General features: G+C 41.1%; 6 protein-coding genes, 4 long non-coding RNA genes and 1 pseudogene across 10 annotated transcripts; 8 read left to right on the top strand and 3 right to left on the bottom strand.

Moving 5' to 3' along the window:
* Window positions 1–18,179: 18,179 nt before the first annotated feature.
* Window positions 18,180–19,120, top strand: LOC138929191 (uncharacterized). The gene is made up of 3 exons (XR_011445639.1): window positions 18,180–18,677; window positions 18,729–18,884; window positions 18,941–19,120. It is a non-coding gene; the product is annotated as an uncharacterized lncRNA (long non-coding RNA).
* A 2,150-nt stretch (window positions 19,121–21,270) lies between these two features.
* LOC138929210 (uncharacterized) lies at window positions 21,271–33,124 on the top strand. Its single transcript, XM_070288523.1, has 3 exons — window positions 21,271–21,421; window positions 22,259–22,613; window positions 32,905–33,124. The coding sequence occupies exons 1-3, from the start codon at window positions 21,271–21,273 to the stop codon at window positions 33,122–33,124; spliced, it is 726 nt and encodes a 241-aa protein (XP_070144624.1).
* A 26,199-nt stretch (window positions 33,125–59,323) lies between these two features.
* LOC138929209 (uncharacterized) lies at window positions 59,324–60,811 on the bottom strand. Its single transcript, XM_070288522.1, has one exon. The coding sequence runs from the start codon at window positions 60,809–60,811 to the stop codon at window positions 59,324–59,326; it is 1,488 nt and encodes a 495-aa protein (XP_070144623.1).
* Window positions 60,812–159,333: 98,522 nt separating this feature from the next.
* Window positions 159,334–167,711, top strand: LOC121502184 (uncharacterized). Its single transcript, XM_070288287.1, has 2 exons — window positions 159,334–167,155; window positions 167,422–167,711. The coding sequence occupies exons 1-2, from the start codon at window positions 161,828–161,830 to the stop codon at window positions 167,581–167,583; spliced, it is 5,490 nt and encodes a 1,829-aa protein (XP_070144388.1). The 5' UTR covers window positions 159,334–161,827; the 3' UTR covers window positions 167,584–167,711.
* A 39,183-nt stretch (window positions 167,712–206,894) lies between these two features.
* On the top strand, window positions 206,895–207,542 carry LOC121502189 (uncharacterized). Its single transcript, XM_041775192.1, has 2 exons — window positions 206,895–207,206; window positions 207,270–207,542. The coding sequence occupies exons 1-2, from the start codon at window positions 206,895–206,897 to the stop codon at window positions 207,540–207,542; spliced, it is 585 nt and encodes a 194-aa protein (XP_041631126.1).
* A 3,687-nt stretch (window positions 207,543–211,229) lies between these two features.
* Window positions 211,230–1,082,341, bottom strand: kl-5 (male fertility factor kl5). The gene is made up of 21 exons (XM_070288586.1): window positions 1,082,186–1,082,341; window positions 1,082,031–1,082,129; window positions 1,077,876–1,078,049; window positions 1,077,553–1,077,812; window positions 1,077,150–1,077,489; window positions 881,007–881,272; window positions 880,387–880,954; window positions 880,219–880,331; window positions 652,206–652,497; window positions 552,728–552,881; window positions 551,841–552,671; window positions 551,334–551,785; window positions 431,213–434,020; window positions 393,562–395,234; window positions 372,627–372,846; window positions 370,531–372,569; window positions 369,593–369,731; window positions 369,369–369,535; window positions 366,549–369,311; window positions 366,297–366,491; window positions 211,230–211,393 (listed from the first exon to the last, which is right to left on the bottom strand). Exons 1-21 carry the CDS (start codon window positions 1,082,219–1,082,221, stop codon window positions 211,294–211,296), a joined length of 13,689 nt encoding a protein of 4,562 aa, XP_070144687.1. The 5' UTR covers window positions 1,082,222–1,082,341; the 3' UTR covers window positions 211,230–211,293.
* On the bottom strand, window positions 352,208–353,688 carry LOC138929180 (uncharacterized). The gene is made up of 3 exons (XR_011445626.1): window positions 353,283–353,688; window positions 353,086–353,228; window positions 352,208–353,031 (listed from the first exon to the last, which is right to left on the bottom strand). It is a non-coding gene; the product is annotated as an uncharacterized lncRNA (long non-coding RNA).
* Window positions 705,377–706,558, top strand: LOC121502190 (uncharacterized). Its single transcript, XM_041775194.1, has one exon. It carries the CDS (start codon window positions 705,377–705,379, stop codon window positions 706,556–706,558), a length of 1,182 nt encoding a protein of 393 aa, XP_041631128.1.
* On the top strand, window positions 756,693–757,588 carry LOC108074105 (uncharacterized; annotated as a pseudogene).
* LOC121502185 (uncharacterized) lies at window positions 837,063–837,724 on the top strand. The gene is made up of 4 exons (XR_005990861.2): window positions 837,063–837,226; window positions 837,279–837,505; window positions 837,562–837,631; window positions 837,694–837,724. It is a non-coding gene; the product is annotated as an uncharacterized lncRNA (long non-coding RNA).
* LOC138929253 (uncharacterized) lies at window positions 844,831–845,493 on the top strand. The gene is made up of 4 exons (XR_011445666.1): window positions 844,831–844,994; window positions 845,047–845,274; window positions 845,331–845,400; window positions 845,463–845,493. It is a non-coding gene; the product is annotated as an uncharacterized lncRNA (long non-coding RNA).
* Window positions 1,082,342–1,153,433: the final 71,092 nt, after the last annotated feature.

The raw sequence follows: 1,153,433 nt of genomic DNA, 5'->3' as shown, positions 1-1,153,433 counted from the left end.
CATCTACCACCACACGATCTCACAAATTCTCACGCTTGACAACAGAAACAAAACCGTTACAAGGTATTACACGTTTAGACAAGTTAAATAACTGGGGTGACTTACACACCTGCTATCCTAATTGAATCACATTAACACAAGCCGGATACGCACAATAACTAACCCTAATAAATTCCTACGCATTATGCCTCATCCCTCCCTCCTTCACAAAAGCCCACAAATTCCCATGCTTGAACACACACACCTTATCCCTTTAACCCCTCCCAATCAGTTTCTCACGCTTAACAACACACAAAACTGCACATGATCATGCATGCATAAAATAATGAGGGGGAGGATCTTACCCTAAACCCCTTCCCCCTAATAATTAATTGATTTTTTATGCTAATTAGGACACCTGCACCCCTCGTGCGCAGTCATGCGTGACTAATGACCCCCCCACCCGTGTGCAGTCATGCGTAGCTGTGCTCATATCCGCATTAAATAACTACTCTTGTATTTTGAGCCAGTATAAAATAAAGTATGCAATATAAAATTAGCTATGGTATGGCAACTCCGCCCATAGGTGGCGCTGTTGATCATACTAGCCGATAGGGCGCCTAGTTTGAATTCAGCCGCTAGATGGCTCAGTCGCTAGTGACAAGCGCTACTACAATTCCCCCCTGCTAAAATCACACTTGTTGGGGGATCAACAAGAGGGATACACGATTGGCACAAATAGCTATTGCTTAATATCTTTAGCGTTGTATTTGCCAACTAGCTTTCCTTGCATATCTTCAATTTCATAATACGCTGATCCTCGTTTCCTGATTCTTCCTTTCACAAAAGTTGGGGCTAATTTTGCATTGAAGCCCTTCGCAAAGCAACTTTGCTGAAAATTCCTACGAAAAATTTCCTGACCTACGACAAACGAGACTTCCCGACTTCGCAAATTATACGCTCTTTCATTGCGGGTATATTGTTTTTGTACGTGAAGGTTGGCTTGATTTCTCATCAGATCAAAAGAATCGTCCTTGTTAAATACGATAGATCGATCCTCTAACAAGCCCAAGCGACGCAAAAGCTCATACGTGCTTGCATGGGTAATCATATGCTGACCAAAAACAAGGCGATAAGGGGTATTATTCGTTTCAGTGTGGAAACTAGAACGAAGAGAACAACAGATTTTACTTAGATTCTCATCCCAGTTTGTTTGGTTAGGGTGTACATACGCTTTAATGGCCGATATTACCGAACGATTTACGCGTTCCGAAACATTGCGTTGAGGGGCATACGCTGCCGTGAAAGCGGGGTTTATTCCATATTTGGTTAGCAACTGTTTAAATGCGTTCGACTTAAATTGGACTCCATTATCAGAAACAATGGTTTCGGGAACTCCATAGCATTGAAACAGGTTCTCTTCCATAAAGGACAAAATAGCATCGACGGAAAACTTTTTTACAGGTTTCAAGAAAGGAAATTTCGTAAGATGGTCGACTACTATAAAGATTCCAATGTGACCTGCCTTCGAATGTGGGTACGGCCCTAAATAATCTATAAAAAGCTTTTGGAAAAATCTATGACTCGCAGTAGATTTTGCCAAGGGCGGTCTTAGCGTTCGATTGGATGGCTTAGTAACTTTGCAAATTTCACACTGGTTAACATAGTTCCGCACATCTGTCACTAAATTTGGTCAAAAGTAATAGCGACGTATTCTCTCGAGGGTTTTATTTATTCCACCGTGAGAAGATAACGGATCATCGTGGGCTAATTGTAACGCCCTCGGTACTAATTCTGAGGGCAACCAGAGTTTCCACGCTTGATCATCTGAAATTTTGCTGTCGTTTAAATGCTCCATTCGACGAAATATTAGACCATCCTCTATTTTCGCGTCACCCACTAGTCCTTTTTCAATTTTCTCTCGTAGATCCTGATAACGGGATGAGTGAAAATGTGGGGACTTTAAGTCGATAAACTAAAGTAACTCGACGGCGGATACGTCTTCAGTATAGGTTCGCGAAAGCGCATCGGGAACAATATTTTTGCTGCCTTTTCGATGCTGTATGGTAAACTCGTATCCTTGTAACTTTAGAGCCCATCGAGCTAATCGGCTACTGAGATCGGATTGAGTCATCAGCCTATCATCCCTAAAAAACGACGTAACTGCTTGATTGATCGAGGTGCTGGATATTCCCTTAAAGAATCAATTTTGTCTGCATCCATGGAAATAGTACCATGACCTACTACATGGCCTAAATAACGGACTTCTTTCATTCAAAACTTGTTTTTCTGAATATTAATGGTTAAGCCAGCTTTGGCTAAGCAAGATGCTATTTCGTTAAGTACGGACAAGAGTCGATTAAACGTATCCGATTTAATCAATAGGTCATCCAAGTAAATAAATACTTCGTTTTTCAATGTAACCGGTATAATGCGATCCATCAATTTCGACATGGTCGATGGGGCATTGGTTAACCCAAACGGCATAACAGTGAACTGGTATAATGCTCTACCTGGTATAGTGAAAGCGGTTTTATCGCGACAGCCTGGCTCGAGAGGAATTTGCCAATAGGCATCCTTTAAATCGAGACCAGTGATAAATTCGGCTTTTGGTAGTCTGCTTAAAATACCGTCAATTGTTGGCATTGGGTATCTATCCTTATGAGTGACTGCATTCACTTTACGGCTGTCGATACACAGGCGGACTTTGCCTGGCTTGCGAACTAACACAACTGGTGAGGACCAGGCACTTTCTGACTCCTCTATGACACCAAGGGCTAACATACGATCTATCTCTTCAAACAGAAGTTTCTCAATCGCAGGTGACACCGGATAATGGCGTTGTTTAATTGGTTTCGCGTCGCCTACATCAATGGAATGAGAGAGTATGTTAGTTCTGCCTAAATCTTTTTCCGTATAGGATGGGAAATTTTGAACGGTTTTTTGCAATTCGACTTGTTGTTCCCGGGAGATCGGTCTGAACAAGTCAGTGTCGATAGCTGCTAGGCTTTTCTCCGGAGTGGATTGAAGAAGACCTAACGGAAGTAACTGGAACTCTTTTCAAAATACAGCGACTGTACTAATGAAGGTACGACATAAAAGATTATCTTTTTCTTATCACCTTTATATTCAACGTCTGCACGAATCTTGCCAATTATATTTTGAGTTTGTCCATCCGCAGTTCGGACAGAATTAGTCATGGGCTTATATTTTACCTGTTCTTGCAATAACTCTTTAGCCAAAGCACCTCCAATACAACTGATAGAAGCACCGGTGTCCATTAATCCAGAAATTGAGCGACCTAGGACTTTTACATTCGCATATGGACGACTATCGGCAGAAATTATCGCTGACAGTAAACACTTTTGTTCTTTTTGCAAGTTTCGATAATAAGTTTTTATGCGTCTTTGAGAACGCCTTCTTCTCTTAGCATATATTTCAGATACCGCAGAAGGGGTAATCGCCGGGTCATTAGAATCACTGTTGCCAGAGTCGCTTTTTTTCCGTCAAATCGGGCTTTTTCTGAATGCCATTTGCTAGAAAAATTAACAAACAGCGGGCAGTGGGAATTCTGGCTTTTTATTTTATTTAAAAGTTTTTTCCCGATTTTTTTGTGTATGATCTTTACATTGGTTGCGTTCAGCAACGAATACTTATCCATCAATGCAACGATTGCTACTTTTAAGAATATTCTTAAGAATACTTTTAAAAATACTTTTAAGAATACCTATAGGGATAGCATTAGAAGAAATACCTCGTTTCTGACTTTGGTCACATTGAAACGAAGTTCAAGAAACGGGAATTACAAGAACGACGACGAGTTTCAAGCTGAAAAGATGCCAAAAGATTATAAACAAAAAGTTCGCGATGCGTGGCTTAAAAGTGACGAGTTTAAGGAATGGGCACGTAGGGACAATACGGATGAGAGGCGGGTCTAATGCAGTTATTGCAAATGCACAATAACTGCAAGACTGTCCGATTTGCGCGCCCATGCCTTAACCAAAAAGCACAAAACAAGTATTTACGAATGATTGGAACAGGATTATGCTATGAAAGCCAGGACCAAACAGCAGAAATTGATGACATTATTGATATAATACAATAATCAAACATATATAATATAATTAGTTGAACTAAAACCAACATATATGTGTTTTCAAAAACAGATGTTTTTTTCAGCTTTTTCGAAAAGTTTTTTGGGTTTTTTTAATCGTTCTTCCAGTCAAAAACCGCTATTTTTTTAAGGAAAAGTTGGCAACACTGATTAGAATATTCAGGGTTGTTGGTCAAATCTGGTGAGGGTTGGTAAGAAACTTCGGATTCTTCTATTCGGTGTTGGTTGCTTTGGAAACAGTCGGTTTGCGTGCACTTCTCACTTGTGCTTGATAGTTTTTTGTACCAGTACACTTAGGACAAGAGGGTCGATATGTATCTGGTTTTCCACAACCGTAGCAGAAGACTTTTCGCTCATCGTAGCAATCATGATATAAATGACCACTTTTACCACAATTCCAACACGAACTTGTTATTGCGGACAGCTCAACATCTTCTGGCTCGCTTTCAACTTCGGATTCGCTTTTGATCACGTGTATCATACGACAAGGAGCAGGAAGAGGTTTTCGCACGGCAGGATTGACAGAGTGCATAAAAGCTTCTCGCATGCGTACCACGCGCCTTAACTGGGTTACACTACTAAAATGGTGGTATAGCAATTCGAGTTGGATTTCAGGCAATAAATTTGACCGAACACACTCTAATAAGGTCAACTCAGCCATCGGCACAGACAACTTAGCGGTTAATTTAACAATGCTTTCATAAAACTCATCAAAAGATTCTTCTGTCTTCTGTTTGCGACGATCAATGGATGCTCTGATGCTTACATCAGTTCGTTCTTCCCTAAACTGCTCTCTTAAAGCTTCAGATAGACTGGTCCAAGTTTCTTCTTGAATACTTTCTTGGTACCGCCAGTACCATTCACTAGCCGGTCCTTCTAGCAACGTGCTAATATGACACGTCAAAAGCTCAAGGTTTCTGTCTAGAGTTTTCCGCGTAAGCGTTTCTACTCGATGTAGGAAACCATCTATACTCATAGCTGATTTTCCTGAAAACTTTCGGTTCCAGTGACTTATAATTTGACCTATACGATCTGGTCTTAAGTCTGAAGTTCTGGAAGACAAACCCGAGGGTACGGAGTTTACCGTAGTCACAAGATTACTTTCCCTTGAGTTTGCGGCCGGAACGCTTCCGGTTCGAGAATCTTCTCTTTGCGTAAGTGCTTTTTGAAGATTTTGAAAACCTACATTCATGGCTCGAGTTATAAGCTCTGTTTGTCTTATAGCTGCCGCACTCATAGCCTCAACTACTGATTGTTGTAGTTCATTCAAAACAGGAGACTGTAGAATGCTACATGCAGATCCTTTCAGATATGCCTAAAAGTAGGCTTAAATAAATCTATCTCGAGGATGGGGCTAAGATGTAACGAACATTTTTAAACTATATATTCAGGCTAGCTGGTGGGGCTGAGAGAAGTGCACACGCAAAAGTGTTCTCCGGCTGCGGCTCGTCGGCAAGGGGGGATGTGGTCTTGCTGCTTCTCTCAGTATTGCCTATTGCTATTATTTTTCAAAGAAAAAGGGATTGCGTGTTTAAATTTCTTGCCGATATTAAGTGGTAGAAAACCTGGACATTTTAGCAACAACATGAGAAAGGATTAAAGAGGAAATATATACCCAGATCTGCCCTTATTCCCTGCCCTAGAACTCCTTTGGGATCTCCGGTGTTGATGGGATCCCTTTCGCCCTCCCTTTCTTCGGCCGTTCGACTGCCAAATAAAACATCTTTTTTTTCTGAACGGCCCCTTTTGAGTTCTAAGGGCTTCTCCAGGTTATAGTTGCTCCGTCAAATTTAAAGAATAATTTACAACATTATAGACGTATTTTATTTACTAAAACGAAAATTCTCCCCTCCTAGCTGCGAACACATTAGAAAAATAGACAAGGAACATAAAATAATATAAATATAACTAAATCTACAGGAACAATATAAAATTAAAATAAATTTAAAAAATAAATATAATTAAATATGGCAATATATATATTTTTAAATGTAATCATGAAAACTTCGCAAGAATTACTCAACATTAAATTATTGATTTCTTTTTTTTCAAATTTGAGCCAAAACTAATGAGTGAAAAGCTCTAAAAGCGAAAAACAAATGACAAAGAGACATCAGACACGGAGAGACATTTACGTTATTCTTTTTTTCTATATATTCTTTATGCTCATTTTTTTTTTGAGTCTCTGTCTCCGTTGCCGTTCTTATTTCTTTTGCTTTATTTTATATTTGTTTCATAATTTTTTTTTGCATTTAATATTTTTTTAAGTCGGTGACAAAACAATTTGACTCCATTCTTTTTTCGTACTTTTAATTGTTTTGGTAGCTCACCACAATTTTTTCGTCGACAGATCCCTCGATGAAAGCGCTTTCAGGAGGCTGCAACGCTAGGAAAGTTATTTGAGGGGGGGTCAAAGATCACACTTTCAAAAGAAACATTAAATAAAATTTACAAGAGATTACACGACCGGAGCAGAGACGAATAATTACAACAAAAAAACTAAATTCTCTCAGTTCTTGCCTCTACATGCCTTTGCCCATTGGCCAATTGAATTGAACAAATTTTTCTTCACTCTCGGCTTATTTCACTAAAAAAAAAATTAATAAATAAATTTAACTAACTAAATCTAAATCAGCTTTATTTTTTCTTTTTTTTTGAGATTTTCTTTCTTCCTTTTTTTTCTAGATCTTTTTTTTTCACTTTTCCTTCCCTTTTCTTTCCACTCAGAATTTTTATGTGGCACTGGCAGGTTATGTTATATTTTTTTCAGCGAAATTTTTCCTTTTTTTTTGGGTCGGGATTTTCCCAGTTAAGAGCTCGAGTTTTTCTAACAACACTTGGCAAATAAATTTGGTCGGAGAAGCGGCCTGGAGAAAATGCCGGTGGAATTCCGCCCGGATTCGGCAGTAGAAGCCGAAATCATTTTTTTTTGTGTGAATTATATTTTTTTTGGTTAGGTTTAATTGAGGTCTAAAAATTTAAAGTTAAAAATCTAAAGCTAAAGCTAAAAATCTAAAGAAAACCAGAGGCAGTGAAAAAAATTAACTAATTTGCCAAATTACTTAAGCCAATGAGCTAGGTTAAACTCCGCTAACTTCCGTTCCCCTCTAAGCTATCCTCGTTCCTTTTCTTGCTCCCGTCCATGCCGATCTAATTAAATAGAAAAACAAGAAAGAAAGCTAACTTCGGCACGCCGAAGTTTGTATACCCTTGCAGATTGGTTTTCATATTTATGTCATAAATTATAATGCCAAAAACAGACACTAAACTGAGTTACATACCATTTTACCTATACTTATTATGTTTGCAGTTTGACAGTTACAGTTATACATTCCCAGCTTTACATTTTCTCTACATCTGATCGCTTCTATGGCTGCTATATGATATAGTTGTCCGACTTTCATAAAATGTATACCAAAATTCTATAATAATAAGTAAAGCTCATATCTCAGAGTAGATGAAAATACATTGAAAAACAACGAAGTTATAATTTTTTCTATTACTTTCCCTATCGTTCCTATGGCAGCTATAAGATATAGTCGTCCGATTGTCATAAAATTTTTACCAAAATTTTGAAATAATACCAGAAGCTCATGTGTCAAAGTAGATTAAAATACGTTGAAAAACAACGAAGTTATGATTTTTTTGATTAATTTCCCGATCGTTCCTATGGCAGCTATAAGATATAGTGGTCCGATTTTCATAAAATTTTTACCAAAATTCTGGAATAATATAAAAAGGCTATATCTCAAAAATGATGGAATAATATTGAAAAACAGCCAAGTTAAAATTATTTTTCTAAAAATTTATTGAACATTTGTATGGCAGCTATATGATATAGTCGTCCGATCCGGCCCGTTCCGACATATATAGCAGTGAGAGTATATAGAAGACTATATGCAAAGTTTCATTCAGATAGCTTTAAAACTGAGGGACTAGTTTGCGTAGAAACGGACAGACGGACGGACAGACGGACAGACGGACAGACGGACAGACGGACAGACGGACAGACGGACGGACAGACGGACAGACGGAAATGGCTAGATCGACTCGGCTGTTGATGCTGATCAAGAATATATATACTTTATAGGGTCGGAAACGTCTCCTTCACTGCGTTGCAAACTTCTGACTGAAATTATAATACCCTGCAAGGGTATAAAAATATATATTGCGCGAAATAAAAGTGACAAGAAAAGGAAAGAGAAGAGCCACCGATAAGCTGCTACACTAAAATAAAAATTAAAAGTGAAGCCATATATAAAGATGATTAAAAATAAAATGGCGATCTTTTAGTAAAGCAGAAATGAATAGAAACGGAAAGAATGTTTTAAATTGAAAAAATTCATGATTAATTAATTAGTTATTTTCGTGGTTGATCTGCATTTTTATCTGGTTTGTGCCCTAAATATTTTTGTGCAGTGACTTTTCAGGGAATGCAGAACGAGAAAGCGCTTTCGACGTTGGAATTCCTGCAACCACATGAGTGAGTGATAAGCTGATCGGCTATGTCCCGTCTCTTTCCCTCCCCTTATATCTCTTAAAAGCTTTGCTAAGCATGCCCTAGTTAATGCAGCAGCTGTATTTCGGTCTGGCCTTGCGCTTGATAATTAACTTAACATACGATCCACATTTGATATGAAGAGACAAAATGGTTGTTGTCTTGGCTGCTTGGCTTAGAGTAACGTAAGGGAAAAATAATCAAATAAAATAATTGAAATTAAATCCAACTTCACGGAATGCAGCGTTGTGTTGAATTAAAGTCAACTAAATACTTGCTTAGATATATCGTATTATTATGTTCACATTTTAGTATTACTTTTAATGGTTAGAATTTAATGTAATAATACATCATATTTTGCCTCTCTTAATTTATTTATTTATACTTGGATGCTTTTGTTTACTGCATGTATTTAGCCCAACTAGGGAAGATCATGTCTCAGGAAAAATAGGAGAGCTAAAATAGGAATGTTGTCAAATAAATTTAAGTTAATGATGAAGTACTAGTTCGTCTCAATTGGGGACCATGCAGGGCCCAAAGGCGGGAAGGAGGATCGATAGGACGTAGAAGCGTGTCCCAAGGGATTTCGGCTATCAACAGGTAGGAGGCTGCGGAATCATGGCAGGGTGGACGTGACAGCAGCAGATCACCATGGCTGCTACGCCTCCGGTTGTGTATGTGGACAAGCAGGTTCCCCTTTTTGTTTACCCTTTCCCCCTCTCTCGTTCAATTATTTGTTGTTGAGTTGACACTCTTTCTCCCGCCAGCATGCGAAATTAAAATATTGAATATATATATCCGACGACTTGGTGACTCTTTAGGACCCGCTAGTAGTTGAATAACCCGGGTTTCGGGACCTTTGATGTCGGTAAAAAGGGTAATAAAAATGCAATTAATGGATTAGCTGTCAAAATTAGAGTAGTTTAGATAATAACAAGAAAGAAAGCTAACTTCGGCACGCCGAAGTTTGTATACCCTTGCAGATTGGTTTTCATATTTATGTCATAAATTATAATGCCAAAAACAGACACTAAACTGAGTTACATACCATTTTACCTATACTTATTATGTTTGCAGTTTGACAGTTACAGTTATACATTCCCAGCTTTACATTTTCTCTACATCTGATCGCTTCTATGGCTGCTATATGATATAGTTGTCCGACTTTCATAAAATGTATACCAAAATTCTATAATAATAAGTAAAGCTCATATCTCAGAGTAGATGAAAATACATTGAAAAACAACGAAGTTATAATTTTTTCTATTACTTTCCCTATCGTTCCTATGGCAGCTATAAGATATAGTCGTCCGATTGTCATAAAATTTTTACCAAAATTTTGAAATAATACCAGAAGCTCATGTGTCAAAGTAGATTAAAATACGTTGAAAAACAACGAAGTTATGATTTTTTTGATTAATTTCCCGATCGTTCCTATGGCAGCTATAAGATATAGTGGTCCGATTTTCATAAAATTTTTACCAAAATTCTGGAATAATATAAAAAGGCTATATCTCAAAAATGATGGAATAATATTGAAAAACAGCCAAGTTAAAATTATTTTTCTAAAAATTTATTGAACATTTGTATGGCAGCTATATGATATAGTCGTCCGATCCGGCCCGTTCCGACATATATAGCAGTGAGAGTATATAGAAGACTATATGCAAAGTTTCATTCAGATAGCTTTAAAACTGAGGGACTAGTTTGCGTAGAAACGGACAGACGGACGGACAGACGGACAGACGGACGGACAGACGGACAGACGGACATGGCTAGATCGACTCGGCTGTTGATGCTGATCAAGAATATATATACTTTATAGGGTCGGAAACGTCTCCTTCACTGCGTTGCAAACTTCTGACTGAAATTATAATACCCTGCAAGGGTATAAAAATGCACTTAGTTAGGGGGAGATATGAAACTGTCATAAAAGGAGGTAATAAAGATGGAATAAATTAGGGTCAGTGCATGTAAAAGGACACTAGAGATCAAGTGTTAAAGGGTTCCCACAGGGATATGGATACGAGTGCGAATGCAACGGAGCGATCCCGGTAGCGATCCCGGATCGATGCACGTGCACCGACGACCCCTCACTTAGAGGGTGGGGCAATTGAAAAAGGGCGCACCGGGGAGATCCGCTCTGACCGGAGTGATCCTGACCCACACGTGTGCGTTCACCCACTTAAGGCAATTGAAAAAGGGCGCACGGCGGCGGTCCTGCTCGGCCCGGATAAGGCAATTGAAAAAGGGCGCATGGCGGCGGTGCTGCTCCGCCCGGAGTGATCCTGAGCATCCCGTGTACATTCACCCACGATCCTCGTTTGAAAAAGGGACAGGGTGTAAGTGAACAAGGGCGCCAGAGTCGAAACATGTTCCCACTAGATCAAGTGCGTGCAACAACCTGCTCAATTAGCTTACCAAAGTAGGGATGGGGTGAAAGGACACACTTGTAACGGTTTCTCAACGAAGTTGGATCACACTTCAAAAAAGGATGGAAAGGTTGGGAATGGACATCAAGTGTTTGTCCCACATTTTTGTATTTGTTTGTTGATCTTTTTGTGGGTCTACGAAAACACTAGTTGTGACTTAAGAATCACTTCTAGTTTGTGTCTTAACAATAAACCAAAAGTTTTTAAAAACAGTCAAAAACAAACAAAACCAAAAACCTTAAAAAAATTAATAACAAAAAGCCAAAAGTTTTTAAAAACAAACAAATACAAAATGTACGCCAACAACATCATCAACAACAACATGAATGCAATTTATTGCAACTCCTGCCAGCGGTACCTACCCCTATCCACTCAATGGCACAACCATGTGCGGACGGAGCAGCACAAATATTTTGCTACCCGACCCCTGGATGGGAGTGTAAAGCAAATCATCGATGGATACAAGGGACGCATCCTTCAATATATGTTCTTAAATGAGGGAGCAGCTCTTAGGATTCCTGTTGAATTCCTAAATGAAGCGGGCCAAGCGTTACTCCCTCATATCGAAAAAGTGCTATCGTTCCACACAGCTTCAAAAATAAATTTTAAACTGTTTGCAGAATACATGTTATTTAAGGACCTGAAACACAAGTGGAAATGAAATCGTTTCAGAGTAAGATGACTCTGCTTACGATTGGCTCAAATTTATTCGATTTATATAATTCCCACACTGAAGCCATTATTACGAAAATGGGTGAGTTCCAAGAGAAGGACAGTGGATGGACCCTAACACGCATAGTTAGGGTCGAGTTGAACATGATGCAATGTGTTCCTCTCAAGGAATCTGAGTATTTCGATCTCCCTCCCTCTCTTAAAAAACGCAGAGCATGCATCAATGTGCAGAACAGAGATGTTTTCTGCTTCAAGTGGGCAATAGTCTCAGCACTTAACCCCTTAAAAGAGAAAGGTGCAATGCCTATGGTGTGGATATTAAATCACCAATTATCCACACCAATAATATAAAAATTGATTTTACTGGGTTGACGTTCCCGATGAAAATAAAGAGCATTGACAATTTCGTGCTTCAAAACCCTCACATAAGTGTAAATGTGTTTGGGTATGATGAGGAGAAGGACACCGTATATGGACCACTATATTCAAATGGAATGGAGAAGGAGAACCACGTAAATATGCTTTTCCGCGATGGACCAACCACCGAGAATTATGGCCATTACATGTGTCCGGGTAAGAAAAAACATAAATAAATCAAAAACAAGAAAGGAAGCTAACTTCGGCACGCCGAAGTTTGTATACCCTTGCAAATGGGTTTTCATATTTATATCAAAAATTATAATGCCGAAAACAGACACTAAACAGAGTTTCATAACATTTTACCTATACTTATTATGTTTACAGTTTGACAGTTACAGCTATACATACCCAGCTTTACATTTTCTCTACATCTGCGGATCGCTTCTATGGCAGCTATATGATATAGTTGTCCGATTTTCATAATATTGTTACCAAAATTCTGAAATAATACTAAAAGCTCATGTACCAAAGTAGATTAAAATACGTTGAAAAACAACGAAGTTATAATTTTTTTCGATTAATTTTCCGATCGTTCCTATGGCAGCTATAAGATATAGTGGTCCGATTTTCATAAAATTTTTAACAAAATTCTGGAATAATATAAAATGGCTATATCTCAAAAATGATTGAATAATATTGAAAAACAGCCAAGTTATAATTTTTTTTCTAAAAATTTATCGAACATTTGTATGTCAGCTATATGATATAGTCGTCCGATCCGGCCTGTTCCGACATATATAGCAGTGAGAGTATATAGAATACTATATGCAAAGTTTCATTCAGATAGCTTTAAAACTGAGGGACTAGTTTGCGTAGAAACGGACAGACGGACAGACGGACATGGCTAGATCGACTCGGCTGTTGATGTTGATCAAGAATATATATACTTTATAGGGTCGGAGAGAACTCCTTCACTGCGTTGCAAACTTCTGACTGAAATTATAATACCCTGCAAGGGTATAAATATATGAAATAAATACATTTTTATGACAATCCACTCATACATACATATACATTTTTGTTTTACAGACTTCTATCATCACAATTGGGAAAAAGCGGTGATAAGCGTTGGTTCTGCAACAAGTGCCTCTCATACTCAACAAATGAGGCCAGAGCTCAGCGCCATGCAGAAAGATGCACCAACATTGTAAGCGAAGCACTTCGAGTGTATACTCGAGCCCACAACGATAGATGTAAGTGAGAAGACGCAAATAGTAAATAAGCATATTCCGATTGCCTTCGCGTATTATATTAAGTGTTCATTTGACCCTACCTTAGAGAAATTTTGTAGATAGTTTAACGTCTGATTTGTCTGCTATTTACGAGAAGTATATGAATTATATAGTGCCCCTTCAAATGAGTGCACAGGATGCTTTTGATTTTGATAAGGCCCTTAACTGCCACATATGTAAGGGAGTTTTAGGAATTGATAGAGTGAGAGATCACTGTCATTTTACAGGGCAATTTCGAGGGGCTGCACATATCGAGTGTAACCTAAAGTATAAGACAGGAGATTTCATACCTGTTTTCTTTCACAATATGTCTAAATACGATGCTCATTTATTTGTGAAAGAACTCGGGGAGATTGAGGGTGAAATTAATATAATTCCCTTGAATAAGGAGGTATATATTTCAATTTCAAAATATATTCCTATAGGAAAAAATAAATTAGAAATTAGATTTTTAGATACTATTCGTTTCATGCCCTCTAGCCTAAACACCCTTGCAGGAACTTTAAATGAAGGAGATTTCAAAGTTCTTTAAAATCAATTTCCAAAAAGCACTGATTTTAGTTTGCTTCGTAGGAAAGGTGTATTTCCCTATGAATATTTAGATTCTGAGCGCAAGCTGATGGAAACTTGTCTCCCACCAAGGAGTGCATTTTTCAGCAAATTAACAGACTCAGAATGTTCTGAAGCTGATTATCTCCATGCAGTTCAGGTTTGGTCCCACTTCAAGTGTAAAACACTTAGAGATTATTTAGAGCTATATTTGAAGACAGACGTTTTGTTGCTGACAGGTGTCTTTCAGAATTTTAGGGCTATGTGTAAAGGTATCTACGAACTCGATCCTGCCCATTATTATACAACTCCGGGCTTCTCATGGGATGCGATGTTGAAGACTACCAAAATATCCCTAGAGTTAATATCGGATATATATTCAAAGTGGAATTCGGGGGGGTTTAGTTCAAAGTAGTCATCGATATACAAAAGCGAACCACAAATACCTCAAAGATTTCGATCCAACTAAGGAATCGGAATATTTGATGTATGTGGACGCGAACAATTTATATGGATGGGCAATGTCTGAACCACTCCCCTATGGCGATTTTAAATGGATGGAACCTTCAGAAATAGAATCATTTAATATTAATTCTATTTCTGAAAGTAGTGAGTATGAATACATTCTAGAGGTCGACTTGAAGTACCCATATGCACTTCACGACCAACACAATGACCTGCCTTTCTGTCCCGCAAATAGACGTCCTTCAAAAAAATCCAAGACTGCAAGTTAATAGCGGATCTTTGCGATAAAAATTAATACATTATGCACTTCAGAACTTTGCAGCAATGCTTACTTTATGGATTGAAACTTGAAAAGATTCACAATATCCTCCGATTCCAGCAAAAACCTTGGCTTAAAGAATATATTGACATTAACACTGCACACAGGACTAGGGCTAAAAGTAATTTCGAAAAAGACTTGTATAAGCTTTAAAACAACAGCGTCTATGGTAAGACGATGGAAAACAGCTTAAAGCGCAAAGATATTCGGATAGTAACAGAATGGGAAGCTCCACCTGTGGGTCCAAAAGGTGGGCGCCCGAGATTATGTGCTAGGGACCTAATAGCTAGATCAAATTTTCACAGTGCAACTAAGTTTACTGAAAACATGTACACAATTCAAATGAATAGGTTGCGTAACGTTTGTGATAAGCCAACATATCTAGGTTTTGTAGTGTTGGAGTTATCCAAATGGAAAATGTATGATTTTCATTACTCTTATATGAAACCAAAATTTTAAGATGCACTGAAATTAAACTATATGGATACAGATTCATTTATCTATTCCATTAAGACAGAGGATTTATATAAGGACATTCGAGATGATATTCAATTAAAATTTGATACATCTGAATACCCTGATGAATTGGCTAGGCAATATGGTTTTCCACAGTGTAACAAGAAGCGCTTAGGGTACTTTAAGGATGAGCTGCATTGCAGGCCAATGACAGAGTTTGTGGGTCTAAGGTCTAAGATGTACGCCTATACAGCGTCAAGTGCAGGTAGCGAGCCCGAAAAATGTGTAAAAAAAAATAAGGGCGTGTAGCGAAGTGCCTTGGAGAAAATTATATTCGAGAAATATAAAAATTGTTTGTTCACAGGACAACAAGAAAGTGATAGCATGTATTTGTTTCGGTCTAGGGGGCATGAAATTAATACATATGTCGCAGATTATTTTGTTAATTCAAATTATAACGATTTTTGTGGGTACACACTTGTTTAATTTATTATTGCTTCTCTGTTCTTTCGTGCGAGGCATACACTGTTTTGCCAACGTAGCCTGGGCGTGGGTATGAAATAGACGGATATTGTTTTCTGAGAACTCACCACACCTGCGTGTGTGTTGCAAGGTAAAGAGGAGTTGAAAATGAATGACACAGCGTTTTTGAGTGGCAAGCAGATTGGTTGAATAATTGAAGAATCATGCCACGCGCCAGGAAACGTTTCGCCGAAAGTCCAGTTGAGGACTCCGATGCTGGATCGTCGTCATCCGAAGTGGGATTACCTCCGCGTCCAGCCCATGATGCAAATCTTCTAACAATTCTGGAGCTGCAAAACCGTAATTTCGCCGAGTTGATAAAGCAAGTACAGTGCTCTCAAAATGAACGAAAAGAGGCAAAAACCATTGTGCTGCCAAAGTTCAACCCTGATTGTGCAGGATCAGACGCGCTGTCCTGGTGTTCAACAGTCGACTACATATTGTCTGAAAACCAGCTCGTGGGCAGCGCTCTTGTAATGGCCCTCAGCAAATCATTGGAGGGCATCGCATCTCACTGGCTCTCGCAGACATGTTTTCCCGGCATTACATGGACGCAGTTTCGAGAATTATTTTTGCAATATTTTTCCGGAACTGAAACTTTGGCCGCGACTGTTATGAATTTGCTAAACGCACGCCCAAAGGAAGGAGAGTGCTTGTCGTTATATGGGAGCAGAATGGTCACCTCACTAATGGCCCGCTGGAAGTCGCTCAGCGTTGAGCAGATTGCAGTATCCGTCACGTTGGCACATGCAGCTTACGACAGACATCAAAAGCCGAAATGAGCTGCATCAGGAACTCAAAGCCTTTTCGTTTGACGCCGGACAGAGACAGCATTCGAGTGACAACGTATCGGCACCAGAAGGAAAAAGAGACACGTGTTACAACTGTGGCAAACCCGGCCACAAGAAGGCGGAATGTCGCTTTAACAAAGAGACAACTCATTTGGAGCAGCCCCGTAGTAGTTAAATAAGCCTGGTTTCGGGACCTTTGATGTCGGTAAAAAGGGTAATAAAAATGCAATTAATGGATTAGCTGTCAAAATTAGAGTGGTTTAGATAATAAAAATGCACTTAGTTAGGGGGAGATATGAACCTGTCATAAGAGGGGGTAATAAAGATGGAATAAATTAGGGTCAGTGCATGTAAAAGGACACTTGAGATCAAGTGTTCAAGGGATTCCCACAGGGATATGGATACGAGTGCGAATGCAACGGAGCGATCCCGGTAGCGACCCCGGATCGATGCACGTGCACCGACGACCCCTCACTTAAAGGGTGAGGCAATTGAAAAAGGGCGCACCGGGGAGATCCTGCACCGACAGGAGTGATCCTGACCCACACGTGTACGTTCACCCACTTAAGGCAATTGAAAAAGGGCGCACGGCGGCGGTCCTGCTCCGCCCGGAGTGATCCTGAGCATCCCGTGTACGTTCACCCACGATCCTCGTTTGAAAAAGGGACAGGGTGTAAGTGAACAAGGGCGCCAGACGTGAACATTCAGGCAACATCCTCACTTGATAAAGGGACGGGGTGTAAGTGAACAAGGGCGCCAGAGTCGAAACATGTTCCCACCCACGACTCAGGACTGTGATTTTCCCTGTGAGATACCTCACTTGAAAAAGGTCACTTGTTTTCCCACTAAAGGGCCGCTGGAAAGAGGATCAGAGCAGTCAAATTTTCCCACCCTCATCCCACCTACACTAGATCAAGTGCGTGCAACAACCTGCTCAATTAGCTCACCAAAGTAGGGATGGTGAAGGATGCACTTGTAACGGTTTCTCAACAGTCGGTGCAATGTGAAACACCCCATCCACCCAAACTCAAATCCACAGTCAATCTGAAAAGTAAAGGCTGCAAAAGAAATATCCCATATCCCATTTCCACCATTAAAAAAATGCTATCAATTTATTTATATTTTTTTTGTAAATATAATTTTATTTTTCAAGTATAATAATCAAAAGCGATGTTCCAAATTAACATACATTTTCATAATTTTTAATGATTTTTGTGAGCGTACAGTAAAGAAATGGCAAGCACATGTATCAACTCCATCCTCGACATTATCATGTGCCCAACAACAAGATGTGAAATATTGCCCATGAATATTAGAAACCAGCGGTGTATCAGCCATCCTTTTATAAAAATATTTGAGCGACTCCTCCAGATATTGCTCATGTTCGGGGAAAATTTGATGTTTAAACATTTTCATGAAATTATTTATTTTTATTACAAGTTGTTGAATGCTATTACTGGTTGAGATGATGTCTTTGTTTTTTAGTGTTAGCATTCTGATGGATCCGTGTACGTCTACTTGCAATGAATTCAAAAATTTAAATGAAGTAATCCTTTCCAAATTGTTAGACGATACGCTGAACCAATCCAGTTAGTGGCGAGTATTCAACTAGTCGATCATGGATGAGAAGGCAATTTGCCTTTGTATTTATCTCACTCGCAACAGTTAGTTCAGTGGAAATCTTTATATCAGTCGCTCCTGATTTGACACTCTCGTTCTGGTATGAGAGATCAACAACCACAATAGGAGCCTTCGACATGAATTCCATCGGAGATAAAAGAGCTCGGGGTTCTCGATTGTAATAGCTCTCTTGAAATTTTGTATACATGTCATACAAGACAGCAAACCGATTCTCATTATATTTAACATTCAAATCCTCATAGGGATATACTTCAGAATTAAGATATACCTTTGCATTTCTCAAATTGTTTGTAATTAGTTCTCCATTCAATGTAAATGCAATAACAGCAAAACGTGGACGTTCTCTATTTGCAGACATCTTGACATTCCATATATGATGTGTTCCCTGAACCAATGTCGGATTTATATAACAATCCCAACTCCGGAATGCGAGTGGGAGGCTAGCTCCACTCTTTACTACATTAAACATTTTAATTTTAGCACTGTCACTTGGAACGATGTGGGGGATCTTCCAACTTATACTATTTATAGCAATATTATGGATTTTTCCATCAACATTTTTCACAAACATATCATCAGGGTTTTTCGTAAGTAACAGAACGAGCTCATGTTTACAGTTTAAGACGACTTTCTTATAGTCTTCAGCGAACCCCATCAACATTTTTAAAGGTACAGAAAAACTGAAATGACCTCCAGAAGGGATATTGTCCCCGCCACTCCACCCTGCATTGCGATAAGCCGCTCCTTCCTGTTGGCCGACTGAGAGAAAGTTCTTAATAGTCGTTGTTATTCCAGTAAAACGTGTCCTATCCAATTCACAACCATTCAACTCATATCTTATTTCATCCAGAAAATAGGCCATGCAATTATTTTTGAGCAAACCGCTAACGCCATTTGTACTAGTCGTTCCTGTATTTGAGTCAATAATTTTGCTAAGCGTTCCTTCAAAATGGAGAAAACTTTCACATGGAAGGACATACAAATCTTGGTTTTGCAAACTGATCCGTACTTCATCATTTGCTTTGAAGTTCTGCTGATATGGATAATATGAATGAAACTCTTTTTTAATAATAGATTCATCGTTATCAGGCTTTTCCTGGACATAAAAGATCTCATTCATTTGAATATTAGTTGATAAACTTTATTTAATATTAAATCCCAACGATTTCAAAATCAATTTATTTTTTAATGTGAGGGCCGGGCGTTGATGTGAAGATGATGGTGCTTTCACTTCAGCTTTAGATTTGATAATGTTATCAAAGGATCGATGAGTACCCCTTTTATTGTAAATAATCATTCTCTCGGTCGTAAGTGGAGACGGATTGATACAGTTTCTCCACGCAAATTAACTAAATCTCCGTCCTGATCAGTTATCCGTATTTCTAGTGTGCTTATTTCTCTGGTGTTCACAGGCAAATAAATCAAATTTCGTGGTGTTATGTTCATTTTATATCCAGGGGGGACATTGATTCCAAATTCATGAAGCACATGATTTGATTTATTCCCTACATATGACCCGCTTATAATGTTGCATTCCAATCTAACAGAATTTATTTTTAAAATATTGACGGGATTATCCGAGATGTAAACTTCTTTCTCATGTGGTCTTAATTTTCGTTTATTAAATCCAAATAAACGACCAATTGATCGTTCATGATTAAAATATACGGTCTCATTTTTAGTAATAACTTGAACTTGTAAAGTGTTGATATTACACTCTATTTTTATACTGTCTTGAAGCTCATACTCCTTGAGCTTATTAATAATATATTTTGAAATATCATCAAACTCATATGAGCCAATTGGTATTTCAATGACTTTGTTCCCAATATGAAATAAGTTGTTCCCCTTATCAACATTCGGTATAGAATTGAATGTATAAAAATCAATTAGAGCACATTCATAATTACGTTTTAGCTCAATTTGTGGGAAAAAATTCTCGCTAAGTACAGATGTATTACCATTTAGAGCTATTGTCAATGATGTAGTCATTATGATGCTTGAGTCTGAACTGACTTTATTCACAATAATATTATTATATTTATATTATCATTATTATATATTCAAGTATAATAAATTGATCGAATCCTTTTCTATATCGTCCAGCTTTCATATCATCGTCTTTAGAGATTACAAGAAATCCAAATTTATCGTCCCAACACTTTCGTGAAATTTCCATGAATGTTTCAAAATTCATATCAAAATGAACATGATCTCGATATATGTGACGAAGGTTCATATCGTCCTGCTTAAACATTATAATAAAATTTGCATTATCTCGTATTAAATGTTTTGGAATATGTGTATACGTTTGACATAAATAGAATGAATCAATATTTCTATGTCGCCCCATACAAAAATAATTGCGAATAGCAGCTTGCTTTTCACACGCTACGTCATCAAACACCATGATGGAATTGTTTTTAGCTTCCTCTGGTGACAAAACGCTGTCATTCGCTGAAAATGTATAATATCCCATTCCTCGTATTGGTTTTACAAGTTTTTCCAAATACTCATATTTCGGTTGATATAAACTCTTTGAATAGACGTATATATTTTCGAATTTCAGGCCGTTTGGGTCCTCGATTAAGGCAATCATCACATTAGTTTTTCCGCTATTGGACGGACCTACCACCAAAGCTCTGATCGTGTTCGGTAGCAGTGAGCTGTGACGCGGATGTTTACTCTCACCATCACCACCACTTTCAATGTTTTTTACTATGATTTTTTTATTTTGTCTTAATAAACGCATGTTTTAGAGATAAGTACTTCATTCAAAGACAACCAGTCGTTAATTGAGGTTGATATAAAATGGGTAAACATTTTTATAATATTACCAGTCATAAATCAAATGTCAAACAGGGTACAGGTCTCATAAATAATTTAATAAACACTCTTCCCTTTGAGGCTCATATACCTGGGTATAATTACTGTGGACCTGGTACGAAGCTAGAGAAACGATTAGCTCGCGGTGATCGGGGTATCAACGGCTTAGACGAAGCTTGTAGGGAACACGATATAGCATATTCAAATACAAAGGATTTGGGGGAACGTCATAAAGCAGACTCGATTTTAATTGATAGGGCTTGGGATCGAGTAAAAGCAGCGGATAGCAGCATTAGTGAGAGGGCTGCATCATATTTTGTTACAAACATGATGAAGCTAAAAAAGAAATTTGGTATGGGAGCAAAGCAACAGAAAAAGAAAGTGGTGAAAAAATCTCTTGCATCAATTATCAAAAAGGCAACCATCGAATTGCGAAAGAATAAGCCACTCGACATATTGAATGCTGTTAAAGTGGCACGCAGTGCAGTATCGAAATCAATGGGATGTAAGAAAAATGTTGTAATTCCACGGGTAATAGCAGTTCCCAAAGTTGGTGGTTTTTTACCATTGGTACCTATTTTAACAGCCCTTAGCGCTGTGGGTAGTTTAGCGTCAGGTAGCGCTGCAATTGTAAAATCAATTAACAATGCAAAGATGGCAAAGGCACAACTTGAGGAAAACCAGAGACATAACAGAAAAATGGAATCTGTATCGTTGGGTAAAGGCTTGTACCTACAACCATACAAGAAAGGTTATGGCATATCATTTTCAAAAAATAATAATAAACAAAAATGTAATCAAAAAAAACTATTAAATGAGCTACCCAAGAGAGCACTTTCCAATTTTGATATATTGAAGTTTGCCTTTAAAAATATTCCACATTTTCGGGGGGTTTCTATGAGAGATGAGATACCCAAAGTACCACATTATTCCGAGTGCGGAATAATAAATTTAGCAGACTCATCATCAGAAGGAACGCATTGGGTGGCGTATTATAAGAAAGGATCAGACTCGTACTACTTTGACAGTTTTGGTAACTTGCAGCCGTCTTTAGAAATAATTAGATATTTAGGGGAAAAAATAAGATATAATTATCAGGGTTTCCAAAAATTTGGTACTTTTAACTGTGGGCATTTATGCCTTAAATTTTTGCTAGACTGTAATTCTTCCCATACCCTTCGTAACCACTTCACATGAAGTGGACACTTTGACCTTTTACAAAGCTAGACGTTCTATCCCTTGAGACCGAATACCATAGTACAAGTGGATAGCAGTGGGAGGAGAAATATGCTCCTTGGCGGGTATAAATTCAGGGACCTCGTCTAGGAAAAATATCATTCAGCGACCAGCAAGCGAGCAGCCACCAGCATCAGCAGCAACAACAGCAGCAGCAACAGCAGCATCATGAACCGTTTCACCACCACCACCACCAGCTCTACCAGCTCCACCAGCTCTACCAGCTCCACCGACTCCAACACCGCATCTAGCTCCAACTCATCCGCCTCATCCAACTCAACCGCCTCCAACCTCCCCACTGGGGTCACGCAGGAGGACATCGATGCCCTTTTGAGGGATATTGAGGAAGACCCTCAGATGCAGGCCTTCAACGCCTGCAGAGTGAAAAGGAAGTTAACTTTTCACAAGCTGCCGATGAATATTCCGTTTCATATTTATTCGGCCAGGCGGGTGACGGGAAGGTACGGCACCAATATTATGGTCGAGCTGGATACCAGAAATGTATTCCTCCCGGAGAGTTTCTCACACCTTAGTGATGAGGTAATCCAAAACATTTCTTCAGGGTCGTATTCTCTCCAAAAGCTGAAGGATGGGAACGTTATAATAGATTTAAGTACAAATTTCAATAATTAAATAAAAAAAAAATTTTATATATATATAAAAAATATTACAAATTTTTTATTGGGAAAAGGGACTTGGGAAAATTCTTTTTCAGCTTTTATATTTCAGATTAAAAATGAAAAAAAAAAATAATAATAAATAAAAAAAAAAATTTATATATATAAAAAATATTACAAATTTTTTATTGGGAAAAGGGACTTGGGAAAATTCTTTTTCAACTTTTATATTTCAGATTAAAAATGAAAACAAAAATAAATAAAAAAAAAAATTTTATATATATATATAAAAAATATTACAAATTTTTATTTGGGAAAAGGGACTTGGGAAATTTATTTTTTTTTCAGCCTTTATATTTCAGTTAAAAAATGAAAACAGACCTGATAAACAGATCAGGTCTGATTATCAGGTCGGTTTATCAGACCTGATACGGTTTATCAGACCTGGTAAACAGATCAGGTCTGATTATCAGGTCGGTTTATCAGACCTGATACGGTTTATCAGACCTGGTAAACAGATCAGGTCTGATTATCAGGTCGGTTTATCAGACCTGATACGGTTTATCAGACCTGGTAAACAGATCAGGTCTGATTATCAGGTCGGTTTATCAGACCTGATACGGTTTATCAGACCTGGTAAACAGATCAGGTCTGATTATCAGGTCGGTTTATCAGACCTGATACGGTTTATCAGACCTGGTAAACAGATCAGGTCTGATTATCAGGTCTGATTATCAGGTCTGATTATCAGGTCGGTTTATCAGATTAGGTATATATGATCATGATTTATTAATTATTTCTCAGTGCATACCGGACTCCGAGACAGATATAACCAGTATTGTTCTTTCGATTGAAACATTCTAAAATTTCATCACAATGAACCAAAATATTTTATCACAATTGAATAAAACTCGAAATGCTTTAAAAAAAAATTTTTTAGAGCTAAAACAATTTAAAAGTCAGAATACTATGGGTTTAGAAGAAACATTTAAGCCGATAACTGAACCGCTAAATGAACTTGTTAATCATACCAAAAAAATTGAGTACAATAAACACAAAGAGGACCAATATGATAAAACTAAGATGGAGATTGAAAATAAAACTCCGCATATGAAAAAGAGGAAACTTACATTTTATACTGCGCCTAACAAAAATTCAAATGCTGAAGAAGATGAATACAATCTATCGGATTGGAGGTTGAAAAGTGCTGAAGAAGATGATTATGAGAATACTCGCAATGATAATAGAGATGATGATGATGATGATGATGATGATGATCAATTTTACTCCCAACCCGCAATAGACGATGATTTTTCATTCTCACCACCCGATCACCACTTAAATAAATCACCTACAATATCAAGCCAAACGTCTCTCCACGCACCAAGTGTATTATCAAGGCAATCCTCCCTCAATTCATCTCCATTGATAGCAACTCAACCTCTGTTTGAAGAGAGCCCGAAAAATTTTAATGTTAGTGAACTGGCACGAGAACGAATTTTGGATAAGACATATGGACCATACAAAAATGAAGCTGGGCAATTAATGTTGGGAAATAACAAAATAAATGTAACCAACAATATAATTGAATTTGATGATGGTCAAAACTGGCGACTCACAAGCGGATTATATTCTTTAATATGTCACCACCTCCCAAATAATTATAATGCAGATGACCTGGAAATATATCGAGAAATATTAATAAAAACAAATGTGTATCGAAGAAATTTTCAACCAAATGGACAAGTGAAAGGAACGAGAGCATTGAAATATTCGAAAATTATTAAACCACTTTTAGCTAAGGTACCCGTCGCCGAATCTACACCCAAAGGGAAAAAAGAAATAATAAGTGGGTCTGGTTTCATGACACTTGAGATGAATAAGCCTAAGTTAATCTACTGGAATGATCCAAATGAATTAGTGGAACGACTTCAGCTCTTAATAGCATCGGAATCAGCAGGCAATCAAAACCACAATAATGAGATTACATCGATAATTGAGGAACTAAGAGAGGCTAAAATTATATTCTAATTAAGTATATAATTATGAAACATTAACAAATAAGATTATAATCATAATGTCCGTTGACAAGTTTGGACGTTTTTTACATGACAAGCAGAACACTAATTTAAAACGATATGAAAAATCTGGGACAGGACTCTTCATAGATACGGATGGAAACTTTAATATTCAGCGAAGGCGCTTAAAAAATGGAGACTTTCCAAAAGAGAATTCGGACTTAGTCATTAAAGAATATGTTGACAAGGCTATACTCGATATAAGAGCATCGCTAATGTCACATCAAGAGGAGTTAATTATTAGTATTCCTGATGTGAGGGCCACCGATATTGAGGATCGTTTAGACAGACTTGAGGTTATTATTTCAAGTATTATTGAAAAAAAAAGGATATTCTAAGTAACTTGTGTGAAAATGAGTAGACGGGGTATTATTAATGAATTACATGCTCCTGCACGAAAACATTTTCTACGTCGGAGAGTTATTACAAAGGGAATAAATTGGTTATGGCAGGCTGACTTGGTGGATATGCAAAAGTACTCTCCCACGAATAAGGGATATCGCTACCTTCTTACAGTTATTGACACCTTCTCAAAGCTCGCCTTTGGTGAAGCACTTAAGTCTAAGACGGCTTCACATGTTTCTGAAGCAATGGAAAAAATTTTCAACTCTGGGTATGGAGTACCTAAGCATCTACAAACAGATGACGGGAAAGAGTTTTTTAACATACAATTTAAGTCGTTGATGAATCGTTATGAAATAAATCATTATTCGACATTTAGTACTCTAAAGGCTTCCATTGTGGAACGATTCAACAGGACATTAAAAGAACTAATGTGGAAGGAGTTTTCTTACAATGGGACCTATAAATGGATCGATATGTATCAAGCCTTAATTAACTTTTACAACAATAAAGTACACAGGACTATAAAAATGGCTCCCGTAGAAGTAAACGCCGAGAATGAGAGGCATATCTTGCAAACGGTGTACAATAATATCAAAATGTTTGCAGGTAGCAAACTGAAAATTGGTGACAATGTTCGAATTTCAAAATATAAGGGAGTTTTTGAAAAAGGATTTACTCCGAATTGGAATGTTGAAATTTTTACAATATACAAAATTCAAAACACTTATCCGGTAACATACCTATTAAAGGACTTGAATGGAAATCCCGTAAAAGGCGGATTCTATAAGGAAGAGCTGAAAAAAACCCGATTTCCCAACACATATCTAGTTGAAAAGGTACTTAAAAGACAAGGCAAAAGAGCACTCGTACGTTGGTTGGGCTTCCCGAAAAGTGACGACAGCTGGATAAATACATCTGAAATTTTGTAATGAAATAAACATACACATACATCACATTTTTTTTTTTTTTATTTTTTTTTTATTTTTTTTTAATTTTTATTTATTTTTAATTTTAACTTTACATTATACATTATATTTTAATCTTAGATCTAAACATTTTGAATAAATTATTTTAGTTTAAAACTTAAATACAATGTTTTATTTACAAATTTGAATTTATATTTTATATCACAAATTCTGGATTTTCTAGTTTAGCTATTTTAATATAATGCCAAATTAAATCTCGTTCATATTCGTCGAGCGCACTGTTTGTTTCATCCAACTTTCTTTTTAAGTCTTCTCTCTTTCTTTCACTCATTATCGCAAGAGTTTCATTATTTAACCCCCGTGCTTTGTCTGCTAGAGTTGAGATACACCCCATAAGTTCCCCTTCTCTTGTCGAATAGTGTCCTATCGCTTTTGTGGCAATTCCGTCTTCACATATTAGCCTCTTATCATCCTTATTATCTAATGTAATTTTTGTAATTTTGTATGTATTAATTTCATGCCCCCTAGACCGAAACAAATACATGCTATCACTTTCTTGTTGTCCTGTGAACAAACAATTTTTATATTTCTCGAATGTAATTTTCTCCAAGGCACTTCGCGTCACGCCCTTATTTTTTTTGACACATTTTTCGGGCTCGCTACCTGCACTTGACGCTGTATAGGCGTACATCTTAGACCTTAGACCCACAAACTCTGTCATTGGCCTGCCATGCAGCTCATCCTTAAAGTACCCTAAGCGCTTCTTGTTACACTGTGGAAAACCATATTGCCTAGCCAATTCATCAGGGTATTCAGATGTATCATATTTTAATTGAATATCATCTCGAATGTCCTTATATAAATCCTCTGTCTTTATGGAATAGATAAATGAATCTGTATCCATATAGTTTAATTTCAGTGCATCTTGAAATTTTGGTTTCATATAAGAGTAGTGAAAATCGTACATTTTCCATTTGGATAACTCCAACACTACAAAACCTAGATATGTTGGCTTATCACAAACGTTACGCAACCTATTCATTTGAATTGCGTACATGTTTTCAGTAAACTTAGTTGCACTGTGAAAATTTGATTTAGCTATTAGGTCCCTAGCACATAATCTCGGACGCCCACCTTTTGGACCCACAGGTGGAGCTTCCCATTCTGTCACTATCCGAATATCTTTGCGCTTTAAGCTGTTTTCCATCGTCTTACCATAGACGATGTTGTTTAAAAGCTTATACAAGTCTTTTTCGAAGTTACTTTTAGCCCTAGTCCTGTGTGCAGTGTTAATGTCAATATATTCTTTAAGCCAAGGTTTTTGCTTGAATCGAAGGATATTGTGAATCTTTTCAAGTTTCAATCCATTAAGGGGGGATATACATGTAAACTAAATTTTTTTGGGCAAATTTTTTTTTTTTGTTTAAAAAATAGTTTATTACTTAAAGAATATACTGTGTAAGTTTCAATATCGAATTCCAACTTGAAGTGCCTCAAATCAAGTATGCACGCAAGGTATACAAGTGTTAACGTGAGCGCATCAAAAACTTTATACGTCTTTTTCTCAGCTTTTAAATTTTGCATTTTTACCTATGCTTTGGACACGATTCACAAAAAACTACGTAACATATCGCAGTGAATCAAAAAGATTATGATCAGTATGAAATCGTCTTCTATTTGAACCTACATGGTTGTTATAAAACGGAGTATTACTATTTTTTAAGAGGGTGGGAAGTGAAAACTGATCACCTGAAAATGCCATTTTTTCCTTCAAATCAAAATTTAATTTTTTTGTCTCGATTTCTTTTTAGTTTTTTAGGTTCAAATAGAAGATACAGGTGTAATGAATACAAAAAAATTTAGTTTACGGATTTTGGACAGGAATTACGAGCTCTATCGTGTCCATAGCACGGCAACTCAAAGCTCGAGGCGCTACGGCATATGTTCCATAAATCCGCCATTTTGTAAAATATTGTTTATAACTAATTTTTTTTATCATCTATGATTCTACTTTTAACTATATCCAAAGTTTCACGACGATTGCTTGACTATTTCTTATAAAAAAAAATTCACGAAAAATGACCAAATTTTGACCGCTTACATGTATATCCCCCCTTAAGTAAGCATTGCTGCAAAGTTCTGTAGTGCATAATGTATTTATTTTTATCGCAAAGATCCGCTATTAACTTTGCAGTCTTGGATTTTTTTGAAGGACGTCTATTTGCGGGACAGAAAGGCAGGTCATTGTGTTGGTCGTGAAGTGCATATGGGTACTTCAAGTCGACCTCTAGAATGTATCCATACTCACTACTTTCAGAAATAGAATTAATATTAAATGATTCTATTTCTGAAGGTTCCATCCATTTAAAATCGCCATAGGGGAGTGGTTCAGACATTGCCCATCCATATAAATTGTTTGCATCCACATACATCAAATATTCCGATTCCTTAGTTGGATCGAAATCTTTGAGGTATTTGTGGTTCGCTTTTGTATATCGATGACTACTTTGAACTAAACCCCCCCGAATTCCACTTTGAATAAATGAAATCATGTCTATATCCGATATTAACTCGAGGGATATTTTGGTAGTCTTCAACATCGCATCCCATGAGAAGCCCGGAGTTGTATAATAATGGGCAGGATCGAGTTCGTAGATACCTTTACAGATAGCCCTAAAATTCTGAAAGACATCTGTCAGCAACAAAACGTCTGTCTTCAAATATAGCTCTAAATAATCTCTAAGTGTTTTACACTTGAAGTGGGACCAAACCTGAACTGCATGGAGATAATCAGCTTCAGAACATTCTGAGTCTGTTAATTTGCTGAAAAATGCACTCCTTGGTGGGAGACAAGTTTCCATCAGCTTGCGCTCAGAATCTAAATATTCATAGGGAAATACACCTTTCCTACGAAGCAAACTAAAATCAGTACTATTTGGAAATTGATTTCGAAGAACTTTGAAATCCCCTTCATTTAAAGTTCCTGCAAGGTTGTCTAGGCTAGAGGGCATGAAACGAATAGTATCTAAAAATCTAATTTCTAATTTATTTTTTCCTATAGGAATATATTTTGAAATTGAAATATATACCTCCTTATTCAAGGGAATTATTTTAATTTCACCCTCAATCTCCCCGAGTTCTTTCACAAATAAATGTGCATCGTATTTAGACATATTGTGAAAGAAAACAGGTATGAAATCTCCTGTCTTATACTTTAGGTTACACTCGCTATGTGCAGCCCCTCGAAATTGACCTGTAAAATGACAGTGATCTCTCACTCTATCATTTCCTAAAACTCCCTTACATATGTGGCAGTTAAGGGCCTCATCGAAATCATAAGCATCCTGTGCACTCATTTGAAGGGGGACTATATAATTCATGTACTTCTCGTAAATAGCAGACAAATCAGACGTTAAACTATCTACAAAAGTGCGCCCGACATTTGAACCTGTCTTTGAAACATATTTGTCTAAGGCAGGGTCAAATGAACACTTAATATAATACCCGAAGGCAATCGGAATATGCTTATTTACTATTTGCGTCTTCTCACTTACATCTATCGTTGTGGGCTCGAGTATACACTCGAAGTCGGCATACACAGCAAAGGGTACCTCCAGCTGGCGGTTAATATGGTCGAATTTGATGACATCTCCTTCCTTGGGTGCTTCGCTCACAATGTTGGTGCATCTTTCTGCATGGCGTTGTGCTCTGGCCTCATTTGTTGAGTATGAGAGGCACTTGTTGCAGAACCAACGCTTATCACCGTTTTTTCCCTATTGTGATGATAGAAGTCTGTAAAACAAAAATGTATTTATATGTATAAGTGGATTGACATAAAAATATAATTATTTCATATATTTTTTTGATATATTTATGTTTTTTCTTACCCGGACATATTTTTAATCCACATGTAATGGCCATAATTATCGGGGGTTGGTCCATCGAGGAAAAGCATATTTACGTGGTTCTCCTTCTCCTTTCCATTTGAATATAGTGGGCCGTATACGGTGTCCTTCTCCTCATCATACCCAAACACATTTACACTTATGTGAGGGTTTTGAAGCACGAAATTGTCAATGCTCTTTATTTTCATCGGGAACGTCAACCCAGTAAAATCGATTTTTATATTATTGGTGTGGATAATTGGTGATTTAATATCCACACCATAGGCATTGCACCTTTCTCCTTTCTCTTTTAAGGGGTTAAGTGCTGAGACTATTGCCCACTTGAAGCAGAAAACATCCCTATTCTGCACATTGATGCATGCTCTGCGTTTTTTAAGAGAGGGAGGGAGATCGAAATACTCAGATCCCTTGAGAGGAACACATTGCATCATGTTCAACTCGACCCTAACTATGCGTGTTAGGGTCCATCCACTGTCCTTCTCTTGGAACTCACCCATTTTCGTAATAATGGCTTCAGTGTGGGAATTATATAAATCGGATAAATTTGAGCCAATCGTAAGCAGAGTCATCTTACTCTGAAACGATTTCATTTCCACTTGTGTTTCATGTTCTTTAATTAACATGTATTCTGCAAACAGTTCAAAATTTATTTTTGAAGCTGTGTGGAACGATAGCACTCTTTCGATATGAGGGAGTAGCGCTTGGCCCGCTTCATTTAGGAATTCAACAGGAATCCTAAGAGCTGCTCCCTCATTTATGAACATATACTGAAGGATGCGTCCCTTGTATCCATCGATGATTTGCTTTACACTCCCATCCAGGGGTCGGGTAGCAAAATATTTGTGCTGCTCCGTCCGCACATGGTTGTGCCATTGAGTTGATAGGGGTAGGTATCGCTGGCAGGAGTTGCAATAAATTGCATTCATGTTGTTGTTGATGATGTTGTTGTTGTTGGCGTACATTTTTGTATTTGTTTGTTTTTAAAAACTTTTGGTTTTTTGTTATTAATTTTTTTAAGATTTTTGGTTTTGTTCGTTTTTGATTGTTTTAAAAAACTTTTGGTTTTTGTTATTAATTTTTTTTAAGGTTTTTGGTTTTGTTTGTTTTTGATTGTTTTTAAAAACTTTTGGTTTTTTGTTATTAATTTTTTTAAGGTTTTTTTCGATTTTGTGTATTTTGTAAATAATATTTTACAAACTTTTTTACACTTTGCACTTGTTTTTTATTTCACTTTGAAATTTTCGGTTGCGGTTGCGGCGGCGGTTGATGGTGACGGTTGAGACACAAACTAGGAGTGATTCTTAAGTCACAACTACTCTTTTCGTAGACCCGCAAAACGAACAACAAACAAATACGAAAAATGTGGGACAAACACTTGATGTCCATTCCCAACCTTTCCATCCTTTTTTGAAGTGTGATCCAACTTCGTTGAGAAACCGTTACAAGTGCATCCTTCACCATCCCTACTTTGGTGAGCTAATTGAGCAGGTTGTTGCACGCACTTGATCTAGTGTAGGTGGGATGAGGGTGGGAAAATTTGACTGCTCTGATCCTCTTTCCAGCGGCCCTTTAGTGGGAAAACAAGTGACCTTTTTCAAGTGAGGTATCTCACAGGGAAAATCACAGTCCTGAGTCGTGGGTGGGAACATGTTTCGACTCTGGCGCCCTTGTTCACTTACACCCCGTCCCTTTATCAAGTGAGGATGTTGCCTGAACGTTCACGTCTGGCGCCCTTGTTCACTTACACCCCGTCCCTTTATCAAGTGAGGATGTTGCCTGAACGTTCACGTCTGGCGCCCTTGTTCACTTACACCCTGTCCCTTTTTCAAACGAGGATCGTGGGTGAACGTACACGGGATGCTCAGGATCACTCCGGGCGGAGCAGGACCGCCGCCGTGCGCCCTTTTTCAATTGCCTTAAGTGGGTGAACGTACACGTGTGGGTCAGGATCACTCCTGTCGGTGCAGGATCTCCCCGGTGCGCCCTTTTTCAATTGCCTCACCCTCTAAGTGAGGGGTCGTCGGTGCACGTGCATCGATCCGGGGTCGCTACCGGGATCGCTCCGTTGCATTCGCACTCGTATCCATATCCCTGTGGGAATCCCTTGAACACTTGATCTCAAGTGTCCTTTTACATGCACTGACCCTAATTTATTCCATCTTTATTACCCCCTCTTATGACAGGTTCATATCTCCCCCTAACTAAGTGCATTTTTATTATCTAAACCACTCTAATTTTGACAGCTAATCCATTAATTGCATTTTTATTACCCTTTTTACCGACATCAAAGGTCCCGAAACCAGGCTTATTTGACTACTCCCCGTAATCAACAATCTGGATATAAAGGAGCAAAAGATCTATCATCCGTGATCTGTTATAAATGTGGAAAATCTGGACATGTTTCTACGGTATGCCCGGATCGTCAGAAGCGTTAACTGGTCACGAGCAATACAATCAAAGATGCGAACATATGCACCGTACTTGACCCATAGGAACGTTGCTGCAGTTTGGTGAGTCGTTCCAATTTTACTTCGACTCCGTGTGTCCGCTCATCAAAGAGACTGTGTTCTCGAGATTATTAAAAATAAACAACAACAATATGTTTTGATTTGTGAGCGTTATTTTTATGTCTTATTTTACGTAGCTCTACGTAGTTCATATTAAGTACGACGCTCCGATTGGTTGCGAAATTTTGAGTAGGGGCATCGGCGTAACAATTACATCAAGCGCACTTATGGTTAATGAAAAAAAAAAAATAGGAAGAGGACCGTTTTAAGTGACAGAAATATTAGGAGATTGGTATAGACTTGAGGAATTAAATAATAATTATTGAGACGTATGCCTAAGAAGGGGATTACCACGGAATTTGGTGGTGATGAAGAGAATTGGATGATGAAGGTGGTGATGGAGAGACCACGGAATTGAATGATGAAGGTGGTGATGAAGAGACCACGGAACTGGATGATGAAGGTGGTGATGGAGAGACCACGGAATTGAATTATGAAGGTGGTGATGAAGAGACCACGGAATTGAATAATGAAGGTGGTGATAAAGGTGCTACAGATCAAGCCGGTGAGGGCTGTGATTTTGAAGTAGAATGAAGACGTGTCATGACACGCCCGAATAAGTTCCAGGTTTCAGAACTTTATGTGCAGGTGGGTGCCCGAGTTATGTGGTTCGCCATTTGTTGCAGGAAGGCTGAAATTTTGGTAACGTTCGATGAATTGTTATTTGGCCGGCCTGTGGACTAAATTGCGAGCTATTTCGGATGGCCGGTTTGTCTGGAAATGAGCTGTGGGCTAAACTAACTCAATTATTGACTGACCAGTTTATCTTGTGGATGACTGTGTGCTAGTGGTTGGCATGATGTTTGAAAACGAATGAATTGTTTGGACTTAAGTTTGTGGTAATCCGGATCTCATGGCATAAGTTGTTTAAAAGTAAGAAATAAGAAGTCTAAGAGAAAACTTTAAAATAGTTTGTTTGATTCTGATTCTGAAATGATCTAAGAAAATGTAATGAAGAAAGAAGAAGAAATGTAATGAAGAAAGAAACTTGAATGAAGATAAGAGAATGAATTTGTAAAACCGTTATGTTATAGACTCACGAGGACGTGAGATATGTCAGGAAGGCCGTGTCGCAGATTATTTTGTTAATTCAAATTATAACGATTTTTGTGGGTACACACTTGTTTAATTTATTATTGCTTCTCTGTTCTTTCGTGCGAGGCATACACTGTTTTGCCAACGTAGCCTGGGCGTGGGTATGAAAGAGACGGATATTGTTTTCTGAGAACTCACCACACCTGCGTGTGTGTTGCAAGGTAAAGAGGAGTTGAAAATGAATGATACAGCGTTTTTGAGTGGCAAGCAGATTGGTTGAATAATTGAAGAATCATGCCACGCGCCAGGAAACGTTTCGCCGAAAGTCCAGTTGAGGACTCCGATGCTGGATCGTCGTCACATACAAAATTTCAAAAATAACATTAGATAATAAGGATAATAAGAGGCTAATATGCGAAGACGGGATTGCCACAAAAGCGATAGGACACTATTCGACAAGAGAAGGGGAACTTATGGGGTGTATCTCAACTCTAGCAGACAAATCACGGTGGTTAAATAATGAAACTCTTGCGATAATAAGTGAAAGAAAGAGAGAAGACTTAAAAAGAAAGTTGGAGGAAACAAACAGTGCGCTCGACGAATATTAACGAGATTTAATTTGGCATTATATTAAAATAGCTAAACTAGAAAATCCAGAATTTGTGATATAAAATATAAATTCAAATTTGTAAATAAAACATTGTATTTGAGTTTTAAATTAAAAAAAAATTATTCAAAATGTTTACATCTAAGATTAAAATATAATGTATAATGTAAAGTTAAAATTTAAAAAAAATAATAATAAAAAAAATAGAAATAAAAAAAAAAAGATGTGTTGTATGTGTATGTTTACTTCATTACAAAATTTCAGATGTATTTATCCAGCTGTCGACACTTTTCGGGAAGCCCAACCAACGTACGAGTGCTCTTTTCCCTTGTCTTTTTAGTACCTTTTCAACTAGATAAGTGTTGGGAAATTGGGTTTTTTTCAGCTCTTCCTTATAGAATCCGCCTTTTACGGGATTTCCATTCAAGTCCTTTAATAGGTATGTTACCGGATAAGTGTTTTGAATTTTGTATATTGTAAAAATTTCAACATTCCAATTCGGAGTAAATCCTTTTTCAAAAACTCCCTTATATTTTGAAATTCGAACATTGTCACCAATTTTCAGTTTGCTACCTGCAAACATTTTGATATTATTGTACACCGTTTGCAAGATATGCCTCTCATTCTCGGCGTTTACTTCTACGGGAGCCATTTTTATAGTCCTGTGTACTTTATTGTTGTAAAAGTTAATTAAGGCTTGATACATATCGATCCATTTATAGGTCCCATTGTAAGAAAACTCCTTCCACATTAGTTCTTTTAATGTCCTGTTGAATCGTTCCACAATGGAAGCCTTTAGAGTACTAAATGTCGAATAATGATTTATTTCATAACGATTCATCAACGACTTAAATTGTATGTTAAAAAACTCTTTCCCGTCATCTGTTTGTAGATGCTTAGGTACTCCATACCCAGAGTTGAAAATTTTTTTCCATTGCTTCAGAAACATGTGAAGCAGTCTTAGCCTTAAGTGCTTTGCCAAAGGCGAGCTTTGAGAAGGTGTCAATAACTGTAAGAAGGTAGCGATATACATTATTCGTGGAAGAATACTTTTGCATATCCACCAAGTCAGCCTGCCATAACCAATTTATTCCCTTTGTAATAACTCTCCGACGTAGAAAATGTTTTCGTGCAGGAGCATGTAATTCATTAATAAAACCCCGTCGACTCATTTTCACACAAGTTACTTAGAATATCCTTTTTTTTTTCAATAATACTTGAAATAATAACCTCAAGTCTGTCTAAACGATCCTCAATATCGGTGGCCCTCACATCAGGAATACTAATAATTAACTCCTCTTGATGTGACATTAGCGATGCTCTTATATCGAGTATATCAACATATTCTTTAATGACTAAGTCCGAATTCTCCTTTGGAAAGTCTCCATTTTTTAAGCGCCTTCGCTGAATATTAAAGTTTCCATCCGTATCTATGAAGAGTCCTGTCCCAGTTTTTTCATATCGTTTTAAATTACTGTTCTGCTTGTCATGTAAATAACGTCCAAAGTAGAAAGGATTTGCGGGTCCTTGGCCAGTTACGCAGGGGGTGGGGGGGTCATTAGTCACGCATGACTGCGAACGAGGGGTGCGGAGGGTCATTAGTCACGCATGACTGCGCGCGAGGTGGCGCAGGTGTCCTAATTAGCATAAAAAATCAATTAATTATTAAGGGGAAGGGGTTTAGGGTAAGATCCTCCCCCTCATTATTTTATGCATGCAGGATCATGTGCAGTTTTGTGTGTTGTTAAGCGTGAGAAACTGATTGGGAGGGGTTAAAGGGATAAGGTGTGTGTGTTCAAGCATGGGAATTTGTGGGATTTTGTGAAGGAGGGAGGGATGAGACATAAGGAATTTGTGAGAATTTGTGAAGGAGGGAGGGATGAGGCATAATGCGTAGGAATTTATTAGGGTTAGTTATTGTGCGTATCCGGCTTGTGTTAATGTGTTTCAATTAGGATAACAGGTGTGTAAGTCACCCCAGTTATTTAACTTGTCTAAACGTGTAATACCTTGTAACGGTTTTGTTTCTGTTGTCATGCGTGAGAATTTGTGAGATCGTGTGGTGGTAGATGGGGTGAGTTCTCATGCTTGTGTGTAGCTTGTGCCAAGAAATTTCTAGCGAGGGTTGTTGTGAGACCTGTTGATCTATGAATTTGTAAGATCGTGTGTGTGGCTCGTGTCTACCCAGGCCTGCTTGTGTGTTTTAATTGGTGGAAAGTAGATTCAATTAACTTGGCTAAACATTAATTTGAAGGTATTTTCTAGTTATGTGCATATAGGATGAGTATATGTATGACATAAGTGGAGAGTAGATGATGATATAGAAGGTTATAGATGTGTGTATATGAATATCACCACCTTAATAGTGAGAAGGTATTCCGTGGGAAAGGGTGGGCGATCGTAAACGTTTAAATTAATAAAGAAAGCATGTGTAAGGAATCGAAGAAATTTGAATATATCCCAAAATATCTTCAAGACTTTCCCACACCGCATGAAAGAAAGAGTTGTGTGCATGTGAGGGTGGATGATCGCAGATGTTTGAATTAATAGAGAAAGCATGTGAACTAAAAGACACATTTTCTAGGAAACAAAAAATGTATCCTAAATATTCTTAAGACTTTCCCACACCTTTTATAACAAAGAGTTGTGTGTAAGGGTGGAGGATCTTAAGTGTTTCAACCCCACCATCCTATGTGTAACATATGTGGATGTTACCTTAAATGAGCATAATTTCGGGGAGCTAACCTTTCTAATAGAAAAGGGATGTGAACAAAAAGAGAAATTTGAAGAACACATAAGAATTTAAACATACCCCCTTAAGACTTTCTCACGCACATTCATAGAAATAAGGAAAGGGGTACTTTCTAAACCCCCAAAAAGTCATCTTGGGAAGTGCATTTCGGGAAATGGTTTTAGTTTTAAAAAACATTCGCTCGCGTTAAGATATTTTTCTTCGTCTCGAAAATTTCTCTCGGTCTCCAATAAGACATTTTTTGTAAAGTGAAAACTCGACCAAGTGTTTAAAAAAATATATATCAAAAAATAAGAAACTGAAAAATGCAAAGTGAAAGTGAACTGAATAATGTAAATAGTGCTGTGTTGTACTATTGACCAAATCAGAAAAAAAATAATAAAAACAAATAAATTAAAAAACAAACAAAAGGGAAACTTAAAAAAATTATTTAAACTGTTTGTAAATAGTGCTATGCTGTGCTATTGACCAAATCAAAAAATAAAATAATAAAAACAAGAAAGGAAGCTAACTTCGGCACACCGAAGTTTGTATACCCTTGCAGATTGGTTTTGATGTTTATATTATAAATTTAAATGCTGAAAACACTCACAAAACAGAGTTTCTTTACATTTTACCTATTCTTATTATGTTTACAGTTTGACAGTTACAGTTTAACATTCCCAGCTTTACATTTTCTCCACATTTACCGATCGTTTATATGGCAGCTATATGATATAGTTGTCCGATTTTCATGAAATTTATACCAAAATTCTAGAATAATAAAATAAGCTTATATCTAAAAGTAGATAAGAATATGTTGAAAAACAACGAATTATAATTTTTTTCCTATTCATTTTCCGATCGTTCCTATGGCAGCTATAAGATATAGTCGTCCGATTTTCATAAAATTTTTACCAAAATTCTGAAATAATATAAAATGGCTATATCTCAAAAATGATGCAAAAATATTGAAAAACAGCTAAGTTATAATTTTTTTTCTAAAAATTTATCGAACATTTGTATGGGAGCTATATGATATAGTCGTCCGATCCGGCCCGTTCCGACATATATAGCAGTGAGAGTACATATAAGACTCTATGCAAAGTTTCATTCAGATAGCTTTTAAACTGAGGGACTAGTTTGCGTAGAAACGGACAGACGGACAGACGGACATGGCTAGATCGACTCGGCTGTTGATGCTGATCAAGAATATATATACTTTATAGGGTCAGAAACGTCTCCTTCACTGCGTTGCAAACTTCTGACTGAAATTATAATACCCTGCAAGGGTATAACAAACAAACAAAAGGGAAATTTAAAAAATTATTTAAACTGTTTGTAAATAGTGCTGTGCTGCGCTATTCAAAAAAAAAATCGATCAAGTGAATTAAAAACATAAAATAAAAAAAAACAACAACAACGAAAATGTATCGATTCTGTGAAAAGTGCAATATGCCCACAAATTCCCCTGCTGAGTGGAATCAGCATGTGCGAACGGAGAAGCATAAAATGAATGCTATTGAACCCGTAGATTCCCGGGTCAAAAAAGTAGCAGATGGATTTCGAGGGAGGATCCTTCACTACCTGTTCGAGAATACGCAGGCAGGAGTGATATTCCCAGCATCATTTCTTCGAGAGGCAGGAGACGCATTTCTGCCTCATTTAGCAACAATTTTAGAAAGCTATGCATCCGTAAAAGTTAATTTTGAACTTTTCGGCTTGTAAAGGCTATTAAAAGATGAAGAGGAGTGTATGGAGATGAAGTCATTTCAATCGAAAATGACAATTCTCTCCATGCACTCAGACATTAACAATGAATATGAAGACCACATGGAGAAAATAATTGGAAAAATGGATGAGTTCCAAGAGAGGGATAGTGGATGGACATTGGTCCACATCGCTCGGCTTGAGATGAATGTGAACCAATATTCACTAATAAGAGGATCGTCATTTATCGAGCTACCCAAGGCACTGGAAAATAAAGCACCCATTGTGAATGTAAGAAACTTGAATGATGAGTTTTGTTTCAAGTGGACGATAATTGCGGCAATCATGAACAAATCAACCAAACGGAGTAGATGCAGCGGGTATAGGGTTAACATTGAAGATGATGTTATCACCCTCCAAAACGGGTACCAATTGGATTTCAGTGGATTGGAGTTCCCTCTCAACCCCCGACATATCACGGATTTTATGAAAAAAAACCTGGAGCTGAGCATATCTGTTTTTGGATATGATGATGGATTAATTTATGGCCCCATTTTTTACCCACCTGAGGTAAAACCCCGCCACATAAATATGCTGCTTTTGGAGGAAGGAAATAAAGCGCACTACACATGGATCACAAATCTTTCAGGGTGAGTCCTATTTATTATTTTTATTATTTTCCTATTTTTATTATTTTATTATATATATATATAGTGACATATCCACAGTCCCATAGACTCTGTCTACGCCTACTTTACACACCACACAATACACAATATTGTAATACCCTGTAACACAAACACACTTGCCCAATACACCCTTTGCTACCCTAGCTTATATCCATACACATCAGATAGCAACCGCCGGATGTTTATAAGAATTCCAAAGCCAAAGCTAGCGGAATAAACCCAGGCTTTACACAAAGGATGCAATCTGAAACTCTAAACAAACTCCAAACAGTCCCTTCTGTAGACTAAACAATTATGACTTAAGTCATCACACGTTCAAAGTTCGGACTCGCCAAAGTCGAAAACAAAAATATTAGATTTCAATAAACAATCGAAAATCAAAGAGCACTTATATCCAAGAGCGAATGCACTTGAATCTAAGAGAAGATTAATTATCAACTCCAAGCTCTCTCCTAAATCCTCTCCAGAACTTTAAAGTTTAAATCCATATCTGAAAGCTCGAGACCGAGGCTTGAACGTCAATCTATCCAGATCAATTAATGGAGTTCAGTTTAAGACCTAAAAGATTTAGGTTGGTGTTCTTCAAAATAAAATAACTTGTAAAACCAATATTCAGTTAAATAAAGTTTATATTTTTTTAACTTATGAATATCGCAAGTATTTAATTGGCGCAGTCGGTAGGATCCTAAAATAAAAGAGTCCTTAAAATACGGTACTGGTGTAACTAAAAAGGATATGCTATATGACTAGCTGTCCTAACACTAGCGAATTTTAAAAGTGATTCTAAAAAATAGTGATCCGCAGAAGAATCTACGTGATTCAAAGTGTCAAAAAAATCCCGTGCGGTCGGAAAAATAAAATCAACAATTATTTAATTCCGTGAGAAAAACTGAAAATCCCGTGAGGTCAGAAAATAAATTCTGCAAATAAATAATATAACCAATCAATAAACTTACCAAACAACAAAATATAAAACATGGCAGTTCCACAATTATCTGAAGTACACCTAAATCAATTGCTGGCGCAAATAAAGGAGTTACATTACTACGATGGAACTCCAGGAAAGCTGTCTGGCTTTATTAGCCAGGTGGACCAGTTATTGTCGCTTTACCCTACTCAAGATGCACGCCAAGCACACGTAATCTACGGAGCAATCAGGAGAGTCATCGTTGATGACGCACTAGAGGCAATAACTCAAGCAGGAGCAACAGCGTGGACCGATATGAGGACAGCCCTGGCGACATCATTCAAGGATCATCGTCCATACGTAACCTTGATGAAACAACTGGAGGAGACTACCTATCCAGGCAGTATTAGTAAGTTTATTGAACGTTTAGAAAGTCAGGTTAGAAATATATTTGATAAGCTAGAATTGGAGAGTGACCCTGTGGCAAAGTCCAATTATTCAGAAATGCTAAAAACCACAATAAAAACGACAATCGATAGAAAACTTCCGGACAGGATGTACATGTCACTAGCAAGAAAAGACATAGATACCATTCCTAAATTAAAACAAGCCACAATGGAGTTGGGTCTTTACGACTCAAATCCAATGGATAGTTTTTCGAAATCGAGCTGGCAAGGTCGCAAAAGCGGGGGGAATAAGAATCAGAAGAATAATCAAAGATATTATAATAATAAATATAATCACCCCAGTAATTATCACAATTCTACTAACCAAAATTATTCTACACAAAACACTAACCAGAATAATCAAAATCAAAACAATTCTCGTAATACTAACCCGAGTAACCAAACTATTCCACCAAATCAAAGGGGAAATTATAATACATGCAGAGATGGTTTAACTCAGGCTAGGCAGAACAACCCCCTTAATTTCCAACCTTCAACATCTAACAATGCTAATAATAGCGGAGGTGTCAAGAGGCAGAGGGAAAGTTCAAGCGGACAAAGCCGCATGGACGTAAATTTTCATCAAGATGCCTCGGAGACACAGGAATTAGAAGAGGAAGGGTCGGTCCATTTTTAAAAATTACATATGAAAATAAGCTTTATAAGGGCATGGTTGACACAGGGTCTTCCATCAATATCATAAAGGAAAACTTTGCAAAAGTAAAAGAAAGTACAGAAAAATTATCGGTATACACTATAATGGGGCCAATAAAATTGGTAAAAAGCATCAAATTAAAACCCAGTGCTGTGTGTCCGTCCGAACAAAAATTTTATGTGCACAATTTTTCCGAAAATTATGATTTCCTGTTAGGTCGCCCTTATCTAGAAAACACCAAAGCAAAAATTGATTACGAGAAGGAGACAGTAACTTTGGGGTCCAAAACCTATAAGTTCTGTTTCGAGGAAGAAAAGGGCGAGACCGCATCTACAAAATGCCTCGACCCAAAACTTAAAAATGAGCTTGCATCTGCAGAACAGCTCATGGATAAAATTGCACCTACAAAAGGAGCAAAATCCAAATCAAAGAAGGAGAAGACCGCACCATCAAAGTGCCTTACTCCAGTTAAAGACTTAAAGGGCCAGAAAGAAAACAAAATTGACCCTAAGTCCGTTGACAACGATATAGTCAGCTTCGCGGTTGAAAACGAGTTACGCGAATGCAATAAATATAGACTCGAACACCTAAATGTTGAAGAGGTTGAGTGTTTGAAGAAGGTTCTCTATGAATATAGGGACATTCAGTACAAAGAAGGTGAAAATTTGACTTTCACAAGTACTATCAAACACGTTATCCAAACTCAACATGAGGACCCAGTTTACCGAAAACCCTAAAGATTTAGGTTGGTGTTCTTCAAAATAAAATAACTTGTAAAACCAATATTCAGTTAAATAAAGTTTATATTTTTTTAACTTATGAATATCGCAAGTATTTAATTGGCGCAGTCGGTAGGATCCTAAAATAAAAGAGTCCTTAAAATACGGTACTGGTGTAACTAAAAAGGATATGCTATATGACTAGCTGTCCTAACACTAGCGAATTTTAAAAGTGATTCTAAAAAATAGTGATCCGCAGAAGAATCTACGTGATTCAAAGTGTCAAAAAAATCCCGTGCGGTCGGAAAAATAAAATCAACAATTATTTAATTCCGTGAGAAAAACTGAAAATCCCGTGAGGTCAGAAAATAAATTCTGCAAATAAATAATATAACCAATCAATAAACTTACCAAACAACAAAATATAAAACATGGCAGTTCCACAATTATCTGAAGTACACCTAAATCAATTGCTGGCGCAAATAAAGGAGTTACATTACTACGATGGAACTCCAGGAAAGCTGTCTGGCTTTATTAGCCAGGTGGACCAGTTATTGTCGCTTTACCCTACTCAAGATGCACGCCAAGCACACGTAATCTACGGAGCAATCAGGAGAGTCATCGTTGATGACGCACTAGAGGCAATAACTCAAGCAGGAGCAACAGCGTGGACCGATATGAGGACAGCCCTGGCGACATCATTCAAGGATCATCGTCCATACGTAACCTTGATGAAACAACTGGAGGAGACTACCTATCCAGGCAGTATTAGTAAGTTTATTGAACGTTTAGAAAGTCAGGTTAGAAATATATTTGATAAGCTAGAATTGGAGAGTGACCCTGTGGCAAAGTCCAATTATTCAGAAATGCTAAAAACCACAATAAAAACGACAATCGATAGAAAACTTCCGGACAGGATGTACATGTCACTAGCAAGAAAAGACATAGATACCATTCCTAAATTAAAACAAGCCACAATGGAGTTGGGTCTTTACGACTCAAATCCAATGGATAGTTTTTCGAAATCGAGCTGGCAAGGTCGCAAAAGCGGGGGGAATAAGAATCAGAAGAATAATCAAAGATATTATAATAATAAATATAATCACCCCAGTAATTATCACAATTCTACTAACCAAAATTATTCTACACAAAACACTAACCAGAATAATCAAAATCAAAACAATTCTCGTAATACTAACCCGAGTAACCAAACTATTCCACCAAATCAAAGGGGAAATTATAATACATGCAGAGATGGTTTAACTCAGGCTAGGCAGAACAACCCCCTTAATTTCCAACCTTCAACATCTAACAATGCTAATAATAGCGGAGGTGTCAAGAGGCAGAGGGAAAGTTCAAGCGGACAAAGCCGCATGGACGTAAATTTTCATCAAGATGCCTCGGAGACACAGGAATTAGAAGAGGAAGGGTCGGTCCATTTTTAAAAATTACATATGAAAATAAGCTTTATAAGGGCATGGTTGACACAGGGTCTTCCATCAATATCATAAAGGAAAACTTTGCAAAAGTAAAAGAAAGTACAGAAAAATTATCGGTATACACTATAATGGGGCCAATAAAATTGGTAAAAAGCATCAAATTAAAACCCAGTGCTGTGTGTCCGTCCGAACAAAAATTTTATGTGCACAATTTTTCCGAAAATTATGATTTCCTGTTAGGTCGCCCTTATCTAGAAAACACCAAAGCAAAAATTGATTACGAGAAGGAGACAGTAACTTTGGGGTCCAAAACCTATAAGTTCTGTTTCGAGGAAGAAAAGGGCGAGACCGCATCTACAAAATGCCTCGACCCAAAACTTAAAAATGAGCTTGCATCTGCAGAACAGCTCATGGATAAAATTGCACCTACAAAAGGAGCAAAATCCAAATCAAAGAAGGAGAAGACCGCACCATCAAAGTGCCTTACTCCAGTTAAAGACTTAAAGGGCCAGAAAGAAAACAAAATTGACCCTAAGTCCGTTGACAACGATATAGTCAGCTTCGCGGTTGAAAACGAGTTACGCGAATGCAATAAATATAGACTCGAACACCTAAATGTTGAAGAGGTTGAGTGTTTGAAGAAGGTTCTCTATGAATATAGGGACATTCAGTACAAAGAAGGTGAAAATTTGACTTTCACAAGTACTATCAAACACGTTATCCAAACTCAACATGAGGACCCAGTTTACCGAAAACCCTATAAGTATCCCCAAAGCGTGGATCAGGAGGTAAATAAACAAATAAAAGAAATGATTGAGCAGGGAATAATTCGTAAATCGAAATCTCCTTACTGCTCTCCCATTTGGGTAGTCCCCAAGAAGGCTGATGCCTCAGGGAAACCGAAATTTCGGTTAGTCGTCGACTACAGGAATCTAAATGAGATCACTGTAAATGATAAATTTCCCATTCCACGAATGGATGAGATACTGGATAAACTTGGTCGTTGCCAGTATTTCACCACGATTGACCTAGCTAAAGGATTTCATCAAATCCAAATGGATGACAATTCCATTGCAAAGACAGCCTTTTTGACCAAACATGGGCATTACGAATACACACGTATGCCTTTTGGTTTGAAAAATGCACCTGCAACATTCCAGAGATGCATGAACAATCTTCTTGAAGATTTGATCTACAGAGATTGCTTAGTGTACCTAGATGATATAATTATCTACTCCACTTCATTGGAGGAGCACATCTTATCACTTAGGAAAGTCTTCGGAAAATTAAGGGATGCTAATTTGAAGCTGCAGCTAGACAAGTGCGAATTCATGAAAAAAGAAACTGAGTTTCTGGGACATGTTGTCACGACAGACGGTATCAAACCTAATCCAAACAAAACCAATGCTATTGTAAATTTTCCATTGCCAAAGACCCCAAAACAGATTAAATCATTCTTGGGACTTTGTGGCTTCTATAGGAAATTCATTCCCAACTTCGCAAAGGTCGTCAAACCAATGACGATGAAGTTGAAGAAAGGAGCTGTAATCGATACCAAGTGCAAAGATTACATTGGGTCATTTGAAAGGTTAAAAGTATTGATAACCTCAGAGCCGATCTTGATCTACCCTGATTTTTCAAAACCCTTTTCCCTTACAACAGACGCAAGTAACTTAGCGATAGGGGCGGTATTATCCCAAAATCACAAACCCATATGCTATGCCAGCAGAACGCTGAATGAGCATGAAATAAACTACGCTACCATCGAAAAAGAATTGTTAGCAATAGTTTGGGCAACAAAGTATTTCAGGTCATACCTGTTTGGCAGGCCTTTTGAAATACAAAGTGATCATAAACCCCTGGTATGGCTCAATAATATTAAAGAACCAAACATGAAACTCCAAAGATGGAAAATCAAATTAAATGAATTTGACTACAAGATAAAATATCTCCCTGGAAAAGAAAACTATGTAGCAGATGCCCTCTCTAGAACAAAAATTGAAGAAGTAATGCTCGGTGAAATTGCAAATAGCAATGATGCCACTATCCATAGTGCAGGCGAAGATAATTTAAATTACATATCCATCTCTGAGAGACCATTGAATTTCTATTCTCGACAGATCGAGATAGAAAAGGGTGATAATGACAACGCAGAAGTTAATCATTTCTTTCAAAAACTAAAAATCAAGATAACATATAAAGAAATGACTAACGAACTCGCTAAATCCCTCATCAAGGAATATGTATGCACAAAGAAAAGTGCTATTTATTTCCCTAATGACGAGGACTTTTTGGTATTCCAAAGGGCATATACTGAAATCATAAGCCCCAACAGTTTAACCAAATTGTTGAGATGTACCAGAAAGTTGGTTGATGTTTCAACTTATGCTGAATTCAAGGACTTGATCCTCAAGAAGCATAAAGAGTTTCTACATCCAGGAATAGAAAAAACCATCAATTGGTTTAAAGAAGAATACTATTATCCGGACAGTCAGAAGCTCATTCAAAACATAATCAATGAGTGCGAAATCTGTAATGTCGCAAAGACTGAACATAGAAATACAAATTTGCTGTTTGAAACTACACCAGAAATATTGAACGCTCGTGAAAAATACGTAATTGATTTTTATCTTACGGGAAACCAGATTTACTTGTCTTGCATAGATATCTACTCGAAATTTGCGACGCTCGTCGAAGTAAAAAGTAGAGACTGGCTTGAAGCAAAAAGGGCCATTATGAAGGTATTCAATGATATGGGAAAACCCCAAGAAATCAAAGCAGACAAAGATTCAGCATTCATGTGCATTGCACTACAGAACTGGCTAAAATCTGAAGGTGTAAATATTTCTGTAACCACAAGCAAAAACGGAGTGTCTGACATAGAAAGATTCCACAAAACTGTTAATGAAAAACTTAGGATCATTGGTAGTGAAACGAACATAGAGGACAAGTGCACGAAATTCGAGTCCATCTTATATGTTTATAATCACAAAACAAAACATAATACTACCAAGAGAACCCCAGCAGATATCTTTCTCTATGCAGGAACCCCTGACTTTAATACCCAACAAAATAAAATTGACCGGATTAACAAGCTCAACGAGAAAAGAAAAGAGTTTGAGGTTAATACAAAGTATAGGCAAGCCCCACTTGTAAAAAGTAAAGTCACTAATCCGTTCAAAAAGACAGGACAGATAAAACAAGTGGATGATAAACATTTCGAAGAAACTAATCGCGGCAGGAAAATCGTTCATTATAAATCTAAATTCAAAAGACAAAAGAATTTTAACAAAAGCAAATACGATACTTCCAGACCCGACGAAGAAATGTAAACGGCTAATACTTCCAATCTTGCTGATATGTATGATTCCCATGATTCATATGGTCCAAGGGAGTAACATCGAAATAAACCCAATAAGTGCAAGGAATGGATATCTGGTATTCCAAACAGGAACCACGGACATCCCAATAAATTACGAATATCACTACTTGAGTATAAACTTGACGAAGACCATGCTAATATTCGACAACCTGTTAAATGAAGCAAAAGAGTTCCCGAGTATTTTACAAATACAATATTTAGTTGAAAAATTAAAGAGGGAAATAACCGGTATAAAAATTATCAAGCGTAACAAAAGAGGTCTCCTTAATGTAGTAGGTACGGCGTATAAATATCTATTCGGTACTTTAGACCAAAATGACAGAGAAGAGCTAGAGGAAAGAATTAATAATTTGTCAGAAAGTTCAGTCCAAAACCATGACTTGAACATGATTATTGATGTTATCAATAGTGGGATAGACATTATTAATAAGCTCAAAGAGGAGAAAGAAAGGGATCAGCATTTAGCTATTTTGATGTTTAATATACAACAGTTCACGGAATATATCGAAGACATAGAACTTGGCATGCAACTAACCAGATTAGGAATCTTTAACCCAAAACTACTAAAGCATGATTACCTAAAACAAGTTAATTCCGAAAAGATACTAAAAATTAAAACTTCTACCTGGCTTAAAACAGATACTAACGAAATCTTGATTATCTCACATATTCCCAACGATATTGCGAAAGTGCCAGTTTTCGAAATCATTCCATACCCAGACGAACATAATTATATCCTGACGGAACATCTATTCGATAAGTTTTATATCTATGATGATAAGGTTTATAATAAGAATACAGGGCAAATAATATTTGACAAATGCATTATTGGAATTGTTAAACAAGAGACCACAGAGTGCAAATACACTAAAACACAGAAGAATTTCCAACTCAACTACGTTGAACCCAATATTTTAATTACATGGAATCTTCCACAAACTATTGTAAACCAAGATTGCACCAACAGTAAAGTCACAATAATAGGAAATAACTTGATCAAAATTAAAAATTGTACTATACAGATTGATGAATTTATAATTTCCAACAGTTTTGCTGATTTTACACAAACAATTTATATAAACAACAATATCACCAAAATAGAACCATTAGTTTATTTGGAGACCAAAGAACTAATTGACAACCATGTAAAATACTACCCAACATTCCAAATAATATGCATAACCACATTTGTAATTACAGTAACCAGTCTTATCCTGTATTTAATTTATAAATTTAAGAATATTCCTAAGAAGTTAATTGTAAAATACACCAAACCTGAGGAAACACCAAACCAAATCAGTACCGAACCATTAGCTTCAGAAAATATTTTAATGTACCCAAATTTAAATTCCTGAGGACAGGCAAAATTCAACGATTGGGGGAGTGACATATCCACAGTCCCATAGACTCTGTCTACGCCTACCGGATGTTTATAAGAATTCCAAAGCCAAAGCTAGCGGAATAAACCCAGGCTTTACACAAAGGATGCAATCTGAAACTCTAAACAAACTCCAAACAGTCCCTTCTGTAGACTAAACAATTATGACTTAAGTCATCACACGTTCCCACGTTCAAAGTTCGGACTCGCCAAAGTCGAAAACAAAAATATTAGATTTCAATAAACAATCGAAAATCAAAGAGCACTTATATCCAAGAGCGAATGCACTTGAATCTAAGAGAAGATTAATTATCAACTCCAAGCTCTCTCCTAAATCCTCTCCAGAACTTTAAAGTTTAAATCCATATCTGAAAGCTCGAGACCGAGGCTTGAACGTCAATCTATCCAGATCAATTAATGGAGTTCAGTTTAAGACCTAAAAGATTTAGGTTGGTGTTCTTCAAAATAAAATAACTTGTAAAACCAATATTCAGTTAAATAAAGTTTATATTTTTTTAACTTATGAATATCGCAAGTATTTAAAATAATAAAAATAAAAAAATATATACATTTTATTATTTTATTATATATATATATATATATATATATATATATATATATTTTTTTTTTTTATTTTTATTATTTTATTATTTTATTTTTAGTTTTATTTTTTTTTTTATTCCGCCCCCTTTTTTTTTCAATTTTCTGTTCGCCTTTTTTTAAATTTTCTATTCACCTTTATATATAGTTAAACGTTAGGGGGATTTTAGCTAATAGCTTCTTTTTTTATTATTCATTGTTTTAGTTTGGTTGCCTCTCAGACGGGAAAAGGGAAAACAAAGCAGTGGTTCTGCAATAGATGCCTGAATTATTCCTTAACTAAGGAAGCCGCCAAACGTCATTCTGAAGTGTGTAGCAAAATAGTTTCCAGACTGCCCAATCCGAAGAACGCCACTCTCCGCTACACGAATGTTCATAAGGAGGTTAAGGTGCCATTTTCAGTATATGCTGACTTTGAAGCTATACTGCCGCATGATGAGAAGGCTATTAGTCAAAAATTATTTAAAATAAATACACATGTACCTATAGCATATGCATACTATATTAAGTGTGCGTATGATGATAGTCTAAGTAAGTTTGAAATTGAAACGACCTAAGAAGCAGGGCAAAATTTTGTGAATTCACTCATTACAAATTTAAAACGTATTTATTCAAATTATATTTCAAAAGAAGTTCCCATCCAAATGTCTATGGATGAGGAAGAAGAATTCCAAAAAACTGATAAATGCCATATCTGCCATAGTCCCCTTTTATTAGATAGGGTGAGGGATCATTGCCATTTTACTGGTAAATTCAGAGGTGCTGCACATAATGCATGCAATTTAAAATATCAAGTCCCAGATTTCATCCCAGTTTTTTTCCATAATTTCTCCAGGTATGATTGTCATTTATTCGTGAAAGAATTGGCTCTCATACCTGGAGAAATGAGTGTTATTCCATCAAATAAGGAGCACTATATTTCCCTCTCAAAAACTATAACTACTGATGATGGGGGAAGTTTTCAGATTCGCTTCCTTGATTCTTTCCGCTTCATGTCGTCCGCTTTAGACACACTTGCATCAAACCTAGATGATGACCAATTAGTAACAACAAAAACCTTCTTTGAAAATCAGGAAGAATTTTCCTTGATGAGGCGTAAGGGTGTATTTCCTTATGAATATTTAGATTCAGTTGAGAGGCTATCTGAAACTTCTTTACCTCCCCGAGAAGCATTCTACAGCTCCCTAACAGAAACTAATTGTTCGGAAGAAAATTACACTCATGCACAGAGGGTTTGGGATAAATTTTCATGTCAAAATTTAAAAGATTATTTGGAATTGTATTTGAAAACAGATGTCTTGCTAATGACAGATGTTTTTGAAAACTTTCGAAATATCTGCATGAAAATTCACTCATTAGACCCTGCGCATTTTTACACCTTACCTGGTTTATCATGGGAGGCCATGTTAAAATATACCGAAATTGAGCTAGAACTATTAACAGATATAGATCAATTAAAATTTCTACAATCGGGCATTCGTGGTGGTCTCGTGCAATGCGTAAATCGATATTCGAAAGCAAATCATAAATATTTGGATTCTTATGACGATAAAAAAGAATCCCAATATTTATCATATTTTGATGCCAACAATTTGTATGGATGGGCCATGTCCCAACCTTTGCCATATGAATGGGTATCAAGGGAAACCCTTGATAATATAAATATATTAGAGCACCCAGATGATTCTGAATATGGTTACATTTTCGAGGTAGATTTAGATTTTCCGTTTAGCTTGCATGAGACTCATAATGACTTACCATTTTGTTGTAGTAATCAGCTACCAACACCATCATCTAAAGTAAAAAAATTAATTGCAGATCTAAAAGATAAAAATAAATATATAATCCACTATAAAAATTTGAAACAGTGCTTAGAATGTGGGTTACAATTGAAAAAAATTCATAGAGGTCTTCGCTTCTTCCAAAAACCTTGGTTGAAGAAATATATTGATCTTAATAATTTTCATCGTACAAATGCTAATAATACATTTGATAAAATTTTTTATAAATTATCCAACAATTCGATATTTGGAAAGACCATGGAGAACGTTGATAAACGCGTTAATATTAAATTAATTTCAGAATGGGAAAGTGCAACTCCAAATGATTCTCCTGGTCGTAAAAGAAATTGCGCCCGTTCACTGATTTCCAAATCTAACTTTCATAGTCTCAAAAAATTTTCGGATCATTTTTATGCATTTCAAATGAACAAATTAAAATAATAAACCAAATTTATATAATAAACCATTATATTTAGGTTTTTCAATTTTAGAAAATTCAAAATGGAAGATGTATGATTTTCATTATAATTATATGAAACCAAAATTTAATGAAAACATACAATTGAATTACATGGATACAGATTCATTTATATATACCATCAAAACTGATGACTTCTATAATGATATTAAAAATGATATAGAGTCATATTTTGATACATCTGAATTTCCAGATAAAATCGCACAAACGTATAATTTTCCTAAAACCAATAAAAAAAGTTAGGGTTTTTCAAAGATGAACTCAATGGGAAACCCATGCTCGAGTTTGTTGGTTTACGCTCGAAAATGTATTCATTTAAATTTAGTGATGGTGATGGTAGCGCTGAAAAAACAATAAAAAAATCAAAAGGTGTCAAACGAAGCGCGATAGAGAAAATAGACTTTCATGATTATAAAAAGTGTTTGCTTTCTGAGGAGTCTGTGATAGGGTCAATGGCAATGATACGATCATCAAATCATGTAGTATCTACTATTAGGTGTAATAAAATTATACTTAATAGTAAAGATGATAAAAGAATTATAGATTCTAATAAAATGGGTACTATGGCATATGGGCATTATAAAATAGAAGAAAAAGATTTAGAATGTAATGAGAAAATAAAAAAAATTGAAAATTGTACAAATAGGAGTAATTTAGAACAAAAAAAATTAGAAGAATATTTACAAAAAAGAGAGAAAGACCAATTTAAATTGGAAGTCAAGGAATTAGAACAAGACCTATTTATAATAAGAAAATCTGATGATTTTAAATAAAAAGTATTTAGATGATATATTATAATAAACAAGTACAATTTTAGCAGAAGGAGAATGCTGATTTGAGCACAGCTACGCATGACTGCACACGGGTCGGGGGGTCATTAGTCACGCATGACTGCGCACGAGGGGGTGCAGGTATCCTAATTAGCATAAAAAATCAATTAATTATTAGGGGGAAGGGGTTTAGGGTAAGATCCTCCCCCTCATTATTTTATGCATGCATGATCATGTGCAGTTTTGTGTGTTGTTAAGCGTGAGAAACTGATTGGGAGGGGTTAAAGGGATAAGGTGTGTGTGTTCAAGCATGGGAATTTGTGGGATTTTGTGAAGGAGGGAGGGATGAGACATAATGAATTTGTGAGAATTTGTGAAGGAGGGAGGGATGATGCATAATGCGTAAGAATTTATTAGGGTTAGTTATTGTGCGTATCCGGCTTGTGTTAATGTGATTCAATTAGGATAGCAGGTGTGTAAGTCACCCCAGTTATTTAACTTGTCTAAACGTGTAATACCTTGTAACGGTTTTGTTTCTGTTGTCATGCGTGAGAATTTGTGAGATCGTGTGGTGGTAGATGGGGTGAGTTCTCATGCTTGTGCCATGAAATTTCTAGGTATGAACAGCGAGGGTTGTTGTGAGGTTGTTGTGAGACTTGCTTACCTGTTGATCTATGAATTTGTAAGATCGTGTGGCTTGTGCCTGAACGGTTTGTACCTGGCCGACTCGTGTGGTGGTGGTGGATGGGAAATGTTCTCATGCTTGTGTGTAGCTTGTGCCAAGAAATTTCTAGCGAGGGTTGTTGTGAGACCTGTTGATCTATGAATTTGTAAGATCGTGTGTGTGGCTCGTGTCTACCCAGGCCTGCTTGTGTGTTTTAATTGGTGGAAACTAGATTCAATTAACTTGGCTAAACGTGTAATGATATATTTAGTTGTATAATTTGAAGGTGTAACCCACCCTACCCTTTTAAATAGAGAAAAAATACATGTGAAATAAAAGTCAGAGTTTATTTTCATCAAAATTTAGTTTTTATTAAGTCTTTTAAATAAATTAATATATCGTTCCATTAATTTTAAGGCGTCTTGTTCTCTCTTCTCAACATGCATGCATCTACAGGTGTCAGGTCCAACTTTGCAATCGTCATAGGCCCAGGCGCAGTATGATAGGTGTTCCCCATACTTGGAACGAACTACCGGAGTGGCTTCCACGTCTTTGAAATATGTTTGAAATGTCTTCAATTTCGTAACGTGTTCCTTAAAGATTTCGTTTCCATACTCTTTTAAAAATTCTTCAATTTTCTCCGAGATCATTTTGAGTTTGTGTTCTCCTCCGATGAAAATAGTTTGAGTGTTTATTTTAAACTGAAGGTACATCTAAATGCCACATTACATTTATACACCTTTTATGAAAACCAAAATGTGAAACCTGTTGCTATACCATACCCACCCTTGAAAATAAAATTGTATTAAAAGAAGGGGAGAGATGTTCAGTTTTTTTTTTCTTTATTTTTTAATTTCGTTATATGATGAAATTAGTTGTTTAACTCTATGTTGCTGATTTACATAGAGAGAGAGAGGTTTCTATATTATCATAAGAAAATGTACATAAATTAATATGTTCTCCATATGTTGTTTTTTTAAACTCCTTTACTCCAGCGTTCATGAACATGTTCCTTGACTCCAACAGTAATTGTAAATCCTCTTTGGTAATCAAATTTCGAAAATCATTGATAAATAAATTAATGTTATTTATCAAAGAGGAAGAATTAATATTACGAATGTTATTAGATTTATTCATCTCGTAAACTTCTTCTTTTCTCAACTCTCAAACTGTGAATGAAGAAATCTAGTTACTAGAATTTTCGGGAGCATAAAAATTTTAAATTTTGTAGGCATTATTGAGTGCACAGACACCTTCCTGCAGATGTAGTGAGCAAAATGGAAACTGGTTTCCATCTATTGTTTTTAAAGCAGGACATCCGATTTCTTCAACATTCATTAAATCTCGTGTTTTTAGAAATTTTTTGAGGAAAAGTCTTTTTTCATGACCTTTACAAATAATTTCCTTATTCCTTATTATTTCTCTTAGATACGTTTGTGCTTCTTTGAAAAAGCTTATGCCATCGTTCCAATAAATTTTATGATGTTGTTTTGTTAACCAAGCAACTGTTTTTCTCGTTTTTTTATCCAATTCAGTGAAATCATATGGAGAGTGTATTATAAAATGTGAATTTAGTTTTGAATCTTTTTTAAACACCACTCCAATTTCTTTTAGAATAAATTTATTGTTATTCCCAATAAATCCTTGAATATCAATTGCAGCAGTATCCCCCCTCATGGTTGATTATTAAACAATTCGCTGAACTAGACCATTCAACGGGTTATATTCAACTAAACGATCATGTATCAGTACGCAATATACTTGAACAGTTTCACTAGGCGGTTGACTAAGTTCACTCGAAATCTTAACATCAATCGGGCCTGATTTTACCGTCTCATTTTGATACGATAAATCTATCACGAAAATAGGAGCTTTAGTTTTGTATTCCATGGGCGCTAACAGTGGGGTTTCATTTCGATTATAGTAGCTAGATTGAAATTTGGAATACATTTCATATAGGTGAGCGAATCGATCCTTATCAAAGTCTATATTTAAATCGTCGTACGGGTATGTTTCAGAGTTTAGGTAAATCTTTAAATTTCTCAAATTATTTGTAACAAATTGATGATTATCTTTAAATAAGATCAATGCAAATCGAGGACGTTCACGGTTAGCAGCCAGTTTAACATTCCAAACATGATGTGTTCCATTACTCAGTTTCGGGTTAATGTACGTATCCCAACTACGGAAAGCAATTGGAAGATTTGCCCCACTTTTTATAATATCATACATTTTGATTTTTGATGAATCACTTGGTGTCACATGAGGAATTTTCCATATGATATTAGTTATATCAACTTGAAACTTTTGATTTGATACATTATCTTCAAATACATCATTCATGTTTTTAGTTATTAATAGCACCAGCTCATGTTTACAATTTAATATGACTTTCTTGAAATCTTCACAAAATCCCATTAGATTTTTAAGGGGCACAGAAAAGTTGAAATGGTGGGAAATGTTAAAGTTGACTCCTCCACTCCATCCAGAATTGTAAAGTCTCTTGCTCTCAAGATGACTTAAAGAGACAAAGTTTTTTAATGTGGAAGTAACGCCAACAAATCTTGTTCTATCTACCACCATTTATTTCATATCGTATTTCATCCAAGAAGTATGCCATACAATTATTTCGCAATTTCCCAATTACATCTCGGGTTATCAACCTATTACCCTCCCCCAAAATGCTAATAACTCCTTGAAAATTAAGAAAACTCTCACTAGGAAGTACATATAAATCTTGATTTTGAATGGTTATTCTTATCTCATCATTCGACTTAAATGATTGTTGATATGGTGAATAGCTGTGGTATTCCTTTTTCGATATACTATCGTCAGAAAGGGGCTTTTCTCGTACTGCTAATACCTCGTTCAAACCCATAACTTATTTTTTTTTCTTTTTTTTTAAACTCGTAATTTGAAACCCAATGATTTTAAAATTAAATTATTTTTTTAATGTGAGCGTATTCATACTTGACTTCGAACCTCTTCCTATAACTTTACGATTGAAAGTGCGTTGGTTGTGAAAAGTATCAGCTCTTTTATTATATATAATCATTGTATCAATCTCAAATGTAGACGGATCGTATAGTTTTCGCCGCGTAAATTTATCAAATCACCGTTCTGATCAGTTATGTGTATAGAGAGAGTACTTATTTCTCTAGTGTTGACTGGTAAATAAATGAGATTGTGAGGTTTGATATTCATTTTATAGCCCGGTGGAACATTAATCCCAAATTCATACAATGCATGATCCTGTCTGCCATCAATATATGATCCACTGACAATATTACACATTAAGCGTATTGTGTTTATTTTTAAAATGTTCACTGGTTGATCGGATATATACGTGTTTTTCTGATCAGGATTGAGCACCTTTTTATTAAAACCAAACAATTTTCCAATCGAGTTTTCTCTATTAAAATATATAGCTTCCTGGGTGGTTGAAATATGAACTTGAAGTGTATTATTATTACTTTCCAACTGAAATGTTTTCTCGAGACCATAATCTCTAAGCTTATTTTTCAGAAAATCATGAATATCATCAAGTTCATAAGATCCGATGGGGATTTCAATTATCCTATTTCCGATATGGAATAGATTATTACTTTTATCAACATTGGGTATAGAATTGTACATATGAAAATCAATTAGTGCGCACTCAAATTCACCATTATTTAATTCAATGGGTGGGAAATAAGTTATGTTCGTAATGGGTTCATTACCATTTAATGTAAGGGTGAATGATCTACTCATTTTGAAATCTGATAATAAACTGTGAAAATAGAGCTTACACATGTAAACTTATATTCTCAAATAATTATGTATTCATTAAAACCTTTTCTATATCGCCCATTATCCATATCATTATCTTTACTTATCATCAAGAAACCATATTTATCTTCCCAACATTTTCGACAAACTTTCATGAATAAATCATAAGTCATATCACCATGTATGTAGAGTTTGTATTAAATAGTTTATTAAGATATATAAAGTAAGGCTGAGATGGGTAATAATAAGTGAGAATAACATAAACTTTTAGCAACTTTCTTTAAGTTAACAACTTTAGGCGACTTTAGCAACTTTGTTAACTGATATTTAACTTCATACGACTTTAGTAGATTTCTTAACAATTTAATGAAATAACTCCGGAAAACACGACTGCTCCTTACGACTTCTCTCAGCGACTGACTCTCTTCTCCTCTCGGCACTCTGCAACTCTCCCTCTTGGACTCGCTGCTCTCATGATCGGCTGATTGCCATTCGCAACGACGCAAAATGTGTACTCGCTGCCAGACTGTACCTCAACACCTTACACTCGGCCCTCCTGCTCATCTTCATCTGACCCAGATGAAGCCAACTCGTCGTCGTTATCGGCTATGTACCTCCATAGCTTCATGTTATCGCAGCTGGTACTTGTTAAGTTTGGCCCTTCGATTTGGGCTGCTTTTCGAACGTCGTACCGGCCATTTCGCTTTATTTGGACGACTTCGTACGGTCCTAAATACGGACTAGCCAGCTTTCTTCCTGCGACAAATTGAGTCCTCTTGATTGCGACGAGATCACCCAACCTGTAGATATGAGCACGCTTGCGCTTTTTGTCGTAGTTTCGCTTATATACCTGCTGGGCCTCTTCGATGTTCTTTTTGGCTTCGTCTCGCATTTGCTGTCGCTCAAGATTAAACTGAGAAACAAACTCTTCATTTAGAATCTCTTGTAGACGCTCTTCTGCCTGGCTGTACATTTTTGTGCCAAACAATAGCTCAAATGGCGACAGTTTTGTTGAGGAGTTTACATGTGAGTTAATGGCCTTTTGCACCTGAGGCACATATTTGAACCACTTGCTAGGTTCTTCTGCGGATATTTTGGCAATGACAGCAAGAATCGATCTGTTAATACGCTCGACTTGGCCGTTTCCACGAGCTACTCCTGTAGTAGAGCAAATGTGTTCCACTTTGTTGGTATTCAGCCACTCATCAAACGCTTCCGATGTAAATGCCGAACCACGATCGCTGACAACTCGCTTCGGAAATCCAAAAACATTCGACCATTCATTGAATCTCCTGATGACCTCTTCCTGCCCTGTTGTTTTAGTCGGGTAGAGCCACACAAACTTAGCGAAGCCATCCACAATTGCCAATATATATTTGTACTGCTTCGATGTGGCGTCCATTGGTCCCAAGTGGTCAATGTGTACAGTGTGCAACGGCATATCTCCTTTGGCAATGCAGTGTAAGAGCCCTTCTTGCTTTCCCAGCTTCTTACTGTAAATAATGCATTTAATACAGTTGGCTATAAACTCTGTTACCTTCCGCTCCAGGTGTGGAATCCAAAACTGCTGCTTTACGGAATGAACCGTTTTTTGAACTGCAAAGTGGCCGGCTTCGTGTGATTCTCGAATGACATCTCTTTCCATTGTTTTCGGCACAACTATTAGATCGTTGCCTTCAACTGTTCGGTATAGAATATCGCCTTTCATCTTGAAGTTTTGGTATGGACGATCCTGGAGAATGACCAGAATTGCTTTGATGAAGTCATCATTCTGCTGTGCGTTCTTGATGCGTGCTGCAACTTCCGATGCTACGATCCAAACCGACTCAGGATGGCGGCTCAGGTGATCCACGTGCTTCATCTTGTCTCCTGGCTTGTGGACGACATCGCAGCTGAAGTCCTGTAGATACATAACGTAAGCTGCAACTTCCCTCGGAATATCGTCTTTTCTGGTCGTGTCCTTAAACGCTGAGCAATCCGTGACAAGCTTGAAGTGAATGCCCATGAGGTAATGCCGAAATTTTTTGAGTGCCAAATAGATCGCCTTCGCCTCTAAAATGTAGCTGTGTCTTTCGGACTCTGAAGGTGACGTCTTCTTACTCCAGAAGTAGACTGGGTGCAGTTGACCATCAAATATCTGCAGAAGAACTGCCCCAAATCCGTCCTTACATGCATCAGTGTGCAGCTCAGTGTATGCTGTTCTCGAGTATATGTGTAGGACCGGTTCGCTGGTCAAAATTCTCTTGAGCTCCTGAAGTGATTGTAGTTCTGCATTTCCGATTTGGAATTCGACGTCCTTCCTTAGGAGATTAGTTAACGGTCGGGCAATATTTGCGTAACCTGGAATAAATTTTCTAAAGAAACCAGTTAGACCGAGAAATGACTGCACCGCTCGTATATTTTTCGGCGTTTTAAATCTATTTACTGCTGATGTTTTCTCTTCGCCTGGCCATATCCTTCCCTTTTCCACAGTATGTCCCAGAAAATTTATACGGGATTGCATAAAGCTACATTTCTTCCATTTGATCTTCAGCCCAAACTGCATGGCTGTCTCTAGTACGCGTCTGGTTTTCTCCATGCATTCGTCGGCTGTGGATGCATATACAATAATATCATCCATGTACAACTGCATAACATCGTCGTTGATCAGGTCTCGAAATATGTGGTTGACAAATCTGATAAATGCAGCCGGCGAATTCTTAAAACCGAATGCAGTTCTGTTGAATTCATAGAGTCCTTCTTTTGTTACAAACGCAGTTAGCGGCTTGCTAGCCTCTTCCACAGCCACGTGGAAAAACCCATTCTCCAGATCCAGATAGCTTTTCCAATACCTCCTCCATAAGAGGTACAGGAAAACGATCCGCCAATACCATGCTGTTAAGTTTCCTGTAGTCAATGCAGACTCGAAGGGTACCGTCTTTCTTCTTGACTACCACCACTCTGCTGGCTACATTTGATGCTGACTTTCGTACTATCCCTTGGGCCAACCATCGACTTGTTTCTTAACCGCCTCTGCTTCGTTCGCACCCAGACGAGATGGTGACTGGTGAAATGGTTTTATTACGCCATCCGGGGTAATCTTCAGTTCGATTGGACCCTGCTTTGAAGGTTTTGATGGCATCCGCTGTACTTCTTCGATAAGTTTTGTCACAGCTTCTTCATGCTGGCTGGAAACAGTAAACAAATTAGATGCTTCTACAATATTGTAAACATCGGAGCCAAATCCATCTGCTTCTTTTTGATCAGCTCTCAAACCTGTCAACTTAAAGCCATTGTCGTCGCAGCAAAATTTAAAGTTTAAGTCATGTCCTAGCAGAGCTCCACAATCCATCACGTCATCGGGCACAACCAAAAACTTTTGTTGTGTGAGTAACTGGTCTGCAACAACGTCAGCGGTAAAAAACCCAATCGGCTTGGTTTTCTTCTGGCCCAGACCACTTAACAAAGACGCACTTTTATAAATCTCAATGTTTTCAGTTTTTTCAGTAATATTCTTGGTGACAAGCGATACATCCGATCCTGTATCGATCAAGCAATCAATTTCGATTCCATTTACAGAGATCAACTTAAAGCGACTTTGGTCGACAACCTTGCGAACACTTGGCTCTACAACCGGACAATTTTTGGCAATATGACCGTTTTCATTGCATTTGAAGCACTTCGTTGGAGACGGACAATCTTTGATTTTATGCTCTGCTGAACCACACTTGAAACAAAATTCCTTTCTCTTCTGTTGTTCAAAAGGTGATGCACTTCGCTTGCTCCATGAATTGCGCGGCTTATCGTCCAGCTGCATTATGATATCATACTGCTCTCTGAGAGATTTGTACGTCTTGCACGAATAAAGTATAGCCTTGTACTCGTTCTTTACATCAACCAGCCCGTTGACAATGTACTGTAGCACCGCTGCTTCCTCCACATTTCCTGCCACTGCCATCTGACGTAATTCCAATATGTACTCATGGAATGTCTCGCTCTTCCTTTTCTTCCTGCTTTGCAACTGGCGATGCACGTCGGCACTGTTGGTGCTGCAAGCGAACTCGTCTATCAGTACTCTCTTTAGCTCTTGATATTCGCTCACACACACAGACTGCAAAAACAATTTAGCCGCGCCCGTCATCTTGCCTCTGGCTTGTACATACATTTGTTTCAGCGTGAGATCGTATGCATCTGCATTTTTTTCAAATGTATCAAACCACTGCTGCACTAATTGGCCGTCGAAATCATTGACCACTTTCTCAAAATTATCAATTTGAGACTTAGCGCGGTTATTTTGTTGTTCGTCAACTTGAATTTTTAATGACAGCAATTGCAATATGTTGTCGATTTTATTCTGCATGTCTGAAACTTCCAATTCGTTCTTTTCTTCTTTCTCTACCACTGTATTGTTCTGTTCATCTTCAACGTCTTCCAATTCCTGTACTCCTTTTCTATTTCTTGCCGGTGTTCGACGCGTCATTTTGGGACAGTTCTGTGTCTATACCTGCGTCCAAAAACCGAATACCGAGATTAACTGCGCAGTTTCTTTGTTTTTGTTCGATCGTGTCTCTTCACCAATCCCTTAATGCGCAGTTTCTTTATTCTTGTTCAATCTTGTCTGTTCACTTATAACTTTAATGCGCAGTTTCTTTCTGTTAAATGAATTTCACAACTTCTGTTCTTCTTTATTTAAGACATACACTCAATTATTTTAACTCTGTTCATTACGTTTTCCGACACTTAATTGGTTATCTCAGACCCGGCACGAGCCCCCAAATGTAGAGTTTGTATTAAATAGTTTATTAAGATATATAAAGTAAGGCTGAGATGGGTAATAATAAGTGAGAATAACATAATTTTTTAGCAACTTTCTTTAAGTTAACAACTTTAGGCGACTTTAGCAACTTTGACAACTGATATTTAACTTCATACGACTTTAGTAGATTTCTTAACAATTTAATGAAATAACTCCGGAAAACACGACTGCTCCTTACGACTTCTCTCAGCGACTGACTCTCTTCTCCTCTCGGCACTCTGCAACTCTCCCTCTTGGACTCGCTGCTCTCATGATCGACTGATTGCCATTCGCAACGACGCAAAATGTGTACTCGCTGCCAGACTGTACCTCAACACCTTACATGTATATGATCGCGAAATATGTTTCGTAAATTAAGGTCATCTTGTTTAAACACTATAATCACGTTAGCATTATCGCGTACAAGGTGCTTTGGGATATGTGTATATGTTTGAGATAAATAAAATGAGTCAATTTTTTTATGGCGTCCCATACAGAAATATGAACGGATGTTAGTCTGTTTCTCACATGCGACATCATCAAAGATCATGATGGAGTTTTCTTTTGCCTTTTCAGGTGGTAAAACTTCATCATTTTGTGAGAATGTGTAGTACCCCATACCCTTTATCGGTTTAATTAATTTCTCTAAATACTGGTACTTTGGCTGATACAAACTTTTTGCGAAAATATATATATTCTCAAATTTTAGACCATTCGGACTTTCCAAAAGATTAATTAGCATATTGGTTTTCCCACAGCTCGATGATCCAACAATCAGAGCTCTGATTGTATCAGGTAATAGTAAACTATGTCGTGGTGATGAATTTTTAAATGAGTCATCTCCAGCCTCAATGTCTCTAATACAAATCTGTTGTTTTTGACGTATTAAACGCATATTCACATGTATAATGTAGTTCATTCAACGAGAAATGCTCATTGATTAAACATTATATAAAATGGGTAAAAGTTTTTATAATTATCGCAGTCAGAATTCAAACTTGAAGCGAGGTAGTGGCATTATTAACAAAATAATTAACACGCTTCCATTTGAAGCACATATTCCTGGTTATAATTTTTGTGATCCTGGTACAAAGTTAAAACAGAGATTGGAGCGCGGAGATCGTGGAATAAATCAATTAGATGAGGCATGTAGAACTCAAGATATTGCATATTCACAACACAAGGAGTTAAGTGACCGTCACAAGGCGGACGCAGTTTTAATAAATAAAGCGTGGGATCGTGTTACTTCAAGGGATAGTAGTTTGGGTGAAAAAACTGCTGCATACTTAGTCACAAATATCATGAAATCGAAAAAGAAATTCGGAATGGGTATGAAAAAGAAGAAGGGAGTGAAGAGGAAGTGTAGGAAAAGGGGAGGAAAGGGTAAGACCTTTTCAAATGTTATTCAAACAGGAATGCGAGCATTAAAAAAAACAGAAACCATTAGATCTCATGAGTGCTATTAAGGTTGCACGCAAAGCAGTGAGTAAATCAATTGGTCGCAATAAGAAAAAAATAAAAATTCCTCGCATAATTAATGTACCCAAAGTTGGTGGTTTTTTACCACTCGTCCCCATTTTGACTGCACTTAGTGCACTGGGTAGTGCTGCTTCTGGCAGCGCAGCTATTGCTAAAGCCATCAATAATGCATCTACGAGTAAAAAACAACTAGAAGAGAGTAAACGTCATAATAAAAAAATGGAAAGTATTAGTGTGGGTGATGGTATGTTTCTTAAACCTTATAGAAAAGGGTATGGATTATATCTTAACCCATTTAGAGGAAATCAAAAAAACTAATCAGTAAGCTACCCAAGAAGGCACTTTCAAATTTTGAAATTTTAGATTTTGCTCAAAAATATATTCCTCATTTTCGAGGTGTATTTATGAGAGACTCACTACCGAAATCACCTTGGATTCATGAATCAGGAATTATAAACCTAGGAGATGCCTCATCAAATGGTACACATTGGGTAGCTTATAATAAAAATATTAAAAATATACACTACTTTGATAGTTTTGGAAATTTACAACCACCAAAAGAAGTTGTGAAATACTTGGGGAATAATATTAGCTATAACTATGATAGAAAGCAAGCCTTTAACACATACAATTGTGGACACCTGTCTCTACAATTTTTACTCTCTATCACCTCATGATTGGTCTACACTCTTCTCTAGTTTTCTCTGAGATCGTTTCAAACCCACCCTATTTTTAACTATTTGCTTCATGGTTGGGTGAGATCTTAGAATACTTTCTCTGAGATCGTTTCAAACCCACCCTATTTTTAACTATTTGCTTCATGGTTGGGTGAGATCTTAGAATACTTTCTCTGAGATCGTTTCAAACCCACCCTATTTTTAACTATGTGCATCATGGTTGGGTGAGATCTTAGAATACTTTCTCTGAGATCGTTTCAAACCCACCCTATTTTTAACTATTTGCTTCATGGTTGGGTAAGATCTTAGAATACTTTCTCTGAGATCGTTTCAAACCCACCCTATGTCTCAACTATGCTCTTCTCTGATTGGTCTGCTCCCGAATTAAAAATGAAAGAATGTCTTCAAAAATTGAGAGGGTTTTTCTACTCTCGACTATAAAATCGGTGTGAAAATGATTTTAACACACAGTCAAAGTTAAAAATCATACAACAAACAACAAACAACAACATCTATAAACAGCCTGGAAAAAACAGTTGATTAACTGCTAAAAAAAAAAACAGGTAAGAACAGCTATTAACTGCATATTAACAACAATTAACAATTAACAACAATTAACAAAAAAACAGCTAAGAACAGCAATTAACTGCATATTAACAACAATTAAACAACTATTAAACTAGATAATAACAACAATCTGTTTCCATTTATTTTCCATCAATTAGAAAAAAACAAGAATCATCTGCAATATGACCAACCCGGAAATGGTAATGAAAGTTATTAAGGACTTCAATGGAAAGATGGCCAAACCTCTACTCACCAAGAACAAGATGAAAACAAATTGCTTTTACCCGATTATGAATACTCAACGTAAAAAAACTAGCTATGGAACTTCCCTTGCTCTTGAACTTGAGGAGTATATTTTATACTTACCGGAGCGATACTCAACCTTAGATGATGCAACAATCAACATTATAAAGGATAACCGTTTTTATATTTTAAAAAAGGATGATAATAATTTGTACTTGGAATTAAATAAAGTTGTGAAATCATGAAAATGTATACATTTTTAATACTTTTAAGCTATATATTTGCAATAATAAAAATAAAATTTCTTCAAAACACACAAATAAATTTGTAATAAATATTTAATTACATTTACATTTCTCACAGTATCAAGTGAGTGTCTGAGAAAACTAGAGCAATGAAACGTCAAGTCTTAAAACAGTTGACAGAGAGTAGAAATATTTTAAAAAGAAAGTTTAATGAATTAAAACAAATGAAAAATGAGAATGCTTCAAATTTAGAAGAAACTTTTAAGCCAATTACAGCGCCTTTACATGCAATTCTTGCTGATAATAAGAAATTAAAAAATTCCAATGATGGTGATGTACCTGAGAAAAAATCATTGGTAAAGAAGGAGGAGCATCATGTCGCAAGAAAATAGTATGTGAGCGAAAAAGAAAGCGAAGATGAATTTTTTTCACAAGATTCTGAAAGATATTCTGATTCTGATTCAAATGAAGAAGAAGATGAAGATGAAGAAAAAGAAGAAGAAGAAGAAGAAGAAGATCAAGAAAATGTAAATAAAGAAAAAGGGGTGGAGTACGATCTCAACATTAGTCATTTAAAGAAAGAAAAGCATCTAGACATTAGTTATGGACCTCGAAAAGAAAATAATATATTGATGTTAGGTAATAGTGCACTTAAAATTCAAAAAAATAAAATGGAATTGGAGAGTGGAAACTCATGGACCTTAACACAGGGTCTATACTCATTAATTTTTCATAACGCACCTCGTGACTATACTAAAGATGATTTAAAAATATATAAACAAATTTTAATTGAGACAAGTGCTCACAAAAGAAACTATGAACCCGACGGACAATTAAAAGGATATCGCTCGAAGAAATATTCATCAATTATTAGACCTCTTATGACATCAGCTGTCTCACCCACTCGAAAATATACTGGGTCAGCATATATGAAGCTTCAACGAACGAAACCTAGATATATTTATTGGAATGATGTAAATGAACTTGTAGAAACGTTACAGCTTTTAATGAGTTCAAAAGCTGCTGGACATAATGGACATTCTAATGAGATTTTATCGATAATAGAAGAACTGCGAGAAGCAAAAATAATATATTAATAAAATAGAAGGCACTTTATAATTTTTCATTAATATTAAAATGTCAATTGACAAGTTTGGTCATTTTTCGAATGATAGAGAATTATCCTCACTTTTCAAAAGGGAGCTTGAAAGTCTCACGGGTGTTTATCTTGATACTGATGGTCATATAAATGTACAGAAAAAAATAATAAAAAACTCTTCACAACCAATAAATGGTAATGACTTGGTCATTAAACTATATGTAGACAAGAAAATTGACGATGTTAAATTACTACAAATGGAATCGATTGACAAATCATTTGAGAATCGAAATAAAAGAGTATCAGAGTTGGAGAGTAAAGCAATAAAAATGATTACACAATTAGAACATATAGATATCTTGATGAACAACATAATTAATCAAATTGAAAATATTAATAGTTTTATAAACTCGAAAAACCCACCACCACCAAATCTTCGTACGCAACAGGTGGAAATAGAAGGAACTTTGCTTAAAAAAAGCCCATTCTCACACCGTGAAAGAGATCCGAAAACTGACTTAGTTGAAAGTTAAATATACCATTCCTTCAGCTTTTATATGTATAATAATAATGACACTCGACAAGTTTGGATGTTTTTTAATTGAGAGAGAGTACTCAAGGGAGATTAAAAAGGAGGTAATCAAACTTCAAAGCTTACTCATTGACTCTGATGGTAATTTAAATCTTCAGAGAAAAAGATTTAAAAATTGTTTACCTCCCATCCATGAAAATGATGTAGTAACAAAGAATTACGTTGATGATGAAACAAGAAAAGTATTAACAAATATATCAACTGTAATTTCCAATCAACCACAGAAACAGTCAATTTTTAAAGTAAAACCCCGAATAAATCATGTTGAGAGCAAAGTGAATGAAATTTCCTCAACAATTGATTATCTAAAGAAAAATCTTCGTGAAATAATAATGCAAATTGATGAAATAGAAAATAGTATTTTCAGTTATATAATTCACCCGCAATCAATATTAAAAAGTGAAACAATATCTAAGGAGCGAACACCATTCATCCCGAATAAAATTAAAATATGAGTAAGCGAGATATTGTGAATGAATTACATCGCCCCACATTAAAAAGACTTCCCACGACATAAGTAAATATAAACATGTATTCACAAAGGGGTACGTAGCGAGCTGGACCACGGAAATTTTTCGAATACGACATGTTAACAACACATTCCCCACCACTTATTTACTTGAAGATCTGAAGGGGACCCCTATAGAAGGCGGTTTCTATGCCCAAGAAATAAAAAAGACTTTGTTCCCCCACACTTATCTCGTCGAGAAGATTTTGAAGCGGAAGGGGGATCGTGTGCTTGTGCGCTGGCTGGCTTTCCAAAGACAGAAGATAGCTGGGTCCATAAAAACGAAATTCTATAATTAATGCGTGACGGATAGTGCGTGGAGGGCAATGTGCGTTGAGGGCGATGTGCGTGGAGGGCGATGTGCGTGGAGGGCGATGTGGTATATACTCTGTGTTTTTTTTTTTTTTTTATTTTTTTTATTGATATAGATATGTCGGAGATATCCGTTATTTAATTTAACCGTAGTCGAGCCAGCGAGTTCTGTTCGCCTGCGCAGTCAAATCGAATCTGTCATCACGCCACTTTTCCTGTGGCCCTTTCACCTTTTCTTACTTTTCACTCAGATGTCATTCCTAGACAATCTCAAGCTGTCTCTCTCATTCTCTCCTATTGTTGCGACAGACGAACAGACCTCACTCAGTAACACTCCTGTTACCGACTCAACTGTCATTGCGCCTGCGCGCCAGCGACACCTACAGGCTACCAATACCTGAGCATGCCGAATAGTTCTGTTGCCATAGCAACAAGCTTTCCAAATTTGCACTTAGCAACCAACTCGCCGACACGGCCATCCTGACAATTCACGCGTCCTCGCGTGACGTGTCTTCTAATAGCTCTAAACATAACTGTCATTTTCATTTATCATTCTCTCTTTTTTCTCTCTTTGGTCTCAACTTAACATTTCATTTTATCTGTTTTATTCATGTCAAATAAGCTTTACTTTTATTTCTTCTCGCCACTTCATTCTCTTCTCGTACCAAATCTGTATCTCTGTATCTCTCTGCTCGTACCACAACTCTTACTCAACATCTCTTCATCAATTTATACAGGCTCTTGCTGCACACTTTGCAACGCTCACACGCACCTCTTGCGTCACGGTCTCTCTGGACCCTCACAGCCTTATAAATGATTCCACCAACGAGTGCCTCAGTCGGCGATCTCTCGCTTACACTTCTAGTGTCTTCAAATGTTAGTTTGGCAGGATAACCTTTCGAAACCATAGAGTACAAGCTCTTTTCGTATTTCAAAAGGCTCCGCTTCACATATTCTGACCATAGGAATAAAGTAGGCCCTGTTTCATGTGATCCGACACGGCCTTCCTGACAAATCACACGTCCTCGTGTGTTAACTTTAAATCACAGTATTCTAAAATTTCGGTACTCGTTACATTTTATTGTCAACAAACATTTAATTAATTTTCTAAACATAAGTATTGAGGCATTTAGACAAAATAAGCATCTTGGTTTCATGATAACATAACAAATTACATCTTCATTTTAATCATAATTTACAATTCAGACTTCTCTAATTACATAGCTTTATCAACTGGTGTATTTCCTTTTACACCCACATACTGACCCCCGCCATAACAATTCCTTCTGTTATGGTGCGGTCTCCACTGACCCCCGCCATAACAATTCCTTCTGTTATGGTGCGGTCTCCACTGACCCCCGCCATAACAATTCCTTCTGTTATGGTGCGGTCTTTATATCCCCTCTTGGGATTCCAAGGCATCAACCGTGCCATCCATATCATCATTCCCCACATGGGAATCAGACGCATCTCCACTTGAGTCGTCTAAATCTTTATCAATCAACGTGATTGCTTATTTGTCTATTTGGCAATGCCCTCAAAAACTCATGCGCATACTTATAAGTTCTTTTGCTTGTTAAGGATTTTAAAATGTACCGATTTCCATCTTCATTTCTTTATCTCTTTCTTTCTCCCCTCTCTCATTCGTAACAATTTCAATTTCCAATTTATCCATTTTAAGTTAATCTTGCCTTAACAAAATTGTGCTCTTACTTCCATAATTTTACCGAACCGGCATAACGTAACTTTAAATTTCTCTTTCTTTATACTTTTCTCTGTGTCATGTGGTGGTATCAAGCCCAGAGGGTGGGTCCGATTGGCATCTCTTAAGGGCTTGCATTGGTTGCACTACTAACTGTGCAGTTCGCCGCAAGTTGCACCCCGCCAAGAGCATCTTGCCATCACCTCTGCGGTCCTGGTATCCAGCCAGATGACTACTTTAAAACTTTACACATGATACAACCTTCAACAATCTTTAAACTTAGTCATTTCCAACAATATTGATAAATCTTGCTGAGTCTATTTTTTTTTTCCACCCAAATACATAACGGATTTATAACCTTGATTAATAAGCAACTAAATTTAAGGGACACTACTGGCAGATAACATTGCCTCACACCTCTCTGTATTCTTTAAAATCCCTCTTCGTAACTCAAGTTAATTTCAATTATTTTTAGTTGTTTATAAACTATACCAATAAATCCTGAATCCTGAAGTTGATCAGTCGGTCATTTGAGATTTCCATTCTAAGTTCAGACGTTTTTCTGTCAATTTATTTTTATTTATCGGAGTTAAATCAGTCATGTGAATTCTGGACACAAAAAGAATTCCACAATTGCCTTGCGCTTTCTCTTCCTCTACTCTATGATGCACTTCAGTTAATTTTTTTTTTTTTAGAAATGATTACATCTGCAATAAGTATAGACTACAAACTCTCATCTGAGCAAACAATGCCAAAAATGTCAGAATAATTGCACGCCAACCAATATTTCCAATTCATACAAAGGCTACTTGGACTCCACAAGAAACATAGTTCTACCAATATATCCACCAACATAAGGGTCTCCATTAATTAGGTGTATTAGCATTGGACCATATCCACAAGAGCTTATATCTGTTTCAAATTTGATCAGATGTTTCGAACCAACAAATAACGATTACAGGCTCATTTGTAATAATATTAAAAACGTTCGTTCCAATTTCTGAATATCGTCATTTCACTTAAAGATACTTGAAGCCGAAGAATCTGTCTCATGATCTGAGAAAATCGAGGCACACGTTTTTGAAAATAAGGCACCAATTCAATAAATGGTCTTACGACGGTCTCTTAATTGCACCGATTAAAAGGACGGACCTTTAACGTAAGGATTTTCTAGGAATTGGGTCTGATTTCTCCACCGCACACCTCATAGCTCAGATACTGCGTAGTAGGTTCAAGAAACCCACATTTGGTAACGTTAAATGGCAACTCTGGTACAGTCAACACATTTAATACAACCTTCAGCCTTCGGAAAGCCTTTTCTTCCGAGTTTGCCATGATTAACATGCATCTATGTAAACTATCGCAAATAATCATGATAAATTCCAAACGCCTTAACAATTGCATGATGAAGGTAGAAGATGCACTCTTCAAACCAAACGGCACGGCAGACCAAACAGACGGCAACTCGTAATTTTTTTTAAATTAATTATTTTTCAACAGAAACATTTTTCCTTCACAGGGTCTGACATAAGCGGCAAAGGCCACTGTCCGAAACCATTTTCGAATATTGCTTCCGATAGTCTAAGCACAACCTATCGTAGCACAGGGCTCGCCAATGGGAAGGCAGATGTGCAAACAACACTGCAATCAAACACATCTCTATTCCCATCTTTTAGCCAATTCAGCTCCCAAATCAAAGAATAATTGGAAAGGGCTCACCCGATACTGTCACTGTTGAATCACACACATCAACTCGCTTCTACATGCAGCTGATGCTGCCGCTCGCAGCCGCTGATACCCATCTCGTGCACACAGATGCAATGTGACCACCGTTATCACGCCTGAAGTGCGTCACTCCAGCTCTCCGCACTTCAGCAGCAGTTCCGCCAGTGTGCTGTTGTTGTTGTCTTCCATTCTTCCCCAAATTTTCTGGCCGACACTGATGACACTTGCAACCGTCCGGCTCAACACGCGACCAGTGCATTTGACTGCCTATCACGACTCCGGTGTCTCGCACCACGCGGCTGCGCAAGCCTTCGATGCGCCACTGAATTTAATATCGACCGAAAATCACTTTATCAGAATGCCCGCGAGGCTATGGTGAATCCCACTTCTGATGTCGGAGATATCCGTTATTTAATTTAACCGTAGTCGAGCCAGCGAGTTCTGTTCGCCTGCGCAGTCAAATCGAATCTGTCATCACGCCACTTTTCCTGTGGCCCTTTCACCTTTTCTTACTTTTCACTCAGATGTCATTCCTAGACAATCTCAAGCTGTCTCTCTCATTCTCTCCTATTGTTGCGACAGACGAACAGACCTCACTCAGTAACACTCCTGTTACCGACTCAACTGTCATTGCGCCTGCGCGCCAGCGACACCTACAGGCTACCAATACCTGAGCATGCCGAATAGTTCTGTTGCCATAGCAACAAGCTTTCCAAATTTGCACTTAGCAACCAACTCGCCGACAGATATATACAAACAGGAAAAGTAGGAGAAAGAAAGGGGAAAGTAGAGGTCCACTCCCGCGGGACTGCCGCAAAGCTATACTTCGCGGGGCGGCAGGCGGTCAGGTGCCGCTCATCGTTCGCCGTCCATGCGTCGGATCTTCTCCCGGCGCCTCAGCTCTCTCAATACGGTTGCTGCCATGTTCGTAACCGCCTCCCAATTGGACGGCGTCTCCAGCATACACCCGATTATGTTTAGCCTCGGGTTTGAACCTATGGAGGTATGCCTTGAAGCATCCATGGCCTGTAATCAGTTGCGTCGTGTAGAAATCCATCTGCCCGTGTCTTCTATATAGCCATGGTTCCAGTTCGGGGATGAGTCGGTACGTCCACCGTCCAGTGCTCGCACTATCCCACCACGTTTGCCATAGGGAGATGGTTCTGCTCCGCTGAGTTCCACTACCCGAGTTGCCAGTCCTGCGCTCCGCTGCCAGTAGGTCGATTGGGATTGTTCCAGCCACAACCAGTGCGGCCTCTTCCGATACTGTGCAGAAGCAGCTGGAGATGCGCAGTGCGCAGCGTCTATATACCATCTTGCATTGTCGACTGTAGCTCGCGGTCGACATAGCTTCCGCCCATATCGGCGCGGCATATAGGATAGTAGACGTCACCACGGTTGCTATTAGCCTTCGACTGTGCTGCTTTGGGCCTCGTGTGTTGGCCATCATCCTTGAGATGGCGCCAGTGGCCTTGGAAGCCTTGGCCGCTACGTACTCCAGGTGGCTCTTGTAGTTTAGCCTGTGGTCGATCTGGACGCCTAGGTACTTGACCGCTGGGCAGGACTCGATGGTAGTCGACCCGACACGGAAGTTCACTTTCTCTACGGCCTTCCTGCTGCTGATGAGCACTGCTTCCGTCTTGTGTTCGGCAAGCGAGAGTCCGTTGTCCGCTAGCCAGGACATCAGCATGTCGATGGCAAGGCTGCATTTTGTGGAGACATCAGCCAGGTGCTTCTCCACAGTGACCAATGCGATGTCATCTGCGAAGCCCACTACAGAGCAGCCTTCGGGCTGCAATCCATAGGATTGGCCCGAGGACTGAGCCTTGGGGTACGCCTCCTGTTACTTGGTGCTCCTGGTATCCGGCGTCCGATTTGTATTGCAGAACGCGGTCTTTGAAGTAGTCGGCTATCAGCTGTACGAGGTATCCGGATATGCCTCCCCGTTGGAGTGCTTGGAGGACTCGGCTCCAGTTTGCAGAATTGAAGGCGTTTTTGACGTCCAAGGTGCACACAAGGCAGTATTTCTTGGTGCCTCCTTGCCATCTTTCGCCTTCAATCGCATTTTCTGCCAGCTGCGTTACCTCGCGGATTGCATCGATAGTGCTGCGTTTCTTACGAAACCCGTGCTGGTGGCTGGATAGGGCTCCGCGCTCTTCGATTTTCGCTTCTAGCCTGCTGCATATAATCCGCTCGAATATTTTTCCAAGGGAGTTTAACATGCAGAGGGGCCGGTATGAAGATGGATCGTCGTCCAATTTTCCCGGCTTCGGAACGAGTACAAGCCTTTGCTGCTTCCAGCCTGTGGGAAAAGTCCGTTCGGCGATGCAGTTGTTGTACACCTCCGCGAACAGCTTTGGGTAGGACTTCACTATCGCAAGCAGGGCCGCGTTTGGAATGCCGTCTGGTCCAGGGGCCTTGGAGGCTTTGCAGCTGGTTAGCGCGCTTAGGACCTCCTCTTCCTCAATGGGGATTGGTTCCCCCACGGTCACGTTGGGAAGCACTAGGGGCGGCTGGGCTGGGAACAGCGTGGTAACTATTGCTCCCAGTTGCTCATGGGAAGTTGGTGTCGGCTGTCTGATTAGCTTTCCCATTACCATCTTGTAGGCCGACCCGAACGGCTCCTGGTCAGCCGCGTCGCAGAGGTCCTGGAAGCACCTGTTTTTGCTCGCCCTGATGGCCACTTTGAGGGCTTTCTTCCTCTCCCTGTAGATGGACTCGTACATCCCTTGCAGAGGGCGTCCTCTGTTTCGCTGGCATCTCCGCCTTGCTGAGAGGCACTCGCTTCGGGCTGTGGCTATCTCCTGGTTCCACCACGGGACTGGTCGCCTTCCACATCCCCTGTTGGCGCTCCGCCAACTCCGGGTGAGTTCCGGGCTGGCAAAGGTCAGGTCGATGACTGACTCTCTGCCTGCCTTGCTGTAGGTGCACCTGTTACCGTCATTAAGGAGGCAAACATATATACTCTGTGTGTATATGTGTGTGTGTGTGGTATGCGGCTGATAGTGCGTGGTGAGCTATGCCTTCTATATACAAACCGAAGAAAAATCTTGATAATTGTTTGTATGTGCATGTGAATGTCTATGTTTTGTTTAATTTCTCTGCTCGTTCTCAATGTGAAAAGTTTGAATGAATTTTCGGTCCAGATCAGTTCCCAACTATTCTTACATTGGAAAACATCACGATGTCTTTCAACGCGGTCGTGATCTTCGTTTTCGCGACTATTTGGTGTGTCGTGAACACTGCTCCGGTTAAATATGTACTAGCTAATTTAACAAACTCAACTTCATGGAATTCATCAAATGAAGTTGAGTTTTTAATGAATTTACCGAACTCGAACAAAATAATGAGGATAGAATTTAATTTTGAAATTTTGGAAGATACCGAAATTTACAAAAACATATCCTCAACTATTATTAATGATAAAAATGAGAAATTAATTGAAAGTGAAAGTGAAAGTGAGAGTGATCATCATCACCCTCACGAATTTTCATCGAGGACGGAGGAGCAATATCGACTTCAACGCTGGAAACAACCCTCATTAGTGGGGGTAATGATGATGACGATGTAGCAATAACAACAACGACAAATAAACCTGCACCCTTACCAATTTTGAATGAGGATAGAGAAGTTGATATAACCCTCATTAGTGGGGGTGATGGAACAATGACAACAACAACAGCAACAACAACAAATAAACCTGCACCCTCACCAATTCTGAATGATGATGACAATGATGATGGAACAACAACAAAAACAACAACAACAACAACAAATAAACCTGTACCCTCACCAATTTTATTCGAGAATGTTCAGGTCAGGAGCTTATGTTCCCGCCCCCCGCGACTCCGAATCGCTCCCGCTTCTTCAAAGCTCCTCAGCTCGCTCTCTCGCTCCCGCTCTTCTAGCGGATGCTTCGGCTCTGGCCGATCGTCGCGTCGCTGAGCGGCCGCTCCCGCTCTCCTAGTTGTTTGATCTCCCACTCCAGCTTGTACATTATTTAATTGCTAATTAGAATTCCAATAAAGCGGACCAAGTCCAATCGTTAATATTGAAAATAACCACGCCCCCCCGGCCTACTACTTTCTTGCGGTATTCTTTTTGGTGGTGATTTTCCCTTTCGCGATTTCGGTGATTTCTACGGTGGTTTCGTTGACTGCGGCGCGGGAGTGTTCTATATTAACCTTTGTGCCTATCTGGAAATATTGGAAATTTAATTTCCCCCCCCCTCGAGCCGAACATTTGGTCCTACAGAGCCGGATTTGTGGATTTTGGATTTCCGGATTTTATTGGTCTTTGGATTTTTGGATTCCGGATTTTTTTGTTTCCTTCCACACCAGCAGTTCTCGGCGTTTCTCTGCTTCCAAGATAAGTACTCCGTATTCCGTCGCCCCCCTCTCTGCCGATCTTCAGCAGTAGTCCGAACAATTAATTTCGGTCACTCTGCTGCAAGATTAATTTTCCGTGTCGACTCCAAGTGCGAGTTTTCCTGACAACGGCAGTTGAGGAATTTTCCATTTCCTACAATTTGCAAATTTTTAATCCGTCTCCGTTTTGAACGTCGCCATATTCTTCTTATTCCGCTTTCCTTTGTACATATTTGCATTTATCCGTACATCAATGTACAAAACGTTCCTACATAAGAATAAAAATTCAACATATGTACATACATATCGGCATACATAAAGCATCGATTTTTATTTCGTACAATAGAAAATAAAATTCCAATAATAAAAATTTAATAACAATCCAATACAGTCCGCTGCCTACGAATAGCTATCCAGTGCTATAATAAACCCATATATTTATATTATTTTTTCTCCATATAAAACATATATATTTGTTAGATATTTGTCAATTATAAGTTAATTGTTTTTGGTCACACTTATTCATTTAACATACATACAAACTAATAACTGTAAACTTAAATGTAAAAGAAGACAAAGAAAATATATGGACAGATAAGATCTGAAGCTCAAGCCAAGCAGACGCACATCTCATCATTTGGTGTAATACACAACATAATTGGCGACGAGGATGGGATAGAAATAAAAACAGTTGGCATTTGTATATACATTTGCGCACAAAAATCCAAATATCATCATATATATTGTAATTACAAATATATTAAAACAAAAATGGCTAAAAGTGAAGCGGTAACACTGCCAACATTTTACCAAATGTCAAACGTAAGCGAATTCTCGCCTAATAGTGAAACATTTTGCATTTGGAAAGAAAAACTGAACATACATTTCTGTGAAATGAATATCACAGAAGAGAGTGCAAAAAAGTCTACGTTACTGAGGTCGATCGGAGCAGCACCTTACAGTGTACTACACAGTCTATGCAGCCCAGAATCGCCGGTGTCAAAAACATACAAAGAACTTTGTAACATTCTGGACACTCACTACACACCCCCCACAATTGTTTTCCGTGAACGCAAGAAATTTCATCATGCGATCAAAGAAGATGCTGAAACAGTGGCACAGTGGTATGCACGTGTAAAACAATTGGCGCTTAACTGTAAATTTGGCGAACACTTGGAAGCGTTTGTTTTAAACCAATTCGTTATGAGCGTCTCACCGTTAATATTTGAGCGAATATGCGAAGAAGACGAGAAGTTATCATTGGCCGATGCTCTAAAAAAGGCAATGATAATCGAGACGAAAATTGCAACAAAGAAGACGGACGACACAGTTGGATACATAAACGGCGCACACTATTCTAAAAGCGGGAGGAAACAAGGAAAAGAGAAGTGGAGTAATCACGCAAACAATAACGGCAAAGGTTTCAAAGGCACTGGAAAAGGTTCGAGAAGTTCTGGCAGCGACGTTGACGTCAATTACAACAAAAAGCAGCAGAAGTCTTGCGAACACTGTGGATGGCGTAATCATAAATCGAATGACTGCAAGTATAAAAACTGTACTTGTCATGTATGTGACAAAATTGGACACATAGCGTCAGTATGTCGATCGAAAAATAAGACCGTAAATTGTGTATTAAATTCAAATTCTGAAAATTATGAAACTAATGCTTTTGATTTTTCCATATACAGCGTGGCTTCAGACTCCTCTTCTGGTGAAATATATTTACTGCAGGTTAACATTGATGGTTGTTCCATGAGCATTGCTTGCGACACAGGAGCACCCTGTACTTTGGTACCAGCTTCATTTTATAACAAATCTGCGAACAAAAAGCCTCTTAGAGAGTGCAGAACTCCATATGTAAGCTACAATGGAGATAAAATTAAAATTGTTGGTGAGTACGATGCAACAATAGAGTATCGAGGCGTACAAAAAGAAATAGTTGTTGTTGTCACAAATACGAAAAGTCCACCGTTGCTTGGCAGAACATTTTTAAGATCTTTCAACTTTGAGCTAAGGCAAATAAATTCGGTTAAAGAGTCTGAAATTCATTCAAATATTATTGATAAAATTAAAGTCGAATTTGCAGAGGTTTTTAGTCCTAAATTAGGATGCTATAATGGCCATAAAATCACTTTGCAAGTTGAACCTGATACAAAACCAATATTTTTCAAACCAAGACCTTTACCCTTAGCGTGGAAAGATAAAGTTGATAAACAGTTGCGTAAGTTAGTTAACGAAGGCGTATTAGAGCATGTAGATAATTCTGATTGGGGAACACCATTAGTCCCAATATTAAAACCAAATGGTGACATAAGAATATGTGGTGATTACAAGGTTACATTAAACAAACATTTGGTTGATGTAAAGTATCCATTGCCCAGAATAGATGACATTTTTGCAGCCTTAACTGGAGGTATATTGTTTAGCAAGCTAGACTTGAGTAATGCATATAATCAATTACAGCTAGATGAAAGTTCACAAAGAATGTGTACTTGGAGCACACACATAGGTTTATTAAAAGTCAAGAGACTACCTTTTGGTATTAAGTCTGCAGCAGCAATTTTTCAAAAAGCTATGGAAAGCTTATTTCAAGGCATTCCGGGAGTCGTAGTATATCAAGACGATATAACTATTACAGGACGCAATTTTCAAGAACATATTACGAATTTAAAAATTGTCTTAAATAAATTAAAATCTGTAGGTTTAAAATTAAACACTCATAAGTGTGAATTTTTCAAATCTAAAATTTGTTACTTAGGCTTTATGATTGATAAAAACGGACTGAGCAAGACTAATGATAGAAAATCAAGTGTTTCATTAGCACCAACACCAAGAAATGTGTCAGAGCTTAGAGCATTTATTGGTATGGTAAATTATTATTCAAAATTTATAAATAATTTTGCTCAGAAAATGAATCCGTTATATGAATTATTGCGCAAAGGCACCCAATTTGAATGGACAAGCAGTTGTCAGAAAGCATATGAAGAAATCAAAAGTGAAATCACTTCTGAGCAAGTACTCGTACATTATGACCCGGAATTGCCAATCGTGCTAACAACAGATGCTAGCAACAATGCAGTTGCTGGAATACTGTCACACAAAATTGATAACGATCTTAAACCAATAGCTTTCGTATCTAGATCACTATCAAAGAGCGAAATCAATTATAGCACATTCGAAAAGGAAGCGCTTGCAATTGTTTATTGTGTAGTAAAATTACGACAATATTTATTGGGAACTAAATTCATACTACGCACGGACCATAAGCCTTTGTTAGGAATCTTTGGAGAATCAAAAGGTTTACCTTTGATGGCATCAGCAAGAATTCAGCGATGGTCAGTAATTTTGTCAGGTTTTGAGTACTCAGTAGAATATGTAAAAGGTGCATCAAACTTAGCTGACGGTCTATCACGAATGCCTCAATGGGAAACACACAAATATTTTGATGAGTTTAATTATGTAAATTTCATTCAATCAAACAACTCATTCAATTTAAGTTTTAAAGACATAGCAAAGGAATCTAGAAGAGATCCTGTACTAGCAAAAGTGGCTGAAGCAATTCAAAACGGTACAATTTCAAAATTAAAAGGCAATGAATTTTCAGCTTATGTTAACAAATCTTGTGAACTATCTATTGAGTATGATTGTATTTTATGGGGATACCGTGTGGTAGTTCCGTCTAAGCTTCAAAAGAAGATACTTAGCGAATTCCATAAGTCACATTTGGGAATTGTTAAAACCAAGATGATGGCACGATCCTATGTCTGGTGGCCGGCAATTAATTTGGAAATTGAAAAGATGATTAGATCATGCATTCCTTGCCAAGAATTGCAGGCCAGTCCTGAGAAAGGAGAACTCATACCCTGGAAATCGACAGATACAGTTTGGAGTAGGATTCATGTAGATTTTGCTGGACCTATCAAAAATTATTATTTGTTTATTGTCATCGACTCTTTTACAAAATGGGTTGAAGTTTTTAAGACCAAAGAGATCACAACTTTATTTACAATAAACAAGTTAAGAGAAGTTTTTTGTCGATATGGTTTAGTTGATGTTTTAGTCAGTGACAATGGCAGACAATTCACATCAGCGGAGTTTCAAACTTTTATGAAAAACAACAATGTCAAGCATATACTGACTGCACCAGGGCATCCATCTACAAATGGACAGGCAGAAAATTTCGTCAAGACAGTAAAAAAATCATTATATGCCAATATTAAAGAAAATGAAAATTGTGAGTTTGACACAATGTTAAATAGATTTCTTATAGACTACAGAAACACTGTTCATTGCACAACAGGAGAATCACCTGCTAAGTTATTTTTTGGACGTTCATTAAAAACAAGATTCACGTTTTTAAAACCACCCACAGTCACTAAACAAATAGAGGCAAAGCAAAACAAAAGTATAAGCGATTATAAAGGGAAACGCAACATAACGTTTAGAAAAGGTCAAAAGGTCATGGTCAGAGATTATAAAAATCCAAATAAAGCTAGTTGGACTCAAGCAACCATAAATGAACAACTAGGCCCTCGATCATATTGTTGTATTCTATCTCACAATAATCGCGAAATAAAAAGACATTTAGATCAAATAAGAAATGAAAACATGGAAACAAACAATGAAGTTGCAACTGAAGTTACAAACAACAACGAAGTGGTCAATAGCAATGACTCTACGGTAGAGAATCAAGTTTATATAGAAGATGAAAACAATCAATTACCATCTGAACTTAACACTTCTCCCACCAGAAGAGAGTTGAGACCACGCCAAGGAGGAAGAGTTGTAAAGAAGACAATTTAAAAAAATATTATTTCAACTCTAGAAATGTAAAATCATAAGATAAAATCAAAATATATGTTAAAACTGTAAATTGAGTATAACCAAAATGAAATGAAAACGAAAACGAAATGTTAAAATGTAATTAATTTGACTGAAATATTAATATAGATAAAATGTAAACTATTATTATAATATAATATTAGTATCATCTTAAGGAGGGGCATGTTAGATATTTGTCAATTATAAGTTAATTGTTTTTGGTCACACTTATTCATTTAACATACATACAAACTAATAACTGTAAACTTAAATGTAAAAGAAGACAAAGAAAATATATGGACAGATAAGATCTGAAGCTCAAGCCAAGCAGACGCACATCTCATCATTTGGTGTAATACACAACAATATTACATATTATATTTTCTTCCCCATACGCATACAAAAACCATTACATACAAAAAATATATATATATATAAAACAAGAAAATCAAAATATAATAAATAAAGAATAAAATATTGTGAAAATTGCAAAAAATCTGTAAACCAGTGTCCGTATATTTTGTGCATTTTATTGCTGCGCCTTGCATAGTTCCGCTGCCGCCGAGATATATAATTGTCTGCGTACATACATATGTATACATACTTATGAGATTTTACATTGCCGGCAGCGCATCCCAACGAACATTAAGTTGAGAAGAAAAGTGTCAGGTGTTCCAATCCCACCATTCCGATTTAATTATTTTTTCTTTACAATTAATATATTTATTTTAAATTAATTAATAATTAATCAATCACTTAATCACAATTACTTTTAAAGTTTTGCACTCGATTAAATATCCGCAATCGCATAATAATAATAATCTACATCCTTCCTGCATTTATTTTAAATACGAAAATAATAAAAAACTCTGCATTTCCATTCCGCAATTATTTATAAATACAAATAAATTTAAATTCTCGTCGCATCTGCTCCAATTAATATTGGTTCCACTACATATATTTTCGATTCTCGTCGCTTCTACTTCAAGTAAATTTTTTCCACTGTATTTACTTGCAATTCTGAGATTGTATATTTCCACCATCTACCATCCGAATTCTACGGCATATTCTTGCAATCCATATTTGTTTCGATTTTACCGTCTCACATTGCTACTCCTTCGATTTAGTTGACGGTACTGGGAGCAAATAATTCTACCATTCGAATTCTATTGATTAATTCTGAGATCCATCCTATTTTGGGAATTCTGCTCAATCCAGCAGCTTCATTTACCTAGTTAGTCGGTCACTCCTATCAAGTCTCAAACCAATCCAAAATGTCGGAAGGACAAGAATCAATTCCCCAAGACGCGAGTCAGAAGAGGGAGAGATCCAGAGCCAACGGCCCTCTAGATGTTGCTATGCTTGAGTTTATAGCAACTAGCAACCGTCTCATCCAATTTGAAAGCCAGATCTTTGCGGCATCCACTTCCAAGCCCAATTCATTCACATTAAAGATCCGTCGAGATCAGATCCAGTCCTTATGGGAAAAGGTTGAACGGGAGTATGAGACCGTTTCCAGAGCAGCTCTTCAAGAGGGAAGTAGCGGAAATCTTCCGCTACTTCAAAATAAATACGAACACTATTATGCGGTGTACGAAAGATGTGCTTCCAAGCTGAGCGAAGACATTGACCGCGTGTCCGTCTCCAATTCACAGGCAAGAGCAGCTCCGCCACCAGAGACATTCTCGAGGGGCTGCGATCTTCCGCCATGCAACACAGGAATCTTCGACGGAGATTATCTGCGCTGGCCCACATTTCGTGATCTGTTTACGGCCATGTACGTGAACAATTCCAACTTAACTCCAGTGGAAAAGCTTTTCCACTTAAACGCCAAAACTAGCGGCGAAGCTCACGCCATTGTTTCTAAATCTCCACTGACCAATGATGGCTTCCAATCCGCGTGGTCAGCGCTTCACGATCGTTTCGAAAATAAACGCGCGTTAGTAAACAATCAGCTTAAGAAATTATTTAACATGGCGTCCATTGAACGCGAATCCTCGGCAGCCTTGAAGGAGCTGCAAAATACAATCCAAAATTGTCTAACATCACTGAGAATTTCCGGCCTTTCTACTGAGAATTGGGATTGCCTCCTTGTTTATTTGTGCTCCACAAAACTTCCAAAGCTGACGCTTTCATTATGGGAGCAATCCATCGAACAAAAAACCGAAATTCCTACGTGGCCGGAACTTGATTCATTCCTAACAGAGCGCTATAGAACTCTGGAAGCCATAGATTCTATCCAGCCTACTGTGACACACTTTCGTTCATCTAAACCGACAATTTCCAACCCATCGCCACGAGTACTACAATCCTTTAGTACGAGGATTCTACATACGTCCAAGATATGCGATTTGTGTTCTGCAGAGAACCATCCAGTGCGTTTGTGTCCACGCTTCCTTCAGATGACGATAGTCGATCGATCATCTTATATCCAGAAAAAGCAGTTGTGCTTAAATTGCTTTGCAAGCGGTCATCCACTCCGTAATTGCACAAGCGCCCACAATTGTCTTACTTGTCACGGTCGGCATCACACTTTGTTGCATCCAAGCGACTCATCTTCCAGTGTTCCGATTCCTCGTGATGACACCCGACAAATATCTCCACCTATCCAACGGATTTCGTCGTTCTCTACACGAGTGACCAATGCGGCCGACTCCTTCAACTACTGGGTTCCATACAACGACAACAAAAGCAGACGTTCCCGAGGTATTTCATCCTACCAATGCCGAGTCTGTCAAGGGAACCATCCTCTTCGGAAGTGCCACCGTTTTCTTCGGCTTGATGCGAAGAAACGGCTCCAGGCAGTCATCGACAGGAAATACTGCGTCAACTGCTTGGCCCACCACCATTCTGAAGGATCTTGCCGTAGTAACGACCGATGCCAGTCGTGTGGACAGGATCATCACACACTTCTACATGCCGACGACCGCTCAGCGACTCCAACACTTTCTCGAGCGAAGGACTTCTGATATTTTGCTGCGTATCCTCGCAAGGGGGGGAGAATGTTCAGGTCAGGAGCTTATGTTCCCGCCCCCCGCGACTCCGAATCGCTCCCGCTTCTTCAAAGCTCCTCAGCTCGCTCTCTCGCTCCCGCTCTTCTAGCGGATGCTTCGGCTCTGGCCGATCGTCGCGTCGCTGAGCAGCCGCTCCCGCTCTCCTAGTTGTTTGATCTCCCACTCCAGCTTGTACATTATTTAATTGCTAATTAGAATTCCAATAAAGCGGACCAAGTCCAATCGTTAATATTGAAAATAACCACGCCCCCCCGGCCTACTACTTTCTTGCGGTATTCTTTTTGGTGGTGATTTTCCCTTTCGCGATTTCGGTGATTTCTACGGTGGTTTCGTTGACTGCGGCCCGGGAGTGTTCTATATTAACCTTTGTGCCTATCTGGAAATATTGGAAATTTAATTTCCCCCCCCCTCGAGCCGAACAGAGAAGAACAATCGACGACGACGTTGGAACCAATTTTACCTTCTACTTTCGGAAACGAATCAAATACAACTCTTGTGATGACCAGGGAGAAGCTATTACTCAATAATTCAACATCAACTTCAGCTGTTACTTCAACTTCTACTTCTACAACTACAGAGAATACTATGGCGGATGATAGTTCTTCATTTAAGATCATGTTGGGGATACCCGATAATGATGAGGATAATGTAAGTCGCATACCAGTGAAGAGAAACACGACGCGTAGATTAAAAAATAGTACAACTATGAATAGCACAGGTATAGCCATAACCAAAAAAAAATTAATAGAGAACTTTAAGCAAAAATTAATAACCCAGGAGAAAAAAATAGGTGGTCATTTCGATTTAGGTCACAGAGGGGCTAATAGATATTTTATTATTTCATATTCAAATGGCAAGGTGGGTATTAAATGTCACTATAGATCTAGATTAGCTCACACCTCAAATACTGACAATAAAAAAATTAATAATATTCCTCCATCAACACTTAGAATAAATTGTTTTGAATTTGCTGAGGCGTTAACACAAGAAGCTCTTGTTAATGAGAGGAAGAAAGACAAGAAAATTAGGACACAGATTTCAAGCGAGGCAGATCATCAAATTGCAACAGAAAACAGGTATCAGGATATTAACGATGGCTATTTAAGTGATGAACCACAAGTGCGGGAAATTAGAAATGATGAGGCAGAGCAAATAAATGCAATATATTTAAAAAAGAGGAATATAGCAGATAGACTGTTAGATGATTATTTAAATAGAAAAGAAACCCAGATTTCGAACGATGAAATAAAGGTTAAAAACATTGATGAGTTTCAATCAATACTTAATGATGAAATTTCATAGGTAAAAAGTTATTTCTCTTCCAGAACATAAAATTTAGTGAAGGTTATGACTGGGAGAAAAACAAGATTCAAAATGATACAACTAATAAAAAAGGTGAGTAAACTAAATTTATGTTTATTTTCAATTTTGAAATATTATACTAATTTTTTCTTTTCTTTTATTTTCTTCTCTTTTCTTCTCTTTTTATTTTTCTATAGATAGGGGAAATGATATGAATGAAAATGGTGAGTGAACTAAATTTGTATTTATATATATTTTTTATTTTTTTTTATATAGTTGAATATTTCTTAATTATTTTTTATTTAATTTTGTTTACAGATAAGGCTTTGGAAAATAATCTAATCAATGAAGGGATTTTTTATGTAGACGCAGATGAAGAAGAAGAAGCAGGACGGCTATATGAAAATGAACTTATTTATATGGAAGGCGGGGTTGAAAATTATAAACAAATCTTACCTTTAAATATATACCAAGAAGATGAAAACCCCCTCCCCCCTCCATTTGTTGATGTTGATGATACAAACCAAAACGAAAATGATGTAATTTTAATGGAGGGAGGATTAACTAATTACACCCAAATTGTGAAATCTAATATATTAGATCCAAAAGAAGAATTTCCCACCAATAATGAAATGAATCAAGTTATTTAAAAATTTTTTTTTTTGAAATTTATATTGTTTCTTTATTTAAAAATAAAAATATTTTTTCTAAAATTGTTATTATTACTAGCTTTTTAAATTAATTAAGAAAATACACAATTGTTCTTAAAAATATAATGAATATAAATAAAGTAAAATAAGTACTCCGTATTCCGTCGCCCCCCTCTCTGCCGATCTTCAGCAGTAGTCCGAACAATTAATTTCGGTCACTCTGCTGCAAGATTAATTTTCCGTGTCGACTCCAAGTGCGAGTTTTCCTGACAACGGCAGTTGAGGAATTTTCCATTTCCTACAATTTGCAAATTTTTAATCCGTCTCCGTTTTGAACGTCGCCATATTCTTCTTATTCCGCTTTCCTTTGTACATATTTGCATTTATCCGTACATCAATGTACAAAACGTTCCTACATAAGAATAAAAATTCAACATATGTACATACATATCGGCATACATAAAGCATCGATTTTTATTTCGTACAATAGAAAATAAAATTCCAATAATAAAAATTTAATAACAATCCAATACAGTCCGCTGCCTACGAATAGCTATCCAGTGCTATAATAAACCCATATATTTATATTATTTTTTCTCCATATAAAACATATATATTTGTTAGATATTTGTCAATTATAAGTTAATTGTTTTTGGTCACACTTATTCATTTAACATACATACAAACTAATAACTGTAAACTTAAATGTAAAAGAAGACAAAGAAAATATATGGACAGATAAGATCTGAAGCTCAAGCCAAGCAGACGCACATCTCATCATTTGGTGTAATACACAACATAATTGGCGACGAGGATGGGATAGAAATAAAAACAGTTGGCATTTGTATATACATTTGCGCACAAAAATCCAAATATCATCATATATATTGTAATTACAAATATATTAAAACAAAAATGGCTAAAAGTGAAGCGGTAACACTGCCAACATTTTACCAAATGTCAAACGTAAGCGAATTCTCGCCTAATAGTGAAACATTTTGCATTTGGAAAGAAAAACTGAACATACATTTCTGTGAAATGAATATCACAGAAGAGAGTGCAAAAAAGTCTACGTTACTGAGGTCGATCGGAGCAGCACCTTACAGTGTACTACACAGTCTATGCAGCCCAGAATCGCCGGTGTCAAAAACATACAAAGAACTTTGTAACATTCTGGACACTCACTACACACCCCCCACAATTGTTTTCCGTGAACGCAAGAAATTTCATCATGCGATCAAAGAAGATGCTGAAACAGTGGCACAGTGGTATGCACGTGTAAAACAATTGGCGCTTAACTGTAAATTTGGCGAACACTTGGAAGCGTTTGTTTTAAACCAATTCGTTATGAGCGTCTCACCGTTAATATTTGAGCGAATATGCGAAGAAGACGAGAAGTTATCATTGGCCGATGCTCTAAAAAAGGCAATGATAATCGAGACGAAAATTGCAACAAAGAAGACGGACGACACAGTTGGATACATAAACGGCGCACACTATTCTAAAAGCGGGAGGAAACAAGGAAAAGAGAAGTGGAGTAATCACGCAAACAATAACGGCAAAGGTTTCAAAGGCACTGGAAAAGGTTCGAGAAGTTCTGGCAGCGACGTTGACGTCAATTACAACAAAAAGCAGCAGAAGTCTTGCGAACACTGTGGATGGCGTAATCATAAATCGAATGACTGCAAGTATAAAAACTGTACTTGTCATGTATGTGACAAAATTGGACACATAGCGTCAGTATGTCGATCGAAAAATAAGACCGTAAATTGTGTATTAAATTCAAATTCTGAAAATTATGAAACTAATGCTTTTGATTTTTCCATATACAGCGTGGCTTCAGACTCCTCTTCTGGTGAGGTATATTTACTGCAGGTTAACATTGATGGTTGTTCCATGAGCATTGCTTGCGACACAGGAGCACCCTGTACTTTGGTACCAGCTTCATTTTATAACAAATCTGCGAACAAAAAGCCTCTTAGAGAGTGCAGAACTCCATATGTAAGCTACAATGGAGATAAAATTAAAATTGTTGGTGAGTACGATGCAACAATAGAGTATCGAGGCGTACAAAAAGAAATAGTTGTTGTTGTCACAAATACGAAAAGTCCACCGTTGCTTGGCAGAACATTTTTAAGATCTTTCAACTTTGAGCTAAGGCAAATAAATTCGGTTAAAGAGTCTGAAATTCATTCAAATATTATTGATAAAATTAAAGTCGAATTTGCAGAGGTTTTTAGTCCTAAATTAGGATGCTATAATGTGCATAAAATCACTTTGCAAGTTGAACCTGATACAAAACCAATATTTTTCAAACCAAGACCTTTACCCTTAGCGTGGAAAGATAAAGTTGATAAACAGTTGCGTAAGTTAGTTAACGAAGGCGTATTAGAGCATGTAGATAATTCTGATTGGGGAACACCATTAGTCCCAATATTAAAACCAAATGGTGACATAAGAATATGTGGTGATTACAAGGTTACATTAAACAAACATTTGGTTGATGTAAAGTATCCATTGCCCAGAATAGATGACATTTTTGCAGCCTTAACTGGAGGTATATTGTTTAGCAAGCTAGACTTGAGTAATGCATATAATCAATTACAGCTAGATGAAAGTTCACAAAGAATGTGTACTTGGAGCACACACATAGGTTTATTAAAAGTCAAGAGACTACCTTTTGGTATTAAGTCTGCAGCAGCAATTTTTCAAAAAGCTATGGAAAGCTTATTTCAAGGCATTCCGGGAGTCGTAGTATATCAAGACGATATAACTATTACAGGACGCAATTTTCAAGAACATATTACGAATTTAAAAATTGTCTTAAATAAATTAAAATCTGTAGGTTTAAAATTAAACACTCATAAGTGTGAATTTTTCAAATCTAAAATTTGTTACTTAGGCTTTATGATTGATAAAAACGGACTGAGCAAGACTAATGATAGAAAATCAAGTGTTTCATTAGCACCAACACCAAGAAATGTGTCAGAGCTTAGAGCATTTATTGGTATGGTAAATTATTATTCAAAATTTATAAATAATTTTGCTCAGAAAATGAATCCGTTATATGAATTATTGCGCAAAGGCACCCAATTTGAATGGACAAGCAGTTGTCAGAAAGCATATGAAGAAATCAAAAGTGAAATCACTTCTGAGCAAGTACTCGTACATTATGACCCGGAATTGCCAATCGTGCTAACAACAGATGCTAGCAACAATGCAGTTGCTGGAATACTGTCACACAAAATTGATAACGATCTTAAACCAATAGCTTTCGTATCTAGATCACTATCAAAGAGCGAAATCAATTATAGCACATTCGAAAAGGAAGCGCTTGCAATTGTTTATTGTGTAGTAAAATTACGACAATATTTATTGGGAACTAAATTCATACTACGCACGGACCATAAGCCTTTGTTAGGAATCTTTGGAGAATCAAAAGGTTTACCTTTGATGGCATCAGCAAGAATTCAGCGATGGTCAGTAATTTTGTCAGGTTTTGAGTACTCAGTAGAATATGTAAAAGGTGCATCAAACTTAGCTGACGGTCTATCACGAATGCCTCAATGGGAAACACACAAAAATTTTGATGAGTTTAATTATGTAAATTTCATTCAATCAAACAACTCATTCAATTTAAGTTTTAAAGACATAGCAAAGGAATCTAGAAGAGATCCTGTACTAGCAAAAGTGGCTGAAGCAATTCAAAACGGTACAATTTCAAAATTAAAAGGCAATGAATTTTCAGCTTATGTTAACAAATCTTGTGAACTATCTATTGAGTATGATTGTATTTTATGGGGATACCGTGTGGTAGTTCCGTCTAAGCTTCAAAAGAAGATACTTAGCGAATTCCATAAGTCACATTTGGGAATTGTTAAAACCAAGATGATGGCACGATCCTATGTCTGGTGGCCGGCAATTAATTTGGAAATTGAAAAGATGATTAGATCATGCATTCCTTGCCAAGAATTGCAGGCCAGTCCTGAGAAAGGAGAACTCATACCCTGGAAATCGACAGATACAGTTTGGAGTAGGATTCATGTAGATTTTGCTGGACCTATCAAAAATTATTATTTGTTTATTGTCATCGACTCTTTTACAAAATGGGTTGAAGTTTTTAAGACCAAAGAGATCACAACTTTATTTACAATAAACAAGTTAAGAGAAGTTTTTTGTCGATATGGTTTAGTTGATGTTTTAGTCAGTGGCAATGGCAGACAATTCACATCAGCGGAGTTTCAAACTTTTATGAAAAACAACAATGTCAAGCATATACTGACTGCACCAGGGCATCCATCTACAAATGGACAGGCAGAAAATTTCGTCAAGACAGTAAAAAAATCATTATATGCCAATATTAAAGAAAATGAAAATTGTGAGTTTGACACAATGTTAAATAGATTTCTTATAGACTACAGAAACACTGTTCATTGCACAACAGGAGAATCACCTGCTAAGTTATTTTTTGGACGTTCATTAAAAACAAGATTCACGTTTTTAAAACCACCCACAGTCACTAAACAAATAGAGGCAAAGCAAAACAAAAGTATAAGCGATTATAAAGGGAAACGCAACATAACGTTTAGAAAAGGTCAAAAGGTCATGGTCAGAGATTATAAAAATCCAAATAAAGCTAGTTGGACTCAAGCAACCATAAATGAACAACTAGGCCCTCGATCATATTGTTGTATTCTATCTCACAATAATCGCGAAATAAAAAGACATTTAGATCAAATAAGAAATGAAAACATGGAAACAAACAATGAAGTTGCAACTGAAGTTACAAACAACAACGAAGTGGTCAATAGCAATGACTCTACGGTAGAGAATCAAGTTTATATAGAAGATGAAAACAATCAATTACCATCTGAACTTAACACTTCTCCCACCAGAAGAGAGTTGAGACCACGCCAAGGAGGAAGAGTTGTAAAGAAGACAATTTAAAAAAATATTATTTCAACTCTAGAAATGTAAAATCATAAGATAAAATCAAAATATATGTTAAAACTGTAAATTGAGTATAACCAAAATGAAATGAAAACGAAAACGAAATGTTAAAATGTAATTAATTTGACTGAAATATTAATATAGATAAAATGTAAACTATTATTATAATATAATATTAGTATCATCTTAAGGAGGGGCATGTTAGATATTTGTCAATTATAAGTTAATTGTTTTTGGTCACACTTATTCATTTAACATACATACAAACTAATAACTGTAAACTTAAATGTAAAAGAAGACAAAGAAAATATATGGACAGATAAGATCTGAAGCTCAAGCCAAGCAGACGCACATCTCATCATTTGGTGTAATACACAACAATATTACATATTATATTTTCTTCCCCATACGCATACAAAAACCATTACATACAAAAAATATATATATATATAAAACAAGAAAATCAAAATATAATAAATAAAGAATAAAATATTGTGAAAATTGCAAAAAATCTGTAAACCAGTGTCCGTATTTTTTGTGCATTTTATTGCTGCGCCTTGCATAGTTCCGCTGCCGCCGCGACATATAATTGTCTACGTACATACATATGTATACATACTTAAGAGCTTTTACATTGCCGGCAGCGCATCCCAACGAACATTAAGTTGAGAAGAAAAGTGTCAGGTGTTCCAATCCCACCATTCCGATTTAATTATTTTTTCTTTACAATTAATATATTTATTTTAAATTAATTAATAATTAATCAATCACTTAATCACAATTACTTTTAAAGTTTTGCACTCGATTAAATATCCGCAATCGCATAATAATAATAATCTACATCCTTCCTGCATTTATTTTAAATACGAAAATAATAAAAAACTCTGCATTTCCATTCCGCAATTATTTATAAATACAAATAAATTTAAATTCTCGTCGCATCTGCTCCAATTAATATTGGTTCCACTACATATATTTTCGATTCTCGTCGCTTCTACTTCAAGTAAATTTTTTCCACTGTATTTACTTGCAATTCTGAGATTGTATATTTCCACCATCTACCATCCGAATTCTACGGCATATTCTTGCAATCCATATTTGTTTCGATTTTACCGTCTCACATTGCTACTCCTTCGATTTAGTTGACGGTACTGGGAGCAAATAATTCTACCATTCGAATTCTATTGATTAATTCTGAGATCCATCCTATTTTGGGAATTCTGCTCAATCCAGCAGCTTCATTTACCTAGTTAGTCGGTCACTCCTATCAAGTCTCAAACCAATCCAAAATGTCGGAAGGACAAGAATCAATTCCCCAAGACGCGAGTCAGAAGAGGGAGAGATCCAGAGCCAACGGCCCTCTAGATGTTGCTATGCTTGAGTTTATAGCAACTAGCAACCGTCTCATCCAATTTGAAAGCCAGATCTTTGCGGCATCCACTTCCAAGCCCAATTCATTCACATTAAAGATCCGTCGAGATCAGATCCAGTCCTTATGGGAAAAGGTTGAACGGGAGTATGAGACCGTTTCCAGAGCAGCTCTTCAAGAGGGAAGTAGCGGAAATCTTCCGCTACTTCAAAATAAATACGAACACTATTATGCGGTGTACGAAAGATGTGCTTCCAAGCTGAGCGAAGACATTGACCGCGTGTCCGTCTCCAATTCACAGGCAAGAGCAGCTCCGCCACCAGAGACATTCTCGAGGGGCTGCGATCTTCCGCCATGCAATACAGGAATCTTCGACGGAGATTATCTGCGCTGGCCCACATTTCGTGATCTGTTTACGGCCATGTACGTGAACAATTCCAACTTAACTCCAGTGGAAAAGCTTTTCCACTTAAACGCCAAAACTAGCGGCGAAGCTCACGCCATTGTTTCTAAATCTCCACTGACCAATGATGGCTTCCAATCCGCGTGGTCAGCGCTTCACGATCGTTTCGAAAATAAACGCGCGTTAGTAAACAATCAGCTTAAGAAATTATTTAACATGGCGTCCATTGAACGCGAATCCTCGGCAGCCTTGAAGGAGCTGCAAAATACAATCCAAAATTGTCTAACATCACTGAGAATTTCCGGCCTTTCTACTGAGAATTGGGATTGCCTCCTTGTTTATTTGTGCTCCACAAAACTTCCAAAGCTGACGCTTTCATTATGGGAGCAATCCATCGAACAAAAAACCGAAATTCCTACGTGGCCGGAACTTGATTCATTCCTAACAGAGCGCTATAGAACTCTGGAAGCCATAGATTCTATCCAGCCTACTGTGACACACTTTCGTTCATCTAAACCGACAATTTCCAACCCATCGCCACGAGTACTACAATCCTTTAGTACGAGGATTCTACATACGTCCAAGATATGCGATTTGTGTTCTGCAGAGAACCATCCAGTGCGTTTGTGTCCACGCTTCCTTCAGATGACGATAGTCGATCGATCATCTTATATCCAGAAAAAGCAGTTGTGCTTAAATTGCTTTGCAAGCGGTCATCCACTCCGTAATTGCACAAGCGCCCACAATTGTCTTACTTGTCACGGTCGGCATCACACTTTGTTGCATCCAAGCGACTCATCTTCCAGTGTTCCGATTCCTCGTGATGACACCCGACAAATATCTCCACCTATCCAACGGATTTCGTCGTTCTCTACACGAGTGACCAATGCGGCCGACTCCTTCAACTACTGGGTTCCATACAACGACAACAAAAGCAGACGTTCCCGAGGTATTTCATCCTACCAATGCCGAGTCTGTCAAGGGAACCATCCTCTTCGGAAGTGCCACCGTTTTCTTCGGCTTGATGCGAAGAAACGGCTCCAGGCAGTCATCGACAGGAAATACTGCGTCAACTGCTTGGCCCACCACCATTCTGAAGGATCTTGCCGTAGTAACGACCGATGCCAGTCGTGTGGACAGGATCATCACACACTTCTACATGCCGACGACCGCTCAGCGACTCCAACACTTTCTCGAGCGAAGGACTTCTGATATTTTGCTGCGTATCCTCGCAAGGGGGGGAGAATGTTCAGGTCAGGAGCTTATGTTCCCGCCCCCCGCGACTCCGAATCGCTCCCGCTTCTTCAAAGCTCCTCAGCTCGCTCTCTCGCTCCCGCTCTTCTAGCGGATGCTTCGGCTCTGGCCGATCGTCGCGTCGCTGAGCAGCCGCTCCCGCTCTCCTAGTTGTTTGATCTCCCACTCCAGCTTGTACATTATTTAATTGCTAATTAGAATTCCAATAAAGCGGACCAAGTCCAATCGTTAATATTGAAAATAACCACGCCCCCCCGGCCTACTACTTTCTTGCGGTATTCTTTTTGGTGGTGATTTTCCCTTTCGCGATTTCGGTGATTTCTACGGTGGTTTCGTTGACTGCGGCCCGGGAGTGTTCTATATTAACCTTTGTGCCTATCTGGAAATATTGGAAATTTAATTTCCCCCCCCCCTCGAGCCGAACAGAGAAGAACAATCGACGACGACGTTGGAACCAATTTTACCTTCTACTTTCGGAAACGAATCAAATACAACTCTTGTGATGACCAGAGAGAAGCTATTACTCAATAATTCAACATCAACTTCAGCTGTTACTTCAACTTCTACTTCTACAACTACAGAGAATACTATGGCGGATGATAGTTCTTCATTTAAGATCATGTTGGGGATACCCGATAATGATGAGGATAATGTAAGTCGCATACCAGTGAAGAGAAACACGACGCGTAGATTAAAAAATAGTACAACTATGAATAGCACAGGTATAGCCATAACCAAAAAAAAAATTAATAGAGAACGTTAAGCAAAAATTAATAACCCAGGAGAAAAAAATAGGTGGTCATTTCGATTTAGGTCACAGAGGGGCTAATAGATATTTTATTATTTCATATTCAAATGGCAAGGTGGGTATTAAATGTCACTATAGATCTAGATTAGCTCACACCTCAAATACTGACAATAAAAAAATTAATAATATTTCTCCATCAACACTTAGAATAAATTGTTTTGAATTTGCTGAGGCGTTAACACAAGAAGCTCTTGTTAATGAGAGGAAGAAAGACAAGAAAATTAGGACACAGATTTCAAGCGAGGCAGATCATCAAATTGCAACAGAAAACAGGTATCAGGATATTAACGATGGCTATTTAAGTGATGAACCACAAGTGCGGGAAATTAGAAATGATGAGGCAGAGCAAATAAATGCAATATATTTAAAAAAGAGGAATATAGCAGATAGACTGTTAGATGATTATTTAAATAGAAAAGAAACCCAGATTTCGAACGATGAAATAAAGGTTAAAAACATTGATGAGTTTCAATCAATACTTAATGATGAAATTTCATAGGTAAAAAGTTATTTCTCTTCCAGAACATAAAATTTAGTGAAGGTTATGACTGGGAGAAAAACAAGATTCAAAATGATACAACTAATAAAAAAGGTGAGTAAACTAAATTTATGTTTATTTTCAATTTTGAAATATTATACTAATTTTTTCTTTTCTTTTATTTTCTTCTCTTTTCTTCTCTTTTTATTTTTCTATAGATAGGGGAAATGATATGAATGAAAATGGTGAGTGAACTAAATTTGTATTTATATATATTTTTTATTTTTTTTATATAGTTGAATATTTCTTAATTATTTTTTATTTAATTTTGTTTACAGATAAGGCTTTGGAAAATAATCTAATCAATGAAGGGATTTTTTATGTAGACGCAGATGAAGAAGAAGAAGCAGGACGGCTATATGAAAATGAACTTATTTATATGGAAGGCGGGGTTGAAAATTATAAACAAATCTTACCTTTAAATATATACCAAGAAGATGAAAACCCCCTCCCCCCTCCATTTGTTGATGTTGATGATACAAACCAAAACGAAAATGATGTAATTTTAATGGAGGGAGGATTAACTAATTACACCCAAATTGTGAAATCTAATATATTAGATCCAAAAGAAGAATTTCCCACCAATAATGAAATGAATCAAGTTATTTAAAAATTTTTTTTTTGAAATTTATATTGTTTCTTTATTTAAAAATAAAAATATTTTTTCTAAAATTGTTATTATTACTAGCTTTTTAAATTAATTAAGAAAATACACAATTGTTCTTAAAAATATAATGAATATAAATAAAACTAATCATTTTTATTGTTAAAAAAAAAAAAATAAATAAATAATATTGTTAAAAAAAAAAAAAAATACACATTTGTTCTTAGAATTAAGTTTTTACATGTTTTACAATGTTTTCTTAAATGAAATTGTACTTGTTTATTATAATATATCATCTAAATACTTTTTATTTAAAATCATCAGATTTTCTTATTATAAATAGGTCTTGTTCTAATTCCTTGACTTTCAATTTAAATTGGTCTTTCTCTCTTTTTTGTAAATATTCTTCTAATTTTTTTTGTTCTAAATTACTCCTATTTGTACAATTTTCAATTTTTTTTATTTTCTCATTCCATTCGAAAATACTTACATCTAATTCAGCTATTTTACATTCTAAATCTTTTTCTTCTATTTTATAATGCCCATATGCCATAGTACCCATTTTATTAGAATCTATAATTCTTTTATCATCTTTACTATTAAGTATAATTTTATTACACCTAATAGTAGATACTACATGATTTGATGATCGAATCATTGCCATTGACCCTATCACAGACTCCTCAGAAAGCAAACACTTTTTATAATCATGAAAGTCTATTTTCTCTATCGCGCTTCGTTTGACACCTTTTGATTTTTTTTATTGTTTTTTCAGCGCTACCATCACCATCACTAAATTTAAATGAATACATTTTCGAGCGTAAACCAACAAACTCGAGCATGGGTTTCCCATTGAGCTCATCTTTGAAAAACCCTAACCTTTTTTTATTGGTTTTAGGAAAATTATACGTTTGTGCGATTTTATCTGGAAATTCAGATGTATCAAAATATGACTCTATATCATTTTTAATATCATTATAGAAGTCATCAGTTTTGATCGTATATATAAATGAATCTGTATCCATGTAATTCAATTGTATGTTTTCATTAAATTTTGGTTTCATATAATTATAATGAAAATCATACATCTTCCATTTTGAAATTTCTAAAATTGAAAAACCTAAATATAATGGTTTATTATATAAATTTGGTTTATTATTTTAATTTGTTCATTTGAAATGCATAAAAATGATCCGAAAATTTTTTGAGACTATGAAAGTTAGATTTGGAAATCAGTGAACGGGCGCAATTTCTTTTACGACCAGGAGAATCATTTGGAGTTGCACTTTCCCATTCTGAAATTAATTTAATATTAACGCGTTTATCAACGTTCTCCATGGTCTTTCCAAATATCGAATTGTTGGATAATTTATAAAAAATTTTATCAAATGTATTATTAGCATTTGTACGATGAAAATTATTAAGATCAATATATTTCTTCAACCAAGGTTTTTGGAAGAAGCGAAGACCTCTATGAATTTTTTTCAATTGTAACCCACATTCTAAGCACTGTTTCAAATTTTTATAGTGGATTATATATTTATTTTTATCTTTTAGATCTGCAATTAATTTTTTTACTTTAGATGATGGTGTTGGTAGCTGATTACTACAACAAAATGGTAAGTCATTATGAGTCTCATGCAAGCTAAACGGAAAATCTAAATCTACCTCGAAAATGTAACCATATTCAGAATCATCTGGGTGCTCTAATATATTTATATTATCAAGGGTTTCCCTTGATACCCATTCATATGGCAAAGGTTGGGACATGGCCTATCCATACAAATTGTTGGCATCAAAATATGATAAATATTGGGATTCTTTTTTATCGTCATAAGAATCCAAATATTTATGATTTGCTTTCGAATATCGATTTACGCATTGCACGAGACCACCACGAATGCCCGATTGTAGAAATTTTAATTGATCTATATCTGTTAATAGTTCTAGCTCAATTTCGGTATATTTTAACATGGCCTCCCATGATAAACCAGGTAAGGTGTAAAAATGCGCAGGGTCTAATGAGTGAATTTTCATGCAGATATTTCGAAAGTTTTCAAAAACATCTGTAATTAGCAAGACATCTGTTTTCAAATACAATTCCAAATAATCTTTTAAATTTTGACATGAAAATTTATCCCAAACCCTCTGTGCATGAGTGTAATTTTCTTTCGAACAATTAGTTTCTGTTAGGGAGCTATAGAATGCTTCTCGGGGAGGTAAAGAAGTTTCTGATAGCCTCTCAACTGAATCTAAATATTCATAAGGAAATACACCCTTACGCCTCATCAAAGAAAATTCTTCCTGATTTTCAAAGAAGGTTTTCGTTGTTACTAATTGATCATCATCTAGGTTTGATGCAAGTGTGTCTAAAGCGGACGACATGAAGCGGAAAGAATCAAGGAAGCGAATCTGAAAACTTCCCCCATCATCAGTAGTTATAGTTTTTGAGAGGGAAATATAGTGCTCCTTATTTGATGGAATAACACTCATTTCTCCAGGTATGAGAGCCAATTCTTTCACGAATAAATGACAATCATACCTGGAGAAATTATGGAAAAAAACTGGGATGAAATCTGGGACTTGATATTTTAAATTGCATGCATTATGTGCAGCACCTCTGAATTTACCAGTAAAATGGCAATGATCCCTCACCCTATCTAATAAAAGGGGACTATGGCAGATATGGCATTTATCAGTTTTTTGGAATTCTTCTTCCTCATCCATAGACATTTGGATGGGGACTTCTTTTGAAATATAATTTGAATAAATACATTTTAAATTTGCAATGAGTGAATTCACAAAACTTTGCCCTGCTTCTAAGGTCGTTTCAATTTCAAACTTACTTAAACTATCATCATAAGCACACTTTATATAGTATGCATATGCTATAGGTACATGTGTATTTATTTTAAATAATTTTTGACCAATAGCCTTCTCATCAGGCTGCAGTATAGCTTCAAAGTCAGCATATACTGAAAATGGCACCTTAACCTCCTTATGAACATTCGTGTAGCGGAGGGTGGCGTTCTTCGGATTGGGCAGTCTGGAAACTATTTTGCTACACACTTCAGAATGACGTTTGGCGGCTTCCTTAGTTAAGGAATAATTCAGGCATCTATTGCAGAACCACTGCTTTCTTTTCCCTTTTCCCGTCTGAGAGGCTACCAAACTAAAACAATGAATAATAAAAAAGAAGCTATTAGCTAAAATCCCCCTAACGTTTAACTATATATAAAGATGAATAGAAAATTTAAAAATAAGGCGAACAGAAAATTTTAAAAAAAAGGTGAACAGAAAATTTAAAAAAAAGGGGGGGGGGGGCGGAATAAAACAAAAAAAAAAAAACTAAAAATAGGAAAATAATAAAATAATAAAAAAAATAAAAAAAAATAAAAAAAATATATATATATATATAATAATAAAATAGTAAAAATAGGAAAATAATAAAAATAATAAATAAGACTCACCCTGAAAGATTTCTTATCCATGTGTAGTGCGCTTTATTTCCCTCCTCCAAAAGCAGCATATTTATGTGGCGGGGTTTCACCTCAGGTGGGTAAAAAATAGGGCCATAAATTAGTCCATCATCATATCCAAAAACAGATACGCTCAGCTCCAGGTTTTTTTTCATAAAATCCGTGATATGTCGGGGGTTGAGAGGGAACTCCAATCCACTGAAATCCAATTGGTACCCGTTTTGGAGGGTGATAAGATCATCTTCAATGTTAACCCTATATCCGCTGCATCTACTCCGTTTGGTTGATTTGTTCATGATTGCCGCAATTATCGTCCACTTGAAACAAAACTCATCATTCAAGTTTCTTACATTCACAATGGATGCTTTATTTTCCAGTGCCTTGGGTAGCTCGATAAATGACGATCCTCTTATTGGTGAATATTGGTTCACGTTCATCTCAAGCCGAGCGATGTGGACCAATGTCCATCCACTATCCCTCTCTTGGAACTCATCCATTTTTCCAATTATTTTCTCCATGTGGTCTTCATATTCATTGTTAATGTCTGAGTGCATGGAGAGAATTGTCATTTTCGATTGAAATGACTTCATCTCCATACACTCCTCTTCATCTTTTAATAGCTTATACAAGCCGAAAAGTTCAAAATTAACTTTTACGGATGCATAGCTTTCTAAAATTGTTGTTAAATGAGGCAGAAATGCGTCTCCTGCCTCTCGTAGAAATGATGCTGGGAATATCACTCCTGCTTGCGTATTCTCGAACAGGTAGTGAAGGATCCTCCCTCGAAATCCATCTGCTACTTTTTTGACCCGGGAATCTACGGGTTCAATAGCATTCATTTTATGCTTCTCCATTCGCACATACTGATTCCATTCAGCGGAGGAATTTGTGGGCATATTGCACTTTTAGCAGAATCGATACATTTTTGTTCTTGTTTTTTTTTATTTTATGTTTTTTAATTCACTTGATCGATTTTTTTTTTTGAATAGCACAGCACAGCACTATTTACAAACAGTTTAAATAATTTTTTAAATTTCCCTTTTGTTTGTTTGTTTTATTATTTTATTTTTTGATTTGGTTAATAGCACAGCAGAGCACTATTTACAAACAGTTTAAATAATTTTTTTAATTTTCCTTTTGTTTGTTTGTTTTTTAATTTATTTATTTTTATTATTTTTTTTTCTGATTTGGTCAATAGCACAACACAGCACTATTTACATTATTCAGTTCACTTTCACTTTGCTTTTTTCAGTTTCTTATTATTTTTTTTTTTGTTATATATTTTTTTTAAACACTTGGTCGAGTTTTCACTTTACAAAAAATGTATTATTGGAGACCGAGAGAAATTTTCGAGACGAAGAAAAATATCTTAACGCGAGCGAATGTTTTTTTAAACTAAAACCATTTCCCGAAATGCACTTTCCAAGATGACTTTTTGGGGGTTTAGAAAGTACCCCATTTCCTTATTTCTATGAATGTGCGTGAGAAAGTCTTATGTCTATGTGTCTATGTCTATGTGTTCTTCAAATTTCTCTTTTTGTTCACATCCCTTTTCTATTAGAAAGGTGAGCTCCCCGAAATTATGCTAATTTAAGGTAACATCCACATATGTTACACATAGGATGGTGGGGTTGAAACACTTAAGATCCTCCACCCTTACACACAACTCTTTGTTATAAAAGCTGTGGGAAAGTCTTAAGAATATATAGGATACATGTTTTGTTTCCTAGAAAATGTGTCTTTTAGTTCACATGCTTTCTCTATTAATTCAAACATCTGCGATCATCCACCCTCACATGCACACAACTCTTTCTTTCATGCGGTGTGGGAAAGTCTTGAAGATATTTTGGGATATATTCAAATTTCTTCGATTCCTTTCACATGCTTTCTTTATTAATTTAAACGTTTACGATCGCCCACCCTTTCCCACGGAATACCTTCTCACTATTAAGGGGGTGATATTCATATACACACATCTATAACCTTCTATATCATCATCTACTCTCCACTTATGTCATACATATACTCATCCTATATGCACATAACTAGAAAATACCTTCAAATTAATGTTTAGCCAAGTTAATTGAATCTACTTTCCACCAATTAAAACACACAAGCAGGCCTGGGTAGACACGAGCCACACACACGATCTTACAAATTCATTGATCAACAGGTAAGCAACAACCCTCGCTGTTCATACCTAGAAATTTCTTGGCACAAGCTACACACAAGCATGAGAACATTTCCCATCCACCACCACCACACGAGTCGGCCAGGTACAAACCGTTCAGGCACAAGCCACACGATCTCACAAATTCATAGATCAACAGGTAAGCAAGTCTCACAACAACCCTCGCTCTTCATACCTAGAAATTTCATGGCACAAGCATGAGAACTCACCCCATCTACCACCACACGATCTCACAAATTCTCACGCATGACAACAGAAACAAAACCGTTACAAGGTATTACACGTTTAGACAAGTTAAATAACTGGGGTGACTTACACACCTGCTATCCTAATTGAATCACATTAACACAAGCCGGATACGCACAATAACTAACCCTAATAAATTCTTACGCATTATGCCTCATCCCTCCCTCCTTCACAAATTCTCACAAATTCCTTATGTCTCATCCCTCCCTCCTTCACAAAATCCCACAAATTCCCATGCTTGAACACACACACCTTATCCCTTTAACCCCTCCCAATCAGTTTCTCACGCTTAACAACACACAAAACTGCACATGATCATGCATGCATAAAATAATGAGGGGGAGGATCTTACCCTAAACCCCTTCCCCCTAATAATTAATTGATTTTTCGCTAATTAGGACACCTGCGCCCCCCTCGCGCGCAGTCATGCGTGACTAATGACCCTCCGAACCCCTCGTGCGCAGTCATGCGTGACTAATGACCCCCCCACCCCCTGCGTAACTGGCCAAGGACCCGCAAATCCTTTCTACTGACCAATCATGAGTTGATAGAGAGTAAAAATTGTAGAGACAGGTGTCCACAATTGTTTGTGTTAAAGGCTTGCTTTCTATCATAGTTATAGCTAATATTATTCCCCAAGTATTTCACAACTTCTTTTGGTGGTTGTAAATTTCCAATACTATCAAAGTAGTGTATATTTTTTTTATTTTTATTATAAGCTACCCAATGTGTACCATTTGATGAGGTATCGCCTAGGTTTATAATTCCTGATTCATGAATCCAAGGAGATTTCGGTAGTGAGTCTCTCATAAATACACCTCGAAAATGAGGAATATATTTTTGAGCAAAATCTAAAATTTCAAAATTTGAAAGTGCCTTCTTGGGTAGCTTACTGATTAGTTTTTTTGATTTCCTCTAAATGGGTTAAGATATAATCCATACCCTTTTCTATAAGGTTTAAGAAACATACCATCACCCACACTAATACTTTCCATTTTTTTATTATGACGTTTACTCTCTTCTAGTTGTTTTTTACTCGTTGATGCATTATTGATGGCTTTAGCAATAGCTGCGCTGCCAGAAGCAACACTACCCAGTGCACTAAGTGCAGTTAAAATGGGGACGAGTGGTAAAAAACCACCAACTTTGGGTACATTAATTATGCGAGGAATTTTTATTTTTTTCTTATTGCGACCAATTGATTTACTCACTGCTTTGCGTGCAACCTTAATAGCACTCATGAGATCTAATGGTTTCTGTTTTTTCAATGCTCGCATTCCTGTTTGAATAACATTTGAAAAGGTCTTACCCTTTCCTCCCCTTTTCCTACACTTCCTCTTCACTCCCTTCTTCTTCTTTTTCATACCCATTCCGAATTTCTTTTTAGTTTTCATGATATTTGTGACTAAGTATGCAGCAGTTTTTTCACCCAAACTACTATCCCTTGAAGTAACACGATCCCACGCTTTATTTATTAAAACTGCATCCGCCTTGTGACGGTCACTTAACTCCTTGTGTTGTGAATATGCAATATCATGAGTTCTACATGCCTCATCTAATTGATTTATTCCACGATCTCCGCGCTCCAATCTCTGTTTTAACTTTGTACCAGGTCCACAAAAATTATAACCAGGAATATGTGCTTCAAATGGAAGCGTGTTAATTATTTTGTTAATAATGCCACTACCTCGCTTCAAGTTTGAGTTCTGACTGCAATAATTATAAAAACTTTTACCCATTTTATATAATGTTTAATCAATGAGCATTCCTCGGTGAATGAACTACATTATACATGTGAATATGCGTTTAATACGTCAAAAACAACAGATTTGTATTAGGGACATAGAGGGTGGTCATGACTCATTTAAAAATTCATCACCACGACATAGTCTACTATTACCTGATACTATCAGAGCTCTGATTGTTGGATCATCGAGCTGTGGGAAAACCAATATGCTAATTAATCTTTTGGAAAGTCCGAATGGTCTAAAATTTGAGAATATATATATTTTCGCAAAAAGTTTGTATCATCCAAAGTACCAGTGTTTAGAGAAATTAATTAAACCGATAAAGGGTATGGGGTACTACACATTCTCACAAAATGATGAAGTTTTACCACCTGAAAAGGCAAAAGAAAACTCCATCATGATCTTTGATGATGTCGCATGTGAGAAACAGACTAACATCCGTTCATATTTCTGTATGGGAGGCCATAAAAAAATTTACTCATTTTATTTATCTCAAACATATACACATATCCCAAAGCACCTTGTACGCGATAATGCTAACATGATTATAGTGTTTAAACAAGATGATCTTAATTTACGAAACATATTTCGCGATCATATACATGGTGATATGACTTATGATTTATTCATGAAAGTTTGTCGAAAATGTTGGGAAGATAAATATGGTTTCTTAATGATAAGTAAAGATAATGATATGGATAATGGGCGATATAGAAAAGGTTTTAATGAATACATAATTATTTGAGAATATAAGTTTACATGTGTAAGCTCTATTTTCACAGTTTATTATCAGATTTCAAAATGAGTAGATCATTCACCCTTACATTAAATGGTAATGAACCCATTACGAACATAACATATTTCCCACCCATTGAATTAAATAATGGTGAATTTGAGTGCGCACTAATTGATTTTCATATGTACAATTCTATTCCCAATGTTGATAAAAGTAATAATCTATTCCATATCGGAAATAGGATAATTGAAATTCCCATCGGATCTTATGAACTCGATGATATTCATGATTTTCTGAAAAATAAGCTTAGAGATTATGGTCTCGAGAAAACATTTCAGTTGGAAAGTAATAATAATACACTTCAAGTTCATATTTCAACCACCCAGGAAGCTATATATTTTAATAGAGAAAACTCGATTGGAAAATTGTTTGGTTTTAATAAAAAGGTGCTCAATCCTGATCAGAAAAACACGTATATATCCGATCAACCAGTGAACATTTTAAAAATAAACACAATACGCTTAGTGTGTAATATTGTTAGTGGATCATATATTGATGGCAGACAGGATCATGCATTGTATGAATTTGGGATTAATGTTCCACCGGGCTATAAAATGAATATCACACCTCACAATCTCATTTATTTACCAGTCAACACTAGAGAAATAAGTACTCTCTCTATACACATAACTGATCAGAACGGTGATTTGATAAATTTACGTGGCGAAAACTATACGATCCGTCTACATTTGAGATTGATACAATGATTATATATAATAAAAGAGCTGATACTTTTCACAACCAACGCACTTTCAATCGTAAAGTTATAGGAAGAGGTTCGAAGTCAAGTACGAATACGCTCACATTAAAAAATAAATTAATTTTAAAATCATTGGGTTTCAAGTTACGAGTTTAAATAAAAGTTATGGGTTTGAACGAGGTATTAGCAGTACGAGAAAAGCCCCTTTCTGACGATAGTATATCGAAAAAGGAATACCACAGCTATTCACCATATCAACAATCATTTAAGTCAAATGATGAGATAAGAATAACCATTCAAAATCAAGATTTATATGTACTTCCTAGTGAGAGTTTTCTTAATTTTCAAGGAGTTATTAGCATCTTGGGGGAGGGTGATAGGTTGATAACCTGAGATGTAATTGGGAAATTGCGAAATAATTGTATGGCATACTTCTTGGATGAAATACGATATGAAATAAATGTTGTTGAGATAGATAGAACAAGATTTGTTGGCGTTACTTCCACATTAAAAAACTTTGTCTCTTTAAGTCATCTTGAGAGCAAGAGACTTTACAATTCTGCATGGAGTGGAGGAGTCAACTTTACCATTTCTCACCACCTCAACTTTTCTGTCCCCCTTAAAAATCTAATGGGATTTTGTGAAGATTTCAAAAAAGTCATATTAAATTGTAAACATGAGCTGGTGCTATTAATAACTAAAAACATGAATGATGTATTTGAAGATAATGTATCAAATCAAAAGTTTAAAGTTGATATAACTAATATTATATGGAAAATTCCTCATGTGACACCAAGTGATTCATCAAAAATCAAAATGTATGATATTATAAAAAGTGGGGCAAATCTTCCAATTGCTTTCCGTAGTTGGGATACGTACATTAACCCGAAACTGAGTAATGGAACACATCATGTTTGGAATGTTAAACTGGCTGCTAACCGTGAACGTCCTCGATTTGCATTGATCGTATTTAAAGATAATAATCAATTTGTTACAAATAATTTGAGAAATTTGAAGATTTACCTAAACTCTGAAACATACCCGTACGACGATTTAAATATAGACTTTGATAAGGATCGATTCGCTCACCTATATGAAATGTATTCCAAATTTCAATCTAGCTACTATAATCGAAATGAAACCCCACTGTTAGCGCCTGTGGAATACAAAACTAAAGCTCCTATTTTCGTGATAGATTTATCGTATCAAAATGAGACGGTAAAATCAGGACCGATTGATGTTAGGATTTCGACTGAACTTAGTCAACCGCCTAGTGAAACTGTTCAAGTATATTGCGTACTGATACATGATCGTTTAGTTGAATATAACCCGTTGAATGGTCTAGTTCAGCGAATTGTTTAATAATCAACCATGAGGGGGGATACTGCTGCAATTGATATTCAAGGATTTATTGGAAATAACAATAAATTTATTCTAAAAGAAATTGGAGTGGTGTTTCAAAAAGATTCAAAACTAGATTCACATTTTATAATACACTCTCCATATGATTTCACTGAATTGGATAAAAAAAACGAGAAAACCAGTTGCTTGGTTAACAAAACAACATCATAAAATTTATTGGAACGATGGCATAAGCTTTTTCAAAGAAGCACAAACGTATCTAAGAGAAATATCAAGGAATAAGGAAATTATTTGTAAAGGTCATGAAAAAAGACTTTTCCTCAAAAAATTTCTAAAAACACGAGATTTAATGAATGTTGAGGAAATCGGATGTCCTGCTTTAAAAACAATAGATGGAAACCAGTTTCCATTTTGCTCACTACATCTGCAGGAGGGTGTCTGTGCACTCAATAATGCCTACAAAATTTTAAATTTTTATGCACCCGAAAATTCTAGTAACTAGATTTCTTCATTCACAGTTTGAGAGTTGAGAGAAGAAGAAGTTTACGAAATGAATAAATCTAATAGCATTCGTAATATTAATTCTTCCTCTTTGATAAATAACATTAATTTATTTATCAATGATTTTCGAAATGTGATTACCAAAGAGGGTTTACAATTACTGTTGGAGTCAAGGAACATGTTCATGAACGCTGGAGTAAAGGAGTTTAAAAAAACAACATATGGAGAACATATTAATTTATGTACATTTTCTTATGATAATATAGAAACCTGTGCATGCTTTCATTATGTAAATCAAAAACATAGAGTCAAGCAACTAATTTCATCATATAACGAAATTTAAAAAAAAAGAAAAAAGAAAACTTAACATCTCTCCCCCATCTTTTAATACAATTTTATTTTCAAGGGTGGGTATGGTATAGCAACAGGTTTCACATTTTTGTTTTCATAAAAGGTGTATAAATGTAATGTGGCATTTAGATGTACCTTCAGTTTAAAATAAACACTCAAACTATTTTCATCGGAGGAGAACACAAACTCAAAATGATCTCGGAGAAAATTGAAGAATTTTTAAAAGAGTATGGAAACGAAATCTTTAAGGAACACGTTACGAAATTGAAGACATTTCAAACATATTTCAAAGACGTGGAAGCCACTCCGGTAGTTCGTTCCAAGTATGGGGAACACCTATCATACTGCGCCTGGGCCTATGACGATTGCAAAGTTGGACCTGACACCTGTAGATGTATGCATGTTGAGAAGAGAGAACAAGATGCCTTAAAATTAATGGAACGATATATTAATTTATTTAAAAGACTTAATAAAAACTAAATTTTGATGAAAATAAACTCTGACTTTTATTTCACATGTATTTTTTTCTCTATTTAAAAGGGTAGGGTGGGTTACACCTTCAAATTATACAACAAAATATATCATTACATGTTTAGCCAAGTTAATTGAATCTACTTTCCACCAATTAAAACACAAACAAGCAGGCCTGGGTAGACACGAGCCACACACACGATCTTACAAATTCATAGATCAACAGGTCTCACAACAACCCTCGTTGTTCATACCTAGAAATTTCTTGGCACAAGCTACACACAAGCATGAGAACATTTCCCATCCACCACCACCACCACACGATCTTACAAATTCTCACGCATGACAACAGAAACAAAACCGTTACAAGGTATTACACGTTTAGACAAGTTAAATAACTGGGGTGACTTACACACCTGCTATCCTAATTGAATCACATTAACACAAGCCGGATACGCTCAATAACTAACCCTAATAAATTCTTACGCATTATGCCTCATCCCTCCCTCCTTCACAAATTCTCACAAATTCCTTATGTCTCATCCCTCCCTCCTTCACAAAATCCCACAAATTCCCATGCTTGAACACACACACCTTATCCCTTTAACACCTCCCAATCAGTTTCTTACGCTTAACAACACACAAAACTGCACATGATCATGCATGCATAAAATAATGAGGAGGAGGATCTTACCCTAAACCCCTTCCCCCTAATAATTAATTGATTTTTTATGCTAATTAGGACACCTGCGCCCCCCTCGTGCACAGTCATGCATGACTAATGACCCCCCACCCCGTGTGCAGTCATGCGTAGCTGTGCTCAAATCAGCATTCTCCTTCTACTAAGGTTATTCTGGTCCAGGAAAGATCCACACAACTTGTAGGCATAGTGTAGTCGGTGGCTTTCATCGGCTTCAGAAGTTATGGACTACTTTAGGCAGGTGAAAAAAATGGACACCTGGCAGGTAGCGATTTACCTGTACAAGCCCAAACCAAAGTGCCGTTTTTGTTGGGTTAATTAACAGTTTATGAATGTATCTATAATTTAAAGTAAAAACCATGACCATTGGTTTTATGGTATGTAATATTACCTGAAAGTCGACCATTTTACCAGTTTGGTATGATGGTATGATGCAAAAAACGAATGAAAGTTCAACTTTGAATGCTCCTATCTTCTACAAAAAAAATCTTAAAATAGCAGATTCTGAATCCTTGGGAAATTTTCTGTCGAATAAGTTTGGTTAAAATCGTTTTTGTGAACATGACTTTTTCGATTTTTGCAACGCTAATTGTTCGAGAGGCGCTACTGTGCCTCGTTTCCGTTTTGGCCCTTCTCTCATTCTAAAACAGCACGTGCAGGAAAATTCATTCCAGCCTCGCCGAACTTCTAAGTGTGCCTTTTCACACAAAGGCATTGGAATTTTATATAAAGGAGAACTCCTGGAAACAAATATTTTTGTGTTTTTTGTTCCGAAATACTCCGGGTAAGTATTTTGTGAAAAAGTGAGGTTCGGATCGAAAATAAACTTTAGTTTTCTAGCCAGATCATCCGAGCCATTCCGCTCCCGATAGGGCAGCGAAATCTTTTATTGAGAGCCAGTAAAACCCAATTAAGTGGCGACGGCTGCGATCAACCTTTACCGCCCCTTCCGGCCACGGCCGCTGACCCACATTACGCCCGTTTACATATATATTTGGAGGCTAAAGGAGACACTATAGACACCAAGATGGAGGTCGTTTTTTTTTTTGGATCTACCCCTCTGCTTTCCACCAGCTATATCGGCGGGCCCCAAAAAGGGCGCTGCGCCATCTATTTCTGTGACTTTAATAAACTGCAGGATAATTTGTATAGCCTGCGTTACATTATTTTGTTAATTTTAGTTTATATTTTTTCAAGAGAATTTGCACCTATATCTGAATTTGTTTTCATGTGCTGCTGACGAGTTTGGCTTTTCATATATGACTTTAATTTCCACATTTATCAGCGGGCCCGTCGACATCGAGGGACTGGGTCGTAAGTACGGCATAGCCGATATAAAAAATTTATGAGAAGCCAAGACCAGCACACAGGTTCTTCAGATCGCTCTAAATAGCGATTTTTCCTTCTTTCTTTGTTAAATATTAGGATCTAAGTATGAAATCGACTCTTTTTGAATTTTTATATACCACTATAGATTTAATTGCAAATTATATTTTGAAGATAAACTTTATGAAATTATAACGAAATTGAAATCATGAATTACACAGGTACACAGCCAAAAATTTCCACGAACCATTTCAAGTTTTCCATGATATTTGAGTGCTCCTGAGTAAAAGTCCCATACAAACTTATTTTCCATCACCTACAGGTTCCGCGGTATACCTAAGAATACAAAAACCGATGTTTGCCGCGGAACCTGTAGGTGATGGAAAATAAGTTTGTATGGGACTTTTACTCAGGAGCACCCAAATATCATGGAAAACTTGAAATGGTTCGTGAAAATTTCACAAAGTTTAATTTTGTGTTCCTGTGTTATTAGAGTTTTTTATTTATGCACCTTAAGGGTCCACACCTCAGAGGAATTCAATTTGCTAGGAGATAAATAACACTTCAAATCTCTTACAAAAATAGTTCAAGTCGTAGTTCCAAGTTTTTCGGGTTTCCTTATTTCCTCCCGATACTCTGTCTACATTTAATTCGAGAAATGGGAATGTCCCAAGAGGAACAAGAACCACGCCATTTTCCCTGAGCACGTCCGGTCTTCTTTTCGTAGACAGAGCGTTCCTCGAAGGACATATACCGTCCGTTACAGAGTTTACGAAAGCGTAAAATTTCTTCGGGTTAGCCTGAAACTCAATTTTGCATCGATTTAAGTGGTTTCTGTAGCATTCAGAATTTTTTGCTAGGAAATTTGAACGAGCAGTTAAATATCTCGAACAGTCGACTTGGAGACCAGATTTGCTATACTTTTTAAACAGTCTGGATTTCAGATTTTTTAGATAAAAAAGCCGACGAGAAAACCAAGGGGGCTTATAAGAAACTTCTGGTGAGGGAAATGAAGGGACATACATGTCGAAAGCTGCGTACATTATATCATAGAAACGCTTAACTATGTCTGAGGGATCTTCTGTGGAGTTCAAGAAAGTCCAATCCGTTAAGTATTTCACAATTGCAGCGCTTCCTGACGCTAAACTACCCACAGCGCTAAGGGCTGTTAAAATAGGTACCAATGGTAAAAAAATTAAAAACTTTGGGAACTGCTATTACCCGTGGAATTACAAAATTTTTCTTACATCCCATTGATTTTGATACTGCACTGCGTGCCACTTTAACAGCATTCAATATGTCGAGTGGCAATTCGATGGTTGCCTTTTTGATAATTGATGCAAGAGATTTTTTCATCACTTTCTTTTTCTATTGCTTTGTTCCCATACCAAATCTCTTTTTTAGCTTCATCATGTTTGTAAAAAAATATGATGCAGCCCTATCACTAATGCTGCTATCCGCTGTTTTTACCCGACCCCAAGCCCTATTAATTAAAATCGAGTCTGCTTTATGTCGTTCCCCCAAATCCTTTATATTTGAATATGCTATATCGTGTTCCGTACAAGCTTCGTCTAAGCCGTTGATCCCCCGGTCACCGTGAGCTAATCGTTTCTCTAGTTTCGTACCAGGTCCACAGTAATTAAACCATGGTATATGAGCCTCAAAGGGAAGAGTGTTTATTAATTTATTTATGAGACCTGTACCCTGTTTGACATTTGATTTATGACTGATAATATTATAATTATGTTTACCCATTTTATATCAACCTCAATTAACGACGATTGTCTCTGAATGAAGTACTTATCTCTAAACATCATCTCAAAAAAATGTAACATTACTCGTTTTACCGTTTTTCGAAAGCCGCCCACCATGTCATCCTCTGGTACAAGGACGGCGTTGTCGTCACCACCGGCAAGACCATAGTGAATAATATATACGGCCTGGACAACCAGTTCAGCCTGACCGTGCCCCTGACCAGCTCCAATGGCACGGAGCAGCGATTTTCGTGCAGCGCCAATGCCTCGTCGGATATACGACACAAGGTGACTAGAGCTATAGAGATTATTTGAATTCCACTTCCAACTCTGCTTCTTCTACTTCCAAACTCGATAGCCATGTTTATAGGCTCCGTTGAAGAGTAACTTGTACTTGAATTTAGAAACGCTATTCGAATTAGCCTAGTGTGATTGCTTTAGTCGTGCGCTTAATGAATCGACAGATTAGTACATAATTGATTTTAACTTAGCGGAACAAAATGCGATAACAAAAGGCTTAACGAATCATTGTGAGGGATACTTACCATATACTATATATGAAGGGATTTAAGCAGTGCACATTGGGATGAAATGCCTTTATTTTGGCCACAACCGTAATTTTAAAGCTAGAAAGTTGAAACTTGGAGAATTTGCTGCTTATATTATTTGTGAATTTCGGTTTTTTTTTTTTACACTGCCACCTTTCCTTCCCTGCCGCCCACATAATAGAACTGCAGTATATTAATATAAAATTCATATTAATGTTGTTATATTTTTTTTTTGTTGAATTTTTTTATCCATAATTGTTAGAAAATTTTTTATTTTAATATTTTTGCATATTATAACTTAAAACTTAAAAATAAGTACATAAACTTGTATTAATATAAACGTTCTTCTTCTAAATCAAAATCTAAATATGGTATACTTGTAAGGTTGTCTTTAATATTATATACTTGGGATGCATCTTCTGGATTTGGAGAAGCTAAAAGTGCAATAACTTCACTGGCAATGAGTGTGATTTTGAACTCTTTTTTTAAGCGATGCTTGATAAGTAAGGATCAGAAGAATCCAAAGCTCGATGAAATACGTCAGTTAAATTGTTCACTCGGCTATTTTTCCTCGCATGCAAATCAAAAAGTCGCGATGACATTGCGATTATTATACAGCCAAACTTCCTGTAAGTCACCTCGACGAATTCCACCCTGGCTCGCATCTGTTGAAATATCAAACCCCCCCGCAAGTTCCCGCAAATTATTTAATTGCTATCTGAATATACACATACTAACACATACTACCACATAAGCTGTTATTTGAATCCTGTTGTATCTTGCTAGATATGCTCCACGAAACACAAATATTTTAAGGTTAGAATCAACAAAACTAGTGTTTACGTATTTCATTAAAAGCATGACAAAACAAAAGCACAAATAATTAAACACTTATACAGATATTTTCTACATACAATGTGAAACATTTTCCATTTTAAGGTATTTTAATTGGTCAAACTGTTTAAGAATACGAGAACGTCAAAGTTAAGGAACTTGTCTAATCATCAAACTTGCACGCACTACGTGGCAAGAACAGTTGACTTTCAAGGGCTGGTGGAAGACAACGGCTGGACAATAAAATACCAATTAAATATTTTTGATGTCTAGGGACATTTCTTAGCTTAAAATAATTGTAACAATATTGATATATTAACACGAATTTTTTAGGTTTTGGCCAAAATAAAGGCATTTCATCTCAATGTGCAGTGTATGTAATTTTGTCGAATATAAAACTGAAACAGAAATAAACTAGAGCTGCTATAGACCCAGCTGAAACCAATCAATGAAATCCATCCCGGGTCGGGCCAGGATTCCCTGGCGCATGGGGAAATACATAAACACACACACGACACTCGCACGCGAGAGTGACAACAAAGCGCTGTGTCCTGCTGTAGCTGCAACGTCGGCGGAGGCGGAGGAATTCCGCAATATGTGCAGGGCCTGCCAGCCATATGGCGGCTCCTAAGGGTGGTGTGGTGAATGGTGGTGGCGGTGGCACAAGCCCCAGGCGAGAACTTCACTCATTCGTCGGCTAAACAGCGATCAGGACACACACATCTATTCATCGGAAGAAATCAGCGCCAGCACAGTCAAGGTGAGTTCGATCTGTTCAGGAATATTATAGCAAGCCTAACTTTACCTCTCCTCACCTTAGATGATACCGCCAAGTGAGGGTCCCGCTTTATTGGAATATTCCTACGCTGGGGAGTCCCAGTTCTCAGAAGACTCTGCCTGTGGTCAGAGTCGCTGTGGCAAGGCCCAGACAGCCTTAGAGGTCTACCAAAGAATACTCCAGCGCCTTAGAGGTCTACCAAAGAATACTCCAGCGCCTCGAAAGGCAAGAAGACACCACAAAAGCCCATCAAAACGATCTAAAGAGACAAATTTGGATTGCTAGCTTTACTGGAGAAACCATAAGCTTTGGATCGTTCTGCTGTTGTGTCAACTATGCTTCGACCTGGCAGAATATCATTCGTAATTCAGTTTCCCTCGAATACAGTCGACATCAAAATCTCTCCAGTAACATTTTAAAAATATTTTTTTTAGTTTAGTATATATAAAATTTATAAGAGCGAAATTCTACATTGATAATATGGTGAACATGGTGAGCGTAACTACAAACAACCATTATGTTTTATATACAAAATATCTGAAAACCTTGCGAAATTCTAGATTTCATTTAAATTAGATTTAAAATATTTCAAAGCCAATAGCAACACTTACCCCTCCGAGCGCACGCGAAAATAGTGTCCGGCTGCGGCTCGTCGGCTATAGGTGTGGTGGTCTTGCTCGACTCTCGGATTGCCTTCAATAATAATTTCGATATTCGCGTTCTAAGACAAGCTAATAAAACCGGATAGAGAAGATATCTTTCCCCTTTCTGCTGCCTTCCGCCTCCTACCTCCTTTGCTGGTCTAGAGGTTCTGGCTCGCCCTCCCTACCTATAGTCGCTCCTGCCTCAGTGCTTAATAGCCTGAGCGACCCCTTCATCGTGCTACCCTACATACGTTAGCCGCGGCCACTTTCAAAGTTCTTTAAACCATTATACATTTATTCTAAATAATTAAAAAAAATATTTCCTAACATGTAGATACATAAATAAATTTCAAACATAATTAAAACTTTAAAAATAAATATGTAACGTCCTGTCGTCCACGGGTAGTCAGCGGGACGTCCAGGGTCTGTGCAGATATATTTATTTGGTTCAGGCGTGGTTGCTGTAAGAGATTTTCCCCGATCCGTTTGCCCCCCAGGGAGAACTCGAGAGGGAAATACAGTAAAGAGTACGAGTACGGTTTATTGACGGAATATTACAGGGAGGTAAATCGATCAGGATTTCGGCTGCGCTGGTGGCCCAAAGGATGGCTTGGGCGGCGGAGAAGATCGTGTCCGTGAACCCCGGGTGACGGTGGGCGTAGGCTTCTCGCGTCTAGGTGGGTCCTCTCGCGTCTGGATGCCGTCGGCTGCAGCTTGTGCCTGGGGAAGAGGGAGAAGAGAGAGGTTGGCTCCGCTCGGGGTGGCGGGTGGTTGTTGTTGGCCGCGCAGGTCCGTATGCCGTCCGTCGCGTGGGTTCGCCAGTCGGCTCGGAGGGTGGAAGTGGGCCTCGAAAGTCTGCACGGAGAAGTTGTTGTTTGGGACTCGAAAGTCTGCCAGGAGAAGTGTGGTGTGGGACTCGAAAGTCTGCCAGGAGAAGTGTGGTTTGGGACTCGAAAGTCGGCCAGGAGAAGTGTGGTTTGGGACTCGAAAGTCTGCCCGGAGAAGTTGTTGTTTGGGACTCGAAAGTCTGCCTGGAGAAGTGTGGTTTGGGACTCGAAAGTCTGCCCGGAGAAGTGTGGTTTGGGACTCGAAAGTCTGCCGGAGAAGTGTGGTTTGGGACTCGAAAGTCTGCCAGGAGAAGTGTGGTTTGGGACTCGGAAGTCTGCCGGAGAAGTTGTTGTTTGGGACTCGAAAGTCTGCCCGGAGAAGTGTGGTTTGGGACTCGAAAGTCTGCCGGAGAAGTGCGGTGTGGGACTCGAAAGTCTGCCGGAGAAGTGCGGTTTGGGACTCGAAAGTCTGCCCGGAGAATTGGACCCTAAAGTCAGCAGAGAGGTGGACCCTAAAGTCGGCAGAGATTTGGACCCTAAAGTCAGCAGAGATTTGGACCCTAAAGTCAGCAGAGAGGTGGACCCTAAAGTCGGCAGAGATTTGGACCCTAAAGTCAGCAGAGATTTGGACCCTAAAGTCAGCAGAGAGGTGGACCCTAAAGTCGGCAGAGATTTGGACCCTAAAGTCAGCAGAGATTTGGACCCTAAAGTCAGCAGAGATTTGGACCCTAAAGTCAGCAGAGAGGTGGACCCTAAAGTCGGCAGAGATTTGGACCCTAAAGTCAGCAGAGGTTTGGACCCTAAAGTCGGCAGAGGTGGACCCTAAAGTCGGCAACGATTTGGACCCTAAAGTCAGCAAGGAGGAGGGAGGGGGGTTAGCGGGGAGGACTACGACTAACTACTATGTATTGGGCGGAACCTGGATTTACCTGGTTCCCGAAAAGTGACTTGGCTGCTTGGGTGATTACGATCGCAATCAGCGGCTGAGTGCCTGCTCCAGTGCCGTGGCCCGCTTTATATAGGGCTCGGCGAGGCCCTAGTGTGGCCAGCTCCCTGGTCGGTTTTTGCCACCGATAGTGTGCCCGGCCGTCGTATAGCCAGTGTGGCCGTTCGCTGATCGTGCGCGCGCGCGCTTTTGATTTAAATTCGCGTGTGTCTTCCCTTTTCCTCCTTCCTCGCGTTTGCTCGATTGAAACACTTCATGTTCCCTTGTTTTTTGTGTTTATTGCAGCCACTTCATTTCTTTTGTTTTCTGTTCACATTTAACTTCATGTTTCTTTTGGTTTCTTTACTTCATTTTCTTTTGGTTTTCTTTTTCCTTTTTCTTATTATTGCCTATTACTTCATGTTTCTTTTGGTTTCTTTACTTCATTTTTGCTTACATATTATATTCTTATTTATTCTAATATTTTTATCTCTACTTTGTGCGCGCAGCGTCACACCCCCCCCCCCCTTTGGGAAGTGGCGGCGAATTGTGACGTGGTTGCCTCTATTTGAGACAATCCGCCAGACGTTGCTTCCGTCCTGCTCCAACCATTTCTTCTGTTTTGCGATTCGCTTCGTTGCCAGCTTCTGTCGGATTTTTGCCATTGCCGCATCTGATATACAGCTTCCGGACGGCACGATCCATCCGTACTCATTTCTCTCCTCAGAGTGAATCTCCAGCACGTCCCGATCTGGTGACCTGGTCTGCCGTCTGGCCTCCGGCGCCGCCTCGTGTCTGTCGCTCGCTTGCCCTAGCTGACTCGGCCCTGCTGGTTCCTGCTCGTTGCGTTGTGGGCCCTCTGGTTGCCCTTCTTCTGCTGCGGGCTTTTGCAGGACTCGGACTTGAGTGGCGGGTGCCATCGCCCATCCGGTCACTTGTTGTTGTGTCTGCTGCTGCGCACCGCTGCATCCAGGTCCCTCTGCGTGTCTGTGCTCCTTCGGGGCGTGGGCGATCCTGCTCCTCCCCGGGCGGACGGGTGCCGTCGGCGGCCCAGCGAGCGGTTCGCCCCCACTCTCCGGCGCCTGCGCGTTCCTGCTGCCCATCCTGGTTGGTGCCGTCCGCTTTCTTACCGTCCCCGGTGCCACGCTCGGGTCGATGAGTTGCGTTCGCGGCGCCCCGCGTGCCGCCTTGTCGAAATTCTTCCGGAATTTCTCCGCGCTTGCTTGAAAGCGATGCATCGTCTCTGCTGGAAGGATACGAAAAGAACCCATGTTAGTTTTCGGCCAGCTGATTAGCTCGTCTTCTAGTGTTAGGCTACGTCCTATGTGGTTATAGTGTTGTATAACGTTAGGTTCGGGTCGCTGTGTTAGGTTGTGGTCTTTGCCTGTTATCGGTTCCTGACTCTGATTATCTGCCCTATCGCTCTCTTGCCTTTGCCCTTTGCCCCCTGTGCCGATCTCTGCTCTGGCTCTGCCCCTTTCTGAGGCTTAATATCCCCTATATATGCCCGTTTTGTTTTCCGGGTTTTCGGGTCTCTTAGTGTCAATATCACTGGGGATATGAACCCTCCTATTTTCCGGGGTCCGTCATACCGTGGTGCCAGTTTTGCGTTGAATGTCAGTGTGGCCTTGCCCTTTTTCCAGATGCTTTTCAAGATGCTCCCTCTTAGTCCGGCCTATCACAATAATATCATCTAGGTACGCGAACGCGAACGGTTCCATCTCTGGCCCAATTATTGTGTCTAACGCCCTCTGGAACGTTGCCGGGGCGGTGGTTAGCCCAAATGGCATTACCGTCCATTGGAACAGCCCTCGTCCTGGAACCGTGAATGCAGTGTATTGCCTGCTTCCTTGTTCCATCGGGATTTGCCAATATCCTGACTTCAGGTCTATGGTGCTTATAAATTTTGCCTCCCTTAATTGGTCCAGGATGAAGTTCATTCGCGGTACCGGGTATGCATCCTTCTCTGTTTTCTCATTCAGCTGTCTGTAATCGATGCACATCCTCCATTCGTTATTCTTTTTCCTTACCAACACGACTGGTGCGCTATACGGACTCCTCGATCGTTCTATTAACCCCAGAGTCAACAGTTCGTCTACCTGTTCGTCGATGACCGCCTGTTGCTTGGGATTTCGCAGGTAGTATCGCTGCTTGATCGGTCTGTCGTCGTTCAGGTATATTTTGTGTTCGGTCACGTTGCTTACCCCCTTCATGTCCTCGAATACTTGCCTGTTCTTGTTCAGGAACTGCTGCACTTCCTCTTCTGACGGTTCTCCTGCCTTCTCTGCTATCGTATCCTTTTCCTCCCTTGTCGGTGTTCCGTCCATGGCCGATATCAGGTCCAACTCTAGGTTGCCGCACCTCAGCATGCTGTTCGCTCCTGCCAGAAAGTCCATACCCAATAGTATTCCTCCAGACACGTTCTTCAGAATCATGAACGTTACCGTGAACGCTCTTCCTCCGAAGCTAACCTTTGCTGTGAAGTTCCCTATGGCCCTTTGTCGGGCTCCGTTGGCGAGTGTGATCTCCTCTCGTGTACCCCACCATCTTCCGTGGTCCCTTAGATCCTGGTACATGTTTTTGCTGATCGCACTTCTTGATGCCCCCGTATCGACCACTCCGCGTGCCGTTCCTTTCCCGATTCCGATCCGTGCTATGATCTGAAACCCGTCACAGCTTAGGTCGTCCTCTATAGCTGGATTTCTTGTCGCCTGAGCCGCCAGCTTCATCTGCTCAGGCCTCTGTCGTTTCCCGATCCCGATCTGGAGCATTCTGTTGTCCGGGTGCCGTTTCTCCCGCAGACCCAACAGAACAATCTCGGCGGATTCGTACATGCTCTCGCTGCGTGCCCTGTTCCTCCGCAGCGCATGCATATGTCCGGGCTGAGCTGGTATGGCTGTTGGAGTTGTTGTGTGAGGTTTTCTGCCGCCTCGATCTCCTCCACTTCCTCCGCCAGCCTGAGGAACTCTGTCAGGGTGTTGAACCCCGTTCTCCGCGTATACAGCTTTATTTTGCTTCTGCAGTTCTTGTACACCCGGTCGAGTTTCTCTTCCTCCGTTAGTTTTGTGAACCGCATCAGTTTCCTCACACTCATCGCGTACTCTCTTACTGGCTCTGTTTCCCGCTGTTTCAGCTGCACTATCTGGATCTCCAGTTGTTCTCCGTATCTTGGCGGTAGGAAATGTTCCAGCAGTTCTGATGTCAGTTGCTGCCATGTTGTTATCCTGGCCGGTGCGGTGTTCCACCAGTCGTACGCGATCCCCTCCAGTATAAATGGCATGGTCTGTATTAGCTGGTCCTTCTGTATCCCGTACCCATCTGCCCATTGTTCCATCTTGCTCAGGAACTCCAGCGGGTTCGTTGTTCCTTGGTACCGGATGCCCCAACCTCTTACTCGGTCAACAATATCTGTCTCCATTCTCCGTTCTCCTTTCCTTTCTTTGACCTCCTCCATTTTATCCGTAACCGTTCCTCGGTGGTCGGTCTTTTGCTCTCCTTCTTTACCCGCTCTGACCCTTGCCGCTGCACTCGTTGTTGGTCGTTCCTCGGTGCTCCGCTCTTCTCCGTTTGTCACCACGATCGCCGGTGTTGAGCTTCTAGCCGGACTTTTCTCCTTCCTGTACTTTTCCGCAAGTTCTGTGAGTCTCAGTACCGTTGTCTCCGTGTGATCCGTTCTCTTAACGAAAGCCGCTAGTAACCGCCTTAGATCCTCGCTCTTTCCTGCGATGTTTAGCCCAAATTCTTCCGCGTACTCCGTTAGCTCACTCTTCGATGCAAGGTATACCCAGCTCGACATTACTCCCACGGTATCGGATCTTTTACTTACAACCACTTCAACCTGCTCGGGCGCCAATCTGTAACGTCCTGTCGTCCACGGGTAGTCAGCGGGACGTCCAGGGTCTGTGCAGATATATTTATTTGGTTCAGGCGTGGTTGCTGTAAGAGATTTTCCCCGATCCGTTTGCCCCCCAGGGAGAACTCGAGAGGGAAATACAGTAAAGAGTAAGAGTACGGTTTATTGACGGAATGTTACAGGGAGGTAAATTGATCAGGATTTCGGCTGTGCTGGTGACCCACAGGATGGCTCGGCCGACGGAAAAGATCGTGTCCGTGAACCCCGGGTGACGGTGGGCGTAGGCTTCTCGCGTCTGGGTGGGTCCTCTCGCGTCTGGATGCCGTCAGCTGCAGCTTGTGCCTGGGGAAGAGGGAGAAGAGAGAGGTTGGCTCTGCTCGGGGTGGCGGGTGGTTGTTGGCCGCGCAGGTCCGTATGCCGTCCGTCGCGTGGGTTCGCCAGTCGGCTCGGAGGGTGGAAGTGGGACTCGAAAGTCTGCACGGAGAAGTTGTTGTCTTGGACTCGGAAGTCTGCCAGGAGAAGTGTGGTTTGGGACTCGAAAGTCTGCCAGGAGAAGTGTGGTTTGGGACTCGAAAGTCTGCCCGGAGAATTGGACCCTAAAGTCAGCAGAGAGGTGGACCCTAAAGTCGGCAGAGATTTGGACCCTAAAGTCAGCAGAGATTTGGACCCTAAAGTCAGCAGAGAGGTGGACCCTAAAGTCGGCAGAGATTTGGACCCTAAAGTCAGCAGAGATTTGGACCCTAAAGTCAGCAGAGAGGTGGACCCTAAAGTCGGCAGAGATTTGGACCCTAAAGTCAGCAGAGATTTGGACCCTAAAGTCAGCAGAGAGGTGGACCCTAAAGTCGGCAGAGAGGTGGACCCTAAAGTCAGCAGAGGTTTGGACCCTAAAGTCAGCAGAGGTGGACCCTAAAGTCGGCAGAGGTGGACCCTAAAGTCGGCAACGATTTGGACCCTAAAGTCAGCAAGGAGGAGGGAGGGGGGTTAGCGGGGAGGACTACGACTAACTACTATGTATTGGGCGGAACCTGGATTTACCTGGTTCCCGAAAAGTGACTTGGCTGCTTGGGTGATTACGATCGCAATCAGCGGCTGAGTGCCTGCTCCAGTGCCGTGGCCCGCTTTATATAGGGCTCGGCGAGGCCCTAGTGTGGCCAGCTCCCTGGTCGGTTTTTGCCACCGATAGTGTGCCCGGCCGTCGTATAGCCAGTGTGGCCGTTCGCTGATCGTGCGCGCGCGCGCTTTTGATTTAAATTCGCGTGTGTCTTCCCTTTTCCTCCTTCCTCGCGTTTGCTCGATTGAAACACTTCATGTTCCCTTGTTTTTTGTGTTTATTGCAGCCACTTCATTTCTTTTGTTTTCTGTTCACATTTAACTTCATGTTTCTTTTGGTTTCTTTACTTCATTTTCTTTTGGTTTTCTTTTTCCTTTTTCTTATTATTGCCTATTACTTCATGTTTCTTTTGGTTTCTTTACTTCATTTTTGCTTACATATTATATTCTTATTTATTCTACTATTTTTATCTCTACTTTGTGCGCGCAGCGTCACAAATAAAAGGTAAACAATTTAAAACGAAAGCATACACAATTAAAATGAATTTATATGAGCAGGGGTGCGAGCAAAAGAGAGAAAAAAAAACGCAAAGACGAACTGTGGAATGATCCGACAAAATCAACATTTAATTTAAAACATTTTCAATTGTCATTACTTTATTTTGTTCTTTTTTTTTATGTTTCGCTTCAGGGGTCACAGGTAGAAAAATATGGGCATATCACTCACTCTTACTAACTTCCATCGACGAAAGCGCTTTCCTCGGTGCTAGCTGTGGAGCGACAAAACCCAGATCTTCCCACTGCGCCTTCGAACTAAAAAACAACATAAAATTAGGAAAAGCTGATAACTTTACTTTTGCTTAGACTCTTTTCCTATATCGCAATCTTGGCTTTCTACTCTCTCTTTCCCAGCCCGGCTTTCTCCTTAGTCGGCAAATAGATGGAAATGATTTGTGCCAACCACTTAGGATCACGTCGGATCGGATGGGATCGAGTACTGTAGAGGTAGCTTAGCGAATGAAGCACGAGCCCATAAAGAAGCCTACGATTTTGTATTTTTAAGCCACTCTTTTTATTCTACAAAATAAGTAAGTTGCAAACGCAAGAGTCAGACGCGGGACGTTGATGGCTCTACCAGGACGCGAAAGCCATTGTCTGTCCGGCCTGGTTATATTTCATTGTCAACAATTTGGCAGCCAGCCAAATTGATCCAAATTAATTTTAATGACCCCCCACGCACCACAGAGTGAGACCGTAAAACCCCAATAAGTCTGGACCAAGATCAGAGAGCCAAGGTGCCAATTGCGAGACCCTGAGCAGTGTCTAAATAGCGATTTGGTGTCATCGCTTAAAAACCTGTCGACGCACAACGCCGCCGCCGAATACCGCCACCGCCTGCAGCCGCTGCCTTTGATCTGCTTTCGGTGGTATGGCAAAAATGCTCTGGCTTTGGCTTTGCCTTCGACTTCGACTCTGACTCGTCCGCCCGAAGATGGATTCCCAATCCAGTTCTCCTCGGAGCTCCGAACCCCCAAAGGAGGCACAATATTAACGCCTTGGCCAGGGGTCTTCGCTCGGGCACGTTGCTCTTTGTCCGAGCCTTCTTTTTGTTTTTGGCGTACGCTCGATCAATTAGGCAAATTTGTTTTACGACCGCTTTTATTAGTGTCCGCTCTGGCCGGCGCTCCAAGTTAACCGAAACGCAGAACGAGACGGAGTCCGAGCTTAAGAGGAGACCTCCGTTTGACAGCGACTGGGTCCTGGGTGCGAATGAGTAATGAGACGGAGGTCCCAGCACCCGGCAGCTATGGAATGTGTTGGCAAAAATTATGTGCGCAACGTCAAGTTGTGCAAGTGGAATGGAATGGAAGAATGGATTGGAATGAAATGGACTAGCCTGGTTTGGTGTGCTTTGGTGAGTACTATTTTTGGGCATTTCCAGCAAATGGATTAGGAGCTTTAAGTAAAAACTTGAGCTCGTTATGTATAGAGTTCTGTATTCATTTTAGCCAAGAAATCCTAAGAAAACCAAGAAAAAAGGAAAACGGATACTTGGTAAGACATTATTAAATCTTAATTTATATATAATCTTAATATTTAAGCTTTCTACACTCTTTTTCTAGGATTTTAATTTTAAAAATTTAGCTTAGAGCTTAGAGCTTTTATTTATTTATTTATTAATTATTTATTTATTTATCTATTAATATTTATTCTCCAACATTTATTTATATTTTTTATTCAATGTGTTAAATTTTTGGATGAGTTTGGCCTAGCTATTGTTTTTGTTATATTTGGTTTGTGTATCCACTTCCCCTCGGATATTCTTTCCCCCCAGTTTTGAGCGCTCAGACAGGTAGGCAAAGGATTCTGATTTTTTTTGTGGGAACTTAAGATCCGATCACTCTTACGTGAATGAAAACGATACAAAAGGAAAGGTTAGGCGAACTCTAAATATAAATACACATGTAATTTCCGTTTATTTAACCATTGTAATTAAAGTCAGGGAGAAATGAACAAGGAGTAGTTTTCTTAATGGGAAGGGAGAAGGGAGCGATGGCGTAAGTGGTGTGAGTATGACGATGATAGGGGCAGCTGCATACCTAATTTCTGCCAGCAGCCTGCAAAGGACGGGAGGGTAAGGCAGAGGAGCTCCAAAAGACATCCAGGAGTCTCCCAGATAACTGACCGTTTAAAATATGTATGTTTCGTTAGTGTTGTGCAACGTCTCGTCTTAGTCGGGGCGGGATGTTTAAAAAAAATAAATAAATTTATTCTGTTACGTGTGTCAGTGGGCCGGGCCAAGAACCAATGCCTGACAGAGAGCTAGCCGAGGCATGGCCCAAGCCGATGGCTGCACACGCAGGACCTTGTAGGGTCATAACAGAAATGGCGCCCGAAAGAAAACAGCACTAAGTCCTCCACAAAAGGACATGCAAAACTTCGAGGTGTGTAGGATCAGAGAATTCTCGCGGGGTCTCTAGATTGAATATCTAATTCTATAAACAACGAAGTTAGAGAGCAAAGAAAGGTGGCGGATTAATGTCCTCAAACGGGGCTTCTAGAAGCAGACTTGAAGTCATCAATTATGCGGATAAGGCAAATAAATTGATTTGCGCAAGCTGACTGAAAAAAGTCCCAAAATTGTGTTAGTAAGTAGTTAGTAATTGAAATTAGGATAAATAGCGGACTGAAACAAGGAAAAGTAAATCCGGCGACTATGGCTAGCTAAGATGCAAGGACAAAAAAGAAAAAAAATCCGTGCAACGGGGAAACCATGGTTTCATACTAGCATTCGGAATGCGATCAATGAACGCGACAAAGCTTTCAAAAAGTGGAAGAGGTATAGGACATCACATGAATATAGGAAATTTAGTTTGTTGAGACAATCTGTAACTAAGCTCATTGACATTACTAAAAGCAGCTAGTATTCCCGTAAATTTGAAAGAACATCTTCTACTCAAGAAACATGGAAAACAATAAAAAGTTTGGGAACAGGAAAATCCAAAGGGAGGGTGGAACAGAACATATATGTGAATAAACTAAATAAACAATTTATAAAATGCTCAGTACCTGAAGTTCTTGACAATCAATACTTACAACTTGCACCTGAAATCGTCTGTGATAATAGGTTTAGGTTTGTGACTGTTAATCAATGTGATATTCTACAGACTATACTTGACATTAAGAGTGATGCGACTGGACTTGACGACATTAACCCGAAATTTATCAAAATTTTGTTACCTAGGATTCTGCCTTATTTAACTCATATATTAAATAAAGCATTAACAACCTCGACTTTTCCTGACTGCTGGAAAACGGCAAAGATTATTCCGATTCCAAAATCAAATACTGACTACAGACCTATATCGATCCTGCCGTACCTTTCTAAAATATTAGAAAATATAATGGCAAAACAAATAAATAAATTTCTCACTGACAATGAAATCCTAAATAATAATCAGTCTGGATTTAGGAAAGGTCGAAGCTGTACTACAGCTATATTAAAGATTACTGACGACATAAGGAAACAAATGGACGATAACAATGTCACATTTTTAGTTTTATTGGACTATAGCAAGGCTTTTGACACTGTAAACCATAATACTCTATGTTCAAAGTTACGTAATATGTTCCATTTTTCAAAAAATTCTGTTAAGCTTGTGTCTTCGTACTTAAATAATCGTCGTCAATTAGTTGTTCTTTCTAATGTATCGTCGGAATTTGGAAATGTCACTCGTGGTGTCCCCCAAGGTTCAGTACTTGGTCCACTGTTGTTTACACTGTATGCTAATGACCTACCATCTGTGTTGTCAGAATGTAATAAGCATCTGTTTGCCGATGATGTCCAAATGTATGTGAGTCATCCTTTAAATAGAATAAGTGAATGTATTGATGTATGTATCCGTGAACTTGCTCGAGTAAATGAATGGGCAATCAAAAATGGACTAGGCATTAACCCAAACAAATCTAAGTGCCTCGTAATAAGCAGAAAAAAAATAAAGCTAGACAATATCGAACCTCTCCACCTTAATAACAGTCCATTAGAGTATGTCGAAAAGCCCTAAATCTTGGATTTACATTCAACAGGACTCTTCCATGGAACGATCACATTGCAAAGGCAATAGGAAAAGTATTTGGAATGCTGAGAGCATTGTCTGTGACTAAGGGTTGCCTGCCTATAAATGTTCGTAAGTTAGTAGCAAAAACATGTTTAGTTCCGTGTTTATTTTATCGTTTAGAAGATTTTTCAAATTGTGACTCGATTAGCCAAAATAAAATAAAAACAGTATATAATAGCATCGCAAGATATATATTTAATTTGGCACGAATGGAACATGTGTCGGGTTATGCCAATACAATTTTTGACGTAGAACTTAGTGGATGGATAAAGATGAGAATATTGACATTTCTTCACAAATTAATATATAAGAAAGAACCAGCATACCTATTTGAAAAATTAACATTTACTGCGTCTAGAAGACTAAACAATCTAATTTGTATAAGGCCCAGATCGCTGAAATCCGAAAAACAATTTTTTATTAATGCTATTAGATTATGGAATCAGCTACCCAACAACATTAAAAATATTAGCAATGCTACGCAATTCAAGGAAAAGGTACTCTCACAGCTTAAATAAGTCCCATAAATTAAATTAAATTACAGAGACTTAGGAATAGGATTAGGATTAAGTTAAATTAACTACAAAATATACAAAATAATAATAATAATAAACTTTAAATTGTTAGATTAAGAATATCATATGCACAAATTGTGTTTAGGTTTAAGCTTTATGACAGAATGTATTGTAACCCTTTGTGACTAGCGCTCTAATTTATAAGTTTTAAACTTGTAGCGTTAGGAGGGCAAATAAAATCAAAATCAAAATAGCGACCGGAGAAGGAAAAGGCCGACACTGACCATACGGAAAGGATTAGTTTGCGATACTTTGGCATTGACATCGGACACAAATAACGGACTAAGACCAAAGAAGTGAGAACAGGGAAATTAGAATTAAAAAGGGGGTTTTATGTAGATCTAAATATTACAAAGGGGTAAAATATTCGCTTAAAAAAATGTAACTGGTTCCTCCTTTTTCCCGGGTGGTGAGACAGGCGACCCAGGGCCCAATTTTCGGTGACCTTGCGCTGCGACCAGGCGAAGGACGGTGACCTCTGCTCTGATGTGTGCGAGAGTTGCATCTGTTCCGATTTGTACGTGTCCATTTGCACCTGCGGGAAGAAGAGAGGATGATTAGTTATATTTTGGTTTCGTATTTGGCAACTTGACTATCAAACGTCATTGCTAGTGAGATTTGGTATAGTCGACTGTGCCAAATAAATGTTTTTTGTTGTCAGTATTGTTGCCTTACGTATATCTACATGTTTTTAAATGTTCAGAAAATAAATATCGTACACACAACCCCAAACTCCGGGTGAACTTCTTCCTTCCAGATGCAAATATATTGTATACAACAAAACATTTGGGTGGATTCTCGCCAAATTGTCATTGTAGACAAGTTTTAAAAAATATTTTGTTTGTAGTTGTTTGTTTTTGTTTGTTGTCACCACATTATCGTTCCTTAGCCAAGCAGTTAGCGTAGCATTTGATTGGTTCCAGACATTTCACGTCGAGGGTATATGGGTGGACCAATAATGTCCACAATGCAGGGCGAAGAAGAACGGCATACAAGTGAAGAGGAGGAGTCACAAATGCTGGAAGTGGCAAGGGGCAGGGATCTATCGGGGGCACATCGAAGGGGCGCAATCCCAAGAACCCTGAATCTCGATCAGGCCTCCACTCCCTACAACGTACATTCCCACATTATCCTAGACCCAATACAGGAACAATACAGTCAGGAAAACGCCGAAACATATGGCTCGTTCAATAGGAGGAAATTGCAATCGTTGATCCAGACATCGCAGGAGCAGATGAGGGTGGATTTGCAACACCTCATCGACATGAGGATCGACCGATGCATGCAGACTGGATTCGCCGAAATAATGAAGCGATTGGATCTAAGGGACGGAAGTTCAGAAACATCCAAGTCCTCTGGTTCATCGACGGCAACACAGCGAGCGGTTGGAACAACTGGGAGTAAAGAAGCTAGTAGCAAGGCACCGAATATGGAAGAGGGTGTAGTGGCGACTGAAGATCCACGAGATTTTTTTTGGGCCTAGAAGCATGCTACAGATTTTGTGAATTTTAAGCCGAGCTTTGGGGCGTATATGGTGGCACAAACAGATGTCAGCTTAAAAGCAGGCAACAGTTTTCGCAGTTTTTAAGCCGAGCTTCCAATGCACATGCGTAAAATTCGGCAGCTGCACGTATATGGTTTGTTTTTTTGCAAGACCATATTCTTGCAGATATACTAGATAACTCACAGCGGCGCCAGGGGAGATCTGGAAAGCTCTATTTCCAATTAGGAAATTTTTTTGGCACTGAGCTGCACCTAATTCACTCCATCCGTTTCCGTACTAAATTCTTTTCGAATTGAGAATCGGTGGAGTGCACAAGCCCTCAAATTGCTCCCGCAGCATAAAGCCACATAAAGTGCCAAGTCTACTGAGACAGTGTATCGGGTGGAGAAGTTTTTTTTTTTGCCAGATCTTAAGGAATCCCAAGTGAGTAGACAAGAGCTGTCAGTGCCGGTGTACAGTGCGTAACCCCTTTTGTTGCCCAGGTCGCCGAATTAATTGCCAGTGAAGATAGCAAATCCAACGCAGGCGTCGACCAGCACCGAGAGAGAGGTTATATCTTGGAAACCCTCTTTTATTTTTGTTGGAAACCTTTTCAATCAGCGGGTAAATTAATTGTGAAATAGAGTTATTTATTTGGTGCTTACTGTGGATATATTTTATTCAGTGGATCGAGCCCAGCAAGCAGCATTAAAGTTCCGGTCCCGAGGAGCACCCCCTGAGGAGGGGATGAAGGGCAAGGAAGCCGGAAGGAGAGAGGATTTTAAAATACTGTGCTTGTGCGAATAAATCGGCCAACAGCGCGACTGCGCAACATCATTTAGTGGCCGACTATGTAGTTGTGGCAAATTTGGTCGCAAGTTAGGCAGTGGGCAGAGGCTCCAAATGATTGACCGTGGCATGACCTCTGTGTCCTTTTGCGCTTTGACTATTGGCCGGAGCCATGTTAGCCAGAGGTCTCGATCAGTGGCCATAGGAAGTGTAAATGCGATTAAAACGAATTAAGGGCAACAATTAAATTGTTTAATCTCCGGATTTGAACTTCGACTAAATTTTGATTTTTCCAACTGCCTAAATTTGACCTCGACCTACATGGCGTGTCATAACTCTTGCGAATGAGTTTTCTTTGTTAACTTTGCTGCGACTAGAAGTCAATATTGATGAGAAGAACCTTCTTTATGAAGTTATAAAACGAATTAATAATTTTTAAATAGTTAAAGAAATTTTTAAATAATTATATTTAAGTAACTCGTATTATTTTCTTGCTTAATGTGAAGAATAGAGTAGGTAGAAAAGTCAATTTTTCCGCTTTTGTTCAAACTAATGCCATGAAACTTGCAACCATTGAATTCCAGCTCACTTCGAGGGAGATCGATCTTCGCCGATGGAAAAGAAAAATGAGTGAGTGTTAATGCAAAAGTAAACGAAGTGTATTAAAAGTTTAAACAAAAGCAAAGAGGAAAAGAACATAAAAATACGTTTCTACACAATGCTAAAAGATAAGGTTGAATTAAAATCACTACCTATTTAAAAAAAAAAAAAAAAAAAATAATGAATTACTTTGAAGAGAAAATATTTCTAGAAATTAAATAAGGAACTACGGCTGCTAAAAGAAAAAATTAAACTTTGATTATTATTGAATTTTTCCGAGAAAATGAAGCAAATTAAATTAGCCATTTAAAAAAAAAAACTAACCAGAGCAGCGTTCAAAACAAAAATTAAATTAAATTAAACAACTACACATATTAAAAGATATTATATTTTTTTTTTTAGTATTATTTAAGCATATATATATACATAACCTATTCCTTAGTCTGATTTCCAAATGAATTCATAAACAATGTTAGCATTAATCTCAAAATTTATATTAAAACGTAATGTTTAAAGAAAGCATGATGGCTTAAATAACTGTTTTACCGACTCGATGATGACTCCACGGTCGTAAGGATCTAAAGGGATCACCAGAGCCATGCTCTAGCGGTGGTGATCATAGGTTGGGTGGGCATATAGCGAACACAATAACACCTGTGTCTTCGCAAAAAAATTAAGGATCTCTCTCTCTGTCCTTTCTTCTTCGGTTCCTTCCCCTCTTCTAGTTTTTTTTGTTTGAATTTGTTTATTCTTCTCCCGATTTGGTTCTAGTTCACATTTTTGTCGCAAGCACGCTCAATTCTCTTCGTTATTAGTAATAATGTGTAGTTCGTGTCCGAGATCTGAGTAGGCAAGACCTCCACCCCAAAGCCGACGAGCTAGAGCCGGAAAATTACAGCGTGCCCCGCAGCTCAGATCCTCGAAAGCAGCCAGAAAACAACGTTACACACTACAGTAATAATTAATTATTATTGATAAGAAAAGTGGCGCCCAACGTGGGGCCTTAGTAAAAGATTTTTTTATTAAGACTCGCGGATAAACAAATTCAATCCTGTTTATTTAATCCTCTCTTGTCAAAAAAATTCTTGGATAACAGTTTTGCGAGTATTAGTAGTCCTAACTGGCCAGAGTTTAACGTGTGTGGATTTATTAAAGATACTTTAATAAAACTCGAGGGTAAATAAATTCTTTCCATTTCAATAATTCTATTTTTCTTTCAATTTCCTTCAAGCCTATATCAAAACATTTTTTTTTTGTTTTTCTTGAAAGTCTTGGAAAACAGCTGAGATAAATATCTGTGTTCTCAATTGGCCAGATTCACAAGGAAGCAAAAGATTAATTTTCTAAACTTAAAGAGATGACAAGGTGGCTAGTAAAGATGAGGAAAACAGAGGAAGCGATACAGAGAGCTCATCTTCTGTCCCAGTTTATAACACTGAGTCACTGAACTAGTCTCAACTCAAAACTCAACTACACGGAAAATATAGACATTTCTTCCGAGTCGTGCTATATCCAGAAAGAGTATATAAAACATCTTTTATTCTTTTATTTCTTTTGAAGTCTTAGTTTCTTTTGATCATATTCCGGAATACATGCACATCTGTTTCTGAACTAATCGCTGTCCGAATTTGGAATAAAGAAATACAGCTTCCCTCTTTTGAATAGGGTTAAAACTAATCAAAAGTTTTCACTTTTCAATCTTAATATTTCTGAGAAAATTGATTTTTTTTATTATGATCCTTCGAGACGTGTGACAGTTAATCAAGAGTTCGGTAAACACATTTATTACGTATATAAATATTATATCTTTATTTCTCTATATTTTTGGTTTTACTTATCGCAAAGAAGCAAAACAAAGAAATATTTCAAAAAAAATAATAATTGCAGTTGGTTACATTTATACTTTTTTCGCATTTAAACAAAATTTTGGTATCTCGTGGGAATGATGTTGGTAAATCGAACTCCTGAAAAAGGAGCTGAGTCAAGCCCAAAGGCAGTTTGTCCGTTATGTACAGCAGACATAGATCCTGCTGAGGTTTTTTTTACCAGTTGCCGACACGAGTTTCACAAGCGATGCATAGAAGCTCATTGGAAGGATAGCGCACTATGTCCGGTGTGTAAAGTATCTAGTAGACCAGCGATTTCAAAGCCTATTGAAGTATCTGAGAGACAAACTCGAAGTGGGTCTAAGAAACGACAGCCTTTAGATACAGTCGCTCAGCAAGCATTAGATAATACAGCTTCGACCTCAGGACAAAGTGCACAAGCTAATAACAGTGGGTCGAAGAAACGACAGCCTTTAGATACAGTCGCTCAGCAAGCATTAGATAATACAGCTTCGACCTCAGGACAAAGTGCACAAGCTAATAACAGTGGGGGTAGCAATTCAAGCGTTATAACAGCAAATGCTATAACATTATTGGCCATGGAGCGAAGATTACTCGCTACGCTTTCGGAAAGGATGACCGATTTAATTCAAAATGCAGTAGCTGACACCATAACCAGGGTGGTAGCAAGCAACAGTCGTGGGAGTGACAATTCTCAGAGTGAACGTTCTTCAAGTCGATCGCTAGGAAATGATGATGATAGGGTCGAAACTAGGAATGAAACTCGAAGCAGTCCAAGACAAGTCCTCTTGGCACCGAACTCTCCCGCTTCCCAGAGAAGCACTACGTCCGATTTGGTGAACCGACCAGATAAGGTCGTGCATATCCTCAATGGTTGGAAAATAAAATTTACAGGAATAGGAGTATCTGTAGATAATTTTATTTATAGAGTAGATACTCTAACCCGAGAGACGTTAGGTAGTAATTTCGATCTACTCTGTAGACACGCAAGCGTCCTTTTTGAAGGGAAAGCCAATGAATTTTATTGGCGTTATCATAAAGCGCACGGCGAGATTCATTGGGACACTTTCTGTTCAGCTTTGCGTCTCCAGTTTTGCCAGAGCAGAGACGATGGCGATATCGAAGAGCTAATTAGAAACACAAAACAAAAGCCAAATGAATCTTTTGATTCGTTTTATGATACAATATCTTGCTTAGCCGATCAGCTTGAACATCCATGGACGTTAAGTAAATTAATTCGAGTTATTAGAAACAATTTGCGTCGAGAAATAAGACATGAGATATTGAACATTGATAGTAATACTGTCTCAGATCTAAGACAGATTTGCCGCAGGCGTGAAGCTTTCTTAGCCGACGTTAAGCGGTGCAGTGGCTACGCGCGGAGCACTCCGTTTAGACGGGAAGTATCTGAACTTAATCAGGGATGTGAAACTCAGGTAGAATCTGAGTCTGAAAACGAGGCTGATGTCGAAGCGTTTTCCTTATTATGTTGGAATTGTCGCAAGGAAGGGCATAGATATCAGGATTGCGTATCCGAAAGAAGAGTATTCTGCTACGGTTGTGGAGCTGCAAATACTTACAAACCAAGCTGTAGTAAGTGTGCAAAAAACTCCAAGGCCGGCATGTCGAAGTCGCAATACAGACAGAAGCCTTCGAGTGCCGTCAGAAGCCAAGCCACGATGACCGAAGAGTAGTAGATACAGCAAATATTACTCAAATTCCATTCCCTGACGAACAACAAATACCTGCTAGTCCTTTGCTACATAGCAAAATCCCAATGTTAAAGGGGATAACTATACCAGAAGATAACTATTTACATGATTTACAGAAACATAAGTCTCGAAATTCTACTCGAATAAAATCATTCTGGCGAAATGTCAAGCAATGTAGAATTGGCATCGAGTACATAAATTCACTACCGTCAGGACCTAAAGATCCTCGACCCTTTTTGCCAATTCGTGTGCTAGATCGAGTAATTTACGGCCTTTTAGACTCCGGAGCATCGATTAGTTGTGTGGGAGGTAACTTAGCTCGTGAGGTAATGACCAAAGGGGATTTCAAAGTAATCAAGAGTAATGCTACAACAGCCGATGGTCGATCACAGCAGATAACAGGGTTTTTCCAAGCTGAGGTGGAATACGCCGAAGTAAAGAACCGGTTAAAAATTTACATAGTGCCCTCACTGAAACAGGATCTATATCTAGGGATAGACTTCTGGAGGCTTTACGATCTTCTCCCCAGAAATTTAAACATATCTGAGTTAGACTCAACGGAGACGGACTGCAAAGTCAAAATAGATCAGCACAAATTGTCCGATATAGATAAAGCTAAACTAACGAATGTCGTTAATTGTTTCCCATCGTTTAGCCAAGAAGGTCTCGGTAAAACTAACCTAATATCACATTCCATTGATGTAGGTACAGCTAAACCAATAAAACAACGGCATTATCCTGTCTCACCTGCTGTAGAGAAGGCAATGTATGCTGAAATCGACAGGATGATACAATTAGGAGTAATCGAAGAGTCCGACAGTTCTTGGTCATCTCCAATCGTGATGGTTACGACCCCTGGAAAGGTTAGAATTTGTTTGGACTGTCGCAAGGTGAACAGTTTCACCGAAAAGGATGCATATCCTCTTCCACAAATTAGTGGTATATTGAGTCGCTTGCCGAAGGCTGAGTATATAACAAGCCTTGACCTAAAAGACGCGTATTGGCAAGTGCCTTTAGAAGTTTCTTCTCGCGACAAGACGGCGTTTACTGTCCCTGGTAGACCCCTCTATCAGTTCAAAGTTATGCCGTTCGGGCTTTGCAATGCCACAAGCACTATGTCTCGATTGATGGACAAAGTGGTGCCAGCTCATCTGAGGAACGAAGTTTTCATTTACTTAGACGATCTGCTGATAGTGTCTGCAAGTTTTGAGAGGCATTTAGAAGTGCTAAGGGAGGTTGCTTTACACATAAGGCGTGCAGGCTTGACGATCAATATTGGCAAAAGTCATTTCTGCATGCTGAGGGTGCGATACTTGGGCCATATAATCGGCGATGGAGGAATTCGAACTGATCCCGAAAAGGTTGCCGCAATTAGGGATTTTCCTTTACCAAAAACTTTGCGTAATTTGCGTACTTTTATGGGTCTTTGCGGATGGTATCGCAAGTTCGTCCCTAATTTTGCGTCTCTTGCTGCTCCTTTAACAGATCTGATGACCACAAAAAGAAGATTCAGTTTGACTGAGGCAGCAGTAGAATCTTTCGAGAAGCTAAAGCAATGTCTTAGCGAGGCTCCGGTATTATGCAGCCCCGATTTTTCGAAACCGTTCGCAATACATTGCGACGCGAGTAAGACCGGAGTTGGAGCTGTGTTAGTTCAAGTTTCGGAAGAAGGAGATGAGCGTCCTATTGCCTTTATTTCGAAGAAATTAAATAAGGCGCAACGAAATTATACCGTCACAGAGCAAGAATGTCTCGCTGCGATCGTGGCTCTTAAAAATTTCAGGGCGTATGTGGAAGGACATAGATTTAAAATCATAACCGATCATGCGTCATTAAAATGGTTAATGTCCAACCATGACCTGAATTCACGACTAGCTCGATGGGCTTTGGCCTTACAAAGGTATGATTTTGAGATTGAGCATCGCAAAGGTTCGCTTAACGTAGTGCCCGACTCCTTGTCTCGGGTAAACGAAGACCTGATAGCTGCGATAGACTTGCAGGAGGGATTTCTTGTAGATCTAAATTCCGATCATTTCAAATCAGCGGAATACACCGAATTAGTGCAGAAAGTGAGTGCAAATCAGACGAATTTTCCTGATCTTAGGACCGATAACGGTTACATTTACCGAAAGGCTGAGCATCTGACTGGAGAGCAAGTGCACGATGAATATGCCTGGAAGCTCTGGGTGCCGAAGGAACTGGTTCCTGAGATACTTTCTCGCGCTCACGATAGTTCGTTGTCTGCTCATGGTGGGATACACAAAACCATTGAAAGAGTAAGGCGTTATTATTTCTGGCCTGGACTTGTGACGGACGTTAAGGCCTATATAAATGCTTGTGAGGTGTGCAAAACTACAAAAGCACCAAATTATGTTTTGCGACCACCGTTAGGAAAAGCACCGGAAAGTCAACGATTTTTCCAAAGACTATTTATAGATTTTCTTGGACCATACCCCAGATCCAGAGGTGGAAATATTGGGATTTTTATCGTTCTCGACCATTTTTCCAAATATGTATTTCTCAAGCCAGTAAAGAAGATAGATGCGAGTGGCGTTATAAAATATTTGGAAGGAGAATTGTTTATGTCGTATGGCATTCCCGAAACGATAGTGTCAGACAATGGATCTCAATTCCGGTCGCACGCTTTTCAAAAATTAGTTCAGCAGTACTGCATTACGCATACGCTTACTACTGTGCATTCTCCTCAGGCCAACGCCTCCGAGCGCGTTAACCGATCAGTTATCACTGCAATTAGAGCGTATTTGCGGCCTGATCAGAAAAATTGGGACGAACACTTAGGGCGGATTAGTTGTGCGTTGAGATCTTCCGTACATTCGAGTCTAGGAACATCTCCTTATTACATGGTTTTCGGACAACACATGGTAACTTCTGGTTCCACGTATTCTTTGTTGAGGAAGCTCAACCTATTGGATGACAGATCTTTAAAGTTCAATCGTCAAGACTCGTTTGAGATAGTACGGGAGAAAGCATGCAAGCGGATGCTGGAAAAGCACTCCGAAAACGAAAAGAAGTACAATCTTCGGTCTCGAGTTGTATCCTATGCTGAAGGGCAAGAAGTATTTCGAAGGAATTTTAAGCAGAGCTGTTTCCAGACAGGGTACAATGCTAAATTCGGTCCTTCTTTTGTAAAAGCCAGAGTGCGCAGAAGGTTAGGAAACTCTTACTACGAGTTAGAAGATTTGCAAGGGAAACTATTGGGTACCTACCATGCGAAGGATATTCGCCAATGATGTGTCTTCAGTCGGCATCAGTCTAGGGTATCAGTGAGATATATACCCTAGCCAGATGTTACCGGGGGGGCTTTTGTAGTGGCGACTGAAGATCCACGAGATTTTTTTTGGGCCTAGAAGCATGCTACAGATTTTGTGAATTTTAAGCCGAGCTTTGGGGCGTATATGGTGGCACAAACAGATGTCAGCTTAAAAGCAGGCAACAGTTTTCGCAGTTTTTAAGCCGAGCTTCCAATGCACATGCGTAAAATTCGGCAGCTGCACGTATATGGTTTGTTTTTTTGCAAGACCATATTCTTGCAGATATACTAGATAACTCACAGCGGCGCCAGGGGAGATCTGGAAAGCTCTATTTCCAATTAGGAAATTTTTTTGGCACTGAGCTGCACCTAATTCACTCCATCCGTTTCCGTACTAAATTCTTTTCGAATTGAGAATCGGTGGAGTGCACAAGCCCTCAAATTGCTCCCGCAGCATAAAGCCACATAAAGTGCCAAGTCTACTGAGACAGTGTATCGGGTGGAGAAGTTTTTTTTTTTGCCAGATCTTAAGGAATCCCAAGTGAGTAGACAAGAGCTGTCAGTGCCGGTGTACAGTGCGTAACCCCTTTTGTTGCCCAGGTCGCCGAATTAATTGCCAGTGAAGATAGCAAATCCAACGCAGGCGTCGACCAGCACCGAGAGAGAGGTTATATCTTGGAAACCCTCTTTTATTTTTGTTGGAAACCTTTTCAATCAGCGGGTAAATTAATTGTGAAATAGAGTTATTTATTTGGTGCTTACTGTGGATATATTTTATTCAGTGGATCGAGCCCAGCAAGCAGCATTAAAGTTCCGGTCCCGAGGAGCACCCCCTGAGGAGGGGATGAAGGGCAAGGAAGCCGGAAGGAGAGAGGATTTTAAAATACTGTGCTTGTGCGAATAAATCGGCCAACAGCGCGACTGCGCAACATCATTTAGTGGCCGACTATGTAGTTGTGGCAAATTTGGTTGCAAGTTAGGCAGTGGGCAGAGGCTCCAAATGATTGACCGTGGCATGACCTCTGTGTCCTTTTGCGCTTTGACTATTGGCCGGAGCCATGAATATTGTTAGCCAGAGGTCTCGATCAGTGGCCATAGGAAGTGTAAATGCGATTAAAACGAATTAAGGGCAACAATTAAATTGTTTAATCTCCGGATTTGAACTTCGACTAAATTTTGATTTTTCCAATTGCCTAAATTTGACCTCGACCTACATGGCGTGTCATAACTCTTGCGAATGAGTTTTTCTTTGTTAACTTTGCTGCGACTAGAAGTCAATATTGATGAGAAGAACCTTCTTTATGAAGTTATAAAACGAATTAATAATTTTTAAATAGTTAAAGAAATTTTTAAATAATTATATTTAAGTAACTCGTATTATTTTCTTGCTTAATGTGAAGAATAGAGTAGGTAGAAAAGTCAATTTTTCCGCTTTTGTTCAAACTAATGCCATGAAACTTGCAACCATTGAATTCCAGCTCACTTCGAGGGAGATCGATCTTCGCCGATGGAAAAGAAAAATGAGTGAGTGTTAATGCAAAAGTAAACGAAGTGTATTAAAAGTTTAAACAAAAGCAAAGAGGAAAAGAACATAAAAATACGTTTCTACACAATGCTAAAAGATAAGGTTGAATTAAAATCACTACCTATTTAAAAAAAAAAAAAATAATAATAATAATGAATTACTTTGAAGAGAAAATATTTCTAGAAATTAAATAAGGAACTACGGCTGCTAAAAGAAAAAATTAAACTTTGATTATTATTGAATTTTTCCGAGAAAATGAAGCAAATTAAATTAGCCATTTTAAAAAAAAACGAACCAGAGCAGCGTTCAAAACAAAAATTAAATTAAATTAAACAACTACACATATTAAAAGATATTATATTTTTTTTTTTAGTATTATTTAAGCATATATATATACATAACCTATTCCTTAGTCTGATTTCCAAATGAATTCATAAACAATGTTAGCATTAATCTCAAAATTTATATTAAAACGTAATGTTTAAAGAAAGCATGATGGCTTAAATAACTGTTTTACCGACTCGATGATGACTCCACGGTCGTAAGGATCTAAAGGGATCACCAGAGCCATGCTCTAGCGGTGGTGATCATAGGTTGGGTGGGCATATAGCGAACACAATAACACCTGTGTCTTCGCAAAAAAATTAAGGATCTCTCTCTCTGTCCTTTCTTCTTCGGTTCCTTCCCCTCTTCTAGTTTTTTTTGTTTGAATTTGTTTATTCTTCTCCCGATTTGGTTCTAGTTCACATTTTTGTCGCAAGCACGCTCAATTCTCTTCGTTATTAGTAATAATGTGTAGTTCGTGTCCGAGATCTGAGTAGGCAAGACCTCCACCCCCAAAGCCGACGAGCTAGAGCCGGAAAATTACAGCGTGCCCCGCAGCTCAGATCCTCGAAAGCAGCCAGAAAACAACGTTACACACTACAAGGGTCCAGGCGGCGAAGCACCAGTAGGACAAACCCATTCCGAAGGACAGAGTGAGGGAGCCAGAAGGGATCACCACCCCGGTCAGCCGGCAACGGATGTATTGCCACCTCGGGTGGCAAATGGAAGAGGTGAAAATCAAACGTGGACCGGACAAGGAAACCGTTGGGTGAACCCACAGGTGACAGGAGGCAACCCATTTGGGGTCCAGAACGGGTCTATGAGAGATCGCTGGGATCACAGCTCTTTTGACAACAGAGTCTCGGGAACTCCGCAACAGCCGAGAGTAAGATTCGAGGGGCAACAACGAGACGAATATCGCTCCACGGCAAATCCAAGCGGCAGTCTGTCCGGGAGAGGACCGGGAACCAGTTTTTCGGGAGAGCACAGGCAATGGAGTCGGCCAAGGCATTATGTTCCACTGGACAAGTGGGGGTTTCGGTTCGCCGGCAGCCACGGCTCCATGAGCGCTGAGGACTTCTTGTTCAGGGTGGAACATCTACAGGAGCACTATGGGACCAGATCGGATGTTCCTGACCCTGAGTGAGCGAGTTCGAAGGTACAAAGAGGCTCGTCAACAAATATTCGGTGAAAATCAGCTTGCAGGTATGACCATGATAATAAAAAGGATACAAAAAGCCAGGGATCGATTCAAGAAAAGGAAACAGGAACGAGGCAGGGTACAGCAGTCGGTGAATTCTGTTCGAGACCAGAGGAAGAATACAGATCCACGCCCGTATGCGGTCGTGAGCATCCTTGGAAAGACGGTACGGGGTCTTTTAGACTCAGGAGCATCGGTTAGCCTACTTGGCAAAGGTTGTAGAAAGCTTTTGGAAACGCTGGACATCACTTGGAAGCCGTACTTCGAGAGTTCAAACAGCCAATGGGGCAACACAGCACATCCTGGGAAAAGTGTCAGTCCCTGTAGAGTATAAAAAGAACACGGCCACGATAAACCTGTTATTGTGCCCATCCCTCGAGCAGGAACTATATCTGGGCGTGGATTTTTGGAAAAGTTTCCGGATAGCACCCGAGGTGTTTGGGGTAGAATCGATCCAAGCCAATACAGACCTGCAAATGGAAACTAAAGGGGAACCAGAGCCACACGAACTGACCGAAGACCAACAGCAGAAGTTACAAGAGATCCGCGACTCCTTCTTTACCATTGAAGCCAATGGCCTGGGAAGAACTACTAGGATGAAGCACACGATAGATCTGGTTGAAGGAGCAGTCCCAGTGAAAGATCGCCACTACCCGGTATCACCAGCAGTGCAATCTCTTATCTACGAGGAAGTAGACGAAATGCTTCGCTTAGGTGTGATAGAAGAAAGCGACAGTTCATGGAGTAATACCATAACGCTCGTGAGGAAGCCGGGGAAGAATCGCCTTTGTCTAGACGCTAGGAAGCTAAACCAAGTGACGATAAAAGACGCTTATCCTCAACAAAGTATCGAAGGAATCCTGAGCCGGGTAAATACTACAAGGTACATATCGAGCGTAGACCTGAAACACGCGTTCTGGCAGATAGAGCTAGAGGAAAAGAGCAGAAGGTATACGGCGTTTATGGTTCCAGGACGCCCGTTGTATCATTTCGTCACCATGCCATTCGGGTTGACAAATGCTGCTCAACGCCTGTGCCGCCTCATGGATAAGATGATTCCCCAGAGGTTGCGAGAAAAGGTATTTATGTACCTGGACGACTGGCTGGTGGTGTCCCCAACGTTTGAGGAACACATAGAGACACTCCAGGAAGTGGCAGGACTCTTGAGGGCAGCGGGATTGACCATCGGGTTAAAGAAGTCTCACTTCTGCTTTAAAGAGCTTAGATACCTGGGTTTTATTATAGGCGGCGGAGTTCTTCGAACTGATCCCAAGAAGGTCGAAGCCATTCAGAATCTAGGAATTCCCAAGAGCACGAGGGAAGTGAGGAGCTTCTTAGGCACGGCGGGTTGGTACCGGAGGTTTATCCGGAACTTTGGAGACCTCGCAGCGCCGCTGACAGATACTTTGAAAAAGGGCCAGAAATTCAAGATGACAGCGGAGGCGGAGGAAGCGATTAAAGAACTAATGGCTGCGCCGGTATTAGCCCATCCGGACTTCTCCATGAGATTCTATGTGCAGTGCGATGCGTTGGATTCCGGAGTCGGAGCAGTATTGTTCCAGGAGGAAGATGACGGCAGCGAACGACCTATAGCATTTATGTCTCAGAAGCTGAATCAGTGTCAGCGTAACTACAGCGTGACAGAAAAGGAATGCTTGGAGGCCGTATTAGCTATAATCTGCCCGAAGTTTTGACCAACTCCAGAGTACTTATGTATGCTGATGACGTCAAGCTTTGTGTGCAATATAACGATGCTACTTGTCAATCAGACTTACAGACAGATCTTAACAATTTTCAAACATGGTGCTGCGTGAACTTATTAAACTTAAACTGCTCTAAGTGCAAGCTAATGACATTCTCCCGCGTCACTCCTAAGCCTGCAACTTATACGCTAAACGGCTGCTCTTTGGAAAAAATTAATATTGTTGATGATTTAGGTGTCCGTCTGGATCCTAAACTCGACTTTATCGATCATATTTCGTGCATGGTGAATAAAGCCAGGGGTGTGCTTGGTTTCATTAAACGGTGGTCGAAGGAATTCAATGACCCCTAAGTTACAAAAACGTTATATACTTCACTTGTTCGTCTTATCTTAAAATATGGATCCTGCGTTTGGAGCCCTCAGTATGGCGTCCATAGTAAACGCATAGAATCGGTTCAAAAGAACTTCTTACTTTTCGCTTTACGCGGTTTAAACTGGGATGCAAACCAGAGGTTACCGTCTTATTCTAGTAGACTCCTACTAATTAACTTACCCTCCTTATCCAATCGTAGAACCATGCTAGGTATTACATTCTTATACAACTTAATCCGTGGTGACGTGGAAAGTACTGACTTGCTCGGTCAGCTAAATTTTCACTTACCAATACAAAACACTAGATCCTTTTTACCATTAGTTTTCCTTTGAACTGCATGAACCCTTTAGAGTCCTCTGTGCAAATTATAATGTTTTGTACACAATAATATCTAACGTTGATAGCCTCCCAAAACTAAAAACTTCAATCTTAACCTACTTTCGCATGCAAGCAACCAATCCGGCAGTACGCCAGTAGTAGTTTTCCTTTTTTGTAAGTCCTTCGCGTTTACTAATTGCTAACAGAACAAGCACGTGCTTGGTGTCGCAAGTTCCACTTCTGATCTCGCATCGGAAGATGTACTAGCTCATATACTGAGCAAAACACAAGCCAAAAATGTGAAAGTGGAAAAATTCAATTTTTCATACCCCAGAGATATCTCATCTTATAAAATAAGTGTCTCCCGTGAGCTTTTTGACTCAATTTGTTCGGGTGACTTCCGGCCCGAGCACGCGGTAGTTAAGGAGTTCGAGGTGAAAATAAAGAAAAAACGGCCTTCACGGCCGGCACAAACAACAGCGAAAGCGGGCGTCACGGCAGTGCCAAAAAACTAAATACCTCCCTCCTACTTTCCTATCAGAATACTAGAGGCTTACGCAGCAAGCTCTCTAAATTGTATTCTGATAGTCTTTCGTTTGCATCCCAGGTGATTGTGTTTACCGAAACCTGGTTAAAGCCGGAGATTCTCAGCTCCGAAATTTTTCCGGGTAAGTACACAACTTATAGATTGGACCGTCTTTCCCAGCGAGGTGGTGGAGTTTTAATTGCCGTTGACTCCACCCTTAGTTCCGAACTGGTTCAAATTGACGATCTCACAGGTATTGAATTTATCTGTGTAAAACTATCATTCCCAGGTAGTTTTATCTATATAACCTGTTCTTACGTTCCTCCATCTGCTGAAGAGCCTATTTATTGGAAACACCTTTCGGCAATTCAGGTCGTTTCCAACATGCTTTCGGATAGAGACCAACTAATAACTCTAGGAGACTTCAATATACCTGGAGCTCGTTGGTCATCAGATGGTACGTCCAATGTCCTCCAAACTGCGGCACAGCATGACCTGATAGATGGCTTGCTTGACATTTCTTTGTCCCAAGTTAACCATGTCTTAAATTCTTTAAATCGCTTACTAGATCTGTGTTTCGTCTCTGATCCTGTAGGTGTAAACTTAACAAGAGTTGATCCATTGACGCTTCCCGAAGACCCTTACCATCCTACTTTCGAAGTGACCATCGATTTGGGGACTGTCGTAAAGACCAAACCTGATTTGAGTTGCTCAGTGACTAAAGTTCGCTGCTTCCGTAAAGCAAATTTTCAAACGCTAGATATCTTGATTTCCCAATTTAATTGGTCTGAACTTTACAGTTGTACTGACATGGCGTCCGCCGTGGATATTTTTTACAGTGCCATGAATTCGTTCTTTGCATTGTGTGTTCCTTTAGCCTATCCGTCGGTTTCTAGTAAACCACCTTGGTTCACCAAAGAGCTGACACGCCTAAAAAACGTTAAGTCTAGGCTTTATAATCGCTATAAACGCACCGGATCTCCTACTGTTCATTCAAGATATCTTAGTGCTCGGTCGAATTTCACCGTGCTTAACGCGCAATGTTATAAAAGTTATTTAACTCGTTGTAGGGTTCAGTTCACGCAGGACCCGAAACAGTTTTATAACTTTGTTAATACTAAGCGGAAACCCAATTTACATCCTTCATCGCTTTCGTTTAAGAACGCTACAGCAAACTCTGATCAGGCCATCGCCGATCTCTTTGCCGAGTTTTTCAAAACTACGTATTGTTCCTCAAATAGCTTAGATCAGACTTACTCTTTTGATTTGCCGAAGTCGAACCTAAATTTCAGTCCTATTTTAACCGAAAGCTCCCTTAGTTCGGATCTTCATCGTGTAAAACCAGTTTACTCACCGGGTCCCGATGGAATACCAGGCTGCGTGCTCAGGTATTGTGCCGGAGCTCTGTGCAATCCCCTTCTGAAATTGTTTACCTTATCTTTAGAAACCTCAGAATTTCCCCTTATTTGGAAGGAATCATTTATCATTCCTCTCCACAAAAAAGGTAGCAAATCGGACGCCAGCAACTATAGAGGAATCTCTAAGTTGTCGGCAATTCCAAAACTTTTCGAGAATGTAATTACTCCCCACTTGCAGCATTTATGCAGATCCGTAATTTCACCATGTCAGCATGGTTTTATGAGGCGAAGATTGACCACTACAAATCTTCTGGAATTCACCTCCTTCATTATTAGAGGTTTCCAACGTAACTTACAAACCGACGTGATTTACACAGACTTCAGTAAAGCTTTTGACTCGGTTAATCACTCTCTTCTTGTAAGGAAGCTTGACTTAATCGGGTTTCCTGTCGATCTTCTAAAATGGATTTTGAGCTATTTGAGCAACAGAATTCAAAAGGTTCTGTTTAAAAATGCTCTATCCAAATTCCTCAGAGTCACTTCTGGCGTCCCACATTGTAGCCACCTCGGCCCGCTGCTATTTACATTGTTTATCAATGACCTCCCCCTGGTTTTAACGAATTCTAGAGTACTTATGTACGCTGATGACGTTAAGCTATGCTTGCAGTATAAGGACAGCTCTTGCCAGTCAGACCTGCAATCGGATCTTAATAACTTTCAAGCATGGTGTCATGCTAATTTATTACATCTCAACAGTGCTAAATGCAAGCTGATGACATTTTCACGTGTCACTCCCCAGTCTGCCACATATATGCTAAAGGATTGCGCTCTTGAAAGAATATCTCTTGTTGATGATTTAGGCGTTCGCTTAGACCCTAAACTTTCGTTCTCTGAACATATTTCGTGCATGGTTAATAAAGCCAAAGGCATGCTCGGTTTTATTAAGAGGTGGTCGAAGGAATTCGATTCCCCTTATATAACGAAGACCCTTTTTACTTCGTTAGTTCGCCCTATATTGGAGTATGGTTCATGCGTCTGGAGTCCTCAATTCGGAATCCATATTAACCGTATTGAATCTGTACAAAAGAACTTTTTACTTTTCGCCCTCCGTGGCCTACCTTGGGATGCTGATGAGAGGCTACCGTCGTATTCAAGTAGACTCCTATTAATTAACTTACCCTCCCTAGCTAACCGTAGAACGATGCTTGGTGTCGTATTCCTTCATAACCTAATAAACGGTGATGTTGAGAGCCCCTTTCTTTTAGGGCAACTTAACTTCCACGTTCCCCGACTAACATCTAGAACCCCTATCCCTTTATTTGTAAATCACTGTAGGCGGGAGTTTGAAGTACATGAACCCTTTAGGGTTTTATGTACGGATTACAACCGCCTCTCTGACATTATAACTCGTAGTGACAGCCCTTCCGTACTAAAAACTTTAATACTTGTTGAGTTAGCTCGTAATGTATCACCTTAATCTAATTTTGCATGCATTTTTATTTATTTATTGTAGTATTTAGTTACATTATATTAATTTTTTAATATTTATTTTGCATGCGTTTTTATTTATTTATCGTAGTTATTAGTTAGTTACATAATATTATACTTTTTTATATTTATTTTGCATGCGTTTTTACTTTTACTTTACTTATAAATATATATAAATAAATTATATTTTTTTTCTTAGAAAATTTTATTTGTGTACTCTCGTAACGTTTCCTCGTTCTTTTCTTCCTTCATTAACCGCATCTATCTAGTTCGCGATTCGTGCCGTACGTCACGCGGCTGCGCCCCTCGGTCGGTTGGGCGGGAGGTGGAAGCGGGACCCCGCGCGAAAAAAAAAAAAAAAAAAAAAAAAAATATGTACTGTACATAGTGCAACAACGTCTTGCAAAAAAAAAAAAAAAACGATTCCGACCGTACATTGAGCTCATGCCATTTACGGTGATAACGGATCACTCGAGCCTAAAGTGGTTAATGTCGCTGAAGGATTTAAGTGGGAGACTGGCGAGATGGTCGTTGAAATTGCAGGCCTACGACTTTTGTATACAACATTGGAAAGGGCCAGAGAACGTAGTGGCGGACACCCTATCTAGGATGGTGGAATCGGTGGAGGACCTAAGTGACGACTGGATGCTGGGATTCAAGACCGTGAAGTTTGAGTCGCAGGAATATCGCGAGCTACGTGACGTGGTCGAAGCTGAAAAGGAGAAACGGCCAGATATCAAAGTGGTGGATGGTTTCGTATTTAAACGGACCATGTCCAACAGCGAACCTGAGCTGGAAGAGAACCGCTGGAAGCTGTGGATCCCAGCGTCGCTGACCAGCACATTGATGGAGCAAGCACACGCGCCGCTGACAAAGGCTCATGGAGGGATGGCCAAAACGCTACATCGTCTGCGGCAATGGTTCCATTGGCCGGGCATGGTGTCTCAGGTACGGGGATTCGTTCGCGACTGCCAGGTATGCAAGGAGTCCAAACCGTTGTATGGAGGTCCAAAGCCGGGGCTGTGAATGGAAACGGTAACATATCGGCCGTTCCAAAAGATTAACATCGACTTTCTGGGAAAATATCCTCGGTCTAGGAAGGGTCACGCCTACATTTTTATTGTGGTGGACCACTTCTCGAAGTTTGTGTTCCTACATTCGGACAACGGGAAGCAGTTCGTAGCGAAGCGGTTCCGGGAGATGGTCGAGCAGTATAAGATTAAGCACGTGAGAACTGCTGTATACTCTCCTCAGTCGAATGCCGCCGAACGGGTGAACCAGTCGGTGCTCAATGCAATCCGGGCGTACTTGGAAGAAGATCATCTGGATTGGGATTTGTATCTCCTGGAGATCGAGGCGGCCTTGAGAAGCTCAGTGCACCAAGCTACAGGAGTAACGCCGTACTTCGCCTTGTTTGGGCAGAATATGTTCACCAACGGAGCTGATTATCAGCTGATTCGGAGGTTACATGCGTTGGGGGACAACGAGCTGGAGGGCCTGGAAGCAGGAGAGAGGATGGCGCTGATAAGGGACACGATAAGGAATAACTTGCATGAGGCACACGAGAATAGTGCAAGGTTTTTCAATCGCCGGACACGAGAGGTAGCTTTCCGCCCCAGACAAGAAGCTTTTAGGCGAAATCACGTATTGAGTGATTTCGGGAAGTGTTTCAACGCTAAATTTGCCAGGAAATTCCTGAAATGCCGGATTCGAAGACCCACAGGCAACCACATGTATGAGGTGGAGGACATGAATGGAAAGTTGGCAGGGGTGTTCCATGTGAAGGACCTAAAGCAATAAAGGACACGCGGAAGGTGAATTGTTCCCTACACAAAATGGGGTCTACGACCAACGATGAGGACCTGAAAGAGAAGAAGGGAATAAATCTGGCATCTCAAACGCACGGAATCACTTGCTCGGAATGGAAACGTGGAGGTGATGCTGGCCAAAGCGATGAGGGCGTCGGATCGTGGATTCAGGGTCGTGGGAGGTCTCCCGCGTTGGGCGCTTGTAAATCCCAAGGTCCTGCGCTAATCTGGTTCGTCAGGTTTCCTGTTGTTTGGCAATAGCCGGAATTCGGACATTTTTCACAGCCAATGTTTCTCTGTTTATGTCGACCATTGTCAGTGTGGTGTTGTGTCCGACGGACATATCGGTGATCGGAGGTCACAGTTATCGATAGGTGGGAATGGGTAGCACTGGGAATTGAACTGCCAACTGAGGCCATTTAGGGAAGTGGGTTCATTCACCCGATAAAAGAGAACTCGAAAAAGAAACCTAACGGAGTTCGAGTTCGAATGGCGTGTTGTCGGTTGTCGCTGCCTCCGTTGGTTTTGGAATCCGGAGAGAAAGAAATTCGATCGAGCGCGGGACAGTTCGGCGGTGCAAAAATTTGAAAATAGTGAAGTGGCCTAAGGAGAAATAAAAAAACTATATATGTTAATACCAAGTGGAAAATAATAACACAAGTACACAGCCAAAAATTTCCACGAACCATTTCAAGTTTTCCATGATATTTGGGTGCTCCTGAGTAAAAGTCCCATACAAAATTATTTTCCATCACCTACAGGTTCCGCGGTATACCTAAGAATACAAAAAACCTATGTTTGCCGACATTTTGAATTACGTGGCCTATATAATTGGACTTACCTTTATTATTTTCGGTAGGACCTACTCTCAATACATCACGGCACTACTAAAAAATAGTCCCAATCGTGGACCATTGCCCATGTCTTTGGAATTCGACGCCAAAGTTGAAACTCCCAAAATTTTCAACATTTCTGTTATGAAAAAACAATTCTGAGAATTAAATCTTATATGGAACTAATTTTAAATATTCATTGAATCTATTGTTCATTGTATTCTTTAATTTCGGTTTAAAGCGTTTTCATGAGGACATTTTATTGGATTTATTAAACGAATAAAACAGCTTTTTTGGTTTCATTATCTACTCCTATTTTCTGTCAAAATTCAAATAAGTCAAGGCAACCTATAGAATGCGAGTAAATATGTATCTTTTTATATCTATATATATAAAAATCAATTGCTGTTCATTAGTCTCGCTAAAACTCGAGAATGGCTGAACGGATTTATCTTATCTTGGTCTTGAATTATTCGTGGAGGTCTAGGGAAGGTTTAAAAGGTGAGAAAAATTCGAATAATTGCCGGGAAAATCCTCAAAACAGTATTTTTCTATTTCCCATACAAACGTTTTCTAAATAAAATGGAGAGTCAATTTGTAATTTATTACCGCTGTATAACAGGGGTGCCCAAACGTTGCTTATGGCAGAGCAACGCACCAATACATATAAATGAAAACACAAATACATTTACGCAAAAGTTTTTTTTTACTTCAAATTTCTGCACTGAAAAAAATGAAAGTAAATTCAAATTAAGATATCGGAAGTAATAAAAATACATGAAAATACATTTTAACAATGCATTGGGGCTCACCATAGCAATTTTTACAAAATAAAAAATTAGATTCTGCAATATCAAACATCTTGCCCGCAACGCAAAATACAACTGATTTTTCGCGATGTACTTTTTTCGGCGATCCAACAACAATTTACCTTCGGACAAGCGAGATAACGGTGAAGCCTATGAAAGTGTTGTTGCCGAGATCAACGAAGACGTGGAGAATGAAGAGAATACGCAAAATTGTTTGTGTAATCTCCTTTGCTTATGGAGTGAGCCGTGCATGCATACGGCGATTGCTCTGCCTATGCTAAAGAGCAATTACAAAAACAATGCGAGCACAAAGAGCTATGGGCTGGGCATGACTGCTGTATAAAGTTCAAATTCGCATGCGCGTTGGAGGATCTAATATCGCGTTCCGAAACTCAACAAAAGTGAAAGTGAATCGCGAACGCGACAAAATTGCATAGTCTCACAGCTTCATATAGCTTCGAGAAAATTAATTTTAGCTAACTTCAGTTGTTAATCTGTCTTTTGTTTTTAATAAGACTATATAGAAATCGAAAGATAAATCTTAAGTTTTGTCACAAACGTTAAATTATAAATCTTAAGTTAAATTTCTGAACGCAATCATAATATTTGACATTAGATTTGACAACCAACTAATATGTCAATCCATCCTGTCTGTCGCTTTTCAGTCAGAGCACGGAAAAAAGTATCCATCCTGTCTGTCGCTTTTCAGTCAGAGCACGGAAAAAAGTATTACGATATTATATTGTGTTACGAGTTACGATATCTATGAGTGCATCCTTCTATCTTTGTGGCTACGTGCGCGAGAACTTTCTTTACTTTGGTGATCCTTTGTGATAGTGACATTCCAAGTAATGTGCTCTTTTTTGTGATAGTGACACTTTACTGCTAAATAAACGGGAAATTTTCTCAATTACAATTTACGATGCCGAGGAGAAGACGACCAAACGTAGGTCGTCGTAGTCAATCAAATGTGCGAAGAGCTACCTCACGTGCTAACCGCACTGATGACCAGAGACAGAGAGATCAAGAAAATAGTCGTATTGCTATGTCAGAATTGCGTTCTTTAGTGAGTGACAATGTAGGAGATAGGCTTAGAATGCAACGAGTTCGTGCACATCAAACACAACAACAGCAAGCTAGACATAATGAAATTGAGCGAATCCGCAGACGCAGTGCTCCTGTGATTCTTGAACGAGCTGCATTCCACTATGATCCGGCAATTGATTATTGTGCCGACAAATCAGTAACAATTGGGGAAATGAAAACAATTTGTAAATATTGTAAGGCGTTAAAATACACTGGTGAATCTACTGGATTATGTTGTGCTGAAGGCAAAGTAAAATTGCCACAATTGGTCCCACCACCAGATCCTTTACGCTCTTTAGTTTGTTTTAGCGAGACTAACGAACAGCAATTGATTTTTATATATATAGATAACTGGCTAAGTCATCGTGCGATTTTGGCAGCCAATAATGTTGATGTTGACGAAATTAACTTTCAGACACCACAGTCAATCTTTTCTGTTGTTGATGAAAATGAAAGTGTAAATTTTCCAACTGAATTTTTAAATTCACTAGATATACTGGGAATGCCACCACATAATCTTCGATAACCCATAATCCCCCTCAACTATGCAACGGTACGCGTTTAGTCATCAAAAAGATCACCGGAAAATTACTTGAATCAACCATTTTAGCTGGGAAGTTTAAAGAAACAGTGGTCCTGTTGCCACGTATTCCAATGATACCGTCAGAATCTACCATACCCTTTAAAAAAGGCTACAGTTTCAATTCGTTTATCTTTTGCCGTGTCTATAAATAAGTCTCAAGGTGTGTTATATTTGTGTTAGCTAAAGACAAGTTATCCAAAAATATTGTGCACCGATTAGTGCTAAATCAAATAGAAATTTAAAGTACTTACAATTTAAAATAATAAATATTACTGTAAAAGATTTAAGACTATTTTCCTTATCTACCTTATTCATAAGTTTAAGAGTCACATGCTATTTACTATAACTTTGTAATATACTCATTTGTTAGCCACAGCAAGGCGTGGCCGGGTCTTCTAGTATAATATAAATTTAGATTTATATTAAATAAAAAGGTCTTCCGAACATAACATTTTTAAGACAGCTTAGTAGCCAGCGATAATCCTTACATATTTAAGTTTAGTCAAAAAGAAAAAATTTATATTATATATAAAAAGATACATATTTACTCGCATTTTCTGTCAAAATTCAAATAAGTTAAGGCAACCTATAGAATGCGAGTAAATATGTATCTTTTTATATATAATATAAATTTAGTTTTATATTAAATAAAAAGGTCTTCCGAACATAACATTTTTAAGCCAGCTTAGGAGCCAGCGATAATCCTTGCATATTTAAGTTTAGTCAAAAAGAAAAAATTTATATTATATATAAAACAAGAAAGGAAGCTAACTTCGGCACGCCGAAGTTTGTATACCCTTGCAGATTGGTTTTGATGTTTATATTATAGAGTTTCATTCCATTTTACCTATACTTATTATGATTACAGTTTGACAGTTACCGTTTTACATTCCCAGCTTTACATATTTTATGCATTTACCGATCGCTTCTATGGCAGCTATATGATATAGTTGCCCGATTTTTATGAAATTTATACCAAAATTCTAGAATAATAAAAAAAGCTTATATCTCAGAGTAGATAAAAATACGTTGAAAAACAACGAAGCTATAATTTTTTTCCTATTAATTTCCTGATCGGTCCTATGGCAGCTATATCATATAGTCGTCCGATTTTCATAAAATTTTTACCAAAATTCAGAAATAATATAAAATGGCCATATCTTGAAAATGGTGCAAAAATGTTGAAAAACAGCAAAGTTATAATTTTTTTTCGAAAAATATATCGAACATTTGTATGGCAGCTATATGATATAGTCGTCCGATCCGGCCCGTTCCGACATATATAGCAGTGAGAGCATATAGAAGACTATATGCAAAGTTTCATTCAGATAGCTTTAAAACTGAGGGACTAGTTTGCGTAGAAACAGACAGACAGACAGACGGACAGACGGACAGACAGACAGACGGACAGACGGACAGACAGACAGACGGACAGACGGACATGGCTAGATCGACTCGGCTGTTGATGCTGATCAAGAATATATATACTTTATAGGGTCGGAAACGTCTCCTTCACTGCGTTGCAAACTTCTGACTGAAATTATAATACCCTGCAAGGGTATAAAAAAGATACATATTTACTCGCATTCTATAGGTTGCCTTGACTTATTTGAATTTTGACAGAAAATAGGAGTAGATAATAAAACCAAAAAAGCTGTTTTATTCATTTAATAAATCCAATAAACTGTCCTCATGAAAACGCTTTAAACCGAAATTAAAGAATACAATGAACAATAGATTCAATGAATATTTAAAATTAGTTCCATATAAGATTTAATTCTCAGAATTGTTTTTTCATAACAGAAATGTTGAAAATTTTGGGAGTTTCAACTTTGGCGTCGAATTCCAAAGACATGGGCAATGGTCCACGATTGGGACTATTTTTTAGTAGTGCCGTGATGTATTGAGAGTAGGTCCTACCGAAAATAATAAAGGTAAGTCCAATTATATAGGCCACGTAATTCAAAATGTAGGCAAACATCGGTTTTTTGTATTCTTAGGTATACCGCGGAACCTGTAGGTGATGGAAAATAATTTTGTATGGGACTTTTACTCAGGAGCACCCAAATATTATGGAAAACTTGAAATGGTTCGTGGAAATTTCACAAAGTTTAATTTTGTGTTCCTGTGTAATCAAGTGGAGCAGTTCTATTTTGGGAGACAACAGAAGGAAGTAGGAACCTGGGAAGCTGGATCGGCGAACCCTCGAGGTGAGTGGTTAGGGACCAGGCAGGGCAGTTAGAAGAAGATAAAGAAAACATTTTTTTTTTTTTAATATAGAAGCCGACCAGGACCAGGTTACAAAGAAGGAACGCCAGGCCAAGATCCGGGCCTGGCGAAATTTTTTTTTGTACTGGAGCATACAATTTTTCTTCTTGGCAAATTATTTTGATGACCACAATTGGTCCCACCACCAGATCCTTTACGCTCTTTAGTTTGTTTTAGCGAGACTAATGAACAGCAATTGATTTTTATATATATAGATAACTGGCTAAGTCATCGTGCGATTTTGGCAGCCAATAATGTTGATGTTGACGAAATTAACTTTCAGACACCACAGTCAATCTTTTCTGTTGTTGATGAAAATGAAAGTGTAAATTTTCCAACTGAATTTTTAAATTCACTAGATATACTGGGAATGCCACCACATAATCTTCGATAACCCATAATCCCCCTCAACTATGCAACGGTACGCGTTTAGTCATCAAAAAGATCACCGGAAAATTACTTGAATCAACCATTTTAGCTGGGAAGTTTAAAGAAACAGTGGTCCTGTTGCCACGTATTCCAATGATACCGTCAGAATCTACCATACCCTTTAAAAAAGGCTACAGTTTCAATTCGTTTATCTTTTGCCGTGTCTATAAATAAGTCTCAAGGTGTGTTATATTTGTGTTAGCTAAAGACAAGTTATCCAAAAATATTGTGCACCGATTAGTGCTAAATCAAATAGAAATTTAAAGTACTTACAATTTAAAATAATAAATATTACTGTAAAAGATTTAAGACTATTTTCCTTATCTACCTTATTCATAAGTTTAAGAGTCACATGCTATTTACTATAACTTTGTAATATACTCATTTGTTAGCCACAGCAAGGCGTGGCCGGGTCTTCTAGTATAATATAAATTTAGATTTATATTAAATAAAAAGGTCTTCCGAACATAACATTTTTAAGACAGCTTAGTAGCCAGCGATAATCCTTACATATTTAAGTTTAGTCAAAAAGAAAAAATTTATATTATATATAAAAAGATACATATTTACTCGCATTTTCTGTCAAAATTCAAATAAGTCAAGGCAACCTATAGAATGCGAGTAAATATGTATCTTTTTATATATAATATAAATTTAGATTTATATTAAATAAAAAGGTCTTCCGAACATAACATTTTTAAGACAGCTTAGGAGCCAGCGATAATCCTTGCATATTTAAGTTTAGTCAAAAAGAAAAAATTTATATTATATATAAAAAGATACATATTTACTCGCATTCTATAGGTTGCCTTGACTTATTTGAATTTTGACAGAAAATAGGAGTAGATAATAAAACCAAAAAAGCTGTTTTATTCATTTAATAAATCCAATAAACTGTCCTCATGAAAACGCTTTAAACCGAAATTAAAGAATACAATGAACAATAGATTCAATGAATATTTAAAATTAGTTCCATATAAGATTTAATTCTCAGAATTGTTTTTTCATAACAGAAATGTTGAAAATTTTGGGAGTTTCAACTTTGGCGTCGAATTCCAAAGACATGGGCAATGGTCCACGATTGGGACTATTTTTTAGTAGTGCCGTGATGTATTGAGAGTAGGTCCTACCGAAAATAATAAAGGTAAGTCCAATTATATAGGCCACGTAATTCAAAATGTAGGCAAACATCGGTTTTTTGTATTCTTAGGTATACCGCGGAACCTGTAGGTGATGGAAAATAATTTTGTATGGGACTTTTACTCAGGAGCACCCAAATATTATGGAAAACTTGAAATGGTTCGTGGAAATTTCACAAAGTTTAATTTTGTGTTCCTGTGTAATCAAGTGGAGCAGTTCTATTTTGGGAGACAACAGAAGGAAGTAGGAACCTGGGAAGCTGGATCGGCGAACCCTCGAGGTGAGTGGTTAGGGACCAGGCAGGGCAGTTAGAAGAAGATAAAGAAAACATTTTTTTTTTTTTAATATAGAAGCCGACCAGGACCAGGTTACAAAGAAGGAACGCCAGGCCAAGATCCGGGCCTGGCGAAATTTTTTTTTGTACTGGAGCATACAATTTTTCTTCTTGGCAAATTATTTTGATGACCACAATTGGTCCCACCACCAGATCCTTTACGCTCTTTAGTTTGTTTTAGCGAGACTAATGAACAGCAATTGATTTTTATATATATAGATAACTGGCTAAGTCATCGTGCGATTTTGGCAGCCAATAATGTTGATGTTGACGAAATTAACTTTCAGACACCACAGTCAATCTTTTCTGTTGTTGATGAAAATGAAAGTGTAAATTTTCCAACTGAATTTTTAAATTCACTAGATATACTGGGAATGCCACCACATAATCTTCGATAACCCATAATCCCCCTCAACTATGCAACGGTACGCGTTTAGTCATCAAAAAGATCACCGGAAAATTACTTGAATCAACCATTTTAGCTGGGAAGTTTAAAGAAACAGTGGTCCTGTTGCCACGTATTCCAATGATACCGTCAGAATCTACCATACCCTTTAAAAAAGGCTACAGTTTCAATTCGTTTATCTTTTGCCGTGTCTATAAATAAGTCTCAAGGTGTGTTATATTTGTGTTAGCTAAAGACAAGTTATCCAAAAATATTGTGCACCGATTAGTGCTAAATCAAATAGAAATTTAAAGTACTTACAATTTAAAATAATAAATATTACTGTAAAAGATTTAAGACTATTTTCCTTATCTACCTTATTCATAAGTTTAAGAGTCACATGCTATTTACTATAACTTTGTAATATACTCATTTGTTAGCCACAGCAAGGCGTGGCCGGGTCTTCTAGTATAATATAAATTTAGATTTATATTAAATAAAAAGGTCTTCCGAACATAACATTTTTAAGACAGCTTAGTAGCCAGCGATAATCCTTACATATTTAAGTTTAGTCAAAAAGAAAAAATTTATATTATATATAAAAAGATACATATTTACTCGCATTTTCTGTCAAAATTCAAATAAGTCAAGGCAACCTATAGAATGCGAGTAAATATGTATCTTTTTATATATAATATAAATTTAGATTTATATTAAATAAAAAGGTCTTCCGAACATAACATTTTTAAGACAGCTTAGGAGCCAGCGATAATCCTTGCATATTTAAGTTTAGTCAAAAAGAAAAAATTTATATTATATATAAAAAGATACATATTTACTCGCATTCTATAGGTTGCCTTGACTTATTTGAATTTTGACAGAAAATAGGAGTAGATAATAAAACCAAAAAAGCTGTTTTATTCATTTAATAAATCCAATAAACTGTCCTCATGAAAACGCTTTAAACCGAAATTAAAGAATACAATGAACAATAGATTCAATGAATATTTAAAATTAGTTCCATATAAGATTTAATTCTCAGAATTGTTTTTTCATAACAGAAATGTTGAAAATTTTGGGAGTTTCAACTTTGGCGTCGAATTCCAAAGACATGGGCAATGGTCCACGATTGGGACTATTTTTTAGTAGTGCCGTGATGTATTGAGAGTAGGTCCTACCGAAAATAATAAAGGTAAGTCCAATTTTATAGGCCACGTAATTCAAAATGTAGGCAAACATCGGTTTTTTGTATTCTTAGGTATACCGCGGAACCTGTAGGTGATGGAAAATAATTTTGTATGGGACTTTTACTCAGGAGCACCCAAATATTATGGAAAACTTGAAATGGTTCGTGGAAATTTCACAAAGTTTAATTTTGTGTTCCTGTGTAATCAAGTGGAGCAGTTCTATTTTGGGAGACAACAGAAGGAAGTAGGAACCTGGGAAGCTGGATCGGCGAACCCTCGAGGTGAGTGGTTAGGGACCAGGCAGGGCAGTTAGAAGAAGATAAAGAAAACATTTTTTTTTTTTTAATATAGAAGCCGACCAGGACCAGGTTACAAAGAAGGAACGCCAGGCCAAGATCCGGGCCTGGCGAAATTTTTTTTTGTACTGGAGCATACAATTTTTCTTCTTGGCAAATTATTTTGATGACCACAATTGGTCCCACCACCAGATCCTTTACGCTCTTTAGTTTGTTTTAGCGAGACTAATGAACAGCAATTGATTTTTATATATATAGATAACTGGCTAAGTCATCGTGCGATTTTGGCAGCCAATAATGTTGATGTTGACGAAATTAACTTTCAGACACCACAGTCAATCTTTTCTGTTGTTGATGAAAATGAAAGTGTAAATTTTCCAACTGAATTTTTAAATTCACTAGATATACTGGGAATGCCACCACATAATCTTCGATAACCCATAATCCCCCTCAACTATGCAACGGTACGCGTTTAGTCATCAAAAAGATCACCGGAAAATTACTTGAATCAACCATTTTAGCTGGGAAGTTTAAAGAAACAGTGGTCCTGTTGCCACGTATTCCAATGATACCGTCAGAATCTACCATACCCTTTAAAAAAGGCTACAGTTTCAATTCGTTTATCTTTTGCCGTGTCTATAAATAAGTCTCAAGGTGTGTTATATTTGTGTTAGCTAAAGACAAGTTATCCAAAAATATTGTGCACCGATTAGTGCTAAATCAAATAGAAATTTAAAGTACTTACAATTTAAAATAATAAATATTACTGTAAAAGATTTAAGACTATTTTCCTTATCTACCTTATTCATAAGTTTAAGAGTCACATGCTATTTACTATAACTTTGTAATATACTCATTTGTTAGCCACAGCAAGGCGTGGCCGGGTCTTCTAGTATAATATAAATTTAGATTTATATTAAATAAAAAGGTCTTCCGAACATAACATTTTTAAGACAGCTTAGTAGACAGCGATAATCCTTACATATTTAAGTTTAGTCAAAAAGAAAAAATTTATATTATATATAAAAAGATACATATTTACTCGCATTTTCTGTCAAAATTCAAATAAGTCAAGGCAACCTATAGAATGCGAGTAAATATGTATCTTTTTATATATAATATAAATTTAGATTTATATTAAATAAAAAGGTCTTCCGAACATAACATTTTTAAGACAGCTTAGGAGCCAGCGATAATCCTTGCATATTTAAGTTTAGTCAAAAAGAAAAAATTTATATTATATATAAAAAGATACATATTTACTCGCATTCTATAGGTTGCCTTGACTTATTTGAATTTTGACAGAAAATAGGAGTAGATAATAAAACCAAAAAAGCTGTTTTATTCATTTAATAAATCCAATAAACTGTCCTCATGAAAACGCTTTAAACCGAAATTAAAGAATACAATGAACAATAGATTCAATGAATATTTAAAATTAGTTCCATATAAGATTTAATTCTCAGAATTGTTTTTTCATAACAGAAATGTTGAAAATTTTGGGAGTTTCAACTTTGGCGTCGAATTCCAAAGACATGGGCAATGGTCCACGATTGGGACTATTTTTTAGTAGTGCCGTGATGTATTGAGAGTAGGTCCTACCGAAAATAATAAAGGTAAGTCCAATTTTATAGGCCACGTAATTCAAAATGTAGGCAAACATCGGTTTTTTGTATTCTTAGGTATACCGCGGAACCTGTAGGTGATGGAAAATAATTTTGTATGGGACTTTTACTCAGGAGCACCCAAATATTATGGAAAACTTGAAATGGTTCGTGGAAATTTCACAAAGTTTAATTTTGTGTTCCTGTGTAATCAAGTGGAGCAGTTCTATTTTGGGAGACAACAGAAGGAAGTAGGAACCTGGGAAGCTGGATCGGCGAACCCTCGAGGTGAGTGGTTAGGGACCAGGCAGGGCAGTTAGAAGAAGATAAAGAAAACATTTTTTTTTTTTTAATATAGAAGCCGACCAGGACCAGGTTACAAAGAAGGAACGCCAGGCCAAGATCCGGGCCTGGCGAAATTTTTTTTTGTACTGGAGCATACAATTTTTCTTCTTGGCAAATTATTTTGATGACCACATAATTTCGGAGTGAGGTGTATATCTTCGGTGTTTGGCCGCAAAATCGGTGATTTTTACAACTAAGTCTGTTGGACTTAACCACCAGCCATCCAAAGCCAGTTTGCCCAAAATTTTGTCCCGCGACTGTGGTTCATCATCTCGCCGGCCCAGTACCACCTACCTGAGGATCGACACGCCTACCAAGGGGCGGCAACGGGAGCCACCGAAGGCTTCAGCCATTTTTTTTTTAGTCTGTTTAGAATTAGTCGCCTTTTTGTTTTTTTTTTTATTTTGTATTATTTATAGTTTTTTTTTGTTTATTTATTTATTTATTTGTTTTGAGTATTTCCATTATTTATTTATTTATTACAACGATATTATTTATATATTTATTAATTATTTATTGATTTATCTATTAATATTTATTCTCGAACATTTATTTATATTTTTTATTCAATGTGTTAAATTTTTGGATGAGTTTGGCCTAGCTATTGTTTTTGTTATATTTGATTTGTGTATCCACTTCCCCTCGGATATTCTTTCCCCCCAGTTTTGAGCGCTCAGACAGGTAGGCAAAGGATTCTGATTTTTTTTGTGGGAACTTAAGATCCGATCACTCTTACGTGAATGAAAACGATACAAAAGGTAAGGTTAGGCGAACTCTAAATATAAATACATGTAATTTCCGTTTATTTAACCATTGTAATTAAAGTCAGGGAGAAATGAACAAGGAGTAGTTTTTTTAATGGGAAGGGAGAAGGGAGCGATGGCGTAAGTGGTGTGAGTATGACGATGATAGGGGCAGCTGCATACCTAATTTCTGCCAGCAGCCTGCAAAGGATGGGAGGGTAAGGCAGAGGAGCTCCAAAAGACATCCAGGAGTCTCCCAGATAACTGACCGTTTAAAATATGTATGTTTCGTTAGTTAATGTTTCGTCCAGTTCGAAGTTGTGCAAGTGTTAGTGTTGTGCAACGTCTCGTCTTAGTCGGGGCGGAATGTTTAAAAAAAATAAATAAATTTAATCTGTTACGTGTGTCAGTGGGCCGGGCCAAGAACCAAAGCCTGACAGAGAGCTAGCCGAGGCATGGCCCAAGCCGATGGCTGCACACGCAGGACCTTGTAGGGTCATAACAAATAATAAGCTTATTATATTATATTTTAATAAGTTTAATAAAATATTTTTTATTTCCAAGTTCCAAAAGTATTATAAATAATTATATTGCATCAAAAGTATGTGAGTATAAATAAAATTATCAAATAAATCATGCTACTAAAAACCTCTACTTAAATCTTAGAGTGGTTGGGTCTTTTTAATTTCCATTTTTGAATCCTTTTTAATGAGTGAACTAATTATATTGTTATGTTTCATAACAATAATTTACACCTCTTTCAAATACAAAGTAAATATAAGCAATAAAGCAAAAGTCCATTACTTTATGTTTATTTTGTTAGGATCAGTCACCACGACGACACGGTATTAAGACCATAAACGATAAATTTTATGATCATCACGAATACTTAACAACTTTGTTGGCAGGCGCCACCTTAGCCTTACAAACAAGCGCAGAGAGCCCAGATATTGGCCATAAAAATTACAATGTATGGCTCCCACTTATAGACAGGATCGCTCATATCGGAACCGAGGCCAAATCTATGACTGGCATCCTGCTCAATTAAGCGCCTGCTAAAACCTCGCAGGGCTTTTCATTAGTTTATCGAATTGAAGGCGTGAATTTTGAATTATTAATTTCTTCTGTAATTTCAGTTATTTTTAAAACCTTCTTTAAAGCGAGAATGAGTCTGTAATTGAAGATAAACATAGCAAGGCTAGTTCTTAATGGCATCGAAAAGTTAGCCGGAGATCGATCTTCTTCGTTGGAGTCATCCTGAGTGAGTTATATAACTTAACGGTATTGTGTATATTCTTTCGACAAAATGAATGGGTAAAGTGACCTCAATAAAATGCTTTCCTTAATTGAAATTAAAACCATGAATCTGTCGCAACAATTACGATTAACTAATTGAAATTAAATCTGTCTTTCTGAATTTCCTATAATCGACCTCGATGAACAATGAAGTTTAGTTTTGAAACATTCACGAACAAGTAAATAAAATTTAGCTTTATAACATTCTTTTTTTTTAACTTAATTACGATTGGATAAAGTAATTAAAAATATATAGCTCTACTAGATTTCTACAATTTAGTTTATGTCATTATGATTACCTCCTTAGATCAGCTCCACTTAAAGAAATGTCAACTAAAATTTTAAATAGAGGTTATATTGCCGCATTTATTATTCTTTAGCTATAGCTACACTTACATTACAATGTTCTTAGGTTACACTATCTATAAGAATACTAGAAAACACGATTAAAATTATAAATGCCTAAAACTAAAACTTTTTTTCTTCACTCTCCATCGATAAATGTCAACTACTCCACATATGCCGGAAAAAAAGTTGCAGGACAAACATCATCACTGGTTCCATTAACATCCCAACCAGTGATCATACAAAAATCCTAGGACCCACTATAAACAAACGTTACAGCTGCAATCATCACATTACCAACCTGAAAACATCCCTCTCCCGTCCCCTCAATATCATAAAACACCTCTCCTCAAGAAAATACAACTGTTGTGTTGCAGTTGTAAAAATTGTAAACTCCATTCTCATCTCAAAAATTAATTACTGCCTACCTATATATACGGGAAAGCTCCCACCACCATTTTAAACTGCCTCAAATCGACCCAAAACTCTTCTATAAGAGCAGCCCTCGGCGCGTTTAGAACAACTCCTATAAATAAGGTTATTTGAAGCTAAAATTAATACTCTAGAAAACAGATGTAAACTTTTAACAAGCAAGCTCGGAACAAAACTTATTCTCTCTCATAACTCCCCAATAGGCAAACTATCCAAATTCATAGCTGTTCAAGCTGAACAAGGGGCAATGTCGCCAGGGGAGCATCTCTGGTAACAAAAGGTACCTGTCGCCATGTTAGTTGTACTGCTCTCTTTTTTTTCACTACTCTGAAAATAAATTCGAAAGAGGACGGATCGTTTGTCCTCCTCATCAACATCATCCAAAACCTCTGCCTGCTTTTATTGGGAATTTTCTGGACTTGTACTTGCCACGGCCCCGACAGCTTCATTTTTGGTCCTTCGCCCGAGATATTCCAGCGCTTTTTTGCCAAGATAAGTACGGTGCCGAAATTCCCACCATATATGTATGTACATACTTGCATATACATATATGTAGATATATTGCTGCATCCAATTTATTTAAAACTCTACCAACTTGTGCAGTAGGATATATATGTATATGCATGTGTTTACATAGCTATATGCCCCTCTCCTATACATGTTTTAAATCAGCCAATATCCAGGAAGGCTGACATCCATTTTTCCGCACATAAAAAGCCATACATCCACACTGAGTTATTTGCATACGCATTTGTGTACATTGCCGATCTATGAACATACATATGTACATACGTATGTTCATTACCTTTGGGTCACAAATCGGCGGCATTTAAAACAAAAAAACACATCCCATCCACAATAAATATATGTACATTTTTTTATCCACCGCACAATAATAAAACAAGAAAAAAAAGGGATAAATAAAGTTATCTCCCTCCTCTGGCTGGCCGATCATACGTGCATACGTACATACATATACATATGCACATATCCATACAAATTGCTGGACCGGCAATTGCATACACATTTATGTACATGGCCGATCTATGAACCTATGTATGGACATATGTATGTTACCTTTGGGTCACAAATCTGCGGCATTTAAAGAGGAGAAAAAAGACATCCTATCCACAATAAATATATGTACATATGTATTTTCCATCCACTGCACATTAACAACAAAACAAAAGATAAATAAAGTTAACCCCCTCCTCCAGCTGGCCGATCATACGTGCACACATATATGCACATATCCATACAAATTGCTGGACCGGCAATTGAGCATCGGCAGCTAAAAGTGTCGCTGCATCCGAACACAAACAAAGTGAAACAAACAAAATTAAAAAAAATCTGCGATTTTAATAGTTCTTTATTTGTTTATTTTGCGTAAATACATATGTATGTAAGTACTGGCCGCCAAGGTTGCGACACTATTACCGGCTGAGTCTGTTAATGAGCCGTTCACACTTGGGTGCATTTTTTTTGTATTATTGGTTTTGAGTTTTAATTCGACTAATTTACAACCTAATTTTTTTTGAATCGTGTACACCGTTCCGATTATTTTTTGGTACGCATTATCCAGCGTCCAAGTATATCTAAAAAGGCGATAAGCATACATTTTCGATTAATCCTTTTGTCTGCACTTCCAACCCCACAGTATTTTTCGACAAACATTTATTTGTCTCCGAATAATTCATTCTACATATTTTTTTTTTCCTTGGTTCATACCCAAATCGATAAAACCCTTTTTCGACTTTTTTATTTTTTTTTAATTCCTGTGAAATCGATAGCATTCTTTTTCGATTAATTTTGGTTTTCGCGTTATCCAGCGCCCCCATATTAATTTGAGTTGAGTACATCCTTGTCAACGCGTCATCCAGCGTTCCCGTATTAAATTGAAATCGACAGCAGTTTTTTTTTTTGTCGACTGATTTCTTCTACGCGTTATCCAACGTACACACTTTCCCGAATCGATAACCATAATTTTTAAACGCTTCATCCAGCGCCCGGTATTTATTCCAAATCGATAACCATAATTTTAAACGCTTTATCCAGCGTCCTCGTATTGATTTGAAATTTCTAGCAACTTTTTTTCGATTAATTCAGTCAACGCGTTATCCAGCGTCCCCGTATCAATTGGAAATCGAGAGCATTTTTTCGATTAATTTGTTCTACGCGTTATTCAGCGCCCCCATATCTTTCAAACCGAGTACATCCGTGCCAACGCGTTATCCAGCGCCCCCATATCTTTGAACTGAGTTCATCCGTGCCAACGCGTCATCCAGCGTCCCCGTATTAATTGAATATCGATAGCATTTCTTTCGATTAATTTGTTCTACGCGTTATCCAGCGCCCCCATATCTTTCGAATCGAGTGCATACGTGCCAACGCGTTATCCAGCGTCCCTGTATTGATTTAAAATCGATAATCATAAATTTTGAACGCTTCATCCAGCGTCCCCGTACTAATTAAAATCGATAACATCCTTTTCGGGTATTATCTGTTTATTTACGCTTATCCAGCGTCCCTGCACTTATTCCAAATCGATAAATATAATTTTTTCGATTAACTCTGTTTTCCTGCGCTTATCCAGCGTCCCTGTTTTGATTTAAAATCGATAACATCCTTTTCGAGTATTATTTGTTTATTTACGCTTATCCAGCGTCCCTGCACTTATTCCAAATCGATAAATATAATTTTTTCGATTAACTCTGTTTTCCTGCGCTTATCCAGCGGCCCCAACAAGAGTTTAACATGGAAAACGGCGACGGTGAGGAACCAAAACCCCGTCTGACCGTTTCTACAGCGGAGGCGTCTTCCAGAGGCAGGGCAACGAGTGAATCCTCTGTGCCTTCCGAAAACGAAAATCCCTCTCGAAGCAAAAGCCCATTAGCAACCACCACTCCACGTAAATCTACGAGCACGTCGCTCGAAGTTCTACCGTCTGCACCATCCACAAGGGCCGCGAAATCAGTCGTGTCTTCCCAGGTCACTAGAGCAACTGAAAAAAGGGCTCAAGCTGAGGGAGACAAGGCTTTGGTGAAATTCACGACCATAACCGATAGGATGGGTCAGTTCGAAGCCAGATTCAACACCCCGACTGACCAAGGTCCGTCCATCCACACGAGTAGGGTTCGACTCGAGCAGATCAGGGCTCTCTGGGACAAGGTGGAAAGGGAGTACGAGACGTGCTCCGAAGTGCTGGCCAGTCAAAACTGCAAAGACACAATAACAGTCATGCAATCCAAGTATGACTACTGTTATACCGTTTACGAGCGGTGCGCAGCAAACCTCAATGAGATCATTGAAAATTCACGCGCGCCACAGTCTGTTCAGTCCTCCAATCTAATGCCGTCTCAGGGCGGATGTCGCCTACCTCCAGTTGAGTGCGAAGTTTTCAATGGTGACTATGTTCAATGGCCCACATTTCGGGACCTTTTCTCCGCCATCTATGTACGCAATCCTCGGCTTTCAGAAGTCGAAAAACTGTTCCATCTCAATGCAAAGACGAGCGGCGAGGCCAAATCCATTGTGGCCTTATCTCCGTTGACCAATGATGGTTTTGAGTCAGCGTGGAGAAACTTGCAGAATCGGTTCGAGAACAAGAGGCTGCTGGTCAATAGCCAATTAAAGATCTTGTTTAATTTGCCTTCTGTTGCCCAGGAATGCGGAAAATCCTTGAAGCATTTAGAGAGCACAATCCAAGGTTGTTTAACGGCCCTGCAATTAGCAAGAGTCGAGACCACGAATTGGGATTGCCTGCTTGTTTTCCTGTGCTCGTCCAAGTTGCCAAAACTAACTTTGGCTCTGTGGGAACAGTCCCTGCTAAATAAGTCAGAGATTCCACTTTGGGCTGAATTCCAGGCTTTCTTAAAAGATCGTCATCGAACGCTTGAGGCGATTGAGGAGTTCAAGCCAAACGCGAGCGTTCAATCCAGGGCACTGAGGGCTGAAAATAGCTCGCGGTCGATCCAGACCTTCGAAAACAGAGTTACGGTAAACCCGCAATCCTGCAAACTCTGCGCACAGGAGAACCATCCAGTCCGATTATGTCCTCTATTCTTACGCATGTCAGTCGCAGATCGAGAGAAACATGTAAAACAGCAGAAGCTGTGCTTAAACTGTTTCGCAAGAACGCATCTGCTCCGGGATTGCAACAGTACGCATAATTGCTACACCTGCAATGGACGTCACAATACTCTCCTGCATCGAAGTACCCCTCTGCCAGTCCATTCAGTGGTTATGCCTGACCAGCAGTCCCATCCATCCACAGCAACCCAGCAACAGATACAGTCCACTCCATCGACGAGTCAAGCGAATGTGCAAACGTTTCTTGCCGTTAACACGCAAGGGGTCCTACTGAGTACGGCATTGATAGAAGTTTGCCATTTGGGCATAAAATACTCAGCACGGGCACTCATTGACTCAGGTTCCGAGGCAACCTTCATCTCAGAACGGTTGTTCAACCTAATTAAGTTGCCATATGAGTCCATTCAAGCCCAAGTTTCGGGGGTCAACCTTTCCGTTGCCGCTCAGCCTCGTAAGAGGTGTCAACTCATCATAGGTTCTTCCGTCAAGCCCCATATCCAGATTGAAACTTGTGCATACGTGTTACCCCAGTTAGCTGGTAATCTCCCATCCTACACTCTACCAGAGGCCTCATTAAAGGATCTTCCACCGTTGCAACTAGCAGATCCAAATTTCTTCCGAAGCTCGCAGATTGACGTGCTTATTGGTGCCGATATCCTGCCATCGATCCTCCTAAGCGGCTCCCATTCCAATATTTGTGGAACACTCCTGGGTCAAGAGACCATATTCGGGTGGATTCTTTGCGGTCCGATTGCAGCGAGTCCCACAAGCAGAGTCTGCTCCTTTTCAGCCCGATTAGCAGTCAAGGAATCCAAACTAGACAGCATCCTCACAAAATTTTGGGAGGTGGAGGATGTTCCAGTGAAGCTGGTTAAGGAATCCACCTCGGTTTGCGAGGAGAACTTTATCCGATCCACCAAAAGAAGTGAGGATGGAAGATATGTTGTTTCGTTGCCCTTTAAAGAGCCGGACAATATTAAGCTTGGACATTCCAGACCCATCGCACTAGCTCAGTACCTCCGAAACGAAATGCGATTAAGTAAAGATCTTCCATTGAAGGAGCAGTACGACTCAGTCATTCGAGAGTACTTAGACTTAGGTCATATGCACCAAGTCTCCCCTGACGACTCTAGCAGTTTTTATCTGCCTCATCACGCTGTCTTCAAACCAGATAGCACCACGACGAAGGTTCGCGTCGTGTTCAACGCTTCCAATCCCTCATCAAACGGGAACAGCCTCAATGATATCCTTCATGCGGGGCCTGTACTACAGTCCGATCTGACTATTCAGATTCTAAAATGGCGTTTCTTTAAGTATGTTTTCAATGCGGACATCACAAAGATGTATCGGCAAATCCGGGTCAATCCTGATCACACGCGCTTTCAGAGAATCTTATTCCGCAACAAATACGGTGAGCTCTGTGACTATGAACTCGACACAGTCACCTTCGGCGTAAATTGTGCGCCCTTCCTGGCCATCAGAGTGCTTCAGCAGTTGGCTCAGGACATCCGAGGCCAATATCCTTTGGCCAGCGACATCATTTCGAACTTCATGTACGTGGACGATGTGCTCGCAGGGGCTCACACTCAGCAGTCGGCAGTTTTAGCCATTAAAGAGCTTCGGCTGGCTCTCGAGAGTGCCGGTTTTCCACTGCGCAAGTGGACCTCAAACGAAAGGAGACTCCTACAAGCGATTCCGAGGGAACATTTGGTCAGTGCAGACTTCCTTGAGCTGGAAGATGCCAGCACGGCGAAAACTCTTGGGATCCGTTGGCAAGCTACATCCGATAGTTTCTTTTTTGTTCCAATGGTGATCTCCCTGCAACCTGCCTACACCAAACGAGAGGTTTTGTCTCAAATAGCCAAACTGTTCGACCCGGCAGGGTGGTTATCGCCTTTCGTAATCCGAGCCAAGATTTTCATGCAGGAAATTTGGCTACGGGAGCTAGGCTGGGATCAGCCACTCCCCACCGACCTTGTGACCAAGTGGCAAGAGTTTTTGAAAGGGTATCCGACCCTGAGGGAAATTCGTATTCCGAGGTGGGTGCGTTTCCATCCTGCTGCCAAGGTGCAGTACCATGCGTTTTGCGATGCGTCACAGGACGCGTATGGGGCTGCTATTTTCGTCCGAGTCGAAACGGCTGACGGCTGTTGTGCCCATTTGCTGGCATCCAAGACCAGAGTCGCTCCCGTCAGGTCCATCTCCATACCCCGCCTGGAGTTGTGCGGAGCAGTGCTGCTCACTGAGCTAGCAGCATCAGTAATTTCCGAATTGCCTCCTAAAGCTTATGAGATTTTTTATTGGACAGACTCTACTATAGTTCTTGCATGGCTAGGCAAGCCAGCATGCACCTGGACGACATTCGTGGCCAACAGGGTCGCAAAGATCGAACAGCGCACCAACGAAAGCAAATGGGGCCATGTACGATCCGAAGACAATCCAGCTGATCTGGCAAGCCGAGGCGTCTCGCCCCAAGAGCTTAAGGACAGCACACTTTGGTGGCACGGGCCGGCTTGGCTGCCACTCAAGCAGGAGCAGTGGCCGAGTGAACCACTGGTTAATCCGGAAACCGAGATGGAGCAACGGCCTATCAAATGTCACAGTGCCACAGTGCCGCCAGCAGTGGATATCCTAGAGCGTTTTTCAACCTTCGACAGGGCGCTGCGGGTTCTAGCATACGTGATCCGTTTTGCGAAAAATTGCAAAAAGGAAGACATACCCCCATCGGCAGCACTCACTTCGGCAGAGTTGTCCGACGTGCAAGAGCGATTAATCGTGTTCACTCAAAAGAACGAGTTCCCCGTCGAATATAAGGCTTTAAGTAACAAGCAGCAAATTCCATCCTCAAGTACAATTTCTAACTTAAACCCCTTTCTTGACAGAAAGGGGGTCTTGAGAGCAAGCGGCCGTTTACAAGCATCTGACATGCTCAGTTATGATGAAAAACATCCTATCATCATCCCAGCGCGATGTAGGTTCGCGAAACTACAAGCCCTGTTTACCCATCGCATATCCTTGCATGGGGGGAATCAGTTAATGGTGAGACTGATTCGGTCTAAATTCTGGATTCCTAAGCTTCAGAGGTTGGTGAAACACACAATCCACTCGTGCCGAGTTTGTGTCATCCACAAGAAGAACCTGCAGAGGCAGTTGATGGGTGATTTACCCCGGGCGAGATCCTCTTTCTCCAGGCCATTCACTCATACAGGCATGGATTTCGCGGGGCCATTTGACATCAAGAGTTATGTCGGTCGAGGCTGCAAAGTCACAAAGGGGTACGTCTGCGTTTTTGTTTGCTTTAGTACCAGGGCCATCCATCTCGAAGCGACGTCCGACTTGACGACAGAGAAATTTTTAGCTGCCTTCTCTCGTTTTTCTGCTCGCCGTGGGTGTCCACAACATGTCTACTCTGACAACGGGAAAACGTTCGTCGGAGCCTCCACGTCCTTATCCAGAGACTTTATGGAATCAACCAGAACACTGATCCTCTCCAAACACAGCCTTCAGAACTTGGACTGGCATTTCAACCCTCCTGGCGCGCCTCACATGGGAGGGCTCTGGGAGGCGGGTGTGAAAAGTTTCAAGGCTCACTTCTACAAGTACACAGCAGCAGGGAAGTACACCTTCGAAGAACTGGCTACCCTCCTTGCGAAAATTGAGGCCTGTTTAAACTCCAGGCCTATTTCACCAATGTCCGAAGATCCCACTGACCTTGTGGCTCTTAGCCCCGGACATTTTCTAATTGGTGGACCACTTCTTGCGGTATCGGAGCCTCTGATTGAGGAAAATCCTATTTCCATCATCAATCGGTGGCGGAGGTTGAAGGCCCTGCATCAGCAGTTCTGTGTGCGTTGGAAGGAGGAATATCTGAAGGAGCTCCACAAAAGGAACAAATGGAAGTTCCCATCACGAGATCTCCAAGCGGGAGACATGGTTGTGATCAAGGAGGAGAGCTTGCCAGCCAACGAATGGCGGCTTGGGCGTATCCAGTTGGTATATCCGGGCGCCGACGGCAAGGTCAGAGTTGCAGACGTGCTTACAGCACGGGGCGTCATCCGACGGCCAGTGGCGAAAATGATTCGCCTCCCAATGGACGGCCCCATTGACCACAGTGACTCCTCAATAGAGTAATCCTTCCAATTGACATGTACTAGTCCTAAGTTGTGTCATCCAACGTCGTCGTTCCGTCCACGTGTCTTGTTCATCCTCATCCATAACATTTCATTATCATATTTATCCATCTCTCTCTTTTAATTTAGATCCGTGTATACAATGGCTCCAACGACCCACCAAAATCCTCGTCGCTCATCCGGGAGCAATGTATACAGATGTCGAGTCTGCAGGGGAGTCCACGCACTGAGGGTTTGCCGACGGTTTCTCCAACTGCCGGCTGTGAAGCGGCTCCGCGCGGTACTCATTAACAAGTACTGCGCAAACTGTCTGGCACACGAGCACTCCGGTCGGTCGTGCCGCAGTACAGCGAGGTGTCATATATGCCATGAGGCTCATCACACGCTGCTACACATCCACACTGGGCAGCCTCGCTCTTCGCGACCCCGACAAAGGCGCAACCCACCCTCGGATTCTCGGCCTCAGCGTCAGTCACAGCAGCGCCATAAGGCGCCTGTATCCGGATCTCGGCGGCCCGCCACGCCAATGGATATGTCTCCATCCCGCAGCCGGTCGTGCACGCCTATCCTGGCGCGCACAAGTGTTAGCATCCTCCCGACCGCGTCCGTGCTAATCGGATCCGACCAAAAGCGGTTTGATGTCCGAGCCCTGGTGGATCCGTGCTGTCCTGTGAGTCGCATCCACATCTCCCTGGTTAAAGCCCTTAATCTGGCCATCACGGGCATTGGCGACCAACGGGTGTGCACCACCGAGATGCGCTCCAAGGCCTCCAAGATGAGCAAGCAGCTTCTGATGCTGGTGGACGAGCAGATGCAGACACGAACGCCGGGGCAACCGCTGGACCCGAAGGTGCAGGACATGTTTCAGAATGCCACATTGGCGGATGACCGGTGGTTCCACCCATCGCTAGTGTCGGTTGTGCTGGGAGCGGACGTTTACGCTGACCTGATGCTGCCGGGTATCCTCCCGGGTCAGGACGGCTTGCCGATGGCACAAAATACGACGCTGGGATGGATCCTTTCCGGACGATGCTCCCTCTCGTAGATCGCAAGCATTCCTCTTGCGCGGGGGGGGAGAATGTTCAAGCTGAACAAGGGGCAATGTCGCCAGGGGAGCATCTCTGGTAACAAAAGGTACCTGTCGCCATGTTAGTTGTACTGCTCTCTTTTTTTTCACTACTCTGAAAATAAATTCGAAAGAGGACGGATCGTTTGTCCTCCTCATCAACATCATCCAAAACCTCTGCCTGCTTTTATTGGGAATTTTCTGGACTTGTACTTGCCACGGCCCCGACAGCTTCAATAGCCAAAACAAAAAGAAACTACAGATACCCCAGCACATTAGACAGAATCATCGACTCCTGCAAATCATTTTCCCTTCCATTCTCTCCCGCCAAATGCTACACGTCAAAAAAATACAATCCGGTAATAATTCTTAAAGCCACAAACACCTCCCTTTCCCTATTCAACAAAAACACTACTCCGCCTATAACCTACCAGCGACTGTTCCATTCTATTAAAAACTCCCTACACGACCACAAATTCATTTACACAGACGGCTCGAAAGCCAATGACACTGTGGGCTACAGTGTAACCAATAATACTGATATAATCAAATCTGGACTCTCCCTTATCTTTAGTGAATTGATTGCAATCCATGAAGCTGTAAAAATTTCTTCAGGATCACCTGACAAATATGCTATTCGCTCGGACTCCCTTTCCTCCATTAAATCCATATCAAACGTAAGTAACTACTCTTACTACCCTTATTACCAAACTCCTTCCCAAAATCAGACTAATTTGGATCCCCAGCCATATAGGTATTAAAGGCAACGAGAGAACGGACACAGCAGCAAAAGAAACACACAAATACCCTCTAATATTCACAGAGAGCCGGAAAGTGAAGTTGCCGAGTACGGATGCACCGCAAAGGCGCTCCTGCGTAATCCGCGTTGTGTCTGGACTGCGGCAGGCCCCTAACGAACCTGATTGCTGACCGGCCGAGTGAAGCAGTGGAGAACACTCACCTGCAGCGGCAAGCCTCGGATGTCCACGGATGACCAGATAATCCAAATTACAAAACCTGTGATTTGGCCGGCGGCGAGAGCGGAGAGAGTGGTGAGAGCATTTATTTATTTATTTATTTATTTATTGTGGCCGTATGTTATTTTAATTAGTTTCTTTTATTTATTCTTATATTATCGTATTAAATGTTGCTTATATTATTTTACAGTTTTCTTTCTTGTCTTTTTGTTCACGATCTACGTCTTCTCTTTTCATCTTCTCATCAAACAGTGATCTGTCACTCTCAGGCAGCGTGCCTTTCAACCCCCGAAATTCATAAGCAGCGCTCTCTGAGAGTCTCTCTCTCTCAGAGAGCGCTGCTTATGAATTTCGGGGGTTGAACCTTCTCTCTCAGAGAGCGTAGCCCAACCATAGTGTGACCAGATCATAATAATAGTGTGAACCTGCTACAACTCGGCCGTCCTGACTTTGAGATAGCCCTCTATCTCTGACTTAATGCTATAACTTAATTACAATATTAACATATTTACAATTCGTTTCAGTAATACAATTTGTTTTTCTTTACTTTACAATATTACAATTACACACTTTATCTCTATACCCTTGCAGGGTATTATAATTTCAGTAAGAAGTTTGCAACGCTGTAAAGGAGACGTTTCCGACCCTATAAAGTATATTGTAACGAATTTCGGCCGGACGTAGGAGGTGCCGGCCGAGATCACTACGGAAAGCCGAGCGGAACTTTTAATTAAAGGTGTGTCTGCCGAGAACTCAGCAGTGCCAATCGCCCCGTCGAAGCCTCACAATGACAACACACGTATAGGTGGTGTATTTCGTAACTTCATTTATTTTAGCCAAAAATCGGCGTGTTATTTTTCAGGAAGTCGGGCGAAGAACAAGAAGAGAATCAGAGAGACCAGGCATCCTGGCTGTCAGATTCTCGGGATTGCGCAGCTTAGCTCGTTTTGATTTCTGTGCCTTATTGCGCAGCTGCTCGCGTTGCCAACTGGCTTGAGGATCGAAAGCTCTATTTGGGCGGCTTTCGTTACATTACCCCCTCCTCAGACTCGAGCCTCCTGGCCGAGTATTGGTGGACTTGGCGGAGTCCACTGGGCGCACGTCCGGCTCTTCTCCTTCTGCATGCGCCGGCGGCGTGGTCTCGTAAGACTCGGCGGCGGCGGCAGCTCGGGTCGCACTCTCTTCGGGAGGCGGCTTCGGTTCGGGACGCTGCGAGGCGTTCGTGGCTGCAGCGATCTCCATGTTCCGTGTTCCACGTTCTAACAGGGCCACCGGCAGCTGTTCTTCAGACGTGCATCTAATTGCTAAGTGGGTGTCGCTATATGGCAGGATACTGGTGGGTGCAGTCGAATCAAACAAATTTCGCTGCTTTGCATTCGGGGCATATAGCGGCAGATATCCCCACGGAAACCGCAGCTGAAGATCTTTCAGATCGACGGTTACTTCGTTTCGCAGCAGAAAGTCCATGCCCAGATGGCTAGGAGTGCTGCCCTCCACCAGCAAGAACTCGTGAGTAACTGGGCTTTCAGCGATTTCGAGTCTGGCGTTGACTCGAGCGGTGGCCACTAAATGTTCCGCTGATGGTAACTGCAGTGTCACTCGGCACGGGGTGGTCGGCAGTCGTTTTTGCAGATCCCTACCATTTAGTAGGAAGACGACGGCCCCGGTGTCGATGATCAGGCGTAAAGGCTGCTTCTGTAAAAAGATTAAGCAGTGTAAGTGAGGGCCACCCACGGTACGACAGGTATACGTAGCTTGGGCGGGCGGAGACTGAATCCCGCAACGTTCAGCTTTAGGATATCCAGTCTCCCGTTGTTTTCCCGTAGTTAGGGGGATTGGCGGTGGGTCTCCGGATGAGTATTTGGCGAATAATCGGCACAAGGCGGAGTCCACTGCGTTCACGTCCGATTCCTCTCCTTCTGCAGGCGGCGGCGGTGTGGTCCCGTTGGACTCGGCGGCGGCGGCAGTTCGGATCGCACTATTTGCGGAGGGTGGCGGTCCAGAGACGATCTCGATGGACGGCGCACAGTAGCGCCTCTCGAACAAAAGCCGTTGCAAAAATCGAAAAAGTCATAATCGCAAAATCGATTTAAACCATAAAAAATCGACAGAGAATTTCCCAAAGATTCCGAATCTGTAACCAAACAAATTTTAATATTTTTTTTTTTTAAGATATGAGCATTCAAAGTCGAAATTGTTTTCCGTGTATGCGTCATATAATAAAAAATATAGGTAAATTAGTCGACTTTCAGGTAATATTACACAAAAACTACATAACCAATGGTCTTGATTTTTTTTTAAATGACAGGTATATTCATTACCTCTTATTCAAATTAAAAAAAAGGGTAGTTTTGTGTGGGCTTGTACAGGTAAATCGCTACCTGCCAGGTGTCTATTTTTTCACCTTTTTCTGGCTAAAGTCTATAACTTCTGAAGCTGTCCAGAGCCGGCGACTACACTATGACTACGCACTGCGTGTATCTTTCCTGAATCAGAATCCGTTTAGAAAGTCTGCGTCCAGCTGCGACTCTGGCATTGCGAAGCAAAACACTGAAACAACTCAGGGTAAAATATACCAAAATACCGACACAATTTCATACAAACCAACAAAAAATACTAACTGTAGCGCCCACGGTTCTGTGGCGGTTAAACTTAGAAAAAAAAAATTTTTTTTTCAGTTTTAATATTATTTTTATTTAAGCAAATACATTAAAATAAAGATAAAAAATTAAATAAAAAATATTTAAAAAAAATTGTCTTCATTGAGAAAAAAATATTTTTTCACTTTGATATCCTTTAAAAAGGCGAATGAGTGGGCGTGGCAGATTTTCCAATACATATGTAAATTTTACAACAATTACCTGTCAAATGGCGTTTAAATTATTTAGTTATCTTGTTTTGTTCAAAAGTTATGATTTTTGCAACGTAAAATGAGAAAAGGCGCTACTGTGCGGCGGCTCCTGGAACGGAGGTGCGCTGGCGGACGGCTCTTCCCTTGCAGGGGTTCCCGTTCCGGCAGCTTCTTGGGTGGGGGTGCTCGGAAGGCCACTCGGCCGGGGCACGGTGGCGACGTGCCAGATCGCGGCAAACTGTAACTTCTGAGACAAATCGGCACTCTCTTCGGGCGGCGGCTCTGAGAACGAGGGGGCCAAGACGGCTTCGACTCCACTGGGAGGAAGACTATGTCGGGCGCCCGGTTGCTCGGTATGCGGCAGCTTCTCGTCGAGGTGCTCCGAGGCGTTCGGGGCTGCGGCGATCTCAATGTCCCGTGGCTGCTGGGCACTCTGCTCGAGCGGCGGCGGCGAGAGCAAGGGGGCCAGGACGGCTTCGACTCGACTGGGAGGAAGACACTGTCGGGCACAAGGTTGCTCGGTGGGCGGCGGCTTCGCTTCAAAAGGTGGCGCAGGGTCGCAGGGGTGGGGACCCGCTCCAGTAATCCGGGATTGAGGGCGAGCTGGAGATGGGCGGCGGTTGTTTGGCCGCCGGCGCGGAATGACGGGCGTGAGCACACGCTCGCTGGAGCTGTCGGTGTTGGCTGTCAACCTCCGCCCCGAGAGGTTGACGGCAGCTAGTTTTCCGAGGACGGCACGGCATTCCGGAAGGGGTTTACTCTCCGGGGTGCGCCAACGGGATCGTCTGTGTCCACGGCAGCGACGGTCATCACGGCAGCGGTTGAGCGTCGTCGGCACTGGGCGTCGATGCGGCAGGCCATGTCGAGGGCATCTGTCAGCGAGTGCGGATTGCTGCTGATGATCGGGACTTGATATCCGGTCTCTCTGATCCCGTCGATGAAGCGCTGCACTATGATGCTGTTGTACGTCGCAGACGGTAACTCGCCAAGCACGCATCTGCCCAGGCGTTCCAGCTCCAGGGCGAAGTCCTCGAGCGACTCTCGCGGTCCCTGCATGCGATTGTGGAAGGCGTGATAGCCGGCATGCTTACTGACCGCGAAATACTCGCGCATAGCAGCCGCTATGGACTCATACGAGTGGAGGGTGGCTTCGGGGAGGGTGGCGTGAAAACGCTGGGCACGCCCCCGAAGACACGTGTACAATTTCTGGCACTTCTTTCTTTCTGACCAATGGTACTCCTCGGCCATGTCGTCCAGGAACTCTGAAACTCCGACCAGGGACGGGTGCCGTCGAATGTGGGCGGTAGCTCCGCGTTCGACACCTCGAGGATTCCCAAATGTGAGGTTAGGTCGTACGCTGGTGGCGGCGCAGTAGTTGGCGCGGCTCCAGGTCCGGTGTCCATCCTTCGGGAATACACTTCTCGCGCCGGTGCAGAGTAGCGGTTAGCTGCCTCTGCGAAGCGCGGGGTGCTGGGGGAATACAAGTCGCCCCAGCTTGTGTCACGCAGTCGCGACTGCGCGCGGGCTGCGTTCCGTTGTTTCTGGAGCGGTCGCCCAGCATAGTCCTCTCAAAAGTCCCCCACATCTGCTCGAACTTCTGTTCCAGCTTTAGATTCAGCGACTGATCCATAGCCTCCACTTTTTGCTCGATCGATCTAGCCATGTCCGTCTGTCCGTCTGTCTATTTCTACGCAAACTTGTCGCTCAGTTTTAAAGCTATCTGAATGAAACTTTGCATATAGTCTTCTATATACTCTAACTGCTATATATGTCGGAACGGGCCGGATCGGACGACTATATCATATAGCTGCTATACAAATGTTCGATTAATGTTTATAAAAATAATTATAACTTGGCTGTTTTTAAACATTTTTGCATAATTTTTTAGATGTGGCCATTTTATATTATTTCTGAATTTTGGTAAAAATTTTATGGAATTGGGACGACCATATGATATAGCTGCCATAGGAACGATCGGGAAATTAATAGGAATAAAATTATAGCTTCGTTGTTTTTCAACGTATTTTTATCTACTCTGGATATAAGCTTTTTTTTATTATTCTAGAATTTTGGTATAAATTTCATAAAAATCGGACAACTATTTTTTAGCTGCCATAGAAGCGATCGGTAAATGTATAAAATATGTAAAGCTGAGAATGTAAAACTGTAACTGTCAAAATGCAAACATAATAAGTATAGGTAAAATGTAATGAACCTCTGTTTTGTGAGTGTTTTCAGCATTTAAATCTATAATATAAACCTCAAAACCAATCTGCAAGGGTATACAAACTTCAGCGTGACGAAGTTAGCTTCCTTTCGAGTTTTGTTATGATTTTATCCAATGTCTAATGTTATTTGCACTCCACACGCCTTGGTATGGATTTCGAGACAACTGAAACCCATCTATGTCTTTAAGAACATATCTATCATTTTTAAAACTTTTACAATGACATAAGGACCCTTAGTCTTCGGAATGAGCTTTCTTGCAGCACCCACAGTACTATCGAAATTCTTAACCATAACGTTATCTCCTTCTTTATATTCTGTTGCCTTCTTCTTTCTCGCATTGTAGTATTCTTCATTTTTCTGTTGAGCCTGTCTCTGTGTTACTTCTGCTTTCTGTCTAAATTGTTCTAAATTTATTCTATTCTTCTCAATACTTTTTTCTTCTAGTTCTAACTATTTTCTAATCTCTTCTTTCCCTTCTAATTCTCTTCTAAGTTGTTCTAAATTTTTTCTGTTCTCCTCAATAATTTCATCTTCATAAATTAAGTTTTTCCTAATTTTTTCTTCCTCTTCTTCATCTTTCAATCTTTCCTTTAGCTCACATGTTTCTCCTTTCTGTGTTATTCCAAATAATGATTTACTAGGACATAGTTTTATGCTACTATGCATAGTATTATTCATGGAATACTCAACCTTTTTAATAACTCTATCCCAATGTAAACCCTTCTCCGGTTCTATCAGTTTTGCAATCATGGGTCCTAAACTCCTATTGATTCGCTCAACTTGACCATTTGCCTGAGGCGAGGCCGTCGCAATTTTTATGTGCTTAACGTTACTATCTTCCATAAACTCGGTAAACTCAGATGATGTAAAACAACTGCCTCGATCCGATAATATACATTTCGGTCTACTGTACGCTCGAAAATAGTCTTTTAATGCATTTATCACCTCTTTTGTATTCGTCGTTTTTGTTGTGTACAACCTAACGAACTTTGTGAAAGCAGTAGCTTTTCCCAATAACATCTAACATTTTATCCCTCCCAATATGACCCATTTCGTCATGGTATTTGTATAACACGTGTTCCTCCATTCGATTCGGTACATAAAATAATAATCGGTTGTCATTACTTTTTCTATAAATTACACCATTTCTCATTTCGTATATCTTATGCTCGCTGCTTTCTAACATTTTCCTAATTTCTTGAATCTTTGCATCTTTTGATTAACAAATTACTAAATTTGTTTTGAATGTATTTGTCTCCACTATCATTACGTTGTTGCATCTGCTTAATGCATCTACATGCTGCATTTGTTTGCCTGATCTATGCTTTAGTTCATAGTCGAACTCTTGCAATTATAGAGCCCAGCGTGCTGTTCTTGGATTCAACTCAATCTTATTGAGCGTTAACGTTAGAGAGTTGCAGTCTGTTACAATTTTAAAACGTTTGCCTAGTAAATATATTCTAAACCTTCTTAAGGCGTAAATTATGGCTAAAGTCTCTAACTCGAAATTATGATACTTTGCTTCCGTTGCAGTTGATCTTTTTGAAAAATAGAAAATAGGATGCAATGTTGTCCTCTTTTTTCTGAAGAAGCACAAATCCTAAAGCGCTTGCATCACAGTGAAGCTTAACATCATCTCTGTAGTCGTATATCGCTAAAACTAGCGCTTCCATTAATTTCGCCTTCAACAGCGAAAAACAATCAAATTATTCTGCTTCGAACCTAAAAACTCTATCTTTTCTCAACAAATCATACAATGGTTTCGCTAATATTGAAAAATCCTTAATGAATCGCCGAAAATACGAGCAAAGACCTAAAAAACTTTGAACTGCTAAACCTTTACTGTCACCCTTAATCCCATCATTCGAAATCAGAAAACCTAAATATTTAACCTTGTCTTGTAAAAATTTGCATTTGTCCATTCTTAACTCTAATTTATTTTCTACTAGCCTTCTAAATACTTCTACTAAAACTTCTAAATGTTCTTCTAAACTTTTGCTTGCCACTAATATATCGTTCATATATATAATCACCTTCTTTTACCTTATCATGTCCGAAAATATGTCATTAACGAATCTCTGTTTTTAGACCAGTAGTCGGCACGTCCCAAGCCCATGGGATAGGCAAAGGCTCTGCCGGCAGCGCTGCCAGCACACGGATAGCGTAAACTTCACACACACGGAACACACTCACGTCATTTTTGCTCCGTACCTCACTCACACAAATGCGCTTTTTGGTTGATTGTGATGGTGCCGAGCACTGTTTTAGACCCATAGGCATCAGCAAAAACTCAAATTGTCCCAATGGGGCGGTAAAAGTCGTAAATTTTACTGACTCTTTGAAATACAAATACATGAAAATAGCCATTCTTAAGATCTAATTTCGTAAACACCGATTTTCCAACCAAAAGGTCATAATCAATGGTATCGGATAATTATCCTTCGACGTGATTTTGTTCAATCTTCTAAAATCGATACAAACTCTCAGTTCCCCCTGACTTCTTCTTTACTAATACAATAGGCGAAGCATACTCCGATTTACTAGGTTGAATAATTCCATCTCTTATGTATTCTTCTAACATTTTTAACAGTGATTCTTTTTCACTATATGACAGTCTCCTCGGTGCGCAACTAAATGGTTTCGGGTTTTCCAACACTATGTTCATTTCACATTTTATTTTCGAATTTTCAGGTCGCTCTACTTGAACATAATGTGTTTTTAACAACTTAATAAATTTCTCTCGATCCTTATAGCTAATTTTTTCCCCAATAATAAAGCAATTTTCCTTTTCACCGTTCTCTAAAATATTAATATTCATCATTTCTCTTGTGAAATCGTCCCTATTACTTCCTAAAGTCTCTTCTAAAATTTTGCTTCCTAACCTTTCTTCTTCTAAAATCTCATTTCCTAAATTTTTTTTCCCAAAATTTCACTTTCTAAACTTTCTCCTAACATTTTATTTTCTAAACTTTCTTCTAACATTTCATTTTCTAAACTTTCTTCTAACATTTTATTTTCTAAACTTTCCTCTAACATTTCACTTTCTAAACTTTCTTCTAACATTTCATTTTCTAAACTTTCTTCTAACATTTCATTTTCTAAATTTTCTTCTAACATTTCATTTTCTAAACTTTCTTTCTCAAATTCTTCATCCGCTTCCTTAGGTTTCTTAGTGTCATTCAATAAACTAATATTTGTCTTATTATCAATTTGGGTTTCAATCCCCTCAACGGTAATCATTTTTTAGGTTTCTAAATTAATTTTCAGATTACAAGCCTCCATAAAGTCCCTACCCAGCACAATATTACAGCTCATTGAATCGTTAGCCACAGCAATTAAATTAAAATAAATCTTTATTTCTTCTTTCATTACATAACATAACATTTTCCATAACTTCTTAGTATGCTTTTATTTAATCCATAATATAGCTCTTCATGAGGCTCTTATCTAATATTTTTGGGTACATAAGAAAATTTTTATCAAAGATACTGGGCTTCCTGAATCGATCAATTCGATTAATTGGCTGGTTAGAGTTTTCATAAAAAAAAAATTTAAACAATCTTACGAAATTATTCGCAGCATCCATCTTGTTTTGGGGGCACTTGCTGATCATGTGATCCATTGCCCCACATCCATAGCAAGACCCAGGAATCCTCTTCGATTTGATGCAGTCTCTTGCCCAGTGCCTATTACCGTTGCAGTTATAGCAACGCATCTCCTTGCTCGCCAGCTCCTCCTTCGCGTTGTGCATCTTCTTTTCTCCAGCAGCCCTTACCGGCAACATTATGTTGGCAAATTCTTGTAGTGTGTAACGTTGTTTTCTGGCTGCTTTCGAGGATCTGAGCTGCGGGGCACGCTGTAATTTTCCGGCTCTAGCTCGTCGGCTTTGGGGGTGGAGGTCTTGCCTACTCAGATCTCGGACACGAACTACACATTATTACTAATAACGAAGAGAATTGAGCGTGCTTGCGACAAAAATGTGAACTAGAACCAAATCGGGAGAAGAATAAACAAATTCAAACAAAAAAAACTAGAAGAGGGGAAGGAACCGAAGAAGAAAGGACAGAGAGAGAGATCCTTAATTTTTTTGCGAAGACACAGGTGTTATTGTGTTCGCTATATGCCCACCCAACCTATGATCACCACCGCTAGAGCATGGCTCTGGTGATCCCTTTAGATCCTTACGACCGTGGAGTCATCATCGAGTCGGTAAAACAGTTATTTAAGCCATCATGCTTTCTTTAAACATTACGTTTTAATATAAATTTTGAGATTAATGCTAACATTGTTTATGAATTCATTTGGAAATCAGACTAAGGAATAGGTTATGTATATATATATGCTTAAATAATACTAAAAAAAAAATATAATATCTTTTAATATGTGTAGTTGTTTAATTTAATTTAATTTTTGTTTTGAACGCTGCTCTGGTTCGTTTTTTTTTTAAATGGCTAATTTAATTTGCTTCATTTTCTCGGAAAAATTCAATAATAATCAAAGTTTAATTTTTTCTTTTAGCAGCCGTAGTTCCTTATTTAATTTCTAGAAATATTTTCTCTTCAAAGTAATTCATTATTATTATTATTTTTTTTTTTTTTAAATAGGTAGTGATTTTAATTCAACCTTATCTTTTAGCATTGTGTAGAAACGTATTTTTATGTTCTTTTCCTCTTTGCTTTTGTTTAAACTTTTAATACACTTCGTTTACTTTTGCATTAACACTCACTCATTTTTCTTTTCCATCGGCGAAGATCGATCTCCCTCGAAGTGAGCTGGAATTCAATGGTTGCAAGTTTCATGGCATTAGTTTGAACAAAAGCGGAAAAATTGACTTTTCTACCTACTCTATTCTTCACATTAAGCAAGAAAATAATACGAGTTACTTAAATATAATTATTTAAAAATTTCTTTAACTATTTAAAAATTATTAACTGGTTTTATAACTTCATAAAGAAGGTTCTTCTCATCAATATTGACTTCTAGTCGCAGCAAAGTTAACAAAGAAAAACTCATTCGCAAGAGTTATGACACGCCATGTAGGTCGAGGTCAAATTTAGGCAGTTGGAAAAATCAAAATTTAGTCGAAGTTCAAATCCGGAGATTAAACAATTTAATTGTTGCCCTTAATTCGTTTTAATCGCATTTACACTTCCTATGGCCACTGATCGAGACCTCTGGCTAACAATATTCATGGCTCCGGCCAATAGTCAAAGCGCAAAAGGACACAGAGGTCATGCCACGGTCAATCATTTGGAGCCTCTGCCCACTGCCTAACTTGCAACCAAATTTGCCACAACTACATAGTCGGCCACTAAATGATGTTGCGCAGTCGCGCTGTTGGCCGATTTATTCGCACAAGCACAGTATTTTAAAATCCTCTCTCCTTCCGGCTTCCTTGCCCTTCATCCCCTCCTCAGGGGGTGCTCCTCGGGACCGGAACTTTAATGCTGCTTGCTGGGCTCGATCCACTGAATAAAATATATCCACAGTAAGCACCAAATAAATAACTCTATTTCACAATTAATTTACCCGCTGATTGAAAAGGTTTCCAACAAAAATAAAAGAGGGTTTCCAAGATATAACCTCTCTCTCGGTGCTGGTCGACGCCTGCGTTGGATTTGCTATCTTCACTGGCAATTAATTCGGCGACCTGGGCAACAAAAGGGGTTACGCACTGTACACCGGCACTGACAGCTCTTGTCTACTCACTTGGGATTCCTTAAGATCTGGCAAAAAAAAAAAACTTCTCCACCCGATACACTGTCTCAGTAGACTTGGCACTTTATGTGGCTTTATGCTGCGGGAGCAATTTGAGGGCTTGTGCACTCCACCGATTCTCAATTCGAAAAGAATTTAGTACGGAAACGGATGGAGTGAATTAGGTGCAGCTCAGTGCCAAAAAAATTTCCTAATTGGAAATAGAGCTTTCCAGATCTCCCCTGGCGCCGCTGTGAGTTATCTAGTATATCTGCAAGAATATGGTCTTGCAAAAAAACAAACCATATACGTGCAGCTGCCGAATTTTACGCATGTGCATTGGAAGCTCGGCTTAAAAACTGCGAAAACTGTTGCCTGCTTTTAAGCTGACATCTGTTTGTGCCACCATATACGCCCCAAAGCTCGGCTTAAAATTCACAAAATCTGTAGCATGCTTCTAGGCCCAAAAAAAATCTCGTGGATCTTCAGTCGCCACTACAAAAGCCCCCCGGTAACATCTGGCTAGGGTATATATCTCACTGATACCCTAGACTGATGCCGACTGAAGACACATCATTGGCGAATATCCTTCGCATGGTAGGTACCCAATAGTTTCCCTTGCAAATCTTCTAACTCGTAGTAAGAGTTTCCTAACCTTCTGCGCACTCTGGCTTTTACAAAAGAAGGACCGAATTTAGCATTGTACCCTGTCTGGAAACAGCTCTGCTTAAAATTCCTTCGAAATACTTCTTGCCCTTCAGCATAGGATACAACTCGAGACCGAAGATTGTACTTCTTTTCGTTTTCGGAGTGCTTTTCCAGCATCCGCTTGCATGCTTTCTCCCGTACTATCTCAAACGAGTCTTGACGATTGAACTTTAAAGATCTGTCATCCAATAGGTTGAGCTTCCTCAACAAAGAATACGTGGAACCAGAAGTTACCATGTGTTGTCCGAAAACCATGTAATAAGGAGATGTTCCTAGACTCGAATGTACGGAAGATCTCAACGCACAACTAATCCGCCCTAAGTGTTCGTCCCAATCTTTCTGATCAGGCCGCAAATACGCTCTAATTGCAGTGATAACTGATCGGTTAACGCGCTCGGAGGCGTTGGCCTGAGGAGAATGCACAGCAGTAAGCGTATGCGTAATGCAGTACTGCTGAACTAATTTTTGAAAAGCGTGCGACCGGAATTGAGATCCATTGTCTGACACTATCGTTTCGGGAATGCCATACGACATAAACAATTCTCCTTCCAAATATTTTATAACGCCACTCGCATCTATCTTCTTTACTGGCTTGAGAAATACATATTTGGAAAAATGGTCGAGAACGATAAAAATCCCAATATTTCCACCTCTGGATCTGGGGTATGGTCCAAGAAAATCTATGAATAGTCTTTGGAAAAATCGTTGACTTTCCGGTGCTTTTCCTAACGGTGGTCGCAAAACATAATTTGGTGCTTTTGTAGTTTTGCACACCTCACAAGCATTTATATAGGCCTTAACGTCCGTCACAAGTCCAGGCCAGAAATAATAACGCCTTACTCTTTCAATGGTTTTGTGTATCCCACCATGAGCAGACAACGAACTATCGTGAGCGCGAGAAAGTATCTCAGGAACCAGTTCCTTCGGCACCCAGAACTTCCAGGCATATTCATCGTGCACTTGCTCTCCAGTCAGATGCTCAGCCTTTCGGTAAATGTAACCGTTATCGGTCCTAAGATCAGGAAAATTCGTCTGATTTGCACTCACTTTCTGCACTAATTCGGTGTATTCCGCTGATTTGAAATGATCGGAATTTAGATCTACAAGAAATCCCTCCTGCAAGTCTATCGCAGCTATCAGGTCTTCGTTTACCCGAGACAAGGAGTCGGGCACTACGTTAAGCGAACCTTTGCGATGCTCAATCTCAAAATCATACCTTTGTAAGGCCAAAGCCCATCGAGCTAGTCGTGAATTCAGGTCATGGTTGGACATTAACCATTTTAATGACGCATGATCGGTTATGATTTTAAATCTATGTCCTTCCACATACGCCCTGAAATTTTTAAGAGCCACGATCGCAGCGAGACATTCTTGCTCTGTGACGGTATAATTTCGTTGCGCCTTATTTAATTTCTTCGAAATAAAGGCAATAGGACGCTCATCTCCTTCTTCCGAAACTTGAACTAACACAGCTCCAACTCCGGTCTTACTCGCGTCGCAATGTATTGCGAACGGTTTCGAAAAATCGGGGCTGCATAATACCGGAGCCTCGCTAAGACATTGCTTTAGCTTCTCGAAAGATTCTACTGCTGCCTCAGTCAAACTGAATCTTCTTTTTGTGGTCATCAGATCTGTTAAAGGAGCAGCAAGAGACGCAAAATTAGGGACGAACTTGCGATACCATCCGCAAAGACCCATAAAACTACGCAAATTACGCAAAGTTTTTGGTAAAGGAAAATCCCTAATTGCGGCAACCTTTTCGGGATCAGTTCGAACTCCTCCATCGCCGATTATATGGCCCAAGTATCGCACCCTCAGCATGCAGAAATGACTTTTGCCAATATTGATCGTCAAGCCTGCACGCCTTATGTGTAAAGCAACCTCCCTTAGCACTTCTAAATGCCTCTCAAAACTTGCAGACACTATCAGCAGATCGTCTAAGTAAATGAAAACTTCGTTCCTCAGATGAGCTGGCACCACTTTGTCCATCAATCGAGACATAGTGCTTGTGGCATTGCAAAGTCCGAACGGCATAACTTTGAACTGATAGAGGGGTCTACCAGGGACAGTAAACGCCGTCTTGTCGCGAGAAGAAATTTCTAAAGGCACTTGCCAATACGCGTCTTTTAGGTCAAGGCTTGTTATATACTCAGCCTTCGGCAAGCGACTCAACATACCACTAATTTGTGGAAGAGGATATGCATCCTTTTCGGTGAAACTGTTCACCTTGCGACAGTCCAAACAAATTCTAACCTTTCCAGGTTTCGTAACCATCACGATTGGAGATGACCAAGAACTGTCGGACTCTTCGATTACTCCTGATTGTATCATCCTGTCGATTTCAGCATACATTGCCTTCTCTACAGCAGGTGAGACAGGATAATGCCGTTGTTTTATTGGTTTAGCTGTACCTACATCAATGGAATGTGATATTAGGTTAGTTTTACCGAGACCTTCTTGGCTAAACGATGGGAAACAATTAACGACATTCGTTAGTTTAGCTTTATCTATATCGGACAATTTGTGCTGATCTATTTTGACTTTGCAGTCCGTCTCCGTTGAGTCTAACTCAGATATGTTTAAATTTCTGGGGAGAAGATCGTAAAGCCTCCAGAAGTCTATCCCTAGATATAGATCCTGTTTCAGTGAGGGCACTATGTAAATTTTTAACCGGTTCTTTACTTCGGCGTATTCCACCTCAGCTTGGAAAAACCCTGTTATCTGCTGTGATCGACCATCGGCTGTTGTAGCATTACTCTTGATTACTTTGAAATCCCCTTTGGTCATTACCTCACGAGCTAAGTTACCTCCCACACAACTAATCGATGCTCCGGAGTCTAAAAGGCCGTAAATTACTCGATCTAGCACACGAATTGGCAAAAAGGGTCGAGGATCTTTAGGTCCTGCCGGTAGTGAATTTATGTACTCGATGCCAATTCTACATTGCTTGACATTTTGCCAGAATGATTTTATACGAGTAGAATTTCGAGACTTATGTTTCTGTAAATCATGTAAATAGTTATCTTCTGGTATAGTTATCCCCTTTAACATTGGGATTTTGCTATGTAGCAAAGGACTAGCAGGTATTTGTTGTTCGTCAGGGAATGGAATTTGAGTAATATTTGCTGTATCTACTACTCTTCGGTCATCGTGGCTTGGCTTCTGACGGCACTCGAAGGCTTCTGTCTGTATTGCGACTTCGACATGCCGGCCTTGGAGTTTTTTGCACACTTACTACAGCTTGGTTTGTAAGTATTTGCAGCTCCACAACCGTAGCAGAATACTCTTCTTTCGGATACGCAATCCTGATATCTATGCCCTTCCTTGCGACAATTCCAACATAATAAGGAAAACGCTTCGACATCAGCCTCGTTTTCAGACTCAGATTCTACCTGAGTTTCACATCCCTGATTAAGTTCAGATACTTCCCGTCTAAACGGAGTGCTCCGCGCGTAGCCACTGCACCGCTTAACGTCGGCTAAGAAAGCTTCACGCCTGCGGCAAATCTGTCTTAGATCTGAGACAGTATTAATATCAATGTTCAATATCTCATGTCTTATTTCTGGACGCAAATTGTTTCTAATAACTCGAATTAATTTACCTGACGTCCATGGATGTTCAAGCTGATCGGCTAAGCAAGATATTGTATCATAAAACGAATCAAAAGATTCATTTGGCTTTTGTTTTGTGTTTCTAATTAGCTCTTCGATATCGCCATCGTCTCTGCTCTGGCGAAACTGGAGACGCAAAGCTGAACAGAAAGTGTCCCAATGAATCTCGCCGTGCGCTTTATGATAACGCCAATAAAATTCATTGGCTTTCCCTTCAAAAAGGACGCTTGCGTGTCTACAGAGTAGATCGAAATTGCTACCTAACGTCTCTCGGGTTAGAGTATCTACTCTATAAATAAAATTATCTACAGATACTCCTATTCCTGTAAATTTTATTTTCCAGCCATTGAGGATATGCACGACCTTATCTGGTCGGTTCACCAAATCGGACGTAGTGCTTCTCTGGGAAGCGGGAGAGTTCGGTGCCAAGAGGACTTGTCTTGGACTGCTTCGAGTTTCATTCCTAGTTTCGACCCTTTCATCATCGTTTCCTAGCGATCGACTTGAAGAACGTTCACTCTGAGAATTGTCACTCCCACGACTGTTGCTTGCTACCACCCTGGTTATGCTGTCAGCTACTGCATTTTGAATTAAATCGGTCATCCTTTCCGAAAGCGTAGCGAGTAATCTTCGCTCCATGGCCAATAATGTTATAGCATTTGCTGTTATAACGCTTGAATTGCTACCCCCACTGTTATTAGCTTGTGCACTTTGTCCTGAGGTCGAAGCTGTATTATCTAATGCTTGCTGAGCGACTGTATCTAAAGGCTGTCGTTTTTTCGACCCACTGTTATTAGCTTGTGCACTTTGTCCTGAGGTCGAAGCTGTATTATCTAATGCTTGCTGAGCGACTGTATCTAAAGGCTGTCGTTTCTTAGACCCACTTCGAGTTTGTCTCTCAGATACTTCACTAGGCTTTGAAATCGCTGGTCTACTAGATACTTTACACACCGGACATAGTGCGCTATCCTTCCAATGAGCTTCTATGCATCGCTTGTGAAACTCGTGTCGGCAACTGGTTAAAAAAACCTCAGCAGGATCTATGTCTGCTGTACATAACGGGCAAACTGCCTTTGGGCTTGACTCAGCTCCTTTTTCAGGAGTTCGATTTACCAACATCATTCCCACGAGATACCAAAATTTTGTTTAAATGCGAAAAAAGTATAAATGTAACCAACTGCAATTATTATTTTTTTTGAAATATTTCTTTGTTTTGCTTCTTTGCGATAAGTAAAGCCAAAAATATAGAGAAATAAAGATATAATATTTATATACGTAATAAATGTGTTTACCGAACTCTTGATTAACTGTCACACGTCTCGAAGGATCATAATAAAAAAAAATCAATTTTCTCAGAAATGTTAAGATTGAAAAGTGAAAACTTTTGATTAGTTTTAACCCTATTCAAAAGAGGGAAGCTGTATTTCTTTATTCCAAATTCGGACAGCGATTAGTTCAGAAACAGATGTGCATGTATTCCGGAATATGATCAAAAGAAACTAAGACTTCAAAAGAAATAAAAGAATAAAAGATGTTTTATATACTCTTTCTGGATATAGCACGACTCGGAAGAAATGTCTATATTTTCCGTGTAGTTGAGTTTTGAGTTGAGACTAGTTCAGTGACTCAGTGTTATAAACTGGGACAGAAGATGAGCTCTCTGTATCGCTTCCTCTGTTTTCCTCATCTTTACTAGCCACCTTGTCATCTCTTTAAGTTTAGAAAATTAATCTTTTGCTTCCTTGTGAATCTGGCCAATTGAGAACACAGATATTTATCTCAGCTGTTTTCCAAGACTTTCAAGAAAAACAAAAAAAAAATGTTTTGATATAGGCTTGAAGGAAATTGAAAGAAAAATAGAATTATTGAAATGGAAAGAATTTATTTACCCTCGAGTTTTATTAAAGTATCTTTAATAAATCCACACACGTTAAACTCTGGCCAGTTAGGACTACTAATACTCGCAAAACTGTTATCCAAGAATTTTTTTGACAAGAGAGGATTAAATAAACAGGATTGAATTTGTTTATCCGCGAGTCTTAATAAAAAAATCTTTTACTAAGGCCCCACGTTGGGCGCCACTTTTCTTATCAATAATAATTAATTATTACTGTAGTGTGTAACGTTGTTTTCTGGCTGCTTTCGAGGATCTGAGCTGCGGGGCACGCTGTAATTTTCCGGCTCTAGCTCGTCGGCTTTGGGGGTGGAGGTCTTGCCTACTCAGATCTCGGACACGAACTACACATTATTACTAATAACGAAGAGAATTGAGCGTGCTTGCGACAAAAATGTGAACTAGAACCAAATCGGGAGAAGAATAAATAAATTCAAACAAAAAAAAACTAGAAGAGGGGAAGGAACCGAAGAAGAAAGGACAGAGAGAGAGATCCTTAATTTTTTTGCGAAGACACAGGTGTTATTGTGTTCGCTATATGCCCACCCAACCTATGATCACCACCGCTAGAGCATGGCTCTGGTGATCCCTTTAGATCCTTACGACCGTGGAGTCATCATCGAGTCGGTAAAACAGTTATTTAAGCCATCATGCTTTCTTTAAACATTACGTTTTAATATAAATTTTGAGATTAATGCTAACATTGTTTATGAATTCATTTGGAAATCAGACTAAGGAACAGGTTATGTATATATATATGCTTAAATAATACTAAAAAAATATAATATCTTTTAATATGTGTAGTTGTTTAATTTAATTTAATTTTTGTTTTGAACGCTGCTCTGGTTCGCCTTTTTTTTTAAATGGCTAATTTAATTTGCTTCATTTTCTCGGAAAAATTCAATAATAATCAAAGTTTGATTTTTTCTTTTAGCAGCCGTAGTTCCTTATTTAATTTCTAGAAATATTTTCTCTTCAAAGTAATTCATTATTATTTTTTTTTTTTTTTTAAATATGTAGTGATTTTAATTCAACCTTATCTTTTAGCATTGTGTAGAAACGTATTTTTATGTTCTTTTCCTCTTTGCTTTTGTTTAAACTTTTAATACACTTCGTTTACTTTTGCATTAACACTCACTCATTTTTCTTTTCCATCGGCGAAGATCGATCTCCCTCGAAGTGAGCTGGAATTCAATGGTTGCAAGTTTCATGGCATTAGTTTGAACAAAAGCGGAAAAATTGACTTTTCTACCTACTCTATTCTTCACCTTAAGCAAGAAAATAATACGAGTTACTTAAATATAATTATTTAAAAATTTCTTTAACTATTTAAAAATTATTAATTCGTTTTATAACTTCATAAAGAAGGTTCTTCTCATCAATATTGACTTCTAGTCGCAGCAAAGTTAACAAAGAAAAACTCATTCGCAAGAGTTATGACACGCCATGTAGGTCGAGGTCAAATTTAGGCAGTTGGAAAAATCAAAATTTAGTCGAAGTTCAAATCCGGAGATTAAACAATTTAATTGTTGCCCTTAATTCGTTTTAATCGCATTTACACTTCCTATGGCCACTGATCGAGACCTCTGGCTAACAATATTCATGGCTCCGGCCAATAGTCAAAGCGCAAAAGGACACAGAGGTCATGCCACGGTCAATCATTTGGAGCCTCTGCCCACTGCCTAACTTGCAACCAAATTTGCCACAACTACATAGTCGGCCACTAAATGATGTTGCGCAGTCGCGCTGTTGGCCGATTTATTCGCACAAGCACAGTATTTTAAAATCCTCTCTCCTTCCGGCTTCCTAGCCCTTCATCCCCTCCTCAGGGGGTGCTCCTCGGGACCGGAACTTAAATGCTGCTTGCTGGGCTCGATCCACTGAATAAAATATATCCACAGTAAGCACCAAATAAATAACTCTATTTCACAATTAATTTACCCGCTGATTGAAAAGGTTTCCAACAAAAATAAAAGACCTCTCTCTCGGTGCTGGTCGACGCCTGCGTTGGATTTGCTATCTTCACTGGCAATTAATTCGGCGACCTGGGCAACAAAAGGGGTTACGCACTGTACACCGGCACTGACAGCTCTTGTCTACTCACTTGGGATTCCTTAAGATCTGGCAAAAAAAAAACTTCTCCACCCGATACACTGTCTCAGTGGACTTGGCACTTTATATGGCTTTATGTTGCGGGAGCAATTTGAGGGCTTGTGCACTCCACCGATTCTCAATTCGAAAAGAATTTAGTACGGAAACGGATGGAGTGAATTAGGTGCAGCTCAGTGCCAAAAAAAATTTCCTAATTGGAACTAGAGCTTTCCAGATCTCCCCTGGCGCCGCTGTGATTTATCTAGTATATCTGCAAGAATATGGTCTTGCAAAAAAAACAAACCATATACGTGCAGCTGCCGAATTTTACGCATGTGCATTGGAAGCTCGGCTTAAAAACTGCGAAAACCGTTGCCTGCTTTTAAGCTGACATCTGTTTGTGCCACCATATACGCCCCAAAGCTCGGCTTAAAATTCACAAAATCTGTAGCATGCTTCTAGGCCCAAAAAAAAAATCTCGTGGATCTTCAGTCGCCACTACATTCTTTAAGCATCCTTCCCGGGTTCTCGAAACACTGAAACTTTGCCTGATTGCGTGGATTTATCGCTGGAATGCCAACAATAAGTCCGTCCAGCAGCTCGTCATCGTCCATGTTGACGTCGCGTGCCAGCCTGCGTTTTTCTTCGAAATAGACTGCAAACTTTTCAGTCGGCTTCCATAGCCGCGCCTCGAACTTACTTTCGACTCGTTGCCTCCAAACGCAAGAAGTAACTGGTCTACCAGCTCACTCGTCGATTCTCCGAATCTGGTTGCATCTGCGTGCAGCCACTGCAACGCGCTGCCTTTCAGCTTTCCAATCAGCAAAACTCTACTCTGGGTGTCCGTTAGCTTGTACAATCTGGTAACATTCTTCCATTGGGAGACCCAGGCACGAACAGACGTGTTTTCAGAAAAATCCAATAGGATTTCCTTTGCCAAGCCAAATCCGGCTGACGAAAAATCGTCTCAAACGCCTCTTCCACTGTTAGCTGTTAGTTGTCGTTTCGTCCGAAACGTCCAGAATTCTCGCTGGTGTCTCTTTCATTCCTCTCTACCTCATTCGCTTGGCTTCGGTCGCCATCTCTTTCGCTCCTACGTACATCATCTGCCGCACCGTTGCTACGCTCGCCATCTCTTTCGAACACGTCGCCGTTATGCTCAGACATGTCGTTTCTGGCGCCGCTTGGTCGCGCGTCGCTTGTTCTCGAACTGACGCTGTCGATCTGCTGCTGAAGATTCTCGAGAACCTTCCTTGCCTTCTCGATTTCACGATGCAGCTCCTCCATAGTTGCCATGCCACGAGCCAGTTCCGTCCGTTTTTGCTTCACTCGCTTCTCCACCGCTGCCCCTTCCACCTCTTCGTCCAGAATTTCATGCTCCTCCTCCACCTGGTTCATCATTGGAGCACTACCTCGGCTTTCGGGTGGAATCGCACATATCCGGGAGTACAGATCAGCTTTTGACCCCTTCGTCGACAAGTTTAAACACTCTAGCCATTTTTTCAGCTGAGCCACCGTGACTTTATTAATGTAATTCAGTTCTTTTTAGTTGACGTGCACAAAAATTTTTGCTCGATTCCACTTCTGTGATTGTGGCCGTATGTTATTTTATTTATTTTCTTTTATTTAATATTATTTCCTTGTCTTTAATCTTGCTTAATTTATAATAAACTTTAGTTCTTGTCTTTTTCGTTCAAATTACGTCTTCTCTCTTTGGCTTCTCTCGAACAGTGATCTGCCACTCTCAGGCCGCGTGCCTTTCAACCCCCGAAATGCATCAGCAGCGCTATCTGAGAGAGAGAGTAACCTGCTCTCTTAGAGAGCGTAGCCCAACCATAGTGTGACCAGATCTTAATAACATTAATTGGCCTGCTACACCTCTGATACCAACTCTTAGGGAATCCAAAGCCATTGGCATGCTCTGATCTACTATACACCAGTCCGTCTATTACCTTAGAGTCTGGCAACTTCTCCTGGCTTGCCTCTACTCTTATTGCTCGCTCCACATATTCATCAGATTTGAACTGTGGAGGCTGAAGATCGATTAACAATCTATGACTAGAATCCATAAATGCTAATTCTCCCTTCTTGATAAGGCATCTGGAACCACGTTCAGCCTACCACTTCGATGCTCTATCTTGAAATTGAAGCCTTGGAGCTTTGGTGCCCACCAAGCTAAGCGAGAATGTGGATCTGTCTGGGACAAGAGGCATTTAAGAGACGCGTGGTCTGTTATGACAGTGAATTCATGTCTTTCAATGTAGGGCCTGAACCGTTTTATGCATACTATAGCAGCTAAACAATCCTGCTAAGTGACTGAATAGTGCTTTGTTTAGCTTTTTTGACACGAATGAAATCGGATATTCGTCCCCTTCCTCGGTTGTTTGTACCAAGACTCCTCCTACTCCCGTTTTACTAGCGTCGCATTGCACAAAAATGGCTTTTTGAAATCTGCACTGTGTAGTGCAGGAGCAGAGCGTAGCATTGATTTCAGCTGGTTAAATGCTGTTTCGCCTTTTAGAGCCATCTAAAATTTTTTTTCTTGGGTTTAAGCAAATTAGTTAGTGGGGCCGCGACCGAGGCAAAGTTGCTGATAAACTTGCGATACCAGCCTACACAGAAAAAATTCTGGTGGGTTAAATGAACAATTTCTTTTGGTTGAATAACAGTTAAGCTACTGTCCATGTATTTTGCTGTTGGATTTGGTGACTGCACGACAGTTTATATGACAGTCAATTACAGTCACCCTTACGTACGATACTCGGTGTGTTTTTTGTTGTTGGCTTTGCGAACTGTCGTGACTGTCAGCTGCAGTCAAAATACTGTAGGTTTTTCGTAATAACTTTTATGTATTATTTGTTCTTTTTTGGTCTCGGCTATGTATTTTTGCATTCCCAAGCTAAGTAGCAAATAAATTATAAGCTATATCGACCATTTTTTTTAATTTTATTAAATATTTTATTAAAATCCAGAACCTTCTTTGCCCATTAAAATACTTTCTGGTATAATTCTGGTATATATTTCTAAACTTCTAGTATTATGCAAGCGTTTCTTGAAAAAACGATTTCGGGCACACTTCAATAGGGTTTACGTAAAAAAAAAATCTATTTTAATCTCAGAGAGAGAGAGAGATACATATATTTTTGCTTTTTTCTTGGTATTGTATGTATTTGCGTGGCCCAGTTGGTAAGCGGGCGGTCTGTGAATTCTGAGACATGGGTTCGAATCCCGGCCGGGGATCAGGAAATGTAAGTTTAATTGGCTTTTAATAGGATTTATACACTAATTTTATATGATTTAATATCCATTTGTAGCTCTATAATTACAGATTTCAATAAAAAATTCTTTCACAACAATGGGTGCAGTAAAATAGTGTATTTCACAATTTTTGTAGTTTGGCACTTTTCAACCGAAAAATTGTGGTCCCATTTACTGTAGAGCAGTACATGTTACGTAACGCGTTACGTCGTTATACTGCAGCGTACAGTCCATGGAACACAAGATTTAGGTTTGTTGCCTTTTGACCCACGAAATGGTTGGATTTACCCACGATAATTTTTTCTGTGTACCATTCCCTAGAAAGTTCGGAGAGATTTCAATTTAGTTTGGTAGCGGGAATTCAGACATTGCCGATATTTTTCTGGACTTTTTCTGGCTTTTGAACAAGAACGACTGGTGATGACCAAGAACTATGAGACTCCTCTATTACTCCCAGTTCCAACATCCAACATCCGCGGGAGATACAGGAAAACGGCGCTGTTTGACAGGTTTCGCATCACCGATATCAATTTCATGCGAAAGTAATGTAGTTTTTCCAAGCCCAGACACTGCGAATGAGGGAAATTTGGACACCACCCCACCTAAGAGACTTCGTTGGCTATCAGACATTATATGATGGCATGACACTATTTCAGAAACTTGCATGGATGGTGGTAATACATTAAAAGTTTTCCAAAAATGAATTCTTAGGTAAAGGTCCTGATCCAAGGATGGCACGATGTAAAACTCAAGCTCCTTAGCCACGCCTTTGAAGGTCACTTCGGTTTTCAAGTTATGACGTCCTGCTGGAATTTGAGTATTGAGCAAAGAGTATAGAACTACTATATAGAGCGGACATGTAATACAAAAATATGTGTCGTATGGCGGGTTCAATCGGTAGAACCCGCATTTTTACCGTATAACCCGCAATACTCGATTCTACTTGCTTGCTTGCCAGTTGGTCTAGTGGCTAAGGCACCGGACTGCCAATCTGAGGTGCATAAGATCAAATCCTGGTTAAACTTAAGAAATGTCATTAGACTTTAACAAAACCAATATCTTAAGACACCTATCCTTGCCTCTGACCACCTGATGTGAGTCGGATTATATCATTAGAAAACACTCCTTATCTGGTCTGAGGTAAGGATATGAATTTAAAATGGCAGATATTAGCTATTCTTAATAAATAAATAAATAAATACAAAAACAGACATTCATAAGGCCACAACCGAAACAGAAAACCTTTGCAATCTTGGTATCGGTGGCCTTCTTTATGGCAGTTCCAGCAGATAAGCGCTACTGCGCCGACTTCCTAGTTGCTATCGACCTCGGAAAATTCCTCGGCATCTTCCTACTGAACCCCCCCGACCAATTCAGAGACCTGCTTCCTAAATGGAACAACCATTTGGTAGCCCTGAGTCTTTCGCACATCTTCCAAAAAGTCTTCCTTACGACGGCAAAATTCTCGCAACAATGGAAAAACTGTTCGTACCAGCAGATTTGAAATCTCATGCCTTATTTCCGGTCTTAAATTGCGCTTTAGGATTTCGACAATTTCCATCTCCGATAATGGCACATTTAAACCGTCCATCATTTCTACAACTGCATCGTAAAAGGAGTCAAATACCTCTTTTTCCCGCTGTTTCCTATCGCGAATGGCTTTCCTTATGTCCATGTCTGCCCGAGCATCACGAAATTGTTTCCTTAAGGGGGTCTTCTCATTCAAAATCCGTTTTTTGGACCCTTTTTAAAAAAATTCTTATTTGAAAACGCAAAGAATAATTGAAAACTTTTTTTATTTATTGTATTCAAAAATGTTCAAAGTAACTAAAAAAGTTGTTCTTGCCTCGATACGAGGGTTGTTCAAAGAGTAATGAGACTTCAAACTTGGTGGTCGAAAAAAAAGGTGTCGTCCTGGCGGCCACGATTCAGGGTCTCCAGAGCGTCCGAAATGAGAAATAAAAACGGGGTTATAATCAGAATAGATGTCATTTTCGGCTGACGGAACAGATTTTTTTTTTAAATTTTTAAAACAAAATGGCGGCCATTCAAAAAAATTTTTGTAGTTTAGTGTAAAAAAAAAATAGAAAAAAAAAAATTTAAAAAAAATCTGTTCCGTCAGCCAAGAATGGTGACAATTCTGCGTCGATTCCACTTTGTTTCATGAAAATCGGTTTAGTTCAACTGGAGATATCATGGCCGCCAGTTCGAGAAACGTGGTTTCGAGATAAACGCGTTTGAAGTTTGAAAAAAGCTCATAATGCATAGATCTTGCTTCACAAAAAAGGCTGTATCTTCTAAAGTATTTCGAATTTCTAAAAATCCTTTTAGGGACATATACACACCATCCCAAGCTATAAATAAATACAAAAAAAAAAAAAATTGAAAAAAAAAGTTGCCCAATGAGAAGACCCCCTTAAAGCACTACAAAGAAATTCCCATAGAAGATCCCTTGTGCGCTTATGGCACCTCCAATAAAATTCCCTAGCCTTTCCTTCAAATAGCAGAAAGGATCGAGTAGTTCCCCTCCAGAGGCTGTCTAGTATTCTGAGAAGGAGTTTCTGCGTTCTCAAAATGTACAGGTTGGCAAGTAGGACGTGTAGTATGAATCTTGGAGTACGCTGCGATACAGGATTGATGTAACTCGTGGTTACATCTAGTTTTATATGTTTTGGCAGAATCTTAATAGCACTCGAACAGCGGACACTGCCTAGCTTTGGTACTTTCGCCATCAGCCATATTAAATACAAATAAATCCTAGCGTAACACAAATATTTAAAAACTACTAAAAATATAAAGTTCTGATGATAATAATTAATTCAAGGTTTGGAACTAGTTAGATAAAGCGAATAAAGCCAACAAGTTAGCTGAACAAAATTTCTTACCTCCTTTTATATTGCGAGGTCAATGACCTCCTCTAAGAAATCAGCTTCCAACTCTCTGTGCAAAATTACTCACGGTTCGAACTATAGCGAACATCTAATCAAACTGCTCGAATAAAAAAAAACAAATCCCAAAAATCTATTGATAGTAAAAATATAAAAAACAAAAAAAATTATAAAATCAAATAAATTAAAAAAAAAAAAACAAAATATATATATATCATAAATTAATTTTAGCCTAACAATGATAAGAAAAATACATAAAAAACAAGAAAGAAAACTAACTTCGGCACGCCGAAGTTTGTATACCCTTGCAGATTGGTTTTCATATTTATATTATAAATTATAATGCCGAAAACAGACACTAAACAGAGTTTTATAACATTTTACCTATACTTATTATGTTTACTGTTTGACAGTTACAGTTATACATTCCCAGCTTTACATTTTCTCTACATCTACGGATCGCTTATATGGCAGCTATATGATATAGTTATCCGATTTTCATAAAATTTTTACCAAAATTCTGAAATAATACCAGAAACTCATGTCTCAAAGTAGATGAAAATACTTTGAAAAACAACGAAGTTATAATTTTTTTCAATTAATTTCCCGATCGTTCCTATGGGAGCTATAAGATATAGTGGTCCGATTTTTATAAAATTAAAACCGAAAATCTGAAATAATATATATTGGCCATATCTCGAAAATGATGCAAAAATGTTGAAAAACTCCCAAGTTATAATTTTTTTCTAAAAATTTATCGAACATTTGTATGGCAGCTATATGATATTGTCGTCCGATCCGGGCCGTTCCGACATATATATTAGTGAGAGTATATAAAAGACTATATGCAAAGTTTCATTCAGATAGCTTTAAAACTGAGAGACTACTTTGCATAGAAACGGACAGACGGACGGACAGACGGACATGGCTAGATCGACTCGGCTGTTGATGCTGATCAAGAATATATATACTTTAATAATAAAAAACAACATTGCAATTGCATGTGCTTTGCGGTTATCGCGCAACAAGAAGTACCACTCGCAGACAGTCAGTGAAATTTTATGTTAATAAAATCCACTGCATATCCAATGCGAATTATGTTAAGCTGATCTGTCGATTAGTATTTAGGTTACACCTGAAATATTAGAATTTTTGAATGTTAGTTCTTTAACCGTACTCAGGCAGCGAAATAATGGAAAAAAAGATCTCAATACCTGTAGTTCCTATGCGTTTGATGACCAAACCTATGGACTTGAAAAATGTAAGGGTACTACTTGGGCTTTCCCTTCTCGCCCTAAAATTTGTTGTCAATCTTGGACGGATGACTCAGCTCTTTGGACTCTGCTAACTACGACTACTGACAATTACATATATACGTTAATATTTATTTAATTGTTGTTATTGCTAAAAAAATGATATTTAAAATATTTAAAACATTTTTTTTAAACTTGTACCTAACTATCCTTAGAACTTGTAAAATTGTCTTTACATATATGGTACAGCGATGCTCTTATTTATTGAATCTTCTCATTTATGAGACTAACAATAAGTGTATCAAATCTTACAATACTACCTAACTAGCAGTCATGAGACTGGTACAGAGTAAATGGTCCTGACAAATATGGCTGGGTTGGATGGTCGTTACGTAGTGGGCGGCTTCTTCTGGAAACTCGTATCAAGTCCTTTGCTAAAGGATTTGGATGGGTGGAGAGTTTTTCCTTGTAGGATGCATTTTGTTTTTCTATTTCGTTCTTAACTGCTGGAATGCCGAGATCCCTGTGAATGTGTTCGTTGCGAATATACCATGGTGCACCAGTGATAGTTCTCAGGATTTTTGATTGGGCGCGCTGTATGATGTCTAGATTGGTACTGCACGCGTTCCCCCAGAGCTGGGAGCCATACGTCCATATTGGCTTTAGTGTGGAGTTGTAGAGCAGGACCTTGTAGTCCAGGCACAGGGGCGATCGGGAGTTTATGAGCCAATGGAGGCTGCTGGCTTTTAGTTTTAGATGAAGTTTCTTACATTCAATATGTCTTCGCCATGTCAGGCGTCGGTCCAGGTGGACGCCCAGGTACGTTACCACGTTGACTTCGGGGATCAGTGTGCTGTTCAGGTAGAGCGGGGGGCATGTTTGTCTGTTGAGAGTGAACGTTATGTGCTTACACTTTTGTTCATTTATTTTGATACGCCAGTCAGATAGCCACTTCTCGACTACCTTGAGGTGGTTGGCGAGCTGGGCTGTTGCACGGACTGGGCATCTGGAGCGGCTGAGGATCGCAGTGTCATCCAAACCCCATTTTTTTGACCCATTTTAAAAAAATTCTTATTTGAAAACGCAAAGAATAATTGAAAACTTTTTTTATTTATTGTTGTTGAGAAATAGATAGGTCTTTTTCATTGCTTCTTTACTTGTTATTAATTTCATCTAATCGCACCTAGAATAATGCTCATCACTGTACCTCTTCACATGAAAGCATAAAAGCTCACACGCATAGCCGAAAATGCAGCTTTTGTCTATGTATTAGCGCATCACGCGATCTTTGCATATTTATTCTTTTCTGCACGCTGTTCTTCGCCAGTTCTATTGCTTCTTTATACTTGACCGCAACCGCACGCAAAGTCGCTTATCAAGCTTTGTACAGTAACGCAACCGCTCACCGCCCGCAACCCGCTTATAACTTTGTAAAGCCGCTAAATCATTAATAAAACTTACAAAACTAAGAAATACATAATACAGTCCACTCATTCACCGCCATACAAATTTTGGTCCGTTCGAGAGCCGAATACCCGCGTTTATTTGTGTGTTTTCTTCGCGCATAAAAAGAGAACATTTTCGCCATGAACTCGATAATGCATCGGACGATTCAACAACGTGGTGCCTGTAAGGGGCAACTAACTCGCACCCTGAACAGCGCCACGGACTTTGCACAGAGATGTGATTGTGTGCAGACATTGCAACATAAACTGGAGCGTTTAGTTGCTACATTCAACCACTTCATGAAGCTCTCCGATGACTTAGTCCCGCTTCCACCTCCCGCCCAACCGACCGAGGGGCGCAGCCGTGTGACGTACGGCACGAATCGCGAACTAGATAGACGCGGTGAATGAAGGAAGAAAAGAACGAGGAAACGTTACAAGAGAACAAAAATAAAATTTAATAAGGGGGAAAAAAATATAATATAATAAAAATAATAATAATTAAGTAAAAACGCATGCAAAATAAATATGAAAAAATATAATATAATGTAACTAAATAATTACTACGATAAATAAATAAAAACGCATGTTTTGCATAATATAAAAAAAAATAATAATGTAATGTAACTAAATAATAACTACGATAAATAAATAAGAACGCATGCAACATTACACTACGGTGATACACTACGAGCTAACTCCACCAGTATTAAAGTTTTTAGTACAGAAGGGCTATCGCTACGAATTATAATGTCAGAGAGGCGGTTGTAATCCGTACATAAAACCCTAAGGGGTTCATGTACTTCAAACTCCCGCCTACAGAGATTTACTACTAAAGGGATAGGGGTTCTAGATGTTAGTCGGGGAACGTGGAAGTTAAGCTGCCCTAAAAGAAAGGGGCTCTCAACATCACCGTTTATTAGGTTATGAAGGAATACGACACCAAGCATCGTTCTACGGTTAGCTAGGGAGGGTTAATTAATAGGAGTCTACTTGAATAGGACGGTAGCCTCTCATCAGCATCCCAAGGTAGGCCACGGAGGGCGAAAAGTAAAAAGTTCTTTTGTACAGATTCAATACGGTTAATATGGATTCCGAATTGAGGACTCCAGACGCATGAACCATACTCCAATATAGGGCGAACTAACGAAGTAAAAAGGGTCTTCGTTATATAAGGGGAATCGAATTCCTTCGACCACCTCTTAACAAAACCGAGCATGCCCTTGGCTTTATTAACCATGCACGAAATATGTTCAGAGAACGAAAGTTTAAGCGAACGCCTATATCATCAACAAGAGATATTCTTTCAAGAGCGCAATCATTAAGCATATAAGTGGCAAACTGGGGAGTGACACGTGAAAATGTCATCAGCTTGCATTTAGAGCTATTGAGATGTAATAAATTAGCACGACACCATGCTTGAAAGTTATTTAGATCCGATTGCAGGTCTGACTGGCAAGAGCTGTCCTTATACTGCAAGCATAGCTTAACGTCATCAGCGTACATAAGTACTCTAGAATTCGTTAGAACCAGCGGGAGGTCATTGATAAACAATGTAAATAGCAGCGGGCCGAGGTGGCTACCCTGTGGGACGCCAGAAGTGACTCTGAGGAATTTGGATAGAGCATTTTTAAACAGAACCTTTTGAGTTCTGTTACTCAAATAGCTCAAAGTCCATTTAAGAAGATATACCGGAACACAAAGAGAAGTTCTACGGTGCCCACGCTATTTTTAGTAAAGCCATAAAAGAAATGGGAGGTCAAGATTACGGCCAAGACCAGTACAACCTTTTGCTCTCAAGTACAGTGGAACGTCTATTTGAGGGACAGAACAACAGAACAGCTTTTGGAACAAATTCATACCTCTTCGAGTGCAACTGATTTAAGGTTTGAGAAAATTCGGATTCCCACATTTTCTGGTAAATATGAAGACTGGAGCCAGTTTAGTGATTTGTTTTTGAGCTCAGTGAATAACAACGAGAAGCTTTCTAAGTGCCAAAAATTCCATTGCCTGAAATCTTATCTGGATGGTGAAGCTCTGTCGTTAATTAAACATATCGCCGTTTGTAACGAGAATTACCAAGATGTAGGGAGAAATTGGAAAATCGATATAATAAAAAATCGCTTATTGCTCGATCTTTTGTGCAGAATTTTCTGTCGCTGCCAACTGCTAATAATTTGAATATCGCTGAGTTACGCAAAATTGTGGATTCTGCCGACGAATGTATACGAGGCCTACACGCGCTTTACTGTGACAGCCGCGATGTATGGCTAATTCATATTTTGCTATCAAAGTTTGGTTCTGAAATCAAGCAAGCTTGGGATAACTGTAGTATGTCGTCCAAGGAAGACGTCACCATATATGATTTATTCACTTTTCTTTTCGCTCATTGTGATACTTTGGAGTCTTGTCAGGATTTACACGCATTGCAGCCGTCAAGACCAGCCTAGAGTAGACGCCGACAAGTCGCCTATCACGCAAATGGATTAAATCAACCATCCCGCGAGTGTATGTATTGTCAAGGACAGCACAATATATATTCATGTTCTGAATTCAAAGCCTTGGATGTCGGATGCCGCCGCACCTTTGTCAGGGATACTAAGTTGTGCTTCAATTGCTCAAGTAGATCGCATCAAGTTACCGATTGTAATTCTTCACACACTTGCCGTCTGTGCAACGCGAGACATCATACTCTAGTACATCCGGAGGAGTCAAGATCGATTCCATTGGCTTCCGCCCAGATGTCTGCCGCTGAATTAAATGCAACTCCTTCGTTTGATCATGCTGCTGACATGAATACTGCCGCTATCAGCCATCATACTGTGGAGAGGGCTAACAATCAAGCCCTACTGCCAACCATTCTGGCCAATGTTATTGACGCATGTGGCAACACCACCTCATGTAGGTTGTTGCTCGATACTGTATCAACAATAACCATGGTATCCGAGTCCTTTATCCAAAGGATTGGAATTTCTCGCACGCATGCTCGCATTTCGGTAGTTGGTTTATTTCGGCTGGCGTGAGCCGAGGTCGCGCTACCTTCACCCTGCTTTAAAGGACCACTACTGCATCAGTGGAGGTCACCGGTTTAATTATGAGTTCTCTGACTTCTCTGCTTCCAGCTCAGCAGGTCAAGTCCAGCTCTTCTATATGGAACAAGATTCGCCGCCTACCGTTAGCTGACCCGACGTTTGGAGCTCCTGGAAAAATCGACGTAATCTTAGGCGCTGATCAGCTGTGGAACATATACACTGGACATCGCCGAGAGTTTGGTATCGAATATCGCACTACATACTAATTTTGGTTGGGTAATTACAGGCAGTTATACTGATTGCAACGAAGCATCTACGCAAGCCCAAGTCCACCACGTGGTAAGGATCCAGCACGCTACAATTATTTGGCACACCACGCAGTGTTTAAGCCAGATAGCACTACCACACGTTGCCGAGTCGTATTTGATGGCTCAGGAAAGGACTCCAAGGGTCATTCGCTTAACTCCCGACTGCACATAGGCCCACCTATTCAACGGGATCTGCTTGGAGTATGCCTTCGCTTCCGTCAGCATCGTTACGTCTTTTGCGCTGATATCGAGAAGATGTTTAGAGGGATCTTGGTAGCAGACGAATATACGCATTATCAACGAATCGTTTGGAGAAAGGAGGAAACCGCCACGCTGGATCATTATCGATTGCTGACAGTCACATATGGATTAGCTTCATCGCCGTTTTTAGCTGTTCGAGTCCTGAAGCAGCTCGCCACCGACTATGCCGAAATGTATCCGAACGCTGCTGTCGTTCTTAAAAGAGACGCTTACGTTGATGATATTCCTACGGGATGCGACAAAGTTGAGGATCTCATCGCACTCAAAGATGAGCTGATTCTGCTTCTGAGTGAAGCTCACTTCAAACTTCGAAAATGGAGTTCAAACTGTTGCGGCTTATTAAAGTCTTTGCCAAAGGAGATTTGTGAGTATCCACCAAACGCTTTAGAGAACGACAGCCCTTTTCGATTGGTTAAAGTTCTGGGAGTATGTTGGGAACCTAAAACTGACTATATCTTTTCAAGCTAGTATCCCCTGGAACTACAACTGCTCTTACGAAATGCACTTTGCTATCGGAGCTAGCCAAGATTTACGATCCGCTGGGATTGCTTGCGCCCACCACTGTTTTTCTAAAGATTCTATTTCAAGATAGTTGGCTCAGCTTTGTCGAATGGAGTGAGGTATTACGCCCCCATTTATGTATCCGATGGCAACAATTTGTATCTGAAATGCATTTATTGGAAACTTGTCAAGTTCCTCGCTACATTTCAACACCCTGTCAATCAATTGAGCTGCACGGATTTACGGATGCTTCATCTCAGGCATATACGGCCGTTATCTATAGTCGTTTCAAAGTCAACGCTGGATACGCAGTGAGCTTGATAATGACCAAAACTCGAGTCGCACCTATTAAGCCCATATCCATTCCTCGACTTGAGTTAAACGCAGCACATTTGCTTTCTAAATTGATTTCCCTGGTCAAGCAATCATTAACTATTCCTATTTCCAGAATCAATTGTTGGTCAGCCTCCGAAATAGTCCTGTATTGGCTATCATCTCCTCCTCGGACATAGAATACATATGTTTGCAATCGCACTGCTGAAATTTTAGAAGTTTGTCCAAGAAGCTGCTGGCAACATATTCGAAGTGAAGATAATCCTGCAGATTGCGCTTCCCGAGGTATATTACCAAAGGACCTCATCGACCATCAAATCTGGTGGAATGGACCCGCTTGGCTATCTCAGTCACGTTCAGCTTGGCCACCCGTTAAGGCTAAGTTTGCTTTGTCGACAGAAGAAGAGGCAAGCTTGGAGGTAAAGGCCGAACCCAAAGTTAATCTACATATTTCCGACGACGCACAGTAGCGCCTTTTCTCATTTAGCGTTGCAAAAATCATATCTTTTGAACCAAATAAGGTAATCGAATAATTTAAACGGCATTGGACAGGTAATTCTTGTAAAATATATATATGTACTGCATGAAGTACCACGCCCACAAATACGCCTTTTTAAAGGGTATCAAAGTGAAAAAATAATTTTTTTTCAATGAAAACAATTTTTAAACAAAAATTTTTATTTAATTTTTTATGTTTATTTTTATGTATTTGCTCAAATAAAAATAATTTGAAAACTGAAAAAAAATTTTTTTTTTTTAATTCGAAGTGTAACCGCCACGCGCTACAGTTAGTATATTTCTTGAAATGTATGAAATTGTGTCGGTATTTTGGTATATTTTACCCTGAGTTGTTTTGGCTTTTTGCGTTGCATTTCCGCAGACGCAGCTCGACGCAGCCGATGAAAGTTAATTCTGATCCAGGAAAGATCCACGGAACTTGTAGTCATAGTGTAGTCAGTGGCCGGCATTGGCGTCAAAAGATATAGACTACTTTAGGCAGAAAAAGGTGAAAAAAATGGACACCTGGCAGGTAGCGATTTACCTGTAGAAGCCCAAACCAAAGTGTCGTTTTTTTTAGGTTCTTTAATAGTTTATGAATGTATCTATCATTTAAAGTAAAAACCATGACCATTGGTTTTATGGTTTTTTTGTAATATTACATGAAAGTCGACCAATTTACACATTTTTTTTTGTATGATGCAAAAAACGAAACAAAGTTCAACTTTAAATGCTCATAACTTCTAAAAAAAAAAACTTAAAATTGATTTTATTGCAGATTCTGAATCCTTGTTAAATTTCCTGTCGAATAAGTATGGTTAAAATCGTTTTTGCGAACATGACTTTTTTGATTTTTGCAACGCTAATTGTTCGAGAGGCGCTACTGTGCGACGGAAATTCGCTCAACTGTATGATCAATAAAATCTCCTCATGGTCTCGCTTACCGAGGATACTCAGCTACTGCTTTCGCTTCGTTCATCATTTTCGTGGAAGGACCCCACTCCAACCGTTCCTAGCAGCGTGGGAGCTACAATATGCACGATCTAGGATATTTGCGCACGTTCAGAAAGAGTTCTTTAGCATGGAATACACTCAGTTGAGCACCGGACAACAATTATCAAAGAAGTCCAAGTTAATCCACTACACGCCCTTCTTAGATGAGCAAGGAATAATGCTTGTTGGTGGTCGAATAGACAATTCTCTGGCTAATTATGACGCAAAACATCCCATAATTCTGCCTAAGGAATCTCCACTCGCTGCTTCACTGATTCTCTATCATCACTCTGCCTTGCTACACGCTGGTGTCGAATACAACTTTCATAGTTTACGACAACGATATTGGATTCTAGGAGCTAGAAACCTCGTCCGCAAAACTGTATTCAATTGTCGAACTTGCTTCTTGCAGCGAAGACACACGGCCTCTCAACTGATGGCAGATTTACCTGAGTTTCGAGTTCAACCTGCCCGATGTTTTCTTCACACTGGTTTAGATTATGCTGGACCTGTATCGATCAAAATATCTACAGGTCGGACGCCAAAGTTTGGAAAATCTTCGTTTGTCTATCTACAAAGGTGATACACATTGAGCTGGTCAGTGATCTGACAACATCTGCATTTATTGCCGCTTTTCAACGCTTTTGGTCCCGCCGTGGGCCCATCTCGGATTTGTACTCAGACAATGGCACAACTTTTCATGGAGCTAAAAAAGAGTTAGCGGAAATGCAACTGATCGCAATTTCCCAAAGTCAAAACGAAGAGTTTTCGAGTTTCTTGTCGAGTCACGAAGTTAATTGGCACTTCATCCCGCCCTCTGCACCCTATTTCGGAGGCATTTGGGAGACTGGTGTGCGATCTATTAAGCTGCACCTGAAACGAGTTGTTGGCAGCAGTGCACTAACATTCGAGGAATATTCGACCCTGCCCATACAGATTGAAGGACTTCTGAATTCTCGTCCTTTGTGCGCACCCAGCGACCACAGTCTTAATCCGCAAACCCCTTCTCATTTTCTAACAGGTCAGCCTCTCACTTCGGTACCAGAGCCATCTCTCCTGGATGTAAACATCAACAGACTGCAGCAATGAAGGCAATTGCAGACCAAGGTCCAAGGGTTCTGGAAACGCTGGAATCTAGAGTATCTCAACACTCTTCAAGCTCGCACGAAATGGCAACAAGATGCTCAGAACATTGCCATGAACACCCTGGTTGTGCTGAAGGAGTCAAATCAACCGCCAAGCAAGTGGTTGTTGGGACGAGTCGTAGAGGTGCATCCTGACCAGGATCAGAGGGTCCGTGTCGTCACAGTGAAAACAGCTAGAGGAACCTACAAGCGGCCTATTACGAAAATTGCTGTGCTTCCTTTGAACTGAACAGTCGTTCAGGGGGGCCGGTATGTTGAGAAATAGATAGGTCATTTTCATTGCTTCTTTACTTGTTATTAATTTCATCTAGTCGCACCTAGAATAATGCTCATCACTGTACCGCTTCACATGAAAGCTTAAAAGCTCACACGCAAAGCCGAAAATGCAGCTTTTGTCTATGTATTAGCGCATCACGCGATCTTTGCATTTTTATTCTTTTCTGCACGCTGTTCTTCGCCAGTTCTATTGCTTCTTTATACTTGACCGCAACCGCACGCAAAGTCGCTTATCAAGCTTTGTACAGTAACGCAACCGCTCACCGCCCGCAACCCGCTTATAACTTTGTAAACCCGCTAAATCATTAATAAAACCTACAAAACTAAGAAATACATAATACAGTCCACTCATTCACCGCCAATTATTTTAAAAGTGTTCAAAGTAAATAAGAAAAAATTGTTTTTGCCTCGATACGAGGGTTGTTCAAAGAGTAATGAGACTTCAAACTTGGTGGTGAAAAAAAAAGGTGTCGTCCTGGCGGCTACGATTCAGGGTCTCCAAAGCGTCCGAAATGAAAAAAAATACGGAGTTATAATCAGAATAAATGTCATTTTCGGGTGACGGAACAGATTTTTTTTTTAATTTTTTTAAACAAAATGGCGGCTATTCAAAAATTTCGATTTCGGGCTTTTTTTTGTAGTTAAGTGTAAAAAAAAATAGAAAAAAAATTAAAAAAAAATCTGTTCCGTCACCCGAGAATGGTGACAATTCGGCGTCGATTCCACTTTGTTTAATGAAAATCGGTTTAGTTGAACTGGAGATATCATGGCCGCCAGTTCGAAAAACGTGGTTTCGAGATAAACGCGTTTGAAGTTTGAAAAAATCTCATTTTGCGAAGACCTTGCTTCACAAAAAAGGCTGTATTTTCTGAAGTATTTCGTATTCCTAAAAATCCTTTTGGGGACATATACACAACACCCCAAGCTATAAATAAATGCAAAAAAAAATCGAAAAAAAAAATTGTCCAATGAGAAGACCCCCTTATATAAACACTGACTATATTTTGTTACACAAAAGTCTTTATTTAATTTATTCTTATTTTATAGGGTCTTCCCTCAGAGTTTGAATCCGCATCCACTGTTCATTGAATAAACCCCCAAGGTTTTGCCGATCCGAAATTTCTAATTTTGCGCATATAAATTCAACCACCGTTGTTTGGCGATAGTTAGGCAATAGTGTTTCGGTGCAACTCTGATTTCTTCTCCTTAACAGTGAAAATTTTATTATTCACTTCGAAAATGTAAACAAAGGTTGCGGAATTACTCCTCCACCTGCTTTTTGCGCTTGCGTCAGCCCGCCTCTCCAGCTCGCTTTGGAGCGTTCTTAGGGAGACAGGGACGTTTTCTGATTTTTCACTTGTTAAATTTCCTGTCGAATAAGTATGGTTAAAATCGTTTTTGCGAACATGACTTTTTTGATTTTTGCAACGCTAATTGTTCGAGAGGCGCTACTGTGCGACGGAAATTCGCTCAACTGTATGATCAATAAAATCTCCTCATGGTCTCGCTTACCGAGGATACTCAGCTACTGCTTTCGCTTCGTTCATCATTTTCGTGGAAGGACCCCACTCCAACCGTTCCTAGCAGCGTGGGAGCTACAATATGCACGATCTAGGATATTTGCGCACGTTCAGAAAGAGTTCTTTAGCATGGAATACACTCAGTTGAGCACCGGACAACAATTATCAAAGAAGTCCAAGTTAATCCACTACACGCCCTTCTTAGATGAGCAAGGAATAATGCTTGTTGGTGGTCGAATAGACAATTCTCTGGCTAATTATGACGCAAAACATCCCATAATTCTGCCTAAGGAATCTCCACTCGCTGCTTCACTGATTCTCTATCATCACTCTGCCTTGCTACACGCTGGTGTCGAATACAACTTTCATAGTTTACGACAACGATATTGGATTCTAGGAGCTAGAAACCTCGTCCGCAAAACTGTATTCAATTGTCGAACTTGCTTCTTGCAGCGAAGACACACGGCCTCTCAACTGATGGCAGATTTACCTGAGTTTCGAGTTCAACCTGCCCGATGTTTTCTTCACACTGGTTTAGATTATGCTGGACCTGTATCGATCAAAATATCTACAGGTCGGACGCCAAAGTTTGGAAAATCTTCGTTTGTCTATCTACAAAGGTGATACACATTGAGCTGGTCAGTGATCTGACAACATCTGCATTTATTGCCGCTTTTCAACGCTTTTGGTCCCGCCGTGGGCCCATCTCGGATTTGTACTCAGACAATGGCACAACTTTTCATGGAGCTAAAAAAGAGTTAGCGGAAATGCAACTGATCGCAATTTCCCAAAGTCAAAACGAAGAGTTTTCGAGTTTCTTGTCGAGTCACGAAGTTAATTGGCACTTCATCCCGCCCTCTGCACCCTATTTCGGAGGCATTTGGGAGACTGGTGTGCGATCTATTAAGCTGCACCTGAAACGAGTTGTTGGCAGCAGTGCACTAACATTCGAGGAATATTCGACCCTGCCCATACAGATTGAAGGACTTCTGAATTCTCGTCCTTTGTGCGCACCCAGCGACCACAGTCTTAATCCGCAAACCCCTTCTCATTTTCTAACAGGTCAGCCTCTCACTTCGGTACCAGAGCCATCTCTCCTGGATGTAAACATCAACAGACTGCAGCAATGAAGGCAATTGCAGACCAAGGTCCAAGGGTTCTGGAAACGCTGGAATCTAGAGTATCTCAACACTCTTCAAGCTCGCACGAAATGGCAACAAGATGCTCAGAACATTGCCATGAACACCCTGGTTGTGCTGAAGGAGTCAAATCAACCGCCAAGCAAGTGGTTGTTGGGACGAGTCGTAGAGGTGCATCCTGACCAGGATCAGAGGGTCCGTGTCGTCACAGTGAAAACAGCTAGAGGAACCTACAAGCGGCCTATTACGAAAATTGCTGTGCTTCCTTTGAACTGAACAGTCGTTCAGGGGGGCCGGTATGTTGAGAAATAGATAGGTCATTTTCATTGCTTCTTTACTTGTTATTAATTTCATCTAGTCGCACCTAGAATAATGCTCATCACTGTACCGCTTCACATGAAAGCTTAAAAGCTCACACGCAAAGCCGAAAATGCAGCTTTTGTCTATGTATTAGCGCATCACGCGATCTTTGCATTTTTATTCTTTTCTGCACGCTGTTCTTCGCCAGTTCTATTGCTTCTTTATACTTGACCGCAACCGCACGCAAAGTCGCTTATCAAGCTTTGTACAGTAACGCAACCGCTCACCGCCCGCAACCCGCTTATAACTTTGTAAACCCGCTAAATCATTAATAAAACCTACAAAACTAAGAAATACATAATACAGTCCACTCATTCACCGCCAATTATTTTAAAAGTGTTCAAAGTAAATAAGAAAAAATTGTTTTTGCCTCGATACGAGGGTTGTTCAAAGAGTAATGAGACTTCAAACTTGGTGGTGAAAAAAAAAGGTGTCGTCCTGGCGGCTACGATTCAGGGTCTCCAAAGCGTCCGAAATGAAAAAAAATACGGAGTTATAATCAGAATAAATGTCATTTTCGGGTGACGGAACAGATTTTTTTTTTAATTTTCTTAAACAAAATGGCGGCTATTCAAAAATTTCGATTTCGGGCTTTTTTTTGTAGTTAAGTGTAAAAAAAAATAGAAAAAAAATTAAAAAAAAATCTGTTCCGTCACCCGAGAATGGTGACAATTCGGCGTCGATTCCACTTTGTTTAATGAAAATCGGTTTAGTTGAACTGGAGATATCATGGCCGCCAGTTCGAAAAACGTGGTTTCGAGATAAACGCGTTTGAAGTTTGAAAAAATCTCATTTTGCGAAGACCTTGCTTCACAAAAAAGGCTGTATTTTCTGAAGTATTTCGTATTCCTAAAAATCCTTTTGGGGACATATACACAACACCCCAAGCTATAAATAAATGCAAAAAAAAATCGAAAAAAAAAATTGTCCAATGAGAAGACCCCCTTATATAAACACTGACTATATTTTGTTACACAAAAGTCTTTATTTAATTTATTCTTATTTTATAGGGTCTTCCCTCAGAGTTTGAATCCGCATCCACTGTTCATTGAATAAACCCCCAAGGTTTTGCCGATCCGAAATTTCTAATTTTGCGCATATAAATTCAACCACCGTTGTTTGGCGATAGTTAGGCAATAGTGTTTCGGTGCAACTCTGATTTCTTCTCCTTAACAGTGAAAATTTTATTATTCACTTCGAAAATGTAAACAAAGGTTGCGGAATTACTCCTCCACCTGCTTTTTGCGCTTGCGTCAGCCCGCCTCTCCAGCTCGCTTTGGAGCGTTCTTAGGGAGACAGGGACGTTTTCTGATTTTTCACTCGCCAGTTCGACGCCTTCTTTTGCAAGTGCGTCCGCGGTCTCGTTACCGTCTATATCCTTACTGACTTAGTCGTGCTCAGGCTATCTAGTGACTCCCTGCTTGCCAGTACATTTTTGGAACTGACCGCTGATGATTGCATGGATCTTATCGCCGCTTGACTGTCTACAAACAAATTGACCGCCTCATGTGGACGGTTTATGCTCTACGCAAGCTCTGCTGCTTTCTTGATGGCGAATACTTTCGTCTGGAATATACTGCAGTAGCTTGGTAGCTTATACGACAGCCTCATTTCAGGGTCTCAACAGTATATGCCCGCTCCGACTCCTGCATCCATCTTGGAGTCGTCGGTGTATATATTGAGGTGTTGAGCAAAGTCCTGGCCTGACTTCCAGTCATTTGGTCCCATGAATATTGTTGTGTTTACATCCGGGCACGTTCTGGGTACCATGTAGTCAGATGTACTGCTCATATGTCGACCAATTGAACTGTGCCCGAAACCTTGTAGAGACCAGTTTCCTGATGCAACCCAATGTTGTGCCGCCTTTCCTGCCGTCAGTTGCGCTTGGATATCTAGGCGATATATACCGATTATGGTTTCGAGTGCTTTGGTGGGGGTTGAACTCAGCACCCCTGATATGCAGATCAGTGCCTGCCGCTGGGTTCTCTCCATAAGCTTATTATATGTTTTCTTCTCCGTGGCTTGCCACCACACTAAGACTCCATACAGCAGAGTCGGACGCACCACCGATATGTAGACTTAATGAATGTGCTGCTAAGCATCTTCTTGGATGCATGTAGCGCTATGGTAGACACTTCCGTACAAGTACGGCGGTTCTATTTCTGCTTACCTTTGGTGGATGGAGCAAATTGTAATTTGTGGACTTGTCCGGCGATGGCATTGCTTGAGGCGATCCATGGCTCCTGGACCAAAGCTATGTCGGCGGATCCTTGCTCCATGGCTATGAGGAGTTCCGCCGACGTGACCTTGCTCTTATGGAGGTTGAGCTGCAGTACCCTGATTGTCATGGGTACTGGGCTCACCTCCATACGACGGGTTGACTTCTACGGTCAGGTCACCGTCCTCTCCTTCGTCGGACTAATCCAGCGTCATTCTCTGGACGGCATCCACGATGGTTTCCAGACCTAGGTCCTTCTCCACCACTCCTGCCATTAGGGTGTAAGCATTCTTTCCCCCGGGATGGCGCTTTTTGAGGCGCAGGTATATGCTACCCATGCCCCACGCCATCTTCCTGTATCTGGGATAGAGGATGTCCTCTGCCTCCTTGTTTATATGGAGGACTGCACTTTGCCCTCTCTCCTTGGGTGATGGGGCCGCAACGTGCAGAACCTTCCAGTCCGCGGTTGGGCTATCCGGATTCTAACGCTTCAGCGCCCGGTCCGCTTGGATTGCGATGGGGAAGATTACCTTCGCCTTTGGAATGGATGGGATTAGCTCCCGGTCCACCACCTCCAGCTTGGTTCCCTCCCACAGCGCCTCTAACTGGCAGACCGCTTGCGTCGGTCGCTTTCTCGTCGGGTCATCCATGCACTTTAGGATTTTGACCCCATTTAGTCACCCAGCACCATCAAATGTGGGCATCGGAGCTTCGGGATCTTCTTCCATCCGTGCATACAATAAATCAACGAGCCTTAGGCCCCCGTTGCCGCTTGCTCCCCGGTGCCTCAATACAGGCAATCTCGGCTGAGCGTTGCCTTTTGTTGGCAAGCGTCTCCTCCACCGTGTTGGCGAATCCACCCGTCGATCTCATGTGGGTTTGGCGATCTTCTCAACGGCTCAGGTAAGCTTTACCTTGTCCTCTGGGAATAGAGCGGCTTTTTCCTGGAGCCGATTCTGCATGTGGAGGGTAGCCTTGTACTGCGCCTCAGCCTTTATCCCTTCGCTCGACCGCTTTGGCCCGTCCCTGCGCTGGGAGCTGGTACCTGGTTTCGAGGAGCGGAGAAGGCTTTTTTCATTCTCTTTGGAGAGCTGCACACTCTCAAGGTCCCAGTCTGTATTGAGTTAGTACGTGAGCGGCTTAACTTCCCCTACGTCGTTTTTGCGGCAGTACCGTTGCAACTGACATGACCTGCTCCCGTCACATCAAAGGTGTAACCGCTGGAGAAGAAGGAATTGAACCGTAGCCTTTGCCAGATACTGTATTATCACGGACGGAGCACGCAGCGATGCATTACCCGTCCCCGGGTTAATACAGTGCCCATTGCCCAGCCGGTGCCCTCGGGGTTCATATGGAGGGTTTTTAGCAGCTATAGAAAATACCAATAAAACTATAAATAATTTTAATAATTTCTAAGAGTTCCAAAGGACATTTTTCTGGTACATATATTTAAGTCTGCAGCAAAAGACATACTCCAGCTAGGGTCCATTTACTGGCTTTTTCCTTACTCTTCAGATTAAATGTCCAAACAAATGTAGGTCCCCGTAGGCTGAAAGGAAAGGAAAGAACCAAGTCAAATATAATAATGAATAAATTAATAAATACAAAAAAAAAAAAATAAATACAAATAAAATAAAAAATTATAAAAATAAAGAATAAACTATATGATATAAATTTTATAATTTGTTTTGAGAGAATGGCTTTAATCTGAAAATACACTCGAAACGAGAAAACAAACAACTTTTAGGGTTTTTACGCGGCGTGCGTTGGATGTCTTTATTAAGTCGTACGTAAGTTGGTACTAACTACATGAAAAATAACTAGATTTAGGGACAGCGCATTGGAAGCTTGGAGTGTAAGGATGCTATGGCCAGGATAATGGCTCAGTCGGCCCAGGAGTCCTCTACAGAAAATATTTATAATTTTACGGAGACAGGCAGGAGAAAGGACGGGCCCGGAGGCCGGTATGTTTATTTGGGTGCGAAAAATGGGGCAGGCGATGGTCAGAAAACCCAGAAATCCGTGCAACCGGCTCCGCAAGCCGTAGTCCGATTGCCAGATACGGGACGAAGGCAAATCTTCCGAAGTCGGACCGATCCCGCAAGCCGGGGTACCGGTTTCCCCAGATCTCCGAATGGGAGCTGCCGGCTACGCAGAGCCACAGAAGGGATGTTGAAGCGGCGAGTCGATCCCGCATGCCGAGTACCGCCCCGCCGCCTCTGGGTGAGATGGGGTCGTCCGGAATCGGAGGAGACCGGTCCCGCAAGCCGAGATCCAGTTTCCCCGATATGCCCGAACAGAGGGATCCGGATGAGGGCCGCCGGCCACGCAAATCCATGTCGCCCTGGGTGTCTTGGAAAAGGGTTCCGGTTCGCCGCCTCGGCAGAGAAAATGTGGACACCTTACCAGGAAGAAGACCGATCCCGCATGCCGTGGTACCGGCCCCTCCTCTAAGAAAGGAGAAGCGAAGGGTTGCCGACCACGCTGGCCATGTGCCGGTGGCCCTTGCTCTCCAGAAGTAAGGTGGCGCCGGGAGGGTGATCTGCCGAGAGTGGGTAAATAATTTTTCGCTGTTGTGTTCATCGATATGTCCAGAGTTTATTTTATAAATGTTGGTAAACTTAGCTGTTTCCTAAACCTAGCTGTTCCCTTTCGCACTCCGAGTTCTCCCCCGCAGGGGTTGGTCCTTGGCCAGCTCACCAATATTTTATTGTAATTCCATGTTGTTCGCCGGCACGTGGTTGTAATTATCCAATTTAAATTCCTCCGTGGCACGTTTGGTCTGCTTGCTGGTTATCCGAAAAAGAGGCACGGCTTGCCGGGGCCCTTTTATAGGCCGCCGGTAGCGTCGCTTTGCTTTCGGCGTCGGGTAGAGCTTCGGGTGAGCTTCGGCTGGCTTCCTTATTAGTGGGTTTCTTATTAGTGCGCCCTTCGTTGGGTCTTTGTGTCTGTCGTTTTTGCCTAACTTAATACTAGTTATATATTACCTTACGTACTAAGAAAATCAACTTAAATACTGCAAAAGCGTTGCCCCGGTTGTGAGGCTCCCTCACAGGAGAAAAAGATGGAGAGGGACATTTAGAGGCTGGTAGCGTGATCACACTGCCTTTTGAAGTCATTGAAATGATTAAAAAAAGATTTGTCTTATGCGCTAATAAATGTAAAAAGGAAAGGGATCGAAGCAGGCCGAGAGCTTGGAACTGACAGCAGCTAAGCAGGAACAGAGAGAGAATTATTCATTGTGTTTTGGGAGTTCAGCAGCTACAGTTGAAATTAAGCAGATATAGAAGCAGAAAACGGAAGAAGCAGATAATAGGAAAGAAAACTTGCACATTTTTAGAAACATATAATATCCGAAAAATTATTATAATAAACGTAACACAAGAGGGAAATACCCATCTTACATTTGGGGGCTCGTCCATCTTACATTTGGGGGCTCGTCCAAACCTAAAATTGCAAGTCCGGAGAAGTTTAAAAGGCGGATAGCGGAAGGGAATGAGTGTGAAGCCGTATTACACTAGATCTGTCGCAGCGGATAAAACTATCAGAATGGATAACTTTGGTAAAGCTGGTGAACAGGAGAATGACGATGAAGTTAAAAGCATGCATGAACTTTCCGAATCAAGAGGAGAACAAAAGGCTGCAAGAAGAAGCATGCAGAATCGTGTCGGAACAAGTGGAAGGCAGACTGATACAGCTATAGCAGTTGAGAGCAGCTCGATCGACGAAAACACAAAAACGCTGAAAGACCTTGTGCAGCTGCTTGCCATAAAGTTTGGAGCGGAGGAGCAGAACAGTGGATGCTCGATTACAGCGGAAAGCTTCGCGAAAATTATTCCAGAGTTTGACGGAGAATCCATTCCAGTGAAGTACTGGTTCGACAATTTTGAGCAGAATGCTGCAGCCTACGGGTTGAACATAAAGCAAATGTATGTTCAGGCTCGGGCGAAAATGGTGAACACTGCAAAATTATTTTTGGAGTCTACGTTTCTTCATCAATATGCAGAAATGCGTATGCTGATGGAGACAGAGTTTAGTCGTCAATATGTGTGCAGTGCTGATGTCCATGAGCAGCTCCGTACTCGGAAGAAACGCAAGGACGAATCATTTCATGTATACCTACTGCAGATGAAAAAGATTGCGTCACTTGGAAACATCGATGTACGTTCAGTAATCCGTTATGTTGTTGACGGCCTAAGCATGAGGAGTGACTTTAGATACTCTCTCTATTGTTGCAAAACGTATAAAGAGCTACAGGAGCAGTATGAGGTGTACGAACGAGTGGGCGAGAAGCCGTTCAAGCCGAACAACGAGAGGTCGACGCCGGACAATAGGATGCAGCGCGAGTTCAACCACAGAAAGAATCACTGCTTCAATTGTGGATCTGCAGATCATCTTCGCAAAGATTGCAGGGCTGCCGTAAAATGCTTCAGATGTAACGAGGAGGGCCACATGTCAAGGGATTGCCCTGAATCAACTGCAGATGTTCAAGTTGTACGCAGTGCAAATCGCATGAAAAAGGTGACCATCAACGACGTGGAAGTGGAGTGTCTGGTAGATACGGGAGCCGACGTATCTATTTTGCGCAAGTATGTCTTTGAAAAAATACCGAATGTCATCTTGAGAAGATGTGCGTCGAAGCTGCGTGGGCTTGGAAAGAGGACGACGTGCCCAGTTGGCTACTTTTTGGCTGAGGTTGCAGTAGATCAGGAGTTGACGACACACAACTTTGTTGTAGTGGAGGATGCGGACATTGAGTATAATGCGCTGCTGGGTTTCGATTTCGTCTCGAAGTTTAACTTTTCGCTGTCGGCCGACGGATACAAGTTTTCTTCCCAGCTGGAGGAAAAGGCTTGTGAGAAGCCAAAGCAGTATGATAAAGAAGTGTCGCAGCTGATCAAGAACTACAAGGCCGTGAATACAGTCGCAGAAGTCCCAGTCAAGATGCGGAAGAAGGTGCTGAAGAAGCCGCCAACAGATGGATATATAAGAATCCTTGGCTATGAAGGAGTGACCAAGAAGCTGACCCGCTGCAATGCTGGAACAACCCAAGAGTGTTTGGCGGAGACGCCGCGAAGAGCAAGCCTAAAATCAGATCTGGACAGCAACCACAAGCTGCGTGAGTTGCGCAAAGCCCAGATTGATGGCACTAAGAAGGAGAAGTCACTAGCTAAAAAGGAGTGCCAGCTGCTGCAGAAGAAGTCGACCCACGATGAGATCTTCGCCCGCTGTCAGGAGTTGGCCTACATGAAGATGAGTGAGTCCCAAAAGTCGGCCATAGAGGACCGCAGAATTTTGAAAAAGAAGCAGGAAAGTCGAAGAAAAGAGACAAAGATCGAGATTCAACGAGCGCAGGAAGTGTATAAAAGGAATTTTGACCGAAAACGAAAACCGGAAGCTGATTATAAAGTGGGAGACTTAGTCGCTATACGCCGGACACAGTTTGTAGCTGGAAAGAAGTTGGCTGGAGAGTACATGGGACCGTACGAGGTTGCAAAAGTGAAGAGGAATGGGAGGTACGAAGTTCGGAAGGCAGCAGATTTCGAAGGACCAATTAACACTTCAACCAGTTGTGACTACATGAAGCTGTGGTGATATGTCCAGGACAACGAGGATGATTGGTCATCTGGGACAGATGAGTAGTCAGGAATGGCCGAATGTAAAAAGGAAAGGGATCGAAGCAGGCCGAGAGCTTGGAACTGACAGCAGCTAAGCAGGAACAGAGAGAGAATTATTCATTGTGTTTTGGGAGTTCAGCAGTTACAGTTGAAATTAAGCAGATATAGAAGCAGAAAAAGTCACAAAAGTTGAAAAGAAAACGGAAGAAGCAGATAATAGGAAAGAAAACTTGCACATTTTTAGAAACATATAATATCCGAAAAATTATTATAATAAACGTAACACAAGAGGGAAATACCCATCTTACATTTGGGGGCTCGCCCATCTTACATAAATGACTCGAAAATGACTTCAAAAAGAGTCGTAAGTGACCTTTAAATACGATTTAGAAAATAGCAAAGCAAAATTGTAAAGCAATCGAAAATTGATCATCCAGATGATTGAAATGAGATTATTTCTTGCTTTGCATTTACATATGGTCAGAGAGCTTGGAGAGCCTAATCGCGCACTTTCCCTTTTACGTTCATTCTGGAGTCTGCATTTTGTTGTTAATCTTTTTGAAACCGTACTTTTAAAAAAAATTCAATCGTTTGCTAATGTTCTCATTTTTAAACTCAGCTTTAGTAACTTGGTAAGCTCAGTGAGAATAGGTAATGTGTGCCAAAGATCGTGCAACAAATAGAAAGCGAGTGGAATACTTTTGTATTTATTGATATTATTTGTAAATTTGAATATTGTTATATCATATGTAAATATACATATATAATAATTTTATATATTCTCTATTCTAATATGACTCGAAAAAGAGTCCCTCATTACTATAAATGTGACTCAAAAATGATTCCCCTTATTGCTACTAAGATGAGTTGCAAACGTTCAAATTTCGATTAAAATATGACTCGAATAAGAGTCCCCTCTTGGCAGAAAGAGGAGTGGGAAACGACTCTTCCAGAAGAGTCGCGGCTAGCGGTCCATTTTCTCCCGAAGACAGCGTCATTTATGATCAGAAAATGAGCGCATATATGCTCATTTTAATTAGAAAGGAGAGTCGAAAATGACTCCAATTCGATCAGAATTTTCATAAAATGCTTGCTGGGTTTACGGCACTTAGAGTGTGATCGGCACTCTTAAATAAGGTTTGTTGTCTTGCACTGACATTTTCGGACATGCTCATACGCACACTCGCAAAACGATTTCGTGCTCTTTTCTGCATGTATACATGAGTTGACGCCGATCAGTATGCTAAAGCAAAAGGAATGAGCGAAATGGAGAGAACAACACTTGAGACAAACAATATGTGAGAGACACGTGTGTTGTTGTTATTCTTGCATTAGCTTCATACATGCATACATATTTGTGACAAATAAAAGACGTGTTTTGCTGCTTCATTGCGCGTATATAATTTTAATATTTTCAAGAAAGTTGTTGGGTCAAACCCAATTGGATTAAACAGCCAAGACACAACCCAGTTTATCTTACGTTTAGGCACATTTGCAAGCGAATGCAGCTGATCTCTCTTTCTCCGCTGGAGAGGCTTTTTTTTATGATTAGATGTTTATCTTGGCTCTGACCACTCTTGTAATTAACTCTTGTAACTGCACTCTTGTCAAAATAACTGAACTGAACTTATTAATGAAATATAAATTAATGGCACCTCCTAATAATTAAATAAATATTCAAGAACAAAAGTACGTGCATGTGTTGTGAGGTTAAGTCGAACGGTGCATTGGTCTCGAGCATTCGGTCTCGAGATTTCTATCGTCGCGTCGCTTCCAAGCTATACTTGGAAGGGTCACCGTGTGCCTCTCTGTCGCTGTCGTCTCCAAGCTCTACTTGGAGTCTCGGGTCTGTCGGTTCGAATCGAGTCACCGCAGATCTCCTACCCAATTCGCTGCTGTAGCTGCACCCAAAGCTGCAGAAACTTCTCGTCGTTGGAAATTTTGGTCTCAATCGTCGTTGGAGCACCACCCGGGTACATACCCCCTTGCCTGCGCCACTGCCGCATCATAAGGAAGAGGAAATAACCGCTACTTCGCCGCATGCATTTCATTTGGATCTTGCTGTTCTAATTGCTGTTCCTGCCCTCACCCCCGCCTCATCGTCAACCAAGCCGTTAAGTTGCATTCAGTCATCTCGCTCACTCTTGTTACTTCGTTTGGATATCGCTGATCGTAAGTTATTGCACAGCGATTTCACTCAAATTGGCACTGCAATTTCACTCAAGTTTCAAATTAAGTGAAATACACACGTACGTATTTACATTGGAAGGTTGCCAGATTGTAGCAGTAGTATCGCTGCAGTTGTTTTGGTCTTTAGCAATTAATTTGCAAACATGGCTTCATTAGAACAGTTAAAACAACAACGCACTAATCTCCGCAGAAACATTACTCGAATTCGGACTACTGTGGATCCACGCCATGGACTTTCGTCAACGAAACTGAATTGCCGATTGTCATGTAACATATCACGTTGCGGTGGTGATAGAGAGAGCGGATGGTGGTTTAAACTAAGGAAGAGTACGCGCTTGCATTTCCGGCTGGGGGGGGGTAAGATAGGTTTCCGCTTAGCTCTGCTCTCCTGCGTTAGCAATAATTATTTAAAATGAATTCGGGTACAAAAAGGATAATACTAATAATAATCACTACTATTCTCGTCAGCTTCATGAAGGACCGGCGCTATAAGGGAACAAGAAGTAAACAGCAATGGGAAACCTTCCTCCTGGTTTTCGCATAGCTGCGAAAATCGCCCACCCTACCTTGATCTCTGAATCGACCGAAATATAATCAGAAATCCCTTGAAAGATTAACCTCTACTGGGCCATGACATTCCAACACGACTGGATTCCAACATTATATTCATTTAGTGCATCTTCAAGTAAACAATATTTATTTTACAAATAAAAATAATCAAAAATTGGTTCAGCTTCATTTCCATAAATTTGTGCTATTTTATATGGCATAAGATATTAACAATATAGTTTTAACAAATATAACTTTAACCTATTCATTTTTCAGAAAGGTAGTTATACTATACAATATAAAGATATTTGAAGAGTAATACTAAAGCTCATAATATAGGCGTACGAAAATACTTGGTAGGCAGTGTAATGTAAAATTCAAAAATAATTAATGGATCGCAATGTCTGCATTACCGAGCTTCTAATTCTTATTCACTCGAACTTTAAAGCTTGGTATTACGAAAAGCTTTCGTTTTTGATCTTACACAAAAAGAAAATCTTGCATTTGGACAACCAATTAACTCACATGTCTGCAATTCCCACGTCGAAAGATCTTTCGCCGAGAGCTGCAAGAGGCGTTTATGTTTGCTGAAAAGAAATCTAAACGTCGGTAACGAAAACACTAAAGCTTTTACCCTGCTTAATTGCGGTTTTCGGGTCTTGTTTTGATTATGATCATTCGCACTGTCGCCATATTTTTCACTCGGTACACTTCGAACAATTATTTTTCATTAATTTTCGAAATAAATTAAAATTAGATGTATATATATTAGATAGTTTCTTTGCAGGTAATCTGCAGACTTCAAATCAAGATTTCAGTAAATAAACTCCATCTATGATTTAATTTCTTTTACTGGGCTAATTTTCAGCACTTAAAAAAAATTATTGTTGAGATTCCCATAGGAAATTTTATAGTAAAAATAGCAAACTAGATTGCTGGCGTTAAATTTCCGTTTTCAGCCATTCTATATTATTTTCTTAACTTCACTCAATTTCCTCTTTCTCATTTTTCTTGTCGCCTTATTAAATAGGAAATTTCTCCGACGTCACTAGGAATTTTCACCACAACGAAAGTTCACCGCGCTCAGGGCATGTGCATTTAGTTTCTCACGTTTGTATGGCCGAGTACTCGGTAGTATTTTTTTTTCCGTGTACACGCACATTTCTCGCACAAAAAAAAACTCTGCGGCTAAGGGTTATTTCCAACCAAAAGAAAAATCTCTGCTGCGGCTGATGATGATGATGACGAGAACGAAGATGAAGGGGGCGAAGACGATGATGCAGGTGGCGAAATGATTCCCACGGCTAAGGGTGTCGCCGTCAATTCGTCGCTTTTTAGGTTAAGCACGATCTAGCACTAGGTCAGCCCTAGGTAACCAATTGGTTCCAGTTTGGACAACCCACGCTGCCATGTTTGGGCAATTAATTCCCAATTTGCTGCTAATTTTGCTGCCGATTTGCCGCCAATTCTATAAAGAATGATTTTTCACTATTGCAATCACTGGAACTGTGTGCGAGAGGCCACTTCTATTTACCTGTGATTGGCAACAATAATATCTGCACTTGTTTTATGCTCGAGTGACGAGCCTTCGACGCTGCTGCCTAGTTGCAAAGTTTGGCTAAGAGAAAAAAGGTGGTTTGCACGCCGTATTGGCTTTATATACCCTCCGGTAGAAATTTTTTCTTTTCCGCTCCTTTTTGTCCTCGTTTTGACAGCGATCAGCGATTTAATTGCTATATGCAGCTATGCTTATTTAAAGCTATAGCTAAATGCATCTATGCCTAATTTTTACCTATTTAAAGCTATAGCTAAATGCAGCTATGCACAATTATTAACTATTTAAAGCTAGATAAATGCAAATATGCATATAATCGATAGCTTGATAGATAATTAGCTTGGGCAATTCCCTTAGGGTTATTGAAAATTTAAAGTATGCTTTTGGGCCGCTTCAGCGACAAGCGCAACTATTACACTCCCCCTCAACAAAACCACACTTAGGTGTTAACACCTAAGGGTGCTAAACGCTTGGAGCGAAAAGTGATAACCAAGAAGATCATTGTTTAATGTCCTTAGCATGGTATTTTCCAATGAGCTTCCCATGCATATCCTCCAATTCGTAACAGTTAGTTCCAACCTTCTTTCTAATTCTGGCCTTTTTGAACGTTGCCGCTAGCTTGGCGTTAAATCCTTTAGCAAAATTAGTTAACTGATGATTTCGCCGAAACACTTCCTGTCCCACCTGAAAAGATACTTCACGGCTACGCAAGTTGTAAGTATTTTCATTTAGTTGTGTTGCTTTTGCATGGATTTCTGTGCATTTCTGCGTATCAAGTTCAGAGAGTCGTCATGATCATATACAATATGACGATCGTCGAGCAACTCCAGATTTCGAATTAATGGGTAGACAGCGCCACTAGTGATCATTTGTTGGCCAAAAGCTACTCGATATGGACTGCTGTAAATGGCTGAGTGTAGGCTGGAACGCAGAGAACATGCAATAGAGCTAATTTGCTCATCCCAATTAGTTTGGTCGCTACTAATATAGGATTTTATCGCAGCTAACACCGATCTGTTTAAGCGCTCGGCAGCATTGGCCTGCGGGGCATAAACAGCTGTATAGGCATGACGCACCTGATACTTCTGCAATAACGCATTGAATTTTTGCGATTTGAACTGTACACCATTGCCTGACAGGACTACTTCCGGGACTCCGAAACAATGAAATAGGGGTTCCTCCATGAACGGAATAATTGCCTCCGCAATAAACTTTTTTACAAGTTTTAGAAATGGAAATTTTGAAAAATGGTCTAAAACTACAAAAATACCAATATTTCCGGACTTGCTGCGGGGATATGGTCCCAAAAAATCAATATATAATTTCTGAAAGAACCTTAGTGTTTCAGTTGGCTTTCCCATAACTGGTCGCAATGTATAATTTGGGTGTTTGCTACATTTACAGATAGTGCAATTGTTAATAAACTCTCTTACATCAGCTACCAGGTTAGGCCAATAATAATAGCGTCTTATACGCTCCAGTGTCTTTATTACACCACTGTGAGCAGAGAGTGGATGCTCGTGACATAGTTTTAGAATGTGCGGAATTAACCCTTCCGGAATCCACAATTTCCAGCATAAGTCGTCTCCTATTTTGTCACCTGTTGCATGCTCCATTCGACGATAGATCAATTGGTCTATTACTTTCAAATCTGGTAATTTAGAAGAATTTTGCAAAATTTGATCTTTGATTCCCAGATACTTCGCATCCTTGAAGTGTTCGGACTCCAAGTTTACACATGTATCAAATTGAATGGCTGACAGATCTTCTGTGAAGACTCTTGACAGTGCGTCCGGCACAACGTTTTGCGATCCTTTTCTGTGGACAATCTTAAACTTATACCTTCCAAGTTTTCCTGACCAACGCCCTAATCTTGATCCTAAATCAGGCTGTGACATTAACCACTCTAGAGAAGCATGGTCAGTAATGATAGAGAATTATTGTCCTTCAACATAAGGTCTAAATTTTTTTACACACATTACAGCGGCAAGACACTGTTTTTCTGTCACCGAATAGTTACGTTGACTTTGATTTAAATTCCGTGACATATACGCAATTGGAACTTCACTACCATCGCTGTCTGTCTGCATTAATACTCCGCCGACACCTGTGTGGCTAGTATCGCAGTGAATAGCAAACGGCTTGCTAAAATTGGGGCTATGTAAAACCGGGCTTTCGCACAATAATTGCTTGAGTAGCTCAAATGCACTCTGAGCGCTTGCGGTCCATTCGAACTTTCGCTTAAGCTTCAAAGTATCTGTTATGCACGAATTTATGATACCATCCGGTAAGACCAAGAAACCTTCGGCTTTCCCATAACTGGTCGCAATGTATAATTTGGGTGTTTGCTACATTTACAGATAGTGCAATTGTTAATAAACTCTCTTACATCAGCTACCAGGTTAGGCCAATAATAATAGCGTCTTATTCGCTCCAGTATCTTTATTACACCACTGTGAGCAGAGAGTGGATGCTCGTGACATAGTTTTAGAATGTGCGGAATTAACCCTTCCGGAATCCACAATTTCCAGCATAAGTCGTCTCCTATTTTGTCACCTGTTGCATGCTCCATTCGACGATAGATCAATTGGTCTATTACTTTCAAATCTGGTAATTTAGAAGAATTTTGCAAAATTTGATCTTTGATTCCCAGATACTTCGCATCCTTGAAGTGTTCGGACTCCAAGTTTACACATGTATCAAATTGAATGGCTGACAGATCTTCCGTGAAGACTCTTGACAGTGCGTCCGGCACAACGTTTTGCGATCCTTTTCTGTGGACAATCTTAAACGTATACCTTCCAAGTTTTCCTGACCAACGCCCTAATCTTGATCCTAAATCAGGCTGTGACATTAACCACTTTAGAGAAGCATGGTCAGTAATGATAGAGAATTCTTGTCCTTCAACATAAGGTCTAAATTTCTTTACACACATTACAGCGGCAAGACACTGTTTTTCTGTCACCGAATAGTTACGTTGACTTTGATTTAACTTCCGTGACATATACGCAATTGGAACTTCACTACCATCGCTGTCTGTCTGCATTAATACTCCGCCGACACCTGTGTGGCTAGCATCGCAGTGAATAGCAAACGGCTTGCTAAAATTGGGGCTATGTAAAACCGGGCTTTCGCACAATAATTGCTTGAGTAGCTCAAATGCACTCTGAGCGCTTGCGGTCCATTCGAACTTTCGCTTAAGCTTCAAAGTATCTGTTATCGGAGCAGCAACGCCAGCATAATTATGCACGAATTTATGATACCATCCGGTAAGACCAAGAAACCTTCGGACTTGTTTCACTGAACGCGGCACTGGGAATTGTTTAATAGCTTCCACTTTTTCCGGATCTGTTTTAATTGTTCCGTGTCCGATTACATGGCCAAGGTACTTGACCTCTTTTCGACAAAAATGGGATTTCTCCACATTAATCGTTAGACCAGCTTGCACTAGCCTGTCAATACTAGATATAAATTCAGCTCTAGGAAGTCGGCTTAGAATACCCTCAATCAGAGGCATCGGATAGGCGTTCTTAACGGTTACCTCATTAAGTTTCCGGCAGTCGACACAAAGTCGAACCTTGCCTGGCTTACGTACCAGAACGACCGGTGAAGACCACGAGCCATCGGATTCTTCTACGACTCCGAGAGATAGCATTCTATCTAGTTCAGCATACATCATCTTTTCAATTGCAGGGGATACAGCATAGTGCCTCTGCTTAATGGGTTTGACGCTACCTGTATCAATCTCATGCTCTATTAGGGTAGTTTTCCCTAGACCTTTTTCTGCGAACGAGGGAAATAGTTTGATGGTCGCTGCTAATAGCATTTTCTGTTGCGATGTTATGTCTAACTGGTTTGGATCGTTGTGTTCGAGACTTGCTATTTGCACTAAAGCATTAGGTTGTCTTTGGTTAACTATAAATTCAGGCAATAACTTAAAGCTATTCCAAAAATCCATCCCCAGATATAAATCCTGCGATAACGATGGGACTATATATAAACGAAAGGGTTTCGACTCTCCTCTAAACGATATGGAGGTTTTAATACGGCCAACAATGGGCTGCTTCTGACCATCTGCCGTACTGACATTGGCGTGAATTGGCTTGTATTCGTTAGGAGTTTTGACTATTTCAGCTGCTACCCTTCCACCAATACAACTGATGGAGGCTCCAGTATCCATTAGTCCAACTACTCGCTTCCCTAAAACTGTCACTTCGGCATATGGCCTGCAGTCTTGGGTATTACTTATAATAGAGGACAGGAGGGCTTGCTTCTCCATCTTACAATTTTGCCTATACAAGGAAAGCCGTTGTTGAGATCTGCTCATACTCAACGACTGCTTTAAATCACAATCCGGTAGTTGCACATTTGTACAAATTGGTATTTCAGGTGAAGTGGACACCATTGGGTTAATAAGACTTATTGGATTATCTTCTATTCGGTTTTTTGATCCGCTGAAGGGTTCGGTCTGCGTGCACCGATCGGTGGTGCACGGCCTAATAGGTTTTTTGACGCATTGCACCGTTTACAGGAGGGCTTAGAAGTTTCGGGTTTGCCACATCCGTAACAGAAAACTTTTATTTCCCCGACACACTCCTGGTAACGATGACCGTGTGCTCCACAATTCCAACAATTACGAGTTACAGCCGAAATGTCCTGTACAAGTTCTTCTCCTTGATCAGACTCATCTTCAGTAGCATTACCAGATATTGCTAATTCGCGAACTTGCGGTCGACTTCCTTGACGAATTATGCCTTACAGCATTTGCACCTAAAGATTGTATGAATCTTTCCCTTGTTCGAACTATGTGACGCAATTGGGAAATACTAAATATAGGTACATGTAAGATTTCATGTTGTATGTCCGTCAACAAATTGGCTCTCAAGACTTCTAACAAAGCTGGTTCCGTCATAGGTAAGGAAAGTTTACTCGCAATAGAAAGGATTTCGTCATAAAATTTATCAAAGGTTTCCGCTGGTTTTTGTTTCCGTTGAGACAATGCCGTACGGATTTCCAAATCACTTCGACCATCCTGAAATTGCGCTTTAAGAGCTGCGCTTAATTGCTCCCAAGTAACTAGCGAGACACTTTTATGATAGCGCCAAAACCACTCCGACGCACATCCTTTAAAAAGGTGATTAGCGTATCGCGCTAGCACCTGTAAATTACCATCCAGAGTTTGGTTGGCAAGGGCTTCCGCCCTGTATACAAAATCGTCTACAGACATGGAAGACGATCCCGAAAATCGTATCTTCCAATTGGATATTATTTGACTTATTCGATCAGACCTAAGCTCTGTCGAGAGATGCGAAATCCCAGGAAAAAGGTTATTCGCTCTACTGTTAGCAGGCTGCGTTTCTAAAGCTTGTGCACCTAAGGATGCGCGAGGGGGTATTTGAAATAACTGTTGAAAGGTTTGGTGCCCTGTCGCTGGTTGTGATGGGGACACACTTTGAGTAGATATCCTCCGGAAGCCTCCTACTATTGCCGTCGGCAACTGAGACATGGCCTCTGCCATTTTGCTAATTTGTGCCATTGTTTGGGTTAGAGATATATTTAATTGAGCTATTCCATCCTGCATACGGACAACAGCTTCTGAATCTCTATTAGAGATTGAAGTATCTGCACTAGGTGTTGTGTTTTCCTGTTCTGCCGCCCTAATTGACCGAGCCTCATCGGCTTGTGCGGCCTCCTCTATGCCCTGTGATCGTAGTCTAGGCATGATTCGCACTCCTAATTGCGATGTTGACAACGCTTCGGCTAAAGAAGGTGCTGGACTTTGCAGGTATTCACTGCAGACCAGACAGACAGTTTTAGCTCCCCGCCGTGTATTGAAACAACTTAAGTGAAACCTGTGATTGCACCTCGTCCGAAACTCTAGAGCTTGATGTTCTATATTTCTGATACAAATCCCACAAATATTATTACTAACTCGACTATTTTCGTCTTCCCTACTAGGCTGTGAAGTAGACATGCTCTTTGTAGCATTAGAATATTGTAAAGAATTTAATGTCGATATTTATATTCTACCACGTATATATTTTCTTATTGAGGTAATTTATTTATTTATTTATTATTATTTATTTTTTTTTATTTTATATTTTTCTCCTGTGCTAAGTTTTGCCAAAATTAAATTCCATAACAAAGTTGTTTGAATCTCAGTCGTGTCTTCCTGCTTCTAGCTCGTATAACTGTCGATATTTTCCGTTCCTTATAGCTATTGCTGAAATGGTTTAATTGTCCTCATTAATTAATAGTAGTATTCAACAAATGCTCATTGGATTCTCCGTTGGTGGCAGTTCGTAACTATGAGTAACTGCAACTGTTCCTACCCACTGGGTAATTCGTTTGAGTGAGGTAGCTTAATTCAGCGTAGTAGGATTACAATGTCGGTAAACTGTAGATCTAGTCCACTAAAAAGTCATCTCCTTACATGTACATCTATTACTTTGAATAAGAAAATGGTATTTTGCATAATCCCGTAGATAAATAACTGGTAAGAGGTACCTGTAGAATTTTTCCACACAGTCAATCTTCTATTACTAGTCTATTATCCCGTACTTTACACAACAAAGGTTTCCAAAGTTAATTAAGTATCCAGCGAAGGTGAGTACTGCCTAACGGTTTTAATTCTTTGTTTAATATTGGCTCAATGTTTGATTAAACATCGGCCACACGGTTGGGCGCCATTAAATAATATTATTAACTGTCACATATCACGTTGCGGTGGTGATAGAGAGAGCGGATGGTGGTTTAAACTAAGGCAGAGTACGCGCTTGCATTTCCGGCTGGGGGGGGGGGGTAAGATTGGTTTCCGCTTAGCTCTGCTCTCCTGCGTTAGCAATAATTATTTAAAATGAATTCGCGTACAAAAAGGATAATAAAGGAGGAGTGTCGTCACTACTATTCTCGTCAGCTTCATGAAGGACCGGCGCTATAAGGGAACAAAAAGTAAACAGCAATGGGAAACCTTCCTACTGGTTTTCGCATAGCTGCGAAAATCGCCCACCCTACCTTGATCTCTGAATCGACCGAAATATAATCAGAAATCCCTTGAAAGATTAACCTCTACTGGGCCATGACATTCCAACACGACTGGATTCCAACATTATATTCATTTAGTGCATCTTCAAGTAAACAATATTTATTTTACAAATAAAAATAATCAAAAATTGGTTCAGCTTCATTTCCATAAATTTGTGCTATTTTATATGGCATAAGATATTAACAATATAGTTTTAACAAATATAACTTTAACCTATTCATTTTTCAGAAAGGTAGTTATACTATACAATATAAAGATATTTGAAGAGTAATACTAAAGCTCATAATATAGGCGTACGAAAATACTTGGTAGGCAGTGTAATGTAAAATTCAAAAATAATTAATGGATCGCAATGTCTGCATTACCGAGCTTCTAATTCTTATTCACTCGAACTTTAAAGCTTGGTATTACGAAAAGCTTTCGTTTTTGATCTTACACAAAAAGAAAATCTTGCATTTGGACAACCAATTAACTCACATGTCTGCAATTCCCACGTCGAAAGATCTTTCGCCGAGAGCTGCAAGAGGCGTTTATGTTTGCTGAAAAGAAATCTAAACGTCGGTAACGAAAACACTAAAGCTTTTACCCTGCTTAATTGCGGTTTTCGGGTCTTGTTTTGATTATGATCATTCGCACTGTCGCCATATTTTTCACTCGGTACACTTCGAACAATTATTTTTCATTAATTTTCGAAATAAATTAAAATTAGATGTATATATATTAGATAGTTTCTTTGCAGGTAATCTGCAGACTTCAAATCAAGATTTCAGTAAATAAACTCCATCTATGATTTAATTTCTTTTACTGGGCTAATTTTCAGCACTTAAAAAAAATTATTGTTGAGATTCCCATAGGAAATTTTATAGTAAAAATAGCAAACTAGATTGCTGGCGTTAAATTTCCGTTTTCAGCCATTCTATATTATTTTCTTAACTTCACTCAATTTCCTCTTTCTCATTTTTCTTGTCGCCTTATTAAATAGGAAATTTCTCCGACGTCACTAGGAATTTTCACCACAACGAAAGTTCACCGCGCTCAGGGCATGTGCATTTAGTTTCTCACGTTTGTATGGCCGAGTACTCGGTAGTATTTTTTTTTCCGTGTACACGCACATTTCTCGCACAAAAAAAAACTCTGCGGCTAAGGGTTATTTCCAACCAAAAGAAAAATCTCTGCTGCGGCTGATGATGATGATGACGAGAACGAAGATGAAGGGGGCGAAGACGATGATGCTCCTTGCAGGTGGCGAAATGATTCCCACGGCTAAGGGTGTCGCCGTCAATTCGTCGCTTTTTAGGTTAAGCACGATCTAGCACTAGGTCAGCCCTAGGTAACCAATTGGTTCCAGTTTGGACAACCCACGCTGCCATGTTTGGGCAATTAATTCCCAATTTGCTGCTAATTTTGCTGCCGATTTGCCGCCAATTCTATAAAGAATGATTTTTCACTATTGCAATCACTGGAACTGTGTGCGAGAGGCCACTTCTATTTACCTGTGATTGGCAACAATAATATCTGCACTTTTTTTATGCTCGAGTGACGAGCCTTCGACGCTGCTGCCTAGTTGCAAAGTTTGGCTAAGAGAAAAAAGGTGGTTTGCACGCCGTATTGGCTTTATATACCCTCCGGTAGAAATTTTTTCTTTTCCGCTCCTTTTTGTCCTCGTTTTGACAGCGATCAGCGATTTAATTGCTATATGCAGCTATGCTTATTTAAAGCTATAGCTAAATGCATCTATGCCTAATTTTTACCTATTTAAAGCTATAGCTAAATGCAGCTATGCACAATTATTAACTATTTAAAGCTAGATAAATGCAAATATGCATATAATCGATAGCTTGATAGATAATTAGCTTGGGCAATTCCCTTAGGGTTATTGAAAATTTAAAGTATGCTTTTGGGCCGCTTCAGCGACTAGCGCAACTATTACAGTCAATATTGGAGGCGTATTTCAAACAAGTCTTGTCGGTACAAAACGACATCGAGCAGCAAGGTGTGGAAGAGCAGCAACGAGATGTTCGTGGAGAGTTGGAAGACATGTTTGTCAGCATCAAGGTTAGCATCAAGGAGCAACTCGGCCCTGATTTTCACAATACATCTGGCAATGATACGACTCTCAGTGTATTCAACACGTCATCTATCAAACTACCCAGGCTCGCATAACCTACATTTGATGGCAAGTACTCGGAATATCAAAACTTTATTACGTCATTTAAACAAGTTGTAGATGCTTAAGCTTTGTTATCCCCAATCGAGAAATTTAATCAGTTTCTAAATTGTCTACGTGGATCAGCTCTTAAAACGGTTAAGGCGTTCCAAGTTACACCTGAAAACTACGCAAAGGCTCTCGAGCGTCTAAAAACAACAAATGCTTATAATTATTACAAGTGAATGCGTCTTCAATGACCAGGTCTTACAATATGCTTAAAAATATGATAATGAAATTTTGTCTCCAATGACTAGTATTAAAAAAAAAAAAAGAATGAATGAAATTGAGCATGTGAATTATAAAAAATGTAAATATAACTTATTCGGATTTGTTCATATGCTTGTAATAAGAGTGCAAAAATAGTAAACTGTCAATAGATGTTGGTCCCAACCCATTCCGCTTTTCATTAATGACATTGCCTGCTAATGAAAACACTCTTTTAGCCGGGGCAGTACTTGCGGGTATTGAAAGAAACTTCAATACCACCTTTGACAGAAGAGGGTACCTGTTTTCATTTACTCTCCACCACTGCAGTACATCGAAATCATGACTTAAAATAACCCTTTCTCTAGAATATTGTTCTATTTCTTTTACATTTCTAAAACACACTGCTGTTTAATGTCGGCCAGGTCTGTATCCTGCATTTGTGCAGCCGGGGGATATAAAAAAAAACGCCACCTTGTGCCATATGGTCAAATTTGCTGTCCATATGTCAACAACTTTTCTTTTTATTGTTTTTTTAATGTTGCAATTGATGAGACGTCGGATATATTCGGCTCGCATAGCACACAAATTTTTGTAATTGCAAGTTTGCAAGTTTGAAGTTCTTTAAAAATCCTTTCGAAGGATTCCAGCAACCCAACTAACATTTTTAATGATGACCTATTGACATCCATCAGTCTTTCTGCCCCTTTCTAGCTTAATATATTGTAGACAGCCACCCAATTATCGTCGATAGATTTCAGCATTGCGTAGTTGGAGTTCCACCTTGTTGGGCATGAAGTCTTTAGAGATGTGTTTAACATATGCTGCAAATTGGCTTTTTTGAAGTTGCTAACAATTTTTTTGCATGTCGTCACTGTTTCGATTATATCCGTTGTTTCTGAAAATGATTGTTCCAAACAATTGTTTAAAAGATGACTGCTGCAGTTAAGCCTGATGTTGTTTTCTAAAGCTTTTATCATGTTGCTGCCCCTATCTGTTACAAATATGATCTCGTCAATGTTTTCAATATTAAATTTTGAGAAGACTTTTTAATTTTAGTTAAAATGTTTTCTCCGCTGCTTTTCTCTGATTCCATTGACTTAAGGCCCAAAATTAAATCACAAAGAACATTGTTTTTAAGATAATGAATTGATAAAAAACTGCACCATGCTTTTATATTCGAGCCCGGCTACTGATGAAAACGGCTGACAATCTTGGACAATCTATTGACTGCATTTTTCAATAGCTTCTGCTTTGTCTGTTGCAGACACTTTCGTCACTTCTCTTGGTTGCCTTAATGTCATACAACATTTATGCCGAGACAAGTTTGATGTGTGGCCAGCCACAAATTTGAGAACTTTTCGACAGGTGCTGCAAAATAGCCACCCTTCCACGGCACTTTCGTCTTCTTTAAGAATAGAATGCAAAATGTTCTACATAACACTTCTTCCTTTATGTTTTTGTGTTAAAGTCTACGTTCCACAATAAATTTTACTTTTTATGAGTCCGGCGTTTCAGTCATTTTGATTATTCCTTCTAAGGTCAACTAACAACTGAAATCAAGCGACCAAAAAACAAACCAGCGATCATTCATACATTCAAGTTAAAGACACTTGAAATCATAACTGTAAAACATGAGTGTTTCGCTCACAGCGCATTATTGCGCATTGCTTTTTGTGATCTACCGTTGCTTTTGGTCCATTTGCTTTGAGTGCATTGTGCAAAATTTTTGAGTGTCTGGTGAAATAGAATCTACGCATACTGTTTGAGTGAGTGACGAAATGCAAAAACACGAAACACGGAAAGCGATTTGTGCGTTTAGGTGTGTTATTTTATTCTTGTTGCTTGTGAGTGCGACAAGCACTACAAACTTATAAGTGTGATTCGGGTGCCAAAAAGTGACACCCTTGACGTTCACTGGTAGGAGGTTAGAAAAAAGTTTTGGTTTCCAGTGTTCTATGAAGCTCCGTTAGAAATGAATCAAGTTCTAGCCTCGTAGGAATTTCGGTTTTATGATGGATGGATTTCTCCCACACTGAAAGCGCCAGCTTTGGAGCACAAATAAACCAGGAAGCAGTCCCAATTCTCAGTAGAAAGGCAGGAAATTTTCAGTCGATGAAATTGGGGTAGTCATATTTTGCCATAAGAGTAGGCAATGTGCCAGCCGCATCCTCGAAAAAGATCAAGGCGCCCAAGCCACAGACCAAGGTTAACGAGCAGAAAGTCCGAAGCATCAACCAGTCAATAAAGAATGCCTTTGCGCGGCTTAAGGAGCTTCAGGAAGAGCTTTCGCTGCTCGAGGGTAAGGACAGGGCTGATGGTGATGCCATCCGAGTGGTGGACCAGGGGAGCCAGACTGCTCCACCGACGACCCGAGCTAGGCCCTCGGCGGAGAAATCAGTGCAGACGTCGCCCAAGGGTCGTCCTCGTCCCACAAGCGGTAACCCTGGTGCGGCCCCGGTTGGCCGCACAAGCACGAGCACGCGCCGGACCGAAGGCGCGGGCCTCGACCATGCGCCGAGAGGGCCGAAAGAGGGGCAGAAACGATGCGATCATCATAACCCCCGCGGCGGAGATGTCATATAGCGATGTCCAGAATATGGTCACGCGCACCCATGACTCCAGAATGGCAGGAGTTGGGGACAAGGTGACCAGAGTCAGGAAAACGGCGAAGGGTGAGCTCCTAATCGAGCTGAAAAAGTCCTCTGGAGCTTTATTTACTTACCGCTCTGAAGGAGCATATTGGGAGTGTGATAGGCGGAAGTTTGCCGATCCGCACTGTGTCTCCGCAGACCACATTCCTAATCCGGGACCTGGACGAGCTGGTAACCAGGGAGGAGCTTACGGCAGAGCTCGCCTCACAGGCTAATCTCCCACTTGGCTCCGGTACACTAAAGAGCATCCGCTCCCTCGCAAGTGGAGGCCAAGTGGCAACTTTCTCCTGGGAGGGTGAAAGTCGGCTGGACGAGGTGACGCATCAAGATGGTAGAATCCCGTCCCAGATGCTTCCGCTGCATTGAGCCAGGGCACATAGCGGCTGCTTCAGGTGTGGCCAGGAGGGCATAAAATAGCCGCCTGCAACAACAGCCCGCGCTGCTTTAGATGCGCCGAGGCAAACGGTAGTGACACATAACACCAGACGGGCAGCCGCCACTGCCCCCAGATAGTGGTTCAGCTGAATCTGAACCACTGCGCAGCAGCACATGACTTGCTGTCACAATCGGTCCGAGAACGCGATGCCGATGTTGCCGCTATTAGTGACCCGTACAGGGTAGGCCCTGGCTCATACTGGGCGGTGGACAGCTCTGGCAAAGCTGCCCTTTGGTTATGCGGCAACACACCTAAACGAATAGCTGACGTTCGCTCAGAGAGAGGCTTCATGCGTGCCAAGATGGCAGGCTACCTGGCACCGAGCATGTGACTCGCGGAATTTGGGGACGCCGTGGATCGGCTAGCCACAGACGCGAGAGGCCACACTCCGTCACTTATAGCCGGTGACTTTAACGCGTGGGCGGTGGAGTGGGGCAGCTCCCTCACCAATGCCAGAGGCAGGACCCTCCTCGAGGCTTACTCCACACTCGACGTCACCCTCCTCAACACTGGGGCGCAGCCCACCTTTAGCAGAGCCAGGGCGAGTTCGGTGGTCGAACTCACGTTTGTGAGCTGCTCCAGGGCTAGCCAGTGCACCTGGGTCCTGAGCGAAGTCTATACGGGGAGCGATCACGCAGCGATCCACTCGGCGGGTTCGAGCCAGTCCTGGAGGCTGAAATCCTGGCAGCGGCGAAGAGGGTCAGAGAGGCGAAAGCCCCTGGCCCCGACCTCGTCCCCAATAGAGCCCTGAGACTCGATCTTTCGCTTCGCCCAGACCTATTGCCTTAGTGCCTTAGAGAAGGAACATTTCCTAGGAGATGAAAGGTGCAGAGGCTGGTCCTGCTTCCGAAGCCAGGTAAGCTGCCAGAAGACCCATCCGCCTACAGACCAATCTGCCTGATTGACGGGGCTGGCAAGGTGCTGGAGCAACTGGAGCTGGAGCCATTGCCGATGCCGGCGATATATCCGACTCCCAGTTCGGTTTCAGGAAGGCAATGTCGACGATTGATGCCATCTCCAAAGTGGTGGGCATCGCAAAAGCCGCCATTGCGGGACAACGGTGGAAAGGAGGCGCGAAGGAGTACTGCCTGGTAGTCACGCTAGACATCCGCAATGGGGATTTATTCTGACTGCACTATCCAACTTCGGAGTACCGCTGTACCTTTTGGAGTTGCTGAAGAGCTATTTCAGAGGCAGAACCCTGGTGTACGACTCGGACGGCGGTGTCAGATCGACCGAGCTTTCCTGCGGAGTTCCGTAAGGGTCGGTTTTGGCACCGTTACTGTGGATCGCCATGTACGATGGTGTTCGGCGGCTCCCGCTCCCAGGTCGGACCGAACTGGTGGGTTTCGCTGACGACATTGCCGTAGTCGACAAGGTACTCCCAGGAGCCGAAGACTTGTGCGACAGGAATATCAGCCGCATTAACTCGTGGCTGGCTAGTGTTGGTCTACAAACAGCGCCGCAAAAGACAGAAGCCGTACTGGTGAGTAGCCGGAAGAAGGTGGAGGTCGCAACCATCCGTGTGTGCGGGGCCTTGATCAGATCGTCCAGAGCCATAAAATACCTGGGCGTGATGATCGATACGAGGCTATCCTTCCGCGAGCACCTAGGGTATGCGCGCTCAAAGGCCACCACAGCGGTGAGAGCAGTCAGCAGACTAATGCTGAATCACAGGGGCCCGAATCAGGCGAGTAGGCTGCTGTTGTCCAGCGTAGCTAGTAGCCAGTATGGGGACATGCGCTAGCGACCCCAGCCTATAGTCGCGGACTGTGCTCGGCCCATCGCCCATTTAGGGCGGTGTCCGACCAGGCGGCGTTTGTCCTATCCGGGACTCCACCGCTGGACCTGTTAGCAGCAGAGAGGGCCAGTATCCACGGCCAGACTATTGGTAGAACGCTGACTCCTCGCGAGAAGCTGGTGTTACGCTTAGAGGCGAAAGAAGCCACCTTGGCAGCGTGGCAAACGCGGTGGGAATCATCGTCGAAGTGGAGATGGACGTGCCGCATAATTCCACAGTTGGACTGCTGGCTGAGGAGGAAGCACGATCAGGTAAACTTCCACCTGACCCAGATTCTCAGCGGCCACGGCTGTTTTCGGAGCTACTTGCGCAGATTCGGCCACGAGGAAAAGGACTCCTGCACGCACTGCCAAAGACAGTTGGAGGAGACGGCAGAACACACTGTTCTCAACTGCGCGAGATTTGCCGGTGAGCGAGAAACACTGGAGGCCAGGCTGAGCAACACCATCTCAGTGGAAAACTAGGTTCCGCTGATGTTGATGTCCGAAGCGAACTGGCAGGCTGTGTCGGACTTCGCAGCGAAGGTTATGACAGACCTCCGAGCAGAGGAGCGACGCAGAAACCTCGAGACACCGTAGGTTGGGATCAGCGCCCACACGAGGCATTGCTTCGCGGCCGTACAGCTCGAGCAAACCGTCCCGATATCTATGTGACCCAACCCCTCTATCACCCCCACTTTTGTATATATTTTGTTCTTCATTAAACGAATTAAAAAAAAAAAAAAAAACATGTGTGGGCTGAAGCCGCCGAGACCAAGTCCTATATGCGGGGAGCGGAGTGTACATACAGACTATGCGCTGTCCGAGTGGCAAGCGCATTCAGGACGGTCTCGGACGACGCAGCGCTTGTGATAGCAGGATTAGTCCCTCTGAGGGAGTTGGTCCGCGAGAAGGCTGAGCTGCGCAACGCGCTCTGCGGGCACCATAGACCTAATTGCGCCGCGAAGTCCGAGGCTTAAATAGCGGCGAGAGGAAAGAGCTACGAGAGCTGGCAAGCCAGATGGGATGCCTCGTCCAAAGGGAGATGGACGCACAGCTTGATCCCTAACATTGAGGCATGGATGGAGAGGAAGCACGGGGAGGTGGATTTCTACCTGACCCAGGTGCTGAGCGGCCACGGCTGCTTCCGTAGCTACTCCAAGAGGTTCGTCTACGAGAACGAGGATGGCTGTCCGGAGTGCGGATCCGGCGTACAAGAAGATGCGCGCCACGTCGTCTTCGAGTGCCGCCGATTCGCCGAAGAACGTGCAGCGCTAGAGGCGGCAGCAGGAGCGGAGATCGGTATGGGCATGCTGGTGCCGCTAATTTTGGAGAGCCCAAGGACGTGGGAAGCGACGGCGGAATTCGCGGCGAAAGTGATGAAGTCACATAGGCTTCTGGAGAGGGGCAGGAACGAGCGGATGAGCTAAGCGGCCTGCCACTGTGCGAAGCAATGCTTTGCGGTCGTACCGCACAGTGAGGGCCATGCTCCCGCCCGCGAAAGAGGAGGAGAAACATTCATCGTTACTATAGCTTATTGTTATTCTAGTTGTATAATTGAATTAATAAATTTAATAAAAAAAAAAATAATAAAAATAAAAAAAACACACAACCCCATCACACGGCAAGAAGCCACAAACGGCGCGAAGCCGAAATAAACCCCGCGAAGGGCAGTCAAAACGAGCGAAGAGCTTTTAAATCAACGCGCGCTATTAGCGATAATGGCAGCGCTACTATCGAAAGGATCAACGTTGCGATCGATCGTGGAAGCGCTGCCGCCGGCAACGCCAGCAGAAGTAGGTCACGTCCACACTGCCAAAATAGGGTGAATTCTGGGACAACTTCTGAGAAGTCGCGCCGCTCCAACAAGTTTCCAAGTGAGAAAAAGTGCAAGTATGAAAAACCGCGTGTCCGCGTCGAGGAAAAGCTCCTCCCCGACCCTTCGAAGACGGACGTCGAGTTGAGGGTGAGCACGGTCGCCGGCCATTAACCAGAACCGCTAATAATATTATTTGAAGAAGAAAGAAAATAATTTAACATGTGCCATCGAATTGTGACTTTGCCCCCCGCCACCCGTCTTCCTCCTGCTTTCTCCGTAGCACCGGAGAAATTCCGGGTGCGGACGAAAGTCAGACGGGAACAAGAGCCCGTGGCTGCTGGAGCATTCCTAGTCCGGACTTGCTGCGCGAGAGGCCACCGGTTCCCCTCTCCCCTTGCCCGTCAGAGAGCCATCCCGCCGCTGGATCTGGGTTTCGTCGCCGGATTTTCCGAGCCGTTGTCCTGTCCCAACAGGCGCCACGCTGCTGGATTCTTCCGAGCGTGGGCGTGGGCGTGGCTGCTGAAGTATTCCGAGCCCTCTGATTCATCCCGCCGCTGGAGTATTCCGGGCGAGGACTCGGGGCAGGCCGCTGGATTTTTTCCGAGCCAGTCCCGCTGCTGGATTATTCCGAGCGTGGACACAGGCATTGGCTGCTGGAGAATTCCATGCCCTGGTCCTGCCCCGAAGGCGCCCCGCTGCTGGAGCATTGCGAGCGCGGGAGTGGTGGCGTCCCGCCACTGGATAATTTTGAGAGCGGACGCGGGCTTGACTGCTATATCGTTCCGTTCTCTAGGCCGAACCGCCGCGGCTGGGCAAATTCCGCGCGGCCGGCAATCATTCACCTGTATTTTTCCCCTAACCCGTTCTATCTGGCTAAATAATTATTGGCGCTTTATGTTCTGGGCGTCTCACAGTTATACATTTTGTGAGGGAACTCTGGGCCGCTGAGGTTTTACCTCGGCCTCTCAGACGCTTCCTTACATGGCGCCCGAGCAGGGACTGCCCAGGACATAAAGTTGATCATCTTGGCGGACTAAAGCCCCGCCAGCCAAAATTGCGTAGGTCATAGAAAATAGGGAAAATATATGGCAACGGCCACGTTTTTTATGCAGCGCATACATTGTCGCGCCAGTTCGGCGTCAGTCGACAGCAACGAAGCAGAATACAAAGAGAAAATAGACAATAAAATTTTCCACCCACCACGCGAAATATTCCCGCCAAAAGTTAGCATCGCTGCACCGCGAGAAATTCGCATCGACGTCTCTGCCCGCGTCAACGCCGGCAGAGTGACGCCCTCTGCCGCTATTGCTCTGTCGCTTTGCTGCGCCGCTGCCACCGTGGGCAGCAATAAATAAAGCTACACTGGGCAACAAAGAACTAATTCTTGATACGCTCTCGTAGTAAACACATCGATCGATTATTCCGCCGTCGCAAAAACATTTTTCGCAAACTCCTGTCGCTAAGATCCTTTCGCTGTGGTTAAGAATATCCATCCAGGACATGGTTACATATTTTTCGCAGTGGCATTCAAAATTAATAAAATTCTTCGAGGACATTGTCTGGAAAGTTTCTTTCGCCGTCGCATTCGAGGACTCAACGGGAAGATCCTTCGATACGAAAAAAAATACCACGGGTACCCAAAGGTACGAAATTTGAATAAAATTAAATAGTAAAATAAAAAAAAGCAAGGCAAATTTAACCCTCTAGTGCCCAAGACCGCCTCTAGACGGGCAATGTTAAAAACACCGTTATTTTATTATTTTCATTCCTTTTCACACGGTTTTCCGTTTTTTCTAATTCAGGAAAGTCCAAAAATTAAGTTCGTTGCGTTTGGAATACATACTAGAGCTACCGCAAGCTGCTGTATTCATTTGAAGTTGAAAATTTGTGCAAATCGGACAAAATAATTATTTTGTAGGTAATACGACATGTAAATACTTTTTTTTTAAATTCGAAAAAAATTAGAACAAAAAATTGTACTGTGTTGCTGACAGTCTCAATGACATTTACAATAAACATTTTAACAAAAAAAATTTTTTACCTAATTTTTTGATGGCCTATCTTTCCAGAACTGCCTTCATGCGGTCCAAGGTTTTAGTCGTATAAAACTCGATCCGAGCAAAAGTAAAATTTTTTCCAAAACAAACATTCACTTTTGATACATACTGAATCCAAAAATAATTTTTTTTTTTGAAAAAAAAATTTGGGCACTAGAGGGTTAATTATTGCAGAAAAAAAAAATTAAATTAAGAATTTTTTTGACATAGATTTCCCCGAGTCCTTGACCCGTGCCTTCGCTATTTAACTCCTTGCCGCCGTATTGCTTACTTATCAAGCATCGCTCAAAAAAAGAGTTCAAAATCACACTCATTGCCAAGTAAAGTTATTGCACTTTTAGCTTCTCCAAAACCAGAAGATGCAGCCCCAGTATATAATATTAAAGACGAACTTACAAGTATACCATATTTAGATTTTGATTTAGAAGAAGAACGTTTATATTAATACAAGTTTATGTTCTTATTTTTAAGTTTTCGTTTATCAAATTATCTTATAATATGCAAAAATATTAAAATAAAAAAATGTTCTAGCAATTGTGGATAAAAAAATGAAAAAAAAAAAAATTGAACAACATTAATATGAATTTTATATGAATATACTGCAGTTCTATTATGTGGGCGGCAGGGAAGGAAAGGTGGCAGTGTAAAAAAAAACCGAAATTCACAAATAATATAAGCAGCAAATTCCCCAAGTTTCAACTTTCTAGCTTTAAAATTACGGTTGTGGCCAAAATAAAGGCATTTCATCCCAATGTGCATTGTTTGCAACTATGGGCGTCACGTGGATCAGCTACCGCAAGAAGCACGAGCTGGAAGCCATACTCGGCGAGTTCGGTCTCGAACAGTCCGGAACGGTGGATGAGCAGCGCGCCCGTTTGATTTCTTTCGCCCGGAACCTCGAGAACTCCTAGCCAAACCTGGTCCGCCTTGGCGAGCTGGAGCGAAAGTTTGGGAACGCACCCACCGGGGATACAAAGATGCTCTCGCAGACTCCGTTCGACTCGATCCTGCTTCGATCACCGCCGACCACGTCCGCGCAGACGACGCCGCCCACTCTCCTCCTGCTACGGAGCATTTCTCCGGCTACGGGGCGACGAGCGACTCCGAAGGTGGAGGAGCCGCCGCGCATGGCGACCCACCATGCACAGTGGTTGGGCTTGTATGGACACGCGGCCAAAAATAGTTCTAGTTGATGTATCGTTACGAAATTAATACCAAAAATCAAGAAAAATGTTTTAAGGGGGTCTTCTCATTCAAAAGCCGTTTTTTGGACCCTTTTTAAAAAAATTCTTATTTGAAAACGCAAAGAATAATTGAAAACTTTTTTTATTTATTGTATTCAAAAATGCTCAAAGTAACTAAGAAAGTTGTTCTTGCCTCGATACGAGGGTTGTTCAAAGAGTAATGAGACTTCAAACTTGGTGGTCGAAAAAAAAGGTGTCGTCCTGGCGGCCACGATTCAGGGTCTCCAGAGCGTCCGAAATGAGAAATAAAAACGGGGTTATAATCAGAATAGATGTCATTTTCGGCTGACGGAACAGATTTTTTTTTTAAATTTTTAAAACAAAATGGCGGCCATTCAAAAAAAAAAATTCGATTTCGGGCGTTTTTTTTGTAGTTTAGTGTAAAAAAATAATAGAAAAAAAAATTTAAAAAAAAATCTGTTCCGTCAGCCGAAAATGGTGACAATTCTGCGTCGATTCCACTTTGTTTCATGAAAATCGGTTCAGTTGAACTGGAGATATCATGGCCGCCAGTTCGAAAAACGTGGTTTCGAGATAAACGCGTTTGAAGTTTGAAAAAAGCTCATTTTGCATAGATCTTGCTTCACAAAAAAAGCGGTATCTTCTAAAGTATTTCGAATTTCTAAAAATCCTTTTGGGGACATATACACACCATCCCAAGCTATAAATAAATGCAAAAAAAAAAAAATCGAAAAAAAAAAGTTGCCCAATGAGAAGACCCCCTTAAGTATATGTCCAAAAAATTGGCCATGTAGCACGTCTATATCATATAGCTGCCATAGGAACAATCTGTTAAAAATCAACTTTTAGTATGAAAAACTTTTTTGTTTTTCAAAATATCTTAACCAATTTCACAGATAATATGTTTGGATCAGGTTTATGCATTCTTACCAAATTTGGTTAAAAGCGGATGTCTATATCTTATAGCTCCCATACAAAATTTTTATAAAATTATTTTTTTCCAAGAGCTAAAATTAATTTTTTATCTCTTAATGAGAATGTTGTTGAAATATAAGTGTCCAAAAGTAAAAAAAAAAATTATTAACTTATATATTGTGTATTTTATTTGTTTAGCAACAAATGCACACAGCTTAAGGGGGGTAAGGCTAATTCGGTACAAAACTGCCCACTGTTCAAAAAATGTTTTGGCGAAACGGCTAAAGTTAGCTTAATGAATTAAATACCATAAATTAACAAAACATTTGAGCCATTTTTTTTTTAATTTTTGTATTAAAAAATATTTACAGGCCTACGCTATATTGCTAATCTCCTGAGTCCCCACAAATAAAAGTTGGTTTTCGGTGTACATCCTAACTGTCCACAAAAACGTCCGATATCAAAAAAATGTATTGCATTCTTTAAAGAATTAGTGCCCCAAGGTACTTAAGAGACGTTTTTATTTTTAAACATTTTTCCCGATTTTTTATCAAAATTGGAAGTCAAAACCCCGATTTTCGACTAAAAAATTAAGTTAATTTAAAAAAATATATATATTAACATTAATAATTTAAAAAAGGCTTACGTGAGTACCTGTACAATTAAATTTCAAAGTTATGTTCAAAATTTCAAACCGATTGGTTAAGTAGTTTTTGAATTATAGAGTACACCGATTTTCAAAATGGCCTTTTTCAGGAGAACGCTTTAAACTTTGTGATTTTCATACATCGAACACCAAACGACTTCCGTTCAACTACCCATAACTTCGTCAATGTTGTAATAATTGATGTAAAACTTTTACACAATATTTTAAGGATATTAAACCTTTATTTAACAAAACAAAAAAAAAAAAAACGAAAAAAAAATTTTTTAAACCTTACCCTAACCTGTGTTAGTATTTTTAACTTTATAGGCACGTAGGCAAATTTCGGCAAAATTTTTTTTAGCATTTGTCACCTTAAAAGCGCGACAAACATATTGGCATACATATGAACTGTAGATTATTGTGGGGTCACAACTATAACTTTAGCTAAACATAAATAATACGTTTAACATATAGAACAGAAACATGATTATTTCACATGAATATAATGAAAACAATAATTATTTTTATACCCTTGCAGGGTATTATAATTTCAGTCAGAAGTTTGCAACGCAGTGAAGGAGACGTTTCCGACCCTAGGAAGTATATATATTCTTGATCAGCATCAACAGCCGAGTCGATCTAGCCATGTCCGTCTGTCCGTCTGTCTGTCTGTCCGTCTGTCCGTCTGTCTGTCTGTCCGTCTGTCTGTCTGTCTGTCTGTCCGTTTCTACGCAAACTAGTCCCTCAGTTTTAAAGCTATCTCAATGAAACTTTGCATATAGTCTTCTATATGCTCTCACTGCTATATATGTCGGAACGGGCCGGATCGGACGACTATATCATATAGCTGCCATACAAATGTTCGATATATTTTTAGAAAAATAATTATAACTTTGCTGTTTTTTAACATTTTTGCACCATTTTTTAGATATAACCATTTTATATTATTTCGGAATTTTGGTAAAAATTTTATGAAAATCGGACGACAATGTCATATAGCTGCCATAGGAACGATCGGGAAATTAATAGAAAAAAAATTATAGATTCGTTGTTTTTCAACGTATTTTCATCTACTTCGGGATATAAGCTTATTTTATTATTCTAGAATTTTGGTATAAATTTCAAAATAATCGAACAACTATATCATATAGCTGCCATATAAACGATCGGTAGATGTAGGGAAAATGTAAAGCTGGAAATGCAAAACTGTAACTGTCAAACTGTAAACATAATAAGTATAGGTAAAATGTCATGAAATAATATCTGCAAGGGTATACAAACTTCGGCGTGCCGAAGTTAGCTTCCTTTCTTGTTAATATATTAAATTATATCTCATTTTATAGAAAATACCTTGAACTTTAAAATCCATTACAAAAAATATTAATTTGGACACGTAATTAATAATCGGACCACTTCAAAGTTCGGTTTGGATGTGAAACACTCGCGATGCGCGTAGCTACGCTTTGCAAATGAACACATCTTCACATCTTTAATTTAATTTTTAGAAAGTCCTGTTAGATTTAAAAAAAAATCTGGTATGCCACAAAGAAGTTTGGATATTTAAGAGACGATCTGTTTACTTTTCGTACATTTTTGTGGTAATAAATTTTTTTATTTTTGGCCTATGGGGGCAACCACTGTGCCATGGCGACTCGGGTATGGGAGCCACCCTCATCGACATGATGACCAAACCCGGAGACAGGATTTCCGCACCCTGGCTGAGCTGACCCACCTGGTAGTGGACTACGAGGTGACGCGCAGCCGGAATGGAGGCCAAGATCTTCGCTCTCCGAGCCCGCGACAGGAACCCAGTTCCAACTATAGGACGGAAGCCGGGCGGATGCCGCGCCGTGCTCCACCAGCAGCCCCATTGGGCAACCCTTTTTTTTTTATTGCAAGACGTTGATGCACTATGTACAGTACATATCAAGTGGAACTTGCGACACCAAGCACGTGCTTGTTCTGTTAGTAATTAGTAAAACGCGAAGGACTTAAAAAAAAAAAAGGATGCGGGGAGACTACTACTGGCGTACTGCCGGATTGGTTGCTTGCATGCGTAAGTAGGTTAAGATTGAAGTTTTTAGTTTTGGGAGGCTATCAACGTTAGATATTATTGTGTACAAATCGTTATAATTTGCACAGAGGACTCTAAAGGGTTCATGCAGTTCAAAGGATGTTCTACAGTGGGGCAAAACTAATGGTAAAAAGGATCTAGTGTTTCTTATTGGTACGTGAAAATTTAGCTGACCGAGCAAGTCAGTACTTTCCACGTCACCACGGATTAAGTTGTATATGAATGTAATACCTAGCATGGTTCTACGATCAGATAAGGGGGGTAAGTTAATTAGTAAGAGTCTACTAGAATAAGACGGTAACCTCTGGTTTGCATCCCAGTTTAAACCGCGTAAAGCGAAAAGTAAGAAGTTCTTTTGAACCGATTCTATGCGTTTACTATGGACGCCATACTGAGGGCTCCAAACGCAGGATCCATATTCTAAGATAGGACGAACAAGTGAAGTATATAACGTTTTTGTGACATAGGGGTCATTGAATTCCTTAGACCACCGTTTAATGAAACCAAGCACGCCCCTGGCTTTATTCACCATGCACGAAATATGATCGATAAAGTCGAGTTTAGGATCCAGCCGGACACCTAAATCATCAACTATATTAATTTTTTCCAAAGAGCAGCCGTTTAGCGTATAAGTTGCAGGCTTAGGAGTGACACGGGAGAATGTCATTAGCTTGCACTTAGAGCCGTTTAAGTTTAATAGGTTCACGCAGCACCATGTTTGAAAATTGTTAAGATCTGTCTGTAAGTCTGATTGGCAAGTAGCATCATTATATTGCACACAAAGCTTGACGTCATCAGCATACATAAGTACTCTGGAGTTGGTCAAAACTTTGGGCAGATCGTTGATAAATAATGTAAACAGTAGGGGACCCAAATGACTCCCTTGCGGGACGCCAGATGTAACCCTAAGAACATTAGATAGTTTATTTTCGAAAAGGACCTTCTGCGTCCTGCCATTTAGATAACCTGAGATCCAATTAAGAAGATCAGTCGGGAATCCCATTAAATCGAGTTTCCGAACAAGAAGGGAATGGTTAACAGAGTCAAATGCTTTACTGAAATCAGTATAGATTACATCTGTCTGAAAGTTATTTCGGTTTCCCTTTATAATAAAGGAAGTAAGCTCCAACAGATTCGTTGTAATTGATCTTCGCCTAATAAAACCATGTTGACATGGAGAAATAATTGACCTACACAGATGCTGCAGATGAGGAGTAATAACATTTTCGAACAGTTTAGGGATGGCCGACAACTTAGAGATACCTCTGTAATTGTTGGCATCCAATTTGCTACCTTTTTTGTGGAGAGGAATAACGAATGATTCCCTCCAAATAAGGGGAAAGTGGGAGGTTTCTAAGGATAAGGTAAACAATTTGAGAAGTGGATTGCACAGGGCTTCGGCACAATTCCTAAGCACACAGCCTGGTATTCCGTCGGGACCTGGTAAAAAAACTGGCTTAACACGATGAAGATCCCTAAGAAGAGAGCTTTCGTTAATGGTAGGACTGAAGATTTGGTTCGATTTCGGGATAATGTAAGGATAAGCCTGATTTGGGTCTATTGAGTTGGAGTAAGTGGTTTCAAAAAACTGAGCAAAAAGATCGGCTATAGCCTGATCATTTTCTGCTGTTGAATTACCAAAAGAGAGCGAGGACGGACGAGTAATGGATTTACGCTTGGATTTAACAAAATTATAAAACTGTTTTGGGTCCTCAGAAAACTGGGACCTGCAACGAGTCAAATAATTATTGTAGCACTGCGCGTTACACACAGTAAAAGTGGATCGAGCTGATAAATAACTAGATAGGGCAATCGGAGAACCGGTACGTTGATATTTAGCATATAGATTTGATTTTCTATTTTTGAGGCGGGTCAACTCTTTGGTAAACCAAGGAGGCTTGTTTGATGTAGACGGACAGTATAACGGAACACAGTCAATAAAAAATGAATTCATAACACGATAAAAAATACCCACGGCTTCCGTTATGTCAGTGCATGTGTATAGGTCGGACCAGTTGTAATTAATTATGAAATTATTCAGCCGTACGAAATCTGTCTTGCTAAAGCAGAAGACTTCTTGGGCTGGACTATCAGATTTATTCCGTGAATCAGTCCCCATGTCGATAGTCACATCGAAAGTGGGATGATAGGGATCTTCGGGTTGCGTCAGGGGCGCCACCCTAGCTAAACTAACTCTTTCAGGATCTGAGACAAAACAAAGATCAAGCAAGCGCTCTAAGGAATTTCGAACATGATTGACTTGGGACAGCGAAATGTCAAACAAGCCAGCAATAAAATCATGATGTGTTGTCGTAAGAAGTGTATTTGTGGAATTATCTAGGGTCCAAATAGCCCCTGGGATGTTAAAATCACCAAGAACAACTAAATGGTCCCTATCCGAAAGTCTTTTGGAGACCAACTGAATAGCGGAAAGATGGTTCCAATAAATAGGAAGTTCCGACAATGGAGGAATGTAGGAACATGTAACAAAAATGGAGCTACCATTAACTGATAGCTTCACGCAAAGGAATTCAACATTGTTGGATTCCTCGAAAATTATTAATTCGGACGTGAGAGTGGAGTCGACCGCTATAAGGACACCTCCCCCACGTCTGATAGGCCGATCTAGCCGGTATACTGTGAACGCAGCTGGAAAAACTTCGGAGCTCAGAATCTCCGGCTTTAACCAGGTTTCTGTGAACACAATAACTTGGGAAGCAAATGCGACGCTGTCAGAATACAATTTAGGAAGCTTACTGCGTAAGCCTCTAGCATTCTGATAGGAAATACCAAGGGAAATGGTTAGTTTTTTGGGACGGAATTGGAAGACGTAGACGGAGCATTGGGCAAATCTGGCCTAGGAAGAGTAATTCCTACAGGCCGCTTTTTCTTTTTCGTACCTTCAAACTCTTTGACAACCACATACTGTGGCCAGGTTTCGGCCGAGCATAGAGTGCCAAAGACTTCGTCAGGAACATTTATCTTGAAAGACGAAATGTTCCTGGGGTAGGAAAATTTAAATTTTTCCACCTTAATTTTTTCCCTATCGACTTTTACTTTGCCTTGGATAAAAGCTATGACATCTTCCGATGTCTGATCAGGGGAAAGCCGAGAAACAAATAACTGTTTTGTTGGTGGAATTGCCGTAAGGGGTTTTGGCACGGCAGACTGAGCCGCCATACCACTTTCGGCCGGTAGTCCGGGCCTAATACCCTGGCAGGGACTGGGATTAGTGCTCTGAGAGGGCTGAGACAACAGTTGGGACCCCCCAGTGGACAAAACGGAACTGGGCAACACCGGGGGCACGGTCGCACCCGCGACGCATTCGGGTACCGAATCTTTTTTAGCGCTCGATCTCAGGACTCTTGGAATTTGTCCCGGGGTCGGGGGCAGAGTCGAGGGAGGCTGCTGTGCAGTGCCTATCACTGGTGGCTGGGATCCGCCAATATGCTGCCCACCAGTTGCGGTTTTTTTTGCGCCTAGGAGACTCATTTAACAGCTTGAGGCTATTAAATTGAGTATCCAGCGCCAAGAGCATATCTTGAGTTTTGCGAAAACTCAATAATAGCTCTTTAAAACCACCCCTGGTTTGCCGCATAAAAGACATCATTTCCCTCTCCACCTCGCGGCAGGCCTCACAGCAGTAACGTACGCCGATATTTTTGGCCACGTCATCTACTGTCCGTGCAACAACGCCAATGCACTTGGCATGTACTATGTTGTCACACAGCCAACAGGTGATGGTGAGTTCACCGTAAGTAATATTTTTCTTACAGTTTTTGGCGAAGCAGACCATATTATGGGACATTGTAACGACTTACCACTGTACTTCGCTATTTAAGAGAGGGCGCAAGGGATTAAATGCAGCGGCACTTGATGAGCGGGGGGGCAACGAGCAGGAGAGCGAGAGATAAGCGCTGAGTAGAACCGTTTATAGCTGTCGCGGCAACGCAAACAACAACAAACGCTAAAGGCACAAAAGGGAATGCAAAAAGAGCAAAAAGAGCAAAATGCAAAGCAACCGCAGCAGCCCAAACTAAAATGCAATTTAAATTGAATTAAATAGCACAAAATAAACAAGTAGCATGCACACGCGAAGTGAACGGGAATTATTTGAAACACCAAATATTAAATGTTAGTAAACCCCGGAGGTTTATAGACAAATTCTACACAAATCGGGAGCGCAAGAAAAAAACACGTCCGTTCACTTTGAAGGAAGGATGAATATCAACGGATCCACCAGCCGAAACGCGAGTACGAGCCAGTCAACATACACGACGCCTGCCGCAACTGCGGCCAACCGGGACACTTCTCGGTGGAGTACCGGAACCCACGCGTCATTTTCTGCTGCAGCATCGGGAAACGGGAACGGGCCTCGAGTGACCGGGAATCACCCGGGGAACCCGTCCAACCCACGCAACCAATAGGAGGAACCCTCCACCAACACCAGGGACGCATCCGCGCCGCCATCACCATGGAGGAGCGAGGATTCGTGGCCACCCTGGAAACCGGAGCTACGCACAGCTTCATCAGCGAGGACCTATCCCGAGAGCTAGGCAACGCGAACAACACGCGGGATATCAGGACTCAAGTTAAGTTGGCCGACGCACAGTAGCGCCTTTTCTCATTTAGCGTTGCAAAAATCATATCTTTTGAACCAAATAAGGTAATCGAATAATTTAAACGGCATTGGACAAGTAATTGTTGTAATATATATATATGTACTGCATAAAGTACCACGCCCACAAATACGCCTTTTTAAAGGGTATCAAAGTGAAAAAATAATTTTTTTTCAATGAAAACAATTTTTAAACAAAAATTTTTATTTAATTTTTTATGTTTATTTTTATGTATTTGCGCAAATAAAAATAATTTGAAAACTGAAAAAAACATTTTTTTTTAATTTGAAGTGTAACCGCCACGCGCTACAGTTAGTATATTTCTTGAAATGTATGAAATTGTGTCGGTATTTTGGTATATTTTACCCTGAGTTGTTTTGGTTTTTTGCGTTGCATTTCCGCAGACGCAGCTCGACGCAGCCGATGAAAGTTAATTCTGATCCAGGAAAGATCCACGGAACTTGTAGTCATAGTGTAGTCAGTGGCCGGCATTGGCGTCAAAAGATATAGACTACTTTAGGCAGAAAAAGGTGAGAAAAATGGACACCTGGCAGGTAGCGATTTACCTGTAGAAGCCCAAACCAAAGTGTCGTTTTTTTTAGGTTCTTTAATAGTTTATGAATGTATCTATCATTTAAAGTTAAAACCATGACCATTGGTTTTATGGTTTTTTTGTAATATTACCTGAAAGTCGACCAATTTACACATTTTTTTGTATGATGCAAAAAACGAAACAAAGTTCAACTTTAAATGCTCATAACTTCTACAAAAAAAAATCATAAAATTGATTTTATTGCAGATTCTGAATCCTTGTTAAATTTCCTGTCGAATAAGTATGGTTAAAATCGTTTTTGCGAACATGACTTTTTTGATTTTTGCAACGCTAATTGTTCGAGAGGCGCTACTGTGCGACGGGACATGCCGAGAACTTACTCGGGCCCTCGCCGCCAACATTCACCTCGGGAACAAACGCACCCCAACCATCCTGCTAGTTATAAGCGAAGTCCTCGGCGACGTTCTCTTAGGCATGGATTTTCTTTGCAGGATTGGAGCCACCATGCAGTGCGGGGGACACACCCTCAGCTTGCTACCCGACGTCCACACGGAGCCGCCTCGGGTGCGAGCTCAAGTCAGCGCAAGACGCCGGAAGGAAGAGCTACGCTCTGTCCGCTTCGAGGAGGCACGCTCCACCCCTCACGAAGGGCGGAGGGGATAGCACATCTCTCATCTCATCTCATCCCAGACGCAGACCAGTCCACGACGGGGAACCAGCCGCCAAGTTGGAGCCACGTCTTGCCTGTGGTCGATGCCACCGCCGCACAGTAGCGCCTCTCGAACAAAAGCCGTTGCAAAAATCGAAAAAGTCGTTGTCGCAAAAACGATTTTAACCATACTTATTCGACAGGAAATTTCCCATGGATTCAGAATCTGCTGTAAAATCAATTTTCGGATTTTTTTTTGTAGAAGATATGAGCATTCAAAGTTGAACTTTGTTTCCATTTTTGCATCATAAGAAAATAAAAGAGAAAATTGGTTGACTTTCAGGTAATATTATACAAAAACTATATTACCTATCGCCATGATTTTTACTTTAAATAATAGACACATTCATAAACTGTAACCCAATCCAAAAAAAAGGGGAATTGGGTTAGGGCTTGCACAGGTAAATCGCTACCTGCCAGGTGTCAATTTTTTCACTTTTTTCTGGCTAAAGTAGTCTATATCTTTTTTGGATGGGCTGAGCCACTATACACACTATAACTACGACCTTTGTGGATCTATTCTGGACCAAAATCACTTTACATCTGCTGCATCGAGCTGCGTCCCCGGAAATGCAACAGCATAAACCAAAACTACTCACGGTTAAATATACCAAAATACCGACTCAGCTTCATACTAACCAAAAAATTACTAACTGTAGCGCGTGGCGGTTACACTTTGAAATAAAAAAAAAAAATTTTTTTTTTCAGTTTTTTAATAATTTGTATCTGAGCAAATACATAAGAATAAAGATAAAAAATTAAATAAAAAATATTTTTTTTTTAAATTGCCTTCATTGAAAAAAAACTATTTTTTCACTTTGACACCCTATAAAATGGCGAGTAAGTGGGCGTGGCACATATTCCAGTACATATGGGCATTTCCACAGAAAGGTCCACCGCGGCCAAAACACTAAAACTTCTCTAAAATGTTTTTTTTCCCAACATAGTAACATTATGAAAAGGCCAATTGATTAAATTTGAAGGGCTTTACCATATTCTAAAACAAATTTCGAAATATTCGAACGCATATTCGCGCAAACACGATTTTTCATTATTTTGATGAAAAACATCATAAAAATGGGCCTGTTTTCTTTTGATAATTACATCCAAACCGAGGCACTAACTGTTGACTGTTGTTTACTAACATCACTAGAAGAATGCAAAAAGTCGAAATAAAATAGATATATGCTCTTCCAATTTACTTATAATACTAAAAATTACTTGCAAAGTATGATGATAAAACATTGAACTTTCATAGCGAGCGGTCGTGTTTTTGTTTTGCGCTCCGAACTTTTGTGTTGTTTTGCATTTTAAACCACCGGGGTCCAGATTTTAATTTGTTAAAATACACTTCATAACTTTGCCGTTTCGCTACGCGAGTGCATGTGCATGTGTCTTTAAGTGTTTATTTAATATATACATATATCCAATTTAATCTCTTTTAGTTTTTGCGTTTTCCTGTCTCCTCTTTGTGTTGTCCCGTTTATTTGCATCTAGCTGCACTTAAGCGGTTCCAAGCTTTCGTTGTTTCTCTGCTCACGCAGGCTTACGCTCCCGCTGTTTTTTTTCGGTACTGCTTATCAGCGCACAGTGGTTAAAGGTTTGTGAAAATGGTTTCAAATTTTATTTGCGATATTAAAGGCTGCCAAAAAGAGGTTTTGGCAGATCAGCCCAGCCTTCACTGCTGGCTTTGCGATGCGGTCGTTCACTAAGTGTCTAAGCTTAACGGGCCGCATCACTGACGCAATTTCTGCCAAAAATGTCTTGCGTTATTGTTGCCATGCCTGTCGTGAGGTGGAGAAGGATATGTTATCCTTCATGCGGCAAACCAAAAGTGGATTTAGTGAACTTAGGGTCAATTTTTTGGTAAAACAAACGACCTGTTCACAGAGCTGGACGCTCAATTTAGCGGCATGAAGCTGTTAAGCGAGTCGCCAAAGCGAAAAAAATCTGCTGCTGGTCGGCTGCAATTGGGCGAACCCCAGCCACCAAAGATTTGGCACACTCCCTCGGCACAGCCCCCGACACCGAGACCAACTCCAATGGTGTTAAGATCGGGAACGGCTAAAGATTCGGCATTCGAAGGTGCCGGGGCAGAAATGGCAGCAGCTCCACCAGTGTTAACAGTTGAGTCCGCTGCGGGGTCTCAATCTCTGACTCCGCAGACCTCACAACAAGTCTCAGCTATCCCAAAGGGCAAAAATAGGGCTGAACCACTAGCAGAAGTCGGTAATGCTGCGTTACTAAAGACCCTCACCGCTATTCCACCATTAAAAACAATATTTGTTTCCCGGCTTGCCCCTGATCTCGCATCGGAAGATGTACTAGCTCATATACGGAGCAAAACACAAGCCAAAAATGTGAAAGCGGAAAAATTCAATTTCTCATACCCCAGAGATATCTCATCTTTCAAGATAAGTGTCTCCCTCGATCTTTTTGACACAATTTGTTCTGGTGACTTCTGGCCCGAGCACGCTGTAGTCAAGGAGTACGAGGTAAAGATAAAGAAAAAACGGCCTTCACGGCCGGCACAAACCACAGTGACTGCGGGCGTCACGGCAGTGCCAAAAAACTAAATACCTCCCTCCTACTTTCCTATCAGAATACTAAAGGCTTACGCAGCAAGTTCTCTAATTATATTCTGATAGCTTTTCGTTTGCATCCCAGGTGATTGTGTTTACCGAAACCTGGTTAAAGCCGGAGATTCTCAGCTCCGAAATTTTTCCGGGTAAGTACACAACTTATAGATTGGACCGTCTTTCCCAGCGAGGCGGTGGAGTTTTAATTGCCGTTGACTCCACCCTTATTTCCGAACTGGTTCAAATTGACGATCTCACAGGTATTGAATTTATCTGTGTAAAACTATCATTTCCAGGTAGTTTTATCTATATAACTTGTTCTTACATTCCTCCATTTGCTGAAGAGCCTATTTATTGGAAACATCTTTCGGCAATTCAGGCTGTTTCCAACATGCTTACAGATAGAGACCAAATAATAACTCTAGGAGACTTCAATATACCTGGAGCTCGTTGGTCATCAGATGGTGCGTCTAATGTCCTCCAAACTGCGGCACAGCATGACCTCATAGATGGCTTGCTTGCCATTTCTTTGTCCCAAGTCAACCACGTCGTAAATTTTTTAAATCGCCTTTTAGATCTGTGTATCGTCTCTGATCCTGTAGGTGTAAACTTAACAGAAGTCGATCCATTGACGCTTCCCGAAGATCCTTACCACCCTACTTTCGATGTGACCATCGATTTGGGAATTGTCGTAAAGACCAAACCTGATCTGAGTCGCTCAGCCACTAAAGTTCGCTGCTTTCGTAAAGCAAACTTTCATAGGCTAGATATCTTGATTTCTGAATTTAATTGGTCTGAACTTTACAGGTGCACTGACATGGCCTCCGCCGTGGATATTTTTTACAGTGCCATGAACGCGTTCTTTGCATCGTGTGTTCCGTTGACCCATCCGTCGGTGTTTAGTAAACCACCTTGGTTCACTAAAGAGCTGACACGCCTAAAAAACGTTAAGTCTAGGCTTTATAATCGTTATAAACGAACCGGTTCTCCTACTGTCCATTCAAGTTATCTCATTGCTCGGCCGAATTTCCCCGTGCTTAACGCGCAATGTTATAAAAGTTATTGAACTCGTTGTAGGGTTGAGTTCACGCAGGACCCGAAACAGTTTGATATTTTTGTTAACACGAAGCGAAAACCCAATCTACATCATTCATCGCTTTCGTTCAAGAACGCTACAGCAAACTCTGATCAGGCCATCGCCGATCTCTTTGCCGAGTTTTTCAAAGCTACGTATTGTTCCTCAAATAGCTTAGATCAGACTTACTCTTTTGATTTGCCGAAGTCGAACCTAATTTTCAGTCCTATTTTAACCGAAAACTCCCTTAGTTCGGATCTTCATCGTGTAAAACCAATTTACTCACCGGGTCCCGATGGAATACCAGGCTGCGTGCTCAGGTATTGTGCTGGAGCTCTGTGCAATCCCCTTCTGAAATTGTTTACCTTATCTTTAGAAACCTCCGAATTTCCCCTTATTTGGAAGGAATCATTTATCATTCCTCTCCACAAAAAAGGTAGCAAATCGGACGCCAGCAACTATAGAGGAATCTCTAATCTAAGAAGATCGACCACTACAAATCTCCTGGAACTCACCTCTTTCGTTATTAGAGGTTTCCAACGTAACTTTCAAACCGACGTGATTTACACAGACTTCAGTAAAGCTTTTGACTCGGTTAATCACTCTCTTCTTGTAAGGAAGCTTGACTTAATCGGGTTTCCTGTCGATCTTCTGAAATGGATTTTGAGTTATTTGAGTGACAGAACTCAAAAGGTTCTGTTTAAAAATGCTCTATCCAAATTCCTCAGAGTCACTTCTGGCGTCCCACAGGGTAGCCACCTCGGCCCGCTGCTATTTACATTGTTTATCAATGACCTCCCGCTGGTTCTAACGAATTCTAGAGTACTTATGTACGCTGATGACGTTAAGCTATGCTTGCAGTATAAGGACAGCTCTTGCCAGTCAGACCTGCAATCGGATCTAAATAACTTTCAAGCATGGTGTCGTGCTAATTTATTACATCTCAATAGCTCTAAATGCAAGCTGATGACATTTTCACGTGTCACTCCCCAGTTTGCCACTTATATGCTTAATGATTGCGCTCTTGAAAGAATATCTCTTGTTGATGATATAGGCGTTCGCTTAGACCCTAAACTTTCGTTCTCTGAACATATTTCATGCATGGTTAATAAAGCCAAGGGCATGTTCGGTTTTATTAAGAGGTGGTCGAAGGAATTCGATTCCCCTTATATAACGAAGACCCTTTTTACTTCGTTAGTTCGCCCTATATTGGAGTATGATTCATGCGTCTGGAGTCCTCAATTCGGAATCCATATTAACCGTATTGAATCTGTACAAAAGAACTTTTTACTTTTCGCCCTCCGTGGCCTACCTTGGGATGCTGATGAGAGGCTACCGTCCTATTCAAGTAGACTCCTATTAATTAACTTACCCTCCCTAGCTAACCGTAGAACGATGCTTGGTGTCGTATTCCTTCATAACCTAATAAACGGTGTTGTTGAGAGCCCCTTTCTTTTAGGGCAGCTTAGCTTCCACGTTCCCCGACTAACATCTAGAACCCTTATCCCTTTAGTAGTAAATCACTGTAGGCGGGAGTTTGAAGTACATGAACCCTTTAGGGTTTTATGTACGGATTACAACCGCCTCTCTGACATTATAATTCGTAGCGATAGCCGTTCTGTACTAAAAACTTTAATACTTGTTGAGCTAGCTCGTAGCGTATCACCGTAGTCTAATGTTGAATGCGTTCTTATTTATTTATCGTAGTTATTATTTAGTTACATTATATTATTTTTTTATACTTATTTTGCATGCGTTTCTATTTATTTATCGTAGTTATTATATAGTTACATTATATTATATTTTTTATATTTATTTTGCATGCGTTTTTACTTATATATTATTATTTGTGTACTCTCATAACGTTTCCTCGTTCTTTTCTTCTTTCATTCACCGCGTCTATCGAGTTCGCGATTCGTGCCGTACGTCACGCGGCTGCGCCCCTCGGTCGGTTGGGCGGGAGGTGGAAGCGGGACCCCGCGCGAAAAAAAATAAAAAAAAAAAAAAAAAAAAACGTTGGGTTCGACATGTCGCGTGCGAATCTGATTAAAATTAAATAAAAAATAAACTACGCTATATTTCTGATTGTAAGTTAAAGCATATGAAAGTGGCATTACTGCATCACAGTTAAAAATTTGTTTCATTAAAATAATCCCTGCCGTTTCGCTAAAATCAGTGTTTAAACAGCTCGCCGCAAAAGTGACTTCTGTTTTTGTCGCGTGCGAGTCCCTTAGCTTTTTTAAATTTTCTTAAATTTGAGCAAACACTCAAAATCAACATTTGCACCAATAATAGTCCTAGGCAAGAGCTATAAGTTAACATTTATAAAAAAAAATAGAAATGAAATGTAACATACTTTTTTTTTGCTTTGAATGCGTACGAATGTCGCGTGCGACATTATAGAAATGCCCATATGTAAATTTTACAACAATTGCCTGTCAAATGGCGTTTAAATTATGTAGTTATCTTGTTTTGTTCAAAAGTTATGAGTTTTGCGGGGTGGTAAGGGTGTACCAAACCAAGGCAAAGTCAACAGGGCAACTGTTGATGAATATTCCTTGGCTCTAATGGTACACCAAGTCGACTCGTAGGTGAATATCGGTTTGATAGACACCACCTTCTTCTGGGAGAAGGTCCTCCCCGTGGTACCTCCTGGAAACGTACTGCGGTACGGCCAATGCGAGCGGCACCTCCAGTGAATCCCTCACCCAATAATCCTTTGCCTCCCAATCCCAACCGAGACATGGGCAAGTCTTAAAACTACCTCCCCTCAAGTCAGGCGTGTAAAGCAACCCGTGCCCACTGACTATAAGGTTCGCAGCTGAGGGGTTAAACCAGCTGTGTTCGAACGGAGCCTTCCCAGGGCCGGGCAACCCTGGGTCGGAACGAGCCTTGCCGGGGGAGGGGGAGGTAAAATCCCAATAACCGGCGACTGAGAGTGAATTGGACGAGGAGGAGCTACTGCGCTCAGATGATGAGACTCTGGCTCCGTCCATTTCAGAGGGAAGTGCTAAGACCAGCACACCTCAAGCGACACAACCAACGATAAGCAAAGCAGCGGCAAGCCAAGCCAAAGCGACGGGCGAACACGGGAAGTCAAAACCGTGGACCAACCAGCAACGAAAGACGCAATCAAGCAAGGCCCATTTCATCCTCGCCAAAATAGCAAGGAATGAAAAGGAGGGCAAAGCCGATCCGCGCGACCTAGCAGACAAAGCTAGGTGCCTCGCAGTGATCGAGGAGTATGAGCGATACAAAAGGTGGAAAAATTTAAATTTTCTTACCCTAGGAACATTTCGTCTTTCAAGATAAATGTTCCTGACGAAGTCTTTGGCACTCTATGCTCTGCCGAAACCTGGCCACAGTATGTGGTTGTCAAAGAGTTTGAAGGTACGAAAAAGAAAAAGCGGCCTGTAGGAATTACTCTTCCTAGGCCAGATTTGCCCAATGCTCCGTCTACGTCTTCCAATTCCGTCCCAAAAAACTAACCAGTTCCCTTTGTATTTCCTATCAGAATGCAAGAGGCTTACGCAGTAAGCTTCCTAAATTGTATTCCGACAGCGTCGCATTTGCTTCCCAAGTTATTGTGTTCACAGAAACTTGGTTAAAGCCGGAGATTCTGAGCTCCGAAGTTTTTCCAGCTGCGTTCACAGTACCGGCTAGATCGGCCTATCAGACGTGGGGGAGGTGTCCTTATAGCGGTCGACTCCACTCTCACGTCCGAATTAATAATTTTCGAGGAATCCAACAATGTTGAATTCCTTTGCGTGAAGCTATCAGTTAATAGTAGTTCCATTTTTGTTACATGTTCCAACATTCCTCCATTGTCGGAACTTCCTATTTATTGGAACCATCTTTCCGCTATTCAGTTAGTCTCCAAAAGACTTTCGGATAGGGACCATTTAGTAGTTCTTGGTGATTTTAACATCCCAGGGGCTATTTGGTCCCTAGATAATTCCACAAACACACTTCTTACGACAACACATCATGATTTTATTGCTGGCTTGTTTGACATTTCGCTGTCCCAAGTCAATCATGTTCGAAATTCCTTAGAGCGCTTGCTTGATCTTTGTTTTGTCTCAGATCCGGAAAGAGTTAGTTTAGCCAGGGTGGCGCCCCTGACGCAACCCGATGATCCCTATCATCCCACTTTCGATGTGACTATCGACATGGGGACTGTTTCACGGAATAAATCTGACAGTCCAGCCCAAGAAGTCTTCTGCTTTAGCAAGACGGATTTCGTACGGCTGAATAATTTCATAATTAATTACAACTGGTCCGATCTATACACCTGCACTGACATGGCGGAAGTCGTGGGTATTTTTTATCGTGTTATGAATTCATTTTTTATTTGACTGTGTTCCGTTATACTGTCCGCCTACATCAGACAAGCCTCCTTGGTTTACCAAAGAGTTGACCCGCCTCAAAAATAGAAAATCAAATCTATATGCTAAATATCAATGTACCGGTTCTCCGATTGTCCTATCTAGTTATTTATCAGCTCGATCCACTTTTACTGTGTATAACGCGCAGTGCTACAATAATTATTTGACTCGTTGCAGGTCCCAATTTTCTGAGGACCCAAAACAGTTTTATAATTTTGTTAAATCCAAGCGTACATCTATTACTCGTCCGTCCTCGCTCTCTTTTGGTAATTCAACAGCAGATAATGATCAGGCAATAGCCGATCTTTTTGCTCAGTTTTTTGAAACCACTTACTCCAACTCAATAGACCCAAATCAGGTTTATCCTTACATCATCCCCAAATCGAACCAAATCTTCAGTCCTACCATTAACGAAAGCTCTCTTCTTAGGGATCTTCATCGTGTTAAGCCAGTTTTTTTACCAGGTCCCGACGGAATACCAGGCTGTGTGCTTAGGAATTGTGCCGAAGCCCTGTGCAATCCACTTCTCAAATTGTTTACCTTATCCTTAGAAACCTCCCACTTTTCCCTTATTTGGAAGGAATCATTCGTTATTTCTCTTCACAAAAAAGGTAGCAAATTGGATGCCAACAATTACAGAGGTATCTCTAAGTTGTCGGCCATCCCTAAACTGTTCGAAAATGTTATTACTCCTCATCTGCAGCACCTGTGTAGGTCAATTATTTCTCCATGTCAACATGGTTTTATTAGGCGAAGATCAATTACAACGAATCTGTTGGAGCTTACTTCCTTTATTATAAAGGGATACCGAAATAACTTTCAGACAGATGTAATCTATACTGATTTCTGTAAAGCATTTGACTCTGTTAACCATTCTCTTCTAGTTCGGAAACTCGATTTAATGGGATTTCCGACTGATCTTCTTAATTGGATCTCAGGTTATCTAAATGGCAGGACGCAGAAGGTCCTTTTCGAAAACAAACTATCTAATGTTCTTAGGGATACATCTGGCGTCCCGCAAGGGAGTCATTTGGGTCCCCTACTGTTTACGTTATTTATCAACGATCTGCCCGAAGTTTTGACCAACTCCAGAGTACTTATGTATGCTGATGACGTCAAGCTTTGTGTGCAATATAACGATGCTACTTGCCAATCAGACTTACAGACAGATCTTAACAATTTTCAAACATGGTGCTGCGTGAACTTATTAAACTTAAACGGCTCTAAGTGCAAGCTAATGACATTCTCCCGTGTCACTCCTAAGCCTGCAACTTATACGCTAAACGGCTGCTCTTTGGAAAAAATTAATATAGTTGATGATTTAGGTGTCCGTCTGGATCCTAAACTTGACTTTATCGATCATATTTCGTGCATGGTGAATAAAGCCAGGGGTGTGCTTGGTTTCATTAAACGGTGGTCGAAGGAATTCAATGACCCCTATGTTACAAAAACGTTAAATACTTCACTTGTTCGTCCTATCTTAGAATATGGATCCTGCGTTTGGAGCCCTCAGTATGGCGTCCATAGTAAACGCATAGAATCGGTTCAAAAGAACTTCTTACTTTTCGCTCTACGCGGTTTAAACTGGGATGCAAACCAGAGGTTACCGTCTTATTCTAGTAGACTCTTACTAATTAACTTACCCTCCTTATCTAATCGTAGAACCATGCTAGGTATTACATTCTTATACAACTTAATCCGTGGTGACGTGGAAAGTACTGACTTGCTCGGTCAGCTTAATTTTCACGTACCAATAAGAAACACAAGATCCTTTTCATCATTAGTTTTGCCCCACTGTAGAACATCCTTTGAACTGCATGAACCCTTTAGAGTCCTCTGTGCAAATTATAACGATTTGTACACAATAATATCTAACGTTGATAGCCTCCCAAAACTAAAAACTTCAATCTTAACCTACTTACGCATGCAAGCAACCAATCCGGCAGTACGCCAGTAGTAGGGCAGACTACTATCCTTTTCCTTTTTTTTTTAAGTCCTTCGCGTTTACTAATTGCTAATAGAACAAGCACGTGCTTGGTGTCGCAAGTTCCACTTGATATGTACTGAACATAGTGCATCAACGTCTTGCAATAAAAAAAAAAAAAAAAGGAGCATCCAGAAACGTTTTTGCCTCCCCAAACGAAGCGCAACCGCTCACAAGAAGTAAACGAGACCGCTCCGAAGACAGCCGAAGACGCAAAGGGCGCCCCAAGACCGACCACTTTTGTCAAGACGGCGAAAAAATTCAGCGAGGTGGCCCGAGATAGCCTCGCTATGGCACTTGTTGATGAGCTCAACGACGATGGGCGCCTTCTGATGGAGAAATGGGAGGAGGTCGAGACCCAGTTGGCAGAGATGGTGACTGACAAACTACTGTCCGAGCCAACGGGCCAGTTACCCTCCTTTGACTCCTCGGACACGGTTAGGGGCACCGGGTGATCAGGTGCGACGATGAGTTCTCGCGGGACTTCCTGGCGGATTGCGTTGCCAGACTAGGCAAGGCATGGAAGGGGATTAGCTTTAAGCTGGTCGCCGACAAGGACATTCCAAGGAGACCTAGAGCTCGCATTTGGTTACCCAAGGGGCTGTCTAGCCATGAGAGGATGCTCAAGACTTTGCGAGCGATGAACAAGGGAGTCGATATGGAGGACTGGGCCATTCTCAAAGCTGAAGGCAGCAGAAAACAAAGTCCGGTACGGCATCAGGAAAGCCAAGGTCTTCCTAGACGAACCGGACGATATTCTGGAAGACGAAGTCGAGGACGCCAATAAGCTGCTGGGCGATTTGGCGATCGACGACAGCACCCCCAACACCACCCCAATCTAATGCCGACGGTCGTTCAGATAAACCTGAAGCGCAGCTCCCACGCTTCAGCTAATCTGGGGGTCCTTCTCCGGGAGAAAGACATCGACATCGGCCTTATACAAGAGCCATGGACAAGGGACGGACGAATCTCTGGCATGGCCATAAAGGGATACACAACATTATACACAAACTCGACGGGTAGGCCGAGGGCGGGTATAATCATTATAAACAACCTTAATGCTCTTCTCTACCCCAATCTCAGCAACTTAGATCTAGCAGTGGCAAGATTCAAGGCGGCGGATAGGACAGCCATACTAATAGCCTCCGGATATATGGCCCACGACGAACCTGCACCACCTGAAGCGTTTAATAGGGTGATGCAGTGGGCCGAGGAGACTAAGACGACTCTCATCCTCGGATGCGATGCCAACGCAAGGCACACACTGTGGGAGACAAACGAAAGGGGTGAGTCTCTCTTCGATAGTATTATATGTCGTGACGTCACCATTTGTATCAAGGGAAACACGCTCACCTTCATCTTTCCAAGTACGGAAGGATTTCAGGGCTGGGAGGAAGTCCTAGACATAACCCTCCAATTGGAGCATTGTGATTATAAGGTAAGAATTTGGAGAGTCTCTACACAAGACTCGTTTTTAGACCACAGGTACATATTCTTCGAGACGTGATGCCGATATGTGAAACGGCGCCGAAGCGAAACCCTCGAAACACTGACTGAGACAAATACGGAAAGATTGTACAGTCAAAGGTCAAAGACAGAAGGATCAAGACCCGATCCACCCCGGAGAGAATAGATAAGGAAGTCGAGGACTTCACAAATATTCTTAACAAAGCCTACAAAGAGTCATGCAGACTAACATACTCTAAGAGACATACCCACCATGGTGGGCTCAGAAAGAAAGTTCGAAAGCCTTCAACACAAGTTACGGAACCAAAGACTGGCAGCCGTACAAAGCAATACATAAAGAATACAAAAAGGCAATCTACGTAGCCAAGAACGAATCTTGGAGCAGCTACTGTGAGGACACACAAGCCCCACGCTCATAAACAAACCCGATGGGACAGGAAGTACGTCGGCTGAAGAGTCACTGGAAATCCTGCTGAATACGCATTTCCCAGGAAACCAAAAAGAAAAACCTTGAATAATGGAAAGCCAGGGGGCAGACCAGCAGCTACAAGTAGAAGAGATCATCACCATGGAAAGAATCCATTGGGCGATAGATTCCTTCGACAAATACAAAAGCCCGGGTCCAGACGGAGTAATACCGGCAATGCTACAAACAACAAAAGCAAGCACGGGAAAATGGCTGCAAGCAATCTTCCAGGCATGCATTAAAACAGCACACATACCACTTCCATGGAAGGAAGCGAGGGTAGTCTTCATACCAAAACCAGAAAGAAGGGGACCCATCCAAGCCAAGGATTATAGGCCGATAAGCCTTACCTCATTCCTAATGAAAACACTGGAACGGATCATTAATATCCACATCAGAGAAAGAACGAAGAAAAACCTTTCCAATGCGCAACATGCGTACAGGAAAGGCCGATCCACGGAAACAGCACTACACGAGGTAGTGCGATACATAGAAAAGGCTCTACTTTTCAAAAACTACGCCATGGCCACCTTCCTGGACATAGAAGGAGCCTTTAATAACGTCAATGCGGATTCCATCCTGAGTTCCCTCAACGGTATAGGAGTAGAGGGAGGCATCAGGGCATGGATTGGCGCAATGCTGACGAGCAGGAGGATAACAGCCGAACTGAGTGGCACTCATCACACAAGATTTGTGAAGAGGGGCACACCTCAGGGGGGAGTCCTGTCCCCACTGCTCTGGCTGATAAACATGGACGACGTACTAAGAACACTAAATAGCGAACGAGTAAAAGTGGTAGCATACGCAGCCGACGTAGTCCTACTCACTTCAGGACCATTCCCCGACGTCATCAGCGAACTAATGACAAGGGCACTCACTAAACTCAATGCATGGGCAAAAGCCTGCGGATTGGGCATAAATCCAAGTAAAACGAAACTAATGCTCTTCACTAGGAGAACTAAGGTCCCTAGCTTCACAAAGCCAAAGATAGATGGCATAGAACTAGAGATATCAAAGCAGGCAAAGTATCTGGGAGTGATACTGGATGCGAAACTGTCAAGAAAGCAAGCATAGCACTCTATTCCTGCAGGAAGATGTTCGGAAAGAACTGGGGCATCCACCCCAGGATAATAATATGGCTTTACACAGCGGTGGTAAGACCCATACTCACATACGGAGCACTAGTATGGTGGCCAGCATTAACTAGGGCATACAACGTCCAGAAACTAACTAGGATACAGAGATCGGCATGCGCAGGAGCCACGGGAGCACTGAGATCATGCCCCGCGGCGGCGCTGAACGCCATCCTGAAGCCAGCGAGGAATGGTCGACGAAGGCAGAGCACAGAAGATCGAAACTATGCTGGCCAGAATTCAATAGGAAGAGAACCGCAGAACTGATCTCCAAGAGCAAAAAGACATCAGGAGGGTAGCGGCAACCATCACCGGCCACTGGCCAATAGGCACGCAAGCCTGTAAGATGGGTCTACCCTACAACCTACAATGCAGAAGCTGCAAGGAACCAAGCGAGCAGGAGACACCAGAGCACCTGTTGTGCCACTGCCCGGCACTCAACAGACAAAGAGCCCGTCACTTCGGAGCACACCAACTCGAGTCACTAGGGGAAGTTGGAAGGCATCCAGTAGCGGCCATCCTAGCTTACCTGAATGACACGGGCTGGTACTAAGTAGGGCGCAGACAACAACAAATCGAGGGTGTGGATCAAAACGGAGCTCAGCTCTAATTGGAGGCGGCCAGGGCTGCCTCACCACTTATACCTACCTACCTATGATTTTTGCAAAGTAAAATGCCGCGCAGCGGAATCATTTCCGCACCTCCAAGAAGCGTGTCCGCTTCCAGGACCACGCTGAGGAAACGCCGGCGCAAGACTCGCCCCTATGCGACTCGAAGTTTGTCAGCCGTTCAGCATTCCGGCCATTTCGTGGTCACACATCGAATGTAACTTCCTGCCCAGTCTGTAGCTGGCACCATGCAGGAACACGTGATGTCCAAAAACAGTAAAGAACGGCGCCTCGCCTGTAGCCGAGTGCACAGCGTTCCGGATGGCCACCTCGATCTCGGAAAGATAGACATCCCACTCCCTATGGTCGTTATGGAAGCCTCGGATGGCCGCCAGAACACTTCAGTTGACCCGTTCCGCTGCGTTGCTCTGAGGAGAGTAGATCGGGGTTTTCAAGTGCCGAATTCCGAAGCTTTCCAGCACCTCCTCGAATACCCTCGACGTGAATTGAAGCCCGTTTTCCGAGTGGATCACTTCCGGCACCCCGAACTTGTAGAAGACCTCGTTGATAAGAAAATCCACAACGTTCAAAACTGTCGCGTCTCGAATGGCCTTCAGGAAGGTATACTTGGAGAAGTGCCCCTTCTTCGACCTCGGATACTTGCCCAGGAAGTCGATGTACAGCTTCTGGAAAGGCCGCTCCGTCTGTATCCGCTCTCCGATCCCCACCATCATTCTGTGGTTCGGCGCCTTCGACTTCTTGCAGACCTGACACTTTCGGATAAACTCTCGAACCTGAATGACCATCCCAGGACAGTAAAACTGCAGCGTCTTCCCCATTCCGCCGCGAGCTGCCTTTGGATCTCCTGGTACTCATCCCCAGCAAACTCGGTGGTCTCGAAACCTAGGAACTCGGTCGGATCCACGGAGATCTCCTCTACGCATGGCGAAAGCGTGTCTGCCACCACGTTCTCGCTGCCCTTCCAGTGCTCGATGTTGAAGTTGAATCCCTGGAGCTGCAGAGACCACCTGGCCAGGCGTCCTAAGAGATCCATCATGGACATCAACCACTTTAGGCTGGCATGATCCGTGATGCAGGTGAATGGCATCCCTTCCACATACGGACGAAACTTCCGGATCGCCAGGAGCGTTGCTCCGGTAACGGTGTAATTCACCTGGTGCTTGTTCATCTTTGCTGAGAAAAAGGCTATCGGCTGCTCTTTTTGGAACCTAACCACTCCAACCCCGATGGGAGAAGCATCGCACTGGATGAAAAAGTGCCGCTTGAAGTCGGCGTGGACTAGTACCGGCGCCGTCGTTATAGCCATCTTCAGGGCTTCGACCGCCAGCTGCGCCTCGGTGAGCGGTGCTGCCAGCGTTGCGAAGTTCACATACCACTTCCATGGAAGGAAGCGAGGGTAGTCTTCATACCAAAACCAGAAAGAAGGGGACCCATCCAAGCCAAGGATTATAGGCCGATAAGCCTTACCTCATTCCTAATGAAAACACTGGAACGGATCATTAATATCCACATCAGAGAAAGAACGAAGAAAAACCTTTCCAATGCGCAACATGCGTACAGGAAAGGCCGATCCACGGAAACAGCACTACACGAGGTAGTGCGATACATAGAAAAGGCTCTACTTTTCAAAAACTACGCCATGGCCACCTTCCTGGACATAGAAGGAGCCTTTAATAACGTCAATGCGGATTCCATCCTGAGTTCCCTCAACGGTATAGGAGTAGAGGGAGGCATCAGGGCATGGATTGGCGCAATGCTGACGAGCAGGAGGATAACAGCCGAACTGAGTGGCACTCATCACACAAGATTTGTGAAGAGGGGCACACCTCAGGGGGGAGTCCTGTCCCCACTGCTCTGGCTGATAAACATGGACGACGTACTAAGAACACTAAATAGCGAACGAGTAAAAGTGGTAGCATACGCAGCCGACGTAGTCCTACTCACTTCAGGACCATTCCCCGACGTCATCAGCGAACTAATGACAAGGGCACTCACTAAACTCAATGCATGGGCAAAAGCCTGCGGATTGGGCATAAATCCAAGTAAAACGAAACTAATGCTCTTCACTAGGAGAACTAAGGTCCCTAGCTTCACAAAGCCAAAGATAGATGGCATAGAACTAGAGATATCAAAGCAGGCAAAGTATCTGGGAGTGATACTGGATGCGAAACTGTCAAGAAAGCAAGCATAGCACTCTATTCCTGCAGGAAGATGTTCGGAAAGAACTGGGGCATCCACCCCAGGATAATAATATGGCTTTACACAGCGGTGGTAAGACCCATACTCACATACGGAGCACTAGTATGGTGGCCAGCATTAACTAGGGCATACAACGTCCAGAAACTAACTAGGATACAGAGATCGGCATGCGCAGGAGCCACGGGAGCACTGAGATCATGCCCCGCGGCGGCGCTGAACGCCATCCTGAAGCCAGCGAGGAATGGTCGACGAAGGCAGAGCACAGAAGATCGAAACTATGCTGGCCAGAATTCAATAGGAAGAGAACCGCAGAACTGATCTCCAAGAGCAAAAAGACATCAGGAGGGTAGCGGCAACCATCACCGGCCACTGGCCAATAGGCACGCAAGCCTGTAAGATGGGTCTACCCTACAACCTACAATGCAGAAGCTGCAAGGAACCAAGCGAGCAGGAGACACCAGAGCACCTGTTGTGCCACTGCCCGGCACTCAACAGACAAAGAGCCCGTCACTTCGGAGCACACCAACTCGAGTCACTAGGGGAAGTTGGAAGGCATCCAGTAGCGGCCATCCTAGCTTACCTGAATGACACGGGCTGGTACTAAGTAGGGCGCAGACAACAACAAATCGAGGGTGTGGATCAAAACGGAGCTCAGCTCTAATTGGAGGCGGCCAGGGCTGCCTCACCACTTATACCTACCTACCTATGATTTTTGCAAAGTAAAATGCCGCGCAGCGGAATCATTTCCGCACCTCCAAGAAGCGTGTCCGCTTCCAGGACCACGCTGAGGAAACGCCGGCGCAAGACTCGCCCCTATGCGACTCGAAGTTTGTCAGCCGTTCAGCATTCCGGCCATTTCGTGGTCACACATCGAATGTAACTTCCTGCCCAGTCTGTAGCTGGCACCATGCAGGAACATGTGATGTCCAAAAACAGTAAAGAACGGCGCCTCGCCTGTAGCCGAGTGCACAGCGTTCCGGATGGCCACCTCGATCTCGGAAAGATAGACATCCCACTCCCTATGGTCGTTATGGAAGCCTCGGATGGCCGCCAGAACACTTCAGTTGACCCGTTCCGCTGCGTTGCTCTGAGGAGAGTAGATCGGGGTTTTCAAGTGCCGAATTCCGAAGCTTTCCAGCACCTCCTCGAATACCCTCGACGTGAATTGAAGCCCGTTTTCCGAGTGGATCACTTCCGGCACCCCGAACTTGTAGAAGACCTCGTTGATAAGAAAATCCACAACGTTCAAAACTGTCGCGTCTCGAATGGCCTTCAGGAAGGTATACTTGGAGAAGTGCCCCTTCTTCGACCTCGGATACTTGCCCAGGAAGTCGATGTACAGCTTCTGGAAAGGCCGCTCCGTCTGTATCCGCTCTCCGATCCCCACCATCATTCTGTGGTTCGGCGCCTTCGACTTCTTGCAGACCTGACACTTTCGGATAAACTCTCGAACCTGAATGACCATCCCAGGACAGTAAAACTGCAGCGTCTTCCCCATTCCGCCGCGAGCTGCCTTTGGATCTCCTGGTACTCATCCCCAGCAAACTCGGTGGTCTCGAAACCTAGGAACTCGGTCGGATCCACGGAGATCTCCTCTACGCATGGCGAAAGCGTGTCTGCCACCACGTTCTCGCTGCCCTTCCAGTGCTCGATGTTGAAGTTGAATCCCTGGAGCTGCAGAGACCACCTGGCCAGGCGTCCTGAGAGATCCTTCATGGACATCAACCACTTTAGGCTGCCATGATCCGTGATGCAGGTGAATGGCATCCCTTCCACATACGGACGAAACTTCCGGATCGCCAGGAGCGTTGCTCCGGTAACGGTGTAATTCACCTGGTGCTTGTTCATCTTTGCTGAGAAAAAGGCTATCGGCTGCTCTTTTTGGAACCTAACCACTCCAACCCCGATGGGAGAAGCATCGCACTGGATGAAAAAGTGCCGCTTGAAGTCGGCGTGGACTAGTACCGGCGCCGTCGTTATAGCCATCTTCAGGGCTTCGACCGCCAGCTGCGCCTCCGGACTCAAAGAAAACTTCGTGTTCCCGGTCTTCTTGAGCGCCTCGGTGAGCGGTGCTGCCAGCGTTGCGAAGTTCCTGACGAAGTGCCGATACCATCCAGCCGTGCCCAAAAATGCTCGCACCTCCTTCATCGTCCTCGGTTCTCTCATCCTACGGATCGCAGCCACCCTTCCTGGATCCATCCGCAGACGACCTCCACCTACGATGAAGCCTAGGTAAGTCAACGACTTGAAACAGAATTTAGACTTGCTAAGCCCAATCGTCAATCCTGCTTCCCGTAGGCATTCGGCGACTCGTCGTAGGTACCGGAAGTGCGTCTCGATGTCCGGTGCCAGGATGAGCAGATCGTCTAAGAAGACGAAGACGTTGGAACGGATTTCTGCTGGGATTACTCGGTCCATGAGTCTCACCAGCCGCTGCGCTGCATTGCAGAGTCCGAACGACATCACTCGGAACTGATACAGGGGCCGACCAGGAACCGTGAACGCAGTCAACTCCTTGCTCTTCTCGTCCAGTTCGATCTGCCAAAACGCGAATTTTAAATCCACGCTGGAGATGTAGTGCGTATGATCGATTCTGGACAGGATTCTATCGATACTAGGCAAGGGGTAAGCATCCTTGACGGTCACTTCGTTCAGCTTCCTGGCATCCAAACAGAACCTGTCCTTTCCAGGCTTCGACACCACCGTCGTCCGGTTACTCCACGGGCTCTTGCTCTCCTCGATGACTCCCAGCGCCAGCATCTTGTCGACCTCGTCCTCGACCACCTTCTGCTTCGCCGGAGACATCGGATAGGGCCGATCCTTAAAAATCTTCGCGCCTTCCACCAGCTCTATGGAATGCCTCTCCAGGCTCGTGGTTCCCAAGCCATCCTTATCAAATGTGAGGAACATCCGCTTGATCTCCTCCAGCTCTAGAGACTCCGCCTCGGCTAGTATCCAGGATTCGGGATCGGGCTTCTCCTCGTCAACGTCTTCTTGGTCGGCGTAGTGTTCCATTTCCCTGGCGTGGATTTCTTCGGCCTTCATCACGCTGTTTGCTTGTACTTCTCCCACTACAGCCGGAGCCAAGCCAAACACTCGCCAGAAATCGACGCCAAGGTACGCCGGCTGCTCCAGGTACGGGCAAAGATAGAAAAGAATATTCTCTACCCTTCCTTTGTACTCCACAGGTAACTTCAATCGCCCGATGATCGAACGATCCTCACCTGCGGCCGTACGCACCACCGAGAAATATCTCTGGACAGGTACACCCAACGCCTCCACCAGTTCCCTGCCGCCTTTGCCGAGCAGACTGACACTTGCTCCGGTATCCAATAAACCGGTCAGCTGCTGGCCTAAAATGTTTATCGCGGCGAAGGGCCTGGGATCGTGGATGCCGCTCCGCTGCACTGCTGCGACGACTTCCCTTCGCTTTTCCCGACGCTTTTGAAACCGCTCTTTGGCCTTCCGAACCGTTGGGGATACCTGGCGCATTCCGCACAGCTGGTGCTGTTTAAAAATTGTATTCCTAGCTTCTAAATACCTTTGCATGCGCTCCTCATAGGGTAAGTATGTTAATATATTTTTATTATCGTGGTTACTATATATATCCTTTCTTGCAGGCTCTCCTACATCGCGGGTTTCCGTCCTGGGCGAGTTCTTCCCGCTCTCGCATCGCCCAGCCGACCGTTTCCCGCACAATTCTGGCATTTTGGGGCAACAGTGTCGGCCTTTCCACAGCGGAAGCAGAACACTTTTCGCAGCTCCTGCTCACAATCCCGGAATTCATTGTCCAACGCTCCGCAGTTCCAGCATCCCGCTCGGAACGGATTCCGTGGCCTCTCCCGGACTTCCTCGACTTCAGGCGGGTGCACCTCCTCGTCTGGATCCGGTTCCTGTTCCGCTCTCCTGCCGGATAGCGCGTCGCTGGAGGAGGGAACGGTGTACGGCTCCGGCGTCCAAAGCTGCGCTCTACCTCGATACTCTCCTGCCGGAACTCATCAACGGTGAGCAGCTCCATCGCGTAAACAAAACGCGCTATTCCCTCTCGCAACCCCTTTTTCATCACCTTTACTAAATGCCGCTCTGGCATTGGCTTTTTCAGGCGTGCCGCAAGGGTCTGCATGGCGTGCAGGTAGTCGTCCACGCTCTCTCCTGGTTGCTGCTGCCGTTGCAAAAGCTGGTGCATCCTCTGGTGCTCCGTTTCGTGGCTCTGGAACCTGTCCAGCAGCGCCCGACGCAACTGGCTCCAATTGTCCAGCCTGTGCTGCTGAACGTGGACCCAGTACCACTCCAACGCCCGTCCCGTCAGCAAGGTGTGGAAGTTACGCAGAACTTCAGCCCAAGGGCATCGAGTTTGGCGTTGGCGGTACTCCAGACGAAACAGGAATCCCTCGACGTGGTTCCTCTTGTCCTCGCCGCTGAACGTGATGTTCCACCGTTCCACTCGGGCGTAATGGGAACTGCCTCCCGCGTCCCAGTTGGCGTACGCCCGCTCGTCTCGGAACTCTCCGGCTCGGCGATCCTCCACGTGCCAGCTCCGGCCCCCGCCGTCATCCCGCGGCCTCTCTTCCGCCTCAGTGGACCATCCTGGGCTGCTGTTGATCACCTCACAGGGATCAGGTGCCCTCCTTGGCGGCTTCGGTGGAACACGTGGCGGTGTCCTTGCCGCTTGCCCACTGGCCGTTTGGTGGCTTCGCGGTATGGCTCCACGAGCGCCCTGGGGTCCCTCCGTCGGTCGTCCCCTCGGAAACGGCTGCTGTGGTCGTGCTTCTGGGAACGGATGCTGTCGTTGCTGGGCTGGCGTCCGCAGCGGCTCCTGTTGGTGAGTAACTGCCGGCCTCAGCACCTGATTCATTAACTGCATCATTTCTAGGAAGCCAGCCCGCAGCTCTTCTCGCAACCCTTGACAGATTCACGCCTCCTGGGACTTGCGGTACGTCTCCGCTGCCTGTGCCAGGGCGAGGTTCTCTGCCGACTGGATCGTCGAGTCCACTGGTAGATCCTGAAAATGTATCGCCTTCGGAGCGGAATCCACCTGCAACAGCTTGTCAGCTGCTGCCCCGATTGCCTCGAACTCCAGCGACCTCATCTGGTTCGGCTCCTCTGGCTGTTCTTCTGCCCGTCGTCGCGGGCATAAACACCTAACACCGTATAAATAAATATATATAGTAAAATTAAATAAATAAATGTGTAATAAATAAGTAATAAATAACATTCGTAATTGCAGACTTGAGGTCATAGCCGGCTTCGATTTTATAAAAATCAAAGGCTCGGCTTTAACTAAAAACAACAAAAAGAACAATAGACAAGCAGCAGCTGTGGTGACGATCGTTTCGTTGGAGCTACCCAACTCATCAGACCACTTGCTGACTATTGCTAATTTTCTTGGTACAAACAACTGGTTAAAAACAACAAAAATAACTATTGCCGATTTTCAGGGTTTGCTTTTGCCTTTACATCGAAGCTTACGATTCCCAACAGGGACATGGGGTTTACGAATTTTAGACGACCAAAATATGGCCTAAAGACCCATCCGGATACGTAGAGTTCGAAAAATTTTCGGTTCCGCCACTTAGAGGCTAAATTTTAAGTCGGAACGTTAGGAGAGTCACATATCAAGGGACACAGAAATTTCTAGGGCAGAAAACAGGGAAATATATGTGAGATGGGTATATACCCTTTTATGTTTTTTATTCAACTTTAGTTATTTTCTCAGCTTTTGTATCTGCTAAATTTCAACCGAACTGCTGAACTCCAAAAAACTCAATGAATATTATTCTCCCTGTTCCTACTTTGCTGCCGTCAGTTCGAAGCTCTCCGCCTGCTTCGATCACTTCCCTTTTTACATTCGGCCATTCCTGACTACTCATCTGTCCCAGATGGTCATCATCCTCGTTGTCCTGCACATATCGCCACAACTTCATGTAGTCACAACTGGTTGAAGTGTTAATTGGTCCTTCGAAATCTGCTGCCTTCCGAACTTCGTACCTCCCATTCCTCTTCACTTTTGCAACCTCGTACGGTCCCATGTTCTTTCCAGCTACAAACTGTGTCCGGCGTATAGCGACTAAGTCTCCAACTTTATAATCGACTTCCGGTTTTCGGTTTCGGTCAAAGTTCCTCTTATACAATTCCTGTGCTCGTTGAATTTCTATCTTTGTATCTTTTCTTCGATTTTCCTGCTTCTTTTTCAAAATTCTGCGGTCCTCTATGGCCGACTTTTGGGACTCACGCATCTTCATGTAGGCCAACTCCTGGCAGCGGGAGAAGATCTCATCGTGGGTCGACTTTTTCTGCAGCAGCTGGCGCTCCTTTTTAGTTAGCGACTTCTCCTTCTTGGTGCCACCAATCTGGGCTTTGCGCAACTCACACTGTTTGTGGTTGCTGGCCAAATCTAATGTTATACTTGCTCTTCGCGGGTTGTTCCAGCATCGCAGCGGGTCCGCTTCTTGGTCACTCCCTCATAGCCAAAGATTCTTATATATATTTATCTATTGGCGACTTCTTCAGCACCTTCTTCCGCATCTTGACTGGGACTTCTGCGACTGTATTCACGGCCTTGTAGTTCTTGATCAGCTGCGACACCTCTTTATCATACTGCTTTGGCTTCTCACAAGCCTTTTCCTCCAGCTGGGAAGAAAACTTGTATCCGTCGGCCGACAGCGAAAAGTTAAACTTCGAGACGAAATCGAAACCCAGCAGCGCATCATACTCAATGTCCGCATCCTCCACTACAACAAAGTTGTTTGTCGTCAACTCCTGATCTACTGCAACCTCAGCCAAAAAGTAGCCAACTGGGCACGTCGTCCTCTTTCCAAGCCCACGCAGCTTCGACGCACATCTTCTCAAGATGACATTCGGTATTTTTTCAAAGACATACTTGCGCAAAATAGATACGTCGGCTCCCGTATCTACCAGACACTCCACTTCCACGTCGTTGATGGTAACCTTTTTCATGCGATTTGCACTGCGTACAACTTGAACATCTGCAGTTGATTCAGGGCAATCCCTTGACATGTGGCCCTCCTCGTTACATCTGAAGCATTTCACGGCAGCCCTGCAATCCTTGCGAAGATGATCTGCAGATCCACAATTAAAGCAGTAACTCTTCCTGTCATTGAACTCGTGCTGATTCCTTTTGTTCGACGTCCACTCCCCATCGTTCGGCTTGAACGGCCTCTCACCCACGCGTTCGTACACCTCATACTGCTGCTGTAGCTCTTTGTACGTTTTGCAACAGTAGAGAGAGTATCTAAAGTCACTCCTCATGCTTAGGCCGTCAACAACATAACGGATTACTGAACGTACATCGATGTTGCCAAGTGACGCAATCTTTTTCATCTGCAGTAGGTATACATGAAATGATTCGTCCTTGCGTTTCTTCCGAGTACGGAGCTGCTCATGGACATCAGCACTGCATACGCATATCTGAATATTGATGAACAAACGTAGACTCCAAAAAGAATTTTGCAGTGTTCACCATTTTCGCCCGAGCCTGGACATACATTTGTTTTATGTTCAGCCCGTAGGCTGCAGCATTCTGCTCAAAATTGTCAAACCAGTACTTGACTGGAATGGATTCTCCGTCAAACTCTGGAATAATTTTCGCGAAGCTTTCCGCTGTAATCGAGCATCCACCGTTTTGCTCCTCCGCTCCAAACTTTATGGCAAGCAGCTGCACAAGGTCTTTCAGCGTTTTTGTGTTTTCGTCGATCGAGCTGCTCTCAACTGCTATAACTGTATCATTCTGCCTTCCACTTGTTCCGACACGATTCTGCATGCTTCTTCTTGCAGCCTTTTGTTCTCCTCTTGATTCGGAAAGTTCATGCATGCTTTTAACTTCATCGCCATTTTCCTGTTCACCAGCTTTACCAAAGTTATCCATTCTAATACTTTTATCCGCTGCGACAGATCTAGTGTTATACGGCTTCACACTCATTCCCTTCCGCTATCCGCCTTTCAAACTTCTCAGGACTTGCAATTTAGGTTTGGACGAGCCCCCAAATGTGAGATGGGTATTTACCCTTTTATGTTACGTTTTATTATACTAATTTTCGGATATTATTTATGTTTCTAAAATTGGCAAGTTTTCTGCTTTTTCCGTTTTTTATTCAACTATAGTTATTTTCTCTGCTTTTGTATCTGCTGAATTTCAACCGAACTGCTGAACTCCAAAAAACTCAATGAATATTATTCTCCCTGTTCCTACTTTGCTGCCGTCAGTTCGAAGCTCTCCGCCTGCTTCGATCACTTCCCTTTTTACATATATATAATTAAATACTTGCGTTATTCATAAGTTAAAAAAATATAAACTTTATTTAACTGAATATTGGTTTTACAAGTTATTTTTATTTTGAAGAACACCAACCTAAATCTTTTAGGTCTTAAACTGAACTCGATTAATTGATCTGGATAGATTGACGTTCAAGCCTCGGTCTCGAGCTTTCAGATATGGATTTAAACTTTAAAGTTCTGGAGAGGATTTAGGAGAGAGCTTGGAGTTGATAATTAATCTTCTCTTAGATTCAAGTGCATTCGCTCTTGGATATAAGTGCTCTTGATTTTCGATTGTTTATTGAAATCTAATATTTTTGTTTTCGACTTTGGCGAGTCCGAACTTTGAACGTGGGAACGTGTGATGACTTAAGTCATAATTGTTTAGTCTACAGAAGGGACTGTCTGGAGTTTGTTTAGAGTTTCAGATTGCATCCTTTGTGTAAAGCCTGGGTTTATTCCGCTAGCATCCGGCGGTTGCTATCTGATGTGTATGGATATAAGCTAGGGTAGCAAAGGGTGTATTGGGCAAGTGTGTTTGTGTTACAGGGTATTACAATATTGTGTATTGTGTGGTGTGTAAAGTAGGCGTAGACAGAGTCTATGGGACTGTGGATATGTCACTCCCCCAATCGTTGAATTTTGCCTGTCCTCAGGAATTTAAATTTGGGTACATTAAAATATTTTCTGAAGCTAATGGTTCGGTACTGATTTGGTTTGGTGTTTCCTCAGGTTTGGTGTATTTTACAATTAACTTCTTAGGAATATTCTTAAATTTATAAATTAAATACAGGATAAGACTGGTTACTGTAATTACAAATGTGGTTATGCATATTATTTGGAATGTTGGGTAGTATTTTACATGGTTGTCAATTAGTTCTTTGGTCTCCAAATAAACTAATGGTTCTATTTTGGTGATATTGTTGTTTATATAAATTGTTTGTGTAAAATCAGCAAAACTGTTGGAAATTATAAATTCATCAATCTGTATAGTACAATTTTTAATTTTGATCAAGTTATTTCCTATTATTGTGACTTTACTGTTGGTGCAATCTTGGTTTACAATAGTTTGTGGAAGATTCCATGTAATTAAAATATTGGGTTCAACGTAGTTGAGTTGGAAATTCTTCTGTGTTTTAGTGTATTTGCACTCTGTGGTCTCTTGTTTAACAATTCCAATAATGCATTTGTCAAATATTATTTGCCCTGTATTCTTATTATAAACCTTATCATCATAGATATAAAACTTATCGAATAGATGTTCCGTCAGGATATAATTATGTTCGTCTGGGTATGGAATGATTTCGAAAACTGGCACTTTCGCAATATCGTTGGGAATATGTGAGATAATCAAGATTTCGTTAGTATCTGTTTTAAGCCAGGTAGAAGTTTTAATTTTTAGTATCTTTTCGGAATTAACTTGTTTTAGGTAATCATGCTTTAGTAGTTTTGGGTTAAAGATTCCTAATCTGGTTAGTTGCATGCCAAGTTCTATGTCTTCGATATATTCCGTGAACTGTTGTATATTAAACATCAAAATAGCTAAATGCTGATCCCTTTCTTTCTCCTCTTTGAGCTTATTAATAATGTCTATCCCACTATTGATAACATCAATAATCATGTTCAAGTCATGGTTTTGGACTGAACTTTCTGACAAATTATTAATTCTTTCCTCTAGCTCTTCTCTGTCATTTTGGTCTAAAGTACCGAATAGATATTTATACGCCGTACCTACTACATTAAGGAGACCTCTTTTGTTACGCTTGATAATTTTTATACCGGTTATTTCCCTCTTTAATTTTTCAACTAAATATTGTATTTGTAAAATACTCGGGAACTCTTTTGCTTCATTTAACAGGTTGTCGAATATTAGCATGGTCTTCGTCAAGTTTATACTCAAGTAGTGATATTCGTAATTTATTGGGATGTCCGTGGTTCCTGTTTGGAATACCAGATATCCATTCCTTGCACTTATTGGGTTTATTTCGATGTTACTCCCTTGGACCATATGAATCATGGGAATCATACATATCAGCAAGATTGGAAGTATTAGCCGTTTACATTTCTTCGTCGGGTCTGGAAGTATCGTATTTGCTTTTGTTAAAATTCTTTTGTCTTTTGAATTTAGATTTATAATGAACGATTTTCCTGCCGCGATTAGTTTCTTCGAAATGTTTATCATCCACTTGTTTTATCTGTCCTGTCTTTTTGAACGGATTAGTGACTTTACTTTTTACAAGTGGGGCTTGCCTATACTTTGTATTAACCTCAAACTCTTTTCTTTTCTCGTTGAGCTTGTTAATCCGGTCAATTTTATTTTGTTGGGTATTAAAGTCAGGGGTTCCTGCATAGAGAAAGATATCTGCTGGGGTTCTCTTGGTAGTATTATGTTTTGTTTTGTGATTATAAACATATAAGATGGACTCGAATTTCGTGCACTTGTCCTCTATGTTCGTTTCACTACCAATGATCCTAAGTTTTTCATTAACAGTTTTGTGGAATCTTTCTATGTCAGACACTCCGTTTTTGTTTGTGGTTACAGAAATATTTACACCTTCAGATTTTAGCCAGTTCTGTAGTGCAATGCACATGAATGCTGAATCTTTGTCTGCTTTGATTTCTTGGGGTTTTCCCATATCATTGAATACCTTCATAATGGCCCTTTTTGCTTCAAGCCAGTCTCTACTTTTTACTTCGACGAGCGTCGCAAATTTCGAGTAGATATCTATGCAAGACAAGAAAATCTGGTTTCCCGTAAGATAAAAATCAATTACGTATTTTTCACGAGCGTTCAATATTTCTGGTGTAGTTTCGAACAGCAAATTTGTATTTCTATGTTCGGTTTTGGCAACATTGCAGATTTCGCATTCGTTGATTATATTTTGAATCAGCTTCTGACTATCCGGATAGTAGTATTCTTCTTTAAACCAGTTGATAGTTTTTTCTATTCCGGGATGTAGAAACTCCTTATGCTTCTTGAGGATCAAGTCTTTAAATTCAGCATAAGTTAAAACATCAATCAATTTCCTAGTACATCTCAACAATTTGGTTAAACTGTTGGGGCTTATAATTTCGGTATATGCCCTTTGAAATACTAAGAAATCCTCGTCATTTGGGAATAAAATGGCGCTCTTCTTTGTGCACACATATTCTTTAATGAGGGATTTAGCTAATTCATTAGTCATTTCTTTATATGTTATCTTGATTTTTAGTTTTTGAAAGAAATGATTAACTTCTGCGTTGTCATTATCACCCTTTTCTATCTCGATCTGTCGAGAATAGAAATTCAATGGTCTCTCAGAGATGGATATGTAGTTCAAATTATCTTCCCCTGCACTATGGATAGTGGCATCATTGCTGTTTGCAATTTCACCGAGCATTACTTCCTCAATTTTTGTTCTGGAGAGGGCGTCTGCTACATAGTTTTCTTTTCCGGGTAGATATTTTATTTTGTAATCGAACTCATTCAATTTAATCTTCCATCTTTGGAGTTTCATGTTAGGTTCCTTGATATTGTTCAGCCATACCAGTGGTTTATGGTCACTTTGTATTTCAAATGGCCTGCCAAATAGGTATGACCTGAAGTACTTAGTTGCCCAAACTATTGCTAGCAATTCTTTTTCGATTGTAGCATAGTTAATTTCATGCTCATTTAGCGTTCTACTGGCATAAATTATGGGTTTGTGATTTTGGGATAATACTGCCCCTATCGCTAAGTTGCTGGCGTCTGTTGTAAGGGAAAAAGGTTTTGAAAAATCAGGGTAGATCAAGATCGGCTCTGAGGTTATCAATACTTTTAACCTTTCAAATGACCCAATATAATCTTTGCACTTGGTATCGATTACAGCTCCTTTCTTCAACTTCATCGTCATTGGTTTGACGACTTTTGCGAAGTTGGGGATGAATTTCCTATAAAATCCGCAAAGTCCCAAGAATGATTTAATCTGTTTTGGGGTCTTTGGCAATGGAAAATTTACAATAGCATTGGTTTTGTTTGGGTTAGGTTTGATACCGTCTGTCGTGACAACATGTCCCAGAAACTCAGTTTCTTTTTTCATGAATTCGCACTTGTCTAGCTGCAACTTCAAATTAGCATCCCTTAACTTTCCGAAGACTTTCCTAAGTGATAAGATATGCTCCTCCAATGAAGTGGAGTAGATAATTATATCATCTAGGTACACTAAGCAATCTCTGTAGATCAAATCTTCAAGAAGATTGTTCATGCATCTCTGGAATGTTGCAGGTGCATTTTTCAAACCAAAAGGCATACGTGTGTATTCGTAATGCCCATGTTTGGTCGAAAAGGCTGTCTTTGCAATGGAATTGTCATCCATTTGGATTTGATGGAATCCTTTAGCTAGGTCAATCGTGGTGAAATACTGGCAACGACCAAGTTTGTCCAGTATCTCATCCATTCGTGGAATGGGAAATTTGTCATTTACAGTGATCTCATTTAGATTCCTGTAGTCGACGACTAACCGAAATTTCGGTTTCCCTGAGGCATCAGCCTTCTTGGGGACTACCCAAATGGGAGAGCAGTAAGGAGATTTCGATTTTCGAATTATTCCCTGCTCAATCATTTCTTTTATTTGTTTATTTACCTCCTGATCCACGCTTTGGGGATACTTAAAGGGTTTTCGGTAAACTGGGTCCTCATGTTGAGTTTGGATAACGTGTTTGATAGTACTTGTGAAAGTCAAATTTTCACCTTCTTTGTACTGAATGTCCCTATATTCATAGAGAACCTTCTTCAAACACTCAACCTCTTCAACATTTAGGTGTTCGAGTCTATATTTATTGCATTCGCGTAATTCGTTTTCAACCGCGAAGCTGACTATATCGTTGTCAACGGACTTAGGGTCAATTTTGTTTTCTTTCTGGCCCTTTAAGTCTTTAACTGGAGTAAGGCACTTTGATGGTGCGGTCTTCTCCTTCTTTGATTTGGATTTTGCTCCTTTTGTAGGTGCAATTTTATCCATGAGCTGTTCTGCAGATGCAAGCTCATTTTTAAGTTTTGGGTCGAGGCATTTTGTAGATGCGGTCTCGCCCTTTTCTTCCTCGAAACAGAACTTATAGGTTTTGGACCCCAAAGTTACTGTCTCCTTCTCGTAATCAATTTTTGCTTTGGTGTTTTCTAGATAAGGGCGACCTAACAGGAAATCATAATTTTCGGAAAAATTGTGCACATAAAATTTTTGTTCGGACGGACACACAGCACTGGGTTTTAATTTGATGCTTTTTACCAATTTTATTGGCCCCATTATAGTGTATACCGATAATTTTTCTGTACTTTCTTTTACTTTTGCAAAGTTTTCCTTTATGATATTGATGGAAGACCCTGTGTCAACCATGCCCTTATAAAGCTTATTTTCATATGTAATTTTTAAAAATGGACCGACCCTTCCTCTTCTAATTCCTGTGTCTCCGAGGCAGCTTGATGAAAATTTACGTCCATGCGGCTTTGTCCGCTTGAACTTTCCCTCTGCCTCTTGACACCTCCGCTATTATTAGCGTTGTTAGACGTTGAAGGTTGGAAATTAAGGGGGTTGTTCTGCCTAGCCTGAGTTAAACCATCTCTGCATGTATTATAATTTCCCCTTTGATTTGGTGGAATAGTTTGGTTACTCGGGTTAGTATTACGAGAATTGTTTTGATTTTGATTATTCTGGTTAGTGTTTTGTGTAGAATAATTTTGGTTAGTAGAATTGTGATAATTACTGGGGTGATTATATTTATTATTATAATATCTTTGATTATTCTTCTGATTCTTATTCCCCCCGCTTTTGCGACCTTGCCAGCTCGATTTCGAAAAACTATCCATTGGATTTGAGTCGTAAAGACCCAACTCCATTGTGGCTTGTTTTAATTTAGGAATGGTATCTATGTCTTTTCTTGCTAGTGACATGTACATCCTGTCCGGAAGTTTTCTATCGATTGTCGTTTTTATTGTGGTTTTTAGCATTTCTGAATAATTGGACTTTGCCACAGGGTCACTCTCCAATTCTAGCTTATCAAATATATTTCTAACCTGACTTTCTAAACGTTCAATAAACTTACTAATACTGCCTGGATAGGTAGTCTCCTCCAGTTGTTTCATCAAGGTTACGTATGGACGATGATCCTTGAATGATGTCGCCAGGGCTGTCCTCATATCGGTCCACGCTGTTGCTCCTGCTTGAGTTATTGCCTCTAGTGCGTCATCAACGATGACTCTCCTGATTGCTCCGTAGATTACGTGTGCTTGGCGTGCATCTTGAGTAGGGTAAAGCGACAATAACTGGTCCACCTGGCTAATAAAGCCAGACAGCTTTCCTGGAGTTCCATCGTAGTAATGTAACTCCTTTATTTGCGCCAGCAATTGATTTAGGTGTACTTCAGATAATTGTGGAACTGCTATGTTTTATATTTTGTTGGTTGGTAAGTTTATTGATTGGTTATATTATTTATTTGCAGAATTTATTTTCTGACCTCACGGGATTTTCAGTTTTTCTCACGGAATTAAATAATTGTTGATTTTATTTTTTCCGACCGCACGGGATTTTTTTGACACTTTGAATCACGTAGATTCTTCTGCGGATCACTAATTTTTAGAATCACTATTAAAATTCGCTAGTGTTAGGACTGCTAGTCATATAGCATATCCTTTTTAGTTACACCAGTACCGTATTTTAAGGACTCTTTTATTTTAGGATCCTACCGACTGCGCCAATTAAATACTTGCGTTATTCATAAGTTAAAAAAATATAAACTTTATATAACTGAATATTGGTTTTACAAGTTATTTTTATTTTGAAGAACACCAACCGAAATCTTTTAGGTCTTAAACTGAACTCGATTAATTGATCTGGATAGATTGACGTTCAAGCCTCGGTCTCGAGCTTTCAGATATGGATTTAAACTTTAAAGTTCTGGAGAGGATTTAGGAGAGAGCTTGGAGTTGATAATTAATCTTCTCTTAGATTCAAGTGCATTCGCTCTTGGATATAAGTGCTCTTGATTTTCGATTGTTTATTGAAATCTAATATTTTTGTTTTCGACTTTGGCGAGTCCGAACTTTGAACGTGGGAACGTGTGATGACTTAAGTCATAATTGTTTAGTCTACAGAAGGGACTGTCTGGAGTTTGTTTAGAGTTTCAGATTGCATCCTTTGTGTAAAGCCTGGGTTTATTCCGCTAGATTTGGCTTTGGAATTCTTATAAACATCCGGCGGTTGCTATCTGATGTGTATGGATATAAGCTAGGGTAGCAAAGGGTGTATTGGGCAAGTGTGTTTGTGTTACAGGGTATTACAATATTGTGTATTGTGTGGTGTGTAAAGTAGGCGTAGACAGAGTCTATGGGACTGTGGATATGTCACTATATATATATTTTTATAAAAAAAATATACCAGCGCATCGTACATTACCTCCGAAAAGCAAAGACTTAAATTTTTAAGCAAGCACGTGGTACATTCGGGAGAACTTTAGCAAATAGTATACCCAGACACTCGAGAAAATTCGAACACACGTACATTGCAAAGCAGAGCAAAGAACATAACCTAAAACAAGAGGTTATTAGGTACAAGATCACGTGGCCAGCAAAGCACGTGAGGAAAAGAAACACACATAGGCAAATAAGCAAAGAAAGAGAGAGAGCGAGAGCCCTCTAGGTAGCCAAGTCAGGTCGCGAGAGTTTTAAAAGCACGAGGTAGGGAAAGCTAACATAAACTCCCCACAGCGCAGCCATTTTGTTCACACACTTCAGTCTAATCGTCGTCTCCCTCACACCAGCGAGAGTCAATCGAGTAGAGTCAACGGGATCACATCGTTTCCTTTTCTCATCCAACCGTCGTCGAGGCAACACGTACAGCCGCAGTTTTTCAACGAGAATAAAATCATCGTCGTGGAAAAATTTGCCAAGTATCAATCCCCGTCGAATAAACTAAATCATCGTCGTGGAAAATTTAAACTACATCGTCATCGAACAAAATTTATCACCGTCGAGAAAAATTTACGAATCAAATTGCCGTTTTACATCGAATTTGTGTTCAACCTAGTTGCATGTGGGCATTGAGTGAATTTTAAATAAAATCAAATATTTCACTGAAGTTTTTTTAACCAGTTCAAACGTCGCTTGACCCTCGCCTAAAAAAAATTTCTCTCGTCCTATCGAAATTTTTCTTGTCGTTTGCCAGTTGATTAATTATTTCACAGCAATATGGGCGCGCGTTGGATTTCGTATCTGCGGAAGCGAGAATAGGAGGCGATTCTGAACGAGTTTTCTTTGGAAGCAACCGGAACCGCGGAGGAAATGAGGAGCCGGCTGGCAGCCTTTAACAATCGAGACGATAACTTGCTGGAGACGCCGAGCGGCTGCAGGAATGCGAGGCGGAGATCACAGCCGCGTTAACGGACAAAAAGGCAACGCACACCGAGTCCGAGTCCACACCCTCCGGGTCCTGCACAGCTACAGGTACCAATCCTTGAGACCAGAAGTATCACCGATGCCATCGGAGACTTGGAGATCCATCCAACAAGACGGGATATTTTCCCCGAAAAGTCGGAGATGTCCGCAGCCATGCTGGGGGAGAAGCTGAAGAACTGGGGAATAAACTTTAACGGAACCTTGGACCCCATCACCTTCATTCAACATCTCGAGGAGCGTGCAACCGCATAAGAAGTCGACGTGGAGAAGATGCCACAGGCCATCCCTGGTCTTTTGACTGACACGACTGAGCACTGGTTCCGGACGAGCCAGCTACTAGGAGAATCGTGGACGCATTTCAAGAAGGCGTTTTTAGACTTCTTCCTGCCACCAAGGTATTTCCAGCGACTCGAGGACGAGATCCGCGCCAGAGACCAGCGCCGAGGAGAAACTTTCAAGGAATACCTCGTCAACATCAGACTACTGATGCACCGAGCGGGGTATAACGCGGACCAGGAGTTGGACCGAATCTATGAAAATCTCCAACCGGAGTACCAGATGTACGCCTATAGGCACGATTTCGCAACATTGGATCAACTTACCAATTTAGCGGGAAACTACGAGGTCACCCGGGATCGGAGCATTGGAAGCCATGCCAGGATGCTAGCAGAACCCCAGCCAGCGCCAAGAAGGAACGAGTACGAGGCCACTGCGAATGCATGAGCACCACCAACAGGTCAGCAAAATTTCTCACCAGCCGCAGTTTCACAACCCGGTCCTCGAGTAGGAAATATGTCGATGGTGACAAATTTCAGGTCTGCTTGTAGAAATTGCCCTCAACAAGCAACGTGCCGCAAACCCAGAGTCCTTTTCTGTTGGGATTGTGGGCGCAGGGGGATACGCACGCTCGAGTGTTGCAGGCGTACCCAGCCGGGAAACGAGAGGAGTCTTCGCCCACTCGGGGAGCGGACGCAGACTGCCTACAGGAATCCCCGGAACTAGGAGAAATCTTACAGGTGCAGTAGAGCAGGATTATCGCGCAGGTGCGAATCGAAGGTCAGGGGTTTACAGCTACTATCGACACTGGAGCTAACAGGAGCTTCGTGAGCGAACGGGTCGTTCAGCGCGTAGGATCGCCACAGAACGTACGGTCGGTACGCACTCATGTTAGCCTGGCCGAAGGCTCCCGCAAGGAAATAACAAAGTCTCTGGTAGCCAAAGTCAAGTTGGACCAACGTTGGGTAACGTTTCCACTGTTAGTTCTGCCTTCGATCATGGAAGACGTGCTCTTGGGCATGGATTTCCTCTGTGGCGTATCTGCCACTATCCAATGTGGCCGCGCTTCACTGCAGCTGAACCCTTTCTTATTAACCAGTCCCAACAACAACTTAGCTATGCCGTCGCTTTTGACAAACGCGTTCACTTCGGAAACAACAGACCCCATCGAAGCCACAGAATCCGCACCAGCCAGCAACGATCCAGATAACAGGATGCACGATACCCCGACCAGCAGTATTTTAGGGCCGACAACGCCGTGCGAAACAACCCGTTTCGACGGAATCAAGCCACCGTGTCAGCGGAACCTGCTGCGGAACCGGTAGCGGAAAGGCGAGCGCCTTCCCCAGCCATACCAGAGTCCATACCTGACGCTGGAGGAGCACTAGCCGTCATCACCGAAAACACGGAGCACGCAGACTTAGAGCCCTGGGTGAACAAATTTCTGCAGGAGGAACTGGCCAAGTTTGAAGGATTGACGGGAGTATCAAATATCGCTGAGCATACGATCACGATGCGGGATGACAAGCCCATATAATAGAGGTATTTTCCTAAGAATCCCGCGATGCAGAGGATTATTGATGAGCAGATCGACGAGCTGCTGCGCAACGACTGTATAGAGCCTTCACGGAGCCCCCACAGCGCCCCGATCGTACTCGTGGGCAAGAAATCCGGAGAGATGCGACTATGCGTGGACTTTCGACAACTGAATGCCCATTCCATTCCAGATGCATACCCGCTGCCAAGGATAACGCACATCTTGGAGCGTCTGCGCCATGCCAAGTACATATCGACGCTCGATCTGAAGAGCGGATATTGGCAAATTCCGGTAGCAGGCAGCCGACAGCGTTTACAGTCCCCGGGAGGGGCTTGTACCACTGGAAAGTAATGCGCTCGACAGCGTCATAGGACCAGACATGGAGCCCAACGCGTTTGCGTATTTGGATGATATCATCATCATCGGCCGCACTCCGGAGGAGCACGTGCAAAATCTACGAGAAGTATTCCGACGGCTACGAAAGGCGAACCTTCGCCTCAATGCAAAGAAATGTAGTTTCTTAAAGCGCAGCCTGGTGTACTTGGGACAGGTCATCAGTGAGGATGGAATACACACGGATCCCGAGAAGATTTCGGCAGTACGGCAACTGAGTCCGCCCACCACATGCAAGGAATTGAGGAGATGTTTGGGAATCGCGTCGTGGTACAGGAGATTTGTACCCAACCTTGCCAGAGTGGTGCAGCAAGAAGTGGCAATGAGAGCAGGAGCAGCAGGATGCGTTCGAAGAGCTGAAGAACAAACTCATGAAGGCGCCGGTTCTTGCCTGCCCTGATTTCAACGAGAAGTTCGTGTTGCAACGGACGCCAGCGACATCGGCCTCAGAGCGATGTTAACACAGACAATCCAGGGAGAAGAAAGAGTCATCACATTCGCCAGCAGACGCCTCATCGCCGCGGAGGAGAACTACTCAGCCACGGAAAAGGAGTGTCTGGCCATCATATGGGCCATCAGGAAACTCAGGTGCTACTTGGAACTGCAGCAGTACCAATTCGACGTCACCTATAGACGCGGGAGCCAGAACGTCGTCGCTGACGCACTTTCTCGACACCCATTGGAGGTACTTCAGATGATTCAGGAGGATAAGCTGGAATGCACATGGTACCAGCGGATGCTGAAACTTGTTCAGGACAGGCCTGAGGATTTCCCGGCTTACGCGTACGAAAACCAACAGCTTTATCGGCATATCGGATTGCGATCCGACGACGAAGACTCCGTGCCATGGAAACTGTGTGTGTCCAAGGAACACCGACAGCGAGTACTGGCGGAATGCCATGACCAGCTCACGGCAGGACATCTAGGAATCAGGAAGACAACCGCCCGGATCGCCCAGAGGTACTACTGGCCGGGCCTCATTCGCGATATTTCCAGGTATGTTCGCAAGTGTGACACTTGCCAACGGTTTAAAGTCAGCCAGACCAAGAAAGCGGGAAAAATGTTCACCAGACAAATTAACGAGCCATTCAACATTTTTTTTTTTTTTTTTTTGTAGGCTTTGCTTTTATTTATTGAATCTTCTCATTTATGAGACTAACAATAAGTGTATCAAATCTTACAATACTACCTAACTAGCAGTCATGAGACTGGTACAGAGTAAATGGCCCTGAATAATTATGGCTGGGTTGGATGGTCGTTACGTAGTAGGCGGCTTCTTCTGGAAACTCGTATCAAGTCCCTTGCTAAAGGATTTGGATGGGTGGAGAGTTTTTCCTTGTAGGACGCTTTTTGTTTTTCTATTTCGTTCTTAACTGCAATAATGCCGAGATCCCTGTGGATGTTTTCGTTGCGAATATACCATGGTGCCCCAGTGATAGTTTGATAGTTCTCAGGATTTTTGATTGGGCGCGCTGCATGATGTCTAGATTCGTACTGCACGCGTTCCCCCAGAGCTGGGAGCCATACGTCCATATTGGCTTTAGTGTGGAGTTGTAGAGCAGGACCTTGTAGTCCAGACACAGGGGCGATCGGGAGTTTATGAGCCAGTGGAGGCTGCTGGCTTTTAGTTTTGTATGAAGTTTCTTGCATTCAATATGTCTTCGCCATGTCAGGCGTCGGTCCAGGTGGACGCCCAGGTACGTTACCACGTTGACTTCGTGGATCTGCGTGCTGTTCAGGTAGAGCGGAGGGCATGTTTGTCTGTTGAGGGTGAACGTTACGTGCTTACACTTTTGTTCATTTATTTTAATACGCCAATCAGATAGCCACATCTCGACTACCTTGAGGTGGCTGGCGAGCTGGGTTGTTGCCCGGACTGGACATCTGGAACGGCTGAGGATCCAGTGCGGAGGTGGAGGGGCCGATGTCGGTTTCAGTATTGAGCTGGGGGGCAAGCTCAATGTGGGAACTCACATACTTTTTGTATTTCATCCAATTGGTTCTGTGCGACGTCAGCCTATAGGGGCGATCCGTAGTTTCTGGGCTTTGAAGGAGGGTTAACAGCAGCGGCGAGTGATCTGAAGAAAGGTCTGGAAGGGCCTTGGCGTTTATTAGATTTCGTGGGATGTTTTTTGTCACCGCGAAGTCAATTAGATCGGGTATCTTTCTGGGGTCTGCTGGCCAATATGTGGGGCTACCAGGGGAAACGTAGTCCAGCTTATTTCTCACATTGATGAGAGCGTTGTACAGTTGTCTTCCCTTGGGGGTCACGAGGCGGGATCCCCAATGCGTATGCTTGGCGTTGTAATCTCCTGCAGCTATAAATCGATCTCCAAGTGAGTTGTAAAAATCCATGAATTGACCTTCAGAGATTGTAAAGCGAGGTGGGCAGTAAACAGCAGCAATGCAAAGGTTGCCGTTACCTGACTGCACTTTTATGGACGTAGCTTGCAGGTAATTTGTTGCAAACCTTTGGTGGAAGTGGTGTTTGATGCGTTCTCTGATAAGGATGCCGGTCCCGCCGTGGGCTTTACCATCTGGATGATCTGTGCGGTAGAAGGTATAGCCTCTTATATGAAAGTTGTATCTGCTTGTGAGGTGCGTTTCAACCAGTAGCATGGCGTCGATGTGGTTTTCGTTTAGAAATTGTGTTAGTTCAAGTTTATGCCGTGAGACGCCGTTGGCATTCCACGTGGATATACGTAGATTGGACATTGATTATTTTGACTGTTGTGCTACGAGCAGCTGTATCACCATATTCTGATTCTGGACGAGCGTTTGCATGGTCGTTTTCATAAATGACATGAGTTCCATCATGCTTTGTTGCATGGTCACCATCATGGATTCCATGTTGTTTTGTGGCTGCTCTGGGGCCTGCTGAGCATTTACTGAGTTTGAGGGGAGTGGATTTTGCATTCCTGTCCTTAGAGCTTCGGCGTAGGAGATGCCCGTGGGGGCATTTAGCGGACCAAAAGAAGATCTGGCTGCTTTGGCAAAAAATACATCTGGAGTAGTTTTTGAATTAAAATACACATTTTGTGTATTTTGTTGGCGTGTAGCTGTCGCTCTTCGCATGCGACTCTTCAGCTCCTTGTAGACCATACAAGCCTCTGTAGTTAGCTGTATGGTTTCCTCCGCAGTTTCCACATTTTTTCGTGTTGGGGTCTTCTTTGTTCGCAGGGCAGTGTGCGGAGTTGTGGAAGTCTCCACAGACTACGCAGACTGCACTGAAGGGTGCAGTATGTCCTTGTGTGACCATACTCCTGGCAATTTGTACATTGCACAGGACCGTTGCGTTTGTAAGGTTTTTCCACGGTGATTCTTCGATGCAGTAGGAACTGCAACTTGTAGATCGGGTGAACTTCATTCTTCTTTAGGGCTTTACTGTCTGGCTCAAGTTCGACTTTGAAAAGAGGTTGCGGCTTTTTGTTTTTGTTGATAATGTTGCTAACATTCTTGGCAAAGAAACCCTTGCCTTTCAGGGCTTCTAGTATCTCGGAGGGGGCGACATCTGGTTCAATTCCTTTCAGCACTACTTGCAGTCCCTTGCTGCTTTTTAGTTGGTAGGTGTAAAAGCTCTTTTTTGCTTCCTGCAGGTAATTAGATACAGCTCGAAAGTGTTCTTCTGTTTTGGTTTGAACTTTGGTTTCGCAGATGTTCCCTTTAATAATTGGAACAACATGGAAGTTTCCGTCCCCGACCACCGCAACAATTTTGTTGACCAGGGCGTTTGAACTTTTCTCCCTTATATATATAGGTGGGGGCTTTGGCTGTTTTTGAGTCTCCTGCTCCAGCTTTGCTTCATTATTCTCACCAGCTGCTAGCGGAGAAAATCTATTGGAGTTGTTTGGGTCGTAGCTTTTGGTGACACGGTTGATCTTAGGTTTGTTACCAACCGTGTTATGGGGGCTAAGCTTACGCTGAATTTGGATGTAGCGATCCATGCCAGTCTGTATGGCCGGAACCGCTTGTTGCTTATCGGAGCTCACGGTTTTTGTTACCATTGGCCGTTGGCCGTTGGCACCGATTTCGCAATATTGGTCGTTGGTTTAGTTGTTGCTGTTGCTTTTGTTGCGTTTGCAGAAATTGCAGCTCTGCTTGTTGTTGGTGCGTCTTCCATCGAAGCCGGTGGTGGTGGGGTTTGGCATTGGGAGCTCCAAGATGTAGGAGCTGGAATAAGTAGGGCGGGAGAGCAAGAGCGCGCTCTCGTGCCGTCGGCGGTCAGTAGAGCCGGGTTGGGCTTGGTAGACGTTTTTTCTGCTTCGATATCGCGAGTTGAGAAATAAGAGAAAACTCCGTTTCTTTGGTTTACAGAGGTTCTACGCTCATTCTTTTGAGCTTATTACGCGTGGCACCATATAAATGAACTTTGCAGCTCAAAAACACGTCTCACGCACTAGTGTCCGTATGTCATACGCACTGTAGGGCTTGGCCTAGCTGACAGTACGTAGTTTAGAGTTCCGAATTTACTTTTTTACCATGAAAAAACACTTCGAGAATAAACCCCGCGTAGCGGTCGTCCGTAAGCACGTCTGCACTCGATGAAGGTCGAATGCGAATTGAATTCAACACTGTCTGCGCCGATTTTATTGGGCCCCTTCCGCAATCCAAAAGTGGGAATACGATGTTGCTCGTATTCTTCGACGCTTTCTCTAAATGGGTAGAATTGATCCCATTGCGAAAAGCTACCTCAGCGCATCTGGAAAAATCCTTTCGGGAGAGGATTTTAAATCACTTCGGTATCCCTCGCACTTTTGTCTGTGACAATGGGACACAGTTTACGAGTCGCTCCTTTAAAGCCTTCTGCAAGCAGGCGGAAATGGAGATCCAACATACCGCGCCAGAACCCGACAGAAAGGGCCAATCGTGCCATTAAAACAATGGTTGCCCAGTACATCGAGGACAAACAGACGACTTGGGATGAACTTCTGTCCGAGCATTCATCGTCCAAGGCCGAGAGCCAAGATTCCCCGGGGCCTTGTATGACGAAGTGACTCCAGGACCAAGCCAAGCGCCACGTTCACCGGAAGCGAAAGCGGAATTTCTACGGGATATTTTCAAGGTGGTTCGAGAAAACACTCAGCGAGCTTCGTTGGAACTGCGAAAACACTATGATTTCAGGCGACGTGCGTGGAGACCAACCATAGGATCGCTGGTCTTTGTAAAGCAGCATCACTTGTCGAAGGCGGCGGATAACTTTGCCACCAAGCTAGCACCCAAGTATGAAGGCCCGTACAAAGTAATAAAATTCTTCTCTCCCACCATAGTGTGCTTGCAACATATCCATAGCCGACAACGCAGAACAGCATCCCTCGGAGATTTGAAGGAAGCAGTCAACGATTCAGAAACTTAGAATCTGGTACCCAGCCGACTGGACCACCCAGAAGACACTCAGATGACGGAGCAAGTTTAGCGATCGACTGACGCTAAAACCACGAGCAGAGTAGCAGCAGCAGCAGAGACACAGCGGCCAAGGATACCCGCGACAACGGCGGAAACAACGAAGAAACCAGCACGAAGAGATGCCGCATCAGGACGATAGCAACAGAAGACAAGGATACCCGCGGACGGCGGAGAAACGCACGACGATGGCAGCATAGCAGCAGCTCCAGAAGTCCGTATGAAGACGGCACAACAGCAGCGAACCTGCTCAAAACAAGCCGGCGAGCGACGCTCGATCTGGCTGAGGCGAGAGCCATCTTGGAACACTGCGACAGGAGCCAATGTTTGAGTCAGTGGGGCCACTTGCTGGAGGGTGCGCCTTCCCAACACCTTCAACAGCAGCGGTGGTACCAAGCCTGGTTTCAGCCACCCGCCGTCGAGTGACGTTTGGAGAGGTCACGGAGGTACACATACCCCCGCGAGGCAGCCCGAGCTCCAGCGGCAGCGAGGACGACGTCGATTTGGCCGCCGCAGGCCCCAACAGCGAGGACGACGACTCGGCCGCCGCAGGCCCCGACAGCGGGGATGACGACGATTTGGCCACCGTAGGCCCCGACAGCGGGAATGACGACGATTTGGCCGCCGCAGGCCCCAACAGCGAGGACGACGATTCGGCCGCACAGGCCCCAACAGCGGGGATGACGACGACTCGACCGCCGCAGGCCCCAACAGCGGGGATGACGACGATGATTTGGCCGCCGCTGGCCCCAGCAGCGTGGAGGATTTCGATCCGGCCGCCGTAGCCCGAGCCAGCCTCAGCAACCCGTACGAGGGCGACCCGGCCACCAGGATGCCGGATGTGGGCCGCGACGGCAGCGACACGGGCAAGCTCAAGGCCGACCCCTGGGTGACCCAGTGGAAGGCTGACCTCCGAGTAAAGGCCTGTAGAGCGCGAGCGCAGCGTGCGAAGGCCCGTCCCGCACCGGTTCCGACCGAGGAGCAGCCTGCTACCTCGGCAGTCGTGGAGGAAGAACGAGCAGAGTACCCGCCGGCCGACGAGGACTGGGTCTTGCCGCCCCGTCACTGGAACACTCGGATCCAGGGAGGGCGCATTCCCCGCTCCGTCGTTGAGCTGGTACAACCGCAGGAGGCCACGAACCGGCGGGTAAACCGGAAATTCCTTTTCCATGTGGGTGCGGAGGAATTCCGAGTCCACATCTCCAGGATCACCATTTCTCAAAGTGCCCCGAAGTAAGGGGAGAATGTGAGGAGTCGTTTGACTCCCCACAAATACTGGCAGCCAACAACAACGGCAACCGCGCCGGCAGCCAACAACAACAACGGCAACCACGCCGGCAGCCAAAAACAACAACGGCAACCGCTCCAGCGCCCAACAACAACGGCAGTAGCCAGCAGCAACAACAACAGCCGCCAACGCTCATGGAGAGCCACAACAAAGGCAACAACAACAGCCGCCAACGCTCATGGAGAGCCACAACAAAGGCAACAACAACAGCCGCCAACGCTCATGGAGAGCCGCAACAGCAGCTAGCAGCGAAAACAAAACCAAAACAAACCGGCGTCGGCCAAGACCCGGAGCAAAACAAAACCCTAGCGAATAACTTTGTAAATAACTTTGTAAATAACTTTGTATATATTTTTGAATATCTTCTTCCTATGTAAACCTAAGTAATAATTGTACTATTTCTAAATAATAACACAGGAACACAAAATTAAACTTTGTGAAATTTCCACGAACCATTTCAAGTTTTTCATGATATTTGGGTGCTCCTGAGTAAAAGTCCCATACAAAATTATTTTCCATCACCTACAGGATCCGCGGTATACCTAAGAATACAAAAAACCGATTTTTGCCGACATTTTGAATTACGTGGCCTATATAATTGGACTTACCTCACATATTTAAGTTTAGTCAAAAAGAAAAAATTTATATTATATGTAAAAAAATTGTGGGGCTCAACAGCCAGCCCAACTCCAGCCCAACATTGCGACGACCACACCTCCAAGAAGGACGACGATCTTTTCTGGCCACTCCGCCCCCTCCATTTCAATAAACATAAATAAATGTATGTTTTATTTACATTTAAAAAACCAGAAATTCTAAAAAATATAGTTGGAAATAGATATTACAAATGTATCTGAAACGCATCGTCAAAAGATCGCAAACGGTACTTTTTCGGGTATCGTCAAAGGTCCGCAAACAGTACTTTTTTTGGTCCACTAACGGTACTCTTTCGGGTATCGTAAAGGGGGTGCTATCGGTTCTTTTTCCGGTCTCGCCACAGCGTCCGCAAGCGCTATTAGTTCGTGCTCCGAAAATGAGAGGTTTTGCCTGCGGTCCGCAAAACTTCAGTTTTTAATATTTTTTACGAAGTTTTTGTCTGCTGGGGAGCCAGCGCTGTACAAGAGCAAGAGAGAGAGGACATACGATCGAGCCCAAAAACAACCGCCGAAAATTGGCACGCGCCTGCGACAGAGCGAGAGCGAAGAATGCACCGAAACTTCGAGAAGTGGAAAATTACCGGAGCGCAGAAACTTGCAAAACGCATGGCATATTTTTTCACTCTGGCGAACGTGACAAATCGAAGTAGACGTGCGAGCGGACCAAATTTGCGTAAATTTCGAGACCGAGTTTCGTGGCGGAGTTTCTGCGTGCGGAAGCGAGTGAAACATTGACAGTGACAATTTTGATTTAACCCGAGACCAATCAGGAGGTGGTTCTCGACGAGAAAAAGTGATCAAGTGGACAAGGTGCCATCCAGCGGGAGTTGCTGCAGCCAGTGGCCAGCGAGCGCCCCTTTGACGAGCGAGGCCAACAGCGGCGGAGAGCCCGCAAGCCAATTCCAGCCACCGGCTGACGAAGTTTTTCTGGAGAAGATCGGATCTCGGCGAGCGTGTGCCCGGCCCCGGACCAGCGGCGGAGCACCAGCCACGCGTGTGTGTGCATGCAAGTGAGACGGGTGAGTGATTAGGGTGAACCGCATTTTGGCCAGCGAGAATCACGTGCAATGAGAAATTTCTCGTAGGCCTCGATGCGGCGTCACTTAGAGTAGGCTAGAGATAAAAACTAACGGCATAACCATGACCTGCCCGAACTACCCTTAACACTGAGCGATAACGTATAAATTAAGACAATACAGAAAAAAAATGAAACAAACGCAGAAATACAAATAATAAAATAATATTTCTGTAAAATCTGAATACCACTTGTTACCGCCATGTTTGATTTTCTTTACCCTTGCAAATTTTCGCCAAACCGAACCACACCGAGAGAAAATGGGTGGACCCTAACTTCAGGAAATATATTGTTGCCAATTAAATAAATATTTCTCCGGCTATTTAAACACAGTGCTTTGCCATTGTAGTAGCCAGCCAGCTAGTCGGTTCTCCCTTGTCTTTCTATGTCAGCCAGACTAGGATCGTCGGTTGCCCGTCAGGGCTCCCTGGCCTGTGTTCACCGGGTTAAGGGTAACCTAGCGTATAAGGAGATTCGGTTTCGTGCACTTCTAGCATTGCTCTTTGCTAAGCTCGTCGGAATGTCGTGGGTTTTCCTCATCTTCCCTATATACACACTGCACTACGCAAAAGAAAAGTTTTAAGTGCACTAACTGTGATCTACAGTTCAAAACAACAAAGGATATATTCGGACTCTGATATACGCGGACGGACTGGTAAGCTAATCAAGAGAAGACCAGGAGTAGGGGTGGCTTGCTGTTATTCGCCATCCCTTTCTGTACCCTCCCTGCCATGATAACTCGAGAGATTATGTTTGCGGTTATCCCTTAATCAAAGTTTATTATTATATTATAATTCACATTGCGGCAGCATCAAGATCGATCAACGAAATCTAATTTAAATTACTCCAACATATTGGAAAAATATATCAATCAATCAAAACAAAGAATTGTATAAATTCAATCATATTGGCCAAATGCCCAAAACAATAACAAAAAGTTGTTACATCGCATCATCTTATCGTCAACGAATTCTTATTCGCTCTTATTCTTATTGTTACTTACGATGTTTTTAACTCCTAATCATAATGCTCCTAAAATTTACTTTAATCGAATTGTAAAAATATTTAAATGTCATTCGACTTATTATATGGCGTTTCGTTATTTAATGCACACACAAAAAATATAATATATTTGTAAAGTCAGAAACCAATATGTTTTTATGAGGAGAGATCTCACTTACTCACAAATCCGGTTGAAGCAGGTTCGGTGGGCCCATCGAAGACGCTGTGCTAGATTTAATCTGACAAATATTATTTTTGTGTTGCTTGATCAAACGATTCTAAATTTACATTACTTGAATACAAAAAGTATATTGCATAAACCACTTTCAAAAAAGTTAAATCTACAAATTTAGAACGTTGGCTTTAAATCCCTAAACAAAGAAAATGATCTGCAGCACACGTCAACATTGATTGGCTGCAGCTCTGCACATGGCGATGCCTCCTTGCGGCATTCTCCTCCAGGTCTCCCGATCAATTCACCGCATACGAAGGGTTTCGCATGCCAGACGAAAGGTCTGTTCTCCTTATTTCACCCCGCTCTGGGATATGATGCCGCACGTGGCACGTGCGCGCAAAGTGTGGGCTAGCATCGCCTCACATTCGTCTCTTCCTCCTATTTACGGTAGCAAAACCAACGGTCAACCGATCGTTGTTGCTTCTGCAGGAGCTCGTAGCTCCTTCTCCTCCTCCTCGCGTTCCTTAGGGTAGCCTAACCCGCATGGGTACTCCGACACCACGCCTGGGATGGATTGGCTGATTGGGAACGGCAAGTCAGATTAAGGTTGTAAGGAAGCGTCTGGGCGGCCGGGGTGATCCTCAGCGTCCCAGAGTCCTCTCACAAAAATTATAATTTGTGAGACACCCAGAACGGAGAAGCGCCGATAATTTTCTGGCCAGCTAGCGGGGGAAATGGGGAAGAATCCAGCGGTCAAACCCGCGTCCGCGCCCGGAATTATCCAGCGGCGGGAAGTTTGCGACAGGCTGACCATCTGGGAATAGGGCTCTGACGATCTCCTCTAGAGTCTCCGGGTCGGATGGGGCGTTTCCTCCCGCGTTAAGCTTCTTCACCGTCATCTTGTACGCGCCCCCCCATGGATCCTCCTCGGCGGCATCACACAGCTTAAGGAAGCTTTCCCGCTTACTGTCCCTGATAGCGATCTTTAGCGCCTTTCTCGCCGCTTTGTATCGCTCACTGCATTCCACAAGGAGCGGGCTTCCTCTTGCTCTCTGAAGCAACCTTCTGGAGCGATGGCAGATGCGGCGTAACTCGGCGATCTCCTCGCTCCACCAGAAAACCGGGCGGTGGTTTCCTCGGAACGGCCTCCTCTGGAGCATGCTCCGATCGCAGGCGTCTTCCACGGCGTCGGCCAGCTTGTTTGCCATCACGTTGGCTCCATCAGCTTCGTCCACTGCGAATCCCTCAAGGGCGCTTGCAAAGGCCCGAGGTCTGAAGGTATCCTGCCGGAACGCCCTTCTTGGTAGAGGTGGGGGGCCACTGCACTATGGGGTTTTTGACCACTTTATGTGGCATTTAATCATTTTTTAAAAGTGCTCTAATTTAAAAAAAATTACTGGGAATGTATTAACAGAACATCAAACTGTTATGCCTCATACTCAAAATGTTAATACTTAACAGCATATGTTAGCATAACAGCTGCAAAGTCAGCTGTTGCATCCGAAAGCGTGCCTGCTAAGTTTGCCATTTTAACTAAGTGATCTTTGAAATTAAACTATTCGTGTAAGACACCATTTCTAAAGGAAAAAACTAATGGACATTGATTTCACAGGAATTAACTACATGTTAAATGCATTAACAGTTTAACTTGTGCGTGTTTATACTGACATTTTGTCATTTTATAAATGCACCTTAAGCTGAATTTTGAAAAACAAATTTCAACTTTGAGAAGAGTTTTGAATTAGAAGTTCGCATTAGTTTTTAATGCGTCCAAGTGTATGTTGTAGCGTTGTCAATTCTGAGCAAAAATCAGTTAGTCTTATTGTGCACTTTTCCGCACTTTTGGTGCAATTTGAATTTTTCTTGGATAACCTCACTGTTTTCAACGCCAATTTGGTTGCTGTTTGTATATAGCTATAGGATATAGTTTCCTGATCCGAACGATTTTCACACTATATGTGCCTAGGATCAAATAATGATGATTGGTAAAGTTTCATGTCGATATCTCCAAAACTGACCGAGTTATTAATTAATGCCACAAAAACTGGTCAAAAACCCCATAGTGCACTGGGTCGGCCGGCCATCCCTAGCGAGCACTCGATGGCCTCATGGTCGCTGGCAGTGTAGACTTCCCCGATCGTCCATCGGGCGCGGCGGGCCAGTGCACTGCTAACGAAGGTGAGATCGATGACCGATCCCGCGCCTGCCCTGCTGAAGGTCTGCCGGGAGCCTTCGTTCAAGAGGACGACGTCCAGCGAGGCAAAGGTTTCCAGCACCGCGCGGCCTCTTGCGTTTGTCCGGGAAGATCCCCATTCGATAGCCCAGGCGATAAAGTCGCCACCGACCACCACGTTGCTATGTCCCCGGAGGTCGATGCTCAATTCATCCAGGATACGACCGAAGGACTCCATCGAAAGGCTGGGCGCCAGGTAGCAGCTGTATAGCCACGTGCCGCCAACATTTGCTCTGACGAAGCCGTCAGCCGCCTTGATGTCGCACATCTGCTGCGCACCCACTCCGCATAGCCACAGGGCCGCTTTGCCAGTACGGTCCGTGGCCCAGTCTCGGCTGTTTCCTATCCTGTATGGCTCGCTGAGGATAGCTACCTCTGAGCCGCGGTCGCGCACTGTCTGCGTCAGAAGATCCTGCGCGGCCCTGCAGTGATTCAGATTTAACTGAATTAGCTGCATTTGGTTGGTTTGTTCCCATCCCCTCCGCCAGCAGCTGGACAGCCACTGCCGCCTGCCTGGTGCCTTGTGTCCTTGCTACCGGCCGCCTTGCAAAGGAAACAAGAGGGCTCGTTGGCGCATATGGCTGCTTTGTGGCCCGACTCTCCACATTTGATGCAGCAGGCGCTCCTATCCACCGGGTTCATGCAGTGGATCGCAATGTGCCCGGTTTCCAGGCATCTGAAGCACCTCGGTGGACCGGATCTTTCCCGTATCCTACACATCGACCATCCGATGCTCACCTCGCCACGCTGCAAAACTGCCTTGCCCAATGGGATGGGCAGGCTGACCACCGCCAGCTGCGTCTCTGAGTGGCTGCGGCGCATGCTCCGGACTCTCACACGTCCTACTTCGAAATTGAATTGGCCGGCGATGGCGGCAAAGACCTCATCCTTCGTGGTGATGGAGTCGATGTTTCGGATCTCCAAGACCAGCACTTTCGTGCTCTCCGTCGACGCACGGACAGTCGCGGAGTCACCGAGTACCCTCTCGATGCTCTCCTTCATGGTCTCGGCGCTCTCCACGCTCCCTCTGGCCACCTCCAGGAGCAGGTTGCCGTTGTTAGTGCGACGGACCTTGGAGACACAGGCACCCAGGGACGACAACTGCTTGTCGCCCCTCCTGGTCACAATGGCTAGCACCTCGCTGTAGGACTTGCCGTTTGCCTGCACGATGACAGCATCAGGACGTCCACGGCGCGCTGCCCTCCGTTTCTCGGCAACTACCTCCCATTCACCAGCGGGTTTTCCGGGGTTCTCGAGAGTCCGGGCGGCAACGTGGGCCTCCGCGGGCTCTGGCTGGGCTCCTTGGGGCTTTTTCCGGGGCTTTTTGGGCCCGTTCGCGATTCCCTGCTGCGCTGCGCCAGTTGGTGTAGGGGCAGGCGCAGTTGCTGGTAATTCCGGCCCATTTGGCTGGCTCAGCCTTCGCCAGGGCTCTGTTTGAGCAGTAGCATCCTTCATCCATACTGTCGGTGTCTGCTGCTCCTTGTCGACGCAGAGTATGCACTGGGCGCATTTTGGGCACCGGCTGTTCCAGGCCTCGCTCTCCTGTCTTTCGTTGGCGCCCGCAGCTGCCGCTCTGCTCACCGCAAGGATGCCTTCATTTTGGCAAACAGTTCCCTTGTTGAGACGGTGATGTGACGCGTCGTCTTGTCCATCATTTTAGTGGAAACCTCCTGCAGCAGTTTCCCCAATTCTTGGAGATCCTGCAGGCTGGCTGCCTCCTCAGATGCCTTGCTCTTTTTGGCAGGCGTGGATCTCTGCGAACTGGTCGGGCTCGCAGGATCCCGTGTCCTCTTGGGAGGCGGCGTAGAGCCTGGCCCAGGGCTCCGCCCATCCTCCATGGTTTCCAGCTCTGTGGGCGTTTGGGAGAGCTTGCTGCTCCTCTTGAAGGCCACTGCTTCATCCCCTTCCCTCAGGGGCGACCTCGCTAGATCCGAACCGCCCACAAAGGGGTTTATGTCCTCCTCCATGGCCGGCCTGTCGGTCCACGCAGGGCTACCACGCTGGCCAGAGATTTCCCCCTGGCGCTACGACGGGGGTTATACCGCCCCTTCTCGGTCCCCGACGTCCCTTGTATGGGACACCACTTTACGCGGGGAATCGGACTTTGGTCGGCTCCGTGACCTTTCCCACCTGCCAATTGCGAAGCCGAGCACGGCTTCAGGATATAATACTATATTTATTTAATTAAATAAATAAATATCTGTGCCAGCGTTTTGAAAACTTAATCGGCGGGAAAAGCATAGCCACGCGTGTTTACCAACACTGGAGATGTTGTGCTGTTAAGCGCGGCTCACTCCCCTGGGGTTACACAACACTAGGATATAGATCGAAATCAGCTGTGTTTACGTTCGAAAGAAACGCGGGGAAAGTAGCTTGTGGAAGGTGTGAGGAAAATGGAAAGTGAGAGCACGAAAAGAGTTTTGTGCGGAGAAGAGGAGAGGAGAGAGTCGCCCCCCCCCCCCCCTTGCCTCGGGCCCCACCGGTAGAGCAAGCGCCCAGGTTTGTTGGACAACTTGGAAGGCCTCAGAGCCGATCCAGGAGCAGCACCGGGTACGTACCAGGGTCCAAGGAGTCTCACACTGCAGTTTTGCCCAGTTTCAGGCTAACTACGCCCGGCAACCGACCGGAAAAAGGATACTTAGGCGGAGCGCGGTTAGAACACAACCTCACAGTTCACAGCCATAAACAGAATCCCGCGATCAGTCACGTTCTTCACACCAATTGCATGCGGACGTCGCAGGAATTAGTTATCTAAGTTCCCATGGCTGTAACCAGCTGTTTATGTTTTTATAGGATAAACCCATGTAACCCAAAAGTAGACCTAAGTAAATACCCTTTGACCCGAAAACATGTATATAAACCCCATGCAGTATCCAATAAAATCAGTACGAAAAGAACTCTTTGCGTATTCACTTATCCGCAGCCCAATTGGTATTGTACTTAATGCGGCGACCATTGCCACTGGTACTGAACCTGAGGCACGCAACTAAAAACTATTTCAGCATTAGGATTTATCCTGTATCCGCACATCATCTTTTCCTAAACATCCATTTTTACAATTAAAGGTTTTTGTTTCTATTCGTTAGGTTGTAATAATTTCCAAATTTACATGTCTTATTTAAGTTTTAAATTGTCAAATAATTTGTTTATATCTACATGTTGGCTTTTAATTAATTAAAATAAAAATTAAGATTTAAATTTTAAAGTGTAAGAAATAATTGTACATCTTTGTTTTCTCAGTGTATGGCGTTTATCTTCATTCTTTTTTACTCTATTTTAACTTTTTTCGTCTATTATCACAATAACATCAACAGGCCGTGCTTTATTTAATTCATATGTAACGTCCTGTCGTCCGTGGATAGCTAGCGGGACGTCCAGGGTTCGTGCAGGAATATTTATTTGATTCAGGCGTGGTTGCTGTAAGAGATTCCGACCCAGTCCCAGAGTAGAACGCTAGAGGATTATGCCGTAAATGTATCTTAATGTTTATTTACTTAAAAGCAGGGATCGTAACAGTTATAATTTTTATAATACAAATTATGAAATAAGAGTTATTTTACAATTACACCCAGTGCCAACAAAAATGCCGCACTCTGAATATTCATGCACTTCAAACTTTTTTTGCCTGGAGTTTCTTCAAATGTTTGTCGAATCATCAAAATGTTTTTGTATATATTAATGGAACAATTTTAAACAAAAGTGCATTCAAATTTTTATTTTAAGCCAGTGTTTTATTTAGATTTAATGTCTTTTTTAGATACACATTATTTTAACACTTTTCAAGTATTATGCCAAATGAAAATGAAAAAATTAATATTAATTATAATAACTCAAAAATTCAACAAAAAACAATTTTTTCCTAAATTTTACTTAATTTACTAAAAAATAATATAAACTTTCTGGTATTTCAAGGTAAATTATATTTTATAAATTTAAATTAATACTTTGTGATACCCCCTTTGGCCTTAATTACGCATTTTACCCTATTGGGCATCGAATCGTATAAAGCCTTCAAATATTCTGCTGTTATCTCCTCTAACCATACTTTTTCTGTAGTTTGCCTTAGGCTTTCGCTATTTATACCCTTGCAGGGTATTATAATTTCAGTCTGAAGTTTGCAACGCAGTGAAGGAGACCTTTCCGACCCTATAAAGTATATATATTCTTGATCAGCATCAACAGCAGAGCCGATCTAGCCATGTCCGTCTGTCCGTCTGTCCGTCTGTCCGTTTCTACGCAAACTAGTCCCTCAGTTTACATTTTTAGAAAAATAATTATAACTTTGCTGTTTTTAAACATTTTTGCATAATTTTTTAGATATAGCCATTTTATATTATTTCAGAATTTTGGTAAAAATTTTATGAAAATCGGACGACTATATGATATAGCTGCCATAGGATCGATAGGGAAAGTAATAGAAAAAATTATAACTTCGTTGTTTTTCAACGTATTTTCATCTACTCTGAGATATGAGCTTTACTTATTATTATAGAATTTGGGTATACATTTTATGAAAATCGGACAACTATATCATATAGCTGTCATAGAAGCGATCCGTAGATGTAAAGAAAATGTAAAGCTGGGAATGCGAAACTTTAACTGTCAAACTGTAAACATAATAGGTATAGGTAAAATGTAATGAAATAATATCTGCAAGGGTATATAAACTTCGGCGTGCCGAAGTTAGCTTCCTTTCTTGTTTTTAGGATAGAAATAAGTATATAGTATGAAAAACTTTTTTGTTTTTCAAGATATGTAAACCAAACTTCCAGATAGTATGATTGGACCAGTTTTATATATGCTTGCCAAATATGTTATAGTCCAAATTGGAGAACTATATCATACAGCTGACATAGCAAAAATTGTAAACACAAATAAGTACCAGTTTCAAGTTGTTCACACATGAACATGTAAATAGATAAGATGCATCTGTTAGGCATTAAATCTCTGCCGCAGTGCACTGTACTTGCATATCTTTAAGTAAAACCGCCACTTGGGCCTGTGTAATACAAGCAACCCGAAATATGACCTCCTGTGAGCGGTCTGGGTTTGTTCAAGAAATGTGCTATCGGGTTGACTGTGTGAACCCTTATCGCACTTAGAGTATCTCCCACGATCGGGAACTGTCCGATGCGTGGGTCTAAAACTAAGATCAAAATACATTATCATGTTAGCTATATAAGCTAGGATTTGAATAAAATAAAATCAGTTTGAAATATTAACTCAGCAAATAAAGACGTGTTCTTATTTGGGCGCTATTCACAAGTAATATTCAAATACTTTAATAATTAGACAATTTTGTAAACAAATTGGAGCCATAACAAATAAAAATAAAATTAAAAAAAGTCAATGAAATCAAAAAACATAGAAAAACATAACAGAGTAATCAAATTCTTCTAACAATTCTAACGTTGATATCATTAAATTGGATTTAAATTTGCAAGGTAATTTCCTTAGTCCTGTAATAAAAGGATCAGAAGATAAAAGTAGTCTATGAATTTAATCCTTATTTGTGGCAATTCGAGATATTTTTCGTGTGTTCTGCTTTCTATATTGTTTTATGTCTTTGTTTCGCGACTCTGCAGCTTCTTCCGATAATTCTCCAATTGAAACAAGAGCAAAATTAATCACATCTGCACCATGGATTAACACTTTGTGCACTGAGGGTGGGAAGTAGTAACAATCATACAAACAACAATTGTTTGGCAGTGTCAAGAGCATATATTCTGAATTTGTCAGCATTAATCCTGTTGGGCAGTTTTTATTAACACTCTTCTCCAAACACGTCTCTAAGTCGTTCATTTCCGTTGGCTTTGCTTTACAAATGTAACATTTGACTGAAGACGTATCGCTGAGGGCATTACATATTTTTCCATCTACCAAGGTCAATTGCAAGCTGTGTTTAACCTCGATTCTTTTATTGCCGATATCGCATACAGTCTGGTTTAGCTTATTAATTTGTGCCTTAAAATGCCTTTCTTCGTTTAAAGCTAATTGAACTGTTTCTTTTTCAAATTGGAACCTCATTGGTCTGCAGAAGCGAGAAGATGACGGTCGGGGATTTTTCGAAATTATTTTTTGACCTTTGGGATCACTGAAGTTTGTAATCAGCTGCAATGGTACGTATGAGGTAACAAAAAGAGTAGAGTCGTCCAAATTATTGTTAAGCGCTTTCTGTTTATATTCAGACTGTCCGGTGCTAATATCGAATCCCCATTTTCCTATCAAAATTAAGTTTTTAGCGGAATCATCCTTTATGTTCTCAATAACTTCGTGCTGAAGTTTTAAAATCCGTGAAGCTGTATGGTCTAACAAACTTTGCAATTGACCTTCAGATTTTGCTTCAGTAACGCTGATATCTTCTGGGTAGCTGTTTTTTTTGCTTTCAAAACCTGCTCGTAACTCGGCAGTATATCAAATGAAACAAGCGTATTAATAAACTTACGAATAAGCAAATATTGATGTTTCGTTAAATTCGTCTCCGCAAAAAGTCATAAAACTACGTCAATATCGACTTGGCAATGTTTTGGGCCTGAAGACAAGCTGCACGATCGAAGCAAGGAAGCTATGTGAAACTTTACCTAATCATTTGCTTCATGCATTTTAAGTTCAAGCGAGCGTAAGTAATACTTTTGTTTAATTTAATGCATGAATTAAATCAGGGATCGTAACAGTTATAATTTTTATAATACAAATTATGAAATAAGAGTTATTTTACAATTATATAGAAAAAATAGGAAATTAATTCTTATTATTCAAGTTTTATAAAAAAGTTGTAGAATAATTATTATTTTTCAATTTGTATATAAAAGTTAAGTTATAACAGTTATTTTCAATTTTTAAAATAATAATTGAAAATTAAAATTATTTTTCAATTTTTATTTTAAAAATTGAAAATAATAATTATTCTCCAATTTTTATTTTAAAAATTGAAAATAAAAATTGAATCGCAATAACTTTCCAACGGAGCGGTATATCTTAAAGATTTATATATATAATTAATCTACGCTTTAATACCTTTTGTTTGATGTATATATTGTGGTTATTGCATGTGCATAAAAATATGCGTATACGTAATGCATTTACATTCCCCAAACAAACAAGGATACTAAAATACCTTGACAACAGCTCCGGTTAATTTAACATTTTAACGTTTTTTTTTCAGAGAGTGTAGTTATTTTTGCCTTATCCGTAAATGGTTTTTATTATATATAAAAAAACTAAGTATATATTTTTTTATTTCCCCATTTTATTTAAATTTAAAAGCATCAGTTTTTTATATACCACTAACTTCAGTGCTGAAAAGGCTCTTTCTACAGAAACCTCCGTAGCAGGAACACAGCGAACTACCTTAGCCAGTGCATATAGGCATGGATATGTGTATTTTTTACTCTCCCAATACTCCATTATGTTAGTATTTGGGTCTAGTGACTTGGGAGAGTATCTATTAATTTCCATTTCCGCCAATTTCAGTTCAGGGTCTTCTTCGGATGTTTCATTTTCGGAGCACTCGTCGAATGAATTTAGATATTTGCTTATTAGGGAGCCGCCCTCACCCTCACTCTAAGAGGTTGGATGTACCTCAACCTGAGTTTTTGAAGATTGCGGGCTTTGCGGCGAAACTGGTTGCATAGATTGAGGGAGTACCTGTAAAGAAGATAAATCCTTTTGAGATATCTTTCAAATTAAAATTTTTTTGATTACCTTTTTATTTTTAAGAACCATTCGTCTCATCAATGATAGTAAATGGCTTTTAGCCAACACTTGTTGGTCTGGCTTCTTTATAAAGATCCTGCGAAGTCGAGGGTCAAAATAAATTGCCGAAACCATAACATCATTGGAAACTAATGCTTTCTCTCGACATTCTATGAACTTCAACATATCTTTGCTATGCCCATTATCCGACATAGCTTGAATAGTGAGTTTTGTTTCTAGCCATAGCTTGTAAAAGTCGGAAAAAAAAGGTGTTCGTTTTGAAGTTTTAGCGTTGCCTCGTAGAGAGGCTTCAGCACGCCCAGAAGCAGCTCTATAGCTTCCCATTCCGATTCAGGCAACGTGGAACTTGATGTGAAGTGTTCATTCATCAAGATTTTAAAGTTGGAAAGACTCTTTAGCATGGCGTAAGTCGAGTTCCATCTTGTTGGAACATCCAATACAGGCTGGGGAAGGCCGGCTTTACAAATGGCAAGCCTAAAATGCAGATAACAAAAATATATATAATAAATTGTCACCTTTATATTTAAATATTATTACCTGTAACTCGGAGTACGCAACTTTTTTATAGCATTTCGGGCATTGGAGACAGTAATATCCCGTACCTTATCGCTTAAGAAATCTTTTACAGCCAACTGTAATGAATGAGCTGCACATCTGATTGACGATATGGAGAATACTTTTAGACTTGTAAAAGGTCATCATTTTGTTGGTCTTCATAACCATCTTCATCGGTATCAGTATTTAAGTGTTCGATTGCTTTCACAACATTCTTTCCATTGTCCGAGGTAATTGTGTACAATTATTGTTTGGATACTCTAAATTCCTCCAAAATGTGTTCAATTTCTAGGCTTAAATTCAAACCGGAATGTTTTTGGTGTAATTCAATCACTCCCAACGTTTTTATTACAATGCTGCCATCCCGATAATATTGTAAATTGACGCCCAATACACTTTTGTTATGCCTGGACGCAATATTAATTTTGAGAGAGTATCTTATTTTTTAAATGAGTAATAAGGCTCTTCTTTTCAATATCATATCTTTCGCCAACATAATTCATTACATTACGGGATGTAATTGGTCTCATATCCAAGCCATTGAAGGTTTGCTCGGTCAAAATTTTAAAAGCCGGAGAATCTAAAAGTTTGAATGGGACCTTCTCTTCAGTGACCAGCTGTACACAAGCTTTTTTTACGGCAGCTTTAGAAATTGACACCGAAAACTTAATTTTCTTCTCGCAGGGTTCGTTGCCCTCCTTTTTCATCTCGCTCTCATACTCAATGGTATGAGTTTCCTGTAAATGTCTTCGCAGGTTGGTTATATACTGACCTTTGAAAAAACGTTTGCAAATTTTGCACTTTGAACCATTTGGATCGAAAATAAAAAAATCGCGGACAATTACTTCTCGTTTACGACCCATATTGCTTAAAGACCAACTGACAAGAAATTCCTGGGTAATTATCTTAGTATTCATGTTTGTTTGTGAAACGGTGAATTTTTTATTATATGCACTTATGTTCATGTACATATTTGTGCACATGCAATAACCACAATATATACATCAAACGAAAGGTATTGAAGCGTAGATTAATTACATATATAAATCTTTAAGATATACCGCTCCGTTGGAAAGTTATTGTGATTCAATTTTTATTTTCAATTTTTAAAATAAAAATTGGAGAATAATTATTATTTTCAATTTTTAAAATAAAAATTGGAAAATAATTTTAATTTTCAATTATTATTTTAAAAATTGAAAATAACTGTTATAACTTAACTTTTATATACAAATTGAAAAATAATAATTATTCTACAACTTTTTTATTAATATTTAAAAATAAGAGTTAAAGCGCAATGAAAAAATAAAAATTGGTTATAAAAGTTTATTTTATTTTTGAGAACTCCTTCAAAAATTATGGTATACCTAAATATTTCATTTTTCCAGCTCAATTTTTTGGTAATAACTTTTATTTTACTCATAACTCTTATTTGCAATCCCTGCTTAAAAGGTACTATTCTCAATAATTTCATGCCGGATCTCTATTCTGGGGTACGCCGTAGTTCCGATTCGTCCTCCTCGTCCTGCTTTGCGGCTGTCCAGTAGGGAAGATGCCGATAGTTTCGCCCAAAGGTGGGTCTATGGCCTTTAAAGCCACCCACGAGCGAATGCGTTCGGACTCGAAAGTCAGCTCGGACTCGAAAGTCAGCAGAGAGAATCGGACTCTGAAGTCGGCAGTATTTTGGACTCGCAAGTCAGCAGAGAGAATCGGACTCAGAAGTCGGCAGTATTTTTGGACTCGCAAGTCAGCAGAGATCCGAACTACGATTTATAAATAGGAACCTGAGTCACCAAAAAGTGACTTCGCTGCATACTACTGGGGAGGTTAACTCGACCCAATCGCAGTCGGCTGCTCCAGGGCCGTGGTCCGCTTTATATAGGCACTGGCGAGGCTTCAGTGTGGCCAGAGTCCTGTGCGGGATTTTCCCCGAATAGTGTGGCCAGCCTCCGTTCGGTCCAGTATGACCCCCCTTCACGATCAGTGGCGCGCGCGCGCATTCAATTCAAATTATATTCATAATGTCTCCAATCCATTTCTTATGTCGCTATTTGTTTATATTTTATTCTATTACTTCCTAATATGATATATTGTGCGCGTACAAGCGTCACACATAATTAATTTCAAACTATGCGAGAAGATCAAATCATATATATTTGCTATCGGCCAAACCAATGTACACGAGCTCCCATTATCTCTCACCGAATCTGGATAATCAAAACAAAATCTGCGATTACTTCTACATTTAAATTCTTATAAATTCTTTTTTTCTCGACTTAAAACGGTTGTGATGGCGGATTGTTTTTTTTTTTTTTTTTTAGAATTTAGTTTTAAGTTTTAATCTGTTTTGTTATTTTTTTTTTTTTTTTTATTAAGTCATAGACTAATTTTGGATTTTATTATTTTAAGGTGGTTGTTGTATCGTTGTAATTTTTTATCAATCCCACGTGGCCAGTTTTCTGCTACAATTTTGCTTTTGTTGCTTTTTTCTCCTTGACTTCTAAAGACTTTTCCTTTTCCGATGGCAAGAACGTTGTTGCGAGAAAGTAAGTCGATCTTTCGGGTCTGCCAAATAACAAGGGTTTGCGCAACACAGGTTGGCAAGCAGAGTTTGGCTACAGCCACAATCACAAGAAATGTTGGTATTGGTGGATCCAGCGGCGTATAGGTTTAACCAGCAGCCGAAAGGTAAAATAAAGCTGACATAACAGCGGAATACTTTCCGTATCACGAGATGCGAGCAGATTTGAATGCCTGGACTTTGAACTTTAAGGTCCCATTTTTTGGCAGCGTGCAAAAATAACAATTGAGACTTAAAACGTAAAGACCAATTTCTGGGCTTATGAGCTTTTTATCGGTTCTCAAGCCGACGAAGGGGTGCATTCAGACTAATCACTTTTTGTCATTCACAGGTAGTTGTCGAATTAAATAATTACATCGTTTTAACAGGTTGGCTGTTAAGTCCCCGGTCTGGCACATAGATGACGTCGCTAGCATTGAATGCATATTATTTTTATATAGTACTAACCTTTAAATGATTCGTGTCAAAATTTGACGTCTGTCAGTCAATTAGTTTGTGAGATAGAGCGTCTTTTGTGAAGCAACTTTTGTCATTGTGAAAAAAAGGAATTTCGTGTTTTGATAAAATACTGTTTTCTGAAGGGAAAAAATACAGTGGAAGCGAAAACTTGGCTTGATAATGCGTTTCCGGAGTCTGCCCTAGGGAAATCAACAAAATTTGATTGGTATGCAAAATTCAATCGTGGTGAAATGAGCACGGAGAACGGCCAACGCAGTGGACGCCCGAAAGAGGTGGTTACCGTCGAAAACATCAAAAAAATCCACAAAATGATTTTGAATGACCGTAAAATAAAGTTGATCGAGATAACAGAGGCCTTAAAGTATCAAAAGTACGTGTTGGTAATATCATTCATCAACATTTGGATATGCGGAAGCTTTGTGCAAAATGGGTGCCGCGCGAGCTCACATTTGACAAAAAACAACCGTGCCACAAGTCATTGAGAACGATGGCAAAAATTCCTGAATTGGGCTTCGAATTGCTTCCCCACCCACCGTATTCTCCAGATCTGGCCCCCAGCGACTTTTTCTTGTTCTCAGACCTCAAAAGGATGCTCGCAAGGAAAAAATTTGGCTGCAGTGTGTAATGGACCCATATAAAAACTTTTTTAGTATTTTTTTGAAATGAAAATGATACGCGCCTAAAAATAGTAGCGATAATTAGTATCGACCCCTTATCTGGCAACGTCTTAAAAATGACAGTTGAAACCAGCAGCTGGTGAATACCGAAGTGCAAATCGGTGAAGGGTTCTTCGTGTCTCCAGCTTCTGGCTTCGATCTTTTCTATTGGAGTCGTCATAATACAATTTTTTTGTTTTGCACATGTAGGTCACGCCTGTTTTCATCGACTAAACGGCGAGAAATCGCTAGGTCGATTGAGCAAAAAAAAAATACAAGAAAAGAAAGCACTGGGTAAATATTTCGCAACAATTCTTGGGCTCGTTTGCACATGAATAATTATTTTAATTCCTGTAGCTAAACGAGGCAGCAGAGCAGATTGGTTACGCTATTCAGCGCCGGCCAAAAAGCTCGGCTGGAACAGCTATCTCTGCTGGGGAAAATTTATTTGGAGTTCGCCGCAGCTTGGAGCGGAAAAAAAAACCACAAAAAATGACCCAAAAATAAACGTGTAAAAACAGTGCAGATTAAAAAAATTTAAAATTAAAAACCCTTAAAATCTAGTGACAAATTAAAAGTTCGCAAAAACGAGTAAATGGGTTAAAACAACTCATAAAACACACGACTAGTTAAAATGTAAAATCTGAAGAAAAAACCCGACCTCAAAATGAAAAAAAAAAACATGCAAAATAGTGTAAATACATATATGTAGAGATTGTATTAAGTAGTTTATTTAAATATATTAAGTAAGGCTGAGATGGATTATAATAAGTGGGGAATAACATAAACTTTTAGCAACTTCTGTGATTTAACAACTGTAGGCGACTTTAGCAACTTTGACAACTGATATTGAACTTCATACGACTTTAGAAGCTTTCTTAACAATTTAATGAAATAACTCCGGAAACACGACTGTTCCTTACGACTTCTCTCAGCGACTGACTCTCTTCTCCTCTCGTCACTCTGCAACTCTCCCTCTTGGACTCGCTGCTCTCATGATCGGCTGATTGCCATTCGCAACGACGCAAAATGTGTACTCGCTGCCAGACTGTACCTCAACACCTTACACTCGGCCCTCCTGCTCATCTTCATCTGACCCAGATGAAGCCAACTCGTCGTCGTTATCGGCTATGTACCTCCATAGCTTCATGTTATCGCAGCTGGTACTTGTTAAGTTTGGCCCTTCGACTTGGGCTGCTTTTCGAACGTCGTACCGGCCATTTCGCTTTATTTGGACGATTTCGTACGGTCCTAAATACGGACTAGCCAGCTTTCTTCCTGCAACAAATTGAGTCCTCTTGATTGCGACGAGATTACCCAACCTGTAGATATGAGCACGCTTGCGCTTTTTGTCGTAGTTTCGCTTATATACCTGCTGGGCCTCTTCGATGTTCTTTTTGGCTTCGTCTCGCATTTGTTGTCGCTCAAGATTAAACTGAGAAACAAACTCTTCATTCAGAATCTCTAGTAGACGCTCTTCTGCCTGGCTGTACATTTTTGTGCCAAACAATAGCTCAAATGGCGACAGTTTTGTTGAGGAGTTTACATGTGAGTTAATGGCCTTTTGCACCTGAGGCACATATTTGAACCACTTGCTAGGTTCTTCTGCGGATATTTTGGCAATGACAGCAAGAATCGATCTGTTAATACGCTCGACTTGGCCGTTTCCACGAGCTACTCCTGTAGTAGAGCAAATGTGTTCCACTTTGTTGGTATTCATCCACTCTTCAAACGCTTCCGATGTAAAGGCCGAACCACGATCGCTGACAACTCGTTTTGGAAATCCAAATACATTAGACCATTCATTGAATCTCCTGATGACCTCTTCCTGCCCTGTTGTTTTCGTCGGGTAGAGCCACACAAACTTAGCGAAGCCATCCACAATTGCCTATATATATTTGTACTGCTTCGATGTGGCGTCCATTGGTCCCAAGTGGTCAATGTGTACTGTGTGCAACGGCATATCTCCTTTAGCAATGCAGTGTAAGAGCCCTTCTTGCTTTCCCAGCTTCTTACTGTAAATAATGCATTTAATACAGTTGGCTATAAACTCTGTTACCTTCCGCTCCAGGTGTGGAATCCAAAACTGCTGCTTTACGGAATGAACCGTTTTTTGAACTGCAAAGTGGCCGGCTTCGTGTGATTCACGAATGACATCTCTTTCCATTGATTTCGGAACAACTATAAGATCGTTGCCTTTAACTGTTCGGTATAGAATATCGCCTTTCATCTTGAAGTTTTGGTATGGACGATCCTGAAGAATGACCAGAATTGCTTTGATGTAGTCATCATTCTGCTGTGCGTTCTTGATGCGTGCTGCAACCTCCGATGCTACGATCCAAACCGACTCTGGATGGCGGCTCAAGTGATCTACGTGCTTCATCTTGTCCCCTGGCTTGTGAACAACATCGCAGCTGAAATCCTGTAGATACATCACGTAAGCTGCAACTTCCCTCGGAATATCGTCTTTTCTGGTCGTATCCTTGAACGCTGAGCAATCCGTGACAAGCTTAAAGTGAATTCCCATGAGGTAATGCCGAAATTTTTTCAGCGCCAAATAGATCGCCTTCGCCTCTAAAATGTAGCTATGTCTTTCGGCCTCTGAAGGTGACGTCTTCTTATTCCAGAAATAGACTGGGTGCAGTTGACCATCAAATATCTGCAGAAGAACTGCCTCAAATCCGTCCTTACATGCATCAGTGTGCAGCTCAGTGTATGCCGTTCTCGAGTATATGTGTAGGACCGGTTTGCTGGTCAGAATTCTCTTGAGCTCCTGAAGTGATTCCAATTCTGCATTTCCGATTTGGAATTCGACGTCCTTCCTGAGGAGATTAGTCAATGGTCGGGCAATATTTGCGTAATCTGGAATGAATTTTCGGAAGAAACCAGTTAAACCGAGAAATGACTGCACCGCTCGTATATTTTTCGGCGTTTTAAATCTGTTTACTGCTGATGTTTTTTCTTCGCCTGGCCATATCTTTCCATTTTCCACAGTATGTCCCAGAAAATGTATACGGGATTGCATAAAGCTACATTTCTTCCATTTGATCTTCAGTCTAAACTGCATGGCTGTCTCTAGTACGCGTCTGGTTTTCCCCATGCATTCGTCAGCTGTGGATGCATATACAATAATATCATCCATATACAACTGCATAACATCGTCGTTGATCAGATCTTGAAATATGTGGTTGACAAATCTGATAAATGCAGCCGGCGAATTCTTAAAACCGAATGGAGTTCTGTTAAATTCATAGAGCCCTTCTTTTGTTACAAACGCAGTTAGCGGCTTGCTAGCCTCTTCCACAGCCACGTGGAAAAACCCATTCTCCAGATCCAGAGTTGAAAAAAATGCTGCCTCTTGTAGCTTTTCCAATACCTCCTCCATAAGAGGTACAGGAAAACGATCCGCCAATACCATGCTGTTAAGTTTCCTGTAGTCAATGCAGACTCGAAGGGTACCGTCTTTCTTCTTCACTACCACCACTCCGCTGGCTACGTTTGATGCTGACTTTCGTATTATTCCTTGGGCCAACCATTCATCGATTTGTTTCTTAACGGCCACCGCTTCGTTCGCACCCAGACGAGATGGTGACTGATGAAATGGTTTTATTACGCCATCCGGGGTTATCTTCAGTTCGATTGGGCACGTCTTTGAGGGTTTTGATGGCATCCGCTGAACTTCTTCGATGAGTTTTGTTACAGCTTCTTCATGCTGGTTGGAAACAGTAAACAAATTAGATGCTTCTACAATATTGTAAACATCGGAGCCAAACCCATCTTCTTCTTTTTGTTCAGCTCTCAAACCTGTCAATTTAAAGCCATTGTCGTCGCAGCAAAATGTAAACTTTTTAGTAAAGTCATATCCTAGCAAAGCGCCACAATCCATCACGTCATCGGGCACAACCAAAAATTTTTGTTGTGTGAGTAACTGGTCTGCAACAACATCAGCGGTAAAAAACCCAATCGGCTTTGTTTTCTTCTGGCCCAGACCACTTAACAAAGACGCACTTTTATAGATTTCAATGTTTTCAATTTTTTCAGCAAGATTCTTGGTGACAAGCGATACGTCCGATCCTGTATCGATCAAGCAATCAATTTCGATTCCATTTACAGAGATCAACTTAAAACGACTTTGGTCGACAACCTTGCGAACACTTGGCTCTACAACCGGACAGTTTTTGGCAATATGACCGTTTTCATTGCATTTGAAGCACTTCGTCGGAGACTGGCAATCTTTGATTTTATGCTCTGCTGAACCACACTGAAACAAAATTCCGATCTCTTCTGTTTTTCAAAAGGTGATGCACTCCGCTTGTTCCATAAATTGCGCGGCTTATCGTCCAGCTGCATTATAATATCATACTGCTCTCTGAGTGATTTGTACGTCTTGCACGAATAAAGTATAGCCTTATACTAGTTTTTAACATCAACCAGCCCGTTGACAATGTACTGTAGCACCGCTGCTTCCTCTACATTTCCTGCCGCTGCCATCTGACGTAAATCTAGTATGTACTCATGGAAGGTCTCGCTCTTCCTTTTCTTCCTGCTTTGCAACTGGCGATGCACGTCGGCACTGTTGGTGCTGCAAGCGAACTCGTCGATCAGTACTCTCTTTAGCTCTTGATAATCGCTCACACACACTGACTGCAAAAACAATTTGGCCGCGCCCGTCATTTTGCCTCTGGCTTGTACATACATTTGTTTCAGCGTGAGATCGTATGCATCTGCATTTTTTTCAAATATATCAAACCACTGCTGCACTAATTGACCGTCAAAATCGTTGACCACTTTCTCAAAATTATCAATTTGAGGGTGAGCGTGATTATTTTGTTGTTCGTCAACTTGAATTTTTAATGACAGCAACTGCAATATGTTGTCGATTTTATTCTGCATGTCTGAAACTTCCAGTACGTTCTTTTCTTCTTTCTCTACCACTGTATTGTTCTGTTCATCTTCGACGTCTTCCAATTCCTGTGTTCCTTTTCTATTTCTTGCCGGGGTTCGACACGTCATTTTGGGACAGTTCTGTGTCTATATCCGCGTCCAAATACCGAATACCGAACACCGAGTTTAACTGCGCAGTTTCTTTGTTTTTGTTCGATCGTGTCTCTTCACCAATCTCTTTAATGCGCAGTTTCTTTATTCTTGTTCAATCTTGTCTGTTCACCTATAACTTTAATGCGCAGTTTCTTTCTGTTAAATGAATTTCACAACTTCTGTTCTTCTTTCTTTAAGGCATTCACTTAATTAGTTTAACTCTGTTCATTACGTTTTCCGACACTTAATTGGTTATCTCAGACCCGGCACAAGCCCCCAAATGTAGAGTTTGTATTAAGTAGTTTATTTAAATATATTAAGTAAGGCTGAGATGGATTATAATAAGTGGGGAATAACATAAACTTTTAGCAACTTCTGTGATTCAACAACTGTAGACGACTTTAGCAACTTTGACAACTGATATTGAACTTCATACGACTTTAGTAGCTTTCTTAACAATTTAATGAAATAACTCCGGAAACACTACTGTTCCTTACGACTTCTCTCAGCGACTGACTCTCTTCTCCTCTCGTCACTCTGCAACTCTCCCTCTTGGACTCGCTGCTCTCATGATCGGCTGATTGCCATTCGCAACGACGCAAAATGTGTACTCGCTGCCAGACTGTACCTCAACACCTTACATATACATAAATCTTTTTTTTTCACAATTAAATACCAATAGAGTTAAAACCATATCGAAACCTCATCATTATTACCAAATTTATGAAATAAATGAAGTGTCTCAAATCGGATAAGAATATAAAATTTAAAATAGGCATGTAAAAGGTGTTAAAACAAAAACAATGACAGCGGTAGTGATGGTGATGCATATGAGCAGTCAATATGATAGAAAAAAAAAAAAACAAGAGCGAGCTTAGCAAATCCAACTAAAATCGTACAGTGCAATAAAAAGTTTCGTTGCCAGTAAGAATATAAAAAATTTTAAACTAAACAAAAAAATAAAACACAATAAAATAAAATAAATAATATGTATATATTAATTGATACCAAATATGAAAAACGTAACTGAAAAAAAAAATTTAAATAACTTCTCAATATTTTAAATATTAATAAAAAAAAAAAAAAAAAAAAAACAAACAAATAAAGATTATGCGGCTATATTTTTAATTTCTAATTTTCCCCTAATACACTCCCAAAACATCATCGACAAGAAGGCCTTCTTCGAGAACAACAAAGTGGGTGAGTGAAAACAGAAAACAAATTATGTCGCCCAGTGTAAAGGCTGATTACCGGAATTAATGCTTATCAGCATCGATTGATTTTTGTTATTTTGCCAATTCCTCTTTTTATTCTAATTCATGTTATAATCGTAAATTTAAAGCATTTAAATGTAAAGCCAAAACATGCGCTACACTGAGAGAATTAAAACCTAATTATTTTATTACCTTTGCATATACATATTTTCTTTTTTCAGCAATAGAAACTGGTTTATTGTAATTGTGCGATGTAGGTTGTTGAAGCTAAACAAAAATAGAATAATAATAAATAAATAAAATGATGTAGACCCAAAACAAAAGAAAGAAAAACAAAATCAATAATAAAAACAATTAAACGGGCATAATTATATTTTCATAATATTTTATAGCACCACATTACCATTATCATTGTTTAAACTAAACAAAATAGGATTATAATGACACTGGAAAAAATTTTAAATGATTAAATCAATAATTATATTAACCATAAGTGAATAAAATAGGCTATGTAATGATAGGGTTTAGTAATTAATAAATAAATAAATTAGGCATTGAAATCTGGTAGACATGAGAGAAGAAAAATAATTATATTAGTACTTCGTTTATTATTGTGAATTTGGAGAGATGTACACTGAAAAATATCGAAAAGGAATTTTTGTTTGATTATTAAAAATTATTATAATGATGATGAACTTTTAAGTTTCCTTATTTATGGCATGGGAGACTAACAAACGTAAATACTTTTGGGGTCTTTCGTTAACGATTACAAGAAGGACCATGGTTGGGAGGGTAAAGATATAGGGTGTGGCGAACAACAGCCAAGGCCACCCCTGCAGGCTTTCTCGTTTCTCAATTTTTTTTCTCGCAGTTTAGTTTTGCCTTGTTTCATATTTTATTAATTATGGGACAATTGTTTTGTGTGTTGATTTCGAATGAGGATCGTCTCATTGTGTCGATTCAGGAGGGACTCTATAATAAAACCTTTGACGTAACAATCCTTATCCGCAGCAAACCCCGCCCCCCCCCCCCCCCCCACATCTCCCGCTAGAGCTAGGAATCAATGGGTCCCGCTCAGCTGATGGTTAAGGGTCGACAAGCCTGAATGTGGTTAACACTCTCAGGTATGATCGAGAGCAACGATACCCTGTTTATGTTTTCCCCTTTCAACGGCGAAATTTCGTCACAAATGAAGAGGTGATCGCCGAAACTGAGGCCTGTTTTGAGGCAAAACCGAAGGAGTACTACCAAAATGGTATTAAAAAAATTGGAAGGTCGTTATAATCGTTGTATCGCTCTTGAAGGGAACTATGTTGAATAATAAAAACGAATTTTGACAAAAAAAATGTGTTTTTCTTTGTTAGACCGGAGACTTATCAGCCAACCTGTTATTTATCCATGTTTCTTAACGGTTTAAGAGTTAAAGTATGCAAAACAAATTATTGTGAAAATTGAGCAGGAATTCCAATTTAGTCCGAAGCTCAACAGCTTGCTTAACAACAAAGAAATCAAAATTAATTCAAAAATTTTGAGTTTGCATCCATTCATTGATAAGGATCGAATTATCAGAGTAGGCGGAAGATTGCAGAATGTCAATGCTAGGTTTGACAAAGGGCACATTGCCTCATTGATTATTGAAAATTCTCACAAATAAACTTTACATGGTGGAATAAATGTATTGAGAACTTATATCCAAAAAAATATATATATTAGATATTTGGGTTAAGGGGGTCTTCTCATTCAAAACCCGCTTTTTTGACCCTTTTTAAAAAATTCTTATTTGAAAAAGAAAAGAATAATTGAAAACTTTTTTTATTTATTGTATTAAAAAATGATCAAAGTAAATAAAAAAAATTGTTTTTGCCTCGATACGAGGGTTGTTCAAAGAGTAATGAGACTTCAAACTTGGTGGTGGAAAAAAAAGGCGTCGTCCTGGCGGCCACGATTCAGGGTCTCCAGAGCGTCGGAAATGAAAAAAAACGGGGTTATAATCAGAATAGCTGTCATTTTCAGGTGACGGAACAGATTTTTTCTAAATTTTTTTAAACAAAATGTCGGCCATTCAAAAACAAAATTTCGATTTCGGGCTACCCATTTTTATATACGGGTGTTCATTATGCAGGACCTTATTATATAAATTATATTTAAATTACTTATTACCTGTTTTCCCGATCTCCTGCAAAGGCGATTCAAGGAGACAAGTTGATTTATATTCCGTTTATTAGTCTTAGACCCGTTAGGGCAAGATATAAAATCAGTATTACAGAGATTATTAATTTACACAGCTAAGGCTGTGGAGTTACGATTAAAAACTAACTTAAAGGTCTACGGCGGCCGCGGCTTGTAGTCTTCGGGTAGCCGCAGCGCTGCCGCCAAGATGCCTGGTCAGCACTTGGTATCCGGCGCATGTCGATCATGCGCCGCCCGAATGTTCCCGGCACTGCTGGTAAAGTGCCGGGTCAGCAACTCGTTGCCGGGCGACGGACTCCGGGCAATTGCCCTCGGAGTGCTTGATCACCAGATTCGCCGTTGCACGTGTTGACCACCGGATGCGGCCTGCAACTCTGCGAATTTGCCTTGTGGGAAATGGATGTGTTAACTATTCCCTCTTTTAAGTGGTCGGCGTCCCGGTGACCTTCAGCTTCTACGTCGCCAAGGATTCCAGAGACTGCATGGCTATTGGTTTTAAGATGGCGGTATCCAAGCCAAACAGTGGAGCACAGTAGAAGGGCGGCGAGTAGGGCGAAAGCGTAGTTAATGAAGGAGCCCATGGTAAGCTTATCCCGAAGTGTTCCGATGTGCTGGAGATTCGTCAAGCTTAGTGCGTGGAGGAGTTGTAGGCTTAGCCGGTTTTGGTGTCCCGTGACGTTGACCACAGTCATGGCTGATACGGCGGGCTTCTTCATCGAGTTCCCCAGTTGGTTAACGTACCAGGTTCCGTTGAGGCTCACTCGGTCCGAAAATGACACCAGGTAAGTTCCGGTTATTCTCTGATCGCGACCTTGGTCATCGGTCACAGTCACACCGACTGTTGTCTTGCAGTGTCTGATATTTAGGTTTCGTTCGGGGCATTCGGCGACCAAGTTTCCTTTCTCGAGGTCCAAGATTTTATTATGGTGCTGGACCGGGTAGACCGTAATTTGCTTACATGTAAACTTAGGTTTAGGGAATTTAATGAGGAAGTGGAGGGAATTTAATGAGGAAGTGGAGGATGTCTGAGGTTTGAAAAACACTAATACTAGATACTTCTAATAACTCTATTAAGCTAACATTAATAGGCTGCTTGTCTTTAAATTCGCCAATGTCGGAGTTATCAAGGATTGCTGGACTTACAATGTTTAACTTTGCTAGGGTTAAGCCCATTAATATGTTTTCCAAATCTGTGATGACGATTCTATTTTTTGCTAAGATGATTTCCAGAAGGTGTGTTTCTTTATCTGACTCGAATTTCTGGATTTGATTCATCGCGTTAGTTCGTTTAGACGTTCTTGAAAATTGATATTTAGCTCTGTCTGTCCCTCGTCCGCTTTCATGAATGCTTTCTGATTGAATTTTACCTGCTCCCAATCATTGAAGTCGGGAGTACCCGCAACAACCTTTAAGGCTGTCCCGAGTATGTTGAGACTCCTAGCAGCCCTATGGTGGAACTTAAGGGTATTACCTCGGAATATGTCCGAGGTCCGTCTTTATTACCGGTGTCCGGTGGTCGTCAGTGAATGTCTTAGTTAATGTCCCCGTCTGGTCAGCGTAGTCTTCGTATGACGTCATGTTAGTCGCGTGCTGTAAGTACCCATAGGACTCCCACACTATGATGTTACCGTCTTCTATTGGTATGTAGTCTGCGTTCGTATAGTCATTTAGTCTTACAGTCACGTCCGTCCTAACAGGCGTTAGTGTCAGAAATAGGATGTACTTTATTAACATAAAAAGTATAAAAAATGCGAAAATTAGGTTGGAGAGTCTAGCGAAGATGGTTAAGGCAGGTTGTCCTTATGGTTGGTTTTCGACTTTTTATTTGTCGATTTATCGCACTGTTGCCACTGTTCGTCGCAATTTATATTTGTGTTATGTTTTTTGTATTTTCAGCTTCTGCTCGCTTCTTTTTTTTTATATATTTTTTTACACCAAGATGAGAATTCATTTCACAGAGTTTTGTATCTTTTTACAAAGCAATTCACTGCTTCCGCGCGAGTGCTCTTTTTTTATTTTTCGGCTAACTTCTTTTAAGCGCGGTCGTGAGATCGGTTACGCTGGGCGCCAATTATATTTAAATTACTTATTACCTGTTTTCCCGATCTCCTGCAAAGGCGATTCAAGGAGACAAGTTGATTTATATTCCGTTTATTAGTCTTAGACCCGTTAGGGCAAGATATAAAATCAGTTTTACAGAGATTATTAATTTACACAGCTAAGGCTGTGGAGTTACGATTAAAAACTAACTTAAAGGTCTACGGCGGCCGCGGCTTGTAGTCTTCGGGTAGCCGCAGCGCTGCCGCCAAGATGCCTGGTCAGCACTTGGTATCCGGCGCATGCGCCGCCCGAATGTTCCCGGCACCGCTGGTAAAGTGCCGGGTCAGCAACTAGTTGCCGGGCGACGGACTCCGGGCAATTGCCCTCGGAGTGCTTGATCACCAGATTCGCCGTTGCGCGTGTTGGCCACCGGATGCGGCCTGCAACTCTGCGAATTTGCCTTGTGGGAAATGGATGTGTTAACTTATATAATGTTCAAAAAATAGAGGTTACAAAGTTTATAAAGGATATATAGCTGTATTTGTTTGTATGGCAATAGAAGCAATACATTTAGAAGTACTAAGCTACTTAACTACTACTACTACTGTGTTCTGATAACGAAAAATGGCAGAGGCCATTAAAAAAAATTCCGCAGTCGTATCCAAATTAGTGAAAGAAGGTGTTCACGCCAGGAGGCCCCTGTTCCCCCTCTGCCCACCGAGCGTCCAAAAGCTCAAGGGCTCCCAGCTTGGCAACGCTCGCCCGCTCGCCGCTCCTCGGTATTCCCGATCGCACGCTCCCGTGTTCCCGATCGTCGCTCGCGGATAGTCGAGCATAGAGACGGCTACTCCGCTCCAATTACAGCTCTCCCGCTCTCGAGCTGTTAAGCGGCGCTTCTCGGTCGGCAGCGGGCCCTTAGGCTAAGCTAGATTAGTTCCAAATCGAATGCCAAAATTTATGTATGCTACGGGCACTCCGCCAATGTCAATTTCGACCCCCCGAATTTTTCTGGTTTCTTCTTCGTGGGACGAATTTTTCTACTGATCCTTTTACGGAGGATTTCCTGGCCACCCCACTCCTAAACGGAAGGAATTGAGTGGCATTTTATTCCGCCGGCAGGACCTCACTTTGGAAGTTTCTGGGAGGCCGGGGTAATTGCAAAATGTTGATGCACTATGTACAGTACATATCAAGTGGAACTTGCGACACCAAGCACGTGCTTGTTCATGTAAGCGGTTAGTAAGCGCGAAGGAAATAAATAAAAAAGGATGCGAGGAAACTACTACTGGCTGGATTGGTTGCTTGCATGCTTACTAAGTGGGTTAAGACTAAAGCTTTTAGTTTTGGGAGGCTATCAACATTAGATGTTATGGTGTACAAATCATCAAAATTTGCACAAAGGACTCTAAAGGGTTCATGCAGTTTAAAGGATGTTCTTCAGTGGGGCAAAACTAATGATGAAAAGGATCTTGTGTTTCTTATTGGTACGTGAAAATTAAGCTGACCCAGAAAGTCAGCACACTCCACGTCACCACGGGTTAAGTTATATAAGAATGTAATACCTAGAATGACTCGAAGATTAGATAAAGAGGGTAAGTTAATTAGTAACATCTGGTATGCATCCCAGTTTAAACCGCGTAAAGCGAAAAGTAAAAAGTCCTTTTGAATCGATTCTATGCGTTACTGTGGACGCCATACTGAGGGCTCCAAACGTAGGATCCATATTCTTAGATGAACAAGTGAAGTACATAAAGATTTTGTGGTCATTAAATTCCTTCGACCGTCGTTTAATGTAACCAAGCACACTCCTGGCTTTATTCACCTTGCGCGGAATATGATCGATAAAGTCAAGTTTAGGGTCCAGACGGACACCCAAATAATCAACTATGTATATTAATTCTATCCGAAGAGCAGCAGTTCAGCGTAAATTTTGCAGGCTTGGGAACGATATGGGTAAATGTCATTAGCTTGCAGTTAGAGCCATTTAAGTTCAATAGGTTTCACGTTTGAAAATTGTTAAGATCTGTTTGAAAGTCTGACTGCACACAAAACTTCGGGCAGATCAATAAATCAATAAATCATGTAAACAATAGGGGACCCAAATGGCTTCCTTTTGGGACGCCAGATGTAACCCTAAGAACATTAGATAGTTTATTTTTAAAGAGGACTTTTTTCGTCCCGTCATTTAGATAATATGAGATCCAATTAAGAAGAACAATCGGAAATCCCATTGAATCGAGTTTCCGAACAAGAAGAGAATGGTTAACAGAGTGAAATGCTTTACTGAAATCAGTATAGATTACATCTGTCTGAAAGTTATTTCGGGAGCCCTTTATATTAAAGGAAGTGAGCTCCAAAAGATTGGATGTAATTGATCTTCGCTTAATTGACATGGAAAAATAATTGACCTACATATGTGCTGCAAATGAGGAGTAATGACATTTTCGAACAGTTTTGGGATGGCCGATAACTTAGAGATTCCTCTATAGTTGTTGGCCTCCAATTTGCTATATTTTTTTCTGGCCAATTTGTGGTAAAATCAGTCAAATACCTTCTTAAGCGGGTTATTGATGACGGAAGTTTGACGTACGAAGCAAGATCACGTCCTCTATATTTATCAGACAGTGATATAGAAGACAATGAAGTTTTGACACCAGGACACTTTTTGATAGGACGATACCGTTGGAAATAATTGAACCTATAGGTTAGGTTAAGTAAGGTTTATCCGAAAGTCCCTCATGGGGCCACGCATAGGCCAATATGGCCCTTAGTTATCCGGGGAAATTACTGGATGGACCTAGAGATCCTTGAAGATCGAGGTGTTTTTCGCAGAGACAAGGAGTTCACCTGGCTTCCTCCTGGAGGCATTTTCTAGCAACGCCAGAACCGGAGAACCTAGGTATCTCACTCCTGCCATCGCACAGTAGCGCCTTTTCTCATTTCACGTTGCAAAAATTATAACTTTTGAACAAAACAAGATAACTAAATAATTTAAACGCCATTTGATAGGTAATTTTTGTAAAATTTACATATGTATTAAAAAATCTGCCACGCCCACTCATTCGCCTTTTTAAAGGGTATCAAGGTGAAGAAATATTTTTTTTCTCAATGAAGACAATTTTTTAAAAATATTTTTTATTTAATTTATTACCTTTATTTTAATTTATTTGCTTAAATAAAAATAATTTGAAAACTGAAAAATAAAATAATATTTATCTTACAGTTTTATTTTTTTGTTGTACAGTTAGTATTTTTTTGTTGGTTTGTATGAAATTGTGTCGGTATTTTGGTATATTTTACCCTGAGTTGTTTCTGTTTTTTGCTTCGCAATGCCAGAGTCGCTGCTGGACGCAGGCCATCTAAACGGATTCTGATTCAGGAAAGATATACGCAGTGCGTAGTCATAGTGTAGTTGCCGGCCCTGGGCAGCTTCAGAAGTTATAGACTACTTTAACCAGAAAAAGGTGGAAATAATGGACACCTGGCAGGTAGCGATTTACCTGTACAAGCCCACACAAAACTACAATTTTTTTCAATTTGAAAAAGAATTAATGATTGTAACTGTCATTAAAAAAAATCGTGACCATTGGTTATGTAGTTTTTGTGAAATTATACCTGCCAGTCGACTAATTTACCTATTTTTTGTTGTATGACACATACACGGAAAACAATTTCGACTTTGAATGCTCATATCTTCCAAAAAAAAAGTCAGAAAATTTTGTTGGTTACAGTTTTGCGATTATGAATTTTTCTATTTTTGCAACGGCTTTTGTTCGAGAGGCGCTACTGCGCGTCGTTAGGGCAGGATGCTTCAGGGTTTCGGATGCCTCGGATTCATCACATTATGTAACACGTAGTGAGTGAGTTTCTCGTTGCGCTCTTTGCACATGGTTTTTTGATATTCTGCAGGTTGCGGAATTACTCCTCACTTGCTTTTCGCGCATGCGTCAGCCCGTCCCTCTAGCACGCTTTGGAGCGTTCTTAGGGAGACAGCGACGTTTTCTGCTCTTTTACTCGCCAGTCCAACGCCTTCCTTTGCAAGTTCGTCCGCGGTTTCGTTACCGTCTATGCCTCGGTGGCTGGGAGCCCAGTAGATCCTCACATACTGTTCACGCCAGAAAGGCGCTCAATTTCGGGAGGCAGTGTGATCCCGAACGCTCTCCTTTTCTCTCCCTCTGCCTCCGGACTTCCAGTCCCTAGAGCTTCTAATCCGCTCTCCCTAGCTTTAGTTTCGACTTTGTATTCAGTACCAATTTACTTCTGCATAAATAAAGACATCCGACGCACGTCGCGAAACAACCCGAAAGTCTACGTGTTTTTCTTATCGAGTGCATTTCAGCTTAAAGCCGCCCCCTCCAACATTTGGTCCATCAGAGCCGGATTTCATCCACCAGCAGCTCCGGTGGCTTTAACACCGCACCAGATAAGTCCATTACATTATTGCTGCCGGTCATACAGTTAGGTTTTGCGAAACTCAATTCGTCTTAACTTCTCTGTATGATTATTGTCTAAATCCAAGTCCGATTAATCCGACACTACGGCAGCAACCTTCCAAAAATCCAAAATAATTCGGTATTCATTTTCTACATTTGTGCCAAAATCCAAAAGTGTGTGTTTAAATAAATAAATAAATGCAATAGCCACAGTGAGAATTTAATTCCAATAGTTCTCAATTTCTCTTCGTTAACTGTGTTCCCGCTAGCATTTATTTACATTACATATATACTACAAATACGGTCCACTTCACTCCGAAACTTATATTTACAAATTTACAACAATAACTGTCCGCAGCTACTAAAATTACAAATTTATTTAATTCGTACATATATTTGTTGTTTTTTACTCCCTCGCTCTATCCTGAGCTGCAATACGTATTTACATACATACATAATCGTCTGCATACGACGCTCCAATATTTGACAATTTTTTCCGCCTCTCCTTATCTCCGCTATTTTGCACTTGCATACGACAAGTGCACAAATATACACACACACGTATTGGTTCCGAAATACAGCACCGGTCAATCACATAAGTCCAGATAAATAAAATAATTTGTAAATTATTTTATATTAAAATTCCAACTAACTAATTAAGTTAGAAATCCAAGTGCGCTTCCGTATCCGCATTAGTGTGACCGTATTTTCGCTGCTGACCGGAATTATTGAATTAATTCAAATATTCCCGATTTAAATTCCATACGGGAAAACTACGATTTTCCAAAATTAATTATATATAATAATTATTACGACTCCGATTGGTTCCTAAATTCCCAATCAAACTTCGACACATAAATTTTAATATATATTTATAGTACATTTTTGTAAAAAAAAAATCCAAAATGGCTCCTTCAATTTTAAACAAATTTACGTTGATCTGTGACCGTCTGAGTCACTTCGACTCCAGAGTCTGCAATCCAGCAGCACCCACTCCATCCAAGTACTCTTGCCAAATCCATCTCGACCAAGTCCGAGCGCTATAGGATAAGGTCGAGGCAGAGTACGAAGCTTGTTCAGAGCTAATTTCAGTTGGTTTAGAGGGGGCGGCAGTCACCTTGCCTGCACTGAAGGCAAAATAAATTAAATTAAATTGCTTTCCTCGTGATGACGCACCACAAATTCCTGCACCCATCCAAAGGATTTCCTCGTTCTCCACACGAGTGACCACTTCTGCCGATTCCTCCAATTACTGGGTTCCGTACGACGACAGCAAGAGCAGACGTTCCCGAGGTATTTTATCCTACCAATGCCGAGTCTGCTAAGGGAACCATCCTCTTCGGAAGTGCCACCGTTTTCTCCGGCTTGATGCGAAGAAACGGCTCCAGGCAGTCATCGAAAAGAAGTACTGCGTCAACTGCCTGGCCCACCACCATTCCGGAGGATCGTGTCGTAGTAAAGACCGATGCCAGTCGTGTGGACAGGATCACCACACTCTTCTCCATACCAACGAGTGCTCAGCGTTATCCTACGCTTTCCAGAGCTAATCCTTCCTGTTACTTTTGCTGCGTATCCTCGCAAGGGGGGGGAGAATGTTTACGCCAGAAGGGCGTTTAATTTCGGGAGGCAGTGTGATCCCGTACGCTCTCCTTTTCTCTCCCTCTTCCTCCGGACTTCCAGTCCTAGAGCTTCCAATCCGCTCTCCTTAGCATTAGTTTCTTTTGTATAGTTAGTACCAATTTACATCTTATTCAATAAACATTCCGACGCACGTCGCGCAACAAACCGAAAGTCTCCGTGTTCTTATTTCGAGTGCATTTCAGCTTAAAGCCCCCCTCCAACACTGACTTAGTCGTGCTTGACTATCTAGTGACTCCCTGCTTGCCAGTACATTTTTGGAACTGACCGCTGATGATTGCATGGATCTTATCGCCGCTTGACTGTCTACGAACAAATTGACCGCCTCATGTGGACGGCTTATGCTCTGCGCAAACTCTGCTGCTTTCCTGATGGCGAATACTTCCGCCTGAAATATACTGCAGTAGCTTGGTAGCTTATACGACAGCCTCATTTCAGGGTGTGAACAGTATATGCCCGCTCCAACTCTTCCTTCCATCTTGGAGCCGTCGGTGTATATATTGAGGTGTTGAGCAGACTCCTGGCCTGACTTCCAGTCATTTGGTCCCATGAATACTGTTGTGTTTACATCCGGCCACGTTTTGGGTATCATGTAGTCAGATGTACTGCTCATGTGTTGACCCATTGAACTGTGCAGGAATTCTTGTAGTGACCAGTTTCCTAATGCAACCAAACGTTGTGCCGCCTTTCCTGCTGTCAGTTGAGCTTGGATCTGGGTTCTCTCCATAAGCTTATTATACGTTTTCTTCTCCGTGGCTTGCCACCACACTAAGACTCCATACAATAGAGTCGGACGCACCACCGATATGTAGACCTAATGCATTAGAGCGGGTGCGAGGTCCCATGTGCTGCTAAGCATCTTCTTGAATGCATATAGCGCTATAGTGGCCTTTTTTATCCTCTCTAATACATTTGCTCTCCAACTCAGCTTGCTGTCAAGTACAATGCCGAGGTATTTGACTTGTGTTTTCGGGGTCAGCCTGGTATTGTTAATTTTCGGGGGGATCCATTGCGGCACCTTGTATCTCTTGGTGAAGAGAATAAGGTCCGTCTTATCCGCATTGATATTGAGTCCTACCTTCTCCGCCCACTCACATATCTCCCTGAGTGTGGTTTCCATGATCGAGCTGAGGGTCGATGGACAGACTCCCGTGATAATTATGCTTATGTCATCCGCATAAGCTGTTATCTTTGCTGCTTTCCTCACGAATCTCTTAATAAGGTCGTCTACCACCAGATTCCATAGGAGGGGCGACAGAACCCCACCTTGCGGCGTGCCTCTGTGCGCTCCTCTTACCATGGAAGTGGTGCCCCAATCTGATTGTACCTGCAGGCAACTTAGAAGATTTCTTATCCACAAGTTGATAGCGGGGGACGAGTTGGTCGCTTCTAGGCGATCCATTATTGCGTCCGTGCTAACATTGTTGAAAGCCCCGGATATGTCCACGAACACTTCGAGTGCATATTCCTTATTGTGTATGGATCTCTCAATGGTCGACAGTACTCTCCCTACATCGTTCCTGATGTAAAAGTCCAGCAGCTTTTCCAGCGTTTAAATCCTTGGGGCTCACATGGCTGCACTTTCCGGATTTGGGCAGGAAGACAATCCGACAGGTCCTCCATTGGATAGGGATATAGCCCGTGCTTAAACAAGCTGTATATATTGCGTAGAGCCATGGGGTGATCACTTCCTTGGTCGCCTGCAGCATGGCTGGGAATATTCCATCTAGTCCTGGTGCTTTTATCCTCGCAAAGGAGTCTATAGCCCAGTGGATTCTACTAGAGGATATTAGATCTTTTGGGAGAGCTCTACTCCAGTTGCTAGGTCCTGGTGCTTATTTGCATCGGGTACCCCAGTGCATCCTGGAAAATGCGCATGCATTAGTGCTGTTAGGGCCTCTTCGCTGCCCTCAGTCCACTGTCCGTCGTCGCGTTTGAGCTGACTCTGTATGGTTGGCTGCTTCAATAGCAGCTTCCGGAGTCTAGCCGTTTCCGGGGCAGTCTCTATATTGGAGCAGAAGTTTCTTCATGAGTTTCTCTGTGCCTTGCGTATTTCCTTCTTGTAGTCCGTAAGTAGTGTCACACACACTCCAATACCTTGTCGTTGTGTAGGGAAATGTGTGAGTCGCGGTTGATTTGTCAGGAATAAGGTGAATAGATAGCACGGCTTACGGTGGATAAAGACACTAACTCGTGATATTAATTGTACTTTAATGATGAACAACTCGATTATAGAATATTAATGGATACAGATATATGTGCGTTATTTGATTAATACGTTTGCGAAATGTCGTTCTCGCGGAGCTGACGTTGCTTGTCTCGTTCTCGTTCTCCAACTCTTCGCCAACTAACTCTGAGATGCCAGACCGTTGCTGTCTAATGGTTCTCCATCGGAACCGGATCGTGACACTCGTGACAGCTCGGCCAATCCTGCATTCGGATCGTCCTCGATTCGATCCTCGTCATCGTCGGGAACATCCAGCTCAGGGACGTTGGAGCACCACGGCTTGATTTTATCCAAGGAATATACAGAACAGTATTTACGTCCTGTAATCTGAATACCTGGGATGTCTTCGATTACATAACGGTCATTTCCAAGGACCTTGACGACGATATATGGTCCTCGATAGCGTGGTTCGAGCTTTCGCGACTCGCCTGTAGCAGCTGGTTCATTTTCAACGACTACAAGATTAGTGGAGTAGATGGAAGGGTTAGCGTGTTTGCTATCAAAGCGTTGTTTCCATTTAGCTCCCTCGCTTGCAGTATTGACGAGCGCTTGGTTTCTGTTGTCGATAACAGATTCTTTCTCGTCTAATTCCAAATCGGTGTGTATAGCTGCAGTGAGATGGTTCTGGACTACATCAATAGGATTAAAGTTAAACACCAAATCAATCGGGCTGAATCCTGAGGTTTCGTTCTTTTGAGAGTTTACACTCCATTGAAGATTGTGTAAAGTAAGATCCCAATCCTTCGGGTGGTCGTTCACTGTGCGTACGTAGTTAAGAATGGTTTGGTTGGCGCGCTCTACTTGTCCATTTGCCCGAGGTGTTCGCACAGCGTTTTTAATGTGTTCAATCTGGTTGTGCATACAGTATTCTTCAAATTGTTTCGAGGTAAAAGCAGTTCCACGATCGGATATTATTATTTTCGGCAGACCGAAGTAGCTGGAGACTTCATTTAGAATGTTCAGCACTGGAAGAGTTTTTGTACTTTTAACTGCCTTTACAATCAGATATTTACTGAAGGGATCGCGTTTGCTTCGAATAAACGGTCCCAAATGATCGATATGTAGCCTGCGAAATGGTACTGGATCGGCGTATTTTATAATGCATGCAACCTTCGGGCTTGCCTCCTTTAGATTTGTAGTAGCAGCATTGAATGCATGTTGAAATGTATTCTTTCACGTACTTCCGCATTCTTGGGAACCAAAACTTTTCTTGAATTCGTTCAATTGTTTTGTCCAGACCGAAATGCCCAAAATCATCATGATACAAATTAACAATGCGCCACCTCACGGACTTTGGTACAACGAAGGCTATTCCTTTTTCGACCTTGCGATATAGACGGTGATTTTTGATGACGTAATCAGCTTGAAGTTGTTTTATCTGATTTCCGGTACGATGTTCCTTCAATACAGCAAGTATTTGGGCAAGGGCCTCATCCTGAAGTTGCATAGTTAGCAACCAGTCATCGACGTCCGTAATTATGATGCGCACTACTTCCTGTAAGGATTTTTCAGGAGGTGAAACGGGAGCGCGGCTCATGGCATCCACATGAGCCATTTTACTACCATTACGATGAATAAATTCGCAGTCGTAGTCCAGTATTTTAATCCACCAACGTGCGACTTGAGGGATCAATTCTTTTTTGAGTTTTACCTTGGCGATGGCGGAACAATCAGTGACGAGTCGGAAGGGTTTTCCTAGAATATACACCCTGAACCTTTGTAGCGTTTCTACGACGGCCAACGTTTCGAAATCGTAGCTATGGTATCTACTTTCAGCGTCAGTACAGTGCCTACTGAAGTAACACAAGGGTCGCCAATTCGTTTTGTCTTGAGATTGCAGTAAGACTCCTGCTAGTCCGATCGCACAAGCATCTGTGTGTACCTCTTGATGTGCAGCGAAGTCGTACAGGACCAAAACTGGAACACAGCATAATTTATCGATTAGCTCGTTAAAGGCCCGTTGCTGGTCATTTCCCCAATCGAAGCTGTTTTGCTCTACCTTACGCAACAGTCGTGTAAGGGGTCTTGTAATTAAGGAGTAGTTTTCAACACACTTTCGAAAGAATCCCGTTAGACCCAAAAATCGTCTGACGTCTTTTACGTTGGTGGGGACTTTGAAGTTTTTAATAGCGCTCACCTTGTTTTCGCCTGGAGTGATTCCATCTTTGTTGACAATATGGCCGAAGAAAGTTATTTCGGATTGAAGAAATTTACATTTGTCGTAGCGAAGTGTTAAACCGCTCTCTTTAAGGATTCGGAAGAATTTTCCGAGTCGTTGGATACCCTCATCAAATGATTTGCTGGGAATGATGACATCGTCTAGATATGCGAGTACCTCACCTGGCTCCATGCGTTTGACTATTTTGTTCATGACCGCTTGAAATACTGCTGGAGCATTGACAAGACCGAACGGCATCCTGTTATATTCGTAGTGGCCGTCTGAAGTTACAAATGCGATGAATTGTTTGGATGATTCGCAAACCTCGATTTGATGATATCCCATACGCAAGTCCAGCTGAGAAAAATAGGTATTCCCGGCTAATTGGGCAAATTGGAGGAGCAATTTGGCATTGGAAATGGTATTTTGACGGTTATACTGTTGAGACGTCGGTAGTCGACGCAAAGACGATGTTCACCATTCTGTTTTTCAACGACGACAATTCCAGATGCATAAGGGGAGTCTGACGGACGAATTATATTACTATCGAGTAACTCGGAGATAATCTTACCGACGACAGGTCTGAGTGCAAAAGGAGTACGGTAAGGCTTAGTGAAGCAGGGAACGTTTTATGTTAAAGTTATTTCCATTTTGGTTAGAGAGCATTTACCGAGCTCGTTAGCTTTCTCCGCAAAGCAAAACGCATTTTCCGATACCAATTTGTTTATGAGCTCGTTCTCAACTGACGAACGCTCTTGGCTTGTTTGAATTTTTCGAATATTCTCTACATAACACTCATTACCGAGGATGATCAATTTGTTTCCATCGCGACAAAGGATATCCTTACCCAAAAGTACATTTTCGGTTATTAGTTTATCTTCTACGACCAAAACTTCAACTTCGTAATCCGAATCGTCAATTACAATTTTCGCGAATAGTTTCTGTGTACAAAGGAATTTCCCACCACCAAATCCGTTCAGGGTAATAGCACATCGTTGTGGAACACCTACGCTTTCGGCGAATGACTTTCGAATTAGGATTCGCGTACTTCCTGAATCTACGAATGCGATGGTTTCATTGCCGTTCACTGAAATCGATTTGGAGATTTCTGAATCAGGATCAGAGTCAATTTTATTAATTTTTGGACCTGTCTTTTGGTTATCGGGGCAGCTGGCAGAATCGTGTGTTGTGCGGTTGCAGTGCGTGCAACGAGGCTTTGGCTGAGGCTCAGGACATTTCGAAGAATAATGTCCAACTTTCTGACAATTGTAGCATTTAACCGATACCTCGACTTTATCGTTGAAAGGACGTTTTGTATTCAATGAAGAATACGGCTTCTGAAGGCTGACGTTAAGATCCCGTTTGTTTGACATTTGGATGGCGTTATGCTTTATAATATTATGCGCGGAGTATGCAAGAATATCGCATAGTAGTTCATTACAGGAAACATAACTGTTGGATATCTTTCTCTTTAAATCGTAGTCGTTAATTCCGTTGATAATGTGTGTGCAAATTGCTGAATCTGGAAACTCACCCTTTTTACCCAAAGCGAGCATCTTGTAGAAATAATCTGACGGTGACTCGGTGGAATCTCTATTCGTTTTTGACATTTTAAGGTGAACGTCTGCTGGGTTACTGAGACATGGGAAGTCATTCAAAAATCGTTCAGTAAACTGGGGCCATGTTTGAAATATTTGATCCGTAGAGTCTATCCAATAACGAGCAGCACCCAGCATCTTTTGTTGAACTGCAAATATTAGCTTACGATCATCCCAACGATAAGCGTTACGAAGGGAGTTGACACGGTTTACAAACTGATGTGAGTCCAGGGATTTAGCAGACGATGGATTGAATTCTGGAAGCAGCGCGACAATATCACTGACGTTTCCATAGGCGTGATAGAAATGTTCGTTCCCAGCAGGGATCCTGTTATCCAAGTGGCTAGCACGAGCGTATGGATACTCGTTATACATTGGTTGATGTCGTGGAAATGTACTGCCTTGATTAAAGTCGTTTCCCAAAGTTACAAAATTTCCAAAGTTTGAGTAAGTGACAGGATTGTTTACGTTTGGCTGTGAGGTAGCACAGTCTGCGAATTTCTGTGACGTAGAAAAGTGCACGTTGTGAGTCTGAGTCGGGTAGATAACATTTCGCTGTGACGTAGCAAAATGCATGTTGCGTAGTTGACTTGGGTATATCGCTTTGCTGTGACGTAGCAAAGTGCATGTTGTGTGGTTGAGTTGGGTATACATAGTTTTACTGTGACGTAGCAAAATGCATGTTGTGTCGTTGAGTTGGGTATACATCGTTTGGCTGTGACGTAGCAAAATGCATGTTGTGTCGTTGAGGTGGGTAGATTTCGTTTAGCTGTGACTGAGAAGTTGCCACATCTACATTTGGTAAATTCGTTACCTTCTGCACATGCATCTCGTTGGATCGTAGGTCGATTGGTTGTTGTTGCCGTTTTTCGTCAAGTTTATCACTCGTTGTCTCGCTACCGTTGGCTGGCTGAACTTCGTTTACTGTTGCAGCTTTTTCGATTGGTGATGAAATTACTGAAGGGTGAAAAGATCGCTCCTGAAGCTCTCGTACCGTTTTCTCCAGCTCGACAATCTTCTTTTGAAGTGACTGGTTTTCTGCAATTATGTACTCATCGTCCCTGTTTTGAGAGTTTAATCTCTTAAGCATGTCCTCACGATTTCCCGATGTCGAGAGTCCCGCTTCTCTGCACCTATGTTGTAGGGCTTTCTTAGTTAAATAGTTCTTCCCCGGCATTGTGAATAACTTTCGTTTTACATTATGTCCATTTATCTTGGTTCGTTTTCACTTATTGCGCACTATCCCACTTCTGAAAATGTCACACACACTCCAATACCTTGTCGCTGTGTAGGGAAATGTGTGAGTCGCGGTTGATTTGTCAGGAATAAGGCGAATAGATAGCACGGCTTACGGTGAATAAAGACACTAACACGTGATATTAATTGTACTTTAATGATGAACAACTCGATTATAGAATATTAATGGATACAGATATATGTGCGTTATTTGATTAATACGTTTGCGAAATGTCGTTCTTGCGGAGCTGACGTCGCTTGTCTCGTTCTCGTTCTCCAACTCTTCGCCAACTAACTCTGAGATGCTAGACCGTTGCTGTCTAATGGTTCTCCATCGGAACCGGATCGTGACACTCGTGACAGTAGGACTTTATTTTCCTCGTTGATGATATCATCTTTCGCCTGCTTGGCGATTTTGAAGAATTCTTTGAGTTTGTTGCGTCGGAGTGAAACGCCCTTAGTCCACCAGGGTGGCCTGGTCCTCTGTCTCGTGTACGATATAGGGCATGATGCGTGTAGATTTGTAGATTTGTAGAGGGTCTCTAGGGACTTTTTTATGTCTTCCGCGGATTCCACTATGCCCGGAGAGGTCGCGAGCCGTGTCGCGATAGTCTCCTTGAACTTTCCCCAGTTAGTATTCCGGGGGTTCCTGAAGCCTGATTGTTTTGGAGAGTGTTCGAATGCGTATTGGAACCGTATGTACTAATGATCTGAGAAGGATGGTTTCTCAAGGAGTCTCCATTCTGATACCAAAGTACCTTGTCCCCTTACAAGAGTAAGATCTAGCACGTTTGAGGAGGTGGGACCTACATAGGTGTGTTCCTCCCCCACGTTTGCTATACTCAGGTTGGTTGAGAGTATAAAGTCTAAGAGGGTCTCACCTCTGTCGTTTATGTCGGGGCTCCCCATACGCGCGTTGGCGTCTGCACCCACGAGCAGTTGCTGGTCCTTTGGGCTGGTTTCTACCAGGCTCATGAGATCTTCTGGTGGGACCGTCCTGTCGTGTGGTATGTAGCAGGATGCTACCAAGAGGCGCTTTTTTCCGTTCTCTAGCATGACCACGGTCAGGTCATCATAGCTGTAATGAGACATAAGTTTAGCGTGTAGACCCTTCCGTCCAAGTACGGCGGTTCTATTCCTGCTTACCGTTGGTGGATGGAGCAAATTGTAATTCGCGGGCCTTAGTCCGGCGATGAAATTGCCTTAAGCCATCCATGGCTCCTGGATCAAAGCTATGTCGGCGGAATCTTGCTCCATGGCTATGAGGAGTTCCGCCGATGCGACCTTGCTCTTATGGAGGTTGAGCTACAGCACCCTGAGTATCATGGGTACTGGGCTCACCTCCATTCGACGGGTTGACTACTACGGTCAGGTCACCGTCCTCTCCTTCGTCGGACTCATCCAGCGTCATTCCTTGGGCGGCATCCACGATGGTTTCCAGACCTAGGTCCTTCTCCACCATGCCTGCCTTCAAGGTGTGAGCATCCTTATCCCCGGGATGGGGAGGGCGCAGGTATACGCTACCCAAGCCCCACGCCATCTTAACGTATCTGGGATAGAGGATGTCCTCTGCTTCCTTGGGTAATGGGATCGCAACTCGAATAACCTTCCAGTCAGCGGTTGGTATGTCCAGCTTCAGCGCCCGGTCCCCTTAGATTGGAATGGATGGGACCGGTCCAGCACCTTCAGCTTGGCCCCCTCCCACAGCGCCTCCATTTGGCAGACCGCTCGCGTTAGCCACTTTCCCATCGGGTCATCGATGCACTTCAGGATTTTCCTCCATCCGTGCAAGCAATGACTCAACGAACCGCGCATGCACCATCTTCCACCGCGCCTCGGTCATCTTGCCGGCTTCAACGTTTCTGTCAATGAGTGTCTGTACTTATTACTGAAATCAATTTGCTGAATGGTCCAGGATGATGGTCCTTGCATTAGTCAGATCTCCGACACACAGTGTAAGTGTGGGTGATTTGTTTTTCTTCTTACAGAACCTTATCATATATGACACAATACGTTTAGGCTTATTAAAGGAGTTGCTGTGGTTGCAGTTGTAGAGTATACAGCCAATTTTATTTTGACATGTTGGCAGGCTTACTTGCATACGCCTATGTTCCAGATCCCTGGGGGTGATGGTTGGTACCTTAGACCACTTGTCGCGAGAGCCATGTAGAAAATGCGGTCCATTTAGCCACATCTCCTGGGTTTTTAGCCAATGGCACAATACGCCATTAAGATTGGTGTGAAACAGCAGGGATATTTGCGATCCAATTTGCCACGAACGTATAATATGATAACGCTTATGCGTTTATCAGGATAGAACCACAGTTGAATCTCACCATAAGTATTGAGGTATTTTTTTAACGATCACTTTTCCGTCAAAGATGTGCCTTGGAATTTGCAAATTGTTCAAAGCTTGCAAGTCAGCACGATAACTTTTTCACTCATTTTGCCGAAGTTGAGGAAGCTCGTCGTCCCAGCACATCCTCAATTCCCACAGGGTTTGCATAAATATCTTGGCTCTTACCACAACAGTGGCAAATAGTCCTAGTGGATCGAATATTTGTGACGCCTCGGGTCTCACTACTCGTTTGGTAATAATTGACACTTCGCTTTTTTGGGATAGCGCACATAACTGTATCCAGAGCAAACCCAACATTTTAAGACTATAGTGTTGCAGGGTTTCGTCTAATTTGACATGGTTGACAATGTCTTCCTTTAAAATTTGTGTGAGAACTGAAACTTTGTTCCGAATGGTAGCAGTATTTTTTTTAGCTATTGTTGTACACCTGGCCCTCGCTTCACACGGCCTCTTTTAGCATGACTCGGTCTTACACGGTTTTAAATTTGCTCCCAGACCTCTTTTAACACGCTAAAAACCTCGCTTAACACGAGGTTTTTTAGGAACGTAACCCCCTTGTTAAGCGAGGGCCAAGTGTATTTAAACTGCTTCTGGGATACTATTTGCTCCTGTTAGGCAGTCGTCGACATAAAAGTCATGTTTGAGTACGTATGATCCAAGCGGTAAATTCTTCCTGGCTTTCTCGGCCAAGTAATCCAACCATTTTGTAGCTAGGAACGGGGCTGATGTTGTACCATATGTTACGGTATAGAGTTGATAATAATTAAGTTTGTCTGATGGTCTCTTTCGGCAGACGATTAATTGATGAAATTGATGATCAGGGTGTATTCATACCTGCCGATACATTTTCTCTATATCGGCTGTAAATACGTACTTGTGAGTGCGGAAGCGTAGCAAGATTGCAAACAGCTCGCTCTGTACGGTGAGTCCAGCATACAAAATATCATTTAACGATTTGTTGCTGGTGGTCTTGCAGGAAGCATCGAACACTACACATAGTTTTGTAGTGCTGCTTTCGAGTTTTAGCACACAGTGGTATTGGATAAAATAGTGATCCGTTGGTATGTTTGAGGTATGCACTTCTTTCATATGTCCAAGCCCTTCTTACTCCGCCATGAAATCTACGTAACCTTTTCAGACTTCAGGTAATGTTCTACGCTCTAGTGTAAGAAACCTGTTAGTTTCAGTTTTCTGCGATGTCCCAGGGTTAATGATTGTTCATAAAAGTTGAGTTTCACAATAAACCTTCCATCTTCTGCGACTTGGAGATTTCCTAAGAAGTGCTTTTCGCAATGAGCTTCTATTCTGTACTAGAGTTCAAAATCGTTTCAACAGCGCACAAAATCCATACATGCATCTAATCTCGTAGCTTTAGCTAGCTATGGCTCTAATAATGTTCACACAGATATGGGCACGTACGCTGAGCTTGCACCTTTTAACCGGCGAACGTGGGAATGCAGAGCTGCCAATTTCCAAAGTTGAGCGAACTCAACCAAGTGTAGTATCTAACAAACGCAATATTTCACTTGAACCGGCCAATTGTAATTAATATCGGTCAACGGCGACGCCGACATCGGCAAGACCCAGAACAACGACCAATGATAATAAAATAAGTCAACAAAACAAAAAACGCCAGTATAAAATAGTAATAAAGGCGACAGTAGAGTATTAGTGAGCTGATTAGGTAAATAGTTAATAAAGTAAGCTTTGATACACATAGTGCTAGTCTCGTATGGATAAAAAACATAAATAATTTTTTTTTTTTTTTTCGCGCGGAGGGGCGCAGCCGCGTGACGTACGGCACGAATCGCGAACTAGATAGACGTTGTGAATGAAGGAAGAAAAGAACGAGGAAACGTTACGAGAGTACAAAAATAAAATTTAATAAGAAAAAAAATATAATATAATAAAATATATATAAGTAAAAACGCATGCAAAATAAATATAAAAAATATAATATAATGTAACTAACTAATATCTACAATAAATAAATAAAAACGCAATCAAAATAAATATTAAAAAAATAATATAATGTAACTAAATAATAACTACGATAAATAAATAAGAACGCATGCAAAATTAGATTACGGTGATACATTACGAGCTAACTCAACAAGTATTAAAGTTTTTAGTACAGAAGGGCTATCACTACGAATAATAATGTCAGAGAGGCGGTTGTAATCCGTACATAAAACCCTAAAGGGTTCATGTACTTCAAACTCCTGCCTACAGTGATTTACTACTAAAGGGATAAGGGTTCTAGATGTTAGTCGGGGAACGTAGAAATTGAACTTCCCTTAGAAATAGAGGCTTTCAACATCACCGTTTATTAAGTTGTTAAGGAATAGGACACCAAGCATCGTTCTACGGTTAGCTAGGGAGGGTAAGTTAATTAACCCTCTAATACCCAAGAGTGCCTCGAGGCACTTATTATATGTGAACTTATGAGTAGAAGGTTTCAAAGCTCTCTTACGCTTTATAACAGGACTTTTTTCGTGTTGTTTACATGCATCAAGCATTCGCGCGCAAAAATTTTTGTGTGCTTCATATAGTGTTTTTTTGTCTATCAATAGAAGTGAAATATCTTCAAAATCAGTCAAATAAAAATTATTGTTCGAGAAGGTAAGATATTATATAATCCAAATCAAGTTGCATATTTGCAATTTTATAGAAATAGTGCGATGTAGCAGTGATTTACCTTATCTACCTTTGTTTGATTTATAGGTAAACTTCATTTAGTACACACTTTTCAAGGTCATTTTTGAAATTAAAAGCTACCATTTACCCCAAAAAATATAATTCAACTCAGTTTTTTTTAATATTTCTTCGCTTGGGGCTTAGAGGGTTAATGGGAGTCTACTAGAATAGGACGGTAGCCTCTCATCAGCATCCCAAGGTAGGCCACGGAGGGCGAAAAGTAAAAAGTTCTTTTGTACATATTCAATACGGTTAATATGGATTGCGAATTGAGGACTCCAGACGCATGAACCATACTCCAATATAGGGCGAACTAACGAAGTAAAAAGGGTCTTCGTTATATAAGGGGAATCGAATTCCTTCGACCACCTCTTAATAAAACCGAGCATGCCTTTGGCTTTATTAACCATGCACGAAATATGTTCAGAGAATGAAAGTTTAGGGTCTAAGCGAACTCCTAAATCATCAACAAGAGATATTCTTTCAAGACAAACTGGCAAACTGGGGAGTGACACGTGAAAATGTCATCAGCTTGCATTTAGAGCTATTGAGATTGTGACGAAGTCACAAAACAGATGTACATAATGTAAATATATATAATATAATTAATATTAATCCTAGAAGTTAGCATATTTTATAAGTTAGAATTAAGCACACACACCACACACACACACACACACCTACAATTGTATATTTAGTGGCACGAAGCCAAACGTATTTTGCCCATGGAGGGCCAAATTATAACTAAGCAAAGACAGAAAACAAGTAGATGTACACGTTTTTAGGGAAGCGACTGTAGGGACCGCGACGCGCTAAAAACATTTCCCCTCTCCGCTGCCGACGCGACAGCGGCAGAGGCAGCGACATTTCCCCTCCGACGATCGTGCGTGCTTACGTTTTGGTCGTGTTTATTTACATGCCGATCAAAACATAAACAATAACAATAACAAAGCCGACGGCCGAAAGCTGCGCTGCCCGGACATTTTTGGCAGAGACGAGGCGACAAGGGCTTTGCAAGCTGCGACCGCGATCACTTCTCTGGCATCTTCGAACGCGATCGTTACACATCTCTCCCGCTTCGGGCGGCAAGTCCTCAAAGGACACGTGGGAAAGTTCCCCAAACGACTAAGTCCCAAAAAGGACACGCGAGTGCCCTTGCATATCCTGGCTGCAGGACACGTGTCCCAGTCCACCGACAACAGCGGGTGAACCGGCCGAGTGCCATGTCAGGGTAGATTTCTGGAGTGTGGCCAGGTTAGGGACGGCAATCATAGTTTAGGGAAATGTAGACAATAATTAATTAATGTAATAAAGCACAGAAAATGAATTCAGAAATTTCATCGTCTTTCTCCCTCGCACCCGCATAAAACTTCGCGTTGTTAAAAATAATTTCCTTATCGTGACGCGCGCCAAGGTGTTCCCCTCCCGCTCACTTACTCGCCGAGCTGGTGGCTGGGTTCTCCCGCACCAACTTCGCGTGGCCGCTGGGCAAGCTCCGGGCCAGAGCAGCGGGACGGGAGCGGGATTTGTCGCCGCTGGGTTCTCCCGGGCACAGATCTGGCGTAGGGCATCGGGGCTGCTGGGTTTTCCCGAGCTACGAGCTCCCCGCCGCCGGCACGTGTTTCCAAGTTTTCCCCTTTTCCCTCTCCTTTTCCCTTCCGATCTGCATTTTGCCCGCCATCGCCGCTGGGTCATCCCGGGCGGCGGAGATTTTGCCGATCGAAAGAGCCGCCGCTGCTGGGCAACCGAGCGGGCGCAGGAAAACGGAGGAGCACCTGGTCATTGCCAGGGCGACCATCCTAGATTCCCATTTTCTCCCGAAGTTAGATTTGCCTTTCAAAAACGAGCCCCTTTCGCTGCTATTATTTGCCTAGAAAATTCATTAAAATTCGGCGTCCATGTTCTGACCGTCTCTAAAATATAAATATTTCTGGAGAGGAATCCTGGGCCGCTGAGGTTTACCCCGGCCCTAGACACATCCTTACAAGATGTAATAAATTAGCACGACACCATGCTTGAAAGTTATTGAGATCCGATTGCAGGTCTGACTGGCAAGAGCTGTCCTTATACTGCAAGCATATTTTAACGTCATCAGCGTACATAAGTACTCTAGAATTCGTTAGAACCAGCGGGAGGTCATTGATAAACAATGTAAATAGCAGCGGGCCGAGGTGGCTACCCTGTGGGACGCCAGAAGTGACTCTGAGGAATTTGGATAGAGCATTTTTAAACAGAACCTTTTGAGTTCTGTCACTCAAATAACTCAAAATCCATTTAAGAAGATCGACAGGAAACCCGATTAAGTCAAGCTTCCTTACAAGAAGAGAGTGATTAACCGAGTCAAAAACTTTACTGAAGTCTGTGTAAATCACGTCGGTTAGAAAATTACGTTGGAAACCTCTAATAACGAAAGAAGTGAGTTCCAGGAGATTTGTAGTGGTCGATCTTCGCCTCATGAAACCATGCTGACATGGAGAAATAACGGATCTGCATAAATGCTGCAAGTGAGCAGTAATTACATTCTCGAAAAGTTTTGGAATTGCCGGCTACTTATAGATTCCTCTATAGTTGCTGTCATCCGATTTGAAATTCTGAGGTTTCTAAAGATAAGGTAAACAATTTCAGAAGGGGATTGCACAGAGCTCCAGCACAATACCTGAACACGCAGCCTGGTATTCCATCGGGACCCGGTGAGTAAACTGGTTTTACATGATGAAGATCCGAACTAAGGGAGCTTTCAGTTAAAATAGGACTGAAAATTAGGTTCGACTTGGGCAAAAGAGTAAGTCTGATCTAAGCTATTTGAGGAACAATACGTAGTTTTGAGAAACTCGGCAAAGAGATCGGCGATGGCCTGATCAGAGTTTGCTGTAGCGTTCTTGAACGAAAGCGATGAAGGATGTAGATTGGGTTTTCGCTTCGTGTTAACAAAAATATCAAACTGTTTCGGGTCCTGCGTGAACTCAACCCTACAACGAGTTCAATAACTTTTATAACATTGCGCGTTAAGCACGGTGAAATTCGGCCGAGCAATGAGATAACTTGAATGGACAGTAGGAGAACCGGTTCGTTTATAACGATTATAAAGCCTAGACTTAACGTTTTTTAGGCGTGTCAGCTCTTTAGTGAACCAAGGTGGTTTACTAAACACCGACGGATAGGTCAACGGAACACACGATGCAAAGAACGCGTTCATGGCACTGTAAAAAATATCCACGGCGGAGGCCATGTCAGTGCACCTGTAAAGTTCAGACCAATTAAATTCAGAAATCAAGATATCTAGCCTATGAAAGTTTGCTTTACGAAAGCAGCGAACTTTAGTGGCTGAGCGACTCAGATCAGGTTTGGTCTTTACGACAATTCCCAAATCGATGGTCACATCGAAAGTAGGGTGGTAAGGATCTTCGGGAAGCGTCAATGGATCGACTCTTGTTAAGTTTACACCTACAGGATCAGAGACGATACACAGATCTAAAAGGCGATTTAAAAAATTTACGACGTGGTTGACTTGGGACAAAGAAATGGCAAGCAAGCCATCTATGAGGTCATGCTGTGCCGCAGTTTGGAGGACATTGGACGTACCATCTGATAACCAACGAGCTCCAGGTATATTGAAGTCTCCTAGAGTTATTAGTTGGTCTCTCTCTATCTGTAAGCATGTTGGAAACAGCCTGAATTGCCGAAAGGTGTTTCCAATAAATAGGCTCTTTAGCAGATGGAGGAACGTAAGAACAAGTTATATAGATAAAACTACCTGGAAATGATAGTTTTACACAGATAAATTCAATACCTGTGAGATCGTAAATTTGAACCAGTTCGGAAATAAGGGTGGAGTCAACGGCAATTAAAACTCCACCACCTCGCTGGGAAAGACGCTCCAATCTATAAGTTGTGTACTTACCCGGAAAAATTTCGGAGCTGAGAATCTCCGGCTTTAACCAGGTTTCGGTAAACACAATCACCTGGGATGCACACGAAAAACTATCAGAATACAATTTAGAGAGCTTGCTGCGTAAGCCTCTAGTATTCTGATAGGAAAGTAGGAGGGAGGTATTTAGTTTTTTGGCACTGCCGTGACGCCCGCTTTCGCTGTTGTTTGTGCCGGCCGTGAAGGCCGTTTTTTCTTTATTTTTACCTCGTACTCTTTGACTACAGCGTGCTCGGGCCAGAAGTCACCAGAACAAATTGTGTCAAAAAGCTTAAGGGAGACACTTATCTTGAAAGATGAGATATCTCTGGGGTATGAGAAATTGAATTTTTCCACTTTCACATTTTTGGCTTGTATTTTGCTCAGTATATGAGCTATTACATCTTCCGATGCGAGATCAGGGGCAAGCCGAGAAACAAATAATGTTTTTAATGGTGGAATAGCAGTGATGGTCTTTGGTAACGCAGCATTACCGACTTCTGCTAGTGGTTCAGCCCTATTTTTGCCCTTTGGGATAGCTAAGATTTGTTTTGATGTCTGCGGTGTCAGAGATTGAGACAATTTATTTCAAAAAATTTTTGTGGCGAAACGGCTAAAGTTAGCTTAATGAATTAAATACTATATAATAACACAACATTTGCAAAATTTTTGATACATTTTCTATTGCATAATATTAAGAGGTAGGGAAGTTATAGGGAATCTCCGAAGTCGCCTCCAAAAAATGTTGGTTTGCGGTGTACATCCTAACAGTCCACAGAATCATCCGATCTAAAAAATTATACCTCATTCGTTAAAGGATAAATGTCCGGAGGTACTCACGTTTTTATTTTAAAAAATGTTCCCAGATTTTTTATAAAACTTCAAAGTCAAAACCCCGATTTTTAGCTAAAAATTAAGTTAATTTGTAAAATTAAAAAAGCTCGTCGTGAGTACCTGTGGAATTATCTAATGAAGTTATGTTCCAAATTTCAAACCAATTGGTTCAGTAGATTTTGAGTTATCGTGTACACAGATTTTTAAAATGGCATTTTTCATGAGAGCGCTTTAAACTTTGTCATGCGCATGCATTGATCACCAACCGACGCACAGTAGCGCCTCTCGAACAATCAGCGTTGCAAAAATCAAAAAAGTCATGTTCGCAAATCGCATTCGATTTTAACCATACTTATTCGACAGGAAATTTAAAAAGGATTCAGAATCTGCAATAAAATCAATTTTAAGATTTTTTTTGTAGAAGTTATGAGCATTTAAAGTTGAACTTTGTTTCGTTTTTTGCATCATACAAAAAAAAATTTGTAAATTGGTCGACTTTCAGGTAATATTACAAAAAAACCATAAAACCAATGGTCATGGTTTTTACTTTAAATGATAGATACATTCATAAACTATTAAAGAACCTAAAAAAAACGACACTTTGGTTTGGGCTTCTACAGGTTAATCGCTACCTGCCAGGTGTCCATTTTTTTCACCTTTTTCTGCCTAAAGTAGTCTATATCTTCTGACGCCAATGACAGCCACTGACTACACTATAACTACAAGTTCCGTGGATCTTTCCTGGATCAGAATTAACTTTCATCGGCTGCGTCGAGCTGCGTCTGCGGAAATGCAACGCAAAAAACCAAAACAACTCAGAGTAAAATATACCAAAATACCGACACAATTTCATACATTTCTAGAAATATACTAACTGTAGCGCGTGGCGGTTACACTTCGGATTAAAAAAAAAAATTTTTTTTCAGTTTTAAAATTATTTTTATTTGAGCAAATACATAAAAATAAACATAAAAAATTAAATAAAAATTTTTGTTTAAAAATTGTTTTCATTGAAAAAAAATTATTTTTTCACTTTGATACCCTTTAAAAAGGCGTATTTGTAGGCGTGGTACTTTATGCAGTACATATATATATTTTACAACAATTACCTGTCCAATGCCGTTTAAATTATTCGATTACCTTATTTGGTTCAAAAGATATGATTTTTGCAACGCTAAATGAGAAAAAGCGCTACTGTGCGACGTTCGTTCAACTCTGCATAACTTCGTCAATGTTCCTATGATCGATGTAAAACTTGGACACCATTTTCGTAGGTTGAATATACTATTTTTATACCCTTGCAGGGTATTATAATTTTAGTCAGAAGTTTGCAACGCAGTGAAGGAGACGTTTCCGACCCTATAAAGTATATATATTCTTGATCAGCATCAACAGCCATGTCCGTCTGTACGTCCGTCTGTCTGTTTCTACGCAAACTAGTCCCTCAGTTTTAAAGTTATCTGAATGAAACTTTGCATATAGTCTTCTATATACTCTCACTGCTATATATGTCGGAACGGGCCGGATCGGACGACTATATCATATGGCTGCCATACAAATGTTCGATAAATTTTTAGAAAAAAATTATAACTTGGCTGTTTTTCAATATTATTCCATCATAGGTATAGAGATATAGCCATTTTATAGAATTACAAAACTTTGGTAAAAATTTTATGAAAATCGGACCACTATATCTTATAGCTGTCATGGGAACGATCGGGAAATTAATCGAAAAAAAATTATAACTTCGTTGTTTTTCAACGTATTTTAATCTACTTTGAGACATGAGCTTTTAGTATTATTTCAGAATTTTGGTAACAATATTATGAAAATCGGACAACTATATCATATAGCTGCCATAGAAGCGATCCGCAGATGTAGAGAAAATGTAAAGCTGGGAATGTATAACTGTAACTGTCAAACTGTAAACATAATAAGTATGGGTAAAATGTTATGAAACTCTGTTTTGTGTCTGTTTTCGGCATTATAATTTATGATATAAATATGAAAACCAATCTGCAAGGGTATGCAAACTTCGGCGTGCCGAAGTTAGCTTCCTTTCTTGTTATGGGTTGAATTACAGTAAAGTTAATGTCAATATATATTGTTGTTAGATTTGTGACTGTAAGAAACTGTTGTGTGTCGCGTGTAACGTTAGAAAATCTGACGGGTTACTGAGGATCTGAGCTGCGGGGGCACGCTATAGTATCCGGCTCTAGCTCGTCGGCTTTGGGGGTGGTGGTCTTGCTTGACCCAGACCTCTGCGCTTTATTATTAAAAGAATCGAGAATTGAGCGTGCTTGCGACAAAATAAAAGGAACTAGAACTAAACCGGAATAGAAAACAAATAAATTCAGAAGGAAGGAAAGAGAGGAAGACTAGAGATTTGAAGAAAGAAAGTAAAGGATTGAGAAAGCTAATTTTGCGAGAACACGGCTGTTGTTGTGCTCGCGGTATGCCCACCCAACCTATGATCACCTTCCTTCGGAGGCATAACTCCGGTGACCCCTTTCGGATACCCTACTCTCACGGATTCATCAGCAGAGTTCAAAAAGTTTTAGTTTTAGGTATTCATGATTTTAATCGTCTTTTCTAATATTCTTATAGCTAGAATAATCTAGGAACATTGTAAGATAATAGTAGATATAGCTAAAGGAACAATAGATGTGGTAATATTGACCCTAAATAAAACTTAATCGAAATTTCTCTAAGTGTAGCTGATCTAAAGAGGTAATCATTTTTTTTTTTAAATGAACAAAATTATACTAAATTCGCAGCTATATTTAGATTCACTTTAACTAACTGTAATTAAGTTTTAAAACTAATATTATTGCTGAAATTCATTTACTTGTTTCAAAACTAAGCTTCATTTTTAATCGAGATCAATTATAATAGATTCCGTAATCTAGATTTTATTTCTATTAGTTAACGTAATTGTTTTAGAGAAAAATGTAAGCTACTGATTTCGAAAAGTTGCAAAAGATAATTCATTTCAATTTCAATTTAAAGGAAAGCATTAAGTTGAGATCACTTCTCTCATTCAATTTGTCGAAAGAACACAATACCATTGGTTATGTAACTCACTCAGGATAATTCCAACGAAGAAGATCGATCTCCGGCGTGGTTCACTGAAAAGGAAATTCGACAGACCCTTGCTTCCTTCAACTCTATAACTTTTCGATGCCATTTAGAACTGGCCTTAATTCATCGCTACTCTAACTTTAACTTTTCTCGATTTAAGAAACTTTATAGATAGTTAAACTAAATTAATTCGAAGAATTTAAATTAATTCAAAATTCACACATTAATTCAAAGTATGTTTTGCCTCTGGGCACTTTCTTCACAGTATTCCAGAATTGTATTCGATTTGTTGACATTTGATTCGCATTTGTCTCTCAAAAATAACTCTGCTTCGTAGCACATTTAAATTGTTTTAATTCATGTAGATCAAATCGGCTGCCACAAAAGCGAGAAAAAGGAGTTTGGCTAAATTCGTTAGGCCATGCCAAAAGACAAAAATATTGAAGTGAGGTTAAATCTGATCGGCCACGGCAAAGGCACAAAAATATGGATGTGAGGTTAAATCAGACATGACTCGCAGGTCAAAGTTTCGCTACAGGAACCATGAAAACACAGAGAAATCCCTAAACGGCTCCTGGTAGAGATGCGTTGCTCGATCAGGCAACGATGCGCTGCAGGATTACTCTCCCTCGAAGTTTAGCAGCGCAGCCATGCTAATTAGACATCCTTACGGCTCGCAAGCCCCTCCTAGGAGGCCACCCGAGAGGGGTGCTCCTTAGGACGCTCTAGAGTTCAGCAGAAGTTTTCGATGCTTGTTCCTGAACCCTCCTTAGCTCCTTTTAAAGCTCCTTAACTCGTTACGAGATTATTCCGTTCCGAGTTGACAATTCCTTAACTCGTTATGAGTTCATTACGTGGGGCACGATCTGTAAATGTAATTTAATTAAGACCGTGTCGCACTGGCGGCGGCTATGGCGTACCTGTGCCCCAAATATAGTAATCCTGGGAGTTTCGTGCTCGGTTCTCCACTGATGATGATTACTGTGCCGACTAGGCGCCAGCAACGGCGGCGAGGAGCCCCGTCTGGGTCTCGGCAGCGCCGGCAAAAAGCTAAGTTTGCGATCTGCAGAAAATTCGAGGTTAAATATAACCAAAATACAGACGCAAGCTTACTCACTTTATAAAAATCACTTGTGGCACTTGTTCACCACTTTATCTAACCGGATGCCACTTCGCGATTTAATATTTCGCACTTTACAGGCTTTTTAACTTAATTTTCTCGAGTAGAGAGACGCACGTCCACTTCTGCTGCCGGTTCAATGAAAAAGAATGGCCGCAGGAAATGAACTTGACAGCCTGGTCAAAGGACAACAATCTGGCAACGCTTTTAAGCTTGCCATCGATACTTGATCGATATGGCTACACCGATCTATTTCTGATCTGGTAACGCTTCTAAGCTTAATATCGATACCTACTCGATATGGCCACACTGATCCATGTCAGATCTGGTAACGCCAACTTCAGGATCTCAAATTCAAATATTAATTGAAATTGGTTTAAATCTGAGATAAAATACTAAACGAATTCTGGTCTAGCCAATCGGGTAAGCACAAATCGAGACAACTCTGTTCGTTTCTCAAACGAAATTGTTTAATGAATATTTCACTTTGCAGACGCTACAGGCGCCGTTACAAAGCCCCCCTGCCACAATCAGACTAGGGTATTTTTTTCCCTAGAGATACCCTAGGCTGATACCGCCTGGAGCGACTTTACTGTCGAATATCCTTTGCGTGATAATTTCCCAGGACTCGACCTTGCAAGTCTTCCAATTCATAATATGAACTTCCTAGCTTTTTCCTTACTCGGGCTTTCACAAATGTGGGCCCGAATTTAGCGTTATATCCGGTTTGAAAGCAACTCTGTTTAAAATTGCGACGGAAAACTTCCTGTCCTACAGCAAAAGATATTTCTCGCGATCGCAAATTATACCGCTTTTCGTTCTGTTCGTGTGCTTTCTGCATTTGCTTAGTCGCATCTTCCCGAATCAATTCGAACGAATCTTGCCGATTGAACATTAATGAACGATCGTCTAACATGTTCAACTTCCTCAACAAGGAATATGTAGAACCTGTGGTTACCATATGTTGACCAAAAGCCATATAGTATGGAGTAGTCCCTATACTGGAATGAATTGAGGATCTTAAGGCACAACATATTTTATTAAGGTACTCGTCCCAGTCCTTTTGGTCCGGACGTAGATAAGCTCTTATGCCAGCGATAACAGAACGATTAACGCGTTCAGACGCATTGGCTTGCGGCGAATGGACAGCTGTTAATGTATGCGATATTTCGTACTGCCGCATCAGTTTTTGAAATGCTTCGGAACGAAATTGAGAACCGTTGTCAGACACAACTGTTTCCGGAACTCCAAAAGTCATAAACAGCTCTCCTTCGAGATATTTAACTACGACACTCGCATTTATCTTCTTAACTGGTTTTAAGAAAATAAATTTAGAAAAATGATCGAGAACAATAAATATTCCGATATTTCCACTTCTAGAACGTGGGTACGGTCCAAGAAAATCAATGAAAATTCGCTGAAAAAGTCTAACCGTTTCTGGCGCTTTTCCCAAAGGCGGCCTAAGAACATGACTCGGTGACTTCGTAGACTTGCAAGTCTCACAAGAACTAATGTACGCTTTTACGTCAGGCACGAGTCGAGGCCAAAAATAGTATCTTCTCACTCGTTCAATTGTCTTATGTATTCCCCCATGAGACGCTAAAGGACTATTGTGCGCTTGAAACAGAACTTTAGATACTAAACCATTAGGTATCCATAACTTCCATGCATACTCATCATGCTTTTGTTCACCAGTTAGATGTTCTGCTTTTCTGTATACATATCCGTCTTCAGCTTTAAGATCCGGAAAGTTTGTTTTATTAGCCTTAACTTTTGCTACCAAATCTCGGTATTCCGGAGACTTAAATTCTTCCGAGTTTAAATCAACGAGTAAACCTTCTTGCAGATCTACAGCTGCTATTTCATCCTCGTTTACACGCGATAGTGAATCGGGAACAACGTTCAAAATACCCTTACGATGTTCGATTTTGAAACGATATCTTTGCAGAGCTAATGCCCATCGAGCTAAGCGTGAGCTAAGGTCGTGATTGGACATGAGCCATTTTAACGAAGCATGGTCAGTTATGATTTTAAAATCATGACCTTCTACATAGGCTCTGAAGTCTCTCAGCGCTACTATCGCAGCTAAACATTCTTGCTCAGTCACAGTATAGTTGCGCTGAGCTTTATTCAACTTCTTTGAAATAAATGCTATCGGGCGCTCGTCTCCTTTTTCGGATACTTGCACTAGCACTCCACCAACTCCAGACTTGCTAGCATCACAATGAATGGCGAATGGTTTAGAAAAGTCTGGGCTGCATAAAACCGGAGCTTGACTAAGGCGACTCTTTAACACTTTAAATGCTTCTAACGCTTCGGGTGTCAAGGAAAATTTCCGCTTTGTTGTCATGAGATCGGTCAACGGCGCAGCAATTGTTGCAAAGTTCGGTACAAATTTACGGTACCAACCACACAAACCCATAAAGCTTCTCAAGCCTCTCAGAGTTTTTGGCACCGGAAAATCAGTTATAGCCTTTACCTTTTCAGGGTCGGTTCGAATACCACCATCTCCTATTATGTGACCTAAATAGCGAACTCTCCGCATACAGAAATGACTTTTGCCAATATTGATCGTCAATCCAGCACGCTTGATTTGAACAGCTATTTCTCTGAGAACTCCCAAGTGACTCTCAAAGTCAGAAGAAACTACTAAAAGGTCATCCAAGTAGACAAACACTTCATTCCTAAGATGCGCGGGAACGACTTTATCCATTAAACGAGACATGGTACTGGTGGCATTACATAGCCCAAATGGCATCACCTTAAATTGGTAAAGAGGCCTACCAGGGACTGTAAAAGCAGTCTTATCTCTAGACTGAGCTTCAAGTGGCACTTGCCAATAAGCATCTTTTAAGTCGAGACTTGTTATGAACTCGGCTTTAGGTAAGCGGCTTAAAATTCCGCTGATCTGGGGAAGTGGATACGCGTCTTTTTCAGTGAAACTATTGACCTTACGGCAATCTAAACAGATTCTCACTTTGCCTGGTTTGGTGACCATGACAATAGGTGAAGACCACGCGCTATCTGATTCCTCAATCACGCCTAGTTTTAACATTCTGTCAATTTCTTCATACATACTCTTCTCCACTGCAGGCGAAACTGGGAAATGCCGTTGTTTTATTGGTTTAGCATTCCCTACATCAATCGAATGAGTTATCAAGCTAGTCTTGCCAAGACCTTCATCGGTAAACGACGGAAAACATTTTATGACACTAGCTAGCTTTGACTCCATCTCTTCAGATAAGTCGTGTTGATCAACTCCGACCTTTCTGCCAACATCACTCGATTCGAGTTCTGATATCTGCAAATTCTTCGGAAGAAGATTATACAGCCTCCAAAAGTCTATACCCAAGTAAAGATCTTGTTTTAGAGAAGGCACTATATAAATAGTTAAAGTCTTTGATACACTACCATATTCTACATCAGTTTTCATTCTGCCTACAATACGTTGTGGACTTCCATCTGCCGTGGTAGCACTAATATTTAGAGACTTATACGCTTTTTCTGTAGAAATTATCTCTTTAGCTAATTCACCGCCGAAACAACTAATGGAAGCACCGGAATCGAGTAACCCATAAACAGTACGATCGAGTACCCGAACAGGCAAAAATGGACGAAGATCTCTAGTTCCAGTAGGAATACCACATATATATTTCAATCCGAGAGTGCAGTTTTTGACATTCTGCCAAAACGTTCTGATTCTCCTAGAACTTCGAGATGTTGATTTCTGAGTACATGATTCAAGGTAAAAGCAAGGTATTTTTGTTTCAGATATATCTTTGATTTTACAATGCAGTAAACTGCCATTGTTAATTGGAACGTCAAGTGTTTTAGATGGTGTTGCTTCTAAATCTGCAACAACCTTTAATCGGTCATTGTTGACTGATGACGTGCGGCATTCGAAGTCTTCACTTTGTGTTGCAACTTCGTAATGCCGAATTGCGAGTTTTTTGTACACTTAACACAATTCGGTTTATAAGTGTTAGCTGCTCCACAGCCGTAGCAAAATACACGCTTTTCAGACAGACAATCTTGGTATCTATGCCCCTCTTTGCGGCAATTCCAACACACCAAGGAAAATGCGTCAACTTCTAAATCGTTATCGGATTCGAATTCAACTTGAGAATCTACTTTCGAACTTAACTCCGAGACTTCTCGTCGAAAAGGAGTTACTTTAGTGTAACCGTGCGAATGTTTGACATCGTCAAGAAAAGCTTCGCGTCGACGACATATTTCTCTCAATTCGGGAACACTTCCAATATCTACGTTCAGTAGTTCGTGCCTTATTTCAGGTCTTAAATTGTTCTTAAGAACACGTGCAAGTTTTCGGGAGGACCATGGTGTCTCCAATTGATCGATTAAAACGTTTACACTGTCATAAAAACTGTCGAAGGTCTCATTAGGCTTTTGTTTTCTGTTTCGTATTAACTCTTCTATGTCTACATCGTCTCTTCTTTGACGAAATTGACACCGTAATGCGGAACATAGCCTGTCCCAATGAACTTCGGAAACTGATTTGTGGTAGCGCCAATAAAACTCGTTGGCTTTACCCTCAAAGAGAACGCTAACATGCCTACAGAGAACTGGGAAGTTTCCTTCTAACGTTTGGTGCGTGAGGGCTTCTACTCTGTAGATAAAATTATCTATAGTTACACCTGATCCTGAATATTTGATTTTTCATCCGTTCAGGATGTGAACTACTTTGTCGGGTCTATTTATGAGATCAGACGAAGAACTTCTATGAGAAACTGGCGATCCAGTGTTAGTCATAAACCTATTTACATTAGGTATTTGTTCACCACCGCTAGTTTGTGGTTGGATGGCTTCTACTAACGGTGTAGGCGTAGTTGACCTTTCGTCACCATTAGCAGCAGAATTAGTAGGTGTTGCAATAATACTTTTAACGCTTTCAACCACGGTAGCTTTCACTAATTCGGCCATTTTCTCCGATAAAATCGTGAGCAATCTACGCTCCATGGCAAGTAAAGTAATAGCATTAACGTTATTAATTTGGTTGCTATCTAACCTAACTGACGTACTAGGCATATCCTCTGATGGATTTCTAGTTTCGAAAACCTCTGTTTGACGACTTCTAGATTGAGATCGTGTTTGTAACCCTTTATTTTCTGTTACTGGTCTACAATTGGTTTCGCAAACGGGACAGAAATCGCTTCTCTTAAAGTGTAGTTCTATACACTTCTTGTGGAACTCATGTTTACATGACGTTTTAAAAATGTCAGTTGCAGACTTGATCTCAAGTTTACACAACGGACAGACTGGCTTGGTTACTCCCTCAGAGCCCTTGTCTGGAGAGTGACCTACTCCCATTTTAAGATAAGGTAACGATAGAGATAAGAGATAAGAGATTTCAAATAGCGATAATCAAGATACAATAACTCAAACCAACAACGAAATAAGATAATAGCAAAATAATACAAAAAAAAATATATATAACAAAATCTTTTAGAAATTTGAACTCAATGCTTGATGTCCCCGTGTCGTAGGGTACCGATTTAATTAGTGAACTTTCTCGGAAAATATAGAATTTGAAGAAACAGAGTGGTGTGGTTCGCATCTTTAAAAAAAAATAGAACCAACAGAGAGGATGTCAAAATTTGCAAAAATATCAAACGGACAACGGCTTATTCGCAAACAAAACCTTTGTATTCCTGTTATAACTCTAACAAAATCTAACTCCTCTGAGGAGAAATGAAATTTAAATCTTACTGTTAGTCATTCGTGGATAGAGTACGTCTATATGACAGAAACTCTATATTCCAAAGCGATTGAATCTTACAAAAAAATTAAAATTCCCAAAGTTTAGTTTACGCAACGATTTGAAAAATTTGGACAGGGCCAGAAGATCAACCACGGTTCGATTCATCTGTATTTTCCTCCACCCAATTCTTTCTCACCTTTGCGTAATGAGGAAAATCTTTATCGTTTAAATTTAATCGTGGCCAAGAAGAAAACCCAAAGTTCTCATTCCTTGTTTTCCTAATCAATTAACAAATGAACGAAAAAAATTTTGAGAAGAAAATTAAAGTTGAAAATTTGAAAGTATAGAAAAGATTTTTGAATTTATCTATCTGTGAGTCTCAATGAGGTATTACTGTACTCACTGAGGCCCCACACGTTGGGCGCCACTTTTTTTCTTATTAATAATAAAATTATAACTGTAGCGTGTAACGTTAGAAAATCTGACGGGTTACTGAGGATCTGAGCTGCGGGGGCACGCTATAGTATCCGGCTCTAGCTCGTCGGCTTTGGGGGTGGTGGTCTTGCTTGACCCAGACCTCTGCGCTTTATTATTAAAAGAATCGAGAATTGAGCGTGCTTCCGACAAAATAAAAGGAACTAGAACTAAACCGGAATAGAAAACAAATAAATTCAGAAGGAAGGAAAGAGAGGAAGACTAGAGATTTGAAGAAAGAAAGTAAAGGATTGAGAAAGCTAATTTTGCGAGAACACGGCTGTTGTTGTGCTCGCGGTATGCCCACCCAACCTATGATCACCTTCCTTCGGAGGCATAACTCCGGTGACCCCTTTCGGATACCCTACTCTCTCGGATTCATCAGCAGAGTTCAAAAAGTTTTAGTTTTAGGTATTCATGATTTTAATCGTCTTTTCTAATATTCTTATAGCTAGAATAATCTAGGAACATTGTAAGATAATAGTAGATATAGCTAAAGGAACAATAGATGTGGTAATATTGACCCTAAATAAAACTTAATCGAAATTTCTCTAAGTGTAGCTGATCTAAAGAGGTAATCATTTTTTTTTTTTAAATGAACAAAATTATACTAAATTCGCAGCTATATTTAGATTCACTTTAACTAACTGTAATTAAGTTTTAAAACTAATATTATTGCTGAAATTCATTTACTTGTTTCAAAACTAAGCTTCATTTTTAATCGAGATCAATTATAATAGATTCCGTAATCTAGATTTTATTTCTATTAGTTAACGTAATTGTTTTAGAGAAAAATGTAAGCTACTGATTTCGAAAAGTTGCAAAAGATAATTCATTTCAATTTCAATTTAAAGGAAAGCATTAAGTTGAGATCACTTCTCTCATTCAATTTGTCGAAAGAACACAATACCATTGGTTATGTAACTCACTCAGGATAATTCCAACGAAGAAGATCGATCTCCGGCGTGGTTCACTGAAAAGGAAATTCGACAGACCCTTGCTTCCTTCAACTCTATAACTTTTCGATGCCATTTAGAACTGGCCTTAATTCATCGCTACTCTAACTTTAACTTTTCTCGATTTAAGAAACTTTATAGATAGTTAAACTAAATTAATTCGAAGAATTTAAATTAATTCAAAATTCACACATTAATTCAAAGTATGTTTTGCCTCTGGGCACTTTCTTCACAGTATTCCAGAATTGTATTCGATTTGTTGACATTTGATTCGCATTTGTCTCTCAAAAATAACTCTGCTTCGTAGCACATTTAAATTGTTTTAATTCATGTAGATCAAATCGGCTGCCACAAAAGCGAGAAAAAGGAGTTTGGCTAAATTCGTTAGGCCATGCCAAAAGACAAAAATATTGAAGTGAGGTTAAATCTGATCGGCCACGGCAAAGGCACAAAAATATGGATGTGAGGTTAAATCAGACATGACTCGCAGGTCAAAGTTTCGCTACAGGAACCATGAAAACACAGAGAAATCCCTAAACGGCTCCTGGTAGAGATGCGTTGCTCGATCAGGCAACGATGCGCTGCAGGATTACTCTCCCTCGAAGTTTAGCAGCGCAGCCATGCTAATTAGACATCCTTACGGCTCGCAAGCCCCTCCTAGGAGGCCACCCGAGAGGGGTGCTCCTTAGGACGCTCTAGAGTTCAGCAGAAGTTTTCGATGCTTGTTCCTGAACCCTCCTTAGCTCCTTTTAAAGCTCCTTAACTCGTTACGAGATTATTCCGTTCCGAGTTGACAATTCCTTAACTCGTTATGAGTTCATTACGTGGGGCACGATCTGTAAATGTAATTTAATTAAGACCGTGTCGCACTGGCGGCGGCTATGGCGTACCTGTGCCCCAAATATAGTAATCCTGGGAGTTTCCTGCTCGGTTCTCCACTGATGATGATTACTGTGCCGACTAGGCGCCAGCAACGGCGGCGAGGAGCCCCGTCTGGGTCTCGGCAGCGCCGGCAAAAAGCTAAGTTTGCGATCTGCAGAAAATTCGAGGTTAAATATAACCAAAATACAGACGCAAGCTTACTCACTTTATAAAAATCACTTGTGGCACTTGTTCACCACTTTATCTAACCGGATGCCACTTCGCGATTTAATATTTCGCACTTTACAGGCTTTTTAACTTAATTTTCTCGAGTAGAGAGACGCACGTCCACTTCTGCTGCCGGTTCAATGAAAAAGAATGGCCGCAGGAAATGAACTTGACAGCCTGGTCAAAGGACAACAATCTGGCAACGCTTTTAAGCTTGCCATCGATACTTGATCGATATGGCTACACCGATCTATTTCTGATCTGGTAACGCTTCTAAGCTTAATATCGATACCTACTCGATATGGCCACACTGATCCATGTCAGATCTGGTAACGCCAACTTCAGGATCTCAAATTCAAATATTAATTGAAATTGGTTTAAATCTGAGATAAAATACTAAACGAATTCTGGTCTAGCCAATCGGGTAAGCACAAATCGAGACAACTCTGTTCGTTTCTCAAACGAAATTGTTTAATGAATATTTCACTTTGCAGACGCTACAGGCGCCGTTACATGTGAAAGCCAATTACAGTAACCCTTACGGCCCGAATTATGTGTGTATTTTGTTGTTGGCTTTGTGGACTGTAAACTACTGTCAGCTGCCGTCAAGATACTGTTTGTTTTGCGTAGCTTAGAGAAAGAGCGAGAGAAAAGATACATTTTATTTCGGTCTATCTCTCTGGTATTGTATGTTATGTATTCACGTCCCCGACATTAGTGTTTGTTTTGCCTCAGTAGCCCATTTAGTAAGCGGACGGTCTGTCAAATCTGAGGCATGGGGATTAGTAAAAGTATATTGCTTTTAATAAGATTTATATATACGTATTTAAGTGATTTAGTAATCATTGCAATTATATATTTACATAAAAAATCTTTTATAATTAAGCTTAAGGGGGGATATACATGTAAACCAAAATTTTTTGGGCAAATTTTTTTTTTTGGTTTAAAAAATAGTTTATTATTTAAAGAATATAGTGTGTAAGTTTCCTTATCGAAATCCAACTCTAAGTGCCTCAAATCAAGTATGCACGCAAGGTTCACAAGTGTTAACGTGGGCGCATCAAAAACTTTAAACGTCTTTTTCTCAGCTTCTAATTTTTGCATTTCTACCTATGCTATGGACACGATTCACAAAAAACCACGTAACATATCGGAGTGAATCAAAAATTATTATGATTAGCATGAAATTATCTTCTATATGAACCTACATGGTTGTTATAAAACTGTATTACTATTTTTTAAGAGGGTGGGAAGTCACCTGAAAATGGCATTTTTTCCTTCAAATCAAAATTAATTTTTTTGTCTTGATTTCTTTTTGGTTTTTTAGGTTCAAATAGAAGATAAAGGTGTAATGAATACAAAACAAGAAAGGAAGCTAACTTCGGCACACCGAAGTTTGTATACCCTTGAAGATTGGTTTTGATGTTTATATTATAAATTTAAATGCTGAAAACACTCACAAAACAGAGTTTCATTACATTTTACCTATACTTATTATGTTTACAGTTTGACAGTTACAGTTTTACATTCCCAGCTTTACATTTTCTCCACATTTACCGATCGTTTATATGGCAGCTATATGATATAGTTCTCCGATTTTCATAAAATTTTTACCAAAATTCTGAAATAATAAAAGAAGCTTATATCTAAAAGTAGATAAGAATATGTTGAAAAACAACGAAGTTATAATTTTTTTCCTATTCATTTTCCGATCGTTCCTATGGCAGCTATAAGATATAGTCGTACGATTTTCATAAAACTTTTACCAAAATTCTGAAATAATATAAAATGGCCATATCTAAAAAAATGGTGCAAAACTGTTGAAAAACAGCAAAGTTATAATTTTTTTTCTAAAAATTTATCGAACATTTGTATGGGAGCTATATGATACAGTCGTCCGATCCGGTCCGTTCCGACAGTGAGAGTATATAGAAGACTCTATGCAAAGTTTCATTCAGATAGCTTTAAAACTGAGGGACTAGTTTGCGTAGAAACGGACAGACGGACGGACGGACAGACGGACGGACAGACGGACAGACGGACAGACGGACATGGCTAGATCGACTCGGCTGTTGATGCTGATCAAGAATATATATACTTTATAGGGTCGGAAACGTCTCCTTCACTGCGTTGCAAACTTCTGACTGAAATTATAATACCCTGCAAGGGTATATATATATATAGTTTACGGATTTCGGACAGGAATTACGAGCTCTATCGTGTCCATAGCACGGCAACTTAAAGCTCGAGGCGCTACGGCATATGTTCCATAAGTCCGCCATTTTGTAAAATATTGTTTATACCTAATTTTTTTAATCATCTCTGATTCTACTTTTAACTATATCCAAAGTTTCACGAAGATTGCTTGACTATTTCTTATAAAAACATAATTCACGAAAAATGGCCAAATTTTGACCGCTTACATGTATATCCCCCCTTCAGGAGGAATATGCATGTAAACCAAAATTTTTTTGACCAAATTTTTTATTCTCAGCTTGAAATTCTTCCATTTTTACCTATACTATGGATACGATTCACAAAAACTATGTAACATATCGGAGTGAATCAAAAATTATTATGATCAGCATGAAATTATCTTCTATTCGAATCTAAATGGGGGTAATTACTATTTTTTGACAGGGTGGGAAGTGAAATCTGATTACCTGAAAATGGCATTTTTCCTTCAAAACAAATTTTAATTTTTTTGTCATAATTTCATTTCGGTTTTTTAGGTTCAAATAGAAGGTAAAGGTATAATGAATACAAAAAATTTTTGTTTGCGGATTTCCGACTCAAATTACGCGCTCTATCGTTTCCATAGCCGGGAAACTCAAAGCTCGAGGCTCTGCTGAATATTTTAAATAGGTCCGCCATTTTGTAAAATATTGTTTATAACAAAATTGTTTTATCATCTCCGATGCTACTTTTAACTATTTCAAAAGTTTCACGAAGATTGCTTCACTATATCCTATATTAAAAAATTCACGCACGAAAAATGCCTACATTTTGACCGTTTACATGTATAAGTTAACTAACTCAGCCGGGCAACGGCAATGACCGTCCGCCCGAAAGCTCGCTCCGGCCAAACTGCTGACACAGCGTCTGGCCGGAAGCTCATGCATAGCCGGCAAGCACTACCCATTGGAGTGGCCGCTATGATATTTACTTTTGTTAGCTTTTAAGTTCAGTTCTGATTTTATATTCATACAATAAAGAGCTGCTGCTCAATTTATCACACTCCGACTACCGTCGTTAAAGATTTATCATTTGAAAACTTTCTGAGTCTCTAGGCCAGTAGTTAAAGAAGGGTAGTCCCCCTTCCAACGTAATCTTCATAACTTGTTTGGGAGATTCGTCAGCCAACCGGCTAGTGACCATCGCAGCGGACACGTCCCCTGCGCCCAGTGGATCATCTGCTGTAACTTACCTTGGAGAAACCTTAGGCCAACCGGCCTGCAACATAGCGGCGAATATTATCACCCGCTCCCGATCTATATCTGCAACTGCGAGGGACCGTCTGAGGAATCTCTATTGCCGCCGGCAATACACAGTCGATATAATATATTAATTAATTGGCGCCCAACTAAATTTACCCATTCTTTACAAATTGGGAAACATGTAAGTGAGCACTTCAGTCCAAGAATTTTTCCCAGTGTCTGCATTTGCATTTACATTTTTTTAAATAAATACAAATCGCTGCTAGAATATTTTTTGCAGCCCCACAAACACAACTTCATACTCACACTCATTATTTGCTTGACAAGTGTATTGGTGATTTTAAATGTATTATTTTGTGTATTGTTTGCATTTAATTTAAATAAATTTCACAGTTATGAGTTTCATGTACGTGTAGCCGTATATTAAGGGGGGGGTAAGGTTAATTCGGTGCAAAAATGCCCACTTTTCAAAAAAATGTTGTGGCGAAACGGCTAAAGATAGCTTAACGAATTAAATACCATATAATAACACAACATTTGAACAGTTTGTGATAAATTTTGTATTGAAAAATATTTAGTGGTAGAGGAGTTATAGGGAATCTCCCGAGTCGCCTCCAAAAAAAGTTGGTTTGCGGTGTACATCCTAACTGTCCACAGAATCATCCGATCTACAAAAATTATACCTCATTCGTTAAAGGATAAGTGTCCCGAGGTATTCTCGAAGCGTTTTTATTTTTAAAATTTTTTCCCTATTTTTTATCAAAATTTGAAGTCAAAACCCCGATTTTTGACTAAAAAATTAAGTTAATTTGTTAAATAAAAAATATAAGAAAATTAAAAATTAAAAAAAGCTCGACGAGAATACCTGTAGAATTATCTAAAGAAGTTATGTTCCAAATTTCAAACCGATTGGTTCAGTATATTTTTAGTTATCGTGTACACCGATTTTCAAAATGGCATTTTTCAGGAGAGCGCTTTAAACTTTGTGATTCTCATGCATTGAACACCAGACGACCTTCGTTCAACTCCGCATAACTTCGTCAATTTTACTTTGATTGATGTAAAACTTGGACACAATATTCTTAAGATATTGAACTTTTAAAATAAAAAATAAAAAAAAATTTACGAAAAAAAAAATTAAATACCTTACCCCCCCCTTAAAACACACACATTTTATATCCCCATATAAGCGCAAGGGCGCTGCTGAGGAATTAATTATCGTGAATTTATTTAAACAATTTTATTGGCGACGAACTCTGTCTCGCCAAATGATTAAAATTTAATTTCATTATATTTTTTGTCAGTGGTAGATACTGTTTCATTTTTATTTGTGCATTTAATTTACCCTTTATATGTAATCGTCTTTTTGCTTACACCTAAATTCTTTGTGTTAGCTTCGCAAAAATATTGGGTTTGTTTTTTTTGTTGTCGCTGTCCCAATCCACTACGACACTCGAACTTGACACCGCTACGCTGTATTCCGACTCTGTTTAGCTTCGCTTCTTTGTCTTTCAGAACGGCAGCTTAGCCACCACGGATTTTTACTGTGTAAATTTTTGTTGTTTATATATTTCTTCTCCATAACAGAGGGCTGGTCCCCGCGATCCCCTCTCCCTTGTCGTTGCTTGGCAAGGCAACAGCTCAAAGAGCTCTCGTCCATCTTTACCAAGCGGCAACTCAGCCCCCGCGGCCCCCCGCCATATCCATGGGCAAGACCGCTTGAGCATACATTTTTTCATTAGGGCGATTTAGCAACCCATTCCAGCAATATAGGAACAACAATCAGTTCGACAGCGAATCTGAGTCCGAGACCGAAGAGCCGGCCGGAACTTCTACACCGAAAAGTGTAAACACAGGCAAACCCGCAGCCATAAATATGGCATTTAATACAGAACAACTGCAAACGGTAGTACAGGCTGCCGTCAACCTTGCCCTACAAGAAGCGGCCACTGAAGGCCAGCGTAGGGAGAATGAATTGCGCCAGACTATTAAACAACTGGCCGACCAGGTGGCGGCGATACAAGTCGCACCCACCCAAACAGTGGCTCCTCAAATTAAAGTCTATAAACCTATAGATTTAACCAGCATCGCCATTTGTAATGAGCCACTAGACGCCGTCAAATGCCTGCCCGAATTTTCGGGGGCCCAGGAAACATACGTCTCCTGGCGGCAAGCGGCGGTAGGAGCGTACTTTATTTTTAGGAAATTCGAGGGTACTTCACGCCATTATCAGGCAGTCATTATAATTAGGAGCAAAATAAGGGGATCAGCCGATTCCGTGCTATCCTCATTTGGCACAGTGCTTAATTTCGACGCGATTATAGATCGACTTGACTTCACGTATAGTGACAAGCGAACAATGCACGTCATAGAGCAGGAGATGGGTACCCTTAGACAAGGGAATCTCTCGTTGCTGCAGTATTATGATGAGGTCGAAAAGAAGCTCACGCTCCTTACCAACAAGGTGACCATGTCGTACGAAGCCTCGGCTGCACAGGTTTTATGCAAAAAATTCCGGGATGACGCCCTTCGCGTATTTATCTCTGGATTAAGACGCAGTCTCACTGATGTCCTCTTCGCGGCTAAGCCCAAGGACATGCCAACAGCACTTGCATTGGCCCAAGAAGTGGAGGCGAACCATGATAGGTACACCTTTGCTTCAACATTTGCCAGAAGCCAAGAAGATAAAGACAAAAAACAATTTCCGAAGGCACAGGAGCGTCATCAAACCGCCCCTCATGCCAATTCCCAGCCTAGTGGCGGTAAAAATCCCCACTATTCCAAACAACACAAAGTCCAGGTACACTCTGCCCCGCACAGTGATAGGCTTCGTAGAAATACGCCCGAACCCATGGATATCGACCCATCGCTGTCCAAAATGCTTAGGCCATCGCAGGCCCCAGCATACCAAAATAAGAAGCCGACCGCGTCTGACCGATCCGGCCCACCCAAAAGACAGCGAGTAAATCACATTGCGCAAAGCGCCGATACTACGGCTGACACCTACACCACCGCAGCTTCCAGCGCGGCAGTAGAAATAGATGAAGACGCCATCTGTGAGTACGACTCCGATGCCGTCCATTTTTTAGGGGAAAATCCTTGCTACCCGTCATCAGACGAAGAGTAGCGGGGATAAATATGAAACTTCTTGTTGATACGGGCGCTGCCAAAAATTTCATCTGTCCTCATGAGGGATTGAAAAGCGTACCGGTCGAAACCCCCTTTAAAATCCATTCCATTCACGGCGTTACCACTATCACTAGGAAATGCTTCATACAACTTTTCAATTTGAAGGCCACGTTCTTCATTCTACCTGACTTGTCCTCCTTTGATGCGATCATCGGCCTCGACCTACTTAAACAGGCAGGGGCATCGCTTTGTCTGGCCTCTGGCAATCTCAAATGGGGCAATAGAGAAGAGAAAATTGAATTCCACTCATGTTCCGATGTTAATTTTACTGAAGTGGACTGCTCAGATACACCGCCTTTAGTTAGAAACGCATTTCTAAAAATGCTCCGCGACAGGAAAAAAGCCTTCGCGGACCCCAATGAGGCCTTACCTTACAACACGTCGGTGGTAGCTACCATCAGAACTGTTGATGAGGAGCCGATCTATGCCAAACTTTACCCATATCCAATGGGAGCAGCCGATTTCGTCAATAACGAGATTCAAGATCTGCTAAGTAACGGTATCATACAAAAGTCGAAGTCCCCCTACTATAACCCAATATGGGTAGTAGACAAGAAGGGCACCGACGAGGCTGGAAATCGAAAAATGCGGTTGGTATTGGACTTTCGTAAATTAAACGAGAGGACGATACCCGATCGCTATCCAATGCCGAACATATCCATGATACTGAGTAACCTAGGCAAGGCCAGGTACTTCACTACGCTAGACTTAAAGTCTGGCTACCATCAAATTATATTAGCAGAGCGCGACCGCGAAAAAACTTCCTTTTCCGTCAACGGAGGGAAATATGAATTTCGCCGGATGCCATTTGGATTGAAGAATGCTGCCAGCATCTTCCAGAGAACTATAGATGACATTCTGCGAGAGCAGATCGGCAAGTTCTGCTACGTTTATGTGGATGACGTCATCGTTTTTTCAGAAGACGAAAACGCCCACATCCAGCACGTAGATTGGGTTCTTAAGAACCTACACGATGCTAACATGAGGGTTTCAACACAGAAGTCTAAGTTCTTCAAAAAAAGCGTTAGCTTTCTCGGGGTTATTGTCAACAACAACGGTGCCACTACTGACCCGGAAAAAATTAAGGCTATTCAGGAATTCCCTGAGCCTAAAAACGTGTTTGAAGTCAGGTCGTTCTTAGTCCTGGCCAGCTACTACCGATGCTTTCTAAAAGATTTTGCGTCAGTAGCTAGACCTGTGTCGAACATTCTTAAAGGGGAGAACGGAAGTGTCAGTAGGCACAGATCCACGAACATCCCGGTACAATTTGATGAGCAACAAAGGTTCGCTTTTCAAAAATTGCGTAACATTCTGGCTTCCGAGGATGTCATCCTCAGATACCCAGACTATAAAAACGCATTCGATCTAACGACGGATGCCTCAGCTTACGGCATTGGCGCAGTGCTATCCCAAGAGGGACGACCTATCACTATGATCTCGAGGACCCTTAAGGACAGAGAAGTTAATTATGCTACCAATGAAAGGGAGCTATTAGCCATAGTTTGGGCGCTGGCCAAGTTGCGCCACTATTTATACGCAGTCAAAGCCCTTGACCTTTGCAGTGTCGGAATCCAATCCGAACGCAAAAATCAAAAGGTGGAAAGCTCGCATCGACGAGTCCGGTGCTAAAATTTTTTACAAGCCCGGCAAAGATAATCGCAGATGCCCTCTCCAGACAGCAACTTAACGTTCTGGGAGAGGAGGAAGCTTTTTCAAGCGCAGCCACAATTCACAGTGAGCTGTCGCTTACCCACACAATTGAAACTACGGACAAGCCCCTTAATTGCTTTCAAAACCAGATAACTCTGGAGGAAGCACGCTTTCCGTCCAAGCGCAGCTTCGTTCTCTTCGGAAATAAGAGACGGCACGACATCAACTTCGTATGCAAGGAGTCGTTGCTGAAAGAACTCGCAGACATTATCGTCCCTAAAGGCGTAAACGCCATTCATTGCGATTTGCACACGCTAGCGATGATACAGGATGAATTGGTTCGGCAATTCCCAGCCACCAAAATTTGGCACTGCAAAAAACGTGTCACGGACATTTTTGCGGTCGCTGAGAGACGAGAAGTCCTCACTGCCGAACATAATAGGGCCCACAGATCGGCCCAGGAAAATGTTAAGCAAGTACTCTCAGAGTACTACTTCCCAAAAATGACTAAATTGGCGAACGAAATCGTCGCTAATTGTAGAACATGCGCTAAGGCCAAATATGATAGACATCCCAAGAAGCATGAGCTTGGCGAAACGCCAGTCCCATCTCATGTAGGGGAAATGCTACATATAGATATTTTTTCCACGGACAAAAAGTATTTCCTTACACGCATTGACAAATTCTCGAAATTTGCCATGGTCCAACCAGTTCCATCTAGAACCATAGAGGATCTAAAACCGGCATTACTAATGCTGATGAATGTTTTCCCTAAAGCCAAAGTCATATATTGCGACAACGAACCATCGTTGAACTCGCACACTATTTTGACCATGCTGGAAAACCATTTCGGCGTCAGCGCTTCAAACGCACCGCCCCTCCACAGTGTCTCGAACGGACAAGTGGAGCGTTTCCACAGCACTCTGGTGGAGCTTGCCAGATGCCTTAAAATCGATAAAGGTATCAGTGACACCGTGGAGCTAATCCTGCTGGCCACAGCCAGATACAATAAATCTATCCATTCGGTCATCGACAAGAGGCCGGCCGATGTCATTCAAGCACAGTCGGATGAGCCGCTTTATGAGGTTCAGGATAAGATAAAACTTGCCCAGGATAAGCTCAGGAACAGGGAAAATGCTTCCCGACAAAACAGGGTGTTCGACGTTGGCGAAAAAGTCCTGGTTAAATCAAACAGACGACTGGGCAACAAACTCTCCCCATTGTGTGAAGAGAAAGTTGTGGAAGCGGACATGGGGACCACAGTCCTCATTAAGGGGAGGGTTGTCCACAAAGACAACCTTAGGTAGACGAAGCTTGATCTTACCGACATTCGTCTGATAATTTTTACCATCTTTTTTATATTTTTTATCATTAGCCACTTGGCATATGTTTTTATATCATACTTTTTATTCCTAGCCACTTGGCATAGTTTTTTCCATTTTTTTTCTATGTTTAGTTTCTTTAGCCGCTTGGCACAAGTTTTATTATTATCATGGTTTTCATTTTTCATTATTCATTTATACCAATTTTTATTCGCTACGCTTTATTTTACGTGTTTGGTGGTGGGCTACTTAAATTTTGATAAACACTACAATAAATACTAATATTACAGGTTCACTTCTTTACCTCTGTTATTCCTTTTGACCTTAACATCGGCACACGTCACGGACTACTCGCAGGCCAAGTACATTCCCATCATTGATGGTCGAATTTTAGTATGGGAAGAGTTTGCATTCGTGAAACATTCAGCAAACCTCTCAGAATATAGGCGCGTGGTGGAAGAGACTGGTGGCATGCTTAACATGTTTCCCCAGTCCCACATGCAGAAACTTTTGAGCGTAGATGTCGCTCACCTGCGTGACCTGCTCAATTCATTGAGCATCCACCATAGGGTAGCTAGAAGTTTAGACTTCTTAGGGACGGCACTAAAGGTAGTGGCGGGAACGCCAGACGCGGAGGATTTTGAGAAGATTAAACTTACCGAATTTCAACTCATAAACGCAAACAATAGACAGGTTAATATTAACAATAAAATTCAAGAACAAATCAATAGTATCACCGCCACTGTTAATCAAATTCTGAGGTCGGCTAAAGACTCCCAAATTGACTCGGGACACCTGTATGAGATGTTATTGTCCCGCAACAGAATGATTGCAATGGAGCTGCAGAATTTATTACTGGCAGTGGCTCTTGCCAAAGTCAATGTCGTTAGCCCTAGCATTCTAGATCATGCAGACCTGGAAAATGTGTGGATTGAGGAGCCCACCGATACCCCTATTAAAGACATTTTATCCGTTGCGTCCGTCAAGATATTACAGTCCATTAACATTTTGCACTTTATTATTAAATTCCCTAAAGTCAAGTCAGCTTGCGTTAAAATCACTGTTTTCCCCGTGTCACATCATGACACAATGCTTAGACTGGAGGACCAGATCATTGCGGATTGCAGCGGAGAAATTCATACAGTCCAGAATTGCTCTATAACAACGGGAGCCACTTTCTGTCGTCTGGCGCAAAGAAGATCATGCGCCCAAGAACTCCACGCTGGACGGGTTGCACACTGCGACATTCAACCCAGCGACCTGCATCCGGTCAACTTCGTGGACGAAGGTATTATCATTATCAACGATCGCCCGGCTCATGTGTGCGTGGACAATGGCACTTGCGTTCACCTGCAAGGAACCCACCTTGTCACCTTTGCCGAATGCGCCACGGTCAATGAAACCCGGTACGCCAACTATGGCGCGGCCCAAAAGAGGGTCCCAGGAGTGGCTAGCGCGCCCTCTCTCAATATCACCCTAGAACATGATATACTCAGCCTCCCTTACCTTCACCGCTTGAGTGAGCGTAACCTGGAGCATATTAAGAGGTTCGGGGAGGATATCAACGACTATCATTCACATCAGATAGTACTAGTGGCAGGAGCCATATGCTGCGCGTTGATCTGCGTCGGCTTAACCTATCGGCGAGTCATCCAGGCCAGGAGATCTACGGCCCAGATAACAGAGATGATTGCCCAAATAGGGTCGGCCGAGGGCGGCCTTGTTCCTGAGGGGGGAGTAGTTAACTAACTCAGCCGGGCAACGGCAATGACCGTCCGCCCGAAAGCTCGCTCCGGCCAAACTGCTGACACAGCGTCTGGCCGGAAGCTCATGCATAGCCGGCAAGCACTACCCATTGGAGTGGCCGCTATGATATTTACTTTTGTTAGCTTTTAAGTTCAGTTCTGATTTTATATTCATACAATAAAGAGCTGCTGCTCAATTTATCACACTCCGACTACCGTCGTTAAAGATTTATCATTTGAAAACTTTCTGAGTCTCTAGGCCAGTAGTTAAAGAAGGGTAGTCCCCCTTCCAACGTAATCTTCATAACTTGTTTGGGAGATTCGTCAGCCAACCGGCTAGTGACCATCGCAGCGGACACGTCCCCTGCGCCCAGTGGATCATCTGCTGTAACTTACCTTGGCAAAACCTAGGCCAACCGGCCTGCAACATAGCGGCGAATATTATCACCCGCTCCCGATCTATATCTGCAACTGCGAGGGACCGTCTGAGGAATCTCTATTGCCGCCGGCAATACACAGTCGATATAATATATTAATTAATTTATATACCCCCTTAAGAAGACCAAAACATAATAATTAATAATGTTTGGTATTAAGAATTTTTCGAATTAACTAAGGTCGGTCTAGTTATGATTAAATTTTTATACCCTTTAAGGGAAGTATAATTTTAGTTAGAAGTTTGCAACGAAGTGAAGGAGACATTTCCGACCCTATAAGAGCTATATATTCTTGATCAGCATCAATAGCCAAGTCGATCTAGCCATGTCCGTCTGTCCGTTTCTACGCACTCTCATTGCAGTATACATACATATGTCGGAACGGGTCGGATCAGATGACTATATCATATAGCTGCCATGCAAATGATCGACAATTATACCTAGGCTTTTTTTCAACATATTTTCATCATTTTTGAGATATGGCTATTAGATTAGATTAAATATGAAAATCGGACTACTATATCTTATAGCTGTCATAGTGCCGTTCGGGAAATGAAAAGAAAAAAATTATAACTAGTTGTTATTCAAAGTATTTTCATCTACTCTTAGATATGAGCTTTTTTTTATTATTTCAGAATTTCGGTTTTAATTGTTTTTAAATCGGACGACAATATCATATAGCTATGATCGCAAGATGTACAGAAAAATGTAAAACTTCTAATCTACAACTGTAACTGTCAAACTCTAAATACAAAAAAAATAGGTAAAATCAAAGAGTATAGCACTTAAATTTATAATGTTTATTCTATAGTAGATATTTCAAATCTAAAATATAGTTTTTTTATACAATTAATCTTTTTTTTTTTAAATTTTATCAAACACAAATTATTAAATGCTATGTATATGTCTACAAGTTTTATATAATTCCTAATATTTTTTTTAATTTAATTTATTTTTCTATTTATTTGACCAGAATGAATCGATTTTTATGACCCAATTGCAAACTGCAACGGTATACAAACTTCGGCGTGCCGAAGTGGTGGTGGTAATTTAAGGCCTTTTAGCGTACTCTATTTACAGCAGAATCGTGGTTGGATTTACTGTAGAGCAGTAACGAGTTACGTAGGTATATAGTAGATTACAATAAAATCAACCCATGATTTTGGGTTGGGGCACTTTAACTGCGAAATTAGTTGTAAGTCCAGGAATTTTTGTTTATGTGCCGTACGTACCGAATTTTGTAGACTGGGCATTCATATACATTTTTAGTGTCTTGCTTATCCTGGGTTACTGCTTTAATGTAAATAACTGGCATGGCAGGAAAAAGTTCTTTGTTAAAAGCATCTGCTATGGTGCCCATCTTTGCATCCCATCGAGCACCTTCCATAAAAAGCCCGTTGACATAGGCTCCTTCGCGAGGTGCCGCCCTACGGATAACGGAAGAATATTATTCAGACCATTTTATAGCTAATAAGAATTCTTACGTAAACTCTTCCTTCCATTTTTTGGTTACGTCACAGTTAAGACACATTCGATCAAGAGGCCACTCATTTTTGCGTGCTGTCTGCTGCATAATGGCGGTAAGTAGTGACTGCGGATTGAAGAATCCTGCAAGCCAAATAGAAGACGGCATACGAAAATCTGCCACCCATCCTTCAAGCTCTCGCAACCGCAACATTAAATCAGAGAACCACGACTGAAGTCCTAGCATGCTTGGATAGGCTAATTTGGTCCACTGCTCAGGCACTTGATCTTTGTAAAGACAAAGCATCAGGTCCTCCATAATAGATGAGATAGTTAGCTCTCCCTTAAGGCCCAAGTCAAGTTCATTCAGAGAGCGTCGTAGCTCAGCCATAAGAAGGTTCATGCGTTCGCACTCCTGAAAGGCGACAATTATGTAAGGGTTGCGATCCTCAACACGACCCATAAGCTCAAGAATGTTAAAAGGCGTTGGAATTTTGTCCAGTAGATCTTCGATAATGCCCTTTATGACATCCTCTTGGGAAACAGAATCACCTCCGCCACTTGAACCACCTGCCATACGCGGCTGTAATTCGAAAACAATTCGGAAAAGGCGTTCAGAAACTGTGGTGAGAAATCCAATCTCTGCATTTGAATGCAAGCCATATAGTGAAGGGCTTTCAGACGGAAGGTTTTCATCTACATACTGGTGGTATCCAGCATACTTTAGAATCCCCGGTGCCGGGAAACCCTGGCAATACTGCAACTCTCCATCAATTAACTCTGGCTGCATAAACTCTTCGAGATAGGTACGACAAAGCCGTCGATCCCAGTCGTCAGTTATGTGTCCTCCATACATGATTTCCCCAAAAAGGTAACGAAGGTCCTCCCAAGGTACGCGAGTGTTGGCTTCCAGATAGTTATACAAAACGTACACAGATATCGTAAGATCACCCACATTAAAGGGGTACCCGCGGTTCCAGCCCTGAGGGCCAAACTTTCGCCGCTCAGCAACCACAGCATGAAAATAGCACAGAGAGAAAAGAATCGCCTTAAATTCTGTCTCTTTTGAGCACATCTCAAGCGTCTCATCGCTAAAATTGTCTAAAGCTTTATGAATGTTAGCCATCATTCCTGTCGGTGGCTCATTTGTTATCTTTATAGCAGATTCCAGAATTCCTTGAGGTAATATGTGAGCCGAAGGATCACCAGCGGGTTCGGCACTCAAAAAAAGTCGATAGTTAATATTAACATTACTAAGAGAAGACTCCATTTTCTTTTCAAGGCTGGGTAACCAACGCGCAACAAGGTGTATATTTTGTAAAATGACCCAATGACCTTGCTGGGAGGCTATCTCAATTGCGTTCTCGGCCACAATTTCTTGGCCCTGGCCAAGCGATACACTATGAAAATTTTCATGGTCAAAACTGAATCCCAGACTCTTACCTAGCTTTTCAACATCTTTCAGAGGATCAACACCAGCAGAGAGAACAAAAAACATGTGTGTTTCTGGGCTAGACTCCTCAAAAGTTTTCGCGAATTCCATAGAGCGTGCATCAATATATTTTGATCCGAGCTTTTCTTCGATAAAGGAGCGCATAGCATATGACATACGGTCTGGTCGTATGCAACGCATTATGCAGAGTCTTTGGATTGGTGATTTTCCCTTCCATTCGCCAGGAAATTTTTCATTCTCTGGACTTTCTGAGTCTGCAAATTTTTTCCACCGTTTGTGTGATCCCTCAATATCCTTCTCCAACCCCTTAAAAGCAGAATGATTGTTAAGTGCCCTTATACCGCCCCAACCCACATGAGTGAGCCAGGAAAAGTTTGAAGTCTGATTTGGCATATATGGAAATCGTAGCAAAAAATCTAGCTCACTAGGCTCCACCTCACCAGCATTAACTAGGATCTGAATACACATCTGTGTCAGGAAAATTAGTTTGTCTTGCTCAAACAATCCACGAGACGTATACACATAACTACAGAAGGTGATCGAATCAATAAGGTTTTCTACTCGATCTTTAAGCTTCTCAGCTGTTGCTGCCTTTAGCATTGCGTTGTTAAACACTACTGTGAACGCTTTGAGAGAAAACTGGTAGATAGGATTGATCTTAAATAAGTCATTTAAAATAAAATAAATAATAGAGGCTCTTTCAGCTGCTGGACGATAAGCTTCCCGAGCAGAATCGATCTGGACACCTGTTATTTTTGCCTCTGCAACCTTTACTTCAATTTCGTCCGCAGTTTTTTTAGTTTTTTCAAGATTCATAACCAGAGTGACATCTTCGAGAACATTATCGCCTGCTGAAGATAAACGTGCAAGCAAGTCGTCTTCCAGAAACTTAAGTGTTATTTTGAAGTGGTTCTGTTGCTGCGTTAAGCGAGTTCGCATGGCCTCTAGGTCGGGACGCTCGACTTTAACAACCTCTGCTAACAACTGATCTTCTAGACCATCACGTGTCACGGTGAAGTTTATCAAAGTTGTCTGTGCCTGCATTTCAGGCTTATAGTGAGGGTTCGCAAGCTTAGTATGAAGGATTAAACGAAATTTTGGATTAAAATCAATTTCGCGATCGCCAATTTTCAAAATAGTTCCCTTTTTGATCAACTGACGACCCAAAAGTGGATTAAGAACAGGATCGACGTTTTCCCCGATGTTTTCAATTAACAACGTATTACCATTACTTACGGCCCGCTCAACTTGATCAAGGTAGTTTCGTTGCGAAAGACGTAAAACAACAAGACCAGATCCATATTTAGTTTTCACCCACTTGATTCCCTGACTGGAATGAATCAATAATTTTTAACAAAATCTTTTCTGTATTAATTGTTTAACTTACAGTTGGGGATCTATCATGAGCGGGTATCTCTCAGACTGCACAAGGATAGCGGCGTTCTCAGCAGACATGCGATCGCTTGGCAAGCCTTGGTTATTCCACTCAGCAATTTGGGCATCATCGCAGATCATTTCAAAAGGATCAACGCCGTCCGTTGAAGGAATAGAAGGCTTTAAAAACATTTTTAATTAAACAACAATACGCTCTTTTCTTGAGGCATATTTTACCTGGCTGCTTTTAAAAGCCGGCATCCACATTTTGTCTTGAAGCTCCTGTCGATAAGCTCGCGTAAAGCATCCAACGTAAGAAATAAAGCAGGATATGATTAAAATATCTCCAGGCAGTTGTTGTATACCTGAAGTGAGGCTACAAAAAATGTATTATTAAATTTCGTTTGGCAAATGGTAAAAACCGAATATTGCATTGAATACTTTTTATGTTATGTTCAGACAGGTATCTCAAAAATGCAGCTGTTATATTTTGTTATAATTTAAATTATTTTGATAAAAAATATTACATGAATTATAATGTATGTTCAGCAGGGGGGTGGCCAGGAAATTCTCCGCAAAAGTTTAAAAGTTTATCCCACGAAAAAGAAAACGCAGAAATTCGGGGGTCGAATATGACAGTGGCTGGAGCGCCCGTTGCATACATATATTGACGGTCGTTTGGGTACTGACTAAGCTTAGCCTAAGGGCCCGCTGCCGACCGAGAAGCGCCGCTTAACAGCGCGAGAGCGGGAGAGCTGTAATTGGAGCGGAGTAGCCGTCTCTAAGCTCGACTATCCGCTGGCGACGATCGGGAACACGGGAGCGTGCGATGGGGAATACCGAGGAGCGGAGAGCGGGTGAGCGTTGCTAAGCTGGAAGCGCTTGAGTTTTTGGAAGCTCGGTGGGCAGAGAGGGGACAGGGGCCTCCTGTCGTGAACAATGTATAAGGCACCACAACTAATAGCTTTTATAGAAAATGATTAAGTTAAAATAGTGTGTCAGGTTGCTGTTTTACTAATGGTCTCAAAAAACCTTAGCAAGTATCTGTATACATTTTTTTTTGCATTTTAAAATTATTAATAAAAATACTGGCACACGTTATAGTTAACATATACTTAAGCGTAATACGACTTTTAGTTTTGGAATTATAAAAAAATTCAAATATTACATTTTACCTTTTTACTGATTCCATCCATCGTATTTTTTCAGTCGCCAAGCCGCCTATTAATCGGTTTGCAATATCTATGGTAAATGCAGTTTTATCAGCTTCATCCTGACATTTCTGTTTTTTCCCAAGAGCTTCATCATACTCCATTTGCAGTGCATTTAATTGTTCCTCCAGTTCAGTGAGCCTTTGATTTAGAGCCGTTAACTTATCCCGAGCGTCCTTTAATTCTTTTTCTGACTCCATAAGGGCTCTTTCTTTTGGTTCAACAATAAGGTATACATCATAGAACCGGTTAATGTTAATAACCCATGAACACAATCCTGCAGCTGCTGAAGATTTAGCCAAAATCTTTTCGGGGCTGAACTCAGGATCGAGAATATAGGGTTGAAGAGCTTTTATAACGTCGGGATGAATGTGTTTCTTGTCATAGTTAATTAAATTGTCGAGAAATTTATCTACATTACTCATCAGAACACGACACGCCTTCCAGCTGCGATCCTTAGGAATTTTTCCTTTGCTTGCGAAAAGCACCAAAACTGCACCGCACACACTAACTACAGCATCAGGTGGCGATCCAAATGATTTAAGTTCTGTAAGATTGTTTTTGTTCAGAGTGTTAAGTGCCTCTTGAGCAGCAATCAGAGCTGGTTGCGCCTTAAGAAAATCCTCTTCGCAAAGTTTTGCTTTTGCAGTAACATCTTCCTCTATTTGACGGACGTTCTTCTCTTCTTTTGAGGCAAAGGCTCTTTCCTTTGACACTTTTTCATTTTCAGTACCTACAACTACAATTAAATTATCCGCTTCCTGGTTTTTAACCTTCAGCTCGACCTCTTGGACCTTTAGGACGTCCTGCAACGCATCCACTTCTTTTGTACAACTAGCCAATTTAATTAGACCATTTTCCAAGCGCAAACGGCGATCTAGATTAGCTTTAACTTTTTCATTTAGAAGTTTTGAATAGAGTGCTATTAACTCAAGGAAGGACTTAGGTGTTGTGTAGTTATATCTTTTGGCGTTGGCTAAATAAAGCTTAGAGATGTCATTGACTGTTTTATGAACAAATGCCATAAAATTAGACACTGGAAATGCGAGCTCTTTTGGCAACACAGTGATCTCAGATAAAAATCTAAGTGACACAGACTCCAATGCTTGTTGAGGCCATTCGTGAAACCAATCAATAGTTGTACAGTTTACTAAAGCTGGAAATTTTCGAGAACGGACACGAAGAGTTGCACCTACAGGCGAAAAGCAGAGTACTACCTTAAGCAAACTGCGAACCTTCTCAATAAAGTATTTCCAACAGTTCTCGCGATTGTCTAATATACCAAGCTGTTTGACCTCATTACGCACAGCGTTCACAATATTTTCCACTTCGTCATCAGCAAACAGTTCATGAATGTCACCAGAAGCAAGGAGGTCATTCACTAGCACTAGAAATTGCTCCCGAGCTACCTCCGAGTCGGTCATGAGGAAGCAGCAGGCAGTGGTCTTTACGCCAGCTTTCATATACAAAGTAGCGATGTTTCCCTTTAAATCGTTTACGTTATAGTCCTTTGTCAATTGAATCTGGAAAACGTCCAATGAGGAAATAAATGAAGCTAAGCGAGTTAGGGACTGTTTCCCTGAACCCCCAACACCGATTAGCAACGCATAGCCCCGAGACGATTCAAGGATGCGGCTTATACGACATACATGTGACATAGCGTCATCGAAAAGAACTAGATTGATGGCTCCTACATAGTCATTATAGCGATCTTGTGCCTCGTCTAACAGACTTTTTAGCCGTTCCCAGCCAGATATGGGCATATATTTGATGTCAGTCAAACCTTTTGCAAAATGACAGTAAATTAGTGGTTGTGCGTAAATCACTTCTTCATTTAAACCCTCAATCCCTTTGCGCACAACATCAGTTACGATTTTTTTAAAGTTATTGATATCGGTATAGTCAACCAGCTTATCACCATAGACGCGGTAGCATTCGTGAATCCATAGACGAATCATTTGATTAGCGTTCGAACAGGTCTCGTTGTTAGCATAGAGAACACCCTAGAAATAAATAGCATATTAGGGTTGCAAATTAAAAAAAAATTTCTTTTGTCTTACCGTAAATATGTTTGCAATATCTCGAAGATTAAAGTTGTAGTGGAACTTTATGGCAGTTGGTAAAAAAGACGAAGCCACCTTCATATGGAGCGTGATAGCTGTAGTTACCATGCTTTCGCATAACTTTACAACTGACCTATCGAATTTTTGCGACGGATTTTCCAAGTGCTGTGACAATATAGAGTTGAGGATGTGGAACAAGGCGTCTTGACTTGGAGGGCTGAAAAAATAAATTGTTGGCTTAGAATTAATCGTAATTCTGTGGTTCGTAGTCATTTAAGTTTATAGTGGCCACATCTATCACAAAGTCATTAAAACGCTTAACATGTAACTAAAGAACTTTTTGGCAAAATCATAATCATAAATCACTGAAAACGGGAGTTTAAAATACATGATTACAACCGCCTCTATGATTTTATTGTAAATAGTGATAAGGTTATTAATCCAATCAACCCAGTCTTCAAACCTTAATACTTTTAGAATTTGCTCGTAGTTCTTCTTCGTTCTTTTATTTTCTTTCAGTCTAACGCGTCTACACACGGCTGTGGCCCTCGGTCGGTTGGGCGGGAGGTAAAAGCGTAACACCGCGAAAAAAAAAATAAAATAAACTTGTGACTATAACACAACATTCAAAACACGTACAAACAACTACGTGCCAAAGTGGTGGTGTGGAATAAACATCAATCGACTACTAAGTAAACTATTTATTTCCATTAGTAAAAGTGATCTTTTAAGTTCTCAAGCTCGAAAATGTGGAATAGTCGACGGCCATGGTTGTTTCCAAGCATGTTGGTAAAAAAAGTCAACGAGATAATGATGTAATTTTTATTTAGTTTTTAATGTTGTGTTGTGTTTTAATTGTAGTGTTTTTGTTTTTGTTAGTTTTAGTTTTACAAAGCTATTCTAACATTTTATAAAATAAAATAAAAATACAAAAATAAACATTTTGTTTTGTTGTTTCGTTGTATTTTCTAATACTTTCTCGGTTTAGTATTGCGTTGTAATTGTTGTTCCCAATATTTTATCTATTTGTACGTGTCGCCTGGTGAATATTGTGGTATATGTATGTTATTTTATTCAGTTTTCTTTATTTCCTGTTTATTCCGTCTTTTCAATCTACGTCTTTGTTTTTTTGGCTTCTCATAAAATAATTATCTGCTGCTCGCTGGCAGCGTGAATTTCAACCTCCGAAATTTATAAGCAGCGCTCTCTGAGAAAGAGAGTGACCTGCTCTCTCAGAAAGCGAAGCTCAACGAAAGTGTGACCAGATCATGATTACATTTCCTGTTCTGTTACAACTCGGCCGTGCTGACTTAATGCACTCTATCTCTGTCTTAATGTTATAACTTAATTACAATCTTAACATATTTACAATCTTACATATTTTCAGTATTACAGTTTGTTTTTCTTTACTTTACTTTTATTACAATTAAACATTTTATAATTTTATTTTGATTTTATCCAATCACTCGCTCTGGCACACCGACGTGAACGAATGTGCATACGTACAGCTCCTGAGAAAAAATCAACTAAATTGCAATTACCCCCATATAGACAAGTCCACAATGGTGGCATAAATACCTGTGTTAGCCTAGATGGCAAATCGGAAGTGCAAGTGCTCGTGGTGACCAATATATTTGACAAAGTTTGTTTTCGCACAAGTGCGACTGGCCGGCCAGCGGCTGGTGACAGGGTAAAAACAAATCAGGTTCAGGTAAAAAACAAATCTCCCGTGCTCCGCTGATCACGTTGGATCTTCATAGGGGCTCTAATAGCTGCAAAACGTTTTGTTAACATTGTGGAAAAATTTTAACCTCAATTATTTGCTTTGTGAAAATCCCAACTAACTGTCAGTCATCGACTCCCCTTTCTGATTAAAATAAGCATATAAGCGCTCATTTTCTGATAATAAATGACGCTGTCTTCGGGAGAAAATGGACCCCTAGCCGCGACTCTTCTGGAAGAGTCGTTTCCCACTCCTCTTTTTGCCAAGAGGGGACTCTTTTTCGAGTCATATTTGAATCGAAATTTGAACGTTTGCAAGTCATATTTGTAGCAATAAGGGAATCATTTTTGAGTCCCATTTATAGTAATTAGGGACTCTTCTTCGAGGCATATTAGAAGTGAAAATAAATTAAATATTTCATAATATTTTGTTGCTGTATTTTTTATTGGTATATATATTTTTATATGAAATAATAATAATTCAAATTTAACAAATAATATCACTAAAAACTTAAGTATTCCAATCGCCTTCTTCTTGATACACGATCTTTGGCACACATTACCTATTCTCACTAAGCTTAGCAAGTTACTAAAACTTAGCTTAAAAATGCAGAACATAAGAGCAAACGATTCAAATTTTGCGAAAAGTACCGCTTAAAAAAGATAAACGAGATAAGGCAGATATCACAATGCACGTAAATGGGAGAGCGCGCGATTAGGCTCGCCAAGTTCTCTGACCGAATGCAAAAAATAATCTCATTTCAATCATCTGGATGATCAATTTTCGATTTCTTTACAATTTTGTTTTGCTATTTTATAAATCGTATTTAAAGGTCATTTACGACTCTTTTTGGAGTCATTTTCGAGTCATTTATTAGTCGCGCATAAGACAAATCTTTTTTTCATCATTTTGATGAGTCGAAAAAGACTCCTCAAGATAATTACGATCTTTCAAGTGCTTGCTGGAGATGTGTGTGTAGCGTCGTCTTCGTTTTGAATTTCAGAATTCCTCCACTCGAAATTTGAACACTTTAAATCAATTTTTCGTCCTTTTAGATCAGTTTTTCATCGTCTTTTAATCGCACTTTATCACATAGGTTGAGCCCCCATATTTGTGGGATTGGTTTCCTTTTTAAATAAGAACTCCCACTAATTTTAAGTTTTATTATAGTATTTAATGGTATTTTACAGTAAATAGTTTAGTTTAGAATAAAGTGAATCGGTTACATGTTTTTAGAATAGTTTGTAATAGTTTTCAATTGTTTTAACTTATTTTTCGTCGTCGTCGTAAGCTCTCGCGTCTCTTCTTTTTTTGATATATTTTAATAATACAAATAGTAATATATTTCAGGAAAATGGGCATGGTCCTGCCCTAAAATAAAATTAAAAAAAAAATTTTTCTTTCTTCTGTGCTGTTTAACTCGCAGGTTAATTATCTTGTTACCTCTTCTGGGATGCAAAGCTTTTTTGTTCCTATTCTTTGGGGGTTTACTTTTTTTTTTTTTTTTTTTTTTTTTTTTTAGGCTTTGCTTTTATTTATTGAATCTTCTCATTTATGAGACTAACAATAAGTGTATCAAATCTTACAATACTACCTAACTAGCAGTCATGAGACTGGTACTGAGTAAATGGCCCTGAATAATTATGGCTGGGTTGGATGGTCGTTACGTAGTAGGCGGCTTCTTCTGGAAACTCGTATCAAGTCCCTTGCTAAAGGATTTGGATGGGTGGAGAGTTTTTCCTTGTAGGACGCTTCTTGTTTTTCTATTTCGTTCTTAACTGCAGGAATGCCGAGATCCCTGTGGATGTTTTCGTTGCGAATATACCATGGTGCCCCAGTGATAGTTCTCAGGATTTTTGATTGGGCGCGCTGTATGATGTCTAGATTGGTACTGCACGCGTTCCCCCAGAGCTGGGAGCCATACGTTCATATTGGCTTTAGTGTGGAGTTGTAGAGCAGGACCTTGTAGTCCAGACACAGGGGCGATCGGGAGTTTATGAGCCAGTGGAGGCTGCTGGCTTTTAGTTTTGTATGAAGTTTCTTGCATTCAATATGTCTTCGCCATGTCAGGCGTCGGTCCAGGTGGACGCCCAGGTACGTTACCACGTTGACTTCGTGGATCTGCGTGCTGTTCAGGTAGAGCGGAGGGCATGTTTGTCTGTTGAGGGTGAACGTTACGTGCTTACACTTTTGTTCATTTATTTTAATACGCCAATCAGATAGCCACATCTCGACTACCTTGAGGTGGCTGGCGAGCTGGGCTGTTGCACGGACTGGGCATCTGGAACGGCTGAGGATCGCAGTGTCATCAGCGAAAGTGGATAATGTTAGCTGGTCGCTTGTGGGGATATCCGCTGTGTATAGAACAAATAGGGTAGGCCCAAGTGCACTTCCTTGTGGGACTCCAGCTTCGATTGAATAGGTGCCGGATGTTGTTGCGTTGCACCTCACTGCGAAGACTCTGTTGTAGAGATACGACTCAAGTAATTTGTGTGTGTATACCGGCAAGAGTGTTTTTATTTTGTGCATGAGGCCGTTGAGCCAGACGCGGTCGAATGCTTGAGAAACGTCGAGAAATATCGCGCTGCAATATTCTCGATGCTCGAAGGCTGTGCGAATTTCTGATGTTATTCTGTTAACTTGCTCGATAGTTCCATGTTTTTCTCTGAAGCCAAATTGATGAGCTGGGATGATGTTGTGAGCTCCCAGATAAGGAATTATGCGCTTTAGTAGGCATTTTTCAAATAACTTGGACAAGCATGATAGTAGACTTATTGGTCGGTAGGATGATGGAATCGTGTGGTCTTTTCCGGGCTTCGGTATCATTATAATTATAGATTTTTTCCATTTAGTTGGGTAGTGGCCGAGACTTATGATCCCATTGAAGATTTTACAGATGACCTCAATAGCACAATTCGGAAGTTCAATTATCATTTTTTGAGTTATTAGGTCATCGCCGGGAGCCTTTTTCGGCTTCAGTTCCCTGATGACCTTCGTTATCTCGTTCGGACGAAATGATGCTGGAGTAGATTCCGTTTCAGTGTGGATTTGCGGTAGTTCAAATGGATTTGCAGCAGGGTTCGGCTGGAAAACGCCCTGGAGATGTGAGGCAAAAGTTTCGGCTCTGTCTTTGTCGCTGCGGGCCCAGCAACCAGATGACTTTCTTACCGGGATGATAGTTTCAGCCGGTGAGCTTAAATTTGGGTGAGCTCTCCATAAGGGATGCTTTGTGCTGGTTGGCGAGAGTTTTTCAATATATCTTAATTGTGCTTTTTCGGCATCTTGCTTCAGGGCCCGGCTTAGTTTGCGTGTGGCTTCATTTAGACGTTGCTTTGAGCATGGCGATCTATTGGTTTGCCACGCCCGTCGCAGACGCCTCTTTTCTTGGATAAGCTATTCAAATTGCTGGTTCGTTTTGAATTTGATTTTTTGCACGTCCGTCTGTTGTGGTGTTGAGATTCTGGCTGCAGTCACAAGTACCTCTTCCAGTGCGTAGGTGGAGGAGTCGATGTCGGTTTCAGTATTGAGCTGGGGGGCTAGCTCAATGTGGGAACTCACATACTTTTTGTATTTCATCCAATTGGTTCTGTGCGACGTCAGCCTATAGGGGCGATCCGTAGTTTCTGGGCTTTGAAGGAGGGTTATCAAAAGCGGCGAGTGATCTGAAGAAAGGTCTGGAAGGGCCTTGGCGTTTATTAAATTTCGTGGGATTGTAAAAATCCATGAATTGACCTTCAGAGATTGTAAAGCGAGGTGGGCAGTAGACAGCAGCAATGCAAAGGTTGCCGTTACCTGACTGCACTTTTATGGACGTAGCTTGCAGGTAATTTGTTGCAAACCTTTGGTGGAAGTGGTGTTTGATGCGTTCTCTGATAAGGATGCCGGTCCCGCCGTGGGCTTTACCATCTGGATGATCTGTGCGGTGGAAGGTATAACCTCTTATATGAAAGTTGTATCTGCTTGTGAGGTGCGTTTCAACCAGTAGCATGGCGTCGATGTGGTTTTCGTTTAGAAATTGTGTTAGTTCAAGTTTATGCCGTGAGACGCCGTTGGCATTCCACGTGGATATACGTAGATTTGACATTGATTATTTTGACTGTTGTGTTACGAGCAGCTGTATCACCATATTCTGATTTTGGACGAGCGTTTGCATGGTCGTTTTCATAAATGACATGAGTTCCATCATACTTTGTTGCATGGTCACCATCATGGATTCCAGGTTGTTTTGTGGCTGCCCTGGGGTCTGCTGAGCATTTACTGAGTTTGAGGGGAGTGGATTTTGCATACCTGTCCGTAGAGCTTCGGCGTAGGAGATGCCCGTGGGAGCATTTAGCGGACCAAAAGAAGATCTGGCTGCTTTGGCAAAAAATACATCTGGAGTAGTTTTTGAATTAAAATACACATTTTGTGTATTTTGTTGGCGTGTAGCAGTCGCTCTTCGCATGCGACTCTTCAGCTCCTTGTTTACTGAAGAAATAATAGGATCTGATGTGTCCATTGCTCTTTGAAATACATCATAAAAATTATTATATTATTGGCAGCCAAGGATACTCGTCAATAATAATTTCCGCGGTTTTATAGCAGAAGCTCTGAAACTTTCCAACATTAATGGGCAGCTGAGGGGCAAATTAAAATAGTCCTTAGATTTGAAATAAGCTGTACGCCTATTCCTGTAATTTCAGAACATTTTGTTGGGTAACTGAAAGCACGACGAGCGGTGTTTCCATCATTTGTGCTGCCAAAGCCGCCAACTTTCGGTTGATCAACTTTCAGTGACATCTGTTTCCAAAACAAGGCTTGCACGTATGCTTTTCTTTAAGCAACTATTCTCTTGTCTTCTTGGTTGTAAATTCTCAATTTTTTTACTTGGCATTTATAGCCTGCGTGCAATATGAATTCAAATAACCGAATCCAACAGTGCAGAGGACTTAATCCAAAGTTAAGGTTACTCAAAACTGAATGAAACTTTACGCATTTAAAGTTCTTATTGTTCAGAAAATCCTTTGGCTTAGATCCACAAATTGGACAAGTTTGGGATGAGTTCGTTCCCGTCAATGCGTTTAATACCTTCCCGTCGATAACTGTTAGGTATAGTCGACATTTTATGTATACAACTTTTCCTTGACTTATGAGAATTTTACGACTTTAAATTGTGACGCTTGTACGCGCACAATATATCTTAATAGTAGGAGATATAACAAAATAGGAGCAATTAGGGACATAAGGAAATGGATCAGGAACATTATGGAGATAATTTGAATTGAATGCGCGCGCGCGCCACCGATCTTGAAGGAGGGTCACACTGGACCGAACGGAGGCTGGCCACACTATTCGGGGAAAATCCCGCACAGGACTCTGGCCACACTGAAGCCGCGCCAGGGCCTATATAAAGCGGACCACGGCCCTGGAGTAATCACTTAGCAGCCGACTGCGATTGGGTCGAGTTCACCTCCCTAGTAGTTAGCAGCGAAGTCACTTTTTGGGAACTCTGGTTCCTATTTATAAATTGTAGTTAGGATCTCTGCTGACTTGCGAGTCCAATCTCTGACGACTTTCGAGTCCAAAACACTGCCGACTTTCGAGTCCAATTCTCTCTGCTGACTTTCGAGTCCAAAACACTGCCGACTTTCGAGTCCGATTCTCTCGGCTGACTTGCGAGTCCGAAACACTGCCGACTTTCGAGTCCACTTCTCTCGGCTGACTTTCGAGTCCGAATCTGCAGACTTTCGAGTCCAAACGTCTCTGCTGACTTTCGAGTCCGAATCTGCAGACTTTCGAGTCCAAACGTCTTCGAGCTGACTTTCGAGTCCGAATCTGCAGACTTTCGAGTCCAAACGCATTCGCTATCGGGTGGCTTTAAAGGCCCATACCCTGGCAGGACTATCGGTATCCCTCCTATCGGACAGCCGCACTCGGGACGAGGACGAATCGGAACTACGGCGTACCCCAGAATCGAGATCCGGCATGAAATTATTGAATTATTATTATTGTACCTTTTACGTAAATAAACATTAAGATACATTTACGGCATAATCCTCTAGCGTTCTACTCTGGGAATCTGGGTCGGAATCTCTTACAGCAACCACGCCTGAACCAAATAAATATATCTGCACAGACCCTGGACGTCCCGCTGACTACCCGTGGACGACAGGACGTTACAAAATTAAGTATCTCATTTTTCAGCGATTCATTTTCTTGAAGTATGAGTTCTTTCGACTCCTTCATGAAAGCTAATTTTAAGGGACGACAAAATCAAATTGATTGTGGTGTCCTGTTATTCCACAACACGTTGTTGGATGCATTCACAAGTTTTAGTGGTGTTACAGTCGTAGCAAAAATACTTGAATCGCTAGTAATGGGATGCTCTGACACGTATCCTTGCGTGTAGTTTGACTGCCCAGAGCTGCCATCAAACAAACCCATACCTAAAAATAAGATCTGCAGTTAGGAATTCCGTGCCTTGATCTTTCATAACGCTTAAAATAACGTCTTCTTGCAGGCATGTAATCCGAGATGCTGTGAGGTCAAGAAGATTTTGTAAAGGTACCTCTGGTTTTGTATCGGATATTTGCTGCAGCGGTGGGAATATTCTCAGCTATTGGGCACTTTCGAATGGTTTACTAAAACAAATGGTGCATCTGAGCCTTGGGAATTTGTAGCATTTGAGGCAAGCTTAGTGTCCTCTTCTTCGGACTTAACCTCATATATTTCAGCCGATTTTTCAAGAATAATTGCAACAGATAAGGTGGTGAGTTAAACTGTGTAAATTATGCGGATTTGAGGTTAAATTAACCACTTTGCCTATAGACCCAGATCATATACATAACTCCAGAACGCACGAACCGATTTTCACGGTTTTGCAAAAAAAAGGTATTCCTCTTCTTACATTTCAATTGTTAACCAGCATTTGTATTTAAGGTGGTAAGTTTAACTGTGTAAAATATGTGGATTTGAGGTTAAATTAACCGCTCTGCCTATATTCCAAAATGCCTAGAGCACGACGTTTGAACATCGGTCTACGCACAAGGCATGCAAGCCAGCAACAAGTGTATTCACAGAACTTAAGCCAGGAAAAACGAAATGTAGTAAGGAAAAATGCCCGATTGAGACAACGAGTGAGCACACGAAGATCAACTGGTATGCAGAATCTAGGCGGACTCCAACCAGCGTGGCACGCTCTCAAGAGCAGCCTCCCTCGACATAGCCCTCGACCTCAGGACAAATTTTAAGAATCCGGAGATCGAGTGCTAGAAAAGATTCCGTATCTGAATGTGTCTCGAAAGACACCGTGCTCTCGGTGTTGCCCAAATCTGAAATTGGTAAGGCGGATAATCAGCCTGCCTTGAAAAAACCCCTTATGGCAATACCACCAACAAGACAGTTTCATATTTCGAAGTAAATGTTCCTGAGGAATTCTTTGACAAACTACGCACTGTCCAAATCTGACCAAATCATGTGATTGTCAAGGAATTCAAAGCAAAGGAAGAGAAAAAAAGGACAGTTGGAATTACTCTTCCTAGGCCCGATTTCACCATTGCGCCTTCTACGTCTTCCAATTCCGTCCCAAAAAACTAACAAACTTCCTTGGTATCTCCTATCAGAATGCTAGAGGCTTACGCAGTAAGCTTCCTAAATTGTACTATAATAGTATCACATTTGCTTCCCAAGATTTGTGTTTACAGAAACCTGGTTAAAGCAGGAGATTCTGAGCTCCGAAGTTTTTCAAGCTGTGTTCACAGTATATCGGCTAGATCGGCCTATCAGACATGTTCCTACATTCCTCCATTGTCGGACATTCCTATTTATTGAAACCATCTTTCCGCTATTCAGTTGGTCTCTAAAAGACTTTCGGATAGGGACCACTTAGTTAGTAGTTCTTGGTGATTTTAACATCCCAGGGGATATTTGGTGCCTAGATAATTCCATTAACCACAACACATCACAAAAATGTGGTTTACCAAAGAGCTTTTCAATTAAACGGATAATTTGCCGAAGTTGGCGTAACGGAGTTCGTCGGGCTTACTAGTGTTTCATAAAAATTAAAAAACTTCGATTGAAGGAGAAACATATGCTTAAGCCAAATGTAAAAAAAGTCAAATGTTACAGTTTTGTCTACCTCTGGCATATTCATATTATATAGTTATATAGTTATATAGTTATATAGTTATATAGCTATATAGCTATATAGTTATATAGTTATATAGTTATATAGTTATATAGCTATATAGTTATATAGTTATATAGTTATATAGTTATATAGTTATATAGTTATATAGTTATATAGTTATATAGTTATATAGTTATATAGTTATATAGTTATATAGTTATATAGTTATATAGTTATATAGTTATATAGTTATATAGTTATATAGTTATATAGTTATATAGTTATATAGTTATATAGTTATATAGTTATATAGTTATATAGTTATATAGTTATATAGTTATATAGTTATATAGTTATATAGTTATATAGTTATATAGTTATATAGTTATATAGTTATATAGTTATATAGTTATATAGTTATATAGTTATATAGTTATATAGTTATATAGTTATATAGTTATATAGTTATATAGTTATATAGTTATATAGTTATATAGTTATATAGTTATATAGTTATATAGTTATATAGTTATATAGTTATATAGTTATATAGTTATATAGTTATATAGTTATATAGTTATATAGTTATATAGTTATATAGTTATATAGTTATATAGTTATATAGTTATATAGTTATATAGTTATATAGTTATATAGTTATATAGTTATATAGTTATATAGTTATATAGTTATATAGTTATATAGTTATATAGTTATATAGTTATATAGTTATATAGTTATATAGTTATATAGTTATATAGTTATATAGTTATATAGTTATATAGTTATATAGTTATATAGTTATATAGTTATATAGTTATATAGTTATATAGTTATATAGTTATATAGTTATATAGTTATATAGTTATATAGTTATATAGTTATATAGTTATATAGTTATATAGTTATATAGTTATATAGTTATATAGTTATATAGTTATATAGTTATATAGTTATATAGTTATATAGTTATATAGTTATATAGTTATATAGTTATATAGTTATATAGTTATATAGTTATATAGTTATATAGTTATATAGTTATATAGTTATATAGTTATATAGTTATATAGTTATATAGTTATATAGTTATATAGTTATATAGTTATATAGTTATATAGTTATATAGTTATATAGTTATATAGTTATATAGTTATATAGTTATATAGTTATATAGTTATATAGTTATATAGTTATATAGTTATATAGTTATATAGTTATATAGTTATATAGTTATATAGTTATATAGTTATATAGTTATATAGTTATATAGTTATATAGTTATATAGTTATATAGTTATATAGTTATATAGTTATATAGTTATATAGTTATATAGTTATATAGTTATATAGTTATATAGTTATATAGTTATATAGTTATATAGTTATATAGTTATATAGTTATATAGTTATATAGTTATATAGTTATATAGTTATATAGTTATATAGTTATATAGTTATATAGTTATATAGTTATATAGTTATATAGTTATATAGTTATATAGTTATATAGTTATATAGTTATATAGTTATATAGTTATATAGTTATATAGTTATATAGTTATATAGTTATATAGTTATATAGTTATATAGTTATATAGTTATATAGTTATATAGTTATATAGTTATATAGTTATATAGTTATATAGTTATATAGTTATATAGTTATATAGTTATATAGTTATATAGTTATATAGTTATATAGTTATATAGTTATATAGTTATATAGTTATATAGTTATATAGTTATATAGTTATATAGTTATATAGTTATATAGTTATATAGTTATATAGTTATATAGTTATATAGTTATATAGTTATATAGTTATATAGTTATATAGTTATATAGTTATATAGTTATATAGTTATATAGTTATATAGTTATATAGTTATATAGTTATATAGTTATATAGTTATATAGTTATATAGTTATATAGTTATATAGTTATATAGTTATATAGTTATATAGTTATATAGTTATATAGTTATATAGTTATATAGTTATATAGTTATATAGTTATATAGTTATATAGTTATATAGTTATATAGTTATATAGTTATATAGTTATATAGTTATATAGTTATATAGTTATATAGTTATATAGTTATATAGTTATATAGTTATATAGTTATATAGTTATATAGTTATATAGTTATATAGTTATATAGTTATATAGTTATATAGTTATATAGTTATATAGTTATATAGTTATATAGTTATATAGTTATATAGTTATATAGTTATATAGTTATATAGTTATATAGTTATATAGTTATATAGTTATATAGTTATATAGTTATATAGTTATATAGTTATATAGTTATATAGTTATATAGTTATATAGTTATATAGTTATATAGTTATATAGTTATATAGTTATATAGTTATATAGTTATATAGTTATATAGTTATATAGTTATATAGTTATATAGTTATATAGTTATATAGTTATATAGTTATATAGTTATATAGTTATATAGTTATATAGTTATATAGTTATATAGTTATATAGTTATATAGTTATATAGTTATATAGTTATATAGTTATATAGTTATATAGTTATATAGTTATATAGTTATATAGTTATATAGTTATATAGTTATATAGTTATATAGTTATATAGTTATATAGTTATATAGTTATATAGTTATATAGTTATATAGTTATATAGTTATATAGTTATATAGTTATATAGTTATATAGTTATATAGTTATATAGTTATATAGTTATATAGTTATATAGTTATATAGTTATATAGTTATATAGTTATATAGTTATATAGTTATATAGTTATATAGTTATATAGTTATATAGTTATATAGTTATATAGTTATATAGTTATATAGTTATATAGTTATATAGTTATATAGTTATATAGTTATATAGTTATATAGTTATATAGTTATATAGTTATATAGTTATATAGTTATATAGTTATATAGTTATATAGTTATATAGTTATAAAGTTATATAGTTATATAGTTATATAGTTATATAGTTATATAGTTATATAGTTATATAGTTATATAGTTATATAGTTATATAGTTATATAGTTATATAGTTATATAGTTATATAGTTATATAGTTATATAGTTATATAGTTATATAGTTATATAGTTATATAGTTATATAGTTATATAGTTATATAGTTATATAGTTATATAGTTATATAGTTATATAGTTATCTAGTTATATAGTTATATAGTTATATAGTTATATAGTTATATAGTTATATAGTTATATAGTTATATAGTTATATAGTTATATAGTTATATAGTTATATAGTTATATAGTTATATAGTTATATAGTTATATAGTTATATAGTTATATAGTTATATAGTTATATAGTTATATAGTTATATAGTTATATAGTTATATAGTTATATAGTTATATAGTTATATAGTTATATAGTTATATAGTTATATAGTTATATAGTTATATAGTTATATAGTTATATAGTTATATAGTTATATAGTTATATAGTTATATAGTTATATAGTTATATAGTTATATAGTTATATAGTTATATAGTTATATAGTTATATAGTTATATAGTTATATAGTTATATAGTTATATAGTTATATAGTTATATAGTTATATAGTTATATAGTTATATAGTTATATAGTTATATAGTTATATAGTTATATAGTTATATAGTTATATAGTTATATAGTTATATAGTTATATAGTTATATAGTTATATAGTTATATAGTTATATAGTTATATAGTTATATAGTTATATAGTTATATAGTTATATAGTTATATAGTTATATAGTTATATAGTTATATAGTTATATAGTTATATAGTTATATAGTTATATAGTTATATAGTTATATAGTTATATAGTTATATAGTTATATAGTTATATAGTTATATAGTTATATAGTTATATAGTTATATAGTTATATAGTTATATAGTTATATACTTATATAGTTGTATAGTTATATAGTTATATAGTTATATAGTTATATAGTTATATAGTTATATAGTTATATAGTTATATGGTTATATAGTTATAAAGTTGTATAGTTATATAGTTATATAGTTATATAGTTATATAGTTATATAGTTATATAGTTATATAGTTATATAGTTATATAGTTATATAGTTATATAGTTATATAGTTATATAGTTATATAGTTATATAGTTATATAGTTATATAGTTATATAGTTATATAGTTATATAGTTATATAGTTATATAGTTATATAGTTATATAGTTATATAGTTATATAGTTATATAGTTATATAGTTATATAGTTATATAGTTATATAGTTATATAGTTATATAGTTATATAGTTATATAGTTATATAGTTATATAGTTATATAGTTATATAGTTATATAGTTATATAGTTATATAGTTATATAGTTATATAGTTATATAGTTATATAGTTATATAGTTATATAGTTATATAGTTATATAGTTATATAGTTATATAGTTATATAGTTATATAGTTATATAGTTATATAGTTATATAGTTATATAGTTATATAGTTATATAGTTATATAGTTATATAGTTATATAGTTATATAGTTATATAGTTATATAGTTATATAGTTATATAGTTATATAGTTATATAGTTATATAGTTATATAGTTATATAGTTATATAGTTATATAGTTATATAGTTATATAGTTATATAGTTATATAGTTATATAGTTATATAGTTATATAGTTATATAGTTATATAGTTATATAGTTATATAGTTATATAGTTATATAGTTATATAGTTATATAGTTATATAGTTATATAGTTATATAGTTATATAGTTATATAGTTATATAGTTATCTAGTTATATAGTTATATAGTTATATAGTTATATAGTTATATAGTTATATAGTTATATAGTTATATAGTTATATAGTTATATAGTTATATAGTTATATAGTTATATAGTTATATAGTTATATAGTTATATAGTTATATAGTTATATAGTTATATAGTTATATAGTTATATAGTTATATAGTTATATAGTTATATAGTTATATAGTTATATAGTTATATAGTTATATAGTTATATAGTTATATAGTTATATAGTTATATAGTTATATAGTTATATAGTTATATAGTTATATAGTTATATAGTTATATAGTTATATAGTTATATAGTTATATAGTTATATAGTTATATAGTTATATAGTTATATAGTTATATAGTTATATAGTTATATAGTTATATAGTTATATAGTTATATAGTTATATAGTTATATAGTTATATAGTTATATAGTTATATAGTTATATAGTTATATAGTTATATAGTTATATAGTTATATAGTTATATAGTTATATAGTTATATAGTTATATAGTTATATAGTTATATAGTTATATAGTTATATAGTTATATAGTTATATAGTTATATAGTTATATAGTTATATAGTTATATAGTTATATAGTTTTATAGTTATATAGTTATATAGTTATATAGTTATATAGTTATATAGTTATATAGTTATATAGTTATATAGTTATATAGTTATATAGTTATATAGTTATATCGTTGTATAGTTATATAGTTATATAGTTATATAGTTATATAGTTATATAGTTATATAGTTATATAGTTATATAGTTATATAGTTATATAGTTATATAGTTATATAGTTATATAGTTATATAGTTATATAGTTATATAGTTATATAGTTATATAGTTATATAGTTATATAGTTATATAGTTATATAGTTATATAGTTATATAGTTATATAGTTATATAGTTATATAGTTATATAGTTATATAGTTATATAGTTATATAGTTATATAGTTATATAGTTATATAGTTATATAGTTATATAGTTATATAGTTATATAGTTATATAGTTATATAGTTATATAGTTATATAGTTATATAGTTATATAGTTATATAGTTATATAGTTATATAGTTATATAGTTATATAGTTATATAGTTATATAGTTATATAGTTATATAGTTATATAGTTATATAGTTATATAGTTATATAGTTATATAGTTATATAGTTATATAGTTATATAGTTATATAGTTATATAGTTATATAGTTATATAGTTATATAGTTATATAGTTATATAGTTATATAGTTATATAGTTATATAGTTATATAGTTATATAGTTATATAGTTATATAGTTATATAGTTATATAGTTATATAGTTATATAGTTATATAGTTATATAGTTATATAGTTATATAGTTATATAGTTATATAGTTATATAGTTATATAGTTATATAGTTATATAGTTATATAGTTATATAGTTATATAGTTATATAGTTATATAGTTATATAGTTATATAGTTATATAGTTATATCGTTATATAGTTATATAGTTATATAGTTATATAGTTATATAGTTATATAGTTATATAGTTATATAGTTATATAGTTATATAGTTATATAGTTATATAGTTATATAGTTATATAGTTATATAGTTATATAGTTATATAGTTATATAGTTATATAGTTATATAGTTATATAGTTATATAGTTATATAGTTATATAGTTATATAGTTATATAGTTATATAGTTATATAGTTATATAGTTATATAGTTATATAGTTATATAGTTATATAGTTATATAGTTATATAGTTATATAGTTATATAGTTATATAGTTATATAGTTATATAGTTATATAGTTATATAGTTATATAGTTATATAGTTATATAGTTATATAGTTATATAGTTATATAGTTATATAGTTATATAGTTATATAGTTATATAGTTATATAGTTATATAGTTATATAGTTATATAGTTATATAGTTATATAGTTATATAGTTATATAGTTATATAGTTATATAGTTATATAGTTATATAGTTATATAGTTATATAGTTATATAGTTATATAGTTATATAGTTATATAGTTATATAGTTATATAGTTATATAGTTATATAGTTATATAGTTATATAGTTATATAGTTATATAGTTATATAGTTATATAGTTATATAGTTATATAGTTATATAGTTATATAGTTATATAGTTATATAGTTATATAGTTATATAGTTATATAGTTATATAGTTATATAGTTATATAGTTATATAGTTATATAGTTATATAGTTATATAGTTATATAGTTATATAGTTATATAGTTATATAGTTATATAGTTATATAGTTATATAGTTATATAGTTATATAGTTATATAGTTATATAGTTATATAGTTATATAGTTATATAGTTATATAGTTATATAGTTATATAGTTATATAGTTATATAGTTATATAGTTATATAGTTATATAGTTATATAGTTATATAGTTATATAGTTATATAGTTATATAGTTATATAGTTATATAGTTATATAGTTATATAGTTATATAGTTATATAGTTATATAGTTATATAGTTATATAGTTATATAGTTATATAGTTATATAGTTATATAGTTATATAGTTATATAGTTATATAGTTATATAGTTATATAGTTATATAGTTATATAGTTATATAGTTATATAGTTATATAGTTATATAGTTATATAGTTATATAGTTATATAGTTATATAGTTATATAGTTATATAGTTATATAGTTATATAGTTATATAGTTATATAGTTATATAGTTATATAGTTATATAGTTATATAGTTATATAGTTATATAGTTATATAGTTATATAGTTATATAGTTATATAGTTATATAGTTATATAGTTATATAGTTATATAGTTATATAGTTATATAGTTATATAGTTATATAGTTATATAGTTATATAGTTATATAGTTATATAGTTATATAGTTATATAGTTATATAGTTATATAGTTATATAGTTATATAGTTATATAGTTATATAGTTATATAGTTATATAGTTATATAGTTATATAGTTATATAGTTATATAGTTATATAGTTATATAGTTATATAGTTATATAGTTATATAGTTATATAGTTATATAGTTATATAGTTATATAGTTATATAGTTATATAGTTATATAGTTATATAGTTATATAGTTATATAGTTATATAGTTATATAGTTATATAGTTATATAGTTATATAGTTATATAGTTATATAGTTATATAGTTATATAGTTATATAGTTATATAGTTATATAGTTATATAGTTATATAGTTATATAGTTATATAGTTATATAGTTATATAGTTATATAGTTATATAGTTATATAGTTATATAGTTATATAGTTATATAGTTATATAGTTATATAGTTATATAGTTATATAGTTATATAGTTATATAGTTATATAGTTATATAGTTATATAGTTATATAGTTATATAGTTATATAGTTATATAGTTATATAGTTATATAGTTATATAGTTATATAGTTATATAGTTATATAGTTATATAGTTATATAGTTATATAGTTATATAGTTATATAGTTATATAGTTATATAGTTATATAGTTATATAGTTATATAGTTATATAGTTATATAGTTATATAGTTATATAGTTATATAGTTATATAGTTATATAGTTATATAGTTATATAGTTATATAGTTATATAGTTATATAGTTATATAGTTATATAGTTATATAGTTATATAGTTATATAGTTATATAGTTATATAGTTATATAGTTATATAGTTATATAGTTATATAGTTATATAGTTATATAGTTATATAGTTATATAGTTATATAGTTATATAGTTATATAGTTATATAGTTATATAGTTATATAGTTATATAGTTATATAGTTATATAGTTATATAGTTATATAGTTATATAGTTATATAGTTATATAGTTATATAGTTATATAGTTATATAGTTATATAGTTATATAGTTATATAGTTATATAGTTATATAGTTATATAGTTATATAGTTATATAGTTATATAGTTATATAGTTATATAGTTATATAGTTATATAGTTATATAGTTATATAGTTATATAGTTATATAGTTATATAGTTATATAGTTATATAGTTATATAGTTATATAGTTATATAGTTATATAGTTATATAGTTATATAGTTATATAGTTATATAGTTATATAGTTATATAGTTATATAGTTATATAGTTATATAGTTATATAGTTATATAGTTATATAGTTATATAGTTATATAGTTATATAGTTATATAGTTATATAGTTATATAGTTATATAGTTATATAGTTATATAGTTATATAGTTATATAGTTATATAGTTATATAGTTATATAGTTATATAGTTATATAGTTATATAGTTATATAGTTATATAGTTATATAGTTATATAGTTATATAGTTATATAGTTATATAGTTATATAGTTATATAGTTATATAGTTATATAGTTATATAGTTATATAGTTATATAGTTATATAGTTATATAGTTATATAGTTATATAGTTATATAGTTATATAGTTATATAGTTATATAGTTATATAGTTATATAGTTATATAGTTATATAGTTATATAGTTATATAGTTATATAGTTATATAGTTATATAGTTATATAGTTATATAGTTATATAGTTATATAGTTATATAGTTATATAGTTATATAGTTATATAGTTATATAGTTATATAGTTATATAGTTATATAGTTATATAGTTATATAGTTATATAGTTATATAGTTATATAGTTATATAGTTATATAGTTATATAGTTATATAGTTATATAGTTATATAGTTATATAGTTATATAGTTATATAGTTATATAGTTATATAGTTATATAGTTATATAGTTATATAGTTATATAGTTATATAGTTATATAGTTATATAGTTATATAGTTATATAGTTATATAGTTATATAGTTATATAGTTATATAGTTATATAGTTATATAGTTATATAGTTATATAGTTATATAGTTATATAGTTATATAGTTATATAGTTATATAGTTATATAGTTATATAGTTATATAGTTATATAGTTATATAGTTATATAGTTATATAGTTATATAGTTATATAGTTATATAGTTATATAGTTATATAGTTATATAGTTATATAGTTATATAGTTATATAGTTATATAGTTATATAGTTATATAGTTATATAGTTATATAGTTATATAGTTATATAGTTATATAGTTATATAGTTATATAGTTATATAGTTATATAGTTATATAGTTATATAGTTATATAGTTATATAGTTATATAGTTATATAGTTATATAGTTATATAGTTATATAGTTATATAGTTATATAGTTATATAGTTATATAGTTATATAGTTATATAGTTATATAGTTATATAGTTATATAGTTATATAGTTATATAGTTATATAGTTATATAGTTATATAGTTATATAGTTATATAGTTATATAGTTATATAGTTATATAGTTATATAGTTATATAGTTATATAGTTATATAGTTATATAGTTATATAGTTATATAGTTATATAGTTATATAGTTATATAGTTATATAGTTATATAGTTATATAGTTATATAGTTATATAGTTATATAGTTATATAGTTATATAGTTATATAGTTATATAGTTATATAGTTATATAGTTATATAGTTATATAGTTATATAGTTATATAGTTATATAGTTATATAGTTATATAGTTATATAGTTATATAGTTATATAGTTATATAGTTATATAGTTATATAGTTATATAGTTATATAGTTATATAGTTATATAGTTATATAGTTATATAGTTATATAGTTATATAGTTATATAGTTATATAGTTATATAGTTATATAGTTATATAGTTATATAGTTATATAGTTATATAGTTATATAGTTATATAGTTATATAGTTATATAGTTATATAGTTATATAGTTATATAGTTATATATTTATATAGTTATATAGTTATATAGTTATATAGTTATATAGTTATATAGTTATATAGTTATATAGTTATATAGTTATATAGTTATATAGTTATATAGTTATATAGTTATATAGTTATATAGTTATATAGTTATATAGTTATATAGTTATATAGTTATATAGTTATATAGTTATGTAGTTATATAGTTATATTTATAGTTAAAGAAGCCTTCTTTATTTTTTGCTTAGCTATCAAGAGCTTTTCTTTGATTTAAACTAATAATATTTCAGGAATAGGTCGGCTAAGTTTTCAGAAATACACTTAGCCCAAAAAACAATAGAGTATGAGAAGTAAATCGGTTATAAACTTACTTTACAGCAAAGGAGCAAAAGTGTCGCTGGAGACGCGGATCTATTGTGAATGAACCTGCCGAAGGATTCATGCAAGCCACAAAATTGCATTGATGTATATCCCGCAAAGTCATTTTCTGTCTGTCATACCAATGGTGATAATCCATAAACTGTCTGATTAATGTATGTGGTTGTACAGTGAAGTATTTGTCTACCTCTGGCATATTCATATCATCAACAAAGTATATCATTCGCTTGTTACCAATTGGACCATAGTTCCGACCAGCTTTCTTCTCTAATGGTTTTTCTAGAATGCGCTGAAGCATCTCAGATGTTGTGTAAAAGTTAAATGGAACGTTTGTTAAAGCATATTTGTCTGTTGGCAGAGCATTGAGCTTAGCATTCATTAAGATTGTTTTTCCAGATCCAGAGGGTCCAATCAACATCAACGGATGGTCTGCCTCAATAAGAGTATCCATAAAAAATCGGAGACGTGTTGTCTCTGCTGTGTTTACCAAGTTTGACTGCAAAGGCAGGTCCATGTCTAACTCGAAATCTGGAACTAAATTTGTCCACGGCAAAAATTTTTTTGTTTCATTGTCAATATAGAAGGAAAATATAGTTCCAGAGGGTGGAAACTTGACCGCTTTATATTCGTTTAAGAACCACTTACTAAATTCATTTCGCCAATCAATAATCTGGTCCTGGAAAAGCGAGGAGCCAAAGCCCCAAACAATACAAAAGACAAAATAAATCTCGTACCAGTCTTTTGGACAATCGTTAGGTACATTTTGAGGTGTTAGCATGCTGTCCAAAAGAAAACAGGTCATTTGCAAACGTGCAATATCTGAAATAGGCGTTATCGACTTCAGTCGATTCCGAAAGATCTCGAGGAGGGGAGGTACATACTTATCAAATAGAACGTTAAGCATGGACACTTCGCTAGAATTTGTACGAGTTCCAAGCCAAGACTGTATAAATGGGGTCCAACCCAAGTCCTGCGGATTAATATATAATATGCCTGCTCTTGACACTGTGGCTGGTGTTGCTGTGCGCAGCGATGCAATTTCAAAAAGAAGACGCATTTCTTTAGTCAGTGCAATGCGCTCGTTACTGGCTAAGGTTAATACTTTGTTATCATCCATTACAGTGTTAAGGCTCTCAATCCACATGGGGTCAATATCCCCATCTAGAACAATCCATTTCGGGCCTGTACCCCCAAGATTGGCTTGGTCACGCATTAGAATGGAAAACAGCCCATCCTTCCACTCACGCGTGGACGGATTGACGATGCCGAAAAGTTCATCATTCGTTACCGCTTTAGGATTTAGATCATTATAATGAGCTTTTCTCTTTTGGTTTTGATATGTTTTGTTTAAGGTCCTCCATACTTCTGATTTTCCAGTGCCAGCAAAGCCGATAATGAAAACTGAGTGACGAACGGCAAAAAGCTCCTCTAACTGAACTATTTTTAGAATAAATCCATCTTCTGGTTGAAGCTTAAGATCTATGGCGGACCGCTTGATAACAGATTCAAACTCTGGATTGCGTTTCCGCGGCACATCAAGTGCTGGAAACAGGTCTCCAATTAATCCCATGAAAACGGGCACATCATCAGTTACAATTTTGGGTATATTAAAATCCCGCAGTGCCCGCATCAGCACCTGATCCTCCGGTCGTAGTCGATCGTCCCGCTGTATAAAATAAAAAAAGGGTAAATGAAAAGCCTTTAATTAATCATAAATTTAGAATAGGATTCGCTCGCCACCATCCAATATAAACTTTTTCAAAAAACAAGTTTAAGCACTGATTTCGGCGAAACCTGATGAAAGGTTTTAATGCGATCAATTTGAATATATTTTGCATAGATGGATCTGTATTTGTTTAAACCATAAAATATTAAGCAATTATTTTTTAAATGGAATTTCATCGTACTTTTTATGTTGTTTACCGTTTAGGTTTATTTGAAAAACATACACCGGCCTGTTCTAGTTTCTACTTCCGCAATGTAACGAACATTAATAATTATTCAGGCTAAGGTGTTACTCGAAAGAAGCGCTCACGCGAAATGTTCTCCGGCTGTGCTCGTCGACTAATGGTGTAGGTCTTTGCTACTTCTCTCGTATCGCCTATTTGCATTATTTATTTCAAAAGGAATTCGCGTGAAAGGACAAGCTAAAACAAAGGGACAAAATACTACATATTTGAAACAGAATTTACGGAAATCAAACGGAAACGGCACACCAGAAAATCTCAGATGTTGGTAGAGATTCATATTGCCCTCCCTTCCTTTGACCGCTTTATTACCACAAAGATATATAAATATTTAAGCGGTCCCATTGGTGTGCAGGGGTGTCAGGGGTTCATATCATGTCGAGTCAAATAAAATCGGTGGAATTAAAACATTATAATTTTATTTAAAACCTAATAGAAAAATACGGGTGACTCATTGGACAATTTCGAAATAAATAACACAAATTAAAACCTAGCATAGAAACTTATAAAAGCATACAAATATAAAAATATTAAAATATAAAATATGTAAAGTAGAATGGTCATAAATGGTACGATAAGGTAGTTAGAATAGATAATAAATATTCATGCGGCCAAATGCGAAAAGTTTAATAAAATCAATTGAACAAAAAAACTAGTCTAGAATTACTATTAATTTTTCTCTTTAAATTTTCTTTACATTTTTTTTCTATATTGGCAAAGGCGAATCGGACTGTTTTTTGCAAGATTTAAGTAAAATTTGAGGAAAGCAAAAACACGCAAATTGGTTATTAAATATTTTTTTGCACTTCTAACCTTTGGACTCTCATTCTTTTTTTTTCCCTCCTTATTTTTTTTTTTTGGCTGAATTTACATATTTTGGACTTGTCGTTTCAGTGCCATTTCTTTGGCAATTTTTTTTCTGTTAAAAATCACTTGCTCACCAAAATGTAGTGGAGGTCCTCCTCGAAGAAAGCGCTTTCCTGAGAAAAACCTGGTAATCAAAAAATAAATTTTTTTTTTTTTTTTACAAGACAAACGACACAAAAAAACTCGAGTCACAGGGCAGAAATCACTCAGTTAAAATCGATCCACATATATTAAAATCACTCAATGTTTGCCTTTGCCTATTTGTCACCACTTTCGCTCACAAATTAAAATTTTTTCCAATAAGTTTCGAATTAAGCCGCTAGGCCTTAGAGCTACGCTGAACTTACACAAGTTTGCTTTTCCAGTCTCTGGCTACGGGCTGCTTGAGTTTGCACTGGTAAAAAAAACTCAGACTTGGGACTATTCCTTCCCAGCACAACTTTCGCCTTTGACGAAGCGATTGGAAAAGAAAGATATAGACGCCGAAAAAGTGGCGGTAACCCCTAGCCGAACCTGGGAGATAGAGCCAGGGAAAGTTGACAGAAGGGTCTGTTACTCTCCTTGCTGCTTTCCTTTTTCCCCAATCCCGTTCGCAGAGCGACTCCTAGATGGCGCTAACGTTACTCTACATATGCCACACTACAAGCGCTACAAATGCCCCCTCCTAAGATCAGACTTGGGGATTCAAATCCCGAAGGATGATCACCCTCAAGCTTGTAGTTCCTTGAGCCTACTGTTTCAGATCTTTGGCGTGAAAACGACCTACCAATTTTTCTTGTAAATCTTCCAACTCATAGCAAGAATTCCCTAATTTCTTTCGGACTCTGGCTTTGACATACGTTGGTCCCAATTTCGAGCTATATCCTGTTAGAAAACTACTCTGAAATTTTTTCGGTATACTTCTTGCCCTTCGCTGTATGCAACCTCTCTTGTCCTCAAATTGTATTGGCGCTCATTTTTGGCATTTTGCTTGGTCAGGACTTCTTGAGCCTTCTTTCTGACCAGAGAATCTTCTCGTGTCAGCATCGCGGATCTGTCCTCCAGACATCCCAACGATCTTAAAAATTTGTAGGAAGATCCGGATGAGAGAAAGTGTTGCCCAAATACCATGTAGTACGGTGTGGTCCCTATAGATGAATGAACTGCCGAACGAAGAGCACAACATATGCTACTGAGCTGCTCATCCCAATCTTTCTGGTCACCTCTTAAATACGATCGAATGGCGGCGATGACTGATCGGTTCACCCTTTCAGAAGCATTCGCCTGCGGTGAGTAGGCCGCTGTAAGGGTGTGCGATATCTGGTACACCCTTAGAAACTTCTGAAAAGCTTCTGCCTTGAACTGTGATCCGTTATCCGATACTATTGTCTCTGGGAATCCGAACGTGTGGAATAATTCTTGTTGCATATATTTTATCACCACATCTGCTGAGAGCTTCTTAACTGCTTTTAGAAATACAAATTTGGAGTAATGATCCAACACAATGAAAATTCCCACATTGCCAGAGCGAGATCTGGAATATGGGCCTAGGAAGTCCACATATAACCGCTGAAAGAACCACTGTGATTCTGGTGCCACGCCGATTGGCGGTCGCTGTGTTCTGTTTGGATACTTGGTGGTTTTACAAGTTTCACAGGATTGAATGTATGACTTAACGTCATTAACTAGACCAGGCCAAAAGTAATATCTGCGAATTCTCTTCAAAGTTTTGTGTACACCTCCTTGTGAAGCAAGTGGATCATCGTGGGACTTCTTCAAAACCTCAGCTACTAATTCTTCGGGAATCCAAAGCTTCCAAATAAATGTATCATGCAGCTGGTCGCCAGTAGCATGCTCTGATCTTCTATATAGCAGTCCATCATCTACTACCTTCAAGTCTGGCAAATTAGCCTGGTTTGCCTCTACCCTTTTCGCTCTCTTCACATATTCTTCAGATCTGAAATGTGGCGACTGAAGATCGACTAACAACCCATGGCTCGAATCAATAGATGCTAACTCGGCCTCGTTTACCCTTGACAAAGCATCTGGTACAACGTTCAGTCTACCACTTCGATGCTCTATCTTAAAATTTAAGCCTTGGAGCTTGAGTGCCCACCGAGCTAAACGAGAATGTAAATCGGTCTGGGACATGAGCCATTTAAGTGACGCATGGTCGGTTATGACAGTAAATTCATGTCCTTCGATATAGGGCCTGAACCGTTTTATGCATACTATAGCGGCTAAACATTCTTGCTCCGTAACTGAATAGTTACGTTGTGCCTTGTTTAATTTTTTTGACACAAATGCAATCGGATATTCGTCACCTTCCTCAGTTTTCTGTACCAAGACTCCCCCCATTGCACGAAAAAGGGCTTGTTGAAATCTGCGCAGCGTAAGACAGGAGCAGAACATAGCATAGTTTTTAGCTGGTTAAAGGCCGTTTCGCCTTCTGGAGTCATCTGAAATTTTTTCTTAGGTTTAAGCAAGTCAGTTAGTGGGGCTGCTACCGAGGCAAAATTACTGATAAATTTGCGATACCAGCCTACCATTTCCAAGAAACTGCGGAGAGATTTTAAACTTTTTGGAAGCGGAAATTCCGACATTGCCGATATTTTATCTGGATCAGTCCGTATAACTCCTTCCCCAACTATGTGGCCTAAATACTTGACCGATCGCATACAAAAATGGCTTTTTTCCACGTTAAGAGTTAAACCAGCGATCTTTACTTGTTCAGCTACTAAGCCTAACAACTTTAGGTGGGTTACAAAGCTATCCGACACCACCAACAGATCGTCCAAGTAAACAAAAACCTCGTTACGCAGATTGGCTGGTATGACCTTGTCCATTAGGCGCGTCATGGTTTGTGAGGCGTTTGTAAGCCCGAATGGCATCACTTTGTACTGATAAAGCGGCTTCCCCGGAATGGTAAAAGCCGTTTTATCGCGCGATTTTGGATCTAACGGGATCTGCCAATAGGCATCTTTCAAATCCAAACTCGAGATGAATAATGCCTTCGGGAGTCTTGACAAGATACCATCGATCTGCGGTAAAGGATACGCATCCTTTTTCGTCACAGCATTTACTTTTCGACTTTCTAAACACAAACGGACCTTCCCTGGCTTCTGAACAAGAACGACTGGTGATGACCATGCACTCTGAGACTCCTCTATCACTCCCATTTCCAGCATTCTGTCAACTTCGGCATATAGCAACTTTTCTACCGCATGGGGATACAGGAAAATGACGCTGTTTAACCGGTTTAGCATCACCGACATCAATTTCATGGGAAATTAATGTAGTTTTTCCCAGACCGGATACGGGGAATGAGGGAAATTTGGCCACCACCTCACTGAGGCTACTTCGTTGGTCATCGGACAGCATATGGTTACCTGACACTATTTCAGAGACTTGCATAGACGATGGTAACAAATCAAATGTTTTCCAAAAATGTATCCCTAAGTACAGATCCTGGCTCAAGGACGGCACAATGTGAAACTCGAGCTCCTTAGCTACGTCCTTGAAAATCACTTCGGTTTTCAATTTTCCTATGACGTCCTGCTTCGTTCCATCTGCTGTATGTGCTACCGTAGAGACACTCTTGAATCTGACTCTGCTGCTCTGCCAACTTGCCGCCGATGACATTTATAGCTGCTCCAGTATCCAACAATCCAGTCACTACCCTATCCAATAACTTAACTTCGGCATAAGGACGATTATCGTTGTTTTTAAAACGTATACAATTAATAGTTATTCACACCTATTGGCAGCAGACGTGCCGCAAGATTATTGTCTATTAACTGAGCCATTTTATCGGACAACTGGGTTAGTAACTCATTTTGCATCCCTTGTATAGCGCTTTTCACAGTACTCTTAATTAACTCAGCTTGAGACGCCCCTAACTCTACTGGACTTGGAGTTGCAATTGGCGTGGAGCCACTTGCAGTCAGTACCTGGCTCTTCTGCTGTCTGGTATTCTGAGATGGAGTTGCTGGCTTCTCAAAGCATACAGTTTGACAAGTAGGACATGTAGTATGGGTCTTGGAATACGCTGCGATACAGGATTGATGAAACTCATGCATGCATTTTGTTTTATAAGTTTTGACGGAATCTAAATAGCACTCGCACAGCGGACACTGGCGAGCTTCGGTACTTTCGCCATCAGCCATACTGAATATAAATAAATCCTAGGCTAACAACTAACAAAAATAAATATAAATGCTCTAATGTTAAGAATTAATTCAAAGTAAGAAAATAATTAGCTATAGCGAATAAGATTGCTTAAATCGAGTGAGAAATTCCAACAGTTTGCTTGGACCAAAATATCTTATCTCCTTTTATATTGCGAGGTCAATGACCTCCTATAAGAAATCAGCTGTCCAGTTCACTGTGCAAAATCAATCCACGTTCGAACTAAAGCGAACCTAAATCGAACCAAACTGCTCGACTACACTGACAAAAATCACAATCGATCGACCGTAGAAGTATAAACCTAAAAGAATATAAAAATTTTAAGAAAAAAAGTCGAATAATAATAATACAATCAACAAATGATATAAAAATTCAAATAATTAAAATCAAATAAATTCGTAAACAAACGAAGCAAAAGAAATGAATATCATGTGGGAGTGACTTCACATGATCACTTCCTACCACACGAATATTGACGACGCCCTGGACAACGAGAACGAGAAGGCGACCCAAGTAAGAAAAACGGCAACGACGCAAAAAGACCACGACGACGATCGACAGGGAGAGGCCCTGCCTCAAGCAACGACGAACAGGGAGAGGCCCTGCCCCAAGCAACGACGAACAGGGAGAGGCCCTGTCCCGAGAACGACGAGCAGTATGAGAGGCCCCGTCCTGAGCAACGACGAGCAGCTCGAGAGGCCCCGTCCCGAGAGAAGACAGGCAGTACAAAAAGCCCTCTGCCGAGAGGGTGAGGAGAGAGTTCTGCACAAGTGAAGACGAGAGTAAGACGTATTTATCCAACGACGCGACGACGATTATTGAAGCTGAAGAAACAAACATTTGTATTAACCTAAAGTGAACTTAATATTAAAACTAAATAAAACTATCTAAATAAAACTATCACTATAAATAAAAACACCCCACATTTGGGAGCTCGACCGGAATAAAAAACCATTGAAAGTGAGACGTGTTTAAACGTGAACGACGACGAAAATTCACATAATTTTTCTTTAACGCACAATGAATAATGGCGTGTTTGAACGATCTAATACAGAATAATATAAAAAGCGCATCGAAGGCAGCAATTTGTGCATTGCATAAGTTTATATTTGAAGAAGATGGAGACAGAAATAATCGCAAACGTCTGCGCGAATTTACTGGTTTCCAATATGACGAAAATGCCCTAGAATACAAACGCAAATGCACATACATACGTGAACATTTAAACGATCGAGACCTTATATCTATGTGTGTAGTTTTGGGCATAAACCACGACGTGGAGAACACACCAGTGCAAATCTTTCGCAATTTACTGTATGGCAACCTTCTTGCCGGCGACGATGTTGGTGTTATAGGGAGCGAAGAGTCAGATGAGGAGGACGAAGACAACGACGAGAGTGAAGCAGACGTAGGAAGCCCAAACACCGAAGTTCCTCAGGGAAGACAAAGAAGGAGTGCACACGAAGATATGCCACGTTTTGCACTCAGTTTTCGGGACATAGAGGAATCAATCAAACAGTTCGATGGCGGTGACGAAACTCCAGTTGAGGTGTGGATAAGCGACTTAGAAGATCAAGTATTGCTCATGGGATGGAACGAACTCCAAAAACTAATTTTTGCCAAAAAATCGCTAAAGGGTGTCGCGAAACTCTTTGTGTTGAGTGAGAAGCAGTTGAACTCGTGGAGTGCATTAAAGAAGTCTCTCTTGAGTGAGTTCATATATACACAAGCAACTCGGAGAGAGCAAACGACGCGCGAACGAGAACGCGCAGGAATATTTGTACAGGATGAAAGATATTGCATCACGTGGAAAGGTTGAAGAAGATGCACTTATTCAATATGTGATCGACGGTATCGACGAACTTTCTATAAATAAATCTGTATTGTACGGTGCTAAAAACTTGTCGGAATTTAAACGCAAACTAAAAGATTACCAAATCATAAGTGTCAAATCGAAATTTTCTGAGGGAAATAGTAAAGAAAAGAATTCACAGCCAGCGCACAGTGGTTTCAAGAGTGCCAAAAAAGAGATTGTTTGCTACAACTGCGGTGAAAAGGAACATCTTTCTAGTGGCTGCAACAACAAAGACAAAGGCAGAAAGTGCTTCAAGTGCAACAAATTTGGACACATTTCAAAAATTTGTCCACAAAGTGAGAAAACAGTCGAGGAAAATCAGCCAAACACACGAGTTTTTAAAGAAAACACTGATTTAACGAGCAAGATCGTGTCGATTCAAAATCAAAATTGCATCGCGTTGTTTGATACAGGCAGTAAGTTTAATATTCTGCGTGAAGATTTGTACAAAAAAATGGGTTTGCCTAAGTTGAAGGAGTGCAGTGTTTATCTGATTGGATTTGGAAAAGATCGAAGTTCAAATAAAATAAAGCCGATTGGACAGTGCTATCAAAAAGTGTGGATAGATGACAATAGTTACGACTTAACATTTTTCATAGTTCCTTTCGAGTGTATGGACACTCAAATGATCATCGGTGAACAATTATGCTTGCATGCAGAAATTTATTTTGGTCCGAACGGGTTGCGCGTACGAAAACTTTACAGTCCTGATGAAGAGCAACCATAAGCAAACTTGATGAAAATTGACGCAGTGGTCAACAACGATGAACTTGGCATAAACGAATCAGCCAGTGAAGATGCAAAAACCGAAGTGCGCGAACTGTTAATAAACTATAAGCCGCGAAAGTCACAGTCAACTAACATTGAAATGAAGATTATTTTAAAAGTTGAATCTCCAATCTTTTCACGTCCGCGCAGATTCGCTTTCGCTGGGACGCGCATAATTGAAGAACAAGTTGAACAGTGGCTAGCGAGTAGAGCTGGAAAACAATCGATGTTTGGGACCATCGATGTTTTCGATGCTTTTGAAGAAACCATCGATGAAACATCGATGTTTTCAAATAAAACATAAAAATATCAATTAAGTAGTTTTTTTATTTGAGATCATAATTCTTATTTAAAAACATTAACTGATCAACAATGTTTGATTTTAATGCGCATCTCCTGTCAGATATAATTTGTCTAGCTTTGCTGAACGCTCGCTCTGAAGCGCAGGAAGATGCTGGCACGCATAGGACCTTTTTAGACAGCATTGCCAAGGCTGTTGTATCGTTTGTATGCGTCTAAAAAAACAGAGAAAACATTTTTGGTTATACGAAAACATTACATATTACATTGATTATTACTCCTTCTCCTTTATGTGCTACTTCAATACAATAAAAACAATCGATAGCGGCCCAAGAACCATCGATGTTTACAAAATTTAAGAAACATCGATGGTATCGATAGTGCCATCGATTGTTTTCCAGCTCTACTAGCGAGTGGTATAATTGAGGAGTCAGACTCTGAATTTACCAGCCCTGTTGTGCTCGCTAAGAAACATGATGGTTCACAACGACTCTGCATAGACTTCAGACGTATAAACAAGGTAATCATAAAAGACCATTTTCCACTGCCGCTAATAGATGACCAGCTCGATCGCCTTCAAGAAGCTGTGATGTTTAGCACGATTGACCTGAAGAACGGCTTTTTCCATGTTCCTGTAGCCGAAGCCAGCAAGAAGTATACTTCATTTGTCACACAGAGTGGCCAGTACCAATTTTGTAGAGTTCCTTTTGGTCTGTCTAACTCGCCAGGAGTTTTTCAGAGGCACATAAATGCTATTTTTCGAACTTTAACCCGAAGAGGAATCCCTCTGCCATATGTAGACGACATCATTATACCGGCAAAAGATGAACACGAGGCGGTATCAAATCTTAAAGGGGGACATCTGAGTAACTGGCCAAAAAAAAGCCGATTTTCAAGATTTTTTTTTGGCCAAATGAAAAAAGCAAATCGAAAAATTTTAAAGTAGGTTTTATAATGTTATATGTGAAGTACAAAATACATTTTTTTGGAATAAATCGAAAACAAAATGGCGGCTGTGCAGCATTTCTTCGTAGGCCCTATTTTTTTGAAAGGGGTCCATGGCCGGAAACCTAACGTCCTTAATTTTTGATCTAGAACAAAAAATCAAATTTTGTTAGTTTCTGTATCTCAACCGCTATCGACACACGTAGGATTTTTTCGATATTTTGATTTTTAGCAAAATGGTGAGTGATTAAATAAAAAGTTCAATTTTCATGAAAAAAAACGTCACAAAATTGTTGATAAAAAAAAAGTAAGCAAAAAAAAAAAAAATCCTACGTGTGTCGATAGCCATAGGTATTTTGCATATACTGTCAAAATTTCAGGTCGATCGGTTAAGATTTCTTCGAGTTAGGTTTCCGGCCAACTCAAAAAAAGTGGTTTTGAGAAAAACGCGTTTAAAGTTTTAAAATCGTATATGATTACATGTGAGGCATCGCCGCATAATAGAAAATTTCGACACTTAGAAACTTTTGCCGGACTCTATCTTTTGATATGTTATTTTTTAGACCCTAAAGTATTTTTTAAGCAAAAAAAAAATTTTTCGATTTTTAAAAAAAGTTACTCAGATGTCCCCCCTTAAAGAAGTAATAGCAACTTGCAGCGAATTTGGACTTGAGCTTAACATGAAAAAGTGTCATTTCCTACAGACCCGTATTCAGTTTTTAGGGCATATCATTGAGAATAAAACGATTTCGCCGACGCCTCAGAAGATAGTTGCTGTATCCAAATTTAAGATTCCCAATAACTTGAAGCAGCTTGAAAGTTTTCTCGGTCTGACAGGATACTTTAGAAAATTTATAAATAACTATGCACTTATTTCAAAACCCTTGACTGATCTTACAAAGAACGACGCGAAATTCATAATTGGTCCCAAAGAAGAGAACGCAATTGAAATTTTAAAAAAAGAACCCCAACCCCAGTTTTGGCTATATATAATCCGAAGTATGAAACGGAGGTACATACTGACGCATCCATAGACGGGTTTGGAGCCGTGCTCCTACAAAAATCAGCAGGTGACGGTCAATTCCACCCTGTGTACTATATGAGCAGGAAAACAACGGATGCGCAACGTAAATATTCAAGCTACGAGTTAGAGGTGCTTGCCATTATCGAAGCCATTACTAAGTTTAGAGTTTATCTGCTTGGAATTAAATTTAAAATGGTTACGGATTGCGATGCGTTCACTAAAACTTTAGACAAACAAAACCTGTGCACTAGGGTCGCACGGTAGGTACTCTTGCTGCAGGAATATGATTATCGAGTAGAACATCGTTCAGGCACACGCATGAAGCACGTAGATGCTTTGTCCAGATACCCAATCATGACTATCGTAGATGACTCAATTGCTATTAGTTTTCGACAAGCTCAATCCAAAGATGAACATTTAAAGACGATCTGCAAAATCATTGAAGACTCTAACGCTGCCTACCAGGACTATTTTTTGAAAGCTGGTGTCCTTTACAAATTAGTCAAAGACTTAGAGTTAATTGTCGTTCCCAGAGACATGCAGAGACAGATCATTAGTAGAGCCCACGACAGAGGACATTTTGCTGTTAAGAAAACAAAAGACTTGATTAGCAAGGAATACTTCATAGATAATCTCGACGAAAAAATTCAGAAGTATATCGACTGTTGCATTCCGTGCATTTTAAGCAACCGCAAACAAGGCAAACAAGAGGGTTTACTACATCCATTGCAAAAAGAAGATTTTCCATTGCATACCTACCACATTGACTTTCTAGGTCCTTTAGACTCGACAAGCAAGAATTATAAACACACCCTTGCCGTGGTAGACGCATTCACGAAGTTCTGTTGGCTATACCCTACAAAGTCAACGAATGGCCGAATGTGGGAGTGATTTCACATGATCACTTCCTACCACACGAATATTGACGACGCCCTGGACAACGAGAACGAGAAGACGACCCAAGTAAGAAAAACGGCAACGACGCAAAAAGACCACGACGACGATCGACAGGGAGAGGCCCTGCCTCAAGCAACGACGAACAGGGAGAGGCCCTGCCCCAAGCAACGACGAACAGGGAGAGGCCCTGTCCCGAGAACGACGAGCAGTACGAGAGGCCCCGTCCTGAGCAACGACGAGCAGCTCGAGAGGCCCCGTCCCGAGAGAAGACAGGCAGTACAAAAAGCCGCCGAGAGGGTGAGGAGAGAGTTCTGCACAAGTGAAGACGAGAGTAAGACGTATTTATCCAACGACGCGACGACGATTATTGAAGCTGAAGAAACAAACATTTGTATTAACCTAAAGTGAACTTAATATTAAAACTAAATAAAACTATCTAAATAAAACTATCACTATAAATAAAAAAAACCCCACATATCATAAAATAATTTGACGTCGAACATAAATATTCCCCCTCTGACAAACCTACCAAAGATAAGACAAGTGCATAGAAAAACAATATTGCAATTGCATGTGCATTGCGCTTATCGCATTGCCAAAATTCCAACAACAACAATAAGCACCACTTGCAGTCGGCGGCTAGACGATCGTTCCACTGCCTATGATCCGAGCCGGCTGCTTCGCACTTTACAATTCTGGAGCATGTTAGCTATGCCATTCATCGTGGTCACCGAGTTCTTATGTAAATAAAACCCACTGCATATCCAATGCGAATTATGGCCAGCTTTAATGTCTGATTATGAATTATTTACTATTTGAATGTTTGTTCATTAACCGTGGTCAGGCAGTGAAATTAAAAAAAACTCAATACCTGCAATTCCTATGCGTTTAATGACCAACCCTATGGACTTGAAAATGTAAGGGTATACTTTATGGGCCTCTTCCTAAAATTTTCGGTCAAACGTGGACGAATGGCTCATGTCTCTTGACTCTGCCTCTTCGTTTCCGACGCGTTTGAGTCAAATTCTAAGCGAGGTTCGAAGCTGAATCGAGTGGAAATATAAAAGGTCTCCAACTTAAGCTGACGAGAATTATTTGCTCGATTTTTGCTCTAAGTGAAATCCAATATTTCTAACCTGGCTAAAACATAAAATTGTATTCCGTGAGCAACGTAAAAAAACGTGGCCATTAAGTTGGGCGCCATAAATATAATAATGATAATTCTAATATAATTATAAATGTAACGAACATTAATAATTATTCAGGCTAAGGTGTTACTCGAAAGAAGCGCTCACGCGAAATGTTCTCCGGCTGTGCTCGTCGACTAATGGTGTAGGTCTTTGCTACTTCTCTCGTATCGCCTATTTGCATTATTTATTTCAAAAGGAAATCGCGTGAAAGGACAAGCTAAAACAAAGGGACGAAATACTACATATTTTAACCAGAATTTACGGAAATCAAACGGAAACTAATTTGGGGGTCTATTGCAGTTCTTCTTGTCTTGGCACACCAGAAAATCTCAGATGTTGGTAGAGATTCATATTGCCCTCCCTTCCTTTGACCGCTTTATTACCACAAAGATATATAAATATTTAAGCGGTCCCATTGGTGTGCAGGGGTGTCAGGGGTTCATATCATGTCGAGTCAAATAAAATCGGTGGAATTAAAACATAATTTTATTTAAAACCTAACAGAAAAATACGGGTGACTCATTGGACAATTTCGAAATAAATAACACAAATTAAAACCTAGCATAGAAACTTATAAAAGCATACAAATATAAAAATATAAAAATATAAAATATGTAAAGTAGAATGGTCATAAATAGTACGATAATGTAGTTAGAATAGATAATAAATATTCATGCGGCCAAATGCGAAAAGTTTAATAAAATCAATTGAACAAATTAACTAGTCTAGAATTACTATTCATTTTTCTCTTTAAATTTTCTTTACATTTTTTTTCTATATTGGCAAAGGCGAATCAGACTGTTTTTGGCAAGATTTAAGTAAAATTTGAGGAAAGCAAAAACACGCAAATTGGTTATACTCTCATTCTTTTTTTTTTTCCCCTCCTTATTTTTTATTTGGCTGAATTTACATATTTTGGACTTGTCGTTTCAGTGCCATTTCTTTGGCAATTTTTTTTTCTGTTAAAAATCACTTGCTCACCAAAATGTAGTGGAGGTCCTCCTCGAAGAAAGCGCTTTCCTGAGAAAAACCTGGTAATCAGAAAATAAATTTTTTTTTTTTTTTTGACAAGACAAACGACACAAAAAAACTCGAGTCACAGGGCAGAAATCACTCAATTAAAATCGATCCACATATATTAAAATCACTCAATGTTTGCCTTTGCCTATTTGTCATCACTTTCGCTCACAAATTAAAATTTTTCTCTCATCCGCAAGGCCATTAGGTAATCACACACAAAGAATAACGAAAAAAAACCCATTGAATTAAAGTTAAATAAAATTTATAATTATTTCATGGCTGCTTGAAGTCTCTCTTCGCTGATTTCTTTTGACAATTTAGGTTTAGATTAAAACGTCTTCGCCATATAAATTGATTGTTATTTGCCCTTTTTTTTCTCTTTGATGGGCGCTTCTCTGGGCGAATTTTCTAGGCAAAGGCACACTTTTCAATCCCTTTTCACTCCTTTAACTAAAAAAATTAAGGATTTCACTGCCCTGCCGAGATTTATACGTTTTTTTTTTTCTCCCCCGGCGACGTTGAAACACGCCCCTTAAGGCGGCTGCGCGACGACTGCGGGACTCCCAAAAAAACTCAAACTGGAGCGGCGGTCGGTTGAGCTTTTGCTGCCTAACTTCGGCGATTTCTCTGCGTACTTCGGGGTCTCTCTCATTTTCCAATATCCACTCAATTAATGCGATCTATAATTTTTTCCAATAAGTTTCGAATTAAGCCGCTAGGCCTTAGAGCTACGCTGAACTTACACAAGTTTGCTTTTCCAGTCTCTGGCTACGGGCTGCTTGAGTTTGCACTGGTAAAAAAACTCAGACTTGGGACTATTCCTTCCCAGCACAACTTTCCCCTTTGACGAAGCGATTGGAAAAGAAAGATTTAGACGCCGAAAAAGTGGCGGTAACCCCTAGCCGAACCTGGGAGATAGAGCCAGGGAAAGTTGACAGAAGGGTCTGTTACTCTCCTTGCTGCTTTCCTTTTTCCCCAATCCCGTTCGCAGAGCGACTCCTAGATGGCGCTAATGTTACTCTACATATGCCACACTACAAACGCTACAGCAAGATCTACTCGGATTCGTATTTCTTTCTGTTACGTATTTGTTAATTTACGAGCGAAGCTTCTCCGAAATTTTCCGACTGCCATTTGGCAGATTCGCAAAACAAGAAATTTATTCTTTTCAAATACAATGCGATTATGAAATTTGTAAATGTTAATTGTATTTTATTCTCTAAAGTTTTATGAACATTATTGCAAAGCTGAATTACCTGAAGCTAATATATTATACTTGACTTTAAAATAATTATTCTGTGTTTGCACCTTAAAATCGGTTAGATTCTAACTTTTAACATTATTGCAAATCCGCCCCTCTGTATCGTTATTGAAAGAGACGATTTACGGGTTGTCAGCATTTTCCTAAGATTTATTTCAAACTATTACTTTTCAGTCTGTTTTACAATATACATTTTGGCTATTAGTTTAAAGTTTATGAAAAATACCGTAAATGCTTCTTCCTTCGATTTTATTAAATAAATTAGTGCGTCATTACTACTTATGAGTTGGAGACTACAGCGAGCCAAAATTTGATTAACCCTCGTCTATTAGAAATATCAAATAGAGACAATTGGGTTTGTTGGCAGCGGCAAGCCGAAATTATTTGAGAATTTATGGGGAAATCCGCAAATGTTATCAAGCGAATGTGATAAGCATTTTATTTCTACTCTTGGAATATTCGAGAGGAGTTAAAAAGTCAATACAAAATGTCTCTATTTTGGATTATATTTTGTTTCTACGCCAACAAGTTCCTCAGTTTTAAAGTTATCTGATTAAAACTTTGCAAATAGTATTTTGACTACTTTCACTAAATACTTGGGAATGGGCCGGATCAGACGACTATATAATATAGCTGCCATTAAAACGAACGGAAAATTTTAGAACAAAATTATTGTATATATGCTGTATATATATATTTTTAAGTAAATAAAACAATTTTATTCAGAAGAAATGTATATTAACATTTTCAAAAATTTCAGAGATTTTTGTGATCGTACAGTAACAAAACGGTACGCTTATGTATCAACACCACTGTTGACATTATCTTGTGCTTAACAAAAAGATATAAAGTGTTCTCCATTATCTCAGTCATCATTTTATAAAAATATTTTACCGACTCCTCCAGATATTCCTCATGAAATTATTTATTTTTATTCCAAGTTGTTGAATAGTATTAGGGATTAAGATGTCAGCATTGCTTTTCAGTAACAGCATTTTGTTGGCTCAGTAGTCAGTGGTCTACTTGCAACGAATTTAAAAATTTAAATGAATATAGTTAAATACACCATTGACTGGATTGTTTCAACGTATCGTCTAACAATTTGGAAAAGATTAGTTCATTCAAATTTTTAAATTCGTTGCAAGTCGATCGTGGATAAACATCCAATATTTCTTTGTATTCATCTCGCCGATTTTTTACCGATTTTTTATGATTTGTCGCAGTTACTTGCAATTGGTCAATGCAATCATTTGCATGAATCGCCCAATTTGAGCAATGGCCCCTATAAGTTCATCTTTCTTGGGGGTCGAAAAAGACGACGTTGGCATGGATCGCCCGTTGCAAATATTTGACATTTTTTTTGGAACTAATCTTAGCTTAGCCTAAGGGCCCGCTGCCGACCGAGAAGCCCAGCTTAACAGCGCAAGAGCGGGAGAGCTGTCAATTGGAGCGGAGTAGCCGTCTCTAAGCTCGACTAGCAGCGATCGACTATCGGGAAAACGGTTGCGTGCGATCGGGAATACCGAGGAGCGGAGAGCGGGTGAGCGTGGCTAAGCTGGGAGCTTGCGCTGTTGGAAGCTCGGCAGGGGGGGACAGGGGCCTCCTGGCGTGAACAATTGCATTGTTTAATGTATTTATTTGTATGGATTTCATAATAGTCCCATGCCTTCGATAAGCTCACCTGACTTGGCCACGTGCGCTGAACTTGCATTGTTTTGGCCAGCGATAATGGAAGTGATTACTGAGGAATTTGAAAGGTAGTAGTTGATTGCACTCTAGCCGTTCACACGGATGAGCCACCTGCACTGCGTTTGTATTTTTTGGGAAATAGCTTGTTAACTCTTCCTTCTTAAAAGCGACTGTCCTCGGTTGCAACGTAAATATGTACCGTTTGACTTTCGCAGGATTTCTGTGACCACACCTACTATTAACTATATAACTAACGAAAGCTGATATAGTTGCTTTGCTTCTTAGTTTTTCGATCACCTTTGTGTTGTTGAAGTTAAGCTCAATGACCGCTCAAAGTGAGAAAACTCCCTCCAGTTTCATTTTTTCTCTCATAGGTTGAAAAAAAAAAAAAAAAGGAGGTTCCTGAGCCGAAGGCCTTAGATGCTATGGCTCTTTACCCATAGTTAGCTTTAATACTATTTGTTAGCTTTAGATAAACAAATAAAAAAAAAATAAAAAGGAGGTTTCTGTTCGGTTTTGATGATTTCTCTTGACTGTTGAGTTATGGTAATGAATGATGAAGAAGCCGCGTAGTTGCTTCCCATCTAGCGAGACTGGCAGTATCTCTTTGAAATTGGATATATGCTGATTGATAATAATTGATTGATACATACTGATTCTCTAATATTTTTCTGAATTACAAATAGTCCTATCCTTAGCATCTTATCATTTTGTGGCTAATTTGATATTTGCAAATTCTAGTAAGTCTCTACAACCAAAAATAAAAAGTTTTGTTTTATGAAATATTTTTTAATACTTGTGAAGGCATGGCTTTTCCGAGTGGTGGAGTAATGTTTATTTGATAAGAATAATGGAATATAACATGAAGAAACTTATGAAACCAAAGCCGCGTGCCCTCTATTCTCTCGTTGTTCTTCTTCTTTTCTCGGTATTGGAATCGTTGTCGTTGAATAGTCGATCGCCTAACTATCGCCTATTAGCTATCTATAAGTGTTGTGTATTACACTAAATAATGAGAAGTGTGTCTGCTTGGCTCGAGCTTCAGATCTTATCTGTTCGTATATTTTCTTCGTCTTCTTTTACATTTTAGTTTACAGTTATTAGTTTGTATGTTAATCATAAATGTTGTATGTATGTTAAATGAATAAGTGTGACCAAAAACAATTAACTTATAAATGACAAATATCTAACATGCCCCTCCTTAAGATGATACTAATATTATATCATAATAACAGTTTACATTTTATCTATATTAATATTTAAGTCAAATTAATTACATTTTAACATTTCGTTTTCAAGTTTTATTTCATTTTGGTTATAGTCTATTTACAATTTTAAAATATATTTTTATTTTATCTTATGATTTTACATTTTTAGAATTGAAATAATATTTTTAAATTCTTTTCCTTTCCAACTCTTCCTCCTTGGCGTGGTCTCAACTCTCTTCTGGTGGGAGAAGTTTTAAGTTCAGATGGTAATTGATTGATTTAATCTTCCATATAAACTTGATTCTCGACCGTAGAGCCATTGTCATTGACCACTTCGTTGTTGTTTGTAACTTCAGTTGCAACTTCATTGTTTGTTTCCATGTTTTCATTTCTTATTTGATCCAAATGTCTTTGTATTTCGCGATTATTGTGAGATAGAATACAACAATATGATCGAGGGCCTAGTTGTTTATTTATGGTTGCTTGAGTCCAACTAGCTTTATTTGGTGTGTTGTGAAGTCTATAAGAAATCTATTTAATATTGTGTCAAACTCACAATTTTCATTTTCTTTAATGTTTGTATATAATGATATAAGTAAAGAGTCTTAACGAAATTTTCTGCCTGTCCATTCGTAGGTGGATGCCCTGGTGCAGTCAGTATATGCTTGACATTGTTGTTTTTCATAAAAGTTTGAAACTCCGCTGATGTGAATTGTCTGCCATTGTCACTGACTAAAACATCAACTAAACCATATCGAGAAAAAACTTCTCTTAACTTTTTTATTGTAAATAAAGTTGTAATCTCTTTGGTCTTAAAAATTGCAACCCATTTTGTAAAAGAGTCTATGACAATTGTAGGGGTCAGAGGGTAAGACCAGAGAAAATAAATAGGAAAACGCATACGCCGCGACTAAAGTGTAGGGTAGCGCCTTCCAGAACATGCCGTTTTTCTTCTACCTGCATTCGCAGCGCCAGCTAAATCATACAATTTGTGGCTCATTTTCCTTCCCCCAGTCCTTCGCTCGCGAATATCGAGAGCGCCGAGAGAGGATTTGGGAAAAGTCCCGTAGCTTTTGGCTCGTTTGCCAGGCAAGGCACGCTACGTATAGAGCAATTTTGTGACGCTCGCTCACTTGAAATTGAAAATCAGAGCAAAGCACACGCATCAAAGATCATTCTTGCTACAATAATTTCGGCACGTGGATTATACAATTTCCAATCGAATTAATAGTAAAGTGCCAGCAAGAGACCTGTGACTGGAAATTATTAAGTGTTGTGCACGAATGTGAGCGGGTAAATATCAACCACGGAACGGCAGAGTTTATAGTTAATCTCTTTGTTGTGCAGGGCTAGTTTGGTGCTAGGCGACGGCTCTTACGTCCTTCGCGAAGGCGTGGGCGTATCGCCGGCGTGGCAGCCACACACACAGACCAGAGGCGGCCTGTGCCTGAGTTCTCGGAGTGATGTAACCGGCCTCGTGCAGCCCCAACTAAGGCGATTCGGCTGTATGGACAGCGGCTAAGCATTACCTTTTCGAGCATAAGCCAGTAGGAACAGTGGAGGTGCAGCTAAGGTAGCTGAGCGGAGACTAGGCAGGAGCAGGCGCAGCCGGATAGAGAGCTCGCTTGAGCGGCAGGCATGTGACCTGTCGAAGAAGTTGGAGGCGCGTCGCGGCGAGCAGCGTGCTCCCGCTGGATGATTCCAGTATCCCGAAGGATGTAGAGAAGTTTTGAGATCGATTAAATTTAAAGTAATGCGTAACGTTAGATAGAAAGAAACTGATATTGTTGTTGCTCTTCTGCCATTTAGCGTAATATGTGAATGCGAACGCGAGCGTCCCATTTAAATATCGTTTCTGAACTTTCCAACTAACAGCCATCAGCACCTGCAACTTCGATGGGCTCAACGAACCAGCAGCGGAGGATCTGAGCGTAAGTCAGTATATCGAAAGTAAATTGGCACAGAGGCCGCATATTTGATTTATTCTGTATATATATATCGATCGTATGTATAATTTAAACGGGATCCTAAGCGGGCCGCACATTTACGCGTTTGTTTACATAAATTTCAATTAACGTAGAGATAAATAGATAGGGATTAGATAAATTAAGAAAATGATTAATAATTATAAGAGACAGGATTATGAATTATCCTGAAGTTTAACGAAATAATAATGGAGTAAAAACGTATATCTTTGGTCTATGTTAATACAGCAAGTGGATGTCGAATGACTTTAGAATGAGCTAAGATCGAAAAGATGAACTTAGTCAAGGGGTAACACTTAATTATCGGAGTTAACCACGGCAAGGAGGGTAAAGACGTGGGGGCGAACGTCACCTCAGCCAACGCGAGTGTTCCTCTCTTATACCTTATCTTTAGGGTCCGACCGAACGTCCAAATAATTCAACCTTTGACCAATCATTTAGTTTACAGAATGTGCACTTAAACTTTTATTACAGTAGTGAAAAAGTGTGACTTATAATCGGTGAGGAAGGCCCACGCCATATCCGACGAGCTTTGAACCGCATAGCAAGAAGTGCACAAATACCGATCCGATTGTACGCTAGAAAACCCACAGCATCTAGTGAGCACCTGCCTCTTGGCTACTACATAAATAAAATGGCGCCCAACGTGGGGCTAAAGACCGTTATCTGCATTTGAGAAATAAGAGGAAGAAGAATATCAAGCTAGAGTGCAACTCACAGGAGCCGCAAATACCTATTGTTTTAGGTGCAGGACCCTCGAGTGATTTTAGCCCATGAAAATGCTCGACTATCCATCCAAAAGAATTTTTTGTAATTAATTTAATCAGCAGAAATTGTTACTATTTCATACTAGAGATTTGCTAGTTGCGAGTTGAGGACTTCTTAGCCGGAATTGCATCTTCGATTCGATTTCTTACGGATCAAGGCGACCGCAACGAACCCACTCGCAGGCGCAAAAATTCGAGCCTGAAAATTAGTTAGGTAGATCAAACTCCCGTTCAATAGGTAGAGGGAAGCGAAACCGGAATTAGTAGCTTGGAATAGCGATATTTTATCAGAACTCCGCGGTATTATCGACCAGTACTAACCGAGCGCAGAATACTATCCAATTGCGACAGTTTAGACCTTTAGTCGGCGCGCCGCAACAATATAGACAATACTAGTATAGAGTTGGTTATGGCCATATAATACACTAATGCAGTTTTCATTAATTAGCTACTTCATTAGAACCTTGAAAGAGTCCATTATATGTGTCATTTGCTTGGATTATTTTGGTAATACGACTACGGTCACACCGACCGTAAAAGGTAAACAAAAAAAAAACAGCCGCCATTCGCGGCGTATTGCTATGAATTTCTGAAAATGTATATACAAATGCCAACTGTTTTTATTTCTTTTTAATCATCGTCGCCAATTATGTTGTGTATTACACTAAATAATGAAATGTGTGTCTGCTTGGCTCGAGCTTCAGATCTTGTCTGTTCGTATATTTTCTTCGTCTTCTTTTATTTTAGTTTGTATGTTAATCATAAATGTTGTATGTATGTTAAATGAATAAGTGACCAAAAACAATTAACTTATAAATGAAAAATATCTAACAATAAGGAACTGCTCCTAGACAACAACCCGCTCTGGCTTCTTGAATGGAAGTTTGCACCAGCGCTTTATCTTATCGGATAAATACACTGATTTGAAGTGTTTCTGCTTTCGATGTGCATGTGGGATATCTTCAACTAGGTATCGGTCGTTAGTCAGCACCTTGGATATGTAAAAGGGCCTTTGTAGCACGACTCTAACTTACGCGATGTGCCCGTGCTAAACGGCTTGTTCTCCACTAAGACAATGTCCCAAGTGCTATAAACAGTTGGCTAGGATTCCCAAACCTTTTTTTTTTGTTTTCATTCAAAGCAATATCATTGGCAACAAATTTCGGTTTTGTGTTCTGCATGACCGTTGACTCTTGGTGTTCTGACAGCGTTAAGAATGTGCTTCACATTGTATGACTTGCAGTATTTTTCAAAATATTTTGAGGTGAAAGCGGTACCTCGCCCAGTGACGATTCTGTCTGGCGTAGCTGGTGACCAGTATTGCCGCTTTAGCCTTTTTCCGGACAGATCTGTCCGGTTTTCTGCTGCCTCAGCCGGAAAAAATTTAAAACATCCCCTAGCCTTTTATCTGTCCTTTTTTTATTTTGGCCTGGCCTTTTTTATCCGCTTTTGATTTTTGCGTAAAGTGCTGAAAAGTAAGTAATAAGGACTCGGCTGTCAATAACCCATTTATGGAATTGGCAACATTTGCTCTAGAACTGCTGTCGCTGCCCTGGTCAAATTCTGAAGTTGAGCGTGGTTTTAGCCAAGCTACATTGGTAAAAACCATTGTTGCCGTTGACAGTGTTGCCTTTTTCCGGACAGATCTGTCCGGTTTTCAGACGCCTCAGCGGGAATACATTTAACATCCCCTAGCCTTTTATCTGTCCTTTTTTATTTTGGGCTGGACTTTTTTATCCACTTTTTATTTTTGTGTAAAGTGCGGAAGCAACGAATCTAATGAAAATGAAAGTTTAGAATCTAGTAATGATGACATTGACGATGTTCTAAACGAGTTGGCAAACAATAAAGAGTAATATTACATAAAATGTATGGAAAAAATATTTTGCCTTGTTTTTTGTCCTTTTTCTGAAATTTTTGTCTTTTTCTATCCTTTTTTTAAATAAAATCTTGAAAACACTAAGAGTAGCGCTACTCAACCCGGTGACCCTAATAACAAATCTAAAAGAAAAAGAAGCAATTTTGTCTACATTCCATGATGATCCAATCCAAGGAGGTCATACTGGCATATCAAAAACTTTGGCCCAAGTATAAAGATACTATTACTGGAAAAGTATGTCTGAAGATATAACTGAGTACGTAAGAAAATGTCAAAAATGCCAGAAAGCGAAAATAACTAAACATACAAAGGCCCCTTTAACAATTACAGACACACCAATAAATGCTTTCGACAGAGTGATAGTGGACACCATTGGCCCACTACCAAAATCAGAAAATGGTAACGAGTATGCAGTCACTTTAATATGTGATCTAACTAGTATTTAGTTGCAATACCTATTCCGAATAAAAATGCCAATACTAACTTAGATGTACATGGACAGGGCTGCCGGGACCGCGGAGTGGTGAATTCGCTGCTGGAGAGTAGCGAAAAAGAGGGAGACGGGCAGAATGGAGAAAACAGTAAGCGGGAGCGCAAGCGCTAACCGCTTACACTGCCGACCAGAAATTCGCGCCCTTCTGGCGTGAACACCTCTATAGTGTTCAATATTAGATTTACTGCCCTTTTTATGAAGCGGAATGATAAAAGATTCTTTCCAAATTTCGGGGAAAAACGAATGCTGAAGCGATAACTGAAAAAGTCTAGACAGGGGTTTATATAATGAGCTGACACAATTTCTCAGAACGCAGCTAGGTACAAGATCTGGACCAGAGGAGAAGGAAAGTTTGATTGTTCTGAGATTTTAAAGAACTTCATCTTCACTGATTACAAGCATAACAAGAAAGGAAGCTAACTTCGGCACACCAAAGTTTTTATACCCTTGCAGATTGGTTTTGATATTTATATTATAAATTTAAATGCTTGAAACAGACACAAAACAGAGTTTCATTACATTTTACATATACTTATTATGTTTACAGTTTGACAGTTACAGTTTTACATTCCCAGCATTACATTTTCTCTACATCTACCGATCGCTCCTATGGCAGCTATATGATATAGTTGTCCGATTTTATACCAAAATTCTAGAATAATAAAATAAGCTTATATCTCAGAGTAGATGAAAATACGTTGAAAAACAACGAAGTTATAATTTGTTTCCTATTAATTTCCCGATCGTTTCTATGGCAGCTATAAGATATAGTCGTCCGATTTTCATAAAATTTTTACCAAAATTTAGAAATAATATAAAATCTGAAAAATTATGCAAAAATGTTAAAAAACAGCAAAGTTATAATTTTTTTTCTAAAAATTTATCGAACATTTGTATGGCAGCTATATGATATAGTCGTCCGATCCGGCCCGTTCCGACATATATAGCAGTGAGAGTATATAGAAGACCATATGCAAAGTTTCATTCAGATAGCTTTAAAACTGAGGGACTAGTTTGCGTAGAAACAGACAGACGGACAGACGGACATGGCTAGATCGACTCGGCTGTTGATGCTGATCAAGAATATATATACTTTATAGGGTCGGAAACGTCTCCTTCACTGCGTTGCAAACTTCTGACTGAAATTATAATACCCTGCAAGGGTATAAAAATGCAATTGGAGTGCGGGAGTGGAAAATAATACTCTGAGTTAATCAAAATTAATTTGTGAGTATGTAGTCTGAAAGAATTTTGCGAACAGGTTCGCGATATCAGGCTCATTGGAAGCGGAGGCATTATCGAAATAAAGACAGGATGGAAATTGTTGAGATTTCCGTTTCGAGTTTACGAAAGCGTAAAATTGCATCGGGTTAGCCTGAAACTCAATTTTGCACCGATTTAAGTGGTTTCTGTAGCATTCAGAATTGTTTGCTAGGAAATTTGTACGAGCAGTTAAATATCTCGAATGGTCGACTTGGAGACCAGATTTGCTATACTTTTTAAACAGTCTGGATTTCAGATTTTTTAGTTTACGAAAGCTTAAAATTGCATCGGGTTAGCCTGAAACTCAATTTTGCACTGATTTAAGTGGTTTCTGTAGCATTCAGAATTGTTTGCTAGGAAATTTGTACGAGCAGTTAAATATCTCGAATGGTCGACTTGGAGACCAGATTTGCTATACTTTTTAAACAGTCTGGATTTCAGATTTTTTAGATAAGAAAACCGACGAGAAAACCAAGGGGGCTTATAAAAAACTTCTGGTGAGGGAAATGAAGGGACATACATGTCGGAAACTGCGTACATTATTTCATAGAAACACTTAACGATGTTTGAGGGATCCTCTGTGAAGTTCAAGAAAGTCAAATCCGTTAAGGATAAGTGGTGGTTCATTTCTGTAAACTTAGCTTTTCGAAAGCAATGAAACGTTGCAGGTTCAGCTTCCGGACACAATAGTTATGGAGTGGAGGATTCAAGGGTTAGCTCCAAAGTGGGATGATAAGCGTCCTCATGACTAGAAAGAGGGTCAATTCTAGTGACGTAGGCATTGGCAAACTCAGAGACAAAGATGAGGTCTAAGACGTTATTACTGCATTTCCTAACGAAGTTTAATTGTCTCAATGAGTGGTCAATGAGACCATGAATTAAATCGTGGGGTGAGGTGGGAACAAGAACATTTGAATCAGGTAAAGGCATCCAGGAAATGGAGATCTGATTGAAATCACCCGTGACGATAAGGTGGTCATTAACACCAAGGGAAGAATGAATTTCTTGAATTAAGGATAAATGCTGCATATATATATCAGTGTCGGACCTAGGTGGAATATACGAACATGAAACGTAGATAGAATAATCGTAAACCTGGATACGATAAATGATATTAGAAACCAGATCGGATTTAACCGCAATGAGAACACTATCGCCTGTCCGTATTGGACGATTACGTCTAAAGATGGTATAGTTCCCTGAAAAAATCTCAGAGTCAGACACAGAGGAGTTGAGCCATGTTTCTGTAAAGACAATAACATTGGCATCGAAAGAGACACTATTGATGTGCAGCCTACTGAGCTTGCCAAGTAAACTACGAACATTCTGATAGTGAAGAACAAAGTCAAAGAGTCAATTAGTTTTTTGGAGGCCGGGTTGAAGGAGTTTGAGGCCCGCGAGCACGAGGAGTACTTTTGTGTTCGAATTAATGAACAATTGCATGCTCAGGCCACACAGAAGGATCAAGAGCCTTAGAAAATAGTAGGTCAGAAAGTGCAATTTTAATCACGACTTTGCATTAAATTGAACTTAGAGGCACTAAACTCAGTAACAGAAACATTTAAATTGCTGCTCAAGTGGGTCTTAACGTCGCCCTCAGAAGCACCTGGATTGAGGCGGGAAACAAAAATCTGTTTTTTCGGAGCAACACAGGTCCACGTTTGGCAACGCCAGAAATTGTCGACTGTTGGGGGCCACTTTTGGTAACGGCCGGCTCCGAGATAGTGACCACCGAGGGAACCACTGGGTGGGCATTCGACACCACCGACGGGACGTTGATGGCAGCAGCACGCGACGTGGATGCCTGATCGGTGTAGACAGGCTGCTGAACCGGGAGTATGGCGACTTCGCCCCGTCCGAGAATGGGGATCGGTGCAACGTGGACGCCTGGACAACGTTGACAGGCTGCTGATCCAACGGCCTGACGAGATCTTCAAGCACAGAATTTGGGATCGATGCAGCAGCTGAACTGCATAAGGACCATTCTAGGTATGACATTCATCTGTAACCTAATCCGCGTTTTCTTTTTTTTAGGCTTTGCTTTTCTTTATTGAATCTTCTCATTTATGAGACTTGCAATAAGTCATGTAGACTGACACAAAGTAAATGGCCCTGACAAATTATGGCTGAGTTGGACAATCGTTACGAAGTAGACGGCTTCTGCTGGAAACCGGTATCAAGTCCCTTGCTAGAGGATTTGGATGGGCAGAGAGTTTTTCCTTGTAGGACGCTTTTTGTTTTTCTATTTCGTTCTTAACTGCAGGAATGCCGAGATCCCTGTGAATGCGAATATACCATGGTGCCCCAGTGATAGTTCTCAGGATTTGATTGTGCGCGCTATATGATGTCAAGATTGGTGCTGCACGCGTTCCCCCAAAGCTGGGAGCCATACGTTCATATTGGCTTTAGTGTGGAGTTGTAGATCAGGACCTAGTAGTCCAGACACAGGGGCGATCGGGAGTTTATAAGCCAGTGGAGGCTGCTGGCTTTTAGTTTTAGATTAATTTTCTTGCATTCAATGTGTCTTCGCCATGTTAGGCGTCTGTCCAGGTGGACGCCCAGGTACGTTACCACATTGACTTCGGGGATCTGCGTGCTGTTCAGGTAGAGCGGAGGGCATGTTTGTCTGCTGAGAGTGAACGTTATGTGCTTGCACTTTTGTTCATTTATCTTAATACGCCAGTCAGATAGCCACTTCTCGACTACCTTGAGAGGTGGTTGGCGAGCTGGGTTGTTGCACGGACTTGGCATCTGGAACGGCTGAGGATCGCAGTGTCGTCAGCGAAAGTGGATAATTTTAGCTGGTCGCTTGTGGGGATACCGCTGAGTATAGGACAAATTGGGTGGGTCCAAGTGCGCTTCCTTGTAGAACTCCAGTTTCGATTAATTAGGTACCGGATGTTGTTGCGTTGCACCTCACTGCGAAGACTCTGTTGTAGAGATACGACTCAAGTAATTTGTGTGTGTATACCGGCAAAATAGTTTTAATTTTGTGCATAAGGCCGTTGAGCCAGACGCGGTCGAATGCTTGAGAAACATCTAGAAATATTGTGCTGCAATATTCTCTATGCTCAAAGGCTGTGCGAATTTCTGATTTTATTCTGTTAACTTGCTCTATAGTTCCATGCTTTTCTCTGAAGCCAAATTGATGAGCTGGGATGATGTTGTGAGCTGCCAGATAAGGAATTATGCGCTGTAGTAGGAATTTTTCAAATAACTTCGACAAGCATGATAGTAAACTTATTGGTCGGTAAGATGACGGAATCGTGTGGTCTTTTCCGGGCTTCGGTATCATTATAATTATAGATTTTTTCCATTTAGTTGGGTAATGGCAGAGACTTATGATCGCATTGAAGATTTTACAAATGACCTCAATAGAACAATTCGGAAGTTCAGTTATCATTTTTTGAGTTATTAAGTCATCGCCGGGAGCCTTTTTCGGCTTCAGTTCCCTGATGACCTTCGTGATCTCGTTCGGACGAAATGATGCTGGAGTAGATTCCGTTTCAGTTTGGATTTGCGGTAGTTCAAATGGATTTGAAGCTGTAACGGCCAGGAGTTCGAATATCTAAAAGCTTCAAAAGTTTTTTTATAGCTGATTTAAAAAAAAAATTAGCTATATTAAAATCTGGCATCGCTGAAAAAACAAATGAATTATCTTAAGCTTGCTCTCTTAATGCAGGTGCATTGATAAGCGCAGCCAACTTTGGTCCAGATAAAGCTTTCTGAGCTTATCTATATAAACCACCCACGCGGCTTTATTCGATCTTTTCCGGCCAATATAATAAAACTTCGCAGACATCGATCTTGTGTTTTGTGCAGTGAAAAATAAAAATTCAGGTTAAATCCGTTTGCGCACATTTTTTTTATACACAATTATTATTGCGCCCAAGCGCGTAAATAAATTGCGCCCAAGCGCTTTATTTAATAAATTGTGCCAACGGTTGAAAAAGTGCTTTCAGTTTTCGGGAGAAAAAATTTTCTTCTTGGCTTCAATTTCGAGTTGGCCAATGAAAACTCCCTGGACCGTTCGCCAGGAAAACTGCAAATAATCTTTGCAGCCTTTTCTGAAAGGTATGTGTTTTTTTAAACGGCAGAATTAAATTGCGTTTTTCTAACGCCAAATTTCTCTCATATTAGTGTTGCCTTTGGAAGCTGAAAAACCCTCCCGACTACGGGAAATAGAGAGAACTACATTGGAAAAATCTAAAGTGAGGAAAACCGTCCAATTGGATCCCGGTTTGAGGAAAAGTCAACCCGAAATCCGCACCTGGCCAGCCCCTAAATCCGCACCTGTACCCAGCAGCGAAAAGCACAGGGCAGCGGTAGCGCTTGGTCCAGCGACGTCGGCAGAGGCAGAGCAGAGGAATGATAAGGCGGAGGCAGCGAGCGCACCACGCGTTTTAGGAAAAGGGTTTTGTTGTAAAAAAAAAGTGGTTGTTGTTTTTCTAAGCTTGTTTTGCATTTGATTTTCTTTTGTTCTCTTTTGCTCGGCAAATGCATAAAAAGTAAAGTTGCGACGTAGAAATGACCTACATTTAAATTAAATTAAAATGCCAAATTAAATTCGATAGCAATTTTTTTTCCGTTCTTATGCTAACTTAAAGTTTTAGTAATTAAAAAAAAAACAAGAAAGGAAGCTAACTTCGGCACGCCGAAGTTTGTATACCCTTGCAGATTGGTTTTGATGTTTATTTTATAGATTTAAATGCTGAAAACACTCACAAAACAGAGTTTCATTACATTTTACCTATACTTATTATGTTTACAGTTTGACAGTTACAGTTTTACATTCCCAGCTTTATATTTTCTCTACATTTACCGATCGCTTCTATGGCAGCTATAAGATATAGTTGTCCGATTTTTATGAAATTTATACCAAAATTCTAGAATAATAAAAAAAACGTATATCTCAGAGTAAATAAAAATGCGTTGAAAAACAACGAAGCTATGATTTTATTTCTATTAATTTCCCGATCGTTCCTATGGCAGCTATATTATATAGTCGTCCGATTTTCATAAAATTTCTACCAAAATTCTGGAATAATATAAAATGGCTATATCTCAAAAATGATGCAAAATTATTGAAAAACAGCCAAGTTATAATTTTTTTTCTTAAAATTTTTCGAACATTTGTATGGCAGCTATATTATATAGTCGTCCGATCCGGCCCGTTCCGACATATATAGCAGTGAGAGCATATAGAAGACTATATGCAAAGTTTCATTCAGATAGCTTTAAAACTGAGGGACTAGTTTGCGTAGAAACAGACAGACAGACAGACGGACAGACGGACAGACGGACAGACGGACAGACGGACAGACGGACATGGCTAGATCGACTCGGCTGTTGATGCTGATCAAGAATATATATACTTTATAGGGTCGGAAACGTCTCCTTCACTGCGTTGCAAACTTCTGACTGAAATTATAATACCCTGCAAGGGTATAAATATTACATATGAGAAGTTAAATTCAATTTTTAAAAGCTTTTGCCCCCCTTAAGCCTTATGATCATCATGTAACCCCGCTGGAAGGCCTTTCAACGATGGAAAAGTAAACGTGTGAGTAATGCCTTGAACAAAGAAAATATATATATATATATGCTAGCTTTAAGTTGAAATTATCTTCTCCAAAATATTGCGTGAATTAAGTATTAATAATAAATAATGAAATAATTGTTTTGATACACAGAAAAAAAAAAGAACAGCAATGAATTTATGCAATTAAATTTAGAATTGATAATTGATCTACAATGAAAAAAAACATTTTTTTAATTAATTAATTAAAATGTAGTCTATATAAAAAAAAAATATATATATAAATATATATATAACAAAATTATTAGAAATACATATTGAAGCAATTAAAGTAAGGAAATAAAATAATAGTAATATATTCAACCAATTAAAAATGCCATAGATAAGTTTTTTAATTAAAATTATTAGTATTTTTTTTAAATGTAGCCTTTAAAAATTTTCTACTTTATCTCGCACCTTTCGCTCATACCCAGCTGTCCTTTTATAAACAATAATGATCCTACACTGGAGAAAAATAGACAAAAAAAAAAAATCTATAGATATAAATTAAATAAATAACAAAATAAAATCACAATCAATATGCAAAGCTAAAGCAAAAATTATTATAGGTAAATAAATAATTTAACAATAACCTTCAAAAATGTAAACTACGCTAAAAGAAAAAGAATCTGCGTAAATTAATAATTCCCTTTATTTTCAATAATCTTATACAACAAAACAACATGAATTAAAAATTTATTATGTATTAACAATTTTTCGTTTAGGTTTAATTTAGTAGCTTTAGGGACTACACTGTAAGAATAAAAGGGATAAAACTTTAGAATTCGATCATTTTTGTAATTATTTCCGGATAATGGATTTGTTCATTTATTCAGACTTGAGTTTTGTTGTGTTTAGGAAATGGAATATATTGTTAACGATTACGAATTAAAGTATTGAGAATTGAAATCATGACGTGATAATTTATATTATTTTCTGGATTGACATGGCAACTTAAAACTTGTCGGAGGAATGTTTTGGGATCTTCCGTAATTTTTTTTCCGCTTTGAAGATCATGGTTGGGTAGGGTACAGACAGCGAGAGTCAAATATCACCTAAGACCTTGCTAACCGTTTATAGTTCGCAGTCCGATCCTAGTTTTTTTTCAATGTGTTTGCTTTTAGTATTGGTTGATTTGGTTTAATTCAGGGAGTTGAGCTCCTGTGTATAGTGTCAGTAGGAATCCTAAAAATTAAAGGTTATGTGAATGTGGAATGGAAATGGCAAAAACCCACCCCAAACGCCCAAGAGCTAAGGCACAAGAGGATTCCGCCCGTCATTCTTCCGGACCCGAAGAGAGTGAGAAAGAGAGAGAAGCCCCGAAGAACAGTAATATATTTTCTTCCTTTGTCACACCTCACCCGCACGTTACAAAGCAGGGTTCGGCTGGAAAACGCCATGGAGATGTGAGGCGCAAAGTTTCGGCGCTGTCTTTGTCGCTGCGGGCCCAGCAACCAGATGACTTTCTTATCGGGGTGACGGTTTCAGTCGGTGAGCTTAAATTTGGGTTAGCTCTCCATAAGGGATGCTTTGTGCTGGTTGGCGAGAGTTTCTCAATATCTCGTAATTGTGCATTTTCGGCATCTTGCTTCAGGGCCCGGCTTAGTTTGCGTGTGGCTTCATTTAGACGTTGCTTTGAGTGTGGCGATCTATGGTTTTGCCACGCCCCTTTTTTCTTAGATAAGTTGTTCAATTTGCTGGTTCGTTTTAAATTGTTTTTTTTGCACATCCGTCCGTTGTGGTGTTGAGATCCTAACTGCAGTCACAAGTTCCTCTTCCAGACCGGAGGTGGAGGAGTCGATGTCCGCTTCAGTATTGAGCTGGGGGGCTAGCTCAATGTGGGAACTCACATACTATTTGTATTTCATCCAATTGGTTCTGTGCGACGTCAGCCTGTGAGGGCGGTCCGTAGTTTCTGGGCTTTGAAGGAGGGTCATCAATAGCGGCGAGTGATCTGAAGAAAGGTCTGGAAGAGCCTTGGCGTTTATTAAATTGCGTGGGATGTTTTTTGTCACCGCGAAGTTAATTAGATCTGGTATCTTTCTGGGGTCTGCTGGCCAATAGGTGGGGCTACCAGGGGAAACGTGGTCCAGTTTATTTCTCACATTGATGAGAGCGTTATAGCGTTGTCTTCCCTTGGCGTTGTAATCTCCTGCAGCTATGAAACGATCTCCAAGAGAGTTATAAAAATTCATGAATTAGCCTTCAGAGATTGTAAAGAGAGGTAGACAGTAGACAGCAGCAATGCAAGGTTGCCGTTACCTGACTGCACTTTTATGGTCGTAGCTAACAAGTAATTTGTTGCAAACCTTTGGTGAAAATGGTGTTTGATGCGATCTCTGATAAGGATGCCGGTCCCGCCGTGGGCTTCACCATCTGGATGATCTGTGCGTTGGAAGGTATAACCTCTTATATGAAAGTTGTATCTGCGTGTGAGGTGCGTTTCGACCAGTGCCATGGCGTCGGTGTGGTTTACATTTAGAAATTGTGTTAGTTCAAGTTTATGCCGTGAGACGCCGTTGGCATTCCACGTGGATATACGTAAATTGGACATTAATTATTTCGACTGTTGTGCTACAAGCAACTGTATCACCACATTCTGATTCTGGACAAGCGTTTGCATGGTCGTTTTCATAAATGGCATGAGTTTCATCATACTTTGTTACATGGTAACCATTATGGATTCCAGGTTGTTTCATGGCTGCCCTTGGGCCTGCTGAGCATTTACTGCTTGGTTATTCTCATCAGCTCCTAGCGGGGAAAATCTGTTGAAGTTGGGTAGGTTGTAGCTTTTGGTGACACGGTTGATCTTAGGTTTGTTATCAACCTTGTTATGTGGGCTGAGCTTACGCTTAATCAGGATGTTGCGATCCATGCCATTCTGTATGGCCGAAATCGCTTGTTGCTTATCGGAGCTCACAGTTTTCGTCACCATTTAATTTGGCGCTGCGGCCGTTGGCTCCTATTTTGCAATATTTGTCGTTGATTTAGTTATTGTTGTTGCTTATGCTGCGTTTTCAGAAATTGTAGCACTGCTTGTTGTTGGTGCCTCTTCCATCGCAGCCGGTGGAAGTGCGGTTTGGCATTGATAGCTCCCAGATGTGGGAGTTGTGAGTGAGTTTCTCGTTGCGCTCTTTGCACATGATTTTTGATAGTCTCCAGGTTGCGGAATTACTTCTCCACCTGCTTTTTGAGCTTGCGTCAGCCCGTATTTCTAGCTCGCTTTGGAGCGTTCTAAGGGAGACAGGGACGTTTTTTCTCTTTTACTCGTCAGCCCGACGCCTTCCTTTCCAAGTCCGTCCGCGGTCCCGTTACCGTATATGCCTTGGTGGCTGGGAACCCAGTAGATCCTCACTGACATAGTCGTGCTCAGGCTATCTAGTGACTCCCTGCTTGCCAGTACATTTTTGGAACTGACCGCTGATGATTGCATGGATCTTATCGCCGCTTGACTGTCGAACAAATTGACCGCCTCATGTGGACGGTTTATGCCCTCCGTAAGCTCTGCTGCTTTCCTGATGGCGAATACTTCCACCTGGAATATACTGCAATGACTTGGTAGCTTATATGACAGCCTCATTTCAGGGTCGGAACAGTATATGCCCGCTCCAACTCTTCCTTCCATCTTGGAGCCGTCGGTGTATATATTGAGGTGTTGAGCATGGTCCTGGCCTGACTTCCAGTCATTTGGTCCCATGAATACTGTTGTGTTTACATCCGCGCACGTTCTGGGTATCATGTAGTCAGATGTACTGCTCATGTCTCGACCAATTGAACTGTGCCCGAATCCTTGAAGCGACCAGTTTCCTGATGCAACCAGACGTTGTGCCGCCTTTTCTGCTATCAGTTGCGCTTGGATATCTGGCCATATATATATCAATTTTTTCTTTATTTATTTATTTTAACAAAATTAGCCCGTTGTAACAAGTATACAATACTTATTATTAATGCGCTGGTCACTTGGGTAAAAATTTGACAGGATTTCTACTTAATACATAGTACATTTAATTAATATATAAACTAATTATTTATTATTTATTTATTTTATTTTACCTTACTTTATATTATTATTTTTATTTTTTTAAGTTAGGTTAGGTTAGACCGGACGGCCCTCGAGGGGCCACACATAGGCCAATATGGCCCATAGCTATCCGGGGAAACTCCTGGATGGACCTAGAGACTATTTATGCGGGTTTCGAGATCCTTGAATATCAAGGTGTTTTTCGCAAAGGCAAGGAGTTCGGCTGGCTTCCTCCTGGAGGCATCTTCTAGCGATGCCAGAACTGGAGAGCCTAGGTATCTTATTCTTGCCCTCGTTAGGGCCGGACATTTGCAAATGAGATGCTCCAAGGTTTCGATTGCCTCGGATTCATCACATTTCCGGCATTTGGCGTTGTCGGTAATACCCAGCTTGGCTGCATATGCAGCAGACAGGCAGTGACCTGTAAGAATACCCACTAACATTCTGCAGTCCTTCCGCGGAAGATGCAGCACGTAGTGGGTGAGTTTCTCGTTGTGCTCTTTGCACATGATTTTTGATATTCTGCAGGTTGCGGAATTACTCCTCCACCTGCTTCTTGAGCTTGCGTCAGCCCGTCTCTCTAGCTCGCTTTGGAGCGTTCTTAGGGAGATAGGGACGTTTTCTGTTCTTTCACTCGCCAGTCCAACGCCTTCCTTTGCAAGTTCGTCCGCGGTTTCGTTACCGGCTATGCCTTGGTGTCTGGGAACCCAGTAGATCCTCACTGACTTAGTCGTGCTTAGACTATCTAGTGACTCCCTGCTTGCCAGTACATTTTTGGAACTGACCGCTGATGATTGCATGGATCTTATCGCCGCTTGACTGTCTACGAACAAATTGACCGCCTCATGTGGACGGCTTATGCTCTGCGCAAACTCTGCTGCTTTCCTGATGGCGAATACTTCCGCCTGAAATATACTGCAGTAGCTTGGTAGCTTATACGACAGCCTCATTTCAGGGTCTGAACAGTATATGCCCGCTCCAACTCTTCCTTCCATCTTGGAGCCGTCGGTGTATATATTGAGGTGTTGAGCAGAGTCCTGGCCTGACTTCCAGTCATTTGGTCCCATGAATACTGTTGTGTTTACATCCGGGCACGTTTTGGGTATCATGTAGTCAGATGTACTGCTCATGTGTTGACCAATTGAACTGTGTCCGAAACCTTGAAGCGACCAGTTTCCTGATGCAACCAGACGTTGTGCCGCCTTTCCTGCTGTCAGTTGCGCTTGGATATCTAGGGGATACATACTGATTATGGTTCGAGTGCTTTGGTGGGGGTTGACCTCAGCGCCTCTGCCCATAAGCTTATTATACGTTTTCTTCTCCATGGCTTGCCACCACACTAAGACTCCATACAGCAGAGTCGGACGCACCACCGATATGTAGACCCAATGCATTAGAGCGGGTGAGAGGCCCCATGTGCTGCTAAGCATCTTTTTGGATGCATATAGTGCTATGGTGGCCAATCGGCAGCATGCCAGTAGTAGTTTCCTCGCATTATTATACCCTTGCAGGGTATTATAATTTCAGTCAGAAGTTTGCAACGCAGTGAAGGAGACGTTTCCGCCCCTATAAAGTATATATATTCTTGATCAGCATCAACAGCCGAGTCGATCTAGCCATGTCCGTCTGTCCGTCTGTCCGTCTGTCCATCTGTCCATCTGTCCGTCTGTCCGTCTGTCCGTCTGTCTGTTTCTACGCAAACTAGTCCCTCAGTTTTAAAGCTATCTGAATGAAACTTTGCATATAGTCTTCTATATACTCTCACTGCTATATATGTCGGAACGGGCCGGATCGGACGACTATATCATATAGCTGCCATACAAATGTTCGATATATTTTTCGAAAAAAAATTATAACTTTGCTGTTTTTCAACATTTTTGCACCATTTTTTAGATATTGCCATTTTATATTATTATTTTATGAAAATCGGACGACTATATGATATAGCTGCCATAGGAACGATCAGGAAATTAATAGGAAAAAAATTATAGCTTTGTTGTTTTTCAACGTATTTTTATCTACTCTGAGATATAAGCTTTTTTTATTATTCTAGAATTTTGGTATAAATTTCATAAAAATCGGGCAACTATATCATATAGCTGCCATAGAAGCGATCGGTAAATGCATAAAGTATGTAAAGCTGGGAATGTAAAACTGTAACTGTCAAACTGTAATCATAATAAGTATAGGTAAAATGGAATGAAACTTTATAATATAAACATCGAAACCAATCTGCAAGGGTATACAAACTTCGGCGTGCCGAAGTTAGCTTCCTTTCTTGTTTTATATTTATTTCCTTCAAGCCTAGTAACACCTAACACGAACAAGCACGTGCTTGGTGTCGCAAGGTCTACTTAATGCACTTCTTAAAAAAAAAAAAAAAAAAAAAGGGACAATACTGTTTTCAAAAGGACAGATCTGTTCTAAGAAGGACAAATTGGCAACACTGGAAAACATCAAAAATGTATTCAAAAATAAATTAATACAAATGAAAACTTACCCTGAGTGCACCGGCCACTACAAGAACAGACTTGATTGCCCGCAGACCCCAGTCATAATGATCTTGCTTAGAAAGCAGTTCCTTACATAGAGTATAAAGAGTAATAAATTTGCGTGCTAGCAAACGAGCTTCCTGAAATCCCTCGGCCACCAGCATTATCTCGCTTATTAAAGCGAAATCGGGAACAACCATGGCGCAAGGTCTATATAAGGCCTTTAGGTTTTCTGGCAATTCTGCTCGTCCAGCATACCCGGGATTCATCGTTATAAATACGCCAACGGTGGTACGTAAACCGATAGGCTCGCCCAAAAAGTTGAAAATCTGTTTTTTACTCTTAATAGCATCTTGTATGCATTTTACTTGCACGGCCACAACGGATAAAACTTCTACTGAAATTCTATTAAACTCGTCAAAACAGCCCCAAGCACCAGTCTGAGCCAGACCCTTATGAATATTGCCTATGGACTTATAATCCATTTGCTCTGAACAATTAAAGACATAGACCATCATACCCAAAGCCCGTCCTAGGTCTTTAGTAGTTTCTGTTTTACCTGTCCCAGCTGGTCCCGCCGGAGCCCCACCCATCACCAAATGTAGTGACTGAGTCAGGGTTATATAGCAACGATCCGTTAAAGGTGTAATCACAAGACGTGGTGTATTGCCCAAGTATTCGTAATCGTAACGAAACTGAGCATCACAAATGTTAGCGAAGCAATCGTCAATCTTAGGGTCCCAACGGTGTCGTAATTGGCTTTGCCATTGAAAGGCTGTTTGTATTTCCACCTTTTTTGCTATTATAGTGGCTACAACATCACGGCTATGGACATCAATAGTACAGACTGTCATAATCTTCTGTCTTTCGGCGGCGGTGAGATCCCCCAAAAGTAGTATTATCAAATTGTTAAGCTGATTGACCTGTTTTTTATTGTAATCTTTGAGTGCGTTCTCATAACGCTGTTGTACCTTGGCAAAAGCATCATTAGTCTCCGTAGTCCACATTATTTGCGTACCGACAAGGGCTGGCTGTGCAGGCCACTCAAATATCCACACATGTCGAGGCTTATTATCATAAAAGGTTAAGGAACGCTTTAGTTGGTCTCGTAAAGTATCACGCATTTTATCTGTTATTCGGTTTAGCCAGACCTCGACTTTACCGCTGCAATCGCAGCTCTCCAGAAATGGAACATACTCTTCTAGCTCCTTTGCTACCATTCCAGCTGCAAGCTTTGACCCAGAGATGAGATTAAGTTTTCCCATTGAGTCATAGAGCTTTGTAAGATGTCGAGCAACAAGGGCAGGGTTGTTACCATTGGACAATATGTCTAGAAGATCTGCGGAGGATACAAAATAGAATCGAGGATAGGCCAAGCGCTTAGTTTCTAAATAATCATTTAACGCTTTCTCGCAGAGAAGCAGCATTTTAAGCAGCATCTCAAGATGTTCATACAATTTGCTGCCAGATCGGTTTGTAGATCTTACGACATTCCTATCGGCATTCATCTGAGCTAAAAGAGCCTTGAACTCTTTATCAATATAATCAAAACGTTTTGAGTCCTCAGGTAGCTGCGATCGAATATCCTCAGATCCGATAAAAATGCTTTCTAAGTATTGCCATTTTCGTTGCACTTCAAACCAAGATCCGATTATCTGATCAGCGTTGGATAATCTGTTTTGCCAAAGGCGTACCTCGTGTTCGAAAAAAGCAATATATTTTGACGAAGCCATATTCTGAAGTTGACCTTGGTGGTCTTCCAATGTTTCGATCATTTCTTCAGATGCTTTTAACAACTTAATGCCGGTTCTTTCGTGTATTTCTGAGCCGAACTCCATTGTGGCCCAGGCAGCGGCTATATCTCGTAGTTGTTTCTCCATTGCCATTTCTTTTACTGATTTGTCGACAATATTTTTTACTTCTTCTTCATACTCATGTAGGTTTAGATCAATCAAGTCCTTTAGTGTAGTGGAATCATCCATACTAAACTTAACTTGTGTGGTTTGCATCAACTCGACCCAATGGCGATCACGGATGGCGGGATTTTGCAATTCAGTTACCGCTCGAAGGGATGTCATAAGATTTTTGAGTGATGCTTCTATAAAAATAAATGGCTCCCAATCTCGCATAGCCTTGTCAAGACCACGGAGCTCGCGACCAAACTTTTTGCACTCCTGATCCATAGTTTCTATGTCAATTTTTTTCCAAGGAGTCTTTTTCCAATCGTTAATAGTAGACTGTATGGTGATGACAAAGTCCCACATTATTTTTACCAGTCTTAAATCAAATCGACAAAGTTCTATTTTTGAAGCATCTGGACCCTGTAATTCAAAGAGCACAGCTGACTCTGCTAGACTCTTTTGACGTTCTTCAAGGGCAACAATTTCCAAATCAGATTCATCAATATGATCGTAGCAGTTTAAACATGGAACAAAAAAGAACTTCTTTACAATAAATTTTTTTCGATAAGTATTTGCCATATTGTCGCAGAGAAGAATGCGCTTTTCAATAAGATCCACTTGATAGCTTTGTATTGGGGCAATAACCTGCTTTGTCGTAGCTGCCAGGCGCTTGACTTTCATCCATACATCCGGTAACTCGTTTATTTGGGCCAACTCAGTGTCTTTGAACTCATAATTGTACAGTTTAAGGAAGTCAATAATTTCTTTAAGTGGTTCAAACATAGAGTCATATATGTACTGCTTTTCGTTGATCTGATTCAGAACGGATAAAATCTTGACTAAACCTTCAAAATCATCCTTTTGCAGCTCTATTTTCAGAACAACATTGGCCTCATCCACAAAGTCTTGAAGCTCCTATATAAAACAAATAAAGGTAAGTCTATTAATTAGCTATTTATTAAATCATAATCTGCAAACATTCGAAAGCCAACCACCCACTTAAAAAAATATTTGTATGTCAGAATTTTACTTATAAATTAGAGCGCTAGTCACAAAGGGTTACAATACATTCTGTCATAAAGCTTAAACCTAAACAAAATTTGTGCATATGATATTCTTAATCTAACAATTTAAAGTTTATTATTATTATTATTATTTTGTATATTTTGTAGTTAATTTAACTTAATCCTAATCCTATTCCTAAGTCGCTGTAGTTTAATTTAATTTATGGGACTTACTTAAACTGTGAGAGTACCTTTTCCTTGAATTGCGTAGCATTGCTAATATTTTTAATGTTGTTGGGTAGCTGATTCCATAATCTAATAGCATTAATAAAAAATTAGATTGTTTAGTCTTCTAGATGCAGTAAATGTTAATTTTTCAAATAGGTATGCTGGTTCTTTCTTATATATTAATTTGTGAAGAAATGTCAATATTCTCATCTTTATCCATCCGCTAAGTTCTACGTCAAAAATTTTATAGGCATAACCCGACACATGTTCGATTCGTGCCAAATTAAATATATATCTTGCGATGCTATTATATACTATTTTTATTTTATTTTGGCTAATCGAGTCACAATTTGAAAAAACTTTTAAACCATAAAATAAACACGGAACTAAACATGTTTTTGCTACTAACATACGAACATTTATAGGCAGGCAACCCTTAGTCACAGACAATGCTCTCAGCATTCCAAATACTTTTCCTATTGCCTTTGCAATGTGATCGTTCCATGTAAGAGTCCTGTTGAATGTAAATCCAAGATTTACGGCTTTTTCGACATACTCTAATGGACTGTTATTAATGTGAAGAGGATCGATATTGTCTAGTTTTATTTTTTTTCTGCTTATTACGAGGCACTTAGATTTGTTTGAGTTAATGCCTAGTCCATTTTTGATTGCCCATTCATTTACTCGAGCAAGTTCACGGATACATACATCAATACATTCACTTATTCTATTTAAAGGACGACTCACATACATTTGGACATCATCGGCATACAGATGCACATTACATTCTGACAACCCAGATGGTAGGTCATTAGCATACATTGTAAACAACAGTGGACCAAGTACTGAACCTTGGGGGACACCACGAGTGACATTTCCAAATTCCGACGATACATTAGAAAGAACAACTGATTGACGACGATTATTTAAGTACGAAGACACAAGCTTAACAGAAGTTTTTGAAAAATGGAACATATTACGTAACTTTGAACATAGAATATTATGGTTTACAGTGTCAAAAGCCTTGCTATAGTCCAATAAAACTAAAAATGTGACATTGTTATCGTCCATTTGTTTCCTTATGTCGTCAGTAATCTTTAATATAGCTGTAGTACAGCTTCGACCTTTCCTAAATCCAGACTGATTATTATTTAGGATTTCATTGTCAGTGAGAAATTTATTTATTTGTTTTGCCATTATATTTTCTAATATTTTAGAAAGGTACGGCAGGATCGATATAGGTCTGTAGTCAGTATTTGATTTTGGAATCGGAATAATCTTTGCCGTTTTCCAGCAGTCAGGAAAAGTCGAGGTTGTTAATGCTTTATTTAATATATGAGTTAAATAAGGCAGAATCCTAGGTAACAAAATTTTGTTAAATTTCGGATTAATGTCGTCAAGTCCAGTCGCATCACTCTTAATGTCAAGTATAGTCTGTAGAATATCACATTGATTAAGGGGGGGGTAAGGTTAATTCGGTGCAAAAATGCCCACTTTTCAAAAAAATGTTGTGGCGAAACGGCTAAAGCTAGCTTAACGAATTAAATACCATATAATAACACAACATTTGAACAGTTTGTGATAAATTTTGTATTGAAAAATATTTAGAGGTTGAGGAGTTATAGGGAATCTCCCGAGTCGCCTCCAAAAAAAGTTGGTTTGCGGTGTACATCCTAACTGTCCACAGAATCATCCGATCTACAAAAATTATACCTCATTCGTTAAAGGATAAGTGTCCCGAGGTATTCTCGAAGCGTTTTTATTTTTAAAATTTTTTCCCTATTTTTTATCAAAATTTGAAGTCAAAACCCCGATTTTTGACTAAAAAATTAAGTTAATTTGTTAAATAAAAAATATAAGAAAATTAAAAATTAAAAAAAGCTCGACGAGAATACCTGTAGAATTATCTAAAGAAGTTATGTTCCAAATTTCAAACCGATTGGTTCAGTATATTTTTAGTTATCGTGTACACCGATTTTCAAAATGGCATTTTTCAGGAGAGCGCTTTAAACTTTGTGATTCTCATGCATTGAACACCTACCGACCTTCGTTCAGCTCCGCATAACTTCGTCAATTTTACTATGATTGATGTAAAACTTGGACACAATATTCTTAAGATATTGAACTTTTAAAATAAAAAATAAAAAAAAATTTACGAAAAAAAAAATTAAATACCTTACCCCCCCCCTTAACAGTCACAAACATAAACTTATTATCACAGACGATTTCAGGTGCAAGTTGTAAGTGTTGATTGTCAAGAACTTCAGGTACTGAGCATTTTATAAATTGTTTATTTAGCTCATTCACTTTTATGTCCTGTGTAATGGACCCATATAAAAACTTTTTTAGTATTTTTTTGAAATTAAAATGATACGCGCCTAAAAATAGTAGAGATAATTAGTATCGACCCCTTATCTGGCAACGTCTTAAAAATGACAGTAGAAACCAACAGCTGGTGAATACCGGTTTCTTCGGGTCTCCAGCTTCTGGCTTCGATCTTTTCTATTGGAGTCGTCAAGCTGAGAAGTTGGTCCCGAACCCAGCAGGGAAAATATACGAGCGAGCATATTCACATGTGCTCCGAACCCTAATCCCACTGATATTTCGGCATCGGTTGAAAAAGGCCATCAACAAACGCCAATTTACCGGCTGCCAAAGATTGCCGTGTCGGCAAGGTAAATATTTTTTATAAAAAAAATGTCCAAGCCGATCACATATAATAAAATTTATTTTGCACATGTAGGTCACGCCTGTTTTCTTCGACTACACGGCGAGAAATCGCTAGGTCGATTGAGCAGAAAAAAATACAAGAAAAGGAAGCACTGGGTAAATATTTCTAAAAAAAATTCCTTGGCTCGTTTGCACCAGATTAATTAATTTAATTCCTGTAGCTAAACGAGGCAGCAGAGCAGATTGGTTACGCTATTCAGCGCCGGCCAAAAAAGGCGGCTGGAGCAGCTATCTCTGCTGGGGAAAATTTATTTGGAATTCGCCGCAGCTTGGATCAGGAAAAATCCACCAAAAAGTGACTCAAAAATAAACGTGTAAAACACAGTGCAGATTAAAAAAATTTAAAATTAAAAACCCTTAAAATCTAGTGACAAATTTAAAGTTAACGAAGACGAGGAAATGGGTTAAAACAACTCATAAAATACACGACTAGTTAAAAATGTAAAATCTTAAGAAAAAACCCGACCTCAAAACAGAAAAAAAAACATGCAAACTAGTGTAAATACATATATATATAAAACTTTTTTTTTTTGTTCAATTAAATATCAATAGAGTTAAAACCATCTCGAAACATCATCATTATTGCCAAATTATGAAATGAATTATTATTGAAGTGCATCAAATCTGATAAGAAATAAAAATTTAAAATAGGCATGTAAAAGGTGTAAAAAAAAAAAAACAAAAACAAAACAATGATAGCGGTAGTGATGGTAATGCATATGAGCAGTCAATATGATAGAGAAAACAAAAACAAGAGTGTGAGCTTAGCAGATCCAACTAAAATCGTACACTGCAATACAAAGTTTCGTTGCCAGTAAGAATATAAAAAATTTTAAAATAAACAAAAAAATAAAACACAATAAAAATAATATAAATAATATGTATCCAAATATAAAAAACGTAACTGAAAAAAAAATTTTTTTTTTTTAAATAATAAATTCTCCGTATTTTAAATATTAATCAGAAAAAAAAAACAAACAAACAAAATAAGATCATGCGGCTATATGTATAATTTCGAATTTTCCCCTAATACACACCAAAACATTATCGACAAGAAGGCCTTCTTCGAGAACAACAAAGTGGGTGAGTGGAAACAGAAAACAAATTATGTCGCCCAGTGTAAAGGCTGATTACCGGCATTAATGCTTATCAGCATCGATTGATTTTGTTATTTTGGCAATTCCTCTTTTTTTTCTTATTCATGTCATCATCGTAAATTTAAAGCACTTAAATGTGAAGCCAAAACATGCGCTACACTGAGAGAATTAAAACCTAATTATTTTATTACCTTTGCATATACATATTTTCTTTTTTCAGCAATAGAAACTGTTTTATTGTAATTGTGCGATGTAGGTTGTTGAAGCTAAACAAAAATAGAATAATAATAAAGAAATAAAATTATGTAGACCCAAAACAAAAGAAAAAAGAAGAAAAAACAAAAATAAAAACAATTAAATGGGCATAGTTATATTTTAATAACATTTTAGAGCATCATAATTAGGCACCCCATTACCATTATCATTCTTTAAACTAAACAAAATAGGATTATAATGACACTGGAAAAAAAATTTAATGATCAAATAAATAATAATATTAACATTAAGTAAATCAAATAAGCTACACAATGATAGGGTATAGAAATTAATAAATAAATAAATTAGGCATTGATATCTAGTAGACATGAGAGAAGAAAAATAATTATATTAGTACTTCGTTTATCATTGTTAATTGGAGAGATGTACACTGAAAAATATCGAAGGAATTTTGTTTGATTATTAAAAATTATTATAATGATGATGAATTTTTAAGTTTTCTTATTTATGGCATGGGAGACTATCAAACTGATGCATACGTAAATACTTTTGGGGTCTTTCGCTAACGATTACAAGAAGGACCATGGTTGGGAGGGTAAAGATATAGGGTGTGGCGAACAACAGCCAAGGCCACCCCTGCAGGCTCAAATATTAATTCGTGCTTTCTCGTTTCTCAATTTTTTTCTCGCAGTTTAGTTTTGCCTTGTTTCATATTTTACTAATTATGAGACAATTGTTTTGTGTGTTGGTTTCGAATGAGGATTGTCTCATTGTGTAGATTCAGGAGGGACTCTATAATAAAACCTCTGACGTAACAATCCTTATCCACAGCAAACCCCCCCCCCCCACATCTCCCGCTAGAGCTAGGAATCAATGGGTCCCGCTCAGCTGATGGGTAAGGGTCGACAAGCCTGAATGTGGTTAGCACTCGGAGGTATGATCGAGAAAAACGATACCCTGTTTATGTTTTCCCCTTTCAACGGCGAAATTACGTCACATAGAAGTAGTTGGGGAATCTATCATCCAGGCCAGTTTTATCTTAATTGCTAATTAGGGTCATTAATTAAATAGATAGGGGTGATCTGACCCCTGTCACCTTAAAAGGGTAGGGTAATACAAATTGATTAGGGTGTGATTGAATGGATTGAGGACACGTGAGAAACGTGTGCGGAAGCATTACCGCCCCGAAGACGCACTCGATACGTGAGCGAGGGAGCGATAACGCACACGATACGTCTTCGAGTGCGTATGCGAGGGAGCGATATCGTTCGACCAGCGCGCGAGCGGGAGCGTTGGCGCCTCGAAGACGCACTCGAAACGGCTTCGAGAGGGAGCGATAACGTTCGATCCGCGCGGGAGCGGGTACGTTACCGCCCCGAAGACGCACTCGAAACGGCTTCGAGAGGGAGCGATAACGTTCGATCCGCGCGGGAGCGGGTACGTTACCGCCCCGAAGGCGCACTCGAAACGGCTTCGAGAGGGAGCGATAGCGTTCGACCCGCACGCATTCGTTTCCCACAATCAAATCCCACACCAAAAGGGGATGGAGGGTGAAAAGGTCAGTGCGATCCTTAAAGGGATGAAGATGTCAGCAAAAGCCGCTGTACACCTGCAAACGCACAATGCAATGAAGAGGGAGGGATGAAAAGGTCAGCCGAGATTTTGGGCTGTGATAAATATGGAGTCAAAAGGTTACAGCTCATTTATCAATGGGTGGGTGAATGGGGAGAAAAGGGTACCATTGACCGAGATTTTCGGCGTTGATAAAAAAGGATCACTTTCCCTTTCAACAAAGGACACATGCCAACGAATGCTTACTAAAAAGGAATTGAGGGATCGTCTAGCAAAAAAGGTAAGCGATCTCACACATTTACACCACCTTCTTTTTCTTATAATGAAAAACAAAAACAAATCTTGAAAGAGCATGAGTAAATTTAGTGCTATCATCGACCCTACTCTTATATAATGGTGTGGGGTATGAGTACAAACGATCAACTAAATGACAACTACCCCAGATAAAATAGTCGGGTTCCTTTCCATTATGTTAAAAGCAAAACTGACAAAAAATAAAAATAAAAAAATTTTTGCATCTTATGCGAATGATTTCGGGTCTACGAGGAAAATCCTAGATCCTAAGGATTCACTCACAGTTTGTGGCCCGAACAATTTGTACACGCCGGTGTTTACCTTAAAAAAATTATAAAACAAAATTTTACGTTTAAAAAGTGAATAAGTGTATGTAAAATTGGTTTTAAGAAAAAAACCAAAATTGAAAAAGTGAAATTTGTTTACATAAAAACAAACATTGACAAAAATATAAAACATTAAAAACAAAATACAAAAAATTTATTAACATTATTAACAACAAAAGCAAAAATATAAAAAATTAAAAACAAAAGAAAAAAACAATAACAAAAAACAAAAAATTTATTCACATTAAAAAAAATATATATATATATAGTCAACGTGAACAACAATAGCAAACGCATCAACAACGTGCATATCAACGTCATAAACACCTATATTGCCTTCAACGAAATCAACAAAAACATCATCATGAACAACTACAACAATTACAACAATTACAACAACTACAACCAGTTCAGCAACTACAACAATATGAATGGCATTTACTGCCAATCCTGCCAGATGGTTCTGGCTGTGGGTGTGCAATGGCATCATCATGTCCGCACAGAATCCCACAAGTTTTATGCAACTCGACCTGTAGATGGGAGCGTTAAACAAATTTTGGATGGATTCAAGGGTCGTATCCTTCAATACATGTATGTTAATGAGGGAGTTCCTGTTAGAAATACCAGCGAATTTTTAAATGAGGCGAGTCTAGCGCTTATCCCTCATATTGAGAGAGTGTTAACCTCTCACATTTCATCGAAAATAAATTTCGAGTTGTTTGCTGAGTATATGCTTGTAAAGGAGCATGTAACTTAAGTGGAGATAAAGTCATTCCAAAGTAAAATGACATTGGTTTCATCAGCCTCCAATTTGATAATGCCGTTCAATTTCCACAAAGATGAAATTGAAACAAAAATGAGTGAGTTCCAGGAAAGGGACAGCGGATGGACTCTAACCCGCATAATTAGAGTCGAGTTAAATATGCTAAAATGTGACCCATTGAAAGGAAGCGGACCCTTTAAACTACCAGAAAAACTACAACACAAAAATGCTGTGATTAACGTTCAAAACAAAGACGAATATTGCTTTAAGTGGGCAATATTATCCAGCTTTTCGAAAAGCAAAAAGCCACAAAGATGTTCAACATATAAAGTGAACATTTCATCAAGCGTGATTTACGTAGGACCATCCACGAAATTAGATTTCACTGGCTTAAATTTCCCAATGGAAATACATGAAGTTTCCAAGTTCACTGCTCAAAACCCACAGATTAGCATAAATGTGTTTGGGTATGATGAAAAACTGGGTAAAGTGTTTGGACCACTTTTTTCGGATGCTATCGAAAAGGAATTCCACATCAATTTATTATTTGTGGATGAACCAACTGCCAATATTCCAAGACATTTCGTCTGGATAAAAAATATGTCAAGGTAAGTAAANTAAAAAAAATTAAAAAAAAAATAAATAAAGAAATAAAAATAAATTAATAAAAATAAACAATAAATAAATAAAGAAAAAAATAAAATATATATATATATATATATATATATATATATATAGACATTCTAATTTGTATACTAATTAAATTTATATTTTTATTTATAGACTACTTACATCACAAATTGGGAATCAAAGAATTCAACGTATGTTCTGTAACAGATGTTTAAGCTACTCAACAAGCGATGAGAGGTTTGAAAAGCATCACGAAGTCTGCAGCAAAGTGGTCACCACAGGACCTCATGTGAAAGCCACAACGCTGGAGTTTTCAAATTATCATCCTCAACTGGAGGTCCCTATTAAAGTTTACGCAGGCTTTGAGAATATCCTGGAGCCTGTCTCAATAGCAGTAAGTGGAAAATCACAAATTGTAAATAAGCATATTCCTATTTCATTTGCATACTATATAAAGTGTGCTTTTGATTCTAGTTTAGATAAGTTCGTTTTAAGGACAGGTGGGAATGTGAGTCGCACTTTCCTTGATTCTTGAATATACCCATACTCGCTATCCTCACTAATGTCGCTTCATGATTTACATAACTATCTCCCTTTCTGTCCAGCCAATAAACTCCCCTCGGTAAATTCAAAAGTTACAAAATTTATTGCAGATTTACATAACAAGGAAAAATACATTATTCACTATAAGACGTTACAACAGTGTATGAAGAATGGATTAAAACTTAAAAAGATTCACTCCATTATTCAATTTAAGCAGAAGCCCTGGTTGAAAATATATATTGATATAAATACAGAACAAAGAACCAGGGCTACAACTCCGTTTAAAAAAGACTTTTTCAAGCTCCTAAATAATTCAATTTATGGAAAATGTCTTGAAAATAATGAACAGCGCGTTGATATACGTTTAATTAGTGAGTGGGCGGCTCCACCCATTGGGCCGCAAGGCGGACGTCCAAGACTATGTGCGAGGGACTTAATAGGTCGTTCAAACTTTCATAGTTTTAAAAAGTTTACAGATAAACTTTATGCAATTCAATTAAAGAAATTACATAACGTTTGTGATAAGCCGCTATATTTAGGTTTTGTGGTTTTAGAATTATCGAAATGGAAAATGTATGATTTTCACTATTCATACATGAAACCTAAATTTGGGGATGCGCTAAAACTTAATTATGTGGACACTGATTCATTTATTTACTCAATAAAAACAGAAGATTTATATGCAGACATTAGAAATGATGTCGAGTATAAATTTGATACATCTGAGTATTCAGATGAATTGGCTGCACTTTATAATTTTAAGCAGTGTAATAAGAAGCGGTTAGGTTTCTTTAAGGATGAATTGAATGGTAGGTCAATGACGGAGTTTGTAGGCTTGAGGTCCAAGATGTATGCATATAATTCAGAAAGTGTAGGTAATCAGCCCCAGAAAACAGTGAAAAAGAATAAAGGGATAAAACGTAGTTGTTTACAAAAAATTACATTTGAGGGATATAAAAATTGTTTGTTTACTGGCCAGCAAGAATGTGATTCAATGTACATGTTTCGATCAAGAGGACATGAAATAAGTACAGAAAAAGTAGTTAAAATTACATTAGATAATAAAGATGATAAAAGAATAATATGTGATGATGGAGTTTCAACTCTAGCAATAGGGCATTATTCTACAGTAGAAAATAGAATAACGAGTGAAATCGCAACTTTGAAAGCTCAGACAAAGGTTTGGCGTAGCCAAATAGAGAGCTCTCAAAGACCTGTAACTAATAAAGTATCACTTAAAAGAAAGATAGAAGAAAATGAAAGTGCGACTATTGAAAAAATGACCCACCTAAAGTGAACATTTCATCAAGCGTGATTTATGTAGGTCCATCCACGAAATTATCCACATCAATTTATTATTTGTGGATGGACCAACTGCAAACATTCCAGGACATTTCGTCTGGATAAAACATATGTCAAGGTAAGTAAAATATAAAAAATTAAAAAAATGTGTATCCTGGAGCCTGTCTCAATAGCAGTAAGTGAAAAATCACAAATTGTAAATAAGCATATTCCTATTTCATTTTCATCTATATATATAAAAATCAATTGCTGTTCGTTAGTCTCGCTAAAACTCGAGAATGGCTGAACGGATTTATCTTATCTTGGTCTTGAATTATTCGTGGAGGTCTAGGGAAGGTTTAAAAGGTGAGAAAAATTCGAATAATTGCCGGGAAAATCCTCAAAACAGTATTTTTCTATTTCCCATACAAACGTTTTCTAAATAAAATGGAGAGTCAATTTGTAATTTATTACCGCTGTATAACAGGGGTGCCCAAACGTTGCTTATGGGAAAGACGAGCCGCATATGAAAACTTGAATCGCGCTGCATTCGCATACAATCCTGAAACATCCTACAAGGATCTTACCTGCGTTGTTATCCTAGACAATGTCTAGGATTGCAATGCACTGAAGTTTCGGTTGGAAACCCCCGGCTTATGCTGTGCAGGTGGCAAAATTAAATTGCCCGTTTTGGCTCATCCACCAGGGCCATTGTATTCGCTACTATATAGAAATTCAGCCCAATCAAACAGTTTCCTAAATCTTGCACAAAAATATAACGGATGCTTTCCAATTACGTCATTTGGAGTCGAGGTTTTTCATCAATCAGGCTACAATCCAAGTTATAAGGTAATGGCGTCTCTTTATTATCAAAATTAACAACTCACATTTTTTAAAATTGCATTCCAACATTCAGATTCATGGGCAAATTCAACACCGAGCGGGCGCTTTGTTATCACCACAAAACAAAGATGTTAAATTCCTTCAGATCTATTTCATTGGTGATTCGGCAGTTGAACTAAATCACCGCTGTGCAATTTTTACTGAAACTTAACGTGAAATTATCGAACAATTGCAAAATCTTCTCTATGTGCATAATGAATTGGTCAGATTGTTCAAAACTGCATTGGATATAATGCATTATGACGAACATAAAATCATTATCAGCGCTGACAAAAGACCCACTGGTAGCCATGCAAGACAATTTAACGCTCCCACTATCAATGAACACGCAGTGGTGATTGTTGGCGAGAATGTGGAATAACGCGATATTGTTTTTAACCGTCGGGATAATGGCCAAGTGCAGCGAGTTTATGAGACTCATCGGTCACATGATGCTCTTCAATATCCGTTAATGTTCTGTCGTGGAGAAGGTGGGTATCACTTCAACATAAAGATGGTCAATCCAACGACAGGTTTGTTTACAAGTCATCACTTCTTTTTGATTCTACAACTAAGTTTGAATTCAAATTCTAGGAGAAGAAACGAATAAGAACGTCAACTCTATGAATTTTGATGCGTATCGATTGATGATTCGACTAGATGTTGACAATCATCTGTTAAGATACCACCGTTTGTTTCAACAGTACTGTGTCTCAATTTCATTCGTTTTAATCAGTCGAAGTTGCGGTCAGACGAGTACATTCACTTGCGTGACGCCATCGCTACTGAAGGACACGCGAACAACATCGGTTGTTTGACCAATCTCCCAGCAACTTATGTTGGAAGTCCTCGCCATATGCAAGGGCAAATTTAAAGGAGAGGTAGTTCTTATCCCACGAATTCCTATTATTCCAACAGATCTTCCATTCCAATTCAAGACGATTCAGTTCCCAGTTCGATTGGCATTTGCGATGACCATCAATAAATCGCAAGGCCAATCGTTGGAAGTCTGCAGGATAAATCTAGAATATCCATATTTTTCACATGGCCAGGTATACGTAGCCTGTTCGCGTGTGGGAAAGCCGTCATCATTATTTATTTTTACACCGGATAACAAAACAAAAAATATTGTTTATCAGATCGCTCTCCGCAGATTTCAAGTCAAAACAAGAAAGGAAGCTAACTTCGGCACGCCGAAGTTTGTATACCCTTGCAGATATTATTTCATTACATTTCAACTATACTTATAATGTTTACAGTTTGACAGTTACAGTTTTACATTCACACCTTTACATTTTCTCTACATCTACCGATCGCTCCTATGGCCGCTATATGATATAGTTGTCCGATTTTCATGAAATTTATACCAAAATTCTACAATAATAAAATAAGCTTATATCTCAGAGTAGATGAAAATACGTTGAAAAACAACGAAGTTATAATTTGTTTCCTATTAATTTCCCGATCGTTTCTATGGCAGCTATAAGATATAGTCGTCCGATTTTCATAAAATTTTTACCAAAATTCAGAAATAATATAGAATGGCCATATCTAAAAAATGGTGCAAAAATGTTAAAAAACAGCAAAGTTATAATTTTTTTTCGAAAAATTTATCGAACATTTGTATGGCAGCTATATGATATAGTCGTCCGATCCGGCCCGTTCCGACATATATAGCAGTGAGAGTATATAGAAGACTATATGCAAAGTTTCATTCAGATAGCTTTAAAACTGAGGGACTAGTTTGCGTAGAAACAGACAGACGGACAGACGGACAGACGGACAGATGGACAGACGGACAGACGGACATGGCTATATCGACTCGGCTGTTGATGCTGATCAAGAATATATATACTTTATAGGGTCGGAAACGTCTCCTTCACTGCGTTGCAAACTTCTGACTGAAATTATAATACCCTGCAAGGGTATAAAAATTTGTCAATCCAACGACAGGTTTGTTTAAAAGTCATCACTTCTTTTTGATTCTCAACTAATTTTGAATTCAAATTTTAGCCTAAAATTTTTAGGAGAAGATAGGAATAAGGTCAGCTCTATGAATTTTTATGCGTATCGATTGATGATGTTTCAACAGTACTGTTTCGACATGTACGTCAAAGTAGAAACGGAACGTCTCAATTTAATTTGTTTTAATCAGTCGAAGTTGGGGCGAGATAAAGTTCGCCGGGTCCGCTAGTATTATATAAAGTGTGCATTTGATTCTAGTTTAGATAAGGTAGTTTTAAAAACAGGTGGAAATGTTAGTCGCACTTTCATTGAAAATTTAACGTCCGATTTGTCCGAGATATATCAAAATCATATGTCAAAAATAATACCATTATCAATGAGTCAACAGGATGAAATAAAATTTGCGTCCGCTATCAATTGTCATATATGTAAGGGTGAATTAGGAAATGATAGAGTGAGAGATCACTGCCATTTCACAGGCCAATTTCGAGGTGCAGCTCATAAGGAGTGTAATCTAAAATATAAAACAGGTAATTTCATCCCTGTGTTCTTTCACAACCTTTCCAAGTATGATGCGCATTTGTTTGTGAAAGAGCTCGGGGAAACAGAAGGCGAAATACGTGTAATTCCATGCAATAAAGAATTATATATATCATTATCTAAATATATACCTGTAGGAAATAATACCCTAGAAATTCGATTTTTAGACTCTTTCCGATTCATGTCCTCTAGTCTAGACACACTCGCAAGTAATTTAAATGATGATGAGTTGAATGTATTAAAATCTCAATACCCAAATAGTGAAGACTTTACCCTTCTTCGTCGGAAAGGTGTTTTCCCTTACGAGTATTTAGACTCTAGTGATCGATTAAAAGAAGTTTCTCTCCCACCTCGTGAAAAGTTTTATAGTAGTTTGTGTGAAACAGAATGTTCTGAGGCTGATTACGCGCACGCACATAAAGTATGGACACATTTCAAGTGTGAGACCCTTAAAGATTACTTAGAATTATACTTTAAAACTGATGTTTTATTGTTGTCCGATATTTTCCAAAATTTCAGAGGAATTTGTATGCAAATTCATGGGCTCGATCCTGCTCATTATTACACAATTCCGAGTTTGTCTTGGGATGCCATGCTTAAAACTACGCAAATTAGCCTCGAATTACTGCAGGATATAGACATGATACGATATATTCAAAAAGGGATTCGAGGAGGGTTAGTACAAAGTACGCATAGGTATACCAAGGCAAACCAAACATTCATAGTTTAAAAAAGTTTACAGATAAACTTTATGCAATTCAATTAAAGAAATTACATAACGTTTGTGATAAGCCGCTATATTTAGGTTTTGTGGTTTTAGAATTATCGAAATGGAAAATGTATGATTTTCGCTATTCATACATGAAACCTAAAATTGGGGATGCGTTAAAACTTAATTATATGGACACTGATTCATTTATTTACTCAATAAAAACAGAAGATTTATATGCAGACATTAGAAATGATGTCGAGTATAAATTTGATACATCTGAGTATTCTTTGAGCGATGAAGTAAAACTTAAAAATTAATTATTTAAATTGGTTTAATATATAAAAAATCTAGATTTCAGCAATCATTGGTTATCTTGAATGAGCATCCAAATTGTAGCCGATTGGAATAATTCGTTTCTTTGTGCGAATTTTCCAAGTGAATGATTTTTTTGTTTAAAGAAAACATTGATAATCATTATTTACGGTCCCTGATTTATTTATTTTTATTATTATTTATTTATTATTTTTTTTTATTTATTATTTTTTTTTTTATTTTATTATTATTATTATTATGTTTAAGCTGAAAAGAAAATTCTGGAAAAAATGTTTCCCATTCCCCAAATAAAAAAATGTTTTAATTTACTCTTCATATTTATTTTAAATTTATTTTTTCAACTTTTTAAGCTGAAAAAAACAATTCTGGAAAAAATGTTTCCCATTCCCCAAATAAAAAAATGTTTTAATTTACTCTTCATATTTTTTTTTTTTTTTTTAACTTTTTAAGCTAAAAAGAAAATTCTGGAAAAAATGTTTCCCATTCCCCAAATAAAAAATGATTTAATTTACTTCTCATAATATTTTTTTTTATTTATTTAATTTTCACATTTTTGGAAACACATTTGCATTCCCATCCTCAAATTTAATTAGCATATCGTTCTATTCCTAAATTTTAGTATCTCCTTATCATTAATTTCATTAAACCTCTCTGGGAGGTAAACATAGTGGAAGTCTAGCTCCAACTTTATGTTAGAGCCGAACTTCCCACTCACCCTCTTCCCCGAATGAATCTCCAATGGGACATTCACCGGTAATGCATTGAAGCTAATTTTTGACTAATGCGGCATCCGTTGAATGCCACCATCAAGGGATCCTCCTCGATATCCCTAATTAGGGCGTCAATATCCTCTTGGTTTACACCAAGAGGCAAATTGTCGATTTGGTTGTTGATGATAGCATTGTTCTCATTGTTATTCATCGTGCTGGTGGTGGTGGTGGTGGATCTGGTGGTGCTGGAGCTGGTGGTGGTGGTGGTGGTGGTGGTGTTGGAGCTGCTGGAGCTGGTGGTGGTGGTGGTGGTGCTGGTGGTGGTGGTGGTGCTGGTGGTGCTGGAGCTGGTGGTGGTGGTGGTGGTGGTGGTGTTGGAGCTGGTGGTGATGGAGCTGGTGGTGCTGATGCTGGTGCCGATGTCGATGCCGATGCCGATGCTGATGCTGGTAGTCACTGAATGATATTTTCCTTCAGGATCTGGCCGAATTTATACCCAACCAAGGACCACAGTTTTGTGTGTGTGATTGGCTAAAAAGGGATAGATTGGCTAGTACCTGTTGAGCGAAGGGCAATAAAAAATGGAGGTAGCGATACACCAAAGCATCATTAGCGAGACGAAGAGCAGTCTAGAATTGTAGACATAAGTGACCACAGTTGACGGTTCCAAATTTTTGTACCCGCTGATAATTAAACATGAGATTTTTTCCCAAATATAAAACTACTTCCAAAGGTGGTTGTAAATTTCCAAAACTGTCGAAATAATATGAATCTTTTCCATTTTTAAAATAAGCCACCCAATGCGTTCCAATTGATGAAGAGTCTGCTAAATTAATTACTCCACACTCATGAAGATTTGGGAATTTCGGTAATTCATCCTTCATGTATACTCCACGAAAATGTGGAATATTTTTAAGGCCGAACCTCATTATATCAAAGTTGGATAATGCCCTTTTGGGTAGCTCACTTAAAACTAACGTGATGATAAGCTTACTCGAGGATCCAAACGGTCTTAAATTCCAAAATATTTATGTGTTTTCAAAAAGCTTATACCAACCGAAATATCAATACTTGGAAAAACTAATAAAACCAATACAAGGAATGGGATATTACACATTTTCGGATAATGAAATAGTTTTGTCGCCACAGGAAGCTAAAAGTAATTCAATATTTATCTTTGATGACGTCGCTTGTGAAAAGCAAGAAAACATTCGGAACTATTTTTGCATGGGACGTCAGAGAAATATTGATTCATTCTATTTATCACAAACTTATACACATATACCAAAACATTTGATACGTGATAATGCAAATTTTATTATAATGTTTAAGCAGGATAAATTGAACTTACGAAACATTTATCGAGACCATGTTGTTACTGACATGAATTATGATACTTTTAGGAAAATTGCACGAGAGTGTTGGATGGATAAATATGGCTTTCTCATAATTTCAAAGGATGATGAAATAAATACTGGTCGATATAGAAAAGGCTTTGATCAATTTATTATTCTATAATATTTAAAAATCATATATCTCTTTCAAAATAATGATAAATAAGACAGTTCAGAAACAAGCGTCATAATGTCTACATCGCTAACAATTGCCTTAACTGGAAATACATCAATTATAAGCGAAAACTTTTTTCCACAAATTGAATAAAAACGTAATTATGAATGTGCTCTCATTGATTTTTATACATTCAATTCTATTCAGAATGTTGATAAGAGGAATAATCTATTTCATATTGGTGATAAAGTAATAGAAATACCAGAGGGTTCATATGAATTTGATGACATTATAAAATATATTTTTAATAAACTTAAAGAACATCAACTTCATGAGAGCGTTAAAATTGAATGTAATAATAATACATTTCAAGTTCAAGTTCTAACAAAAAATTAAACTATATATTTTAATCATGAACGATCGATTGGTCAGCTATTTGGATTCAATAAACGGAAATTAAGGCTTCATAATGATGAAATTCACAACTCGGATAATCCAATAAATATTTTAAAAGTAAATTCCATTAGATTGCAATGTAATATTATTAGCGGATCGTATGTTGGAAATAAACCAAATCATGTGCTTCACGAATTTGGGATTAATGTACCCCCTGGCTATAAAATGAACATTACCACACGAAACTTAATTAATTTACCTGTCAACTGTAGAGAAATAAGCACGCTTGAAGTACGGGTAACTGATCAGAACGGTGATTTAATTAATCTGCGAGGAGAAACTGTATCAATTCGTTTACACTTGCGAGCAGCAGAATGATCATCTATGATAAAAAGCCCATTCCTCGCCAGCCTATCAACATTACTAAGTCGAAAGCTGAAGTGAAAACATCAACATCATCTCAAGGAGCTTCACATAAACGAGCTGCTCTATCATTAAAAAATAAATTGATTTTAAAATCACTTGGATTTAATATTAAATAAAGTTTTATAACTAGTTTTCAAATGAATAAAATTTTTCATGTTCAAGAAAAGCCTATCAATGATCAAAGTATCATTAAAAAGGAGTACCATACGTATCATCCATATCAACAAAACTTCAAAACAAATGATGAAGTCCGGATCTGTGTACAGAACTCTGACATCAATCTGTTGCCATGTGTAAGCTTTCTCCACTTTGAAGGCACACTTAGCAAAATTATTGATGCAAATACAGGAACAAGCAGTACAAATGGTGTTAATGGTCTACTTAAAAATAATTGCATGGCTTATTTTTTGGATGAAATAAGATACGAACTAAATGGAACTGAGCTTGATAGGACACGGTTCACTGGTATTACATCAACCCTCAAGAACTTTCTGTCCATCAGTCATGAGGAAAAACATCTTTATCGCAATACTGGATGGAGCGGAGGAGATGATATCAAATCTGGGGGTCATTTCTCCTTTTCTGTTCCGCTTCGGATGCTTTTGGGTTTTACAGAGGATTTTAGGAGAGTCATGTTAAATTGTAAACATGAAATAATCCTCCTACTAGCTAAAAATACAGATGAAATGTATCATAAAACTGTGGATGGGAAAACACATAATATTGCTATACACAGTATTAGTTGGAAAGTACCCCATATTGTTCCAAGCGATAGTACAAAAATTAAAATGTATAATATAGTGAAAAGTGGAGCTAGTCTTCCACTTTCATTTCGCAGCTGGGATTGTTATATAAATCCAACATTGGTACAGGGATCGCATCATGTATGGAATGTTAAGCTGGCTGCAAATAGAGAGAGACCACGATTTGCTATTATTGCATTCACCTTAAATGGAGAACTAATTTCAAACAATTTGAGAAATGCAAAGGTATATCTTAATTCCGATGTGTACCCTTATGAGGATTTGAATATTAAATACAATGAAAATCGTTTCGCTGTCTTGTATGATATGTATGCCAGATTTCAAGAGAGCTATTACAATAGAGAGTCCCATCCACTTCTATCTCCAACGGAATTTATGAGCAGGGCTCCCATTGTAGTTGTCGATCTCTCATATCAAAATGAGAGTGTAAAATCAGGACCCATTGATATAAAAATTTCAACAGAACTAACTAAAGCGAGTGAGATGAATACGAAGGTATATTGCCTTCTCATTCATGATCGGTTAGTCGAATACACACCACTAACTGGATTGGTTCAACGTATTGTATAAAAATTGAATAACATTTCTTCAATCAATTTCTGGAAATCGTTGGAAGTGGACGTCTACGGAACAAAACACAAAAAAATAAATTCAACAAAATAATTAAATAAAAAATACTATAAAATGTTTATAAACAAAAGTGAAATGAAAAATGTATCCAAAATGGGGATCTATGATCTTATATGCAGAATAATCAATTTCTTGAAATATTGGAACAAAGACAATAAAATTTTCGGCGAGCACAAGAAATATCTGGAAGATTCAATAAAATATTTCAATAGAAGGATGGCTGATACTCCACTGGCTTCTAATGAACACGGACAACACTTCTCATCATGTTGCTGGGCTAAAAATGATGTCAACCATGGGGTTGATACATGCGCATGTCATTTCTTTACTGTACGCTCAACCAAATGTTTAAAAATTATAAATTCGTATTGTAATTTAGAACATCGATTTAGTTATTGAGAAAATAAAATTATACAATATTCAGAAAAAATAAACTATATTCAATACTTTTCATTGGGAAATGGGAAAATGGTTATTCTTTTCAGTTTTTTCATTTTCACGTATGGGAAATTTACCTATAATAAAGGGGTGAGAGGACGAATCCTTTTCACCCTTAATTGAAAATAAATGAGAGACGTCTCGCCAGTTAATTGAAGAAAATATGTTGGTCTCAGTGACTTTTTATCATTTTGAAATGACTTTTGAGAACTGGTGGTATACGAAGCCATGGTCCTTTGTCATTGGCATAGCGACATAAGTCCGCCGCCATAAGTTCGCCCAGTACATTTGGTCCGTGAAATAATGGCGTTTTTTTCCGGCGATCTTATGTCGCCGAAGTCATAAGTTCGCGCGAAATTATGGCGTTCAAAAATTACTAGCGGCGGACTTATGACGCCATAAGTTCGCCACAGAAAAAACGACATAATTTCGCCAGACGCGATCTTATGTCGCCGAAAAGCGTCATAAAATCGCGCGAATTTATGTATGTATACATACATATGTTCATACATTTATTTCATTTGTTTGTACATTGTAAATATGTACACACATGTAAAAATACAAAAAAATACCAAAATTTTAATTGTCTGGCCGATTTTTATATGAAAACACTGCTATGTAAACTTTGTATTATGAAAATTTGTATTTTGGATTTAAAGTTTTTTTTATATATACACATTGTATTATGAAAATTTTGTACATACATGTACATATAAAAAAACTTTAAATAAAAAAAAAATCCATAATACAATGTTTACATAGCAGTATTTTCATATAACAATCGGCCAGAAAACTAAAATTTTGGTATTTTTTGTATTTTTAAGAGCATTTTTATATTTAATTTTTCGAATGCAAAACAAACGAAATGTTTTCCCTTTTTCTAAAAAATCTTCTCTAATAAGTTGCTTTTCAAGAAAATATGAAGTTATTTATACGAATACGTAAGGTAAAAACATAGAAAATCTTGTACCGTTCGCGATGTAACGTTACAAATCGGTTTATAATATAATATATATTATAATATGTAATATTTTGAATTGAAGTGTACTGAATTTATATTATAATGAAATAATGGGGAAAAATATGACCATTTTCTTAAATGTTTTTTTGCACGATCGATGCATTTGACCAGTACTAATTGTATTATAAAAGGCAAACTTTGGGGAATTGTCATATTTAAATTATTTGCAGAAAACAATGCACCGCAAACGGTACAGAATATCTAAGTCTTGTTTGACTTCAGCCTGAAAAACTAAAACCACAATAAAATACTGTTGCTTTCCATTTATGAAAGTTATTTTTATTTTAGAAGCTTAAGCCTAGTACTCTGACGAGAAAAAATAAATTTAGACAGCGGCCAAACTCCACATAAAAAAAACGGTGTCGAAAAAAGAAGAAGAAGAACTTTTAGCCACGTCGTTTTTTCCGGTACTCTGACGACGAATATGAAGCCTGCGAAAATTGAATGGCGTTGCCAGATCAAGATAGTAAACAGCTGATATCGAGCTGTCTAAAAAATTCATTTGATTTATTTAGACACCCTTAATGGAGGGAAAGTTGAAGGAAAAAGGTGGCATGGATAGGGACTGTCAAGAGGAAGCCCATAATATGGAATTTAACCCACAAAGGACATTTTAATGCCATATTTATTAATATTTTAAATATTTTTTTTTTAATATTTTTTTACAACCAGCTGTCCAGTGTGACCAAAGAAAATCCTTAAACGCCATAAAAAGTACATTTTCATGGCATTTCAGGAATTTCCTTAATTTTTTGGTCACACTAGCTCGGTAGTGAAATAAACACCGATTCCGCTGTCTAATTTAGACAGCGGGTTTTTCTCGTCAGAGTACTAGGCTTTATTTCAGATTTGTAACGTTACATCGCGAACGATACAAGATTTTTATGTTTTTACTTCAAGTTTTTGTATGAATAAATTCATATTTTCTTGAAAAGCAACTTAGTGTGTACTTAATAGATATCAAAGAGAAAATGGTGTAGAAAACATTTCGTTTGTTTTGCATTCAAAAAAAAAAAAAATAAACAAAAATGCACCTAAAAATACCATAAAAAACATAAAATACCATAAAATACCAAAATTATAGTTTTCTGTCCGATATATAAGTTATGCATGTATGTACATACATGTTCATACATACATACATATGTACATCCAAACCGCGAAATGATGTCATTTTTTCTGTGGCGAACTTATGGCGCTTTGAAGCGTCATACGTCCGCCGCAAGTAATTTTTAAACGCTATAATTTCGCGCGAACTTATGACGCTTTTCGGCGACATAAGATCGCGGCTGGCGAAATAATGTAGTTTTTCCTGCGGCGAACTTATGGCGTCCGCAAGCGTCATAAGTTCGCGCGAAATTATGTCGTTTTAAAACGGCGAACTTATGGCGGCGGACTTATGTCGTTACCCCAGCAAATGAGATTGCCTCTAAAGTGGACGGCGTTCGGCGCCAGCCTTCGTTGACTTTTCCCTTTCTTTTCTTTGTTTTGAAATGAGTTTTTAAACGGGTTGTATATCAATGCATGTTCCCTTCATCCACCCATTAATAAATGAGCTGTAACCTTCTTGAGAAGTCTTCAATTAGTCAACATCGTAAACAACCTTTTTTTATGACTCTGAGGGGGAGTGTTCTTTGACTCCGAAAGGGTATGTGGCATGGGTTTAAACCTCATCCCTTGATTCCCGGTCGCATACATTATTTTACCTGTCTATGAGCGCCCTCCCCTCTCTTTATGAAATGGATGATCGCTGGCCAGCTTGTCCTTTCGTGTACACATAAGTCTCCATATGTGTCACAACCAAAAATCTCGACTGACCTTTTCATCCCTCCCTCTTCATTGCATTGTGCGTTTGCAGGTGTACAGCGGCTTTTGCTGACATCTTCATCTCTGTAAGGATCGCACTGACCTTTTCACCCTCCATCCCCTTTTGGTATGGGATTTGATTGTGGGAAACGAATGCGTGCGGGTCGAACGCTATCGCTCCCTCTCGAAGCCGTTTCGAGTGCGCCTTCGGGGAGGTAACGTACCCGCTCCCGCGCGGATCGAACGTTATCGCTCCCTCTCGAAGCCGTTTCGAGTGCGCCTTCGGGGCGGTAACGTACCCGTTCCCGCGCGGATCGAACGTTATCGCTCCCTCTCGAAGCCGTTTCGAGTGCGTCTTCGAGGCGGTAACGCTCCCGCTCGCGCGCGGGTCGAACGATATCGCTCCCTCGCATACGCACTCGATTTTTCAATTTTTCACGCACTCGATTATTTTCAATGTTAACGAATGGACCGCTTTATTGGAGTTCAATATAGGAATTAAAATGTACAAGTTGGAGTCGGAGATCAAACAACTAGGAGAGCGGGAGCGGCCGCTCAGCGATGCGACGATCGGCCAGAGCCGAAGCATCCGCTAGAAGAGCGGGAGCGAGAGAGCGAGCTGAGGAGCTTTGAAGAAGCGGGAGCGCTTCGGAGTCGCGGGGCCGGGAACATAAGCTCTTGACCTGAACATTCTCCCCCCCTTGCGAGGATACGCAGCAAAATATCAGAAGTCCTTCGCTCGAGAAAGTGTTGGATTCGCTGAGCGGTCGTCGGCATGTAGAAGTGTGTGATGATCCTGTCCACACGACTGGCATCGGTCGTTACTACGGCAAGATCCTCCAGAATGGTGGTGGGCCAAGCAGTTGACGCAGTATTTCCTGTCGATGACTGCCTGGAGCCGTTTCTTCGCATCAAGCCGAAGAAAACGGTGGCACTTCCGAAGAGGATGGTTCCCTTGACAGACTCGGCATTGGTAGGATGAAATACCTCGGGAACGTCTGCTTTTGTTGTCGTTGTATGGAACCCAGTAGTTGAAGGAGTCGGCCGCATTGGTCACTCCTGTAGAGAACGACGAAATCCGTTGGATATGTGGAGATATTTGTCGGGTGTCATCACGAGGAATCGGAACACTGGAAGATGAGTCGCTTGGATGCAACAAAGTGTGATGCCGACCGTGACAAGTAAGACAATTGTGGGCGCTTGTGCAATTACGGAGTGGATGACCGCTTGCAAAGCAATTTAAGCACAACTGCTTTTTCTGGATATAAGATGATCGATCGACTATCGTCATCTGAAGGAAGCGTGGACACAAACGCACTGGATGGTTCTCTGCAGAACACAAATCGCATCTTTTGGACGTATGTAGAATCCTCGTACTAAAGGATTGTAGTACTCGTGGCGATGGGTTGGAACTTATCGGTTTAGATGAACGAAAACGTGTCACAGTAGGCTGGAGAGAATCTATGGCTTCCAGAGTTCTATAGCGCTCTGTTAGGAATGAATCAAGTTCCGGCCACGTAGGAATTTCGGTTTTTTGTTCGATGGATTGCTCCCATAATGAAAGCGTCAGCTTCGGAAGTTTTGTGGAGCACAAATAGACAAGGAGGCAATCCCAATTCTCGGTAGAAAGGCCGGAAATTCTCAGCGATGTTAGAAAATTTTGGATTGTATTTTGCAGCTCCTTCAAGGCTGCCGAGGATTCGCGTTCACTGGACTCCATGTTAAATAATTTCTTAAGTTGATTGTTTACTAACGCGCGTTTATTTTCGAAACGATCGTGAAGCGCTGACCACGCGGATTGGAAGCCATCATTGGTCAGTGGAGATTTAGAAACAATGGCGTGAGCTTCGCCGCTAGTTTTTGCGTTTAAGTGGAAAAGCTTTTCCACTGTGGGCCAGAGCAGATAATCTCCGTCAAAGATTTCTGTGTCGCATGGCAGAAGACTGCAACCCCTCGAGAATGTCTCTGTCGGCGGAGCTGTTCTTGCCTGTGAAGTGGAGGCGGACACACGGTCGATGTCTTCGTTCAGCTTGGAAGCACATCTTTCGTACACCGCATAATAGTGTTCGTATTTATTCTGAAGTAGTGGAAGATTTCCCGTTCAACCTTTTCCCAAAAGGACTGGATCTGATCTCGATGGATCTTTAATGTGAATGAATTGGGCTTGGAAGTGGATGCCGCAAAGAAATGGCTCTCAAATTGAATGAGACGGTTGCTAGTTGCTATAAACTCAAGCATAGCAACATCTAGGGGGCCGTTGGATCTGGATTTCTCCCTCTTCTGACTTTCGTCTTGGGGAATTGACTTTTGTCCTTCCGAAATTTTTATATTCCTTTGGGAGTAGGTGAATGAAGCTGCTGGATTGAGCAGAATTCTCAAAATAAAGGATGTTCGCAAGAATATGCTGTAGAATTCGAATGGTAGAATTATTTGCTCGCAGTACCGTCAACTAAATCGAAGGAGTAGCAATGTGAGACGGTAAAATCGAAACAAATATGGATTGCAAGAATATGCCGTAGAATTCGGATGGTAGATGGTAGATGGTGGAATTAATCAATCTCAGAATTGCAAGTAAATAAACTGGAAAAAATTTACTTGAAGTAGAAGCGACGAGAATCGAAAATATGTGTAGAGGAATCAATATTAATTGGAGCAAATGCGACGAGAATGGAAAATTTATTTGTAGTGGAGCCAAAATTAATTGGAGCAAATGCGACGAGAATTTAAAAATTTATTTGTAGTGGAGCCAATATTAATTGGAGCAAATGCGACGAGAATCGAAATTTATTTATATTTATAAATAATTGCGGAATGGAAATGCAGAGTTTTTATTATTTTCGTATTTAAAATAAATGCAGGAAGGATGTAGATTACGTAATTATGACGATTGCGGGTATTTATGCGAGTAAAAAAACTTTAACAATAATTGATTGATTTGTCGGAGACCTAGGTGGTGGTGTTGGAGACATCGGTTCATCCTCCATGATTCTGCAGTTTTTCTGAGTTTCGCACAGCAAGTCGCCTGGGTGTGTTCCTTGTCCGCTCTGAAGTGAATAGCCGTTCACCTCCATTGCCATTCACCTGTCATAGGTCTCTTTTCCTATCTCACCACACCAGTCAATTATCTCACCATGCTTTCACAGCACACTACTCAGCTGAACACCCCAGGCGCCATGCTCACTTGAGTTACACTCAAATGATGCTCACTCGACTCATCAGAATATTACACACTTCTTTATTCTACATGGAGCTCATTATTTTGGTTACATTCGGATTTAGCGTAGTTAGATTTACGAATCTACGACACGGCCTTCCTGACATTTCACGCGTCCTCGCGTGTCGTGTCTTCTAATTACTCTAAACATGACAGTAATTTTAATTAGTTCTCATTTGTTTCTCTATTTGATCTAAACTTAATACTTCGTTTTATTCATTTCTTTCTTATCAAATAAACATTACTGTCCTTTCTTACATTGAATTTTCAAATCAATAATATCAAGATCATAAAGTTATTTAATTAATTTAATTATATTAGCGTCCCGTGCCTTGCTCAAATTTCTTTTTTTTTTTTTTGTCTCTGATTTTCATTCTCTTCTCGTACCATGACTTTTACTCATCATCTCGTCAATTGGTACTCTCAGGCTCTTGCTGCACACCCGGCAACGCTCACACGCACTTTTCGCGTCACGGTCTCTCTCTCTGGACCCTCATAGCCCCCGCCATGTAGTTTCTGCGCAGCAACTACATGGTGCGGCTGCAGCCTATCATCATTCATCTTACGAGTGCCTCAGCCGGCGATCTCTCGTATTGATCTTCATCCACCTCAACAGGCATCACATTCATCTACATCCACCTCTGCAGGCATCGCTCGCAACTGCTCGTGGGCATACTTATAAATTCGCTTACTTGACAGAGATTTTAAGACATACCGGTCACCATCAAGCTTTTCTATTATCACAAAGGGTCCTTTAAACTTCGGATCCAGCTTTGTTTGGTTCCGTTCTTCGTTTTTGAGCAAGACATGGTCGCCCACCTTATAACTAACAATCTTAGCTTTATTTTTATCAAATCGTTGTTTTTCATATTCGGCATTTTTTTCTATATTTTGCAAGGCTCTCTCTCTACTACATTCAGTATCAATTTCTTCCTCCTCCACCAACGGCATCATCCCCATAGGCCTGGCCTCTTTGCCAATCAATAATTCTAATGGACTAATTTTTGTTACTCTATTGGCTGTGCAATTCATGGCCAACTGCACCTCTTTTAAAGCTTCTTGCCAAGACCTCTCACTCGTCTCTACCGCTGTCAACATTGCTTTCATTGTACTCATGACGCGCTCTACCTGACCATTCGCGCGGCTAGCTCCTGTTGCTATCAGGTGTAAATCAATTTTTAGTGATGAACAAAACTGCTTAAAGTCGTTACTAGCAAAGCTACGGCCTTGATCGGCAATCACACGACTAGGTACTCCAAACATGCATATGGTAGACTTTAGTGCATCAATGCAGCTATTTGTGTCAAGGCTAAGTGTGTGATGTAAATGAACATATTTTGTGAAGGCATCGATTTGCACTATCACATACTCTTTTATGTCACTCTTACCACTCAACTTGCCACTTATATCCATATGCACTGTATGCCATGGTATACAGACTTTTGGTATGGGATGGAGTTCTATTTGTGCCTTGCCCGAAGTTGATTTTGAAAGTTTGCATGTGATGCAATTCTCAACAAACTTTCTCACGTATTTGGACATATTCGAAAACCAAATCTGTGTATATACCTTGTCCAAGGTTTTCTCCCAGCCTAAGTGCATTATGGCCTCATGAACGTGATTGATTACTGACCATCTAAATGCTCGCGGTATCACCGGAAGACATCGATTTCGTCCATTTCTTTGTATCTTCCTATACAACATGCCAGATCGCAATTCATACGTTTTCGCGTCTTCATGATTCAGTTCGTTATTTTGCAACTTTGTTATTAATTCTGAAATTTCCGAATCTCGATGCTGCTCTGCGAGTAACCAGTTATCTGTGATGTCTGCTAGTTCTACGCGCACCTCAGCTACTTTAGTGAAATTGATAGCCTTATTATCCGGTAGTGGATTTCGGGAAAAAAAAATCAACATGTGCCATGCTATTTCCCTTCCTATATTCAACCTCAAACTCAAAGGACTGTAAATATGCCCACCAACGATGAACCCTCGGCGTTAAATCTTTTTTATGTCGACTAGCTTTGAGTGAGTTGCAGTCTGTGAACACCACAAATGGGCGGCCATGTAAGTAATGGCGAAAATGCTTGACTGCATTATACACAGCCAGTGTTTCCAGTTCGTATGAATGGTATCTGGCCTCTGCTCCGGTTGTGAACTTGCTAAAATACTCTATGACTCTCGGTTTACCGTTAATCTTGTGCATCAATATGGCACCATAGCCGTCTGCACTAGCGTCAGTGTGAAGTTCGACTGGAAGCTGCGGGTCATAGATAATGAGAACGGAATCACCAACTAGCACGGATATTATTTCTTGACGCACCTGCTCGTGCTTATCGCGCCACTCAAATTTGCTATTTTTCGACGTTAGCAAGTACAAAGGTTTCATTAGTTCGGAAAATCGGGGGACGAATTGTCGAAAATAAGATGACAAGCCAATAAATTGTCTCAGTTGAGTAACAGATTGTGGTGGTGGTAATGCGGCCAATGCCTGAATCTTCCGCGAGTTTGGTCTTATTTCACCATTCTCAATTTTATACCCTAAGTACTCAACACTTGATTGTAGAAAGGAACACTTGCCTATATTGTAAGAAAACCCAGCACTAGTCAGTCTTTGCAACACCTCCTGAAGTCTCGTAAAAGCCTCCTCTTTTGTAGTAGCAACAATTAGGACATCGTCAATGTAAACAATCGCATACGAATATGCCACTTCACCCAATGCTCGCATTATAGATCGCTGAAACACTGACGATGCATTCTTCAAGCCAAAGGGCATGGCTACGAATTCGTATTGACCTTCTGTTGTAACAAATGCCGTGCGCTCAATCGAGTCGGGATGTATTGGTATCTGATAGAAACCGCTTGCCATGTCAAGACAGGAGAAATACTTGCCAGCGCGCAATCTATCGATTTGGTCTGATATTAGGGGCAAAGGGAATTTATCTGCGACGGTGTTAGTATTTAACTCTCGATAATCTATACACAAACGATCACTACCATCCTTCTTTTTAACTAGCAACATCGGACTCGCAAAAGGGGAGCAGATTGGCCGTATAACTCCGCAAGCTAAGAGTTCTTGTATTTTGTCCCTTACTAGTAATTTTTCTTCCACGCTCAATCTATTCGGACGCCTCATTACCGTTTTACAGGCGTCAATCAGACGGATTTCTAATTCACCCGTAGTGACTCGACGATTAGGTATGCCATTTATAAACGCTGATGCATGCGACTTTAATATTTCCGCTAGTACAACTCGGTCTGACTGACTTAAATTTACAACTCCATTTACTGTATCCATGAGATTCAATTCAGCAATGCACGACACGGTGTTGACAGTCCTGATCCTCTGTAAAACAAACTTATTAGCATCTATGGTTACACCAAAGTCCTGACCTAGAATTTCACGGCCAATCAGCACATCATACTTTAAATATTTGTCCATAACAACGTGAAACAAAATCTCGATGGAAAATTCACCTATTGTTACAGTAGAAAGAATTTGAACTGTACTAATCACAGAACCATGACCTATGCCACTTATATGTACAGTATTGTTTAGCCTCTTGCCCGTGAACTTATAAGCTAATTTTTCTTTTAATAAGGAACATTCGGCTCCTGAATCAAAAAAGTATGAAACGGCCTCACCCTGCTGGTATAGGGTCCCCTTCGGATCGACTACGGCGCACTCGCTTCTCGTATGTGTTGCCCTTGGTTGACGATGATGTGACAGTACATTTGCTTGCAATATGGCCCGGCTGGCCACACTTGAAGCAGGTTACAACCGACATGTCCCTCTTCGGTATGGTGCTGCTGCAAGTCAGGTTACTTTTTGAGTCACTTCCGCTTCCAGAATTTTTGATGCAGCAGTCCGCCACCTTATGGCCAGATTTGCCACAATAGTGGCACTTTCCTTGCCACGACGATCGCTGCTTCTTCCGCTCTGGGCCACCAGTGTGGTCTGGTGTGTTGCTATCACTGCGCTTTCCAAAGGAATAGGCGCGCAATTGTTGCTCCAGTTCACTGCGAGTTTTAATATTCGTGGTGAATAATAAATGCTGCAGTCGTTTGTTTATTTGCGCGGTGTGTGCCAGCACGACAGATACCGCAATTTCTTCGTTGCTCATGTTCTTCCATTTTGATTGCAGCGATGTTACTTGTCTACTGGCATACACAGACACGCACTCGTTTAGCTTTGGTCCGCTGCTAAACATGTTCAATAAGGACGCGGCTGGCGTCTCTACACCTTCATATTGCTGAAGAAACAATTCACGGAACTCTGGCCACTTTATTCCAGTGTAGCAGATATGAGACAGCCATTGGGATGCTCCTCCTTCCAACGAGTTGCTCAGCGCCATAACGAGAGCGCTTCCCTCCAGCATGTTCTCCGCCATGATGATGTCAACGGTTTTGCACCAAGCAGCCGCGTCTGCATTCGCGTTGTCAGGGCAAAACTTTGGTAGCGTCACTTTGTTGTTGGGTTGCGTCGCCATTTTGTTGGTTTGCATGGATTTGAGTAAGTCCATGAAATTTTTGTTTTGCGCTTCCAATAAGGCACGCAATTGGTCGTTCGACAGGCTTTGTGGCACGGCCGATCCCACTTCTGATGTCGGAGACCTAGGTGGTGGTGTTGGAGACATCGGTTCATCCTCCATGATTCTGCAGTTTTTCTTAGTTTCGCACAGCAAGTCGCCTGGGTGTGTTCCTTGTCCGCTCTGAAGTGAATAGCCGTTCACCTCCATTGCCATTCACCTGTCATAGGTCTCTTTTCCTATCTCACCACACCAGTCAATTATCTCACCATGCTTTCACAGCACACTACTCAGCTGAACACCCCAGGCGCCATGCTCACTTGAGTTACACTCAAATGATGCTCACTCGACTCATCAGAATATTACACACTTCTTTATTTTACATGGAGCTCATTATTTTGGTTACATTCGGATTTAGCGTAGTTAGATTTACGAATCTACGACAGATTAATTATTATTTAATTTAAAAAATATATTAATTGTAAAGAAAAAATAATTAAACCGGAATGGTGGGATTGGAACACCTGACACCTTTTTCCCAACACAATGTTCGTTGGGTTACGCTGCCGGCGATGTAAAGCTCTTGTGTATGGATATGTATGTAAGTAGACAATTATATGTCGCGGCGGCAGCGGAACTATGCAAGGTGCAAAAATGAAATGCACAAAAAAATACGGACACTGGTTTACAAATTTTTTGCAATATTTTATTCTTTATTTATTGTATTTTTTTTGATTTTCTTGTTTTATATATTTTTTAAAAATGTTGTATGTAATGGTTTTTGTATATGTTCATATGGAGAAAATATAATATAAGTATATGGATTTATTATAGCACTGGATAGCTATTCGTAGGCAGCGGACTGTATTGGATTGTTATTAAATTTTTATTATTGGAATTTTATTTTCTATTGTACGAAATAAAAATCAATGTCTTTCTGTAAGCTGATATGTATGGACATATGTATGTATGAAAGTTTGTTCTCATGTAGGAACCGTTTTGTACATTGATGTACGGATAAATGCCAATATGTATAGAGGAAAGCGGAATAACAAGAATATGGCGACGTTCAAAACGGAGACGGATTGAAAATTTGCAAATTGTAGGAAATGGAAAATTCCTCAACTGCCGTTGTCAGGAAAACTCGCACTTGGAGTCGACACGGAAAATTAATCTTGCAGCAGAGTGACCGAAATTAAATGTTCGGACTACTGCTGAAGATCGGCAGCGAGGGGGGCGACGGAATACGGAGTACTTATCTTGCAAGCAAAAAACGCTGGTTATTTTCAATGTTAACGAATGGACCGCTTTATTGGAGTTCAATATAGGAATTAAAATGTACAAGTTAGAGTCGGAGATCAAACAACTAGGAGAGCGGGAGCGGCCGCTCAGCGATGCGACGATCGGCCAGAGCCGAAGCATCCGCTAGAAGAGCGGGAGCGAGAGAGCGAGCTGAGGAGCTTTGAAGAAGCGGGAGCGCTTCGGAGTCGCGGGGGCGGGAACATAAGCTCTTGACCTGAACAACCCCTATCTATTTAATGAATGACCCTAATTAGCAATTAAGATAAAACTGGCCTGGATGTTAGATTCCCCTACTACTCATAGATTTTTGGCGCCCAACGTGGGGCGCAAGTGCGTTTACAGTACATATATTTTGGCCCAGCAGGCAGGGGCGAAGAGCACTTCGATTTTCCGTGCAGTCGCTAATGCTAAAAGGCAGGTGCTTAAATATTTGTTTTGTATAGTGTACTAACCCCTGATTATTGAAAGTTGTAAATCAAGCCTTAGTAAGTCTTAAATAGACTATTGGAAAGCGATCCATTATTAGCGAGTGCTGATAGGCTTCGACCGTAGAAAATTTAATTCTGAAAAAATAAATTCTTCGGAATAAAATAGCTTGCAACCAAATAACATAAACGTATGATCTAACGAGTGACAGAGTTGAAACAAAATCGTTTTTCGCTTTAGCCTTTGTAATTTGTAAGAACAGTATCGGGTTATTACAACAGTCATAATCTGAAAGCTCTTTGTCTTTGATAAGATTTTTATTACCATTATGAAAGTAGTCAAGAAAACTGATTGATTTTGTTATACATCTTTGGAAATCGATTTTTTGAGTATTCGGAAACTTTCGACCGAGATTACAGGTAGCTTGCTATCAGAATAATTAACAACTTGAATACAGTAAGAGAAAGTCTTGATCCAATGTATTCTATTGTGTGATCATTGTTTGAAAACGAACTAGAGGTAAGCTACTGGAATACAATATAAATGCATTTGTGTTTTATTGTCCGTAGAAAACTGCACGGTAAAGTAGATAATGGAGGTCATGCACAAGAATTACATTTACTAATTGCAATAGCCCAATTTAAATAAATTCACAAAGCACAGAATTGGTAGAAAGCCCAGAAATATGCATTTTTTGTTTATGTCTCCCTGAAAACGCCATAAGAAAAAAAAATTGTTTAGTATGCCACTTGAACACAGCTTTGAGTCAGGAAAAACTCAGCACCAAGCAGATTCGGCAGCACATATCTGTCTTATTTGCGAAGAAATTATGTTAAACACACAACCTTGTGTTATAACGCATTGTAATCACATTTTTCATAAGCATTGTTTGGAAACACATGTACCAGTACATAAAGAGTGTCCGTGCTGCTTAAAAGCAGTGCAGCCAAAGGATTGGAAAGTAGTTGTAGGTAGCCACTCACCGAATGCAAGGAGCGCGGTCAACAACCCTCCAAAAAGAGTCGTTGCAACAGGTTCTCGTCCGTGTACTCGGTCGTTAGCACATCAACTAGAAGCAATTGCACAACCGGCACCAACGGAAGCCGAGGTTCTGGTCAGAGTTCATGACCAGTCTAATTTATCAAATTCAGAAAACCAACATCCACCAGGAAGTACGCCTACGAAGCAAGGAGTTAGAGCAAGATCAGATCAAGTCGCCAACGCACCAGTTAGACGAGGTCGTCCTCCAAGACAAAGAAGACAGAATAATCCGCCAGTAGCCAATACTGTCAGTTAGGCCAAGCCCTACAGTGCGTATGACATACGGACACTAGTGCGTGAGACGTGTTTTTGAGCTGCAAAGTTCATTTATATGGTGTCACGCGTAACAAGCTCAAAATAATGAGCGGCGATCAAAAGAATGAGCGTAGAACCTCTGTAAACCAAAGAAACGGAGTTTTCTCTTATTTCTCAACTCGCGATATCGAAGCAGAAAAAACGTCTACCAAGCCCAACCCGGCTCTACTGACCGCCGACGGCACGAGAGCGCGCTCTTGCTCTCCCGCCCCACTTATTCCATCTCCTACATCTTGGAGCTCCCAATGCCAAACCCCACCACCACCGGCTTCGATGGAAGACGCACCAACAACAAGCAGAGCTGCAATTTCTGCAAACGCAACAAAAGCAACAGCAACAAGTAAACCAACGACCAATATTGCGAAATCGGTGCCAACGGCCGCAGCGCAAAATACAATGGTAACAAAAACCGTGAGCTCCGATAAGCAACAAGCGGTTCCGGCCATACAGACTGGCATGGATCGCTACATCCAAATTAAGCGTAAGCTTAGCCCCCATAACACGGTTGGTAACAAACCTAAGATCAACCGTGTCACCAAAAGCTACGACCCAAACAACTCCAACAGATTTTCTCCGCTAGCAGCTGGTGAGAATAGCGAAGCAGAGCTGGAGCAGGAGACTCAAAAACAGCCAAAGCCCCCACCTATATATATAAGGGAGAAAAGTTCAAACGCCCTGGTCAACAAAATTGTTGCTATGGTCGGGGACGAAAACTTTCATGTTGTTCCGATTATTAAAGGGAACATTTGCGAAACCAAAGTTCAAACCAAAACAGAAGAACACTTTCGAGCTGTGTCTAATTACCTGCAGGAAGCAAAAAAGAGCTTTTACACCTACCAACTAAAAAGCAGCAAGGGACTGCAAGTAGTGCTGAAAGGAATTGAACCAGAAGTCGCCCCCTCCGAGATACAAGAAGCCCTGAAAGGCAAGGGTTTCTTTGCCAAGAATGTTAGCAACATTATCAACAGAAACAAAAAGCCGCAACCTCTTTTCAAAGTCGAACTTGAGCCAGACAGTAAAGCCCTAAAGAAGAATGAAGTTCACCCGATCTACAAGTTGCAGTTCCTACTGCATCGAAGAATCACCGTGGAAGAACTTCACAAACGCAACGGTCCTGTGCAATGCACAAATTGCCAGGAGTATGGTCATACAAGGACATACTGCACCCTTCGGTCAGTCTGCGTAGTCTGTGGAGACTTCCACAATTCCGCACACTGCCCTGCAAACAAAGAAGACCCAAAAACGAAAAAATGCAGAAACTGTGGAGGAAATCACACAGCTAACTGCAGAGGCTGCGTGGTCTACAAGGAGCTGAAGTGTTGCATGCGACGCGCAACAGCTACACGCCAACAAAATAAACAAAATGTGTATTATAATTCAAAAACTACTCCAGATTTATTTTTTGCCAAAGCAGCCAGATCCTCTTTTGGTCCGCTAAATGCCCCCACGCGCATCTCCTACGCCGAAGCTCTACGGACAGGTATGCAAAATCCACTCCCCTCAAACTCAGCAAATGCTCAGCAGGCCCCAGGGCAGCCACAAAACAACCTGGAATCCATGATGGTGACCATGCAACAAAGTATGATGGAGCTCATGTCATTTATGAAAACGACCATGCAAACGCTCGTCCAGAATCAGAATATGGTGATACAGCTGCTTGTAGCACAACAGTCAAAATAATCAATGTCCAATCTACGTATATCCACGTGGAATGCCAACGGCGTCTCACGGCATAAACTTGAACTAACACAATTTCTAAACGAAAACCACATCGACGCCATGCTACTGGTTGAAACGCACCTCACAAGCAGATACAACTTTCATATAAGAGGTTATACCTTCTACCGCACAGATCATCCAGATGGTAAAGCCCACGGCGGGACCGGCATCCTTATCAGAGAACGCATCAAACACCACTTCCACCAAAGGTTTGCAACAAATTACCTGCAAGCTACGTCCATTAAAGTGCAGTCAGGTAACGGCAACCTTGGCATTGCTGCTGTCTACTGCCCACCTCGCTTTACAATCTCTGAAGGCCAATTTATGGACTTTTACAACTCTCTTGGAGATCGTTTCATAGCTGCAGGAGATTACAACGCCAAGCACACGCATTGGGGATCCCGCCTCGTGACCCCCAAGGGAAGACAACTGTATAACGCTCTCATCAATGTGAGAAATAAACTGGACTACGTTTCCCCTGGTAGCCCCACCTATTGGCCAGCAGACCCCAGAAAGATACCTGATCTAATTGACTTTGCGGTGACAAAAAACATCCCACGCAATCTAATAAACGCCAAGGCCCTTCCGGACCTTTCTTCAGATCACTCGCCGCTGTTGATAACCCTCCTTCAAAGCCCAGAAACTACGGATCGCTCGCACAGGTTGACGTCGCACAGAACAAATTGGATGAAATACAAAAAGTATGTGAGTTCACACATAGAGCTAGCCCCCCAGCTCTATACTGAAGCCGACATCGACTCCACCACCTCCTCATACTTCTGGAGGATAAAATCAAGGCTGCAGCAGAGCTCGCAATGCCCCCGGACAGAAGCCGCCACTCTGTGCCCCGCCTTTCTCTACCACCGGACATCAGGGCACTGATTGACACCAAACACAGGCTCAGGAGGGAATACTCCAGGACGCATGAAGCCAGGGTGCTGAGGGTGTACCGAAGACTGGCACACCGTGTCAGGAAGCTGCTGAGACTTCTACGCCAGGAGCCCATTGACAAGGAGCTCCAGGAGGCAACACCAGACAGGGACACGGACTACGCGCTTTGGAAACTTGCCGGGCAGCGTAAAAGGCAAGTAACCCCCAAGTTTCCTGTGAGAAAAGCGGATGGAAATTGGACAAAGTCACCACAGGACCGAGCGGAAGCCTTCGCCGAAAGTCTGGTGAGCGATTTACCCCTTTCGCAACATCCTCTCAGGAAAGGACGGAAAAGGTCCGTGCTTCTCTAGAAATACCTCACCAAATGACGCCTCCCATTTCACCGATCCTGCTTCCAGAAGTGCGGGCCAGGATCAGGAAGTTGAAGAACCGGAAGTCGCCAGGAGCGGATGGCATCACCAATAGAGTTGCTAAACTCCTTCCGGTTAAGGCACTCCTATTCCTGGTCCTGGTATACAATGCTGCTTTAAGACTCGGACACTTCCCGCTCTCCTGGAAAAACGCAAACGTGGTAATGATCCACAAAAAGGGGAAATGCTGCAACAACGTAGCCAGCTACAGGCCGATCAGCCTCCTTCCCACGTTTGCCAAGGTGTTCGAGAGGTGCATACTTGACAGGATCCAGAGGCTACCTGAAGTCATCGAGGCGATACCAAGACACCAGTTCGGATTTCTGAAAGGACATGGTACTCCGGAACAGCTCCACCGAGTCGTCGATTTTATTGTCGAGGGGTACCAAAGGAACCAGTATGTCGTGGCTGCATTTCTCGATATTCAGCAGGCTTTCGACAGGGTCTGGCACGAGGGGCTTCTGTCCAAGATCAAAGAGCTCCTGCCACCACAGCTCTTTGAGATCATCTGCAGCTACCTCAAGGATAGGAGCTTCCAGGTGGTGCAGGATGGAGTTGCCTCCTCCACCAGGAATATCAGAGCTGGTGTCCCTCAAGGAAGCGTATTAGGACCCACGCTCTACAATCTATTCGCTCATGATGCCCCGCTTCATCTAAGCTCTGAGCGCGCGTGTGCTGCTACATATGCAGACGACACCGCAGTATTGGCTAGATCCAGCTGCATCTATAGTGCCACTGATAAACTTCAGATTCTCCTCAAGAGGTTTGAAAACTGGGCCTGTAGGTGGAATGTGGCCATCAATACGGAGAAGTGTGCGGTGGTCACATACACCCTGAAGCGAAGCACATGCCCAGGTGTCTTCCTTCACGGCCAGCTTCTGCCACAACTTGTGGAACACACATACCTGGGACTGGTGCTTGATAAGAGACTGACGTTCAGCACACATATCAAGCAGATTAGGGCCAAACTGGAAAACACTGCCAGGCGCATTAGCTGGCTCACAGGCCCTAAATCGAAGCTGAGCCTTAGGTGCAAGACTCGCCTGTATCAGTCCCTACTGGCACCGATTTGGCAATACGGTGTGGCTGTATATGGCACTGCAGCCAGATCGCATCTGCAAAGGATACAAGCCTTCCAAGCCAGATTCCTAAGGCGTATTACAGGTGCTGAGTGGTATATCAGGAACCGGGATATACGGACAGAGCTACATGTCCCTGCTGTGGGAGACTCCATAAACACCATTGCCGCCCGACACCGAACCAGGTTAATTCGACACCCCAACCCGCTGGCGAGAGCTCTGCCAGCTGCAAGAGGAAGACGACGACTTACGAGAGTCATCATACGGGAGCTGCCCACCCGGCGAATAACCTAGTTAAATATTTTTTTGAATTGTTTCCTCTGCTACATGTTATTGAACCAATGATTGAATAGTAGATATTAAGCTTAAAGCAGCAAAGCTTATAAAACCAATAAATATTGAGATAAAAAAACCACCTCCTCTCTGGAAGACGTACTTGTGTCTGCAGCCAGGATCTCAACACCACAACAGAAGGATGTGCAAAAAATCAAATTCAAAACGAACCAGCAAATTGAACAGCTTATCCAAGAAAAGAGGCGTCTGCGACGGGCGTGGCAAAACAATAGATCGCCATGCTCAAAGCAACGTCTAAATGAAGCCAGACGCAAACTAAGCCGGGCCCTGAAACAAGATGCCGAAAATGCACAATTAAGATATATTGAGAAACTCTCGCCAACCAGCACAAAGCATCCCTTATGGAGAGCTCACGTTAACTTAAGCTCTCCGACTGAAACCATTACCCCGATTAGAAAATCATCTGGTTGTTGGGCCCGCAGCGACAAAGACAGAGCCGAAACTTTTGCCTCACACCTCCAGGGCGTTTTCCAGCCGAACCCTGCAGAACATCCATTTGAACTACCGCAAAACCAAACTGAAACGAATCTACTCCAACATCATTTCGTCCGAACGAGATCATGAAGGTGATCAGGGAACTGAAGCCGAAAAAGGCTCCCGGCGATAACCTAATAACTCAAAAAATGATAATTGAACTTCCGAATTGTGCTATTGAGGTCATCTGTAAAATCTTCAATGGGATCATAAGTCTCGGCCACTACCCAACTAAATGGAAAAAATCTATAATTATAATGATTCCGAAGCCCGGAAAAGACCACACGATTCCATCATCCTACCGACCAATAAGTCTACTATCATGCTTGTCCAAGTTATTTGAAAAATGCCTACTAAAGCGCATAATTCCTTATCTGGGAGCTCACAACATCATCCCAGCTCATCAATTTGGCTTCAGAGAAAAACATGGAACTATCGAGCAAGTTAACAGAATAACATCAGAAATTCGAACAGCCTTTGAGCATAGAGAATATTGCAGCGCAATATTTCTAGATGTTTCTCAAGCATTCGACCGCGTCTGGCTCAACGGCCTTATGCACAAAATTAAAACTATTTTGCCGGTATACACACACAAATTACTTGAGTCGTATCTCTACAACAGAGTCTTCGCAGTGAGGTGCAACGCAACAACATCCGGTACCTAATTAATCGAAACTGGAGTTCTACAAGGAAGCGCACTTGGGCCTACCCTATTTGTCCTATACACAGCGGATATCCCCACAAGCGACCAGCTAACACTATCCACTTTCGCTGACGACACTGCAATCCTCAGCCGTTCCAGATGCCCAGTCCGTGCAACAGCCCAGCTCGCCAACCACCTCAAGGTAGTCGAGAAGTGGCTATCTAATTGGCGTATTAAAATAAAGGAACAAAAGTGCAAGCACATAACGTTCACTCTCAACACACAAACATGCCCTCCGCTCTACCTGAACAGCACGCAGATCCCCGAAGTCAACGTGGTAACGTACCTGGGCGTCCACCTGGACAGACGCCTAATCTAAAACTAAAAGCCAGCAGCCTCCACTGGCTCATAAACTCCCGATCGCCCCTGTGTCTGGACTACAAGGTCCTGCTCTACAACTCCACACTGAAGCCAATATGGACGTATGGCTCCCAGCTTTGGGGGAACGCGTGCAGTACCAATCTAGGCATCATACAGCGCGCCCAATCAAAAATCCTGAGAACTGTCACTGGGGCACCATGGTATATTCGCAACGAACACATCCACAGGGAATAACATCCAAAAAGAATACCGCAAGAAAGTAGTAGGCCGGGGGGGGGGGGGGGGGTGGTGGTTATTTTCAATGTTAACGAATGGACCGCTTTATTGGAGTTCAATATAGGAATTAAAATGTACAAGTTGGAGTCGGAGATCAAACAACTAGGAGAGCGGGAGCGGCCGCTCAGCGATGCGACGATCGGCCAGAGCCGAAGCATCCGCTAGAAGAGCGGGAGCGAGAGAGCGAGCTGAGGAGCTTTGAAGAAGCGGGAGCGCTTCGGAGTCGCGGGGGCGGGAACATAAGCTCTTGACCTGAACAACCCCTATCTATTTAATGAATGACCCTAATTAGCAATTAAGATAAAACTGGCCTGGATGTTAGATTCCCCTACTACTCATAGATTTTTGGCGCCCAACGTGGGGCGCAAGTGCGTTTACAGTACATATATTTTGGCCCAGCAGGCAGGGGCGAAGAGCACTTCGATTTTCCGTGCAGTCGCTAATGCTAAAAGGCAGGTGCTTAAATATTTGTTTTGTATAGTGTACTAACCCCTGATTATTGAAAGTTGTAAATCAAGCCTTAGTAAGTCTTAAATAGACTATTGGAAAGCGATCCATTATTAGCGAGTGCTGATAGGCTTCGACCGTAGAAAATTTAATTCTGAAAAAATAAATTCTTCGGAATAAAATAGCTTGCAACCAAATAACATCAACGTATGATCTAACGAGTGACAGAGTTGAAACAAAATCGTTTTTCGCTTTAGCCTTTGTAATTTGTAAGAACAGTATCGGGTTATTACAACAGTCATAATCTGAAAGCTCTTTGTCTTTGATAAGATTTTTATTACCATTATGAAAGTAGTCAAGAAAACTGATTGATTTTGTTATACATCTTTGGAAATCGATTTTTTGAGTATTCGGAAACTTTCGACCGAGATTACAGGTAGCTTGCTATCAGAATAATTAACAACTTGAATAAAGTAAGAGAAAGTCTTGATCCAATGTATTCTATTGTGTGATCATTGTTTGAAAACGAACTAGAGGTAAGCTACTGGAATACAATATAAATGCATTTGTGTTTTATTGTCCGTAGAAAACTGCACGGTAAAGTAGATAATGGAGGTCATGCACAAGAATTACATTTACTAATTGCAATAGCCCAATTTAAATAAATTCACAAAGCACAGAATTGGTAGAAAGCCCAGAAATATGCATTTTTTGTTTATGTCTCCCTGAAAACGCCATAAGAAAAAAAAATTGTTTAGTATGCCACTTGAACACAGCTTTGAGTCAGGAAAAACTCAGCACCAAGCAGATTCGGCAGCACATATCTGTCTTATTTGCGAAGAAATTATGTTAAACACACAACCTTGTGTTATAACGCATTGTAATCACATTTTTCATAAGCATTGTTTGGAAACACATGTACCAGTACATAAAGAGTGTCCGTGCTGCTTAAAAGCAGTACAGCCAAAGGATTGGAAAGTAGTTGTAGGTAGCCACTCACCGAATGCAAGGAGCGCGGTCAACAACCCTCCAAAAAGAGTCGTTGCAACAGGTTCTCGTCCGTGTACTCGGTCGTTAGCACATCAACTAGAAGCAATTGCACAACCGGCACCAACGGAAGCCGAGGTTCTGGTCAGAGTTCATGACCAGTCTAATTTATCAAATTCAGAAAACCAACATCCACCAGGAAGTACGCCTACGAAGCAAGGAGTTAGAGCAAGATCAGATCAAGTCGCCAACGCACCAGTTAGACGAGGTCGTCCTCCAAGACAAAGAAGACAGAATAATCCGCCAGTAGCCAATACTGTCAGTTAGGCCAAGCCCTACAGTGCGTATGACATACGGACACTAGTGCGTGAGACGTGTTTTTGAGCTGCAAAGTTCATTTATATGGTGTCACGCGTAACAAGCTCAAAATAATGAGCGGCGATCAAAAGAATGAGCGTAGAACCTCTGTAAACCAAAGAAACGGAGTTTTCTCTTATTTCTCAACTCGCGATATCGAAGCAGAAAAAACGTCTACCAAGCCCAACCCGGCTCTACTGACCGCCGACGGCACGAGAGCGCGCTCTTGCTCTCCCGCCCCACTTATTCCATCTCCTACATCTTGGAGCTCCCAATGCCAAACCCCACCACCACCGGCTTCGATGGAAGACGCACCAACAACAAGCAGAGCTGCAATTTCTGCAAACGCAACAAAAGCAACAGCAACAAGTAAACCAACGACCAATATTGCGAAATCGGTGCCAACGGCCGCAGCGCAAAATACAATGGTAACAAAAACCGTGAGCTCCGATAAGCAACAAGCGGTTCCGGCCATACAGACTGGCATGGATCGCTACATCCAAATTAAGCGTAAGCTTAGCCCCCATAACACGGTTGGTAACAAACCTAAGATCAACCGTGTCACCAAAAGCTACGACCCAAACAACTCCAACAGATTTTCTCCGCTAGCAGCTGGTGAGAATAGCGAAGCAGAGCTGGAGCAGGAGACTCAAAAACAGCCAAAGCCCCCACCTATATATATAAGGGAGAAAAGTTCAAACGCCCTGGTCAACAAAATTGTTGCTATGGTCGGGGACGGAAACTTTCATGTTGTTCCGATTATTAAAGGGAACATTTGCGAAACCAAAGTTCAAACCAAAACAGAAGAACACTTTCGAGCTGTGTCTAATTACCTGCAGGAAGCAAAAAAGAGCTTTTACACCTACCAACTAAAAAGCAGCAAGGGACTGCAAGTAGTGCTGAAAGGAATTGAACCAGAAGTCGCCCCCTCCGAGATACAAGAAGCCCTGAAAGGCAAGGGTTTCTTTGCCAAGAATGTTAGCAACATTATCAACAGAAACAAAAAGCCGCAACCTCTTTTCAAAGTCGAACTTGAGCCAGACAGTAAAGCCCTAAAGAAGAATGAAGTTCACCCGATCTACAAGTTGCAGTTCCTACTGCATCGAAGAATCACCGTGGAAGAACTTCACAAACGCAACGGTCCTGTGCAATGCACAAATTGCCAGGAGTATGGTCATACAAGGACATACTGCACCCTTCGGTCAGTCTGCGTAGTCTGTGGAGACTTCCACAATTCCGCACACTGCCCTGCAAACAAAGAAGACCCAAAAACGAAAAAATGCAGAAACTGTGGAGGAAATCACACAGCTAACTGCAGAGGCTGCGTGGTCTACAAGGAGCTGAAGTGTTGCATGCGACGCGCAACAGCTACACGCCAACAAAATAAACAAAATGTGTATTATAATTCAAAAACTACTCCAGATTTATTTTTTGCCAAAGCAGCCAGATCCTCTTTTGGTCCGCTAAATGCCCCCACGCGCATCTCCTACGCCGAAGCTCTACGGACAGGTATGCAAAATCCACTCCCCTCAAACTCAGCAAATGCTCAGCAGGCCCCAGGGCAGCCACAAAACAACCTGGAATCCATGATGGTGACCATGCAACAAAGTATGATGGAGCTCATGTCATTTATGAAAACGACCATGCAAACGCTCGTCCAGAATCAGAATATGGTGATACAGCTGCTTGTAGCACAACAGTCAAAATAATCAATGTCCAATCTACGTATATCCACGTGGAATGCCAACGGCGTCTCACGGCATAAACTTGAACTAACACAATTTCTAAACGAAAACCACATCGACGCCATGCTACTGCTTGAAACGCACCTCACAAGCAGATACAACTTTCATATAAGAGGTTATACCTTCTACCGCACAGATCATTCAGATGGTAAAGCCCACGGCGGGACCGGCATCCTTATCAGAGAACGCATCAAACACCACTTCCACCAAAGGTTTGCAACAAATTACCTGCAAGCTACGTCCATAAAAGTGCAGTCAGGTAACGGCAACCTTTGCATTGCTGCTGTCTACTGCCCACCTCGCTTTACAATCTCTGAAGGTCAATTCATGGATTTTTACAACTCTCTTGGAGATCGATTTATAGCTGCAGGAGATTACAACGCCAAGCACACGCATTGGGGATCCCGCCTCGTGACCCCCAAGGGAAGACAACTGTACAACGCTCTCATCAATGTGAGAAATAAGCTGGACTACGTTTCCCCTGGTAGCCCCACATATTGGCCAGCAGACCCCAGAAAGATACCCGATCTAATTGACTTCGCGGTGACAAAAACCATCCCACGCAATCTAATAAACGCCAAGGCCCTTCCGGACCTTTCTTAAGATCACTCGCCGCTGTTGATAACCCTCCTTCAAAGCCCAGAAACTACGGATCGCCCTCACAGGCTGACGTCGCACAGAACAAATTGGATGAAATACAAAAAGTATGTGAGTTCCCACATTGAGCTAGCCCCCCAGCTCAATACTGAAGCAGACATCGACTCCTCCACCTCCGCTCTGGAAGAGGTACTTGTGACTGCAGCCAGAATCTCAACACCACAACAGAAGGATGTGCAAAAAATCAAATTCAAAACGAACCAGCAAATTGAACAGCTTATCCAAGAAAAGAGGCGTCTGCGACGGGCGTGGCAAACCAATAGATCGCCATGCTCAAAGCAACGTCTAAATGAAGCCACACGCAAACTAAGCCGGGCCCTGAAGCAAGATGCCGAAAAAGCACAATTAAGATATATTGAAAAACTCTCGCCAACCAGCACAAAGCATCCCTTATGGAGAGCCCACCCAAATTTAAGCTCACCGGCTGAAACCATCACCCCGATAAGAAAGTCATCTGGTTGCTGGGCCCGCAGCGACAAAGACAGAGCCGAAACTTTTGCCTCACATCTCCAGGGCGTTTTCCAGCCGAACCCTGCTGCAAATCCATTTGAACTACCGCAAATCCACACTGATACGGAATCTACTCCAGCATCATTTCGTCCGAACGAGATAACGAAGGTCATCAGGGAACTGAAGCCGAAAAAGACTCCCGGCGATGACCTAATAACTCAAAAAATGATAATTGAACTTCCGAATTGTGCTATTGAGGTCATCTGTAAAATCTTCAATGGGATCATAAGTCTCGGCCACTACCCAACAAAATGGAAAAAATCTATAATTATAATGATACCGAAGCCCGGAAAAGACCACACGATTCCGTCATCTTACCGACCAATAAGTCTACTATCATGCTTGTCCAAGTTATTTGAAAAATGCCTACTAAAGCGCATAATCCCTTATCTGGGAGCTCACAACATTATCCCAGCTCATCAATTTGGCTTCAGAGAAAAACATGGAACTATCGAGCAAGTTAACAGAATAATATCAGAAATTCGCACAGCCTTCGAGCATCGAGAATATTGCAGCGCGATATTTCTAGATGTTTCTCAAGCATTCGACCGCGTCTGGCTCAATGGCCTCATGCACAAAATTAAAACACTCTTGCCGGCATACACACACAAATTACTTGAGTCGTATCTCTACAACAGAGTCTTCGCAGTGAGGTGCAACGCAACAACATCCGGCACCTATTCAATCGAAGCTGGAGTCCCACAAGGAAGTGCACTTGGGCCTACCCTATTTGTTCTATACACAGCGGATATCCCCACAAGCGACCAGCTAACATTATCCACTTTCGCTGATGACACTGCGATCCTCAGCCGCTCCAGATGCCCAGTCCGTGCAACAGCCCAGCTCGCCAACCACCTCAAGGTAGTCGAGAAGTGGCTATCTGACTGGCGTATCAAAATAAATGAACAAAAGTGTAAGCACATAACGTTCACTCTCAACAGACAAACATGCCCCCCGCTCTACCTGAACAGCACACTGATCCCCGAAGTCAACGTGGTAACGTACCTGGGCGTCCACCTGGACCGACGCCTGACATGGCGAAGACATATTGAATGCAAGAAACTTCATCTAAAACTAAAAGCCAGCAGCCTCCATTGGCTCATAAACTCCCGATCGCCCCTGTGCCTGGACTACAAGGTCCTGCTCTACAACTCCACACTAAAGCCAATATGGACGTATCGCTCCCAGCTCTGGGGGAACGCGTGCAGTACCAATCTAGACATCATACAGCGCGCCCAATCAAAAATCCTGAGAACTATCACTGGGGCACCATGGTATATTCGCAACGAAAACATCCACAGGGATCTCGGCATTCCTGCAGTTAAGAACGAAATAGAAAAACAAAAAGCGTCCTACAAGGAAAAACTCTCCACCCATCCAAATCCTTTAGCAAGGGACTTGATACGAGTTTCCAGAAGAAGCCGCCTACTACGTAACGACCATCCAACCCAGCCATAATTATTCAGGGCCATTTACTCTGTACCAGTCTCATGACTGCTAGTTAGGTAGTATTGTAAGATTTGATACACTTATTGTTAGTCTCATAAATGAGAAGATTCAATAAATAAAAGCAAAGCCTAAAAAAAAAAAAAAAAAATAATAATAATAAAGCTTATATATATATATTTCGATTGAAACTGAAAATTCCCCTCGCTGTCGCCATGTTATTTCTCTTGACCTACACCAACTTTTGCCAAACGAGTCAATTAGAGGAAAAAGGGTGGACCCAAACTTCTATAAGAACCACATTGAAATTTATGAATTAAAAATATTTCGCTCAGCCTCGTTTCTCCTAATGGTAAAAAGCAGTTGGAAATTAATAAGGAAATATTTTATTACAAAGTCGAAGTCCGGCGAAAGGCGTGGACCTTATCTTTGGGGCCAATATATTACAGCGAATTAAATTTAATATTTCTCCGATTATTTAACGCAGTGCTGTGGCCACGCGTTTGCGATGAGAGGATTTCAGGCATAGTTTTGCGGGGAACGGCAGAGTTTTCGCCTACACTGGGAGAAATGAAACTCCAAACTTTAATTTAAAAATTAAATTAAAATTTATTAAATATATTTTTTTTGCTTTCTCGCGGAGAGACTAACCATTGACTGCCACATTTGGGAACCCATGCGCTGCCCACACTGGGAAAATAAACGCAGAAAATTTAAATGAGGGAAAAATAAATAAATTCAAGAAAACTCTCTTAAATATAGCTTTCGGCTCAAATTAAATCTAGCTCGCCGGAAACGACTGAAATCACGCTGGCCATGACTCACGTAAAAATATTTTCCCAAAATGCCTAGATTTTAGGCCATAAACGCTGCCCTAGGAAGCGGTGCTCCCCATACTCGATCCCTCTCTCGGTCTCCTTATAGTGCCTGCTATAAGCCCGACCCAAAGCGCGCTTCCGCCGATTATTTCGCTCTATTGCAAAGACCAGACAAGCCATTTCTCCGGCTTCGTATCCCGGTAACTGACAACTACCATCTCACGTCAGTTTACCGCACGTCAAATGCCTTTTGTCCCATTTCTTTATAAATTTTTCTGATAAAGAGGACCTTAACGAGACTGAGACCTACCCCAGCCTTAGAACTTCCTTACAGAATGGCGCCCGAACAGGGACATGGGGTTAACGAACTTTAAACGACGAAAATATGGCCTAAAGACCCATTCGGATACGTAAAGTTCTTAGTACGTCGTCCATGTTTATCAGCCAGAGCAGTGAGGACAGGACTCCCCCCTGAGGTGTGCCCCTCTTCACAAATCTTGTGTGATGAGTGCCACTTAGTTCGGCTGTTATCCTCCTGCTCGTCAGCATTGCGCCAATCCATGCCCTGATGCCTCCTTCTACTCCTATACCGTTGAGGGAGCTCAGGATGGAATCCGCATTTACGTTATTAAAGGCTCCTTCTATGTCCAGGAAGGTGGCCATGGCGTAGTTTTTGAAAAGTAGAGCCTTTTGTGCATGTTGCGCATTGGAAAGGTTTTTTTCCGTTCTTTCTCTGATGTGGATATCAATGATCCTTTTCAGTGTTTTCATTAGAAAAGTGGTAAGGCTTATCGGCCTATAATCCTTGGCTTGGATGTGTCCCCTTCTTCCTGGTTTTGGTATGAAGACTACCCTCGCTTCCTTCCATGGAAGTGGTATGTGTGCTGTTTTAATGCATGCCTGGAAGATTGCTTGAAGCCATTTTCCCGTGCTTGCTTTTGTTGTTTGTAGCATTGCTGGTATGATTCCGTCCGGACCCGGGCTTTTGTATTTGTCGAAGGAATCTATCGCCCAATGGATTCTTTCCATGGTGATGATCTCTTCTATTTGTAACTGCTGGTCTGCCCCCTGGCTTTCCATTATTCTCCTTCAAGCGATTCACAGTAGCTGCTCCAAGATTCCTTCTTGGCTACGTAGATTGCCTTTTTGTATTCTTTGTGTATTGCTTTGTAGGGCTGCCAGTCTTTGGTTCCGTATCTTGTGTTGAAGGCTTTTCAAACTCTCTTTCTGAGCTCGCATAGCTCTTTATTCCACCATGGTGGGTATATCTTCTTAGAGTATGTTAGTCTGCATGAATCTTTGTAGGCTTTGTTCAGAATATTTGTGAAGTCCTCTACTTCCTTATCTATTCTCTCCGGGGTGGATCGAGTCTTGATCCTTTTGTCTTTGACCTTTGACTGTACAATCTTTCCGTAATTGTCCCAGTCAGTGTTACGAGGGTTTCGCTTCGGCGCCGTTTCACATATCGGCATCACGATTTCGAAGAATATGCACCTGTGGTCTGAAAACGAGTCTTGTGTAGAGACTCTCCAGTTTCTTACCTTATAATCGCTATGCTCCATTTGGAGGGTTATGTCTAGTACTTCTTCCCAGCCCTGAAATCCTTCCGTACTTGGAAAGCTGAAGGTGTTTCCCTTGTTACGAATAGTGACGTCACGACATATAATACTATCGAAGAGAGACTCACCCCTTTCGTTTGTCTCCCTACTTCCCCACAGTGTGTGCCTTGCGCTGGCATCGCACCCGAGGATGAGCGTCGTCTTAGTCTCCTCGGCCCACTGCATCACCCTATTAAACGCTTCAGGTGGTGCAGGTACGTCGTGGGCCATATATCCGGAGGCTATTAGTATGGCTGTCCCATCCGCCGCCTTGAATCTTGCCACTGCTAGATCTAAGTTGCTGAGATTGGGGTAGAGAAGAGCATTAAGGTTGTTTTTAATGATTATACCCGCGCTTGGCCTACCTGTCGAGTTTGTGTATAATGTTGTGTATCCCTTTATGGCCATGCCAGAGATTCGTCCGTCTCTTGTCCATGGCTCTTGTATAAGGCCGATGTCGATGTCCTTCTCCCGGAGAAGGACCCCCAGATTAGCTGAAGCGTGGGAGCTGCGCTTCAGGTTTATCTGAACGACCGTCGGCAATAGATTGGGGTGGTGTTGGGGGTGCTGTCGTCGATCGCTAAATCGTCCAGCAGCTTATTGGCGTCCTCGACTTCGTCTTCCAGAATATCGTCCGGTTCGTCTAGGAAGACCTTGGCTTTCCTGATGCCGTACCGGACTTTGTTTTCTGCTGCCTTCAGCTGTTCTAGGCAGCGCTGGTTGATCAGGAACAGATATGGCTGGCTGGCCTTCATTTCTCGTTCAGCTTTGAGAATGGCCCAGTCCTCCATATCGACTCCCTTGTTCATCGCTCGCAAAGTCTTGAGCACCCTTTCATGGCTAGACAGCCCCTTGGGTAACCAAATGCGAGTACGACCTCAACCGTAACTCCAGTGATTGCCCGAATTGGATGCTAATCTTATATGTATATTCCTACCTGCGCATATTTCGGTACTTTTCTATTTCTCTTTACTATTCTTCTCTGATAAGAAAACGCGTGATTTCTTTGATGTATTCTTTCGACACCTTCACTACCGTTCGAACTAGCAAAGCGTTCACGTCGTCTTAAGCGGCTCAAAAATTGTAAAATTTATAAGCTGACATAAATAAAGCCTTATTAAATATATTATAAATAAATACGAAATAAAATACATGAGTATATGGTGTGCATCAGGAAAAGTTGTGCTGTCACCTCTACCCACTCCGCCGGAACCTTTATTATCCCTTCTTGCAGGCAATTTAATTATCAGCAAAATTATTTTTTCGTAAGAAACGTTAATTTAATTCTTGCTTCCAAATGACTTTATTTGGAGTAACTAAAATTTGCTACCTTGCATCCAATGGACGTAATTTTGCCTGATGATGGGGAATTGTGAAGAAGCAGCAGAGGAGAGGGCAATTGTGATGTCACTGGAAAATTTTTTAGAAGATCAGAATTAACTAATTAGATTTATTAAAATAATTTCGCCAGATTAAAGATTAAAGATTGTTCCCCTATTATTCTCCTACGTAATTTGAGTCCACCTCAATTATGCAACGGCACGCGTTTAGACATTAAAAAGATCACCGGAAATATACTTGAAGCAACCATTTTAACTGGGAAGTTTAAAGGAACAGTGGTCCTGCTGCCACGTATTTCAATGTTACCGTCAGATTCTACCATACCCTTCAAAAGGCTACAGTTTGCAATTCGTTTAGCTATGAAAAATCTATGTTTTTCTCATGGCCAACTATACATATGTTGCATGTTCACGTGTAGGGAAACCGCCAAATCTATTTGTGTTAGATAAGGACATGTTAACCAAAAATGTTGTGCACCGATTAGCACTATTAGCACTATTAAATTATTTATTTGAAGATTTCTTCCTAACGCTACAAGTACAAGATACTTATAAGTTAATGCGCTAGTCACACAGGACAAGTTCCTTATCAGATCACATCTATATGTTATACAATTTTTAGTTATTCTTATACTAAAATTAAAAACTAGTGCTAAACTAAATTGAAATTAAAAGTATTTATAATTCTAAATAATACATTGGGAACGAGACACCCTTTATTGGGTTTCGTTCCTTTTGTTTTGATCGCCGCTGCCGTCAGCCTTATCAGGGGTCGCTATGCGAACATGACATCGCTGCACCTGCGCGCGATCTTTTGCCCAGTACTTTTCTATGCATTTCTAACTCATAACTGTAACTTGTTTATTAGAGCTGGGAAAAAATCGATGTCAACATCGATTAAATCGATTCTTTCTTTTTGGTCGATGCATCGATTCGGTTTAGAAAGAATCGATTAATCGACAAGGTCCATGCTTTGCGCTATCTGTGCGTTTCAGCTAGCTCAACAGAAGCAGAGCGAGTAAGGCTGGATGTATTATAACCGATAGACGTTCCGCTTTAAAACCCAAAACTTTAAATAAGCTCGTTTTTGCCAACAAAAACCAGTGGCTAGTCTAGAATTTTTATATTTATTTTCATTTTTATAATTTGAAAATATTTTCTTTTGTTTTTTGTGATCTCATTGAATTGATCTCATTTAATTTAATTTTTCTGGAAATAACCAGTAAATAATTGATTTTGATTTTTTGTTTTTATAATATGAAAATATTTTGTTTCTTATTTTATGAACCTTTATTTAAAATATTTTTAGTTAAACTAGGTTACTTTATTTAAAATAAAGGCTTTGAATAATTTTATTTGAAATAAATAATTTTATTTAAAATATGGATTCCTAAAATAAGAAACAAAATATTTTCTTAAAAAATCAAAATCAATTAATCACTGGTTATGGCCAGAAAAATTTATTTGATTTATTATGAATACATTTTGGGTTTATTGTTTAAGAATGAATATGTAAATAAATTTAAGTTTTGTTTTTTTCTGAATATATTTGAAGTAAAAAATAAAAAAGGTTTGTTTTCGATTTAATCGATTTAATCGATTTTATTTTCAAAAAAATCGAAAAAAATCGATTCGCTGAGAATCGATTTTTTCCCAGCTCTATTGTTTATGTCTTCGACTAGCATAATTAAATGATGTGCATGGCCAAAGCCTAATCAGTCACGGTCGCCAATGTTAAATTTAAGTGTTTGGAAATAAAAAATAAACATATTAAACAGTATACACTAGGGCGGATTAATTTATAAACCATTACTGTTAAAGATTTAAGACTATCTGACTTACCTACCTCATTCATAAGTGTCACATGTTATTTACTAAGAACTTTGTAATATACTCAATTGTTAGCCAGAGAAACGCGTGGCCGGGTCTTTTAGTTTTATATATATGTATGTAGAAAAGATTTTACTTACTTAATGCACGTATATTGACGACGCCCTAAACAACGATAACGAGTAGACGAATTGGTATACATCCCTAAAGAAGACAACCCAAGAGAGAACACGGCAACAACTCGAAAAAGACGACGACGATAAAAAAGTCGACGAAGTTCTTTTCTAGGGCAACGACGATCGGCAGGGAGAGGACTATGCCTCTCAGATTGGCTAAAAACATTTGTATTAACTAAAATTTAACTTAAAATTACTTTATAAATAATACAAAACAAAATAAAACAAACAAACGAAATGATTGATTGCAATATAAATAAAAACCCCACACTTGGGAGCTCGATCGGAAAGAAAAGACCATTAACCCTCTAGTGCCCAAGACCGCCTCTAGACGGGCAATGTTAAAAACACCGCTATTATATTATTTTCATTCCTTTTCACACGGTTTTCCGTTTTTTCTAATTCAGGAAAGTCCAAAAATTAAGTTCGTTGCGTTTGGAATACATACTAGAGCTAGCGCAAGCTGCTGTATTCATTTGAAGTTGAAAATTTGTGCAAATAGGACAAAATAATTATTTTGTAGGAAATACAACATGTAAATGCTTTTTTTAAAAATTGGAAAAAAATTAGAAAAAAAATTGTACTGTGTTGCTGACAGTCTCAATGACATTTATAATAAACATTTAAACAAAAAAAAATGTTTGCCTAATTTTTTGTTGGCCTATCTTCCCAGAACTGCCTTCATGCGGTCCAAGGTTTTAGTCATATAAAACTCGATCCGAGCAAAAGTAAAATTTTTTCCAAAACAAACATTCACTTTTGATACATACTGAATCCAAAAATAATTTTTTTTTTTTGAAAAAAAAAATTTGGGCACTAGAGGGTTAAAAGTGAAACGTGTTTAAACGTGTACGATGACGAAAATGTACATAGTATGTATACCTGTCTTGCTTCATATGGAGTTGCCTTCAACGACTCCCCCACACAAGTAGGTCCGAAGAGAGGGTTACTTCAAGGGCCTATGGCCGTTGCGTTAGGGCGCACGTTTTATTCTGTGAATATATTAAATTAGCCTAATACATTTTAAACTAACTTAAGCTTACCGCAGCGTGCCCTCCTACAATTCACAAGACAATGAAAAAGCACAATTTAGGCGGCATTCACAGTGCCGATATTAGTAGGCCCCTACTTCATGGGCCAAGAAATCCATTCAATATCGGATAACTTACAAAATACTAGAATTTCCTTCCAACACTTATTCTACCTATCGATTACAATGTTCGGCCGTCGACATCCCCGACCCCGTGAAGAACTCAAATCCAAACTGCAAGTTTCAAGACAGGCCGCAACATTGTCCAAGATAGTCCGTTCACGAGCACACTGGCGCGTCTGACGACTCCATCAGCTCCGCTGTAGACCTCCTCCACGATGCCCTTGCGCCACTCTCGTCTGGGCAAGGCAGGATCGCAGACGAAGACCATATCGCCCTGGTGGATGGGCTCCGTTCTCCGGCACCACTTCTCGCGGCGCACAAGCGTAGGCAGGTACTCCAGGACCCACCTCCTCCAGAAACGGTTTCGCAGCATGCGAGCAATCCTCCACTGCTTTCGCGTAGAACCCTCCTTGGGCAGCTCCGCATCCAAACCAGGCGTATTCGGCAGGTTAGCTGCTCCCTTGAGCAGGTCGTTTGGCGTCAACGGCGCCTCCTGGTCCGCATCCACCGGCAAGGGGGTGAGCGGACGCGAATTGACCACATTCTCCGCCTCGATTAGTAGACTTTCCAATACGTGATCCCTCGGCGCGACTTCCTTCAACGTATGGCGCAGCACTCGCTTGACGCACTGCACCATCCGCTCCCATACTCCACCCTCGGACGGGTTCGATGGGCAATTAAAGACCCATTCAATGCTCCTGCTGGATAACTCACTCTTTATTCTCTCTGTCTCGAACACGTCTCCAAATCGTCTGGCCTCCCTGTCAGCTCCCACGAAGTTCTTGCCGTTGTCACTCCGCAGTCTATGTACTGGCCCTCTACGGCAGACGAAGTTCCTGATCGCAATTATGCAGGAATCCATCCACCCGCTTCCAATCGATCCTCTGGAAGGGGTGCCATTATCGGCGGCATCGGCCGCGTTCGCTGCAACTTGCACTCGTTGCATGACGAGATCACCTCCTTCAGCACGCGCCTCATCTTCGTAACCCAGAATCTCGTCCGGATCTGAGCAATCGTCGCATCCACGTTTTGATGCTTCATCTGGGAGTGGAAGTGTCTCACAATCATCTCAGTAAGACTGTGCCTGTGTGACAGTATCACAGGCCTCCTCGCACTGTACGGCATGCACAGCGCGGCATCAACTCTGCCATAAACTCGCAGAACTCCATGTTCATCCATGTACGGCGCCAGACCTCGAATCTCGCTCGAGCTGGCGACTTCCTTTCCGCGTTTCGCCGACCTCATCTCGTCGGGAAACGATTCCAATTGGGCCTGCCTGACCAGCAGGTTCTCCGCGGCCTCACACTCCTTTGCATTGCGTCCGTATTCCTCGAGCTCGCTTCTCTGTCTGCGGCACCAACGCGCAAACCTCAAGACCCAGGCTGTGGTCCTCACCAGGCGGCTGAAGCTCGAGAATCTCTGGAACGGAATGACAAATTCATTTGTGGCCACCAATGCAAACTCACTTGGCATCTCCTCGTCATCAGATGCATCCGGAACACGCTCAGTTCCCTTCTCAGGCACTGGCCAGCTGCTCGCTGGCTGCCTCAAAAATGCAGGTCCGCTTAGCCACCGGGATTCCGGGCTAAGGTCCGCCTTGTTCTGCGACCGCGTCGCATCATCCGCTGCGTTGTCAGCTGTAGGTACCCATCTCCACTGGGAAACCTCCGACGACTCCAAAATCTCCGCCACTCGGTTGCCAACAAACTGCTTATACCGGCGGTGGGTGCTGCCGATCCATCTCAGCACCGTTTTTGAGTCCGTCCATAACACCGTCTCGCTGATGTCCACACTGTGCTCCTCCTTGACAGTGTTCATCAATCTGGTTCCAAGAACCGCTGCCTGAAGCACCAGCCGTGGGATTGACATCGTTCTCATCGGCGCGCACTTCGTCTTTGCGCACACGAAACTAGCCAGCACTTTGCCATCCTCGTACATGACCCTCCAATAGGCCACCGCCGCGAATGCAGATTGACTTGCATCCACGAACACGTGCAACTCGATGGTCCGAACTGCTCCATGCCCAAAATAGTGCCGAGGACATCGGAACTGTCCCACGGCGTCCATCTGCCTGCGCCAGGCAGCAAAGGCTCTGCCTATCTCCTCTGGATCTTCTGCCTCCATATCTCTCGCAGCAAGAGCTTCGCTGTAATCATCAGGCAGCACAGGAATCCCAATGGGTCGAATGTTGACATCAGCAGGCTCAAATACTCCCTCTCTTTGTAGGGACTCGATCTCCACTTAGAACGCTTTCTGGCACTCGATGATACTCTACGTTGAATCTGAAGTCATCCGTTGCTACCTGCCAGCGCATTCCAAGGATCTTCTGCTCAGCCTCACCCCATCCGACGCTCTTGACTCGTCCAGGTGGTCCCAACGCCGCTTCCACGATGGGTGAGCTGGATGAAAACTGGCATAGTTCGAAACCAGCCTACGCATGTATCTCCTTCACTCGGGTAGATACCTCAATAGCCTCGCTCTCTGTAGCGAAACTGTCCACATAGTCATCAACATAATGGTGGTCGATGATGGCCTTGACTGCCCTCGGATCTGAATCCCGAAACTTCAGGGCATTCAGCGTTTTTACGTAATGCGCAGTGCTCTCGTACACATCCGGGTCTCGATCGTCGTTGCCATCTCTCCAAAGGAACCGTTGGGAACATCGATCCTCGGGTCGGATCAGCACTTGGTGGAACATCTCCTTGATGTCACCGTGGTGTCTTCGAGGATCCTTTGTGCCCGCGCGTCGTCGCTGGCTGCGACCTGTGGCGCGAGCTTTACACCAAAGCTTTCCATCTCGAAGTAGTCCTCCACCATCTTTTCCATCGCATCTTCCATTGACACGGCTAGAAGGCAGGACCTCGGTGACGGCGTAGTCGATTGTCCACTTACCGGACCAAACACAACCCATCCACGCTCGGTTGTGGCCGCATACGGTCCCTCTCTGGCAAACCGCCTCGTCCTAAGTGGCAATCCCAAATGTCCATGGTCCAGTCCGATGAGCAACTTCGGCACCACGTTGCTGTAGGGCTTCATCGGCAGACGCGCATCCTTATGCACGCCCTGGACATCTCGCCGACATAACGTCTGCATCGGCAGACTCAAACTCGAAACGGCGTACACGTTCCTCAACGCGTGGCGAGTGGGCTTCCCAGCTCCACTTATCTCTAGACTTACCATGTTGGTGGGCTCTCTACTGGCCCTTCCTCCAAACCATTGAATGTTAAGCTGTCGATGTTCGCCTCGCACTCCCAGATCCCTCCGTAACTCGTCATCGATCATAGTGACGGAGGATCCTTCATCCAGGAGCGCGTAGGTATCTACCTGGCGACCAGCTCCGTACAGCGTTACTGGCAGTATACGGAACAATAGTCGGCCTCCCTCGGCGTCAATGCAGCTTAAATTCCTTTGCACAGGTGCCTCCGCTGGCTGCGGGGCTCTTCTCTCCAGGCTATTTCTGAGGACCGCCGGCTGCTGGCTCCTCTCGTGGCGAAGACCTTCTTTCCGGGCTGCGTCTGGAAACTGCTGGCTGCTGGTTCCCACCGTCGTGGCGCCTGAAGCCATTTTGCTGCTCCGGCCATCTTCGCCCCTCGTCCGCTCCATGTAGCAGACGGTGATGTATCTTGCGGCATCCGTTGATCTGGCACTCGCCGTGCACCTCGCAGGTTCTAGCTGTATAACCAATCCGTAAGCATGTGAAGCAGAGCCGATGCCTCTTCACCATGCTCCACCTTCTCGATGGCGAAGCTCCGATGAACTCTCTACAGCTCGTCGTAGCGTGTTGCCCTCCACAAATGGGACAACCTCCATGCCGATCATCCCACTGCTCGCATCCGTTCTGGTCGACGCTCGCATGCAGGACTCGACGCCTCGGCTCCTTTCCCTAGACGTCCAAAATCGTGCACACGATGTTTGCGTACACCTGTAGCCACGTGCTGAAGTGCGCTACAGTGGGAAAGGGCTTGATCGATGCAGCGTGCCTGGCCCAATCCACTCGCTTGCTCGTAGGAAGCTTTGCCACTCCATGAGGGTTGGGTTCCCCAGGTGCTGCTCCGCCTTCGCTGACTGCAAGAAGGCCGTGAGGTTACTCACTCGGGTTGCGAAGGGAACGATCCTCGCCAGGTGCTGCTCCGAAATCGGTGGCACCTCTCGCACGCTGTTCAGCTGGCTGCGTATAAGCTGCTCCGGTCGGCCAAACCTAAAGCGCAGCTGCTCCATCACGGCACTGACGTTCCCAGGGTGAATCAGCAGCGACTTCACTGTCTCGCGTGCTTCATCCTTCAGCGCCTTCAACAGCCTCTGGTTGTTCTCCAGGTCTGTGCAGTTGTATGCTTGGGTCGTCTCCACAAACGCACAGTTAAATATAGGCCACTCCTCGGGCCTATATTTAACTGTGGTGGAAACAAGGTGGAAAGCGCAAAGGCTGGTCCTGTTGCCTAAGCCGGGAAAGCCGCTGGACGACCCAGCATCCTTCAGACCCATATGTCTGATAGACGGGGCCGGCAAGGTGTTGGAATACCTGATCAGTACTAGACTGGAGAGGGCCATAGTAGAGGCAGGAGGCCTCTCTGACTCCCAGTACGGGTTCAGGAAGGCCACGTCGACCGTCGACGCCATCACCAAGGTGGTGGACATTGCCTCCGCGGCTATCGCCGGACAGCGCTGGAAAGGGGGCTCTAAGGAATATTGCCTTATTGTCACCCTGGACATACGCAATGCCTTCAACACGGCGAGATGGGGCCGGATAATGGATGCTTTGTCCAACTTCGGTGTTCCCACCTATCTGCTCAACCTGATGCGAAGCTATTTTCACGACAGGGTGCTGCAGATAGACTCGGACAGCGGCACTCAAGCGGTCGAGCTGTCGTGCAGGGTTCCGCAAGGGTCCGTGCTTGCGCCACTTTTGTGGAATGCAATGTACGACGGTGTTCTCCGGCTCCCACTACCAGGGAGAACGGAGATTGTGGGCTTCGCAGACGACATAGCGGTGGTCACTGTCGCAAAGGAGATCAAGGGAGCAGAGGAGACTAGCAGCCAGAGTATCGCCATCATTAACGAGTGGCTGTCGAACGCCGGATTGCAGCTAGCGCCGCAGAAAACCGAAGCCGTCCTGGTGAGCAGCAGGAAAAAGGTGGAGGTGGCAAGCGTTCGGGTCTGCGATGCAACGGTCAGATCTTCTAGAGCTATCAAATACCTAGGAGTGATGATCGACACCAGATTCTCCTTCAGGGAGCATCTGACGTACGCAAGCTCATGCTGAACCACCATGGCCCAAGGCAAGCGAGCAAGCTCCTTCTAGCGAGCGCAGCTAGAGCGACCATGCTGTACGCAGCCCCTGTGTGGAGTCACGCCATGGCATCGCCTTCGTACAGTCGTGGTCTGGTTGCCTCACACCGTCTGGCCGCTCTACGCATCTGCAGTGCGTTTCGGACGGTCTCGGACCAGGCGGCGCTGGTTATAGCTGGCACCCCGCCGATAGATCTGCTGGCCAAGGAGCAAGCAGAAATACACAAGAAGGTCCACGGCCGAGTCCTATCGTCCGGGGAGAAGAAGGAGGCACGAGCAGCTGCAAAGAGTGCATCTCTAACCGCTTGGCAAGCAAGATGGGATGCCTCATCAAAAGGGCGTTGGACGCACCGCCTAATACCGTGTCTAGAGGCGTGGACCAAGAGGGTGCACGGGCAGGTGACAGGAAGAATCCTGTCCCAGGTCCTCAGTGGCCACGGTTGCTTCAGAAGTTACCTGCACAAGTTCGGCCACGAGGAGAGTGGAGGCTGCAGTCGTTGCGGCCATGATGTCGAGGAGACAGCCGAGCACGTGCTGTTCTCGTGCGTAAAATTCGAGAACGAGCGTCGCACGGTTGAGACCCTTCTAAGGACCAGCATCACGGTAGAAAACCTTGTTCCTGAGATGCTGAGGAACGAGGAAAACTGGCAGGGAGTCTCCAGCTTTGCCGCCACGATCATGGGCAAGCTCAGGATCGAGGAAAGGCAGGAACCAGGAGCAGACGTAATGGGGAGCGGCGCCCGCGCAAAGCATTGCTTCGCGGCCGTACCGCGCGAGCGTTATGCCCCATCTACTGTAACCCCATTTTCCATTATGTACATGTTCCCCCCCCCCCTTTTAACTCTAAATAAACGAATTAAAAAAAAAAAAAAGGCCACTCCTCGGGCTGCCCTCCAAATACAGGCAAGTCCGGAAGCCTTCTTGGCCCATTCGCTCCTTGGGCTCCATTCGGCGTCATCGAGGCGTAGGATCCAACAAATGGCGATGCTGTTGCCACGTTGTGGATGCTCCCGCCCGGTAGCACGAATCCATGCGCCGTCTGCCCAACACTCGTAGCACACAGTGGCTCCACTAGATGATTGCTAGTCGTTAGCAATGGCGGTCCACTCCAATATGGCGGCTGCGTGCAGGCCGCACTGCTCGCACCGACACAGTTAGGTGGCTACTGGCGGCCCGCCCCAAGATGGCGGCCGCCCCGACGCTCCACTGTCGGCGCCATTTGCGCTTGGGCCAACTGCGATTGGCGCGCGGTTGGCGGTGCTCTCACTGTTCAGGACTTTAACCTGCCTCAGCTCATTCTCCAACGCCGTAATCCTCTCCATAAGGTACGACGTGAGTGGCTGGCCTTCCTCCGGCACTGAACTCGCAGCTGTGAAAGCAGTACTCCTCGGTTGGGACGCTACTGTAGTCACCGTAGTGGCTGGGCGAGAAATGGCCGCCACCGTGGTTATGTTCACTTGCGGCCGGTTTCCCGCTCCACTACTCGCTGGCTGCTGATCCGCTCGCGTTGTTGTAGGGGTGGCTTCCCCTCCGTTCAGCCGGGAACTCCTCCTGGGGGAATGCTGCATCCCAGGTTCAATATGGCGCTGCCTCAGCGCGCTTCAAAATGGCGACCCTTGTGCCGCTGCCTGCGTCACACCGACGCTTGACGCTCCTTGCGCCTTCTGTCCGCTTCCTGCGGATACCTCAATTGACGCTGACTGCGTCTCCGTCCGTACCCAGTGTTCGGCGCTGGCTGCGCTCCTCAATGTCGCTGTCTGCGACTCCTCTACTGGTACGGGAATGCGCTCCTGGCGCTCCTGCGCCACCGTCCGTACCCAGTGTTCGGCACTGGCTGCGTTCCACTATATCGCTGACTGCGACTCTGCTACTGGGACGGGAATGCGCTCCTGGCAACTCTCTAGCTGGGCATCATACCATCCAGCGCAAGTTGCCCTTGCATTCTCCCTAGGACGGCGAATAAAAGAAGTTGTCTTGCTTCATATGGAGTTGCCTTTAACGACTCCCCCACACAAGTAGGTCCGAAGAGAGGGTTACTTCAAGGGCCTATGGCCGTTGCGTTAGGGCGCGCGTTTTATTCTGTTAATATATTAAATTAGCCTAATACATTTTAAACTAACTTAAGCTTACCACAGTGTGCCCTCCTACAATTCACAAGACAATGAAAAAGCACAATTTAGGCGGCATTCACAGTGCCGATATTAGTAGGCCCCTACTTCATGGGCCAAGAAATCCATTCAATATCGGATAACTTACAAAATACTAGAATTTCCTTCCAACACTTATTCTACCTATCGATTACAATGTTCGGCCGTCGACAATACCCCTGCAGGGTATTATAATTTCAGTCAGAAGTTTGCAACGCAGTGAAGGAGACATTTCCGACCCTATAAAGTATATATGTTCTTGATCAGCATCAACAGCCGAGTCGATCTAGCCATGTCCGTCTGTCCGTCCGTTTCTACGCAAGCTAGTCCCTCAGTTTTAAAGCTATCTGAAACTTTGCATATAGTCTTCTATATACTCTCACTGTTGGAATGGGCCGGATCGGACCAATACAGCCGCCATTCAAATGTTCGATAAATTTTTAGAAAAAAAATTTATAACTCGGCTGTTTTTTAACATTTTTGCACTAGATATGGCCATTTTATATTATTTCAGAATTTCGATAAAAATTTCATGAAAATCGGACAACTATATGTTATAGCTGCCATAGGAACGATCGGGAAATTAATAGGAGAAAAATTATAACTTCGTTTTTTTTTAACGTACTTTCATCTACTCTGAGATATAAGCTCATTTTATTATTCTAGAATTTTGGTATAAATTTAATAAAAATCGGAAAACTATATCATATAGCTACCATAGAAACGACCAGTAGATATAGAGAAAATGTAAAGGTGTGAATGTAAAACTGTAACTGTCAAACTGTAAACATAATAAGTATAGGTAAAATGTAATTAAATAATATCTGCAAGGGTATACAAACTTCAGCGTGCCGAAGTTAGCTTCCTTTCTTTTTGTTCTTTAACGCATCCTATGAAAAAGGTAAACAATTTGAGAAGGGGATTGCACAGGGCTTCGGCACGATTCCTAAGCACACAGCCAGATATTCCGTCGGGACAAGGAAAAAAAACTGGCTTAACACGATAAAGCGCTTAATGAAGAGAGCTTTCGTTTAAGGTAGGACTGAAGATTTGGTTCGATTTGGGGATGATGTAAGAATAAGCCTGATTTGGGTCTATTAAGTTGGAGTAAGTGGCTTGAAAAAACTGAGCAAAAAGATCGGCTATTGCCTGATCATTATCTGCTGTTGAATTATCAAAAGAGAGCGAGGACGGATGAGTAATGGACTTACGTTTAGTTTCAACAAAATTATAAAACTGTTTTGGATCCTCAGAAAACTGGGCCCTGCAACGTAAAAGTAGACCGAGCTGTTAATAACTCGATAGGACAGTTAGGGAACCGGTGCGTTTAAATTTAGAATACAGATTTGATTTTTTATTTTTGAGGCGGGTCAACTCTTTGGTAAACCAAGGAGGCTTATTTTATGTTGACGGACAGTATAACGGAACACATTCAATAAAAAATGAATTCATAGCACTGTAAAAAATATCCACGGTTTCCGCCATGTCAGTGCATATGTATAGATCGGACCAATTATAAAATTATTAAGCCGTACGAAGTCCGTCTTGCTAAAGCAGAAGACTTCTTGGGCAGAACAGTCAGATGTATTCCATGAAACAGTCCACGTGTCGATAGTCACATCGAAAGTGGGATGATAGGGACCTTCGGGTTGCGTCACGGGCGTCACCCTTGCTAACTAACTCTTGCCGGATCGGAGACAAATCAAAGATCAAGCAAGCGGTCTAAGGAATTTTGTACATGGTTGTCTTGGGATAGCGAAATGTTAAACAAGAAGTGGTAAGAAGTGTATTAGTAGAATTATCCAGGGACTAAATAGCCCCTGGGATGATCAAATCACCAAGAACTACTAAGTGGTCCCTATCCGAAAGTCTTTTGGAGACCAACTAAATAGCGGAAAGATGGTTCCAATAAATAGGAAGTTCCGACAATGGAGGAACTTTGCTTTACGCTGTCGCGCTTGTAGCATGGGAGTTGGTCGCTAGCGCCACCTAGGTGTGGGTGAGCGACGTAAGACGGAGCAAAGGTAGATCAGGAAAGGAGAGCAACAGAGGGAAATGTCAACCTGCTCTGGGGCACGTCTCTCCTTTTGGACTCGGGAAGGGGATAGCCGCCAGAAAGTTGGCGTCGGTTCGATCTTTTCCAGTCCATCCTTCAAGCGATCCGGAGATGCCAACAAGCCGGACAGACCCTAAGGAAAGAAACAGGAAAAAAAGAAGGCAGGGCGGCAGCTTCCGCATCTTTAGTACCAGATATACTAGCCTTTCCGCTAAATAGAGCGAGGTGAGTTGGCGAAAAACAGGAGAAATAAAGAGGTTTATCTGACAGGGGCCTGGCTAAATTATTATACAGGTTGTGGCAGCCAAAAAGCGAGTATTTCGTCAAGGGAAATCACCAGCAGCGCAGAAGCCAGCGCCAAGATCAGCCACCAGGAAAGAAAGGGAGAAAATAGCGCTCCGGAGAGCTCAATTGCGAGCGCTGAGGCCGCGGGAGGAGGGCCAATAAAACGCTCAGGCCAGTCGTCGCGCAAGCGCTCGCCGAAGCGCCTTAATCCGGCGGAGTATTCCTCCAAATCGTCAAGCAGAGGAGAAAGTTCCTTTTTTTGCTGTGCTTATAGCCATATGATACACTATGCAGTTTTCATTAATTAGCTACATCATTAGAACCTTAAAAGAGACCACTATATGAGTAATTTGGCTTGGATTTTGCTTGGATTATTTTGGTAATACGACTACGGTCACACCGACCGTAAAAGGTTAACAAAAAAAACGGCCGCCATTCGCGGCGTATTTACTATGAATTTCAGAATTCCTCGTCGAATTATTCTTGCATAAATAAATGCAGAATCCTTTAAATTTATGTTTTTAACCTATGATGCTTAAAATTTTTTAAATTATTTAATTATTATTATTATTATTATTAATTTTAATTAATTTTACAGCGCAAGAACCTTGCCCCCGCAAAACATATTATTTTTCCTAATTTTCGAATATTTTTTCAGTTCAAAAAACCAGCGAAATTATATAAAAATAAAATTCTCATTGTGGGACCATACTGTCAATGAGCTGGCTAATACATTTTTCAATTACAATTTTCTTCATTAAACCCGTATTTTGTTATCGAGTATCTAGTATTTTTATGTAAATCTATCGATTATCGCGCCAATGAAGTAGCTAATGCATTATTCTAATGCATTAGAGCGCCATATATTCGTCTTGCTCGCACTTTTGTAAAACGCCATAGCGCTGTCAAATCCTTAATGAAGTCTCTAATTAATGCGGCAGTGTCATATCAGCATTAGGGAAAACCGACCAAACTTATTCGCCAAGTGTTGTGTGGAAAACTCAAGCCCTTAACTGGAAAAACCCGACCCAAAAAAAATTCGCTGAAAAATTTAACATAAACTGCCAGTGCCACAGAAGAGTTCTGAGTGGAAAGAAAAGGGAAGGATAAGTAAAATAAAGAACTAAAAAAAAGAAGAAAGAAAATCACAAAAAAAAAAAATGAAGCTGATTTAGATTTAATTAGTTCAATTTATTTATTAATTTTTTTAGTGAAATAAAATATAATAAAAATTTGCTCAATTTAGTTGGCCAATGGGCAAAGGCATTTAAAGGCAGAATTGAGAGATTTTTTTTTTTTGTTGTAATTGATTCGTCTCTGCTCCGGTCGTGTAATCTTTTGTAATTTTTATTTAATGTTATTTTTGAAAGTGTGATCTTTCACTTTCTAAAAATTTATCGAACATTTGTATGGCAGCTATATGATATAGTCGTTATATAGCCGTTCCGACATATATAGCAGTGAGAGTATATAGAAGGGGTGCATGGCATAACGCCCAGTGTCATAGCGCCCACGGGCGTTCTGTCACTTTTAAAAGTGTCATATCGCCCGCGGGCTTTCAGTCACATTTTGAAAGTGTCATATCGCCCGCGGGCGCTGAGTCATTTTTCTTGTGGGCCTTATGACACTATGAGAAGTGAATTAACGCCCGAACCTAATAACAATGAAATACCTGGTATAAATGGCCGCCCAGCATATTTTTTTTGGGAGAATCGAGTGCTCAATATTGTAAGAAGCGCCGCAGGCAATAATGTTTTAATAAAATAAATGACATGTTAACACAATTTTGTATTTAAATTTACTTTATTAAAAGCGCGCGATTTTTATGTAAAACAATTTTTGCTTTCTTAATATCGTAAGAAGCGTCGCAGGCAAAATTTTTTTTACATAAAAATCGCGCGATTTTTATGTAAACAATTTTTTGCCTGCGCTTTTAATAAAGTAAATTTAAATACAAATTGTGTTAACATGTAATTTATTTCATTTAAACATTATTGAAAAACTTTGATTTGGCTGTCTACTATTTTCCTGCAATATGGGCAGAGCAATAGAGAGTTCGCCGCTTTCATTTTCATCACTTTGTAGCAAACGAGATAATACATTAAACTGTATTATTAAAAACAGTACTTTCATTGATTCTTGATAAACTTTGCAAGTTTTAAGAAATTGAGGGCGCTATGACACAGGTTGAAAATGTCATAAGGCCCACAGGCGCTCTGACATTTTCGGTGCGGGCGATATGACACTTTTAAAAGTGACAGAACGCCCGCGGGCGCCATGACACAATTGTTTGTGTCATAGCGCCCATGGGCGCTATGACACTGGGCGTTATGACATGCACCCATATAGAAGACTATATTCAAAGTTTCATTCAGATAGCTTTAAAACTGAGGGACTAGTTTGCGTAGAAACGGACAGACGGACATGGCTAGATCGACTCGGCTGTTGATGCTGATCAAGAATATATATACTTTATAGGGTCGGAAAGGTTTCCTTCACTGCGTTGGAAACTTCTGACTGAAATTATAATACCCTGCAAGGGTATAAAAATAACGTAAATGTCTCTCCGTGTCTGATGTCTCTTTGTTATTTGTTTTCGCTTTTTGAGCTTTTCACTCAGTAGTTTAGGCTCAAATTTTTAAAAGAAATCATCAATTTAATGTTTAATAATTCTTGCGGAATTTTAATGCTTACATTTTAAAAATATATATATTAGGCCATTTTGAATTATTTTTATATTATTAATTTATTTTAATTTTGTATTATTCATCTAGATATAGTTATATTTATATTATTTTATGTTTCTTGTCTGTTTTCTCTGATGTGTTCTCAGCTAGGAGGGGAAAGTTTTCATATTAGTGAATAAAATACCGTTTATGATGGTGTAAATTTTTTTTTTAATTTGACGGAGCACCTATAACCTCGGGGAGCCCTTAGAACTCAAAAGGTGCTATTCAGGGAAAAAATTTTGGATTTGGCAGTCGAAATTTTCATGATTACATTTAAAAATATATATATTGCCATATTTAATTATTTTTATATCTTAAATTTATTTTAATTTTATATTGTTCCTGTAGATTTAGTTATATTTATATTATTTTATGTTCCTTGTCTATTTTTCTAATGTGTTCGCAGCTAGGAGGGGAGAATGTTCGTTTTAGTAAATAAAATACGTTTATAATGTTGTAAATTATTCTTTAAATTTGATGGAGCAACTATAACCTCGGGAAGACCTTAGAACTCAAAAGGGGCCGTTCAGAAAAAAAAGGAGTTTTATTTGGCAGTCGAACGGCCGAAGGAAGGGAGGGCGAAAAGGATCCCATCAACACCGGAGATCCCAAAGGAGTTCTAGGGCAGAGAATAAGGGCAGATTTGGGTGTATATCTCCTCTTTAATCCTTTCTTATGTTTTTGGTAAAATCTCCAAGTTTTCTACCTCTTCATATCGGCAAGAAATTTAAACACGCAATCCCTTTTTTCTTTGAAAAATAATAAGCATAGGCCATACTGAGGGAAGCAGCAAGACCACCACTCCCCTTGCCGACGAGCCGCAGCCGGAGAACAATTTTGCGTGTGCACTTCTCTCAGTCCCACCAGCTAGCCTGAGTATATAATTTTAAATGTTCGCAAGGGAACTCAACATCGTTGTAGTCCTTGAAAGTTATTAATTCGGACGTAAGAATGGAGTCGACCGCCATAAGAACACCTCCCTAAAGTCTGATAGGCCGATCTAGTCGGTATACTGTGAACGCAGCTGGAAAAACTTCAGAGCTCAGAATCTCCGGCTGTAACCAGTGTGAAGACTCACATTTTCTCTTCATTATTTTTCTGTACATAATTAGGATTAAGCAAATAGTTAAGTGCCATAAATAGTCTTAAGTATCTATATACTGCAGTAGTTTTTAAGCGACGACAAAATGAAATACGATAATTTAAGTAAGCCCTAAGTGGCAACCAAAACTATCGAATAAGCTAGGAAAATAGTTAATGTTTCCCGCCGAAGGCAGGACACAAAACACGATCTCGCCATGGAAAATACCAAGACGAAATCGCCGATAAAATCCCACAGGGCGGGTTTCCTGGGAACAAGACCAACGGCCACACTGACTTCCGCGGCGAGAGAAGCTAAGAGTTTTTGAAAAGCGCAGAAAACGACGGGGAAAATAAGCTAAGTCCAAACATTCGATCGACGCGTGACCAGGAAGTGATCACAAGAGAACAACGGGACATCGGAACACTGGCTTCGGCAAGCAGGGTGAGCAGAACGTGTGCGACAGGGACAAATAGGGATTAGAAAGGAAAAGTCAAGAAAATAAAAGTAAAAGTAACTCGAAATTAAAGTGTTAGAATTATTTGTGCAAGTGTCAAGCCCCCGATCGTGCCGTCTGTAAGTATTCCGGGCATGTGCGCAGTAGTTTTCTTGACAGAATTAGCCGCGCCGGTGCCATCTGCGAGTATTCCGGGCACATGCGCAGTAGTTTTCTCGACAGAATTAGCCGCGACAGTGCCGTCTGCGAGTATTCCGGGCATTTGCGCATTAGTTAGGGCTGGCAGTATTACCTTCGATTTTGCTGTCTGCGAGTATTCCGGGCATTTTCGTAGTAGGTTTTGCTTGCCAGAATTAGCCGCGACAGTGCCGTCTGCGAGTATTCCAGGCATTTGCGCATTAGTTAGGGCTGGCAGTATTACCTCCGATTTTGGTGTCTGCGAGTATTCCGGGCATTTTCGTAGTAGGTTTTGCTTGCCAGAATTAGCCGCGACAGTGCCGTCTGCGAGTATTCCAGGCATTTGCGCATTAGTTAGGGCTGGCAGTATTACCTCCGATTTTGGTGTCTGCGAGTATTCCGGGCATTTTCGTAGTAGGTTTGTGACGTTTAACGCACAATTGAACCAGTAAACAAATAAATAGAAATAAGAACAAGAACAAATAAATAGAAATAAGAACAAGAATAAATAAATAGAAATAAGAACAAGAATAAATAAATACAAATAAGAATAAGAACAAACACATGGAGTCACAAAATACAAATAAACTCATGAAGTCACAAGATATGTATTAAACAATAAGAAATAAGAATAAAACATGAAGTACAACAAAGACAAGAATAAAATGAAGTCAAACCCCACCACGAAGAGCACCAGTTTAATTCAAATGCGCCATGATCGCGCCCAAATGGTCACACTGGCGCAGGAAGGGCCTGGCCACACTATTATGGCAAATATCTGCGGGTGCGACAACCACACTCGACCCTGCCAGAGCCCTATATAAGGCGAGCCGCAGCCCTTAAAAGGCATTCAGTTTTCGGCCAGCGATCGGCTAAGTCCTCTACAGGAGCAAGGGTAAGCCAACAGGAAGGAGCCGCCTAAGGAGCAAGGACGAGTAAGGTATATTGGTAAAGTGGTAACTAATAGTCGGACCCCGACCATACCTTACGTATATAACTTGTGGAAGACCTTAGGGCCTCTCTGTACGTCTCAATATTGGAAGACCTAAGGGCCTCCCTATAAGTCTCTATATATCTCGGTAGACCTTAGGGTCTCCGTGTACGTCTCAATATTGGAAGACCTAAGGGCCTCCCCATAAGTCTATATCCATCTCGGTAAACCTTAGGGCCTCTGTGCACGTCTCAATCTTAGAAGACCTAAGGGCCTCTAACAGCTTTTCAATCTCGGAAGACCTAAGGGCCTCTAAAAACTTCTCAATCTTGAAAGACCTAAGGGCCTCTAACAACTTCTCAATCTTAGAAGACCTAAGGGCCTCTAACAACTTCTCGATCTTAGAAGACCTGAGGGCCTCTAACAACATCTCAAGCTTAGAAGACCTAAGGGCCTCTAACAACTTCTCGATCTTAGAAGACCTGAGGGCCTCTAACAACTTCTCAAGCTTAGAAGACCTGAGGGCCTCTACAAACTTCTCCTCTTAGAAGACCTTAGGCCCTCTACAAACATTTCCTCTTAGAAGACCTTAGGGCCTCTAACCAACTTCTCGATCTTAGAAGACCTTAGGGCCTCAACAAACTTCTCATCTTAGAAGACCTAAGGGCCTCTAACAACTTCTCAATCTTGGAAGACCTGAGGGCCTCTAACAACTTCTCAATCTTAGAAGACCTAAGGGCCTCTAACAACTTCTCAATCTTGGAAGGCCTAAGGGGCTCTAACAACTTCTCAATCTTAGAAGACCTAAGGGCCTCTAACAACTTCTCAATCTTGGAAGACCAAAGGGGCTCTAACAACTTCTCAATCTTAGAAGACCTATGGGCCTCTAACAACTTCTCAATCTTAGAAGACCTAAGGGCCTCTAACAACTTCTCAATCTTAGAAGACCTAAGGGCCTCTAACAGCTTCTCAATCTTAGAAGACCTAAGGGCCTCTAACAACTTCTCGATCTTAGAAGACCTGAGGGCCTCTAACAACTTCTCAATCTTAGAAGACCTAAGGGCCTCTAACAACTTCTCGATCTTAGAAGACCTGAGGGCCTCTAACAACTTCTCAAGCTTAGAAGACCTGAGGGCCTCTACAAACTTCTCCTCTTAGAAGACCTTAGGGCCTCTACAAACTTCTCATCTTAGAAGACCTTAGGGCCTCTAACTAACTGCTCATCTTAGAAGACCTTAGGGCCTCTACCTACTGATCTCTTGGTGGAAGACCTCAGGGCCTCCGCATATTTCACTAACTTGAAAGACTCTAGGGCCTTCACTGATTACTCTCGCTCATCTAGGAAGCTAGACCACTCGAAACCCCAGCACGGGAACGGGCCACGAACCCCAGGGCGACGGAACGCATCTCGAAAAGGACGAGCGGACGACGGACCCCCGAGCGACGAAACGCATCCGAAGAAGGACGAGCCGGCGTACGGCGAACGTGAACAGATATTCTCAATTGCCCACACCAAACCCCCGTCTTACCTCTTTGTACCCTTATCTACAATAAATTGTTTAGTCCAAGTATAACCTAACTATCGGCCTTCTCCTCTGGAACCCGGATCGAGAACTTTCTTGCAGCAACCACCTCAGACAACAAATAAATATCTGAGACGAACCCTGGCCATCCTTGAGCCCCGGGGCATGACTAACCGTCACAGTGGCGCCCGATACGGCGGCCGGAAATTTGTATGCGATGCGGTGGGAAAGGCCATGCGGCACGCACATGCGGCAACCCGCAACGGTTATTATGCTGGGTCTGTGGAAGAAACGACATCAGAATGGGACCGGGAAACGCAGGAGGCCTGAGCAGATAAAGCTGGCAGCTCAGGCGACAAGACTAGAGCCCGCACGCATCAGGGTCGGGAGCAGAACGGCGAAGGGAGTAATTGACACCGGAGCGTCCCGTAGCGCGATAAGTATGAATAGGTACCAAGACCTCAGAAAGCAGGGCAGGTGGAGCGGAGCCAGGGCCGAAATCATGATGGCTAACGGATCGAACCAGAGAACAGTAGGAATGTTCACAGCGGATATCCAATTCGCGGGAAAGGCATTTAGCCTGATATTCCTGATTCTGAAACAGGTCGCAGGCGGAAACTTGTTAGGAAAGGATTTTCTAGCCGGGGCTCACAGCCTACTACGGTGCGGGAAGCTGGAACTGGAAATAACAGCCATAGAGGGCAAGGAAAGTGAGATGGACCTGACAGCCAGTGGAGCTGACGAGGAGATGCCAGAACCATCGGACGCGGAAGTGCAAGCGTTCCTGGAGAATCAAAGGCAAGTATTCGAAGGGTTGCAGGGAGTAAGTAACATTACGAAACACGCAATACACTTAAAGGACGACAGACCTATAAAACAACGGTATTATCCGCGGAACCCGAAGCAACAAGCGATAATTAACGAACAGGTGGACGAGTTGTTGGCATTAAGGCTAGTGGAGCCATCACGCAGCCCATATAGCGCACCCGTAGTGTTGGTAAAAAAGAAAAACAACACGTGGCGGATGTGTATAGATTATCGACTGTTGAACGAAAGAACGGAGAAAGACGCTTACCCGGTACCAAGGATGAACTATATACTGGACCAATTAAGGGAAGCAAAGTTCATAAGTACGATAGATCTGAAATCCGGGTACTGGCAGATACCAATGGAGAAAAACAGCCAGCAATATACGGCGTTCACAGTACCGGGGCGGGGGCTATTCGAGTGGAAAGTAATGCCATTCGGATTGACGACAGCTCCAGCAACATTACAGCGGGCACTAGACACAATAATAGGCCCGGAAATGGAACCATTTGCGTTTGCCTACCTAGATGACATCGTGGTCATTGGACGGAGCAAACGAGAGTATCTGGAGAAACTGGGGGAAGTGTTCAGAAGACTGCAAAGGGCGAACCTAAAGATAAATCCAGAGAAATGCCAGCTCTTCCAGAAAGAACTGAAATATTTAGGACACGTGGTGACCGACAGAGGAATTAGAACGGACCCAGAAAAAATAGCGGCAATCCAAGAGCTGGCGGCACCAAAAACAATGAAGGAGGTGCACAGTTTCCTAGGGATGGCGTCATGGTATCGAAGGTTTATACCTAACTTCACGGAACAGGCCGGAGCGCTCCAAGACCTCCTGAAGAAAGGGAAAAAGTTTGAATGGGCCGAGAAGCACCAAAAATCGTTCGACAGCTTGAAGGAAAGTTTGACAAAAACTCCAGTACTGTCATGCCCAGACTTCAGTCGCCAGTTCAAACTACAGACAGATGCCAGCGACTTAGGGATAGGCGCAGTACTAACGCAGGATGGAGAAGACCGAGAACACGTGATCTCGTACGCCAGCAGGAGGTTAAGTAACGTGGAACGGAACTACAGCGCCACCGAAAAGGAATGCCTCGCGATATATTGGGGCATCAATAAGTACAAAATGTACCTAGAAGGCTACCAATTTGTGGTGGTTACGGATCACATGGCACTGAAGTGGCTTAATTCAATAGAGAGTCCGTCAGGAAGAGTCGCGAGATGGGCGTTAGGTCTCCAACCCTTTCAGTTCGAGGTGCAATACCGAAAGGGAAAATTGAATGCGGTAGCGGACTAACTATCAAGAGCACCAAAAATCGAACTAAAAGCCATCAAGGAGGCAAAGGACTGGCTGGAACAAAAGCTCGAAGAAGTAGAGAACGACCCAGGAAACACAGAGTTCAAGAAAGTGGGAGATCGACTCTATAAATTAGGCGGTGATAGCGAGGACTCAAAGCCACGGAAACTATGCGTCACAAAGGAGGAGATACAACAGGTGTTGGCAGAGAACCATAGCACGGCAGAAGCAGGCCACTTAGGCATCTACAAAACGCTGAAACGGGTCAAGCAACGGTACTTCTGGCCACGACTGGGAAGGGACGTGAGACGGTTCGTCAGGGAATGCCAGTGTTGCCAGCGATACAAAGTTTCACAGCAAAAAACAGCAGGAAAAATGTTGACAAGGTTCGCAGAGGCACCCTGGGAGACGATGTGTGTCGATTTTGTCGGACCACTCCCTCGCACTAAACACGGGAATATCACGTTGATCGTAATAGTGGACAAGTTCTCGAAATGGGTAGAACTGGCTGCAATCCGACAAGCAACCGCAGAGGCGTTCTTAAAAGTCTTCAGAGAAAGGGTAATAGCGAGAGTTGGAGCACCGAAAATACTGATCTCGGACAATGGTGTCCAGTTCACGGGGCGGAAAACGAAAACCACTATGGAGAATTGGGGTGTGCGGCAACAGTTTACAGCACCGTACACGCCTCAGGAAAATCCAACAGAGCGCACCAACCGCACCGTAAAGACGATGATAGCGCAACTGGCGAAGCAGGAACATACGAAATGGGATGAGCACCTACCCGAATTAATGTTGGCATACAATAGCAGCACGTCGGAGTCAACCAAATTCAGCCCGGCACAGCTGATATTTAGGAAGGAGTTAAGGCTACCCAACACAGTATTTGACGCCATAACAGCCGGATCAGGGCTGACGGGGGAAAATATAGGTACAAGATGAAAAAGGCTGAACAACCTGAGGGAAGAAGCCACGGCAAATATGCAAGAAGCGGCGGAAAAACAAAAGCAACACTACAATTTAAGTAAACGGGAGTGGAAGCCGGCGGTAGGGGACTTGATATGGTGCAAAACACACCCACTATCCAACGCAGCAGACCAGTTCAACGCCAAACTCGCGCCAAAGTATGACGGGCCATGAAAGGTAGGAAAATTCATATCCCCGGTCATAATACACGTACGGAATCCAAAAACCCATAAAACAAAACGCGTATACATTGGGGACACAAAACCACATCTGGGGGATGGATCAGAACCAGAAAACACAACACAAAATACTATGGGTACACACTAAGACACACACACAACATTCGATTCGTATTCTTTCTGTTTATTGTTAAGCCATCCATGTTTATGTGTAGTGTATGTATATATTGTAGAGCAATAAATATAACGAATATAAAAAAAAACTAAAATACACACACAACACAACACTAACCAAACCACATCTGACAACACTAAGGTTTAAACATTACAAAACACTGAACAGAGGCCAATTCAGCAAAAGTAAAAAAGCTCTTAGAATTTTAATTACAGGGAGGATGCAGCGGCTCCAGGAGAGCATGAAGCGGTTCCGGCAGCGCCACGCGAGCCTAGCAGCAGCTGCCAGAACGGTGTCAATGGTAGAAGCATCGGCACTGCCAGGGGGCACACGAAAGAGGACGGCGAAGATGGCAAAGATGGGCACAGGGAACGAGGAGACAACGGCCGTACCAGGGAGAAAGCGGATTGCGCACACGCCGCCAGGGACAGCAGAGGCACAACAACGGACACCAGGGGACCGAGGCGAAACAGCAGCACCATCATCACGCCGCCCGTCGCCGATAAGGATGACGCAACCCTCATGCGCAGTTGCCAACACACGCTCGGCACCGTCGGCGGATCAGGCACAACAACGAGGCAGCCGCCAAACACCAACGGCAGCCACGGGCCAGCAGCAGGCGCCGCCACGCAGCCACCAAGGGCAGCCGACAGCGCCGGCCCGCCAGCGATCACCATCGCGCAGCCACCAAGGGCAGCCGACAGCGCCGGCCCGCCAGCGATCACCATCGCGCAGCCACCGACGTCAACCAATAGCACGGGCCCGCCAACGATCGCCATCGAGCAGCCACCCAGGACAACCGACAGCGCCGGCCCACCAGCAATATCCAGCGCACAACCAAGGTCAGCAGACAGCGCCGGCCCAACAACGATCTCCACCGGGCAGTAGCCGCCAACCACGTCCGGCAGTCCAACAGCAGTCGCCGATACGTAGCCGGAACCGGACCACACCAAGACAGGCAGAGGAGCACGGGCACCAGACCAAGGAAAACGCACGCCCACATCCGCCAGAGATGGCAGCCACCTCACCCGACCGTGACGTGATCGAGATCGACTCGCACGATGTGAACACGTGGGGATGGAGGATCCCAGCGGGAGCACAACTATCGATGGAGGCCGTGGAAGAAATAAAAGAGAAGCTAGCACGGAAGCAGTACGGCCGACAGCAGGCGTGGATCACGCAGGATGGAGAGAAAACCTGGCGCGTCGTGGTAACAAGGGTCAACCAGATGACGCTGATGGAGCACAGCGCCAACAAAAGGAGGGAGGAGGAGGAACGCACAATTGAACCAGTAAAGAACTAAATGAAAATAAGAACAAGAACAAATAAATAGAAATAAGAACAAGAATAAATAAATAGAAATAAGAACAAGAATAAATAAATAGAAATAAGATTAAGAACAAACACATGGTGTCACAAAAAACAAATAAACATATGAAGTCATAAGATATGTATTAAACAATAAGAAATAAGAATAAAACATGAAGTACAACAAAGACAAGAATAAAATGAAGTCAAAACCCACCGCGAAGAGCACCAGTTTAAGTCAAATGCGCGCGCGCGCCGTGATCGCGCCCAAATGGTCACACTGGCCCAGGAAGGGTGCGACAGCCACACTCGACCCTGCCAGAGCCCTATATAAGGCGAGCCGCAGCCCTTGGAAGGCATTCAGTTTTCAGCCAGCGATCGGCCAAGTCCTCTACAGGAGCAAGGGTGAGCCAACAGGAAGGAGCCGCCTAAGGACCAAGGACGAGTAAGGTATATTGGTAAAGTGGTAACTAATAGTCGGACCCCGACCATACCTTACGTATATAACTTGTGGAAGACCTTAGGGCCTCTCTGTACGTCTCAATATTGGAAGACCTAAGGGCCTCCCCATAAGTCTATATCTATCTCGGTAGACCTTAGGGCCTCTGTGCACGTCTCAATCTTAGAAGACCTAAGGGTCTCTAACAACTTCCCAATCTTGGAAGACCTAAGGGCCTCTAACAACTTCTCAATCTTGGAAGACCTAAGGGCCTCTAACAACTTCGCAATCTTAGAAGACCTAAGGGCCCCTAACGACTTCTCAATCTTAGAAGACCTAAGGGCCTCTAACAACTTCTCAATCTTAGAAGACATAAGGGCCTCTAACAACTTCTCAATCTTAGAAGACCTAAGGGCCTCTAAATACTTCTCAATCTTAGAAGACCTAAGGGCCTCTAACAACTTCTCAATCTTAGAAGACCTAAGGGCATTTGCGCATTAGTTAGGGCTGGCAGTATTACCTCCGATTTTGCTGTCTGTGAGTATTCCGGTCATTTTCGTAATAGGTTTTGCTTGCCGGAATTAGCCGCGACAGTGCCGGCCGTGAGTATTCCGGGCCCGTGTGCATTTACACTCCAGTGTAGATTTTCTTGCCACAAGCGTCCGTCGCGGCGTAGCCGCCGGTACGCGACTCGGTGACCCGAGTGAGAATTCTCCCAAATATAACACCATGATAACCCCTCCTCAACTGTCTCAAAGATAAATATTTTATCTGATGAGGACTCTGGGCGGACTTAGACGCCGACCCCAGCAAATGCATCCTTACATCAGGTTTCTGTGAACACAATAACTTGGGAAGCAAATGTGACACTGTCAGAATACAATTTAGGAAGCGTACTGCGTAAGCCTCTTGCATTCCAAGGAAGTTGGTTAGATTTTTGGGACGGAATTGACAGACGTAGAAGGCGCACTGGGCAAATCTGGCCTAGGAAGAGTAATTCCTACTGGCTACTTTTTCTTTTTCTTACCTTCGAACTCTTTGACAACCACATGCTGTGGCCAGATTTGGGCAGAGCATAGTATGTCAAAGAATTCGTCAGGAAAATTTATTTTGAAAGAAGAAATGTTCCTAGGATAAGCAAATTAAAAATTTTCCATCTTAATGTTATCTTTTTCGGCTTTTGGATAAAAGCTATGGCATTTTCCGATGTTTGATCAGGGGAAAGCCGCGAAACAAATAACTGTTTCGTTGGTGGTATTGCCGTAAGGGGTTTTGGCACGGTAGTCCTTGTAAATGGCATCTTTATTGTGCAGGGTCAGCTTATTCTGGGGTCAGAGCAGCACTCCATTCTCTTACCCAGACCGGCAGTGTCGTCGGAAAACGTTGCAAGGAGTACGTCGTTTTTATCAATTCCTGCTATCGCTCTAGCGGTTGGCATATCTTCTGTGAATAACTAAGCACGCTCCCTTGTCGGACGCCTGCACATATAAGACGCTGCAAAGATTCAGCTCCATCAAAAACCACTTTAAAGCTTTTGGACAGCAAGAAGCTGCAAAACCAGTTAAAACAGTAAGTATGCTTTTCAGCTTAAAGAGAAGGCATATTGCTTCTTCTCCATTGCACTTAGAGCGAAGTTCACCACTCGATGCCACAGGGAGTTCCATGACCTCGCCTAAACGCAAACTGCCACTTTGGTATATTGCGCTTCACCGCTTCAAGTTGTAGAATCCGGTATCTGCCATTTTCCCAAGCGTAGGATGGTATCCATCCTCTTCGTTTTGGGGCTTACCAGACTTTCGGACCACTGTAATTAGAGCAGTCTTCCAGCTCATCGGTAAGTGGCCTAGGCAGATAATGCTGTTAAACATCGGTACCAAGAAAAGGACATTTTTTTTTTAGCTAAAAACAAATTGAACCGACGGGATAGACACGCTCCCAAAACTATACGCCACTACACGTATAAACTTTTAATCTTGGCCTCTGGCAGTCTAACAGACTATATGCCAAACAACTGGTTCAAAAACAACAAAACGAATTATTGCCGATTTTCGAGGTAAGCTTTTATCGCATTAGCGCTTAGGATTCCCAAGGGGTTCTAGTTTAGATGAAAGGTAGAACCATCAAGGAAATTAGCGATTAGCAAGTGCCTTGATGATTTGGGTAGCGCCAATGAATTGAAGGTACCCACAGCTGCTAGTTGTCCATTTACAAGTTCCTTTTGTTGTTGTTTTTGGACAATGTCGCGTCTATGATATCTATGAAATCGAAGCCGATTATACCTCGAATCTGAAAAACTGTGCCAATTGTTTACAGCATAGGTCGTTGCTAACAAAAATAAAATACAAAAATATAAATAAAATAAAAAATATGAATATAAATATATAAAATTGTGTTGTAAAAAAAAGGCATAATTAATATCAAGCAACCGGTGTGCACTACGAGCCCCGACCACTATTAATTCGTACGGCAGCTTTTTTACTCGTATATAATGTTCAGCAAACGATATTGTCCATAATAACGTATACCACACATAAAAATGATTTTTTAAAGTATTTTTAATTCTCTTATGTTTAAAACAAAAAATATATTGTACATACTTCAACAACAACAACAATACTATTTATTTCTTTTAATGTGTCCTTAAACTGATAATATATATTCGACCACTATTAATTCGTACGGTGCGTTTAATATTTACTTTTTATAAGAAATACTTGGTTGTTTTTAATATTAATATTGACTAACATCGCCTTTGGCCTTTATGACACATTTACAACGATTTGGCATTGATTTTAATAAATTTTGACATTGCTCTGTTGAAAGAGTCCCAAACCTCTTGGATCTTATGTTTTAATTCAGACAGGGTTCTTTGAGGCTCATTTTTATACCCTTGCAGGGTATTATAATTTCAGTCAGAAGTTTGCAACGCAGTGAAGGAGAAATTTCCGACCCTATAAAGTATATATATTCTTGATCAGCATCAACAGCCGAGTCGATCTAGCCATGTCCGTCTGTCCGTCCGCCCGTCTGTCCGTTTCTACGCAAACTAGTCCTTTAGTTTTAAAGCTATCTGAATGAAACTTTGCATATAGTCTTCTATATACCCTCACTGCTGTATATGTCGGAACGGGCCGGATCGGACGACTATATCATATAGCTGCCATACAAATGTTCGATAAATTTTTAGAAAAAAAATTATAACTTGGCTGTTTTTTAATATTTTTGCATCATTTTTGAGATATTGCCAATTGATATAATTCCAGAATTTCCGTAAAAATTTTATGAAAATCGAACGACTATATCCTATAGCTGCCATAGGAACGATCGGGAAATTAATAGGAAAAAAACTTTAACTTCGTTGTTTTTCAACGTTTTTTTATCTACTCCGGGATATAAGCTTATTTTATTACTTCAGAATTTTGGTATAAATTTTATGAAAATCGGACAAGTATATCATATAGCTGCCATAGAAACGATCGGTAGATGTATACAAAATGTAAAGCTGGGAATGTAAAACTGTGAACAAAATAAGTATAGGTAAAGTGTTATGAAACTCTGTTTTGTGTGTGTTTTTAGCATTTAAGTCTATAATATAAGTATCAAAACCAATCTCCAAGGGTATACAAACTTCGGCGTGCCGAAGTTAGCTTACTTTCTTGTTTAGTTTTCTTTTCATTATTCCCCATATATTCTCGATAGGACTTAGGTCCGGACTATTTTATGGCCAATCTAAGACCTCAATGTTCTTATTCTGCAGCCATGATTTGGTTCGCTTGGCAGTATGAGATGATGCTCCACCCTGCTGAAATTCGCCACAGTCAGCCAGCTTTGGCAGCTTTGATGGCAGAAAGCTTTTTTTTTTTTTTTTTTTGCAAGACGTTGATGCACTATGTACAGTACATATCAAGTGGATCTTGCGACACCAAGCACGTGCTTGTTCTGTTAGTAATTAGTAACACGCGAAAAACTTAAAAAAAAAAAGGATGCGGGGAGACTACTACTGGCGTACTGCCGGATTGGTTGCTTGCATGCGTAAGTAGGTTAAGATTGAAGTTTTTAGTTTTGGGAGGCTATCAACGTTAGACATTATTGTATACAAATCGTTATAATTCGCACAGAGGACTCTAAAGGGTTCATGCAGTTCAAAGGATGTTCTACAGTGGGGCAAAACTAATGGTAAAAAGGATCTAGTGTTTCTTATTGGTACGTGAAAATTTAGCTGACCGAGCAAGTCAGTACTTTCCACGTCACCACGGATTAAGTTGTATATGAATGTAATACCTAGCATGGTTCTACGATCAGATAAGGAGGGTAAGTTAATTAGTAAGAGTCTACTAGAATAAGACGGTAACCTCTGGTTTGCATCCCAGTTTAAACCGCGTAAAGCGAAAAGTAAGAAGTTCTTTTGAACCGATTCTATGCGTTTACTATGGACGCCATACTGAGGGCTCCAAACGCAGGATCCATATTCTAAGATAGGACGAACAAGTGAAGTATATAACGTTTTTGTAACATAGGGGTCATTGAATTCCTTCGACCACCGTTTAATGAAACCAAGCACACCCCTAGCTTTATTCACCATGCACGAAATATGATCGATAAAGTCAAGATTAGGATCCAGACGGACACCTAAATCATCAACTATATTAATTTTTTCCAAAGAGCAGCCGTTTACCGTATAAGTTGCAGGCTTAGGAGTGACACGGGAGAATGTCATTAGCTTGCACTTAGAGCCGTTTAAGTTTAATAAGTTCACGCAGCACCATGTTTGAAAATTGTTAAGATCTGTCTGTAAGTCTGATTGGCAAGTAGCATCGTTATATTGCACACAAAGCTTGACGTCATCAGCATACATAAGTACTCTGGAGTTGGTCAAAACTTCGGGCAGATCGCTGATAAATAACGTAAACAGTAGGGGACCCAAATGACTCCCTTGCGGGACGCCAGATGTAACCCTAAGAACATTAGATAGTTTATTTTCGAAAAGGACCTTTTGCGTCCTGCCATTTAGATAACCTGAGATCCAATTAAGAAGATCAGTCGGAAATCCCATTAAATCGAGTTTCCGAACAAGAAGAGAATGGTTAACAGAGTCAAATGCTTTACTGAAATCAGTATATATTACATTTGTCTGAAAGTTATTTCGGTATCCCTTTATAATAAAGGAAGTAAGCTCCAACAGATTCGTTGTAATTGATATTCGCCTAATAAAACCATGTTGACATGGAGAAATAATTGACCTACACAGGTGCTGCAGATGAGGAGTAATAACATTTTCGAACAGTTTAGGGATGGCCGACAACTTAGAGATACCTCTGTAATTGTTGGCATCCAATTTGCTACTTTTTTGTGGAGAGGAATAACGAATGATTCCTTCCAAATAAGGGGAAAGTGGAAGGTTTCTAAGGATAAGGTAAACAATTTGAGAAGTGGATTGCACAGGGCTTCGGTACAATTCCTAAGCACACAGCCTGGTATTCCGTCGGGACCTGGTAAAAAAACTGGCTTAACACGATGAAGATCCCTAAGAAGAGAGCTTTCGTTAATGAAGATTTGAAGATTTGGTTCGATTTGGGGATGATGTAAGGATAAGCCTGATTTGGGTCTATTGAGTTGGAGTAAGTGGTTTCAAAAAACTGAGCAAAAAGATCGGCTATTGCCTGATCATTATCTGCTGTTGAATTACCAAAAGAGAGCGAGGACGGACGAGTAATGGATTTACGCTTGGATTTAACAAAATTATAAAACTGTTTTGGGTCCTCAGAAAACTGGGACCTGCAACGAGTCAAATAATTATTGTAGCACTGCGCGTTATACACAGTAAAAGTGGATCGAGCTGATAAATAACTAGATAGGACAATCGGAGAACTGGTACGTTGATTTTAGCATATAGATTTGATTTTCTATTTTTGAGGCGGGTCAACTCTTTGGTAAACCAAGGAGGCTTGTTTGATGTAGACGGACAGTATAACGGAACACAGTCAATAAAAAATGAATTCATAACGCGATAAAAAATACCCACGGCTTCCGCCATGTCAGTGCATGTGTATAGATCGGACCAGTTGTAATTAATTATGAAATTATTCAGCCGTACGAAATCTGTCTTGCTAAAGCAGAAGACTTCTTGGGCTGGACTATCAGATTTATTCCGTGAAACAGTCCCCATGTCGATAGTCATATCGAAAGTGGGATGATAGGGATCTTCGGGTTTCTTCTAGTATGTTAACATATTTTTCTGCGTTGACCATCCCATCAATAAAGTGCAGTTGGCCTACTCCTTTGGCAGACATAATGTGCATCAAGTTAGCAGGGCAACTTTGGATTTTCAAAATTTTGATTATACCATAATTTGCCGTTAAGTATTCGTGAAAGAAAAAAATTTGCCGTTCAATTTTTTATCCTTTTTTTTTTTCTTTTTAAAAAAAACTCCTGCAAACTTGAACATTTCCAACATTTTTTTTCTCATAATTTTCCGTTAATTATCTGTTAATAAAAAGAAAGAATAATGAAAGAATAAATTTTGTTGCTCAAGTTTTTATTATTATTTTTTAAAAACATAAAGTTGCCCTGCTAACTTGATGCACATGCAGACATACAACCCCTCACCATAATGCTGGCTGGGAACTTAACTGTTCATTTAAGGCAGTTTTTATGGTAGGCTTTAGTTTTATTAAGGATGACTCTCCTTCGCGCATCGCCGACACTTACATCAAATTTAGCTTCATTGCTAAATATGATAGTGTTCCATTGCCTTTGAGTCCAGGACATCCGTTCCCGTGACCATTGTAAACTCATCTTCTTTTGACGAAGCGTAAGCAATGGTTTTTCCTGTAACATAGTCTATCACGGTACATACCGATTTCACGCATTTTCAGGCGCGTACACTGATAAAAAAAATATACAGGCCTGCTCCGGTAATCGAAAACGGCAAGAATTTTTCGTTTTCGTTTTTGAAAACGAGAAATTGGTGCTCCGGTAATCGAAATCGAAAGATTTTTTCGATTTGAAACACGGGCACCTTTTTCTGGCCGGAATGAAAAGTAAATGGCTTTTTTTATATGAAATCAGATCTTATTTACAAGAGGAAAAAAATAGTTTACTCAGTGGTCTATTGATGTTTATTCCACAACACCATAAGATCATTCTGGCAGGTAGTTATTTTATAAAAAATTTATTTCTGACCCCACCTCAGATTTGACAACAAAATTTTTGCCGTGTTCAACCAGTTTTCTCGGTTTGGCGATAGGTCGATAAGTTCACCGCAAAATGTTATCGCCAAGGTTGCCATATTGTTGGTGGAACGAAACATCCAGTTAAAAATACTTATAAAATATAAATGAATACATTAATAACTTTAAAGGACCGCCAAAATGGTTGTTTATAAATAATGCTATTTCATTTTACTACTTAAATTGTCAAAATTAACCAAATAATTATTTGGGACCACCGGAATTAAAACTGTGAAAAGTGTGGCAGCATCTTGGGTGCCTAGATTTGCTTAACTCGACGATTTTTTGCCTTTTTCTGGCTTAGATAAAGGGCAATTGTATATATAAAAGGCATTACTTTACGTTGTTTGCTTATTACCAACAACACAAGTTAGCTGCTTGAGCAGTGAGAAACGATGAGAAAACGAAACATTCCGATAGCAGAAATTTGCCGAAAACCGGAGCAGCTAAAAACGAAAACGCTTCGTTTTCGCCCAAAACGAAATCGAAAAAATTTTACGATTACCGGAGCAGGCCTGAATATCTTCTTTTGAGATTTTGCGCATTCTTCATTTAAAATCTTACTATAAGACCAAAAATACTACATAGAAGATTTTTTAGGGTATATTTACGAACAAAATAATCTACATTTAAGATTTGCACATTTTTTTGGCATTCTTAAAAAAAAATCTTAAAAAAATACCAAATATTCTAATAAGAAGAAGAAAAAATCATAAAATAATACCGAAAATGATTAATTTTAAGAAATAAAACAAGAAAGGAAGCTAACTTCGGCACACCGAAGTTTGTATACCCTTGCAGATTGGTTTTGATGTTTATATTATAGATTTAAATGCTGAAAACACTCACAAAACAAAGTTTCATTTCATTTTACCAATACTTATTATGTTAAGGGGGTTTCCTGAATTAGGAGGCCAAAAATTAGTTGTTTTTCGCATTTTTTTTTGGAAGGTAAAGAAACGACCAAGCTTCTTGCAATTTTTGGTATATTTTTATACATATTTAAAGCGCTTAAATAAATTAAAAAAAAAAAAAAAAAAATTCAAAATGGCGGACTTATAAGTAGTTCACTGAAGCGCCTCGTCACAGCAGTTCCTAATTGGCGGGAAAGATAACTAAAAAACTTATTGACCGATTGAAACGAATAAAGGCTTATTCTCTTTAGAATTAAATTCTCTTCTAAATAGACTAAAACGGTTGTTGAAAACCGCTTTTTATATTTTTTACAGCATGTTAAAGTCAATATTGCATTTTTCGGGATAAAATATTGACTTTAACATGCTGTAAAAAATATAAAAAGCGGTTTTCAACAACCGTTTTAGTCTATTTAGAAGAGAATTTAATTCTAAAGAGAATAAGCCTTTATTCGTTTCAATCGGTCAATAAGTTTTTTAGTTATCTTTCCCGCCAACTCGAAAAATGAGAAGTGGAGAAAACGCGCTTCAAAGTTCACCAAGCGCCTGCAAACCTGCTCGGCGCTCCTTTGCTTTCATCTCTGTATCTTCGAAAATACTTCGAATTGGCTTCTGAAATTTTTGTGGTATGTTCTTAGATAGTTTATCTATCGTTTTAAGCAATAAAAAAAAAATCGATTTTTTTTGCCTCCTAATTCAGGAAACCCCCTTAACAGTGTGACAGTTACAGTTTTACATTCCCAGTTTTACATATTGTATACATTTACCGATCGCTTCTATGGCAGCATATAGTCATATAGTTGTCAGATTTTCATAAAATTTTTACCAAAATTCTGAAATAATAAAAGAAGCTCATATCTAAAAATAGATAAGAATATGTTGAAAAACAACGAAGTTATAATTTTTTTCCTATTCATTTTCCGATCGTTCCTATGGCAGCTATAAGATATAGTCGTCCGATTTTCATAAAATTTTTACGGAAATTCTGGAATTATATCAGTTGGCAATATCTCAAAAATGATGCAAAAATATTAAAAAACAGCCAAGTCATAATTTTTTTTTTTTTAATTTATTGAACATTTGTATGGCAGCTATATGATATAGTCGTCCGATCCGGCCCATTCCGACATATATAGCAGTGAGAGTACATAGAAGATTATGGGTTGGTGTCATAACGCCCTGTGTCATAGCGCCCACGGGCGCCCTCAATTTCTTAAAACTCGCAAAGTTTATCAAGAATCAATGAAATTACTGTTTTAAATAATACGGTTTAATGTGTTATCTCGTTTGCAATCGAGCTTTACATGTTTTTGGCACAATAATTCAGTTTGCGATTGATCTCGAAGCTAAGTGCACGTGAAATGGAATCCGGCTATGAATATAAAATTGTACCTGGACTTAGGAAGAATTCTAAAGTTGCTTCTTCTTAAAAGCCAGCAACAATTGTTTAAAATTAAAAGTATTTTAAAGGAAAGTTCGCGTTATATTTGCTACATAAAAGACTGTAGTGTTTCGGTGGCCTTGTCCAATAGTGGTGTGTGTACTCAAATGAGTATCGAGAGCTGCCACAACCATGCTTCTCCGCAAGACCTAATAAAAAGACTAGAGCTAATTAACAATGTCAAGAGTCAATGTGAGCAAAAAAATTTAAAAAGAAAAGGCGTGCGCGACATCTTCTACGAAGAATGCCTCAAAAGCGGAGAAGCGGCTTCTTCAGTTGCTTTTCCTAAAATAAGACGGCAATTGTTTAGGATCCGGAGTAAAAACGCGATGCAAAACCCCAAGTCGCCAAGTGAAGTCAAATTGCTATTTGAAGATGACGCTTTCCAGGAAGAATATGGCAATTCTAAGCAAAATCAGCTACCTTTTTATAGGGGCACTATTGTGGAAGAAAACTTTGCTTATTGCATTTTCCTATCGCCAAGCATTGTAAAGAATATTGAAAGTAGGCCAGTAGAACGCCACTTTTTCATAGATGGAACATTTGATACGGTGCCTTCTTGCGGCTTTAAACAATTGCTAATTGTTCATTATCAATTCAGGAACCATGTAAGTGTATACAGTTTGTGTGATATTTAACCAAAAAATTTCATGTCCATTTTTATTCTAATTGCAGACTTTTCCATTTATTTACATTTTGACAAGAGAGGTCTACGAGCACCTGTTCGCATTTTTGAATGCCAACTTTTTTAAGTTTCAGCCGGATAGCTTTACCACAGATTATGAGATAGCTTTGAGAAAAGCGTTAAAAACTGTGTTCCCAACGGCAACAATAAATGGCTGCTGGTTTCATTACTGTCAAGCTTTGAGGCGCAACAGCTTAAAAATTCCTAATTTTGGAGGAACGTTAAAAAATACGGACTGCTACAAATGGTACAGGACGTTTCTCAGCTTGCCATTAATTCAGCCTCCGAAAATTCAGGAAATGTTTACTCTTTTGAAGGACCAATTGTTGGAGCTGTCAAAAAAAGTCACGACATTTTGAAACGTTTTCTAAATTACTTTGAAAAGGAATGGATGGTTAAAGTAAGATTATTTTTCTTTTTTAATAGTTTTTCTTATTCATGTATTTTTACTTTTTTTCCCCAGACCACACCTGATGTATTCTCTGTGCGCGCTCAGGTTATGCGAACAACAAGCTCATTGGAGTCCTTTAACGCTGCATTAGCTCGGAAATTGCAAAAGCATGGCCGCTTCGACCAATTCCTCGAAAATATTAGCTAATGCTCTGGATGGCGACATAACCGCGCTAAGCGCAAAGCGAAAAAAGCAGAGAGTCAAGGACAACAAAATAGAAGAGCTTCTCAAGGACTTGGACAGCGCAACGATATCATTAAACGAGTTTTTTGGCAGCTTAATTAATCAAAAAAATGATTTGATTAGGTGGGACACCACATTTGAAGAGCAGCCATGCTCAGATAATGATGAAGATGAGGAGGACAATACTTTACACTTTAGTCAAATGGTTGAAGTTCTTAAATGTATCATTTGCCTTGACACTCCGCGTGATGTGGTACTATTACCTTGCAGCCACTTCAAAATATGTTTTGAGTGCTACAAGGTGATCAAAATGAAAGCGGCGAAGTCTCTATTGCTCTGCCCATATTGCATAATATGGACAGCCAAATCAAAGTTTTCCAATATTGTTTAAATAAATGTTGAAATAAATGACGTTAACACAATTTGTTTACGCCAGGAGGCCCCTGCTCCCCCTCTGGCCACCGAGCGTCCAAAAGCTTAAGCGTTCCCAGCTTAGCAAAGCTCGCCCGCTCTCCGCTCCTCGGTATTACCGATCGCACGCTCCGTGTTCCCGATCGTCGCTCGCTTCTAGGGACGGCTACGCCGCTCTAGTTCACGGTTCTCCCGCTCTCCCGCTCTCGCGCCGTTAAGCTGGGCTTCTCGGCCGGCAGCGGGCCCTTAGGCTAAGCTAAGTTCAGTACCGAATCGAATGCGAAAATATATGTATGCTACGGGCACTCCGCCGATGTCATTTTTCGACCCCCGAATTTCTGGACCTTTTTTCTGCGTTTTTCTGCTTCGTGGGATAAACTTTTATTGATCCTTTTGCGGAGGATTTACCAGCCACCCTACTCCTAAACCAATGGTCCTTCGAGCCGGATAAGGATATCGTCCTGGAATCCTTTTTTCCCAGCAGCTTTGGTGGTGCCGCCGCAGAAAAGATAAGTAAAAAGTTTCCGCCCGTCTCTAATTGCCGATCGTCAACAGTTGTCCGAAATTTAAATTTCGCTCAACCTGCGGACGATTTTTTGTCAACTCCTCGTCCGAGTTTTCTGACACCACGGCAATTAGACAACTTAAAAATCATTTCCAAAGCCAATTTTCTCCACTTCCATTTGCCTGCACTTCGTTCTGCAACGGCATAATTATCGCCGCTTTTTACTCCACTTCTTCGGCCCGTTGTACATTTCTCCGTACATACACACATACGTCCCTATATTCGGCCGTACATCAACGAATAAAACGGTCTTGACATACGGACATACATACGTATGTAAGTCGGCGCGCATTACTCCGCGAGTTGGTTGGTCACTTACTTAGAGTGGTAATTGACATCCTCAACCTTCAGCCGAACAATATATAAAAAAAAAAGATTATAATAATAAAATAAGTGAACGTGTGTTTCAAGTCGAGCGCCGCGGCAGTGAAAATTCTACAGTGAATATTTCGTGTTGCCGAATTCGGCCCCCTACCCGAGATTTTATTCTCATATGTATATTCGGTCCCTGTGTGTTTCCCGCCGCCTCGATATTTTCTTGAACACAATTCCTTCAACTTCAAATAATACAGTCCACTTCTCGACGCTCTACTGTACTTATGCCAATATATAAATATATTTTCGGCCTCCAATATTTTCGTACGCCCTCACAACCACAGTCCGGTTATCGGGTTTCCACTGTCCAAAATAAAGACAACTCATCCATACATATTCTGCATGCTTATCAAACTACATACATACATATGTATTTATATTCGCTGCCCGTCCATACAGGAATTAAATTACAATAACAAACAAAATAACCAAGATTAAATATTCAAGTGCAAGTGTTTATTTCTCCAAATCTGCACAACCGCCCAGCAGACGTGTTGTTTTTGTCGCGGTTCTTTGGGTTACGTTTTTGTTCTCTCTCCTGAGCCTCACTTATGCACTGCTTTGCCGACGGTATAGCCCAGTGAGTTTTTCCCAAGTCAAAGCCAAGGTTTATTTTTAATTCCGCCTTTCCGGCTCCGTATTAATTACGTGCAAATACTTAAATAATTCACATTAATTATTTCCGACATTAATAATTAATTAATAATTTTTGTTATCACGGATTATAATTAATAAATTAATTTTCCAATATAGACATCTCTGCTTCCTACTCCACCACGATCACGGACAGTACGGTCTACGTTCTGGTTCCCGACTCTGCTTTCCACTTCGAATCAGGCATCCTTCGCTCAGGTCAGTCGACAACCGCTGATCCGCCGAGTCCCAAATTGAGTTTGTCTACGGGAAACAACAAAAAGCCACTGCCAACCCAAGGGCAAAAAGCGACAAGTCCGTCGATTCTGGTCCCGTTCCTTCGCCAAGACTCACTCAGTCGGTTTCCAAAATGGCTCAAAATGCCCTAGACATCGCCCTGCGAAAGTTCATTTCGACGACAGCCCGTGTTAGCCAATTCGAAGCTAACATTCACATTCCGAGCGCTCCTGACACGGAGAGATTTTCCCCTGCCATGTGCAGAGTCCATCGGGACCAAATCCGTGCCCTGTGGGACAAGGTGGAGAAAAGCTATGAAAGCTGCTCCGATCTTCTTTCCGTGTCCTCCGACAGTACAGCCACTGCCACTGAGCTTGAATCCAAGTACAGTGAGTGCTACTCCGTATATTCGAGATGTCTTGTACAGCTGCAGGAAATTATCGACAAGGCCGCCTCCCAGTCCATTCAGGCTTCCGCCCCTGCGCCCACACCCCCGTCCATGGGTTGTCGATTGCCACCAGTGGACACCGAGGTCTTCACAGGCGATTATCTTCGGTGGCCCACCTTCCGGGACCTCTTCACGGCGATTTACATTAATAATTCCCGACTTACGCCTGTGGAGAGGTTATTCCACCTACTTTCGAAGATAAGCGGCGATGCTCATGCCATCGTTTCAAAGGCCCCTCTGACCAACGAGGGTTTCGTCTAGGCATGGAGCAGCCTTTCCGACCGCTTCGAAAATAAGCGCTTGTTAGTCAACAGTCAGTTAAAGATTCTTTTTAACATCCAGGCTGTTCCTCAAGAATCCGGAGTCGCTCTAAAAGAGCTCCAAGGCACAATTCAAAGCTGTTTGACCGCGTTACAAATGTCCTCCATTGAAGTCGAGGCGTGGGACTGCCTTCTTGTGTATATGGTCTCCTCGAAGCTTCCCAAGATTACGCTTTCCTTGTGGGAGCAATCAATTCACAATAAGGCCGAAATTCCAACCTGGCGTGAGTTGGACGCCTTTCTGACCGAGCACCATCGCACTTTGGAGGCCATCGACGACGTCAGGCCTAGCGGCTCTGGGCATTTTCCGCCAAGGTCAGCAAATTCCAATCCCCCGGTGCGCAGGCTCAATTCATACGAAGCTAGGGTGGCTCCAACACCGAGAAGGTGTAATCTATGTTCCAGAGAAGACCACCCTATCCGTATATGTCCGTGAACCTGTCGGGGGCCGTGGCAAGTACAAGTCCAGAAAATTCCCAATAAAAGGTGGCAGAGTTCGATATGCTGATGAGGAGGACAAACGATCCGTCTTCTTTGGAGTTTATTTTCAGAGTGCCAAAAGAGAAGTACAACTAATATGGCGACAGGTACATTTTGTCCCCAGTGATGCTCCCCTGGCGATATTGCCCATTGTTCAGCATGAACATTCTCCCCCCCTCGCAAGAGGAATACTTGCGATCTACGAAAGGGAACACCGTCCGGAGAGGATGCTAACCCTCGTGCGCGCCAGGATAGGCGCGCACGACCGGCTGCGGGATGGAGACATATCCATTGGCGTGGCGGGCCGCCGAGGTCCGGATACAGGCGCCTGCTGGCGCTGCTGTGGCTGCCGCTGAGGCCGAGAATCCGAGGGTGGGTTGCGCCTTTGTCGGGGCCGCGAAGAGCGAGGCTGCCCAGTGTGGAGGTGCCGCAGCGTGTGATGAGCCTCCTTGCCAGACTGTTCGCGCAGTACTGGTTAATTAGTACCGCGTGGAGCCGCTTCACCGATGGCAGTTGAAGAAACCGTTGGCAAACCCTCAGAGCGTGGACTCCCCTGCAGACTCGGCATCTGTATACATTGCTCCTGGATGAGCGACGAGGATTTTGGTGGGTCGTTGGAGCCATTGTATACACGGATCTAAATTAAAAGAGAGATGGATAAATATGAAAATGAAGTGTTATGGATGAGGATGTACAAGACACGTGGACGGAACGACGACGTTGGATGACACAACTTAGGACTAGTAAATGTCAATTGGAAGGACTAATCTATTGAGGAGTCACTATGGTCAATAGGGCCGTCCATTGGGAGGCGAATAATTTTCGCAGCTGGTCGTCGGATGACGCCCCGTGTTGTGGCTGTCGAAGGTAGAAAACCGCTCCAGGCGGGGTATGGATATGGACCTGACAAGAGCAACTCTGGCTTTGGATGCCAGCAAATGGGTCCAACAGCCATCAGCCGTTTCGACTCGGACGAAAATAGCAGCCCCATACGCGTCCTGTGACGCATCGCAAAACGCATGGTACTGCACCTTGGCAGCAGGATAGAAACGCACTCACCTCGGAATACGAATTTCCCTCAGGGTCGGATACCCTTTCAAAAACTCTTGCCACTTGGTCACAAGGTCGGTGGGGAGTGGCTGATCCCAGCCTAGCTCCCGTAGCCAAATTTCCTGCATGAAAATCTTGGCTCGGATTACGAAAGGCGACAACCACCCTGCCGGGTCGAACAGTTTGGCTATTTGAGACAAAACCTCTCGTTTGGTGTAGGCAGGTTGCAGGGAGATCACCATTGGAACAAAAAAGAAACTATCGGATGTAGCTTGCCAACGGATCCCAAGAGTTTTCGCCGTGCTGGCATCTTCCAGCTCAAGGAAGTCTGCACTGACCACATGTTTCCTCGGAATCGCTTGTAGGAGTCTCCTTTCGTTTGAGGTACACTTGCGCAGTGGAAAAACGGCACTCTCGAGAGCCAGCCGAAGCTCTTTAATGGCTAAAACTGCCGACTGCCGAGTGTGAGCCCCTGCGAGCCCATCGTCCACGTGCATGAAGTTCGAAATGATGTCGCTGGCCAAAGGATATTGGCCTCGGATGTCCTGAGCCAACTGCTGAAGCACTCTGATGGCCAGGAAGGGCGCACAATTTACGCCAAAGGTGACTGTGTCGAGTTCATAGTCACAGAGCTCACCGCATTTGTTGCGGAATAAGATTCTCTGAAAGCGCGTGTGATCAGGATTGACCCGGATTTGCCGATACATCTTGGTGATGTCCGCATTAAAAACATAATGAAAGAAACGCCATTCTAGAATCTGAATAGTCAGATCGGACTGTAGTACAGGCCCCGCATGAAGGATATCATTGAGGCTGTTCCCGTTTGATGAGGGATTGGAAGCGTTGAACACGACGCGAACCTTCGTCGTGGTGCTATCTGGTTTGAAGACAGCGTGGTGAGGCAGATAAAAACTGCTAGAGTCGTCAGGGGAGACTTGGTGCATATGACCTAAGTCTAAGTACTCTCGAATGACTGAGTCGTACTGCTCCTTCAATGGAAGATCTTTACTTAATCGCATTTTGTTTCGGAGGTACTGAGCTAGTGCGATGGGTCTGGAATGTCCCAGCTTAATATTGTCCGGCTCTTTAAAGGGCAACGAAACAACATATCTTCCATCCTCACTTTTTTTGGTGGATCGGATAAAGATCTCCTCGCAAACCGAAGTGGATTCCTTAACCAGCTTCACTGGAACATCCTCCACCTCCCAAAATTTTGTGAGGATGCTGTCTAGTTTGGATTCCTTGACTGCTAATCGGGATGAAAATGAGCATATTCTGCTTGTGGGACTCGTTGCAATCGAACCGCAAAGAATCCACCCGAATATGGTCTCTTGACCCAGGAGTGTTCCACAAATATTGGAATGGGAGCCACTTAGAAGGATCGATGGCAGGATATCGGCACCAATAAGCACGTCAATCTGCGAGCTTCGGAAGAAATTTGGATCTGCTAGTTGCAACGGTAGAAGATCCTTTAATGGGGCCTCTGGTAGAGTGTAGGATGGGAGATTACCAGCTAGCTGGGGTAACACGTATGCACAGGTTTCAATCTGGATATGGGGCTTGACGGGAGAACCTTTGTTGAGTTGACACCTCTTACGAGGCTGAGCGGCGACGGAAAGGTTGACCCCCGAAACTTGGGCCTGAATGGACTCATACGGCAACTTAATTAGGTTGAACAACCGTTCTGAGATGAAGGTTGCCTCGGAACCTGAGTCAATGAGTGCCCGTGCTGAGTATTTGATGCCCAAATGGCAAACTTCTATTAATGCCGTACTCAGGAGGACCCCTTGCGTGTTAACGGCAAGAAACGTTTGCACATTCGCTTGACTCGTCGATGGAGTGGACTGTATATGTTGCTGAATTGTTGTGGATGAATGGGACTGTTGGTCAGGTATGACCACTGAATGGACTGGCGGAGGGCCGCTTCGATGCAGGAGAGTATTGTGACGTCCACTGCAGGTGTAGCAATTATGCGTGCTGTTGCAGTCCCGGAGCAGATGCGTTCTTGCGAAGCAGTTCAAGCACAACTTCTGCTGTTTCACATGTTTCTCTCGATCTGCGACTGACATTCGCAAGAATAGAGGACATACTCGGATTGGATGGTTCTCTTGTGCACAGAGTTTACAGGATTGCGGGTTTACCGTAACTCTGTTTTCAAAGGTCTGGATTGACCGCGAGCTATTGTCAACCCTCAGAGCCCTGGATTAACACTCGCGTTTGGCTTGAACTCTTCAATCGCCTCAAGCGTTCGATGACGATCTTTTAAGAAGGCCTGGAATTCAGCCCAGAGTGGGATATCAGACTTACTTAGCAGGGACTGTTCCCAAAGAGACAAAGTTAGTTATGGCAACTTGGAAGAGCACAGGAAATCAAGCAGGCAATCCCAATTCGTGGTCTCGACCCTTGCTAATTGCAGGGCCGTTAAATAACCTTGGATTGTGCTCTCTAAATGCTTCAAGGATTTTCCGCATTCCTGGGCAACAGAAGGCAAATTAAACAAGATCTTTAATTGACTATTGACCAGCAGCCTCTTGTTCTCGAACCGATTCTGCAAGTTTCTCCACGCTGACTCAAAACCATCATTGGTCAACGGAGATAAGGCCACAATGGATTTGGCCTCGCCGCTCGTCTTTGCATTGAGATGGAACAGTTTTTCGACTTCTTAAAGCCGAGGATTGCGTATATAGATGGCGGAAAAAAGGTCCCGAAATGTGGGCCATTGAACATAGTCACCATTGAAAACTTCGCACTCGACTGGAGGTAAGCGACATCCGCCCTGAGACGGCGTCAGCTTGGAGGACTGAACAGACTGTTGTGCGCGTGAATCTTCAATGATCTCATTGAGGCTTGCTGCGCACCGCTCGTAAACGGTATAACAGTCGTCATACTTGGATTGCATGGCTGTTATTTTGTCTTTGCAGGTTTGACTAGCCACAACTTCGGAGCACGTCTCATATTCCTTTTCCACCTTGTCCCAGAGGGCCCTGATCTGCTCGAGTCGAACCCTACTCGTGTGGATGGACGGATTTGTGTCCGCATTGGTATTGATTCTGGCTTCAAACTGACTCACCCTATCGGTTATGGTCGTGAATTTCCTCAAGGCCTTGTCTCCCTCAGCTTGAGCCATTCTGCCACTTGCTCTAGTGAAGTGGGGAGATACGACTGATTTTGCGGCTTTTGTGGATGGTGCAGACCGTGGAATTTCAGGCGACGTGCTCGTAGATCTTAGTGGAGTTGCGGTTGTCAATGGGCCTTTGCTGCGAGAGGGATTTTCGCTTTTGGAAGGCACAGTAGATTCACTCTTTGCCCTGACTCTGTGAGACTCTTTTGCCTTACAAACGGTCAAAAGGGATTTTGGTTCCTCACCGTCACCAATTGGCATATGAAGCTCTCGTAGGAGCCGGAAAATGTAAGTGTGTGAGGTAGTCTATCGACTTTGACGTGGTTCGGAGAGGGGCCGCTGGATAAGCGCAAAAAAAAACAGTTAATCGAAAAAATGTTATCGATTTCAATTAGTACGGGGACGCTGGATGAAGCGTTCAAAATGTATGGTTATCGATTTTAAATCAATTAAGGGACGCTGGATAAAGCGTTCAAAATGGTTATCGATTTTGTAAGGAAGTTCGACGGCTGGGGTAAGCCTCAGTCACGTCCAAGGTCCTCTTTAACAGAAAAATTTGTAAAGATGTGGGACAAAGTGTTTTGACGCGCGGTAAACTGACGTGAGATGGTGGCTGTCAGTTACCGGGATACGAAGCCAGAGAAATGACTTGTCCGGCCTTTGCAATAAAGCGAAATAATCGTCGGAGCGCGTTTTGGGTCGGGCCCATAGCAATCGCTAGAAGGAGACCGAGAGAGGGGTCGATTTTGGGGACCACCGTTTCCTAGGGCAGAGTTTATGGCCTAAAATCTAGGCATTTTTGGGAAAATATTCTACGTGAGTCATGGCCAGCATGATCTTGGGTCGTTCCCTGCGAGCTGGACTCGATCTGAGCCGAAGATTTTACTTACGAGGGCTTTTCTTGAATTTATTTAATTGCTCCTCATTTTTAAATTTATCTGCGTTTATTTTTCTCAGTGTGGGCAGCGTACGGGCTCCCAGAAATGGCAGGAATTATGCTCGCCACGAGAAAGCAAAAATATATTTAAATAAAATTTACTTGAAATTTTATACTCAAAGTTTGGAGTTTCATTTCTCCCAGTGTAGGCGAAAATTCAGCCGTTTTCCGCAAAACGATGCCGGAAATTTCCCCCCCGCACTACAAACGCATGGCCATCACACAGCGCTAAATATCCGGAGAAATATTTACTTTAATTTGCCGGAATACATTTTCCGCGAAGATAAGGTCCACCCTTTTGCCGGACTTTGACTTTGTACTAAAGAAATTTTCCTATTAAATTTCCAACTGATTTTTCTAAGAGGGGCGGCGGCGACAAGCGAAATATTTTATTGTGTAAATTTCAGTGAAGTTTTAGTAAAAGTTTGGGTCCACCCCTTTTTCCCCGATGCATGTCTCGGTTGGCAAAACTTGGCGTAGGTCAGGGCAATTGGTTGAGCGACAGCGAGGGGAGTTTTAGTTTTTTTTAAATCGAAGTGTAAAGATATACGAGTTTATGTTCAAGTTTTATTTGAGTAATTTCAGTTTTCTTTGTTGAGTTTTCTTTATTTAATCAAGTTGTATTTTTCCTTTCAGAATTTCCTTTTCCATTCCCCGCAAGCACCAAAGAAGAAAATATAAATACGTACGAGTTTAGGTTTAATTAGTTTTCAGTTTTTTTTCTTTGAGTCTTCTTTATTTAATCAAGTTGTAGTTTTCTTTCAGAGTTTTCTTTCGCTTTCGTTCGTTTTACTTAGTAAAATTTTCAGGGATTTTTAACAAAAAAAAATAAGGTTAGATTTCGGGGCATTATTTCTAGCCTACTCTAGCGAAAACCGCATCTCGGCCATCGAGAAATTTCTATGCACACGTGTACCCGCTGGCCAAAATGCGATCCTCCCTATACACTCACCCGTCTCCGTATTTCCGCACACACACACGTGCCTGCCGGTGGCTGCTGCTTCCGCCACGTCCTCGCCGTCCGTTTTCCAAAAGAAATTTGCCTCCTTGGCCGTCGAAGGAAAGTAAAGCTCCTCTGCTCTTCACTGGTCACCGTCACGATCGTTGGGCACTTGGTTTTTAAATTGTCACTGTCAATATGCACTTTCTGCCCTCGTTGGTCGCAGAAAAAATAAAGAATTCCGTCGCGTGAAAATCACTCCCGTTTTGGCTTCGATGAAAAAACTACGTTGTCGTCCGCTCGCACGTCTCTTCGATTTCGTCGCCTCCGCAAAAGTAAATCAGACCACGCGGCTTTGCCAAATTTTCGGCCGCGCCGGTAACTTTCCGTTGCTCATTGCATTGCGGTGCATCAGTTTCCCTCTCGCTCTCTCCTGTTGGCGCGTGCCAAATTTCGGGGGTTGTTTTGCGCTCGATCGTATGCTCGCTCTCTGTTGCTCTCATACGGCGCTAACTCCGTGGCCACTTATTCGTGGTGAATAGCTCTCTCTGCTCTCCGCGTGTAGATGTGTGTGTGTGTGTGTGCGGGGTCTAGAGATGTGAGAACGGGGAACCAAAGATAATTACAAATTTTTGTCTATGCTTATAAATGACTATGTTATTATATTAAAATATACGCCGCTTATTGTATAAAGAAATAGAGGAATGCTTATATCTACAATGATTTATATATACAAAGCTTATAGTTACAAAGGGCGAAGTGATAAAGTATTTTACAAGAAATATATTTATATATTGACAAAGAGAATAATTGGGCGTTTGCCGTTTTGTTTTTGTTTTCGCTGCTCGCTGCGGCTGTTGCTATTGCCGCTGCTGTTGGCCGCTGTTCTGGCCGTTTGTTGTGGCCGTTTGTTGATGACGTAGCTGCGGTTGTTTTTGTTGGCTACGGGCGCGAAGTATTGTTTTTTTTTCGCTGGTCGCGCTGGCCGTTGCCATTGCCGCTGCTGTTGGCCGCTGTTCTGGCCGTTTTGTTGTGGCCGGCGTTGATGACGTCGACGGCCGGTGTTGTGGCCGTTTTGTCGATGACGTAGACGGCGAGAGCGCGCTGTTGTTGTGGCCGCTGCTCGGGCCGGTGTTGAGGCCGCTGGCCGCTGTTTTCTGACGTCGCTGTTGATGACGTGGCCGTTGTTCTGGCTGATGTTGTTGCCGTCGGCTGCTGGCGCGGGTGGCCGGTGTTAAGGCTGATGTTGGTGCCGCCGCCAGTATTGGTGGGGAGTCAGACGACTCCTCACATCCTCCCCTTACTTCGGGGTGCGCTGTGAGATGGTGATCACGTTCCCCTTGCTGAAGTGGACCCTGAATTCCACTGTGCCTGCGTAATACAGGAACTTCCTGCTCACCCGCCTGTTCGCTGCCTCCTGGGGTTGGACGCGCTCGACCACAGAGCGTGGGATTCGTCCTCCCGGAATCCGGATCCGCCAGTGGCGCGGCGGTAGGACCCAGTCCTCATCGGCAGGGGGATATTCCTCCTTCTCGACTGCGGGGGTGGCAGGCGGGCCCTTGCTCGGCACCGGTGTAGGGCGGTTGCGTTGTTCCGCTCGCTCTCGGCGGGCCTTAGCGACACAGTCCTTGTCGTACTGCACACACCAGGGATCAGGGGGCAGCTCGTTCGCGCTGCGCTTGGGCTTCGGCTTCGGCTTCAGGCCGCAGATCACCCCGGACGCGGAGAAAATGGTGCGTCGGGCAACGTCGGCCGGGTCGAAGTCCGACATGCTGCTGGCCCGCCGGTGTCTCGCGTAGATGGGGCCCACGTCGTCGTCCTCCTGACTGCCGTCGTCGTCGGCTGCGCTGCCGTTGCTGCCCTTGCGGCGAGGGCCTGTGGCGACTACGTCGTCGCTGTTGCTGCTCCCGTCCGGTCGACCGTGGCGGTTCTCCTCGGGTGTCGCCGACCTCGAGGTCCCCACGGCCGACGCGAACACCACCCGGCGACGTGCGACTGGCACCCTGTTGGGCACCGCCGCGGCTGCGCCGGCGTGGCTAACTGCGCGCTGGAGATCGGGCAGTGGTCTACGGCCCGCTAAAATCTCGTCAGCGTGCTCCATCGCCTCGCTGAAGGCCTCCCAATCGATGTCCTTGGGCAGGAATCCCTCGGCTGGATATCCCAGCACCACGTCATCCGGGCGGGGAACTTCCACGGTGGCCGCGGCTGATGTCGCTGCGCGCCACAAACGGCCAGGCTGGTTCGATGCCATTGTCTCTGTAGAGGGAGAAAACAAAGGTTTATTAGCTCGCGGCTGTGATGCTTACTAACTAAGGTTTTAAGGAAAGTTAGTAATAAGGGCAAAGATTCGCTGTGCTGGCACTGGGAGCGTTGAGTTTCCACTAGGGAAAGTGGGACGTTGGGAAGGCGCACCCTCCAGCAAGTGGCCCCACTGACTCAATTGTTGGCTCCTGTATCAGTGTTCCTAGGTGGCTCTTGCCTCGGCCGGATCGAGCGTGACTCGTCGGCTTCTTTGGCGCAAGTTGGTTGCTGTTTTGCCGTCTTCATACGGACTTCCGTGACTGCTGCTGCGTGGCTGTCGCCGTGTGTTCTCCCGCTGTCCGCGGGGATCCTTGTCTTCTGCGTCTCTGCTGCTGCTGCTCCGCTGCTCAGGGGTTTAGCGCTCCTCGATCGCTAAACTTGCTCCGTAATCGGTGTGTCTTCTACGTGGTCCAGTCTGCTGGGCACCAGATTCTGTGTTTCTGGCTCGTTGACTGCTTCCTTCAAGTCTCCAAGGGCTGCTGTTCGACGTTGCCGGCTGTGAAGATGCTGCAAGCGCACTATGGTGGGAGAGAAAAATTTGATTACTTTGTAAGGGCCTTCATATTTGGGAGCGAGCTTGGCGGCAAAGTTATCCGCCGCCTTAGACAAATGATGCTGCTTTACAAAGACCAGTGATCCTATGGTTGGCCTCCATGATCGTCGTCTGAGATCATAATGCTTGCGCTGTTCCAACGACGCCCGTTGAGTGTTCTCTCGAACCACCTTGAAAATATCCCGCAGCAATTCCGCCTTTGCTTCTGGTGAATGTGGCGCTTGGCTTGGTCCCGGAGTCACTTCATCATACAAGGCTCCTGGGAGTCGTGGCTCTCGGCCTTGAACGATGAACGCCGGACTAAATCCGGTGGAGTCGGAGACGCTGCTATTTATCGCCAGGTTCAACTCGGGCAGGAGTTCGTCCCAAGTCGTCTGCTTGTCCTCGATATACTGGGCGACCATTGTTTTAATGGTTCGATTGGCCCTCTCTGTCGGGTTCTGCTGCGGGGTATATGGCGCTGTGTACTGGATCTCCATCCCTGCCTGCTTACAAAAGGATTTAAATGAACGACTCGTAAACTGTGTCCCATTGTCACAGACAAAAGTGCGAGGAACTCCGAAGTGATTTAAAATCCTCTCCCTAAAGGATTTTTCGAGATGTGCTGAGGTGGCTTTTCTAAGTGGGACCAGCTCGACCCACTTCGAGAACGCGTCGAAAAATACGAGCAACATTGTATTCCCACCTTTTGATCGCGGAAGAGGCCCAATAAAATCAGCGCAGACAGTATCGAATGGCTCACTCACCTGCCTGGTAAACATTTTACCCGCTGGCTTGGCTTGACTAACTTTGAATCGCTGACAAGTGTCGCACTTGCGAACGTACCTGGAAATATCGCGAAAGAGGCCCGGCCAGTAGTATCTCTGGGCGATCCGGGCGGTTGTCTTCCTGATTCCGAGGTGCCCTGCCGTGGGCTGGTCATGGCATTCCGCCAGTACTCGCTGTCGGTGTTCCTTGGCCACACACAGTTTCCATGGCACGGAGTCTTCGTCGTCGGGTCGAGATCCGATGTGTCTATACAGCTGCTGGTTCTCATATACGTAGTCCGGGTAATCCTCAGGTCTGTCCTGTACAAGCTTCACCATCCGCTGGTACCATGTACTCTCCGGCTTATCCTCCTGGATCATCTGTAGTACCTCCAAAGGCTGTCGAGAAAGTGCATCAGCGACGACGTTCTGGCTCCCGCGTCTATAGGTGACATCGAACTGGTACTGCTGGAGCTCTAGCGCCCAGCGCGCTACACGGCCGGTGGGATTCTCAATCGAGTTGAGCCACTTCAGAGCGAGATGATCGGTTATCACCTCAAATCGATATCCTTCCAAATAACATCTGAGCTTCCTGATGGCCCATATGATAGCCAGACACTCCTTTTCCGTGGCGGAATAGTTCTCCTCTGCAGCGATGAGGCGTCTGCTGGCAAATGCGATGACTCGTTCTTCCCCTTGGATTGTCTGGGTTAACACTGCTCCGAGGCCGATGTCGCTGGCGTCCGTTTGTAACACGAACTTCTCGTTGAAATCCGGGCAGGCAAGAACCGGTGCCTCCGTCAGTTTACTCTTCAGGTCATCGAACGCATCCTGCTGCTCCTTCTCCCATTGCCACTTCTTGCCCTTCTTGAGCAGTAGAGACATGGGCTGCACGACGCTAGCAAAGTTTGGTACGAATCGCCGATACCAAGACGCGATACCCAAACACCTCCTAAGCTCCTTGCACGTGGTCGGTGGACTCAGTTGCCGTACTGCTGAGATCTTTTCGGGGTCGGTGTGAATTCCCTCCTCGCTGATAACATGTCCCAAGTATACCAGGCTGCGCTTAAAGAAGCTGCACTTCTTTGCGTTGAGGCGAAGGTTCGCCTTTCGTAGCCGTCGGAATACTTCTCGCAGATGCTGTACGTGCTCGTCCAGAGTGCGTCCGATGATGATGATATCATCTAAATACGCAAACGCGTTGGGCTCCATGTCCGGTCCTATGACGCTGTCGAGCGCCCGCTGGAATGTGGCTGGTGCTGAGTGGAGGCCAAACGGCATCACTTTCCAGTGGTACAGGCCCCTCCCGGGGACTGTAAAGGCAGTGCATTCGCGACTAGACTCGGCTACAGGAATTTGCCAATATCCGCTCTTCAGATCGAGCGTCGATATATATTTGGCATGGCGCAGGCGTTCCAAGATGTGTGTTATCCTTGGCAGCGGGTATGCATCTGGAATAGAGTGGGCATTTAATTGGCGAAAATCCACGCAAAGTCGCATCTCTCCGGACTTCTTGCCCACGAGTACGATCGGGGCGCTGTGGGGACTCCGTGAGGGCTCTATACAGTCGTTGCGCAGCAGCTCGTCGATCTGTTCATCAATAATCCTCTGCATCGCGGGATTCTTCGGAAAGTATCTCTGTTTGATGGGCTTGTCATCCCGCATCGTGATCGTGTGTTCCGCGATATTCGACACTCCTGTCAATCCGTCGAATTTAGCCAATTCCTCCTGTAGAAACTGGTTCACCCATGGTTCCAAGTCTGCGTGCTCCGTGTGTTCGGTGATGACAGCTAGTGCTCCTCCAGCGTCAGATCTAGGCTCCGGGATGGCTGGTGAAGGGGCTCGCCTTTCCGCTACGGGTTCCACTGCCGGCTCCACTGGCCTGGTGGCTTGTCTTCGTCGAAACGGATTGTTTCGTACGGCGTTGTCATCCCGAGGCCCTAAGACGCTGCTGGTCGGGGCATCTTGGGTCTCCTGATCTGGTTCGTTGCTGGCTGGTGTGGCTTCTACGGCTTCGATGGGGTCTGCTGCTTTCGGAGTGAACGCGTTTGTCAAGACCGACGGCGTAGCTAAATTATAGGTGGGGCTAGTTAACACGAAAGGGCTCAGCTGCAGTGATGCGCGGCCACATTGAATGCTGGCAGATACGCCACAGAGGAAGTCCATGCCGAGAAGCACGTCTTCCATGATTGAAGGCAGAACTAGCAAAGGAAAAGTTACCCTACGTTGGTCGAGCTGGACTTGGGCGACTAGAGACGTTGTGATCTCTTTGCGGGAGCCTTCAGCCAGGTTGACGTGAGTGCGTACCGACCGTACGTTATGTGTTGTTCCTACGAGCTGAATCACTCGTTCACTCACAAAGCTCCTACTGGCTCCTGTATCTATAGTCGCGCTGAACTTCTGCCCCTCGATCTGCACCTGCGCGATGATCCGACCAGCCTGCACCTGTAATATCTCTCCTAATTCCGGGGATTCCTGAAGGCAGTCTCCGTCCGCTCCCCGAGTGGGCGAAGACTCCTCTCGTTTCCCGGCTGTGTGCGTCTGCAACACTCGACTGTGCGTATTCCCCGACGCCCACAATCCCAACAGAAAAGAACTCTGGGATTGCGGCACGTTGCCTGCTGGTGGCCCTCTTGAGCACAATTCCTACACGCAAACCTGAAATTTGTGATCGTTGACAGATTCCCTACTCGAGGGCCCTGTGGGGTCGTAGCTGGGATGGGTGGTCGCCCGACTGTTCGCGAGAAATTTTGTTGAACTGCTGGTGGCTCGTATCCGCTCCTCCTTGGCGCGGGTTGTGGCTCAGCTACCATCCTGGCATGGCTTCCAGTGCTCCGGTCCCGAGTGACCTCGAAATTGACCGCCAAACTGGTGAGTTGCTCCAATGTGGTAAAGTCGTGCCTCCTGGCGTACATCTGGTACTCCGGTTGGAGGTTCTCGTAGATGCGCTCCAGCTCTTGTTCCGCGCTGTATCCCGCTCGGTGCATCAACAGTTTGATGTTGACGAGATATTGCTTGAACGTCTCCCCTCGACGCTGATCCCTAGTGCGGATCTCATCCTCGAGTCGCTGGAAATACCTCGGCGGCAAGAAGAAATCCAAAAACGCCTTTTTGAACCTCGTCCATGATTCTCCTAGCAGCTGGCTCGTCCGGAACCAGTGCTCGGCCGTGTCCGTCAAAAGGCCAGGGATGGCCTGCGGCATCTTCTCCACGTCGACTTCGTAGGCCGTTGCTCGTTCCTCGAGATGCTGGATGAAGGTGATGGGATCCGTGGTGCCATCGAAAGTTATTCCCCAGTTCCTGAGTTTCTCCGACAGTGTCGCTGCCGACATCTCCGCCTTCTTTGGAAGAGTCTCACGCCTGGCCGGGAGGGTCTCCACGTCTCTGGCCACGTCGGCGGTAACTCTGCCCTCCAGTACCGGCACTTGCAGTTGCGCGGGACCCGGTGGGTGTGGTTGTGGACTCGGCGATCGTTGTTTCCTATCCGCTAGAGTGGCGTTGATTTCCGCCTCACATTCCTGTAGTCGTTCGATGACTTCCAGCACGTGATCATCTTGATTGTTGAAGGCAGCCAGCCGGCTCCGCATTTCCTCCACGGTTCCGGTTGCTTCCAAGGAAAACTCCTTCAAAATCGCCTCCAATTCCCGCTTCCGCAGATACGAAATCCAGCGTGCGCCCATATTGCTGTGAAAAATTAATCAACTGGCAAACGACAAGGGAAAAAAATTCGAAAGGTCGAGAGAAATATTTCAGACGAGGGTCAAGCGACGGTTGAGTTGATTAACTTCAGTGAAATATTTGATTTTTTTATTTTTCACACAAAAATCACCAAATGCCCACGTGCAACTAGGTTAAACTCGAATTTGATGTAACACGGCGATTTAATGTTACTGCTCTCCTCGACGGGGATTAAATTTATTCGACGACGATGTAAGCTTGTAGAATTTCCACGACGATGAGTCAAATTAGGCGACGGCGATGTAAATTTAATTCGACGATGATGCAAAGTTTTATTCCACGATGCTTTAAATTTTATTCGACGGTGATCGCGACTTAGTAAAATTGGTACGACGATGGCTTTTATTTCCGTTGAAAACTGCGACTGTACGTGTTGACTCGACGGCGGTTGAAAAGAGAAGCGACTCCGATGCGTATCTGCAGGCTGTATTCGATCGCCGCCGGTGTGAGAGAGACGACGATGAGAGTGAAGGGTGAAACAAAATGGCTGCGCTGTGGGGAATTTGGGTTAGCTTTTCCCTGCCTCGTGCTTTCGAAATTCTCGCGACCTGACTTGGCTACCTAGAGGGCTTTTCGCTCTCGCTCTCTCTCTCCTTTTTTTTTTTTTTTCCTTCCCTCTTTGCTTTCTTTGCTCGATTCTATTTCTTGGCTCACGTGTGTTTCTGGTCACGTGATCAAATAACCTCTCGTTTTAGGTTATGATCTTTTCACGGCTGGGGGTATAAAAATTTTCGCTGCGTGTGCCACGAGTTTCTGAGAGTGGGTATACTTTTTGGTTAAGTTCTCCCGATTTTTGCCATGTGCTTTGAGAAAAAAAAAATTTTAAGTTTTTTTTTTTTTCCCGATTTTGAGGTTATATAAAATGCCCGGTATATATTCTTGTCGATATATATATATATTCACGTAGTTTTCTGCCCTAGAAATTTTTGGTGTCCCTCGACATCCGACTCTCCATACGTTCCGACTTAGAAAATTTTCTCTAAGTGTCGGAACCGAAAATTTTTCAAACTTGACGTATCCGAATGGGTCTTTAGGCCATATTTTCGACGTCTAAAGTTCGTAAACCCCATGTCCCTGCTCGGGCGCCATTCTGTAAGGAAGTTCGACGGCTGGGGTAAGCCTCAGTCACGTCCAAGGTCCTCTTTAACAGAAAAATTTGTAAAGATGTGGGACAAAGTGTTTTGACGCGCGGTAAACTGACGTGAGATGGTGGCTGTCAGTTACCGGGATACGAAGCCAGAGAAATGACTTGTCCGGCCTTTGCAATAAAGCGAAATAATCGTCGGAGCGCGTTTTGGGTCGGGCCCATAGCAATCGCTAGAAGGAGACCGAGAGAGGGGTCGATTTTGGGGACCACCGTTTCCTAGGGCAGAGTTTATGGCCTAAAATCTAGGCATTTTTGGGAAAATATTCTACGTGAGTCATGGCCAGCATGATCTTGGGTCGTTCCCTGCGAGCTGGACTCGATCTGAGCCGAAGATTTTACTTACGAGGGCTTTTCTTGAATTTATTTAATTGCTCCTCATTTTTAAATTTATCTGCGTTTATTTTTCTCAGTGTGGGCAGCGTACGGGCTCCCAGAAATGGCAGGAATTATGCTCGCCACGAGAAAGCAAAAATATATTTAAATAAAATTTACTTGAAATTTTATACTCAAAGTTTGGAGTTTCATTTCTCCCAGTGTAGGCGAAAATTCAGCCGTTTTCCGCAAAACGATGCCGGAAATTTCCCCCCCGCACTACAAACGCATGGCCATCACACAGCGCTAAATATCCGGAGAAATATTTACTTTAATTTGCCGGAATACATTTTCCGCGAAGATAAGGTCCACCCTTTTGCCGGACTTTGACTTTGTACTAAAGAAATTTTCCTATTAAATTTCCAACTGATTTTTCTAAGAGGGGCGGCGGCGACAAGCGAAATATTTTATTGTGTAAATTTCAGTGAAGTTTTAGTAAAAGTTTGGGTCCACCCCTTTTTCCCCGATGCATGTCTCGGTTGGCAAAACTTGGCGTAGGTCAGGGCAATTGGTTGAGCGACAGCGAGGGGAGTTTTAGTTTTTTTTAAATCGAAGTGTAAAGATATACGAGTTTATGTTCAAGTTTTATTTGAGTAATTTCAGTTTTCTTTGTTGAGTTTTCTTTATTTAATCAAGTTGTATTTTTCCTTTCAGAATTTCCTTTTCCATTCCCCGCAAGCACCAAAGAAGAAAATATAAATACGTACGAGTTTAGGTTTAATTAGTTTTCAGTTTTTTTTCTTTGAGTCTTCTTTATTTAATCAAGTTGTAGTTTTCTTTCAGAGTTTTCTTTCGCTTTCGTTCGTTTTACTTAGTAAAATTTTCAGGGATTTTTAACAAAAAAAAATAAGGTTAGATTTCGGGGCATTATTTCTAGCCTACTCTAGCGAAAACCGCATCTCGGCCATCGAGAAATTTCTATGCACACGTGTACCCGCTGGCCAAAATGCGATCCTCCCTATACACTCACCCGTCTCCGTATTTCCGCACACACACACGTGCCTGCCGGTGGCTGCTGCTTCCGCCACGTCCTCGCCGTCCGTTTTCCAAAAGAAATTTGCCTCCTTGGCCGTCGAAGGAAAGTAAAGCTCCTCTGCTCTTCACTGGTCACCGTCACGATCGTTGGGCACTTGGTTTTTAAATTGTCACTGTCAATATGCACTTTCTGCCCTCGTTGGTCGCAGAAAAAATAAAGAATTCCGTCGCGTGAAAATCACTCCCGTTTTGGCTTCGATGAAAAAACTACGTTGTCGTCCGCTCGCACGTCTCTTCGATTTCGTCGCCTCCGCAAAAGTAAATCAGACCACGCGGCTTTGCCAAATTTTCGGCCGCGCCGGTAACTTTCCGTTGCTCATTGCATTGCGGTGCATCAGTTTCCCTCTCGCTCTCTCCTGTTGGCGCGTGCCAAATTTCGGGGGTTGTTTTGCGCTCGATCGTATGCTCGCTCTCTGTTGCTCTCATACGGCGCTAACTCCGTGGCCACTTATTCGTGGTGAATAGCTCTCTCTGCTCTCCGCGTGTAGATGTGTGTGTGTGTGTGTGCGGGGTCTAGAGATGTGAGAACGGGGAACCAAAGATAATTACAAATTTTTGTCTATGCTTATAAATGACTATGTTATTATATTAAAATATACGCCGCTTATTGTATAAAGAAATAGAGGAATGCTTATATCTACAATGATTTATATATACAAAGCTTATAGTTACAAAGGGCGAAGTGATAAAGTATTTTACAAGAAATATATTTATATATTGACAAAGAGAATAATTGGGCGTTTGCCGTTTTGTTTTTGTTTTCGCTGCTCGCTGCGGCTGTTGCTATTGCCGCTGCTGTTGGCCGCTGTTCTGGCCGTTTGTTGTGGCCGTTTGTTGATGACGTAGCTGCGGTTGTTTTTGTTGGCTACGGGCGCGAAGTATTGTTTTTTTTTCGCGGGTCGCGCTGGCCGTTGCCATTGCCGCTGCTGTTGGCCGCTGTTCTGGCCGTTTTGTTGTGGCCGGCGTTGATGACGTCGACGGCCGGTGTTGTGGCCGTTTTGTCGATGACGTAGACGGCGAGAGCGCGCTGTTGTTGTGGCCGCTGCTCGGGCCGGTGTTGAGGCCGCTGGCCGCTGTTTTCTGACGTCGCTGTTGATGACGTGGCCGTTGTTCTGGCTGATGTTGTTGCCGTCGGCTGCTGGCGCGGGTGGCCGGTGTTAAGGCTGATGTTGGTGCCGCCGCCAGTATTGGTGGGGAGTCAGACGACTCCTCACAATTTGAAGGATAAGGGGGCGCTGGATGGCGCGTTGACACGGATGTACTCGGTTCAAAAGATATGGGGGCGCTGGATAACGCGTAGAACAAATTAATCGAAAAAATACTCTCGATTTCCAATTGATACGGGGACGCTGGATGACGCGTTAGCACGGATGAACTCGGTTCGAAAGATATGGGGGCGCTGGATAACGCGTAGAACAAATTAATCGAAAAAAAATGCTATCGACTTCCAATTGATACGGGGACGCTGGATAACGCGTTGGCACGAATGCACTCGGTTGGAAAGATATGGGGGCGCTGGATAACGCGCAGGAAAAACAGAGTTAATCGAAAAAATTATATTTATCGATTTGAAATAGAACAGAGAAATTGTATGCTTATCGCCTTCGAAGATATGCTTGGACGCTGGATAATGCGTACCAAAAAAATAATCGGAACGGTGTACACGATTCGAAAAAATTAGGTTGTAAATTAGTCGAATTGAAACTCAAAAAAACAATAATACCAAAAAATGCACCCAAGTGTGAACGGCTCATTAACAGACTCAGCCGCGTATGGTAATAGTGTCGCAACCTTGGCGGCCAGTACCTACATACATATGTATGTATTTACACAAAATAAACAAACAAAAAAAACTATTAAAAACGCAGATTTTAATTTTGTTTGTTTCACTTGGTTTTGTGTTTGAATGCAGCGACACTGATAGCTGCCGATGCTCAATTGCCGGTCCAGCAATTTATATGGATATGTGCATATATGTATGCACGTATGATCGGCCAGCTGGAGGAGGAGGTTATTTTTATTTATCTTTTTGTTTTGTTGTTAATGGTGGATGTAAAATATGTATGTGGATGGAAAATATGTACATTTGTGGTGGATGGATTTGTGAACCAAAGGTAATGTACATATGTATGTTCATAAATCGGCAATGTTCGTACATCCCTATGTGCGTATGCAAATTGTGTAAGTATGTACGTACATATACTACGGAATCGGTGTGGATGTATGGTTTTTTATGTATGGAAAAAAACTGGATGTAAACCTTTTCGGATATTGGCTGATTTAGAACATAGGAGAGGGGCATATAGCCATGTAAACACATGCATATATATACATATACTACTGCCCAAGTTGGTAGTGTTTTAAATAAATTGGATGCAGCAGTATATCTACATATATATGCATGTATGTACATACATATATGATGGGAATTTCGGCACCGTACTTATCTTGGCAAAAAGGGCGCTGGAATATCTCGGGCGAAGGACCAAAAATGAAGCTGTCGGGGGCCGTGGCAAGTACAAGTCCAGAAAATTCCCAATAAAAGGTGGCAGAGTTCGATATGCTGATGAGGAGGACAAACGATCCGTCTTCTTTGGAGTTTATTTTCAGAGTGCCAAAAGAGAAGTACAACTAATATGGCGACAGGTACATTTTGTCCCCAGTGATGCTCCCCTGGCGATATTGCCCCTTGTTCAGCATGAACAGTCCGCTTTTCCTAGACATGAATGTCAATGAGCGGACAGACTTCATCCGAAGAAAGCAACTCTGCTTGAATTGTTTTTCGCGAGGGCACCAGCAACGGGACTGTACTAGTGCCCATTCCTGCTTTACGTGTCACAGCCGGCATCATACTCTGCTGCACCGCGACAACCCTGCGGCTACCGTTCCAAGACCCTCCGCTCCATCTAGTCCTCGACCTGCACCCATCCAAAGGGTTTCCTCGTTCTCCACCCGAGTGACCACTTCTGCCGATTCCTCCAATTACTGGGTTCCGTACGACGACAGCAAGTGCAGGCGTTCCCGAGGTATTTTATCCTACCAATGCCGAGTCTGCCAAGGGAACCATCCGCTCCGGAAGTGCCAACAGTTCCTCAAACTCTGCGCTGAGAAGAGGCTCCGAGCGGTTCTCGACCACCGCTATTGTTCCAACTGTTTGGCCCACGAACATTCCGAGGGAACCTGCCGCAGCGGTGACCGATGCAAGACATGCAATCAGCACCACCACACTCTCCTGCATCCGCATGACCGTCCAGAGCATCCACTCCGCTCGCAGCATCGGTCACCCCCATACTTCTAGTTCGCATTTACTTGACCATCACTCATCTCCATGTCATCTTCTTTCATCCAGATCACATACGAGGGCTTCATTTCCACACACCGCGATCGCTCTGGAAGGCAGACGTTTTTCTGCTTCGTGGGATAAACTTTTATTGATCCTTTTGCGGAGGATTTACCAGCCACCCTACTCCTAAACACAATTTTTTATTTAAATTTACTTTATTAAAAGCGAGAATCGAAAGAATCGAGTGCTCAATATTGTAAGAAGCGCCGCAAGCAAAAATTGTTTTACATAAAAATATGTAAAAAAATTTTTGCCTGGGCCGCTTCTTACAATATTGAGCGCTCGATTCACACAAAAAATTATTAGGTTCGGGCGTTAATGCACTTCTCATAGTGTCATAAGGCCCACAAGAAAAATGATATAGCGCCCGCGGGCGATATGACACTTTCAAAAAGTGTCGGAACGCCCGCGGGCGCTATGACACAAATGTTAGTATCGGTGTGTATTTAGCCTGAAAAGTAGTCAAAAGTGCAGTGCGAGACTCCTTGTACCCTGGTACGTACCTGGGACTGCTCCTGGATCGGCCCCTGCAGTTTTCCCCGGTTGCCAAACCAACCTGAGCATTTGATCCACCGGAGGGACCCGAGGTAAGGGGAGGGGGTGACTCTCGCCTCTCCTCCACACAAACGCCTTTCCGCTCTTACTTTTACTTTCTTTCTCACACCTTCCACAAGCCGCTTTCCCCGCGGTTTCTTTCTTAATGTAAACACAGCTGATCGCTCTAGGATCCTAATGTTGTTTAACGTCAGTGGAGGAGCTTCTTACAGCCACGCTTAACAGCTCAAGCCTTTCCAGTGTTGGAAAACGCGCGTCGGCTGGCGGGAAAAGGTCACGGAGCCGACTAAAATCCGATCCCCCGCGCAAGCGGTGTCCCGAGCAAGGGACGTCGGGGACCGAGAAGGGGCGGTATAACCCCCGTCGTAAAGCCAAGGGGAAATCCTTGGCTGGCGTGGGAGCCCTGCGCGGACCGACAAGCCGGCCATGGAGAAGGATGAAAATCCCTTTGTGTGCGGCTCGGCTCTAGCGAGGTCGCCCTGCCAAGAGAGGGAAGGGGATGAAGCTGAGGCCTTCAAGAGGAGCAGTAAGGTCTCCCTATCGCCCATAGTGCTGGGCACGTAATCACAATTAATGATTATCTAATGATTTTAATATATTTCGCTTGCCATTAATAAGTTATGTTTCGCGGAGTTTTTTTTTATTTTGACGTGGGACAAAACTTGTCGAAGTGCAAAGTATGCAAGAAAAAATTTTCTGGAAACTATAATTGCAATCTGGAACGGCATTTAAAATCAAAGCAACAACGAAATATATCAGTCTGAATTGGCCCAGCAAGAGGAAGATGATATTCCGGAAAAACTAATACATTTTTGGTCGACTATGAGTCAAAGTGCCGTGAAAGAGGCTTGCGTTGAGCTGGTGACGGTCGAAAGAATGCCATTTGCTATTTTGGATTCCAAAGCATTCAAAACCTTGACTGCGACTGACGAATTACAGATTATGTAATGCTATAATTATGAATATTATAGCGACTGAACATTCTCCCGGCCGTTGAACGGGTGTTCAACCTTCAGTGATGTCGAACGCAAAACTCTGTGGGGTAGGTTCGGGTGCTGGCTGTTCACTTGTTGTCCGGGGCTTGGGGCTGCATTGTGGTGTTCTCCAATTGATTCGTCGATATCGTAGACTCAAGGTCACGATCAGTAGTATTGATATTGATAATGCCACATAGGCGGCTACTTGATGATGGTGTACAGCGCTGACTTGATTTTCGTACTTCGCATCCTTTAGTTTGGCCAGTTGTTGTTGTAGGGCATCTAATTCGCCTAATTCGGCGTCGGTTATCTTGGTTCTCGCTTCTCCGACTGGTTTCGGTGTCTCATCTATGTTAATCTTGGAGATGTTGCCAAAACGAACATATGCTGATTTTGTCTCGCTGGGCCTTATATTCTTCCTTCATAGTGAACGGACGTGTTTTTTTCTTGCGCTCCCGAATTGTGTAGAATTTGCCTAAAAACCTCCGCGGTTAATTAACATTTCATATTTGGTGTTTCTAATAATTCCCGTTCACTTCGCGTGTGCATGCTACTTTTCTATTTTGTGCTATTTAATTTAATTTAAATTACATTTTACATTGTGCTGCTGCGGTTGTTTTGCGTTTTTTTCTTTTCCCATTCCCTTTTGTGCCTATTGTTGCGTTTGTTGTTGTTTGCGTCGTCGCGACAGCAATAAACGGTTTTAGTCAGTGCTTATCTCTCACTCTCCTGCTCTTTGCCCTCCCGCTCTTCCAGTGCCGCTGCACTTAATCCCTTGCGCCCTCCCTTAAATAGTGAAGGTACAGTGGTAAGTCTTTAAAATGTCTCTTAATATAGTCTGCGTCTCTAAAAATTGTAAAAAAAATATTACTTACGCCGAACTCACCATCACCTGGTGGCTGTGTAATAATATAGTGCATGCGAAGTGCTGTGAGACCTGCCGCGAGGTGGAGAGGGAAATGATGTTTTTCATGCGGCAAATCAAGGGCGGTCTTAAAGAGCTGTTATTGAGTTTTCGCAAGCCTTAAGATATGCTCTTGGCGCTGGACACTCAGTTTAATAGTCTCAAACTATTTCATGAGTCTCCTTGGCGCAAAAAAACAGCATCTGGTGTGCAGCATCCAGGCGGATCCCAACCACCAGTGACAGGCTCTCAACAGCAGCTTTCCTCGACACAGCCTTCGACCTCGCGACAAATTCCAAGAATCCTGAGATCGAGTGCAAGAAAAGACTCGGTTTTAGAATGTGTCGCGGGTGAGTCCGTGCCCCCGGTGTTACCCATTTCCGTGTTGTCCCCTGGGGGGTCCCAACAGTTGTCCTCTCAGAGCCCTAGTCCAAATCCCTGCTAGGGTGTCAGGCCCGGGCTACCGGCCGAAATTGTTATGATGGGTCAGTCTGCCTTGCCAAAACCCCTTATGGCAATTCCACCTACAAAACAGTTATTTGTTTCGCGGCTTTCCCCTGATCAGACATCGGAAGATGAAAAATCGGAAAAGGAGAAGCGGCCTGTAGGAATTACTCTTCCTAGGCCAGATTTGCCCAATGCGCCTTCTACTTCTATCAATTCCGTCCCAAAAAACTAAGGAGGTATCCTTATAGCGGTCGATTCCACTCTCACGTCCGAATTAATAACTTTCAACGATGTTGAATTCCTTTGCGTGAAGTTATCAGTTAATGGTAGTTCCATTTTCGTTACATGTTCCTACATTCCTCCATTGCACATTGGGCCAGCGAACCGATATATCGACGAAAATTCAAATTTTTCATAAAAAGTAGACCTATTATAATAATATTTAAAATAGTATATACTATGTGTTGGAATATCACTCCAACAACAAAGAATTTAAATCATCTTGTATTATATTAAGATAAAAAACCTAATTTACACCATGAAAACCCTTATAATTAGTTAAGACAAAAACTGGAGACTTATACCTAGTTTACATCTTAAAAAGAAACGAACGTGAAATGGAAACATAACATAACTTTAAGTCTTACACAAATACTAGATTGTACGATTCACTAACGCATAAGAATATGCGGTCACATAAAAAGCCAGCTTTTTCCGGCGGCCATTAAAACCGGCTCTTTTTGCCTATACTTTGAACCGACATGCGTGTGTTCTTTTTTGGTCTCGGCATTTTAAACGTAAAACCTGCAAATAAACGGCATCCCGCGCCTTTGTACACTATGACTAAAATCAGGGTTTGCATTTACTACTCCATAGCAGCAAAATTCATAAAAATATTGCTATGCTATTGCTACCGCTCTCGCTTTGACGAGAGCCGTAGCAGAAGATCGGCAAAGCCTATGCTCTGCTATGCTCGTAGTTTTTTCGCTTCAAAAACTACGCTATAGCTATAGCAAAAAAACTCAAAAGCAGTGCTCTGCGTAGCCGTAGCCGTAGCAAAAAATTGAGAGCGAGATGAAAGCAGAGCAAAATGAGTTTCGTCATATGGTACCTGCTGTCGCTGCAGCAGAAAACAAAAACAAAACACAGGAGGGCAGAAAGAGAGAGCAACAGGGGCACGCGACAGCAGGTAGCATATGACGAAACTCCTTTTGCTCTGCTCTCATCTCGCTCTCAATTTTTTGCTACGGCTACGGCTACGCAGAGCACTGCTATTTATTTTTTGCTATAGCTATAGCCGTAGTTTTTGATCCGAGAAAACTACGAGCAGAGCAGAGCATAGGCTTTGCCGATCTTCTGCTACGGCTCTGCTACGGCTCTCGTCAAAGCGAGAGCGGTAGCAATAGCATAAAAATACTTATATAAAGTCATTTTGAATGCATTGTTATTTTTATACCCTTGCAGGGTATTATAATTTCAGTCAGAAGTTTGCAACGCAGTGAAGGAGACATTTCCGACCCTATAAAGTATATATATTCTTGATCAGCATCAACAGCCGAGTCGATATAGCCATGTCCGTCTGTCCGTCTGTCCGTCTGTCCATCTGTCCGTCTGTCTGTTTCTACGCAAACTAGTCCCTCAGTTTTAAAGCTATCTGAATGAAACTTTGCATATAGTCTTCTATATACTCTCACTGCTATATATGTCGGAACGGGCCGGATCGGACGACTATATCATATAGCTGTCATACAAATGTTCGATAAATTTTTAGAAAAAAAATTATAACTTTGCTGTTTTTTAATATTTTTGCATCATTTTTTAGATATGGCCATTTTATATTATTTCAGAATTTTGGTAAAAATTTTATGAAAATCGGACGACTATATGATATAGCTGCCATAGGAACGATCGGGAAATTAATAGGAAAAAAATTATAGCTTCGTTGTTTTTCAACGTATTTTTATCTACTCTGAGATATACGTTTTTTTTATTATTTTAGAATTTTGGTATAAATTTCATAAAAATCGGGCAACTATATCATATAGCTGCCATATAAACCGATCGGTAAATGAATAAAATATGTAAAGCTGGGAATGTAAAACTGTAACTGTCAAACTGTAAACATAATAAGTATAGGTAAAATGTAATGAAACTCTGTTTTGTGAGTGTTTTCATTTAAATCTATAATATAAACATCAAAACCAATCTGCAAGGGTATACAAACTTCGGCGTGCCGAAGTTAGCTTCCTTTCTTGTTTACTTATTAATATAAAGGTTAAGTGTTAAAAAAATGAATTTAAAACATTTGTTGAATTTAATTTATTTATTACCGTACAAGTGTCAATAAGAGGAAACCAGTCATATATGGGCGGCTAGAGAAGGCGTGGTCAGATCGGTCTGAAAATTACATATATTTTTATGTGTATTGACACTATCATATGTACCAAATTTGAAGAGTCTAGCTTAAAAACTTTAATTTTCGTCGAAATATCGGCTCGCTGGCCAATGTGCATTGTCGGAACTTCCTATTTATTGGAATCATCTTTCCGCTATTCAGTTGGTCTCAAAAAGACTTTCGGATAGGGACCATTTAGTAGTTCTTGGTGATTTTAACATCCCAGGGGCTATTTGGTCCCTAGATAATTCCACTAACACACTTCTTACCACAACACATCATGATTTTATTGCTGGCTTGTTTGACATTTCGCTGTCCCAAGTCAACCATGTACGAAATTCCTTAGAGCGCTTGCTTGATCTTTGTTTTGTCTCTGATCCGGCAAGAGTTAGTTTAGTGGCGCCCCTGAAGCAAACCGAATATCCCTATCATCCCACTTTCGATGTGACTATCGACACGGGGACTGTTTCATGGAATACATCTGACTGTTCTGCCCAAGAAGTCTTCTGTTTTAGCAAGACGGATTTCGTACGGCTGAATAATTTTATAATTGATTACAACTGGTCCGATCTATACACATGCACTGACATGGCGGAAGCCGTGGATATTTTTTATCGTACTATGAATTCATTTCTTATTAAATGTGTTCCGTTATACTGTCCGTCTACATCAAAGAAGCCTCCTTGGTTTACCAAAGAGTTGACCCGCCTCAAAAATAGAAAATCAAATCTGTATCAACGTACCGGTTCTCCGATTGTCCTATCTAGTTATTTATCAGCTCGATCCACTTTTACCGTGTATAACGCGCAGTGCTACAATAATTATTTGACTCGTTGCAGGTCCCAGTTTTCTGAGGACCCAAAACAGTTTTATAATTTTGTTAAATCTAAGCGTCAACCCCTTACTCATCCGTCCTCGCTCTCTTTTGGTAATTCAACAGCAGATAATGATCAGGCAATAGCCGATCTTTTTGCTCAGTTTTTTGAAACCACTTACTCCAACTCAATAGACCCAAATCAGGCTTATCCTTACATCATCCCCAAATCGAACCAAATCTTCAGTCCTACAAGCTCTCTTCTTAGGGATCTTCATCGTGTTAAGCCAGTTTTTTTACCAGGTCCCGACGGAATACCAGGCTGTGTGCTTAGGAATTGTGCCGAAGCCCTGTGCAATCCACTTCTCAAATTGTTTACCTTAACCTTCCACTTTCCCCTTATTTGGAAGGAATCATTCGTTATGGAGGCCAACAATTATAGAGGAATCTGTAAGTTAGCGGCCATCCCAAAACTGTTCGAAAATGTCATTTCTCCTCATTTGCAACACCTGCGTAGATCAAATATGATTTCAGTAAAGCATTTGACTCTGTTAACCATTCTCTTCTTGTTCGGAAACTCGATCTTATGTTATCTAAATGGCAGGACGCAAAAGATTCTCTTTAAAAATAAACTATTTAATGTTCTTAGGGTTACATCTGGCGTCCTGCATGGGAGTCATTTGGGTCACCAATTGTTTACATTATTTATCATCGATCTGCCCAAAGTTTTGACCAACTCCAGAGTACTTATGTACGCTGATGACGTCAAGCTTTGTGTGCAATATAACGACACTACTTGACAATCAGACTTACAGACAGATGTTAACCATTTTTAAACATAGTGCCGCGTGAACTTATTAAACTTAAATGGCTCTAAATGCAAGCTAATGACATTCTCCCGTGTCGTTCCTAAGCCTGCAACTTATCCGCTAAGCTGCTGCTCTTTGAAAAAAATTAATATAGTTGATGATTTAGGTGTCCGTCTGGATCCTAAAACATGACTTTATCGATCATATTTCGTGCATGGTGAATAAAGCCAGGGGTGTGCTTGGTTTCATTAAGCGGTGGTCGAAGGAATTTAATGACCCCTGTGTTATAAAATCTTTATATACTTCACTTGTTCGTCCTATCTTAGAATATGCGATTGAAGCCTTCAGTATGGCGTCCACAGTAAACGCATAGAATCGCTTCAAAAGAACTTCTTACCTTTCGCTTTACGCGGTTTAAACTGCAAACCAGAGGTTACCGTCTTATTCTAGTAGACTCTTACTAATTAACTTACCCTCTTTATCTAATCGTAGAACCATGCTAGGTATTTCATTCTTATATAACTTAATCCGTGGCGACGTGCTGGGTCAGCTAAATTTTCACGTACCAATAAGAAACACTAGATCCTTTATACCATTAGTTTTGCCCCACTGAAAAAACATATTTTTGAACAGCAAGAACCCTTTAGAGACCTCTGTGCAAATTATAATGACTTGTACTCCATAATATCTAATATTGATAGCCTCCCCAAACTAAAAACTTTAATCTTAACCTTAGCACTTAGTACGCCTGCAAGCAACCAATCCGGAAGCACGCCAGTAGTAGTTTCCTCGCATTCTTTTCTATTAATTTCCTTCGCGTCTACTAACTGCTAACAGAACAAGAACGTGCTATATTGCTCTACTCTGAGACCGGTTCGAAATCTCTTTCAGCAACCACACCTGCAACCAAAAAAAAATCTGAGATGAATCGTGGCCATCCCCAAGCAACCCAAACAACGGCAAACAGTCCCAAGTTTGCGGAGAAACGTACAGACGGAAACATAGACGGACAGACGGACATGGCTAGATCGACTCGGCTAATGATGTTGAGTAACAATAACTTTAAACATTGGATCGAAAATTATACTTTGCAAGGTATATAAAAAAAAATAATTCAACAAAATTATGAAATATTCATGAAATAAAATAAAATGCATTAAATTATTATTAGTCAAATAAGTAAAATAAAATAATAAATATACAACAAGAAAGGAAGCTAACTTCGGCACACCGAAGTTTGTATACCCTTGCAGATTGGTTTTGATGTTAATATTATAAATTTAAATGCTGAAAGCACTCACAAAACAGAGTTTAATTACATTTTACCTATACTTATTATGTTTACAGTTTGACAGTTACAGTTTTACATTCCCAGCTTTACATTTTCTCTACATTTACCGATCGTTTATATGGCAGCTATATGATATAGTTGTCCGATTTTCATACAATTTTTACCAAAATTCTGAAATAATAAAAGAAGCTTATATCTAAAATTAGATAAGAATATGTTGAAAAACAACGAAGTATAATTTTTTTCCTATTCATTTTCCGATCGTTCATATGGCAGCTATAAGATAGAGTCGTCCGATTTTCATAAAATTTTTACCAAAATTCTGGAATAATATAAAATTTCTCAAAAATGATGCAAAAATATTGAAAAACAGCCAGTTATAATTTTTTTTCTAAAAATTTATCGAACATTTGTATGGGAGCTATATGATATAGTCGTCCGATCCGGCCCGTTCCGACATATACAGCAGTGAGAGTATATAGAAGACTCTATGCAAAGTTTCATTCAGATAGCTTTAAAACTGAGGGACTAGTTTGCGTAGAAACGGACGGACAAACGGACGGACAGACGGACATGGCTAGATCGACTCGGCTGTTGATGCTGATCAAGAATATATATACTTTATAGGGTCGGAAACGTCTCCTTCACTGCGTTGCAAACTTCTGACTGAAATTATAATACCCTGCAAGGGTATAAAAATAAAAATGACAAGGTCATCAAAGTCATGTAAGCTGATGGTTGTTTCTGAATTTATTTGCTGTGTATAATCCGAAACCGGTATTAGATCGGCCTATCACGCCAGAACTTTGACATGTTTGAGGTTAAGTTATCGAAAAACGGCGTTTATTTTTTACTTTTGAGGTTATGTAGAAGGCGCAACATTTTTTCCATTTTTCAAGTTTAGTTCTTTAATACAACTTTTTTAATTTAAAGGGTCAGGATATATACATACGACTTTTTTTCGAGAAGTTTTGGCTGTTTGATATTTTTTCGTATTTTACTTGGATTGCAGTAAGCTTTTGAGACAATCACGTAATTTTAAATAGTCATAACTTAAAATAAAAATATAAAAAAATTAATTAATCTCTTGAACTTTAAAATTAATGAATAGGAAAATTGCAAATTATGTAACCGCATATTATGTAACCGGAGAGACAGACCAATTCAATTTTTTTCTGCAGAACCCTCAAAGTAGAAAAAACGCCGCTTTCAGGTACATTACCTCAAATTTCTCAAAATCCGTGATGGGCCTGTTCTGACTCCGAATTCGGATTCAAAGCACCAGATTACTTTAGAAATGACCCTCAGCTCAACAACTGAACCAGGTTAACTTGTGTGATGTTTAAAAGTATGATAATAATATTTTACTATTAAAATGCCAGCTCTATTGCAATAGTAATCATTGTTTAAAATACCACCACCAAAAAACAACTACGTTTGCGCAAAGGAAAAAAGAGCAAAAAAAAAGACATATTATAATAAAAAAAAAAAACGACAAGAAACTCATTCTCTCTCTCTCTTAAATATTTCTCAATTGTAACCCTTGCAGACCAGAGATGTGATTATAGCTTTTACCAAAGACATATTTTAATTGTTCTTACCTTAAGTGAATTTTTAACTCGATTAATTAAATCCATCTTAAAAAGACTTATCCACTGGCCTACTTGATTGAGCACCGCGGCCTTAAAACCAGTCATGTTCAGCCGCAAGAATACAAAGAAATCTTCATGCGTGTCCCAAGTACGTATTTGATCTTGTAACTCTATAAATCTATCAAGCTGTTCTTTATAAACCGAAAGTGGAGGATTCTCCATACCCAAAGGCTTAACCAATGAGCTACCTTCCTGGTCAGCCTCAGCATCGCGTTCGTCTAGAGTTAAGTTGCGACCGAATTTTTTTACTTCCGCCAAATAAATGCTTTTATCCCAAATCCATAAACTGGAGTACTCCATGTAGCCTTTTCCATGCACTCTAATAGCCTGTAGGGCGAGCTTTATTTTGTTCATAATTTCCTGACGTTGTTTATCCAACTCTGCTTTATCTTGAAGTTCGTCTGTAAAAAAATACATCATATCTACTTATTGAAAAAATGAGTTTTATAAACCTACCAATGAAATTTATAGGTTGTTGGCCAGTAACTTCAAAAGGATCTTGGGCTACACGATTTAATAAACCCATCATATTATTCATATCGTCAAGTAAAGTTTCAATGAAAAATGCGAATCCAGTTTTTGAGGAGGTATCAAGGTTTAAAAAGTAAACCACGTTAGGCTCCTGAAGCTCCATAAAGATTTCAAATATAGGAGTATTATTTTCAAATCGATTATCTACTTCCATTCGTAAGTATGTGCTGCTTGTTATAACAGCATCCACTAAGTTTTCAGCAATGTTTTCATCAACATACTTCTCGTAATCGCGGAACAGATTACGTTCTGCAATACTTACACCTTTAAGGAGTTCATAACGGTGAAAAGGTGTAATTATTTCCTCCTCACTTTCTGACTGTTCCTCTTCATATTCCTCTAAATCGTCTTCATCGTCAACCGTATCCCTCTTCTTTTTAAATTTTACACTTGTCATTGCAGAAAGGCTTTTAATAGGAGGCCAAATACCATCGCCCTCCTCATCTTCCTCGCCGTGCTCTCCGGGAGGTAGACTATACCTTCGTGGAATATCAAAAAAAAGTTTTAAGTTTATGTACATGAGAAGGTCAATAAGCCTCTGAGTGTTTGACGCCATTGCCGTTCGCATGCTTAAAATTGGCTCCCGTGGTTCTGTATGTAGTAAAAGCCGTGGATTAAGATCCTTGCGCTGGAATAGTGGAACTTTTCCCCAGGATTTTATACTTTCCTTAATGGCTTCAAGGTTTTCTTGAGCAGCAACTAAGCGGTCGTGCAAGTACTTAACCATTTTAAATATTATCACTATAAAGCGTTGACCTTAGAAAAAAAAAAAAAGTTCAATATATAGTAGACAAAGTAAAGAAATATCTTACTAAACAAACTCCATTTAATTGACTCCATTAGTGGCTTCATTTGTTCCTCTATCATTGCCATTTCAGCTGCAATCAATTGCTTTTCCGTTGGGTGTGCACGAGCGTGTGTGTCATTATACCACTCAGCAATGCGCATTAGCTTAATACGAGCTTGCTGCCGGATTAAAATTATATTCATATAAATAAAAACAATAAGTAACACGGATGTGGAAATTTCGTTAACCGTCTCAAAGCTTATTCAAAAGTTGAAATTTGTTTCTTACCCATTCCTTAAATTCTAATTAATACCATTACTTTTTTTAATAATCAGGAAAAGGCTACCTTGAGAGTCGAAGTTTGTTTTTCCTTCTAGTTTGCAATTGAATCATTTAAAATCGTTTAAATCCCTTGTCTTTATAATTCACCCAGACTAGAATCGTCGATTGCCCGTCAGGGCTCCCTGGCCTGTGTTCACCGGGTTAAGGGTAACCTAGCGTATAAGGAGATTCGGTTTCGTGCACTTCTAGCATTGCTCTTTGCTAAGCTCGTCGAATTGTCGTGGGTTTTTCCTTATCTTCCCTATATACACACTGCACTACGCGAAAGAAAAGTTTTAAGTGCACTAACTGTAATTTACAGTTCAAAAACAACAAGGATATAATCGGACTCTGACATACGCAGACGGACCAGTAAGCTAATCAAGAGAACACCAGGAGTAGGGGTGGCTTGCTGTTATTCGCCATCCCTTTCTGTACCCTCCCTGCCATGATAACTCGTGAGATTATGTTTGCGGTTATCCCTTAATCAAGGTTTATTATTATATTATAATTCACATTGCGGCAGCATCAAGATCTATTCACGAAAAACTAATTTAAACTACTCCAACATATTGGAAAAAAGATAAATAAATCAAACCAAAGAATTTCATAAATTCAATCATATTGGCCAATTGCCCAAAACAATAACAAAACTTTCGAAAATCGCATCATCTTATCGTCTACAAAATCTTATCCGCTCCTAAAATTCTTATCCTTACTTACGATATATTTAACTCCTAATCATATTGCTTCTAAAATTACTTTAATCGAATTGTAAAAATATTTAAATGTCACTCGACTAATTATACGGCGTTTAGTTATTTAAATGCAAAGTCAGAAATCAAAATGTTTTTATAAGGAGAGATCTCACTTACTCATAAATTCTGGTGAAGCAGGTTCGGTGGGCCCATCGAAGACGCTGTGCTAGATTTAATCAAAAATGTTGTTAACTTCTGACTAAAATGATTTTTGTGTTGCTCAATCAATCGATTCTAAATGTACATTACTTGAATACAAAAAAATTCTGTATGAGCAAATATCAAAGAAGTTAGCCTACAAATTTAGCGCTGTGGCTTCAAAACCCTAAACAAAGAAAATTATCTGCAGTACACGTCCAAATCGATTGGCTGCAGCTCTGCACATGGCGATGCCACCTTGCGGAATTCTCCTTCAAGTCTCCTAATCAATTCACCGCATACGAAGGGTTTGGCATCTTCGCATGCCAGACGGCAGGTCTGTTCTTCTTATTTCATCCCGTTCTGGGACATGGTGCCGCACGTCGCACGTGCGCGCAAAGTGTAGGTTAGCGTCGCCTCACACTCGTCTCTCCCTCCTAATTCGGCAGCAAAACCAACCGTCGCTCGATCGTTGTTGCTTCTGCAGGAGCTCCCAGCTCCTTCTCCTCCTCCTCGCGTTCCTTAGGGTAGCCTAACCCGCATGGGTATCCGACACCACGGGTGGGATGGATTGGCTGATTGGGAACGGCAGGTTGGATTAAGGTTAAATCCGAACCTCCATGTGGCTCACGGTTGTCGCGGCCGAAGTGTCGCGCAAAATGTTAGGTTATATCCGATTGGTGTTGGGCGTGCTCACGCGCAGGTCGATTCCAACCTCAAAACGTGGCAATCAGCACGCGGCATACGGCAGTTGTTGCGCCGATCTTGGCCAGCAACCTCCAAAGCGGTCCACCAACCGGTGACCAACACCCGAGAGGTGGCGTAATATTGCCGCTCTGGCGCTGAAGTTGTCGGCCGAAGTATCTTCCGTCTCTTTTCCTACACAAAAATATGCACTTAAACACTGCCTTTTCATTTGCACTTTTCACTGAAATATTTACCCCTTGTGCTGGGTTCGTTCCTCCGAAACTCCACCTGCATTAGTGAACTTCTTTTTCTTGCCCAGAAAACACTTTCGCATTCGACCTTCATCGACCGCTACGCGGGGTTTACTCTTGTAGTGTTTTTCATGGTAAAAAAGTAAATTCGGATCTCCAAACTACCTGCTGATAGTTAGGCCAAGCCCTACAGTGCGTATGACATACGGACACAAGTGCGTGAAACGTGTTTTTGAGCTGCAAAGTTCATTTATATGGTGCCACGCGTAACAAGCTCAAAATAATGAGCAGCGATCAAAAGAATGAGCGTAGAACCTCTGTAAACCAAAGAAACGATTGTTTCTCTTATTTCTCAACTCGCTATATCGAAGCAGAAAAAACGTCTACAAAGCCCAACCCGGCTCTACTAACCGCCGATGGCAACAGAGCGCGCTCTTGCTCACCCGCCCTAATCAATCAAACACCTAGATCTTGGAGCTACGAATGCCAAACCCCACCACCAGCGGCTTCGATGGAAGATGCACCAACAACAAGCAGTGCTACAATTCTTGCAAACGCAGCAAAAGCAACAAAAACAACTAAACCAACGACCAATATTGCAAAGTCAGTGCCAACGGCCGCCGCGCCAAATTCATTGGTAACAAAAACTGTGAGCTCCGATAAGCAACAAGCGGTTCTGGCCATACAGACTGGCATGGATCGCTACATCCAAATTAAGCGTAAGCTTAGCCCACATAACACGGTTGGTAACAAACCTGAGATCAACCGTGTCACCAAAAGCTACGATCCAAACAACTCTCCGCTAGCAGCTGGTGAGAATAACCAAGCAGAGCCGGTGCAGGAGACTCAAAAACAGCCAAAGCCCCCACCCATTTACATTAGGGAGAAAAGCTCAAACGCCCTGGTCAACAAAATTGTTGCGCTGGTCGGGGACGGAAACTTTCATGTTGTTCCGCTTATTAAAGGGAACATTTGCAAAACAAAAATTCAAACCAAAACAGAAGAACACCTCCGGGCTGTGTCTAAATACCTGGAAGAATCCAAAAAGAATTTTTACACCGACCAACTAAAAAGCAGCAAGGGACTGCAAGTCGTGTTAAAAGGAATTGAACCAGACGTCGCCCCTCTGAGATAGTGGAAGCCCTGAAAGGCAAGGGTTTCCTTGCCAAGAATGTCAGCAACATTATAAATAAAAACAAAAAGCCGCAACCACTTTTCAAAGTCGAACTGGAGCCAGAAAGTAAAACCCTGAAGAAGAATGAAGTTCACCCGATCTACAAGTTGCAGTTCCTATTGCATCGAAGAATCACCGTGGAAGAGCCGCACAAATGCAACGGTCCTGTGCAATGCACAAATTGCCAGGAGTAGGGACAGACAAGGACATACTGCACCCTTCCCTGCAAACAAAGAAGACCCAAAAACGAAAAAATGCAGAAACTGTGGAGGAAATCACACAGCTAACTACAGAGGCTGCGTGGTCTACAAGGAGCTGAAGAGTCGCATGCGACGCGCAACAGCTACACGCCAACAAAATACACAAAATGTGTATTATAATTCAAAAACTACTCTAGATTTATTTTTTGCCAAAGCAGCCAGATCCTCTTTTGGTCCGCTAAATGCCCCCACGCGCATCTCCTACGCCGAAGCTCTACGGACAGGTATGCAAAATCCACTCCCCTCAAACTCAGTAAATGCTCAGCAGGCCCCAGGGCAGCCACAAAACAACCTGGAATCCATGATGGTGACCATGCAACAAAGTATGATGGAACTCATGTCATTTATGAAAACGACCATGCAAACGCTCGTCCAGAATCAGAATATGGTGATACAGCTGCTCGTAGCACAACAGTCAAAATAATCAATGTCCAATCTACGTATATCCACGTGGAATGCCAACGGCGTCTCACGGTATAAACTTGAACTAACACAATTTCTAAACGAAAACCACATCGACGCCATGCTACTGGTTGAAACGCACCTCACAAGCAGATACAACTTTCATATAAGAGGTTATAACTTCCACCGCACAGATCATCCAGATGGTAAAGCCCACGGCGGGACCGGCATCCTTATCAGAGAACGCATCAAACACCACCTCCACCAAAGGTTTGCAACAAATTACTTGCAAGCTACTTCCATTAAAGTGCAGTCAGGTAACGGCAACCTTTGCATTGCTGCTGTCAACTGCCCACCTCGCTTTACAATCTCTGAAGGCCAATTCATGGACTTTTACAACTCTCTTGGAGATCGTTTCATAGCTGCAGGAGATTACAACGCCAAGCACACGCATTGGGGATCCCGCCTCGTGACCCCCAAGGGAAGACAACGGTATAACGCTCTCATCAATGTGAGAAATGAACTGGACTACGTTTCCCCTGGTAGCCCCACCTATTGGCCAGCAGACCCCAGAAAGATACCAGATCTAATTAACTTCGCGGTGACAAAAAACATCCCACGCAATTTAATAAACGCCAAGGCTCTTCCAGACCTTTCTTCAGATCACTCGCCGCTATTGATAACCCTCCTTCAAAGCCCAATGCTACGGACCGCCCCTACAGGCTGACGTCGCACAGAACCAATTGGATGAAATACAAATAGTATGTGAGTTCCCACATTGAGCTAGCCCCCCAGCTCAATACAGAAGCCGACATCGACTCCTCCACCTCCGGTCTGGAAGAGGTACTTGTGACTGCAGCCAGGATCTCAACACCACAACAGAAGGATGTGCAAAAAATCAAATTCAAAACAGCTTATCCAAGAAAAGAGGCGTCTGCGACGGGCGTGGCAAAACCATTGATCGCTACACTCAAAGCAACGTCTAAATGAAGCCACACTCAAACTAAGCCGGGCCCTGAAGCAAGATGCCGAAAATGCACAATTACGATATATTGAGAAACTCTCGCCAACCAGCACAAAGCATTCCTTATGGAGAGCTCACCCAAATTTAAGCTCACCGACTGAAACCGTCACCCCGATAAGAAAGTCATCTGGTTGCTGGGCCCGCAGCGACAAAGACAGAGCCGAAACTTTTGCCTCACATCTCCAGGGCGTTTTCCAGCCGAACCCTGCTTCAAATTCATTTGAACTATCGCAAATCCAAACTGAAACGGAATCTACTCCAGCATCATTTCGTCCGAACGAGATCACGAAGGTCATCAGGGAACTGAAGCCGAAAAAGGCTCCCGGCGATGACTTAATAACTCAAAAAATGATTACTGAACTTCCGAATTGTGCTATTGAGGTCATCTGCAAAATCTTAAATGGGATCATAAGTCTCGGCCATTACCCAACTAAATTGAAAATATCTATAATTATAATGATACCGAAGCCCGGAAAAGACCACACGATTCCGTCATCTTACCGACCAATAAGTTTACTATCTATTTACTTTTTACTATATACTAGCGCATAATTCCTTATCTGGGAGCTCACAACATCATCCCAGCTCATCAATTTGGCTTCAGAGAAAAGCATGGAACTATAGAGCAAGTTATCAAAATAACATCAGAAATTCGCACAGCCTTCGAGCATAGAGAATATTGTAGCGCAATATTTCTAGATGTTTCTCAAGCATTCGACCGCGTCTGGCTCAATGGCCTCATGCACAAAATTAAAACACTCTTGCCGGCATACACACACAAATTACTTGAGTCGTATGTCTACAACAGAGTCTTCGCAGTGAGGTGCAACGCAACAACATCCGGCACCTATTCAATCGAAGATGGAGTTCCACAAGGAAGCGCACTTGGGCCTACCCTATTTGTCCTATACACAGCGGTTATCCCCACAAGCGATCAGCTAACACTATCCACTTTCGCTGACGACACTGCGATCCTCAGCCGTTCCAGATGCCCAGTCCGGGCAACAACCCAGCTCGCCAAGATAATTGAACAAAAGTGCAAGCACATAACGTTCACTCTCAGTAGACAAACATGCCCTCCGCTCTACCTGAACAGCACACTGATCCCCGAAGTCAACGTGGTAACGTACCTGGGCGTCCACCTGGACAGACGCCTAACATGGCGAAGACACATTGAATGCAAGAAAATTAATCTAAAACTAAAAGCCAGCAGCCTCCACTGGCTCATAAACTCCCGATCGCCCCTGTGTCTGGACTACAAGGTCCTGCTCTACAACTCCACACTGAAGCCAATATGGACGTATGGCGCCCAGCTCTGGGGGAACGCGTGAGTTTTGTTACTGAGAGACCCCAAATAAATTAGAAGTCTTCATCTGCTGAGTTTTTGTAAGAAACTGGTTTATTTCATTCCAATCCTAGCTTATATAGCTAACATGAGAATGTACATTTAGATATTAGTTCTAGACCCACGCATCGGACAGTTCCCGATCGTGGGAAGTATTTTAAGTGAGATAAGGGTGCACACAGGAAACCCGATAGCGCATATCTTGAACAAACCCAGACCGCTCACAGGAGTTCATATTTCGGGTTGTATTCCACAGACCCAAGTGGCGGGCTTACTTAACGATAGACAAGTGCAGTGCGCTGCGGCAGAGATTTATTTAATGCTTAACAGATGCATCTTATCTATTTACATGTTCATGTTCAACAGTTACCGTACTTCGGTTAACATTTAATTGAATTAGAACACATTTGAATGATTTTAGCTGGTATAACTTCATTTATTAAACTCTTTGTAGTTGCTTCGCTGACGTTCAATTCGGTTCTGACTCTTTTTTAGCTTTTTAATAGTCGAGAGAGCTTTAGAGATCTAGATCGAGAAGAAAAGCTCTCACTGTTGAATGTAGGCGAAGAGAGAGAGATAAAGCTTCGACTACATAACTTCCCCATCGCTTAAATTAGGACTATCTTGGGTTTTACAATTCGTTTGTATACATATGTGTTAGGGATTTAATTATGGTAAATTATGTTACATTTGGAGTCTGATATTTCTTCTTTCTTTTAATGTTGGAGCTATGTACATTATTTAAATTAAATTTTCTATATTTCGGTTCATTTTTGTGTCATTCGCATTCGACCTTCATCGAGTGCAGACGTGCTTACGGACGACAGCTACGCGGGGTTTATTCTCGAAGTGTTTTTTCATGGTGAAAAAGTAAATTCGGAACTCTAAACTACGTACTGTCAGCTAGGCCAAGCCCTACAGTGCGTTTGACATACGGACACTAGTGCGTGAGACGTGTTTTTGAGCTGCAAAGTTCATTTATATGGTGCCACGCGTAACAAGCTCAAAATAATGAGCGGCGATCAAAAGAATGAGCGTAGAACCTCTGTAAACCAAAGAAACGGTGTTTTCACTTATTTCTCAACTCGCGATAACGAAGCAGAAAAAACGTCTACAAAGCCCAACCCGGCTCTACTAACCGCCGATGGCAACAGAGCGCGCTCTTGCTCACCCGCCCTAATCAATCAAACACCTAGATCTTGGAGCTACGAATGCCAAACCCCACCACCACCGGCTTCGGAAGACGCACCAACAACAAGCAGAGCTGTAATTTCAGCAAACGCAACAAAAGCAACAGCAACAACTAAACCAACGACCTATATTGCGAAATCGGTGCCAACGGCCGCAGCGCAAAATACAATGGTAACAAAAACCGTGAGCTCCGATAAGCAAACAAACACAAATTAAGCGTAAGCTTAGCCCCCATAACACGGTTGGTAACAAACCTAAGATCAACCGTGTCACCAAAAGCTACGACCCAAACAACTCCAATAAATTTTCTCCGCTAGCAGCTGGTGAGAATAATGAAGCAGAGCTGGAGCAGGAGACTCAAAAACAGCCAAAGCCCCCACCTATATATAAAAGGGAGAAAAGTTCAAACGCCCTGGTCAACAAAATTGTTGCGGTGGTCGGGGACGGAAACTTTCATGTTGTTCCGATTATTAAAGGGAACATCTGCGAAACCAAAGTTCAAACCAAAACAGAAGAACACTTTCGAGCTGTGTCTAATTACCTGCAGGAAGCAAAAAAGAGCTTTTACACCTATCAACTAAAAAGCAGCAAGGGACTGCAAGTAGTGCTGAAAGGAATTGAACCAGATGTCGCCCCCTCCGAGATACTAGAAGCCCTGAAAGGCAAGGGTTTCTTTGCCAAGAATGTTAGCAACATTATCAACAAAAACAAAAAGCCGCAACCTCTTTTCAAAGTCGAACTTGAGCCAGACAGTAAAGCCCTAAAGAAGAATGAAGTTCACCCGATCTACAAGTTGCAGTTCCTACTGCATCGAAGAATCACCGTGGAAGAACCTCACAAACGCAACGGTCCTGTGCAATGCACAAATTGCCAGGAGTATGGTCATACAAGGACATACTGCACCCTTCGGTCAGTCTGCGTAGTCTGTGGAGACTTCCACAATTCCGCACACTGCCCTGCAAACAAAGAAGACCCCAACACGAAAAAATGTGGAAACTGCGGAGGAAACCATACAGCTAACTACAGAGGCTGTATGGTCTACAAGGAGCTGAAGAGTCGCATGCGAAGAGCGACAGCTACACGCCAACAAAATACACAAAATGTGTATTTTAATTCAAAAACTACTCCAGATGTATTTTTTGCCAAAGCAGCCAGATCTTCTTTTGGTCCGCTAAATGCCCCCACGGGCATCTCCTACGCCGAAGCTCTAAGGACAGGTATACAAAATCCACTCCCCTCAAACTCAGTAAATGCTCAGCAGGCCCCAGAGCAGCCACAAAACAACATGGAATCCATGATGGTGACCATGCAACAAAGCATGATGGAACTCATGTCATTTATGAAAACGACCATGCAAACGCTCGTCCAGAATCAGAATATGGTGATACAGCTGCTCGTAGCACAACAGTCAAAATAATCAATGTCCAATCTACGTATATCCACGTGGAATGCCAACGGCGTCTCACGGTATAAACTTGAACTAACACAATTTCTAAACGAAAACCACATCGACGCCATGCTACTGGTTGAAACGCACCTCACAAGCAGATACAACTTTCATATAAGAGGTTATACCCTCTACCGCACAGATCATCCAGATGGTAAAGCCCACGGCGGGACCGGCATCCTTATCAGAAAACGCATCAAACACCACTTCCACCAAAGGTTTGCAACAAATTACCTGCAAGCTACGTCCATAAAAGTGCAGTCAGGTAACGGCAACCTTTGCATTGCTGCTGTCTACTGCCCACCTCGCTTTACAATCTCTGAAGGTCAATTCATGGATTTTTACAACTCTCTTGGAGATCGATTTATAGCTGCAGGAGATTACAACGCCAAGCACACGCATTGGGGATCCAGCCTCGTGACCCCCAAGGGAAGACAACTGTACAACGCTCTCATCAATGTGAGAAATAAGCTGGACTACGTTTCCCCTGGTAGCCCCACATATTGGCCAGCAGACCCCAGAAAGATACCCGATCTAATTGACTTCGCGGTGACAAAAAACATCCCACGCAATCTAATAAACGCCAAGGCCCTTCCGGACCTTTCTTAAGATCACTCGCCGCTGTTGATAACCCTCCTTCAAAGCCCAGAAACTACGGATCGCCCTCACAGGCTGACGTCGCACAGAACAAATTGGATGAAATACAAAAAGTATGTGAGTTCCCACATTGAGCTAGCCCCCCAGCTCAATACTGAAGCAGACATCGACTCCTCCACCTCCGCTCTGGAAGAGGTACTTGTGACTGCAGCCAGAATCTCAACACCACAACAGAAGGATGTGCAAAAAATCAAATTCAAAACGAACCAGCAAATTGAACAGCTTATCCAAGAAAAGAGGCGTCTGCGACGGGCGTGGCAAACCAATAGATCGCCATGCTCAAAGCAACGTCTTAATGAAGCCACACGCAAACTAAGCCGGGCCCTGAAGCAAGATGCCGAAAAAGCACAATTAAGATATATTGAAAAACTCTCGCCAACCAGCACAAAGCATCCCTTATGGAGAGCCCACCCAAATTTAAGCTCACCGGCTGAAACCATCACCCCGATAAGAAAGTCATCTGGTTGCTGGGCCCGCAGCGACAAAGACAGAGCCGAAACTTTTGCCTCACATCTCCAGGGCGTTTTCCAGCCGAACCCTGCTGCAAATCCATTTGAACAACCGCAAATCCACACTGATACGGAATCTACTCCAGCATCATTTCGTCCGAACGAGATAACGAAGGTCATCAGGGAACTGAAGCCGAAAAAGACTCCCGGCGATGACCTAATAACTCAAAAAATGATAATTGAACTTCCGAACTATGCTATTGAGGTCATAAATAAAATCTTCAATGGGATCATAAGTCTCGGCCATTACCCAACAAAATGGAAAAAATCTATAATTATAATGATACCGAAGCCCGGAAAAGACCACACGATTCCGTCATCTTACCGACCAATAAGTCTACTATCATGCTTGTCCAAGTTATTTGAAAAATGCCTACTAAAGCGCATAATCCCTTATCTGGGAGCTCACAACATTATCCCAGCTCATCAATTTGGCCTCAGAGAAAAACATGGAACTATCGAGCAAGTTAACAGAATAACATCAGAAATTCGCACAGCCTTCGAGCATCGAGAATATTGCAGCGCGATATTTCTCGACGTTTCTCAAGCATTCGACCGCGTCTGGCTCAACGGCCTCATGCACAAAATAAAAACACTCTTGCCGGTATACACACACAAATTACTTGAGTCGTATCTCTACAACAGAGTCTTCGCAGTGAGGTGCAACGCAACAACATCCGGCACCTATTCAATCGAAGCTGGAGTCCCACAAGGAAGTGCACTTGGGCCTACCCTATTTGTTCTATACACAGCGGATATCCCCACAAGCGACCAGCTAACATTATCCACTTTCGCTGATGACACTGCGATCCTCAGCCGCTCCAGATGCCCAGTCCGTGCAACAGCCCAGCTCGCCAACCACCTCAAGGTAGTCGAGAAGTGGCTATCTGACTGGCGTATCAAAATAAATGAACAAAAGTTTAAGCACATAACGTTCACTCTCAACAGACAAACATGCCCCCCGCTCTACCTGAACAGCACACTGATCCCCGAAGTCAACGTGGTAACGTACCTGGGCGTCCACCTGGACCGACGCCTGACATGGCGAAGACATATTGAATGCAAGAAACTTCATCTAAAACTAAAAGCCAGCAGCCTCCATTGGCTCATAAACTCCCGATCGCCCCTGTGCCGGGACTACAAGGTCCTGCTCTACAACTCCACACTAAAGCCAATATGGACGTATCGCTCCCAGCTCTGGGGGAACGCGTGCAGTACCAATCTAGACATCATACAGCGCGCCCAATCAAAAATCCTGAGAACTATCACTGGGGCACCATGGTATATTCGCAACGAAAACATCCACAGGGATCTCGGCATTCCTGCAGTTAAGAACGAAATAGAAAAACAAAAAGCGTCCTACAAGGAAAAACTCTCCACCCATCCAAATCCTTTAGCAAGGGACTTGATACGAGTTTCCAGAAGAAGCCGCCTACTACGTAACGACCATCCAACCCAGCCATAATTATTCAGGGCCATTTACTCTGTACCAGTCTCATGACTGCTAGTTAGGTAGTATTGTAAGATTTGATACACTTATTGTTAGTCTCATAAATGAGAAGATTCAATAAATAAAAGCAAAGCCTAATAAAAAAAAAAAAAAAATTTTGTGTCTTAAGGACTTATAGTTTTTTATATATCCTTTATTTCTAGTTTCTTCAAAATTTTCTCTTTTTTTATTTAAAAATGTAATGTAATGTTCCTTATATTTTAGAATATTATTATATATAATTTTTTTGTCACAATTTCCATATTCAATATTCATTGGAGTATTTTGTATTGCTGAGTGATAGCTGTTATTATAATATTCTATAGCATTGCTAACTTTATCTTTTATTGATAGATCTTTGTTTTTAAGGTATATGTATCTTATCTTTTCGGTTAGAGTATTATGAAATCATTCAACGTCTGCATTGCCAATGTGACTGTTCGGATTCACAAAATGAACTTCTATATTCTCATTTCTTAAGTAATCGAATTAATAGTAAAGTGCCAGCAAGAGACCTGTGACTAGAAATTATTAAGTGTTGTGCACGAATGTGAGCGGGTAAATATTAACCACGGAACGGCAGAGTTTATAGTATAGTTAACCCATTTTGTTGTGCAGGGCTAGTTTGGCGCTAGGCGACGGCTCTTACGTCCTTCGCTACGCGTGGGCGTATCGCCGGCGTGGCAGCCACACGCGGCAGAAGTTGGCGATCAGCGAACAAGGCGGCACCGTGCAACCGAGCGGCCATAACCTTACTCTTTGGAAGCACTACGGCGGCAGCGACGTCGACGTGCAGCCAACGCTGTGCGACACGAGCGGCCATAACCTAACTTTTCGGAGGCCCTACGCGGCGGCAGAGACGTCGACGTGCGGCCAACGCAGCACGTGCGCGTAACCCTACTTTTTGGGAACCTCTGCTTCGCCACGTCGGCTGCCAAGGAGCTATAGCGATCCGAGTGCGACTGCACTAAGCCGGGAGCGAGATATCTCCAAGAGTCAGACCAGAGGCGGCCTGTGCCTGAGTACTCGGAGTAATGTAACCGGCCTCGAGCAGCCCCAACTAAGGCGATTCGGCTGTATGGACAGCGGCTAAGCACTACCTTTTCGAGCATAAGCCAGTAGGAACAGTGGAGGTGCAGCTAAGGTAGCTGAGCGGAGACTAGGCAGGAGCAGGCGCAGCCGGATAGAGAGCTCGCTTGAGCGGCAGGCATGTGACCTGTCGAAGAAGTTGGAGGCGCGTCGCGGCGAGCAGCGGGCTCCCGCTGGATGATTCCAGTGACCCGAATGATATAGAGAAGTTTTGAGATTAAATTTAGAGTAATGCGTAACGTTAATAGAAAGAAACTGATATTGTTGTTGCTTTTCTGCCATTTAGCGTAATATGTGAATGCGAACGCGAGCGTCCCATTTACATATCGTTTCTGAACTTTCCAACTAACAGCCATCAGCACCTGCAACTTCGATGGGCCCAACGAACCAGTAGCGGAGGATCTGAGCGTAAGTCAGTATATCGAAAGTAAATTGGCACAAAGGCCGCATATTTGATTTATTCTGTATATATATATCGATCGTATGTATAATTTAAACGGGATCCTAAGCGGGCCGCACATTTACGCGTTTGTTTACATAAATTTCAATTAACGTAGAGATAAATAGTTAGGGATTAGATAAATTAAGAAAATGATTAATAATTATAAGAGACAGAATTATGAATTATCCTGAAGTTTAACGAAATAATAATGGAGTAAAAACGTGTATCTTTGGTCTATGTTAATACAGCAAGTGGATGTCGAATGACTTTAGAATGAGCTAAGATCGAAAAGACGAACTTAGTCAAGGGGTAACACTTAATTATCAGAGTTTACCACGGTAGGGAGGGTAAAGACGTGGAGGCGAACGACACCTCAGCCACCCACAACGCGAGTGTTCCTCTCTTATACCTACTCTTTAGGGTCCGTCCGTACGTCCGATTAATTCAACCGTTGACCAATCATTTAGTTTACAGAATGTGCACTTAAACTTTTATTACAGTAGTGAAAAGGTGTGACTTTTAATCGGTGAGGAAGGCCCACGCCATATCCGACGAGCTTTGAAGCAAGAAGTGCACAAATACCGATCCGATTGTACACTAGAAAACCACAGTATCTAGTGAGCACCTGCCTCTTGGCTACTACAATACACAATCAATTATAAATTACAAAAATAGCACAGTTACTCTTTTTGATAAAACATACAAATTAATTACATCCAAATTAGGAAAACCCCAAAACTTTTATATCCACAAGATACCAGAACAAATTAAAACTTCAGCTCAAGAAATAAAAAAAAATAGATTTTGGATTGTTTCGATTAAATCACCTGAATCAGGAGGAAACTTTACGGTTGAAGAGTTTATTAAACAAATTCAAAAATCTTCAATATGAAGAAGGAGACAGTCTAACATTTACAATACAATTAAACACGTACTAAATACAACACATATTTCCCCAATTTATTCAAAACTGTACCCACTAGCTCAAACGCACGAAATTGAAGTCGAAAGTCAAGTGCAAGAGGTGCTTAATCAGGGATTAATTAGGGAAAGTAATTATCCATACAATAGTCCTACTTGGGTAGTACCCAAAAAAATAGATGCTTCTGGTAAAATTAAATATAGAGTAGTAATTGACTATAGGAAGCTCAATGAAATAACTATTCCCGACAGATATCCAATACTAAACATGGACGAAATCCTAGGTAAATTAGGAAAATGCCAATATTTTACAACCATCGATTTGGCAAAGGGATTCCATCAAATAGAAATGGACCCAGAATCAATATCTAAAACTGCATTTTCCACCAAAAGTGGTCATTACGAATACCTTCGAATGCCATTTGACCTTCGAAATGCACCCGCTACTTTTCAGAGGTGTATGAATAATATCGTTCGACCGTTGCTCAATAAACACTATTTAGTCTACTTAGACGACATCATATTTTTTTCCACATCCCTTACCGAGCACTTAAATTCTTTACAATTAGTTTTTTCCAAACTTGCGGAAGCTAATTTAAAGTTGCAGTTAGACAAATGTGAATTCCTGAAAAAGGAAGCCAGCTTTCTTGGCCACATTGTAACCCCTAACGGCATAAAACCAAATCCCCTTAAATTTAAAGCCATAGTTTCATATCCAATTCCTACTAAAGTAAAAGAGATCAGAGCTTTCCTTGGATTAACCGGTTATTATCGTAAATTCATAGTTTCATATCATTCAAAGTTTCATATCCAATTCCTACTAAAGTAAAAGAGATCAGAGCTTTCCTTGGATTAACCGGTTATTATCGTAAATTTATCCCAAATTACGCAGACATAGCAAAACCAATGACCAAATGTTTAAAGAAAGGAGCAAAGATAGATACACCAAATGTCGATTACATAGAAGCATTCAAGAAACTTAAAGCTCTAATAATTAGTGAACCCATTCTCCAATTACCCGATTTCGAAAAAAAATTCACTTTAACCACGGATGCCAGTAATTTAGCCCTTGGGGCCGTGCTTTCTCAAAATAATCATCCAATATCCTTTATTAGCAAAACACTTAATGAACATGAATTAAATTACAGTGCTATCGAAAAGGAATTACTTGCCATAGTTTGGGCCACTAAAACTTTTCGACATTATTTACTAGGACGACATTTTCTCATTGCTAGTGACCATCAACCTCTTAGATAGTTGCATACATTAAAAGAACCAAATGCCAAGTTACAAAGATGGAGAGCCAAATTAAACGAATATCAATTCAAAATCGACTATATTATAGGGAAGGAAAATTCAGTTGCCGATGCATTATCAAGAATTAAAATTGAAGAAAATCATCATAGTGAAGTTACTCAACATAGTGCAGAAGAAGACAATAGCAACCTTATTCATCTAACAGAAAAACCAATAAACTATTTCAAAAAACAAATCATTTTCATAAAATCCGAACACGTCTTCATTTGCTGAGTTAACATTTCAAATTGATTTTATTTTACTCAAATCCTAGCTTAAATAGCTAACATGAGAATGTACATTTTTGATCTTAGTTTAAGACCCACGCATCGGACAGTTCCCGTTGGTGGGAAATATTATATGTGCGATAAGGAACACAGTCAACCCGATAGCACATATCTTAAGGGGGTCTTCTCATTCAAAACCCGTTTTTTGAACCCTTTTAAAAAAAATTCTTATTTGAAAACGCAAAGAATAATTGAAAACCTTTTGTATTTATTGTATTAAAAATTGTTCAAAGTAAATAAAAAAATTGTTTTTGCCTCGATACGAGGGTTGTTCAAAGAGTAATGAGACTTCAAACTTGGTGGTGGAAAAAAAAAGTTCCGTCGTGGCGGCCACGATTCAGGGTCTCCAGAGCGTCCGAAATGAAAAATAAAAACGGGGTTATAATCAAAATAGATGTCATTTTCGGGTGACGAAACAGATTTTTTTAAAAAATTTTTTAAACAAAATGGCGGCCATTCATAAAAAAAATTTCGATTTCGGGCTTTTTTTTGTAGTTTAGTGTAAAAAAAAAAGAAAAAATTTTTTTTTTTAATCTGTTTTGTCACCCGAGAATGGTGACAATTCTGCGTCGATTCCACTTTGTTTCATGAAAATCGGTTCAGTTGAACTGGAGATATCATGGTCGCCAGTTCGAAAAACGTGGTTTCGAGATAAACGCGTTTGAAGTTTGAAAAAAGCTCATTTTGCGAAGACCTTGCTTCACAAAAAAGGCTGTATCTTCTAAAGTATTTCGAATTTCTAAAAATCCTTTTGGGGACATACACACAAATAAATGCTCCCTTAAACAAACCCAGACCGCTCGCAGGAGGTCATATTTCGGGTTGCTTGTATTACACAGGCCCAAGTGGCGGTTGTACTAATAGATAGACAAGTACAGTGCACTGCTGCAGAGATTTAATGCGTGACATATGCATCTTATCTATATTTGTGTTCATGCGTGAACACTTAGAGTTAAAGGAGATGATGCAGGAATGTTTAATATCAGAAATAAATGATGAAAGAGAGACGTTGCGAGTAAAAGCAAGACAGAATATTCAGGATATTCAGACAAAAAACAAAAGGGCATTTGACTTTAAAAGAAAGGTAGAAAGCAAGTTTCCAGTAACTGATTTAGTAGCTATTAAGCGCACACAGTATGGAACAGGCTTAAAGAAAGAGAAGTACTTAGGACCTTATAAGGTAGTTAAGATTAATAATAATGGGCGTTATGAAGTTAAAAGAGTCGGACAAGGAGAAGGGCCATATAGAACCAAGACAGTTGCAGAGTATATGAAACCATTCACCAGGAGCGGTCTCACATACTAGTCTCTGGCTCCCTTCTTTAAAATTCTAAAAAGAATTATTGATTGCAATGTTTAGCTCTGGCAACTCTTCGTTACGCAGTCGCCACCAGAAACTCGCCCCGATCGTACACGTTTTTCAAATAAGCACCAATCTATGTTTTTGTAAAATTAAGTTATCAGTTAAAGTCAAATGAAACAAGAAAGGAAGCTAACTTCGGCACGCCGAAGTTTGTATACCCTTGCAGATTGGTTTTGATGTTTATATTATAGATTTAAATGATGAAAACACTCACAAAACAGAGTTTCATTACATTTTACCTATACTTATTATGTTTACAGTTTGACAGTTACAGTTTTACATTCCCAGCTTTACATATTTTATACATTTACCGATCGGTTTATATGGCAGCTATATGATATAGTTGCCCGATTTTTATGAAATTTATACCAAAATTCTAAAATAATAAAAAAAACTTATATCTCAGAGTAGATAAAAATACGTTGAAAAACAACGAAGCTATAATTTTTTTCCTATTAATTTCCCGATCGTTCCTATGGCAGCTATATCATATAGTCGTCCGATTTTCATAAAATTTTTACCGAAACTCTGAAATAATATAAAATGGCCATATCTAAAAAATGGTGCAAAAATGTTGAAAAACAGCAAAGTTATAATTTTTTTTCTAAAAATTTATCGAACATTTGTATGACAGCTATATGATATAGTCGTCCGATCCGGCCCGTTCCGACATATATAGCAGTGAGAGTATATAGAAGACTATATGCAAAGTTTCATTCAGATAGCTTTAAAACTGAGGGACTAGTTTGCGTAGAAACAGACAGACGGACAGACGGACAGATGGACAGACGGACAGACGGACAGACGGACATGGCTATATCGACTCGGCTGTTGATGCTGATCAAGAATATATATACTTTATAGGGTCGGAAATGTCTCCTTCACTGCGTTGCAAACTTCTGACTGAAATTATAATACCCTGCAAGGGTATAATAAACAATGTCCTTATATAGAGTCGGTGTTACAACTTTATTATTTATTTATTTTTGTTACCTATAGTTATTTTTGACCTATATACTGTGTCAGTGGCTTTCAAACCGTACATAGTGGCTTTTGGCGGTGCTTGTAGGCATCTTTAACGCGTATGGGATATTTTTGGACAGTATATTTGTAAATTAAAATTTAACTTGCTGTTTAATTTCGGCGTTGGTTTATTTATTTATTTATTTACATTCTGTTTGCTTAAAGTTATAAACTAAAGCTACAGATGGGGGCAGCCATAGCTACTTCTCCTTTAGGCTAACTGGCTTTAGAGATTTCATTCAAAGTTTTCTCTTAAAATCTATGAGGTTTGATTCTTATTATTCGATTTATACAAATATTGTTATTCAAAGTCTTTCTCTTCTTATAAGTTTTGATTTTTGGTAAAATTCATGTTATCTTAAAGAATGATTTTATTTAATAAAAGGTGTAAGAGGTTTGTTTTTTTAAGACAATTGTGAAGTTTAAGGAGGTTGCTCGTTGTAGGATTGGAGAGAAGCAGGGTAAGGTTTGAATTAGGAATAGAGGTTCTGTGATTTTGAAATGCTGTACATTCGTTTAAAATATGTTCTATTGACTTTGTGTTGTTGTCGCTGAATTGGCAGGTATTGCCTATGGCCTGCAATAGTCTATAGTTGTGAGTATGCCGAGTGTGTCCAAGGCTTAATCGGATAATTTTGGGTTGAATTTTTCTGGGGAGTTTGATAATGTCTGTTTTTTTTTAAATAATCGTTAATACTGTAGTTGTTTTTGTTTACGGTTTGGTACCAACTAGAAGAGTACATTGCCCTTGATTCCGACGTGGCTCGGAACCTACAAGATTTTTATTTTTGGATACGAGTCATTTAATAACCCTACTATTGGTTGGTTGGTTTAAAAAAAAAATCGTATTGATTATATTTGCTGTTAACAAAATATCACTCGATGATATTTAAAAATATCGTAAAAATATCGATATATCGTTTTTTTTTATATTTTTTAATGTTTAGCAAAACTTGCATAAAGATTTCCTGTTTCTAAAAATGTGGGTAAAATTTGACCCCAAAAATCGTTATTGATTTCATCAACCATTAACAGCAAATAAGAGCTATTTGAGACTTAATTGACTTTTTTTATTTTAAAAAGTGAATAGAAATCATCGAACTTAAAAAAACAAATATTATACCAGCTCACAAGCAACTCGTATTTACGATCCTTGGTATAGAAAAATAATAACAACATTATGAAGGATATGGTATAGACCATTGAGTAGTTTCATTTATTATATTATTATATAAATCTGTTTTTAAAGTTTTTTTAGAAAAACTCGTTCGGTTACATGCTGGTCTGTCATACGACTACAGGAGTCACAAACAATACACTTTATGGCAGAAGCAAACTGTTCAGATGAAATCGAACTACTAGTCGTGATCAGGCAACTTAATGTCACCTTCGCTAGCATGGGCATAGCTGAAATTTGTGAAATCCAGAATTCCATAGGGTTTGTCTCCCAACTACAAAATGGCATTTTAAAGAAAAGCTGCATTTCCTTTCTTTCGGAATTCTTGACTACAGAGTCTTGGAGTTCTATAGTCTTGTTGTGCAGATCTAGAAAACTTTCCTGCTCCTTGCTTAATGCGATCATGTCCTCTTCTCCGCTTTACATTTATAGTTCAGACGAAGGCAGTGTTTCTGTTTGTTTATTTTCAACTATCTGCTTAAGGATTTCATCGGAGACATTTTTCACGTGAAGAGGCATATCGAAGTATATTTTTTTTGAAACGAGGATCAAGCATAGTAGCTTTCATCAGTACGTTATTCTGCAGTAAACCACTCAATCGGTTTTCTAATAATTTCAGAAGCGTATGTATCATTTTTTAGGATGCCCTCAGCGGTAACCATAATAGCTTCTTTTAATTTCGTATTAATCATAGAAGTCATAGGAATCACTAAACTGACGGTCACGTAAGAATCTCACTCACGTTATCAGTTGTTTCTTTAAAAGGTTTGAAAACATGGCCAAAAAAATGCGACAAATATTCAGCTCCTCCACTGCGAGCATGTCTGGTAAGTTGACTGAGTTTCGTCTAGTCAAAATAATAAATTCCACTTCGTCAGCTAGCGCAACGAAGGCGTTTAGCATATCCAAGCACGAGTTCCATCGAGTGCCCATGTTGGTGCTTATTTTTTAAATGCGATAGTAAATTACTTAAGGGGGGACATCTGAGTAACTGGCAAAAAAAAGCCGTTTTTCTGGAATTTTTTTTGGCCAAATGAAAAAGCCAATAGAAACATTTTACAGTAGGTTTTATAATGTTATATGTGGAAGTACGAAATATATTTTTTTGGAATAAATCGAAAATAAAAGTGCGGCTGTGCAGCATTTCTTCGTAGGCCCTTTTTTTTTTTAAGGGGGTCCATGGCCGAAAACCTAACGTACTTAATTTTTGATTTAGAACAAAAAATCAAATTTTGTTAGTTTCTGTATCTCAACCGCTATCGACACACTTAGGATTTTTTCGATATTTTGATTTTTTGCAAAATGGTGAGTGTTTAAATAAAATGTTAAATTTTCATGAAAAAAAACGTCACAAAATTGTTGATAAAAAAAAAGTAAGCAAAAAAAAAAAAAATCCTTCGTGTGTCGATCGGTTATGATTTGTTCGAGTTATGTTTTCGGCCAACTTAAAAGAAGTGGTTTTGAGAAAAACGCGTTTAAAGTTTTAAAATCGTATATGATTACATGTGAGGCATCGCCGCAGAATGGAAAATATCGATACTTAGAAACTTTTGCCGGACTCTATCTTTTGATATGTTATTTTTAAGACCCTAAAGTATTTCTGAAGCAAAAAAAAATTTTTCTCGATTTTTAAAAAAAGTTACTCAGATTATATTATAAAACCTACTGTAAAATTCTTCGATTGGCTTTTTCATTTGGCCAATAAAAATTCCAGAAAAACGGCTTTTTTTGCCAGTTACTCAGATGTCCCCCCTTAAGTTAGTGCGGATAAATTCTAACGCAATTTGAGCTTTTGCTGTTGTTAAACAGCCTAAATAGTTAACAAACTATTCATTTTATTCCCACATCGGTCGCTTCAGCCATCCTTGCTTACGTTTTTATGAGCCACAGCTGATCGATCAGCTGTATCGGATGCAGATGCACTTTGACGCAGCTCTGTGGGAACACGAGTTTCGCATCTGTGAAAAATCCCAACCTTTCCGCACAGATGCGCTGTGTGGGAAGACAGTATAAGACAAAACATAAAATATCGGAAATATCATCTCAAATAAATATCATTATCGCCTATTTTTGCCCAAAAAATATCGCGATGATAATATTTTTTTAAGAGAAAAAATATCGATACATTGATATTTTGATATATTTCCACATCCCTATTTAATAGTCCTCGGATTTTCGAGGGGAGGTACAATGAATTGTCAATGTTTCGAATGGAGTCAATTGCTGATAAGGAGTCGGAACAGATGCACGTTCTTCCTTTTAATTTTCGTACAATTTCAATGGCGTCCAATATAGCAACTATTTCTTCTGTGAAGACTGATGAGCAGGTTGGGAGAATGGCGTTTTTTAATATTTCGTTTTCAGTGGTTATTGCGTATGCAATTGTGTCGTTGTTCAGATATCCGTCGGAGTATAACTCTAAAACTTTTTGAAGTGCAGAGATTCTAAATTTCCGGTTTTTCTTTTTATACCCTTGCAGAGTATTATAATTTCAGTCAGAAGTTTGCAACGTCGTGAAGGAGACCTTTCCGACCCTATAAAGTATATATATTCAACAGCCGAGTCGATCTAGCCATGTCCGTCTGTCCGTCCGTCCGTCCGTCCGTCCGCTGCCATACAAATGTTCGATAAATTTTTAAATTTTATGGAAATGGGACGACTATATCTTATAGCTGCCATACAAACAATCCGGAAATTAATAGAAAAAAAATTATAACTTCGTTGTTTTTCAACGTATTTTCATCTACTCTGATATATAGGCCTATTTTATTATTTCAGAATTTTGGTAAAAATTTTATGATAATCGGACAACTATTTCATATAGCTGCCATATAAACCGATCGGTAGATGTTGAGAAAATGTAAAGCTGGGAATGCAAAACTGTAGCTGTCAAACTGTAAACATAATAAGTATAGGTATAATTTAATGAAATAATATCTGCAAGGGTATACAAACTTCGGCGTGCCGAAGTTACTTTCCTTTCTTGTTTGTTATCTTTTCTATTATTGGCTTTAGTGGAGTGCCCCTAGAGTGTATAATTGTACTTGTATGTGAAAGTTTGGCTTGAAGCTGTTTTATCCTGATTTCTACCGGGGATAGGTTTTCTTCAATGTAGAGATTATACGTGGGTGTCGAACAGAAGCCACCTAGCGCTGCTCGGATTGCATTGTGCAATACGGTTTGTATTGGTTTTGTAGTTGATTTCGGTGCTAATCCGTATATTGGGAGCCCGAAATCTATTTTTGAGATACACAAGCTTTTAACGACTTCGATGAGCGTGAGTGGCTGGCAATTATATTTCTCATTTGAGAGGCATTTTATTATGTTGGTCGACTTAGTAAGGGATTTTTTGAGTTTATGTATGTGAGGGTTAAATTTGTATTTCGAGTTAAATGATAGGCCCAATATTGTAAGTTGCTTTACTGTCTCTATTCTATTAAGTTGGGTAGATACTTGGCAGCTGCAGTTTTTCTTTCTACATACGTGAATATGTTTACATTTCGAAATGGAGAGAGACGCTCCTGATTTATTACACCAGGTCCTTATGTCCTCGAAAAGGTTGTCAACATTAATTTGTGGATTCTTCTGTTTTTTTAAGTCAATAATTATGTTGAATACAGTGAAGTTAATGTGTTCGTGCATGCTTATTGCATCTGATAGGCTGTTAAAGGCAATGAGGAATAGAATCACAGACAGTGGGAACCCCTGCGGATTCCATTATGGAGAGGGTGAATTAAAGAGTAGTTATGGTTGACTCTAACTCTGATTTTCCGGTTAGTCATTAATTGTGTTACATATCTTAGTATCGTTGGCCCGCAGCCCCATTTAGTAAGTTGGTTGTGTATCGTGTGTAGTCCTACCTTCTCGAAAGCCTATTCGAAATCTAGAGATATTATTGACAAGTATCGTTTTTCAGAGAGGGCCCTGTTGATTAGAGCGTCTACATTAAGTAGACAGATTTCCCCTTTTTAAAAGCTACCTGACGACAGTTAAGTAGTTTGTTAGAAGTAACCAAAGTTGTTTGGAAAAGATTTTATCAAGCGTTTTAGAAATACATGGGTTGAGGCCAATTGGTCTATATGCGTCTATGGTCGTTTTGTTATTTCCAGTTTTGTGGATTGGGACTATTGTACTGATTTTAAAAGCTTGGGGGATACATGATTTTAGTATAGCGTTGAAGAAGTTAATTATTCTTATTTTTACCGCTTTCCCTGTATGCTGTATCATGTCATAGTTGATCTTGTTATTTCCAGGGGTGTGTCCTTTTAGGCTGCTTAGAGCTACGCAGAACTCTAGATATTCAATTTGTTTTTCCATAAAATCAGCTGTATTATGTGTGTATCCATTATTTTTTGTCTGTAAACTTTCTGTTTGGGATCTAAGAATTCCTGGGAGAAATATCTGTCCTCGGAACGAGATGACCAATGTCTAGCGAAAATGGCAGCAATATCCACTGCGTTTGTAGCTGATAAATTTACATGGTGGTCGTGTATACAGTGGATATTTGTTACTTTGTGAACACCACAGAATTGTCAGATTTTATTCCAAATTTTTTCGGGTTTGGATTCTGGTGATATACTTGATGTCAGTGTTTGCATCTCTCTTTTTCAGGTCCGGATTTCTTTTCTGTATTGAGCATTGAGATTTTTTTTTTAACATGTCTTTATTAAAGAATCTCCAGGCTCGGTTTCTAATACCTTTTAATGTTTTTAATATTTGTGTTCCACCATGGTACATTATGTTGGCTTTTTGGTGGCTGGGACTGAGGGATACTATTATAAGCCCTATTTAGTATTATTTTATTAATGTTACTGTGTTCTTTGTTTGTGTTAGTTGATATGGGAATTTGGTTATTAAGGATGTTTGAAAGGTTTTCGAATTTTTCCCAGTCTGCTCTGTTTGTAAATAATTGTTTTGAAGGTAGGTAGGTAAAGGTGGTGAGGCAGCCCTGGCCGCCTCCAATTAGAGCTGAGCTCCGTTTTGATCCACACCCTCGATTTGCTGTTGTCTGCGCCCTTCTTAGTACCAGCCCGTGTCATTCAGGTAAGCTAGGATGGCCGCTACTGGCTGCCTTCCAACTTCCCCTAGTGACTGGAGTTGGTGTGCTCCGAAGTGTCGGGCTCTTTGTCTGTTGAGTGCCGGGCAGTGGCACAACAGGTGCTCTGGTGTCTCCTGCTCGCTTGGTTCCTTGCAGCTTCTGCATTGAGTGTTGTAGGGTAGACCCATCTTACAGGCTTGCGTGCCTATTGGCCAGTGGCCGGTGATGGTTGCCGCTACCCTCCTGATGTCCTTTTTGCTCTTGGAGCTCAGTTCTGCGGTTCGCTTCCTATTGAATTCCATCATAGTTTCGTTCTTCTGTGCTCTGCCTTCGTCGACCATTCCTTGCTAGCTAGTTGTTTGAAATGGTCATGAATTTCCGTCTGGACTGAGTTCAGGGAGATCTGGATGTCTGTTGTTGCTGAGTGTTCTTCTGACCCTTTTCTGGCCAGCTCGTCAGCTTTCTCGTTTCCGTCTATGTCATTGTGTCCGGGTACCCAGGCTATTTGTACCCTGTTGTCCTCTGCGAGTCTGTTTAGTGCCCCTTTACATTTGGCCACTAGTTTTCAAGTCGTCCGTGCTTGTGCGAGGGGTTTGATCGCCGCACAGTAACGCCTCTCGAACAATTAGCGTTGCAAAACCCGAAAAAGTCATGTTCGCAAAAACGATTTTAACCATACTTATTCGACAGAAAATTTCCCAAGGATTCAGAATCTGCAATAAAATCTATTTTAAGTTTTTTTTTGTAGAAGATATGAGCATTCAAAGTTGAACTTTCTTTTGTTTTTTGCATCATACCAAAAAAAGTAGGTAAAATGGTCGACTTTCAGTTAATATTACACAAAAACCATAAAACCAATGGTCATGGTTTTTACTTTAAATTATAGAAATTAACTTTCATCGGCTGCGTCGAGCTGCGTCTGCGAAAATGCAACGACATAAACCAAAGCTACTCATGGTGAAATATACCAAAATACCGACACAATTTCATACATTCCAAGAAATATACTAACTGTAGCGCGTGGCGGTTACACTTTGAAAAAAAAAAAAAATTTTTTTTCAGTTTTCAAATTATTTTTATTTGAGCAAATACATAAAAATAAACATTAAAAATGAAATAAAAAATAGTTTTTAAAAATTGTTTTCATTGAAAAAAAATTATTTTTTCACTTTGATCCCCTTTAAAAATGCGTATTTGTGGGCGTGGTACTTTATGCAGTACATATATACATTTTACAACAATTATCTGTCCAATGCCGTTTAAATTATTCGATTGCCTTATTTGGATCAAAAGATATGATTTTTGCAACGCTAAATGAGAAAAGGCGCTACTGTGCGCCGTCTGGCTATCTGAGTATATCCTCACCTTGGTATTCCGAAGGCCTCGGTCTAGCGAAAGTTCGGCAGCTTTCAGTATCGCGAGAACCTCCGCCTGGAAAACCGTCGCTGACTCTGGGAGGTGGAAGTATTCCTCCACCTTTGTAACGGCCAGGAGTTCGAATATCTAAAAGCATCAAAAGTTTTTTTATAGCTGAATAAAAAAAAAAAAAAATTAGCTATATTAAAATCTGGCATCGCTGAAAAAAAAAATGAATTATCTTAAGCTTGCTCTCTTAATGCAGCTGCATTGATAAGCGCAGCCAACTTTGGTCCAGATAAAGCTTTCTGAGTTTATCTATATAAGCCACCCACGCAGCTTTATTCGATCTTTTCCGATCAATAAAATAAGACTGCGCAGACATCGATCTTGTGTTTTGTGCAGTGAAGAATAAAAATTCAGGTTAAATCCGTTTGCGCACATTTTTTATACACAATTATTATTGCACCCAAGCGCGTAAATAAATTGCGCCCAAGCGCTTTATTTATTAAATTGTGCCAACGGTTGAAAAAAAAAAAGTGCTTTCAGTTTTCGGGAGAAAAATTTTCTTCTTGGCTTCAATTTCGAGTTAGCCAATGAAAACTCCCTGGACCGTTCGCCAGGAAAACTGCAAATAATCTCTTTGTTTGTTGAGTGCCGGGCAGTAGCACAGCAGATGCGCTGGTGTCTCCTGCTCGCTTGGTTCCTTGCAGCTTCTGCATTGTGGGTTGTAGGGTAGACCCATCTTACAGGCTTGCGTGCCTATTGGCCAGTGGCCGGTGATGGTTGCCGCTATCCTCCTGATGTCCTTTTTGCTCTTGGAGATCAGTTCTGCAGTTCTCTTCCTATTGAATTCTGGCCAGCATAGTTTCGATCTTCTGTGCTCTGCCTTCGTCGACCATTCCTTGCTGGCTAGTTGTTTGAAATGGTCATGAATTTCCGTCTGGACTGAGTTCAGGGGGATCTGTATGTCTGTTGTTGCTGAGTGTTCTTCTGACCCTTTTCTGGCCAGCTCGTCTGCTTTCTCGTTTCCGTCTATGTCATTGTGTCCGGGTACCCAGGCTATTTGTACCCTGTTGTCTTCTGCTAGTCTGTTTAATGCCCCTTTACATTTGGCCACTAGTTTTGAAGTCGTCCGTGCTTGTGCGAGGGATTTGATCGCCGCACAGTAACGCCTCTCGAACAATTAGCGTTGCAAAAACCGAAAAAGTCATGTTCGCAAAAACGATTTTAACCATACTTATTCGACAAAAAATTTCCCAAGGATTCAGAATCTGCAATAAAATCTATTTTAAGTTTTTTTTTGTAGAAGATATGAGCATTCAAAGTTGAACTTTCTTTTGTTTTTTGCATCATACCAAAAAAAGTAGGTAAAATGGTCGACTTTCAGTTAATATTACACAAAAACCATAAAACCAATGGTCATGGTTTTTACTTTAAATTATAGAAATTAACTTTCATCGGCTGCGTCGAGCTGCGTCTGCGAAAATGCAACGACATAAACCAAAGCTACTCATGGTGAAATATACCAAAATACCGACACAATTTCATACATTCCAAGAAATATACTAACTGTAGCGCGTGGCGGTTACACTTTGAAATAAAAAAAAAAATTTTTTTCAGTTTTCAAATTATTTTTATTTGAGCAAATACATAAAAATAAACATTAAAAATGAAATAAAAAATAGTTTTTAAAAATTGTTTTCATTGAAAAAAAATTATTTTTTCACTTTGATCCCCTTTAAAAATGCGTATTTGTGGGCGTGGTACTTTATGCAGTACATATATACATTTTACAACAATTATCTGTCCAATGCCGTTTAAATTATTCGATTGCCTTATTTGGATCAAAAGATATGATTTTTGCAACGCTAAATGAGAAAAGGCGCTACTGTGCGCCGTCTGGCTATCTGAGTATATCCTCACCTTGGTATTCCGAAGGCCTCGGTCTAGCGAAAGTTCGGCAGCTTTCAGTATCGCGAGAACCTCCGCCTGGAAAACCGTCGCTGACTCTGGGAGGTGGAAGTATTCCTCCACCTTTGTAACGGCCAGGAGTTCGAATATCTAAAAGCTTCAAAAGTTTTTTTTATAGCTGAATAAAAAAAAAAAAATTAGCTATATTAAAATCTGGCATCGCTGAAAAAAAAAAATGAATTATCTTAAGCTTGCTCTCTTAATGCAGCTGCATTGATAAGCGCAGCCAACTTTGGTCCAGATAAAGCTTTCTGAGTTTATCTATATAAACCACCCACGCAGCTTTATTCGATCTTTTCCGATCAATAAAATAAGACTGCGCAGACATCGATCTTGTGTTTTGTGCAGTGAAGAATAAAAATTCAGGTTAAATCCGTTTGCGCACATTTTTTATACACAATTATTATTGCACCCAAGCGCGTAAATAAATTGCGCCCAAGCGCTTTATTTATTAAATTGTGCCAACGGTTGAAAAAAAAAAGTGCTTTCAGTTTTCGGGAGAAAAATTTTCTTCTTGGCTTCAATTTCGAGTTAGCCAATGAAAACTCCCTGGACCGTTCGCCAGGAAAACTGCAAATAATCTTTGCAGCCTTTTCTGAAAGGTATGTGTTTTTTTTAAAGGCAGAATTAAATTGCGTTTTTCTAACGCCAAATTTATTTCATATTAGTGCTGCCTTTGGAAGCTGAAAAACTCTCCCCACTACGGGAAAAGAAGAAAATTACATTGGAAAAATCTAAAGTGAGGAAAACCGTCCATTTGGATCCCGGCTTGAGGAAAATTCAACCCGAAATCCGCACATGGCCAGCCCCTAAATCCGCACCTGTCCCCAGCAGAGAAAAGCACAGGGCAGCGGTAGCGCTTGATCCAGCGACGCCGGCAGAGGCAGAGCAGAGGAATGATAAGGCGGAGGCAGCGATCGCAGCACGCGTTTTAGGAAAAGGGTTTTGTTGTAAAAAGTGGTTGTTGTTTTTCTAAGCTTGTTTTGCATTTGATTTTCTTTTGTTCTCTTTTGCTCGGCAAATGCATAAAAAGTAAAGAGAGTGTTGCGACGTAGAAATGACCTACAATTAAATTAAATTAAAATGCCAAATTAAAGTCGATAGAAATTTTTTTTTGCATTCTTCCGCTAACTTAAAGTTTTAGTAATTAAAAAAAAAATATTACATATGAGAAGTTAAATTCAATTTTTTAAAGCTTTTGCCCCCCTTAAGCCTTATGATCATCATGTAACCCCGCTGGAAGGCCTTTCAACGATGGAAAAGTAAACGTGTGAGTAATGCCTTGAACAAAGAAAATATAATGTATACATATATATGCTAGCTTAAGTTGAAATTATCTTCTCCAAAATATTGCGTGAATTAAGTACTAATAATAAATAATGAAATAATAATTTTGATACAAAGAAAAAACAAAAAAAAAAAAGAACAGTAATGAATTTATGCAATTAAATTTAGAATTGATAATTGATCTACACTGAAAAAAAATTTTTTTTTAATTAATTAATTAAAATGTAGTCTATAAAAAAAATATATATATATAATAAAAAATAAAAGTAAGGAAATAAAATAATAGTAATATAGTAAACCAATTTAAAATGCCATAGATAATTTAATTTAATTAAAATTATTATTCGTTTTTTTAAATGTAGCCTTTAAAAATTTTCTACTTTATCTCGCACCTTTCGCGCATACCCAGCTGTCCTTTTATAAACCATAATGAGCCTACACTGAAGAAAAATAGACAGAAGAAAAAATCTATATATATAAATTAAATAAATAACAAAATAAAATCACAATCAATATGCAAAGCTAAAGCAAACTAAAATCATTATAAGTAAATTATACGAAATAAATAATTTAACAACAACCTTTAAAAAATGTAAAATACGCTAAAAGAAAAAGAATCTTCGTAAATTAATAATTCCCTTTATTTTCAATAATCCTATACAACCAAAACAACATGAATTAAAATTTCTTATGTATTAACAATTTTTTGTTTAGGTTTAATTTAGTAGCTTTAGGGACTACACTGTAAGAATAAAAGGGATAAAACTTTAGAATTCGATCATTTTTTGGAATTATTTCCGGGTAATGGATTTGTTCATTTATTCAGACTTGAGTTTTGTTGCGTTTAGGAAATGGAATATAGTGTTAACGATTACGAATTAAAATATGGAGAACTGAAATCATGATGTGCTAATTTTTATTATGTTCTGGATTGACATGGCAACTTAAAACTCGTCGGAGGAATGTTTTGGGATCTTCCGTAATTTTTTTTTTCCGCTTTGAAGATCATGGTTGGGTAGGGTACAGACAGCGAGAGTCAAATATCACCTAAGACCTTGCTAACCGTCTATAGTTCGCAGTCCGATTCTAGTTTTTTTTCAATGTGTTTGCTTTTAGTATTGGTTGATTTGGTTTAATTCATGGAGTTGAGCTCCTGTTTATAGTGTCAGTAGGAATCCTAAAAATTAAAGGTTATGTGAATGTGGAATGGAAATGGCAAAAACCCACCCCAAACGCCCAAGAGCTAAGGCACAAGAGGATTCCGCCCGTCATTCTTCCGGACCCGAAGAGAGTGAGAAAGAGAGAGAAGCCCCGAAGACCAGTAATATATTTTCTTCCTTTGTCCCACCTCACCCGCACGTTACATATACTTTTTGGCGCCCGAACGTGGGGCGGGAAGAACATTATATAGATTTCTTTTGCCCCGAATGTGAGGCAGGAAAAACGTCACATATACTTTTTGGTCCCCCCCCAAAATATTTTTTTGTTGAGTATATTTTCTTCGAGTTTCTAGTAGTACTACAGCTGAAGTAAGTTAGATCTGATAGGTCTTAATACCGCTAAATATTATTCTAGGAGAGAAGTCTGTTCACTGGCCTACGAATATGTTTATTCAGATGGGATAACGTACGAGAACCAGGGAAAGAGCGTATCGTTGAAGAAAATGTAGAATTCCAATGGGTCTTATACAGTTAAGAACTTGGGTTCATGCTCATCAAGAAAAATTGCTCGTGTTACTTCGTGATTTGGAGTTCAGTTAGTTAATTTCGGAAGATGTGAAGTCGTTATTTGACGAAGATAGTTTTGGAGAATATTGCGCATTCGGCTGAGATCAGATGCCAGTACTCGATTATCGCGTTAGGTTGAACCCTTTAACGATTTAACGATCCTGAGACCCCAAAGACACCTCTGAGATGAATTTCTAGATACAATTTGTTTATCTTTGCACTTAGGTAACTGTTGTCTGGAACTCGTTTAAATGCTACATCGCTTTACGTGCCGAATGGAAACCGCTAGTAAGATTGTAAATCAAGTATTTAGTCCCATTTCAGTTTAGTTTCAATAGCCCAGAAAAACGTAAATTCCTTATCGGATACTGCAAGCTAGGTTATTCACTCCGAGTTTTTTTTTGTTGCCAAATTAAGTCAAATCCAGAAGTTAGAAAATTGAAAATGCCAGTTGTAAATACTCCGCCACGCGCCTCACCAGCGTTGAGGGAAAATATCTGTTTATTATGCGCCACAATAATGGATAACACCAATCCGTGTTATTTACTCACGTGTGGACATGTGTTTCATAAAAATTGTGTAGAAGCTTGGTTGACAGAAAATACAGTATGCAGTATTTGTAGTGTCGCCATTATTCGAGATGAACTTAGGGTCGTGGTAGGCAATTGTTCGCCACCCAGACCTCAGCAACCTGCACCTTCCGCGGTTCGAGATACGCGAGGTGTTATGACGCGAAGCGCTAGAGCTCTAGCCTTAGCAGAAAATCCGAATGTCAATTCAATTCAAAACCCTCCAGTTGAACACGTAGGAGAGGTTAGTCCTCAAGCCTTAGATGGTAGTAACAGCACCAATCAGGGAGAGGTCATTGCTGAAAGACCTTCTAGAGGTAGGCCTCGTAGCAATAGGCAAAACCGTCCCCCTAATAATCGTCGCAGTCAACCTGTAGACTACAACACCATTCAAGAGGTGATAGAACAGACGATCAGTAGAGTTATGGCTTCTTTGAATGTTAACCAAACACCACAACGCAACCCTTCAGTTGTAACAGGGATTAGAGCATCACCTGCATCTAGCAGTTCCTCAGGCCATTCTCGACAGACCATAGATATAATGCAGAAATGGGGTGTATCCTTTGATGGATCCGCAGATGGATTAGGAGTTGAAGAATTCATTTACAGAATCTTTTCACTTACTAAGAAAACACTGGAAAGTGATTTCTCAAATATGTGTGATCATATACATGTATTATTTACTGGGAAAGCTAAATCATGGTATTGGAGATACCATAAACAAGTCGATCAAATTATTTGGTCAGATATTTGCGCCTCTCTTCGTCAACATTATAAAGATTATCGATCCGACTTTATGAGTATGGAACTAATCAGAGCGCGCAAACAAAAACATGGAGAAAGTTTTTCGTCCTTCTATGAGTCTGTAGTGACTCTAATCGATAACGCTTCCATTAGGCTTGAAGAAGAAGAGCTGGTGGAAATTTTAAAGAGTAATCTGCTTCCTGAAACTAGGGACAAATTATTATACCATCCCGTACATTCAGTAGGACAGTTACGTCGCTTGGTTCAAATGAGAGAAAACTTATCTTATGAGATAAACGCTCGTTATGAATCTAAATCGAAACAGTTAACTAATCGTCGTCAAATACATGCTTTGGAAGAGAATATTTCGAATGAAGTAGAAGATTCCCAATTCAATGCGGAAGTAGACGCGGTAGATAACTCGAAAGCAAATTTCAAGTGTTGGAATTGCGAAGAAGTAGGTCACATTTGGGAAAATTGTAAGTCCCCACCGCGTATATTTTGTTACGGCTGTGGAAAGGTTAATGTGTATAAGCCACAGTGCCCAACCTGCCTGCAAAAGAAATCGGAAAACCGCCGAGCAGGGGCATCCCACAACCTACGGAGCCCCCTAGCAATGTAATCCAACCTGATCAAGCATTGTTTAAGAAAGTCTCGAGACCAGAATGGTTCACTGCTGAAAAATTTGCAAGTGATTCTTCTGAATCGATTCTATCTACTATTTCTGAAAAGTCAGAACCAAATCTGTCTAATATTCCATTAAGACATAGATCTTACCAAGATAGATTAGACAATTATACTAGAGTCAGACGTCGTATATTCAAAGAAAATGCGAGTAGACGCACTCTTAGATTAAAATCATATTATGCTGAAATTAAGAAAAATAAGAAACTGCAGATCTCTACTATTTTTAATAATTCAACCGATCTGAGAAGTTACGCTGAAGTGTCATTTTTGAATTACACCGAATTAGGTTTACTAGACACAGGAGCAAATATAAGCTGCATAGGAGCGGAATTGGCCAGTGTTGACTTTTCTAAGTTTCCCCAATTTAAGCAAATAAAATCCACCGCAAATACTGCTGGTGGAGAAAACCAATCTATTATAGGATTGTTGGAAGTAGATATGCACTACAAAACTTTCAAACGACCCATTAAACTATATATCATTCCAAGCCTTAAGCAGAAATTGATATTAGGCCACGATTTTTGGAAGACGTTTGAATTAGCACCCAATATTATCGGTTCGTTAGAGACAGATAATATAACCGAGGAATCTGTGGCAAATGCTTATCCATTGAGTCGCAAAGAAATTCAAAAACTTGATGTAGTAAAAGACCCTTTTCCAAAAGTGTCTGAGAAATTAGGTCGTACCTCGTTGATTGAACACCATATCGAAGTTGGCAACGCAAAACCAGTAAAGCAACGATTTTATCCAGTAAGTCCAGCTGTAGAGAAACTGTTATATGAAGAGATTGATCGCATGTTGAAATTGGATGTGATTGAGCCCTCTAGTAGCGCCTGGAGTACCCCAATGAGACTTGTAGTTAAACCAAACAAAGTAAGACTTTGTCTGGACGCCCGAAAACTAAACGATGCAACCCAGAAGGATGCTTATCCTTTACCCAGCATCGATGGTATTTTTTCTCGGTTGCCGAAAGCAAACATTATTTCAAAACTAGACCTCAAGGATGCATATTGGCAAATTCAGCTGAGTCCTGAGTCTAAAGCCCTAACAGCTTTTACTGTCCCTGGTCGCCCATTATACCAGTTTAAAGTAATGCCGTTTGGATTATGTAATGCCCCATCTACAATGTGTAGATTAATGGATCAGATTATTCCACCTGATCTTCGTTATTGTGTATTTGGTTACCTGGATGACCTTTGTGTCGTCTCAGAAGACTTTTCTTCTCACATTGAAGTTTTGGTCAGGCTTGCAGAACAATTTCGAAGAGCTAATCTTACTCTTAACCTGGCTAAAAGTCAATTTTGTGTTACAAGCATCAACTACTTAGGCTATGTCATAGGTAGTGGTGGCATTTGCACTGACCCTGCAAAAGTATCCTGTATTGTTAATTGGCCATCGCCAAAGAATCTGAAACAGGTACGAGGATTTTTAGGAGTTTGTGGTTGGTACCGTCGTTTTATCCCTAATTTTGCGGATCTAACTTGTCCAATCACGGATTTGTTGTCAAAAAAGTTAAAATTTGAATGGACCTCCGAAGCTCAAATAGCAATGGACAAGCTAAAAGAAGTTTTGACTTCAGCCCCTGTTCTAACGAATCCAGATTTTCGCCAGAAGTTTTACCTTCATTGCGATGCCAGCGATTTCCGTGTTAGTTCAATTGTCAGAAGATGGAGCGGAGAAGCCCATTGCATTTATGTCAAAAAAGTTGAGTCGAGCTCAACGCAATTATAGCGTTACCGAACGGGAATGTCTAGCAGTTGTGTTAGCCATTGAGAAATTTCGTTGCTACCTAGAGCTTCAAGAGTTCGAAGTTGTAACAGACCATTCTAGCTTACTTTGGCTAATGCGTCAACAAAATGTCTCAGGCAGACTTGCAAGATGGATGTTCAGGTTGCAGCAATTTAAATTTTCCTTCCTGCATAGGAAAGGAAAGGACCACGTCGTCCCTGATGCTTTATCCAGACTCTGTGAACAAGATATTGCAGAGGTAGAGATGAGCCCAGTAATCGACCTTCAAGCAAACGCGTTCTTAGAGGATTCTTACGTAGCCTTGAAGAACAAGTACAGTGAAAACCAATCTAAATTACCCGATATTAAGATCGTAGATAAGTATATATATTTTCGCACAGAGCACGCTCAGGAAAATGAGGAACAAGATAAACTTTCTTGGAAACTGTGGGTACCAGAAAGTCTTCGATCCGAAACCCTTAAGCAAGCTCATGATAGTTTTACGTCTGGTCACGCAGGAATGCAAAAGACTATAGAAAAACTTAGGCGTCATTTGTTTTGGCCAGGATTATCCAAAGATGTAAAAGACTATATCCGTCGTTGTGATATTTGCAAAGCAAACAAAGCACCGAATCAGACGCTTAGGCCACCTATGGGAGCACACACACCCTCCTGTCGACCTTTTCAACGGCTTTACATAGACCTGCTAGGACTATATCCTCGCAGTAAAGATGGTCATGTAGGCTTGTTAATCGTTTTAGACCATTTTAGCAAATACCATTGGTTACAGCCGTTAAAGAAATTTACATCTCTAGCTGTAAAAGACTTTCTGTTGAAACAAATATTTCATTGTTATGGAGTCCCTGAAACCATTATAAGCGATAATGGCACGCAATTCAAGGCATCTGATTTCAATGCATTCTTGACTGAGTTAGGCATTAACCACGTCTATACGGCTTTGTACTCTCCACAAAGTAATGCCGCCGAACGTGTTAATCGATCCTTGTTAGCTGCTATTCGATCTTACTTAAAGCATGATCAAAGAGAATGGGATTTACACCTCACAAGCATTTCATGTTCCTTGAGAGCGTCACTTCATTCATTTTTGGGTTGTTCTCCTTATCGAGCCTTGTTCGGACTAGATATGATTACTCATGGGTCCGATTACAAGTTACTGAAAGAGTTATCACTATTGGAAGAGCCCATTGTACCACTTTCCCGATCAGATAACTTAGCCCTTATACGGAACGAAATTAAATCTAACATCCGTCGCGCTTATGATCGCAATGTTGGTCAATATAATTTACGCTCCAAGCCCGTTTCCTTTAAAGAAGGACAAGAAGTTTACTGTAGAAGTTTTGCACAAAGCAAGTTTACAGCAAATTTTAACGCCAAACTAGGTCCAAAATTTTTAAAATGCCGGATTAGGAAAGCGTTAGGCAATTGCTATTACCAAATCGAGAATTTACATGCGAAGGACATCCGAAACTAATTCCCGCTAATATTACATCTAAAAGAAGGAATATTATCGGGTGGTGTAACGGCCAGGAGTTCGAATATCTAAAAGCTTCAAAAGTTTTTTTTATAGCTGAATTAAAAAAAAACAAGAAAGGAAGCTAACTTCGGCACGCCGAAGTTTGTATACCCTTGCAGATATTATTTCATTACATTTTACCTATACTTATTATGTTTACAGTTTGACAGTTACAGTTTTACATTCACACCTTTACATTTTCTCTACATCTACCGATCGCTCCTATGGCAGCTATATGATATAGTTGTCCGATTTTCATGAAATTTATATCCAAATTCTAGAATAATAAAATAAGCTTATACCTCAGTAGATGAAAATACTTTGAAAAACAACGAAGTTATATATTGTTTCCTATTAATTTCCCGATCGTTTCTATGGCAGCTATAAGATATAGTCGTCCGATTTTCATAAAATTTTTACCAAAATTCAGAAATAATATAAAATAGCCATATCTAAAATATGGTGCAAAAATATTAAAAAACAGCAAAGTTATAATTTTTTTTCTAAAAATCGATCGAACATTTGTATGGCAGCTATATGATATAGTCGTCCGATCCGGCCCGTTCCGACATATATAGCAGTGAGAGTATATAGAAGACTATATGCAAAGTTTCTTTCAGATAGCTTTAAAACTGAGGGACTAGTTTGCGTAGAAACGGACAGGTGGACAGACGGACAGACGGACAGACGGACATGGCTATATCGACTCGGCTGTTGATGCTGATCAAGAATATATATACTTTATAGGGTCGGAAACGTCTCCTTCACTGCGTTGCAAATTTCTGACTGAAATTATAATACCCTGCAAGGGTATAAAAAATTAGCTATATTAAAATCTGGCATCGCTGAAAAAAAAAAAAAAAATGAATTATCTTAAGCTTGCTCTCTTAATGCAGCTGCATTGATAAGCGCAGCCAACTTTGGTCCAGATAAAGCTTTCTGAGTTTATCTATATAAACCACCCACGCAGCTTTATTCGATCTTTTCCGATCAATAAAATAAGACTCCGCAGACATCGATCTTGTGTTTTGTGCAGTGAAGAATAAAAATTCAGGTTAAATCCGTTTGCGCACATTTTTTATACACAATTATTATTGCACCCAAGCGCGTAAATAAATTGCGCCCAAGCGCTTTATTTATTAAATTGTGCCAACGGTTGAAAAAAAAAAAAGTGCTTTCAGTTTTCGGGAGAAAAATTTTCTTCTTGGCTTCAATTTCGAGTTAGCCAATGAAAACTCCCTGGACCGTTCGCCAGGAAAACTGCAAATAATCTTTGCAGCCTTTTCTGAAAGGTATGTGTTTTTTTTAAAGGCAGAATTAAATTGCGTTTTTCTAACGCCAAATTTATTTCATATTAGTGCTGCCTTTGGAAGCTGAAAAACTCTCCCCACTACGGGAAAAGAAGAAAATTACATTGGAAAAATCTAAAGTGAGGAAAACCGTCCATTTGGATCCCGGCTTGAGGAAAATTCAACCCGAAATCCGCACATGGCCAGCCCCTAAATCCGCACCTGTCCCCAGCAGAGAAAAGCACAGGGCAGCGGTAGCGCTTGGTCCAGCGACGCCGGCAGAGGCAGAGCAGAGGAATGATAAGGCGGAGGCAGCGATCGCAGCACGCGTTTTAGGAAAAGGGTTTTGTTGTAAAAAGTGGTTGTTGTTTTTCTAAGCTTGTTTTGCATTTGATTTTCTTTTGTTCTCTTTTGCTCAGCAAATGCATAAAAACTAAAGAGAGTGTTGCGACGTAGAAATGACCTACAATTAAATTAAATTAAAATGCCAAATTAAAGTCGATAGAAATTTTTTTTCCATTCTTCCGCTAACTTAAAGTTTTAGTAATTAAAAAAAAAATATTACATATGAGAAGTTAAATTCAATTTTTTAAAGCTTTTGCCCCCCTTAAGCCTTATGATCATCATGTAACCCCGCTGGAAGGCCTTTCAACGATGGAAAAGTAAACGTGTGAGTAATGCCTTGAACAAAGAAAATATATATGTATATATTATATATATGCTAGCTTAAGTTGAAATTATCTTCTCCAAAATATTGCGTGAATTAAGTACTAATAATAAATAAGGAAATAATAATTTTGATACAAAGAAAAAACAAAAAAAAAAAGAACAGTAATGAATTTATGCAATTAAATTTAGAATTGATAATTGATCTACACTTAAAAAAAATTTTTTTTTAATTAATTAATTAAAATGTAGTCTATAAAAAAAATATATATATATAATAAAAAATAAAAGTAAGGAAATAAAATAATAGTAATATAGTAAACCAATTTAAAATGCCATAGATAATTTAATTTAATTAAAATTATTATTCGTTTTTTTAAATGTAGCCTTTAAAAATTTTCTACTTTATCTCGCACCTTTCGCGCATACCCAGCTGTCCTTTTATAAACCATAATGAGCCTACACTGAAGAAAAATAGACAGAAGAAAAAATCTATATATATAAATTAAATAAATAACAAAATAAAATCACAATCAATATGCAAAGCTAAAGCAAACTAAAATCATTATAAGTAAATTATACGAAATAAATAATTTAACAACAACCTTTAAAAAATGTAAAATACGCTAAAAGAAAAAGAATCTTCGTAAATTAATAATTCCCTTTATTTTCAATAATCCTATACAACCAAAACAACATGAATTAAAATTTCTTATGTATTAACAATTTTTTGTTTAGGTTTAATTTAGTAGCTTTAGGGACTACACTGTAAGAATAAAAGGGATAAAACTTTAGAATTCGATCATTTTTTGGAATTATTTCCGGGTAATGGATTTGTTCATTTATTCAGACTTGAGTTTTGTTGCGTTTAGGAAATGGAATATAGTGTTAACGATTACGAATTAAAATATGGAGAACTGAAATCATGATGTGCTAATTTTTATTATGTTCTGGATTGACATGGCAACTTAAAACTCGTCGGAGGAATGTTTTGGGATCTTCCGTAATTTTTTTTTTCCGCTTTGAAGATCATGGTTGGGTAGGGTACAGACAGCGAGAGTCAAATATCACCTAAGACCTTGCTAACCGTCTATAGTTCGCAGTCCGATTCTAGTTTTTTTTCAATGTGTTTGCTTTTAGTATTGGTTGATTTGGTTTAATTCATGGAGTTGAGCTCCTGTTTATAGTGTCAGTAGGAATCCTAAAAATTAAAGGTTATGTGAATGTGGAATGGAAATGGCAAAAACCCACCCCAAACGCCCAAGAGCTAAGGCACAAGAGGATTCCGCCCGTCATTCTTCCGGACCCGAAGAGAGTGAGAAAGAGAGAGAAGCCCCGAAGACCAGTAATATATTTTCTTCCTTTGTCCCACCTCACCCGCACGTTACATATACTTTTTGGCGCCCGAACGTGGGGCGGGAAGAACATTATATAGATTTCTTTTGCCCCGAATGTGAGGCAGGAAAAACGTCACATATACTTTTTGGTCCCCCCCCAAAATATTTTTTTGTTGAGTATATTTTCTTCGAGTTTCTAGTAGTACTACAGCTGAAGTAAGTTAGATCTGATAGGTCTTAATACCGCTAAATATTATTCTAGGAGAGAAGTCTGTTCACTGGCCTACGAATATGTTTATTCAGATGGGATAACGTACGAGAACCAGGGAAAGAGCGTATCGTTGAAGAAAATGTAGAATTCCAATGGGTCTTATACAGTTAAGAACTTGGGTTCATGCTCATCAAGAAAAATTGCTCGTGTTACTTCGTGATTTGGAGTTCAGTTAGTTAATTTCGGAAGATGTGAAGTCGTTATTTGACGAAGATAGTTTTGGAGAATATTGCGCATTCGGCTGAGATCAGATGCCAGTACTCGATTATCGCGTTAGGTTGAACCCTTTAACGATTTAACGATCCTGAGACCCCAAAGACACCTCTGAGATGAATTTCTAGATACAATTTGTTTATCTTTGCACTTAGGTAACTGTTGTCTGGAACTCGTTTAAATGCTACATCGCTTTACGTGCCGAATGGAAACCGCTAGTAAGATTGTAAATCAAGTATTTAGTCCCATTTCAGTTTAGTTTCAATAGCCCAGAAAAACGTAAATTCCTTATCGGATACTGCAAGCTAGGTTATTCACTCCGAGTTTTTTTTTGTTGCCAAATTAAGTCAAATCCAGAAGTTAAAAATTGAAAATGCCAGTTGTAAATACTCCGCCACGCGCCTCACCAGCGTTGAGGGAAAATATCTGTTTATTATGCGCCACAATAATGGATAACACCAATCCGTGTTATTTACTCACGTGTGGACATGTGTTTCATAAAAATTGTGTAGAAGCTTGGTTGACAGAAAATACAGTATGCAGTATTTGTAGTGTCGCCATTATTCGAGATGAACTTAGGGTCGTGGTAGGCAATTGTTCGCCACCCAGACCTCAGCAACCTGCACCTTCCGCGGTTCGAGATACGCGAGGTGTTATGACGCGAAGCGCTAGAGCTCTAGCCTTAGCAGAAAATCCGAATGTCAATTCAATTCAAAACCCTCCAGTTGAACACGTAGGAGAGGTTAGTCCTCAAGCCTTAGATGGTAGTAACAGCACCAATCAGGGAGAGGTCATTGCTGAAAGACCTTCTAGAGGTAGGCCTCGTAGCAATAGGCAAAACCGTCCCCCTAATAATCGTCGCAGTCAACCTGTAGACTACAACACCATTCAAGAGGTGATAGAACAGACGATCAGTAGAGTTATGGCTTCTTTGAATGTTAACCAAACACCACAACGCAACCCTTCAGTTGTAACAGGGATTAGAGCATCACCTGCATCTAGCAGTTCCTCAGGCCATTCTCGACAGACCATAGATATAATGCAGAAATGGGGTGTATCCTTTGATGGATCCGCAGATGGATTAGGAGTTGAAGAATTCATTTACAGAATCTTTTCACTTACTAAGAAAACACTGGAAAGTGATTTCTCAAATATGTGTGATCATATACATGTATTATTTACTGGGAAAGCTAAATCATGGTATTGGAGATACCATAAACAAGTCGATCAAATTATTTGGTCAGATATTTGCGCCTCTCTTCGTCAACATTATAAAGATTATCGATCCGACTTTATGAGTATGGAACTAATCAGAGCGCGCAAACAAAAACATGGAGAAAGTTTTTCGTCCTTCTATGAGTCTGTAGTGACTCTAATCGATAACGCTTCCATTAGGCTTGAAGAAGAAGAGCTGGTGGAAATTTTAAAGAGTAATCTGCTTCCTGAAACTAGGGACAAATTATTATACCATCCCGTACATTCAGTAGTACAGTTACGTCGCTTGGTTCAAATGAGAGAAAACTTATCTTATGAGATAAACGCTCGTTATGAATCTAAATCGAAACAGTTAACTAATCGTCGTCAAATACATGCTTTGGAAGAGAATATTTCGAATGAAGTAGAAGATTCCCAATTCAATGCGGAAGTAGACGCGGTAGATAACTCGAAAGCAAATTTCAAGTGTTGGAATTGCGAAGAAGTAGGTCACATTTGGGAAAATTGTAAGTCCCCACCGCGTATATTTTGTTACGGCTGTGGAAAGGTTAATGTGTATAAGCCACAGTGCCCAACCTGCCTGCAAAAGAAATCGGAAAACCGCCGAGCAGGGGCATCCCACAACCTACGGAGCCCCCTAGCAATGTAATCCAACCTGATCAAGCATTGTTTAAGAAAGTCTCGAGACCAGAATGGTTCACTGCTGAAAAATTTGCAAGTGATTCTTCTGAATCGATTCTATCTACTATTTCTGAAAAGTCAGAACCAAATCTGTCTAATATTCCATTAAGACATAGATCTTACCAAGATAGATTAGACAATTATACTAGAGTCAGACGTCGTATATTCAAAGAAAATGCGAGTAGACGCACTCTTAGATTAAAATCATATTATGCTGAAATTAAGAAAAATAAGAAACTGCAGATCTCTACTATTTTTAATAATTCAACCGATCTGAGAAGTTACGCTGAAGTGTCATTTTTGAATTACACCGAATTAGGTTTACTAGACACAGGAGCAAATATAAGCTGCATAGGAGCGGAATTGGCCAGTGTTGACTTTTCTAAGTTTCCCCAATTTAAGCAAATAAAATCCACCGCAAATACTGCTGGTGGAGAAAACCAATCTATTATAGGATTGTTGGAAGTAGATATGCACTACAAAACTTTCAAACGACCCATTAAACTATATATCATTCCAAGCCTTAAGCAGAAATTGATATTAGGCCACGATTTTTGGAAGACGTTTGAATTAGCACCCAATATTATCGGTTCGTTAGAGACAGATAATATAACCGAGGAATCTGTGGCAAATGCTTATCCATTGAGTCGCAAAGAAATTCAAAAACTTGATGTAGTAAAAGACCCTTTTCCAAAAGTGTCTGAGAAATTAGGTCGTACCTCGTTGATTGAACACCATATCGAAGTTGGCAACGCAAAACCAGTAAAGCAACGATTTTATCCAGTAAGTCCAGCTGTAGAGAAACTGTTATATGAAGAGATTGATCGCATGTTGAAATTGGATGTGATTGAGCCCTCTAGTAGCGCCTGGAGTACCCCAATGAGACTTGTAGTTAAACCAAACAAAGTAAGACTTTGTCTGGACGCCCGAAAACTAAACGATGCAACCCAGAAGGATGCTTATCCTTTACCCAGCATCGATGGTATTTTTTCTCGGTTGCCGAAAGCAAACATTATTTCAAAACTAGACCTCAAGGATGCATATTGGCAAATTCAGCTGAGTCCTGAGTCTAAAGCCCTAACAGCTTTTACTGTCCCTGGTCGCCCATTATACCAGTTTAAAGTAATGCCGTTTGGATTATGTAATGCCCCATCTACAATGTGTAGATTAATGGATCAGATTATTCCACCTGATCTTCGTTATTGTGTATTTGGTTACCTGGATGACCTTTGTGTCGTCTCAGAAGACTTTTCTTCTCACATTGAAGTTTTGGTCAGGCTTGCAGAACAATTTCGAAGAGCTAATCTTACTCTTAACCTGGCTAAAAGTCAATTTTGTGTTACAAGCATCAACTACTTAGGCTATGTCATAGGTAGTGGTGGCATTTGCACTGACCCTGCAAAAGTATCCTGTATTGTTAATTGGCCATCGCCAAAGAATCTGAAACAGGTACGAGGATTTTTAGGAGTTTGTGGTTGGTACCGTCGTTTTATCCCTAATTTTGCGGATCTAACTTGTCCAATCACGGATTTGTTGTCAAAAAAGTTAAAATTTGAATGGACCTCCGAAGCTCAAATAGCAATGGACAAGCTAAAAGAAGTTTTGACTTCAGCCCCTGTTCTAACGAATCCAGATTTTCGCCAGAAGTTTTACCTTCATTGCGATGCCAGCGATTTCCGTGTTAGTTCAATTGTCAGAAGATGGAGCGGAGAAGCCCATTGCATTTATGTCAAAAAAGTTGAGTCGAGCTCAACGCAATTATAGCGTTACCGAACGGGAATGTCTAGCAGTTGTGTTAGCCATTGAGAAATTTCGTTGCTACCTAGAGCTTCAAGAGTTCGAAGTTGTAACAGACCATTCTAGCTTACTTTGGCTAATGCGTCAACAAAATGTCTCAGGCAGACTTGCAAGATGGATGTTCAGGTTGCAGCAATTTAAATTTTCCTTCCTGCATAGGAAAGGAAAGGACCACGTCGTCCCTGATGCTTTATCCAGACTCTGTGAACAAGATATTGCAGAGGTAGAGATGAGCCCAGTAATCGACCTTCAAGCAAACGCGTTCTTAGAGGATTCTTACGTAGCCTTGAAGAACAAGTACAGTGAAAACCAATCTAAATTACCCGATATTAAGATCGTAGATAAGTATATATATTTTCGCACAGAGCACGCTCAGGAAAATGAGGAACAAGATAAACTTTCTTGGAAACTGTGGGTACCAGAAAGTCTTCGATCCGAAACCCTTAAGCAAGCTCATGATAGTTTTACGTCTGGTCACGCAGGAATGCAAAAGACTATAGAAAAACTTAGGCGTCATTTGTTTTGGCCAGGATTATCCAAAGATGTAAAAGACTATATCCGTCGTTGTGATATTTGCAAAGCAAACAAAGCACCGAATCAGACGCTTAGGCCACCTATGGGAGCACACACACCCTCCTGTCGACCTTTTCAACGGCTTTACATAGACCTGCTAGGACTATATCCTCGCAGTAAAGATGGTCATGTAGGCTTGTTAATCGTTTTAGACCATTTTAGCAAATACCATTGGTTACAGCCGTTAAAGAAATTTACATCTCTAGCTGTAAAAGACTTTCTGTTGAAACAAATATTTCATTGTTATGGAGTCCCTGAAACCATTATAAGCGATAATGGCACGCAATTCAAGGCATCTGATTTCAATGCATTCTTGACTGAGTTAGGCATTAACCACGTCTATACGGCTTTGTACTCTCCACAAAGTAATGCCGCCGAACGTGTTAATCGATCCTTGTTAGCTGCTATTCGATCTTACTTAAAGCATGATCAAAGAGAATGGGATTTACACCTCACAAGCATTTCATGTTCCTTGAGAGCGTCACTTCATTCATTTTTGGGTTGTTCTCCTTATCGAGCCTTGTTCGGACTAGATATGATTACTCATGGGTCCGATTACAAGTTACTGAAAGAGTTATCACTATTGGAAGAGCCCATTGTACCACTTTCCCGATCAGATAACTTAGCCCTTATACGGAACGAAATTAAATCTAACATCCGTCGCGCTTATGATCGCAATGTTGGTCAATATAATTTACGCTCCAAGCCCGTTTCCTTTAAAGAAGGACAAGAAGTTTACTGTAGAAGTTTTGCACAAAGCAAGTTTACAGCAAATTTTAACGCCAAACTAGGTCCAAAATTTTTAAAATGCCGGATTAGGAAAGCGTTAGGCAATTGCTATTACCAAATCGAGAATTTACATGCGAAGGACATCCGAAACTAATTCCCGCTAATATTACATCTAAAAGAAGGAATATTATCGGGTGGTGTAACGGCCAGGAGTTCGAATATCTAAAAGCTTCAAAAGTTTTTTTTATAGCTGAATTAAAAAAAAACAAGAAAGGAAGCTAACTTCGGCACGCCGAAGTTTGTATACCCTTGCAGATATTATTTCATTACATTTTACCTATACTTATTATGTTTACAGTTTGACAGTTACAGTTTTACATTCACACCTTTACATTTTCTCTACATCTACCGATCGCTCCTATGGCAGCTATATGATATAGTTGTCCGATTTTCATGAAATTTATATCCAAATTCTAGAATAATAAAATAAGCTTATACCTCAGTAGATGAAAATACTTTGAAAAACAACGAAGTTATATATTGTTTCCTATTAATTTCCCGATCGTTTCTATGGCAGCTATAAGATATAGTCGTCCGATTTTCATAAAATTTTTACCAAAATTCAGAAATAATATAAAATAGCCATATCTAAAATATGGTGCAAAAATATTAAAAAACAGCAAAGTTATAATTTTTTTTCTAAAAATCGATCGAACATTTGTATGGCAGCTATATGATATAGTCGTCCGATCCGGCCCGTTCCGACATATATAGCAGTGAGAGTATATAGAAGACTATATGCAAAGTTTCTTTCAGATAGCTTTAAAACTGAGGGACTAGTTTGCGTAGAAACGGACAGGTGGACAGACGGACAGACGGACAGACGGACATGGCTATATCGACTCGGCTGTTGATGCTGATCAAGAATATATATACTTTATAGGGTCGGAAACGTCTCCTTCACTGCGTTGCAAATTTCTGACTGAAATTATAATACCCTGCAAGGGTATAAAAAATTAGCTATATTAAAATCTGGCATCGCTGAAAAAAAAAAAAAAAATGAATTATCTTAAGCTTGCTCTCTTAATGCAGCTGCATTGATAAGCGCAGCCAACTTTGGTCCAGATAAAGCTTTCTGAGTTTATCTATATAAACCACCCACGCAGCTTTATTCGATCTTTTCCGATCAATAAAATAAGACTCCGCAGACATCGATCTTGTGTTTTGTGCAGTGAAGAATAAAAATTCAGGTTAAATCCGTTTGCGCACATTTTTTATACACAATTATTATTGCACCCAAGCGCGTAAATAAATTGCGCCCAAGCGCTTTATTTATTAAATTGTGCCAACGGTTGAAAAAAAAAAAAGTGCTTTCAGTTTTCGGGAGAAAAATTTTCTTCTTGGCTTCAATTTCGAGTTAGCCAATGAAAACTCCCTGGACCGTTCGCCAGGAAAACTGCAAATAATCTTTGCAGCCTTTTCTGAAAGGTATGTGTTTTTTTTAAAGGCAGAATTAAATTGCGTTTTTCTAACGCCAAATTTATTTCATATTAGTGCTGCCTTTGGAAGCTGAAAAACTCTCCCCACTACGGGAAAAGAAGAAAATTACATTGGAAAAATCTAAAGTGAGGAAAACCGTCCATTTGGATCCCGGCTTGAGGAAAATTCAACCCGAAATCCGCACATGGCCAGCCCCTAAATCCGCACCTGTCCCCAGCAGAGAAAAGCACAGGGCAGCGGTAGCGCTTGGTCCAGCGACGCCGGCAGAGGCAGAGCAGAGGAATGATAAGGCGGAGGCAGCGATCGCAGCACGCGTTTTAGGAAAAGGGTTTTGTTGTAAAAAGTGGTTGTTGTTTTTCTAAGCTTGTTTTGCATTTGATTTTCTTTTGTTCTCTTTTGCTCAGCAAATGCATAAAAACTAAAGAGAGTGTTGCGACGTAGAAATGACCTACAATTAAATTAAATTAAAATGCCAAATTAAAGTCGATAGAAATTTTTTTTCCATTCTTCCGCTAACTTAAAGTTTTAGTAATTAAAAAAAAAATATTACATATGAGAAGTTAAATTCAATTTTTTAAAGCTTTTGCCCCCCTTAAGCCTTATGATCATCATGTAACCCCGCTGGAAGGCCTTTCAACGATGGAAAAGTAAACGTGTGAGTAATGCCTTGAACAAAGAAAATATATATGTATATATTATATATATGCTAGCTTAAGTTGAAATTATCTTCTCCAAAATATTGCGTGAATTAAGTACTAATAATAAATAATGAAATAATAATTTTGATACAAAGAAAAAACAAAAAAAAAAAGAACAGTAATGAATTTATGCAATTAAATTTAGAATTGATAATTGATCTACACTGAAAAAAAAAATTTTTTAATTAATTAATTAAAATGTAGTCTATAAAAAAAAATATATATATATAATAAAAAATAAAAGTAAGGAAATAAAATAATAGTAATATAGTAAACCAATTTAAAATGCCATAGATAATTTTTTTTAATTAAAATTATTATTCGTTTTTTTAAATGTAGCCTTTAAAAAATTTCTACTTTATCTCGCACCTTTCGCGCATACCCAGCTGTCCTTTTATAAACCATAATGAGCCTACACTGAAGAAAAATAGACAGAAGAAAAAATCTATATATATAAATTAAATAAATAACAAAATAAAATCACAATCAATATGCAAAGCTAAAGCAAACTAAAATCATTATAAGTAAATTATACGAAATAAATAATTTAACAACAACCTTTAAAAAAATGTAAAATACGCTAAAAGAAAAAGAATCTTCGTAAATTAATAATTCCCTTTATTTTCAATAATCCTATACAACCAAAACAACATGAATTAAAATTTCTTATGTATTAACAATTTTTTGTTTAGGTTTAATTTAGTAGCTTTAGGGACTACACTGTAAGAATAAAAGGGATAAAACTTTAGAATTCGATCATTTTTTGGAATTATTTCCGGGTAATGGATTTGTTCATTTATTCAGACTTGAGTTTTGTTGCGTTTAGGAAATGGAATATAGTGTTAACGATTACGAATTAAAATATGGAGAACTGAAATCATGATGTGCTAATTTTTATTATGTTCTGGATTGACATGGCAACTTAAAACTCGTCGGAGGAATGTTTTGGGATCTTCCGTAATTTTTTTTTTCCGCTTTGAAGATCATGGTTGGGTAGGGTACAGACAGCGAGAGTCAAATATCACCTAAGACCTTGCTAACCGTCTATAGTTCGCAGTCCGATTCTAGTTTTTTTTCAATGTGTTTGCTTTTAGTATTGGTTGATTTGGTTTAATTCATGGAGTTGAGCTCCTGTTTATAGTGTCAGTAGGAATCCTAAAAATTAAAGGTTATGTGAATGTGGAATGGAAATGGCAAAAACCCACCCCAAACGCCCAAGAGCTAAGGCACAAGAGGATTCCGCCCGTCATTCTTCCGGACCCGAAGAGAGTGAGAAAGAGAGAGAAGCCCCGAAGACCAGTAATATATTTTCTTCCTTTGTCCCACCTCACCCGCACGTTACATATACTTTTTGGCGCCCGAACGTGGGGCGGGAAGAACATTATATAGATTTCTTTTGCCCCGAATGTGAGGCAGGAAAAACGTCACATATACTTTTTGGTCCCCCCCCAAAATATTTTTTTGTTGAGTATATTTTCTTCGAGTTTCTAGTAGTACTACAGCTGAAGTAAGTTAGATCTGATAGGTCTTAATACCGCTAAATATTATTCTAGGAGAGAAGTCTGTTCACTGGCCTACGAATATGTTTATTCAGATGGGATAACGTACGAGAACCAGGGAAAGAGCGTATCGTTGAAGAAAATGTAGAATTCCAATGGGTCTTATACAGTTAAGAACTTGGGTTCATGCTCATCAAGAAAAATTGCTCGTGTTACTTCGTGATTTGGAGTTCAGTTAGTTAATTTCGGAAGATGTGAAGTCGTTATTTGACGAAGATAGTTTTGGAGAATATTGCGCATTCGGCTGAGATCAGATGCCAGTACTCGATTATCGCGTTAGGTTGAACCCTTTAACGATTTAACGATCCTGAGACCCCAAAGACACCTCTGAGATGAATTTCTAGATACAATTTGTTTATCTTTGCACTTAGGTAACTGTTGTCTGGAACTCGTTTAAATGCTACATCGCTTTACGTGCCGAATGGAAACCGCTAGTAAGATTGTAAATCAAGTATTTAGTCCCATTTCAGTTTAGTTTCAATAGCCCAGAAAAACGTAAATTCCTTATCGGATACTGCAAGCTAGGTTATTCACTCCGAGTTTTTTTTTTGTTGCCAAATTAAGTCAAATCCAGAAGTTAGAAAATTGAAAATGCCAGTTGTAAATACTCCGCCACGCGCCTCACCAGCGTTGAGGGAAAATATCTGTTTATTATGCGCCACAATAATGGATAACACCAATCCGTGTTATTTACTCACGTGTGGACATGTGTTTCATAAAAATTGTGTAGAAGCTTGGTTGACAGAAAATACAGTATGCAGTATTTGTAGTGTCGCCATTATTCGAGATGAACTTAGGGTCGTGGTAGGCAATTGTTCGCCACCCAGACCTCAGCAACCTGCACCTTCCGCGGTTCGAGATACGCGAGGTGTTATGACGCGAAGCGCTAGAGCTCTAGCCTTAGCAGAAAATCCGAATGTCAATTCAATTCAAAACCCTCCAGTTGAACACGTAGGAGAGGTTAGTCCTCAAGCCTTAGATGGTAGTAACAGCACCAATCAGGGAGAGGTCATTGCTGAAAGACCTTCTAGAGGTAGGCCTCGTAGCAATAGGCAAAACCGTCCCCCTAATAATCGTCGCAGTCAACCTGTAGACTACAATACCATTCAAGAGGTGATAGAACAGACGATCAGTAGAGTTATGGCTTCTTTGAATGTTAACCAAACACCACAACGCAACCCTTCAGTTGTAACAGGGATTAGAGCATCACCTGCATCTAGCAGTTCCTCAGGCCATTCTCGACAGACCATAGATATAATGCAGAAATGGGGTGTATCCTTTGATGGATCCGCAGATGGATTAGGAGTTGAAGAATTCATTTACAGAATCTCTTCAATTACTAAGAAAACACTGGAAAGTGATTTCTCAAATATGTGTGATCATATACATGTATTATTTACTGGGAAAGCTAAATCATGGTATTGGAGATACCATAAACAAGTCGATCAAATTATTTGGTCAGATATTTGCGCCTCTCTTCGTCAACATTATAAAGATTATCGATCCGACTTTATGAGTATGGAACTAATCAGAGCGCGCAAACAAAAACATGGAGAAAGTTTTTCGTCCTTCTATGAGTCTGTAGTGACTCTAATCGATAACGCTTCCATTAGGCTTGAAGAAGAAGAGCTGGTGGAAATTTTAAAGAGTAATCTGCTTCCTGAAACTAGGGACAAATTATTATACCATCCCGTACATTCAGTAGGACAGTTACGTCGCTTGGTTCAAATGAGAGAAAACTTATCTTATGAGATAAACGCTCGTTATGAATCTAAATCGAAACAGTTAACTAATCGTCGTCAAATACATGCTTTGGAAGAGAATATTTCGAATGAAGTAGAAGATTCCCAATTCAATGCGGAAGTAGACGCGGTAGATAACTCGAAAGCAAATTTCAAGTGTTGGAATTGCGAAGAAGTAGGTCACATTTGGGAAAATTGTAAGTCCCCACCGCGTATATTTTGTTACGGCTGTGGAAAGGTTAATGTGTATAAGCCACAGTGCCCAACCTGCCTGCAAAAGAAATCGGAAAACCGCCGAGCGGGGGCATCCCACAACCTACGGAGCCCCCTAGCAATGTAATCCAACCTGATCAAGCATTGTTTAAGAAAGTCTCGAGACCAGAATGGTTCACTGCTGAAAAATTTGCAAGTGATTCTTCTGAATCGATTCTATCTACTATTTCTGAAAAGTCAGAACCAAATCTGTCTAATATTCCATTAAGACATAGATCTTACCAAGATAGATTAGACAATTATACTAGAGTCAGACGTCGTATATTCAAAGAAAATGCGAGTAGACGCACTCTTAGATTAAAATCATATTATGCTGAAATTAAGAAAAATAAGAAACTGCAGATCTCTACTATTTTTAATAATTCAACCGATCTGAGAAGTTACGCTGAAGTGTCATTTTTGAATTACACCGAATTAGGTTTACTAGACACAGGAGCAAATATAAGCTGCATAGGAGCGGAATTGGCCAGTGTTGACTTTTCTAAGTTTCCCCAATTTAAGCAAATAAAATCCACCGCAAAAACTGCTGGTGGAGAAAACCAATCTATTATAGGATTGTTGGAAGTAGATATGCACTACAAAACTTTCAAACGACCCATTTAACTATATATCATTCCAAGCCTTAAGCAGAAATTGATATTAGGCCACGATTTTTGGAAGACGTTTGAATTAGCACCCAATATTATCGGTTCGTTAGAGACAGATAATATAACCGAGGAATCTGTGGCAAATGCTTATCCATTGAGTCGCAAAGAAATTCAAAAACTTGATGTAGTAAAAGACCCTTTTCCAAAAGTGTCTGAGAAATTAGGTCGTACCTCGTTGATTGAACACCATATCGAAGTTGGCAACGCAAAACCAGTAAAGCAACGATTTTATCCAGTAAGTCCAGCTGTAGAGAAACTGTTATATGAAGAGATTGATCGCATGTTGAAATTGGATGTGATTGAGCCCTCTAGTAGCGCCTGGAGTACCCCAATGAGACTTGTAGTTAAACCAAACAAAGTAAGACTTTGTCTGGACGCCCGAAAACTAAACGATGCAACCCAGAAGGATGCTTATCCTTTACCCAGCATCGATGGTATTTTTTCTCGGTTGCCGAAAGCAAACATTATTTCAAAACTAGACCTCAAGGATGCATATTGGCAAATTCAGCTGAGTCCTGAGTCTAAAGCCCTAACAGCTTTTACTGTCCCTGGTCGCCCATTATACCAGTTTAAAGTAATGCCGTTTGGATTATGTAATGCCCCATCTACAATGTGTAGATTAATGGATCAGATTATTCCACCTGATCTTCGTTATTGTGTATTTGGTTACCTGGATGACCTTTGTGTCGTCTCAGAAGACTTTTCTTCTCACATTGAAGTTTTGGTCAGGCTTGCAGAACAATTTCGAAGAGCTAATCTTACTCTTAACCTGGCTAAAAGTCAATTTTGTGTTACAAGCATCAACTACTTAGGCTATGTCATAGGTAGTGGTGGCATTTGCACTGACCCTGCAAAAGTATCCTGTATTGTTAATTGGCCATCGCCAAAGAATCTGAAACAGGTACGAGGATTTTTAGGAGTTTGTGGTTGGTACCGTCGTTTTATCCCTAATTTTGCGGATCTAACTTGTCCAATCACGGATTTGTTGTCAAAAAAGTTAAAATTTGAATGGACCTCCGAAGCTCAAATAGCAATGGACAAGCTAAAAGAAGTTTTGACTTCAGCCCCTGTTCTAACGAATCCAGATTTTCGCCAGAAGTTTTACCTTCATTGCGATGCCAGCGATTTCCGTGTTAGTTCAATTGTCAGAAGATGGAGCGGAGAAGCCCATTGCATTTATGTCAAAAAAGTTGAGTCGAGCTCAACGCAATTATAGCGTTACCGAACGTGAATGTCTAGCAGTTGTGTTAGCCATTGAGAAATTTCGTTGCTACCTAGAGCTTCAAGAATTCGAAGTTGTAACAGACCATTCTAGCTTACTTTGGCTAATGCGTCAACAAAATGTCTCAGGCAGACTTGCAAGATGGATGTTCAGGTTGCAGCAATTTAAATTTTCCTTCCTGCATAGGAAAGGAAAGGACCACGTCGTCCCTGATGCTTTATCCAGACTCTGTGAACAAGATATTGCAGAGGTAGAGATGAGCCCAGTAATCGACCTTCAAGCAAACGCGTTCTTAGAGGATTCTTACGTAGCCTTGAAGAACAAGTACAGTGAAAACCAATCTAAATTACCCGATAGTAAGATCGTAGATAAGTATATATATTTTCGCACAGAGCACGCTCAGGAAAATGAGGAACAAGATAAACTTTCTTGGAAACTGTGGGTACCAGAAAGTCTTCGATCCGAAACCCTTAAGCAAGCTCATGATAGTTTTACGTCTGGTCACGTAGGAATGCAAAAGACTATAGAAAAACTTAGGCGTCATTTGTTTTGGCCAGGATTATCCAAAGATGTAAAAGACTATATCCGTCGTTGTGATATTTGCAAAGCAAACAAAGCACCGAATCAGACGCTTAGGCCACCTATGGGAGCACACACACCCTCCTGTCGACCTTTTCAACGGCTTTACATAGACCTGCTAGGACTATATCCTCGCAGTAAAGATGGTCATGTAGGCTTGTTAATCGTTTTAGACCATTTTAGCAAATACCATTGGTTACAGCCGTTAAAGAAATTTACATCTCTAGCTGTAAAAGACTTTCTGTTGAAACAAATATTTCATTGTTATGGAGTCCCTGAAACCATTATAAGCGATAATGGCACGCAATTCAAGGCATCTGATTTCAATGCATTCTTGACTGAGTTAGGCATTAACCACGTCTATACGGCTTTGTACTCTCCACAAAGTAATGCCGCCGAACGTGTTAATCGATCCTTGTTAGCTGCTATTCGATCTTACTTAAAGCATGATCAAAGAGAATGGGATTTACACCTCACAAGCATTTCATGTTCCTTGAGAGCGTCACTTCATTCATTTTTGGGTTGTTCTCCTTATCGAGCCTTGTTCGGACTAGATATGATTACTCATGGGTCCGATTACAAGTTACTGAAAGAGTTATCACTATTGGAAGAGCCCATTGTACCACTTTCCCGATCAGATAACTTAGCCCTTATACGGAACGAAATTAAATCTAACATCCGTCGCGCTTATGATCGCAATGTTGGTCAACATAATTTACGCTCCAAGCCCGTTTCCTTTAAAGAAGGACAAGAAGTTTACTGTAGAAGTTTTGCACAAAGCAAGTTTACAGCAAATTTTAACGCCAAACTAGGTCCAAAATTTTTAAAATGCCGGATTAGGAAAGCGTTAGGCAATTGCTATTACCAAATCGAGAATTTACATGCGAAGGACATCCGAAACTAATTCCCGCTAATATTACATCTAAAAGAAGGAATATTATCGGGTGGTGTAACGGCCAGGAGTTCGAATATCTAAAAGCTTCAAAAGTTTTTTTATAGCTGAATTAAAAAAAAAAAAAAATTAGCTATATTAAAATCTGGCATCGCTGAAAAAAAAAATGAATTATCTTAAGCTTGCTCTCTTAATGCAGCTGCATTGATAAGCGCAGCCAACTTTGGTCCAGATAAAGCTTTCTGAGTTTATCTATATAAGCCACCCACGCAGCTTTATTCGATCTTTTCCGATCAATAAAATAAGACTGCGCAGACATCGATCTTGTGTTTTGTGCAGTGAAGAATAAAAATTCAGGTTAAATCCGTTTGCGCACATTTTTTATACACAATTATTATTGCATCCAAGCGCGTAAATAAATTGCGCCCAAGCGCTTTATTTATTAAATTGTGCCAACGGTTGAAAAAAAAAAAAAGTGCTTTTAGTTTTCGGGAGAAAAATTTTCTTCTTGGCTTCAATTTCGAGTTAGCCAATGAAAACTCCCTGGACCGTTCGCCAGGAAAACTGCAAATAATCTCTTTGTTTGTTGAGTGCCGGGCAGTAGCACAGCAGATGCGCTGGTGTCTCCTGCTTGCTTGGTTCCTTGCAGCTTCTGCATTGTGGGTTGTAGGGTAGACCCATCTTACAGGCTTGCGTGCCTATTGGCCAGTGGCCGGTGATGGTTGCCGCTATCCTCCTGATGTCCTTTTTGCTCTTGGAGATCAGTTCTGCAGTTCTCTTCCTATTGAATTCTGGCCAGCATAGTTTCGATCTTCTGTGCTCTGCCTTCGTCGACCATTCCTTGCTGGCTAGTTGTTTGAAATGGTCATGAATTTCCGTCTGGACTGAGTTCAGGGGGATCTGTATGTCTGTTGTTGCTGAGTGTTCTTCTGACCCTTTTCTGGCCAGCTCGTCTGCTTTCTCGTTTCCGTCTATGTCATTGTGTCCGGGTACCCAGGCTATTTGTACCCTGTTGTCTTCTGCTAGTCTGTTTAATGCCCCTTTACATTTGGCCACTAGTTTTGAAGTCGTCCGTGCTTGTGCGAGGGATTTGATCGCCGCCTGGCTATCTGAGTATATCCTCACCTTGGTATTCCGGAGGCCTCGGTCTAGCGAAAGTTCGGCAGCTTTCAGTATCGCGAGAACCTCCGCCTTGAAAACCGTCGCTGACTCTGGGAGGTGGAAGTATTCCTCCACCTTCCAGCTCTCGACGTAGATTCCGGCCCTACTCCGCCGCTCATCTTTGAGCCGTCGGTGTAGACTGATACCTCATCCGGTTCGGTTACTCTCCCTCTCTTCCAGTCTTTCCTTGTAGGGTATATAGTGGTGTATGTGTTACCGAATCGCAGTTCGGTTGTCATGTAGTCTGTGTCTACTGTCGTCCGATAGTTTATCTCGTTCAGCAGTGTCCGGTGTGGTAGTCTCTTCAGCATTGACTAGCTTTAAGTCGTACCGCACCTTGTGCTGCAGTGTTCCTGATGAAATGCTCTATCGGTATTATGTTCAGGATGGCGTTCAGCGCCGCCGCGGGGCATGATCTCAGTCCTCCCGTGGCTCCTGCGCATGCCGATCTCTGTATCCTTGTTAGTTTCTGGACGTTGTATGCCCTAGTTAATGCTGGCCACCATACTAATGCTCCGTATGTGAGTATGGGTCTTACTACCGCTGTGTAAAGCCATATTATTATCTTGGGGTGGATGCCCCAGTTCTTTCCGAACATCTTCCTGCAGGAATAGAATGCTATGCTTGCTTTCTTGACTCTCTCGTTGATGATTTGTTTCCATGAGAGTTTCGCATCCAGTATCACTCCCAGATACTTTGCCTGCTGTGATATCTCTAGTTCTATGCCATCTATCTTCGGCTTTGTGAATCTTGGGACCTTAGTTCTCCTGGTGAAGAGCATTAGTTCCGTTTTACTTGGATTTATGCCCAATACGCAGGCTTTTGCCCATGCATTGAGTTTCGTGAGTGCCCTTGTCATTAGTTCGCTGATGACGTCGGGGAATGGTCCTGAAGTCAGTAGGACTACGTCGTCTGCGTATGCTACCACTTTTACTCCTTCGCTATTTAGTGTTCTTAGTATGTCGTCCATTTTTATCAGCCAGAGCAGTGGGGACAGGACTCCCCCCTGAGGTGTGCCCCTCTTCACAAATCTTGTGTGATGAGTGCCACTCAGTTCGGCTGTTATCCTCCTGCTCGTCAGCATTGCGCCAATCCATGCCCTGATGCCTCCTTCTACTCCTATACCGTTGAGGGAGCTCAGGATGGAATCCGCATTTACGTTATTAAAGGCTCCTTCTATGTCCAGAAAGGTGGCCATGGCGTAGTTTTTGAAAAGTAGAGCCTATTCTATGTATCGCACTACCTCGTGTAGTGCTGTTTCAGTGAATCGGCCTTTCCTGTACGCATGTTGCGCATTGGAAAGGTTTTTCTCCGTTCTTTCTCTGATGTGGATATCAATGATCCTTTCCAGTGTTTTCATTAGAAAAGAGGTAAGGCTTATCGGCCTATAATCCTTGGCTTGGATGTGTCCCCTTCTTCCTGGTTTTGGTATGAAGACTACCCTCGCTTCCTTCCATGGAAGTGGTATGTGTGCTGTTTTAATGCATGCCTGGAAGATTGCTTGCAGCCATTTTCCCGTGCTTGCTTTTGTTGTTTGTAGCATTGCTGGTATGATTCCGTCCGGACCCGGGCTTTTGTATTTGTCGAAAGAATCTATCGCCCAATGGATTCTTTCCATGGTGATGATCCCTTCTATTTGTAACTGCTGGTCTGCCCCCTGGCTTTCCATTGTTCTAGGTTCTTCTTTTTGGTTTCCTGGGAAGTGCGTATTCAGCAGGATTTCCAGTGACTCTTCAGCCGACGTACTTCCTGTCCCGTCGGGTTTGTTTATGAGCGTGGGGATTGGGCTCGATAGGATTTTACTTAGCCTCGCCGTGTCTTTAACTCCTTCAAGCGATTCACAGTAGCTGATCCAAGATTCCTTCTTGGCTATGTAGATTGCCTTTTTGTATTCTTTGTGTATTGCATTGTACGGCTGCCAGTCTTTGGTTCCGTAACTTGTGTTGAAGGCTTTTCGAACTTTCTTTCTGAGCTCGCATAGCTCCACCATGGTGGGTATGTCTTCTTAGAGTATGTTAGTCCGAACGACTCTTTGTAGGCTTTGTTCAGAATATTTGTGAAGTCCTCTACTTCCTTATATATTCTCTCCGGGGTGGATCGAGTCTTGATCCTTCAGTCTTTGACCCTTGACTGTACAATCTTTCCGTATTTGTCCCAGTCAGTGTTACGAGGGTTTCGCTTCGGCGCCGTTTCACATATCGGCATCACGATTTCGAAGAATATGTACCTGTGGTCTGAAAACGAGTCTTGTGTAGAGACTCTCCAGTTTCTTACCTTATAATCGCTATGCTCCATTTGGAGGGTTATGTCTAGGACTTCTTCCCAGCCCTGAAATCCTTCCGTACTTGGAAAGATGAAGGTTGGCGTGTTTCCCTTGTTACAAATAGTGACGTCACGACATATAATACTTTCGAAGAGAGACTCACCCCTTTCGTTTGTCTCCCTACTTCCCCACAGTGTGTGCCTTGCGTTGGCATCGCACCCGAGGATGAGCGTTGTCTTAGTCTCCTCACCGTATTAAACGCTTCAGGTGGTGCAGGTTCGTCGTGGGCCATATAACCGGAGGCTATTAGTATGGCTGTCCCATCTGCCGCCTTGAATCTTGCCACTGCTAAATCTAAGTTGCTGAGATTGGGGTAGAGAAGAGCATTAAGGTTGTTTTTAATGATTATACCAGCCCTCGGCCTACCTGTCGAGTTTGTGTATAATGTTGTGTATCCCTTTATGGCCATGCCAGAGATTCGTCCGTCTCTTGTCCATGGCTCTTGTATAGGGCCGATGTCGATGTCCTTCTCCCGGAGAAGGACCCCCAGATTAGCTGAAGCGTGGGAGCTGCGCTTCAGGTTTATCTGAACGACCGTCGGCATTAGATTGGGGTGGTGTTGGGGGTGCTGTCGTCGATCGCCAAATCGTCCAGCAGCTTATTGGCGTCCTCGACTTTGTCTTCCAGAATATCGTCCGGTTCGTCTAGGAAGACCTTCACCTTGGCTTTCCTGATGCCGTACCGGACTTTGTTTTCTGCTGCCTTCAGCTGTTCTAGGCAGCGCTGGTTGATCAGGAACAGTTATGGCTGGCTGGACTTCATTTCTCGTTCAGCTTTGAGAATGGCCCAGTCCTCCATGTCGACTCCCTTGTTCATCGCTCGCAGAGTCTTGAGCACCCTTTCATGACTAGACAGCCCCTTGGGTAACCAAATGCGAGCTCTGGGTCTCCTTGGGATGTCCTTGGCGGGGACCAGCTTAATGCTAATCCCCTTCCATGCTTTGCCTAGTCTGGCAACGCAATCCGCCAGGAAGTCCCGCGAGAACTCATCGTCGCACCTGATAACCCGGTGCCCCCTAACCATGTCCGAGGAGTCAAAGGAGGGTGACTGGCCTGTTGGCTCGGACAGTAATTTGTCAGTCACCATCTCTGCCAACTGGGTCTCGACCTCCTCCCATTTCTCCATCAGAAGGCGCCCATCGTCGTTGAGCTCATCAACAAGTGCCATAGCGAGGCTATCTTGGGCCACCTCGCTGAATTTTTTCGCCGTCTTGACATAAGTGGTCGGTTTTGGTGCGCCCTTTGCGTCTTTGGCTCTCTTCGGAGCGCTCTCGCTCACTTCTTGTGAGCGGTTGCGCTTCGTTTGGGGAGGCAAAAGCGTTTCTGGGTGCTCCTTTTCGTATCGCTCATACTCCTCGATCACTGCGAGGTACCTAGCTTTGTCTGCTAGGTCGCGCGGATCGGCTTTGCCCTGCTTTTCATTCCTTGCTGGGCCTTGCTTGCTTGCGCCTTTCGTTGTTGGTTGGTCCACGGTTTTGTCTTCCCGTGTTCGCCCGTCGCTTTGGCTTGGTTTGCCGCTGCTTTGCTTGTCGTTGGTTGTGTCGCTTGAGGTGTGCTGGTCTTAGGTTCGAATGTGCAGTGCATCTGCTTTCCAAGTTATGGGCTCAAGTATCTCCTTTGCTACACAAGTTAGATTTGGAAAGCGTTAATTTCTGGTCGGACTCCCAAGTCACTCTATACTGGTTAAAGAGGAATCCGCAACATTTGTCACGAATAGAGTTGCTGAAATTCAAGAACTCTCAGAAAATATATGGTCTAAAGTCACAAAACCCCAGCGATAGACATCCAACACATTTTAATAGGCTGCACTGCGCTTTCACATATTAGAACCATTTGCTTTTCCCACGATAATCCAATCTATCTTCTTTCGAATCCAACAGCAGCAAACTCAAAAAAAATCATATACATTCTACATAAAACCAATCTCATAACATTTAATTTATAACATATACCATACACATCTCTTTTTGTTAATAAATTATGTTTTAGGTATCTTCCCCGCACAGTCCCTCGCTGCTGTCAGTTGGCTCCGGGGGAGGGGATGATGATTCAGCCTTGGCTGGCTGTATTCTGACCGAGCTGGGCGGTTGCCGCTGGCTCTATTATTTTTCTAAATTAGGAAGATTATGTTGAGAGTCACCGACTCCGTTATTAACGGCCCTTAAGGCACGCTAACCAATTTCAATGAATAAAAAAGAAGTTACGGCCAATGCCGGAGTTACAATGTTCAAGCGAGTGCTTTATTGAATTTCTAAATTAAAACTAAAGACATAAAAGAATTTACATAAGCCAACGTCCGGTCGGCATGCCGACCGCTCGTGCAGCAAAGTGCTGACACTAGCAAAATCAACATAACTCACCATACCGTGCACCAATGGGAATCAGGCACGGCCCCTAAAGATGTTTACGCTGATTTTGCATTTAAATACTAGGGTGATCCAATAATCACCCAAGATTAGTACCGACTTATGATTACTCCTTAACAGTGTTAACAAATACACAGTAGAGCGGTAGGCCATAGCAGCCAATGCTCATTAATTTTAGTTAACTTTTAGTTTTAACTATGAGTTAGCATTATATAAATAAATAAATAAATAGTCTGAAGTCATGTGCCTACGGAAGAAAACCCGGCGGACTTAGTATCATGTGGAACAGATTTTGAACGGTTTGAAGCGTACTCTATGGGGATTCTTACTGCGAAATCCAGACGAGTTGCCTAGTTCTTATCACATTGAGGTATCACAGGAGTTACAGTTGTCCGAGAATATGTGGCAGTATGTTCCCTGTCGAAAAACCAACTGAATGTCCTTATTGAGCTTGTTGAACGATCTTCGTCATTTAATAAATTAATGCGGATTATGGCATACGTAAATCGATTTATTCAAGGAAAGAAGAGTCAACGCCATATCGTTATGTCGGCCAACGAACTGGAGCTGCCGTTTCTTAGGGTGATCCAAGTACTGCAAAGAGTTGATTTCGGTTCAGAATATGTCCAGATAGAGAAATGTGAAGCCCACATCTATAACGTCTAAATCCTGTCATACACTCCAGCGAGCTAGATGGTGTAAAGTTTCAATTAATTCGCGTTGGGGGAAGGTTATCAAACGCGCCAATTCCGTATGATGTCAAATTTCCATCAGAATTTGTTCCATTGTTTCTTCGCAATTTACATCGGAACCATTACACGTTGAGCTTGTGATCGAGCACCGGAGGCCGCAACTCGCTCCCCACAACGGTGGCTAAAAGGGCGCGTGGTGGCAACATCATCAAGCGAGCCATCCATAAACTGACATAGCTGCCAGTAAGCAGCGCTCCTATCGAGGAGGTTAAAGCGCCACAGGCCTTTAACGAGGTCGGAAAGTTGGAGCAATAGATTTATATTTAGAGTGGCCTTGGCCACTCGGCCACAATCGCCTTTGTGAAGCCTTCCTAAGAGGGCTCGGTGTCCCGTAGTCGGTAAAGCAGTGTAAAGCAGTTCGCTATGTCTGCATAGGATCTTCACATTGAAAAGACTGTGGCTGCGGCCCAGAAAAAAAAGAGAGATGCGTTAAATTGCTCATTAAACCAATTTAGCGCCATTTATTTCTCGACCTCTGATAATAATCGGCTTATAGCACCTCAAAACTCTGAGCCAGATGCCATAGCTGATGACGAAGATTGGTGGACTCCACGTCCCAATTATAAACGCCGTTTAAACTTAAACCCTTAAACTCAAATTCCAAAATTACGAGGAATTCAAATAGACCAAAACCAGCAGAATCTGACAATCGGTTCTCGAATCAGTCAGATATGGACACAGACGATAAAATTATGAAATTATTACAAACAGTCGGCCAAAATAGATCCAACCAAGCCAGGACCAGCACCAGCAACACCACCAACGCCAGCAACCAAGTCAACAACACTCTAACCAAAAACATAAGCAACAGTGTCAACAGCAGTAACAGCAATAATAGAAACACCACCACCAACAATGGTAGCCCAAACCATCCCTCAGACAACAACGAAACCCTACCTTCTCACAATCCACCATCAATTGTAGTCAAAAATTGTGTAAACCCAAACGGACTTATTAGATCCACAGATAAGATCGTTCGCCCAATAAAATATTCTATTAAATGCCACCCAGATAATTCCGTTTCGATCGTGGCTTCAGACTCAGATGCGTACAGAGCTATTACTAAATCGCATACCTCAAAAAAGGTGCTATTCCATACCTGGCAACTTAAAAAGAAAAGATCTTGTCATCCGAGGTGTGTATCACTCCATCCTGAATGAGGATATTAAGGAAAGCCTTACCTTACTTGGTCATACTATCCGCTTAACAATCGACCCAGAAGCCGGTTCGATAAAAAAAAGCTCGTCAACCGTGTTTTTGTCGAATTAGAACCAGTCGCCAACTACAAAGAAATACACGAGCTTAAAACGCTCTGTCATCAACGGAAACAAGTTCAACTTCCTTTCAAAAAGGACGTTGTCGTGCAATGCTATCGGTGCCAATCTTACAATCACATAAAAACTAACTGTCATAAGGAAGTTAACTGTTTAAGATGTGGTCAGCAACACTCCATTGAAGACTGCCAACGAGATGTCCATCCAGTTAAATGCTACAACTGCGGCGGTAATCACATACTGCAAGCTATAACGCTGTATCGTATACATCCCATCGTAGCCCCCCTCAACAACTAGCTATTGCATTAACTGCACGAAGAGGCATTGAGCCCTCGCTATCTTACGGGTACGTCGCCGGGGGATCTCGCCAAACGCAACAGGCTAGCCCTCAGCAATGGACAAGCCAACATCAGCTGCAACAAAATTTCTCCACTATGACGTAGGAACCGGAAGCAGAACCAGCAAAGTCAACGTAGGGAAAACAACCGACAGCCTCAACAACCGATGCAGGACACAAACCCAAGGGCAGAGAAACATCCAGAAACCCAGAAACAGCAACAACCTCAACAGCATAATTCAGCAGCAACTGCAAAATATCCAGATTAATAAGGAATGGCAGCGGCAAGAAGAAATGTTTATCCGATCTGATGAAAAAATGGCAGTTTTCGTAAAAAAACTAGAAAAGATGTTCCAGATGATGATGTCAATGATGACACTCGTCTCTAGCCTTTTATCACAAAACGCGCCAGGATCTGCTCAACCAAGCTCTGGACGTCTCCCAGTTTATCCAACCCAACCATGAGTCAAATTGGACTCAAAATTGGTGTGTGGAACGACGACGGGCTGGCCACAAAGCACTGCAGCTATAGCTTTTTGTTTATAAACATCACATAAATATTATGTTTGTTAGCGAAACACACTTCCGCTCTCGGTCATACTACAAACTACACGGATATGACGTTCACCTATCTAACTATCGAAACCGTGAGCCATGCAGTTATCATAAAGTCCTGTCTCAAACACTACCAATTTCAAAGTTCTCAATGTGTCGTAGTCAAAGTTAGTACAGAGCAAGGTGAAATTGCCATTGCCTCTATTTATTGTCCTCCAAACATCCAGCGCTCCTATGAGGACTTTAGAAAACTGTTTGAGCAACTATGACACAAATTCCCAATTGCCGGTGACTCGAATGCACACCATCGACTTTGGGGTTGTCAAAATTCCTTAGTCAGTGGGAGAGTATTAGCAAACTGTATCCTCAGTTCTAACTTCCAAGTCCTTGCAACCGCAGGTCTCACGCGCTACCCGTACAGCCAGCGTACGCCAACTGCAATCGATTTTTCTATATATTGGGGGACTCGGTCTGAGCTCATATCCATCTCAGAGATCTTGGAACTTTGTTCTGATCACATCCCCTTGGTAATCGAGCTAAGAAGTGCTGCTCTTAAGGTCTCCCAAAAAACGCATATTCTCCATCGAAACGCGAGCATTCCACGGCAGCAATTATCCAGCTAGTAAACCTCAACATGGTTTTGAGCTCCCCTGAAGACATTGACGACGCCACTGAGGTCTTTGTGCGAAACATCCACATTGCTGCCGAATCTTCAACCTGTGGACAAGGTTCAATAAACCCATCAGATCCACCTCATGCTCTTTAAAACCTGAGGTCCTGAATTTGGTTAGGTCAAAAAGAGCCTTGAGTTGCAGATTCATGCGGCCGCGAGATCCGGCTGACAAAAGAGCATTTCGCCGCGCTGAGGACGACCTAAAGAAGTTCCTGCATAAGACGAAACACGACATGTATGTCCCTTCATTTCCTTCACCAGAAGTTTCTCATAAGCGCCCCCTTGGTTTTCTCGTCGGCTTTCTTATCTAAAAAATCTGGTCTCCAAGTCGACCATTCGACATTCGCACCACTTAAATCGGTGCAAAATTGAGTTTCAGGCTAACCCGAAGCAATTTTACGCTTTCGTAGACTCGAAACGGAAATCTCAACAATTTCCATCATGTCTTCATTTCGATAATGCCTCCGCTTCCAATGAGCCTGATATCGCGAACCTGCCCGCAAAATTGTTCCAGACTACATACAAATTAATTTCGATAATAACTCAGAGTATTCTTTTCGACTCCCGCACTCTAATTGCATTTTTATGCCTGTAATCAGCGAAGATCTTGTACCTAGCTGCGTTCTGAGACATTGTGCCAGCTCATTATGTAGACCACTGTCTAGACTTTTTCAGTTATCACTTCAGCATTCGTTTTTCCCCAAAGCTTGGAAAGAATTTTTTATCATTCCGCTTCATAAAAAGGGCAGTAAATTTAATATTGAAAACTATAGAGGTAAAGCAAAACTTAGTGCGATTCCCAAATTATTCGAATTTCTAATTACTACACAGCTTTAGCACCAATGTAGCTCAAATGTCCCCCTCACAGTATGGCTTCATGAAACGTAAATTAACGTCTACAAATCTCCTTGAGTTTGTTGCTGTCATTAGAAACGCATTTAAAAATAACACCCAAACCGATGTTATCTTTACAGATTTCAGCAAAGCTTTCGATTCGGTGAATCATCAATTACTGCTCCCGGATGAGCGACGAGCATTGTGCTGGGTCGTTGGAGCCATTGTATAAGTTAACTACAAACGAATTCACAAATGAAGTTGACACGCGCATCCGGCCTTGCACAAGCCAATAAAAGTGCAAGGGCAACTTCCCGGCTTAGGTCGATAGCACCCAATAAGTGCTGACCGCAGCGTCTGCCCCACTTCCCGGTGCAGCAAAGACAAGTGCAAAGCTCCGACGTCAGCAGAGGCAGCGACTAAGTTAGGGGTATAAATCTATATATATAAAAATGGAGACAAAAAATGTTAGGGATCAAATCACAAGAGAACGGCTGGGCCGATTTGGCTCAATTTTTTTTCAGTTTTTTGTAATTGCCAGAAGAAGGTTAAAGCATAAGAACATTTTGGAGAGTCCCTCCGGAAAGGTCGCTAGCGGCTTAACAGATGGACACACTGTTGTATGTAAAATTCTGAAACACCCTACAAAGATCATAGCTGCGTTGAAATTGTGTATCAATGAACTCGGTAAAAAAATATTTAAACAAAAAAATCGAGCTAACGAAGCATTACCAAAGTGAGCTTAAACAATTGGAAGTAATGCCTGCTGTTAGACGATCAAATCTTGGGCGGCGTTCTCGCAATGCAATAAATAATCAGAATTTCCTTAATAGTCGGACGCAAGAGGAACGTACAGAAATAAATGCATCGATACGTGACCAAATGGCACAGCTTCGCGCTGCACAAAGACCACCTCAAGCCCGACAAAATAATAGAGGAAGACGAGCCGCAAATGAAAACTTGAATCGCGCTGCATTCGCATACAATCCTGAAACATCCTACAAGGATCATACGTGCGTTGTTATTGGTTCATTATCTGTTGTATGTCAGCATTGTAATGCATTGAAGTTTCGGTTGGAAACCCCCGGCTTATGCTGTGCAGGTGGCAAAATTAAAGTGCCCGTTTTGGCTCATCCACCAGAGCCTTTGTACTCGCTACTATATGGAAACTCAGCCCAATCAAACAGTTTCCTGAAGCTTGCACAAAAATATAACGGATGCTTTCAAATGACGTCTTTTGGAGCCGAGGTTGTTCAACAATCAGGCTACAATCCAAGTTATAAGGTAATGGCGTCACTTTGTTATCACATTTTTTCAAAATTGCATCCCAACATTCAGATTCAAGGGCAAATTCACCACCGAGCGGGCGCTTTGTTACCACCACAAAACAAAGATCATAAATTCCTTCAGATCTATTTCATTGGTGATTCGGAAGTTGAACTAAATCACCGCTGTGCAATTTTTACTGCAACTAAACGTGAAATTATTCAACAATTGCAAAACCTTCTCCATGAGCATAATGAATTGGTCAGATTGTTTAAGACCGCATTGGATATAATGCATTATGACCAACATAAAATCATTATCAGCGCTGACAAAAGAGAAGATACTCAAATCATCCCGCAGACTTCCAACGATTGGCCTTGCGATTTATTGATTGTCATCGCAAATGCCAATCGAACTGGGAACTGAATCCTCTTGAATTGGAATGGAAGATCTGTTGGAATAATCGGAATTCGTGGGAGAAGATAGGAATAAGGTAAGGTAATAATGTACGTCAAAGTAGAAACGGAACGTCTCAATTTAATTTGTTTTAATCAGTCGAAGTTGGGGCGAGATAAAGTTCGCCGGGAAGAATAAGGACGTAGATAGTTTGAATTTCCTTATTCAAAGTCAAATCGCTGGAGAACTGCATTCATACAGATCCGTTGACAGCGTGACCGACGAGGATGAAGCGACCAACTATCCGACATAATTTTAGAACTCACTGGTTTGTTTAAAAGTCATCACTTCTTTTTGATTCTCAACTAATTTTGAATTCAAATTTTAGCCTAAAATTTTTAGAAGATAGGAATAAGGTCAGCTCTATGAATTTTTATGCGTATTGATTGAAGATGTTTCAATAGTAGTGTTTCGACATGTACGTCAAAGTAGAAACGGAACGTCTCAATTTAATTTGTTTTAATCAGTCGAAGTTGGGGCGAGATAAAGTTCGCCGGGTCCGCTAGTACACCATAAATTGTAAACATAATTTAGTTCGATTATTTTGTTCAATAAAACCGGACCAGGTGTCCGAAGTAATATATTTTTTTAAATAAACTACCCGTGAGTTTATAACTGGCGCCCAACGTTTAAGGGTCCTGTCCGCGGAAATATCCTTGGTATCGAATCGAAGTAAACTTAGAAGTGCACCCCATAGGCTGCCCGGTTTCCACTGATCCGAAAAAATAAGTCGCGAATCTCCAAAAACCACCTGCAAGTGCACCCCATAGGCTGCCCTGGTAACACCGCGAGAGCGCTCCAAAGGAAAAATAAACGCTGCTGGACAACCCGGCAAAGAAGAGAACTCACTTACATCAGCCTGAAGGCGATCGCCACAGACAACTGGACGGGAGTGTCAGGAGAAAGGTACCCCAGTAGCAGAAAGCAAAAAGGAAGACTACCAACTGACCGGTTCAGGATGTATTTTATTTTACTGTAAGCTAACTCCAAGAAACAAGCACACACAAATTATTTAAAACAAAATATTAAAAAATTTTACAAGAAAACAAAGCTAAAAAGCTCATTAAACCAACATTAAAACAATATAACTTTAAGACTACGTATTTTACACAACAAATCTACACATCTCTACACATACAAAAAATTACCAACAAAAAACACACACAATGTCTAACCCAAACAATTTAATCAGGCCCGCTTTGCTAAACAATAACGGAGTACAAGCTCCTGAAGTAAATCAAGTCCCAGCAAATATAGGCAATATGCAGGCCCAAATACAAGAAATAGTGGAGAGAATTTTAAATCAAAGATTAAACTCAGATACAGTGCCTCTACTTGATCAGACAAATAATGCTAATCCAAATAATATTAGTGAATTTGACAGAGTCCCAGACATAGTGAAAAGCCTCAGGGAATTTTCTGGCCAAGCAGGAGAATTTAGCTCATGGAGAAAAAGTGTAGAAAGAATAATAAAAATATATTCATTAACAGAAGGGTCCCCCAGATATTATGGAATTCTTAATGTCATTAGAAACAAAATAGTACGTAATGCAGATTCTGTTTTAGAATCATACAACACCCCACTTAACTGGACAGCAATTTCCAAATGTCTTACAGCCCACTACGCGGATAAACGAGACGTTACAACTTTAGAATATCAGATGACTTCATTAGTACAGGGTAATCAAACCACTGCAGACTTCTACCAACAGGTCTATACCCACTTGTCACTTATCCTGAATAAAATTTCATGCATGGAAATGGGAAGGGAATCAATTGATCTTTTCGCCAAATCTTACAGAGACAAGGCACTCGATACATTTATTAGAGGTCTTAACGGCGACCTACCCAGATTGCTAGGTACAAAAGAGCCAGCAGATCTTCCATCTGCCCTCCAACTATGCGAAAGACTAGAAAATCAAAAATTCAGAACGAACTATGCAAACAATAGCCAAAGTAATTCAAGGAAATTTGACGGAACTACTAGAGGACCAGCCATACCAAAAAAATTCGTACAACAACCTTTCAATACAGCTAGACAAACATTTATTCCACAATTAGCTCATGTTCCACAGACTTCAAATACGACCCCCTATTTTTCAAGGCAGCAAATGCAATTTGCTGGACAGAACCAACAATATGCTGGTTACCCAACATTACAACCACCACGTCCATCGGCTCCAAAACCACAGCCTAAGCCAGAACCTATGGATATAGATAAAAGTTTACAGACAAGACAAGTCAACTATATGAACAGACCGAATAATGGAATGCAGGGTAAACGACCCCCACCTCAAATGACAAGCGGACTGGTAGACAAAAGACAGAGAAACTTCCACCTAAACACCGACCCAGAACCGACTACAGAAAATTCTGACCAATTGACGGAAACTGACGAGACAGCAGTCGCTGAATATTATGCAGAAGTTTCAGATTTCAAACAAGAAACAGACGATACTGAATACACTGGCCTTCATTTTTAAGAGTAGGAGCCTCTTCATTACCCTACTTCCAATGTAAAACTGGTGATGGAGAGATGATACAAATTTTAATAGATACTGGATCTAATAAATATTATATCCAACCGCGATTAGTAAAAAAACCAATCAAGAATCAAAAATCTTTTCATGTAAACTCCGTAGCAGGAGCCATACATATCACACACCATACAATTGCCAATCCATTTGATTTAAAAGATACATTTGTTAAATTCTTTTTACTATCTCACTAGAAACTTTCGATGCTATTATAGGAAACGACACACTTCGCGAAATCAACGCTCAAATTAACATGCAGGAAGGTTACATTTCAATTAAAAACAAACTTCGAATTAAAATAAAACAAAAAACCTCAGCTGAAGTCAACAAACTAAATATTCGAGTAGATCATACAACGGAAATACAAAAGAAAAATTTAAAAACTATTTGCTCTAGATTTCCTAATTTATTTGGCGTACCGGACGAAAAATTGACATACACTACCAAAGTAGAAGCCACTATAAGAAGTACAAACGAAAGTCCAATTTACTCAAGGCACTATCCATACCCAGAAGCACTTAGACCAGAAGTTGAGAAACAAATTCAAGAGCTTCTCGAAAACGGTGTAATCCGACCTTCAAGGTCTCCATATAATTCTGGATCGTACCGAAAAAAATGGATGCCTCCGGACAGAAAAAACATAGAATGGTAATTGACTTTAGGAAACTTAACTTGGTGACTATTCCAGACAGATACCCTATACCAGACATTAACAACGTACTGGCAACAACTGACAACTCGGACAAAATAAATATTTTTCTGTTTTAGACCTTAAAAGTGGATTTCATCAAATCCCTCTCAGACAATCGGACATCGAAAAAACAGCATTTTCAGTAAATCAAGGCAAATATGAGTTTACCAGACTTCCGTTTGGACTCAAAAATGCCCCTTCAATTTTTCAAAGAGCTTTAGACGATATTCTCAGGGAACATATAGGAATTAGGTGTTTCGTCTACATCGACGACATTATTATTTTCAGCAAAAACGAAGAAAACCATCTTAAAGACATAGAAATCATTTTTAAAATTCTGGAAGACGCAAATATGAGATAAATGCGAATTTTTAAGAAAGAAGTTGAATTTTTTGGATTTTTAGTAGCAGATACCGGAATAAAGAAAAACCCCGAAAAGGTGAGAGCAATCGTCGAATTACCCGAACCAAAGACGCTGAAAGATCTTCGTTCCTTTTTAGGACTGTCAGGGTTTTACCGTCGCTTCATTAAAGATTATGCAAAGTTGGCAAAGCCCCTTACAGCCCTTTTAAGAGGGGAAGAGGGCCGAGGCCGAATTTCCAAAAATGCCTCAAGCAAAACATTGATCGATCTTGATGAAGACGCAAGGGAAACATTTAGTAAATTAAAACAAACTCTCGCTTCCGAAGAGGTAATATTATCATATCCAGATTACACCAAGGAATTTCAATTAACTACCGATGCCTCTGATTACGCTATTGGTGCCGTATTGGCCCAAGAAGACAAACCTATCATGTTTATTTCAAGGACCTTAAGTAAGGCAGAAGAAAGCTATGCTCCGAACAAAAAAGAGATGCTAGCCATAATTTGGTCTATACAGACTCTTAGAAATTTCCTGTACGGTCCAACTAAAGTAAAAATATTTACTGACCATGAATCTCTCACACACCCAACTAATCCTAAAAGCCGTAACGATCAGATGAAGAGATGGAAAGCAATCTTAGAGGAGTACAATCACGAACTGTTACACAAACCAGGCAAGGCAAACGTTGTAGCCGATGCTCTGAATAGGCCTCCCATTCAAACGAGAGGGGAAGTAAACACACTAACAGGAACTATTCACAGCAGTTTCAGTTCTCCTGAAAGATTGATATCAATGGCAGAAGAACCAGTAAATGTTTTTAAAAATCAAATATTACTCTTGTTAGGAAAGACTCCCTCCTATAAATTTGAACTTGTTTTTCCCACTTACCATAGACACACTATTACTGAACCAATATTTGATTCTGAAATCTTATTAAAAATTGTAAAAGATAGGCTCAATCCGTCTGTCATTAACGGAATTTATACCGACGAAAAAACTTTAGGTCAACTACAAGAAATCTATCCACAATTCAATAATTATAAAACCAGATTTTCATGCAAGATAGTTAAAGATTTAAAAGAGGAAACCGACCAAGAAAAAGCCATTATAACAGAACATAGAAGAGCACATCGAAATTGGAAGGAGAACAAACAACAACTGCTTAGCAAAATTTACTTTCCACAGATGAGGGCTAAAATAATCAAAATTGTAAAAGAATGCCAAATTTGCAAAGAACAGAAGTACGAAAGACATCCCAACAAACCAGAATTACAAAAAACACCTTTACCACAATATCCAGGACAAATCATTCACATAGATTTTTACCTTACATGCAAACAAGTCGTTCTGACTGCAATAGACAAATTCTCAAAATTTGCACAGGCTAGGATAGTCAAATCTCGAGCAACTCAAGACATAAAAGAACCTTTAAAAGAATTATTAATAAATTTTGGTATCCCAGAAATGATAGTAATAGACAATGAGAAATCACTCAGTTCAGCTCCAGTAATGCGAATGTTACAAGATCAATTCAACATAAAAGTTTACAAAAGTTTTGTAAGTTTACAAAAGTTTTGTAAGTTCCCCTGGGAACTGAATCCTCTTAAATTGGAATGGAATTCGTGGGATAAGAACTACCTCTCCTTTAAATTTGCCCTTGCATATGGCGCGGACTTCCAACATAAGTAGCTGGGAGATTGGTCAAACAACCGATGTTGGCCGCGTGTCCTTCAGTAGCGATAGCGTCACGCAAGTGAATGTACTCGTCTGACCGAACTTCGACTGATTAAAACGAATGAAATTGAGACGTTCCGTTTTTACATTGACGTACATGTCGACACAGTACTGTTGAAACAAACGGTGGTATCTTAACAGATGATTGTCAACATCTAGTCGAATCATCAATCGATACGCATCAAAATTCATAGAGTTGACCTTCTTATTCGTTTCTTCTCCTAGAATTTGAATTCAAACTTAGTTGTAGAATCAAAAAGAAGTGATGACTTGTAAACAAACCTGTCGTTGGATTGACCATCTTTTTGTTGAAGTGATACCCATCTTCTCCACGACAGAACATTAACGGATATTGAAGAGCATCATGTGACCGATGAGTCTCATAAACTCGCTGCAGTTGGCCATTATCCCGACGGTTAAAAACAATATCACGTTATTCCACATTCTCGCCAACAATCACCACTGCGTGTTCATTGATAGTGGGAGCGTTAAATTGTCTTGCATGGCTACCAGTGCAACAACAGTGAACAATCTGACCAATTCATTATGCTCATAGAGAAGATTTTGCAATTGTTCGATAATTTCACGTTAAGTTTCAGTAAAAATTGCACAGCGGTGATTTAGTTCAACTGCCGAATCACCAAAGAAATAGATCTGAAGGAAATTAAGATCTTTGTTTTGTGGTGATAACAAAGCGCCCGCTCGGTGGTGAATTTGCCCATTAATCTGAATGTTGGAATGCAATTTCGAAAAAATGTGAGTTGTTACTTTTAATAAAGAGACGCCATTACCTTATAACATGGATTGTAGCCTGATTGATGAAAAACCTCGACTCCAAATGACGTAATTGGAAAGCATCCGTTATATTTTTGTGCAAGCTTTAGGAAACTGTTTGATTGGGCTGAATTTCTATATAGTAGCGAATACAATGGCCCTGGTGGATGAGCCAAAACGGGCAATTTAATTTTGCCACCTGCACAGCATAAGCCGGGGGTTTCCAACCGAAACTTCAGTGCATTGCAATCCTAGACAATGAACCAATAACAACGCACGTAAGATCCTTGTAGGATGCTTCAGGATTGTATGCGAATGCAGCGCGATTCAAGTTTTCATTTGCGGCTCGTCTTCCTCTATTATTTTGTCGGGCTTGAGGTGGTCTTTGTGCAGCGCGAAGCTGTGCCATTTGGGCACGTATCGATGCATTTATTTCTGTACGTTCCTCTTGCGTCCGACTATTACGGAAATTCTGATTATTTATTGCACTGTGTGAACGCCGCCCAAGATTTGATCGTCTAACAGCAGGCATTACTTCCAATTGTTTAAGCTCACTTTGGTAATGCTTCGTTAGCTCGATTTTTTTGTTTAAATATTTTTTTACCGAGTTCATTGATACACAATTTCAACGCAGCTATGATCTTTGTAGGGTGTTTCAGAATTTTACATACAACAGTGTGTCCATCTGTTGAGCCGCTAGCGACCTTTCCGGAAGGACTTCCCAAAATTTTCTTATGCTATAACCTTCTTCTGGCAATTACAAAAAACTTTAAAAAAATTGAGCCAAATCGGCCCAGCCGTTCTCTTGTGATTTGATCCCTAACATTTTTTGTCTCCATTTTTATATATACAATCTATCGTATCTATCTAAATATCTATCGATATCGATCTATCTGTTTAGACAGGCGAACCAGACAGAGACAAAGGCAGTGTGTGTGAGAGAGAAGGTGGCGAAAAAGGAAGGTGGAATGAAACAGAAGGAGAGATCGAAAGAGACAGAGACAGAGATGTGGAGAGTAAAGGAGGGAGAGTTTGTTTAAGCGCAAAGTTAAGTTCAAAAAGTAAAACAAATACATACATATAGAAATCTTGTCTTATAAACAACAACAGACAATTGCGTCACAAATTGTACTCTGCGGGCTCCTATATAAATACACACACTGTTATAAATATATATATATGTATATATATATATATATATATATATATATATATATATATATATATATATATATATATATATATATATATATATGATGACAGAACCCTGATCCTCTAAAATATGGGAAACGAAAAAAAAAAACCAAAATGGAACCAAGCTTCTTAAATTTGAAAAAACAAAAAAGTGTTCAGCGCAATCGCACACGGGTGGCAACGTTGCCGCCGGCCAGCAGCCAGTGCTGCCACCTCGGCCGTTTGCCGGCGATAATTAGCAAAAGCTGCAATCGAAAGGAGAAAAAAAAGATCGAACATAAAAAATATGCTCAAGGTAGAAGGGGAGCGTAACGCAATGCGTTACGTCACATAACGTAACGCAAACAAATTGAAATTTCAACAATTTATATATATGTGTAATTCATTATGTATCTGTAACTTAACAAGGATATGATATGTATGGCAGAAGAACCAGTAAATGTTTTTAAAAATCAAATATTACTCTTGTTAGGAAAGACTCCCTCCTATAAATTTGAACTTGTTTTTCCCACTTACCATAGACACACTATTACTGAACCAATATTTGATTCTGAAATCTTATTAAAAATTGTAAAAGATAGGCTCAATCCGTCTGTCATTAACGGAATTTATACCGACGAAAAAACTTTAGGTCAACTACAAGAAATCTATCCACAATTCAATAATTATAAAACCAGATTTTCATGCAAGATAGTTAAAGATTTAAAAGAGGAAACCGACCAAGAAAAAGCCATTATAACAGAACATAGAAGAGCACATCGAAATTGGAAGGAGAACAAACAACAACTGCTTAGCAAAATTTACTTTCCACAGATGAGGGCTAAAATAATCAAAATTGTAAAAGAATGCCAAATTTGCAAAGAACAGAAGTACGAAAGACATCCCAACAAACCAGAATTACAAAAAACACCTTTACCACAATATCCAGGACAACTCATTCACATAGATTTTTACCTTACATGCAAACAAGTCGTTCTGACTGCAATAGACAAATTCTCAAAATTTGCACAGGCTAGGATAGTCAAATCTCGAGCAACTCAAGACATAAAAGAACCTTTAAAAGAATTATTAATAAATTTTGGTATCCCAGAAATGATAGTAAAGACAATGAGAAATCACTCAGTTCAGCTCCAGTAATGCGAATGCTACAAGATCAATTCAACATAGAAGTTTACAAAACACCCCCCTATAACAGTTCAGCAAATGGCCAAATTGAACGTTTTCATTCAACATTATCAGAAATTATTAGGTGTCATAAAGCTGAAAAATTACACGCTTCTTTAAAAGATCTTATTGAAAGATCGGTTGTCAGATATAATTATTCCATACACTCAACCACTAATAGAAAGCCAGTTGACTTATTTTTTGGAAGAAAAGTAGCACAAAACCCTTACCTACAGCAGGCAGAGAAGAAGAAAATTACAGAAAGAATTAAAATCACTCAAGAAAAAGATTTAGCATTCCATAATAAAAGCAGAGACCAAATAAAAAAATATTCACCAGGAGACGAGATATTCGTTCAAAATAATAAAAGATTAGGTACCAAACTATCCGCCAGATTTAAAAAATAAATTGTAAAAGAAGACAGAAACACTACAGTACTAACAGAAAGTGGAAGAATTGTTCACAAACAACTTATTCGAAATTAAATCACATTTACAGAACCCTTTTCACTGTGTGCGCTGCTGACGTGCAAATAACTGACTACACGAAATTCAATATCGTTACTCTGACTACCGGACTGGCAAAGGTTCAAACGGGAACCTTCAGATTAAGGGGGGGGTAAGGTTAATTCGGTGCAAAAATGCCCACTTTTCAAAAAAATGTTGTGGCGAAACGGCTAAAGCTAGCTTAACGAATTAAATACCATATATTATAACACAACATTTGAACAGTTTGTGATAAATGTTGTATTGAAAAATATTTAGAGGTAGAGGAGTTATAGGGAATCTCCCGAGTCGCCTCCAAAAAAAGTTGGTTTGCGGTGTACATCCTAACTGTCCACAAAATCATCCGATCTAAAAAAATTATACCTCATTCGTTAAAGGATAAGTGTCCCGAGGTATTCTCGAAGCGTTTTTATTTTTAAAATTTTTTCCCTATTTTTTATCAAAATTTGAAGTCAAAACCCCGATTTTTGACTAAAAAATTAAGTTAATTTGTTAAATAAAAAATATAAGAAAATTAAAAATTAAAAAAAGCTCGACGAGAATACCTGTAGAATTATCTAAAGAAGTTATGTTCCAAATTTCAAACCGATTGGTTCAGTATATTTTTAGTTATCGTGTACACCGATTTTCAAAATGGCATTTTTCAGGAGAGCGCTTTAAACTTTGTGATTCTCATGCATTGAACACCAACCGACCTTCGTTCAGCTCCGCATAACTTCGTCAATTTTACTATGATTGATGTAAAACTTGGACACAATATTCTTAAGATATTGAACTTTTAAAATAAAAAATAAAAAAAAATTTACGAAAAAAAAATTAAATACCTTGCCCCCCCCCCCCCCCCCCCCCCCCCCCCCCCCCCCCCCCCCCCCACCCCCCCACCCCCTAATCCATATCATTGACTTAGAAAAATATGAAAAAACTATGGTAAAACTTAACTACACTGCTAAATACCAACTTAAAACATACGACCCAATCTTACCATTTATAATTGAAGAAATACGAATTTCACAAAATTTAATCAATAACCTAAAAATTAGGAGTAGAACAAAAAGACATATCGATTTGATAGGCAGCGCCTGGAAATGGATAGCTGGATCCCCCGACAGTAGAGACTTCGAGATAGTTCAAGAAAAAATAAATTCAGCATTAACTAACAACAACAATTAGGTTATTTTAAATAGACTCATCATAGAAAAAATAAATAATATCACCCAGGCCAATACAAATTTAGTAAATAGCTTAAAATACGGAGGAGACACTCAAAGGGACACAAGCACAACACTAATGTTTCAAATTAAAATTCTTAAAGAAGAAATTGTCAATTTAAACCACGCGATACAATGGGCAAAGGCAGACATAAGTAACACACAGATATTAGGAGATGACGAGGTTAGTGAAGTTATAAGAACACTAGATCAAGACCAGTAGACATACACTAATTTCGAAGAAGCCATGAAAATAGCAGAAATAAGCGTAGCAAGCAACCGACACCAACCTTTGTGAAGAATTTCTAATCAAACCAATATAAATTGGTAAATATGTTAACAAAATTCAATATGAAAATATTGTTAAATGTAAAGAAAAATTTTTTGCGAAAATTTCAAAATGTAATAATTATAATGACATAACCATTTGTAAACATAGAAATATGATTGATATAAGTAATTCCACATGCCTACCAAATTTGTTAAAAAGTCGCCCTGCCACCTGCACTCATATTAATAACCAACACATTCGAGCCATTGATGAAATCGCACCCGGAGTCATTCTTCTCAATAAATTCTCCGGCAACGTAAGAATTAACGGGACACCCACAAGTCTCAACGGAACATTTCTTATAAAATTCAGCAATTCTTCAATACAAATTGATGAACAGACATTCACAAACAGGGACATGGTAAATTACCATCCGATGCCACCAATTCTCCAAACAGAGATGACCATAAACAAAATAGAGGAACAGCTATCACTAGAATTAGTGAAGAACTACATTTAAACAACACCAAGACTTTGCAATTATTGAAAACAACATCCCATACCGCTGACTTCCTAATAATTTTCATAATAATCATCGGACTCGTAACAATAGCGAGCCGCTTCTGGATTAAACGGGTCAGAACTCTGCAAATCAACAAAACAGATTCTGAAAACAAGAGCAACGACCGCATCGAGCGTGGACACTCGATTTTAAAGGTGGAGGAGTTAACTACAAACGAATTCGCAAACGAATTCACAAGTGAAGTTGACACGCGCATCCGGCCTTGCACAAGCCAATAAAGGTGCAAGGGCAACTTCCCGGCGTCTGCCCCACTTCCCGGTGCAGCAAAGACAAATGCAAAGCTCCGACGTCGGCAGAGGCAGCGACTAAGTTAGGGGTATAAATACACCATAAATTGTAAACATAAGTTAGTTCGATTATTTTGTTCAATAAAACCGGACCAAGTGTCAGAAGTAATATATTTTTTTAAATAAACTACCCGTGAGTTTATAACTTATACACGGATTTATGTTAAAAAGAGATGGACAAATCTGAAAATGAAGTATGAGGATGAGGATGACCAAGACACGTGGACGGAACAACGACGTTGAATGACACAACTTAGGACTAGTGAATGTCAATTGGAAGGACTAATCTATTGAGGAGTCACTATGGTCAATGGGGCCATCCATTGGGAGGCGAATCATTTTCGCCACTGGCCGTCGGATGACGCCCCGTGCTGTAAGCACGTCTGCAACTCTGACCTTGCCGTCGGCGCCCGGACATACCAACTGGATACGCCCAAGCCGCCATTCGTTGGCTGGCAAGCTCTCCTCCTTGATCACAACCATGTCTCCCGCTTGGAGATCTCGCGATGGGAACTTCCATTTGTTCCTTTTGTGGAGCTCCTTATATATTCCTCCTTCCAACGCACACAGAACTGCTGATGCAGGGCCTTCAACCTTCGCCACCGATTGATGATGGAAATAGGATTTTCCTCAATCAGAGGCTCCGATACCGCAAGAAGTGTGTGACGGTTAGGTCATTCCTCGGGGCTCAAGGATGGGCAGGGTTCGTCTCAGAAATTCATTTGTTGTCTGAGGTGGTTGCTGAAAGAGATGCCGACCCGGTCCCAGAGTAGAACGCCGAGAAATATGCCGTAACTATAATTATCTGTTTATTGCCTTCAATATTACAAGTGTTAAAAAGATTGGGTTTAGTCTGCTGCCGCGGGTAGTCGTTCCGGAACGCCGCATCTCAGGGTTAGGTACATCCTTCCCGCTCGGGTCGACGGTGTTGGTGAAACGCCGATGCGCAGATGCTCCTCAGATCTCCTAGAGTGCGAATAACTGGTTAGCGGAGACCCTGAGATCTTCCAGTTAGCGAGCAGATTTGTGGAGTCCCTAAGGTCTTCCACTCTTTAGAAGTTCGTAGAGGCCCTAAGGTCTTCTAAGATGGAGAAGTTGGTAGAGGCCCTAAGGTCTTCCAAGATGAGAAGTTTGTAGAGGCCCTAAGGTCTTCCAAGATGAGAAGTTTGTAGAGGCCCTAAGGTCTTCTAAGATGAAAAGTTTGTAGAGGCCCTAAGGTCTTCTAAAAGGAGAAGTTTGTAGAGGCCCTAAGGTCTTCTAAGTTTGTAGAGGCCCTAAGGTCTTCTAAGATAAGAAGTTTGTAGAGGCCCTTAGGTCTTCTAAGATGGAGAAGTTGGTAGAGGCCCTTAGGTCTTCTAAGCTTGAGAAGTTGTTAGAGGCCCTTAGGTCTTCTAAGATTGAGAAGTTTGTAGAGGCCCTAAGGTCTTCTAAGTTTGTAGAGGCCCTAAGGTCTTCTAAGATAAGAAGTTTGTAGAGGCCCTTAGGTCTTCTAAGATGGAGAAGTTGTTAGAGGCCTTTAGGTCTTCTAAGATTGAGAAGTTGTTAGAGGCCCTTAGGTCTTCTAAGATTGAGAAGTTGTTAGAGGCCCTTAGGTCTTCTAAGATTGAGACGTGCACGGAGGCCCTAAGGTCTACCGAGATATATAGAGACTTATAGGGAGGCCCTTAGGTCTTCCAATATCGAGACGTACAGAGAGGCCCTAAGGTCTTCCACAAGTTATAAACGTAAGATATGGTCGGGGTCCGACTATTAGTTACCACTTTACCATTATACCTTACTCGTCCTGTGCTCCTTGGGCGGCTCCTTCCTGTTGACTTGCTCCTGTAGAGGACTTGGCCGATCGCCGGCCGAAAACTGAATGCCTTCCAAGGGCTGAGGCTCGCCTTATATAGGGCTCTGGCAGGGTCGAGTGTGACCGACGTGCCCGGAGAAATTTGCCATTAAGAGTGTGGCCAGATCCTGATTTGGGCCAGTGTGACCCTTTGCGCCCGATCATGGCGCGCGCGCGTATTTATTTCAAATTTATTCCATATTCCATTTCACAGTTTTCTATTGTATAATCCATTATAATCCTTATTTTATATTTTATATATATCTTTGTGCGCGTCTGCGCGTCACAGTTGGTCCACCGATTAGAAAATGTCCGGGGCTAAGAGCCACAAGGTCAGTGGGATCTTCGGACATTGGCGAAATAGGCCTGGAGTCTAAACAGGCCTCAATTTTCGCAAGGAGGGTAGCCAGTTCTTCGAAGGGGTACTTCCCTGCTGCTGTGTACTTGTAGAAGAGAGCCTTGAAACTTTTCACACCCGCCTCCCAGAGCCCTCCCATGTGAGGCGCGCCAGGAGGGTTGAAATGCCAGGCCAAGTTCTGAAGGCTGTGTTTGGAGAGGATCAGTGTTCTGGTTGACTCCATAAAGTCTCTGGATAAGGACGTGGAGGCTTCGACAAACGTTTTCCCGTTGTCAGAGTAGACATGTTGTGGACACGCACGGCGAGCAGAAAAACGAGAGAAGACTGCTAAAAATTTCTCTGTCGTCAAGTCGGACGTCGCTTCGAGATGGATGGCCCTGGTACTAAAGCAAACAAAAACGCAGACGTATCCCTTTGTGATTTTGCAGGCTCGACCGACATAACTCTTGATGTCAAATGGACCCGCGAAATCTATGCCTGTATGAGTGAATGGCCTCGAGAAAGAGGATCTCGCCCGGGGCAAATCCCCCATCAACTGCCTCTGCAGGTTCTTCTTGTGGATGACACAAACTCGGCACGAGTGAATTGTGTGTTTCACCAATCTCTGAAGCTTAGGAATCCAGAATTTAGACCGAATCAGTCTCACCATTAACTGATTCCCCACATGCAAGGATATGCGATGGGTAAACAGGGCTTGTAGTTCGCGAACCTACATCGCGCTGGGATGATGATAGGATGTTTTTCATCATAACTGAGCATGTCAGATGCTTGTAAACGGCCGCTTGCTCTCAAGACCCCCTTTCTCTCAAGAAAAGGGTTTAGGTTAGAAATTGTACTTGAGGATGGAATTTGGTGCTTGTTACTTAAAGCCTTATATTCGACGGGAAACTCATTCTTTTGAGTGAACACGATTAACCGCTCTTGCACGTCGGACAACTCCGCCGAAGTGAGTGCTGACGATGGGGGTATATCTTCCTTTTTGCAATTTTTCGCAAAACGGATCACGTATGCTAGAACCCGCAGCGCCCTGTCGAAGGTTGAAAAACGCTCTAGGATATCCACATCTGGCGGCACTGTGGCACTGTGACATTTGATAGGCCGTTGCTCCATCTCGGTTTCCGGATTAACCAGTGGTTGACTCGGTCACTGCTCCTCCTTGAGTGGCAGCCAAGCCGGCCCGTGCCACCAAAGTGTGCTGTCCTTAAGCTCTTGGGGCGAGACGCCCCGGCTTGCCAGATCAGAAGGATTGTCTTCGGATCGTACATGGCCCCATTTGCTTTCGTTGGAGCGCTGTTCGATCTTTGCGACCCTGTTGGCCACGAATGTCGTCCAGGTGCATGCCTAGCCATGCAAGAACTATGGTAGAGGCGGTCCAATAAAAAATCTCATAAGCTTTAGGAGGCAATTCGGAAATTACTGATGCTGCTAGCTCAGTGAGCAGCACTGCTCCGCACAACTCCAGGCGGGGTATGGAGATGGACCTGACAGGAGCGACTCTGGTCTTGGATGCCAGCAAATGGGCACAACAGCCGTCAGCCGTTTCGACTCGGACGAAAATAGAAGCCCCATACGCGTCCTGCGACGCATCGCAAAACGCATGGTACTGCACCTTGGCAGCAGGATGGAAACGCACCCATCTCGGAATACGAATTTCCCTCAGGGTCGGATACCCTTTCAAAAACTCTTGCCACTTGGTCACCAGGTCGGTGGGGAGTGGCTGATCCCAGCCTAGCTCCCGTAGCCAAATTTCCTGCATGAAAATCTTGGCTCGGATTACGAAAGGCGATAACCACCCTGCCGGGTCGAAAAGTTTTGCTATCTGAGATAAGACCTCTCGTTTGGTGTAGGCAGTTTGCAGGGGGATCACCATTGGAACAAAAAAGAAACTATCGGATGTAGCTTGCCAACGGATCCCAAGAGTTTTCGCCGTGCTGGCATCTTCCAGCTCAAGGAAGTCTGCACTGATCAAATGTTCCCTCGGAATCGCTTGTAGGAGTCTCCTTTCGTTGGAGGTCCACTTGCGCAGTGGAAAACCGGCACTCTCGAGAGCCAGCCGAAGCTCTTTAATGGCTAAAACTGCCGACTGCCACGTACATAAAGTTCAAAATGATGTCGCTGGCCAAAGGATATTGGCCTCGGATGTCCTGAGCCTACTGCTGAAGCACTCTGATGGCCAGGAAGGGCGCACAATTTACGCCGAAGGTGACTGTGTCGAGTTCATAGTCACAGAGCTCACCGTATGTGTTGCGGAATAAGATTCTCTGAAAGCGCGTGTGATCAGGATTGACCCGGATTTGCCGATACATCTTGGTGATGTCCGCATTAAAAACATACTTAAAGAAACGCCATTTTAGAATCTGAATAGTCAGATCGGACTGTAGTACAGGCCCCGCATGAAGGATATCATTGAGGCTGTTCCCGTTTGATGAGGGATTGGAAGCGTTGAACACGACGCGAACCTTCGTCGTGGTGCTATCTGGCTTGAAGACAGCGTGATGAGGCAGATAAAAACTGCTAGAGTCGTCAGGGGAGACTTGGTGCATATGACCTAAGTCTAAGTACTCTCGAATGACTGAGTCGTACTGCTCCTTCAATGGAAGATCTTTACTTAATCGCATTTTGTTTCGGAGGTACTGAGCTAGTGCGATGGGTCTGGAATGTCCCAGCTTAATATTGTCCGGCTCTTTAAAGGGCAACGAAACAACATATCTTCCATCCTCACTTTTTTTGGTGGATCGGATAAAGATCTCCTCGCAAACCGAAGTGGATTCCTTAACCAGCTTCACTGGAACATCCTCCACCTCCCAAAATTTTGTGAGGATGCTGTCTAGTTTGGATTCCTTGACTGCTAATCGGGATGAAAATGAGCATATTCTGCTTGTGGGACTCGTTGCAATCGAACCGCAAAGAATCCACCCGAATATGGTCTCTTGACCCAGGAGTGTTCCACAAATATTGGAATGGGAGCCACTTAGAAGGATCGATGGCAGGATATCGGCACCAATAAGCACGTCAATCTGCGAGCTTCGGAAGAAATTTGGATCTGCTAGTTGCAACGGTTGAAGATCCTTTAATGGGGCCTCTGGTAGAGTGTAGGATGGGAGATTACCAGCTAGCTGGGGTAACACGTATGCACAGGTTTCAATCTGGATATGGGGCTTGACGGGAGAACCTTTGTTGAGTTGACACCTCTTACGAGGCTGAGCGGCGACGGAAAGGTTGACCCCCGAAACTTGGGCCTGAATGGACTCATACGGCAACTTAATTAGGTTGAACAACCGTTCTGAGATGAAGGTTGCCTCGGAACCTGAGTCAATGAGTGCCCGTGCTGAGTATTTGATGCCCAAATGGCAAACTTCTATTAATGCCGTACTCAGGAGGACCCCTTGCGTGTTAACGGCAAGAAACGTTTGCACATTCGCTTGACTCGTCGATGGAGTGGACTGTATATGTTGCTGAATTGTTGTGGATGAATGGGACTGTTGGTCAGGTATGACCACTGAATGGACTGGCGGAGGGCCGCTTCGATGCAGGAGAGTATTGTGACGTCCACTGCAGGTGTAGCAATTATGCGTGCTGTTGCAGTCCCGGAGCAGATGCGTTCTTGTGAAGCAGTTCAAGCACAACTTCTGCTGTTTCACATGTTTCTCTCGATCTGCGACTGACATTCGCAAGAATAGAGGACATACTCGGATTGGATGGTTCTCTTGTGCACAGAGTTTACAGGATTGCGGGTTTACCGTAACTCTGTTTTCAAAGGTCTGGATTGACCGCGAGCTATTGTCAACCCTCAGAGCCCTGGATTAACACTCGCGTTTGGCTTGAACTCTTCAATCGCCTCAAGCGTTCGATGACGATCTTTTAAGAAGGCCTGGAATTCAGCCCAGAGTGGGATATCAGACTTACTTAGCAGGGACTGTTCCCAAAGAGACAAAGTTAGTTTTGGCAACTTGGAAGAGCACAGGAAATCAAGCAGGCAATCCCAATTCGTGGTCTCGACCCTTGCTAATTGCAGGGCCGTTAAATAACCTTGGATTGTGCTCTCTAAATGCTTCAAGGATTTTCCGCATTCCTGGGCAACAGAAGGCAAATTAAACAAGATCTTTAATTGACTATTGACCAGCAGCCTCTTGTTCTCGAACCGATTCTGCAAGTTTCTCCACGCTGACTCAAAACCATCATTGGTCAACGGAGATAAGGCCACAATGGATTTGGCCTCGCCGCTCGTCTTTGCATTGAGATGGAACAGTTTTTCGACTTCTTAAAGCCGAGGATTGCGTATATAGATGGCGGAAAAAAGGTCCCGAAATGTGGGCCATTGAACATAGTCACCATTGAAAACTTCGCACTCGACTGGAGGTAAGCGACATCCGCCCTGAGACGGCGTCAGCTTGGAGGACTGAACAGACTGTTGTGCGCGTGAATCTTCAATGATCTCATTGAGGCTGGCTGCGCACCGCTCGTAAACGGTGTAACAGTAGTCATACTTGGATTGCATGACTGTTATTGAGTTTTTGCAGTTTTGACTGGCCACAACTTCGGAGCACGTCTCATATTCCTTTTCCACCTTGTCCCAGAGGACCCTGATCTGCTCGCGTCGAACCCTACTCGTGTGGATGGACGGATTTGTGTCCGCAGGGGTATTGATTCTGGCTTCAAACTGACCCACCCTATCGGTTATGGTCAGGAATTTCCTCAAGGCCTTGTCTCCCTCAGCTTGAGCCATTCTGCCACTTGCTCTAGTGAAGTGGGGAGATACGACTGACTTTGCGGCTTTTGTGGATGGTGCAGACCGTGGAACTTCAGGCGACGTGCTCGTAGATCTTAGTGGAGTTGCGGTTGTCAATGGGCTTTTGCTGCGAGAGGGATTTTCGCTTTTGAAAGGCACAGAAGATTCACTCTTTGCCCTGACTCTGTGAGACTCTGTTGCCTTAGAAACGGTCAAAAGGGATTTTGGTTCCTCACCAGAGAACGGCAAGGGTGCCTGTTTCGACAACTCTATTCACACTTGTCAAAATTTTGGTGCCGGTGTTTCTTACCACCGGCAAATAAAGTAAACGAGTCGCACACACATAAACTTGCATGAGTATAACGAGTGGCATGTCTACCGAGTACCCGATTACGTTTTCAACGATTGTTTTTATTCATTTTACACCTGGTACTTTTTGTTGCTCGGTGCCGGTGGCACTCACACACATAACTAAACGAGCGACTAGTTGAAGTACACATAAGTAATCGAGCAAGTGGGTAAAGCACACAAAAAATACTCGGGTGTTTTGAAGTCATCCGAGTAGTTTTTGTGTGCTTTACCCACTCGTTCGATTAGCATTCGGTTTTTTTACTATGTGTCAACGACGATAATCGCACTCTTCTCGCTCTTGTCAACGCACGTGAAAATCGACGGCATAACATTGGCTTGGTGACGCTAAAGACAAAAAATTGCAAGATGACTGAAACTGCACAAACATTAAAAAACAAAATAGATTCCGGAACAAAAGACAAAGGGAAAAAGCTTAATTTGGAACATTTTGTACGAAATTTTGAAAGAGGACGACACTGTGGTTGACGGATACATTTATTGCGGTAAATGCAAAAAAATTCTTAAATACGTGGTAAACCAAACGTCGAACTTATCTCGCCACAAATGTTGTGTAGAATTGAAGCAACCCAAAGAAGTTAAAAAAGTGTCAGAGAGTGACAAAATACAAGCCACAATAAAGTGCACGGAGTGGGTTGTGCGGGACTGTCGTCCATTTTCTGCAGTTTCTGGATCGGGATTCAAAAACTTGGTCAACTTTTTCATCAAAATCGGTGCCACCTATGGCGAAAACGTGGACGTGGACGACCTAATACCCTATAAGAGAACATTAAGCCGGAATGCGGAAAAACTAGCCATGGAAAAAAGGAAAATTGTTGCTGAGGATGTTAAAGATCTAATGGAAAGCGGAGCAGTGGCAGCAACGCTAGATATGTGGATAGACCAATACGTCCAAAGGAATTTTTTGGGTGTCACATTACACTACCAAAAAAATTATAAGCTTCATGACATTATTCTGGGAATAAAATCGATGGATTATACTAAATCTACAGGTGAAAATATTTTGGATAAAATAAAAAGCTTGTTTTTAGAATATAATGTTGAAAACATAAAAAACATAACATTTGTTACGGATAGAGGAGCGAATATTAAAAAGGCGTTGGAAAACAATATACGTTTAAATTGCAGCAGCCATCTTTTCGCCAAAGTTTTACAAAAATCTTTTGAGCAAACAACCGAATTGGATGAAACCGTGCACGCTTGCAAGAAAATTTTAAAATATATCAAGAAGGCGAACTTGCAACTCCGGCTTCAAACCACAGTGAAAGGGGTATGTCCAACTCGCTGGAATTCTAATTATACCATGATGAAGTCTATTGTCGATAATTGGCTGACTTATGGACGTCAACATATCCATATTAAAGCCGTTGGTGGAGTTGCTGCAGCATTTTGAGCGGATTTTTAAAGAACTACAAACATGCAGCTTGCCGTCACTGTGTTTCGTGATACCCTCCATTTCCAAAATGTATGAACTTTGCGATGCAAATATTGACGATTTTTCATCAGTTGCCCTTTTGAAAGAAAATATATAACAAAACGTCGATGAAATTTGGAAAAAAAAATGTGAGTGTATGGCATAAGGCTGCATTTTTTTGTATCCACCTGCAGCCCTCATGCAACAGGATGACCTAATTGAAATAAAATTATTCTGTGCTGATCAGATGGAAACACTCAATAGCTCTGTACTAAAAAATATAAATAGTTTTCCACCCTATGCAGAAAGCTTAAAGAGCCCAAACAATTTACTCAAAACTCAAGCTCAGTCACCCGTTTCAAGAACATCATTTTTTTTCCCGAAGTTAGTTGCCACATCTAATTCTAATTCGCGAGAATCTTTACTAGAAGAAAAAGAAAGATATAGCAAGGAAAGGGTACCAATAACCGAACATTTTGAAGCTATCGACTGGTGGAAAGCTAACGAGTTCAATTACCCTCGGTTGTCGAAGCTTGACTTTATACTCCATGCGATACCTGCAAGCAATGCCGCCGCTGAAAGGGTGTTTTCGTTGGCAGGCAATATTATCACTGAAAAACGAAATAGACTGTCTCCCAAATCTGTTGACAGTATAATATTTTTGCAAAATATGAATATTTCCGAATTTTAAAAATAGAACAAATGAAAATGTATACTGTATTTTTAATTTACTTTAATGTATTTTGGTTGTACCAGGTTACAAAAGAATTCACAAAAATGTACTAGAGCATCTAGTCACCGGGTGTTGTTTTTGGCTCAAGTATTGTGTTCTAGCTTTTACTCACTTCTCTTTCGAGCATTTATCGCTCAACTTCAACACACACACCGAATCAAAATAAGACTCCTAGACGAACTACGCTTGTGTGCACAAATATACTAGAATTATTGTCGAGTGTTTACTCGCACCCTATTCTCGTTGCCGAAAAATAACTCGGGTGTCTTTTGAGTATTTTTATACTCGGTGTTTATCCGGTGGTCCGGTTGATCCGGTGGTTTGATGCCGCTCTCTGTTCCTCACCGTCACCAATTTGCATATTAAGCTCTCGTAGGAGCCGGACAATGTAAGTGTGTGAGGTAGTCTATCGACTTTGACGTGGTTCGGAGAGGGGCCGCTGGATAAGCGCAAAAAAAAACAGAGTTAATCGAAAAAATGTTATCGATTTCAAATTAGTACGGGGACGCTGGATGAAGCGTTCAAAATTTATGGTTATCGATTTTAAATCAATACAGGGACAAATGGTTATCGATTTGAAGGATAAGGGGGCGCTGGATGGTGCGTTGACACGGATGTCCTCGATTTGAAAGATATGGGGGCGCTGAATAACGCGTAGAAGAAATTAATCGAAATAAATGCTATCGATACTCAATTAATACGGGGACGCTGGATGACGCGTTGGCACGGATGAACTCGGTTCAAAAGATATGGGGGCGCTGGATAAGGCGTAGAAGTAATTAATGGAAAAAAATGCTATCGATACTCAATTAATACGGGGACGCTGGATAACGCGTTGGCACGGATGAACTCGGTTCAAAAGATATGGGGGCGCTGGATAACGCGTAGAACAAATTAATCGAAAAAATGCTATCGATTTCCAATTGATACGGGGACGCTGGATAACGCGCAGAACAAATTAATCGAAAAAATGCTATCGATTTCCAATTGATACGGGGACGCTGGATAACGCGTTGGCACGGATGAACTCGGTTCAAAAGATATGGGGGCGCTGGATAACGCGTAGAAGAAATTAATCGAAAAAAATGCTATCGATCCTCAATTAATACGGGAACGCTGGATGACGCGTTGGCACGGATGGACTCGGTTCAAAAGATATGGGGGCGCTGGATAACGCGTAGAAGAAATTAATGGAAAAAAATGCTATCGATACTCAATTAATACGGGGACGCTGGATGACGCGTTGGCACGGATGAACTCGGTTCAAAACATATGGGGGCGCTGGATAACGCGTGGAACAAATTAATCGAAAAAATGCTATCGATTTCCAATTGATACGGGGACGCTGGATAACGCGTTGCCACGGATGAACTCGGTTCAAAAGATATGGGGGCGCTGGATAACGCGTAGAAGAAATTAATCGAAAAAAAATGCTATCGATCCTCAATTAATACGGGGACGCTGGATGACGCGTTGGCACGGATGAACTCGGTTCAAAAGATATGGGGGCGCTGGATAACGCGTAGAAGAAATTAATCGAAAAAAATGCTATCGATACTCAATTAATAAGGGGACGCTGGATGACGCGTTGGCACGGATGAACTCGGTTCAAAAGATATGGGGGCGCTGGATAACGCGTAGAACAAATTAATCGAAAAAATGCTATCGATTTCCAATTGATACGGGGACGCTGGATAACGCGTTGGCACGGATGAACTCGGTTCAAAAGATATGGGGGCGCTGGATAACGCGTAGAAGAAATTAATCGAAAAAAATGCTATCGATCCTCAATTAATACGGGGACGCTGGATGACGCGTTGGCACGGATGAACTCGGTTCAAAAGATATGGGGGCGCTGGATAACGCGTAGAAGAAATTAATCGAAAAAAATGCTATCGATACTCAATTAATACGGGGACGCTGGATGACGCGTTGGCACGGATGAACTCGGTTCAAAACATATGGGGGCGCTGGATAATGCGTGGAACAAATTAATCGAAAAAATGCTATCGATTTCCAATTGATACGGGGACGCTGGATAACGCGTAGAACAAATTAATCGAAAAAATGCTATCGATTTCCAATTAATACGGGGACGCTGGATAACGCCTTTAAATAATCAAAATAATTCAATAGTCGAAAGAGGTTGTTATCGATTTGGGTATGAATAGAGAAAAAAATATGTAGAATGAATTAGTCGGAGACAAATAAATGTTTGTCGAAAAATACTGTGGGGTTGGAAAGTGAAGACAAAAGGATTAATCGAAAATGTATGCTTATCGCCTTTGAAGATATGCTTGGACGCTGAATAATGCGTACCAAAAATAATCGGAACTGTGTACACGATTCGAAAAAATTAGTTTGTAAATTAGTCGAATTGAAACTCAAACCAATAATAGAAAAACAAGAAAGGAAGCTAACTTCGGCACGCCGAAGTTTGTATACCCTTGCAGATTGGTTTTGATATTTATATTATAAATTTAAATGCTGAAAACACTCACAAAACAGAGTTTCATTACGTTTTACCTATACTTATTATGTTTACAGTTTGACAGTTACAGTTTTACATGACCAGCTTTACATATTCTATATATTTACCGATCGCTTCTATGGCAGCTATATGATATAGTTGTCCGATTTTTATGAAATTTATACCAAAATTCTAGAATAATAAAAAAAGCTTATATCTCAAAAATGATGGAATAATTTTGAAAAACAGCAAAGTTATAATTTTTTTTCTAAAAATTTAGCGATCATTTGTATGGGAGCTATATGACATAGTCGTCCGATCCGGCCCGTTCCGACATATATAGCAGTGAGAGTATATAGAGGACTATATGCAAAGTTTCATTCAGATAGCTTTAAAACTGAGGGACTAGTTTGCGTAGAAACGGACAGACGGACAGACGGACGGACAGACGGACATGGCTAGATCGACTCGGCTGTTGATGCTGATCAAGAATACTTTATAGGGTCGGAAACCTCTCCTTCACTGCGTTGCAAACTTCTGACTGAAATTATAATACCCTGCAAGGGTATAAAAATGCACCCAAGTGTGAACGGCTCGTTAACAGACTAAGCCGCGTATGGTAATGGTGTTGCCACCTTGGCGGGCAGTACATATGTATTTACAGAAAATAAACAAACAAAACAAACTATTAAAAAACTCAGATTTTTCTTTAATTTTGTTTGTTTTACTCGGCTTACGTTCGAATGCAGCGCCGCTGTTAGCTGCCGAGTCTCAATTGCCGGTCCGGCAATTTGTATGGATATGTGCATATATGTATGTACGTATGCACGTATGATCGGCCAGCTAGAGGAGGGAGATAACTTTATTTATCCCCTTTTTTTCCCTTGTTTCGTTATTGTGCAGTGGATAAAAAAAATGTACATGTATTTATTTGTTGTGGATGAGATGTGATTTTCTCTGTTTTAAATGCCGCCGCTTTGGGACCCAAAGGTAGTGAACATACATATGTATGTACATATGTATGTTCATAGATCGGCAATGTACACAAATGCGTATGCAAATAACTCGGTGTGGATGTATGGCTTTTTATGTGTGAAAAAACCTGGATGTAAGCCTTCTTGGATATTGCCTGATTTAAAACATGTATAGGAGAGGGGCATATAGCTATGTAGACACATGCATATATATATATATATATATACTACTGCCCAAGTTGGTAGAGTTTTAAGGGGGTCTTCTCATTCAAAAGCCGTTTTTTGGACCCTTTTTAAAAAAATTCTTATTTGAAAACGCAAAAAATAATTGAAAACTTTTTTTTATTTATTGTATTCAAAAATGTTCAAAGTAACTAAAAAAGTTGTTCTTGCCTCGATACGAGGGTTGTTCAAAGAGTAATGAGACTTCAAACTTGGTGGTCGAAAAAAAAGGTGTCGTCCTGGCGGCCACGATTCAGGGTCTCCAGAGCGTCCGAAATGAAAAATAAAAACGGGGTTATAATCAGAATAGATGTCATTTTCGGGTGACGGAACAGATTTTTAAAAAAATTTTTTTAAACAAAATGGCGGCTATTCAAAAAATAATTTCGATTTCGGGCTTTTTTTTTGTATTTTAGTGTAAAAAAAAAAATATTTAAAAAAATTAAAAAAAAAATCTGTTCCGTCACCCGAGAATGGTGACAATTCTGCGTCGATTCCACCTTGTTTCATAAAAATCGGTTGAGTTGAACTGGAGATATCATGGCCGCCAGTTCGAAAAACGTGGTTTCCGGATAAACGCGTTTGAAGTTTGAAAAAGCTCATTTTGCATAGATCTTGCTTCACAAAAAAGGCTGTATCTTCTAAAGTATTTCGAATTTCTTAAAATCCTTTTGGGGACATATACACACCATCCCAAGCTATAAATAAATGCAAAAAAAAAAAAATCGAAAAAAAAAGTTGCCCAATGAGAAGACCCCTTAAATAAATTGGATGCAGCAATATATCTACATATATATGCAAGTATGTACATACATATATGGTGGGAATTTCGGCACCGTACTTATCCTGGCAAAAAAGCGCTGGAATATCCGGCTCGAAGGACCAAAAATGAAGCTGTCGGGGGCCGTGGCAGTACGATTCCAAAAGATTCACAATAAAAAGAAAGCAGAGTTCGATGTGTTGACTGGATGACGATCCCTTGATCCGTCTTCTTTGAGTTTTATTCTTAGAGTGCCAAAGGAAAAGTACAATTAATATGGCGACAGGTACATTTGTCCCCAGTGATGCTCCCCTGGCGATATTGCCCCTTGTTCAGCATGAACACTATGTTTGCATCTTGTGAATCTCGACTCTCCTAAGCTTTTGCAAGCTGATTTCATCAACATGTTGTCTTGGTGCACTCACAATTTATTGTTTCTTAACAACTCTAAATGTAAATACATGTCGTTTTACCGCAAAAATTGTTCCCATGCTAACTATTTCTTAGGCACGAGTATTCTTGAACGTATCCATTCTGTAACGGATCTTAGTGTTCTATTTACCCATAACTTGAGCTTCACCGATTACATCGGTATAATTGTTGGTAAAGCAAAGGGTGCCTTTGCTTTCGTAAAACGATGGTCTAAGGAATTCGATGATTCCTACACAACAAAACTTTTATATATATCTCTGGTTCGGCCCATACTCGAATTTTGTTCGTGTGTATGGTCCCCTCAATATACAAAGTATCAAGACCTTATTGAATCGGTACAGAAACAATTCCTTTTGTTCGCTTTTCGGGGCTTGGACTGGGACCCAAATAACCGCCTTCCTCCTTATGCTGACAGAATACGCCTTTTGGACCTGCCCTCTCTTAAGGATCGTCGGACCTGCCACGGCGTGATGTTCCTTTATAAATTAATAAATGGACATATTTTTTCCAGCAAGCTTCTAAATCAAATACGTTTTTCAGTTCCTTCTAGGCCATCACGTTTTTTTCGGCCTATAGCTTTGGATATTTGTAAAACTAATTTCGAGGCACACGATCCATTTTGGATCGACGTACAACGACTTGTACTTTTTGTTATTTTGTGAAATGTCATCAGAATTCAACAAAAAATCTGACCACCTGATGTTAGTCGGAGCATATCATTAAAATACACTCCTTATCCGGTCTGAGGTAAGGATATGGATTTAAAATGGCAGATATTTGCTATTCTTCATAAATAAATAAAAAAAAATATTTAAATATCCATAAAGGGAAATAAGTCGCAATACTGCAATTTTTCCCTGAGACACAAAATCCTCCCTAGGTCTAAATTTCAGGACACGCTAATTCCTCAATCTCCTCAGGCCCGATACCTGGGATTGATTCTGGAAAAGCAGCTCACGTGGAGGCAACACACCATCAAAATAGCTGCAGCATGCCGTGGAAATCTCAGAAAATTGACTTGGATGCTAAAGCAAGCTGAGCCTCAGCAATAAAGTGCTGCTATACAATGCAATAGTTGTCCCTGGTATGACCTATTGCATCCAGATATGGGGTACTGCGTCCGACTCTAACGTAATGAAAGTGAAAAGGGTCCAAAGCCGGGCGCTGCGCACAATCACAAATGCACCCTGGTTTGCTAGAAACTAGACGGCATCCAGGTGACCTTTTGTTAAGAGGGAGGCAAAGAACCCGAGTCTCCACCAATAACTTAAATGTCTTTGTAAATTATAATTTGTTGTTTATCGTTTACTGTTATGTTTCCTTTTTATGTTTGTTGATAGTGTTAGTCCCTACGTTTTATAATCATTGATTTGGTTAATTAACGTATAAATAAAAACCCAAACAAGAAGGGAAAACTGAAATATGAGGAAACCTGAAATAACCAGGTAACCCCAGGTTCCGCCCCAATACATTGTAGTTAGTAGCCGTAGTTCTTCCCCGCTAACCTTTCCCCCCCTCTCTACTGACTTTCGAGTCCTATCTCTGCTGACATTCGAATCCAATCTCTGCTGACTTTCGAGTCCAATCTCTGCTGACTTTCGAGTCCAATATCTGAGTTGACTTTCGATTCCAATAACAACAACTTCTCTGAGCTGACTTGCGAGTCCAATAACAACAACTTCTCTGAGCTGACTTTCGAGTCCGACAATAAATTTTCTGAGCTGACTTTCTAGTCCAACAACAACGACTTCTCTGAGGCACTTAACTGCTCATTAGCCGAATTCAGCCGGCGACGATAAAGACTGGTGGACCCCTAGATCGACAAACAAACGCATGTCTCCGGATCACCGAACTCAGCCACCAAAAATTCTGATAAATTCCAATAGCCCAAAAACTAATGCTTCTACCAACCAATTCTATGAACTGTCAGACATGGACACAGATATCGAAGTTCCTCAAATAGTCAGCCCCAAAGACACAGCAATAGCTAGTACTTCAACCGGCTTAAGGCAGGTTAACACCAACAGTAGCAATACTATTAACAACGGCAGTAGTCCTACCAGCAGCTCTACCAACATTGCCGGAAACATCAACAACAATCTCAGCCGGCCTTGCAGTCAGGAACATATACCTACCCACAAACCACCCCCGATTGTGGTTGATCACTGAATCTGAACGGTCTTATCAGATCCACAGACAAAATCGTTGACCCGACAAAATACTCATTCCAATAGCTCTGTTTCCATCTTAGCTGATGGTTTAGATACATACAGAGCTATAACAAAATCCCTGACATTTTAAAAAGTGCCTTTTCATTCTTTGCAGTTAAAAGAAGAAAGGTCCTATCGAGTTGTCATCCGTGGTGTCCATCATTCTGTCCTGGATGTAAACATTAAGGAAAGCCTTACATCGGCTGGACACACGGTTCGATTTGTTAACAGGCCTTGAAGCTTTGACATAACCAAGCTCGTTCACTTAGTTATTGTTGAACTGGAACCGGCGACAAATAATAAAGATAACCATGATATTAAAACGCTTTGTTGGCAACGGGTTCAAGTTGATCTTCACTAGAAAAAGAATGATATTGTTCAATGCCACCGGTGTCAAGCTTTTGGACACACAAAAAATTATTGCCAAAAGCTTTTAAGCTGCCTCAGATGCGGCCTGCAACACGGTGTGGAGGCCTGCTTAAACAATCTTCACCCACGGAAGTGTGTAAACTGTGGCGGAGACCATACAGCTAGCTATAAAGGCTGCGTCGTTTATCAGCAGGTTGCTAAATGGCGGAGCACCAACACCACCTCAACAACAGCGATACAGCTCGCAGCAATCGTTCAAGGACGCTCTTTTTGCAAAGTCATAATATTGACATTATGCTGGTTAGTGAAATACACTTTTGCTCAAGGTCGTTCTACAAATTGAACGGGTATGATATCCATCAAGTTAATCATCCTGCCGATCGAAATCGCGGTGAGTCAGCACTTATAAAATCCTTTCTTCGATGTTACCAGTTCTAGTCTGCAAAGTCTAAATGTACAATGTGTGGCAGTTAAAGTTAAAACTGATCATGGCGAAACAGCTATTGCGTCCATCTATTGTCCATAAAATTTTCAATGTTCTGCTGACGACTTCGAAAAACTTTATGACGATCTTGGAAGAAACTTCATCGTTGCAGGTGACTGGAATGATAATCATCGCCTTTGGGGGTCTCAAAACTCAACCACACGCTGAAGGGCACTTGCCGACATAATTCAAAAGGCCAATGTCTAGGTCCGTGCAACTGGAGGGCCTACGCAATATTCTCATAGCCAAAGATCTCCAACAGCCATTGACTTTGCTGTCTACAGAGGGATACGACCTGAGTGCCTCTTTATCTCAGAAAGCTCAGAAGTTCTAATCACATTCCATTGATAATTAAATTAGGAGTTGCTGCGCAGAAAATTTGACATGGGCCTCGCATCCTGCCTCGAAATACGAACCTTCCAAGCTTCCAAGCTACAGTTAACCGGCTTGTTAACCTCAACATGCTGTTAAACTCTCCGTACGATATCAACGACGCTGTCGAGATATTTATACGAAATATTCATACCGCTGCCGAGGCCTCAACCTGTGGACAAGTACCGAACTCATCTAACCCACCTCACGCTCTTTTAAAACCTGAGGTTATGGATCTAGTAAGATTGAAGAGATCCCTTCGGCGCAGATATATGAGATCCCAAGACCCATTCGACAAAGCTGCATATCGACGCTCCGAAAACGATCTCAAAAAGCTTCTGTATTAAACAAAGAGCGAATATTTTGATGAGATGCTCCTCAACGCTGACCCCACCAAATCGAACGGCTTTAACCTCTGGAAATGTACCCGGAATATTAAGCGACAGCCCATCCGAAAGATCCCCATTAAGAAATCTGACGATACATGGTGCAGGTCTGATGCAGAGATTTCACTAGCTTTTGCGGATGAACTAGAGAAGCGCTTCCAGCCTTTCGACCTCGCGAACCCCGAGGGTGTTGAAGAAACATTAGCCTTCATAAATGCCCCCTCCCCTGAAGCGGTTCCGATCCAACATGTAAGCCCAGAAGAAGTTTGTCTTCATATTCGAAAGCTACATCCCAGTAAAGCGCCGGGATTCGATGGCATTGACAGCAGAATTGCCAAGACTTTGCCTAAAAAGGGAATCTTGTTCCTTGTTCTCCTTTTTAACTTCATGCTTCGTATCCACCACTTCCCCTCTCGATGGAAGTGTGCTGTGATAATGATACCAAAGCCAAAAAAAACCGAAGAATCTTATTGAATAATACCTACCGATAATCTTACTAAACTTACTTTCTCTAAAATATTCGAGAGAATATTCCTTAGTAGAATAATGGGAGTAAGAAGCGTCCAGGTAGCCATTCCCGACCACCAGAGCAACCACATTGAGTCGTCGAGCACATTTTAAATACTTTCGGAAACAAGTAATACAGCTTTGCTATTTTTTTGATGTCAAGGAAGCTTTTGACCGCGTGTAGCATGATGGCTTACTTTATAAGTTGAAGTCCCTACACCCGACTATCCAATTCCTGCTATTAAATTCATACATGCAAGATGGTAGTTTTATGGTCGAGGTGAGAGGGGAAAGATCAAGCATTCGTATTGTTCATGCTGGCGTTCCGCAGGGAAGCGTCCTGGGCCCGGTACTGTACAACCTGTTCATTTCAGACCTACCATGTCCTATTGAACCGGGCACACTTCTGGCCACCCATGCTGACGACACTGCATTCCTTGTTAACTCCTCCTGTCGAAATAAAGCTTCAAGGATCGCCCAGGAACTTCTGGACTCATACGGCAAGTGGACCAATAGGTGGAATATTTCTATAAATAATAGAAAGTCGAAGCACTGCAACTTCGCCCTTAATGGAAAGATCCTACCAAGGGTTGATCTCCATGACATCGCCATCCAACAAGCACCCCAGCCGCAGTACTTCGCAGTACTGATCCTGGACAAGCGGCTCACCTAGAAGCAGCACCCAACGAAGGTAGCAGCTTCCTGTCGTGCTAAGCTTAAAAAGCTCAACTGGTTGCTTAGACCAACGAGCAAGCTAAGCCTTGGCAACAAAATGTTGCTGTTTAAGTCAATTGTTGTGCCTTCAATGAATTACTGCATCCAATTGTGGGGCATGGCTTGTGACTCCAACGTCATGAAGGTCCAAAGAGTCCAACCGAGCGCTGCGCATGATTGCTAATGGCCTTGGTACATAAGAAACAAAGTCTGGGCAAGTGACCCCCCCCCCACCACATTCCCTCTATCAGGGAGCAGATCAACCGGCACTCGAGTCGGTATAACGAACGTCTTACAGCTCACACCAACCGCGTAGCGGTTACATTGGCCAACACATCGATCAGAAAAAGGCTCAAACGAAGTCATCCCGCCAATCTCTGCACAAGAGGAAGACATATTTCTCGAGTCTTAAAGCAGTAACTAGTATTGTTCACTTGTCATTAAAAATTTGTTAATTTGTTCCATTTCTGTTATGTGCCATGTTATTTTTGATCATATTCATAACCAACGTTTTATAGCCATAAGTTGGTTGATCACAGAGAACGGCAAGGGTGCCTGTTTCGACAACTCTATTCACACTTGTCAAAATTTTGGTGCCGGTGTTTCTTACCACCGGCAAATAAAGTAAACGAGTCGCACACACATAAACTTGCTAAAGTATAACGAGTGGCATGTCTACCGAGCACCCGATTAAGTTTTCACCGAGTGTTTTTATGAATTTTACACCCGGTACTTTTCGTTGGTCGGTGCCGGTGGCACTCACACACATAACTAAACGAGCGAGTGGGTAAAGCACACAAAAAATACTCGGGTGTTTTGAAGTCACCCGAGTAGTTTTTGTGTGCTTTACCCACTCGTTTGTTAAGCATTCATTTTTTTACTTTGTGTTCACTTTGTGTTTTAAGAACAGAACAAATGAAAAAGAAGAATAAATGAAATAAAAAATGTAATGAAATTAGATTAATTAAGAACTAAAATATTAAATTGAAGCTGAAAGGGAATATATGTAGACTGAACTATGTACCATATGTATGTTGTTATTTTTGGTTAATCAAAAGAACAAGAAATCAGGAAATGTATGTATTTACTTTAATGTATTTTGGTTGTACCAAGTTGCAAAAGGAATCACAAAAATTAACGAGAGCATCTAGTCACCGGGTGTTGTTTTTGACTCAAGTATTGTGTTCTCGCTTTTACTCACTTCTCTTTCGAGCATTTCTCGCTCAACTTCAACACACACACCGAATCAAAATAAGACTCGTAGACGAACTACGCTTGTGTGCACAAATATACGAGAATTATTGTCGAGTGTTTACTCACACCCTATTCTCGTTGCCGAAAAATAACTCGGGTGTCAAAAATACTCGGTGTTTATCCGGTGGTCCGGTTGATCCGGTGGTTTGCTGCCGCTCTCTGGTTGATCAACGTTAATAAAATTTTTTAATGCTATGCAAAAAAAAAAAAAAACAAAAAGTTGGTTGATTAACGTATAAATAAATATGGACGTATACAAAAATCGAAGCGATCTAATCTGGGAACTGCTGGCTGTGAAACGCAATAAACTCCCTGGGACTGAAGCGTTTCTCTTTTTCCTCTTGCCAGTGGAAATTCCCCAGCTAGGCCGCCAGTCGCTAGTCGCCCTTTTTTTTTTTATTAATTGCCCAGGAAAATCTTTGTTTAGATGTGGCACACTTGATGAACAGTTATAATCGGATGTCGGACGCAGATGCAGCTCTCTGGGAACACGAGTTTAACATTTCCGAAAAATCCCAACTATTTTACACAGAAGGACTGAGTGGGAAGTCAGTATAAGTAGTGTTTTTATTGTATGCTCCGACTCACATGACGTGGTCAGAAGCAAGGAAAGGAGTTTTTTATACACATATTTATTTATTAATTTGATGTTTATGTCGTATGCCTTTGGCCAAGCGACTATCAGAGCTCTAACAGCAGTCAAAATAAAATCAGAATTAAAGGCAAAGTACAACAGAGCCCTAAATTAGATTGTCAGATACAACGACGTGAAAACAACCTGAGGGACAGGGCAGAACGACATCCAAGAAAATGAGAAAGCAACTGAACAGCAACATAAGAAGGATACCAATACCGCAAAACGCTGTCCAGTCAATAATCCAAGTAAGCGGTAGAGGGCTGACCGCCCGACCATTCCCCCGTACATCCGCCGGGCACGCCGAGTGCAAGAAAGCAGACTTCAGCACGGCGACATCTGCCAGGCATGATGATCGCTCACCGTGCAACTGGAGCACGGTGAGAACTACAAGGTTTGCAGAACTGCAGCGCTGCCGACGCCGACGTCAACGGGACGGCCACCTACCGAGGGCTGGAGGCCGAACAGCGACGATTGGTTAGGCAGAAGCAATTCGACAGCCGAATTACTTGGATTACATATTTGAATATTAAGAGAATTAATTGAATAAAATAAGAATTGTAGTGTTTAACCCTGACTCGTCCCTGGCGAGGATCCTCTCCTCATGTCCTTCGGAAGGACTTAACTTCCATGACTATTTAAAAAATAAGGCCAATGGGAAATGGTGAAGGATTATCGGAATATGTTGGCCGAAGCTCTACAGAAAACATAGAAAAGAACTGATATCCCAAAGTATTAAGGATATTACTAGTAATACGGCAGTCTTCATTAGCGATAGTACCGCACTCAATGAAGATTGGGCTGCCCTATAATATCTGCCCTAGTAGTTGGAAGAAAACAGCGAAACGGGAGACGTCAGTGCACTTGCTATATCACTGTGTCCAGCAGTAAATAATATTAGAATGCGTCATTTCGGGGCTTACCAGTCATTGCAGCTATCCTTGCTTTAAATTGTACATGTGAATGTTATAAAAGTTACAATACATCGTTACTTTAAGGTAATGCTAGTCCATACAATTTACAAAAATCGATTTAAATTAAAGTGGCTCTGACATACATAGAATTATTAATTTGAGATGATTAACGAAGCTTTTAGTTTTATATAAAATTATTAACGAGGTTAAAAATATATATGTATATATGTATATGAACCATTCTTTTTGTGTATGGATATGTATGTATATGTATAAGTACCCAGAGTTCTTCCTCCCTAGCAAAGAATTTCGTCAAGTTTGGAGATATATCGCAACCAAGAAGACGAATAACCTTAATGTCCTTTAAAGCTGTTTTAAGTCGATCAGAAAAGTTTACTTTGAGTTCATTAGCATCATTTTTTTCAAGCAGCGTTAGGACAATATCCAGCTGAACCCCATGCCAGCATTCTCCAGTCCATTTATCTAATATGATCTTGGTGAAGTCATCGATTTCCTGAACCATTACATTAAAAATCTCGAGGACATTGGCTCCGCGTTCATTGTCAAATAGCCTGCAAATAAAAATGTATTATTATTTTTTTTTTACTCTCCAAACTCTAAATTATATACATTTGTGGTCATAAAAAAATGTCTTTTTATGAGTTTTTCTCAATGTATTAATTCATTAAAAAGGAAAGTGCAATCGAAGAGAACTTAAAATAAATAAAAAATGAAAAGATAAATCAAATGGATTAAGGTAAACCTAATTAGAAAATGCATGGCGCCCCCGCGTGGACAGGAATAATTGTGTATTACACTTAATAATGAGATGTGCGTCTGCTTGGCTTGAGCTTCAGATGTTATCTACCCGTATATTCTCTTCGTCTTCTCTTACATTTTAGTTTAGTTATTAGTTTGTATGTTAATCATAAATGTTGTATGTATGTTAAATGAATAAGTGTGACCAAACATAATTAACTTATAACTGACAAATATCTAGCAATAATAAAAAAAGAAAAGGCAACAAATTTAAAAAGTGACAGTGTAACATAAACAAAATAAAAGTGCAAGCCCAAAAGGTTTTTTTTTTTCTGTGCAAGAAAATTAATAATTTTTTCCCGCGACGCACTTCTTTGTGATTGTTATCAAAAAATTTTCGTGTCGGTTGCGAAATATCCTGTTCCTGAGCCACATTGCCGCCATCACCGAGAGATTTTCTCCAAAAGAAAAGTTGCTGCTCGAACAGTATATACAGTCACGGACAAAAGTGTACCTACGACCCCTTTTTTTTTGGGTTTTACCCACTCCTATAAATTTGACAAGAAAAGTAATGATGCAGTCTTGTTTTAAATGTTATTACTATACAACGACTAAAATTTCATTTGAATTCAACTTTAACTTTTAAAGTTATAAACAAAAAACGGAAAAACTACAGTGACAAAAGTGTCACTATGCACTTTTATGATATAATATTGATATAAGGAACAAGAGTTAATATTTTTTTGAGTTACCATAGACATCAATAACTGCTTATAGTTGTTTGGGCATCAAAGCCACCCACTTATCCTGCTTCCTCTTCCTTATTTTAGTCCACTTCTCTTGTAGCCTCTATTTAAGGATAGGAGCACTACTTATGGCGTGAATAGGGAATAGGAATTTAGGCCTTTATCGATATTTTTTGCGAAAAAATAAATATTTTTATCGTGATGTTTTTTTTATAATTATCATTAATCATTGGGCCTGGCAAAAATCCTCCATCTGAACTCTCCCCGAGGGTGCCGGCTGGGCAATGGGCACTATATTAGCCCGGACAGGGGTAATGCATTGCTGCTTGCCCCGTCCGCGATAATACAGTGTCTAGCTAAGGCCACGGTTCAACTCCTTCTGCCCTAAAAAGCCTAAGGAAGTGAGCCGTTAGCCATGGGAGGTGCCTGGCGGAAGGCATAAAACGCAAGTGGGTGGTACCTCTGAAAAAGATGGGATGTCAGCCCAAACGTCGGTGGAAGGCGTGACCGCTACGGGCACGGGGGGGAGCAATCCTCTCTGCGTGTCGCCAGCGGTTACACCTCTGATGTGACGGGAGCAGGTCATGTCAGTTGCAACGCTACTGCCGAAAAAACTACGCAGGGGAAGTTGAACCGCTCACGTGCCATAGTCGATACAGACTCGGACCTTGAGAGCGTGGAGCTTCTCCACTTACCAGGCACCAGCTCCCAGCACAGGGACGGGCCAAAGCGGTCAAGCGAGGGTATGAAGGCCAAAGCGCTGTACAAGGCTGCCCTCCGGGATCTGCCATCCAGGATCGGCTCCAGAAAAAAGCCGCCCTATCCCCAGAGGAGAAGGCAAAGCTTACCTGGGCTGAGGAGAAAATCGCTGAGGGGAGGCTTCACTTCGCCAAACTCCCCCATATTAGTTCGACTCGCGGATTCGCCAACAAGGTGGAGGAGACGCTTGCCAACAAAAGGCAACGCTCAACCGAAAGCGCCTCTATGGACGCACAGGGGAGCAAGCGGCAACGCGGGCCTAAGGAGGCAGGCCCTCCTCAAATGGCGAAAAAGCCTAAAAAAACCGCAAAAGTCAGTGAGGTGACCAAACCTGCGCCTCAAAAAGCGCCACCCCGGGGATAGGGTTGCTCACACCCTGAAGGCAGATGTGGTGGAGAAGGACCTAGGTCTGGAAACCATCGTGGATGCCGACCGGGAAATGACGCTGGATGAGTCCGACGAAGGAGAGGACGGTGACCTGACCGAAGTAGTCAACCCGTCGTATGGAGGTGAGGCCAGTACCCATGACACTCAGGGTGCTGCAGCTCAACCTCCATAAGAGCAAGGTCGCGTCGGCGGAACTCCTCATAGCCATGGAGCAAGGATCCGCCGACATAGCTTTGGTTCAGGAGCCATGGATCGCCTCAGGCAATGCCTTCGCCCTACTGAAGTCCGCAAATTACAATTTGCTCCATCCACCAACGGCAAGCAGGAATAGAAACGCCGTACTTGTACGGAAGGGTCTACACGCTAACCTTATGTCTCACTACAGCTCTGGTGACCTGAACGTGGTGATGCTTGAGAGCGGGAAAGAGCGCCTTTTGGTAGCTTCCTGCTACATGGCATACGACAGAACGGCCCCCCAGAAGAACTCAGGAGCTTGGTAGAAGCCAGCACGAAGGACCAGCAACTGCTCGTGGGTGCAGACGCACACGCGCACCACAGCGTATGGGGGAGCCCCGACCTAAACGACAGAGGTGAGTCCCTCTTGGGGGAGGAACACATCTATGTAGGTCCCACCTCCTTAAACGTGCTAGATCTTACTCTGGTAAGAGGACAAGGTACTTTGGTATCAGAATGGAGAGTCCTTGAGAGACCATCCTTCTCAGATCATAAGTACATACGGTTCCAATACGCATTCGAACACTCTCCAAAAAAATTAGTCTTCAGGAACCCCCGGAATACTAACTGGGGAAAGTTCAAGGAGACTATCGTGACACGGCTCGCGATCTCTCCGGGCATAGTAGAATCCGCGGAAGACATAGAAAAGTCCCTAGAGACCCAATTTAAAGAACTGCTGGATGCGTACCACGCATCATGCCCTATATCGGACACGAGAAAGAGGACCAGGCCACCCTGGTGGAATAAGGACCTTTCGCTCCGACGCAACAAACTTAAAGAATTCTTCAAAATCGCCAAGCAAGCAAAAGATGACATCATCAATGAGGAATACAAAGTCCTACTTAGGGACTACAAGAAGGAAATACGCAAGGAGCAGAGAAACTCATGGAGAAACTTCTGCTCCAATATAGAGACTGCCCCGGAAACAGCTAGACTCCGGAAGTTGCTATCGAAGCAGCCAACCATATAGAGTCAGCTCAAACGCGACGACGGACAGTGGACTGAGGGCAGCGAAGAGGCCCTAACAGCACTAATGCACGCGCATTTCCCAGGATGCACTGAGGTATGCAAATAAGCACCAAGACCTAGCAACTGGAGTGGAGCATCTCCCAAAAGATTTAAAGCACCGACTGCAATATGCCCTGTTCCTATCTCAGTAGATGGATTGTTATTCAGTCGAATACATATGTATGTACATATATGCAACACATTTCACTGCTGCCACTGATTTGAATTGTAAACAAATATGAAATGTATGCTGAAACATTAAGAAATGTATTATAACATATAACATTCTTATTATTATCATTAACCCAATAGCGAATATGCCCATATTGTTAGGGTACCTAGCGCGAAAAGTAGCAAAAGACCAAATATTCTTGCTGGGCCGAAATGAAACGATCGCACACATGCACCCGTGTACGTGAATGCATGAACACGCATACATGTAAAGGCCTGACGCTAACAGCTGACAGCTAACATGGGACGGGTCACTAACAGCTAAAATCTAACAGACGGTCTGTCGCTAACAGCAAACAGTTAACATGGGACCGTACGCTAAGAAATTTTTGTGTCCATTTTCGTTGTATGAAATGACCAGTCTATATGTTGTATGGTTAGTGGTATTACCGACAACTCCAAATGTCGGAAATGTGATGAATACGAGGCAATCGAAACCTTGGAGCATCTTATTTGCAAATGTCCGGCCCTAACGAGGGCAAGAATGAGAAACCTAGGCTCTCCAGTTCTGGCATCGCTAGAAGATGCCTCCAGTAGAAAGCCAGGCGAACTCCTTGCCTTTGCGAAAAACACCTTGATATTCAAGGATCTCGAAACCCGCATAAATAGTCTCTAGGTCCATCCAGGAGTTTCCCCGGATAGCTATGGGCCATGTTGGCCTATGTGTGGCCCCTCGAGGGCCGGTATAACCTAACCTAACCTGTTTGTCATGTCAATGTTTCTGTTTAGAGTAAGCCAACATACGTTTTTTTCGTTTTTGAGTTTTTGAAGGGTTTCGTCCCACCATGGAACAATTTTCTTTGTTTTAAATTTATGTGATTGGGGAATGGTTTCATTGGCTGCTTGAATAATTATTTTAGTTATGTTGGCTGTTTCTTTGTTTGTGTTTGAGCTGGGAGATCTTTCGTTAAATAACTTTTCGGAAATCTCTTGAAAAAGGGGCCAATTAGCTTATTTAAGGTTGAATCTGGGTCTTTCAACAGGGCAGGTGATGTTCTGTTCAAACAAGTCGATATGAATGGGATAGTGATCACTACCCGATAGGGAGTTATCTGTGTACCATTTGGAGCTAAGGGAGAGTAAGGGTGATGCGATGGAGAGGTCTATGTGGGTGAAGGTATGATGAGTGGAAAAATGAGTTGGTGATCCGTTGTTAAGTGTTATTAGTGAAGATTGGTTAATAAATTTAAATATTATGTTGCCTCTAGTATTGTTGGTCTGTGAGCCCCAACTTCTATGCCAACTGTTAAAGTCTCCTGTAATTAAGAAGGGTGGTTGGTTGTATACTGTTGTAGATGTTTCTGAGGTTTTGTATTTTAAAGGATTTGCTGGGTAGTATGTACGATAAGATAATGGTGAATTTGATTTTGGAGTGAATTTTTACTGCTATTGTGTCAAAGTCGAGTGCATTAGTCGGTACGATTTGTTGTTGTATTGAGTTGTGGATTAGAAGTGCTAACCCTCCATATCCGTTTATAGCCGTATTTTCGTGGTAAAAGGTATAGTTAATTAGGATAGGAATGTTTTGAGTGGAGTGTAGGTGGGTTTCTTGTAATGATATTATTTTTGGGTTGTGGTTTTTGATAAGGATTTGCAACTGGCTATAATTGTTAATATACTCGTTTAAGTTCCATTAGCATTGTTAAAATTAAGTTTTTGTTGATAGTGCTATATGGTATTTTCTTGTATGTAGGCTAAGGTTAAATGCTGTCGCTATCGCTGTTAAGTAAATGGTTAGTGATTTTGTTGTTTTTCTTGGGTTTTTGTTCATTTTTTTCCTTAGATTTAAGTGGCTTGGCGAGTGTGTTTTGTTTGTTTGAGTAAATTTTGAGTTTGAGTTCTTCTGATAGGGATGAGCTGAGTGTTGATGTTGATTTTGATGTTGAGGCTAATGCGGGTGTGGTGTCCATGGGTACTTTGAGATCGTCGTATGATGTTGCTTTTCTTTGTTGTGGTTGGGCAGGTGTTTTATTTTTGGATAGTTTGACTGCAGTTTGGTGATCGGAGGAGCGAGAAGGTGGTTTTGTGGGTATTGTTGCATTTTTGGTTGGTTGTTCTGCTAATGTGGTAGAGTATAGTGCTGGTTGGTGTATGTGTTGGGTGTAGTATATTTTGACGGCTGTTTTGTGGTCCACTTTTTCTAGGGTTTTGATTGATGTCAACTCTTTTTGCTTTATGAATGCTGGGCATGCTTTGTCCATTGGGCTGTGTTTGTTGGTTGGGAGGTCGTATTTGCAGTTTATGCAGAACTTATCGTTGGAACATGTTTTGTCATTGGATGTATGTATGATTAACCAATCATTAATGTCTCTGGGAGTGTCAGTGATGCGAAGGTTATAATGATGAGTCCAGTTTCTTTTAGTTCGGTTTTATCCATTTTCTTAATTTTTCGTATTTCTGTGACTTTTTGCGATTTGAGTTCTTGCAGTATAATTTCTTCATTGATGTTTCTTAAATCATTTGAGTAAATTACTCCCTTTGAGAAGTTAAGAGTACTATGCTCACTAACTGATACGGGAAAGTCATGGAAGATGCTTAGCTTTATGAGTTTAATGGCTTGGAGTGTGTCTTTGGTCTTGATTAGTAGACCGCCAATTATTGTTTTTTTGCACGATTCCACTACACCATTGCATGTATAGGCGATTACTTTTTTGATTAGGAAGGGGCATACATTTTCAAATGTTTTATTGTCTGTTCTGATTATGTTGATGAATTTGGGGCCGGTGTCGCTAGACTTGAAAAGTCTATTTATATCGGGAGGCATTGTCGTTGTTGTAGGGCAAGTGCCCTGCTGAGGTTTTTGTAACTGTTCAGTAGTTGTTTTCTTATTGCTTTTTTTTACGAAGTTTGTTTTGTGCACTTGTACACTTGTTTTTGTTGTAGTTATTGTTTTTAACTGATAAGAGTTGGGTCTGGGGATCGCTCGCTAGTCACACGTCTTTACTCCTCAAAGCTTAGAGTGAAACTGAAATTTGGAAATTATTACAACCTAATGAATAGAAACAGAAAGCTTGAATTGTAAAAATTGATGTTTAGGAAAAGATGAATTGAAAAAAAAATATGATGAAAATAATTATAACAAAAAATTATAGTATGGAATTAACAATGAAGTTCTAAGTGTTATTTTAGACATGGGGGTATAAATTAAATAAAAAGAAGGGACATAAACATTTGGGTTTCTCCAGTTAGGGAGAGACATGGTTGGGAGGGTTAAGAGAACATGTGGCATCTACCATCAACGCCACCCCCTTACAGAGGTACACCTCTGCTGCTGCTTCATTGGGCGACAATCGTTTTGCGTTATTTTCTGCTGAAACAGAGATTATGTATCAAAACATGTCGGATGCTGATTCTGACATAGACTGTTCATCTTCCCCGGATGAATTTAGACTATTTGCAAGATCCAGTAAGCCCCCAGCTATTTGTGTGCCGAATGTTAGTGATCCGCTAACCTTTGAACGGGCCCTTAATCTGGCTATTGGTTCCGCCAACTATTACATCGCACCTCTTAGTTTGGTGTCACCAGAATTTACACGGCCAATTCTGACGCTTTCAGTAAAACTGTAACGGAACTTACAACCCAAAACTGTCTATTTTGGCATCACCAACTTAGAGAGGACAAGCCCTACAGAGTGGTTGTTAAGGGAATCCATGCTAATGTTCCTCAGATTGAGAAAGCTTTTAGTGATCTTGGATTTGAAGTCCTTAACATATATTGTCCGAAAAAGCCAGACTGGAAGAATATTAAAGTTAACGAGGATGATAATGAAGCTACTATTAATTTCAAGACAAGGCAAAATCTGTTTTTTATCAACCTCATGCAAGTTCCGAACGTTTCAAAGTCTCTAAAAATTACAAAGCTGGGTTGTTACAGAGTTACAGTTGAGCGTGCTGCTCGTAGAAAAGAGTTGCTACAGTGCCAAAGATGTCAATTATTTGGACACTCTAAGAACTATTGCGTCCAGGACCCTATTTGTGGTAAATGTAGTGGTCCTCAGACTGTACGACTGGAAAAAATGAAGATCCTTAAACCAAGACCCTGGCTTCCGTTGACTAGTTCTCCTGTCTCAAGAAAACAGGCTCATAGTTCTCCACGCGAATTTATTTAAGCTGAGGCGTTAAGAACTAATATTTCTTATGTAGCTATTGCTCGTCCCAACACGATTCATAGCAGGGCAACAACAATCGGATCAATGCCTTAACAACAAATTCTTGGCGCTAGACGACTCCATTCGTGCCATTAATAACAGAATGGATCAACTTTTCAAGCTTGTACAAGAAACCGTAGAAGCCAACAAAGCATTTAGAGAACTTGTTCAGGTTCTTATTTCACGTATTCCAAAATTACCTCATCAAGCTTAAAAATCGGATTGTGGAATGCTCGGGGATTAATAAGGGGTTCTGAGGAGCTTCGAATATTCATGATATAGACATAATGCTAGACACTGAAACACTTATGCGTGTGGAAAGGCGCATTTTCCTTCCTGGATATCTTACATATTTTGCCATTCACCCCAGTGGCAACAGCAGAGGTGGCTCTGCAATCATCATTAAATATAGTTTAAGTCATAGTCCTCTGCATCCTACCTCAAGCAATGATAGACAGATATCGAGAGTGCTTCTGCACACTTCTGATGGAACAGTCACTGTAGCTGCTATATATCTACCACCAGCAGAAAGTTGGACGCAATCTAGCTTTGTATCCATGTTCGCCACTTTGGGTAATAAATTTATTTCTGGTGGCGATTTTAATGCCAAGCATGCATGGTGGGGCAACTCAAGAGCCTGTACTAGAGGTAAACGCTTGCAAGAAGTCATCGCAAATGGGCATTACCAGGTTCTGGCTACGGGCGAACCTATGTTCTACTCCTACAATTCCCTATTAATACCAATGGATTGGCTTCAGACTTCACGTACGTACTCTGCATGAGCTCTTATCGGATCATGTACCTATCTTGGCAGAACTGTACTCCACGCCTTTGTGGAAACCTCATCGCCCACGACTACTTGCCCATAATGCTAACATCAACATTTTTAAATCCCATCTCGAAAAGCTAAGCGATGTAAATTTAGAAATTCTGGAGGAGGTGGATATTGATAATGCAATCAGACTTTTTATGACGAAATTATCTGAGGCTGCTCAGCTTGCTGCCCCCAGAAATCGACATGGAGTAGTGGGCCCTAGACCTCCCCAACTCCCTTCCAGAATTTTAGCGCTGCTTAGACTTAAACGAAGAGTTCGTAGTGAATATGCTAGAACAGGAGATCCTCGTATCCACAGAAGACTTGCAAATCGCTTGCATAAGGTTCTTGCTCGTAGAAAACAGACTCAAATAGACAACTTTTTGGAAGACCTGGGTCCTGATATGAGTGCAAATTACTCGCTTTGGCGTGTCACGAAACGGTTCAAAACTCAGTCCTCTCCAAAGTCAGCAATCAGAAATCAGGCTGGGGGCTGGTGTCGCACTAGCTTAGAAAAAGCTGAAGTGTTTGCTGAAAACCTTGAGCAGCGTTTTAAGCCCTTTAATTATGTCCCTGATAGTTTGTGTCTTCAAGTGAAAGAGTATTTGGAGTCGCCGTTTCAAATGTGCCTTCCTGCTAGCGCTGTCTCTTTGGAAGAAGTGAAAGTTCTGGTAGCCAAGTTGTTTCCCAAAAAAACCCCCGGTGAGGATCTTCTTGACAATAGAACCATTCGTTTATTACCTGATGAAGCCCTGCAATTCCTTGTGTCTGTTTTCAACGGCGTTTTAGAAGTTGGATTCTTTCCGAAAGTTTGGAAATCGGCATAATCATGGTTCTCAAGCCTGGAAAACCGCCGTGAGACGTGGATTCATACAGGCCTATCAGCCTTCTCCCATCTCTGGGTAAAATTATGGAGAGGCTGGTTCTAAACAGGCTGCTCTCTTGCGAGGAAGTTTCCAGTGCGATCCCAAAATTTCAATTTAGTTTCCGCCTGCAGCACGGTACTCCTGAGAAACTGCATAGAGTAGTTAGCTTTGCCTTAGAAGCCTTGGAGAAGAAGGAGTATGCTGTAGCTGCTTGCCTGGACATTCAACAGGCATTTGACAGAGTCTGGCACCCTGGGCTGCTGTACAAAGCGAAGCGAATCTTCCCGCCTCAACTGTACCTGGTTGTGAAAAGTTTTCTACATGCAAAAAGTTTCTACACACATTCCACGTATCGGCTGATGGGTATAAATCAAGTGTCAAGACAATTGAAGCTGGAGTTCCGCAAGGAAGAATTCTAGGACCTACTCTCTATTCGGTCTTTGCTTCGGACATGCCAGTCACTCACCAGTCATTGAAGTTGCGGAAGAAGATATATCAATAGCTACATACGCTGATGACACTGCCGTGCTAGCAAAAAGTAAAATTATTTTGGCTGCTACCTTTGGTTTGCAGGAGTATCTGGATGCCTTTCAGGAATGGGCTGTGAACTGGAATGTGCACATCAATGCGGACAAATGTGCGAATGTGACTTTCACCAACCGTGCAGCTAGCTGTCCTGGGGTCAGTCTTAATGGTAGAGTCATTGGCCACCATAGAGCCTATAAATACCTTGGCGTTACCTTGGACCGCAAAATTACATTCGGCAGGCATGTTGCGAATATTCAGCATGCTTTTGAGGCTAAGGTTTCCCGGATGGTATGGCTCCTTGCACCCCACAACAAACTCTCGCTTTCCTCCAAGGTCATGATATAAGAGTCAATTTTAGCCCCCTCCCATTTTTATGGCCTTCAAGTTTATGGAATTGCTGCAAGATGTCATTTGAACAAGATTCGGATTTTTCAAGCAAAAACGTTATGGAGGATTTCTGGGGCTCCTTGGTACATGCGGACTAGAAACATTGAACGAGACCTGAAGGTGCCCAAACATGACGCCAAACTTTACACTATTTCAACTAAGTACATGGAAAAACTAAACAATCACCCCAATAGTCTGGCTAGAAGATTAGCCATCTCTGAACACAAAACACGAGTCCGAAGAAGACTTAAACGTCACCACCCTCAAGACTTCCCAGACAGGGTCTTGACATAACATATCAGACAAAACATGAAAATCATTTCAAATTATGTAAACATAACTTTTTTTGTATTTGAATTTGATTTTATTTGCCTTCCTAACGCTACAAGTTTAAAAAACTTATAAATTGGTGGCTAGTCACAAAGAGTTATACTAAATTCGGTCATAAAGCTTAAATCTAAACAAAGTTTGTGCATAAGCTATTCCTAATCTAACAAATTAAATTTTATTATTATTATTATTATTTCATTTAACTTAATTCTAATCATAATCCTATGTCGCTGTAATTTAATTAATTAACGTGGCCATTTTTAAATTGTGAGAGTACCTTTTCTTTAAACCGCGTAGCATTGCTAATATTTTTAATGTTGTTGGGTAGCTGATTTCATAATCTAATAGCATTAATAAAAAATTGTCTTTCGGATGTCAGCGGTTCTTTCTTATATATTAATTTGTGAAGAAATGCCAATATTCTCATCTTTATCCATCCACTAAGTTCTACGTCAAAAATTTTGTAGGCATAACCCGACACATTTTCCATTCGTGGCAAATTAAATATATATCTTGCGATGCTATTATATACTATCTTTATCTTATTTTGGCTAGTCGAATCACAATTCGAAAAAACTTCCAAACCATAGAATAAACACGGAACCTAACAAGTTTGTGCTACTAACATACGAACATTTATAGGCAGGCAACCCTTAGTCACAGACAATGCTCTCAGCATTCCAAATATTTTTCCTACTGCCTTTGCAATGTGATCGTTCCATGAAAGAGTCCTGTTGAATATAAATCCAAGATTTACGGCTTTTTCGACATACTCTAATGGACTGTTATTAATTTGAAGAGGTTCTATATTGTCTAGCTTGATTTTTCTTTTGCTTATTACGAGGCACTTAGATTTGGTTGGGTTAATGCCTAGTCCATTTTTGATTGCCCATTCATTTACTCGTGCAAGTTCACGGTTACATACATCAATACATTCACTTATTCTATTTAAAGGTCGACTCACATACATTTGGACATCATTGGCATACAGATGAACATTACAATCCGACAACACAGATGGAAGGTCATTAGCATACAGTGTTAACAACAGTGTAACAAAGAACTGAACCTTGGGGGACACCACGAGTGACATTTCCAAATTCCGACGATACATTAGAAAGAACAACAGATTGACGACGATTATTTAAATACGTAGACATAAGCTTAACAGAAGTTTTTGAAAAATGGAACATATTACGTAACTTTGAACATAGAATATTATGGTTTACAGTGTCAAAAGCCTTGCTATAGTCCAGTAAAACTAAAAATGTAACAATGTTATCGTCCATTTGTTTCCTTATGTCGTCAGTAATCTTTAATATAGCTGTAGTACAGCTTCGACCTTTCCAGACTGATTATTACTTAGCATTTCATTGTCAATGAAAAATGAATCTATTTGTTCTGCCATTATATTTTCTAATATTTTTGAAAGGTAAGGTAGGATCGATATAGGTCTGTAGTCACTATTTGATTTCGGAATCGGAATAATCTTTGCCGTTTTCCAGCAGTCAGGAAAAGTCGAGGTAGTTTATGCTTTATAAAATATATGAGTTAAATAAGGCAGAATCTTAGGTAACAGAATTTTAATAAATTTCGGATTAATGTCGTCAAGTCCAATCGCATCACTCTTAATGTTAAGTATAGTCTGCAGAATATCACATTTATTAACGGTCACAAACCTAAACCTATTATCACAGACGATTTCAGGTGCAAGTTGTAGGTATTGATTGTCAAGAACTTCAGGTACTGAGCATTTTATAAATTTTTTATTTAGTTCATTTACATCTATGTCGTGTTCCACCATCCCTTTTGATTTTCCCATTCCAAAACTTTTGATTCTTTTCCATGTTTCTTGAGTAGAGAATGTTCTTTCAAATTTACGGGAATAGTAGCTGCTTTTAGCAATGTCAATGAGCTTAGTCACAGATTGTCTCAACAAACAAAATTTCCTATATTCATGTGATGTCCTATACCTCTTCCACTTTTTGTAAGCTTTATCACGTTCATTGATCGCATTCCGAATGCCGTTATGAAACCATGGTTTCTCCGTTGCACGGATTGTTTTACTACGAACCGGAACGCAGCTGTTATACAAGTTACATATATTATCCTGAAAGTACTTTACTTGATCGTCGACTTCTGCGAGTAAATATCCCAATCCCAATTGCAGCAGTTAAATGCTTCATTTAAATGCTCATAATTTATATTTCTAAAGTCCTAAAAACGATGGTATTGTCATGATATAAAAGGTCAATTGCATATGTGGGGGTGAAAGGTATTTTATGTTAACCTATTTATTAGTTCCATATTATTCATTCGCGGTCCGTATCAACAAAAGTGGACGCGACTGTAAACTGCAAGTAAAAGCTTAAATTAAGAGCTTAGCTTAGATAAAGCTCATTATCTAGAGCTTAGCTTAGATAAAGCTCATTATCTATGCAATATATATCAATGCTCATAGATAGCAGCTGATCGATGCATCTAGCGGACAACTCTAATTAGCTGTCATCTAGCTGTCATGCACTTGTCATGCACCTGTCAAATCGAGCTTAATTTTTCCACCCGCGTTTCCGTTTTGGCCCTTCTCTCATTCTCTTGCGATCTGTGCCCAGCGAAACGTCGTGATTACTATATCACAGAAAAATACATATATTCACGTGCAGGAAAATTCATTTCAACATCGCCGAACTATTAATTGTGCTTCGCCACACAAGGCATTTTTATTTAAATTAAAGGAGAACTTCTGGAAAACAATTATTTTTGTGTTTTTTGTTCCGAAATACTCCGGGTAAGCATTTTGTGAAAAAGTGAGGTTCGGTTCGAAAATAAACTCTAGTTTTCTAGCCGGATTATCCGAGCCATCCCGCTCCCGATTGGGCAGCGAAACCTTTTTATTGAGAGCCAGTAAAACCTCAATTAAGTGGCGGCGGCAGCGATCAACGTTTCCCGCCCCGTTCCGCCTTCTGGCCGGCCACGGCCGCTGGTCCCCCTACGCCCGTTTACATATATATTTGGAGGCTAAAGGAGACATTAAGACACCAAGAAGGAGGTCGTTCTTTTTTTTGTGGATCTACCCCTCAGCTTTCCACCAGTTATATCGGCGGGCCCCAAAAAGGGCGCTGCGTCATCCATTTCTGTGCACTTAATCAACTGCAGGATCATTTGTATCGCCTGCGTTACATTATTTTGTTAATTTTAGTTATATCTGAATTTGTTTTCATGTGCTGCTGACGAGTTTGGTTTTTCATATATGACTTTAATTTCCACATTTATCAGCAAAGGTCACCGTGAGGTCAACGGGCCCGTCGACATCGAGGGACTGGGTCGTAAGTACGGCATAGCCGACATTTAAAAAATTTATGAGAAGCCAAGACCAGCACACAGGTTCTTCAGATCGCTCTGAATAGCGATTTTTTTTGTTCTTTCTTTGTTAAATATTAGGATATAAGTATGAGATCGACTCCCTTTGAATTTTTATATACAATATTAGGATTAATTGAACATTATATTTTGAGTATAAACTTTATAAAATTATAACGAAATTGAAATCATGAATTATTAGAGTTTTTTATTTAGGCACCTTAAGGGTCAACACCTCAGAGGAATTCAATTCGCTAGGAGATAAATAACACCTCAATTCTCTTACAAAATTAGTATAAGTCGTAATTCCAAGTTTTTCGGGTTTCCTTATTTCCTCCCGATACTCTGTCTACATTTAATTCGAGTAATGGGAATGTCCCAAGAGGAACAAGAACCACGCCATTTTCCCTGAGCACGGCCGGACCCCTTTTCGTAGACAGAGCGTTCATCGAAGGACATATACCGTCCGTTACAGAATTTGGCGCCCAACGTGAAGGCACGATCAGGTTTTTTAATAAAACCATATGGAAAATTTAAATATGTACATAGCTTAATGTATTTAGGTTCCAGTACCCTGCTTTCCAAAATATTTCCCTAAAATCCCCCCGTTAACCTAAATCCATCCAAACATTTTGTAGTAAATTCCGAAATAATTGCAGTCTATAAATCTAGGAATTGTCATTAAATTAAAATGTCAACCAAAAATATAAACTGTAAGAAATGACATATTTATATTTAAATTTGAATCTGGTTGGAATGTAGAAATTTCGTTAATATTGTTCAGTTTGAGGAAGAAGTTGTAGAAAATCTGGAGGATGAATCGCCCCAAGAGATTTGTGCCGTTCGTACTTCCGACAAAATAAAAGTGTTGGAACTGCGACGAGACAGGACACAGATATCAAGACTGTCTGAAAATCCGACGCATCTTTTGTTATGGATGCGGAGCAATCAATACATACTGGCCTAGCTGCCAAAAATTCTCACCTTCCTCGGAAAACTTAACAAGGGATATTCGTCACCTTCCCCAGTCGAATGTCCCCAACTAGAGTCCGATTCAAGTTCAAAGGGGACATGTAAGTCTGAAATATTACTCCCCAATGTGTGAAATTATCACACCCTACCATGTCCGAATGCAAAACATTTTGAAAGAAAACCTCGGTCAGCCGAATCGCGTGCACTCCCGCACACGTTCAGCAGAACGCATCCGAACTTATTACAGGAATAAAAATGTCCTAAAGAAGTTTACTATCTCAGCCTTAGACTATAAAAGCAATGATATTAGACCATTTTCTCATATTGAAATGTTAGGAGAATAACATTTAGCACTTTTAGATAGCGGAGCGAACAAAAGTGTAATCGGTGGCGAATTAGCCCAACATATTCACAGGCAAAAAGGTCAGTTAATACCTATTGAAGGGAATGGTTAAAACCGCTGACGGCCAAACTCAAAAAGTGGTCGGAACATTTCCCGTAAACGTTAGTTTTAACTCGATGCAGAAAGTTATAGAGTTTCTAATCGTCCCATCTATAAACCAAAACGTTATATGTGGTATGGATTTTTGGAACGAATTTGGAATTTCAGTTTCAATTTCAAGTCATATTAATGAACTTCAGGTAGATCAGTTAGAACATTCCGATAAATTGAACCTTAATAAATCGGAATTAACGAGATTGAAGTCTATTATTAATCTGTTTCCTTCCTTTGAAAAAGATGGACTTGGAAAAACACTGTTAGTCGAACATTCGATCGATACTGCAAACGCCAAACCCATAAAACAGAGATTTTATCCCTTATCTCCGGCGAGAGAAAAATTACTTTGCAACGAAATCGACCGAATGATATCCCAAGACGTCATAGAAGAAGCTCCAGCTTCACGGTGGTCCTCTCCAGTGACCCTTATTGTAAAACCCGGAAAAGTCAGATTTTGTTTGGACGCACGAAAGTTAAACTCAGTTACAATAAAAGACGCTTACCCAATGCCATTATTAAATGGATTAATAAGTCGTCTTCCTCCTGTTCACTGTATCTCAAAAATTGATTTAAAAGATGCATTTTGGGCAAATCGCTTTAGATGAGCAATCGCGGGCCAAAACCGCATTCACGGTACCCAACCGCCCACTGTATCAATTTAAGAGGATGCCGTTTGGGTTAACCAATGCTCCACAAACCTTATATCGTCTCATGGACTTAGTCATTCCATTTAAGCTCAAATCTCATGTTTTAGTATATCTGGATGACTTGTTAGTCTTGTCCTCCAGTTTCGAAGATCATTTATTGCATCATGCAGTGGTGGCAACTCAGCTACGAAAAGCTGGGCTGACTATAAATGTATCCAAAAGCCAATTTTTTTTGAAGCAGGTCGAATATCTTGGATATATTGTTGGAGAAGGAACTCTGCAAATAAATCCCAAAAAAGTTCGAGCAGTATCCGAATTTCCAGCTCCGAAAACCCAACGACAACTTCGAAGGTTTTTACGGGCTGGTATCAGCGATTTATAGCGCAGTATTCCACAGTGATCTTTCACTTGACAGAACTCCTAGGAAAGAAACCATTCGAATGGAATGAGGACGCTGAAGCAGCATTTCAAGAAATAAAGTCAAGACTTTGCTCAGCTCCTTTACTGGTACATCCTAATTATGCAAAAGCGTTTATCATACAATGCGACGCCTCTCTACATGGAGTTGGTGCCGTTTTATCGCAGTGTGACGAATCAGGGATTGAAAGACCTATTGCATACATGTCAAAGAAATTAAATAAAGCGCAAAGAAATTACACAGTAACAGAACTAGAATGCCTTGCCGTTATTTTAGCTGTGAAAAAGTTTCGAATGTATGTAGAGCAGTAGTCGGCACGTCCCAAGCCCATGGGATAGGCAAAGGCTCTGCCGGCAGCGCTGCCAGCACACGGATAGCGTAAACTTCACACACACGGAACACACTCACGTCATTTTTGCTCCGTACCTCACTCACACAAATGTGCTTTTTGGTTGATTGTGATGGTGCCGAGCACTGATGTAGAGGGTCACCCGTTTAAGGGGGTCTTCTCATTCAAAAGCCGTTTTTTGGACCCTTTTTTAAAAAAATTCTTATTTGAAAACGCAAAGAATAATTGAAAACTTTTTTTATTTATTGTATTCAAAAATGTTCAAAGTAACTAAAAAAATTGTTCTTGCCTCGATACGAGGGTTGTTCAAAGAGTAATGAGACTTCAAACTTGGTGGTCGAAAAAAAAGGTGTCGTCCTGGCGCCCACGATTCAGGGTCTCCAGAGCGTCCGAAATGAAAAATAAAAACGGGGTTATAATCAGAATAGATGTCATTTTCGGGTGACGGAACAGATTTAAAAAAAAATTTTTTTAAACAAAATGGCGGCTATTCAAAAAAAAAAATTTCGATTTCGGGCTTTTTTTTTGTAGTTTAGTGTAAAAAAAAATTTTTTTTAAATTAAAAAAAAAATCTGTTCCGTCACCCGAGAATGGTGACAATTCTGCGTCGATTCCACTTTGTTTCATAAAAATCGGTTGAGTTGAACTGGAGATATCATCATATCGAGATAAACGCGTTTGAAGTTTGAAAAAAGCTCATTTTGCATAGATCTTGCTTCACAAAAAAGGCTGTATCTTCTAAAGTATTTCGAATTTCTAAAAATCCTTTTGGGGACATATACACACCATCCCAAGCTATAAATAAATGCAAAAAAAAAAAAAAAATCGAAAAAAAAAGTTGCCCAATGAGAAGACCCCCTTAAGATCGTAACTGATCATGCGAGCTTTCGCTGGTTGATGAACCAATCGGACCTCAGTGGCCGACTGGCCAGATGGGCCATCAAGCTCCAAGGATTTACGTTTGACATAGAGCATCGCAAAGGATGTGAAAACGTAGTTCCAGACGCATTATCGCGATCCTTTGAAGACGAAGAGCCTATCACCTCGATAGAATTCGAAACCCTGCCTAGAATTGATTTAGAATCCAAAGCTTTCAATCCGATGAGTATTCTACACTCAAAGAAAAGTTTAAGGTTGCGAATATACCAGACTTTCAAGTAATTGACAACTATCTATACCATCGGACTTGTTTTCCCTCTTTAGAAAACCAAGATGAGGATTGGAAATTATTCGTCCCATCAGAGCTTAGGGATGAAGTGATTCGCTCCAATCATGACCAACCATCGTCTGCTCATTGCGGAGTCGCTAAGTGCTTAGAAAGAATTCGACGTAGCTTCTACTGGCCACGACTGGCTACAGACGTGCGAGAATATATAGCTCGATGTGAATTATGTCGAACTTCTAAACATCCGATAGTTGGCCTCAAACCGCCAATGGGAAGCCAAGCGACTAGCGAAAGACCATTCCAGCGTCTTTATGTCGATTTCATAGGACCCTTTCCACGAACCAAGAAAGGCAACATCGGTATCTTTATTATACTAGACCATTTTTCAAAGTTTACGTTTTTAAAAGCAGTGCGAAAGTTTACTTCCAATGTTATCATTGAGTACTTGAGAGAAGAAATTTTCCCTTGCTATGGCGTTCCAGAAACCATTGTTAGCGACAATGGAAAACAATTTAAGAGCCACGACTTTGAAGAATTTATTTCTAAACACGGAATTAAACATTTGTGTACAGGTGCCTATGCTCCCCAATCAAATGCTGCCGAAAGAGTTAACCGCTCCATTAATGCTGCTCTTCGATCATATGTGCGGAAAGATCAGCGGGAATGGGACACTTATCTTAGTGCAATCAATTGTGCCTTTCGGAACTCTATACACCAGTCCGTTGGAGCCGTTCCTTATTTGGTTGTGTTTGGTCAACACATGATTACTCACGGCGAAGACTATAAGCTGCTTAAAAATCTTGAATTACTAACAGAAAGCAGTGCCAGAATAACTCGCAAAGACGAATTTTCTAGAATTAGGTCAGAGATATGCAAGAATTTGAAGAAAGCATTTACTAAAAAACAAAGAGCGTATGACTTAAGAAAACAACCGCGCTCCTTTGAAATAGGTAATGAAGTTATTAAAAGGAATTTTCAACTAAGTAATATGGCTTCTCACCCTTTTTCAGCTTTTATCTATACTGTGGAAGTATAGATCAAACCTGTGCTGTGGGGATAGCACAGATCGATGCATCTAGCGGACAACTCTAATTAGCTGTCATCTAGCTGTCATGCACTTGTCATGCACCTGTCAAATCGAGCTTAATTTTTCCACCCGCGTTTCCGTTTTGGCCCTTCTCTCATTCTCTTGCGATCTGTGCCCAGCGAAACGTCGTGATTACTATATCACAGAAAAATACATATATTCACGTGCAGGAAAATTCATTTCAACATCGCCGAACTATTAATTGTGCTTCGCCACACAAGGCATTTTTATTTAAATTAAAGGAGAACTTCTGGAAAACAATTATTTTTGTGTTTTTTGTTCCGAAATACTCCGGGTAAGCATTTTGTGAAAAAGTGAGGTTCGGTTCGAAAATAAACTCTAGTTTTCTAGCCGGATTATCCGAGCCATCCCGCTCCCGATTGGGCAGCGAAACCTTTTTATTGAGAGCCAGTAAAACCTCAATTAAGTGGCGGCGGCAGCGATCAACGTTTCCCGCCCCGTTCCGCCTTCTGGCCGGCCACGGCCGCTGGTCCCCCTACGCCCGTTTACATATATATTTGGAGGCTAAAGGAGACATTAAGACACCAAGAAGGAGGTCGTTCTTTTTTTTGTGGATTTACCCCTCAGCTTTCCACCAGTTATATCGGCGGGCCCCAAAAAGGGCGCTGCGTCATCCATTTCTGTGCACTTAATCAACTGCAGGATCATTTGTATCGCCTGCGTTACATTATTTTGTTAATTTTAGTTTATATTTCTTTTAAAGAGAATTTGTACTTATATCTGAATTTGTTTTCATGTGCTGCTGACGAGTTTGGTTTTTCATATATGACTTTAATTTCCACATTTATCAGCAAAGGTCACCGTGAGGTCAACGGGCCCGTCGACATCGAGGGACTGGGTCGTAAGTACGGCATAGCCGACATATAAAAAATTTATGAGAAGCCAAGACCAGCACACAGGTTCTTCAGATCGCTCTGAATAGCGATTTTTTTTGTTCTTTCTTTGTTAAATATTAGGATATAAGTATGAGATCGACTCCCTTTGAATTTGTATATACAATATTAGGATTAATTGAACATTATATTTTGAGTATAAACTTTATGAAATTATAACGAAATTGAAATCATGAATTATTTGAGTTTTTTATTTAGGCACCTTAAGGGTCAACACCTCAGAGTAATTCAATTCGCTAGGAGATAAATAACACCTCAATTCTCTTACAAAATTAGTTCAAGTCGTAATTCCAAGTTTTTCGGGTTTCCTTATTTCCTCCCGATACTCTGTCTACATTTAATTCGAGTAATGGGAATGTCCCAAGAGGAACAAGAACCACGCCATTTTCCCTGAGCACGGCCGGACCCCTTTTCGTAGACAGAGCGTTCCTCGAAGGACATTTACCGTCCGTTACACATATGTCAGAAAGATGAGGTCATGTTTCGAAAAAGACGGGACGATTAGCTGGTCATATAAAACTACTCTGTCAGTATTAGTCACAAAGAACACATCTAGTAATGAGCTGCGAGTGTTGCAAAAATGTGTAGGAAGAGCTGTTCACTACATTTAACCCTAGCGACTCCATATTATTTGTAAGATGTGATTCTATTATTAAATCACTTTTAAAGTCTCCTGCAAGAATAACATCTGCATATTTTGTTGACAAATCAGCTAGGATACATGAAAAATTATCGTAGTTGGTCCGACAATTAGGGCGATAGACGCACCCAATCAGCATTTTTGCAGTCTGTTGCAACTTATATTTAATTTCCACAAATATATATTCCACAGAACTACAAGCAGGATGTTTAGATACAAAGTTCGACTTCAATTTTTTATTCACATACATTGCAACACCTCCACCATTACTTTCACGATCAGAACGATACAAGTTAAAGCCGTCACATTCAACTAAGACATCACAAATATTCGGGACAAACCATGTTTCAGATATACATATAACATCTATTTCTGAATTGACAAAGAGGTACCTAAATTCTTCAATTTTTTTTGTCAGGCTTTGAGCATTTATATAGCAGATTTTCAGACCAGATCTTTGCTTTCCGAGAATGCGCAGTAACGCTCGGCTATTTTGATTTATGTTGTCTTCCATGTTATATTAATAAAGTTTAAAATTATTAGCTCCACACGGATAGTTTTTCCACACACCATCCGGATTTCAAAAAGAAATTTCAACTTATTACTGATGCTAGTAATATCCCTTTAGGCGCAGTTTTGCAACAAGATAGTCATCCAATTTGCTATGCCAGTAGGACATTGAATGACCACGAGAAAAACTATTCTTCTATACAAAAGGAATTACTATCTATTGTGTGGGCGACAGCTTATTCAGCCCATATCTCTATGGAGTCAAGTTCGACATTTTGTCCGATCACCAACCACTTAAGTGGCTACTTATTAGATATAACGGAAAAGAATTTATTGAAGTACTTTATAGATGGCTTGTCAAGCTTAGCGAATTCAATATAAATGTATCATACATTAAAGGAAAGGACAACCAGGTAGCTGACTTTTTAAGTCGAATAAGTGTCGACGAAATTTGTGCTCTAAATACACCTGAATCTTATAGCTCTTTAGAAAACAATGTTGATGACTCTAGTTCACAACATTCACAGGCCGAAAACTTTGTGGACACAACTATTTTAGGTAATTTAGAAACAGTCGTTACTAGATTTAAAATACAAATCATTCTAACAGATAAAAAACTATGGAATTCGAAACTAAGAATAAAAATAAGAATATTTATTTAAATTTAAATGATCTCGAAAATGGAATGGAAGAAATTTTGAAGAATCATATCATAAAAGGCAAAGTAGGAATATTCAGTGAATATAACGATCATCAATACAATAAATTTCAAAACATAATTATACAAATTTTCGAAGGTAATAAAAATGTAAAATTTGTAAATTGCTCATTTCACGCAAAAGACATTAAAAACGAAGAAGACGTGTATAAAGAAATTGAACGATTCCATAAATTTGATACTGGTCATTCGGGTATAAATGAAAATTACCAAAGCTTAAAAAAAATTATTTACTTCCCAAAACTTCAACATTACATTCAAAAGTATATAAACAATTGTGACATATGTAATCGGTGTAAATATGATAGGAGCCCAGTAAAAGAAAAATTTAAATACACAGAAACACCAAACGATTTAACAAATATTGATCATATGGATATCTATACAAATTCTAAATGTAATTTTCTAACTTTTATCGACCGATTTTCAAAATTTGCTTCTGCCTTCTTATCTTGAAGATCGTAATAATCAAACTATAATAGAAACAAGAAAGGAAGTTAACTTCGGCACACCGAAGTTTTTATACCCTTGCAGATTGATTTTGATGTTAATATTATAAATTTAAATGCTGAAAGCACTCACAAAACAGAGTTTAATTACATTTTACCTATACTTATTATGTTTACAGTTTGACAGTTACAGTTTTACATTCCCAACTTTATATATTTTATACATTTACCGATCGCTTCTATGGCAGCTATAAGATATAGTTGTCCGATTTTCATGAAATTTATACCAAAATTCTAGAATAATAAAAAAAGCTCATATCTCAGAATAGATAAAAATACGTTGAAAAGCATCAAAGTTAAAATTTTGTTCCTATTAATTTCCTGATCGTTCCTATGGCAGCTATAAGATATAGTCGTCCGATTTTCATAAAATTTTTAACAAAATTCTGGAATAATATAAATATAATCCCAAAAATGATGCAAAAATTTTGAAAAACAGTCAAGTTATAATTTTTTTTCTAAAAATTTATCGAACATTTGTATGGCAGCTATATGATATAGTCGTCCGATCCGGCCCGTTCCGACATATATAGCAATGAGAGTATATAGAAGACTATATTCAAAGTTTCATTCAGATAGCTTCAAAATTGAGGGACTAGTTTGCGTGGAAACAGACAGACGGACAGACGGACGGACAGACGGACATAGCTAGATCGACTCGGCTGTTGATGCTGATCAAGAATATATACACTTTATAGGGTCGGAAAGGTCTCCTTCACCGCGTTGCAAACTTCTGATTGAAATTATAATACCCTGCAAGGGTATAAAAATACGCTCGTACAAGTCCCAAAGAGGAAACTTTGAAAAATTAATAACCGACAATGAATTTAATTGTATAAATATAAAAGAATACTGTGACGGTTAGGTCATTCCTCGAGGCTCAAGGATGGCCAGGGTTCGTCTCAGATATTTATTTGTTGTCTGAGGTGGCTGCTGCAAGGAAGTTCTCGATCCGGGTTCCAGAGGAGAAAGCCGTAGTTAGGTTATACTGGGACAAACAATTTATTATATATATGTATGGGTACAAATAGGACAGCGGGATTTGGTGTTGGCCGTCGAGAGTATCTGCTCCAATTTGCCGTACGCCGGCTCGGGTCGTCCTTCCTCGGCTGCGTTTCGTCACCCGGTGGTCTGCCGTCCGCTCGTCCTCTTCGAGATGCGTTCCGTTGCCCTGGGGTCCGTTGCTCGTTCCCGGGCGGGGCTCCGAGTAGTCTAGCTTCCTAGAGGGGCGAGAGTAGTCGGCGAAGATCCTAAGGTCTTTCAGGTTAGTGCAGGATGCGGAGTCCCTGAGGTCTTCCACCAAGGGGTCAGTGGGTAGAGGCCCTGAGGTCTTCTAAGAGAAGAAGTTTGTAGCGGCCCTAAGGTCTTCTAGCAGAAGAAGTGTGTAGAGGCCCTAAGGTCTTCTCGGGTGAGAGGTTTGTAGAGGCCCTAAGGTCTTCTAATATGAGCAGTTTGTAGAGGCCCTCAGGTCTTCTAAGGTGAGAAGTTTGTAGAGGCCCTGAGGTCTTCTAAGATCGAGAAGGTGTTAGAGGCCCTTAGGTCTTCTAAGCTCGAGAAGTGGTTAGAGGCCCTTAGGTCTTCTAAGATCGAGTAGTTGTTAGAGGCCCTTAGGTCTTCTAAGATCGAGAAGTTTGTTAGAGGCCCTTAGGTCTTCTAAGATCGAGAAGTTGTTAGAGGCCCTTAGGTCTTCTAAAATTGAGACGTTGTTAGAGGCCCTTAGGTCTTCTAAAATTGAGACGTTGTTAGAGGCCCTTAGGTCTTCTAAGGTTGATACGTGCACGGAGGCCCTAAGGTCTACCGAGATATATCGAGACTTATAGGGAGGCCCTTAGGTCTTCCAATATCGAGACGTACAGAGAGGCCCTAAGGTCTTCCACAAGTTATAGACGTAAGATATGGTCGGGGTCCGACTATTAGTTACCACCTTTACCAATATACCTTACTCGTCCTTGCTCCTTGGGCGGCTCCTTCCTGTTGGCTTACCCTTGCTCCTGTTAGAGGACTTGGCCGATCGCTGGCCGAAAACTGAATGCGTTCCAAGGGCTGAGGCTCGCCTTATATAGGGCTCTGGCAGGGTCGAGTGTGACCGCCGCACCCGAAGATATTTTGCCATAATAGTGTGGCCAGGCCCTTCTTGGGCCAGTGTGACCATTTGGGCGCGATCATGGCGCGCGCGCGCATTTAATTCAAATGGTGTTCTCCGTGTTGTGTTTGATTTCATTTTATTGTTGTACTTCATGTTTTAATCTGGTTTCTTATTATTTACTACATGTCTTGTGACTTCATGTTTGTTCTTATTCTTATTGGTATTTGGTGACTTCATGTTTGTTCTTATTCTTATTTCTATATTCTTGTTCTTTGTATTTTGTGACTTCATGTTTGTTCTTATTCTTATTTCTATATTCTTATTCTTAGTTCTATTTGTTTATTTATTGTGCGTTAAACGTCACACCCCCCCCCCCCCCCCCCCCCCCCCTCCTTTTGTTGGCGCTGTGCTCCATCAGCGTCACTTGGTTGGTTCTTGTTACCACGACGCGCCAGGCTCTCTCTCCATCCTGCGTGATCCATGCTTGCTGTCGGCCGTACTTTTTCCGTTCTAGTTTCCCTTTTATTTCTGCCACGGCCTCCATCGACAATTGTACTCCCGCTGGGATCCTCCATCCCCACGTGTTCCCATCGTACGAGTCGATATCAATCACGTCACGGTCGGGTGAGGTGGCTGTCATCTCTGGCGGATGCGGGCGTTTGTTCTCCCTGGTCTGGCGCTCGTGCTCCTCTGCCTGTGTGTTCCGGTTCCGGCTACGTCTCGGTGACTGCTGTTGTACTGCCGGGCGTGGTTGGCGGCTATTGCCCGGTGGAGATCGTTGTTGGGTCTGCGCTGTCTGCTGGCCTTGGTTGTGCGCTGGACCTCGTTGGTGGACCGGCGCTGTCGGTTGTTCCAGGTGGCTGCTCGATGGCGGTCGTGGGTGGGCTCGTGCTATTGGTTGAATTCGGTGGCCGTGAGATGGTGATCGTTGGCGGGCCGGCGCTGTCGGCTGCCCTTGGTGGCTGCGTGATGGTGATCGTGGTCGGGCCGGTGCTGTCGGTCGACCTTGGTCGTTGCGTGGTGGCGCCTGCTGCTGGCCTGCGGCTGCCGTTGGTGCTTGGCTGCCTTGTTGTTGTGCCCGATCTGTCGGCGGTGCCGAGCGTGCGCTGGCAACTGCGCATGAGGGCCGTGTCATCGGCGACTGGTGGCGTGCTGACGGTGCTGCTGTCTGGCCTCGTCCTACTGCCTCTGTTGTCCCTGGCGGCGTGTGCGCAATCCGCTTTCTCCCTGGTGCTGCCGTTGTCTCCTCGTTCGCTATGCCCATCTTCGCTGGCGCCGTCCTCTTCCGTGTGCCCCCTGGCAGTGCCGATGCTTCCACCATTGCCATCGTTCTGGTAGCTGCCGCTAGGTTTGCGTGGCGCTGCCGGAACCGTTTCATGCTCTCCTGGAGCCGCTGCATCTTCCCTGTAATTAGAATTCGAAGAGCTTTTTTACTTTTGCTGAATTGGCATCTGTTCAGTGTTTTGTAATGTTTAAACCTTAGTGTTGTCAGATGCGGTTTGGTTAGTGTTGTGTTGTGTGTGTGTTTTAGTGTTGTGTTGTGTGTGTATTTTAGTGTTGTGTTGTGTGTGTATTTTAGTGTTGTGTTATGTGTATTTTGTGTTGTGTTTTCTGGTTCTGATTTATCCCCCAGGTGTGGTTTTGTGTCCCCAATGTATACGCGTTTTGTTTTATGGGTTTTTGGATTCCGTACGTGTATTATGACCGGGGATATGAATTTTCCTACCTTCCATGGCCCGTCATATTTTGGCGCGAGTTTGGCGTTGAACTGGTCTGCTGCGTTGGATAGTGGGTGTGTTCTGCACCATATCATGTCCCCTACCGCCGGCTTCCATTCCCGTTTGCGTAAATTGTAGTGCTGTTTTTGTTTTTCCGCCGCTTCTTGCATATTTGCCGTGGCTTCTTCCCTCAGGTTGTTCAGCCTTTTCCATCTTGTACCTATATTTTCTCCCGCCAGCCCTGATCCGGCTGTTACGGCGTCGAATACTGTGTTGGGTAGCCTCAACTCCTTCCCGAATATCAGCTGTGCCGGGCTGAATTTGGTTGACTCCGACGTGCTGCTATTGTATGCCAACATTAATTCGGGGAGGTGCTCATCCCATTTCGTATGCTCCTGCTCCGCTAGTTGCGCTATCATTGTCTTTATAGTGCGGTTTGTGCGTTCTGTTGGGTTTTCCTGCGGCGTGTACGGTGCTGTAAACTGTTGTCGCACGCCCCATTTCTCCATAGCGGTTTTCGTTTTCCGCCCTGTGAACTGGACACCATTGTCAGAGATCAGTATTTTTGGCGCTCCGACTCTCGCTATTACCCTTTCTCTGAATACTTTTAAGAACGCTTCGGCGGTTGCTTGTCGGATCGCAGCCAGTTCTACCCATTTCGAGAACTTGTCCACTATTACGATTAACGTGGTATTCCCGTGTTTAGTGCGGGGAAGTGGTCCGACAAAATCGACACACATTGTCTCCCATGGCGCCTCCGCGATTCGAGTCAACATTTTTCCTGCTGTTTTTTGCTGGGAAACTTTGTATCGTTGGCAGCATTGGCATTCCCTGACGAACCGTCTCACGTCCCTTCCCAGTCGTGGCCAGAAGTATCGTTGTCTGACTCGTCTCAGCGTTTTGTAGATGCCTAAGTGACCTGCTTCTGCCGTGCTATGGTTCTCTGCCAGCACCTGTGGTATCTCTTCCTTTGTGACGCATAGTTTCCATGGCTGTGAGTCCTCGCTGTCGCCGCCTAATTTGTAGAGTCGATCTCCCACTTTCTTGAACTCTGTGCTCCCTGGGTCGTTCTCTACTTCTTTGAGCTTTTGTTCCAGCCAGTCCTTTGCTTCCTTAATGGCTTTTAGCTCGATTCTTGGTGCTCTTGATAGTGCGTCCGCTACCGCATTCAATTTTCCCTTTCGGTACTGCACCTCGAACTGAAAGGGTTGGAGGCCTAACGCCCATCTTGCGACTCTCCCTGACGGACTTTCTATTGAATTCAGCCACTTCAGTGCCATGTGATCAGTGACCACCACAAATTGGTAACCTTCTAAGTACATTTTGTACTTATTGATGCCCCAATATATCGCGAGGCATTCCTTTTCGGTGGCGCTGTAGTTCCGTTCTACGTTACTTAGTCTCCTGCTGGCGTACGAGATCACGTGTTCCCCGTCTTTTCCATCCTGCGTCAGTACTGCGCCTATCCCCAAGTCGCTGGCGTCTGTCTGCAGTTTGAACTGGCGACTGAAGTCGGGGCATGACAGTACTGGAGTTTTTGTTAAACTTTCCTTCAAACTGTCGAACGACTTTTGGTGCTTCTCGGCCCATTCAAACTTTTTTCCTTTCTTCAGGAGGTCTTGGAGCGCTCCGGCCTGTTCCGTGAAGTTAGGTATAAACCTTCGATACCATGACGCCATTCCTAGGAAACTGTGCACCTCCTTCGTTGTTTTCGGTGCCGCCAGCTCTTGGATTGCCGCTATTTTCTCTGGGTCCGTTCTGATTCCTCTGTCGGTCACCACGTGTCCTAAATATTTCAGTTCTTTCTGGAAGAACTGGCATTTCTCTGGATTTATTTTTAGGTTCGCCCTTTGCAGTCTTCTGAACACTTCCCCCAGTTTTTCCAGATGCTCTCGTTTGCTCCGTCCTATGACCACGATGTCATCCAGGTATGCAAACGCAAATGGTTCCATTTCCGGGCCTATTATTGTGTCTAGTGCCCGCTGGAATGTCGCTGGAGCTGTCGTCAAGCCGAACGGCATTACCTTCCACTCGAATAGCCCCCGTCCTGGTACTGTGAATGCCGTATATTGCTGGCTGTTTTTTCTCCATTGGTATTTGCCAGTACCCGGATTTCAGATCTATCGTACTTATGAACTTTGCTTCCCTTAATTGGTTCAGTATATAGTTCATCCTTGGTACCGGGTAGGCGTCTTTCTCCGTTCTTTCGTTCAACAGTCGATAATCTATGCACATCCGCCATGTGTTGTTTTTCTTTTTTACCAACACTACGGGTGCGCTATATGGGCTGCGCGATGGCTCTACCAGTCCTAATGCCAACAACTCGTCCACCTGTTCGTTAATTATCGCTTGTTGCTTCGGGTTTCGTGGATAATACCGTTGTTTAATCGGTCTGTCGTCCTTTAAGTGTATTGCGTGTCTCGTAATGTTACTTACTCCTTGCAACCCCTCAAATACTTGCCTTTGATTCTCCAGGAACGTTTGCACTTCCGCGTCCGATGGTTCTGGTATCTCTTCGTCGGCTCCACTGGCTGTCGGGTCCATCTAACTCCCCTTGTCCTCTATGGCTGTTATTTCCAGTTCCAGCTCCCCGCACCGTAGTAGGCTGTGAGCCCCGGCTAGAAAATCCATTCCCAACAAGATTCCGCCTGCGACCTGTCTCAAAATCAGGAATGTCAGGTTAAATGTCTTTCCTGCGAATTGGATCTCCGCTGTGAACATTCCTACTGTTCTCTGGCTCGATCCGTTAGCCATCATGATTTCGGCCCTGGCTCCGCTCCACCTGCCCTGCTTCCTGAGGTCTTGGTACCTATTCATACTTATCGCGCTACGGGACGCTCCGGTGTCAATTACTCCCTTCGTCGTTCTGTTCCCGACCCTGATGCGTGCGGTTATTTGGTACCCGTCGCAACTCAGCTGCTTTCCTGGTGCCGGCTCTAGTCTTGTCGCCTGAGCTGCCAGCTTTATCTGCTCAGGCCTCCTGCGTTTCCCGGTCCCATTCTGCAGCATTCCGTCGTCCTGATGCCGTTTCGTCCACAGACCCAGCAGAATAACCGTTGAGGGTTGCCACATGTGCGCGCCGCATGGCCTGTTCCTCCGCATCGCATACAAATTTCCGGCCGTATTTGTTGCTGTGCTGGTTGGTTGTGTCGCGGCTGGTCCGCTGCCTCGATCTCCTCCACTTCCTCTGCTAGTTTGAGGAACTCCGTCAGCGACCTAAATCCTGATCTCCGCGTGTAGAGCTTGATCTTGCTCCTACAATTGTTAAATATGCGGTCGAGCTTCTCTTCTTCTGACAGCTTCGTGAATCGCATCAGCTTTCTTAGTCCCATCGCGTATTCCCTCACCGGTTCTGAATCACGCTGTTTAAGCTGTGCGATCTGCGTTCTTAGCTGTTCCTCGTACCTTGGAGGCAGGAAGTACTCCAGTAGTTCTGTTGTCAGCTGCTTCCATGTGTTTATCTTGGTTGGAGTGGTGTTCCACCAGTCTATGGCGGCTCCTTCCAATATATATGGCATGGTCTGTACGAGCTGGTTCTCCTGAATGCCGTACCCAGACGCCCACTGCTCCATTTTTTCTAAGAACTCCAGTGGGTTTGTTGTCCCTTGGTATCGGATTCCCCAGCTCCGTACTCGGTCAACCACCTCTGTTTCCATCCTCCACTCTGCTTTCCTCTCTTTTTCTCCTTCCATCGTTCCGTTCAGCTTTTCCTTCTTCGCTGCTCTGATTTGAGCTTTCGCGCTTGTTGTTGCCTCCTCCTCGCTGTCCTGCTCCTCTTCTCTGCTTTCCGGTATTATCTCTGCTGGGTTTTTGTCCCTTTTGTATCTCACAGCTGGTCCGGCGATTTGCTGTCCTTGCTCCTCTTCCTCGAATATTACGATTTCCGGTATGATATCTTTTGCCGGACTTTTCTCTCTCTTGTGCCTTATCGTTAGCTCGGCGAGCCGTTGTCTGATCTCTTCGTTATGATCCGTCCTCTTGGCAAACGCTGCCAGTAGCCGTCTTAGCTCTTCGTTTTTTCCTGACGTCTCTAGTCCGAACTCTTCCGCGTATTCCGTAAGTTCGTTTTTCGACGCTAAGTATACCCAGCTTGACATCACTCTGCCGGTGTCGGTCTGTTCCTTGCAACCACTTCAATATGCTCGGGCGCCACTGTGACGGTTAGGTCATTCCTCGAGGCTCAAGGATGGCCAGGGTTCGTCTCAGATATTTATTTGTTGTCTGAGGTGGTTGCTGCAAGGAAGTTCTCGATCCGGGTTCCAGAGGAGAAAGCCGTAGTTAGGTTATACTGGGACAAACAATTTATTATATATATGTATGGGTACAAATAGGACAGCGGGATTTGGTGTTGGCCGTCGAGAGTATCTGCTCCAATTTGCCGTACGCCGGCTCGGGTCGTCCTTCCTCGGCTGCGTTTCGTCACCCGGTGGTCTGCCGTCCGCTCGTCCTCTTCGAGATGCGTTCCGTTGCCCTGGGGTCCGTTGCTCGTTCCCGGGCGGGGCTCCGAGTAGTCTAGCTTCCTAGAGGGGCGAGAGTAGTCGGCGAAGATCCTAAGGTCTTTCAGGTTAGTGCAGGATGCGGAGGCCCTGAGGTCTTCCACCAAGGGGTCAGTGGGTAGAGGCCCTGAGGTCTTCTAAGAGAAGAAGTTTGTAGCGGCCCTAAGGTCTTCTAGCAGAAGAAGTGTGTAGAGGCCCTAAGGTCTTCTCGGGTGAGAGGTTTGTAGAGGCCCTAAGGTCTTCTAATATGAGCAGTTTGTAGAGGCCCTCAGGTCTTCTAAGGTGAGAAGTTTGTAGAGGCCCTGAGGTCTTCTAAGATCGAGAAGGTGTTAGAGGCCCTTAGGTCTTCTAAGCTCGAGAAGTGGTTAGAGGCCCTTAGGTCTTCTAAGATCGAGTAGTTGTTAGAGGCCCTTAGGTCTTCTAAGATCGAGAAGTTTGTTAGAGGCCCTTAGGTCTTCTAAGATCGAGAAGTTGTTAGAGGCCCTTAGGTCTTCTAAAATTGAGACGTTGTTAGAGGCCCTTAGGTCTTCTAAAATTGAGACGTTGTTAGAGGCCCTTAGGTCTTCTAAGGTTGATACGTGCACGGAGGCCCTAAGGTCTACCGAGATATATCGAGACTTATAGGGAGGCCCTTAGGTCTTCCAATATCGAGACGTACAGAGAGGCCCTAAGGTCTTCCACAAGTTATAGACGTAAGATATGGTCGGGGTCCGACTATTAGTTACCACCTTTACCAATATACCTTACTCGTCCTTGCTCCTTGGGCGGCTCCTTCCTGTTGGCTTACCCTTGCTCCTGTTAGAGGACTTGGCCGATCGCTGGCCGAAAACTGAATGCCTTCCAAGGGCTGAGGCTCGCCTTATATAGGGCTCTGGCAGGGTCGAGTGTGACCGCCGCACCCGAAGATATTTTGCCATAATAGTGTGGCCAGGCCCTTCTTGGGCCAGTGTGACCATTTGGGCGCGATCATGGCGCGCGCGCGCATTTAATTCAAATGGTGTTCTCCGTGTTGTGTTTGATTTCATTTTATTGTTGTACTTCATGTTTTAATCTGGTTTCTTATTATTTACTACATGTCTTGTGACTTCATGTTTGTTCTTATTCTTATTGGTATTTGGTGACTTCATGTTTGTTCTTATTCTTATTTCTATATTCTTGTTCTTTGTATTTTGTGACTTCATGTTTGTTCTTATTCTTATTTCTATATTCTTATTCTTAGTTCTATTTGTTTATTTATTGTGCGTTAAACGTCACAATACTTAATGAGAATATAGAAGTTCATTTTGTGAAACCGAACAGTCACATTGGCAATGCAGACGTTGAATGATTTCATAATACTCTAACCGAAAAGATAAGAATCATATACCTTAAAAACAAAGATCTATCAATAAAAGATAAAGTTAGCAAAGCTATAGAATATTATAATAACAGCAATACAAAATACGCCAATGAATATTGAATATGGAAATTGTGACAAAAAAAATTATTTATTAATAATCTAAAATATAAGGAACATTATATTCTATTTTTAAATAAAAAAAGAGAACATTTTTAAGAAACCACAAATGAAGGATATATAAAAAAGTATAAGTCCTTAAGACACAAAAATGAACCGAAATATAGAAAATTTAATTTAAATAATGTACATAGCTCTAACATTAAAAAAAAAAGAAGAAGAAATATCAGACTCCAAATGTAACATAATTTACAATAATTTAATCCCTAACACATATGTATACAAACGAATTTTAAAACCCAGGATAGTTTTAATTTAAGCGATGGGGAAGTTATGTAGTCGAAGCTCTATCTCTCTCCCTTCGCCTACATTCAACAGTGAGAGCTTTTCTTATCGATCTAGATTTCTAAAGCTTTCTCAATTATTAAAAAGCTAAAAAGGAGCCAGAACTAAGTTGGGCGTGAGATAAGCAACACACAAAGTTAAATAAATAAATTTATAACAACTAAAATAATTAAAACGTTCTAATTCAATTAAATGTTAACAGACATACGATAACAGACCTCGTGCGTCCGAGATTCTGCCAAATTTTGTCAGACTAAACCGAACCACTCGGTATGAACAAATCAAAACCGGATTCTGATTCAGGAAAGATACACGCAGTGCGTAGTGTAGTTGCCGGCTCTGGGCAGCTTCTGAAGTTATAGACTACTTTAGCCAGAAAAAGGTGAAAATAATGGACATCTGTACAAGCCCACACAAAAGTATAATTTTTTTTTAAATTTTGATATGAGTTAATGAATGTAACTGTCATTAAAAAAAATCATGACCATTGGTTACGTAGTTTTTGTGTAATTATACCTGCAAGTCGACTAATTCACCTATATTTTGTTGTATGACGCATACACGGAAAACAATTTCGACTTTGAATGCTCATATCTTAAAAAAAAAATTTTTTTTGGTTACAGATTCGAAATCCTTGGGAAATTCTCTGTCGAATTTGTATGGTTTAAAACGATTTTGCGATTATGAATTTTCCTATTTTTGCAATGTCAAAAAGAGGCGCTATTGTGCGGTGTTTAGATTTAAGTGGCGATTAATAACTGAATTCTTTGTATTGAAAAAGTCAATTTTAAAGGTTTTACACTTGAGACTTTATTGTGTTACACTTGGTTTGTTTGTGTACTTAAATGGAATTCTGATTTAGCTTATTCTATATGCTTATGTAGTTATTGCGAAACTTATGCTGAAGACTTATTCTACCTGCAAGTGATTTCGTTGCGAAACAGGATGCATACAAGAGTTTATTAACTCGCGAAATTGTTTATTTGACCTTCAGAGTCCAATAACTCTTGAGCTGTCTGGCAAATTGGGTTTATTTGGGTATTATTTACTGGGAATGAAGTGGACCTATAAATTAATATAAGTGTAGGAGGCACGTTACTGTTCTCTTCAGTGGTCGCAAACGAAGTGTTCTTTATTTCATTCTTCCATTCCATCTTAGCCTATTACAGGTGTGTATTGGTGTGTCAGTTGCCGATCGTGTGAAAGGGACATACAGAGTAGTGTTCCTAAGCACGATCGTAATGTTAGAGTGAGACGTATATATTGTACTTATAACTATAGTATAATTCAGCCATGTATGTACAATAAATGTGTGAGTGTATAGGGTAGTGTGACTGTTTGCTACATCGGTTAGTGTGGCTGCTTGCTACATAAGTGAGTATCCAAACTGTGTATTGCCGTCGGCCATTGATATTTCATCGGGTGGTCCCTCGCAGTTGCAGATAATCAGAAGGGAGCGGGTGACAAGGTCCGCCACTGTGGTTGTTGGCCGGTTGGCCGAAGACTTCTCCAAGGTGAACTTTAGTAGATAATCCACGGAGTGCGGGGGACGAGGTCCGCCGCTATGGTTGCAGGCCGGCTGGCCGAAGAATCTTTCAAAATTTAACGACGGTTGTCGGAGTAGAATTGTGCGAGAAGCAGCACTTTATTCATATAAAGTCAAATCTAAACTAAACTTAAAGCTAACAAAAATTAGACTCATAGCGGCCACTCCAATGGGTAGTGCTTGCCGACTAAGCACGAGCTTAGCAATTTGGCCGGAGCGAGCATAACACGATCGGTCGTTTCCGTCGCCCGGTTAACTTAGTTAACTTATACACCTGGCCCTCGCTTAACACGGACTCTTTTAGCACGAACTCGGTCTTACACGGTTTCAAATTTGCTCCCATCCCCCTTTTAACACGCTAAAAACCTCGTTCTTAAACGATTGCAAAATATCGAAACAATCAAAAATTAGAGATTTTTACAAGGAGCCACCAAAAAAGAAACCATGTTGAAACAAACTGGCTGTTCAAACATGAACACGGTTTTAGATAAGAAGCATCTGTTAGCGATTAAGTCCCAGCAGCAGAGCACGGCCTAGCACTTGTATGTGCATATCTATCTATTAATACAACCGCCACTTGAGCCTATGTAACAAGTAACCCGAAATATGACCTCCTGCGAGCGGTCTGGGTTTGTTTAAGATATGTTCTTTCGGGGTGACTGTTTGCACCCTTATCTCACTTAAAATATTTCTCACGATCGGGAACTGTCCGATGCGTGGGTCTAGAACTAAGATCTACAATGTACATTCTCATGTTAGCTATATAAGCTAGGGTTTGAATGGAATAAAATCAGTTTCTTACAAAAACTCAACGACTGAAGACTTCTCATTTATTTGGGGTTTTCATTTTGGTCAATCGAGCCTTCGGAGCATTTTTGCTTCGACAACTCTGCAGTTTCCCCCTCTATGGTAAGGGACTCAGAGTGAGGCCAGCTCCTTCAAGCGAAGCAAGTAACACTTGTAGCTAAAAGGTAGCAAAATAATTAACTCTTGTTTCCCCCCACCCGTGGTAAGGAACAGAGTATAAAATAAAAACAAAAAGACACAAAAGAGTCTTTTATGTTTTAAAAACATGCACCATGTAGGTTGCTGTAATACCATGAAAAAAATGGTAAGGCGTGCTGGAGCCAATAATATCAGTAGAAAATGTGCTTAAAGAAAATGTAAAAAGTGCATAAAATTATGTTATGGTATTTGAAATGGCCAACATATACCATATATATATGCAAAAGGATAAAAAAAGAGTCCTTCTTGTAAAAAAAAAAAAAAAAAAGTGGTCGAGAAATCGGCAAATTTAAAAAAATAAATATAACAAATATTTATTGTGGGCGTTTTTTTCGAGGCCTAAAACATCGAAAAGTCGCGGTAGTGAAAAAAAAAGACCTATCGTGACAAATTAAAAAAAAAAACACAATAATAAAAAAGTTTTTGGTGGTCGTGAAAACGATAATTCAAAAGGTCAAAAAAGAGTCCCTTTTGTTTTTAAACAAAAAAATTTTTTCCAACTCCATTGGTTGGTTTTTTAAAATTAAAGGACAATAAGAGTCCTTATTAATATTTTTTTTCCCAACTCCATTGGTTGGTTTTTTTGTAAATGCCAGATATGGCAACCAGAAAATAAGAATAAAATAATTTTCTGGGGTCGAGAAATCGGCTAAGATATTGTGTGGAAGTTACCCAGCCCTTGACGGAGAAAAGTAGAAGGAGGGACGACCTCACGGCAGCAACTACAAATAAGTCTGCAACAACAACGACGGCCGCAGCGACGATACAGATACAGGCGGCAGCAGGAAATCATCCTGCAACAACAACGGCGGCAGCGACGACAGCAGCAGCAAAAACAACAACATCAAAATTAAAGACGACGGCGGCGCGGCAGAAGCGGAAAAAGCAGCAGCTAAGTCGACTTAATTAAAATTCTTTTTTTTTAATATAATAATTTTTTGGTTAAAAAAAAAAAGAATCAGGAGTTGCTTAATGCAATATTCCCCCGGCAGGACCTCACTTCGGAGGTATTTATAAAGCTGGAGTTAAAGTCATAAAGTCAGTTTCAATACCAATTGTTTAATATAAAGGAAATTCAAAAATAATAGAAAAAAGAAATACAAGCGGATAAACAAATTTTGATGAATTAAAAATTAAAAGTTAAAAAGAAATAAAATTTTACATGTATTAAGCCATGATACGGAGGGCTTTGTAAAATATTAGTTGCAAAATTAATTATATCGAATGAAACAAAATAAATACAGTCCACTTAATTTTAATTGCAACTAATTTAAATGTACCCCGAAACTTGCTGGCCCTTGGCAGAATGTTCAAACATGAACACGGTTTTAGATAAGAAGCATCTGTTAGCGATTAAGTCCCAGCAGCAGAGCACGGCCTAGCACTTGTATGTGCATATCTATCTATTAATACAACCGCCACTTGAGCCTATGTAACAAGTAACCCGAAATATGACCTCCTGCGAGCGGTCTGGGTTTGTTTAAGATATGTTCTTTCGGGGTGACTGTTTGCACCCTTATCTCACTTAAAATATTTCTCACGATCGGGAACTGTCCGATGCGTGGGTCTAGAACTAAGATCTACAATGTACATTCTCATGTTAGCTATATAAGCTAGGGTTTGAATGGAATAAAATCAGTTTCTTACAAAAACTCAGCAGATGAAGACTTCTCAATTATTTGGGGTTTTCACTGGCTTTAACTATAAATGCCACCAAATGCATTTCATATTATGAATTATGAATTTTTAGTTATCAACTATGAATTAAAAATATGAATTATGAATTAAAATTATGAATTATAAATTAAGAATTAAAATTATTAAGTATGAATTTAAATTGTGATATGAATAAAACATATGATCTCCATACTTTTTAACATTTTTTAGTTTCTATAAAGTTTAACCTATTAATTAATTATAAGAAGCAACAATTTTAATTAAATACCAACTTTTAAGTTTGAAAATATGAATGGTATGCTTTTATTAAAGGCATATACATAATAACTTTTGGTAAATTTTGAGCAAATGTATGAAACTTTAATAAATACATACCAAATTTGAACAATAAAAAAATTTTTTTGCTGCCAATTTTGAATATTTGTACTGAATCCATGTTTCGCTTAACACGTTTTCGCTTAACACGAGGTTTTCTAGGAACGTAACCCCCGTGTTAAGCGAGGGCCAGGTGTACATAACTCGCATAGGTGTACCACTGCACCTGCACCGCTCGTATGGTCTCTTTTCTGCTCTTTCTTATCTCGCTAAAGCTGTCGCGTTATCTATTCAGCCAAACTACATTTGTAAGCTCATGAACATATGTATATGACGAGCAGTGTTGCCGTTTTAGGGTTTTTCCCCCCAGATTTGGAGTTTTTTGAACTGCGTTTGCGGGAAAAAATGTAGAACAGCGGGAAGACGCTAATTTAGCTTTATTTCAGATCGAGTTAGGATTTTTTAGCGTTTTTTATGCATCAAATTATATTTTCATACATTTGCGTTTTTTCAAGCTTTTACAGCACTTAATATATCGACATGATATCGATATGAATTCTTACAACTCTTGTCTCGTGGTGTGTGAACTATAAAGCGAGAAATAGTGGTTTAAAGTGCTTTACAAGTATTGTCGTAGCCGTGGTCTAGTGCCGAGGTTGAGCGAGTGTTTAGCCAGGTCAATTTGGTTAAATGCAAACAGAGAGATCGGTTAAATATTTACACATTAAACTCAATTTTAAGCATCAGGTAAAATGACTTAAATATCTTAAAAATATAAACTACATTTAGTCACCATTCCAGATCAGGTTTGCAGTGTCATGGCAAGTGTTGCCACAACTATAAATTACCACAAAATGTTCTAAAGATGATCGGAACATCTAAAAATAAGTATGTTGACGAAGAGGTAGTCGATATAGACGAAATTATTAAAAACTTTGAATAAAATGACTTTAAGGGGGGGGTAAGGTATTTAATTTTTTTTTTCGTAATTTTTTTTTTATTTTTTATTTTTAAGGCCTAATATCTTAAGAATATTGTGTCCAAGTTTTACATCGATCATGGGAAAATTGACGAAGTTATGCAGAGTTGAACGAAGGTCGGTTGGTGTTAAATGCATGAGAATCACAAAGTTTAAAGCGCTCTCCTGAAAAATACATTTTTTCAAATCGGTGTACACGATTACAGAAAAACTACTGGACCGATCGATTTGAAATTTGGCACACACATTCTTTAACTAATTCCTCAGGTATTCACGTCGGCCTTTTTTTAATTTTTAATTTTTATATATTTTTAAATTAAGAAATAACGTTTTTTTTAAGTCAAAAATCGGGGTTTTGACTTCAAATTTTGATAAAAAATAGGGAAAAAATTTTAAAAATAAAAACGCTTCGTGAATACCTCGGGACACTTATCCTTTAACGAATGAGGTATAATTTTTGTAGATCGGATGATCCTGTGGACTGTTAGGATGTACACCGCAAAACAACTTTTTTTGGAGGCGACTCGGGAGATTCCCTATAACTTCTCTACCTCTAAATATTTTTCAATACAAAATATATCAAAAACTATATAAATGTTGTGTTATTATATGGTATTTAATTCATTAAGCTAACTTTAGCCGTTCCGCCACAATATTTTTTTAAAAAGTGGCCTTTTTTGCACTGAATTAACCTTACCCCCCCCCTTAAACAAGAAAGGAAGCTAACTTTGGCACGCCAAAGTTTGTGTACCCTTGCAGTTTGGTTTTATTATAGATTTAAATGCTGAAAACACTCACAAAATAGAGTTTCATTACATTCTACCTATACTTATAATGTTTACAGTTTGACACTTACAGTTTTACATTCCCAGCTTTACATATTTTATACATTTACCGATCGCTTCTATGACAGCTATATGATATAGTTGTCCGATTTTTATGAAATTTATACCAAAATTCTAGAATAATAAAAAAAGATGAAAATATGTTGAAAAACAACGAAGTTATAATTTTTTCCTATTCATTTTCCGATCGTTCCTATGGCAGCTATAAGATATAGTCGTCCGATTTTCATAAAATTTTTACCAAAATTCTGAAATAATATAAAATGGCTATATCTTAAAAATTATGGAATAATATTGAAAAACAGCCAAGTTATAATTTTTTTTCGAAAAATTTATCGAACATTTGTATGGCAGCTATATGATATAGTCGTCCGATCCGGCCCGTTCCGACATATATAGCAGTGAGAGTATATAGAAGACTATATGCAAAGTTTCATTCAGATAGCTTTAAAACTGAGGGAATAGTTTGCGTAGAAACGGACAGACGGACGGACGGACAGACGGACATGGCTAGATCGACTCGGCTGTTGATGCTGATCAAGAATATATATACTTTATAGGGTCGGAAACGTCTCCTTCACTGCGTTGCAAACTTCTGACTGAAATTATAATACCCTGCAAGGGTATAAAAATGTAGGGTTTTTTTTTAGCTTTTTTAAAAGGATTTTTGGGGTTTTTGGGTTTTTTTGTTTGCTAATCTAGCGTTTTTTTCGGGAAAAATTATGGCAACACTGATGACGAGGATTCACCATCGGAGTCCTCAACTGGACTTTCGGCGTAACGTTTCCTGGCGTGTGGCATGATTCCTCAAATCTTCAACCAATCTGCTTGCCACTCAAAAACTCTGTGTCATTCATTTTTAACTCCTTTTTACCTTGCAACACACACGCAGGTGTGGTGAGTTCTCAGAAAACAATATCCGTCTCTTTCATACACACGCCCAGGCTACGTTGGCAAAACAGTGTATGCCTCGCACGAAAGAACAGAGAAGCAATAATAAATTAAACAAGTGTGTACCCACAAAAATCGTTATAATTTGAATTAACAAAATAATCTGCGACACGGCCTTCCTGACATAACTCACGTCCTCGTGAGTCTATAACATAACGGTTTTACAAATTCATTCTCTTATCTTCATTCAACTTTCTTTCTTCATTACATTTCTTCTTCTTTCTTCATTACTCCTTTTTACCTTGCAATACACACGCAGGTGTGGTGAGTTCTCAGAAAACAATATCCGTCTCTTTCATATACACGGCCAGGCTACGTTGGTAAAACAGTGTATGCCTCGCACGAAAGAACAGAGAAGCAATAATAAATTAAACAAGTGTGTACCCACAAAAATCGTTATAATTTGAATTAACAAAATAATCTGCGACATATATATTGTAGCAGCAACAATAATGAACAACGACTGTTCTGCTTTGGATCACTCGCAAGACTGTTCTTTTATTTTTCTCTTCTCCTTTACGTTCTCCAGTATATCACAGATTATATTAGTGTTTGTACATTCGCTTAGGGCTAAAAGTGTATGTATGTGTATAAATGCTTAGGGCTACCGTTAAAGAGTATGACCGTGTATGAATACTTAGGGCTACTATAAAAGTGTATGTACAAACTTATGCTTAGGGCTACTACAACTCGGCCGTCCTGACCGACAAGGATCTCCTGATCTTGGTTTAGTACTGAGTTAAATTATTTTCTTTTGGTTTTGATTCTTGTATTGTACACTTTGACTATGTTATTACTACAGTGACTATCTTTTTTACTCCAAACGCTTTTATTGTCTTTAACGGTTTCTTTTCATTTATGTCTATGTTCGTGTTTTTATTTGACTTACTTACTATGTTGTCTTTTACTATTTCTTTCGCCTCGTCGAACATATTATTTGTATCTTATATTGTATCTCTATATTGTACCTTTCAATAACTTGTTCATTTGTATCATCGTATTCTTCCCTTTCATTAATTTCTTCATTTTCAATTTCATTTGTTTCCTCATCTTCAATTTCATTTGTATCCTCATCTTCCATTTCATTTGTATCCTCATCTTCAATTTCATTTGTATCCTCATTTTCAATTTTCGACCAACCAAGCCAAGGCTTTATATTAGCTGCAGCCCAAACACCAGAGTATGGAATTCTAGATTGCTGAAATCCGTCGACATCTTTAACTACATAACGACCATTTCCTAGACATTTTACTACTTCGAAAGGTCCTTTAAACTTCGGGACAAGCTTCTTTGAAGCCCCCGTATGACAATCAAAATTTTTTACTACAACATAGTCTCCCTGTTTAAATAGTGTTGCCTTCAGTCTTTTGTTATTTTTTGTTGATTCTTTATAATTTTGTAATTGGGGTTCTCTTTCTTGAGCATTCTCCCTAATACTTTCGATTGTTCTTCCTTCCTTTTGTCCTTCCTGTAAATTTTCTCTAAGGCAGTCAACTTTGCTCCCTTTATGTCCGACTCCGAATAACATTACGCTTGGATGTTGATTAATCATTCTATGAACTGTATTATTCAATGCAAACTCAATTTCCTCCAGTATCTTTTCAAAACCCCAAGTCGTCTCTGAGCTCAATAATTTTGCAAGCATCGGACCTATACTTCGATTTATCCGCTCTACCTGTCCATTGGCCTCGGGTGAACCTGTTGCTATTTGTGTATGAGTTATATTGCGAAACCTTCGAAAATTTGAAAATTCTGAGGAGGTAAAACAAGAACCTCGATCAGATACTATATTTTTGGGGATACTATATGATCTGAAATAGTTTCCCAGCGCTGCAATAGCTCCAGTTGACTTTGTAGTTTTTGTAGAATATAACCTAACAACCTTAGTGCAGCTATCAACAATCACCAAAATATGTCTCGACTTTTTATCTTTCGTATTAACTGATCCTAGATGATCAATATGTACTTGTTCAAACGGTTGGTTTTCAAAGATTGTGTAAATAGCCTTCGTGCTTGCTCTTAGCTGTGAATGCAATGCATTCTAAACAATTTTTGATATGCTGTCCTATCTTTTGCTTTAATTTAGGGAACCAGTAGGTCTTCAAAATAACTTCCAGAACTTTGTCGATACCAACGTGTCCAAGCCCATTGAGATATTTAAAAAGTACATGCGTTTCCATATCTTTCGGAACGTAAAACAATAAAGAATCATGATATTTCCTATAAATAATTCCATTTCGCATCTCATACAGTTTGTGTTCATTTTTCTCTAGTAAATTCTTTAAGCTGACTATATTTTCATCTTTGTTCAGGCATATAATCAGATTTTCTTCGAACGAGTTTGTATCTACTACCATAATGTTAGTGCATCTACTGAGGGCATCTACGTGTTGCATTCTAACACCAGACCTATGTTCTAGCCTATAATCATAGTTTTCTAACTCTAGAGCCCATCGTGCTTTTCTAGGGTTTATCTCTTTTTTAGTTAACGTGAGTGTAAGAGAATTGCAGTCGTGACAGTTTTAAAACTTATTCCGTGCAAATATACTCTAAATCGTTTGAGTGAATAAATTATTGCCAACGTTTCTAACTCGAAACTGTGGTACCTCGACATAGCATCAGTTGTACGCTTAGAGAAATAAAATACCGGGTGAAAACGCCCATCCCTTTTCTTTTGCATCAATATTGACCCAAAACCAATCGAACTCGCATCGCAGTGCAGTTCGGTTTCATCTGTTGGGCTGTACAAAGCAAGTATTGGTGAGTCTATTAACTTTTCCTTTAGAACTTCAAACGTCTTTAGCTCCAATTCCCCAAACCGAAAATTTTCCTTCTTTCTCTTAACATCGTATAAAGGCTTCGCCACAATTGAAAATTCTTTGATAAACATGCGAAAGTAGGACCAAAGTCCTAAAAAACTTTGTACCTCACTAGTTTCGACCTTCATCGAGTGCAGACGTGCTTACGGACGACCGCTACGCGGGGTTTATTCTCGAAGTGTTTTTTCATGGTGAAAAAGTAAATTCAGAACTCTAAACTACGTAGTGTCAGCTAGGCCAAGCCCTACAGTGCGTATGACATACGGACAATAGTGCGTGAGACGTGTTTTTGAGCTGTAAAGTTCATTCATATGGTGCCACGCGTAACAAGCTCAAAATAATGAACCTCTGTAAACCAAAGAAACGGTGATTTCACTTATTTCTCAACTCGCGATAACGAAGCAGAAAAAACGTCTACCAAGCCCAATCCGGCTCTACTGACCGCCGACGGCACGAGAGCGCGCTCTTGCTCACCCGCCCTACTCTTTCCAGCTCCTACATCTTGGAGCTCCCAATGCCAAACCCCACCACCACCGGCTTCGATGGAAGACGCACCAACAACAAGCAGAGCTGCAATTTCTGCAAACGCAGCAAAAGCAACAGCAACAACTAAACCAACGACCAATATTGCGAAATCGGTGCCAACGCCCGCAGCGCAAAATACAATGGTAACAAAAACCGTGAGCTCCGATAAGCAACAAGCGGTTCCGGTCATACAGACTGGCATGGATCGCTACATCCAAATTAAGCGTAAGCTTAGCCCCCATAACACGGTTGGTAACAAACCTAAGATCAACCATGTCACCAAAAGCTACGACCCAAACAACTCCAATAGATTTTCTCCGCTAGCAGCTGGTGAGAAGAATGAAGCAGAGCTGGAGCAGGAGACTCAAAAACAGCCAAAGCCCCCACCTATATATATAAGGGAGAAAAGTTCAAACGCCCTGGTCAACAAAATTGTTGCGGTGGTCGGGGACGGAAACTTTCATGTTGTTCCGATTGTTAAAGGGAACATCTGCGAAACCAAAGTTCAAACCAAAACAGAAGAACACTTTCGAGCTGTGTCTAATTACCTGCAAGAAGCAAAAAAGAGCTTTTACACCTATCAACTAAAAAGCAGCAAGGGACTGCAAGTAGTGCTGAAAGGAATTGAACCAGATGTCGCCCCCTCCGAGATACTAGAAGCCCTGAAAGGCAAGGGTTTCTTTGCCAAGAATGTTAGCAACAATATCAACAAAAACAAAAAGCCGCAACCTCTTTTCAAAGTCGAACTTGAGCCAGACAGTAAAGCCCTAAAGAAGAATGAAGTTCACCCGATCTACAAGTTGCAGTTCCTACTGCATCGAAGAATCACCGTGGAAGAACCTCACAAACGCAACGGTCCTGTGCAATGCACAAATTGCCAGGAGTATGGTCATAAGGACATACTGCACCCTTGAGTCAGTCTGCGTAGTCTGTGGAGACTTCCACAACTCCGCACACTGCCCTGCGAACAAAGAAGACCCCAACACGAAAAAATGTTGAAACTGCGGAGGAAACCATACAGCTAACTACAGAGGCTGTATGGTCTACAAGGAGCTGAAGAGTCGCATGCGAAGAGCGACAGCTACACGCCAACAAAATACACAAAATGTGTATTTTAATTCAAAAACTACTCCAGATGTATTTTTTGCCAAAGCAGCCAGATCTTCTTTTGGTCCGCTAAATGCCCCCACGGGCATCTCCTACGCCGAAGCTCTAAGGACAGGTATGCAAAATCCACTCCCCTCAAACTTAGTAAATGCTCAGCAGGCCCCAGAGCAGCCACAAAACAACATGGAATCCATGATGGTGACCGTGCAACAAAGCATGATGGAACTCATGTCATTTATGAAAACGACCATGCAAACGCTCGTCCAGAATCAGAATATGGTGATACAGCTGCTCGTAGCACAACAGTCAAAATAATCAATGTCCAATCTACGTATATCCACGTGGAATGCCAACGGCGTCTCACGGTATAAACTTGAACTAACACAATTTCTAAACGAAAAACACATCGACGCCATGCTACTGGTTGAAACGCACCTCACAAGCAGATACAACTTTCATATAAGAGGTTATACCTTCTACCGCACAGATCATGCAGATGGTAAAGCCCACGGCGGGACCGGTATCCTTATCAGAGAACGCATCAAACACCACTTCCACCAAAGGTTTGCAACAAATTACCTGCAAGCTACGTCCATAAAAGTGCAGTCAGGTAACGGCAACCTTTGCATTGCTGCTGTCTACTGCCCACCTCGCTTTACAATCTCTGAAGGTTCAATTCATGGATTTTTACAACTCACTTGGAGATCGATTTATAGCTGCAGGAGATTACAACGCCAAGGGAAGACAACTGTACAACGCTCTCATCAATGTGAGAAATAAGCTGGACTACGTTTCCCCTGGTAGCCCCAGATATTGGCCAGCAGACCCCAGAAAGATACCCGATCTAATTGACTTCGCGGTGACAAAAAACATCCCACGAAATTTAATAAACGCCAAGGCCCTTCCAGACCTTTCTTCAGATCACTCGCCGCTGCTGATAACCCTCCTTCAAAGCCCAGAAACTACGGATCGCCCCTATAGGCTGACGTCGCACAGAACCAATTGGACGAAATACAAAAAGTATGTGAGTTCCCACATTGAGCAAGCCCCCCAGCTCAATACTGAAACCGACATCGACTCCTCCACCTCCGCACTGGAAGAGGTACTTGTGACTGCAGCCAGAATCTCAACACCACAACAGACGGATGTGCAAAAAATCAAATTCAAAACGAACCAGCAAATTGAACAGCTTATCCAAGAAAAGAGGCGTCTGCGACGGGCGTGGCAAACCAATAGATCGCCATGCTCAAAGCAACGTCTAAATGTAGCCACACGTAAACTAAGCCGGGCCCTGAAGCAAGATGCCGAAAAAGCACAATTAAGATATATTGAAAAACTCTCGCCAACCAGCACAAAGCATCCCTTATGGAGAGCTCACCCAAATTTAAGCTCACCGGCTGAAACCATCACCCCGATAAGAATGTCATCTGGTTGCCGGGCCCGCAGCGACAAAGACAGCGGCGAAACTTTTGCCTCACATCTCCAGGGCGTTTTCCAGCCGAACCCTGCTGCAAATCCATTTGAACTACCGCAAATCCACACTGAAACGGAATCTACTCCAGCATCATTTTGTCCGAACGAGATAACGAAGGTCATCAGGGAACTGAAGCCGAAAAAGGCTCCCGGCGATGACCTAATAACTCAAAAAATGATAATTGAACTTCCGAATTGTGCTATTGAGGTCATCTGTAAAATCTTCAATGGGATCATAAGTCTCGGCCATTACCCAACAAAATGGAAAAAATCTATAATTATAATGATACCGAAGCCCGGAAAAGACCACACGATTCCGTTATCTTACCGACCAATAAGTCTACTATCATGCTTGTCCAAGTTATTTGAAAAATGCCTACTAAAGCGCATAATCCCTTATCTGGGAGCTCACAACATTATCCCAGCTCATCAATTTGGCTTCAGAGAAAAACATGGAACTATCGAGCAAGTTAACAGAATAACATCAGAAATTCGCACAGCCTTCGAGCATCGAGAATATTGCAGCGCGATATTTCTCGACGTTTCTCAAGCATTCGACCGCGTCTGGCTCAACGGCCTTATGCACAAAATAAAAACACTTTTGCCGGCATACACACACAAATTACTTGAGTCGTATGTCTACAACAGAGTCTTCGCAGTGAGGTGTAACGCAACAACATCCGGTACCTAATTAATCGAAGCTGGAGTTCCACAAGGAAGCGCACTTGGGCCTACCCTATTTGTTCTATACACAGCGGATATCCCCACAAGCGACCAGCTAACATTATCCACTTTCGCTGATGACACTGCGATCCTCAGCCGTTCCAGATGCCCAGTCCGTGCAACAGCCCAGCTCGCCAACCACCTCAAGGTAGTCGAGAAGTGGCTATCTGACTGGCGTATCAAAATAAATGAACAAAAGTGTAAGCACATAACGTTCACTCTCAACAGACAAACATGCCCCCCGCTCTACCTGAACAGCACACTGATCCCCGAAGTTAACGTGGTAACGTACCCGGGCGTCCACCTGGCAGACGCCTAACATGGCGAAGACACATTGAATGCAAGAAAATTCATCTAAAACTAAAAGCCAGCAGCAGGGCCATTTACTCTGTACCAGTCTCATGACTGCTAGTTAGGTAGTATTGTAAGATTTGATACACTTATTGTTAGTCTCATAAATGAGAAGATTCAATAAATAAAAGCAAAGCCTAAAAAAAAAAAAAAAAAAACTAGTTTTTGTTGGGATTGGAAAATTTTTAACAGCGGATATGCCTCTACCATCAGCTTTGATGCTAAATCCATTAATTGTATACCCTTGATATTTAACTTCCGTTTGAAAACACTTACACTTACTAAGCCTCAATTCTAAATTATTACTTACTAGTCTGTCAAACACCTCATTTAAAATTTTCAGATGGCTCTTTACGTCTTTCGTTGCTATCATTATGTCATCTAAGTAAACAATAACCTTTCCTTCTCTAATTAGGTCACTAAAGACTTTATTAATAAACCTCTGGAACGTAGATGGTGCGTTTTTCAGCCCAAAAGGCATTCTTAGAAACTCAAACTGGCCAAGAGGTGTCGTGAACGAAGTGAACTTCACCGATTCCTCTTCCATAAAAACATGGTAGAATCCATTCTTTAGGTCTAGCTTAGTGAACCCTTTCTTATCTGTCATTTGATCTAAGAGGTCATCTATCAATGGAATGGGATAACTGTCCTTTGCTGTTAATTTATTTAATTTTCTAAAGTCAATACACATTCTAATTTCGCCAGATGCCTTCTTCACTAGAACAATTGGCGACACAAACTCAGACTCGCTTGGTCTAATATATCCCTTGACAATATACTCATCCAAAATCTTTTGCAATTCATTTTTCTCAGCATACGAACGGCGTCTGGGGCTACAGCTAAACGGTGCAGTGTACGTAGTTTTTAAGATTTTTATTATGGGGCCTTTTTATAGAGGGTGGTAGTTACTATAAAAGAGGACCTGGTACTTCCTTCGCTAGTGATGCGCATGCTATGCTCGGGTCTAGCTCGCCGTAGGTCGGGGTTCTTTTAGCTAGCGATAGTACGACGCTACTACATTTAATTAGTGCGGCTTATTCAAAGCAATAAATCATAATCAAGCTAAACTAGAGAAATAATATCAGACAATGAATCTATAAATATACTACGGATGCACGCCGACTCGCGTTAAATCTGAACTAAGGATTCTGATAGGTATTAGGAATTAAGGTGTTAATAATTCCACGAGTCTTTACCCTCCCTACCATGACTGCCCCGTATATGTCAGGCCGGGAACTTATTGAGTGGTGTGGTATATGTACTGCATAATGTACCACGCCCACAAATACGCATTTTTAAAGGGTATCAAAGTAAAAAAATAATTTTTTTTCAATGAAAACAATTTTTAAAAAATATTTTTTATTTAATTTTTTATGTTTATTTTTATGTATTTGCTCAAATAAAAATAATTTGAAAACTGAAAAAAAAATTTTTTTAATTTAAAGTGTAACCGCCACGCGCTACAGTTAGTATATTTCTTGGAATGTATGAAATTGTGTTGGTATTTTGGTATATTTCACCATGAGTAGCTTTGGTTTATGTCGTTGCATTTTCGCAGACGCAGCTCGACGAAGCCGATGAAAGTTAATTCTGGTCCAGGAAAGATCCACGTAACTTGTAGACATAGTGTAGTCGGTGGCTTTCATCGGCTTCAGAAGTTATAGACTACTTTAGGCAGAAAAAGGTGAAAAAAATGGACACCTGGAAGGTAGCGATTTACCTGTACAAGCCCAATCCAAAGTGCCGTTTTTTTGGGTTAATTAACAGTTTATAAATGTATCTATCATTTAAAGTAAAAACCATGACCATTGATTTTATGGTTTTTGTGTAATATTACCTGAAAGTCGACCAATTTACCCATTTTTTTTTTGTTTGATGCAAACAACGAAAGAAAGTTCAACTTTGAATGGTCATATCTTCTACAAAAAAAAATCTTAAAATAGATTTTATTGCAGATTCTAGATCCTTGGGAAATTTTCTGTCGAATAAGTATGGTTAAAATTGTTTTTGCGAACATGACTTTTTCGATTTTTGCAACGCTAATTGTCCGAGAGGCGCTACTGTGCGTCGGTACCATCCGGCTAAGCCTAGAAATCTTCGCAACTGCTTAACAGAAGTAGGCTGCGGAAATTCTACTATCGCTTTAACCTTATCAGGGTTGGTTCTTATTTGCCCATTTCCAATTATAAAGCCGAGATATATGATTTCTCTCATACAAAATTTGGATTTGCTGACGTTGATGGTGAGATTTGCTTTGCTTGCAGCAAAAGCATATGTGACTCAAAGTCCTCGGATAAAACCAATAAATCATCCAAATATACAAACACTCTAGTCCTGAGATGAGCTGGAATAACTCGATCCATCAAACGACAAGGAGTTTGAGCCGCGTTACAAAGACCAAAAGGCATCATTTTATATTGATAAAGGGGTCTATTTGGTATTGTAAACGTCGTGTATTGCTTAGAATTCTCATCGAGCGGTATCTGCCAGTATGCATGCTTCATGTCGATGCCACTTATGAATTTAGCTGGCGGTAAACGACTTAAGATGCCATCGATATGGGGTAATGGGTATGCGTCTCGCTTCGTGACTTTATTAACTTCTCTCGAGTCAAGACACAGATGATTTTTGTCACCCTTCTTTTCTAACATACAGTTACTGCTCCAAGCACTAGTTGACTCTTCAATAACATCTAAGGCTAGCATGTTATCTACTTCAGCGAACATCAGTTTTTCGACTGCTGGTGAAACTGGCCAATGCCGCTGTTTAACAGGACTCGCATTTCCTATATCAATGCTATGTGTGGACAAGCTGGTACGACTTAATCCTTCGGAAGCAAATGATGGAAATGTTTTTATAACTGAATCAAGTCGACGTTTTTCTCCTTCATTTAGCTAATGATATTTTGGAGACTCTTCATTATCATCCAATGAACCGATATCTAACTCAGATATGGCCGGTTCGTTTGTAATTTTATTTAATAATCCAAACTTTTGCCAAAAGGCGATGCCTAAGTAGACATCTTGTTTAAGGTCGGGTATTATAAATAATTCAAGATCGTCCAGAAGTAGTAAGTTTTGACACTACTTTGCTTTCTGTTCCGTTCGCAGCGCAAATTACGGCAGAAGATTTTCTTACATTTTTGTTTTTAATAAAATTCTGAGCAGCAGATCCGCCTACACAGCTTATAGTTGCTCCAGAATCTAATAAAGCCTTATAATTATGACCCTCTATAGAAATATCTGTATAGAGTCTTTGATCAGAATTAAGTACTATAGCGGAAATAAGTTTCTATCGATCCTTATGTACTTTCTTCCAAAACTCTTGAAAGACCCCAAATAAATGAGAAGTCTTCATCTGCTGAGTTTTTGTAAGAAACTGATTTTATTTCATTCAAACCCTAGCTTATATAGCTAACATGAGAATGTACATTGTAGATCTTAGTTCTAGACCCACGCATCGGACAGTTCCCGATCGTAAGAAATACTTTAAGGACGATAAGGGTGCAAACAGTCACCCCCAAAAGAACATATCTTAAACAAAACCAGACCACTCACACGAGGTCATATTTCGGGTCACTTGTTACATAGGCTCAAGTGGCGGTTTCAAAAAGCTATGCACTCAAGTGCTAGACATGTGCACTGTGGCCGGGACTTAATCGCTAACAGATGCGTTCTTATTTATATACATACATATATACGTGTTCCTGTGTGAACAACTCTCTTAACCTTATGGTAGATCGTTTGGGTTTTAAATGAGTCCCAATACTATCTACATTATGAAATATTTCCTTACGTTTATTATTGTAATTTTGTATCCTTTTATGTAAAGGAATGAAAGAATAATGAATCTCAGGCTGACTTGAAATTTCTGTTTCCTGAAACTCATGGGTTGGGTTTGGAGTTGCGACTTCGGATTTTACGGATGTATCTCCTTGTTGCTCAGAGAAACATCCTTTTGTCGGTTTCCCGGATTACAGTTAGGACAAGTCGGTTTATATTTGTCTTTAAGTCCACAACCGTAACAAAATATAATTCTTTTTGCCATGCAATCGTCGAATCTGTGACCTTGTTTGTCACAATTCCAACAAGTTGGGATATTTCTGCGTTGAATTTGATTAACCTCCTCATCTACTCATATTGAACCTGTTTCCTCGTCCTCGTTAGTTAACTCTGTAACGTATGAGCGGAAAGGTTTTGGTTTGAATGTTCTAAGATTGTTATAAAACTGCTCATGTCTGCGCACTTCGTATCGTAGTTATGCTCTATTTAAGATTTTCAGATGCAGCAACTCGTGATGTAGACTCGGTTTCGCATTCCTAACTAATAATTCAACTAATTGGGTTTCGGACACTCCGTTTTGAAGTCTATCAATTAATCGTTCCATATTTTCCTGGAAATCTTCAAAAGCTTCGTTTTCGCCTTGCTTGCGTTTCCGGATTCCCTCCCAAATGTCATAATCTGTCTCTATATCTTCGAATCTTTTCCTAAATTCGCCACAAAATGTGTTCCAATCGAAATTCGGATTCTTTCGATGAAACTTCCAATACCAATCACTTACTTTTCCTGCAAACAAAAGGTACAAATGGTTGCATAAAAGTCCATAATCGTTAGATAGATTTTGGTTGGTAAGTGAGCATACCCTGTAAATAAATTCATCCATTCTGATGCTTGTTTTACTGCCATCAAATTTTAGTCCCCATTTCTGAATAATTCCTGATACTTTTTCTGGGCTAACGTATGAGCTTGTATTGCTCCTGTTTACGCCTCTATCTTCTACATTGTTACTAACATGGTTCTGCGAGTAAGGGTTTTGATCAGAATCGTTCCTACTGAGATGCCTGTTCGATTGTATATTGCCAGGTGTGAAATTTGTGTGTGTGGGTTGAGGTAATTGCAAGTTGTCCAATTGACTTTTAATAGATGTCTCTATAGTTTTCCCTAAGTAAGAGGTAAGTTGATCCATCAGTTGAGCCTGTTGTTGGCTAACGGTGAACTGTATATAGTTCATCAGCTCTGGTGGACTACTAAGAGCCATACTGGAAGTGGTTGGAGGTTCTGATAAGAGCCTATCCAAATTCCCTCTATAAGTGTTTCTGGTTGACATTCCCCGTCTAGGAGGTGTACCTCGGACTCTGCCTGTTCGGGTATTTCGTCTTGATTGACTATTGTCATCTTGGTATTCGCTAACGCTGGATGTTCCTGCTACTGCTGCGTTTAATTCAGCGAGTAAAGTGTTGTTAGAATATGATAAATTCGATTCGTTGCAATCCGCATTGCAAGTGGGACAAGTTTGTGTAGTTTTTTTTAGTGATTTATAATACAGCGCTTGTGAAATATATGCCTGCAGGGTGCTGTTGCAGACAGAACTGCTGGAGTAAAGTTTTCTCTGCATATAATACAGCTACTTTCGGTGCCTTGTGACACTTCACCATTATCAGAGCTATTTTTGGTTGCCATCTTATTTTTATTATAATTTTTATAAATGTTTGGTTTGTTTTCCTTTATGTCGGTAACTTCTATCAGAATTCTTAGTTGTATCTGTATTTGAGGGTGGTATGGGTGTGCCATACCAAGGCAAAGTCAACAGGGCAACTGTTGATGAATATTCCTCGGCTCTAATGGTACACCAAGTCGACTCGTAGGTGAATATCAGTTTGATAGACACCACCTTCTCCTGGGAGAAGGTCCTCCGCGTGGTACCTCCTGGAAACGTTCTACGGTACGGCCAATGCGAGCGGCACCTCCAGTGAATCCCTCACCTAATAATCCTCTGCCTCCCAATCCCTACCGAGACATGGGCAAGTCTTAAAACTACCTCCCCTCAAGTCAGGCGTGTAAAGCGACCCGTGCCCACTGACTATAAGGTTCGCAGCTGAGGGGTTAAACCAGCTGTGTTCGAACGGAGCCTTCCCAGGGCCGGGCAACCCTGGGTCGGAACGAGCCTTGCCGTGGCTTAGGGGCGAAGCCACGGTCGACCTTACTTCAATGCCCCAAACCCCTCGGGCCCGCCGCGCTCGCCCTGTCGAGCAACGCGGGCGTTTATGAACATGAGCTTAACCAAAAAATCCGCTTCGGACCTCATGGGGGAGGTAAAACCCCAACAACCGGCGACTGAGAGTGAATTGGACGAGGAGGAGCTACTGCGCTCAGATGATGAGAGTCTGGCTCCGTCCATTTCAGAGGGAAGTGCTAAGACCAGCACACCTCAAGCGACACAACCAACGATAAGCAAAGCAGCGGCATGCCAAGCCAAAGCGACGGGCGAACACGGGAAGTCAAAACTGTGGACCAACCAGCAAAGAAAGGCGCAAGCAAGCAAGGCCCATTTCATCCTTGCCAAAATAGCAAGGAATGAAAAGGAGGGCAAAGCCGATCCGCGCGACCTAGCAGACAAAACTAGGTACCTCGCAGTGATCGAGGAGTATGAGCGATACGAAAAGGAGCACCCAGAAACGCTTTTGCCTCCCCAATCGAAGCGCAACCGCTCACAAGAAGTGAGCGAGAGCGCTCCGAAGAGAGCCAAAGACGCGAAGGGCGCCCCGAGACCGACCACCTTTGTCAAGACGGCGAGAAAATTCAGCGAGGTGGCCCGAGATAGCCTCGCTATGGCACTTGTTGATGAGCTCAACGACGATGGGCGCCTTCTGATGGAGAAATGGGAGGAGGTCGAGACCCAGTTGGCAGAGATGGTGACCGACAAATTACTGTCCGAGCCAACGGGCCAGTCACCCTCCTTTGACTCCTCAGACATGGTTAGGGGGCACCGGGTAATCAGGTGCGACGACGAGTTTTCGCGGGACTTCCTGGCGGATTGCGTTGCCAGACTAAGCAAAGCATGGAAGGGGATTAGCATAAAGCTAGTCCCCGCCAGGGACATCCCAAGGAGACCCAGAGCTCGCATCTGGTTACCCAAGGGGCTGTCTAGCCATGAAAGGGTGCTCAAGACTCTGCGAGCAATGAATAAAGGAGTCGACATGGAGGACTGGGCCATTCTCAGAGCTGAGCGAGAAATGAAGTCCAGCCAGCCATATCTGTTCTTAATCAACCAGCGCTGCCTAGAACAGCTGAAGGCAGCAGACAACAAGGTCCGGTACGGCATCAGGAAAGCCAAGGTGAAGGTCTTCCTAGACGAACCGGACGATATTCTGGAAGACGAAGTCGAAGACGCCAATAAGCTGCTGGACGATTTGGCGATCGACGACAGCACCCCCAACACCACCCCAATCTAATGCTGACGGTCTTTCAGATAAACCTGAAGCGCAGCTCCCACGCTTCAGCTAATCTGGGGGTCCTTCTCCGAGCGACATCGACATCGGCCTTATACAAGAGCCATGGACAAAAGACGGACAAATCTCTGGCATGGCCATAAAGGGATACACAACATTATACACAAACTCGACAGGTAGGCCGAGGGAGGGTATAATCATTAAAAACAACCTTAATGCTCTTCTCTACCCCAATCTCAGCAACTTAGATCTGGCAGTGGCAAGATTCAAGGCGGCGGATAGGACAGCCATACTAATAGCCTCCGGATACATGGCCCACGACGAACCTGCACCACCTGAAGCGGTTAATAGCGTGATGCAGTGGGCCGAGGAGACTAAGACGACGCTCATCCTCGGGTGCGATGCCAACGCAAGGCACACACTGTGGGGAAGTAAGGAGAGAAACGAAAGGGGTGAGTCTCTCATCGATAGTATTATATGTCGTGACGTCAATATTTGTAACAAGGGAAACACGCCCACCTTCATCTTTCCAAGCACGGAAGGATATCAGGGCTGGGAGGAAGTCTTAGACATAACCCTCCAAATGGAGCATAGTGATTACAAGGTAAGAAATTGGGGAGTCTCTACACAAGACTCGTTTTCAGACCACAGGTACATATTCTTCGAAATCGTGATGCCGGTATGTGAAACGGCGCCGAAGCGAAACCCTCGAAACACTGACTGAGACAAATACAGAAAGATTGTACAGTCAAAGGTTAAAGACAGAAGGATCAAGACCCGATCCACCCCGGAGAGAATAGATAAGGAAGTCGAGGACTTCACAAATATTCTGAACAAAGCCTACAAAGAGTCATGCAGACTAACATACTCTAAGAAGACATACCCACCATGGTGGAACAAAGAGCTATGCGAGCTCAGAAAGAAAGTTCGAAAAGCCTTCAACACTAGTTACGGAACCAAAGACTGGCAGCCGTACAAAGCAATACACAAAGAATACAAAAAGGCAATCTACGTAGCCAAGAAGGAATCTTGGAGCAGCTACTGTGAATCGCTTGAAGGAGTCAAAGACACGGCGAGGCTAAGTAAAATCCTATCGAGCCCAATCCCCACGCTCATAAACAAACCCGACGGGACAGGAAGTACGTCGGCTGAAAAGTCACTGGAAATCCTGCTGAATACGCATTTCCCAGGAAACCAAAAAGAAGAACCTAGAATAATGGTAAGCCAGGGGGCAGACCAGCAGCTACAAGTAGAAGAGATCATCACCATGGAAAGAATCCATTGGGCGATAGATTCCTTCGACAAATACAAAAGCCCGGGTCCAGACGGAGTAATACCGGCAATGCTACAAACAACAAAAGCAAGCACGGGAAAATGGCTGCAAGCAATCTTCCAGGCATGCATTAAAACAGCACACATACCACTTCCATGGAAGGAAGCGAGGGTAGTCTTCATACCAAAACCAGGAAGAAGAGGACACATCCAAGCCAAGGATTATAGGCCGATAAGCCTTACCTCCTTCCTAATGAAAACACTGGAACGGATCATTGATATCCACATCAGAGAAAGAACGGAGAAAAACCTTTCCAATGCGCAACATGCGTACAGGAAAGGCCGATCCACGGAAACAGCATTACACGAGGTAGTGCGATACATAGAAAAGGCTCTACTTTTCAAAAACTACGCCATGGCCACCTTCCTGGACATAGAAGGAGCCTTTAATAACGTCAATGCGGATTCCATCCTGAGTTCCCTCAACGGTATAGGAGTAGAGGGAGGCATCAGGGCATGGATTGGCGCAATGCTGACGAGCAGGAGGATAACAGCCGAACTGAGTGGCACTCATCACACAAGATTTGTGAAGAGGGGCACACCTCAGGGGGGAGTCCTGTCCCCACTGCTCTGGCTGATAAACATGGACGTACTAAGAACACTAAATAGCGAAGGAGTAAAAGTGGTAGCATACGCAGACGACGTAGTCCTACTCACTTCAGGATCATTCCCCGACGTCATCAGCGAACTAATGACAAGGGCACTTACTAAACTCAATGCATGGGCAAAAGCCTGCGGATTGGGCATAAATCCAAGTAAAACAAGTAAAACGGAACTAATGTTCTTCACTAGAAGAACTAAGGTCCCTAGCTTCACAAAGCCAAAGATAGATGGCATAGAACTAGAGATATCACAGCAGGCAAAGTATCTGGGAGTGATACTGGATGCGAAACTGTCATGGAAACAAAACATCAACGAGAGAGTCAAGAAAGCAAGCATAGCATTCTATTCCTGCAGGAAGATGTTCGGAAAGAACTGACGCATCCACCCCAAGATAATAATATGGCTTTACACAGCGGTAGTAAGACCCATACTCACATACGGAGCACTAGTATGGTGGCCAGCATTAACCAGGGCATACAACGTCCAGAAGCTAACAAGGATACAGAGATCGGCATGCGCAGGAGCCACGGGAGCACTGAGATCATGCCCCGCAGCGGCGCTGAACGCCATCGTGAACATATTACCGATAGAGCATTTCATCAGGAACACTGCAGCACAAGGAGCGGTACGACTTAAGGCTAGTCAAAGCTGGAAAGACTACCACACCGGACACTGCAGGATCCTGGACGAGATAAACTATCGGAAGACAGTAGACACAGACTACATGACAACCGAACTGCGATTCGGTAACACATACACCACTATATACCCTACAAGGGAAGACTGGAAGAGAGGGAGAGTAACCGAACCGGACGAAGTATCACTCTACACCGACGGCTCAAAGATGAGCGGCGGAGTAGGGGCCGGAATCTACGCCGAGAGCTGGAAGGTGGAGGAATACTTCCACCTCCCAGAGTCAGCGACGGTTTTCCAGGCGGAGGTTCTCGCGATACTGAAAGCTGCCGAACTTTCGCTAGACCGAGGCCTCCGGAATACCAAGGTGAGGATATACTCAGACAGCCAGGCGGCGATCAAATCCCTCGCACAAGCACGGACGAATTCAAAACTAGTGGCCAAATGTAAAGGGGCACTAAACAGACTAGCAGAAGACAACAGGGTACAAATAGCCTGGGTACCCGGACACAATGACATAGACGGAAACGAGAAAGCAGACGAGCTGGCCAGAAAAGGGTCAGAAGAACACTCAGCAACAACAGACATACAGATCTCCCTGAACTCAGTCCAGACGGAAATTCATGACTATTTCAAACAACTAGCCAGCAAGGAATGGTCGACGAAGGCAGAGCACAGAAGATCGAAACTATGCTGGCCAGAATTCAATAGGAAGAGAACCGCAGAACTGATCTCCAAGAGCAAAAAGGACATCAGGAGGATAGCGGCAACCATCACAGGCCACTGGCCAATAGGCACGCAAGCCTGTAAGATGGGTCTACCCTACAACCCACAATGCAGAAGCTGCAAGGAACCAAGCGAGCAGGAGACACCAGAGCATCTGCTGTGCCACTGCCCGGCACTCAACAAACAAAGTGCCCGACACTTCGGAGCACACCAACTCGAGTCACTATGGGAAATTGGAAGGCAGCCAGTAGCGGCCATCCCAGCTTACCTGAATGACACGGGCTGGTACTAAGTAGGGCGCAGACAACAACAAATCGAGGGTGTGGATCAAAACGGAGCTCAGCTCTAATTGGAGGCGGCCAGGGCTGCCTCACCACTTACACCTACCTACCATCTGTATTTGATCGTTGATTAAAGAAGGTCTATTGCCTCATGATCGTCTTTTATTGAAAATCGGACAATATGGTATACAAGCTTTTAAAAGTGTGAGAATAATGTATTCCTGGAGAATCAATTTGTAAACAAGGTTGAGCTAAAAAACGTATGGTGATGAGCTTCTGTGGATTTAAAACAGCTGCCTTTGGTCGATCAACTCTCTTTAAAATTGAATCGCATGTTCCTAAATTTCACTATCTCTTCCCAATCGATGCTCTCAATCCAATATGTTACTTTATTGACATAAGTTCTATTGTGTCTTAATTGTGGATGGATCAGTCTAGAGCTTAGTGTGCTATAACAAGTTAACAACCTGTCGAGCTCCACGTCTGGGCGCCAAAATGTGTAGTGTACGTAGTTTTAAAGATTTTTATTATGGGGCCTTTTTATAGAGGGTGGTAGTTACTATAAACGAGGACCTGGTACTTCCTTCGCTAGTGATGCGCACTCTTGCTATGGTCTGGTCTAGCTCTCCGTAGGTCGGGGTTCTTTTAGCTAGCGATAGTACGACGCTACTACATTTAATTAGTGCGGCTTATTCAAAACAATAAATCATAATCAAGCTGAATTAGAGAAATAATATCAGAGAATGAATCTATAAATATACTACGGATGCACGCCGACTCGCGTTAAATCTGAACTAAGGATTCTGATGGGTATTAGGAATTAAGGTGTTAATAATTCCACGAGTCTTTACCCTCCCTACCATGACAATGTTGCTTAAATTCTTCATTGTCCCTTGGCCGAGTTCAAATAACCCTACCACATAATAAAGTAAATGTCCGACACAAGTACTCGACAAACCATTATAATTATTTATTCAAAACTCATCTTCATAATTTCTATTTCATTTGTAATTTCATTTCTCCAAATTTATCTTCATTGATTCTAAAATTAATTTTAATTACAAATAACAAATCTTAATCTATCTTCTATTCTTTCCTATTTATTCCCTAACTCATAGTTTAATTCATAGTATTTAATATTTAATAAGAAGTAGTAAACAGTATTTATATATTAATTAAGGAAAATTCAAATTATTGTAGAACAAGATTTCAAAGACACTAGAGCGTCATTTTATAGAAATTTTATAATGGGTATTTGTTGTTCTTGTTGTTGTTTTATTTAGTACTCACGACCTTTTAAATATCCACTCCATGATATGTGCGTAAAGTTGGGCCCAAGTTCACGTTGACATTGAAGAGCTGTTGGTCAAATTTATAGAACCCTAAGTCAAACTTCTACCGAATGCCATACTCCAGTTGCTCTGCGAGTATTTAAATCATTCATAATTAGGAAATATATAAGAAATGTATAATCAAAACAAAAAAATGAAACGAAACGTCGACTCCAACGGCGGCAGGTGTATATCTAGGCGATCATAACGGGTCTTAGGCAGCATCCACTGCGCTGGCGATAAGCGTATATCAATAGCTTAGGCCTTCGTCGGCCAGATGAGGGGAGCGAAGGGGTTTTCACTGCAGCTTGCCGATGGTGATAACCAAGCAGTTGCTCCGGTCCAATAAAAAACTGCGCCAGCGGAATTGGTCTGCTGCGCTCAGGTCTTCCACTTGGGGTGGTTCCGCTCGCATCCAAACGATGGTTATGTAATCAACGGCCGGAGGTTAAGTCCGTCCGGGCCGCTGAATATGGAGCGAAACTGGGGTCAACTGAGATCCACTGCTAGCGGTTGGCGGAATCGGCTAAAGACGGCCGTAGAGCAGGGAAATCTGCCTTTTCGAGGCCTAGGCCTCCGTCACGCCTCCGAAGTCGGACCCCTATGAATACTGAGTTAGCATTGAAACGCACTAAATTGGCACTTATTCACCTTTCTTCACGCACAAATTCACACAAGAAGTTATAGGTGGCTATACCACTCTGGGTTTCACTCGGATTACTCAATTAATAAATTGTATTACCGCGTGTAATATTGACTTAATTTTGGCAGCGCCGAGAAATATAAACGTTTGCCAAGGAATTTTATCAAAGAATGAATTAAGCTTTAGGAAGCTGACTGCAGGTAAGCTGCGGTTCTGAGCTTTACTTAGACTAACTGTTCAATCGAAAAAAGTTTCGAAAAGTTTCTGTAAGTGTAAGCTTAGTTGGTCACTACAACGGTTTCACGTTGTTCACGCCAGAAAGGCGTTTAATGTCGGGAGGCAGTGTGATCCCGAACGCTCTCCTTTTCTCTCCCTCTTCCTCCGGACTTCCAGTCCTAGAGCTTCCAATCCGCTCTCCCTAGCTATAGTTTCTTTTGTATAGTTTAGTACCAATTTACCTTCTACAATAAAGACATCGACGCCCGTCGCGTAAAAACCCGAAAGTTCTACGTGTTCTTATTTCGAGTGCATTTCAGACTTAAAGCCGCCCCCCTCCATCATTTGGTCCATCAGAGCCGGATTTCATCCACCAGCAGCTCCGGTGGCTTTAACACCGCACCAGATAAGTCCATTACATTATTGCTGCCGGTCATACAGTTAGGTTTTGCGAAACTCAATTCGTCTTAACTTCTCTGTATGATTATTGTCTAAATCCAAGTCCGATTAATCCGACACTACGGCAGCATAATACCTTCCAAAAATCCAAAATAATTCGGTATTCATTTTCTACATTTGTGCCAAAATCCAAAAGTGTGTGTTTAAATAAATAAATAAATGCAATAGCCACAGTGAGAATTTAATTCCAATAGTTCTCAATTCCTCTTCGTTAACTGTGTTCCCGCTAGCATTTATTTACATTTACATACATATTCAATACAGTCCACTCCACAAGACTACAATCGCTGTCAACATTGACATTTCCCCAAATCGAGAAATTATATCCAAATAATTTCTATACAAGATCTACGGGTTCCAAAATTCCGAAAGTGTTTGTTTAAATGCCTAAGCCACAGTGAAACTTTCAGTTCCGAATTGTTTTAAATTCCTTTACGTTCGCTGTGTTCCGCTTTATTTACATTTATATATGTACATATGTACGTACATATATTTTCACTCCCGTCCAGTCTACACTACTGATCTCCGACTACTTCCGCAACATCTGAGTATACATAAAGATATCCACATATTTATAACAAACAAATTAAAACAAAAAGAAAAACTACAAATACAGTCCACTTCATTCCGAAACATACATATATTTACAACAAATATATAAATATATAACCCAAAATATTTCAATTACTGTCCGGCAGCTACTACGACTATAAATTCATTTAAATATATGCACTGCAGCGCCAACTTCATTTGTATATTTAATTTATTTACTCTCCCTTGCTCTATCCTGAGCTTCACCTAATTAAATATACATATGTACATACATACTTAATCGTCTGCAAGTCGACGGTCCAATATTTGGCAATTTTTTCCTCCTCTCCTTATCTCCGCTATTTTGCACTTGCATACGACAAGTGCACAAATAGACATACACACGTATTGGTTCCAAAATACAGCACCGGTCAATCACATAAGTCCAGATCAATAAAATAATTTGTAAATTATTTTATATAATTTGAAAATTATTTTATATTAAAATTCCAACTAACGAATTAAGTTAGAAATCCAAGTGCGCTTCCGTATCCGCACTAGTGTGACCGTATATTATTCGCTGCTGACCGGAATTATTAAATTAAATTGCATATTTCCGTTTTTAAATTCCAAAAAAATACAATTTTCCGCAAAGATAATTATTATTTCAAAAATAATTATTACGACTCCGATTGGTTCCTAAATTCCCAATCAAACTTCGACACATAAATTTTAATATATATTTATAGTACATTTTTGTAAAAAAAAAAAAATTCAAAATGGCTCCTTCAATTTCAAACAAATTTACTTTGATCTGTGACCGTCTGAGTCACTTCGAGTCCAGAGTCTGCAATCCAGCAGCACCCACTCCATCCATGTACTCTTGTCAAATCCATCTCGACCAAGTCCGAGCGCTATGGGACAAGGTCGAGACAGAGTACGAAGCTTGTTCAGAGCTAATTTCAGTTGGTTTAAAGGGCGCTGCAGACACCTTGCCCACTCTTAAGGCAAAATACGACGACACCTATTCCATTTATGAACGGTGTGCCGCCAAGTTCATGGAACAGATCGATACGATCTCTGCTAAAGCAGCTCCAGTCCAACCTCCTGCGCCCCAAAATTCCTTTCCGTCTGGCTGTCGGCTTCCTCCGTGCGAAACGGAAGTGTTCTCGGGCGATTATCTTCGCTGGCCGACTTTCCGAGACCTTTTCACAGCGGTCTATATCGACAATCCTACGCTGACCCCTGTAGAAAAGTTGTTCTATTTAAATGCCAAGACGAGTGGTGAAGCTCATTCCATAGTTTCGAATTCGCCACTAACCAACGACGGTTTCCGCTCAGCATGGGAAAACCTATCTGAGCGTTTCGAAAATAAACGCGCGTTGGTGAACAGCCAACTGAAGAAATTACTAAACATACAATCCATTGAACGCGAATCCTCGGCAGCCTTGAAGGAGCTGCAGAATACAATTCAAAATTGCCTCACATCCCTAACTCTGTCCGGCCTTCCTACGGATAATTGGGATTGTCTATTGGTTTATTTGTGTTCCACGAAGCTTCCAAAGCTGACGCTCTCATTATGGGAGCAGTCCTTACCAAATAAAACCGAGATTCCGACGTGGCTAGAATTAGATTCTTTCCTTACTGAGCGCCATAGAACTCTGAAATCTATAAATTCTATTCAACCTCCTACGATACGCCTCAGTCCGTCCAACCCGACAAAATCCATCGTGGCACCGCGAGTACTAAAATCCTTTAGTACGCGGATTGTTCACTTATCCAAAAGATGCGATTTGTGTTCTGCAGAGAACCATCCCGTCCGTAAATGTCCACGCTTCCTCCAAATGACGATAGTCGATCGATCATCTTACATTGAGAAAAAGCAGTTGTGCTCAAATTGCTTTGCAAGCGGTCATCCGCTCCGTAATTGCACAAGCGCCCACAGCTGTCTTATTTGTCACGGTCGGCATCACACATTGTTGCATCCAAGCAACACTTCATCCAGTGTTCCGAATCCTCGTGATGACGCACCACAAATTCCTGCACCCATCCAAAGGATTTCCTCGTTCTCCACACGAGTGACCACTTCTGCCGATTCCTCCAATTACTGGGTTCCATACGACGATAGCAAGAGCAGACGTTCCCGAGGTATTTTATCCTACCAATGCCGAGTCTGCCAAGGGAACCATCCTCTTCGGAAATGCCACCGGTTTCTGCGCCTTAGCGCTGAGAAACGGCTCCAGGCAGTCATCGAAAAGAAGTACTGCGTCAACTGCCTGGCCCACCACCATTCCGGAGGATCCTGTCGAAGTAGCGACCGATGCCAGTCGTGTGGACAGGATCACCACACTCTTCTCCATACCAACGAGTGCTCAGCGTTATCCTACGTTTTCCAGAGCTAATCCTTCCTGTTACTTTTGCTGCGTATCCTCGCAAGGGGGGGGAGAATGTTCACGCCAGAAAGGCGTTTAATGTCGGGAGGCAGTGTGATCCCGAACGCTCTCCTTTTCTCTCCCTCTTCCTCCGGACTTCCAGTCCTAGAGCTTCCAATCCGCTCTCCCTAGCTATAGTTTCTTTTGTATAGTTTAGTACCAATTTACCTTCTACAATAAAGACATCGACGCCCGTCGCGTAAAAACCCGAAAGTTCTACGTGTTCTTATTTCGAGTGCATTTCAGACTTAAAGCCGCCCCCCTCCATCACACGTCATTGATCGTTATTTTCATTTCGCACTTTGTTTCTGGCATAGTGAAACATATTTTCGAAAAGAACTTTATCATATGCATGTAAATTTACCTCTACATTAACGTTTTCATTATTATTTTCATACTCAATGATGCAAATTTTTGCTAGAAAATCGTCTTCACTATCAAATCTATTCATGTCATTCGAGCTATTTATAATCATACTTTCGTTTGTACTTTCATTTGTTGAAGTAATCTCATCTTCATTCCAGACGATGCCAGCGCCACTCGCATTTAAAAAATCTCTACCCAAGATAACTTTTCTATTCATTGAATCATTCTCATCAACTAGCATTTCAAGTTTTATTCTTTTATTATAAATTGTAATGAAAATAAAAATTTTTCCAATGATAATTAATTTGCTGAAGTTTAACCAAAATACGTGGCTGGTGGCGCTGACTTCAAAATAACGCTAGCCGGAACACAATTTTTCTTCATAAAGCTGATTGGGCTCCCTGAGTCTTAGAGGCATTCTATAAAAAAAAAGGTTCATAAAAACTACCTTCAATTTCCATACTTAAATATCTTACATAATCATCTCTGCGAGTGGCCCAAACAATTGCAATTGTAGCAGCGGAAAACTGGCTTCTCGATTTTTCCTGAATTATTAGTACCCCCTCCAGATCTTGGAGCTACTAAATTAACATGCTGTAAGGCTGACAGCAGGGCATCCTTCTCCTTGAAACACATCATGTTGGCGCTTGTGCGTATTTGACGATCGGGTATACCGTGGATGATGTAATCAATTAACTCGCACTTCGGCATTTCTAATCCATTTGACAGTGTTACATTAGTATTAATTTACGTGCTTCGAGCTTCTTGCGCAGTGTAATGGCACTCTCTTTTGGTAGAAAAGCTTTCTTCATCGATGTCAACAGGGTATCAACCTTCTCATTTGCAAGCTTAGGCTTTGAGTACACCCAGGCTTGCGCATCACCTTGTAATGGACCCATATAAAAGCTTTTTTAGTATTTTTTTGAAATGAAAATGATACGCGCCTAAAAATAGTAGCGATAATTAGTATCGACCCCTTATCTGGCAACGTCTTAAAAATGACAGTTGAAACCACCAGCTGGTGAATACCGAAGTGCAAATCGGTGAAGGGTTCTTCGGGTCTCCAGCTTCTGGCTTCGATCTTTTCTATTGGAGTCGTCAAGCTGAGAAGTTGGTCCCGAACCCAGCAGGGAAAATATACAAGCGAGCATATGCACATGTGCTCCGGACCCTAATCCCACTGCTATTTCGGCATCGGTTGAAAAAGGCCATCAACAAACGCCAATTTACCGGCTGCCAAAGATTGCCGTGTCAAGGTAAATATTTTTTATAAAAAAAATGTCCAAGCCGATCGACATATAAATAATATTATTTTTGCACATGTAGGTCACGCTTGTTTTCTTCGACTACACGGCGAGAAATCGCTAGGTCGATTGAGCAGAAAAAAATCCAAGAAAAGGAAGCACTGGGTAAATATTTCTAAACAATTCCTTGGCTCGTTTGCACAACATTAAATAATTTAATTCCTGTAGCTAAACAAGGCAGCAGAGCAGATTGGTTACGCTATTCAGCGCCGGCCAAAAAGGCGGCTGGAGCAGCTATCTCTGCTGGGGAAAATTTATTTGGAGTTCACCGCAGCTTGGAGCAGAGAAAAACCCACAAAAAGTGACTCAAAAATAAACGTGTAAAACACAGTGCAGATTTAAAAAATTTAAAATTAAAAACCCTTAAAATCTAGTGACAAATTAAAAGTTCGCATAAACGAGTAAATGGGTTAAAACAACTCATAAAACACACGACTAGTTAAAATGTAAAATCTTAAGAAAAAAAAAACCCGAACTCAAAACAGAAAAAAAAAATCATGCAGACTAGTGCAAAAACACATATATAAAACTTATTTTTTTTGTTTGTTCAATTAAAAACCAATAGAGTTAAACCCTCTCGAAACATCATCATTAGTACCAAATTATGAAATAAATGAAGTGTCTCAAATCCGATAAGAAATAAAATTTAAAATAGGCATGTAAAAGGTGTTGAAAAAAAAAAAAAAACAATGACAGTGGTAGTGATGGTGATGCATATGAGCAGTCAATATGATAGAAAACAAAAACAAGAGCGTGAGCTTAGCAAGTCCAACTAAAATCGTACACTGCAATAAAAAGTTTCGTTGCCAGTAAGAATATAAAAAAAAATTTTAAAACTAAACAAAAAAATAAAACACAAGAAAATAAAATAAATGATATGTATATATAGAATGAATATAAAATATGAAAAACGTAACTGAAAAAAAAAAATTTAAATAACTTCTCAATATTTTAAATATTAAAAAAAAAAAATATATTAAAATCATGCGGCTATATTTTTAATTTTTAATTTTCCCCTAATACACACCAACACATCATCGACAAGAAGGCCTTCTTCGAGAACAACAAAGTGGGTGAGTGAAAACAAAAAACGAAATAAAAAAACACAAATTATGTCGCCCAGTGTAAAGGCTGATTACCGGCGTTAATGCTTATCAGCATCGATTGATTTTTGTTATTTTGCCGATTCCTCTTTTTATTCTAATTCATGTTATCATCGTAAATTAAAAGCAGTTAAATGTTAAGCCAAAACCTGCGCTACACTGAGAGAATTAAAACCTAATTATTTTGTTTTCTTTGCATATACATATTTTCTTTTTCAGCAATAGAAACTGTTTTATTGTAATTGTGCGATGTAGGTTGTTGAAGCGAAACAAAAATATAATAATAATAAATAAATAAAATTATGTAGACCCAAAACGAAAAAGAAACCAAACATCGAACATCAAACATCGTTATATTTTCCTAATAATTCTATAGCATCATAATTAAGCACCACATTACCATTATCATTGTTTAAACCTAACAGAATTGATACTGAAAAAAACAATTTAAATGATTAAATAAATAATAATATTAACCTTAAGTAAATAAAATAGGCCATGTAATGATAGGGTAATTAATAAATAAATAAATTAGGCATTGAAATTTGGTAGACATGAGAGAAGAAAAATAATTATATTAGGACTTCGTTGATTATTGTGAATTTGGAGAGATGTACACTGAAAAATATCCAAAAGGAATTTTTGTTTGATTATTAAAAATTATTATAATGATGATGAACTTTTAAGTTTCCTTATTTATGGCATGGGAGACTAACAAACGTAAATACTTTTGGGGTCTTTCGTTAACGATTACAAGAAGGACCATTCAGGTAGCTTGCTATCAGAATAATTAACAACTTAAATAAAGTAAGAGAAAGTCTTGATCCAATGTGTTCTATTGTGTGATCATTGTTTGAAAACGAACTAGAGGTAAGCTACTGGAATACAATATAAATGCATTTGTGTTTTATTGTCCGTAGAAAACTGTACAGTAAAGTAGATAATAGAGGTCATGCACAAGAATTACATTTACAAATTGCAATAGCCCAATTTAAATAAATTCACAAAGCACAGAATTAGTAGAAGCCCAGAAATATGCATCTTTTGTTTATGTCTCCCTGAAAACGACATAAGAAAAAAAAAATTGTTTAGTATGCCACTTGAACACAGCTTTGAGTCAGGAAAAACTCAGCATCAAGCAGATTCGGCAGCACATATCTGTCTTATTTGCGAAGAAATTATGTTAAATACACAACCTTGTGTTATAACGCAATGTAATCACATTTTGAATAAGCATTGTTTGGAAACACATGTACCCGTACATAAAGAGTGTCCTTGCTGCTTAAAAGCAGTACAGCCAAAAGATTGGCAAGGAGCGCGGTCAACAACCCTCCAAAAAGAGTCGTTGCAACAGGTTCTCGTCCGTGTACTCGGTCGTTAGCACATCAACTAGAAGCAATTGGACAACCGGCACCAAAAACAACCGGCTTATTCAAAACAATAAATCATAATCAAGCTGAATTAGAGAAATAATATCAGAGAATGAATCTATAAATATACTACGGATGCACGCCGACTCGCGTTAAATCTGAACTAAGGATTCTGATGGGTATTAGGAATTAAGGTGTTAATAATTCCACGAGTCTTTACCCTCCCTACCATGACAATGTTGCTTAAATTCTTCATTGTCCCTTGGCCGAGTTCAAATAACCCTACCACATAATAAAGTAAATGTCCGACACAAGTACTCGACAAACCATTATAATTATTTATTCAAAACTCATCTTCATAATTTCTATTTCATTTGTAATTTCATTTCTCCAAATTTATCTTCATTGATTCTAAAATTAATTTTAATTACAAATAACAAATCTTAATCTATCTTCTATTCTTTCCTATTTATTCCCTAACTCATAGTTTAATTCATAGTATTTAATATTTAATAAGAAGTAGTAAACAGTATTTATATATTAATTAAGGAAAATTCAAATTATTGTAGAACAAGATTTCAAAGACACTAGAGCGTCATTTTATAGAAATTTTATAATGGGTATTTGTTGTTCTTGTTGTTGTTTTATTTAGTACTCACGACCTTTTAAATATCCACTCCATGATATGTGCGTAAAGTTGGGCCCAAGTTCACGTTGACATTGAAGAGCTGTTGGTCAAATTTATAGAACCCTAAGTCAAACTTCTACCGAATGCCATACTCCAGTTGCCCTGCGAGTATTTAAATCATTCATAATTAGGAAATATATAAGAAATGTATAATCAAAACAAAAAAATGAAACGAAACGTCGACTCCAACGGCGGCAGGTGTATATCTAGGCGATCATAACGGGTCTTAGGCAGCATCCACTGCGCTGGCGATAAGCGTATATCAATAGCTTAGGCCTTCGTCGGCCAGATGAGGGGAGCGAAGGGGTTTTCACTGCAGCTTGCCGATGGTGATAACCAAGCAGTTGCTCCGGTCCAATAAAAAACTGCGCCAGCGGAATTGGTCTGCTGCGCTCAGGGGTTCCACTTGGGGTGGTTCCGCTCGCATCCAAACGATGGCGGTTATGTAATCAACGGCCGGAGGTTAAGTCCGTCCGGGCCGCTGAATATGGAGCGAAACTGGGGTCAACTGAGATCCACTGCTAGCGGTTGGCGGAATCGGCTAAAGACGGCCGTAGAGCAGGGAAATCTGCCTTTTCGAGGCCTAGGCCTCCGTCACGCCTCCGAAGTCGGACCCCTATGAATACTGAGTTAGCATTGAAACGCACTAAATTGGCACTTATTCACCTTTCTTCACGCACAAATTCACACAAGAAGTTATAGGTGGCTATACCACTCTGGGTTTCACTCGGATTACTCAATTAATACATTTTATTACCGCGTGTAATATTGACTTAATTTTGGCAGCGCCGAGAAATATAAACGTTTGCCAAGAATTTTATCAAAGAATGAATTAAGCTTTAGGAAGCTGACTGCGGTTCTGAGCTTTACTTAGACTAACTGTTCAATCGAAAAAAGTTTCGAAAAGTTTCTGTAAGTGTAAGCTTAGTTGGTCACTACAACGGTTTCACGTCATTGATCGTTATTTTCATTTCGCACTTTGTTTCTGGCATAGTGAAACATATTTTCGAAAAGAACTTTATCATATGCATGTAAATTTACCTCTACATTAACGTTTTCATTATTATTTTCATACTCAATGATGCAAATTTTTGCTAGAAAATCGTCTTCACTATCAAATCTATTCATGTCATTCGAGCTATTTATAATCATACTTTCGTTTGTACTTTCATTTGTTGAAGTAATCTCATCTTCATTCCAGACGATGCCAGCGCCACTCGCATTTAAAAAATCTCTACCCAAGATAACTTTTCTATTCATTGAATCATTCTCATCAACTAGCATTTCAAGTTTTATTCTTTTATTATAAATTGTAATGAAAATAAAAATTTTTCCAATGATAATTAATTTGCTGAAGTTTAACCAAAATACGTGGCTGGTGGCGCTGACTTCAAAATAACGCTAGCCGGAAAACAATTTTTCTTCATAAAGCTGATCGGGCTCCCTGAGTCTTAGAGGCATTCTATAAAAAAAAAGGTTCATAAAAACTACCTTCAATTTCCATACTTAAGGGGGTCTTCTCATTGGGCAACTTTTTTTTTTCGATTTTTTTTTTTTTGCACTTATTTATAGCTTGGGATGGTGTGTATATGTCCCCATATATGTATATCAATAGCTTAGGCCTTCGTCGGCCAGATGAGGGGAGCGAAGGGGTTTTCACTGCAGCTTGCCGATGGTGATAACCAAGCAGTTGCTCCGGTCCAATAAAAAACTGCGCCAGCGGAATTGGTCTGCTGCGCTCAGGGGTTCCACTTGGGGTGGTTCCGCTCGCATCCAAACGATGGCGGTTATGTAATCAACGGCCGGAGGTTAAGTCCGTCCGGGCCGCTGAATATGGAGCGAAACTGGGGTCAACTGAGATCCACTGCTAGCGGTTGGCGGAATCGGCTAAAGACGGCCGTAGAGCAGGGAAATCTGCCTTTTCGAGGCCTAGGCCTCCGTCACGCCTCCGAAGTCGGACCCCTATGAATACTGAGTTAGCATTGAAACGCACTAAATTGGCACTTATTCACCTTTCTTCACGCACAAATTCACACAAGAAGTTATAGGTGGCTATACCACTCTGGGTTTCACTCGGATTACTCAATTAATACATTTTATTACCGCGTGTAATATTGACTTAATTTTGGCAGCGCCGAGAAATATAAACGTTTGCCAAGAATTTTATCAAAGAATGAATTAAGCTTTAGGAAGCTGACTGCGGTTCTGAGCTTTACTTAGACTAACTGTTCAATCGAAAAAAGTTTCGAAAAGTTTCTGTAAGTGTAAGCTTAGTTGGTCACTACAACGGTTTCACGTCATTGATCGTTATTTTCATTTCGCACTTTGTTTCTGGCATAGTGAAACATATTTTCGAAAAGAACTTTATCATATGCATGTAAATTTACCTCTACATTAACGTTTTCGTTTGTACTTTCATTTGTTGAAGTAATCTCATCTTCATTCCAGACGATGCCAGCGCCACTCGCATTTAAAAAATCTCTACCCAAGATAACTTTTCTATTCATTGAATCATTCTCATCAACTAGCATTTCAAGTTTTATTCTTTTATTATAAATTGTAATGAAAATAAAAATTTTTCCAATGATAATTAATTTGCTGAAGTTTAACCAAAATACGTGGCTGGTGGCGCTGACTTCAAAATAACGCTAGCCGGAACACAATTTTTCTTCATAAAGCTGATCGGGCTCCCTGAGTCTTAGAGGCATTCTATAAAAAAAAAGGTTCATAAAAACTACCTTCAATTTCCATACTTAAATATCTTACATAATCATCTCTGCGAGTGGCCCAAACAATTGCAATTGTAGCAGCGGAAAACTGGCTTCTCGATTTTTCCTGAATTATTAGTACCCCCTCCAGATCTTGGAGCTACTAAATTAACATGCTGTAAGGCTGACAGCAGGGCATCCTTCTCCTTGAAACACATCATGTTGGCGCTTGTGCGTATTTGACGATCGGGTATACCGTGGATGATGTAATCAATTAACTCGCACTTCGGCATTTCTAATCCATTTGACAGTGTTACATTAGTATTAATTTACGTGCTTCGAGCTTCTTGCGCAGTGTAATGGCACTCTCTTTTGGTAGAAAAGCTTTCTTCATCGATGTCAACAGGGTATCAACCTTCTCATTTGCAAGCTTAGGCTTTGAGTACACCCAGGCTTGCGCATCACCTTGTAATGGACCCATATAAAAGCTTTTTTAGTATTTTTTTGAAATGAAAATGATACGCGCCTAAAAATAGTAGCGATAATTAGTATCGACCCCTTATCTGGCAACGTCTTAAAAATGACAGTTGAAACCACCAGCTGGTGAATACCGAAGTGCAAATCGGTGAAGGGTTCTTCGGGTCTCCAGCTTCTGGCTTCGATCTTTTCTATTGGAGTCGTCAAGCTGAGAAGTTGGTCCCGAACCCAGCAGGGAAAATATACAAGCGAGCATATGCACATGTGCTCCGGACCCTAATCCCACTGCTATTTCGGCATCGGTTGAAAAAGGCCATCAACAAACGCCAATTTACCGGCTGCCAAAGATTGCCGTGTCAAGGTAAATATTTTTTATAAAAAAAAATGTCCAAGCCGATCGACATATAAATAATATTATTTTTGCACATGTAGGTCACGCTTGTTTTCTTCGACTACACGGCGAGAAATCGCTAGGTCGATTGAGCAGAAAAAAATCCAAGAAAAGGAAGCACTGGGTAAATATTTCTAAACAATTCCTTGGCTCGTTTGCACAACATTAAATAATTTAATTCCTGTAGCTAAACAAGGCAGCAGAGCAGATTGGTTACGCTATTCAGCGCCGGCCAAAAAGGCGGCTGGAGCAGCTATCTCTGCTGGGGAAAATTTATTTGGAGTTCACCGCAGCTTGGAGCAGAGAAAAACCCACAAAAAGTGACTCAAAAATAAACGTGTAAAACACAGTGCAGATTTAAAAAATTTAAAATTTAAAACCCTTAAAATCTAGTGACAAATTAAAAGTTCGCATAAACGAGTAAATGGGTTAAAACAACTCATAAAACACACGACTAGTTAAAATGTAAAATCTTAAGAAAAAAAAAACCCGAACTCAAAACAGAAAAAAAAATCATGCAGACTAGTGCAAAGACACATATATAAAACTTATTTTTTTTGTTTGTTCAATTAAAAACCAATAGAGTTAAACCCTCTCGAAACATCATCATTAGTACCAAATTATGAAATAAATGAAGTGTCTCAAATCCGATAAGAAATAAAATTTAAAATAGGCATGTAAAAGGTGTTGAAAAAAAAAAAAAAACAATGACAGTGGTAGTGATGGTGATGCATATGAGCAGTCAATATGATAGAAAACAAAAACAAGAGCGTGAGCTTAGCAAGTCCAACTAAAATCGTACACTGCAATAAAAAGTTTCGTTGCCAGTAAGAATATAAAAAAAAATTTTAAAACAACACAAGAAAATAAAATAAATGATATGTATATATAGGTTGAATATAAAATATGAAAAACGTAACTGAAAAAAAAAAATTTTAATAACTTCTCAATATTTTAAATATTAAAAAAAAATATATATTAAAATCATGCGGCTATATTTTTAATTTTTAATTTTCCCCTAATACACACCAACACATCATCGACAAGAAGGCCTTCTTCGAGAACAACAAAGTGGGTGAGTGAAAACAAAAAACGAAATAAAAAAACACAAATTATGTCGCCCAGTGTAAAGGCTGATTACCGGCGTTAATGCTTATCAGCATCGATTGATTTTTGTTATTTTGCCGATTCCTCTTTTTATTCTAATTCATGTTATCATCGTAAATTAAAAGCAGTTAAATGTTAAGCCAAAACCTGCGCTACACTGAGAGAATTAAAACCTAATTATTTTGTTTTCTTTGCATATACATATTTTCTTTTTCAGCAATAGAAACTGTTTTATTGTAATTGTGCGATGTAGGTTGTTGAAGCGAAACAAAAATATAATAATAATAAATAAATAAAATTATGTAGACCCAAAACGAAAAAGAAACCAAACATCGAACATCAAACATCGTTATATTTTCCTAATAATTCTATAGCATCATAATTAAGCACCACATTACCATTATCATTGTTTAAACCTAACAGAATTGATACTGAAAAAAACAATTTAAATGATTAAATAAATAATAATATTAACCTTAAGTAAATAAAATAGGCCATGTAATGATAGGGTAATTAATAAATAAATAAATTAGGCATTGAAATTTGGTAGACATGAGAGAAGAAAAATAATTATATTAGGACTTCGTTGATTATTGTGAATTTGGAGAGATGTACACTGAAAAATATCCAAAAGGAATTTTTGTTTGATTATTAAAAATTATTATAATGATGATGAACTTTTAAGTTTCCTTATTTATGGCATGGGAGACTAACAAACGTAAATACTTTTGGGGTCTTTCGTTAACGATTACAAGAAGGACCATTCAGGTAGCTTGCTATCAGAATAATTAACAACTTAAATAAAGTAAGAGAAAGTCTTGATCCAATGTGTTCTATTGTGTGATCATTGTTTGAAAACGAACTAGAGGTAAGCTACTGGAATACAATATAAATGCATTTGTGTTTTATTGTCCGTAGAAAACTGTACAGTAAAGTAGATAATAGAGGTCATGCACAAGAATTACATTTACAAATTGCAATAGCCCAATTTAAATAAATTCACAAAGCACAGAATTAGTAGAAGCCCAGAAATATGCATCTTTTGTTTATGTCTCCCTGAAAACGACATAAGAAAAAAAAAAATTTTTTAGTATGCCACTTGAACACAGCTTTGAGTCAGGAAAAACTCAGCATCAAGCAGATTCGGCAGCACATATCTGTCTTATTTGCGAAGAAATTATGTTAAATACACAACCTTGTGTTATAACGTAATGTAATCACATTTTTCATAAGCATTGTTTGGAAACACATGTACCCGTACATAAAGAGTGTCCTTGCTGCTTAAAAGCAGTACAGCCAAAAGATTGGCAAGGAGCGCGGTCAACAACCCTCCAAAAAGAGTCGTTGCAACAGGTTCTCGTCCGTGTACTCGGTCGTTAGCACATCAACTAGAAGCAATTGGACAACCGGCACCAACGGAAGCCGAGGTTCTGGTCAGAGTTCACGACCAGTCAAATTTATCAAATTCAGAAAACCAACATCCACCAGGAAGTACGCCTACGAATCAAGGAGTTAGGGCAAGATCAGATCAAGTCGTCAACGCACCAGTTAGACGAGGTCGCCCTCCAAGGCAAAGAAGACAGAATAATCCGCCAGTAGCCAATAGTGTACCGCGAGCGGAGATAGAATCTATCGTGCGAGAGACAGTAACTCGGGTTTTGTCATCCATGTCAGGAAGTGGTAGCCTTGCACCGCCACCCGGTCAAGTAGCTGAACATGCAAGCCCAGGTACACTTCGAAGTTATAGGTCCGCAAATGGTATGCATATGCATACTCTTGGTCCGCATAAAATCGCAGATGTTCTACAGAAATGGGGAGTAAGGTTTGATGGAACAGTAGAGGGATTATCGGTAGAGGAATTTCTATACCGAGTGAAGATTTTGACAGTTGAACATTTTGACGGTGATCTAGAAATTATCAGCAGAAATATTCATCATCTTTTAATTGGTAAAGCTAGTAGTTGGTTCTGGAGATACCATAAAAGGGTTCAAACATTCAACTGGAGAGAATTTTGCGCTGCTTTTCGAGAACAATATCGTGAGAGCAGAACAGCAACAGAGTTACGTGAACAAATTCGCTCCCGGAAGCAAAAGCCAGGAGAATCGTTCGATACGTTTTATGAGAGTGTTTGTAAGCTCATGGATAGATTATCAGTGAGTTTTGCAGAAGACGAGCTAGTAGAGATGATTCAAGGAAATCTACTGATCGACATGAAAGAGAGATTGTCATTTGAAAACATTTCATCTATTTCCGGGTTACGAAGGTTGGTTCATAAGCGAGAGAATTTTCTTAGGGAAGCAGGCCGAGTGCGGCCATCACAAACTAAGCCCGGACCATATCGCGTATACGCGGTGGAGGACAATCAACACAGTGAGACTCAGGAATGTGAGGATGATAACGAAATTGCAGCAATTCAACGCACAACTCCTTTGTTGTATTGGAACTGTGAAGCTCCCGGTCACATATGGGAAAATTGCTTGGCCGAGAGAGGTATTTTTTGTTATGGTTGCGGAGCCCCGCAAATATATAAACCCAATTGCCAAAACTGCAAGCGAAAGGCGGAAAACCGGCAAGGGGGGGCATCCAATCCAGGAAGGGTGTCCCAGAAGTAGAAGATAGCTCAAGAACAGATGTTGAAAAGCTTCGCATCTTAGAAAGTAAGGTAGATCAAAAGTCGAATCCTGAAGTTAATATATCATTTAAGCCCTATCATGAGAAGTTAAGAAACTATTATCTAGTAAGAGAACGAATTTTTGCTGGACTCGTGAAAAAGAGTAGACGGAATACCCTCAGGATGCGAAATTACTATCGTTCGTTAAAAAAGAAGAAAACTATGATTGTGTCAACTGTTTTTCAAAACAACATTGATCGTCGTAGTTATGCCAGCGCAGCATTCTTGGATTTTTCTGAACTAGGTCTGCTTGATACGGGGGCCAACATAAGTTGTATTGGTTCGTCCCTAGCGCTTACGGACTTTTCGAAGTATCCCAATTTTAAGGCAATTTTGTCTCAAGTCCGAACTGCTGACGCCAAGTCTCATCAAGTTCTAGGAAGTCTCAAAGTAAAAATGCAATATCAAAATAAAGAGAAAGATGTAGAACTATTCATAATCCCGTCTATAGCCCAGAGGTTAATATTAGGTATAGATTTCTGGCGAGCTTTTGAATTAGCTCCCGGGATCATTAGTTCTATATTGAATGAGGAAATAGAAGTAGGTGAAGAGGAGGAAAAATACCCATTAACAGTAAAAGAAAAACAGCAACTTGAGGCTGTTAAGGAGTTATTTCCGAATTTTGAAGAACAAGGATTAGGTCGCACTGCCTTGATTAAGCATAGTACCGACATAGCAGAAAGCAAGCCTGTGAAACAGCGTTATTATCCGGTGAGCCCAGCTGTGGAAAAGCTTATGTATACGGAAATTGACCGCATGCTTAGCCTCGGAGTGATCGAACCTTTGCAAAGTGCGTGGAGTTCTATAATGCGTCTGGTGGTAAAGCCAAACAAAGTTCGTTTATGTGTGGACGCACGGAAACTGAACGATGCTACTAAAAAAGATGCTTACCCACTACAAAGCATCGAAGGCATATTTGCTCGTTTACCAACGGCAAATATGATTTCGAAACTGGATCTTAAAGATGCCTACTGGCAAATCGAGTTGACAGAGGAAGCGAAACCATTGACTGCATTTACAGTTCCAGGTCGAGCATTATATCAGTTTACGGTCATGCCTTTTGGCTTATGTAATGCTCCCTCGACGATGTCCCGGCTAATGGATGACTTAATTCCGCCAGATTTACGTCATTGCGTTTTCGGATATCTCGACGACCTATGCATTGTCTCAGAAGATTTTGCGTCACATTTAGCAGTTCTAGTGCGTATTGCAGATCAATTCAAAAAAGCTAACTTAACTCTAAACATAAAGAAAAGTCACTTTTGTGTTACTAAGGTGAATTATTTAGGATATGTGATCGGAAGTGGTGGAATAGCCACTGATCCGGAAAAAATATCCTGTGTAATTAACTGGCCCACACCGAAAAATTTGAAACAAGTAAGAGGTTTTCTCGGTGTATGTGGTTGGTACAGGCGATTTATAAAAGACTTTGCAGAAATCACCTGTCCCATTACAGAATTCTTAAAAACAAGAAAATGTTTTAAATGGTCTCCGGAAGCCCAGGACGCCATGGAGAAATTGAAACAGTTGCTAACGTCAGCGCCTGTGTTACAAAATGCGGATTTTTCCCGGAAATTTTTTGTACACTGTGATGCTAGTGATTATGGCATTGGTGCTGTGTTGGTACAAGTATCTGATAGCGGAGAGGAAAAAGACCGTTGGCATTTATGTCCAAGAAGCTCTCGAAATCTCAAAGAAACTACAGTGTAACGGAACGCGAATGTCTGGCAGTGATATTAGCGATCGAAAAATTCCGATGCTATTTGGAATTACAGCCATTTGAAGTAGTGACAGATCACTCAAGCCTTCTCTGGCTTATGCGACAGCAGAAGGATCTGGAAGATTGGCCCGTTGGATTTTTAGATTGCAAGCTTTTAAGTTCACTATTTCACACCGTAAAGGGAAAGATCATATTGTTCCTGATGCGTTATCTCGAATTTGTGACCCAGAAATCGATAGTGTTGAATGGATAGGTCCAGAAATTGATTTAGAATCGTCATCTTTCCTTGACCCTGATTACATCCAGCTCAAGGAAACAATATAAGCAAATAGAGAAAAGTTCCCGGATCTGCGAACGGCAGACCGATTTGTGTACATACGCACCGAACACCCCTCCAGAAATGCAGCCCAGGACTCGGACTGTTGGAAGTTGTGGGTGCCGGAGGCAATTCAAGTAGAGGCGATCCGCCAAGCGCATGACAGCGTTGTATCTGCGCACGGGGGAATGCCGAAAACAATCCAACGTTTGCGAAGACACTTGTTTTGGCCAGGTTTGTCCAAACAAGTTCGAGAATACGTTCGTGATTGCGATGTTTGCAAAGAGACTAAAGCCCCGAACACAACATTACGGCCTCCCATGGGTCAACAAAGTGTTTCGTGCAGGCCGTTTCAAAAACTATATGTTGACATATTAGGTCCCTACCCGCGAAGCAAGAAAGGTCACATAGGGTTACTTATTGTCCTTGATCACTTCAGTCGTTACCATTGGTTGTGTCCACTAAAAAAATTTACCTCTTCCGCGATAATAGATTTTCTGCGAAATCGAATTTTTGCTGAATTTGGAACACCCGAGATCCTCGTAAGCGACAATGGATCTCAATTCAAGTCTAATGAGTTTGAAGCCTTTTTAACAAAGTTCGGAATCAAGCATACGCTTACCGCGTTATATTCTCCTCAGAGCAATGCGGCGGAGAGGGTAAATCGCTCCTTATTGGCTGCGATACGATCCTATTTGCGAGCAGATCAAACCGAATGGGATTCTAATTAAACTAGCATTTCCTCGGCATTGCGATCCTCGCTGCACCAAACCCTTTGCTGCTCACCTTACAAGGCCCTGTTTGGTTTCAATATGGTTAATCATGGAAGTGATTATAAGTTGTTGAAAAAGCTATCCCTCTTAGAAGAATCTCCGCTTTTGAATTGTCAGGATAAACTCCATTGGTTACGAGATGAGATAAAGCAAAATAGCCGCACGGCTTATGAGCGTAATGCGACGCAATACAACTTGCGATCCAGGCCGGTCTCGTACAAAGAAGGCCAAGAGGTGTTTAAACGCAACTTTTACCTGAGTAATTTCTCTAAGAATTTTAATAAGAAATTAGGGCCGCAGTTTTCAAAATGTCGAGTGAAGAAAAAAGTAGGAACAGCTTATTACTTGCTTGAAACATTGCAAGGGAAAGAAATCGGTACATATCATGCCAAGGATCTTCGAAGCTAATTCCAGCTAATCGTGCCTCGGAGCCTCGTTAGATTATCTGGTGGTGTAATGGACCCATATAAAAACTTTTTTAGTATTTTTTTGAAATGAAAATGATACGCGCCTAAAAATAGTAGCGATAATTAGTATCGACCCCTTATCTGGCAACGTCTTAAAAATGACAGTTGAAACCACCAGCTGGTGAATACCGAAGTGCAAATCGGTGAAGGGTTCTTCGGGTCTCCAGCTTCTGGCTTCGATCTTTTCTATTGGAGTCGTCAAGCTGAGAAGTTGGTCCCGAACCCAGCAGGGAAAATATACAAGCGAGCATATGCACATGTGCTCCGGACCCTAATCCCACTGCTATTTCGGCATCGGTTGAAAAAGGCCATCAACAAACGCCAATTTACCGGCTGCCAAAGATTGCCGTGTCACGGTAAATATTTTTTATAAAAAAAAATGTCCAAGCCGATCGACATATAAATAATATTATTTTTGCACATGTAGGTCACGCTTGTTTTCTTCGACTACACGGCGAGAAATCGCTAGGTCGATTGAGCAGAAAAAAATCCAAGAAAAGGAAGCACTGGGTAAATATTTCTAAACAATTCCTTGGCTCGTTTGCACAACATTAAATAATTTAATTCCTGTAGCTAAACAAGGCAGCAGAGCAGATTGGTTACGCTATTCAGCGCCGGCCAAAAAGGCGGCTGGAGCAGCTATCTCTGCTGGGGAAAATTTATTTGGAGTTCACCGCAGCTTGGAGCAGAGAAAAACCCACAAAAAGTGACTCAAAAATAAACGTGTAAAACACAGTGCAGATTTAAAAAATTTAAAATTAAAAACCCTTAAAATCTAGTGACAAATTAAAAGTTCGCATAAACGAGTAAATGGGTTAAAACAACTCATAAAACACACGACTAGTTAAAATGTAAAATCTTAAGAAAAAAAAAAAACCCGAACTCAAAACAGAAAAAAAAATCATGCAGACTAGTGCAAAGACACATATATAAAACTTATTTTTTTTGTTTGTTCAATTAAAAACCAATAGAGTTAAACCCTCTCGAAACATCATCATTAGTACCAAATTATGAAATAAATGAAGTGTCTCAAATCCGATAAGAAATAAAATTTAAAATAGGCATGTAAAAGGTGTTGAAAAAAAAAAAAAACAATGACAGTGGTAGTGATGGTGATGCATATGAGCAGTCAATATGATAGAAAACAAAAACAAGAGCGTGAGCTTAGCAAGTCCAACTAAAATCGTACACTGCAATAAAAAGTTTCGTTGCCAGTAAGAATATAAAAAAAAATTTTAAAACAACACAAGAAAATAAAATAAATGATATGTATATATAGGTTGAATATAAAATATGAAAAACGTAACTGAAAAAAAAAAATTTTAATAACTTCTCAATATTTTAAATATTAAAAAAAAAATATATTAAAATCATGCGGCTATATTTTTAATTTTTAATTTTCCCCTAATACACACCAACACATCATCGACAAGAAGGCCTTCTTCGAGAACAACAAAGTGGGTGAGTGAAAACAAAAAACGAAATAAAAAAACACAAATTATGTCGCCCAGTGTAAAGGCTGATTACCGGCGTTAATGCTTATCAGCATCGATTGATTTTTGTTATTTTGCCGATTCCTCTTTTTATTCTAATTCATGTTATCATCGTAAATTAAAAGCAGTTAAATGTTAAGCCAAAATCTGCGCTACACTGAGAGAATTAAAACCTAATTATTTTGTTTTCTTTGCATATACATATTTTCTTTTTCAGCAATAGAAACTGTTTTATTGTAATTGTGCGATGTAGGTTGTTGAAGCGAAACAAAAATATAATAATAATAAATAAATAAAATTATGTAGACCCAAAACGAAAAAGAAACCAAACATCGAACATCAAACATCGTTATATTTTCCTAATAATTCTATAGCATCATAATTAAGCACCACATTACCATTATCATTGTTTAAACCTAACAGAATTGATACTGAAAAAAACAATTTAAATGATTAAATAAATAATAATATTAACCTTAAGTAAATAAAATAGGCCATGTAATGATAGGGTAATTAATAAATAAATAAATTAGGCATTGAAATTTGGTAGACATGAGAGAAGAAAAATAATTATATTAGGACTTCGTTGATTATTGTGAATTTGGAGAGATGTACACTGAAAAATATCCAAAAGGAATTTTTGTTTGATTATTAACAAGAAAGGAAGCTAAATTCGGCACGCCGAAGTTTGTATACCCTTGCAGATATTATTTCATTAAATTTTACCTATACTTATTATGTTGAGAGTTTGACAGTTACAGCTTTACATTCCCAGTTTTACATTTTCTCTACTTCTGCCGATCGGTTTATATGGCAGCTATATGATATAGTTGTCCGATTTTCATGAAATTTATACCAAAATTTTGAACTAATAAAATTAGCTTACATCTCATAGAAGATAAAAATAGGTTGAAAAACAACGAAGTTATAATTATTTTCTATTAATTTCTCGACTGTTCCTATGGCAGCTATATCATATATTCGTCCGATTTTCATAAAATTTTTACCAAAATTCTGGAATAATATAGAATGGCAATATCTGAAAAATGGTGCAAAAATGTTGAAAAACAGCAAAGTTATAATTTTTTTCTAAAAATTTATCGAACATTTGTATGGCAGCTATATGATATAGTCGTCCGATCCGGCCCGTTCCGACATATATAGCAGTGAGAGTATATAGTAGACTATATGCAAAGTTTCATTCAGATAGCTTTAAAACTGAGGGACTAGTTTGCGTAGAAACGGACAGACGGACGGACGGACAGACGGACGGACAGACGGACAGACGGACAGACGGACAGACGGACAGACGGACATGGTTAGATCGACTCGGCTGTTGATGCTGATCAATAATATATATACTTTATAGGGTCGGAAAGGTCTCCTTCACTGCGTTGCAAACTTCTGACTGAAATTATAATACCCTGCAAGGGTATAAAAAACACCGAAATTAGATTTTTTCTTGCAGTTCCCCGATCGTTCCTATGGCAACTAAAAGATATAGTCATCCGATTTTCATAAAATTAAACACGAAATTCTGAAATAATAAAAAATGGCTATATCTCAAAGAAGATAAAAATACGTTGAAAAACAACGAAGTTATACATTTTTTTCTGTTAATTGCCCGATTGTTCCTATGGCAGCTATAAGATATAGTCATCCGATTTTCATAAAATTAATATAGAAATTCTGAAATAATATAAATTGGCCATATCTCAAAAATGGTGCAGAAAAATTATAAAAAACAGCCAAGTTATAATTCTTTTCCTATTAATTTCCTGATCGTTCCTATGGCAGCTATATGATATAGCCATCCGATATTCATAAAATTTTTACCAAAATTCTGGAATAATATAAAATGACCATATCTAAAAAATGGTGCAAAAATGTTAAAAAACAGCAAAGTTATAATTTTTTTTCTAAAAATTTATCGAACATTTGTATGGCAGCTATATGATATAGTAGTCCGATCCGGCCCGTTCCGACATATATAGCAGTGAGAGTATATAGAAGACTATATGCAAAGTTTCATTCAGATAGCTTCAAAACTGATGGACTAGTTTGCGTAGAAACGGACAGACGGACGGACGGACAGACGGACAGACGGACAGACGGACATGGCCAGAGCGACTCGGCTGTTGATTCTGATCAAGAATATATATACTTTATAGGGTCGGAAAGGTCTCCTTCACTGCGTTGCAAACTTCTGACTGAAATTATAATACCCTGCAAGGGTATAAAAATTATTATAATGATGATGAACTTTTAAGTTTCCTTATTTATGGCATGGGAGACTAACAAACGTAAATACTTTTGGGGTCTTTCGTTAACGATTACAAGAAGGACCATTCAGGTAGCTTGCTATCAGAATAATTAACAACTTAAATAAAGTAAGAGAAAGTCTTGATCCAATGTGTTCTATTGTGTGATCATTGTTTGAAAACGAACTAGAGGTAAGCTACTGGAATACAATATAAATGCATTTGTGTTTTATTGTCCGTAGAAAACTGTACAGTAAAGTAGATAATAGAGGTCATGCACAAGAATTACATTTACAAATTGCAATAGCCCAATTTAAATAAATTCACAAAGCACAGAATTAGTAGAAGCCCAGAAATATGCATCTTTTGTTTATGTCTCCCTGAAAACGACATAAGAAAAAAAAAAATTGTTTAGTATGCCACTTGAACACAGCTTTGAGTCAGGAAAAACTCAGCATCAAGCAGATTCGGCAGCACATATCTGTCTTATTTGCGAAGAAATTATGTTAAATACACAACCTTGTGTTATAACGCAATGTAATCACATTTTTCATAAGCATTGTTTGGAAACACATGTACCCGTACATAAAGAGTGTCCTTGCTGCTTAAAAGCAGTACAGCCAAAAGATTGGCAAGGAGCGCGGTCAACAACCCTCCAAAAAGAGTCGTTGCAACAGGTTCTCGTCCGTGTACTCGGTCGTTAGCACATCAACTAGAAGCAATTGGACAACCGGCACCAACGGAAGCCGAGGTTCTGGTCAGAGTTCACGACCAGTCAAATTTATCAAATTCAGAAAACCAACATCCACCAGGAAGTACGCCTACGAATCAAGGAGTTAGGGCAAGATCAGATCAAGTCGTCAACGCACCAGTTAGACGAGGTCGCCCTCCAAGGCAAAGAAGACAGAATAATCCGCCAGTAGCCAATAGTGTACCGCGAGCGGAGATAGAATCTATCGTGCGAGAGACAGTAACTCGGGTTTTGTCATCCATGTCAGGAAGTGGTAGCCTTGCACCGCCACCCGGTCAAGTAGCTGAACATGCAAGCCCAGGTACACTTCGAAGTTATAGGTCCGCAAATGGTATGCATATGCATACTCTTGGTCCGCATAAAATCGCAGATGTTCTACAGAAATGGGGAGTAAGGTTTGATGGAACAGTAGAGGGATTATCGGTAGAGGAATTTCTATACCGAGTGAAGATTTTGACAGTTGAACATTTTGACGGTGATCTAGAAATTATCAGCAGAAATATTCATCATCTTTTAATTGGTAAAGCTAGTAGTTGGTTCTGGAGATACCATAAAAGGGTTCAAACATTCAACTGGAGAGAATTTTGCGCTGCTTTTCGAGAACAATATCGTGAGAGCAGAACAGCAACAGAGTTACGTGAACAAATTCGCTCCCGGAAGCAAAAGCCAGGAGAATCGTTCGATACGTTTTATGAGAGTGTTTGTAAGCTCATGGATAGATTATCAGTGAGTTTTGCAGAAGACGAGCTAGTAGAGATGATTCAAGGAAATCTACTGATCGACATGAAAGAGAGATTGTCATTTGAAAACATTTCATCTATTTCCGGGTTACGAAGGTTGGTTCATAAGCGAGAGAATTTTCTTAGGGAAGCAGGCCGAGTGCGGCCATCACAAACTAAGCCCGGACCATATCGCGTATACGCGGTGGAGGACAATCAACACAGTGAGACTCAGGAATGTGAGGATGATAACGAAATTGCAGCAATTCAACGCACAACTCCTTTGTTGTATTGGAACTGTGAAGCTCCCGGTCACATATGGGAAAATTGCTTGGCCGAGAGAGGTATTTTTTGTTATGGTTGCGGAGCCCCGCAAATATATAAACCCAATTGCCAAAACTGCAAGCGAAAGGCGGAAAACCGGCAAGGGGGGGCATCCAATCCAGGAAGGGTGTCCCAGAAGTAGAAGATAGCTCAAGAACAGATGTTGAAAAGCTTCGCATCTTAGAAAGTAAGGTAGATCAAAAGTCGAATCCTGAAGTTAATATATCATTTAAGCCCTATCATGAGAAGTTAAGAAACTATTATCTAGTAAGAGAACGAATTTTTGCTGGACTCGTGAAAAAGAGTAGACGGAATACCCTCAGGATGCGAAATTACTATCGTTCGTTAAAAAAGAAGAAAACTATGATTGTGTCAACTGTTTTTCAAAACAACATTGATCGTCGTAGTTATGCCAGCGCAGCATTCTTGGATTTTTCTGAACTAGGTCTGCTTGATACGGGGGCCAACATAAGTTGTATTGGTTCGTCCCTAGCGCTTACGGACTTTTCGAAGTATCCCAATTTTAAGGCAATTTTGTCTCAAGTCCGAACTGCTGACGCCAAGTCTCATCAAGTTCTAGGAAGTCTCAAAGTAAAAATGCAATATCAAAATAAAGAGAAAGATGTAGAACTATTCATAATCCCGTCTATAGCCCAGAGGTTAATATTAGGTATAGATTTCTGGCGAGCTTTTGAATTAGCTCCCGGGATCATTAGTTCTATATTGAATGAGGAAATAGAAGTAGGTGAAGAGGAGGAAAAATACCCATTAACAGTAAAAGAAAAACAGCAACTTGAGGCTGTTAAGGAGTTATTTCCGAATTTTGAAGAACAAGGATTAGGTCGCACTGCCTTGATTAAGCATAGTACCGACATAGCAGAAAGCAAGCCTGTGAAACAGCGTTATTATCCGGTGAGCCCAGCTGTGGAAAAGCTTATGTATACGGAAATTGACCGCATGCTTAGCCTCGGAGTGATCGAACCTTTGCAAAGTGCGTGGAGTTCTATAATGCGTCTGGTGGTAAAGCCAAACAAAGTTCGTTTATGTGTGGATGCACGGAAACTGAACGATGCTACTAAAAAAGATGCTTACCCACTACAAAGCATCGAAGGCATATTTGCTCGTTTACCAACGGCAAATATGATTTCGAAACTGGATCTTAAAGATGCCTACTGGCAAATCGAGTTGACAGAGGAAGCGAAACCATTGACTGCATTTACAGCTCCAGGTCGAGCATTATATCAGTTTACGGTCATGCCTTTTGGCTTATGTAATGCTCCCTCGACGATGTCCCGGCTAATGGATGACTTAATTCCGCCAGATTTACGTCATTGCGTTTTCGGATATCTCGACGACCTATGCATTGTCTCAGAAGATTTTGCGTCACATTTAGCAGTTCTAGTGCGTATTGCAGATCAATTCAAAAAAGCTAACTTAACTCTAAACATAAAGAAAAGTCACTTTTGTGTTACTAAGGTGAATTATTTAGGATATGTGATCGGAAGTGGTGGAATAGCCACTGATCCGGAAAAAATATCCTGTGTAATTAACTGGCCCACACCGAAAAATTTGAAACAAGTAAGAGGTTTTCTCGGTGTATGTGGTTGGTACAGGCGATTTATAAAAGACTTTGCAGAAATCACCTGTCCCATTACAGAATTCTTAAAAACAAGAAAATGTTTTAAATGGTCTCCGGAAGCCCAGGACGCCATGGAGAAATTGAAACAGTTGCTAACGTCAGCGCCTGTGTTACAAAATGCGGATTTTTCCCGGAAATTTTTTGTACACTGTGATGCTAGTGATTATGGCATTGGTGCTGTGTTGGTACAAGTATCTGATAGCGGAGAGGAAAAAGACCGTTGGCATTTATGTCCAAGAAGCTCTCGAAATCTCAAAGAAACTACAGTGTAACGGAACGCGAATGTCTGGCAGTGATATTAGCGATCGAAAAATTCCGATGCTATTTGGAATTACAGCCATTTGAAGTAGTGACAGATCACTCAAGCCTTCTCTGGCTTATGCGACAGCAGAAGGATCTGGAAGATTGGCCCGTTGGATTTTTAGATTGCAAGCTTTTAAGTTCACTATTTCACACCGTAAAGGGAAAGATCATATTGTTCCTGATGCGTTATCTCGAATTTGTGACCCAGAAATCGATAGTGTTGAATGGATAGGTCCAGAAATTGATTTAGAATCGTCATCTTTCCTTGACCCTGATTACATCCAGCTCAAGGAAACAATATAAGCAAATAGAGAAAAGTTCCCGGATCTGCGAACGGCAGACCGATTTGTGTACATACGCACCGAACACCCCTACAGAAATGCAGCCCAGGACTCGGACTGTTGGAAGTTGTGGGTGCCGGAGGCAATTCAAGTAGAGGCGATCCGCCAAGCGCATGACAGCGTTGTATCTGCGCACGGGGGAATGCCGAAAACAATCCAACGTTTGCGAAGACACTTGTTTTGGCCAGGTTTGTCCAAACAAGTTCGAGAATACGTTCGTGATTGCGATGTTTGCAAAGAGACTAAAGCCCCGAACACAACATTACGGCCTCCCATGGGTCAACAAAGTGTTTCGTGCAGGCCGTTTCAAAAACTATATGTTGACATATTAGGTCCCTACCCGCGAAGCAAGAAAGGTCACATAGGGTTACTTATTGTCCTTGATCACTTCAGTCGTTACCATTGGTTGTGTCCACTAAAAAAATTTACCTCTTCCGCGATAATAGATTTTCTGCGAAATCGAATTTTTGCTGAATTTGGAACACCCGAGATCCTCGTAAGCGACAATGGATCTCAATTCAAGTCTAATGAGTTTGAAGCCTTTTTAACAAAGTTCGGAATCAAGCATACGCTTACCGCGTTATATTCTCCTCAGAGCAATGCGGCGGAGAGGGTAAATCGCTCCTTATTGGCTGCGATACGATCCTATTTGCGAGCAGATCAAACCGAATGGGATTCTAATTAAACTAGCATTTCCTCGGCATTGCGATCCTCGCTGCACCAAACCCTTTGCTGCTCACCTTACAAGGCCCTGTTTGGTTTCAATATGGTTAATCATGGAAGTGATTATAAGTTGTTGAAAAAGCTATCCCTCTTAGAAGAATCTCCGCTTTTGAATTGTCAGGATAAACTCCATTGGTTACGAGATGAGATAAAGCAAAATAGCCGCACGGCTTATGAGCGTAATGCGACGCAATACAACTTGCGATCCAGGCCGGTCTCGTACAAAGAAGGCCAAGAGGTGTTTAAACGCAACTTTTACCTGAGTAATTTCTCTAAGAATTTTAATAAGAAATTAGGGCCGCAGTTTTCAAAATGTCGAGTGAAGAAAAAAGTAGGAACAGCTTATTACTTGCTTGAAACATTGCAAGGGAAAGAAATCGGTACATATCATGCCAAGGATCTTCGAAGCTAATTCCAGCTAATCGTGCCTCGGAGCCTCGTTAGATTATCTGGTGGTGTAATGGACCCATATAAAAACTTTTTTAGTATTTTTTTGAAATGAAAATGATACGCGCCTAAAAATAGTAGCGATAATTAGTATCGACCCCTTATCTGGCAACGTCTTAAAAATGACAGTTGAAACCACCAGCTGGTGAATACCGAAGTGCAAATCGGTGAAGGGTTCTTCGGGTCTCCAGCTTCTGGCTTCGATCTTTTCTATTGGAGTCGTCAAGCTGAGAAGTTGGTCCCGAACCCAGCAGGGAAAATATACAAGCGAGCATATGCACATGTGCTCCGGACCCTAATCCCACTGCTATTTCGGCATCGGTTGAAAAAGGCCATCAACAAACGCCAATTTACCGGCTGCCAAAGATTGCCGTGTCAAGGTAAATATTTTTTATAAAAAAAAATGTCCAAGCCGATCGACATATAAATAATATTATTTTTGCACATGTAGGTCACGCTTGTTTTCTTCGACTACACGGCGAGAAATCGCTAGGTCGATTGAGCAGAAAAAAATCCAAGAAAAGGAAGCACTGGGTAAATATTTCTAAACAATTCCTTGGCTCGTTTGCACAACATTAAATAATTTAATTCCTGTAGCTAAACAAGGCAGCAGAGCAGATTGGTTACGCTATTCAGCGCCGGCCAAAAAGGCGGCTGGAGCAGCTATCTCTGCTGGGGAAAATTTATTTGGAGTTCACCGCAGCTTGGAGCAGAGAAAAACCCACAAAAAGTGACTCAAAAATAAACGTGTAAAACACAGTGCAGATTTAAAAAATTTAAAATTAAAAACCCTTAAAATCTAGTGACAAATTAAAAGTTCGCATAAACGAGTAAATGGGTTAAAACAACTCATAAAACACACGACTAGTTAAAATGTAAAATCTTAAGAAAAAAAAAAACCCGAACTCAAAACAGAAAAAAAAATCATGCAGACTAGTGCAAAGACAATTTTTGTTTGTTCAATTAAAAACCAATAGAGTTAAACCCTCTCGAAACATCATCATTAGTACCAAATTATGAAATAAATGAAGTGTCTCAAATCCGATAAATAAAATTTAAAATAGGCATGTAAAAGGTGTTGAAAAAAAAAAAAAACAATGGTAGTGATGGTGATGCATATGAGCAGTCAATATGATAGAAAACAAAAACAAGAGCGTGAGCTTAGCAAGTCCAACTAAAATCGTACACTGCAATAAAAAGTTTCGTTGCCAGTAAGAATATAAAAAAAAATTTTAAAACAACACAAGAAAATAAAATAAATGATATGTATATATAGGTTGAATATAAAATATGAAAAACGTAACTGAAAAAAAAAAATTTTAATAACTTCTCAATATTTTAAATATTAAAAAAAAAAATATATTAAAATCATGCGGCTATATTTTTAATTTTTAATTTTCCCCTAATACACACCAACACATCATCGACAAGAAGGCCTTCTTCGAGAACAACAAAGTGGGTGAGTGAAAACAAAAAACGAAATAAAAAAACACAAATTATGTCGCCCAGTGTAAAGGCTGATTACCGGCGTTAATGCTTATCAGCATCGATTGATTTTTGTTATTTTGCCGATTCCTCTTTTTATTCTAATTCATGTTATCATCGTAAATTAAAAGCAGTTAAATGTTAAGCCAAAACCTGCGCTACACTGAGAGAATTAAAACCTAATTATTTTGTTTTCTTTGCATATACATATTTTCTTTTTCAGCAATAGAAACTGTTTTATTGTAATTGTGCGATGTAGGTTGTTGAAGCGAAACAAAAATATAATAATAATAAATAAATAAAATTATGTAGACCCAAAACGAAAAAGAAACCAAACATCGAACATCAAACATCGTTATATTTTCCTAATAATTCTATAGCATCATAATTAAGCACCACATTACCATTATCATTGTTTAAACCTAACAGAATTGATACTGAAAAAAACAATTTAAATGATTAAATAAATAATAATATTAACCTTAAGTAAATAAAATAGGCCATGTAATGATAGGGTAATTAATAAATAAATAAATTAGGCATTGAAATTTGGTAGACATGAGAGAAGAAAAATAATTATATTAGGACTTCGTTGATTATTGTGAATTTGGAGAGATGTACACTGAAAAATATCCAAAAGGAATTTTTGTTTGATTATTAAAAAGTATTATAATGATGATGAACTTTTAAGTTTCCTTATTTATGGCATGGGAGACTAACAAACGTAAATACTTTTGGGGTCTTTCGTTAACGATTACAAGAAGGACCATTCAGGTAGCTTGCTATCAGAATAATTAACAACTTAAATAAAGTAAGAGAAAGTCTTGATCCAATGTGTTCTATTGTGTGATCATTGTTTGAAAACGAACTAGAGGTAAGCTACTGGAATACAATATAAATGCATTTGTGTTTTATTGTCCGTAGAAAACTGTACAGTAAAGTAGATAATAGAGGTCATGCACAAGAATTACATTTACAAATTGCAATAGCCCAATTTAAATAAATTCACAAAGCACAGAATTAGTAGAAGCCCAGAAATATGCATCTTTTGTTTATGTCTCCCTGAAAACGACATAAGAAAAAAAAAAATTTTTTAGTATGCCACTTGAACACAGCTTTGAGTCAGGAAAAACTCAGCATCAAGCAGATTCGGCAGCACATATCTGTCTTATTTGCGAAGAAATTATGTTAAATACACAACCTTGTGTTATAACGCAATGTAATCACATTTTTCATAAGCATTGTTTGGAAACACATGTACCCGTACATAAAGAGTGTCCTTGCTGCTTAAAAGCAGTACAGCCAAAAGATTGGCAAGGAGCGCGGTCAACAACCCTCCAAAAAGAGTCGTTGCAACAGGTTCTCGTCCGTGTACTCGGTCGTTAGCACATCAACTAGAAGCAATTGGACAACCGGCACCAACGGAAGCCGAGGTTCTGGTCAGAGTTCACGACCAGTCAAATTTATCAAATTCAGAAAACCAACATCCACCAGGAAGTACGCCTACGAATCAAGGAGTTAGGGCAAGATCAGATCAAGTCGTCAACGCACCAGTTAGACGAGGTCGCCCTCCAAGGCAAAGAAGACAGAATAATCCGCCAGTAGCCAATAGTGTACCGCGAGCGGAGATAGAATCTATCGTGCGAGAGACAGTAACTCGGGTTTTGTCATCCATGTCAGGAAGTGGTAGCCTTGCACCGCCACCCGGTCAAGTAGCTGAACATGCAAGCCCAGGTACACTTCGAAGTTATAGGTCCGCAAATGGTATGCATATGCATACTCTTGGTCCGCATAAAATCGCAGATGTTCTACAGAAATGGGGAGTAAGGTTTGATGGAACAGTAGAGGGATTATCGGTAGAGGAATTTCTATACCGAGTGAAGATTTTGACAGTTGAACATTTTGACGGTGATCTAGAAATTATCAGCAGAAATATTCATCATCTTTTAATTGGTAAAGCTAGTAGTTGGTTCTGGAGATACCATAAAAGGGTTCAAACATTCAACTGGAGAGAATTTTGCGCTGCTTTTCGAGAACAATATCGTGAGAGCAGAACAGCAACAGAGTTACGTGAACAAATTCGCTCCCGGAAGCAAAAGCCAGGAGAATCGTTCGATACGTTTTATGAGAGTGTTTGTAAGCTCATGGATAGATTATCAGTGAGTTTTGCAGAAGACGAGCTAGTAGAGATGATTCAAGGAAATCTACTGATCGACATGAAAGAGAGATTGTCATTTGAAAACATTTCATCTATTTCCGGGTTACGAAGGTTGGTTCATAAGCGAGAGAATTTTCTTAGGGAAGCAGGCCGAGTGCGGCCATCACAAACTAAGCCCGGACCATATCGCGTATACGCGGTGGAGGACAATCAACACAGTGAGACTCAGGAATGTGAGGATGATAACGAAATTGCAGCAATTCAACGCACAACTCCTTTGTTGTATTGGAACTGTGAAGCTCCCGGTCACATATGGGAAAATTGCTTGGCCGAGAGAGGTATTTTTTGTTATGGTTGCGGAGCCCCGCAAATATATAAACCCAATTGCCAAAACTGCAAGCGAAAGGCGGAAAACCGGCAAGGGGGGGCATCCAATCCAGGAAGGGTGTCCCAGAAGTAGAAGATAGCTCAAGAACAGATGTTGAAAAGCTTCGCATCTTAGAAAGTAAGGTAGATCAAAAGTCGAATCCTGAAGTTAATATATCATTTAAGCCCTATCATGAGAAGTTAAGAAACTATTATCTAGTAAGAGAACGAATTTTTGCTGGACTCGTGAAAAAGAGTAGACGGAATACCCTCAGGATGCGAAATTACTATCGTTCGTTAAAAAAGAAGAAAACTATGATTGTGTCAACTGTTTTTCAAAACAACATTGATCGTCGTAGTTATGCCAGCGCAGCATTCTTGGATTTTTCTGAACTAGGTCTGCTTGATACGGGGGCCAACATAAGTTGTATTGGTTCGTCCCTAGCGCTTACGGACTTTTCGAAGTATCCCAATTTTAAGGCAATTTTGTCTCAAGTCCGAACTGCTGACGCCAAGTCTCATCAAGTTCTAGGAAGTCTCAAAGTAAAAATGCAATATCAAAATAAAGAGAAAGATGTAGAACTATTCATAATCCCGTCTATAGCCCAGAGGTTAATATTAGGTATAGATTTCTGGCGAGCTTTTGAATTAGCTCCCGGGATCATTAGTTCTATATTGAATGAGGAAATAGAAGTAGGTGAAGAGGAGGAAAAATACCCATTAACAGTAAAAGAAAAACAGCAACTTGAGGCTGTTAAGGAGTTATTTCCGAATTTTGAAGAACAAGGATTAGGTCGCACTGCCTTGATTAAGCATAGTACCGACATAGCAGAAAGCAAGCCTGTGAAACAGCGTTATTATCCGGTGAGCCCAGCTGTGGAAAAGCTTATGTATACGGAAATTGACCGCATGCTTAGCCTCGGAGTGATCGAACCTTTGCAAAGTGCGTGGAGTTCTATAATGCGTCTGGTGGTAAAGCCAAACAAAGTTCGTTTATGTGTGGACGCACGGAAACTGAACGATGCTACTAAAAAAGATGCTTACCCACTACAAAGCATCGAAGGCATATTTGCTCGTTTACCAACGGCAAATATGATTTCAAAACTGGATCTTAAAGATGCCTACTGGCAAATCGAGTTGACAGAGGAAGCGAAACCATTGACTGCATTTACAGTTCCAGGTCGAGCATTATATCAGTTTACGGTCATGCCTTTTGGCTTATGTAATGCTCCCTCGACGATGTCCCGGCTAATGGATGACTTAATTCCGCCAGATTTACGTCATTGCGTTTTCGGATATCTCGACGACCTATGCATTGTCTCAGAAGATTTTGCGTCACATTTAGCAGTTCTAGTGCGTATTGCAGATCAATTCAAAAAAGCTAACTTAACTCTAAACATAAAGAAAAGTCACTTTTGTGTTACTAAGGTGAATTATTTAGGATATGTGATCGGAAGTGGTGGAATAGCCACTGATCCGGAAAAAATATCCTGTGTAATTAACTGGCCCACACCGAAAAATTTGAAACAAGTAAGAGGTTTTCTCGGTGTATGTGGTTGGTACAGGCGATTTATAAAAGACTTTGCAGAAATCACCTGTCCCATTACAGAATTCTTAAAAACAAGAAAATGTTTTAAATGGTCTCCGGAAGCCCAGGACGCCATGGAGAAATTGAAACAGTTGCTAACGTCAGCGCCTGTGTTACAAAATGCGGATTTTTCCCGGAAATTTTTTGTACACTGTGATGCTAGTGATTATGGCATTGGTGCTGTGTTGGTACAAGTATCTGATAGCGGAGAGGAAAAAGACCGTTGGCATTTATGTCCAAGAAGCTCTCGAAATCTCAAAGAAACTACAGTGTAACGGAACGCGAATGTCTGGCAGTGATATTAGCGATCGAAAAATTCCGATGCTATTTGGAATTACAGCCATTTGAAGTAGTGACAGATCACTCAAGCCTTCTCTGGCTTATGCGACAGCAGAAGGATCTGGAAGATTGGCCCGTTGGATTTTTAGATTGCAAGCTTTTAAGTTCACTATTTCACACCGTAAAGGGAAAGATCATATTGTTCCTGATGCGTTATCTCGAATTTGTGACCCAGAAATCGATAATGTTGAATGGATAGGTCCAGAAATTGATTTAGAATCGTCATCTTTCCTTGACCCTGATTACATCCAGCTCAAGGAAACAATATAAGCAAATAGAGAAAAGTTCCCGGATCTGCGAACGGCAGACCGATTTGTGTACATACGCACCGAACACCCCTCCAGAAATGCAGCCCAGGACTCGGACTGTTGGAAGTTGTGGGTGCCGGAGGCAATTCAAGTAGAGGCGATCCGCCAAGCGCATGACAGCGTTGTATCTGCGCACGGGGGAATGCCGAAAACAATCCAACGTTTGCGAAGACACTTGTTTTGGCCAGGTTTGTCCAAACAAGTTCGAGAATACGTTCGTGATTGCGATGTTTGCAAAGAGACTAAAGCCCCGAACACAACATTACGGCCTCCCATGGGTCTATATGTTACTATATGTTGACATATTAGGTCCCTACCCGCGAAGCAAGAAAGGTCACATAGGGTTACTTATTGTCCTTGATCACTTCAGTCGTTACCATTGGTTGTGTCCACTAAAAAAATTTACCTCTTCCGCGATAATAGATTTTCTGCGAAATCGAATTTTTGCTGAATTTGGAACACCCGAGATCCTCGTAAGCGACAATGGATCTCAATTCAAGTCTAATGAGTTTGAAGCCTTTTTAACAAAGTTCGGAATCAAGCATACGCTTACCGCGTTATATTCTCCTCAGAGCAATGCGGCGGAGAGGGTAAATCGCTCCTTATTGGCTGCGATACGATCCTATTTGCGAGCAGATCAAACCGAATGGGATTCTAATTAAACTAGCATTTCCTCGGCATTGCGATCCTCGCTGCACCAAACCCTTTGCTGCTCACCTTACAAGGCCCTGTTTGGTTTCAATATGGTTAATCATGGAAGTGATTATAAGTTGTTGAAAAAGCTATCCCTCTTAGAAGAATCTCCGCTTTTGAATTGTCAGGATAAACTCCATTGGTTACGAGATGAGATAAAGCAAAATAGCCGCACGGCTTATGAGCGTAATGCGACGCAATACAACTTGCGATCCAGGCCGGTCTCGTACAAAGAAGGCCAAGAGGTGTTTAAACGCAACTTTTACCTGAGTAATTTCTCTAAGAATTTTAATAAGAAATTAGGGCCGCAGTTTTCAAAATGTCGAGTGAAGAAAAAAGTAGGAACAGCTTATTACTTGCTTGAAACATTGCAAGGGAAAGAAATCGGTACATATCATGCCAAGGATCTTCGAAGCTAATTCCAGCTAATCGTGCCTCGGAGCCTCGTTAGATTATCTGGTGGTGTAATGGACCCATATAAAAACTTTTTTAGTATTTTTTTGAAATGAAAATGATACGCGCCTAAAAATAGTAGCGATAATTAGTATCGACCCCTTATCTGGCAACGTCTTAAAAATGACAGTTGAAACCACCAGCTGGTGAATACCGAAGTGCAAATCGGTGAAGGGTTCTTCGGGTCTCCAGCTTCTGGCTTCGATCTTTTCTATTGGAGTCGTCAAGCTGAGAAGTTGGTCCCGAACCCAGCAGGGAAAATATACAAGCGAGCATATGCACATGTGCTCCGGACCCTAATCCCACTGCTATTTCGGCATCGGTTGAAAAAGGCCATCAACAAACGCCAATTTACCGGCTGCCAAAGATTGCCGTGTCAAGGTAAATATTTTTTATAAAAAAAAATGTCCAAGCCGATCGACATATAAATAATATTATTTTTGCACATGTAGGTCACGCTTGTTTTCTTCGACTACACGGCGAGAAATCGCTAGGTCGATTGAGCAGAAAAAAATCCAAGAAAAGGAAGCACTGGGTAAATATTTCTAAACAATTCCTTGGCTCGTGTTTAGGAGTGGGGTGGCTTTTCCTCCGCAAAAGGATCAGTAGAAAAATCCGTCCCACGAAGAAGAAACGCAGTAAAAAGGTCCAGAAATTCGGGGGTCGAAAAATGACGTTGGCATGGAGCGCCCTTTGCATGCAATTATTGACATTCGTATTGGAACTAAACTTAGCTTAGCCTAAGGGCCGCTGCCGGCCGAGAAGCCCAGCTTAACAGCGCGAGAGCGGGAGAGCGGGAGAACCGTGAATTGAAGCGGCTCGTCTAGAAGCGAGCGAGGATCGGGAGCACGGGAGCGTGCGATCGGGAATACCGAGGAGCGGAGAGCGGGCGAGCGTTGCTACGCTGGAAGCGCTTGAGCTTTTGGGCCCTCGGTGGGCAGAGGGGGAGCAGGGGCCTCCTGGCGTAAACATTCTCCCCCCCCTTGCAATCACTCGGGTTGCAATATACCCGTACAGGACGATGGTATGGAGGGGCGTCAGAGCGCCGCGTAGATCGTTGATGCTGGAGCGACGAATAGCGATGAAGGACGGATGAGTGCCAAGGAGAGGCGGATGATTGCCATGGAGAGGCGAAAACTTGTCGTAAGGAGCTTGCTGAACAAGGCGGAGGCGTCGAATGCCGTGAACAGGACGCATCATTGTGCGCTAGAAGACGTCGGACTTTCCGTAGCGGATGAACGTTGGCAGACTCGGCTACGGTAGGATTACGTACCTCGGGTACGTCTGCTTTCCAGAGCGATCGCGGTATATGGAAATGAAGCCTTCGTATGTGATCTGGATGAAAGAAAATGACATGGAGATGAGTGATGGTCAAGTAAATGCGAACTAGAAGTATGGGGGTGACCGATGCTGCGAGCGGAGTGGATGCTCTGGACGGTCATGCGGATGCAGGAGAGTGTGGTGGTGCTGATTGCACGTCTTGCATCGGTCACCGCTGCGGCAGGTTCCCTCGGAATGTTCGTGGGCCAAACAGTTGGAACAATAGCGGTGGTCGAGAACCGCTCGGAGCCTCTTCTCAGCGCAGTGTTTGAGGAACTGTTGGCATTTCCGGAGCGGGTGGAATCCGCTGCAGACTCGGCAACGGTAGGACTGCGTACCTCGGGTACGTCTGCTTTCCAGGCCAGCAGCGCTGCGAGCGGCAAGGAATTTTTCCGGTGAACTTTTTGACGAAACGGAAATTTGTGTCGAGAAGACAGACACGCCGCCCGTAGCGGTTGTAGACACTGGGCCTTTGAGAACCCACCCGAAGATCGTCTCTTGGGCCAGGAGAGAGCCGAAGATGTTATTTTTGGAACCGCCCAGAAGCACAGACGGAAGTATGTCAGCTCCAATCAGGACGTCGATATCAGAACTCTCGAAGAACGCTGTATCCGCTAAGGGGAGAGCAGGAAGCTGCTTTAGGAAATCTCTCGCAACTGGATATGAGGGAAGTTTTCCAGCGAGTTGAGGAAGAACATAAGCTGTCGTATGTAACTGCAGCCCGGGTCTGGAGGGAGCGCGAATTGAAAATTTGCAGAGCTTTGTTGCTTGAGCGGCAACTGTATCGTTGAGACCGGAAACTTGGGTCTGCGTTGGCTGGGATGGAAGTTTTACGATATTGAAAAGCCTCTCAGTAATAAAGGTCGCTTCAGAACCTGAATCGATCAGGGCTCGCGCTTGGAAGGTGCGGCCAAGATGGCAGATGTCAATAATCGCCGTACCGAGCAGGACAGCCTTTGATCCTGCCGCAAAGCAGACTTGCACATTAGAGTGGTCGTCGGAGGCTGCAGCGCTTCTCGCAATGGGTGCGGGTCGTGGACTTGATGGAGCGGAGGGTTTTGGAACGGTAGCCGCAGGGTTGTCGCGGTGCAGCAGAGTATGATGCCGGCTGTGACACGTAAAGCAGGAATGGGCACTAGTACAGTCCCGTTGCTGGTGCCCTCGCGACAATTCAAGCAGAGTTGCTTTCTTCGGATGAAGTCTGTCCGCTCATTGACATTCATGTCTAGGAAAAGCGGACATATACGGATAGGGTGGTCTTCTCTGGAACATAGATTACACCTTCTCGGTGTTGGAGCCACCCTAGCTTCGTATGAATTGAGCCTGCGCACCGGGGCGCTTGCAGGGGTCGATCTGGGGGGAACTTGCCCCGAACTGCTAGGCCTGATATCGTCCATAGCCTCTAGAGTACGGTGACGCTCGGTCAAAAACGAGTTCAACTCGTTCCAGGTCGGAATTTCGGCCTTGTTGTGGACGGATTGCTCCCACATGGACAGTGTGGTTTTGGGGAGTTTTATGGAAACCATGTATACCAGGAGACAATCCCAGGTGTCGACTTGGATGGAGGACATCGATAAGGCGGTTAGGCAACTCTGGATGGTGCCTTGCAGCTCTTTCAGAGCGGCTCCTGACTCTTGGGGGACTGCTGGAAGGTTGAATAGGATTTTCAACTGGCTGTTGACGAGCAACCGCCGATTTTCGAACCGTTCGGTGAGGCTCTGCCATGCGGAGATGAACCCTTCGTTTGTGAGAGGAGCCTTCGACACAATGGCATGTGCATCGCCACTTGTCTTTGACAACAGGTGGAACAGCTTTTCCACCGGTGTGAGACGCGAATTCTGGATATAGATCGCAGTAAAAAGGTCTCGGAACGTTGGCCACCGAATATAGTCCCCAGTGAAGACTTCGGTGTCCACTGGTGGCAGACGACAACCCGTAGAAGGGGGTGGTTGACTGCTGGCGGAAGCCTGTGTGGATTGGAAGGCGGTCCGGTCAATTACGTCCTGCAGCTGAACCACACACTTCGAAAACACCGAATAGCAGTAACTATACTTCGATTCTAGCTCTGATGCAATGGTCGTAGTGTCGTCGGATTCGGCAAGGAGGTCGGAGCAGCTTTCGAAGCTTTTCTCAACCTTTTCCCACAGGGCCCGAATTTGGTCCCGGTGGACTTGGCACATGCCAGGGGACAATCTGTCCGTGTCAGGGGCAGCCGGAGTGTGCAGGTTAGCCTCGAAATGGCTAACCCGGTCTGTTGTGGCAATAAATTTCTTAAGGGCAATATCTATCGCCTTTTGAGCCATCTTGGACACGGATCGCGTAGATCTGGATGAGGTACTGGGGGCAGTGTCGAGTGTCTCTTGACTTTTTGCCCTTGGAGTGGCAGTGGCCGCCTTTGGCTTTAATTGATCAGGCCGAGGAGATCCGGACTGGGACCCTTCCAGAGTAATTGCTGGAATCAGAGGAGTCTGTTCCTCGTCTCCCGTGGGCATCCTTGGTCGAATGGGTCGTGAATCAGTTGATCGCCGCAGGAAATACACACGAATTGCGAAGGAAGGACGACCCAACTCTGGTTCGCGTAAAGCCAGTGGACACAGCACCAGCGACAAGAAAAAATGTCAACGGCAAGCGAAAAGAAAACAAGAGCAAAGTCCTCAGCGGAGAAGTTCGGCAACGAACCACAAATGATGATGGGAAGCGATTGCAGCGATTGCTGCTGCTGGCCGAATTGTATATTTATATACGTATATTCCGTGGTTCGGACGTGGAGCTTGTATGTATGAATTGGAAACTTTCTTTATTAATTATACTCCGTAATAAAGAGAGAAAAAAATTAATTTTTAATGTTGGAAATAATTAGCGTGAAGTATTTAATTAGTTGCACGTAACTACGACGGCGCCGAAAAGGCGGAATTAAATAAAAAAAATACCCTTGGCGTTAACTTGGAAAACGCACTGTATTATGCCGTCGGCTCAGCCGTGCATAAGCTAGGCGCTGACGAGAGATAAAGGCACAGAAAACCGAAACAACAACAACAACACTGATGCGACGGTCAGCGCGGGAATCCGAAACTAACCGAAAATCGAAGTTTGGTTTTGCCGTCGGCAAAACACCGTATAAGCGAAGAGCTCAGGAGCGAGAACAAAGCGGAACACAAAAAAACAACAACAAAACGTCTGCTGCGGCGGTTGTGCGGATTTGGAGAAATAAAAAACTTGCACTTGAATTTCTTATCTTGGTTATTTTCGTTTGTTGGTTTTATTGTAATTTAATTCCTGTATGGGCGGGCAGAAAATATAATGACATATGTAAGGAGTTGGATACGCATGCAAAAATATATGTATGGTTGAGTGGACTTTATTTGCACAGTGGAACACCGCTAACCGCACTGTTGCGGCGTACAAAAAATATATAGTTGAGGCAGAAAATATTTATATATGGACAAGCAGAGCGGATTTGTGTGGGGGTATGTGTTGGATGTTTCGCCTTATGGTACAGTGGGAACACGAAGAGTGGACTGTATTTTAGAATTTGGCATATAAAACTGTGAAGAAAAAAAAACAAATGGCACACAACAAAAAAATATATATGTTGACACCGGCATATATTAATTGAGCCTTTTTGTTTTATTTATTTAATTTGATTTATTTATTTGTTGATGTACATATGCCTTGGCCGTTGGCGAGTGGAGCGGAGAAGCGAAAAGAACAAAAAAACGGCAGGCAATATGGCGATCACACAAAACGGAGACGGATTGAGAAAACTGGGCGATGGAATTAGGGAGAAATGGATTTTTCCTTCAAACTGCCGTTGTGTCGGAAAAACTCGGATCAAGAGTTGACACAAAAAAAGGAACAAAATTATCTTGCAGCAGTGTGAACGAAATTGAGTGTTCGGACCACTGCTGAAGACCGGCAGAGAGAGGGAGATGGAAGAGGCTCGTACTTATCTTGAGCGGAAAAATCACCGGAACTGCTGGCTGTGTTGCGGAAGGATATCCGTATCCGGCTCGAAGGACCAATGTTTAGGAGGGGGGCGATCCTTTCCACTGAAGATCCGTAAAAAAGTAGTTTCCACCGGCGCAAAGACAAAAAACCCAGAAGCGAACAAAAGCAAAGTCGGGGGCGTCGTGGGAAATTCAGGCGATCAGCTTTATTCGACTGCATACATGTTACTAACTCTAAAACTTCAGCAAACGGCCGCGCTCACGCCCGTTGTCTTCGCTAAGCGAGAGCGAGAGAGCGGCAGCGGACGATCCGAGTGTTCGGCAACGAAGCCCGAGGCCCGCGCTCGAGAGTGCGAAAGCGCTTAACAGCGCGAGAGCGGGAGAGCGGGAGAACCGTGAAATGAAGCGGCTCGTCTAGAAGCGAGCGACGATCGGGAGCACGGGAGCGTGCGGTCGGGAATACCGAGGAGCGGAGAGCGGGCGAGCGTTGCTACGCTGGAAGCGCTTGAGCTTTTGGGCGCTCGGTGGGCAGAGGGGGAGCAGGGGCCTCCTGGCGTAAACAGCTCGTTTGCACAACATTAATTAATTTTATTCCTGTAGCTAAACAAGGCAGCAGAGTAGATTGGTTACGCTATTCAGCGCCGGCCAAAAAAGGCGGCTGGAGCAGCTATCTCTGCTGGGGAAAATTTATTTGGAGTTCACCGCAGCTTGGAGCAGTGAAAAACCCACAAAAAGTGACTCAAAAATAAAAGTGTAAAACACAGTGCAGATTAAAAAAATTTAAAACTAAAAACCCTTAAAATCTAGTGACAAATTAAAAGTTCGCAAAAACGAGTAAATGGGTTAAAACAACTCATAAAACACACGACTAGTTAAAATGTAAAATCTTAAGAAACAAAAAAACCGGACCTCAAAACAGAAAAAAAAAAATCATGCAGACTAGTGTAAAAACACATATATAAAACTTTTTTTTTTTTGTTTGTTCAATTAAAAAACAATAGAGTTAAACCCTCTCGAAACATCATCATTAGTACCAAATTATGAAATAAATGAAGTGTCTCAAATCCGATAAGAAAAAAATTTAAAATAGGCATGTAAAAGGTGTTGAAAAAAAAAAAACAATGACAGTGGTAGTGGTGGTGATGCATATGAACAGTCAATATGATAGAAAACAAAAACAAGAGCGTGAGCTTAGCAAGTCCAACTAAAATCGTACACTGCAATAAAAAGTTTCGTTGCCAGTAGGAATATAAAAAAAATTTTAAAACTAAACAAAAAAATAAAACACAAGAAAATAAAATAAATGATATGTATATATAGAATGAATATAAAATATGAAAAACGTAACTACAAAAAAAAAATTTTAATTACTTCTCAATATTTTAAATATTAAAAAAAAATATATATATATTAAAATCATGCGGCTATATTTTGAATTTTTAATTTTCCCCTAATACACACCAACACATCATCGACAAGAAGGCCTTCTTCGAGAACAACAAAGTGGGTGAGTGAAAACAAAAAACGAACAAAAAAAAACACAAATTATGTCGCCCAGTGTAAAGGCTGATTACCGGCGTTAATGCTTATCAGCATCGATTGATTTTTGTTATTTTGCCGATTCCTCTTTTTATTCTAATTCATGTTATCATCGTAAATTTAAAGCAGTTAAATGTAAAGCCAAAACCTGCGCTACACTGTTTCCTTTGCATATACATATTTTCTTTTTCAGCAATAGAAACTGTTTTATTGTAATTGTGCGATGTAGGTTGTTGAAGCGAAACAAAAATATAATAATAATAAATAAATAAAATTATGTAGACCCAAAACAAAAAAGAAAACAAACATCGAAAATAAAAAAAAAAACACAATTAAATGGGTAAAGTTATATTTTCCTAATAATTCTATAGCATCATAATTAAGCACCACATTACCATTATCATTGTTTAAACCTAACAGAATTGACACTGAAAAAAACAATTTAAATGATTAAATAAATAATAATATTAACCTTAAGTAAATAAAATAGGCCATGTAATGATAGGGTAATTAATAAATAAATAAATTAGGCATTGAAATTTGGTAGACATGAGAGAAGAAAAATAATTATATTAGGACTTCGTTGATTATTGTGAATTTGGAGAGATGTACACTGGAAAATATCCAAAAGGAATTTTTGTTTGATTATTAAAAATTATTATAATGATGATGAACTTTTAAGTTTCCTTATTTATGGCATGGGAGACTAACAAACGTAAATACTTTTGGGGTCTTTCGTTAACGATTACAAGAAGGACCATGGTTGGGAGGGTAAAGATATATGGTGTGGCGAACAACAGCCAAGGCCACCCCTGCAGGCTCAAATATTAATTCGTGCCTTCTCGTTTCTCAATTTTTTCTCGCAGTTTAGTTTTGCCTTGTTTCATATTTTACTAATTATGAGAAAATTGTTTTGTGTGTTGGTTTCGAATGAGGATCGTCTCATTGTGTAGGTTCAGGAGGGACTCTATAATAAAACCTTTGACGTAACAATCCTTATCCGCAGCAACCCCCCCCCCCCCCCCCCCCCCCCCCCCCACATCTCCCGCTAGAGCTAGGAATCAATGGGTCCCGCTCAGCTGATGGTTAAGGGTCGACAAGCCTGAATGAGGTTAACACTCGGAGGTATGATCGAGAACAACGATACCCTGTTTATGTTTTCCCCTTTCAACGGCGTAATTACGTCACAACCTTTAACTTTGCTAAATATTAGCGACCGTAACTTATTCTCCGTCAATCCATACGTTATTTTTAATACGTTTATATGTGTGCGCCAAACACTAACATTTGTTTGGCCGTCGAAATCTGGCAACATTTCCTTTATGCTTTGAAAAGGAATTTCATCATCTTTTGTAACTTTGCACGATGTCTCTCTCTCGCTTACTCTCTCAGACGCTCTCAATAAATCGTTCTCCCTCCGCAGTAGCTCTCTCCCAAAATTCATCAGCTCCAATTCTCTGGCCATTAATTTTAATTTCTCCTTCTGGAAAGCATTTTCGATCGCCAATTTTTGTTGAATGTCGTTAAAAAAATAAAGTTGCTTTCCGTCCTTTGCATTCTCTTCATTGTTCTGTATTTTTCCAGATTTTTCTAGATTTTTCTGGTCGTTTTTAGCTGCTCTTTTTATACCCTTGCAGGGTATTAAAATTTCAGTCAGAAGTTTGCAACGCAGTGAAGAAGACGTTTCCGACCCTATAAAGTATATATATTCTTGATCAGCATCAACAGCCGAGTCGATCTAGCCAAGTCCGTCTGTCCCTCTGTCTGTCTGTCTGTTTCTACGCAAACTAGTCCCTCAGTTTTGAGGCTTTTTGAATGAAACTTTGCATATAGTCTTCTATATATTCTCACTGCTATATATGTCGGAACGGGCTGGATCGGACGACTATATCATATAGCTCCCATACAAATGTTCGATAAATATTTAGAAAAAAAATTATAACTTTGCTGTAACATTTTTACATGGCCATTATATATTATTTCTGAATTTTGGTAAAAATTTTATGAAAATCGGACAACTATATCATATAGCTGCCATAGAAAAGATCGGGAAATTAATAGGAATAAAATTATAGCTTCGTTGTTTTTGAACGTATTTTTATCTACTCTGAGATATAAGCTTATTTTATTATTCTAGAATTTTGGTATAAATTTCATAAAAATCGGACAACTACATCATATAACTGTCATAGAAGCGATCGGTAAATGTATAAAATATGTAAAGTTGGGAATGTAAAACTGTAAACATAATAAGTATAGGTAGAATGTAATGAAACCCCAATTGCATTTCGACTGCGCCGGCAAGAGCTATTGTTTTTTCCCGAATCTCTAATCAAATAAAACTAATCAAAAACCAGTGAAAATGCTGTCCAGCGTGTTTTGCATGAGACTGAATACCTATGGTGTGGTTATAGGCTGGCTGGGCGTAATATTCTCCTTCCTGGCGGTGATCCTTTTATCCGTAGCCCTGGAATTCGCTGATGAAATTACGCAGCAATTTGTTGAAGCTAACAAAAGTGCAGATGTTACAGTGGATCAAGTGCGCTCCATTCTCATTATTGCCCTGAGTGTTTACCTGGTGATCAATCTTTTGGCATCGGCCATGCTGGTTGTGGGCACCGTTAAGGAACGCCATCTGCTCCTGCTGCCCTGGCTGATCAACAATGGAGTATTGCTAGCCTTTGCCATTCTCATACACTTTGGCGTCTGGGCGCAACTTATTAGTGCCCCGGCTCCCTTCTTGGATGCCCTGCCCATCCTCCTGTTCTCTTTGGCTACTCTCGCTCTTGGATGGTATTTGTACTAAGGAATCTACTCGCTTTTCAAGCAAATCTAAGCCAACAGTGATATTCAGCGTCCGCTGATTCCGCCAGCTGCCCCGCAGACCAATTCGTATCCCAGCTACACCAAGATATAGGCTGGCTTATGAGCCATTTTAAGCCGCTGATAAACAGCTATTGAATCTTATCAGTGCAGCTTCCAATATATCTATTCTTGTATTAAAAATTAACACGAACAAAAGCGATATTTGTATGTTTAAAATCAAAATCGATGCATATCTGTTTCTCTATTGAATTACTCACTCCATATGGCCTGCATCTGCGTTTATCACTTTTCGAATGAGACTGCAAGGCGAAATACGTATGTTTATCCAATTGTCTGTGAAGAAATATATATTTTGTATACACCTGATTTTGTGAGTGTTTTCAGTATTTAAATCTATAATAAAACCAAACTGCAAGGGTATACAAACTTCGGCGTGCCGAAGTTAGCTTCCTTTCATGTGAATTCTGCTTTTCCTTGTCCCTCGTTTACATCAGCTTCCTTATGCTCCTTATTTGGCTCGTCGTTTGCGTCTTCCTCTGATTCTCCGTCTTCATCGTAGTTTGCCATCTCATTTGATTCTTCTTCTCCGTCGTTTGCCATTTCATTTGGTTCTTTCCCTCGTTTGTTCATCGTCGCTTCGTTCGGTTCTTCCTCTCGTTCGTTTATCGCCGCTTCGTTTGCTTTTTCCTCTCGTTCGTTTAACGCCGCTTCGTTTGCTTTCTCGTCTGTTTCTGGAATATTCTTTGCATTCGTCGTTTTATTTGATTTATTGTCTGATTGTGGAACATTCTCTGCATTCGCCGCTTCGTTTAAATTTGGTTGTCTCCGTTTGTTGGAACATGTTTCGTTTGGCATACTTGGACATTTTCCGCGAAAATGCACTTCACTCAATCTTGCTGCCAACGTACTCTTACTGCCGTGAGTGGCCAAGTTAAGGGCCGAACGCCAATTGCGCAGTTGGTTAATCGAAAAATCATTTGCGTTAACCGGATCCATTATAGAGTTTGTTTTTGTTATAAAATCTTGCAGGAATGGCTTTTGGCACGAGGTTTTGTGCCCACTTCTGATATTGTAGCAGCAACAATAATGAACAACGACTGTTCTGCTTTGGATCACTCGCAAGACTGTCCTTTTATTTTTCTCTTCTCCTTTACGTTCTCCAGTATATCACAGATTATATTAGTGTTTGTACATTCGCTTAGGGCTAAAAGTGTATGTATGTGTATAAATGCTTAGGGCTACCGTTAAAGAGTATGACCGTGTATGAATACTTAGGGCTACTATAAAAGTGTATGTACAAACTTATGCTTAGGGCTACTACAACTCGGCCGTCCTGACCGACAAGGATCTTCTGATCTTGGTTTAGTTCTGAGTTAAATTATTTTCTTTTGGTTTTGCTTCTTGTATTGTACACTTTGACTATCTTATTACTACAGTGACTATCTTTTTTACTCCAAACGCTTTTATTGTCTTTAACGGTTTTTTTTCATTTATGTCTATGTTCGTGTTTTTATTTGGCTTACTTACTATGTTGTCTTTTACTATTTCTTTCGCCTCGTCGAACATATTATTTGTATACCTTTCAATAACTGTAACGTGTAACGTTCGACTAATGTACAAATTGTTTCCAAAGATCTGTATTGGCTGGGCACGCTATGTATTCCGGCACTAGCTCGTCGGCTTTGGGGGTGGAGATCTTGCTCGTACAGATCTTGACACTGTCTACGCATTACTATTAATAGGATCCGAAATGAGCGTGCTGCGACAATATCTAAAGCTAGTTACTAAACCGGAAGAAAAGATGCATAAAAAAAAAAAAGAAACAGCGGGAAAGGACGAGAGAGAGAGAGGGAGAGAGAGAGAGAGATTTGTTGTTGGCGAAGCCTGAGATGTCATTGAGCTCGCATTCTGCCCACCCTACCTTCGACCACCTGCCGCTAGAGGATAACTCTGGTGATCCCTTCTATACCCTAGGACCGCAGAGACATCAGCCGAGTTCAGTTGATTAATTATTTAAGCTTTCATTTTAATATTTACTTCCTTGATAGTTAACATATTCAATTTTATTGATTATTCTAAGCCTAGGTGAAACAAATTAATCGAAATAATACAAAATTAGAATTAAACTGCATGAGTAAATTTTTCGGGCCTACAAGTGTATATAAGTATATAAAATAATGTATGATAAGTGTATAAAATATATAAACATGTGCTAGAAAAACGGTTATGATAAGATTGGGAAAAATAATAGTTATCCAAAATGTAATTTTTAAAGAAATAGTTTGTTAGGAGAAAATTCATTGATTTGTTCTTTTATAATTAATTTTCATTCTTATTCTTTGGGTGGGTTGCTAATTATTTAATGCTATTATTTTATTTTTTTTTTTTTTAAATTAGTTTTTAAAGTTTTATTTTTCAAGAGTCGATTGAAATAACTCGGTTTTAGGTTTAATTCATTTTTTTTTTGCTGGGTTTAAATTTTAATAATGGATTTTTTTATAAATTTTCGACTTGACATTTCTGTTAACGTTTATGAGGATTTTAGTTAGCCCAGATATTTTGATGTTTTCAGATTTATTGTCTTAATAGTAAACTCACACAGCAGATTCCTCGGCGGACGATCGATCTCCCGACGCAGGCAGGCTGGAAAAAAAATCAAGGCATTCCTGCTTTGATATGGGGTTATCCTTCATCCTTATAAACGTTTTAATTTTTTTTGACTAAACCGAATAAAACTTTTGTCAAGGGAGAATAACCTTAAATTTAGCAATGAATCTTAACTCAAATATAATTTCTAATTAATTATTTTTATAAAATTAAATTTTGTTTCAATATAGTTGTTTTACTTCATGATCGATTCTTTTAGCTATTCATTCAAAAGCTTTTCTTTCTTGATTTACGTTAAGACATGTTGAGGAATTTCTCCCAGTGTAGCACAGGGCACTTGTTATGCACGTGGGATTTATTATTTTTCCGCGAGCTGACTATTTTTTTTTTTTTTTTGAGGTTAAAAAAAATTACGGCAAAAATCTTTGCACATGATGATAATGATGGATATAACGAAATGGATTTAGAGCTGATCTAGATTGGCATTATTTAATCCGCGGGAAATTTGGCCGAGAAGATTCCTAGCAAAACAAAGGTACTCCCTGCTGCCACTGCTGATCGATGAAAAGTCAGGGCCGCTCCAGAAGGCGCTGCCGTTCGCTGGGCAAATGGGGGTGCTCCCCTAGGCAAATCCGCCGGCTTGTCTAACGCGGCGCTCCCCAAGAAAAATCCAGACCTCTGACTAACGGAGGTTTTCCTGTGCGCCACCTGGAGTGGCGGCGGGTGCGGGTGCTCCTCAGGGCAACTCCGAACCACCGGCCAATGTAGGTGCTCCTCTGCACAGATCGGTATTGCCGGCCGATGTGGGTGCTCCCCCAGACAACGGACGCAAATAAAGTGGGCACCTAGAGAATGAAAGCGATCGATGTAAAAAGAAAACCCTCGAACGCTGCTAAATTCTCTACCAACCTTGTAACTCCACTCGCACAGGTTTGCCGTAGCGGCCGTGGTGGCCGAGGCGACCGTATCGGGAAAAGTGGAGTTTTTTTAGCCTTCCTAAAAGCCAAAATTAATTAGCACTCGCATATAATTTGCGCAACAAAGAAAAAAACTCACTTTTCGAAATAAATTGTTGTATAAAAAAAAAAAATCACTTTTCGATTTTTGATCCGCGTGCTTTTATTTAACCGCACTATTAAAAAAAAATTGGCAGAAGAAAATTTTCACGTCTGTCTGCCACGCCGGTTCAATAGAAAAGAAAAGCTCAAAACTCATGCGGCGTTGGCTTCGGCTATTGCCGGAAATTTCCGCCAGCTGAGAAATCCGCCATCTCGGCTTATAGCGAGCTTTTCCAACCAGATGATTCAAGCCCGACCTGGCATCACTCCCAAAGATATATATCAATTAGTATTTTTGTTTTTAGTTAAACACTAATTACTGATACTAAATTGGGGTTACATCTGGCCAGTCTTAACTGGGTTTTACTACCAATTTTGAAGCATGCTTTTAGGCAGAACATAACTAAAACGTTCTTCAGGCGCCGCTACATAACTCGTTCATTTGTATCATCGTATTCTTCCCTTTCATTAATTTCTTCATTTTCAATTTCATTTGTTTCCTCATCTTTAATTTCATTTGTATCCTCATCTTCAATTTCATTTGTATCCTCATTTTCAATTTCATTTGTATCCTCATCTTCCATTTCATTTGTATCCTCATCTTCAATTTCATTTGTATCCTCATTTTCAATTTTCGACCAACCAAGCCAAGGCTTTATATTAGCTGCAGCCCAAACACCAGAGTATGGAATTCTAGATTGCTAAAATCCGTCGACATCTTTAACTACATAACGATCATTTCCTAGACATTTTACTACTTCGAAAGGTCCTTTAAACTTCGGGACAAGCTTCTTTGAAGCCCCCGTATGACAATCAAAATTTTTTACTACAACATAGTCTCCCTGTTTAAATAGTGTTGCCTTCAGTCTTTTGTTATTTTTTGTTGATTCTTTATAATTTTGTAATTGGGTTTCTATTTCTTGAGCATTCTCCCTAATACTTTCGATTGTTCTTCCTTCCTTTTGTCCTTCCTGTAAATTTTCTGTAAGGCAGTCAACTTAGCTCCCTCTCATGACATTATATTCTTTTAAGTGCGTGGCACTATAATTTTATCGCATGAATTAAGTATTGCCGTTTAGAGAGCAGGGATCGGTGCCTTATCTATATAGTTATATTGGCTCTACGTAAAGTGGAAAATTAATTTTTGTAAGTCCACTAACACTCTCATTTTCATCCAGTCCATTCACATATTTAGTATGCTAACTACTGACGTTATCAAATCATTGAATATTAATTAATCTTGTGATACTATTGTATGCCATTTTAATTTTGTGTTGACTGATTGAATCGTAATTTGCAAATAATTCAATCCAATAAAATAATGTTGGGACCAGGCAATTTTAATGATCAAGAAACGTATATTCGGTGGTGAAAATGACAAATTTAGCCAAATTTTGCGGTCTTAGTGTACATCGGCGCGGGATGCCGTTTATTTGCAGGTTTCACGTTTAAAATGCCGAGACCAAAAAAGAACACACGCACGTCGGTTCAAAGTATAGGCAAAAGTGCCGGTTTTAATGGCCGCCGGAAAAAGCTGGCTTTTTCTGTGACCGCATATTCTTATGCGTTAGTGAATCGTACAATCTAGTATTTGTGTAAGACTTAAAGTTATGTTATGTTTTCATTTCACGTTCGTTTCTTTTTAAGGTGTAAACTAGGTATAAGTCTTTAGTTTTTGTCTTAACTAATTATAAGATGATTTAAATTCTTTGTTGTTAAAGTGATATTCCAACACTTAGTAAACCAGCGGTCTGATGCAGAAAAATCGACGCAGGGGAAGTTAAGGCGATTACGTCCCATAGTCGATACAGACTGGGACCTTGAGAGCGTGTAGCTCTCCAAAGAGAAGAAAGCCTGCCGCGATCGCCGAAACAGGAAATGAAGGCCAAGGCGCAGTACCAGGCTGCCGCCCGCATCCAGAATCGGCTCCAGGAAAAAGCCGCCATATCCCCAGAAGAGAAGGTAAAGCTTCCCTGGGCCGAGGAGACGATCGCTGAAGGGAGGCTTCAGTTATCCAAAATTTTTCCACATAAGATCAACGGGCGAATTCGCCATAAAGGTGGAGGAGATGCTTAAGAGGAGCGCACATAGGCACGCCGCAAGGTGGAGTCCTATCGACCCTTCTATGGTATCTGGTGGTAGACGACCTAATCAAGAGATTCGAAGGGAAAGCACTAAAGATAACAGCTTATGCGAATAACATAAGCATAATCATCACCGGATTCTGTCCTTCGACTCTCAGCTCGATCATGGAAACAACGCTCAGGGAGATAAGTGAGTGGGCAGAGAAGGTAGGACTCAATATCAATGCGGATAAGACGGACCTTATTCTCTTCACAAAGGTGCCGCAATGGATCCCCCCAAAAAATAACAAAACCAGGCTAACCCCGAAAACACAAGTCAAATACCTCGGCATTGTACTTGACAGCAAGCTGACGTGGATGGCCAATAATATAGTAAAGAGGGTGAAAAAGGCCACCATAGCGCTATATGCATTCAAGAAGATGCTTAGCAGCACATGGTAGAGGTGAAGAACTATCTATAGTTGTAACAAATTATTTGTACTCGGCCTAGATGGAAATGAGATGCAAGGGGGGCGCACGCGAAATATTCCGGCCGCGGCTCGTCGGCTAGTGGGGTGATGATCTTGCCTTACTGCATCTGGCCTTTTGCCATTCTTAAAGTTCGATTTGCGTGCTGCGACAAAATATGGGGGGTGAAGGCAAACCCTCACGACACTCAGATGGACGGACAGAATGGTACTCAGAATCCCCTACGATCCTCAGATGTTTTCGAGGAACTACATGCCCGCCCTACCTTGGCCATTCGTACCCTGTAAATACATTTTTATTTGTTCGAATGCCCCTTCTAGCTGTCGCTGAGTCTCTACAGGGGAGTCATCCTAGGTGAAGGCAATAAACGAGACGATTAAAAAATTATAAAAATATATTTAAATACTAGAAACATTAATAACGCAAAATGACATAAAACAAAAATACATGTAAATAAATAAAATAACCATATAAACTAGATTATCATTCCTTAGACCTACATTCGAAATATATAAATATATTAATGCCAAATTGGATAATTTTAAATTGAACTTGCGACCGGCAGCAAAAAAATTATGTAAACATTGGTGGCGAAAAGAATTTAATCAAAAAAATAATTCTGTCAATAAATAAACAACCCAGGCATAAGCTCGCCTTGGCCTTACACTTGAAATGCAATTGGAGCATAAATTTATGCTTCCTTATTGGAGCGGGACAGTGGGGCAAATAACCCAAAAATGCGAACGCGAGAATTTACTCATTTATTTTTTTTTTTAATTTAAATTTTTAACCTTGTGTTTCACTCACTCGTACATTTCTGATGGGGGAATCCACCGACGAAAGCGCTTCCGTGATGTTGCTGCCAACCTGTGTAGTTAGAAAATATTCACGAGGAAAGAGTCATTGGGCCCACTGTACGCCAATTGGTTCTCCTATGCACTTGTTCTGTTCTTTTCCTTACATAAAAAACCAACAACTAATCGAGCATAAAACGAAATTTTTCTATTGCTCTTTGCCGACGCACGTAACCTTTTTAAATCTCACAAAAAAACTAAAAAGAAACAATTAGCACTAAATTAGCATGATTTAAGCCTTTTCTGGCTGGGATTTTCTCGATGATCTTTAGGCACTCCAATGCCCTGGCTTTTCCCGCGGAACTCGGGCTTAACGGTGGCACTATTGGCCAGCTTCCAAACGCGGCGATCCGACTCTAGCAAATCCGAGAGCAGACTGAAATTTTATGTTGAGCATTTATGTTTGCATTTTTTTTGCTCGAGCCTCTCCCTCTCCTCCAAAGCGTTATGTATGCCTGTGCGAGTGTTGGGCCCAAGACTGAGACGATGGGACGTATGAATAAAAAAAACCATAAAACCAGAATTGGTCTCAGCTGCAGCGGCCTATGCACAGCCAATTGAGGGACGCTAATCCACCAGCATCAAGAAAAGGTTTCCGGATGGTCTGCCGGGTTGCGTCGATCGGCCAGATTCCCGCTCACGCCATATTTGGGCGGCTGCTAAGGCGCCAAATTGGCCAAAGGTCTCCGCGTCACAAATCGCCAAAAAAAATCCGCAATTAAGCGCTAAACCTAAACACAAAAATTAGCTGGCAGCCAAAGAATATCACTTTTCCCCTCGCTTACCCTGGACTCGGATTCAGCGCTGGTTAACTTTTTTTTCCAAATTTTCTTCCTTCTTTATATGGGCTGCTAGCCACTGAAGAAATTCTGTCTTTCCTCTGACACCGCAAAAATAGGAAATGAGCGAAATTCGCTGGGCGATCGCCGTTGGACCCCCTTCGTGCCTGCTTCGGCTTTCTTTGGACCGCTTATCCTGAGAAATAACAGAAGCCACTGTTGCCTCTTTCACTCCGAAACCTTTTGAGCTCGCGCCCCCTACTAGTTCCGCTATTTGTTATGCAGATGGCGCTAGCTACTCTCCCAAACCTAGATGACGCGAACAGAGGCTGCCACAAGCGCTACATAGTCGGCGCCCTCCATAGCCGGCGATTGTCGATAGTCACCGATACTATCGTCCGGCATTAAAATTTTTTTTTAAGTTTTCAAGAAAATTGTTTTATTGATGTAAACAAAACAGTATTCATGGGTCTACATGACTGAAAATCAGGGCAGGACAATGCTCTCAACACCTCAATATACCATATACACCGACGGCTTTAAGATGGATGGAGGAGTTGGAGCGGGCATATACTGTTCAGACCCTGAAATGAGGCTATCGTATAAGCTACCAAGCCACTGCAATATATTCCAGGCGGAAGTATTAGCCACAGAAAATCAGCAGAGTTTACGCAGCAGCCGCGACTGGTCTACTGACCGCTCTGAAAAAGCGGCCTTGTGGCTCTGTGGTGCGGATGCCCCGGAGATGCGCGACACCAAAGCAGCGAAATGATTCGTCCGCTCGATTATTGGCGAAACTTGGCTGTACAGCTGCTAGTTGGCACGCCTGGGCCATGGAATTGGGGTCCTCCAGGACCAAAGCCAGAGACCGAGCGATGCTGGAGACCTTCGCTTTTCTGGACATAGACTTTCTGAACGAGGGCAGTTAGCAGTGCGCTAGCCAGCCTCGCCCGCTGGAAGATCACCGATATCGCCAGCGACCACGAGGCCATCGAGTGCTCGATAGACACCGCACACCGCTCGAGTGGGTCCCTACTCCCGGATGGGTAGGCGTTCCGGCAGGACACCTTCAGGCCGCGGGACTTTGCAAATGCCCTTGAGGACTTTACGGCAGGTGAAGCAGACGAAGCCAATGAGACGGCAAATAAGCCAGCGGTAGCTATGGAAGACGGTTGTAACCAAAGCATGTTACTGAGGAAGCCGTTCTGGAAGCACCATTCCCCGGTGTTTTGGTGGAGCGAGGAGATCGCAGACCTACGCACAGTAGCGCCTTTTCTCATTTTACGTTGCAAAAATCATAACTTTTGAACAAAATAAGATAACTAAATAATTTAGACGCCATTTTATAGGTAATTGTTGTAAAATTTACATATGTATTGGAAAATCTGCCACGCCCACTCATTCGCCTTTTTAAAGGGTATCAAAGTAAAGAAATATTTTTTTCTCAATGAAGACAATTTTTTAAAAATATTTTTTATTTAATTTTTTATCTTTATTTTTATGTATTTGCTCAGATAAAAATAGTTTGAAAACTGAAAAAAAAAAATTTTTTTTATTTCAACGTGTAACCGCCACACGCTACAGTTAGTATATTTTTTGGTTAGTATGAAGCTGAGTCGGTATTTTGGTATATTTAACCCTGAGTAGTTTTGGTTTATGCTGTTGCATTTCCGGGGACGCAGCTCGACGCAGCAGATGTAAGTTGATTTTGGTCCAGAATAGATCCACAAAGGTCGTAGTTATAGTGTGTATAGTGGCTCAGCCCATCCAAAAAAGATATAGACTACTTTAGCCAGAAAAAAGTGAAAAAAATGGACACCTGGCAGGTAGCGATTTACCTGTGCAAGCCCTAACCCAATTCCCCTTTTTTTTTAGATTGGGTTACAGTTTATGAATGTGTCTATTATTTAAAGCAAAAATCATGGCGATAGGTAATATAGTTTTTGTGTAATATTACATGAAAGTCAACAAATTTTTCCTTTTTTTTTCTTATGATGCAAAAATGGAAACAAAGTTCAACTTTGAATGCTCATATCTTCTACAAAAAAAATCCGAAAATTGATTTTACAGCAGATTCTGAATCCATGGGAAATTTCCTGTCGAATAAGTATGGTTAAAATCGTTTTTGCGACAACGACTTTTTCGATTTTTGCAACGGCTTTTGTTCGGGAGGCGCTACTGTGCTACGCCGCAAATGTCACAGCAGCAGAAGGCTGTTGCACCGAGCTAGGGGCACCTCGCACATCCTTATGTGCAAGTTATGTATCTATAATATTTCCCAGTGTATTTTTATACCCTTTCAGGGTATTATAATTTCAGTCAGAAGTTTGCAACGCAGTGAAGGAGACCTTTCCGACCCTATAAAGTATATATATTCTTAATCAGCATCAACAGCTGAGTCGATCTAGCCATGTCCGTCTGTGCGTCCGTCTGTCCGTCCGTCTGTCCGTTTTTACGCAAACTAGTCCCTCAGTTTTAAAGCTATCTTTGCATATAGCCTACTATATACTCTCACTGCTATATATGTCGGAACGGGCCGGATCGGATGACTATATCATATAGCTGCCATACAAATGTTCGATAAATTTTAAGAAAAAAATTATAACTTGGCTGTTTTTCAATATACTTAAATAATGTTTGAGATATGGCCATTTTATATTATTTCAGAATTTCGATAAAAATTTTATGAAAATCGGACGACTATATCTTATAGCTGCCATAGGAAAGATCGGGAAATTAATAGAAACAAGAAAGGAAGCTAACTTCGGCACGCCGAAGTTGTATACCCTTGCAGATTGGTTTTCATATTTATATTATAAATTATAATGCCGAAAACAGACACTAAACAGAGTTTCATAACATTTTACCTATACTTAATATGTTTACAGTTTGACAGTTAAAGTTATACACTCTCAGCTTTACATTTTCCCTACATCTACGGATCGCTCCTATGGCAGCTATATGATATAGTTGTTCGATTTTCATAAAATGTATACCAAAATTCTATAATAAAAAGTTAAGCTCATATCTCAGAGTAGATGAAAATACGTTGAAAAACAACAAAGTAATAATTTTTTCTATTACTTTCCCTACCGTACCTATGGCAGCTTTAAGATATAGTGGTCCGATTTTCATAAAATTTTTACTAAAATTCTGGAAGAATTATGAAGCTCCGGCCAAACTGCTGACACAGCGTCTGGCCGGAAGCTCGTGCATAGCCGGCAAGCTCTGCCATTGCAGAGGCCGCTATGAGTCCACTTATTGTTAGCTCTTAAGTTCAGTTCACATTTGATATTCAATAAATCAAGAGCACCAGCTCTCATTTATGAACTCCGGCACTTAGCCGTTAACCCTCTTATTAATTATTATACTGACTGAGTCACTAGGCCAGCGGTATCGAAGGACAGTCATCCTTCCACCATAATCTCCCTATCTCAACATAGGAGCAATACGACCATCCCTTGGGATCTACAGCGACGTGGGCCACCAGCGGCAGTAACCTTCCGCCGACCCCCCGCCACGGATATCCAACTAGCGGCAGTGACCTACTGCCGGCCCAGACAATCAATTGAGGAAGGAAGTCGAAGCGACCACCCGACTCTCCATTGACTGCCAACCTTGGCGGCTAACCAATACCCAACCGGCTCTACCCCTGCCACGGAGGCATAGTCAGCCGGCTCATCAACATTAACAGTTACACAAATTGGAATAATATCCATATTCATTGGCGCCCAACTAGCAGAAGTTGGAAGGTGACAGCGGCGCAAAGCGCAACTTTCAGGGAGATAAACACACCATTACAGACCATGTTAGTGGGCCCTTTGGCCAAAATTTTTAAGTCTTCGACTAAAAATACTCCATTGTTCGGACCAGGGCACTAATAAACAAGTCTAAAGTGATTTTTTAAAATAATAATAATAATAGAATCTCTATATTAAAAGTTACGACTTTAATAGTGTTTAGTGTTTATTTCTTTCATTAACATTTTTTCGCACTGTGTACGCAACATAAATTCTATGCAGCGGTGTGCTGTTACCCTTCAGATACTTTTGGTGTAAAAATTAGCGTATTGTGGAAGATAAATATCAGAACCAAGACTCTCATAATTGAGCGTACCAAATTCGGATTTTTTTATTTAAATATATAAAGGAAAACCTTTTTTTCTGTGTGCAGATATTTCATTTGGTTTCTATATGTCGCTTCGCTCGCATAAAAATTCTCGGTATTAGCTTCGCAGTCAAATTTCATTTTTTATTCTTTGTCTCCACTCTACTGCTGCGAACCCGATACGGTCGCACATGCATGTGTGTGGCAATCGTTGTTTTTTATTTTTTCTTTGTTTACCATAGCGGCGGCTCCGTCCCCGCGTACCCCTTGCCATGCCAACTGCCTCCAAAACAGACTGAGCAAGCAGTTCTCACTAATGCGATTTAGCTCCATTACACATGACCTCTCAGTTCACACAATACAGGCAGGGTAAGGGATTCGGTAGTGACTCAGAATCCGACGGAGAAGAGCCCCCGCGCACTTCCACCCCCACTCAAGAACCCCCTAAAACCCCCCAAATAGAAATTATGGACCAGAACCAGCTTAGGGAAGTAATCCAGGCCGCCGTTAGCCAAGCCCTGACAGAGGCGGCCGGCCAAGCCATAGCCAGAGAAACTGAGTTACGCAGAACCATCCAAGAATTAGCCGTCAAAGTTGCAGCGGTGCAAGCGGCACCTGCGCAAACGGCAGCCCCCAAAATCAAGGTCTATGAACCCATTGATATTACGGGCGATATCCAATGCAATGAGCCCCTGGATGCCGTAAAATGCTTGCCCGAGTTTACGGGGGCACAGGAGTCATATGTCTCCTGGCGGCAGGCGGCGGTAGCCGCATATTTCATATTCAAGAACTACGTAAATAGTTCACGCCACTACCAGGCAGTCGTTATAATTAGGAGCAAAATTAGAGGCCCTGCCGATGCGGTGCTGTCTTCGTTCGGCACTATACTGAATTTCGACGCGATCATAGATCGCCTCGATTTCACGTATAGTGACAAGCGCCAGATACACGTGATCGAGCAGGAGATGGGTACCCTCAGACAGGGAAGCCTCACTCTCCTACAATACTACGACGAGGTCGAGAAGAAGCTCACCTTGCTTACCAATAAAGCCACGATGTCGTACGAAGCGTCGGCGGCAAGAGTCTTATGTGAAAAGTTCCGGGACGACGCGCTCCGCGTATTTATTTCGGGACTCAAACGCAGTCTTTCCGACGTCCTTTTCTCGGCGAAGCCGAAAGACATGCCAACTGCGTTGGCATTAGCCCAGGAAGTGGAATCTAACCACGAGAGGTACACATTCGCAACTTCGTTTGCAAAGAGCCAGGAGGATAGGGATCGTAGGCAAACTCCAAAGCCACAAGATCGCCAACAAGAAAAATCCTTTTCTCACACAAACCAACAATTCGGTGCTGGTAAAAACCCGGACTTTACCAAACAACACAGGGCGCAAGTACACTCTGTACCACAAGAAAATACCCCGGAACCGATGGACATTGACCCATCCATTTCCAGGATGAGACAACCGACCCAGACACAGGCCTACCAAAACGGGAAGCCGACCCCCTCCGGTCGATCGGGCCCCCACAAAAGACAAAGGGTTAATCATATCGCTCAAAGCGTAGATCAACCTGAGGGTACGTACGCAGCCGCAGCTTCCAGCGCGGCAGCCAAAGTCGACGATGACGCCATCTCTGAATACGATTCAGAAATGATTAATTTTTTAGGGGAAAGTCCCTGCTACCCGTCATCAGACGAAGAGTAGCGGGGAAAGAAATGAAGTTCCTCATCGACACGGGCGCGTCGAAAAATTTCATCCGACCTCACGAAGGTTTAAAAGGCGTTCGCCCCGTCGATTCCCCTTTCGCAATTCATTCACTTCATGGCGTTACTAAAATCACAAAGAAATGCTTTGTGTCGTTATTTAATTTAAAGACGACGTTCTTTCTACTACCGGACTTATCCTCCTTTGACGGAATAATCGGCCTTGACTTATTAAAGCAGGCAGGGGCAACGCTCTGCCTAGCTTCCGGTAGCCTAAATTGGGGCACCGAGGCGGAGAAAATCGAGTTCCACACGTGCACTGACGTAAACTTCACCAGCGTGAACTGCTCAGATGCACCGCCATCGGCAAAAGACTCGTTCTTGAAAATGCTGAAGACCAGGAAAAAGGCCTTCGCAAACCCTAATGAGGCTTTGCCTTACAACACATCGGTGGTAGCCACCATCCGAACAGTTGATGAGGAGCCCATATACGCAAAATTATACCCGTACCCTATGGGAGCAGCGGATTTCGTCAACAAAGAGATTGAAGATCTGCATAAGAACGGGATAATTCAGAAGTCGGTATCCCCTTACAACAATCCAATATGGGTTGTGGATAAAAATGGGACCGATGAGCACGGCAACCGAAAAATGCGACTGGTTATTGACTTTCGCAAGCTAAACGAAAGAACCGTGTCCGACAAATACCCCATGCCGAATATTAACATGATATTAGGCAACCTGGGTAATGCTAAGTATTTCTCAACGCTGGACCTCAAGTCTGGCTATCACCAAATCATACTCGCAGAACGCGACAGAGAAAAAACTTCTTTCTCAGTGAATGGGGGGAAATACGAATTCCGCAGACTACCGTTTGGTCTCAAAAATGCAGGCAGCATTTTCCAGAGGACCATTGACGACATCCTACGGGAACAGATCGGTAAGTTCTGCTATGTTTACGTGGACGACGTAATCATCTATTCTGAAGATGAAAACTCTCACATCAAGCACGTAGATTGGGTTCTTAAGAGCCTGTACGAGGCGAACATGAGAGTATCTGTAGAGAAATCCAGCTTTTTTAAGAAAAGTGTGAGTTTCCTCGGGTTTATAGTCACTTGTAACGGTGCTACAACAGACCCAGAGAAGGTTAAGGCCATAAAAGAATTTCCGGAACCCAAAAGTGTTTTTGAGGTACGATCGTTTCTAGGCCTAGCCAGCTACTATCGATGTTTCATTAAGGACTTCGCAGCTATAGCGAGACCTATATCGGACATCCTGAAAGGGGAAAACGGAACAGTTAGTAGACACAGGTCACGAAACATTCCGGTTCAGTTCTCTGAAGCGCAACAACAAGCGTTCCGGAAACTACGAAATATCTTGGCATCCGACGACGTGATGTTAAGGTACCCCGACTACAAAAAGGCATTTGATCTTACGACAGATGCCTCGGCCCATGACATTGGCGCAGTATTGTCCCAAGAGGGACGCCCAATAACAATGATCTCAAGGACATTGAAAGACAGGGAAATGAACTACGCCACTAACGAGAGGGAACTCTTAGCCATAGTCTGGGCATTAGCCAAGCTGCGACACTATCTGTACGCGGTAAAAGATATCAACATCTTTACCGACCACCAACCTCTAACCTTTGCAGTATCGGAATCAAATCCGAATGCAAAGATTAAAAGGTGGAAAGCGCGCATTGATGAATCAGGGGCGCGAATTTTCTACAAACCTGGCAAAGAAAATCTGGTTGCCGATGCGTTGTCACGGCAACAACTTAACGTCATGGAGGAGCAAGAAGCTCAATCGTGCGCAGCCACCGTTCACAGCGAGCTCTCCTTGACACACACAATCGAAACAACGGATAAGCCCCTGAATTGCTTCCAAAACCAGATAACTCTGGAGGAGGCACGCTTTCCGTCAAAACGCAGCTTCGTTCTCTTTGGAAACAAGAGACGGCATGCGATTAACTTCTCCTGCAAAGAGTCATTAATTGATGAACTCGCAGACACAATCGTTCCTAAGGGCGTAAACGCCATTCATTGTGACTTGCACACGCTGGCAATGATTCAGGACGAGTTGGTTCGGCAATTTCCAGCCACCAAATTTTGGCACTGCAAAAACCGTGTAACGGATATTTTTGCAGTTCCTGAGAGACGGGAAATCCTCACCGTCGAGCACAATAGGGCCCACAGATCGGCCCAAGAAAATGTTAAGCAGGTACTCTCCGAGTACTACTTTCCAAAGATGGCCAAGTTAGCTACCGAAATCGTAGCGAGCTGCAAAACATGTGCGAAAGCCAAGTACGATAGGCACCCCAAGAAACATGAGCTAGGCGAGACTCCGATCCCCTCTCATGTGGGAGAATTGCTCCATATCGATATTTTTTCCACAGACAAAAAATACTTTCTCACTTGCATTGACAAGTTTTCGAAGTTCGCAGTTGTGCAACATGTACACTCCAGGACAATCGAAGATCTTAAACCAGCCATACTACAGATCATGAACTTTTTCCCTAAGGCTAGGGTAGTCTATTGCGATAACGAACCTTCGTTAAATTCACACACTATCTCAACCATGCTCGACAACCATTTTGGCGTCAGCATTGCAAATGCACCGCCACTCCATAGCGTCTCAAACGGGCAAGTGGAGCGCTTTCATAGCACCCTCTTGGAGCTCGCTCGATGCTTAAAAATCGACAAGGGGATAACTGATACTGTAGAGATTATTCTATTGGCAACCACCAAATACAATAAGTCAATTCACTCTGTCGTTGACAAACGACCGGTCGACATCGTGCAAGAGCACCCAGATGACCCACAGACGGAAGTTCGGAATAAGATCATTAAGGCGCAAAACACGCTCCGAACCAGGGAAAATGCCTCCAGACAATGCAGAACATTCGAAGTCGGCGAAAAGGTATTGGTAAAGTCCAACAGAAGGCTAGGAAATAAACTCACACCCTTGTGTGAGGAGAGAGCCGTAGAAGCGGACCTGGGGACCACGGTCCTCATTAAGGGGAGGGTGGTCCACAAGGACAATCTTAAATGATGCTACCAACAATGTCCTTTATGTTTTTTATTCATTAGTTTATAGTACTTTCAAGCCACTTGGCGCACACCCTTTTTTTACTATTATATTTGTAGCCATTGGCATAGTTTGTTTTAAGTTCATTTTATTCATTTAAGCATAAAATAGCTAAAGTTTAAATTCTGAAATGAAGTTAGCCGAGTCAAACAATAGACAGATTGAAATAAACACTAAAGTCCAAAACCAAATTAACCAACTTACCCACACCGTCAATTCAATATTGAGATCAGCTAAAAATTCACAAGTAGACACTGGACATTTATATGAGACACTGCTTGCTAGAAACCGCATGTTGATGACGGAATTACAAAATTTAATGCTTGCAATAACCCTAGCCAAAATTAATATTGTTAGTCCGAACATTTTAGATCACGAAGACTTAAAATCAGTTTGGCTTGAGGAACCCACCGACACACCCATAGGAGATCTTTTGTCCGTCTTGTCTGTAAAAATTCTACAGTCCGTTAACGTTTTACATTTCATCATTAAATTCCCCAAAGTTAAACTATCCTGCAAAAAGATCACAGTTTTTCCAGTTGCCCATGGTGGGACAATGCTGCAGATAATAGACAACGTCATAGCCGAATGCAGTGGAGGAATCCACGCCATTAAAAACTGCTCCGTATCACCGGGAGCCGCATTCTGCCGCCTTGCTTCAGAGAGTACGTGCGCCAGAGAACTGCACGCCGGTGGGGTGGCACACTGCCGAATACAAGAGACTGACCTGCACCCTATAACCTATGTGGACGAAGGGATTGTAATCATCAATGACAGGTCTGCCAAAGTGCGAGTGGACAACGGCACAGAAACATGGACTCACGGTACACACCTCATCACCTTTGAGAAACAAGCCACGATAAATGACACGCTCTTCATCAACCACGATAAGTTTTGACCAACTCCAGAGTACTTATGTATGCTGATGACGTCAAGCTTTGTGTGCAATATAATGATGCTACTTGCCAATCAGACTTACAGACAGATCTTAACAATTTTCAAACATGGTGCTGCGTGAACCTATTAAACTTAAACGGCTCTAAGTGCAAGCTAATGACATTCTCCCGTGTCACTCCTAAGCCTGCAACTTATACGCTAAACGGCTGCTCTTTGGAAAAAATTAATATAGTTGATGATTTAGGTGTCCGGCTGGATCCTAAACTCGACTTTATCGATCATATTTCGTGCATGGTGAATAAAGCCAGGGCGTGCTTGGTTTCATTAAACGGTGGTCTAAGGAATTCAATGACCCCTATGTCACAAAAACGTGATATACTTCACTTGTTCGTCCTATCTTAGAATATGGATCCTGCGTTTGGAGCCCTCAGTATGGCGTCCATAGTAAACGCATAGAATCGGTTCAAAAGAACTTCTTACTTTTCGCTTTACGCGGTTTAAACTGGGATGCAAACCAGAGGTTACCGTCTTATTCTAGTAGACTCTTACTAATTAACTACAACTTAATCCGTGGTGACGTGGAAAGTACTGACTTGCTCGGTCAGCTAAATTTTCACGTACCAATAAGAAACACTAGATCCTTTTTACCATTAGTTTTGCCCCACTGTAGAACATCCTTTGAACTGCATGAACCCTTTAGAGTCCTCTGTGCAAATTATAACGATTTGTACACAATAATATCTAACGTTGATAGCCTCCCAAAACTAAAAACTTCAATCTTAACCTACTTACGCATGCAAGCAACCAATCCGGCAGTACGCCAGTAGTAGTCTCCCCGCATCCTTTTTTTTTAAGTCCTTCGCGTTTTACTAATTACTAACAGAACAAGCACGTGCTTGGTGTCGCAAGTTCCACTTGATATGTACTGTACATAGTGCATCAACGTCTTGCATAACACCCAGAAGAGAGCTCCGGGGACAGCAAGTCTTCCCCTATTGAACATCACCGCCACCCAGGATGTCCTCAGTCTCCCGTATCTTCACTGCTTGAGTGAACGAAACTTGGAGTTCATCAAGGAGTTCAGAGAAGAGATCGACAACAACCAAACACGTCTCGCAGCAACTATTGCAGGAGCAATATGCTGCGCACTCATCTGCATCGGGCTCGCTTGTAGGCATTTCATTAAGGCAAGGAAATCCGCAGGTCAGATTAGGCAGGTCATCGCCGAATTAAAGACGGCCGAGGGCGGCCTTAACTTAGAGGTGGAGTAGTTAACTATGGTCAGCCGGACCAGAGTCGTTGACCACAGTCAACGTCATTATGAAGCTCCGGCCAAACTGCTGACACAGCGTCTGGCCGGAAGCTCGTGCATAGCCGGCAAGCTCTGCCATTGCAGAGGCCGCTATGAGTCCACTTATTGTTAGCTCTTAAGTTCAGTTCACATTTGATATTCAATAAATCAAGAGCACCAGCTCTCATTTATGAACTCCGGCACTTAGCCGTTAACCCTCTTATTAATTATTATACTGACTGAGTCACTAGGCCAGCGGTATCGAAGGACAGTCATCCTTCCACCATAATCTCCCTATCTCAACATAGGAGCAATACGACCATCCCTTGGGATCTACAGCGACGTGGGCCACCAGCGGCAGTAACCTTCCGCCGACCCCCCGCCACGGATATCCAACTAGCGGCAGTGACCTACTGCCGGCCCAGACAATCAATTGAGGAAGGAAGTCGAAGCGACCACCCGACTCTCCATTGACTGCCAACCTTGGCGGCTAACCAATACCCAACCGGCTCTACCCCTGCCACGGAGGCATAGTCAGCCGGCTCATCAACATTAACAGTTACACAAATTGGAATAATATCCATATTCATTTATATACTTTATAGGGTCGGAAACGCCTCCTTCACTGCGTTGCAAACTTCTGACTGAAATTATAATACCCTGCAAGGGTATAAAAATTATAACTTCGTTGTTTTTCAACGTATTTTAATCTACTTTAAGATATGAGCTTTTGTTATTATTTTAGAATTTTGGTATACATTTTATGAAAATCGGACGACTATATCTTATAGCTGGCATATAAACGATCGGGAAAATAATAGAAAAAAATTATAACTTCGTTGTTTTTCAACGTATTTTCATCTACTTTGAGATATGAGCCTTTGGTATTAATTCAAAATTTTGGTATACATTTTATGAAAATCGGACAACTATATCATATAGCTGCCATAGAAGCGATCGGTAAATGAAGAGAAAATATAAAGCTAGCAATGAGAAACTGTGACTGTCAAACTGTAAACATAATAACTATAGGTAAAATGTTATGTATTCATGCTATGTATAAATATACAACTTTTAAATATATTTTTTTATATTTTTTTTTAATTATTTAACAAGAATGGCTCGATTCTTAATGATCCAATTGCAATCTGCAAGGGTATACAAACTTCGGCGTGCCGAAGTTAGCTTCCTTTCTTGTTTTTACGATCGTTATTATTTAAAACAAAAATAAAAAACTAAAAAAAGAAATATATACAATTGGCGCAGTCTGTGTGATCTAGGAAAATTTTTTTTTACAATTAAATTACCCCGCATAAAAATAATTATTACCCTAATATCGGATAATATCATGCCCAAGTCTGACTGAAAATCAGAAGGGTTTCGGCGTAAAAATTGTTTTTTAAAAGATCCGCAAAAGAACCTCGTGATTTTTCTAGCTGCAAAAGTGATCACGAAAACGTGTACCCCACGGCACGATAAAGAGCCTTTTAATCGAAGAGTACAACACCCAAATACCTCTTTCCCAGTTGCTTATAGATATTTATATAACAAAATATTCCGGCAGCTTAAGAAAATTTTTTGATGAGCTGGAGTTAAAGGCGACCGTTATTTCTAATAAATTACATTTAGATGGATTCGTGAATGCCAGACTAATGTTTCTCCAAGCGATGAATTCATTAGTTCGACTTGTCCATTCGCTCTAGGAATGCCAGTCGTCACAGCATGAAGTTCGATGTTCTCGTTGGTACAATACTGCTTAAACTCGTCGGATCCAGCGAAGATAATCGCCTGAGAAAACTTCCGTTTCGCACGGAGGAAGCCGACAGCCAGACGGAAAGGAATTTTGGGGCGCAGGAGGTTGGACTGGAGCTGCTTTAGCAGAGATCGTATCGATCTGTTCCATGAACTTGGCGGCACACCGTTCATAAATGAAATAGGTGTCGTCGTATTTTGCCTTCAGAGCAGGCAAGGTGACTGCCGCGCCCTCTAAACCAACTGAAATTAGCTCTGAACAAGCTTCGTACTCTGCCTCGACCTTATCCCATAGCGCTCGGACTTGGTCGAGATGGATTTGGCAAGAGTACTTGGATGGAGTGGGTGCTGCTGGATTGCAGACTCTGGAGTCGAAGTGACTCAGACGGTCACAGATCAACGTAAATTTGTTTAAAATTGCCAAGATCTCTAGCTCGTAACTGGAAAACTTTCGTTCGGCGTCTGTCGTTTTCTTACTCATATAATAAACTGGATGAATAAGACTATCGTTTGGAGATTTTTGAAGTAGAACTGCTCCGAAACCATCAATCGACGCATCTGTATGCAGCTCCGTTTCGTGTTGTGGATGAAAAATCTTAGGCACCGGCTTCTGCGTAATCAAGTTTTTTATCAATAGCAGCTATCTCTCTTTCCGTAATCACAAATTTGGAGTCTTGATTTACAAGATCAGTCAGGGGTTTCGCGATGATTGAAAAGTCAAGAATAAACTTCCGAAAATATCCAACTAAACCCAGGAAGCTCTGCAATTGCTTCTAGTTTATCGGAACAGGGAACTCGTCACGGCCTTGGTCTTTTCGTCAGATATAGTAATCATTTGGTCTTCAATCACGTGTCCTAAAAACTCGATTTTCTTCTTCAGAAAGCAGCATTTCTTGAGATTGATCACCAATCCAAATTCTTCGCATCGTCTAATAACTGTTTTAAGATTCGATACGGCTTGTTCTTCGTTTGCAGCAGGAACTATAATATCGTTGACATATGGGATTGCTATACCAGAACGAGTCAAGTCTCGAAAGATCGCGTTAACGTGCCTTTGAAATACGCCTGGAGAATTCGTGAGGCCAAATGTGACTTTTAAGAACTGGTACTGGCCATTGTGGCTTACGAAGGATGTAAGCTTGCGACTATCCTCCTCAACGTTTACGTGGAAAAATCCGTTTTTCAGATCTAGCATGCTGAATATTTTTGCATCTTGCAAACGGTCTAATTGGTCTTCAATCAAGGGCAAGGGAAAGAGATCTCGTACAAATACCTTGTTAATCTTCCTGTAATCAATACATAGCCTTGTTGAATTATCGCGTTTTTTCACAAAAACGACCGGACTGCTGTACTCAGGCTCAGATTGTTCAATAATACCGTCTTTAAGCCACTGCTGGACTTGATCATCAATGATGCATCTCTCAAAAAGTGCAAATCTACGCGGACGCGAGTGCACAGGAGTGTCGTCCTTTAAAACGATACGCATCACAACGTTGGTTGACTTCGTGCTCACAGGCTTATAGTTTTTAATTAGGTCAGTTACTTCACGCTTGGCTTGAAAACTCGCACTTTCGTCAATATTAATACTAATATTTTCTTTATTTTCCACTTTGATTTTCATTAGCGCACCTATTTCCACATCAGAGTCATGTTTGTCTGGATTTTCGATTTTTATTCCATCGCGATTTATTCGAATTTCCGCATTGTTACAAAATTCTGCGCCTAACACAACTTTAACGTCAAAAAAATCAGATGAAACCACCTGTTCACACATGAACATGTAAATAGATAAGTTGCATCTGTTAAGCAGCGCACTGTACTTGTCTATCTTTAAGTAAACCCGCCACTTGGGCCTGCGTAATACAAGCAACCCGAAATATGACCTCCTGTGAGCGGTCTGGGTTTGTTCAAGATATGTGCTATCGATTGCCTGTGTGCACCCTTATCTCACTTAAAATATTTCCCACGATCGGGAACTGTCCGATGCGTGGGTCTAGAACTAATATCTAAATGTACATTCTCATGTTAAGCCTAGTACTCTCTGACGAGAAAAAACCGCTGTATAAATTTAGACAGCGGCCATATAAAAAAAACGGTGTCGAAAAAAAAAGAAGAACTTTTAGACACGTCGTTTTTTCGGTACTCTGACGACGAAAATGAAGCCTGCGAAAATTGAATGGCGTTGCCAGATCAAGATAGTAAACAGCTGATTTCGCGCTGTCTAAATAATTCATTTGATTAGACACCCCTAATGGAGGGAAAGTTGAAGGGAAAAGGTGGCATTGATAGGGGCTGTCAAGGGGAAGCCCATAATATGGAATTAAACCCACAAAGGATATTTTAATGCCATATTTATTAATATTTTTAATATTTTTTTGAATATTTGTTTACAAACAGGTGTCCAGTGTGACCAAGGAAAATCCTTAAACGCTATAAAAAGTACATTTTCATGGAATTTCAGGGATTTTCCTTAATTTTTTTGGTCACACTAGCTCGGTAGCGAAATAAACAGCGATTCCGCTGTCTAATTTAGACAGCGGGCTTTTCTCGTCAGAGTACTAGGCTTTAGGATTGGAATGAAATAAACACTTTCGACCGTTGCTACGATTAGAACACTGAGCGGCTGTATGTCCAAAAGCACCACAATTAAAGCAATTCACTTTTTTCGAAACGGTTACATCTTTATGACCACCACTGTCTTTCGCACCTTATTTCAGCTTTTCTTCCTGATATTTCGATTTTCCAGATTTTTCGCCAATTTTTTCGTAACACTTCAGTTTGTCTTTAAACTCCTTCATGTCCTTCGCATTGTACAATATTGATTTATTGACACTTAAATCGTTTATGCCATCGATCACGTACTGCAAAAGCGCACTACTGTCTACACTGCCACGAGAAGCTATCTCTTTCATTTTGAGGAGATATTCTTGCACGCTCTCAGTGTTCTTAATTTTTCGCTCGGACAGCATTTTATATATTTGAGCACCGTTTACTTCAGTTTTGAACTCGTTGATCAGAGCATTCTTCAACATTTGCCAGCTTCTGATCCCACGCTCACTCATTATAAACATCATAAGAAGATCATCCCAGTACATGATCGAAGCCATGTCCTCAAAATCATGCACCCACATCTCCACTGCCAACGTGTCGTCACCGTTGAATGGTCTAATCGAGTCCTCAACATCCCGGAAGTTAACCGAAAATCGCGGCGAACCCGTGCCAAAACTTTGCACTGAGCTCACATCATTATTATCGGTCGCGACTGTAGAGGCCTTGACATTGGTATTCTTCTTCTTCTTTCCTTTTTGTTGTGTGTTGATTCTAAAAGAGCGAAAATCCTCCTCTTCGCTGCTCGCACTCATTGCCTTGCTATCAGCTCTCTCTCTCTCTCTGTCCTGCTCTAGTTCTCAAACGGTTCTATATACCGCTCTCTTCGTTTTCGTCTTCGTCCTCATCTTCATCATCTTCGTCGTCTTCTTCACCAATATCTTTCAGCAAATTTCCAGACCGAAAATTCCGGAAAATATGAATCATGAGGTCATCTTTGTCATGTTGGAGTCCCAATATGTTGCAAATTACAGCAAGATCGTTGTTGGTCAAGTTCTCAGCCACGTACGAAACTTTTTGAGCAAACAGATCATCCTCTTCCGTAAAGTCAAATCCATTGAAGTTACGCAATCTTTTCCGATTATGTCTATCTCCGTTATTTTCATACACAAACATGTGCAAAAGATCCACATTCTTTTTCTTCTTCGTTTTCAATGCCTGTAGCACCACATCAAAATCAGCTAGTTGAGACATTTTGTGTGTATTGTGAAATACGTTCCTTTGAACACGTCGTTGTCTCACTTCGTTCGTCGTTCTATTTCACGCCTGTTCTACCTTTTCTCAGTTTACGTTGCAAAAATCATAACTTTTGAACAAAATAAGATAACGAAGTAATTTAAAAACCATTTGATAGGTAATTTTTGTAAAATTTACATATGTATTGGAAAATCTGACACGCATACTCATTTGCCTTTTTTGAAGGGTATCAAAGTAAAGAAATATTTTTTTTTTGAATGAAGACATTTTTTTAAAAATATTTTTTATTTAATTTTTATACCCTTGCAGGGTATTATAATTTCAGTCAGAAGTTTGCAACGCAGTGAAGGAGACGTTTCCGACCCTATAAAGTATATATATTCTTGATCAGCATCAACAGCCGAGTCGATCTAGCCATGTCCGTCTGTCCGTCTGTCTGTCTGTCTGTTTCTACGCAAACTAGTCCCTCAGTTTTAAAGCTATCTGAATGAAACTTTGCATATAGTCTTCTATATGCTCTCACTGCTATGTCGGAACGGGCCGGATCGGACGACTATATCATATAGCTGCCATACAAATGTTCGAAATATTTTTCGAAAAAAAATTATAACTTTGCTGTTTTTTAATATTTTTGCACCATTTCTTAGATGTGGTCATTTTATATTATTTCAGAATTTTGGTAAAAATTTTATGAAAATCGGACGACTATATGATATAGCTGCCATAGGAACGATCGGGAAAGTAATAGGAAAAAAATTATAGCTTCGTTGTTTTTCAACGTATGTTTATCTACTCTGAGATATAAGCTTTTTTTTATTATTCTAGAATTTTGGTATAAATTTCATAAAAATCGGACAATATACCTTATAGCTGCCATAGAAGCGATCGGTAAATGTATAAAATATGTAAAGCTGAGAATGTAAAACTGAAACTGTCAAACTGAAACTGTCAAACTGTAAACATAATAAGTATAGGTAAAATGTAATGAAACACTATTGTGTGAGTCTTTTCAGCATTTAAATCTATAATATAAACATCGAAACCGATCTGCAAGGGTATACAAACTTCGGCGTGCCGAAGTTAGCTTTCTTTCTTGTTTATCTTTATTTTAATGTAAACGCTTAAAACTGAAAAAAAATTTTTTTTTTATTCTAAGTTTAACCGCGCTACAGTTAGTATTTTTTTGTTGGTGTGTATGAAATTGTGTCGGTATTTTGGTATATTTTACCCTGAGTTGTTTCGGTTTTTTGCTTCGCAATGCCAGAGTCGCAGCTGGACGCAGACTATCTAAACGGATTCTGATTCAGGAAAGATACACGCAGTGCGTAGTCATAGTCTAGTTGCCGGCTCTAGGCAGCTTCAGAAGTTATAGACTACTTTATCCAGAAAAACGTGAAAATAATGGATACCTGGCAGGTAGCGATTTACTTGTACAAACCCACACAAAACTACAACTTTTTTAAATTCGCATAAGTGTTAATGAATGTAACTGTCATTAAAAAAAAAAATCATGACTATTGGTTATGTAGTTTTTGTGTAACTATACTTGCAAGTCGACTAATTTACCTATTTTTTATTGTATGACACATACACGGAAAACAATTTCGACTTTGAATGCTCATATCTTCCACAAAAAAAATCTGAACATTTTTGTGGTTACAGATTTGGAATCCCTGGGAAATTCTCTGTCGAATTTGTATGGTCTAAAACGATTTTGCGATTATGAATTTTCCTATTTTTGCAACGGCTTTTGTTCGAGAGGCGCTACTGTGCGTCGTTTTTTTTTTTTTTTGTATTCGTATTTGTATTGTATTTGTATTTGTATTGTATTAATTCTTAACTATAACATAACAACAGTGTGTAGTAACGATGGATGTTACTCCTCCTCTATCGCGGGCGCGGCTATGGCCCTCACTGTGCGGTACGGCCGCAAAGCATTGCTTCGCACAGCGGCAGGCCACTTAGCTCGTCCGCTCGTTCCTGCCCCTCTCTAGAAGCCTAAGTGTCTTCATAACTTTCGCAGCGAATTCCGCCGTCGCTGCCCACGTCCTTGGGCTCTCCAGCATCAGCGGCACCAGCGTGCCTACACCGATCTCCGCTCCTGCTACCTCCTCCAGCGCTGCCCTTTCCTCGGCGAACCGGCGGCACTCAAAGACGACGTTGCGCACATCCTCTTGTTCGCCGGATCCGCACTCCGGACAGCCGTCCTCGTTCTCGTGGCCGAACCTCTTGAGATAGCTACGGAAGCAGCCGTGACCGCTCAGCAGCTGGGTCAGGTAGAAATCCACCTGCCCGTGCGTCCTCTCCATCCAGACCTCAATATTGGGGATCAGGCTGTGGGTCCATCTCCCTTTGGACGAGGCATCCCATCTGGTTTGCCAGCTCCTGTAGCTCGTTCGTCTAGCCGCCATTTTTGCCTCGGACTTCGCGGCGCGATCAAGTCCAAGGTGCCCGCGGAGCGCGTTGCGCAGCTCGACCTTCTCGCGGACCAACTCCCTCAGGGGGACCATTCCCGCTATCACAAGCGCGGCGTCGTCCGAGACCGTCCTGAATGCGCTTGCCACTAGGACAGCGCATAGTCTGTATGCAGACTCCGCACCCCGCATGTAGGACTTGGTCTCAGCGGCTGCAGCCCGCGTACAGCATCTGGGAGGTTGCGACGCTAGTCAGCAGCTTCCTGATGGTCTGCTTAGGTCCTCTGGTCTTGAGGCCTTCTTCTGGGCGTACTCCAAGTGCTCCTTGAACGATAGCCGGGTGTCGATCAGAACGCCGAGGTATTTTATTGCTCTCTGCGATCTGATCACGGCTCCGCCAACTCGGATCTCGGCCGTTTCCACGGTCTTCCGACTCGATATAAGGACTGCCTCCGTCTTTTGTGCCGCTAGCTCCAGGCCCGCTCTCGCGAGCCACGATTCGATCGATGTGATCGCATCGTTCGCCAGTGCTTCTGCTGCGGTGCGCTGCTTAGCGACTACGACCACCGCCACGACGTCAGCGAACCCCACAACGGTCGTGCCACTGGGCATTGGGAGCCGCAGGACGCCGTCGTACATGGTATTCCAGAGCAGGGGTCCCAGCACGGAGCCCTGAGGGACTCCGGCGGAGACTTCGTATGCTCTGGAGCCCAAGTCCGTTGCCACAGTGAGCACTCTCTCACTGAAATAGCTCCTTGCTATCCTCATGAGGTACCCTGGAATATTCAGGGCGGCGAGCGACTCCAGCGTTCGGTTCCAGTTTGCGGTGTTGAAGGCGTTTCGTATGTCTAGCGTTACCACTAGACAATAACATTTGGAGCCGCCTTCCCACCTCTTACCGGCGATGGCCGATTTGGCTATTCCCGTCACCGTCTCGATGGCGTCCAGCGTTGACCTCCCTTTCCTGAACCCAAACTGGTTTGGGGAGAGACCTCCGGCCTCCTCGATGGCCGCAGTCAATCTGACGGATATGATCCGCTCGAAGACCTTACCAGTGGTGTCCGTGAGGCAAATGGGCCTATAGGAGGATGGCTCCCCCGGGGGCTTGCCCGGCTTGGCGAGTAGCAGCAGCTTCTGCCTCTTCCATCTTTCTGGGAAGGTCCCCTCCCCCAGGCACTTGGAGTACAGGGTTGCGAACTCCCTCGGGTGTAAGGCGATAGACAGCTTCAATGCCCTGTTGGGTACAGCGTCCGGCCCCGGCGCCTTCCTTAGGGGCACGCTATTACCCATCCGGATCACCTCCTCTTCCGACACTTCGCAGGCGTCGTTGGGGTGGTGCTCTGCACTGGGCTCGACAGTCACGGGAGATCCTGTCGGAAAAAGCGCTCGCACTATGCCTTCTAGGGCTACGGGGTCCGATGGAGCAGTGCTGCCGGCTCTCAGCCCTTTGACCACCATCCTGTACGCTCCGCCCCAGGGGTCGTCCTCCGCCTCGTCGCAGAGTTGCAGGAAACGGTTCCTCTTGGCGTCCCTTATGGCCGTCTTGAGGGCCTTTCTCGCCGTCCTGTAGACCTCGCTACGCTCAGCGACTCGTGAGGTTCCGCGTGCACGAGTCAGCTGCCTACGGGCTCGAAGGCAGGTGGCCCTGAGGTCGGCGATCGCGTCGCTCCACCAGAACACTGGTCTGTGGTTTCCTCGAAACGAGCCTCTCTGGCGCATACTCTGGTCGCAGGCGTGCTCCAGGGTTGCTGCGATGCGGTTCGCAATTTCGTTGGCTCCACCCGTCACTTCGGCCGCCATGCCGTCCAGCGCGTTTGTGAACGCCTGCGTGCACAGCATGTCTGGCCGGTAGGCTTTGCTGGGCCGCGGTGCTGCACGGGTATCTTCCGCGGGACCTCCCACTGAGCATATGATGCGTCGCAAATTCCCCATCTAGCGGTTTGGGAAATTGCTGCGCTCACATACGTAAGGTCGATGATGGAGGCTGCTCCTGCTCTGACGAACGTATGCCGCTCACCGTCGTTAAGGAGGACGACGTCTGTCGATGCAAACGCCTCGAGCACCGCGCGTCCTCTGGCGTTGGTCGAGACGGATCCCCATTCCTGGGCCCAGGCGTTGAAGTCTCCTCCGACTATAACTTTGGGCCTCCCACGAAGGTCAGAGCTTAGGTCATCCAGGATCCTACTGAACACCCCTAGTGGGAGACTAGGCGCCAAGTAGCAGCTATAGACGCAGTAGCCGCCAACTCCCGCCCGCACGAATCCGTCCGCAGCCAGGATATTGGACATCCGTAGTCGCCTGCCTCCGCAGAGCCAAAGAGCCGCCTTGCCAGAGCGGTCCTTGGCCCACTCTCCTCCCACGCTCACCCTGTATGGTTCGCTGAGTATGGCCACATCCGCCGCTACCTCGCGCACTGTCTGCGTAAGCAGGTCCTGCGCCGCTCTGCAGTGATTCAGGTTTAGCTGAATCAACTGCATACGGTCCTTGAAGTGTCAGTACCGCCTTTTCCGGCCTGGCGGCTTTTGCTGCCGGGTCGAACGTCGGCCTCTCCGGAGCTCGCTGGAAGGATCACTGGCTCCTTCTTGCAGGCCACTGCCTTGTGGCCTGCTTCGCCGCACTTGATGCAGCAGCCGCTCTTATCCACCAGGCTCTTACACCTAATGGCGATGTGGCCAAGCTCCAGGCATCTGAAGCAGCGGGGAGGGCCCTCGTGCGTCGTTTACATACACTTATGCGTCGTTCTAAATGTATGCGTGCAGATCAGCGATGTGTGTTTTTTTTTTTTATTGAAAAGAATATAGGGTTAAGTACATATATTACAGAGGATGGATAGAGTAGAAGAGTCCGCATCCGCGGGACTGCCGCGAAGCGGTCCTGTTGCCGCTCATCGGTCGCCTTCAGTGCGACGGGTCTGCTCCCGGCGCCTCAGCTATCGCATCACGGTTGCTGCCATTTCGGCAGCCGCATTCCATTTGGAGGGGGTCTCCAACATGCAACCGACTAGGTTGTCGGGTGTTAGGCGGCGGTTCATGGCTGCTTCCAGCGCCGCTCGCTCCGCCGAGAATAGGGGGCATACGAAAAAGGCATGCTCCGCGTCCTCAGTAAAATCGCTGCCACAATAGTCGCAGTATGGGTCATCCTCATGCTTTAACCTGTGCAGGTAAGCCTTGAAGCAGCCATGTCCGGTGATGATCTGCGTGGTATAGAAGTCCAACTGACCATGTCGTCTCTGCAACCAGGGAGCCAGATCGGGAATGAGCCTGTAGGTCCATCGTCCTGTGCTCGCATTGTTCCATCTATCCTGCCACCGAGCCATGGTGCTGCTTCTCTGGTTTCTGCTACCCGAGTTACCAGTCCTGCGCTCATCCGCCAGTAGGTCTATTGGGATTGCTCCCGACACCACCAATGCAGCTTCCTCTGACACCGTGCAGAAGCAGCTCGAGATGCGCAATGTACAGCGTCTATAGACAGACTTACAATGCCGGCTGTAGCTGGCAGTCCTTATGGCATCCGCCCAAATCGGCGCGGCATACAGGATGGTTGAGGTCACCACTGTAGCTATTAGACGTCTGCTATGCTGCTTGGGGCCACGAGTGTTGGCCATCATCCTCGAGATGGCAGATGTGGCCTTGGATGCCTTGGCCGCTGCGTACTCCAGGTGGCTCTTGAAGTTCAACCTATGCAATCAATTTTGACAATCACCGATCTTCAATCGGAAAAATTCATGCCGAAAAGCTCCGAAGCACTAGAACATGGAGTAAGTCATCTACACGCGTGGATTCGTTTTTTTTTTTCTCATTTAGCGTTGCAAAAATCATATCTTTTGAACCAAATAAGGTAATCGAATAATTTAAACGGCATTGGACAGGTAATTGTTGTAAAATATATATATGTACTGCATAAAGTACCACGCCCACAAATACGCCTTTTTAAAGGGTATCAAAGTGAAAAAATAATTTTTTTTTCAATGAAAACAATTTTTAAACAAAAATTTTTATTTAATTTTTTATGTTTATTTCTATGTATTTGCTCAAATAAAAATAATTTGAAAACTGAAAAAAAAAAATTTTTTTAATTCGAAGTGTTACCGCCACGCGCTACAGTTAGTATATTTCTTGAAATGTATGAAATTGTGTCGGTATTTTGGTATATTTTACCCTGAGTTGTTTTGGTTTTTTGCGTTGCATTTTCGCAGACGCAGCTCTACGCAGCCGATGAAAGTTAATTCTGGTCCAGGAAAGATCCACGTAACTTGTAGACATAGTGTAGTCAGTGGCTTTCATTGGCGTCAGAAGATATAGACTACTTTAGGCAGAAAAAGGTGAAAAAAATGGACACCTGGCAGGTAGCGATTTACCTGTAGAAGCCCAAATCAAAGTGTCGTTTTTTTAGGTTCTTTAATAGTTTATGAATGTATCTATCATTTAAAGTAAAAACCATGACCATTGGTTTTATGGTTTTTTTGTAATATTACCTGAAAGTCGACCAATTTACACATTTTTTTTTGTATGATGCAAAAAACGAAACAAAGTTCAACTTTAAATGCTCATAACTTCTACAAAAAAATCTTAAAATTGATTTTATTGCAGATTCTGAATCCTTGTTCAATTTCCTGTCGAATAAGTATGGTTAAAATCGTTTTTGCGAATATGACTTTTTTGATTTTTGCAACGCTAATTGTTCGAGAGGCGCTACTGTGCGTCGGTTGAGGATGCATGTATTATTACAAAGGCATTGTATCGCTCCGCAATGATAGAAGTTGAACCTCAGAGAATTAGTCAAGGCGATTTCAGTGGTTATCGTCATTCATCGCAATTACCAAAAATGAATCTGCCGAAGTTTAGTGGAAAACATTCGGACTACAAAAATTTTATAAGTCTATTCGAGAGTTTAGTTCATAACGATCTATCCCTTACAAAGGTAGAAAAGTTCAACCATTTGCTTACATGTCTAACAGGTGATGCATTAGGAACTGTAAAGGCGTTTCAAATTTCCGAGTTAAATTATGAGAAAGCATTGGCTAGCTTGAAAAACGTGTACGACAATAAATGTTTGATTTTCTTCGACACGATTTCTCAGTTGTTTGACCTTCCCCAGGTATCGAAACCCTCTGCATCAGGCTTGAGGTCTCTTGTTGATGAAATATCGGCTCTGTATGCATCATTGCAGTCGTTGGGTAGTGAACAAGTGATCAACAATGCAATTTTTATTCACATAGCTATGTCCAAGGTAGATCACACAACAAAATCCCGATTTGAGGAGCAGCTAGATTACAATAAGTTGCCAACATGGTCTGATTGTGCGTTTCAGTTGAATCGGCGATACCAGCATTTAGCTGCTGAGGAATCAACGAAAAGTAAAGGGAAACCTAGCCAAGGTTCGAATAAGGGATACTCAAAATCGTCATTCTCATGCACAAAAGCAGATCACAAACCAGATTCGAAATGTCAATATTGCTCAGCGACGAATCATAATTTAGGTAGTTGCCAAGCCTTTATGGCTCTGTCCGTGATTCAGCGTTTTGATTTTACGAAACATAATCGGCTGTGCATAAATTGTTTAAATCCTGGTCATCCAGTTAAAAAATGCAAAGCAACAAAGTGTCGCGTCTGCTCTAAGCCTCATAACACACTTCTTCACAGATATGGGGTAGAGCAGCAACCTGTAGCTTCGGGATCAGGTTCTCAAGTGCAGTCACAGTCGTTTCCTGTAGCATTTGATCATTCAAATCAAGCCCACTCATGTCATATTGCAAGTAGCGACCAAGTGATTCTTGCCACTGCCGTCGTTAAGGTGCGGGATAGATTCGGACAGTTTCAATTAGCACGAGCTCTTTTAGATTCCGGGTCGCAAATAAACTTTATGGCCGAAAATTTGGCACAACGTTTGCGGCTACATAAGGAGGAGTCTTATTTGAATATTACTACTGTCGGGAAGAACGATTCGGCAGTGCGGCACAAGGTGCACACGTCAATTCACTCTCGCGTCAATGCTCATAGTTTTGCAACCGATTTTTGGGTGTTAAGGTCAATTTCATCATATCAACCTGACTATGAGGTCAATTATGCCCAATGGAAAATGGATGGATGGATTGTGTCGGGAAAGTACACTCAACACTTAGCGAGTCAAGCTCAAGTAGGCAGCGTCACTGTCAGTGAAAATATAAGTTCTCTCGACTCTCTGGTGGAACGATTTTGGGAGTTGGAACAAGTCCCTGAGAGATCGATGCTGTTTACACAGCTGAACAAGTTGCTTGTGAGAAGCATTTCGAGCACACAGTAAAAAGACTTTCTTCAGGTCGTTTTGAGGTGAAGCTGCCATTCAAGACAAATCCAAGTGTTTTAGGCTTATCCTTCGAAACGGCAAGACGCAGATTTCTTTCGTTGGAGCGCAGACTTGCGAATAACTGCGAGTTGCAAGACATGTATCACGAGTTTATGAGAGAGTATCTTAACCTTGGGCATATGTCATGGCTTCCAACGCCTCCTCCAGGACAACACTACTATATTCCACATCAATGTGTCCTGAGACCTGATAGTAGCAACACAAAGTTGCGAGTTGTTTTTGATGCGTCAAGTAAAACGTCAACCTCGATCTCATTAAATGAGACACTAATGGTGGGTGTAACTATTCAGAGGGAGCTTTACGCTATTTTGGCAAGATTTAGATTGAACAAATATGCCTTGACATCAGATATTTCAAAGATGTATAGGCAAGTAAACGTTGCCAATTAAGACCGAAATTTCTAACTCATTTTGTGGAGGGAAAAATCTACTCAAGCTCTCCAAACCTTTCGCCTAAACACTGTCACTTATGGGACAGCCTCAGCTCCATTCTTAGCCATTCGTTGTCTCTTTGAGCTATCAAAAATTTACGCTAAATCACATCCGGTGGCAGCGGAAGTAATTTCGAGCGACTTTTACGTCGACGATATGCTCACAGGAGCGAACAGTTTGGACGAGTTGGAAGTGATTCGCAAGGAAGTCACTGAGGTTTTGGAGTTAGGGGGTTTCCATCTAGCCAAATGGGCAACAAATCATCCAAGTTTGATGACTAACCAGGGACCAGAAAAATCTCTTATATTTAACACCTCTGAGTCCGTTAAGACGCTTGGAATGAGGTGGAACCCTCAGAATGATGCATTTCATTATAGTTTGGAGGATTCGTTTCAATCCTTACCTCCCACGAAACGCAACATTTTGTCCGTCACAGCTAGTTTGTTTGACCCCTTGGGGCTATTGTGTCCGTTGATCACAAGAGCAAAAATCTTGCTTCAGGAGCTTTGGCGACAAAAACTAGATTGGGATGAATCAGTTCCCATGAAATTGCATACAAGTTGGAACGAATTTAAGCAGAATTTATCAGAGATTGACAAGATATCCATTCCTCGATATATCTGTCTGTCGGCCTATGACGCTGTTCAAATCCACGGATTTGCTGACGCATCGAGCCACGCCTACGGCTGTTGCATTTATGTTCGCACGGTGGCTGGGACAAATAGGTTATCGAGACTGCTAACCGCTAAGTCACGAGTGTCCCCGCTAAAAACCAAATCAATTCCAAGGCTCGAATTATGTGCAGCGCATTTGCTGGCCAAGCTATGGACTCAAGTATCTCCTTTGCTACACAAGATAGAGTTGGAGAGCTTTAATTTTTGGTCGGACTCCCAAGTCACTCTGTACTGGTTAAAGAGGGATCCGTCTACTTTAGCAACATTTGTCGCGAATAGAGTTGCTGAAATCCAGGAACTCTCAGAAAATATAGTCTGGCGTCATGTGCCTACAGAAGAGAATCCGGCTGTCTTAGTGTCACGTGGAACAGATATAGAGGGTTTGAAGCGTTCTCTATGGGAAAATGGACCTGAATTCTTACTGCGAAATCCAGACGAGTGGCCTAGTTCTCATCAGGTTGAGGTATCACAGGAGTTACAGTTGTCCGAGAATAAAAAAAGCGTAGCAGTATGTTCCGTCACAAAAAACCAACCGAATGTCTTTATTGAACTTGTTGGGCGATGTTCGTCATTTAATAAATTAATGCGGATCATGGCATACGTAAATCGATTTATTCAAGGGAAGAAGCGTCAACGCGATGTTGTTATTTCGGCCAACGAACTGAAGCTGTCGTTTCTTAGGATAGTCCAAGTCTTGCAAAGAATTGAATTTGAGTCAGAATATGTCAAGATAGAGAAATCTGAAAGTTTGAGTCCACATCTACAACGTCATACACTCCGAAATAGATGGTGTGAAGTTTCAACTAATTCAGGTTGGGGGAAGATTATTAAACGCGCCAATTCCGTATGATGCCAAATTTCCGTTGTTACTGCCATCGAAGTCAGAATTTGATTCGTTGTATCTTCGCAACTTACATCGGACTCATTACCATGCTGGTGTCAAGGTTGTGGTATCGCTCTTGAGACAGCAGATATGGCTTATCAATGCTCGAGGAGCATGCACTAAAATTGTCCGTAGCTGCGTACACTGTTTTAGGTACAAACCAGTGCTAATGGACCAGATAATAGGTAATTTACCCGCCGATAGGGTCAAAATGGCTCGCCCCTTTTTGGTTTGTGGGGTAGACTTCTGCGGTAAACCCCCGATTAAGACTTATGTGGCCGTCTTCGTGTGTTTCTCGTCAAAGGCTGTTCACCTTGAGCTTGTGAAAGACCTATCCACTGACAGTTTTTTATCTGTTTTTAAAAGGTTCGTGGGGAGGAGAGGGCTGCCGAAGAAGGTGTACAGCGACAACGCCACGAATTTCGTAGGAGCGAGCAACGTGCTGCAGGAGCTGAACGCAGCGTTTCACCACAGCGAGGATCAGCTGAGAGGGTACGCGGCTCAGAGAGGCGTCGAGTGGTATTTCATACCGCCGAGGTCACCACACTTCGGAGGACTGTGGGAGGCAGCCGTCAAGTCCGCCAAACATCGACTGCTGAGAGGGGTCGGCAACGCCAAGCTAACGGCCGACGAGTTGAGAACCCACCTGGTCGAGGTAGAGGCGCTGCTCAATTCTCGACCAATCGCATCGCCTGGCAACGATCCCAACGATGGGGAGGCGCTGACACCAGGACACCTGCTGATCGGTCAGGCTCTTCTTTCGCTGCCGCAAGAGTCCGACAAAGCCGTAACCTCCAGAAAGGCCGGATGCGAGTACTTGAGGCGGTGGCGCCCCCACAACGGTGGCTCACAGGGCGCGTGGTGGCAACAACAGTCGGCGCGGACGGTAAATTGCGTGTAGCACACATCCAGACGTCAGGAGGCGTCATCAAGCGCGCCATCCATAAGTTGGCATTGCTGCCGATAAACATCGCTCCTAACGAGGAGGTTAAAGCGCCGGAGGCCTTCAACGGGGCCGGAATGTTGGAGCACTAGATTAGCGATTGATATTATTGTTAGAAATGAATTTACATGAAGAAAAAATAGAACCAAAACGTAAACAATGTAAAACAAAAAGCTTATCGCTTGCACTCAGCCGATCTGAATAGCCGAAACGTATAGCTTTCATAGCGAGGCAGTTCGGACGCTGCTTGTGTAAAGATAGTAGCCGATTAACCTTTGGAACTGCTGGCTGCGCCAGCGCAATAAAACTTTTTCGTGCGACTGCAGTTCTCCTCGTCTTCTTTTCTTTGCCTTCGAGTGGAAATTCCCCAGCTAGGCCGCTAGTTGCTAGTCGCCTTTTGTATTCGAATTTTTGTCCGGAAAACCCTCACGGATTTACACTGTCCGTTCTTGCGGTAAGCCTCCCATGAGTTGCGTTTGCAACTTCCTTTTGTGGATGACGCATATCTTGCAGGAATAGATGACGGACTTGACCAAATTCCTCACCCTTGGGATCCAGAATTTGGAACGGATCAGGCGGATCATCAGCTGGTTGCCACCGTGCAACGTTATGCGATGCGTGAATCGGACTAGGAGTCGAGACAGATGGCAGTCGTATGGAAGGATGACCGGATGCCGTTCGTCATATTGGAGCAGATCGGAGGACGTGACACGGCCGCATGCTCTTATGAGCCCTTGGGAGTCAAGGAACGGGTTCAGGTTCTGAACCGGACTGGATGCTGGCACTGGCCGCTTTTGGCTTAAGCAGCCAATTTCAAGGACGAAGTGCCTGCGTTGCGTGACGGAAATTAGGAGACGTTCAGCCGCCGCGATTTCTGAAGCTGTCAGGTGATCCTCAACCGGAGACAAGATCTTTCGTGCGCGCTGAATAAACCGATGAACGTAAGCGAAGACTCGCAACGCCTTGCCGAGTGTCGAAAATCGGTCAAGAAGGTCTTCAGGGGGTGCCTTTGCCACATGGACTCTGACGGCTCGCTTCTCGAGATCAGTCACGGGGGAATCATTGCCTGGGATGGGCCACTCGCCGCGCGGCCTTTGCAGCCAGGCTGGACCATGCCACCACAGCTGGCTGTCTGCGAGGTCTTGAAGCCCTACCCCCCGGCTGGCAAGATCGGCCGAGTTATGTTCGGAGCGGACATGGGACCATCTCTCGACCTCAGTTAATTTGGTAATCTTGGTCACCCGATTGGCCACGAAAGTTGTCCAGTGACACGCCGGCCTATGCAACCAAGCGAGCACAATCGTGGAATCAGTCCAACAGTACAGGGCGGACGCAGGCCCGGGCATCTTTGGAAGAATGGCGCTGGCCATTTCGGACAGTAGCAATGCCCCGCATAACTCGAGCCGCGGAAGCGACACCGTTTTGACTGGGGCAACCCTCGTTTTTGCCGTTAGGAGATTCACCATCACAGTGGCCCCAGCCTCCACCCGGACGTAAATGACGGCGCCATACGCCTTCTGCGAGGCGTCGCAGAACCCATGATGCTCGATCTTCAAATGGGGTCGGAACGCGACCCATCGGGGAATGCGGATCTGATCGAGAGCAGAGTAGTGTCCCAGGAAGTCAACCCATCTCTGGCAGAAATCTCGAGGGAGGTCATCGTCCCACGCTAGATCTTGGAGCCAAATTTCCTGCATGAACATCTTTGCCTGGACGATGAAAGGGGGCTAGCCAGCCCGCTGGATCAAATAACTTGGCAATCTGGGATTGGACCTGTCGCTTCGTGAACGATGATCCCGCAGTCAATTCGGGCGGAATGAAAAAGAACTCATCAGACGTCGCTTTCCAACTTACGCCGAGAGTCTTAGCCGTGCTCTCTGCGTCGATCTCGAGGAAATCAGCGCGTAGGAGATGGTCACTTTGGATGTTGGCAAAAATGTCCTTACTATTGGACGTCCATTTCCTCAGTGGGAACCCTGTCGAACCCAGGGCGCCCTGGAGCTCACGGATAGCCACCTGCGCTTCGATTTTGGAGTCTGCCCCTGCGAGAACGTCATCGACGTACATGAAATGACGGATAATATGACTCGCCTGAAGGTACCTTGACTCCTCGTCGTCGGCGAGCTTCTGCAGGACACGGATCGGTAAGAAAGGGGCACAATTGACTCCGAACTCAGCTCCTAGTCGCGGAGTTCCCCATTGGAATTGCGAAACAGGATGCGCTGGAAAGGAGTATGCTGGGGGTCTACCCAAATTTGGCGATACATCTTTTCGATGTCGGCGTTGAACACAAACCTAAAGTATCTCCACTTTGGGATTTGAATCGTGAGGTCGGATTGTAAGACCGGGCCCGCATGTAGAATGTCATTCAGACTGGTCCCGTTTGCGGAGGGGCTCGAAGCATTAAAAACCACCCGGACCTTAGTGGTGGTGCTTTCGGGCTTCAGAACCGCATGATGAGGAAGGTAGTATGTGGCGGAATTGCTCGTCGACGGAACCTCGGCCATGTGACCTAAGTCGAGGTATTCTTGGATGACAGCATCATCCCGGGCCTTGAGGGGAGGATCCCTCTTTAGGCGCTGCTCGTTACGCAGGAACTGAGCCAGAGCAAAGGATCGCGAAGATGCGAGCTCGGACCCCTTGTGCGCGTGGTCGCGTAAAAGAAGCGTCACCACGTACTTTCCACAGTTGTCTCTTCGTGTAGTTTGGACGAAATTTTCCTCACAGACGGAATCAGACTCTGGGACAACCTATTTGGACACTTCCTCCACCTCCCAGAATTTGGTAAGGAGCTGGTCTAGGGAGTCGTCGAGGGCGCAGGTGACTCGTGTGGAGAAGGCGGACACATTTCGGGAGACACTCGGAAATATGGGACCTGTCAACACCCACCAAAAATGGTTTCCTGGCCGAAAAGAGAACCACAAATATTCGCCTTGGAGTTGCCTAGGAGGACTGACGGAAGAATGTCGGCTCCTATCAAGACATCAATTTGGGAGCTCTCAAAGAACTTGGGGTCCGCAAGAGGGATGTCAGGAAGTCCCTTCAGAAAGTCTGGTGGGACGGGGTACGAAGGCAGACTCCCGGCCAACTGCGGAAGGACGTACGCTGCCGTTTCCAGCTGCAGTCCGGGTCTAGAAGGCGCTCGAATGGAGAAATGGCAGAATTTCGTAGACTGAGCGGCAATGGTTTGGTTAAGGCCGGAGACTTGGGCTTCAATGGTCTTGAACGGCAGTTTCACGAGATTGAATAACCTCTCAGTAATGAAGGTCGCCTCAGAACCAGAGTCAATCAAGGCACGCGCTTGGAAAGTGCATCCCAGATGGCAAATATCGACGAGAGCGGTGCCCAACAGAACGGCTTTTGAGCCGGACGCGAAGCACACTTGCACGTCAGAATGATCTGAAGTGCTCGTGTTCCTTGGGGAATCCGCGGGCCGCGGCCTCGCTGGAGCAGACGGAGTAGGAGCGGTCGCGAATGGATTGCCACGGTGCAGGAGAGTATGGTGACGGCTGTGACATGTGAAACAGCTATGAGCACTCGTACAGTCCCGCTGCTGGTGCCCTCGAGCGAAACAATTCAGGCAAAGCTGCTTGCTCTTGATGTAGTCGGAGCGACCATTCACATCCATTTCCAGGAAGCGCGGACATACGCGAATAGGGTGCTTTCCCTGGAGCACAGATCGCACCCTCTTGGGGCTGGAGTCACTCTGGCCTCATACGAGTTGAGCCGGCGCGCAGGGGCGCTTGCAGGGGTCGATCTGGGGGGAACTTGCCCCGAACTGCTAGGCCTGATATCGTCCATAGCCTCTAGAGTACGGTGACGCTCGGTCAAAAACGAGTTCAACTCGTTCCAGGTCGGAATTTCGGCCTTGTTGTGGACGGATTGCTCCCACATGGACAGTGTGGTTTTGGGGAGTTTTATGGAAACCATGTATACCAGGAGACAATCCCAGGTGTCGACTTGGATGGAGGACATCGATAAGGCGGTTAGGCAACTCTGGATGGTGCCTTGCAGCTCTTTCAGAGCGGCTCCTGACTCTTGGGGGACTGCTGGAAGGTTGAATAGGATTTTCAACTGGCTGTTGACGAGCAACCGCCGATTTTCGAACCGTTCGGTGAGGCTCTGCCATGCGGAGATGAACCCTTCGTTTGTGAGAGGAGCCTTCGACACAATGGCATGTGCATCGCCACTTGTCTTTGACAACAGGTGGAACAGCTTTTCCACCGGTGTGAGACGCGAATTCTGGATATAGATCGCAGTAAAAAGGTCTCGGAACGTTGGCCACCGAATATAGTCCCCAGTGAAGACTTCGGTGTCCACTGGTGGCAGACGACAACCCGTAGAAGGGGGTGGTTGACTGCTGGCGGAAGCCTGTGTGGATTGGAAGGCGGTCCGGTCAATTACGTCCTGCAGCTGAACCACACACTTCGAAAACAGTGGTCGTAGTGTCGTCGGATTCGGCAAGGAGGTCGGAGTAGCTTTCGTAGCTTTTCTCAACCTTTTCCCACAGGGCCCGAATTTGGTCCCGGTGGACTTGGCACATGCCAGGGGACAATCTGTCCGTGTCAGGGGCAGCCGGAGTGTGCAGGTTAGCCTCGAAATGGCTAACCCGGTCTGTTGTGGCAATAAATTTCTTAAGGGCAATATCTATCGCCTTTTGAGCCATCTTGGACACGGATCGCGTAGATCTGGATGAGGTACTGGGGGCAGTGTCGAGTGCCTCTTGACTTTTTGCCCTTGGAGTGGCAGTGGCCGCCTTTGGCTTTAATTGATCAGGCCGAGGAGATACGGACTGGGACCCTTCCAGAGTAATTGCCGAAATCAGAGGAGTCTGTTCCTCGTCTCCCGTGGGCATCCTTAAAGTCGAATGGGTCGCGAATCAGTTGGTCGCCGCAGGAAACGGACAAGTCCCGAACTCAATGGTTCGAAAACGTGACGGAAACCAAGCTTTGGAATGGGACTTGGGGTCACCTTAGCAAAGGGGCGCAATAGGAAACTGCCAGAAGCCGCGGAATTGTATAACGTACAAAAAATCCTAGAAAATTCCGCACTCGGAGAACACAATGTGCCCGCTTACGGTCACTCTGCTAGTGGATGCCGCGGGTGAATTCAAGAATTAAATGCCGGGCTCAGGTTCTGAGAGCCTCGGGCACCACCGAGAAAAGAATTGACGAAAACTCGTGAAGGAGGAAATCACTCGAGTAAGGGCGTCGGACGCCGACTTGGACAAAAAATAAATAAAACAACGAACGTCGACCGGAATGTCTAGGAACAAAATTTCTGTATTTAGGTGTCTCGGATGAGAAGGTTGTATCCGGCTTTGGTCGGCTCAGAACAGGACTAAACAGAGACCCACGAATGTTTGGTTTCTTCCCGCAATAAATAAATTAATCCACCAATAATTCGAAAAAAAAAATTATTGGCCGCAAATAATCCACTAAGAATTCGAAAAATTATTGGCCGCAAATAACTAATTAATAATTCGGAAAATTTATTGGCCGCAAATAATGAATTAATAATTCAGAAAATTATTACGGAGCCGGAAAGGTGGAATTAAAACCTTGGCTTTTGTTTGGAAGAACACGGGCACTGGGTTCTGCCGCCGGCAAAAACAACCCCAATAAAAAAACACAGGCGCTGGCGGTTAATTTGGAAAAGGCGAAAGAAAAAAAACACAGTCGTAATCGCACCCGTGAATTGATTTGCCGTTTTGTCCTAAACGTTTGTTGTTTTGTCGCGGTTTATATATGTATATATATTTTAATTTTATTTTAATTTATTTTATTTGAATTTTTTATAGTTTATTTATTGGTCGTTCCTGTGTAGGAGGCAGAAAATATAGGTATATCGTATGGGCATGCATGCATATGGAAATATATGCGATGTGTAAGGCTTGTGCTTCACAGTGGAGCTTCGAGAAGTGGACTGTATTTGGATTGGCGGAATAGCACAAATTATGTGGAGAAAAAAAATTGCACACAACAAAAATATCGCGGCAGTGGCGAACTGTTCGGCGAACAGGGAACTCCCGAAACAATAACTTTCCGGATGCCGAATATTAATTATGCCTTTATTTTTCTTCACCACACAATTTCACTTTGCCTTTTGACTTTTGCGGAGATGCCGATATTTGGCGCGCGAGTATGTGTGTGTGTACACCGGAGCAACGGAGGAACCGAGAATCGAAAAAAGCCAGGAATATGGCGACACACACAAAACGGAGGCGGATAGAAAATTTCCACGAAACGACGAGAATGGAGGACTGGAAATTTCTCAACTGCCGGTGTGTCAGGAATAACTCGGACTTTGAGTCGACACGGAAAAACTTGCAGCAGAGTGAACGAAATTTATGTTCGGACCACTGCTGAAGATCGGCAGAGAGAGGGGGGGAGACGGAATGCTCGTACTTATCTTGGTGGAGAGAAACGCCGAGAACTGCTGGGGGCGAAGTTGAAAATAATCCGGAGTCCAAAAAAAAATCCGGCTCTGTGGACCAAAATGTTGGGGCGGCGCTTCCTTCCTTCGGGAAAATTGGCTGGGTGATGGCGAGAAATAACCTCCCACGGGGGCGTCGTGGGCAAATTCAAAATGATCAGCTTTATTTCGCTGCATACATGGTACTAAAACTAAAATCTAAGCAAGCGGCCACGCTCCCGTCCGCTTACTTCGCTAAGCGAGAGCGAGAGAGCGGCAGCGGCCGATCCAAGTGTTTGGCCCGCGCTCGAGAGTGCGAAAGCGTGCAGCGCTGCGGGAGAGCGAGCGCGGGAGAGCAAGAGAGGCGAGAGCGGAAAGCTCAGCCGGCAGCGGTGGTGCAATGGGCTGCGTACCTAAACACTGTGAAAATGCTGCTTTTTTATACATGAAAATATATCCCTGGTACCCAATGTCAGCTACGGTACATAAAATATTAGTACATGGGTCTCAGATGGTAGCCGCATCCCCCCTACCTCTTGGCTGTCTAGGTGAGAACGCATCTGAGGCTCGAAACAAGATTTATAAAAATGATCGACGTTCGCATGCAAGGCAAAATAGTCGACTGAATACCATGACAGATGTTTTTTGTAGAGCACTCGATTCGTCGGATCCGTTTGTTTCCAGCATTTACATCAACGATAGACTACTTGCCAACAAAAAATACAACAGTTATCCAATAGAGGTTATTCACCTGTTAAGACAACCAAATGTCAATTTCTTAAATAATAATATTAATACAGATGATGCACATGATGATGGAGATGACTTGGACACAACTGAATTTACTAATGACTATTCTTTTGATTTAGATGTAGAAAATGATTAATTTAATAAATATATGTGATAAAAAAAATAAATGAGATTAGCCGAAACCTTTCCTCATTTTCTATTTTAGTTATTTTTTCATTTAAAATATTTATTTTCTGATAAGAAACTAAAATCTAAGCCATGTACAACTGGAAGCAATATCACAAACGGACGTATGAGTAATTTTGTTGTTTATAAGGGGAGGTAAGGAAGGCGTGGCCCGATCGCAAACAATTTTTGCACAGGCTTTTTATATCCAACAACCATTAACTGTACCAAGTTTCAAGCGTATATCTCCATTTTTCTAATTACTGCACAAATTTTGGACTTTGGGACCAGTGTGCTATGGTCGATTTGACTCCAAGGTACTTAATCGCCGGGCTGGACTCGACGTTTGTCGAGCCTACCCGGAAGCTGACCTTCTCAACGGTCTTTCTGCTGCTCATGAGCACTGCTTCCGTTTTATGTTCGGCTAGCGAGAGACCGTTGTCTTTCAGCCATGACATCATCATGTCGATCGCGAGGCTGCATTTAGCGGAGACATCGGACAGGTGCTTCTCCACCGTGACCAGCGCTATATCGTCGGTGAACCCTACTACGGCGCAGCCATCAGGTAGCGGAAGTCCCAGGATCCCGTCATACTTGACATTCCACAGTATTGGCCCAAGAACAGAGCCCTGGGGTACACCTCCTGTCACGTGGTGTGTCTTGTTGCCGTCATCAGATGTGTATAGAAGGACGCGATCCTTGAAATAGTCAGTCAATCGCGTTTGCGACCATTAGCGTAACCTCGCGTATCGCGTCAATCGTGCTCCGCTTGTTTCTGAAACCGTGCTGCTGGTTCGATAGGGCGCCACGCTCTTCGATTTTTCTCTTCAGCCTGCTGCAGATGATGCGCTCGAATATCTTCCCCAGGGTGTTGAGCATGCAAAGGGGGCGATATGAGGACGGTTCGTCGTTCATCTTGCCAGGTTTAGGGATGCGCACTAGCCTCTGCTGCTTCCATGCTCTTGGGAAGGTGCGCTCAGCAATGCACCTGTTGTATACCCGTGCAAATAAGCTTGGGTAGGCCTTCATTATGGCATGCAATGCAGCGTTGGGAATGCCATCGGGACCCGGGGCTTTTGCTGCCTTGCTGCTGGCCAACGTGCACAGTATTTCCTCCTCGTTGGTGAAGATCGCTTCACTCGCAGCTATGTTTGGCAGCACGATGGGCGGCTGCGACGGGAACAGCGTGGAGATTATAGCTCCAAGTTGTTCTTGGGAGGTTGGAGTCGGCGGTGTATGTAGAGCTTGCCCATGACCAGCTTGTAGGCCGAGCCGAAGGGTTCCTGGTCGGCTGCATCGCATAGCACTTGGAAACACCTGCGATTTAATAGCGATCTTGAGGGTTTTTTTCTTCTCCTTATAGCGTGTCTCGAGCAGCTCTTGTGTGGGACGCCCTCTACTTCGTTGACATCTTCGCCTTGCAGAGAGGCACTCGCTCCTGGCGGCGGATATCTCATGATTCCACCAGGGGACTGGTCTCCTTCCATTTCCTCTAGTGGAGCTCGCCATGGCGGCATCACAAGCAGCCTTGATTCTCGCAGCTAATATGTCGGCACAGGAGTTGGCGTCGCCAGTGATGACGTTGCCATCCATACTGCTTAGGAGTGTATCTACCTTGTACGCAGATTGCCGGAGAGACGCGCCGTGCTGGCTGTACGTCGTCTGGGTAATAATAGCTGCGTGGTGGCTGTATGAGATCAAATCCGTGACCTTCCAGTGGCTGTTCCGGCAGAGCTCCGGGCTGGCGAAAGTCAGGTCAATGATTGACTCTCTGCCTGCCTTGCTATAGGTGCATCTAGCTCCATCGTTCAGGAGACAAACGTCTAATGTGGCCAGGGCGTCCAGAAGGATGGTTCCCCGCTGAGTCGTTTTCGAGCTCCCCCAGGCGGTGGACCACTCATTGAAGTCCCCAGCTATTAGTACTGGGGATCTTCCGCAAGCATCTCGGGCGATCTCCTGCAAGATGTCTCTAAAGGCATCTATATGCAAGCTCGGGGCTAGGTAGCAGCTGTAGATGGTGGTTGCTTGGACCTTAGCACTTGCATAGCCAGGTCTCGACGCCCTCTGCGACGGGTGTCCGGGGGACTGCACGCAGCTCCAAATGGCTGCACTACCATCAGCACTCTGTTGCCATACTCCCTCTGCCTTTGACTTGTACGGTTCACTCAGTACAGCAATGTAAATTTTCTCCTCGAAAACCGTCTGTGACAGCAGATCTTGGGCTTGGTTTGGCACGTGTAGTGCTTGTGGCCTTCTTCCCCGCATCTGAAGCAGGAGTTTTGTGTGGCCTTGGCTACTGCGTCTGAGACTCTGCATCTCGTCGAGGTATGCCCATAGCCCATGCATTTAAAGCACCTCCTTAGCTCGGTCTTCTGTCTGATGCGGCAGACGACCCATCCGATTCGGATTTTGCCCTTATCGAGCAGTCTCCGCGCATGATCAGGCCTGAGGCTGACAGTTGCTGTTTGCGTGCCGCCAAACGCCTTCCGCATTGTAGGTGCAGCATTGCTTGGGATGTCGCAATCCTCTCCGGCAAACGGAGCCATAGTGACTTCTTCGCCGCTGGTCATCCCGTCCAGGTCGCGAATCTCCACTTGCATAGTTTCCTGCATGACCGCCACCTCTGCTTTATCAGATATGGCCGTCCTGAGTGCTGCCTGCAGCTGCTGTGTGGACGGGTCCTGAGGCTTCTGCATTCTCAAGAGGAGTCCGCCATTTGCAGTTCTTCGCAAGCCTTGGACATTGTCCTTGAGTCCCTGGAGGGAGGGCTCAGTTTTGACCAGCTTCAGCATATCTGCGTACGAGCCTTCGCTGCATTTTATTAAAATAGCGTCGGCGCGCTGCTTCCCGGGCATGATAGCGTTTGGTGCTCGAATCCCTTTGGGTTCGCTGCTCTCCGGTCTCGGTTGGGGATTCCTGGGTTTAGGCTTGGCCCTGACCTGTTGCCATGCTGAATTTCCTGGCCCGGTGGTACAGGCCGCTTTGGGGATCGTGGTTGTTAGCGTGGGAGTGGTCTGCTGGCTTGCGCTCGAGATAGAGCCCTTGATGGCGCCATCGGCCAGCGTTGCACTGATGTCGACCTGCAGCTTTTTCATCGCCAGCATGGAGTCGATTGTCCCCTGGGTGTCGTGGCGGACCACCTTTTTGTTGTTTGTCTTGGTGTCCGTGAACTTGGAGATCATCTCATCTAGCATCTTCCCCAGCTTTTCGGTTAGTGCTGGTGCGCTAGTGTCCACTCTCTGCTTCTTGTGCGCTCCCGTGTGGTTCGCTTCGGGGCTCACAGCATCCCAGCTTCTCTTCGGTGTAGCTGTTTCCTCCTCAGTCTCGCCGAAAACAAACACGGGTCCCTGCACATTTGGGGGTGCCGACACCGGTTGCTTCTCTGGCATGCTCGCGGGAGGCGAGTGTTGCATCTTCTGCTTGTTGCTCTGGAAGTTTCGCAGCAGTTCCTCCTCTGCTCTAGCTACTGCTAATGCCTGGGTCTCGTCGTCCCGGCCTGCAAGCGGTTTCACTTGGTTCATCGCACCTGCTCCTTAGTGGGGTCCCTCGGTGCACAGGGATTTCCCCCAGTGGATGCCTGATGGGAATTATACCTCTCCTTCTCGGTCCCCAGAGTCCCTTTTGGCTGGCGCCGCCTCAGCGGAGGGGTTGGATAGCGGCTAGTTCCTTGGCCTTCTGCTCTTTGCCCCACTGGAGCCAGCTGCGGAATATTAACTGGGGCCGTACGGGCGGGCCCAGCTGTACGTACAAATTTAGGATTAAATTAAAGGCCAACACTTGGTTTAGCCTCTAGTTAAAATTTTTAAATTTGCGCGGTCTACTCTCGTTTTCCAACACTACGCAAGTGCGAAAGCTCCCTACGTGTGCGTTTCGCAACACTGTGATCAGCTGATCTTGTTGTGCTGCGTGCGGTGAGGAAGAAAACGCGAGGGAAAATGGAAAAAAGAGTGGCTTGTGGAAACTGTTCCAATTCGTGAGAGTGAGATAGTGGCGCTCACTAGACAAGAGAGCGGTCCCCCCCTTGCCCTGGGGATCTATGGCGATGGCGAGTACCAAGATTCCCAAGATTCGGATATCCTCCCGGGGCCGGTTCTGGTACGTCACACTGCACTAATATTGCTTTTCAGGGCTTCCAAGGTGTTTACACTGGCTCCTAGACGGTTCACTTCCGGAGCTCGGAAAAACGCGTCCAACCACTGTGAGTAGAAAACACTTCACTTCAGCGATGTGTGTGTAGCGTCGTCTTCGTTTTGAATTTCACACTTTGAAATTTACACACTTCTTAATCAATTTTTCGTCGTTTTAAATCAGTTTTTCATCGTTTCTTTAATCTCACTTTATCACGTAGGTTTAGGTTGTGGGATTGGTTTCCTTTTTAAATGAGAAGTCCCACTAGTTTTAAGTGATTTAATGATATTTTATAGTAGATAGTTTAGTTAAGTATAAAGTGATCGTTTACATGTATTTTAGAATAGTTTGAAATAGGTTTTAGTCGTTTTTAACTTCGTTTTGTCACCGTCGTAAGCTCGCGCGTCTTTTCGTCGTTGTCTCTCGTTGCGAACTTCTCGCTTTTCACCTTCCGTTTTCTCTTCTTCTGTAGTGTGGTGGGTTAGGTGGAACGGAGTTGCCAGACCCATTCCCACATATATATAATTGTACTAATAATAATATTAATAATCATAACAATCATAATATTCATAACATAAATCCAAATCCGGGTCACAATATAAATAATATTATTCCATATTAAAAAGCAATTCCACAGGTTGAAACACAACAACAACATTTTGTTAGAAACCATTCTCGCCAAAACAGAAATCAACATTTTGATAGTAATAGATTCCAACAAAATTATAACTACAGAAATTATCCAGAACAGCAACAAAATAATTCAAGATAGTATAGACCAACAGAAAACTACAGTAATAAAGGAATGCGTGAGCCAGAGTCAGGTCAATTTAGGCGGCCAGAACCAATGGATATTTCTGAAAATTTTCAAGTACAAGCCTCGGTAGATCAAAGATTTCCACTATTAAATTAAAAATAAACAACATAGAATTTAATTTCAGGGTAGATACTGGATCTAGTATAAGTCTAATCAAGCCAGATAGATTAAAAAATTATCCCCTACATGAAACCAATCCTAAAATAATATTTACAATGATGGCAAATATAACATTAAACAAAATAAAAATAATAGATGCTTACCCATTGACAGGTAAAGTTGAAAGATTAAAGCTATTCGTTCATAATTTTTCCACTAAATATGATATTAATTGAAAGAGATATTCTAGAATTATCAGATGCCAAAATAAACTTTAAAGAGGAATACATTCAATTAAATAACTTTACTTTCTATTTCACTTCTAACAAGAAAGGAAGCTAACTTCGGCACGCCGAAGTTTGTATACTCTTGCAGATTAGTTTTGATATTTATATTATAAATTTCAATGCTGAAAACACACACAAAAAGGAGTTTCATTACATTTTACCTTTACTTATTATGTTTACAGTTTGACAGTTACAGTTATACATTCCCAGCTTTACATTTTCTCTACATCTGCGGATCGCTTCAATGGCAGCTATATGATATAGTTGTCCGACTTTCATAATATTGTTACCAAAATTCTGAAATAATACTAAAAGCTCGTGCCTCAAAGTAAATTAAAATACGTTGAAAAACAACGAAGTTTTCATTTTTTCTATTACTTTCCCTATCGTTCCTATAGCAGCTATAAGATATAGTCGTCCGATTTTCATAAAATTTATACCAAGATTCTGAAATAATACCAGAATCTCATGTACCAAAGTAGATGAAAATACGTTGAAAAACGACGAAGTTATAATTTTTTTTCGATTCACTTCCCGATCGTTCCTATGGCAGCTATAAGATATAGTAGTCCGATTTTCATTAAATTTTTAACATAAAGTAATTCACAGTGCTACAGGCAAAACTTCTGCTTTAATATTTTTTATTTATTGAAGAACCCACAATTGATGTCCAACTAAGAAAATAAGATAAAATTAAAAAAACTAAATAAGCAAAGAAAAGAACATGAAATTGATACAGCTTTTGCTAAAGTAGATTTACAATTAAAACGAAAATTAAAAATTGACAACCCATTTAAAAAAACGAAACAAATAGAGCAAATAGATGATACTCATTATAATAGAAATATAATGCGACCTAGATATAAGTTTAAACAAAAGAAATTAATAAGAAACTCGAAGTACTCCAATGATTTCACAAACAATAATAATAATAATGCAACAACTAGGTAGGTAGGTATAAGTGGTGAGGCAGCCCTGGCCGCCTCCAATTAGAGCTGAGCTCCGTTTTGATCCACACCCTCGATTTGTTGTTGTCTGCGCCCTACTTAGTACCAGCCCGTGTCATTCAGGTAAGCTAGGATGGCCGCTACTGGCTGCCTTCCAACTCGAGTTGGTGTGCTCCGAAGTGTCCGGCTCTTTGTTTGTTGAGTGCCGGACAGTGGCACAGCAGGTGCTCTGGTGTCTCCTGCTCGCTTGCTTCCTTGCAGCTTCTGCATTGTGGGTTGTAGCGTAGACCCATCTTACAGGCTTGCGTGCCTACTGGCCAGTGGCCGGTGATGGTTGCTGTTACCCTCCTGATGTCCTTTTTGCTCTTGGAGATCAGTTCTGCGGTTCGCTTCTTATTGAATTCTGGCCAGCATAGTTTCGATCTTCTGTGCTCTGCCTTCGTCGACCATTCCTTGCTGGCTAGTTGTTTGAAATGGTCGTGAATTTCCGTCTGGACAGAGTTCAGGGAGATCTGGATGTCTGTTGTTGCCGAGTGTTCTTCTGACCCTTTTCTGGTCAGCTCGTCTGCTTTCTCGTTTCCGTCTATGTCATTGTGTCCGGGTACCCAGGCTATTTGTACCCTGTTGTCCTCTGCGAGTCTGTTTAGTGCCCCTTTACATTTGGCCACTAGTTTTGAAGTCGTCCGTGCTTGTGCGAGGGATTTGATCGCCGCCTGGCTATCTGAGTATATCCTCACCTTGGTATTCCGAAGGCCTCGGTCTAGCGAAAGTTCGGCAGCTTTCAGTATCGCGAGAACCTCCGCCTGGAAAACCGTCGCTGACTCTGGGAGGTGGAAGTATTCCTCCACCTTCCAGCTTTCGGCGTAGATTCCGGCCCCTACTCCGACGCTCATCTTTGAGCCGTCGGTGTAGAGTGATTCTTCATCCGGTTCGGTTACTCTCCCTCTCTTCCAGTCTTCCCTTGTCGGGTATATAGTGGTGTATGTGTTACCGAATCGCAGTTCGGTTGTCATGTAGTCTGTGTCTACTGTCGTCCGATAATTAATCTCGTTCAGAACCCTGCAGTGTCCGGTGTGGTAGTCTTTCCAGCTTTCACTAGCCTTAATATCGTACCGCCCCTTGTGCTGCAGTGTTCCTGATGAAATGCTCTATCGGTATTATGTTCAGGATGGCGTTCAGCGCCGCTGCGGGGCATGATCTCAGTGCTCCCGTGGCTCCTGCGCATGCCGATCTCTGTATCCTTGTTAGTTTCTGGATGTTGTATGCCCTAGTTCATGCTGGCCACCATACTAGTGCTCCGTATGTGAGTATGGGTCTTACCACCGCTGTGTGCCATATTATTATCCTGGGGTGGATGCCCCAGTTCTTTCCGAACATCTTCCTGCAGGAATAGAATGCTATGCTTGCTTTCTTGACTCTCTCGTTGATGTTTTGTTTCCATGACAGTTTCGCATCCAGTATCACTCCCAGATACTCTGCCTGCTGTGATATCTCTAGTTCTATGCCATCTATCTTTGGCTATGTGAAGCTGGGGACTTTTGTTCCCCTAGTGAAGAGCATTAGTTCCGTTTTACTTGGATTTATGCCTAATCCGCAGGCTTTTGCCCATGCATTGAGTTTCGTGAATGCCCTTGTCATTAGTTCGCTGATGACGTCGGGGAATGGTCCTGAAGTGAGTAGGACTACGTCGTCTGCGTATGCTACCACTTTTACTCCTTCGCTACTTAGTGTTCTCAGTACGTCGTCCATGTTTATCAGCTACTCCTATACCGTTGAGGGAGCTCAGGATGGAATCCGCATTGACGTTATTAAAGGCTCCTTCTATGTCCAGGAAGGTGGCCATGCCGTAGTTTTTGAAAAGTAGAGCCTTTTCTATGTATCGCACTACCTCGTGTAATGCTGTTTCCGTGGATCGGCCTTTCCTGTACGCATTTTGCGCATTGGAAAGGTTTTTCTCCGTTCTTTCTCTGATGTGGATATCAATGATCCTTTCAAGTGTTTTCATTAGAAAAGAGGTAAGGCTTATCGGCCTATAATCCTTGGCTTGGATGTGTCCCCTTCTTCCTGGTTTTGGTATGAAGACTACCCTCGCTTCCTTCCATGGAAGTGGTATGTGTGCTGTTTTAAAGCATGCCTGGAAGATTGCTTGCAGCCATTTTCCCGTGCTTGCTTTTGTTGTCTGTAGCATTGCTGGTATGATTCCGTCCGAACCCGGACTTTTATATCTGTCGAAGGAATCTATCGCCCAATGGATTCTTTCCATGGTGATGATCTCTTCTATTTGTAACTGCTGGTCTGCCCCCTGGCTTTCCATTGTTCTAGGTTCTTCTATTTGGTTTCCTGGGAAGTGCATATTCAGCAGGATTTCCAGTGACTCTTCAGCCGACGTACTTCCTGTCCCGTCGGGTTTGTTTATGAGCGTGGGGATTGGGCTCGATAGGATTTTACTTAGCCTCGCCGTGTCTTTGACTCCTTCAAGCGATTCACAGTAGCTGCTCCAAGATTCCTTCTTGGCTACGTAGATTGCCTTTTTGTATTCTTTGTGTATTGCTTTGTACGGCTGCCAGTCTTTGGTTCCGTAACTAGTGTTGAAGGCTTTTCGAACTTTCTTTCTGAGCTCGCATAGCTCTTTGTTCCACCATGGTGGGTATGTCTTCTTGGAGTATGTTAGTCTGCATGACTCTTTGTAGGCGTTGTTCAGAATATTTGTAAAGTCCTCTTTTTCTTTATCTATTCTCTCCGGGGTAGATCGAGTCTTGATCCTTCTGTCTTTGACCTTTGACTGTACAATCTTTCCGTATTTGTCCCAGTCAGTGTTGCGAGAGTTTCGCTTCGGCGCCGTTTCACATATCGGCATCACGATTTTGAAGAATATGTACCTATGGTCTGAAAACGAGTCTTGTGTAGAGACTCTCCAGTTTCTTACCTTATAATCGCTATGCTCCATTTGGAGGGTTATATCTAGGACTTCTTCCCAGCCCTGAAATCCTTCCGTACTTGGAAAGATGAAGGTGGGTGTGTTTCCCTTGTTACAAATAGTGACGTCACGACATATAATACTATCGAAGAGAGACTCACCCCTTTCGTTTGTCTCCCTACTTCCCCACAGTGTGTGCCTTGCGTTGGCATCGCACCCGAGGATGAGTGTCGTCTTAGTCACCTCGGCCCACTGCATCACCCTATTAAACGTTTCAGGTGGTGCAGGTTCGTCGTGGGCCATATATCCGGAGGCTATTAGTATGGCTGTCCTATCCGCCGCCTTGAATCTTGCCACTGCTAGATCTAAGTTGCTGAGATTGGGGTAGAGAAGAGCATTAAGGTTGTTTATAATGATTATACCCGCCCTCGGCCTACCTGTCGAGTTTGTGTATAATGTTGTGTATCCCTTTATGGCCATGCCAGAGATTCGTCCGTCCCTTGTCCATGGCTCTTGTATAAGGCCGATGTCGATGTCCTTCTCCCGGAGAAGGACCAGACTAGGCAGCGCTGATTAATTAGGAACAGATATGGCTGGCTGGACTTCATTTCTCGTTCAGCTCTGAGAATGGCCCAGTCCTCCATTTCGACTCCCTTATTCATCGCTCGCAGAGTCTTGAGCACCCTTTCATGGCTAGACAGCCCCTTGGGCAACCAAATGCGAGCTCTGGGTCTCCTTGGGATGTCCTTGGCGGGGACATCCTGTTCCCGAGCGGACGGAATGTCGAGTTCTGCCCCAGCACGGAGTTCGGCGACATCCGTTGGGCCATGGATGTGGAGATTCTCCAAGTCGGTAGAAGCCTGAAGCCCAAGAAGGCCCCGGAGCCGGACGCCATTCCGAGCAGACCAACCAAGTTGACTCTATCGCTGCTGGCGACAGAAGTGGCTTGCTTGTTCAACAAGTGCCTTCTGGAGGGGACGTTCCCCGACAGATGGAAAAGGCAACGGCTGCTGCCCAAGCATGTTTAATTTTGTCAGCAGCTGACGCGAGCTGATTTCAGGGGGCTATTTGGACTGATTTCCCTGATGAGCGCTTAAGACACAGCAATTTAAATTTTTTATCAAAGTAAAGTATTTTGACAGGATGTGTTCTTTATTATTTTTGTATTGTTTAGATTTTTTCACACGGTACACGTCTATACTTTTTGTCGTCTCGGCTAACAGTGATAGGCGGAAAACGACCTTTGGGGCGGTGCCTACAGATTGGTGGTCAAAGGGCTGAAGGCAGGCAGTACGGCCCCTTCGGACCCGGAAGCCCTAGACGCCATAGTGCAAGCGTTGTTTCCGAGAGGAGCCCCGGTGACCCAGCGACGCATGTGTGGTTTCGAAAGAGGAGATGATCCGGACGGAAAAAGGGTACCTACGCCACTGGCAGGGTGTTCGAGAAAATGATAACAGCAAGGCTAAGAGCCACCATCGATGGGGCCTGGGGCTTCTCTCCCTGCCAGTTCGGCTTCAGGAAAGGGAACGGCGATCGCGGATACGAGGTGGAAAGGCAGTTACAAGAACTACTGCCTAGATGTAACACTGGACATACGGAACGCCTTCAACACCGCCGACTGGAACCGAACGCTGGGCCCTCGATGCTCTAAACATTCCAGGGTTTCTACTGGTATTTCAGTGAAAGGGTCGTGGAAACGGACATGAGTTCCTGGGCACAGCTGGAGTCCCTCAGGGCTCCTTACTGGGACTCGTGCTCTGAAACACCATGTACGACGGAGTTCTGCGACTGCCGATTCCCACCGACACCACTATCGATGGCTTCGCCGATAACATACAGTGGTATGGGTAATCGTGGCGTGGCTCTCAAACGCTGATCTGGAGGTCGCCGACAACAAACAGTGGTATGGGTAATCGTGGCGTGGCTCTCAAACGCTGATCTGGAGTGAGCCGCACATAAGACTGAGGGGTCCTGATCTGGAACCGAAAGGAGGTGGAATTGGCTGAGGTCCTGGTCGACGTAACGGTTATCAAGTCGAAGAGTGCCATAAAGTACCTTGGTGTTCTCCTTAATACCCGGCTATCCTTTAAGGAAAGCCAATGGGACTGCAGGAGCACTTTCTCAGCCAGAAGGCTGCTGACAAGCGTTGTCATCTCCCAACTGCTGTATGAGTGCCGGTGTGGGCTGTGGCGGCCAAAACAAGGTCATACATGCGTGGAATCGAGTACACCTATGGACTTTGTGCCATCCGTGTGGCGAGTGCCTTCTGAACGATTTTGAACGACGTAGCTCTGATGCTAGCCGGCCTAATCCTACTAAGGCGAGAAGGCATACGTATCCCGCTTTGCGGTCTTCAGGGACTCGATGGTGCCGCCAAGGCAGATCTGAAAAGCGCAACCAGGAAAGGAAGCTACGGAACATGGCAGGCCAGTTGGGCCAGTCATCCCCTTAAGGACGATGGACGCACAGGCTTTTCCTTAACAACAAGGCCTGCATGGAGCGGAAGCACGGCCAGTTAGACTTTTACCTAACATAGGTGCTTAGTGGACCTAGCTGCTTCCGTAGCTCCATTAGGAGGTCGGTCTCGACACGGTGGAAAACTGCGCGGAGTGCGGATATGGTATAACCGAGGATGCGAGTCATGTCTTTTTCGAGGAGAAAAGGGACGCGATCAGAGTGGACACGCTGGTGCCGTTAATGTTGGGGATCCAAGGAAATGGGACGCGGTGGCGGAGTTCTCAGCGCAGCTGATCAGATCACTGGACAGACGGAGAAACGAACAGTCTGGCTGAGCGGCCTTCCATTGCACAAAGCAATGCTTTGCGGCCGTACCGCGTCGGCTCGGAGAATTTCCTGAATAAGGCGATATTATTATTTAGGAACCACCAATGAGAGACTACAGGTTTGTTCGTTATCAGTTTTTTTCTAAAATTCCCTTTTTCCCATAATTCTGCTATGCTGTATTCCTGATAGTTTACAAATTTTTGTAAAAGTCTTGGCTTTAGAATGAAAACTTAATCGTTACAGGAACAATTTTACACTAAAAATTTTTTAAAATTTCAGGTCTACAACAAAGAAAAGATATATAACTGATAAGCCTGAAGTCCCTCGTTGGTGGTTCTTGTTAAAAATTTTGGAGTAGGACAATAAAGCTTTCACTTAAGCCCAATATGTTCTCTGGTATATGGCTCATGGTTCATTTAAAAAATTTATACCGAAAAATTAAGCTTTCATTTAAGCTTAATATTTTCTCTGATATCCCCAAGTTTTTCATTTTAAATGGCTGTAAAAAGTGACAAAATACTTTATACTTTGACTGCGATTTTCTCAAAATTGGTACGTGATGGAAACTTTTCTTTTTCAAATTAGCAAAGACCAAGATATTTTAGAATTAGTCGCGTTTAGTCTCTGTTTTTGTTTTCGACCAATGTTTTTCGCCTTTCTAATATTGGCGGCCAGTATATGGAACCCCTCTAGAGGACGAAAGGGAAATCACGGACCCTCCCGTGACACTTTCGGATACCGAATCTTTTTAAGCACTCGATATCAGAATTCTTGGAAATTGTCCTGAGGTCTAGGGCTATACCGAAGGAGGCTGCTGCTGGGAGCCAGCCGCTGGTGGTTGGAATCCTCCTAGATGCTGCAAACCAGTTGCCGTTTCTTTGCGCCTAGGAGACTCATTTAATAGCTTAAGACTATTGAATTGAGTGTCCAGCGCCAAGAGCATATCTTGAGTTTTTCGAAAACTCAATAACAGCTCTTAACGCAGCCCTTGGTTTGTACTTTCCACCTCGCGGCAGGGCTCGCAGCAATAACGTATGTCGATGTATGTCATATCTTTTGAACCAAATAGGATAATCGAATAATTTAAGGGGGTCTTCGCATTTGGCAACTTTTTTTTTCAATTTTTTTTTTGCATTTATTTATAGGATGTTGGATGTTGGGAAGTGGGATGTTGTGTATATGTCCCCAAAAGGATTTTTAGAAATTCGAAATACTTTAGAAGATACAGCCTTTTTTGTGAAGCAAGGTCTTCGCAAAATGAGCTTTTTTCAAACTTCAAACGCGTTTATCTCAAAACCACGTTTTTTGAACTGGCGGCCATGATATCTTCAGTTCAACTGAACCGATTTTCATAAAACAAAGTGGAATCGACCCAGAATTGTCACCATTCTCGGGTGACGGAACAGATTTTTTTTTAATTTTTTTTATTTTTTTTTACACTAAACTTAAACAAGAAAGGAAGCTAACTTCGGCACGCCGAAGTTTGTATACCCTTGCAGATTGGTTTTTAGAATTATATTATAAATTATAATGCCGAAAACAGACACAAAACAGAGTTTCATAACATTTTACCTATACTTATTATGTTTACAGTTTGACAATTACAGTTTTACATTCCCAGCTTTATATATTTTATAAATTTACCGATCGCTTCTATGGCAGCTATAAGATATAGTTGTCCGATTCTTATGAAATTTATACCAAAATTCTAGAATAACAAAAAAAGCTTATATCTCAGAGTAGATAAAAATACGTTGAAAAACAACGAAGCTATAATTTTATTCCTATTAATTTCCCGATCGTGCCTATGGCAGCTATATCATATAGTCGTCCGATTTTCATAAAATTTTTACCAAATATCAGAAATAACATAAGATAATCATATGTAAAAAATAGTGCAAATATGTTGAAAAACAGCCAAGTTATAATTTTTTTTCTAAAAATTTATCGAACATTTGTATGGCAGCTATATGATATAGTCGTCCGATCCGGCCCGTTCCGACATATATAGCAGTGAGAGTATATAGAAGACTATATGCAAAGTTTCATTCAGATAGCTTTAAAACTGAGGGACTAGTTTGCGTAGAAACAGACAGACGGACAGACAGACAGACGGACAAACGGACAGACAGACAGACGGACAGACGGACAGACGGACATGGCTAGATCGACTCGGCTGTTGATGCTGATCAAGAATATATATACTTTATAGGGTCGGAAACGTCTCCTTCACTGTGTTGCAAACTTCTGACTGAAATTATAATACCCTGCAAGGGTATAAAAAAAAGGCCCGATATCGAAAATTTGTTTTGAATGGACGCCATTTTGTTTAAAAAAATTTAAAAAAAAAATCTGTTCCGTCACCTGAAAATGACATATATTCTGATTATAACCCCGTTTTTTTTTTTCATTTCGGACGCTCTGGAGACCCTGAATCGTGGCCGTCAGGACGACACCTATTTTTTCCACCACCAAGTTTGAAGTCTATTAGTCTTTGAACAACCCTCGTATCGAGGCAAAAACAATTTTTTTATTTACTTTGAACATTTTTTAATACAGTAAATAAAAAAAGTTTTCAATTATTCTTTGCGTTTTCAAATAAGAATTTTTTTTAAAAAGGGTCCAAAAAGGGGTTTTGAATGAGAAGACCCCCTTAAACGGCATTGGACCTGTAATTGTTGTACATGCATGCCACGCCCACAAAATCGCTTTGTTACAGGGTATCAAAGTAAGAAAATTTCTTTTTTTTTCAATGAAAACTATTTTTTTTTTAAATATTTTTGCTTAAGTTTTTATCGTTATTTTTATGTATTTGCTCAAATAAAAAAAAATGTTAAAACAGAAAGAAAAATATTAAAATTTTCAAATGATAACCGCCAGAAAACCGTGAGTGCTACAGTTAGTATATTTTTTGGAATGTATGAAATTGTGTAGGTATTTTGGTATATTTAAGACTGAGTAGTTTTGTTTTATGCCGTTGCATTTTCGCAGACGCAGCCAATGAGCGTAATTCTGGTACAGGAAACATCTACTGAACTTATAGACATATTGTTGTCTGTGGCTTTCATCGGTTTCAGAAGTTAAAGACTACTTTAGGCAAAAAAGGGGACAACATTTAAACCTGAGAGGTAGCGATTTACCTGTACAAGCCCAAACCAAAGTGCCGTTTTTTTGGGTTCATTAACAGTTTATGATTGTATCTATCATTTAAAGTAAAAACCATAACCATTGGCTTTATGGTTTTTATACCCATGCAGGGTATTATAATTTCAGCCAGAAGTTTGCAACGCAGTGAAGGAGACGTTTCCGACTCTATAAAGTATATATATTCTCGATCAGCACCAACAGCCGAGTCGATCTAGCCATGTCCGTCTGTCCGTCTGTCCGTCCGTCTGTCCGTTTCTACGCAAACTAGTCCCTCAGTTTTAAAGCTATCTGAATGAAACTTTGCATATAGTCTTCTATATACTCTCACTGCTATATATGTCGGAACGGGCCGGATCGGACGACTATATCATATAGCTGCCATACAAATTATCGATAAATTTTTGGAAAAAAATTATAACTTAGCTGTTTTTCAATATTATTTCATTATTTTATAGTATTCCAGAATAGTATTCCAGAATTTAGGTAAGAATTTTATGAAAATCGGACAACTATATTTTATAGCTGCCATAGAAGCGATCCGTAGATGTATACAAAATGTAAAGCTGGGAATGTATAACTGTAACTGTCAAACTGTAAACATAATAAATATAGTTAAAATGTTATGAAACTCTGTTTAGTGTCTGTTTTCGGCATTATAATTTATAATATAAATATAAAAACCAATCTGCAAGGGTATACAAACTTCGGCGTGCCGAAGTTAGCTTCCTTTCTTGTTGTATAATATTACCTGAAAGTCGACCAATTTACCCATTTTTTGCATGATGCAGAAAACGATAGAAAGTTTAACTTTTGTAGCGGCCAATGTACTCGCAAGGGAACAGAAGTTAATATTTAAAAAAAATATTAAATTTAGTTGAAATTTCAAAAATTAAATTTAGTTAAATAGAAAGCTCGAACCAAATCTCAGGGAGAGACACTATGGATTCTAGTGGTCTCTTTCGCACCTCAGTTGTCGCACTCATTGCCTGGAAAGGTCCCGTTAAAGCTTGCTCGACTCGCGCCTTGGCGAAAGTTTCAGCGGCCACGCGATTATTCCCAAATTTTAAAACTCAGCGTAAAGTAAAATATAAGTGAAGTAACACCCACGTGCAGTGCTTAAAAACCTTATCCGCCCAACTCAAGTGTATTCAAAAAAAAAAAAAAAAACAATAAGACGTACACGAAAACAGGTTGTGACAAGTCAGTGCAGCGTATTACGAGTGCGTCAAAGAACCGAGAGAACGCGAAAGCCGCAGCTCTGCGATCGTCATAATTATAGTAAACAGAGAAAAAATTCAAATGCTGCTGCTGCTGCTGATGGCCGGAGCAGTATAATGAAGAAACAACAACAATTATTTTGATTTAATATTTTTATGAACCTTAGTTTAACCTTATTAAGTGAAAGCATTGAAATGTAAATATACATATACATATATATGGTATATTCAACTTAGTTTTAATCCAGAAAGTGAACGAAAATCTTATTAAACCTAAAAGCAATTGAAACGATTAGTATGTCTGAAAGGATTTGAAATCGAAACGGAGACTTTTTGATAGTAATTGAAATGCGGAATTGAAATGAATAATTGAACAATGATAATTGAAAGCTAAATAAAAAAGAGGAAAATATTGAAATGAAGCTAATGACGATTTAGTTTCTAGTTTTGGCATTCGTAATTGCAGACTTGAGGTCATAGCCGGCTTCGATTTTATAAAAATTAAAGGGTCGGCTTTAGCTAAAAACAACAAAAAGAACTTGTCAATAGACAAGTAGCAGCTGTGGTGGCGATCGTTCACGGGTAGTTTATTTAAAAAAATATATTACTTCGGACACTTGGTCCGGTTTTATTGAACAAAATAATCGAACTAAATTATGTTTACAATTTATGGTGTATTTATACCCCTAACTTAGTCGCTGCCTCTGCCGACGTCGGAGCTTTGCACTTGTCTTTGCTGCACCGGGAAGTGGGGCAGACGCTGCGGTCAGCACTTACTGGGTGCTATCGACCTAAGCCGGGAAGTTGCCCTTGCACTTTTATTGGCTTGTGCAAGGCCGGATGCGCGTGTCAACTTCATTTGTGAATTCGTTTGCGAATTCGTTTGTAGTTAACTCCTTCACCTTTAAAATCGAGTGTCCACGCTCGATGCGGTCGTTGCTCTTGTTTTCAGAATCTGTTTTGTTGATTTGCAGAGTTCTGACCCGTTTAATCCAGAAGCGGCTCGCTATTGTTACGAGTCCGATGATTATTATGAAAATTATTAGGAAGTCAGCGGTATGGGATGTTGTTTTCAATAATTGCAAAGTCTTGGTGTTGTTTAAATGTAGTTCTTTCACCAATTCTAGTGATAGCTGTTCCTCTATATTGTTTATGGTCATCTCTGTTTGGAGAATTGCTGGCATCGGATGGAAATTTACCATGTCTCTGTTTGTGAATGTCTGTTCATCAATTTGTTGAGACTTGTGGGTGTCCCGTTAATTCTTACGTTGCCGGAGAACTTGTTGAGAAGAATGACTCCGAGTGCGATTTCATCAATGGCTCGAATGTGTTGGTTATTAATATGAGTGCAGGTGGCAGAGCGACTTTTTAACAAATTTGGTAGGCATGTGGAATTACTTATATCAATCATATTTCTATGTTTACAAATGGTTATGTCATTATAATTATTACATTTTGAAATTTTCGCAAAAAGTTTTTCTTTACATATAACAATATTTTCATATTGAATTTCGTTAACATATTGTCCAATTTTTATTGGTTTGATTAAAAACTCTTCACAAAGGTTGGTGTCGGTAATAGGAATTTTAATGATATAAATAAGTGTTGTCCCGTTGCTTGCTACGCTTATTTCTGCTATTTTCATGGCTTCTTCGAAATTAGTGTATGGCAACTGGTCTTGATCTAGTGTTCTTATAACTTCATTAACCTCGTCATCTCCTAATATCTGTGTGTTACTTATGTCTGCCGTTGCCCATTGTATCGCGTGGTTTAAATTGACAATTTCTTCTTTAAGCATTTTAATTTGAAACATTAGTGTTGTGCTTGTGTCCCTTTGAGTGTCTCCTCCGTATTTTAAGCTATTTACTAAATTTGTATTGGCCTGGGTGATATTATTTATTTTTTCTATGATGAGTCTATTTAAAATAACCTAATTGTTGTTGTTAGTTAATGCTGAATTTATTTTTTCTTGAACTATCTCGAAGTCTCTACTGTCGGGGGATCCAGCTATCCATTTCCAGGCGCTGCCTATCAAATCGATATGTCTTTTTGTTCTACTCCTAATTTTTAGGTTATTGATTAAATTTTGTGAAATTCGTATTTCTTCAATTATAAATGGTAAGATTGGGTCGTATGTTTTAAGTTGGTATTTAGCAGTGTAGTTAAGTTTTACCACAGTTTTTTCATATTTTTCTAAGTCAATGATATGGATTAATCTGAAGGTTCCCGTTTGAACCTTTGCCAGTCCGGTAGTCAGAGTAACGATATTGAATTTCGTGTAGTCAGTTATTTGCACGTCAGCAGTGCACACAGTGACAGTGAAAAGGGTTCTGTAAATGTGATTTAATTTTGAATAAGTTGTTTGTGAACAATTCTTCCACTTTCTGTTAGTACTGTAGTGTTTCTGTCTTCTTTTACAATTTATTTTTTAAATCTGATAGTTATTTTTTAAAGCGGATAGTTTGGTACCTAATCTTTTATTATTTTGAACGAATATCTCGTCTCCTGGTGAATATTTTTTTATTTGGTCTCTGCTTTTATTATGGAATGCAAAATCTTTTTCTTGAGTAATTTTAATTCTTTCTGTAATTTTCTTCTTCTCTGCCTGCTGTAGGTAAGGGTTTTGTGCTACTTTTCTTCCAAAAAATAAGTCAACTGGCTTTCTATTAGTGGTTGAGTGTATGGAATAATTATATCTGACAACCGATCTTTCAATAAGATCTTTTAAAGAAGCGTGTAATTTTTCAGCTTTATGACACCTAATAATTTCTGATAATGTTGAATGAAAACGTTCAATTTGGCCATTTGCTGAACTGTTATAGGGGGGTGTTTTGTAAACTTCTATGTTGAATTGATCTTGTAGCATTCGCATTACTGGAGCTGAACTGAGTGATTTCTCATTGTCTATTACTATCATTTCTGGGATACCAAAATTTATTAATAATTCTTTTAAAGGTTCTTTTATGTCTTGAGTTGCTCGAGATTTTACTATCCTAGCCTGTGCAAATTTTGAGAATTTGTCTATTGCAGTCAGAACGACTTGTTTGCATGTAAGGTAAAAATCTATGTGAATGATTTGTCCTGGATATTGTGGTAAAGGCGTTTTTTGTAATTCTGGTTTGTTGGTATGTCTTTCGTACTTCTGTTCTTTGCAAATTTGGCATTCTTTTACAATTTTGATTATTTTAGCCCTCATCTGTGGAAAGTAAATTTTGCTAAGCAGTTGTTGTTTGTTCTCCTTCCAATTTCGATGTGCTCTTCTATGTTCTGTTATAATGGCTTTTTCTTGGTCGGTTTCCTCTTTTAAATCTTTAACTATCTTGCATGAAAATCTGGTTTTATAATTATTGAATTGTGGATAGATTTCTTGTAGTTGACCTAAAGTTTTTTCGTCGGTATAAATTCCGTTAATGACAGACGGATTGAGCCTATCTTTTAAAATTTTTAATAAGATTTCAGAATCAAATATTGGTTCAGTAATAGTGTGTCTATGGTAAGTGGGAAAAACAAGTTCAAATTTATAGGAGGGAGTCTTTCCTAACAAGAGTAATATTTGATTTTTAAAAACATTTACTGGTTCTTCTGCCATTGATATCAATCTTTCAGGAGAACTGAAACTGCTGTGAATAGTTCCTGTTAGTGTGTTTACTTCCCCTCGCGTTTGAATGGGAGGCCTACTCAGAGCATCGGCTACAACGTTTGCCTTGCCTGGTTTGTGTAACAGTTCGTGATTGTACTCCTCTAAGATTGCTTTCGATCTCTTCATCTGATCGTTACGGCTTTTAGGATTAGTTGGGTGTGTGAGAGATTCATGGTCAGTAAATATTTTTACTTTAGTTGGACCGTACAGGAAATTTCTAAGAGTCTGTAAAGACCAAATTATGGCTAGCATCTCTTTTTTGTTCGGAGCATAGCTTTCTTCTGCCTTACTTAAGCTCCTTGAAATAAACATGATAGGTTTGTCTTCTTGGGCCAATACGGCACCAATAGCGTAATCAGAGGCATCGGTAGTTAATTGAAATTCCTTGGTGTAATCTGGATATGATAACTTTACCTCTTCGGAAGCGAGAGTTTGTTTTAATTTACTAAATGCTTCCCTTGCGTCTTCATCAAGATCGATCAATGTTTTGCTTGAGGCATTTTTGGAAATTCGGCCTCGGCCCTCTTCCCCTCTTAAAAGGGCTGTATGGGGCTTTGCCAACTTTGCATAATCTTTAATGAAGCGACGGTAAAACCCTGACAGTCCTAAAAAGGAACGAAGATCTTTCAGCGTCTTTGGTTCGGGGAATTCGACGATTGCTCTCACCTTTTCGGGGTTTTTCTTTATTCCGGTATCTGCTACTAAAAATCCTAAAAATTCAACTTCTTTCTTAAAAAATTCGCATTTATCTAACTGAATTCTCATATTTGCGTCTTCCAGAATTTTAAAAATGATTTCTATGTCTTTAAGATGGTTTTCTTCGTTTTTGCTGAAAATAATAATGTCGTCGATGTAGACGAAACACCTAATTCCTATATGTTCCCTGAGAATATCGTCTAAAGCTCTTTGAAAAATTGAAGGGGCATTTTTGAGTCCAAACGGAAGTCTGGTAAACTCATATTTGCCTTGATTTACTGAAAATGCTGTTTTTTCGATGTCCGATTGTCTGAGAGGGATTTGATGAAATCCACTTTTAAGGTCTAAAACAGAAAAATATTTATTTTGTCCGAGTTGTGCCAGTACGTTGTTAATGTCTGGTATAGGGTATCTGTCTGGAATAGTCACCAAGTTAAGTTTCCTAAAGTCAATTACCATTCTATGTTTTTTCTGTCCGGAGGCATCCATTTTTTTCGGTACGATCCATATGGGAGAATTATATGGAGACCTTGAAGGTCGGATTACACCGTTTTCGAGAAGCTCTTGAATTTGTTTCTCAACTTCTGGTCTGGGTATGGATAGTGCCTTGAGTAAATTGGACTTTCATTTGTACTTCTTATAGTCGCTTCTACTTTGGTAGTGTATGTCAATTTTTCGTCCGGTTCGCCAAATAAATTAGGAAATCTAGAGCAAATAGTTTTTAAATTTTTCTTTTGTATTTCCGTTGTATGATCTACTCGAATATTTGGTTTGTTGACTTCAGCTGAGGTTTTTTGTTTTATTTTAATTCGAAGTTTGTTTTTAATTGAAATGTAACCTTCCTGCATGTTAATTTGAGCGTTGATTTCGCGAAGTGTGTCGTTTCCTATAATAGCATCGAAAGTTTCTAGTGAAGGTAGTAAAAAGAATTTAACAAATGTATCTTTTAAATCAAATGGATTGGCAATTGTATGGTGTGTGATATGTATGGCTCCTGCTACGGAGTTTACATGAAAAGATTTTTGATTCTTGATTGGTTTTTTTACTAATCGCGGTTGGATATAATTTTTATTAGATCCAGTATCTATTAAAATTTGTATCATCTCTCCATCACCAGTTTTACATTGGATGTAGGGTAATGAAGAGGCTCCTACTCTAAAAAATGAAGGCCAGTGTATTCAGTATCGTCTGTTTCTTGTTCGAAATCTGAAACTTCTGCATAATATTCAGCGACTGCTGTCTCGTCAGTTTCCGTCAATTGGTCAGAATTTTCTGTAGTCGGTTCTGGGTCGGTGTTTAGGTGGAAGTTTCTCTGTCTTTTGTCTACTAGTCCGCTTGTCATTTGAGGTGGGGGTCGTTTACCCTGCACTCCATTTTTCGGTCTGTTCATATAGTTGACTTGTCTTGTCTGTAAACTTTTATCTATATCCATAGGTTCTGGCTTAGGCTGTGGTTTGGGAGCCGATGGACGTGGTGGTTGTAATGTTGGGTAACCAGCATATTGTTGGTTCTGTCCAGCAAATTGCATTTGCTGCCTTGAAAAATAGGGGGTCGTATTTGAAGTCTGTGGAACATGAGCTAATTGTGGAATAAATGTTTGTCTAGCTGTATTGAAAGGTTGTTGTACGAATTTTTTTTGGTTTGGCTGGTCCTCTAGTAGTTCCGTCAAATTTCCTTGAATTACTTTGGCTATTATTTGCATAGTTCGTTCTGAATTTTTGATTTTCTAGTCTTTCGCATAGTTGGAGGGCAGATGGAAGATCTGCTGGCTCTTTTGTACCTAGCAATCTGGGTAGGTCGCCGTTAAGACCTCTAATAAATGTATCGAGTGCCTTGTCTCTGTAAGATCTGGCGAAAAGATCAATTGATTCCCTTCCCATTTCCATGCATGCAATTTTATTCAGGATAAGTGACAAGTGGGTATAGACCTGTTGGTAGAAGTCTGCAGTGGTTTGATTACCCTGTACTAATGAAGTCATCTGATATTCTAAAGTTGTAACGTCTGGTTTATCCGCGTAGTGAGCTGTAAGACATTTGAAATTGCTGTCTAGTTAAGTGGGGTGTTGTATGATTCTAAAACAGAATCTGCATTACCTACTATTTTGTTTCTAATGACATTAAGAATTCCATAATATCTGGGGGACCCTTCTGTTAATGAATATATTTTTATTATTCTTTCTACACTTTTTCTCCATGAGCTAAATTCTCCTGCTTGGCCAGAAAATTCCCTGAGGCTTTTCACTATGTCTGGGACTCTGTCAAATTCACTAATATTATTTGGATTAGCATTATATGTCTGATCAAGTAGAGGCACTGTATCTAAGTTTAATCTTTGATTTAAAATTCTCTCCACTATTTCTTCTTTTTGGGCCTGCATATTGCCTATATTTGCTGGGACTTGATTTACTTCAGGAGCTTGTACTCCGTTATTGTTTAGCAAAGCGGGCCTGATTAAATTGTTTGGGTTAGACATTGTGTGTGTTTTTTGTTGGTAATTTTTTGTATGTGTAGAGATGTGTAGATTTGTTGTGTAAAATACGTAGTCTTAAAGTTATATTGTTTTAATGTTGGTTTAATGAGCTTTTTAGCTTTGTTTTCTTGTAAAATTTTTTAATATTTTGTTTTAATTAATTTGTGTGTGCTTGTTTCTTGGAGTTAGCTTACAGAAAAATAAAATACATCCTGAACCGGTCAGTTGGTAGTCTTCCTTTTTGCTTTCTGCTACTGGGGTACCTTTCTCCTGACACTCCCGTCCAGTTGTCTGTGGCGATCGCCTTCAGGCTGATGTAATTGAGTTCTCTCCTTTGCCGGGTTGTCCAGCAGCGTTTATTTTTTCGGATCAGTGGAAACCGGGCAGCCTATGGGGTGCACTTATAAGTTTACTTCGATTCGATACCAAGGATATTTCCGCGGATAGGACCCTTGAACGTTGGGCGCCAGTTATAAACTCACGGGTAGTTTATTTAAAAAAATATATTACTTCGGACACTTGGTCCGGTTTTATTGAACAAAATAATCGAACTAAATTATGTTTACAATTTATGGTGTATTTATACCCCTAACTTAGTCGCTGCCTCTGCCGACGTCGGAGCTTTGCACTTGTCTTTGCTGCACCGGGAAGTGGGGCAGACGCTGCGGTCAGCACTTACTGGGTGCTATCGACCTAAGCCGGGAAGTTGCCCTTGCACTTTTATTGGCTTGTGCAAGGCCGGATGCGCGTGTCAACTTCATTTGTGAATTCGTTTGCGAATTCGTTTGTAGTTATCTTATATACATATATATGTGGCCATCGGCTCCTGGAAAGACCGCGTCAATCCTGCCTAATCGCCAGGACGAAAGGTTGTCTTCCTTGACCACCACCATGTCCCCGACCGGAAGATTCCTTGCCGGGGCTCGCCACTTATTCCGCTTATGGAGTTCCTTGAGTTATGAGTTCCTTCCATCGCAGACGAAATTGCTGGTGAAGAGCCTTCAGGTGTTGCCAGCGGTTTATGATGGCCGTCGCGTCCCCCTTTATCTCGGGTTCAACTATGGCGAAGAGGGGCCCCCAAACAAGAAAGTGCCCAGGCGTAAGTGTCAACAGGTCAGCGGGGTCCTCGGACATTGGCGCGATCGGACGCGAAACCTAGCTAGAAGCGTGGACAGTTCTTCGAAGGTGCATTTCCGTGTGGCCGTAGACTTATAGAAAAGGGTCTTGAAACTTTTAACGCCTGCCTCCCACAAGCCTCCCATATGGGGGCTCCCGGCTGAATGAACTGTCAGAGCAGTTTCTGGTGACTGTAAGCACCAGTCACAGCCTCTTTGACAGCTTGTAGGAAGTCTCGGGGGAGAAGGGTAACCGCACCCACGACTGAACCTGACGGGGGCATCCTCTTCGGGACACAAAACGGGCGAAAGCGGCGAGAAACTTCTCAGTCATAAGGTCGGATGTGGGCTCTAGATGGATGGCCTTAGTGCAGAAGCACACGAACACCAACACATACCCCTTTGTGATGAGGCAGGCTCGCCCCCTGTAATTCTTTATGTCGAAGGGACCCGCATAGTCCACACCAGTATATGTGAAGGGGCGCGAAAAGGCCGTCCGTTCTTGCAGGAAGTCTCCCATGAATTGACGGACTGGACCAAATTCCTCACCCTTGGGATCCAGAACTTGGAACGGATCAGGCGGATCATCAGCTGGTTGCCACCGTGCAACGTTATGCGATGCGTAAATTGTAGTGTGTAACGTTGTATTCTGGCTGCTTTCGAGGATCTGAGCTGCGGGGCACGCTGTATTTTCCGGCTCTAGGTCGTCGGCTTTGGGGGTGGAGGTCTTGCCTACTCAGATCTCGGACACGAACTACACATTATTACTAATAAAGAAGAGAATTGAGCGTGCTTGCGACAAAAATAGGAACTAGAACCAAATCGGAAGAAGTATAAATAAATTCAAATAGAAAAAAAACTAGAAGAGGAAAAGGCTGAAGGTAGAACAGAAGAAGAAAGGACAGAGAGAGATCCCTAACTTTTGCGAGGACACCGGTGTTATTGTGTTCGCTATATGCCCACCCAACCTATGACCACCACCGCTAGAGCATGGCTCTGGTGATCCCTTTGACCCTAAGACCGTGACGACATCAGCAGAGTTCGATATTTAAAGTTTAGGTATTCATGTTTATATTCTTTTCGTTTTCAAGTAACATTTTTATTCTATAGGTTAAGTAAAAAAATTAAGAATTAGAAGTAAGAATTAATTAAATAATATTTCATAATAAAAGGAATAATCAAAGTAAATGTTCATTCTACTTATTGTTTTCTTTAACTGCTTTCATATTCATTTTTAATTCAGCTTTTAGTTCCACTTTAATTCACTGGCTATTCTTAGTTTTTTTAAATTGTTATTACTATTTTTTTTTTTTTAAATGCTTTCTTCAAGTTTTAATTTTTTTTTTTACAACTCAGAGGCTTTAAATAATTATTAATAAAATTATACTAGATAAGTTAATTATTTGCTTTTCTTAAATTTCAAAACTTATGTAATTAGGGTATTCAGTATTCATAAATTTTCCGCAGTGCATGATTTCGTTTAGTATATATTATTTCCCGGAGAAAATTCAATATAATATAAATGTGTCAACCAACTCACAATACTTGATCCTCGAGGAAAGATCGATCTCCCTGCGCAGGTGTCTGAAACGAAAATTAAGGCGCTTCATCGCCAGAGTTTGGAAATATACATCTATGCCTCATCACTTTGCAATTCAAAACTAATTTAAATTAAAAGAGATATAATATTATATTAGCTGGTAAATTAAGCCGCGCTGAGAATCTGAACAGCATGATAGCAAGCAAAAAAAAAAATCTTTTCTTGTTCACATAATAGAACTAAAATTATTTAGGTAAGAGAAAATATAATGAAAGAATCGAGACAGTGTAAATTAATTTAAATTAATCCAACAAAATCATAAATGGCTTCGCAAAATTTATACCAGTGTACACGGGCCGCATTTTAAATCTTTTATATTGTTTGAATTCACAGCGGGTTTATCATAATTTTTTTTAGAGACTTTAATTCATGCCAAAATTTCTCTCCGTGTACACGTGGTTTTGGGGTTTTTCCTAACGCATGTCACAAATTAACGGCTCATCGAAATTTTACTTTAGCACTTATTTAATCACTCGACTCGGTTTTTTTAATTAAATTAACAACAAAACACTGAGATGAGGGAGCTGCTGCGGCAGCTATGTGGCTCCTTTGGCCAAGGTGTAGGGGTGCCCCTCTGCCGTGTGTGTGAGGACGCGAGGGTGCTCCTCCGGCCAAAATGCGAGGTGCTCCTCTGCCTTGGGTGCGAGATGCTCCTCTGGCCAATATGTGAGGTGCTCCTCTGCCGTGGGTGCGAGATGCTCCTCTGCCGTGTGCGAGATGCTCCTCTGCCGTGTGCGAGGTGCTCCTCTGACAGGTGGCGAAATGCCCTGCAATAGGGTGCTCCGGCGACGAAATACCGTGCAACAGGGTGCTCCCCTGGACAACGACGTTATGCAGGGATCGGCCTAGAATGCCCTTTTAGTTATCACAAAAATATATATTTTCATACACAACTACTCACAATGGCCGGCCGATAGAGGCACGGGGTCTTGTTGTTTCGGCCTGATGACCGCGGCAACCCCAAAGGTGCTCCAACAATTTTCCGCCTTAGATAAAATTATTAAATTTAGCATTCGCACGGTCTGCTTCCGACGGAAAACTCACTTTATTTATATAAACTCGATGGTTAATCACTTTTCCTTTTTTCCCGATTCTTAAGGGCGACTATGCCTTCAGCAATAAAGGCCGCGATAACAAGAAAATTTGGCACGTCTAGTTGCCACGCCGGTCGGATGGAAAAGAATTAATCCGGCTGTGAAAAATATTGGCCAAGGCCAAGAACGGAAATTATGGTCAGCTGAAAATCCCCATATTGGATATATAGCTTTCCAAAACATCCCTGGATCGGCTGATTAGCACATATTTACCAGTTAGCATCTCTGGTGCAGCTTGCTCAGCTTTAACCGGTTGCCAAAAATTGCATTTAATAATCAGCTTTAATTAAGTAAAGCTTTAGGTATTACCAATGATTTATTAAAGCCTACTTTTAGGCCAAACAGGTTTTAAGGTCGCTACGTGCAGCCGCTACAAACCCCCCTGCTACAATCAGGCTAGGGTGTCACTTGCCAGATGCCCTAGACTGATCCCGCATGAAGCGACATCACTGGCGAATATCTTTCGCATGATATGTTCCTACTAACTTCCCTTGTAAATCTTCCAGTTCGTAATAAGCGTTCGCTAGCCTTTTACGAACCCTAGCTTTTACAAAAGAGGGTCCAAATTTAGCATTGTAGCCTGTCTGGAAGCAGCTTTGCTTAAAATTTCGTCGAAAGACTTCCTGCCCTTCTGCATATGCCACAACTCTGGACCTAAGATTGTACTGCTTCTCGTTCTCGGAGTGCTTCTCTAGCATTCTCTTGCATGCCTTCTCCCGCACTATCTCAAACGAGTCTTGACTGTCGAACTTCAAGGATCTGTCATCCAACAAGTTTAGTTTCCTCGAGGCATTCTTGCTCAGTGACTGTGTAATTGCGTTGAGCCTTGTTCAATTTCTTTGAAATGAAGGCACCTTCTTCGGAAACCTGCACTAATACAGCTCCTACTCCAGTTTTGCTCGCATCGCAATGTATTGCAAACGGTTTTTAAAAATCAGGGCTACATAAGACTGGAGCCTCGCTAAGACATTGTTTTAGCTCTTCAAAGGATCTTACTGCAGCCTCGGTCAAACAGAATCTTCTTTTTCTAGTCATCAGATCTGTTAAAGGAGCAGCAAGAGATGCAAAATTTGGAAGGAACTTGCGATACCATCCACACAGACCCAAAAAACTTCGCAAACTGCGCAAAGTCTTCTTTGGGAAATAGATCGTAAATCTTCCAGAAATCTATCCCCAAATACAAATCTTGTTTAGCGACGGTACAATGTAAATTTTCAGCAGCTTCTTTACCTCGGCGTATTCGATCTCAGCGTTAAAATACCCTATTATTTGCTGTGATCTGCCATCTGCTGTTTTAGCATTACTGTTTATGACTTTATAAACCCCTTGGACTACTACCTCGCGAGCTAAGTTACCTCCCAGACAACTTATTGATGCGCTAGAGTCTAAAAGGCCGTAGACCGTACGATCCAGAACGCGAATTAGCAAAAACGGGCGAGGATCTTATGGCCCAGCAGGTAGTGAGTTTATATACTCTACACCAATTCTACAGTTCCTGACGTTCTTCCAGAATGCTTTTATCCTACCAGAACTTCAAGATTTACGCTTTTCTAAGTCATGGTGACCGTTACATTCAGGTATTATTATGTTCTTTAGTATTTTTATTTTGCTATGTAGCAAAGGACTAGCAGGTAATAGTTGTTCGTCAGGGATTGAAAGTTGTGCAATGTCAGCTGCATCTACTACTCTTCGGTCATTGTGGCTTGGCTCCGGAAGGCACTCGAAGTCTTCTGTTTGAATTGCGACTTCGGCGTGCCGGCTTTGGAGTTTTTTGAACACTTACTGCAACTTGGCTTGTAAGTATTGGCAGCTCCACAACCGTAACAGAAAACTCTCCTTTCAGATACGCAATCCTGATATCTGTGCCCTTCCTTACGGCAGCTCCAACATAATAAGGAAAATGCTTCGACATCAACCTCACATTCAGGTTCTGATTCTAATTGAGTTTCATATTCCTGACTGAATTCGGACACTTCCCGTTTAAAACGAGTGCTTCGCATGTATCCAATGCAACGCTTGACGTCAGCAAGAAAGGCTTCGCGCCTGCGACAAATCTCCCTTAAATCGGACACTGTATTTATTTCAATATTTAGAATTTCATGTCTTATTTCTGGACGCAAATTATTTCTAAGAACTCGAATTAATTTACTCGAAGTCCAAGGATGCTCCAGCTGATCGACTAATCCAGATATTGTATCGTAAAAACAATCAAAAGACTCGTTTGGCTTTTGCTTTGTATTATGAATCAATTCTTCGATGTCGCCATCATCTCTTCTTTGGCGAAACTGGAGACGCAAGGCTAAACAAAAAGTGTCCCAATCAATCTCGCCGTTCGCTTTATGATAGCGCCAATAAAACTCATTGGCTTTCCCTTCAAAGAGGACACTTGCGTGTCTACAAAGCAAATTGAAATTATTGCCTAATGTCTCTCGAGTAAGCGTATCCACTCTATAAATAAAATTGTCTACAGAAACTCCTGTCCCTGAAAATTTTATCTTTCAACCATTAAGATTATGCACGACCCTATCTGGTCGATTCAACAAGTCGGACGTAGTGCTTCTTTGGGAAGCTGGAGAACCCGGAGCCAAGAGGACTTGTCTTGGAGTGGTTCCAGTTTCATTTCTTGTTTCGACCCTATCTTCATCGTTTCCTAGCGATCGACCTGAAAAAGGCTCCCTTTGAGAATTGACAGTACCACGACTGGTGCTTGCTAACGCCCTAGTTATGCAGTCAGCTACTGAGCTTAGAATTAATTCGGTCATCTTTTCCGTCAGGTTAGCGAATAATCTTCGCTCCATAGCTAGTAACGTCACAGCATTCGCTGTTATAACACTTGAATTGCTAACCCCAATGTTATTCGTCTGTGCACTTTGTCCCGAGGTCGAAGCTATATTATCCAAAGCTTGTTGAGCAGCTGTATCTACAGGCTGTCGTTTTCTCGATACACTTCGAGTTTGTCGCTCAGATACCTCTGCAGTCTTAGGGATTGCGGGTCTACAAGGTACTTTGCACACCGGACACTGTGCACTTTCCTTCCAATAAGCTTCTATGCAACGCTTATGAAACTCGTGTTGGCATGAGGTTGTGAATACCTCAGCAGCGTTTATATCTGCCTTGCACAACGGATAAACGAATATCGGGCTTGTTTCAGCCCCTCTTTTAGGAGGTCGGTCTAACCCCATCATTCCCAAAAGGTATCAAAATCGAGAGAAGAAAAAAAATGTAAAACAAAATGTATGCTAACGTTTCGACAACAGTTAACCAACTGCAATCGAAGTTATTTAGAAGATAGTTTGCTTTGATTTGCGATAGGTAAAGCCAATAATTGTGTTTCTTGAATAATTAAGAAATATATAAGATATGTATAAAGACGTAATAAGATAATTTTACCGAACTCTTTGCTAGATGTCACACGTATCAAAGGGTATTTATTTTTATTTATAATAGTTAGTTTTCTCAGAAATTTAAAGTTTTGAAAATGATAGAGCGATATTTTTCTTTATTTCGAACTCGGTCAGCGATATTTTTAGAAATAAGTTCACCTGTGTTCCATAATCCAAAAAAAAAAAGAAAAATAAAAGATTAAGAAAGTTCTCATTAACTCTTTCTGGATATGACACTACTCGAAAGAAATGTCAGTATTTTCCGTATAGTTGAGTCTCTGTTCTTCTATAATACTTTTGGAGTTAAGGCTAGTACTACAATATGGGACAGAAAATAAGCTTGTTTTATTGCTCCGTCTTCTGTTTTCCTCATCTATAATAGCCACTATGTCATCTCATCTAGATTAAGGTAAATTTCTCCACTCTCTCGAATGTCTGGCCAGTTAGGATTATTAATAATTCACTAACCAGTATTCCAAGAAATGTCAAGATACACCGACGAAAATTTTTTTTAAAGTCCGAAAGTTTGAGAAAAGTTAATAAAAGTTGAACAAGAAATAAAGCTAACTTTGGCCAGCCAAAGTTTGTATACCCTTGAAGGTAACAATTAAAATATATCATAAATAAGCCAAAAATGCATTAATTTCGATTCGGAAAGCAGTTTTGTGTTAGTTTTTATTAATTTAAAAAAACTGCATACCAAATTTAAAATTTTAAGAAATCAACATTTTTGGCCATTTTTGCTAATTTTAATGATGTAACTAACCCCTTATCAAATTTAGCAAAAATGGCCAAAAATCGATTTCTTTCTGACATATCTAGAAAGATTCCCCTGTTGATGCTGATCAAGAATATGGGGTCGACAATGATTCCTTCACTTAGAAAAATATTATTTTGTATTATAAAATCAGATTTTTTATATTAAAAAACTTCTTCATTATTTTAAAATTAACAAGAAAGGAAGCTAACTTGCAGATTGCTTTTGATGTTTACATTATAGTTTTAAATGCTAAGTACACTCACAAAACAAAGTTTCATTACATTTTACCTATACTTATTATGTTTACAGTTTGACAGTTACAGTTTTACACTCCCAGCATTACATATTTTATACATTTACCGATCGCTTCTATGGCAGCTATATGATATAGTTGTCCGATTTTTATAAAATTTATACCAAAATTCTAGAATAATAAAAAAACTTATATCTCAAAGTAGATATAAATACGTTGAAAAACAACGAAGCAATAATTTTTTTCCTAATAATTTCCCGATCGTTCCAATGGCAGCTATATCATATAGTCGTCCGATTTTCATAAAATTTTTACCAAAATTCTGAAATAATATAAAATGACCATATCTAAAAAATGGTGCAAAAATGTTGGAAAACATCAAAGTTATAATTTGATTTCTAAAAATTTATCGAATATTTGTATGGCAGCTATATGATATAGTCGTCCGATCCGGCCCGTTCCGACATATATAGCAGTGAGGGCATATAGAAGACTATATGCAAAGTTTCATTCAGATAGCTTTAAAACTGAGGGACTAGTTTGCGTAGAAACAGACAGACAGACAGACAGACATGGCTAGATCGACTCGGCTGTTGATGCTGATCAAGAATATATATACTTTATAGGGTCGGAAAGGTCTCCTTCAATGCGTTGCAAACTTCTGACTGAAATTATAATACCCTGCAAGGGAATAAAAAGGAAAGAAAAAGTTTATTTATCGGTAGTCTTAAACAAATGTATTTGTATAAAGGCCACACACTTCGAAATCTGGACAGTTGGGAATATTACTATTCACCTCACTGTGATCCGATAATTCTTCAGATAAACTAACAAGAAAAATTCTAACTTGATGCGTTCAAGCCATCAAAAGAAGAAGTTTAAAAGAGAAAATGAATTTATTTATCCGCGAGTCTTAATAAAACTTTTACTAAGGCCACACACATTGGGCGCCACTATTCTTATTAATAATAATAAATTATAACTGTAGTTTGTAACGTTGTATTCTGGCTGCTTTCGAGCTGAGCTGCGGGGCACGCTGTATTTTCCGGCTCTAGCTCGTCGGCTTTGGGGGTGGAGGTCTTGCCTACTCAGATCTCGGACACGAACTACACATTATTACTAATAAAGAAGAGAATTGAGCGTGCTTGCAACAAAAATAGGAACTAGAACCAAATCGGAAGAAGTATAAATAAATTCAAACAGAAAAAAAACTAGAAGAGGAAAAGGCTGAAGGTAGAACAGAAGAAGAAAGGACAGAGAGAGATCCCTAACTTTTGCGAGGACACCGGTGTTATTGTGTTCGCTATATGCCCACCCAACCTTTGACCACCACCGCAGAGTTCGATATTTAAAGTTTAGGTATTCATGTTTATATTCTTTTCGTTTTCAAGTAACATTTTTATTCTATAGGTTAAGTAAAAAAATTAAGAATTAGAAGTAAGAATTAATGTCAAACATCAAAGTTATAATTTGATTTCTAAAAATTTATCGAATATTTGTATGGCAGCTATATGATATAGTCGTCCGATCCGGCCCGTTCCGACATATATAGCAGTGAGGGCATATAGAAGACTATATGCAAAGTTTCATTCAGATAGCTTTAAAACTGAGGGACTAGTTTGCGTAGAAACAGACAGACAGACAGACAGACATGGCTAGATCGACTCGGCTGTTGATGCTGATCAAGAATATATATACTTTATAGGGTCGGAAAGGTCTCCTTCAATGCGTTGCAAACTTCTGACTGAAATTATAATACCCTGCAAGGGAATAAAAAGGAAAGAAAAAGTTTATTTATCGGTAGTCTTAAACAAATGTATTTGTATAAAGGCCACACACTTCGAAATCTGGACAGTTGGGAATATTACTATTCACCTCACTGTGATCCGATAATTCTTCAGATAAACTAACAAGAAAAATTCTAACTTGATGCGTTCAAGCCATCAAAAGAAGAAGTTTAAAAGAGAAAATGAATTTATTTATCCGCGAGTCTTAATAAAACTTTTACTAAGGCCACACACATTGGGCGCCACTATTCTTATTAATAATAATAAATTATAACTGTAGTTTGTAACGTTGTATTCTGGCTGCTTTCGAGCTGAGCTGCGGGGCACGCTGTATTTTCCGGCTCTAGCTCGTCGGCTTTGGGGGTGGAGGTCTTGCCTACTCAGATCTCGGACACGAACTACACATTATTACTAATAAAGAAGAGAATTGAGCGTGCTTGCAACAAAAATAGGAACTAGAACCAAATCGGAAGAAGTATAAATAAATTCAAACAGAAAAAAAACTAGAAGAGGAAAAGGCTGAAGGTAGAACAGAAGAAGAAAGGACAGAGAGAGATCCCTAACTTTTGCGAGGACACCGGTGTTATTGTGTTCGCTATATGCCCACCCAACCTTTGACCACCACCGCAGAGTTCGATATTTAAAGTTTAGGTATTCATGTTTATATTCTTTTCGTTTTCAAGTAACATTTTTATTCTATAGGTTAAGTAAAAAAATTAAGAATTAGAAGTAAGAATTAATTTTAATAATATTTCGGCATTCGACCTTCATCGAGTGCAGACGTACTTACGGACGACCGCTACGCGGGGTTTATTCTCGAAGTGTTTTTTCATTGTGAAAAAGTAAATTCGGAACTCTAAACTACGTACTGTCAGCTAGGCCAAGCCCTATAGTGCGTATGACATACGGACAAAAGTGCGTGAGACGTGTTTTTGAGCTGCAAAGTTCATTTATATGGTGCCACGCGAAATAAGCTCAAAATAATGAGCGGCGATCAAAAGAATGAGCGTAGAACCTCTATAAACCAAAGAAACGGTTGCTTCACCTATTTCTCAACTCGCGATATAGAAGCAGAAAAAACGTCTACTAAGCCCAACCCGGCTCTACTGACCGCCGACGGCACGAGAGCGCGCTCTTGCTCCCCCGCCCTACTCATTCCAGCTCCTACATCTTGGAGCTCCCAATGCCAAACCCCACCACCATCGGCTTCGATGGAAGACGCACCAACAACAAGCAGAGCTGCAATTTCTGCAAACGCAGCAAAAGCAATAGCAACAACTAAACCAGCGACCAATATTGCGAAATCGGTGCCAACGGACGCAGCGCCAAATTCAATGGTAACAAAAACCGTGAACTCTGATAAGCAACAAGCGGTTCCGGCTATACAGACTGGCATGGATCGCTACATCCAAATTAAGCGTAAGCTTAGCCCACATAACACGGTTGGTAACAAGCCTAAGATCAACCGTGTCACCAAAAGCTACGATCCAAACAACACCAACAAATTCTCTCCGCTAGCAGCTGATGAGAATAACCAAGCAGAGCCGGAGCAGGAGACCCAAAAACAACCAAAGCCCCCACCCATTTATATTAGGGAGAAAAACTCAAACGCCCTGGTCAACAAAATTGTTGCGCTGGTCGGGGACGGAAACTTCCATATTGTTCCGCTTATTAAAGGGAACATTTGTGAAACAAAAATTCAAATTCAAAACAATTTTTACACCTACCAACTGAAAAGCAGCAAAGGACTGCAAGTCGTTTTAAAAGAAATTTAACCAGACGTCGCCCCCTCTGAGATAGTGGAAGCCCTGAAAGGCAAGGGTTTCCTTGCCAAGAACGTCAGCAACATTATAAATAAAAACAAAAAGCCGCAACCACTATTCAAAGTCGAACTGGAGCCAGAAAGTAAAACTCTGAAGAAGAATGAAGTTCACCCGATCTACAAGTTGCAGTTCCTGTTGCATCGAAGAATCACCGTTGAAGAACCACACAAACGCAACGGTCCTGTGCAATGCACAAATTGCCAGGAGTATGGACATACGAGGACATACTGCACCCTTCGGTCAGTCTGCGTAGTCTGTGGAGACTTCCACAATTCCGCACACTGCCCTGCGAACAAAGAAGACCCAAAATCGAAAAAATGGCATAGCGACATAAGTCCGCCGCCATAAGTTCGCCCAGTACATTTGGTCCGCGAAATTATGGCGTTTTTTTCCGGCGATCTTATGTCGCCGAAAAGCGTCATAAGTTCGCGCGAAATTATGGCGTTCAAAAATTACTTGCGGCGGACTTATGACTCTTCAAAGCGCCATAAGTTCGCCAAAGAAAAAACGACATAATTTCGCCAGCCGCGATCTTATGTCGCCAAAAAGCGTCATAAGTTCGCGCGAAATTATGGCGTTCAAAAATTACTTGCGGCGGACTTATGACGCTTCAAAGCGCCATAAGTTCGCCACAGAAAAAACGACATATTTTCGCCAGCCGCGATCTTATGTCGCCGAAAAGCGTCATAAGATCGCGCGAATTTATGTATGTATACATATATATGTTCATACATTTATTTCATTTGTTTGTACATTGTAAATATGTACAACCTGTAAAAATACAAAAAAATACCAAAATTTTAGTTTTCTGGCCGATTTTTATATGAAAACACTGCTATGTAAACATTGTATTATGAAAAATTTGTTTTGGACTTCAAGTTTTTTTTGTGTACATATATGTACATATATATAAAACTTTAAATCCAAAAAAAAACCTAAATATAAATTTTCATAATCAGGCCTGCTCCGGTAATCGAAAACGGCAAGATTTTTTCGTTTTCGTTTTTGAAAACGAGAAATTGGTGCTCCGGTAATCGAAAACGAAAGATTTTTTCGATTTGAAAAACGGGCACCTTTTTCTGGCCGGAATGAAAAGTAAATGGTTTTTTTTATATGAAATCAGATCTTATTTACAAAAGGAAAAAAATAGTTTACTCAGTGGTCTATTGATGTTTATTCCACACCACCACAAGATTGTTATGGAACTGCATATTCCCTGGGCAATGCCGGACTAGCTCAGTGGATGCCCAGGGGGGGGGGTAGGAACCTATGCCCGCAGTCCGCACAACGAAACACCGATTAATCGGACGTCTCACACAAACTCCTCACTAACAGATAACACAGCTCTAACAAACAAAAGTAAACAAACCAAAATAGACGACTTTTGCGGAATGGTGGCATAGATGGAGTCGCCACGACGCTCCCGCCCAACCTGTGGTGCCTCCGGTGTGTCTAGGGGCACCACCCATCTCCGGCGGACCGGAGTCTAATCCAGGCGGCTTGACGGCCGGCCCATCTCCCCAGGTAATTACTTTTTACTCAAAGTTCATGGCGTTTAATACTTTAGAAATTTCAGATACTTAAGGCTAACATTGGCAGAGTAATATAGAGTTCCTAATGGACTCATTCCCGGCGAAACGTCACCCTAGCCCGGGATGCGCTCGCGCCAAGACTGCGGCAGCGGAGAAGAAGCGGCGGTCCGCTTAAGGAAAAAGCCACAACTGGCTGGAGAAGTACGCTAGATTCCCTTTTCCTTTCTACCTATTATCCCTGCTGGAGCTCCAAGAGAAATAAAGGGGATGGGTAAGTATATCTTCAGTGAATATCCACTTCTTCAAAGCCGTTCCTCAATTCTGCAGAACTCGTGTTGCACAAATCCCTGACCCAAGTTAAGAGACGCGGAGAAACAAGCACACGGAACCAATTATAGTAAGACAAATAAATTAACCTAACAAAAACAACAGCACACTAATTATTTTATTCTATTGCAGCAACGAGAAGGCACTATCGGCGACCCGTAAATGCTTCGGTGGCGGGAGTGGCCAGAAATCGTGACGACTGATGGCGACGCAAGCCCGAGGAAAGAAGGCCCTTCGGAGCCACGGCCACGTCGTTTTTTTGAGAAGGGGCAGAGCCAAACAACTGTCCCAAATATGGGTACAAAAACCTGCCGGTTCTAGACGGCGCTTCACGGAACGGACTCACCGGACTCCCGATTGGCTAGCTAGATGGCTCCGTCAACGGCTGCTTAGAGGCTCGTTTGAAAATCTCCCTCACTCCTCTCCAGAATATATCCTCCCCAGAACGTCGGCGGCGGGTAAGATTCTCCGTATAATTTCACAAATTTTGAATAAAAAATCGCCGTGGCCAGCGATTGGTTCACTGCCACGCTGAAAATACACGTTTATTAAATAAAACGTTTTTTTTTTAAATCTTTGCACTTTCACCCACGTTCTTCAGGTAATTCCTAGCCGCCCAGGAGATTAGCTGCTTTAACTTCGACTTTCCGTTGCTACTGCCGGCTTCCATGTTGCCTATCCCTCCCTATATAGGCTTCGCCTGTCACCCGAGTTCGCACCCAGGAACCGTTCTTTTTTCGGTGCAACGGCCGAGGCCAAGGGTAAAAACCCTTTCTCTTAATTCCCTTAACCTAATCCCGTTTCCTATTCCCGGTTCGCTCTTTTGAATCCCTGCCCCCCCTGGTCCTAAAGATCCTACCTCTATCGATCTATCGATAGTCCTCCAGCCCATTCCGATTGAAAATGCAACACCACCCAAGGATTTGGAGAGATGCTACTGGATCACGGCGGCTCGACAGGATCATTGGGAGCATTTGGATATTGTTCCCGTGCAGTTCCGTCAGGTGCCCAACGCGGGGCCCACGCCTTACGGGAAGTATCAGCTGTCTGTAGGCTCCTCTCCGTCCTTGTATACTTTGTGTTCTTTGTTCCTTTCCAGGTTAGATGCGGATGTCCTTGGCGTGATAGATGCCCAACCTTCGGCCCTGCAGATCCTCCAGCTCGTACGCATTATTGCCTACGGCCTTCACCACTCTGGCCTTTAGGAACTTTTTTGCGAACTTCGCATTAAATTGCTTCCCAAAGTCGCTGAGGACAAAGTTCCGGCGATAGACTTCTTGCCCCGGCTTTGCGGTGAAGACTCTGGCCCTCTGGTCGTATCGCTGGCGACTGTGGTCATATGCAGTCTCCAGACTCCTGCGCACCTTCTCCTGTACCACCCGGAGTTTGTCAGCCGTTGACATTCCGGCCATTTCATGGTCACACATCGACTGCAGCTTCCTTGCCAGTCGGTAGCTGGACCCATGCACGAACATATGATGCCCGAACACGGTAAAGAACGGCGCCTGGCCTGTTGCTGAATGGACGGCATTCCTGATGGCCACCTCAATCTCCGGAAGGTACGCATCCCACTCCCGATGGTCACTCTCCAGGAACCCTCGAATCGCTGCCAGGACACTCCGGTTGACCCGTTCCGCTGCGTTGCTCTGTGGGGAGTAAATCGGGGTCTTCAGATGCCGGATCCCGAAGCTCTCCATCGCCTCCTCGAAAATCTTCGAGGTGAACTGCCGACCGTTGTCAGAGTGCACCACCTCCGGCACTCCAAACTTGTAGAAGACCTCCGTAATGAGGAAATCTACTACGTTCGAAGCGGTTGCGTCTCTCATCGCCTTGAGGAACGTATATTTGGAGAAGTGGTCCACTACGATGAAAATCCAGGCGTGTCCCTTCTTCGACCTCGGATATTTGCCAAGGAAGTCGACGTACAGCTTCTGGAAAGGCCGCTCCGTCTGTACCCGCTCTCCGATCCCCACCATCATCCGGTGGTTCGGGGCCTTCGACTCCTTGCAAATCTCACATCTTCGGACGAACTCGCGGATCTGCATCACCATTCCAGGCCAGTAGAACTGCCTCCGCAGGATCTCCAGAGTCTTCCCCATTCCGCCGTGAGCTGCCTTGGGATCCGTATGGGCTCGCTCAACCAGGCTGTGGGTCAGACTCTGCGGTATCCAGAGTTTCCATGCGGATCCTTCAACTTCGTCATCCAGCGTTTCCGGGGAGACTCGCTTGAAGATGAGACCGTCCTCGATCCTAAGATCCGGTAAGCTATCCGCATTCTCCTCCACTTCACGGACTAACTCCTGGTACTCATCCCCAGCAAACTCGGTGGTCTCGAAACCCAGCAACTCTGTCGGATCGACGGCGATCTCCTCCACGCATCGCAAAAGCGTGTCTGCCACCACGTTCTCGCTGCCCTTCCGGTGCTCGATGTTGAAGTTGAATCCCTGGAGCTGCAGAGACCACCTGGCCAGGCGTCCTGAGAGATCCTTCATGGACATCAACCACTTTAAGCTGGCATGATCCGTGATGCAGGTGAATGGCATCCCCTCCACGTACGGCCGAAACTTTCGGATCGCCAGGAGCGCTGCCAGGCACTCTTTCTCGGTGACGGTGTAATTCACCTGGTGCTTGTTCATCTTCGCCGAGAAGAAGGCTATCGGCTGCTCCTGGTTGTCCACATCCTTCTGGAACAGAACCGCTCCAACCCCGATGTGAGAAGCGTCGCACTGGATGAAAAAGTGCCGCTTGAAGTCGGCGTGGACTAGTACCGGCGCTGTCGTTAGAGCCATCTTCAGGGCTTCGACCGCCAGCTGCGCCTCCGGACTCAGCGAAAACTTAGTGTTCCCGGTTTTCTTGAGCGCCTCGGTGAGCGGTGCTGCCAGCGTTGCGAAGTTCCTGACGAAGCGCCGATACCATCCAGCCGTGCCCAAAAATGCTCGCACCTCCTTCATCGTCCTCGGCTCTGGCATCCTACGGATCGCGGCCACCCTTCCTGGATCCATCCGCAGACGACCTCCACCTACGATGAAGCCTAGGTAAGTCAACGACTTGAAACAGAATTTAGACTTGCTAAGCCCAATCGTCAATCCTGCTTCCCTCAGGCATTCGGCGACTCGTCGTAGGTATCGGAAGTGCGTCTCGATGTCCGGTGCCAGGATGAGCAGATCGTCTAAGTAGACGAACACGTTGGACCGGATTTCGGCTGGGATTACTCTGTCCATGAGTCTCACCAGCCGCTGCGCCGCATTGCAGAGCCCGAACGGCATCACTCGGAACTGGTACAGGGGCCGACCAGGAACCGTAAACGCTGTCAACTCCTTGCTCTTCTCGTCCAGTTCGATCTGCCAAAATGCGAATTTTAAATCCACGCTGGAAATGTAGTGCGTCTGATCGATCCTGGACAGGATTCCATCGATACTAGGCAAGGGGTAAGCATCCTTGACGGTCACTTCGTTCAGCTTCCTGGCATCCAAGCAGAACCTGTCCTTTCCAGGCTTTGAAACCACCGTCGTCCGGTTACTCCACGGGCTCTTGCTCTCCTCGATGACTCCCAGCGCCAGCATCTTGTCGACTTCGTCCTCGACCACCTTCTGCTTCGCCGGAGACATCGGATAGGGCCGATCCTTAAAAATCTTTGCGCCTTCTACCAGCTCTATGGAATGCTTCTCCAGGCTCGTGGTTCCTAAGCCATCCTTTTCAAAGGTGAGAAACATCAGCTTGATTTCCTCCAGCTTCCGGGACTCCGCCTCGGATAGAGACCAGGATTCGGGATCTACCTTCTCTTCGTCGTCGTCTTCTTGGTCGGCGTAGTGTTCCATTTCCCTGGCGTGGATTTCTTCGGCCTTCATCACGCTGTTTGGCGGTACTTCTCCCACTACGGCCGGAGCCAAGCCAAACGCTCGCCAAAAGTCGACTCCGAGATATGCCGGCTGCTCAAGGTAAGGGCAAAGATAGAAAAGAATATTCTCTACCCTCCCTTTGTATTCCACAGGTAGCTTTAATCGCCCGATGATCGAACGATCCTCGCCTGCGGCCGTACGCACCACCGAGAAATATCTTTGTACAGGCACACCCAACGCCTCCACCAGTTCCCTACCGCCTTTGCCGAGCAGACTGACACTCGCTCCGGTGTCTAACAGACCCGTCAGCTGCTGGCCTAAAATGTTTATCGCGGCGAAGGGCCTGGAATCGTGGATGCCGCCCCGCTGTACCGCTGCGACGACTTCCCTTCGCTTGTCCCTACGCTTCCGAAACCGATCTCTGGCCTTCCGTACCGTTCGGGATACCTGGCGCATTCCGCACAGCTGGTGCTGTTTAAAAATTCTATTCCTAGTTTCTATATACCTTCGCATGCGCTCCTCATATGGTAAGTCCCTTAATATATTTTTATTATGATGATTAATATTTATCTCCTTCCTTGCAGGCTCCCCTACATCGCGGGTTTCCGTCCTGGGCGAGTTCCTCCCGCTCTCGCATCGCCCAGCCGACCGTTTCCCGCACAATTCGGGCATTTTGGGGCCACCGTGTCGGCCTTTCCACAGCGGAAGCAGAACACTTTCCGCAGCTCCTGCTCACAATCCCGGAAGCCGTGGTCCAACGCTCCGCAGTTCCAACATCCCGCTCGGAATGGATTCCGTGGCCTCTCCCGGACTTCCTCGACCTCAGGCGGGTGCTCCTCCTCATCTGGTTCCGGTCCAGCCACCTCGCTGACCCTGTTTCGCTCTCCTGCCGGATAGCGCGTCAGTGGAGGAAATGGTGTGCGGCTCCTGCGTCCAAAACTGCGCTCCACCTCGACGGCCTCCTGCCGCAACTCATCCACGGTGAGCAGCTCCATCGCGTAGATAAAACGCGCGATTCCCTCTCGCAAACCCTTCTTCATCACTTTCACCAAGTGCCGCTCTGGCATTGGCTTTTTCAGGCGAGAAGCAAGGGTCTGCATGGCGTGCAGGTAATCGTCTACGCCCTCTCCTGGCTGCTGCTCCCGTTGCAAAAGGAGGTGCATCCTTTGGTGCTCCGTCTCATGGCTCTGGAACCTGTCAAGCAGCGCTCGACGCAACTGGCTCCAATGGTCCAGTCTATGCTGCTGGACATGGATCCAATACCACTCCAACGCCCGTCCCGATAGCAACGTGTGGAAGTTTCGCAGAACTTCAGCCCACGGACATCGAGTTTGGCGTTGGAGGTACTCCAGCCGGAATAGGAACCCCTCGACGTGGTTCCTCTCGTCCTCGCCGCTGAACGAGATGTTCCAGCGCTCCACCCTGGTGTACTGCGCGCTGCTTCCCGTTACGTCCCAGTTGGCGTACGCCCGCTCATCTTGGAACTCGCCCGCGCGGCGATCCTCCACTCGCCAATTCCGACGTCCGCCCTCGTCCCGACGGATCTCCTCGACTTCGGTGGACCACCCTGGGCTGCTGCAGACTGTCTCGTCCGGGTACGGTGCTTTCCTGGGCGGCTTCGGTGGAACACGCGGAGGTGTCCTTGCCGCTTGCCCACTGACCGTCTGGTGGCTCCGCGGTATGGCTCCACGAGCGCCTTGGGGTCCCTCCGTCGGTCGTCCCATAGGAAAAGGCTGCTGTGGCCGTCCCTCTGGCAGAGGCTGCTGTTGCTGCTGGGCTGGGATCCGCTGCGGCTCCTGCTGGTGAGTACCTGCCGGTCTCAGCACCTGATTCATCAGATTCATCATCTCCAGGAAGCCAGCCCGCAGCTCGTCCCGCAAACCTTGGCCGATTCCCGCCTCCTGGGACTTGCGGTACGTTTCCGCTGCCTGCGCTAGGGCGAGGTTCACCGCCGACGTGATTGTTGAGTCCACCGGAGGACTCTGGAAGCGTACCGCCTTCGGGGGGGATTCCACCTCCAACAGCTTGTCAGCTGCTGCCCCGATCGCTTCAAACTCCAGCGACTTCAGCTGCTTCGGCTCCTCTGGCTGCTCCTCTGCCCGTCGTCGCGGTGGAGTCCTCACCAACCCGGTTGAGAACCGCGGCGGCGCGTACCCAGCAGCACCTTCCGCGTCCGTGGACCACATTTCTTCTTCTTGGGCTGAAGGACCCTTCGATCTAAGGTCGTACCTGTCCTGCCTTTCCTCTGCCATTTTTTTATACCTCCTAACTTGCGAAACACCTAACAAATTTATAACACCACCTACCCAAATCTCTAAACAAACACCTAACACTGAATAAATAAATAAATAAATAACAAATATAACGATATAAATAAATAAATAAAGCAAGATAAGTAAATAAATAACAAACAGCAAATAAATAAATATATAACCACAAATAAATAAATAAATAACCAAAAATAAATAAATAAATAACCAGTCAACTAATTTTCCTTTGCTTCTAAATTCTTAGGGGAGATGGAGCCGATCAACCGCCGGTGGACTCCGTGCCAGATTTCCTGCGTCTTACATTCCTTCCGGTCGTCTCTACTCCGGCCGCTCGTCAACTGGACTAACTTTCAGCTGTGCTGAAAGTCGCCAGTTAAGGACTTCGGCCTTCGCAGCATCCCGTAGGATTTTCCTTGGCGAACGCGGCTTGAGGTTCACCCTGTGGCATGGTCGTGCAACGCGCAGTGTGTCCTGCGGGTCACGACACCCACCTCCAAGACGATCCCAAAAGCCACCCTCACCAGGAAAACCCAAGGATCCGCACAAAAATTACGTTAACAAAACAAAAATTACCAGACTTTACGTTAATAAACAAAAAATTTAACATGTATCCCTATCAATTATATCACAGCTTTTAATTTATCACAGTGTATCCGTGCTTCCTGCACGGGTCTGTGCCCGAGGGATGCAAATCCGGCGTCTTACGCCCGGATGCCACCACCTCTGCACAGCAAAACAGCTGCGAGCTGTGACATGGAGCAATTGTCCGCTCTCCTGCGGCACAAGCCTCCCGTCTAGACAAACCAAAAGAAAACGATAAACAAAAAAAATGCCTCCGCCTGGACCACCAGTCTCCATGTCCCAGGTGCAATTGCAGGCCGTAATATAGGCCTCGCAAGCCACCCTTCGTGGAGGCTGGATAGCCCAGGACGTGACTGGACAAGACGTCCTCATCCCGATGATATATTTTTTTTTTTTTTTAATTTGGGCGCCATATTGTTATGGAACTGCATATTCCCTGGGCAATGCCGGACTAGCTCAGTGGATGCCCAGGGGGGGGTAGGAACCTATGCCCGCAGTCCGCACAACGAAACACCGATTAATCGGACGTCTCACACAAACTCCTCACTAACAGATAACACAGCTCTAACAAACAAAAGTAAACAAACCAAAATAGACGACTTTTGCGGAATGGTGGCATAGATGGAGTCGCCACGACGCTCCCGCCCAACCTGTGGTGCCTCCGGTGTGTCTAGGGGCACCACCCATCTCCGGCGGACCGGAGTCTAATCCAGGCGGCTTGACGGCCGGCCCATCTCCCCAGGTAATTACTTTTTACTCAAAGTTCATGGCGTTTAATACTTTAGAAATTTCAGATACTTAAGGCTAACATTGGCAGAGTAATATAGAGTTCCTAATGGACTCATTCCCGGCGAAACGTCACCCTAGCCCGGGATGCGCTCGCGCCAAGACTGCGGCAGCGGAGAAGAAGCGGCGGTCCGCTTAAGGAAAAAGCCACAAACTGGCTGGAGAAGTACGCTAGATTCCCTTTTCCTTTCTACCTATTATCCCTGCTGGAGCTCCAAGAGAAATAAAGGGGATGGGTAAGTATATCTTCAGTGAATATCCACTTCTTCAAAGCCGTTCCTCAATTCTGCAGAACTCGTGTTGCACAAATCCCTGACCCAAGTTAAGAGACGCGGAGAAACAAGCACACGGAACCAATTATAGTAAGACAAATAAATTAACCTAACAAAAACAACAGCACACTAATTATTTTATTCTATTGCAGCAACGAGAAGGCACTATCGGCGACCCGTAAATGCTTCGGTGGCGGGAGTGGCCAGAAATCGTGACGACTGATGGCGACGCAAGCCCGAGGAAAGAAGGCCCTTCGGAGCCACGGCCACGTCGTTTTTTTGAGAAGGGGCAGAGCCAAACAACTGTCCCAAATATGGGTACAAAAACCTGCCGGTTCTAGACGGCGCTTCACGGAATGGACTCACCGGACTCCCGTTTGGCTAGCTAGATGGCTCCGTCAACGGCTGCTTAGAGGCTCGTTTGAAAATCTCCCTCACTCCTCTCCAGAATATATCCTCCCCAGAACGTCGGCGGCGGGTAAGATTCTCCGTATAATTTCACAAATTTTGAATAAAAAATCGCCGTGGCCAGCGATTGGTTCACTGCCACGCTGAAAATACACGTTTATTAAATAAAACGTTTTTTTTTTTAAATCTTTGCACTTTCACCCACGTTCTTCAGGTAATTCCTAGCCGCCCAGGAGATTAGCTGCTTTAACTTCGACTTTCCGTTGCTACTGCCGGCTTCCATGTTGCCTATCCCTCCCTATATAGGCTTCGCCTGTCACCCGAGTTCGCACCCAGGAACCGTTCTTTTTTCGGTGCAACGGCCGAGGCCAAGGGTAAAAACCCTTTCTCTTAATTCCCTTAACCTAATCCCGTTTCCTATTCCCGGTTCGCTCTTTTGAATCCCTGCCCCCCCTGGTCCTAAAGATCCTACCTCTATCGATCTATCGATAGTCCTCCAGCCCATTCCGATTGAAAATGCAACAAGATCATTCTGACAGATAATTATTTTATAAAAAATTTATTTCTGACCCCACCTCAGATTTGACAACGAAAATTTTGCCGTGCTCAACCAGTTTTCTCGTTTTGGCGATAGGTCGATAAGTTCACCGCAAAAAGTTATCGCCAAGGTTGCCATATTGTTGGTGGATCGAAACAGCCAGTTAAAAATACTTATAAAATATAAATGAATACATTAATAACTTTAAAGGACCGCCAAAATGGTTGTTTATAATTAATGCTATTTAATGTGATTACTTAAATGGTCCAAATTAACCAAATAATTATTTTAGACCACCGGAATTAAAACTGTGAAAAGTGTGGCAGCATCTTAGGTGCCTGGATTTGCTTAATTCTACCATTTTTTGCCTTTTTCTGGCTTAGAAAAAGGGCAATTGAAAATATAATAGGCAGTACTTTACGTTGTTTGCTTATTACCAACAACACAAGTTAGCTGCTTGAGCAGAGAGAAACGATGAGAAAACGAAACATCCGATAGCAGAAATTTGCCGAAAACCGGAGCAGCTAAAAACGAAAACGGTTCGTTTTCGCCCAAAACGAAATCGAAAAAATTTTACGATTACCGGAGCAGGGCTGAATACAATGTTTACATAGCAGTATTTTAATATAAAAATCGGCCAGAAAACTAAAATTTTGGTATTTTTTATATTTTTAAGAGCATTTTTATATTTAATTTTTCGAATGAAAAACAAACGAAATGATTTCCCTTTTTCTAAAAAATCTTCTCTAATAAGTTGCTTTTCAAGAAAATATAAAGTTATTTATACGAAAACGTAAGGTAAAAACATAGAAAATCTTGTACCGCTCGCGATGTAACGTTACAAATCGGTTTATAATATAATATATATCATAATATGTAATATTTTGAATTGAAGTGCACTGAATTTGTATTATAATGAAATAATGGGAAAAAATATGACCATTTTCTTAAATGTTTTTTTGCACGATCGATGCATTTGACCAGTACTAATTGTATTATAAAAGGCAAGCTTTAGGGAATTGTCACATTTAAATTATTTGCAGAAAACAATGCATCGCAAACGGTACAGAAAACATAAGTCTTGTTTGACTTCAGCCTGAAAAACTAAAATCACAATAAAATACTGTTGCTTTCCATTCATGAAAGTTATTTTTATTTTATAGGGTCTTCCCACACATCGTCAAAGCAAAGGTTTAGCAGTGCCGAATTTACCCAAATGGACCGCCGTTAGAACACATTAAAATCTAACCACGGTTTGTTTGGCGATAGTTAGGCGATAGTTTTTCGGTGCAACTCTGAAAATTTGACCATCACTACGAAAGTGTATACACACTTGGCGAGGAACAAATGAAATATGGAATTTAAAATGTGGCGCCAAAGCTACAAGCATGCCCAAAATAGTTGTTAGCGTTTTTTCTGTATATTCTTGCCCCAATATGTCCCCAATTGTTACTATTTAATATAAACCGCCGGCCTCTACCTTATTTTAAAGATTTTGGATGCCTATACCACCTATAGACACTCTTCGGGGAATTTGCTGTTTATTAAAGAAAAATCATTAGAAAAACTAAAATTCCTTGTCATTTAATTCATTTAAATTTAGTGCAGATAAATTCTGACGCAATCTGTGCCTTTTGCTGATGTACAACAGCCAAAATAGTTGGTAAATGCTCTATTTCAAATTTGCAACTGCCAATTCGACAGTCTTTGTTTACGTTTTCATGAGCCGTAGCTGATCGATCAGCTATTCGGATGGTGAATGTGCTTTGACGGTGTGTGGGAACACGAGTTTCACATTTGTGAAAAATCCCAAACGTTCCTCACAAATGTGCTGTGTGGGAAGACAGTATTAGAAGCTAATTTCAGATTTGTAACGTTACATCGCGAACGGTACAAGATTTTTATATGTTTTTACCTCACGTTTTTGTATGAATAACTTCATATTTTTTTGAAAAGCAACTTATTGTGTACTTAATAGATATCAAAGAGAAATTGTTGTAGAAAACATTTTGTTTGTTTTACATGCAAAAACTGATATATAAAAATCAGTTAAAAATACCATAAAATACCAAAATTTTCGTTTTCTGGCCGATATAATGGTTATTGATGTATGTACATACATGTTCATACATACATACGTACATCCAAATTGCGAAATGATGTATTTTTTTCTATGGCGAACTTATGGCGCTTTCAAGCGTCATAAGATCGCGCGAAATTATGTCGTTTTAAAACGGCGAACTTATGGCGGCGGACTTATGTCGTTACCCCCGAAAAAATGCGGAAACTGTGGAGAAAATCACAAAGCTAACTACAGAGGCTGCGTGGTCTACAAGGAGCTGAAGAGTCGCATGCGACGAGCAACAGCTACACGCCAACAAAATACACAAAATGTGTATTATAATTCAAAAACTACTCCAGATGTATTCTTTGCCAAAGCAGCCAGATCCTCTTTTGGTCCGCTAAATGCCCCTACGGGCATCTCCTACGCTGAAGCTCTACGAACAGGTATGCAAAATCCTTCCCCCTCAAACTCGGTAAACCCTCAGCAGGCCCCAGGGCAGTCACAAAACAACCTGGAATCCATGATGGTGACCATGCAACAAAGTATGATGGAACTCATGTCATTTATGAAAACGACCATGCAAACGCTCGTCCAGAATCAGAATATGGTGATACAGTTGCTTGTAGCACAACAGTCGAAATAATCAATGTCTAATCTACGTATATCCACGTGGAATGCCAACGGCGTCTCACGGCATAAACTTGAACTAACACAATTCCTAAATGAAAACCACATCGACGCCATGCTACTGGTCGAAACGCACCTCACAAGCAGATACAACTTTCATATAAGAGGTTATACCTTCTACCGCACAGATCATGCAGATGGTAAAGCCCACGGCGGGACCGGTATCCTTATCAGAGAACGCATCAAACACCACTTCCACCAAAGGTTTGCAACAAATTACCTGCAAGCTACGTCCATAAAAGTGCAGTCAGGTAACGGCAACCTTTGCATTGCTGCTGTCTACTGCCCACCTCGCTTTACAATCTCTGAAGGTTCAATTCATGGATTTTTACAACTCACTTGGAGATCGATTTATAGCTGCAGGAGATTACAACGCCAAGGGAAGACAACTGTACAACGCTCTCATCAATGTGAGAAATAAGCTGGACTACGTTTCCCCTGGTAGCCCCAGATATTGGCCAGCAGACCCCAGAAAGATACCCGATCTAATTGACTTCGCGGTGACAAAAAACATCCCACGAAATTTAATAAACGCCAAGGCCCTTCCAGACCTTTCTTCAGATCACTCGCCGCTGCTGATAACCCTCCTTCAAAGCCCAGAAACTACGGATCGCCCCTATAGGCTGACGTCGCACAGAACCAATTGGACGAAATACAAAAAGTATGTGAGTTCCCACATTGAGCAAGCCCCCCAGCTCAATACTGAAACCGACATCGACTCCTCCACCTCCGCACTGAAAGAGGTACTTGTGACTGCAGCCGGAATCTCAACACCACAACAGACGGATGTGCAAAAAATCAAATTCAAAACGAACCAGCAAATTGAACAGCTTATCCAAGAAAAGAGGCGTCTGCGACGGGCGTGGCAAACCAATAGATCGCCATGCTCAAAGCAACGTCTAAATATAGCCACACGTAAACTAAGCCGGGCCCTGAAGCAAGATGCCGAAAAAGCACAATTAAGATATATTGAAAAACTCTCGCCAACCAGCACAAAGCATCCCTTATGGAGAGCTCACCCAAATTTAAGCTCACCGGCTGAAACCATCACCCCGATAAGAATGTCATCTGGTTGCTGGGCCCGCAGCGACAAAGACAGAGCCGAAACTTTTGCCTCACATCTCCAGGGCGTTTTCCAGCCGAACCCTGCCGCAAATCCATTTGAACTACCGCAAATCCACACTGAAACGGAATCTACTCCAGCATCATTTCGATTTTTGGGTGTTAAGGCCAATTTCATCATATCAACCTGACTATGAGGTCAATTCTGCCCAATGGAAAATGGATGGATGGATTGTGTCGGGAAAGTACACTCAACACTTAGCGAGTCAAGCTCAAGTAGGCAGCGTCACTGTCAGTGAAAATATAAGTTCTCTCGACTCTCTGGTGGAACGATTTTGGGAGTTGGAACAAGTCCCTGAGAGATCGATGCTGTTTACACAGCTGAACAAGTTGCTTGTGAGAAGCATTTCGAGCACACAGTAAAAAGACTTTCTTCAGGTCGTTTTGAGGTGAAGCTGCCATTCAAGACAAATCCAAGTGTTTTAGGCTTATCCTTCGAAACGGCAAGACGCAGATTTCTTTCGTTGGAGCGCAGACTTGCGAATAACTGCGAGTTGCAAGACATGTATCACGAGTTTATGAGAGAGTATCTTAACCTTGGGCATATGTCATGGCTTCCAACACCTCCTCCAGGACAACACTACTATATTCCACATCAATGTGTCCTGAGACCTGATAGTAGCACCACAAAGTTGCGAGTTGTTTTTGATGCGTCAAGTAAAACGTCAACCTCGATCTCATTAAATGAGACACTAATGGTGGGTGTAACTATTCAGAGGGAGCTTTACGCTATTTTGGCAAGATTTAGATTGAACAAATATGCCTTGACATCAGATATTTCAAAGATGTATAGGCAAGTAAACGTTGCCAATTAAGACCGAAATTTCTAACTCATTTTGTGGAGGGAAAAATCTACTCAAGCTCTCCAAACCTTTCGCCTAAACACTGTCACTTATGGGACAGCCTCAGCTCCATTCTTAGCCATTCGTTGTCTCTTTGAGCTATCAAAAATTTACGCTAAATCACATCCGGTGGCAGCGGAAGTAATTTCGAGCGACTTTTACGTCGACGATATGCTCACAGGAGCGAACAGTTTGGACGAGTTGGAAGTGATTCGCAAGGAAGTCACTGAGGTTTTGGAGTTAGGGGGTTTCCATCTAGCCAAATGGGCAACAAATCATCCAAGTTTGATGACTAACCAGGGACCAGAAAAATCTCTTATATTTAACACCTCTGAGTCCGTTAAGACGCTTGGAATGAGGTGGAACCCTCAGAATGATGCATTTCATTATAGTTTGGAGGATTCGTTTCAATCCTTACCTCCCACGAAACGCAACATTTTGTCCGTCACAGCTAGTTTGTTTGACCCCTTGGGGCTATTGTGTCCGTTGATCACAAGAGCAAAAATCTTGCTTCAGGAGCTTTGGCGACAAAAACTAGATTGGGATGAATCAGTTCCCATGAAATTGCATACAAGTTGGAACGAATTTAAGCAGAATTTATCAGAGATTGACAAGATATCCATTCCTCGATATATCTGTCTGTCGGCCTATGACGCTGTTCAAATCCACGGATTTGCTGACGCATCGAGCCACGCCTACGGCTGTTGCATTTATGTTCGCACGGTGGCTGGGACAAATAGGTTATCGAGACTGCTAACCGCTAAGTCACGAGTGTCCCCGCTAAAAACCAAATCAATTCCAAGGCTCGAATTATGTGCAGCGCATTTGCTGGCCAAGCTATGGACTCAAGTATCTCCTTTGCTACACAAGATAGAGTTGGAGAGCTTTAATTTTTGGTCGGACTCCCAAGTCACTCTATACTGGTTAAAGAGGGATCCGTCTACTTTAGCAACATTTGTCGCGAATAGAGTTGCTGAAATCCAGGAACTCTCAGAAAATATAGTCTGGCGTCATGTGCCTACAGAAGAGAATCCGGCTGTCTTAGTGTCACGTGGAACAGATATAGAGGGTTTGAAGCGCTCTCTATGGGAAAATGGACCTGAATTCTTACTGCGAAATCCAGACGAGTGGCCTAGTTCTCATCAGGTTGAGGTATCACAGGAGTTACAGTTGTCCGAGAATAAAAAAAGCGTAGCAGTATGTTCCGTCACAAAAAACCAACCGAATGTCTTTATTGAACTTGTTGGGCGATGTTCGTCATTTAATAAATTAATGCGGATCATGGCATACGTAAATCGATTTATTCAAGGGAAGAAGCGTCAACGCGATGTTGTTATTTCGGCCAACGAACTGAAGCTGTCGTTTCTTAGGATGGTCCAAGTCTTGCAAAGAATTGAATTTGAGTCAGAATATGTCAAGATAGAGAAATCTGAAAGTTTGAGTCCACATCTACAACGTCATACACTCCGAAATAGATGGTGTGAAGTTTCAACTAATTCAGGTTGGGGGAAGATTATTAAACGCGCCAATTCCGTATGATGCCAAATTTCCGTTGTTACTGCCATCGAAGTCAGAATTTGATTCGTTGTATCTTCGCAACTTACATCGGACTCATTACCATGCTGGTGTCAAGGTTTTGGTATCGCTCTTGAGACAGCAGATATGGCTTATCAATGCTCGAGGAGCATGCACTAAAATTGTCCGTAGCTGCGTACACTGTTTTAGGTACAAACCAGTGCTAATGGACCAGATAATAGGTAATTTACCCGCCGATAGGGTCAAAATGGCTCGCCCCTTTTTGGTTTGTGGGGTAGACTTCTGCGGTAAACCCCCGATTAAGACTTATGTGGCCGTCTTCGTGTGTTTCTCGTCAAAGGCTGTTCACCTTGAGCTTGTGATAGACCTATCCACTGACAGTTTTTTATCTGTTTTTAAAAGGTTCGTGGGGAGGAGAGGGCTGCCGAAGAAGGTGTACAGCGACAACGCCACGAATTTCGTAGGAGCGAGCAACGTGCTGCAGGAGCTGAACGCAGCGTTTCACCACAGCGAGGATCAGCTGAGAGGGTACGCGGATCAGAGAGGCGTCGAGTGGTATTTCATACCGCCGAGGTCACCACACTTCGGAGGACTGTGGGAGGCAGCCGTCAAGTCCGCCAAACATCGACTGCTGAGAGGGGTCGGCAACGCCAAGCTAACGGCCGACGAGTTGAGAACCCACCTGGTCGAGGTAGAGGCGCTGCTCAATTCTCGACCAATCGCATCGCCTGGCAACGATCCCAACGATGGAGAGGCGCTGACACCAGGACACCTGCTGATCGGTCAGGCTCTTCTTTCGCTGCCGCAAGAGTCCGACAAAGCCGTAACCTCCAGAAAGGCCGGATGCGAGTACTTGAGGCGGTGGCGCCCCCACAACGGTGGCTCACAGGGCGCGTGGTGGCAACAACAGTCGGCGCGGACGGTAAATTGCGTGTAGCACACATCCAGACGTCAGGAGGCGTCATCAAGCGCGCCATCCATAAGTTGGCATTGCTGCCGATAAACATCGCTCCTAACGAGGAGGTTAAAGCGCCGGAGGCCTTCAACGGGGCCGGAATGTTGGAGCACTAGATTAGCGATTGATATTATTGTTAGAAATGAATTTACATGAAGAAAAAATAGAACCAAAACGTAAACAATGTAAAACAAAAAGCTTATCGCTTGCACTCAGCCGATCTGAATAGCCGAAACGTATAGCTTTCATAGCGAGGCAGTTCGGACGCTGCTTGTGTAAAGATAGTAGCCGATTAACCTTTGGAACTGCTGGCTGCGCCAGCGCAATAAAACTTTTTCGTGCGACTGCAGTTCTCCTCGTCTTCTTTTCTTTGCCTTCGAGTGGAAATTCCCCAGCTAGGCCGCTAGTTGCTAGTCGCCTTTTGTATTCGAATTTTTGTCCGGAAAACCCTCACGGATTTACACTGTCCGTTCTTGCGGTAAGCCTCCCATGAGTTGCGTTTGCAACTTCCTTTTGTGGATGACGCATATCTTGCAGGAATAGATGACGGACTTGACCAAATTCCTCACCCTTGGGATCCAGAATTTGGAACGGATCAGGCGGATCATCAGCTGGTTGCCACCGTGCAACGTTATGCGATGCGTGAATCGGACTAGGAGTCGAGACAGATGGCAGTCGTATGGAAGGATGACCGGATGCCGTTCGTCATATTGGAGCAGATCGGAGGACGTGACACGGCCGCATGCTCTTATGAGCCCTTGGGAGTCAAGGAACGGGTTCAGGTTCTGAACCGGACTGGATGCTGGCACTGGCCGCTTTTGGCTTAAGCAGCCAATTTCAAGGACGAAGTGCCTGCGTTGCGTGACGGAAATTAGGAGACGTTCAGCCGCCGCGATTTCTGAAGCTGTCAGGTGATCCTCAACCGGAGACAAGATCTTTCGTGCGCGCTGAATAAACCGATGAACGTAAGCGAAGACTCGCAACGCCTTGCCGAGTGTCGAAAATCGGTCAAGAAGGTCTTCAGGGGGAGCCTTTGCCACATGGACTCTGACGGCTCGCTTCTCGAGATCAGTCACGGGGGAATCACTGCCTTGGATGGGCCACTCGCAGCGCGGTCTTTGAAGCCAGGCTGGACCATGCCACCACAGCTGGCTGTCTGTGAGGTCTTGAAGCCCTACCCCCCGGCTGGCAAGATCGGACGGGTTATGTTCGGAGCGGACATGTGCCCATTTCTCCACCTCAGTGAATTGGGTAATCTTGGTCACCCGATTGGCCACGAAAGTTGTCCAGTGACACGCCGGCCTATGCAACCAAGCGACCACAATCGTAAAGTCAGTCCAACAGTACAAGGCGGACGCAGGCCCGGGCATCTTCAGGAGAATGGCGCTGGCCATTTCGGACAGTAGCAATGCCCCGCACAACTCGAGCCGCGGAAGCGACACCGTTTTTGCCGTTAGCAGATTCGCAATCACAATGGATCCAGCCTCCACTCGGACATAAATGGCAGCGCCATACGCCTTCTGCGAAGCGTCGCAGAACCCATGATGCTCGATCTTCAAATGGGGTCGGAACGCGACCCATCGGGGAATGCGGATCGGATCGAGAGCGGAGTAGTTTTCCAGGAAGTCAACCTTTCTCTGGCAGAAATCTCGAGGAAGGTCATCGTCCCACGCTAGGTCTTGGAGCCAAATTTCCTGCATGAACATCTTTGCCCGGACGATGAAAGGGGGCGAGCCAGCCCGCTGGATCAAATCACCTGGCAATCTGGGATAGGACCTGGCGCTTCGTGAACGATGATCCCGCGGTCAATTCGAGCGGAATGAAAAAGAACTCATCAGACGTCGCTTTCCAACTTACGCCGAGAGTCTTAGCCGTGTTCTCTGCGTCGATCTCGAGGAAATCAGCGCGCAGGAGATGGTCACTTTGGATGTTGGCAAAAATGTCCTTACTATTGGACGTCCATTTCCTCAGCGGGAAACCTGCCGAACCCAGGGCACCCTGGAGCTCACGGATAGCCACCTGCGCTTCGATTTTGGACTCTGCTCCTGCGAGAACGTCGTCGACGTACGTGAAATGACGGATAATCTGACTCGCCTGAGGATACCTTGACTCCTCGTCGTCGGCGAGCTTCTGCAGGACACGGATCGCTAGGAACGGGGCACAATTGACTCCGAAGGTGACCGTCTTCAGCTCGTAGTCGCGGAGTTCCCCCTTTGGAATTGCGAAACAGGATGCGCTGAAAACAAGTATGCTGGGGGTCTACCCAAATTTGGCGATACATCTTTTCGATGTCGGCGTTGAACACAAACCTAAAGTATCTCCACTTTGGGATTTGAATCGTGAGGTCGGATTGTAAGACCGGGCCCGCATGTAGAATGTCATTCAGACTGGTCCCGTTTGCGGAGGGGCTCGAAGCATTAAAAACCACCCGGACCTTAGTGGTGGTGCTTTCGGGCTTCAGAACAGCATGATGAGGAAGGTAGTATGTGGCGGTATTGTTCGTCGACGAAACCTCGGCCATGTGACCTAAGTCGAGGTATTCTTGGATCACAGCATCATACCGGGCCTTAAGGGGAGGATCCGTTTTTAGGCGCTGCTCGTTACGCAGGAACTGAGCTAGAGAAAAGGATCGCGAAGATGCAAGCTCGGACCCCTTGTGGGCGTGGTCGTGTAATGGTTGCCTACACTGAAGAAAAATTGATCACAACTATCTACAGTGTAAGTTAACTGAATCAGGCAGCAGTGTATACAGCGGAACGGGACCCTCTTGTTGTTTCTAGCTCTTCCGGGATGGGGGGGTTATTGCTGTTACTGCTTCCGACATTACACGAAGAATTATTTATAGAGTCCCTATCTGAAACTAATAAGCCATCTGATCATGGCTGAAATATGCAGGCTAACTGCCTACCAAAAGAAAATCAGAGAAAATCTCCAACTCACAGGACGACAATAATGATGAAAAGGGAATATGTCTAGCACCAGGATCTGTTCGTGGCGTCTTAGCTGTCGTTCGACACTCACGGAGTCGCTACCCACCCTACCAATGCCTTTGTACTTTAACTGTTAGCAAAGACCCCATATTGTAGCTGATCAAAACATTTAAATCCCCAGGTCACGAGATGAGTGCATCTACTCCATCATGATATTACTGATTCGATATGACATACTGCATTATTTATTTAAATAATTTCAATAGAAAAGGGACTTAAACAAATTCTGGTTAATGACATAATAATTTCGAATGTTCGTTTTAATTATTTTGCTTCTTTTCATTTTTTTAATTTAGAGAATTCAGTTGCGATTCATTTATGCTTTCATTGCGACTACAAATGTTTTTAAATTAGTTTCTAATTTACTTATATTTTATTTACATATTTTCTGATAAAGTTAGCGAAAAGCAGAATAAAACTAAGCGTTCCTATTCATAATTCAAATATTTAATCTTCATAATTACGTTGGTGCTGGTAGCAATAGAGATCTGCAATGCATACACTAGCCAAGAATATAGCAAAACAAACGCATACCGAGAATTAAGATTTGGTAATGATCATTATATACTCAATCAGAGCGCGGCTAGAGGAGCATTTATACGCAATTAGAAGTGTTCAGAATCTTGCAGCCCAAAACAAAGCAAACAGAAAAGAATAACGAACAGAGCTTACGGCTCTTCACGGTAGCCGCGGTGGTTTTGGCTGATCATATCATGTCACATTAAATTGGTGTTTATATATATATATCCATTTTGGATCACTTACCCCATCCGATCCTCGTTGAAGGCCTTCACGATGACGTGGATGACGAGCTGTTAGCGTGTGTTTAAAGGATTGTTAATTTAATGCAACATAAATGATTCGTTTGATCGACCCTGCTTATCGCGTTCTTTATGTCTGGTTGTGCGGGTTTTTAGGGCACATGAACCTAGGTCAAGTTTACGCAATCGCGTTCGCTTAGCTAGCGCATGCACTCTAGATACATACTACAGTTTTCCGAGGCTCAAACGAGCCAGATGCGACCGAAATCTGTTAAAAAAATCCGAAACTTTTACAGTTGCATAAAACCTAACTAAATCTGCACTCCGGATCTAATGCCGGTTTTGTTTATTTCTGGAGGAGTTTACTCCGATCCTACGCCTTCGTCACGCTCTGGCCAAAAATTGTGGTCCCTGGCCACAGCGTTTGTCGTCTCCCTTCCTCTGCCGCAGCTGGCGAAGCGCGGAAAGGAAAAATAAGTAATCCCACGCCGATGACGTAATCGGGGCTCCTGGCCACCGAACAGATTCGCGGGCAGGGTCGCAAAGGTTTTCGCTTTACCTTTGGTACTATTCCGCTGGCCCTTATAGGACGGTTCGACTAGAAAAACAACCGTGGTTACGGAGAGAGCTTTCAGTCATATAAGAAAACTATTTACCGACTGGGGATGATGCAGAGTAAACTGCGGTACGCTTGAGCGTTGAGCTCCAGAAGGTTCCTTCGCCTGTATGTAGGCGTGCAAGCCGAGAAGGCACGCCGTATTGCGCTGTCTCTATAGGAAACCAATATTAATGCAAGTGCAAATGGCTTGAAGTCTCAAAATAATTACCCAAAACCGGTGCGCGACACTGGCGGATGGTTAACTGGTCGGATGCAACGGCCGATGCCTTGTATTTAATTGGCAAATGGACACGTGGCACTTGTGTATTTATTTCGCTCACAGATCGACACTTCTGTAGCGTTCGGCGTTGCAGCGAAAAAAGGAAGAAGGCGGATGTTTTGATCGTGTCGGAAATGATGCTTAATCGATAAATTCGGACTGTCAACTGTCAATTTCGCACAGCTGATTGTGATCGACTAGGGCTGGAGAATACGATATGACTATCGTAAGGCGCGTATGTCAAATCTTTTGAATTTTATAACGTTAACCTTTTTGTCCAATGCTGCCCATTACAGTCGCGTAAAAGAAGCGTCACCACGTACTTTCCACAGTTGTCTCTTCGTGTAGTTTGGACGAAATTTTTCTCACAGACGGAATCAGACTCTGTGACAATCTGTTTGGACACTTCCTCCACCTCCCAGAATTTGGTAAGGAACTGGTCTAGTGAGTCGTCGAGGGCGCAGGTAACTCGTGTGGCGAAGGCGGAAACACTGCGGGGGGCCGCTGGTCAGGAAGGCCCTTAAGAAGATCTCGTGGGACTGGATACGAGGGCAGACTCCCGGCCAGCTGCGGAAAAACATAAGCTGCAGTTTCTCACCCGGGCTGCAGGTCTGGAGGGTGATCGCATGGAAAACTGGCTGAGTTTCGTGGACTGAGCGGCCACGGTTTGATTCAAGCCCGAGACTTGGGCTTGGATAGTTGTGAACGGAAGTTTGACGAGGTTGAAAAGCCTCTCCGTAATGAATGTTGCCTCGGAACCCGAGTCGATTAAGGCTAGCGCCTGGAATTTGCACCCTAAATGGCAAATATCAATGAGGGCTGTGCCCAGTAAAACGGCTCTTGAACCCGGATCGAAACACACCTGCACATCAGGATGATCCTCAGGGGCGCTCGTGCCTCGTGGCCGCGGGTCGAGGCCTGGCTGGCGCGGGTGGACTTGGATTACCGCGGTGCAGGAGGGTATGATGACGACTGTGGCAAGTGAAGCAGCTATGGGCACTATTACAGTCCCGCTGTTGGTGCCCTCGTGCAAAACAGTTAAGGCACAACTGCTTTTTCTTGATATAGTCGAAGCGACCATTTACGTCCATCTCGAGGAATCGTGGACACACGCGAATCGGATGGTTCTCCCTGGAACAAAGATCACATCCTCTTGGGGCCGGAGCAACTCTAGCCTCGTAGGAGTTTAGCCTGCGTGCTGGGGCGCTCGCAGCCGTCGGTCTTGCGGAATTTGCCCCGAACTGCTAGGCCTGCGGTCGATCGCTTCCAGAGTGCGATGCCGCTCTGTCAGAAACGAATCTAACTCGTTCCAGGTCGGAATTTCAGCCTTGTTGTGTATGGATTGCTCCCACATCGAAAGTGTGATTTTGGGAAGCTTTAAAGAAACCATATACACTAAGAGACAATCTCACGCCTCGATTTGAATGGAGGACATTTCTAAGGCTGTCAGACAACTTTGAACGGTGCCTTGCAGCTCTTTTAGTGCGGCTCCGGACTCTTGGGGGACAGCCTGAATGTTGAAAAGGATTTTCAACTGGCTGTTGACGAGTAACCGCCGATTCTTGAAGCGGTCGGTGATGCTTTGCCACGCGGAGATGAACCCATTATTGGTCAGAGGGGCTTTGGATACGATGGCGTGCGCATCGCCACTTGTTTTGTATAACAAGTGGAACAACTTTTCCACCGGTGTGAGGCGCGAGTTGTGGATATATATCGCGGTGAAAAGTTCTCTGAACGTGGGCCACCGAAGATAATCTCAAGCGAAAACTTCGGTGTCCACTAGTGGCAATCGACAACCCATGGGCGGGGGTGTGGGCATAGGGGCGGAAGCCTAAATGGACTGGGCGGCGGTCTTGTCGATTATTCCCTGTAACAGGACCACACTCGAATACACGGAGTAGCAGTAACTGTACTTGGATTCAAGCCGAGGTGGCAGCGCTTTCAGCGGACACGGAAAGTACTTCGGAGCAGTTTTCATATCTCAGCTCCACCTTATCCCACAGGGCCCGAATCTTCTCCCGATGAACTTGGCACATGGCGGGGGAAAATCTGTTGGTTTCAGGGGCGCTCGGAGTGTGGATGTCAGCCTCGAAATGGCTCACACGGTCCGTTGTGGAAATAAACTTGCGGAGGGCGATATCTAGTGCGGATTGAGCCATCTTGGATACCTACCGAGTAAATCGGGATGAGGTACCGGGGAAGTGTCGACGGCCTCTTGACTTTTTGCCCTTGGAATGGCAGTGGCAGCCTTTGGCTTTAATTGATCAGGCTGCGGAGATACGGACTGGGACCTTTTCAGAGTAATTGATGGGATCAGGGGAGGCTGCTTCTCGCCTCCCGTGGGCATTCTTGAAGTCGAATGGGTCGCAGATCAGTTGGTCGCCGCAGGAAACGGACAAGTTCCGGAATCAATAATTCGATGACGTCACGGAAAAACAGTTTTGGAATGGGATCTGGGATCACTTTAGCAAAGGAGGCGAAATAGGAACTGCCAGAAGCCGCGGAATTGTAGAAACTTATGTAGTACAAAATATCCCAGAAAGGACAACACACAATGTGCTCGCTTACGGTCACACTGCCAGTGGTTGCCGCGGGTGAATTCAAGAATTAAATGCCGGGCTCAGGTTCTGAGAGCCTCGGGGCACCACCGAGAAAAATTGACGAAAACTCGTGGAGGAGGAAATCACTCGAGTAAGGGCGTTAGGCGCCGACTTGGACAAAAACAACGAACGTCGACCGGAATGTCGAGGAACAAAATTTCTGTATTTAGGTGTTTCGGATATGAAGGTTGTGTCCGGCTTTGGTCGGCTCAGAACATGAAAAAACAGAGACCCACGAATGTTCGGTTTCTTCCCGCAATAAATGAATTACTCAACTAATAATACGAAACAATTATAGGCCTCAAATAATTCATTAATAATTCGGAAAATTATTGGCCGCAAATAATTAGTTAACAATTCGGAAAATTATTACGGAGCCGGAAAGGTCGTATTAACGCCTTAGCTTTCGTTTGGAAGAACACGGGCACTGAATTCTGCCGCCGGCAAAACAACCCCAATAAAAAACACGGCCGCTGGCGGTTAATTTGGAAAAGGCGAAAAAAAAACACACTCGTAGTCGCACCCGTGAATTGATTTGCCGTTTTGTCATACACGTTTGTTGTTTTGTCGCGGTTTTTGTATATATATGTGGGAATGGGTCTGGCATCTCCGTTCCACCTAACCCACCACACCACAGGAGAAGGAGAGACGGAAGGTGAAAAGCGAGGAGTTCGCAACGAGAGACGACGACGAAGAGACGCGCGAGCTTACGACGACGACGAAAAAGAAGTTTAAACGATTAAAAACTATTACAAACTATTCTAAAAACGTGTAAACGATTCACTTTATTCTAAACTAAACTATCTACTATAAAATATCATTAAATACTATAATAAAACTTAAAACTAGTGGGACTTCTTATTTAAATAGGAAACCAATCCCACAAATATGGGGGCTCAACCTACGTGATAAAGTGAAATTAAAGAAACGATGAAAAACTGAGTGAAAACGACGAAAAAATTTATCAAAAAGTGTGTAAATTTCGAATTGTGAAATCAAAAACGACGACGACGCTACACACACTACGACGCATACGTGTATGTATGAAATTCAAAACGACGACGACGCTACACACACTACGACGCATACGTGTATGTAGGGACGAGTGAAGGAATTGTGAAATTCAAAACGACGACGACGCTACACACACAACGCTGATCTGCACGCATACATTTAAAACGACGCATAAGTGTATGTAAACGACGGGCAGAAAAGAACGACGAAAACGGTAGCGAAGCAACGACGTGCAACGACGTGTTCAAAGGAACGTATTTCACAATACACACAAAATGTCTCAACTAGCTGATTTTGATGTAGTGCTTCAGGCATTGAAAACGGAGAAGAAAAAGAATGTAGACCTTCTGCATATGTTTGTGTATGAAAACAACGGCGATCGGCATAATCGTAAACGATTGCGTAACTTCGATGGATTCGATTTTACGGAATTTGCTCAAAAAGTTTCGTACGTGGCTGAGAACTTGACCAACAACGATCTTGCTGTAATCTGCAACATATTGGGACTCCAACATGACAAAGATGACCTCATGATTCATATTTTCCGGAATTTGCGGTCTGGAAATTTGCTGAAAGATATCGGTGAAGAGGACGAAGAAGATGACGAAGATGAGGAAGAAGACGAAAATGAAGAGAGTGGTATACAGAACCGTATGAGAACTAGAGCAGGACAGAGAGAGAGAGCTGATAGCAAGGCAATGAGTGCGAGCAGCGAAGAGGATGATTTTCGCTCTTTTAGAAGCAACACACAACAACAAGGAAAGAAGAAGAAGAAGAAGAATACCAATGTCAAGGCCAATGCCAATATCAAGGCCTCTACAGTCGCGTCCGATAATAATGATATGAGCTCAGTGCAAAGTTTTGGCACGGGTTCGCCGTGATTTTCGGTTAACTTCCGGGATGTTGAGGACTCGATTAGACCATTCAACGGTAACGACACGTTGGCAGTGGAGGTGTGGGTGCATGATTTTGAGGACATGGCTTCGATCATGTATTGGGATGATCTTCAAAAATTCATTTTCGCAAAACGGTCTTTGAAAGGGCTAGCTAAAATGTTTATAATGAGTGAGCGTGGGATCAGAAGCTGGCAAATGTTGAAGAATGCCCTGATCAACGAGTTTAAAACGGAAGTAAACGGTGCTCAAATACATAAAATGCTGTGCGAGCGAAAAATTAAGAACAGTGAGAGCGTGCAAGAATATCTCCTCAAAATGAAAGAAATAACTTCTCGTGGCAGTGTAGACAGTAGTGCGCTTATGCAGTACGTGATCGATGGCATAAACGATTTAAGTGTCAATAAATCAATATTGTACAATGCGAAGGACATGAAGGAGTTTAAAGACAAGCTGAAGTGTTACGAGAAAATTCGCGAAAAATCTGGAAAATCGAAATATCAGGAAGAAAAGCTGAAATATTCAGGTGCGAAAGACAGTGGTGGTCATAAAGATGTAACCGTTCCAAAAAAAGTGAATTGCTTTAACTGTGGTGCTTTTGGACATACAGCCGCTCAGTGTTCTAATCGTAGCAACGGTCGAAAGTGTTTTAATTGCAACAATTATGGACATATTTCGAAAGACTGTCCTGTTGGCAAAATCGAACCGGTAGGAAATTCGAGCAATACGCGTAAAGTTTCCGAAGAAAAGTTATCGATGTGCAAGGAGATTTCGATTAAGCAAACGAAGTATACAGCCTTGATTGACACTGGCAGCAAATACAACATTATAAGTGAAACAACGTACATTAGTTTGAAGAAGCCAAAACTGAATGCTGTAAACATTGTTCTTGTCGGTTTCGGAAACCAAAACAGAGTGGTTCATTCAAAGAAGAGTTCGAAGTTGACGGCCAGGTGTTTCAAGAAAATTTTCTGGTGGTTTCATCTGATTTTTTGGACGTTGAAGTTGTGTTAGGTGCAGAATTTTGAAATAATGCGGAAATTCAAATAAATCGCGACGGAATAAAAATCAAAAATCCAGAAAAACATAACTCTGATGTGGAAATAGGTGCGCTAATGAAAATCAACGTGGAAAATGAAGAAAATGTAAGCATTAATATTGACGATAGTGCGAGTGTCCAAGCAAAGCGTGAAGTAACTGATCTAATTAAAAACTATAAGCCTGTGAGCACGAAGTCAACCAACGTTGTGATGCGTATCGTTTTAAAGGACGACACTCCTGTGCACTCGCGTCCGCGTAGATTTGCATTTTCCGAGAGATGCATCATTGATGATCAAGTCCAGCAGTGGCTTAAAGACGGTATTATTGAACAATCTGAGCCTGAGTACAGCAGTCCGGTCGTTTTTGTGAAAAAACGCGATAATTCAACAAGGCTATGTATTGATTACAGGAAGATTAACAAGGTATTTGTACGAGATCTCTTTCCCTTGCCCTTGATTGAAGACCAATTAGACCGTTTGCAAGATGCAAAAATATTCAGCACACTAGATCTGAAAAACGGATTTTTCCACGTAAACGTTGAGGAGGATAGTCGCAAGTTTACATCCTTCGTAACCCACAATGGCCATTACCAGTTCTTAAAAGTCCCATTTGGCCTCACGAATTCTCCAGGCGTATTTCAAAGGCACGTTAACGCTATCTTTCGAGACTTGACTCGTTCTGGTATAGCAATCCCATATGTCAACGATATTATAGTTCCAGCTGCAAACGAAGAACAAGCCGTATCGAATCTGAAAACCGTTATTAGACGATGCGAAGAATTTGGGTTGGTGATCAATCTCAAGAAATGCTGCTTTCTGAAGAAGAATACGAGTTTTTAGGACACGTGATTGAAGACCAAAAGATAACCATATCTGACGAAAAGACCAAGGCCGTGACGAAATTCCCTGTTCCGATAAACCACAAGCAATTGCAGAGCTTCCTGGGTTTAGTTGGATATTTTCGGAAGTTTATTCTTGACTTTTCAATCATCGCGAAGCCCCTGACTGATCTTTTGAAGCAAGACTCCAAATTTGTAATTACTGAAAGAGAGATAGCTGCTATTGATACACTCAAAAACTTGATCACGCAGAAGCCGGTGCTTAAGATTTTTCATCCACAACACGAAACGGAGCTGCATACAGTTGCGTCGATTGATGGTTTCGGAGCAGTTCTACTTCAAAAATCTCCAAACGATAGTCTTATTCATCCAGTTTACTACATGAGTAAGAAACGACAGACGCCGAACGAAAGTTTTCCAGTTACGAGCTAGAGATCTTGGCAGTGGTTGAAGCTCTTCGAAAATTCAGAGTTTATCTCCTAGGTATGCGCTTTGAGTTGGTTAGCGATTGCAATGCTTTTACCAAGACGATGGAGAAGAGAGAAGTGTGCACTAGAGTCGCTCGCTGGATTCTCGAACTGCAAGAGTTTAACTTTGATGTTAAGCACAGATCTGGAACGCGTATACGACATGCTGACGCTTTAAGCAGATACCCTGTAATGATGATCTCCGACGAAACCTTGCACAGCCAATTGAAATACATTCAGTCGCAGGACGAAGAGCTGAAAGCTATTATTGACATCCTGAATGAGAAGCCGAGTCACAAAAATTTCTTTATGAATTCTGGTCTCCTGTACAAGCTAGTGGACGACGATGAGCTGATAGTTGTGCCACCAGCCTTTCAACGCGAAATTATTTGACAAGCACATGAAAAAGGACATTTTTCCGTTAAGAAAACGAAAGAAATCATCGCCAAAGAGTTTTTTATCCCAAAACTAGAAGAGAAAATACAACGACAGATCAGATGCTGCATTCCATGCATCGTTTCTAACCGCAAGCTTGGCAAAAAGGAAGGAGAGTTGCACCCTTTGCCGAAGGAAGCGGAGCCACTTCAAACGTTTCACATTGACTTCTTAGGACCGCTCGAATCAACTCATAAAGCGTATAAACATATTCTTGCTGTCATTGATGGATTCACTAAATTCTGCTGGCTGTATCCAACGAAATACCGCATTTACATCCGACGAGTTCAAGCAGTATTGTACCAACGAGAACATCGAGGTTCATGCTGTAACGACTGGCCTTCCAAGAGCAAACGGACAGGTCGAACGTCTGAATGCTACAATTGTATCAGTATTGTCGAAGCTATCGATCGAAGATCCTAGCAAGTGGTACAAGTTTGTAAGCAGTGTTCAGCAAACTATTAACTCAACGTAATGTAGAAGTACACGCACAACTCCATTTGAGCTACTAGTAGGCGTAAAGATGCGAACTAAATCCGACGTACATATAAAAGATATCGTTCATCAGGAGTTGATCCAAATGTTTCAGGATCAAAGAGACGAGATACGGAAGACAGCCAAGCAACAGATTCTTGTCATGCAAGACGAGAATAAGCACACGTACAACCTGAGACGCAGACCTGCAGAGAACTACACAGTTGGCGATCTTGTTGCCATAAAGCGTACTCAACTTGGTGGCGGACTTAAGTTAAAGCCGAAGTTTCTGGGTCCGTACCGTGTTACCAAGGTGAAGCCGAAAGATACATATGACGTTTCTAAAGATACTGTATCTGCTGATGGGCCGAGATATACTACTACCTGTGCCGAGTATATGAAGCCGTGGGCTTGTCTGAGCTCCAAGGAAGACGACAACAATGCATTCGGGACGAATGTCTAGAAGGATGGCCGAGGTGTGGGAATGGGTCTGGCATCTCCGTTCCACCTAACCCACCACACCACAGGAGAAGGAGAGACGGAAGGTGAAAAGCGAGGAGTTCGCAACGAGAGACGACGACGAAGAGACGTGCGAGCTTACGACGACGACGAAAAATAAGTTTAAACGATTAAAAACTATTACAAACTATTCTAAAAACGTGTAAACGATTCACTTTATTCTAAACTAAACTATCTACTATAAAATATCATTAAATACTATAATAAAACTTAAAACTAGTGGGACTTCTTATTTAAAAAGGAAACCAATCCCACAAATATATATATTAATTGAATTTATTTATTGGTCGTTCCTGTGTGGGAGGCGGAAAATATATATTGTATGGGCATGCATGCATATGGAAATATGTACATATGTATGTGTAGGGCTTGTGTTGCACAGTGGAGCATCGAGAAGTGGACTGTATTTAGATTGGCGGATAGCACAAATTATGTGGAGAAAAAAAATGGCACACACTAAAACAGTCATGCCCAGCCCATAGCTCTTTGTGCTCGCATTGTTTTTGTAATTGCTCTTTAGCATAGGCAGAGCAATCGCCGTATGCATGCACGGCTCACTCCATAAGCAAAGCAGATTACACAAACAATTTTGCGTATTCTCTTCATTCTCCACATCTTCGTTGATCTCGGCAACAACACTTTCATAGGCTTCACCGTTATCTCGCTTGTCCGAATGTAAATTGTTGTTGGATCGCTGAAAAAAGTACATCGCGAAAAATCAGTTGTATTTTGCGTTGCGGGCAAGATGTTTGATATTGCAGAATCTAATTTTTTATTTTGTAAAAATTGCTATTGTGAGCCCCAATGCATTGTTAAAATGTATTTTCATGTATTTTTATTACTTCGATATCTTAATTTGAATTTACTTTCATTTTTTTTCAGTGCAGAAATTTGAAGTAAAAAAAACGTTTGCGTAAATGTATTTGTGTTTTCATTTATGTGTATTGGTGCGTTGCTCTGCCATAAGCAACGTTTGGGCACCCCTGCACTAAAATATCGCGGCAGCGGCGAACTGTTTGGCGAACAGGAAACTCCGGAAACAATAACATTCCGGATGCCTAATATTAATTATTCCTGTATTTTTCTTCACCACACAATTTCACTTTGCCTTTTGGTTTTCGCGGAGATGCCGATATTTGGCGCGCGAGTATGTGTGTATGTACACCGGAGAAGCGGAGACGGATAGAAAATTTTCACAAATTGCAGAGAATGGAAGAATGGAAATTCCTCAACTGCCGTTGTGTCAGGAAAACTCGGACTTGGAGTCGACACGGAAAATCTTGCAGCAGACTGAACGAAATTTAATGTTCGGACCACTGCTGAAGATCGCCAGAGAGGGGGGGGGACGGAATGCTCGTACTTATCTTTGGTGGAGAAAAAACGGCGAAAACTGCTGGTGGGGAGCAGTTGAAAATAATCCGGAATCCAAAAAATCCGGCTCTGTAGGACCAAAATGTTGGGGGCGGCGTGTCCTTCCTGATAAGTGGAGGTTTAGTGGACGGAAAATTCCCACGGCGCAAGCGTATAGTAGAGAAGAAAAAACAACGGGGGCGTCGTGGGTAAATTCAACGTAGTCGATCAGCTTTATTTTGCTGCATACATGTAACTAAAGACTAAGCTTAAGCAGACGACCGCGCTCCCGCCCGCTTACTTCGCTAAGCGACAGCGGGAGAGCGGCAGCGGCCGATCCGAGTGTTCGGCAACGCAGCTCGAGACCCGCGCTCGAGAGTGTGAAAGCGCTCAGCGCTGCGGGAGAGCGAGCGCGGGAGAGAAAGAGGGGCGAGAGCGGAAAGCTCAGCCGGCAGCCGTGGTACAATGGGCCGCGTACCAAAACAGGTATATTTCGAGGGTAAGAGCTTGATTTCCTTTTAAGAAAAAAAAGGTCGATTTCAAATTTTGTTCGAGATTATATATACATAGATAAAACCTAAAAGATAAACAATGTAAATATTAAGAGACCATCACCGTTTGAAAGGACTTTATAGTTTAAAAATAATTATCCAAAAATGAAAAGCGATAAATATGGACACTTTTGTTGTTTGTTTGAGATCAGCCGAGGCTGAACTAGAAGACACTCCACAACCTGTCAACAGAGGGGCTAATAAAGATGCAATTTATTATTATAAAAAGAGAGGGTGAGGCAATTGATCCTGCTCCGCCCGGAGTGATCCTGAATCGCACGTGTACCCTCGCTTAAGGGTCCATTCTGGTTAGTTAAGCCAAAAAATAGACAATTTTCAAGAATTTTTTGTGGACAAAGGAAAAGACATAGAAAGTTCAAACTTGTCACATATACCAGGGGTGTTAGTTGAAGTTTGCGGGTTTTACTGTTGATGCCGCTAGCCGTATTATATACATTTGTATCATTCGGCATATGTGTCCTTTTTTTCTGTTGACATTAACCTAAAGAAATACACAAGTCGCATTCCGTCAAAATAAAAACATCATACTTTTTTACCTTAGTGAGTATGTCGAGTTTCGTTCCAAGTAAATCGAATTTGCGGGACCCATGTGGTGTCGTGAAATTCAAGTTATTAAAACCTTGGTAAAATTGTTAAAAAGGATCGCTACCGATAACAAATTATCAATTTGAATAATACGTTGATCGAAAAACGGCCGGAATGGGCCCGAAAACATGGCAAAGTTATCTTGCAACATGACAACGCGCCGTCTCATACCGCTAAACTGACGAAGGACACACTGAAAGGACTTGATTGGGAAATATTATCGCACCCGCTGTACTCTCCAGACCTCGCCCTGTCCGCCTATCACCTTTTTGCATCGATGGGACACTCACTGGCAGAGCAGCGCTTCGCCAATTATGAAGAAGTCGAAAAATGGCTTGTCGAATGGTTTGCCTCGTAAGATGGGCGAAATGTGTAGAAGCCAACAGTCAATACTTTGAATAACAATTCTCTTGAGAATTGAGTGTTTTCTTTATCAAAAAAATCGGCAATCTTCAACTAACACACCTGGTATTTATCATAGTTTAAAGATGATTTAGCAAAAATTTCCAAAATTTTTGAGCATGTCCTGAAGCAGGACACAGGGCGACGTAAGCCCATGCCCAAAAAAGGCACCCCTCTGTCGTCCATTCTGCAGGACGTAAAAATCGACTGAAACAAAAAATTAAAAAATGTTCTTGTTTACTTTTATCAAAATTTAATAAAAAATAAGAAAATGGCGGCGATTCAAAAAATTTTTTTTCGTTTTCGTGAAAATTTTCTTCACTTTTTTGTTGATTAAAAATCCAATGTATAAGCTATCAATATAATTGTAGTCTTTTCCATGGACAGCTTCATTACGCGTATTTAAAAAGAAAAAACATTAAGATTCGTTAAAAATTGACTGAGATAGAACGGTCGCCAGCTCGAAAAATGTAGTTTCCCAGAAAACGAGTATAAAGTTTTATGTTTGTCGGCCGACTCGGAGGCTCATAACTATTAAACTATTACGTATTTCGATTTGCCCTTTGAGTATGATATTCTAGACACTTATAACTATCAAAAAATGAAAAAATAAATTCGATGTTTTTTTTTTACTAACCAGAATGGACCCTTAAAATAATTGTACTGACTTACCACTGTACCTTTTACGTTAGGTGTAAGAAGAGGGACCGTTTTCAGCTGTCTCGACGGTGCAAACAACGACAAACGGAGAAGACACAAAGGGATATGCAAAAAATGCATAGCAATCGCAGCAGCCCAAACTAAAATGTACATTAAATTTAATTTTAACACAAACACAAAAGCTGCATGCACACGCAAAGTGAACGGGAACTATTAGGAACACCAATTAGTAGATATTTATAAGCCTCAATGGTTTTTCAGAAAATTTGACACATATCGAGATCGAAAAAAAAAACAAGTTCACTGAAAAAAAAGAATTGAATATCTTGGTGATATTTTTTCGACATATATGTATATGTAATTTTTTTTTTTCAAATTTTAAAAACAGACTATTAAGTTAAGAACTGTCGGCTCGAGGGGGGGGAAATTCAATTTCCAATATCTCTAGATAAGCACAAAGTTAGTTTTGTAACAACTCCCGCGCCGCAGTCAACGAAAACCACCGTAGAAATCACCGAAATCGCGAAAGGGAAAATCACCACCAAAAAGAATACCGCAAGAAAGTAGTAGGCCGGGGGGGCGTGGTTATTTTCAATGTTAACGATCCGCTTTATTGGAGTTCTAATTAGGAATTAAATAATGTACAAATTGGAGTGAGAGATTAGACCCGCCGATCGCCCAGAGTCGAAAAGCCTCCGCTAGAAGAGCGAGAGAGCAAGCTGCGCAAGAGCGCAAGCTGCGAGCGAGAGCGCGCTGAGGAGTGAGAGCGCGAGTTATGATAAGAATGATGGTAGAGATGTCCCAAGTGGTATTTTGGGAGTTGATATTCCTTGTATGTATAATTATTCCCAGAGAATTAAACAATGCCGTCTGTATGGTTTGCAATAAAAAATCGAAGTGAAGTTTTATTCTTAAAATATTCTTATCCAAACCTAAACGTTTATACATCAAACTGCTGACCTAGCGGGTTGGAATTGGAGCGGATGCATAATTGGGTCTCGTCTCGGGTTTCCGCAGTGGCTCGTTGTATATGTTTAGATGGCAACTTTAGTTGCCAATACATTGTTGTTGTTTATTGTATGGGTTTGTTTGGCCGCCACGGGAATGTGCTGAGGCTGTCTAATTGGTGGACAGCCGAAGGGGTTTCGGCGGGGGACCACCGAGGGTGTACGTCGAGGTGGTAACTCGCGCTGAGGAGCTTTGAGGAAGCAGGAGCGCTTCGGAGTCGCGCGGGGGGGAAACGAGAGCTCCTGACCTGAACATTCCGCCCCCCTTGCAATCACTATGGGTTGCAATAAAGTCTGCTCCTCCTTACGGCGTGTGACAGGCCCCGGACAGGACCCATCCAAACACGGTGCTTTGGGCCACCGGCAATCCATCCTGCACTTTCAGGAACCCAGGCTGCATAACTTTGGGGTACACATCCGCACCCAGGATGACGGAGATCGTAGCCGGAAGGTAGAACCGTTCATCAGCCAAGGTGATGTCCTTGAAGTAGGCCCGCACAGTCTCATCCAACTGTCGGATCGGAGTGCGGACGCGCACTTGAGGCTCCACTTTGAAAACGAGGTCGAGCCGGACATGGGCGTTCGTTTTCGAGCCGACGGTGGCTGAGCAGATCTGTTCAGCACCCACCGCTGTCGTTGCAAGTCGCAAAGAGGTCGCCAGCGACGCGTCAATGCAGCTCATAGGCGTGCATGGGTCGATGAGCGCTGCTGTGTCGAACACTCGCGTCCCGGTGTCAATCCGCACCAGAGCGGTCGGGAGGAGGTTCACGCTGTGTCGCTGAAGCAAAGTGGCCAGTGAAGGCCCTGTCGGAACTCCCTGCGTGGCGAATGCCGCGGTCTGTGGAGAGGCCGACGAATGCCGTGGAGAGGCCGAAGAGAGTTGAGAGGCCGACGAAGAGCGTTGAGGCGAGGCCGCAGAGCGCCGAGGAGAGGCCGCCGCGTGGTGAAGAGAGGCCGACGAAGAGCGTTGAGGTGAGGCCGCAGAGCGCCGAGGAGAGGCCGCCGCATGGTGAAGAGAGGCCGAAACGTGGTGGTGAAAAGCTCGAGCGCGACGAGAGGGCGGCGTCAACTGACGCGAACGGCATAAATACCGCGGCTGCTCCTACATATGCAGCAGTGTGTGGTGCTCCCCGCTGCAGATCTTACACCGATCGCCACGGCGGCACGCTCCATCCGAATGCTCGTGAGCCAAGCAGTTGGCGCAATAGCGATTCGCGAGGACCGCGCGGAGCCTCTTTTCGATGCTCAGCCGCAAGAATCTGCGGCACTTCCGTAGAGGGTGGACTCCGTGGCAAACTCGGCAACGGTAGGAATTTATACCTCGTGTACGTCTGCTCTCCATTTCGACGGCGCTACGTAGACGTGGGAACATTGTTTGTAATCTGGAGTAGGATACAAAAAAGAATTAGTATGGAGTCGAAAATATGACTTAGAACTAGCGAAAGAAGCAAACTACGGAGTGAGGATAGGGCTAGTTATTGAGATTTTTCGGGGGTTGCCCCCGGAAGCAATACGACTTTTGCGACAGGGCGCTTAACGATTCCCCGAGCAGTACGAATATTCACTACTCGGACATGACCATCGGGTCCGGGATACACGGAGTCAATCCTGCCGAGCCGCCACTCATTGGACGGCAGATTATCGTCCTTGATTATAACCATCTCGCCCACCTCGAGATTTCTTGTGGGGACTTGCCACTTTGTTCGCTTGTGGAGCTCCTTGAGGTACTCTTCCTTCCATCTCAGGCGGAATTGCTGATGAAGGGCCTTAAGGTGCTGCCACCGGTTGATAATAGAAGTTGACGCACCCTTAATTTCGGGTTCGACGGTGGCGAGAAGGGGTCCACCTACGAGAAAATGACCTGGCGTGAGTGCCAACAAGTCTGTGGGGTCTTCGGACATCGGGGCGAGTGGACGCGAATAAAGACAGGCCTCAATCTTGGCCAGCAATGTAGAAAGTTCTTCGAACGTATACTTTCGAGTGGCTGTGGATTTATAAAACAGCGTCTTGAAGCTTTTAACTCCAGCTTCCCATAATCCTCCCATGTGCGGGGCTCCTGGTGGTATGAATTGCCACAGGAGTTCCTGGTGACTATAAGCATTCGTCACGGACTCCTTGACAGCTTGCAGAAATTCACGCGACAGCACTGCAGCTGCACCAACAAAGGTCTTCCCATTGTCCGACTGAACTTGTCGAGGGCACCCTCTTCGCGAGACGAATCGGGCGAAAGCTGCGAGAAATTTCTCTGTTGTGAGGTCAGACGTAGGCTCTAAATGGATGGCCTTCGTGGAGAAACATACAAACACCAACACATAGCCCTTGGTAATCAGGCAGGCTCTCCCGGTGTAGTTCTTTATATCAAACGGTCCGGCATAATCCATGCCCGTGTACGTAAAAGGCCGCGAAAAGGACGTTCTTTCTTTTGGTAATTCGCCCATGAGTTGGGTCTGCAACTTCTTTTTGTGGATCACACATATTTTGCAGGAGAAAATTACAGACTTGACTAAGTTCTTGACCCTTGGTATCCAGAATTTTGAGCGGATCAGGCGTACCATTAGCTGATTACCGCCGTGCAAGGAGATGCGATGCGTAAAGGATACAAGGAGACGCGCCAACTGACAGTTGTATGGAAGAAAGATCGGATGTCGTTCATCATATTGGAGGACTTCGGAGGCCGTTACCCGACCACACGCCCTGATGAGGCCGTGAGGATCAAGGAAGGGATTCATGTTCTTAATAGAACTGGATGCTGGAATTGGCCGCTTTTGGCTCAGGCAGGCATATTCAAGCGCAAAGTATCTGCGCTGTGTTATGAAAATTAGGAGTCGCTCAGCTGTGGAAATCTCTGTATTGGATAGCTGCAGCTCGCCTGGAATAGGTCGTTTTTGCGCGCGCTGGATGAAGCGCTGAACATAGGCGAAAACTCTTAGCGCCTTGTCGAGCTTGGAGAACCGCTCGAGCATGTCCTGCTCCGGGCATGCTAAATGGCAACGTATGGGTCGCTTCTCGATGTCGATGTCGGAAACTGATTCATAAGTTGCAGGCCAGGAGTCTTGTGGCTGAGTTAGCCATGAAGGCCCATGCCACCATAGCTCACTGGTAGCTAACTCTTCAGCCGCTACTCCACGACTGGCTAGATCTGCTGGGTTGTGCTCGGAACGCACGTGAGACCACTGGCTGGCATCAGTATTTTGAGCGATTTTTGTGACTCTGTTTGGGACGAAGGTCGTCCACTGACATGGTGGCTTGTTCAACCATGCCAGCACGATAGTGGAATCAGTCCATAGAAAAGATTCTATACGACCGAAAGGAATCTGAGGCAGAATTGCAGTCCACAAGTCTGCCAGAAGGACGGCTCCACACAGTTCTAGACGCGGGAGCGAAACGGTTTTTACCGGAGCGACTTTGGTCTTTGACGTTAGAAGATTTGCTGAAATGATTCCATCACGCTGGATGCGAACGTAAATCGCTGCGCCATAAGCCTTTTGGGAGGCATCGCAGAAACCATGGATTTGGACTTGTACACCTGGTTGAAAATGTACCGAACGCGGGATGCGAACTTGGTGGAGGAAACTGTAGCTCCGAAGGAAATCATGCCAGCGATGTAGTAGTTCTGCAGGAAGAAACTCATCCCATTCGACGCTGGCTAACCAGATATCCTGCATCAGAATTTTGGCCTGAACCACAAATGGGGAGAGCCACCCAGCTGGGTCGAACAATTTCGCGATTTGGGATAAGACGTCACGTTTCGAATAGTTTGCCTGAATGGTGACCTCTGTTGGGACAAAATAGAACTCATCCGTCGTAGCGTTCCACCGTACTCCCAATGTCTTAGTGGTGCTGACCTCTTCGAGATCAAGAAAATCAGTCGAAAGTAGATGCTCTTTAGGAAGTGCTTTAAGGAGCGCACGTTCATTCGATGTCCACTTGCGGAGAGGGAATCCAGCTGAGTCCAGAGCTGCTTGCAGCTCCCGAATGGCTAAAATAGCTTCAGCCTCTGTATGGGCTCCTGCTAGCACATCGTCGACATACATATAATTTGAGATTATATGCGACGCCCGTGGGTATTGGGCGTTGACATCGTCGGACAATTGTTGCAGTGTTCGTAGGGCCAGGAAAGGGGCACAATTCACTCCAAACGTGACCGTCTGAAGCTCGAAGTCGGATATATCCCCTTGGCCATTTCGAAAGAGAATTCTCTGAAACGGAGTGTGTTCTTGGTTTAGGAGAATTTGCCGATACATCTTGGTGATGTCGGCATTGAAAACGAATGTAAACGTCCGCCACTTCAGGATTTGAAGAGTGAGATCGGACTGCAGTACTGGCCCTGGATACAGAATGTCATTAAGGCTGTTCCCATTGGAAGAAGGACTGGATGCGTTGAAAACTACGCGAACTTTCGTGGTCGCACTTTCGGGCTTAAATACTGCATGATGGGGGAGATAGAAATTTATCTTGTCGGTATTCGGAGGCACGGGCTTCATATGTCCAAGATCTATATATTCTTGGATCACTGAGTCATAAGTGTCTTTGAGAGCGGGCTCCTTCTTCAAGCGCGTCTCATTCCTCAGAAACTGTGCAAGTGCGGAACTCCTGGAATGCCCCAAGTCAATGTGCTCTGAATCTTTGAAGGGCAGGGATACTATATATTTCCCGTCGCAGGATCTGGTAGTTGTTCGGACGAAAAAGTCTTCACACAACTTGTCCGTCTCCTTTACCAGTCTACATGGAAGGTCCTCCACCTCCCAAAATTTTGTGAGAAGTGTTTCCATGGTTGCTTCGGACTCTATGGATATTTGTGTGGTAAAAGACGAAACCCTACTAGTGGTTGAAGACAATGGGCCGGTCAAAATCCACCCGAAAATGGTCTCTTGCGCTAATAAGGACCCACATACGTTTGGCCTCCAGCCCGATAACAGGACAGACGGAAGAATATCCGCACCTAGAAGAAGGTCTATTCGAGACGGCTGGAAAAACGACGGATCTGCCAATGGCATATTTGGCAGCCTATCAAGAATGTTTCGGTCAATTGTGCTTGTCGGAAGATTGCCGGCCAGGTTCGGCAGCACAAACGCCGTCGTGTCGATCTTGAGCATAGGTTTGGCCGGAGTGCCCATCTGGAAATGACACATTTTTTGTGAGACACCGGAATTGGCTTGGTTGAGCCCTGTGACTCTTGTTGTTACGGCTTGAAATGGAAGTTTAATCCGGTTGGCAAGCCTCTCAGAAATGAAAGTGCCTTCGGAGCCTGAATCTATCAGGGCACGTGCTGGAAAATTCTCTCCTCGGTGGCACACATGCACTATGGCCGTACCTAGAAGTACTCCTTGTTGGTTGGAGGCGAAATGAACTGACGTGTTTGAGATTGGCTGCTCTGGAGGGTGAGCCGGCGCTGTGCTAACAGCGTTAGACGGAGTGTCTTTGTGCAAGAGCGTATTATGCCGTCCCCTGGATGTGAAGCAACTATGCCTGCTCGGGCATTCACGAAGATTATGTCCCCTTGCAAAGCAATTAAGGCACAGCCTCTTCTGTCTAATGTATGATGCTCTTTGTGGTTGAGTCATCTGCAAAAACCGCGGACAAAGCCGAACTGGATGAGGCTCTCTGGAGCAGAGATCACAAAATCGTGCGTGTGGCCCGACTTGTGTCTCGAAGGTATTTACCCTCCTCGGTTGTGTACTTCTGGGCTCCCTTGAATGCTGTGTGCTGGAAGAATTAGGTCGGACATCCTCAATTGCTTCTAACGTCCGATATCTCTCCTCGAGAAAGGAATTCATTTCTTCCCAGGCTGGGATCGCGGACTTATTGGTCAAGGACTGCTCCCATAACGAGAGAGTGACCTTTGGCAACTTGGAGGAGATTAGAAAAATTAGAAGGCAGTCCCAATTTTCCGTGGAAATTTGTGAATGCTCGAGGGCTATCAAGCACCCTTGGATTGTGCTTTGCAGATCTTTCAAGGCCGTGCCTGATTCACTGCCTAGGGTCGGAAGACTAAACAAGATTTTTAGTTGGCTGTTTACCAACAATCGCTTATTTTCAAATCGATCCTGAAGCGCTGACCACGCGGATTGGAACCCATCATTAGTCAGCGGAGACTTGGCCACAATGGCGTGAGCTTCACCGCTAGTTTTGGCGTTTAAGTGGAAAAGCTTTTCCACTGGAGTCAACCTGGAATTGTTTACATAAATGGCCGTAAACAGGTCACGAAAGGTGGGCCAGCGCAGATAATCTCCGTCAAAGATCTCGGTATCGCATGGCGGAAGACTGCAACCCCTGGAGAATGTCTCTGTCGGCGGAGCTGTTCTTGGCGGTGAAGTGGGGACGGACTTACGGGCGATGTCTTCATTTAGCTTCGAAGCACATCTTTCGAACACCGCATAGCAGTGCTCATATTTGTTTTGCAGTAACGGAAGATTTCCGCTACCTCCATCGCGAAGAGCTGCTCTGGAAGCGGTTTCATACTCCCGTTCAACCTTTCCCCATAAGGATTGTATCTGATCCAGACGGATCTTTAAGGTAAACAAGTTAGGCTCGGAAGAGGATGCCGTAAATATCTGGCTTTCAAATTTGCTAAGACGGTCACTAGTTTCTATGAACTCAAGCAAAATAACGTCTAAAGTGGTCTTGGCTTTGGATCTCAAATTACTTGCCGGTCCCGCGCCCGTGTTTCTCGGACTCGGTTCCCGCCTTTGACTTCCATCTGTTGAAGGCGCTAACTGCGCTGCCTCCTTCTTCTGACTCGCGTCTTGCGGAATTGGTTCTTGTCCTTCCGACATTTTTTTTTTTTTTTTTTTTTGATTGGATTGGCAAGAATATGCCGTAAAATTCAAATGTTAGACTTAGTTGTGGTCAATACCGTCAACTAAAAACGCCGAAATAGAAATGTGAGACGGTAAAAACGAAGCGAATATGGATGGCAAGAATATGCCGCGGAACTAGGATGGTAGATGGTAGATGGTAGAATTAATCAATCTCTGAATTAACCGATAAAATTCAAATCGTAGAATTATTTGCTCCCAATACTAAATTGCCGGAGTAGAAATGTGAGACGGTCAAAACAAAGCGAAAACGGATGGCAGGAATATGCCGTAGAACTCGGATGGTAGATGGTGGATGGTGGAATTAACCAATCTCAGAATTACACGTAAATAAACTGGAAAAAATTTACTTGACGTAGATGCGACGATAATCGAAAAATTATTTGTAGTGGAGCCAATATTAGCTGGAGCAAATGCGACGAGAATGGAAAATTTATTTATAATGGAGCCAATATTAATTGGAGCAAATGCGACGAGAATGGAAAAAATTCAATTGTAGTGGAGCCAATATAAATTGGAGCAAATGCGACGAGAATGGAAAAAATTCAATTGTAGTGGAGCCAATATCAATTGGAGCAAATGCGACGAGAATCGAAATTTATTTGTATTTATAAATAATTGCGGAATGGAACTGCCGAGTTGTTTATTATTTTCGTATTTAATAATAACCCAATAAATGCAAAGAAAATATATATGGAGTACCCTTGACAATTGCGGATATTTATCGCGTGCAAACTTTAAAAAGTATTAAATGATCAATTAATTCGTTAATTATTAACAAAAAATATTAATTGTATGGAAAAAAGCAATTCGATCGGAATGGTGGGATCGGAACACCTGACACCTTTTTTCTCAATTCAATGTTCGTTGTAAAGAATGTAAAGCTCTTGGTTATGTATGTATGTATGTATATAGATGTCGCGTCGGCAGCGGAACAATATAAGGCGCACCAATAAAATGCAGAAAAAAGACGGACACTGGCTTACAAATTTTGTTTTAATATTTTATTCTTTATTTATTATGTTTTTATTTTCTTGGTTTTAAAATGTTGTATGTAACTGTATGTGGAATGTATGTACATACATATGTGTATGGGGATGAAAATATAATGTGTAATATATATATATTATATGGAGAAAATATAATCTGGATTTATAATATAATAATATGTATGTATATATATGGATGATAGCGGACTGTATTTTGATTATTAGTAATTTTTTATTATGGAATTTTATTTTCTATCGTGCTTAATAAAGTAAGCCGATATGTATGGACATATGTATGTAATTTTTATTCTTGTGTCGGAACCGTTTTGTACATTGATGTACGGATAAATGCCAATATGTATGGAGGAAAGCGGATGAAAAAGAATATGGCGACGTGTAAAACGGAGACGGATTGAAAAATTTGCCAATTTTATGAAATGGAAAATAGGAAATGGAAAATTCCTCTACTGCCGTTGTCAGGAAAACTCGCTCTTGGAGTCGACGAGAATTAATCCTGCAGCAGAGTGACCGAAATTACTACTGCTGAAGACCGGCAGTGAGGGGGCGACGGAATAATTCGTACTTATCTTGGAAAAATATGACACGCCGAGAACTGCTGGTGTGGAAGGAAACAAAAATCCGGAATCCAAAAATTCAAAATCCAAGAAAATCCGGGAATCCAAAATCCACAAATCCGGCTCGAAGGACCAAAATGTCGGCTCGAGGGGGGGGGAAATTCAATTTCCAATATCTCCAGATAAGCACAAAGTTAGTTTTGTAACAACTCCCGCGCCGCAGTCAACGAAAACCACCGTAGAAATCACCGAAATCGCGAAAGGGAAAATCACCACCAAAAAGAATACCGCAAGAAAGTAGTAGGCCGGGGGGGCGTGGTTATTTTCAATGTTAACGATCCGCTTTATTGGAGTTCTAATTAGGAATTAAATAATGTACAAATTGGAGTGAGAGATTAGACCCGCCGATCGCCCAGAGTCGAAAAGCCTCCGCTAGAAGAGCGAGAGAGCAAGCTGCGCAAGAGCGCAAGCTGCGAGCGAGAGCGCGCTGAGGAGTGAGAGCGCGCTGAGGAGCTTTGAGGAAGCAGGAGCGCTTCGGAGTCGCGCGGGGGGGAAACGAGAGCTCCTGACCTGAACAAGAACGATTATTTTGAAAACAAAGAACAAAAAAACCATTGTATTGATGTACATCACCTTAAAAGATTCCGAAACTCGTATTTTTTGCACTTGAAATACATATCTCAAGAACGTGACGTATAGGATAATTTCTGTAGCCAAAACATTCGGAAAAGTATATTCCGATTCTTGGTTCTTTTTTTTTTTAATTTGATCGCCTCATGTTATGGAGAGATACATTTTGAGACAAAAATATACAAATTAAATTCTAGCTGAAATTCTAAAATACTTCTATTGCTTAATACTTGTATACGGCAGTATAAACTACTTACGGATATTCATAAAGCTCGTGTTCCTTGTGTAATGCGGTGACTCGATATCTAAGCTTTTTTAAAAATGATACGGCGCCAGACACTTTCGGAAAGCAATCATCCGTTGGCAGTTCCTATTTGAAGTTATAATAAGCTAATTATCGGTATATACTATAAATATAAACTCACATTTACTCCCATTAACGTAAATATATTCTTGAACTCATTGAAGTCTTTTTTTACATACATTATCTCCTCTTCAAAGTCGTCGATGATAACATGCATAAACGGCTCGATATGGTCTTTAATTATGGGTCGAAGCAGAAGAGACCCCGCCAGTAGGAGATCGTGTGTATCTTCAAGTGCTTTCTCTAACTGAAATGAGACCATGCGCTCCATTATATCCGTCTTTGCTTTGAAGATGAGCCGATCCTTTTCAAAATGAGAGTGCTCTGCGTCCGGGTCTATTGGGTTGTATTGGATGTTGGTCCATTCCCGGTAAATGCTGTTGTACTCTTCAAGAATCTTCTCTAATGATGCAGTTATTTGGCGACCCTTTAGACCCCCTATTACAATCTTTTCTAACTTTTGAAAGTCACGACCTGTATTGAATAACTCCTTTAGCTCTTCCATACGAATAATAAACTTGTCTAACCGTCCGAATATTTCCTCTGGGTGCCAAGTCCAGTCTTGAGAATTAAAAGTCGTACCGATTTTAAATTTCTTAAGCGAGTTACGGCATTCCTTATAGACGGATCTAATTGGAAGAATACGTTGAATTAAATTTAATATTCACCTTTCCTACTCACTTGTAATAGTCAAGGTGCTGTATATTTGTATCCACCTTTTTATAGGCCTCGTCTACATCCCCTTGAAAAATAGAATCAGGTTCAACAGTTCGTACAACGCATTCAATAACGGAATTATGAAACAAGTTAAAAAACAGAGTCATATTGCTTAGAGTATGAAAATAACGGGAGTGACCCCAAACTAATCCAACCGTTAACATCAATGGGCGGATATCCTGCCGATTATCGTCCATGTCGTTAGACTCAAATTTGTCCATTTTTTTTTTCTAAAATTAGAAAAATAACATAAAAAATGAAAGGATGGTAACTTTTGGGACTCAACATTTGTATACCAATGGACCACATTTTTTTTATGACAAATAAGTCAAACAATATATGATATAATATGATATAAATCCAATAGAAGTAAAATATTACTGCAAGTAAACAGACATTGCTTATACGTAACCAAAGTTAAGTCTGACGCGCGATGCACACAAATATATATAAACGTAGATAACATAAATGAAATTATTACAATTAATGAGACATCACACACGCATATCTGTAGATATAAAAGAAATATACATGTCAACGCAAAAAGACAATCAGGAGATAACATTTTGGCCACGATAGGATTCTTGCAGAGTGTCCGACCAGTATGGAATCAAGAACCAACAAGCATGACACAGCTAGCGTACTAGGGGCAATAAAGGTAATAAATCTTGTTGGAATTATTCCAAAATATAATGGCGAAATGTGAAAATTAGAGAAGTTTATATCGGCTGTTGAACTGGTATTAGGCCTTATTAAGGGAGAGAATGGTCAAATGTGGGAATAATAGCACTCCGGACAGTAAGATAGTAGGAGCAGCAGACAAGGTCTTAGACTTGGAAGAGACAGAACTCATTTGGTATCAGATAAAGAAAATATTATTTTCCCATTTTAAGGACAATAGATCTAATCATGGGGTTGATTCACATCAAAGAGAAAAAGTTAGATGTGTATACCAAGGTTATGACCTTAAAGAACAATCTCGAGAGCCTCGATAAGTCCATCGATCAGAACATAGTATTATTTTCTCGGCCTACTGTGCGTCGGCAAACGGTTGTGATTACTGGCAGTTCAACGTCGCACAGTAGCGCCTTTTCTCATGTTACGTTGCAAAAATCATAACTTTTGAACAAAACAAGATAACTAAATAATTTTAACGCCATTTGACAGGTAATTGTTGTAAAATTTACATTTGTATTGGAAAATCTACCACGCCCACTCATTCGCCTTTTCAAAGGGTATTAAATTGAAAATTTTTTTTTCAATGAAGACAATTTTAAAAAAATTTATTTTATTTAATTATTTATCTTTATGTTAATGTATTTGCTTAAATAAAAATTATTTCAAAATTGCACAAAAAATTTTACTTTTTTTTTTAAATTCCAAATGTAACCGCCACAAAACCATGAGCTCTGCAGCTAGTATTTTTGTTTTGGTTTGTATGAAATTGTGGCGGTATTTTTTTATATTTCACCCTTAGTTGTTTAGGTTTGTTGCTTCGCAATGCCAGAGTCGCAGCTGGACGCAGCCGATCTAAACGGATTCTGATTCAGGAAAGATACACGCAGTGCGTAGTCATAGTCTAGTTGCAGGCTCTGGGCAGCTTCAGAAATTATAGACTACTTTAGCCAGAAAAAGATGAAAATAATGGACACCTGGCAGGTAGCGATTTACATGTACAAGCGCACACAAAACTACAATTTTTTTTAAATTTGGATAAGAGTTAATGAATGTAACTGTCATTTAAAAAAAATCATGTCTATTAGTTATGTATCGACTAATTTACCTATTTTTTGTTGTATGACGCATACACGAAAAAAAATCCAATAGAAGTAAAATATTACTGCAAGTAAACAGACATTGCTTATACGTAACCAAAGTTAAGTCTGACGCGCGATGCACACAAATATATATAAACGTAGATAACATAAATGAAATTATTACAATTAATGAGACATCACACACGCATATCTGTAGATATAAAAGAAATATACATGTCAACGCAAAAAGACAATCAGGAGATAACATTTTGGCCACGATAGGATTCTTGCAGAGTGTCCGACCAGTATGGAATCAAGAACCAACAAGCATGACACAGCTAGCGTACTAGGGGCAATAAAGGTAATAAATCTTGTTGGAATTATTCCAAAATATAATGGCGAAATGTGAAAATTAGAGAAGTTTATATCGGCTGTTGAACTGGTATTAGGCCTTATTAAGGGAGAGAATGGTCAAATGTGGGAATAATAGCACTCCGGACAGTAAGATAGTAGGAGCAGCAGACAAGGTCTTAGACTTGGAAGAGACAGAACTCATTTGGTATCAGATAAAGGAAATATTATTTTCCCATTTTAAGGACAATAGATCTAATCATGGGGTTGATTCACATCAAAGAGAAAAAGTTAGATGTGTATACCAAGGTTATGACCTTAAAGAACAATCTCGAGAGCCTCGATAAGTCCATCGATCAGAACATAGTATTATTTTCTCGGCCTACTGTGCGTCGGCAAACGGTTGTGATTACTGGCAGTTCAACGTCGCACAGTAGCGCCTTTTCTCATGTTACGTTGCAAAAATCATAACTTTTGAACAAAACAAGATAACTAAATAATTTTAACGCCATTTGACAGGTAATTGTTGTAAAATTTACATTTGTATTGGAAAATCTACCACGCCCACTCATTCGCCTTTTCAAAGGGTATTAAATTGAAAATTTTTTTTTTCAATGAAGACAATTTTAAAAAAATTTATTTTATTTAATTATTTATCTTTATGTTAATGTATTTGCTTAAATAAAAATTATTTCAAAATTGCACAAAAAATTTTACTTTTTTTTTTAAATTCCAAATGTAACCGCCACAAAACCATGAGCTCTGCAGCTAGTATTTTTGTTTTGGTTTGTATGAAATTGTGGCGGTATTTTTTTATATTTCACCCTTAGTTGTTTAGGTTTGTTGCTTCGCAATGCCAGAGTCGCAGCTGGACGCAGCCGATCTAAACGGATTCTGATTCAGGAAAGATACACGCAGTGCGTAGTCATAGTCTAGTTGCAGGCTCTGGGCAGCTTCAGAAATTATAGACTACTTTAGCCAGAAAAAGATGAAAATAATGGACACCTGGCAGGTAGCGATTTACATGTACAAGCGCACACAAAACTACAATTTTTTTTTAAATTTGGATAAGAGTTAATGAATGTAACTGTCATTTAAAAAAAATCATGACTATTAGTTATGTATCGACTAATTTACCTATTTTTTGTTGTATGACGCATACACGAAAAAAAATTCGGAATCCTTGGGAAATTCTCTGTCGAATTTGTATGGTTTAAAACGATTTTGCGGTTATGAATTTTCCTTTTTTTGCAACGGTTTTTGTTTGATAGGCGCTATTGTGCGTCGCATCTAGCGATTGCTGTTGACAATCGATTGTGGTTGCACTTCGATCAAGTAAGGTGCTCGTTAGCGGGCGTTGGTAGTCGGTTGTAGTGATCGACAGCTTAGTGCAGATTTTGCTAGTTCGGTTCGACGATAGAAGAATGTTAAAGGGAAACTCAGGAGCGTATTAGAAACGCTGAGGGCTAAGAAATTCAAAAATAATAAAAGGATTGTCATATGTTAAAAAAATCATATTCCGATATTTGACAAACAAAAATCACGATATAAATATTTAATTTTTTTTTTTTTTAGAAAGTATCGTGATAATGATATTTAATATATTATAAACATCATACAAAATCATCGACAAACCGTATGTCATTCGACTGAGTCTCAAAGCAATGATACTAAAGAAATCCCGAAACAAGAACAGGAAAAAAAAAGAGGTCTAGGCAACAGAAAGAGAGGGACACAGGCAGCTGGTCTCAGCAATAGTGGGGAGGAAATACTCAACCACTGTTTCCAATGCCGAATATGAATTGATGGCTAGGATTTAGATTTCCTAATCCGATGATTGGTAATCCATTCAGAATGGACCACTTCAACAAAGGGATTCTTCGGGTTATTTCAAATCATATCGCAATTTTCAGAATAAGAATGAATTTAAACTTTAGGCAGCAGACAGGCAGTGTAACAAAAACAATTGTAACTAAGACAGTTGGGGATTGAAAGACCGGCAGATGCAGAGGGCATTGGTCAATCAAGAATGTCTAGAAATAATAATTTTGGGCAATCTTACGGATCGAATGAATCTAGGCAATCAAATATGATGAAATTTAAGAACCAGTATAGGCCATTTTACACAGCCCAACTTGTTGATCAAAATTACGTCAGAAAAATTAAAGACAATATTTAAGATTACAAAATATACTTGTTGGTCAAAATTACAGAAAAAAAACAATAAAAAATAATAATCGAAACTGGATCATCCTTTTTGATGATTCGATCCGAGTAAGCTCACCCAGAGTAAAAGAAAAAGTGGCAAGACCCAAAAGACATTAAAACCATCACGCAATCACATGTGGTTGAAATGAAAGCATTTTTACCAATGTTTACGGAATTAGAAGGAGTGGGAAAAATAAAAATTCCACCAGTTTTTCCAAGGGTTCTTAGAAATAGATATACTACAACAGCTAAAGGCAATTATTGACATATAAAATGAATGGTTTTGCATAAAAAAAAAAATGTACTTTTCTATATATAAAGGCAGAGACAAAAGGAGTCTTATGTATTCCGGACACCATGCTAAACAAAACGACAATTACTGCCAGGACAAAGTTTGGTACAGGTTACGAACTACGCGGAAGTAGATCAATGGTTCTTTTTAGAAGAGCCAATGAATGTTGTCGAATACACTTGAATAAGAAAGAGCACTGAGAACTACAGAGAATTTTTAGGAAATACCCAAAGGAATTTAATGAAGGGGTAACTTGTATTTTACAAACATCAAATAAAAACATACGACGGTATTTCAATTTATGCTACACCATACAGATATGCACTTTAGAAAAGACAGGAGGTAAGAAGGCAGTTAGAGAAGTTACTTGACCAAAGAAAAATTAGACATAGCGATTTACCATGGATTGCTTCGGTGTTGTTTGTGCCTAAAAAGAAGAATGCCTCAGGTGAAACGAAATTAAGAATAGTAGTAGACTACAGGAAGCTAAATGAGAAGGTGAAGGAGAGATACCCCCTACCACTTATAAATGATGTATTGGCTAGCTTGCAAAGAGTATAGTACTTCACGACCCTGTCCTTAAACAAATTGAAGTAAAACAATAAGACATTCCTAAAACGGTCTTCCCACAGAAGGAGGTCATTTTGAATATGAGCGTATGCCTTACGGCTTATACAACGCTCCTGCAACGTTCCATAGATTGATAACTAACATTTTTGAAAGTTGATGGGCAAATATTGCCTGATTTAAATTGATGGAATTGTGGTGTTTTCAGCATCATTACAGGAACACATTAGAGACTTGGAATGATGATTTCAAAAAACTTGCGGAAGCCATTTTTAAAATACAAGGGCATGCAGTGAACCCACAGGAAATTCAACAGAACCCGGGAAAGATTGAAGGAATAAAACAGTCTCTATTCCGAAGACTTGTAAGGATGTGTCTTAGGCCGGGGTAAACCTCAGCGGCCCAGGATTCCTCTCCAGAAATATTTATATTTTATATTTATAGAGACGGCCAGGACATGAACGCCGAATTTTTAATGACTTTTCTAGGGGCAAAATGGCAGCGAAAAGGGGCTCGTTTTCAAAAGGGGAACTCTGGCTTCGGGAAAATGGGAATCTTGGACGGTCACCCTGGCGATGGCCAGGTGCTCCTCCGTTTTCCTGCGCCCGCTCGGTTGCCCAGCAGCGGCGACTCTTTCGATCGGCAAAATCTCCGCCGCCCGGGATGACCCAGCGGCGATGGCGGGCAAAATGCAGATCGGAAGGGAAAGGGAGAGGGGAAGGGGAAACCTAAAACACGTGGTCACCCTGGCGATGGCCAGGTGCTCCTCCGTTTTCCTGCGCTCGCCCGGTTGCCCAGCAGCGGCGACTCTTCCGATCGGCAAAATCTCCGCCGCCCGGGATGACCCAGCGGCGATGGCGGGCAAAATGCAGATCGGAAGGGAAAAGGAGAGGGAAAAGGGGAAAACTTGGAAACACGTGCCGGCGGCGATGAACTCGTAGCCCGGGAAAACCCAGCAGCCCCGATGCCCACGCCAGATCTGTGCCCGGGAGAACCCAGCGGCGACAAATCCCGCTCCCGTCCCGCTTCTCCGGCCCGGAGCTTGCCCAGCGGCCACGCGGAGTTGGTGCGGGAGAACCCAGCCACCAGCTCGGCGAGTGAGTGAGCGAGAGGGGAACACTTTGGCACGCGTCAGAATAAGGTTAAGTTACTGCGCGGAATTCGGTGTGAGGGAGAGAGAGAGAAAGAGATGCGACTTCATTGATCTTCGTTCTTTATTGCTTAACTATTTTGTACAAATTATTTCTAGCTTTGGCTACGGCTACAATGCCCTGCCTGGCCCTACGCCACACTCCAATGATCTGCCCTCACATGGCACTCGGCCGGCTCACCTACTCCTTTTGGTGGGCTGGAACACGTGTCCGGCAGCCTGGTAGGAATTTTGCACACGCGGGTCCTTTTGGACTTAGTCGTCCGTTTGTGATAGTTACGTTTGCTCGCGTTCGCAGTTGTCGGAGAAGTGATCGCGGTCGCAGCTTGCAAAGCCCTTGTCGCCTCGTCTCTGCCAAAAATGTCCGGGCAGCGCAGCTTTCGGCCGTCGGCTTTGTTATTGTTATTGTTTATGTTTTGATCGGCATGTAAATAAGCACGACCAAAACGTAAACACGCACGATCGTCGGAGGGGAAATGTCGCTGCCTCTGCCGCTGTTCGCGTCGGCAGCGGAGAGGGGAAATGGCTTCAGCGCGGTCGCTACAGTCCGTGTTGACAAAATGTATACGCCTGTGCGTTGCGGCCTAAATCTAATTTGGCCCTTCCTGGGCAAATTAACTTTGGGCTTCATGCCCACTTAAATGTACAGTTCTGTGTGTGGGTGTGTGATATGGCTTATCCTACCTTATTTCCCTATCCTAATTACTAACTTAACTATAACCTTAACTAATATGTACAGTATTTACAAACATAGGGTGTTGTGACATCGTCACACTCCACCCTATCTTCGGGAGGGGTGGAGAGTGATGATCACCCTCCCGCTTCGGTTGATTTGGACGCGGAAGCGTTGGTTCGCCTCCTCCTCCAGAATCCGAATCGTCCGTCTTCGTGGCGTCGCCAGGCGCCCGTGAATTCGGCGGAGCAAAGCTGCCGGCAGTGTGCCGTTCGGCGTGGTCCACTCCACTGGGGCCGGTACCCAGCGGGGAGGGTCGAGGGCTCCCTCGTCGGCGTCCAATGATGACTCGTCGGACGAGCTGGACGGGCTGTCTGCCCATGGTGCGCTCCGGCGCCGTGCTCGGCGGCGTGGAGTCGGTGATGGTGGTGGGCCATTCGTCGGTGGTTGGGCACCAGGTGGGTTGCCGAGCTCCTCACTGAGGTCCTCCGCTCTTCGGCGCGCCTCTTCTGCGGCCAGCTCCGCAATGGTGGGTAGGCGGGGTCGCGGATCGCGACTGGCGGCCACCGCGGCGCATCGGGCGGTAGCGTAAGGTCCGGGGTATGGTCTCAAGCCAAATATCTCCTCGTAGGAGGGCGGAGGGGGTCGGCTGCGACTGGTAGCGGCTGGGGCCCAGCTTTGTAGTGGCGTGGTGCTGGGTGAAGTCCAGCGTGGGGGCGGCGATCGCGGGGCGTAGGACCAGCCACTGTCCTGACTAGTCTCGTCCTCGTCGGCAGAGACTGTCGATGCCGACGCGTCATCGGCGGGTCCGGTGGAAGGTGGTCGTGAGGCGTCCGACTGGCGGCCATCCCGGCTGGCCTCGTCCTCGTCGGCCGAGATTGTAGACGCCGTGTTGGTGCCGCTTCCCCAGTCGAACACGTCCACTGGTATCTCCCCGAAGCATTCTATCAGGGCGGCTTCTACCTCGCCCATGTACGGCGGGGCCCGGTTGTCACTCGGGTGCGGCGGTGTGGTGCGCCTCCTCCGTATGTCACGGCTGTCCTCCGCGGTGGGGTCGTACAGGACGGTCGCGTCGCTGTCGTCGCCGTCGTCGCCGGTTGGGTCGTAGTGACTACGCGTGCGGTCGTCACGGCCCTCGTCGTCGGAGACCAGGTCGTATGCCACGCCCAGAGGTCCGAGAGCGCCTGTTGCCGGCGGCTCCGCGTGCGGTGGGCTGTCGAAGAGGTCGCCCAATGTGTCCTCCACCAGGCCGTCGAAGTTGACCCAGTCGTCCGACAGGGAGACGGCCTGGTTCCAGGCTTCCTCGGCGTCGGCGGAGGGTGCCCGATCTCCGGGTGAAGCATCGCGTGGTCGGGGCGGAGTCAGATCGACCCGAAGGGGTCCGAAGCGATCGTCTAGTGGCACCTCCTCCTCGTCATTGCCGTTGAGAGGGGCAACTTCCGGAGGGGGCGCCGGCGGCCCGATGTGGCCGGTGCGCAGGGGTGCCTGGAGCGGCATGCCCCTTAAGGGTGCTGGGTGGGGTCCAGCGTCGTCGTGCTGGTGGGTCTCCTCCTCGTCATCGTCGCTGAGAACGATTTCCGGAGGGGCCCGACGTGGCCCAACGAGGCCGGCGAACAGGGGTACCAGGAGTGGCATCCCCTCTGTAGAGGGCCGACGGGGCCCGGCGTGGTTGTCGGCGGTCGTCTCCTCCCCGTTGTCGGCGGCGATGGTGGCGTCGACGGGTAGGGCCCGTGGTCGGAAGAGGCCGGCGCTATGGGCGAAGAGGCTGTCGCTGGGACGCGGCGGGCTTGGCCCGGCGCCTTGGAGTGCTTGCAGGATCTCGTCGACAGCACAGCACATCCAGGAGTTGTCCTGTGGCGCCGGGGCGGGAGTCGGCGGATGGCCTTGTCCGTCCATACTTTCGGCTGGTTGACGTCCGTTGTGGCGACGGTGGTCTGGTGAAGACGTGGCAGTGGCTCTGCGCAGATTTCGGTGTCCGGCGTGCTTTGCCTGCGGGGAGCGTGGCTCGTTGTGCCTCTCGGTAGGCGGGTTGGAGACTGTTGCTGTAAGGACAGAGGAGATGTGTATTAGTGTGTTGCCCTGGGCCCTACCTAATGTAGTGGGCTAGGGTTGACTGGCTATGGCTACGGCCTTTTGGGAAGAGACGCATGTTCTCCCCATTAGGGGTTCGGGACGTTGGACAGGCGCGCCTGTCAACAAGTGGCCCCTGTGAAACATGGTCGCCCTCCCTACATGGGTGCTCGTCGCTAGTGTTGGCGGCGCGGGACGGGTCCCCTGCGCCGTGCGGTCTTGGCTGCGGGCTGTGCGTCCGGAATGGTGTCGTCGGCATCCCCGATTGTGGTATCTCCGGCGTCGGTGTCTTCCCGGTGGGTTCCGGCTTCGGTGTCTGCCTCATCCTCGTGGTGGTACGGCTTCAGCTGATTCAGGCTGGCGGTCCGCCGGCGTCGGCTTCCTGGCATGTGCAGTTGCACGATGTTCGGCGATGGGAACTTCGCTACCCTGAAGGGTCCTTCGTATTTCGCAGCTAGCTTTGCGGCAAAGCCCTCGGCCGCGTTGGATAAGGCGTGTCGGCGTACTAGGACCATGGATCCAACTGGTGGTCTCCACGTCCTCCGGCGTAGGTTGTAATGACGGCTCTGCTCGGCGGCGGCGCGGTCAGCGTTGTTTCGGACGACGTCGAAAATGTTCCGGAGTTGTTCGCTTCGCTCTGTCGGGGAAATCTCTGGGGTGCCTCGTCCGGGGGTAACTTCGTCGTACAACGTCTTCGGGAGTCGTGGTTCTCGGCCTTGCACCAAGAATGCGGGGCTGAATCCAGTAGTGTCCGAGACACTACTATTTATGGCCAAAGATATCTCCGGCAGGAGTTGATCCCACTCGTTCTGCTGACCTCCATCTAAGTATTGGGCGATCATCGTCTTGATTGTTCGGTTTGCCCTTTCCGTAGGATTTTGCCTCGGAGTGTAGGGCGCCGTGTGCTGTAGTTCCATTCCTAGCGACTGGCAGAACTTCTGGAATGAGCGGCCGGTGAACTGCGTACCGTTGTCGCAGACAAATGTTCGGGGAACACCGAATCGGCTCAATATCCGCTCTCTGAAGGCTCGTTCCAGATGTGTGGCGGTAGCTTTCCGAAGCGGCACTAGCTCCACCCACTTGCTGAAGGCGTCCAGGAATACTAGCAGCATCGTGTTGCCTTGTTTCGACCGCGGCAGTGGGCCGACGAAATCTGCACAAAGGATGTGGATCGGCTCCTCGACCTGTCGAGTAAACATTTGACCTGCGGGCTTTTCTTGGCTCACCTTGTATCGCTGGCAAGTGGGGCAACGTCGAACGTATCGAGCCACCTCGCGGAACAGTCCAGGCCAGTAATAGCGCTGGGCCACGCGAGTGCTGGTTTTCCGGACTCCTAGATGACCGGCACCCCACTGCCGTGATCGTGGCACTCTTCAAGTACTCGCTGGCGGTAGTCTGACCCTACGCACAGCTTCCAGGGCGTGTACTCCTCCTCCTCCGGTCGGAGTCCAAGGCGGCGATATAGCTGGCCATTCTCCTCTCGATAATCCGGAAACTTCGCTGGTTCGGTTCGAATCCTCTGGAGCATCCTCGTGATCCACTTACAGTTGACTCCTTGTACCTCCGCTTGCTGCACTATGGGCAGCGGTTGGCGAGAAAGGGCATCGGCCACTAAGTTCTGGGCCCCCTTCCGGTAATGGACGTCGTATTGATACTGCTGTAACTCCAGTGCCCAACGGGCAATCCTGCCTGTTGGATTGTCGATGGAGTTCAACCACTTCAAGGAGTGGTGGTCTGTGAGGACTTCGAAGCGGTATCCCTCGATGTAACACCGCATCTTCCGGGTCGCCCAGACGATGGCGAGACACTCCTTCTCAGTCACTGAGTAGTTCCTCTCAGCAGTGTTGAGCCAGCGGCTGGCGTACGCTATCACCCTCTCGTTTCCATCGATGGCCTGTGTGAGTACGGCTCCGATTCCGTAGTCACTGGCGTCAGTTTGTAGCACAAACTTCTCTGCAAAATCTGGGCAAGCTAGAATAGGGGCTTCGGTCAGCAGCGTCTTCAGCTCCTGGAAGGCCTGGTCTTGTCTTTGGGTCCATTCCCATTTGTGGCCCTTCTTCAGCAGCGATGTCATGGGTGCCACAACATCGGCGAAGTTCGGCACGAAGCGGCGATACCAGGAAGCGATTCCCAGGCACCTGCGTAGCTCCTTCAGGTTTGTCGGCGGTGCGAGTCCTCGGATCGCAGCGACCTTGTCCGGATCCGTGTGAATTCCGGCTTCGCTGATCACGTGACCCAAGTACACGATGCGGCGCTGGAAGAGATGACACTTCCCTCTGTTGAGGCGCAGGTTTGCGCAGCGGAGGCGTCTGAAGACTTCTCCGAGATTGGCGACATGCTCCTCCAGTGTGGAGCCGATGACAATGATGTCATCCAGATATGCAAACGCATGGGGTTCCATATCCGGACCGATGACCGTGTCTAAGGCGCGTTGAAACGTGGCGGGAGCGGAGTGAAGTCCGAAAGGCATGACTCTCCAATGAAACAGTCCTCTACCAGGAACGGTAAAAGCCGTGCACTCCCGGCTGTCCGGGGCCACTGGGATTTGCCAATACCCATTCTTGAGGTCCAACGTCGAGATGAACTTCGCGTTCCGGAGTCGCTCCAAGATCTGATGGATCCTCGGAAGCGGATACGCGTCCGGCACGGAGTTCTCATTGAGCTGGCGGTAGTCCACGCACATGCGGACTTCGCCATTCTTCTTGGCCGCGATTACGATGGGCGCGCTGTGCGGGCTTTTGGAAGGCTCAATGCGTCCGTCTCGGAGGAGTTCATTGATCTGCTTGTCAATGACGGCCCTCATGGCTGGGTTCCTTGGAAAGTACCGCTGTTTAAGGGGTCGATCCGTGCGCATGAAGATGCGATGCTCTGCGATGTGCGATACCCCTGAAAGAGTATCAAACTTGGCCAGTTCCTGGTCCAGAAACTCCTTCACCCAAGGCTCGGGGTAATCCTGCGTCTCGGGCTCCTCAGTCTGGAAAGAGACCTGATCCTCTGTGGGATGACTCACCGAATTGACGGTTCCGCATAGGGGCGGGCTTGGCTCCGGCGTTTCCTCGACGTGATCCTGGAAGCGGACACGATTTGTGGAGGTACGGAAGGGATTCCGTTGCACGGCTGTGGCATCTGCCACGGGCAAAGCCTGTCTCCAACAGGGCGGCTGGTTCTCCGTCGCTGGTGATGCTGTGTCTCGAAACTGTGCTCGAGGTGCGGTACTTGGCTGGTCTCCGAGTTCGGAGCATGGCTCCCTTGGCTGCCCTCGGTGGGTAGAGCGTGGCTCTCCTTGGGCTGTCGTCTGTGGCTTCTCGTCGTGAGTGGAGTGTGACTCCGTTGTCGTCCTTCGCTGATCAGAGTGTGACTCTGCATGATGTGCCGTTGGTGGCTCTTCGGATGTGGAGCGTGGCTCCGTCGATGTGCTTCGTTGCTCAGAGCGTGGCTCTGAGTGGTGTGCCATTGGTGGCTCTTCGTGGTTGGAGTGTGACTCCCTCGTCGTTCTTCGTTGGTCAGAGCGTGGCTCTGCGGGCTGGTCCCGTGGGTTGGAGCGTGGCTCCCTTCGCTGTTCAGAGCGTGGCTCTGTTATTGGTCTTCGCTGGTCGTCCGGTCGCAGTCGGAGGGTCTGCCCGCCGCATAGCAGGGTTGCTCCGATTCCACAGAGGAAGTCCATTCCTAGGAGTATGTCGTCCAGTGCGTCCGACATCACGAGGAGAATGGTGGGCGTCCGTTCGCTTCTAAGGTAGATATTTGCCGCCAGAGCTCTGGTCAGCTCGCGGCATGTTCCGTCTGCGAGTTTTACCTGGGTACGGATGTCCCGTGTGTTCCTTCCGTTGTCCAGCATTTGAGCCAGCCCTTCGCTAATAAAGCTGTGGGTGGCTCCGGTGTCCAGGGTAGCTGTGAACCGCTGCCCCTCCATGTGGATGGTAGCGCGGATGCGTCCCTGGTACTGATGGAGAGTGTCTCCTATTGACTTCGGGGATACGGAGGGTTCCTCGGGTGATTCCCGGTCACACGATGCCCTTGCCCGTTTCCCGACGGTGGCTGTCGGCAACAGTCAACCGTCCTGCGTCCTCGTTGGCCGCAATCCCAACAGAATAGGATCCGTGGGTTCCTGCATTCGGCTTCGAAGTGCCCGGATTGGCCACAGTTCCGGCAGGCGTCGCGCACGTTGACGGCTTCTGGTCGTGGTGCCACTGCGCTCTGGCTGGTGCAAGCGTTCCGGCTAAGGGAACCGTTGAGGGCGTTGCCTGAAGAGGGCGCCTGTTGAGGTCGTCGAGTGGGCATCCTGTCTCCGTCGGCTGCGTAGCTGGCTTCTGTGGCCTGGCGTTGAGTCGGGATCCGGTTCTCGAGCGCTCTTCCGCCTCGGCTGCGTGTCTCCTCGTAGTTGGTCACGAGATGCGTTAGCTCGGTCAGCGTGCGGAAATCCTGCCTCCGGGTATAGAGTTGATACTCCGGCAGCATGTTTTCGTAGATCCTCTCCAGCTCCTTGTCCGAAGAGAATCCGGCCCGGCGCATCTGCAAACGGATGTCGATAAGGTATTCCTTAAATGGTTCGTTGGGTTTCTGGAAGTGCATCCTTATCTCATCCTCCAGCCGCTGATAGTATCGCGGTGGCAGGAAGAAGTCAAGGAACTCCCGGCGGACCTCGATCCAGCTGGCTTGTTGGAGTCCGCTCGTGCGGAACCAACTTTCGGCTCGGCCGGCCAGCAGCACCACCAGGGCTTGGGCCAGATATCTCCGGTCGATCCGGCAGGTATCGGCACGCTCCTCGATGTGCTCTATGAATCCTAGTGGACCCGTCGTCCCATCGAACGAAAGGCCCCACTTGGTCATCCGATCGATTAAGATGGCTCCCAAGCCGGCTTCACTCGGGGAATGCGCAGATCGCGCAGGCTCCTCCGCCTTCGGGCGTCGCCCGGTGGCTGGTGACGTACTGCGTGGTAAGAAGAGCGAGGGTGGTATCAATGATGCCGACGTGGTCGGTTCCGGCGAGATGAGAGACGGATACAGTGGTATGGGTGACTTGACGTCGCCGGTGGGCGCGTTCCCGAACCGGCGTTCCAGTTCGTCGAGTCGATCCTGGATTTCCTCGGAATTGTTTGGCTGCCGCGAGAATGCTATGAGCCGCGCACGTTGCTCATCTACTGTGCCGCTTCGGTCAAGTCCGAACTCGCCGAGGATGGTTTCTAATTCCATCTTTTTGCGGTAGCTTATCCACGTGACGCCCATGGTTCGCAGGATTCGCGGGGAAAAAGGATCAGAAATAACAACGGGTCTCGAGAGAATGAAAACGGCAGGATACCGGTGGCAACGACTGGATTCTATATCGCCGGACACGAGTGTGCTTGGAATGGATCTCGCGGGATCCGCACTGTGTGCACGTATACCCTTGATTCGGATCTCGCAGGATCACAGAGAATTTTACTTTATTATATCTTATTGGTGTTTTATTATATTTATTTCAATCTTATTGTTTATTCTTTAATATTTATTTATCCTTATTTATTCGTATTTTATTATTTTGATTTATCGATAGTTTATTTATTCGGTTTCGATTTAATTTTATTCGGTATTTTTATTCGTTTATTCGTTTCCAGTATTTTTTTTTTCTCGGCGATCGATTATTATTTATTCTTTTAGTATTTATGTCTGCGATTATTATTTGTCCGTTTATTTTATTTTATTCAAATATATTATTCCTGGATTTATTTTATTATTGGTTTATTTCCTGTCTGGATTTATTTAATTATTGTTATATTTGAGTTTATTTAATTTTTATTATATTTTGGCTTATTTAATTTTTATTATTTCGGGTTATGATTTGGATTATTTATTTATTTGAATCCTTATTATTTTTATAATTTTTATTATGTTCTCGGCGGCAGGATTCTTTGAGGGTTCGCGGGTGTCCTCGACGTGGTTGAAGGATTTTGAAAATCTTCCCGATGTGTGAAAGGATACGACGATGAGTTTTAATGAGTAAAGTCTGCGACGATGTGTATTTAATCAGGTGATCTTCCGAAGTGTGTCTGCGCGCGATGTGTATGTAATGAGATGAGCTTGCGAAGTGTATTCTATGAGCTTATCTTCCGAAGTGTGTCCCTCCTAGCGAGGGTTCCCTGTATATATTGATGCTTAAACTAGCCGACGCTGCTGCCGCGGGCAGAGCAGAACTGGAGATGTGTGTGGGCCACGTGTGTGTGTGCTTGCGCGAAGCGTCCCTCTGCCGGCGTTGACGCTGGCAGTGACGTTGCCTACGAATTCTGGCGTGACTGTACCGCTTGTTTTTGGCGACGATGCGTATGCACCAATGGAAATTTACCACGCGTTTTTTTTTCTATTCCCTTTTCTCCTGTACTTTGCCGATTTTTGCCGGCGACCGTACGTCGCGACACGTGGGACGAAAATTTCTTACACTCGCAAAAACAAATGTGCGCTGATCGAGAAATATGTTTATGTAATATATTTCCTGATTAAATTTTCTATCCTCGTCCTTTAGAAAACTAAATTTCCCTGCTTTTGCCTTCGCGAAAAATTTATATTATATTTTCTTTCTACTAGAAAATTCTGGTTTTCGGCCAGTGGGGCTTTAATCCACTGAAAAAAAATTTATCCTAGCTGTCCTGACCGGTCCCTGCTCCGGGCGCCATCTGTAAGGATGTGTCTTAGGCCGGGGTAAACCTCAGCGGCCCAGGATTCCTCTCCAGAAATATTTATATTTTTTAGAGACGGCCAGGACATGGACGCCGAATTTTTAATGACTTTTCTAGGGGCAAAATGGCAGCGAAAAGGGGCTCGTTTTCAAAAGGGGAACTCTGGCTTCGGGAAAATGGGAATCTTGGACGGTCACCCTGGCGATGGCCAGGTGCTCCTCCGTTTTCCTGCGCCCGCTCGGTTGCCCAGCAGCGGCGACTCTTTCGATCGGCAAAATCTCCGCCGCCCGGGATGACCCAGCGGCGATGGCGGGCAAAATGCAGATCGGAAGGGAAAGGGAGAGGGGAAGGGGAAACCTAAAACACGTGGTCACCCTGGCGATGGCCAGGTGCTCCTCCGTTTTCCTGCGCTCGCCCGGTTGCCCAGCAGCGGCGACTCTTCCGATCGGCAAAATCTCCGCCGCCCGGGATGACCCAGCGGCGATGGCGGGCATAATGCAGATCGGAAGGGAAAAGGAGAGGGAAAAGGGGAAAACTTGGAAACACGTGCCGGCGGCGATGAACTCGTAGCCCGGGAAAACCCAGCAGCCTCGATGCCCACGCCAGATCTGTGCCCGGGAGAACCCAGCGGCGACAAATCCCGCTCCCGTCCCGCTTCTCCGGCCCGGAGCTTGCCCAGCGGCCACGCGGAGTTGGTGCGGGAGAACCCAGCCACCAGCTCGGCGAGTGAGTGAGCGAGAGGGGAACACTTTGGCACGCGAATTTTGTACTGCGGGACGGGTTTTAATAAAAAAATTAAATACGAACACGACGTTTAGTTTTTCAGTGGCGAATTATAACTGATTTGTCTTTATTCAAAAAGTCGTATTTAAAGGGTTTTACATTTGGGTTACAATTGGTTGGTGTTGGTGTACTTAACTTGAATTATGATTTAGCTTATTCTATATGATTGCGAAACATGCTGATTAGACTTATTCTATCTGCGGTGGTTTCGTTATGAACCCGGAAGCATGTAGGAGTTTAATAACTCATGTCGCGAAATTGTTTACTAAAGGGCAATGAAATTAGGTCACGGTTGCGAAACCGGATGCTTACAAGAGTTTATTAACTCGTGTCGCGAAATTGCTTACTTTACATTTATAGAGTCCAATAACTCTTGAACTGTCTGGCTAATTGGTTTTGTTTGTGTATTATGGACTGGGAATGAAGTGGATCTGTACATAACTTCTCCCCCCTTTAGAAAAGAATTCTCCTGAATTCTATTACTGTTCAGTTGAATTTTAATTTTTTTGTGTTTTAATACAATCAGGGTTATTAATATGATTATTAATACAATTACAGCGGCATTAAAGGAGTAGATAATATCTTTGTGTGTCTTTAATTGTTTAATGTTTACCCAGTTTATTTTATTGTTTTCTAATATGCTTTCAAAAGTAATTTGTTTTGTAAAATTTTGGATTTGTTCCTTTTTTTCGAATAATATTTTTTCATTTTCTTCTTCGACAGTGTTGGTAAAATAATTATTATCTATACCTATTGTACAATTTACAAAATGTATTAAGGTGTTATTTACAATTTGTATTGTTTTGTTGTTACAATTTTGATATAATGTTTCGTTATTCGCATTATTTATTACTATGGTTTCCTCGTCTAGTTCTATTATTTCCATCTCTTTACTTTTTATTAGTTTACAATTGTTTTTAATTATACAATGCTTGCTGTTTTTCATTTCTTTTAATTTTTTATTACTTTCGTATGTGTATGTAATGTTTTTATATTTAAATATAACTTCGGACTTGTGATCTATTTCAAAATGTTCATAATTAGGTACGGGAATTATTTGTTGGGTTTTTATTGTAATAAAGTTTGTAGGAATTTCGATAGCGAATATTAATAGATTATTTTTCAAAACTGCTGTAGCTAGCTTGAGATTATTTAGTTTGTTGAAATTTATATTATATTTTGTGATCTCAATATCTGTCAATATGCTGGGGTGTAAGATATTGTATCTGGCGGATGCAACGTTGTCTTGTAAATGTTCTATTTTATTTCTTATTAATTGAATTTTTATTTGTTGGTCATAATATAGGTTCTCCTGATTTCTTGTATTTTCATATTTGTTAATTGAACTTAACTGACTTTCTATAGCTCTCCTGTCTGATTGGATTAGATACCTTATGTGACTGATTGTGTCGTTGAAGTATGTGTTAATATAAATTTGTTTGTTTACTAACTCATTGGTTTCTTGCATGTTTTCCTTGAAATTAGATAAGTGATTTTCTATAACTTTTCTGTCTTCTTCGTCCATTGTTCCAAACAACCATTTTGCTCCACTGCCTACTGCATTAACCAGTCCTCTTCTTTTACGTGTGTGATTTCCATATAATGTATATAGTTTATGTTTTGTCTCTGTTAGTTGTGTCTCTAATATATGTTTGTTGTCGTTTTTTAACATTTGTATGTTGGTTTCTAGATCACCTAACGTGTCGTCAATGTCTTTTAAATTAATTATGTGAACTATTATGTCTGTAGTCGTTACTATAGCTTGGTCTTTTATATCTATTAGTGCGTATCCGTCTTGGTCAAGTATCTGTTGAGTCGTCAATGTTCCTGATATTGTCGTTATTGTTAACAGTATTAATATTGTCGTCATCAGCGTTTTCTGTAAATTTGTAAGCTCGTTTAATATTCTTTGGGTCAATACCTTTAAGTTTTGCCTTTTTATATTTTGGAACTTCTTTGTGTCTGACTGCCTTGTAATTTTTTATAAATCCTTCTTCTCGTTTTTCTTCGTAGTTTTCCCTGTTGAAATTGTTCTTTTCTAACATTTTCTCCTTAGCATTTTCAATATTTTCTTTAATTTTTGTCAATTCTACTTTATTATTCTGAGCTTCGTTGGGAGTGCATTTGATTGTAGAGTGATATCTGCCATTGTAATTTCTAATTGCCTTTTGCAATAACTGTTTTATTGTCATGTTTGATGTTTCTGTTTTTAGTGTTACCCTAAGTTTTTCTGCTAATGAATTGTGTAGCCTTTCTATGTCAGAATTTCCCGTGTGACTATTTGGTTTAGTTAGATGTAATTCTATTCCTTCTTGCATTAATAATTCTTTAATTCTGATCGAATTGAATTCGTTGTCAGCTATGATTTTATCTGGTTTACCTAGCTTTGTGAAATGTTCTTCTAGTTGTTCTACTATGGTCATATGGTTTCGATCATTTAGTGAATATGCTGCTGCGAACTTGGTAAATTTGTCTATAATTGTTAAGAAATGTGTATTTCTTACTACGTATGTGTCTATATGAATAATTTGATTCTTATCTGATGGAGTTTCGGTTTTTTTGAATTTGTTCTTTATAGGATTTCTGTCGTATTTTATTTCTTTGCACAAATCACATTGGTTAATAACCATTTGCACCAATTCTAGTAATTTTGGATAGTATATTCTACTTTTTAATTGGTTGTACGTTTCCTGAATGCCTGAATGCATACTTTCTTTTACATGATAAAACGATATTTGTTTGACTGCTTCTGTTTCGGATTCCATGTCCTGAGCTCTAAGCGTGCATTTAATGAATTCTATTTGTTTGTCATTTGAAAACATTTCTATTAATTTTTCCTGTACTATATTGTATTCGTGGTATGGTAGATACGAGTAAATTCCAATTCTTCCTTTGCCTATATATTTCTTAAAAATCTCTCCCATCGTTGGAAAATCATGTTTAGCTATAAAAATTATTCTTTTATCTTTTATGGTTTTAAATTCTTCTGTTTTACAATTTGTAATTATTATTTGTGTTCTGTATTTATTAACTATTTCCTCCTTTATGAAAAAATGATTGTGAAGGTTTTCTTCGGCTGAGTGTATTGTCGCGTTTGATGAATTATCTTCTTTGTCTTCTAAGTTTGCTATTATATTTATTTCTGACATGTTATCGTTTTTTTCGTCCCGTGTGTCATTTTTGTTCTGAATCAGGTAGTCATTGTCATCGAGTCTGCTCAAGAAATCGGCTACTCTATTTTCCTTTCCTTTTAAGTAGTCAATCTCGAATTGGTATTCTCCTAGTTTTAATAACCATCTTTGATGTCTAGGTGAGATATCTTTCCCTTTATGTTTCGAATGCAAAAATTTTATAGGTTGATGATCTGTCAGTATCTTAAATTTCCTTCCATACAAATACGGTCTAAGATAATTTACGCTCCAAAGGATTGCCAAAAATTCTTTATCGGTAGCTGAATAATTTCTTTCATGCGTATTAAGTGTTCTGGATGCAAAACAAATTGGGTGGCCCTCTTGTGATAGTACCGCACCTATTGCATAATTCGACGCATCAGTCGTAAGTGTAAATGTTTTCTCAAAATTGGGAAATCTAAGTATGGGGTGTGAACTGATCATATGTTTTAATTTTTCAAATGCTTCTACATAAGTTGGATCTTTTGGGTTTATTTTCACATTTTTCTTTAAATATTTTGTTATAGGTTGCGCTACTTTAGCATAATCCTTAATAAACTTTCTGTAATATCCAGTTATACCTAGGAAACTTTTTATCTGTTTTTCTGTCCGTGGTAGTACTAATTTTTCTATAATAGCTATTTTATTGGGATTGGGTTTAATTCCTTCCTTTGTCAAGATATGCCCAAGAAATTCTGTTTCCCTTTTCATAAAATTGCATTTATCTATCTGGATCTTTAGATTTTTTTCTTCCAAAATTTTGAAAATTTCTTTGATTGTCTGAATGTGTTCTTGCAGCGATGTGCTGAAAATTAGTATATCATCTAGATAAACGACACATTTTTTATTTATGTGGTCTCTCAAAATTTCGTTCATAAGTCTCTGGAATGTGGCTGGGGCGTTTTTTAACCCGAATGGCATTCTTATAAACTCATATAAGCCGTGTGGCGTTACAAAGGCTGTTTTCTTTCTATCTTCCTCTTTAACTAAAATTTGATGGTAGCCTTTGGCTAAATCTAACGTTGTAAAATATTGAGCTCTTCCAAGTTTGTCCAAAATTGATTCGATATTTGGGATCGGAAACTTGTCATCTATCGTGATTTCGTTTAGCTTTCTATAGTCAATTACTATTCGATACTTCCTTTTACCTGAATTGTCGATTTTTTTCGGTATCACTATTAAGGGGCTTGAATATCTTGAATTACTTTTCCTTATTATACCCTGTTCTGTCATTTCTTTAATTTGTCTCCTTACTTCTTCTTCATGTTGAGGTGGATACCTGTATAGTTTTGAATTTAATTGTTCGTCCGTGGTTGTCCGTATCTCATGTTCTATTTCTGTCGTACTTGTCAATATGTCTCCCTCTTTAAAAAATAATTTACTAAACCTTTGTATAATAATTTCGATCTCTTTTCGTTCTTCTTTATTTAAATGATCAAGTTTTAAACTATCAAGGTTTCCTTCGTTACTTTCTAAAGTACACACTTCTTTGTATTGATAAGGGTTATTTATTATTGAATTTTCTTTATGATTTAGCGTTAAAGTTCTTTGTTCCAAATTAATGTAGGCGTTTAAAAAATTTAATAGGTCTATTCCTATAATGAAATTATATTTCCTTCCTGTAAGTGGGGCTACTTTCCATCGAACCCTCGCGTTACCTGGTAAATTGAATTCTTTTGGTGCTGTTGTATGAATTTCGTGTTCTATAACGTCTTTGCTATTTATGGTACTGTAAGGTATTGGTCTGTTTAATTTTCTTTTTGGGTAGTCATTGAGTTGGTCATTTACCAGACTTAAAGTGGCTCCTGTATCTATTAATGCAATATACTTTTCATTATTTATGTTTAATTCTATTAGTGGTAGGTATTCCGAGGCTGTTTCGTAAAAAAAACTGTATTATTCACCTCTGCCTGTTGGTCGCACTGATAGTTTGAGTCGTTGGTATCGTAAGAGTCGTCGTTTGTTCTATTTTGGTCGGTCTCTAAATTGTCAATTTCCATCGGTTCTACATTTCCTGGCCTGTACTGCCTAGTTTGGTGTGAACCTGATTGCTGATAGTTTGGTTGCTGCCTACTCTGTCCTGAGTTATTACTTCGTATATTTTGTTGAGCATTGTTTTGCCTAAATTGGCCTGAATTATTATTTCTGTAATTCTGTTGTAAGTTCCTTTGATTTTGATTCCCATCTTGATTTCTGGAATTTTGTTGATTTTGTTGATTAAAATTCCTATAATTTTGTTGTTGATTAATCTGATTATTTTGTTGGGTATTAAAATTTCTAAAATGTTGCTGTTGATTATTGTTTCCCTGATTTTTGTTGGAAGTCCCTGTCTCTAGATTGTTTCGGTTTGGCCTGCCTTTCCTATATTGGAATCTGATACAACTGTTTTCGTCTCTACGTAGCATCATTATTTTTAAAATTTCTCCTAATCCTCTTTCTTCGTATATTTTGTCTAGTAATGTACCCTGAGTTATTTCTTTAGCTGCATTTACTAGCAAGCTTTCTACATTACTTAAATCTATAAAGTTGTCTTGCTTATGGTAGACTATTAATTCATCAGTTTTATATTTAATATTCTGTAACTCCACTGCTAGTTCGCTCACCGTGTTCACTCTCAGGTCACAGATTCTTCGGTAGATTTGGTGTGGTTCTGTATCTGGTCGGTAACGTAGTTTTAATGTCGCCTTGATTAGCTCCCAGTTGTCGGGTTCCGGTACGTTTATTACTACATCCTTCGCTTGTCCTTGAATCGTCCTGTAGAATATGGTCCTGGTGGCTTCTCGTTTCAGTTCCGGATCTTCGATGGATTGGAGCAGATACTCGACGCTGCTGAAGAAGGAGTTGATCGAGATGTCCCCTGTTCCTGTGAACGTCGCCAGATGGTTTATAGTTTTGAACAGCCTTCCTTGTTGGGCGTAGTTGGCAGGGTTATTTTGTAGTTGTACATAGGCTTGTTGGAGTTGCTCCAACTGCCTTTCCCTGATTGCCAGTTGCTCCAGTAGGTCTGCCTGTGGCATACGGGGGTTTTCCTGTGCCATTCTTGCCTCGTCGTATTTATTCGCTCGGTTCCGTCTTCTTGATGCCGTCTTGGGTGTTGGGTCAATTTTAGCTTGACTTAGAAGTCCACTTATTTTTAGTTGAACTCCCTCGACGTCCTTGTCAACTTGTTTTTAGTTGAGCTTCCTGGAATTCCTTGGCTTTAGAAGTCTACTTATTTTTAGTCAAACTCCTTCTAAGTCCTTGTCAACTTATTTTTAGTTGAGCTTCCTGGGATTCCTTGGCAACTTATTTGTAGTTGCGCTTTGTGAGTTATTTCACTGCACTGGTTTTTGTCGGCCGTTTGTAAGTTTAAGAAATTTTTTATTTTCCGTTTCTCCGTTTGTTTAAATTTATTTATTTATTCGGTTCGATCACTGGATCCTTTTTAATAAAAAAAGAATCCTACCGGCTGCGCCAATTTTGTACTGCGGGACGGGTTTTAATAAAAAAATTAAATACGAACACGACGTTTAGTTTTTCAGTGGCGAATTATAACTGATTTGTCTTTATTCAAAAAGTCGTATTTAAAGGGTTTTACATTTGGGTTACAATTGGTTGGTGTTGGTGTACTTAACTTGAATTATGATTTAGCTTATTCTATATGATTGCGAAACATGCTGATTAGACTTATTCTATCTGCGGTGGTTTCGTTATGAACCCGGAAGCATGTAGGAGTTTAATAACTCATGTCGCGAAATTGTTTACTAAAGGGCAATGAAATTAGGTCACGGTTGCGAAACCGGATGCTTACAAGAGTTTATTAACTCGTGTCGCGAAATTGCTTACTTTACATTTATAGAGTCCAATAACTCTTGAACTGTCTGGCTAATTGGTTTTGTTTGTGTATTATGGACTGGGAATGAAGTGGATCTGTACATAACTCGCGTCAGAATAAGGTTAAGTTACTGCGCGGAATTCGGTGTGAGGGAGAGAGAGAGAAAGAGATGCGACTTCATTGATCTTCGTTCTTTATTGCTTAACTATTTTGTACAAATTATTTCTAGCTTTGGCTACGGCTACAATGCCCTGCCTGGCCCTACGCCACACTCCAATGATCTGCCCTCACATGGCACTCGGCCGGCTCACCTACTCCTTTTGGTGGGCTGGAACACGTGTCCGGCAGCCTGGTAGGAATTTTGCACACGCGGGTCCTTTTGGACTTAGTCGTCCGTTTGTGATAGTTACGTTTGCTCGCGTTCGCAGTTGTCGGAGAAGTGATCGCGGTCGCAGCTTGCAAAGCCCTTGTCGCCTCGTCTCTGCCAAAAATGTCCGGGCAGCGCAGCTTTCGGCCGTCGGCTTTGTTATTGTTATTGTTTATGTTTTGATCGGCATGTAAATAAGCACGACCAAAACGTAAACACGCACGATCGTCGGAGGGGAAATGTCGCTGCCTCTGCCGCTGTTCGCGTCGGCAGCGGAGAGGGGAAATGGCTTCAGCGCGGTCGCTAAAGTCCGTGTTGACAAAATGTATACGCCTGTGCGTTGCGGCCTAAATCTAATTTGGCCCTTCCTGGGCAAATTAACTTTGGGCTTCATGCCCACTTAAATGTACAGTTCTGTGTGTGGGTGTGTGATATGGCTTATCCTACCTTATTTCCCTATCCTAATTACTAACTCATTATTTACCTTTGAACTTTCATAGCGAACGGTCGTGTTTTTGTTTTGCGCTCCGAACTTTTGTGCTGTTTTGCATTTAAAACCACCGGGGTCCAGATTTTAACTTGTTAATATACAATATATAACTTTGCCGTTTTGCTACGCGAGTGCATGTGCATGTGTCTTTAAGTGTTTATTTAATATATACATACATCTAATTAATTCACTTTTAGTTTTTGTGTTTTCTTATCCCCTCTTTGTGTTGTCCCGTTTATTTGCTTCTAGCGGCACTTAGACGGCTCAAGCTTTCGTTTGTTTTCTCTGCTCACCCACGCTTACGCTCCCGCTCTCTTGTTTTTGTTCGGTACTGCTCAGCCCAGCCTTCACTGCTGGCTTTGCGATGCGGTCGTTCACGCTAAGTGTCTAAGCTTAACGGGCCGTATCGCTGACGCAATTTCTGCCAAAAATGGCTTGCGCTATTGTTGCCATGCCTGTCGTGAGGTGGAGAAGGATATGTTATCCTTCATGCGGCAAACCAAACGCGGATTTAGTGAACTTAGGGTCAATTTTCGCTCAATTTAGCGGCATGAAGCTGTTAAGCGAGTCGCCAAAGCGAAAAAAATCTGCTGCTGGTCGGCTGCAATTGGGCGAACCCCAGCCACCAAAGATTTGGCACACTCCCTCGGCACAGCCCCCGTCACCGACACCAGCTCCAATGGTGTTAAGATCGGGAACGGCTAAAGATTCGGCATTCGAAGGTGCCGGGGCAGAAATGGCAGCAGCTCCGCCAGTATTAATAGTTGAGTCCGCTGCGGGGTCTCAATCTCAGACTCCGCAGACTTCAAAAAAAATCTCGGCTATCCCTAAGGGCAAAAATAGGGCTGAACCACTAGCAGAAGTCGGTAATGCTGCGTTACCAAAAACCCTCACCGCTATTCCACCATTAAAAACAATATTTGTTTCCCGGCTTGCCCCTGATCTCGCATCGGAAGATGTACTAGCTCATATACGGAGCAAAACACAAGCCAAAAGTGTGAAAGTGGAAAAATTCAATTTCTCATACCCCAGAGATATCTCATCTTTCAAGATAAGTGTCTCCCTCGATCTTTTTGACACAATTTGTTCTGGTGACTTCTGGCCCGAGCACGCTGTAGCCATGAATTCGTTCTTTGCATTGTGTGTTCCTTTAGCCTATCCGTTGGTTTCTAGTAAACCACCTTGGTTCACCAAAGAGCTGACACGCCTAAAAAACGTTAAGTCTAGGCTTTATAATCGCTATAAACGCACCGGATCTCCTACTGTTCATTCAAGGTATCTTAGTGCTCGGTCGAATTTCACCGTGCTTAACGCGCAATGTTATAAAAGTTATTTAACTCGCTGTAGGGTTCAGTTCACGCAGGACCCGAAACAGTTTTATAACTTTGTTAACACTAAGCGAAAACCCAATTTACATCCTTCAGCGCTTTCGTTCAAGAACGCTACAGCAAACTCTGATCAGGCCATCGCCGATCTCTTTGCCGAGTTTTTCAAAACTACGTATTGTTGCTCGAATAGCTTAGATCAGACTTACTCTTTTGATTTGCCCAAGTCGAACCTAATTTTCAGTCCTATTTTAACCGAAAGCTCCCTTAGTTCGGATCTGCATCGTGTAAAACCAGTTTACTCACCGGGTCCCGATGGAATACCAGGCTGCGTGCTCAGGTATTGTGCCGGAGCTCTGTGCAATCCCCTTCTGAAATTGTTTACCTTATCTTTAGAAACCTCAGAATTTCCCCTTATTTGGAAGGAATCATTTATCATTCCTCTCCACAAAAAAGGTAGCAAATCGGACGCCAGCAACTATAGAGGAATCTCTAAGTTGTCGGCAATTCCAAAACTTTTCGAGAATGTAATTACTCCCCACTTGCAGCATTTATGCAGATCCGTAATTTCACCATGTCAGCATGGTTTTATGAGGCGAAGATCGACCACTACAAATCTCCTGGAACTCACCTCTTTCGTTATTAGAGGTTTCCAACGTAACTTTCAAACCGACGTGATTTACACAGACTTCAGTAAAGCTTTTGACTCGGTTAATCACTCTCTTCTTGTAAGGAAGCTTGACTTAATCGGGTTTCCTGTCGATCTTCTTAAATGGATTTTGAGCTATTTGAGTAACAGAACTCAAAAGGTTCTGTTTAAAAATGCTCTATCCAAATTCCTCAGAGTCACCTCTGGCGTCCCACAGGGTAGCCACCTCGGCCCGCTGCTATTTACATTGTTTATCAATGACCTCCCGCTGGTTCCAACGAATTCTAGAGTACTTATGTACGCTGATGACGTTAAGCTATGCGTGCAGTATAAGGACAGCTCTTGCCAGTCATACCTGCAATCGGATCTTAATAACTTTCAAGCATGCTGTCGTGCTAATTTATTACATCTCAATAACTCTAAATGCAAGCTGATGACATTTTCACGTGTCACTCCCCAGTTTGCCACTTATACGCTAAATGATTGCGCTCTTGAAAGAATATCTCTTGTTGATGATTTAGGCGTTCGCTTAGACCCTAAACTTTCGTTCTCTGAACATATTTCGTGCATGGTTAATAAAGCCAAAGGCATGCTCGGTTTTATTAAGAGGTGGTCGAAGGAATTCGATTCCCCTTATATAACGAAGACCCTTTTTACTTCGTTAGTTCGCCCTATATTGGAGTATGGTTCATGCGTCTGGAGTCCTCAATTCGGAATCCATATTAACCATATTGAATCTGTACAAAAGAACTTTTTACTTTTCGCCCTCCGTGGCCTACCTTGGGATGCTGATGAGAGGCTACCGTCGTATTCAAGTAGACTCCTATTAATTAACTTACCCTCCCTAGCTAACCGTAGAACGATGCTTGGTGTCGTATTCCTTCATAACCTAATAAACGGTGATGTTGAGAGCCCCTTTCTTTTAGGGCAGCTTAACTTCCACGTTCCCCGACTAACATCTAGAACCCTAATCCCTTTATTTGTAAATCACTGTAGGCGGGAGTTTGAAGTGCATGAACCCTTTAGGGTTTTATGTACGGATTACAACCGCCTCTCTGACATTATAATTCGTAGCGATAGCCCTTCTGTACTAAAAACTTTAATACTTGTAGAGTTAGCTCGTAGTGTATCACCGTAGTCTAATGTTGCATGCGTTCTTATTTATTTATCGTAGTTATTATTTAGTTACATTATATTATATTTATTTTATATTTACTTTGCATGTGTTTTTATTTATTTATTTATCGTAGTTATTATTTAGTTACATTATTTTATATTTTTTATATGTTTAGGTACGCGGCCCATTGTACCACCGCTGCCGGCTGAGCTTTCCGCTCGCGCCCCCCTTCCCCTCCCGCGCTCGCTCTCCCGCAGCGCTGAGCGCTTTCGCACTCTCGAGCGCGGGCCTCGGGCTGCTCTCGCCCTCTGGCTCGCCCGCGCTCGCTCTCCCGCAGCGCTCCGCGCTTTCGCACTCTCGAGCGCGGGCCTCGGGCTGCGCTGCCGAACACTGGGATCGGCCGCTGCCGCTCTCTCGCTCTCGCTTAGCGAAGTAAGCGGGCGGGAGCGCAGCCGTTTGCTTAAGCTTAGAATTAGTTCGATGTATGCAGCGAAATAAAGCTGATCTTGAATTTACCCACGACGCCCCCGCTACTTTTCATTTCGTCTCCGGAATATTCTTCGCTTGCGCCGTGGGAGTTCTTTTTATCATCATCCAGCCCATTTTCCCGAAGGAAGGAAGCGCCGCCCCCAACATTTTGGTCCACAGAGCCGGATTTTTTTTGGACTCCGGATTATTTTCAACTCCGCCCCCAGCAGTTCTTGGCGTTTCTCTCCACCAAGATAAGTACGAGCATTCCGTCTCCCCCCCCTCTCTGCCGATCTTCAGCAGTGGTCCGAACATAAATTTCGTTCACTCTGCTGCAAGGTTTTCCGTGTCGACTCCAAGTCCGAGTTTTCCTGACACAACGGCAGTTGAGGAATTTCCAATCTTCCATTCTCGTCGTTTCGTGGAAATTTTCAATTCGCCTCCGCTTTGTGTGTGTCGCCATATTCCTGGTTGTTTTTCGATTCTCGGTTCCTCCGTTGCTCCGTTCGACACACACACACATACTCGCGTGCCAAATATCGGCATCTCCGCAAAGTCAAAAGGCAAAGTGAAATTGTGTGGTGAAGAAAAATAAAGGCATAATTAATATTCGGCATCCGGAAAGTAATTGTTTCGGGAGTTCCCTGTTCGCTGAACAGTTCGCCGCTGCCGCGATATTTTTTTGTGTGCAATTTTTTCTCCACATAATTTGTGCTATTCCGCCAATCCAAATACAGTCCACTTCTCGAAGCTCCACTGTGAATCACAAGCCTTACACATACACATATATTTCCATATGCATGCATGCCCATACAATATATTTTCTGCCTCCTACACAGGAACGACCAAGAAATAAATATAAAAAAAAAAAATCAAATAAAATAAATTGAAATAAAATTAAAATATATATATATATATAAACCGCGACAAAACAACAAACGTTTAGGACAAAACGGCAAATCAATTCACGGGTGCGATTACGACTGTGTTTTTTTTCCGCCTTTTCGAAATTAACCTGTGTTTTTTATTGGGGTTGTTTTTTGCCGGCGGCAGAACCCAGTGCCCGTGTTCTTCCAAACAAAAGCCAAGGTTTTAATTCCACCTTTCCGGCTCCGCAATAAATTTTCCGAACTATTAGTTATTTGCGGCCAATAATTTTTTCGAATTCTTTGTGGAGTATTTGCGGCCAATAATTTTCCGAATTATTAACTAATTATTTGCAGCCAATAATTTTGTTCGAACTATTGGTGGATTAATTCATTTGTTGCGGGAAGAAACCAAACATTCGTGGGTCACTGTTTAGTCCTGTTCTGAGCCGACCAAAGCCGGATACAACTTTCTCATCCGAGACACCTGAATACAGAATTTTTGTTCCTCGACATTCCGGTCGACGTTCGTTGTTTTATTTATTTTTGGTCCAAGTCGGCGCCCGACGCCCTTACTCGAGTGATTTCCTCCTTCACGAGTTTTCGTCAATTTTTTTTCTCGGTGGTGCCCGAGGCTCTCAGAACCTGAGCCCGGCATTTAATTCTTGAATTCACCCGCGGCATCCACTAGCAGTGTGACCGTAAGCGAGCACACTGCGTTCTCCGAGTGCTGAATTTTTTTTGGATATTTGTACTGCCTAAGTTATACAATTCCGCGGCTTCTGGCAGTTCCTATTGCGCCCCTTTGCCAAAGTGACCCCAAGTCCCATTCCAAAACTTGTTTTCCGTCACGTTTTCGAACCATTGAGTTCGGGACTTGTCCGCTTCCCGCGGCGACCAGCTGATTCGCGACCCATTCGACGTCAAGGATGCCCACGGGAGACGAGGAACAGACTCCCCTGATTCCGGCAATTACTCTGGAGGGGTCCCAGTCCGTATCTCCTCGGCCTGATCAAGTAAAGCCAAAGGCGACCACTGCCACTCCAAGGGCAAAAGGTCAAGAGGCACTCGACACTGCCCCCAGTACCTCATCCAGATCCACTCGGTCGGCAGCCAAGATGGCTCAATCCGCACTCGATATCGCCCTCCGCAAGTTCATCTCCACAACGGACCGTGTGAGTCATTTCGAGGCTGACATCAACACTCCGAGCGCCCCTGAAACCGATCGATTTTCCCCCGCCATGTGCAAGGTTCATCGGGATCAGATTCGGGCCCTGTGGGATAAGGTGGAGCAGAGCTATGAAAACTGCTCCGACCTACTTTCCGTGTCCGCCGACAGCGCGGAAACCTCAGAGGTGCTTGAATCCAAGTACAGTTATTGCTACTCCGTTTATTCGAGGTGTGTGGTCCTGTTGCAAGAAATAATCGAAAAGGCCGCCGCCCAGTCCACTCCGGCTTCCGCCCCTATGCCCACACCCCCGTCCATGGGTTGTCGACTGCCACCAGTGGACACAGAAGTTTTCGCTGGCGATTATCTTCGGTGGCCCACCTTCAGAGACCTTTTCACTGCCATATATATTCACAACTCGCGCCTCACACCGGTGGAAAAGTTGTTCCACTTGTTGTCCAAAACAAGTGGCGATGCGCACGCCATCGTATCCAAGGCCCCTCTGACAAATGATGGTTTCATCTCCGCTTGGCAAAGCCTCACCGACCGCTTCGAGAATCGGCGGTTACTTGTCAACAGCCAGTTGAAAATCCTTTTCAACATTCAGGCTGTCCCCCAAGAGTCCGGAGCAGCTCTAAAAGAACTGCAAGGCACCGTCCAAAGTTGTCTGACAGCCTTAGAGATGTCCTCCATTCAAATCGAGGCGTGGGATTGTCTCTTAGTGTATATGGTTTCCTTAAAGCTTCCCAAAATCACACTTTCAATGTGGGAGCAATCCATACACAATAAGGCTGAAATTCCAACCTGGAACGAGTTAGATTCGTTTCTGACAGAGCGGCATCGCACTCTGGAAGCGATCGACGACATCAGGCCTAGCAGTTCAGGGCAAATTCCGCCAAGACCGACGGCTGCGAGCGCCCCAGCACGCAGGCTCAACTCCTACGAGGCCAGAGTGGCTCCGGCCCCAAGAGGATGTGATCTTTGTTCCAGGGAGAACCATCCGATTCGCGTGTGTCCACGGTTCCTCGCGATGGACGTAAATAGTCGCTCCGACTATATTAAGAGAAAACAGTTATGCCTTAACTGTTTTGCGCGAGGGCACCAACAGCGGGACTGTAATAGTGCCCATAGTTGCTTCACTTGCCACAGTCGCCATCATACCCTCCTGCACCGCGGTAATCCATTCGCGACCGCTCCAAGCCCACCTGCGCCAGCCAGGCCTCGACCCGCGGCCACTCCTGAGGATCATCCTGATGTGCAGGTGTGTTTCGCTTCGGGCTCAAGGGCCGTTTTACTGGGCACAGCCCTCATTGACATTTGCCATTTAGGGTGCAATTTCCAAGCGCGAGCCTTAATCGATTCGGGTTCCGAGGCGACATTCATCACGGAGAGGCTTTTCAACCTCGTCAAACTTCCGTTCACGACTATCCAAGCCCAAGTCTCGGGCCTGAATCACACCGTTGCCGCTCAATCCACGAAGCTCTGCCAGTTTTCCATGCGATCGCCCTCCAGACCCGGGCTGCAGTTAGAGACTGCAGCTTACGTTCTTCCGCAGCTGGCCGGGAGTCTGCCCTCGTATCCAGTCCCACGAGATCTTCTTAAGGGGCTTCCTGACATCCCCCTGGCGGATCCCAAGTTCTTTGAGAGCTCCCAAATCGATGTCCTAATAGGAGCCGACATTCTTCCGTCTATTCTCCTCGGCAACTCTAAGGCTAACATTTGCGGCTCCCTTCTGGGCCAGGAGACCATTTTTGGATGGGTGTTGACAGGCCCAGTATCTCCAGCGGCCCCCCGCAGTGTTTCCGCCTTCGCCACACGAGTTACCTGCGCCCTCGACGACTCCCTAGACCAGCTCCTCACCAAATTCTGGGAGGTGGAGGAAGTGTCCAAACAGATTGTCCCAGAGTCTGATTCCGTCTGTGAGAAAAATTTCGTCCAAACTACACGAAGAGACAACTGTGGCAAGTACGTGGTAACGCTTCCCTTACGCGACCCCGCACACAAGGGGTCCGAGCTCGCATCTTCGCGATCCTTTGCTCTGGCTCAGTTCCTGCGTAACGAGCAGCGCCTAAAGAGGGATCCTCCCCTCAAGGCCCGGTATGATGCTGTCATCCAAGAATACCTCGAATTAGGTCACATGGCCGAGGTTCCGTCGACGAGCAATTCCGCCACATACTACCTTCCTCATCATGCGGTTCTGAAGCCGGAGAGCACCACCACTAAGGTCCGTGTGGTTTTTAATGCTTCGAGCCCCTCCGCAAACGGGACCAGCCTGAATGACATTCTATATGCGGGCCCGGTCTTACAATCCGACCTCACGATTCAAATCCTAAAGTGGAGGTACTTTAGGTTTGTGTTCAATGCCGACATCGAAAAGATGTATCGCCAAATTTGGGTAGATCCCCAGCATACTCCTTTCCAGCGCATCCTGTTTCGCAATTCCAATGGGGAACTCCGCGACTACGAGCTGAAGACGGTTACCTTCGGAGTCAATTGTGCCCCGTTCTTAGCGATCCGTGTCCTCCAGAAGCTCGCCGACGACGAGGAGTCAAGGTATCCTCAGGCGAGTCAGATTATCCGTAATTTCATGTACGTCGACGACGTTCTCGCCGGGGCAGACTCCAAAATCGAAGCGAAGGCGGCTATCCGTGAGCTCCAGGGTGCCCTGGGTTCGGCAGGGTTCCCACTGAGGAAATGGACGTCCAATAGTAAGGATATTTTGCCCAACATCCAAAGTGACCATCTCCTGCGCGCTGATTTCCTCGAGATCGACGCAGAGAGCACGGCTAAGACTCTCGGCGTACGTTGGAAAGCGACGTCTGATGAGTTCTTTTTCATTCCGCCCGAATTGACCACGGGATCATCGTTCACGAAGCGACAGGTCCTATCCCAGATTGCCAAGTTATTTGATCCAGCGGGCTGGCTCGCCCCCTTCATCGTCCAGGCAAAGATGTTCATGCAGGAAATTTGGCTCCAAGATCTAGCATGGGACGATGACCTCCCTCGAGATTTCTGCCAGAGATGGGTTGACTTCCTGGGACACTACTCCGCTCTCGATCAGATCCGCATTCCCCGATGGGTCGCGTTCCGACCCCATTTGAAGGTCGAGCATCATGGGTTTTGCGACGCCTCGCAGAAGGCGTATGGCGCCGCCATTTACGTCCGGGTGGAGGCTGGGTCCACTGTGATGGTGAATCTGCTAACGGCAAAAACGAGGGTTGCCCCAGTAAAAACGGTGTCACTTCCGCGGCTCGAGTTATGCGGGGCATTGCTACTGTCCGAAATGGCCAGCGCCATTCTTCCGAAGATGCCCGGGCCGGCGTCCGCCCTGTACTGTTGGACTGACTCCACGATTGTGCTCGCTTGGTTGCATAGACCGGCGTGTCACTGGACAACTTTCGTGGCCAATCGGGTGACTAAGATTACCCAATTCACTGAGGTCGAGAGATGGGCACATGTCCGCTCCGAACATAACCCGGCCGATCTTGCCAGCCGGGGGGTCGGGCTTCAAGACCTCGCAGACAGCCAGCTCTGGTGGCATGGTCCAGCCTGGCTGCAAGGACCGCGCGGCGAGTGGCCCATCCAATGCAATGATTCCCCCGTGACTGATCTCGAGAAGCGAGCCGTCAGAGTCCATGTGGCAAAGGCTCCCCCTGAAGACCTTCTTGACCGATTTTCGACACTCGACAAGGCGTTGCGAGTCTTCGCGTACGTTCATCGGTTTATTCAGCGCGCACGAAAGATCTTGTCTCCGGTTGAGGATCACCTGACAGCTTTAGAAATCGCGGCGGCCGAGCGTCTCCTAATTTCCGTCACGCAACGCAGGCACTTCGTCCTTGAAATTGGCTGCTTAAGTCAAAAGCGGCCAGTGCCAGCATCCAGTCCGGTTCAGAACCTGAACCCGTTCCTTGACTCCCAAGGACTCATGAGAGCATGCGGTCGTGTAACGTCCTCCGATCTTCTCCAATATGACGAACGGCATCCGGTCATCCTGCCATACGACTGCCATCTGTCTCGACTCCTAGTCCGATTTACGCATCGCATAACGTTGCACGGTGGCAACCAGCTGATGATCCGCCTGATCCGTTCCAAATTCTGGATCCCAAGGGTGAGGAATTTGGTCAAGTCCGTCATCTATTCCTGCAAGATATGCGTCATCCACAAAAGGAAGTTGCAAACGCAACTCATGGGAGACTTACCGCAAGAACGGACGGCCTTTTCGCGCCCCTTCACATTTACTGGTGTGGACTATGCGGGTCCCTTCGACATAAAGAATTACACGGGTCGAGCTTGCCTCATCACAAAGGGGTATGTGTTGGTGTTCGTGTGCTTCTGCACTAAGGCCATTCATCTAGAGCCCACATCCGACCTTACGACTGAGAAGTTTCTCGCCGCTTTTGCCCGGTTTGTGTCCCGAAGAGGATGCCCCCGTCAGGTTCAGTCGGACAACGGGAAGACCTTCGTGGGTGCGGCTACCCTTCTCTCCCGAGACTTCCTACAAGCTGTCAAGGAGGCTGTGACTGGTGCTTACAGTCACCAGCAGCTGCTCTGGCAGTTCATTCCGCCGGGAGCCCCCCATATGGGAGGCTTATGGGAGGCAGGCGTTAAAAGTTTCAAGACCCTGTTCTACAAGTCTACGGCCACGCGAAAATACACATTCGAAGAGCTATCTACGCTTCTAGCTAGGATCGAGGCGTGCCTGAATTCGCGTCCGCTCGCGCCAATGTCCGAAGACCCCGCGGACCTGTTGGCACTGACTCCGGGGCACTTTCTTGTTGGGGGGCCACTCCTCGCCGTGGTTGAACCCGAAGTAAAGGGGGACGCCACGGCCATCATAAACCGCTGGCAACACCTGAAGGCTCTTAACCAGCAATTTCGTCTACGATGGAAGGAGGAGTACTTGAAGGAACTCCATAAGCGGAACAAGTGGCGAGCTCCGGCAAGGAATCTTCAGGTCGGGGACATGGTGGTTGTCAAGGAGGACAACCTTCCGTCCAATGAGTGGCGGTTAGGCAGGATTGATGCGGTCTTTCCCGGAGCCGATGGCCATGTCCGGGTGGTCGACATCCGCACGGCGCGAGGACTCATTAAGCGTCCCATAGCGAAGCTCGTCCTTCTTCCGATGGAAGCTTCCGCCGGTCCCCAATAGCCACCGGCCTCAATGTTCTATGTCAATGTGCCGTTCCGTAGCTCCTGTTCGTGTCTCGACTTGCGAGTGCTTATTACTTATTTCGATTTGTTTTTTATCTCCGCCTATTCCGCCAGTAATAGCAGCACGATGTCTCCACGTCCACGCAGCGCCATCGCACTGGAGCGCAGATGTTCGCGAGGTTCGAATTCCTACCGATGCCGAGTCTGCAACAAGATTCATCCGCTGAAGAAGTGTCGCCGTTTTCTTCGACTGAGTGCCGAGAAGAGACTCCGGGCCGTCCTCGCCAACCGGTACTGCCCCAACTGCTTGGCCCACGAGCACTCTGACGGAGGGTGTCAGCGGGGAGATCGCTGTAAGAAGTGCGGCCAGGACCATCACACATTGCTGCACCTCTCCGATGAGCCGCGGAATCCGCGCCAGTCGCGTCAGGAGGCGCGACGGTCCCAGTCGCGGGGTTCTCCAGCTCCTCGGCCCTCGTCGACCGCTCTACGGCGTTCTGTAGCCGCTCCGCAACCCGCATCCGCCGTTCCACGGCGTTCCTCAGCCGCTCCGCGGCGCGCATCCGCCGCTCCACGACGTTCTTCAGCCGCTCCGCGGCCCTCGTCCGCCTCTCCACGACGTTCTGTAGCCGCTCCGCAACCCGCATCCGCCGCTCCACGGCGTTCCTCAGCCGCTCCACGGCGTTCCTCAGCCGCTCCACGGCGTTCCTCAGCCGCTCCACGGCGTTCCTCAGCCGCTCCACGGCGTTCCTCAGCCGCTCCGCGGCGCGCGTCCGCCGCTCCGCGGCGTTCCTCGGCAGCTCAGCGCCCCTCGTCCGGCGCTCCACGGCAGTCTACAGTGGCTCCTCGGCCCTCGCCGGCCGCTCCTAAGCAAGGTTCCGCCGGCCGCTTTGCGGCTACGGCGCCGTCGCTGTCGTCGCTCATGCAGCGGCACAGCGTCAACATCCTCCCGACTGCGCTGGTGCGCATTCAGACCGGGACGCAGACATTCGACACGGCGGCCCTCATTGACCCATGCACGCCTGTGAGCTGTATAGACGCGTCGCTGGCAGCGTGTTTGCGGCTGCCAACTACCCGCATCGGTGGAGAGCAGATTTGTGCGGCTACCGTGGGGTCCAAGGCCGACAATGAGGTCCAACTCGACGTGGTCTTCAAGGTGGAGCCGAGCGTGCGCATCCGCACTCCCATCCGGGAGCTGAGTGAGGCGGTGCGCGCCCACTTCCGGGACGTCATGCTAGCCGACGAGCGCTTCTACTTGCCAGCAACGATCTCCGTAATCCTGGGCGCGGACATGTATCCGCGTGTGATGCAACCGGGGTTCCTCAAGATCCATGAAGGGCTCCCGGTGGCCCAGAGCACCGTCTTCGGCTGGGCCGTCTCCGGCGCGTGTCACCAGCCGTAATGTCCACGGACCTGTTGCAACCCGAGTGATTGCAAGGGGGGCGGAATGTTTAGGTACGCGGCCCATTGTACCACCGCTGCCGGCTGAGCTTTCCGCTCGCGCCCCCCTTCCCCTCCCGCGCTCGCTCTCCCGCAGCGCTGAGCGCTTTCGCACTCTCGAGCGCGGGCCTCGGGCTGCTCTCGCCCTCTGGCTCGCCCGCGCACGCTCTCCCGAAGCGCTCCGCGCTTTCGCACTCTCGAGCGCGGGCCTCGGGCTGCGCTGCCGAACACTGGGATCGGCCGCTGCCGCTCTCTCGCTCTCGCTTAGCGAAGTAAGCGGGCGGGAGCGCAGCCGTTTGCTTAAGCTTAGAATTAGTTCGATGTATGCAGCGAAATAAAGCTGATCTTGAATTTACCCACGACGCCCCCGCTACTTTTCATTTCGTCTCCGGAATATTCTTCGCTTGCGCCGTGGGAGTTCTTTTTATCATCATCCAGCCCATTTTCCCGAAGGAAGGAAGCGCCGCCCCCAACATTATATTTGTTTTGCATGCGATTTTACTTAATTATTACTATTTTTATTATATTATATTTTTATTATATTATATATTTTTGTTCCCCTTATTAATTTTTGTTCTCTTGTAACGTTTCCTCGTTCTTATCTTCCTTAATTCACCGCGTCTATCTAGTTCGCGATTCGTGCCGTACGTCACACGGCTGCGCCCCTCGGTCGGTTGGGCGGGAGGTGGAAGCGGGACCCCGCGCGAAAAAAAAAAAATAAAAAAAATTACCTTAACTAATATGTACAGTATTTACAAACATAGGGTGTTGTGACATCGTCACAGACTAGGAACCAGATAAAATCAAGATCTATCAGGGTACTACAGGAAATGTATAAAAGATGTCGCCGTAATAACAAAGCCACTGACGTGATAACTAAAAGGGAGAAAAGGCAGTACAGATAGATCAGACGTACACAGACGCATTTAAGGTATGCAAAACCTTATTATGCAATGACCCAACGTTGTAATTTCCCGATTTTGATAAATCATTCATCCTTGATGATGCCAATTATGCAATTGGAACTGTTTTATCCCGAGAATATTTGGGTACTGACAGACCAATATTATATGAGAGCAAAGCTTTATTAGGAACAGTGGCAAATTATGCTACCATACAAATTGAAATGTTTGCCAGTATTTGGACAATAAAGCATTTTAGGTATTATTTGTTTCATAACAATTTTTAAATAGTCTCAGATCCGCTAACCTGGCTAATGAGTATTAAATAACCGGACTCTAAACTCGTAAGATGGAAATTCCAGATTATAGAATTCGATTACGAGGTTGTGTATGTACTAAAAGGGTTCCTTAAATGTAGGGACAGACGCAATGAGTAGAACGCAACCAGAGCTCAATATACTAGAGAATGCTTCAGAAGGGGAGCACTCAGCATCTACAGAATTTCTCACTGAACGAGAACAAGATCCAAATGACTATAGAAAATGGGAGAACAGCAGGGATAGTGAAACAAATTGAAACAACTTCTATGGTGAAACTAAGCAAAAAAGAACGATCGCGTTGTTTATACCAAAATACCTGGTAATAATCACCCCATGGCTCCACCCATATAGGCCTCACCTCTTTTTACTCAAGACGCTGGAAAAGCTGGTGGACTTATACATCAGGATTGACGTGGGAAGATTTTTGTCAACCAACCAGCATGCCTACACAAAAGGATAATCAGTGGAGACGTTACTATGGTACACTCTTTAGTAGCCACCATTGAGAGAGCCCTTCACAATGTTGACATGTATTTAACAACGTACACAGACGCAATAATGAAACGACTAACACTCACCCCGCCATCAACCTCTGGATAAGAAACCTTCTTAGTCGTAGGCGGGTACAATTAGATTAGGGCATCGCCTCCATTGCAAAAAGAGCGCACAGGGGCAATCCGCAAGGTGGGGTCCTGACGGCCCTCCAATGGAATCTGGTGGGCCTGATGAAGAAATTCGGGAGGAAAGCCCTAAAGTAAACAGCCTACTATGGTGATCACATAAGCATTATCATCATTGGAGTTTGCCTATACCCTTCGCTCGATTATGGCGTCAACATTCGGTGAGAAAAAACACAAGCCAAATCGATTGTTTTAGACAGCAAGCTGGCATGGAAACCCAATGTATTGGAGAGGGCGAAGAAGGACACCATAGTGCTATACGCATCCAAGAAGATGCTCAGCAGCATTTGGGGCATCTCACCCGGACTGGATTTACATCTCGGGCGTGCGTTTAACTCTGCTGTTTGCAAGTATGAGTGTGGTGGCAGGCCATGGAAAGGAAGACGTATAACATGCTCAAGGCAGGCACTACTCTGCATAACAGGGGCGCTGAGATGAACCCCCACAACGGTACTCGAAACCATAATTGGAGCCGATCCCCTTGACATCAACCCGAAACAGGAAAGGCAGCACAACACCTAGTTGCAACAGGAAATATGTCACAGCAAGGCCTTGCAAGGATTCGGGCACAGATGAATTGGTCGAGACAGGAGCAGTTATCTGATTACATGATACCCATATACCCAGGCACGCCTGGACGATAAAACAACATTCATGGAATGCAATGATTTTCCATTCACGGTCCAGTCAACGGGGGAGGACCATGCTCAACACATTAACATCTACATCAACGGCTCCAAAATGAAAGGAGGAGAAGGAGCGGACATATACTGTACAGACCCTGAGATGAGGTTGTCGTATAAGCTACCAAGCCAATGCAGCATTTGGTAGACGGTCAACTTGCTAGTAGACAATTCCAAAAATGTACTGGGAAACAGAGAGACACTAGATACCCTCAGCACGAAAGAGTCAGTGCGGATCTTCTGGGTTAACAGCCACCACGGCATCGATAGCAACGAGACTGCGGACGAACTTGTATAGGAAGTGTGACGGAGTGACAGAATAGTAAACTTGCCTATCTCCCTAAGAACTCTTCAAAGCGAGCTAGAAAAACAGGCTTAGTTTTTGCTTCAAAATATTCTGCTTCGTTTTTAGCGGTCTCTTTCTTAAATTGAAATCTGATAGGACGACAGTAACAAGTCCATTATTTTTCCAAATTATTGTATTGTATATTTCAGTAACCAGTTGGAGAGGTACGTAGGATGTTATAAATAAGCTTCTGTCGTCTAAATCACCGTTTCAAAAGAAATGCTTGTACTCGCTATGACCCGTACTTCCATCAAAGCCCCATTTTCCGATTAAAGTTAGAATCCTAACTTTAACTTCAGGAATAGATTCAATTAAGTTGGTTTGAAGCTCTATTATATTTGATGCCGTATTGTCAAGTAGGCTCTGTAATTCGACCTCCGCATAAGATTCGTCTTTATAAATATCATCAGGGTATCTAATATTTTTGGAACATAGCACTCTTTAATAACTGGGAAAGGATTCAAAGTTTCGTATCAGTAAATATTGGTGTTTGGTCATAGAGGTCTCCATTAAGAGCGAAATAACTTCCATGGGATCTGCTGGCAGGAAATGTTGATTTTGATTTTTATACCCTTGCAGGGTATTATAATTTCAGTCAGAAGTTTGCAACGCAGTGAAGGAGACCTGTCCGACCCTATAAAGTATATATATTCTTGATCAGCATCAACAGCCGAGTCGATCTAGCCATGTCCGTCTGTCCGTCCGTCCGTCCGACCGTCTGTCCGTCCGTCTGTCCGTCCGTCTGTCCGTATCTACGCAAACTAGTCCCTCAGCTTTGAATCTATCTGAATGAAACTTTGCAAATAGTCTTCTATATGCTCTCACTGCTATATATGTCGGAACGGGCCGGATCGGATGACTATATCATATAGCTACCATACAAATGTTCGATAAATTTTTAGAAAATAAATTATAACTTGACTGTTTTTCAACATTTTTGCATAATTTTCGAGATATGGACATTTAATATTATTCCATAATTTTGGTAAAAATTGTATGAAAATCGGGCGACTATACCATATAGCTGCCATAGGAACGGTCGGGAAATTAATCGAAAAAAAATAGAACTTCGTATTTTAATCTACTTTGAGACATGAGCTTCTGGTAATATTTCAGAATTTTGGTATAATTTTTATGAAAATCGGACGACTATATCATATAGCTGCCATAGACGTGATTGGTAAATGTAGAGAAAATGTAATGCTGGGAATGTGAAACTGTAACTGTCAAACTGTAAACATAATAAGTATAGGTAAAATGTAATGAAACTTTGTTTTGTGTGTGTCTTCAGCATTAGAATTTATAATATAAATATCAAAACCAATCTGCAAGGGTATACAAACTTCGGCGTGCCGAAGTTAGCTTCCTTTCTTGTTTTGATTTTGCATAGAGCGAAAACAGGAGACTCATCTGTTTTGCTCAGCAGACCTATGTATACGTCGCACAGTAGCGCCTTTTCTTATTTTACTTCGCAAAAATCATAACTTTTAAACAAAACAAAATAACTAATAATTTAAACGCCATTTGACAGGTAATTTTTGTAAAATTTACATATGTACTGGAAAATGTGCCACGCCCACTCACTCGCCTTTTTATAGGGTGTCAAAGTGTAAAAATATTTTTTGTTCAATGAAGGCAATTTTTTAAAAATATTTTTTATATAATTTTTTATCTTTATTTTTTTGTATTTGCTCAAATAAAAATAATAAATAAATAATAATAATTTTAAAACTGAAATAATTTTTTTTTTTTTTAATTCAAAGTGTAACCGCCACGCGCTACAGTTAGTATATTTTTTGGTATGTATGAAATTGTGTCGGTATTTTGGTATATTTGGCTCAGCCCATCCAAAAAAGATATTAGTCGATATCTTTTTAGCCAGAAAAAAAGTGAAAAAAATGAACACCTGGCAGGTAGCGATTTACCTGTGCAAGCCCTAACCCAATTCCCCTTTTTTCGGATTGGGTTACAGTTTATGAAAGTGTCTTTTATTTAAAGCAATCTTGGCGATAGGTAATATAGTTTTTGTGTAATATTACCTGAAAGTCAACCAATTTTTCCTTTTTTTTTTTTTTTTTTTATGATGCACAAATGGAAACAAAGTTCAGCTTTGAATGCTTATATCTTCTAAAAAAAAAATCCGAAAATTGATTTTACAGCAGATTTTCAATTCATGGGAAATTTCCTGTCGAATAAGTATGGTTAAAATCGTTTTTGCGACAACGACTTTTTCGATTTTTGCAACGGCTTTTGTTCAAGAGGCGCTACTGTGTTAAAGCCTCCTCAAAATCAAGCTTAGGACGGCCCCGATGAGCACTTTCTTCTATTTGATAAGATTTGCAATGGGTGCGTTTTAACAATAATTGAAGATTTTTTGCGTTTGTAATTACCATATTAAAAAAAAATGCAATTGTTGTGCATATGTTTTCAATTATTTTTGACAGTTCGCGCAAATCTGGAATAATGTAGCTGTTGCTTTCAATGCACATTTTGCACATCTGAAATCAATTTCTTTAGCTTTTCTGCGTTGGTTCCTTTTTCTATGCGCCAAATATTTTAAATATGTGGAAGAGAGCGTGTACTCTATCGTTGTGAAGATTATCCCGCCAAACTAACGTTTGAAGACACTAAAGGTGTTAGCCATAATTGATATTCAAACTGTTGGGTTTGTGCGGAAGAGAGCGTGTACTCTGTGGTTGTGAAGATTATCCCGCCAAACTAACATTTGAAGACACTAGCAGTGTAAGATGATTGGTTTTGAAGAGTTATTTAGAGAAGTATGAGTAAAGAAGCTAAGTCATGATTATTGTAAAGATATAGCAATGAAGTTTGAAGGTCAATTTTATGTAGAACTAAGCAACACGAGGTCGTGTTATAGTCAGGAAGGCCGTGTCGGAGATTACTTTGAAATGTTAGATGTAATTACTATTTGTAAGTCTCCAAGAGTATTGAATATGGAAATAAATGAAGAGTAAAATAAGTAACAACGAGAGAATAGGAAGAGAACTTATTAAAAAAGAGCGTGGTGGGGATGAAGAGAGTAAGAATACCGAGTGTGGCGCAATGACGAGTAGAGAAGGACGAGGAAAGTAGAGAAAGGGAAAAGTGCAAGTCAGTTCGAGCGAGACTGACGGAGAGAACGGACGAACTATAGAAGTCATTGCGACTCAGTGCTCTACTTACAAGAAGAGGAAGCGACAATGGCCGACAACGTTGACCCCCAATCCCCGACATCAGAAGTGGGATCGCCACCCCTACAAGGCAATCCGGATAATGGCTGGCGCACACTTCTAGAAGCGCAAAGCAAAGTGATTGCAGAACTTCTAAAAGCTGCACATTCCATGTCGACGCCTGGCACACGTGCCATTTCTGCAGTGCTACCATCTTTCGACCCCGAAGCTGCCGACGCAGACGCAGGAGCATGGTGCAAAACGGCGAACATGATTTTATCCGAACATCCGCAAGAGGGTGCATCCTTGGTAATGACGATAGCAAGTCGCTTCACGGTAGTGCATCGCAGTGGCTATCACAAATTTGCTATCCTGGAATGACCTGGACACAATTCAAGGCATTGTTCATGGAACGCTACGAAGGCAACGAAACGCCTGCAGCAGTGCTGCTAAACATGCTGAAGGGACGCCTAAATCCCAAGAATGCCTCTCCGTGTATTCCAGCCGTTTGGTTACATCACTCTTGACCAAGTGAAAAGCAATGACAAACGAAGAAATTGCTGTATCATTTGTCCTAGCGCATACGTCACAAATTGATTCCAGACTGCAGAATTTAGTGTTTACAACAAACCTAAAAACTGTAACGAATTTTAATAATTATTCAGGCTAAGGTGTTACTCGAAAGAAGCGCTCACGCAAAATGTTCTCCGGCTGTGCTCGTCGACTAATGGTCTTTGCTACTTCTCTCGTATCGCCTATTTGCATTATTTATTTCAAAAAGAAATCGCGTGAAAGGACCAGCTAAAACAAAGGGACGAAATACTACATATTTTAACCAGAATTTACGGAAATCAAACAGAAACTGATTTAGGGGTCTAGAAAATCTCAGATGTTGGTAGAGATTCATATTGCCCTCCCTTCCTTTGACCGCTTCATTACCACAAAGATATATAAATATTTAAGCGGTCCCATCGGTGTTCAGGGGTGTCAGGGGTTCATATCATGTCGAGTCAAATAAAATCGGTGGAATTAAAACATTATAATTTTATTTAAAACCTAACAGAAAAATACGGGTGACTCATTGGACAATTTCGGAATAAATAAAACAAATTAAAACCTAGCATAGAAACTTATAAAAGCATACAAATATAAAAATATCAAATATATAAGTAGAATGGTCATAAATGGTACGATAATGTAGGTAGGATGGATAATAAATATTCATGCGGCCAAATGCGATAAATTTAATAAAATCAATTGAACAAATTAACTAGATTAGAATTACTATTAATTTTTCTCTTTAAATTTTTCCTTACATTTTTTGTTATATTGGCAAAGGCGAATCAGACTGTTTTTGGCAAGATTCAAGTAAAATTTGAGGAATACAAAAACACGCAAATTGGTTATTAAATATTTTATTGCACTTCTAACCTTTGGACTCTCATTCTTTTTTTTTCCTCTTTATTTTCTTTTGGCTGAATTTAAATATTTTTGACTTGACGTTTCAGTGCCATTTCTTGGGTAACATTTTTTATTTCTCTCTTTTAAAACTCACTTGCTCACCAAAATGTAGTGGATGTCCTCCTCGAAGAAAGCGCTTTCCTGAGAAAAACCTGGAAATCAGAAAATAATTTTTTGGACAACCAAACGACACAAAAAAAACTCGAGACACAGGGCAGAAATCACTCAATTAAAATCGATCCACATATATTAAAATCACTCAATTTTTGCCTTTGCCTATTTGTCATAATTTTCGCTCACAAATAAAATTTTTCTCTCATCCACATGGCCATTAGGTAATCACACACAAAGAATAAAAAAAAAACATTGAATAAAAACTTAACCAAATAAAATTTAATAATTATTTCATGGCTGCTTGACTTTTCTCCTCACTGATTTTTTGAAAATTTTAGGTTTAGATTAAAACGTCTTCACCATATAATTGTATTATTATTTGCCCTTTTTCTCTTTGGTGGGCGCTTCTCTTGGCGGATTTTCTTGGCAAAGGCACACTTTTCAATCCCTTTTCACTCCTTTAAATAAAAAATAAGGATTTCACTGCCCTGCCGAGATTTATACGCCTTTTTTTTCTTTCCCCCGGCGACGTTGAAACACGCCCCTTAAGGCGGCTGCGCGACGATTGCGGGACTCCAAAAAAAACTCAAACTGGAGCGGCGGTCGGTTGAGCTTTTGCTGCTTAACTTCGGCGATTTCTCTGCGTACTTCGGGGTCTCTCTAATTTGCCAATACCCACTCAATTAATGTGATCTATAATTTTTAGCAATAAGTTTCGTATCAAGCCGCCAGGCCTTAGAGCTACGCTGAACTTACACAAGTTTGCTTTTCCGGTCTCTGGCTACGGGCTGCTTGAGTTTAAACTGGTAAAAAAAAACTCAGACTTGGGACTATTCCTTCCCAGCTCAACTTTCCCCTTTGACGAAGCGATTGGAAAAGAAAGATATAGACGCCGAAAAAGTGGCGTTAACCCCTAGCCGAACCTGGGAGATAGAGCCAGGGAAAGTTGACAGAAGGGTCTGTTACTCTCCTTGCTGCTTTCCTTTTTCCCCAATCCCGTTCTCAGAGCGACTCCTAGATGGCGCTAACGTTACTCTACATATGCCACACTACAAGCGCTACAAATGCCCCCTCCTAAGATCAGACTTGGGGATTCAAATCCCGAAGGATGATCACCCTGAAGCTTGTAGTTCCTTGAGCCTACTGTTTCAGATCTTTGGCGTGAAAACGACCTACCAATTTTTCTTGTAAATCTTCCAACTCATAGCAAGAATTCCCTAATTTCTTTCGGACTCTGGCTTTGACATACGTTGGTCCCAATTTCGAGCTATATCCTGTTAGAAAACTACTCTGAAATTTTTTCGGTATACTTCTTGCCCTTCGCTGTATGCAACCTCTCTTGTCCTCAAATTGTATTGGCGCTCATTTTTGGCATTTTGCTTGGTCAGGACTTCTTGAGCCTTCTTTCTGACCAGAGAATCTTCTCGTGTCAGCATCGCGGATCTGTCCTCCAGACATCCCAACGATCTTAAAAATTTGTAGGAAGATCCGGATGAGAGAAAGTGTTGCCCAAATACCATGTAGTACGGTGTGGTCCCTATAGATGAATGAACTGCCGAACGAAGAGCACAACATATGCTACTGAGCTGCTCATCCCAATCTTTCTGGTCACCTCTTAAATACGATCGAATGGCGGCGATGACTGATCGGTTCACCCTTTCAGAAGCATTCGCCTGCGGTGAGTAGGCCGCTGTAAGGGTGTGCGATATCTGGTATTCCCTTAGAAACTTCTGAAAAGCTTCTGCCTTGAACTGTGATCCGTTATCCGATACTATTGTCTCTGGGAATCCGAACGTGTGGAATAATTCTTGTTGCATATATTTTATCACCACATCTGCTGAGAGCTTCTTAACTGCTTTTAGAAATACAAATTTGGAGTAATGATCCAACACAATGAAAATTCCCACATTGCCAGAGCGAGATCTGGAATATGGGCCTAGGAAGTCCACATATAACCGCTGAAAGAACCACTGTGATTCTGGTGCCACGCCGATTGGCGGTCGCTGTGTTCTGTTTGGATACTTGGTGGTTTTACAAGATTCACAGGATTGAATGTATGACTTAACGTCATTAACTAGACCAGGCCAAAAGTAATATCTGCGAATTCTCTTCAAAGTTTTGTGTACACCTCCTTGTGAAGCAAGTGGATCATCGTGGGACTTCTTCAAAACCTCAGCTACTAATTCTTCGGGAATCCAAAGCTTCCAAATAAATGTATCATGCAGCTGGTCGCCAGTAGCATGCTCTGATCTTCTATATAGCAGTCCATCATCTACTACCTTCAAGTCTGGCAAATTAGCCTGGTTTGCCTCTACCCTTTTCGCTCTCTTCACATATTCTTCAGATCTGAAATGTGGCGACTGAAGATCGACTAACAACCCATGGCTCGAATCAATAGATGCTAACTCGGCCTCGTTTACCCTTGACAAAGCATCTGGTACAACGTTCAGTCTACCACTTCGATGCTCTATCTTAAAATTTAAGCCTTGGAGCTTGAGTGCCCACCGAGCTAAACGAGAATGTAAATCGGTCTGTGACATGAGCCATTTAAGTGACGCATGGTCGGTTATGACAGTAAATTCATGTCCTTCGATATAGGGCCTGAACCGTTTTATGCATACTATAGCGGCTAAACATTCTTGCTCCGTAACTGAATAGTTACGATCCACATATATATTCGGCATTCGACCTTCATCGAGTGCAGACGTGCTTACGGACGACCGCTACGCGGGGTTTATTCTCGAAGTGTTTTTTCATGGTGAAAAAGTAAATTCGGAACTCTAAACTACGTACTGTCAGCTAGGCCAAGCCCTATAGTGCGTATGACATACGGACAAAAGTGCGTGAGACGTGTTTTTGAGCTGCAATGTTCATTTATATGGTGCCACGCGAAATAAGCTCAAAATAATGAGCGGCGATCAAAAGAACCTCTATAAACCAAAGAAACGGTTGCTTCACCTATTTCTTAACTCGCGATATCGAAGCAGAAAAAACGTCTACTAAGCCCAACCCGGCTCTACTGACCGCCGACGGCACGAGAGCGCGCTCTTGCTCCCCCGCCCTACTCATTCCAGCTCCTACATCTTGGAGCTCCCAATGCCAAACCCCACCACCATCGGCTTCGATGGAAGACGCATCAACAACAAGCAGAGCTGCAATTTCTGCAAACGCAGCAAAAGCAATAGCAACAACTAAACCAGCGACCAATATTGCGAAATCGGTGCCAACGGACGCAGCGCCAAATTCAATGGTAACAAAAACCGTGAACTCAGATAAGCAACAAGCGGTTCCGGCTATACAGACTGGCATGGATCGCTACATCCAAATTAAGCGTAAGCTTAGCCCACATAACACGGTTGGTAACAAGCCTAAGATCAACCGTGTCACCAAAAGCTACGATCCAAACAACACCAACAAATTTTCTCCGCTAGCAGCTGATGAGAATAACCAAGCAGAGCCGGAGCAGGAGACCCAAAAACAACCAAAGCCCCCACCCATTTATATTAGGGAGAAAAACTCAAACGCCCTGGTCAACAAAATTGTTGCGCTGGTCGGGGACGGAAACTTTCATATTGTTCCGCTTATTAAAGGAAACATTTGCGAAACAAAAATTCAAACCAAAACAGAAGAACACTTTCGGGCTGTGTCAAAATACCTGGAAGATTCCAAAAAGAGTTTTTACACCTACCAACTGAAAAGCAGCAAAGGACTGCAAGTCGTGTTAAAAGGAATTGAACCAGACGTCGCCCCCTCTGAGATAGTGGAAGCCCTGAAAGGCAAGGGTTTCCTTGCCAAGAACGTCAGCAACATTATAAATAAAAACAAAAAGCCGCAACCACTATTCAAAGTCGAACTGGAGCCAGAAAGTAAAACTCTGAAGAAGAATGAAGTTCACCCGATCTACAAGTTGCAGTTCCTGTTGCATCGAAGAATCACCGTGGAAGAACCGCACAAACGCAACGGTCCTGTGCAATGCACAAATTGCCAGGAGTATGGACATACAAGGACATACTGCACCCTTCGGTCAGTCTGCGTAGTCTGTGGAGACTTCCACAATTCCGCACACTGCCCTGCGAACAAAGAAGACCCAAAATCGAAAAAATGCGGAAACTGTGGAGAAAATCACACAGCTACCTACAGAGGCTGCGTGGTCTACAAGGAGCTGTAGAGTCGCATGCGACGAGCAACAGCTACACGCCAACAAAATACACAAAATGTGTATTATAATTCAAAAACTACTCCAGATGTATTCTTTGCCAAAGCAGCCAGATCCTCTTTTGGTCCGCAAAATGCCCCCACGGGCATCTCCTACGCTGAAGCTCTACGAACAGGTATGCAAAATCCTCCCCCCTCAAACTCGGTAAACCCTCAGCAGTCCCCAGGGCAGTCACAAAACAACCTGGAATCCATGATGGTGACCATGTAACAAAGTATGATGGAACTCATGTCATTTATGAAAACGACCATGCAAACGCTCGTCCAGAATCAGAATATGGTGATACAGTTGCTTGTAGCACAACAGTCGAAATAATCAATGTCTAATCTACGTATATCCACGTGGAATGCCAACGGCGTCTCACGGCATAAACTTGAAGTAACACAATTCCTAAATGAAAACCACATCGACGCCATGCTACTGGTTGAAACGCACCTCACAAGCAGATACAACTTCAATATAAGAGGTTATACCTTCCACCGCACAGATCATCCAGATGGTAAAGCCCACGGCGGGACCGGCATCCTCATCAGAGAACGCATCAAACACCATTTTCACCAAAGGTTTGCAACAAATTTCTTGCAAGCTACTACCATAAAAGTGCAGTCAGGTAACGGCAACCTTTGCATTGCTGCTGTCTACTGCCCACCTCGCTTTACAATCTCTGAAGGTTCAATTCATGGATTTTTACAACTCACTTGGAGATCGATTTATAGCTGCAGGAGATTACAACGCCAAGCATACGCATTGGGGATCCCGCCTCGTGACCCCCAAGGGAAGACAACTGTACAACGCTCTCATCAATGTGAGAAATAAGCTGGACTACGTTTCCCCTGGTAGCCCCACATATTGGCCAGCAGACCCCAGAAAGATACCCGATCTAATTGACTTCGCGGTGACAAAAAACATCCCACGCAATCTAATAATCGCCAAGGCCCTTCCGGACCTTTCTTCAGATCACTCGCCGCTGTTGATAACCCTCCTTCAAAGCCCAGAAACTACGGATCGCCCTCACAGGCTGACGTCGCACAGAACAAATAATTGGATGAAATACAAAAAGTATGTGAGTTCCCACATTGAGCTAGCCCCCCAGCTCAATACTGAAGCAGACATCGACTCCTCCACCTCTGCTCTGGAAGAGGTACTTGTGACTGCAGCCAGAATCTCAACACCACAACAGACGGATGTGCAAAAAATCAAATTCAAAACGAACCAGCAAATTGAACAGCTTATCCAAGAAAAGAGGCGTCTCCGACGGGCGTGGCAAACCAATAGATCGCCATGCTCAAAGCAACGTCTAAATGAAGCCACACGCAAACTAAGCCGGGCCCTGAAGCAAGATGCCGAAAGAGCACAATTAAGATATATTGAAAAACTCTCGCCAACCAGCACAAAGCATCCCTTATGGAGAGCTCACCCAAATTTAAGCTCACCGGCTGAAACCATCACCCCGATAAGAAAGCCATCTGGTTGCTGGGCCCGCAGCGACAAAGACAGAGCCGAAACTTTTGCCTCACATATCCAGGGCGTTTTCCAGCCGAACCCTGCTGCAAATCCATTTGAACTACCGCAAATCCACACTGAAACGGAATCTACTCCAGCATCATTTCGTCCGAACGAGATAACGAAGGTCATCAGGGAACTGAAGCCGAAAAAGGCTCCCGGCGATGACCTAATAACTCAAAAAATGATAATTGAACTTCCGAATTGTGCTATTGAGGTCATCTGTAAAATCTTCAATGGGATCATAAGTCTCGGCCATTACCCAACAAAATGGAAAAAATCTATAATTATAATGATACCGAAGCCCGGAAAAGACCACACGATTCCGTCATCTTACCGACCAATAAGTCTACTATCATGCTTGTCCAAGTTATTTGAAAAATGCCTACTAAAGCGCATAATCCCTTATCTAGGAGCTCACAACATTATCCCAGCTCATCAATTTGGCTTCAGAGAAAAACATGGAACTATCGAGCAAGTTAACAGAATAACATCAGAAATTCGCACAGCCTTCGAGCATCGAGAACATTGCAGCGCGATATTTCTCGACGTTTCTCAAGCATTCGACCGCGTCTGGCTCAACGGCCTCATGCACAAAATAAAAACACTTTTGCCGGTATACACACACAAATTACTTGAGTCGTATCTCTACAACAGAGTCTTCGCAGTGAGGTGCAACGCAACAACATCCGGCACCTATTCAATCGAAGCTGGAGTCCCACAAGGAAGTGCACTTGGGCCTACCCTATTTGTTCTATACACAGCGGATATCCCCACAAGCGACCAGCTAACATTATCCACTTTCGCTGATGACACTGCGATCCTCAGCCGTTCCAGATGCCCAGTCCGTGCAACAGCCCAGCTCGCCAACCACCTCAAGGTAGTCGAGAAGTGGCTATCTGACTGGCGTATCAAAATAAATGAACAAAAATGTAAGCACATAACGTTCACTCTCAACAGACAAACATGCCCCCCGCTCTACCTGAACAGCACACTGATCCCCGAAGTCAACGTGGTAACGTACCTGGGCGTCCACCTGGACAGACGCCTAACATGGCGAAGACACATTGAATGCAAGAAAATCCATCTAAAACTAAAAGCCAGCAGCCTCCACTGGCTCATAAACTCCCGATCGCCCCTGTGTCTGGACTACAAGGTCCTGCTCTACAACACCACACTGAAGCCAATATGGACGTATGGCTCCCAGCTCTGGGGGAACGCGTGCAGTACCAATCTAGACATCATACAGCGCGCCCAATCAAAAATCCTGAGAACTATCACTGGGGCACCATGGTATATTCGCAACGAACACATCCACAGGGATCTCGGCATTCCTGCAGTTAAGAACGAAATAGAAAAACAAAAAGCGTCCTACAAGGAAAAACTCTCCACCCATCCAAATCCTTTAGCAAGGGACTTGATACGAGTTTCCAGAAGAAGCCGCCTACTATGTAACGACTATCAAACCCAGCCATAATTACTCAGGGCCATTTACTCTGTACCAGTCTCATGACTGCTAGTTAGGTAGTATTGTAAGATTTGATACACTTATTGTTAGTCTCATAAATGAGAAGATTCAATAAATAAAAGCAAAGCCTAAAAAAAAAAAAAAAAAAAAATATATATTAAAATCACTCAATTTTTGCCTTTGCCTATTTGTCATAATTTTCGCTCACAAATAAAATTTTTCTTTCATCCACATGGCCGTTAGGTAATCGCACACAAAGAATAAAAAAAACATTGAATAAAAACTTAACCAAATAAAATTTAATAATTATTTCATGGCTGCTTGACTTTTCTCCTCACTGATTTTTTGATAATTTGAGGTTTAGATTAAAACGTCTTCACCATATAATTGTATTATTATTTGCCCTTTTTCTCTTTGGTGGGCGCTTCTCTTGGCGGATTTTTTTTGGCAAAGGCACAATTTTCAATCCCTTTTCACTCCTTTAAATAAAAAATAAGGATTTCACTGCCCTGCCGAGATTTATACGCTTTTTTTTTCTTCCCCCGGCGACTGGAGCGGCGGTCGGTTGAGCTTTTGCTCCTTAACTTCGGCGATTTCTCTGCGTACTTCGGGGTCTCTCTAATTTGCCAATACCCACTCAATTAATGTGATCTATAATTTTTAGCAATTAGTTTCGTATCAAGCCGCTAGGCCTTAGAGCTACGCTGAACTTACACAAGTTTGCTTTTCCGGTCTCTGGCTACGGGCTTCTTGAGTTTGAACTGGTAAAAAAAACTCAGACTTGGGACTATTCCTTCCCAGCACAACTTTCCCCTTTGACGAAACGATTGGAAAAGAAAGATATAGACGCCCAAAAAGTGGCGGTAACCCCTAGCCGAACCTGGGAGATAGAGCCAGGAAAAGTTGACAGAAGGGTCTGTTACTCTCCCTGCTGCTATCCTTTTGCCCCAATCCCGTTCGCAGAGCGACTCCTAGATGGCGCTAAAGTCACTCTACATATGCCACACCACAAGCGCTACAAAACACGTTCGGAGCTACAATAACAATTGAAAGCTCATACGTTCGCAAAAAAATCAGAATACTCTGGAGTGGAGCAAGGACCGGAAAAGAAGAGGTTCAAGACGCAAACGCCGATAAGATGGTTGTGGAAAACTTGGACACAAAATAGTGGATTGCCGCAAGAGGAAAGCAGAGGAGAGAAACGAGACGAGAACAGCCAGCAAGTAAAATTTGAGGAATACAAAAACACGCAAATTGGTTATTAAATATTTTATTGCACTTCTAACCTTTGGACTCTCATTCTTTTTTTTTCCTCTTTATTTTCTTTTGGCTGAATTTAAATATTTTTGACTTGACGTTTCAGTGCCATTTCTTTGGTAAAATTTTTTATTTCTCTCTTTTAAAACTCACTTGCTCACCAAAATGTAGTGCAGGTCCTCCACGAAGAAAGCGCTTTTCTGAGAAAAACCTGGAAATCAGAAAATAATTTTTTGGACAAGCCAACCAACACAAAAAAAAAAACTCGAGACACAGGGCAGAAATCACTGAATTAAAATCGATCCACATATATTAAAATCACTCAATTTTTGCCTTTGCCTATTTGTCATAATTTTCGCTCACAAATAAAATTTTTCTCTCATCCGCATGGCCATTAGGTAATCACACACAAAGAATAAAAAAAAACATTGAATAAAAACTTAACCAAATAAAATTTAATAATTATTTCATGGCTGCTTGACTTTTCTCCTCACTGATTTTTTGATAATTTGAGGTTTAGATTAAAACGTCTTCACCATATAATTGTATTATTATTTGCCCTTTTTCTCTTTGGTGGGCGCTTCTCTTGGCGGATTTTTTTGGCAAAGGCACACTTTTCAATCCCTTTTCACTCCTTTAAATAAAAAATAAGGATTTCACTGCCCTGCCGAGATTTATACGCCTTTTTTTTCTTTCCCCCGGCGACGTTGAAACACGCCCCTTAAGGCGGCTGCGCGACGATTGCGGGACTCCAAAAAAAAACTCAAACTGGAGCGGCGGTCGGTTGAGCTTTTGCTGCTTAACTTCGGCGATTTCTCTGCGTACTTCGGGGTCTCTCTAATTTGCCAATACCCACTCAATTAATGTGATCTATAATTTTTAGCAATAAGTTTCGTATCAAGCCGCCAGGCCTTAGAGCTACGCTGAACTTACACAAGTTTGCTTTTCCGGTCTCTGGCTACGGGCTGCTTGAGTTTAAACTGGTAAAAAAAACTCAGACTTGGGACTATTCCTTCCCAGCTCAACTTTCCCCTTTGACGAAACGATTGGAAAAGAAAGATATAGACGCCCAAAAAGTGGCGGTAACCCCTAGCCGAACCTGGGAGATAGAGCCAGGGAAAGTTGACAGAGGGGTCTGTTACTCTCCTTGCTGATTTCCTTTTGCCCCAATCCCGTTCGCAGAGCGACTCCTAGACTCCACAAGCGCTACAAAACACGTTCGGAGCTACAATAACAATTGAAAGCTCATACGTTCGCAAAAAAATCAGAATACTCTGGAGTGGAGCAAGGACCGGAAAAGAAGAGGTTCAAGACGCAAACGCCGATAAGATGCCATGGTTGTGGAAAACTTGGACACAAAATAGTGGATTGCCGCAAGAGGAAAGCAGAGGATAGAAACGAGACGAGAACAGCCAGCAACAGCAGACAAGTCGTGACGTGTTACAGGTGTGGCAACATTGGCCACTTTGCTTCAGCGTGTACGAAGGGGACAGCAACAGCGAATAGAAACATCGAGAAGAGAGTGGACGTGTGTGCGGTACTTCAGCCAAAAGGGACGGCAAGACAATTTGGTGAGCGGTCTCCATTTTTCTTCGATTCGTGTTCCGAATGCTAGTTGGTGAAAGGAAGCATCAGCGAGAGGCTTGCTAGAAAGAGATGCCATAATCTGGTAGTGTTGAGAGGCATAGGCGACAATGTTGTCAAAAGCAATATGCAAATTCTCTCCACCGTACAAATTTCAGAATTTAGCTTTAAATTATTGTTTCACGTAGTTGATGAAAATTGCCTTAAACATGACATGATAATTGGACAAGATATTTTTCAACTTGGTTTTGGAGTTATGTTAGAAAGCAACAGGTTCAATATTTATAGAACCCAAACTGTATTAACTGTAATTGATAAGTAATAGTGATAAGTCAAAACAAAACGATATATTGGCCAAGTATTCCATGTTTTTCATTGACGGTATCCCTAGCAGGGTGTAACTACGGGTTCATTGCAAATTCGCCTGCTGGACATAAATAAAACGGTTCAGAGGCAGCCGTATCGCCTTAGTGAGGACGAGAAGCAAATAGTGAGGGAGAAAATTCAGCAAATGCTGGAAGCAAAAGTAATAAGACCTAGTTGTTCTCCTTTCGCTAGCCCAATATTAATGGTTAAAAAATAGGATGGTAGTGAAAGATTGTGCATTGATTATAGAGAACTAAACACAAATACAGTATCTGATAGATATCCCTTGCCATTAATTTCAGACCAGATTGATCGCCTGCGAGGCGGAAAATATTTTCAATCTTAGATATGGCCAGTGGTTTTTATCAGGTACCTATTCATCCGGATTCGATAGAAAGAACCACTGAGGGTCAATATGAATTTTTAGCAATGCCGTTTGGACTGAAGAACGCGTCATCTGGTTTTTCAACGCGCTATAGTCAAAGCCTTGGGTGACTTAGTCAATACGTATGCGGTGGTCTACATAGATAACGTTTTAATTGTTTCAAATTCTGCAGAGGAAGCATACGAGAGATCTTTTAAAACTCACTTGCTCACCAAAATGTAGTGCAGGTCCTCCACGAAGAAAGCGCTTTTCTGAGAAAAACCTGGAAATCAGAAAATAATTTTTTGGACAAGCCAACCAACACAAAAAAAAAAAACTCGAGACACAGGGCAGAAATCACTCAATTAAAATCGATCCACATATATTAAAATCACTCAATTTTTGCCTTTGCCTATTTGTCATAATTTTCGCTCACAAATAAAATTTTTCTCTCATCCACATGGCCATTAGGTAATCACACACAAAGAATAAAAAAAAACATTGAATAAAAACTTAACCAAATAAAATTTAATAATTATTTCATGGCTGCTTGACTTTTCTCCTCACTGATTTTTTGAAAATTTTAGGTTTAGATTAAAACGTCTTCACCATATAATTGTATTATTATTTGCCCTTTTTCTCTTTGGTGGGCGCTTCTCTTGGCGGATTTTCTTGGCAAAGGCACACTTTTCAATCCCTTTTCACTCCTTTAAATAAAAAATAAGGATTTCACTGCCCTGCCGAGATTTATACGCCTTTTTTTTCTTTCCCCCGGCGACGTTGAAACACGCCCCTTAAGGCGGCTGCGCGACGATTGCGGGACTCCAAAAAAAAACTCAAACTGGAGCGGCGGTCGGTTGAGCTTTTGCTGCTTAACTTCGGCGATTTCTCTGCGTACTTCGGGGTCTCTCTAATTTGCCAATACCCACTCAATTAATGTGATCTATAATTTTTAGCAATAAGTTTCGTATCAAGCCGCCAGGCCTTAGAGCTACGCTGAACTTACACAAGTTTGCTTTTCCGGTCTCTGGCTACGGGCTTCTTGAGTTTGAACTGGTAAAAAAAACTCAGACTTGGGGCTATTCCTTCCCAGCACAACTTTCCCCTTTGACGAAACGATTGGAAAAGAAAGATATAGACGCCCAAAAAGTGGCGGTAACCCCTAGCCGAACCTGGGAGATAGAGCCAGGAAAAGTTGACAGAAGGGTCTGTTACTCTCCCTGCTGCTATCCTTTTGCCCCAATCCCGTTCGCAGAGCGACTCCTAGATGGCGCTAAAGTCACTCTACATATGCCACACCACAAGCGCTACAAAACACGTTCGGAGCTACAATAACAATTGAAAGCTCATACGTTCGCAAAAAAATCAGAATACTCTGGAGTGGAGCAAGGACCGGAAAAGAAGAGGTTCAAGACGCAAACGCCGATAAGATGGTTGTGGAAAACTTGGACACAAAATAGTGGATTGCCGCAAGAGGAAAGCAGAGGAGAGAAACGAGACGAGAACAGCCAGCAAGTAAAATTTGAGGAATACAAAAACACGCAAATTGGTTATTAAATATTTTATTGCACTTCTAACCTTTGGACTCTCATTCTTTTTTTTTCCTCTTTATTTTCTTTTGGCTGAATTTAAATATTTTTGACTTGACGTTTCAGTGCCAATTCTTTGGTAAAATTTTTTATTTCTCTCTTTTAAAACTCACTTGCTCACCAAAATGTAGCGCAGGTCCTCCACGAAGAAAGCGCTTTTCTGAGAAAAACCTGGAAATCAGAAAATAATTTTTTGGACAAGCCAACCAACACAAAAAAAAAAACTCGAGACACAGGGCAGAAATCACTGAATTAAAATCGATCCACATATATTAAAATCACTCAATTTTTGCCTTTGCCTATTTGTCATAATTTTCGCTCACAAATAAAATTTTTCTCTCATCCACATGGCCATTAGGTAATCACACACAAAGAATAAAAAAAAAACATTGAATAAAAACTTAACCAAATAAAATTTAATAATTATTTCATGGCTGCTTGACTTTTCTCCTCACTGATTTTTTGAAAATTTTAGGTTTAGATTAAAACGTCTTCACCATATAATTGTATTATTATTTGCCCTTTTTCTCTTTGGTGGGCGCTTCTCTTGGCGGATTTTTTTGGCAAAGGCACACTTTTCAATCCCTTTTCACTCCTTTAAATAAAAAATAAGGATTTCACTGCCCTGCCGAGATTTATACGCCTTTTTTTTCTTTCCCCCGGCGACGTTGAAACACGCCCCTTAAGGCGGCTGCGCGACGATTGCGGGACTCCAAAAAAAACTCAAACTGGAGCGGCGGTCGGTTGAGCTTTTGCTGCTTAACTTCGGCGATTTCTCTGCGTACTTCGGGGTCTCTCTAATTTGCCAATACCCACTCAATTAATGTGATCTATAATTTTTAGCAATAAGTTTCGTATCAAGCCGCCAGGCCTTAGAGCTACGCTGAACTTACACAAGTTTGCTTTTCCGGTCTCTGGCTACGGGCTGCTTGAGTTTAAACTGGTAAAAAAAACTCAGACTTGGGACTATTCCTTCCCAGCTCAACTTTCCCCTTTGACGAAACGATTGGAAAAGAAAGATATAGACGCCCAAAAAGTGGCGGTAACCCCTAGCCGAACCTGGGAGATAGAGCCAGGGAAAGTTGACAGAGGGGTCTGTTACTCTCCTTGCTGATTTCCTTTTGCCCCAATCCCGTTCGCAGAGCGACTCCTAGACTCCACAAGCGCTACAAAACACGTTCGGAGCTACAATAACAAAAAAATCAGAATACTCTGGAGTGGAGCAAGGACCGGAAAAGAAGAGGTTCAAGACGCAAACGCCGATAAGATGCCATGGTTGTGGAAAACTTGGACACAAAATAGTGGATTGCCGCAAGAGGAAAGCAGAGGAAAGAAACGAGACGAGAACAGCCAGCAACAGCAGACAAGTCGTGACGTGTTACAGGTGTGGCAACATTGGCCACTTTGCTTCAGCGTGTACGAAGGGGACAGCAACAGCGAATAGAAACATCGAGAAGAGAGTGGACGTGTGTGCGGTACTTCAGCCAAAAGGGACGGCAAGACAATTTGGTGAGCGGTCTCCATTTTTCTTCGATTCGTGTTCCGAATGCTAGTTGGTGAAAGGAAGCATCAGCGAGAGGCTTGCTAGAAAGAGATGCCATAATCTGGTAGTGTTGAGAGGCATAGGCGACAATGTTGTCAAAAGCAATATGCAAATTCTCTCCACCGTACAAATTTCAGAATTTAGCTTTAAATTATTGTTTCACGTAGTTGATGAAAATTGCCTTAAACATGACATGATAATTGGACAAGATATTTTTCAACTTGGTTTTGGAGTTATGTTAGAAAGCAACAGGTTCAGTATTTATAGAACCCAAACTGTATTAACTGTAATTGATAAGTAATAGTGATAAGTCAAAACAAAACGATATATTGGCCAAGTATTCCATGTTTTTCATTGACGGTATCCCTAGCAGGGTGTAACTACGGGTTCATTGCAAATTCGCCTGCTGGACATAAATAAAACGGTTCAGAGGCAGCCGTATCGCCTTAGTGAGGACGAGAAGCAAATAGTGAGGGAGAAAATTCAGCAAATGCTGGAAGCAAAAGTAATAAGACCTAGTTGTTCTCCTTTCGCTAGCCCAATATTAATGGTTAAAAAATAGGATGGTAGTGAAAGATTGTGCATTGATTATAGAGAACTAAACACAAATACAGTATCTGATAGATATCCCTTGCCATTAATTTCAGACCAGATTGATCGCCTGCGAGGCGGAAAATATTTTCAATCTTAGATATGGCCAGTGGTTTTTATCAGGTACCTATTCATCCGGATTCGATAGAAAGAACCACTGAGGGTCAATATGAATTTTTAGCAATGCCGTTTGGACTGAAGAACGCGTCATCTGGTTTTTCAACGCGCTATAGTCAAAGCCTTGGGTGACTTAGTCAATACGTATGCGGTGGTCTACATAGATAACGTTTTAATTGTTTCAAATTCTGCAGAGGAAGCATACGAGAGATCTTTTAAAACTCACTTGCTCACCAAAATGTAGTGCAGGTCCTTCACGAAGAAAGCGCTTTTCTGAGAAAAACCTGGAAATCAGAAAATAATTTTTTGGACAAGCCAACCAACACAAAAAAAAAAACTCGAGACACAGGGCAGAAATCACTCAATTAAAATCGATCCACATATATTAAAATCACTCAATTTTTGCCTTTGCCTATTTGTCATAATTTTCGCTCACAAATAAAATTTTTCTCTCATCCACATGGCCATTAGGTAATCACACACAAAGAATAAAAAAAAAAATTGAATAAAAACTTAACCAAATAAAATTTAATAATTATTTCATGGCTGCTTGACTTTTCTCCTCACTGATTTTTTGAAAATTTTAGGTTTAGATTAAAACGTCTTCACCATATAATTGTATTATTATTTGCCCTTTTTCTCTTTGGTGGGCGCTTCTCTTGGCGGATTTTTTTGGCAAAGGCACACTTTTCAATCCCTTTTCACTCCTTTAAATAAAAAATAAGGATTTCACTGCCCTGCCGAGATTTATACGCCTTTTTTTTCTTTCCCCCGGCGACGTTGAAACACGCCCCTTAAGGCGGCTGCGCGACGATTGCGGGACTCCAAAAAAAACTCAAACTGGAGCGGCGGTCGGTTGAGCTTTTGCTGCTTAACTTCGGCGATTTCTCTGCGTACTTCGGGGTCTCTCTAATTTGCCAATACCCACTCAATTAATGTGATCTATAATTTTTAGCAATAAGTTTCGTATCAAGCCGCCAGGCCTTAGAGCTACGCTGAACTTACACAAGTTTGCTTTTCCGGTCTCTGGCTACGGGCTTCTTGAGTTTGAACTGGTAAAAAAAACTCAGACTTGGGGCTATTCCTTCCCAGCACAACTTTCCCCTTTGACGAAACGATTGGAAAAGAAAGATATAGACGCCCAAAAAGTGGCGGTAACCCCTAGCCGAACCTGGGAGATAGAGCCAGGGAAAGTTGACAGAGGGGTCTGTTACTCTCCTTGCTGATTTCCTTTTGCCCCAATCCCGTTCGCAGAGCGACTCCTAGACTCCACAAGCGCTACAAAACACGTTCGGAGCTACAATAACAAAAAAATCAGAATACTCTGGAGTGGAGCAAGGACCGGAAAAGAAGAGGTTCAAGACGCAAACGCCGATAAGATGCCATGGTTGTGGAAAACTTGGACACAAAATAGTGGATTGCCGCAAGAGGAAAGCAGAGGAAAGAAACGAGACGAGAACAGCCAGCAACAGCAGACAAGTCGTGACGTGTTACAGGTGTGGCAACATTGGCCACTTTGCTTCAGCGTGTACGAAGGGGACAGCAACAGCGAATAGAAACATCGAGAAGAGAGTGGACGTGTGTGCGGTACTTCAGCCAAAAGGGACGGCAAGACAATTTGGTGAGCGGTCTCCATTTTTCTTCGATTCGTGTTCCGAATGCTAGTTGGTGAAAGGAAGCATCAGCGAGAGGCTTGCTAGAAAGAGATGCCATAATCTGGTAGTGTTGAGAGGCATAGGCGACAATGTTGTCAAAAGCAATATGCAAATTCTCTCCACCGTACAAATTTCAGAATTTAGCTTTAAATTATTGTTTCACGTAGTTGATGAAAATTGCCTTAAACATGACATGATAATTGGACAAGATATTTTTCAACTTGGTTTTGGAGTTATGTTAGAAAGCAACAGGTTCAGTATTTATAGAACCCAAACTGTATTAACTGTAATTGATAAGTAATAGTGATAAGTCAAAACAAAACGATATATTGGCCAAGTATTCCATGTTTTTCATTGACGGTATCCCTAGCAGGGTGTAACTACGGGTTCATTGCAAATTCGCCTGCTGGACATAAATAAAACGGTTCAGAGGCAGCCGTATCGCCTTAGTGAGGACGAGAAGCAAATAGTGAGGGAGAAAATTCAGCAAATGCTGGAAGCAAAAGTAATAAGACCTAGTTGTTCTCCTTTCGCTAGCCCAATATTAATGGTTAAAAAATAGGATGGTAGTGAAAGATTGTGCATTGATTATAGAGAACTAAACACAAATACAGTATCTGATAGATATCCCTTGCCATTAATTTCAGACCAGATTGATCGCCTGCGAGGCGGAAAATATTTTCAATCTTAGATATGGCCAGTGGTTTTTATCAGGTACCTATTCATCCGGATTCGATAGAAAGAACCACTGAGGGTCAATATGAATTTTTAGCAATGCCGTTTGGACTGAAGAACGCGTCATCTGGTTTTTCAACGCGCTATAGTCAAAGCCTTGGGTGACTTAGTCAATACGTATGCGGTGGTCTACATAGATAACGTTTTAATTGTTTCAAATTCTGCAGAGGAAGCATACGAGAGATCTTTTAAAACTCACTTGCTCACCAAAATGTAGTGCAGGTCCTTCACGAAGAAAGCGCTTTTCTGAGAAAAACCTGGAAATCAGAAAATAATTTTTTGGACAAGCCAACCAACACAAAAAAAAAAAACTCGAGACACAGGGCAGAAATCACTCAATTAAAATCGATCCACATATATTAAAATCACTCAATTTTTGCCTTTGCCTATTTGTCATAATTTTCGCTTACAAATAAAATTTTTCTCTCATCCACATGGCCATTAGGTAATCACACACAAAGAATAAAAAAAAAATTGAATAAAAACTTAACCAAATAAAATTTAATAATTATTTCATGGCTGCTTGACTTTTCTCCTCACTGATTTTTTGAAAATTTTAGGTTTAGATTAAAACGTCTTCACCATATAATTGTATTATTATTTGCCCTTTTTCTCTTTGGTGGGCGCTTCTCTTGGCGGATTTTTTTGGCAAAGGCACACTTTTCAATCCCTTTTCACTCCTTTAAATAAAAAATAAGGATTTCACTGCCCTGCCGAGATTTATACGCCTTTTTTTTCTTTCCCCCGGCGACGTTGAAACACGCCCCTTAAGGCGGCTGCGCGACGATTGCGGGACTCCAAAAAAAACTCAAACTGGAGCGGCGGTCGGTTGAGCTTTTGCTGCTTAACTTCGGCGATTTCTCTGCGTACTTCGGGGTCTCTCTAATTTGCCAATACCCACTCAATTAATGTGATCTATAATTTTTAGCAATAAGTTTCGTATCAAGCCGCCAGGCCTTAGAGCTACGCTGAACTTACACAAGTTTGCTTTTCCGGTCTCTGGCTACGGGCTGCTTGAGTTTAAACTGGTAAAAAAACTCAGACTTGGGACTATTCCTTCCCAGCTCAACTTTCCCCTTTGACGAAACGATTGGAAAAGAAAGATATAGACGCCCAAAAAGTGGCGGTAACCCCTAGCCGAACCTGGGAGATAGAGCCAGGGAAAGTTGACAGAGGGGTCTGTTACTCTCCTTGCTGATTTCCTTTTGCCCCAATCCCGTTCGCAGAGCGACTCCTAGACTCCACAAGCGCTACAAAACACGTTCGGAGCTACAATAACAATTGAAAGCTCATACGTTCGCAAAAAAATCAGAATACTCTGGAGTGGAGCAAGGACCGGAAAAGAAGAGGTTCAAGACGCAAACGCCGATAAGCTGCCATGGTTGTGGAAAACTGGGACACACAATAGTGGATTGCCGCAAGAGGAAAGCAGAGGAAAGAAACGAGACGAGAACAGCCAGCAACAGCAGACAAGTCGTGACGTGTTACAGGTGTGGCAACATTGGCCACTTTGCTTCAGCGTGTACGAAGGGGACAGCAACAGCGAATAGAAACATCGAGAAGAGAGTGGACGTGTGTGCGGTACTTCAGCCAAAAGGGACGGCAAGACAATTTGGTGAGCGGTCTCCATTTTTCTTCGATTCGTGTTCCGAATGCTAGTTGGTGAAAGGAAGCATCAGCGAGAGGCTTGCTAGAAAGAGATGCCATAATCTGGTAGTGTTGAGAGGCATAGGCGACAATGTTGTCAAAAGCAATATGCAAATTCTCTCCACCGTACAAATTTCAGAATTTAGCTTTAAATTATTGTTTCACGTAGTTGATGAAAATTGCCTTAAACATGACATGATAATTGGACAAGATATTTTTCAACTTGGTTTTGGAGATATGTTAGAAAGCAACAGGTTCAATATTTATAGAACCCAAACTGTATTAACTGTAATTGATAAGTAATAGTGATAAGTCAAAACAAAACGATATATTGGCCAAGTATTCCATGTTTTTCATTGACGGTATCCCTAGCAGGGTGTAACTACGGGTTCATTGCAAATTCGCCTGCTGGACATAAATAAAACGGTTCAGAGGCAGCCGTATCGCCTTAGTGAGGACGAGAAGCAAATAGTGAGGGAGAAAATTCAGCAAATGCTGGAAGCAAAAGTAATAAGACCTAGTTGTTCTCCTTTCGCTAGCCCAATATTAATGGTTAAAAAATAGGATGGTAGTGAAAGATTGTGCATTGATTATAGAAAACTAAACACAAATACAGTATCTGATAGATATCCCTTGCCATAAATTTAGACCAGATTGATCGCCTGCGAGGCGGAAAATATTTTCAATCTTAGATATGGCCAGTGGTTTTTATCAGGTACCTATTCATCCGGATTCGATAGAAAGAACCACTGAGGGTCAATATGAATTTTTAGCAATGCCGTTTGGACTGAAGAACGCGTCATCTGGTTTTTCAACGCGCTATAGTCAAAGCCTTGGGTGACTTAGTCAATACGTATGCGGTGGTCTACATAGATAACGTTTTAATTGTTTCAAATTCTGCAGAGGAAGCATACGAGAGATTATATGAAGTGTTGCGTATCCTATCAAAGTCTGGGTTTTCTTTCAATGTAAAAAAATGTAAATTTCGCTTAAGAAAAAGAAGAAGAAGAATCGATCGGTTGTGCTTTGTATCGCTCCGCTGTTGTTTTTACCTATTAAAACAAAACAATTAATATAAATTACTTGGTTTCATTTACCAACACCTTAAGTACCTGCGTATTCCTTATAATTTGGAAAACTGCAATTAAATCAATCTGTAAAAGTGAATCAAGTTAATAATTACAAATTGTGAAAGTTCGCTTTGACACAGATATTCTCGTACATATACACTTATTAACTCACCACAAAACAAATACACCGAAACCAATACACTAACACAGCAAAATCGCTACACTCAACAACACAACAAAAGATACTGCCGAAGATGTCTACGTCCACTGCATCCAAACGCCTACGCAGCAACGCTGGAACCGCAAATGAACCGCAAATGCCCCCTCGTCCCAGATTCTGGATCTGCTTAAGTTAAGGTGCGCTTCCAGGAGCAGACGGATGAGATTACGGCCTTCGTAAGGGAAACGGAGAAACGCATACTTAGTATTCTCTCGGACAGACTGGATTCCATTGCGGGTGAGGTGAAGCAAACTGGAGAGCGGGTATCTCGCCTGGAGCGGGAAGTAGTTGATCTGCGCTCGCAGCGGGAACAGCTGAGTGTTCTTGTTGACCGTCTCAGCCAGGAGGTAGCAGACATGCGGGTGGTCAAAGAGAGAGTGGGAGGTGTGGAGGCTAAACTGGCTGCTCACAACGCGGCTAACAATGCGCTTGACCTTCGCATACATGGAATCCCATATATTGAGGGTGAAAACCTAAAAACACTTTTTCATACTCTGTGTTTTTCACTGCACATAACTCCGCCACCGCGGGTTCGGGACATTTTCCGGGCCCGTAAAACACAAAGAACAAATGTCGACCCGGTCATTATTGTTAAGTTGGATAACTTGCGAGAAAAGATTGGGCTAGTGAAAATAATTGCAGCGTACCGGCGAGGAAATAAAATGCAACTGAGCTTAAAGCACGTGGGTATCGACTCTGATGCTCCGATCTATGTTAATGAGCAGCTTTTAAGAGAAAATTACATCATCTTCAAAGAAGCATTGCGATTGAAAAAACACAAGTTTTTGACTGCAGTTTTTACCCGACATGGCCTTGTTCATGATCGCTGTAATGGGAGCGAGAATGTGCGATGCATAGCGCGCATTGAAGAGCTTAACGTGATGTGCGATAACGAACCTCCTCTCTCCTCCTCCCGCTCTTCACTACTCCCCACACTAGCCTTGGAGGATGGACCTGCACAATCGGAGAGCTTTCGCTCTTAATTTTATTCGTACTCTTAATGTTCATTTAATTGTTAGGTTATTCATTAAATTGTATCAGTATATAAGTAATTGTTTAATGTTTAATGTCTTTTGTTACACTGAGTTTGCGCCTCATAAATGGTATGTCCCAAACTATGTGGGATAATGTAGGGGGTTCCATGACTGGTAGCATTTTAAGAGTCTTAACTAATTATAAACAGGGCTTAAAAGTGGTTCATATTAATGCACAGAGTCTCTTAAGAAAAATTAATGAGTTTAGGTATCTGTTCGTGAAGTCTAACGTAGATGTAATATGTGTATCTGAAACGTGGTTTATGTCTGAGCAGTCTGATTTATTGGTTAATTGTGATGGTTATAATGTTTTTCGTTCTGACCGAATTGGGAACGCTGGTGGAGTGGCTATATATGCCAGCAACAGTCTAAACTATGAGGTCAAGTGTAAACAGCCAAACGATAGTCCCATAGAATATATATTTTTGGAGGTAAATAGTATTTCAAAGGAAACAAAATCCCTCATCGGCTGCATTTACCGACCTAACCGAACGATTGAATACGCACCTTTGATAGAGACTATTCGTGAGATATCTACTGCCTACACTGACATTATATTTGCAGGCGACTTTAATAGTACCGTCCTTAATGAGAACCACCTAATAGATAGCTTCGAGGCTTTGGGCCTTTATGCTGTCAATAAATCAATGCCTACTCACTTCACTGACTCCACTGATACCCTTCTTGACTTGTTCTTCGTAAATGACCCTAGTTTAATTCTTCTATATGACCAGGTCGCAGCACCAGTTTTCTCGAAACATGACCTTATATTCTTGACTTATGACGTATCTTTGACCCATAATGTTAACTCGTTCTGCATTAGGGATTATAAAGGCATTAATGGTTTGGTTATCCAGAGCGAATATAGTATGTGTAACTGGTCTCCTATTTATCAATGTACAAGTGTTGAGTCCCAATTAAATGTCTTAAATATTAACATATTAAATATGTATAACAAATGTGAACCTGTCAAAATAAAAGTTATTAAACCAAGGCAAAACCTGTGGTTTAATAATGAAATAAAGGAACTTATACATCAACGAGATATCGCGTACAGGAAATGGAAGCGGTATAAGACTGACCATTTTTGCACTGTGTATAAAAAATTAAGATGCAGAGTTACAAAACTTATAAAGGTTGCCAAGGGCGAAATATTCTAACTAAAATTTGAGAATGCCACCACGTCAAAAAAGACCTAGAATGAACTCAAAAAATTGGGAATCGGAAAGTGCAGGCAAACAAACAATAACTATATTGATGTAGAGAATCTCTGTCAATCGTTTACGCAAATCGATGTACCTGAAGCAACTCATAACCAGTACCTGAACAATATATATAGCTGTGATAATAGTTTTAGCTTTATGTGCGTCGATGATGTTTTAAATGGAATCCTCAAAGTTAAATCGAATGCTGAAGGTTTAGATAACGTCAGTCCCAAATTCTTAAAACTTATTACTCCGCTACTTCTTCCACATATAACATACATCTTCAATACTGCAATTACTATTTCGACTATGTGATGTTTTAAATGGAATCCTCAAAGTTAAATCGAATGCTGAAGGTTTAGATAACGTCAGTCCCAAATTCTTAAAACTTATTACTCCGCTACTTCTTCCACATATAACATACATCTTCAATACTGCAATTACTACTTCGACTATGCCCACAACTTGGAAAAAGGCAAAGATTATTCCAGTTCAAAAACCAAATAAGGAATACAGACCCATTTCAATCCTTCCCTTTCTTGCAAAGGTGCTTGAAAATTTCATGGCGCAGCAGATGTTGAGGTATCTCGAAGATAACTCCCTGCTGGCGCAAAAACAATCTGGGTTCAGGAAGAAAAGAAGCTGTATTAGTGCAATAATGGACATTGTCGAAGATATTCGGAAGCAACTAGACAATAATTGTGTGACGTTTTTAACTCTATTGGACCATAGCAAAGCATTTGACTCGGTAAACCACTCTATTCTCTGCTCTAAGTTAAAAAATCTCTTTAATTTCTCTGATACTGCAGCTCGATTTATTGAGTCATACCTAAGGTGAAGGTCACAGGCAGTTGTCTCTGGCACTCGCATGTCTAGCTGTAGATTGCTAAGACGGGGAGTACCTCAGGGATCAGTACTTGGTCCTTTGTTATTCTCTTTGTATGTTAATGATTTACCTAGTGTTCTATCTGACTGTGAAGTACATATGTATGCGGATGATGTTCAAATTTATGTTAGTAGTCCTGTTAATCAGTTAAATATTTGTATTAGTAAGAGCAATAATATGCTCAAGAAATTAAATGACTGGGCAACATGCAATGGATTAAGCATTAATCCGAAGAAATCCAAATGTTTAGTAATTTCCAAGAGACCACTTGATACTGGAAACCTTCAAAATCTGGTTATAAATAACAGCCCTATAAATTACACCACAAATGCTAATAACTTAGGGATGACTTTTAATAATACACTCTCTTGGAGCAAACATATCACTAAAGCCTCTGGTCGAACATATGGATTGTTGAGACAACTTGCATGTACTAAGACACTCCTTCCGCAACACATAAAGACCTTAGTTGCAAAAACAATCCTTATTCCAACACTATTCTATAGAATAGAGGTGTTTGGACACTGTGACTCACGAGATTTCCATAATTTATCAGTAGCCCTTAATTCAATAACTAGATATGTGTTTCATCTTAGACGTCTTGACCATGTATCCAACTTGACAACTAAACTTCTTGACCTTGACTTGACTGCATGGATTACCTATAGAACTCTTACTTACTTTCATAGAATTATAACTTCGAAAGAACCAAAGTATTTGTGCAGTGTCCTCTTTTAATAAAGTAGTAACTTTAGTAGTAGTAGTAGTAGTAGTAGACTTTAAATTAGGATATAGTTTATTTAACTCGACTTTTAACTTGTAATTTAAGTTTACAAAATATGGATTATATATTTGTGCTTATCCGAAACGTGTGCGATCAAAGCGAGATTCTGGCGGCGACTGCTGAACGAAGAGTTGCCAGAGCTTAACACTGCAATCGACTGTTCTATCTAGTATTTTAAAGAAGGGAGCCAGAAACTAGTAGGTGAGACCGCTCCTGGTGACTCTGGCCACTCCATCAACACTACCGGATCCCACATTTGTATGATAAACTTGTGTTTGCAAATTCACTTAGAACGAATAACTTGATATGTCCCAGATACAAAACTTTATGCTCAAACCGTCAATTTTTTATAAACGCTATCTGTCAATGGAACAACCTACCACACTATTTTAAAACCATAAGGAGCGCAACTCAGTTTAACAAACTAATTAAAGAATATTTAAAACAATAAGCAAAAGACTATATTTATAATATTTATAGTTTTAATATAGATTAAAAAAAAAAATAAAATAAAAATAAAAATAAATATAAAATAAAAAAAAATAAATAAAAAAAAAATAAATAAAAATAAAAATAATATAAAATAATATAAAATAAATGTAGGGATAATACATATTAAGTTTATTTTATTTTAGGGTAAAGTTCACAAGATTATAAATGTTTAAATTATTTACGGAAAATTCTTCTTTCGCACTATGGACGCACTCGACTTGCCTCGTTTAGTTTTCTACAGCGACTGACTTCGACTCTACGAATTTAGGGTTATGGACATTATGAAAGCAAGAGTGATGGCAGATCAGAGTTGGGAGTGGGACAACAATACTGTACTCCTTTGCTGATGAAATAGTGGCGGTTATGGTGAAATAGGAATTAGTGTGTACACTCCATGTTTATTAAGGCTGTCCCTAATACTCCTACTTACTCCAATCCCACAATCGGCCATCCTGAATATTCATTCGCCCCTGAATGAACTCCATTTTTTAACATATTCTGCTGCAGTTGTGGTAATTTTAGGTCCTTCCTGGTTCCCTTCTTTCTCAACTTCATAACGACCGTGGTTTAGTTTTTTTGTTATTTTATACGGGCCGAAAAATTTTGGTCGAAGTTTCATACCTGTTCCATACTGAGTTCTCTTTATAGCAACCAAATCTCCTACTTCATACTCAGTTTCGACCTTTCTTTTCTCATTAAAGTTTCTCCTGTTCTCCTGCTGCACCTTTTCTATATTTTCCTGTGCTTTCTTGCGAATTTCATCCCTCTCATCTTTTTGTTCTTCTATTTCTAATTCTTCTAGCAGCTCCTTTATATCATCTATTTTAATTCTCATCTTCAATCCTGTCGAAATTGTAAACGGACTATACTTAGTTGTTCGAGGAGGAGTATTGTTTATTATCTGTTGGACTCTTTCTACGTGGCGATACCAGTTTACAGGGTTTTCCTGACACATTTTCCCTAACATCGGAATTACGATCTTCTGAATTCGTTCGACTTGTCCATTGCCTCTGGGTAAACCTGTTGTGATGTGAAGTAGCTGAATGCTTTCGCGATTGCAGTACTCTGTGAAAGATCCTGAAGTGAATGCTGTTCCCCTGTCTGTGACTATTCTGCGAGGATTCCCAAAAACTGCTGCTTGCTTCTGAAGTTTTTCTATAACCTCTTCTGTTCCTGTTGATTTTGTCGGATAAAGCCAGACGAATTTTGAAAATCCATCCACAACCGCCAGTATGTGGTTATACTTCTTCTTCGTGTCGGTAAGTGGACCGACGTGGTCGATGTGGTAGGTTCCGTGTGGTTCCTGAGCTTTGTCGATCGGCGATAGTAATCCCTCCTTTTTTCCGCGTTTAGAGTCTATTATCAAGCACTCTACACATCCTCTAACAACTCTTTCTACTTTATTTTGAATTCTTGGAATGTAGTAAGACTTCTCTAGTACGTCTCTGGTTTTTTTAACTCCGAAGTGACCCTCCTTGTGAGCTATTGAAATAATTTTATCTTCCATCGATTCGGGAACGACAAGCAGTTCATTTACTGGGTCCTTGTAAAGGGTATTATTTTGTAAATAGAAATCTTCGTCCTCCTTGTTGCTGACCAATATGACTTTAACAGCTTTTTATCCAATTGTCTCTGTTCTGTGCTTCAATTAAACGTGATTTTGTGGAATCCGTGATAAGAAAGCAAGACAAACGGCTGAGCGCATCAACATGCCTCATCTTCGTTCCGGCTCGGTGTTCTACTTTGAACTCGAATTCCTGCAAAGACATGGCCCACCTTGCAACTCTAGGGGGCAGATCGTCTTTTTTGATGGTCATTGCAAAAGCGTTGCAATCTGTAACTACTGTAAAGGGTTTCCCTAACAAGTACACTCTCCACTTTTTCATTGCGTTCACAATGGCTAAAACCTCAAGCTCATAAGAACTGTACTTCTCTTCACAAGCATTTGTTTTGCGGCTCATAAATTCGATCGGGTGAAATTGCTGATCATCAGGGTCCTTTTGCATCAAAACGCCGCCAAAGCCGTATTTACTTGCATCTGTATGTACTTCCGTTACAGCCAAAGGATCGAACAGTTTGAGTACTGGTGCTGATACCAATAGTTGTTTTAAGTGGTTGAAGGAAACGACACCCTGCTCAGTCATCACGAAGGTCCTATCGTTTTTCTGATTTGATTCCTTCCGAAGCATGTCGCTCAAAGGCTTTGCTACCAAGGCATAGTCTTTGATAAAGCGCCGCATATATGACGTTAAGCCCAAGTATCTCTGCAGAGCTTGTCTACTTTGAGGAACTGAAAAGTTAACGACCGCTTTGATTTTCTCGTCCGTTGGGGATATGGTTCCATTTTCAATCGTATAACCTAAAAAGTTTATCCTGCCTTTCAAAATCTGTGCTTTTTCCCACTTAATTTGTAAACCTGCCTTCGATGCTGCGTTTAATACGATCTCCACAGCCTTGATTCCATCTGTTTCGTCCTTGCTGGGCACGATTATATCGTCCATATATACTACGATTGTCTGATTTTGAATAAGTTCTCTCAAGACTGCTGAAACAACGACAAAACACAGCCGGAGAGTTTGAGATACCAAATGGAACATGCGTAAATTCATACTGTCCCTTATGAGTCACAAAAGCGGTATATTTTCTCGAATCTTTGTCAATTGGGACATGGAAAAAACCGTTCATCATGTCGAGGGTGGTAAAGATTTTCGACCCTTGCAGTCTATCCAGGACATCGTCAATCAGGCTCATTGGAAAGTTGTCTTTCTTGATTTTTTGGTTGAGTTTTCGATAGTCGCAGCAAAATCTCTTCGATCCATCCTTTTTTGAGACCAGTACTACAGGTGATGCGTACTCTGAGCAACTTGGTAAAATTATTCCCTCCGAAAGCCATTCCTGCACCTGCTTTTCTATGAAACATTTGTTCTCGTACGAAGTGCGTCGCGGGCGTTGATAAACAGGAACATCATCTTCCAATGTGATCTTCATATTAACCGGAGACACTAAAGACTTTGCTGGCTTGTAATTTTTAACGAGACTTTCTACTTTTAGCTTCTGACTATTTCCCAGGTGAGATAAATCAATTTTATCGAGGACTGAGGTTTCATCGATTATCTCTGTGACACGCATTCCTTTGAATGCCGAAGCGAACTCTTTTTCTTTTGCCTTAAGGTCGAATCATCCAATTGTTTTAAGCTCGCCTTTTCCGATACCTCTAAGATGTTTAACTACAGGCTTGAGTTTCAAATCTTCAAAACTTCTGAAAATATCCTCCCTCATCAAGCATAAGTCGCACCCCGAATCTATCATAGCTACAAATGTCAAGCCTTCCGCTACTACTGTTTTGTAAATTTACCCTTTTTCGGTATTAACTCCAACAACATTCGCCTGTTCGCTCTTTACGACAATATCGTTTTTCTTCTGCGTGCAGTTCCTTGAGATGTGCCCTTTCTGGTTGCAATGATAACAAACTATCTCTCCTTTACACTCTCTGGCAATGTGACCTTCACTGTTGCACTTGAAACATTTTCTCTGAGTGTTACCATGTGCTTTGTTAACTGTTACCTCTTTCTTAAAAATTTCCTTACTATTTCCCTTTCCTTTAATCTTTTCGTAAATAGAAATTTCGTCCTTCAGCTCTCTGACAGTTTTAGCGCGATACAATCCAGCTTTATTTATCTTGCCTTCTGGTATGCCCTCAACAACATACGAAACCAAACTTTCCTCATCAAGATTAATCGATTTGTTGATCTCCATCATGCTGTACAAATATTCAATACATGTCTCTTTTGGTTGTTTTTGCTTCTGCCGAAGAATCTTATGAATTTCAGCTGAGCATAATTTTTTACCGAACTCTTCCTTCAAAGCTTTCTTCAACTCTTCCCAACCCCTAATTCCGTTTGTACTTTTGATATAAAGCTTGGCGGCTCCCATCAAAAGTTGTTTGGCGTAAATGAATCTTTGCAAATGGTCCCACCCTACAGTTACTGCAACATCCTCAAACTTGTAGTGACCAACTAAGCTTACACTTACAAAAACTTTTCGACCCACCCTCGCACTTAAAATTATAGGAACTTTTCCATAGCGAAAATAGCTAATAACTGGCTAAGGCCAATCACGATTGACAATGATCGTACGATTGAACAGTTAGTCTAAGGAAAGCTCAGAACCGCGGTTACCTGCAGTCAGCTTCCCAAAGCTTAATTCACTCTTTGATAAAAACCCTTTGGAAAACGTTTATGTTTCTCAGCGCTGCCAAAATTTAAGTCAATATTACACGCGGTAATAAAATTTATTAACCCTAGACGGTCATGCTTATTTTTCCTACGTTAAGGTTATGCTTCGTCGAATCGACGACGCCAATTTTAAAATAAGTATAATTGTTAAAAAACAAACAAATATTGTAAAAAAAAATTTTACATCGTTTAATTCAACATTTTAACTGTTCAAAATTAGAAATATTAATTCATTCTCATATTAAGAATATACTTAAAAACTAAAAATAAAAAACGACCTTTTTTCCATTTTTCGATCTTTTGTGATTTTGCGTCGTCGAATCGACGAAGCATGACCGTCTAGGGTTAATTGAGTAAACCGCGTGAACCCAGAGTGGTATAGCCAGCTATAACTTCGTGTGTGAATTTGTGCGTGGAGAAAGGTGAATAATTGCCAATTTAGTGCGTTTCAATGCTAACTCAGTTTTCATAGGGATCCGACTTCGAAGGCGTGACGGAGGCCTAGGCCTCGAAAAGGCAGATTTCCCTGCTCTACGGCCGTTTTTAGCCGATTCCGCCAACCGTCAGCAGTGGATCTCAGTTGACCTACAGTTTCGCTCCATAATCAGCGGCCCGGACGGACTTAACCTCCGGCCGTTGATTACATAACCGCCCACGTATGGATGAAAATCATAATTTAAATATAAGTTTGATAATAAAAAGTTTTCCAAAGTTTTGCAAAGTTTTGCAAAAACACAAGTCAAGAAAAACGAACACAAAGCACAATAGGCAAAGAGAAAGATTGAACTGCGTTAATTTATTTACGACTAAACACACGTCTTCAAGTTTCTGCAGCTAATTTTATAACAACCTTTATACCTTAAAAGTGAGACGAACACAATGAAATACACACCAATTTCGGAATTTTCTTGGAACACAACAAAAACTTTAACGAAACATAAACAAGACGTTCACAAAAAAGGGTTATTCGGTAAAATTAGTTTTACGAAAAAACATTGATTGATATCTTGATTTAAAGTTCATACCTTCAATTTTAAAATTAATTTTAAATATTTAAATTCCAAGCACTCTAGCGTACGTGTGATCTCTTTAAAAATAGATTTGAACAAGAGAAAAAACTGTCTGGACGCAGCTGAACACGGGTTCATGTTTGCAATGCAATTTTTAAAAAGCTCCTGTATGTAGTTGAGAAGCTTAGAGTTTGAAAAGGCAATTCATTTAAATTTTATTTAAATCCTACGATATGTAATTTTTTGACTTTTGGTCTCTGAATCACTGTGCAAGGGAACGTTCTCCACAAAAATACTTTGATCCTCAAGAATTTTGAAACGTCATAAATGTTAACTTAACAGTTTAGTGTTAAGATAACAGCTGTTAAAGTCAATTGTTGCAAGTAAACAACACGTTCTGTCTTTGAGGTTAACTTTGCTGTGCAATTTCAAATTGAAATATCTCAGGCAAGAAATCAATAAATAATCAAATTCAAAATGAATATTGATTCTTCAGGTAAGTACTATGTGTTGATACTAATATGTTGCGTGGCCTGGCAAAAATCCTCCTTCTGAACCCTCCCCGAGGATGCCGGCTGGGCAATGGGCACTATATTAGCCGGACAGGGGTAATGCATTGCTGCTTGTCCCGTCCGCGATAATACAGTGTCTAGCTAAGGCCACGGTTCAACTCCTTCTGCCCTAAAAAGCCTAAGGAAGTGAGCCGTTAGCCATGGGTGAAGGTGCCTTGCGGAAGGCATAAAATGCATGTGGGTGGTACCCCTGAAAAAGAAACCATTCTGGAGGGTTTAAAGGAAGAAACCAGGGCTGGGATGTCAGCCCAAACGTCGGTGGAAGGCGTGACCGCAACCACCGGCGGGCACGGGGGGGAGCAATCCTCTCTGCGTGTCACCAGTGGTTACACCTCTGATGTGACGGGAGCAGGTCATGTCAGTTGCAACGCAACTGCCGAAAAAACTACGCAGGGGAAGTTGAGCCGCTCACGTGCCATAGTCGATACATACTCGGACCTTGAGAGCGTGCAGCTTCTCCACTCACCGAAACCAGGCACCAGCTCCCAGCGCAGGGACGGGCCAAAGCGGTCAAGCGAGGGTATGAAGGCCAAGGCGCTGTACAAGGCTGCCCTCCGCATCCAGGATGGGCTCCAGAAAAAAGCCGCCCTATCCCCAGAGGAGAAGGCAAAGCTTACCTGGGCTGAGGAGAAAATCGCTGAGGAGAGGCTTCACTTCGCCAAACTCCCCCATATGAGTTCGACTCGCGGATTCGCCAACAAGGTGGAGGAGACGCTTGCCAACAAAAGGCAGAGTTCAACCGAAAGCGCCTCTATGGACGCACCGGGGAGCAAGCGGCAACGCGGGCCTAAGGAGGCAGGCCCTCCCCAAGTGGCGAAAAAGTCGAAAAAAACCGCAAAAGTCAGTGAGGTGACCAAACGACACCTGATCGTGGCCCTCATTGACAGAAGCCATGAAGCCGGCAAAATGACCGAAGCGCAGTGGAAGATGGTGCATGAGGATAGAGGATGAACCCGAAGCTCCCATGCCCACCTTCGATGGCGCTGGGTGGCTAAATGGGGTCAAAATCCTAAAGTGCATGGATGACCCGACGAGAAAGTGGCTGACGCAAGCGGTCTGCCAGTTGAAGGCGCTGTGGGAGGGAGCCAAGCTAGAGGTGGTGGGCCGGGCGCTAATCCCATCCACTCCAAAAGCGAAGGTACTCTTCCCCATCGCAATCAAAGCGGACCGGGCGCTAAAGCTGCTGCAGCGTCAGAACCCGGATATCCCAACTGCGGACTGGAAGGTTCTGCACGTTGCGGCCCCATCACCCAAGGAGGGGGGCAAAGTGCAGTCCTCCAGATAAACAAGGAGGCAGAGGACATCCATTATCCCAGATACGGGAAGATGGCGTGGGGCATGGGTAGCGTATACCTGCGCCTCAAAAAGCGCCACCCCGGGGATAAGGTTGCTCACACCCTGAAGGCAGATGTGGTGGAAAAGGACCTAGGTCTGGAAACCATCGTGGATGCCGACCGGGAAATGACGCTGGATGAGTCCGACGAAGGAGAGGACGGTGACCTGACCGAAGTAGTCAACCCGTCGTATGGAGGTGAGGCCAGTACCCATGACACTCAGGGTGCTGCAGCTCAACCTCCATAAGAGCAAGGTCGCGTCGGCGGAACTCCTCATAGCCATGGAGCAAGGATCCACCGACATAGCTTTGGTCCAGGAGCTATAGATCGCCTCAGGCAATGCCATCGCCGGACTGAAGTCCGCAAATTACAATTTGCTCCATCCACCAACGGTAAGCAGGAATAGAACCGCCGTACTTGTACGGAAGGGTCTACACGCTAACCTTATGTCTCACTACAGCTCTGGTGACCTGACCGTGGTGATGCTAGAGAGCGGGAAAAAGCGCCTTTTGGTAGCTTCCTGCTACATGGCACACGACAGAACGGCCCCACCAGAAGAACTCATGAGCTTGGTAGAAGCCAGCCCGAAGGACCAGCAACTGCTCGTGGGTGCAGACGCCAACGCGCGTATGGGGAGCCCCGACATAAACGACAGAGGTGAGTCCCTCTTAGACTTTATACTCTCAACCAACCTGAGTATAGCAAACGTGGGGGAGGAACACCCTTTTGTAGGTCCCACCGCCTCAAACGTGCTAGATCTTACTCTGGTAAGGGGACAAGGTACTTTGGTATCAGAATGGAGAGTCCTTGAAAGACCATCCTTCTCAGATCATAAGTACATACGGTTCCAATACGCATTCGAACACACTCCAAAACAATCAGTCTTCAGGAACCCCCGGAATACTAACTGGGGAAAGTTCAAGGAGACTATCGTGACACGGCTCGCGATCCCTCCGGGCATAGTAGAATCCGCGGAAGACATAGAAAAGTCCCTAGAGACACTCTCCAAAGAACTGCTGGATGCGTACCACGCATCATGCCCTATATCGGACACGAGAAAGAGGACCAGGCCACCCTGGTGGAATAAGGACCTTTCGCTCCGACGCAACAAACTTAAAGAATTCTTTAAAATCGCCAAGCAGGCGAAAGATGACATCATCAATGAGGAATACAAAGTCCTACTTAGGGACTACAAGAAGGAAATACGCAAGGCGCAGAGAAACTCATGGAGAAACTTCTGCTCCAATATAGAGACTGCCCCGGAAACAGCTAGACTCCGGAAGCTGCTTTCGAATCAGCCAACCATACACAGTCAGCTCAAACGCGACGACGGAAAGTGTACTGAGGGTAGCGAAGAGGCCCTAACAGCACTAATGCACGCGCATTTCCCAGGATGCACTGAGGTACCCGATGCAAATAAGCACCAGGACCTAGCAACTGGGGTAGAGCATCTCCCAAAAGATTTAATATCCTCTGGTAGAATCCACTGGGCTATAGACTCCTTTGCGAGGATAAAAGCACCAGGACTAGATGGAATATTCCCAGCCATGCTGCAGGTGACGAAGGAGGTGATCACCCCATGGCTCTACGCAATATATACAGCTTGTTTAAGCACGGGCTATATCCCAATCCAATGGAGGACCTCTCGGATTCTCTTCCTACCCAAAGCAGGAAAGTGCAGCCACGTGAGCCCCAAGGATTACAGACCGATAAGCCTCACCTCATTCCTACTTAAAACGCTGGAAAATCTGCTGGACCTATACATCAGGAATGATGTAGGGAGACAACTGTCGACCAACCAGCACGCCTACACGAAGGGGAATCAGTGGAGACGGCACTACATTCGTTGGTAGCCACCATTGAGAGAGCCCTAAACAATAAGGAGTATGCACTTGGAGTGTTCGTGGACATATCCGGGGCATTCAACAACGTTAGCACGGACGCAATAATGGATCGCCTAGAAGCGACCAACTCGTCCCCCGCTATCAACTTGTGGATAAAAAATCTTCTAAGTTGCCGGCGGGTACAATCAGATTGGGGCACCGCTTCCATGGTGAGAGGAGCGCACAGAGGCACGCCGCAAGGTGAGGTTCTGTCGCCCCTCCTATGGAATCTGGTGGTAGACGACCTAATCAAGAGATTCGAGAGGAAAGCACCAAAGATAACAGCTTATGCGAATGACATAAGCATAATTATCACGGTAGTCTGTCCATCGACCCTCAGCTCGATCATGGATACAACACTCAGGGAGATATGTGAGTGGGCGGAGAAGGTAGGACTCAATATCAATGCGGATAAGACGGACCTTATTCTCTTCACCAAGAGATACAAGGTGCCGCAATGGATCCCCCCGAAAATAAACAAAACCAGGCTGACCCCGAAAACGCAAGTCAAATACCACGGCATTGTACTTGACAGCAAGCTGACGTGGAAAGCCAATGTAGTAGAGAGGATAAATAAGGACACCATAGCGCTACATGCATCCAAGAAGATGCTTAGCAGCACATGGGGCCTCTCACCCGCTCTAATGCATTGGGTCTACATATCGGTGGTGCGTCCGACTCTGCTGTATGGAGTCTTAGTGTGGTGGCAAGCCACGGAGAAGAAAACGTATAATAAGCTTATGGAGAGAACCCAGTGGCAGGCACTGCTCTGCATATCAGGGGCGCTGAGGTCAACCCCCACCAAAGCACTCAAAACCATAATCGGTATATATCCCCTAGATATCTAAGCGCAACTGACAGCAGGAAAGGCGGCACAACATCTGGTTGCATCAGGAAACTGGTCGCTACAAGGTTTCGGGCACAGTTCAATTGGTCGAGACATGAGCAGTACATCTGACTACATGATACCCAGAACGTGCCCGGATGTAAGCACAACAGTATTCATGGGACCAAATGACTGGAAGTCAGGCCAGGACTCTGCTCAACACCTCAATATATACACCGACGGCTCCAAGATGGAAGGATGAGTTGGAGCGGGCATATACTGTTCAGACCCTGAAATGAGGCTGTCGTATAAGCTACCAAGCTACTGCAGTATATTCCAGGCGGAAGTATTCGCCATCAGGAAAGCAGCAGAGTTTGCGCAGAGCATAAACCGTCCACATGAGGCGGTCAATTTGTAGACAGTCAAGCGGCGATAAGATCCATGCAATCATCAGCGGTGTTCACACATGAACATGTAAATAGATAAGATGCATCTGTTAAGCATAAAATAAATCTCTGCCGTAGCGCACTGTACTTGTCTATCTTTAAGTAAACCCGCCACTTGGGCCTGTGTAATACAAGCAATCCGAAATATGACCTCCTGTGAGCGGTCTGGGTTTGTTCAAGATATGCGCTATCGGGTTGCCGGTGTGCACCCTCATCTCACTTAAAATATTTCCCACGATCGGGAACTGTCCAATGCGTGGGTCAAGAACTAATATCTAAATGTACATTCTCATGTTAGCTATATAAGCTAGGATTGGAATGAAATAAACTTGTTTTTTTTACAAAAACTCAACGAATGAAGACTTCTCAGTTATTTTGAAGCTCTTTCATTTTGGTCAATCGGGCCTCCGAAGAAATTTGCTTCGATAACTCTGCAGTTTCCCCCTCTATGGTAAGGGACTCAGAGAAAGGCCAGCTCCTTTAAGCGAAGCAAAGTAACACTTGCAGCTAAAAGGTAGCAAAATAATTAACTCTTGTTTCCCCCCACCCGTGGTAAGGAACAGAGTATAAAAAAAAAGCAAAAGGATAAAAAAGAGTCCTTATTGTTTAAAAGCAACATTTTTCAATAAAAAATACTGGTAGTAAAAAAAAAAAAATGTTGTGGTCGAAAAATCGGCAAAATTAAAAAATAAATATAACAAATATTTATTGTGGGCGTTTTTTCGAGGCCGAAAACATCGAAAAGTCGCGGTAGTGAAACAAAAAAAAAAAGACCTATCGTGACAAATTAAAAAAAAAAAAAAGCCCTATCGTGACAAAAATAAAAAATACCGACTCCTCCAAGTGAAGTGAAGTGCAAAGTCAAAAATTAAATATACAAACACCAAAAAGTGCCAAAGAAAAAATTAAAAAACAAAGACACCCTCAAAAAAAAAAAAAAAAACAACACAAAAATCAAAAACAACAAGCCAAAACCAGACGTATAGAAGGAAGGAAGACCGCAGCAGAAACAACAACATCTACATTAAAGACAACGACAGCAGCAGCAACAACAGCAGCAGAAATTACAAATAAATCTGCAACAAGAACTACAGCGGCAGCGACGACCGCAGCGACAACGACAAGGAGCAGCTAAGTCTAATTACAACATTTTTTTAATATCTATATACAGGGTGACAATAAATAACCCGGACAAACATTTTTGATCATAACTTTTTAAGGAACTGTATTTGAGAAAAAATGCAGGTACACAACTATTGAATAGGTATTGTGTTATCATATATTCAGCCGGTTTCGAAGTGGCTTCCTTGGGCTGCGATGCAGAGCCCTAAACGTTTTCGGAAATTTAGCGCAATGGGCCGCAGGTCTTCTTCCGATAATCGATCCCATTCTTGGAGCAATGATTGCTTCAGCGCCTCCAAACTTATGTGGCGTTTAGCACATGCCCTGGACTCCAAAGTAGACCACACACTGTAGTCCATCGGATTAAGATCTGGCGAGTAAGGTGGCCATTCACTGGATGTGATAAAGTCCGGATTGGCTTTGCACCAGTCTTGAGTCAATTTGGCTCTATGGGCTGGGGCTGAATCCTGTTGAAACGTCCACTCCGTATCACCGAAGTGCTGCTGGGCCCAAGAAAGCACAACAGTTTCCAAAATGTCCCGGCGGTACACTTCCTGAATGATTGATTTTGACCCCTTGATCGATGAAAACAAGGGGTGTTTTGCCGGTGGCGCATATTCCTCCCCAAACCATTAAAGACTGCTCACATTGACGGCGCTCGATTATTGCAGAGGTACCTGGAGCTTCAGCCGACCAGCTTCTGTCATTTTGGTGATTGTGCGCCTGTTGGATGGTGAATATCTTCTCGTCCGTGAAGAGAATACGCTCCCATTTTTGACCTGCGGCCCGACGCTTTAGCTGACGGCATCTTTGGAGTCTCACGCGCTTATTGTCATCCGTAAGAAGCTGCACTTTTTGGAGCTTGTAGGGCTTGAGATTAAGTTCATTTTTTGCAATCAACCGAACACTTTCTCGATTCACTCCGATTTCACGGGCTATTTTTCTGACCGAGACTCTGGAATTCCGAGTGATCCGCTTTTTCACGATCTGGCGAATTCTGGAAGTTTTAGCGGTGTATATTCTACCTCGTCCGTGACGGTCACCTTCATGGCCAAGCTCATTAAATCGCCGGATAGCGTCAGAGACCGTTTGTTTTGGTATGCCAAGCAAACGAACAATGTCGCATTGGCGATTTCCTTGTTGAAACAGTTTTAAAATTGAAGAACGATTGTTAGACATCCCGAAACAAATATCAAATTGATGGGAATCACAAAAATGTAAATATATTTGTTTCAGAAAAGTACAAGCTATCGATAAATGCATTTATAATCGATATATCTATTTAACACATTTATAATCGATTGCTTCAAAATTTGTCCGGGTTATTTATTGTCACCCTGTATACACAGATACATCTAAGTAGATACATAGAAGTGTAAAGAATTTAGACAAAAACTCTTTTATTAAAAAAATAATAATAGTAAATATATATATAAATATTTTTCTTGTCCGCAAAAAACAAAAAAAAAAAAACAAAAATACAATGTTGTCCGCTGAGTCCATCGCTTTAATTAAAAGGCAGGTAGAGATAACGGAAAGAAGTAGACAATTGTTAACATTACCCAGCTTTAGTCTGGAATCTATCCGAGATTATGAAAAGCTAAAATCTGAATGCGTTACAAATCACTCGTCACTGCTGCGGATTGGAGTAGTCGATCACGACTACTTCAAACACAAGCATTTTGACGAGATGATGTTAGGTTTCGAGGCAATAAAAGAAAAAATTGAGAAAGTGTTTAAAACGGCAGAAGAGGAGGCAGAGAAAAAAACAGAACAAAAAAAGATAGATCTAGCACTAGAGCAACTAGAGAGTTATTTACAAGATACTCTTCTTGCAATTCAGGAGGATAAAGTAAAAACGTTTGACATTAGGATCAAAAAAATTAATTTTTATTGGGATAGACTGATTAATTTAAAAGAAGTCACCCATGTTGATGTCACCGATAGGGCATATGATTCGAGATTCGACGAAATCGAATTCGACATCGCAATATTAATAAGCGATATGAAAAAAAAACCCAGGAAGTTGTGCCAATAAAGGTAGATGTGGCAAATCACAAAATTGATGATTTGCCAACATTACCAAAAATACAGGTCCTAACGTTCTTTGGAGATTCCAAAGATTGGGACCTATTTTATGAGCTTTTCAATGAACTCATTCATTTAAGGGAGGATTTAAGTCCGACTTTAAAATTTAATTACCTCAAGATCTCGGTAAAAGGAGAAGCCAGAAACGTGGTTTTTCACTTATTACTGGGGTCTGGGGAAAATTATGAAGACGCTTGGGAATTATTAACCAAGCTGTATAAAAATAAACGGAAAATATTTTCCGAACAGCTTAATCACCTCCTTGAGCTTGAGAATGTGAATCTCGACTCAACAAGGCAATTAAGGATGTTTATTGACTCTATAAATGAGTCAATTCACATGATAAAATTAAAGGCACAAGTTTCCGATGAGGTTGATTTAATCTTTGCACAAATTATTTTAAAGAAATTTAATAAAGAGGCTCTGCAGCTTTATGAGAGCCATACAAAGAAACCAAAGGAAATTCAATTATTATCCGATTTAATTGAATTCTTAGAGCAGCGATTAAGTTCAATAAGCCCTGTTCAGGATGAAAATCCTGTTAAAGTAAATAATATTAGGAAAAAAGTTTTCAATTGTCCCATTTGCAAAGGTTTGGGACACACAGTGGCACAGTGCCAAACATTTAGAGCATTAAATCCATCAGAAAGGATGGAAAAAATTAAAAAAAGGCCAAATTATGATTTAAATGTTTTAATCACGGACATCACATAAAATGTCTAAGCAATATATCGAGTTCGAGTTGCAAGGGATATCACCATAGCATGCTGCACATAGCACAATATCAAAATACAGAAAAAGTCAATACGCTAAGGACATCGGATCAAGCCTTATTAGCTACGGCAAGGGTTCAAATAAAGAACTCAAAAGGAAAATACGAAAACTTTAGAGCTTTAATTGACACAGGGTCACAAATTATATCAGAAGAATCTGCGCAGGTTCTAAATTTAAAAAAAAAATCGATCTCAAACAGAGCCTTATTAGCTACGGCAAGGGTTCAAATAAAGAACTCAAAAGGAAAATACGAAAACTTTAGAGCTTTAATTGACACAGGGTCACAAATTATATCAGAAGAATCTGCGCAGGTTCTAAATTTAAAAAAAAAAATCGATCTCAAACAGAGATAAGTGGAGTATCTCCAAGCACAAAGTCGTAATTTCCATTAAAAATTCTCAAAAAAAATTTAATAACTGAAGCAATTATGTAGTTAAAGTTGACAAAGAACAATGGAAGAAAAATAAGTTAGCTGACCCCGAATTTGATAAGCCTGGTCGTATTGACCTAATCATTGGAGCAGACTTATATACTCACATTATACAGAATGGAGTTATAAGAATAGACGGGCTCCTTGGGTAAAAAACTCTTTTCGGGTGGATTGTTTCTGGGTGTAAAAAATCCAAAGGAAACAAAACAATTGTACCAACAACAATCGAGCTAAAAGATTTAGATCGATATTGGGAGGTTGAAGACGAAGACAGAAATGATATCGAGTCTGAAATATGCGAAAGTAAATTTATTAAAAGTACTATAAAAGATTCAGATGGACGATACATTGTGTCAATTCCATTTAAGGAGAATGTGACCTTAGGAGATTCAAAAAAACAAGCTATAGCGCGATTTATGAATTTGGAGAAAAAGTTAAAAAGAAATAATAATCTTAAGGTTGACTATGCTAATTTCATGAAAGAATACATGGACTTAGGACATATGGTTTTACCGCACCAGGCTGTGATAAGAGACTCCAGCCTGACAACCAAATTAAGAGTAGTTTCTATATGGATGACCTAATGACTGGCGCTGATTCGGTAAAAGAAGCCAATAAATTAATAAAACTGGTTTCACAAGAATTGCAGAAAGTGGGGTACAATTTGAGGAAATGGATTTCCAACGAGCTCAGAATATTAACCACTGTAGAAGGCACAGGGGATAATAAGGTTCTCAATATAGTCGAAAATGAAAGTGTTAAGACTTTAGGTCTTAAATGGGAACCGAAAAATGACTTATTCAAATTTAAAGTAAATTGTACGGAATCAAGTAGTACAAACAAAAGAGTTGTATTATCAACTCTGTCAAAAATATACGATCCATTAGGATGGTTGGCACCTGTTACTATTTTAGGAAAACTTTTCATGCAAAAACTTAAAATTGAATGGGATCAGGAATTATCCATAGAAGATAAAAATTATTGGGAAAAATATAAAGAAAATGTATTACATTTAGAAAATATTCGAGTCCCAAGATGGATTAATTCAAATAATCATACAGTCATACAGATTCATGGATTTGCTGATGCCTCCGAAAAAGCGTATGCTGCAGTAGTGTATGCTAAAGTTGGAAATAAGGTGAATATAATAGCCAGCATGAGTAGAGTCAATCCAATAAGAAATAGAAAGACAATTCCCAAACTTTCGACTATATTGCTCGGTGAATTGATCCAAAGATTGAAAGGATCTATTGACAATGTGGTCGAGATCTATGCTTGGAGTGATTCTACAATCACTTTAGCTTGGATTAACAGTGGTCAGAGTAAGGTCAATCTTATTAGAAGAAGAACGGATGACATTCGGAAACTGACAAATATTGAACGGAACCATGTAAAATCAGAGGAAGATTTAGCATCAAGGGGAATTGATTCTAACCAATTGACTAACTGTGATCTTTGGTGGAAAGGTCCAAAATGGCTATCTAACCCAAAAGATCAGTTGATCAGTTGACTTCAAAGCGTTCGGACGTGCTGCTCTCGCTATGTTGTGCGCCGAATGTAAAACCGAAATCTCGGCATCCCAGCTTCGCCTCTCTGAGGCTGTTCGCTGCGCTTCTCTCTGTCGTCGGGTCTATCATAGTGCCTGCGTTGACCTGCCCAGCGAGGCAATCTAACTTTTGCTAAACCCCAATATCTTGTGGCAGTGCGATGGCTGTGTTGTTGCCAACGATTCCCACTCTAAAATTAACTAACTCGATTCCAAAATTAAGACTCTGGAGTGCTTGTACCAGAATCTAAATTCCAAGTTCTCTGAGGCATTTCCTACCAACTGTGATGTACAACAACAAACAAGCACTGTCACTGTTAGGTCTCGCCAGCCGCTATCTGCTGAGGTAACGGTAGCTCCTCAATCATATGCTGCTGCTACCTCCTTATCGTTGGTCCAGGGACATGCCCCGTGACCCCCGAATGCTGTGAGAGATAACTTTATCACAGTTCAAAACAAAAAGAAAAGGAAGAAGATCAACAACAATAATAATAAAACCGTCGTTGGAGTTACGGCTGCGTCGGATAATATCCAAGTTTTGCAGAGCATTAAATATTTGCATGTTGGCAAGTTTAATGTCGCCACGGAACCTGATGCTATTTCCAATTATGTCTCCTCCAAATTAAACTTGGATGCTAAGGCAGTTTCTTGTGTTAAATTGGTAAAAAAGACGTTGACATTGCTACCTTAAAATTCGTCAACTTTTAGATTGGCGTCCCGGAACAAAACTATGACGAAGTATTTAACAATCAATTTTGGCCGCGCTCAGTTAAGGTCAAAAGATTTCTCCGCAGAGAGAGGATTAATAAGGAAGACACCATTATCGAGCTGGCTGGACCTTCAAGATCTTCAACCCCAACTCTTTCGGCAAAAAACCACCAGTCTTTCTCGTCGATGTTCTCTCGGATCTTCTTCCGCATTCCCTTCCCCGCTATAACCAGGCGCTCTGGCTTAGGCCAAAGACCCCACAGCAGCTTCATCGCCCTCTTCACCTGCACTCGTCATCCACTGCCCGGCTCCCATTGCACCAACGACAACAACAGATGGGGCTTGCGCTGTCCCTTTTGTGCGATATTCTCCAACGGCTTGGTTTGGTTGACGCCCGCTCATGTGGGCTCTTGGCAGCTATGCTTTCGCTCCCGCTGCTACAACAACTCTTGCCAATGTTGTTGTCTTCATCGTCTGCTGTGCGGCTGTATGTTGCGCAAAGCTCGGGTTCGCCGTTGGATCTTCGGGTTATGCTGTGTGCTGGCGGTACTGATACTCTTAAGTTGTCTACGACTTTGGATTGCTCCCTTAAGGCTCTTCTTGGATTTGCATTCCCATCTTTGCGGGCTGAGCGCAGCTTATGGTACCATCAACAACAGCTGTGGCCGTCTGACGTCGATGTTTATGGTTTGGATAGTACACAACCTTATCTACCTATTGCGGGCCTGTTGGAAGCTACAGACAACTCAGTCAAAGTTCGATCCATATCGCTGCTCAAGGATGCCACTGGATTGGTTGCTTGTGATCTGCACCCCGCATTATCTAATCCTACACCTGTTGTTGTTTTGGCTGCGCTGCCTGCTCATCATGAACCTGCGCCACCCCTCTCTTCTTCGTAATGCGACAGCTCCAGCCGGAAAGTATTTTTCCAAAATATATCTGGCATGCGAACGAAGACGGACGCTGTTTATTTGGCATCGTCGCAGTGTGACTATGACGTTATTATATTAGTTGAAACTTGGCTTAATATGGATTTCTTCGACAATGAATTCTTCGACCCCAATTTATACCAAGTATTCCGAAAGGATCGAGATGCTGCGAAAACACTGTGCTCTAGAGGTGGAGGCGTCCTTATAGCGGTTCGGCGAAGTCTGTGTTGCACATCTATCCGGCTTTGGAATGAGGACTCAATTCTGGATCAACTTTGCGTGTCTCTTGCTGGACCTTGGGAAACTATTTTTCTGGTGGTTTTATATATACCGCCATGCAACGCATTCGAGCCTCGTATAAGGCCCATGTGGATAATATCACCCGCATTAGCAATGATCTGGAGGATTCGCAGTTCATCTGTGTCTTTGGCGACTTCAACCTCTCTTCGTTGGTGTGGGTGCATGATGTGGACTCTCAAGTAATGGTTCCCAGTAACCTGCATCTGCCGCATGAAATTTTGGTGATTGATGATCTCTTCAGTATGGGATTGGTCCAAATTAATCATGTATTTAAAAAAGTAAATAGGCTTCTAGACTTAGTTTTCGTGAGTCAGGACTTACACTTGAACTTAGCGTCTAGTAATATTCCTCTTTCGGATTGTGATGTTCACCACCAGCCTTTATTATTATTATTAATATCTAAGTATACATTCTCTCCAAGTAATTTACCAACATATTCCATGTATATTAATGCTAGCAATTTAAATTTACTTCGGAATGATATCGCAAATATTAATTGGGTGGAGGTCCTTTCGCATGTTAATTTGGACACTTGCTATGATAACTTTTTCTCATATATTTCTATCATCATTAATAGACATGCGAGAAAAAGGTTCCACGGTTCTTATAAACTGCCCTGGTATACGCCAGGTCTAAAAAAATACAAGAACCTTAGGAATAAATTTTATAAACGTTTTATTGAAATTGGTAACTCTTCAGATTGTGAAAGATACAGGCAGCACAAGCGCGAATTTGAATTCCTAAATAAATTCCTATATAATCAATATATAGAAAATGTGGAACGAAATTTAATTAATAACCCGAAATCATTTTGGCACTTTATTAATTCAAAAAAAGCCACTTCCTCTATTCCTTCTCGTATGTTTTACAATGGCTCAATTGCATCGTCTGATCTTGAAGGGGCAAATCTTTTTGCCAAATACTTTGCCTCTAACTTTGAGCAAACTTCTCTATGGAGCGATGATGCAATGCTGAGTTCCATTGCTTCGATCTCAAACATTGGGTGCCTGCAGGTCTCCGAATCTGACTGTCACCTCGCAGCGGCGAGCTTCAATGACTCGGAAAAATTCGATTGTGATGGCCTCTCACCTTTTGTTTTAAAAAATTGTATTGGCGCTCTGGCTGAGCCACTTCAAATTATTTTTAATAAATCTCTTATTAGTGGAGTATTTATTCAGAGATGGAAGCTGGCACCATCCTTAAGTCGGGTGCTAAAACTATAGTCTCAAACTACAGACCAATTTCAAAGCTTAGCAATGTCTCCAAGATGTTTGAGCGAATTGTGGCTAAACAGCTCGCCTTTCTTGTTGGTAATACCATTAGCCCCAATCAGCATGGTTTTATGCCTGGAAGGTCGACTACCACAAACCTTGCTGTATTCCACCATTTCTGCACTAATTCCTTCTTGAGTCACAACCAAGTGGATGTTGTATACACGGATTTTGCTAAAGCGTTTGATAAAGTGAGCCATGAGGTGCTATTAGCTAAGCTAAAAAAATGGGCTTTCACTCATCTATGTTGACCTGGTTAAGTTCCTATCTTAATGGCCGCAGGTATAGAGTGGTATGTAATGGTCATTCCTCGGATCCGTATATTGCGACTTCTGGCCTTCCTCAGGGGAGTGCCTTGGGCCCATTTCTTTTTATCCTGTTCATTAACGATATAGGGTCATGCTTTAAAAATTCTGAATTTCTCATGTTTGCTGATGATTTAAAAATATTCAAATCAGTGAATTCAGCTCTTGATTGTGCTAAGCTGCAGGAGGATTTGTATACAGTTGGGAATTGGTGTTCTTGTAATAAGCTGCCTTTGAACCTTGCTAAATGCTTCACTGTTACTTACAGCAAACGGCTTAATAACTCTATGTTTTCCTATTTAATTCAATCTAGTGTGCTGCCCTGCAGAACTGAAGCCTTGGATTTGGGTGTAATGTTTGATGCCAAATTTATTTTTATTGAGCATATTAATTATATTATTCCCAAAGCATATGCAATGTATGGCTTTATACGGCGGAATGCGGTTCAGTTTTCAGACCCTTACACCAAACTCAGCCTATTTTTTACTTTTGTTAGGTCTAAGGTGGAGTACGCCTCCTTTATATGGAACCCTTCGGGAGCCATACACACAAACCGACTGGAGCGCATCCAAAAAAAGTTTCTATCCTTCGCCCTTTGCTCCCTTCATTTCCGCGATCCCGCTCCTTCTTATTCCGCTAAATGCCGACTAGTGCATTTAGCTTCATTAGAAGATAGAAGAGCAGTGTCAGCAATTATAATAATTTTTGATCATATTTCTGGAAAAATTGATTGCCCCGCTTTACTAAGCCTTGTAAACTTTTGTGTTCCCGGTAGGCAGTTAAGATCACTGGAACCTTTTTCTACTCCGTTTTGTAGAACCAATTATGCCCTTAATGAGCCAATAACCAGGGCTTTATTATATTTTAACAAGTTACCACCCAACATGCGGTTGGACCCAACCTCCCCCAGAGACTTGGTCAAAAGGCAATTATATTTATACTTAGCTCGAAATGTAACTTAGGATTAATTTTAATTTAAGACTTATGTAGCCAGATAAGGAGTCTATCCGTTGGCGAATAAATAAATAAATAATTTAATACAATGAAAAAAAGATCTTTGGCCTCGGCAGCAAACGGTAGAAGAATCTGTACTAATAAATACAATATTGAATGACGGAATAAATTATACGTATAGTAGCATATATAAATAGATTCATTCAGATGAAAACAAAAAAGAATGCTATCCATATTTTCTTTCAGTAAAAGAGTTAAAACAAGCTGAAAGGGTTGTTATAAAGAAACAGCAAGAATATCAATTTAGAGAAGAAATAAGGTGCCTAAAAACCAACAGAGAAATTAAGACAAATAGTAAAATATTGTCACTAAATCCATTCCTGGACAAGCATGGCGTACTCAGGGTGGGAGGAAGATTGCAAAACTCAAATCCAGAATTCGAAGTCCAATCCATCCAATCATCTTAGGAAAATGTTACCTAACCAACTTGGTAATCAAAAATGCTCATACTGAAAGATTGCATGGAGGGATAAACCTTATGCGAAACTATATCCAAAGATTGGGTTGGGTGGTAAGGGTGCGACAATCCAAGGCAAAGTCAACAGGGCAACTGTTGATGAATATTCCTTGGCTCAAATGGAACACCAAGTCGACTCGCAGGTGAATATCAGTCTGATAGACACCACCTTCTCCTCAGAGAAGGTCCTCCGCGTGGTACCTCCTGGAAACGTACTACGGTACGGCCAATGCGAGCGGCACCTCCTGTGAATCCCGCACCCAATAATCCTCCGACTCCCAATCCCTACCAAGACATGGGCAAGTCTTGAAACTGCCTTCCCTCAAGTCAGGTGTGTAAAGCGACCCGTGCCCACTGACTATAAGGTTCGCAGCTGAGGGGGCAAACCAGCTGTGTTAGAACGGAGCCTTCCCAGGGCCGGGCAACCCTGGGTCGGAACGAGCCTTGCCGTGGCTTAGGGGCGAAGCCACGGTCGACCTTACTTCAATGCCCCAAACCTCTCGGGCCCGCCGCGCTCGCCCTGTCGAGCAACGCGGGCGTTTGTGAACATGAGCTTAACCAAAAAATACGCTTCGGACCTCGTGGGGGAGGTAAAACCCCAACAACCGGCGACTGAGAGTGAATTGGACGAGGAGGAGCTACTGCGCTCAGATGATGAGAATCTGGCTCCGTCCATTTCAGAGGGAAGTGCTAAGACCAGCACACCTCAAGCGACACAACCAACGATAAGCAAAGCAGCGACAAGCCAAGCCAAAGCGACGGGCGAACACGGGAAGTCAAAACCGTGGACCAACCAGCAAAGAAAGGCGCAAGCAAGCAAGGCCCATTTCATCCTTGCCAAAATAGCAAGGAATGAAAAGGAGGGCAAAGCCGATCCGCGCGACCTAGCAGACAAAACTAGGTACCTCGCAGTGATCGAGGAGTATGAGCGATACGAAAAGGAGCACCCAGAAACGCTTTTGCCTCCCCAATTGAAGCGCAACCGCTCACAAGAAGTGATCGAGAGCGCTCCGAAGAGAGCCAAAGACGCGAAGGGCGCCCCGAGACCGACCACCTTTGTCAAGACGGCGAAAAAATTCAGCGAGGTGGCCCGAGATAGCCTCGCTATGGCACTTGTTGATGAGCTCAACGACGATGGGCGCCTTCTGATGGAGAAATGGGTGGAGGTCGAGACCCAGTTGGCAGACAAATTACTGTCCGAGCCAACGGGCCAGTCACCCTCCTTTGACTTCTCGGACATGGTTAGGGGGCACCGGGTGATCAGGTGCGACGATGAGTTCTCGCGGGACTTCCTGGCGGATTGCGTTGCCAGACTTGGCAAGGCATGGAAGGGGATTGTCATTAAGCTGGTCCCCGCCAGGGACATCCCAAGGGGACCCAGAGCTCGCATCTGGTTACCCAAGGGGCTGTCTAGCCATGAAAAGGTGCTCAAGACTCTGCGAGCGATGAACAAGGGAGTCGATATGGAGGACTGGGCCACTCTCAAAGCTGAAAGAGAAATGAAGTCCAGCCAGCCATACCTGTTCTTGATCAACCAGCGCTGCCTAGAACAGCTGAAGGCAGCAGAAAACAAAGTCCGGTACGGCATCAGGAAAGCCAAGGTGAAGGTCTTCCTAGACGAACCGGACAATATTCTGAAAGACGAAGTCGAAGACGCCAATAAGCTGCTGGACGATTTGGCGATCGACGACAGCACCCCCAACACCACCCCAATCGAATGCCGACGGTCGTTCAGATAAACCTGAAGCGCAGCTCCCACGCTTCAGCTAATCTGGGGGTCCTTCTCCGGGAGAAGGACATCGACATCGGCCTTATACAAGAGCCATGGACAAGAGACGGACAAATCTCTGGCATGGCCATAAAGGGATACACAACATTATACACAAACTCGACAGGTAGGCCGAGGGCGGGTATAATCATTAAAAACAACCTTAATGCTCTTCTCTACCCCAATCTCAGCAACTTAGATCTGGCAGTGGCAAGATTCAAGGCGGCGGATGGGACAGCCATACTAATAGCCTCCGGATATATGGCCCACGACGAACCTGCACCACCTGAAACGTTTAATAGGGTGATGCAGTGGGCCGAGGTGACTAAGACGACACTCATCCTCGGGTGCGATGCCAACGCAAGGCACACTCTGTGGGGAAGTAGGGAGACAAACGAAAGGGGTGAGTCTCTCTTCGATAGTATTATATGTCGTGACGTCACTATTTGTAACAAGGGAAACACACCCACCTTCATCTTTCCAAGTACGGAAGGATTTCAGGGCTGGGAAGAAGTCCTAGATATAACCCTCCAAATGGAGCATAGCGATTATAAGGTAAGAAACTGGAGAGTCTCTACACAAGACTCTTTTTCAGACCATAGGTACATATTCTTCAAAATCGTGATGCCGATATGTGAAACGGCGCCGAAGCGAAACTCTCGCAACACTGACTGGGACAAATACGGAAAGATTGTACAGTCAAAGGTCAAAGACAGAAGGATCAAGACTCGATCTACCCCGGAGAGAATAGATAAAGAAAAAGAGGACTTTACAAATATTCTGAACAACGCCTACAAAGAGTCATGCAGACTAACATACTCCAAGAAGACATACCCACCATGGTGGAACAAAGAGCTATGCGAGCTCAGAAAGAAAGTTCGAAAAGCCTTCAACACTAGTTACGGAACCAAAGACTGGCAGCCGTACAAAGCAATACACAAAGAATACAAAAAGGCAATCTACGTAGCCAAGAAGGAATCTTGGAGCAGCTACTGTGAATCGCTTGAAGGAGTCAAAGACACGGCGAGGCTAAGTAAAATCCTATCGAGCCCAATCCCCACGCTCATAAACAAACTCGACGGGACAGGAAGTACGTCGGCTGAAGAGTCACTGGAAATCCTGCTGAATATGCACCTCCCAGGAAACCAAAAAGAAGAACCTAGAACAATGGAAAGCCAGGGGGCGGACCAGCAGTTACAAATAGAAGAGATCATCACCATGGAAAGAATCCATTGGGCGATAGATTCCTTCGACAAATATAAAAGTCCGGGTTCGGACGGAATCATACCAGCAATGCTACAGACAACAAAAGCAAGCACGGGAAAATGGCTGCAAGCAATCTTCCAGGCATGCTTTAAAACAGCACACATACCACTTCCATGGAAGGAAGCGAGGGTAGTCTTCATACCAAAACCAGGAAGAAGGGGACACATCCAAGCCAAGGATTATAGGCCGATAAGCCTTACCTCCTTCCTAATGAAAACACTGGAACGGATCATTGATATCCACATCAGAGAAAGAACGGAGAAAAACCTTTCCAATGCGCAACATGCGTACAGGAAAGGCCGATCCACGGAAACAGCATTACACGAGGTAGTGCGATACATAGAAAAGGCTCTACTTTTCAAAAACTACGCCATGGCCACCTTTCTAGACATAGAAGGAGCCTTTAACAACGTCAATGCGGATTCCATCCTGAGTTCCCTCAACGGTATAGGAGTAGAGGGAGGCATCAGGGCATGGATTGGCGCAATGCTGACGAGCAGGAGAATAACAGCCGAACTGAGTGGCACTCATCACACAAGATTTGTGAAGAGGGGCACACCTCAGGGGGGAGTCCTGTCCCCACTGCTTTGGCTGATAAACATGGACGACATACTAAGAACACTAAATAGCGAAGGAGTAAAAGTGGTAGCATACGCAGACGACGTAGTCCTACTCACTTCAGGACCATTCCCCGACGTCATCAGCGATCTAATGACAAGGGCACTTACTAAACTCAATGCATGGGCAAAAGCCTGCGGATTGGGCATAAATCCTAGTAAAACGGAACTAATGCTCTTCACTAGAAGAACGAAGGTCCCTAGCTTCACAAAGCCAAAGATAGATGGCATAGAACTAGAGATATCACAGCAGGCAAAGTATCTGGGAGTGATACTGGATGCGAAACTGTCATGGAAACAAAACATCAACGAGAGAGTCAAGAAAGCAAGCATAGCATTCTATTCCTGCAGGAAAATGTTCGGAAAGAACTGGGGCATTCAACCCAGGATAATAATATGGCTTTACACAGCGGTGGTAAGACCCATACTCACATATGGAGCACTAGTATGGTGGCCAGCATTAACTAGGGCATACAACGTACAGAAACTAACAAGGATACAGAGATCGGCATGCGCAGGAGCCACAGGAGCACTGAGATCATGCCCCGCAGCGGCGCTGAACGCCATCCTGAACATAATACCGATAGAGCATTTCATCAGGAACACTGCAGCACAAGGAGCGGTACGACTTAAGGCTAGTCAAAGCTGGAAAGACTACCACACCGGACACTGCAGGATTCTGAACGAGATAAACTATCGGACGACAGTAGACACAGACTACATGACAACCGAACTGCGATTCGGTAACACATACACCACTATATACCCTACAAGGGAAGACTGGAAGAGAGGGAGAGTAACCGAACCGGATGAAGAATCACTCTACACCGACGGCTCAAAGATGAGCGTCGGAGTAGGGGCCGGAATCTACGCCGAAAGCTGGAAGGTGGAGGAATACTTCCATCTCCCAGAGTCAGCGACTGTTTTCCAGGCGGAGGTTCTCGCGATACTGAAAGCTGCCGAACTTTCGCTAGACCGAGGCCTTCGGAATACCAAGGTGAGGATATACTCAGATAGCCAGGCGGCGATCAAATCCCTCGCACAAGCACGGACGACTTCAAAACTAGTGGCCAAATGTAAAGGGGCACTAAACAGACTCGCAGAGGACAACAGGGTACAAATAGCCTGGGTACCCGGACACAATGACATAGACGGAAACGAGGAAGCAGACGAGCTGGCCAGAAAAGGGTCAGAAGAACACTCGGCAACAACAGACATCCAGATCTCCCTGAACTCTGTCCAGACGGAAATTCACAACCACTTCAAACAACTAGCCAGCAAGGAATGGTCGACGAAGGCAGAGCACAGAAGATCGAAACTATGCTGGCCAGAATTCAATAAGAAGCGAACCGCAGAACTGATCTCCAAGAGCAAAAAGGACATCAGGAGGGTAACAGCAACCATCACAGGCCACTGGCCAGTAGCCACGCAAGCCTGTAAGATGGGTCTACCCTACAACACACAATGCAGAACTGCAAAGAACCAAGCGAGCAGGAGACACCAGAGCACCTGTTGTGCCACTGCCCGGCACTCAACAGACAAAGAGCCCGACACTTCGGAGCACACCAACTCGAGTTGGAAGGCAGCCAGTAGCGGCCATCCTAGCTTACCTGAATGACACGGGCTGGTACTAAGAAGGGCGCAGACAACATCAAATCGAGGGTGTGGATCAAAACGGAGCTCAGCTCTAATTGGAGGCGGCCAGGGCTGCCTCACCACTTATACCTACCTACCATATCCAAAGAAAGTATTGGATTTTCGGTTTAAAAAATTCGCTTAAACGGTATTTCAGAGAATGTGTAAAGTGTGCTAGGTACATACAAACTACAGCCCAGCAAATTATGGGTAACTTGCCAGAATATAGAGTTACGATGTCTTTTCCCTTCTTAAATACTGGAATAGATTTTGCAGGTCCCTATTATGTTAAATGTTCGAAAAATCGTGGACAAAAAACATTTAAAGGATACGTTGCCGTATTCGTTTGTATGGCCACCAAAGCCATACATTTGTAGATGGTAAGCGATCTAACTTCTGACATATTTTTGGCAGCGCTCAGAAGATTCATAGCTAGACGCGGGAAATGTGCCAATATCTATTCAGATAACGGAACTAACTTTGTAGGAGCTGCAAGAAAACTAGATCAAGACTTATTTAATGCAATACAGGAAAATATAGCGATTGCAGCGCAGCTAGAGAAGGATAGGATTGATTGGCATTTTATCCCCCCGGCAGGACCTCATTTCGGAGGTATTTAGGAAGCTGGGGTTAAATCAATCAAATACCATTTAAAGCGATTAATCGGAGACAGTAGTTTGACATACGAAGAAATGTCAACGCTTCAGTGTCAAATAGAAGCATGTTTGAATTCAAGACCGTAGTTGACGAAATGGACCAACAAGAGATTTTAACGCCAGGTCACTTTTTGATTGGAAGACCCCCCTTAGAAATAGTCGAAGCCATGGAAGATGAGAGAATTGGAAATTTGGATAGGTGGAAACTGATCCAAAAAATGAAAAAAGATTTCTGGGCGAAGTGGAAAAATTAATATTTGCATACACTTCAGCAAAGAAATAAATGGAAAAGGGAATGCCCTAACATAGAAGAAGGGCAACTTATATTATTAAAGGATGAAAATTGTCATCCAGTGAGATGGCCTTTAGGAAAGGTAGAGAAAATCCATAAGGGGAATGATGATAAAGTCCGAGTGGTTGAGATACCATAAAAACACAAGATGGATTTATCACAAGACCCATTACTAAAATTTGTCCCTTGGAAGGAATAAAGGCCGTTGATGATAGAGAGGTTGACCCCCAGCCAAAAAGGCAAACTAGAGCCGCGTCAAGAATGTCCAAGCTAGGGTTTATAATGGCACTGCTTATATTTATATTGAGTTGTCAATAGAGAGTATAAATAAAACCTCGGCAATATACTTAGATCCAATGGGCGACGTTGAAATTGTGGCCTCGTCGTGGAACTTAGTAATTTACTATAATATGGATGTTTATTTCGAAATGTTGAGAAAGGGTAAACAGTTAAAACCAAAAATGAGAGTTGTTTGCGAAAAGCTTTATGGGTTTGAAGATCAGTGTCTCTTAGTTCTAGATAACACAGAAAGACAGATCTCAGACTTAGAAGAGAATAACAAACTCTTCATGTCCCAAAGTAAACCTAGAAATAGGAGAGCCAAAGTTACTTTATGGGATCTCTTTATCACATATTATTTGGAATAATGGATGAGGATGACAGAGAAGCAATGGAGAATAATATGAGAAATTTAATTAGCAATCAGCAGAGTCTTAACGAGTTAGGCAAAAAACAAACGTCAATTGTCGATTCTACAGTTAATATATTAAAAAGTACGACAGATGATATTAATGCAAACTTTAAGGGCATGAATAAGAGGATCGACAATATGACTGCTGTGCTAAAGGAATCGTATTATGTATACAAAGAATCGATTAATTTCTTCATGATCTCCAAGCAATTAACCAATATAATAGATGATTGCGAGAAAATACAATCCGGAATCATAGGCCTATTAATTGACATCAATCATGGTAGACTTAATACTAACATGCTAAAACCCAGTCAGTTAAAACTAGAAATTTCCAAAATAAAAGACTTGTTGTCAGAAAATTTAGTTTTGCCAGGAAAAAGGACAGGTACTGAGTTAAAGGAAATTTATACGTTGCTAACAGCTAGAGGACTTTTCGTTGATAGGAAGTTGATTATTAATGCAAAAATACCTTTGTTTGGTACGCATGCTTCCGTGCTTTATAGAATCGTTCCTGTGCCACTTAAAATTGACGAACGCATGATAATAGTACATCTCGAGTCTCAATATTTAGTCTACAATTTTGAACTAGATGCTTATTATCTAATGGCAGAATCCACACTTAATAAGTGCCAAAGATGGCAATCAAATAAAAGGGTTTGTGATGGAAGTTGGCCTTGGAGAAGTGCCAACGATAATAGTTGTGAGATTACTCCTGTTAAACCAAACAGGGCTTCAAATTGTAGGTATAAATCCATTATTGAGAATAAGTCATACTGGTTTGAGTTAGATAGACGAAGTAGTTGGTTCTTTAAGGTACAGACCAACACCAAAGCTAGAGTGCAATGCGGAAGTTCCAAATTAGAAATAGTAGATTTGCCTGAACAGGGAATTTTTACAATAAGATCAGATTGCACTGCCCGAACAGATAATGATATACTAGTAGCTCACCACACAATTCAGTTAGAAGATCAAGGGACAATATCCATGTCATATATAGGTGTTCACACATGAACATGTAAATAGATAAGATGCATCTGTTAAGCATTAAATAAATCTCTGCCGCAGCGCACTGTACTTGTCTATCGTTAAGTAAACCCGCCACTTGGGTCTGGGTAATGTGGGATCCGGTAGTGTTGATGGAGTGGCCAGAGTCACCAGGAGCGGTCTCACCTACTAGTTTCTGGCTCCCTTCTTTAAAATACTAGATAGAACAGTCGATTGCAGTGTTAAGCTCTGGCAACTCTTCGTTCAGCAGTCGCCGCCAGAATCTCGCTTTGATCGCACACGTTTCGGATAAGCACAAATATATAATCCATATTTTGTAAACTTAAATTACAAGTTAAAAGTCGAGTTAAATAAACTATATCCTAATTTAATGTCGGTGTTACTACTTTATTAAAAGAGGACACTGCATTTTTGGGGGCTCAACCGGGATATTGCCCACCATTCGACAACTTGGAAAATATGCATAACTAACAAAATATTGTGCGGTGCGGAGTTTGATGAAATTGCAAGTTCAAAACTGGTCAAGAGTTTTGGAAAAGGAACGAAAATTGGTCAGATAGTGACAGAGACAGAAAGAGAAGCGGAAAAGTATTTCATCAGAAGGCGAAAAAGAATTTCATCAGAAGGCGAAAAGACACACACACATGGGCGAGTAAGACAGAAACAGCGAGTGGCAAAGACAGAAAAGCGTGGCGGTGACCAACGAATGGAGATTCAACGGATGAGGCTGGTAAAGAGCGAGAATTAAGAAGCAGCGGATCAGGCTGGAGAAAGAGCAGACAGACAAGAGCGAACAAGACATAGGAGCTGGTGGCGTTAGCGGTTCGTGCGGGCAAGAACGTGTTGGCCAGGATTGGAACACGGAATTGGAGGCAGACGTGGACGGCCAGGCGATTCTAATTGAGTTTGACATCGGAGAGGCAGCGGTACAGTTGCGGAGCAGAAGCGTAGCAGGCTGGGAAGTAAAGGAAGCAGCGGATCAGGCTGGAGGAAGATCAAGCGGACAAGAACAAACAAGACATAGGAGCTGGTGGCGTTAGCAGTTCGTGCAAGCAAGAGCGTGTTTGCCAGGGCAGGAACACGAGGAGCAGAAGCAGATCAAGCTTAAGATCTAGAGGTGGACAAGCAGCGGAGCAGACGTGAAGGTGCAGACGGGAGCAGCAGAGCATCGTCAGTGCGTGCAAGCATAACCTTGTTGGCCAGAGCTAAGGCACGTGGTTTTGCAAACAGGCAAAGCAAATTCCAGTTGGAGGCATAGCAGAGTCGCTGGTTGCTGTGCGCAGAAGACGAAGAAGAGAGCGGTGAACACGAAAAGAAGAGAGACAGCAAGAGACGCAGCCCGAAACAGGGTTGCCACAGGTTTTTTTGGTACAGTCTGATGCATTAGTGCAAAGACAGAGCTATCGTTTACAATTTGCGCAAAAGATATTAGAGATAAAACCCTTTGTTATCTTATTAACTGTAATTTTCTGCAGGATAAATTGGTAAAATGGAGAGAAGCGAGATCTTGGCATTGCGAGTGGAAGAATTGAGACGGAAGTTGTCAGAGCTGCAGTTGAATACAACCGGATTGAAAGCTGAACTACAACAACGATTGCTAACTCATTATGGTTTGATAGATGAGGGTGAGTCAGAGAATGAGGGTGAGGCCGCTGAGTTTAGGTCAACATCCTCCACACCGACTAATAACCGCAACAGGGCAGTTAGACAACATGGCCAAGAAGCGCAGGGACAGTCTAGATCATGGTTTACTTTGAAAGACGTCGAAGGGAGTGTTTCTCAGTTTTCAGGCGTAGGTGATCCCAATATAGATCTGTGGATCGAAGAGCTTGAAGATTGTGCGGCTACCGTAGAGTGGAGTTCACTGCAGCAGTTTGTTTATGCGAAGCAGTTACTGAGTGGAGCAGCAAAAATGTTTGTGCGTAGCCAGAGAGATATTAATGACTGGGAAAGTTTGAAGTCAGCGTTGTTGCAGGAGTTTGGAGTGCAGATAGCCAGAGAGATATTTATGACTGGGAAAGTTTGAAGTCAGCGTTGTTGCAGGAGTTTGGAGTGCAGATATCTACAGCAGAGATTCATCGCAGGTTGGGAAAACGTCGTCAGCATAAGGGAGAATCTTTGCAAGAGTATCTCTATGCCTTAATGGAGATAGCTAAACCTATACGTTTGGAGGATGAAAGTCTGATTGAGTACTTCGTAGAAGGAATTCCAGATGCACGGTCAAATAAATCTATGTTGTACCAGGCTAGAAATTTAAAAGACTTGAAGTGGCAGATTGAAGCATACCAAAAAGCAAGAAGCGCATATAAGTCAGACAACAAGTACGCTTCTCAGGGCGGTAAGGCAGGGACCGAATTCAACAAAGAAAAGACAACAGATTCTGTGAGGAAATGTTTCAGGTGTGGCGATCCTTCACATATGAAAAGAGATTGTCCAGTGCAGGAGAAATGTTTCAAATGTAATCGGCCAGGACATCGAGCAGCGCAGTGCAGAGTAGAGGCTCAAGTCAAAACTGAGGAGAGAACCAATGTGGTTCAGGCAGAGAAAGTAATCCCAAAGCAAGCTCGTGAACCAGTTGCTTGCGGTCTTGAGCTGAAATCGGTTTTTTGCTCGAATATTGAATTCAAAGGACTTATCGATACAGGAGCGGAGCTTTGCTTAATGCGTAGACGTGTATTCTTAAAACTTGGCGTAGGCGTAGGCAGCTTGATGGGCAGGCAAAGAGTTTTGACAGGAATTGGAGAAGGTGCTGACTTTCGGCAGCTTCAAAGCGCCAGTCAGTATCGACGGCATAGAAATTTGGATTGAATTCCACGTAATCCCAGACGAAGATATGAAGTTCGATGCTATTTTAGGGACAACAATCTTGGAGAACGTCGACATGATGGTCACGAAGAAAGGAACTGTGTTTTCGAAAAGGGTGCAGTGCATCCAACAAGACCAGGCGCAGATAACAGAGAGTTCCTGCATGCAATTAATGAATGAATTTGGTAGCCTTTGCATGTTAAGCACAGAAGATCGAGAGTTAGGGTTGGAATTGGATCATTTAACTGAAGGTGTCGCTGCAGATGTAGGGTTGTTGGTGAAGAATTATAATCCGAAGAGAAATCATAGTTCGCCAGTGGAGATGAAGATTTTGTTGACAGATGAATTGCCAGTATATCAACACCCAAGGCGTTTGGCTTATTGCGATCAGAAGATAGTTGATGCTCAGGTCGAAGAATGGCTTAAGGAAGGTTTAATTAAACCAAGTACGTCAGAGTTTGCTTCGCCAGTTGTTTTAGTTGACAAGAAGAATGGTAAGAAGCGTTTGTGCTGCGACTACCGTAAATTGAACGAAAAGATAGTCAGAGATAACTTTCCAACAGCACATATGGATTGCGTTATTGAAAAACTGCAAGGTGGAGAGATTTTCACAACCCTGGATTTGACCAATGGATTCTGTTCACGCCAGAAAGGCGCTCAATTTCGGGAGGCAGTGTGATCCCGTACGCTCTCCTTGTCTCTCCCTCTTCCTCCGGACTTCCAGTCCTAGAGCTTCCAATCCGCTCTCCCTAGCATTAGTTTCCTTTGTATTTTTAGTACCAATTACTCCTTCTACTAATAAACATCGACGCACGTCGCGTAAAACCCCGTCAAGTCTCCGTGTTCTTATTTCGAGTGCATTTCAGCTTAAAGCCGCCCCCCTCCAACATTTGGTCCTTCGAGCCGGATTTCATCCTCCAGCAGCTCCGATGGCTTTAACACCGCACCAGATAAGTCCATTACATTATTGCTGCCGGTCATACAGTTAGGTTTTGCGAAACTCAATTCGTCTAAACTTCTCTGTATGATTATTGTCTAAATCCAAGTCCGATTAATCCGACACTACGGCAGCATAATACCTTCCAAAAATCCAAAATAATTCGGTATTCATTTTCTATATTTGTGCTAAAATCCAAAAGTGTGTGTTTAACTAAATAAATAAATGCAATAGCCACAGTGAGAATTTAATTCCAATAGTTCTCGATTCCTCTTCGTTAACTGTGTTCCCGCTAGCATTTATTTACATTTACATACATATTCAATACAGTCCACTCCACAAAACTACAATCGCTGTCAACATTGACATTTCCCCAAATCGAGAAATTATATCCAAATAATTTCTACACAAGATCTACGGGTTCCAAAATTCATAAAGTGTTTGTTTAAATAAATGCCTAAGCCACAGTAAAACTTTCCAATTACGAATTATTCTTAATTCCTTCTCGTTTACTGTGTTCCCGCTAGCATTTATTTACATTACATACATACTACAAATACAGTCCACTTCACTCCGAAACTTATATTTACAAATTTACAACAATATAACTACATACATACAACAATAACTGTCCGCAGGTACTACAATTATAAATTGATTTAATTCGTACATATATTTGTTTATTTACTCCCTTGCTCTATCCTGAGCTGCAGTTACATATGTACATACATACATAATCGTCTGCAAGTCGACGCTCCAATATTTGGCAATTTTTTCCGCCTCTCCTTATCTCCGCTATTTTGCACTTGCATACGAAAAGTGCACAAATAGACATACACACGTATTGGTTCCAAAATACAGCACCGGTCAATCACATAAGTCCAGACCAATAAAATAATTTGTAAATTATTTTATATTAAAATTCCAACTAACGAATTAAGTTAGAAATCCAAGTGCGCTTCCGTATCCGCACTAGTGTGACCGTATATTATTCGCTGCTGACCGGAATTATTTAATTAAATTGCATATTTCCGTTTTAAATTCCAAGGGGAGAAAATACAATTTTCCACAAATATAATTATTATAGCAAAAATAATTATTACGAGTCCGATTGGTTCCCAAATTCCCAATCAAACTTCGACCCATACATTTTAATATATATTTACATTACATTACATAAAAAAAAAATATCCAAGATGACTTCAACTATTTTGAACAAATTTACTTTGATTTCTGACCGTCTGAGGCACTTCGACTCTAGAGTCTGCAATCCAGCAGCACCCACTCCATCCAAATACACCTGCCAAATTCATCTCGACCAAGTCCGAGCGCTATGGGATAAGGTCGAGACAGAGTATGAAGCTTGTTCAGAGCTAATTTCAGTTGGCTTCGAGGGCGCTGCAGACACCTTGCCTACCCTTAAGGCAAAATACTACGACACCTATTCCATTTATGAACGGTGTGCCGCCAAGTTCATGGAACAGATCGATACGATCTCTGCTAAAGCAGCTCCAGTCCAACCTCCTGCGCCCCAAAATTCCTTTCCGTCTGGCTGTCGGCTTCCTCCGTGCGAAACGGAAGTTTTCTCAGGCGATTATCTTCGCTGGCCGACTTTCCGAGACCTTTTCACAGCGGTCTATATCGACAATCCTACGCTGACCCCGGTAGAAAAGTTGTTCTATTTAAATGCCAAGACTAGTGGTGAAGCTCATTCCATAGTTTCCAATTCGCCACTCACCAACGACGGTTTCCGCTCAGCATGGAACAACCTATCTGAGCGTTTCGAAAATAAACGCGCGTTGGTAAACAGCCAACTGAAGAAATTGTTGAACATTCAGCCCATTGAACGTAAGTCCTCGGCAGCCTTGAAGGAGCTGCAGAATACAATTCAAAATTGCCTGACATCCCTAGCTCTGTCCGACCTTCCTACGGATAATTGGGACTGCCTCCTGGTTTATTTGTGCTCCACGAAGCTTCCAAAGCTGACGCTTTCCTTATGGGAGCAATCCTTAACAAATAAAACCGATATTCCGTCGTGGCTAGAACTCGATTCTTTCCTTACTTCTGCAGAGAGCCATCCAGTGCGTAAATGTCCACGCTTCCTCCAAATGACGATAGAAGATCGTACTTCATACATTGAGAAAAAGCAGTTGTGCTTAAATTGCTTTGCAAGCGGTCATCCACTCCGTAATTGCACAAGCGCCCACAACTGTCTTACTTGTCACGGTCGGTCCAGTGTTCCGAATCCTCGTGACGACGCACCACAAATTCCTGCACCCATCCAAAGAATTTCCTCGTTCTCCACACGAGTGACCACTTCTGCCGATTCCAATTACTGGGTTCCGTACGACAACAGCAAGAGCAGACGTTCCCGAGGTATTTTATCCTACCAATGCCGAGTCTGCCAAGGGAACCGTCCTCTTCGGAAGTGCCACCGTTTTCTCCGGCTTGATGCGAAGAAACGGCTCCAGACAGTCATCGACAGGAAGTACTGCGTCAACTACCTGGCCCACCACCATTCCGGAGGATCCTGTCGAAGTAGCGACCGATGCCAGTCGTGTGGACAGGATCACCACACTCTTCTCCATACCAACGAGTGCTCAGCGTTATCCTACGCTTTCCAGAGCTAATCCTTGCTGTTACTTTTGCTGCGTATCCTCGCAAGGGGGGGGGGGGAGAATGTTCACGCCAGAAAGGCGCTCAATTTCGGGAGGCAGTGTGATCCCGTACGCTCTCCTTGTCTCTCCCTCTTCCTCCGGACTTCCAGTCCTAGAGCTTCCAATCCGCTCTCCCTAGCATTAGTTTCCTTTGTATTTTTAGTACCAATTACTCCTTCTACTAATAAACATCGACGCACGTCGCGTAAAACCCCGTCAAGTCTCCGTGTTCTTATTTCGAGTGCATTTCAGCTTAAAGCCGCCCCCCTCCAACAGATTCTTTCATGTTCCTGTGTCACCAGAATCTCAGAAGTATACTTCGTTCGTTACCATGAGTGGGCAGTACGAGTTCATGTTTGTACCTTTCGGTATCACAAATTCTCCAGCAGTGTTTACCAGATTTATAATGGCTGTCTTACGGGATTTGATAAAAAGCGACGATGCAGTAGTGTACATGGATGATGTGATCATTGCTAGCAAGAACGTAGAACAGGGCGTGCAGAAGTTAGGGCGAGTTTTGAAAGTGGCAGAAGAAAACGGTTTGCGTATAAATTGGAGCAAGTGTCAGTTATTGAAGAAGAGAGTACATTTCCTTGGATACATTGTAGAAAATGGTACCATCAAACCAGGTGAGGAGAAAACTAGAGCGGTTGCTGATTTTTCTATTCCTCGTGATAAAAAGGGAATACAACGATTTTTAGGTTTGACGTCGTATTTTCGAAGGTTCGAAGAAAACTACGCAGGTATTGCAAAGCCGTTGTCTGACTTGTTGCGTAAGGAAGCAAAGTTTGAGTTCAAAGAGATGCAAGTAGAAGCTTTTGGAAAATTAAAGGCTGCGTTAATCAGTGGGCCTGTTCTGAAACTGTATGACCCTACACTTGAAACGGAAATTCATACCGACGCTTCAAAGTTCGGATTTGGAGCCGTGTTACTTCAGAAAGGCAGAGAAGATGGTTTGTGGCACCCAATTTTCGATATGAGTCGGAAGACCAAACCTTGCGAAGAGAAATATCATTCGTATGAACTTGAAGTTCTTGCAGTTATCGGAGCTTTGATAAAGTGGCGAGTTTACGTTCTTGGGAAAAGATTCAAAATAGTCACAGACTGCAATGCCTTTGCCATGACTATGAAAAGGAAAAAGAGATTCCGCTTAGAGTTTCGCGTTGGGCGATGTACTTGCAAGATTTTGACTATGAAATCGAACATAGGTCAGGCAGCAAGATGAGACATGTGGATGCGTTGAGCAGGGTGTATTGTTTTGTTGTGACGGATAGCTTAATACATCGCTTAAGAGAAGCACAGCAAACGGATGATTGGACTAGGGCAGTGAAGAGTGTTGTTGAGACGAAAGGGTATGAAGATTTTTATATATCCAACGGAATTTTATTCAAGGATCAGAATAAGGAGTTGCTAGTTGTGCCGTCGCTTATGGAAGACGAGATCATTCGAAATGTGCACAAGCAAGGTCACTTTTCTTCAAAAAAGACTCAGGAGTTGGTCGAAAAGTCGTACTACATTCAGAAGACTAAAGAGAAGATAGCACGAATCGTGGAGAGCTGCGTCGAGTGTATCTTAGGGAATGCCAAAGCTGGTAGGCAAGAAGGGTTCCTTACACCAATCGATAAAGGTGACAAGCCGTTGGTTACGTACCATATAGACCATGTTGGCCCGATGGAGTTGACCAAAAAGCGCTATAATCACATTCTCGTAATAGTGGATGCCTTTTCTAAGTACGTATGGTTATATCCTACACGAAGTACTGGGGTTGAAGAAGTTTTGAGTTGCTTGGAGCGTCAGTCGGTCATTTTTGGTAACCCATACAGGATTGTATCCGATCGAGGAGCTGCTTTCACTTCACACTTGTTTAAGGAGTATTGCGAAAGAAGAAGATACAGTACTTGCTAATTGCACAAGATAGTGGTTCCAATGTTGTCTAAGCTGAGTGAGGAGAGTCCAGGATGCTGGTATAAGCAGGTTGGCAAGGTACAACAGACGATTAATAACACTGAGCCCAGGAGTACAAAAGTGTCTCCGTTTAAGATTCTAACAGGCCTCGATATGCGTATTTCCAGTAACTTAGAGTTAAAGGAGTTGATGCAGGAATGTTTAATATCAGAGCTAAACGATGAAAGAGAGAAGTTGCGAATAAAAGCAAGACAGAATATTCAGGATATTCAAACAGAAAACAAAAAGGCATTTGACTCTAAAAGAAAAGTAGAAAGCCAGTATGCAGTAAATGACTTAGTATTAAACGCACCCAGTATGGAACAGGCTTAAAGTTGAAAGGAAAGTACTTAGGTCCCTATAAGGTAGTTAAGATTAACAATCATGGGCGTTATGAAGTTGAAAGAGTCGGAGAAGGAGAAGGGCCATATAGAACCAAGACAGTTGCAGAGTACATGAAACCATTCGGGTCGAATGAAACGTCAGGAAGGCCGAATGTGGGATCCGGTAGTGTTGATGGAGTGGCCAGAGTCACCAGGAGCGGTCTCACCTACTAGTTTCTGGCTCCCTTCTTTAAAATACTAGATAGAACAGTCGATTGCAGTGTTAAGCTCTGGCAACTCTTCGTTCAGCAGTCGCCGCCAGAATCTCGCTTTGATCGCACACGTTTCGGATAAGCACAAATATATAATCCATATTTTGTAAACTTAAATTACAAGTTAAAAGTCGAGTTAAATAAACTATATCCTAATTTAAAGTCGGTGTTACTACTTTATTAAAAGAGGTCACTGCAGTAATACAAGCAACCCAAAATATGACCTCCTGTGAGCGGTCTGGGTTTGTTTAAGATATGCGCTATCGAGTTGCCTGTGTGCACTCTTATCTCACTTAAAATACTTCCCACGATCGGGAACTGTCCGATGCGTGGGTCTAGAACTAAGATATACAATGTACATTCTCATGTTAGCTATATAAGCTAGGGTTTGAATGGAATAAAATCAGTTTCTTACAAAAACTCAGCAGATGAAGACTTCTAATTTATTTGGGGGTTTTCATTTTGGTCAATCGAGCCTTCGAAGAAATTTACTTCGATAACTCTGCAGTTTCCCCCTCTATGGTAAGGGACTCAGAGAAAGGCCAGCTCCTTTAAGCGAAGCAAAGTAACACTTGCAGCTAAAAGGTAGCAAAATAATTAACTCTTGTTTCCCCCCACCCGTGGTAAGGAACAGAGTATAAAAAAAAGCAAAAGGATAAAAAAGAGTCCTTATTGTTTAACAGCAACATTTTTCAATAAAAAATATTGGTAGTAAAAAAAAAAAAATGTTGTGGTCGAAAAATCGGCAAAATTAAAAAATAAATATAACAAATATTTATTGTGGGCGTTTGTTCGAGGCCGAAAACATCGAAAAGTCGCGGTAGTGAAAAATAAAAAAAAGACCTATCGTGACAAATTAAAAAAAAAAAGCCCTATCGTGACAAAAATAAAAAATACCGACTGCTCCAAGTGAAGTGAAGTGCAAAGTCAAAAATTAAATATACAAACACCAAAAAGTGCCAAAGAAAAAATTAAAAAACAAAGACACCCTCAAAAAAAAAAAAACAACAACACAAAAATCAAAAACTACAAGCCGAAACCAGACGTATAGAAGGAAGGAAGACCGCAGCAGAAACAACAACATCTACATTAAAGACAACGACAGCAGCAGCAACAACAGCAGCAGCGATTGCAAATAAATCTACAACAACAGCAACAGCGGCAGCGATGACAGCAGCGACGACCGAGGACAAGGCAGCTAAGTCTAATGACAAAAATTTTTTTTTATAATATATACACAGATACAGAAAAGTATATATAAGAAGTTAAAGAATTAGGAGAAACCCTGTTAAAAAAAAAAAAATAATAATAATAATTAGATATATTTTTCTTGTCCGCAAAAAAAAAACACACACAATGTTGTCCACTGAGTCCATAGCTTTAATTAAAAGGCAGGTAGAGATAACGGAAAGAAGTAGACAATTGTTTACATTACCCAGCTTTAGTCTGGAATCTATCCGAGAAGCTGAATGCGTTACAAATCACTCGTCACTGCTGCGGATTGGAGTAGTCGATCACGACTACTTCAAACACAAGCATTTTGACGAGATGATGTCAGGTTTCGAGGCAATAAAAGAAAAAATTGAGAAAGTGTTTAAAACGGCAGAAGAGGAGGCAGGGAAAAAAACAGAACAAAAAAAGATAGATCTAGCACTAGAGCAACTAGAGAGTTATTTACAAGATACTCTTCTTGCAATTCAGGAGGATTAAGTAAAAACGTTTGACATTAGGATCAAAAAAATTAATTTTTATTGGGGTAGACTGATTAATTTAAAAGAAGTCACCCATGTTGATGTCACCGATAGGGCATATGATTCGAGATTCGACGAAATCGAATTCGACATCGCAATATTAATAAGCGATATGAAAAAGAAAACCCAGGAAGTTGTGCCAATAAAGGTAGATGTGGCAAATCTCAAAATTGATGATTTGCCAACATTACCAAAAATACAGGTCCCAACGTTTTTTTGTAGATTCCAAAGATTGGGACCTATTTTATGAGCTCTTCACTGAGCTCATTCATTTAAGGGAGGATTTAAGTCCGACCTTAAAATTTAATTACCTCAAGATCTCGGTAAAAGGAGAATCCAGAAACGTGGTTTCTCACTTATTACTAGGGTCTGGGGAAAATTATGAAGCCGCTTGGGAATTATTGACCAAGCGGTATGAAAATAAACGGAAAATATTTTCCGAACAGCTTAATCGCCTCCTTGAGCTTGAGAATGTGAATCTCGACTCAACAAGGCAATTAAGGATGTTTATTGACTCTATAAATGAGTCAATTCACATGATAAAATTAAAGGCACAAGTTTCCGATGAGGTTGATTTAATCTTTGCACAAATAATTTCAAAGAAATTTAATAAAGAGGCTCTGCAGCTTTATGAGAGCCATACAAAGAAACCAAAGGAAATTCAATTATTATCCGATGTGATTGAATTCTTAGAGCAGCGATTAAGTTCGATAAGCTCTGTTCAGGATGAAAATCCTGTTAAAATAAATAATGCTAGGAAAAAAGTTTTCACTAGCAATTGTCCCATTTGCAAAGGTTTGGGACACACAGTGGCACAGTGCCAAACATTTAGAGCATTAAATCCATCAGAAAGGATGGAAAAAATTAAAAAGGCAAAATTATGCTTTAAATGTTTTAATCACGGACATCATATAAAATGTCTAAGCAATATAACATGTTCGGTATGCAGGGGATATCACCATAGCATGCTGCATCTATCACAATACCAAAAGACAGAAAATGTCAATACGCTAAGGACATCGGATCAAGCCTTATTAGCTACGGCTAGGGCTCAAATAAAGAACTCAAAAGGAAATTACGAAAATTTTAGAGCTTTGATTGACACAGGGTCACAAAGAACAATTATTTTAGAAGAATCTGCGCAGATTCTAAAATTAAACAAAATTAAATCTCAAACAGAGATAAGTGGAGTATCTTCCACTGGAAAGTGCATCTCCAAGCACAAAGTCGTATTTTCCATTAAAAATTCTCCGAAAAATTTAATAACCGAAGCAATAATACTCCCAAAGCTTATGAAAGCTCTTCCAGTCAATGTAGTTAAAGTTGACAAAGAAAAATGGAAGAAGTGTAAGTTAGCTGACCCCGAATTCGATAAACCAGGTCATATTGACCTAATAATTGGAGCAGACTTATATACTCACATTATTCAGAATGGAGTTAAAAGAAAAGACGGGCTCCTTGGGCAAAAAACTCGTTTCGGGTAGATTGTTTCTGGATGTAAAAAATCCAAAACAAAACAAAACAACAAAACAATTGTTGCAACAACAATCGAGCTAAAAGATTTAGATCGATATTGGGAGGTGGAAGAGAAAGACAGGAATGATATCGAGTCTGAAAGCAAATTAATTAAAGGTACCATAAAAGATTCAGATGGGCGATACATTGTGTCAATTCCATTTAAGGAGAATGTCACCTTAGGAGATTCAAAAAAACAAGCTATAGCGCGATTTATGAATTTGGAGAAAAAGTTAAAAAGAAATCTAAAACTTAAGGTTGACTATGCTAAGTTCATGAAAGAATACATGGACTTAGGACATATGGTTGAAGTGCAGGATGAATATTTTTTACCGCACCAGGCTGTGATAAGAGACTCCAGCCTGCCAACCATATTAAGAGTAGTTTTTGATGCTTCAGCAAGAACTACAAACAATAAAAGTTTGAACGATATAATGTGGGTAGGTCCACGAGTTCAAAAAGATATTTTTGACATTATTGTTAAGTGGAGAAAGTGGGAATTTGTGGTTTCGGCGGACATTGTAAAAATGTACCGTCAGATAAAAATAAATAATGATGATCAAAAATATCAAAAGATATTATGGAGAAATTCTCCAGAAAAAATTAAAAATTCTAAGTTGACAACAGTCACTTGCGGTACTGCATCCGAACCATATTTGGCTACCAGATTCTTGGTAGATATTGCAGAAAAATGTGAAAACCAGAAAATCAGTGCAATAATTAGGAATGATTTCTATATGGATGACCTAATGACTGGAGCTGATTCGGTAGAAGAAGCCAATAAATGAATAAAACTGGTTTCACAAGAATTGGAGAAAGTGGGGTTCAATTTGAGGAAATGGATTTCCAACGATGTCAAAATATTAACCACTGTAGAAGACACAGGAGATAAGCTGGAGAAGGATAGGATTAATTGGCATTTTATCCCCCCGGCAGGACCTCACTTCGGAGGTATTTGCGAAGCTGGGGCGAAATCAATTAAATACCATTTAAAGCGAATAAAGTCCGTTGAAAATAGAGAGGTTGACCCCCAGCTAAAAAGGCAAACTAGAGCCGCGTCAAGAATGTCCAAGCTAGGGTTTATAATGGCAATGCTTATATTTATGTTGAGTTGTCAATTGTCTAACGCATTGCCAAATAAAGAAAAACCAAAATACTCAATAGAGAGTATAAATAAAACCTCGGCAATATACTTAGATCCAATGGGCGACGTTGAAATTGTGGCCTCGTCGTGGAACTCAGTAATTTACTATAATATGGACGTTAATTTCGAAATGTTGAGAAAGGGTAAACAGCTAATACCAAAAATGAGAGTTGTTTGCGAAAAGCTTTATGGGTTTGAAGATCAGTGTCTCTTAGTTCTAGATAACACAGAAAGACAGATCTCAGACTTAGAAGAGAATAACAAACTCTTTATGTCTCAAAGTAAACCTAGAAATAGGAGAGCCAAAGGGACTTTATGGGATCTCTTTATCACATATTATTTGGAATAATGGATGAGGATGACAGAGAAGCAATGGAGAATAATATGAGAAATTTAATTAGCAATCAGCAGAGTCTTAACGAGTTAGGCAAAAAACAAACGTCAATTGTCGATTCTACAGTTAATATATTAAAAAGTACGACAGATGATATTAATGCAAACTTTAAGGGCATGAATAAGAGGATCGACAATATGACTGCTGTGCTAAAGGAATCGTATTATGTATACAAAGAATCGATTAATTTCTTCATGATCTCCAAGCAATTAACCAATATAATGGATGATTGCGAGAAAATACAATCCGGAATCATAGGCCTATTAATTGACATCAATCATGGTAGACTTAATACTAACATGCTAAAACCCATTAAAAAGTACGACAGATGATATTAATGCAAACTTTAAGGGCATGAATAAGAGGATCGACAATATGACTGCTGTGCTAAAGGAATCGTATTATGTATACAAAGAATCGATTAATTTCTTCATGATCTCCAAGCAATTAACCAATATAATGGATGATTGCGAGAAAATACAATCCGGAATCATAGGCCTATTAATTGACATCAATCATGGTAGACTTAATACTAACATGCTAAAACCCAGTCAGTTAAAACTAGAAATTTCCAAAATAAAAGACTTGTTGTCAGAAAATTTAGTTTTGCCAGGAAAAAGGACAGGTACTGAGTTAAAGGAAATTTATACGTTGCTAACAGCTAGAGGACTTTTCGTTGATAGGAAGTTGATTATTAATGCAAAAATACCTTTGTTTGGTACGCATGCTTCCGTGCTTTATAGAATCGTTCCTGTGCCACTTAAAATTGACGAACGCATGATAATAGTACATCTCGAGTCTCAATATTTAGTCTACAATTTTGAACTAGATGCTTATTATCTAATGGCAGAATCCACACTTAATAAGTGCCAAAGATGGCAATCAAATAAAAGGGTTTGTGATGGAAGTTGGCCTTGGAGAAGTGCCAACGATAATAGTTGTGAGATTACTCCTGTTAAACCAAACAGGGCTTCAAATTGTAGGTATAAATCCATTATTGAGAATAAGTCATACTGGTTTGAGTTAGATAGACGAAGTAGTTGGCTCTTTAAGGTACAGACCAACACCAAAGCTAGAGTGCAATGCGGAAGTTCCAAATTAGAAATAGTAGATTTGCCTGAACAGGGAATTTTTACAATAAGATCAGATTGCACTGCCCGAACAGATAATGATATACTAGTAGCTCACCACACAATTCAGTTAGAAGATCAAGGGACAATATCCATGTCATATATAGGTGTTCACACATGAACATGTAAATATATAAGATGCATTAAATAAATCTCTGCCGCAGCGCACTGTACTTGTCTATCGTTAAGTAAACCCGCCACTTGGGTCTGGGTAATGTGGGATCCGGTAGTGTTGATGGAGTGGCCAGAGTCACCAGGAGCGGTCTCACCTACTAGTTTCTGGCTCCCTTCTTTAAAATACTAGATAGAACAGTCGATTGCAGTGTTAAGCTCTGGCAACTCTTCGTTCAGCAGTCGCCGCCAGAATCTCGCTTTGATCGCACACGTTTCGGATAAGCACAAATATATAATCCATATTTTGTAAACTTAAATTACAAGTTAAAAGTCGAGTTAAATAAACTATATCCTAATTTAATGTCGGTGTTACTACTTTATTAAAAGAGGACACTGCATTTTTGGGGGCTCAACCGGGATATTGCCCACCATTCGACAACTTGGACCTTAAATCGCATATTTCACACACGGAAAATATGCATAACTAACAAAATATTGTGCGGTGCGGAGTTTGATGAAATTGCAAGTTCAAAACTGGTCAAGAGTTTTGGAAAAGGAACGAAAATTGGTCAGATAGTGACAGAGACAGAAAGAGAAGCGGAAAAGTATTTCATCAGAAGGCGAAAAAGAATTTCATCAGAAGGCGAAAAGACACACACACATGGGCGAGTAAGACAGAAACAGCGAGTGGCAAAGACAGAAAAGCGTGGCGGTGACCAACGAATGGAGATTCAACGGATGAGGCTGGTAAAGAGCGAGAATTAAGAAGCAGCGGATCAGGCTGGAGAAAGAGCAGACAGACAAGAGCGAACAAGACATAGGAGCTGGTGGCGTTAGCGGTTCGTGCGGGCAAGAACGTGTTGGCCAGGATTGGAACACGGAATTGGAGGCAGACGTGGACGGCCAGGCGATTCTAATTGAGTTTGACATCGGAGAGGCAGCGGTACAGTTGCGGAGCAGAAGCGTAGCAGGCTGGGAAGTAAAGGAAGCAGCGGATCAGGCTGGAGGAAGATCAAGCGGACAAGAACAAACAAGACATAGGAGCTGGTGGCGTTAGCAGTTCGTGCAGCAAGAGCGTGTTTGCCAGGGCAGGAACACGAGGAGCAGAAGCAGATCAAGCTTAAGATCTAGAGGTGGACAAGCAGCGGAGCAGACGTGAAGGTGCAGACGGGAGCAGCAGAGCATCGTCAGTGCGTGCAAGCATAACCTTGTTGGCCAGAGCTAAGGCACGTGGTTTTGCAAACAGGCAAAGCAAATTCCAATTGGAGGCATAGCAGAGTCGCTGGTTGCTGTGCGCAGAAGACGAAGAAGAGAGCGGTGAACACGAAAAGAAGAGAGACAGCAAGAGACGCAGCCCGAAACAGGGTTGCCACAGGTTTTTTTTTGTACAGTCTGATGCATTAGTGCAAAGACAGAGCTATCGTTTACAATTTGCGCAAAAGATATTAGAGATAAAACCCTTTGTTATCTTATTAACTGTAATTTTCTGCAGGATAAATTGGTAAAATGGAGAGAAGCGAGATCTTGGCATTGCGAGTGGAAGAATTGAGACGGAAGTTGTCAGAGCTGCAGTTGAATACAACCGGATTGAAAGCTGAACTACAACAACGATTGCTAACTCATTATGGTTTGATAGATGAGGGTGAGTCAGAGAATGAGGGTGAGGCCGCTGAGTTTAGGTCAACATCCTCCACACCGACTAATAACCGCAACAGGGCAGTTAGACAACATGGCCAAGAAGCGCAGGGACAGTCTAGATCATGGTTTACTTTGAAAGACGTCGAAGGGAGTGTTTCTCAGTTTTCAGGCGTAGGTGATCCCAATATAGATCTGTGGATCGAAGAGCTTGAAGATTGTGCGGCTACCGTAGAGTGGAGTTCACTGCAGCAGTTTGTTTATGCGAAGCAGTTACTGAGTGGAGCAGCAAAAATGTTTGTGCGTAGCCAGAGAGATATTAATGACTGGGAAAGTTTGAAGTCAGCGTTGTTGCAGGAGTTTGGAGTGCAGATAGCCAGAGAGATATTTATGACTGGGAAAGTTTGAAGTCAGCGTTGTTGCAGGAGTTTGGAGTGCAGATATCTACAGCAGAGATTCATCGCAGGTTGGGAAAACGTCGTCAGCATAAGGGAGAATCTTTGCAAGAGTATCTCTATGCCTTAATGGAGATAGCTAAACCTATACGTTTGGAGGATGAAAGTCTGATTGAGTACTTCGTAGAAGGAATTCCAGATGCACGGTCAAATAAATCTATGTTGTACCAGGCTAGAAATTTAAAAGACTTGAAGTGGCAGATTGAAGCATACCAAAAAGCAAGAAGCGCATATAAGTCAGACAACAAGTACGCTTCTCAGGGCGGTAAGGCAGGGACCGAATTCAACAAAGAAAAGACAACAGATTCTGTGAGGAAATGTTTCAGGTGTGGCGATCCTTCACATATGAAAAGAGATTGTCCAGTGCAGGAGAAATGTTTCAAATGTAATCGGCCAGGACATCGAGCAGCGCAGTGCTGAGTAGAGGCTCAAGTCAAAACTGAGGAGAGAACCAATGTGGTTCAGGCAGAGAAAGTAATCCCAAAGCAAGCTCGTGAACCAGTTGCTTGCGGTCTTGAGCTGAAATCGGTTTTTTGCTCGAATATTGAATTCAAAGGACTTATCGATACAGGAGCGGAGCTTTGCTTAATGCGTAGACGTGTATTCTTAAAACTTGGCGTAGGCGTAGGCAGCTTGATGGGCAGGCAAAGAGTTTTGACAGGAATTGGAGAAGGTGCTGACTTTCGGCAGCTTCAAAGCGCCAGTCAGTATCGACGGCATAGAAATTTGGATTGAATTCCACGTAATCCCAGACGAAGATATGAAGTTCGATGCTATTTTAGGGACAACAATCTTGGAGAACGTCGACATGATGGTCACGAAGAAAGGAACTGTGTTTTCGAAAAGGGTGCAGTGCATCCAACAAGACCAGGCGCAGATAACAGAGAGTTCCTGCATGCAATTAATGAATGAATTTGGTAGCCTTTGCATGTTAAGCACAGAAGATCGAGAGTTAGGGTTGGAATTGGATCATTTAACTGAAGGTGTCGCTGCAGATGTAGGGTTGTTGGTGAAGAATTATAATCCGAAGAGAAATCATAGTTCGCCAGTGGAGATGAAGATTTTGTTGACAGATGAATTGCCAGTATATCAACACCCAAGGCGTTTGGCTTATTGCGATCAGAAGATAGTTGATGCTCAGGTCGAAGAATGGCTTAAGGAAGGTTTAATTAAACCAAGTACGTCAGAGTTTGCTTCGCCAGTTGTTTTAGTTGACAAGAAGAATGGTAAGAAGCGTTTGTGCTGCGACTACCGTAAATTGAACGAAAAGATAGTCAGAGATAACTTTCCAACAGCACATATGGATTGCGTTATTGAAAAACTGCAAGGTGGAGAGATTTTCACAACCCTGGATTTGACCAATGGATTCTGTTCACGCCAGAAAGGCGCTCAATTTCGGGAGGCAGTGTGATCCCGTACGCTCTCCTTGTCTCTCCCTCTTCCTCCGGACTTCCAGTCCTAGAGCTTCCAATCCGCTCTCCCTAGCATTAGTTTCCTTTGTATTTTTAGTACCAATTACTCCTTCTACTAATAAACATCGACGCACGTCGCGTAAAACCCCGTCAAGTCTCCGTGTTCTTATTTCGAGTGCATTTCAGCTTAAAGCCGCCCCCCTCCAACATTTGGTCCTTCGAGCCGGATTTCATCCTCCAGCAGCTCCGATGTCTTTAACACCGCACCAGATAAGTCCATTACATTATTGCTGCCGGTCATACAGTTAGGTTTTGCGAAACTCAATTCGTCTAAACTTCTCTGTATGATTATTGTCTAAATCCAAGTCCGATTAATCCGACACTACGGCAGCATAATACCTTCCAAAAATCCAAAATAATTCGGTATTCATTTTCTATATTTGTGCTAAAATCCAAAAGTGTGTGTTTAACTAAATAAATAAATGCAATAGCCACAGTGAGAATTTAATTCCAATAGTTCTCGATTCCTCTTCGTTAACTGTGTTCCCGCTAGCATTTATTTACATTTACATACATATTCAATACAGTCCACTCCACAAAACTACAATCGCTGTCAACATTGACATTTCCCCAAATCGAGAAATTATATCCAAATAATTTCTACACAAGATCTACGGGTTCCAAAATTCATAAAGTGTTTGTTTAAATAAATGCCTAAGCCACAGTAAAACTTTCCAATTACGAATTATTCTTAATTCCTTCTCGTTTACTGTGTTCCCGCTAGCATTTATTTACATTACATACATACTACAAATACAGTCCACTTCACTCCGAAACTTATATTTACAAATTTACAACAATATAACTACATACATACAACAATAACTGTCCGCAGGTACTACAACTATAAATTGATTTAATTCGTACATATATTTGTTTATTTACTCCCTTGCTCTATCCTGAGCTGCAGTTACATATGTACATACATACATAATCGTCTGCAAGTCGACGCTCCAATATTTGGCAATTTTTTCCGCCTCTCCTTATCTCCGCTATTTTGCACTTGCATACGAAAAGTGCACAAATAGACATACACACGTATTGGTTCCAAAATACAGCACCGGTCAATCACATAAGTCCAGACCAAATAATAATTTGTAAATTATTTTATATTAAAATTCCAACTAACGAATTAAGTTAGAAATCCAAGTGCGCTTCCGTATCCGCACTAGTGTGACCGTATATTATTCGCTGCTGACCGGAATTATTTAATTAAATTGCATATTTCCGTTTTAAATTCCAAGGGGAGAAAATACAATTTTCCACAAATATAATTATTATAGCAAAAATAATTATTACGAGTCCGATTGGTTCCCAAATTCCCAATCAAACTTCGACCCATACATTTTAATATATATTTACATTACATTACATAAAAAAAAAATATCCAAGATGACTTCAACTATTTTGAACAAATTTACTTTGATTTCTGACCGTCTGAGGCACTTCGACTCTAGAGTCTGCAATCCAGCAGCACCCACTCCATCCAAATACACCTGCCAAATTCATCTCGACCAAGTCCGAGCGCTATGGGATAAGGTCGAGACAGAGTACGAAGCTTGTTCAGAGCTAATTTCAGTTGGCTTCGAGGGCGCTGCAGACACCTTGCCTACCCTTAAGGCAAAATACGACGACACCTATTCCATTTATGAACGGTGTGCCGCCAAGTTCATGGAACAGATCGATACGATCTCTGCTAAAGCAGCTCCAGTCCAACCTCCTGCGCCCCAAAATTCCTTTCCGTCTGGCTGTCGGCTTCCTCCGTGCGAAACGGAAGTTTTCTCAGGCGATTATCTTCGCTGGCCGACTTTCCGAGACCTTTTCACAGCGGTCTATATCGACAATCCTACGCTGACCCCGGTAGAAAAGTTGTTCTATTTAAATGCCAAGACTAGTGGTGAAGCTCATTCCATAGTTTCCAATTCGCCACTCACCAACGACGGTTTCCGCTCAGCATGGAACAACCTATCTGAGCGTTTCGAAAATAAACGCGCGTTGGTAAACAGCCAACTGAAGAAATTGTTGAACATTCAGCCCATTGAACGTGAGTCCTCGGCAGCCTTGAAGGAGCTGCAGAATACAATTCAAAATTGCCTGACATCCCTAGCTCTGTCCGACCTTCCTACGGATAATTGGGACTGCCTCCTGGTTTATTTGTGCTCCACGAAGCTTCCAAAGCTGACGCTTTCCTTATGGGAGCAATCCTTAACAAATAAAACCGATATTCCGTCGTGGCTAGAACTCGATTCTTTCCTTACTTCTGCAGAGAGCCATCCAGTGCGTAAATGTCCACGCTTCCTCCAAATGACGATAGAAGATCGTACTTCATACATTGAGAAAAAGCAGTTGTGCTTAAATTGCTTTGCAAGCGGTCATCCACTCCGTAATTGCACAAGCGCCCACAACTGTCTTACTTGTCACGGTCGGCATCACACATTGTTGCATCCAAGCAACGCTTCATCCAGTGTTCCGAATCCTCGTGACGACGCACCACAAATTCCTGCACCCATCCAAAGAATTTCCTCGTTCTCCACACGAGTGACCACTTCTGCCGATTCCAATTACTGGGTTCCGTACGACAACAGCAAGAGCAGACGTTCCCGAGGTATTTTATCCTACCAATGCCGAGTCTGCCAAGGGAACCGTCCTCTTCGGAAGTGCCACCGTTTTCTCCGGCTTGATGCGAAGAAACGGCTCCAGACAGTCATCGACAGGAAGTACTGCGTCAACTACCTGGCCCACCACCATTCCGGAGGATCCTGTCGAAGTAGCGACCGATGCCAGTCGTGTGGACAGGATCACCACACTCTTCTCCATACCAACGAGTGCTCAGCGTTATCCTACGCTTTCCAGAGCTAATCCTTGCTGTTACTTTTGCTGCGTATCCTCGCAAGGGGGGGGGGGGGAGAATGTTCACGCCAGAAAGGCGCTCAATTTCGGGAGGCAGTGTGATCCCGTACGCTCTCCTTGTCTCTCCCTCTTCCTCCGGACTTCCAGTCCTAGAGCTTCCAATCCGCTCTCCCTAGCATTAGTTTCCTTTGTATTTTTAGTACCAATTACTCCTTCTACTAATAAACATCGACGCACGTCGCGTAAAACCCCGTCAAGTCTCCGTGTTCTTATTTCGAGTGCATTTCAGCTTAAAGCCGCCCCCCTCCAACAGATTCTTTCATGTTCCTGTGTCACCAGAATCTCAGAAGTATACTTCGTTCGTTACCATGAGTGGGCAGTACGAGCTCATGTTTGTACCTTTCGGTATCACAAATTCTCCAGCAGTGTTTACCAGATTTATAATGGCTGTCTTACGGGATTTGATAAAAAGCGACGATGCAGTAGTGTACATGGATGATGTGATCATTGCTAGCAAGAATGTAGAACAGGGCGTGCAGAAGTTAGGGCGAGTTTTGAAAGTGGCAGAAGAAAACGGTTTGCGTATAAATTGGAGCAAGTGTCAGTTATTGAAGAAGAGAGTACATTTCCTTGGATACATTGTAGAAAATGGTACCATCAAACCAGGTGAGGAGAAAACTAGAGCGGTTGCTGATTTTTCTATTCCTCGTGATAAAAAGGGAATACAACGATTTTTAGGTTTGACGTCGTATTTTCGAAGGTTCGAAGAAAACTACGCAGGTATTGCAAAGCCGTTGTCTGACTTGTTGCGTAAGGAAGCAAAGTTTGAGTTCAAAGAGATGCAAGTAGAAGCTTTTGGAAAATTAAAGGCTGCGTTAATCAGTGGGCCTGTTCTGAAACTGTATGACCCTACACTTGAAACGGAAATTCATACCGACGCTTCAAAGTTCGGATTTGGAGCCGTGTTACTTCAGAAAGGCAGAGAAGATGGTTTGTGGCACCCAATTTTATATATGAGTCGGAAGACCAAACCTTGCGAAGAGAAATATCATTCGTATGAACTTGAAGTTCTTGCAGTTATCGGAGCTTTGATAAAGTGGCGAGTTTACGTTCTTGGGAAAAGATTCAAAATAGTCACAGACTGCAATGCCTTTGCCATGACTATGAAAAGGAAAAAGAGATTCCGCTTAGAGTTTCGCGTTGGGCGATGTACTTGCAAGATTTTGACTATGAAATCGAACATAGGTCAGGCAGCAAGATGAGACATGTGGATGCGTTGAGCAGGGTGTATTGTTTTGTTGTGACGGATAGCTTAATACATCGCTTAAGAGAAGCACAGCAAACGGATGATTGGACTAGGGCAGTGAAGAGTGTTGTTGAGACGAAAGGGTATGAAGATTTTTATATATCCAACGGAATTTTATTCAAGGATCAGAATAAGGAGTTGCTAGTTGTGCCGTCGCTTATGGAAGACGAGATCATTCGAAATGTGCACAAGCAAGGTCACTTTTCTTCAAAAAAGACTCAGGAGTTGGTCGAAAAGTCGTACTACATTCAGAAGACTAAAGAGAAGATAGCACGAATCGTGGAGAGCTGCGTCGAGTGTATCTTAGGGAATGCCAAAGCTGGTAGGCAAGAAGGGTTCCTTACACCAATCGATAAAGGTGACAAGCCGTTGGTTACGTACCATATAGACCATGTTGGCCCGATGGAGTTGACCAAAAAGCGCTATAATCACATTCTCGTAATAGTGGATGCCTTTTCTAAGTACGTATGGTTATATCCTACACGAAGTACTGGGGTTGAAGAAGTTTTGAGTTGCTTGGAGCGTCAGTCGGTCATTTTTGGTAACCCATACAGGATTGTATCCGATCGAGGAGCTGCTTTCACTTCACACTTGTTTAAGGAGTATTGCGAAAGAAGAAGATACAGTACTTGCTAATTGCACAAGATAGTGGTTCCAATGTTGTCTAAGCTGAGTGAGGAGAGTCCAGGATGCTGGTATAAGCAGGTTGGCAAGGTACAACAGACGATTAATAACACTGAGCCCAGGAGTACAAAAGTGTCTCCGTTTAAGATTCTAACAGGCCTCGATATGCGTATTTCCAGTAACTTAGAGTTAAAGGAGTTGATGCAGGAATGTTTAATATCAGAGCTAAACGATGAAAGAGAGAAGTTGCGAATAAAAGCAAGACAGAATATTCAGGATATTCAAACAGAAAACAAAAAGGCATTTGACTCTAAAAGAAAAGTAGAAAGCCAGTATGCAGTAAATGACTTAGTATTAAACGCACCCAGTATGGAACAGGCTTAAAGTTGAAAGGAAAGTACTTAGGTCCCTATAAGGTAGTTAAGATTAACAATCGTGGGCGTTATGAAGTTGAAAGAGTCGGAGAAGGAGAAGGGCCATATAGAACCAAGACAGTTGCAGAGTACATGAAACCATTCGGGTCGAATGAAACGTCAGGAAGGCCGAATGTGGGATCCGGTAGTGTTGATGGAGTGGCCAGAGTCACCAGGAGCGGTCTCACCTACTAGTTTCTGGCTCCCTTCTTTAAAATACTAGATAGAACAGTCGATTGCAGTGTTAAGCTCTGGCAACTCTTCGTTCAGCAGTCGCCGCCAGAATCTCGCTTTGATCGCACACGTTTCGGATAAGCACAAATATATAATCCATATTTTGTAAACTTAAATTACAAGTTAAAAGTCGAGTTAAATAAACTATATCCTAATTTAAAGTCGGTGTTACTACTTTATTAAAAGAGGTCACTGCAGTAATACAAGCAACCCAAAATATGACCTCCTGTGAGCGGTCTGGGTTTGTTTAAGATATGCGCTATCGAGTTGCCTGTGTGCACTCTTATCTCACTTAAAATACTTCCCACGATCGGGAACTGTCCGATGCGTGGGTCTAGAACTAAGATATACAATGTACATTCTCATGTTAGCTATATAAGCTAGGGTTTGAATGGAATAAAATCAGTTTCTTACAAAAACTCAGCAGATGAAGACTTCTAATTTATTTGGGGGTTTTCATTTTGGTCAATCGAGCCTTCGAAGAAATTTACTTCGATAACTCTGCAGTTTCCCCCTCTATGGTAAGGGACTCAGAGAAAGGCCAGCTCCTTTAAGCGAAGCAAAGTAACACTTGCAGCTAAAAGGTAGCAAAATAATTAACTCTTGTTTCCCCCCACCCGTGGTAAGGAACAGAGTATAAAAAAAAAGCAAAAGGATAAAAAAGAGTCCTTATTGTTTAAAAGCAACATTTTTCAATAAAAAATATTGGTAGTAAAAAAAAAAAAATGTTGTGGTCGAAAAATCGGCGAAATTAAAAAATAAATATAACAAATATTTATTGTGGGCGTTTGTTCGAGGCCGAAAACATCGAAAAGTCGCGGTAGTGAAAAATAAAAAAAAGACCTATCGTGACAAATTAAACAAAAAAAAGCCCTATCGTGACAAAAATAAAAAATACCGACTGCTCCAAGTGAAGTGAAGTGCAAAGTCAAAAATTAAATATACAAACACCAAAAAGTGCCAAAGAAAAAATTAAAAAACAAAGACACCCTCAAAAAAAAAAAACAACAACACAAAAATCAAAAACTACAAGCCGAAACCAGACGTATAGAAGGAAGGAAGACCGCAGCAGAAACAACAACATCTACATTAAAGACAACGACAGCAGCAGCAACAACAGCAGCAGCAACAACAGCAGCAGCAACAACAGCAGCAGCGATTGCAAATAAATCTACAACAACAGCAACAGCAACAGCAACAGCGGCAGCGATGACAGCAGCGACGACCGAGGACAAGGCAGCTAAGTCTAATGACAAAAATTTTTTTTTATAATATATACACAGATACAGAAAAGTATATATAAGAAGTTAAAGAATTAGGAGAAACCCTGTTAAAAAAAAAAAAATAATAATAATAATTAGATATATTTTTCTTGTCCGCAAAAAAAAAAACACACACAATGTTGTCCACTGAGTCCATAGCTTTAATTAAAAGGCAGGTAGAGATAACGGAAAGAAGTAGACAATTGTTTACATTACCCAGCTTTAGTCTGGAATCTATCCGAGAAGCTGAATGCGTTACAAATCACTCGTCACTGCTGCGGATTGGAGTAGTCGATCACGACTACTTCAAACACAAGCATTTTGACGAGATGATGTCAGGTTTCGAGGCAATAAAAGAAAAAATTGAGAAAGTGTTTAAAACGGCAGAAGAGGAGGCAGGGAAAAAAACAGAACAAAAAAAGATAGATCTAGCACTAGAGCAACTAGAGAGTTATTTACAAGATACTCTTCTTGCAATTCAGGAGGATAAAGTAAAAACGTTTGACATTAGGATCAAAAAAATTAATTTTTATTGGGGTAGACTGATTAATTTAAAAGAAGTCACCCATGTTGATGTCACCGATAGGGCATATGATTCGAGATTCGACGAAATCGAATTCGACATCGCAATATTAATAAGCGATATGAAAAAGAAAACCCAGGAAGTTGTGCCAATAAAGGTAGATGTGGCAAATCTCAAAATTGATGATTTGCCAACATTACCAAAAATACAGGTCCCAACGTTTTTTGGAGATTCCAAAGATTGGGACCTATTTTATGAGCTCTTCACTGAGCTCATTCATTTAAGGGAGGATTTAAGTCCGACCTTAAAATTTAATTACCTCAAGATCTCGGTAAAAGGAGAATCCAGAAACGTGGTTTCTCACTTATTACAAGGGTCTGGGGAAAATTATGAAGCCGCTTGGGAATTATTGACCAAGCGGTATGAAAATAAACGGAAAATATTTTCCGAACAGCTTAATCGCCTCCTTGAGCTTGAGAATGTGAATCTCGACTCAACAAGGCAATTAAGGATGTTTATTGACTCTATAAATGAGTCAATTCACATGATAAAATTAAAGGCACAAGTTTCCGATGAGGTTGATTTAATCTTTGCACAAATAATTTTAAAGAAATTTAATAAAGAGGCTCTGCAGCTTTATGAGAGCCATACAAAGAAACCAAAGGAAATTCAATTATTATCCGATGTGATTGAATTCTTAGAGCAGCGATTAAGTTCGATAAGCTCTGTTCAGGATGAAAATCCTGTTAAAATAAATAATGCTAGGAAAAAAGTTTTCACTAGCAATTGTCCCATTTGCAAAGGTTTGGGACACACAGTGGCACAGTGCCAAACATTTAGAGCATTAAATCCATCAGAAAGGATGGAAAAAATTAAAAAGGCAAAATTATGCTTTAAATGTTTTAATCACGGACATCATATAAAATGTCTAAGCAATATAACGTGTTCGGTATGCAGGGGATATCACCATAGCATGCTGCATCTATCACAATACCAAAAGACAGAAAATGTCAATACGCTAAGGACATCGGATCAAGCCTTATTAGCTACGGCTAGGGTTCAAATAAAGAACTCAAAAGGAAATTACGAAAATTTTAGAGCTTTGATTGACACAGGGTCACAAAGAACAATTATTTTAGAAGAATCTGCGCAGATTCTAAAATTAAACAAAATTAAATCTCAAACAGAGATAAGTGGAGTATCTTCCACTGGAAAGTGCATCTCCAAGCACAAAGTCGTATTTTCCATTAAAAATTCTCCGAAAAATTTAATAACCGAAGCAATAATACTCCCAAAGCTTATGAAAGCTCTTCCAGTCAATGTAGTTAAAGTTGACAAAGAAAAATGGAAGAAGTGTAAGTTAGCTGACCCCGAATTCGATAAACCAGGTCATATTGACCTAATAATTGGAGCAGACTTATATACTCACATTATTCAGAATGGAGTTAAAAGAAAAGACGGGCTCCTTGGGCAAAAAACTCGTTTCGGGTAGATTGTTTCTGGATGTAAAAAATCCAAAACAAAACAAAACAACAAAACAATTGTTGCAACAACAATCGAGCTAAAAGATTTAGATCGATATTGGGAGGTGGAAGAGAAAGACAGGAATGATATCGAGTCTGAAAGCAAATTAATTAAAGGTACCATAAAAGATTCAGATGGGCGATACATTGTGTCAATTCCATTTAAGGAGAATGTCACCTTAGGAGATTCAAAAAAACAAGCTATAGCGCGATTTATGAATTTGGAGAAAAAGTTAAAAAGAAATCTAAAACTTAAGGTTGACTATGCTAAGTTCATGAAAGAATACATGGACTTAGGACATATGGTTGAAGTGCAGGATGAATATTTTTTACCGCACCAGGCTGTGATAAGAGACTCCAGCCTGCCAACCATATTAAGAGTAGTTTTTGATGCTTCAGCAAGAACTACAAACAATAAAAGTTTGAACGATATAATGTGGGTAGGTCCACGAGTTCAAAAAGATATTTTTGACATTATTGTTAAGTGGAGAAAGTGGGAATTTGTGGTTTCGGCGGACATTGTAAAAATGTACCGTCAGATAAAAATAAATAATGATGATCAAAAATATCAAAAGATATTATGGAGAAATTCTCCAGAAAAAATTAAAAATTCTAAGTTGACAACAGTCACTTGCGGTACTGCATCCGATGATGTCAAAATATTAACCACTGTAGAAGACACAGGAGATAAGCTGGAGAAGGATAGGATTAATTGGCATTTTATCCCCCCGGCAGGACCTCACTTCGGAGGTATTTGCGAAGCTGGGGCGAAATCAATTAAATACCATTTAAAGCGAATAAAGTCCGTTGAAAATAGAGAGGTTGACCCCCAGCTAAAAAGGCAAACTAGAGCCGCGTCAAGAATGTCCAAGCTAGGGTTTATAATGGCAATGCTTATATTTATGTTGAGTTGTCAATTGTCTAACGCATTGCCAAATAAAGAAAAACCAAAATACTCAATAGAGAGTATAAATAAAACCTCGGCAATATACTTAGATCCAATGGGCGACGTTGAAATTGTGGCCTCGTCGTGGAACTTAGTAATTTACTATAATATGGACGTTAATTTCGAAATGTTGAGAAAGGGTAAACAGTTAATACCAAAAATGAGAGTTGTTTGGGAAAAGCTTTATGGGTTTGAAGATCAGTGTCTCTTAGTTCTAGATAACACAGAAAGACAGATCTCAGACTTAGAAGAGAATAACAAACTCTTTATGTCTCAAAGTAAACCTAGAAATAGGAGAGCCAAAGGGACTTTATGGGATCTCTTTATCACATATTATTTGGAATAATGGATGAGGATGACAGAGAAGCAATGGAGAATAATATGAGAAATTTAATTAGCAATCAGCAGAGTCTTAACGAGTTAGGCAAAAAACAAACGTCAATTGTCGATTCTACAGTTAATATATTAAAAAGTACGACAGATGATATTAATGCAAACTTTAAGGGCATGAATAAGAGGATCGACAATATGACTGCTGTGCTAAAGGAATCGTATTATGTATACAAAGAATCGATTAATTTCTTCATGATCTCCAAGCAATTAACCAATATAATGGATGATTGCGAGAAAATACAATCCGGAATCATAGGCCTATTAATTGACATCAATCATGGTAGACTTAATACTAACATGCTAAAACCCATTAAAAAGTACGACAGATGATATTAATGCAAACTTTAAGGGCATGAATAAGAGGATCGACAATATGACTGCTGTGCTAAAGGAATCGTATTATGTATACAAAGAATCGATTAATTTCTTCATGATCTCCAAGCAATTAACCAATATAATGGATGATTGCGAGAAAATACAATCCGGAATCATAGGCCTATTAATTGACATCAATCATGGTAGACTTAATACTAACATGCTAAAACCCAGTCAGTTAAAACTAGAAATTTCCAAAATAAAAGACTTGTTGTCAGAAAATTTAGTTTTGCCAGGAAAAAGGACAGGTACTGAGTTAAAGGAAATTTATACGTTGCTAACAGCTAGAGGACTTTTCGTTGATAGGAAGTTGATTATTAATGCAAAAATACCTTTGTTTGGTAGGCATGCTTCCGTGCTTTATAGAATCGTTCCTGTGCCACTTAAAATTGACGAACGCATGATAATAGTACATCTCGAGTCTCAATATTTAGTCTACAATTTTGAACTAGATGCTTATTATCTAATGGCAGAATCCACACTTAATAAGTGCCAAAGATGGCAATCAAATAAAAGGGTTTGTGATGGAAGTTGGCCTTGGAGAAGTGCCATCGATAATAGTTGTGAGATTACTCCTGTTAAACCAAACAGGGCTTCAAATTGTAGGTATAAATCCATTATTGAGAATAAGTCATACTGGTTTGAGTTAGATAGACGAAGTAGTTGGCTCTTTAAGGTACAGACCAACACCAAAGCTAGAGTGCAATGCGGAAGTTCCAAATTAGAAATAGTAGATTTGCCTGAACAGGGAATTTTTACAATAAGATCAGATTGCACTGCCCGAACAGATAATGATATACTAGTAGCTCACCACACAATTCAGTTAGAAGATCAAGGGACAATATCCTTGTCATATATAGGTGTTCACACATGAACATGTAAATAGATAAGATGCATCTGTTAAGCATTAAATAAATCTCTGCCGCAGCGCACTGTACTTGTCTATCGTTAAGTAAACCCGCCACTTGGGTCTGGGTAATACAAGCAACCCGAAATATGACCTCCTGTGAGCGGTCTGGGTTTGTTCAAGATATGCGCTATCGAGTTGCCTGTGTGCACTCTCATCTCACTTAAAATACTTCCCACGATCGGGAACTGTCCGATGCGTGGGTCTAGAACTAAGATATACAATGTACATTCTCATGTTAGCTATATAAGATAGGGTTTGAATGGAATAAAATCAGTTTCTTACAAAAACTCAGCAGATGAAGACTTCTAATTTATTTGGGGGTTTTCATTTTGGTCAATCGAGCCTTCGAAGAAATTTACTTCGATAACTCTGCAGTTTCCCCCTCTATGGTAAGGGACTCATAGAAAGGCCAGCTCCTTTAAGCGAAGCAAAGTAACACTTGCAGCTAAAAGGTAGCAAAATAATTAACTCTTGTTTCCCCCCACCCGTGGTAAGGAACAGAGTATAAAAAAAAGCAAAAGGATAAAAAAGAGTCCTTATTGTTTAAAAGCAAAATTTTTCAATAAAAAATATTGGTAGTAAAAAAAAAAAAATGTTGTGGTCGAAAAATCGGCAAAATTAAAAAATAAATATAACAAATATTTATTGTGGGCGTTTTTTCGAGGCCGAAAACATCGAAAAGTCGCGGTAGTGAAACAAAAAAAAAAGACCTATCGTCAAAAATTAAATATACAAACACCAAAAAGTGCCAAAGAAAAAATTAAAAAACAAAGACACCCTCAAAAAAAAAAAAACAACAACACAAAAATCAAAAACTACAAGCCGAAACCAGACGTATAGAAGAAAGGAAGACCGCAGCAGAAACAACAACATCTACATTAAAGACAACGACAGCAGCAGCAACAACAGCAGCAGCAACAACAGCAGCAGCGATTACAAATAAATCTACAACAACAGCAACAGCAACAGCGGCAGCGACGACAGCAGCGACGACCGAGGACAAGGCAGCTAAGTCTAATGACAAAAATTTTTTTTTTATAATATATACACAGATACATAAAAGTATATATAAGAAGTTAAAGAATTAGGAGAAACCCTGTTAAAAAAAAATAATAATAATAATAATTAGATATATTTTTCTTGTCCGCAAAAAAAAAACACACACAATGTTGTCCGCTGAGTCCATAGCTTTAATTAAAAGGCAGGTAGAGATAACGGAAAGAAGTAGACAATTGTTTACATTACCCAGCTTTAGTCTGGAATCTATCCGAGAAGCTGAATGCGTTACAAATCACTCGTCACTGCTGCGGATTGGAGTAGTCGATCACGACTACTTCAAACACAAGCATTTTGACGAGATGATGTCAGGTTTCGAGGCAATAAAAGAAAAAATTGAGAAAGTGTTTAAAACGGCAGAAGAGGAGGCAGGGAAAAAAACAGAACAAAAAAAGATAGATCTAGCACTAGAGCAACTAGAGAGTTATTTACAAGATACTCTTCTTGCAATTCGGGAGGATAAAGTAAAAACGTTTGACATTAGGATCAAAAAAATTAATTTTTATTGGGGTAGACTGATTAATTTAAAAGAAGTCACCCATGTTGATGTCACCGTTAGGGCATATGATTCGAGATTCGACGAAATCGAATTCGACATCGCAATATTAATAAGCGATATGAAAAAGAAAACCCAGGAAGTTGTGCCAATAAAGGTAGATGTGGCAAATCTCAAAATTGATGATTTGCCAACATTACCAAAAATACAGGTCCCAACGTTTTTTGGAGATTCCAAAGATTGGGACCTATTTTATGAGCTCTTCACTGAGCTCATTCATTTAAGGGAGGATTTAAGTCCGACCTTAAAACTTAATTACCTCAAGATCTCGGTAAAAGGAGAAGCCAGAAACGTGGTTTCTCACTTATTACTAGGGTCTGGGGAAAATTATGAAGCCGCTTGGGAATTATTGACCAAGCGGTATGAAAATAAACGGAAAATATTTTCCGAACAGCTTAATCGCCTCCTTGAGCTTGAGAATGTGAATCTCGACTCAACAAGGCAATTAAGGATGTTTATTGACTCTATAAATGAGTCAATTCACATGATAAAATTAAAGGCACAAGTTTCCGATGAGGTTGATTTAATCTTTGCACAAATAATTTTAAAGAAATTTAATAAAGAGGCTCTGCAGCTTTATGAGAGCCATACAAAGAAACCAAAGGAAATTCAATTATTATCCGATGTGATTGAATTCTTAGAGCAGCGATTAAGTTCGATAAGCTCTGTTCAGGATGAAAATCCTGTTAAAATAAATAATGCTAGGAAAAAAGTTTTCACTAGCAATTGTCCCATTTGCAAAGGTTTGGGACACACAGTGGCACAGTTGTAGTGTGTAACGTTGTTTTCTGGCTGCTTTCGAGGATCTGAGCTGCGGGGCACGCTGTAATTTTCCGGCTCTAGCTCGTCGGCTTTGGGGTGGAGGTCTTGCCTACTCAGATCTCGGACACGAACTACACATTATTACTAATAACGAAGAGAATTGAGCGTGCTTGCGACAAAAATGTGAACTAGAGCCAAATCGGGAGAAGAATAAACAAATTCAAACAAAAAAAAAACTAGAAGAGGGGAAGGAACCGAAGAAGAAAGGACAGAGAGAGAGATCCTTAATTTTTTTGCGAAGACACAGGTGTTATTGTGTTCGCTATATGCCCACCCAACCTATGATCACCACCGCTAGAGCATGGCTCTGGTGATCCCTTTAGATCCTTACGACCGTGGAGTCATCATCGAGTCGGTAAAACAGTTATTTAAGCCATCATGCTTTCTTTAAACATTACGTTTTAATATAAATTTTGAGATTAATGCTAACATTGTTTATGAATTCATTTGGAAATCAGACTAAGGAATAGGTTATGTATATATATATGCTTAAATAATACTAAAAAAAATATAATATCTTTTAATATGTGTAGTTGTTTAATTTAATTTAATTTTTGTTTTGAACGCTGCTCTGGTTCGCCTTTTTTTAAATGGCTAATTTAATTTGCTTCATTTTCTCGGAAAAATTCAATAATAATCAAAGTTTAATTTTTTCTTTTAGCAGCCGTAGTTCCCTATTTAATTTCTAGAAATATTTTCTCTTCAAAGTAATTCATTATTTTTTTTTTTTTTTTTAAATATGTAGTGATTTTAATTCAACCTTATCTTTTAGCATTGTGTAGAAACGTATTTTTATGTTCTTTTCCTCTTTGCTTTTGTTTAAACTTTTAATACACTTCGTTTACTTTTGCATTAACACTCACTCATTTTTCTTTTCCATCGGCGAAGATCGATCTCCCTCGAAGTGAGCTGGAATTCAATGGTTGCAAGTTTCATGGCATTAGTTTGAACAAAAGCGGAAAAATTGACTTTTCTACCTACTCTATTCTTCACATTAAGCAAGAAAATAATACGAGTTACTTAAATATAATTATTTAAAAATTTCTTTAACTATTTAAAAATTATTAATTCGTTTTATAGCTTCATAAAGAAGGTTCTTCTCATCAATATTGACTTCTAGTCGCAGCAAAGTTAACAAAGAAAAACTCATTCGCAAGAGTTATGACACGCCATGTAGGTCGAGGTCAAATTTAGGCAGTTGGAAAAATCAAAATTTAGTCGAAGTTCAAATCCGGAGATTAAACAATTTAATTGTTGCCCTTAATTCGTTTTTATCGCATTTACACTTCCTATGGCCACTGACCGAGACCTCTGGCTAACAATATTCATGGCTCCGGCCAATAGTCAAAGCGCAAAAGGACACAGAGGTCATGCCAACTTGCAACCAAATTTGCCACAACTACATAGTCGGCCACTAAATGATGTTGTGCAGTCGCGCTGTTGGCCGATTTATTCGCACAAGCACAGTATTTTAAATCCTCTCTCCTTCCGGCTTCCTAGCCCTTCATCCCCTCCTCAGGGGGTGCTCCTCGGGACCGGAACTTTAATGCTGCTTGCTGGGCTCGATCCACTGAATAAAATATATCCACAGTAAGCACCAAATAAATAACTCTATTTCACAATTAATTTACCCGCTGATTGAAAAGGTTTCCAACAAAAATAAAAGAGGGTTTCCAAGATATAACCTCTCTCTCGGTGCTGGTCGACGCCTGCGTTGGATTTGCTATCTTCACTGGCAATTAATTCGGCGACCTGGGCAACAAAAGGGGTTACGCACTGTACACCGGCACTGACAGCTCTTGTCTACTCACTTGGGATTCCTTAAGATCTGGCAAAAAAAAACTTCTCCACCCGATACACTGTCTCAGTGGACTTGGCACTTTATATGGCTTTATATGGCGGGAGCAATTTGAGGGCTTGTGCACTCCACCGATTCTCAATTCGAAAAGAATTTAGTACGGAAACGGATGGAGTGAATTAGCTGCAGCTCAGTGCAAAAAAAAATTTCCTAATTGGAAATAGAGCTTTCCAGATCTCCCCTGGCGCCGCTGTGAGTTATCTAGTATATCTGCAAGAATATGGTCTTGCAAAAAAAAACAAACCATATACGTGCAGCTGCCGAATTTTACGCATGTGCATTGGAAGCTCGGCTTAAAAACTGCGAAAACTGTTGCCTGCTTTTAAGCTGACATCTGTTTGTGCCACCATATACGCCCCAAAGCTCGGCTTAAAATTCACAAAATCTGTAGCATGCTTCTAGGCCCAAAAAAAAATCTCGTGGATCTTCAGTCGCCACTACAAAAGCCCCCCCGGTAACATCTGGCTAGGGTATATATCTCACTGATACCCTAGACTGATGCCGACTGAAGACACATCATTGGCGAATATCCTTCGCATGGTAGGTACCCAATAGTTTCCCTTGCAAATCTTCTAGCTCGTAGTAAGAGTTTCCTAATCTTCTGCGCACTCTGGCTTTTACAAAAGAAGGACCGAATTTAGCATTGTACCCTGTCTGGAAACAGCTCTGCTTAAAATTCCTTCGAAATACTTCTTGCCCTTCAGCATAGGATACAACTCGAGACCGAAGATTGTACTTCTTTTCGTTTTCGGAGTGCTTTTCCAGCATCCGCTTGCATGCTTTCTCCCGTACTATCTCAAACGAGTCTTGACGATTGAACTTTAAAGATCTGTCATCCAATAGGTTGAGCTTCCTCAACAAAGAATACGTGGAACCAGAAGTTACCATGTGTTGTCCGAAAACCATGTAATAAGGAGATGTTCCTAGACTCGAATGTACGGAAGATCTCAACGCACAACTAATCCGCCCTAAGTGTTCGTCCCAATCTTTCTGATCAGGCCGCAAATACGCTCTAATTGCAGCGATAACTGATCGGTTAACGCGCTCGGAGGCGTTGGCCTGAGGAGAATGCACAGCAGTAAGCGTATGCGTAATGCAGTACTGCTGAACTAATTTTTGAAAAGCGTGCGACCGGAATTGAGATCCATTGTCTGACACTATCGTTTCGGGAATGCCATACGACATAAACAATTCTCCTTCCAAATATTTTATAACGCCACTCGCATCTATCTTCTTTACTGGCTTGAGAAATACATATTTGGAAAAATGGTCGAGAACGATAAAAATCCCAATATTTCCACCTCTGGATCTGGGGTATGGTCCAAGAAAATCTATAAATAGTCTTTGGAAAAATCGTTGACTTTCCGGTGCTTTTCCTAACGGTGGTCGCAAAACATAATTTGGTGCTTTTGTAGTTTTGCACACCTCACAAGCATTTATATAGGCCTTAACGTCCGTCACAAGTCCAGGCCAGAAATAATAACGCCTTACTCTTTCAATGGTTTTGTGTATCCCACCATGAGCAGACAACGAACTATCGTGAGCGCGAGAAAGTATCTCAGGAACCAGTTCCTTCGGCACCCAGAGCTTCCAGGCATATTCATCGTGCACTTGCTCTCCAGTCAGATGCTCAGCCTTTCGGTAAATGTAACCGTTATCGGTCCTAAGATCAGGAAAATTCGTCTGATTTGCACTCACTTTCTGCACTAATTCGGTGTATTCCGCTGATTTGAAATGATCGGAATTTAGATCTACAAGAAATCCCTCCTGCAAGTCTATCGCAGCTATCAGGTCTTCGTTTACCCGAGACAAGGAGTCGGGCACTACGTTAAGCGAACCTTTGCGATGCTCAATCTCAAAATCATACCTTTGTAAGGCCAAAGCCCATCGAGCTAGTCGTGAATTCAGGTCATGGTTGGACATTAACCATTTTAATGACGCATGATCGGTTATGATTTTAAATCTATGTCCTTCCACATACGCCCTGAAATTTTTAAGAGCCACGATCGCAGCGAGACATTCTTGCTCTGTGACGGTATAATTTCGTTGCGCCTTATTTAATTTCTTCGAAATTAAGGCAATAGGACGCTCATCTCCTTCTTCCGAAACTTGAACTAACACAGCTCCAACTCCGGTCTTACTCGCATCGCAATGTATTGCGAACGGTTTCGAAAAATCGGGGCTGCATAATACCGGAGCCTCGCTAAGACATTGCTTTAGCTTCTCGAAAGATTCTACTGCTGCCTCAGTCAAACTGAATCTTCTTTTTGTGGTCATCAGATCTGTTAAAGGAGCAGCAAGAGACGCAAAATTAGGGACGAACTTGCGATACCATCCGCAAAGACCCATAAAACTACGCAAATTACGCAAAGTTTTTGGTAAAGGAAAATCCCTAATTGCGGCAACCTTTTCGGGATCAGTTCGAATTCCTCCATCGCCGATTATATGGCCCAAGTATCGCACCCTCAGCATGCAGAAATGACTTTTGCCAATATTGATCGTCAAGCCTGCACGCCTTATGTGTAAAGCAACCTCCCTTAGCACTTCTAAATGCCTCTCAAAACTTGCAGACACTATCAGCAGATCGTCTAAGTAAATGAAAACTTCGTTCCTCAGATGAGCTGGCACCACTTTGTCCATCAATCGAGACATAGTGCTTGTGGCATTGCAAAGCCCGAACGGCATAACTTTGAACTGATAGAGGGGTCTACCAGGGACAGTAAACGCCGTCTTGTCGCGAGAAGAAATTTCTAAAGGCACTTGCCAATACGCGTCTTTTAGGTCAAGGCTTGTTATATACTCAGCCTTCGGCAAGCGACTCAATATACCACTAATTTGTGGAAGAGGATATGCATCCTTTTCGGTGAAATTGTTCACCTTGCGACAGTCCAAACAAATTCTAACCTTTCCAGGTTTCGTAACCATCACGATTGGAGATGACCAAGAACTGTCGGACTCTTCGATTACTCCTAATTGTATCATCCTGTCGATTTCAGCATACATTGCCTTCTCTACAGCAGGTGAGACAGGATAATGCCGTTGTTTTATTGGTTTAGCTGTACCTACATCAATGGAATGTGATATTAGGTTAGTTTTACCGAGACCTTCTTGGCTAAACGATGGGAAACAATTAACGACATTCGATAGTTTAGCTTTATCTATATCGGACAATTTGTGCTGATCTATTTTGACTTTGCAGTCCGTCTCCGTTGAGTCTAACTCAGATATGTTTAAATTTCTGGGGAGAAGATCGTAAAGCCTCCAGAAGTCTATCCCTAGATATAGATCCTGTTTCAGTGAGGGCACTATGTAAATTTTTAACCGGTTCTTTACTTCGGCGTATTCCACCTCAGCTTGGAAAACCCTGTTATCTGCTGTGATCGACCATCGGCTGTTGTAGCATTACTCTTGATTACTTTGAAATCCCCTTTGGTCATTACCTCACGAGCTAAGTTACCTCCCACACAACTAATCGATGCTCCGGAGTCTAAAAGGCCGTAAATTACTCGATCTAGCACACGAATTGGCAAAAAGGGTCGAGGATCTTTAGGTCCTGACGGTAGTGAATTTATGTACTCGATGCCAATTCTACATTGCTTGACATTTCGCCAGAATGATTTTATTCGAGTAGAATTTCGAGACTTATGTTTCTGTAAATCATGTAAATAGTTATCTTCTGGTATAGTTATCCCCTTTAACATTGGGATTTTGCTATGTAGCAAAGGACTAGCAGGTATTTGTTGTTCGTCAGGGAATGGAATTTGAGTAATATTTGCTGTATCTACTACTCTTCGGTCATCGTGGCTTGGCTTCTGACGGCACTCGAAGGCTTCTGTCTGTATTGCGACTTCGACATGCCGGCCTTGGAGTTTTTTGCACACTTACTACAGCTTGGTTTGTAAGTATTTGCAGCTCCACAACCGTAGCAGAATACTCTTCTTTCGGATACGCAATCCTGATATCTATGCCCTTCCTTGCGACAATTCCAACATAATAAGGAAAACGCTTCGACATCAGCCTCGTTTTCAGACTCAGATTCTACCTGAGTTTCACATCCCTGATTAAGTTCAGATACTTCCCGTCTAAACGGAGTGCTCCGCGCGTAGCCACTGCACCGCTTAACGTCGGCTAAGAAAGCTTCACGCCTGCGGCAAATCTGTCTTAGATCTGAGACAGTATTAATATCAATGTTCAATATCTCATGTCTTATTTCTGGACGCAAATTGTTTCTAATAACTCGAATTAATTTACTTGACGTCCATGGATGTTCAAGCTGATCGGCTAAGCAAGATATTGTATCATAAAACGAATCAAAAGATTCGTTTGGCTTTTGTTTTGTGTTTCTAATTAGCTCTTCGATATCGCCATCGTCTCTGCTCTGGCGAAACTGGAGACGCAAAGCTGAACAGAAAGTGTCCCAATGAATCTCGCCGTGCGCTTTATGATAACGCCAATAAAATTCATTGGCTTTCCCTTCAAAAAGGACGCTTGCGTGTCTACAGAGTAGATCGAAATGGCTACCTAACGTCTCTCGGGTTAGAGTATCTACTCTATAAATAAAATTATCTACAGATACTCCTATTCCTGTAAATTTTATTTTCCAGCCATTGAGGATATGCACGACCTTATCTGGTCGGTTCACCAAATCGGATGTAGTGCTTCTCTGGGAAACGGGAGAGTTCGGTGCCAAGAGGACTTGTCTTGGACTGCTTCGAGTTTCATTCCTAGTTTCGACCCTTTCATCATCGTTTCCTAGCGATCGACTTGAAGAACGTTCACTCTGAGAATTGTCACTCCCACGACTGTTGCTTGCTACCACCCTGGTTATGCTGTCAGCTACTGCATTTTGAATTAAATCGGTCATCCTTTCCGAAAGCGTAGCGAGTAATCTTCGCTCCATGGCCAATAATGTTATAGCATTTGCTGTTATAACGCTTGAATTGCTACCCCCACTGTTATTAGCTTGTGAACTTTGTCCTGAGGTCGAAGCTGTATTATCTAATGCTTGCTGAGCGACTGTATCTAAAGGCTGTCGTTTCTTCGACCCACTGTTATTAGCTTGTGCACTTTGTCCTGAGGTCGAAGCTGTATTATCTAATGCTTGCTGAGCGACTGTATCTAAAGGCTGTCGTTTCTTAGACCCACTTCTAGTTTGTCTCTCAGATACTTCACTAGGCTTTGAAATCGCTGGTCTACTAGATACTTTACACACCGGACATAGTGCGCTATCCTTCCAATGAGCTTCTATGCATCGCTTGTGAAACTCGTGTCGGCAACTGGTTAAAAAAACCTCAGCAGGATCTATGTCTGCTGTACATAACGCACAAACTGCCTTTGGGCTTGACTCAGCTCCTTTTTCAGGAGTTCGATTTACCAACATCATTCCCACGAGATACCAAAATTTTGTTTAAATGCGAAAAAAGTATAAATGTAACCAACTGCAATTATTATTTTTTTGAAATATTTCTTTGTTTTGCTTCTTTGCGATAAGTAAAGCCAAAAATATAGAGAAATAAAGATATAATATTTATATACGTAATAAATGTGTTTACCGAACTCTTGATTAACTGTCACACGTCTCGAAGGATCATAATAAAAAAAATCAATTTTCTCAGAAATGTTAAGATTGAAAAGTGAAAACTTTTGATTAGTTTTAACCCTATTCAAAAGAGGGAAGCTGTATTTCTTTATTCCAAATTCGGACAGCGATTAGTTCAGAAACAGATGTGCATGTATTCCGGAATATGATCAAAAGAAACTAAGACTTCAAAAGAAATAAAAGAATAAAAGATGTTTTATATACTCTTTCTGGATATAGCACGACTCGGAAAAAATGTCTATATTTTCCGTGTAGTTGAGTTTTGAGTTGAGACTAGTTCAGTGACTCAGTGTTATAAACTGGGACAGAAGATGAGCTCTCTGTATCGCTTCCTCTGTTTTCCTCATCTTTACTAGCCACCTTGTCATCTCTTTAAGTTTAGAAAATTAATCTTTTGCTTCCTTGTGAATCTGGCCAGTTGAGAACACAGATATTTATCTCAGCTGTTTTCCAAGACTTTCAAGAAAAACAAAAAAAATGTTTTGATATAGGCTTGAAGGAAATTGAAAGAAAAATAGAATTATTGAAATGGAAAGAATTTATTTACCCTCGAGTTTTATTAAAGTATCTTTAATAAATCCACACACGTTAAACTCTGGCCAGTTAGGACTACTAATACTCGCAAAACTGTTATCCAAGAATTTTTTTGACAAGAGAGGATTAAATAAACAGGATTGAATTTGTTTATCCGCGAGTCTTAATAAAAAAAATCTTTTACTAAGGCCACACAAGTTGGGCGCCACTTTTCTTATTAATAATAATTAATTATTACTGTAGTGTGTAACGTTGTTTTCTGGCTGCTTTCGAGGATCTGAGCTGCGGGGCACGCTGTAATTTTCCGGCTCTAGCTCGTCGGCTTTGGGGTGGAGGTCTTGCCTACTCAGATCTCGGACACGAACTACACATTATTACTAATAACGAAGAGAATTGAGCGTGCTTGCGACAAAAATGTGAACTAGAGCCAAATCGGGAGAAGAATAAATAAATTCAAACAAAAAAAAAAACTAGAAGAGGGGAAGGAACCGAAGAAGAAAGGACAGAGAGAGAGATCCTTAATTTTTTTGCGAAGACACAGGTGTTATTGTGTTCGCTATATGCCCACCCAACCTATGATCACCACCGCTAGAGCATGGCTCTGGTGATCCCTTTAGATCCTTACGACCGTGGAGTCATCATCGAGTCGGTAAAACAGTTATTTAAGCCATCATGCTTTCTTTAAACATTACGTTTTAAAATAAATTTTGAGATTAATGCTAACATTGTTTATGAATTCATTTGGAAATCAGACTAAGGAATAGGTTATGTATATATATATGCTTAAATAATACTAAAAAAAAATATAATATCTTTTAATATGTGTAGTTGTTTAATTTAATTTAATTTTTGTTTTGAACGCTGCTCTGGTTCGCCTTTTTTTAAATGGCTAATTTAATTTGCTTCATTTTCTCAGAAAAATTCAATAATAATCAAAGTTTAATTTTTTCTTTTAGCAGCCGTAGTTCCCTATTTAATTTCTAGAAATATTTTCTCTTCAAAGTAATTCATTATTTTTTTTTTTTTTTTTTTTTAAATATGTAGTGATTTTAATTCAACCTTATCTTTTAGCATTGTGTAGAAACGTATTTTTATGTTCTTTTCCTCTTTGCTTTTGTTTAAACTTTTAATACACTTCGTTTACTTTTGCATTAACACTCACTCATTTTTCTTTTCCATCGGCGAAGATCGATCTCCCTCGAAGTGAGCTGGAATTCAATGGTTGCAAGTTTCATGGCATTAGTTTGAACAAAAGCGGAAAAATTGACTTTTCTACCTACTCTATTCTTCACATTAAGCAAGAAAATAATACGAGTTACTTAAATATAATTATTTAAAAATTTCTTTAACTATTTAAAAATTATTAATTCGTTTTATAGCTTCATAAAGAAGGTTCTTCTCATCAATATTGACTTCTAGTCGCAGCAAAGTTAACAAAGAAAAACTCATTCGCAAGAGTTATGACACGCCATGTAGGTCGAGGTCAAATTTAGGCAGTTGGAAAAATCAAAATTTAGTCGAAGTTCAAATCCGGAGATTAAACAATTTAATTGTTGCCCTTAATTCGTTTTAATCGCATTTACACTTCCTATGGCCACTGACCGAGACCTCTGGCTAACAATATTCATGGCTCCGGCCAATAGTCAAAGCGCAAATGGACACAGAGGTCATGCCACGGTCAATCATTTGGAGCCTCTGCCCACTGCCTAACTTGCAACCAAATTTGCCACAACTACATAGTCGGCCACTAAATGATGTTGCGCAGTCGCGCTGTTGGCCGATTTATTCGCACAAGCTCAGTATTTTAAATCCTCTCTCCTTCCGGCTTCCTAGCCCTTCATCCCCTCCTCAGGGGGTGCTCCTCGGGACCGGAACTTTAATGCTGCTTGCTGGGCTCGATCCACTGAATAAAATATATCCACAGTAAGCACCAAATAAATAACTCTATTTCACAATTAATTTATCCAACAAAAATAAAAGAGGGTTTCCAAGATATAACCTCTCTCTCGGTGCTGGTCGACGCCTGCGTTGGATTTGCTATCTTCACTGGCAATTAATTCGGCGACCTGGGCAACAAAAGGGGTTACGCACTGTACACCGGCACTGACAGCTCTTGTCTACTCACTTGGGATTCCTTAAGATCTGGCAAAAAAAAACTTCTCCACCCGATACACTGTCTCAGTGGACTTGGCACTTTATATGGCTTTATGTGGCGGGAGCAATTTGAGGGCTTGTGCACTCCACCGATTCTCAATTCGAAAAGAATTTAGTACGGAAACGGATGGAGTGAATTAGGTGCAGCTCAGTGCAAAAAAAAATTTCCTAATTGGAAATAGAGCTTTCCAGATCTCCCCTGGCGCCGCTGTGAGTTATCTAGTATATCTGCAAGAATATGGTCTTGCAAAAAAAACAAACCATATACGTGCAGCTGCCGAATTTTACGCATGTGCATTGGAAGCTCGGCTTAAAAACTGCGAAAACTGTTGCCTGCTTTTAAGCTGACATCTGTTTGTGCCACCATATACGCCCCAAAGCTCGGCTTAAAATTCACAAAATCTGTAGCATGCTTCTAGGCCCAAAAAAAAATCTCGTGGATCTTCAGTCGCCACTACACAGTGCCAAACATTTAGAGCATTAAATCCATCAGAAAGGATGGAAAAAATTAAAAAGGCAAAATTATGCTTTAAATGTTTTAATCACGGACATCATATAAAATGTCTAAGCAATATAACGTGTTCGGTATGCAGGGGATATCACCATAGCATGCTGCATCTATCACAATACCAAAAGACAGAAAATGTCAATACGCTAAGGACATCGGATCAAGCCTTATTAGCTACGGCTAGGGTTCAAATAAAGAACTCAAAAGGAAATTACGAAAATTTTAGAGCCTTTTGAGCTTTTGACACAGGGTCACAAAGAACAATTATTTTAGAAGAATCTGCGCAGATTCTAAAATTAAACAAAATTAAATCTCAAACAGAGATAAGTGGAGTATCTTCCACTGGAAAGTGCATCTCCAAGCACAAAGTCGTAATTTCCATTAAAAATTCTCCGAAAAATTTAATAACCGAAGCAATAATACTCCCAAAGCTTATGAAAGCTCTTCCAGTCAATGTAGTTAAAGTTGACAAAGAAAAATGGAAGAAGTGTAGTTAGCTGACCCCGAATTCGATAAACCAGGTCATATTGACCTAATAATTGGAGCAGACTTATATACTCACATTATTCAGAATGGAGTTAAAAGAAAAGACGGGCTCCTTGGGCAAAAAACTCGTTTCGGGTGGATTGTTTCTGGATGTAAAAAATCCAAAACAAAACAAAAGAACAAAACAATTGTTGCAACAACAATCGAGCTAAAAGATTTAGATCGATATTGGGAGGTGGAAGAGAAAGACAGGAATGATATCGAGTCTGAAAGCAAATTAATTAAAGGTACCATAAAAGATTCAGATGGGCGATACATTGTGTCAATTCCATTTAAGGAGAATGTCACCTTAGGAGATTCAAAAAAACAAGCTATAGCGCGATTTATGAATTTGGAGAAAAAGTTAAAAAGAAATCTAAAACTTAAGGTTGACTATGCTAAGTTCATGAAAGAATACATGGACTTAGGACATATGGTTGAAGTGCAGGATGAATATTTTTTACCGCACCAGGCTGTGATAAGAGACTCCAGCCTGCCAACCATATTAAGAGTAGTTTTTGATGCTTCAGCAAGAACTACAAACAATAAAAGTTTGAACGATATAATGTGGGTAGGTCCACGAGTTCAAAAAGATATTTTTGACATTATTGTTAAGTGGAGAAAGTGGGAATTTGTGGTTTCGGCGGACATTGTAAAAATGTACCGTCAGATAAAAATAAATAATGATGATCAAAAATATCAAAAGATATTATGGAGAAATTCTCCAGAAAAAATTAAAAATTCTAAGTTGACAACAGTCACTTGCGGTACTGCATCCGAACCATATTTGGCTACCAGATTCTTGGTAGATATTGCAGAAAAATGTGAAAACCAGAAAATCAGTGCAATAATTAGGAATGATTTCTATATGGATGACCTAATGACTGGAGCTGATTCGGTAGAAGAAGCCAATAAATGAATAAAACTGGTTTCACAAGAATTGGAGAAAGTGGGGTTCAATTTGAGGAAATGGATTTCCAACGATGTCAAAATATTAACCACTGTAGAAGACACAGGAGATAAGCTGGAGAAGGATAGGATTAATTGGCATTTTATCCCCCCGGCAGGACCTCACTTCGGAGGTATTTGCGAAGCTGGGGCGAAATCAATTAAATACCATTTAAAGCGAATAAAGTCCGTTGAAAATAGAGAGGTTGACCCCCAGCTAAAAAGGCAAACTAGAGCCGCGTCAAGAATGTCCAAGCTAGGGTTTATAATGGCAATGCTTATATTTATGTTGAGTTGTCAATTGTCTAACGCATTGCCAAATAAAGAAAAACCAAAATACTCAATAGAGAGTATAAATAAAACCTCGGCAATATACTTAGATCCAATGGGCGACGTTGAAATTGTGGCCTCGTCGTGGAACTCAGTAATTTACTATAATATGGACGTTAATTTCGAAATGTTGAGAAAGGGTAAACAGCTAATACCAAAAATGAGAGTTGTTTGCGAAAAGCTTTATGGGTTTGAAGATCAGTGTCTCTTAGTTCTAGATAACACAGAAAGACAGATCTCAGACTTAGAAGAGAATAACAAACTCTTTATGTCTCAAAGTAAACCTAGAAATAGGAGAGCCAAAGGGACTTTATGGGATCTCTTTATCACATATTATTTGGAATAATGGATGAGGATGACAGAGAAGCAATGGAGAATAATATGAGAAATTTAATTAGCAATCAGCAGAGTCTTAACGAGTTAGGCAAAAAACAAACGTCAATTGTCGATTCTACAGTTAATATATTAAAAAGTACGACAGATGATATTAATGCAAACTTTAAGGGCATGAATAAGAGGATCGACAATATGACTGCTGTGCTAAAGGAATCGTATTATGTATACAAAGAATCGATTAATTTCTTCATGATCTCCAAGCAATTAACCAATATAATGGATGATTGCGAGAAAATACAATCCGGAATCATAGGCCTATTAATTGACATCAATCATGGTAGACTTAATACTAACATGCTAAAACCCATTAAAAAGTACGACAGATGATATTAATGCAAACTTTAAGGGCATGAATAAGAGGATCGACAATATGACTGCTGTGCTAAAGGAATCGTATTATGTATACAAAGAATCGATTAATTTCTTCATGATCTCCAAGCAATTAACCAATATAATGGATGATTGCGAGAAAATACAATCCGGAATCATAGGCCTATTAATTGACATCAATCATGGTAGACTTAATACTAACATGCTAAAACCCAGTCAGTTAAAACTAGAAATTTCCAAAATAAAAGACTTGTTGTCAGAAAATTTAGTTTTGCCAGGAAAAAGGACAGGTACTGAGTTAAAGGAAATTTATACGTTGCTAACAGCTAGAGGACTTTTCGTTGATAGGAAGTTGATTATTAATGCAAAAATACCTTTGTTTGGTAGGCATGCTACCGTGCTTTATAGAATCGTTCCTGTGCCACTTAAAATTGACGAACGCATGATAATAGTACATCTCGAGTCTCAATATTTAGTCTACAATTTTGAACTAGATGCTTATTATCTAATGGCAGAATCCAAACTTAATAAGTGCCAAAGATGGCAATCAATTAAACGGGTTTGTGATGGAAGTTGGCCTTGGAGAAGTGCCAACGATAATAGTTGTGAGATTACTCCTCTTAAACCAAACAGGGCTTCAAATTGTAGGTATAAATCCATTATTGAGAATAAGTCATACTGGTTTGAGTTAGATAGACGAAGTAGTTGGCTCTTTAAGGTACAGACCAACACCAAAGCTAGAGTGCAAGTTCCAAATTAGAAATAGTAGATTTGCCTGAACAGGGAATTTTTACAATAAGATCAGATTCCACTGCCCGAACAGATAATGATATACTAGTAGCTCACCACACAATTCAGTTAGAAGATCAAGGGACAATGTCATATATAGGTGTTCACACATGAACATGTAAATAGATAAGATGCATCTGTTAAGCATTAAATAAATCTCTGCCGCAGCGCACTGTACTTGTCTATCGTTAAGTAAACCCGCCACTTGGGTCTGGGTAATACAAGCAACCCGAAATATGACCTCCTGTGAGCGGTCTGGGTTTGTTCAAGATATGCGCTATCGAGTTGCCTGTGTGCACTCTCATCTCACTTAAAATACTTCCCACGATCGGGAACTGTCCGATGCGTGGGTCTAGAACTAAGATATACAATGTACATTCTCATGTTAGCTATATAAGCTAGGGTTTGAATGGAATAAAATCAGTTTCTTACAAAAACTCAGCAGATGAAGATTTCTAATTTATTTGGGGGTTTTCAATAGGTGAAATTAATGAAATACCTAAAGTTATTATTGATCAGTTAGGTGCGCCTATGATAAATCATACAGTAGAAATTAAGAATCTGTTAAATGAAATAAATGATTTAAAAACGCATAAGTTAAAATTACATGAGTTAGATTTTCATCATATTACTGGTCATACATCTTTAATGTTGGCTATCATTATTATCATAATATTGATTGTATATTTTGCGAGGAAAATAAAAATACGAAGGCAATTGCAAGCCATAGCTATCCCCAGTAATATACTAAATGTTTAAGATAAAGAAAAATTTTTAAGTCTAAGAAAAATTAAGAAAAATAATTCAAAATAAATATGAAAAGAAATAAAATTGTACATGTATTAAGCCATGATACGGAGGACTTTGCAAAATGTTAGTTGCAAAATTAATTATATCGAATGAAACAAATAAAATACAATCCACTTACTTTTTATTGCAACTAATTTAAATGTACCACGAATCTTGCTGGCCCTTGGCAGAATGTTCACACATGAACATGTAAATAGATAAGATGCATCTGTTAAGCATTAAATAAATCTCTGCCGCAGCGCACTGTACCTGTCTATCTTTAAGTAAGCCCGCCACTTGGGCATGTGTAATACAAGCAACCCGAAATATGACCTCCTGTGAGCGGTCTGGGTTTGTTCAAGATATGTGCTATCGGATTGCCGGTGTGCACCCTTATCTCACTTAAAATACTTCCCACGATCGGGAACTGTCCGATGCGTGGGTCTAGAACTAATATCTAAATGTACATTCTCATGTTATCTATATAAACTAGGATTGGAATGAAATAAACTAGTTTTTTACAAAAACTCAACGAATGAAGACTTCTCATTTATTTTGGAGCTCTTTCTGTAGCGCTTGCGGCAGGCAGATCGACAGTGGCGCCATCTACATGTGGGGCCTTGCACCAAAAGAAGGGGTATAAGAAGAAGGTTGGGTTGCAGCTTTTATAGAGAAAGAGGCATCTGACAGTTTGCAGAAGGGCCGAGGGTTATCCGGAGAGAAGGAATTGACTGCCCAACCAGATCGAGGGGGCACCATCTTTCTTTCCCAATTTGGCAGCCAAAGAAAGCGGTCAGAGCGCGAGCAACATCGGAGGATTGCAGCAGAGTGGGGAGGAGAAGCGAACACAAGGGGCTGGAACAAGCCATAAAAATAGGATTTTAGCAAACGGCGCTGAATCCACTTCTGGGTAAGCGGCAAAAGAAAATCCCTAATATCTGGCGGTGGTGCAACGGAATTTTGTGTTCGAGTTAGGTTTGGCGCTTAATATCCAGCGAGAGAAGTGTGCAATGAAAGTGGAGCCCAGTTTCGGCGGCAGCAGAAAAATTCCAATTGGCGGAGGCGACGACCAGCAAAATTCCCGGAACGGGGGAAAGTTCTCCTCGGGTTTTTTTTTGTGGTTTTTTCTTAGCATTCGCTAGGGTTTCGATTTTCGCCTTATTTCCGCACTTCAAAGCAGCAGATGGGCGGCAGCAATTAAATTAGAAAATAGCCCTCAGCAAAGTGCGGCGAAAGCTCTATTTCCCAATTTGCTGAAATCGCCGCTAAACAGATGTCGATCGAGTCCCTACTTTTCAACGCAGCGAAAAGGGAATACGGAGAACGGAGAGCGGAGGGAGGAGGAGTCTCTGGTTAACGCCGAAAATCATCGGGCGCGAGCAGCGGTTTTGAAGCTGCGCGGGAGTTGCTGTTAGTTCGGTCGTGTTAAAAAGGAAGAAAGAGACGGAAAAACGCTCCGCAAAGCGACTGCGGCGAGGTTTTTGTTAGTTTTTTTTGCTTGTGTTGAAATCAGCGTAGATTTCTTGTGAGCGGAAAGGACCAGTGCAAAGAGAAAAGAAAAAGGGTCCAAGAAGAAAAAAAAAGAGAAGGAAGAAGGCAAAAGGAATCATAAGAATAGTGTGAAGTGAAAGGAAAAGGCGAGACGAAGTGAGAGCAGCCATGTTGGCTTAGCAGTTGTTTTTTTCTTTAAATTTTTCTTTTGGTGTCGCGGTGGAACACATACGCCGTACAGTCAAGAGCCGTATTTCAGTGAAAAAAACAGGAAAATATTTTTATGATCTCCCAACAGGTGCGGAACTCCACTGAAGCGCTTTCGTCGAGGGAACCCGGATTTCTGGTGAGAGTAAAAATTTGGTTTTTAATATGTTCGGCTGAAATATTGAACAGCTGATAAAGTATACTAGATTTGCTAAATCTGTCCCACTGTTCGTCGCGGTTGATACCGTAGGCGAGTTTGAGAGGCACTGGAGAAGGCAAGTGAGAGGGAATGTAAAATTTCAAGTTCAAGGGCAAGTGGTGAAACAGTTGGACTTGGAACGGCAAATTGCCTCGTAAGAATAGTTTGATGGCCACTGACAAATTAAATTTCAAGTTCAAGGCCAGAAATGAAATCAAAAGTGAATTCGCTCCCTCTCTCTTGTGCTCGCGCTGTCTTTAACCCTAGTGCGCCGCTGGCAATTAGAAATTAAAGTTTAAAATAAATGATTTGTGATTCTTTGATTTTGAATCTGCTCCGTCGTACTTTTTGCATTCCTCACGCTCGCTATTTTTGCATTTGTAAAAGCTTCAATCAATTTTATGGAGTTTGCGTTCTAATTGAAGCCTTTTCTTGTAAACACACGAAAGTAAATATTTTAACGCCATACATTTTGTTTATTACATCTTATTTATACGGCCGGATGCCCGGCAAATATCATATTTATATTGTTAGTCTATCTTTTAGCTGTATGAAATTTTATTTAGCACTAGCAGACCCGACCCGCTTTGCTGGGCCCGTACTAATTATAGTTGACCCGGCAAACACTGTTTTGTCATGCATATTATTTGTAGGAAACAATACGGAAACAATGAGCATATTACAGAGTTGTCAGTAAATAAAATATTAAACCTTCAACAGTAATCTTAATATATAAAAATCTCCTGTCACTATGTTTGTTCGCTATAGACTCCTAAACCGCTTCCTCTGCTTGTTCAATAAAATGATACTGGCATCGGGTCGTTACGCGCTCTTCACAATTGCCCATAAAATAAATTTGAAGAAATTTCGGATTATCATCAGGCATCAATAATCCAATTTTGTGGTACATCTGGCCTTGTATTCTGAATGTAGTTTCAAAATTACGTCCATCGGATGCAAGATCACAAATTTTAGTGGCCCCAAATGACGTCATTTGGAAGCAACTATTAAATTTGCGTATTTTACGCAAAAATAATTTTGAGTCATTTGAATTTCCAGCAAGAAGGGATAATAAAGGTTCTGGCGGAGCAAGTAGAGGTTGCAAAACGACTTTTCCTGCTGCGCAGCACATACCGGCAGTTTCATTCCGAAATTTAAACGCCTGACAATATTGACATACTTTGTCCATTCCACCGATAGCAATTTTTGAATGCGCAAAGTAGTTAATATCTGGTGCATATTCAAAAGCAAGACGAACGAATGATGTACGAACTAATGAGCGACTGTTCCGCTGCCTTTGTCGTACTTGTGCTCGTACTATACATATCTATGTTTCTATCTCGAGCCGCCCTGATTCTCGTAATATTCTGCTGCAGACGTTCGCTACGCTGTTCCTGGGATTCTTGTGCACGACCTTCTGCTGTCCTAATTCTTTGAGCTCTATTTCTTGTATTGACTTGTTCTGGCAACTGATGAGCTCTTTCGAAACGTCTGCGTCGTGCCACTCTGCTGCTTACGTTGTTGAGATTCGATCTTTTCGGTAGCATTTTGCTGAAAATATTATCTTACCTTCTTAATGTATTTCAAATGATAATTTAGAGACTCACCACTTATAAACACAAAACAATAATTATGAATGACAAATGACAATAAAAGAAAAGACATTCTGACGAAATGCGATTTATTGAAATAATATATTACAAAATATGTAATACGTGAAGAACCGCTCAACCAATTTGGTGCAAACTCATCAACAAAATAGCCCGAGCAAAGCATAAAGATTTGGTTAAATAAGCACACTAAATTCCATAAGAATCGGTAAAGCCGTTTCGGAGGAGTGCATAAAAAAAGAAGATTCCTCCTTGTTCTGCCGAAACTGCCATGATGTAAAAGATCTTAGCTATCCTATCTCTCAAGTTGAACCAAACTGCATAAGCACACTAAATTTCATGAGAATCGGTAAAAACGTTTCGGAGGAGTGCATAAAAAAATAAGATTCCTCCTTGTCCTGCCGAAACTGCCATGATGTAAAAGATCTTAGCCATCCTATCTCTCAAGTTGAACCAAACTGCATAAGCACACTAAATTTCATGAGAATCGGTAAAACCGTTTCGGAGGAGTGCATAAAAAAATAAGATTCCTCCTTGTCCTGCCGAAACTGCCATGATGTAAAAAATCTTAGCTATCCTATCTATCAAGTTGAACCAAACTGCATTAGCACACTAAATTTCATGAGAATCGGTAAAGCCGTTTCGAAGGAGTGCATAAAAAAGAAGATTCCTCCTTGTCCTGCCGAAACTGCCATGATTAGCTATCCTAACTCTCAAGTTGAACCAAACTGCATAAGCGCACTAAATTTCATGAGAATTGGTAAAGCCGTTTCGGAGGAGTGCATAAAAAAATAAGATTCCTCCTTGTCCTGCCGAAACTGCCATGATGTAAAAAATCTTAGCTATCCTATCTATCAAGTTGAACCAAACTGCATAAGCACACTAAATTTCATGAGAATCGGTAAAACCGTTTCGAAGGAGTGCATAAAAAAGAAGATTCCTCCTTGTCCTGCCGAAACTGCCATGATTAGCTATCCTAACTCTCCAGTTGAACCAAACTGCATAAGCGCACTAAATTTCATGAGAATTGGTAAAGCCGTTTCGGAGGAGTGCATAAAAAAATAAGATTCCTCCTTGTCCTGCCGAAACTGCCATGATGTTAAAGATCTTAGCTATCCTATCTCTCAAGTTGAACCAAACTGCATAAGCACACTAAATTTCATGAGAATCGGTAAAGCCGTTTCGGAGGAGTGCATAAAAAAGAAGATTCCTCCTTGTCCTGCCGAAACTGCCATTCTGACTGAAAAGCGACAGACAGGATGGATTGACATATTAGTTGGTTGTCAAATCTAATGTCAAATATTATGATTGCGTTCAGAAATTTAACTTAAGATTTATAATTTAACGTTTGTGACAAAACTTAAGATTTATCTTTCGATTTTTATATAGTCTTATTAAAAACAAAAGACAGATTAACAACTGAAGTTAGCTAAAATTAATTTTCTCGAAGCTATATGAAGCTGTGAGACTATGCAATTTTGTCGCGTTCGCGATTCACTTTCACTTTTGTTGAGTTTCGGAACGCGATATTAGATCCTCCAACGCGCATGCGAATTTGAACTTTATACAGCGGTAATAAATTACAAATTGACTCTCCATTTTATTTAGAAAACGTTTGTATGGGAAATAGAAAAATACTGTTTTGAGGATTTTCCCGGCAATTATTCAAATTTTTCTCACCTTTTAAACCTTCCCTAGACCTCCACGAATAATTCAAGACCAAGATAAGATAAATCCGTTCAGCCATTCTCGAGTTTTAGCGAGACTAACGAACAGCAATTGATTTTTATATATATAGATTTTAAGGAATAAATGTTTATAATGTGGTAAAAATTCTGCGAATTGCCTATGGCTAGGGAAACTCCGTCGTGATTGTCCGTTAGTAACACTAAGGGGCCATCCGTAAATATTTTGTTTTATGTTTGGGAAACGATGGCCATGGCAGGGAGGGCGATCTGTGACCTCATCGTCATCTGAGGATCACCCGGAAGTTTGAACAGGATGTATACCCTATTTTTCTGCTGTGTTGTAGTTGTTTTCGCCCTAAATCTCTTGAATTTTGTCGCTGCACGCAAAGTACATTCATCGTGACTATTTAGGGAATGAACAACAACGACAAACTATGAGCTCACGAGTAAGAGCTCTCCTTATACTGCAGGCATAATTTAACATCGGCAGCGTACATAAGTACTCAAAAGTTGGTTAGAACAAACGGAAGGTCATTGATAAACAATGTTAATAGCAGTGGGGCGAGGTGGCTATATTTTTGGAGGATAACAAAGGTTAGGTTAGTCCGGACGGCCCTCGGGGGGCCACACATAGGCCAATATGGCCCATAGCTATCCGGAGAAACTCCTGGAGGTCCATCCAGAGACTATTTGCGCGGGCTTCGAAATCCTTGAATATCAAGGTGTTTTTTAGCAAAGGCAAGGAGTTCGCCTGGCTTTCTCCTGGAGACATCTTCTAGCGATGCCAGAACTGGAGAGCCTAAGTATCTCATTCTTGCCCTCACTAGGGCCGGACATTTACAAATGAGATGCTCCAAGGCTTCGGTTGCCGCGGATTCATCACATTTCCGGCATTTGGCGTTGTCGGTAATACTCTGCTTTTCTGCATGTGCAGCAGACAGGCAGTGACCTGTTAGAATACCCACTAACATTCTGCAGTCCTTCCGCGGAAGATGCAGCACGTAGTGGGTGAGTTTCTCGTTGTGCTCTTTGCACATGATTTTTGATATTCTGCAGGTTGCGGAATTACTCCTCCACCTGCTTTTTGCGCTTGCGTCAGCCCGTCTCTCTAGCTTGCTTTGTAGCGTTCTTAGGGAGATAGGGACGTTTTCTGCTCTTTCACTTGCCAGTCCGACGCCTTCATTTGCAAGTTCGTCCGTTTCGTTCGTTTCGTTACAGTCTATGCCTTGGTGGCTGGGAGCCCAGTAGATCCTCACTGACTTAGTCGTGCTCAGACTATCTAGTGACTCCCTGCTTGCCAATAAATTTTTGGAACTGACCGCTGATGATTGCATGGATCTTATCGCCGCTTGACTGTCGAACAAATTGACTGCCTCATGACGGTTTATGCTCTGCACAAGCTCTGCGGCTTTCCTGATAGCGAATACTTCCGCCTAGAATATACCGCAGTAGCTTGGTAGAGGATAACAAAAGAACAACAGGAAATTACAATAAGAAACTGATTAGACGAGTCAAAAGCTTTACTGAAGTTCGAATAAATCATTTCGACTCGAAAGTGACATTGGAATCTCTCTATAATAAATGAGGTAAGCTCCAAGAGATTTGTAGTGGTCGATCTTTGCCTCGTGAATCCATGCTGACATAGAGAAATTTCGGATCTGCATAGATGCTGCAAATGAGGGGTTATTACGTTCTGAAATAGCCGACCACCCTATAGTAGTTTTTGATAATTTTCTGCCTTTTTTGTGGAAAGGCATGTACAATTATTCCTGCCAAATGTGATAAATGATAAACGATGCATTCTGAGTTTTCTAAAGATAAAGTTACCAATTTAAAAAAAAGGGTTGTACAGAGCCGCAGGACAATAGCTGAGGACGCAGCCCGATATTCTGTTGAAAATCGGAACTAAGGGAACTTACTTTTAAGATAGGACTGAAGATTAGGTTAGAACTGGGCATAGAACAAGAGTGTGTCTGATCTAAACTGGTTGAGAGGGAGTATGTAGTTTAAAAACAATCCGCAAAAAAATCGGGAATGGTCTGATCAGAGTTTACTGTAGATATATTTAATGAAAGCGGGGAAAGATATAAATTGGGTTTATGTTTAGTGTTAACAAAGCCACAAAACTATTTCGGGTCATCCGGAAACTGAACTCTTCAGCGATTTAAATAATTATTCTAACACTGAGTGTTAAGCACGGACAAGTTTAACTGAGCACTAGGATAACGAGAGAAAAACAGTTTAAGAAACCGTGAGATTGTATTAATTATAAAGCCTGGATTTTTTTAGTGAACCAGTCAACTGACGGATATACCGGAACACATTATAAAAAGAACGAGTTCATGACACTGTAAAGAGGTCCACGGCGCACGTCATGTCAGTGCACTTGTATAGATCGGGCAAAATAAATTGAGAATAAAATTATTTAACCTTTTTAAGTTAGCTTTTCGAAATCAGCGAACTTTATTGATTAATCAGTCAGGTAAGTAGAAAGAGATTGCGGGTCCTTGGCCAGTTACGCAGGGGGTGGGGGGATCATTAGTCACGCATGACTGCGCACGAGGGGTGCGGGGGGGTCATTAGTCACGCATGACTGCGCGCGAGGGGAGTGCAGGTGTCCTAATTAGCATAAAAAATCAATTAATTATTAGGGGAAGGGGTTTAGGGTAAGATCCTTCCCCTCATTATTTTATGCATGCATGATCATGTGCAGTTTTGTGTGTTGTTAAGCGTGAGAAACTGACTGGGAGGGGTTAAAGGGATAAGGTGTGTGTGTTCAAGCATGGGAATTTGTGGGATTTTGTGAAGGAGGGAGGGATGAGACATAAGGAATTTGTGAGAATTTGTGAAGGAGGGAGGGATGAGGCATAATGCGTAAGAATTTATTAGGGTTAGTTATTGTGCGTATCCGGCTTGTGTTAATGTGATTCAATTAGGATAGCAGGTGTGTAAGTCACCCCAGTTATTTAACTTGTCTAAACGTGTAATACCTTGTAACGGTTTTGTTTCTGTTGTCATGCGTGAGAATTTGTGAGATCGTGTGGTGGTGGATGGGAAATGTTCTCATGCTTGTGTGTAGCTTGTGCCATGAAATTTTTAGGTATGAACAGCGAGGGTTGTTGTGAGACTTGCTTACCTGTTGATCTATGAATTTGTAAGATCGTGTGGCTTGTGCCTGAACGGTTTGTACCTGGCCGACTCGTGTGGTGGTGGTGGTGGATGGGAAATGTTCTCATGCTTGTGTGTAGCTTGTGCCAAGATATTTCTAGGTATGAACAGCGAGGGTTGTTGTGAGACCTGTTGATCTATGAATTTGTAAGATCGTGTGTGTGGCTCGTGTCTACCCAGGCCTGCTTGTGTGTTTTAATTGGTGGAAAGTAGATTCAATTAACTTGGCTAAACATGTAATTATATATTTTGTTGTATAATTTGAAGGTGTAACCCACCCTACCCTTTTAAATAGAGAAAAAATACATGTGAAATAAAAGTCAGAGTTTATTTTCATCAAAATTTAGTTTTTATTAAGTCTTTTAAATAAATTAATATATCGTTCCATTAACTTTAAGGCATCTTGTTCTCTCTTCTCAACATGCATGCATCTACAGGTGTCAGGTCCAACTTTGCAATCGTCATAGGCCCAGGCGCAGTATGATAGGTGTTCCCCATACTTGGAACGAACTACCGGAGTGGCTTCCACGTCTTTGAAATGTCTTCAATTTCGTAACGTGTTCCTTAAAGATTTCGTTTCCATACTCTTTTAAAAATTCTTCAATTTTCTCCGAGATCATTTTGAATTTGTGTTCTCCTCCAATGAAAATAGTTTGAGTGTTTATTTTAAACTGAAAGTACATCTAAATGCCACATTACATTTATACACCTTTTATGAAAACCAAAATGTGAAACCTGTTGCTATACCATGCCCACCCTTGAAAATAGAATTGTATTAAAAGAAGGGGAGAGATGTTCAGTTTTCTTTTTTCTTTATTTTTTAATTTCATTATATGATGAAATTAGTTGTTTAACTCTATGTTGCTGATTTACATAATGAAAGCATGCACAGGTTTCTATATTATCATAAGAAAATGTATTTCTCACGAAAATGTATTGAAGCACCATTTAGGCTCGACATAGCTAAAGGTTGCTGTAATACCATTGAAATATATGGTTTGGAGGCGTACTGAGGCCTATTTATGAAAAAAATATAAAAAAAACATCAGTACCATTGAAATATATGGTTTGGAGGCGTACTGAGGCCTTCTTTTGAAAAAAATAAAAGAAAACATCAGTAGTGAATGTGATAAGGAAAGAAAAGTGCATTAAATTGGAAAATAATAAATAAAATTATTTTGTGGCATTTGAAATTGCTAAAAGCAAAAGGATAAAAAAGAGTCCTTTTTGTTAAAAAAAAAACAAAAAATTGTTCCACCTCCATTGGTTGGTTTTTTAAGAGAATAAAAATGAAAAATTTTTTATTGTCGAGTAATCGACAAAATATAAACAAATTTTGTGTGGAAGTTACCCAGCCCTTGACGGAGAATAAGGAGAAGGAGGGACGACCGCACGGCAGCAACTACAAATAAGTCTGCAACAACCACTACAGCCGCAGCGACGACAAGGCGGCAGCGACGACAAGGCAGCAGCGACGACAGCAGCAGCGAGGATTCAGGCGGCACATCAACGCATCCAACGCTGACTGCAGCAGCATTCAGAAGGTTTGTCGCAAGAAAAGGAAAATGCGCTACTAATTATTCCGATAAGCGGAACAAATTTTGTAGGCGCAGCTAGAAAGTTGGCAAAGGCCACTAAAAGAAGGAATTGAGTGGCATTTTATTCCACCTATTCCGCCGGCAGGACCTCACTTTGGAGGTATCTGGGAGTACTAAAGGCACTCCGCTAATAATCGTAAGCAGGCAATTACAAGCTGATGCTTTCGATGTCCGTAAACAAAATCTTAAAATTTGTAATTCGTAAAAATTCGTTTTGAATTGTATTGTATTTTTTGAGAAGTTGATAATACCTAAAATTCCACACCTTGCTGGCCCTTAGCAGAATGTTCACACAGGAACATGAATTAAAAATTAAAATGAAATTGTAATTGTTTATTAAGCCATGATACAGAGGCCGTTGCAAAATGTTAGTTGCAAAATATATCGAATGAAATAAAAAAAATACAGTCCACTTATGTTTTTATTGCAACTAATTTAACTGTACACCCACACCTTGCTGGCCCTTGGCAGAATGTTCACACAGGAACACGTATATATGTATGTATATAGATAAGAACGCATCTGTTAAGCATTAAATAAATCTCTGCCGCAGTGCACGGTCTAGCACTTGTGCGCATAGCTATAAGAAACCGCCACTTGAGCCTATGTAACAAGTAACCCGAAATATGACCTCCTGTGAGCGGTCTGGGTTTGTTTAAGATATGTACGATCGGGTTGACATGTGCACCCTTATCGCACATAGAATATTTCTCACGATCGGGAACTGTCCGATGCGTGGGTCTAAAACTAAGATCTACAATGTACATTCTCATGTTAGCTATATAAGCTAGGGTTTGAATGAAATAAAATCAGTTTCTTACAAAAACTCAGCGTATGAAGACGTCCTCTAATTCGGGCGGTCTTTCAATGTACATAAATTATATTAATTTCTCCATATGTTGTTTTTTTAAACTCCTTTACTCCAGCATTCATGAACATGTTCCTTGACTCCAACAGTAATTGTAAATCCTCTTTGGTAATCACATTTCGAAAATCATTGATAAATAAATTAATGTTATTTATCAAAGAGGAAGAATTAATATTACGAATGTTATTAGATTTATTCATTTCGTAAACTTCTTCTCTCAACTCTCAAACTGTGAATGAAGAAATCTAGTTACTAGAATTTTCGGGTGCATAAAAATTTAAAATTTTGTAGGCATTATTGAGTGCACAGACACCCTCCTGTAGATGTAGTGAGCAAAATGGAAACTGGTTTTCATCTATTGTTTTTAAAGCAGGACATCCGATTTCTTCAACATTCAATAAATCTCGTGTTTTTAGAAATTTTTTGAGGAAAAGTCTTTTTTCATGACCTTTACAAATTATTTCCTTATTCCTTATTATTTCTCTTAGATACGTTTGTGCTTCTTTAAAAAAGCTTATGCCGTCGTTCCAATAAATTTTATTATGTTGTTTTGTTAACCAAGCAACTGTTTTTCTCGTTTTTTTATCCAATTCAGTGAAATCATATGGAGAGTGTATTATAAAATGTGAATTTAGTTTTGAATCTTTTTTAAATACCACTCCAATTTCCTTTAGAATAAATTTATTGTTATTTCCAATAAATCCTTGAATATCAATTGCAGCAGTATCTCCCCTCATGGTTGATTATTAAACAATTCGCTGCACTAGACCATTCAACGGGTTATATTCAACTAAACGATCATGTATCAGTACGCAATATACTTGAACAGTTTCACTAGGCGGTTGACTAAGTTCAGTCGAAATCCTAACATCAATCGGCCCTGATTTTACCGTCTCATTTTGATACGATAAATCTATCACGAAAATAGGAGCTTTAGTTTTGTATTCCATAGGCGCTAACAGTAGGGTTTCATTCCGATTATAGTAGCTAGATTGAAATTTGGAATACATTTCATATAGGTGAGCGAATCGATCCTTATCAAAGTCTATATTTAAATCGTCGTACGGGTATGTTTCAGAGTTTAGGTAAATCTTTAAATTTCTCAAATTATTTGTAACAAATTGATGATTATCTTTAAATACGATCAATGCAAATCGAGGACGTTCACGGTTAGCAGCCAGTTTAACATTCCAAACATGATGTGTTCCATTACTCAGTTTCGGGTTAATGTACGTATCCCAACTACGGAAAGCAATTGGAAGATTTGCCCCACTTTTTATAATATCATACATTTTGATTTTTGATGAATCACTTGGTGTCACATGAGGAATTTTCCATATAATATTAGTTATATCAACTTGAAACTTTTGATTTGATACATTATCTTCAAATACATCATTCATGTTTTTAGTTATTAATAGCACCAGCTCAAGTTTACAATTTAATATGACTTTCTTGAAATCTTCACAAAATCCCATTAGATTTTTAAGGGGCACAGAAAAGTTGAAATGGTGGGAAATGTTAAAGTTGACTCCTCCACTCTATCCAGAATTGTAAAGTCTCTTGCTCTCAAGATGACTTAAAGAGACAAAGTTTTTTAATGTGGAAGTAACGCCAACAAATCTTGTTCTATCTATCTCAACACCATTTATTTTATATCGTATTTCATCCAAGAAGTATGCCATACATTTATTTCGCAATTTCCCAATTACATCTCGGGTTATCAACCTATCACCCTCCCCCAAGATGCTAATAACTCCTTGAAAATTAAGAAAACTCTCACTAGGAAGTACATATAAATCTTGATTTTGAATGGTTATTCTTATCTCATCATTTGACTTAAATGATTGTTGATATGGTGAATAGCTGTGGTATTCCTTTTTCGATATACTATCGTCAGAAAGGGGCTTTTCTCGTACTGCTAATACCTCGTAATTTGAAACCCAATGATTTTAAAATTAATTTATTTTTTAATGTGAGCGTATTCGTACTCGACTTCGAACCTCTTCCTATAACTTTACGATTGAAAGTGCGTTGGTTGTGAAAAGTATCAGCTCTTTTATTATATATAATCATTGTATCAATCTCAAATGTAGACGGGTCGTGATCCACTGACAATATTACACACTAAGCGTATTGTATTTATTTTTAAAATGTTCACTGGTTGATCGGATATATACGTTTTTTTCTGATCAGGATTGAGCACCCTTTTATTAAAACCAAACAATTTTCCAATCGAGTTTTCTCTATTATGTTAAAATATATAGCTTCCTGGGTGGTTGAAATATGAACTTGAAGTGTATTATTATTACTTTCCAACTGAAATGTTTTCTCGAGACCATAATCTCTAAGCTTATTTTTCAGAAAATCATGAATATCATCGAGTTCATAAGATCTTATGGGGATTTCAATTATCCTATTTCCGATATGGAATAGATTATTACTTTTATCAACATTGGGTATAGAATTGTACATATGAAATTCAATTAGAGCGCACTCAAATTCACCATTATTTAATTCAATGGGTGGGAAATAAGTTATGTTCGTAATGGGTTCATTACCATTTAATGTAAGGTGAATGATCTACTCATTTTGAAATCTGATAATAAACTGTGACAATAGAGCATACACATGTAAACTTATATTCTCAAATAATTATGTATTCATTAAAACCTTTTCTATATCGCCCATTATCCATATCATTATCTTTACTTATCATTAAGAAACCATATTTATCTTCCCAACATTTTCGACAAACTTTCATGAAAAAATCATAGGTCATATCACCATGTATATGATCGCGAAATATGTTTCGTAAATTAAGTACATCTTGCTTAAACACTATAATCACGTTAGCATTATCGCGTACAAGGTGCTTTGGGATATGTGTATATGTTTGAGATAAATAAAATGAGTCAATTTTTTTATGGCGTCCCATACAGAAATATAAACGGATGTTAGTTTGTTTCTCACATGCGACATCATCAAAGATCATGATGGAGTTTTCTTTTGCCTTTTCAGGTGGTAAAACTGCATCATTTTGTGAGAATGTGTAGTACCCCATACCCTTTATCGGTTTAATTAATTTCTCTAAATACTGGTACTTTGGCTGATACAAACTTTTTGCGAAAATATATATATTCTCAAATTTTAGACCATTCGGACTTTCCAAAAGATTAATTAGCATATTGGTTTTCCTACAGCTCGATGATCCAACAATCAGAGCTCTGATTGTATCAGGTAATAGTAAACTATGTCGTGGTGATGAATTTTTAAATGAGTCATCTCCAGCCTCAATGTCTCTAATACAAATCTGTTGTTTTTGACGTATTAAACGCATATTCACATGTATAATGTAGGTCATTCAACGAGAAATGCTCATTGATTAAACATTATATAAAATGGGTAAAAGTTTTTATAATTATCGCAGTCAGAATTCAAACTTGAAGCGAGGTAGTGGCATTATTAACAAAATAATTAACACGCTTCCATTTGAAGCACATATTCCTGGTTATAATTTTTGTGGACCTGTTACAAAGTTAAAACAGAGATTGGAGCGCGGAGATCGTGGAATAAATCAATTAGATGAGGCATGTAGAACTCATGATATTGCATATTCACAACACAAGGAGTTAAGTGACCGTCACAAGGCGGACGCAGTTTTAATAAATAAAGCGTGGGATCGTGTTACTTCAAGGGATAGTAGTTTGGGTGAAAAAACTGCTGCATACTTAGTCACAAATATCATGAAATCGAAAAAGAAATTCGGAATGGGTATGAAAAAGAAGAAGAAGGGAGTGAAGAGGAAGTGTAGGAAAAGGGGAGGAAAGGGTAAGACCTTTTCAAATGTTATTCAAACAGGAATGCGAGCATTGAAAAAACAGAAACCATTAGATCTCATGAGTGCTATTAAGGTTGCACGCAAAGCAGTGAGTAAATCAATTGGTCGCAATAAGAAAAAAAAAAAAATTCCTCGCATAATTAATGTACCCAAAGTTGGTGGGTTTTTACCACTCGTACCCATTTTGACTGCACTTAGTGCACTTATAGAAAAGGGTATGGATTATATCTTAACCCATTTAGAGGAAATCAAAAAAACTAATCAGTAAGCTACCCAAGAAGGCACTTTCAAATTTTGAAATTTTAGATTTTGCTCAAAAATATATTCCTCATTTTCGAGGTGTATTTATGAGAGACTCACTACCGAAATCTCCTTGGATTCATGAATCAGGAATTATAAACCTAGGCGATGCCTCATCAAATGGTACACCAAAAGAAGTTGTGAAATACTTGGGGAATAATATTAGCTATAACTATGATAGAAAGCAAGCCTTTAACACATACAATTGTGGACACCTGTCTCTACAATTTCTCTGAGATCGTTTCAAACCCACCCTATTTTTAACTAGTTGCTTCATGGTTGGGTGAGATCTTAGAATACTTTCTCTGAGATCGTTCAAACCCACCCTATTTTTTGCTATTTGCTTCATGGTTGGGTGAGATCTTAGAATACTTTCTCTGAGATCGTTTCAAACCCACCCTATTTTTAACTAGTTGCTTCATGGTTGGGCGAGATCTTAAAATACTTTCTCTGAGATCGTTTCAAACCCACCCTATGTCTCAACTATGCTCTTCTCTGATTGGTCTGCTCCCGAATTTAAAATGAAAGAATGTCTTCAAAAATTGAGAGGGTTGTTCTACTCTCGACTATAAAATCGGTGTGAAAATGATTTAAACACACAGTCAAAGTTAAAAATCAAACAACAAACAACAACATCTATAAATAGCCTGGAACAACAGTTGATTAACTGGTAAAAAAAAAAAAAAACAGGTAAGAACAGCTATTAACTGCATATTAACAACAATTAACTGCTAAAAAAACAGGTAAGAACAGCTATTAACTGCATATTAACAACAATTAAACAACTATTAAACTAGATAATAACAACAATCTGTTTCCATTTATTTTCCATCAATAAGAAAAAAACAAGAATCATCTGCAATATGACCAACCCGGAAATGGTAATGAAAGTCATTAAGGACTTCAATGGAAAGATGGCCAAACCTCTACTCACCAAGAACAAGATGAAAACAAATTGTTTTTACCCGATTATGAATGCTCAACGTAAAAAAACTAGCTATGGAACTTCCCTTGCTCTTGAACTTGAGGAGTATATTTTATACTTACCGGAGCGCTACTCAACCTTAGATGATGCAACAATCAACATTATAAAGGATAACCGTTTTTATATTTTAAAAAAGGATGATAATAATTTGTACTCGGAATTAAATAAAGTTGTGAAATCATGAAAATTTATACATTTTTAATACTTTTAAGCTATATATTTGCAATAATAAAAATAAAATTTCCTCAAAACACAAATAAATTTGTTATAAATATTTAATTACATTTACATTTCTCACAGTATCAAGTGAGTGTCTGAGAAAACTAGAGCAATGAAACGTCAAGTCTTAAAACAGTTGACAGAGAGTAGAAATATTTTAAAAAGAAAGTTCAATGAATTAAAACAAATGAAAAATGAGAATGCTTCAAATTTAGAAGAAACTTTTAAGCCAATTACAGCACCTTTACATGCAATTCTTGCTGATAATAAGAAATTTAAAAATTCCAATGATGATAATGTACCTGAGAAAAAATCATTGGTAAAGGAGGAGCATCATGTCGCGAGAAAAATGTATGTGAGCGAAAAAGAAAGCGAAGATGAATTTTTTTCACAAGATTCTGAAAGATATGCTGATTCCGATTCTGATTCAAATGAAGAAGGAGAAGAAGATGAAGAAAAAGAAGATCAAGAAAATGTAAATAAAGAAATGGGGGTGGAATACGATCTCAACATTAGTCATTTAAAGAAAGAAAAGCATCTAGACAATAGTTATGGACCTCGAAAGGAAAATAATTTATTGATGCTAGGTAATAGTACACTTAAAATTCAAAAAAATAAAATGGAATTGGAGAGTGGAAACTCATGGACCTTAACACAAGGTCTATACTCATTAATTTTTCATAACGCACCTCGTGACTATACTAAAGATGATTTAAAAATATATAAACAAATTTTAATTGAGACAAGTGCTCACAAAAGAAACTATGAACCCGACGGACAATTAAAAGGAAATCGCTCGAAGAAATATTCATCAATTATTAGACCACTTATGACATCAGCTGTCTCACCCACTCGAAAATATACTGGGTCAGCATATATGAAGCTTCAACGAATGAAACCTAACTATATTTATTGGAATAATGTAAACGAGCTTGTCGAAAGGTTACAGCTTTTAATGAGTTCAAAAGCTGCTGGACATAATGGACATTCTAATGAGATTTTATCGATAATAGAAGAACTGCGAGAAGCAAAAATAATATATTAATAAAATAGAAGACACTTTATAATTTTTAATTAATATTAAAATGTCAATTGACAAGTTTGGTCATTTTTCGAATGATAGAGAATTTTCCTCACTTTTCAAAAGGGAGCTTGAAAGTCTCACGGGTGTTTATCTTGATACTGATAGTCATATAAATGTACAGAAAAAAAGAATAAAAAACTCTTCACAACCAATAAATGGTAATGACTTGGCCATTAAACTATATGTAGACAAGAAAATTGACGATGTTAAATTACTACAAATGGAATCGATTGACAAATCATTTGAGAATCGAAATAAAAGAGTATCAGAGTTGGAGAGTAAAGCAATAAAAATGATTACACAATTAGAACATATAGATATCTTGATGAACAACATAATTAATCAAATTGATAAGATTAATAGTTTTATGAACTCGAAAAACCCACCACCACCAAATCTTCGTACGCAACAGGTGGAAATAGAAGGAACTTTGCTTAAAAAAAGCCCATTCGCACACCGTGAAAGAGATCCGAAAACTGATTTAGTTGAAAGTTAAATATACCATTCATTCAGCTTTTATATTTATAATAATAATGACACTCGACAAGTTTGGATGTTTTTTAATTGAGAGAGAGTACTCAAGGGAGATTAAAAAGGGGGTAATCAAATTTCAAAGCTTACTCATTGACTATGATGGTAATTTAAATCTTCAGAGAAAAAGATTTAAAAATTGCTTACCTCCCATCCATGAAAATGATGTAGTAACAAAGAATTACGTTGATGATGCAACAAGAAAAGTATTAACAAATATATCTACTGAAATTTCCAATCAACCACAGAAACAGTCAATTTTTAAAGTAAAACCCCGAATAAATCATGTTGAGAGCAAAGTGAATGAAATTTCCTCAAAAATTGATTATCTAAAGAAAAATCTTCGTGAAATAATAATGCAAATTGATGAAATAGAAAATAATATTTTCAGCTATATAATTCACCCACAATCAATATTTAAAAGTGAAACAATATCTAAGGAGCGAACACCATTCATCCCGAATAATATTAAAATATGAGTAAGCGAGATATTGTGAATGAATTACATCGCCCCACATTAAAAAACTTCCCGAACAAAAGCCGTTGCAAAAATCGAAAAAGTCGTTGTCGCAAAAACGATTTTAACCATACTTATTCGACAGGAAATTTCCCATGGATTCAGAATCTGCTGTAAAATCAATTTTCGGATTTTTTTTGTAGAAGATATGAGCATTCAAAGTTGAACTTTGTTTCCATTTTTGCATCATAAGAAAAAAAAAGGAAAAATTTGTTGACTTTCATGTAATATTACACTAAAACTATATTACCTATCGCCATGATTTTTGCTTTAAATAATAGACACATTCATAAACTGTAACCCAATCTAAAAAAAAGGGGAATTGGGTTAGGGCTTGCACAGGTAAATCGCTACCTGCCAGGTGTCCATTTTTTTCACTTTTTTCTGGCTAAAGTAGTCTATATCTTTTTTGGATGGGCTGAGCCACTATACACACTATAACTACGACCTTTGTGGATCTATTCTGGACCAAAATCAACTTACATCTGCTGCGTCGAGCTGCGTCCCCGGAAATGCAACAGCATAAACCAAAACTACTCAGGGTTAAATATACCAAAATACCGACTCAGCTTCATACTAACCAAAAAATATACTAACTGTAGCGTGTGGCGGTTACACGTTGAAATAAAAAAAAAATTTTTTTTTCAGTTTTCAAACTATTTTTATCTGAGCAAATACATAAAAATAAAGATAAAAAATTAAATAAAAAATATTTTTAAAAAATTGTCTTCATTGAGAAAAAAATATTTCTTTACTTTGATACCCTTTAAAAAGGCGAATGAGTGGGCGTGGCAGATTTTCCAATACATATGTAAATTTTACAACAATTACCTATAAAATGGCGTCTAAATTATTTAGTTATCTTATTTTGTTCAAAAGTTATGATTTTTGCAACGTAAAATGAGAAAAGGCGCTACTGTGCGACGCAAAAAAAATTTTTTTTTTAATTCGAAGTGTAACCGCCACGCGCTACAGTTAGTATATTTCTTGAAATGTATGAAATTGTGTCGGTATTTTGGTATATTTTACCCTGAGTTGTTTTGTTTTTTTGCGTTGCATTTCCGCAGACGCAGCTCGACGCAGCCGATGAAAGTTAATTCTGGTCCAGGAAAGATCCACGTAACTTGTAGATATAGTGTAGTCAGTGGCTTTCATTGGCGTCAGAAGATATAGACTACTTTAGGCAGAAAAAGTTGAAAAAAATGGACACCTGGCAGGTAGCGATTTACCTGTAGAAGCACAAACCAAAGTGTCGTTTTTTTTAGGTTCTTTAATAGTTTATGAATGTATCTATCATTTAAAGTAAAAACCATGACCATTGGTTTTATTGTTTTTTTGTAATATTACCTGAAAGTCGACCAATTTACACATTTTTTTTTGTATGATGCAAAAAACGAAACAAAGTTCAACTTTAAATGCTCATAACTTCTACAAAAAAAATCTTAAAATTGATTTTATTGCAGATTCTGAATCCTTGTTAAATTTCCTGTCGAATAAGTATGGTTAAAATCGTTTTTGCGAACATGACTTTTTTGATTTTTGCAACGCTAATTGTTCGAGAGGCGCTACTGTGCGACGTCGAGTAATAGTAAAAGGAATTAATGACTTGTGGCAAGCTGATTTAGTTGAGATGAGGCCTTATGCCACTGTCAACAAAGGCTATAAATATTTATCAACAGTGGTGGACTGTTTCTCTAAGTTCGCTTTTGGGGAGGCGGTGAAATCAAAAAATGCAACAGATGTCACCAAAGCTATGTATAAACATTTTAAAGTCTGGTCGAGGGACACCCAAGAATTTACAAACAGATAATAGAAATGAGTTCTATAATAAACAATTTCAAGAATTAATGACGCGATTTAAAATTCATCATTACTCAACGTTTAGCGTTCTTAAAGCATCGATTGTGGAACGTTTTAATAGAATGTAAGGAAGTTCGACGGCTGGGGTAGGTCTCAGTCACGTCCAAGGTCCTCTTTATCAGAAAAAAATGTATAAAGATATGGGACAAAGTGTTTTGACGCGCGGTAAACTGACGTGAGATGGTTGTTGTCAGTTACCGGGATACGAAGCCAGAGAAATGGCTTGTCCGGTCTTTGCAATAGAGCGAAATAGTCGGCGGAGCGCGTTTTGAGTCGGGCCCATAGCAGACGCTATGGGGAGACCGAGAGAGGGGTCGATTTAGGGACCACCGCTTCCTAGGGCAGAGTTTATGGCCTAAAATCTAGGCATTTTTGGGAAAATATTCTACGTGAGTCATGGCCAGCGTGATTTTGGGTCGTTCCTCGCGAGCTGGACTCGATTTGAGCCGAAAATTATATTTACGACAGCTTTCTTGAATTTATTTAATTTCCCGCATTTTAAATTTCTCTGCGTTTTGTTTTCCCAGTGTGGGCAGCGTACGGGCTCTCGGAAGTGGCAGTCAGTGGTTAGACTCGCCGCGAGAAAGCAAAATATATTTAAATAAAATTTTACTTTAATTTTATAATTAAAGTTTGGAGTTTCATTTCTCTCAGTGTAGGAGAAAAACTCAGCCGTTCCCCGCAAAAACTATGCCTGAAATCCTCTCATCGCAAACGCGTGGCCACAACACTGCGGAGAAATATTTAATTTAATTCGCTGTAATACACTTGCCGCGAAGATAAGGTCCACCCTTTTCGCCGGACTTCGACTTTGTAATAAAATATTTCCATATTAAATTTTCAACTGATTTTTACCATGAGGAGAAACGGCGAGGAGCGAAATATTTTAATTTATAAATTTCAATGAAGTTTTAGCGAAAGTTAGGTCCACCCCTTTTTCTCTGCATGTCTCGTTTGACAAAAGTTGGCATAGGTCAGGGAAAATAACAACGAGGGGAGTTTAGTTTTCAATCGAAACGTATATATATGCGAGCTTATTTAACTAATTTCAGTTTTGCATTTTTTTTTTAATAAATTTTTAGTTTTCATTTTTATTCTCAGATTTTCTTAGTTTTCATTTCTGGGCTCAATTTATAACGTTTTCGTTGCAGGTGTTTGAGGTTAAATTTCTGTGTTTTATATTTTCTAGCCTACTCTAAGTGCAACCGCATCTTGGCCGTCGAGAAATTTCTATATGCACGTGAATCTCGCTGGCCAGAATGCGGTTCACCCTAATCACTCACCCGTCTCAAACTCCACGCACACACACACGCGCGATGTCTCCAAGTGCTCCGCCGCTGGTCCTGGGCCGGGCACACTCGCTCCGAGATCGCCTGATTGATCTCCTCCTAGATTGTCGTCAGCCGGTGGTTGGAATCGGGCACTCCTGATCGCCGTCGCTGTTGGCCTCGCGCGTCGAAGCTGGCCACTGGTTGCCGCGCATCCCTCCTGGTGGTCTCCTTGGTCACTTGGGCTCCCTCGTCGTCCCTCGATGCTCGCTGCCAACCGCACAAAAAAAATCTCGCTCCAAGTTTTACATATTATTTCCCGCACGCACTTCTGAGTTAGTTCGCCGCCTCCGCCAGAGTGACAAAGTTCCATGCGGTTTTGCCAAACTTCGGCCGCGCTGGTAATTTTCCATTCCTGTGCATTGCGGTGCATTGGCTTCCGTCTCGCTCCCTCTCGTCCCCCGCCGAAACCCCTTCGGCTGTCCACCAATTAGACAGCCTCAGCACATTCCCGTGGCGACCAAACAAACCCATACAATAAACAACAACAATGTATTGGCAACTAAAGTTGCCATCTAAACATATACAACGAGCCACTGCGGAAACCCGAGACGAGACCCAATTATGCATCCGCTCCAATTCCAACCCGCTAGGTCAGCAGTTTGATGTATAAACGTTTAGGTTTGGATAAGAATATTTTAAGAATAAAACTTCACTTCGATTTTTGATTGCAAACCATACAGACGGCATTGTTTAATTCTCTGGGAATAATTATACATACAAGGAATATCAACTCCCAAAATACCCCTTGGGACATCTCTACCATCATTCATATCATAACTGGCGCAGCACGGTAAACTTTCGTCCACGAACGGGTTCGACCAAGGACAGGAAGGATCTGAGACGGCGAAAGGAAGAAGGACGGACTGATGTTCTGGATATTAATAAGCATTCTAATGTAAGAGAGTGAGTAGAGTGAAGTGGGTGACATGGAGTGAAAAGAAATAAGCGAAATCAAGATAAAAATATATAATTCAAGTGAAGCAATAAATAATTATGAGTATGGCAAAATTATTATAAATCAGTGGAAATAAAATGGAAATAAAAGAAAGGAAGTCAAAGATAAATACAACAAAAAACCGATGAATAATTTATGGAATGTGGCCAAAAGATTGGTATAAATCAGTGAAATAATAAAATAAATAATTGAAATATTAAAGGCATGGCGAGAATTTAGTTAAAGTGCAGCTTGAAGCAAACCAAATGACGGTGGACGGACGTCGGTTCGATCGTGGCGACCGGCGGTTCGAGGTTGCGTCGAGCGGCTCGATCGGCAAGCGATTGTCGCCGAGAGCGACAACGGTTGTGGGTCGATGGTTCGATGTGCGCCGAACGGTTGGTCGAGCGAACGAACTTCGACGGATGACGACAGAGGGTTGTGTTGCAGGTGGTTCGACGTCGGAGCGAGTGGCTCGATCGAGCAGGGTCGTACGCAGAGGAGCGGAAGGCTAGTTCGAAGGCACCATGTTGGTTCGATCGAGGTGCCGGTCGTCGTTGTCGTTACTTTGACGGTTGTAGACGTTTCGGGTCGAGAGGCAACAGAGGCCAACAAGTGCGAACCAAGATACAAGATACAGCGAGGTTGCGAACGGTTGGATCGCTCAACAGGCCGCTGTACAGTGGGCTCCAAGTGAGGGGGCCGGAAGAGAAAGAGTAGGGAACAATTTTCCTGTTCGCATGTATTGGGCGGTGCACTGTGGTACACAGGGCAGCTGCTTAGCATGAAAATAGGAGGGTTTAGAAGAAGTAGGAAAGTAGGGCAACAATTGGACTTTCATTTGTATTGGGCGGCGAACTGTATAGCACAGGGCGTCCGCTTAGCAAGGGAAGTATCAATTAAATGGATAATAATAATAAATAATAAATAAAGATGGACTGACGGTTGGACTTTCATTTGTATTAGGCGGAGAACTGTATACTACAGGGCGTCCGCTTAGCAAGGGAAGTACTAACTGGAAGAACTGGAGGAAGTATATAAAATGATAAATTTTTTCTCTTAATTACATACAAGCCAGAGCCATCAACATGTATTAGGCGGCGCACTGTGTCGCACAGAGCGGCCGCTTAGCATAGGGATGGTTCGGAATATTGGGAATATTTAACTTCAGAATAATAGATACCAATTAGTATGACTGTCCGCAATTGGTTGTGAAACTGTATCGCACAGTTGATCAACTAGCTTCAGCATGCTAGGTAGCTAAGAGGGAGTATACAATACAGTACACCGATAACAAGAATAAAGTAATAACAATAATAATAATAATAATAATAATAATAATAATATTAATAATAATAATAATAATAATAATAATAATAATAATAATAATAATAATAATAATAATAATAATAATAATAATAATAATAAGAATAATAAGAATAATAATAATAGTAATAATCATAATATCAAGTAGGAATAAAATGAACAAAAGCAATAAATCACTAAAAGAAATCCATGTTTGCCATGCTATTTTACGAAAGAAGAAGAGTACTCATTTTTAATTAATTGCAGAACTCCAAGTCACCTCACGGAAACTCCTTGATCGACACGACCAACAGAAGATAACACAATAATCAAAAATTAAAATAAGTACACTACTAATTAAGAAAACACTACTAATTAAGGAAACACATTAAAACATTAATTAAGAAAACACACAAGTAGGAATTACACGAATTAAGAGTAGACAGATAAACTTGAAACAAGAATTTTGGAAAGATGACTGAAGAAAATAGCCCTGCACCGATGGCAACCAGTGTACTGGAAGCTATCAAGGTAATAGACCTGGTAGAAATCATTCCCAAATACGAAGGAGAAGCAGGGAAACTAGACGGTTTTATAGCAGCAGTAGAGCAGGTGTTAGGCCTTATAAAAGGAGAACAAAGGTCGAACGTAGGAGTAATTGCTCTTAGAGCGGTGAGGAGCAAGATTACAGGGCCAGCAGACAGGGTTCTGGACCTGGACGAGGCGGAGTTGAATTGGGACCAAATCAAGAAAATATTAACTACCCATTTCAAGGACAAGAGGTCTGAACAGGACTTGATTATGGAGCTAACCCATATCAAGGAGAAGAAGTTAGAATTGGAAGCTTTGTACACAAAGGTTATGACGTTGAAGAAGGCCTTAGTGAGTCTGTCTAAGGCCAACGGACAGGGCATCTTGTTCAGAGGCGAAAAGGTTAAATGGTATGAGGAAATGGCTTTAAACGCCTTCATTTCAGCCTTGAAGGGACCGATAGGAGTGACCATCAGGAACATGGGGGTGCCCAACATAGCCAAAGCATACGAGATTGCTTGCAGGGAGAAGAATCTGGGTACTCTACAAGAGGCTCAGGAAGAGGCAAAGGGTCAGGGCCTAACGGAGGACCAGCCAAAAGAGGGCAAGGACACTCCCAAACAAGAAACAGACAGGCAAGAGAGTCTGGTGCCGGAGTCGCAGACTAGCATCTGGTCGCAATATCGCTGGGGAGCTAATGCTCAACCGCAGTTCCCAATGCAGTTTCCGGTACCAGGGATGAGTGGTTGGCCAGGTTTCGGATTTCCGTATCCGATGATGGGCAATCCATTCAGGACTGACGGCAATTATCAGGGTGAGAATACTAGCTACCAGAGACCGTACCGTAACTACCAGAACAAGAACAACAAATGGGGTTACGGACAGAATAATAGAGGAAGACAGTGGTACGGTAATAACAGTTACAACAACGGAAATAACAGTTACAACAATGGAAGCAACAGTTTCAATAATTACAAACCAAGGGAAGGTCAGCTAGCCATCCAGGCGAGTGGGGATGCTGAGGGCAGTGGCCAGTCGAGGTTGTCCAAAAATTCAAATTATTCGGGGCAATCCTATAATTCTAACAACTCAAGGCAGTCGAACAATTCGACCAATTCCAGACGGTCTTTCAGTTCGAACGATAATTCTGAGAGAGGCGGAAACAGACCGTCGACAAACGGGCAGCTACATAATATTCAGGAAGATGAGGCAAATTTTTCACAATCAGCCTCCAACAACCAACAGGATATCTAGGGACTAGGAGGGGCCACTCCACCCTACCTTATGTAACGATCAGATTGACCCCACAAAATACAATAAAGTTATTAATTGACACCGGATCCACATATTCTTTCATTCGTCCCGAGCTGGTACAAGCACAATATGTAAAACAACTTCAAGAACCAATAGCGATTAAAACTATCACCCAATCACACTCGATTTTTCAAGAGGCATATATACCAATGTTTAAAGAACTCGGTGGGACAGGAAAAATGAGGCTGTTGCTTTTTAAGTTCCACAAATTCTTCGAAGGGTTAATTGGTATAGACCTATTGCAACAACTTAAGGCAGTCATTGATATCGAGAAAGGCTGGTTCCGTACGTCAGACGCCGAATTACAGATACATTTCACTACATATAGACCCAGTGAGGTTCATTCAATAGAAGCAGGGACAAAGACAGTTATTCCTATTCCGGTACAAATATCGGACGGGGATTTTCTGTTAAACAAAACTATAGTAAAGGAAGATTTGATCATTTCAGAAGGAATTTATAGGGCAGTGGCTGGAAGAAGCCTGGTCGAGGTAACGAACTATGCTGAGGAGGACCAGGAAGTGTTTTTGGAAGAGCCCTTGGAAGGTGTTGAGTTCGAGACAGAACAACATTTTGAACTTAACAATATTGAAGAAGCAGATAAAGGAGCTATGAGAATACCATTTGAAAAGATTAGAACGGAGCATTTAAATGGGGAGGAGCTGAAGGAGCTCCAACGAATTTGCAAGAAATACCCCAAGGTGTTCCACAAGGAAGGAGATCATCTATCATTCACGAATGCGGTCAAGCATCAAATTAGAACGAATGATGACATACCGGTGTACGCAAGGCCGTACAGGTATGCATTCCAAGAGAGACAAGAGGTGAGAAGGCAGCTGGAGAAGCTGTTAGAACAGAAGATCATTAGGCATAGCCATTCTCCTTGGAGTGCACCGGTTTGGTTGGTGCCCAAGAAGAAAGATGCCTCGGGTGAGAGGAAGTGGAGAATGGTAGTAGATTATAGGAAACTTAATGAGAAAGTCATTAAGGACAGGTATCCTCTTCCATTAATCAATGATGTATTGGATAGCCTAGGGAGAGCCAAGTACTTCTCAACCTTAGATTTGGCGAGTGGATACCACCAGATCGAGGTAAAGGAGGAAGACATCCCCAAAACTGCCTTTTCGGCAGAAGGAGGACATTTTGAATATGTCCGAATGCCATTCGGGCTGAATAACGCCCCAGCAACCTTTCAAAGGTTGATGAATAATATTTTCGGAGAGTTACTAGGAAAATGTTGTCTTATATATATGGACGACATTATGGTATACTCGACATCTCTGCAGGAACACATAACGGATTTGGAGAAAGTCTTCAAGAAACTCACGGAGGCGAACTTCAAATTACAATTAGACAAAACAGAATTTTTGAGGAAAGAAGTTGAATACCTGGGACATGTAGTGACACAACAGGGAATTAGACCGAACCCAGGGAAGATTGAGGCGATAAAAAGATTCGACATTCCCAAAACCAGGAAACAAATTAAATCATTCCTGGGACTGTTGGGGTACTATAGGAAGTTCATAAGGGATTTTGCGGCTATTACAAAGCCATTGACAAAGCAGTTAAAAGGAAAGAAGGCTGTACAGATAGACCAAGAATTCTATGATGCATTCGAGGTATGCAAGACCCTATTGTGCAATGACCCCATACTTCAATTCCCCGACTTCGAGAAACCTTTCATCCTCACCACGGATGCAAGCAATTATGCGATTGGAGCTGTCTTGTCCCAAGGGAACTTGGGAACGGACAGACCAATAGCATATGCTAGCAGAACGTTGTCAGGATCAGAGATAAATTATGCCACTATCGAAAAAGAAATGCTCGCCATTATTTGGGCGATTAAGCATTTTAGGCATTACGTGTTTGGCACTAGATTCAAGATAGTCACTGACCACAGGCCACTAACATGGCTGATGAGCGTTAAGGAACCTGACTCCAAGCTTGTAAGATGGAGACTCCAAATGCTGGAGTACGATTACGAGATTGTGTATAAGAAGGGTTCCCTGAACGTGGTCGCGGACGCGTTGAGTCGAATTCAGCCGGAACTTAATGCGTTCGAAGATGCCTCCGAGAGGGCGACCGATGGGGAGACAATCCACTCTGCTGGAGAAGATCTCCAGTTAGGTTTCCCTATATCAGAAAAACCGCTGAATGAGTATAACATTCAGGTGGTCATACAGGAAGGCAGGATAGCGAAAATCCAGAAACAAATTCCGTTCAGGAATAAAGTGAGGATAACTTGGACAGACAATAAGTTCGATGAGGAGACAGTTGGTCGAAGATTAAAAGAAATCTTGAAACCAAAGAGAACAGTAGCACTCCTGATTCCGGACAGGTTAGTCATTACCATTCAGAATGCATATTGTAAGTATTTTGCTTACAGCAAATTGTATAAGGCAATAAGGTGTACTGTCTTATTGCCTGACATAACAGAAAAGAAGGAACAGGAGGAGATTATTAAAGAATACCATGAAAAGTCGAACCACAGAGGGATAGAAGAAACGTTAGCACACCTGAAAAGGAAAGTGTTTTTCGTTCACATGAAGCAAACAATCGCGCAGACAATCAACAACTGTGATAGCTGCCAAACACAAAAGTATGATAGGAGGCCAAATAAGATCGTATATAGTCTTACTGAGACGCCTGGTAGACCAATGGAAATAGTGCACATTGACTTGTACTTCGTGAACAAGAAAAATGTACTTACCATTATTGATAAGTTCTCGAGGTACGCTTGGGGAGTAACAATCCCAGCAAAAGAGAGCATTAACATCGTCAAGTCTATAAAGAGCTTCATGGCCCTATTCGGGGTGCCGAAGAAAATTGTCTGTGATCAGGGAGTGGAATTCACTTCCAACCTGTTCAAAGATTTTTGCAGACAATATGAATTAGAACTTCATACAACAGCTTTCCAGCAATCGTCAAGTAACTCCACAGTTGAAAGACTGCACTCGACGATCACTGAGATTTATAGGTTGATAACCGAGGCAAGGAAGAAAAATAAGCTAGAGATTAAACACGAAGAAGTCCTAGACGAAGCCTTCATAACCTATAACAATGCCATCCACTCAGCGACAAAGCTAACGCCGCAAGAACTATTCACAGGCAGGACGCTTAACTTCTTGAATAACGTGTCATTTAATAGTGAACACGATTATTTGCAGAAGATTAATGCGTTCCAGGCCGAACTATACCCGAAAATCAAAGAAAAGGTACAGCAAGAGAAGAGGAAGAGAATAGAGGCGGCGAATGCCGATAGACAAGAACCAGAACCAATAGAAGTAGGAGACACGATATTTAGGAAAGAAAACAGAAGAGACAAATTGACTCCTAGATTCTCGAAACATCAGGTGATGGAGGACCATGGTCTAACTTTAACCTCGACCAAACCTCAGAAAATCCATAAGGAAAAGATCAGGAAACGAACTAAACACAATGATTGATGAATAATTGCAGGTGGTCTAAGACCATGACGGCGGAGAGGACCTTTGAGCTCCGGCCGCTAGAAGGAGATGAGCCGTTGGCACGAATAAATCTAGGGCCGGCGAGGATAGTACAGACGCACAAGACGTTTGTACACGTTGTACAACTCCAGGAATACAAGGAAGCGATGGAGCAGATCGAGAAAACACTTAATGAGGTAGTAGAAAAGGCAGAGACTAGAGACCTCGTTAGGGTGTTACAAAACAAAATGCGCATGATAAGGAACAGGTTAGAGGCAATATGCCCTAGAAGAAGGAAAACGAGAGGACTGATCAATGGACTGGGGTCCGTTGTTAAGTCCATAACGGGAAATTTAGATGCAGAAGATGCCGAAAGGCTGGAACAAGAAATAAGGAGGATGCAAGAGGAAGAAACAAGATTGAAAGAAAATTTGAACACACAAGTAACCACAGGAGCCAAATTCGCAATTATGTTCAAAAACTTGACGAAATATATAAACGAGGAACAAGACAGGGTAACCACATTCATTAACAGCTATAAAAATGGCATAAGCAAGACGTTCGTTGAAGAGGACAAAAGAATTTACAGGATAGAGTATATAGAGAGAATCGCTATAACAATAGATATGTTAGGATTGAACTTGAATGAATTAGCTGAAAGCCTACTATTAGCAAAGATTGGACTAATTTCAAAATTTATCTATGACAAGCAGGAGACAAATAAATGCATAAAAGAGTTAGAAGACCAGGGAGTAAAGATTTTATCAGAAGAACACATGTACGAGTTCTTGGAACTAAAAACAATCATGAACAATACAGACATAATATTTTCGGTGAGGTTACCTATATTTAAGAAAGAAGAATATGAGTTACAAAGATTGGTACCGTTACCAATGAACAAAACGGAATTTGTAATTTCCCCGGAATACGTAGTTAACAATGAAAAAGAATTGTATTATTATAAAGAGAAATGTCAAAGAATAAGAAATTTGTATATCTGTAAGAACGACAAAATTGTAAAACAAACTAATGAACAATGTATTAGGAATCTGATCAGCGGGAAAGAAGCGGATTGCGAGACACGAGACGCCGGGTTCACAACAAAGATCTTCGAGCCAGAGGAAGGCCACATAGCAATCTTCAATGGTGGAAACGTAAAGGTGCAAACGGACTGTGGGCAAGAGGAAATCCTAAACGGGTCAGCGCTAATCACGTTCAGCGAATGTCGAGTAATGGTGAATAATGTACAATACGAAGCAGTGGAGAAGATGGGCACGACGAAGTTGAAGCTAGAGATTCCACAAATTTCAAATATGAAGAAGAACAGGACGACGAAGGAGTTGGGAATTCACGAATTAAAAATGGAGGACATCGAGACAAAGTTACAGATCGACAGAATCCAGGCGGGAACAACAATACACATGACAACCACATACACCATGTTGTCTGTGATAGCGATAATAGTGTTGGCCGTAGCCTGTCTTTCCAAAAGAACGGTCACATTTACACCAGTCGCTCCACCGGCTAGCCCTGCACCAACCGTGAATCCACCTGTCACATTCGCACCAACCATCGCTCCACTATGGTCGGTACTTCAGTCTGAGGGGGGAGGAGTTACCACCTCGACGTACACCCTCGGTGGTCCCCCGCCGAAACCCCTTCGGCTGTCCACCAATTAGACAGCCTCAGCACATTCCCGTGGCGACCAAACAAACCCATACAATAAACAACAACAATGTATTGGCAACTAAAGTTGCCATCTAAACATATACAACGAGCCACTGCGGAAACCCGAGACGAGACCCAATTATGCATCCGCTCCAATTCCAACCCGCTAGGTCAGCAGTTTGATGTATAAACGTTTAGGTTTGGATAAGAATATTTTAAGAATAAAACTTCACTTCGATTTTTGATTGCAAACCATACAGACGGCATTGTTTAATTCTCTGGGAATAATTATACATACAAGGAATATCAACTCCCAAAATACCCCTTGGGACATCTCTACCATCATTCATATCATAACTCGCGTGCCAATTTTCGGGGGTGGTTTTTGTGCATTGATCGCACGTCATCTCTCCCTCTCGCTTGCGCGCGTTGGCTCTATGGCCGTTTGGCCGTGGTGAATATTCCTCTGCTCTCCGTGTGTGTGTGTGTGTGTGCGCGATCTAGAGATGTGAGAACGGGGAGCCAAAAGATAACTACTAATTCTTGACTACGCTTAATTTTGTACAACTAGTGAAGGCTTAGATTGCGAAACTTGGCTGATTAAATATACAGAGCTTATTTTATACAAAATAGAAAATTATTATATATACAAAGATTACGTTGCAACGGGGGAAATGATTATATACAAAGCTTAAATGTTTACAAAGCGGGAAGTGATTAATTATTATACCAAAAATTATTTACAGAACTTATTTTACAAAATGAGAATAATTTGCAGCGTTTGCCGGTTTGTTTTGATTTCGCTGCTAGCTGCTGCGGCTCTCCATGAGCGTTGGCGGCCGTTGTCATTTACGCTGGCTGCTATTGTTGTTATCGCTGCTGCTGTTGGCTATGCCCGCCGTTGTTGTTGACGTGGTGGCTGTTGCTGTGGCCGCTGTTCAAGCCGGTGTTGGGGCTGTTGTTATTGGCGCGGATGGCCGGTGTTTTGGCTGTTGTTATTGCCGCCGCCAGTATTTGTGGGGAGTCAAACGACTCCTCACATCCCCCTCTTTCTTCGGGGGCGCGAAAAAAATTGAATTCTCGTTCTCCGTGGTGATGTGGACGCGGCGAATGTGATGGCCGCGGCCAGTGCTGGCGTCTCCTTCTCCTTGCCCGGGGGAGAATTTCCCGGGATGACGGTGGCCAGATCATCGTCGTCGTTGCTTTTGGTGGCGGCCGTGGCCAACGCTGGCACCCTCTCTCTCGGAGCTCGCGGTCACGTCTCCAAGGGTCACTCGACGGGGAGCGGATGGTAACAGGCTTGGCACCACCGCTGCTGTCCAGGCGTGTATGGCCTCTTGGCCCAGGCCTGAGACGAGCTTTCTTGCGTCGAGCGGGCTGGCTGGTCCGTGTCAAATCGACGGCTTGGGTATGACGCGCTGTAGGAAAACAAAGATTTATTAGCCTTTCATGTTTAGTTATTAGTAAGGGGGACCGTGGGCTAATGCGGGTACTGGGAGCGTTGAGTTTCCCCCTTAGGGGAGTGGGAACGTTGGGAAGGCGCACCCTCCAGCAAGTGGCCCCCACTGACTCAAGCATTGGCTCCTGTCGCAGTGTTCCTGGTTGGCTCTTGCCTTGGCCAGATCGAGCGTCACTCGTCGGCTTATTTTTGAGCAAGTTTGTTGCTGTCGTGCAGTCTTCATACGGACTTCTGAAGCTGCTGCTGCGCTGCTGTTCTTCGTGTGTGCTTCCGCCGTCTGCGGGTATCCTTGAATGCTTCTCCGTTGCTTCCGTCTTGATGCGGGTATTCCTGTGGGATGATGCCCTGCTTCTCTGCTGCTGCTGTTGCTCTGCTAGTTCCGCCTTGGTGCGGTATTCGTGCGGCTGTGTCCGCCGTGTGCGGGTCTTCGCGCTGACGTGGCCGCCGTGTGCGGTCTTCTCGATGATGTGTCCGCCGTGTACGGGCTCCTGCTGCTATGCCGCCTGGGTGCGGGCTCCTCGATGACATTCCTCTGATGCTTCCGCCTGGGTGCGGGTATTTCCTGGATTCTGCTCCTGTCTCGGTACAGGCTCTCTGCTGCTGATGCTTTTCTGCTACGGGTCTCTGTGCTTCCTGATGCCGCCTTGGTGCGGTCTTCCTGCTCCGTGGTCTCCGTGGGAAGGCAATCGCCTGGTTCCGTCGAAACGGATTGTTCCGCACGGCGATCTCGTCTAGTGGCCCTAAAATACTGCTGGTCGGGGTATCTGGCATCCTGTTATCTGTATCGTTGCTGGCTGGTTCTGGTACTGTGACTTCGATGTTGTCTGTTGGTTCTGGAGAGAACGCATTGGTTAAAACAGCGGGTAGATTTGAATCGTTTGTGGGACTGGATACTAAGAAAGGACTCAGCTGCAGTGAAGTGCGGCCACATTGGATAGTGGCAGATACGCCACAGGAAATCGATGCCCAACAGCAGGTCTTCCACCATCGAAGGTAAAACTAACAGTGGAAAGGTGACCCATCGTTGGTCCAACTGGACTTTAGCTACCAGTGACTTGTTTATTTCTTTGCGCGAGCCTTCCGCCAGGCTGACATGGGTGCGTACCGACCGTACGTTCTGTGGTGTCCCTACGCGTTGAACAACTCGTTCGCTCACGAAGCTTCTGCTGGCTCCGGTATCTATCGTTGCTTTGAATATTTGACCCTCGATCTGTACCTGCGCGATGATTCTGCTAGCCTGAACCTGTAAAATCTGTCCTAATTCCGGGGATTTCAGTTGGCAGTCTCCGGCCGCTCCCCGAGAGGGCGAAGACTCCACTCGTTTCCCGGATGGGTATGACGGCAACATTCGTAGGTGCGTATTCCTCTGCGACCACAATCCCAGCAGAAGAGAACTCTGGGATTGCGACAGGCGTACGCATGGTGTCCTTCCTGAGCACAATTCCTGCAAGCTAATCTACAATTCGGCACCATCGATATGTTTCCTACTCGAGAAACTGGTTGTGGAACTACGGCTGAGTGGGTGGTCGTCTGGCTGGTCGTGCAAAATTTTGTTGCCCTGTTGTTGGTGCTCCTGTATACGCTGGGATCTCGTATTCATTCCTTCTCGGCGCGGGCTGTGGTTCGGCAAACATTCTGGCATGGTTCCCTGTGGCTCGATCGCGGGTGACCTCGTAGTTTACTGCTAACGTGGTGAGTTGTTCCAAGGTTGTGAAATCGTGCCTCCTGGCGTACATCTGATACTCCGGTTGGAGATTCTCGTAGATTCGTTCCAACTCCTGTTCCGCGTTGTATCCTACTCTGTGCATCATTAGTCGAATGTTTACCAGGTACTGCTTAAATGACTCTCCTTGTCGTTGGTATCTGTTGCGGATCTCACCGTCGAGTCTCTGAAAATACCTAGGCGGCAGGAAGAAGTCAAGAAACGCCTTCTTGAAATTTGTCCACGATTCTCCTAGTAGCTGGCTCGTCCGAAACCAGTGTTCGGCCGTATCTGTCAAAAGACCAGGGATGGCCTGCGGCATCTTCTCGACGCCGACTTCATATGCAGTGGCTCGTTCCTCGAAGCGCTGGATGAATGTGATGGGATCCGTGGTGCCATCGAAAGTTATCCCCCAGTTTTTCAGTTTCTCCGACAGCGTGGCTGCTGACATCTCCGCCTTCTTTGGAAGAATCTCTCGTCTGGCCGGGAGGGTCTCCACGTCTCTGGTTACGTCGGCGGTACTTTTGGTCTCCAGTGCTGGTACTTGCAGTTGCGCGGGACCCGGTGGGTGTGGGTGTGGACTCGGTGAACGCTGTTTCCTATCCGTTAGAGTGGCGTTAATTTCCGCCTCACATTCCTGTAGTCGTTCGGTGACTTCCAGCACGTGATCATCTCGATTGTTGAAGGCAGCCAGTCGGCTCCGCATTTCCTCCACGGTACCGGTTGCTTCCAAAGAAAACTCCTTCAAAATCGCCTCTAATTCCCGCTTCCGCAGATACGAAATCTAGCGTGCGCCCATGATGCTGTGAAATAATTTATCAATGGGCAAACAACAAGAAAAATTTCGATGGGTCGAGAGAAATATTTCAGCCGAGGGTCAAGCGACGTTTGAGTTGATTAAACTTCGGTGAAATATTTGATTTTATTTTCCACACACAAAAAAAATCACTAAATGCCCACGTGCAACTAGGTTCAACCAGACATCGATGTAAAACGGCGATTTATTTCTGCAGCTCTCCTCGACGGGGATTAAATTTATTCGACGGCGATGCAAGCTTGTAAAATTTCCACGACGATGATTTAAATTATGCGACGGCGATGTAAATTTTATTCGACGGTGATTCAAAGTTTATTCCACGATGCTTTAAATTTTATTCGACGTTGATCGAGACTTGGTACAAATTTCCACGACGATGACTTTTGACTTCCGTTGAAAACTGCGACTGTACGTGTTGACTCGACGACGGTTGAAAGAGGAGACCCTACCACCGATGCGTTTCTGCTGGCTGTACTCGATCGCCGCTGGTGTGAGGGAGACGACGATGAGAGTGAAGGGCGAAAACAAAATGGCTGCGCTGTGGGGAATTTGTGTTAGCTTTTCCCTACCTCGTGCTTTTGAAATTCTCGCGACCTGACTTGGCTACCTAGAGGGCTTTTCGCTCTCTCTCTCGCTCTCTTTTTTTTCTTTGCTTTCTCTGCTCGGTTCTATTTCCTAGCTCACGTGTGTTTTTTCACGTTTTTTTTCTGGTCACGTGATCGGATAACCCCTCGTTTTAGGTTATGATCTTTTCGCGGCTGAGACATAAAATTTTCGCTGCGTGTGCCACGAGTTTATTAGAGTGGGTATACTTTTTGGTTAAGTTCTCCCGATTTTTACCATGTGCCTCGCGAAAATTCAAAGTTTTCTTTTTCAACTTTGAGGTTATATAACATGCCCTGTATATATTCTTATCGAGATATATATATATTTTCCTGTATTTTCTGCCCTAGAAATTTCGGTGTCCCTCGACATCCGACTCTCCATACGTTCCGACTTAAAAAATTTTCTCCAAGTGGCGGAACCGAAAATTTTTCGAACTTGACGTATCCGCATGGGTCTTTAGGCCATATTTTTGTCGTCTAAAATTCGTAAACCCCATGTCCCTGCTCGGGCGCCATTCTGTAAGGAAGTTCGACGGCTGGGGTAGGTCTCAGTCACGTCCAAGGTCCTCTTTATCAGAAAAAAATGTATAAAGATATGGGACAAAGTGTTTTGACGCGCGGTAAACTGACGTGAGATGGTTGTTGTCAGTTACCGGGATACGAAGCCAGAGAAATGGCTTGTCCGGTCTTTGCAATAGAGCGAAATAGTCGGCGGAGCGCGTTTTGGGTCGGGCCCATAGCAGACGCTATGGGGAGACCGAGAGAGGGGTCGATTATGGGGACCACCGCTTCCTAGGGCAGAGTTTATGGCCTAAAATCTAGGCATTTTTGGGAAAATATTCTACGTGAGTCATGGCCAGCGTGATTTTGGGTCGTTCCTCGCGAGCTGGACTCGATTTGAGCCGAAAATTATATTTACGAGAGCTTTTCTTGAATTTATTTAATTTCCCTCATTTTAAATTTCTCTGCGTTTATTTTCCCAGTCTGGGCAGCGTACGGGCTCTCGGAAGTGGCAGTCAGTGGTTAGACTCGCCGCGAGAAAGCAAAATATATTTAAATAAAATTTTACTTTAATTTTATAATTAAAGTTTGGAGTTTCATTTCTCTCAGTGTAGGAGAAAAACTCAGCCGTTCCTCCTCTCATCGCAAACGCGTGGCCACAACACTGCGGAGAAATATTTAATTTAATTCGCTGTAATACACTTGCCGCGAAGATAAGGTCCACCCTTTTCGCCGGACTTCGACTTTGTAATAAAATATTTCCATATTAAATTTCCAACTGATTTTTACCATGAGGAGAAACGGCGAGGAGCGAAATATTTTAATTTATAAATTTCAATGAAGTTTTAGCGAAAGTTGGGTCCACCCCTTTTTCTCTGCATGTCTCGTTTGACAAAAGTTGGCGTAGGTCAGGGAAAATAACATGGCGACAACGAGGGGAGTTTAGTTTTCAATCGAAACGTATATATATGCGAGCTTATTTAACTAATTTCAGTTTTGCATTTTTTTATTTAATAAATTTTTAGTTTTCATTTTTATTCTCAGATTTTCTTAGTTTTCATTTCTGGGCTCAATTTATAACGTTTTCGTTGCAGGTGTTTGAGGTTAAATTTCTGTGTTTTATATTTTCTAGCCTACTCTAAGTGCAACCGCATCTTGGCCGTCGAGAAATTTCTATATGCACGTGAATCTCGCTGGCTAGAATGCGGTTCACCCTAATCACTCACCCGTCTCAAACTCCACGCACACACACACGCGCGATGTCTCCAAGTGCTCCGCCGCTGGTCCTGGGCCGGGCACACTCGCTCCGAGATCGCCTGATTGATCTCCTCCTAGATTGTCGTCAGCCGGTGGTAGGAATCGGGCACTCCTGATCGCCGTCGCTGTTGGCCTCGCGCGTCGAAGCTGGCCACTGGTTGCCGCGCATCCCTCCTGGTGGTCTCCTTGGTCACTTGGGCTCCCTCGTCGTCCCTCGATGCTCGCTGCCAACCGCACAAAAAAAATCTCGCTCCAAGTTTTACATATTATTTCCCGCACGCACTTCTGAGTTAGTTCGCCGCCTCCGCCAGAGTGACAAAATTCCATGCGGTTTTGCCAAACTTCGGCCGCGCTGGTAATTTTCCATTCCTTTGCATTGCGGTGCATTGGCTTCCGTCTCGCTCCCTCTCGTTGGCGCGTGCCAATTTTCGGGGGTGGTTTTTGTGCATTGATCGCACGTCATCTCTCCCTCTCGCTTGCGCGCGTTGGCTCTATGGCCGTTTGGCCGTGGTGAATATTCCTCTGCTCTCCGTGTGTGTGTGTGTGTGTGCGCGATCTAGAGATGTGAGAACGGGGAACCAAAAGATAACTACTAATTCTTGACTACGCTTAATTTTGTACAACTAGTGAAGGCTTAGATTGCGAAACTTGGCTGATTAAATATACAGAGCTTATTTTATACAAAATAGAAAATTATTATATATACAAAGATTACGTTGCAACGGGGGAAATGATTATATACAAAGCTTAAATGTTTACAAAGCGGGAAGTGATTAATTATTATACCAAAAATTATTTACAGAACTTATTTTACAAAATGAGAATAATTTGCAGCGTTTGCCGGTTTGTTTTGATTTCGCTGCTAGCTGCTGCGGCTCTCCATGAGCGTTGGCGGCCGTTGTCATTTACGCTGGCTGCTATTGTTGTTATCGCTGCTGCTGTTGGCTATGCCCGCCGTTGTTGTTGACGTGGCGGCTGTTGCTGTGGCCGCTGTTCAAGCCGGTGTTGGGGCTGTTGTTATTGGCGCGGATGGCCGGTGTTTTGGCTGTTGTTATTGCCGCCGCCAGTATTTGTGGGGAGTCAAACGACTCCTCACAAGAAAATTAAAAGAACTTATGTGGCCTGAGTTTAGTTTCAATGGAAAATATACATGGATTCAGATGTATAAAAACTTAATTGAAATTTACAACAACAGGAAGCATAGAACAATAAAAATGAAACCAATTGACGTCAATGCGTCTAATGAGAAACAACTTTTATCAACGGTCTACAATCACCGAAAAGTATTTTTAAATAAAAAAAATTTACGGGAAGGAGAATTTGTACGCATAAGTAAATATAAACATGTATTCAACTAGGGGTACACGGCCAGCTGGACCACAGAAATTTTTCGAATACGACATGTTAACAACACATTCCCCACCACTTATTTACTTGAAGATCTGAAGGGGATCCCTATAGAAGGTGGTTTCTATGCCCAAGAAATAAAAAAGACTTTGTTCCCCCACACTTATCTCGTCGAGAAGATTTTAAAGCGGAAGGGGGATCGTGTGCTTGTGCGCTGGCTAGGCTTTCCAAAGACAGAAGATAGCTGGGTCCATAAAAACGAAATTCTATAATTAATGCGTGATGGATAGTGCGTGGAGGGCAATGTGCGTTGAGGGCGATGTGCGTGGAGGGCGATGTGTGGATGTGATGAGGGCGATGTGGTATATACTCTGTGTATATGTGTGTGGTATGCGGCTGATAGTGCGTGGTGAGCAGTGCCTTCTATATACAAACCGAAGAAAAATCTTGATAATTGTTTGTATGTGCATGTGAATGTATATGTTTTGTTTAATTTCTCTGCTCGTTCTCAATGTGAAAAGGGCGAATGAATTTTCGGTCCAGATCAGTTCCCAACTATTCTTACATTGGAAAACATCACGATGTCTTTCAACGCGGTCGTGATCTTCGTTTTCGCGACTATTTGGTGTGACGTGAACACTGCTCCGGCTAAATATGTGATAACTAATTTCACAAACTCAACTTCATGGAATTCATCAAATGAAGTTAAGTTTTTAATGAATTTACCGTACTCAAACAAAATAATGAGGATACAATTTAATTTTGAAATTTTGGAAGATACTGAAATTTACAAAAAACATATCCTCAACTATTATTAATGATAAAAATGAGAAATTAATTGAAAGTGAAAGTGAAAGTGAGAGTGAAAATATGGTGCCTTCACTGCTGCGAATTTCGTCAAGCACACCTTCATCACCCTCACGAATTTTCATCGAGGATGGAGGAGCAATATCAACTTCAACGCTGGAAACAACCCTCATTAGTGGGGGTAATGATGATGATGATGATGGAGCAACAACAACAACGACAAATAAACCTGCACCCTCACCAATTTTGAATGAGGATAGAGAAGTTGATGCAACCCTCATTAGTGGGGGTAATGATGATGATGACGATGGAGCAACAACAACAACGACAAATAAACCTGCACCCTCACCAATTTTGAATGAGGATAGAGAAGTTGATATAACCCGCATTAGTGGGAATAATGATGATGATGACAATGATGATGGAACAATAAAAACAACAACAACAAATAAACCTGCACCCTCACCAATTTTATTCGAGAATGGAGAAGTACAATCGACGACGACGTTGGAACCAATTTTACCTTCTATTATCGGAAACGAATCAAATACAACTCTTGTGATGACCAGAGAGAAGGTATTGCTCAATAGTTCAACATTTGAAGCAGAAACATCAACTTCAGCTGCTACTTCTACTACTTCTACAACTACAGAGAATACTATCACGGATGATAGTTCTCCTTCCTCATTTAAGATCTTGTTGGGGATACCCGATAATGATGAGGATAATGTAAGTCGCATACCAGTAAAGAGAAACACAACGCGTAGGTTAAAAAATAGTACAACTATGAATAGCACAGGTATAGCCATAACAAAAAAAATTAATAGAGAACTTTAAGCAAAAATTAATAACCCAGGAGAAAAAAATAGGTGGTCATTTCGATTTAGGTCATATTCAAATGGCAAGGTGGGTATTAAATGTCACTATAGATCTAGATTAGTTCACACCTCAAATACTGGCAATAAAAAAATAAATAATATTCCTCCATCTACACTTAGAATAAATTGTTTTGAATTTGCTGAGGCATTAACACAAGAAGCTCTTGTTAATGAGAGGAAGAAAGACAAGAAAATTAGGACACAGATTTCAAGCGAGGCAGATCATCAAATTGCAGCAGAAAACAGGTATCAGGATATTAACGATGGTTATTTAAGTGATGAACCACAGGTGCGGGAAATTAGAAATGATGAAGCAGAGCAAATAAATGCAATATATTTAAAAAAGAGGAATATAGCAGATAGACTGTTAGATGATTATTTAAATAGAAAAGAAACCCAGATTTCAAACGATGAAATAAAGGTAAAAAACATTGATGAGTTTCAATCAATACTTAATGATGAAATTTCATAGGTAAAAAGTTATTTCTCTCCCAGAATATAAAATTTAGTGAAGGTTATGACTGTGAGAAAAACAAGATTCAAAATGATACAACTAATAAAAAAGGTGAGTAAACTAAATTTATGTTTATTTTCAATTTTGAAATATTATACTAATTTTTTCTTTTCTTTTCTTTTCTTCTCTTTTTATTTTGTCTACAGATAGGGGGAATGATATGAATGAAAAAGGTGGGTGAACTAAATTTGTATTTATATATATTTTTATATTTCTTATATAGTTGAATATTTCTTAATTATTTTTATTTATTTAATTTTGTTTACAGATAAGGCTTTGGAAAATAATCTAATCAGTGAAGGGATTTTTTATGTAGACGCAGATGAAGAAGAAGAAGCACGACGGCTATATGAAAATTAACTTATTTATATGGAAGGCGGGGTTGAAAATTATAAACAAATCTTACCTTTAAATATAGACCAAGAAGATGAAAACCCCCTCCCCCCTCCATTTGTTGATGTTGATGATACATACCAAAACGATAATGATGTAATTTTAATGGAGGGAGGATTAACTAATTACACCCAAATTGTGAAATCTAATATATTAGATCCAAAAGAAGAATTTTTTACCAATAATGAAATGAATCAAGTTGTTTAAAAATTTTTTTTTTTAATTTTTATTGTTTCTTTATTTAAAAAATTAAAATAAAAAAATTTTTTCTAAAATTGTTATTATTACTAACTTTTTAAATTGATTAAGAAAATAAACATTTGTTCTTAAAAATATAATGAATATAAATAAAACTAATCATTTTTATTGTTCAAAAAGTAATATTGTTTAAAAAATATACAATTGTTCTTAAAAAATATAATGTTATAAATATAACTAAATAAAACGAATCATTTTTATTATTCAAAAAATTAATATTGTTAAAAAAATACACATTTGTTCTTTGAATTAAGTTTTTACATGTTGTCTTAAATAAAATTGTGCTTGTTTATTATACTATATTATCTAAATACTTTTTATTTAAAATTATCAGATTTTCTTATTATAAATAGGTCTTGTTCTAATTCTTTAACTTCTAATTTAAATTGCTCTTCTTCTCTTTTTTGTAAATATTCTTCCAATTTTTTTTTGTTCTAAATTACTCCTATTTGTACAACTTTCGATTTTTTTTATTTTCTCATTCCATTCGAAAATACTTACATCTAACTCAGCTATTTTACATTCTAAATCTTTTTCTTCTATTTTATAATGTCCATATGCCATAGTACCCATTTTATTAGAATCTATAATTCTTTTATCATCTTTACTATTAAGTATAATTTTATTACACCTAATAGTAGATACTACATGACTTGATGATCGTATCATTGCCATTGACCCTATCACAGACTCCTCAGAAAGCAAACACTTTTTATAATCATGAAAGTCTATTTTCTCTATCGCGCTTCGTTTGACACCTTTTGATTTTTTTATTGTTTTTTCAGCGCTACCATCACCATCAGAAAATGTATATGAATACATTTTTGAGCGTAAACCAACAAACTCGAGCATGGGTTTCCCATTGAGTTCATCTTTGAAAAACCCTAACTTTTTATACCCTTGCAGGGTATTATAATTTCAGTCAGAAGTTTGCAACGCAGTGAAGGAGGCATTTCCGACCCTATAAAGTATATATATTCTTGATCAGCATCAACAGCCGAGTCGATATAGCCATGTCCGTCTGTCCGTCTGTCCGTCTGTCCGTCTGTCCGTCTGTCCGTCTGTCCGTCTGTCCATCTGTCCGTCTGTCCATCTGTCCGTCTGTCCGTCTGTCTGTTTCTACGCAAACTAGTCCCTCAGTTTTAAAGCTATCTGAATGAAACTTTGCATATAGTCTTCTATATACTCTCACTGCTATATATGTCGGAACGGGCCGGATCGGACGACTATATCATATAGCTGTCATACAAATGTTCGATAAATTTTTAGAAAAAAAATTATAACTTTGCTGTTTTTCAACATTTTTGCACCATTTTTTAGATATGGCCATTTTATATTATTTCAGAATTTTGGTAAAAATTTTATGAAAATCGGACGACTATATGATATAGCTGCCATAGGAACGATCGGGAAATTAATAGGAAAAAAATTATAGCTTCGTTGTTTTTCAACGTATTTTTATCTACTCTGAGATATAAGTTTTTTTTATTATTTTAGAATTTTGGTATAAATTTCATAAAAATCGGGCAACTATATCATATAGCTGCCATATAAACCGATCGGTAGATGTAGAGAAAATGTAAAACTGGGAATGTAAAACTGTAACTGTCAAACTGTAAACATAATAAGTATAGGTAAAATGTAATGAAACTCTGTTTTGTGAGTGTTTTCAGCATTTAAATCTATAATATAAACATCGAAACCAATCTGCAAGGGTATACAAACTTCGGCGTGCCGAAGTTAGCTTCCTTTCTTGTTTTTATTGGTTTTAGGAAAATTATACGTTTCTGCAATTTTATCTGGAAGTTCAGATGTATCAAAATATGATTCTATATCATTTTTAATATCATTATAGAAGTCATCAGTTTTGATGGTATATATAAATGAATCTGTATCCATGTAATTCAATTGTATGTTTTCATTAAATTTTGGTTTCATATAAACTTATATATATATCAATATATTTCTTCAACCAAGGTTTTTGGAAGAAGCGAAGACCTTTATGAATTTTTTTCAATTGTAACCCACATTCTAAGCACTGTTTCAAATTTCTATAGTGGATTATATATTTATTTTTATCTTTTAGATCTGCAATTAATATTTTAACTTTAGATGATGGTGTTGGTAGCTGATTACTACAACAAAATGGTAAGTCATTATGAGTCTCATGCAAGCTAAACGGATAATCTAAATCTACCTCGAAAATGTAGCCATATTCAGAATCATCTGGGTGCTCTAATATATTTATATTATCAAGGGTTTCCCTTGATACCCATTCAAATCCTCCATATGGCAAAGGTTGGGACATGGCCCATCCATACAAATTGTTGGCATCAATATATGATAAATATTGGGATTCTTTTTTATCGTCATAAGAATCCAAATATTTATGATTAGCTTTCGAATATCGATTTACGCATTGCGCGAGACCACCACGAATGCCCGATTGTAGAAATTTTAATTGATCTATATCTGTTAACAGTTCTAGCTCAATTTCGGTATATTTTAACATGGCCTCCCATGATAAACCAGGTAAGGTGTAAAAATGCGCAGGGTCTAATGAGTGAATTTTCATGCAGATATTTCGAAAGTTTTCAAAAACATCTGTCATTAACAAGACATCTGTTTTCAAATACAATTCCAAATAATCTTTTAAATTTTGACATGAAAATTTATTCCAAACCCTCTGTGCATGAGTGTAATTTTCTTCCGAACAATTAGTTTCTGTTAGGGAGCTATAGAATGCTTCTCGGGGAGGTAAAGAAGTTTCTGATAGCCTCTCAACTGAATCTAAATATTCATAAGGAAATACACCCTTACGCCTCATCAAAGAAAATTCTTCCTGATTTTTAAAGAAGGTTTTTGTTGTTACTAATTGGTCATCATCTAGGTTTAATGCAAGTGTGTCTAAAGCGGACGACATGAAGCGGAAAGAATCAAGGAAGCGAATCTGAAAACTTCCCCCCTCATCAGTAGTTATAGTTTTTGAGAGGGAAATGTAGTGCTCCTTATTTGATGGAATAACACTCATTTCTCCAGGAATGAGAGCCAATTCTTTCACGAATAAATGACAATCATACCTGGAGAAATTATGGAAAAAAAACTGGGATGAAATCTGGGACTTGATATTTTAAATTACATGCATTATGTGCAGCACCTCTGAATTTACCAGTAAAATGGCAATGATCCCTTACCCTATCTAATAAAAGGGGACTATGGCAGATATGACATTTCTCAGTTTTTTGGAATTCTTCTTCCTCATCCATAGACATTTGGATGGGAACTTCTTTTGAAATATAATTTGAATAAATACATTTTAAATTTGCAATAAGTGAATTCAGAAAATTTTGCCCTAAGGTCGTTTCAATTTCAAACTTACTTAGACTATCATCATACGCACACTTTATATAGTATGCATATGCTATAGGCACATGTGTATTTATTTTAAATAGTTTTTCACTAATAGCCTTCTCATCAGGCTGCAGTATAGCTTCAAAGTCAGCATATACTGAAAATGGCACCTTAACCTCCTTATGGATATTTGTGTAGCGGAGGGTGGCGTTCTGAGGATGGGGCAGTCTGGAAACTATTTTGCTACACACTTCAGAATGACGTTTTGCGGCTTTCTTAGTTAAGGAATAGTTCAGGCATCTATTACAGAACCATTGCTTTCTTTCGCCTTTTCCCGTCTGAGATGCAACCAAACTAAAACAATTAATAATAAAAAAGAAGCTATTAGCTAAAATCCCCTAAGGGACGGAATAAAAAATAATAAAATTATAAAAATAAAACAAAAAAAAAAAAATAATAAAATAGGAAAATAATAAAAATAATAAATAAGACTCACCCTGAAAGATTTGTGATCCATGTGTAGTGCGCTTTATTTCCTTCCTCCAAAAGCAGCATATTTATGTGGCGGGGTTTCACCTCAGGTGGGTAAAAAATGGGGCCATAAATTAGTCCATCATCATATCCAAAAACAGATACGCTCAGCTCCAGGTTTTTTTTCATAAAATCCGTGATATGTCGGGGGTTGAGAGGGAACTCCAATCCACTGAAATCCAATTGGTACCCGTTTTGGAGGGTGATAACATCATCTTCAATGTTAACCCTATACCCGCTGCATCTACTCCGCTTGGTTCGTTTGTTCATGATTGCCGCAATTATCGTCCACTTGAAACAAAACTCATTGTTCAAGTTTTTTACATTTACAATGGACTTTTTCGAATGTAGTGCCTTAGGTAGCTGGATAAATGACGATTTTTTGGTTTGATTCTTATTGGTTCACGTTCATCTCAAGCCGAGCGATGTGGACCAATGTCCATCCACTATCCCTCTCTTCGAACTCATCCATTTTTCCAATTATTCTCTCCATGTGGTCTTCATATTCATTGTTAATGTCTGAGTGCATGGAGAGAATTGTCATTTTCGATTGAAATGACTTCATCTCGATACACTCCTCTTCATCTTTTAATAGCTTATACAAACCGAAAAGTTCAAAATTAACCTTTACGGATGCATAGCTTTCCAAAATTGTTGCTAAATGAGGCAGAAATGCGTCTCCTGCCTCTCGTAGAAATGATGCCGGGAATATCACTCCTTCCTGCGTATTCTCGAACAGGTAGTGAAGGATCATCCCTCGAAATCCATCTGCTACTTTTTTGACCCGGGAATCTACGGGTTCAATAGCATTCATTTTATGCTTCTCCGTTCGCACATGCCGATTCCACTCAGCAGGGGAATTTGTGGGCATATTGCACTTTTCACAGAATCGATACATTTTTGTCGTTGTTTTTTTTTTTTTATGTTTTTAATTCACTTGATCGATTTTTTTTTTCATCTTTTTTTTTTTGAATTGCACAGCACAACACTATTTACAAGCAGTTTAAATAATTTATTTAATTTTCCTTTTGTTTGTTTTTATTATTTTAATTTTTGATTTGGTCAATAGCACAACACAGCACTATTTACAAACAGTTTAAATAATTTTTTTTAATTTTCCTTTTGGTTGTTTGTTTTTTAATTAAATTAAAAAAAATAAAATAAAATTATTCAGTTCACTTTCACTTTGCTTTTTTCAGTTCTCTTTTTTTCAGTTTCTTTTTTTTTTTTTTGGTATATATTTTTTAAACACTTGGTCGAGTTTTCACTTTACAAAAAATTTATTATTGGAGACCGATAGAAATTTTCGATACGAAGAAAAATATCTTAACGCGAGCGAATGCTTTTTTAAACTAAAACCATTTCCCGAAATGCACTTTCCAAGATGACTTTTTGGTGGTTTAGAAAGTACCCCATTTCCTTATTTCTATGAATGTGCGTGAGAAAGTCTTAAGGGGGTATGTTTAAATTCTTATGTGTTCTTCAAATTTATCTTTTTGTTCACATCCCTTTTCTATTAGAAAGGTTAGCTCCCCGAAATTATGTTAATTTAAGGTAACATCCACATATGTTACACATAGGATGGTGGGGTTGAAACACTTAAGATCGTCCACCCTTACACACAACTCTTTGTTACAAAAGGTGTGGGAAAGTCTTAAGGATATTTAGGATACATTTTTTGTTTCTTAGAAAATGTGTCTTTTAGTTCACATGCTTTCTCTATTAATTCAAACATCTGCGATCATCCACCCTCAGATGCACACAACTCTTTCTTTCATGCGGTGTGGGAAAGTCTTAAAGATATTTTTGGATATATTCAAATTTCTTCGATTCCTTTCACATGCTTTCTTTATTAATTTAAACATTTACGATCGCCCACCCTTTCCCACGGAATACCTTCTCACTATTAAGGGGGTGATATTCATATACACACATCTATAACCTTCTATATCATCATCTACTCTCCACTTATGTCATTCATATACTCATCCTATATGTACATAACTAGAAAATACCTTCAAATTATACAACAAAATATATCATAACATGTTTAGTCAAGTTAATTGAATCTACTTTCCACCAATTAAAACACACAAGCAGGCCTGGGTAGACACGAGCCACACACACGATCTTACAAATTCATAGATCAACAGGTCTCACAACAACCCTCGCTGTTCATACCTAGATTTCTTGGCACAAGCTACACACAAGCATGAGAACATTTCCCATCAACCACCACCACCACACGAGTCGGCCAGGTACAAACCGTTCAGGCACAAGCCACACGATCTTACAAATTCATAGATCAACAGGTAAGCAAGTCTCACAACAACCTCACAACAACCCTCGCTGTTCATACCTAGAAATTTCATGGCACAAGCATGAGAACTCACCCCATCTACCACCATACGATCTCACAAATTCTCACGCATGACAACAGAAACAAAATCGTTACAAGGTATTACACGTTTAGACAAGTTAAATAACTGGGGTGACTTACACACCTGCTATCCTAATTGAATCACATTAACACAAGCCGGATACGCACAATAACTAACCCTAATAAATTTCTACGCATTATGCCTCATCCCTCCCTCCTTCACAAATTCTCACAAATTCCTTATGTCTCATCCCTCTCTCCTTCACAAAATCCCACAAATTCCCATGCTTGAACACACACACCTTAACCCTTTAACCCCTCCCAATCAGTTTCTCGCGCTTAACAACACACAAAACTGCACATGATCATGCATGCATAAAATAATGAGGGGGAGGATCTTACCCTAAACCCCTTCCCCCTAATAATTAACTGATTTTTTATGCTAATTAGGACACCTGCACCCCCCTCGTGCGCAGTCATGCGTGACTAATGACCCCCCCGCACCCCTCGTGCGCAGTCATGCGTGACTAATGACCCCCCCACCCCCTGCGTAACTGGCCCAGAATCAGCATTCTCTTTCTACTCAGGTATATTGTTTACAACCGTCCCCGTATCGATAGTTTATTAGAAAGTAGGATGGTAAAGATCTTCAGGTAGCGTTAATTGATACATTTTTATTACTGTTTAGACCTACCGAATCGGAATATTAAGCAAGCCATCAAGGTATAAAGGATTTATTTACCCTCAAGTCTTCCGGGTAGTGGTTACTACGGGAAACTATATAGAATATATATAGCGGACGAGAACGAATGATCCGGTCCAGACAAAAAGTGACTTTTGGTGCCGACTACTGGATGCGTGGTTAGGAAGGCTTACCTCTCCCAATCGCCGTTGAACGCTAAGTGATGCCTTAATTTGGTTTCCGTAACTTCCGTAAGTGATTTCAATTGACATTTATAAACTTATAAGTTTATGGCTGCACTCCATCTGAGCGCACAGCAAAGAGTTGCAAGCATGAGTTTGTTCCATTGTTCTATTGATTTTTGGCATACGTTCCAAACCAGGGAAATTATCTTTTTGTATTTAATTGTTCGCAAGCATCAGTTTTTTTATAAAAATAATTTCTTCTCACATTTGGTTTCTGATGGAAACTTTCATGTTGTTCCGCTTATTAAAGGGAACATTTGCGAAACAAAAATTCAAAGCAAAACTGAAGAACACTTACGGGCTGTGTCTAAATTCCTGGAAGAATCCAAAAAGAATTTTTACACCTACCAACTAAAAAGCAGCAAGGGACTGCAAGTCGTGTTAAAAGGAATTGAACCAGACGTCGCCCCCTGTGAGATAGTGGAAGCCCTGAAAGGCAAGGGTTTCTTTGCCAAGAATGTCAGCAACATTATAAATAAAAAGAAAAAGACGCAACCACTTTTCAAAGTCGAACTGGAGTCAGAAAGTAAAACCCTGAAGAAAAATGAAGTTCACCCGATCTATAAGTTGCAGTTCCTATTGCATCGAAGAATCACCGTGGAAGAACCGCACAAACGCAACGGTCCTGTGCAATGCACAAATTGCCAGGAGTATGGACATACAAGGACATACTGCACCCTTCGGTCAGTCTGCGTAGTCTGTGGAGACTTCCACAATTCCGCACACTGCCCTGCGAACAAAGAAGACCCAAACAATAAAAAATGCGGAAACTGTGGAGAAAATCACACAGCTAACTACAGAGGCTGCGTGGTCTACAAGGAGCTGAAGAGTCGCATGCGACGAACAACAGCTTCACGCCAACAAAATACACAAAATGTGTATTATAATTCAAAAACTACTCCAGAAGTATTTTTTGCCAAAGCAGCCAGATCCTCTTTTGGTCCGCTAAGTGCCCCCACGGGCATCTCCTACGCTGAAGCTCTACGAACAGGTATGCAAAATCCTCCCCCCTCAAACTCGGTAAACGCTCAGCAGGCCCCAGGGCAGTCACAAAACAATCTGGAATCCATGATGGTGACCATGCAACAAAGTATGATGGAACTCATGTCATTTATGAAAACGACCATGCAAACACTTGTCCAGAATCAAAATATGGTGATACAGTTGCTTGTAGCACAACAGTCGAAATAATCAATGTCTAATCTACGTATATCCACGTGGAATGCCAACGGCGTCTCACGGCATAAACTTGAACTAACACAATTTCTAAACGAAAACCACATCGACGCCATGCTACTGGTTGAAAGGCACCTCACAAGCAGATACAACTTTCATATAAGAGGCTATACCTTCCACCACCGCACAGATCATCCAGATGGTAAGGCCCACGGCGGGACCGGCATCCTTATCAGAGAACGTATCAAACACCATTTTCACCAAGGGTTTGGAACAAATTTCTTGCAAGTTACGTCCATAAAAGTGCAGTCAGATAACGGCAACCTTTGCACTGGGGCTCCATGGTATATTCGCAATGAAAACATCCACAGGGATCTCGGCATTCCTGCAGTTAAGAACGAAATAGAAAAACAAAAAGCGTCCTACAAGGAAAAACTCTGTGTCCATCCCAATCCTCAAGCAAGGGACTTGATACGAATTTCCAGAAGCCGTCTACTACGCAACGACCTTCCAACCCAGCCATAATTAGTCAGCGCCATTGTACATTGTACAGAGTACTGTACCAGTCTACATGACTGCTAGTTAGGTAGTATTGTAAGATTTGATACACTTATTTTTAGTCTCATAAATGAGAAGATTCAATAAATAAAAGCCAAGCATAAAAAAAAAAAGCATATGACAAAATAAAACGTACAGAAAACGTTTACAATAACAAGCTACAGACTAATATATAAAACTAAATCGATTTTTATACTCACAAAAGTATTCGTTTCTGAGATTTTTTTTTTTATTTTTTCGTTTTTTCATGGGTTAGTGCAATTTTTTTTAGGATTCTGGTTGGGATTACATTTACATGGAAAAACACATCATTTAAGCGTCATTGTGGGTCATAATCAATTACAAAATGCCGAAAAGTACGGAGTCAAAACATTTTCCAGACGACAATTACTATGTTTTATAATAGTCCTCTTACCATAATAAGCGTTTTTTTTCTACTGAAATCAAGAAATTTCCTGGAAAATAACCCGCATTTTGGCCGAATATAGTAACCGACAATCAGAGAAGATAGGACAATTATTTAAAAAAACAGGAAACAGTTTCGATTTTAGTTTTATGACAATCGGACGACAAGATCTTTTAGCTGCTATAGGAATGATCAGGAAATTAATAGGAAAAAAATTAAAACATCGTTGTTTTTTAGCGTATTTTCATGTACTCTTAAATTTCAGAATTTCGTTTTTAATTTTATAAAAATCGGACGACTATATGTTATAGCTACCATAGAAGCAATAGGTAGATGTAGAGTAAATGTAAAGCTGGGAATGTAAAACTGTAACTGTCAAACTGTAAACATAATAAGTATAGGTAAAATGTTATGAAACTCAGTCTTGTGTGTGTTTTCGGCATTTTATTTACGCTATGTATAAACATACAACTTGTATATATTTTCTTATATATTTTTTTAAATTATTTAACCATCCAATTTAATGATCCAATTGCAATCTGCAAGGGTATACAAACTTCGGCGTGCCGAAGTCAGCTTCCTTTCTTGTTGTAATAAGGAATGGTTTAAAAAATTAAATTGAAAAATTTTTATCAAAACGCTCGTTTTTGACTGAAGAGAAAGAATATATAAGTAATGGATAGCTCAATATTTAAAGAAACCTTTTCAGAAATATGTGAAGAGATGGTAATCTTACCAAAGGAGCCAGACATTTTGTGATATCCCTTGCCTCAGCCAATGACTCTAGTACAAGTTCAACAATTCTGCGATAAGAGTGCTCAAATATTGATTGAATTTTCTCAAGAACGAAGCCAATTGTCTTTATTCGCCTATCCCCAAGCTGATCAGCCAAACTCTCGAGATTCTCAAGCCGTGACTCCCAAAAAATGAAAATTTCTTCTGGTAGAGGGTAATTTTCCTTTGAATATATCTTCTCTCTTGCCTTTATATTCACAAGATCTTCAACAGAATCAAGCCACTTTACCACCATGAACTCAAGGGAGTGCTTCATTAAAGGGTTAACTACAGAAATATCACTGCAAAAATAAACATATTAACTAATTTCGTAAAGACAAATAAATACAATTTCTGGTACTAACCCTGTGGCAATGGCTGGCGCAACTTGCATAACTTCATCCATACAAATTGGGAGAGGAAAAATCGTCCGATTGATAACAAGTCCTTTCATTTGAGCAATGCCATTGCGCATTTCCTGAGACTCAGTCTTCATATCGTTCGCAATCACGCTAGTCCATCCGGTTTGATTGACTTTATTGTTAAGAAGCGGAAAGAAAACTTCATCACAGAGCACAGACAAATTAGCCAAAGGGTTTGGAAGTAGGTCCCCAATCATAAGGGACTACAAAAATTCAACGTTGAAAGATCAAAGGATAAAAAAAACATTCAACATGCAAAAACTTACTTCAAGCATATTTTCCTCCGTCAAGTTTAGTGGAGTAAAACTACGTATGAAATAGGCCACTTTTGTTCGTGGCTTGACAGGAAAATTAAAGGAAGGATATAGCTGACCACCGGCATTTATTGTAAATATTATTCTCTTTTTATAAGGATTACTCAAAAACTCCATAATAAGATCCTGATTTACAGAAGTAGAAAAATAATTATTTTAAAAATGCAAAGTATCATAATACATATACATAATAAAAATTAAGTTGAAACAAGCATGGAAGCCAACTTAAGGCCACGCGCACACTGGCAGCGGAAAGCGGAGCTGACGGCTTATCCGCTCTCTGAAACAAACACACTACTTGTATGAAAGCGCGCACACTGAAAGCGGAGCTGAGCTTAGAAATTTGCACTGAAAATATCAGCTCCGCTCTCAGCTCCGCTTTCCGCCGCCAGTGAGCGCGCGGCCTAAGAACTGTAAAATGTATATAGCCTTGCAGTTTTTTGTTAGATCATTAAGGGGGTTGACCCATGTGACGGTTTCAAAAAGCCGTTACAAAGTTACTGAAAAGAAATGCTCTACAGAGCTGCTTACTCCTGATTATTTCTTTTCGTTTTTCTTTAAACCACGTTTTTTCAACTGGTCAATACGATTTCACGAAAAGTTTAGTTGTATAGTAAAAGTATAAGAATAATATATTCCTAAAATTTATAGAATGTGTTCAGCATAAATGCGGAAATTGCATGAACTAGGATCTTAAATTTTACAATACTTTAACATAAAATAAATTTTAAAAATTCGTAATACTTTAATGAATGAACGCCACTTCAGTCAATCCCCTTAACAATCCATCTAAAACTATATAAGGGATATATAATTGATTTATATTTATACATGCATATTATTATTTAAAAAGTATAAAGAACAATATTATATTTTGTAAATATTCAATATAATTAGAATTATAAATATACATATATGCTGAAAATTAAAGTAATATCAACTTTCAATATATTTACAGATACAAATTCTGTCATTGACCTTCCATTCAATTTATTCTTAAAAAACACCCAACCGCTTCTTATTACACTGCTTAAAATTATACTGTTCAATTCGTTTCAAATGTCATCATTTCTTATGTCAACATATAAATTTTTACTTTCAGTAAATAAATGCATCAGTGTCTACATAATTAAGTTTCAGTGCATCCCTAAAGTTTGGCTTCATATACAAATAATGAAATTCATACATTATCCATTTTGATAATTCTAAAACTACAAAACCTGAGTATAGCGTTTTATCACAAACATTATGTAATTTCTTTAATTGAATTCTAAGTTTGTCTGTAAACTATAAAAACGATCCAACGCAGAGAAATGTAGTTTTTTTAAGAACAGCCTGATTTACTTACGGCATGTTATCACTGAGAAAGGAATTTATACTGATCCTTAATAGATTTCACCCATGCGTCAACTGAGTCCGCCCATTACATGCAAGGAGTTACGAAGGTGTCTTGGTATCGCCTCATGGTACACGAGATTTGACCCAATCTTTACAAACATACTGCAACCCATGTCCCAAGGGAAGAAGTAACAATGGCAACAAGAGCAAGAGGATGCTTTTGAAGAACTAAAGAGGATTTTAGCGAGAACTTTGTCCTTCAAACGGACGCCAGCGACATAGGGCTAGGAACCGTTTTAACTCAAAGGATCTAGGGAGAGGAACGAGTAATTGCCTTCTTTAGCAAACGTCTCATAGCCGCTAAGGCGTATTACTCCGCCACAGAAAAGTGTCTGGCCATCATATTGGCCATCAGGAAACTTAAATGTTACTTGGAATGGTATCGATTCGAGGTGATAACGGACCACCTCGCCTTGAAGTGGCTAACTCAATCAACCCCACTGGCCGGATCGCACGCTGGGAATTAGAACTACAGCAGTACTAGCTCGACGTGTATGTGTACGAAAACCAGCAGTTATTTCGACATATTGGATCAAGACCCGACGATTAGGACTTCGTGCCATGAAAACTGTGTGTGGCCAAGGAACACTGACAGCGAGTGCTGTCGTGCACCACGATCGCCCAGCGGTATTACTGGCCGGGACTTTTTCGTGATGTGGGCAGTAACGTTCGTAAGTGTATGTTTGCCAACGGTTCAAAGTAAACCAAAACAAACCAGAGGGTAAGATGTTTACCAAGCAGATCAGTGAACCCTTTGACTCTGTCTGCGCCGATTTTATTGAAGCCTTTCGCGGTCTTAGAAAAGAAATACAATGCTTTTGATATTTTTCGATGCCTTTTCGTAATGGGTTGAGTTGGTCCCCTTAAGAAAAGCTACATCAGACAGCTAGATAAATACTTTCGGGAGACAATTCTAAATGACTAAGATACTCCACGCACCTTCGTTTGCTATGCTAATGCATATATTATATATATCGAATCTCAAAAAAGGCGATATCGATCGGCCACCCAGATCTTCATATTTAAGCCTCCGGACTTCTTTTTGTGGAGATATTTAAAGAGCAAAATCATCGCTAAGCCACCTGAAATGCTAGAAAAGGAGATGGACATGCAGCAAAAAGGGAACATTTTGCTATGCCCAATAAAGGCGGACACTTGATTGATGTTGTTTTCAAAAATTACTCTCATACTTGAAAATAGGTTGTTTATTGTCAAAGATATTGAATGTTAACATACCGACATAAAATATGGCGCACCTTGCATAAACAACAACAAAAAAATAAGTTATGAGTTCAAGTACCCAAACCAAGGTTCTGAAATCCGAGCCAGTCTGTATACTTTGGTCGGCCAACGGAAAGTGCAGCGGCATAATTGTCATATACGGGGACCTGACATGATATGAACTCAAATGTATGTGCATATTCCCGTTGTAGGCAGCGCTGTTACGAGACGTAGCCTTTTTTAGTTCATAAGAATTATTTGTAAAATCAGACACTCATAAGAGCTGAGAGCGCCACACTTGCGCCCCTACAAAAATCAATGACCTAATATGAATAAAACTCAACAATTCAAATCAAAATCATATATTGATTTACTGGGAGGACCATTCATCATCTAAACGAGAGGAAATACAGTTCACCAGTATACGGCATCCTATACACCACAGCAGAACCCGACGGAGAGGGCAGACGAAATGGAACTGGTACCTGAGCTGAACCTAGCTTTAAGTATCAGCGCAACGGACTTCACCGGATATAATCCGGCCTTTGTTATTTAATGTAGAGAGACAGGGGCCCTGTATGATGTGGTCACTAAGGGACTAAGCGGTGCTCCCCGCTCACCCGAAAACGGAAATGCTTCGAGACGTGTTCAACGTGGCCTCTAAACATGAGGGACCATACAAGGTTGTTAAGGTTATTTCGCCTACAAAAGTTCGTCCACAGCATATCCAGAATAACTAGCGCCGAACAGTACCCTCAATTTAAGGCCTTCTGCAAACAGGCGGGAATAGAGATCCAGTATACGGCACCCTATACATAGGAGCAGAACCCGACGGAGAGGGCCAGTCGCACCATTTAAACTATGGTCGCCCAATACATCATAAATAAGCAGACGACATGGAGCGAGTTGTTACCTGAGCTTAACCTGGCTTTAAATACGATAAACTCCACAGCAGCGGGAAGCCCGCACAACGGCGCACAGTAGCGGCTTTTCTCGTGTTGCGTTGCTAAATTAACTTCTGAACCAAATAAGATCGAATAATTTAATCGGCTTCTGTCAGAGAATTGCTGTAAGACTATGTACTGCAATTTTTTTTTGCTATGCCCACTGATTCGGCTTTTTATAGGCAACTAAAGTGAAAAAATAAATTGTTTCCTAAGAAAGCGAATTAAAATAAAAATAATTTTGAAACTGAAAAAACATTTTTGTTTAAATTTTAATTTTTTATTTTTCGAAAACTGATTTTTAAAAAGAAAAGTATTTTGAAAATGACATTTAAAAAAAAATTTTTTTTTTGCATCATTTTGCGTGCACTACCCAAACAGAAAATAATGTGTCAAAAAGAAAAAAATTATGAACCTTCATAAGCATTCCACAAAGTAGAAAATATTAAGAACTAAAGAATGAGTCATACAAATAGCATTCGATGGGCTTCAATAAAAAAAAATGTTTCCGTTTTGATACATAATAAATAATGATACAACTTACCTTGAACTCGTTGGTTGTTATCATTTTCGTCCACTTTTCAAGTTTAAGGCGCATTGTTTTCGTCAGGTAGTTCCAGAAGAATTCCGGGCGGTTATCGACCTACGAGATTTATTGTGGCTACCGTTGAATATTCAGATTGGGCTATCATTACTTACTGGCTCCTTTTTTTTCTTATCTTCTTCGTCAGTCATTCTTAATTCTATTTTTCAGACAGTAGCTCTTAGAAAGAAATTTTTTTATTTTCGTTCCTTTATAAATGGTTTTAGTTGACACACTTATCAATGCTTTCAACAATGAATCAAAGTAAATTTGGTTGTGTATAAATTCGCACGTAGACTAAGCAAGCCGACAAAGAAAAAAAGAAGAAAGGAAGCTAATAGTATACACTCAGCGTCATATCTCTGCGTACAGGGCAAATATTTTTAAACTTGTCACTTTGACAGGTAAAATCTTAGGCTAGATGTGATATAAAAATATTATGATTTTTGTTACGGATAGTCGTAGCAATTACCTTCATATTCCACATTTTAGAACATTTTTATCTTCTTTGGTGCCCCTATAATTCGTATTTCGCCAAAACCCTTTAAAATAACATGCTTTCAAAAGTTTGCGTACAGCTGAATATAATTGCATTTATTGGTAAGTTAGTAGTCCGATTTGAATTGCATTATCAAGATAGGCAAAGATGCAACTGTCAAACGATTTCTCAATGCATTTTTAATTATGGACGGCAAAGGAAAGCAAATTCAAGACTCCGAAAGGAAAATCATCTTAAAATTGCATTTGGAAGGAAAAAGTCATAAGTAATTGTATTTCGACCGGTTCTATACTTCCCAAGCTCCGAGAAGGCCGCCCATGTCGATTAACAAAAAGGGAAAAAACGAAAGTAGTTTTCATGGTCCAAAACAATCCGAAATTGACTTCTAGAGAAGTGCAGCAAGAGGTGAAAAGTCGGTTTTCTAAAACCGTTTCGTACTCGACTATCCAAAGAATTATAAAAAAATCCGGATTCATGAGCTGCGTGGCCAGAAAGAAGCCCTACATTTCCAAAACAAATCGAGAGAAACGAATTCAATTTGCAAAGGACCATATTTCCAAGCCTCCAGAGTTCTGGAAGTCTGTGATTTTTTCCGATGAAAGCAAGTTTTGCATATTTGGAATAAAAGGAAAAAAATTAATCTGGCGCAAGAGCGGAGAAGCCCTTGAAAAGCAAAATTTACTTCCAAGTGTGAAACATGGAGGAGGTGGAATAATGATATGGGGTTGTATGGCAGCTAACGGCGTTGGAAATCTGCACTTCGTTGATGGTATTATGGACCATAAGATATATATCCAACTGTTAAAGGATAATTTGGTCCAAAGTGCAACCAAACTGGGGCTACAACACAAGTTTATCTTTCAACAAGATAACGATCCCAAGCATACAGCTCAAAATGTCAAGCTCTGGTTGCTGTATAACGTGAAAAATCAACTGAAAACACCGCCACAGTCTCCAGTTCTGAACCCCATCGAGCACCTGTGGGATTTATTGGAACGCAGAATTAGGCAGCACTCAATTACATCCAAAGTAATGCTAAAAACCATATTGCAGCAGGAATGGGACCAAATAGCCGAAGCTGAGACTGAGAAGTTGGTTAATTCTATGCCAAGACGTCTCGCCGAAGTCCTAAAACGGAAAGGTTATCCAACCTCATATTAAAGTGCGATAAAATGGTCAATAAATGCAACTATATTCAGCTGTACGCAAACTTTTGAAAGCATGTTATTTTAAAGGGTTTTGGCGTAATACGAATTATAGGGGTAATGTGGAATATGAAGGTAATTGCTACGACTATCCGTAACAAAAATCATAATATTTTTATATCACATCTAGCCTAAGATTTTACCTGTCAAAGTGACAAGTTTGAAAATATTTGCCCTGTACGCAGAGATATGACGCTGAGTGTATTTACTCTGACCTACGTTACCTATTGATATCGAAATTTAATGCAAAAACGCAAAAGCATGTCTATGTACTAGTCTCCGGTTAGTCATCAAACTTGAATGATTTGTTGCTCATTTGGCTAGATGGAAACCCCCTAACTCCAAAGCCTCATTTACTTCTCAGCGAATCTCTTCCAACTCGTCCAAACTGTTCGCTCCTGTAAGCATATCATCAACGTAGAAGTCCCATTTAATGAGATCGAAGATTCCGATTTACTTTGTGGGCTACTACATATTAGGTCTCAGGACACATTGATGTGGAGGAGGCGTTGGAAGCAGTGATACATGTCTTTTAATTTGCGAAAATTTGCAAGTCTGCACTCCAACACAAGAAATCTGCGTCTTGCCGTTTCAAAAAATTAGCCAGAACTCTTGGATTTGTCAGCTTCACCTCAAATAGTTGGTGGCCTCCAATTTGCTACCTTTTCGTGGAGATAAAAAACAAATGATTTCTCCAAATATGGGGGAAGTCGAAGTGGGAGGTTTCTTAGGATAAGGTAAACAATTTCAGAAGGGGATTGCACAGGGCGTCCCCACAATACGGAAGCACACAGCCAGGTATTCCGTCGGATCTGGCAAAACAATTGGCTTAACACGATGAATGTTTAATAAAAGACAGCTGTCGTTTAAGGTGGGTCTAAAAATATTGGTTCGATTTTGGGGTGGTGTAAGAATAAGTCTGATTTGAGTCTGTAAGTTTGAGTAAGTAAGTACAATCGTGGACATAAGTATTTTGACACAGCTTATAGCTATATTCCAGCGCGTGTCTCTTTGTACTCGTAAAAGTTACGGGACCCATTTTACTTTCCAGTAAGAGATTATATTTAAATCTTTAATAGAGCAAAAGATGTTACTGATAAGTAAATTAACTTCTTTGCTATGTCCCGTGATGTGAGAGATCATGCATTTTTGGGTGGACAAAAATATTTTGACATTGCATTCAATCAGTTCTCATTTGTTTCGTGCGCATTAAAGGACGTTGTTTGATATTTATAACTCCAGCTTATAAATCTTTTAGCAGCTTTAATACATTATTTGCCAATTTTCCTAATTTCTGTACCGTTATTTAATGAAAATATGGGTAAAACACGGGAGCTAAGCCAAATCCAGCAAAACAAAATAGTAATTAAGTACCAAGCAGGTATTTCGGTCCAGAACCTCAGCATATTTTATAAAGTACCCCGACAAACAAAATTAACAAACATAAACAGACAAATTCGACGAATAATTTAGTCAGAAAAGGACGACCTTGCAAAACTACGCCTAGACAAGAACGTCTAATCTTTGCAAAATTTAAAGAACATGTCCTTATTAAACCAAACAAAGTTTCAATGGAAGTTAAAAACGATTATGATATTTTAATTTGTAAAAAAACAGTTGAAATATTATTTAAAGAGGCTAATTTTGATACTTTGTGGCCCGTCAGATACCTTTCATTTCACCTAAAAATGAGTTGAAACGATTAGCCGATTAGGCCGCACTTTCTTGCGAATATTTTTTGGTAATCTGCAGTAAATTTCTTTTTTTTTAACCATGGTACTCAAAAGGACTCTCATCGGTCCACAAAATTTGTTCCCAAAACGATTGAGGCTGTTAACAAATGATTTGGCAAAGGCTAATCGTTTCAACTCATTTTAAGGTGAAATGACGGGCCACATTAGTAGCAAAGTTAGCCTTTTTAAGTTTTCTTTCAACTGTTTTTCTACTAATTTAAAAATTATAATCGTTTTGAACTTCCATTGAAGCTGCTTTTGGTATAATAAGGACATTATCTTTAAATTTTGAAAGGATTAGACGATCTTGTCTAGGCGTGGTCTAGCGTGGTCGCCCTTTTCTGACTAAATTATCCGTCGAAATTGTCAGTTTATGTTTGTCAATTTGGTAGTAAATGGTTTGTCGGGGTACTTTATAAAATATGTTGAGGTTCTGGACCGAAATACCTGCTTGGTACTTAATTACTATTTTGTTTTGCTGGATTTGGCTTAGCTCCCGTGTTTTACCCATATTTTCATTAAATAACGGTACAGAAATTAGGAAAATTGGCAAATAATGTATTAAAGCTGCTAAAAGATTTATAAGCTGGAGTTATAAATATCAAACAACGTCCTTTAATGCGCACGAAACAAATGAGAACTGATTGAATGCAATGTCAAAATATTTTTGTCCACCCAAAAATGCATGATCTCTCACATCACGGGACATAGCAAAGAAGTTAATTTACTTATCAGTAACATCTTTTGCTCTATTAAAGATTTAAATATAATCTCTTACTGGAAAGTGAAATGGATCCCGTAACTTTTACGAGTACAAAGAGACACGCGCTGTAATATAGCCATAATCTGTGTCAAAATACTTATGTCCACGATTGTAAGTATTGCGGGAGAGCGTGGGATTGAGCACTAATCAGAACCGTTTATAGCTGTCGATACGGCACAAACAACAATAAATGGAGAAAGGACAAAAGGATATGCAAAAGAATAAAATGCAAAGCAACCGCAGCAGCTCAAACTAAAATGTTATTTACTGTTCACACGTGAACACACCTCCTCAAACGTGCTAGATCTTACTCTGGTAAGGGGACAAGGTACTTTGGTATCAGAATGGAGAGTCCTTGAGAGACCATCCTTCTCAGATCATAAGTACATACAATTCCAATACGCATTCGAACACTCTCCAAAACAATCAGTCTTCAGGAACCCCCGGAATACTAACTGGGGAAAGTTCAAGGAGACTATCGTGACACGGCTCGCGATCTCTCCGGGCATAGTAGAATCCGCGAAAGACATAGAAAGTCCCTAAAGACCCTCTCCAAAGAACTGCTGGATGCGTACCACGCATCATGCCCTATATCGGACACGAGAAAGAGGACCAGGCCACCTTGGTGGAATAAGGACCTTTCACTCCGACGCAACAAACTTAAAGAATTCTTCAAAATCGCCAAGCAGGCGAAAGATGACATCATCAATAAGGAATACAAAGTCCTACTTAGGGACTACATGAAGGAAATACGCAAGGCGCAGAGAAACTCATGGAGAAACTTCTGCTCCAATATAGAGACTGACCCGGAAACAGCTAGACTCCAGAAGCTGCTATCGAAGCAGCCAACCATACAGAGTCAGCTCAAACGCGACGACAGACAGTGGACTGAGGGCAGCGAAGAGGCCCTAACAGCACTAATGCACGCGCATTTCCCAGGATGCACTGAGGTACCCGATGCAAATAAGCACCAGGACCTAGCAACTGAAGTAGAGCATCTCCCAGAAGATTTAATATCCTCTGGTAGAATCCACTAGGCTATAGACTCCTTTGCGAGGATAAAAGCACCAGGACTAGATGGAATATTCCCAGCCATGCTGCAGGTGACGAAGGAGGTGATCACCCCATGGCTCTACGCAATATATACAGCTTGTTTAAGCACGGGCTATATCCCAATCCAATGGAGGACCTCTCGGATTCTCTTCCTACCCAAAGCAGGAAAGTGCAGCCACGTGAGCCCCAAGGATTACAGACCGAAAAGCCTCACCTCATTCCTACTTAAAACGCTGGAAAATCTGCTGGACCTATATACGATGTAGGGAGACAACTGTCGACCAACCAGCACGCCTACACGAAGGGGAATCAGTGGAGACGGCACTACATTCGTTGGTAGCCACCATTGAGAGAGCCCTAAACAATAAGGAGTATGCACTTGGAGTGTTCGTGGACATATCCGGGGCATTCAACAACGTTAGCACGGACGCAATAATGGATCGCCTAGAAGCGACCAACTCGTCCCCCGCTATCAACTTGTGGATAAAAAATCTTCTAAGTTGCCGGCAGGTACAATCAGATTGGGGCACCGCTTCCATGGTGAGAGGAGCGCACAGAGGCACGCCGCAAGGTGAGGTTCTGTCGCCCCTCCTATGGAATCTGGTGGTAGACGACCTAATCAAGAGATTCGAGAGGAAAGCACCAAAGATAACAGCTTATGCGAATGACATAAGCATAATTATCACGGGAGTCTGTCCATCGACCCTCAGCTCGATCATGGATACAACACTCAGGGAGATATGTGAGTGGGCGGAGAAGGTAGGACTCAATATCAATGCGGATAAGACGGACCTTATTCTCTTCACAAAGGGATACAAGGTGCCGCAATGGATCCCCCCGAAAATTAACAAAACCAGGCTGACCCCGAAAACGCAAGTCAAATACCACGGCATTGTACTTGACAGCAAGCTGACGTGGAAAGCCAATGTAGTAGAGAGGATAAATAAGGACACCATAGCGCTATATGCATCCAAGAAGATGCTTAGCAGCACATGGGGCCTCTCACCCGCTCTAATGCATTGGGTCTACATATCGGTGGTGCGTCCGACTCTGCTGTATGGAGTCTTAGTGTGGTGGCAAGCCACGGAGAAGAAAACGTATAATAAGCTTATGGAGAGAACCCAGTGGCAGGCACTGCTCTGCATATCAGGGGCGCTGAGGTCAACCCCCACCAAAGCACTCGAAACCATAATCGGTATATATCCCCTAGATATCTAAGCGCAACTGACAGCAGGAAAGGCGGCACAACATCTGGTTGCATCAGGAAACTGGTCGCTACAAGGTTTCGGGCACAGTTCAATTGGTCGAGACATGAGCAGTACATCTGACTACATGATACCCAGAACGTGCCCGGATGTAAACACAACAGTATTCATGGGACCAAATGACTGGAAGTCAGGCCAGGACTCTGCTCAACACCTCAATATATACACTGACGGCTCCAAGATGGAAGGAGGAGTTGGAGCGGGCATATACTGTTCAGACCCTGAAATGAGGCTGTCGTATAAGCTACCAAGCTACTGCAGTATATTCCAGGCGGAAGTATTCGCCATCAGGAAAGCAGCAGAGTTTGCGCAGAGCATAAACCGTCCACATGAGGCGGTCAATTTGTTCGTAGACAGTCAAGCGGCGATAAGATCCATGCAATCATCAGCGGTGTTCACACATGAACATGTAAATAGATAAGATGAACCTGTTAAGCATTAAATAAATCTCTGCCGCAGCGCACTGTACTTGTCTATCGTTAAGTAAACCCGCCACTTGGGTCTGGGTAATACAAGCAACCCGAAATATGACCTCCTGCGAGCGGTCTGGGTTTGTTTAAGATATGTGCTATCGGGTTGACTGTGTGCACCCTTATCGCACTTAGAATATTTCTCACGATCGGGAACTGTTCGATGCGTGGGTCTAAAACTAAGATTAAAATGTACACTCTCATGTTAGCTATTTAAGCTAGGATTTGAATAAAGAAAAATCAGTTTGAAATATTAACTCAGCAAATGAAGACGTTTTTTTACTTGGGCGCTATTCATTTACATTGAATTAAAAACGCAAACAGAAAAGCTGCATGCACACGGATGTGAAGGGAAACTTTCAAAAACACCAAATAGAAAATATCAACCCGGTGTTTTTTTTTTTTTGGCAAATTCTACACAAATCGAAAGCGAAAGAAAAAGCACGGATGTGGAAGAAAGAATAGATTTAAATTGTTAAATGAGTTATACCCAAAATTAAAATCTTGTGGGTCCCAAGCCACGTTGAGTTTGCTGATGACACCGCCAAAAATGGAACAATCTCATTTTTGTTTACATCTCCCAACACCAACCGCTCAGATATCAACCGATACATTAAATAATTTTTCACTAATAGCAATCTCCTGCAATACTCTTTTAATGGGTACTAAGCAACAAACAACAACATATTATTAACGAACACAGCAAACACACACATAAGCAAATCGCCCAGGAAAGATCAAGCCAATGCTACAACTACCCCCTGCTAAACCTACTATAAGATTAACATATTTCATCATATCGCACAAGCTTTGTTTATTTTGCGTTTCTCATTTAATAGGGATATTCTTACACTATTTTAAAACTTAAACTAATAAGCAAAAGACAATATTTATATTTTTAATATATAGATTTAAAATAAAAATAACTAAAATAAATAAATATACATATGTACTTAGGTAGTGAAATTAGTAAATTAATAGTAATTAACGAACAATTTTAGATAATAAAAATACGAATTGTTAGTAATTTGTTCTTGACTAGTGCAAAAAATATAAGCTAATCATTCGACCTTCATCGAGTGCAGACGTGCTTACGGACGACCGCTACGCGGGGTTTATTCTCGAAGTGTTTTTTCATGGTGAAAAAGTAAATTCGGAACTCTAAACTACGTACTGTCAGCTAGGCCAAGCCCTACAGTGCGTATGACATACGGACACTAGTGCGTGAGACGTGTTTTTGAGCTGCAAAGTTCATTTATATGGTGCCACGCGTAACAAGCTCAAAATAATGAGCGGCGATCAAAAGAATGAGCGTAGAACCTCTGTAAACCAAAGAAACGGTTGCTTCACCTATTTCTCAACTCGCGATAACGAAGCAGAAAAAACGTCTACCAAGCCCAATCCGGCTCTACTGACCGCCGACGGCACGAGAGCGCGCTCTTGCTCACCCGCCCTACTCATTCCAGCTCCTACATCTTGGAGCTCCCAATGCCAAACCCCCACCGGCTTCGATGGAAGACGCACCAACAACAAGCAGAGCTGCAATTTCAGCAAACGCAACAAAAGCAACAGCAACAACTAAACCAACGACCAATATTGCGAAATCGGTGCCAACGGCCGCAGCGCAAAATACAATGGTAACAAAAACCGTGAGCTCCGATAAGCAACAAGCGGTTCCGGCCATACAGACTGGCATGGATCGCTACATCCAAATTAAGCGTAAGCTTAGCCCCCATAACACGGTTGGTACCAAACCTAAGATCAACCGTGTCACCAAAAGCTACGACCCAAACAACTCCAATAGATTTTCTCCGCTAGCAGCTGGTGAGAATAATGAAGCAGAGCTGGAGCAGGAGACTCAAAAACAGCCAAAGCCCCCACCTATATATAAAAGGGAGAAAAGTTCAAACGCCCTCGTCAAAAAATTGTTGCGGTGGTCGGGGACGGAAACTTTCATGTTGTTCCGATTATTAAAGGGAACATCTGCGAAACCAAAGTTCAAACCAAAACAGAAGAACACTTTCGAGCTGTGTCTAATTACCTGCAGGAAGCAAAAAAGAGCTTTTACACCTATCAACTAAAAAGCAGCAAGGGACTGCAAGTAGTGCTGAAAGGAATTGAACCAGATGTCGCCCCCTCCGAGATACTAGAAGCCCTGAAAGGCAAGGGTTTCTTTGCCAAGAATGTTAGCAACATTATCAACAAAAACAAAAAGCCGCAACCTCTTTTCAAAGTCGAACTTGAGCCAGACAGTAAAGCCCTAAAGAAGAATGAAGTTCACCCGATCTACAAGTTGCAGTTCCTACTGCATCGAAGAATCACCGTGGAAGAACCTCACAAACGCAACGGTCCTGTGCAATGCACAAATTGCCAGGAGTATGGTCATACAAGGACATACTGCACCCTTCGGTCAGTCTGCGTAGTCTGTGAAGACTTCCACAACTCCGCACACTGCCCTGCGAACAAAGAAGACCCCAACACGAAAAAATGTGGAAACTGCGGAGGAAACCATACAGCTAACTACAGAGGCTGTATGGTCTACAAGGAGCTGAAGAGTCGCATGCGAAGAGCGACAGCTACACGCCAACAAAATACACAAAATGTGTATTTTAATTCAAAAACTACTCCAGATGTATTTTTTGCCAAAGCAGCCAGATCTTCTTTTGGTCCGCTAAATGCCCCCACGGGCATCTCCTACGCCGAAGCTCTAAGGACAGGTATACAAAATCCACTCCCCTCAAACTCAGTAAATGCTCAGCAGGCCCCAGAGCAGCCACAAAACAACATGGAATCCATGATGGTGACCATGCAACAAAGCATGATGGAACTCATGTCATTTATGAAAACGACCATGCAAACGCTCGTCCAGAATCAGAATATGGTGATACAGCTGCTCGTAGCACAACAGTCAAAATAATCAATGTCCAATCTACGTATATCCACGTGGAATGCCAACGGCGTCTCACGGTATAAACTTGAACTAACACAATTTCTAAACGAAAACCACATCGACGCCATGCTACTGGTTGAAAGGCACCTCACAAGCAGATACAACTTTCATATAAGAGGTTATACCTTCTACCGCACAGATCATCCAGATGGTAAAGCCCACGGTGGGACCGGCATCCTTATCAGAGAACGCATCAAACACCACTTCCACCAACGGTTTGCAACAAATTACCTGCAAGCTACGTCCATAAAAGTGCAGTCAGGTAACGGCAACCTTTGCATTGCTGCTGTCTACTGCCCACCTCGCTTTACAATCTCTGAAGGTCAATTCATGGATTTTTAGAACTCACTTGGAGATCGATTTATAGCTGCAGGAGATTAGAACGCCAAGCATACGCATTGGGGATCCCGCCTCGTGACCCCCAAGGGAAGACAACTGTACAACGCTCTCATCAATGTGAGAAATAAGCTGGACTACGTTTCCCCTGGTAGCCCCACATATTGGCCAGCAGACCCCAGAAAGATACCCGATCTAATTGACTTCGCGGTGACAAAAAACATCCCACGAAATTTAATAAACGCCAAGGCCCTTCTAGACCTTTCTTCAGATCACTCGCCGCTGCTGATAACCCTCCTTCAAAGCCCAGAAACTACGGATCGCCCCTATAGGCTGACGTCGCACAGAGCCAATTGGACGAAATACAAAAAGTATGTGAGTTCCCACATTGAGCTTGCCCCTCAGCTCAATACTGAAACCGACATCGACTCCTCCACCTCCGCACTGGAAGAGGTACTTGTGACTGCAGCCAGAATCTCAACACCACAACAGACGGATGTGCAAAAAATCAAATTCAAAACGAACCAGCAAATTGAACAGCTTATCTAAGAAAAGAGGCGTCTGCGACGGGCGTGGCAAACCAATAGATCGCCATGCTCAAAGCAACGTCTAAATGAAGCCACACGCAAACTAAGCCGGGCCCTGAAGCAAGATGCCGAAAAAACACAATTAAGATATATTGAAAAACTCTCGCCAACCAGCACAAAGCATCCCTTATGGAGAGCTCACCCAAATTTAAGCTCACCGGCTGAAACCATCACCCCGATAAGAATGTCATCTGGTTGCTGGGCCCGCAGCGACAAAGACAGAGCCGAAACTTTTTCCTGACATCTCCAGGGCGTTTTCCAGCCGAACCCTGTTGCAAATCCATTTGAACTACCGCAAATCCACACTGAAACGGAATCTACTCCAGCATCATTTCGTCCGAACGAGATAACGAAGGTCATCAGGGAACTGAAGCCGAAAAAGGCTCCCGGCGATGACTTAATAACTCAAAAAATGATAATTGAACTTCCGGACTGTGCTATTGAGGTCATCTGTAAAATCTTCAATGGGATCATAAGTCTCGGCCATTACCCAACAAAATGGAAAAAATCTATAATTATAATGATACCGAAGCCCGGAAAAGACCACACGATTCCGTCATCTTACCGACCAATAAGTCTACTATCATGCTTGTCCAAGTTATTTGAAAAATGCCTACTAAAGCGCATAATCCCTTATCTGGGAGCTCACAACATTATCCCAGCTCATCAATTTGGCTTCAGAGAAAAACATGGAACTATCGAGCAAGTTAACAGAATAACATCAGAAATTCGCACAGCCTTCGAGCATCGAGAATATTGCAGCGCGATATTTCTCGACGTTTCTCAAGCATTCGACCGCGTCTGGCTCAACGGCCTCATGCACAAAATAAAAAGACTCTTGCCGGTATACACACACAAATTACTTGAGTCGTATCTCTACAACAGAGTCTTCGCAGTGAGGTGCAACGCAACAACATCCGGCACCTATTCAATCGAAGCTGGAGTCCCACAAGGAAGTGCACTTGGGCCTACCCTATTTGTTCTATACACAGCGGATATCCCCACAAGCGACCAGCTAACATTATCCACTTTCGCTGATGACACTGCGATCCTCAGCCGCTCCAGATGCCCAGTCCGTGCAACAGCCCAGCTCGCCAACCACCTCAAGGTAGTCGAGAAGTGGCTATCTGACTGGCGTATCAAAATAAATGAACAAAAGTGTAAGCACATAACGTTCAGTCTCAACAGACAAACATGCCCTCCGCTCTACCTGAACAGCACACTGATCCCCGAAGTCAACGTGGTAACGTACCTGGGCGTCCACCTGGACCGACGCCTGACATGGCGAAGACATATTGAATGCAAGAAACTTCATCTAAAACTAAAAGCCAGCAGCCTCCATTGGCTCATAAACTCCCGATCGCCCCTGTGCCTGGACTACAAGGTCCTGCTCTACACACTAAAGCCAATATGGAGGTATGGCTCCCAGCTCTGGGGGAACACGTGCAGTACCAATCTAGACATCATACAGCGCGCCCAATCAAAAATCCTGAGAACTATCACTGGGGCACCATGGTATATTCGCAACGAAAACATCCACAGGGATCTCGGCATTCCTGCAGTTAAGAACGAAATAGAAAAACAAAAAGCGTCCTACAAGGAAAAACTCTCCACCCATCCAAATCCTTTAGCAAGGGACTTGATACGAGTTTCCAGAAGAAGCCGCCTACTACGTAACGACCATCCAACCCAGCCATAATTATTCAGGGCCATTTACTCTGTACCAGTCTCATGACTGCTAGTTAGGTAGTATTGTAAGATTTGATACACTTATTGTTAGTCTCATAAATGAAGATTCAATAAATAAAAGCAAAGCCTAATAAAAAAAAAAAAAAAAACTAGAATAATAACAAAATAAATAAATGAAATGAATTGAAAATAAATCGAAAAAGGCGACTAGCGTCCTAGCTGTGTGGTGTACAAAACAGGACGGAATAGCCTTCTACAAACTAAGATCGTTCCGTAAAGATGGTTCTTTAAGACGCTAGGTTCGAGGGTGCGCATTCTCGCTGTGCTCCGGTTCAGCTCGTCGGATGGGGCGTGGTTTTTTCTCCCCCTAGCTATCTTTGTTTACAACACAATGCATATAATGCGCGAGGTAAACTAAATCAATCGGTCTCTAAAATGGTAATGAAACAAACCAAATAAAGTAAAGAATCCGGGCCGCCGCGCGTAATCACCAACTAGAAAAGGAATCCTGTTCGGTTATGGGATCACATGTGTTATGTGTCCCCTTTCTCTACCCACCCAACATTGACAACATATCGAAATTTGGTTGTTGTCCCAAATTAAAGTAATATTTACATTTACTTCCTTTTAGTAGATCTTGGCATGAGTACTCGACGAACGGAGATAATAATAATTTAAGCGACCATGTTTATGTTTTTGAGAGTACAAATAGGTTTCATTTTAATGTCATATTCCCTTCACACAGACAACTATCAGCTATATTTACATTAAACATTAATTCAATAAGAGGTACTTTTTTGCATGGAATCAATTTTATCAATAATAATCAATAACTAAGTAATTAATTGGGCGGAATATCTCGTCTCAAATCATCTTATATATGTCGGATCACATGAAACAGGGCCTACTTTATTCCTATGGTCAGAATATGTGAAGCAGGGCCTTTTGAAATATGGAGCAGGGCCTTTTGAAATACGGAGCAGGGCCTTTTGAAATACGGAGCAGGGCCTTTCTGAAATACGGAGCAGGGCCTTTCTGAATTGAGTGAAAGCACGGCAGAGCAGGATAGATATAGACTGCTGCCGAGTGAGGTCTGTTCGTGAAGCGCTGACATACAGGTTAGAAAGAGACGACAACAATGATTATGAAATGAGTGAATTGAGTGAAAGTAGATAGGTCGAAAGTAGACTTTTTGGAAGACAGTTTAGAAAACGCTTCGAAGACGAACAGAACTTGCTGCTGGAAACTTATTCAGAAAAAATGGACCAGACAAACGACCCTCCGACATATATATATTATAGTCATATACGCATATAAACACTTATAAATACTCACAGTAGCTATTACTCTCACCAATGTATCATTGGGCCTAAGATGACTCCTATGTAGTTCCTGTATAATTAAGAATTTAAGTTACATATATATATAGAGAGAGAATAAGATATTTAAAAACAAGAAAGGAAGCTAACTTCGGCACGCCGAAGTTTGTATACCCTTGCAGATTATTTTTGATATCTATATATATATAAATGGAGACAAAAAATGTTACTAATGGCATCACAAGAGAACGGCTGGGATGATTTGGCTCAAATTTTTTTTCAGTTGTTTGTAATTGCCAGAAGAAGGTTATTAAATAAGAAAATTTTGGGAAGTCCTTCCGGAAAGGTTACTAGCGGCTCAACACATGGACACACTGTTATATGTAAAATTCTGAAACACCCCACAAAGATCATAGCTGCGTTGAAATTGTGTATCAATGAACTCGGTAAAAAAAATATTTAAATAAAAAAATCGAGCTAACGAAGCATTACGAATTGCAAGTAATACCTGCTGTTAACCGATCAAGACTTGGACGGCGTTCACGCAATGCAATAAGTATTCAGAATTCCCGTAATAGTCGGACGCAAGAGGAACATACAGAAATAAATGCATCGATACGTGCCCAAATGGCACAGCTTCGCGCTCCACAAAGATCACCTCAAGCCCGACAAAATAATAGAGAAAGAGGAGCCGCAAATGAAAACTTGAATCGCGCTGCATTCGCATACAATTCTGAAACATCTTACCTGCGTTGTTATTGTCTGTTGTATGTCAGCATTGCAATGCACCGAAGTTTCGGTTGGAAACCCCCGGCTTATGCTGTGCAGGTGGCAAAATTAAATTGCCCGTTTTTGCTCATCCACCAGGGAAATTTTATTCGCTACTATATGGAAATTCAGCCCAGTCAAACAGTTTCCTAAAGCTTGCACAAAAATATAACGGATGCTTTCCAATTACGTCATTTGGAGTCGAGGTTTTTCATCAATCAGGCTACAATCCAAGTTATAAGGTAAAGACGTCTCTTTATTATTAAAATGAACAACTCCCATTTTTTTGAAATTGCATCCCAACATTCAGATTCAAGGGCAAATTCACCAACGAGCGGGCGCTTTGTTACCACCACAAAACAAAGATCATAAATTCTAATTGCAGCGAGTTTATGAGACTCATCGGTCATATAATGCTCTTCAATACCCGTTGATGTTCTGTCGTGGAAAAGATGGGTATCACTTCAACATAAAGATGGTCAATCCAACATCAGGTTTGTTTACAAGTCATCATTTCTCTTTGATTCTACAACTAAGTTTGAATTCAAATTCTAGGAGAAGAAACGAATAAGAAGGTCAACTCTATGAATTTTTATGCGTATCGATTGATGATTTGACTAGATGTTGACAATCATCTGTTAAGATACCGCCGTTTGTTTCAACAGTACTGTGTCGACATGTACGTCAAAGTAAAAACGATTGGCGATTGCGATGACAATCAATAAACCGCAAGGCCAATCGTTGGAAGTCTGCGGGATTAATCTGGAATATCCATGTTTTTCACATGGCCAGCTATACGTAGCCTGTTCGCGTGTGGGAAAGCCGACATCATTATTTATTTTTGCACCGGATAACAAAACAAAAAATATTGTTTATCAGATCGCTCTCCACTGATTTCAAGTCAAAAAAATTTGTCAATCCAACGACAGGTTTGTTTAAAAGTCATGACTTCTTTTTGATTCTCAACTAATTTTGAATTCAAATTTTAGCCAAAAATTTTTAGGAGAAGATAGGAATAAGGTCAGCTCTATGAATTTTTATGAATATCGATTGATGATGTTTCAACAGTACTGTTTCGACATGTACGTCAAAGTAGAAACGGAACGTCTTAATTTAATTTGTTTTAATCAGTCGAAGTTGGGGCGAGATAAAGTTCGCCGGGTCCGCTAGTTTATATTATAAATTCTGATGCTGAGGACACACACAAAACAGAGTTTCATTACATTTTACCTAGGGTAAGGAGGGGTAAAGCCGACCTAGTAAAAGGTTTTGGCTATAAAATTCTTATTTTACATCGGATCAAGTCGTTATATATACCAAATTAAAGCTTAGACTTTTGCGTAACTTTCTATGCATAGCATTTTATTCATACCTTTGAAAAGTTTTGAGATACAAGCGTTTTACGAAAAAGTTCATTTTTGCTATGTTCAAAAATGATGGGGTAAACCCGACCGCCTATGTTTTTGGTTGATTTAGAGGTCGGATTTGCCCCACCACGTTATTTTTCATAAAAACGCAATTAAAGAAGAAATTATGAAAAAAAATGAACCAAACTTATATGCACTTTGTAGGACTTTATTCAAAGAATCTAAATCCACTTACCTTTTCATGCGATAACTTTGACAAAAAGAAATATCCTGCAGTTAATTATGCACAAAAATGAAAGTCAAAATTGTGAAAACAAACTTGTTGTCGTTTGACCATCTCAATGTTGACTAATAAAATGGTGTCATACCACCATTTTCATTGTTTTCGATGCTCTACACGAAAACACTAATATTAGTTTGCGTAGTGCTTCCATATTTTCGAAAACAGAGGGAGGTCGGGTTTACCCACACTTTCGGCTTTACCCCACCTTACCCTATACTTATTATGTTTACAGTTTGACAGTTACAGTTTCACATTCCCAGCATTACATTTTCTCTACATTTACCGATCGCGTCTATGGCAGCTATATGATATAGTCGTCCGATTTTCATAAAAGGTATACCAAAATTCTGAAATAATACCAGAAGCTCATGTCTCAAAGTAGATTAAAATACGAAGTTCTATTTTTTTTCGATTAATTTCCCGACCGTTCCTATGGCAGCTATATGATATAGTCGTCCGATCCGGCCCGTTCCGATATATATAGCAGTGAGAGTATATAGAAGACTATATGCAAAGTATAGATAGCTTCAAAACTGAGGGACTAGTTTGCGTAGAAACGGACAGACGGACAGACGGACGGACAGACGGACGGACAGACGGACAAACGGACGGACAGACGGACAGACGGACGGACGGACGGACAGACGGACGGACGGACAGACGGACAGACGGACGGACAGATTGACTCGACTGTTGATGCTGATCAAGAATATATATACTTTATAGGGTCGGAAAGGTCTCCTTCACTGCGTTGCAAACTTCTGACTGAAATTAAAATACCCTGCAAGGGTATAAAAAAAAAACTTCCCAATTTCATATTGCTTAGTCTTACATATTAATTTTCTTTAAGTAATTTATGCGTTAATTCATAGTTTAGGAAAAGAAACAAAGTTTGATATAAAACAGAACCTTCTAATTAACCTTTGTATGATTTCATATTGAATCTAACGAGAACAAAACAAAAGGAATATATATATATATATATATATATATATATATATATATATTTAATTTAATTTACGTTGTCGAAGCATCGTTTATTTTTTTTCCTTCTGCTCTTATGCCTCCAAAACTCCTACACAAAATGTTTACTGGTGCAATATGAATTGGGTTTTGGGGTTAGTTACGTAACACTGGGTTACACTGGTGCATCTGGTCGTCGCACAGTCGAACAAAAGCCGTTGCAAAAATAGTAAAATTCATAATCGCAAAATCGTTTTAAGGGGTTATATACAGTTGTGATAGTCGAAAAAATCGATTTTTTTTTATTCCATATTCTTAAAAAATTCATAACGATCGGAGCATTAGAACCGAAGTTGTAGCTATTTATAGCGCACGACCTGCACGTCGGCCGGAACAAACTTGAAACTTTAAACGCGATTATCTCAGAATCGTTTTTTTTTTCGAAGTTACCTTTGCGGTGGACACGATTACTAAAAACTGTTAATCCGATCAACACCAAATTTTGACCACTTATTTATTATAATAAAAACTAGTCCGTGAACGAAGGATTTTCAATTTTTTTTGAAAACTTCCCTTTTTAGAGCATAAAAACTGAAAATTTTACCCCTTAAAAAGGACATTTTTTGTTAAAATCGTCGCCATTTTTTTTTAATCAAAATTTTTACAAATCCTTCGTTCACGGACTAGACAATACAATATACTAACGAAATTTTTTTGAATTTTTGATTTCTGATGAACCGTTCTCGGGATATGATGTCCACCGCAAGTCACTATCGGAAAAAGAGGGTATTTGAACTCGGCCATAACTTTTTTATTAGTTAATATTTTTTTATAAAAAAAATTTTAATAAGTACCCAGAAAGATGTACTAAACAACGCCGGTAAAACATTTTTAATAAATATTCTTTATGGTGTCAAAAAAAAATCGACAAAACTTCATATTTTTGCGCGGTACAACTGTATATAACCCATTAAACCATACAAATTCGACTGAGAATTTCCCAGGGATTCCAAATCTGTAACCACAAAAATGTTCAGATTTTTTTTGTGGAAGATATGAGCATTCAAAGTCGAAATTGTTTTCCGTGTATGCGTCATACAACAAAAAATAGGTAAATTAGTCGACTTGCAGGTATAGTTACACAAAAACTACATAACCAATGGTCATGATTTTTTTTTTAATGACAGTTACATTCATTAACACTTATCCGAATTTAAAAAAATTGTAGTTTTGTGTGGGTTTGTACAAGTAAATCGCTACCTGCCAGGTGTCCATTATTTTCACGTTTTTCTGGCTAAAGTAGTCTATAACTTCTGAAGCTGCCCAGAGCCGGCAACTACACTATGACTACGCACTGCGTATATCTTTCCTGAATCAGAATCCGTTTAGATAGTCTGCGTCCAGCTGCGACTCTGGCATTGCGAAGCAAAAAACCGAAACAACACAGGGTAAAATATACCAAAATACTGACACAATTTCATACAAACCAACAAAAAAATACTAACTGTAGCGCTCACGGTTCTGTGGCGGTTAAACTTAGAATAAAAATAAAAAATTTTTTTTTTCCGTTTTCAAATTATTTTTATTTAAGGGGGTCTTCTCATTGGGCAACTTTTTTTTGATTTTTTTTTTGCATTTATTTATAGCTTGGGATGGTGTGTAAATGTCCCCAAAAGGATTTTTAGAAATTCGAAATACTTTAGAAGATACAGCCTTTTTTGTGAAGCAAGATCTATGCAAAATGAGCTTTTTTCAAACTTCAAACGCGTTTATCTCGAAACCACGTTTTTCGAACTGGCGGCCATGATATCTCCAGTTCAACTGAACCGCTTTTCATGAAACAAAGTGGAATCGACGCAGAATTGTCACCATTCTCGGGTGACGGAACAGATTTTTTTAAATTTTTTTTTTCTATTTTTTTTACACTAAACTACAAAAAAAACGCCCGAAATCGAATTTTTTTTTTTTTGAATGGCCGCCATTTTGTTTTAAAAATTTAAAAAAAAAAATGTTCCGTCAGCCGAAAATGACATCTATTCTGATTATAACCCCGTTTTTATTTTTCATTTCGGACGCTCTGGAGACCCTGAATCGTGGCCGCCAGGACGACACCTTTTTTTTCGACCACCAAGTTTGAAGTCTCATTACTCTTTGAACAACCCTCGTATCGAGGCAAGAACAACTTTTTTAGTTACTTTGAACATTTTTGAATACAATAAATAAAAAAAGTTTTCAATTATTCTTTGCGTTTTCAAATAAGAATTTATTTAAAAAGGGTCCAAAAAACGGCTTTTGAATGAGAAGACCCCCTTAAGCAAATACATTAAAATAAAGATTAAAAATTAAATAAAAAATATTTTTAAAAAATTGTCTTCATTCGGAAAAAAATATTTATTTACTTTGATACCCTTTAAAAAGGCGAATGAGTGGTCGTGGCAGATTTTCCAATACATATATAAATTTTACAAAAACTACCTATCAAATGGCTTTTAAATTATTTAGTTATCTTGTTTTGTTCAAAAGTTATGATTTTTGCAACGTAAACTGAGAAAAGGCGCTACTGTGCGTCGTTTAAGCTGGTATCATGGCCTAAATTCCGTTTGAGCTGAGTCCCACCGATCTTTCAGCCTCCCAGACCCTTTTTCCAAGGCGTAGGTTAGGAGCGGCTGCCTCGGCTCTTTGAGCGCGATCTTGGTTACGTAATCCCTTCGTTCAAGTGTCGGCACCCCTTTTTGGCTCAGGAAGCGAGGTGTACGCCAAGTTGGTGAGGTTTTACGGCGACCGCTGTCTAAGCTCTTTGACCTAAACTAACGGCCGATGCCTGCATAAAATCAGATTCGAATTTGAACGGCACCTGTTTCTAAGACATACCTTCGGCACAGCAACTAACACTTTTCACTTTGATAGTTCCAATAATATTTCCTTTTATTTATCAGCTTATATGGTATATTTTCATATAATATTATATAATTGAGAGTCAGCCACATGTGTAAGTCCAAAAAAAAATATATATAAAGACTTCTTTAACTGTGCTGATAGCTCGCCGAATATAAATGAAATGATTGCACGTAAACTTTTTATTTTATGCCTAAACTCCCAAAAAATGCGGTTTTAGCTGAAAGCTTTGATGAAATCGGGTGATGTTCTTGCACTCTTTCATTCCACCAGTTACAAGTGCAAGTGCATTAGCGAGGGCGGTTATCAGAGTTTGCTATATTAATTGTACCAACAATAAGTGTTACCTAAATTTTTGTTTTTCCAAAAGGGTGGATACTACAACCACAGATAATGGAACAAGACCTATTCGCAGGGGCATTATCTGAAAATTTGAAGACTCTAATTGTTTGTTTTCCTGCTTTGCATATCTTTAAGATGGTAAACACCCAACTTTTTGCCTTCTACTTCAACCAATTCATAATAAAACTGACTTTTTTTTTGAACGTTAGCTGGTATAAAAACTGGAGCTAGCTTTGAGCTGAATTTCTTACTGGCATTGCTTTGTGTAAAGTTTCTGGCAAAGACGTCATCGCCTATCTGAAATTGTACATTTCGACTTCGTATATTGTAACATACTGCCTGGCGTTTAGTTCGTGTGATTTAGTCATGTTACTCTTGGCTTCTTGTCTCGCAAACTTTAGCATATCTGGGTTTTTTGGGTTAATGTCATTGCTAAGCAGATCCAAGTTACGCAGCAACGCATAATCTTTTCCATTGAGGATCATGTTTTGGCCAAACGTAAGAAAATAGGGAGAGTAACCCGTGCTTCGGTGCAACGCAGCTCGAAGTGCACCACTGATAGCATTCAAATTGACGTCCCAGTTGGTGTGATCATTTCCGATATAAGCGCGAATTGCAGCCAAAACTGATCGGTTCAGTCTTTCACTCTCATTGGCTTGTGGCGAATATATTGGTGTGCATCTACATATGTGTTATGCCAAAACTAGTTAAAAATGACTCAAAATAACTGAACTTAAATTGGGAACCGTTATCCGTTAAGAAAACTTCAGGCACCCCAAAGCTGAAAAATATAGAACTATGTAGGTAGTCACATATTTTGGGGGAGGTAAATCTCTTGAGTGGGCAGATAAAGTGACATTTCGTGCAGTAATCTACAATTATCAGCAATCCAATGTATCCATTCTTTGTACGCGGGTACGGACCTAGAAGATCATATAAAAACATTGAAAAGGGCGATCGGATGTCATTGTTCGGCCCATTCCACTATTTTTTACTTTTTTTTTTTTTCGCGCGGGGTCCCGCTTTCACCTCCCGCCCAACCGACCGAGGGGCGCAGCCGTGTGACGTACGGCACGAATCGCGAACTAGATAGACGCGTTAGAAGGACAGACGAAATGAACGAGGAAACATTAGGAGATAATATAAATATAACAAACTATAAATATATAAATAAATAAAAACGCATGCAAAATAATGAAATTATAATAAAAATATATAACCATAGAAATAAATTAATAAATAAACAAAATATAAAAAATACAAACGCATGCAAAATTAGTGCTACTCTACGAGATAAATACTACAAGTCATGCAAAAATAAATAAATAGGTAAAATAAAAAGTAAAAACGCATGCAAAATTAGACTACGGTGCTACACTACGAGCTAACTCTACAAGTATTAAAGTTTTTAATATAGAAGGGTTATCGCTACGAATTATAATATCAGAGAGGCGGTTGTAATCCGTACATAAAACCCTAAAGGGTTCATGTACTTCAAACTCCCGCCTACAGTGATTTACTACTAAAGGGATAGGGGTTCTAGATGTTAGTCGGGGAACGTGGAAGTTAAGCTGCCCTAAAAGAAAGGGGCTCTCAACAACACCATTTATAAGGTTATGAAGGAATACGACACCAAGCATTGTTCTACGGTTAGCTAGGGAGGGTAAGTTAATTAATAGGAGTCTACTTGTATAGGACGGTAGCCTCTCATCAGCATCCCAAGGTAGGCCACGGAGGGCGAAAAGTAAAAAGTTCTTTTGTACAGATTCAATACGGTTAATATGGATTCCGAATGGCAAACTGGGGGGTGACACGTGAAAATGTCATCAGCTTGCATTTAGAGCTGTTGAGATGTAATAAATTAGCACGACACCATGCTTGAAAGTTATTAAGATCCGATTGCAGGTCTGACTGGCAGGAGCTGTCCTTATACTGCAAGCATAGCTTAACGTCATCAGCGTACATAAGTACTCTAGAATTCGTTAGAACCAGCGGGAGGTCATTGATAAACAATGTAAATAGCAGCGGGCCGAGGTGGCTACCCTGTGGGACGCCAGAAGTGACTCTGAGGAATTTGGATAGAGCATTTTTAAACAGAACCTTTTGAGTTCTGTCACTCAAATAGCTCAAAATCCATTTAAGTAGATCGACAGGAAACCCGATTAAGTCAAGCTTCCTTACAAGAAGAGAGTGATTAACCGAGTCAAAGGCTTTACTGAAGTCTGTGTAAATCACGTCGGTTTGAAAGTTACGTTGGAAACCTCTAATAACGAAAGAGGTGAGTTCCAGGAGATTTGTAGTGGTCGATCTTCGGCTCATAAAACCATGCTGACATGGTGAAATTACGGATCTGCATAAATGCTGCAAGTGGGGAGTGATTACATTCTCGAAAAGTTTTGGAATTGCCGACAACTTAGAGATTCCTCTATAGTTGCTGGCGTCCGATTTGCTACCTTTTTTGTGGAGAGGAATGATAAATGATTCCTTCCAAATAAGGGGAAATTCTGAGGTTTCTAAAGATAAGGTAAACAATTTCAGAAGGGGATTGCACAGAGCTCCGGCACAATACCTGAGCACGCAACCTGGTATTCCATCGGGACCCGGTGAGTAAACTGGTTTTACACGATGAAGATCCGAACTAAGGGAGCTTTCGGTTAAAATGGGACTGAAAATTAGGTTCGACTTGGGCAAATCAAAAGAGTAAGTCTGATCTAAGCTATTCGAGGAACAATACGTAGTTTTGAAAAACTCGGCAAAGAGATCGGCGATGGCCTGATCAGAGTTTGCTGTAGCGTTTCTGAACGAAAGCGATGAAGGATGTAAATTGGGTTTTCGCTTAGTGTTAACAAAGTTATAAAACTGTTTCGGGTCCTGCGTGAACTGAACCCTACAGCGAGTTAAATAACTTTTATAACATTGCGCATTAAGCACGGTGAAATTCGACCGAGCACTAAGATATCTTGAATGAACAGTAGGAGATCCGGTGCGTTTATAGCGATTATAAAGCCTAGACTTAACGTTTTTTAGGCGTGTCAGCTCTTTGGTGAACCAAGGTGGTTTACTAGAAACCGACGGATAGGCTAAAGGAACACACAATGCAAAGAACGAATTCATGGCACTGTAAAAAATATCCACGGCGGACGCCATGTCAGTACATCTGTAAAATTCAGACCAATTAAATTGGGAAATCAAGATACCTAGCCTTTGAAAATTTGCTTTACGGAAGCAGCGAACTTTAGTTGCTGAGCAACTCAAATCAGGTTTGGTCTTTACGACAGTCCCCAAATCGATGGTCACTTCGAAAGTAGGATGGTAAGGGTCTTCGGGAAGCGTCAATGGATCGACTCTTGTTAAGTTTACACCTACAGGATCAGAAACGAAACACAGATCTAGTAGGCGATTTAAAGAATTTACGACATGGTTAACTTGGGACAACGAAATGTCGAGCAAACCATCTATGAGGTCATGCTGTGCCGCAGTTTGGAGGACATTAGACGTACCATCTGATGACCAACGAGCTCCAGGTATATTGAAGTCTCCTAGAGTTATTAGTTGGTCTCTATCTGTAAGCATGTTGGAAACAGCCTGAATTGCCGAAAGGTGTTTCCAATAAATAGGCTCTTCAGCAGATGGAGGAACGTAAGAACAAGTTATATAGATAAAACTACCTGGAAATGATAGTTTTACACAGATAAATTCAATACCTGTGAGATCGTCAATTTGAACCAGTTCAGAAATAAGGGTGGAGTCAACGGCAATTAAAACTCCACCACCTCGCTGGGAAAGACGGTCCAATCTATAAGTTGTGTACTTACCCGGAAAAATTTCGGAGCTGAGAATCTCCGGCTTTAACCAGGTTTCGGTAAACACAATCACCTGGGATGCAAACGAAAAGCTATCAGAATATAATTTAGAGAGCTTGCTGCGTAAGCCTCTAGTATTCTGATAGGAAAGTAGGAGGGAGGTATTTAGTTTTTTGGGACTGCCGTGACGCCCGCAGTCACTGTGGTTTGTGCCGGCCGTGAAGGCCGTTTTTTCTTTATCTTTACCTCGTACTCCTTGACTACAGCGTGCTCGGGCCAGAAGTCACCACAACAAATTGTGTCAAAAAGATCGAGGGAGACACTTATCTTGAAAGATGAGATATCTCTCTCACTATGGGGCGAACGACCACCTTATCTGGCATAAACCCATTTTTAAAAGTTGTTAAAATACTTTTTTTTTAACCGGAATGTATTCTTATAACATTAATCTAACATGTAACATACCCAAAAAATTAACATTGACGCGCTCTGTTAAGTTATTCGCTGTTAAAGTTAGCTGTTAATGCAACGAGAAGCGAGCGCTGTTAAATCGCGTTTGTATTCTGCAGATTTTAAATGCTAAAAAAATGTAAAAAATCCAAATAAAATGCAAATTTTTGATGCAATCTCATTCATGGTGCTTCGTAATATATGTTAGCGGAATTTAACTCCAGAAATGTAATATGTTGCCCCCGTAATCTTGTATAATTTGTAACCCTTATAAATTATATAAAATTTAAGTGTAGTCCAATATTAAAATTGAGTTATAAAGTGAGTCCAGCACAGTCCACCTCTAAAATTGGATATATATTGTAGATTTGGTAATTCTTGTTATATTCTGTGAGTATCAAGGTGCACTTTTGCGCACTTTCTCTGAAATTTAAATTTAAAGATGATAACCTTACATCTTAAAAATATCGAGTTTTTTACCCTTTAGAACGTTTAAACGACCAAAATTGGTAAAGATATTGCAATTTTTATTCATGTTATAATAAATCTGTATACATTCAAGTCATATTACAGAAAACTAGGTTGTTTCATTTAAGTTTTTTTGAATAAGAGGCTGCAGAATCTTAGAGTACTGCATATGCTTGGTCGCCTGCCCAAGCAAACGAAAAATTATGTGATTTGACTTAAAAAAAATATATTTAGAAGACAATTTTTACATATTTGTTTTATTATGCAATACTTATTTATTATACATACAAAAAAATTTTTTTAGCACTGAAAAAAAATTTTTAATCCTTAAAAAAAGGCGAGACCACGCCCATTTTTAGTAAAATATTTTCTTTTTTTTATATTAAATTTGATTCAAAAAACAGAACTTAAAAATTTTAACTCGTCTTAAAGTTATTAATTAATGCCACAAAAAGTGGCCGTTCGCCCCATAGTGCATTGGTGGCTTTAGAATCCTATTCGGATTTTAGTGGATCGACAAATACGATAACTGGAAATGTATTCACGGATTTGGCTAACTATTCGTGGCCAAAACAAATAGCGATTTATCTTTTCGACTGTTTTACCCATTCCACATTGTGCTGAGCTTTGCGCATCATGTGCCTTCTGTAGTACTTCTGGAACAAGGGCAGATGGTACCCAAAGTTTTCAGGACTCGTGTTGTTCGTCACTGTGACTATTAAACTCGGTTCTTTTATAGACGTATCCATCCACTACCTTTAAATCATTAAATCTTAGTTGGTTTTCTTTTAATCGCTCAATCAAGTTTAGGTATTCTAATGATTTAAAATGACTAGACTGTAAATCAATAATTGGGCGACTCGCAACAATTCCATCTAAGCCAGGCTGTTCTTGACGGGACAACGCATCCGCAACTATGTTTTCTGAGGCTCTGCGATGTGTAATAGAAAAGTCAAATGATTGTAGTTTCATGGACCACCTTGCAAGCCTTCCTGAAAGATCTTTTTACCTCATCAGCCACTGTAACGCGGCATGATCAGTCACCTCCAGGAAGTTCTGTCCTTCTATATACGGACGAAACTTTTTTATCCCTTTAATAACCGCAAGACATTCTAACTCACTAACCGTGTAGTTTCGCTGGGCTTTTGTTAATTTTTCCGACATGTATGCGATGGGCAATTCTACTCCATCCCGATCCTGCGCCAAGACACCACCAATACCATAGGTGCTGGCATCGAAAAGCAAAATGAATTGCCTCGAAATGTCTGGAGTAATTAAAATTAGAGCTGAGGTCAGACAAGCTTTCAAAAGATTAAAGGCCTTTTCAGCATCTTCAGCCCATACTAGTGCCTTTTTAGATTTTAATAATTCAGTCAAAGGAAAGCTTACTGTGGCATAATTTTCAATAAATCGCCGATACCAACCGGATAGCCCTAAAAATCTTCGTAGTTGCTTTCTAGAGATAGGTACTGGAAACTCATTAATCGCAATTATTTTCCCAGGATCTGTAAGAATTTGACCCTCTCGAATTATAAATACCAAACACTCGATTTCGCGCATACAAAATTTTGACTTTTCGACGTTGATAGTCAAATTAACTTTCTTCAAACAAAGAGCAATCTCTTGGAGGGTTATCAAATGCGACTCAAAATCTTCGGAAATAACAAGCAGGTCGTCTAAATAAACGAAAACTCGAGTTCTTAAATGCGAAGTAATGACTTAATCCATTAATCGACAAAGAGTTTGGGGAGCGTTGCAAAGACCGAATGGCATTGTTTTGTATTGATAGAGAGGCCTGTTTGGCACAGTGAAAGCCGTATATTGCCGGGATTTTTCGTCGAGGAGTATCTGCCAAAACGCATGCTTCATATCTAAACCAGTTATATATTTAGCTGTGGGAAGTCGACTTAAAATTCCATCAATATGAGGTAGTGGATATCCATCCTTCTTAGTAACCTTATTGACCTCTCGCGAATCTAAACACAGTCTGTTATTTTCCCCTTTCTTCACCAATACGCAATTACTGCTCAATGGGCTTGTAGACTCTTCAATGACGTCTAGCGATAACATATGGTCAACCTCAGCAAACATTAGATTCTCTATAGCGGGAGAAACTGGCCAATGTATCTGCTTGATGGGACAAGCTGTTTCTACATCAATTTTGTGTGGAATCAAATTTGTTCTACCTAACCCTTCCTTAGCAAATGACGGAAATACTTCAACAATAGCATCCAAACGACTTTGTTGGTCCTTGGGCTTTCTCCACCAACATCCAATTCAGCAACCTGATTGTCGATAGAAATGTTATTTGCTAAACCAAATTTACCCCAAAAGTCTATTCCTAGGTATACTTCTTGTTTAAGATCTGGAATAATAAAAAGTTCTAAGACATCCGTTTTCTGCCTATATTTTACTTCCGTTACTAATTACCCCACCACTCTACCCACCACTTTGGGCTCCCTCTGCAGTTCGAATAGTTCCAGCACATTTCTTTGTTTTGCCTAATGCTAGGAGTTCGAGTGCTGCCTTGCCTTCTAAGTCTACAAGGGCATTAAATTTGTTTTTAACTTGCCTCGGTCGGACCGTATAGTTTTCCACTGATTTCTCAAACGTTTCGTAGACCTCTTAGGACTCGGATTAATGTTAGAAATTATAGATTATTATTAACTATCCTAATATGAAGAGGTATGTAGCGCTTGCGGCAGGCAGATAGATGGTGGCGCCATCTACATATGGGGCCTTGCGCCGAAAGATGGAGTATAAGAGGGAGGTTGAAGTGCAGCCCTTAAAGAGAAAGAGGCATCTGACAGTTTGCAGAAGGGCCGAGGGTTATCCGGAGAGGAGGAATGGACTTCCCAACCAGATCGAGGGGGCACCATCTTTCTTTCCCAATTTGGCAGCCAAAGAAAGCGGTCAGCGAGTGAGCATCATCGGAGTACTGCAGCACAGTGGGGAGGAAAAGAGAGAACAAGGGGCTGGAAAAAGCCAAAAATAAAGATAACTTCACCAAACGGCGCTGAATCCACTTCTGGGTAAGCGGCAAAAGAAAAGTCCCTAAAATCTGGCGGTGGTGCAATGGAATTTTTGTGTTTGCATTAGGTTTGGCGCTTAATATCCAGCGAAAGAAGTGGGCAACGAAAGTGGAGCCCAGTTTCGGCGGCGGCAAAGAAAAATCCAATTGGCTGAGGCGGCGACCAGAAAAGTTCCCGCAACATTGAAAAATTCTCCTCGGGTTTTCTTTTGGTTTTCCCAGTTTTCGACAGAGTTTTGAATGTCCGTTTTATTTCCGCTGTATTTCCGCATTCCAAAAGCAGCTGTTAGGTGGCAGAAATTAAATCAAAAAAATAACTCTCAGCGAAGTGCGGCGAAAGCTCTCTGTCTCAAATCCATCGAAATCGCCGCTAAACAGATGTCGACCAAGTTCCAACGTTTCAACGCAGCGAAGGGGAATACGGAGAACGGAGAGAGGAATAGTCTCTGGCCTACGCCGAAAATCATCGGGCGCGAGCAGCGGTGCTGAAGCTGCGCGGGAATTGCGGGGAGTTCGGTCGTGTGCAAAGGAAGAAAGAGACGGGAAAACGCTCCGAAAGCCGTCTGCGCAGAGTTTTTGTTAGTTTTCTTGCTCGTGGTATAATCAGTGTAGATTCCTTGTGAGTGGAAAGGACCAGAACAAAAAGAAGAAAAAGAGTCCAAGAAGGAGAAAGGAATCAAAAAAAAAAAGTGAGAAGTGAGTGGAAAAGGCGAGACGAAGGAGAGCCGCCATGTTGGCTGAGTAGTTGTTGTTTTTTTCTTTAAATTTTTCTTTTGGTGCAACGGCGGATTGCAGAAGCCGTACAGTGGGCCAAGAGCCGCATTTTAGTGGAAAAAAAATATTTTTTGTGATCTCCCAACAGGTGCAGAGAAGCGCTTTCGTCGAGGGAACCCGGAATTCTGGTGAGAGTGAAAATTGGTTTTTTTAAATATTGAAAGGTAGCCAAAAATACTTGGTTCGCTAAATTTGTCCCACTGTTCGTCGCGGTTGAGACCGTAGAGGGTCTTAAAGGCATTGGAGAGGATAAGTGAGAGGGAATGTTAGATTTCAAGTTCAAGGGCAGACAGTGAAACTGTTGAACGGCCATTTGCCTTGCAGGAGCAGTTTGATAGCCACTGAACAGGTGGACGACAAATAATATTTCAAGTTCAAGGCCAACAATAAAATCGAAAGTGAATTCGCTCCCTCTCTCTTGTTTTCGCGCTACCTTAACCCTTGTGCGCCGTTGGCAAATGAAGATCGAATTTTAAACTAGAAGATTTACATTGCATTTAATTCTGAATCTCCTCCGTCGAAACTTTTAGTACTCTTCACACTCGCTAATTTTGCATTGGTAGAAGTTTTGATCTATTTCCTTGAGTTAATGTACGTATTAAGGCTTTTTCGTCCAAACCACAAAGATAAATAGTTTTTTATGGCATTTATTTTGGATCATTACATTTAATTTATACGGCCGCATGCCCGGCAAATACCTTATTTATATTATTAGTCTATCGTTTAGCTGTATGAATTTTTGCTTAGAATTTTAAGGAATAAATGTTTATAATGTGGTGAAAATTCTTCGAGTTGCCTATGGCTAGGGAAACTCCCTCATGATTGTCCGATAGCAAACAAAAGGGGCCATCTGTAAATATTTTGCTTTATGCTCGGGAAATGATGGCCATGGCAGGGAGGGCGAATCGTGACCTCAACGTCATCTGAGGATCACCCGGAAGGTTGGACAGGATGTACACCCTATATTTTTCTGCTGTGTCGTAGTTGATTTTCGCCCCCAAATCTCGTGAATTTTGTCGCTGCACGCAAAATGTATTCATCGTGACTATTTAGGAAATGAACAGAGGCTAAGGTAGAAGGACAAGACCACCACCCCCACGTAGCCGACAAGAAGCAGCCGGAGAATTGCGCGTGCGTCCTTTTTACCTTTATTGACCACCAAAGCCCTCGCGAATCGTTACAGAAATAATAATAATCATTTCTAAATAATCTGGCGCCCAACAATGGGGCAGAAAATCGTTTTTTTTTTGAGAAAACAAATAGTAATTAACACCGAGACATCAACACACGCAGGGATTAATAACAAGATTGATTAGACGCTTTGGAGCTACAGGTAGTAGAGTTATTAGTAGCTCAACTCCTGGCCACGAATGATCAATCTAGGTTACGGATTCCGATTTTCTATCGAACGAGAGACATCGCGTTTGTGAGGGGCATAGGAATTACAGATGATTTTTCTTTTACAAGAAGTCTTCTGGCCACTCCTCACAGCGGAACTGATGTACCGACTCGGAAAAGTGGGGAAATAGTTGCTTATTGAATCTGAGTTCATCTATCAACAGAAGTAACTCTGCATAAACAGCCAGTCTCTGATTTCTTTTTATTTTCTACTGACATTCAATCTTCCGAAAGTTGCTGACGAGATATTTCGCAGGGAGGAAACCTATGCCAAAAGGCAAGTTCTATTTATGATTTTTTGGTATTTTTTTAAATCTTTTTGAATTGATTTTTTTTTGGTTTATACTCTGGTTAGTTATACCTGATATTGGCACATTTATTTTTATTTTTATTTTATCTTTTAAATCCTTTTAATCTATTAGTAATCCCTAATTTAGGAAAATATCCAGATTAAGTAATAGTTTGTAGAAAAATAATTGTTGAAGACCCAATCAAAACATTTTTTTAGCAATGGCAGATGCTGAGGGAGCAGCTGCAGCGGCACCAAGGTGTGCCCTGTGTGAAGCTGGTCTAAATGTGGGGAAAATACATAAAACAAAATGTGGACACGAGTTCCATCAATCCTGCATAGTAACTTATTCCCAAAATAGAAATACCTGTCCCACCTGCAACACGGTGTGTTTTGAGAGACCGACAACACCAGCTCAGAACACCAGAAGCCAGAAGACATCAGCATTAGCAGCTAGTGAGCAAACTCCAAGCGGCTCGTCTAATTCAGCAGGATTGGGTAGGGCCCAAACCGAGCTTATCCAATATGCAGTGACAAACGCTGTCCAATCGATGCAAAACAATCTACTCGCGCAATTATCGGTGAAAATGTCCGAGTTAATTCAGACGAATCTGTCTGCCCAATTTCAGGCTCTTTCTGGGGGAAGCCACGAAAGAGAACAGGGAAACAATTCGTTTGGGGACTTAGTTTGGGATCAGTTGGATGGCCAAGCAGGCACAAGCCGTGAAACTCCCAGAAGCAATCAATCGGACCTCAGCCAAAGGCCAGATAAGGTTGGCCATATTATAAATAGTTGGAAGCTGCGGTTTAATGGAAATCCAGAGGGAATCAGCGTCAACAATTTTATATATAGGGTAGAAGCTTTGACTGGCCAAACCTTGGAAGGGAATTTTTCGGTTTTGAGCAGCAACGCTAGCCTTTTGTTCGAGGGAAAAGCGCGCGATTTTTATTGGAGGTGCCACAAGCAAACCCAAAATCTGAGCTGGGATGCTTTATGTGCAGCCTTGCGAAGGCCATTCCGCGACGCCCGCACCGATCTCGATATCCGAGAAGCCATTCGGGATCGGAAGCAGCGGGATAAGGAAGGCTTTGACGCGTTCTATAATGCCATAGAGGAGTTGGTCGATAGTTTGGAGATTCCGTTGACCGAAATGGAGATGGTCGAGGTATTAAGGAGAAATTTAAGGCCGGAAATTCGTCACGAAATTCTCAATCTTCCGATCCGCATAGTAGAAAAACTTAGGGAAATTTGCCGGCGTAGAGAAAGTTTCTTAGATGACGTACGGAAGTCCCAAGGGTATCAGAAGAGTGTCCCATATCGAAAGCAGGTTTGTGAACTGTTAGAGGAACAGCTGTCCGACAATGCGTCCGAGTTTTCCGAAACGGAAGGCGAAGCGGAAATTGGGGCTATGGCCTTACTTTGCTGGAATTGCCACAAAGAAGGTCATCGTTACCAAGACTGCGAAGGCAAGCGTAGAATATTTTGTTATGGTTGCGGCAAGCCGAACACATACAAGCCTTCTTGTGCTAAATGCCAAAAAAACGCGAGAGGGAACACACAAGTGAGGCCAGCGTTGTGTGTTCAACGTCAACGCTCGGCAAGCCCAAAACCAAAAATATAGATTCTCCAAATTCAGCATCACAAACCAGTTCGAGGTATGTGTTGCCAAGTCTCATAGATGTAAGTTTAAATTCACCAAATATTCAGCCTTATCTAGAGCGTCATGAGAAGTTATTGGGCAGCCCTCAGAACCATAAACACAATCCGATTCAAGGGAAAAGACAAGCGTCCGTATGCCGAAGTGCGAATTTTAGATCGCATTGTGACAGGGTTGTTAGATACAGGGGCCGCGGTGAGTGTTATAGGTGGAAGCCTGGCACAACAGATAATTCGCAACCGAGTACCGTTTAAGCGCGGAATATTTTCTATAAGTACCGCAGATGGAAAAAAACAGAAAGTGCTAGGAGGAATAACTACACCGGTCCAGCATAAGGATCAGGAAAAAAACCTGGAGCTCCACGTAATACCATCTCTTAGTCAGGATTTATACTTAGGCATTGACTTTTGGGCTAAATTCGACTTATTGCCACCAGAAATGCAAATTTCCGAGTTAGTGTCTGCATCACACGATCTCACCGCTACGCAGCACGAAAATTTACAAAGAGTTATAGGAAAGTTTCCTTCATTCGCTGAGTCTGGCCTGGGAAAAACTTCCATTCTGTCACATACGATTGACGTAGGGGAGGCAAAACCAGTAAAACAGCGGCATTTTCCGGTATCACCGGCAATAGAAAAACTCTTGTACGCAGAAGTGGATCGTATGCTTAAACTGGGAGTTATTGAGGAATCGGACAGTGCTTGGTCCTCGCCAGTTGTATTGGTGCAGAAGCCAGGAAAAGTTTGGCTCTGTTTAGACAGCAGGAAGGTCAACGCAGTCACCAAAAAGGATGCTTATCCGCTTCCACAGATAGACGGGATATTAGGGCGGCTTCCGAAAGCTGTATACATATCTAGCTTAGACCTCAAGGACGCCTACTGGCAGGTACCGCTCGACCCAGAATCTCGTGATAAAACGGCATTTACAATCCCTGGAAAGCCGTTATATCAGTACAAGGTAATGCCGTTCGGATTATCCAATACGTCACAAACAATGACACGACTGATGGATAAAGTTGTTCCAGCAGAATTGCGGAATGAGGTTTTTGTCTATCTGGACGACCTTTTGATTGTGTCAAATTGCTTCGAGGCACATTTAAAGGTGTTAGAGGTTGTTGCGGGGCATATAAAGGCGGCAGGGCTCACCTTGAACATAGAAAAGAGCAAGTTTTGTATGCGATCCGTCAGATATCTTGGCCATATTGTTGGGGAAGGTGTTATTAAAACCGATCCGGAAAAGGTATCTGCTATGACCGATTTTCCTCTGCCTAATTCTCTCAAGAGTCTTCGAAGATTCTTAGGCATGGTCTGCTGGTACCGAAAATTCATACAAAATTTTGCGACAGTCGCTTCCCCTCTGACCGATCTTTTAAAGCCCAGACAGAAGTTTAGTATGACTGCGGAAGGAAAGCAGGCGTTCGAGCAGTTGAAGACATTATTGTGTTCAGCTCCTGTTCTGCGCAGTCCAGATTTCGAAAAACCATTTTTTGTACAATGCGACGCAAGCAAGACGGGTGTCGGCGGAGTTCTTGTGCAAAAAACTTCCGATGGCGACGAATATCCCATAGCATTCGTATCGAAGAAGTTAAATAAAGCTCAACGAAATTACTCAGTCACGGAGCAGGAATGTCTGGCGGCTATAGTTTGTATTAACAGATTTAGAGCTTATGTGGAAGGCCATGAGTTTACAGTTATAACAGATCATGCCTCCCTCAAATGGCTGATGTCGCAGCCAGATTTGCACTCGCGGTTGGCTCGTTGGGCTCTGAAATAGCAGCGTTTCAATTTCAAAATTGAACATCGCAGCGGCAAACTAAATGTCGTGCCAGATGCACTGTCTAGGGTAAACGAGAGCGTCGAGGTATTGGAAGTAAGTAGAGATTCACTAGTTGAGTTGGATTCAGAAGCATTCAAGACGGCAGATTATGCAGATTTTGTAGAACGGCTTAAAGCAAATGGTGATAGGTTACCGGACATGAAAGTAGTCGATGGCTTGGCGTACAAAAGAACAGAGCATGCTACAGGTGAATTTCTGAATGATCAGTTCATCTGAAAGTTATGGATTCCGAAGGATTTGATCCAGGAAGTTCTGAAGAAGGCCCACGATCATCCCATGGCATCGCACGGGGGGATCCATAAGACATTAGAGCGGGTGAGACGGCATTGTTATTGGCCTGGTTTAGTAAAAGATGTCAAATCATATGTTCTAGCCTGCGATACCTGTAAGATGTCAAAAGCTCCTAATACAGTTCAAAGACCGCCGATATGGGTTCCTCCGGAGTCAGACAGATTTTTCCAAAGACTATATATCGATTTCTTGGGACCTTATCCGCGCTCTAGGAGTGGAAACATTGGGATTTTCATTGTTTTGGACCATTATTCGAAATTCGTCTTTTTGAAGGCCGTCAAAAAGCTATCAGCTGAGGTGGTCGTCAAATATCTGCAACAGGAACTCTTTCATACATACGGAGTGCCTGAGACAATTATTTCAGATAACGGGTCCCAGTTCAGGTCAGACCAATTTCAGAAAGTTGTTAGAGAATATAAGATCAATCATGTGCGCACAGCGGTGTACTCGCCACAGTCAAATGCGTCGGAACGAGTAAATAGGTCTGTGATAGCAGCCATAAGATCGTACGTTCGACCAGATCAAAAGAATTGGGACGAGGAGTTAAGCAGCATTTGTTGCGCTTTGCGTTCGGCGGTACACTCTAGCTTAGGTACTTCGCCCTATTACATGGTGTTCGGACAACATTTTGTTGGGTCTGGATCCACTTATAAATTGTTAAAGGCTTTAAGTTTGTTGCAAGACCGTTCCGCAGTATTCTCAAAGGAAGATTCATTGGAGTTGGTGCGCAGCAAGGCTATCGAATTGATGAGGAAGCAAAATGAGAAAAACGAACGAAATTACAACCTAAGGTCCAGAGAAGTTTCTTACAAGGTTGGCCAGGAAGTGTTCTACAAAAATCATAAACAGAGCAACTTCCAAGCCGGATATAATGCTAAGTTAGGCCCAAGCTATCTCAAGGCCAGAGTGCGGAAAAAACTCGGGAACGCGTATTATGACTTAGAGAATCTGCAGGGACAATTTGTTGGACGATACCATGCCAAAGACATGAAACAATAGCCAACTGCCTCAAGCTTGTGGTTATCAGTCTTGGGAGTCTCACCCCCAAGTCCGATCTTGTGGAGGGGGCAGTTTGTAGCGCTTGCGGCAGGCAGATAGATGGTGGCGCCATCTACATATGGGGCCTTGCGCCGAAAGATGGAGTATAAGAGGGAGGTTGAAGTGCAGCCCTTAAAGAGAAAGAGGCATCTGACAGTTTGCAGAAGGGCCGAGGGTTATCCGGAGAGGAGGAATGGACTTCCCAACCAGATCGAGGGGGCACCATCTTTCTTTCCCAATTTGGCAGCCAAAGAAAGCGGTCAGCGAGTGAGCATCATCGGAGTACTGCAGCACAGTGGGGAGGAAAAGAGAGAACAAGGGGCTGGAAAAAGCCAAAAATAAAGATAACTTCACCAAACGGCGCTGAATCCACTTCTGGGTAAGCGGCAAAAGAAAAGTCCCTAAAATCTGGCGGTGGTGCAATGGAATTTTTGTGTTCGCATTAGGTTTGGCGCTTAATATCCAGCGAAAGAAGTGGGCAACGAAAGTGGAGCCCAGTTTCGGCGGCGGCAAAGAAAAATCCAATTGGCTGAGGCGGCGACCAGAAAAGTTCCCGCAACATTGAAAAATTCTCCTCGGGTTTTCTTTTGGTTTTCCCAGTTTTCGACAGAGTTTTGAATGTCCGTTTTATTTCCGCTGTATTTCCGCATTCCAAAAGCAGCTGTTAGGTGGCAGAAATTAAATCAAAAAAATAACTCTCAGCGAAGTGCGGCGAAAGCTCTCTGTCTCAAATCCATCGAAATCGCCGCTAAACAGATGTCGACCAAGTTCCAACGTTTCAACGCAGCGAAGGGGAATACGGAGAACGGAGAGAGGAATAGTCTCTGGCCTACGCCGAAAATCATCGGGCGCGAGCAGCGGTGCTGAAGCTGCGCGGGAATTGCGGGGAGTTCGGTCGTGTGCAAAGGAAGAAAGAGACGGGAAAACGCTCCGAAAGCCGTCTGCGCAGAGTTTTTGTTAGTTTTTTTGCTCGTGGTATAATCAGTGTAGATTCCTTGTGAGTGGAAAGGACCAGAACAAAAAGAAGAAAAAGAGTCCAAGAAGGAGAAAGGAATCAAAAAAAAAAGTGAGAAGTGAGTGGAAAAGGCGAGACGAAGGAGAGCCGCCATGTTGGCTGAGTAGTTGTTGTTTTTTTCTTTAAATTTTTCTTTTGGTGCAACGGCGGATTGCAGAAGCCGTACAGTGGGCCAAGAGCCGCATTTTAGTGGAAAAAAATATTTTGTGTGATCTCCCAACAGGTGCAGAACTCCACGGAAGCGCTTTCGTCGAGGGAACCCGGAATTCTGGTGAGAGTGAAAATTGGTTTTTTTAAATATTGAAAGGTAGCCAAAAATACTTGGTTCGCTAAATTTGTCCCACTGTTCGTCGCGGTTGAGACCGTAGAGGGTCTTAAAGGCATTGGAGAGGATAAGTGAGAGGGAATGTTAGATTTCAAGTTCAAGGGCAGACAGTGAAACAGTTGGACTTGGAACGGCCATTTGCCTTGCAGGAGCAGTTTGATAGCCACTGAACAGGTGGACGACAAATAATATTTCAAGTTCAAGGCCAACAATAAAATCGAAAGTGAATTCGCTCCCTCTCTCTTGTTTTCGCGCTGCCTTAACCCATGTGCGCCGTTGGCAAATGAAGATCGAATTTTAAACTAGAAGATTTACATTGCTTTTAATTCTGAATCTCCTCCGTCGAAACTTTTAGTACTCTTCACACTCGCTAATTTTGCATTGGTAGAAGTTTTGATCTATTTCCTTGAGTTAATGTACGTATTAAGGCTTTTTCGTCCAAACCACAAAGATAAATAGTTTTTTATGGCATTTATTTTGGATCATTACATTTAATTTATACGGCCGCATGCCCGGCAAATACCTTATTTATATTATTAGTCTATCGTTTAGCTGTATGAATTTTTGCTTAGAATTTTAAGGAATAAATGTTTATAATGTGGTGAAAATTCTTCGAGTTGCCTATGGCTAGGGAAACTCCCTCATGATTGTCCGATAGCAAACAAAAGGGGCCATCTGTAAATATTTTGCTTTATGCTCGGGAAATGATGGCCATGGCAGGGAGGGCGAATCGTGACCTCAACGTCATCTGAGGATCACCCGGAAGGTTGGACAGGATGTACACCCTATATTTTTCTGCTGTGTCGTAGTTGATTTTCGCCCCCAAATCTCGTGAATTTTGTCGCTGCACGCAAAATGTATTCATCGTGACTATTTAGGAAATGAACAGAGGCTAAGGTAGAAGGACAAGACCACCACCCCCACGTAGCCGACAAGAAGCAGCCGGAGAATTGCGCGTGCGTCCTTTTTACCTTTATTGACCACCAAAGCCCTCGCGAATCGTTACAGGTATTGTGGAATAGTGTCGGTTTAAACCTTCTTCAGACTGTCCTCTTGTACTCTCTTCACTCGGTTTTTCCTGACGACTTACAGATACAACTGGATCGATTAGTTTTTCGGACATGTCTGCTTTTTGTCGAGTGACATGCCTGGTGGTCGGTTTCCCAACGGGTTACATCTCGGACATCCAAAACAAAATATAGCCAGCGGCTCTAGGCAATCGTCAAATCGATGCCCAGATTTTTCACAATTCCAACAGACAAGATTAAATGGTTTGTGCTGAATGGCTAAGATCTCTTGGTCAGATAGATTCTGGTCAGCTTGGCTCTGACCTTCATAGGAATCAGTTAGCTCATTTATATAAAAATGGAGAGTTCGAGGCTTATAGGCTTTAATCTCATTGTAAAATTGTTCATGTTTACGGACTTCAACACCTAATTGTGATCTATTAAGAAGAAAATGAAGTAGCTCATAATGGAAACTTGGTTTACCATTTCTTATTAATAAATCCACTAATTGGCTTTCGGCCATGCCTTGATGAAGCCGGTCAGCTAGGTCTTCTATTGCGTATTGATAGTCATCAAACGATTCATTTTCGCCCTGTGGTCTCTTCCGTATCTTTTCCCAAATGTCAAGATCAGTCTCTGCTTCCTCAAAACGTTTACGAAATTCCATACAAAATATATTCCAAGTAAAGTTGGTATAGTTGCGGTGGAATTTCCAAAACCAAAAACTTGCCTTATTAGCAAATAAAAGATGCAAGTGGTCACAGAGAAGCTGATAATCATTATTCAAGTTCTGTTCCGTCAACGATCGTATCCTATAAATAAAATCTTCCATTCTCATACAATTCCTAGAACCATCAAATTTTATTCGCCAATTTTGAATTATATTCGCAGCTTTTTCTGGAGATATTTGTGCATTCAATCTATTTCGGGAACTACTGGTACCAGAATAGTTACCTGAGGCATAAACTGGTATACTATTTCTAGTATCGCGATCTCCATAAGCTGGTATTTCGGATATTCCGTTTCTGTCTCGATTTCTTAGCGACGAATTACTACGAGTTAAATTCAAAACCGCTTATTGTTTGCTAATAGTCTCCTCAATATTGTTTGTTAAGATCTCAAGCATATCATCCATCATATTAGCTTGTTGAACGCTTAAAGTTTATTGTACCTATATACCTTACTATTTCAGCCTGTGATTTAGGTGAATTAACCCCATCTTCCTCAGTTCGTAACTCTTCCAACTGTCGTGTTTTGGATCGAGTAGATACGCCTATTTTTGAACTAAAAGGTCTTCCCCTACCTCGATTTCTAGTGTGAATTCTGGCTCTTACAGGATTACTTACTTCTTGATTTCCAACTGCAGCCTCCTCGTTTCCTAAAGCCACGTCTACACTTTGATCTCTTATTTCTGCTGCTAATGTGTTCTTATCATAACTTAGATGCGGAAGAATGCACCCTGTAGCACATATTGGACACGCCGGTGTAACCTTGATTATTTCAACTATACAGTTCTTAGGAAACCAATGCTGACACGGAGCGCTAGCAGCTAAATCGTTAAGCAAAAGAAGTTCGTCGACTTGCTGGATTATAGCGTCGGCTTATTTATTTATTTATTTGTACGCTGTATGCTTAATTCTAAATTAAGCTATAGGATGGATACCAGCCATAGCTGCTGTGGCTTTCGGCTGAGTTTGACTTTTGTTTTCATGATTTTGCTATATTTTCTTCTAGTGGTTAATGATAATTTTAATATTTATTATTTCACTAATTTCTTAATTTTATATTTTATGGCTTTTTTTTTAGAAAAGAAAGAACTTCAGTAATGTTGTCGGGTGTTGGGTGGCCTCCACATACAAATTATGTGTTGGTGTTGTGGGAAAGGCTCCTAGAGCGGAGCGCAATGCCACGTTGATTGCTGTTTTTAAAGTCGAGTTTGGGGCTTTGCCGTATATGGGTAACGCATATTCTATTTTAGCTATACAGAGACTTTTCACAGTTTGGACTAGAGTGTATGAGTGACAGTTGTACTTATAACTTTACAGACACTTAATAACGTTTAACGATTTCGACAATGAGTTTTTTAGTTTTGCGATGTGAGAGTTCCATTGCACTTTGTGGTAATAAATAATCCTAATACCTTGATTTCTTTTGATGTTTCGATCTCGTATGAGTTAATTTCTATTTTGCAGTTGCATTTTCTTTTTCTACATATATGTAAATGGTTACATTTGTTTAAGGATAGTGAAGCTCCAGATCTTGCACACCAATTGCTGATCTCTGTGAACACAGGATCTAGGTTGTGCCTTACGTTTTTTCCTTTATTGAGGTCTATAATTATGTTGAAATCATCTACATAGGCTGTAAACTTAAGGTGTTTGTAGTTTTCTATTATATCCGCTACGCTATTAAATGCTATTAGAAACAAAATTACTGATAGCGGTGATCCTTGTGGAATACCATTATGCAAGCTTTGCAGTGTTGAGAGGTTTTGGTTCATTCGCACTCGAATTTTGCGGTTGGTCATAAACTTTGATGTGTAATTTAAGATTGCCTTTCCGCAACCCCATTCTCTAAGTTGGTCTAGAATTTTGTGGAGTCCTACTTTCTCAAATGCTTTTTCAAAGTCCAGAGATATGAGGGATAAATGTCTCTTTTCAGAGAGTGCTCTACTAACTAGGGCATCTACGTAAAGTAGACAGTCTGTAGTAGATTTCCCTTTTCTATAGCCCATTATGACTATTAAGTAGTTTGTTTGATGTTACAAACCACCAAAGTCGTTTTGCTATAATTTTATCGAATATTTTTGAGATACAAGGATTGAGTGATATAGGTCGTTACGATTCGATGTATGATTTGTCTTTTCCGGGCTTGTGGATTAGAATTATGGTGCTTACTTTATATATATGTATGTGGTATCTGAGATCGTAAGATGTTGTTAAAAAAGTCTATTATTCTGTATTTAAAATTTACGGAGAAATGTTTTATCATTGCATAATTTATTTTATCATGACCTGGAGTGTTTCCTCGTTGACTATTAAGTGCTGTCAAAAATTCAAGTAAATGGATGTCGTGCTCCATAAATTCTGCCTTATTATGTGGAAACTCATTCTCCGTGGTCAACCGTATGTCTTTTTTGGCTTGTAGGAAGCGGGGTGGGAAGTTACAGTCTTCAGAGCGGATAGACTAATGCTTGGCAAAGGCGTTAGCTATATCCTGGGGATCTGTTAAGAAAGCGTTAGAGTCGGGATCTTTAATACAGTGCACCGCTGTTGCTTTGTGTAAGCCACAAAATTGTCGAATTTTATTTCATATTGTTTCACATTTGGTGTCTGGGCAAATGCTGTATGTAAGTTTGCTGATACTGACTTTTTTGCTTGCTCTGATTTCCCTTCTATATTGAGCGTTTATATGTTTGAACTTTATTAGGTTTTCGTTGTTGATGTTTCTGTTAAATTTTCTCCAAGCTACATTTTTGCTTATTTTTAATGATTCCAGTTTTTTGTTCCACCAGGGTACATTTAACGTACTACGTTGTAGTGCTGTTTAGGTGGCTGTGTTTGGGGAATGCTTCTGTAGGCACTCTGGAGTATGATTTTTTTATATTGCTTGCTTCTTTGTTAATGTTCGTTGCATCTGGTAATTGAAGGGATATGTTTTCTGTAAATAGTTCGAATTTATCCCAATTTGCCCTTTTAGTTCTAAATTTCGTTGAGTATTTTTGTGGCTTTCTATTTTGTTCGGGAAACATATGTATGGTGATAGGGAAGTGGTCACTACCCTGTAGTGTGTCGCTAATTTTTTCATCACAGTGAACTTTTAGTTCAGGTGCACAAAGGGCTAAGTCGATGTGTGTGAATGAACACAGTTCGAAAAGTGTGTTCTCCTTTGTTCAGAATTACAAGATGGCTGTTGAGGATGAATTTGTCGAGAATTTTTCTTCTTCTATTGTCTTGGGGCGATCCCCACAGCGTATTCCAGCTGTTAAAATCCCCGGTTATTAGGGATGGTGTGTTAGTAGTTGGGAACATTATTTCTATTTCTGCTTGTGTGAAATTTTGATTTGGTGGGATGTATGCTGCGATTATTTTAAATTTTGTTTTTGATTGGATTTCAACGGTAATGGCGTCGAATATGTTTCCTGATGGAATAAGCTTGTGTTGCAGTGTTTTGTGTATTAGCAAGGCAACGCCGCCTTTGGCTGAGATGGACGATGTGTAATATATTTTAAAGTTAACTGGGATAGGGATACTTTGGGTAAGCGTTATATGGGTTTCCTGGAGGGAAATAATTTTTGGGTTGTGTAACCTTATGAGGATAAGGAGTTCATTGTAGTTTTTTAAATAATCATTTAGATTCCATTGAAGTATCTTTAGCGTCATTATTTTTAATTATTTAATTTAGAGATTAGTTTAGGTCTTTCCTATGGTTATGCTGTTGATTCCTTCTGTGTTTATTATAGACAATCTTTTATCTAGTTAGACTTGCGGTTTCATTTTTGTTTTTAAGAATTCTTTTTTCTCCTCTAGATAATTTTTTAGAATGCATTATGGTTTTTGAGGTAGACTTGGCCGTAGTGTTGTGTTCCGAGCTGAGGGAGCTTGTGGACATCGCGTCGTCATCTTCATATTGTAGGAGCGTTCGATTGCTTGATGTTAGTTGTTCCGAATTTGATGTTGCAGGGGGTCATCTTCATATTGTGTGAGTGTTCGCTTGCTTGATGTTGGTTGCTCCGAGTTTGATTTTTCCGGGAGATTGGGGAGATTTTTGGTCTTTTCCTGTTGTGTTGTTTGGTTCTGGTTTTGTTTGGCCACTGAAGAATACAGTGAGCCATCGTGTTGATGTCTGGTCTTGTATATGGACCAGGATTGGCGATTGTCCACTTTTTGGAGAGTTTTCATGGCTTGTATTTCCTGGTATGTAATGAAAACTGGGCATTTTCTGTCCCTTACTAGGTGATTAGCGTTGGGGTAATTTTTCTCTAGGCAGTTGATGCAACTTGGGTTTTCTTTGCATACTTCATCAAGGTCAGTGTTGATATGAGCTGTGCGGCTGCCTTTGTTGCATGATGATGGGTTCTTGCAATATCTGGCCGTGTGTCCAATACGTAAGCAGTTTACGCAACGCATTGGCTGGGGGATGTATGGTCGTACTTTGACTCTCTTGTATCCAATGTTTACGTTTTCTGGGAGATTAAGCAGTGAATAAGTAAGAATAATTAGACCAGTTTGTGATGGTCAAAGCTTATGTTTTGTAACTCTCTTATAAAAAACTGAAAAGCTCAAAAGATAAACCCGCGCTTGTAACCTTATCTTGTCAGCAAAACCGTAATACTGGACTATAAGCTTACGCTAATGCATACTCGAGAGTAATTGCAAAAAGTTTAAGGCCTGGCGATTTAGTTGAATAAAGCCTCAATAAGATCGTTTCTGCTGCCAGACATAAAGTGAAGTGGTTACATCACCTTTTTTCATCTAACACGTGTTTTTTTTTGCACTTGCCAAATTTGCATGGCAAATAAAATTTTAATTGAGTGCTACACGTATTATACCACCTAATGGCAGGAAGGATATTTGCCTAACAATCATAGTTGACAATAAAAAAAAAAAAGAGGAAATCATTTCTTTGAAGTCCGTCAGGTAAAAGCTTGTTTTTTTTAAAAGAAATATTTTTTTTTATTAATTGAAATAATCCGTACAGGATTCGGGATATCTATTATTATAAATATATATACTCGATTTGGAAATTTGTCCCAAGGCAGTGGAAAACTTGATAGAGCCCACCAAATAAATATGTTTTATGGCTTGATCAATTACGTCACACCATGTGCCTTACAACACGGGAGCTGCTAATTATTTGAAAACGAAAAGGCGGCCAGTTGCAACATTTTTTTTGAGGAGCACATTTCTTAACCTAAATATTATTTTATATAACATCTATTCTACTTAACCTAACCCTGATAAAAAGGTTACACCCACACAGCTACAGGCCTGCATGCATACGTGGAATTAAAAGGTAACAAGCTTAAATTAAAATATCTATCAGGAAATATATATAAAAAAAAAAAAAACTAATAATATTAATAATGTTGAAGCACATAAATCTGAATTAAATTTTTTTTTCGTCACTCAAATACTTGAAATTTATATTGAATTAATAAATCAAATTATTTTCTACTATTCTTTGTTTCATTAATATTAAATAATTTAAGCATTAGACTAAGCCTATTGTATGATCCAATTATTATTGTCTTGTTGACCTCGCGAATTAGAAATGACATTGAAATGAGCTTGAAATTTGTAAAGATAAGGGAGTTCATTAAAGCTATGAATTGTATACGACTTGAAAAATGAAGAATATTGATTAAAATATGAATAAGGGGTTCTAAAAAAAAAGACACACATTAATTCAACTATGGGTTAACAAATTATGCCTTAATGAAAATTGTTAACAAGGTAGGGTGGGTAGTAAAGGGCACTAACATCTCCCCTTAACAAATACACAATACGCATATATTAACTAAACAAATTTAACACCTGGCTAGGTTTCACATTTCTCTTGTTTGTGTCGATAACTTGAGTTGATAAAGAACCCCCTCCAATCCAACGATGTCCTAGCCGAAAACGTCCCAGTGCTAACCGACACTCAATCACACTCTAGAAAAAGGGAAGACTCCTGTCAACCAAAGACTCAGTACAAGTTTCGGCAGGGTTTTTAGGTGATGCAAGATTTCAGCTTCTTCGATACCTCTCAGTTGATTGCAGTAAATAACACCTTTTCAAGAGTTTAGAGATCTGTGTTCGGTGATTTTGATGGGAATGTTGCTGGGCATTGTGGTAAGTTTGAGAAGTTTGTCCGCTTGGGTGTTATTTTTTGTTTTGATCAAAGGTTTCCGTCTCTGGTTCTTTTAAATTCAGCGATTTCTCTACCAATAGTAGAGTCAATTGTTATTTTTATTGTAAACGGCGATATTCCGCTGAGCGATCCATCGTCTGTTCGGGCAATAACAAGGTATTTGCCATCTGGGGCAGGGGGTCTCTTCCAGGGGGGGTCAAGCGTTGTCTTGCTTGATCGGTGATCGATAGGTTCGAACTTATTGATTTCCGAACTGTTCTATTTATAAACACTGGTATGATCACTTCGGGGTCTTTGATGATTTTTACTTGAAGGAACTCAAAAAAGGCACAACCGTTCGCACCGACAGTCGGAGTTGAACTGTTATAGCGTCGATGTTTTCGTTACTACGTTCAATACCCATTTTATATTTATTAATTTAATTGATTATCTTTATTTTAATTTAAGTTACGTTAAGCAAAAGAATAAATTTAATTTGATCATCTTCTAATGTCCGTCTTTCCTCATCCACAGATTCTATAAATCAAGCCAAGTATCCCCTTCTTGTAGGTTATTCTATTGCAGTTAGGTAAAGGTTGAGTTTGTTCGCGAAACTACTCCAATTACTGGACAATGTCAAAAGATTTTTTAGAACATTGTATTTCCTAAGCACTTCAAGTTTGCTTCCTATAAGACTTCCTTTAAAGAATTAACCATTAATCAATTGATTTTGGCAAGCCTAGATCTATTAGGGTCGATCAATCCGAGCGCCGAATTGCAATAGATATATCCACTAACTGAGGTAGCTAGAATCCGCCATCAACAATAATTTGTTGTTCTTTATGGAATGTGGTTATGGCCAGGTAAAGTATGTATGTATTTTTAGAGCTTAAATGGGACGAAAAATATCCTTTCAGCCCCACGTTGGGCGCCAGAATGTATAGTGTAAATTATATTTTTAGTTACCTGTTACCTATTTTCCCAACCGCCTGCAAGGGCAATGGTAATTAAAGGCGACAAGTTAATTTGTAGTTTATTTATTAATCTTAAACCCGTTAGGCCAAGAGATAAAATCAATGTTACAAATATTGTTAATTGACACAGCTAAGGCTGTTGAGTTACAATTTAAAACTAAACTAAAGGTCTACGGTGGCCGCGGCTCGTAGTCTTCGGCTCGCCGCAGCGCTGCCGCCAAGATGCCTGGTCAGAACTTGGTATCCGGCGCATGTCGATCAGGCGCTTCCCGAGTGTTCCCGGCACTTCTGGTAAAGTGCCGGGTCAGCACCTAGTTGCCGGGCGACGGACTCCGGGCAATTGCCCTCGGAGTGCTTGGTCACCAGATTTGCAGTTGCGTGTTTTGGCCACCGGATGTGGCCTGGAACTCTGCGAATTCCCTTTGTTGGAAATGGGTGTGTTAACTTTTCCCTCCTTTAAGTGTTCGCCGTCCCGGTGACCTTCAGCTTCCACGTCGCCAAGGGTTCCAGAGACTGCATGGCTATTGGTCTTAAGATGACGATATCCAAGCAAAACAGTGGAGCACAGTAGAAAGGCGGCGAGTAGGGCGAAAGCGTAGTTGATGAAGGAGCCCATGGTAAGCTTATCTTGAAGAGTTCCGAAGTGTTGGAGATTCGTCAAGCTTAGTGCGTGGAGGAGTGGTAGGCTTAGCCGGTTTTGGGGTGTCGTGACGTTGATCACAGTCATGGCTGATACAGCGGGTTTCTTCATAGAGTTCCCCAGTTGGTTAACGAACCAGGTTCTATTAAGGCTCACGCGGTCCGTAAATGTCACCAGGTAAGGTCCGGTTATTCTCTGATCTCGACCTTGGTCATCAGTCACAGTCACGTTGGCCTCATTTACAATGACAGTGCCGTGGTCCACCACAGTAATTGGATCAAGATAGCCTGGCAGTGTGGAACAATGTGCAATGGTTCCAGATATCAATTGTTGAGCGCACGTGTCGTCCTGTAGCTCCTTGCAGAAGGTGGCACCGACTGTTGTCTTGCAGTGCCCGATATTTAGGTTTCGCTCGGGGCATTCGGCGACTAAGTTTCCTTTCTCGAGGTCCAAGCCTTTATTATGGTGCTGAACCGGGTAGACCGTAATTTGCTTACATGTAAACTTAGGCTTAGGGAATTTAATGAGGAAGTGGAGGATGTCTGGGGTTTGAAAAACGCTAATACTAGATACTTCTAACAACTCTATTAAGCTAACATTAAAAAGCTGTTTTTTTTTAAATTCGCCAATGTCGGAGTTATCAAGGATTGCTGGACCTACAATGTTTAACTTTGCTAGGGTTAAGCCCATTAATATGTTTTCCAAATCTGTGATGACGATTCTATTTTTTGCTAAGATGATTTCCAAAAGGTGTGTTTCTTTATCTGACTCGAATTTCTGGAGTTGATTCATCGCTTTAGCGAGTTCGTTTAGACGTTCTTGAAACTTGATATTTAGCTCTATCTGTCCCTCGTCCGCTTTCATTAATGATTCCTGATTCAATTTTACCTGCTCCCAATCATTGAAGTCTGGAGTTCCCGCAACAACCTTTAAGGCTGTCCCGAGTATGTTGAGACTCCTAGCAGCCCTATGGTGGAACTTAAGGGTAACTACCAACTTGCGTATATGTCCGAGGTTCGTCTTTATTAACGGTATCTGGTGGTCGTCAGTTAATGTCTTAGTTAATGTCTCCGTCTGGTCCGCGTAGTCTTCGTATGACGTCATGTTAGTCGCGTGCTGTAAGTACCCATAGGACTCCCACACTATGATGTTACCGTATTCTATTGGTATGTAGTCTGCGTTCGTATAGTCATTTAGTCTTACAGTCGCGTCCGTCCTAACAGCCGTTAGTGTCAGAAATAGGATATACTTTCTTAACCTAAAAAGTACAAAAATGCGAAAATTAGGTTGGGGAGTCTAGCGAAGATGGTTAGCGCAGGTTGTCCTTATGGACCACTCTCCCTTTAATTAGGACCGTTGTCCCCAGGTACGCTTCAACAACCTCTTCCGAACAAAGTGGTGAGAGCTTGTTACCTAGGCGTCTGTTCGTTTTTAAAAAAACTTTCTCACCGACCTGATAATTTTTGTAAGTCCTGTCTTTGTTTACCTGCTCTAGGCTTTTTTCTTGCCCTTGCTGGATTTTCCTGTTAATTTCCCTCTGGAGTTCTACAGGCTTTGAATGAATTACCTCCATTGGTTTCCTGTTAGTCACCGAGTGGATTGACCTATTGTATTTATTTGTTGCGAGGAGAATTAATTCAACCGTATCGTTTATGTTGCTTCTAAGTTTCAGACATCTGGCTATTTCTGCCAGGGTGCTATGAAATGAGCGTTTGAGACTGTTATGTTGAAGTAGTTCAAAAGCAAAGACCTGATGGTTTCGGAATTTAATGACTTTTCATTGTCGCAGTAAATTGTTTTGGGTTTTGGGAAAAAATTAATTATGTGTAGAAGAGGAGCTTTAATATCCACAATAGCCCTTGATGCGATCTTTTGCACCGTAGCGAACTTTGAGAAAAAGAGTCCCGTCCGTTGAGAAAATGTCTATGTGTAGGATTACTCCTACGGAAGAAGGGATGAGTGTTACTGTTACTGTCTACTTGGATGGGTGGCGTTTGTATTTTGCCATGGAGCAAGTTTTACAGTTTGCAGTTACTTCTGTTGCTAACCGCAGCATTTTCGGGAAGAAATAATCCCTCAGGATTTGTTTAACATTTTCCTGTGCTGCTCGATGAGCCCTGTTGTGCTCTGTTACAACTATTTCCCTTTGTTATGTCTTGTACAAAGCTCTTCGCATACTTGAAGGAAGTGCTAGGGTCAGTAATGAGCAATGTATTGCATTTACTACCTCTGCACTCACAGCATCTTGTAGGGCTTTTAGTAGGTGGTCACGATTTTGTATTCTGATCACGTGCCTGACTTTGCTCTTAAACAAGATCTTCCGAAAAGCCGTTTCCTTCTTCAATTATTATTTGATTCCGGAAGCAGTTTACGGGATTGTCAGTTGGGTCAATCGTATAAGTTAGCGACTGTTCGCTATGCACGGTTGCCATGTCCGATTCTTGCCCGTCTTGGAGGGCGTTTATGTTCTGGCGGGACAGTGCGTCCACCACGAGGTTTTCCTTCCTTGGCTAGTAAACTAGTTTTGCGCCATGGTCATCGATAATTCCTTTCTAGCGTTTCAGCTTTGCATTAGGATTTTTGTCGGAGACGGCGAAGGTTAATGGCTGATGGTCAGTGAAGATTTGCAAGTCTTTTACCCCGTAGAGGTAATTCCGGAGATTTTTTAATGCCCATACAATAGCGAGGAGTTCCCGCTCGTTGGTCGCATAATTTTTCTCGCAATCACGCAGGGCGCGTGATATCATGGTGATTGGGCGGCCGTCTTGAGATAGCACTGCCCCTAGACCAAAGCCTGACGCATCCGTCGTTAGATCGAATGGCCTCTTAAAGTCTGGGTATGAGAGGAGAACGTCTTCTGATGCTAAGATTTCTCTCAGTCTGTCAAAAGATTCTCTTTGCTCCTTTGTCAAATCTATGTCAATTTTCCTTGACTGGTATTTGCTGGCTTTTCCATTTTCCCCTTTCAGAATATTTGTCAAGGGTCTTGCGATTGTCGCGAAGTTTTTTATAAAACACCTGTAGTAGCTTGCTAACACTAGGAATGACCTGAGGTCGAAGAGCGATTTGGGTGTGTAGCGCTCGTGGCAGCCTCTGTTCGCGCCATCTAGGTTTGGGGAAAAATAGCTAGCGCCATATGCATAACAGATAGCGGAACTAGTAGGGGGCGCGAGCTCAAAAGGTTTCGGAGTGAAAGAGGCAACAGTGGCTTCTGTCATTTCTCTGGATAAGCGGTCCACAGAAAGCCGAAGCAGGCGCGAAGGGGGTCTTTTTCCTATTTTTGCTGTGTCAGAGGAAAGTCGGAATTTCTCCAGTGGCTAGCAGCCCATATAAAGAAGGAAGATAATTGGGAAAAAAAAGTTAACCAGCGCTGAATCCGAGTCCAGGGTAAGCGAGGGGAAAAGCAATATTCTTTTTCTGCCAGTTAATTTTTGTTTTTAGGTTTGGTGCTTAATTGCCGATTATTTTTTTGGCGATTTGTGACGCGGAGACCTTTGGCCAATTTGGCGCTTCAGCAGCCGGCCAAATATGGCGTGAGCGGGAATCTGGTCGATCGACGCAACCCGGCAGATCATCCGGAAACCTATTTGTAGGAACCTGTACTTCCGAGAGAGCTAATCAAGTGGGCTTTGGATTTACATTTATGTTGGGACTGTCAATATAAAAGCTAAGGCAGTATTATTCGGCGAAGGTGTGAGAATAAAGCGAGAAAACATACGTAATAATTTGTGTTATTAGTGTGAAAAACCGGGTTAATACATTGGCGACGAGGTAAATAAACACAAAATAATGAAAGTGTATAAATTATTAAACGCAAAAAAAAAAAAAAATTTTTTTTCAATTGCATCATCCTTTTAGGCACAGCATTTGTCACGTAGGCATATGTAACGAAATTAAAGATGAGTGAAATGCAATCAAAGAATCAAAGGAGGTTTTGAAAAAAAAAATTTTTTTCTTATTTAAAAAAAAAAGAGAATATACGGTATACATGATATACATACATGTGGAAGAAAATTAAAATGTAGAGGCGTTAAAATGTGAAGAATTATCTGACAAAGATCAGAGGCAGTTAGCCACAAACTAAGCTGACAAAAGTCAGAGGCAGTTAAATAAAAAAAAATGTGAAGAATTATCTGATAAAGATCAGAGGCAGTTAGCCACAAACTAAGCTGACAAAAGTCAGAGGCTGTTAAATAAAAAAAAAATGTGAAGAATTATCTGACAAAGATCAGAGGCAGTTAGCCACAAACTAAGCTGACAAAAGTCAGAGGCAGTTAAATAAAAAAAAAAGAAAGAAAAAAAAAAATCTGAAAAGAAGTTTTTAGAAGCAGTTAGCCACACACACTCACTAAGCTGACCAAGGTCAGGGGCAGTAGAGACAGACAAGCACCCACTAAGCTGACAAATGTCAGAGACGGTAAAATAAAAGAAAGGAAAACTAAGATAAGGGCAGTAGCCAGAAGGCAGATACATGTGTATAAATGTTGATCAATGTTGGTCAATGTATGTACATATAAATGTTAAAGGAACTGATTAAGTGAAAGAAATTTAAAATTTATTTCAGATGAACGCGGAATTCATTAAACCATTCTTGTGCGAAAGCATTGACAAAGCACTGCTTTGTAGCGAGTGGGAGAAATGGTTGAGAGCATTCCACATCTACATGGAATCAGAGGAAAGAAAAAGAGGACGAAACTACTCCATCTAGGTGGACCGCAACTACAAGCAGTAGCGTTTTCACTACCCGACGGTCGAATTCAACGAAGTTGAACAAAACGATGTATTCCAGGTATTGGTAGACAAGTTAACAGCGTTTTTCTCCCCAAAGAAAAACTCGTCCTTCGAAAGGCATATGTTCAGGAGTTTGACTCCACCTGATGACGAGAGCTTTGCAAAATTTGTACTGCGTCTTAGACAACAAATTAAGAAGTGCGAGTTTGGATCAACAAAAGCTGAGATGGAAGAAATTTGCCTTAAAGACAAAGTAATCGATACATGGGCGTCGGGCGACCTAAAAGAGACCTATTAGAGAAAGAACACTCGTTGGATGAAGTAATTCAGGCTTGTCAAATTGACGAGGAAATAAAGAAGGAATCTGCGATGATGACAAGGAATACAGCGGAGCCGGTAAATAAAGTCTCAACAATTAAACCACAGCGAAATTCCGAATGCGGGAGATGTGGACGTGTTGGCCACAAAGATGACTGCTCAAATTGTCCAGCTCGACAGTCGAAATGTAATCGTTGCGGTCGCCTTGGCCATTTTGGACGTAAATGTAGAACGAAGTTAAAAAGGGGACATTTTCAGCCGAGATCGAGAAGCCAAGACGAAACATTTTCCTCCACTAAAAGGTCAAAGACGGAGAATTGTTTCAAAATCAATTGCGAAGATCAAGAAGAATGGATTAAATGCCGGATTGGTGGGACAGACATATCTATGATTATTGATTCTGGTTCTCGCTATAATCTCATCTGTCAAGACGACTGGGTCATCCTAAAAAGGAACGAAGCCACAATTTTCAACGTTCGCCCAAACTCACAGAACCAGTTCAAAGGTTATGCTTCAGACCAAATATTAAATGTAATTTGCGTATTTGAGGCACCAATTTCTGTTGGTAAACAAGCGGAAATGATTGCCTCCTTTTTCGTCATTGAAAAAGGGAAGCAGTCATAGCTGGGAAGAGAAACGGCCATTAAGTTGAATGTACTACGGCTGGGACTGCAGGTGAACCATATCCAGGAAGTATCAATTTTTCCGAAGTGGAAGGGGGACAGAGTCAAATTGGCAATAAATCATAACATAAAGCCAGTACAACAACTCATGCGAAGGATACCAGTCGCGCTGGAAGACAAGGTTCGCGATAAAATCCAGGATGCACTGAAGCGAGATATCATTGAACCTGTAAATGGACCCAGTGCCTGGATTTCGCCAATGGTTCTGGTTTTTAAAGAGAATGGGGACATCCGATTATGCCTGGATATGCGGCGAGCAAACCAAGCCATTTTGAGGGAAAATTATCCTTTGCCGACATTTGAAGCGTTCATGACTCAACTTAAAGATGCTAGATATTTCTCAAGGCTGGACCTCAAGGATGCATACCACCAACTCGAGTTAGACGAGGAAACTCGAGAAATAACAACGTTTATAACTCCTTTAGGACTATATCGTAATAAGCGATTGATGTTTGGAGTCAACTCGGCGCCAGAGATTTTCCAGAGGAGACTTGAGCAAATACTGTCAGCAGCCACGAATGTCCGAAATTACATCGATGACATTATCGTTTTTGGAAAAACTGAGGATGAGCATGATGCGGCATTGGAAAGAGTTTCCGGCATTCTAAAAGAAAACAATGCAGTATTAAATGAAAAGAAATGTGTCTACAAAGCCTCTAAACTGACCTTTTTGGGACACATATTATCGAGCCAAGGCATTGAGGCCGATCCAGAGAAGATTAACACAATTAAATCTTTTCGTCCTACAAAGAACAAGGAAGAGACCCGGAGTTTTCTAGGGCTAGTAACATATGTGGGAAAGTTTATCCCAGATTTAGCAAATAAATCTGACTCACTGCGACGACTGCTCAGAAAGGATGAAAAGTTCATCTGGGGCGTTGAGGAACAGGATGCGTTTGACAGACTCAAATCATGCCTAGCGGATATTCCAAAATTGCAGTACTTCGATCCAAAGCACAAAACACAGCTAATTGCTGACGCAAGCCCGGTTGCATTAGGAGCTGTTTTGCTACAATTTCATGGAGACGGGGTGCCGAAAATAATATCTTTTGCTAGTCGAAGTCTGACAGATGTCGAAAAGCGCTATTCACAGACCGAAAAGGTCTGGGCATTAGTGTGGGCAGTAGAAAAAATTGTCTACTATCTAGCGGGTTTAGAATTTGAACTGATAACCGATCATAAGCCACTGAAGACCATTTTCAAACCATCTTCGAAGCCACCGGCAAGGATCGAAAAATGGCTCCTCCGCCTCCAAGCTTTCAAATTCGTAGTCAAGTATAAATTTGGAAAGGAGAACATTGCGGATACTTTTTCGCGACTATGTAAAATAAACCCAGGATATTGCTACGACATGAAAGGCGAACATAGCATTCTACATGTAGTTGAAAACGCGACTCCGTCGTCTATGACTATAACTAAAATTGCAGAGAAAAGTACTCTCGACGAAGAGATAGTAGATGCAATGTCGTGCCTGCAGGATGAATCGTGGAACGCATCATCTTCAAACAGTCTGTTTCCGTTCAGACATGAACTCTCATTAATTGGATCCATAATGATGCGAGGAACCCGCATAGTCATTCCATCGTCGCACAGTAGCGCCTCTCGAACAATTAGCGTTGCAAAAATCGAAAAAGTCATGTTCGCAAAAACGATTTTAACCATACTTATTCGACAGGAAATTTAACAAGGATTCAGAATCTGCAATAAAATCAATTTTAAGATTTTTGTTATGAGTTATGAGCATTTAAAGTTGAACTTTGTTTCGTTTTTTGCATCATACAAAAAAAAAGTGTAAATTGGTCGACTTTCAGGTAATATTACAAAAAAACCATAAAACCAATGGTCATGGTTTTAACTTTAAATGATAGATTCATAAACTATTAAAGAACCTAAAAAAACGACACTTTGGTTTGGGCTTCTACAGGTAAATCGCTACCTGCCAGGTGTCCATTTTTTTCACCTTTTTCTGCCTAAAGTAGTCTATATCTTTTGACGCCAATGCCGGCCACTGACTACACTATAACTGCAAGTTCCGTGGATCTTTCCTGGATCAGAATTAACTTTCATCGGCTGCGTCGAGCTGCGTCTGCGGAAATGCAACGCAAAAAACCAAAACAACTCAGGGTAAAATATACCAAAATACCGACACAATTTCATACATTTCAAGAAATATACTAACTGTAGCGCGTGGCGGATACACTTTAAATTAAAAAAAAAAAATTTTTTTCAGTTTTCAAATTATTTTTATTTGAGCAAATACATAAAAATAAACATAAAAAATTAAATAAAAATTTTTGTTTAAAAATTGTTTTCATTGAAAAAAAATTATTTTTTCACTTTGATACCCTTTAAAAAGGCGTATTTGTGGGCGTGGTACTTTATGCAGTACATATATATATTTTACAACAATTACTTGTCCAATGCCGTTTAAATTATTCGATTACCTTATTTGGTTCAAAAGATATGATTTTTGCAACGCTAAATGAGAAAAGGCGCTACTGTGCGTCGTTAAGACATGCGATCTTAACGTTGGCACACGAAGGTCATCCAGGCAAATCGGCTATGAAACGGCGATTACGGTCCAAGGTATGGTGGCCACAAATAGATAGAGATGCGGAGAAATTTGTCAAATCCTGCAGAGATTGCATAATGGTATCGCAAGTCTTAAACCCCACCGCGATGAAGCGAACAACATTTCCAGAGGGTCCATGGATTTATGTAGCTACCGACCTTTTGGGACCATTGCCAAACCACGAACACATTTTAGTTTTCATCGACTATTACTCCAGGTATATGGAATACAAATTTCTTAAATCGATCTCATCAATTTCGTTAATCGGAGCCATGAAAGAAATTTTCTCCAGATTAGGTTATCCTAAAAAGTTAAAAACTGACAATGGAAGACAATATGTCAGTACAGAATTTAAAGAATATTGGAAGCAATGCGGAATAGAGCAAGTAACATCGCCACCTTATTAAGTTGAGAACATGAACAGATCGTTAGTGAAAAGGCTGAAAATTGCGTACACCAACAAGCTTAACCTCAAGGAAGAAATTCAATCATTTGTTATGATGTATAATGTTACTCCCCATGGAACCACAGGGTCTGCACCAACAGAATTGATGTTCAATCGAGTGATAAGAGACAAAATCCCGGGAGTTCAGGATTTGATAGGAGAATACAGCGATTCAGCAGAAAGAGGATTTAGTTAACAAACAGAAAGGGAAAGAATATGCCGACAAGAGGAGAGGGGCTAGGGAAATTGATGTTAAAGTAGGCGACAAGGTTTTTGTTAAAAATGTAATATTACCGCACAAACTTACACCGAATTTTGACATCACTGAATACGTCGTAGAAGGAAGAGAGGGAGATATTGTAAGAATAGCGGGTGGAGGCAAGACCTTGACAAGAAACGTGAGCCATGTGAAAAAGATTCCACCATTACAGTTACCAGCTGATACCGGCGATTAGTCTTCACACTCCAGGAGTACAGGTGATGTTCTGCAGCCCTCCAACTTCAGGATACCGGAGATATCTAAGGAAATGAAAGCGACTACTGAGGCGACATCGGATTCCAAAGAAAGGGCTGAAGCTGAAGCTCGTCAATAAGGAAGGGATGTAGGAACCTGTACTTCCGAGAGAGCTAATCAAGTGGGCTTTGGATTTACATTTATGTTGGGACTGTCAATATAAAAGCTAAGGCAGTATTATTCGGCGAAGCGAAGGTGTGAGAATAAAGCGAGAAAACATACGTAATAATTTGTGTTATTAGTGTGAAAAACCGGGTTAATACACTATTTTTTGATGCTGGTGGATTGGCGTCCCTCAACTGGCTGTGCATAGGCCGCTGCAGCGAGGACAAATCTTGGTTTTTGTGGTTTTTTTTACTCAAACGTCCCATCGTTTGAGTATTGGGCCCAACGTTCGCACAGGCATACATGACGCTTTAGAGGAGAGGGCTCGAGCGGAAAAAAGTGCAAACATAAATGCTCAACATAAAATTTCAGTCTGCGCTCGGATTTGCTGGAGTCGGATCGCCGCGTTCGTAAGCTGGCCAATAGTGCCACCGTTAAGCCCGAGTTCCGCGGGAAAAGCCAGGCATTGGAGTGCCTAAGATCTTTGAGGAAAATCCGGCCAGAAAAGGCGTAAATCATGCAAATTTAGTGTTAGTTGTTTTTTTTTGTAGTTTGTGTGAAATTTAAAAAGGTTATGTGCGTCGGCAAAGGGCAATAGAAAAATTCCGTTTTATGCTCAATGGGCCCTCGTGAATATTTTCTAACTCCACAGGTTGGCGGCAACATCACGGAAGCGCTTTCGTCGGTGGATTCCCCCATCAGAAATGTGCGAGTGAGTGAAACATAAGGTTAAAAATTTATTTGCGATTCCAAGAAAATTAAATGAGCAAATTCTCGCGTTCGCATTTTTGGGTTATTTGTCCCACTGTCCCGCTCCAATAAGAAAGCATAAATTTAGCTCCAATTGCATTTCAAGGGCAAGGCCAAGGCGAGCATAGGCCTGGGTTGTTTTTGGTTGTTCTTTTTGTCTCATGTTACATGCATTCAACTGGAGAGCGCATAACAAAAGCTTATGTTATCGGCAGAACTATTTTTGTTTTGATTCTTTTCGCCACCAATGTTTACATAATTTTCTTTTGCTGCCGGTCGCAAGTTCAATATAAGATTATCCAATTTGGCATTGATTTATTTATACATTATATTTCGACTTCTAAGTAATGATTATCGGGTTTATATGGTTAAGATATTTATTTACATGTATTTTTGTTTTATGTCATTTAGCGTTAATAATGTTTCTAGTGCTTAAATATATTTTTATAATGTTATAATTGTCTCGTTTATTGCCTTCACCTAGGATGACTCCCCTTTAGAGACCCAGCGGCAGCCAGAAGGGGTCATTCGATCAAAAAAGATATATTTACAGGGTACGAATGGCCAAGGTAGGGCGGGCAGTTAGTTCCTCGAAAACATCTGAGGATTGTAGGAAGTTCCGAGTACCATGCTATCCGTCTATCTGAGTGTTGTGAGGGTTTGCCTTCATATTTTGTCGCAGCACGCAAAGCGAACTTTAAGAATGGCAAAAGGCCACATGCAGAAGGGCAAGACCACCACCCCACTAGCCGACGAGCCGCAGCCGGAATACTTAGCGTGCGCCCCCTTGCGTCTCACTTCCATCTAGGCCGAGTACAAATAATTCGTTACAGTTATGATTAATCATTCTTATTTTTCTGGCGCCCAAACGTGTTGGCTAGATCAATCTGAATTTTTTTTCAGAAACTCACAGCACATAGATAGACACATTCTTTTTTTTTAATTTTAATTCAGGCAGTGTTGCGGTGGGCTAATATATGTATGTTCATATATATATGGGTGCGTTGACATCCCAGCCAACGGTTGCCAAAACACTTTGCCGAATATCTGTTTCCTCGTTTCACTTTAGGCTCTATATCAGGTGCATAGGTATATACATAGTCGAGCAGTTTGTACGCAAACGTTCAGCTAGCCACGGCTGATAGGAGAATGGAGTGAGGCAGAATCTTTCCTATTTACCCATTTTAGGGACCAAAAGTGTAGGTTATTTAGGCGCTTGGATTTGCAGGTGAAAGAATTATTGTTAATTTTTTCCTGACCACGAATAATTAGGCTGCACTGAGGACCCATATTTCCTTTAGCGAACGGCATTGCGCTCGCAGAGCGCATAGGAATACAGTGAAGTTTCTTTTGGAAGAGACACACTGGCCACGCCCTGCAGCGGAATCGATAGGCCGGATCGCACCAGGAGGGTACAGCGGAAGCTTTAGCTGTGAAAGCTCCGCTTACAATGCAATTGTTGTTGTTGATTCTGAGTTTTGCACTCAACAGGTGCATGTTGTTGTCAAAACGTATGACGTAGCTCTGCATAAACAGCAATCGCATAATTTCCGTCTCTTTACTCAGGAATCTCTTATCAAGAGAGTGCTAATCAGCTGTTCAGTTTCTCGAGGTCGTTGACAGCAGTCAAATACAAATACATAAAAACAGCAAGGGAGATAAATAGAAAGCTTACAGATACATATATTTATAGAAAATAAAGATACTTTATAGAGTTGTACTATTAGGGTTTAGATTTTAGTGTTTGTGGTTGTTCTAAGGTTTAGTTTTTTTGTGGAATTGTATTTTTGTGTGGTTTTTGTTAATTTTCGGTGAGCAAATATCAATAAAAATGAGTGAGGTCGAGGGAAACATGGCCGAAAGCGTGCCCAAATGTAGCCTATGCGATATTAATTTAGAGGATGGTAAAACGTACAGAACATAATGTGGACATGATTTCCACCAATCTTGCATAATAGCATATTCCAGAAACAAAACCACCTGTCCCACATGCAACGCGGTGTGCTTCGAAAAGGCAACCACACCATCTCAGAATACCAGGAGCCAGAAAGCAGCATCGGTAGCAAGCGAGCAGACGCAAAGTGTCTCTTCTAACGCAGCAGGGGTGGGAAGGGCCCAATCAGAACTGATCCAAAAAGTAGTGGTCAATGCGGTTCAGTCAATGCAAAACGAGCTACTTGTGCAGCTGTCCGAGAAAATGTCACAATTAATTCAGTCGAATCTGTCTGCCAGGAGGAGGTCAAGAAAGGGAAATGGGAAGGAGTTACTCTGGGGATGCAGGTTTGAATTAGTGGGATGCCCAAGCAGGATCGAGCCGCGATACACCAAGGAGCAATCACTCGGACCTAGTCAACCGACCAGATAAAGTTGGCCATATTCTTAACAGCTGGAAGATCCGATTTAATGGTAGTTCTGAGGGCATAAGTATCGACAACTTCTTTTACCGTGTTGAGGCGTTGACTTATCAGACCTTGGAGGGAAACTTTTCTCTGTTATGTGGAAATGCTAGCCTTTTATTCGATGGGAAAGCCAGAGACTTTTACTGCCGATTCCATAAGACCGCTCCCGTTGTTCGTTGGGATTCTCTCTGTCAGGCTTTGCGAAAACACTATAGGGACACCAGAACTGATGTCGATATCAGGGAGGCAATGCGTGACAGGAAGCAAAGGGAGAAAGAAAGCTTCGATGTCTTTTATGAGGCAATAGTTTCGCTAATGGACAGTTTGGAAGTACCTCTTTCGGAAGAGTCAACCGTTGAGATCCTGCGTAGGAATTTGCGTCCGGAAATCCGCCACGAGCTGCTCAACATTAAAATCAATTCAGTCGGACTGCTTAGAGAAATCTGTAGACGAAGGGAGAGTTTTCTGGATGATGTCAGGCGCAATCATACCCATCAGAAGGTCACACCTTTCCGAAAACAGGTAGCCGAGCGCTAGAGCCATTGCCCGACGAGGCTTCCGAGTTTTCCGATTGCGAAGGCGAGGTGGAAATTGGGGCACTAGCCTTACTGTGCTGGAATTGCCACAAGGAAGGCCATCGTTATCAAGACTGCGAAGGAAAAGAAAGATTTTCTGTCATGGCTGTGGCAAGCCAAACACCTATAAACCTTCATGCATCAAGTGCTTAAAAAACTTCAAGGGGAGCACGCAGCCTCGTCAGCCGTGTGCCCAACGCCAGCGCCCGACGACTCCCTAAGAAAGATGGAGAAAAATTCAGTTTCCCCAGTCTTAAAGGACAAGCTTAGTTCTCCAGACCCCAAGGTCAGTTTCGATCCAGAATCTGTTTGGCCGAAGGCGATCGATTCAAAAATAAATGACTGTATTAGACGTCAGAAATCTAACTCCAGGAAGACGAAAAGAATGAGAAGTTATTGGTCAGCCTTGAAGACCATTAATACCATTCGTTATAAAGACAGAGACAATCGTCCTTACGCGGAAGTTTGGATTTTGAATCGATTAATAACGGGCTTATTAGATACAGGGGCGGCAGTGAACGTCATAGGCGGAGATTTAGCGCGGAAAATCATCAAGAGCCGACTTGCGTTTAAAAGAGCTTCATCCTCAGTTAGCACGGCGGATGGGAAAAGCCAAGAAGTAGTTGGTAAATTAAAGACTCTTGTTAAGTATAAAGATAAGGAAATAGAGTTAGAATTTCATCTGATCCCGTCTCTCAATCAAGATTTATACTAAGGCATAGATTTTTGGGCCAAGTTTGATTTACTACCACCGGAAATGCAGATATCTGAAATTTTAGCTGCAACACATATACTTTCTGCTCAGCAGCGTGACGACTTAGTGGTAGGCAAATTTCCATCTTTTGCCGTGTCAGGTTTAGGGCAAACTTCGCTATTGTCTCACACGATAGATGTTGGAGATGTAAAGCCTGTAAAACAGCTCCATTTTCCGGTGTCACCAGCCACAGAGAAGCTTTTGTATGCTGAAATAGACAGGATGCTTAAGCTTGGGGTTATTGAGGAGTCGGATAGTGCCTGGTCATCACCGGTGGTACTGGTCCAAAAGCCTGGCAAGGTCCGCCTTTGCTTAGATAGCAGGAAGGTGAACGAGGTCACAAGGAAGAATGCATATCCGCTGCCGCAGATTGATGGCATTCTGGGCCGATTGCCAAAGGCAATGTTTATTTCGAGTCTCGACCTCAAAGATGCCTACTGGCAAGAGCTTCTGGATCCTGGCTCACGAGATAAAACGGCATTCACCATTCCGGGAGAGCCTCTTTACCAGTATAAGGTCATGCCATTCGGGCTTACAAACGCTTCGCAAACCATGACGCGCCTGATGGATAAGGTCATTCCAGCAGAACTTCGCAATGAGGTTTTTGGGTATCTGGACGATCTGCTGGTCGTTTCAGATAGTTTTGAGTCTCATCTAGGGGTGCTAGAAATTGTTGCCGGACACGTGAGAGCTGCAGGACTAACCCTAAATGTAGAAAAAAGCAAGTGCTGTATGCGATCCGTGAAATCTCAGGACACATCGTAGGAGAGGGCGTAATAAGGACGGATCCCGAAAAAATATCTGCCATGGCCGATTTACCATTGCCAAATTCACTGAAGAGTCTTAGAAGATTTTTAGGCATGGTTGGCTGGTATCGGAAGTTTATCCACAACTTCGCGTCAGTAGCGGCACCACTAACAGATCTCCTAAAGCCAAGGCAAAAGTTTGCGATGACACCCGAAGGGAGGCAGGCGTTTGAAGATTTAAAGACAAGGCTATGTTCAGCACCTGTTCTCCGTAGTCGTGATTTTGCTAAACCGTTTTTTGTTCAGTGTGACGCTAGCAAGACGGGAGTCGGAGGGGTTTAAGTTCAAAACACCGCTGAAGGCGATGAGTTCCCAATTGCGTTCGTCTCGAAGAAGTTAAATAAATCAATCGGTTTAGGGCATATATAGAAGGCCACGAATTCACGATCATTACGGAACATGCATCCCTAAAGTGGCTGATGACCCAAACAGACCTGCATTCTCGTCTAGCTCGATGGGCTCTGAAGCTGCAGGGATTTAATTTCAAGATCGAGCATCGCAGCGGGAAATTAAACGTAGTGCCGGATGCATTATCCCGGGTAAACGAGGAAAGTCTAGCGGCATTAGATGCAAGGCATGGGTTGATGGTGGACACGGATGCTGACGAGTTTAAATCTCCAGAATATTTAGAGCTATTAGAAAAAATAAAGGCAAATGCGGATAAATTACCGGATATGAAAATATTGGGGGATTTAGTCTATTGAACGACGGAACATGCCACGGAAGAATCCCTGCATGACCAGTTTATTTGGAAATTATGGATCCCAAAGGGTTTGATCAAGGAGGTCTTGAAGAATGCTCACGATCACCCTATGGCTTCGCACGGAGGGATTCATAAAACTCTGGAGCGTGTGCGCAGGTATTATTACTGGCCCGGTCTAATAAACGACGTGAAATCCTATGTGTTAGCTTGTGATGTTTGTATTCTTAAAAGCTGTTAAGAAGTTGACGGCGGAGATAGTCATAAAATATCTGCAGCAGGACCTGTTTCACACTTTTGGGATACCGGAAACGATAGTTCTAGACAATGGTTCGCAATTTAAGTCAGATGCTTTCCAGAATTTTCTCCGAGAACACAAGGTCAGCCACACACTCACAGCCGTATACTCGCCTCAGGCGAATGCATCAGAGCGAGTGAACAGGTCGGTCATAGCGGCTATCCGTTCTTATGTCAGGCCCGATCAGAAGAATTGGGATGAAGACCTGAGTAGCATTTGCTGTGCCTTAAGATCATCGGTGCATTCCAGTTTAGGGACGACCCCCTATTATATGGTTTTTGGCCAGCATTTTGTGGGTGCAGGCTCGACCTATAAGCTGTTGGGAGCTTTGGGGCTGTTAGAGGATCGCTCGCTGACTTTTTCTAAAAAGGATTCCTTGGAGTTAATACGGAGTAAGGCTAGAGAGATCATGAGAAAGCATAATGAGAAAAATGAGCGGCTTTACAATCTTCGGTCCAGAGAAGTGTCTTACGACGTAGGACAGGAGGTGTTTCGCAGGAACTTTAAACAAAGCAACTTCCAAGCGGGATACAACGCCAAGTTAGGTCCGACGTATTTTAAAGCGAGGGTACGGAAAAAAGTTGGTAATGCTTATTATGATCTGGAGGTTCTGCAGGGCCACTTTGTAGGGAGATACCATGCCAAGGATAAGAGGCAATAAGTTAGCTGCCCCAAGCTGTGTTTCATCAGCCTTGGGAGTATCGCCCCCGAATCTGATCTGGTGCGGGGGGCTTTTGTAGCGCTCGTGGCAGCCTCTGTTCGCGCCATCTAGGTTTGGGGAAAAAAAACTAGTGCCATCTGCATAACAGATAGCGGAACTAGTAGGGGGCGCGAGCTCAAAAGGTTTCGGAGTGAAAGAGGCAACAGTGGCTTCTGTCATTTCTCTGGATAAGCGGTCCACAGAAAGCCGAAGCAGGCGCGAAGGGGGTCCAACGGCGATCGCCCAGCGAATTTCGCTCTTTTTCCTATTTTTGCTGTGTCAGAGGAAAGTCGGAATTTCTCCAGTGGCTAGCAGCCCATATAAAGAAGGAAGATAATTGGGAAAAAAAAGTTAACCAGCGCTGAATCCGAGTCCAGGGTAAGCGAGGGGAAAAGCAATATTCCTTGGCTGCCAGTTAATTTTTGTGTTTAGGTTTGGCGCTTAATTGCGGAATTTTTTTTTTGGCGATTTGTGACGCGGAGACCTTTGGCCAATTTGGCGCTTCAGCAGCCGGCCAAATATGGCGTGAGCGGGAATCTGGTCGATCGACGCAGCCCGGCAGATCATCCGGAAACCTATTTTTTGATGCTGGTGGATTGGCGTCCCTCAACTGACTGTGCATAGGCCGCTGCAGCGAGGACAAATCTTGGTTTTTGTGGTTTTTTTTACTCAAACGTCCCATCGTTTGAGTATTGGGCCCAACGTTCGCACAGGCATACATGACGCTTTAGAGGAGAGGGCTCGAGCGGAAAAAAGTGCAAACATAAATGCTCAACATAAAATTTCAGTCTGCGCTCGGATTTGCTGGAGTCGGATCGCCGCGTTCGTAAGCTGGCCAATAGTGCCACCGTTAAGCCCGAGTTCCGCGGGAAAAGCCAGGGCATTGGAGTGCCTAAGATCTTTGAGGAAAATCCGGCCAGAAAAGGCGTAAATCATGCAAATTTAGTGTTAGTTGTTTTTTTTGTAGTTTGTGTGAAATTTAAAAAGGTTATGTGCGTCGGCAAAGGGCAATAGAAAAATTCCGTTTTATGCTCAATGGGCCCAATGACTTTTTCCTCGTGAATATTTTCTAACTCCACAGGTTGGCGGCAACATCACGGAAGCGCTTTCGTCGGTGGATTCCCCCATCAGAAATGTACGAGTGAGTGAAACATAAGGTTAAAAATTTATTTGCGATTCCAAGAAAATTAAATGAGCAAATTCTCGCGTTCGCATTTTTGGGTTATTTGTCCCACTGTCCCGCTCCAATAAGAAAGCATAAATTTATGCTCCAATTGCATTTCAAGGGCAAGGCCAAGGCGAGCATAGGCCTGGGTTGTTTTTGGTTGTTCTTTTTGTCTCATGTTACATGCATTCAACTGGAGAGCGCATAACAAAAGCTTATGTTATCGGCAGAACTATTTTTGTTTTGATTCTTTTCGCCACCAATGTTTACATAATTTTCTTTTGCTGCCGGTCGCAAGTTCAATATAAGATTATCCAATTTGGCATTGATTTATTTATACATTATATTTCGACTTCTAAGTAATGATTATCGGGTTTATATGGTTAAGATATTTATTTACATGTATTTTTGTTTTATGTCATTTAGCGTTAATAATGTTTCTAGTGCTTAAATATATTTTTATAATGTTATAATTGTCTCGTTTATTGCCTTCACCTAGGATGACTCCCCTTTAGAGACCCAGCGGCAGCCAGAAGGGGTCATTCGATCAAAAAAGATATATTTACAGGGTACGAATGGCCAAGGTAGGGCGGGCAGTTAGTTCCTCGAAAACATCTGAGGATTGTAGGAAGTTCCGAGTACCATGCTATCCGTCTATCTGAGTGTTGTGAGGGTTTGCCTTCACCCCCATATTTTGTCGCAGCACGCAAAGCGAACTTTAAGAATGGCAAAAGGCCACATGCAGAAGGGCAAGACCACCACCCCACTAGCCGACGAGCCGCAGCCGGAATACTTAGCGTGCGCCCCCCTTGCGTCTCACTTCCATCTAGGCCGAGTACAAATAATTCGTTACAGGTGGGGGAAATTTGTGACGCGCAAACGCGCTCAAATAGATAATATAGAATAGGGATTATACTATAGACAATAGAAAACTATGAATATGGAATAAATTTGAATTAAATGCGCGCCATGATCAGGCGCAAAGGGTCACCCTGGCCCAAATGAGGATCTGGCCACACTCTTAATGGCAAATTTCTCCGGGCGCGTCGGTCACACTCGGCCGCACCGGAGCGCTATATAAGGCAAGCTCCAGCCCTTGGGAGGCATTCAGTTTTCGGCCAGCGATCGGCCAAGTCCTCTAACAGGAGCTAAGGATAAGCCAGCAGCAAGGAGTCACCCAAGGAGCACGGTTAAGTAAGGTATATTGGTAAGCGGTAACACATTGTCGGACCCCGACCATATATTACGTCTATAACTTGTGGAAGACCTTAGGGCCTCTCTGTACGTATCAATATTGGAAGACCTAAGGGCCTCCCTATAAGTCTCTATATATCTTCGTAGACCTTAGGGCCTCCGTGCACGTCTCAATATTGGAAGGCCTCTAAAAACTTATCGCTGTTAGAAGACCTGAGGGCCTCTACAAACTTCTCAAACTTAAAAGACCTTAGGGCCTCTAAAAACTTCTCTCTTAAGAAGACCTTAGGGCCTCTATAAACTTCTCAATATTAGAAGACCTTAGGGCCTCTAACAACTTCTCAATCTTAGAAGACCTTAGGGCCTCTAACAACTTCTCTCTTTTAGAAGACCTTAATGCCTCTACAAACTTCTCAATCTTAGAAGACCTTGGGGCCTCTAACAAACTTCTCTAATCTATAGAAGACCTTAGGGCCTCCACATATTTCACTAACTTGAAAGACCTTAGGGCCTTCACTAACCATAGCCTAGATTGGAAGACCTTAGGGACTCCACAAATCTGCTCGCTAACTGGAAGATCTCAGGGTCTCCGCTAACAAGTTATTCCACTAACTGGTAGACCTGAGGGCCTCCACCAGTTATTCTCACTCTAGGCGATCTGAGGGGCATCCGCGCATCGGCGTTTCACCGACACTGTCGACCCGAGCGGGAAGGATGTACCTGACCCTGAAGTGCGGCGTTCCAGAGCGACTACCCACGGCAGCAGACTAAATCCAATCTTTCTAACAGTTGTAATATTTGAGGCAATAAACATATAGTTACGGCATATTTCTTTCTACGTTCTACTCTGGGACCGGGTCGGCATCTCTTTCAGCAACCACCTCAGACAACAAATAAATTTCTGAGACGAACCCTGGCCATCCTTGAGCCACCGGAATGACCAAACCGTCATAAATTCCTTTATGGCTTTTACCTTTTCGGGTGATGTTTTAAGTCCCCCTTGCGGCACGATGAATCCCAAGTATTCAACGCTCTTTTTAAAGAACTTTGACTTTTCTTGAGATACCCTCATGCCTGCCTCCAAGAGTTTATTGAGTACCCAATCTACATCTTTTACATGGTCCTCTTTCGTTTTGGAGAATATTATGACGTCATATACATAAACGTAGCATATTTTAGAGATTCCTTCCCTTAGCACGTCATCAATTGCCCTTTGGAAAATGCTAGGGGCATTTTTTAGTCCGAATGGCAACCTACAGAATTCGTATTTGCCATTGTTTATGGAGAATGCAGTTTTTTCTCTGTCCTTTTCCGCCAATTTTATTTGGTGGAATCCGGAATTTAGGTCGAGTGTTGTAAAGAATTGTGACTCGCCTATGTTCGACAGTATTGTCGAGATCGTAGGGATAGGGTATCTATCGTCCACGGTTTTCTGGTTTAGCTTTCTGAAGTCGATGGATAATCGCTTCTTTTTACCCCGTTTTGGTCTGTGCCCTTTTTGTCCACGACCCACGTAGGGTTGGTATATGGGGATCTGTATGGTCTGATTACGCCGTCCGCGAGAAATTGCTTAACTTCTGCATTGACGAATTCAGTTACGCCCATGGGGTGAGGGTATGGCTTGGAGTATACCGGCTCCCCGTCAGTTTTGATTGTAGCAATAGTGTTTATATTAAATGGTAGAGCTTCGTCCGGATCGGCGAAGGCTCTATGATTTTTAACAATCATTTTGTCGAAAGTGGCTTTAATTGCCACGGGAATGTCTTCGTCATCGATTTTTATGAAGTTGACGTTTTTTGCTTTAGTAAACTGGATACTTTCGTTTCCGTTACTTGTCTGCAGGACATTGTTGGTAAAATCCATTGTCGCATTCACTTGTTTAAGCAAGTCGAGTCCGATAATATCGTCAAAGTTTTTGAGGTTCTTTAAGGGGGGACATCTGAGTAACTGGCAAAAAAAAAGCCGATTTTCAAGTATTTTTTTTTGGCCAAATGAAAAGTAGGTTTTATAATGTTATATGTGAAGTACAAAATAATTTTTTTTTTTAAATAAATCGGATTTTCTCCTTCAGCGCAGCTGGTCACATCTTCGAAAAGCCCTTATTAAATCAAATAAAAATAAACAAAAAATATATAAGATAATTTATTTAAATAAAACTATTTTGTCTCCAGAAAACATTGCACAGTGGTTCCGTCAGAGGCCAAAAATCAAAAAAACCGATTTGAAAATATTACAATTAAATTTACACAGTTTGTCTCTAAAATGTCCAATCTACCAAGTTGCAAACCGCTTTTCGCTGGAAACCCAACGGTACATTCTAACAATAGAATCAAAAGCATGAACACGTGTTCATTTCAACAGCGCATCGGAGCTGTGGTGAAATATTTCGAAGCAAAAGCGCACTTTAAATCTGTCTGGTAACTGTTCAAGTTGATAAATTAATATTATTTAAAATGGATTTTGAAGCTCAAGGTATTTATTTTACTTTATGAAATTAATTTATACTAACTTGATATGAAATTAACAAAATGTAACTTGATATGTGAAACTTATTTGTTTGTACCTGCTTTGTGTGTCTCAAATTTCTTTACCTAAAGTTTTAGTTGTGATCCCACACGATTCCAAGAAAGGATTTTATTTTTATTAGAGTTTTAAGATGTTAAATTCGTTAAAGTTAGGTGCGGAAAGTTGCGGATGTAGTTGTAATCGTTAATATGCTAACACGACTTCTTATTTTTTTAAGGTCAAATTTTGCCCGTGCCAATAATCCGGGTTGTGATAAAAAATCGGGAAAAATTGTTAAAAATAAAAACGTCATCTGAGTACCTCGGGGCACGTATCCTTTAGTGAATGCAATACATTTTTTTGATATCGGATGTTTTTGTGGACAGTTACGATAGGATGTACACCGAAAACAAACTTTTTTTGTGGGGACTTAGGAGATTCGCTATTACTCGTAAGCATGTAAATATTTTTTAAAACAAAAATTAAAAAAAAATTGTTTAAATGTTGTGTTATTATATGGTATTTAATTCAATACGCTAATTTTAGCCGTTTCGTCACAACATTTTTTTTTAAAAGTAGTGAGTTTTGCACCCAATTAACCTTACCCCCCCTTAAGCTGTGTACGTTTGTTGCTGGACAAATTTAATACACAATATATTAGTGAATATTTTTTTTTACTTTTGGGCACTTATATTTCTCCAAAGTTCTCATTAAGAGATCAAAAATTAAAAAATTAAAGTTAGGTCTTGAACAAAAAAAATTTAATAAAAATTTTGTATGGGAGCTATAAGATATAGAGATCTGATTTTAACCAAAGTTGGTAGGAATATATAAACCTGTACCAAACATATAATCTGTAAAATTGGTTAAGATATTTTGAAAAACAAAAAAGTTTTTCATACTAAATGTTGATTTTTAACGGATTGTTCCTATGGCAGCTATATGATATAGTCGAGCAATATGGCCAATTTTTTGTGAGTATACTTAAAACATTTTTCTAGATTTTTGGTGAAAGTTTCATAGCGATAGCACATCTAGAAGTAATTATGGCCGCAGCTCCATACAAGCCGAACCACAGTGCATTGTTTATAAATCCGTGCAAAATAAGTGCTGAAATAACATCTGCAAGTCCACCAAACTTTGCGACATAATCAGCTAGAAAATCGAGTGACACAGCAAATTTTTAACAGCAAAAAGCAACAACAAGCCGGGGTGCACCCTGGTAAGTCAAAATGATACCACCAGACAAAAATAAATTATTTTCGAGAAATACAAACTCAGACGAACAAAAATATATTATAATTAAACGAAAAGACAACTTATCTCTGGAAAATGCAAATCCGTTTATAATAAAAAAATCGGTTGATTATGTCTGTGGAAGTGAAGTAGAAAAATGCAAACTTACCAGAGCCGGGACACTTTCAATAAAAACGAAGAACACTAAACAAGCAGAAAAACTACTAAAAATTAATAAAATCGGGGTAATAGACGTAGAAGCAAATGAACACAAGAGCCTCAACGAGACAAAGGGAGTAATTTATTGTAATTTACTCCGAAATATCCCAGAAGACGAGATTTTGGCAGAGCTGAAATCCCAAAAGGTCAAAGAAGTTTACAAATGGACAAAATTGGTCGATCAAAAACGAGTCCCAACAGATCTGTTAACATTAACTGTTGCATCCACTAATCTCCCCGAAAAGGTTATGATTGGCTATGAAATAGTATTTACTCGCCCATACATTCCACGCCCAATGCAATGCAAAAAATGCCTGCGTTTCAACCACCTCCAAACTTTTTGCAAACAAGATAGCCCCACATGCAAAAACTGTTCAGAAACCACACACACAAATGACAATAACGACTGCATACAGGAACCAAAATGTATCAACTGCAAAAACAATCATACTTCCATAGATAAAAAATGCCCAGTCTTTATTAAAGAACAAGAACTTGTAGCCATAAAAATCACCGAAAAAGTTGATCACAAAACCGCCCGTTCCATATATTATGCACGCCACAATCCCAGCCAAGTAGCGTCATATTCACAGACTCTGAAAAACAAAACACCATTAGAAATCCCTACTAAACCAACAACAATAACCGAAACACATGAGAATAAAGGAAATGCTAGGATCACAAACTCTTCAGAAGAAATACTAAAAGATTCTGACAAAAAAATGGAAAATACAACTATGCCAGCAAACCGGACGCTCGTAACTTATGACATCAATGATGAAGCAATGGATACACTTTTCGATCTCGACTCGGATGTCCCCACAACATCAGCAAGAGACCGTACACTTAGAAGCCAAACCAAAAAAAAATCCGCCCTATCCAAAACATTTAAAACCAAAGATCAAAAATCCACCTCGTATAACTCATTTACTATAAAACAAGCACAAAAAATCTTTAATTCATTTATGTCTTTAAAAATATTGCAATGGAACATTAAGGGATACACAAATAATTACAACCAACTACTACTACTCATCAAAACACACTCTCCACATATTATATCACTTCAAGAAACACATATACAACAGCTTTACAGTTTACCAATCCCTATAAATTATAACATATTGACAAAAATTGCATCCAACAGATTTGGAGGAGTAGCCCTACTAATTCATAAATCAATTCAGCATACGCAGTGCAACATTAATGAAGATGTAGAAGCAATAGCAGCCGAAATAAAATCCAAACAAAAATTTAAATTATATGCCATTTATATCTCACCCAACAAAGCTTTTTCACGCAATAACTTAAACAACGTTATAAACAATAACAATGAATTAGTTATGGTAACAGGCGACTTTAATAGTTGGCACCAAAATTGGGGATTCCCGCAACCGAACTCAAGAGGAAAAACAATAGCTAAATTTATCGAACAATCGCAACTTACCCTCTTAAACGATAAATCACCAACTCACTTTACTACGCACAATACCTTCACCCACGTTGATCTTACCTTCTGCTCTCCTTCACTGACTCCACTCACCACCTGGAACACAATCGATGATCTTTACGGAAGCGACCACTTTCCAATCCTAATCAACCTCTTTCCCAAGAACCCCACCAGCAATCCAAGCAATCCCTATTTTAAAATTAAACAAGCCGACTGGGAGAATTTTCCGAAATACACTCACAACTTTAACGAGTTATACCCCTGCTCAAACAACATCAACAAAGAAGCTGCACTAATCAACAAAATTCTAATACAAAGCGCACATCATACAATACCCCAAACACAGCCAAACATCCTCTTACCCCGAGTTCCCTGGTGGAACAAAAAACTATCAGACCTACACCAAGAAAAGAAAGAAAAATGGAGAGCACGAAAAAGACAAATAACACAGCAAACTATAATAGAATATCGGAGAGCCAATGCGCGTCTTAAAAGAGAAATTAAGACAAGGAAAACGGAAGCAACTACAACATTTACATCAACTATACAGACAAAGACACCAACAACTAAAATTTGGAGTAACATAAGACGATTTTGCGGACTGAACCCAGCAAAGCAAATTCACTGCATCACAACCACCAATGAGACTACCACGGATAAAAACCAAATAGCCAACCTGTTCGCACGACATTGGTCTGACCTTTCAAAGGACACAAACTTCGACCATAAATTCATAACACAAAAATATACACCTATAACTCTAAACCACTCCCCATCAACATCAGCAATAGAAATAGAAAAGAACATAACTAAAATGGAATTTAACATGGCACTACAATCCCTGAAGGGTTCAACACCAGGAATTAACAGGATCTCATACCCTATGATCAGAAATTGCTCTCTAACAACACAAGATAGAATAATAGC

Source organism: Drosophila kikkawai, chromosome X (assembly GCF_030179895.1).
Source record: "Drosophila kikkawai strain 14028-0561.14 chromosome X, DkikHiC1v2, whole genome shotgun sequence".
NCBI classification, from domain to species: Eukaryota; Metazoa; Arthropoda; class Insecta; order Diptera; family Drosophilidae; genus Drosophila; species Drosophila kikkawai.
Note: the sequence above shows the minus strand (reverse complement) of the source record. Positions and strands in the feature narration are given on the sequence as shown.

What these genes read in the sequence shown, in the direction of transcription:
- LOC138929210 (XM_070288523.1), top strand. Translation starts at nt 21,271, where the DNA reads ATGGGAGCAAAGCAACAGAAAAAGAAAGTGGTGAAAAAATCTCTTGCA. An exon ending in AGTATCGAAATCAATGGGAT is followed by an intron (nt 21,422 to 22,258) that starts GTAAGAAAAATG and finishes AATATCATTCAG; the next exon opens with CGACCAGCAAGCGAGCAGCC. An exon ending in GCCAGGCGGGTGACGGGAAG is followed by an intron (nt 22,614 to 32,904) that starts GTACGGCACCAA and finishes GTGGTGATGAAG; the next exon opens with AGAATTGGATGATGAAGGTG.
- LOC138929209 (XM_070288522.1), bottom strand. Translation starts at nt 60,811, where the DNA reads ATGACGCGTCGAACACCGGCAAGAAATAGAAAAGGAGTACAGGAATTG.
- LOC121502184 (XM_070288287.1), top strand. Translation starts at nt 161,828, where the DNA reads ATGGAAAACGGCGACGGTGAGGAACCAAAACCCCGTCTGACCGTTTCT. An exon ending in GGCTTGGGCGTATCCAGTTG is followed by an intron (nt 167,156 to 167,421) that starts GTATATCCGGGC and finishes CTTTTAATTTAG; the next exon opens with ATCCGTGTATACAATGGCTC.
- LOC121502189 (XM_041775192.1), top strand. Translation starts at nt 206,895, where the DNA reads ATGCAACTGATCGCAATTTCCCAAAGTCAAAACGAAGAGTTTTCGAGT. An exon ending in CAGGTCAGCCTCTCACTTCG is followed by an intron (nt 207,207 to 207,269) that starts GTACCAGAGCCA and finishes AGGCAATTGCAG; the next exon opens with ACCAAGGTCCAAGGGTTCTG.
- LOC121502190 (XM_041775194.1), top strand. Translation starts at nt 705,377, where the DNA reads ATGAGCTTAACCAAAAAATCCGCTTCGGACCTCATGGGGGAGGTAAAA.
- kl-5 (XM_070288586.1), bottom strand. Translation starts at nt 1,082,221, where the DNA reads ATGACTGACGAAGAAGATAAGAAAAAAAAGGAGCCA. An exon ending in GAGTTAAAAATTCACTTAAG is followed by an intron (nt 434,021 to 551,333) that starts GTAAGAACAATT and finishes TGTTTTATATAG; the next exon opens with GAGCTTCAAGACTTTGTGGA. An exon ending in CTCATGATAGATCCCCAACT is followed by an intron (nt 369,312 to 369,368) that starts GTAAGTTAAACA and finishes GATTCATTCCAG; the next exon opens with TCAGGGAATCAAGTGGGTGA.